Source organism: Myodes glareolus, chromosome 26 (genome assembly GCF_982192425.1).
Source record: "Myodes glareolus chromosome 26, mMyoGla1.1, whole genome shotgun sequence".
Classification (NCBI taxonomy): domain Eukaryota; kingdom Metazoa; phylum Chordata; class Mammalia; order Rodentia; family Cricetidae; genus Myodes; species Myodes glareolus.
Window position 1 is genome coordinate 21078438 of NC_142051.1, and position 1153433 is coordinate 22231870.

A 1153433-nucleotide genomic window follows, 5' to 3' on the forward strand; every position below is an offset into this window, starting at 1 on the left:
GTTTGTCAGTGACCGAAGGTGGTGTGGCTGGTGGCATCCTCCACGGACACAGAACTGCCACATTGTTGTCTAGAAGACAAGAGAAAAATATAGTGATATTTTTCTTATTGTTTCTACACTACTTCAAATGCAGAAAACGAAGACATGAACAACATTTATCAGTAAAAATATCACTGAACGTGGCACATCGAGGACCAAAATTGCTCTTTTCTTTGGTTGACATAGAAAACTTAGTTTGAAAACAATGTTGCCCTGCCCCAATGAATAGTTTACTGGTCACTTCTAGAATAACAAAAGCCAATCTGGTTTAATTCAGCATGCACAAGAAAGTAGTTTTTTTTTTAAAAAAACAAACTATAGACACATTTTTGTTTATCCATTTAAAATATCAAATATGATTTCAATCTTTTTACTTTAGTGGTCAGTTGCATGATTCTATTCATTTTCTCAAATTACTTTTATTGGAATGTCAAACGTGGTTGTTTATAAAAATAGGGTTGAGTTTTCTATATTGAACATGTGTCCTATATCTGTGCTAAATTTATTTATAAGTATCTTAGCTTAATGCTTGGTTTTGTTTTTTATCTTTTTGTACATTTTAGGCACCCACCCCATGATTTTTGTTAGTAGATGCAACTGTATCCATTCTTTTTCGGTGTGTATGCTTTTAAAAAAGTGTCTACATTCCATGCCTTACTGCAGTGGATGGAATATTACACCATATTCCTACTGTGCTGTAAAACATGAATGGTAAAAACAGATATGTGGGCCTTAGAGGGAAAGAAAGCTCCGAGCAGAGTTGCTGTCCTTCATCATTGTGAGATCGCTCTCCTCATTTTGGGTTTATTTGTTCTACCAGTTACTGAGAGGGTTGTTGGAGTCTTGAGCAGTTATTGTTAGTTATTTGTTTTTCTTGCGCTTTTATTAGTTTTTCTTGATATATGATGAGGCTTTTATTTATTTATTTTCTGGGTAAAGTACCATCTATGAGAGTTATGGCATCTTGCGGCTCAAGCCTTCTGTCATGATCCTTTAAGCATCATCCCTGGCAATATCTCCATTCAAAAATACACTGTAATAATGGCGAATCAATCCCACACCAGTTATGTTTTAAAGGGGTATTTATTTTTGGGGGTAAAACTTACATACACCATAAACCGTCAGGAAGGGAGCCTAGTTGCTGGAGCTGGAGCCAGGAGCTGGAGTCGGGAGCAGGAGCCGGAACCGGAACCAAGAGGCCAGAGCCGAGACTTGTGGCTCTTTTTAAAAGAGAAATATACCAGGCCCCAGTGGGCTGGTATTTCAGCGGCTATTGGCTGACAGAGCGGAAGGCGCTTCCGCAGCAACGGGGGCTTGTGCTTCAGCGACTATTGGCTGAAGCAGTGGAAGGTACTCCCGCAGCACTGTAACCAACACAATGGGCTCCTCTCCAGGTTTATTTTGAGTGCGTTCATGGTAGTTTTTGCACCGTCCTTTTGCTTTTAACCTGAGGGTACAGCCTTGTTCAATATGAGCCTTATAGTAAGGTCTCGTTTTAAACTATTAGGATAGTATCTTTTGATAGATGTGCTGAGGTAATTTAGTTAATTTTTATAATTATTGCATTGCTGCATGCAATTTTACGATGTTGGCGCTGGATTTCAATTTTTCTTTGTGTTTTTTATACTATTGCTATTGTTCTGTCCTTAACATATATTATTGCTCTGATCCCAGGTTGCCTATTTCCTCGTTTCTGTATGTCTTTTAAAACACTTCTGATCTCCTTGTGTTTCAATATGTAAATATACCTTATCTTCACATAACAGAATATTGTTTCATATGAAGTCTCAGAATCTTTTTATTTTTTTGAAATTATAATATAGTTATATAATTTCCCCTTCCCTTTTCTTCCTTCAAACTTTCCCATGTGCCTTCCCATTATTGCTCTCTCAAGCACATAGCCTATTTTCCTTTAATTGTATTTTTATATTTTATTGTATATTAAATATTATCTATATGTATATCTATTCCAAAATATGTAAAACACAACCTGCTCATTCTGTGACTTATATGGATATTGTTATGCCCAAATCCGCAAAGTCCCCACAAACGCTAACAAGGAAACCGAGTCCCACATGTAAAAGCAAAGAGCCTTTATTTTAATCAAGTTTGCAAACTTGATTAAATTCGTTCGCTCCACATGTTCAATGTATTGGAATAACAGGAGAGCCCTGAGCTCAATTAGAATTGGGTTTTTATAGTAGTAAAGGTGGGAGTGAGGGGTCTCTGAGGTTCAGGACCCCTGATTGACTGACATTTGTCTAGGGGTGTCCTGGTGAGGTGCACTGGCAGGTGATCCTAGTTACAGCGGTTGGAATGTCAGGCATTTCCTTTGAATGGTCTGCTCTAGGGCGGTGGTAGGGTAATCTCAGCTTGTGTTTTTTGTTTTTTTTTTTTTCCTACTACTAGGTATTGCTTTAGGGTAAACTACTGAGACTTGGGCCTCTTATTAAATTTATTGAGGGCCAAGTTCTACTCTGGCAGGTGATAATGGTTGGAAATAAAGAACTTCCTTTGGGTGACCTGCCTATACTTAGCTTATCATGGCTAGCCCCCACAGATATGTTTTTGCGTTGACCATTTAGTACTGGATAACCAATTTGGGTACTCTTCTCTGGGTTAGACTATTTCTCCTGCTCTCACCATTTCTTTGTTGCCTGTAGTTCTTTGTGCAGGGTTGGGTCTCTCTTAGTTGGGGTTACTAGCACGATGATGAAACACCATGGCCAAAGGAACTTGGGGAGGAAAGGGGTGATTTTAACTCACACTTCCACATCGTAGTCCATCATTGAAGGAAGTCAGAACAGGGACTTAAACAGGGTCAGAATCAGGAGGCAGGAGCTGATGCAGAGGCTGTGGAGGGATGCTGCTTACTGACTTGCTCATCATGGTTTGCTCAGCCTTTCTTATAGAACCCTGAACCACCAGCCCAGGGGAGACACCACCCTTAATGTGTTGGGTCCTTCCCTATGAATCATTAACTAAGAAAATGCCTGTCAGCTGGATCTTATGGAGGCATTTTCTCAATTGAGATTCTCTCCTTTCAGCTAACTCTAACTTGTCCCAAGTTGACATAAAACTAGCCAGGACAGAGTCCTTGTGAGTCTTCCTAATGATGTCGTTCTTGTTCAGCTCATGTTAGGCAGCCATACTGGTGAGACTTTATGGATGGACTGTCTGACATTTCCAGGAGACACAATCTCACAGCAAACTCCGGTTCCTCTGTCTCTCACGCTATTTCTGTCCGCTCTTCTGCCGTGTTCTTTGGAAGAGCCCATTTCACATAAAACAGTGAAGATGGTAGGATGGGAGGAGGGAGGAGAGAAAGGGTGACTAAGAGAGAAAATATTTATGGAGAAAGCATTGACAATATTAAAATTAGATATTAAATAGAGTCTTCTTCCACGTAGTCACTTCTCCGAGCACAGGCACAGATCCTGCTTCTGTGCTGTCTTTTCTCTCTCTGGCTGTCGGCATGATGTCTTCTGCCGCAAGCATATGCTTTGTCTGTTACGCCTTCTGCTCTTACCTTTATGTTGTTTGCCCCACAACTGGAGCATAGGGCTAGTGGACTAGGCAATAGGCATTGTAATATTCTTTTTCTCAAGACAGGGTCTCTTTACAGAGCCCTGACTGTCCTGAGGCTTGGTACGTCAACCAGGCTGGCCTTGAACTCATGAATGCTGCCTGCTTCTGCCTCCCAAGTGCTGGGATTAAAGGCATGTGCCACCATTCCTGGCCTTACAATGTTCTTGTAATTAGGTGCCATTCAGCGTCTAGGTATTGGAAAGGAAGGTCTGTAGACTCTGCACTGGCACACTTTATACCCTGGCGCATTTTAGCGCCCACTTGCCCCCTTCTGGGGAACCAGTGAGTGTGTTCAGCCTATGGCTCAGCCTAGATCTCTGACTCAGAGGACACTTGGCAGGTCTCGAGTTTCCCTCCCCAGCAGGAGGTAATCAACATTCCAGGGCTCAGTGAATAGTCCTGGGTTCCAAGAGAGGCTCCTGCAGGGAAGGACCTTGGCCTTTAGAACCACCTGTCTGGGGAGAAGAGAGGATTTCACCAGGTTCATGTAAAGTACAGAGCGTAGAAGTCCTGCCTGGTGGGTCGGCAGATCTGCTGAGAGGTGCCTCCTGCATTGTTTCTGAGCATCTGCCTGTCCTTTTCTCCCTTCAGTCTCTTCCCATTCCTCTGTCGGTGGGTGCATGTGGTCACTGTGAGCCATTTCTGATACTACCCCCCCCCCCCCCCCCGTCTAATTATCTGCTACTGAGAGTGGAGCGTGAGTTCTCGGAGACTCTTCCCTTGTTCTAAGCCATGGCTTTGACTTCCACAGTTCACTCGTTGTGCAATCATTCGCACTGGGGCTGAGCCTCTAGGAAGTGACGCTGGACGTACTCTCCTGCTCCATTTTCTAAGGTTTTCTCTTTGCCTTGCAACAGAGACCATCTCTTGTTCTGCAGCCACCCATCTGAAAGGAGAGTTGCTCTCCAATTCTTGTAATTATTGTTTTACAGATTCTACAAAATTATGCATGGATGTAGTCTATATTCCAATTTGCCTGTAGCATCCTGTGTGTGTGTGTGTGTGTGTGTGTGCGCGCGCGCGTGCGTGCACGCGCGTGCGAGAGAGAGAGAGAAGAGAGAGAGAGAGAGAGATTAAATTGGAGGTCTCCACTGGGTCCCTCTCCTACAACTGGAGAATCCCATGGGAGGGGGTGGGAAAAGACTGTAGGAGTATTAGGGGAATGGAGAACACTGGGAGAGCATCGTGCAACTTAGCAGGGACTCTTGGATCTACTAAGGGGCTCATATGGGCTCACAAAGGCTGAAGCAGCAAGCACCAGCATCCAGGGGTCTGCACCAGGTCCTCTCCATAGATGTTGTAGCTATTAGCTTGATAGTTCCATGGTGCTCCTAACAGTTGAAGTGAGTGTGTCTCTGTTTTGCCTGCTCTTGGAACTCTTTGTCTCCTCTTGAGCTGCATTGTCTAGGCTTGACTTGAGGGCTTCTGTCTTGTCTTCCTGTATCTTATTTTGTCATGTCCGCTTGTTGTCTCTTGGAGGCCTGCTCTTTTCTGAAAGGAAATGGAAGGGGAGTGGATCTGGGGAAGAGAGGAGAAGGGGGAAAGGGACTGGGAGGAGTGGAGAGTGGGAAAATTGTGGTCAGAAGAATCTTTTTTCAATAAAAATTATTTTAGGTAGATGTCGAAATATCAGTTATTTTTGCCTGTTTACCCTAGTATTAGCAAAATCATCTATTCGTCAAGAATCATGATTTTTGTCCTAGCTTATATTTTGGCGTAAAGATTTGTGGGCAAATGAGGCCCAACACGGAATGCGAGGGGCGGTAAGGAGAGAAATACAAGAAGCTGAGAGAATCGGAAAATGAGCCCGAGTAAGCAATCCCATTCTAGAAACCATTTCCACTCATTTCTGTGTGAATCTGGGCAGCCTCGGTTTTGATCCCCACCCCTGCCCCCGTTCGAGCTGAAGCGTTCCCAGCTATTCCCTCCTCCTCTGTTCCAAGCTGAAGCGTTGCCCGCTATTATTCCCTTTGCTAATTACTCTTGACCTTTCAGACAGTTCCAAGCTGTGCTCTATTTTTAGACACATTTAAAGACGTTCCTAGCTATGCGTTTATGACAGAGGTATGGTGGATGATATAGCACCACCACGGTCCTTTTCTGCAGAGTATTCAGGCTAGTAGGCTGTTGACCGCAGGCACAGGACTTGTAGACTGAAATTTGTCAAACAATGGAGCCACATTTAGAGGAAGCGAATCAGCTTCATGAAGTTGCTTCTCCTAGACTGAAATGCAAGCATCAAGGGTGCAAGGTGGGTGAGGGCTGTGAATGGCAGTCCATCTAGTCTCCTTTCCACCTCCTTGCCGGGATTGAAAGGGGGTGGGGTGTGCTCAACAGTATTTTCCGTGACTCGGGTCCGCATAAGAGTCTCTGAGAAGAAAGCCGACTACCTTTTAGGTGTGAGCTTCTCATGATGATCAGGGTATCCCGAGAAAGTGGAATAACACGCAAAGAAAGAACTTCAAGGCTCTTGAGAAAGATGGACTTTGGTTTAAAATATAGCTTTATCACTTACTGGTCATATTGCCTTAGCAAGCAACCAGTGTACAGAATCCCGCTTTCATCCTCTGTAAGTACAAAAGATGGTCTAACAAAAATGCCCTTTGGGAAATGCTCACTCCTGTGTTTGCTTACTATCAGGTCCTTAATAAATTCTCGCTGCTGTTGCTTCTTTTGCTGTCCTCTTGAGACAGAGTCTCATTGTGGAGGCCCTGTGTCATGTTTGAGGCCCCGTCTGTCCTCAGACTCGCCATGTCACTGAGGACAGTCTTGAATTTCTGATCCTCCTGTCTCTACCTCCTGAGAGATTATTGGCATGTGCCCGCGTTCTCAGCTTAGACTTTGCTTGGGCCTGAACCTGCAGATTCACATGTGAGAGGCAAGCACCCCACTAATTGGTACACCTCCAACTGAAGCTCCTGTTTTCTTAACTGTGTCTGTGCTTGGCTTACTGGGAAGCAGGCTGTCAAACCGGCCTTTTGTCAAATGAAGAGAGGGAGAAATTGTGGGAAATAATTTTAAAAAGCACCTAAAATTCTTGCCTTTGCTGTAAACAGAGGCTGTTGATTATATTGTCCTTTTGGGATCAAATGGTTGAGCATTATGGTATGGCTTCCATGGTATTATAGACTGTGGGCTAGCTTGACCTTGATTGGTATTGTCCTAGCTTTAGCTATTCCTTCAGTGTTTCAGTAATCAATACCTGTCCTGGATCTCAGCCCTGTGAGCAAATCCATGTTTTTTGATGAATAAATAAATAAAAGACCTTAGAGCACCATCAGGGTGCAAATCTGTCCCCCATAAGTATGTACAACACGAAACCCAGAGGGCGCACAACGGAGCGTCAGGAAACACTCCGTAGACTGCGAAAACCAGGATCAGAGGAAAAGCCAATTCATTAGCTGTGCATAGTTCCTTTTAATCAGGATTTCCTCAAATTAAATGTGTGTTGATGAGTAATGACATCCCATATGACACCCAAACAGATGTTAGCATCCTGAAGGACTCGGCTATCGCTCCTTCGTGGCCGGCCTTGGCTGCTTTGAGGTTCTCCTTTTGTTTTTTGACTCTAAGCTCATTACATGAATAGCTCAGAACTTTCTCAGGCGTGTTAGAAATAGACTGCAAGAACCGAACGTGGCATTTCCGTCCCCCCTCCCACACTTTTCCTTGCCTGTAATGCCAACGGCAGCCTCGGAAACAGCCCACAGGAAATCAGTATTTCTCAGTGGCTTGTGTGGGAAGTGTAGATCATTGTGTGTGCGTGTCACAGCCTACTGCTTGGCAGGAAGTCATTTTTTGGAAAAGTTAACTGAACAAACACCTTCCATTGTCTACAGAGGTTCAAAGTCCCATGAAACTTCCTTATTGCTATCTCTAAACTAACTTGGGAGCTGTAAACACATTTAACCCTTTTGTTCCTAGACTGCCAGCTTTATTGAAGGGGTTTTCCTCATAATTTTAAAAAGGCTTTATCACTGTATTTTATTTGCATGTGTTTTTTCCTGCATGCTTGCCTATGTACTATGTGTGTGCCTGGGCCCACGGAAGCAAGAGGGGGTGCTGGATCCCTTAAACTGGAGTTATAGATGGCGGTAAGCCACCTGGGAGTAGAATAGACCCCAGGTCCTCTGTGAGAGCAGCCAGTTCTCTTAACTGCTGAGCCATCTCTCCAAGTCCCCTCATTAATTTTTAACCTATTTTGATTCTCTTTGGAGAGTGTAGCGGGGCAATCAATCCATGTGTTTGCTCTTCTTTTTCAGGGGCTGTTTCTTCCCACCTCATATCTAACTGTTCTATTGAGGGCTGTATAATTAGTGACCAAGGGAAAACTCTATTGCCCATAGGAGAGTCTCCCTGTGCCCCGCGCTGGGTTTCTCATTCATTTGCGAGCTTATAGCATCAACAAACGGTTTCTAAAAAAGCACTGTTTGGAATATTTTTACAAACTGCTAATCAGGTTGATAGTCTTATTCATGAAAGTTATAAGATAAACACAATTTTCCCTTCCCTACTGCAATACAGCTGAGAAGAATTTCACACTATTAATGAGCATATTAAAGAATTAGACTGTGAGGGCAAAGATAGATGAGGCTACATTTAACCCAAGGTTGATTGTTATCACAGTCAATATTTGAAGATATTTGAAAGGCATTTATAGAAATGTAGCTGACCCAGAATTACGATTTTTTTCAGCCTTGCTTTAATAAGCCATTTGCAAAATTCTGTGGTTTTTTTTTATTTTTTTATTTTATTTTATTTTTTTTTTAAAACATGTTCTGGTTAAATTCAAGATCCCAAGATTTAGCTGTTCAACAATGAAACTGATTGAGAAGATACCTTCTTAGTTTCTCTACAGCTGTTATAATAAAACACGCCGACAGGAACGTTTTAAGAGGTAAAGCATTTATTTTAGCCTGTAGTTACAGGTCACCGTCAATCTTGGCAAGGAAATCAAAGCGTGAGGAACTTGAAGTAGCTGGTCACAATGCATCAGCAGTCAGGAAAAGAGAGCCATGGATATAAGAATGTTAGTGCCCCTCATTTGGACCTAGGCAGAAGGAGGGAGAACGTGAGCAAGAAAGGCAGGACTAGAGGGAACCTTCATCTGACGATAGATGGAGATAGAGACAGAGACCCACATTGGAACACTGGACTGAGCCCCCAAGGTCCAAATGAGGAGCAGAAGGAGAGAGATCATGAAAAAGGAAATCAGAACCGTGTGGGATGCGTTCACTCTCGGATACAAGGGGACTGATCGAATGAGAGCTCACCAAGGCCAGCTGGACTGGGACTGAACAAGCATGTGATCAAACCGGAGTCTCTAAATGTGACTGACATGGGGGCTGACTGAGAAGCCATTGTCAATGGCACTGGGTCTTGTTTTGTCTGCATGTACAAGCTTTCTGGGATCCTAGTCTGTTTGGATGCTCACCTTCCTAGACCTGGAGGGAGAGGGGAGGAACTTGAACTTCCCACAGGGCAGGAAACCTTGACTGCTTTTAGGACTGGAGAGGATGGAGGAGAGGAGAGGGAGTGGGGAGAATGGGAGGGTATGGGGAGGAGGGGAGGAAGTGGAAATTTTTATAAACAAATAAATTAATTAATAAAAAAGATAAAAACAACAACAACAACAAAAAAGAATGTTAGCGCCCAGCTTACTTCCTCTACTCTTACACAGTTGAGGAACTCCTGCCCAGGGAATGGTACCGCTCACAGTAGGCAGGTCTTCCTATCTCAATGAACAGAATCAGATAATTCCTCTCAGGTATACTCAGAAGCTCATCTCACAGGTGAGTGTAGATTTTGCCAAATTGACAGTTAATAAAGATACTGAATTTGCTTTTGATGGTATGTCTAAGGGAAGGAAGCATTTCACATAATCTGCCATGGGTATCATCGAGAGACCTTTTGTTCTTAGCAAGAAAACCCCTCTCTCAAGTTGCAACAGAAATTCCACGAGTTTACATGCACATAGGCAGAAAAATCTGCAATGTTTCCTTTCTCTTCTTTTTCTTTATGTCTTCCCCAAAATTGTAGTTCCACTCTCTAATAACATTTAGACTCTATAGGGTCTTCAATATCTATGATGCCATTACATGAGAAGTAAAACCTGGTTTCTGATGTCTTCAAAATAGCAAATTGTCCCCATGATCCTCTGGGACTTGATTGCTATGATTGCCCCAATCTTTTTAGTAGCTATAATTTAAGATCACATCCCCCCACAATAATAGTAGCTACTGTCATTTGTGTTGAGTGTGGATAGTGATTGTTTCTTTTTCTTTCGAGCCTAACAGCCATACTGGGTTAGTACACATTCTATATTACTGCATTCACCTGCAAGACCCATCTCCAAGTATGATCCCAATGGTGATTAGGTATGTAGCAGTATCATGTGTGTCTACATTGTCATGTAATCTCACCTGTAATCTGCCCTTGTGGCATGAACTGACGTTGAAGACATAAAATTTAAAATGTAATTAATGCAGTTACGTATAAGTGCGTGGTGGGGAGGGAGATGTTAACAAGCAGTTTGGGCTACTTACTAAGTGAAGTACACAAGCGAGTGCGGTGAAAAAATACACCTTCCCTCCTCCATGACACGGAAATTATGAGACAAAAGAGGTGTTGACCCTCTTAGGGAGGAGCTGCAGGCGGGGGTGGGGGGGTGCAGAAGCGGAGAGGAGCTGCAGGCGGCGCTACAGAGCAGAGAGGAGCTGCAGGTAGGGTCACAGGAGTAGCCAGAGCTGCAGGAGGAGGCACAGGGCCAGAGTGGACAGGGACGAGGTGACGGTCTGCTAGAGTTCCTGATGGCGAATCAATCCCACACCAATTATGTTTTAAGGGGGTATTTATTTTGGGGGGTAAAACTTACATACACCATAAACTGTCAGGAAGGGAGCCTAGTCGCTGGAGCAGGAGCCGGAACCCAGCGCCGGAACCAAGAGGCCTGAGCCGAAACCTGCGGTTCTTTTTAAAAGAGAAATATACCACGCCCCAGTGGGCTGGTATTTCAGCGGCTATTGGCTGATGGAGCCGAAGGCGCTTCCGCAGCACTGTGGGCTCCTGCTTCAGCGACTATTGACTGAAGCTGCAGAAAGTGCTCCCGCAGCATGTTCCATCACCGAGAGCTCTGTGGGGTGCTTGACTCCACAGATCAACGTTTTCAAGCTGGAGAAGAAAAGCTTACGCAGCAGCATAAGATATGCACCAGATAAGGATAAAGTGGGCACCAGAGTGGGGCAGGAGGGTCTCAGTCTTCAGCCTCGTCTGTCTCTGTGTGTTGCCATCCTTCAAGCTGCTCAGTCAGTTCACCTTAGTGTTCTTCCTTGACCCCTGGATCACAGCAACAGCATCTTCATTCTTTCCCTGTTATCTACCACCTACGCTTCCCAGCGACTCCCCCAAACTATGAATCCGATTTTGTCGCTCTCCTGTCTAAAGCTCTGTAGGGACTTGAGCTGCTCACGACGACAAAACTAGACTCACTAGGCTCCGCTTACAACTTGGCTTTCTACTTTCCCTATAGTTCCCCACATCCCGGGTCTGTGGAGCTTCAGGCTCCTCCAGCTGTGCTAAAAAGCCTGCAGTTTGTTTGCTCAGCCCTACATTACACGACACGACTGCCTGGCAGAGCCTACACACCTACTCGCTTTAAGCTTTAGTGCAGAGGTCACCTTCTCCAGGACTTTGTTATTTTTCTTTGCTCTCCGCATGGATCTGCGCATGCTTCTCTGTATGTCTAGATGCGCTCCCGAGTCCCAGGTAGGTTCTTAGGAGCCTGGATGCTCCTGTCTGAACTGGTGATACATGGCACCGCCATAGAGGACTTTAATAGGAACGGCCTGGAGACAGAGAGTTCACGGGATCGTCTTTGATGAAGTGGAGTTGGAGTAGCCTGTGAGATCTGGGTGGAGATGAAAAGTTACTGATACATGAGCATGGAACACAGGACGAAGACCTGGGGAGACACTCTTGGACGTGGTGTCATTGGGATGTGGGTGCATCCTTTATTTATCCTTACCATGATAAATAAAGTGAAACATAGATAAGAACAGGATATGGATAAAAAAGAAAGTTGGTAGAAATAAATTCCAAACGTTACCCTGGCTCCATTTCCCCTCTACTTTTTGGTCCGTTAGGCTACAAATCTCACGACACAATTTTTCAAAAGGCCCTGTAGGAGAGATACCATGTCTATATGCCATTCTGGGACTTAGAACACACCAAGGTCTAGTGATGCGGTACTCTTAATGAACTACCCTTGCTGCTCCCTGGAGGAACATTTCAGACTTCTTTTAATACAATTACAGAACAGTTATAATTCAAAATTTGAAAAATTAATACAAGCATCACAACAAAGGAATTTGAATTTGGGTGGGTTTTCTGTTACTAAAAAAAATAAGTGCTTAAGTAATTTGAAATCATCTAAAGCAAAAGTTCTCTGGATATTATCTTTAGGTAGGGCAGTATATTCCCACTAGAAATGATCTCCCTCTGCTAAATTATCATGCAAAGAAACACATTATGCAGCAGTTTGTGCATATCATGTCAAATAGCCTTTGTTTTTTAATTAAGAAAAATCATCTTAATCTACAAATCTATGAATCTTCTTAGTTTAAGAAGAAAAAAAGATATCTTCTTCGAGGAAGGGAAACAATAGTTGATGCATAATTCCAGTATGCAGACAAAGCGGTTTCATCTGCGGTAGATGAAGGTGAATGGAGATTTCCCCAGAAGTCAAGGGTGTGGTAAATTGAATAATTGAAGCTAGGGATGATGGCTGATACGTAATCCCGTGTGGCATTTGTTAGAGCCAAGATTTTTCATGATCCTTCAGACATATTCGAACATTGCAAAAACATCCCTTCCCAGCAAGAGGGGATTATTTATTTATTTATCTATTTTTTTTTAACTTTTCTACAGTACTGTATTTCACAAGCACGGACCAATTGCAAGAGGTCTGCCTTCCACATCTGGGTTGTGGAAACTTAGTCCCCCTCAAGGAGGGTACTGAACTCACTTTTTGCAAGGGGTCAGTGAGCAGGCAGGAAGGAGGGGGAGTGAGGGCAGTTGCCTCTCAGCCAGACCAGTTAAATCAATCTTGGCCAGCTGTATAAAAGTGCCTCCGCCTGGCCTTTCTTATCACTGTGTGGTCAATTACAGGGAGATCTCAAGAGGGAAGGGAAGAACAAGGAATGATGTAATCGCTCTCATAGCCTCCTTTGTGTGACTATTCATTATTACACATGGGACATCATAGATTTTATCAGATCTGGGCACCTTCATGAAGAAGGAACAATTCAGCATGCAATGCATATTTATCATAAACAGTATGAAATATTCAGAGCGCCTATAAATTTGGGACAAAAGCAAATGCCAAATTGTTTTAGAACGCTTAGATTCTACTCATAACTATCTAACTTCGGCAACAACTCTTTGTATGTCAAGTGAAACTATGACTCCAACCCACGTGCGCTGACCTTTCTGTGCCTTAGATTACACATTACAGTGCTCCACACAATTGTCTCATGTCTAAAACCAGAGCTCCACAGAGACAAGAGCGCCGTGTTCTCATCTTCCTTGTACGGATAATCATTTATCCTCACAAACCAAAGATTTCTCCTGTTGCGTTTTCAGGTTTCCTGAGCAAAAAAAAAGCATACCAAAGTATTTTAAAGTCTAACCAAAGTATTTTAAAGTCTAGCTGATGTATAACAAGTTCTATTTTGCATAGTTTAAAGATAACGGCTTTATGGATGCATCAATTACATGGAAATTAAGTGACATCTCCAAAGCAAAAGTAGTAAGAAAATTTGGAGCATGTGTTCAGGTTCGCTTGAACTCTGACTTCTGGCCCATTCCAGTCCTGTTTGCAAGCTCCCTTTGGATGTGTCATATTACAATATTAATGTGTTTCAAGTAAGATTTCTTATTTGCCCCCCCCAGACTTCACTATTCTTCTCCATTTGTCCGTCTTGCACAGTGCTATCCTCATCCAGTCAATTATTTAAGCCAATAATTTTATTTTATTTTATTTTATGTATGTGTGCATGCATGTCTGTATTTATGTAAGTACATATGTATGTGTGCATGCATGTCTGTATTTATGTAAGTACATATATATGTATGCATGCATGTCTGTATTTATGTAAGTACATATATATGCATGCATGCATGTCTGTATTTATGTAAGTACATATGTATGCATACATGCATGTCTGTATTTATGTAAGTACATATGTATGTATGCATGCATGTCTGTATTTATGTAAGTACATATGTATGTATGCATGCATGTCTGTATTTATGTAAGTACATATGTATGTATGCATGCATGTCTGTATTTACGTAAGTACATATGTATGTATGTATGCATGCATGTGTAGAGTATATTTGTATACGTGGACTATGCTCTTCTGTGAGTATGTGTGGAGGTCAAAGGTCAACTTTAGGAATCTTCTTCTACTGCACTTCCCTAAGTTTTGAAATACAGTCTCTCCCAGAGCCTGGAGTTGGCTCTTCTGCAATGACTGGCTGGACAGAGTCCCGGAGTCTCCCTATATCTTTCCTTCCCATGCTGGGGCTACAGCATGTGGTACCATGCTTGATTTTGATGTGGGTTTTGAGGATGTGAACTCAGGTCCTCATGGTTGTGCACCAAGCAGTTTACCCAGCATGACCATCTCAGCAGCTCTGGTTTCACGTCCATTTTCTTTCAGCTCTGCCTCTGTTCTTTAGCAAGCCCTGTTAGTTCTACAAGCATGCACTTCACTATTCCAGTCTAGTTTGAGGCACTAAGACCTCTTGCTAGAGTCATTATGATAACCCGCAAAGTGGACTCGTCTGTGTTATTCTGGACCTTCTTTAATCCTTTTATTTGTACTCAGTGGTCTAGTGATATTTATTAGAACAAACAAACATAGAAAGGATCATGAATCCTTCTAAGCATCTTTGAGCTTGGAATGAGACTCATCATTAGCCCAATCAAGACACCCTCTTTGCTTCTTTGCTTCCTTCTCTGGTCCTGCTTTTCCAACACTGTTTCCTCACTACTGTCTTTACTTATCTGTGCGTTAGTTTACCCACAATACAGTACCAATGACAAGAGTAGGTGTAATACATTTGAACAAATATTAATTCATGTATTTGTATGTGTACTTGTATTTCTACCAATCACACACATGAGAAACATATGAGAGAGAGAGAGAGAGAGAGAGAGAGAGAGAGAGAGAGAGAGAGAGAGAGGGAGGAGCAGGCAGACTTTTAGCTTAGATGCCCACCAAAATTTAACTCAGTGGTTTGGTGGAGATTCCTGTGAGATTCTGGGGTCAAAGGCAGTGTATGAAATTCTGAATGAATGGAGCATATTTGCCGTTGACACCCTGGTTTCCCTGTGTACTCGGCTACAGGCACCTGGGTTCAGCAACCATCCTGGGTGTCAGGAGTAACCTGAGAGCTTGAGTCATCCGGTGACTCAGCTTAATGTGTCCCTAATGCAAGTCCAATCTTGACATTGGGGCCTCACATACAGACTTCTGAGCTTGAGTTCTTGTCTTTTAAATAAAAAGACCTTTCTGTCTCCAGCCCAGGCTGTCCCGGCACTCATCATTTGCTACATGATGGCCTTGTACTTATGATAACCCCCTGCTGTATCCTGCCAAGTGCTGGGAAAACAGGGGTGAGCCACCATGCCTCACTCCAGCCAAGTTCACATTTCGGAGCTTATTTTGGTTCTCAAATTTCCATTTGTTTCCTTCTGATTCCACTCTTCATGGCTTCCCTCAGGCTAGGACCTTTCCCTTTATATACACTGTCAATTTAAGTTGGCTTTTTAAGTCCGTTGCCACCAACCCCTTCTAAAACCAACTTACCATCTTTGCTGAGAATTAATACTCAGTAATTTTGCTGAGAATTAATACATCTTAGCCATATTTTCAATGCTAAGCCTTAAGAAGATGCCCCAAAGAAATTTATGAATAAATCTTGTGCTGTATCTCACAAGCAATTAAAAAATAATCGCAACAAAGTCCCCAAGGCGTTCAGTATCTGCATAGTCCCAAGGTGTTTCTAGATTCTCTAAGAAAGGAAAACCAGAAGTAGGGATGAATATAGTACAGGATGAAGGTCCTGAAAGGCCAATTCTATCTATTGATCAAAAGGAGAATCCTGAAGATAATGCTTTAGAAGTTACTTTAGCAATAAAGAGACTGTACCTAGACTCTCCACAAATCAGAAGGGAGATATGAATGGACGAGAGAATGAACATCAGGCTAAATGCTAGCCCCGATGATTTCCTAAGTGGACCAGGGATAAAGATTGAGTCTGAAATAGGCTCTGCGGGGAACACGCTCTGGCTCTGCCTTGGAGCACAGCTCTGAGACATGAAAACAGGTGCCCAGACAGTTTTACCTTTAGAGCAGCAGACATCAAACAAAATGACAGAAATATTCCCAGTACGGCCCTTCGTCATTATAGACTGAGTTGATGGAAAACGTCCAGCATTTTTTTTTCCAAGTAAGGCCTTGTCCAGTTGCCCATGTAGTCTGGGTCTCGAGAGGTACTGGCTAGTATTTTCTAATGAAGGTAGAAACTTGCCTGTAGTGTCTCAGCAGAAACCTGGAGAGATGTAAAAGTCCGTTTGATACTTCAGGTGTTCATGTCACGACAAAGTCTTGAAGAATGGTTTTCTATCTATCTATCTATCTATCTATCTATCTATCTATCTATCTATCTATCTATCTATTTATTATGTATATAGTTTTCTGTCTGTGTGTATGTCTGCAGGCCAGAAGAGGGCACCAGACCTCATTACAGATGGTTATGAGCCACCATGTGGTTGCCGGGAATTGAACTCAGGACTTTTGGAAGAGCAGGCAATGCTCTTAACCACTGAGCCATCTCTCCAGCCCCCGAAGAATGGTTTCTTTTTCTTTTTTCTTTTCTTTTCTTTTTGTTTTGTTTGTTTTTTTCAAGACAGGGTTTCTCTGTAGCTTTGGAATCTGTCTTGGAACTAGCTCTTGTAGACCAGGCTGGTCTTGAACTCACAAAGATGTCTGCCTCTGCCTCTCGAGTACTGGGATTAAAGGCGTGCGCCACCATTGTTCAGCTATGGAGGAATGGTTTCTTTAAGTGTGTCTGATTTTATGCACAGTTGAATTTAAACTGGCGTTTAAATTTAGAATTTAATTGAAGTTACAGTTAAAAAATTGTTTTTGCTATTACAACAGGTATCAGACAGAAAGATCATTGTAACCTCCCAGATAGTGGAACTCACTTCCTATCTGATGACCTAGATCTCACCATAATAGGTAACACATCTCATTTCTTCTCCAATGATTCTTATGTATTTATATTTAGAGCCATACTGTTAGCATAGAGATAATTTACACCTTTTACGTTGCTGTTATCTTGTTGGGAATTATTTTTAAACGTCAGCGCTCAAACCACCCAAAGCAGTAATTACATTAGTGTTTGAAAATCAAAACAATACTTTGGAGCACACAATTAAATGCTATAGTGCCTCGGAAAACACAAAAACAATGACTGCCGTGCCAACACTGGGGACACATTTTCCTGCTAAGATTGAAGTGCGAGCAAACATGCGTGGAAATAGGGGCACCTTTTGGGGCAACCATTCACTGCATGTAATAAATGTTCCATTTCATAACTGATTCTGCACTGTTGACTGAGAACTACTGACTTAAAGTTGAAGTTGGTGTTAAGGATTGAATCGTGTTCCCCTAATGGATGCTGATGCCTTAACCCCTTGGTGTGAAGCTATGGCAGAATACTTGATGGAGAAAAGTAAGGGAAGAAACATCTATTCAGGCTTACTGTTTGAAAGACATCATGGCAGAGAACGCCTGCTATGGGTGGGGCTGTTAGCAGCTATGACAACGGGAGGGGGAGGCAGTGGGTCCCCTCACTTTGGTAGTCAAGTAGAGATCCAGAGTTAGAGGTAGTGCTGGCCCACAACCCACAATGCACACTGCCCCAGAAACACACTTTGTCTTGCTACACCCCAGTCCTTCTAGTAATCCACCAAACGTAACTTAAATTTTAGTATTCACACACACAAAAATGACCAAATTCTCAATACCAAAAAACAACCTAAAGTCCCCAAATTTTTTACGTGTCTATGATCTCCTGAATCGGCACCAGCAGTTGGGGAGCATGTGTTCACACACAGGAGCCTGTGGAAGCATTTCACATTCAAGCCATGACAACCTGTGTCTGTGACCTTATTCGGAAAGATGGTCTTTGCAGATGGTCAATGTGAGGTTACGGGGTGTGTGTGTGTGTGTGTGTGTGTGTGTGTGTGTGTGTGTGTGTATGACCCACCGTAACTGGTGTCCAAATAGAAAGGGGATATGTGGACACATGGGCAGGCATGCACATAGGGAACACACTGTCTGGAGGCACAGGCAGGGAGCAGTTTGAGCGCCGCAAGTCGAAAAACACCAAAGGTGGCCACAGACTTCCGGAAGCCAGGAGTGAGATGCAAGGTGATTTTCCTCTGTGGTCCTCAGAGAGAAATTACCCAGCCAGCGCTTTGATATTGGACTTTAAATCTCCTGCACTGTGTCAATACGTGTCCATTGTTGGCGCTACCTATGCTTTATTAAGGTTACATTAGTGATCCCGCACAGCTGGTGTCTGGTTCTGTGCCTCGGTGGAATTACTTTCCCGCTTACAATCTGTTTAGCAGAAATGTCACAATTTCTTGCCTGCATTTCTACTTGAAGCAGCTCTGGGTTTGACTGTTCCTGCTTCTCCCATGCCCCCTCTTCTTGTTTGGAATATAACGGATAATGCTCTCTGCGAGATCCATGCGGGACGGAAGGACCAGCAAGAGGTGGACGAGAGAGATTCGGACAGGGGTATGGGTAAGGACAAAATACAAAGGCGTGGGAGTCATGAAGGAAAGCCAACATCACTTTGTGCATGAACTTAAACCCATAATACAATTTAGAAATTAAATAAACAGTTGAAAGTGAAAATTAATAAAAGAGGATCAACAGGCTTTTCCCACTGACTCATACTCAAGGTTGTTGTGGGAGTAACTTCCGCTGCCTCAACCAATAGTCGCTGAAATACGAGCCCACAATGCAGCGGGGAGCGACTTCCGCTCCGTCAGCCAATAGCCGCTGAAATACCAACCCACTGGGGCATGGTATATTTCTCTTTTAAAAAGAGAAACAAATCCGGATCAGGCTTTCTTGATTTCGGCTCTTGTTTCCGATGCTTGGTTTCCGGCTCCTGCTCCCGGCTCCTGCTCCAGCAACTAGGCTCCCTTCCTGACGGTTTATAGTATATGTAAGTTTTACCCCCCAAAATAAATAACCCATTAAAACATAACTGATATGGGATTAATTCGCCAATACAAGGTCAACTCACAGGAAACACAAGCAAGCAAGGGGTTCAGAAGCAGAGTGGAGGCAGAGGCTGAGGCCTCTAGTCTTTGGTCCCTTTTCTGAAGACCATAGCTGCTGGTGGATTCCATAGGTGACACTGTATAATACCATGTCCCTTTGAGCAATCCCTTCCATTCAAGGTCACGGTGATAACCTAACACTTGTCCCTACAGAAAAAAGCCCCAAATGTATCTCACCTTCAGTGAGTGGCAATTCTATTGAATACGGAAGTCCAGTATGGATGACATGTGAAATTGGAGCCAAACATACATTCTTAATTCCCTGGGGCGGTTCAAGAACTCTGTCTTCTTTCCACCTAGAATCATAAATGTGAATGCCCAAAAGATCTAATCAGGATTATTGAGGATGCACCCAGTGGCGATGCTGGGACTTGAACAGCATGCCACAGATAAACAGATGACAACCAATCCACCGTGGGGGGTTCTTTGCCAGTTGGGAATGTATACTTAGTATACGTAGAACTGAGTTTTCAAGCAAGAGAAGCCAGGACTCACCAAGACCTTTATATGAATGGGTGTCCTTTGTAGTCCCATGTAGGCCATTATTGAGACAAATAATCAAACACCTAAGCATGCTAGTTAAACTAGTTTTGCTGACTAGATTTGCATAACAGGCCCCGCATCTGTGACATCTGCCTTAGGTCTCTCAGACTGCCAGGAATGACCTAGAGACTTCATTCCCTATAGCTACGTTAAGGTGAGCCCAAGTTTCCACTGTATTTGTTAATAGCGAAGAAGGCATCCATACTACTTACAAAATCTACTTTTAAAGATCTTTTCTAGATCCCTAGGTTATTGTTATTTCCAAAATATAAAATAGAATAAAATTGTGCAAAATAAAATCTTCTTTAAGGATTTAGCTCTCTGAGTACCCTCCACCTTGCTCTTAAAATCCACCGATACTTATTTTACTTTTTAAAGGGGCCGTGTAACACAGTGACTCCTAGCCAGGCACCAGCCCCAGGGTCTTGTTTAGAATGGGCTGATTCCTGCTGGGGCAGCAGACACACTGAAGCTCACCAGCCAAGCGCACACAAATTATTTCTTGCTTAGACAATGTCCTCTGTGGGTCAGGCCACTCTCTGGAGTTCCTGCTTGCTTGCCATCCAAGCTGCACGAATGTGGTGCAGCCACCAAATCAATCTCAGTGCCCCAGGGTCTTGGCGCCAGCGAGCGTGGCTTCCCTTTGGAAGTACGTGTGTGTGTTGTTTCTGCTCAAAATCTGTTGGTTAAAAAAATTTATTCCTTACCCCTGCCTGACCTGAAGGAGCATATAGAGGCAGTGTTCCTCAGAAAGAAGAGGAACCAGGAGCAGCGAGCCCCACTCAATCCTCCTTATGTGTCTAAAAGCACTGCCGTGAACTATTTCTTTTGCCTACAGGAAGCTCAGAGATTCTAATTCTAGGAAAAGCCTTTTCCCGAAATATCTTCCAGGTATTTTCCCTTTAGCAGGCCGTGATCTTTATTATTTTAATAGTCCTATTGTTTGCACTCTTTGTTTTCAGCAGGCTGCCTCTGAATCATATGGGAAGAGTAAGAGAGAGCATAACCCAGCAAACCAGTTCATGGAAATCAACAGAGACAAGGTAAGTGCACAGATGTTTGCTTCTCAGCTGCGGCTGCCGCTTCCTTCCTCAGGCTGCTCCTGCGAGGAGGAGCCAGGATGACAGTAGCTACAACCAAGTTCTACACTTGGTGGGAGGTGGGGCCTTCCCTGTCCTAACTCCGTTGTACTAGGTCTTTCCAGCCAAACTGATCAAACGTCTGTGTTACGTAAGAAGGTTATTTAAGTGATGGGTTCCCAGGATGATGGCAGCTTTCACGCTTAAAAAAATAAAATGAAATAAAATAAAATAAAAAAAAACCCTGCATCTGGGCTGAAGGCTGGCAATCAGGAAGGGCCTGGGCAAGGCCTATACCAGAACATATCTGCCATGCAAGTTCAGTTCTACCAGTGGAAATCCCTCTTGAAAGAGGAAAGTATGGTAAACTCCCAATTCACCCAGTCCACGGTGGGAGATGATAATTCTCTGAGAAATATCTAAGAGCATTTGCTGTTGCTCTCCTTAGAGTTTCAGCGATTAGATGGGGACCACCCACAGACGAGGAGAAATTTCCGCTGATTTAAATGCTAATTTCATCCACTACGAGCCTCGCAGAAATGTCTAGAATAATGCTTGGCTGTATATTTGGGCACCACAGCCCGGTCAGTTTGACATCAAATTAGTCATGCTCCTCCCTCTTGCAAATCCATCACCAGCGTCTTAACTTCTTATGGGTCCGCTGGATACCGACAGCATGTTTGCTCCCCTTCTCCGTCTGCCGTCATTGGCATCCGGCCAGTTCTTCTCAGGACTCCCCTTTCATTGCGGTCTGTTCCCCAGGTTCTGGAGGTAGTTAGCTCCACTCCGGCAGTTTCGTCTTAGCTGTCCCTCTGCTGGGACGACTTGGGCATCTTAGGAAGCTTCCAGTCTCCCAGTGATTATAAGCATCTCGGTGGGAGAGAAGGGAGACATTTCTGTAGTCTTACTCACGTGGCCAGGGGATTCCCTTCACTTTGTTCTATTCAGGGGTTACACATGAATGGAGGATTCCTTCGCCAGAACCGTGGCTCTCAGTGTAGCTCTGTTGGAGGCTGATGGTTGCTCTAAAGAGGAAAAACCCAGAGGAAGGAGATTGTCCTTAACGCTCTGCCCTGGGAAGGGATTAGACTACTGTAGGACCCTGCTATTTCTTAAAACAGTGACTTCTGATAAAGCGAGACTACCCCATTTTTTTTTCTGTATGGTCTTACTTTCCACTCTGATTCTCTGTCATGTTGTGACACCCCCAACGGTGACCTCTCCAGGGAATGAACAAGAAAGCTATGAATCTTGAATATCTAGTCTTTGTTGCGAATTGAAACTAAACCATCTCTCATGTTTTGAATGTTGGGATTTGCAGAACCTCTAGGAGTTGGGGCTTAGCTGGCAGCAGTAGGCCACTAGGGAAGGGTATTTGAAGGTCAGAGCCTAGTTCTGGTTGAGGTCCTACTCTCTCTGCTTTTGGGCCTGATGTCATATGAACAGAGGCTGCCATCCCCCTCCCCCGCCATTGTTCTGTGCTCAGCCATGCTGATGGGCATGTTGAGTGGAGGCTCTCTGGAACGAAGAGGACCAAATAAATCTTTTCTTTTATGAGATGGGTATATCAGGCACTTTGTCATGAGAAATATTACCAACGCAGCTTCTGAGCTGTGAGCAAAAATATTTTTATGTATAAGCTAACCATCCTTATGTATTTTGTTATAGCAATGAAAATGGACTAATATTTTTATGTATAAAGTACCCATCCTTAGGTATTCTGTTATAGCAATGAAAAATGGATTAATATTTTTATGTATAAAGTACCCATCCTCAGGTATTCTGATATAGCAATGAAAAATGGATTAATATTTTTATGTATAAAGTACCCATCCTCAGGTATTTTGTTATAGCAACGAAAACAGGCTGATATAATCACAGACTTGTTTGACCTTACGGTCTTTTGGTCTGAAGGTCTTGGTCCCATCACTAATCCTGCAGAATTTATTATGAACTTGGCATAGATTTGGAAAGCATAGGACGGGTGCACTGAATGTGGTAGAACAATAACAAAGGTTGTATTATGTTTGTTGTAACTGCAGCTCCTTGTGACTTACTGCACAATATATGACAAGGGCACTCCATGTGTTACTTAGAGGACAAGCCACTTGGCCAATAAAAAAGCCATGCTTCAAAGACATGAATCCAGACACTGGATAGCACACAAAACAGTAGGACGATAGTGAGCAGCCATCTATGAGGCTTCTCTACTTCCCATCACCCAGACTGAGGAGCTGGCGTGCAAGGTAACCCTTCAGAACTTCCAACTATATGATAATGTTTCCAGCAAACTGCTGTTCAAATTCTTGCAGATCTCAAACTGAAGAGAATTAAAGGGACATTACTTTTAATAAAGTCATATTTTTAATTTCTAAACAGTGTAGGAAGCAAGCAAATTTGTTACATCTTTAAACAAAAGGAACACCTGCCTTCAAGTTCACACTATAGTCTCGGGCACAGCTTCCCCTGGCAGAGCAAGGGATTATGGGTAAAGATAACATTCTCTTTCAGAAACTGCGGGAGATTTTTATCTTGCTAGCATTGGCATAGCACCCTCAGACTCAGTAGGAAAATGGTAAAGTTAAGGTTTCCCATCCCTGAGAGCATATCAGATTTTTCTGCTGCAGAGCAGCCAGGACATTATGGAAGCCAGGGAGCAATGAGAAGTCCCCTCTAGCCAAAGGCCTTCACTGCTACAGTCTTTGTCTCTTTTCTAGGTCTTGTTCTGTGTGTCTGTTGGTAACAAACAAATGGCTCAGTAATTTAGGAGTGAGTAGCTGTTGTCACATAAGGGAACAGGTCACCTTATATCTATTTATTCTATGAGCAAAAACTCTCTTTCTCTTAGTCATTGGCTTCATTGCTTAGCCCTCACTCATTTTTATTATCAAATATTAATTGGACATATTGATGAGCTACAGTGTGATGTTTCAGCACACTCTTATGCAATATACTGATCAAATCAGGGCCCTAAGCATCCTCTCTCCTTGTCATCCCTCTATATTTGGAGCTTTTGAGGCTCTCTTGGCCTTCATGAACACATAACAGGTTATCTGAACTACCGCCATCCCACTGTGCTGTTGGACACCAACATTCATTGCTTCTGTTCAACCCCATCATTTTGAATTTTTATGTCCTTTTTTTTCATGAGGAAAAGAAGAGGAGCAGCAAACCACACCATGGTCTTTCACATAAAATAGATCCAACAAGGCCTTTTGACAATAAAACCTGGGAACTTGTAGACATCAAGACAATTTAGAGAATTCTATTTTTTTTTTGCAGTGCTCAGCACCTGATGAAAAGTGCAAGAGCCAAATTTGGGAGATGATTTGGATTTCATATAGTTTCTTTAAAAAAAATGGGACTGGTGCCTCTGGAATATTACAGACCAGAGCCACTGTTTCTTTATTGTCTGCTACTTAAAAGTCAGGTACATATACATGCACATTTAGACTAGTCAATTAGTTCTGTTAGATTTGCTAAGACAAAAGACCCTTAACATAAAAAAAAGCCAGCCAGTTCTAATTCCATTCAATTTTCTCTATCAGTCTTGAGACAGGAAAGTGTCTGTGAAGGAACCTATAGGGGAGCTGATGTCTTATTATAGGTTAAGATGCAAAGAGAAAATGACCTACTTTAGACAAACTCACAAGCTCACGCTTCACTAACTTATATTTAAGGATGCTGAAGTAACATTTTAGGTTTATTTTAGAACTCTTTGAAATTCCCAGCAATGGCTGAAAATCTGGAGACCCTAAAATGGATCAATGTCCTATTTTTTTTTTTTTTTAAAGAGAGGGAATTTCTGGTTAAGTTGCAGAGAAGATCTCCAGGGTGTGGTTCCCAAGTGTTTAGAAGCACGTGTAGAGGTCATCAGCAGCCAATCTTATTCCTCATTTTCATTCTAGGGTGTTCAGAGTGTGCGTGCGTGCGTGTGTGTGTGTGTGTGTGTGTGTGTGTGAGAGAGAGAGAGAGAGAGAGAGAGAGAGAGAGAGAGAGAAGGTGGAATGGGTACACTGATACGTATATACATACTTAGGTACACATGTACATAGGAGCATACTCTTCTCTGCCCACATCGTAAGCTGCAATATCCTTTGTTTTTTACCCCAAAACTTTTCAGGAAACCCTCTTTACCTCTCTCAACATGTTTTGCCAACACTTTCTCCAGTGGCGGTGTACTCTGGGTACCAGTCAATTAGCAGAAGGAATTGGAGCATCTTTGTCAATCCTGCGGAGGCATGCACGCTGCGTGGGAGCACAGCGCAGGCTTCTCTTTGAGGCTGCTTGGGCGGTCGGTCCTATCTTTTCCTGTTCTCCCCCACCTCCTTACCACAGGGGGATGTCAGATATCAACACCATGGAGTGAATTAGAGCTGTTGATATCGCAGGCATCTTAGGGGGGGAAGGGAAGGTGGTCTCTGCAAAGGACCCGTTTTTGGCAACCCCTCAAATAATATCAAGTCAGCAACTCTGTGGTTCCAGTCCTGGAGGATAGCATCTCTTGAGTAAATATTTTTAAAGCCACAAAATGAGCTTTGCAAAGGATAAGAAAAGCAAAACAAAAGGCTGTTTCATATTCAAGATTTCCATCTCTGGCCTTGGACCCATGCCTAGTTTTATGAAAATACAGTTATCCACCCTGCAATCTACTCCCCCCCACAATCCTATATTGAATATCTATAGAAATACGATTTTTTTCAAGCTGAATTATTGAAAAAATTCTTTATTTTTCTTCATTAAAAACCTCTTTAAAAATCTAAGTGTGCTTTATTGTCACCTCAGAAAGCGTCTCATTTTGTTTCACTCCAAAGCCAATAGAAAGCTGGCTTTATCTTACGACAATGTGTTGGGAATTAGGCCCCATATAATGCATGAATTGATATAGGAAGCCGAGTCAAAAAGCTGGAATCAGACTGCAATTCCTTATTTCATGTTGTTGCGTAACTCCCATCAGCATTTTGTAAAGGAAAATACTCGTTAGAGAAAATTTCCATCTGTATTTTGTAATCTGTGCTTGTATCTGAAGATTCAGCATTGGCACACCAGTATTTTTTTCAGTTCCGTGTGGTGCTTTGCTCCGCCCATGTAAACCTTACACCGAGGCTTAGTTCCCTGCTCAGGGTGTTACTTGGTTCCACTGTCCAGGTTTAATAAATTGTGCTGTGTGGAGGGTAGGTTTTATATGGTTGTGCGCTTACCTAGCCTCTAGAGAATAAAACAAAATGTCTTTTATTTCTAGTGCTGTTAGCTTTGGTCTTGGAAGAACATTAAACACAAATGCTCCCATTGCACTATTTCCCCCCTTTAAATGATCACATCTTTAAACACACCAACATAATGGAAAACCTTGTTGTTGTGTAGTCTTCAGAATCTTTGCACAGGAACATAAAGAATAACAGGTCAAGATAAGCCAATGGGAAGGACATGTTCACAGGCCACCTGGCAGAAGTCCTACAGTAATTAGTCAATGGTATCTGGTGGAATTTCTGGAATCGGTTTGCTGTTTTACTTCATGATGGAGCCAAAAGGAAGAGAAAAAAATGCCTGGAATTAGTGGAGGTGAGGGGTTCATCACCCTAAGCTCCAGTCAGCTCTTAATTAACAGTTTGTTCTCTCCTGGAAAGAAAAAGTGTGTTGGTAGTGCTAACACCACATAGACTTTTAGTTAAAATTTAATAACAAGTGATAATTAAAATAATAAGGAGTTCCGACTCTCAGGAAGGGTTGAAGTGAGAAAGGTGTTTTCCAGGGCACAGCATATGCTATGTGCGAGAGGGGCACCCAATTAATAAACAGTTGTGGACTTGCCTGACGGTGTGGAGGGGAACGGGGCGCTTTCTGCTGTTACAATGGATACTTCTAGGAGTGGAAACACTAATCACAGCCAGATGTTGGTTATTATCCAAGGGCAAATTCTTGAGAGGGAACACACAGTCAGTGAGGATCACATATGCACAATTTGGAAAGAAGATAAGCAGAAGGTGCCGGAGACTCTTCCCAGTCCTTATTCCTTTTAGCACATCTTGAAGCCCTGATTCATCAGATTTGGGTTTAAATCCCCGGAGTAATGAAAATAAAAAAAAAAAAACCCTTACCATGCATTTAGACACTGCACAAATGACTATGCTCTAATCTTTCTTTTCTTCATGTGTATCATGGAGTCCCCACATCATCTTAGCAATTATATTTCAAAAAACAACAGGCAACACCATTTTCAATAGTTTTTTGATGATAGGGAGACATTTTAAATGGTATTTGCTGACCATATTATTCATGTTTATTTATTTATTTTACTATGGTTCGTGTATGATACCAGGCTCTCATTCTTAAGAGTTTATTTGGGAAAAAACAAATAAACAAACAAACACAAAACAAAAGAAAAATAAAAAAAGAGTTTATTTGGGATCTGAATCAGCAAATGAAAGAGAAGTAAGCCCCACAAGCAGTTTTTTTTTAAGAGGGTTTGTCATCGTCACATTATCCTCTTAATTACTCAATCACCTCTGCACCCCTATTTCTTCCCTCTTTCTCTCCCTTCGAACATGGTGGACAGCGAGGTCGGCAGGAGAGAAGAAGCCTGTTTCAGAGAGGAAATCAAGAGGCCAGTGCAGATGTGGAAATTGTTTGTTGCTTGTTTTTGTTTTTTTTGAGACAGGGTTTCTCTGTAGCTTTGGAACCTGTCCTGGAACTAGCTCTTGTAGGCCAGGCTGACTCCGAACTCACAGAGATCCACCTGCCTCTGCCTCCCAAGTGCTGGGATTAAAGGTGTGCGCCACCACTGCCCAGCACAGATGTGGAAATTTAATGCTTGAAAACTTTATAGATTTTCAGTGAAGATGCCAGAGTATATGAGGCAGGAGTTCAGGAGAGGGGACTAGGTTGTAGGTAGAAATTTAGAAGTCAAAAGTAAAGGAATATATTTATAGCTGTAAGATTTAATGAAATCCCTTAAGAGTGAGTGAAGACAAAGAAGACGAAAATGATGGACCAAATTCAGGGAACGGTAGCATTTAAAGGCTTAAAAATGAGAAAGAGGAAAACAACATTTAAATGTGTTATTCTAAGAAACCATCCTTTATTTTGGAGTTGGCATGGAGCATGGTTATCTCTTTCTCGAGCTTCCAAGAACATGCTCTCGAAGGTCTAGGTATCTGAGTTGTGTCCCTGGTGTTCTTATGGCAGTCAGTAAGTTACATTGCTGTTCCTAGAGACCGGGGGCTCTTAGGCTGGGTCTACCAAGGCCAGTGATGGAATACCAGACTGCAAAGATGGCAGCAAATGGGAGGGAGAAAATGGGAAACGCCGCTTGTGAATGAGACAGGGGCATCTAGAACTGAGCGTCCCACTAAATTGAAAACGTAAAACAGGCAGGAGGTCAGATAAACAAGGCCATCCTTATAGGCTCAGAAATGAAGTTGCCAGAGTGTATGTAGGCTGGTGGGTTGAAGCTGCTTCACGAACAGATCTCCTGAGCACTCTCCACAGTATTCCAGATCTGAAACATCTCACCTGTATTGGATAGAATCTGCTGGTGGCTTTTCCTACTCTAAAATGTGGCTGTTTCCTTCTGAGTATTCTCACTATCAACTCTGTCAGTTAAAAGCGCATCCACTGATTCCTGCTAAGGGTAAGACTCAGAACCAGATTTAATTAATATGACTGAGTGTCAATTCTCCGCCAGGCACCAGGCTGTTCAACTGAACACACGTCAGCCTTTTTCCAGGGATTAAACTGCCACCTCCAAAGGCAGAAGTCCACAGAATTGGCTGTTTTGCTGTGAACAAATCCCCCCCATCTATATGCAACATTTGCTTAGCAGTCTCATCTGGAAGAGCTGAGAATTTAGTGCCGTGTGGCTTAGAGGTGGTGTCAGGGGAAGTCTTCGCAGCTGGTTTTCTTCTCCCATGCAGAGAAGGACACTTCTGATACAGTGCAACAGGTCACACTCCAGGGAGGGAATAAATTGCAAACTATAAGCAAAGAATAAAAAAACCAAGTCATAAAACGCAAGAGCCAAGCACTGTCAGAAGGAAGAGACCCCGGGCGGCTGTTGTTAGGCGAGCTGGCTGTCTCCTCTGAGGCGAGGTGCTTCCTTTCTGGGCTGCGTTCTCAGGGTCCTCATATGAAGGACAGGGGTGAGGAATTTATTTTCAAAAGGTTAAATACCCAAAGAGCTCCCACTATCTGGGTCAAGGTGAAGCCTGTGAAGTACAATTTTGTTTTTGCCTTTAGTTTCCTTTCCAGCTAGAGCACATCATTATTGTGTGTGTGTGTGTGTGTGTGTGTGTGTGTGTGTGTGCGCACACATGTGTGGAGCCCAGAGAAACATACCAATTACCCTGCTCTATCACTCATTTCATTGTTCCTTTCCTTAGAGACAGGGTCTGTCACCAAACCTGGCTTGTTTGTAGTCAGCTTTTCTAACTTAGATTATCTCATTTCTCTTTAACTACGTTTTGCCTCTGGGCTGTTATCTTTCTTTATCCTATGTATCTGTATGCTTTTTGTCTTCTTACTTCGTGGCTAACTGTGTGGCTGGCTGTGTGGCTGGGTGGTTGACCCCTGGCATCCTCCTCTCCTTCTTTTCCTGCTACTTGCTTTTCTCTCTTCACCTAGGTTTCTCCTCCTGTTGATTCTCTCTGCCTGCCAGCCCCACCTTTCTCTGCCTTGCTATTGGTTGTTCAGCTCTTTGTTAGACCAATCAGGTGTCTTTAGGCAGGCAAAGTAGCACAGTTTAACAGAGTTAAACAAATGCAACATAGAAGAACGCAGCACATCTTTGCATCATTAATCAAATGTTCCACAGCATAAATGAATGTAACACATCTTCAACTAATATTCCACAAAAGCACAAGGCAAGCAAAACAACAGAAACTCTCTCTAAGGTGGAGGAACAGGAGGGGTTCAATGTCACTCACTTGGATAAGACTTTTCTGCTTGGTAAAACTGTGGTCTTGATGGCCTTCACCCTTGAGGTTAAAATACTTCAAACCATCCCATATAACTGGCAGTTTGTTTTTCCAGTATCACTTGCTCTTCGTAAGTTCTGACTGACTTACAGAATTTCTCTGGAATTTACCACTTAACACTTTGGTGTCCTTCCTATGACTTAAATATGATTTTTCCCTCTCTGAGTCATAGCTGCCTCTCAGTAGAACTTCATATTCCATAAAAAGGGGACTGATGAACCAGAGAGTTTGGGTGGTGAGAGGTTTTGTGATTTGGGAGACGTCTACACTTTGGTATGATGATTCTATTCACCAGATTCAATTAGAGATATCTTGGGATATTCACCAAATAGAATTAGAGATAGCTTGGGTTATTCACTGACTAGAAACAGAGGTAGCTTGGGCTCATTGCTCAGTTGGCAGAGGCTTTACCTCTAGACTTCTAGCTAGAATTCATATTAGTCTTAATCAGAGCCTTTGTCAGAACTGACCTTCAAACCTACCAATTGCGTTTCTTTTCCTGTGTGTGACTGGTTGCCTCTGTCCTCAGTGATCTACAGTTAAGTATGTTCATCGAGTCTCTACACATAGCTCCAATTTCTACTGAAACCATCTTCACCAATGTTTTTTCATGTATCACCTTACCCATGGCCCAGGTATATTCTCTTCTATGGGTTTCTCTTGTCTTCAGTTGTGATGAGGACCAGACCTCACTGCCACTCCCCACACAAACTTCATCCGTGATAAGCCGATACTGACAGAATACACTTGCTAATTCCCCACTATATTGAAAACATGGCTTCTCTGTGAATGATGCAAGATTTCCATTGGCTCCTCTTAAATGAAGGATGGCGCCCATATTCTCTACAGTGAGCTTCTGCAATTCTATTCTTCTTTGATCTCCTGTAGGAAAAGTTCCATCACTCACTAAAGATCCTGGCATGTGTGATGACATCTTTTCCCCTTGTTTCCATCACCTAATTTCCGATTGGTGAGCTCTCCACATTGAATAAAATTGTGGGCACTATTTCATCACCATCCTCTACAACACAATTAGACCAGTCTCCTGGTTGACTGGGTATGGCTTTTGTTTGAAAGTATAGAAAGGTGGCTATTTATATGTTGCAGTTGATGTCTATATACATATATATACTAATACATAATATAATATATTGTATTAGTATATTATATAATATATTAGCATATTATACATTATATTATATTATATATTATATTATGTATTAGTATATATGCATAATACAATATATATATATACTGTATTATATTATGTATTAGTATGTTTTTTAAAATAATTGGGTTCATCTTGATCTTTACCTTCTATTTACCTCATAATGGGAACAACAACAACAACACACACACGTGTGCGTGCGCACACACACACACACACAACCTCAACACTTGTTTGTCAGCAGGAAAGAGGCAGTATTTTAGAAGTTTACAATCCATCTTTGGGATTGTTCCAGAGTGTGCCCCAGGGTTAACACGCATTAGTGACACTACAGATGCATTTTCTATGGACCTTGTGGCCTGTGGTTTTCTCTGACGCAGCTGAATATACTCCTGGCTTCTTGGATCCTGCGGCAGTGCACCTCCATGTGCTCCCCGGTGGCCATGAAGAAGAAATTATCATTATGCTACTGGACACTGGGCTGAGCTATGTGGTTCTTCACGAGGGCTGTTCTCCGGATGCACAGCAAGTTGCCTTTCTTAACCCATTCAGTACCTGTCTAAACGGCCTTCACTCAAGCTTCCCAGTAGAAAATTCAACTCCCTTTTGGCTTTGACTTTCCATCAATCTCCTACATCAGTGGGGGCTTCTGCTTTCTACATTCCCATTCTTCTTTACTTCTTGAGACAACTTATTCTAGCAGGTTCTAGAAATTGTGACTGAGCACAGTTTCAAACTGCCCCAGCTTTTCAGCCTTTCTAAAATTTCCTTACCGGACCTCTCTGCTCTCCCCCCACACCCCCAGACACTTTGTCTTTATTTTCTAAACACTGTGCTTCTCTGCTTCGATGCAGGACCCTTTGCCTGCCTTTCTATCCTGTTTTCCCCATCAGTTCTGGTGTTTATGGGAAGCCTATCCTTGAATTGTTTTAAAGCTTATTATTGCCAAGCTCAGGAAAAACAAACATTTTCTCATTACGATTTCTCACTGCTTTCGTTCCCATGCCAAATACTTCACATTGTTGCTGAAAACTAATGTACATCTCTAGCTCAGAACTTTTCCTCAATCTTTGGACTCATTTTGAAAGCTATTTCCTGCTTATTTCTAGCTTTTGCTATTCAGCAAGCATAAACTGAACTGATTATCCTATATGTGAGTTACCTTCTGCACAGCCAATGAGCTACAGAGCCAATACAGCTGTCTTTGGGTCCTTTAATTCTCTTAGGTCTCATATTTACTGATTCGAAAATGCCCGTTTATTTCTCCTTGCTCTCTGTCAATGATTTTTCAACTATCTACTGATAATCTATCATGTTTATCATTCATGATTATTTATATATAATAAAAGTTCGTCCTCAAAAGTTTATATATAGTGAATTGGTTAAATAAAGTATAAGTAAGATTTAGGAATAGGGTAAAGTCTAATTTCCTAGAAAGAGAAGCGTGATTTGTCAGGGCCCCGATGCTTAATGACTTGAAGCTTGTTATAATTAAGCTTGAAATTTGGTGCCAAGCATTTGAGTAGCTAAAGTGAAAACGAGTCTCAATTTTTTTGCCTAACTTTCCCATGAGAGAAAATGGAGACATCCTTCAAGCTCTGGAGCCTTGAATTGCCACAGCTTTATTATTTTCCCCCTTTAAGTTACGGCTAACCTTACACTCACCTTAAGTTGGCAAATATCTTCTGAACATTTAATGCTAACTTATTTTAATAAAGAAAACATCCTTCCCAATGTTCCCCAACTGACTGAAGCTTAGAATCTGCAGTCTATGCAATGGTCACTAGTCCCCTATTTGCTGTACAGTTGTGTGTGTGTGTGTCTTTTTAATTAATTATATTCCTTTGCTGAGGTTATAATGTGCTTTGTATGTGGTCTAAGCCACAATCTGTGGCTATGTTCGTGTCTGAGGGTCGTGCTGCCTCTGAGGCCATGCCTGCATTGCTGCATGAGGTGATGGTGTCATCTGGGCCTGGGCTACTACTAAGGGTCTTGTCTAGGTCATTGGACCTAGAGCATCCTGGGTTTGAGTTGATGTCCATGGCTTCTGTTACCACCAAGGACCCTGCAGATGCCTGGGGTCTGGTCAGTCACCTGAGACCATGTTGGTATCCAAGGGCCATGCAGCGGTCAGAGCCATTTTTATCCGGGTGACCTGTGCTGCCACTAGGGCAATGGTGGCATCTTGGCCTGAGTTGCTCCCAAGGGCCATGTCTGCAATTTTAGTTCTGCTGCAGCTGGGGTCTATAGTAACCACATGGGGCTATAGTAACCATGCCTGTTGAAATCAGAGGGAAGGGCTGAGCCAACCCCACCCTTCACTGGCCCTGGGATAGCTGGCCCCGCCCCCATGGGAGAGCTGTCCCTGTACTTAGGAGATATGCCCCCACTCCTCACCAAGGGTTTGAGAAAGCAGGCTTTAATGGCATGGGCCTAGGACAGCTGGCCCCGCCCCTCACCTGAAAGGGCAGTTCCAGTGGCCCAGACTGACCTGCTCAGTTACCACTCAGAAGTACATCTTGGAGTTTAGATTGGTCCACCCTAACATCTACCCCATCTATAAGCCTCTGGAGTGTATGAAGGGACTGGTCCTGCAGAACTGTCACCCCAGAATCCTCATGACTCGTGTCAAAAACAGGATCTCCGAGGGGAGTTTAAGTGAGGGTGCAGTGATGCTGCTGTGTCAGAGGCCAGAGGCCTTGAGTCAAACCAATGATTCATGGCAGTGAACATGTGTGCGTGAGTCTGATTGGACAAAAGGTTACACAGTGTGACACACTGCAGTTCTCAGTGCTACTAGGACGAATGAGGAGGGGCTGGAAAGAGGGGAAAGATGGAGGAGCATGGTGGTTTTTCTGTTGTTGTGGTTTTGTTTTTAATTAAATATTTGTGGAGTTTTATTTTGGGAGGACATTGTAGCAGTGGGGGCAGATATAGAGGGACTGGGAGGTGAGTGAGATTAGGGTGCATGATGTGAAATTTCCAACGAATTGTGATATATATATGTGTGTGTGTGTGTGTGTGTGTGTGTGTGTGTGTGTGTGTGTGTGTGTGTGTAGGAGGTCCTTCTGTATTTGTATTGCTTTCATTGGTTGAATAAAGAAACTGCCTTGGTCTTTTGATAGGGCAGACTTAGGTAGGCAGAGTAGACAGAACAGAATGCTGGGAAGAAGGACAGTGTGGTGGATTCCATGATTCTCCTGCCTGAGATGGTTGCTGGTCAGACTCATACTGGTAAGCCACAGTCAAGTGGTGATACACATTAATGGAGATGGGTTAATCAGGATGTGAGAGTTAGTCAATAAGAGGCTAGAGCTTATGGGTCAAGCAGTAATTTAATTAATACAATTTCTGTGTGGTTGTTTTGGGGGTTAAGCTAGCCAGACAGTGGGATGTGACCCACTTCTCCTCTTACAACAATATTTAAAAATTTTAAAATGATTTTTTTTCAGTCTTGTTTCTATTTCTCAAAGAAATATTCTCAAAACATTGTAAAAAACAGCAGACTGGAGTTGGAACAGAATTACATATCAGAGACTTAATTGTCTCTAAAATGTATTCTATTTTTAACTCAGATCTGCCTAGATAAGTTCATGGCCTTTGGGGGACTGTCTCATCAACCCCAAATATCATAAGTCGATGTAGAAATCTTGAAGAATTTGACCTGTGTTGACTCTGTTGTTGGAATGTGAGAGTATTGTCTTCAGTAAGTGCTCCTGAATGAAGCTATGGCTCTACAATAACACCACTTAGCCTACATGTAGACACAGAATAGAGTAATAGTCCTCGCATTAAAGAAAATATGAAGCACAGTGTTCATAGATATGCTATTATCTCCATTACTGATACTGAGTCGGTAGGATGTGCATTTTCTGAACCTTCTAAATATGGTGCAGTGGTGAAGAGGTCAGGTTGTGGCAACAGACAGACTGGATCAAAATACTGGTTCTGCTTTCTGATAATTTGTCTTGGACAACTCTCTCACCCCTCTGAGATCAGATTTGAAGCATTCAAATGAAATGACATGTGAAGAACTTGACATAAAATGAATACACGTTTAATGAGGGTTAGCATGCCCATGATTATAATCGAACATCACGTAGAAGCCAGGGGCAGGAAGGGGGGATGAGTGCCACACAGGAGATAAAAGGATGAGTTTGGAAGGCTCATGTAAAAGAGGTGTTTCGGGACTATGTATGTGCATTAATGAGAGTGGTCTTGGGTCAGGGTTTGGATTACCGTACTGTCTGATGTACTAAAACCTGATATGAGCTAGCCGATGTCACCTCCTAGCTACAGGAGTTGTGACCCTGTTCAATGAAGTAGCAGCTAGTTTTCCTAGAAGCATTAGCACAAAAGAAGAACACTTCTTATAGCCTTGTCTCCCTCTGGATTCATTAGGACAAGATCTGTTCTCCAGTCTCTAATGGAGGTCAGGAATACTTCTGACCTTGGACTTCATAAGACTATTGCATTGTACTTGACCTGTCTGTGGTGTTTACAGAGTTGACTAGCCCCTCTTTCTTTTTTTTTTAAGCCTTCCTAGCCCCTCTTTCTTGAAGGATTCTCCTTATTTAAACCATCTGAATTCTCTCTTAACTTCTCAGATCTTTTTACTTTCGTTCTGAGAAACCAATGTCCCTGTGTTCCCTTGAGTTTGTGTCTTCGTTGACCCCATTAGCTATCCATATTTCCTAGAATTGACTAGTTGTCTGGCATTCTCACACTAATTATCTCTGGTACATCCAAAATTCTAGAGCTAGTCCACCATCAATAGGCAAATAACTTCAAGTCTGTTTACAGAACCTGGAGACATCTCTTGAGCTACTTTGATCTATTCACAAGTAACTGTGAAAAAAATCTACAATGAAGCCATGAAAACAGAATGGGGACTGAGCTATAGCCATCAAAACAAGTAGGGGTTCATTTCATGCAGGGGTTCACATGGTCTCAGGCATTATTTAGCACCATATCAATGTGGGGTTACCTTGATGAGAAAGAACCAATGCGGGATGTGGGTGTCGAGTCACATGATTCCTCTCAGTTGTTACCTGTGTGACTTTGAGACTGTGATACTCCCATCCTTACACTGAAATAATAGACACTCTTTTAAGACTATCTTGTCTGTTAGGACACGTGTGATTCCAGGATGCACACATGTTCTGTGTTAGATTTCACAGACTTCCCTTTTGGTATATTTTGCCTAAAAAGAGAGAGAATTCCGTGTCTCTGGTTTTGATGAGCTTGGGTTACAGCATCTTTCCATGTCAATATTTCATTTTGAAGTACCTCTTGCCTACTGGTTTAATCCTGCTTTCTAGAACATGTGTGGTACTGTTTCCTTGGAAACCTGGCCTTTATAGCATTGATTAGAGTACTCCAAGGCTTTCCATTATATTCCAGTACTTTCTTACCCTCAAGACTACAAGTGTCTAACATGTTAGTATTAGCTGTTAATTTTTAGCAATATGTTGCCCACATTTAAATACATGAATTACTTTATAGACATTTTTTTGTGGGGAGAGGAAGAGAAACAGTTATTTTTCCCCCCTCTGTAGTTTTGCTCTGAGCTATAATCTATGAGGACCCTATTTTCTGTAATCAAGAAGTAGGTTTTCTCCTGATGAATAATTAAATAGCGACAAACTCCAAAGACACATGTTTCTTTTAGGGTTTTTGCTTGCCAGTCCAGGTAACAGGAAGATTCTCTGTGGAGAAACTACAATTCCCAAACAATGAAGTGGTCTGAAAACAGAATTGCAGCCTGTCATCTCCAGCTGATGGAAGCCAGTTATTTTCTTTCTTTGCCACGCTGCTTCCTTTGAGAATGCCTTGATCTCTGTAAAAGCCTTCCAAACCCCAGTGTTAGTTTTCCTGATGTTATCAAGATTTTTGACTTCTTTAACCCCATCCTCCCAAAACAGGGAGATCTGGGGGACTTGATCTCTAGTTTATTACTCTTGAATTTTTCTAAATTAGTTTATTAAAAAATGGATATACAGAGACAAAACAATAACAAATTAAAAATAACATTTTTCTGTTATATGCCTTTTAATCATATGTATATTATTATTATTGTATATTTTATTTTTATTTATTTTTATTTTATGTGCACTGGCATTTTACCTGAATATATGTCTGTGTGAGGGTATCAGATCTTGGAGTTACAGATAGTTGTGAGCTGCCATGTGGGTGCTGGGAATTGAACCATGGTCCTCTGGAAGAGTAGTCACTTCTCTTAACCACTGAGCCATCGCTCCAGCCCCTTATCATTGTATTTTTTCAAGACTAGATGTCACTATGTAGCTCTGGCTGTCCTAGAACTCACTGTACAGACCAGACTGACCTCTAACTTACTGAGGTTTGCCTTTTTCTGCCTCCCAAGTGCCGGGATTACAGGTGCGCTCAAACCTGGCTCATGCGTAGGTTATTAAGATGTACATTCCTGATTTCTGCTTTTTCCCCTTGCAATCTTTTCTGTATCTAAACAAGCATACATTTAAAACAACTCATATACCAGTTTCCAAACATGTTTTGTTTTTATTGTGTAGTTTTCATAAATACATAAAAATCCAAGACCTACAGTTGCCATTGGATGTGTTAAAAACATAATGTTTAATTACTATTTATGTGTACACGTGAAGGTTTGTGTGTTCATATGCACAGGTATGGGGGGCATGCATATCTGTGTGCACATTGGAATCAGAGGTTAACTTTGGATGTCATTCCTTAGGAACAGTCCAATTAAATTAAATTTTTTTTTGAAAGACAGAGACTGTTTTTGTAACTTGGGCTCACTGATCCTCCTACCTCTGCCTCTGTAGCACTGTGAGAGGTCACTCCAACACCTAGGCTTTTACATACGTGCTGGGAGTCAGACTCAGCTTCTCCAGTTTGTATGACAAGCTCTTTATTAAGAGTCATTCCTTCAGCTCCCAAAGAAAATGTTCAAAACACACCAATCTCGGATTCTCCTTGAAACGTAAGGAGTAAATAACGGATATATACTGCTGTGCTTTATGTAGGATTTGTCTGCGCCTCAGTTCTGTAGAGTGAAAAATTTTAGACTTTATAAAGATAAACAGTAATGGGAGAAGGTCATGGATACTCATCACTAAGGATATGGCTGTTTCTAGGTCCCCTACATTTTAGATCCCCGTGTCCTGCCTATACTCTGGGGAAGAGAGTCTATGTGGTATAAGAACATTGTTCGGCAAATCAGCACATCCTCCTATTTTCCCTGGCCACGTGTAAAACTTGCATGCCATTTTAATCACCTTCATGGCCCTCACTTTCTTTATTTATAAAATGAACACAGGCTTATAGTAGTTCCTGTTCACATGAAAGGTCATTAATGAGCATCTGACAAGAAGATTGATAGGATAGTAGATTAGCTTCAAAATGAGTTGAAGAAGGACACACATGATGGGCATATGACAGGTGACAATGAAGAGGTTAGTGAGTCCAGAGGCACATCAGCGTGTGACTGTCGTCATGAAGGCCTTCTCATTGTTCAGAGAAGAGGTGGAGGAGCGTGGGGGCGGCGTCCATGTATGCCTTCACTTGTACCAGCTCGGTTCTCTTTCAGGCTCCGAGGAATGCTCTCATTGACTCATGGAACTGAATTCTTGGCTACATCCTCTTTCTTTATCCACTTTCTTTATCCATTTGAAAAGCTAGTGCCTTTCCTGGCAGATTTGCTTATTCTTGACATGAATTGCATAGAGTATTCCATGCTGTGTATTTATTCTTCTCTTCTCCCTATACCCAGATCTATCCTAGGAAGGAGAAATAAGTCCCAAAGAGCACAATACTGATTGAGTCCAATAAAGTAAGTTCTAGAAAGTAAAAACTTCACCATGATTAATTTGGTGGCATTCATCCATTAATTATCTGGTCTTCATATTTGTAGAACTGTAAAGTCTCCAGGTTTTAAAACACAATATGCAAATGAATATTAGATCATTGATTTTTTTTTTTTTAGGTGTCCCTTGGAAATATCTTTGTGTAACTCTTTTACATAGCAACCCTAGTGAAAGAAATGTTGTATTATTGACTTGGGGTCATAACGAAATTTAAAACCTCACTCAACTGCTTACTATATGTGGTAATTTGGATTAAAATTCCTCACTCCACTCGCTCCCCAGGCTCGTGTGTTTGAATGCTTGGTACCCACTTGGTAGAACTTTCGGGGAAGGATTAGGAGGAAGAGAGTCCCTGGGGGCGGACCATGTGATTCCCAGTAAGCTATCTCTCTGCCTCTAACTTGTGGATAAGATGCAGGCTCTCGGTTACTGCTCCGGTGCGTTCCTGCTTGACTGTTGCCATGGTCTTCACAACGATGGTCACAGACTCCAGTACTCTTGAACTTCAAGCCCCCAGTTTAATGTTTTCTTTTAGAAGTTGCCTTGGTCATGATGTGTGCTCATGACAATAAAGCAGTAACTAAGACATTATTATTTCCATGACTTTGAGAAAGATCTATCTTCGGTGTCTCATGTACTCTGCAAAGTGGAAATAATAATATACTGAATGGGATTGGAGATGAAAGACTGCAGGAAATATTCCAGGCACAGCACTCACTGTAGAGCCTGACACGTGCAGGGAGCTCTTCAAATGGGTGGCAGTAATGGTGTGGCTGGCCGGACTCTGTTAGTCCACTGCCAATGGTGGAGGACTATTCCTGTGTGAGACATCTCAGAATCATTTCGTTAAGTTCTAAGAGCTAGAAGATTCTTCCACAAGTCAAAAAAGTTTCCATGTCTTAGTCCCTATCATCATTTTGGCTAAGACAGTGGTTCTCAACCTTCTTAATGGTGCAACCCTTTAATATAGTTTTCCTTGTTGTGCTGCAGGAGTATCTTCCGCTGCTTCAGCCAATAGTCACTGAAGCACGAGCCCACTGTGCTGTGGGAGCGCCTTCCGCTCCATCAGCCAATAGCCGCTGAAATACCAGCCCACTGGGGTGTGGTATATTTCTCTTTTAAAAAGAGCCACAGAGCTCGACTCGGGCCTCTTGGTTCCGGCTGCTTGGTCCCGGCTCCTGCTCCTGGTTCCTGCTCCAGCGACTAGGCTCCCTTCCTGACGGTTTATGGTGTATGTAAGTTTTACCCCCCCAAATAAATAACCCCTTAAAACATAACTTGTGTGGGATTGATTCGCCGTTATTGTTGTGGTGACCACCCCCCACCATAAAGTTATTTTTGTTGTTATTTTGTTGTCATAACTGTAACTTTTCTACCGCTGTGAATCGTAATGTAAATATCTGTCTGTGGTTTATGATGGTCTTAGGCAACCCCTCCCCCCGAAATAATTATTCAATCCCCAAAGGGCTTGTAACCCACAGGTTGAGAACTGCTGTCTTATACAGACTGAATTTACTCAGAATTATTTTGAGCTTTTCCTTCCTTTCAAAATATTTCAGTAGATTTTTACACACTCATTTTAAATTAACTCTTGAAGTCTTATCATCAACTCAATACCAACCTTTTCAATAAGCTTTGGGATGCTGGAATGAGATGGTCCTCGTTTCTATGACATTCAGACTCTTCAGTATAATCTTTTATTGCAGCTAGAGGGATGGGAGGTCACTCTTAGCATGTGCCCAGCATTTTAAGTACCACTCAATTCTGCTATCTTGTTTCTGTATCTTGAAGAATACTCTTTTTTCAAATGCAGAGTAGATATGTTTTTCATAGTTTATTGAGACATAAAGTGATATTCTCTATTTTATATTAATTTTTTATTCAAGGGAATGTGTTAGAAATACAATATTCTTTATGTATTTTACAGTGTTAGCTTAAGAAGTCAAATTTCATTTTGCAGTTTCCTTTGGAGAATTAAACCTTTATAAATATCACAAATCCAGCCCACAGAGCCTGTAAAGTAAAGAGGTTGTAAGCGTATTTCCTCATGTTTGCAGAAATATGGAATGAGATTTTTTCCCAGGGGCAATGATAACATTCCTTTTATGTGCTCATAGTTTCCAGCCAACTGGTCAATGGTGTGTCCAGGTAAGTTGCACTGGACTGACAGATCTGAAAGCATTTATTATGACCTTCCCCACATGTGTGATTTTGAAGGCAGATTTAGTAGCACCTCCTTGGACACTTTGCTTCATGCTAGCTTTTTCCACTTAAATAGAACATGAACACTTTTTCCTTGATTGTGTGTCTTTACCCACTGTAGATGCTGCTCCAGATCTCAGTATGTTTGTTGAATTAAAAGAGGAACTAAGGGCAGAGTGGACAGAGGTATTTGTTTCTGAGGAGACTGAAGTTGTAAAAGTGCATAGGGTGGTATTCTAACTGTTTGAGGTCAGATTATCACTTCTTTATTTTTGTCCTTGATTATAGAATACATAAATCAACTTTATCATATTTTAGATAGAAACAATTATCGAAATTGTCTTAGAACTTACGTTGAAAGTAACTGAATTGGATGACATTTTTTACTTTTGTTTCCTTCTGTCATTAATGGATTATTAGTATTGTTTATGGTATCAGTTGAAAATGAAGGCTTGTATGTTGGAAGTTTGGTCCTGGGTTGGTGACATTATTTTGGGACATTGTGGAACCTAGCTGGGGACATGTCTATGAAGGTTTTATCTATATTCCAGTCAATAAAAATGGAGAATGAGGAAGAGATTCCTTTCCATGTAATTCTGTCACTATAATGGTCTTCTCAAGTATGCATGATCATATTCATATTTGGTGTATATTCATATACCAAACTCATGTGCGATCAACAAACCATAGACCAAAGTCTATGAGGTTGTTATCAAAAGAAGCCTTCTTTCCTGTAGATTGTTTACGTCAGGCATTTGGCAACTGTTGATAACACTAATTTTCTCAGGACTCAAAAAATTTTCTCAAGTTGAGCAATTTCCTACCAACCATTGGCTTCACTAGTTGTAGACATAGTGGCAGGAGAAGAAACTGTGGAAAGAGCACTTATTAATGGTCATAATCAGTTTCAAGAAGAAAACGAAGGACTGCCTTTCGTTTCATGGTGAAGGAAAGCCGTGACTTAGAAGATTGTCACTGGAAGCAACTACACAAAAGGTTACATTCTCAAAAATATTTGAATGTTAGTCCATGAACTAATGGAAGGGTACCACGGAAGAGATGAGGGATGTGCATCCACAGACAAGTTGAGGATGCATGTCTTTCACTAAGTGCAGGCCTACCAGGGCTCTGCACTGAGCAGCTTCCTTCCCCAAGTGCTGCTCTGTGTTCTGATGAAGAAAAAAATAAATAAAATCAATTTCGAAGAACATTAAAGAAAACCCACTGTGTTGGTCAAAGGAATGAATCTCCCCACCCATGTTTCTAATAAATGTGACTACTTCTCGTCAGAGTCCTGTGGTATGACATTAGTCCACAATAAATAACGAACTCTTTTTGGTCATTGGAAGCAGGAAACAGAAACAATGGGTGTACCAAACAGTTAAAGAGTGATGGAAGGTGTCAGAACTAGAGAGACAAGGGAGTGAGACGGGGAGGGGCACAAAGAGGTTGAGTGCTTTGTGGCTTTGCTCCCCATCTCCTGCAGTCTTCACTTCAACCTGCATCTGACCTCACGGTTTCTTTCCTTCAGAGACTCATTTGGCTTTGCTCCAGGAAGAAACCACAGCAGAACGGACTTGAAAATTAATAACTGTGTAAGTAATCCGGTTCAAGGTGACCTTTCACTAGAACTTGGGAGGTGCGAGGACTTTATTGACTCAGTATTCAACAAATATTTGCCCAGCCCCTTTCATGTTTACGATGATTATGCCACTTGGGAGCATCTGTGACATACAGCTGTTCAAGCTTTCACTCCCAGCCTTCAATTTATAACCTGTATCTTTCAATAACATCACACTTTTTGCTGATGAAATGCTCTCCCTTCAGTGTATGTGTTTTTGTAGGGCAGGAAACATCCAGGTTTCTACTTCGTATTGTGGGGCTTGACGGACAGAAGGTCCAGAAAAGACTTGCACGATCTTGACCAGGTAGAAAGTCTTTACTGGCTCAAGTAGATGAATCAGACAAACACAGTGTGATATTTGGTACTCACTCATTGTGACAGGACCCAAATGGTCCTGATGTGGAGTTCCTGCCAAGGTTACTCTCATTCTTTTGTTATTTTTTTCAGCTCTCCATTTTATTTCATTAAAAAGGTAATTTCTTTCTCTCTCTCTTTTTTACAGTGTTAGAACACATGCATACATAGTAGATTCATGCATGCAAGCATGCATGCACACACACACACACACACACTCATGAGGACTTGAAAATAACTAGAGAAATAAAAGGGACAGGAGAGCCTCTCAGAAATGCAAGTTGGTTTTTTTTTAAAGTTCAAACTCATTATATTTTTGCCTTTTCTGTTATTACATCATGAACAGGCATGATCTATTGAATGACTTTTGCTTTTCAAACAGCTAAAAAGTGATTTCCTATGAAACACTAGATACCGGTCTTATAGAATCATAGCACTATTTTCTACAAAAGCAGCTTCAGGCATCCCTTTGTGTTTACACAGATTCAAATTGGTTCTGTAAAAAGATCTAAGAGATGACTTTCAAGAGATTCTGTGCATTATGCTTTTAGTTAAAAAAAATCCAAGAGAAAATATCGGTTACTGCGACAATAACAATTAAGTCTTCATGGCTGCTAGAAATCAGAGGAGGCTAAAAATAAAGAATTGTGCTTAGGAGATGTTTTGAAAAATAAATGTCTCAGTAATTGACATGTAATGCACATGGGTACAAAGGGTTGTCCACACTCTTGTAGAGTTTGAACTTGAATAATCATCCCATAAACTCACATTTATTGGGTTTATTTGATATTGATAGGGGTTTCTGGCCCACCAGGTCCCACAGTCATTAAGTCCCAAAGAAATGCGGTCTTTGGGAGGTCTACATTAACCATAAACTATTAGCCCAGGCTTCCTATTAACTCTTTCTTATATCTTATATTAGCCCATTATTCTTGTCTGTGTTAGCCACGTGGCTTGGTACCTTTTTCAGCGAGGCAGTCACATCTTGCTTTGTGTCTGGGTGACGACTGCAGACTGACTCTTTCCTCTTCCCAGATTTCTCTTGTTCTCACCATCCCGCCTATACTTCCTGCCTGGTTGCCCCACCTATACTCCCTGCCTGGCTACTAACCAATCAGCGTTTTATTAAAATACAATTGACAGGGTGCAGACCATTATCCCACAGCAATTTGATACTCCCAATCTGGATAAATCTCTTGCAATTGGTCAAGGAGTTCTGCAGAAAAAACAAAGTAGTCTCTCACCTTCCTCACCAACAATGCCTAACAAGGAGTTTCTGAGAGCCAGCTAACTGAATACATGCCTGATTTCATTTCCTCTATAGTCATAGACCAAACGGATACATCAGTATACCTAGTCAGTTTATGTAAAAAATAAAAATCCAACTTTATGTTTCATGTCTGGATCACAATCCATCTTGCTATTTTCAAGGTGAATGAAATATGACCCCAGAATAGGTACAGCCATTAGAAAGTTCCTTATGTTAGTCTTTTCAACCCTCAACTGTAAAATTCTTATTTCAATAATATTATAGCAACTCTTTGTAGGGATTGAAGATAAGGTATAGTTTATATATTATCACTGATGTTCATACCTAAGAAATACATTTAGTTTTATTTTTAGGTTGGATCTATATCCTACTACAGAGACTCTCACACATCCATGTTTATTTCTGCCCTACCCTTTATAAGAAGGCGATGGGACTAGCCTAGATATCTAAAAACAAATGACCAGATAATGAAAATATGGTAAATATGCATAGATGGGTCTGGAAGGTATTACAAAGGAATTCTAACCCTTAATGTATGCATAACATGTGTATAGTATATTCATTATACCACAATGCAATATAATAACACATGTGTAATAAATATAAATTATAATATATTGCATTTATTTATATTTGCACATATACATACATATAGTTATAAAAAGTGAGCAAAGCCTAAAACACCAAAAAGGAAACCACGAGAGGGTGGAAATGGGTGATGAAGAAGGATGGGGGTTTGAGAAAGTATTCTATGAGAGAAGAAGAAAAGAAGAGTCTTGGGGGATTGTTATAAGGATGTTTCTGAGATAGCAGAGAGATACAGACATGAGGGAAGGAGGATCTATTAAAGCATGTTTTGCAACAAATGTAGACTGTGCATACATCTATCAAACACTCCTGAACCCAAGGCTCAGGAAACATTGCCAAGGAAGGGGCAGAAAAATGATATGAGCTAGAGAATCAGGGAATTTGGTGTGAGATTGGGTCTCCTAGTCATGTCTGAAGCTGCACCTAGGAAGTCTCACCAACATGACTGTTGGTGAGACATGAACTAAACAAGAAGGACATTAGCAGAAGTGTAAGACTGGATCAGGAAGAAATCATGAGGATTCAATGCTACACACAGAACTACGAGCAATTACTAAACCCAGAGAGTAGGACAAATAGTTCTCTTTTGGGAAGAGCTCACCAATGGGCTATCCAGTATGGAATGGTCATCCCTGAAAACAGTCATATGAGCAGCATTATGCAGACTGAACAGATGATATTTAGGAATATATATGTAAGTGCATTTATGCACAAAAGAACAATTAATGAAAGGAAATAGTACATTCATTTGAAACACAGCAAAAGGAGTATATGGAGGGGCGAAAGGGAGGAAAAGGAAGGAAGAAATGATGTAATTATAATCTTAAAAATAAAATATAAACATACTTGAAAATGCCACAGCAACAATCTAATACTCTGTGTGCTAATTGAAAATGTGTTTTTAAAGTTCTAATATATTACAATATAGTGGCAGAAATTCACAATATTCATATAAAACTGAGGCTTTGCTTTACTCAGACCAGACCCAGTGATGACTCCAACCTTCCAATAACTTGAAGGACCAAGTACTGTTTTGATTACTTCAAACAATTGAACACCATCTGATTTCACTAATTTTGAGCACACTCAACTACACTAGATTTGCAAGAACTCAGAGTGTTATATTAATATGTTTCATTGACATCATGTTGACATACTAAATCCAGAAAACCCAGAGAGTTCATGAGAGCATCCTGTGTCCTACAGGGAAGGAAGAAGGAAGAGGAGAGGATAAATCTTATAGGCTCATGTCAAAGACGATGGCTGCAAACCCTAGCTCCAGGATAAGAATGCGGAGTGAACACAGACATCCTGATGTTTTTGTAATTGTGTGAAGGATCAAGAATAGGTTTCCCATGTCTTGAGAAGATTGTGTAAGGATGTGAATAGATAACTATCAACAGAGTGTGACACATACAAGGCCTTGTCCTTGGGGATCCAAGTGCCTAATTGTGCCATCCTGGGAATGTTAACTTATAGCAGCCCTGGTTCCCTTTATCTGCCCACACAGACATTGGGCATCAGCCTTGTTTCCCTATAGGGAACAGTGTGTTCGCCTGCACGCATGCCCAATTGTCTAAGAAGAAGCTCCGAGTATTAGGTTTGTTAAGACTTGTCGTTCTGAGCAAAACTCCTTCAGGATTTTCTCACTCAATCTCCCCCAATTGTGCCCTTTCCCTCAATTGTTCCAACAATTTTATTCTCCCATACCACTAATCCCACCGTGTTGACTCTTCTCTGTTGTTTATTTGACTCCACATTTTCTCTCTTCCCTTTCTTAGCCACCCTCAATCTTTATTTTTTCCGACATCCCAGTTTTCTAATTATTGTAGTCACCATGAAAGCTATTCTGAAAACTGCAGTCTACTGCTAAGAGGCGTTGAGTTGACATGGCCGTTTCAAAGATCTGTAAACTCAGGAAAATTTTAGTGATGACCACCCCACCCCCAGTTCATCCGTGTGAAAATGTCTAAACCAGCGTGTTTCCAGAATGAAGTTCTTCCCACTCTGGGTATTGGTTAGCTCCCGGGTCCTGTGTCACAGGAAGTCCCGTTACTATTGTTTTCAGTCCTTCTCGGAAACACTGATGTTTAAAAGCTCTTTCTGTGTTCAAGGTTGCTGTTCTAGAGACTGTTGTTGATTTCAAGCTGTTTCTACTTCATGAGTTATGCAAGGGTGAAATGTTTTCCCCAAAGTCTAGAACCAGAAGTTCCTGTATAATTTTATACTCACGATAAAGGCAAAGGGTGAAAAAGCAAAGTTGGGCGTTGGCATAGACTTTGAGGAGTCAGGAAGTGTCAGTAAAATTCAGATTCCCAGTTAATCACACGATCCAACCCAGGACTGACAAAATGAGGCTTTGAGTTTCCATTATCATCATTTCATTTCTTTCCTTAGATATTTATGACATAAAAATTATGCAGAACACAGATGTAGTATTATATAATACCCAGGTAATGTCTATAATGCAAAATATTTATTAAGATTTTGGTTTGTCCAGTAAATACAACACACTGACTTGCAGTTGTTCACTGAGCTTGGGGAGTTTAAAATGGAAAAAAAATAAAAAGTTTATCTCCCATCTTTAAACATAACCTCTCACCTCTATCTCTTCTTTCATACCCTCTACACACACACACACACACACACACACACACGCATGTGTGAGCACACACGCAAGTTTACATACATATTTAAATGAAACCACAAAGCATATGTAAAGCTCTACACAAATAAACCAAAATTTGAGAGAATTCTAGGCACTAGTGAATTCCCTGTTAACTCTTTGAAGCAAAATGTTTATTTTTAATTAATTTATTGATATAGAGGCCAAATGAAACAAAATGTCACAGGCAAGATACAGAATAGATTTAAGAGTCTGTTGACTGTTTTGCTAGTTTTTTTAAAACTTCCTTTGTTAAAGACGAACATGTCCCCTCATACATGATTATGGGGATGTTCATTACCAGTGAGACAATTAGCATAGGTATGTATCTCTGCCCTCTGTCTCCCAGCAGAATATTGTCTCTTCACCTCTCCCCTCTTGTCTCTGTGTTAAACAGAGCAAAGCAGGATACGATTTTTTACAAATCATGGAAAAAAAGCTTCTCTTATATTAGAAGAATTGCATTTTATTATACCATTTATTGCTTATGGCAAAACGTCAGTTGAAATCTCTTTATCAGTCAGGTCTCATGTGGTAGTCTGAATATAATTGACTTTCATTAACTTATAGGGAACTGCTCTCTTAGGCACTCTTAGGACGGTGGTGTTGTTGGAGTGGGTATGGCTTTGTTGGAGGAAGTGTGTCATTGTGGGGGTGGGCTTTGAGGTTTCCTATGCTCAGGATGCTGCCCAGTGTATCAATCGACTTTCTGTTGACTTCTGATCAAGATGTAACCCTCTCAGCTCCAGCACCACATCTGTTTGCATGCTGACATGTTCCCTACCATGAGGATAATGGCTGAACCTCTGAAACTATAAGTGAGTCACTCTCAATTAAACTTTTTTTTATAACAATTGCTGTGATCGTGGTGTCTTTTCACAGCAATAAAAATCTCAAGCTAAGATATCCCATTTGTCAGCAAGTAATGCAATTCTCAACTAATAGAGCTTTTAAATATAAATCTTAAATATAATAAGATATTGTAGGACTTTTTAATGTGTGCTCAGCAGTGGTATGAATAGATCATATGGTAAATCTATTCTAGGGTTTTAAAGAACTTTGACACCAGCTTCCATAGTGGCTGTACCATTGCATCCCCCACGCCAACAGTGAATTGGCGATCACCTTTACCTACATCCTTCCCAACCTATGTTGTCATTTATTTTTTTAATCTTAGTCAGTCTGATGGCAGAAAGATGAAGCTGTAAAGTAGTTTTTAATTTCCGTTTCTGTGATGGCTAAAGATATTGAACACTTGTAAAAGTATTTCTTCTGAGAAGTCTCTGTTCAATTCCATATATTTTAAAAATTGGGCTCTTATTTTTTTGACTTAATTTTTTTGACTTTAATTTTTGAGACTTTTTTAATATTCTAGACAATAATCCTCTGCCAGACATATAGCTGGCAAAGAGTCCCTACCCCCACACATACACTTTTAACCCACATTTCCAGTGGAGTACAGAAGATTTTTAAATCTATGAGGTCCCATTTGTTGCTTCTTGGTCCTGTATCTTGTGTGACTGGGGTTCAGTTCAGAAAGTTTTTAATCTGGTCTCATATCCTTAAGTATACACTCTCCTCTTTCCTCTAGAAGTCTCAGAGTTTCATACCTTGGGTATATTTGGAATTGATTTGTGTGCAGCTTGGAGATAAAATATCAGTAAACCCATAGATGACTCATCTCTCAGTCTTCATCAGAGAAGCTGTTAGTGCAGGGTGCAATAGTTAACAGAACCACACAAGTGGCTCAAGCGCAGAGCCTAAATTTCCACAGAATGCTCAGCTGTAGATGAAGCATCCGTGTCATACCTCCAGCCTTCGAGGCTTACGGGGTATTCATTGTAGAAAAGGGGAGGGTGGGAGCTATAAGAGGTAGAGGTTGGGGGAACTGGAGCAAAACAGTGTCTTCTGCAGATCAAAAGAGTTCTGCACTCCTGAATTCATAGCGGCTGTGGGTGCCTGCACCAGGCCTGTACAAGATTAAGCCAACCAACATTCCAGGACAGAAGGAGAAGTGGCTCCCATCCCCCAGCCTTGCTGAGGAGCTACTGGTGGTTGATGGCTGCTAGGAGAGGAAGAGTCAATTTTCTGTAAGGGTTCGGTCTCTGGTGGATCGGTCTTGTTGCAGTAGATAGTTCTACATCCTTGAGTGTGTGTGCAGCAAAAACTGGTTTCAGTGGATCCTAACAAAGAAGGACGTGACATGGGGGGGGGAAATGAAAGATGTGGCTGGATCTAAGAGGAGGTAGGGAGAGGAGTCTGGTAAGGATATATGGATCTGAGAGGAGTTGTGGGGAGGAGTCTGGTAAGGATATATGGATCTGAGAGGAGTTAGGGGAGGAGTCTGGTAAGGATATATGGATCTGAGAGGAGTTAGGGGAGGAGTCTGGTAAGGATATATGGATCTGAGAGGAGTTGGGGGAGGAGTCTGGTAAGGATATATGGATCTGAGAGGAGTTAGGGGAGGAGTCTGGTAAGGATATATGGATCTGAGAGGAGTTAGGGGAGGAGTCTGGTAAGGATATATGGATCTGAGAGGAGTTAGGGGAGGAGTCTGGTAAGGATATATGGATCTGAGAGGAGTTAGGGGAGGAGTCTGGTAAGGATATATGGATCTGAGAGGAGTTAGGGGAGGAGTCTGATAAGGATATATGGATCTGAGAGGAGTTAGGGGAGGAGTCTGGTAAGGATATATGGATCTGAGAGGAGTTAGGGGAGGAGTCTGGTAAGGATATATGGATCTGAGAGGAGTTAGGGGAGGAGTCTGGTAAGGATATATGGATCTGAGAGGAGTTAGGGGAGGAGTCTGATAAGGATATATGGATCTGAGAGGAGTTAGGGGAGGAGTCTGGTAAGGATATATGGATCTGAGAGGAGTTGGGGGAGGAGTCTGGTAAGGATATATGGATCTGAGAGGAGTTAGGGGAGGAGTCTGGTAAGGATATATGGATCTGAGAGGAGTTAGGGGAGGAGTCTGGTAAGGATATATGGATCTGAGAGGAGTTGTGGGGAGGAGTCTGGTAAGGATATATTGTATACATGTGAAATTCTTAGAAAATTGATTAAAATATTATATATAATAGATATAATTTTGCCAGATATATAAAGATATAATAATATTTTAATCAATGGATCGATTTAAATTAATTGATTACTATTAATTAATACCTAAAGGATAGGCTCCTTTCCCAAGAGTCGTTGGGTAATTCAAATTAGATTTAAATGTGTTTCAAAAAACAAAAAAGAAGAAGAAAATTCAAAATTGAGTGCGCAAGGAGGTGAGGATGGAAGGGGTGGACCTAGGAGGAGTTGGGGGAGGGGAGTGAACATGATCAAAACGTGTAACTTTTTTAAAATAATTGACAAAGCATTAGGCTAAAGAAAAGGAAAAAAGCATTATTACTACCTTACAAACCTTTCTGTTGATGCTTTGTGAATTTCCCATCATGCATCCCAATCCCACATTCTCCCCATTCCTCCATATCGGCTCTCAGTCCTTGCAACGTTCCCCCCAAAGAAAAGAATTAAGAAAAAATCAAAAAAATTAAAAATAAAAATCTCACGGTGGAAGCTGTGGTGTACCATGGCATGTCACACAGTATACCCTTTTGCCCACACTACTTTCCTTCCCAATGTTCATAGCAATGAATCATTGGTCTGGTTCGACACCTCTGACATCTGCTACACTATTAATACTAGATTGTCCCAGGGACTCCTCTTGGATATCTTCTTGTTGTCCTGTGTCATAGAGATCCTTCAGCTGCTCTTCTACAGGACCGGCCCCTCCATGAGCCCCAGCAGCTCGTAGATGGAGTAGATTACTACTTTAAAAATATTACTAATTAGTTCCCAAAGTAGTCAGTGTGGGAGTAAGTGGTGCTAAGTTTGGAGAAGATCAAGGAGCCAGAAGTTTTTCATGTTCTGCTTTGCTGGCTTCATCTTATCAGTGGGTGGACCCGGAGCTACAGGACGGCTGCCAAGGAAGCGCTGTCTCCTGCCGCCATCACGCTCCAGAGGACAGACTGGAGAAAGGGACTTTTCCAGGTCAGGAAGTCAGATTTCTTGCAACAGATTCCGAGAGTTTTATTCGAAACTTGTTGGGCAAGAACTAGGCAGTATGGCCCCTGCCCTCTGCAACCCCTTATAAGGTATACCGGGAAACATAAAAGCATCATCGGCAAAGGATACGATTGCTTTGATGCAGAAGACAGTACAGAAGCCACCTGCTGAGGCTCAGGATGCTGACATGCGCCTCCCCTGCAGCACTGTCATTTCCTTAGCACAAATGTACATTAAGGTGCTGTTGTATAATTATATTTGCCAGGTTCCCAGACCGCGACTTCTGTGATGTCTCCCTCAGTCTTGTGTGATACGGCTGTGGGGATCATTAGAATGTGGGTCTCGTCTTACCCATTGATCCAATCAGTAATTCTCATGATTATAGCCAGAGAGGCAGATGTTTCTCTATTCTACTTCACTGTTGCATGACATGTCACGTATGATCAACAACCTTGTATTTCTGTGCTTCCTTTGTGACTTTTAAGTTTTAAGCCTAAGAGGACCTAGGCTCATAATAGGTCTTTGACCTCTCTTCGTCCCCTATGGCTGCTGCTTCTGTGTATAAGATTAAAGGGAAAGATAATCCCTTCTTATCTCCTCCAGTTCTGGATCCAAAAGCCGCTGCTGGGAATGGCTAGTGGTGTGGAGCATCTGCATTCTCTTCCACCGTTAGACATTTTTGTGGCTTCTCTACAATTTCCAGGAATGTTTAGTCATATATATATATATATATACATATATATATATACATATATATGTATATATATAATTTTCCAGAATGATTTTTCATTATGAAACTCTCATTTCAAAAATATTTGTCACATTATTAAAGAACCATTTTAATGTGTTTACTAAAAAGCAATATTTAAAATAAGGAAAGCACATATTTTTTTTTAATTTTTTATTGCTTCTTTGTGGATTCCCCATTACTTATCCTGATCCCACCCTCTGCCCTTGCAACATCCTCCACGAAACAAAATTTAAAAATAAAACCAAAATCTAAAATCAAAAACTAAAAATCCAAACAAACAAACAAAAAAAATCACATCGAGGAAGCTGTAGTGTGGCCCAGGGAGTCACACAGTTTATCCACACATCTTTACTTGCAAGTGTTCATTGCAATGAGACACTGGTCTGGTAGGAGGACTCTGGCTTCTGCTGCATCCTTGATACTCGGCCTTCACTGGCCTCCTCTTGGATATCCTATTATTGCCTTGTGTCATGGAGATATTGTAGTTTTGGATCTTCGGGTTCAGCCCCTTCACATGCTCCAGCAATTCATAGATGAGGTGGGTGTTGGGGTGGGCTAACTCATAGACCTGGTCCTGGCCCTAGGTAGTAGCTGTGTTGGTCAGCCTGCCAGCGTTCCCTCATCTTCTGCACCCTGGAGAGCTCTCCAGCGCTGCCCCAGCTAGCTCATCCAATGTAGCAGACAGCAAGGAACATGGCAGTTCTTGTGCTAGCGTGCCTTTAGGTCCAGCTTACCCATACTCACACCCACAGAACCAGCTCTGCTGTTTTGCTTAGGCCAGGTGCAGGGCTCATTCTCCCGACTGCTGCAGTTGGTGAGGGGCAGGGCCAGCTCTTCCGTTCTCATGCCCCTGAGGCCGGGTCGCCTGCATGGTACAGGTGGCGAGGGGCAGGAGGTGGAGCATATTATCTTTATTCTTGTCAATCCATGGTATATGAGGGAGAGGCAACTCTCTTGCTCTAACCCCCTCTCAACACCCCCAGCTTACCTGTAACCCCACCAACAGCGTCTGCTTATTGCGCTGCCTAGTTGAGGTGCAGTCACTTTTTTTCACCAGGCCCTCACCCCAACCCATCACTGTTTACAAACCCAAAGAGCCTAGCTCCAGACCCGTAGCCCTGGAAAACTGTTTGTGTATGAGCCACTTTTCCCAGTAAGTGTAGCTACCACCCTTCATCACAGAAACCTCTGTTTACAGTAATTGGAGACCATCACAGCAAACCACACCCGAACACAGATTAACAGAGAGTGGGCAGCTCAGCCCCAATAGATAGGATATCTAGGGCTCAGTGAACACAGTGGAATACGAGTTGAAGGAGTGTAAGAGCCGGAATACCAGGAACTCTGTAGGGAAACAATCTCTTCTAGCAATGGTTGCGCAAACAAGACCAGAACAATGGCAGTATCGGTGAACATATTAATGCAGAAGGGGCAAAATTTCATGAAGTCTCACTGCTAAACAAAGAACCATCTTATTGATTGTACCAGTCCAAAGTGGCCAGCCCTAAAACCACACACACACAAACACACACACACACACCCCTCAGGAGGTTGTATTTATACATAGTTTCACACAAACACAACTCAGGAGACTATATTTATACATATTTTCACAGACACATGGGTGCTCGCGTGTACATGCATACACACACGTACAACTCAGGAGGTTATATTTATACATATTTTCACAGACACATGGGTGCACACACACACAAACTCAGGGGGTTATATTTATACCTATTTTTACATAACACATACAGACATACAAATTCAGCAGTTTTTATCTCTCTATATATTTTCACATACACACACACATATAAAATCAGAGAAAAAGAGGCAACTTGAGAATGGGTGGGGGCATGGGAGGGGTGGGATAGAGGGGATGAGGGATGAAAGGGAAGAGAAAAGAGATAGAATGCATACTTGGGACCCACAGAGCCGGTAGAGGGCATCAGATGGCTAAGAACTCAAGTTTGGACTGTTGTGAGCTGCCATGTGAGTGATGGGAACTTGTAAAACAGTAGCAAGTGCCCTTAACCGCTGGACCATCTACCCAGCACTGCCCCAGCATAGTTGGAAACTGCATTTTGTGTAACAGTTTCTTCAGACACAAGAGAGAAAGGTTTTTAAAGGACTTCTTATCATACATTTATGAAGAAGTGTGAAAACATGTATTGAGCCTTTCCTTACATACTTAGTCATTGATACTTTGAAACACTGAAAACATGGACAAACCAGCAAGTTGCTCATGTTCAGAGCATCAAGTGATGTTTACAGATCGGTATTTCACCACCATTATCATTTATTTCCTCTAGCCCATAGCTTCACTTATTTGTGCAATCCATGAAGAAAACTTTTTATTATAGGTCTTTAATTTGGAATTTTAATTATTGTCTTTTATTACATCATTGGACTGACAAACTGCGTGTACTGAAGAGAAATATATGGCTCTCATATAGTGGTCTAAAATGCTCTCTTTGACAAGATTATATATATATATATATATATATATATATATATATATATATATATATGAAGACTTTTGATATGCGGAGTCTGCTTGTATCTACTACTCTACTTTGAATATAAACAGTATAAAAGACTTTTCTTTTTTTAAGTTTTAGAGACAGGATTTCTTTATGTGGCCTTGGCTGTTCTGAAACTCGCTCTGTAGACCAGGCTGGCCTCAAACTCACAGAGATACACCTACCTCTGCCTCCTGAGTGCTAGGATAAAAGGCATGAGCCCCCATCACTGCCAATAAAATACATTCTTAAAAAGAAGAATGTACTGTGAATCATGTCTGCTGGGTCTTTATGATTAAATGGAAATGAAGATTGAGATATTCCCTCTCATTCACACACTTGTGCACACAGAATTTTGCTAATTTTCTTGAAAGCCCGGCACCCCCAGATAACCATGGCGCTTTGTAAAGTTGTTGAGATCCTGACTGAGAAGGCAGACTCAGACTCTAGAAGTGGAAGCTGACAGAACATATGCCAAGCCACATGTACTATTGTAAGGCTCGCTCCTTCTGAAAGGAGCTTTCAGAGGCTGCAGAGAATTCCAAATTTGGAGCCCATGGAGACATCTGGTGCCTTAGAACTTCCCATTTTCCTTTGGCAGATATTTTTAGCTGATTTCCCCACCTTGGTCAGAATGTGTAATTCCTTATAAAGCTTATTCTAATTTTAACATAATATCCCAGTTCCGCTGTTACTGTGAAGTGGCTCTGCTTTCAGGACCAACCATGTAATGTTAACAATTAGGTCGTGTAGCAGTTTCTTAGGAAGGCAAAATAAAGGTGTAAAATATAATTGATATAATTGGCATACAGTCGGGGTTTAGAAAACTCGTGGCACTTAATGCATTTCTCCAACTTTGGTCTTCCAGCAGATGTATGTGGGGGGAAACATGACAGTTGAATCAGCGTGTAGAAAAAGCCTTGCAACCCACAGTCCTTGCTCATCAAGACCGGGCAGGAGCTAACTATGCAAGACGGTAGTTGTGAGAGGTCTTATCACCATACTGCCTGCTCCTTACGAACCAGTTGCTAGGGGTAGGCCTGTGCCTATGTGCAGAGCGTGAATGTGGATGATAGGGAGGACCAAGCCTTGAAGATTCCAATGAAGAATGTGCCGAGACAGGCACAGAAGGATTGCTGGGTAGCAAGAAGGATTCGCTTGATGCTGAAGAGTGTGAATGTTCAGCTGCGTGCATAGCACTTGGAATTGAGTCGTGTTCTCTCTAGAACTAAAGGGGAATAGCTTATCCACCTTCCTCAAGTGACAGATTAGGAGACGTTAAGCAGCTAATAAACTTCCCAAGTCTACACGATGGATGACACAGTAATTCTGGCTTCTATACCAGATCAAAGGTTAGTTTCTTAAAACCAAACCAAACATTTTAGTGCATGGCAATCTTTGAAGTGATCCAATTCTGTATTTTTTCCCTAATTTTCCATGACTTCTGTTTCCTTCTCCTTTGTTTTATTACATTCGGGAAGATCTAAGAGTTTGATCAAAATGTCTTTTAAAAAATTATAATACATTTCTTGGACTACGGAGTCAAATCTTCTTAGGATGAATAGAAAATGGAAAATGTGTTAATTGAATCCCATCCCTCCATCTGATCAAAGAATAGCTGCTCTCCGTTTACTTTTAATCTCTGCCTCTGTATTGATTGATTAATCTGTAGACAGGTTTACTCTGACATCTCTCTAACTTCAGCTCTCTGTAAGACTTTTCCCTGAGAATATCTCATGAAATGTCATGCCTACTTAGAAGTCCCAGCATGCCTTTGGCCCACCAGTCACTGCCAATGCCACATGCATCACTGCAGCCCCACTCAGTAAATTCCTTCCCCGGGCCTCACTGGTGTCTCCTACTGCTAAAGAGAGACTATCAGCTCTCTCGTGTAAACAACGGAATTGAAAGCTCTGAGAGACTGGTAGCTGAACTGTTTCTTTGAATATTAGCTACATACTGTTAGGCCCCATGTCATAACTTTTAAAGGTTAATGTTGGTAATTCCTCAAAAGCTAAAAAGCGTTCAAGATAAATTTGCCCAAGAAATATTTCATTGAATAAATTGTAACTCACACAAGAGGCTTTTGTGCAGTTAGCCGGCGATTGTTACCATCCGATGATGTCCCTGGAGACATATTCGATCTGATGAAGAACTGACAAATGATTTATTTGACCACATTGTTGTAGAAAATGAGTCAACATGCATACTGAATAATAAAGATATCAATTTACACTTCAAATCTAGGAGTTCTCTCTAATAGTCATTAATGGTTTTGACTCAAAGCATAACTAAATTATGCTGCATTTGTAGCATATCTTCTAGTCGTTCCCAAGCTGGTAAATGGGAGTTGTGTTGAAATGGTGAATGCTGTATTTGAAAGACATGGTGGCTATCCAACATGGATTTGGACCACTGGAACTTCTGTATCAGTGACTGTCACTACTTCTATTCTCGCCTTCCTTCTTAAAAATCGAACAACATTAACAGCTGTTGTTATTAAGATTATAGTTCATGGTACCCCTAGATGAGGCAAATTGTCTGGGTCCATCCTCCATGGGATTTGCATGTTTCAGGGTGGGTGCATGTGGATTAGAAATATTGGGCAGAAGAAACAGAGAAACAAAAGAAAAAGACAGAGACATAGAATAGAGTTGGGAGGACAATTCAGTGAATACTGAATTTTCTCATGTTTATTTTCCATATGCTTATATACAACAATCCCCCAAAATGGGGGAAGAATGCAAAAGACTTATGTAATATGATACAAAAAAACAAACAGAGAAGTTATCTCTTCAATACCTGAAACAGCAAACAACTATACCCTGAGTTAAGTATTCTGTTGTTCAGGCAGTGTGAGATGTCTTTCAGTATATGTGTTGCTTTTACTGGTTAATGAATAAAGTTATTTTGGCTAATGGCTTAGCAGAGATAGAAAGTAGGTGGAGTTGAAGAGATGCCATGTAGCCACAGAAGGAGAAAGATGCCAGAACATTACCAGCATCCATAGTCTCATGGTGATACATAGATTAATAGAAATGGGCTCATTTAAGATGTAAGAGCTAGCTAGGAATATGCCTAAGCCATTGACCAAACAGTGTTGTTATTAACATAGTTTCTGTGTGATTATTTGAGTCTGGGAAGCTGGGAAATGAAAGTGGAGTCTCTGTTTTCAAGGCAGAACATTTAGTGATCACACCTTAGGCCAAGCATCCTGTAGGCATCCACTCTCTGGGTCTAACTTCTTCTCATATCCTTGAATGAGCAGAAATAGGTCTGAACTCTCTGATCTTTGTCAAGGTGGAATGGACCCACCTTTGTGGGCCATCTTAATAACCAAAACACCAAGTAATCATACCTCAGGTCAAAATATCTTGTTAATAGCCACACCTTAAGTCTAGCCTCTTGCTAATAACCTTTAAGGAGCAAGAATAGGCCTGAAGTCTTTGACCTTTAGTCAGTGTTGAACAGACCCATTTCTGTGGGCTCCTATAGCAAATTTAATAATAAATTATTTTAAAGTAAAGTAGATCAAAGAATTATTGATTCTTTCATTCTCAAATTGTCTAGTGTAACTGATCTTTTGGCATGTGGCCTAGTATATTTTCTAAAATGTTTTATGCTCTGGTTGCATGGAGTAACACAGTGATAATAATCAATGCTACTTTAAGATATGAATCAGAGACTCCTTAAAGTAACAGTTATTAATAAGGAATGATTTACAAATGGGCAAGACTCTCGATGACTTTATCCCTTGAGCTGGCTCCATAGCAGCTGCCAGTACTGCGAAAACTCGTCACCATGGAGGAGGATTCCTGGGTATCACCAATGTGATTTCTTCACGTCCTGGGGCCAAAGTGTGTGTAGTCTTCAGCCATAGAGTGTTACCATTACGTTCTGGCGGGATAGCTAGAGCAACGGCAATAACCTGAATTGTTTTGGAGGTCTTCAGGACACTTGGGTCAGCAGCTGGAGGCAGAGGGTAGCTATAACTGGCATTGGGCTTTTTATTTGTTAACCTGTGGCTTCTGGAGGAGCCCCCTGTAAAGTAACTTCAACTGTACTCATCTATGTATATGTGTGTGTGTGTGTATATATATATATACATATGTGTGTTATGATATATATTTATATTTGAATTTTATAAAGTAGTGTGTTTTCAAACATCCTTAGTGCTAGTTAATGGTTTCTAGGAAGGGAGAGTGAGTAGTTTTTAAAGGGGTGGCCCCCGGTAGGTTGACCATGCCCTAGCTGATGGCCCCATACCTGCAAGTATATAGGCAGCAAAATCTGAAGCCAGTAGACTATGAATAAAAATAAAGAAGGCATGAATCTGGGAGGAGACAGGGGATGCATCTGGCAGACAAATAGGGGGAGGAGTGGGGTACATATGACCAAAATTCCTTTTACGAGATTCTCAAAGAATTAATAAACATATCAATTAAAATAATCTGAAAAGATGTGTATGTTATTCTTACAATGTAAAATCATTATATAACATGGGCAGGCTGAGAAATAGCACTTTAATCTTACACATGGAAAGTTATTAGTCATTTTTTTTTCTGGACACTGAGATCATGCGATATAACAATAAGATTAACATACTTTGGGAATCAGAGAATTGGATGGTTTTAAATGGAAGATTGTGATCTGAGTCAACTTCCTAATTTTCTAACTGGTATTATAGAGAGAACTGAGAAAAGAGAATCAGAAACAGAAAATGTACCAAGAATAAAGTGGGAATGATTTTTAAAGACTCAAGTGTTTAAATGCTACTGTCATCTGCAATGACAAAGTCCTTCTCTAACATGACAACTCACTTGGTATTTTATATTTAACAGGAAACAGAACTAACCGTAAACGTAGAGTATTAGAATCATCTGGGACAATAGTACCTTACATTTATGAAGTATTCAGGAAGCATTATTATTAACTCATACAAAATATTTTTTTAAAAGTGTTTTTGTAGGTAGAATCCCATTTAACACTTATAATGCTAAAAGGAAAGACAGATCAGTCCTTAAAAATATTTCCATTTATTTCAAAATAAAACTCATTCTTAGGGGGCGAATTATTTCCCTGGGCTGAAATAGTGGGCAGGACGCTTTATAACTTGATTAAACAGACAAGAAGACTTTCATGGTCACACTAAATTTGCACTTCCCAGCTTCCTGCCTCAGCCGTCCTAGTGTTGGGCTAAGCAGGCATAGGCCAACACACTCTGTGTAAACTCTTTTAACGACCAAAATGTTCTCTTCACTCTTGGGATATTCGTGCCTCTAAATTATACTTTAGGTATTATTGGAATTGTTTTGACTGATAGCAGGCAGAATAAAAGATTTACCAATAAGCATGGCGTGGTCACCAATTAATCAGAACAGTTGCCAGCAGTTCACTTAGCTGTCCCAGAAACAAGTGGCACAGCCACACATTTGTGTATCAGCTCCGTATCTACCCCACCACACAAAACACATTTTGTCATGTTTTCTGGCAGCAATTCTTAACCTGTGGGTCGTGACCCCTTTGGGATCAAAGAGCCCTTGCGCAAGGGTCACGTATCAGATATCCCGCATATCAGATATTTAAAATTCAAAACAGTAGCAAAATTACAGTTATGAAGTAGAACTGATATTAATTTTGTGGCTGGGGGTCACCTCAACATGAAGAACTGTATTAAAGGGTCACAGCATTCAGAAGGTGGAGAACCACTGCTTTAAGGAATTCAGGAGACTATGTTTTTGGTGTACATTTCTGATCCCTGCAGAGAGGTCCTGGTTTGGTCCACACAGGCTCCAGGGGCTCAGATGATATTACCTTCTCTTTCTCTATCTTAGTTAGTCCTTTCCATTGGCTCCATTTTCAGAAGGGCTGGCTCCTTGTGGTATAAGATGACTTCCAGTGGCCATAGACATCCGTTCTGTTCCCTTAGGAGAGTCAGTGTCTCTATTTGTTGCTTTAGGAAACCCTTTAGCAAAACTTTGTCTGTGATTGGCACTGATAACTGTCGCTGTGACTGACCTTCGTCTTCAAGGTCAGATGTGATGTCATCAGTGCTGGGGTAACAATGAGCTCCATCCAAACAATCTGACTAAAAGAAGAAGACCCTGACAGCCAGCCAAAGGCCTGTTGAGAGAGGGGGCCCTTTGTTTGTCCTGGCCACCCATCTAGTTTATACCCGAAATAATCACACAGAAATTGTATTAATTAAATCACTGCCTGACCAATTATTTCTAACCTCTTATTGGCTAACTCTCAAATATTAGTTTAACCCATCTCCATTAATGGTTATCGTCACTTGATTGTGACTTACCAGCATGAGTCTAACCAGCATCCGTCTCAGGCAGGAGAGCCATGGTGTCAGCCACACTGCCCTTCTTCTAGCATTCAGTTTGGCCTACTCCACCTAAGTTCTGCCCTATCAAAAGGCCAAGACACTTTCTTTATTCAACCAGTGAAAGCAACACATAGACAGAAGAACCTCCTACAAGGGCCTGAAACTGAAGGAAGCTGAGGAGAGGGTACCCAGGGGTAAACTGCCAGAGCCTGCTCTGCATTCTTTCTTTTTACTCCAAGCTCTCATGGAAGTTTATGCGTTAAATCTTGTCTAAATGTTAACAAATGTCTATTTTATTTAGAAAGTTTAAAAGATGAGACAGCAAACAAGAAGTAGAATTATAGGCTTTCCCCTGCCTCCTTATTCATTATTGGATTGAGGGATAATAGTTTGAGTGTTTACCTTAATGTCTTTTTTTAACTTCCTAACTGGGGTAGGCCCAAGATTCTACCTTCTGTTCTCTTGGTATCTCATGCAGAATAAGGAATTTGAGAGACCTCCAGGGGAACATTGGAACTGATCAGGGCAAAGACGGTTGTGGTCTCATTTTCTCTTAAGGGCCTTCCACCCTGTCCATCACTTCACTTCCTCCACATCTCTTCTTCACATTCCTGTGCATGTGTTTTCTTCTGCAACCACAGATTTTTATCAGGGCCATATGTGTGAGGGCTTGAAGCTAGCCTTTGAAGCCTAGCAGGACCAACATTGGGTGTGCAATTCAAGACGATGACCCCTTCCTCTTCCTGAATCTACCCATAGTTCAGTAGTGAGGGGCATGGTCCATGAGCCCCTCTCTCTTCTGTAACTGAGAGACGTAGTTGACAGGACCATTGCCAGAACCAGTTTTACCATACAGAACTATCAACTTTTAAATCTTCCCTATATGAGGTGGGGAGGATCTTCCTTATATGAAATTTTAAAGTATTTTGATAGAATTTCATTCATTCAACTAAAACGTTTTCTTGAATTGTGTCTTGACATTGTTTAGTCTGCACAAACAAAACTAAATCAAAACAACAAACAAACAAAACTAAATGATAAAACCCCTGCCTTCTTGGAACTTAATTCTAATGGCCACGTGGATAATAAATAAGAAGGAATAAAGATATTTTGTTGATTTATAAAATACAGTTTCTTCACAATTTAACATCTTGAAAGTCAAGATACCACTTACAATTGATGACACATCATGGTTTAATTGGCTGTGTCTTTTTCAGTAGAGTGTTTTGAAAATGGTGAGCTTATAATTGATGAGCTCTTACATTAAATGAAATACAGTATTTTGTCAAGTAGTGATAGATGGATGCTATGGTAAAAAATAAATAGAGAAGGAGGATGGGGACTCTAGAGACAGGCTACATTTTAAACGGGAGCACAAAGGGCTGCTTTCCTGCAGAGGTAGCCTTTGAGTAGAGAGAGAAACTATGGGGGAGGATGTGGTACTGCATAGGCTGTATGCTTCTTAGCTTGTCAGATTACTAGTCCCACTGATAAGTGCTTGTTTTCCAGACTATCTGGTAGCCTTGGGAGGGAACAGTATAGATGAATACCCAGAGAAGCACTCAAGAGTCCTCTGTGTATGAGGATATTGGTCTAGACTGTAGAGAGCCTGTTCAAGGCAGAGAGTGAGTTCAGGGAAGGAGATAACCAGGGTTGGAGAAGCAAACAATAGTCATCTTCTAGTGGATCCCATGGCCACTGTAGGGCCTCAACTTTTAGTCTACACATTGAAGCATGTAACATGAAGGGCCTGCTTGTTAGGCGTTTCTGTCCTGCCCGAATCCCACAGCTGCTTAGCCCCAAAGAAAATCACACAGAGGTCTTAATAAGTCATAAAACTGATTGGCCCATTAGCTCAGGCTTCTTATTAGCTCTTATGACTTATATTAACCCATTATTCTGATCTATTTTTTCCATATGGCTTAATACCTTTTTCAGTTGGCAGGTTACTTCCTGCTTCCTCGGTGGTCTGCGCAGGACTGGGAGGAATCAGCTTCCTCCTTCTCAGAATTTTCCTGTTCTCATTGCATCACCTCTACCTCCTATCTGGTTTTCCTGCCTATACTTCCTGCCTGGCCAATCGGTGTTTATTTAAAACATGATTGACAGAATACAGACAATTCTGCACCAGAAGCAGATTAAAGACTAGAAAACGCAATTGATGCCAGTGCTGAGTCCAGTGTTGCAAAGGGATGATAGAAGGGAGCAAGGGACCATGAGCTGGCAGGCTGCTTGTAGCAATCTGAATGGAAGAAGAAAGCACCTCTGTGTAGAGGTTGGGAAGTGGCTAGGGTCTGCACACAGTTCAAAGGTGGGCAGGACCAATGGGACTCACAGATGAACTGGATCTGAGAAATCAAGAGAGGAAGCATTGCACTGACTCTCCATTTGTTTATACAGTCTAGGGTTCCAAACCTAACTTATCCTCATACAATTACATTTTTCATCATGTTTTAGAGTACTCCTGGTGACGCTTAGACTTAGTTTTGCGACCAACTTATAATGCTGGCATGTTTCTAAGTTAAATAAGTTTTAGTCTTTGGCTTCATTTCTATTTTGTGGACTGGATTTTGAGCAATCTTTTGATTCCCAGTGCTGTGATCACATTTGACCTCTGTCCACAGCTTCCTACTCTGTATTTCAGTATTTGAAATTTCCATTTGCAATATTAGATAAAAATGTTTGTAGCAAGAACCATTGCACTTTAATTTCCTTTATTTTTTCACATGGTATAAAGATAGTCACTGGGTTTTCTGTTTGATTTAAATTTTGTGTTTATGAACCAGAGGAAAGATGGAAGGTGGAAAAATGTCACCTGACTACTTGCAGGATGTCAGGCAGCTATTTCTACACTACTGATGTGTCTTTCAGTTTGGTTCCATTGTTTATTGTGCTGAAAATTTGCCTCTGAGGGAAGAGTAACTATAAGGATCTGGTTTTGGCATTTTTGTTCCCCCCCCATCTAAACTTTCTTACGTTTTAGTAGGTATATACAAAGACTGTGCTTTCATCTCACCCAGACCCAAATAATCACACAGAAACTGTATTAATTCCAACACTGTTTGGCAAATGGCTCAGGCATATTCCTATCTAGCTCTTACATCTTAAATTAACCCATTTCTATTAATGTGTATATTGCCACAAGACTGTGGCTTATCGGTGCAGCATGTTACTGCTTCGGTGGCTACATGGCGTCTCCTTTGATTCTGCCTCCTCTCTCTCTCTCTCTCTCTCTCTCTCTCTCTCTCTCTCTCTCTCTCTTTAAATTGCCTGCCTGAATTTATTCTGCTAAGTCATTCACCAAAACAGATTTATTCATCAACCAATAAAAGCAACACATATATAGTAGGACATCCCACATCATATAGTACTGTGGTATAACATGTGTTAGAAGCATCTTTTAAAAGTATCATTTTATTTAACCTAATAATAAATAATACCATTAAAGTTCCTTTATGATAATGAGTTACTGCAATTGGATAGATACTACCCATTAGTAAATTAACTTGTAAAGGGAATTTATCTTCTTTGAAGTTCTGACTTTTAAAACATTTCAAAATGGTGCAATTGCTTTCACAGATAATTATTACATGGAACATTTGTAGGAAACTACAGCCCATATAATATCACACATAACCTCTTTCTTCTTTCTCCCAAACATCTAGTTTATGTTTTCCTTGAGAGATTTTGAAAGCAAAATCTGTTAAGGATGCCAGATCACATTTTGAATCCCAATGAAGAATTTTGCTTTCCTATAGATCTGGAAGGTTAAGAATTTTAGTCAGAAATTTAAGACGAGACCCTTGAACTGTGTGATTGTGGGATGTAGGAGCAATGCTATGGGGGCTTGGTGCATGACCACATTGAGGGACATTTGAGGAAATTGTGTCTAAGCTACTGTGCACTTCAGCTAAGCATCAAGTGGTACAGGCTCTGTAAGGTGCCTAAAATAGCAGCTCTAAGAATACAGTTTTATATATAGGAAGATTCTGCTCATATATGTCTGTGTGTATTTTTATACTTATGTATAGGGAAAGTAGGCATTCTGGTGTGAGTCTTTATAGTCAAAATAATATTGTCTCGTTTTAAATATTGGACAAGGCTAGTGCCAGACCACCAGGAAGGCCTGCAGCCTAGCCATCTGTCACAGATGGACAGAAGGGGCAGCAACTGAGACAGAAATGGCTTCACTGAAGGAAACTGTCCTGAGGATATTCTCAGCAGCATTTGTGAGATTTCCTTCAATGAACAATAAAAACGAAAGACATTTTGTACGTTCTGTTTACGTGTTTCTCCATAACTCTGCAACGAAAGTTTCTTATTTCCAAGCTAGTATTGGTTTCTAATGTTCTTCTGATGATATTTTAATATCATTTAAACTCAATAGGATTAGAACATTCATAATGGCACACCAAGAATTTCTTATCAACAAATTATGTTTTAAAACCTTTTTAAAAAATTATTTTAGCTTTTTAATTTATTTTACATACTAACCACAGTTTCTGCATCCTCCTCTCCTTCTGTTTCCTCCCCCACCTCCTTTTTACCCACCCCCATCCACTCCTCAGAAATCATGTAAGGCCTCCCATGTGGGGTCAACGAAGCCTGGATTATCAAGTTGAGGCAGGACCAAGCTTCTCCCCCCTGGGTCAAAGGTGAGCAAGGCATCCACCAAATGGGATAGGTTCCAAAAAGCCAGCTCATGGCCAGGGATAGATCTTGGTCTCACTGCTAGAGACCAAACAAACAGACCAAGCTACACAGCTGTCACCTACATGCAGAGAGCCTAGGTTGGTCTGGGGAAGGCTCCCTAGCTGTTGGTATAGATTCCGTGAGCTCCCGGTAGCTTGGGTCAGCTGTCTCTGTGGGTTTTCCTGTCATAATTTTGACTCCCTTGCTCGTATAATCCTTTCTCCCTCTCCTCAACTGAACTCCGGGAGCTTGGCCCAGTGCTTGGCTGTGAATCTTTGCATCTGCTTCCATCAGTTACTGGATGAAGGTTCTATCATGACAATTAGGATAGTCTCCAATCTGATTACAAGGGAAGGCTCATTCAGATATCTCTACTATTGCTAGAAATCTTAGCTGGGGTCATCCTTGTGAATTCCTGGAAGTTTCTCTGTCATTAGGTTTCTCCCTAACCCCATAGTTGCTCTCTCTATCAAGATATATCTTTATATCTTTACTGCCTTCCTTCCTTCCTTCCTTCCTTCCTTCCTTCCTTCCTTCCTCCCTCCCTCCCTTCCTTCCTTCCTTCCTTCCTTCCTTCCTTCCTTCCTTCCTTCCTTCCTTCCTTCCTTCTTTTCTTTATTTTTTAATATTTAAAATCTTTATTGACTCTTTGGGAGTTTCCCATCGTGAACCCCAATTCTCCTCACCTCCCAGACCCCCATAATCCTCTCCTCAACCCTGCCCCCAAAGGAAACAAATCAACGTAAACAAGCAAACAAATGCAAAAACAAAAACAAAAACCCAAACCAAACTAAAACAAAAACCACCACAGAAAAACCTCCTTTCTTCTCCTCCTTTCCTGCGTCTCCAATACCTCTCCATCCCGGTGGCATTGGAGACTTCAGTATGCCGTATAGTCTACCTCTCTGTCCTATCAGTTTTACTGGCAAATGGTTACTGCACTGAGTCACTGGTCTGGTTCAGGGCCTCTGGTTTCCGGTACACCATCATCACTCCATCCTTCCCGAAACTCTTTTGGAATATCCTGAGGCGGCCGCGCGTCTTGGATATCTTCCGGGTATCGTTCCACAGGACCAGTCCCTTCACCGGCTCCAGCAGGTCCTAGCTGGGGGGTAGATGCCAGAGTAGGTCAACCCAAGGCTCGGCTCTGGGCTTGGGTGATAGCCTAGCAGGCCAGTCCAGGCCACTGGGGCCACCTGCCTTGGGTGAGGGGGTGGATGAAAGATTACCAGGTGCGAGGAAGTACCACAAGACACACAATGGAACCCACTTTAAGAGTTTATTAACAGAGAAGGGAGGGGTATGAGAGGAGTGCTCATCCTGTCTGAGAAGTGGTGGAGGAAGACATTGTGGAGTGGGCATGTCCAGTTTCTAGAGGTCGTCCAGCATATTTGCACGGGGGCTTAAGTAGCCATGCCATGCACAGATCACGTGACCATGCCCCACGCGATCACATAGGGCTTGTGGACTCTGGGAAGCTATGTAAGTTGTCCGAATATTTGATGGCACATGAGTGGTCATGGACCTTGGAAGTGTCAGTGCCTGGGGTGGCTAAGCATTCTGCCAGAACGCTGGCAACATTGGATGGTGGAAATGATAACAGTTGGGTCAGGTTCCCTATGCGCATGCTCACAGGGTCAGTTCACCTTGGCCTGTGGTGAGGGCTGGGAGCATCTCTCAAGCATTCAGGGACCAGCTCTCTTGCTGTAGTGTCCTGCGAGAGGCAAGGTCAGCTTTCTCAGGGCCAGAGAAGGCTTGGGCTGGCTCAGCATGGTCCTCTGATTTCAACTCCTATGGTTCCTAAGGCCCTCTGAGGTGACATGGGCCACAGACATCCACATAGACCCCAGCTATAGCTGGACCATGAACCCAGACACGGCCCTCGGCAGCAGCTTGGGCCCGGATGATTTAGGTGGAAGGAATGGCCACTCAGGTGGGAATGGTTCTGACGGCCATAGGGACACCACCAAGGCCTCAGGTTGTGGCCCTAACCTTGGGCCTCAGTGTGACCTTTGGTGGCAATGCAGGGCCCAGACTTCAGCACAGACCACTACACGGTAGGACCATGAACCCCAACATGGTGCTCGGCAGCAGCTGGGTCTCGAGGACCTTAAGGACCACTGCCAGCTGTACCCCCACTGAGTGGTTAGGCATCAGGCAGGGGTGACTGTCTTACCGACAGCCCAAGGTATCTCTTTCATTGCTTTCCCTCTCTGTTCCTCCCCCAGCATGACTATCAGGATCCCTTATGTTCCCATACCCCATTCCCATCCCCACCCCCCACCCAAATTTACCCAGGAGATGAGTGTTTTACCTACGTCTATGTCTGTGAACCACGTTGGACCTGTGAGGACGACAGATCCCCAAACTGGAGATGGTTGTGAGCTGCCAAGTGGGTGTGGGAATCAAACAAGTCTATAGCAAGTGCTCTCAGCTCCCTCAGCAAATTATTTTAATACCAACTTTAACTCACAAAATATTTTAATATCTATAGAAGTAACAAATGTTTTATGAACTTTACAAATCGCTCCCATTCAGAAGATAACTGTAGAAGCAGAGCAGATAGTAAAGGATCTCTCTCTCTCTCTCTCTCTCTCTCTCTCTCTCTCTCTCATCTATGTATCTATGTATCTATGTATCTATCTGTGTTTCTATCTATCTATCTATCTATCTACCTATCTATCTACCTATGTATCTATGTTTCTATGCATGCATGCATGTATGTATGTATTTATGTATGTATGTATCTATGTTTCTATGTGTCTATGTATGTATGTTTGTATGTATTTATGTATGTATGTATCTATCATTTATCTATATCTATCTATCTATCTATTATGGTGGTCCTCTCTTAGGAAAAAATATGTGAATAGATTTGAGAGTGGTTTAAGGTATAAGACATTATATGGAATGATTTCTTGGTTGAGGAATATTACAAATGCAAGTATAATTTTATACTTTTTTGTGGTGACATTTTATTTGTGCTTTAACAAATAAAGCTTGCTTGAAGATCAGAGTGCAGAGGTAGCCACACTAGTTAGCTATAGAGGCCTGGCAGTGGTGGCACATACCTTTAATCCCAGCACTCCAGAGGAGGAGGCAGATGGATCTCTGTGAGTTCAAGGCTACCCTGGGCTACACGAGATTTATTCAGTCTAGAAGAGAAAGAGAGCCAAGCATTGGTGACTCACACCTTTAATCCCAGTACTTGGGAGTCATAGGTCTTTAATCCCAACACTAGGGAGGTGGAAACTATAGGGTAAAGGAACCAACTGAAGTGGGAAAAACCAACCAATCCCTGACCAGGAAACAAACTAATCCATGAACACCTTGACTCTGAACCCAGAGTCAGTGAAAGAAACACATCCCAGATCTGAGACCTGAGAACCATATTCAGCTCTGAACCCAGAACCAAAGACCCATGCCCTGAATCTGAAACCAGTGCCAAAGAAACACACTTTGTCCCTAGAATTAGAGCCAGTGAAAGAAATATTCCCTGGCCCTAAAATTAGAGCCAAAAGACTGGAAAGGATCAATGAAAGAAACAGTTTGATCCTGAAATCACATCCATCTCTGCCCCTGATCAACTAAACTAATCAATCCCTCTTCTGCCAGGTAAAACTCTACCCCTAAGAAGCGCTAGCCCCTCCGCCTATTCGGTTGGAGGCTGTCTTTCAACACCATGACAGAGCCAGTCACTCCCCTGGACTCCTCCTCTCCAAATAAAATCTTGGGTGAAGATTTTAATTTGCCGTGGGAGAATAGGAAAACCTGACTTGGATATCCTTTAGGGGACTGAGCTGAAAAACTTTGCTGAGACGCTCCCTTAGGGGAGCTGAGCAAGGCTGAACAGAACAGAACTGAAGAACCTTGTTGGGATACTCCCTTAGTTGGGCTGAGCAAGGTAGAGCAGAAAAAGTAACAACATTTTGCCAGAGCCAGAGGAGACTGCTGTATTTCTGTACTTGCTTCCCCTTTAACAGAGTGTTAGCAAAAGAAGTAATATCTTGGGCTGATAGCTCTGCTAGGACATTCCCTTAGGGTCACAGCAGAGTTCAGGTGTAGCTGCTCTCCAGGAGAGAAGAGGGATTGCTATATCCTGTGGGAAGACCATTCTTCAAGGCACCCCAACTTCAGGTAACCTGACTTCCTGACAAGTCAGTACACATTTTCCCCCAGGGCTGAGCTGTCCTATAGTGACTCTACCCCTCCAGAGCTGTCCTATTGTGGCTCTACCCCTCCAGAGCTGTCCTATTGTGGCTCTACCCCTCCAGAGCTGTCCTATTGTGGCTCTACCCCTCCAGAGCTGTCCTATTGTGGCTCTACCCCTCCAGAGCTGTCCTACTGTGGCTCTACCCTTCCAGAGCTGTCCTATTGCAGCTCTAAGGGTAGCCCGGCTTCCAGAGAGGTCAGGATATCTTCATAGCTTCAGAGCTGTAACACTCACCCTCACTGACAGAAACAAGAAGGGATATGGCTGGGCGGAGAGAGGAATACAAGGTGGGAGGAGACAGGAGCTCAGCCCATTCAGTTTGAGGATTTGTGGAAACAGGATCTTTTTCACCTTGGTCTGAGGATTCAGTAGCGGTAAAAGGTCTCTCTAGTGGCTGGCTCCTTTTCTTCTCTGATCTTCAGGTAAGCTTTATTTGCTAAAGCACAAACAAAATATCACCACACCCTTTTTAATGCTCTTTGTTTCATACATTGTAAGACACTAAAATAAAACTCATATTTTTTTATTGTCTGACCAGTTTCATACACTGAAGTGATGAATTTTAGGTACTTTCACCCCTAAAACCATGCTCTTATTTGTCTTTCGATGAAACTCCTCTTCCCAACTGGTTCCCCTCCTCCTTTCCAGTCCTTCTCTCTCTCTCTCTGTGTGTGTGTGTGTGTGTGTGTGTGTGTGTGTGAACCTTTGAGTTTAATTAGTTTCTTCCTTTAGTGTTGGTAGGAGATTGTTTACTGGAACATGGGCAGCATATCAGAGGCTATATCATTGAAAAATGAAAAAGGAACCCCCTTCTCCAACTGTCATTTGTAGTAAGAAGGGTCACTTTTTGTTTCCCAGCCGCCCGGCTAGCTTAGACCTGAAATAAGTACACAGAAACTATTTTATTCAAAACATTGCTTGGCCCGTTAGCTCTAACTTCTTATTGGTTAACTCTTACATCTTAATTTAACCCATCTCCATTAATCTGTGTATCGCCACTGGGCAGTGGCTTACCAGCAAAGTTTTGGCATATCTGACTCTGGTGGTGGCTCCATAGCGTCCCTCTGACTCCGCCCTTCTCCTCCCACGCTATAGGCCAAGCCAGTTTTTTTTTTATTCATTAACCAATAAAATCAACAGATAGACAGAAGGACCTCCCACACCAGTCATTAACTGCCAATAGCTCCTCAAAGAAGAGTGGTGTGTCATGGGGCATGTTGACAGGTCCAGTCAGATGTAGGTCTCATGCAGATGATGAAACAAGTTGGGTTTATTAGTGTCATTGGCACAATGTGTCCAGAAGATGTCTCTTTGCTACACACCCCTACATTGTCTGGTTCTGACATTTTCTCCACTTCTTCTCTGGCGATGTTCCCTGAGTGGTGGAGAGGGTGATGTAACTGTCTCCTTCAGCAAGCACCTCACCATCACTTACTCTCTGCCTTTTGACCCATTCTGGGTTTCTTCATTAGCCTCCATCTGCTGCCCAGGGATGCTTCTGTGATGAAGAACAGGGCAGAAACCTGAGTGTTAGAAGGCAGTTTGACTGCAGGATCATTTAGTCTCCCTTCTAGAGCCTCTAACCTCAGCAGGATTCACAGAAGCAGTCATGACTTCCTGACTGTACAGGGTGCACATCTATTCAGAAGGTCATCTGTAATATGAGGGGCTGGCTTGTTGGGGTTTTCTGTCCTGCCCGGTTCCCACAGCTGTTTAGCCCCAAAGAAAACCACACAGAGGCCTCCATAAGTTATAAGCTGATTGGCCTATTAGCTCAGGTTTCTTATTAGTTCTTATGACTTACATTAACCCATTATTCTGATCTATTTTAGCCACATGGCTCAGTACCTTTCTCAGCAGGGCAGCTCACATCTTGCTTTTTTGGTGATCTAGGCAGAACTGGGGGTAATGAGCTTCCTCCTTCCCAGAATTCTCCTGTTCTCATTGCATCATCTCTACTTCCTGTCTGGTTTTCCCGCCTATACTTCCTGCCTGGCCAATCAGCATTTATTTAAAACATGATTGACAGAATACAGACAATTCTCCCGCAGTCATCTGTTGTTCCCAGAGCCATCATGTCACCATTTTGCTAGGCAGTGGTCCTCAGCCTTCCTAGTGCTGCCACCCTTTAATACAGTTCCTCATGTTGTACTGACCCCGACCGTAAAATTATTGCATTGCTGCTTCATAACTGTAATTTTGCTACTGTTATGAATCGTAATGTAAACAGCTGATGTGCAGGATATCTGATATGTGACCCTGTGGGGGTTGTGACCCACAGGTTGAGTACCACTGTGCTAGCGTGTATGTTTTGGTGTTCAACTGCTGATGATTCTTTCCTTCTGGGACCCTGCAGGACACTTTCTGGGTAGAGTCTTCTAACTCAGCTTTAGCTTGAATTCTCCATGCCTATGTGTACAGTGCCTACAGCAGTAGGCTCTTACTGTCAAGTTTTGATGATCAACCAAGAGCAATGTCAACTGCTTGCATTAACTTGAAAAACTATAGGATCTCTCTGGTGAGCAACTCATTGGGAGGTATCTCATACCTGGCACTGGGATTTTCTTTTAACAACCAATGGCTTCTGTTAGGAACAATTTCCATTCATGGACGGTATGCCTCTGTTCAAACATTTCTATTCCTGATTGCATTTAAAATAGGATTATGAAATAAAATAATATGCTTCTATGCATCTTTCAATATATTCTTGGTTCTGTTGTCACCAAGTCCTTGCCAGGTGTTGCCATTTCTTTTAGTGATAACAGCTATTCTGAGCCTGTAAGACAAAATCTCAAAGTATTTTTAATTTGAGTTTCTCTGATAGTTAATGACATTTTACACTTAAATTTTGGGAATTCCATAAAGTAGACAATAAAATATCATCATATCCAACCCCATCTCTCCCATCTAAGCCACACATCGCCCAATATTCTTCTCTTTCAATTTCAGGTCTTAAAAACATACGATTCCTCCAGTCCAGCTAGTGTTACCCATATATTCACTGAAGCCTGGGAAACCTAAAAGTAGCCACATCCTCAGAACAGAATGATTCCTCCTACCCTAGCAACCACCCACTGCTTCTCAGCAAAGGATGTGCTCTGGAGAGCATCTGCCCCATCTATGCTGACCATTTGGCTCATTTAATCTTGAATAGGTTTTGTGAAGGTAACCACAGCAGCCATTAATTCATGATTTTGATAGCAAGTCCTGTCCAGAGGACAGCATTTGAAAGCATTCTTCCTCAACCTTGACCCAAAGTCCAACTCTAAAAAAATAGTTAGAATGGAATTACTGTGTAGGCACAGGTGGACTAGGTCACTCCCAGATGACAATGGTTATTAAATGAAAATTACAGTACGAGATATGGGACACTTCCTGTCAGTTATGGGTCACAGAGATTCCAGAAGTCTTCAAAAATGACACAGGCTATTGCCATTGCCCTTTGTTACACACCATGACTATACTGTAAGACCCCATTTTTGAAGATATCACACAGTTTGGCAGCAGGATGTAGAAAAACCAATCTCAGACCAAGTAGAAACCTTCCTCTTCTGGCTAAATATTATAGTACCAGGAAATGCTAGGCAGAACGTCAGGGAAGAAAAGACATCTATGGTCTTACCCAGTGTGGGGCCTTGCATGCTGCAATGTTGACCTTCCAAGCATACTGTGTTTCTGGTAAAATCAAGGCTATATTTGATCGATGGTGTCATTTAATTACAGTGTTTGTTTATTTTGTGGGGATGTAACATGGAACACTGGTTAATCTGTCCAGTAGAGAGAGAGTGGAGTAATGAAATCACAGACTATCTTTGTGTTGGCATTAATTTGTGTCTTTATATCTTAGTAGTATTTTTTTTGTTTTAAATTGGGTGAACTTGTGCATGGTATGTAGTATATATTTAGAATGACAATTTCCTCTTGATGGATTGCTTCTTTCATCATATGAGGTGGCTCTTTTTCTCTCCTAACTAGTTTCAGTTTGTACTCTATATTTATATTTTCCGATTATAGAATAGCAATGCTCCTTTGCCTTGGATCCCATTTGCTCCGAAGGTCCCTTTTTCATTACTTCACACTAAGATAGTGCCTATGTTTGATGACCAGGGATGTTTCTTGGGGGCAACAAAAGGCTTATCTTCTTTTCCAATTCAATCCATTTATCTGTGTCTTTTGGTCGAGGAATCGAGATGGTCCATATTCAGTTCAGAGTTATTATTGAAAGCTGTTTGTTGTTTATTGATCCCAATAATTTCATAGCTGTGCTTTCTTGTGCTTCTCTGTCTCACAGTTGCCTCGGTATCCCTGCCCCTCTTGGATTTGGAAGCAAATCTTTCCAATGTCCTCTAGAGCAGTCTTAAATTCTTTCAGTCTGCTTTTGTCATAGATTTTTTTTTTGTCCTTCAATTATGATTGATAATCTTCCCTGGTATATTATGCTGGGTTGGCAGCTGTGATCTTTCAGAATTTAAAATATATCTCTCTAAGCCCTTCTGACTTTGAAGGTTTTCATTGGAAATCGGGAGTTATTCTGATGGGCCTGCCTTTCTCTGTGACTTAGTGCTGTTCCATTGAAGTTTTCAATATGCAATGGGCCTTCTTTGTTTTATTTATTTGGTGTTTTAGCTGTGCCCTTTTCTGGTTCTGCTTGGTGTCCTGTGAGCCTCTTGGTTCTGGGTGGGCAATGCTCCCTCCCTCATATTTGATAAATTTGCTTCTGTTATTTTATTGAAGATATTTCCTATTCCTTTGGCATGAATCCGTCTTATGTTTTCATAATTCATTAATTTTGCCTTTGTACATGTTCCTAGAGATTTTGTATGTCCCATTCATATGGTTTTTTTTTGAAACTTATTATTGACCTTGCCTGAATGATCTGATTCCTCTACCTTGTCTCCAAGCTTTGAGACTCTATCCTCCACTCGATCCACAGATCCATCGTGTTGGTGAGGCTTTCTCCAGTGAAATGTTTATTTGACCTATTTTATTTCTCATTTCTGTCGTTACTTTGGCTTGCTTTTCACTTCTGTATTTCTATCTCTTTATTAAGTTCTATTTTCATAGCACAAATTGACCATCATAACTCATGTAGCTATTGATGTTCCCTTAGAATATATGTGTGCCCCTTTTGGTTTGTTTGCAAAAAAAAAAACCAGCTATCATTGTTCTTTCTGGAGTTTTATCTAGGTCATTTTCATTGGGGGCTGTTACTGTGGAGCTGATAACTTTTGGAGAAGACAAGTTGTCTTTTTTTTTTTTTCCACGTTCGTTGGTTTTGTCCTAGAATCTGCCTCTCTGGGAAGAGACCATCAATTAAGATTTTTGTTGTTGTCTTTTAATCCAATTCACTTTTCTACTTTTAGAAGAGGTGTTTTTAGTTTTCAGGAGGGACTACGTTGTGTCAGGGTTCAAGTTATATTTTCTTCTCTTACACTGTTTTTCCGGACACTAGGCCGTATCCCCAGCCCATTACCTTGACTTAAGTACTGTCTGAGACTGTGGACACTGTCCAGCAGTCAACCCATCATGAAAACAGTGTCAGTGGATTACTAGACAGTCATTTGTCACGTATGTTTCGGGGGACTGTACTAGTGGACTAGTACATTAATTACTGTGGGTAAGAGTGGAAAGCATAAAGAGAAAGAAACCCCACTGTGATTAGTGAGCAGGATTCATAGGAATCCTATGCTGAGGAGGAAGTCAAAGAAGGGGATGTCAAGGAGGAAGTCAAGGAAGAATGAATACAGAAGAAAGGAAAGAGGCGAGTGAGGTGTGGGAGTGTCCGCTAATGGTAGACTGCAAAGAAAGGAGCAAAGCTGCTCTCAGATAATGTTGAACAGTCTCTTTTCTCAGGAGGTTGATAGAGCCTGTAAGCTAGGCACTGTGTATTCTCTGGGAGAGATAGAAGGAAGATAATAGGATACAAAGTGGGGAAAGACGCACAGACAGCGAGGGACCAGGTGGCCTGCTATGTTGACCAAGGGTATTATACAAATGAGAATTGCTGGCGAGGGCAATAAGTGCGGGGTGGTGACTGGGTATGGGGCTGGATTCTGCACTGAATCCCCAGCCTTATGAGGTGACCTGAGATGGGGGCCAAAATCTTGATTAGGAGTGGAAGGAAACTAATAATCTATAACCTTTCTGAATAACATGATTAATTGTCTAGAAGAACTCAAACTTAATTGCTACTATAATATCTCTCAATTACCTTTATTTTTATTGTATTCTATAAGTTGTTATGTAAATTATTCCATCAATATCTTTTAACCTCTGTATCTTCTGGTATATTAGGCCTTTAAATTTCAGTATTACATTTTTAATGTTAAATGTCTAATAAATAATTGGACTAATGAAGAAGATTATATATATGCCATTGCCCATCGTGGCTTACTTTCTTTTGTCTATATTAATTGAAAGGGCCCTGGAAAGGAGCAAATTAGACCAGGGTTTTCAAATCAACAACAATAAAACTGCAAGAATACATTGCATCTATTTCTGGGAAGCATCGGAGCACATGCCCTGGAAACCAGGCCATTCATTTCTCTAATTCTTCAATGTTAGTCTTGACTGGCTTTTCCCAGCTGTCCTGGCCTAGCAACCTGCTGAGGCCTCAGGTGGGGAAGCCACAGTTGGCCAGCTGTTCTCAATAATCTGCAGAATTCATTATCTATCTGCGAACAATGCTAAGGTCTGGTGGAGCCTTCTTTTAGAAGAAACTTACAAAGCTTGAAGTGTATAAGCAATCTCGCAGATCATTAGTCACAGGATGAAAGATAGAGGGTTTCTTCTTCTTTCCTTTTTGTATTCTTTCTTCCCTTTGTATATGGAAGAAATTGCCCTGAGAGTTCTTTGAAAAATCAGTCTCCCATTTGAACTAAAACACACGCTGAAAAGAATTTTCAAGAGAACTCATTGAGAGAGCAAGTAAATTGAATTCTTGCAAGGTCTTAAAGGTTTACTATTTAAAAAGTGATCAGAATGTTAGATGGATACTCATATATATTTCTTCTGAAGGTGTTGCAGTCGCAATTCTAACTGCTTTGTTTTGTGTGTAATGCGTTCAAACTTACAGTATGACTTTAGGTGTGTGTGTTTACATGTGCTTGCACATACATACAACATATCTATAAGAGGTGGGATAATGATGCTATATCATTATTGTATGATGCTTATCTGTCATACAATAAGGGTGGGATATGAGCACAGCTCAGTGGTAGAACACTTTCCTAGAAAGTGCAAGGTTCTGGATTTAACGCCCAGCATAAAAGGGAAAAGTATACATACATACATACATACACACTCTTTAAATAACTATGTAATATATTTACATAAATATATATACCTTAAATAACTATATAAATTTTAATGTATTTATTTATATACCACACCATTTATATACACATACATATATATATCACACTGTTTAAACACACACACATCACACCATTTATACACACATATATTTCACACCATATATACACAGACACATATTTATATAAAACATAGCTATGTTTATATAATATACAATGTAAATATATTATAGAGCTATTTAAATATTTGAGTAAATTCATATTTATATAAAAATATATATATAAAACTATATTATGTGTATATGTGAATCAATAACTATATTATAGGTATATTATTAGGGAAAATAAATTTCAGACACAGATAACAGACATGGGTATTTTCACACCTGAAAGGTAGATACTGTTGTTGTAGGTGCAACTGTGCATGGAACTCTGGTAAAGGGTTTGAGTCCATAAAAGCCAAGATGGCATTCATCTTAAGAAGATAAAGCTATGCGCCTATTTTATGTTTCCTTGTGTTGCAGGGCAAATGTGTAGTTTAAGTGTAGAAAATCAAACATGCAATTGAAGGCAGTTAAATAGGATTTTCCTTACTTTCCTCCTCCTCCTCCTTCTCTTTCTTTCTCTCTCTTTTCTTTACAGTGAACTTACTTTCTTTCCTCCTCCTCCTCCTCTTCCTCTTCTTCCTCCTCCTCCCCCTCTTCAGTGAACTTACTTTCTTGACTTAAACCCTTTATGTACTCTAATCTGTCCTCGATTTATCAATCCTCTTACCTTATCTACCTTGCTAGTTAGATTATAGTCAGGTCCTATACCAGGCAAGAAGTTAGGGTTTTATTGTGATTTTATAGAAATTAAAAGATATTGTTCTCACTGGGTACTGTTTTGGAAAGTGTCTACCAATTTTATGTGAAATGTTCTTTGTTATGCAATATATTGAGTGTATGGACTTCCAGATTTATGCAGTGTAGGGAACATGAAGGTCTCTGTGCTCATGGACATGTACTAGGGTGCCTGGAATGTTAAAGACACAAGGTTGTCCCTTCCAAGGGGAGGATGTAAAACTTGTTCTCTATAGAACGCTGGAGCAGATGTGCTTTCTAGCCTGGTGACCTTTGCATAAACTATGTGGCCAGAGCCAGCACCGGCCCCTCCTCCAGACCCTTCTCATAAACTTGTTTATCTCAGTCAGACTATAGGACCTATCTTTATGGCAGGTGTTGCAGGTACTTTACAAGAAATTTTGATGTAGTCCTATCTGAACTATATCTACCTTACCTTGTTCTTAGGGTTATTATTGCTCTGAAGAGACACTATGACCATGGCAACTTGTATAAAGGAAAATATTTAATTGGGGTGGCTTGCTTACAGTTCAAATATTTAATTCATTATTGCCATGGTGGGAAGCAAGCCAGTGTGCAGGCAGACATATTGCTGGAGAAAGAGCCAAGAGTTCTTACACATCCACTCACAGGAAGTAGGAAGTGGTCTGAGAAACTGGGCATGGCTTGAGCATATATGAGTCCTCAAAGCCCACCTCCACAGCAATGTACTTTCTCCAACAAGGTCACACCTAATCCAACAAGGCTACACTTCCTAATGGAGCCATTCCCTTTGGAGGCCATTTTCTTTCAAACACCAGGTATGCTTTGTTGTGCATGCAAGATTGAGAAGATCATCCCAAGAATAGTTCCCATCAGATTGTGTTTGTATTTAAATATGTCTAAAATAAACATTCAGATTCCTGGGGGACTCAGTTTCTCAAAGTTTGAACCAACATTGACGACTGACTCCTGTTACACTGTGAAGGCTGCAGGGATCCCGCGGTGCGGTATAAAAGATTGGAAAATAATGTAATGAAGAACTGTCTATATCAGGATAAACTACTTTTGAGAGCTCATATTGGAAGGTAAGAGGAAGATGTTTACAAATATTGCTTATAAACACTAAATTTATTCTAAAATGGTATTCATGTTTTATAAACTGAAATCAGAAAGGAAGACGCTAAAATATGAGGTCGATCAAAATCAAGGTCCGAGGCACCTGTTGCCTCTTCATTTAGGAGGTTGTAGAGCTTATTCCTTTATCCCTTCATGAAAATGTTATTTTTTATGAGAACTGTATGCGCAACCCAGTCATGAAATTCTACTTAAATGTAACAGAGTAAACTTTCCTGTATAATTTGGCTGTAAACGTTAATTTCTGATAAGTATGTACTTCTACATATTACAGTATGTGAAATGAGACTTCAGGTTAAGATGAAAAGATCCTACAGAGACATACTAAGTGTTATGTGTTCACCCTGTTTAGATTCTGGTTTATATAATGACGTCTGAGGGGACACTTTCAAATAAGCAGGAACAGTTAAACATGGGTTATAATGTAGGAGCTATTAAAAATTGTACATTAAATGCCTGGCTGAGGAGACAACGCAGCAGGCAAATGCCTAACACTCCCGCGTTACTATCTGCATTCAGATCCTCGGTGGCCACATAAAATGTCAGGGGTGGTAGCATGTGCCTTCAGTCCTAGAATACACACATTTCCACAGACTGTTCTGTTAAACTGGTGGGTCACAAAACAAAGCAAAAAGACGTGAATGGGAGGAAGAAACTTACACAACGGGGTGTGAGAGAGATTAAAGAAGGCAGACAGTGAATGCAAATGGAGTGTGCTATAGACATGTATAAAATTGTTAAAGAAAAATTCAATAAAAGTAGGAACGTTTCATACTTGTTAGAGTCCTTTGATCCTTCAGAGTCCTTCAGTGATGTGAGATGTCCTTCTGTATATGTGTTGCTTTTATTGGTTAATGAATAAGGCTGCTTTGGCCTATAGCAGGGCAGAATATAGCCAGACTGAAAGAGATATATGGAAAGAGTGGGCGGAGTCAAAGAGAAGCCATGTAGCCAACAAAGGAGAAAGATGCAAGCCAGAACCTTACTGGTAAACCACGACCTCGTGGTAAAATATAAAGTTGTAGAAATGAGTTAATTTAAGATGTAAGAGTTAGTTTATAAGAATCCCAAGCTAATAGGCCAAGCAGTGTTTTAATTAATGCTGTTTTTGTGTGATGATTTTGGTTCAGGGCATCCGGGAAAAGAACAAGCAGCCTCTGCCTACACTTCAGCCAGAGTCCTATCACACACTGGAGAAAACATTTTCAACACCCAGTTCAGACACCTGGAGGTAATATCCAATTCTATAGCCAAGGTCTGGAAGTTTGGAGTAGGGCGGAGATGAGAGAACTGAGTAATCCCCTTGAACGTGGAAGCCCAAGGACAGGCAGAAGAGTGTTATTAGATAAAAGCCACACACACCAGTGGGAGGTCCATGGCTACCTTGCATGGGAGGGGTCAGCCAGCAAGCTGACAGAGAAAAATAGACCCGTAAGTGCAGAACCAAATGCCAGTCTGAGGCCTTGTTCCAATTTAGGCGTTTGTTTTAGTCATTGAACCTGGCTCTGAATGACTTCTTTGATCACCCTCTTTCCGTTTTAGATAGACCCTGAGTCAGTGCAGACTGGCCACTCTGGACCATATTCAAAAGAGTGCTTCACAGGTTCTCAGAGCCATCCCCAAATAGGTGCAAGACCAGTAGAAGGCTTTAAAGAAATAGTTTCTTTTCTTAAAGAGGAATGGACTTGTTCATAGAATGTGAAAACATTTGTTAAAAATTCAACCAACTGGTGGTTGCAGCTTTACAGTCACTAGAATTTTATTTGCCAATTTAAAGATGATAAGAATAAATAATGATTAAATTCTAATAAGTCAGAGAGAGAGAGTACAGGAAGGGGTGTGTGTGTGTGTGTGTGTGTGTGTGTCTGTGTGTAGAGATAGGTAGGTAGAGATAAGGAGAGAGAGAGAGAGAGAGACACTGACTTCTTACTTGTACCTCTGAGTGGCCAGGAAGTTGTCTCTGCTCCTATTACTCTGCTATAATCTGTCTTGATTCCAACAACTGACTGTCATTGAAGCCATCCTGTCTCCTGGGAAAGACTTCCTAGCCATTCATTCAATACCATCTTCCTCGCCACATCCTACAGCATATTGTCACCTTACCTGACCCTTGGGAACACTGGGGAGTAGCTGCAATCGCTTCTCCCTGCCCCCAGAGATTTCTCATCACCTAGCCTAGCCAAAGATGAAGCTGTGACTGATGAGCACAGAATCCTCGCCCCCGCACAAAGGAGGTGAACCCTCCCTTCACGCACACCAGTAGCGTCGTTTCCAGACAGACATCCTTACAAAGAAGACCTTGATACCATAGGGTCCTTTCTCTGCCACTGTAGAGAGGAACTGGCGATTCCTCTGCCACTGCCACTACCCCAGTGAAAGGAGGGAGGAACATATCTGTAAATGTTTCTCCTCTTCCCTGCCATTTTTAAGGTAACGATGCATATTCTACCACTGACATCATGACTGTTGCATGTCATTAGTCTCCATCAAGTGTGTAAAAATCACATCTTGGGGGTCAGTGCATGAGTGTTAATGGATTTGCTTTAGGCATTCCACAACCTATGGGTCCTAATTAGACTGAAAGGGTAACCATTCAAGTGACCTGAAAATTTAAATTACGCATTTTATAGTTCACATACATTCTCCCTAAACAAGTCAGGACACTGACTTTTTTTTTAAGGAAGAGATTTTTTTTCAAACTGCTATGTATATTGTTTTATTTATTATTGTTTGAGAATTTTGTACATGCTTATAACATGTTTTAAGTATCTAGTCTCCCATCCTTCTCTTTTAATTCCTTCCCTCTGCTCCCACCACTTTTCCCTCTCGATTTCATGTCAAAGAGAATCCATTGAGTCCCATGAGTGTTCTCTGTATGTTCAAGGGCATAGGACGATCTACTGGAACACGGATAACCTTGCAAGAGTCAAATCCCCAAACTGGCTTTTCCTCCATCAGCAGCCAATCAAGGAAGGGGTTTCTTAAAATAGTGTCACATTTTGCCTTTTCAAAACACAAAGCCAAAACTTCTCGGAGATTTTCTTTGTAATTGATGATACTACTTAGCAAACTGTAAGACGGTATATGAAAGCTCATACACACAGAGATCTTATAACAAGTGTCTCCTAAACAATATGGCTACAAATGGAACGTGAGCTGATATTTAGAAACACAGAGGTACATCGTAGGAAGGCAGAAATTCTCCAATCATGGTGCAGGGATGGAATCTGAAGCCAGCATGGGACCCGCTGTTGTAAAATCTGGAAAAAGAGGGGCAGAGGGGTCATTTTTCATAGGAGCCGTAATGAGCTCTCTCTTGCAGTAACAGTGGAGTTCTTGGAAGGATCCAGAACCCTCCGAAGCAACATTCAGAGAGACATGCAGACATTTGCAATAATCAATAGGAACAGTGGCAAAAGCATTAATTAAAGCTGCTGCAGTCTCTCGCAACCCAGTGAGGGTTGGATTTCAGATAATTGCACTACAGTAAATGGAGAAAAGAAACCAACGCTATTTGTCTCATATGCAAGCCAATTTCCCAGGCACAATCAAATTTTACTTCCTATATTCCCTAACAACTGCTTTAAACCCGCCGAGGATTCAGAAGTCATGATACAATGTTAGTAAGAAAATTAAAGTGGTGGCAGATCACAACTTGCCTTTTGAGCAACCCAGGAGGAGGTCAGCTCATATTAAATATCCGCAGCCTGTGTGCATGCACACACGCACGTTTCCTAGGAGGGTCTAAGGGAAATACAGACTTCAGGGATGCACACTTAGTAGCTTTTGCATAACAATAACCAAGATGCTGATATGTGCTAATGAAATTCTGATGCTGAAGTGGAGCCCCCCAAGGCTCACAACAAAGCTCTCTATGAAACCGGGGATACACTCCTTGTTTAAAAAACAAACAGTCAATCTTATTTATTCATCCAACATATATTTAGCGAAGCCCTCCTTTCTGTCAATGTTGCTTACACCCTGGAGAGGCCCTGGCGAGAAACTACAAACTCTATCTTTACCTCATGGAGTTTAAAGACTATAGGGAGATGGAGTTTAACGAGCCATCCCTATAGCTCAATGTGTATTTGCAAACTAGGAAAATCGCTTTGGAGCAAAGGAGTCTAGTGCTGGAAAAATATTTATCAGAGGAAATACTCAGACCAGGAAGGGAGTTAAAGGGATATGAGGCATTGTTAGGACTTAGAGAATGAGGCATGCAAGGGGAAAAATACGTGTCAAGAATCTTGGCACAAGGATTTAAGAGACTAAGACAGCCAGGAGAGTCAGAGGGAGTAAGCCATGAACTGAGACAGAGTTGACTAGGCAGCTGATAGACCAGTGCTTCTCAACCTGTTGGTCGTAACCCCCTGGGAGTCGAATGACCCTGTCACAGGCATTACATAGCAGATATCCTGCTTATCAGATATTTACATTATGATTCATAGCAGTAGCAAAATGACAGTTATGAAGCAGCAGCAAAACTGTGTGAAAGGGTCACAGCATTAGGAAAGTTGAGAACCACTGCACTAAACCAGGCAGACCACAAAGATTTTCCTTTCTTTCTTTTTCTGTAAATAATGAAAAACCAGTGACATTCAGGCAGAGGAGTATCACAAGTCTTATGAAATGATGCTTCTGGGCTAAGTATGAAGGACCGCTTGGGAGAAGACAAGATTTCTGTGGCCAGAGTCGCCGGGGTGGGGGTATGGTAATTTGGACAAGTGAAGTGGTTGGTTTTCTTCTCTCTGAATAGATTCTTCTCTTGCTCTCTCCCAGAACTAACTGGGCAGGCAGAGAGAGGTGATCAAACAAGGAGAACCTTGTTAACACAGGAATGACAGTCCAATGGGAAAGCAGGTTGCTATGCGTGGAGTGACAGTCCCGTGAAACAAAGAGAGAAGACCCAGCTCTTGGCAGAGTGGCATGCTAGCCAAGTTTCATGTTAAAGAAATATTGCAGCTCCTGAGGGGCTAGGGGGCTAGAACTGCTGGTCTCAGGAGTGGCAAATCTTGGGAATCAAGGAACAGGTTAGTCCTCCAGCAAGAATGAATTCTGATTTCCAGCTACAGCATAGTCCCAGCGGCTAGTGTGGGCGCGAGTCTTGTGTCTGCAGTTGTGGGTGCAGCCCTGGGAGCCGAAGCCATGGGCAACAGATGAACTTCTGCCTGTGACAGCAGTTTCAGGGGGTGGCAAGAGTCTGAAGAGACTGTTACCAGTTCCAAAGTCAGCCTTCTCTTTCTTTCTACTCCAACTACAGATCCCAGAAGTCCGACGAGCAAGAGTTTGCTCGTTATATAGAGCCACTTGGGGCCTGCTTGTGTGTGTGCAAATAAAACCTAAAACAAAGACCACTCCGGAAAGAGTTGTTACATCTGGTGAAGAGAGGGATCCTACTGAAAGCATTTGCAATACTGTCAGTGGTCTATTTGGCTTCCAGCATTGGTGGCAGCAGGGAGGGAGGTACCCAGTTGTTAAAGGTGCCACGGAATACTTTGTGTTTGCTTCTGATTGCTCCTTACAATCTTTGCTTGCCCGTGTTTGGCACCTACTGCACTTAAGTTTTTCAAGTCAGTTTCCATCCTGCAGGGGCCTTCACGCTTCCTTCCAGTCTCATCCCAGCCATCAACGCTGCCTCTTCGATGACAGCTCGGCTTCCTTTCATCTCCACCACAAGTATTGTATGAACTACACAGAGAGACAGGGATTTGTGGAGAGATGCTTAGAAGATACAGTAAGAAGAAATACTCAAGTTTTATACATATAAGAGGGTGACTCCACAATATAATAGACAAGACTTTGATTTATTTGGGAGGGAATCCTGGTAAAGAAATGGGCTTGACAGTTCACCTGAAGACAATACTTAGAGTTTTGGGTAATTCGTGTAAATGCACTCCAGTTGCGTCCGCATCTAAGATAAGAGGTGCATAATAGAAATGCAAGTTTGTGTACTTGATATCAAGTGGATAACTGAAAGTGGGCATGTCTAAGAAGTCCCCAGCTGGAAGAGAAAGTGAAAGGGGAAGGGAGCTAAACCTAAGCCTGAAGGAGCTGTAATGTTTAATGGTGTGGTTCTTCAGGTTTAGCCCTTGGGCCAACAGTGTAATAACCATCTGGAAATCTGACAGAGGGCCTAACACATCCCACTGCATCTTAAACTCTGAAATGGGGCCATCATGCCCAGTGATTGGCCTTCAGGTATTTTTGATGCACATTTGAGTTTGAGAATCACCACTGATAAGAGGGAACAGAAGGGTGCAGAAGGATGCAGGAGGATGCAGAGAGATGCAGGAGGATGCAGAAGGATGCATGAGGATGCAGAAAGATGCAGAGAGATGCAGAAGGATGCAGAAAGATGCAGGAGGATGCAGAAAGATGTAGGAGTATGCAGAGAGATGCAGAAAGATGCAGGAGGATGCAGAATGATGCAGGAGGATGCAGGAGGATGCAGAGAGATGCAGAAAATGTAGGAGGATGCAGAAAGATGCAGGAGGATGCAGAAAGATGCAGGAAGATGAAGAAGGGTGCATGAGGATGCAGAAAGATTCAGGAGAATACAGGAGGATACAGAAGGATGCAGGGGGTTGTATCTTTAAAGATGATTGAGACTGCACTGCCTGGCTAAGGACAAAAGGGAGGGCAGAGAATGTGTGTTCTTAGAGTCAGGGGAGACACAGTTGAAGAGGAATCATGCCAAATGTTGATGACAGGAAGCTCAGAGGAGATGGGGATCACTTTTGACTTCAGTGAAATCTGTGAGATGAAAGCAGACTGGAGTGTACCAAGGAGTAGGAGGAGAAGGGAGTCAGTGCAAACAACCCATCCAGTCTGAACAAGCCAAGGATCTGGAGGAGAATGTGGGTGTGCATTTGAACATATTGGTATTATGTGCATTTTTAAATGGTGACTGAAAAGATCAGAGTGAGATGAATACAGAAGGGGCAGATATGATAAATCAATAGACAGTGTTTTTGCTATTATTATTGTTGTTGTTGTTGTTGTTACTAGTTTTTTTTTTGTTCAAGAAAGGATTTCTTTGTGTAGCCCTGGCTGCCCTAAAACTATCTCTGTAGACCAGGCTGGCCTCAATCTCACAGAGATTCACCTACCTCTGCCTCTTGATGTTGGGCTTAAAGGCACGCACCAGCATTGCCTGGCCAAGAGCATAGTTTTTAAGAAGGTAAAACCATAAGCTACAAAGTTCACATGCAAACACCACCTTCAGAATGACTTCTCTGCTACAGTATCATGTATGAACATAGCATCTCAGTCTTTATATCAGTCTTCCCATTTGTTCCAGTACATGGACTGGATTGTTTTTAAATGATTTCCTTAATAACAAGACAAACTAGCCCTTCAGTATGGTGTCAGCAAGTTTTGCATCCCTGCGACAATGTATCTAAAGTGACAATTTAGGGGCGTAAACATTTATCTTGGCTCCTGGTTTCAGAGGGCTTCCATCCATCTTAGGGGGAAGGCATGGATAAATTGCTGTATTTAAGTTTCAGAAAGAAAGGACAATAATTAGCATCCAGATCCTAAACCATGGGTGTAACTGTGTATATAGTTGGCAGCATGCCATTCTGTGTCAACCTTAGAGTTCTAACTCAGAATTATGACAGTGTAGCAACATATCAGTTTCATTCTTCTAAGTAAGAATTGGTGATAATTTGTTTATCAACTGTACTGATACCTTGTTTCATTTATTGAAAAAGTTAGAGAGCTAGAAGAAATGGGTTTATATATTGATTCTGTCATTTTCCTCTGCATGTGTGGCAGTGGGCTAGCTTTTGAATTCCACTGATTCTCTCCTTTGTATCTGTAAATGGAAGGAAACATGTCTCACAGCAGTATTGGAAGGGTGAAATGAGAAATGTACATAATGGGGTAAAAAGCTGTAAACCATCAGGCTAAACTAGCCTTTTAATCTACAGAAATACACACTAAACAAAGCCATACTTTAACAATTTGTAAGAATCAACAAAATGGTTTAAAAATCTGAGCCATCTGAGGAGTATTGTGTGGAAAATACAGCAAATGATAAACACAATTACAAATTACAGCAGGCCAAAGATAATTCCTACCCCATCCGCAACTGAAATCAATAATTAATGCCTTAATATTATCTACAATCCTGATTTTTTCTGATGCTCTTTCCCAGAATTTAAATTATTTCTATTTAGTATAAATAAAATAGTGCAATAAAAATAGCAATTCTAGGACCTTGTCTGTTTTTGTGTGTATAGTATACCTGTAATCTCTGTAACTTTTTATCTCCTGATGAAAGCCAGTTTAGACTGTGGAATCATTCATTTCATGAGCCAATGAGTAGATTGAGCTCAGTCACAAAATACTTGCCTTACAAGTACTGAGAACTTAAATTCTTAGCATTTCTTAAAAAGATGGGCGTGGTGGTATGTGCTTATAATCTCATCAGCGACACAGAGCTGAGACATCCCTAAATTCCACTGGCCAGCCTAGCTTATTGGGTGAGTAGAAGTCCAATAGGGATTTTGTCTCAAAAACAAGGTATAGATAGTGTCTGAGAAACCACCACAGCTGAGATTATTCTCTGGCCTCCACTTATGTGCACCTACACACACACACACACACACACACACACACACACACACACACACGGAGAGAGAGAGAGAGAGAGAGAGAGAGAGAGAGAGAGAGAGAGAGAGAGAGAGAGAGAGAAATTTAAAAAGTAAACTGATTAATACAACTGGTCTACCAAATTCACATAAAGTATTTTGTAATATCTTTCTCCTCCCATTTTCTCTATTTTCCTTTTACTTTTTAGGTTTTAGAAAAACGTGGCTAAAACCTAATATTCTGCCATATAAGCAGAAGGAGACAAATGGAAGATATGGTTTGTCTATTTGGATCAAGAAACAAGGACAGATCACACATATTTGTAAACCTGATCAACTAGCATTTTTGGCGACTTCCAATTCCTGCATTCAGCCCGTCAAGTCCTGTGGTGGCCCAACAAGGTCCTAGTCACTAGTGCATGAAAAGGGGTTTCTGATTCTCTCTGTCTCCTGTGTGTTCTGCAGGCTTTGCTAGTGGATGTCACTCCTGGGCTGTAGGACCATTTGTTTTCATTACTTACATCCAGTTTACATCAAACTATTAAGAGAGGAAATTGTGCTCTTTTCCATATTAACTGTCTGAAGTCTGGACTCATCTATCCATCAAGAAAGAAGCTATTTCACTGGTGGCTGCCGAGAAGGTCCAGAGAAAATCCACCCAGTCTGTCTGCTGGGCCACTGAAATTTTCTAAATCAAACTTGCCAGACTATCAACGAACATGAACTAATTTTCAGTAACTATTCTGTTCCTTAAAAATTCTTGCTTTGAGAATTCTCAACGTATGTTTTTTCCTCTGCGTATGTTATGGAAAACATCTCTCAACAACAATACAAATCATGGTCCCATACCCTGGAGTGGGGGAAATAGCATATTAAAATGCTGTGGATAATAAAGGGAAGAAGTTAGGTACAGTGAGTCTGTCCCCCCCCCCCACCTGCCGGATATAAAATAGAAATACAATTAAGCAAACTAGCTTAGTTTCCTGTTAATGTTGCCTCCTGGTTCCAGACTCACAATGCTTTGACTTCTCTTTTATGTCTTTCCATCTTCAGGAAGACTGCAGCTGCCAAGTCCTTGACTGTGTATTGTACAGAGAAAGCACACCTTCCCATAAAAACGTCTGAACTAGTATTTACCTAGAAAGGAAGACAAGCCCCTCATCCTTACAGTACAATCAGTGAAGGGTGATCATAGACTAACTCTACCCTCTCTGTTTTCTTCCTCCCCTTCTTCTGGAACATACATAACATCACAGGGGCCGGGAAACTCATTTCCTGCCTCCCTCTGCATAGGCAGGCATGGGTGTGCCCTGTGTTGTTCTTTTCGTTAGTGACAGGCAGGTATTACTGGCCAGCAGGTACCAGGAATGGTGCTTCTGGACCGCGCCCCTAGGCAAATGGATGCTGTCAAAGTCAGAGCGACAGAAATCCCAGGTTGTCAGACTCCATCCTTGCCCAGCCTCACATGTTCCTTTATACTGATTTTCAGCCATATGGAGTTTCTTTTTTTCTACCTTTCCCCCTAAATGTTTAAAATTGGGATAGAATTATGTAAGTTTCCTCTTCCTTTTCCTCCCTTCAGTTTCTCCCAGCTGTCTTCTCTCAAACCCCTCCCATGTTCACCTCCACGGGCAAGGTGATATCTTCACTTTTTTGAGCTATATTTGTTTTATGTGTTTATGTGTGTGTGTGTGTGTGTAGATATACAACACACACATCTTGCTGAGTCCATTTTTATGTATATGGCTGATCACTTTGCTTTGGATAAGAAACTCATCCCAATAAGAAGCTCATCCCTAGTAGAGGCTAATTCTTGGTTGCCTGTAGTTCTTTGTCTAGGGGTCAGACTCCATAAAATCCCCCCCTCCACTTTGTGTTAACATGTTAGCATGCCCATTGCCACTGTTCTGTTCTTGTTTATGAAGTCATTTCTAAAAGAGACCGTCTCACAGCATACGTCTTGATATTCTTGCTCTTACAATATTTCCACTGCTTCCATCTCAATTATACATAAATATAAGCATATACATGTGCACTCACACACAAATGCACACACACACACACACACACAGACACACACACACACACACACACACATACACACACAGTGTTCCGCACAGGAACCATAGACTAACAAAGACCCAAGAACCAGACATGAGAAATCTTTCAAATGGTTGGTCAGGGTAGTCCAAATGATTTCCACAAAAACATAGTTTATTGCCTCTTGGGGGTTTAGGGCGGACCCCTTTTGCTGAAGACACCACACACTTAGGACACAGGACTCTGATAACTTAAACTGGATCTGACCTAAAATGGTCCTATCCTGCAGCTCCTATGACCCATGACATTGATCAGTATGGCAAGATATGCATAAAAGTACAGTAAGTGACACTCCCGCATGACAATGAATAGGTGTCTACTTGAAATCAAGACCGACTCAACAGGATGGAAATCATGCCTGGTACTGGAGACCTATAATGGGGCCATAGACCTTAGAAAAGTTTTACCTCCATTTTGCTAGACAGCATGATTCCTTCCTACATTCTAAATCCTACCTTGTATCCACAGATAAGTGTAGCTACTGCCCATCATCAAATCCTCTATCTACAGAAGATGGGGAACATCACAGAAAACCACAAATGAATCCAATGGTGGGTAGCCCAGTTCCAGTGGGTACATTCGCATGGAGTTTCATTTGCTACAATTTCATTTGGCTATCTGGAATCTACAAGAATTCAGGTGGTGTTGGTGTTGGTGGTGTGTGTGGAAGATGCAAAAGACCAGCTGCTGCCCCTGAATTCATGCTCCAAGGCAGTGTCTATTTGGAAGGGGGCGGAGAGGTGATAGAAGAGGAGACACACACTTCATGTAGGGGTCAGAGTCTGTTATTCCTTCAATTCTTTCTTCCTGCCACTCCTGTATGCTTTTTTCCTTCTTCCTCTTTTTCTTGGATGCCTTCTCCTCAGGCTCTGCTTCTCAGTTTAGTCATTCTAAGAAGACTTTTTTCCCCACATCCTCCCATCTGTGCTGGATGTTTGTTTTCTAGATCTCTATTGTCCTATCCATCATTATAGGCTGTAATAACCTGGTCCTTTTTACTAAAAGGAGCCGTATCTGTCTGGGATTCCTGGTGCCAGGCGGACCTCCTGAATCATAATAATGATGTAAAGACGCTGTTAATTGGATGAATGGATGATGAATGAATTCAGCGATGCTTATATCATGTTGGTGCATTCAGAGTAGAGTTCCATCCATTGAAGTCACGTCCCCAATAAACCATCAGAGCAAAATGCCAAGGCAGGATTTACGACTTTTATTTGAGGTTTGAATATTGCTTATGAGGCCTTAAAACATGACTGTAAAGATTACTTTTAGTAGACTGGTTAAAAATATCCTCACATATGCCCTGACTTAATTATTAGTTATAAAAGAAGAGAAGGTACACACACGATGGTGCCAGTTTATAACTATGCGATTTCATGTGCAGTAATTTTGGTCACAGGCAAGAGTTTGGAACTGAGAACAGTGGTGGTTTTGTTTTTGCTTTTTTTGAAATCTGAAGTAAATAGTTGGATGCAGGATTGAAGATGGCATAGTAGTCATCCTGCCTCTTATGTGCAATAAATATCAGGGAGAGGTTCTCTAGGGGTGTCCCAACAAGCCAGAGAAAAGGAAATTTCCTCTGAGGACAAAGTTCAGAGATTATTGTGATTAAGATGGCTGAAAATAATGTTTATGAAGCTGAGAGAAGCTGATTATTGTGACTTTGAGCTTTCTAAGGTGATATCTAGTAAAGGCTATATATACATCATCACCTTATATCTTGACAGTTTGTCAAGCTCATATAATTTAGAGGAAGGGGAACCTTCATTTGCCCTCAGTGCATCTATGGGTTTGAGACTCAGGTGTGCTAGTGGCATTAGCTGGGCATCATATCCTTAACACTTTGCTTTCTCCACTGCTCCGAATTTGGTTTTCTCCCTTCTGTCTTTTCCCCATCGCTCGCCGAGCTATTCTCCCCTTGGCTCTTGTTTTATTCTAGTCTCTTTATCCTCAGCAAATTTGCTTCATCTATTGAAGCAATCATGTGAAACTGAGGTTGGCTAACTCTTTCTATAAAGGGATAGATGCATTGTAAATATTTTAGACTTCCAGACCACCTGATACATGTTCCAAATAATCAGCTAGGATTTTACAGGACACAGGCAGCTACAGACATTGGATAAATGAGTGGATGTGACTGTCTTTCAGTAAAACATTTTTATGGACAAGGAACTTCATACAACGTTCACATGTTCTGAAATATCATTCTCTGTATTGTTTATTCCAAGGCAGGAGTGGGTCAACTTTGGTTTGCAGTTCAGCTTACTAATGTCTGTTCTAAGGCATGAATTTGACTGGAACTTATTTTTGTTACACTTGGGTTATTACTTCATCTGTTGTGACTATTTAGGCTTAAGCTACATAAAGCTGACTGGTTATTCAATATCAGATGATTAGCCCTGAAAACATACATACACACCATATACAAACATATTACAGATATATATGTATGTAACAACATTTTTAAAAATAAGCCATGAATTTGAAAGAAAATGTTGAAAGGCATAAGAGTTTGGCGGGAAGGGGGAAATGATATCATTACCTTATAATATCTGTTGACATAGGTTTTCTGTCCTGCCCGGTTCCCACAGAGGTTAAGTCACAAAGAAATCTCACAGAAGTCTACATTAGTTATAAACTGATTGGCATAGGAGCTCAGATTTCTTATTAACTCTTACAACTTACATTAGCCCATTATTTTTGTCTATGTTAACTACGTGGCTTGGTACCATTTTTGGTGAGGCAGTCTCATCTTGCTTCTTCTGTGGCTGAGTCACAACTTCAGACTAGGACTTTCTTCTTCCCAGAATTCTCCTTTTCTCATTGACCCGCCTCTACTTCCTGCCTTGTTGTTCTGCCTATACTTCCTGCCTGGCTACTGGCCAATCAGCGTTTATTTAAAATATATTTGACAGAACATAGACCATTAGATAGAAATATCTAATAGAAAAGACATAACTAGGGAGAAGAGAAGCTGGCACATGTATTCCTTGGGTTCTGCATTGCTATGTGCAGTGTAAAATTACAAATGCTCTAAGGAGGAAGGAGGAGACTGTGAGAAATTAACTTTTAAAAATATTTTATTTTAGCTGGCCTGTGGTGGAGCATGCCTTTAATCCCAGTACTTGGAAGGCGGAGTCAGGTGGATCTCTGGTTTCGAGGCCAGCCTCATCTAAGGAGCAAGTTTCAGGACAGCTAGGACTACACAGAGAAATCTTGTTTAGAAAAACCAAAAGAATTTAAAATTTTTTAAAAATGTCAATGGACTTTTATTACACATTTTTTTAAATAAGAGGCGTATATTTTGTGTGGCTCTCTTTACAAAGTAGATTAGCAACCTGGAAACAATAGTTGAATAGAAAAGGTAACTTGTAACTCCTAATGGTATCTGTCCTTTGCTATTTTAGCTTATGAAGAAAAAGTCTTGTTCTGTTGGTCTATTTTGTTTCCTTATTCCAGTTCACTTGCTCTTCACTTTCTAGTTTTCATCTGGATTCTAGTTTACCACATCTCTACTAGTCTGCAAGGCAAAGCTTCTCCTGTTTTAGATACAATCCTTTCGTAGTCTGGAGCACCCACTCTGCTTTAATTCCGTCTGATAAAATGTGCATTCTCTCTCCAATAGAATTCTAAGGTTGTCTCCTCTCCTAACTCTTTCCTTTAATTTCACTCTGCATTGTGTTATCTCTTGTAGAAACTGAGCTTCCTTCAGCAGTCAGAAAAAGCTCCATCTGTGTTTATTGGAATGTTGACTGATAGGAAGCTCAAAATTTACTTCTTGGGGAATTGATTCAACTCTGGAGAAATAGGGCAGGGATGGAGCATTAGATCAAGGGACACTTTAGGGTACTATGGTTGAAAAGCAACAAAATTCAAACCTCAAAAACACAAACAAGAGGGGTTGGAGTAAATATACATTAAAAAAACCCTCAAAAATCACAGGACACCAGGGAATGTGAATATGAAGGAGGACAGATGTTCAGAGTACCTACAAAATACATGCCCAGCTATGCTGTGTTCAGGCTTTGGCTTTCCATTGCATTTTAGAATGAGAGAGAGAGAGAGAGAGAGAGAACGAATGTGACTGGCCATCCAGAACCAGAAACCACCTTGTAGACGGGACATGGTAGATAATTGCCTATGACACTTCCAATAAGGTCTCATAGAGTGGGCAAGAGACCGTTTTTCAAAGAAAACGAATGTTAAACCCCTATGTTTAAAAGAATATAGATGCCTTTCACAAATGCTTGGGACAGTAGTCCTTGTTTCTTCTCCATACTTCTCTTGGAGAAGTTGCCCTGACTGGACTCTGGAGGTAGCAAACTAGGCTTGGACCTCCAGTCTGTGGTAATGAGTTCAGGTGGGGGTGATAGAATTTCTTTCCTACGGTCTGTCTTAGGAGTCTTGGTCCATGGTGTTAATGGGTTTTGCCCCTGGGAGTCCTTCTAAGAACAGAAGAAAGGGGTAAAGATGTGGGAGGAAAAAATCCCTGGCATTCCAAGTAGAGAAGAGAAATTCAGACTTTACAAAAGCTATTTCTGGATCTAACTCTGAATCACCAACGGGCTTTGTTACTGGTTCATTTCCCCACACAGGGAGTAAGAACCATAGTGGATGGTTTTTGATGAATTGTTATTGCTATTTTTTTAACCCAAAGCAGAATGATTTTCTGTAAAATTTGCCTTTACCCAAGAGGAAAGAGGAAAGAAAAATAACGTCATCAATGATAAAAAAATATTGATCTCTAAGTATTTTGAGCAAAAAAGTGGCATCAAGATTAGAATCAAGAAGAAATCTGAGGAGGAAGATAGCAAATGACATGAGACCTAAAATGATAAGATTCAGGGAAACAAATTCTTAAGCTAATATCCTTAGAGTATGTTGGACAATGAAAGTTACAACAGCCTTGGATGGGAGCCAATTACTGAGAGGAACAATGAGAGTGAATTATTACAATATTATACAAAGTAGCTTCATTTGTCAGGATGCACCTAAAAGGCCAGCACAGCTGTGGCAAAGGGACTCACCAGAGAACACACGGATACATTGAAGAAACCACACGGAAGAGTATACAGAACCCACCAGGGTTTTGTGTAAGAACAAAAACACCCCGAGCCTTCCAGTTAGGGATCTAGCACAAGAAGCGATTTCTTGGGAAATTCACGAGTCTCCGCAAGTGTCCGGGCACACTATTCACACTCACACTGGTGTGTGAGTTCCAGGACGTGCCCTAGAACTGTCGTCTCGAGATTAGCGTGAAGCAGACAGGAAGTACAAGCATAGACGCAAACAATACGTTCTCTTCACACATGAATCTGGGGAAGTCACCTACAGCTGTAATCCAAAGATCAGAAAGTCAGGAAGAAGGTGCACATATAAACTGTCTCAAAATCCTACAGTAGCAGATCAATGGACTAGGCATCATGATAGATCACTGGTTAAAAAACAGCATCCATTGCCATGGGACAATGTACATCAGAAATGGGGTCGGGGTGGGGAAGAGGAATGATGAGGGGCAGGACCAACTCTGATGTGGGAGTCACCTCTGTGTTCTGTGATTACCATTAATGAATAAAGAAACTGCATTGGCCTGTTGATAGGGCAGAACTTAGGTAGGCGGGGAGGACTGGACTGAACGCTGGGAGAAAGAGGGTGGAGTCAGAGAATGCCATGGATCCGCTGCTGGAGATAGATGTGCTGAAACTTTGCTGGTAGGCCACGACCTTGTGGTGATATACAGATTAATAGAAATGGGTTAAATTAATATGTGAGAGTTAGCCAATAAGAAGCTAGAGCTAATAGGCCAAGCAGTGATTTAATTAGTACAGTTTCTGTGTGATTATTTCAGTTCTGGGCAGCCAGCACGAACAAATAGCCCTCTCTCCTACACAACTCTGCTGCTGCAGTGTCCAGCAAGGGGCAGGACCATCCATCTTTCAGTTTATTTTTTGTTTCTCAAAGTTCATGTGGACACATAAATTAATTGACACAGGTTAAGTTGCATCAAGAATCTTAAGTGCATGGACATCTAAATATTTAGTCTAAAGTTTCCTAATTTCATCAGCAATAAGAAAGGTGGAATGGAGTTTGAGAGCATGAAACCCTAACATCCACTACAAGTTTGCTCTGTTTCATGTTTTGGTGTTATTCGTGTGTGAGTATATATACATATTAATAACCCACATATGCTTTTATGTGTTTTACTATTTTAAGCATAATTGTGCTATTGTATTTTTGCTTTGTTTATACATCTATATGTTACAAATATAGTTCTTAGGAAAATAATACTTACAATTAGCCTCCTGCTCTCTCCTTCCCTCTCTCTCTTCCTCCCTCCTTCCCCTCATGTGTTTATGGTTATCGCTAATTGTAGCTAAGGAAGATACAGGCAAATGTGTCTGTGTCTCTGAGTGCCTTTCATGGTGGATTAATAACTAATAACTAATAAGACATGTACTTTTTGTTTGTTTTTCAAGAAAGGACTTCTCTGTGTGGTCTTGGATATCCTGGAAGTCATTCTGTAGACCAAGCTGGCCTTGAACTCAGAGATCTGCCTGCCTCTGCCTCTTGAGTGCTGGTATTAAAGGTGTGTGTCACCATCACCTGACTGTACTTTTTTAAAAAAGAGAATACTTCTACTTTCCACAGTTCTTTGGCTCTTATTTATAGATTGCCTTTCCCATTTTCTTATTTTTCTCTTGTATCACAGGAACTCTCATTTAATATAAAATGCTTGATCTTTGCAAGGTACCAGTTTGCCCTCTAGTTACCCCCCTCTTTATGCAGCAATAAAAGGGAATACAACCGCAGTGAGCTAATTTTTACCCAATTTCCTTCTCCAAGGGAAAGACGAGGGACTATAGTTTGACCTCAATAAAACAAAATGGATTTGTAATAATGGCCTACTAGAGAAAAATCCATTAAAGTCATTTCAGATTATGAAAAAAAATTGTTGCGATTTTCAAAGCATATTAAAGTTTTTAATATAAATTTAATTTTCTTATTGCTGAAATAAAATTAAAGTGCAATTCTTTTCTCATTTTCTGTTTGAAAAAAAGTACAAAGGTTTGGGTTAACCACCCCACTGAGTACAATATACATGGACACAGTGAAGCGTCTCAAGATTAGCACAATTTACATAGATTCATTGGGAGCCATTTGTTATTAGCACTTGTGAGCCTTGGGAAGTAGTATGGAAAAGAAAAAATAGGTTCAGAAACAAAGGTTCCCAGATCTCTCAGATAAAAGCGAGCAAGAAAACAGACACACTAACAAATTCTGCTAACTTTCTAAAAATTGTTTATGTTTTTTATTAGTATTGGTGTTTTGCCTGTATGTTTGTACATTACATGTGAGAGTGTTGGAGCCACTGAAACATGGCAGTTGTGAGCTGCCATGTGGGGGGTAATGGGAGTTGAACCCTGGTCTTCTAGAAGACCAGCCAGTGCTCTTAACTGCTAAGCCATCTTTCCAAGCCAAATTCTGGTAGCCTTTTGTAGGAGGGGACAGCAAAATATCTTGAGCAATACTTTGTGACTGTGGTAGCTGAGGCAGCTATCTTCCCCCCCGCCCCCAAAGCATAAAAGTTTCTTTATTTTTGCCAGTAGTTTTTACAAAAATGCTTTCTAATTGAAATAGAATTGCATCACTTCCCCGCTTCCTCTTTCTCCTCAAGCCCCTCTCATGCTCCCCCACTCTCAAATTGATAGCCTCATTTTCTTTGCATGTCATCATTACATAGGTATATGTATATATACACACGTACATATGCACAAATATATCAATACAACCTGCTGAGTCCTTTGTGATGTCTGCATGTATATGATTTCAGGGCTGACCACTCTGCACTGGACAATCCATTAGGGCCTGATCCCAGGGAGAGGCTAATTTTTTTTTTCTCCAATAGTCACTCATTGTCTGTAGTTTCTTGTCTTTGTCTTATTTCTGGAGCCATGATGGAGTCTAAGAGAGACTGTTTCAACGGAGGCCTCCTGGCGTTCTGGGTCTCACAATCTTACTGCTCCCTCTTCCACGATGTTCTCCGAGCCACAGATGAAGCCCTGATCCAGACGGCCATGTTTCGGTGGGATCCCATGGAGCCACGAAGCTCTGTATTGCAGCTGTGGTTTTCCGGCGGCGTGTCTCCATCTGTGGTGTGGGAGAATTGTCTGTATTCTGTCAATCATGTTTTAAATAAACACTGATTGGCCAGGCAGGAGGTGTAGGTGGGAAAACCAGACAGGAAGTGGAAATGGTGTAAGGAGAGCAGGAGAATTCTGGGGAGGAGGAAGTTGATTCCTCCCACTCCTGCCCAGATCACTGAAGCAGCAGGATGTGAGCTGCTCCACTGAAAAAGGTACTGAGCCACATGGCTAACACAGATCAGAAAAATGGGTTAATCAAGATGTGAGAGTTAGCCAGTAAGAAGCCTGACCTAATGGGCCAATCAGCATTATAATTTACAGAGATCTGTGTGTGATTTTTCTCTGGGACTAAACAGCTGGGCAGGACAGAAACCCGAACAAGCAGGCCCAGCCTTTCCATGTTACACATCTGCTGTAAAGAGAGACTTCTTTGGTAAGGGGTGGTAGCTACGCATCTCTGGAAGTGTAAGAGTAGGACTTAGAATGTAGTAGTGAATCGTGCTGGGCTACCAAAGTGGTAGCAGGGAAGCTTTTTCTTGTAAAAGGAACGAGCAGTGGGCCGCATTCCCGCCACCCGGTTCCTGGCTAGCTTTACCCGAAATAATTACATGGAAACTGTATTCATTTAAACATTGCTTGGCCCATTATCTGTAGCCTCTTATTGGCTAACTCTTACATATTGATCTAACCCATTTTTAATAATCTGTGTAGCATCACGAGGTGGTGGCTTACCAGGAGGATTCTAACCTGCGGCTGTCTTGGAGAGGAGAGTCATGGCGTCTGCCTGCCTCTGCTTTCTTTTTCCCAGCATTCTGTACTGTTTACTCTGCCTACCTAATTTTCTCCTATCAAAGGGCCAAGGCAGTTTCTTTATTAACCAATGAAAGTAACGCATAGACAGATAACCCTTCTCCATCATTTTCTCATGTCTATGAATTCACTAATGCTGGGAAATTGACTACGTTTTCAGTACCAGGCATAATTTTCCTCCTGTTCAGTGGGCCTTAAGACCAGTTAGATGGTTTTTGGTTACTACCACCATGGTACCGCCTATTGTACCTTTACCGAAATCTTGCCATGCTGGTCACTATGGTTCACAGGTGTTGCAGCAACTCTTGAATTGATTCCCTACTGCCGCAGTTATTGATCTATTACTATTCAGAAGCAACTGGAGCAAATTATGAAGTAACACATATCATTAGGGGATTGCTTACCCTTTCAAAGGGTTAGTTCATGACCATCAAGGTGGAGATCATGGCTGCAGCAGACAGGCAGGCACAGCATTGGAGCAGTAGCTGGGAATTCACATCTGATCCAAAGTCTCAGGCAGAGAAAGAACAAGACTGGGCCTGGTGTGAGGTTTTTAAATAATCAAAGCCCAGCCAAGTGATACACTTCCTTGAACAAGGCTACATCCACTCTGACAAGGCTATGCCCCTTCAACCTTTTCAAATAGTTCTGCCAACTGGAGACCAATCATTCAAATATATAAGCCTATGTGGGTCTTTTTCTTCCTAATCACCACAGTCCCTGTATACGGGTTTCTGTGGTTACTTCATGTTGTATACTCACACTTGAGGCTTTTCAGTTAGGGACTGCAGATGAGAGAGACCATGTGGTGTTTACTACCTCATTCAATGTGCTCTTTTCTAGGTCCATCCTTTACCTATAAATTTTATGATTTAATTTTCCTTTATAGAATGATAGTGTGTTTAGTAGTTCATTCCATTTCCTTACCCCCTCATCTGTTGAAGGACATTTAGGTTGTTTCTACTTTAGAGGAAGTGTCGAGAGACTGTGCTTTCATTTCCTGACTTCCCAGAGCCAAATAATCACACAGAAGCTATATTAATTACAACACTATTTAGCCACTGGATCAGGCTTATTACTAACTAGCTTTTATAACCCAACCCATAATTCTTATCTATGTTTAACCACATGGTTTGATACCATATGTCAGTAAGGCATTCTCGTCTTGCTTCCTCTGCATCTGGCTTGTGATTGAATCTCTCTGCCTTTCTCTTCCCAGATTTCTCTTAGTCTGGTTGCCCCACCTATACTTCCTGCCTGGCTACTACCAATCAGTATTTTATTAAACAAATGCAAGTGACAAATTTATACAGTGTACAAAAGTATTATCCCACAGCAGTCCCCCCCATTTTTCAAAACAAGACCCTAAATATTTTTCTTTTAGTTATCTTTTTGTTCCTGACCATTATTCATAACAAATTGTAACCAACACACTAAACAAAGACAAACATCCATAATCCATTTTTTTGAGAATGTGGACATAGTTTTTTAGGCTACTTCCTGCTGATTGGGGGCACTGATAATCTTATGGGGACCCAAAGAAAATTTATGTTTATGGTCAAATTCTAACTGGAGTATTCTGTGAAGCTCGATTATCTCAACTAGCAATCATGAGGCCATTCTGGATGCAGAACTCAGAGGAAACTGCAACAGAGATGCTCTGAAATGTTGGATCATCTGGGCCATCTGTTTCCATTGGAGATTTTTCAGAGGATCTTCCTTTACCAAACCTTATTTTTCTTAACTCAGAACAAATCCATAGCCCCTCATTTTCTGTGGAAACAAAAGCAAAACCTCTTCTACAAAGTAACATACCTTTTGACTTAAATTTTGAAGTCAAGGCATTTTTAAAATATATAGGTTGGATTAATCTAGCAGCATTTATAATCAAATGTCTTTTAGCAGCTGTTACTTCTTCAACAGTCAAAGGCAACACAATACCATACAGTATCCAGATTCTCATTGTATTTTCCATCTTTATGTGGCTTTTTAAACTCTATTTCTTTTTTTTATTTTTCGGTGTTTTGAGACAAGGTTTCTCTGTGTATCTTTGGCTGTCCTGGAACTCACTTTGTAGACAAGACTGCCCTTGTACTCTGGAGATCCTCCTGCCTCTGACTTCTGGGATTAATGGTGTGTGCTGCCACTGTCAAGCATTCAACATATAATTTTAAACACACTGTAAACCATTCAGAGCCTTTTTTGGTCTAAATCTGCTTTTATTGTATGCCTCTATTTTTCTGACCACATGAGTCTTTAATTAGCTAAGCAATATGGCTAGGATTAAAGCAGTAACTTTGGTGTCTGTATCTGCCCCCCTCCTTGGCTTCCTGAGAGTATAGCTTCATGGCAGAGGTCCTGGCAGGAGCTATGGTTTTTATCGCAACTCTATGAAGTGTCTATGTCCATCCCACCACAAAGAAGCATGCTAGCAGCTGCTCAAAACACACCATTTAAGTGTTTTTGGTGGCAGGACCTTTTAAAAGAGCTGCGGTATTTGCTGCTAACATTGAGTCAGGAAGCCTCTCTTAAAGGAGCCACACCTCTGCTTGCCCCTATCAAACAGAGCCCACCCAAGATAATGCTGCTACAAAGAAGTCATGCTTGATTTTGTTCTTTTGTGTGTCTCGAATCCTTTTTATTTTTTTAAAGTAACCAAAGGTTTCTATCCTGCCCGGTCTCACAAATGTTCAGCCCCAAAGAAACACACACAGGCTTATATTAACTATAAACTGTTTGGCATATTAGCTCAGGCTTACTATTAACTAGCTCTTAGAGCTCAAATTAACCCATAATTCTTATCTATGTTTAGCCATGTGACACGGTATCTTTTGTCAGTAAGGCATTCTCATCTTGCTTCCTCTGTGTCTGGCTGGTGACTGCATTTCTCTGCCTTTTCTCTTCCCATAATTTTCTTGGTCTGGTTTTCCCACCTATACTTCCTGCCTGGCTACTGGCCAAGCAGCATTTTATTAAACCAATATGAGTGACAAATCTTTACAGTGTCCAAAAGCATTATCCTACAGCAAGGAAGACTCGTTTGCTGTTGGGGACGATGCAAACAGATGCAACCACTCTGGAAATCAGTGAGGAGAAGCCTCAAAAGAAACAAACAAAAAACAAACAAATAAATAAAATCTAAGAAACTCAAAAAAATCCAAACTGACGAGAAATCTTCCATATGATCCAGCTGTACCACTTCTTGTCATATAACCAAAGAACTCCTTTATCAAAGATACTTGCTCAGTTAATGGTTTTTTTCTACTCACTTGGAGGTAAGGGCTACACTTTATCATCCTTCTCTTGCCTAATAGGGTATTTCAGGTATTGTTTCATTGCATAGCCAGACCACTTAGAAGGCACAGTCACTGTAATGGCTGTGCTGGATAGTTTTATGTCAACTTGATGAAAACAAAAGTCATCTGAGAGGAGAGAACCTCAGTCAAGATAATGCCCCATAAGATCAGGCTGTAGGCAAGCCTGTGGGACATTTCTTTTTTAAATTAGTGGTTGATGAGGGAGGGACCAGCGTTTTATGGGTGCCGTTATCCCTGGGGTGGTCCTGGAGTTTATAAGAAAGCAAGCCATGAGGTACAATCTAGTAAGTGGCACTCCTCTATGGCCTCTGTATCAGCTCCTGCCTCCAAGTTACTGCCCTGCTTGAGTTCCTGTCCTGACTTCTGCAGTGATGGACTATGCTGTGGAAGTGTTAATCAAATAAATTCTTTCCTCCCCAAATTGCTTTGGCCATGGTGTTGCATCGCATCCATAGTAACCCTAACCAAGGATGCCAGAATTAGACAGAGCAAAACAACTTCAGGTAAATGACAACATTGTGGGTAGCATTTTGTGGAATATAGTGGTTGGGGGAAAGATTTCTATGGATTTAAAAATGAGTAAATACCTGTAATTAAAGCCAGTTTTTATCCAGGTCATTAATATAGACTGAGAACAGTTATCCTTGATCCAGAGAATCGACATCTCAGAACAGCAACACGTGGATCAGGACGTGTAGATGTTACAGAAGAAAAGCAGATTGAATGTTTCCAATGTTCTGCTTCAGACTTCATTTTAATAAATGTCTTGATCTTCTTGTATGTGAGTGAGTATATGGCTAATATGTTGTAGATAAAAGATGTACATTGCACTTTTAGCTGCATATCCTTTTTCTAAATGCCTGCAGGTCCCTCTCAAATTTCATACTTTGGCTAGTCCTAGTCTAATGAAGAACTTTGAAGTGCCATTAGACAGAGCCCTGTGAACTACCATTTAGAAGAAGTTGTTTTTTTTTTTTTTGAATGGCCAGCTGTCTACCTCAGTCAATCTGCATTGACAGTCATTTGAACCAGCAAGGCCATCTCATGTTTAGGGCACTGTAGTCTATGTGTTATTACTACAATAACCATCACACTTTAACCAATAAATAATAGAAAGAGGAACAGCAGAACTTGTGAAATGGAAAATATTTGCTAAGAGTTTCTAAGTAGAAAATTCAACTTGGAAATTCTTAGATTATTAGTCTGTTCCATATCACTATAATAAATTTACAAGAAAGTAACTTACCAAGAACAAAGGTTTACTTAGCTCATATTTGTGGATGCTCACATTTATATTGAGAGTTCTAATGCTTGGGCTGCTAGAAAGTGAGACAAACCATGTCTGCAGCATTTATCTGAAGAGCAACTCATAATTACAGCCAGGAAAGAGGAAGAGAGAGAAACTAGAGATCCCTGTCTTCCAGAACATACTTCAAATACTCCCACTAGGACTCATTTCTCCTTTCATTATAATTTTTCTTTATTATGAATTTCATGCATGCATATAATCATATATATAGAGTATATAATATATATGACATATAATATATCAATATAATATAATCATATCACATATAACTTCATTTCCCTCACCAGCACATATCTCTCCCAACATGTCTCTGTACCAACTTCACATTATATCCCCTTATAGATTTACAGCATTTCCCCAGATCAGTATTCTGGGCACCAAGCTTTTGTGTTCTGGGGGTTCTTATAGCACAGCTCTTCAAGTCATAGCAGATAGTGGTCACAATTTCCAACTGCCGAATTTGTTCACTTTTACTCTAAAAGTCTCAACTGAGTTTTACAATTTATGCTTATTTATTCTCAGTTGACATTTCAGTGTTTACAGTGTTCTAAGGTAAAGATTTCATCCTGGTTTATTAAACTATCAGATTTGTGTGTAGCTATTCCCCCAGATGGAAATATTCCTTCCCATAAGATTCAGAAAGTTACAAGATTCACAGGGACCCTTCAAGAGGTTATGGAGGCAGCAAACGCATTCTGGGGAAATAGAAAACCTTTAATGGAGCTATCTCCAAATCAGGCAAGGAGCTTCAGAGATGCACTTCTGAGAAATCACCCATGCTGAGGTGGGCTGAGGTGGGCTTTTGTTGCTTTAAGTGTGCAAGAATTACCCATTATACTCAGACAACCCCATATATCTAGACTTGAGTAGAATCATTTCTTTGGTCTGTCATTAGTGCTCTCTCTATGGTGACTAGACATTTGTTCATGTCTTCTGCATAAAAGTCCCACAACACAATCATATTCTGCAGGTGAAAGTACAATAAACACACATGGTTTGATACTCTAAAAATTTGTTCAGCCAACAAACAGAGCAAGCAATGTAAGTATTTGGGTGGCAGTATGGCGAGAAGAAATTCGTATTTTTCTCCATATTTCATATGCCCCACCTGAGCTCTATTGATTCTTCAAGCCAATGAAGTATCTCAGAGGGCTGCTTCTGAGATAGGCGCTGTGATGTTGTTCACCTTATCTAAGATGCTCATGACTTAGACTCTCAACAGCTTTACAGAAAACCAAGAAGGCAAATATAGACAAACAAGATTGCCATGGAAAGCAAAAGTGAGAAATGACAATTTTCAACACGAGCTTTGAGTCTTCCAGATGATAAAACCTGCTTAAGTGAAATGTCTTAGCCCAGTTACCTATGCCTGTCAGATTTGGTTTATACTAATAGGATGTTTATTTGTCCTATGTAAATAAGCAAGTCAGAGGAGAATCATGCCACTTGTTTGTAAATCTTTTCTTTCAAGTCCAGGTGTTGAATCAACCTCTGTGCTTTAGACATTGTTTTCAAGATGAGATGGGACTTTTATTGTTTGAAATGAAGAATGTCCTTTCAAAAAAGCATTCCCAACAATTGATATAGGATCATTAAATCCATTTGTCTTTCCCATGCCAACAGAATTGCATATTTTTTTTTTACATCAAGGCTGGTGGTACACATGTTTTCCTTTGGCATCTCCTAATGCTCTCCTTTAGTGTCTGCACTGGAAAGAAAGAAGTTTCTCTTGAGTTGCTGTGATTGCTCTTGCTTACTAAGGTCTCAAATAAGTACATTCACTGAATCTGATGCATTGGATAAGCTAAAATCTGTAAAAACTGAGGGTTTATGTTTTATGGACTGTGGAAGATGGCACTTTGAAAAGATATATTAATAAATTATATCTATATTGAACAATATAATGGGACAAAAACCCATAATAAATGAGACTTGGCTAGTGTACTGGCTGGTTTTGTGTGCCAACTTGACACTTGTTAGACTCATGAGAGAGGAAGGAGCCTCAGTTACAGTTGAAGAAATGCCTCCATGAAATCCAGCTGTAAGGCATTTTCTCAACTAGTAATCAATGGCAGAGGCTCAGCCCATTGTGTGTGGTGTTCGTCTCTGGGCTGGTGGTCCTGGGTTCTATAAACCAGAAGAAACAAGCCAGTAAGCAGCCTCTCTATGACCTCTATGTCAGCTCCTTCTTCCAGGTTTCTGTCCTATTTGAGTTCCTTCAGTGAGGAAAAAATGTGATATTGTCCTCTGTATGCTGTGAATACCATTGGTGAATAAAGAAACTGCTTTGGCCTGTTGATAGGGCAGAACTAGGTAGGCAGGGAAAACTAAACTGAATGCTGGGAGAAAGGAGGCAGAGTCAGGGAGAAGCCATGTAGCTCCGCCAGACGCAGATGCTGAAACATTAGCCAATAAGCCACAGGCGTGTGGCATTACACAGATTAATAGAAATGGGTTAAATAATATGTAAGAGTTAGACATTAAGAAGCTAGAGATAATGAGCCAAGCAGTGATTTAAATAATATAGTTTCTGTGTGATTATTTTGGGGTAAGTGGCTGGGAACTAACTAGTGGCCTTCCCCCAACAAGGAATAGCAATGTGGAAGTGTAAGCTGAATAAATCCCTGCCCCCAACTTGCTTTATGGCCATGGTGTTTCATTGCAGCAATAGAAACCCTAAGACAAGCAAGTGAGAGAGGGACTTTTCTGACCGACCTGAAGAACTTGATCTTGGACTGAAATTGCAAAGAAGAGTGTCTCGACTCTGTTAAGGGGTAGTGAGCATCAGACATAGGAAACAGATTTTCAGTGTGTTAGACTTATTGGACATAGAGGGAAACAAAGTCTGGTAAAGAAGAAAGAGAGTCTGGGCTTGGGTGGGGTGGATCCCAAAGAGCATGGAGGCTCTGCAGAGGATGCTGGCAGATCTTACTCTGCTGTGTTTAAATGTGGGGTGGAGACAGGGGCTTGTTTTGCTCTCCAGTAATAATGAAAAGCTATTGACACTTATAAGAACATAATTGGCGCTAAAGGATCCATTTTAAAAAGATACGATTTGCCTTGGTTTATTTTCTCAGTTCAAGTTAATACTTGTTAGAAAATTAATCATGACATTTCGGGTCTTACATGCAGAGAGACATACTAAAGTAGCCAAATAGGAACTCCCCAGACATAAAAATAGGGTTGCATTTTCTCTTGATAGCAGAAAAGGTATCCTCTTTTCAGAAGGAACTGGAGTATGAATCGAACATCTGAATACTAAGGAGAAATAAAACAGCTTTTTCTATAACCATTAATTGCCTCACTTTTCCTTATCATCTTGGCTTCATGGAAGACCGAGTGTTATGTCTAAGAAAATGCTTTTAGGATGGTGATTTTGTATTCTCAGTGGACCAAAAACTCGAGTTTCATCAAATTATATGAAAATGATGAATGTCTGGGATGATAGATACATCAGTTACCCAGATGTGAACATCATACATCTGTACATGTACTAAGATGTGGCACTGTACCCCCGGAAACATGGGGAATTACTATGTGGCAATTAAAACATTTTTTCTTAATAAATAACTAACAGATCAGCTTATTATTCAGGTTGACTTCTACACACAGATTAAATTTAGTTGATAGATGTGCAGGAGAGTAGAGGTATTGCATAATGAATGATCCCTTGATCTCTCACAGACAAACAAGTTGCCTGAACATCTGGACTGAAGTATAAACATGGACTGTGGTTTGGGGGTTGGCATGACTTCTAACTCCAAAGAGAAAGTAGGTTTCCTCGGTTTGAGAGTGTCTGTCCTCAGTGGTACCAGAGACAGCAACCTGGCAAAGTGAAGATGTTCCGCTCTGACACTTGATCTGATAAGAGGCAGGTGCCCAAGCACCATAGCATGGAGGCTGGTGACTGACCAAAGGGAGGCAGGCAGTGCTAGGGACAGTCTGGGGTTGGGCATGCAGGCAGGAAGTAACTGTTTCTATGTGTTGTGCCGTGATTTCTCTACTCTTCTCTTTCCCTGAAATAACTTATATTTCTATATTCCGATTTCTTCCGAGAGTGCTATTATCACATATGCAAATAGAATTCTTATAGTTTTCATGAAAATGACTTTCCAGAACGTCTGTCTCCGCTCCAGAAATGGAAATCTGGTTTTCAAACCTGTGCCATCTGAGAGAAGGAATGTGTCTAAAGTCACCTTTGGGTTAGCTGTGAGCGTCTTCACAGCCCTCATCCCACAGGGCCTCTTACTCGTTAGTTACAGAAGGCTTCCTGGCTGCGTTCAAGGTTTTGGATCACTCTCTTTGATAATACAAAGTGTTGTCAGAGAAAATTCCACTCTCTCCTTTTAAATCTTGTATTGAATGCAGACTCATGGAGACGTAGCCTTGCTGAACTGAACAATATGTTAGAAATCATCTTGTCCAATCTCAGGTTTTGAAAAGCAAGGAATAGGGGCATCTGAGATAGGGTCAATAGGGGCCCAGTCAGTGAAATATTTGTTGTACAAGCATGAGGGTGAATTTGATCCCCAAACCCAGGTTAAAAAAAATAAACAGACATAGTGTCAATCGCTTTTAATAGCAGTGTTGGTCAGATGGAGGCAGACAGAGCCCTAAGGCTCGCTGGCCAGACAGCCTACTCTGTGAATCTCTGGTCTGGGGAGAAACCATGTTTAAAATCTCAAGATGGACAGTGTCTGAAGGACACCAAAGGTTGAGCTCTGACTCCCACAATTACCTCCACACTGATGCATTTGTACCCACCCACATATCAAAATATGCCCCGCCCTCCCCACACACAGAAGAAAAGGAATATAGCGTTCTAGTATGCATTGCCTAATGGAGCGCCTTCTGGCTTCAGGTTCTGAAGTCTCTCCATTAGGCAATGTGAGACTTCAGAACCTGAAGCCAGAAGGCTCAATTGGACCCCATTTATCATCCAATCAGGATCCACATTGCCTTTCATCTGCAAGGCAGGGATGATACTAAAATAATGTCATAATAGCCTCTGACTTCAAGAAGCCAAAGGCACTAATCTATAAAATTTAAGCATATTATATAAATAGAAAGATTCATTGTCCTATCCTTTTAATTGTCAATAACTGGAATAAGAAGAAGAATCTCTTGGAGTCATCAGAGGTTTTAACAAAACCCTGATGATTCTAAGCCAGAGGGTAGGACTGAGATACAGGCCTGGGCAGAGTCTGTAAGGGAGAGATGGTGGTCTGTCACCTCCTGGCCTGCTGTCGTCCGAGAAGAGGTTACCACTGTTGAGTGACTCTGTCGGGCTTAGCTTCTGGCCTCTGGCAAATGACTAGAGTGTGGTTCTCTTCAGTGATTATGTGGAGTTTCGCTCAGGGAAAAGATTGTTTCACTGTGGAGTGAGTGAAGTTTGAGCTTAAACACTGATCGCAGCACCAGCTATTTTGCTTTGAGCATTTAAGTGTGTTTCCTGAACTCTTTGTATCAGTAGAACGGGGATAATAGACACCTGTAGGCATTGGGTTGTAACATGTGGGGCCGGCTTGTTGGGGTTTCTGTCTGGCCCAGTACCCCAATAAGCCAGCAAGTCCCAAGGAAAATCACGCACAAGACTTCATAAGATTATAAACTGATTGGCCCATTAGGTCAGGCTTCTTGTTAACTCTTATAACTTATATTAACCCATTATTCTTATCTATGTTAGCCATAATGGCTCCGTACCTTTCTCAGCTGGGCAAGTTACATGCTGCCTCTTTGGTGGTCTGCGCAGGAGTGGCTGAGGAAGTTTCCTCCTCCCTAGCCTTATCCTATTCTCATTGCCCCGCCTCTACTTCCTGTCTGGTTGACCCGCCTATACTTCCTGTCTGGCCAATCAGCGTTTTATTAAAATACATGATTGACCGAATACAGATAATTCTCCCGCACCATTGGGTAGAAGACACACATGCACTCTTTCTTTGATCCTGGCCAGGGTTAGCTGTCTGGCATAATTTTAGATAGGGTCCAAATGTCATATGATATTTTCTAAAACTCTGCCAGCTATGGAGAACAAAATGGTAAAAGCTTTAGAGAACCACTTTATTATAAAGTAATCATGCTACCTATATTAGGGCTGAGAATTCACCCTAGGAAGCGAAAAATAGGTTACCACAAAATAGCCCCAATCTGGCAACAGCCAAGGAGCTAGCGACCTGTGAATACATGAACAAACCATGATCTATTCATACAGCAAAATATGCACTGCTGTAAAGCGTAATGGAACGCTGACCACATTTGAAATAAAATAGGCGAGTCTCAAAACGCTCAAGTGGGAAAATCCATACACAAAAGTGTATGTGCTATCGGAGAGCATCTCGATGAGCTTTGAGAGCAGGTGAAGTTAATCTGTATCGGTAGGAGTCAGAACGGTGGCTGTAAGAAGGCTAGAATGCCTAGCAATTAAGAATACAATTAGGGGCACAGCTGGGATACCCAGCCAGGCTTGCTTATCCCTGGGAGATGAGGTATTTCTTGGGGAGGCAACTTTGGCTTGAAGATCTTTCCCCTCCTACCCAGCAATGAGTTGGTTTTGCTGAATGTGTTAGAACGCACACAGTGATGACACACCCATCCAAGGTTCCCCCTTTTCTCTGCTTCCGTTCCCATTTTCTCTTGGATAGACTTTGTCTGACTGCTCACTCTCTGGCCCTCTATGTATTTTCCCACTTTCTCTCCCTAGAGAGTACCCATGTCTTTCCTGGATCATTCTGTCTCCATGCTTCTTCTTGATGGATTTGATTAAAAACCCGTGTACTGTTCGCACATGTGGGTGGAGAGAAGGAGTCACAATCAGACACTCCCTTCTGTGCACACTCAATCTTCTTGCTTTCCCCACTTGCTCCCTGCAGATCTGCAGCATCTTTAGCATTCAGACACATTGTCAAGATTGTGGAGCATGTACTAGGCCCTCTCGTACACCTTCTTGACAGTAAACATGTAGCAGGCGACAAGAGCCATCTGTAGCTTGAGAACACATCTAAGCCATTTTTTATTGTTATGACGCTGTTAAATATCACACCATGATCAGAACGAATCATGGGCTGTTTAAATCTTGCTTGATCTCTTTCAGGCAAACGCTAACTTTTGAAGTTCTAATGTGCATCTTTATTATTCCCCAGTTTAAATCAGAAAGCGATTTACAGCTTCCTCTATATTTCCACTCTAATGGAAAAGCTCATTAACAATCCTTTCCCTTAAAGAAATCAAAGTAAAGATAAGGGCTGAGTGGTTCTCGGCAATGTGCAATAGAGAACCCTCGAGATACTTTACTTTTTAAGTAAAATATTTGTGACTTTTAATCTAATTTTAGGGAGACTTATTTCTCTGTGTGAATTAAATTAAAAAAGATACTTAGCGGATAAAGGTAGAGTGAGCAGATTATGGTAAGCAGGGCATTAAGGATAATGTGTGACAGAATTACTCATTAAAAATAATACTTACAAGCTCTCTGTCCCCACCTCCAGTGGATCACACAGATCTTCTCCTGCAAGTTCCTTCCCCTAACTCATCCAATTATCCCAGCCCCCAACTCCAGCAGGCATTCCCCGAGAAACCCTGGGCTACTCCAGCCAGGGAAGCAGTTAAGTTAACTGCAGAGCTAATCCTCCAGTTTCATACTCAGCTCTGCAAAGCTTCTGCTGCAGACTCCTCTTCCCTACCGCCTCCACCCCCAGTGGGTCACACAGGTCTCCTCCAAACTTCCTTCCCCCAGGTCATCACTTTATCCCACTTCCCCAGTCCCAGCAGGCATTTCCTGGGATGCAGGTAGCATCACTGAACCATCTCCTCTTCTTTGCCTCTGTATCCAGTCCCCCAGTTTCACCTCCACATATCTGCTGAGGCCCCCCTCCTCTCTGTCCCCATCTTCACTGGACCATGCAGATCTTCTCCAGCCTTCCTCCCCACTCATCTTTGATGCGGGAGAATTGTCTGTATTCTGTCAATCATGTTTTAAATAAACGCTGATTGTCCAGGCAGGAGGTGTAGGTGGGAAAACCAGACAGGAAGTGGAAATGATGCAAGGAGAGCAGGAGAATTCTGGGAAGGAGGAAGCTGATTCCTCCCACTCCTGCCCAGGCCACCAAAGCAGCAGGATGTGAGCTGCCCCACTGAAAAAAGGTACAGAGTCACATGGCTAAAATAGATCAAAAAAATGGGTTAATCAAGATGTAAGAGTTAGCTAATAAGTAGCCAGACCTAATGGGCCAATCAGCTTTATAACTTATAGAGATTTCACTGTGATTTTTCTTTGGGACTAAACAGCTGGGGGGCCGGGCGAGACAGAAAACCCTAACAAACAGGCCCCCTCATGTTACACATCTTGTTATTTCAGCCCTCAGCTCCAGACGGTGCCCCTGCTAGAGAAGTAAGCAGGTCAGTGAAGCAGGCAGGCGAGCTTCAGGTCTTCACTCTCCCTCCTCTTCTCCATTTCCAGCACCCCCAGTCTCATCCCCAACTCTGGGCAGATTACCTTGCGGCCTCTCCTCATTCTCTGCCCCCCCATTTGCTCTGGAATATTAGTTTAAGATGTGTTGTATTCGCTTATATTGTAGAACATTTGGTTAAGGATGCAAAGATGTGTCGCATCCTTTTATGTCGCCTTTGTTTATCTCTGTAAGGCTGTGCTATTTTGCCTGCCTAAAATACCTGATTGGTTTAATGAAGAGCTAAACCTGCTGGTGGTGCTTCATGCCTTTAGTCCCAGATCTAAGGAGGCAGAAGCAGGTGAGGAACGAGAAAAGGAGGAGAGGAGGTCACCGGGGGCTCTTCACTGAGCCACACAGCCAACCATGGAAAAAGAAGGAAAGAAAGATATATAGAGAATAAAGAAAGATAAAAAACCCCAGAAGCAAAATATAAAAGTTCAAAGATAACAGGATAATTTAAGTTAGAAAAGCTGGCTAGGATCAAGCCAAACTAAGACGTGGCATTCATAAGAATAAGTTTCCATACATTGATTTGGGAGCTGGGTGGTGGTCCCCAAAGAGTATGAAAACAACAACAAAAAAACCCCTTCTCACTTTCTGCCCCAGTTCCCAGAGGATTAAAGAAATCCTGGTGGAAAACCCTGCTTTTACTTCATCTGTAGACCTTTTTAGCCACCTCCCAACCAGCCTAGCACCTATTCTAAGTGTTGTCCCTCAATCCACGACACCTTTTGCCAGGAGCCCCCAGTGGCCACCCCTAGCAGGATCCTAGAAAAGTTTACTACCAGGTAAAGGACAGCCACCATACCTTCCTAAGAACCAGAGAGGGCAACAGAAATTAAGGAACAACACAGACACACAACAAAGATAAGACCAGATATCAGAATTGCAATTTCCTCAAGACCAGATGTCTAGATACTAGCATAAAACACATTAACAGCTATATATCTATGTCTCAGAGCCGGGCGGTGGTGGCACACACCTTTAATCCCAGCACTCGAGAGACAGAGACTCGAGAGACAGAGACTCTGTGAGTCTGAGGCCAGCCTGGTCTGCAAGAGCTAGTTGCAGGGCAGGTTCCAAAGCTACAGAGACACTCTGTCTCGAAAAACCAAAATAAAAGTCTCCAATAGAGCCTAGCAATGCTACCACTGTAGATCCTGAGTATTCCAACATAGCTGAAGCACAGGATAAAGACCTGCTTTAAAACAGCCTTTATGGAGGTAATAGAGGCCCTTAAGGAGGAAATAAACAAAAATCTTTTAAAGAAGTCTGTGGAGACACAAACAGTGGGTGAAAGAAAAGAATAGAACTGTTCAAGACCTGATAGTGGAAATGGAATCAATAAAGAAAACCCAAACTGAGGAAAATTTGGAACGTAAAAGTTTAGAAACCCAAACAGGAACCTCAGAAACAAGCATCACCAACAGAACACTGAAGATGAAAAGGAGAATCTCAAGCGTTGAATACACGATAGAAGAAATGAATAGCTTGGTAATGAGGAAAATATTCAGGAAATCTAAATGATAATGAAGAAAACACTCAGGCAAGAAGTATTCAGGAAATCTGGGACCCTATGAAAAGACAAAAGGCTAAGAATAATAAAAATAGATGAAGGAAAAGAAACCCAGGTTAAAGGCTAAAGATTGTCAACAAAGTCATAGAAGAAAGTTTCTCTAACCTAAAGAAAGAGATGTTGATCAAGATACAAGAAACATGCATAATCTTAAATAGACTGGAACAGAAAAGACGTTCCCCTCGGCACATAATAATCAATTTAATAAATGTACAGAACAAAGAAATAGTATCAAACACTGCAATGGAAAAGGTAAAGTAGCATATAAAGGAAGCTCTGTTGGAATAACACCTCACATCTCAGTGGAGACTCTAAAAGTCAGAAGGACCTGGGCAGATGTTCTACAGACTCTAAGAGACCACAGATGCCAGTCGAGACTATACTCAGCAAGATTTTTAATCACAATACATGAAGAAAATAAGAAATTCTATGGTAAAACCAAATTTAAGCAAAATCTATCTATACATCCATCTTAACTGAAGGCACTAGAAAGAAAATTCCAACGTAAAGATGTTAACCACACCCAAGAAAACACAGAGAATATATAATATGACAATCATAAATGTGTACACACACCCCCCCACCACCAAAACAACAGCAAAGTAACAGAAATCAAGGAACATTTTTCATTGATATCTCTCAACATCAGTGGTCTCAATTCCTCACCAGCCCCCCCAAAAGACACAGACTAGCAGAATGGATTCAAAAACAGGATCTACGCTTCAGCTGTGTCAAAGCAGAAACACGCCTTAACATCAAAGGTTGATATCACCTCAGGATAAAATGGTTGAAAAAGATTATAACAAATGGACCTAAGAAACAAGCTAGTATAGCCATTTTAGTACCCGACAAGATAGACTTCAAACCAAAACTACTCAGAAGACACATGGAAGGCCATTGTACACTTATCAAAGGAAAAGTTCACCAAGAAGACACTGCAATTTTTAATATCTATGCACCAAACATGAGAACACTCAAGTGTGTAAAAGGAACACTACTGCAGCTTTAATCACATATTGACCCTCACACACTGACAGTAGAGGTCTTAACACCCTGCTCTAGCCAATAAACAGGTCTTCCAGACAAATCTAAGCAGAAATGCTGGAGCTAATGGGCATTATAAACCAAATGGACCTAACAGATATTCACAGAACCTTTCACCCAAACACAAAGGACCACACCTCCATCTCAGCACATCATAGGACATTCTCCCAGACTGACCACATACTCCGACACAGAGCATGTCCCAACAGATACAAGAAAATTGACACAACACCCTACATCTTAAGGCTGGATATCAACAACAACAGAAACAACAGAAAACTTACAAACTCATGAGAAGAAGCAAGATGTGACTGCCTCACCGAATAAGATACTGAGCCACGTGGCTAACATAGATAAGAATAATGGGATAATATAAGTCATAAGAGTTAATAAGAAGTCTGAGCTAATGGGCCAATTAATTTATAACTAATGTAGAACTCTGTGTGATTTCTTTAGGACTTAACAACTGCGGGAAACAGACAGGACAGAAACCCCAACAACACTCATGGAAACTGAACAACTCATTAACGAATAAAAAAATGGGTCAAGTCCAAAATTAAGGACTTTTTAGAATTGAATAAACAATGAAATCTCAGCATATTAAACTTAGGGACACATGAATACTGTTCTTAGAGGCAAGAGGCACTGAGTATCAACATAAAAATTGAAGTGTTCTTATACTAGTAATTAACAGTATATTTGAAGTTGTTTGATCTATAGTGGTGTCCTGCCCTGCAAGATATGCCAGAAAAAGTGTAGCACAAAGCTTATGGAAGTAAATGGCCAATATCTGGTTCGACTTAAGGGTCACTTTATGAGATAGAACCCCCATTTGACAGTGCTTGGGTGACCAAGAACCTGAGACTAGGAAGCACAGGAACCTAGGGTAAAACCAAATACTGCTGTAAAAGGCAAAATAAAACAAAACAAAACACAGCAAACCAACAAACATAACAACATTATAAGAAACATAACAATAATATGCTTTTTTTGAGGTAGGGTCTCAGTATGTAGCTTTGGTTGGTCTAGAACTCACTATGTAGACCAGGCTGGCCTGGAACTCACAGAGATCCTCCTGTTTTTGTCTTCTAAGTGCTGGGATTAAAGGAGTGTGCCACCATGTCTGGCACTTTCTGCTATTCTCATAGATGAGTGCCTTGCTCAACCATCACCAGGGAAGCTTCCTCCTGCAGCAGATGGGAGCAAATACAGAGACCCAGAGCTAGAGACTATGCAGAGAGGAAGAGTCCTTGGAACACTCAGCCTTATGATGGATCTCTCCATTAGATCTCTCCTCTCAAAAATCAGAGAACCCTGTGGAAGAGAAGGAGGACTACACACACACACACACACACACACACACACACACTCCCTTTTATATACATTACACCTTCAAGTTTAGTGTTTTTATGAGATTGCTGAGTGTTTGTGAATGAATGGGTCTTTGTCTGTGTATGGTTTTTGTACCTTTTCTTGAGTTCTTTTTTTTATCTGTTTTATACTAGTCTGATGTATTAATTTCTACTTATCTTTATATTTTATCATTATCCCTTAGAAGCAAGTTTGCTTTCTAATGAGAGACAGAAAATGGGTGGATATGGATGGGAGGGGCTGTGTAGAGAACTGGGAGGAATAGAGAGAGGGGAAACCATATCATAATCAGTATATATTATCTGATAAAAATAAATAATTTTCCATAAAAGGAGAAAATACTTTAAAAAGATGCTAAGGTTTTCAAGTTGTGAGATGGTGCCGCTGAGACCAAAGGCTTGGTGAAATCTCAGAAGAATTGGGATAAAGTTTCTACTAGACTGTGCCTTAAGAAAAATGCAGCAATTCTACAATTAAATAAGAATGACTGGCACTTATGAATATGCATAAAATATTTCTGAAAAGGCACACTTAAAACTGTTGGCTGTCTCTGCTGGAACAGAGACATGGGCCAGGAATGAAAGTCACTTGGCATTCTGTCCCTCTTCTTTCTATTTTAAAAAAAGAAACCACATGAATTTATGGCTTTTTAATAAGTAGAAATGCCCAAATAAAATACAACACACACAATAGGGAATGTAACAAGCTGAAACTGCTGAATTATGACTTCCGGTAGTAAACAGGTAAGACAAACAAGTGACAGGCATGCTCCAGTCCCCTTCGGGTGACAGACAGAGGTTCCTATGAGAGAAATCAGAAGGAAGCTTCACTCATGATGCCATGCATTAAAGAGGGCTTTTTTTTTTTTTGGAACAAATGATGGTTGTAATTTCATAACTGAGTCATTTGCTGTCGACTGGTGATTCATCACTTACTGGATACTCTGGTTAAAATGTCGACAGTGCTTAGAATGAATTGCAGAGGTATCAAAAAATAATAAACGCAGCATTTTGGGGAAATCAGCAGACCATTCCTTTGTGACTAAGCCCTCTCGGGGTAGCGTGATCTCACGGTTTCTCTGAGGATCGGTTTTAGGGGACGGGAATGTGATGAGTTCACGCTTTATGAAACTAATGTCTGTTTCTGCTCATGGCTCCATAACCACAGATCGTTTAAAATTAAGACGCGTCACTCATGGAAATGGGCATTAGAGGAGACTTCCACGCTGGGAAGCTGCTTTATTAAATGGTCTGACCATGTTCCATGCTTGTTTGCTTTTGCTAGATTCCACAAAGTCCTGTTGATCTTAGAGAGCTGATTTTATTTTGATGTAAGATTTGAAAATCCAGCCATGTTATCTTTTTCTTTTCGGTTTCTCACAAGGACCTACATAAAATTTATGGTTCCTTACCTGTGAGGGAATTCAACTGGTCCTCTCACCCATCCTGTGATACCTTAGTGTGGAAAACCTGCACATAGACTACGAGATACTTCTAATGACCATAATCATTGTTCTCACCAAACTGTCTTTAATTGATTTGTACTATGCTGTCTTGTTATTTCTTCTTATTTTCTAGAGTATTTATGAAATTAAAGAGATGATAGATGATAGATTTCATAGGAATTGCTCTGAATTCTTAGAAAACAGTTATGGTCCATGTAATCTATATGGTAAATTGAATATTGCCCCACCCCTCAAAAGTTACTTCCCTCCAGAACCTATAAGTGAGATCTTGTTTGTGATCTGACACCATCCTGGATTCCTTGGTTTCCCTAAACTCAACAGCATGGGTATAGGAGAGCTCGGAAACGAGACATGGAGGCAAGGACTTCTCCACTAGTATAGTCAAAATCACCAGTTCTCAACCTGTGGGTCAGGACTCCACTGGGGTCAAACAATCCTTTCACAGTGGTCTCCTAACACCACGGGAAATCACACATATTTGCGTCACAATTCATAACAGTAGCAAAGTTACAGTTATGAAGTAGCAACCAAATAATTTTATGGTTGGGGTCATCACACCCAACACAAGGAACTGTATTAAAGGGTGACTGCATCAGTGAGGTTGAGGATCATTGCTCAAGAGGAAGTAATTCTGCTGACAATATTTCAGATTCTGACCTTTGTAACTGTGAGGAAGTAGTCTTTCGCTAAAAGCCCCCTGCTAGTGATAATTTCTTATGGCAACCCCAGATAATGAACACACTCAGACTCTAAATAGCCATTGCTATTGGACCAAAGTGGTGGGAAGAAGGGCATGAAGACTATTTGAAACATTAGACACATACGAGCAAAAAAGGTGGAGCCATCTGATAGATTCTCAGTTGGAGACAATTGCTGCCTTCCTCATGCCTACCCCTTTCTCAAGAGGTATTTGACAAGGCTTTGAGATGTTTTTGTTGTCATGAATTAGAGATGGGGTACCACCAACATCTAGTCAGTGGGCTTAAGCTTCCACTGAAGTTTCTTCAGGGCTCAGAGCAGTCTCCCCGCAAAGCAAAGTTGTGCCTGATCTACAGTCGAAGGCGCTGAAGTTGAATCCTAATACATTAGAGAACCTGGCATTGTGAGATGGAAACCTCAGCTGTGCCATGAATGTGTGAGCCAGACGGTTTATCCCAGGCAGTCAACCTTTTGAAGTTTCAATTTTGTCATCTGTAAAACACAGTGATATGACTCCCTGCCAGGATTTTATAAGTTCCAACTAGATAATGCTGATGAGAGAATTTCACACATTATAAGAAATTCTTTAATAGTAGCAGGATTTCCATCATTATCTTCCTCAGGTTTCCTTAGTGCAAACCAAAGCAACCCTTTGATTTTTAATTAATATTGTAGGAAGTCCACAATGAATGCGTTTACTGAGCCACAAGGGACTCGCTTTTATACATTTATGGTTACAATATCAAATAAAACAGTGCTCAGAAATTTCATGATGATCCCTGTTTAATGGTGTTCCTCAGTGGTGAAATTACTCAGGAAGCAATAATAAAGTTTTCCCCGGGGACCTCACAGTTTATGTCAGATAAACAACAGAACCAAACTCAAATTAAGAGTGGGAATTTTAAAGTAATGCAATAATGAAAGCAGAATTGGCAGAATGCAAAATTTGGAATAATTTTACTGCACATATATTGTTGTACTGGCTTTTGCAGCAACTGTGTGAAGCTACACAGGAGCAGGGGTGTCTCCTTTGACTTAGAATATTAATGTTCAGAGGCAAAAAGGAGCTCATCGGCAAATGGGCATCTTTGTGAACAATTTGGTATCTCTAGCTGTGTGGGTTTTCTTCTGGGTCCTCTGTTCTGTCTCATTGATCTATATGTTTGTTTGATGTGCCACTAATATGCTGATTTTATCATTACAGCTCTGTAGTAGGACTTAAAGTCTGTTGTTGGGACACCTACACTGTTCATCTTTCCCTGGGAATTACTTTAGTTCTCCAAAATAGTCAATGTTTTCCATTTAAGTTTCAGGTTTGTTTTTTTCTAGTTCTGTGAAGAATCGAATTGGAAGTTTGATGGAATTTCTTTGATTTGTAAATCACTTTTGGTAACATAGCCAGTCCCACTATATTAATTTTGTTCATTCTTGAGCATGGGAACTATTTTCATCTTTTAATGCCTCATTTCTTTAATGTGTTAGAATTTTCATTGTATTAGTCTTTTCCTACCTCAGTCAGTGTATTATTAGGTATGTTTGAAACCATTGTGAATGACATTGTTTCCTTGATCATTATTTCTCAGCTTGCTCCTTATTGATACATGGAAAAGCTACTGGTTTTGTGGATTAATTTTGCATCCTGCTACTCTGATAAACCTGTTTATCAATTATAAGATATTTCTGATGGAGTCTGTAAAGGTGTCCTGTGTACAGAATTATAGTGTCTGCAAGAGGGTGCCATTCTCTCCACTGTACTGAAACTCTGTTTCAGGAGTTAGTCTATTAGCCATGTGTTCAGAACAGTGAACTCAATCCCTACTGGATTCTTGAGAGTTACATTGTATCTACAAAGACAATGACAATTGATACATAAAATTATGTGGGCATTTAAATAGCTATAAACTTGTATCTTGGTTCTGCTTGTACTCTCTCCCATAGACTCTTGCATGCTGTGTTTTAATTTTCCTTTCTTTCTATGAGTTTTAAATTTCTCATTTCTTTAATGACAGATTCACAGTTTTATAGTGTGTTCTTCCATCTTCATGAGTTTCTGTATGTTCTATAATTTTCTCTGGTTATTTATTATTTATTTTTTTTAATGTGATCAGATAGAATACAATGTTATTTTAATTGTTTCTGATAAACTTTGTTTCTTAAAATGTGGTGGGTTTTAGAGTTTCATGGGTCTCTGAGAAGGATGTGCATTGTAAATTGTTTGGATAAGATATTATGTAGATGTCCATTAAATTCATTTTATCTACAATGCCAAATAACTTTAATATTTAATTGTTGATTTTTTTTTGTTTTCACAACCTATTGCTGTGATAGGTTTTGAATAAGGTATTGAAATAACCTACTTTTGTCTGTTGAGCTCAATTCATGTCTTAATAGAGTACTGCTTAATTTACAAAATTGGGTGCACTAATGTTCTGCGTATATATGTTTGAAATCTATTATGGTGTCGATGGATTGTTTCTTTAATCAATATACAGTGATCATTTTATCACTTCTGACAAATTTTGGGTTGGAATCTATTGTCAGGATTTAGAATTGCTACATTGCTTGACTTCTAGTTCCATTATCTTGGAATATTTTCTTCTAATTCTTTGCAGTAATGCTTCAATGTATTGACCAGTGTGTTTTTTTTTTTGTAGGCAACAAATAGATGGGTTCAATTTTTTTACTACAATCTGCTAGTCTGTATTCTTTGCAGCCATTATCATCCAGAGTAATTCTTGAAAGCTATGTACTCATTCCTCTCATTTCACTTCATTCTTTTAGGAAGCATCAAATTTCTTAAGCCTCGCTTGCTTGTTTACCTTTCTCGTGATTCTTTTTCTTTGGTTGCATCCGTGTGTTTCCCTTTCTCTTCTGTGTATAGTATTCCTCCACGTATTTTCTATTCTTCTGGATTAATAGTTATGAATCCTTTAGTTTACACCTGCTACAGAATGTTTTTGTTTTTCTTTCAATTACAAAAAATAGCTTTGTTGTATGTTGGAATCAGGCCTGATATTGTCTTTTAGAGTTTAAAATACATTGTTCTGTGACTTTCTGGATTTTTAAAGTTTTTCTTGATAAATTTGTTCTGATTCTGATGAGGTTATCTTTGCATGACTTTACATATGAATCTTTATATGATTCAGTTGTTTCTCTTGTAGCTTTCCTTCTTCTGTGTATTTAACAATGTTCTAAATAAAATTTGAGATTATATTTCAGTCTTGTCTTCTGGCATTCAGAATGCATCCTTATATTTAGGATATTTCTGCTGTGGTTTTATTGGTTGTATCTTCTTTGTCTTTAACCTGAAATTCTCTTTCTATGATTGTGATTTACAGATTTCTTCTTTTAAAAGTGCCTGTCAAATAAATAAATTAATAAAAAAAGTGCCGGTAGCTCTTATATGTTCTGCTTATACATTCTTATTATCTTTCTCATTTTCTGAATATTCTAATATACTTTTATTATATTCAAGTCCTAATAATCTGTTGTCCATTTGATCCATTCTACTGATGAAGCTTTTTATTACTTTTTATTTGATTTATTGAATTTTTTATTTTGAACAATTCTTTTTTTAAAAAAATTTTACATTGTTTTTATTGAACTATATATTTTTCTTCTCTCCCCTCTCCTCCCTTCCTCTCTCTTCCCCTTCTACCCTCTTCCATGCTCCCCATGCTCCCTCCCAATTTACCAGGAGATCTTGTCTTTTTCTACTTCCCAAGTAGATTAGATTAGACCTATGTCTACAGAATGGGAAAAGATGTTCATTAACCCCACATTGGACAGAGGGCTGATCTCCAAAATATATATAGAACTCAAGAAATTGTTCATCAAAAGAACAAATAATCCAATAAAAATATGGGGTACAGACTAAAACAGAGATTTCTCAACAGAGGAATCTAAAATGGTTGAAAGACACTTAAGGAAATGCTCAACATCTTTAGTCATCAGAGAAATGCAAATCAAATCAACTCTGAGATTCCATCTTACACCTGTAAGAATGGCTAAGACCAAAAACACTGATGACAACTTTTGCTGGAGAGGTTGTGGGGAAAAGGGAATACTCCTGTATTGCTGGTTGGAGTGCAAACTGGTATAGCCCCTTTGGATAGCAGTATGTTGATTTCTCATAAAACTAGGAAACAACTTGCCTCAAGAACCAGCAGTACCACTTTTGGGTATATACCCAAAGGATGTTCAATCATACCACAAAGACATGTATGTGCTCAACTATGTTCATAGCAGCATTGTTTGTCATAGCCAGAAACTGGAAACAATCTAAATGCCCCTGGACCAAAGAATGGATAAGGAAAATGTGGTACATTCATGCAATGGAATACTAAAGTGCAGAAAAAAATAATGACATCTTGAAATTTGTGGTCAAATGGATGGATCTAAATAACATCATATTAAATGAGGTAAGCCAGACCCAGAAAGACAAATATCACATGTACTCACTCATAAGTGGCTTTTAGACATAAAGCAAAGAAAAACCAGTTTACAATTCACAATTCCAGAGAACTTAGACAACAATGAGGACCCTACGAGAGACATTTTAATATTTAAATTTAGTTTTTTTCAATCATTCTCTTTACTCAATTCTTCCATATCCCCTGTGGACTCCACAACTTCATTTTGTGATTTGTTTGTGTTTTATTGGAACTTATTCAGGAGTTTATTCATGACCTCTTTGATTTCATCACATATTCTTATAACCAAGATTTTGAATTCTTTGTCTGGGCCCTCATTTAATTCACTCTCTTGGAAGCTGCTATTGTTGAATTAATAAGTTTTGGAGGAGACATATTGCCTAGGTTTTTTAAGTTTCTTGTTTTCAATGGTACTTTGCCTCTGGAATTAGGTCAGTGGTTAGACTATTTTATTAATGTTCTTATTCCCTTTCAGGGGAAGAACTTTCAGTGTCAAGTAGGACGAGACCACAGCAGCCGAAAATGGAGCTCTGTAGTTTGACTCTTTGCCCATGTGCTGGACCTCTGAGCTCAGGCGTCGGTCGCAGACTGAAAGCAGTCATTACACCAACAGAAACAATCACAGCTGGCGAATAAGCCCAGTGTGAAGAATACAGCAACAGTCAATTAAAAATAACCATGCTTTCAATCCGGTACTTTCAGGGAAGAAAATGAACATTGGAATGAACATGAAAGTACTGTACATACTAAGGCTCGGAATATGAAGTAAATACACAAAGTAAGACTAGAGAATAGTCTCGGGGTGATAGAGGAAGAAAAAGAAAAAAGTAAGTAAGGCAGTAAACAATAAAGACACAAGGAGGAGACAAGACAACTCTTGCTAAAGGAAAAAAGTAAAGAATACAGTCAGAAAACTTGAGGCATCTCAGTACTTGGCAGACTGAGGCAGGGAGAACCACATAACTCCAGGCTAGTCTGTGTTCCTTGGGACAGCCTAAGAAGAAATTAAGAAAAATAAAATAAAAATGAGAGAGACAGAGAGAGAGAGAGAGAACAGAAGAAATAAAGTTAACCCACTAAGCAGACATTAAATAAAGGAAGTATGAAAATGAAGGCAAGACAACGGGGTGAAAGTACAGCATCTCCACACTGTCTCTCACTTGGTACTGTCCCTTGTCTAGCCTCTGGGAGGTCTCTCACAACACCAAGACACACATACACACACACACACACACACACTCACACACAGTCAGAGCTTGTAGCTCCCTCTAGACTACAACTTTCTACCTCAGGGAAGACTGTATGATCCTGAACATCTGTCCCTATCTAGAAGTGTGCTACAGACCAGATGTAGGGTACTGGCTTTGGGTTCCCAGAGTGTGTGGCTCAGGGGGTGACTTCAGCATCTCAGGATAACAAGTTCTTAAAAATAACTGCTTTGCGAGAGGTTTCTTGGCTCCGGCCCTCTTTTTGTTGATGCACCAGTCATCTATGCAGGTCTATTGTTCTCTCTCTCTCTCTCTCTCTCTCTCTCTCTCTCTCTCTCTCTCTTTCTCTCTCTCTCCTTTAAAGTTTTTGCTACTGAAAGTACAGTGTGCAGTGCAGACTCTCTCTGGGGTTCTTCTCTGTCTTAAGCACTGACTCCAGCCCTCAGCAGCTGCATTCTCTGTGTGTGTGTGTGTGTGTGTGTGTGTGTGTAGAATGCATCCCAACTGGGACTAATCCTTCAAGAATGGACTCTGAACTCCCCTTCTGTTGTGCTAGATAAAGTTTCCCGTTCTTCCAGTTACCAATACTCACGATTTCCTCTGTCACTCCATTTTAGGATAGCTGGCCTCCAACTGCGGGTCCTTAATTCTCAAGAGATTCTTGCAAGGATGTTGTCCACCATCTCTCAAGACCTGTCAGCATCTGAAACTGGGTTTCTGATGCAAATATCTGCCTTCTTTAAATAAGAATGATTTTTATTCCCTTTAGCAAATACTATAATCAGGCAATACGACTTGTATCCTCAACTTATTATAGGCCAGGCTCTAAACGAATTGTGGCTTTGAAAGATTTATAATTTCTTCAAATAGGTTATTGAGTCTAAAAAAATTATGTCAGAGTCACAGTAGCCCTTTTGGTGGTTGACTTTATATGTCAACTTGACTGGGCCATCGGTACCCAGATGTGTGGTCACACACTAATTCGGGGAGGATTATAAGAGTGTTTTAGAATGAGATTAACATTTGAATTGTAGACCAAGTAAAGCTGATTTTCCTCGCTAATGTTTGCAGTTCTCTTGCAAGCATTTGAAAACCCAAATAGAACCAGGAAGCTGAGCCCCTCACAATCAAAAAAACTCCTCTTGCTTAGCTGCTTGAACTAGTAGGGCACTGCTCTTTCCGTGTTAGGTCTTAAAACTGGCTGTCTTCTTTCTTGGGTCTCCATTCTACCAGCTTTTGAACCGGCCTACAGCTTGCTCACTGCAAATCTTCCTCTTGCTTAGCCTACATAATTCTGCTATTTCTCTACCTTCTGACTAATATATATATAGTATATATATATTATGTATACGTATATACATATATATAGTATATATATAACATATATATATATATATATACATACACACACACTGAACTTATATCTGGTTCTGGTTCTGTGGCATCCTCTGTACCCAACCTTGAATATTCCTTTCAGATTCTTGCTATTCAAAATTGGGGGCTTTATTAGAAACACAGACTCTCAGGGTTTTCTGGCCCCACCTCAGACTGACTGAATTAGAATCAGCATTTTGACAAGATCCCCAGGTGAACTGTATGCATATTACATTTGAGAAGTAACTCTTCAGCGTGTTTTGAAGTCTTTGCCTATAATTTGTGTTCCTAGAGTATAAAAGAACCTTATAATTATTTGACATTAATACTTCAGGAGAGACACAATAGGGAGACTATAGCAAAGGAGTTTTTGGAGAATTTTGCATAACACTGGGGGAATAATTTTGTAAAGAGGAAAACTTTATATTCCTACTGAGTTTTCAGTTTTACTCTTGTCTAAATAACAATACGTCACAATTGCCATCTGCTTATCCCTTTGTCATAGATGCCTGTAATAAACATTATAAACAAACTTTATGGGGATTGGGAGATAGCTCAATTCATAAACCGCTTACCTTGCAAGCATGAGAACTTGGGCTTCATCCCGAGAAATGAAAAAAAAAACAAAACAAGCCTGGGTATGTTGATGCTTACAGCAATGGGGAGGTCAGAGAAACGTGGATCTTGCTGGCTTCCCAGTGGAGCTGAACGGGTAGCTCCAGGACAAGAGACCCTGTCTCAAAACACAAGACGGACCTTATCAGAAGAGTGGCATCCAGGGTTGATGCGTGGCCTCTGCACATAATCACGTGTGTGTTCGTGTACACTTGCGAACACTTGCACACCTACATAAACATATACACACAATCAAACGGGAGATATTTATGGAACACCTCCATATGGTTTCACATTTCTTTGGAACGGATTGCATAAGTAGCCTCTTTCTGTTTAATTCCGAATGATTCCTGTTGCCTAAACAGGGAGCTGGCTATTTTTGTAATTATTCACTGAGTTTTGCTCTGATTTATAGTCGCTATAGCGAAGACAGACACCAAAGACTGTTGCCCCGTCTCTTTTCGGTCCCTCACCTCGTGTCAGAGAATGGTAGGGAAATATCCATGGATGATTCATTTGACTCTCCCTGCTTCTTGTTTCTGAGGGAATTACCAAGCCATCATCTCCCTCAAAGTGACTAGCTGTTGGGCAGCGATGAGGCTGCGGCTATATATCTGCACGTCTAGGACAGGATTTAATTGTGAGAGAAATTGATATCCCATCACACTGAAATTTTATCTTGCCCAAGGGACATTTAGGCTCAGGACGTTCGCCAAGAAATGTCAGGACAGCAGCTGGTGTAGCTGAGGTTGGATCTCTGTCTTAGACAAGTGTGCTGCCGGGCTTCTAGGGATGGAGAGGGACTTTAGGTACAAGAAGAGGGACCGCGGACCCTTGTTTAGGAGATGTATTGCACTCAGAATAGAGGCAATAAAGTGCCAACTTAGACTATTAATTGTAATAGGTGGTATTTGAAATAGCTAAGACATTGCTTTGGGGTAATTATTCCACTTCCCAGATATATTTGTGTTCTAGGGAAAGTTTTATGAGGTAAGTTGATTTGGAGTTATAGAAGTATCACTTTCATGAGACAGAATAGAATTTTTACTGAAATGAATTATAGGGCCCACATGATTTTTTTTCTCCCAGATTTAAAATTTCCTAGTGGTTAAAAAATAAAAAAGGAAAAAAAAAACCCGGCCCAATTTATACATTTGGAATTGGATCAACAGTTAGGCTGATTATTCAAAATTTGTATGTCATGGTAAAATTAAAATTAATTACCTGTTCACAAGGACATGGTGGAATAAAAAAGATTTCTTTTAAAGAATAAAGAACCTTGAAAGCACATGGCAGAGTGACAAAGAGGGCTGATACTGAAAAATACTCTTATTCCATGCGTTATTAAACTAACTCAACTCTTTCAGAGCAAGCACAAAATTGCTAACTAAAGCCTTTAGCTTTTCAACCTTTACCATCTCAACCATTTAGCTTCATCCACGCCCCTTCAATCTCTTTCTCAATGGGCTTACTATTGTCTGCCTTCCAGCAAGCAGTTTCTTCTCTTTCGCTATAGAATAATAAAACAGAAACTAATTCTACCTCGACCCTGCTATTCCCACGAGATGCCACTTTGTGTGGCTGAATCCTCTCCTGCCAGAATTCTCTTTCTTCCCAAGGTCATTGCTAAACTCTACCTAATATGACTAAATGTAAGTAAGAGCGTCTAGTGGATATTTGAACTCAGATGTCTTTGCTTTTCTCTTGTGTGTTAATTACTTAGGTTGATTTTTGGGAGTTCTGGGCCCTCTGATTTTTTCCATGACGTTTGATAGTTGACTTCACCTCCCGCTTGTTTTCTTCTCCTGGGATTCCACGTTATCTCTCTTAGAGTTCTGTTTTGCACTGGCATTTGTTTCCATCCACACGTCACACACCCTGTCACACTTTCCATGTCACACACCCTGTCACACTTTCCATGTCCTTCCTGATGACTTACAGTTATTAATCCCACTCCTTCCCTTGCGTGAGCTCATCCACAAGACTCCCACCAGTCTCTAAGAAGTGCAAGATTTTCTTGTCTATAGTGAAACTAATCATGCTTCCTTAAAAAATAATCTATCTTGTAGTAACCATCAACATAGATGGTGGGGGCAGAGATCTTGAGAATGTCCATCACTAGATTAAGAGACACAGGCAATTAATGGCAATCAAGAAAAGAGATTCAGTCATTTCCAGCAATGAGTTCCCCAGTTGGTTATCCAATACCAAGTGGTCACCCCTAAACACATTGGTGTAGAAAGATCTTCTGTCTATGTGTTATTTTCATTGGTTAAATAAAGAGATTGCCTTGGTGGTGCGGGAGAATTATCTGTATTCTGTCAATCATGTATTTTAATAAAACGCTGATTGGGCAGGCAGGAAGTATAGGTGGGAAAACCAGACAGGAAGTAGAGGTGATGCAATGAGAACAGGAGAATTCTGGGAAGCAGGGAGGTTCCTCTGCCAGTTCTGCCCAGACCACCGGAGAGGAAAGATGTAAGCTGCCCCGCTGCAAAAGGTACTGAGCCATGTGCTAACGTAGATAAGGATAATAGGGTAACGTAAGTTATAAGAGCTAATAAGTAGCCTGACCTAATGGGCCAATCAGCTTTGTAACTTATAGAGATCTCCGTGTGGTTGATTTTCTCTGGGTCTTGCCGGTTGTGGGGTACCGGGCGGGAACAGATACCCCAACAAGGCAGCCGTCATGTAACACCTTGGCCTTTTGATATGGCAGCCCTTAGGTGGGCGGAGTAGACAGAACAGAATGCTGGGAAGAAGGCAGTGTGGCAGACGCCATGCTTCTCCTACCCAGGATGTACACTGGTTAGACTCATGCCTGCAAGCCACAGTCAAGTGGCGATACACATTAATGGAGATGTGTTAAATGAATATGTAAGAGTTAGCCAATAAGAGGTTAGAACTAACAGGCCAGGCAGTGTTTAAATGAATACAATTTGTGTGTTGTTATTTTGGGGTATAAGCTAGCCAGGCAGGATGGAACAAAATGGCCCCCGCTCTGATTACGACAACACATATATATGGCATACACATATGAACAAAACAAAATTGACTCAGCAGGTTATATTTATATAACACATATATGTATATGTAATAATTATAATAAAATAATAATGAAGATAAGGAGGAGTTGGCTGGGATGGGTAGGAAGTGTGGAAATGATTTAAATACAGTAAATATATATATAAAATTCTCAAAAAGGATTTACAATTCTAAATTTATGTTAGATATTTCCAATTCAATGTCCCACTCAGTGAAAAGACATAATTTCTGAAATAAACTTTATCCGAAGACATATATCTACATACTAATAAGGGCATTAAGGGATCAAGATTTTATTGGGAAAATTTTTCTAAACATTGGTTGTATTTACATTCTGAGTTTTTAGTGCATTTGATACCACTTCATATACATGCACACTATAATTTATGGAATGATACTTATTTGCTCCAGGTGATCTCAGCTTATGCATGTTTTCTGATGTAGTTCAGAAGAGTTTTGTAGATGATATGCCACGCGGTTACCCTTCCTAAAAGCCCTCACTTCTAATCTTCAGTCAAGGGAAGAACTTTTCTGATATACAATCAAATCTTGAGAATTTGGCCCTTATACAAAATGCACAACACACCGAAACAACAATGTGAAAACCATCACAAATTTTAGTGTACTTGATCGCCATCCAAGACTAACAGTTGCTATCTTGGGGAATTTGGCTGTGTCCCACTCCCCTTGCAGCACATCATTCCAGTTGGGCTTTTGGATGGTTTACACCCAAGTAGGGTGCAGCTGTTTTTCCGGTTGTTTCCTACCACCTGGTAACTCTGCATGTAGTCCAGGGGAGGGGCAAGAGTAGATAGAGGTCAAGAGAGACTGAAGAGGGGGTCCATCTATGTGGCTACAGGACTCACTTATCCTAGCTGGGTAAGGCTTTCATGTGCACCTAGTTAGGGGAGGAATGCCCATATCCCTGTAAGTGATCCCTCACCTAGGGTCTGTAAGGAAACCCGATAAATTCACAGGATCTGCCAGAATGAATTTGGTGGAATCATGCCTCAGGTTGTTGTTAGGATCTCAGGCGAAGGTGTCGGCGTTCTTTAGTCTTCCCCGGGAAAGGATTTTAGCTACGTTGACTGATCAAGAGTCTAGCAAGGACAGGAAGGTGCCTTTCCATCTTTATGTAGTAAAGAAGGGAGATAATAGAGAATTTTCTCCATCTTTTACCCCTCCTCAGTAGTTGGATACACACAGTTTGGTCCTACATGATACACTTAACCACTGCAAAGCCCAAAATAAATTCAATTGAACTTTTAAGGTCTTTACTCTCTTAGACTCTGTTTATGACTCTAATTTCTCCCTATTCTTCCAACACCAGCTCCTGCATTGCTTCAACCATAACAGTACTCAAGTAGGGCAGGTACATGGATGACCTTTTGACTTGGGAATAAGAAGCTTCATACTCACAGGTCTCTGGCTGGGGTCAGAGATTTTGCATTTCTAATCAGCTTCCAGGTGATGTATTGCCATTGGTCCTATAGACTGACTTGGAGTCCCACAGCTTATAAGATGTAGGTGAACACCTCCAACTTGGTTTATTTTAACTCCACTGACTCTGGAGTGACAGTCATCTTCATAATCATCATCATCATCATCATCATCATCAAGCTGGCTGATCTTTGGACATCTGATTTGTTCAAAGTACGTAGTCTTTGCAGGGGGAGTTTGGGACAGGGTTTTTCTGTGTAGCCCTGGCTGTCCTGGAACTTGCTCTCTAGACTGGTCTGGGATTCCCCTCTGTATGCTATAAATACGTTTTATTATTAGTGGTTAATAAAGAAGCTGCTTTTGTCTATGGCAGGGCAGGATATAACTAGGCAGGAAAACTAAACTGAATGCATGGAGAAAGAAGGCGGAGCGAGGCAGGTGCCATGTAGCCACCCAAGAAGCGAGATGCGAGGTAACACACAATGAGTCTTGTGACAAAATATAAAATAATAGGTATGTGTTAAATTAAGATGTAAGAACTAGCTAGGAATATGCGTGAGCTGTTGGCCAAACAGTGTTGTAATTAATATAGTTTTGTGCAATTACTTGAGTCTGGGTGGCCTGGAAACAAAAGCATAGTCTCCACTTATAGAAGACCAGGCTGGCCTCAAACTCATAGAGATCCGCCTGCCTCTGCCTCCCAAGTGCTGGGATTAAAGGCGTGCGCCACCACTGCCCAGCAGAGCACATATTCACAAGCAGTACCATTTGTTTCTTCTTTCATGCTATTGCCCTAGGTAAGCAAGGTATTTTCAGTGCAGGCAGATTGGGAGGTCACCATTTCCGACAGTCTGGCTATCAAGCTTACGTCAGGCATTCTCTGTGTCTGTCTCCAGGGTCTGGAATTATAAGTGAACCTTTATGCTTATTCGGCTTTTCAAAGAGATTCTGGGGTTCCAACTGTGGTCCTCCCACCCTCATAACAAGTGTTCTTCTTGCTGAGCCATCTTCCCAGTTATTGAGTGTGGTGTTTTGAGATTGAAAACATCACAGACTATTGTTCATCATAATTATGGTCATTTCCAGACTTCTTTATCTAAAACTGATGCACTGGATACAAACATGATTGCTTGATATGAGTAGACTCTATTTTTGCAAAGGGTTCCTATTGCAGAGTTTTGAAGGATTTCAAAAGATAGATGGTACACAGAAATAAGGTGCTTGGGTTTGCAACCGGGGTTGGAAACCTCCCTCAGAAATCAGACTATAACAGCCTGTTGGAAATTTTAGGGGAGGAAGGAATAAAATGTTCATAAATTTTGACTGCAGATTTTGGGTCTCAGCTTTCAAACAAATGCATCAGTTGAGTCATGTCCTTAAACGCTTGAAGGAGTCATATGTGCCCGAGTACATTTTACAGATACATATGTTTCAATATAGGTGCTTTCCCCAATGGTTCTCCACTCTGTAAAAGAAATGTGTGCATGCAATAATATTAACCCTTTCCTCATGAAACTCTCATCCCATCATAAGATCTTAGTATTAAGAGAAAAAATTGGAAGGAACACATTCTCTGATTTCTACCCTCTTTCGTGTGATATTTTTCATTGTCTTATTATAATTTTTAAATTAATGAAATATTTTCTGGGCATTCTCCACTGATATGCTACTTGGAGATTATAAATAAATGGCTCTTGGGTAGATTTTTATGGAGCTATCAGGGTAATTTTACTTTAAATGTTAAAACCGTTGGTCTTCACCATCCCTAGTAACTGACATTAACTGGATCCTGAATCCAAGAAATGGTGGAGAAGGGACTTCACTTAGCTTTGATTTTTCAGATTGATTAATGACCACTGATGTTGATGCAGAATATGCATCGTTGTTTAGAAGAAATAAGGATGCTCTTTCTATTAAGACCCCTAAGAAAAGTGGGACACATAACTGCCTTCCTAAGTGCTTATGACTTCAACAAATTTATAGATCAGTAGGGAAACTTCCTAGTCTGCAAAACGTCAAGCCGACAGGCATTAGTACCTCACATCCGCTCTCCCGTGACAGTCATTGCAGGAGCTGAGATATGACTGCCAGTCCATATGACATGGTTTGTTCCCTACCCACCCCTTCAGTACCTCAGGTTGCAGACTGAGGCTCGAGTCAATGTTGATGCACAAGGATTATACAGTAACGAAAATGTCAGTGGCTTCAAAATAAAGTATCGTAAACTGTTGTAAAGAGAGTTGGGGTCCTAATTAAGTGAAATAATGTACTCCCTCTAATAAACACAAAATGTCTGGGCAATTTTTTTGGTGTCAAAAATCAGCCACCACACATAGACACACTCACAAACGTATACTTTTGTTACAATTTGGGTGCCCATGAGAAAGAGCTTAATAAAACATATAGATCGGAAATGGGCTTGTTCTTTTCTCATCAAACATGTAAACTGGACCTTTGCAAGTACGTTTTAGTTAATGAGGTGTTCTGGGGCTTAAAGAGATTTCAGACATATCTGGCACACTCTAGAATAAAATTTATACCTCATAAAATGTAATGGGTTGCTTGAGGAGTTAGAGGCTGCAGGCAGTGACACATAACTTCGGGTTAGATGAGGCTATAGGATAAAAGATGCTTTCATGACAGTTATAACCAGTTATTTTTCATGTGGATGGTCCCTGCTATTTGCTATATCCATATACTATGTTGACTCTTCTATGTTTAAATTTTCAACAGCTATGGTTGAGGGGGGGATGTTTGGCTAGTAAGCAAGCCAATAAGCTGGTCTGCGCTTGTTTTTTAGTTCTTAAAGTTCACATGACAAAAACATTAGAAGAAACTAAACTAGAGACAGAAAAATAGAAATGCAAAAATGCAACCTTCCTTAACTGACATTAACCACTCCTTTGCATAAAAAAGTTCCATTTTCTGCACCCATGCTGTGTGAAATAAGAGGCGAGTGAAACTCTGCTGACGCCCACTTGTGCCCATGCAGGCGAGCACGTGGGGTGCTTTTCTCCTTGTTCTATAAAACTTGCAGCTTCGGGTTTGGAGCTTTGAATAAATGCGAATAAATACATGGGAACCATCTTTACGGGAGATAAACTGTACATACAAAGACCTCCTGATTTGAGAAGATAAACTCCCATGTTTCTGAACATATCAGAAGGAACGAGTTGTGGAGCTCCGTCACCGAGGAACACCTATGGTTTCTCACTCCCGACAGCTTTCTCACTGGTTGCCCGTTGAAAAAGTGTCCAGAGTTCTTGGAAGAGCAATTTGGTGTGCAAATCCTCCCCTTGTCTCGTGAGTTATCCATACAGATATTCTCCACCTGGTGTTTTCCTCCTGAACTGAGAGGGAACATTCCTCTCTTGGCTTCCCAGTGAGTTCCCCTTGAACTGCGACTTCGTGACTGGAGCTGTCAGGGTGAGGCAAGACGCAAGGAACTTTCTCAACTTGACCTTTTCTTTTCTCGTTATACGTGGGCATATGAAAAACAAATCACTCTCTGCTTATGGTAATTCTTTTGTCTTCATTTGTTTTCCCTGAAAAATAAGAATCCTTATGTGAATAAAGTTTGAAGCAGAAATATATATACATATATACATACATATAAATATAGTATAATATTTATATATATTATTGCTAGAAGAGCGTTCAGAAAAAGAGGCAGTGGTGGTGCATGCCTATATTCCCAGCACTCTGGAGGCAGAGGCAGGTGGATCTCTGTGAGTTTGAGGTTGCCTGGTCTACGAGGACTAGTTCCAGGACAGTCAGAGATGCTACACAGAGAAACCCTGTCTCGAACCCCTGCCTCTCCAAAGAGATAAACAAGGTTGAAGAGTATATTCAGATTATTTAAATTTAGGGGTTACTTGTGGAAATATTTGTGTCTGGGGGATTATAATCATAAGTATAAAGCCGGAACCACCTTCCTTTTATTTCATGATTTGGGTCTGACTTCTCAGGTGAGATTACCACAGGGCTAATTTGATATGAATAATTAATTCATAGCATGCATTAGTGTTATCAACATCCATACAGATTTAACATAAAAGACATTGTTATGCATAAAATTCATGAAAAAATGGGTAAAGCTGATCGAACGATGGTAAAGTCCACATGAATCTGGATGACCCTATAATTTCAAAGGCTTTACATCTTTGGTGTCCATACTCGAGAGATTTATAATCCGGCATATTTAAAAATAAAGAAAAGCGTTAATCAGTGGTATTCTCTGAGGTTGGCTCATGTGATGAGTTCATTTAACTACTTACAGTTCTTACATCTGTCCTTCTAGAAGACACACAAGGCTGCTGCCCTGTAGACCAACCATGATGATGTCATCAAAACTTGGGGAGGCGGGAGTGTAATTCTGAGCATGGATGAGCACAGACATTCAAGAACCACAGCTGGCTTGTCTTGCATGTGCGTCTTCATAGAAGATGCCAAGGTTATCAACAGGAGAGCAGGGCCTGCCTGGGAATCAAGTTGCGGGTACTTGCAAGGTCACTGTGGTCTAAGGCAGCAGGCTGAAGCACCTGGCACGCTACGATTCGTATGTAACATCTCTAATGGCATCAGTCATGGTCGCAGAGAAGAGCGGGTACCAATCTCCTAGGATCTTCTTTTCTATTTTTATTTTATGTTATTTTTGGTTTTTGGAGACAGGGTTTCTCAGTGTAGCCTTGACTGTCCTGGAACTCACTCTGTAGACCAGGCTGGCTTCGAGCTCACAGAGATCAGCCTGCCTCGGCCTCCCGGAGTGCACCACCACCCCCCGGCTAGGAACCTCATTTTAAAGGTTATTGTACTTGTGGATAACTTATTTTGCATTATTATGATTTGTGCTTTTGAAGGTCGGGTCTCACCCTGATAGCCTGGAACTCGCTGTGCAGTTCACGCTGTCCTCAGACTCCCAGCTATCCCCCTGTTTCAACCTCCTGAGTGCTGGGATTACAGAAGTGAGCTATCACGCAATTCTGATCTAATCTTCCATTAAATTTTTTTTTTAATTTTGAAACACACCCAGAGCTGCAGAGAAGTTACCTTCCTGTTGGAACGCATCTGCATTTACTTCTGGGTACCTCTCCCTAACACGTGCTCACACTGTAGAAATGCACGCATGCACACAAACACTCCCGTGTGTTAACACCTTCTTATCCTTATGTAGGGTAGTCTCCTAAGAGCAGTATATTCTCTAAGAACAATATGATGCATTTTGAAACTCCATCCCTACTTTGCAATTCAGGTAGAAACCTGTCCTTGAGAATCATGTGATCGGAAGACGAACCGGTTCTTTGTTTTTTTACAAGGATATCAGCTTCATAACAAAACAGTCCCAGATGTTCATTTATAATTGGCACCTTGCAAATGGAGACCCCATGCCACGAACTGGAGCCTCCTTCCTTATTATTCTTACCTGCCCTTTCTTTACATCGTTTTTATCTACTTTTTGTTCCCTTTTTGGTTTTCCCTGGCAATTGATATTTTTAAAGGCCACAGACAGCTCCCTGTTCAGCTAAGCAACTTAATTACACTTCTGGGAGCTGCAATGCTTTTTTAAATGGATCTGACTTAAAAAAAAAGAAAGAAAGAAAGAAAGAAAGAAAGAAAGAAAGAAAGAAAGAAAGAAAGAAAGAAAGAAAGAAATCTAGGTGATATTTTGCAGTTTGGCGATGACTGTTATTTCCTCTAGCCTCAGTAGAAGATTTCATTCGAACCTTCGGACAGCCCAGAGTAAGCAGTTCAGCAGCTGATACGGTAATTAAAGTGGGGGCCATTTGCAAAAGCCCAGGCAAACACACCCTGGCAGATCCCTCTTAGAAAGGCTTTTGTCTTGTCAGCAACTTTGCACCTGATGTTTTCTCTTGTCCTTGGTGCTCCCATCTCTTAAGACAGAAAGAGTCCATTGATTTCCAAAGAATTCCCAGGAAGGAAACGCAGTTCAGCAGTCTGAGGACTTCTCAAGGCAATGGCGGCCCGCGCAGCGAGGTGAGGCTGGGCCTCAAGCCGGAAGGAAGAGCTTAGGCCTGACAGATCCCCCTCCAAGGATTCACGTTAGAAGCCTGAAATCAATTCAAACAGCCGAAAGGATGAAAGGCGATTTCACAGTCTGGGGTGTCTTCTTTTGAGCGATCTGGCTCACTCGGGGTTCTCTTCGGCTGTCTGACTAGAGGCGATGATTAGCGACATGGCGATCTTCTACCACGCTCCTTCCCCTGGAATGAAGCCCGGCCTGTGGGAACCAAGAGCCCTCTTAACGTTTGTTAGTTCGGGACAGATGGGGTTTACATAGCTCCTCTCACTCTAAGTCATCGAGAAGAAAAGCAATTGCCTTTTGAGAAAAAGCAGATCTTTTTTTTTTCTTTCCCCTTAGAGCAGCTGCAGGCAGGGAAGCACAGCAAGGCAGGCGGGGGCTCATGTGGGCAGCCAGAAACCGCAAACTTGATTAGCTCTCTTCTCAAGTCTTCAAGTGGTTTGGTTTGAGGAAAAGAGGGTTTGTCTCTTTTCCCGAGGTTTTGCTTGCCGTCTAGTACAGCCAAGAAGCTCTTTAGAACTGACTTAGGTCTCAGGTACCCAGGACTTTAGTTGTGCAGGTCAACACTTAGCGCCCACTTCGTAAGTCAGAGCTATAGCAGGCACACCCATACAGAATCCTTCTATGTCCTCACATCGTGCGGAACTAGGGGCAAGAATTTTCTTCTTAAAAGTACTCTCGGCTGAAGAATGATTCAGCAGTTAAACCCACTTCCTGCTCTTACAAAAAAACCAAGTTCAGGTCTCAGCACCCACCTTCAGTCTCACAACCCTCTGTAATTCCAGTTCCAGAAGATCTAATGCCTTTTTCTGACTTCCATGAGGTGGTGGACATATAAACTTGCAGGCAAAACATGGATATGCATAAACTAAGATTAAAACGTTTAAAAGTCTGTTTACCAGTTGTTTATTTTAAAAACTTTCATGCAGTATATTTTGATCATATTCTTTCCTCCTAGATCTTTCGCCCAAATCTATCCAACTCCATTTTCTCCTATCTCTCAAAAAACAAACACACAACAAAAACATAACAACTCTTGGAGTTCGTTTTGTGTGGGCTCACTATCCCTGAACACAAGGCCCGCCTGAGAGTGTGTTTGATGTACCCAATGTCACTCCACTGAAGAACACAGATTTTTCCTCTCTCAGAAGCTGTCATTTAGAAAGGGCTTCGTGGTTAGGGGTGGGACTTTGTGTCCACATCCTCATCTCGGTACCGGGATGCTGCCTGGTTTGATGCTGTTTGGTTTGAACATCTTTAGGTCTTGTGTGTGATGTCACAGTCTCTATGAGTTCACATGTGCACCAAGCCTGCTGTGCCCTCGGATTCCTCCGCCATCTCCGGCTCACGCAATCGTTCCACTTCGTCTTCTCACTAGCTACAGAAACCTCTAGCCGAGGGATGTGATAATGACACCCATTTAGGGCTGAGTGCTTCAAGGTGTCTTACTCTCTACCCATTTACAGTTATTGATTTACTGTGTGTGTGAACCTGGGGTGCATGTCTGACAGGGCGTTTGTGGAGCTCACAGGACAACTCGCAGAAGTCATTCCGTGGGCCCCAACATTTAACCCAGGTTGTTGAAGATGAAGGCAAGTACCCTTATCTGCCGAGGGCATCTTGAAAACCCAAAAGTTGCTCTCTTGACAGAGCAGCAAAGTCAAAATCACACTTTGACTTTATGTTGGGATATTCCTTTACAGAGGAAACCTGTTGTTAAATTCCTTCGGATTTAATTGTAGAGCCCACCACGTCATGGAACAGTGTTTCTCAAAGTGGGCTTTTAGGACCTGCAGCATCAGCAACAGCAGAAACTGGTCAGAAATGATAGATGCTCTAGTGGAGGCCTGTAGGCATTTGCTGAAGATAATGTTGGTTCTCAAACTGGAAGAGGATAATATCACTCATTCTATATTGTAAATCGTTGGTTTCCAAATTTACTGTGCATCAGAGCGCTTAAGAGGGCTTGTGAAATTGCAGATTAATGGACCCCACCCTGAACACCTGTCGATCTGGGTGCATCTTTAACGCATCTCCCAGTCAATACTTATGCTACTGTTCTCGGACTCCGGTTTAGGAGCATTGGCTTGAGACGGTGACTTTTACCCTGACTCAACATCAGCCTCCTTAGACATTAAATACAGAGAGGACTGACAGTAACTCCGAACCTCTGTGGGTGGGTGGGGGCCTGAGAGTCTGTAATGTTTCCCAAGTGATGCTAATGAGCAGCCAGAGGCGGATGCCACTGGAGATTCACGCTGAAGAAGTGGCCCTTGATCCTGAGTTCCCATTAGAACCACCTTCATGCCTAAATTTCAAATCCCAGAGGTTCAAATATAATTGGGTTGAGATGGAACCTGCACATTTGGAGTCTGAGAGCTCCCCATGGGATTCTAATATGCCATAAGGTTAGGCACTGCTACCCTAAATACCCTGTACAGCTGTGAGCATAGTATGGTGTCCTTTTCTTCTCTGTAAAGGGTACTATACTCAAGGAAAGAAACTTTCTACATTGATTTATTCCCTAGTCATAATATAGGTTCCAAGTTTATATTGAATGGAGCCTAATGTCTCTGAGTTTGTAATTTTGGAGTAAATTATCTAAATTCTTAATTAAACACTACCATCAATAGCTACACACACACACACACACACACATGTTCAACCAAATTTACTTTTGTTTACATTGTATGTGTATTTCTTGTTGGGGAAATGTGTAAAGGGGGTACAAATAATTTGATTTCTTATCCTTTTAATTGATTAGCAGACTACCGCTCTAACTAACGACACTCTCTATTAAGTCAAATGTAACCCAGAGGACACAGATAAACAAGGTCCGCTGGCCCCATCTCTACAGCAGAGGCTTACCCGTCTAGTCTGATCGACTGGACCAGACATTTACACTGTATTCAGGCTCAGGAACACAGGTAGAGAAGGACAACACAGAACTTACAGTCAGCCGCCCACCAACCCTTTCCGGGAGCCTGGGAAGAACACACACCAGGGGACCGTTGAGTCAGGGGATTGTCATGACCTCATAGAGCCTTCTAGCCCAGGATGCAAGGCGGCAAAGCCTGTCTGGGCAGAGTGACAGAGGTGAAGCGGCCTGAACTAAAGTAATGAGACAGTCACGCCTACGAACGGAAGCCGCGTCTCACTTCAGAACTGCAGAAAACCATCAGCTTTCTTAGAAAGCAGATTGCCCCACCCCCACCCCGGCAGCAACCATGTGGCACAGAGCAAACGACTTAACTTTCAGAAAGCCTTCGTTTCCTCACATCCTGCAGGGGTGTTTGGATGAGTGCACAAGGAACTCATTTAGCATTTAACCCGTACCTGATATGTACTAGCAGTCCGGAAACACTGATGTAACCTTCGGCCCTACTAGCTTTGACTTTGGTTAGCAATGTGTTCACCAACCATCAGATGGTACCTCTACTTCCTGCTGTGCCCCACCAACTGAGTTAGGGGTTTGGTACCTGGATATGGAGATCAAATGAGTTCCTATCAGTACCCACAAAGCCTAGAGAGATAAATAAACGTATTATGATAATGTCTATTGTGTGACAGGTGGGTAAAGAGACGTCACAAGGGAGTGACCCCCAAACTTAGGTGTGGGACCGGCAGGTAACTGGTGAGGATTCTGAGGATGCATCCTTAGGAGATGAGTAAAAGTTAGCTGAACATAGTGCGGGAGGGGGGCATAGGAGCAAACTTGGTGGAGGGCAGAATTCCCGACTGAGGGCGGCAACTATTAAAGAGGAAGCAAATGTGTCCTAGATGAAAAACCAAATAGCACAGGTAGTAACTTTCCCCTGCGGGAGTTGTTGGGCAGGTGTGGGGCATGAAGAGGCAAAAGGACCAAGCGCTGAAACGCTCCCTGCCACTGTTTCTCGAAGTGTAGTTCTCAGACCGGCGAAACATCAGGCTGGATTTAGTTGGAAACACAAATGCTTATGTGTTACCTAGACCCGTGGAACATGGTAAGGTGGTCCTAGGAACTCCTGAATCTTTGCTTTAGTAAGTCCTGCAGGCAATGTGGCATGCTAAGGGTTGAGAACAGCTTGGTGTGCCCGTGAGGGTCGGTGACCCTCCACGTTTTGTGTTGAAACCTTCGCCAGTGCAACAGCATCAACAGGTGGAGCCATTCGGTGTTGTTAACCCCATGAAGAGTCTCCCCTGGTGAACAGAATTAAGTTCTGAGACAAGAGACGATCCAGCACGTAAACACTTTCCGTCATGAGGAAGACACGTGTATCATTAAAGAGACAGCAAGCAGTCCACCTGGCAGCTAGGTAGTGGACTCCCAAGCCCAGAACCATGAGTAATAAGATTACGTTGTTGAGATGTTATAGGGTCTCGGGTATGTTGTTACAGCATCTTCTGTGTTTTAGTATGATGCTGTCTTGTTAGCCACTGTCCCATATCATAAGAACGTGCTCACGTTCTTGAAGCGAGCAGGGACCTGGAAGGACACATTTCTTTGTTTGAAAGGTTTACTCTGGAGGAGAGGCAGACGAAGAAAGAGCATGAAGGTTGCATGGTAGGGCTTGAGGTCTGGGGTACAAGAGGGAAGCAGAAGGCCCTGGAATGGGAAAGCATCTCTTTGTCTCCCTTGCTGTGTTCCCAGTTCATAACATTTATAAAGTCTAAGACTGAAAGAGCGGTTAAGTGTAAATCCAGGTGTTGATAATCTAGTTATAAGTTCAGCCCTCCCAAGGACACCTGTCCACCCAGTTATAGAGAACTGTTGTTATGGATGAAACAGCTATCACCCTGGGTATCTCAAGAGAGATCCCTTTCTGCCTCTCCTCCAGGGGACAAGTTTGGGTTGAACTCGGTCTACAAAGATCCTGGCTCGTGTATAAAGCAGCGAAAACTGATGCTTAGCATTTAGGAAACAAAGCTAGTGGATTGTAATTTCTCTGGATCTACATGTGCGCAGTGGTAGCAAACCGTGTATGTTGCTCGTCACATTCTGTTTCCAACATCCAAGGAGCTGCTCACTGAGAACTGGCTTTGAGTTAGGGTAGAAAGAGAGGGATCAGACTAGTGTCTTCATTCTGCCACCCCCCCCCCCCAATTCCTGTGTTTCTATCTCCTGGGAAAAAGCACTTAGAGAAAGGTGAGCCTTTGGATAACGCTGGAGTAGCATCTAGAGTGTACCTTTAAGCACGTTCTCCAGGTCTGGGAGGGAAGAGAAAAGGAGATGCTATATTAGCTGGAAGAGGAAAGTGGTGGTGGTGGTGGGAAGCCCAAGATATTTGACAGCTATATCTTTCTGTCACTGTCTTCCCCCCAAACCATGCATCTCTGCTTAGAGTCTAACATGAAACGAAGAGCCCCCATGCCCCCAGTTTGCCTGTGTGCTTTCAGGGAAAAAGTCGTTGCACAAGGACGGAAGCTAGAGCGGCTGAAAATAGGTGCCTGACTTGTTGAGCATACAAATCATTTCCCCCTTAGTCTCCGAGGGAGGAAAAAAAAATCCCTTACTCTCCTCACAGCCTGTTCTGCAGTCAGGAGACGTGACCGAGGCGGGTCCTCACGCAATTCTCAGGGGTGGTCTCCGCAGGAAACTTTGCTGGTCTAGCGGGCTGGGGCTATCTTGGGCATCGGCAGGGACCTTGGGCGAGCTGCGTGACTCCCCTCCCGGCCAGGGCCCCTTAGAGCCCCGCGAAGCGTCTGTCTCTTTAAATCCCAGCCGCGCGGCTGGGAAACAGCGCCACTCGCCGCCCAGGCCGGCAGCTGCGAGCTCGCGCTTCGGCTGCCGGCTGCGCGCGGCGAGGGCTCGGCTCGCCCGCGGGCTGCTCGGCGGCGGCGGCGGCGGCGCGGGGCGGGGAGGCGCGGCCCGGCCGAGAGCGAAGAAAGAGCGAGCCGGGCCCGGGAGAGGCGCCGCGCCCGGTCCCGCGCCCGCTCGCTCGGCGGCCGACGACGATGTGCCCGGCTCGTGCTTTGCCCGCGTCCTCCCTAAGACGATTTCCATAGTAACCCGATCAAGTGGCTCAGGACCGTGCAAACCTGAGGATTTCGGCGGCCCCGCCGGCGTTGACCTCGGCCAGGTAACGCTGCGTTCTCCTCCTCTCCTCGCCTTGCAAAACCGCTGCGCTTCTTGCAAAGTTCCTTTTGTGGAAAATCGCCCAACCCCACGCAGCCTGGGGGATTTGCAACAGCGTGCTGTGCTACCCAGGTGCTTGCCACGGGCACCCTCCCCTGGCACTTCCCTAGCATCTATTATCACATTATTTAAAAATTATTTTGATCGCTTCCTCCACTCGCTCCCCTTTTTTGACCCCCCATGCTGCTCTCTTCCAGGCTTCCCCCCTACCCTGAGACTAGTGATGGGGGGTGCCAAGGAGAAGTCGGGGGTGGGGGGGTGAAGGGGGGTGATAAGTACAGTATGGTCCAGGGAGTGGCGGGTTCCGATGGGCTGGATGCTCTGGGCTACTTGGAGCATCACGCATTGGCATTGCTTGCACTGGGGTTATGAGGAGGGTTGTCAGCACCGGGGAGCCCTAAGTCTACATACTGAGCTCAGAGTCTGGAAGGGGGGCGATGTAGGCTTGCGGGTGATGGAGCACTTGGCTGGGTGGCTGGCTAGCATCCATACATCATAGCTTTGCTTCCTACTCCCCCCCCCCGCCCCTCTCTGGGTTTCTCTATCTTGTTCATCATCCTCTGTTTCTTTCTTCTTTTCCTCACTATCCACACCATTCTCTTCCCTTCCTTTCCTGCCCCTTTCTTCCCCTCCTTCCCGTTTTCCCCTTTACAAAAAGGGAGGAATCCTTTGTAGCCCTTTGGTTCTGCCAGCATGAGAATAACTATGAAACCAGCAACGTGGCTACCTTAACCTGCTTGTTTTCAGACCCGTCCTCATCCATCAACGTATTTGTTTCCTGAGTCTATTGATCTCCATGGATTGCGCGTAAATGCATTCTAAGCTGGGCGACTGTATGTCAGCATCGGACTTCTGCGGCTCTAAGTATCACATGAATTGTAAAGACAACCTGATTTTCAAATCCAAATAAGCCATGGGTATAAATAAATGCACCTTTGAAAAAAAATCTAGACTTATTTTAGTGAAACTTCCCTCTCTGGTTATTGCCATGCTCTTTCTTTCTCTTTGACATTTAATTGTAGGGGACTTGGGAAACAGCCCCTTCCCCTCCTCTAGTTTATAAGGAACATGCAACTTTTATTGTAATTATCTTCTCTGGAACCCGATTGAGTTTGCGCTAGGCAGGCAGTAGAATGAAAAGGTCATAGTTAAGGTTCTGGTACCTGCTCCCTAAAAGCCAAACTGGTCCAAGTAGGAAGTCCAAAGAACCAGCGGGCTGATCTGACCCTACCAAAGAATAGAAAAGCATTAGCAACTTCTGTGTGAAATTAGAATTGGACTTTGGTGCTGAGCATGTGAAAATACTATCAAGTCAGGCCTTTTGTTTTTGGCCATTGACACAGGGACAGCCATACCAAGAAGGTGTAAGTTAGTAACTGCTATTTAAAACCAAGCCTATAGAATCAAACCTATCTTGCCTTGCTTGAGTTAGATGCTTTCTCATTATGTTATGCCTTTAATTTTTGTTTGACATCTAAGATACATGTATCATGAGAAAACAAAGGGTGTTTGTATGTGTGGGGGTGGCTTCTCTTTAGCCAAGACGGGGTTTATGGGATTTTAATTTTTTTTTTCTTAAAAAAGAAATCTTGCTGCAGTCAAGTTTTCTGAGATCACAGTATTTCCCATGTGGCAAATGGTCCTTGTCAGTAATTTCCTGCACTTTTGGTGATGTCAGGAGTTGATGCAGGGAAGGGCTCAGTTTCAGAGCACGTCCAAACCACCTCCTTTTCTTTGTGCGCACATTTGTCTTTAAATTAAATTATTAATACAGGATGAAGGATCCTGGGGGCAGAGAATGGACTAGGATGAAGACAAACCACTGACAGAATGGGAAACAAACCCAAAGCAAAGGAAGCACAATTGCCCTGCCAGTCCAGAGCATGATCTTTGTGCTTAGCCAATTAGGAAGCTTTGCATCTTCAATGTGCTTCATTTTCTTATTTGTTCAAACGATATTGATTGAACCCGAGGTTGTATTTATCCAGTTCAGATGTTCAGATGAACATTTAGAGAATATTTAACAACTCATTTGTCAGTGGAGCTACCAAGGCATGCTCTGACCACATTTCTTTAGGCAGAGGTAGGGGAGGAATGATACTACATTTTTCATGCCTGACTCCCAATTCTGGCATTTCCTGAATGAATCGGTTTCTTTTCCCAACACACGAACAAGATGTTTCCAGCAGTCACAGTGCAACTTGAATGTAGAATGAATAAACATAGAGCTACAATAAAATGCTTGTTTTTTATTGTTCTTAATATCAGAGTTATCATGCCTTCTGGCCACTTTAATGGAAGTGTGTGGCTATGAAGGACGGAGCCTAAAGACTTCTAAGTGTCATGTGAGTTGAGGTTAGAAGATACGTTAGTGATGGCCGTCCATCATCCTGGTATATAGTACATCAATCATGAAACTACTCACCCCCATTTGTGATTGGATATCTATGTAGATCATTTAATGGGAAGCTGGTGGTGATGAGACAGCTGCTTTCTGATAGGAAAACAGAACCCTCTGAGTTTACCTGTCTCAGGTCCCTGTTTTCATGTAACGAGTTAAGTAAAGTTTGTGAGCTGGTCACTTAATATACTGAATTGTAGCAAGTTGATAGTTGCTACGAATGTATCTCATTCTGAAATTGCTATCAGGTCTTCCTCAAGTTGTCTGGAGGACCCTGAGCGACTGGTCCTTGTAACCCATGGCGACAGGAAATGGTTGTGTTCAGTACAAGCAGAAATATGAACCTGGGCCTACACTTTCTGACTATTTTAGAGACTGCATATAAAAAGAATTAGTGTACTGGCTCCTTCGAACAGTTGGATCTTAACGTGTTGGCTTTGAGAACCTGTCTCAGGTTTGCTTTGCAGTAGATTTTATTTGCTCGAGAGGCGATAGAAGAATCTTTGGGTGACACATACACTGAATTCCACCTTTATAGTAAAGAACTTAGAAGTGTACACGAGTAATTGCCTTTGTGTGTTGCTGAAGTCACTAGGGTGGGAGTGTCACCATATCAAACCCGAGAGGAGATGTGAACTGTAGAAATGATGGGTGTCAAGGAATTGGTGCTGGAATTGGAATAAGAGGCGGTAGGTCTATATATTTCTACCTGACACTATCTTAAAGAGTTACTTTTGCAGTGGCCCTTAGGTTCCCAGATGTTACCTAGTGTTGCATTTTCCCAGAAGAAAAATTAGAGGCAAGAGAAGGGATTCTTTGAACCATGGGTGGGTGGATCATAGTGATGTACTTTTCCTTCCAGGAGAGCGTGAATGTCTTAGTCTCTGTAGTCACTGTACAGAGGCAGTAGATACTGGCACCTAATCACTTCATATTAGATGCAGAACTGCTTAAGCCCAGCAGGTATCACCTTCTTCCTACAAGAATGCAAGTGGGAAACACATTTGCTACAGTTAAAAAGAAGAAAACATTTAAGCATGTTCCCATCTCTTACCCTTCTTTGTAGGGGAAAAATCCTTTTCCATAATATAAGACAGACTTGAGGGTAGCAAAGGTCCCCAGGGCTGTCTTTCTGTCCATAGATCATCTTTCTTCCCAAAGTCTAACTGCAACATTATCATCTGATGTGACGCTGTGGTGCTTATGTGTGTGGAGGTCACCATCCTTTAGTGTCCCAGATGAAATCTCAACAGGAAGCATAGGAGTTGTAGTCAAATAGATTCTGAGCTTACTGTGTCTTTCAAGTTAGTTATGGAACGCAGTTGTCTCGTATATAGAAACTGCAGGTCTTTAAAATGATACACATTTAGCCTTCTCTTATTTAAAGTGATTTTGCAGTGTTCAAAAGACATAAACTTGATCTTAGTGAGTGTATAAAGGCTGCTGATTCATGACTCTGGGTTGCACAATGTTAGTAGGGCAATGCTTATTGCTAATCTTTGCAACAGCATTTTCTCATAGGAACTGTGTTCAGTTTTTTTCCATTTGAGATAACAGGGATCTAGAGGTTCAAGGTTTGGAGACATCATGAGAATAAAGTCATTGTTTAGATTAGAAGGAATTTAAAGTGGGTCAGGTATAGCCAGGAATGCTTGAAGCAAAAAACAAACAAACAAACAAACAAAAGCAACAAAAAGCACTTCAGTATTTGTTTCCTTGATCTTGTAGTGTATATATTTTATGTGTAGAATTATGGGTTTTATATTAAACTTCCACTTTTTTCTACTTGAAAACTCACCTCAATCCTCATCCCTGCCCGCAGGCTCTTGGAGAGATAGTAAGAAAACTGTTAAGAATACTTTATATATTCAAAAGTGACCACAAAGTCCTCTCTGTTGGAGATGCTATTTCCAATCAAAAGAAGCACCCGAGTTTTGAACACCTTCATGTGCTACCTTCCTAAGACAGAATATGACCAGCGATGCCTGATTGCATTGCCCCATTTTCAGGCAATATTGTCCAGCAAATTGTAATCAGTTGTCCAAATGGGATTTGTGGGGCAGATATCCACGATCTTCAATTGCAACTCTGCCACTTCCAGTGTAGTGCAGTGGTTCTTAGCCTTCCTAATGCTGTGGCCCCTTAATGCAGTTTCTTATAATATGGTGACCCCCAATACCTTTGGGGCAGTGGTTCTCAACCTCCCTGACTCTTTGACTCTTTAATACAGATTCTCACACCATGGTGACCCCTCCCACCATAAAATCTTCATTGCTACTGCATAACTGTAACTTTGTTACTGTTACAAATCACAATGTAACTGTTTTTGGAGACAGAGGTTTTGTCAAAGGGATTGTGATACCCAGATTGAGAACCGCTGATGTAGAGGGTTTTACTCTTTAATCTAAGTCTCTATGTTCATGTCTGCATCTCTGAAAATCATTAAACATTTTTGATGATGATTAAATGAGGTAATATATATTAACCTAATATTTGAGAGCTCTTAGTATATAGCAAAATCTTATCACATATTAGTTGCTTGTTGATATTACTGCTGCTCCTGCTATTGGAATCTATGGAAAAACCACAATTATTTTCCTTTGGCCTTTGAACATGAACCATAATACTTACCTATACACTTCTTTCTTCACCTTGGTTTTATCCATAATCTCAAGCTGATAGATAAGTATAAAAAATAATTCTTATATCTGTATGATGGTAGGCGCTCCATTTTTGGGGTTTCCAGAAAGGTGGACTAACTTTTAAAATACACACTGTGAAGATTATACACAGAGAGTCGTTTTTCTCATTGTAGTTAGTCAGCTGGCCACAATCTAGTGTCATCTAGGAAGAGGAAATCTCAATTGAGAAAGTGCCTCCTTCAGATTGGCCCACAGGTAAGTTTGTAGGGTCATTTTCCTGATTAATGATCAATATGGGAGAGCCGAGCCCTCTGTGTGAGGGTCCTGAGGAGTATAACAAAGCAGGCTGAGCAAGCCACGGAGAAAAGAGTAAGAAAGAACACAATAAGCTGTCTACCTCCATGGCCAGTGCTTCAGTTCCTGCCTCCAGGTTCCTGCTTGAATTTCCCTGATTAGGCACTGTCACTTGGAAGCGTTGGCCAATTGGTCTGTGATTTACTATAGCAACAGAAAGAAAACCAGGGCAAAAATTGTTAACAGTAGTTGTATTATCACTGTGACAGACCTTGACCATGTTCTGGGTGGTGGGATATGGGTTGAGCTTTACATCTTTGGGATGGAAAAGCTATTGAGTCCTCAGAACTTAGTAAATGTTTTCTTGTTTTGGGGGAACTTGGAAGATGTAAATACTGACGGAGTCCTGCTGATGGAGACCTGGCTTATGAAATTTCAGAGGGAAGCAAATACTTTTTGTCAGGGTCATTTATGTGATATTTTGGGTTAATATATGGTTTCTGGGTCAGCTGGGATTGAAGAATCAACTGTAATAAACAAGAGACCAGAACCACCGCAGCGAAGCTTTTACTTTAATGGGACAAATGATGCTGGTCAGTTGGGGATGGAAATCAAATGTGATGGAGAAAGCTGCAGCATGGAGGTGAATTTTTATGGGAAATATTTCCTCAGGGTCAGGGAGCTGACTAGTGAGGGGGTCCAGTGGGGCCAAGGCTTCAGAGGAAGATGGAGTCAAGCTTGGTCATATATTTCTTGCTTTGGTATCATTAAAGCTGCAGGCTTTTAATGGGTTATGGAGATGGAGAACATGTGAGGCTTGGCATTGTGAGAGGCAGGAGAGGCCTTTGGTGCAGGTGTAGCCTCAGTTGCACGAGAGAACCTAGGATTGAATGGGTCATGTATAGAAGTTGAGTCTTAATGCCCTGTGGTCAGAATCCCTATGGAGAGGCCAGAACGCCATTGGTGATAGTGTAGTCACCGTTGCAACGGAGATCTTCACATAGTACAGATGCCAGGACCATGAGATGATCGTGAAGGACAGGGCAGGTATGCAGTGAGGTTGGCATTAGCTTATAAGACAAGCTATGTATGCTGCGTATGCACAGTCAGAGGTGAGGCTACCTAAGCCATTTGGAGCCAAGACATCATGAATGAATCCCACACATTGGATACTGATGCTGGACTTTGGTTTTGCATGATCTGATTGTAGCTGTGTACAGGTCACATTCCCTCTAGGAGTGAGAAAGTATATAAGAAATATCTTACTCCTTTTTGATTCTGTAGGAGCCCATAGTTATGAGACCTTGAACTTCTAAGCCGTTTGAAGCTTTTAAAACCTGTAGGGCATTTTCAAGTGTTTTATAGTGATATTAACATGACATATTTTGAACAAACAAGAAAGGAAAGGTTATAGTTTTCTAGCGATGTGTTCATGTGTCAAGCTGACAAGGGGTCAGTTGTACTGGTTAGTTTTGGTAAGCTTGACACAAGTTAGAGTCATTTGGAAAGAAGAAACCTCAATCGAGAAAATGCCTCCCTCAGATTGGCTTGTAGACAAATCTCTGGGGCCATGTTTTTTTACACTATTGATTGATGTGCAAGGGTCTAGCCCATTATGGGTGGTGGCACACCTATACTGGGTGGTTCTGGGTAGCATGGGAAAGCAGACTGAGCAAGCCATTGAAAGCAGGTCCGTAAACAACATTTCTTCAGGGCGCTGCTTCACTTCCTTTCCTCAGGTTTCTGATTGAGTTCCTGTCCTGACTGCTCTCGGTGATAGACTATGTTGTGGAAGTGCAAACCCAAACAGCTCTTTCCTCCCCAAGTTGTTTTTGCTCGTGGTATTTGTCTCAACAATAGAAAAATCCCTAGGACGTCTATCCAAGAATTGAAAATCTAAATGAGAGTTAGCTATAGTCGTGATATGTTAGGGTAAAAACACAGCAAGCATAAAAATCTGTAACTCTTAACTGTTCACGAGATTGCGATCCTAAAACGGCACACTACAAGTTCCTCCTACAGAAGGGTGCTGAGTACTTTTTTTGTACGTGTAGTCATTTAAAATTCCATTGAGAAAAAGGTGCTATTTGGGTGAAAATGTCATGCTTCATTTTTTAAAAAGTTCATTTCCAATATGCAGAACTTCACCACATAGGCAATTGTGTTTGCTCAACGGTGTCTTGTCTTATCTGAAAACAGACTATTGGATTGCCACATCACTCTAAAGAGTTTTGCTGATAGGAAGTTTTGAAAAAGAATAAAAGTAAAGATGATTTATTGTATTCCAATAGACCCACCATTGAGTTTCAGCAAGTGAGGTAATTTCTTAAGATTCTTCTCAGTGTCATGATTCTGTGGTTATCAATGGGTAGGAATCCTAATTCTCTCCGATTTTAAGACTCCGGCATAACTGAGTTTTAAATTTTGACCTCTCCATCAATAAAACTGATACTAAAATGATGTGATTATAATCATAAGCATTTAATGGAAAATCAATCAAATAACACACACACAATGATGCATGAAAAGCATGGTGATATTGAACAATTACTGCAAGTCTTGGTTAAAAAATGTGGTATTTATTTTCATTCAATAGAAACGTAAGGACTTCTCATGAACCGCTAATGTGTCCTCTAGTGCCCTGATTAATACTGTATTGTCATATATAACAACAATCTAAAGAAGTTAAACCATAATAAGCAATTCTAAAACTGTATAAAAATTTATTTTTCTTTTATTTGTAAGCTTGTTTCAAAGTTGTAAGAATCAAAGTCTAAACGGTCTGCAGTGAGACCGTGCCTGTTCCTGCTCATGCGCTTGGAATGTCCTGTAGAAGGTGGCAGGTTGCTGATGTATGGCTGTGAGTGCCATCTTTACGTTGCCATACCCACCTTTCTTTGTTGGGCCATTTGCTTTGGAAAAAGCCATTTGCCATGTTGTGAGCATACTCATTGGGCCCGTGGAGACTAATCTGGCAAGAAAGAAAATGTTGATAGTCAGCAACAGTACAAGACATGCCAAAAGGCCACCTTGGGCAGTATGTCTAAAGTCCTAGCAAGGTCTTGAGATGCCAGCATTAGGGCAGAATTTGAACATGTTCTCTTTAGTCTCTGAGCCAGAACCCTCTAGACGTGCAGTTCCTAAAATCGTGGCCCAGAGAAGTTCTTTGAGTTAGTAAATCCCTAGTTCCTGAAACTGATACATGTTGGAGTCATTTGATACGTAGCATCAATAGATAACGTAATTTGTCTCCTGGATCTTAATTGCACACATGAATTGGTGCTGTTTTATAGACAGTGAAAAATGACAGCCCATAGAGTTCTGGTTGGCAGAATGACATTTGATCTTTCCTTTTCCACAGTGACTAGCAAGCACCACCATGGCTTCCTTTATTTCAGGCTCGTAAGGATGAGCCTCTGGTGGGCATTATCTACAAGGAGAGCAGGAGAAGTTTCTCTTTTATTAGTAGCTATCTGGAAGTCAATCCAGGGACTTCTTTCAGGGTATGTCTGTTAAAAATTCAAGTATTTGCCAAGTGGTGGTGGCGCAACCCTTTTATTCCAGCACTCAGGAGGCAGAGGCAGGTGGATCTCTGAGTCTGAGGCCAGCCTGGTCTACGGAATGAGTTCCAGGACAGTCAGGGCTACAGAGGAAAGAAACCCTGTCTTGAAAAACCAAAACCAAAACCCAAAACAAAAAATTTAGCTGTTTTTAGAATTTTAGTAGAGAATAGAGGTGTATAGGGACCAAGAACTGTAAAATACTCTGGTGAATATCATGGTAGACTTGATAATGTATGGGAGTTTTCCAAGTTACTCTAAATGCATTCCTGTTGTCATTGTGCACACGAAGCCTTTATGATGTGGGGTTGCCATAGAAGCCCTTCTTTGTATGTTATCTTACTTTGTCCTATAGATTTCGAGCCCTTTAATATGACCTACATAAAGTTCATTGCATGTCATCATTACAACTTCTTTTCACAAGTTTATGGTTTGATTTTTGTGTGGAATGCTAAACTGTCCTTCTAAAGCATGGTTCTACACTGTATTTGTCAAGCTATTCTCACATGTACTTGGAAGCCAAAGATCTAAAATACATGCTTCTGTATGAAGAATAGATGCTTTATGAATGCAAGGTTTTGGTTGCATTCTCATACATAAAAGAGGTAACTGTTACATTTTGCTTTGTGATACTGTTTAATTTTATCTAAATTAATTGCTATCCTTTAAAAAGTTTGGAAGTGACTGAACTTTAATATATATGAGTGTTTGGAACATTGTAGACTAGAGGTCAAGTTGCTTCTTTAAATACTTAATGTGTGTATTAGGCATTTTTGTGTGGATGGACAAACAGTCAACATGTGGGTTGGTGGTTCATGTGCTTTCCATGTTGGCTATTGTTCGGTAGGGTCACTAACAGGATTTTTGCCCCTGAGAAAAGCTTCAGATCCAAGGTTACCTTGCTATCAAACGGTGCTGGCTTTACCTGACTAGCACCAATATCATGCTCTCTGGGAATACAAAGTAGCTTCCTCTCCTCTCCTCTCCTCTCCTCTCCTCTCCTCTCCTCTCCTCTCCTCTCCTCTCCTCTCCTCTCCTCTCCTCTCCCCTCCCTTCCCCTCCCCTCCCCTCCCCTCCCCTCCCTTCCCCTCCCCTCTCCTCCTCTCCCCTCCCCTCCCTTCCCCTCCTCTCCCCTCCCCTCCCCTTCCCTACCTTTCTCTTCCCTCCTTTCCATCGTCTCCCCTTTCCTCCTTTCTTCTCCCTTCCTTTCCTCTACGCTTCCCTCCTCTCCTCTTCTCTTCCTCTCCTCTCCTCCCTGCTCCTTATCCTCTCCCCTCCCCTCCCCTCTTCTTTCTTCCCCCTTCCCCCTTCCCCTCTCCCCTCATTTCTCTCCCATTTCCTGTCTTCTTCCTTTTTCTTTACAGACATTTGTTCTTTAAATGAGCACTACCTGGAAAGGACCAGGAGCACCAACAACCAGTCCTTTAGAAACCAGTTCTCAGGACATTGCAAATGAAGTTGCATCACAAGGCTATGGACAAAGTTTATGAAATCAGCAGTTCTTGATAGTTTTATATTTGGGCACACTGTGTAGTAAGATCTGCCTTTAGAATTGATGGCTCCAAATCCAATATTTATATTCTTCATGCAATACATAAAAATTGAACTACTTTTTGTTGCTAGTGAAATTGATTTGTGGCAGATGTGTCTGGAGTTTGGGTATGCTTTTCTTTCTTTAGAGTTTTCTTGATAAGCGTGCTTTTATTTATTTATTGTTGAATAATATGTCCCATCTTGTGTGCGTATTTTATGTGCTCGGCACATCAGACACTGAATTAATCTATCCCAGGAACTAAACATGATGTTTCAACAAAAACAAAGTTTGTAGATGTATATTAACTGCCGTCGACACTGTCATGAGCATGACAGGAACACAGAAATGAATAACACGAGGTCCTTGTCCTTGAAGTTGGACTGTATTTAATTTTTAATGCAAAAAGTTTTATATTTATTTTCCAGAGTGTTTAGTTGCTTATTTATAGTGAGACATTACAATTTATTATGGCCGGGCTGTGCTCAACACAAGACTGGGTGGGATTATGTTACCATAATTGAGGGTCGTTCCGAGTCCTGCACTGTTAATGCTTGCTAATGTTCCTGTGAAGGTCTCCTATACATGGCCTCACTAACCACAAAGGCTTTTCTGCCTACAGCAGATAAACGCTCAATGTCACAGGAAGATGCATTAGAAGCTTTGCCATTACTTACAGCTTTTTCTATTTTCTTTTCTGCCAAGTAATAACTATTCAGGCTGGTCCCCATAGAGCATGATTCTGTTGTAGCTAGGATTTTATTTTTCAGAGTGGAAAGGCATTTCATAAGTTTTACGTAGGTTCCCTGTTACTGGTGTTTGCTAAGTACACAGAAAGAACATATCATAAAATCACAGTCAATGGATGTGTTAGATAAAAGAATGCCCCTTTTCAGAGTGTACATCACTATTCTCCAGGACAGGGATTGCCATCCTTATAGCAAAATGGAATCCGTGGGTGTGTGATTAAAGTGTAAGGAACTGGGAATGGAGACTTGATCCCAAAATACTTGGCTGGGACCGATTTGGTCACACAGTTCATTCAAGCAGTCAGGCTGGGAATTATTCCCAAAGAGGGTTAGAGAGAAACATGAGAATGGAGACAGGCTCAGAGGGGCTGCATGGTTGTCTCTGCACATGGAAGAAGAGGCCATAGGTGAAGAAATCCAGGGGATTCTAGAAGCCACAGCAAAGCCAATGAGTGCAATCTTATCTGGATGCTTAAAAAGAATCCAGTTCTGCCAATGAGCTGGGTTTTAGTTTCGTGAGACTGCTGGACCCCTGACCTCCAGCACTGTAAGATAATGCATTTGAATTCTCCAGCCACTGAGATTATAATAATTTATTATAGACACAATAGAAAGTGGATATAGTAGAATATAGGTCATGGCTTTATTTTGCTTCAGGTCAGGTTAAAAAAAATACACCCTTTGGAATTTCATAGCTCCTGGGTATGAATTGCATTTGGAGACTGTAGGCCAGTATCGAGGGAGCAGGATTTTTTTCCCTCCCTAGGACAGAGTTTCCAAGCTTGTCTAGAATCTGCTATAGTCCATTTTGTCCTTGACCTGGCTCCTTGGTGTTGGGATTACAGGCACGTGCCACCATCCCCACCCCTTGGTATTTTCAACTGTGATCCTACTATGTTTTAATTTTTACTGTGCTTGGAAGAGTTGTCTGGAAGAAAATCCTTTTAGTTAACCATTTCGAGATGTTTTTAAATTTCCTTTTTGTTTGTTTCCTTAGTTATTATGGATCTGGGGTGTTTGCTGGGGGCATATAAACATGTGAAAGTCAGGGAACAACCTTGGGTAGTGTTACTTAGGTCCCCTTCACTTTATTTTGTGATAGTCTATTATTGGTCTAGCATTTGCTTATTAGACTAGGGTCAGTCAGCCTGAGAAATCTATTTGCCTGTCTCTTTCTCCCCAGTGCTGAGATTAGATGCACATAACTGCCTGACGTTTTTGCTCTGTTTTGTATTGTTTTGTATTGTATTGTATTGTATTGTTTTGCTTCTTTCATTGTGGGGTTTTAAGATCAAACTCAAGCCCTCCTGCTTGCCAGGTAAGCACTTCTCCTGACTGAGCAATTCTCCCTATGTGACATTATGGGTTTTATACTTGCTCCAAGTCAACTTGGCTTATGGTTCGATTTGGTACTGTAAAGCAAACTGAGGAAGTATAGACCTCAATTCTGTAGTCTAAACCTCCATAGTGTGTGCAGCTGCCAAGGCAAAGGCATCTGTCATGAATACCTGGCCAGTGAAGAGCCTTGGACTCACCTGTGTATCTCATAAATGGTTTCAGCCCTCACCATTTCATTAAATGGAGCATGTACTATCCATTCTTGGGTCCTCTGAGTGGCAGGATCCAGAATGAAGTTTCCATGGAGAAACTGACAGAGAAGAGACTTTACAAGTTACAAAGCATGTTTTAACATAAAGGACAGAAGTCATATTGGGAAGGCAGTGTTTTGCTTTGTTTTGTGATAAATGTTTAGCATATTTTATTATTGAGAGACAATTGTAGCTTTCTGAATTCATATTTTAGTGAATGTTTTCAGTGAACTAAGTCAGAATGGTGATGTTACTTCTGATTCAAATGAGAGCTCTAACCTCAAGGATACACCTTGCATTGTCCTTGATCTGTGGCGGGCCGAATCTTTAGGAACATCAATTGTCCTATTGATTCTTTTGATGTCCAAGTACGAGGAGAATGGGTATTAGTTTGCCTAGCAACTGCATGTATGTTCATGGCTGTGTTATTTTCATTCTTCCATAGGGGTGCATACGAAGCAGAGGTGGGTGTGAGAATTCTGTTGGTGGCTGGGTGTCAGGGAAGGGTGCCCAGAGAGATGCCAAGCTTTCAGCTGTAGTTGACAATCAAATGTGTGCATCTTTTCATCTCTCAGCAAAAGCAATTGTCCCCCTCATCCTTAACCTGTGCATTTCTTGTCCCCAGCAAAATTTTTACGCATCTGAAATCTTCCCTGAGCTCTGGATAAAAACATTGGAATTAAAATATAATCTTGCAATTTGCTTTAGACATGCAATCATCACGAGACCCCTATGTCTATGTAATCAGTAACAAGATGGCCACTGATGACAAGTTTTAAAGAATTTTATCTAGACCCGGAATCCAAGTTAAAAAAAAACATATCTAATAGGAATTCTTATCTGAAATGCATCCTGAAATTTCTGTCATATGCAATCAATAGATTATTTTCAGTATTTGTTAGCCCTGTTGAATTTTAGCTGATGTATAGATTTAAAGTGGCTGGAGAATCTACACTGCTTTATTTTCCATATTGCAGTTTATTATACATTGACCTAGGTGGGGGGGTTGAGTAGGGCCAAAATGATGTAACTTTGTCCTTATTGATTTGGTGCCTGGCAGAAGTAAGATAGCGCAGATGGTAAGTTCTGGAGTTTGTGTGGTCATCCTGGAGAGGGGATGTTAAAGGAAGCAAGTCTTCAAAGGGGGAAAATGCAGGGTGCCTACCAAAGAGAGTGGCTTTGAACCAGAAAGGTAGCATTTGGATATGCATTGGCAGAAGGAAGCATATTCTAATGGACAAGGAGGTATCTATGTTCTCCAGCAAGACTGAGCGTGTTCCTTGGTAGGTAGGCCTGTAGGATTCGACTGTCTCTTATATTTGGCCATCTTTTCCATGCATTCCAGCTTATTGGAGCTAGTTGGGTCCTACATGACCCAAGTCTCTTTTACTTTGAATCTGGGATGATAGACACAATTCCAAATAATTCTGTGCAATATGAATTCTTCATTGACGATTTTTGGTATATAGGAATTTGCTAATTGTATATTTGCAGTTTAATCCCAGCAACTACAAAGTCCTAGAATTATATTGCTTGTATATAGCAGATGCATTTTTCTTTGCTGGATTTCACTCGGGCCACTTACCCATCCTTTTGTTATCTAAGCATATCTGTTCTGATCAGTGCCAAGAGGACAAAGACAAGAGACAAACTTGCTCTTAAGGGTCTCATTGCTGATGGGGATTGACAATACATTTTTTTGCTTCTAAGTTGTTAAGATATGGAACTTTAGAAAGCTGTACCAATTGTGTGAGGGAGGTGCATGCATAGCAGAGGTGGGTGTGAGAATTCTGTTGGTGGCTGGGCGTCAGGGAAGGGTGCCCAGAGAGATGCCAGCACTGAGTCATGGAGGATGAGTGGGAACCCGCCAGATGGCCACAGTACTGGGGGGGGGGGGTGATTCAGGATATGCCTCTGCCAGTGCACACAGACACAAGGGAATGTGAAAAGTTTGGGGGACACTTAGTTCTCAGGAGGAAAGAGTTTGTGCAAAGGGGAGACAGGTGCAGCTAGAAGGTTGGGAAGCCCACAATGTGTGTACATTCTAGAACAAAGAGTCCATACTTGGTGCTGTAGATGACGGTCAGCATTAAAAAGTGTTAAACACAAATTACATGCATACATATATACATACATGTATATATACATACTTACATACACACTACTATATGTACTAGTATATATAATATATATACATTGATGTATATATATACATACATTATGCTTCTTGAGTACAAAATGAAGGCTATCCCATCATAATATAAAATTGTTCATTGAGAAACAGTCTAATGTGCTGACCATGTCCTGAATTCATAATATCATGTTATAGATGATATGGGATGTACATGGTACAATTAATCTCTTTATATTTCTGTTCTGCCATCTGCAAAGTGGGGGGAATAGCAGTGGTTGTCTTAGAATTGGTGTGAGGATTATATAGACTGTTATTGCTGAAAAAACTCATCAATTATAGGTAATACACCACAATTTCATGCATTATCATGCATGCTAATTTCATTACCAATAGCAACTATATGTGTAGGAGGAAGCTGGTTAATACGGGAACCGAAAGTGTCTTTCCAAAGGCAGTTGCAGTGTGTATAATTTTAAACTCATGAGAAAGGCCAAAAGATGATTTCTAAATATGCCTGGAATTCTTTGCATCCTTTTAAAAAATTCTACGTGTGTGTGTCTGTCTTTAGGCATGTGTGTGAGAGTGCAGATCATCATTATATAGGCCAGAAGAAGATACCAAATTCCTTGCAGCTGGAGGTATAGGCAATAGTTGTGAGCTGTCCAACACAGTTGCTGAAGACCAGACTCAGGTCCTCCGGAAGGGCAATCCATCTTCTACCCACTTAACAGCCAAACCCCATATGCCTCTAAATCTGCAAATATCATGTTACCTATCTGTGAAAGGATAATTAGAAAATAAGTAGTGATAGAAATAAAAAAAATTGACAATGCAGAAGACAAACACAATGTGGAACCCTGAGTGGGGGTAGTCAGATTCCAGGGACGATGCTCAAACTATGCCCTCTCCTTTGTATTATTTTTGTGCATCGATATGAGCCAAGGTAGAATTGTCAAAAGGTGATCTATAAAAACTAGGGTATGTTTGATTTTTTAGATGTCACTACCATGACCCATTTGGTGTCTGGAGCTATATGAACTGAAGCCTGAGACATTCAAATAGTGTACGGATGCACCCTGAGTTCAGCCAACCTTTTAGGAGTGGATCATAAATGACCAGTGAGATGCGGATAGCCATAACACTTTCTGCTTGACTGGTCGTCTGAAAATTCCTCGCATCCTGTGCAGAGGTAGCCACTTAGATTCGTATTCAACAACAACAACAACAAAAACATCCAGAACAGGATGAGACAAACTGACTGCTTTCATTGGTTAAACGTGTATGCTTTAAAGAGTTTAATGAGTGACTATGAAGTAATTTGTGTTAAAAAACCACTGTGTACATTCCAAAATTGGTGCAATTCTTGCATACCAAGTTGCATTATGCATATCACAGGGTGAAGAACCTTTTAGTAAAAGACCTTTATTTTAGTAAAAATAACATTAATGTATGCATGGTGTGTGCACGTGTGTGCATGCTTACATGTGCACACATGCACATGAAGGTCAGAGTGGGACTTGGGTGGTATTTCTCAAGCACCATCTACCTTTTAATTTTGGCGCAGGATCTCTCATTGGCCTGGAATTCATCTAGTAGACGAGGCTGCCCCAGAAATCATTGTCTATCTCTCCTTCCAGCAGTGAGATTGAGATGAAAAATGTGTACCGGCATGCTTGGCTTTTTCTTTTTCTAATGGGTTATGGGGATCAACATCAGGCCTCTGGGCTTGCGTGGAGCCTTCTCTATAGCACCACCTAGTGTTATTTTGTAAAGTGAATAGTTTGATACTTCACAGTCCTCTATAGTTTTGTTAATACATAATTGTTTGTTTTGAGGTTGTAAATCATTATCAATTTTATTTACTACATCTAAGTTTTATGTTAATAACTAGTGTGTGTGTGTGTGTGCATGTGTTTCTTTTTGGTGGGAAAGTGGTTTCTCTTACTGACTTCCCAATTAATATTGAAACATTCTACTTTGTCTGATAAATGCAAGCCACAGTGTTTCTAATGTTTGTGGCTTCTCATGCAACCTGTCAAATGTGAATATAAGGGAGAGGTCACACGCTAGCCCTTTTGATGAGTTACTTTGGAAACTAGGTGATGAGTAATTGTTACTCTTAGAGTCATGTGAATTGCAGGGACTGGATGAAGGCAAAGTAGAGATAAGTTTTCAATGATGAGTTGGTGCTGTTAATGAAAAGGTAGTGGGTGGTAAATTATACATTCAAGTCCTTGAAAATTAACCTCTTGCAAATGTTATTAGTTTCATTTTTTCCTTAAAGTTACAGCTTAATTTTTTGATACAGCAGTTCAGCAGTTTATTGCCCTCTAAAAGGTATTTAAATCAGAAAACAACCTCTTTTTTTTTTTAATTACATACTCAGCAGTTGCAATTTACCAGTGGCCACCTTGTGGTGGCTTTTCTCTTTTGCATTCTGAGCCTCCTCTTAGGGTTGTTGATAGGAACCTGTATGGATTTCTTTGAAGACTAGCGTGCATTGAATTGGACCTAAGGATTAAGTGAATTCCACGAATTAGAAGGATGACCTTGCAGACAGGAAGAGATTTCATTATGTGCCTTCCCTGCTTCCAGTGTAATAGAATTTGTGTCGTATGCCTGATGCTCCGACTTCCTTTATTTCTTGGCTTGCTTCGAGCAGAAGAGTAGATTGAAATTCAGTATTCATGCAGCAGACAATACCTTGGCTGACTTCTAATTGTTAAGTGGGCAGCGTTACATTTTATTTTCCCTACCGTCATGCTCAGCAAAGAAATGATCTTGTTTACATTTCAGCCCCCACACAGGCTGTGCCTTGGTCTCGGCGGGTTGGGGATGCTATGAAGGCAAATGCCTCCATGGCCATTTGCTGAACGAGATACAGCTTCTTTCTGTACGTATAGCCACACAGTGAAAAGGGTTATATATTTTTTTTCTGCAGATACTGAACTTTCGTTGAATTGAGAGAGGATCAAATGGGGAGAACAGGGTTAAATTTGTCTTTCTAGGGGAAACAGACCACTGATGTATGGTGAAAAGAGACCTTACAAGTCTCTAAATCAGCAGTTCTCAACTTCTTTTTGGGGGGGGGGGTCACATATTAAATATCCTGCATATAAGATATTTACATTATGATTCATAACAGTAGCAAAATTCCAGTTAGGAAATAGCAGATGAAATAATTTTATGGTTGGGGGTCACCACAACACGAGGAAGTGTCTCAAAGGGTCGCAGATTTAGGAAGGTCGAGACCACTGGCATGGATGATTGAGTCAGATGATGGACATCAGCAGTTTAACGACAACTGACTGACTTTATGTGTGTGGGGGGTAAACTTACATGTTAGCCCCCTGTCTTTTGAAAAGGTAATCTGATTTTTAAACCAAATTCACTATCTGTTCAAAGAGTTTTCTTGTCTTTCCTTCACAAGGGCCCAGTTGAGCCAAGTTGCCTTAATAGGCAACTGTGATGATGGGGGGTAAATTGAAACAGCCTGTAGGCGGGGTCAGACCGTCTGGAAGTGCTAATAGGGGAATCCCTTAGGCCCGAGGAATGAAAGTACTCAGATGCTATTGAATAAACTCTCACTAAAACAGGATCCCAAGGAGCTGTTAAAGCACACGAGGTGCGGTTAGATCATTTCCAGTTTCTCCAAACTGGTTTAAGAAAATCGCTAGTTGAACTATGAAAGAGGGATGTCCTCAGGGTCATTTCATGCTAATAAGGACCCCTTTCTTGTTATCCGCTGTATTTGTAGCTTTCCTTTGACATTCCCCAAAGTCCTGGAGCATCTGATGGCTTCGGACTTGGAAGCCACATGCTGCTGTGTGCGTCACCAGTTTACAGGTAGCGACAGTGGGGCTTAAAGGAAGGTTTAATAGTTGACTGCCGTTTACAAAGGTGCTGACTAGCATGGTGGAAGTAGAACCTATAAGCATCAGTTTCTAGACTTTGGAACTGCTACTCGTGATGGATGATAAATAAATGCATGGTTGACCAAGAAAGGCGAACATGAGTCCTGCGAACTGTTACTGCTGGACATTCAATGTCTGTACAGAACTGGGAGGAGCTGTGTGCATTTTCAAGTGAGTAACAGTGCTTGGGAGCGGAGGAGGGAGGCAATGATTGAGTGGTTCCGTTCAGTGAGGACTGGATGCAAAAATTGCACCCTTTTCTATTTGTGTTTCGGGTTGGGGTGTCTTATCTTCAGAGCAGCGTTCTGCCAGGTCAGTAGTGACTGAATTCTAGTTACCACAGACAATGTTTCTATAGATCATAAGTGGATGAAACAATGTGTGTGTGTGTGTGTGTGTTTGTTTGTTTGTTTTATTCTCACTAGAAGTGAGCATTGTGAATAATTTACACCATATTTTTTTCTTAGAAATAGATGACTTAAGGTTTCCTCATGTGCATTTTTTTTTCAGGTCTCAAAGTCAGCTAATCTAAATGTGTTATTACAATGTGTTAGCACTGTGCAAATGGTAGTTTGTGCCCTCCTTGAATAAAGATTTATTATTCCAAGTACAGACATCATCAATTGAAGAGTTTGAATGTGTCCTTCAATCAGTGCAAGCTCATTTGGTTAGAATTTAATCACAAACCACTTTTTAATCAGTTAATTATATAAAGCAGGACAGGTTTTTCTGCCAAATGAATGACTGGGGAGGAGTAATTCCATAAGCACACATCCTCAATGGTTCTCCTCTCCAGCACAACAGGTCCTTGGAGGAAGCTGAGCTAGCAAGGTTAATGCTATCCATGCCTGAGGTGGAGTCCATGCTTGGTTAGAACTTTGCACTTTGGTTAGAACTTATATGACTTATATGTAGGGCACGTGCAGCTTGGCATGATCTTCCCTTTAGGAATAGTCTCTCTTTGCTTTAGAGAGAGGATGGGAACATTTGAGTATTTGGAGGAAAGAAAATTCATTCGGTATTACATCCCTATGTCCTTTCCAATAAATCCACTAATCTCTACATTTCCCTTATTATATTAACCCATTCTCTCCATATTCCTCAGGTATCCTGAGGCTTAGAGAAGCCCAGGAACAATTTCTGCTTCAGCATTAATAATGACATCATCTCTTTCCCTGCTCTTAACCACTGAGCCACCTCTGAAGCCTTGATCATCAGTTTTCCACAGAGACAGTTGCATAGACTTCTTAGGTGAGAGTTGTTAGGTTTTCTGTAGTCCTTCTCTCAAGATATATACTAGATGTCTTTAGCTATTTCTAGATTGCCGTAGTCCCTATTCTATTGATATGAAGGATTCTATGACCAAGGCAACCGTATACAAGAAAGCATTTAACTGGGATCTTGCTTATGGTTTCAGAGGGTTAATCCTTACCACACGACAGGAAGCACAGCTGCAGAAGAGAAAATCACGGTGCTAGCGAAGTGGTTGAAAACGTCATCCTCATCCACGAGCGAGCATTCGCGGGCACGCGCGCGAGAGAGACAGAGACAGAGACAGAGACACACAGAGTTAGTCTGATTGGGGGAGGGGGGAGAGGGGGAGAAAGACTGAGTCTTGCTTGGGCTTTTGAAACCTCCACGCCCCGTCCCAGTGACAGCCCTCTTTCCAACAGGGCCACACCTTCCAATCCATCTCAAACAGGTCACCAACTGGAAACCAAGTATTTATTTAAATGCATGAGCCTATGGGAGCCAATCTCAAACTACCACAAAGATCTTTTGTAAGGTACACATGCACACACAAAAACGTGTTTATATGTGTGTGCATATATATATGTATATATCTGTGCATATATAAGTGTGTATGCATATAGTCTCTCTCTCTCTGTCTCTCTCTCCTCTCTCTTTCTCTCTCTCTCTCTCTGTGTTGAGGTTCAGGAGGATCAGTTAGCATAGGAGCTGTTACAATCAGGGCAGAGTCTTGGGACTGAGACATGAACGCAGATAATTTTTCTCACAGGCTTTGGCTTTACACTAGCAAATTCAATGGTAATAATGTTACCAAGGTGAAATAATCTCTCCATCTTCCTATTTACAGTGCAGTCTGAGTTGCAAAGGAAATCTTATCTCAGTTAGGCATCTATTACACTGAGCACATACAATGAATGTTCCTTAATGTTGCAAGAGTTGAGCATACTGTTCCAATCTGGATGCTGTGGAAGACAGGATACAGTTCTCTTCGGGACTTTTCCATCACATATTATCCAGTTCTACTTGAATTTGTCTTCTGACACCTGTGATGTTTTATGTGTGCATTAGCACGTAGCAGAAGTTGTCTTGCTTTTCTCAGGTTAACAGCTTTGGCATACAGCTGTAAGTTGGAGCGTATATGGTATTTGGAGTATACTGATAAAGGGCTTAGAATATTTGTTCTTTTCTTTATGCACTTGGCTCTCCTGCAGGGCTGTGGATGTAGGGCAGGATGCCGCCTGCATTAACTTTTTACTGGGGGGAGATGTTTATAAACACACATTTACCCCAGATAGGGTACCAATGACAACTCAAATGATTTCACCTAAATCTGTAGTGAACCAAATGAGTTTAATTGAAGTTACTCACAAGAGTATGGACATCTTACAGGCGAGATTAACTTTGACAAGAAGTCCATATCTAGCAGCAATGGTGTCCTGGCTGGTTTTGTGTCAACTTGATACAAGCAAGAGTTATCAGAGGAAGGAGCCTCAGCTGCGGAAATGCCTCCATAAGATCCGCATTTTCTTCCTTTAGTGATCAGTTGGGGAGGGCCCAGCCCATGGTGGGTGGTGCCATTCCTGGGCTGCGAGTTCTAAGAAGTTGAACTGAGCAAGTCATAGGAAGCAAGCCAGTAAGCAACACCCCTCCGTGGTCTATGCATCAGCTCCTGCCTCCAGGATTCTGTCCTTCCTGACTTCATTCAGTGATGAACAGCAATACTGTAATGTAAGCCAAATAAACCCTTTCCTCCCCAACTTGTCTTTTGGTCATGGTGTTTTGTTGCAACAACAGAAACCTTAACTAAGACAAATGGATATCTAATTATGTGTTCCAGGGAGAGGAGAGGTCTCATTCATCTGATGAACCTCCTCCCAAGTCACTCCAGTCTACTCGGGAGCCTATGTGCAGGGCTGCAGAGGCATCTCATGAGTCATGTCTATTACTACCCTTGCCTGGTATGATGCTCCTGAACCCCGCGTGTAGATAAATGTAGCTGTTCTGATTTCAGGAGGCCAGTGGTCATGCCATGCCCAGAGGACAGCATTCTATAAATCATGACTATACTGAGGTCATGGAGGTTATGTGGCTGGGTGGGCATTTGGGAGATTATGCCTCATCTCATCCTAAATGGAATCCAACTTTTCACTGTCTAACAACACCTTTGAGTAGCCAACAAGGAAACCTGTTGAGATGTTAATAGGCAAAATGGAACTTGGCCCTAGTCTCGGGGTCAGACATCTTTTATGGGGGCAGAGATGAGGTCACATGTAGGACTGTCCAGGCAGATCAGGAGTGTCCATCATAAAGAGTTCTCTTGGAACACCTATGGTACCCCTAAATATGAAAGAGGGATGCCAGTGCATACCCAAAGTTCATAAGATTAATTGGGGGGATCAGGAACAGTTTTTTCGTACCTTTTATGCTAATAATGATGGCAAGTTTTGTATTGAGTTTCATATTTTTTATGTGACTCTTTATATTGGTGAAGGATAAAACTGAAAATCTGGATATTCTTGTGCTTTGGATTACCTCTGGATAATCATTAGAGTTTTGCTCTTTAAGAGTTGTAATTCAGCAGAAGAAAAAAAATAATAATCTCACTTTTAAAAGGCTACCACAGGCAAGATGGTGCTTCATTAATATCTAAGGCAAAGAACCAATGTTGTATCAAAAAAGGGAAACTATCTAGGGATTCCCCCCTCAAACTGCTATTAAGTGTTAGTGGAGTTCTTTCCCTATAAGTAAAACCATAAAAACTAAGCCAAGGAAATAGATGCAACATCTATTTTGTGAGAGAAAAATATTGCATGATAGAAAGAGTCTTGGGAACCTTCTAGCACAGCCTGAACTGCGTATGAACTTGGGATCTCAGATGGTGGTAACCCATCTAGGTTGGGTGAGTATATACTGTATTTCCCTGGGAGATACACTTTTGTACATAGCAAGCAGTGTTCAGACAGAAGCCTAGACTGTCCTGAGTGACAGGATCATTTGATATTTAGGTGAAATGAAATGATTAGTTGAATGGTTTTCATGTATTCTTTCTTCAGTAAGCCCCATGTCTAAAACAAATAGAAATTCCATTTGAAACATGGGTTGGGCAGGGTTCCCTTTTCTGATTATCCATTGCATACATGACTCAGGGCTGCTGGGTTGGTAAAATCTGGGGCAAGTTTTGAAAATGTTGACATTCTGTGATTCATTTCACCCATTCGTGGCCCTCTGATCAGCTCTTACGGCAAATCTTCATGCCTAGAAAGTTGGAAATCCTAGCAGAAGCAAAGGGATGCAGCCTAACATGGCAGGGCATCCTTTGGGGCTTGACATGGTCTCTTTCCCTCTTTACTAAAATCTCACAATGTTGAGTATGAGCTCAAGAAGTATGCCATTCCTTCTATCCTTTCCAGCAACTCTTGTTTGAAATACTTGGAGCTGAAGAATTTTGTTTTAGGTGTGACTCCTTATAAGAAATTATCTGGCTCAAAATTCTTATGCACCACAGCAATGAAAGGCTGTTTCTTAACGCTATGTAATCACCATGGTGGATATTCCGGTGTTGAGACTGTTACAGGTGTTGCATGCACCAATAAGGTAATTCTCAGAATTTCTGTGAATGTGCACAGAAAATCAAGGTGACTTGCCTCTTGAGTTTCCCAGTTTGATAATTAGTGGGCCTATCGTTTGTTTCTCTTTTGCATTCTTTTCATTTATTTATTGTTTGGCATATCATTATGTGCTTGGACACATGACACACAGGTCCAGCATGTGTCTGACAGAGGACAACATTGGGTAGTCCTCTTCTTCACTTCATTGACGCATGCTCTCACCTGTCTCTGCTACAGTGTACTTCAGGGTCGCTAGCTGTGAGCTTCCAGGTGTCTATTTTTCTGTTTCTTCTTCCTCCCTTTCTGGGATTGCATGCAAGCCACCACTTCCGCCTTTTGTCCCTGCACCCCAGGGACGAGACTCGGGTCCTCATGCTCATGCCAAAGCACGTTTTTCTGCTGTGCTGTCTTGATGGGGCTTTCTTGTGTCCATCACCACTTCTGCACGTGACTTAGGGATACTGATTCTACCGCTACCATTCTTGTATCTGTGTAATTCTTTAAATTAAACTCATCTCTCCTCTACCCAGGTTACACATAGGCAGCAGGCATAGCATGATCTCAACACTTCTTTCCCTCATCAGTAATGTAAAGTGAGACATATATATATATATATATATATATATATATATATATATATAGTGTTCATACTGGACACAGAGTAAGGAGAAAGGCACCCTCTATGATCCCTTATGTATTTGTGTTTTTCTTGTGCCTTTCTTTGCTATTGTCTAGGCCATGCATTTGAACTTTTATGTTGTAGTCTCCTCCTGGGTTACATGAAATGTCCTTCTTATGGTACAACTAGATTGTCAGACTCTGTGATTAAAGACTTGACCCGAGGCAAATAGACTTGGTTTTATTATTTCTTTTCAAAGTTCCGTGGCTTTCTTTGGCTTTGTGGTCCAAGTCAGCCTTGGGCTAAGGACCGCCACCCAGGTTTTTCTTCTTCTCCTCAGGATTCAGCTGCTTCTGGGTTGATGGTGCGTCTCTTTCCGGGTTCATTTACTGGTCTGCTCCATTTCAGGCACGATCATCTGAGAATGCGAGGTTAGGGGCTGTGCTTTGTCTACAGCTGTTTGATATGCAGCAGAGGGGCACACGGATCCTACGGGTAACACACATTAGCTGCGGCAGGTGACTGTATGCGTATGGTCGTTCTGGGATGCCGGGCGTCTCCCCAAGTCTTCATTACTCCTCAGTTGTGATCCATTAGCCTCCAGTTGCCCCAAAGCCAACTGTGTGTCACAGTTTCCCTTAATATTAGCAGTAAGGTGTTACATTAGCATCCTGTTGCTATGGTAATGAATTACTACCCATGGTGGCTTAGAGCAACACAAAATCATTGTTGTACAGTTTAGAGGTCAAAGTCCCCAAACCATCTTGTCAGCAGGTCTGCATGCCTTCTGGAGACCCAGGGAATTACCCTTGTCAGAGATGTTCTCATTTTGAGAGGCTACCTACTTTTCTTGGCACATGACTCCTTTTTCTATTTTCAAATGATTCAGCGTCATCCACAATTCTCTCTCTCTCTCTCTCTCTCTCTCTCTCTCTCTCTCGTCTCTAATTGGTCTCTATTTCCTCTTCTGTGCAGTTTTTATCTCTTAAGGGGACACTGATGATTACCGTGGACAAGCTTCTTATATTAAGGTACATCACTTAACCACATCTGCAAGGTCCCCTTTGACATGTAAGGTCACAGGCTCCAGATATTGGGATATATACTCCTTTGGGATCCAATTATTTTGTCCACTAGTTGTAACTACCCGCACCAGAATGATTGCAATACAACCTTATACAGTAATACTATCTTACACAGCAATGATACATTCTTGACACAATGTATTGAATTCACACTATGTTGCATGTAGAGAGATACTTTTTGTCATTTTCACATTATGGTATTCCTACTTCACATCTGGAGGCTCTAAGGGGTTAAACAACCCGACTAAAATGATGTCATTTTTCAGCTGCAGACAAGATTGAAATGCAAGCTGTGTGCTGCCAGTTCATACTTGAGGCCACTCCAGAGTCCCCTAGGGATTACCTCTGTAGTGCAGGTCAGATTCCATGAAAGAGTTGCTCCATCCTCTTCACACAGTGTCAGAGAAGGACCAGCATCCCACCCGGATGCCTTAGACTCTGGGCTCCCAGCCCTAAATGCTGTTCTCTCTGTGCCCATAGTCCTTGCAGCTCTCCTGTAGGGTTTGCTTTCAAGGACCGTTTTCAGTGAGCTTTGTTTGGTTTTCAGTAGTGGGGTTGTACTTCGTGTTGGTGAAGTGGGCCAGAAAAGGATGCCTCATTTTTTGGTCATGATGTCACAGCCCTGGGGGCTTAAGAGGTGAAGGCGGTTAGCTTACAGCCTCTCTGTTCTCCTATTCTCTGGAAGCTAGCTGCTGTGCCTACTCGAGTGGAGTTTATTCTTGATGTGGCTGGCTTCTTGTACCTGATTTGGATGTGAGGCACCGAGTCGCACTGCATTTTAAACACGGTTCCCAGGATGCAAAGCTCCTGCTTTACGGAACCAGCTATAATTTAGTTACCATAACAACTTGGTAATACTCATCCCGTCTGCCCGACTGCTAGAGAGTATGATGTAGAGCCATCATTCTCACCAGCTGACATGGGCTCTCACCTTCTCCTTGTCAGGCATGTTGATAAGTAACCGTGTTTTATGACACACATTTCAAAGTCATCACATTTTTTTAATGCCTCTGACCCTCCTTTAGCTGGAGGCTGCATAAAGAGACTCCGCCAGAGTAACTGGTGCAGCTGTGATGTTTTTCTGTTCCTAGGTATTTCATCGTGAGATCACGTGACCGTGTTTAGGAGATTGGCAAGGCGTGCAGGAGGTAGATGATAGAATCCATATTAGAGGATAATATCGGAGTGTCTTAATATATATCAATGATTTGTCCCCTCCTTAAAAAAAACAATTGAAGTAACATTAATTTTTCCTTATGTGGTGTGTTTGACATCCTCTGGAAAGGTGGGAGGAACACGTGGAAGCGGGAATTCTTCTCACTCAACATTTTATATGACAGCCAGAAATGGCATAATGCTTCCCTGACGATAAGTAATCTTTAGTAGGATTTAAATTTTATTTTTGGGACACAAGGAGCTGAGCTGCAGAAAATTTGAACAAAATCCTAGAACCAGATTTTGCTTTATATTTTGGTAGCCAGAATAATGTTCCTTCTATTTCAGTAGGATTTGTAGGGATTTTTTTTTTTTTTTTGGAGGGAGCCTGGGTGAAAACCAAGACAGTTTGATGGAGATCTGGTATTTATCCTTCGTCGTTAGGCACAGAGCATTGTCTGTGTCCCGAGGCTCTGGAGTCTAGTCATGGAGAAGACAGTTGAACTGTCTCTCTCTACTTTGGGCCGTGGGGCCCTTTGTCCAGGTAAGCATCTGTGACAATCTCCTGGGCTGTCGCTTGTGGAATAATGCCTTCGAGCAGTAATTGTGAAGAAGAAACCAGCATCAGGCTTTCTGTTTCCATCTCACTCTCTCTGCGGTGATTCCTACTCGGTTCTTCAGCTAGGACTGCCATGTTGCCTCCGCCTCCTTCCTTCGCTGCATGTTAAAAAGGCCATTTCTCGTCGTGTGTTCCACCCAGGATTCCATACATGCATTGCTTTGAGCAGATTACAGAGCACTGTAAACACCCCCTACTCTAAGCATGTGAGAGTATTGCTGAGGTGGAATATCAGCTCTCTGGAGAGGTTTGAAGGAGAGGACGGACCACCGCTTCCAGGGGATGACTATGGTGTAGTCTTCCGGGAGAGACTGAATATACATACTGCAATCTGTAGTCACAGTTACTTCCTTTAAAACCATTAAAGCAATAATTAAAGGGCCTCTAGTTGCTTTAGACAGACTGGAGAGCCTATTAGCATAAGCTGGTCTCTCGTCTTAAAGATCTAAAATTATATCTGAAGCAAGAAGTGAGTTGGTAACGTTACCAAGGAAAGGGCCTGGCTATAGAATCTGGTTTCCCGATTCCCTAATGTTGTAGTTGTTTGTCTTACAATAGGTAACCTTTACAAATAAATCGAAGGAACACTTCTTAGACAAGGCTTATTAAACCCTGTTTGATTGCATCCTTTCTTTAACTAGCAGCAAGGGAGAAAACAGATCTTCCTTTTTGTTGGCTCTCTGTTGCATTGTCAATAATAATAATGTGATAACAATAATAATAATTATTATTATTTTGATAAAACGCTCTTCATAAGGATTAGAATTTTTAGGTTGATTTCTTGCAAGCATCTTTATCCAAGCTATTGTCTGCTGTTTTTTTTTTTCAATCCAGAAGAGCAGAGGGATAGCACATCTGGGTAGCCAAGTAGACAGAACCCATATTCTTCAGAACTATTTACTTTATAGACACTCTGAGGTTCATTCCTGGCTGCTCTGGCTTGCTTTGTATCTGACCATAATCCCATGAGTGCTAGTGGTTAGTGTATGTTGTGATTTAGCTGAGTCAGTGGGATTTTTTCTTAAACTCAGGACAGTGTTTGTGTTCTGTGTTGTCCACTCATTGCTATTATCTATATATGGATGTCACTTGATCATGTTGAGACTATTGTTAGTCTTTGTCTGGTAAAGTTTTTGCATGCACCAGGAATTTATGCCTCTATTTTCCCCTTTTTTCTTTCAGTGTTTCCTGCAATAACATGGACATTGAAAAACATATTTTAGCATGTACATCCTGGATATATATATATATATATATATATATATATATATATATATATATATATATATTTTTTTTTTTCCTAAGCAAAGAAGTTGGGTCCAAGCAATACCTTCTATATTGTTTGCCAGAGGAGTCGTATACTAGGGTAACTTGATAATGGAACCCTCAATTATAAACTTTAATTTAAAAATTTCAAGTAATTTTCTTCCTTGCCTGGATAAAATTAGACCTAGTGGTAATGAACAGATAATAACCCAAAATGGCATAACATGTTTTGAAATATTTGGGCATTATGTTCAGTACAGGGAGAAGAAACAGCGATGCGTACGTATGACAACCAAAGTGCTGACTTTGTTTATTTTCAATAAACATAATAACTAGTTTCATATGAGCACATAATTTCTAGGAAAAAACTAAAAAGAGCTAGAGAAAGTGGAATATACGTAAGACATATTTATCCACTGAAAACGTGTTTCATGGTATTCAGTACTCAGCCATTACTTTTAGGAGGTAAATCACATCAAGGCTACGTAAGTCCTTCCTTTGCGTCAGAAATGTTAGCGCTTTGTACATTTTATAGGTGCCATTAGCACCGTTACACTTTTCCTGCATGATGTGGTGCAAAAATCCATGTTTGGGTTGATTAAAATAAGAAGGGAAGGGAAATAGACAATTTGCCTTTTAGAAAATTACCACCCAAGGCACGGCAGACAAGGAAGTCATTCCGGTTGCTTCAGTCGATCTGTAAAAATCAGACATGCTGTGGGCACAAACAGGATCAGAACCTAATGAGAATCAGATAGAATAAACACAGGAAGAGACGTGTTGGCACTGCCATTGCATGTGTCCTCTGTGCTTCTGCCAGCTGCTGGGACGAAAGGCCTTTTGTTGGTATTGCTCGATCTTTGGTTCGTAATATGTGTTAGCCTTGTCTGTTCAACTATGTCATGAGGGGAGGGACTTTGAGGTATATAAAGCCCATATTCTGGGTTTGCAGGAGGCATGAAGGAATGAGGCAGCTTGGCCAACATAGGGCGCTATAAATATAGGGCAGATCCATGAGAAACATAGATCATGTGGCTAGATGGGGCCATCTTTAAATCTGGAAGGATAGAAAGGACCGATCATGTTATGGCTGTGAGCTCTGCTCAGGGCTCTAGAAGCTACATCTCCAGAGAACAAAATACAAGCTTTGCACAAAGATTGAGACTTTAGCCTTGTAGAGGATGTGTTAGAAATGGGCTTGTCTTGAGAGTAGACTCCCTTTCTACAAGGCCCACTGCTGAGTACACAGGACCTGGCGCTTTCATATGTATATATTTTAACTTGTTAGGGACATTGTGGTCACTTTTTCTACATGAGGATGAGACGGTAATATGGAGATACATTCCAGTTACACAACCTCACCCAGTAACTTGATCTGATATGTGTCTTCAATGCACTCCGATCTCACTCAGATCTGTTCATCTTTTTCCCCGAGTTAAGAGGGAAAGTCCCAACAGCCAGTTCACATTTGATTATTTGTCTGGGATATTTTTAAAGCAAGAGTTTTCCTTCTCTGTGCATCATCAGAGTTTTGTTTAGCCTCTGTTTTGGATCCCATTTCTGCATGCTAATTTGTAAAGTCAGGCAATGGTGCCTCTCAGATTTCTCCTGGATGGTATCAGCAAACAGTTATTGACGAGATATATTTAGTATTCGGTGGGTTGAGAGCACTGAACATATTTGTGCTTTTATGCCATTTCTTTACATGTCACAGTTCAGTCTCAGTGTTGTCTTGCCCTGGTGTAGCTGTTCCAGGTACACTGAAGAGCCGTTCACTAACTGATTCATCAAACTAGCACTGAAATAGGCTAGGATCCAGTTGCTGAGGTAGAGTCAGTCTTTGCCACTGACAAGTTCTCTTTGATAGGATTTCTAGTCCTACATGGTCGGCCTTAAACACATAGACATAAGATCAACACTAAATGGAGACTCTCTCTCTTTCTCCCTCTCTCTCCAATAATAATAATAATAATAATAATAATAATAATAATAATAATAATAATAATAATAATAATAATAATAATAATAGCAGAAGAATGTGCCAGGCTTCTTTCTTTTAGGCCACCAACCAGATTCCAAATCTTGACACAGAGACTTAATATTAATTATGAATGCTCGACCTTATCTTAGGTTTGTTTCTTGCTAGTTCTTATAACTTAACCTATTTCTTTTTGTCTACATTTTGCCTTGGGACCTTTTACCTCTTTTTTTTTTTCTGTACATACTTACTTTTCTGCTGTCTCTATGCCTGGCTTTCTTCTTGCTCTGGTCTAGAACCTAGAACGAGATTTCTCCTCCTCCTTATTTTCTTTGACATCCAGCCATGCCTATCCTTTTCTCTGCTTAGGTATTGGCCGTTCAGCTCTTCATTTAGACCAATCAGGTGCCTCAGGCAGGCACGGCGAAACAGCAACCCAGCTTTACGTAATTAAACACATCCTTACATCGTTAGGCAAATGCGGCAGAAACAAAAGTAACACACCTTTCCTAGTTACAATAATATTCCACCGCAGACGAAGGCATGGATTTGAGAGGGGGCACGGAAGGGGTTGGATGGGCTGAGTGTGGGGTGAAGATGATGTAAATGCGGCACTCACGTGTGAACATTTCAGAATGAAGTTGAAGTGGAAAAAGTTAGTAATCTGTGGGTTTCAAAGCACTCCTGTGGACTGGATTCTGAAGTTAGGGGAGAAGCACACATGTGCAGGTTTTCTGTGAGTAATTGTCTATTAGGGGTAAGTAGAGTGAAACTTGGTAGAAAATGCGGGTCTGGTAAGAAGGATGCTCTGCAGGGGCCTCTCCGAGGTCTGTGCCTCTCCATCATGGGGCACATCCTGCCTGTGATTGAGTTAATCTTCATTGCAGGCATGGATAATTTACCTCCGTGTTTGGATTTGGATTTATAAAAAGGTATTAACTGAACTATTTCTGAATATCATTTTTTCCCTCAATCCCGATAAACAAATTGTCCCACGCCAAAAAAAATCTATAAATAGAATGTGTTTAATTTTTAAGACAGTATCTTTATCAAAGCTTTTAGAATTTCATATATTCATACAGAATATTTCAGTCATATTCACGCTTGGCTCCACCCCAACTGTGGTTCTCAACATGAGAAGACCCCTTTGGGTTGTTAAATGATCCTTTCACAGGTATTAATATCAGACATTCTGCATATCAGATATTTATATTATGATTTGTAACAGTAGCAAAATTGCAATTACAAAGTAGCAATGAAATAATTTTATATTTGGGGGTCACCATAACATGAGGAACTGTAATAAAGGGTCACAGTATTAGGAAAGTTGAGAACCACTGGCCTAACTCCCGGATATATTTTGCTATCTCTGATACTTTTTGGTTACTTGACACCTTTAACTTTTCTTCTCTCCCTGTTATATTACACCAACACTGTGCTTTACTTAGCACTGTTTCTTACTTTCTTGCAATGTTAATTCATTTTATAATTACTGGCATTGAATACTCAATGAGATATAGAATGTTTGTTGCGTTGAAAATTTGTCTTAGCATAATTTAAAATTTCCATTCAGATTTCTGTATTTGTGTGTTGTCTAGTACATGACTTGAACCATGAACCTGCCTGAACTTGCACATATTAAGGTCAAATGAACGGTCCAGTTGACGCCCGTGAGGCGTTTGGTGCCCGCAGAAGAACCTGAAAAGCTCCCGCAGAATTAGACCCGGGGCCTAGAGAGAAGGCTCGGCTTTCTTTGTGAGTAGAGGATGGGAACCTAGATCTCAAGCACCTGTGTAGATGCCCAACTGTCATCCCAAGGCTGAGGACTCAGATACAAGGGATCCCCACAATAAGTTTTGTTGAGAGAGAAGCTGAATCACCAAGTTAGGGGTCAAGCGACACACCCTGCCTCAGAAGAGATGGTAGATTGTGATTGGAGAAGACAGATTACAGACAGGCCAAAATCCTTACCCCACACTTCTGTGGGGTCTGGGGCTCTTACTTCAGTCTTGCTGCTTGTGAAGTGGTCACCTAAACCACTGAGCCATCTCTTCAGCCCCAAATGGATATTTTTAATGATCTCAGTTTTCTTTTTCTTTTAAATATAGTTCAAGCGTTTTAAAACTGCTTTATAGTCCACTAGACGGTAAGCTCATGAGAACACTGGCTTTGTACAATTAATTGTTGCAGTCCTAGTACCTAGAACAATATCTACCACACAGTAGGTCTTCACTAAATTCTGGATAAATTAGTCATTTGAGTATACCCTACATTCCCAGAGAGGGGAATAATGTCAGCTTTTTTTTTTTTTTTAGTTCTTCTGGTCTGGCCTGCAGCCTACAGTTTGCACTTTAATCTCCAAGTTGCAGGAACTTACAAGTTTGGAAGGGGATTTAAAGTGATCTAGTTGAGCTTTTCTACCTAGAGCGTCTGTGAAAATGTCACGTATGTGGTAATAAGTAATATAGAGAAGAGACACAATCCATAAGTGTTTTCCTCTTAGCCTGTTGCTTAGACCCCTGTTTGTAGAGGAGCCGTGGAAATCTAGACCAGAATGACCTGTGATGCTGGCTGACGGGCACCAACGTGGCTTGTTGATCTGAGAGATCAGAACCAATTTTTCTGTTGTATTTACTCAGTCTGTTTCTGTTTCATCTCCTCTGCCAGGGAAAAATGGCCCGCGATTAGGCGAGGGGAAGGGAAATGAAGTATTTAAACTGCATTTGGTGCCACATTGAAGGTTTAGAGTATTTCCTTGGTTCATTTACTGAACTCTGTTTGATTAAACCCACATTTTTGGAAGAAAGGAAATACATGTTGGTTACTTAAGTTTTGTTGTAGATGCTTTGGCATTGCAGCAAGAAACTGAGTTGCTAATTAATCCTAGAGAATGGCCACTTAGGCCACTTAAATATCTTTGTTATCAAGGATACGTGTGTGTGTGTGTGTGTGTGTGTGTGTGTGTGTGTGTGTATAAATCAAGGGTATATATAAAATTAATGATATGTGTGTGTATATATATATATATCAAGGTTATATATAAAATTAAGGCTATGTGTGTGTGTGTTTATATATGTGCAGAATTGAGTTGATCACCCAGGTTTGATGACCACAGACCTTTGACTCCTTTTCAGATGCTACATTTTTACCATCCTGGTATCTTTAGATTCATTATTTCTTTTGTTACATACAATTTTGGATGTTATAAACACACAGAATCTGACTATACCTGACTATAATTATGTAGAAACCTTTTCTGAATATAAGTAATGTTGTGTGTCTTATGAAGCAAATGATCTTCTTTTATTTTTATTTTTTTTATTTTTTGTTTTTTGAGACAAGCTTTTCCTGCTTTGGAATCTATCCTGGAACTAGCTCTTGTAGATCAGGCTGGCCTTGAACTCACAGAGATTTGCCTGCCTAAGGCATGTGCCATGCCAGGCTAGCAAATGATCTTCTTAACCTAAACTTTTCTTCAATTTATAGTGTTTGAAAATGATCAGTAGTTAAACAATTACAAACAGTGTGGACATAAACTTTCAATAGTGGAGCTGAGATTTAATACTGGAAAGATTGTCTAGTTGTGTATGCAGCATCTATAAGTGAGATTAAAAATGAGAAGTTGTATCATGTGTATTTGTTCCAGCCCAATTCATGTTCATTAAAATGGCAGAGTGCATTATTTCTTGGAACATTGCCATCATAAAAAGAAAAGTCAATATGCCTCATACTAGAAGAATTTTTAGCACTTGTCTACAAAATGCCAAAGGATGACTATCCCAGGACTTCGGAGTGTGGGCTTTGCATTCACAGAAAAAAAAAAATGACAAAAGGTGCAAGATCGTGCTCTGTCTTAGAGCAATTTCCCAGGTGCAATGATTATTTAATTGCAGCAAATGATTTCTCGATTGGTAAATCCTTAGAAAAAAGTAGGGTCTGTCTCTGTGTAGAATTGCTTGGCTTTCTCTTTACTCCTTGCTCTCATTCAGCTCCTATTCTTTTTCATTTCCCCTCTGGCTTTTTTAGCTCTTTCTCTTCAATCATTTTCTCCCTGCCTCACACTGAGCAATGTGAGCATTAGTTAGTCCCATTGGCAGCAAAGGGATTTAATAAGATTGCTGACCTCAGGGCCACAGCGCCTCTTGCCTGCCTGACAGCTGTTAACTTCTGGTGGGCTGCCTAGGTGAGAAAAGCAGAGAGAGAGACCTCACAGGAGCCTCTGAAAGGGAAGGTGTTGGAGGTGAGGGGCTTCTTTGTCAATGCCCTTTCCCTGCCATGGGTAGCTCTGGGATCAGGTGGGTAGAAATTCAGCTGATTCAGAAGTAAAGCTCAAGAAAAGGTTTGTAGGTTTCTATTCTACTTTGCCGTTTAAAACGCTTTTCTTAAATTTAGTAATTTGAAGTTAATGAACTGAGTGCAAGGTACAGAGATTGCTAATGCACTCTCTGCTGCACACTTCCTTTGTCTCATCCATTACCAATGCTCCCCACCAGAGTAGTATAGTGTACATTCAGTGAGTTTGAATGAATGTACACTGGATCCACAGTAGTAGTATAATACAGAACAATTTCACTGCTTTCAAAATCCTCTACTTGGTTGTCCTTAGTTGTCCTTCCCTCTTGTCCATCCCATGGTCACTACTGATATTTTTACTCTCTCCATTTGAATGCTTGTAATGGGACTTCTATAGCATGCAACTTCTTAGTAATGGCTTCCTTGGGGAGGAACTAGGCATCAGTATCTTGCCTGTCTTTTCATGGTGTGGTAGCTCATTTCTTCACGGAACTAAACAGTAGTTTGGGTGTGTCACATTTTATTTCTCCACCCACTGAATGACATTTTAGTTGCTTCCAAGTTTTGACAGTCTTAAATGTCCACAAGATTTTTTTTTTACAGATATAAGTTTTCAGTTTTTGTGGATAGCAGAGTATAATTGCTGCATCACATGGTAAGACTGAATTTACCTTCCTGAAAATTTCCAAAACATCTTCCATAGTGGCAGCACCATTTTGCATTCCTTTCAGTGATGAGGTAGAATTTCTGTTGATCTGTATCCTACCCAGTGCTCAATACTGTCAGTAGTATGGCCTTTGATGACTCCATCAGGTGTGCTGTGGCATCTAGCTGATGTTTTAGGTTGCACCCCCTTGTCAAAATATGACGTGGAGCCTGTTTTCACATGCTTACTTACAGTCTGAACATTTTATTTGCTGAGGTATCTATTTCAGTCTTTAGCTTGTTTTTTCGTTGTTTGTTACTCTGGAGTTTTAACACATTTGTCTCGTATTTTGGATAATAATCCTGTGTGAAGTTCATCCTTTGCAGTATGTTCTCTAAGCCATCCTTTTCCTGCAGCAGAAATTTAAGAGTTGAATCCAGCTCTCTGTTCTTTTATTCTTCATGCTTTTCGTGATGTGTATAAAATCATTGCCCAACTCCAGTTTTTTCCTCTTACCTTACAGTTTTGTCCTTTACACCAAGGCCTCTGATCCAGTTTGTGCAGCTACTGAACAGTGTAAGGTCTTTAAAAAGAATTAAAAAAATAGATGGCCAGTTATTTTTAAGTATTTGTTGGAGAGAATGCCTCGTTGTTTTACACCGCGGCTTGTGTCATGGGTCGCTGTCCTGTTTCTACATTGGTCTGTTCATCTCGTTCCAGTGGTTTATTCCAGTGTCTGCTCTTTCACCAGCTCCTCACTCTGCTGATCACTCTAGCACTGCCATAATGTATCATTTCCCGCCATTTCTGAGGCAGGGCCATGTTCTGTAGCCTGGGATTTTAGTATACCATCCTGTCCAGACGTAGTATATTTTGGTGTTTAGTTTGCATCAGACTTCATTACTCAATATTGTATTGTCTGTTCTACCTGTGTTCATAGTTCTTTGGATCAAAATTAGCATTTGAACACCTTCCCACTGAGCTCTATCTCCAGCCACCTTTAGGACATTGATTATTTTAGTTTTGATTACTTGATCACTATGGTTTAGTGGGGTGAGGAGAGATGAAGGACATAGAAGTGATATAATGTTCCCTTTCCCCACATTCTGTCCTTAGAGAAAAAGCTCTGGATGAGTCATATAAAGATGATGAATCAGTGACAGGATAGATGGATGTGTAACATGGAGGGCCGGCTTGTTGAGGTTTCTGTCTTGTCCGGTACCCCACAGCCAGTAAGTCCCAGAGAAAATCACACAGAGATCTCCATAAGTTATAAAACTGATTGGTCCATTAGCTTAGGCTTCTTGTTAACTCGTGTAGCTTATATTAACCCATTGTTCTTATCTATGTTAGCCACATAACATAGATACCTTTCTCAGCCTGGCAGATTATACCTTGCTTCTTCCGTGGTCTGGGCAGGAGTGGCGGAGGGAGCTTCCTGCTTTCCAGAATACTCCTATTCTCATCGCCCTGCCTCTACTTCCTGTCTGGTTGACCCACCTATACTTCCTGTCTGGCCAGTTTATTAAAAACATGATTGACAGAATATAGACAATTCTTTTGCACCATGTATGTGAAGTGGTTTTGAAAGCCCAGATGCCTAGACTGTTGGGGTTGTGCTCTAGCATAAAGGATTGTATGAGTGTGGGCTTGGATGAGAATACTTGCTCATTGTGTACAATTAAACTTCAGTCCACTCTGCAAGTCACTTCTTTGCCTAATTTGTGTTTGTACAGATGAGGACTGCTATGAAATTTAAACAAATTCTTTTTGTAACCTTGATATTTTTGACACCAGACAGCATTGTTTTGGAAATAAAAATTCCATTCTAGATGCTGGTATCTCATGACTTAATATCTAATCTGATGATATTAATCCTCCTTATGTATTGATTTAAAGTAAAACATGTAATAATCCTAAATTGATCTCTTGTGAGGTGCCCGTGAATTCTAAATTGTTGGAATACACTGATCAGATTCTATTAAATGGATTATAGTATTTGCTGTATGTAACCATTTGTTATAAAGAGCTAGGGGGCATATTGTGTGTCATGGTGGTGGAGAGAGTGGATTGTATTGTTTTATTTTTCTCCCCAGTACAGAATCAAATAGCTAATTCAAAGCAATCAATTTCTGCCTTGTTTCCCTGCTCTCTTCACCCCTCAAATACTTGACTGGGATATATGATTTATAAAGGAAGTTCCTGAAACTAGGCCGCATGTGTTTGTCTGCATTCCAGCTGTTTGCTAATGAGAGATCTTTTGAGTTATTTGCTCTTCCCCTGTGGCCCATCTACCAGTAAAACACAATAACACTTGGTATTATGTACCTTTCTGGCCAAGTCAGCAATGATTTATGGAGAGCCCATTAACACACTGCATACACAGGGTTTGTGCAGATGTGATGAATCCACGAATCAGAGACTGCATTTCTCCCTTTGTTGTGGTTATGCTCTGATATTGGGTTGGCATAACAGAGACGAGGAGTCTTCATTTGGGCTGATCTATAATGGGGTAAAAATAGTATGCCATGTTTCCTCCTTTGCAAAGACTTCTGCAAACACCGTTCCAAGAGCTGCACGTAAATGATTGTGGGGATAGTTTTATTTATCCTAAAAGCAATATTCTGCCTGTCAAAGCTAGGGAATTAGATGGCGGAATCAATAACTTGGAAACCATTTGGGACTGGCTGATACACAAATTAGTGCGTGGTGCTTATGAGCTTGATGAGTTTGGAAGGCCATGTTCTCTTGGCATTGATTGCCATGCAGTCAAATGAAAGAATAATCGGAAACAATGCAACGGAGTAAAATAATAGAGTCATCGTCTTCCAGCATGATAGTGCACATGTAGCAATGAATGGCAGCTGACATCTTTGGGCTGGATGTAAAGCCCAATGCTGTGCATGGTGTGATTTCTGAAGCAAACATCAGAAAAAGAAACTGGATAGGTATTGTATTGTTTTTATTATTCTTTTAAAACACATTCATCTTCCTTTGGCATTTTATTAGAAAGCTTGGCAAATGGACACCAGCTGTGAGATTTATTCTCTAAAATGCTCTTTTTTGGGTTTCTGCGTGGAGGCATTCACTGTGTCAATTAGTTGAGAAGGAATGATATAATTTATTGACTGATGGTGACGACTCTCTGACTGTGTTGAACATTTGGTGCCACATAACAGAATGCCGCACTAATTGGTTTGGCCCACGCTTGCTTTTGCAGTCAATGTGCTGCCTGGGCTAGCCTCGATAGAATTCATTACCTCATTTTCTATTTCAGACTGTGTAAATATTCAGTGGGTAGCGTCTCTGTAATTGACAGTCCCCAAGGAGAAGAATCCCTGTGTCTGAGGGCAGAGGTCTCTCTGCTTTATGACTTTGGAATCATGCTTTTATATTCCAAGAGGAAGGCAGAGCCTGGGAATTTGCATCAGAAGCTCTGCTTTTTAAGGTTACATTCTACTGAGCATATATTTGAGTTAGTGGATATTTATCACAGTGTATCTTTCAGATTCGAAATAGCTGTTGAAGGTACAGCTAGGAAACCATCACAGTCCTGAGGAACAAGGTAATAAATCAGAAGCTGCCACATGATCACTATGGTAACGATCAGACCCTGTCACACTACAGGCATTATTGAAAGGAAGGTACAGTGTTCAGCTCATCAAGTGTTTGTGGCCATAAACCTGTTGACACTATAGGTTTAACATGGCCGTATTGTTGTCCTTGTGACTTAAGAGGGGCTGTTATCAGACTGAATTTTTTGAGAGAACAATATTGCATTTTAAGAAGCACTCTATGACTGTTGGCTTGAACTTGTCTACTTGAATATTACAAAAACATCTTGCCTTGCCTTTTGAAAGCCGAGCCTAGTGTTAGAAGGTTGTGGAGTAGAACATTTCATACCAAGCTGTATGTCACCATATGTAATCATCAGCCACCATACTGACAAAGTCCATATTATATTAAAACTATCTTAACAAGAGATATTTCTATCTGATGCAATGTATTTATCCAAAAGTTCAAGAAACAGAAGACACCTTAGGATAATGTCTTCTGATATTTTCTTTATGTGTGTATAACTGCTTTGAGACAGTTCCTCATGATGAATGGATTTCGGCCACATCTTTGAAAAAATCGTCAATGAATTTTGTTGTAAAGCAATTAGAATATAAAGTCAGGGTTATTAAAAACAATATTTTTCTAAGAATAAATTGTGCTTTCCCAGAATTGTAATCCCAGCCATAGATGAATAAAAGCTCATATTATCTGAGAATGACACTCAGGTTTCAGAATGTCTTTTATATGAATTTCATGAAGATTTTTAATACACTCATGGTAGAGGGTGACTTCCTAACCACTTCCAATGCCCAGACGCTTTGTGTGTTATTTAGAACTAGTTAGCATGATGGATACCTCCACATTATTATAATAAATCTCTTAGTATTTTCATGATTATTAGTGAATTTTAACATCTATCCTCTAGCAATCAGGAAGGCCATTGCTAAGTGGTAATGGCAGTTGCTACAGTAATCCTCTTGTAGAGGAGATAAGAAATCACTAAGATCATAAGGGAGAACTCATTTCTGCCCTCCCTTCTTTTTGTAAGGGTGATACAGCCTTGAATTAGTGTGCACATGTTTCCATCATTATATTCCTTAAAACACCATATCTGAGTGTCGATAGGAGCATTCCATTGTAAGAGCTATGCTGAAAGCATGGTGTGTGTGTGTGTGTGTGTGTGTGTGTGTGTGTGTGTGTGTGTGTTGGGGGAGACAGGAAGGAATGAAGGATGGAGGGGAGGATGGGCAGCCCTGCATGTTTATATGCATACTCTTGGCAGTTTGAATCGACATATTCAGTTACGAGGAGAGGAGGAGACAGAATGCTTACTTAGCAGGCTTTGGGAAAAGATTTCTTCTTGCCCTCCCTCTCACTTGAGTGACAGGCTACAGCAGGGTCCTGCTGCTGCAGTGTGGGGGCTGTCAGCAATGGGGCTGCACTGTGAAGTCTGAACTAGACCTGTTTCGTGCAGGGTGCTGAGGAGATGTCAGATAAGGACCTGCTTGGCGTCCTGTGTGGGCTAGAATAAAGCATCTGGCTGGAGGGGAAAAACACAAGGTAGTCGGCTCACTTCTGAGGCTTCATCCAAGCGGGGGTTTATAGAAACACATATATGTGTTGCTGTAGTCCTTAATTATTCTTATTCCGTTAGAGTCTTATTCCACTGTATAGCATGAAGGGAGAAACTAATATTTCTGGGTTGTTTGCTGTGCTCTGGTAGGTGTTGCTATACATTCTTGCAATAATTCTGAAAGCAATTAGCAAAATAGTTAAAATTTTCTTGTATCGGTAAGGAGGTTGAGCCCAAGAAAGACTAAGACATTTCGTAGGTAGCTGTTCTGGGTTTTGCACAAACTGTCCTTTAATGCCAGTGTCTGTGATCTTTACATGTTTTTTCCATGTCCATACAAATGTACACAGTACACAAAGGCCTAATTTCTTGCAGGATCATTGTTGTGGTTTTTTTTTTTAACTTTGTAGTTTGTTACTTCTTATGAAGGCATTTAGTAAACATTTCTTCTATTCTCTCTCTCTCTCTCTCTCTCTCTCTCTCTCTCTCTCTCTCTTTCTCTCTTGTGTGTGCTGTATCTGATATTAGGAAACTCTATCTTGCAAGCCTTTGGAATTACATTTGGCATTTACTATATATAAGCACCCTGACCTCGAAAGGAAGAGGGAATGAATACCATTTAAAAAGGTAACTTGTAATAGCTCTTTAGTTTTGCTTAAATGACTAGTGAGGCCAAACAGTGGATGAAAAGGACCTGGTATGGAATGGGTACCTGCTGACAGATTCTGGGAGAGGGATGGTCATTGTCTTCAAGTGCACCCATGGCCGAGTCTGCCAGGCTACAATGGATGACACCCTAAATTTGGATAAATCCAAAGATTTCCCGTTAGTATCTTTTGGTTTTTTTGAGCTGTAGTCAGAAAATATTTTTTGAGGAGTGTTATTTTGTGTGACTTTGGTTGTGTTATTTTGTATGACTTTGGTTGTGTTTTGTGGCCTAGCATGGTCACACAGGTGCCCTGGTTAAACTGAGAGGATCGAGAGAAACAGGAGTGGGTGGGAATTAGAGAATGGGAGCGGGAGTAACCAGAGTGTACCATATACATGTATGAAACTGTCAAATAACAAATTAAATTAATTAAAAATACATTGTTGTTGTTGATGTAATAACATAGTCCAACACTAGCTCAGAATGAAGTATAATGAAGGTTTCTTTATTTAGGGGTAGACTCACGGATCAGCAGTCCACTGCATGAGCAGGGAACAGGAACCAAATCCAGCAGCCAAGGGGCAGTACACATTTTTACATCTGTATATATAGCACATTTGTCCATGCCCAAAGTGTGCCAGTATCTTAAAGGCCATTGGCTGAAGGAGTCCCCACGGCATACTGCAGGTTTCTGTTTTGTAATATATTTATCTCCAGCTGTCCGTCGGCTGTGATTGCCTGTGTTCTCCGCGTGCACATGAATGTATACCTTTTATATCAAAGGCTTATGGCTGTGTGTGGGAAGCAGATAAAGCTCCCTCCGCTTTGTTACCTCAGGTAATGCTTGCAGCGGAATTTCCCCGGGAAGGCATGTTTTGGTAGACATTCTGATGACAGTGACTGCCCCTTTCTGATCCCTATTGAATTTGGAACACCAGACAGTGGCTTGGAATTCTTGTTTCTGTTAGATGAAAAGTCACTCCTGTCCTGAAATCTTTTATTAACTTGGCTTTCCCTGGACAGTGGTATACAAGAATTTACTGTTCATGGAATCAGGCTCAGACTGAAGGAGGGCTTTATGTTAAAACAGTTTTACCACAGCCACACTAGCATATATATATATATATATATATATATATATATATATATATATATATATATTGCTCCTTTGCTTTCAGAGAGGGTTAAATGGAAAAGCATATAATTGATGAGCACTGAAATCAGATGACTGAATACCTGGGTTGTGTTTTGGAGAACTTTAAGGTGGAAGCTTCTACCTTAATTGATTTGTGATCTTGCCTTTTCATCATGTGCACATTTAGTGCTGTTAACTTATTCTGTGTGCTTCGTTAGCTGGACTCCACGGATGTTTATTCATTGTAATTCTATTTTCTTTTCATTTAATTCAAAATATATTCAAATCTCCTTAGATAACGCGTGCTTGCTCTGTGGATTATTTTGCAAGGTGCTGTTTGAGGTCTACATATTTGGAGATAAGAAGATACCTGGGAATTTGCAGATAACTCTAGCGCTGACTTTGTTTCCCTGTGCTGTAGTTGTAAAATACACTTTGCAGAGTATGATCTTGCCTGACTTTGGGTTTTTGCGGCCCAGCCTCTGCTGTATTTTCATTCACGTTTTATCCTCATGTGAAAGGAATAGACGTTCTGCTGAAAGCAGATCAAGAGAAGGTCCATATTCAGTGGTGTGCCTCAGTTTACCTGTCTTTTCCCAATGTTCTATTTTTTGAGGTGGAGGAAGGTCAATGTCCTTGAGCATAATTATGGTCATATCAATTTTCTTCTTTTGTTTTATTGATTTTTGATTTATGTATTTGGTTACACCTACATGCGTTTATCGTTTCATTGATTGTTTGATACCCACAAGAGGGTTCCTTTAGCTTCACTTTTATTTATTTTTTTTCTGAAACATATATTAACTAGTATGTATATAGCTACCCAGCTTTCTAAGGTTATATAATGTATTTTTCTTTTTTTCCTCTGAAAACAATCATATTTAACATGAGCGTCTATGGATTGCATGTAGTTAAACATATACAATTAATGTTAGTGCTTTGTGAATGTCCGTGTAGTGTGTAATGGTAATGATGGTGGGGTGCGTCTGAGAGGGAGATGGAGCATCTGTATATATGGTGAATACAAATGACGTCTACAGATACATGTGCTCATCCCAGTACCTATGGAGGTGAACGAGAGTAGGACATTGATTGTCTTAATCACATTTTCCTTTATTGTATTAGGTCACTCTCTCACCGAACCAGAAATCTACCCCTGGGTTAAGCTCACTGGATCTCTCAGGATCAGTATGTCCTCTCCTTAACCAATGTTGGGGTTACAGCCATGTACACCTACCCTTGACTTTTTATGTGGGTGTTGGGAATTAAAACTGTGGTCCCCATTTTTGTAAAGTAAGCACTCCTGCGAACTGAAAAATGTTCTCAACCCCTACAGTTCGTAGTACACTTTGATTCTGTCCAAACTTATATAGTTTGAGTATTACTTGTCTGAAATGTTTGGGGCCTGAAGTATCTTCGAATGTGGGGCTGATGAATTTGGAAAATTTCTATGGGCTTCACTGGTTGATAAACTCCAAAAGATCATTTCTGATTGCAGAAATTTTTAAGTTATATTTGGTCTATGGTTCTATGTTTTCTCTACCCAAAGTGTTAGAAACTTTACAATTAAATGTCATGCATGTTTTTAAAAGTTTGAGAAAATAGCACACCTTATCATCTTTTAAGGAGATTTACTTATTTGTGTGTACGAGTTCTCTGTCTTCCTGTAGGTCTGCACAACAGAAGAGGACATCAGATCTTGTTATAGATGATTGTGAGCCACCATGTAGACGCTGAGAATGGAATCCAGGACCTCTGGAAGAGCAACCACTACTCTTAACTACTGAACCATCTCTCCAGCCCATGTTCTATAATTATTATGATCTTTCATTTTTAGATTTGAGACAGGATTCTACTATGGAGGCCACACTGCTCACAAATATATCATTATTCTACCTCAGCCTCTCAAGGTTTGGATTTCTGATGTGCACCCTCACGCACATCTTGTAACACAGGGCTTCTGGTGACACTTCCTATTCACTTTCTCTTATCTGACAATGCTTTTATTTATTTTTTACCTCATTTCCAAAATACATTGCTTTGTATTTCTGAATATTATCCTTCAGTGTTATGATTTATTCTATTCAGGCCTCTATGATTTCTCCTATCTTTACAAAGCTTTTCTCTGTTTTTCTAATGGCTGATTGTTACTGTTTCTTCAGCTCAATGACATGTTTTCCCTATTTCTTCTCAGTCTGCAATTAATTTTCTTACACTGTTTTAATTGTCGGGTTGAAAGGCAGACTTTAAAGGGAAGAACAAGATGGTTTGGTTTACTAAAGGCCTTTACCTTTAGTAAACATATGCATATCTGTGGATGATATACACAGATGTACTATTGTCCTAACTTTTGCTTTAAGACCCTTGTTATAAGTAGAACATCTTGACATTAACTTTTGTGTGTTGCTTTCTTTGTGAATTATTAGGAATCATTTCACTGACCCCTCCTTTTTGTTAGTAATGTTTGACTCTACCCTAGGTCTCTGAACCATCCAGCTGCTGGATGCTGGCCATCTGAGAAGTGTTGGGTACGGGCTCCCTTTCATGTTGTGAGCCTCATGCTAGACTAGTCATTAGTTGGATGCTCCCACAAGCTCTGAACCACCAATGTCCCAGCACATCTTGCAGGCAGGGAAGGTTGTATGCCATAGTATTTGTGCTACAACTGGGAGCCTAGCCTAGTTACAGAAGATGGCCAGTTGAGGCTTCATATCATCCATTACTAGGAGTCCTTGCTAGGTTCAACCTCATATGTGCCCTGCTAACTCAGTTGGTAGAGCATGACACCCTCATAATAACTTTATAATGAATGTATAAAGTTGAGTGGATAATCTAGTCCACTTTGTTCAGTTATTTCCCTGTTGTTGGATATTTCTTTTAAAGATTGCTGCTTTGGAATTGCCAAGATGAAGACCTTTGTGTGTAAATATGCTCATGAGTTTTAGATTATTCTTGGGGCTGTGGCTGTTTGTATACATGTGGAGTTCCTGTGCCACAAGACATGAATTTTTTTTAAGGGATCTGTTCTATAGTTGTAAATTGTGTAATACCATTGAATTACCAACACGCTCTAACACTGGCATTGGGGTAAAAGGCTTAATTACTGCCATACATCCAGAGTTCTGTCTGCTCCGGTGAACTCAATCAGGATTCTGCTCATTATGTAGAACACTCACGTGCTGAACTTGGTCTTTGTGTACCTTACAAAGTCTGTGCTGCCCCTCACCTTCCCTTGGCACGAAGTTACTTGTCCTGATGTGCCAATGACATGTTCAAAAGCTGTGCAGTATGAACCAGTCAGTTGGCAAACACAATTATGACCATTCCCTGAACAAAAACTGCAGCCCTTTCCAGCTGTCAGAGTCGAGTTTCATAATATGTCTCAGAGGCCCTTTGCCATCAGATTTATCCATTGGTGATCTCCTTGCCCCCCACCCCCGTCTCAAAGTTTCTGCTTTAATCACATTCAGCTGCTTTCTGTGCTCTCTCTCACGTTCACATCTTAGCTCTTATCATGTCTTCCCTTCTCCTTTCTCTCTTCACCCCTGCCACATAATTTCCAGCACTTGCAAAGCGACAGACATGCATTCACAGTCTCCACAGTGTTGGTCTTCTTTGGAGTATTCAGACCCTGAACACACCTTTCCTGGACCAGTCCCCTCACCATAGTACTGCGTATATTTGTTTTAGCTGCATTCATATAATCTCTTTTTATGGAGTTTTCATCTTTTATAGATTCTGAAGTCTGTAAATGATAATCATTTCATTTGAGTTTTTAAAGACTCAGTCAGTCGAGCATAAGACTCTTAATCTCAGGGTCATGGGTTTGAGCCCCATGTTGGGCATCAGTTGTTGTGGTGAGGGCCCGCTTGTTTGTCCCGGCCACCCAGCTAATTTACACCCAAAATAACTACACAGAAACTGTATTAATTATGTCATGGCTTGGCCCATTAGTTTTAGCTTCTAATTGGCTAACTCTTACATTAATTTAACCCTGCATATTGCCACGTGGCAGTGGCTTACTGGGAAAAATTTGGCATGTCTGTCTCTGGCGGTTCCATGGTGTCTCTCCCCTACTCTGCCTTTTCTTCTCTCAACATTTAGTTCTGTGTTCCTTGCCTACCTATCAACTAGGCCAAGGCAGTTTCTTTATTCATTAATCAATGCAAGCAACACACAAACAGAAGGACCTCCTACACCAACAAAGTGTCTGATGCATGTTAGGGATTTAAGAAGTTTGGGTTAGTTGAGTACCACTGAAGCGTTCTTGATTTCAGGTAGTTCCTAACATTCCTATGCTTTGGGGAATGTCCTGCTTACACAAAGGTGGCTCTGCAGTGTATTTATTACTGGAGACAGTGGTCAGATGCATAAGTAGTTGTCTGAGTATGGCTGTATCATAAACTGTAACTTGAATCCATAGAGTTCAGATGGATACTAATTTGGGTGGCTTGAACATATATTTCTGCCCCTGGAATCTGATGACTGAATATAACTCTTTGCATACTTTGTGTTAGCTGGTATTCTGTGCCACCAGTGTGGTCTCATCCCTTCCTTTTCTATACTACTTTCTCTTTTCTATTTGCTGTCTTTTTTAAGTGTTTGAAAGCTTCAATATGTCCAGTTGAAATAGTAACTGGTCAGCTCAAGAAATCTGAGAATCACTTGGCTTTGCTCTTATGGAGAAGGAACAGATTGATAAGTGTAACATATGTGACTATCTGAGGAAGGACATTTGAGGCAATAAGATTGTTGAGCTATAAAAATGTTGCTTATGCTTTTTTTCTCTTAAATACACTGGGGAGAAACATGGTACATCAAAATTCAATAAAATATGTATTTTAGTGATTTCTGAGAAAGTTTCTAGTTTAAGGCAAACAAACCATGAAATAAAATGCAGACTCACAGATAAGGCAGAAATCAAGCAAGGCAAAAATATCACCTATTATTACACTGTAAGTTTCTAAATGGGTCTTTTCCATTTATGTGGCATTTTTATTCATTGCCCCCTTTCTGCTCAATTCTCTTAACCATTCTAGAAGTGCCAATTCAAGATGAACATGTCTTTCCCCCTTCTTTCCTCAAAGAGTTCAGGTAATTCGCGATTAACTTTAGATCTCATAGGTTTCTAAAAGTTGGAAGCTATCCAGGTCATGTTATCTTTGAACTTCAAGTGACTATATGGATTGGTGTTACATCTCAGTGGTTCCAACCAAGTAGACAGAAGGTCCTGAGCCTGATCTCAAACATCTTCTCACTCCCCAAATGGTGGCTTTGTGTTTTGTATCTGCCAGCTACTTTGGCCTATATTATTTAATGCAATAAGTATAAAAGGTGTAGGCTTTTGCCCAGCCCTGTGACGCTGCAATCAGTAGGAAGAGAATTGCATCTCACACTGTGCAATGAGCTATACCATGGCAAGTGTGCCTGGGATGCATTTCCAGGGTACCTCCACTATAGTGGTTATCAACCTCCCTAATGCTGCAACCCTTTAATATAGTTCCTCATGATGTGGTGAACCCCCCAACCATAAAATTAGTTTGTTTCTATTTCCTAACTGTAATTTTGTTACTGTTATGAATCATAATCTAAATATCTGATATGCAGAATATCTGATATGCAAACCTGTGGCCCACAGCTTGAAAACCACTGTTAGAAGCAGCGGGGATTTCAGATGTTAATGACAGCGAGACACTTGTGTGGGAGTAGCCAAACAACACTTCTGTGCTTTCTGATACAAGTATTTAGTTTTAGTACTGGGTTTCCAAATATGTTACCTACTGTTTATTTTCCCAGCTAGACAATGACATCTGTCCTTTCTGATTTGGAACGGCATCTATAGCACCCTGAACCTCCAAGTAACTCTACTCAGTATTTGCAATCATATTCCAGAGGCATCGTCATACTGGGCACCTAGCTTTCTTCTTTTCCTTTGTAGCAGAGGAATGGAGTTGCCATCAGTACCTGGCAAGAGCAACCGCTACAAACACTATTCCAGGATTCACGCTATTGGGGTGAGGCGACATGCTGTCCTGCTAACTCTGGCTATGGGGAAGTTGTTACTGAAATTACTCAGGAGCAGAAATGGGAACAGTGGTCAGCAGTTTTCAAAAGAGGGGGAAAACGTTGCCTCTGGAGCAAAGATACAGCGTGCTGTTTGCCCTCTTGGAGCTGGGCCGAGTAGTTGTGTATGTTTCGTTCTCTCCTAGCTGGTGAATGGCACTCTGTAGCCCTTGAGCAAATTGGGGTGAGCCTCTTGGATGCAGTCCCTTGGTTGTTGCTGATTAACTGCAAATGTCGTTCTGGCTGCACACTCTCCTTTGGACCATATTCACCCAATGGGACTCACATGGCAAGCATGAATCTCGGTTGTGTGTATCACTTGCAAAATAGATTTTTCAAATATACTTTTGGAGAGGGATACTCTTCGATAAATATGATCTGTTAATTTTTTTTTTTTTTAGTAAATTTTATTAAATTATAAAAGTTTCCATTTCCACCCCCCCTCCCAACACCCTCCCACTCCCCCTACTCCCCCTCCTCCTCCCTCTTCGTCCCCCAGGGCGGTCAGGGTTTCCTGCCCTGTGGGAAGTTCCAGTTCCTTCCCCCTCCCTCCAGGTCCAGGAAGGTGAGTGTCCAAACAGACTGGATCCCCAAAATCCATTATATGTAGAGGAAACAGGTCCCAGTGTCATAGTCAATGGCTTTTCAGAAAGACTTCGGGTCAGCCACAGTCAGAGAATCCGGCCAAATTCGGAGAGTCTGGTTAGATCACGTCCTCTTTCAGTCCCAGTCCAACTGGCCTTGGTAAACTCTCATCAGATCCGTTCCCTTGTATCAGTGGGTGATGGCATCCCTCGCAGTACTGACTTCGTTTTTCATGTTCTTCCTCCTTCTGCTCCTCATTTGGACCTCGGGGGGCTCAGTCCCGTGCTGCAATGTGGGTTTCCGACTGTATCGCCATCCTTCGTCAGATGCAGGACCTATGGTGATAAGCAAAATATACATCAGTATGGACATGGGCCACGGCCGATTCAGGCACCCACTCCTCTGTCCAGAGAGCAATCTGGGGGATCTCTCCTTGGACCTGGGATCCCATATATACTCAAGTCTCCTGTAAACCCTAAAATTGATCTGTTAATTTCTGGGGATAGTTAGGGGTGCTTGAGATCCAGAATATCTGAATGCCAATCTTGGCTCTGTGTAATCTTGGTGAATTCTTCAACTTCTTTGTGGTTCACTTTTCTCCCCTGTTGGGCAGGGGCAGAATTAATTATTTGCTCAAAGAATCAAACCGCTTACAGATGATCTGTGGCTTGCAATGGGGTATATGCTGATAAATTCGGTCTAAGTTAAAAAATATCTTGAGAAAAAAATGCATATCACGTACATAACTAAGCAAGTATGGTAACAATGATACAGCACCGCCCTGACAGAGATGTCTCAGCACAGCTATGACTGTGGCCCAAAAAGAAAGCTTGGAGCTTTTTAAAACACTGGGACATGTTTCTACATTTCTCTCTATAATGCAATCACATGTCTCTCAAAGGCAAACTTGCAGATGACAGGGCCGTGCTATAGTGTCAAAGGGGCATGCTTGTGAGGAATCAGTTATTTCCTCTCATGGTCTCTGGGCTGATGGAGGGCTTTCTATGTGTTTCGGCATCCTGCAGGAGCATCTTACTGAGTATTGCTAACATAGGAAGGGTCAAAATTCAAAATTAGGAAGTAGTTTCCTTTGAGAGCACATGTCTTTCTCATCATTGTAAAGGCCTGTATCCCAGTATGTATTAAGCTGTCATGGACCTCAACACCCCCTCATTTGCACAGGTCAGTTGGTCCTCTAGATGGGAGAGAAGGAGAGTGGCCTATGCCCCCTCTCTTGTATAACATCTAATGGCATGGATGAGGGAAATATACCCTTCCTTCTGCAGCAGGCAGAGAGCTGGGCTCAGGCCTCAGAAGCAGGAGGATGGAAGAGCTGGCCCTGTCCCTCACCAACTGCAGCCTGCAGCAACTGGGAGAGAGGGCCCTGCGTGTTGCGGGGGCAAAACAGTAGAACTGACTTTGGTGCTGTGAGTATGGGTGAGTGAGACCTGAGCATGTAAAAGCAGGAGAAGTAGCCTTGCTCCTTGGGGTCTGCTATATTGGGTGAGCTAACCAGGGCAGTGCTGGAGAGCTTCACCCTGGTGGTGAAGAAGAGGGGAAGCCGACTACCACCCAGATCCAGAACCAGAGGTATGAGTCGGCCCACCCCAACATCTACCTCATCTCTGAACCGCTAGAGTATATATAAGGGCAGGGCCTGCAGGTCCAAAGCTACAGGATTTCCACGACACACGACAAGAACAGGATATCCAAAAGGTGTCCCAGTGCAGGCCCAGAATCTATAGGGTAGCAGAACTCGGAGGCCTTGTACCACATCCATGATTGATTGCAATGAACATTTACACGTAAAGAAGTATGGACTATAGGGTATACTGTGTGACTCACTGGGCCACACTACAGTTTCCACGAGAAAAATCTGTTTGTTTGCTTTTGTTTATTATTATCTTTTTATTTTACTTTTAAATTTTGGGCTGTTTTGTGGGGGAGGTCACAAGGGCAGAGGGTGGAAGCAAGGAGACGGGAAGATGGGTGGCATCAGGATGCATGATGTGAAATCCACAAACAATCAATAAAAAGTTAAAGAAAGAAAAGAAAAGGCACTCAAAATACTAAGCCACGGACAATTCTGAGTCATGTGTCATCAAAGGGAACGACAGACATAGATGTCACTACATCCGTTGAGGAGTGGTTGGCCGAGGGGTCGGTATAAATTAATCAAAGAGAACCTGGCTCATAACAATTTCTGTTCTGTTTTCACCTATGTGTGCGTGCGTGCATGCATGCATGCGTGTATGTGCTTTCAGTTCATATTCTGGTGAGAGTTTTCCACTCCTGAAATATTTCACTTGCTTGCAACAGTTAATAATCACAAGTTTATTAAAAGTCCACTTGTTATTTTATAGTCTGGCTGTTGCCTGTGGCAGCATTCTGACTCTCAGCCGTGCTTCATAAGTAAAAATGTTTCACCGAGTCTTTTTGCTTGTTTCTTTTTCTCCTTTTCTTTTCACTTTCATTCATAGAGTATATTTATTTACCTGATGTCACCTACCAGGTATGCCCTTTTCTCTTTGCACGTACTTTAGTTTTGTGAACTGAGGCTCTCCCTTATGTATGTATTTATTTTGCAATCATTTTTTTGTCTTTTTATTTTGTCCACTGTTTTATTTGTTACCAACTTGTTGGTGATTCCTTTTTACCAGTGAAACAAAAGAATTAATAGATCTAATTTCTATTTGGTCTTCACCTTGAGTTCACGCAACAGTTGTGAGTACATCTGAGCCTCAGGGATAATCATTACCTTGCATGCTGTATACAGCATTAAAAGCAACAATAAAGACATTTTTTTTATTTTGTGAATTATTTTTAATACTTGGCATGAAACCCTGGGCCTTCGGCATGCTAGGCTTGGGGCTTGAAGAGTAAGCTACCCTTCCCTGCCCCCATTTGACTGTAAATTCTATCCCAACAGAAGTTCTTCTAAGGCTGTCACTTAGACTCTTTGATGAGTGTTTTGATCCATGTGGTTTCTAAATGTATGGTAAACTTTGAATGCCAGTCTGACTCACGATGTAAGTTGTCTGTGCTACCAGGAACCTTACATTATGTCTCATTTTGGTCTGCATTTAGGGATGATTGGAAATCAACCCTCAAGTTGGGTTGAACAAGTCAAATAACAATAAACCTCGCATGTACTACCTTTCCCATGACAGATATAGAAAGTATGACTTAAGAAGAAAATGTTTAGCAAGGGGAAACACTATGTAGCTCTTACTTCTGAAAATGTTGGCAAGAGGCTATTTTGTAGATGCAATGTAGTCTTCTTCTTCATACATGAAGGGCAGTTATTAAAAATGTATTTTCATATACTTCATTCTTAAATATTAATATAATTTCCCTCTTTGTTGTGGACTTTGAGGCCCTGAATTTTGCATGCATTTTCTTCATCTGAACACACTCAGGTCCCACTTTCTGTGGTAGTTTTCCTCCATTTTGCCTCCCTTCATCCGTGTTGCTGAGTTGTGAAGCTATAAATAGGTTGCTAAGGATTTCTCTTCCTGTTTAACTGTTCTCAGTACTTTGCTGAAGGTATCCTCAAATGTACAATGGGCTATTGTTTTTTAGGTGGAGATAACGTTATCCTTAAGGCATAATTTCTGTGCAATGGGCTAAATGCAGTTGGAAAGTCCTATGTTGGTGGTTCTGTGGACACTCAGGGGTAGCTCCACATAAGACAGAAATAAGACAAAGCAGGATTTCACTGGAGGAAGAGGTTGGACACAGGCTTCACAGGCAAAGCATAACTAGCTAATGGGGACAATTTTGTTTGATTACATTAAACTGTGGGTTGCCATTTATGCTACTTCCTGGGTATATGTCAAAAGATCTCAAAGCCAGCATAAATAAAAAGATATCATCACACCCATATTTATGGTGAAATTATTCATTACAGTTAGGAAGTAGGATAAGTTATTGTTCATCCACCAACTAATGGGTAAAGAAGATGCGGTACATAAATATGGTGTAATTTTGTTTGAAAATTTTGTTTAAAGAAAAATGAGATCATGATATTTTCAGGATAATAGATAGAATTTGGGATCATTATGTTAAAATAAGCCAGACTGAGAAACAAATACTGCAACTTTTTTCTCATATGTAGGCCCAAACTATGGAGATAGCGGTGGAATACTTATCCTGAATGAAACGGGGACCAGCTAGCTGGAGGAGGGTTTGGGAGAGTGGTGGGACGGGTGGATGTGCAAAAATGAATGTAATGGCATGCATGTATGCAAATGCCATAATAAACCTTTTACTCTGTATGCTAATTAAAATAAATGTAATAAAAAATGAAAAGAGCGTACATGCAAACAGTATAAGATATAGTCAAATTTCTGGCTTCATTCCTAAAGACAAAAAAATCACAGTTGCAGCATTGCATAGGAGAAAATGAAACAAAAATAACATAAAACCATGATGTGGGAAAGAGAATTTCAATGGTAAAACAATAAAAAGTTTGCCAGTAATGACTAAGGTGGGGAGGGGGAGAGTAGGAACCCAATAACCATGGCAACACAGGTGCATGTTAAAGGATAAAGGAGTGTATCAATATAACGTTGAGTGTGCAGCTTTAACTTGCAAAAGATCTGAAGACTTGATTTCAGGGAGGTTCCAGCTTGGAGATTATTGTGAAGAGGTTAGGGGTTGAGTGAAGATTGGAACAGTATTGCCAATGGGTCTGGTTCATAATGCAGATGCTGACAAGGATTGTGGACGTCGAATTAGGTGCTTGTACCTTTATATTTTGGGCTCTGATGTGTCTTGGTCCAGCTGGGTGCATTTTGCATTGTTTGTCTAGGTGTTTGTCAGAGATGAATTTGTGTATAAACAAGCGGGATATCTGAGAATCACATGGAACTATTTATAACATGTTATATATACGTGTGTGTGTGTGTGTGTGTGTGTGTGTGTGCTATAGCAGCATTGGTAATATACTGAACTGTTTTAAGGTCATGCAGAAGGTGGGAGAATAAAGTTGGAGCGGCTCCAGGATAAGGATTCTATTCCTACCTCCAGGATTGAAAAACATTCCCTTTCATTTTAAAAGGTCATTACAATTTCTCTAAACCTCTCCCCAGTCCGTTTGGCCATACATGGTGTTCTGATAACATCTGCATTCTGAACCTTTGCACCGCCGTGGAAATTTTCACCGTGATCGTAATATCTGTTCTGACCTTTGCTGCTTCTGAGAACTGCCCCTCTGCCATCTTTGCCTCTGCCTGTCCATCATCCTTTCTGAGCTCTTTTCTGCAATAACGTGGGGGCTGCTGGGAATTCAGTTCCATGTACGACGCCACTCAAGCTTTGCCTTCCCTCCAGTGGCTACCTCGCTGCTTGACTTCTACACAGATGGCTCAGCCTTCACACGCAATTCCGAGTTTGTTCGCGTGTAAGAGGCCACCATGCTTCTGGAGCATCCTTCAGTGTTTACTCTCTTACTCCATGCTTCAGAATTAAAATGAAGTGAATAGAGCAGACTGGGGCCATCCAGTTAGAATAAAAAGGTGCCAGGAATACCTAAGCACATACAATGTCAGCTACAGTCTTACACACTCGGCTCATCTCATTCCACCCTCATACTGGCTGTAGGGGTAAGCGGTGGTGTTGTCTTCATTTCGACATAAAGTAGCAGAGAATTAAAAAAAGTAGTTTGTGTGAGATCATGTATATACCTTGTTCAAGTTCACATGGGCGGCATGATTTGGAGCCCACACTTGGAAGCTCTGCTGCATAATCATGACAGTTAGCTTCAGACATTATGATGGCCTATACTGAGCTTGTTTGGGGGGCGCAGCCACCCACCAGTATGAAGGCAGCAATCATTGCATAGTTTCTAAATAAGATGAAAAGAGTCAAGTCTTCGCACTTAGCTACAAAAATGTATCATTCATCCCATTATTTGATTAATATTTACTCTGAGGATTTCAGTAGCAATCAATATCAGGTACGTTTTTCCCTCAGAAATGTTTTTACCACTGTTCCAGTGGTGTCATAGGGAAGGCGTCATGACTGCTTCCCCATTACAGGCTACAGACAGAACTCCTAAATGTAACCAAGTGAAAAGTCCCCGCATACGTGCTGGGGTGTGGTAGGGCATGTCTGTAGTCTTCCGAAGTGAAGTGGACTTAAGTATGAAGCAGGACAGGGTCTGACTGCCATTTGTTTCTGTGTTTACAAGATGATAATATATGATAATATAAGACGATAATATGGAAACAGGACAAGAGGAAACCCTAGCTCCATCTTTACAGAGATCGTAGCCTTCGGGTCTTGACATGCCAGTGCCTGTGGTTTTGCAGGTGGCGCTGGGTAACGGGCATGGAAGAGGCATGGCGTGCTGTCTTTCTCCCGGCCATCCATGTTTTTTTTTTTACAGAATATTTGACCTCTAGCAAGTACAGGTGGATAAAATCAGATGCCAAGCACAATGACTCGTCTCGACAGCTTCTGTGCCTTCTCAAGGCATCTGCTATTGCAGTACTGTGAGGCAGGCAGGGGAAGCTCTCCCTCTCATTGAGTAGGTGAGGACTTGGTGCTTTCGGGAGGGTTAATTCACCTGCTCAGGGTCACGGCTGGTAAGTGATGAAGCTGTGACTAGAACACAGTTGGAATCCCGGGATTCAGAGGGATTTCCGGCTCCACAGTGGTCTCTGCACTACACAGGGATGCTCCGTGGACACGTGGCAGCTGTCTCAGCAGCCTGCTGCGCCCACAGCCTGCTGAGTATTTCGAGATACATCAGTTCCTCTCATGGTTCTTGAAGACTTAAAGTTTGGGATCTGAGGGCTTCAAATTCTTATCCATAAATCCCTTACTCTATTTTATCCATCCTTCAGATAGGATGGGGAGACGGAGAAGTGAGAGATGAGAGAGAGACAGAGACAGAGACAGAGACAGAGACAGAGAGATTGGAGAAGCAAAGGGAGGTGGGAGAGGGAATCTATCTTTTGACTTTTAACAGAGACAAGGATTCAACAAATGATTAAGCTGTAGTTTTGCTGTACCTAGGAGGTACAGTCTCTTTTTCTCTTGGCCTTGTGGACTGCAGAGGTTGATCAGAGTGTAATAGATTCCACTCTGGACATTCTCCATCTCACTGAATGGTTTCTTCTCTAAGATAAAAGCACTTGCCTGTCATGGCTGTGTCCTGAGCTAATGGAAGGCACTCAGGGACATGACTGAGGGATGACAAGTGGCTGAATGTAGGTGTTTTTCCTCCTTTATTTTTCTTAGATCAATATCTTGTATTATTATGCTAGAATGACGTGATGTTCAAAACAAGAATTTTTAAGGCAGATGCAGCTAGGTTGATCCTAAATTTGTTTTTCCTTGGTGACTGACCACTATCCCTTTCGGTTCCTAGTTGCTCCTGCAAGCATATCTTACCTTTTGTATAAGATTCATCTCATCTTCACAGTTGCCGACACGGGTTTTCTTTATTAGGGGAGGTTGTGCATAATAGAATGCCAAGTAAGATCCCTGGCCCCATTCCCTGGATGTCAGGTGCATTCCCCTCCCACTTTGGACAACCAAAGATGCCTGCAGACATGTTCAACGTTCTGTGGCACACACGCAATTATCCTAGATGAGAACCACTCATGTAAAGCTTCCTGTGTTGTGTCTCTGCCTTCAACTACTGACCGACTTTCTAATTTTTTTTTCTTTCTCACTGTCATTCATTCCCACAGCTCAAAATTTTGCCTCCGTGTACTGACAAGTTTCCTTTTCTCAGGTTGAAGAAATTACTAAAACGCCCCAGGTCGGTGTAAATGTTTAGGACCAAAGCTGTTTTTGAAGAACTTGGAAGTGGCTTGGAAGAATCAAAGACCATGGCAATCTCCAGGAAGTCAAAGACTTGCTTTTGCTCCTCTTGGTCATGGTGAAGGAAGGATCAAATTTTTGTTAAAGTTATGAGGCAAATGCCATTTGTCTTTATGATTAATTTTTACCCATTAATTCCCCATGCCTCTCATTGTTCCATTTCCAAAGCTTCAAATTCATTCTTCCTCTACTCTTTATATCAAAAACATTTCGCCTTCAGTTCTTACTTCTTAAGGAGTCCCATATGCATTAGATCTCAGCTAATTCTTAGTCGGGTCATGCAATCAATTTAATGCATTTGAAACTGGAAATACATTATAGGATTGGCTGGTATCTTCCTTTTCGCATTTGTATTTTGTTAAATTTTTGTAACTTGAAGGAATAAATTTCTTGGATTGTGCTGAAGTAAAATGAAGAATTTTCAGCAGATGGGAGAGATAGTTTTAGATGCAAGTCTTCCTTATACATCTTAAGTCATGTCTCCCAGACAACCACTTTATATAGTGACAAACAAAATACACTTCAAGAGTTTTGAAATAGAGGTTGATCTGTGTTCTTGCCTTCCATACGGTTCCACAGTTGGATATAATAATCTCTTCTAAATACATAAATTTTGTTATTGGTTATTGATGTGATTTTATTTTTCAATATTAGTGGTGTGCCACTAGATATAGAAGTTGAACAGAGAGAGAAATACATTGCTGTAAGCTGATAGGGGATGGAAATTCCGTTTCAGAACTGTGTGTGTAAATTACATACAAATTACATCTTAGACTTTGTAGCAGGCTATGGGTAGTTCTGGTAATGGAAAACAGCTGATTTATTTTGAAGGTAGAAATGATTTTGTATGAGATAAAATAATTGAAAAAATATATGTCAAAGGATTGGCTATTATCAATTAAATTATTCAGGGGAGGGTTTGTTAGCCTATAGGAACATATTTGTAATTCTGGATACAAGAAGAATTTGTGATGTATAAATGTGAGCATTCACTGACTTACTCCCTTCCAGGTCCAATATTCTGTTATGAGAAGACATTCTTTTGATACTTGTTTTATAATATTCTAAAGTCTCACAGTCAAAAGTTTTTAATTAATCACACGAAAAATACTTTAAATGACAAATTCACATTTGAGTCTAGCTGAAACGCTGTAAGTCATAAGTCTGTGGAAAAAGACCACACATGAGCACAAGGCAAGAGGAAGGACTCTGCCAAAACCTTGTCTAAAGTGATGCTCATGATCTATGTAACTGTTCCTTTCCTTCTGATTTTCACTGTAATGAGCTCCAAGGAGGGGAGTCACCCTTCCCATTTCCATTCTAGTATTAGATTCCAAGTATTGATGCTTTCTTATCTTAACAATTTAGGGGCTCTGTTTTCTCTTTCAGTGCTTCCAACTTTTGTTTGGGATAATCTTTAGGAACACATTAACAGAGTCAATGCAGATGCAATTAAAGAAGGCTTTTAATCAGACAAAGAATGTAACGTTTAAGCTATTCTTTAATGAGTGCTTTATAAAGTGTCTATAATACACAGGCATTTTGCAGTATGTTCATGTCATTAAGACAAAACCAAAGCAGGACACACAATCAAACAAACACAACAGTAGCCATTTCCAAATTATAGCTTGCCTTGCTCAGTTTGCAACAGCTTGATGATCAGAATGGAGCCAGCACACAATACCCAGACCCACTGGTGTGGAATACAAACGGCACGCGAGGGCTCTTTGTTCTTCACACATTTCCAAGAGGGGTTAGCTGCAGAGGAGGTTATTGAGAAATGGGTGATTGGGTGAAGTAGGCATCCTCTAACTTCAATGTTTGGAGGAATATCTCAGAATTCTCCTGAATTAATCTTCTGTTCCTATGAACGGATTCTTGGAACATGGTAGGCCATTTTAGCCTCCCTAAGAGATTGGCTCTAGTTTCAGGATGCATTTAAGAAGCTGAGAAAATTCCTTTGGAGGTATTATAGTTCTTGCATCTTCAGTGAAGGATTGCATTGAAATTCTGTGGCTCTGTGCAGCTCCCATTTTAATGGAGGGCCTTCCACCTCCATGCAATTCGCCTATACACTTTTCCTTTTGTGGGGCCACCACACCCAACCTTCAGTTCTTATTCTAGTAGTAAAATGCATAAGTCAAAAAGAGATGTATTTTGCATCTCCGTGACTTTGGGCACTTGTGTTTCCTATCTTAGATTGTGTTTTCACATCTCTAACTTAAGAAGTACCAATAGCTAAAGTTTTCAACTTGGTCACAACATATAGTGTCCTTAGTTACATATCTGCTTGCAGCCACTCTTGTTTCTTTATGAAATTAGAATTGTTTCTGTATCTTGTAAAATAAATTTATTTTCACATTGAAGTGGATAGATTTTTAAGTTGAGATATTCCAATTACTCTACGGCAAAGACCATGGTAGGTTTTCCAGTTTGCCTATAGCATTGTGGGAAAATGGAATTAATGACATGGAAGAGAAATTGATGTATTATCACTGCTTGAGCTGATCCACGTATGAGGCTTGATTCCTAGCTGCCATTTATTACAACCTTGTTATTCTCTTCAGAATGTGAAAAAAAAAAATAACCAAGAGAAGAGATACAGTCCCAAGTCAGAGATACAGTGAGCGACTTAAAGTAGATAGTATTCCCGTGTAGAACTGAAGATAAAAATGAGAGATGTCTGTCTGAAGAAAATGCAAGATTGGGTCAAGAGTAAAACATAAAGATTAGAAAGGGTATGTGTAAATGACACAATCCGACTGAGTTAGACATCAACCAAGGTACTTTAATCATATCCGTGTCCCTTACAGGAAAAAAAGAGATAGGCATGAATCACTTTTAGCATCAAAGAGGCAATTCAAATCTAAGAGAAAATGCAGGAAATTTTCTTTGATATTATCTTAGGGTCTGTCAGGGAGGTAAACTATGTTTGCTGAACTTCTATGTTTATGGAAATGCTATGGGTAAGAAATGCCCAGCAGTGCCATGAGATCCTAGGTAGGGTATGCCTGCTGGCGCTCAAGGCCTAGATTTATAAAGTAAGAACTAACTTAGGAAGAGAGTATGAACATTGCCCCCACCCAACCCGTCACTGGCAAGATACATTTGATGTTATAATCTTTTTCCAACTAAGTTTGTGACCTTTTATGATTTAGAAAAAAATAGGGCAAATGTGATCAATTTCAGGAAAGAAAGATCAGTTTATTGCAACTAGGGTAATGAATACCCAATTTCATTAGGTTTGAGTGTTGCGAGAATGGTGATTTAAAATGTTTAAAATTCTGGATTAGAAACATGAGGATTTTCTTGTGGGCTAAACAGCCAGCTGCTGAGAAGTCATGGTTATATAATTTCCCATATTCAACCTCCTTCACAGCACTATGTGCATCATGGATTTGTATTATTTTTTCTTTTTAAAATTTGTACTCAGAATCCCAAAAGCTGCAGTCCTGTTTTTATTTATTTATTTTTTTCAAATATCACAATATTTGTTGCTAGATACAAATATATAAAATCCGGGCATGAACATGACTTGATAAATTAAGTCGACTTAATTGCAATACTATAATAAGAGGGACCAATTCAAATTCCCACCATTTATTTTATACCCACAAAAACCACTTCAAGGCAAGGCCATTCAGGATCTCTCAGAGTGGATCAGTTTTGTGCAAATGAACCACCTTTCTTATTAAAGATTTGTGCACTTGCCCAGTCTCAAGGATATTAAAATCTAGCAAATAAAGTCCATTACTAGAGGTAAAAATGCAGGCAATATACTGTTATGGTAGCAACCATCAATTATAGTTAAGAATATTCAGTCCTTAAAAGGAAAGGTTTCACTGCACGCAATCTTATTGGTACCATTTCTGAGAAACACATCTTTTATCTTTTCGTTGACTTTAGCTTTGCTTCTAACCTATTCATACTACTCGAGAAAAATTAACCTCAGTGAAATTTCTACCTCCCCCAAACTACTAGATTATAAAAATGTTCAGAATATGTTGTATGAGTTTTCAAACAGTAATTTAGACTTTAAAAATAAAAAAGGAATGTTTAAAAACAAATGTAACATGGCAAGTCTTCCTCAGTATTCTGTACTAGAAACATCTGGAACATGACTAATGGTTTGGGAAGTTTAATCTATGAGCAAAAGTTAGCAGGAGTTGAAAATTATTTTATATGAAGATGAATAAGTCATGGTTTTAAATAGAGTTTATGTTTCTGAACAAGAGTAAAGGACACCAAACGATATCTATTTTTTTAAAAAATACTAAGGGATAAATCATGTATTACAATGATTTTGTGTTGAGAATGAAGAAAAATGAATAGAATGGATGTCCCAGAAAGATTGCAAATTTGCCAAGTATCTAAACCATGTATTGTCAGGACTTTGAGGCTTTGGTAAAATCGGGAATGTTTTTCACTTGTCAATGAAGTGGTCAATATGTCCATGGTGTCATATGTATTCCTTGTGGTATCATATGTATTTCTTATTATGGAAAGGTATGGCATGCAAGTTTATTAGAAGCAAATCCGAGGCACTTAGATTTGATTGTCTTATTTCTCATTACCTTTATTTATATATGTCTGTGTCTGCAGATTTATGACTATTCACCAAAATGTGCAAAGAGAAGTCAGAGGACAATTTTGGGAGTTGGGTCCCTAGGGTAGAAAGTGGTGCGGGAGAATTGTTTGTATTCTGTCAATCATGTTCTAAATAAAACGCTGATTGGCCAGGCAGGAGGTGTAGGCAGGAAAACCAGACAGGAAGTGGAGATGATGTAAGGAGAGCAGGAGAATTCTGGGAAGGAGGAAGCTGATTCCTCCTACTCCTGCCCAGATCACCAAAGCAGCAGGATGTGAGCTGCCCCACTGAAAATGGTACTGAGCCACATGGCTAACATAGATCAGAAAAATGAGTTAATCAAGATGTGAGAGTTAGTCAGTAAGAGGCTAGACCTAATGGGCCAATCAGCTTTATAACTTATAGAGATCTCAGTGTGATTTTTCTCTGGGACTAAACAGCTGGGGGGCCAGGCAGGACAGAAAAACCCCCAACAAACAGGCCCGGCCTTTTCATGTTACAAGAAAGAACTTCAGGTCATTGGGCATGGTAGCAGGAATCTTTGCCTGCTGAGCCATCTTGCTGGCTTGATTTGGCTGCGTTAGAATATACTGCTGCAGTGAGACTGTGCACCATTGTCTCTTGACTCTGTGAAGGGTTTCTAGAAGACAGCAAGCTACTGTGAAAAAAAGGTGCTTTTAAGTAGAAAGGGGCACCAGCGTCCTAAGACATAGAAACTGAAAAGGGAGTTAAATTCGATGACATAGGAGAGTCAGAAAGAGAAGTTATTGTCAAAGACATTACTGGACAAGATATGTTTTGAAAAAATAATTAACTACACTTTCAGCATTGAGAATATGGATCAAATTAAGGGCTTAAGTTAAAGTGTAGAGAACATGGGGGAATTTTTGTATTTCTGAGAAAGTGTTGGGAAATACATGGAAGGCATCTCTTGCTTCATCACGTTCCTTTCATATGTTTATTTTCTTAGAATGATATTTTACAGTGTATTCTTTGAAGTGTCTATTCCTTCTCTATGCCTTTGTCTAGGGTTGAAATAAAATAAAAAATTTAGGGCTATATAATTCTGTCAGGTCCATAATGAAATCTAGCTTTATTTATGTGAGCCCAGAGGCTCAGAGCCGTCTGAGTTTCTAACTGTGGTGTTAAACATTGCTTGACACTCCTTCCCTTAAATCCTTTGAAAAGAGCTGTTTTTTTTATATTCATGCAAAAGAGCCCTCAGAGAACAGTGAAAGAGGAAAGCAGTTTGCTCATACATGGATTATTTTATTATAAAACCCATACAGTTGTTGGAGGAAGATACAGCTACTGGTAAGTAATGTAGATCTGATTCCTGTGCAGTAAAGTCAGGTGCTATGCAGCTATTCAATGTTTAAAAATTGCAGCAAACCTTGGGCAGGTCTGTGAACTTCAATGTCAGTGTGGGAGCTGAGACTGACATGAATTGCATCACAGTAGCAGAAACTGACCTGGACTCTCTCTCTTAGTTGTTATATCTAATATGTTATTTTAATTAAAATGGATTTGGGATTTAATATTCTATCTATCTATCTATCTATCTATCTATCTATCTATCTATCTATCTATCTATCTATCTATCCATCCATCCACCCACCCACCCACCCACCCACCCATCCATCCATCCACCTATCTATCTATCTATCTATCTATCTATCTATCTATCTATCTATCTATCATCTATCTATCCATCATGTATCTATCTATGATAGTTTGGAAGATAGTTTTATGGGCTCTATGACTGGTAATAATTGAGGTTACTGTCCTTACAGTCTGGGTGTTTTATCATCATGGGCTTATGTTTGTAATGGGATGTGTTGCCAACCCCGTGGGAATTGCCTTGGATACTTGACACTTAAAATAAGAATGTCCATACTATCTGGGTGCTGGTGGCACACACCTTTAATCTCAACACTCTGGAGACAGAGGCAGGCAGATCTCTATGAGTTCACTGCCAGCCTGGTCTACAGTTGGAGTTCCAGGACAGCCAGCCAGACTATACAGAAAAACCCTATCTTAAAAAAAATGTCTGTACTAGACATACTAGATTTGAAGTGTAACAAATGGGGTGACAAAGTTTAGGGAATCAGAGAGACCCAGAAATGTGATATTTAAATTAGAAAAGTGCTACCGAACAGACACCATTTGGGAGCTGCTTGGCAACATAACGTCTGTGGTGCTGCCTTGACCTTGTTTGAAAGTCTACGTTTAAACAGCTTGTGAGGTGCAGTATGTTCAGTAAAGTTTGAGGGTCACTGATCTACAGTTTCTAAGATGGAATGGGGGTAGTAATGGTGGAAAGAGACAGAGAAATTAGGGCATCCAATAGGATGAACTCTCAGCCTGGACAGAGGTCGTGGGATCAATGGAAGATAGATGAGTTTTAGTTTTAAAGTACTGGGAATGTGTTGCATGAGAGGAGTAATAGCTGTTGTTTTCAGTGATCTGCTCCAGTAAGAACCTCCACTGTTGGTTGGCATCTTTTGGAGTGATCGTGGATGATCTTGTTTATGGTTATGAGTGGAGCAGATGCTGGCTGATAGTAGAATCTGGTCGCTATTAGATGCTGGAACTCATCGGAGGCTTGGCATTTTGGTGAGGGTGGAACACGTGAGGCTACTCGAGCGGGGAAAATGAATGCTGCTGCCTGAAGGTCAAAGCCAATCAACTCTTATTCTCTAGAGAAAAGGCCGTTTATTGAGGGGGTGCTTGACACACCTCACCTACCTGTGCCCGTCTCCCTAGTCTGCTGAGTGATTGTTGTGGATGGGTTCTCTATACAGATGCCAGTGGCCAGGAACTGTTCTCCAACCCTAAGATGGAAACCACATTTAAAGGAGATTTGAGGAACAGTTAAACACACATTCTGCTGGAACACTCTGTCTTATATTTGGGAAAATGCCAGTGATTATTTCTTAAACTAACATGTAATAGTTTTAGTGTCAGTAATATATTTTAATTTAATTTAATGTCAGTTTCCATTCACAAGTAGAAATATGCTTATTATATTAGAAGTCAATAGGCTGTGCAGTAAATACATAAACCAGTCTATTCCCTGGTATGAAGTCTTTAGCATGGTCTATTTCTTCACATGTGTTTCTTCCTACTTTTGCTGCCTTTTCTTTCCAGCTGGTAACCATACTATGACTTTGTGTGTAGCTTTCCATATCTTAAGAATAAAAGATTAGTCATTTGATACCTCCAGAAGAGAAGAGAGCATGCTTTAGTTACAAACATACTGAATAAAAATGTACAGGGTTGTTTAAGACTTTACTAAAGGCCAAAAGGAAAAAAAAGATCTTTCTTTGAACTTTTTTAACACTGTAGGCAGGAAATGATGAGATGGGTCGCAGTGTATTTTGGTCTCTGCCAATTACGCCAGTGAGATCAGAGGTATATGCGAAGTATATTTTTAGTGGTTGCACAGCATTTAGCTGCGGCAGTCTTCAGCCTACACTCTGTGGCTTAACTTGGCAGATAGGAGAAGGAACATAAACCACAAAGAGCTATGGGTCTGGAGATATAATGAAGTCATGCATTACAGTAAAGGGTGGTGATGGGGAAGTCAACCTTTTCCAATAGCTAAGGTCCTTGCACTTCAGGGCATCGTAGTCTCTTTATTATTTGTGCATTTTTAACCTACTAAAATTGCATTCAGTTTGCCATCTATGAGCTTAAGTGATTGGTCTTCATTCCTGTTCATGGCGCTGTTGGGTGCCAAGTGGAATATCCTCTGCACCTTGCTCTCCAGCTCTCTTATACACATTGGAGGTTATGTAGTGAATTCTCAAGTTCATTGCTGACTTTCTGAGTTCCCATTGTAGATCTAGATACTTCGGCACCATGACCAAGGTCATTGAGAGACTGCGAACCTGGGTTTGAAAGTAAATCTAGGGAGTCAGGAAGCATTCTGAAGCTATCCCAGGTCCAGCTGGAAGGTTAGCTTTTGTGGTAGCTATTGTAAGTAGGCGCTTGGTGACTCGGTAACTACTGGCGATGGTGACATGTCACCTGAAGATCCTAACCAACAGCGTGCAAGGGTGACCAGACCAGTTTTGGTCAAAGTCAGTGGTTCTTAACCCATGGATTGTGACCCCACAGGGGTTGCATATTACATATCCTATATATCAGATATTTAGATTACAATTTATAACAGTTGCAAAATTATAGTTATGAAGTACCAGTGTGGTGTGGGAGGTCCTATTGTCTCCCACACCACCAGTGAAATAATTTTATGGTTTGGGGGTAAATACACCAAGAAGAACTGTCTCAAAGCACTAGGAAAGTTGAGAATCACTGGTCTAAGGTATTTCAAGTTGGAAATCAATCACGAGTCTAACCATCTGCTGTAAGAAATTTTGCAGAAATAAGTTAATTTGTTTCCATTTGAATTACCTAAAAGTGTTAGAATGAGGATATATCTAAAAATATGGACACAAATGGAAATGCTTATATATATTTTTTTGTTTTCAACGTGCTTTCTGAAATGGAATCATCATTATGCATAGTTCCTGGCATCTATCCTTCTACAAAATGGCTCTTTAACCCCCCCCTCTTTTAAAGATGTGAATGCGTGTTGCCTTCTTTATGGTTTGCTCGGTATGGAAAACGCCATTTACTTGAGACATTTCTTTTCTGTATGTTTCTTCTTATTTTAGCTTCACTTGCTCCGACAATCCATGTACTGTGCACTTATGGATCAGTCTCTCTCTGCCTTGGGGACTGAACTCCTGGCTTAAATCAGTCTCAGTCATACACTCTTATTATGGTTTCAGGAAGGGGGGATGGAAACTCTCTTCTGAGTAACCCGAATATTCTATTGTTTCTTTCTTTTTCAAAACCACAAGAGCATTTCCTGAATTATCTCCACCTAGATTGATTTTGCCTCTGCCATTCATATATTATTGAAAAGTAATCCAATTATTATTTAAAGATAGGTCGTTGGAGTTACCTACAGATTTTTTTTTTCCGTGAGAAAAAAGTCAGCATTATAATTTGCTGTTCGAGTAACCACTGAAACATTATACTGCTTATCAAGTAATGCTAACTGTGTTGCATTAAATATTTACAGCTAAATGGTTTAAATGCACATACCATCTTGGTAGCTGATTATTTTTATTTGTATGAACTCACTGCTTTAGAACCAGTGGGTGAATGTGTGTTTGTCCCAGTAGAAATGGAGGGAGCTCCTTTCACAAGAAAGAGACAGCCTTTGTCTTTCGTCTGTGAATCCGCAGAAGGTGTTTTCGGAATGGATCTTCTGCGGCAAGGCTTTATCCCACACTGTTGAAACTTTTAAGAGTCATGTCTTCCTAAGTCTGCACTTCGTGTATCTTCCTCTTCCACTTGTACATCAGAACATGAAGATAATTTAAATAGCCTAAAAATCTACATCTACCTATATCCGTGGAACTAAAACACTTCTTTCAAAACTCTCTCAAACTTTGTAATAGAAATTACATAGTAAAGGGTGGCAATTATTCATAAGATAATGCAGGGTAGTGAAATGGCAAGAATAACAGTCAGTGTTCAGTAAAAGAGGAGCAATGTTCATGGGGATCTATTTATTTTAGGGAGAATAGCAGTTAAAGCCCCCTTTAAAAATGCTGCCTTGTCACTGGTCCTTAATTCAATTATATTACTGACTAAAAGCCCTAGGTGTAAACAATCAATTAGCAAGCCAGGCCAAAGAGACTTAACATAGTGTAAATACATAGAGCCTGTGTGTGTGTGCGGGGGTGTGTGCATTGTGTTGTATATGTATATTTGTGTATATGTGTATATTTGTGTGTGTTTGTGTATCTCAGAGGTGTAAGGGCCTTTGCCCCTCAGGATGCTCTGTAAATGTCTTTTGTTTTCATGTTTCTCTCCCCTTTGTCTGCAGACATTGGATTCTCCTCTGCATCAGCGCCCTAAGTGACAGCCCCTGGCAGTAATGAGGCTGCACACTCTGCTATAATTGAACCCTGTCAGCGCTACCCATTAAGGCCATAGTGTATATGCCAGCTCATTAATCCAAAGCCCATTTCTTCTCTGCCATTTCCTTTTTTATACGATGGCACTGTTTCAAGTCCCGATCCCCTCATTGTGTACTTGGGGGATCAGAAATAGAAAGTAATTGGTGTTGTTGCACTCATCTTGAGGAATAACCCTTTTAATAAAGACATGTTCACATCTGCGAGCTAACATCATTGTGCCATGATTGCACATTGTTTGTGCTTCTAGGATAGTTATTTGTAGTCAGATTTTGTGTGTGTGTGTGTGTGTGTGTGTGTGTGTGCATGAATATACATGTGAACACATGTCTTCAGACCCAGCATCCCAGATCCTATCAGTTTCATGATACAAAGATATGTGTTTATGATTAAGGAAATATATACATATGGACATCTATAATTTATGGTATAGTTAATGATATGTTGCACATTCACAAGTAATATATTACTATAAGAGATAATATCTCTCATGTGCCATTTAAAAGTGTATTTTGTGTTACTATACACTTGGTTGGTGAACATTTCTGGGAAATCACCTCTACTTTTTCAGATATTTAAATATTTGATATTAACATTAAAATGATACTAACCGAGTACCAGTGTGCTTTTCCCTGAATTGCTCTTTTCCTATATGATGCATTCCAGTGTTATTCTTTTTTGTTCTTTTTGTCTTGTATGCACGATCCTCTTCCATGTTCAAATTCCATGATAGTACGAGCAGAGATGACTTAATTATGATCCACCTGGTGCACCTTTATAAAAATTATTGTGTGTAGCTTTTCTTAGAGCCTTTTCATTTCATCATGCTAAATATACATTTTCTTTTTCAAAGTCCAGAAATCTAATTAAATGAAATCTCTTTTGAATAACTTCGCATCTTAATCTTATTGCGGCTTATCTTTCAATGTGCCTTCTAAGTAGGAATCAGAGAAAATATACTTGACCTTAGCTGGGAAGACAGCTCGGCTCAAAGGTATCATTTAATGAAAATGCAAAAATGTGAGCGAAGGTTCAATCCGTAGACAGAACATGAGATGCAGGGATGCAGGTAAGGGATGTAGGGGGAGGCATTGACACAGTTGAAAGATTCAGCCGATCTCTCAGAACTTCCCAGCTCCGAGCAGAGTCACATTTATCAACATTACCACAGGTCCCAGGGAAGTTTTCTTTATTGCTACAAGGTGGGAATACTGTGAAAATGAGTGGAAAGTTCTTGACGTTCTCCGCACTGGTTACTATTTGTGTGTATCTTGTTGGTTAGGCTAACCGGAGTCTGAAGCTTCCTGGACTTCGCTTTGAATAAAGCCAAAACAGCGATGAAGTTGGCAGGAAAGAATGTGTTAATGATAGCTTTTTTTGAGGGTGGGTTTTATAGTTTGTAGGTTTTGGCATGTGTTTGGTGTTTAGTTCAAGATGGAACTATGTGACTTGTCAGTCAACATATAGCTCAGGGAATGAAAATCACGCATGCTCCAGAGATGGCTTGTCTGCTTTTGTCTATAGGCCCCTCCTCTCCAGACTGGTGTGCGGTTCAAAAGTGCTCTGTATTCACTTCCTGATTTAATTACTTAATAATTCATATTATAATGGAAGAGGAGACAGTATTTACAGTGGAGATTTTAATGTAGTTTTTTTTTTCTGTGCTGTGTGGTTGTATAGTAGAAGGCAAAAGAAGGCTTTCCAGAAAAACCAACTGAAAATCAGCTTTTACCATCCCAAAAGTAAAGAAAAACAGGTAATTTAGTAGGAAGCTCCCCCTGCAAAGTGACCTTGAAAGTTCCCTCAGCCAGCAGACTCTAAGTTCGCTTTATCAGATGCCAGAATTTTTTGAGGGGTGGGTGATGGTGGATGTCACAAAATATTCAGATTTATCAATAATAAAGGGTCATTTATTTAAGGGAAACATATATATCAGAACAGACAGGTACAAAGTCTAGCAGCCAGAAGTGAAAGCAGGAAAGAGCACAAGCTTTTCAGCTGTGTTTACAGTATAAGAGATCACGCCCAAGTGGGCTGGCATCTTAAATCCTATTGGCTGAAGGAGCAGAATATGTTCCCACAGCAGGTGGGGGTTAAACCCTACCTTTCTCTCATAAACTTTTGTTTCGCTCAATGTTGCCAGTAAGGATTGTAAAAATCTCCTAAGTGTATAAAATCAAGATGCCTGTCTCTTGACAGCACAGCATACATCTTGATATCTTTCTCTAAAAAAATCATTTTAGAAAACAAAATTAAGACAAGATACCATAAAGTGTGTAGTTGTCTTCAGCTGTATGAAACTGACATCCCGTTAGGTCAAACTGAACATCCCTTCATGGGATCTAGAGCAACAGATGCCTTTCTTTTCTAAGTCTTCAGGGGCTAAAATGTAGGTGAGGGGCTGAGGGAAAACTCTTGACTGTAGAACTGAGGTTATCTGCCATGACAATAGCTCTCACAGTGGGGGCAAGAATGCTAGAATCATCTATGTTTTATGCTTTAAACACTGAAAAGGAGTTAAGGTGGGTGTGGGCATCATGTGTACCCTGTAATATTTGGGGTTCTCATTGATTTTGGTGTCCTTAGTAATATGACTCCTGATTATTACCAGATGGTTAAGGATTCTAATCAAGATGGAGAAGCAATGCTTTATTTTATTCTTTATTTTTATGTATTTATTCACTAATAAAAGTCTGATTTGGTAAAAGAAAAAAATACAAAGCAAAACAGTGATGTACTTCAAAAAGTGCTTCGTAAATCCGTCATTATGGATGTTTTCTACATCATGTAAGTGAAGATTTGGCTCTTGAACCTGAGGTAATGTTTGGATACAGCACATCGGTTTCTCTCTTTTCTTCCTTGTCCAGAGTGTATCCCCATGTTGTGAGATGGAGCAGTTCTCCTTCCCTGAAGACGTCACCCTACAGGGGCCCTCCAATATACTGGGGCTCCGTGGCAGGGAATAGTGCCTTCTTAGGGTTCAGGCACTTCTCCTGGGCAGAGATCATTGCTCTGGGAGGAAAATAATTCAGCCTAAAAACCATGCCAACTGAGGAGAAAACTGTTCAACTTCCTCCTTTCGTCTGGGCTCAGGCAATTTCCCAGTGAATCCCAGCTTCTACGTCCATCCCATTCATCTTAGATTCCTTCTACAGACCTTAGGGACTTCCATATTAGTTCATGGTTATTTTTCTAACCAGCATGGCCTCGTTTGGACTTTTTAGAATGTCATATAAATCGGAAGATAGCTGCCTGCATAACATAGTTGGAGGAGGGGTTGGGGAAGAAGCTAGTGTAAATTTGTTGGAGGATGGCAGGGATAGGTATACGGAAGGCCAACGTAGACTCATGAATAGGTGGAAGAACGCAGCACGCTAAGGAACTGCTGTTTCTGCTGACCTGCTTCAATTCTATTTCTGAGACTTAGAGAGGTATGGTGATCTTTGTGTTTCTTGTGCCGGGATTTGTGTTGCTTGTCAATGTATGTTGTATCTGCTTTTAAATTTAGCACTTTCTTATTTCTAATAGAGTTTTACTGAGCATGTCCTGTAATCTTTCCCGAGGACATTACCCAGGTGTCGTCATGTGGGCTTCATCTTTGGAAAACATAGCTTCCCACCTTTAAAATGAGTTATAGGCTTAGTGCTCTCATTGGCAGAGAAGTAAAGCTCTCTGATTTAAGCCTATTAAAGCTCCTGCTTTTTTTCTAAGATTTTTCACACTGTTGTTATTTTCTCTGTTTTAAGCTCTGAGACTTTGGCCCTCTGGTGTGCTTAAAGACAAGTCTTTCTTTATAGTAGTTTTAAAAGGCTGATTTCCTGGAGGAAAGGTTGGCTTTTTAAAGCCCCATATGGTATAGTGGCTTTCACAGCTCCGTTGTTATTTAACGGTGCCATTTGTGGATGTGGAGGTAGAAAGCCATGAGAAGAGAATGTCTGAGTCACAGCTCCTGACTTGTAGCTAAAACTCTGAAGATCATTCTTTGGTTCTGTGTGGTGTGGGGTACAAGAGGTTCCGGTTTTCTGAATGATGGTTTGGGAATACATAGCCAAGACTTGTTTTATAATTGTTTTGAGATAGGATCTTGGTATGTAGCACAGACTGGCCTTGAACTTGGGATTTTCCTACCTCAGCCTTCTGAGTCCTGGGATTACAGAATTGCACCCTTGTGTCTAACTGTAAAGGCTTTCAAAATGTATATGTGGTTTTAAATATGTTACCAAGAAGAAAGAGTGGTATGTGGAAAGATTTAACAAAAGAATATTTCTTCCAGACAAGATAGAAGTTGAGCTGTAGGAGTGGAGGAGATAAAATAACCTAAGATTTAAGTAGCAATCATCTCAAAATTTCTGTACTCAGACTATGACTGCCTGAGTAGCTATTGATAATGAAACTTTATATTTTTAACCAATAGCTGTAGACTTAGGGAAATGTGTTCTGCAGTATGATATCATGCTTACTGCAAAAATTAGTTTCTGATAATATATGCACCCAAGTTCAAATGGACACGAAATTTAACCTGTGAGGATTATAAGTATTCTTCCATTTCTTCTTATGTATTCTTTGAGATCTTCATACAGTATATTTTGCCATATATTTTCTCATTCTCCAACTTCTCCGAGATCCTGTACCCACCAGCGTCATGTTCTTTCTCTCTCTTAAACACAACCAAAAACAAATACAAAAGAAAAAAGTCACTGAAAACACATGGACTCCGAGTTATGTTGGGTAACTCTTTCTGAGCGTAGGGCCTCCCTTGGCGTGTGGTTGATGTATTCAGTCTCACTCCATCGAAGAAAACTGATCTTCCCTGTCCCCCTAGCTGTATTTGTGATTAACTTCTTGGCTAGGACAGGGGATTTGTGCCCCGTTCCCCTCTTTTGTACTGAGATTTTGTCTCGTTGGACCTTGTGCAAGCTTTCACATGATGCCACAGTCTCTTGAGTTCATCTGTACATCTGCTCTGTTATGCCTAGAAAATTCTGTTTCCTTGAAATTGTCCACCACCTCTTTCAGTCTTTACACCCCCTCTTCTGCATAGAGCTCTTCACCTTGAGGGGAGGAGAACTGTGATAAAGAAGTTCCATTCTGGGCTGAACATTCCAACATTTCTTGCTTTCATGTTGTCTAGTTGTGAGTCTCTGTGTGAATTGTCATCTACCACAAGAATAAACTTCTTGGCTGAGGGTTGAGGGATGGGGACAGCAATATGTCATTAGGAGTTGTTTAATTGCTATGTCCATTTAGCATAATAATAGTAATACTATGATTCTTCCTAGGATCATGCTATATAGCCTTAGGATCTTGGCATCATTAAAAATATGAAGTATTAGCTTCATTCTCATAGAGTGGATCTTAAGTCCAATAAAAAAGTAACCAAGCAAATGTTCATGGCACTATTGTACCAGTGGATATATAATTGCAGGCAGTTGACTGTTTTAGATTATAGGGTTCATAACTGGGTGAGATTGATGCTTCTTATATTTCTACTCCAGTTGTGTGTAGAACATCTTCTAGTACTTTGACAGTATCCTGTAGAAGGATGCTTCTAGTTGAGTAGCAGCTAGATCTCCCCATGTTTGATGACATGCAATAGGGTCTCACTGTCAAGTTGTAGAAGGTCACCTATAGCATTGACAATAACGTGTGGTGTTTGGAGTCTATGGATAATGTGAAATTTCAAGGAAGTTAATTTGCATTGCTGGTCAAAGATATTGAACATTTTTTCAAGTGTTTCTCAGTCATTAGTGTTTTATCTCTTGAGAAATTTCTGTTTAATTCTATATCCTATTTTTAATTGGGTTGTTTCTTTGATGCTCAGTTATATGAGATCTTTGTTCATTTTAGATACTAACCCTCCATCAGATGTATAATTAGTAAATGCTTTTTCCATTCTGCACGTTTCCTCTTGGCTCCGATGTTGGTGTTCTTTACTATAGAGAGGACTTTTACTTTCCTGTGGTTCCATTTATTGATTGTTGGTATTAATGTCTGTGTGATCATAGTCCTGCTTAGGAGCTCTGTATTTTTATCTTGCCTTTAGATTCTATATATTTTCTAATCTTTTTTATCACAACTCCATGCTAATTACTAATACAATGTTGTTTTATCGATAAGAAACCTGAGTATTTGTTCAAAAAACAAAGACTTTGGTTGCAGAAGCATAATTCCAGGTGCTAATGACATGAAATACAAAGTTCCCATTTTGTAAACATTATAATGATAGTAAATTTGTAGCAATTAATCCCTTCTTCATGAACAGACAGATAAAGAAATCAAAAGATTACTAATTTTGTTAAATTATGAAAATTTATTGAGATATTTTAATGGTGGATTCAACATGTTGATATTGGAGAGGTAGCCTGCGTTTGAGACTTTCCAACTGGAATCAGTGATTGAAATTGGTTTAGTGGTTAATCTAAGATACCTTCATCATCCTATTTGGTTTTTAGAACCCTTCACACACAGAGGGTAGATTTGCTTAAGAAATTGCACAGATTTATTGATACTTATATGTAAGTCTAATTTTTACAAATTGTGGAAGAATAGCCTTGTAGAGTAAAAGAAATCTCAGCCTAATTAGCTGTGTTCAGTAGGGCTGTAATATTTCATTTTGGATTGCATCTGAAAAAGAAATTTTAGTATTGCAAATATGTTATGTAAATTACACTCCAAATTAGCCTTATAATAAAATTGTAAATAGTAATGTATTAAGACACTACAATTCTGTTGGTACCACATCACTGTATTCGTTTGAAATCGTATTTCATGGAGATGAATTTAAATGCCAAAGGACTCATTCTGCTGTTAACAGATCATGTATGAAATTATGGTATAAATAACTTCCACAAATTATAATTTCTTGACCTATTCAGGGTCATGGTAATGAATGTAAGACAGGTTAATTTCAATTAGTACTTAATCATCAATTTGATTCTCATGCGATTGAAAAAGTCAGGTGCTTCAAATCACTAAGGAGCAATTCCATGCCTTGGAACCAACCTCACAAAGCATTGTTTTCTGAAATAAAATAGTGTGTGTTAAAATGCTGACACAAAGTTGGAACAATAGATAAGTAATCCTTCACGACAAAAGTTTGGGGATGTGACAGTTTCACAAACTGGTATTGTCAGAAGCAGGAAGCCTAAGCCTTGCAGATGACACTTGGACAGTCCTGTCTCATCAACATGGCCATTCATGCCTCTGCAGCCAAAGGTAAAATTCCTAGGGTATAAGAGTAAGGTGCTCAGGCCAGGCTCTTTCTTTTGGGCCACCAACCAGCTCCCAAACCACGACACTTATTATTAGTTTTATTATTTTATAATAAAACTATTATCTTATAATAATAATAATATTTATTATTATTAGTTTTGAATGCTTGGCCTTAGCTTATTTTTTTTCTTACTAGCTCTTATAATGTAACCCGTTTCTCTTCACCTGTGTTTTCCTTTGGGGCTTTTTTATTTTTTCTTATTTTTTGCTGTCTCTAGGTCTGGCTGGCTGGTGGTTGCCTGACTTCTGACCCTGGGTGTGTCCCCCATTCTCTCCTTCTTTTCAAATTATTCTTCCTCTTCTCTTTTTTTTTTGAGCCTAAATTTTTCCTCCTATTTATTTTCTCTGCCTGCTAGCTCTGCCTATCATTTCTCTGCCTAGCTATTGGCTTCTCACATTGTTAACAGAGTAATTGTGTGCCTTAGGCAGGCAAGCTGAAACACATCTTTCATAATTAAACAAATTAAACAAATGCAGCATAAACAAATGTAACATATATTTGCCTAGTTAAAATAATATTCCACAACATTTTCCCTTTCTTTCTAAATAAAAATGGGTTTTAATTATAATATAGTAAAGCTATATGCCCCCCAAACATTTATCAAGTAAAGATCACATTCACAATGTCCAGTCCTTTTGTTTTTGGCAAATTCAAAAAAAATACTCCATTATTTATCCTATCTTGATTAGTCCAAAGTTCTGTACCTCATTTGCCTTCTATGATAACTAAGGAAAACAACTGTTATCACTAATTTTTAACTCCATCAAAGACCCCAGAAGGATATACTATTACTTGAGTAAATAGGAGGAACAGTAAACAGGAAGCCACTTCGAAATCTATAGAAATGACAGACATCTGGCATCATGGCCAGTCATCCTCTGCATTTGGTGCATCCAGTCTTCAGCCTACATGCCTAGAACATCTGGCAGGTTTTCCTTTGCAGCAGAAATTTTTGAAGGACTGTCCTGTCTTACCAAAAGTTCACTAGTCTCTTTCTCTTGTGTCCTACAAAATTTATGGCAGATTTTTCTATGATGCAGTAATTTTGAAAAACTGTTTCTCTTTGTCCTGGCAAAGTTTGGCAGTCACTTTTTGTGTGTGTCCTGCTCATCCAGTACAGCATACTGTCAGCAGTTAATGCAAGAGAAACTTCTATGCCCAGTGGCTAATCTTGCCACAAAGAAAACAAACTCCATATGGAGGTTCTTGGATGCCTATCATCTCTAAAGTAAATTGGTACTCCCAGGACCAGACCTGTCTCACTGTCATGAAAAGACCTATGTTAACAAATCATTTAAAATGTCATACTCTGTAGATCTTTGAAGAGTCTGACGATCATCTATCTATCTATCTATCTATCTATCTATCTATCTATCTATCTATCTATCTATCTACCTATCATTCTATCTGTTTAACCATGAAAATAATGAAAATATACCTAATATGACTACAAGTTTGATTATTATAGGTGACTACCTGCTAACCTATATTTCTTAATCATATATTTCTGGTTAGCTCTTTTAATTTAAATTAATCTGTTTTTCTTTACCTACCTTTTGCCTCAGGAAATTTTATTTTTCTTTCCTTTGTATATCTTACCTTCACTGCTTCTCATGTGTGCTGACTGGCAGCTGCCTGGCTTCTGGCCCCTGATGTCTGCCTTGTTCTCTCCTCCTTCTCTCATTCTTCTTCCTCTTCTCTCTCTTCTTTTGGGGCCTAGGTTTTCCCTCCTATTTATTCTCTCTGCCTGCTAGCCCCACCTATCCTTTCTCTACCTAGCTATTGACCATTCAGGTCTTTGTTAGACCGATCAGGTGCCTTAGGAAGGCAAAATGAAACACAAACGCAGCACATCCTTTCATAGTTAAAAAAATGCAACTAAAGTCCAGGAGGATAACTATATGATTTTCTTCAGGTTCACCTTCTTATTTAGCTTCTCTAGGATCACGAATAATAGGCTCAAAGACCTTTAATTATGGCTAGAATCCACTTATGAGTGAATACATACCATATTCCTCTTTTTGGGTCTGGCTTACCTCACTCAGTAAAGCGTTTTCTATTTCCATCCATTTGCATGCAAAATTCAAGATGTCATTGTTTTTTACCGCTGAGTAAAACTCTAATCACCCACTGATACAAGGGGACTGATCTAATGAGAGTTCACCAAGGCCAGTTGGACTGGAACTGAACAAGCACGTGATCCAACCAGATTCTCTGAATGTGGCCGGATTCTCTGAATGTGGCTGGCCCGGAGCCTTTCTGAAAAGCCATTGACTATGACACTGGGACTTGTTTCCTCTGCATATACTGGATTTTTGGGATCCAGTCTGTTTGGATGCTCACCTTCCTGGACCTGGAGGGAGGGGGGAGGAACTTGAACTTCCCACAGGGCAGGAAACCCTGACTGCTCTTAGGGATGGAGAGGGAGGAGGTGAGGGAGTGGGCTGAGTGGGAGGGTGGTGGGAGGAGGGGCAGAAATGGAAACTTTTATAATTTAATAAACTTTGAAAAAAATAATAAAAAATGCAACTAAACAAAAGTAATACACCTTTACCCAGTTAAAGTAATATACTGTAGCATAAAAAAATACAACACATCTTTGCCTAGTTAAAATAATATTCTACAACAGCAGATAACTGAAATACTCATCAATTACTATTTATGGCAAAATGATCACAAATCCATATGGGAAAATATATAGGAATTATGAAGGCTGACAAATATATCTATGGGGAAAATGTTTTAACACCTATTAAGTAGAAAACAAATCTGAAAGATGCTTCTCATCTTACTAAAATGTATAAAACAATAAGCAATGAGTTACCTGAAAGTAGAAATGTGTTCTTGAGTAACTTTGATATATTTGTATTTTTTATTATGAGCAAGTATTGTTTCCCCAAGACCTATGTGTTAATATTTATGTAACAGGATGTATTATTGCCTTACATTTGATTTTTTAACTTTTGAAAGGAGGAAACAATTTAAAAGATGGGTCTCAAAGATTATGGTACTATACTTTTGGAATTTTGCTAGGTGCATACTGCAAAATCAATTCAAAGGCCTGCATACTTTGTTGAATTTGATTTAGTGTGTAAAATTGGTTTTGGAAGTGGGTTTTTTTTTCTGACACTTAGACATTGAAGGATCTAATATTCTATATTAGATATAAGCATTTTCCTAGCAACATAATTTAATATCATGCACCCATTCTTGTGAAGAAAATGCATATGAAAGCTACAACCTTAAAAGGTGGTATTGATTTAGCCATCTCATCAATTTCATATAAACTTATAAGGTCTGACTTAATCTTTAGGGGGAGGTCAGTTTCTAACTCACTTTATTTGGATCTTAGAAAGAAACACGAGAGACAAAGTAGACTCAAATTGATTTACGGTGGGCGGGTGAGGCTTGTTCCACACGGGCTTAGTTAAGCATATTCTAAAACAAAAGTGTGTGTGTGTGTGTGTGTGTGTGTGTTTTAAAAAAACAAGATAATATAAGGATTTTTCCTAATCCTGATTAGATTCTAAATTGCCCCTTCACTAGTCTGCATAATTATAAGGCACTGGCATAGAAAGAGAAACAATAGGAAATAACTCATTAATTCCCATGTCTCCTTGGCATTGCTCCAGGGCTCACAGCTTGAAGTTTGCAGAGGATACTGTCTGTATCCTTCCCCCATCTGATGCGGAACATCAAAGACTGAAGATTCCTCACCGTTCACACAGCCCTCATTTTGTCTGAAGTGGTAATATCCTGAGGAGCCAACAGCAGCGTGAAACTTAGAGGATGTTCCCAGCGCAGATCGTGTTATTGTCAATTGTTGTGCGATTAGAGAAGCGTATTTGGATTTCCCGGCTTTGGAACAGAGCAACGTATTACCAAATCCTAGATTTTAAGCCCAACTTGTAAGGTCATTTTAATGCGGGTGAACTAACTTGTTAGCTTGCCAGGGCTCGGTTGGAGGCTAGCGTAGTGTTTGATTATCATTACTGTATTTTCATTATGGTACCCAGACTGAAGATACACACCCTCACTAATGAATAATCAGATGTCTCTAGAATAGTGAAAAAAAATTTAAAGTGTGTGTGTGTGTGTGTGTGTGTGTGTGTGTGTGTGGTGTATGGCTGAGTGTGTATCTCTGTGTGGATATGTGGGGGTAGAGTGAGCATCATTGCCTCCCTCTGTTGTTCTTGATCTCAGTTGGGGGGGTTTAATTTTTTACTAAAACTTTTGGGTAAACTATGACTATATGCCCTCTTTGCTACAACAACTCCCACTCCTCCCATGTCCCTCCTTCATCGTTCTATCTCAAAGTGAAAACCTTTAAAAATTTATGTGTCTCTCTACATATTATGCAAATTCATTGATATATAAATACAACCTGCTGAGTTTCTTTGGTGTGGCTTGAGTGTTTATGATGTCAGGAACGAGCACTTTGTATTGGACAACTAGGTAGGGGGCTTGTTGAGGAAGGTTATATCCAGGTGTGTTACTTTTGTTTATGCTGCATTTGATTAACAGTGATTCCTTGTCTATAACATCTGATGGTCTTAAAAAAGAGTTGAATGGCCAATAGTGAGACAGGAACACGGATAGGCGGGGCTAGCAGGCAGAGAGTATAAACAGAAGGAGAAATGAGGAAGAAGAGGAACGATGAGACATCAAAGGGAGGAGGAGGAGGATGTCAGGTGTCAGTCACTCAGCCACTCAGCCACCCGACCATGCTTAGAGTAAGTGTAAGAGTCAGACATACAGAAGTAAGAAAAGATAAAGGCCTAGAGGCAAAAGGTAGTCGGGATAATTTAAGAAAAGTTGGCGAGAAGCAAGCCAAGCAAAGGCTGGGCTTTCATAATTAAGGCTAAGTCTCCATGTGTGATTTATTTGGGAGCTGGGTGGCGGACCCCTCAGAAAGCCAAAAGAGCACAAATCATCACAGCAGAGGCTCATCCTTGTAGAGGCCTATTCCCCCTCCATCAGCAGCCACTAGCTGCTTGTAATGTTTTGTCTCGGGTGGGACCCCTCGAGAGCTCTGCACTTTGTGTTAGTAGGTCTATTGATGTTGTCACTGTGAAGGTCTTGTTTAGGAAGCTATATTGTTGAGGTTTCCTGAGTGTACCTTCTGTTATTTCTAGGAGAAACAATCTCACAGCTGACTTCCTGGTCTTTTGACTCTTGGAATCTATCCACCCTCTTTGCCACAGAGTTCCCTGATCCATAGGCGTGTGGGATACAGGGTTTATGAAGGAGGAAATGAGAAAATCAGAAAGGGGGTTCTAATTGGAGAGGCTGGGAGTGGGGAATCAATATGGAAGGAGAGGGTAGGAGAAGGAAGGTCAGTACAGAAGGAGAGGAAGGAGAAACAAATGACACCACGGATGTTTAATAAGACCTCTAGGAAGTATATTTTATATACTTATAAATGTGTGTACGTGCACACATACACACACACTCAGATTAAGTTATGCTGACTGGTGCTAACTACCCAAACTATGTACCAAAACCCTAGTACCAGTTATCAGAAACCTCTGAGTTGTTGGTCAGGGTAGTTTCAAGTGAATCCCCTAACAATATAGACTATCATTGTTGCTCCATAGGTGTCTCTAAGTGGTTGAAGGACAATCCCTACTGCTGAAGGCATAGTGCACTTGTGACACAGGACTCAAACGATTTGAGGCTTACTAACCTGAAAGCCTCCTTCCTATGGTTCAGCTTTCAACAATAATACCAGAAAGTACTATATAAGTGGCCAACGGAGGGAAGAACTCAATAGCCTTAATCAACTCTAACTCCTATGAACCATAACTAACAAAGCAAGATATCCAAAGGTGCTATAGGGACACTCATATTTTGGCAGCAACCAACAAGTATCAAATTGAACTGAAGACCAACTAAATTGAAGGGAAATCATGCCTCATACAGAAACCTAGCCAACTACCCAAAGCTACTGAGGGCATGGGTTTTAGATGAAAACCTACTATTGCCTCTTTATTAGACCAGCGTAATACCTATTTACGTTCTCAAATTTATTCTTCTACCTAAAGATAAGTGTAGCTCTCACCTCTCATCAAAGAACCTTCTCTTTGTGGCAAATAAAGACCAATTACAGAAAACCACAACTGGTCGTAATGCAAAGATTAACAGATTATGGGGGAGCTCGGCCCCAATGGAAACATCTACTTTATTTTGAGTACAAGCCCTCCCTCTCATCTAGCTGAAGCTGGCTGTTTTGGGTAGCCTGGCCAGTGAGTCCACGAGTTCCTCCTGGCTTTGCATCTCAGGCACTTGGGTTTTAGGGACATGCCACTGTGCCTGCTTTGTGAGTTCTGGGCATCTGAATTCATGTCCTCATGATTGCGCATCACCTATTTTACCTATTGAGCTAATATAAGGCTTTCATTCTTTGCTGCGTAGTATTGGTGGTTGTGTTCACCTGTGGTGTGCCAGGACATTGCCTCTCGAGTTCTGCCAAAGACTTGCAAATACTGGCTGTGTAAGGGCTTCCTGTCTTCCCAGGATTAAATCATCCACAATTCCTATGGGTTTAACTGATCACCCACATTTGAAAAGAAGAGGTTTCTTTGCTACATGGGAAATCCAGGATTCTAGGAAATCCAGGAGAAACAGGAATCCAGAGAGGAAATGTAAAATACATGTTCTCAGGACAGATCCTGTGGAGCAAACTAAGATTAATATTCCTGCGGAGACGAAAGAGGACACGGGACACGACAAATGAATCCACGTGGGTGAGTTTATTAAGGGTGAGGGGACGTGACAGACGGTGAGGGGAGAACAGGAAAGAAGGGGCCCAGGAATGGCGCTCTCGCTCTAAGATTTTTAAAGGAATCCCAGCGCATGTGTGTGAAAGAAAGGCGTATCTACCAGAGGCTGGTGACATAGATACCAAGCAGCCAGTGCATGTGCTGCTGGGAAATGTAGTTTCCTGGGAGAATAACAAAGATACTTTCTGGCCATTCACTATAAATACATGGAGTAGATATTAAGGCCATTCATATATTTTTTTTACTGATTATTTTCTTTTTAATAAATGTTTAAATTGTGTGATTAAATCATAGTTAGAAATAGTTCATAGATCTCTGTGGAATCTTGCCTAGTTATATTTACACACACACACACATACACACATACACACACTTACTATTACCAAAAGAAAACAAAGTCTTCACCTTCGACAAGGATAATTTGCTTTTAGATTTTGATGATATACTTTACATATTAAAGCATTTAAATTTGTTTGGATAATAATGTCAGAAAGCAATATTGAAATATTGAGTTCCTAGACCAAAGCATTCATCTCTTCAAGTTTGGGAAGTGAACAACAGACTCAGGTAATTGTACAATACAACCTTGTGATTCCGAGTCAAATGCCTTTTATGTGCTTCAACCTTAAATTATGGGCGGTGAAATGAGCACAAGTGGTATGAATTCTGCTTCTGCCACCAGTCTCTCTCCAGCTGCATAAAGGGTATTGAAATGTCATGGACTGCAGCAACTGGTGTGGGAGAATTGTATGTATTCTGTTAATCATGTTTTAAATAAACGCTGATTGGCCAGGCAGGAGGTGTAGGTGGGAAAACCAGACAGGAAGTGGAAATGATTCAAGGAGAGCAGGAGAATTCTGGGGAGGAGGAAGTTGATTCCTCCCATTCCTGCCCAGACCACCAAAGTAGCAGGATGTGAGCTGCCCCACTGAAAAATGTACTGAGCCACATGGCTAACATAGATCAGAAAAATGGGTTAATCAAGATGTGAGTGTTAACTAATCAGTAGCCAGACCTAATGGGCCAATCAGCTTTATAACTTATAGAGATCTCTTGTGTGATTTTTCTCTGGGACTAAATAGCTGGGGAGCTGGGCGGGACAGAAACCCCCAACAAACAAACAGGCCCCCTCATATTATAGGCAACGTTACAGTATTGTATTGTAGACACCCCGGTGTCACAGACTGTAGTCATATGAGGAAAGTGACAAATGAGGAGAGGTTTTCTGTGGCTTGAAAATACTCAGCAAGTTGGGGTGCGGAGTTGGTTCAGTGGAAAAAAGTGCTTGCTGTACAAATGTGAGAACCTGAGTCTGAATCTTTGGCACTTTTGTGAAAAGCTGGGTGTGGCCTCCCATAATCCCAGCCTTGGGTGTTGGAGACAGTCGGAGAGAGATCTTTCAGAGAGCGTCCTGGCCAACCTCCTAGACAAACTAGGGAGTCTCTAATTTAACGAGACTTGGCCTCGGGAGGTAAAGTACTGGGGGGCATCAAGAAAGTACATGTTCTGCTTTGTCCTTTGCTTACCTGTGAACGTGGGTAGTCACATGAACCATGCATATCCACCACACACACACACACACATACACATATGTGCACACACATGCACACCACATGCATATATGCATAGACAGCATACACATACACATGTACATGCATGTGCATGTATGCATATAAATACATACACACAGCAACATAACACCATACACATAATAGACATACACCCCCAACACACACCCCACACATATCATCACATACATATCAGACATATACCACACATAGACACTTCAGCATGGTAGACTCAGGAGTTAAGCTGAGATTTTTCACTGCAAGCTTTGAATATGTTCTTGGACTAAAAAATATAGATCAAGGGTCTGTAGCTATCCCTAAACCTACATGAACATCTCTCTCTCTCTCTCTCTCTCTCTCTCTCTCTGTGTGTGTGTGTGTGTGTGTGTGTGTGTGTGTGTGTGTAGGGTCTTATTTTAAAAGTCACTGCACGGGGCGCTAAAGCATTTGCTGTTGTGATAACTCACGGACCTCGGGAACTTAGCAAACATCTCCTATTGATACAGCTGCCCTTCTCAAGCTTCTCTCGTAATGGTTGTAAAAACATACTGATTCTCATCAGTTCTTTGTTTATTCAGTGGGCCTTGTGACTTTGAAATCTAGTTAAAAGTAAGTGACTTTCCCTTGCAACAAATTGAGGTGGCACATTAGCTTCAGTTTTCCTAATGCATTATTTATCAGTGTATTTAAGACACAGGTCATCCTAACCAGCCAGCACTAAGCTCTGCCTGCAATCCCTTTAAGAGTTCTTTTTTACCCCATCCTGCTGTGGTTAGACTGTGCAATGCAATAGATGTTATTCCGGGTCTTCAGCATGTATATCCTGTGTACCTTTTAATACACTACCACATTAGTGATTATATATCAGCTTGAGGAAGTAGGAGCTCTGTGCTGAATTACACTGGGAAAAACCTACAATGAATTAAGTGCTTGCTGGCAAGCAGCTTAGGACTGGAGAATTACCTGAGCCCATTTTTGTTCTGCAAATTCTGGAAAAGAAAATGAAGATGAAACAGTTGAAGTGTGGTCTTTCCCATTACTATTATATTTCTAAATTAGCATACAAGGCAACAGGTTTCCTTTTGGCATTTCCATTTATATTTCATGCTGGCTTCCTCGTTGTGGCTCTTACCCTTGTTCCTCCACCAGTCCCTGTGTCTTTCCACCATTAGGCTTCCTCTTTGTACTTTTCTATGGTGTGTTCTGATACCCTTCCTGCCTTTCTCAAAATCTCCTCTCTTTTTCAGGAAGGACCATCTTAATAGTGCTAGGAGCCGCATGTAAACAAGGAAGTATTCAAATGTGCAGCCTGACCCAACCTGGTGTCGATGGGATGTGGGCCTGAGAAGGTTCTAGAACTTGATGAAAGAATAACTTTATTATGATTATTTGCCACTTTTTGGAGTTACACAGTTGTGAATACGAAGCAGTGTGGAGACTCTGAAACATACTTGCTGCCCCAAGATAAGGGGACAGAAGTCAGTGTTTCCCATAGCTTTCCAGAGACCGAGTCCCTCAAGTATCACATACGGCCTTTTACATAAAATGTAAAAATACTTCATCTCATTTCTCCGTCACTTTCCTAATTCAAGGAAGAACCCACCACCTCAGTGTTTCTCAAGAGAAGGCGGCATGGATTGTCTGTCCATGGTTGAAACAACACTGCAGGGCTGCTATTAATGTTTTTGATTTGGACATCACAGTGATAGTCTCCCAAAGTTCCAGACTCAAAAAAAAAAAAAATCCCATGAAATGTATCTGTTTTGAGTTTTGTGAGTATTGTTACTATTAAACCCAGATCAACTCTTGGTGACGTTTGTTTTGCCTTTCCTTCACTAATGCCTAGCACATTCTATGTTCCTGGCCAGGGGCTGATTGAGGGAAAATGTTCCTGATGTCTAAGATCCACACAGACCACAGTGGGGCTCTGTGCAGACCAGAGACAGCAGAAAGTTCCAACGTTCTTCAGACATGGCGAAGTGCAGCTCTTGACCAAGGGCTTTTCCTATACAAGATTTCCTTGGTGTCATCCAGCCCTTTGAGAGGGGAGAGTGGTACTTTTGTTTCTTTGTTTACATAATAAATATCGAGGTTTGAGACATCTCTGCATTCTGCCTCAGGAATGACTCAGTTTTAGGAATGGGAGGCTAAGATGTTTTAGTGGCTTTCAGATTAACTGCAGCACAGAACAATAGTGCATTGTTGCTGTTTATGGTCTTCAGGCTACTGCCTGCGAAGAGAGAGGCCAAGAACTCTGTATTCCTCTACGTTTATTAGGAATAGCTAGGGTTCTGGGCAGCAGGGCCCTGGAGGCGTGGCTGTAAATGTCCCTCTCCACCGCCAGCCAGCAGTCCCCTCCTCTGAACTCAACTGACACACAGACATTCTGAATATCTATCTCACTGATACACGGAGATGCATCTCATCTTTTCAAAACTTCACACTGTTAGCCAGTGTTCAAGCAGGTGTGTTTAAACAGAATGCTTTCACAGATTATACGAAGTACAAAAGCAGGCAGACAGTAACATTATAGTGTGCATCGAGCTTCGACGGGGAAGGACTGGATCTCTGTTTTAGCCTCAAGCAAGAGTGCACAGACAATTTTGTCCTCACTGAGGTCAGATGAAGAGGCTTTGGTTGACGCAAGTTATTTGCCTTTAATTGGAGCCATTGTGGAAATGCATTTGGTCCCCTCCCTCGACTGCCTTCTCATGGATCCAGTGATTCCAATTTTAATAGACGCAATTAAGCTGTAAATTGTTTTGAAGTTGCGGATCTTCAGTTTATAGATGTAGTTCATTTTCACCCAAGGCAGTTGTCACCCGGCCAGCAATTAAAGTATGGCTTGCGGGGACCCTTTGATTTGTCTTCTGCTGGGTACAGAATGTCCTAAAGCTTACCGAAATCGTCGTGATGGGACAGTAACTATGGAAATCCACCAAGTTGTAACGTGGCCCTCAGTTTTAATAGGACTGAAATCATTGGCTATATAGAAATAGCCAGAGTCTTCTTGTGTGGCCTATAAATGCATTAAGCAGTTAGGAGAGTAAGGGGCGAGTGTATTTCACAGAGAAGGATGTGCTTTCCCTGCCAGGCCATAATATCCTTGTTGACAGTGACACTTACCTGCTGTTGTCTAACACTAGTCTGGCTCATGGTGTTCAGTTTCAGTAGCATCCTTCCCCACGAAAGGGTCTTTCCCATATCCAGTGAAGTTATATGTACGATTAATTACAATGCTAAACTGAAGTTACAGGTTTACAGGATGGGTGTGATTTGGCTGTGACGCCTGCCTTGACCTTGCAAAGGAGCAGGGACACGTCTCTCTCTGTTTTTCACAGGAACAAAACGGGTGTATCCTGTTTTCAAAAGTGGCGCTGTTTGCTTCCAGGAGGGGAGGAGCTGAGATTCTGTCTGAGGATGCACATGTTGTCAGAAACAATTGTAACATGAGGGCCAGCTTGTTGGGGTTTCTGTCCCGCCCAGTACCCCAACAAGCCAGCAAGTCCCAAGGAAAATCACACGGAGTCTACATCAGGTTATAAACTGATTGGCCCATTAGGTCAGGCTACTTATTAGTTCTTATAACTTATCTTAACCCATTATTCTGATCTATGTTAGCCACATGCATGGGCTCGGTACCTTTCTCGGTGTGACAGCTTACATGTTGCCTCTTCGGTGGTCTGAACAGGAATGGCTGAGAGAGAGCTTTTGCTTCCAGAATACTCCCAGTCTCTTTGCTCCACCCCTACTTCCTGTCTGGCTTTCCTGCCTATACTGCCTGCCTGGCCAATCAGCATTTTATTAAAATATGATTGACAGAATACAGATAATTCTCCCGCACCAAACAATGATCTTTTAATTCTTCTGGAGTTAACCTGTGAACTTTGGGGAAAAATAAATTCAACTTGACTTGTTAATTTTAAATGTGATGCATCTTGAAGAACTGGGAGCAAAGGCAATTTAAAACTTCATAAATTGGTGTTCTGATTGAATTATAATTACATATGAATTTAGTTCTATTAATTTCTTCATGATCCTTCTTATGAAATATTTGGATAACAGGCTGACTGTCTTTCCATAATTCAAGTAGATGAGGATAGGTGAAAGGGAAAAAGTTGGGAAAATATCTAGCATAGCAACCCTTTTTATTTCTGCGTGGCTCTCTTGATAGCATTTGCACATTTTGGTCTTACATATTTTTTTTATTCAGTTTGAAGATGGGTATGAACACGAAAGATATGATTAAAATTTCAAAGTCTATTTCAACATATCTGTGATGGCTAATCCTGGCTGTCATTTGACACATCTGGGAAGAGGGAGCCTCAGTAAAAGAATTGTCCCCATTCGATTGGCCTGTGAGGATGTCTGCGGGGCAGTTCTTGATTGCTAACTGAAGGTCCAGCCCCCTGTGGGGTGTGCTACCCCTGGGCAGGTGGGCTTGGGTTGTAGAGGAAAGGTAGCCGAACAGCCCACAGAAAGCAAACCAGGAAAGCAGAACTTCCATGGTCTTGAACGCAGTTCCTGTCTCCACGTTCCTGCCTTGAGTTCCTGCTTTGGGTTTCCTTGGGCTGAAACTGCTAATTCCGATAAGTCCTTCCCTAAATTACTGTTGGTCAGTCTTTTTAAAAATCACAACAGAAAAGAGTAGCCTGAAATTATATCCACTGAGTTTGGTTCCAGCCTGAACAATTCAGTTTTATAAAATCCCCATCCATTCCCAGTCTTTGTAAGTGTTTTTGTAGACACTCTCAGTCTCGGCAATTACTGCTGTTCTTTCTGTATTTATAAATTTGCGCTCTATAGATACTTCGTGTTTATTTTTAGGCAGAGAAGCAGAAGACACGCCGTCTTTTGTTCAGTGGCAGCTGGGCTGGAGGCAGAGCTCTACACTGCTGTCCTTGGCAGCCTCAGACATTCATGTGATGCTTAAGGATGTCAACTTGAGACAAACCAAGTCTTTGACTTCAAAGCAGAAAAGAATTTTAAGATGGGCCATGAAGCAAAGTTGGGTGTCTGTCTGTCTGTCTGTCTGTCTTTCTCTCTTTCTCTTTTTCTTAAAAGAGAGAAGCATTCTAGGAAAGACTGGGTTCCTCAGGGTGAGTGGAAATTAAGAATCTTTATCAGTAGTCATATACCGTACTTGGGTGGTCTTGCCATGACTCCATGGATTGCTAAGAACTGCTGTCTTTTACTTTTCTCTCTTTCTTTGACATATGAAATCATAAGGTGTGTCCTGAAGTGCCTTGGATGGTATTATAATCTGATACAGTGAAACTAGAAAAAAAATTGAACAATTAAAAGTTAAAACCATTAGACTTGAAAGGCATTTTAGGACAGGACATTTTCTGTACATGGCGATTCTGGTGAGATGCCTAGGAAATATAGGCTTGTGGCTGGGAAAGAAGAAAGGTGTTAAGGAAATTGTGTCGATGAGTTGGGGTTCTTGATGCATAACTCTAAGAGTCTCACTTGTTTTCTTGGTGGTGGGATCCTTTCCTTCCCATGGCTTCATAATTTTCCCCATTTTTCTATCCCACCTCACTGTGTACCTAGATTCTTATTTCTTTTATGTGTGAGAGACGAGTGTCTTTATGTGTACCCCATGCATACAGAGCCTGCCGAAGTCAGAAAAGGGGGTCAGACCCTCTGGAACTGGAGTTATAGGCATCTGTGAGCCTCTGTATAAGAGGTAGGATCCCATATCCAGTTCTCTGCAAGAGCAGTAACAGTTTTTAACCAATAAGCAATCTCTCCATTCCATTGTGCCTGACTTCTTTCATTTAGCACATTTTTGAGACTTGTTGTTTCATAGAACCTGTTTATAGATTTTGTGTATGTGTATGTGTGGGGTGTGTGTGTGTGTGTGTGTGTGTGTGTGTGTATGTGTATGTATGTAGTGCTTGCTAGTATGGATGTATGCATATGGGCTTACAAATATGAAGTCACTCTGGTGTCACCTTTATTTGTAGATATGGTTCTCATTGAATCTGAAACTCATCCATTCAGGTAGACTGACTGGCTAAGAAGCTTCAGGGATCCCCAGACTCTGACTCCTCAGTGCTGGGATTACAAATATGTGCCAGCATACCCAACAGCCCCCTCTTAAAAATGGGTTCTGGGGATGTCTTTGCTAGGGTGGCCATTGACATGGTGTTCCACCATGACCAAAAAAAAAAAAAAAATAGGAAGGAAAAGGTTTGTTTGGCTTACATTTCCTGAATCATAACCCATTGTGAGAAGCCAAGAAAGGAACTCAGACTGGATAGAAATCCAGAGGCGGGAGCTGATGAAGAGGCCAGGGAGGAGTGCTGCTTCCTGGCTTCATCACAGCCTGTCTTAGGACGGCATTTTCTTAATGGAGGTTCCCTCCTCTCAGATGACTTTAACTTGTGTCAAACTTACATGAAACTAGTCAGCACAGGATCCCTCTCTGGTGTTTATGTTGTATAGCTTGTACTTTACTCACTAAGCCTATTTCCCCAGGTTTACACTCCTTTTTCATTCATCAGAAGTGTTCGATTGTATGCTATGTTTGCCTATTTGTGGGCATGAGCTTTTCTAATGTATAAGTATGTATACTTATACATTGCATACTTATACAGTTGCCTATCTGTGGGCATGAGTTCGATTCGTACTGTTTGCCTATTTGTGGGCATGAGCTTTTTTCCACTTTTAGACTATTATGAACAATGCTTCCCGAACCATTGATGTACAAGCATTTGTATGAACATAAGCTTTTATTCCTATTAAGATGAAATGTAATTCCTAAGAGTGAAATTTTCGGATCACATAGTATGACTGTGTTTATTTTATATGAAATTACCAAGTCGGGCTCGTTGGCACACGTGTGACTGTAGTACTTGGGAACTGGAAATAGGAGGATTGTGAGTTTGAAGCTAATGAGAACCCAGTTTAAAATATATACAAAAGTAAAACAAACCCTGTTGACTGAGGTTTTTCTGTCCTGCCCGGTCCTGCAGCCATTAAGTCCCAAAGAATCACACAGAGGTCTACATTAGTTATAAACTGATTGGCCCATTAGAATTATGGGCTAATGTAAGTTGTAAGACCATAATTCTTGTCTGAATTAGTCACGTGACTTGGTACCTTTTTTGGTGAGGTCGTCACATCTTGCTTGCTCTGTGTCTGGACCACGACTGCAGACTGCAGAATCCTCTTCCCAGAATTCTCCTGTTCTCATTGCCCCACCTCTACTTCCTGCCTGACTACCAGCCAATCAACATTTTATTAAACAAGCACAAGAAACAAATGTTTACAGGATAAAAACCATTGTCCCACAGCCAAACCCTGCAAATCTGTTGTCCAAAGTGGCTGTGATGGCTAAATCTTGTCAATGTGATACAACTGTGATGAAGGATTCTTAGTTGAGAAAATGCCATTATTAGATTGGCCCATGGGAATATTGTTGGGGCTTTTCTTGATCACAGTTAGATGTAGGAATACACAGCCCACTGTAGGCTCTGCTGCTCCCAGACAGGTGGCCTAGGTATTAGATGTAGGAATACACATCCCACTGTAGGCTCTATTGCTCCTGGACAGGTGGCCTAGGCATTAGATGTAAGAACACAGAGCCCAATGTAGGCTCTGCTGCTCCTGGATAGGTGGCCTAGGCATTAGATGTAGCAAAGTCGCAGAGGGAGCATGCAAAGGTCAAGCCGATCACTAAGCAGTGTTCCGCCATGGTTGTGTCTTTGCTTAGGTTCCTGCCTCCGGGTTCCTGTTTATATTTCTCAGTGATGGGCTGTAATCTATCATTCAGATAAACCTTCTGTTCTTGGTCAGTTTTTATCACTGCAACAGAGGAACAAACTAGAACAGTGGCAGAAACATTTTTTAACCAGAAATTTATAGGTAATCCAGAAAATGTTTATTTTTTAAATTTTATCCATTATGGTAGGTGTGTGATAATACCTAGTTTAAATTTTATAATAATTATGATTTTTGCATAATTATCAGATACTGTTCTTATTTCTTGGTAAAGTATCTATTTATTTTGTCCGTTCATAAACTCAGGAATTTTTGTATATTTTAGAAACATCCTTTATCAAGCATGACTAATAAAACAATTTGTCATTTAAAGATTAACTTTTTATTCTGTATTTGTGTATTTGAAATGAGAATTTTTTTAGCATTAAGCTCAGCACATCATCATTTTAATATGATGGTTTATGATGTTGGTATCCAGGAATTATTAAGTGATATCATTACTGTAATTCTTGCATCGACAAACCCTACTAACTTATTTATGTCTGGATAGCTGATTAGAATGCTGAAAATATGGAGCCAGGGACTGTCTCAGAAGAAACCTTTAAAAATTATATTAAGGGAAGGCAACACAGAATCATGGCATGAACCCTGGTGGCCTAAGTGAGCACTGTGAGCACTGGTGAAACCCAAGGACCACTTGGCTTCTTGGAGTGATGTAATCCTTGTGTTTGTTAGTGTTGGACAAACACCTAGAAGAAAAGTCCTACTTGTAGCCAGCTGCAGAGTTAATCCTCGTAGGTCCCACACACCAGCTTACTTTATAAAGCACAAAATACTGAGTTTAACACCTTTTTAGAACCTTTTTAGAGCACCTTTTTAGAATCATTTTAGAAAGACAAAATCGCCAAGAACTCTGCTTCTTAAGCCATCCAGACTGAATGGGGTGATACATGCCTGTAACCCGAGTGACTGCCAAAACTAAAACTATAACATCCCAAGTTCAAAGCCTGTCTAGGTTATACCATGAGCTCCAGGCAGACCAGCTTGAGCAATTTAATAACCTTGTTTCAAAATAGAAAGAGGAGAGAGGCTGGGGATACATTTGAGAGAGAGAGTACTTACCTAGTATTCACGTAGTTTAATCTCTTATAGCACAAGGAAAAAAATGTTTTGTTGTAATCGGAGACTATTCATTTGTTTCCTGTCCACCCAGATAAGAATAATCACACAGAAACTATATTAATTACAACACTATTTGGCCTATTAGTTCAGGTTTCTTATTAACTAATTCTTACATCTAAATTAACCCATTTCTATTAATCTGTATATTGGCACAAAGCTGTGGCTTACTGGTAAGGGTCCGGTGGGAGTCTTTCTCCTTCAGCGGCTACATGGCGTCTCTCTGACTCTGCCTACTCTCTCTCTATATATCCCCTCCAGCCTGGCTTTATTCTGCCCTGCCATAGGCCAAGGCAGCTTTATTCATTAACTGATAAAAGCAGCACTTATACAGAAAGACATCCCACATTATTTTATTCTCTGTATGGTTTGACTAAATTTTGTAAGACAGATGGAGAGTGCTGAGAATTACCGTTGAGGCTTTGTTTTGAAAAGCAGGTGTCATATCATTTGGTTAATTCGGTCTCCTGTGTGTCTCACACAAGGTCACAGCTTTGTGTGGATTTTGTTATTTTGGCTGTTGACAAGCACCCTGGAAGTGATGACAGTGTTGGCTGCTGACGGTGGCTGCCATGCCAGGGTTGTTAAGGGAAATGCTGCTGACAGAGACATTAGCATCAGGAGGAGGGCAGCTCAGGGGAGAGGAGATACACCCCTTCCAGGCCATCTTTTGCCTCATTCTTCCCATTCTGCCCAAAGGACAGCTTGTCTGTGGGCAAGAGCGTTAAGATAACTTTGATTGGATTTTCAGTTCTTCTGATGACTAGCTGAATGACCATTCTGTCTTTTTAACCCTAGTATTTCATTGTCTGTAAATGGGATGATGCCAGTCTGCATTGTATTGTTGTATGAAGGAGAGGAAATACATGAAAATCATCCAGCGTTGTGCTGAGTCTATGGTTTAAACTGTAAAGGAGATGGGCCCTTTCGTGGTTGTAATTGGTATTTCTGTCTTGTTTATTATTTGGAGATTTACACAGATGTAAATGAGAATCAATAATCATAGTGAGGCTAGAACTAACATATCTAACAGTGTGAAAACTCTAATAGTGAAAAATACGGATTTACTTTTCATTAGTCTTTGAAATAACTCATGGCTTTTCTTAGTATATATTTTTCTTGTTTTACTATCCTTAACAATAGAGCCTTTACTCAAGGCTGTTACCCAATTGGCCTTTACTCAGTTTCTTTTGATAGCAGGTTGAGGCCACCATAGATTCTTTGATCCTGATATTAATTGCTACTATAAACTCAGGCCACACATTACATGCAAGATAGCAGTTATAGCTCCATAATACAGTGTTAATATTTTCATGTATTTGCATAGTTTTAGTGTAGTTTGATAAGCTGATATGGTGGTACCACTTATTTTTAGTCATAAATTGTTGGATTTATACTCCATAGATGCTTGAGCAGAAGCAGAGAATTGATAAAGATGTAGTGACTTAGGCCAGATACCCTTGATTCCAAGTTTTTGGAGGAAGATGCAGGTGGAATCTGAGTTCAAGGTCTCTCTGGGTCTATATGAGTTACTGGAAAACTAAGGCACCCCATTTCTGAGGAAGAGAGGGGGAGAGAAAGAAAATTGAGGTAACCTACTGCTGTCTTTTGATGAGATACTAATGAATCTGGTTGGAGATTCACTGGAGGTGTTCACAGGGCTTTGATGGAAGATCTTTGGTTTGATCTGGACCTCAGCGTCGAGTTGAGCTACAGAGGTGAGATGCAGTACCAGGTCTTGATTGACCAATGGCATCTGAGTAGGACACATCAACAGCAGAGACTGATCTGATCTGAAGCCATAGGAAGGTTTGGTGTTCTCTTCCTGTTGATCAGTTGACACATACCAGCAAGTCCAGAGGAGGAATGGTGGGGGTAAGTTATTCCTCTTAGTGGGTCCAAGTGAAGGTTTAATACCCTTTCTTGGTTCTGTGGGTCTGATAAGTTCTTGGGCCTGTCTTTTCCAGATAGTTTTAATATACCCATGTACTCCTGGGGTTTCAGTTTAGTTTGAGAAACTCATGTGGCAGTTCCTTTTGTTTTTAGGAATAAGTTGTTTGCCAGACTGGGCATCATAGGAGATGCTGGAAAGATAATGGTATGCACAAAATGAGATACAATCATCCTGCTTGTGAATTTGTGCTCAAACTGGAATCAAATGATGCTTATAAAAATGGAGGTCCAAGGAGGAGGACCACCCTCAAGGTTAGAGTTTCACACAGTATAGAGCAACTTAAGACAGGCTATGGTCTCACCTCAACAAAAGCTACCCATCTTTGCTGTGAGAACCTTTTCTATTACTGAGGCTGTCCTTAAACTTGTGGATCATCTGCCTCTACCTCCTAAGGTTGGGATCACAAATACCAGCCATGATGCCCAACCTTATTTAATCAACACTTCACCAACTTTTCACTATGATGGTTCTCCTCTGTGTTCTTATGTTTAAAATTATTAATTACCCTCCAACATATATTTTCTCCTCCTAATTACATCTAGGGCTCTGAGCTTTAGTACAAATTCATCCCTGTTAATAGTAAGAAGAATCTTCCCTTTTCATGAATTACTGCCACTTATTAAATATTATAAGGCAGTTAATTAGTTCTCAGATCTACCATTAAATGAAACATGAAGATACCTTGGCAACTAAGCCACTTTATGGGCTTCAAATTATTCCCAATTTTCATGGGTTTAATGCATATACACATCTTTAGTATTACAATTCGTCAAGGTAGTATGTGTCCCGCTCTAGCAGGACCAGACCTGGTAAAGGCATCTTATAAAAAGGGCAAGCCAGCGCTCTTAGCCTTCCCACCCACCGAAGACACAGAACTGGAATGATAATTTCTGCTAGGCTCCCTCTGGCTCAGGTGGCTGGCCTTAAGAATACCTACAGATATTACTTTACTACTAAAAATCATCAGGCCAATATACCACCCGCCTATGCTATTTAATAGTAATAATAGTAATAGTAATAGTATGTGTTATTTTTCTCTTGTTTATAAAAATGACTGGCACAGTGAAACCTTCCTTTGGGATACAGTGATGAGGAAATGAGCTGGCTATCCCAGCGTCATTCAGTTCATCTCTTCTTTATGTTTTTCCTATTAAACTGCTTTCATGTCTCTTGCTGAGATATCATTTAACTTAGGATGAGGATCTAAGATATTTATAATAACCAAGGTCGTTACCAGATATTTGCTTATTTGAATGAAATAAAACTGAGACTTGTGTGACCCTAGCCATGTGGAAGGCTGCTTAGCCTAGTGGCTACACATTGGAGAAGATGAAATAAAGCCTTTCATAGAAATTTCCATTTTCCAAATCTTCTCTTGGCTAGTGGTGTCTCTCTGTTGGAAATAAAACATTGACCACACACAAGTTTTTTGATCTTTCTTTGAAACTGAGCAAACTTTAGCTGTATTCTTACTGTCTGTGGCTTCTTTGGGAGTTGCTACCACTGACCAAAAGAGAAAACTTTGTTTGTCACATCTGTCCAAAGACAGTTTAACTTTCATTGAAGGACACCTGGTATTTAACTTTTAAAGCAGGTATCTGACAAGATGAAAACCCGTGTCCTCTACTTCATTGAGATGATAGGGAAAGGCAGAACCAAAGTTTATTATTGTGAATAGACTAGTGTTGTATCAGTAATTATAATCTTACTATTTTACTAGCATGGACAAATCACAATAAGTCTCTGTTTAAAGGGCACTGGTGGGTGTTTGTAGACCACCTGGGACGCAATGGCCATTTTGTTAATCTCTGATTCAGAAGTTCTAATACCTTAGCAATGCCAATAACTTTATTTTGGTTTAAAATAACCTAGTGAATTATGTAAGAAACTGCCTTCTATCCTTGTAAGTAGAATTATTCTCCAGGATGTTCACAGAAGTAGCAATTAGTTATTTATTTGCTGCCAAATTTTGACTTTGTAGTATAAATTTAAATTCGGACTCTGAGCCTAGGACGTTTTCAGGTTCTTCAAGACGATCCTAGGTTCTTAGTGCCTCCTGCTTGAGCATAGTGTATCGGTTAAGTTTTCTTAAGTCAACTCCTGAGATGAAATTGTAATGACTTAAGCAGTTTAATGTGGACGGAAAATGAAGAGACTACGCGGGAAACGCGTAACCGAGTGACGCAGAGAAAGGCTGTGTGTGCTTTTTCTGCATTAGTCCCTGCACAGTGGAGACCACATCGCATCAAGCTCAAGATGGAAACCCTGTTACTTAAGTCATTAAACTGCTATTTGCTGATGCTGCTCCGCTAGGCTCCCATTCCGAGGGAGACAGTTTAGCCATTTTTGATACTCTCAAGCAATTTTCAGGCCCACGGGAAAAAGATAACTTGGCGGTATTTGCAAAGGTAAGGTGTTCCACTAAAAATGGCCTCTGTGGAGCCAACCTTACGTCTATAAATTTGAGTTGACAAAGAGATGATATAAGAGAATTATTTTCAACTGAAAACTGTTCCTAGCAAAGCAATACTTGGACCCGTGCTCTGACTGGGATATGATTTGCCCTCCTAAGCTATATGTCAGGGGTGGGGTGTGATTAGAACAGGGAGATGCCACTCTTGCAAATAGATTAATGCTGATTCATGGGCACAGATCAGGTCTCGAGACTGGATAACTCTTTGGAGAGCAGAGTATTACAGTGCAATGCTACCTACCGTATTTGGCACTTACAGTTCTCGGCTGTGTTGCAGCCTCGTCAGGGAGACTCCCAGAAAAGGTATTGACATCATATGGTTTGCACTTTTTAACTTCTAGGATTGCAAGACCAATGTTTCAAAAAGTATACAACCTTGGGTATTTTGTGACAGCAATAGATCAAGAGCCAAGACAGGTCAGGGGAAAGAAAGTATGAGGGAAGGATTACATATCAAATAAGATTCATAGGTTATTGAGCAATTAACTTTGTTACATTGCTCTCAGAAGCACAATCACAGACTAGTGTATATTGACTTCATTTAAATGTATCTCTGGTTTCTTTACATTGTTCTGAAAGGAAAGGAATGATTTTCTGTAAAGGAAATATCACCTGCATAGAGATGGTGGTTATTAAACATCGTGTTCACAGAGTTAAAGCCGCACCAAGTAAGCACTGTTCTCCACAATGCATATAGAAAGAGACTGTACGTCAAAACCACTTGGGCCTCAAAAGGGTATTTCTGAAACCAGTTTACCCTCCTCAAACATGCCTTGCTCTCAGTTCTAGCCCTGAATTACGAACATGCAGCTCCAGGAGATAAAAGCACACTGGACTTCTCAGAAGGATGGTTTTCAGTGGTGTGCACCTGTACTGGAGAGTACTGTAAAATGCGAGCAAAGAAAACTAACAGTGGCCAGGATTGGTGGCAGGAGCCTGTGCTCTGAGCACTTGGAATTTGGAGATGGGGACAGACATCAACCCAAGTTGCAGGCCAGCCTCCTCTACATAGTGAAGTCCTGTCTGAAAAAAAAAAGTGTCAGTTAAAATTCAGTATTGCCATCTTGACATTTTTTCCATTTATAGATGGGATAAAATGGTTTCTTAATCCTTTGTGATATTCTAATATGACTTAATATATATTAAAGTCCTAAAGCTCAAAATCTCCAAAATAAACATGGCTGATATGACTGTTAAAACTTTGATCGCTGGCTATGATTTCATTGCCTGAGAATTTAGACTATTTATTAGGAATGATTAGAATTGTTCCTCTGAAGTTTTTGTATAATTGATCACTTCCAGGTATTTTTTTTTATACATTCTCATTGCTAGAATTTCATAGCAACCAAATGAAGATAATTTAAGCCACTCTGCAATTTAGGAGACCAAGGTTTGAAAACAATTCACTAGAGCTCACATATTTAAACCTTTTTCTTTTTTTTAAAGTGTAGGTTGAAGAGGAAGAGAAAAATAGCTCCCAGTCTCTCATAAGTAAAAGATACATATTCAATATAGCCTCATAGATATCGAAAGCTTGGAAATGAAGTACAGTTAGGCCATATGGCGTCAGGCCTTGCACATTAGGGGCTGGTTGGTTGAAGTTCTTTGGCATGAAGATTAACCATTTGTTTGTCAGAAACATGGCTGCAGTTCAGCAGGGGGTCCTCTCCAAATCCAGGCATGTGGGTAGGACTGGCATCTCAGGATGGAGTTCTTACTGAGAGCATAACCAGAATCCAGATCCGGGGCTTCCAATTCCATACCCAGGCCTCCTTCTCTGGTGCATATGGTAAAATCTAAGTGCTAAGTTCCTCATTGTAGGTGCTTAGAATCACTTCCTATGCCACAGAATTTTAAGTGTTGATCATCCCTTAAATGAAGTATGGGGCTTAAGATTCCAAAGGTTTGAAGATTTTCAAGGTTTTAGGTGTGCATGTTCATTTCTTTTTTGACTTTTTGTCTTCCCACAAAAGGCATTTATGAAGGTTAAATTAAAAAGATTTCCAAGGAATGGCATATTAAATATTCATACATTTTTGCTTCTGTTTCTGTGAGTAGTGGTTCTTAACCTGTGGGTCATGACATTTTTAAGACCATCAGAAGTATCAGATAATTTCATTATGATTCATAACAGCAAAATTACAGTCACAAAATAGCAACGGAAATAATTTTATTTTTGGAGATTATCCCAACATGAAGAACATTACATCACATTACATCACAGCATTAGGAAGGTTGAGAACCACCGAACATGTGTGTAAAATAGGATGCAGACTATGTAAGTTCAACATCTAAGCTTTCAGTTCTGATGGAAGGACCTTCTGCCACTCATATTGTCCAGGGCCTGCTGATAATGAGATGTAGAGTAACACATTGAAGACATATGTTGTCCTATTGAAATGTTGAAGAAACAGTGAAAACTGCAAATGGGTTCAAAGCTGAGTGTCAGTGTGAGGCGGTTGTTAATGTGTTAACTTGCTGAAGTATTTGTTTCACAATAGATTATTAGAAAGGAATATTTAGCTGATGACTGGCTTGGCAACAGTTTTGGCATTTTGAAAGATGTTATCGGCGTGATGGCTTTCCTTGTCATCTTCCTGGAGACCTCAAGAAATCTCTTGTGTTGTGAACAGCAGTTCTTGTTTGTGGGAGACTTGGCAGGTGCCGTGTTTATCGCGGATTTTCTCATTCAGTGTGACGACTCCGTGGTAGGTGCCGAGAGCACACACATTTTGCATAGGAGAAGCTGTCGGAGAAGTCAGAAGCTTGTTTTAGATTCTGTGTCTGACAGGTAACTGTAAATGGAATAAGCTGTATGAGAAGATGGTGCTTGGCTCTGCAGCCTGAATTCGACGACTCTAATGGAATGTGTGAAGGATTTTCAATCCCATAAAGCCTCCAGGAAGCAAAAGAATTATTGGTGTCCATACATGTTCAACTTACACTATCCTTTGCCTTTGGTTGTGACTATAGCGAAGGTTTTAAAATTGCAGGTTCTGAAAGAGATAAAAACAAGTGAAGGGTTAATGAGAGAGAGAGCTATGGGGTGAAACTAATGTTAAAAGCAGGAATTAGGACTGAGTGACTGAATTCAGTCTGTGTAGGTATTATATTTATCTTTCCTCCCTCCCTCCCTCCAAGTTTTTTAAGCCTATCTCAGGTCTTATTCGACTTGATTTCCTCCTCATTCTCTAGGAAGTCCAGGGGTAAAAGAGAAATCCAAAATTAGTTTCCTCAAGCCTTTGTTGCTGTTAGTATATCATTCAAAACCCAACATCATTCCTTCTTTCTTTTCTTCATTTGTTAGACTCATGTGAGAAAATGTATTATTAGTGGATGTAGCTTCTGTCTTCTGTGGTTGGAACATTGTATTAACTATTCTCTTCTGTGTAGAGTGTGATAGCTATTTCTTTTTTTTTGTTTTGTTTTTTGTTTTTTGAGGCAAGATCTGTCTGTTTAGCCCTGGCTGACCTGGACCTCACTCTGTAGATCAGGCTGGCCTCAAAATCAAAGATCTTCCTGCTCTGCCTCTCAGTGCTAGGATTAAGAGCAGGCACCAATATCCTTGGCTAGTGTGCTAACTATTGTTATGATCAGTTAATTTGTTCCACGGTGTCTGATGTTGGGGTCTATAAAAAGAAACCCCATCAGAATGTTCTGGAATTCACATCATTGGACTGGGATGACCCATTCTTCTATGCTCTCAAAGAAATGTTCCTGACAAACCATAGTTGTTAAGTGGAATGTAATTACAACATCAAAATTCACAAATGAGTTGTTTACCATGGCCTGTTCTTGGCATGTGCTTTGGTTTGTATGTAACCTTCCACAGCATGTATCGGTTCAAGAACCTGGTGTTTTAGACATTTTACCCACTGACTTTATCACCAGTTTGGTAGGCGTAAAAGCACTTATATGAACACAAAATATTTTTTATTGACACATAGCCTTATGTGAAGTAAGTTCTTTGGTCATGTTATAAAAAACACTATCTTGCACCTCCTTATTTAATCTTTTACTTTATTATAGAACTGCTTCAAAATAGCCTTGTATTGTAATTGGATATAGGTGTTCAGGAAAGATGAACAGGGGCAAATTGCCAATAGTTGTCGTTGTAAAGGAAATTTGAATCCATCCTATAATAGGCTCTCCTGTGTCTCCAAGTCATTTCTTGTAGCATTGAAATTGAATTTAGAGAGTAGTTGAGAGGCAGTGTGGGATGTAAATTTGGCTGAGATAAGATTCTGGTTCCACAGCTGCCTTTGCATGTGTCTTTGTACCTCAGCATTTTCTCATTAAAATGAGAACTGTAGCATGTAGCTCTAGTAAAGTTAATGTGACTTAATGTTTAGGATATGCTTGGAACAATGCCAGACTGTCACAGATTAAGCATACATGAGTGATAACTTTTATCAGTAATGCTGTTGCCATTAACAAGGTCCTTGATTATTCAGTACCAGAGAAAACAATTCAAATAATACGAGAAGCCATGTAATTGGGGGGGGGGAAGGGGGAAGAATCCCTTTTAAGATTTCTCATGCAGAAAACTCTTTTGGGAAATGACCCTACTGTAGTACAAGAGAAATAGCTTTCATTATTGAGCCCCAGATATTCATGATGACAGCCTGTCCCCATTGAGGGCAAGAGTGTCAACTGAGAAAATGATCTTGTCTATCACAGTCCAGCAGAACTCAACAACAGAGATACTTTGAGTGCTTAGAAATGGGTTCTGGCTTCTTTGCTGCTTCTATCACAATTAGCTACTATTGCTTGTGATAAATGAGGCACAAATGAATGTCAAGGTGTCTTTTTTTAACACATACTGGGCAGTAATGTAATTATTCCACATTGGTTGGTGTCATCATTAGAAGTGGAGAATAGGTCTCAAAGGTATTAGCCACTTAAAAACTTTACAATGATTGCCTACATTTTACAAGTTGGATACTACAATCTGTAGCTCTTGAGCTGGTAATTGAATTTTCATACAAAGTTTTAAATTTTGGTTGCTAGGGAAAATGAAAAGTGTACAGAACTAGATATCCTTCAATGATTAACAGTGATAGTTGCAGAAACATGGAACTTCCCTGGCCACTTGCATTTCTATATTTGACCTTGGGCACAAGAGAACCTAGCAGATTCCCATAACAGCGATTTGATCCATGGGTTTATATTTCTCTGGATCCAGGAGGCAAGGGGTGGGTGGGTGTTAAAGAAGACAGAAGCAGATGATAAGTAGGTGTCTCTGGCTTGAGTCCTCAATGAGGAGGCAAATATTTTAGGAACCAGCTAAGATTTTCCCGGTTCATAGCAAAAATCTAAGAGGCCTGTGAGGAAAAAGGGAGGTCTATTTCACTACCTCCTTCAGCTCCTGGTAGACTCCTTATAGAAAAAAAAAAGAACTCCTAAAAATTAAGTATTACTTTTGCACATCCCATATGGTTCTTTTGGTTCGAGGAGGCAAGCCAAAGAATTCAGAAAAAATAACCACTATTAGCTCAGATCTTAAACTAGCGCACACTCAAAATAAATGTAGAACGTTCATAATTCCTACAAATTGCTTTGCTTCCTCTCTCTCTCCATCCTTCCCTCTCTTCCTCCTTCTCTTGCAATGGGGATTAAACCCAGGGTTTCCATCAATCTAGACAAGTACTTCCCCACTAAGCCATACTTGTAACCTCTCAAGTAAAATTGTAAACATAATGTTGAGTTTATGTGGAAAACTTTCACTGTGAATAAGCCAGTATAAACTTCGACAGATTTGTTCTTTCTCAAGGCACGAGCTTGGATTTGCAGAGTAGTTACCACTGAATTGTAATCCTTTGCACTCCATTACCTGTGAACTTATTCCTTACTCGTTCCTCCTTGCACACAACAAGATCCTGGGAAGAAACCTTGCTGATATCCCATTGAACAAAGAGAACGATTCATCTTCGTTTTTATCAGCCACCAAGGATAGTAGTGCTAAGCTCTCCGCATTTTCTTGCTGTATAGCTCATTTCATCTTCCTACTTTTCCATAGAGAAATAGATATTACTATTACCTTGTATTTAATTCCCAAGTCACCGATGACTTACTAGGTAGGGTACTTTGTGGTAAATAGACTGTTCGGTAGTATGTCTTCCGGACGGAAACCTTTTCTGTGATTACTAGCTCTGTAGTTTAGGAAGTCTCAGATCTTGGTTGCACAAGGCAGTACCTGTCTAAGCAGAAGCAGCTACAGTTCATGGCTAAGAGTGTGTGTTTCGCCAGGTACCAGCTATGGCCATGGAGACTGAGACAGTATTCACCTTCCTTTGTGAGTTACTTGGGGATAAGTAACTTAGAAAGAAGCCTGACATATATGGACCACATTGGTGTTAGCCTTTATTAGTGATTAGAACGTTTGAATGTGTCTTCGTGGTTGTCATTTACTTTCAGAACGGGACAACTGCTTAAGAGTTTGTCGAGTTGTCTAGAAATGCAACTGCCGATTTTGTTCGTCCAGTTTGGAGCCTTCGCATTGGGTGTATCTCCCTCGACCTTGTCTTTCCAGCATCATCATAACCTTTTCCCTTGGAGATTTAACTAGCAGGGCAAACCGGATTCTTTGTGTCTAGAGGAGACAGATGAAAATACAGACAAATGCCCTTTATGATCCTCTGGTTTCCTCAGTATTCCTTGGTAGCTTGTCTTTCATGGACCAATGTGACCTTCAGTAATTGCATGTGACCAATCTGGAGTATAAAATGGTATGTTTTCAATAAAACATGAAGTCTAGGTTTTTTCTTCTTTATTTAAAATATTTTATATGAAAACATCCTAGCACATTATTTTGCTTGTTAAGTACTTTTGGCTATTGTATATCTAAGTTTTGATATTCGATGCTTTAGAAGTATTCTTTTGATTTCATCATTAAACATTGATGCATACACTACAGAAAATTATTGTGTTTTAATATTTACTAGCAGGCTATTTGAAACACAGATCTGATAAGTAGAAAAATTAAATTTTATTTTGGCTTAAGTGACTTGGTTCTAGTATTTTCTCAAATGTATTTATTCAGATCCATTATGGGAACTGGAGTGTGTAAGGCCTTTCTCTTCAACTCCTGGGAAATCGGCCGAACTTCCCAACTCATCTACAATTCCAAGTTATCAATTAACTGTCAAGTCGGCTGCTTTAGAAATCAGATAGCCTCTTGAAGAATCCAGCTCTAGGTCTCTGTAGATTTCCTCCCAACTGCAGGTGAATCACAGCCCACTGTGGTAAAGTGCTGAATTAAACCAACCACATACTATTTCTGACTCGACTCCTCATTGTCAAAATGAGACTTGCAGTGGATCAATTAGGGAGCATATTGATTTTTTTAAAAAGGTTCTCATCCTGGATAGAACTTATAAACCCCAAGAGTAGCTCTACATATTTATATGCAGACTTGAACTGTAACTCTTACGGTCCTTCAGCCTTTGCTAGTATAGTGTGAGAGCATGTTCGCAGTGATCTGTGTCTGATGCTTTTTACATGTGCCACTCATGGGTATTTATGGCTTAATGCAAGCAGGAAGTAGAAGCTCCCATATTTAAAGTCTGTTTTGTTTTTGAAAACTTCATCTCAATGTTAGAGACTGCAACGGTTTTTTAGACAAATTTGCCTGACTTACTTATGTTAATCTGTTTTGAATAAATCAACTCATTGGGGTTTACAGATTACATGTAATCCAATTTTTAAAAAGGAGCCTTTGTTCTAAGATAGTGCTTATTAAAGATTCATTCAAAAGCATTAATTCACTCATATTTGCAGATCCTTAAATGAAAGTAGAATTCATTCAATAACAACCTCATTATATGAAACACAGAAGACCAAAAAGACTGGGATTCAGTGCCATTTTATTTCTACCTTGGAAGTACTGATTAGACCTAATTATTTTCCCTGATAGGATTCTCCAGCTTTAAATGACTTTTTAAAAATTTGAGCCATCAAATTTATAGTACATGAAATGAATATCGCTCTTCTGTTGCTCCTGCGTGGGAGATTGTAACCATTGTCAAGAACTGTCCCTGGTACCTGAAAAAATTTTTTTTTCTCTTCAAGTGCCTATATTGGGTTCCATAGGCTAACTTTAATAGAATTAAAGCCTTGCTAAGATTTTATTTTTACCTGAATTGACTGATAGCAGAATGCACTAACCTTTGATGGAAAGCATTGGCTGCAATCCAAAATTAAATCCACCTTGTAACAACGAAGATGGATATAAATTCTGCGCAGTGCTTTGGGGACATGCTTAGTGCTGACAATAGGCTTTTAGAAACAGCAAACATTTCTGAAGTTGCCAAAGGAAGCTGTTTGTTAGCACAGGTAGAAGACATGTGTGCTCGCCATAGTCCTTACTAGTTTCAACTCTCTTCCTTCAAATATGTTTCTTCTTCTTTGAATACCTGGGATCCAAAGCCAGGGCCTTGGACACTTTACCTTTGAATGTTTCTGCAGTGCTTCGACAACCTTAGTCTTTCTTCAGGTGTTAGACTTGGTCTCAAATCGGCTGATCAAAATATGATAAATTACTTTTATGTATGAGGAATCAGTGACTTCAGGAATATAGGGCAATGTAAAGTGAAAATTTATTTTCTCGCAATCATTAAACATTTAAATTTCTGTCCAGTAGTTTAATTTGTTTGTTAAGAAGTTGTCCAGGTTTTGGTTGAAAATGCTGTAGCAGAGATTCTGGGGGAATTTTTACCTGCTCGCAATAAGCCGTAAGGTTTGGGGGAAATCAGGGGAGGTGGCTCAGCAGACAGAGGCCCATGCTTTGCTGAAAAATGGAGTTCAATGCCTGGAACTCAAGGTGGAAAGAAATAACTGACTTCTGAAAGCCCTGGGATGTCCACATGCATTCTTCTATAGTCCTGCCCAACAGTCATACAGACACCACAAACACACACACACACACACACACACACACACACACACACACTTCACCACACTACCACCGACAACAATAATAAAAAATAAATGATGTAAAGATATAATTTCTGTAGCAAGATTGTTTATAAGTGATTAAATATGAATTTTTGTGTCTTTCTTTACTATTGAAAAATACATTCTTTATACAATATATTCTGATTATAATTTTTCCCTCTCATCTCTTTCCATATCTTTTCCACCTCCTCACTGATCCAACTAAATAACTACACCTGTGACATATCTATTCTACTTTGTAGTTTATTAATAATAATTCACATTTGCTTATTTTCTGTACATTCATGTGTGTCATCTTATTGGCCTTTCACTGTTACCAGGGACACAGACTGGATTTTATCATTGTCACTAAACGATAAGAAGCAGCCTACAGACTCAGAGACTGCATGTGACCAAAACTACTATACTCAGTGCTGTGGAGAAAATCAAGACCTTTCAATGGATAAACTGTTGGATCTCAAGTAGTGGAATGAAATGGAAACAAATTCAAGTAGGAGTCAGGACTCCAAATGAGCCATAAAGTTTTACATAAGAGATTGTGGCTATTAAAGTTTGTGGAAAGGTCTGGGGCCAAATCAGTGCCTTTTAATTGGGGATCAAGTCATACATTTGTCACATGCATTGCTACATTTAGCAGTGTCTAGAGATGGTTTTGTTTGTTGCCATTAGAGGATGTGAGGTGATGGTACTGGCACGTAGGTGATACAGACTGTGACATTTCTGGATATTGTACACCACACAGTGTAGAGCTGAACAATTACCTGCTCTCAAGTATCAGTAGTTACCGAGACTGTGAAACCCTAGAAGAGATTAAAGAAGATCACAGATGTCTGTCTGAATCAGTGATTCTCAGCACATGGGTCGCAGGCCCCCTTGGTGGTCAAACGACCTTTCATGGGGGTCACATATCACATATCTTGTGTATCAGATATTTATATTATGATTCATAGCAGTAGCAAAATCACAGTTATGAAGTAGCAACAAAGTAATGTCATGGTCTAAAGGATTAGAAACCCTCCACCAAAAATCTAAGGCAGATACTGCATTGGTTGTTTAAGGAGAAGGGGCTGTGCCCAACTGGTTATCTGTAAGATTCATTTTCAGGTTCTTCAGACCTACTGCCTTGGTTACATAGGATGCTATAAGATCATCTAGTATGTTTTCTGAATCACTTTGCAGTGGGGAGGTGGGACGAGGAATGGACTTATTGCAGACACATCTTCACTTGGCAAGTGAGATAATAAGAATTTGCTTGCCAGGATGATGGAATCATATACCAAATGAAAGTTTCTTTGATAATCTTTTGGGAGGCCTCCTGTTGTACCCAGCAGAATTGACAGGCCACAGCTGGGCTGTTTATGCCTGTAAATCAAGCCGGTTTACACCAGCCTGTGTTGAAGTGAGTGATGCTCCCAGAAGCATGGAGGGACCTTTGGTTACTGTGATGAGAATGAGCGTTACCAGGGGTCGTGAGAATCTTGGATATGTCTACCCACTCCGAGTTTTGAATAGCTTCATTCCCTTGGCCTTATTTTTAACTTCTGCTGTGTAAGCGATCAGGCATCAGGCCTTTGAGCTGCACACATATGAAGGAAATTAGAAGTGGGCATCTAATGCCTTGGAAATCACCCTTTCCATGTGCCTTTACCAGCTTCTATTTGTTCCCACGATGCTTATTTTCACTCTTTGGATGCCATGTAACTGGAAGTGAGCCCTTCTCTTCTGTGCGGTTACATATACGACCAGGTAAGGCACGTGGTAATGTTACACAGGAGTAGTGGGGGTGTCTTGCTTTAGTAGAGTACTGAATTCAAGAAGCAAAAGACAGATGCCAGGGAGGCCATTGCGCCTGACAAGGTGCCCGCTTCCAGTACATGTCATTTTGCCTTAGCAGTGACCATTTCAGTGCCAAATCTGGAAAGACTATGAGTGATACAAGGAGGACTTCTCCAAATCCCAAACCCATAGTGCTCAAAAATCTGGGACAGGTTTTTTTTTTTTAACTCTAAGAAAAGTACTCATTTGTTAGAGCTGTGGATTACCTTGAGGGCCAAGAAAATATCAAGCCTTATAGATTATTTCTAAACCATTCTAATTCTAGCCTGGAGAAAGGTCAGTTTGTGAAAGTTTTGTTTTTTAAAATTGTATGGCAGAGAGCAGCTGTGTCCTGAGGCATATTCATTAGCCCCATAGCTAAGGAAATCATCTTTTATTAATATTCTTACTTTTCTGGGACTCTCCTTTGGACCTATCCGGGTTCATCCTCTGTGCCAATTCTCAGTTTTCTGAAGAATGCAAACCTATTTTTTTTAGTGTGTTGCAACACACCTCCAGAATTATAAGAGAGAAGAATATGATCAATTATTTAGGAAAATGTTTAAACTTTAGGTTGGAGCTTTATTCATCAAAGCAAAAAATGCAGTTGCCAAATGAGTTAGGAAGTCACATGGTGGAATTTTGTGGTTTTTCTGCACCCACTCAGAGAAACAGTGACCACTGAACAAACAATAGGTGTGAGGTAAGGGAGAGTTAAATGTAAATCCAGGTGTTAGGATGAGGTAGCTCCCTGAATTGTGTCATCATTGTCTTCTTGTTAAATTCACATTTGTAGTTACTCAGACAATATATGCTGGCGATTGGGAGCTTCCGCTGATAGGATAGCCTTCATTAAGAAATACAGCACACTTATTAATACGCATATCCAGCATTTTATGGCTAAGTTTAAATCTTGTGTCGTCAGCTGTCTATTTTTATTTTCCAATTTTCTAGTTCAATAAATTTAAGTTAATGGCTTAGATATAAAGCAAATGTAGCCAGTTAGTAATTTATAGGTCCATAATTATTTGCCAGACTAGGGAGAGCGATGTGAGCACTATCTAACCCGCACTGAGAAGAGGGTTGGTGTTTTCAGTGTGGTTACAAAGGTGCAGCTTGATAGGAAACACTAGATTTAATGTAGGAAGAATTATCACAAGACATAGCAAAATGTACCGGGAAAAACCTTAAAATAATAATTTATTTTTGAAATTAAAATATAATAACATCATTTCTTCTCTTATTTTTCTCTCTCCAACCCCTCCCATGTATGGCCTTGCTCTCTCTCTCAATTTCATAGTCCTTTTTATTTGTGTTGTCATCTATCTATCTATCTATCTCTCTGTCAATCATCTATTTATCTATCTATCATCTATCTATCTATCTATCTATCTATCTATCTATCTATCTATCTATCTATCATCTACCTATCTATCATCTATCTATTTATATATATCTATCATCTATCTATATCTATGTATCCATGTATGTATATATCTATTTATCTATCTCTATATATCTATGAATTTATCTATCTATATATATGCATCTATCTATCCATCTATCTTTCATCTGTATTTCTGTACAGACACATATGTATTCATAAATATATAAATACAGCATGCTCAGTCTATATAATGTTGCCTGTAATCCTTTTAATGACATTGTCAATGTCCTACTGAGCAGTCTTGTTTGAATTCTAGGGTGTGAGGCATGGTAGGAAAATAGTAAAAGAGGCCCCTATATCACTCTGGTCAGTATTAATAAATAATGATGTGCTTGGATAATGACTTCCTTAACTTTACCAAATTTTGAAAATTTCCTGGTGCACAGTGCTGAAAATTAGGGAAGCATAAGATTTAGAGCAAATGTTTAGACTTTTGTATCTGGACCTTGAGCTTGAATGTGGTCTCCATTTATAAAACAACACCCATCTTGTTTATTGATGGTTAAGAATGTGTACTATATATGCCCATTTTGACTTTGACTTTGGGTCTAATCTCTGGAATGCTAGGAGATATCAGTGTCTTCAAACTGTTAGTGTTGCTTTGTACGCTATGAAGAGATGATTCATAGGCACCAGACTGCATTATCATCTATGAATATGAAGTCCTTTTATAGAGAGAGACCTTCCTATAAGATTGATTAAATGGAAAGTCCAATTTCTGGAAATTCTTGTCTGTTGAGATGTGTAGGTTTGCTCTAAGGCTCTACATTTTCAACTTCTAAGACTTAAGTGACATTCTATATCCAATAAATAAGATTATTCTCTGTAACCATTTGGTAAGTGATGTTAGAGTACAGGAGTCATTGTGGGGAAAAAAGAGGGCAGAAGTATTGTTTAGAGTCAGAGAAACAGGGAGTCTGCTGTGAGACTGTGTCTCCAAGTATGAAAGTCTCACCAACATGGCTTCCCGTCTTTGTTAGGGTTACTATTGCTGTGATGAAACCATGGCCAAAAGCAACTGTGGTAGAAAGGGTTTATTTTCCTTAAACTTTGCATCATAGTCCATCAGTGAAGGAAGTCAGGACAAGAACACAAACAGGACAGGAATCCGGAGGCAGGAACTAATTGCAGAGGCCCTAGAGAGGTGCTGTTTAACAGATGGCACCATCTACAATAGCAGGGCCTTCCACCATTCATTTCTAATTAATAAAATGCCTTTGTAGGCTTTCCTACAACCTGATATTATGATGCATTCTCTTTAAAAGAGGATTCTTCCTCTCCGATGTGTCAAGTTGATATAAAACTTATCAAGTGCACTGCTTAAACATGAGCAGAACAAGAGCAACAACAACATACATGCTAATGTGGATGAAGAAAGCCCAAGACACTTTAACCCTACAGATATGGCAGGTTTCGTATCACACACACACACACACACACACACACACACACACACACACACACACACACACACACGGGATACCAATCATTGAATAAAGAGGCCATGGATGTGAAAGATAGAAAAGAGGAGCAAATGTGGGGGTTTGAAAGAAGGAGAGAGAAGGGAAAAATGAAGTAACTATGTTAAAAGCTCAAAAAATAAAAATAATTAAAACCAATGTAAGCCTGATTAGATGAAGGTCTTTGCCCTTAAGCCTGCTTCATTTATCTGTAATGCATAATGTTTTCTAAGTGGGAAGACACAGTGTCTGTCTTCTGTGTGCAGTTTTATAATCAATTTGTGTAAATGAATCTTGGTTTCTATTTCTGTTTATAGCAGCACTACAAGAAGGGGGAAAGTATATGTATGAGCAGGACTAACAATCAGTGCACTTCTGCCAGCACACATTAGATGCTCCATTAATGTGTTCCAGTCTTTTTTAATTGCCAGCAAAAGGGATCACACCTTTCACCCATTTCTCTTCATTATGGTCCATATTTGCAATGTCTCTCTGGCTATGGCCAACCATTCACCAGAGGTGAGGCTATTAACATGGATTTAATGACTCCAAACAACACCTGCTTATTGCCTCTGACTTCTGTGGGCAGAAGATCAGGTCTACAAAGGGTTGGCCGTCATTGTTGTGAAGGCTGAAATCTGGGTGTTTTGTGATTATGTTCTTCCTAGAGAATGTGAGGCTGGATCCACTTCCAAAAGCTCATCCTTACTGGCGTTGAATTCATTACCTTGCAGTTTCAGTAGGTGGTCCTTCCCTCCCTGTCTGTCAGTCCAGACAGTCTTTCTTCTCGCCTTTCTTTCCTTCCTGTGTCTCCCATATGTGTCTTCACCAGCAACAGGGTGAATCACAAACTCATGTATCTTGGTAGTTTCCCTTTTGATAGTGTGCCTGACATGAACCAGAGAAATTGCTTCATTTTTGAAGGGCTTCAATGGTAATACATCCTGTGCAATTGAGAAAAAGCATCCCATTATAATGTGTTTAATTTTGAAACCATCTTTGAGGTCTCGTTGCTATGCAGCATATTCACAGACCCAAGGGACCAGGGTGTAGATATAACTTGTCTGCCTTCTAAAATGGTGATACACATCGACACAAGAACTAATCCTCTGTGTTTCCTCCTGAGTTGGTTGTGGGACTTTTATCTTTTTGTTTGTTTATTGGATATGTTGTGTTGAGGCATCAAATGTTTCTTTGTCTACACTACATAGGCTCAAAACTCTCTTTACTTTCCTTTAACCTGTAATTTTTTTCTCTACATTATTTCACTTTTGTGCAAGTATCTGTCTTTCCTTCTTTCTTCCCTCCCTCCCTTTATTCATGTGTGAGTATGTATATGTGTATGTGTGTCTGTGTGCATGCATGCCTATGTGCATATGTGTGTGTACGTGTATACATATGTGCATGTGTGTGTATAAGTATGTGTGTGATTTATCATGTATTATTATGTAGACCAGGCTGGCTTCAACGGATAGAGGTCCTCCTGTGTGTGACTCCTGAGTGGTGGCGTGGTGGGTTTAGTTGCATATGCCACCATGTGCAACCACGTCTTCATTTCTGAAGTCTCACTTTCTTCTACTCTGCTTGCTTCAGCAGCACAACTCCTGAGACTTTTCCTGGGTAACAGAAATCTGTTTACATCTCATTTAACCTAGCCACCTGACTGACGCAGCATGAAGCTAGTTGCACTCCCCTTTTCCAGCACACTTATGTTTTGCTTTAGGAATGCACATGGGTTTGATTATAGCATGAAGCACTAATTCCCTTGACAGAGTTATGTAATATATAGTGCATGCACCAAATCTCTTTCCCAAAAGCTGGAATATGCTTAGTTCTGAAAAAGTCTGGTGATTGCCATTCTAGTAAACATAGCTCCTTGGGCATTATAGTTGCCTTTTTATTCTATATCATATCGTTTTGTGAACTTTATGATGATTTCAATCAAATAGTTGTTCAAAATGAAAATTAAATTGATTTGATTTTTCTTCAACGTGACTTTTGAAAGTGGTGTACATATTATGCTAAGTACACATCATTGTTTTGAGAACTGATATTACAGCTGGGCCAGAGAAATGAAGATTCCAAGAATGTTAGAGGCTTGAGAAAGAGTGTGTGTGTGTTCTCAGCAGGAGAAAACCTTTTCCTTTAAGGTGGATTCTTGGATTTTAGTTTACAAGAGGTTCTGGGCTTTGTTCCAGAATTTAAATTTAGTGTTGATAACCACACATGAATCTGGGAGGTAGAAGATTATGCCGGCTGTGGTGGTTTCCCATAAGATATATTGGCCTTCTCCCTGTGAGATAAAAATTGAGTTGGGAAAATTTACTTCATGTATTTAGGAGCAGTAGTAATTTAGCAATCTGTTTAACCAGAAATAACAAAGAAATAGCAAAAGTAATGCTTCCCGTTTCCTTATTGTTTCATCTTGTTTTTATCTGCTGCCAGTTTTTAATCTAGTTAGGTTTTTTTTTTAATCTCTCAGTATAGAAGCTTGCACCAAGGGCCCTGAATTTAGACTTGTGCTCTACCATTGAACTTCATTCCTCACCTTATCTAAGTTAGTTTTTCTATTTGAGTGTTCAAGGCTAAATAACTCTTAAAGATAAACCAATGGCTGACTTATAGATGGTTAACTTTGGGAAAAGCAACTTAATTTTTTTTTTCTGGTTGTGTTACATGATTAATCCTAAAATCAACAATCTCGTACATGGTAAAAAGCCATGATTCCAGTCACACAGAGTCAAACACACCCCATTGGTAAATGGAAATTCTGTGCCCTCCTAACTCTGTTGGAGTTTGGTGAGATAAACCCCAGGTGATGCTTCAATGTACTTCAAAGTAGTCCATGCCTATCAGAAGGGAGCTAGACCTGGCAGAGAGGATGCTGCTGAGTGCTTTAAAGTTTGTCAGGGTCCAAAAATGGTTGTCAAAGACACGGAGATTCTTTATTTGTGCTTCTCATGGCTGTCCACTCTCGTTCATGGCTCTCTTGTGGCTCTCACTCCTCTCCAAGGTATGGAGGACATGATCATCTTGGTGCTGTTATCTGTCACCACATATTCTTACTGACGTCCCTAGCTGAAAATAGCCCTTCTTTAGATGCCAAGCACACATTTTCATTAGGATGCTCCTGCCGTGGTAGACGGTTCTTGCCTATGTTATGCCCAGTTCGTTTTCATCACATTTCTCTGTAGCAGATTTCCACCTGTGGTTCCCCACTTTTATTTTCTCAGCCACTTTTCTGTTCCATAGGGAAAAGCTTAAAGTTAGGATATAGAAATACGCATTTCCTTCTCCCCATGTATGCCGTCTTTATTACTGTGGAATAGAAAATGTCCTTAGACCATGGGAAAATGTACTATTTTTCCATGAACTTTAGCCATCAGCACCTTGTTGCCTGTGAGTATTTTGAACTCTTTACAATGGGGATGATATAAATCTTTTTGACATGTTTGCATTTCATCTTCTGGTTTCCGAAGAATATTACTTTCGTAACCTTAGTAATTATTTTTTCACATTCAAGCTTCAAGATGAGTGTGTGGGGTAAGTGAGAATGACAATGGCGGTCTTCTGTAATTTAGTGTTCAGATGTCGGGATGCTTTTCACTGCAGCAAGTTTTATGTTTGGCAATGGTTTTCTTTGGTTATTAAGATGAAAGAACTTTCCTGTGTTAGCAGTGGGCAGGTTTGTGTGGGAACTCCCGTGGTTTCCAAACTTTTCTGGGTTTTAGGAAGTTTACAGGTCTTTGTGCGGTCAGGTTATCTTTATAAACATCAGTATGAACAATGTATCTAAAAACTGGGTGGATTTAATAAACCAAACAGTCAAAAGTCTTCCAAAAATGTCCCTCCATGTCCATTTTTGAAAATTTTAAATATAGCTTCCTGAAGTGACTTCCCTTCAAATGTGATAGTTTCGGACTTCTTGTCTCTTTCCAGATTTTATTTTTCCTCTTTGCTGGTGATGCCCAGCACTCTTCTGTTTGCACTCTCCGTAGTTTCTTAAACATTATCATAAAAATATTGTGATCTTGCTTTGCCTAAGAACCTTTGCTCCCTCTTCTCCCCATTCATGTGGCCGTCTGAGGGAGAGCTCCTTGCAGTTGATTTCTGAGAGGAGCATCTTGCTCTAGAACTTCCTAACACTGTCTGCACACTGAAAGACAATGATCAAAATGTCAAGGACAGCTGGTCTCTGTTCACTGAAGAGGAGCTAGAGTTACCAGCAAATGACTTGTGATCGGATACACATTTATCAAATCATTATGGTTATGTACAATAATAGCAAGAATGGCTGTCTTCCTTGGGTTTTCTGTCTGTCTAACTTCATGTAAGTGCAGTTTTTAAGAGTATGTTTCTTACATGGTCCTAAGGGAATGACATGTCACACCCCCTGCCCTATCCATTCACAGTTCAGGAGCCAGGCTCATCTCTCCCAAGCATGCCCGAGAGCTATCCTCCCACAGATATCTCTAGTAGATGTCAAAAACCTTTTCTTGTTTCACTGCAGGATCCAACTTGAAGTGTAGTTACAGGTCCTTATCCTCTGTTTGTCTTCCAGACACATACCCGATAAAATCACAGCCGCAGCATGTTCATATTGCACACATATAGTCAATATATTCCAAATTAAAGCAACTGATTTGTAGAATAAAAGATGAAACTGCTTAGTCTATAGACCAAGGCATGGCACTCTCTCTGACCAGAATCCTAAATGCCCGCATCTCCAGATTCATACTAAAGCTATACTTTCCCTGAACATTTCCCTGTTTGAAATTCTTCAAACACGTTGTGCTCTTATCAGTTCAAATTAACTTTCAGATTTTGCCTGCAGGAAGCATTTTCACAGATAGGATACTATTCGATGTCCTTGCCAAGTGCAGTAGATAACTTTCAGTGATTTTTATCTCCTCTGTTTTTGGGTTTACTACTTAGTTATCAGCTTTCAATGGTTATCTGGACAGCCCAGATCCAAAAAAGACTACCAGTTCTGTAACATGTAAAAACTTTGGGATAGTTATTTAGTCTTCCTTGACATTCATATGTCCTGATCCTCTGCACTTTTTAAATGTCACGCAGCTTTTGAAATGTCTTAGAGTAGAAAAAGTGAGAGCCAATGTCACCATTCTTAAGATGGATTTTAATCTAGGGTAAATCACAACCAATTAGCAAACTCAAAGTTTTAAGTTTGATAAATATATTGAAAGTTGGTTTTATAAAAGAATTTAGATTTTTTTTGTTGTCAGAGAGTATCATGGGTAGATAATTAAAAAATCCTTACAATTACGTTTGTTCCTTGTGTGTTTGCTGTGATTGGTGGCAGAGACACAACATATGTCTGAGATAAGAGGACAAGTAGAAGGAGCTGGTTTTCTCCTTCTGCTGTGTTGGTTCCAGAGATCCAACTCTAATGTCAACCTCGGCCCCCAGAGTCTTTACTAGCTAGACCATTGTGTCAGCCATGACTAGACAGTTTATACAGAAAAGCTTATTTAGTTTACGTGTCGACAGGTTTGCAAACTTCAGGATATGATACTGACATCTACACAGCGTTTGGAAAGAGCCTTCTTGATGCTTCATAACACAGCAATTTGGCAAGAGTCTGGGAGCAAGAGTCTAAGCAAGACAACTCACCCTTAGAACAATGGACTCTTCTGAAAAAACAAGCTTCTCTCAAGAGCATTACATAAATTTATTTCTGGCTGAACAACTACACTTCTCAATAGATCCCTTGTCCCCACACAACCTGATTGAAAGTTCCTGGGCATTGACTCTTGTAAGGCATAGTCAAATGGAGTAATGTCCGATTACTTATAAAGCAAAAGCCAGTAAAAGATTCTCACTGGGCATAGTTTTATATTGTCCCTGGCTTTGCTTTTCTGTCACAACCTTGGTCATAGTCGTCTTTGTGGTTTATTTTCTCTTTAGAATACTTTCTTTATAGGAAAAATTAATGCTCAGCTCTAAGTCACATATTCTACACCACAGAATTATGAAAAACTTTAAGTAATGTCATTTCTCAACCACTGGACAGGAGTCATGGGGCATAGTTTCTTTGGAAGAACTTTTGTACCATGTGACAGTCTCTACATCTAGAAGAATTTCATGCTAAGTGGTTTATTACAGGGTCACCGTTCCTCAACAAAGAAATTATCTTTTAAAAAATGAGGGATATTTAAAGATAAGTATCTGAATAAAAACATTTGAGATCAGGAACAAGGAATCACCAAATGTTACATCTGGACTAACAACATAAAAACTTTAGTGATGTAAATGTCAAATTAGTAGTTTAATGAATCCGTTCTATGTATCAGGAACATGGAATCACCCAGTGTTAGTTCTGGACTGACAATATAAAAACTTGATTGGTGAAAATGTTCATTGGTAATTCAGTGCATCGATTGTATATGGGAGAACCTTAATTTACTCATTCGAATTGTGGGCATCACAACAGCCACCAGCAATGGCTAAGTTCCACTGAGAATGTGGAGTAGGAAACACTCAGAGCTTTGGGTATGCATGTGAGGGTGACACCAGGGGAGATGTAAGAAAGTTAACCCTGGGGAGTGGAACAGAAATGGGAGGAGGGAAGGAGGTGGAAATTTTAAATAAATAAATAAATACATAAATGAAAGAAAGTTGACCCTGAATGCAGGTGGTGGCTGCCCGTGAGCTGGAGGCCTGGACAAGATCAAAAGGAACATGGAAGGTAGCTGGACCCTGATCAGGTCACAGTAAAGCCGCTCTGACTCTATTCCTTCCCCTCCGTGGTAGACAACACATCTCTAAACTGTGAGGGCAAACAAACCCTTCCCCCATTAAGCTAATTTTTGTAAGGGTTTTGTCATAGCAATGAAAAAGGCAACTAATACACTAGCCCAGAGCGTTATGGGTGTCAAGAGATGTGAGGCGTCTGAGAGTTTGCCCTGCTCGGAGATGAGAAGCTAGCTTTCGCAGCTCATGTTTGCTCTCTATGGATCAGTTATAGAGGGTTTTTAATGGAACACTGGCATGAGGAGGAAAACGAACGTTTGTGATTCTCCGAGTCACTATTCTTCCAGGGTAAGGCTGAAAGTGTACAGAATGGGAGTCTCAGCGCTCATCAGGGAAACCAAATCTCTTCTAATTACACTGCTGGGAAGCTCACCTTACCTTTGCCTTGGCCAGAAATATGGTCTTTGTCATACTTGGCAGTGAACAAACCTGCTCTTTCTGAGAGAGAGAGAGAGAGAGAGGGAGGGAGGGAGGGAGGGAGGGAGGGAGGGAGGGGAAGAGGAAGAGGAAGAGGAAGAAGAAGAAGAAGAAGAAGAAGAAGAAGAAGAAGAAGAAGAAGAAGAAGAAGAAGAAGAAGAGAAGAAGGAGGAGGAGGGGGGAGGGAAAGGGGAGGGAGGGAGGGAGAGAGAGGGAGAGAAGAGAGAAGGAGGAAAAAAGAAGGAAAGGAGAGGAGGGAAGAGGGAGGAGAGAGAGCTTGAGAGATTATATGTGTTCAGGTTAATTTTGTCACAAATCCAAAAACTATAATTTAAACCAAATGTGTGCCTCCATTTACAGGATATGTGTGAGTGTCAGGGACCTATAGAAAACTGTCTGCTGGTCATGCGGCTACTTCAGTTTTATAGCATCTTGGCTACTGGGAATTTTCCCATGAGTGTGTTATTCCGTTGGGCGCCCTAATTAATCTGGTTGGCAGAAACTGGACCAAATCTGTTTAATTTGTTTCATACATTACTTAATTAAGGCTTTTATCTGTAGGACTCCATGTGGCATGATGAGACTAGCCTCATCCCCCAGAGCACAGCCAGCTCGGATCTAGGATCCAAGCCCAGTGATCTGGACTAAACCTACCATTGTCAGGTTTTATCGTACCAACCTGATCTCTTCCTCCTCCTTTCCGCTATTAGCTCTTTTATTTGTCTTAAGACATCAACCCAGCCACAGCAGGATGGATTTGTGATCTGCATAGATTGTGCCTTGTCCCCAAATGGGGAAGTCTAGAACAGTGTACGGAGCTTGCCCTGAATGCCTTCCAGGGCCGAGGTGGCTTCATAGAACATTTCAGCTAAAAGCAATTCCATGCCACTTTTGCCATTAGATGGGCTCCGTTATGGGAGAAACTGCTCATAGGGTGTGCATAAATAACACCTTAAAGCATGCCGTGGTTTTCTGTCTTTAGCTGAGTTATGAATCTCTGTCCTGATGTTTGTCTGACTTTCAGGCGTATCTTGCCTTAAAACACCTTTGACCCATTCTCTGTTTCTCTCTCTAGGTCTCTCTCTCTCTCTCTCTCTCTCTCTCTCTCTCTCTCTCTCTCTCTCTCTCTCACACACACACACACACACATATCTCCTATTCTCCCTCTATCTTCATACACTTAGTCCCTGTACTAACTGGACCCTTCACATAAAGTCCCTTTCCTACCAGCTTGAGCCCACCTGGCTAACTTGTGCGCATCCTTTGTTATCTCTTCCTTCCCTCTCTTCTCTTCCGCCCCCTCTGCCTGCCCCTTCGACTCCCTTCCTCTCCTCCTCTCTTTCCTGATATATCTTGTTATCTTCTACATCATGCAGCGCCATTTTTTTGTTTCTATCCTTCCACCAGTGCCTGTCCCAAACCAAACTGCATACTTTGTAATGGATGGTGGGAGTGCATTTGTTTTTCACTGCTGGATACTTGTGGCCATCTAGCCCACAGGCTGGAAAGTTGTCAGTAAATACTAATTAAATTGGTTTTTTACAACCTCTCTAAAATCAACGTTGGAGGAGATTTTGGTGGCAAGCCATCGGGGAGTCATCACTTGAAAATCAGAGGAGGTTCACAGTCATGGGCTGTAACTCGACCAGCCAGGAGTGAAGATCCAGTGAGAAGACCCAAGAAAAATGCAGACTGGTTTTCTTAGCAAAGGAAGACACATAAGGCGGGGAGAAAAAAAACCAAAAGTGAAAATATTAAAAAAATAAGCCATGCCTATAGGCTAAAGAGAATAGCTTTTGCTTACTTGAAATCAGTACCAAATGGACAGTCCGCAATTAATCAGGAGGATACATCATTTGTAACTAACCCCTTTGGCTGCATAGATGGCTTAATAATCCTTCAAAGAATCAGAGTATAGGCAAGTAATATTAGGCAATTTGTTCCCTTAGTTCCTCAAGGGATCCGTGGTAGGGCATGATATGAGCCATTTCAGACCAGAGGAGAATGGTAGCAGACTCCCACGATGCTGCCATACCACACGTGCCAGCTTCTTCATTAGCACAGTTCATGTCCTCTGAGTGACAAGCGTTTCCCTGTTCACGGGAAGTAGCTCAAAGCCAGACCCTCTCCAGATTCTCTGCCCCTCAGTGACTTAGCCTAGTGTGTGGAATATACTGAACAGAAATTTCATTCCTTCTTCCTGAGTGAGCTCTACGACGGTGGCTCTCAACCTGTGTGTCCCGGACCCTTTGGAGGGCGAATGACATTTCACAGGAATCACATGCCAAATACCCTGCCGAGCAGATATTTACATTATATTCATAGCAATACAAAATTACAGTGATGAAATAACATCAAAAGTGGTTTTTTTGGTTGGGGATCACCACAACATGAGAAACTGTATTAAATGGTGCCAGCGTTAGGAAAGTTGGGAACCACTTCCCTCAGGAGTCTGTGTAGCCTAACAAACTGCCTCATCTTTGGGGGGTGGTCATTGATGGGTTTTCCCACCTTTCGATTCTTCGTGGAGACTCTGAGGCTGGAAGTCACATGTGAGGACAGAAGATGGTTGCGTTCTAGGAAGCATCAGGGAAGTGCCAGGTGTGCATCTGGTGCTTAATGAGGTTCATATTTCATTGCTAGAGCTGTCAGAGCGTCTCTGTATTCTGACAAGTTTGGAGTCTTAGGATGAAGTACAACATTGATAGCTAAGTAAACTTGGAAATCAGATCCTTACCTGGATTTCCCTTGCTTCACTTGGTGATTCAGGATTCCAGAATCTTCCATCTCATGATTCTGTACCCCAGCCACCACTTTTGGGATTTTAAACCACACCCTGCATCAAGTTGATCAGAGAGAGAAGAGAAAGTATATAAACTGAGCCATTGATTCTAAATGTCACATGCAATAGTGTCATAATTCGTTGCTACCCATGGCCTGCAGACTAGGATTGAGCTGCAGAAAGCAGGATAAATACAAGAGGACTCTAAAAACATCTGGGGATCCTGGAAGTGGTATAAGGAAGCTATGTATTATTTCTATAGAGATTAATTAAGGATTGCCAAGTAGTCATGGTCGTCATTAAGAAGTATTGTGTTCGTTGCATTGAATCTGTGCCGGTTTTCCATGATGTTTGTTTTTACAAATCGCCTAGTATGGACACATGCTGCTCCTAAGCAAATTCAATCTGACAGCTATGGGAAAGAGGGCCAAACTAGAGAGAGACCTCTCTCCAAAGCACAGCACGACATCCCTGAAGCGGTTCATGCTTTGGACACCGCAATAACTACAGAGACGTCTTTGCATCTATTGACTTCTCATTAAATACCGATTTCATTTCATTTTGGCTTTAGATAGATTCCAATTTAGGAATTAATAAGCTCAACCAACCTCATATTTGACTTTGAGATGACAGTTGACAGCTTTTTCTGGAAGGTGTGATTTGTTCGATAGCTTCTAGCAATGGCTTCTCCGGGCTCTAGGTCCACAATCAGACTGCATCCCCACCTTGCCAAGTTCAAGAACTTGCTTCTCACATGAAAGGAATTCATCACCATGTTGACCTGATCGACTCATGCCCGCTTGTTCTTTATATGACTTATTCACTTTTTGTTTCTCTTTTTAGTCAGCTCATAAAGTAGGCTTTGGATTCCTCAGGCTGTGGGGCATTTAAAAGTTAGGCAGAAGGGAAGAGGAAAGGGGGGGGGGGCGCGTTAGAGAGATGGATTGATGGAGAACAAGTATGACAGAATGACAAGGATCTTCATTGCTTTTGCACCGTAGAAATAATCAGATGCACTGCAACTCTCTTCAGCTCAAGGCAATTAAATAACTAGCCCCTCCAGTCATCAGAACCTAGGAGACGAGTAGGACAGTGACAACCTAAGTAGGACATTCCTTTCCAGCTACTGAGATATGGAGCACTGGACTGAGTCACGGTTGAACTAAACTTTGGGAGCACGCTCACCTTTTTCAGTTTAGCCATCTATGAGCCTAAGAAACGCTTTGGAGTGGCTGCTTCCTTTGCTTTGGAGTCTCAGCAAATGCTTTCCTTACACTGTGTGATGAATTCTCCGTGGGAGGCTCCGATCTGACCTATAGATTTAAAATTGTCATGTTTCCATCGTCCCCTATTGGGAGAATACATCAGAGATGGAGGACTGCTGCTTAGCGGGAAAGAGAAAGCGTTCTAAAATTTAACCTTAGTTTTATCCTTCCCGATTTTAGAAAAATTTAAATCATCACATTAAGATTGATATGCGATTGGTAGGTGTTTCTGTGTGACGGTTCATGATATTAGGATTAAAGACCCGTGTTAGCAAATGTAATTTCTAAATCATATTCTTTCTTATTTTCTGCCCCCAAATTCTTTCTTTTCTTTGACTTAAATCACCCCATTTCCCGCTCATCTGTTCCCCCACTTCTCTGGTAACAATTCTAGGCCTGTGTACTTGACTGACTTTTCAACTCACCATGCAAGTAAGAATACATAGTATTTTTCTTGGTATATCTGACTTATGATGCATATCACAAACTCCTCCAGGTTGGTCCTGTTGTGGAAAACGAAACCCATTCCATTGTAAATGTATACCACAAATTGTTGTGCCTTCTACCCATTGATGGGTACTTCAGTTGTTTCCAAACCTGGGAGTTTTTGCAGTTTGGTAGTGCTTTGGAGATAACACGGAGCCTTTTGCATGCCAGGCTAGCAATCTCCTACTGAGCCCACTGTTTCTGTGTCTTCAGTGCTGTGAGTAATGAAACAGTACAGTTGGAGTTCAGATATCTTTTCAAGGTAGCTCCTTGATGGTCTCTGAGTTTGTTCCCAGGATTTCTGAGCAATGTGGTAGTTCTAGTTTTGATGTTTCTTATAAATCCATACTGATTTGATTGTTGTTATACCACCCTTCATTCCCACCAAAAGTGTTCAAAGTTCCCCTTTCTCTTCACTCACTGGCACTTACCTTTTCTCTATTTTAAAAATAGTCATTTTATAGAGGGAATCTCATTATTTTGACTTACATTTCATTGATTGGTGATGTTGAATGTGATTTTTATATAACAAAGTTTCTTTGTATGCTTTCCTGGGGTAAATATTCATTCAGATTTTCATTGATTTAAATTGCTTCTCAATGAATTTTGTTACTGAGATGTGTAAATTATTATCTCAGATATTATATCTGCATCAGATTTTCAAGTTATTGTATATATATATACAATATATAAATCATATATATATATATGATTTTCAAGTGTTTCTTCTAATTTGTAAATTATATTTTCTGATTTTTTGTTCGATTTTGATTTGTACTGTGGAATGCTTCTTATTTGATTTAGACTCATTTATTTATTTGTAATTTGTTGCCTGAGCTTGCGGTGTGATATTTAGGAAGTGCAAAGTTCAAAGTCAGAGAGTTTTCCTTTATATTTCTATCTAGTTATGGTTCCTCGGATTTGTTTTAAGTCATTTATCCACTTGGATGTGAATGTTGCCCATGGTTTAAGATTCTGACAAAGGACTAAAGTTGAAGTTCAAGTGCTAGAAGTTTGGTAAACTTAGAACCCACGTTCCACTTTGTTCGTCTTTGTTTAGGGACCCATGCTGTGTGGCTAAGATTAAAGGGAGCCCCATATATGCGTGCGATTACTACTATGCAGTAGGAAGGTAGGGAAAACTTTTCATAATTACCAATGTTCTGGATCTTGGCTGAAACCCATGGGTTCAGAAAGAATAGTATTGTCATTTCTCCTCTTAGCTTTTCCTGGACATGTATAATGTTCAAGTGTTCTTTCTGTGCTTGGCACCCTGGTGCATCGTTTTATTGAGTTCTAAACTAAGCATATAGAACAAACTGTGGGCTTAAAGTGCTAAGTGAACGAGCCGCAGGGAGCACATTATCCATAGGATCTATACTAGCTCAGTCCCTGCTGCTAATTTGCTTGCGAGTGCAATTCCGGAAGCTGGTTGTGGTCTACCAAGTTCTAAATAATTTGGACCTTGTTCCCCTCGCAAGTTAGTTCCTGCCTTTAATGCTGCCATCACGATTCATCATGGCCCATCATCCTTCTGAGATCTGAGAATGTTCTGCAAACATTCCATCTGATGATCACTTTCATTGGTCAGGTCTCTCTTGGTTATAGGAAGAGCCGGTGTGAGTAGTAGGGTGGGCAGCGTTGACAGTTTTGGAGAAGGTGCAATGTGTATAGAAGTTGTGTAGCATTGGGGGGGGGTTTACTGCAGCAGCACTAGTTATAAGAACCACTGCAGATGTCACGGTGGGGCAGGCCCCATGGTAACTGTTAGCAAAAGATTCTTTGCGTGGCTGCCCTCCTAACTTCATGCTGCAGGTTCTTATCATCGTCTCCATTTTATAAGTGATAAAACCCAAGAAAATAACTGAAATCTTGACTTTCCAGTTCTTCTACTGAAGTCTGCGTGTGGCAACAGTGCTGATCCAATAGGAATGTCTGAGGGACTGGATTGGGTTCTGGATGCAACTGCGGGTTTACTAAATATGTGTTCTGTAACTCTTAACTATTAATGTTATTGTTTTATATGTGTTAGAGTATTTTCTATCAAACATATGGAAACCATATGAATCTTATGAGTATAACCATGTCTGACTGATTTTAAATTTATATTTTAGAGCTTTATGATGTCTTGAGATAATATCATAAAAGGCCATGCATTGATTTGTGAGTGCATATCTATTTTATCTTTAATCTAAAACCATTCACTTCATCCATGACTGTTGTTTGTTTGAGAGAATAACGATCGTTTTCTACTCTGAATTTCTGGAAATTTTGGCATTCACGAGAGATTTTTGAGCAGTGAGTCCATTTTTTTTTCTAGAAATGACTGAGATTAAGTGAGATTGTCTGTAAATGTCTCTTGTGTGTCTGTCCTAAGGTCTCTAAGTCCGTAGACCATTCTTCTAAAAGGTATAATTTTATAGCTTGACAATTGAACCCTCAGATATTCTTTAGGTCTAGCTTAAAAGGTAGTAAAGACAATGACAGTACAAATTTGGGAAACTTGCTGTAACGTATGATGCTCTCACTTTTGTGATAATGTCCAGTTGTTGGAGGTGGGCTCTGGAGTAGGTGATTTGACTGAATTTTGCGAAAACATGGAGACAATGAAGTCAATGTTTTGTTCAGTTCCCCATAAGACACGGAATGAGCCTCTTTGCATGTAGGCAGCTGGAATAATTTGAGACAAAGCGCCGTTTAATGATGAGATACCTGGATGTGCAGCTGTTCATTTCTTACAGTTTTCCTTTCAATTTCTTTGCAGAAATGAAGGCATGGAAACATTAGCTTTAACTTCGTATGTTGCTTTGTAGCTCATCTGTGTGCTAAAGCTGCTGTTTTACTAATTCCCTCATGTGATAACTGTCGCTTGTTTCCCTAAAGCTCCTTTGGTCCTTAGGTCCACGTTGCTTCTGGGCTGGCTTCAGTAAGAGCAATTGGAAGGACAAAAGGGATTAGATATACAGTTTTATGGCACATAACTTGACAGACACATCTCTGTTAATAGAAACAATAGTAGGCTGTTTATTGTAAATACAGAATGTATAAATAGAGGCAGAAAAGTGAGACTAAATTCTATCTCAGCAGACCCACCGTCTTACAATCTTTTGAGTCCCTGTGTTGTACAGAGAACATCGGGCTAATATTCTTTAAATATTCCTTGTATGAATCATTATTAGAAAATTAGTTTGAAGCACACTAGAGCAATTTTCGCTATACCATATATGACACCTATTGCCTTTCTCTTAGAAACAATATGGGTCTTTTTTTGCAAGCATGGGACTTTCTCTGTGTTGCGTGTTTCTTACTGGATTCTACAGGATAGCTGTTCACAGAAGAATACTACATTATTTTTTTTTGGGACCCCAGTGAGATGCAGATTTTAATATGTGATGTTTGGTGTCTTCTGAGTTGATGGACCTAGTAGTGGAACTCCTTGGTAGTTGTTTTGCGAAGAGTGTCTTCAGAGTGTCTCAGGAGTTCATCATGAATCCTTGTTATTGGACTTTTTGGTGTTCAGTTCTAAAGCCTATAAGGACTTATAGGATGTGGTTGACATCTCAGATAGGGTTGTGTGAGAGGACTCCCTCCCTCCTTCCCTCCCTTCCCCATCTCTCCCTTACTCTCCCGTCTCCCTTCTTCCCTTCCTCCCTCCCTTCCTCCTTCCCTTTCTTTCTCTTTTAAAGTGATTTATCTATTATTTCAGAATTTCATGCATATAAACAATAAATTTTGATCATATCCACCCCCAGCTTTTCCCCGACCCCCTTTCAGCATCCTCTTCCTGATTTTCTATCCCCCACCCATATAACCCTGACTGCTAGAGCTGTGAGTGTGTGTATGAGTGTAAACCCCTCAGAAGCATACAGGAGGCCACACCCCCAGAGTCCCTGTCAGCATGCAGGAGGCCACACCCCTTAGTACACTTAGGCACATAAGAGGCCACACCCCCAAATCCACTTTTTATGTCCTAATTTCCACTGAAAAAGACCAGGTAGAGACTTGCCCTAAAAAATTATTTAACAAGTTTGACTTGAGCTGTTGACCTAAAAACGAAAGAAAAAAAAATAACCCTCCTTGATTATCATCTCTTTCAGTGAACCTTGGGGAAACCTTCATTTACCTACCAATTTCCTCAGATAAATCCCAGTCCTCCAATTTCCCAAACAGAAGTGTGGTAGTCCCAACCCTGAGAAAAGACAGCGTTTAACTTGGGTGGGAAAGGCCGCTGCAGATTCAGGATGAAATGAACCTATCAGCTTATTTTGTACTCTTTGCTGGAGAGAGAGAGAAAGAGAGAGAGAGAGAGAGAGAGAGAGAGAGAGAGAGAGAGAGAGAGAGAGAGAGCGCTAATTGGTGGTGGGAAATCTCAACTGGGGCTGGGGTTCTGTGTGTCTAACTGTAAGCAGATGCCGCTTCCTGGAGACGCAAGCTGCACATTAAGAAAGCAGTTTCTGTCGGTACATGCTCTGCTGTTATGATCACTGAGGGACAGGAGATGCTTCCCAGGCCCCCCAGGCTCCATGTGACTCAGGGCCTCAGAACTTAATATTCCATTCTCCAGAAGTTCTTGACCCAGATCTGCCCCCTGGCGAGCACCTTGTCATTATTTGGAGATCAGCTTAAATAGCTCCTCTTCCCTTCCTGACCCCAAACTAAGGACACACTCCTGTCACACTCTGTCCCTCAGCTCTTTCAGCATGTCATCCTTTACCGTGTTTACCTGTGTACTTTTTTTGTAGCTAACATTTCTCGGGAAGGGGCAGATAAAATAGTCTGTGTGTAGACAGATGATTAACACACTGTTTTTTGAATACATGTGCTGGCACCCAGACAATAACCACCTCCCAGTTTTCATTTACACTGTGTTGTGTCTGACAATATTAGTAATAACCGTAATGGGTTCTGACACTTTGAGGGCTGTGTATTAGGCACTGGCCTCTGCCTGGGGCTTTGCGTACATTTTTGGATGCCAGTCCCCAGATAATTTTCAAATTTAGGTAACTCTCCCTTACACCCATGTTAAAGATGCAGAAACTGAGAGTCAGAAATATGCCCAACGCTTGGCAACGCTTCCAGAGGTGGCACCAAGGAGAATGAAAATGCCAATGGGCTGATCCTTTGGACCCGGCAGCTCACTGTGTATTTCAGGTCCCGAGGCATTTCCTCAGGAGCCTGACACAGTTTCTGAACTGTGCTTTCTCATGAATAATTAAGGATACTTGATGCTTGGCAGTGTGAGCCGCTATGATCTCTTTGTACTTCCGTTTTGAGCAATTCATAATGACAGAGCCTCTTAAGGCAGGCTCCCTCCCCTGAGCAGACGCTTGGTTCCATATTTTTAGTCTTTTCCAGACTCTGTATGGTAATTGTTATTGTTTGACGCATATTGTGAGACAAGCAGTTCCTGCATTGGGCTGTCTGTTGACAAAGCCATTTTTTTTCGCTGCCGTCTATTGCTTGCGTCTATAATAAGACTTGGGTTTTTTTTTTTTTGTTTTTTTTTTTTGTTTTTGTTTTTTTTTTTTTGGCATGGAGATCTGTACTCACATTGGCCAGAAACTTTGATTTAGTTGTTAGAGCCGTCAAGTGCTGTTCAGTCAATAGCCTTATGGAGAGTTTACCTGTGATCTCCACACAGATTCAAATCAAATTCGCACTGTTGGCTGTGAACGCTTCAGATCTCTCCCTTGGAACGCTTGCTGTGTATGCCAGATGTGAGCGGAAGTGGCCTAGAGTGGTGGGTCAATTCACCGACCAATGTGAAGTCAAAGTTTACCTCCCATTGACCACAGAAACCATCTAGTGCTCTATTTTTCGGTGAAGCTAGGCTGGCACGAGGCCTTACTGTGGCAAGTATTTAGTTTTAACAGACTCTCTGAAAAGTCTCAGCCCAGACAGCTACTGTGAGTCACAGTCCATGTGCTTATGCTTGCTGGACTCATTTTGTTGCTTCAACAAATGACACTGCGTTATGTAATTCCAGGAAGCCTCATTCTCAGTAGGTCATCGCAGTGTGATGGTCACTAGCGAAGAGACCATCATTTCCAAACCGAATGTTTCCTCTGGGTTCTGACCACTAGTTAAGCATTTTAATTCAAATTCAGGTATCTTAAGGTGAGAACCCAAGAGAAACTTCCAAAGGAAAAGAATCAGCCATAACAGCAGAATAACAGTAATAAATTTCTGGCTCGCCCATTCATTCATTCATTCACCAATCACCTTCCTTCTGAGCCTCCTGAAGCAGGTCTTCTAGGATTCACATCCCTTTACCATGGCAACGATATCAGTCCTCGACCCTAAACTTCTTCAACAGAATGATCTCTGGGCTTACTTATGCCAGGACTTCTCAGACTTACTTTTAGTGGGTCAATCTAGATACCCTAAAATAAGAAATTAGAAGGGAAGCATTTTAATATTATTTTATCCCAGTGAAACAAACAGGTTTTTAGAAATCCTAGGAATTAGTCAAAGCTGCTCCATTAATTTGATGAAACTAGATGGTTTCTTGGAGGATAAGGCCTAGGACTTGGGCCACACCATCTGAGATGATATTACTTTCCATAATAGAGATTCCCGGAGTATATCTTAAAAAAAAAAAAGTCATCAGAACTCTGCTCCTACTGCGGGAAAACAGAATTTTAGATGTCACTAAAAAACAAGAAGTCTTCTGCGGTTCCTTTGCTCTTTGGTTGGTTTTTGTTTCAGTGAATGAGCAGATAACTCAGGAAATCCTCACAATGTGACACCCTTGTATTCCCAGCACCTGTGAACAACCCTTAAGAGTCAGTAAGGGACCCCCACCATGGTACCAGGACCTGACATGTTCCTGACACAGGAGCTGGCTCTTTGGAGCCTATTCCCTATGGTGGGATGCCTTGTTTACCCTTGATGGTGGGGGGGGGCTTGGTCCTGCCTCAACTTGTTGTGCTATGCTTTGTTGATTCCCACGGGAGGTCTTAACCCATCTAAGTGGAGATGGAGGAGGTGTGGGGAGGAAGCAGGAGGAGAGGAGGGAGAAGGTTAGTATGTAAAATAAATAAAAAAAGGATGAAAAAGATTAGTCTAAAAGAGTAAAACTTTTATTAAAGAAAAAAAGAAGAGTGCAGATGGAGGAGCTGCCCATAGCTTCTCAGATATAGCAGTGCTTACAGGCCCAACATCCTCTCTTAGGAGGAGTAAACGCACAAGGCTTACAGATATTTGATCATTAGACTAAAACAATTATCAGCAGGTCATAAACATGTGTGAAGCAGACCTAGATGAAAAAGGCTTTCTATTGGTATTCATCATCGCCCAGAAGAGAAGTATTTCCACCCTTTTCTTTTGTTACTGTTCTTGTGAACGTTCTCAGATGTGCTTGGCATTTGGATAAGAATATTGTTTACTTGTGACAGTTCTCTTGCTTTGCTTCAAGTCTTGTTTAAACCTTATTTCTAATTTACTTCAAAAAGTGCATGATAATGGGATTAATTTCGCTTTGGTCTGGGGCCTTCTCTGATGACTGAGTACTATAATTTGCCCAAATTATGGCAACTGTGATATGTTTCTCTTCATTAAACTTATGTAGGTATTGCATGGCACAACTGGAGGGGCTATAATTTTACTGTTCACTGAATGTCAAATTAAAAATACATATAAGATAGTTGAGATTCCTAGCCCAGCTAATTATTCCCTTGAGATCTCTGAAAGTGTGTTAATGAGCGGAAGCATTCTGAAGACCAAATGCCTGAGTATTTTAAGAGGGAGAATGAGAACTCTAGAAAGGAAAAGGAAAAAAACAAAAGCCACGAAGGCGAATACAGACAAATAAACAAGTGTAATCTAGTCATAATGCCCTTGCTTGTCCCCTGAAAAGTTGCGCATCTTCAGAGATGAAAAACATTCTTACTGCTAAACAGTATCACTCGTGTGTGGCGTGTGTGTGTTCAGCCCAGAATCTATGTGTGTAGAGACTTCCTGCACAAATATACCCAGCAGAGTCATTGGAATTTGGTGTTTGGCACCAGAAAGACAAATGAAAGAGCCAGATGATTCTTTTCCTATTCTTTTGTTGCAACTCCCTCCCTCGCTTCTATCATCCATCCTGCCTTCCTTCCTTCTGCCCTTTATTTATTTTTGAGGTACTGAGGATTGAACCTAGGGCTTCACATATGCCAGGGAAGGCCTGTAACACTGAGCTATATCCCAACCTCCTGATTGACTCTTTCCTGGAACTCCATGAGTCTAAGGAAGGTCTTCTGCTATGATAACACAAATCTTGTCTTCAAATCTTTGCCCCTATCTTCATACTTAGCATATCCTCATTTGAAAGTTTGTGGAAATGATTCTCACCTCCTACCATTCTTTTATATATTATTATTATTATTATTATATTTTGTGTTATATATGATATGTATTACTAATATTAATAGGTTGATTCATAGTAATATTCTACACACATTCTAAAGTATTCTACATCTCTGTGGTTTTTTTTACCTCCCCATGTAGATTGCTGTAGCATTGTAGAATTTTCCAGTAGTCAACAGCTATTTTGATTCTACCAACAAAGTTTGTGGACTGTTTTCTTCTAAGTGTTGGATACTTCGGTAATTCATAAAAGGGCAATCTTTATTCTGCTTATGAATAGCTTATTGTGAGGTATATAATTTAGTTTGGGGGAGAAAAAGAATGAAATGTAGGAAAGAGTATGTCATAAGAATCCTGAAGATGTTAGGGAAAGGGAGCTTGGTTGTCATGGTGATAGGATTTTGTTCCAAGGAGCCAGGTGGTCCCATATGGCACAGGACCACTGTAGATGAATGCCTTATTTTTAAAATCGGCAAAGAATCCTCATCTTCCATCTTTCATTCATTTTATCATGCAAACTCCCAAAAGCATTACTCAAAAAAAATTTGTAGATGTCTGTTTGGCTGCAGTTCTCAATTATGCAGAATTATAACATGCAGCTTCATCTGAGAATAAGCATGGCCAAGGAGGTACATGATGTAAGCCTCTATTTACTATTTTTGGAGCCCTGGATTTTTAACTTCATCTTTAAGAGCTCTGAAAACTAAAAGAAAAGAGAATGATAAAGAATAATGTTTTATGGGTTCAAACTGGTTTGGAGGAACATGGTGGAAAAAGGCTGATAAACATTTTTAGATATGTGTGGTTTGATGTCTCACTTAAGGAAATTATTTGCCGATTTTCTTGTCCATTGTCAATTACTTAGGAAGAATAGCTTAATATTTTTAGAATCAGCCTGGGATAGTCCAATCAGTAGATATTTTAGCATAAATCACACAGCAATCTTATATTATACCACTGTCTCATGCTTATCTATATAGCTAACCCTTCTATTTTATTTTTAAATTTAGTTTTTTAATTATATATTTTGTGTGTGTGTGTGTGTGTGTGTGTGTGTGTGTGTGTGTGTTGAACGCATGCATGTCTGTGTACCATGTCTTTGTCTGGTGTCGATGGAAGCCAGAAGAAGGCCTGGGATCCCGAGTACTGGAGTTTCAGATGTTTGGGAACCTCCCTGTGGTTGCTGGGGCTTGAGCCCAGATCATCTGGAAGACTAGCCGCTGCTTTTACCTGCTGAAACATCTCTCTAGTTCCGCTTAAATTTATTTTTTTTTATTTTGAGATTGCAATATAATTGCATCCTTTCCCACTGACATCCAACATTTTAATACATGCTAACTGTTTGATTATTGCTCAATCTGAACCTTCATCGTAACCTACTAAAATTTTCTTTTAATCTTCTTGGGGAGTTACTGCATATATAGAATTCATTTTGACCGTATTCACCTATTTCTACTCTCCCTGAATCCCTGTAGCTGTGTCTCCCTCCCAACTTCCTATGAAGTTTTTTTCCTTGTCTTTTAAACATTTCTTTAAAAAACTTTTTTTTTGAAAAGTTTTCACACAATATTCTGAATAAGATTTTTCCTCCCTTACCTCCTCCCAGATCCTACCTGCCTCCCCACCCACCCAATTCCCCTCTTTCACTCTCTCTCCTTAGACAACAAACAGGAAAACAAAAATAAATAAGCTAGAATAGCCACAAATGTTGTATGTTCTTAGTCAGTTGTGTCGTCTACTTTTCTTTTTTTAATTCATTAATTAATTAAAAATTTCCACCTCCTCCCTGCCTCCCTTTCCCCTCTTCTTCCCCACCTTCCCTCCCTCTCCAGTTCTAAGAGCAGTCAGGGTTCCCTGCCCCATGGGAAGTCCAAGGTCCCCCTCCCTCCATCCAGGTCTATGAAGATGAGCATCCAAACAAACCAGGCTCCCTCAAAGTCAGTCCATGCAGTAAAATCAAAACCCAGTGCCATTGTCCTTGGCTTCTCAGTCAGCCCTCATTGACAGCCACATTCAGAGAGTCCAGTTTGATCACATGCTCCATCACTCCCAGTCCAGCTGGCCTTGGTGAGCTCCCATTAGATCAGTCCCACTGTCTCAGTGGGTGGACACACCCCTCGTGGACCTGACTTCCTGTACTTTTCTCACAGTAGGAGGAACCCTCTGTGCTTTAGCGCCCCAGACTCTCGTCGCTTCACATCCCGTTTGATTCCCAGTTGTCCATGTGCATATCTAAGTGATTTCCGATGCCACTCAACTTGACATCCTAATTACACTAAGGAACAGATGTATGTGGCCTGGATATATACTTAGTGATAGGGCACTTGCCTGGAGTATATGAGGCCATAGATTTAATTTTTGATGCCACATACACAACGACATAGGAAAATTGGTGTCCTTTCTATCCGATTTCTGTGGTTTTGGTCATCTGCTGCCAACTCATCTGAAAAATATGATATGGAAGATTCAGTAAATAAGTTATTAGTGGTAGATTTTCCTCTGTCTTGTGTGTGATGTTGCTTGTTGTTGTTCTATTCTCCGTGAAATGTATATAGTTCCTTTTCCAGCATATCCACACTGTATTTACGACCTGCCAATCACTTTGTGGGTATTGCTTGCCACATCGGCGTTTGTAGTATTGCAGTCCTTGTGTTCACGTAGCCCATATTTTGCTTAGTATTGGCTATAAGGTGCAAGATTGCTGATAATTAAACTTCAATGTACTTTCTCAAGGGGAAAGATGAAAGTACATATAAATATTTTAAGAAACAGAGATCATACTTTCACATAACTTTCAATATAGCATGTTGTTATGATGGCTCACTTAGTATTTATGTATTAGTTTATAAATCAAACTATCATAGATACATATGTACATAAAGAATATATGCACATACATGCATAATATACACACATAACACACAAAATATTATATAATTATATATCATAACACATACAATGTTATATGATATATGATATATAGTATAATGTATATAATATATGTAATATAATGCATGCATATTTATTATACATGTATACATATACTCTTTCTAGGTCTTGGCATGTCATGTATCCATTGTAGATAAGAGAGAATCACTATGCATTCTTTTCATCCTCATTGCATATATCCTGGCTTGGATTCCATGATCTTTTGTCAGAACTACAGTCAATATCTTTCATGTGTTTTTCCCCTTCCATGTCCCTTGAATGTATTCTTTGTGGCTGATGGTTCATATGGGACTGGAAAGAGATGATATCACACAAACCAAAGGCTTATTTGGAGATCACTCCAGAAGTTGGGGACTGTACAATCCTAGTATAAATAAAATGTCTTAGTAACCCCTGGAAGAGGATTGTTTTATCAACAATCCTCTTATCCCAGCCTTTTCCCAGTCCTGCACTGAACCACCATCAGCTAGGAATACTTCTTAAATGCCATGGCCAGTAAAGTATCTCTAAGTTCTGAGGGTTTAGGTAAAGTCAAATGGTCTCACTCTTTTTGTCTTTCCATACTCTTTGGCATGTTTCTTCTAGTCATAAGCAGTTGCTAAGGTATGCGAACACTATTGCCCTAAAATTTTCTTTTTCATATTCTTTGATGACTGGTTCAGAAACAAGTTAATATTACTGGCATCTTGCATAGAAAAAAGTGAATTTGCTTAAACAACCTGGAGTACATTGGGAATGATTATGTTTATATGTATATTTCATTATGATGATCATGCCCTCATATTAATATTTACCAAGGCAGGCACTAAGAAAAGTGAACATTAATTGTGAAATAGTAGAAGGTTCTTGGTGAGACAAATTAAATAAGTGTACCCACCCATGTGCAATGGAAGCAAACACACATTCAAACACCATACACATGTACATAAAAATGTGAAAGCCAGTATAACAATATTTTTATAAAAAATGAAGTCATCTTCAGGTGTAAAAGTAAGTAATTTGGGCTATGTGTCAGTCAGAAGTGTAATGATACTTAAAAAAGGTATATTCTGTCATCCAGAGGCATAAGCGATGTCTGTTCTCCATTGCTGTCCCTCTGCTTGGATATAATCCATTTCAATTTAAAATTTATATCAAAGACACATTCAATTATTTAGATTTCAATACAATTCAATAAGTGGTCTTATTAAAGTTCTCAGTTCTGAATCCTTCGGCTTCGCTTCTGATGCTGAACCAGGCTTGTCGGGATGATTGCATTAATAATACATTGCTATCCAAAATTAAAGTTTGCAGTACAGAGCATGCTAATAGGTTTCATTGATTTCAACTTGGAGATGGGCGCAGGCAATCAGAAATCAGGTGCAACCTGACTAGCAATGATCAACTGTGCGGATATTGAAGCAGACCAGTGGTTAGATTCACGGCTGTGATCTGAGTTGGGGTAATGTCAGCCATAATGAGGTCAGGGCAATTAAAGTCTTTTGGAAGAGCTCTGAATGCTTCATTAAGCTTTTCTGAGGGTGGCTTTGGGTGATAGAAGCTCTAAATTCTGTCTTAGGACTTTTATTGGTTTTTTTTTTCTCCTGTTTTTCATGAAGTTAGCTGTATGTGGGATTGGCTATCAATCCTGAACACTTAGTTCATGATCACTTCAAAGATGAGGCTAACAACACAGTTCCAACTATTCAGACAGCGTCCCACCCCTTTAAAGTTAAGTTTGATTCCATTTAAATATTTGTAAGGCTATTATACCATGGAGGAGAATTCTGCAGTTCAGTGTATAGTGTTTAGTTTCATCTTCTGATTCTGAATTAATACATTAAAAAATGGACTGCAGTCATTTTAAAGCCATGTGGGGTGGCTCATGCCCATAATCCCAGTGCTGGGGAGATGGACTTAGATGATTATCCATGTGGGGACAGCCTGAGCTACACAGTATCACTGTGGGCCACAATAGGGAGAGCAAGTGTTCCTAGAGTCTCCTGAAATAGAAATCAAACCCCGTTCCCTTTTAGTGCCGTTTTCTTGTGTTTATCCTTTTGACAGGTGCCCTTTCTGTTGAATTTGCATACTTACATATACTGTTTCTTATGGACTTGAACAAAAAGTACTTCAAAGGGTTATTGTCTGTGAGCAGGTGACATACAGACTTGAGTCACTGAATCTAAAGATTTGTGTCTTCCATGTCCAATGACTGGGAGGAAGCAGAGACCATTAAGGCTGGAACCTCTGTGTGCTACACCAGGAAACTTATATGACTGAGGGCTGTCCATACACAGATATGTTGTCCTCGAATTTGCAACCTATGTTTTCCATCCAGGAGGGCTTGGTTTTAATCCTTGTGTGACCTACTTCAAGGCTTTGTTTCTCACTTATGAAGGGGTTAATATTAATGCCTACCCCTAGAAGTGTAAAACCCAAATTAAATCACTTTATCTTTCTTGTTTGTTTGTTTGTTTTTAGTTGCTTGCTTTTTTTGTTTTTGTTTTTCGAGACGGGGTTTCTCTGTAGCTTTGGAGTCTATCCTGGAACTCTCTCTTGTAGACCAGGTTGGCCTCGAACTCATAAGAGATCTGACTTCTGAGTGCTGGGATTAAAGTCGTGTGCCACCACCGCCTGGCTTACTTTATCATTTAAAACTATTTCTGGCACATGGTTAGTACTTTGCTTTGCATTAGTTGTTCCTTAACAAAGATAATGGCAACTTTCCATGGATTCTTACTCTTGACTGATATCCTTTTGAAGCCTGAAGCTATCATGGGTAACTATCATTTATGCTAATTTCCTGCTCATTGCATGTGTTGACAGCTAAAGACAGTGAAGCCCATTTTGTGTGTGCACGTGCACGTGCGTGTGCATGTGCACACACACACACACAAATTTAACTGATGTAGGTACAAAATCACAAGTTCAGGCATTAGTTTATTACCACCAAGTTTTTCCATTCTAAATTTAGTTTTCTCTACTTGAATGCGGCTACTGCATTTTTGCATGCACACATGTATTTACACATATGTGCGCACATGTGCATGCACACACACAAAGTCCTATATTATTATAATTTGATTAACCAGACATAATGCTAATTAAATGTTCTGAGATCTTAATTTGCTTTTACTCATTTTAATAGAATCCAAGAAATGCTAGGAAAACTGATTTTGTTATGGATATCTGATGCAGTAAAGTGAGCTTGCAAACACGTGTCATGTGCTTCATTGCTAGATTTTAGAAAGCAATGAACTTGGTGAGTTATTACTGCATAAACTAGAGAAGCACTGTGGTCTTATTGCTTTAGATACTTAAAGATGCTTTCTTAATTTTTCATTACCACAGTGAACTAAATGAAATCAAGAATAATACTTCAATAAGTCATGCCCACTGCTAGAAAAGATATTTATTATGTTTTATCACTGTTTGCACATTTATTTCTAATTTTAACTCTTACAGAGATTTATTTATTGATTGATGGATTGATTTCTATTGCTTTGGATGGGATGATTCCTCTTTACCATGCTTCAACTGAGGTGGCTTTATATATCTTGGTTTTCTATTCAAGTAAACAGTTTGAATTTTGTGATTTCATTGGTGCCCACAGCATTATCTAAAAATATCATATATCAAGTTTGTTTACTTTCCAAATAACTAAATTAAAATATAAAGTAAATTACCAGAAGCTGACTTTCTATTGAACTAATCATCTCTACAAGGAGACAGATCCTATGAAATTAACTGTGTGAATCTGCAATTCTTTGCCTTCCACCCTTATTCATACTGTTGATCTTTGGATAAGTGTATGTCTTAGCATACTGCTGCAGCTACTGCCAAGGGCGATGTCTGGGTCCATGGTCCAACCTCAGCCAGGGTCTGTGTTGATGCACATGGCTTGTGATGCTTCCAAAGGACACATGGATGCAGGGGTCTGGGCCACCACCTGGTGCCATGTTGGAGCAGAGGGTCATGTTGCCACTGGGTCCATGCCAATCTTAGTGAAATATACTGCCACCTGGGACCCAAATTGTTGCTGTGTGATGTCTGGGTTCACGTTTCTGCTACAGTTGAGGTCTGAGGTTGGTGCTGATGTCCATTTCCAGGTTACTATAGGAGCCAATGCGAACCATACGCGTTGAAGTCCTGAGGCTGTGCTAAGCCAGCCCTGCCCTTCGCTGGCCCTGGGAGGGTTGATCTGTCACTCATAGGAGAGTTGCCCACTCCTGCTTGAGAAAAATGGCCACATCCCTCATCATGGGCTTGGGAGAGTTGACTCCACACTTCACCTGAAGGAGATGATCCCAGTAGCCAGACCGACCAGCTCAGCTACTGCCCAGGCACACCTCCAGGCTTTGAGTTAGAGCACCCCAGCATCTACCCCATCTATGACCTATCGGAGCATGTGAAGGGCTTGTTCATGTGGACCGTAGTAGGATCTCCAGGACTTGGGGCAGCAGCAAGATATCAAAGAGGAGTTTTGGTGAGGATCCAGAATTGATGGTGCTAGAGGCCAGAGTCCTTGAACCTGACCAAGTACATATTGCACAATAAGCATTTTCCTGTATTCTGTGTGACACACTATAGCGCCCGATGTCAGTAAGCCCAATGAAGAGGTGGGAAAGACAGAGGAGTAAGTGTTCCTTTTTTTTGTTTTCCTTTTAAAAAATATTATTTTTATTTGTATTTTTATTTACTTTTATTTTTAATTTCTTTATAAACTTTCTTTGAGGGGGTACTACAAAAGGTGGTGGGCAGATACTGAGGGACTTGGAAAATTGTGTGATTGGGGTGCATGATGTGAAATTCTCAAAGAAACAATTAAAAATTATGTGAGAAAAGAGCATATCTTGAGAAATGTCTGCATCTTCTTGTCTAAGGGAACAGAAATGCATGAGAGCCTACATTTTGTATCAGTTTACTTCTGGTTTTCAATAAACACTGTCTGGAGAAAAATCCAGAATAATACATTTGGACACTTAACATTTACTTATTCATCTAACAAACTATTGAGCATCCCTATATCCTGGTATTGTATAAGGAAAATTATATCTATGGAGAATGGATGCTAGAAAACTTGGCTGGAAGTGATTTGAGGGACCTGTGAGATGACTCTGTGTGTAAAAATTCTTCCCACCAAGCCTGATATCTGGAGGACAGTCCCTGAGACCACAGGATGGAAGGAGAGATAATTCCATAAGAAAACAAATTCTGCGTGTATAAGTGCACATGCTCGCTTAACGCATATATACAATCATGAAGGAAAAAGAACCGGCTGTGATATTACTGTCTTAGACTTAATTTGCACGTAGCGTAGCAAGTGTCTTAAGTATATTTTTGCATATAGAAACAGGAAAAGAGAATTCTGAATGTGCGCATAAAGAAACGAGTGTTCTGATACTTTTTTGCTGTTGTCGCAAAGCTTGCAAACATGTATGGATTAGAAACGGATGTGAATGATGCAAAATTCTCTGATTTATCAATTTTCTAAACTGTAAATAATTTATTCAGCACTTTTATTTTCTGTCATGTCAATGCCTTCAGTGTTTTGGTGTCTTCTTCAGAATGAAGTTTTATCTCAAGATCACTGCTGAGCCCACACACTGAGCCCTGTGTAGAGTCCAGAAAACAGCACTTCCACATGAAGTTATGGGAAGCCCTGTAGCTGTACTGACTGCTGTACCATCCAGTCATAAACAAAACCAGTTACCGCGGTTCCATAGGTCTTATCATAATGCCAAACAAAGGCAAGGTTAGTCTAAAGGGTGAATCGCATTTAGAGTGTCACAGGACCTAGATATTTCTAGTATGTAAATTTAAGTCTTAAAGAGATGATGGGCTTGACTTTGTTGTCTGGCACTCATTTCTTAGGCCAAGGTAAAAAGCCTAACAGATATTCTTGGCGCTATGTGCCAGTTTGGAAAGGCTATCTAGATGGTAGGAATGTCATTATGAAAAGAATCACACACTGTGAGTGATGCAGATTATTCATAAATACATAAACTGAGCCTGCTCTAGTCCCCAATTTTAGCATATCTCAAACAAAACACTCTGAAAATATTTAACTCCTTGGATCAGTAATAAAACTGGTTTGTATGATTCTGAGTTTTAGGTAATTACAAAAACTTTTCTGCTTTGAAATTTCCGTAGAACGTTTTTCTTTTCAGTCTCAGGTAACCAAATTTCTCATGTATGAACAGATCTTTTTGCTTACAGAAAATGTAAAATGAATTTCGCTTGTGTCTGAGCTTGAGATTGAGTACATGGTAGTCATTGCTTATAGTTATCAAAAGTGCTGAACCAATAGTTGTCTTGAGTGTGTTTGTTTCTCAGGACATTATCCCACATTTTCACACGTCTCTTTGGAAGTATGTAGACGAGGTCTTATCCCTGTGCCCTTTGACTGGTGATGTTTAAGGTAGAAAACTTGGAGGGAATTTTATCTTAAGTTTTTCAGGTGTGCTTATAAGCTGTGGTTGAACCCTATTTCTTAAAATTAAGTAGTTGGGTATATTTCTTCTTTTATTCCTATCTTATTGCTGTTTGAGTGGTTTGTGTAAGTAAGTGCTATGAACTTCTTCAGGGCAGAAGAAGTGACCGATTTTCACTTTTACTAAGGCCAGTGTGCTACACCACAATTATTTTTCTTTTTAAAAGCAAGAAAATGAAACAATACTAAGACCAACAAGCTATAGCATGAAGTGTCTTGAAGGCAGGGGTGTTTCACCTCTTAATGTCAGACAGCTGTGGTAGAGAATAGTGTGAAATAAGGCTGAAAGCAGAACACTGCGGAGAATATGTAATGACTTTGATTTGTGCAAGATGTCCCCATATGCTGGGAAATAGGTCCTCGATTTGTGGCACTGTTTTGGAAGCTTCTGGTAACTTTATGGTCCAATTAACTGAGATTTAATTGGAAAAGTATAGGTCACATGGGATGATCTTTTCTCTCAGATTCCAATATTCAACCAGGTATGTAGCTCCTTCCACATATTTTTTGCAGCCAGGATGTTCTTCCTGACTCTGGGCCCAGAAATGATGGACCCAACCAGAATGGAGCAAGGATAAATCCTTTCCTCCATGTATATCTGTCAGTCAGATATTTTGGCCAGTGACAAGAAAAGTCTTAATAATAAAGTGGTAGAGAGACAAAAGGGCATTGTTCATGGTGGCATAAAGGTGGGGGGGCAGCGCAGAGAATGGTTTCCATCCTTGTGTTCCCACATCAGAATCCATTCTGGGTACAGTGTGCAATTGTTTTCTCTAGAGGAATGATTGTCATAGTCTACTTAGATGTATGGTGAATAATTTAAATATTTAAAAATATATTTAACTGACACATAATAATTATACATATTTATGGAGAAGAGTATGCATTTTAATGTTGCATGCACAATATGTAATAATTAATCAGGTTAATTTGCATATCTGCTTGTCAGACTGTTACTTTGAAATATTCAATTTCTTGCCCACTGTAATTATGTTATTGTCTTATAGAAAACTATAAGATTTCTTATTTGAGAGATTGTGACTACATTTCCCCTTCCATTTCTTTCCTCCAAACATCCCTTTAAATCCATGGCCTCTTTTTCATCACATATACACAATTCCTAAATACAAACTGGTCAGTCCATACATGCTACTTGCATGCATTTTTCCAGGGCTAACCATCTGGCCATGGGCAGCTAATTAGTGTGCTTTAACTTGGGACAACCACTCCTCCCATGCCCACTCGCAACTTTGCTTTGTTGTCTGTGGTTCTTTGTGTAGGACTGATGCCTCATGGACTTTTCCCAGTCCTTCTTTGGCATTTCCGTTGGTGCCATACTTGTTCAGCACATGTTTGGGCATTCATATTTCTAAGTTATTTTTCATATCCTGCTATACTGTTGTACCCACTAAACTCTGTCTTTCCAGGTATACTTGATCTTCTTCTTGATATATATTTTCTTGGCTAGCACCTCCCAACTGAAATAGATCACAGCCCACAAAGACAAGTTGAAATTCTTTCCTTTTAATTTTAAAAATTTATTCTTCTCTCATATATTATATCCCAACCACAGTTTCCTCTTCCTCCACTCTTCCCAGTCCTGACCCCGTCTTCTTTCCCCCAGATCCACTCCTTCTCTATTCCCCTTCAGAAAAGGGCAGGCCTCCTCCTATGGATATCAATCAAACATGACATGTCAAGTTAAAATAAAACTAGACACAAACCGTTATAGTAAGTCTTCATGAGGCACATAAGTATGAGGAAAAGTGTCCCAAACGCAGCAAAAGAGTCAGAGACAGCTGCTACTCCCACGGTTTGGACTCCCACATGAAGACCAAGCTACACAACCATATCTGCAGAAGACTAGGTCAGACCCATGCAACCAAGTGTAAATTCTATAGAAGCTACATCCAAGAAATAAAAGAAGTTACCTTTAATCATAAAATTTTACATTTTATACAATATTTCTATATATTATTAATGGGAACTTAATTTAAATAATGTTTAGTACTAAGGCTAGCAATATAATGAAAAAATGGCCTATACATCAATTTAGAATAGTAATATTTGAAGATTCTTCGATATTCCATATTGATGCTAGAGATTGTAATGGAAAGTCAGGTATGGAGTTTTTAAAGAGACATTTGTACTTACATTTAAAAAGTGGAATCAAATAGAGTTTCCAAGCATTTTATCATTTATTTATTATGTAGTACCATACATAATATTAGAAAAATTCCTACATTTTAATCGAAAAGGTGTTTTGATTTTCTGTTGCTGTAATGGAACGAAGATAAACAACTTCATAAGAGAAGATTTCGTTCTGACTGACAATTGTAGAGTCTTCAGTCCTTGGGTGGTGGCTGCATTGCTTTTGGGATAATGGTTGATCAGAACGTCTCGGCATTAGCTGCTGCAGAGAAAACTGTTCATTATGACATCAGGGAAACTCATGGAAGGAGAGGACAGAACTGAGTGTCATTTTCTTCACCTAGAGTGGTGGTTCTTAAGCTGTGCATTGTGACCCCTTTGGGGGTCTAGTAACCCTTTCACAGGTCCCATATCAGATATCTTGCATGTCAGGTCTTTATATTGTAATTCACAACAGTAGCAAAATTGGTTATGAAATAGGAATGAAAATAATTTTATGGTAGGGGGTTATCATGGCATGAGGGACTTTTTAGAGAGTCACAGCATTAGGAAGGCTGAGGACCATTGATCTAGAGTCTATCCCTAAGTGACCTAATATCCTAATGTTCTTCCATCTACCAATAGTATTAGATTGCAGACCCCATCTTTAACTCACAGGGCTTCTTACACCTTGAGATCATAACTCTCAAAATAGACCAGGCACTGTTAAGAGCTTTCAGTCCAGTCATGAGCATCTTTTGGATTTCCATTCGTTTATGTGTCTGTGTGTCTGTGTATGCACATGTGCATAGCCCACTCATGACAGTCAAAAGACAAGTGAAGCACGTTCTAGCTCTCCAGCATATAGGCTCACGGATTCAACTCAGGTTATAGGACACTAAGCTGTAAACACTCTTATTCCCTGAGTCGTCATCCTTGCCAGAAGTTGCGGATATTTAAACCTCTGTGGAGGTTTCAGAAATCACAGGCAAAGTTCTGTTTGTGTAGACCATATGACGTCCCCATACAGAGTTCCCCGCCTGCCTCCTGTCACCAGAATTAAGTCTGTTGTCAAGTTTTTATGGCTGTCTTGAGCATTTCTCTTAAAAATTGTGGATGAAAACCTTTTTATTAATTAGCATGTGTGTATGTATGTGTGTGTGTTGTGCATATGTGCATGGCAGCACACATGACTTGGTGCACATGTGGACATGAGAGAAAACTTGAAGGAGCTGGTTCTTTCTGTCATAGACTTCAGGGGTCGGGCTCAGGTTGTCAGGCTTCTACTGCTAAGCCATTTCATTGGCCTGGTGGTTGCAAACGTTTGACCCTTTATTTCTTAATTTAAATTAAAGTATAATAAAGTTAGCAAAGTGAAAAACTAAAACTGTAATCAGATCTGGTCAGAAATCCTCCTACAATGCCTAATATCCGGGCTAAAGCAAGTCATAATAGAAAATCTGAGTAACACATTTCACCATGAAACTGCAATAGCGTGTTGTTATAAAATACGATGGTTGCTTAACTCTTAAAGTATTTATCCAATAAATATAACGATTCTTACCAAAGAATCATTAACCTAAATCTGCAGGATGCTCTTTTCCATTCATGCTGAAGTTCTAACCTTAAGTATAGCAGAATGTGACTGCCTTTGGACAAAAGACTTTTGTAATTACAGGCAGGGCTCCTCTTGGAACTCTGTAGACCAGGCTGGTCTTGAACTCATAGATATCCACCTGCCTCTGCCTCTCAAGAACTGGGATTAAAGATGTGCACTACCACCACCCAACTCAAGTACTGTCTTTTTAAGACAAAGACATTTGAACAAGGCTGTTTCAGGAAATTGATCCTGAGCCTGGGTGTGACACACACCTGTTATCTCAGCTTTAGTGTGACACACATCTGTTATCTCAGCTTTAGTGGAGGCTTAGGCAGGAGATCAGGAGTTGGAAGTCAGCCTGGGCTACATGATAAAATGTCTTTAAAAAAAAGAGTAAAAGGTTGATCTGTAGCTCAGGATAGAGTTGTCTGTCCTGCATAAGGGAAGTCCCAGGTTCAATCCCCAATACTACATAGATCAAGCATCAATAGCACATGCCTGTTAGCCCAGTAGTTGGAGGGATGAGAAGCTGAAGGTTATTCTTAGCTACATAGGGAGTTGGAGGAGAAACCTAGGGTACACCAGACCCTGCCTGTGAATTAATAAATTAAAGAAAAGAATAATATGTACTGTAAGTCTTTTGTCTGCCTTTTCTGGAGGAGAATAAAAGGAATTCTCCAATCCTATAAACTATACTATCTGAAATCTACGCTACTTCTTTCTCACTAAGGGATATTGTCTCTGCTTTGAAAGGTCATGATCACAGAGCAACGCACCCTGGTGCGTTTGAAGTGATGAAACTTTGTTCATTATCTGCGTGTGAGGAGTGTGATGTGCTGAAATTTGCCCCACTTTGCCCTTCTGTGAATTACTCCCCATTTGTAAACACCTTTAAGTTGCAGAGACTAGGAAACATTTTTATAACTATTTGTGATTATCAATTGATTGTGTTATGCAAAATCCCCAGTGGCTTGCTTGGAGACAGATGAAACAAGCCCAGGCATTAGCATAAGTTAATCAAGAAAGCAAACATGAGATCTGTGAAAGTTTGAAGGAAGATCAGGGGTGACATTGCCTTTATAAAGAGCACGGATTAAGGCAGACAAAAGATTACGGAAGTGCACAATGGCCTGTCACATACTAGAAAGAAAGAATAAAGGGCGTGTTATACTGTTGTCCAGAGGGAGTGGGTGGGGAGAGAGAAGGCCAAGTTATAAACTGACTCTGGAGGCAAGAGAGGAGTGGAGAAGGGTCAGGTTAAACGGACTTTGGTGTCCGGAGAGGAGAGCAAGAAAGTAGCCCCTGGATTGGAAAGTAAGAAGTCAATTCTAATCCAAATCTACTCTGAAATAGTTAGAATTGTCATGCTTTATGGGAGATTATACTCAACATGAGGACAAAACATTCCAGAAATGTCAGCGAAAAAACAGTCTGCCTTGAAGCAGAGCTCTGTGAGGCTTCAGTGGGCCTCTCTGCAGTGGGCATGCATCTTCACACGGCCCCTGAGTGATGGAAGGTGAAGACACACGGGGCCTGACAGAGCCGAATTTGGAGAATTGCCTTCGATTGTTATGCTGTGTGACGGTACTTTAGAGGCTAACACTGGGAGTCATGTAGAAAACGGCAGGCGCTCGTATGCTCAGGGACACAGTCGCTGAGATGTTTGGCAGTGAAATGAATTTGAAAGGCACAACCCTTCAGCCATGTTGTCATGCCTGACAGCAGCCGACAATAGTCCACATCCCTTCCTGTAACACAAGCAGATACTGTGTGGAACGTGGGCGGTGGACTAGAAATTTGGCTGTGTGACGGTCAGAATTAGGTACTAGGTGTGCACCTGAGGGGTTGGTTTGTAGCATCATTTTCCCTGCTAACCCTGCTCTCCCCTGCTAGCCCATTCTGCGCAGTGTGACAATAATAACTTATGAATGACTAGGAGCAGCTGAGTGTGAAATAAGCCAAGACCCTGACATGTGGAAAGTCTGCCGGCGTATTGATTTATTAGAAGAGATTTCTCAGCTCAGGCACTAATATTTTCTTATAACAAATAATGATCTCTTGTAGAATTGTTTCCAGAGACATCTAAATCCTGGTAGTTCTGCACAGTGAGGAGTTGGTGCTGTGGCTGCGGGTCAGGTAGAGGAAGGGCTGCTGTCAGTCACTCCACTGGGATTGCGCAAGTCTTTGGTTGCCCTCAAATGCTAGTTCATGTCAGGTCAATAGAGGATTCATTTAGGGATCTACACATGGTTTCTGCTTCATCTATACCCTGAAGGATCTCAAGAAAGTCTTGATTGCCTTCTCTTTGGTGAATGTGAGAATTTTAAGAAACTTCTAGCACCTCAGGCCCCAGTGGTCAGTCTGTGAGAGACAAGGTGTGTGAGCTACCTGTTACAATTCCCTGCTAGGTGACTGAACCAGATGTTTTTTCTATCTCAGTACCACTAGAGAGGTTAGGAGCTGCTAAACTTGGTGGCCCTGGAACAGTAACTTTGGGGTTATTCATTTGGTCATTTGTTAAAGTGTTCTGAATATAGGTCTTTTAGGGATATACATTCTTCATGCTAAGAATTCTGAAAGACAGACCCTTGATGGAGTACCTAATATTACATAGCTTAGGTCATTTATCTTGCCCATCATTTTACGTTTGACTAGACGAAGCCAAAGGTACTCAGGGAGCATCAGGGATTAGCTGCTACCAAGGACTTCAGGAAAGGAGGTGCGTTGAGATGAAATTGTGACTGGGGTGATGGCAGTTGCTAGGGGATTGCCGAATCCATTCCACGGCAAGAACAAGAATTGAATGCCGGAAAGACAGAAACCAAGCTGCAGAGAAAGGGAAAGCTTTATACATTTGGGATTGCAGAAGCCTAAGGCTAGGAGTTGGCTAAGTGCCAGCTCCTGTACCTTCCTACTGTTTTTCCACAGTCTTCTGGGAAGAAGAAACTCTCATCAGAGCGGGGCTGAGTTGGCTTTCCCTGCCTATCTATGTTTCTCTAGTAAAACTTCAGAATCTGTTTTAAGAGCATTACAACCAAGTGTCTATTAATAATGACTAATGCTAACAAGTTTATATTTTTGGATACACAGAAATATCTGTCGTAGCAGTGGAATAGCTCCTTTACCTGGTTAGATCGCAAGTCATACATGCGATCTGACCAGGTAAGGTGCGTATGCACACACACAAATATACGCAAATGCACATACACATTACATATATCATATATAAACATTATATATAATAATATACAAACATTATACATGATATATTGCATATGACATATAAATGTTTATATATAATAACAACACACTATTTGTATATATATATAAATAAATAATATATATGATATATAAATGATTAAATGATACCCTAAGTCATGAAATGCAAGAGCTGTCCTTGTGACCCTCAATAGCTAGGATACTGAGTTAGTCACTGTAAAAAAGGACTTGTTTCCTGTTTTTATATTAATTTTAGAAAGTTTTATCCTGTTTTTTATTTCCTTTCTAAAAACTTTGTCAAAAGAACCTGAGTAGAATAACAATTGTGCTTAATAAGTAAGATTAGCAAAATCTGATACTCAATGTATCTTATTCTGGAAAATCACGTTTTCTAGATGAATATTTTCTCGACTTCTTTCTGCTGCTTGCACTGGCCTTTTGGGACCCTAGTCTATTTAGATGCAAAGCATCCTAGTCCTGGATGTAGGGGGAAGGGCATTGGACTTCCCACAGGGCAGGGTTCCCTGCCCTCTCTTAAGGAGGGAGGGGGAGGGAGGAGTGGGAGTGGGGGAGTGGGAGGGGAATGGGAGGAGGGGAGGAAGTGTACATATTTGAATGGAAAAAATAAAAAAAGAAATTATTTTTTCTAGTTATAGTGTTTAAGTGATATTTATTAATCTTCCTCATGCACATGACTGTGTGCAATGGGAATGATTTTCTGTTCAATATTGCAATAGATTACGTAACTTCTGCTCAACATGTGGAGTGCTTTAAGACACCACTGGGTTGCTTTTTTTTTCTTTTTAAATATTAGGTCTATAAACAGAATAATCTTTCAACTTGAGCCAAAGCATTTGCATCTGAGAAACAACTACTTTGTTATTTATTGACTTTATTTCTTTCTGTCTGTTCCTGGTACTGGACAAGCTTAGAGAGAATAATAATGATTTCAGGGTTGCGGATGAAGCTTGCCGAAGCTTGTGGGCTCATGTCCAGTTTGCGTGCTTTAGACAGTTTTTTGAATTTCTAATTGTAGGGAGATACCAGAAATATTTAAATTTGGTGGTCATTATTTTGGTTTAAAGAGAAAAGTGAAGGTGATCACTTGTTTAATCACTCACAAAGAAAAAGCATGTTGGGTATAGTTCAAGTCCAAATGACTGTGAATTCAGAGGGAAACATAAAATCATGTGTCCTGCTGTGCTTCTTGGTTTCCTTGGGGGTTTCCTACAGAACATTATCCTCAAGATATTGCTTTATTTTGTCAACTTGACACTAATGCCACCTGGAAAGAGAGTCTTGATTTGAGACTGTTTAACTAGGGTGAACTGAGGACATGCCAGTTCCTGATTACGTTAATTGGGGTGTGAAGATCCACCCACTGTGGGCAGCACCATTCCCTAGGTTTAGGCCCTGTGCAGAATAAAACCAGGAGGAAGTGAGCTGAGCAGAAGGGTGCATGCATTCTTTCTCTCCATGCTCTTCCCTGTGGATGTGATGAGATGTTCATCTTCCTTCCAGTGGTGAACTAGAATCTGGCCTTGTAAGTTAACATGAACTCTTTCTCCCCTAAGTCTCTTCTCTCAGGATGTCTTATGACAGCAATGGGAAATGAGGCTGGGACACTCACTGTTCTAATTTTGAGACACTTTACCTAAAAAATTGTTCTTAGGAGTTAAGAAAAATGCATTGACTATTTAAAAACAGGTTTTTTCATATGTTCCTATACAATCACGCACACATACAACTCTGTTACATACACAGAAAAGTTGAAAAAAGTACGACAAAGTGACATTTAGACTGCGTGCAAACAGTGCATGCACATCGTAGAAGTTGGCGTAGAAGATATTTCTGATTGGCATGTGGAATGTGGTATAGAAGAGAAAGCAGATTTGGACTGCAGTTTTTCAGGATGGGGCTCCAAAGGAGAGGAATGTCTCTTTCGCATCTGTTTGTGTACAGGATGGCATTTTCGCACACTGTACATGGCACTCAACAGCTTCTTCTCAGCAGATGCTTTCTGATTCACCTAGCCAAGATTCTTGATGGGATGTGTGTTAAACACCTAACAAGACATGTAGCATGGCAGCTTTAGTGGGACAGCAGAGAATTCAGGAAAAACATACTCATCTTAAAGGAACAGGATGAATGAGTATTTTGTGAGCAGGTGACATTTTGTGTCAAAGCATCAAATTCACCAGGAGTCAGTGAAGTAAACTCGTAAATGATGTAAAATATTCCAGTAGCAGTTCTAACAAAAGACAAGGGGCCATCTCCAGGTCTGTCTGAGATAAGTTCCTGTGGGGAGTAGATTCTGGGTCTTTTCTACTCTGTTCTGTACCATCATTCCAATAGAACATAACTTGGAATACAGAATAAAAGCCTGTTTTTGCCCCCTGGTTTTCCCTTTTGTTTTTTTTAGGCAATCTAGATTACTTGTTCAAATTGTATGGAATATTTTCATAGGCACCTGATTCATTTAGGAGAGGTTATTGTTAAAAATCAGCAAAACGGTACTTATTTTAAGGGGAACATGGAAGAGAAACAAAAGACTTTATATCCCACTGTCCTGGTAGGTATAGCTATGACTTCCGGATAGCTTGATAAATTCTCAACAATAATGCTATCTTTCAAAAAGGTAGTTTCATATGAGATAAAGTCTAAAGAATGTCTTTAAAAAATCTTTCTGAAAAATAATGAAGGCTCAATCTTCATACTCATGTATAACTGGACACATATAGAATTCTCTTTGAGATCATGTTTGATTTAAAGTGGGATTTGTATGCTTAAGACCAGGAATTCCAGTTTATCATAGGGAGATATTTAAAAAGCCTATCAATCTGATATTTAACCATTAAAGACTTCAGCTTCAGTGTTTCTACTTCTGACTTGCTGGCACCTGTGGATCCCCTATGGGAAACCTGCACACTTACCTAGAAAGTGTATTTCTGTAACTGCAGCACATTGTCACCTTTGTGTGCTCTCCCTGCTTTGGTCCAGGGCTGGGGATTTCCTGAAGGCATGGACGGCAGTATGGTGGTTGATATTTGTGACCAGGATCTGCTAAAAGTCAGAGTGGATGTGTAGTATTGGACAGTTCCTCACATGGTTAATTACAAACTACCAGTGTTGTGTCGTCGAGCAAGAGAAGATATGGTACTCATGTGATCCAGTATGAGCTGGTTCTCGAACAGGAAAGGCAGCCTTTATTCAATATCATTCTTGTATTTATTATTTATTTGAAAATTTATTTTGAGGCAGTGTCTTATTATATCATTCTGGCTGGCCTGGAATTCTCTGCTAGATAGGCTGGCTTTGAATTTATAGAAATCCACCTGTCTGTCTGAATATCATGATTAAAAGCATGTGCCCCATACCCAGCTGTGTTTTTATTTTAATTTTTATGATCCAGAAATATTTAATATTTTTTTCTACTAAAATTGGAAAGTTGAAGGGCATCCCAAAATTCCATGATTTAAGATAGCTGGGAAGAATTTTTGTGGTTGTCAATTATGCAAATAGTTGGCCCAGCTTACTAACTTTTGATGTCTGATTTGACCTGAAGTTATTAGTGTGTTAGCTCTGGTTTGAAGGGCTCTTTTGAACCAAAGAGGAGTCTGCCTCAATCTCAAGTGTGATTGTCCTCAGGATTCTGAGTTCTCTGAAGCGTTTCTACTTTTTCTTCAGTGCTTCATCCAGCTCACTGTGGTGCTTCTTAACCCCAGGCCGTTACAACTGAAGACTGTGTGGAAGATGTGCCTGGAACTATCTCAATTAGTCTGTCTCTTATAAGGTCCTGGGGTCCCCGCAGGCTATCCGAAGACAACCCATGTGCCTGTGTTACTCTTTCATTCATAGAGACGTCTCATGGTGCTGCATCTTGTAGGGCATCCATTTTCAATCCTGGTGTTTGCTCTTTTCTCTTGGTCCCTTCTCCAAGTCTGGGAAACTGTACCTCTTGCTGAAACCTGAGCATGTCACATATGTTTCACTTGGATTTTTAAGGAAACAAGACAAAGATAAGAGTCTCTCATCATAATAAGAACTGTAATAGATGAGCAGGTGGTTTCCATGTGAGTAAATACCATGTTCATATTATTTTTACATAGAATATATATATATATATATATATATATATATATATATATATGTACACAAGCACATGTTTTGTATAACATATAGCAGTATAAACCAGTAAGTACCAAGGCTCTCAAGATTTACAGAATAAATAGAATTCCTATTGCATACATTTTAATAGATAGTACAGCATAGCAAACAGTGAAAGACTACTAGAGTCGGAATGACCAAAGGGCATGTTCTTTCTAATACATTCTAGGTGTGTGAGCATGAACACACGTACAGATCTCTCCAGGCCTATGTCCTGGAAATAGAGATCCGTGGTAATGGGTGATGTGACTCTGGCCTTGGTTGTTGGTTTCTGATGGTTTGTTTGGTGAACGAATGTGGGGTGGAGACGGATGGTAACTGTGGGATCCAGCTTGCTCCCGTTCCTTCTGTATGAGTCAAATGAGTTCAAGTCGGGAGTCTGTCTGTCAGCAGGGTCTGTACTGAGGACCGGAGGCGAAACACAACTTGCCATCCGAACGAAGAACTGCTGTTGTTCCTCTTGTTGTCACATTCCTGTCAGCCGCTAAACAAATGAGAAGTTGGTTGATAGCACTCAGGAACATAAGACCGGATGGACTGTGACAGCTTAGCCAGGAGACCTTCTTGAGGCTGTGTAGAAAATCAAGATAGAAGAATGCATTTTGATTTCTCTCCTTCTTTTAGCAGAGCTCGAGGAAAAGCCTGTTTGTTGCAAACATTCACCTTCGAAGCCATTTCTCACGAATAGCTATGGTTTTCATTTTGAAATCCTGAAGATTTTATTTGAAAACACCCCAGATTATGTGAAGTGATGGAGGAAAACTACATGAATTCACCTTGCACATTGATGCCAGCCACACAGAAGGTTTTGTTTGTGAAAAAAAAAATGCCGGAAACATTATTTTGTGTGCCTAATAGGCATTTTGAAATTCATTTTTTTGACCAGATGTAAATCCATATGAGGTTGAAAGTATCTCTAAGGAAATCAATACATATCAGTATGTACTCATGTGTCGGCACATCCTGCTTTGTGTTGAGAGCTGGTCTTCATTTTGCACAATTTTTATTTCACAAAGAGAAAAATTGAAGCTTTAATATGTATTGATTGATGATACTTAAAATTGAATGGTACCAGGCAGGGCTGTTTGGTATGAACTTCAGGAAGAAATTTCCTGATGAATATTGTGTGTCATATAGAACACTGAGCAACTGGAGGCAGAACTCATACCTGAAATTTCGTCAGTGGCCGCATTTGTCTGCTTCACTGGCCTGTTGAAACAGTTGCTGAACCAAATGATAATGAATGCCAGAAACTTGACCTTGTAGCGAAGCCTCTTGAACACTAGATACTTGTACTTATTAACCATGGGGCCTCAGGTGACAGGATGTCTGCTGCCTCCCATGCCAGCAAAATGGAAGCTGTCTAGGGACCCTGTCAACACACGTTTTCATTTGTGAATTAGATGATCATGTTGGTGATCTGGTTGCAAGTTGAGTTTAACCTCATGGTAGGTGATATGACATGACTTATGTGGAAATACCCTCAAGTAGAGGAAAACATTCAAGGAGTATGGAAATCATGGATGCACTGAATGTATCCATGGATGCATTGTGTTTGCCCATGTCAAAAGCTTGGGCAAGAGCATGGTGCTATGTCTCCTTAGTACTGATTGTGTTTTGTATCAGTGCTTCTCAAAGTGTGCTTGGTACAGCAGCAGCTCTGGCATCCTTGAAAACACATGAAGATACAGATTCTCAGAGACCCTATCAGGTCCATTGATGTAGAGACCCTGACATTGGTTCCTGGTGATCTGTTTTGACCATAATCTCCACAGTACCCTGATGCATTGAAAGGAAAATTTGAGGTTCACTGTATTGTGCAGTACTACTCCCCTGGTTTACCATGGCTGAGACATGCAGGAAATTTATATTTGGTGGAAGCTAATGAAATGTGTGACATGAAATTCTGAGAGAGTTATTGGAATAGTATTTAATTAAAAACAAAAAGACACTGACATAGGATTAATCCATAACAGTCATCAACACAGTTTCACATGGCTCTTTACATGTATACTATATCTACATATTGCACTCGATAAAATTTTGGTAAGTTATAGTCATTTGGAGTACATAATGTACGAGACATACTTAGCATAGGTCTTAAAAAGATGATGCAATACAAGCCTTTTTAATTCTGTCTGTGATTTTCCCCTTTTCACTTCAATTTAAGCATCACCAGTATATGTTGTAACCTGTGTAAATCTTGGAGAAATTCTCTAGGCTGGCTATTGTCACATCCTACTATAAAAGGCACTTGTTTGTGTTATGATGAGGCACCCTTTCTTCGAGCCCTTGGTTTGCTGCATATCTTTGGCTGTATCCACAGAACAGGGAATTTTAGAGCAGACTGTCCAACTGTTCATTTAGTTATTCATGAAATACTTAACCACACAACCAGTATTTAGAAAACATTGAGGCAGTGGTGATCGTTGGACCAGAAATGAATAAAAAAATGTTTCAATGCTGAATTTTCCTCATCTGTATCAATCATACCGGCATTGCTTATCAATTTGCAACCAGTAAAGGGTAGGTGGTTAGTGTTTTACAGGGAAATATATGTCCAAGAGCTTACCCAGATTCTTTTAAAAGAAATGGAGAAGGAAGTTCTCATTTGATGGATAATGGCATCAATAGATATTGAGGGTCTATTGTGGGATGAGTTCTTAACTGATCACATTTTAGATATTTTTAAAACTAATCTATGGTTGAAAGATGGTGTTTGAATCATGGTCTTTGTGTTGGTGGAATTCATACTGTGGTGGGGATACACAAAGAAAAGGTCAATATAACCAATGAAATCCTTATAAGTATTACATTCCCACTTTCTTGTGACTGCTCTGACAAAACAAACACTTGGCTGTCTTATTATAGGAAAAATAAATTTATTTCTCATGTATCTGGAGGCTGGAAAGTTGTAGTTGGATGAGGGTTGCATTCATTGTTGATAGATATGCCTTCCTGCTGTGGTCTCATAGGTTTGGTAGATCCAACCTCCAAAAAAAAAAAAAAAAAAAAGAAAACCAAAACCAAAAAAACACTTCAGGGCAAAAAACCTGGCACCTTTTCTGTAAGTATACTGATTCCCTTCATGGAAGACTACATGATTTAATCCCCAAAGACATTGACACCTAGTACCACCCTACTGGTGACTGAATTGTTACAGCATGAATTTTGCCAGGCCACAAAATTCAGACAGACATACATTCAGACATGAAGTATGATAGGTCCAGTTGGTTCCCCCAGCCCACTGTTTTATCAAATGAACATGAGAAGCCAAATTGTGGAGCAAGAAACTTGATGAACAAGGACAGGTGCATTTAGTTGATGTAAAAAAGAGCTGAAAATGCAGAGTACATCTCAGGAAGATATCTTATAGATTAGAAACAGTGACAGCTTTGGGTCATATTCCCAATGGAGAGGGAGTGAACGTCATAATGGTGATTTCCTAGCTACCGACTGTTTCCGGACACCAATCTCTACTCTCCATATCTAGTAAAGGTTACATAGTCAGATAAGGTCATGGCCTCCTTGATCACCCTGAAGAATTCACTCCTCATTATCTATTACACGCCCATTGAGGCACCGAAGTAATCTTGGGACCATTTCATAAGTAGAGAAAACTCAGTTGGAGAGACAATCACTGTTTAGGTTCTTGCAGTTCTGAAGTATCATTACCAGTTGAAGTAAATGGTGTACGGATTTTGCTCCAAAGCTACGCCATACTTTCTCAAATGCTTGCCAGGAAAACACTTTTAACTTTAGTGGTGCCAAACGTAGGCTAGCGTTTTGTGTGTAAATATTCACGATATTCACGTGTGCAAGATGCGGTTATTCTCTTTGGCGGTGCAGCTGTGAGGGCCACACGAGTGCGGCTTTTAAAGCTAATTGATTCTGGCAGGCTCTTAAAGAGGTAGCATTGTGTGTGTACCAGAGGACTGGTATTGAGGACATTAGCATTTTTCAGGACCGATTTAAGGTTGTGCTGCTCTGGGATTAAGAGCCGTGCAATGTCAGTTCAGCGCTCCCCCGGTCCCCTGATTCACACTTCGATTCTTTAAAAGGCCATTAGACGTAGTCCTAAGGAGATGGGACTCAAACTTCAAAAGATGCTTTCCAAAAACTAGAAGGGATATGGGAACCATGAAAGACTGGAGGCCGGGAAGGAGTTATGTGGATGGAGATTGTGTGTGGGGCCAACAAAGTGATTTTTTTATATGATATATTAATAGGTAGATATTGTTTTCATGAAAACTGTCACTATGTATAATGAGCACATGCCAATAGTATCTTAAAATTTTGTTTTTTAAATGTTTTTAAACATAAAGCAAAGAAAACCAGCCCACAAATCACAATCCCAGAGAACCTAGACAACAATGAGGACCCTAAGAGAGACATACAAGGATCTAATCTACATAGGAAGTAGAAAAAGACAAGATCTAAGTAAATTGGGAGCATAGGAACCTTGGATAGGGTTGAAGGGGAGGAGAGAGGCGGGAAGGGGAGCAGAGAAAAATGTAGAGCTCAATAAAATCAATAAAAAATAATAAAATTTTATTTATTTATTCTTCTCTCTTACAGTACATCCCAACTGCAGCCTCCCATCCAATTCCTTCTCCCAGTCCCTACCCAAGATCCATTGCTCCTCTCTTTCCCTTCAGAAAAGAGAGGCCTCACAGTGATAGCAACCAAGCAAAACAAGATACAATAAGACTAGGCACAGACCTTCATAGCAAGGCTGGACAAAACACCCCAGTAAGAGGAAAAAGGTTCCATGAGCAGGCAAAAGAGTCAGAGACACTCCCATTTCCATTGTTGGGAGTCCAACAAAAATCCCCAAGCTAAAGAACCACAACATGTATGCAGAGGGTCTAGCATAGACGCATGCAAGCTCGTGATTCCTGCTTCAGTCTCTGTGAGCCCTCAGGAGCCCTGCTTATTTGATTCTGTGGGCCACGTTTTCCTGGTATCCTCATTTTTAAAAAGAATGTACCCTATTTTCTTTTAAGTACCTCCTTATATAAATATCCACATAATAATTCTTCATAGAGTTTAATGCCACCAAACCTACCTCTTAGATGAGCTTGGTTTCAGAGGAAGGGGGTGATTAAAAAAATCCCACGAATTTAGCTCAGTGCTAAATTTGGTTTCAACTGGGAAATAGTTCTAAAGTATTTTCCAAAGGCTCTCATTTCCTTCCTTAAAATGGTTTTTGGTCCATTTTTGAAGATATTTGTGTTTTAACAGCTCTTGAAATGATTAAAATGATCTTATAAAACTTTTCAATTCTATTATTTTTTGGCATTATATTGATTATGCATTACACATGGTAAAAATATCATACTAGACATGAGTGATAAGAACTGTGTGTATAAAGAGGCATTTGGATGAGTTCATGGAGTTCCATCATGAGGGAGGGAATCCTACTCAAATCAAAACTGAATTTTTTTCTTTTTGACACTGTCAGTATCTGCCTCATCTGAATTTTTCTCAAATTATTACCACAAGAATGACGTACAAAAATGAAGATGACAGTGACTTAGGTTCTTGACATACCTGTCAATTCCAGATTTTATGACATTGACAGTGAGGTTGTCATTCTCTTTGTCAGACTTGTAGTCATTGTGAAATACATAGTCATATTTCTTTCTTCTCTAGGACATAAGCTATGTCTCGAAATTGCAGTTTCGAACTTGAAAAACAATTGTGGGTTAACTTGGAGACGCATAGGCAAAACTGGCTGTGGCTGTGAAATGTGTGTAAGAGAGCTTCGGCAACCTGTGGTCTACATCCCTGCTTCCGGCAGAAGTAGCTTTCCAAACGTTTCCTTGCATTTAACCAATAACTTACCGTCAAGTAGATCACAATTTCATGAATTCACATTCTGCCTTCTTAAGTGAAGTCAATGCATCCTGTAAATTAATGTTTTCAGGGTGTACTACCGTGAGATATTCATTAAAGATGCGGCGGAATCATGTTCACACATTCTAAAGAATGGGGGCACTAACTTTGTCATAATCTTCTTCATGTCAAGAGTAAATTGTGGATAACATTGTCTCCGTTATATTGTTTTACATTAAAGAAACACAGCACAGGAAAGTCATTGGCTTCATAGGACAAAACTAGAAATTTAGTGTAGTATTGTGAACGTATTTCTGTCTGATTCCTTCTGATTGCAAAAATTGTGTATTTGTTGCTTTGCCATCCGCTAGGGTCATACTCCTGTAACTGATTTTGATACCATAAGTCTTCAGGAAGCTTCCAGGGAGGACTTGTTAAAGTTGATTTTGGCTGTTGTTCATCTTTTTGTTCTACCTTTGCAGAAATTTCTTCCCCAGTTCTTTAGGACGTTTTAGGGTTCACTGGAAAGTCCAGTGCTTGTTTTTGGCAAGCACAAATTGAGAAAGCTTCAGATTAGAAAGGAATCAATTCAGTAACTGAGCTGTGATGTCCACTCATTCATGTGGCCAAAGAGAAAAATCTTACCTGTGCCACCCTAGACATACTGTACTATAAGTGAGGAGAGCTTCCTTTTTCATGGAGCTAATTGTTTATTAACAGAAATATATGATAAATTCATAATTACCAAATGATCCATGAATCAGAATTAGCTAAAATGCCACAAGGGTGTTAGTGTGCAAAAGGAGGGCTTATCAGCCTGAGAATGAGTAGTGATCAGCTAAATTAAGGGAGTAACAAAAGCCACGAACTACAGAGAGATTGCAAAATGATTACGTGGGAGCTGTATCTTAATGACCTGGGACTGTTAGATATTTTCAGTCTGGGACTGTGATAACCAAATCCTATCCTGTAAGTGGAGCCTGCTCATTTGTTTCCTTGCTGCCCAGACCTGAATAATCACACAGAAACTATATTAACTAAAACATTGCTTGGCCAACAATTCAGGTATATTTCTAGACAACTCTTACATCTTGAATTAACTTGTTTCTATTTATCTCTGTATCACCATTAGGCTGTGTATCCTTACCCAGAATAAATTCTCTAAACCATAAGCAGTATAAAGTCTGTAAACAAAAGTAACAGTGTGTATTGCTCCTGAAATTTGAAGTGACTAATTGCTATGTAAGTACCCCACCCTTAGCGATAGGTGAGTATACCATTTATCTCCCTTGATTATGAGGTTTAGTTTCCACTACATAGTTATACCCAAATAAAGGATGTAAATCATTTTACAATCTAGTCTTATATTAAAATTCCACCTCTACTATGCTCTTTTTGTATGGTAGAAAAAAGAAACAAAAGAAAAGCAGGCAACAAACAAACACAACACAACAGTAAGGCCAACCCAGATTAGAGACAGAGGGAATTAGACTTCACCTCTCATTTTGACAGGTGACAGGTATATTTTAAAGAGCACACAGGCAAAATAAATATGGCTATCAACATGTTGGTAAATCAAAGGCTGCCATCCTAACCAAAACAGTTTGATACTCTTAGGACCCGAGGACTGCAATTTGCTCATAAAGTTTTGTTTGTCAGCTTAGTATTGTTGTGAGAGGCTGCTTAGCCATTGCTCGTTTACTGGCTACCCAGACTCCTGAAATAACCACACAGAAACTGTATCTATTAAATCACTGCTTGGCCCATTAGCTCCACCTGCTTATTGGCTAACTCTTACATCTTAATTTAACCCATTTCTAGCAATCTGTTTATCGCCACGTGGCTGTGGCTTACATGGTAAAGTTCTGGCATTTGTCTCCAGCAGGGCTATGTGGCTTCTCATAATTCTGCCTTTTTCCTCCCAGCATTCAGGTTAGTCTTCCCTGCCTACCTCTGTTCTTCCCTGCCATAGGTTCAAAGACAGTTTCTTCAGTAATCAGTGGCAATTACAGCATACAGAGGGGACTCCACATTTTAGTATGGTCTCACACTTCTGCTTTTTTTCATATGTTAGGAGTTGACAAACGTAGATATGTGTTTTTCTTTGTTATCTTTGCATTTGTGTGTGTATATGCAGGTGTGTGCACGTGCACATGTACACGAACACATACATGTACATATGCATATGTACACGTACATATGCACATGGAAGCCAGAGGACAACCTGTTGTAGTATATTGCTTAGTGTCTGCCCATTTGTTTTTGAAGCAAGTTCTTTCCTGGCACTTACCAAGTAGGCTAAGCTGTCCAGCCAGTGATCCCCAGTTGTCCTTGCCTTCGTAGTGGGGTTAGGTATGTGTACCATCACATCCAGCATTTTTAAAACAGGTTTGGGGGTCAAGCTCATGTTTTTAATTTTACAAGGCAACCACATTACCCATCAATCTCCCCACTCCTGCCACTTTTCTCAAATCATACATAACAATGATTTACTTAGTCTCTAAGCTGCCATTGGTCAATTTTATATGATTTCTCCAAGCACCAATGTAAAAGTCTATTAAAATAGAGTTCTTAAAAGCTACCTGTTCTGCCGAGCATTAGGCTATGGTACTGTTCTCAATTCTTCTGTGTTCAACAAACTGCAGCAATGAGAACAGAGCTTAGGGTACTTCATATATATCTGAACCCATTCCATTACTCTAAGGACTACATGTTTCATAGCAGCAAGAAAACCAACCAGCATTTTCATACACACTGCATTATGTATTGAGGATATAATTAGTCATATAATAGTTGTACAGTGAGACTTTTATGAGATGTTTTAGTGTGGAAGAATGGTTGAGCATCAATCAAATAAATAATCACACAAATGAGAATTTTAAAGTAAGTAAGGAAGAAGGCAATAAGGAGAACAAAGGGAGTTTAGCAAAGTCATACAAGTGCCTTGTGCCAGGCAGAGACACTTTTATCACTAGACATATGATGACTCCCACCCCTGGTGAGTTGTACAGCTCTGACTTAGGTCAGTCGCCATAGTGGTTTGAGCACACCCTAAACACTTGTAAGCCTCTAGCTACATTAAATTTGGAATACAATAAATGAATTCTATATGACAGTGAATAGAAGAATTCATCTTTAATAATTTTTGTTAGCTTTAATTTTAATATATAGATAGGCTGAAGAATCATAACGATGTCTTGAAAACAATATATTTTTTAAGCAATTTCTGTTGCTTGTATATAAATACGTGCACTTTTTTTCTATCTGCGGAATAAAATCAATGTGCCCTTCTGATCTTATAAGTTAGAAAGTGAGGGATGTATTCCATGGAAATAATGAGGAAAGATTTTCTCTTTTCTCTTTGGTAAAAATACTTGGGGATATTCCACAAAGATGGTGTGTACCTTTTAGGAGTACTGTCTATAGAACCCACGTGGTAGAAAGAACCAGCTCCTCCAAACTTCCTTCTGATTTCCACATGTGTTCTAGATCATATACAGTACATTTAATATATCTTTAGAGTATAGGTTTTGTATTTGATTTATAAAAGAGGCAGTTTATAATTTTCTTTTTATCTGCCACTAACCTAGCATCATTACACAGTTGTCTTTAATTTCTGAGTCTCAGTTTTTGTACCTTGAGGGTAAACAGTAATGGAATATAAACTGCAAGATTTTGAAGCTTGGCATTAACACATTGTATTTACCCTTTAATTGAATTCCGGTCAATATGATATTTTTGTTAGCTTAAGCCAGAGCCTCCCTTTCTCAAATACAGTCATTTTCCATTAATAACTGATTGAAAAGTGATACTGGTGTTTGAGGTCAGGGTCAGGGTTTACTGGTATTTAATATGTGAATCAAACTGTTGTGGTCTTCTCAGTGTTCATTTATAATCTCATGGTTAATCAGTGTATTCTGTTCCATAATAATAATTTAAAAATAAAACGCATAGAGGCCCCATGACTGTTTATGATGTTGAACATGGAGCAAGGCTTGCTATAATATGAAACTGTTGAAGTGCAAAGAGTAGGCTGCATTCAGAATCTCCTTTGCCCAAGACACCATCTTTTCTTCCCTGTGTTACCAACCTACACTGAACATGAAAATGCAAATTATCCTACCAATATTTTAAGCAAAGTCAAAAGAGGCAAGTATAAATTTGGATATCTTTTGTTTTTTGATAAAATTACACAAAAGCATGCTATAACGTAATTCATTTCTGCCTCTCTGAAAACAGACCGACTCACTTTCCATACTGCCAGGTCATGCTTTGCCATGGGATACTGCCACTCCTCTTTTTCTCAATCCCTGGCTCTGTGGCTCCATTCCCATCTAAGTGTGGTGTCTTCTCTGGGTCATCACTGCTCTGTTGAGATGGACGCCTGTTGCCTTCTAACCTAGAACCTGCATCTAATGTAGCAAAAAAATTTGATGAAAAGATGATAGAAATCAAAATCGAAATAAAAAATGCTAATTGTTATTTTCTTGGATGAATAAAAGGAATTTTATTTTGAATTTATGTTAATTTATTTGTGCTACCTGCTAAATCTAAGGCCAGTTTCCTAAGAGTCTTTATTAGCGTAATATGAGCTATGAGGGTTAATGTTGATTGCTTCTTTAATAATAATTTTCTACCATAGAGGCTTGAAGTTAAAAACAGTAATAGAAACTGAGGAAGAACCATATCAACTATGATTTGCAGAAAGCTTTCCTAATTATTTTGACTGATTTTATGTCTTTCCCTGGTGTAAACATTGATGCTTAAAATATACTTTGACTTCTATTTGCTGCCCATAGTCCTAGAGAAGATTGTCCACCTTAGAGTCATCTGGATCTAGTGGGAGAAATTTTCCCTTCTCTGCCTGAGCATACCTCTGTGACAAGAGACCCCATCTTGACTACTTCAATTTATTATTATCATTATCATTGTTATTTATTTCTATTTGACCTATGGAAGCGGGCAGTGGGGTTAGAATGATGGTATACTTCTAGATACCAGAGGGAAGTTTATTTAATTAAATAACTTATTTAATTAAATAATTAAAATGTGCAGGTAATTTTCTTCTGGGGGTGGAACTCAGGGCACGGGTTCACATGGCAAGCCCTTCCATCTGCTGAGCCGTGTCACTTACCCATGCATATTTCACACACGTGCTAGCAACTCTACTTTGAGAGACGATTGAGAGATACTTCCATGAACCTGCACATACATGCACTCAAAAGTGGACATGGATGACAGTTAGCATCCCCCCCACCTCCTGGCACCCATTCATTTAAAAATGTTTGCCAGCAATAGTTTGTTCTTCAATCTCAACGTTTCTCCTATTGCTCCTGCTTAGGAGATGCCAGTACCATTATGTCAAGCACAACTGGCCCCAGGATGGAGTTTTTTGCAGGTTCCAACTTGGCTGCCAGTGTCAACTAGAATTGCTTTCTCTAGAGCCAAGCTATTTCCCTGTGAAGAACTTTAAAGGTAATATTGTAGACTGGCCAAGGTGAACCAGCTGTCTGGTTTATCTCTAACCCCAGTCCCTGGTGAAGCCTTTGGCTAGTTTATATTGCCCTTGAAAAGGACCACAATGCAGTCACACTGGGAATTTCACTGAGTTGACATCAAGGAGCTGCCCAGACAGGCTGTGAAGTGGAAAGCCCCAGCTGCTAAGGGTGATAATGCTGCCAGTGACAGCTTTGGGGCTGAAAGCCGGAAACCTTGTCTGTCTTGTTCACTGCAGGATTCCTGGCTCCAGCACCGCATCAACTACAGTGGGTCCATGATGTAAACTTGTGACTGAAAGCATGGGGCATGGAAACCGTGAGCACTGAATGACTTTGAGAAAGGCTTTTAAATACCGGACACTCTCTCCGCCACACTGCTGACTGATTCTAATAATTCATCATAGTGATCTGTTCCAGCGATGATGACACACACATAAATAGGCATTCACGTTTTCATATACAGATATTTTTGTTCCTATTTAGAACCCATAGCAACCCTACACAATAGTCTCATCCTCATGACTTAATTAGGACGCCAAGGATTCCAGAATCTCATCAATGTTCCCAACTCAACCGACCAATTAATAATAGGACCGGCATAAAAATCAGGCTTTCCTATTCTTCTCCTGCAAGAAATGGCTTCTCTATGATACTAAAAATAACCACTTTTGAATCTCCAGCAGCAGATTCCTTAAACTTCCTTGTGGTAGCTAGTCCCGATCTCAGGTGTTGTGAGTTTCCTTGTTGTCTGTCCTACCTCCTTTAGAATATAATTTTCATGAGAAGACAATAGCTTTTGTTTACCCATTAGCATCTCAAGAGTAGCTGAGTGTACAGTAGGCAGCAGATAGAAGAATGAGTAACTGAGGCCACTCTCAGCTTTTAACTCTATCTATCTGTTGAACTAATGAGGTTCAGTCCTCCTTGGGCTGGGCTCATCTTCATTTTATCCAGATAGCTAGATGCGATCGTGGATTCATTCTCACTCAGCACCCATGATCTATTAGGGTGACCTCTCAAATGGCACTCTACCACCCTCCTTGCCACCACGTCACTCAGTTAGTTTTCATTCCTGTCTTTGCTCATCTAATCCTCTTTGGCCTTGGGTTTTATTGTCCTATGCCGCAGAAAACATTTAGGGGAAGGGTTCCTAAACTGAGAGAAATTTTTCCCCGGGGTGAATTTTTGCAATATCCGTGGACATTGTGGGTTGTCAAAATTGAGACTTCTGGCTGAAAAAAATCAAGGGCTAACATTCTAGGATTTACAGAATTGTTCCCAACACTATACAGTGGCTTGGCCAAAGGGTCAATATGCTGTTGTTATGAAACACAGTATTTTTGAGAAAGCTGTCTACAATTCCATTTTGGTTTGTGTGCAGCCAAGCACTGGGACACTGTCCTCTATTAGCAGGGCAAAGGCGATGTTCACAGCTTAGCATGGAAAGCTCCTTTCATTTGGCCTCTTTCATCGTTTAGTTCTATCTCCAGCTTTTCTTCCAAAAGCACATACAATTCCAGCCTTAAAGCAGGTCACATATTCTTAGAATTTAAGAATTTTCTTTTTAGGTTGTAGAGAAAGAAATGGTCCCCTAACCCTTCCCATTAGTCTACAATTAAGTCTATTTTGTGTCTTAATATAATCTTACATTTATTTTCTACCGAGTTTTTCTATATCCTGATGGACCTTTTATGTCTGTTTATTTATTTCTTTTAAATGTAGGAGATTCTATCACATGGTAAAGCCTCACACACACACACACACACACACACACACACACACACACACACAAAAGAAAAGCCCAAGTTTTTATGTAGGAGGCTCTCTCACATGGTAAAGTCCCTCATATATACACGTCAAATATTTGTAGTTTATTTTAAAATAAAAAGTCTTTGTTTATGGAGTGCAATCTGAAACAAATTAGTTGGGAAGATCGGGTGATAACTCACTTGTAAAAGTGCTTGTCATACAAATATAAATGTCCCCAGAACCCACCTAAAAGGCTGGGTACAGCCTTTCCATGTTTTAATCTAAGGGCTGAGGAAGTGGATCCTGGAGCTCACTGGCCACTTAGCCTAACTGAATCAGAGGAGCATCTGGTTCAAAGAGAGATCTTGTCTCAAAACAGCCGTGAAGAGTTATTGAGGATGATCCCTCAGGTTGATATCTGGCCTCTCTATGTATACACATGCATGAATATGCATGAATACATGTGTGCACATGTGTCCTCACACACACAGACATAGACATGCACGTGCATAGACATATGTACCCAGTCACACAAGCATGCCCATATTTAAACTACATACACAAGAGAAAATGAAAGTGTTGCTTAAGACAGGAGGTCTTACTGTGTCTACTTTCTTTGCTCCAACAGATTTTTTTAAAATATACTAGACCTAATACATTTTATAATATAATAAAAATATAATTTTATAATATTATACCTAATATAATACCCTACCATGTATTAGACAACAGATTAGATTCTAATTATGGTATAGGTTTCTTTTCATATGTAACAGCTATGAAATGTTTAGAAGTATATGCTATGGGGATGTATAGCAGATGAGGTAACTTCAGTTTTCTCCAACCTGCACCCCTTCTCCATTTCAGGAGGTCTAGGAGGCTCATGGCTGGTTACAGAACCTTTCTAACATTTAACAATTCTGTGGAAATAAACATTGTAGGTCCTTTGAGACATTTCTTGGGCAAATCAGTTAGAAAGGACTGAGGTAGCTAGAACAGGACCATGAGTGTAAGGATGTTATTACTTTCTTTTGTTTTTGCAAACAATTCCTTAGATTTACTTGAACAAGCTTTTCGGTAAGTGTGCTGATTGATTTCAACCAGTATCCTGATCGCTTCACATTTGATGAGTGATGTTTATGCTAGTCTGTTAGTGTGGGGTGTTTTCTTGTTCAATAAATGCTGTATGAAGTATGTGAGTTAGAGTGACTCCCAGTGTTTTATACCTGTCTATACCTTGAGACAACCTACTTTGATTTGAAGTCATTAATGTCTATGAAGGAGTACAAAACAGTTTAATACCTTTTTCTTTTAACTTTTGAAGACTGAAGCATAAAGAACAATGAACAATATAACTTTTTAATGTGTCACTCTCTTGTTCCTAAAATGAACATAATGCTTATGGGAAGAGGAGTAAGGATGGGATTGTCTTAAGTTGTGCTGTGCCGGCCCTTGTTTGATTGCTTCCACAGCAGAGTTCTTCTTTGGACGTATCCATCCCCTTGTGATTATCATTGGCTAGATTACTGAGTCATCAACCCCAAATATTTTTATGGCTTGTGAAGTTACTTTAATGAGAAGAGTTTCCATTTACTGATTAGAAGCTATGGGCTAGCCCCAGGACACTGTGATAAGTTGCTTAGTATATCTTATATTATTTTTAAACAATCTTGGTTAGGTTCCAAAGATATTTGCATGTCAAACAGGTTGAAGAAATGCCCTTTTTATGCTTGTGTCATTGAAAATAAAATTGAGATAATCTGAAGTCTGTGTGGTTCTACAGCTTAGGTTATAAGCTACTGTCATCTCTAAAGAGAAAATAGTTTACATGCGCTGGTAAGTTATTGACCCATCTTTTATGATAGATGTTTCTTTATAAAAATGAATACCTATTCAGAAGTATGCAAATATCTGAAAAACTTAACATATAAAGTCTTATTACTTACTTGCTGAGCAACATAATTTGCAAGAGGGAAAATTTATAAACCCAAATCCAGAAAAGTAGTAGAAATTGGCTTTAGACGTAGCATTATGAAAATGTTAGAAACCATTAAACAGGATGTGAAAAACTCCTTTAAAGAAATGCATGAGAAGACTAACAAAAAGTTAGAAGAAATGAATAAATCCCTCAAAGATACCCAAGAAAACCAAGAAAAAGCAATCAAACAGGTAAGGAAAGCAGTCCAAGACCCTCCCTTAAGAAGCACGAAAGTACCTGAGCAACCACACCTGTGGAGACCATCTGACTTTCACATACAAGGGCACACAGTGATTCTAGCATTTGGCAGTGTTTACACAGCTTTATACGTTCCTGATGACCTCAGAGATAGGTGAATCTGTTTCTCTCTCTCTCTCTCTCTCTCTCTCTCTCTCTCTCTCTCTCTCTCTCTCTCTCTCTTTCACACACACACACACACACACACACACACACACACACACACTTTCTCTCTCTGTCTGTCTGTCTCACCTCCCACGCCTGTCTTACTGAGCTGAAGATATTGGATTCCCAGCTGGCTATTGAGGAGCATTGAAAGTGTAAGTTCACACAAGGATTTGGATATTGTTTTATAACAGGCCTAGTGTGAAAGCAACCCAAATGCCTAACCAACAATGGGTGGAGGGCAATCCACCCATTCAATGAGTATCATTTACTAGGAAAATAATGTAGTGATACATGGTAAAGTAGGGATGGAGTTAGAAAACCCAACATTGAATGAATTCAACCACTCACAAATAGCCACATAGTGCAATCAACACGAGGTGCCTAGCATAGGCAAGTTTATAGGGAAGGGAAGTAGGAATAGATTTATGGTAACTTACAAATTGAGGTGGGTATTGGCACATGGCAGTGGCTTACAGGAGATTCTAACCAGCATCCATCTTCGGCGGGGGATCCATGGCTTCTCTCACTCTGCCCTTCTTCGTCCCAGCATTCAGTTCTGTTTTCCCCACCTACCTAAGTTCTGCCAAATCAACTAGGCCTAGGCAGTTTCTTTATTCATTAACCAATGAAAGCAACACACAAACGGAAGGAACTCCTACACCAAATACCTTCTAAAGAAATAAATATTTCTGTTTTCTTGGTTACACTTGAATTTCTTTTCTTTTCTTTTTTTCCCTTATATGCTTTCTTTAATTCTTTAAAGTTATTTACTGTTTATTATACAGCAGTTAAGAAAGGAGAAAAGCAGGGTTATATAAGAATTTTAAACCAAAAAGATGCATTTTTTTTGATAGAAAAAGAGAATTCTGAATGGAAATGGGTTAAACCAATATGTTAGAGTTAGCCAATAAGAAGTTAGAGCTAATGGCCAAGCAGTATTTTAATTAATACAGTTTCTGTGTGGTTATTTCGGGTGTAAACTAGCCCGGTGGCTGGGATAAACAAGCGGCCCTCACCCTCCTTGTAACAAGTATTGGACTATATTATAGATGATATCAGCTTATGAGGTTGAATGGGTATATATGAACAATGTACTAGCTAGTTCCATGTAATCATATATCTGAACAAAATGTAGTATTTTATACAAACACTGAAAATAAATCTTATTTTTAAAATTTCCAACAACAACAACAAAAACCAAATTGAGGTGGGATGAGAGATAAGGAAAAGCAACTAGTATATGTTGGGGATGATGAAAATGTTTTAAGATTGATCACGGCATTGAATATTCTAATTAGCTTTGTTCTCTCATTATGTCATATATAATGTACCAAAACATCACAATATAATACATAAATATGTGTAAATCTATAACATGCAAATTGTTTCAAGCCATTGCATCCAAAGTACGCTTCTCTTTTATTTTTCATTTGGTTATTTTTAAATGATACTTTGATTGTCATAGGCTGTCTTTTGAAACACGATGAAGAGGTGGCTTGCTGAATCTGTATTTTCAGATAGAAAATGTGCACAGCTGGCATTTCTGAATAAATTCCCCTCACCTTTGGAAAGTAAACCCACCATTTGGTACAGTAACTGATAGCACTTAGACTTTGGAAGGAGTCTTCATGTTTACGTTTTTATGAGTTTCTGTGCCCAAGGTGGCTTTATCACAAGGTGAAGCTAATAGGATATGTGCCCAGAAGAGTGTATTCTATAGTTTCAATAACATTCAGTAAGTTCATAAATGTCTAAAACTAAGTCTGACACAATGGCAGAAAACTAGCTCAAAATCAGAACGAAGAAAAAAAGCTAAAGTCAAAGTAATTTTGTACAATGTAGTGTTAGGTTTCTCTTCTAAATTTGCCTGAGGTGTTTACATACCTCTATTAGAATTGCCCTTGTGTCTTCTTCTCATTACTTAACTAGAGATTGAGGGCATCCCTGGCAGAGTTTAATTGAAATGTACAGAGATTCGGAAAGAGAGAAGCAGAGTTTAGTTTCATTTCTTTATTTCTTTTGTAAATAAGCTTATTCATAAATATACATTGCAATCCTAAGTTGCTTTCTCGCTGTAGGAAGGCTGTCAACATGGTAGGTATTGTTCATATCCTGTTTTCATTGCTATTGAGGAAAGGCATAGCATGTTGGTCCAAAACAAGAGGACACTCATAGCATGCTAATCTACTAGACTCTGAACTTCTGTGACATTTGTTTAGTCATGTATATTTTTAACAGGTTGTTGGATTTTTTATTTTTAATTTCCTATGACCTGGGTAGTTCTCAGTGGTACTGGTAAGTTGATTTTCAGAATACCCCCTTCAATTTAGTTTAGTGAGATCTTCTAAATCCTTATTTTATCGTTGCTTTAGGGTCTTGGGAAGAAAAACAACAGAAAGATGTCTTCCGTTAACCGTATATTGAGAGGTATCTGAATCTGTAGGTTTTTTTTATTTTATTTTTATTCTATTTCTTGATGATGTTCACCTTTATCACTTGGATAAGGACTGTTTGTAAGCTTCTTCAGTAAAACGTCACATCCCATCCCTCACTTCACACTGGACAAAGATGCCAATTTCACATAATTAGAAACCTTTTGATTTTTCTCTCCTTTTTAACCTCAAATGTCTTTTGAATCTGCACAGAAGTTCCTTTTATCTTTAAATAAAACATTGACGTTCTCAAGGTCAAATCATTATGCTTTTTAATCAGGCAGGCTTTTGCTTCTGTAATAGTCCAAAAACTCTGTTTTAAACTAAGTGGCTTTTTGTTAGTGACAGTGAAGATGTGAATGTAAAGTAGGCAAACCATATAGAAGGCGCATATTTCTTAGGGCAACCCAATGAAAAAGTTCTTTTGTGTGTTTTCTTTCCTTCCTTTTCTTTTTTTTTCCTTTTTTTGTGAGGCAGAGTTTCTTTGTGCTGGCTGTCCTGGAGCTGGCTCTGTAGACCAGGCTGGCCTCGAACTCACAGAGATCTGTCCATCTCTGCCTCCTGAGTCCTGAGGATTAAAAGCGTGCACCACCACTTTCCTGCCTCCTGTATGTTTAAAAATAAGCAGGGAAGATTCTGTGGCATAAGATATTCTATGTAGGAGCCATATGGTCGCATTTCTCACATTATCTGTCTTTCTGTCATTTGCTGTGTTTGTGTTCAGACAAAAGAAAATTTCAGTTATATCAATCCTATGCACTTTCAAAGACAGGATAGACTCCACCATTTTTTTGTTTGTGTGTGTGTGTGTGCACATGTGAGTGCTTTTATTTGGTTAGAATTTGGTGTTTTTTTAAATGTTGCTTTAGTTTGTTTTCTTGGTTTGGGTGGATTTTATTAAGTTTTTTTTTGATAAATAAAGTTGGGTGGGTAAGGGAGAGGACTTAGACAGACTTGGGGGAGGGGATGAATATGATCAAAATGTATTTCAATTTAAAATAATTTTAAATGATAAAAAATATTAAAAACAAAAAGTTAGAAATTCTAATTCTATATTCTAAATCAAAGCTTTATATTTTTCTTCTCTAAGACTTTGATTTTCTTCCCCCAAGACTTTTATCCAAGACTAACCCACTCTGTCTTAATTCCCTCCTTTCTTCTTCAGTAATTCATTTCTTTGATCAGTTCAAGTTCCTCTTTTTTTATTTAAATTCAAACAATTAGTCATTATGGGTTTCTTTACCATGGCTAGAAATAAGTGTGTTATGCTTGACCTTCAACCAACTGTATGGGTACCTATTAGTGTGCAAAACCCCATGCATACGATTGCACTCTCAGGTGAACAGACACAGATTTGATTTGAGTCAATTAGTCATTTAGAGACATTCTCCCCATGCCCATTCCCCAACCCTGGTCTTGAAGTCTTATTCTTCTTTGCTATGTCTTAAAGGAGGAGACTTTATTGCTTCAGTCCTCACTTGCAATTCTAACTTTAAACAAATTTCATTCTGGCTGTGCCATCATCTGTAATTTGGCTATATCACTTCTAAGTTTATGTGGACAGGCCTTTGTCTAGCTGGAGTTTAATAGTAACTGACTCATATATTTATTACTTAATAAGATATCAGTCATTGGACTTTTTAAAGAGCACTGGAAACCTAATGAAATAATAAGATACATACAAATACTTTCCATGGTATATTTTTCAGTTTGTTTCACTTTTTGTCACAGGCAATTTTTTCCCATTCATTTCCATGTAACCTCATCACACATAGGAGTAGACTCCTCTTGTAGGCAGAGTTTTGTGTCCCATCAACCAGCTCCTAAATAAGTGATAGAGAGACTTACTAATTATAAAAACTTGGCTGATAGCTTAACCTTCTTGCTAATTAGCTCTTACAACTTAAATCAACCCATTTCTATTAAGCTATGCACTCCTCCAAGGCTCTTTCCAGGTTACCTATTCCTAAAGATGAAGAAAGACAAGTAACAGAAATAGAGAAAGTAATCAGCCATAATTACTAAAGATTTTCGGCAACATAGGAATGAATGTTTAACTTAGACACCTTTTCCAAGCAGCTGGTTAAGTCACGTAGGGGAGATGAAATGTTTATAATTGTGAAGCAAAGGTGCTTTCTCAGCGGAGTCAGGTTCATGATGGTAGAACACCAAGGGTATTTCTCAGTAGTTTCTTTCTACCCAATTGTATCCTTATTTACAAGGCATTCGAGAGACACTGTAGAGAGCATTAGCCGAGCTCAGTCTTCTCTAGAGAGGGCTATATAATTCAATATTGTCAGCCTTGGGCTAGGCAAAAAATATCACCCGTAGATGAGAACAGCAAGAACATTATCAGCACGCCTTCACTGAGCTTTTTTCCGTGTGTTGACTGAAGTCACGAAGGCTTTTGCAAACATTTTTGAGTATAGATCCATCTCTCTTGATCCTCAGTAATGAATGTTTATTATATGAATGGACTGTTCAAGTTCCCAACGATCCTGAACAAATCTGTTACTATTTGGAATCTTGAGCGCCCAAAAAATTCAGTGTGCAAGAAGAGCAATCTCTTTAAATTTAATGTAAGAGAGGTGATAAAATTAGAGAAAGGTCAAAGACTGGGGAGAAGGAAGACATTTCAAACATCTTATGTTACTATACTTGAATACTTTAGATTTTATTTTCTGTTTTTCTTCCTCCTAGAAATTAAAAAGGGGAATGTATCGACTACAGGAGCAGAGAAACAAATCTCCAAGTCATAAACATGCTTCCTAATTCATATTTGAGTCTGTGAAAAATGTAATATGTTATTTAGATGAGATATACTAGGAAATACAATCAAAGCAGCCTGCAATTAGCCTGGGAGAGCATTTGAATGGGCTGTTTTGTGTTTTAGAATGTCATAGAAATTTCTAGCCAAAGCATTTTTGTGCTAACATGGTAGTTTTAATATTATTACACATTCTTTTTTCCCCCCTCTTTTCTTAGAGTTGTAGATATCTAGCTGGAAATACACTGTTTTAGTTGCTAGGCAACATATGTCCATTGTAAGCAATAATGCTTCTATATAAACATATCCGAGATTGTGGGAAGAAATAAAACTCAACAGATTCTCATTTACATGCATAATTCCTGCCTTTGTGCTTAGTCTAAAGAACTAGAAGCACTGCACAATGTTGCTAATTTATGCCTTAGTGCAGTACTGCTGGTTTGTGAAGCATTTGAGGGGGACCTAGTACTTATTATTCTCTCCATAATATATTGTTTACGTTGTATAATTGTTTGCTTACTTTTAATTATTATTTATTTTGTGTGTGTGTGTGCATGTGTATGTGTGTGCATGTGTGTGTGTGTGTGTGTGTGTGTGTGTGTGTGCCCAAAGTGTGGAGGTCAGAGGACAATTTGCACAAGCCAGTTTTCTCCTTATATAATATGATTCCTGGATGAATATGGAGTCCCTGTGTTTGGTGGCAAGTGACTTTACCATTGTACCAGCATTATGACTGTTGTTGATTATTTACATGTCTTCAAAGCTTATTGGACATGAACTATTGAACTTATGAACTATATGAACTTATTGAACTAAATAATTGGTACTCTGTGTATTTATTCTTGTATAATAAGTACTTCATGTGAAATATCTTCAAAACTTTGTTTTATATATATATATTTTATTACTGTTCACCTTAATAATTTTATAACAATGAAATAATGAACAGTTTTATCGTAGTGACACAATTAAAGGCTTCATTAATGATGCTTTGGTGGTGATGCAAAGATGGTTTTGAGAATGGACTTCTAATATTCTCATTTTGTTTTTGATACTTACTAGCCATATTCTTTTTATGGTTCCTGTCTTTTAACTTTGTTGTGTGGAGTAAATGAAATATGTCCATATGATGACCTGGGTTGATATTGAGACATCGTGAATATTATTTAATTAACAGTTTTATCTTTGACATATGATCATGTATGTAGATTTGGTTGGCAATTATATTTCTACTTGTCTTTTTTTCCTCTTTCTTTTTGAGATTATAATATGATTACAACATTTATCTCTTACCTTTTCTTCTTTCAAGGCCTCCCCCCCCATACTACCCTCCTTTAAACTTACGGCTTGTTTTTTAAATTGCTATTGCATGCGTATCTATCTCTCTGTCTGCCTGTCTATCTATCTATCATCCATATATCATGTATATATCTTCTATGTATAATCTATCTGTGTATCTATTCATCATCTCTCATCTATCTATCTATCTATCTATCTATCTATCTATCTATCATCCATATATCATCTATGTATCTTCTATGTATCATCTGTCTATCCCTCATATCTCATCTATCTATCTATCTATCTATCTATCTATCTATCTATCTATCTATCTATATCTATCATTTATCTGTTTGTCTATTTATCAATCTTTGTAGTAATCGAGTATGTAGGTTTGAACTTACTATATTTACTTTCGGATATAATTTTAGCAAGTGGAAATTGATATCATTTGATGTCTCCTTTTCTCCCCAGCTGCACTTGAGTAGAAAGTGTGAAGTTCATGGGCTGAGTGGAATATTATGTATGTTAATCAATTATAGTCACAAACTTGTATAACTAGCACTTAGCACTGTTGCATTAATTTGAAATGCTAGTGATCCACATTATTTACAGTTCAGAGAATTGCCACATTGGAGAACTTTATTTCTTTAGGAAACTTTAAAGCTGTATACCTCATTATTCTCTCATGTTCCTGATTAGTCCAAGTATTTCCCAAGTCCTGAGTAACTTACAGTTATGTAACAGCTAATGTAGAGTAATAACTCTTGACTTTTGGCAATTTATGTTTTCATACTGGTGCCCATAACTTCTGGAAAAAATAGAAAAGTGAGAATTTCATTTCAAATGTTAAAGAGGTTGTTTGTTATTTTAAGAAGACTCATTGTGAAACTCTGGAAAGTGGCAATACCTTAACTTTTTGACATGGCAGGAATCGATGCGTTCTACTTCAGAATCCTGTTTCAGATGCTTGTTTTTTTTTTTTCTGCGACTTGGTACTTCAAACATAAACATATTTATTCTAGGAATCATCATTAGAAACTTCTACTACTGTGCTCAAGATATATTAAAATATGTAAAATATATAGCCCTACTTGGCCATGTGCTAAATGAATCCATACAGCGCTCTCTCTCTCTCTCTCTCTCTCTCTCTCTCTCTCTCTCTCTCTCTCTCTCTCTCAATTTTTATGTCTACTGTTACTGCTCATCACTGGCGATTTGCCTGGGACTGGAAAGTCTTTATTGACTGACTCAGGCCTTAGGCTGTGCTTGCACGATTTGCCTTTCTGATAGTACTAGGATGAGTTCCTCTGACGACTAGATGGTTTCTGCTCTATCAGTTCGGAAGATGAGCTTCTATCAATGCATGTCTATGGCAAGTGTGGCCACTTGTCAGGACTGATGTTGACTCTTGAAAGAAAATGTTGAGTGTTCTAGGTGATAATTAGCCCAAGGATAAGAATGAGATTCAGAGGCATTGATGCTCAAGTCAAGATCTGAAGTATGAGTAGTCAGAGTAGACACACACACATGCACACACACACATGCACACACACACACACACACACACACACACACACATACTCCTCTTTTAGAGTAATTAGCATGTGAAATTCAGAGACGCTGGAAAGGGTTGATCCTCACTGAGGGAACTAGGACGCAAGCGAATTTATTAATAAAGGGAATCAAGGGAAAGCATTAATTATAAAGGAGTGTGCTGTGAGATAAAGATGGACGAGAAACAGAGAGGGGGGGAGGGTGAAAGAGAGTTGGATCCTCAAGGACTTGGGAAGCCACTGTAAAGATTTTGAATAGTGTTTATTTTTCTCTAAAAGTTTTAAGTGGAGATGAAAAATCACAATGGAGTTTTTTTTGGCTGTTATTCATTGACTACAGAAATTAGAGAAGGAATGAGAATCAATCTATGGAGGCAGGCTGAAAGGTTCTTCATGCAAATGACCAAGGGTCATGAGAGTGCAAAGAATAGATGGACAGAAGTGGGCAAAGCTGAGTTGTGTAGGGTACACTTGCAATTTCATTATCTGTAGATTCAGGTTCATTGCTTTCCACAAGTCTGAAATGTGTAAATACTAGCTGTGATTATGCACATTTTTTCAGGGATTTATACCACTGCATTGGTTAATTCAAACATGATTATAGATAGGAAACACTAAATAATATATACTTAAATGTTTTATTTAAGCTCAAAACATATAAATAAGCATGCACTGTCAATCTTGGATGTAGTTGCTGAGAGCATTTCTTGAATGGGACCAGTTCTGTGAATTGGAGGTCTGGAGTAATTCCTTTGTTTGCATAAATGAATCATATTCATAGTTATTTCATATTTAGGTTCGTTTAAGATGAGACAAAAAGTTAAAGGCATCTCTGAAATTATCTTGAAAGATTAATGAGAGTGAGGGCATGGAACTTCAATGTTTATCTTTTAATTTTGCCTATATATTATGTTAAAACAATTCATTTAGAAATATCCCTTAGATATTATCTAACAATTCGAACCAGCTTAACTAAAACCCAAACTTCACTAAAATTGAAATTTCACTAGTTTTGGCAATGGTTCATTCAAATATATCAATGACAGGCACAATGATGCAGGGGAATTTAGAGCAATGTACAATTGAATGTTGTACAATGTACAGTTGGATTGAGGGAGTGAAGTTAATTGTACATTAATATTAGAAATTTGCTTCATATTATCTTCAAGTATTCAGTGTGATATGTTTCTGTTTTTTTTCTCATTTCTTTTTCTTTTGTTGTTAGAAAAATGGAGAGAAGCTGGAGAATATTCATGAGTGCTTTTACGGGCTTTGGAACTGTAACTGGCATAATGAGGCTTGATGTGGGGTAGGAGCCCAAGAATTGAGATGTTTCCAGTGTTTCTGGATAAGCAGCCACCGGAAGAGGAATTCTATACCAAGATGAGATGGGAATAGGTCCCCAAGGCAATTTAAAAATCTTAGATGCCTAGGGGGAATGCAAGTAAAGACAGGAGATAATGACTCTGAGCAAGGGATGGTTGATTAGTACTCTAACAATAAGACTGAAAGGCTATGTGTGGTAGCTCAAGCCCACAATCCTAGCATTTATGAGATTGACACAGGAGGATCTGTAGAAGTGTGGGGACAATCTAGATCCCATCGTGAGTTGTAGGTCAGTTTTAAATACGAAGTGGTTCTGTGTCGAGGACAAAGCAAAAACAAGGCTGTGAAAAATGTCATGGTATTAGAATACCTGTGTGTGTGTGTGTTAGTGTGTGTATGTATGTGTTATTAACTGGCCAATGTGTTAATAGGATAGTTACTGATACAATCACTGAATTATGAATGTTATGTGTGTATGTGTGTGTTATTAACTGACCAATGTGTTAATAGGACAGTTACTGATACAATCACTGAATTTCGAACTATACACTAGAATTTTCACAATGCCTCCATCACACAAGCATACTGTCTACTCATTTGAAAACATATTAGCCTGCGTTAGGGGTGCTAGATGTAAAAAAGCATTTCCTAGATCACCCCAAGGGCCAGTAAAGTTCTCATCTTAGCTCCAATCATGCTATTCTTCAACAAAATAATTTCTGGCTCTGACAATGTATCATTTCCATTTGCAAACCGTGCAGACATTTAGTATTACAGGTGCTTCTAGATTTATATTGACGTGTGAATTAACCACTTCTGTTGGGATTCTTATTGAAAACTCACTGTACTCAGAACAAAAGCAGAAAATACAATTTCATCTGAAAACTTTGTGTCAATCAAAGTGGATATCATTGTGTTCTCCAGCTAAACTAAGAGGGAAAACATGGGAGGGAAGGAAGTGTTTGTTTTGTTGATGAGTATAGGTATTCTGGCCTTTCAGTGTTGGGTACTGCGCTGTGATATGACGGATAATTTGGATGATTGACCATGCAATTGGCTTGTTAAGTAAATTCAGGCACGAAAGACTGAAGATTCTCATTGATTTCCCGTTTCCCGAAAGACTACAGTATTTGCTTCTGAGAAGGTAGCGCTTTAAAGGTTAGCTGCTTCCTTCTTGTGGAAATATTTATGCAGCGAATGTTAAACCTGAAAACGGTGGCCATTGATTTTGTTTTTTTTTTTGGCTTGACCTCCTTTCCACATAGCGAATCTATTAAATGGTTCAATCGTTAATGTTCCAACACATTTGATTTCTACTTTTTTCCTCTCTCACCATCTATTTTTGAAGAATTACCAGAGTAAATAGACTCATGTATAAGGCATAACATTTCTTATTGGATAACTAAGGAATCCAAACATTTCATAGGCTTTACCTATTATCCTACCAGATGTTACTGTTGTGGGCACCTTATGTCAGGGCTGGAGCCTCAATGCACTTCCCAAACAGCAAAACTTCATTGACTCTCCAGATCCCCATGTTTCTCCTTACTAATTAGCTCATCTAAAGGCTTCTCTCTATTTTCCATCTCTGTAAGTCTTACTTTGCCAATTTATTAATTACCTTTCTAACCCAGGATGCCATTTCTGCCTTAGAGGGACTTTGCATTCTCTCCACTATGACGTGTTCTTCCTACTTTGGCCAGTTATGCTTCTGGGTGTCAAATGCAGTCATGGATTTTCTTGTTGAAAGATCAGGGATCTCATCTGTTGCACCAGAAATGAATCACTGGTCATGTTAAGTGAAGTGTTTCAAAGCCTTGTTTCTTTTTTCTCCCCCCAGACTCGCCTTTTCCTCTTATGTGCTAAGTAAGCTCTCAAGAATAGAGAAATTTAGTTTAGATCCTCAATATATCACATAATTCTGTGTCCTGCATACCCTGCACATATTGTCTTCCTTCAGCTTTAGCATACCCCTTTCTTTCTTCCTGCTCTCAATGACGATGTCACTGTACAGCAGGACTTCTCTCTGAGTATCCCAGATGGAGTCAGGTACAGGTGCTACGTACACCAGCACAGATATTTTGCCAATGCTGTGGCACTTCTGTTTGTGTGCCTCATCTACATATCTGCATCTCCAAACACATCCCATAAAGGATAAAATTGTTCCTGCTACACATTTTCATTCTCCCATGGTAGGACTCTTTCTTTCTCTTTCTTCCTTTCTTCCTTTCTCTCTCTCTCTCTCTTTCTTTCTTTCTTTCTTTCTTTCTTTCTTTCTTTCTTCCTTCCTTCCTTCCTTCCTTCCTTCCTTCCTTCCTTCCTCCCTCCCTCCCTCCCTCCCTCCCTCCCTCCCTCCCTCCCTCCCCCCCTCCCTCCCTCCCTCCCTCCCTCCCCCCCTCTCTTTCTCTCTCTCTTTCTTTTTGAAACCAAAGTCTGTTCTGGTTAATGTATTAAGAAACAAACAAACAAAAATTTGTCAGTAGTCTAAAACAACCATCCTATTGTGTGTGCATAGAGCTGGCATGCCTGCCTCTCTGCTTTGTGTTCTCTAAGGTATTGTGTGCAATGTGTAGAAGGGCGGGGCTGCTTTAATGGGTAAGAGATAGAATTGTAGAATCATACAATTTTGTGGCTTTGCAACCTGTTGCCTCAGCCAGGATGACTCTGCAGGCTTGATAAGACAGAACTGTCAACTAGAGTGTCTACATGTAGACTGTTGAGGGGTGTGATCCAAGACAGAAATGTAATTGCATGATCTAGTAAGAGAAGTCATACATCCTAACTTGAATTATACTGGATCACTGTTCAGAAATTATCACTGACTTAATGACTTAAACAACACAAAATTGTCATTATGAAAAAATAGGAATTTAGTTAAGTCTTGGGAAGATTTGAAAAAAGAATGCCAATGGGGTTGTGTTCTTGTGTGTCTAAGAGAAAGCCTGCCATTGCATTTCCTAATTTTAGAGGTGTCCTGTAATCCCTGTGCCATATTTCTTCCAATTTCAGATCTATTCACATAGCTTCAACTCTTCTCTGGTTTGCCTCCCCCCATCCACCCTCCCCACCTCCTCCCTTTACACTATAAAATCCCTGCTGATTACACTAGCTCATCTCAGTGATCCAGAACAGTCTACATATCTCAAGGATAGCTGATCAACAGCTTTGACCAACCATAGCCTCAATTGCCTTTCAATATGGATGGAACATATGTTTCTACATGTGTTAGAACTTAAAACTTGGGGAACATTGCAGGCAATCCCATCCATGTTGGAGGTAACTGTTGAGAGCAAAGTTCTGAGATTTGGAATTGGTCACTAAGTCTTTGTTCACATAGAGACCAAAATACTACTTCAGAGAGACCAGAGTCACAGAATGTGTCCTCAACCACACTGGACATGGGACATTTATTCCAATTCTTGATGGGAAAAGGACCAAATAATTTTTGGTCATAATTTGAAACTCAGTGTATGTATTTTGCATATATCACCATATATGTGCGGTCCAGTGTTTGACACAACAGATTCTAAATGAATCCAGTGTACTTTATGCACACTTGTAGCATATGATATCAAATATTATCAAGTGAGCCAAAGGAATAGAGAAATTATAAACAAAGACATACTGAAATGGAGCATATAGAAAAATGTGGATTTGCTTTTAGTTGACAGCTTACATTAACTTTCATCTTTAGTATGTTCATGGGATAGAATACCCTGGAAAATAAGGGAGAACTTCCTCACTTTTCTCACAGTTTGAGAAGTTTCAATTCATACTCACCTGGTTTTATTTCTTCCAGGACCTGTGTGTGGATTATGATAGCAGGAAGTCCAGATGTAGTACAGTAAAGTGGCTCACTGATTAGTAGTCAGAAAACAGACAGAGTGAGGAGAAAGATTGGGGAGGGCTAACTATTTCAAAAGTATGCTCTTTGTGAGGGTTCATACAGTAAAGCATGGCCCGCAATAGCCCGTTCTGCTTCAGATCCATCAGGGGTCTGATCATCTCTCCAAGGCCTATCATTTGGCAACCAAGCATTTAATGCAGGGGCCTTTGGGAGACATTTTTAGATCCAAACCATAACCCACACTGATTACAAATGAGAAGCAATGATATGCAGTGTTAGTATTATAAATACCCCAGGGAGGTGTGCTATTTACTTATGGTAATATCTCCAGGCTATTAAAATCTAAAGAGGATATTGCATGTGAGAGGTTATAAGATAATATCTGGTGGAAACAAATGCATCTTTATAGAAAAGAAAAAAAAAGGAAACAGAGTGAGCATACATTATTTCCAAGAGTTCTGAATAGTAAGCATTGTGGATTGAATCATATGTATGTATCCCCCGTTTAAGTTCCATATACTGAAGCTATAACCACACCCTCCCATTGTGACTACAATATTTAAAGATGGGGCCTTAAAAAAGATAGTTTAGGTTCAACAAAGCCATTAAAGATTCTCATTGTGTAGGTATGCTTACAAGAAGAGAAATACATGTTAGGCACAAAATCTTTCTGTAAGTATACACTGATAAATGATTGTATGGGGTACAGCAAGAAGGTAGCCATGTTTAATCCAGGAAGAAAACCCTATCACAAACTGTACTGGACATGACAAGGAGATATTTTCTTTAATTCTTGATGAGAAAAGGAGTCAAATAATTTCTAGATATAAATTCACCCAAGTATGGAGTTCGAGCATCTAGAGCTGTGAAAAGTCATTATTTGAGCCACCCAACCTGTAATATTCAAAAGTGGATCAATCTGACTAATACAGTATGCTTTAAAAACATTAGTGTCTTATAGTAAATTTTCCAAAGGATTCAGTCAGCAATCAGTACTTAATTAAGCAATAGTCATAATAACAGCTTCAGATATGCCAATGCTTACATCTTCTCCCTCTGGGAAATGGAGAATGTAGCCCTAGCAAGGAAGTACTTCATATGATGGATAACACTGGGGTCTTGGTTATCCAGGATCAAGCATCTCGTCAGGTTAGTGTGGTTGCTTATGCATACAGTCTCTTCAGAATTGGGTGCAGGAAAATTGTATAACTCGTTGCTTATTTAAGTTTAAAATGTCAAAATTCAGTTATTTTTCTGTTTTTTGTCTTTAATTTTTTTTACTCATTTTACACAGCAACCAGAGTTCTCCATCCTTCCCCTCCTCCCACTCTTCCTCACCTCTCTCCCCCCAGTCACTCCTCAGAAAGGGTAAGTCCTCCCATTGGGAGTCAACAAAGCCTATTGTATCAAGTTGAGACAGGACCAAGCTCCATCCCACTGCATCAAGGCTAAGCAAGGCGTTCCACCATATGGAATAGGTTCCTAAAAGCCATCTTATCGACCAGGGACAGATCCTGGTACCACTGCCAGGGGCCCTGCAAACAGATCAAGCCGTGTAACTCACCCACATTCAGAGGGTCTAGTTAGGTCCCATGCAGGCTCCCCAGCTGTCAGTCCAGGGTCCCTGAGCTCCCACTACCTAGGGTCAGTTGTCTCTTGATCCACCTTGCTCATGTAATCTTTTCTTCCTCTCTGCAACTGGACTGCTGGGATTCTGCCCAGTGCTTGGCTGTGGATCTCTGCATCTACTTCCATCTGTTACTGGATAAAGGTTTTATGATGACATTTAAGGTAGTCACCAATCTAATTACAGGGAATGCCAGTTTAGGCACCCTCTCCAATATTGCTAGGAGTCTTAACTGGGACCATTTTTGTAGATTCTCAGGAATTTCTCTTGCACCAGGTTTCTCCCTAACCCCACAATGACGCACTCCATCAAGGTATCTCTTGCATTGCTCTCCGTCTCTGTCCCTCCCTAAACTCAACCACCCTGTTCCCTCACCTTCTCACTCGCCATCCTCTCCCCTCTACCTCCTCAGTTTTTCCAGGAGATATTATCTATTTCCCCTTCTTAGGGCAATCCATGCATTCCTCTTAAGGTCCTCCTTATTACCTAGTTTTTTGGGGGCTTTGAATTGTAGCCTGGGTATCCTTTACTTTACATCTAATAACCACTTATGAGTGAGTACAGACCATTTTTATACCAGTAATACAGGCCCTGAGAGCAACAATTAATAAATGGGACTTTCTAAAATTGAAAAGCCTCTATAAAACAAAGGACATGGTAAATAAGACAAAACAGCAGCCTACAGAATGGGAAAAGATCTTCACCTACCCCACATTTGACAGATTTTCATGTCTTCTAATCAATAGTTTTTGAAAAATGCAAACAAAGGACCTTCTTTAATTTAATAAAGGATTGTTTACATATTCAGAGCTCTGTACATGTTTGAGGATTGTGTCCCCTGACAAATAGGAACCGTAGGTAAATATTTATGGTATAACCTACCTGATAAGACAAGCATGATTAAGGAATTTCATAGGTTTCATCCATGCGGCTACTAAACAAAGGGAACTTCTCAGACTTTATTCATGGAGAAATATTAAAGAATTAGATCTATCCCTTTGAACTGATCACATTAACAGGGTTTATCTTAAACCATGAATTAATACGGATACTTAAGCAAGTGCATGCGCTTTTGGAACATTTATTATTATTATTATTATTATTATTATTATTATTATTATTAATTTTGTCTTTTTGAGACAGGATGTTATTGTAGCTTTGGAGCCTGTCCTAGAACTAGCTCTTGTAGATCAGGTTGACCTTGAACTCACAGAGTGCTGGGATTAAAGGCAAGCATCACCACCACTGCCTGCCAGAAAGTTTATGTTTTAAATGTGAGTTGAAAAGAATCTTACAGACCCGATTTCAAGCAGAGAGGAACAAGACACAGTCATGTTGCTTTTAGGAGTAGAAAAATGTTACAGATCTTTCTTGGATCCATTTTTTGTTTATTTGTTTATTTTTTGCTTCTACATCCTGATCACAATTTTCCTTCCCTTCTCTCCTCCCAGTCTCTCTTCCCAATTTTCCTTTCCCCTATATATTCTTCCTCCTCCATTTCTCTTCAGAAAAGGGCACACCTCCCCCGGATATCAGCTAGCCATGGCATTAAGTTGTAGTGAGACTAGGCATCTCGTCTCCTATTAAGGCTGAATGAGGCAATCCTATAGTAGGAAAGGGTCCCAAAATCTCCACTGTTAGGAGTCCTACAAGATAACCTGATGTAGGGTTTCCCTCTGTATGCTGTGAATATCATTGGTTAATAAAGAATCTGCCTTGTCCTCTGATAAGAGTAGAGATACACAGATTAATGGAGATGGGTTAATTTAAGATATGACTTAGCCTGAAATACACTAAAACTATTGGCCAAACAGTATTGCAAATGATGCAGTTTCTGTGTAGTTATTTCAGGGCTGAGCAGCCAGAAACAAACAGGAAGCCTCTTATAACAAAGACCAAGTTACATGCATAACTGTAACATATATGCAAAGGGTCTAGGTCAGTCCCATCAAGGATTTCAGGACAACACGCGCGCGCACACACACACACACACATACACACACACACACACACACACACACACACACACACACACCAATAAAAAACAAAAACCACAGAATCTAATAACCTGTGCTGATAGAGGCTCACAGAGAGATTAGTAAACACAACTAGTTAAACCAGTCTTTCCAACACCCTGCATGAATTTCTAAGTCCCCTCCACACATACCTTTCATGTACATGAATGGTAGGAGGGAAGAATTGATACTGGAACCATCAGGAACTGATGAGCACTCTATAGTCGGTGGGCAACTCTTGATTGAGAGGTTCACTATGATAAAGGCGAATTTGTGCCCTGGACTGAACTCTACACTGTGAGCAAAGCAAATGCCTCTGGTGTAGCTCTGAGGCAAGAATTATCAGCTCTGTTTTTTTCTTTTTAATCTTCATAAATTGAAGGGCTTAATCACAGTCAGGCTTTAATAATTAATCCTGTTTCTAACTGTAGACCATTTTCCAGCAGTTGTACAACCACATGTAGAGTTATAATAAATGAACATGCAGCTTTGGCATTGCTACCATAGTTTCGGGAAGAGTCAGAATGGGATAGTTAGCATGGTTCTTCACTAACACACGTTGCATCATTAAGAAGCTTCATGTTTGAAAGGAAACTCTGTGGAGTCGCTACTAGTTGAAATATTATATGAAGTTAGAATAATAAATTCTATTAAATTATTTGTAACTTTGAATGCAGAGAATTCAACATGCGCGCTTGTTTCCAGGTAGGTGCTTGGATGCTTAGCAGTGACGCTCAGATAACAACCTTTAACAAAAGGTACTGGGAAATGGAATGCCTCACAGAGAACAATGAATTTGGAATCTGTTTCAATTATAAGTTACAAAAGACACCTTAACTCAAAAGGGAGCTGAGATCTAGCTGCATATAAAAACTACCAAACTGTTTGTGAAAAGCACAGAAGCAAGCTTCAGTAATCTTACATTAGTCGATGTATTCTTAGATGTGACATCCAAAGCACAAGCATAGATTGGAATTTATCAAAATTAAAACCTTTGTGTTTGAAGGAGAACCATAAAGTGAGCCAGTCATCAGCATAACGGAATAAAATGTTGATATTTCATAAGACAGTTGTATCTAGACCCCAAAAATATCACATTCAATGTGTATGAAAATCACCCACTGAACAAATAAGCAAAATGTCTGGATTTGTGCTCTCCAAAGAAGATGCTCAGTGACTCACAATTAACTGGAAACCTGGTTATTCATCAGCTTATGCATTAATGTGATGTCTTTATACAACTGAAGATTATTTGACAAGAAATGATAAATATTGACACACGATATAAATGAAAGAAGCAAGTTTCAAATGTCATGCCTGGTACTGTTCCTTAAGCGGCAGGTTCACAGAAATAGACACCACAGCACTGGTAGTTAGACCTTTGGGGGATGAGGGAAGGAGAAGTAACCCTTAGCAAGCACAAGGATTCTGAAAGAATGATGGAGGTGCTTTGAAATTAAATAGTAGTGATGCTTGTGCAATATTGAATATCTCCCAAACCATTTGCTTGTACACTTTAGAAGGATGAATTATTCAGATATGTGAATTGTGAATTTTGCGCCAATAAGTTGTTGCTGAGGAAAAAAAAAACCATGAAAGCGAGTGACCTCAGAATGTGATGCTGTTGGAGTTCCTTGATTAGAGCGAAATTCAGTCTTGATTTTTCAATGGTGAATTTGGTTTTCTGGCATTTGAGTGATTTCGTCTGTGCTAGCTGACAGTTTTGGGTACAGCCTATGGAAGGTACAGATTTTTCTTCTTGTTCAGGAATAATGACCCAAAATGGAAAATGAAAGATACTATTTAATGAATGGCTGCTTGGTTTAAACATTCATTAAGTGCTTATGCATTAGAAAAGACAGACAAAACACTATGATAAATTTTCATTACATATCTCTGTGTAAAGCCTCAGTTCTCAACTCTGCTAATGCAATTGCTAGAGACAGAACCTCTGTGTGTTTAGCTTAGGTTATACAAGGCTTTCAACAGAGAATCTATGGTGGACATGTCAAAAAGGAATAGAAAGCAGTATTTTATGTTAAGAAAGCTCTGATATCTAGCAGTTCATTTGCTATTCACATAAATGCAGCAGTAATAAATACATGGACACATTTGACTGGATAAAATGGAAATAATTTATTCATAAATAGTAAAACGTTCTTTTACAAACAATTTGTTTTCAGTCTTCCTGTCCTAGAAAACCTCAAAGGTAATCTGATTTTGGAATGAAGCTGTAACACGGTAGTATTTTACTTGACAAATTAATCTCATTGTATATTCTATATAGCTATAAACATAAATCTGTTTGTTTGAGAAGGTTGTTTCCTGTTCTCATATCCTTTCTCCTTTTAGGGAAACGATGTGTATTTTTCTTGGCATACAAAATATAAAAAGAAGAGACAGGCTGTGAAAGTATATAAAAATGTTACTGTAATTGGTGTATATACCCTACTTTATCCTAGTCTGATAGAGTGGCTGATTTAATATTTCCATTTTTCTGGTTGGAAATGTTCTGAGACTTTAGAAGATATGCGATGCCTAAAACAAACAAACAAAATCTTCTTATGGAAATTTAGGTCTATACATTTTGACATGAATACACTTTTAGATGCTGTGTAGTTTATTAGCATACTAATTGCACATATTAGTGGGATAATTGTAATGTTTTTACCCATGCTCTCTCAATTAGAGTTTCTCTTGCTGGGATAAACATCACAACCAAAAGCAATTTGGGGAGGAAAGAGTTTATTGCAGCTCACAACTCAGGTCATCATGAATGATGTCAGGAACCAAAGCAGACGCAGGAGGGGGAACACTTTGAGTAAAGCACCTAAGACTACTAGTCTAGGGGTGGCACCACCCACAGTGGGCCAGGGGCCTTCCCACATCAGTTACCAATCAAGAGAATGCCCCATAAACTTGTCTATAGGCTAGTTTGATGGAGGCGTTTCCTCAACTGAGCTTTCCTCTTCCCAACTATGTCTGTGTTGGTGAGGAATTGACAGAAGACTTCCAGCAATCTGCATATGGCTGATTATATGTAACCACACTCTGCTCCCACCTTCTCTCCCTCTTACCTACACTCTTCTCACTAATCACTGTGCTGCTGGGTGTGGCCTTCTTAATGGCCTGAGTGACAGAGAACATTCAGCACTGGTCTTCCTGTGCTGCCCCATTTCTGCCTGGTTTTCTTTAGACAACAGAATTTCATTGTTCTTTATAGATGACTCATACTTTCTCTCACCTTCCCACCTCCCCTCCCTCTTCCCCTTCCTCTTCCCTTCTCTCTCCCTCCTTCCCTCCTTACCTGTCTGTGCTGTTGATTCATTCACCTGTTGCTAGACATCCAGGCAGATTGCATATCTTTTATGTCTTAATTTTGAAGGATGTCAAAACAAACTAGGGCATGACAATGCCTAACTTGCAAGTTGATTTAATTCCCTTTGAATATATATCCATGAGTAGGATAGCTGGACCATAAAATAATTATTTATTTTCCTTTGATAAATTTATTTATTTTATGAGATGCTTCATTTTGGCACAACATATTTTCTTCATCTTTTCATCCCTTCATTTTTGTTTTTATTCTTTAAAAATTATTTTCAATGCAAGCATTTTTGATGATCTTGTTTGACAATCTCAAACATGCATTTATTTTCTTCTAGTTACGTTTTCTTTCCTCTCTCTTATATCCTACCTTTCCTTTTCATTCCTGCCCTCTGCATCAGTACAATCCCCTTTCCAGGTTTATGGCATATAGTTTTGTTTTGTGTCCCCTTTCATCAAGGGTGTCTGTATGACCATTAGATCAGAGTTATCCTTTGGTGCCTAGTTGGGTGGTAGGGTACTAAAGGCAGTAACGTCATTGTTCTCTGCAAATAGCTATATTGAAAAGTTCTGCAGTGAAGGGTATGGCCCCTTAAGGTCCTCCTCTATCCATGTCCCATTCTTCTGCAGACTTTAGCTTTTTGAGGGACTTTTGTAATGTCCTGCATAGTGGATTTGCTATTTAACATTTTCCCCAATAATGTAGAGTTTTATTTTATTTAACTTTTATTGATTCTTTGTAGACCTCACATCATACATTCTGATCCCACTTATCTCCCTGGACCCACGCACCCTGTAACATGAGGGTCTGGCTTGTTGGGGTTTCTGTCCTGCCTGGTACCCCACAACTGGCAACTCTCAAGGAAAATCAATCACACAGAGATCTCTATAAGTTATAAAGCTGATTGGTCCATTTGGTCAGGCTTCTTATTAGTCCTTGTAACTTATATTAATCCATTATCATTATCTATGTTAGCCACACGGCTCAGTACCTTTCTCAGCTGGGGGGTCACATGTTGCTTTTCTGTGGTCTGGGCAGGAATGGCAGAGGGAGCTTCCTGCTTCCCAGAATATTCCCAGTCTCTTTGCTCCGCCTCTACTTCCTGTCTGGCTTTCCCGCCTATACTGCCTGGCTGGCTGTAACATGAGGGGGCCTGTTTGTTGGGGGGTTTTTCTGTCCTGCCCAGTTCCCCCAGATGTTTAGCCCCAAAGAAAAATCAATCACACAGGAGATCTCTATAAGTTATAATGCTGATTGGCCTGTTAGATCAGGCTTCTTACTGGCTAACTCTCACATCTTGATTAACCCATTTTTCTAATCTATGTTAGCCATGTGGCTCAGTACCTTTATCAGTGGGGCAGCTCACATCCTGCTGCTTCGGTGATCTGGGCAGGAATGGGAGAAATCAACTTCTTCCTCCCCAGAATTCTCCTGCTCTCCTTGCATCATTTCCACTTCCTGTCTGGTTTTCCCACCTACACCTCCTGCTTGGCCAATCAGCGTTTGTTTAAAACATGATTGACAGAATACAGACAATTCTCCCGCACCATTTCCCCCTCTTTTTTTAAAAAGAAAAACAAAGGAAAATATCCATAGTCCATTTTGGGGAATGTGGGCGTAGTATTCCAGACTACTTCCAGCTGGTTGGGGGGTGCTGATAATCTTATGGGAACCTAAAGAAAATTTAGAGTTATGATCAAGTACTGACTGGTATCCTGTGAGTCTTGATCATCTCAGGCAGCAGTCTTGAACCTCTTCTGGATGAAGAACTCAGACATCTGGGCCATCTATTCCTGTCGGAGATTTTTCAGGTGGCCTCCCTTGGTCAAAGATGATTTTTCTTAACTCAGAATGAATCCACAGCCTCTCATTTTCTGTGGAAACAAAAGTAAAATCTCTTCTCCAAAGTAACATACCTTTTGACTTCAATTTTGAAGCCAAGGTATTTTCAAAATACCTATCTTGGATTAATTCTGCAGCATTTATAAGCAAATATCTTTTAGCAGCTGTTGCTCCTTCCTCAGCATTTAAACAATTTAAAAAGAGCACAATAGCAAACAGTATCAAGATTCTCTGTATATTTTCCATCTTTATGTGGCTTTATTTTAACCTCTATTTCTTTTATTTTTACTTTTAACTTTTGGCTTTTTGAGACCGGTTCTCTGCATATCTTTGTCCTAGAACTCCCTCTGTAGACCAGGCTATATTTGAACTCCCTGAGATCTGTCTATCTCTGCCTCCCAGGCTACTCGTTTTTTTTTTTTTTTTATTCTGAGAACTTTAACCTTTAGCCTGTATAGATTTTTAACACAATGTAAACCATTTAGAGGTTTTCTTACTCTTGGAATCTCTCTTTACTGTATATCTCTCTTTTTCTGACCACATGGGTCTTTAATTTGCTAAGGAATATGGAGAAAACAACACTCAAAAGCTCTTAAGGCGTTTCAAGGTCCTTGTCAGGAAGCAAGCTGCAACAGTGTCTCCATAGTCCGGACTGCCTGCTTGAAAGAGTCAGAGTTTTCCCTGGCAGGATGGCCGACATTTTAAAACAGCACAGCTTTTTTCCTGCTACGGCTGAAAACCAAAATGCTTTACTCTAGTCTTTCCCAAGCTTTCTCAGGCTTTCTGTGGATGCAGTTATCCACGTGGGCACAATTCTGTAACATGAGGGGAGCCTGCTTGTTTGGGGGTTTTTCTGTCCTGCCCAGTTCCCCCAGCTGTTTAGCCCCAAAGAAAAATCAATCACACAGGAGATCTCTATAAGTTATAATGCTGATTGGCCCGTTAGATCAGGCTTCTTACTGGCTAACTCTCACATCTTGGTTAACCCATTTTTCTAATCTATGTTAGCCATGTGGCTCAGTACCTTTATCAGTGGGGCAGCTCACATCCTGCTGCTTAGGTGATCTGGGCAGGAGTGGGAGGAATCAACTTCCTCCTCCCCAGAATTCTCCTGCTCTCCTTGCATCATTTCCACTTCCTGTCTGGTTTTCCCACCTACAGCTCCTGCTTGGCCAATCAGCATTTATTTAAAACATGATTGACAGAATACAGACAATTCTCCCGCACCTGGCCAATCAGCGTTTTATTAAAATATGATTGACAGAATACAGACAATTCTCCCACATCAGCACCCAGCCTCGGCCCATACAATCTCCCCCTAAAACAAAATTTGAAAGAAAAACCAAAGCCAAAAAAAAAAAAGAAACAAACCAGTCAACCAACCAAACAAACCAAAACAAAAAAGAAAGAAAATAAAAAAGGAGAAGAGTCTCATAGTGGAAGTTGTAGTGTGGCCCATTGAGTCACACAGTTCACTCTTTAGTTCATTCATCTTTACTTGTAAATGTTCTTTGCCATGAGTCATTGGTCTGGTTCCGTTAGTCTGATTCCAGGCCCCTGGCTCTGCTACCCTGTTAATAATGGGTTCTCACTGGGGCTCCTCTGGGATTTCTTGTTATTGTCTTGTGTGTCGAGATCATGCCATTCTGAATCTGTAGGTTTGTCCCCTACACCTGGTCCAACAGTTCATAGATTCTGTGGATACTGGGGTGGATTAACTCATTGCCCAGGTTCTGGGCCTGGGTAGCAGCTAGGCCAGCCATCCCACCACCTTTCACAATCTTTTTTGCTTTTTAAATATTGACTGTTGTAGATGAAATGAGAAATTGGCTAGTGCTGTTAGGTAATGTTCCTGTCTTTATTAGTAATTTAAATTTCTTCTATGGAAAAAGTTCTGTTCAGATAATTTGCCTTACTTTTAATCTGACCACTTATTTGATATTTAGGTGTTTATAAATTTACCATGTTATGGATGCTGGCTCCTACCCGGCAGATACATAGTCAAGCTTTCCTCCCATTTCCCAAGATCTCCTTCATTTTGTTTTTTGTGTAAAGCTGTTAAGTTTGATGGGATCCTTTTTATTTGTTGCTTTGCTTTTGGAATGTCTAGAGACAATTTTCCTTACCAAATTTTTGCAGGTGTTCTCTCTGTATGTTCTGTAGCTTGGAGTTTCAGATCTTATATTTACATCTCTCATCTATAGTTTGATCTTATACAGAGTGAGAGGAGTCAAATTTGAGCCTTCTATCTACATGGTGATTCAGTTTCCCTGTCCCATTTACTGAAGAGGCTGCCATTGTATATTTCTGGCAGTCTTTTCAAAGAATCTGTTGGCTATAGATGCATGGGGGTTATTTTTGCAATTTTTCTATTCCATTGATCAACGTGTCTGGTTTTATGCCAATACTATATTGTTCTGGCTGTTAATGGCTGTGTAATATGTCCTGAAATCATGTATTGTGATTTCTCCATGTTTGTTCTCTTTCTCCAGATTGCTCTGCTTATTTGCAGTCTTTTGTGCTTCCGTGTGAATTTTAGGATTGTTTTTCTACTTTTGTGAGGAAAGTAATTGGTGTTTTGATGAGAGTTGGATTGAATTTGGGAGTAGCTTGGGTGGTATGGACAAATTATCAGCAGTATGTTAGTGACGCTCTTGCTCTGTTGCTACACATCACAGGCACCTCCATCACCAAGCATCTTCAGTTTCTCCCATCAGTGTTTAATAAATTCCAGTGCATACGTCTTTTGCTTTCCTAGTTAAATTAATTCACAGGTGGTTTTGTAGGTATTATTAGTAGGATGATTTCCATGATTGCTACTGCAGTACGTCCTTCACAAATGTAGGAGAATGGAGTGCATTCATTACCTTCCTAATTTACTGGGTTGATTTTTTAAAAATTTATTTGTGACATATTTAGTTTTTTTCTTTTTCTAGAATCATATAATCTTTGAGCAGGTACACCTTGTTTTCTCTTTTCCTTTTCATATGTCTTTCATATCTTTCTCTTGCCTACTTTCTTGGCTAAGAGTCTGTCCTATTGAATAAAAAGAGATAAAACAAAACCCTTGCTTTGTTCCTTTCCTGAGAGGAAATGCTTTAAAATTTGTTTACATTCAGGATGATGTTGGCTTTGAGTTTCATATATAGCCTTTATTATTTTAATGTATGTTTCTGTTTCACCTAATTTGTTTATGGATCTTATCATTAAAAAATACTACATTTTATTCAATGACATTTTTCCATTTACTGAAATGATTATATGGTTTTTATTATTCTGTTTATATTATTTACTTTGTAATGTGTATAGGTGAATGACTATTGTATCTCTGGAATAAATCCAACTGCGCACAGTGTGATATTTTATAGTGCCATTTAATTCATTTTTGCTAGCACTATGTTGAGGATTTTGTACTCACATTCATAAATGGTATTGTTCACCTATAAACATTTGTAGAGTATGATCAGCAAGTTAAAGATGCCATATAGCTCATTACACAAGAAGTTTTTGTATGATCACAATTTGATTATTGACCTTTATTAAAAAATGTCTTGTGTGGGCTGGTAAAAAAGGTTCCACACAAATTTTGCCCTGAGATCACACCATTTAGTGTGAGATAATGGTCTCTAAATGAATCCTGGTGGTTATAGCTAGTTCAAGTTAACTTGGTTGGTGATAGCTGTTATGGTTCAGATGATGGAATGAGGTACCCTCTTTGCCCATGGCCAACAAAAGTATGTTTTAAAAGCTAGAGCCTAGGGCTCCTGCTATATCTAACTGTTCTCCATTCTGGAGAAAAAAATCTAGTTAGAGAGGATGAAGTGACAGTCCTTAGTCCTTTTCTTTTATTACTTTTAGAGTATAAGCAGGCAGACTGAGTAAAAAAAAAAGTCTTTTAAAATAGAGAAATTTACTATTTCTGACTTTGTATTTATGTCTATTATTCAATCATCCTTAAGTTCTGATAAAGATGCTACTTACTATTCAGACATCTTTTACTTGCTCAGAAAGTGCTGCAGAATCAAAAAAAGAGTCAGAAAATGTAGTTTCCCATCAGTGAAATGATTAGTGAACTGAAGGGGAATTCGGTTTCTAGTTTTTATAAGGTAATTGGTGCAACCCATCCTGATTTAAAGTGTTTGCATATAAACTGTGTAGGACACTGGTTGGTGTCCAAATGTGCTCTAAACTCCACCTTCAGTGGTGTTCTTCAAGAGAATCCTCTAAATCATTCAACGAGTGGTTCTTTCATGTATGGTTTTAGTTTGGGCATCATCCATTGTTTGAAAAGAGTGGTGTTTCTTCTATACTCGGAGAGTTTCTAAGGAATTCTGAGAGGTGGAGACAGAGGGTCCAGAAGCCTACACAACTTCCACAATCTTAAGAATGCAAGGGCACACTTTTAGAATCAATCCCAAATAAATTCAATAAACTTGGGCTGATATGAAATTTTTAAAGTAATATTTTTAATTTTAGCTAATAATGTCAGTCGGATGTTTTTCTCTAAAACATATAGTTGGATTTACCTTTGTTTATCTCCAAAATGACTGCAATAAAAAACAAATGTGCAGATGAATTCTTTATGTATGGTTCAGTGGTAGAGTTTAGGGAAGGCACCAAAACAGATCCGCTAGCAGCATTCTATCAAGAGTTCATTGAACATAGGCTAGTCTGACATTTTTGAGAATTCAATATGTGGTTATATTTTTTATATAATACAATGACCTTTTATTTCTATTTTTTAATCTGATTTTTGCTTGGAAAAGGGTATATAGATTTTAGTTGAGGAATGGATTCAGGAGCAAACGGCAGATAAAGGAAATAAGCATGTGTTTTAAAGATCTTTAAATGTTGATATTCAATACAACATGTTTTGCTGTTGTTTTTCAACATCACAATAGAAAGCTTTTGGGGTTTCATTTGCTTCTTTCTCTCATTGCCAGAGAAAATGGCCTCAATTCTACAATTACATGCCAGGAAAATAATGATATTAATTTTAAAATAAAGAAATAAAGCTTGATTAAAATCATTCTGTATTCTTGTCCTTTTATTACATTTTTATTAAAGTGGTGATATAATAGAAATAAAAGTGATTCAAAATAAAAACGCTTATTGTTCTTTCATCATAATACAAGTTAATTTTTCTGTCTTTCTATCTTCTAGTCCTTATGTGTGTATCCATTCAGTCTTAGCAAAGACCCAGTGTTTATTAAGTTTTAGTACATCTTTCCTGTATGCATCATATTGTATGACAGTACATGAATTTGTTCAAGGGGAAATGGAATGTAGGAGATCAAATGCTGGAACTCAAGTTCAGATGTGTGGAGTGAGTAACCTCCCAGAGAAATGCCAGCACAATGTCAGGACAGCTAGTGACAGAAGTTACAGGCTCAGATGATCCCTTGCTGTAACCGTTAGGCAACAAGGGAGCACCATTTTCATATGTCTGTCTTGTCACTCTCTACAGAGCAATTTCAAAGGCCCCTTCATAGCTTGGTTGGTGCTCCATAAGCATTATTTAATTTATGTGTTCCACATAGCAATTCTTCTTGCATATATAGTCATAGAGTTATTATAATTTTAGAAGAAATCATTTTAGTCCATAAGTCCTTGAGCTGTTTGAAACACTACATCACAGTGTGTGCCAAGGCAAGTCTCCAATCTGTCTGTGAGCTTGAGGGATTTCATTACGTGGAGGTTCTTACCTTTCCCTCTAGAGCATGCTTTATAGAGTTGGAGAGGTAGTTCATTTGGCAAAGTATTTACTGTGCAAATATGAGGGCGGGTGTGTACTCTTCCTGCGGAGTCAAGACAGTTGCAACAATTTTGGCATCATGTCCTCTCATTCGCATCAGCAGCTACTTCCTGTGACTCTCTGAAACGTCCCCTGAAATTCCTGTACCATTAGTTCAGACTGGGTTACAGGTTCATCTCTAAAAATCATTACTGGAAGTGGGAACAGAATGGCCATGATTCACATAGACTAATTTTGCTGTATCTTTGCAGTTGAGGCCAAATGCAAGATATGTCACTACTTTTTAGTGAGCACAGGTATAATAAATGTGGACTTTGAAAAATGTGATATAGAGTTCAAAAAAGAATTATCTTGAATTTAGTTTCTAAGTATGATCATGCCAATGGAGTTTTCCTTTTTGGAATCCTTTTATCATCTTTCATTTCACAAATATTATGCATATTATTTTTATTTTAAAATAAAACTATAAAGTCCCAGTTTAAAGGTATTTTTTAATATGAAAAGTAGCACATATTCTATCTCATTTAATGAGGGACTCTGTAAAAACATACAATCAACTAGGTCAAATTCAGGTCATGTTCTGCTTGCTCTATTCGACATGTTTCCTTTTCTATGGCAGAGACCATATCAGCGCTAAGAAAATGGTGTTGACCCAGAATTCCCAAGGATCTTGCTTTCTAGCTATAGATTTTGACATGAATCTATAATGATGAGGATGAATGATGAAGATATTGCTTGTTTGGACTGCTATAAAAAAGTGCATTAACTGAGTGAATACAATGTATCTTTCTGTTCTAAAGTCTAGAGCTACACTATCTAAGGGGTCAAATTTTTCCTATTACCTATTTTCCTGGTGCTGTGTTCTGATGGTTCTCCTTTGATGTGTGTGGGTAGAGGGTGTGGATTCTTCTGTCCTTACCTCCTTTTGGAATTATATTAATCCTATTGTGAGGATAGCGTATAGATGCTGCAGTCTGATAACTTCCTAAGAGCTGTACCTCTGGCTACCACATTGGGATCGGGACATGCATATATGAATTTTAGGAAGATGACACCAATCAGAATACAGCCAGTGCAGCGTATGTAATGCTGTAATACAGATGAGAGTAAGGTGTCTCATGTCCTAAGTTAGGAGGAATGCCAAGAAGGGTAAAACTGTCAAGAATTCAAAGGCTCTATTTATGCAGAGCCTAAGTATAGAGCAGAAATTACATAATAAGGATGGGAAAGACAATTTCTATTAAGTCAGGGGCAGAAAAGAATATGGCTTCATTGAAAGACCTCAACTTTCAGTACTTAAGCAGAGATGGCAAAGTGTTATCGAGAATAGTCAGCCAGGTGGGAACATAGTAACCCAGCGCTGTGTTCTCAAGAGCTTTTATAAGTTACAGTGCACAGTTGGGCAAACAGGGAGCCGATGTGCGGAGTAAAGCGATCTGAAAAGTGAAGTAGCATCATGGAGTCTACCTTAACAAGGTATCCCTCCCTTCTCTGATTGGTGGCTTCCAGAAAAATGAACAGTGCCACCAGCTGATAAGTGAAGGTGGCCAGGGTCATTAAGTCAAGTTGAAGAGGAACGTAGGAAGTAGGATCAGACGGGTTTTGTTATCTAACGAACAGAGAAGTAGAGGCTTGAAGTGACTCAAGATGTAGATACAGGCTTCTGATGTAGGGAGCCTCACCAGATGGTTTGGGCTGCTGTAAAAAAAAAAAAGCAGTAGTCAGTGGCCCTAACAGTGGACGCTGCTATTCTGGGGTCCAGAACTTCTAGACTTAAACATGCCTGAGTCCGAGGGAGGGATCAATATTCTAGGATCCATTCTCTTGTTCTACAGCTTTGATATCAGTCTGCATGGCTATTAAGTGGCTACATACAAGAGTGTTCACATGTCCCTTTTCAATTACACTCTGAAGTCTTTGCAACTTTTGACAGAGATTGACTTTTTTTGTTAATATTTGTATGATTATCACTGAGTTCTATTTGTTTGAATAATGAATGATTTTGCTTAGTTTTCATGTGGCTTTGTTTTTTATTTGTTCTCATTTTCCTCCATTGCTAAATACTTGGGAGCCTTTTGGAGTTCTCGTTCCTAAATATTTGATTAAGATTTATGAGTATCCTCCATAGATCCGCCTAGGAATGTGAAGGGTAGGAGGGAAGATGGGAGGGTGGGAGGGGAGAGGGTAGAAAGGAAGGTGAGTGGGGAATGCATAACCCATGCCTATCCAAACAATTAAAATGAGAAGGATATAAAAAATATAAATAATAAAAATATGTGAGTATTTTGATTAAACAAAGAGTTACTGACTAAAGTGTATGTAATGAAATGTAGATATGTGTTGATCATGGAAAAACATTTAATTTATAACAACAAAGACACAACTCTAGGCCTAGGAGGTTAAATGTACTAGAAATTATTCTTATTCTCATCATTAATGTGCAAATGAGCAATCATGGAATTACTGCGTTTGTAATTTTGGTATATATCAAGTCTATGCAGAGCACCAATAAAAAGAAAATATTTGTTGGTAGACGCTTTTGCACAGTAATTATTTTCTCATTACTGCAACAGATAGAGTTTTCCAAAATAGAAACATGATCAGATCTCTATAAGGAAGTCATAACCAATCAAATTCCGATCATGCAAGTATTTGAAACATAATCAAATCTCTATAAGGAAGTCATAACCAATCAAATTCCGATCATGCAAGTATTTGGTGTTGCTAGAGGTGTTCGTGCAGTTCCTAGCCAGCTGTAGAAATGGTTAACTGGAAAATGAAGACAGCCACATGAAGTCAAGAGACATCGGCAGAGCTGGCCATCTGTCAGAAGCCCTCAGTTGCAAAACCATCAATCTCAGGAGATACACAAGAATACTTTTGTCTTTATTAAAGGTTTACACTGCATTGTCCTCGGAGGATCTACTTCTGTTACTGTGCTTATGTGGCATCTGGGATCCCGTTGTACTTTATGGTCTCTGACGCTTTGGATAGAAATGACTGATATTTAAAAATGAAAGAAAATAAACTCTCACTAGCCTAGACCTTCGATAAATACTTTTCAGATGAATTTGCTGTATGTATAGAGAATTTTGTCCAGTGTTTGCAATTTAGAGTCCTGTGTTTATATTTTAGGTCCTTTTTAATTATTTGGTAATTCAAAGCAGTGTCTCTAACCTGTCCAGTTTATTCTCTGTGTCAGCCTCTTACTGGTATCTTTACTGGAATGTACTTTTCCAACCCCATCCAGTTGTCATTTGTCACATACATTCAGATGGACGATCTTTTAGATGAACTTGTATTTGTGACAGTATTTCAGGATGATCACTGACTCACATGTTGAGTATTTTGTGGACTGAGACCTCATGGCACTCTGGGTTGAGGGCAAGGGCTTAGAACAATATTGTACATGACTTGAAACTTTATAAACTATACAATTATGCTACACTAAATTAATAAAAATAACTTTTTTCAGTAAAATTATTAGCCTAAGTTTACAATAACATATTTAAGTTTATAAATTATTATTATTATTATTTGCTATTTGACTTTTTTTGTAATAACACTCCCTTAAGACAGGTAGATAATTACTACAATGTGGTTTGATAAGAACCATAGCACTGAGTGTGTCTGGTGTTATCCAACCTTTTCTTATTGACTACTTGTTCCCAGCTTCCAGCAGTCGCCATGCTGTGTTCAAGTGTGCCAATGTTATTTCCCGTGTAGGATGTTCATTCTTCGGTGTCTACTGCTTAGCATAATGCCCTTTTAACATAGTGTCCTCCCGTTCCATCTGTGCTGCCACAAGTGGCAGTATTTCACTCTTCTTTACGGCTAACTACATCTCTACAGTGTATTTATACTTCATTTTAATTCAGACATCCATCAATGAAAATTTAGAATGACCTCAATTATAGTGATTAAAGAAAAGCTTCAATGAACACAAATCTTGGGTATGGTTTTATATACTGCTTGCCTTTCCTTTGTGCACATACACATTAATAAGATAGCTAGTAGATTTTTAAATTTTTTTTAGTGTTGAGGAACCTCAATAATCTCTGCTACAGCCCTATTAATTTGCATTTCCACGCCCAACACTGTATAAGAGTCTATTTCACCCACATCTTTATTTTAACAATAGACAATCTAACCAGAATGAGAACGTATCTCTGTGAAGTTTTGATTTTCAATTTCCTGATGGATAATGCAACTGAATCATTGTTGTGATTTTATTGGCCATTTGGTTGTTTTGCTTTGAGAGATGCCTATGAAGCTATATATCAAATTTTAATTTGTACTGATTATGTAAGGTGTTTGGATTCTTTATATACTCTAGATAGTAATCCTGTATCAGCTCAACAGCTGGCAAATAATTTCCCATCTTCACTGTATTGATCATTTTCTCTTTTGTGCAGAAGATTTCTCACTGTAATTCTTCCCATTTGTCTATTTTGCTTCTTATTCCTATGCTTTTGGGGAAATATAAGAAATGATTGTCTGTGCCGATATCCTGAAGTAATTCCCTGATGTTTTCTTCTAGATATCTAATAATTTTAGGTCTTGGAATTAGGTCATTAGTATATTTGTGTTGAGTCCACTTTTTGTGTGTGTATATTATTAAATTCTTATTGACTTATATCATACATTCTGAATATTTTCATCTAATCATGTAGATGGCTATTGAACTATGGTTTTAATATGTTGAATTATTATGTTTATTCTGCTTGTCTTAGCCTGTTCAAGAAAATGCCCATCATCCATATGTTGTAAATCAATTATCTTTGATTTCTGTCATCAAGCCTTTTATTTGAGTCAACCCTTGCAGTTTTCTTTTCTATTCTCTTTCTGAAAGCCTGTTAGATTTGACTTGTGATTTTCAATTTGGATTTTATGTTTATTGTTTATCATTTCTAATGCTGTTTTGATTTCAGCATGACTTTGAAAATGAGCTGTCATTCTTTTCTGAAGCCCTCTTCTATTATATCGCCATGAACACACTTGTGTTCATCGGGATGGAACAGCGATGCTGCAGGGATACACAAGTGTATGGGCAAAATAAACTGTTTTCTCCACTATGTGTATACATTGGTTCTGACACCAAGTCTGTGAGGAGTTTATCCATATCAAGGTTTTATCTACTTGACGTTAGGTATGAAGTGAGGATGTCCTCTGACTTTATTCGCTTCTGACATCCTTTGCTTGGAATTTGCTCAGATGCAGTAAGCTAAAGTCTCAGACTTTTAATATTATCTACAACTTCTAGCGAATTTACAAAAGGGAGGTTTCCCTAGCCTACTTTTTAGGTTAAATCACATTTTCTGCATTGGCTTTCATTACTTGGGAAGATGCTTTTACTGGTTTATTATAAAGGATATTTCAAAGGACACAGATGGGCAACCAGATGGAGATGTCTATAGGGTAAGGCAAGGAAAGGTCCCGAGCATAGTACTTCTTTTTCCAGGGACTAGGATGAATCACTCACCCAGCATGTGGTTGTAGTTACCAACCTAGTGGCTCTCTTGAAATACTTATGGATATCATGAGGCTTAGATATGCAGGTAGGAATGATTAATAATTCAATCTCTAATCCCATGTTCCTCATGGGAGAAAACGGATATGAGTGGAGGTCATGGCTTGGTCTTCCTGATGATCAGCCCTTAATAAGGCATTCTCAGATTCCCCTGGGAGCTCATCTCACTAGCACAAAGTTCATTCCTAAGTATGAGAAAATCACTAGGATTTTAAAAATTCTGTGTCTGGACCAATAATTACATCACAGCAATCAATGCTAAAATCTTACTCACTGAGACACTGTTTTGTAATGTTCTCTGATGTCATATTCAGACATAACCATTAGATATAGCCCTACTCTGTTTTAAACACTCCCATTTGCAAGGTTACATTTGTGGTCACATCTTTAAGACCCAATTCTTCAGCTTATTGGCCTCCAGTTATCACTTGGCTTTTGGAAATGTATGTTTTTATAATGAAATGAGTGCCAGACATGGGTAGACACTAGAAACCTCTTTTAGGATATTTGAAAATACAATGTTTATTTTTAAAAATGACTTTTAAGGTATAAAGCAAACACTAAACTTTACCTTGTATCTTTGGTGGTAAAGCTTATTCCTTTGTATAATTTTTTTTAATTAGGTTTAAAGAATCTTGAATTGACAGCATTCAATGGCCATGTCTACACTGGAGTTTGTGTATTGTGGTTCTGTAGCATTTAACTTGGATTTAGACCATATAAATCATTTACTGACATCCGAATTGCCTTACTGTTGACTAGTACCCCTGTGTCACACATTGAAATTTCCTTCTCATTGCTTATGTTAATCATTTAATTACCTTCATATTTTTCTAGTTTTTATTTCAATTTTTTCATAAAAATATATTTTAATAGTATTCTTTCAATTCTTCTAACTCCTCCAAAATCATTCTTTCTACTCACTAACACCCAACTTTATGTTCTCTTTCTCCCTAAAGAAATAAAGACAAAAGGTGGAAAGAGAGAGAGAGAGAGAGAGAGAGAGAGAGAGAGAGAGAGAACAAGCCAAAAACATTAAGGTCGTTTCAGGCTGGGCAATTACTTCTTGATGTGGCCTACCTAGGAGTGCATTTAATATGTGCAGTGATACGCCATTGGAGAAAAGTGATTTTCCTTTCCCAACAGGTATTAGTTGCAAATGGATTTTTGGATAGAGATGGAAGTTTTGTGTCCACTTGTCCTTCTTGATGCTGAGATTCTGTCTCATTTGAACCTGTGTAGACCTAGTATGGGCTGTCAGTCTTTGTGAGTTCATGTGTGTGAATCCTGTTGTTTCTGGAAGACATTGTTTCCTTGATGTCCACAACCTCTGGCTCACACAGTTTTCTTTCCACTTCTTTAGCAGAGAGCCCTATATTTAAAAAGCTTACACCAACTTTAAAGGGAAGACATGCAGCATATGTCTTTTGGGGTCTGAGTTACATTCCTTTAACTAATTGTTTCTAGCACTACACATTTACCTGACAATTACACAATTTAATTCTTTTAACAGCTGAATAATATTCCATTGTATAAATGTACCACATTTTCATTATCCACTCATCTGGTGCTAGACATGTAGGCTATTTCTAGTTGCTGTCTTTTATGAATAGAGCAGCAATGAACCTGGATGAGCAAGTGTCTCTGTAGTAAAATCATCTTCCTATGTTGATTTTTCTCATGTTTTTAGACAGTAGGGTAAAATGCTACCGTTTTTCTGAATTTTTTTCCCTATCACACATTTATTGTCCAAGTAAACTTTAGAATCATTCTATCAGTATGATTACAAATATGTAAAAATGTGTTTAAAATAACAATATCACTAGTTTGCATGTTCTGTAGTTAGAAGGAGTTCTTGTATAATCATATTCATGAGTTTGGATCTCAACTTCTCACTTATTAGTGTGCTCAGTTGCTGAGATCTTGGCAAAATGACTAAACTCTAAGTATCATTTGACTGACTGACTTATAATATGATACCTAGTGTATTTTTCCTTACCTATGACAAGATAAAATTATTCTGATAAAAGCAGCATAAGGGAAAAGTCTTTATCTCATATAGTTCAAGGGGTAGTTCATCACCATGGAAAGTCAAAGTAACAGAAGCCTGAAGCTTCACGTCTTCTTGCACCCACAACCTTGACGGGACTGAGCGAATCAATACTTACTGCTTAGTTTACTTTCTCAGCTTTATATAGTCCGTGATCCTCCGCCTAGAGAATGATCTATGCATAGTATGTGTGTGGGGAGCAATCTTTCCATTTCAATTTACATAAACTAGATACACCATGTAGAATATGCTCAGAGGTCCCTCTCCCAGATCATAGTGAATATGGTCAAGTTCAGCCCATTATCCTTATGGTGAGTGTCAAACATTTGCCTTATGAGGTTGTCACGAGGAAAGGTAGGTGTGCTAGCACTTGAGGTTTTTATCACAGTGTCCAATATGCAGCAAGTCTTGCACTGGTGTTTTTAAAATGTAAGTAAAGTCATCATAATGCTGTATACAATGGAAGATGTGCAACTGTGATTTGCCATTACGCAAGTTCTCGTGAAGAAGGAAAGGACATTCTGTGTGAATGTGTGCAACATGTTTTTTTTTCTCAAAGTTTATTAAAATACAAAAGTCTCCATTTCCGCCCCTCCTCCCAACCCCCTTCCACTCCCCCTACTCCCTCCCTCCTCCCTCTCCATCCCTAAGAGCAGTCAGGGTCTCCCACCCTGTGGGGAGTTCAAGCTCCTCCCCCCTCCCTCCAGGTCCAGGAAGGTGAGCATCCAAACAGACTGGATCCCAGAAATCCAGTATATGCAGAGGAAACAAGTCCCAGTGTCATTGTCAATGGCTTTTCAGAAAGACTCCGGGCCAGCCACATTCAGAGAATCCGGCCTCATTCAGAGAATCTGGCTGGATCACGTGCTCGCTCAGTCCCAGTCACTGGCCTTGGTGAACTCTCATTAGATCAGTCCCCTTGTATCAGTGGGTGAGCGCACCCCTCGCGGTCCTGATTTCCTTTTTCATGTTCTTCCTCCTTCTGCTCCTCATTTGGACCTTGGGGGACTCCGTCCGGTGCTCCAATGTGGGTCTCCGACTGTATCGCCATCCATCGTTGGATGAAGGTTCCCTCTGCTCTTGCCTTCCTTGCTCACGTTCTCTTTCCTTCTGCTTCTCGTTTGGACCTAGGGAGTTAAGTCCAGTGTTCCAAGGTGGGTCTCCGTCTCCATCTCCATCCATCGCCAGATGAAGGATCTATGGTGATAAGCACAATATTCATCAGTATGGTTATGGGCCAAGGCCACTTCAGGCACCCTCTCCTCTGTCCAGAGAACAATCTGGGGATCTCTCCTTGGACCTGGGATCCCATTTATAATCAAGTCTCTAGTAAACCCTAAACTGACTCCCTTAGTTGAGATATATTCTTCCCTGATCCCATATCTATCCTTCCTCCCTCCCCCCTCCCAGTCCCCCCGAGTATTCCCCATTCCTCCCCTGCTCCCTTCTCTCTAACCCTCTCCACTTCCAACAACCCTTCTACCCCCCCCCCCCCCATGCACCCAAGGTTACCTGGGACTCTTGTCTATTTCCAATCTCCAGGAAAACTCCCTCAGGACTCAGCAATTTCACTCTTGGGAATATACCCAAGAGATGCCCTATCATACTACAAAAGTATTTGTTCAACTATGTTCATAGCTGCACTATTTGTAATAGCCAGAACATGGAAACAACCTAGGTGCCCCTCAATAGAAGAATGGTTAAAGAAGGTATGGAACATATATACATTAGAGTTTTACTCAGCGGTAAAAAACAATGACATCTTGAATTTTGCATGCAAATGGATGGAAATAGAAAACGCTTTACTGAGTGAGGTAACCCAGACCCAAAAAGAGGAATATGGTATGTACTCACTCATAAGTGGATTCTAGCCATAGTTAAAGGTCTTTGAGTCTATAATTTGTGATCCTAGAGAAGCTAAATAAGAAGGTGAACCTGAAGAAAATCATATAGTTATCCTCCTGGATAGTGGAACTAGGCAAGATTGCCAGGTAAACTCGGGTGCATGGGGGGGTGGGGGGGTGGAAGTAACGGAAGATGGTCAGGGAGAGGGGAGAGGGGGAGGATTGGGGAAGGCTTGGGGGAATGGGAGGGGGGAGGGAGGAAGGATGGTTGGGGGAGCAGGGAGGTTTATATCTCAGCTAAGGGAGCCATTTTAGGGTTTGCAAGAGACTTGATTCTGGAGGGGTTCCCAGTAAAAATTAAATAAAAAAATAAAAAAAATAATTAAAAAATAATAAAAGAAAAGAAAAGAAAACGCTTTACTGAGTCAGGTAAGCCAGACCCAAAAAGAGGAATTTGGTATATATTCACTCATAAATGGATTCTAGCAATAATTAAAGGTCTTTGAGCCTATTATTCGTGATCCTAGAGAAGCTGAATAGGAGGGTGAACCTGAAGAAAATTCAGATAGTTTTCCTCCTGGAGATTGGAAATAGACAAGAGTCCCAGGTAACCTCGGGTGCAACATGTTTTATACTGGACTTAATTTCAGTACTCTCTATGTGATGTGTGAGGTCATCTGAGATGAAAATGTGCGGTACTATGAAAGAAACACTGATTCCCTTGCCATGGAACAAATACCTACCAGGGAGCAGATATTCAACCCTGTTCTCAATAGAGGCAGAACCTAATAGATCTTAGCAAAAACAAAAACAAACAAAAAATAAACACCCTTGGGTTATGAATTCTTAAATCTAAAATAGCAGTTTATTAAAATTTAAATATTATGCCAGGGTGGTGGTGGCACACACCTTTAATCTCAGCATTCAGGAGGCAGAGGCAGGCACATCTCTGTGAGTTTGAGGTCTACAAAAGCTCATTCCAGGACAGGCTCCAAAACTACAGAGGAAACCTGTCTTGAAAAATTTTAAGTATTCTACATAGTCTGATGTTTATTATTTTGCAGGTTTTATTATGTGTCAGAATGTTTTACTATGTCAGAATGTGCTAGAAATTATAGATGATTATCATAGACTTTTGAATACAGTGCTTTTGTCAAAACATATTCAACATTTGAAGAATAGTGATTATACAAAGGACCATTAATGACTGTTGTAAATATATATTAAAATATATATTAATGAACATTATAAATCTGTAGTAGCATATGCAGTGTTTGAAGCGAAATGAAAGCATGCTATTTGCATTGCTAAATGCAGCATCATGTGCGGGGTCTTTATTAAGTGTTACACCTCCTTTGCCTTCCGCTGAAATAGCAGCAAGTACAGAAAGTGAACTATTAATTGTAGTCTAACAGGGATACACTTTTGTTCTTACAGGGTTATAGAATAATCCTTGGAGATATTTATTTGAAGTAGAATGAAGTGAGTTTTTATTGATCTACTATTTAATTTGAGACAACACTTTGCCTTCTTACTCTCTTGTGTATGAATGTTCAGTAAGTAATACATTCTCTCCTCTTACATTCTGCCACCTAAGACATCTTTTGGCAATAAAGCTGGGCCAGTTGTTTCCACAACACTGAATTTGGTCTCTGTTACTGTGCATAACAGCTCACAGGACTGGCCTTCTTAATTGCTTTATGTGATAGGAATTCTGGCTATTATGTCAACTGTAGTCAAGGGTTACCAGTTGAGTGTCCGTTCTCTGTTGCCATGTTGTGAACATGGGCATTTTGTATGGTTGCTGGGAGAGAATGAAGTCTGTCCCCTGCCTTTGTGTCTGCAGGTAACTGATCAGTCAATCTTATTCACCCCTGGGTGATGTCAACAGCTAGGTCTGTGAGGCTGACAATAGCCAGATGCAAAAGGAATATCACAGTCAATACATTCACTTCCTGGTCTGATTTGGCAGGAAGCAAGCGGTTGTGACTCAAGCCATGTTTTCACAATTTGTAAAACAAATGGAGGCACAGTGGTCTCTCTCACGAGGAGCTAGACATAGCACCCATCACTGCCTCCTTTTGACTAGAATTGGAATTAGGAGAAGGATTATTTTTAGATTATATAAAATTAATGTAAGAAGGCACAGGGTAGGATTTCCGTAGGTGTTTAACTGAGCTCTGGATGAAACGAGAAACTCTTTTTGGCAGTTTGCTGAATCTAATCCCTTGAAAGAGCTCTGCTGTGCAGTGTGACTTCCTTGGTATAAATAGACTGTGAATTACTTCTTCCTCTCTTTGGTGCTTGCAATTCCTCCTCATCTTTAAGTTTTTCCCACCCCCTTTTCTGGTTTATTTGATTACAGAAAAGAGAGTATCTTTGGTGTCTTAGTAACGAGAGTATCTTTGGTGTCTTAGTAACTGCTTCAAAAAAAAAAAAAAAAGAAAAAGAAAAACACCTTAACCAAGATTAATAAGTAACAAGGAAAGAAAAATATTTAATTGGGCTTATGGTTCCCAAGGGTTGGAGTCCGTGAAAGTGGAGCAATGGCAGAAACAGCTGAGATTTCAGATCTTAATCCATAAATAGTAGGTGGCAGAGAGGACACACTAGAAATAACACTAGTCTTGGAATCCTCAAAGCTTGCCCCAGTTACACACTTTGGCAAACAAGGCCCCATCTATTCCTTCCCCAACAGTTCCACTAACTGGGAACCAAAGTTGTCAAGCATGTGTATCTATGGTGGCCATTTTCATTCAAGTCGCCATAATTGACCTTGAGCTTTTATATTGAAATAGCTACTAAATTTTCCCCATCCGCTGAAAACTTTCAGAAAGAAGAGGTTCATGGTTATTCTCTGAAGGCTATGTGGTCCCTCTCTAAAGACCCATAGTTGGGTCTCTGTATTTGACCCATAAGACACCAAAAACCTGTCTCAAAGAATAAGGAAGAATGAAGCTAGATTATTCATAATCAGGGACCTCTCTGAGAGCCTGCTTCTTACAGATCACCTTCATTTCCCAACAGGTAGCCTATGCTGGATGCAGGTAATAGCTTTAGATAAAAGCTTATTTTACTTTCTAGTTCAGGTTTCAAATTTAATATAGTTCTCAAAAGAGCCATGACATTATACCCTTTGGAAAATAGTTTATTTCCATTCTCAAATAAGATTTTTAAATAGAGCACATATTTTGAAGATACAGTGCGAACTGTAGGTAATTCTCAGTCGATTTGCAGTATGCAAATACCTTAGTCATGACTGCTTCAACATTTAAATTTCTTTTGGATCACACAAAGGAAGTGAAAATAGATGCTAAAGCATGCAAAACTGGTAACATGAAGCAGAAAGGCAGAAGGAAAATCTGCATTCGTGTGTGGAGGAGAGAGCAGTATCCTTGCTGTGACTATTTATCTGTGTTTTGTAGATATTTCTAAGCTATGGTTCAAAGATCCACACGGTTTTCCAAAACAGCAAAAGCAGAGGATCTAAAAGGCTAATGATGAGAGTACAGGAGGGCTCTGGGGAGGCAGACTCTGAAAGTGGGTGTGTGATGAGACTAACGTATGTTGTAACAGGTATGAGAATATCCTGAGACCTATTACTCTGTGGGATTAACGCGTGCCTAAAAATAAGTAAATGACAATTGAAATTAGAAATTCTTAAGTCCCCAGCTTTTATAGCAAGTGGTAAAATTAAAATCCCTATTATTAATATAGTTTGATAGTTTATTTCAACCATGGATGGTTTCATGGTTGTGGTGTGCTCCGTTTTTTCTTTTGCTGGTCATTAGTTGTTCTTATAGCATAAAAGAATGAAGCAAGTTAAAAAGAAAAGGGAATGAAGTGTCGGTGCAAAGTGTTTTGACTTAGGAATCAACGGTAGATTGTTGGCATACAAAACCACAGGTTCATCATATCTCTTCAATTTACCTTAGAAAATCTTTACAAAAGTTAAAAGAAACACAACAAACCTCTTGTCACACTTCACAAAGATAACTGCAGTTATATGCTTCCTGATATTTTGGTTGCGTTCAGGCTACGTAAATAACTGATGCTGATGAAGCCAATGTAAAGAAATTCTCATCTATGAGTTCCATAAATTATATGTAATAGTCAATCATGCTTACTAATGATAATAAATAACTATTTTACTTTATATTACTATACTATTTTTTTGTTATTTTAGAGTGAACTCTCTATTTAATAGAAACAGTACATTGTAAGTCAGGTGTGGTAGCTTGCTCCTGTAAACCCCAGCACTTGAGAGGCAGAGGCAGATGGATCTCTCCCCAAATATAGTTTAAGACAGAAAGCCACATTCTGCTAGGAGAAACTATTTAACAGCCTTGAGTTGCTCCTGTCTTTTGATTAAATCAAGTAACCTTGTTGAATGGTGAAGTCATATCAGTAGTTATAGTTTCCCTGTCTTTGTGTCAATCACAAAATACTCTTATGTATATATGATTTTAATTTACAATTCTTTAGCTTCCCAAACCACTTAGCTGTTTGATGGGGACTCAGGTTGTCTGTACAACTCTCTGAGCATGCTCACTACAGAACTTCTGTTTACAGTGGGTAGCCTCTCCCTGGGATGGGTAGTTCAGTGCATGAAGCCACTCATATGTCACCTGTGGATTTTCAAAATGCAATGTGATATTCTGAATTGTGAGTAAATGAGCAAGTAAATGGAGGATTCACTTGTGTTCAGTGCTGTGTTAAGGCAACAGTTTTGTATCTTCTATAGGATGGGCTTGTGGGGCAGGGTAGGAAAGCAAGAGAGCTCCCTTATTATTAGCACATTCTCTTACTGGGGACTGTTTTCTCTCTTTTTCCAAAGAAGAGAAATGGACCAAAACACCAGAATAGTTATACTCAATGAATGAGTGCTTAAGAAAGCAGACCTCCTCCTTTCCCCAAGTATAATAGTATCCAAGGGCAAACATGGCCATTTCACCTGCATAGAGTCTGTCTCCAAGCTGATTTCTTCAGTGGCAGGACTGAAGAAGTTCTCCAGGTGTGCTACTCAGCTTTCTAGAATTATAATCCCCAAGTAGGAACAATTACACAATTCTGGTTTGCTTTTATTCCTCCAGAAATATGTGTGGTCAATCAGTGCTCCGACACTAAACAAGTGCTTGAGATATCTGACTCAGAAAATGGTTGTTTCGCTTCAGTTTTAGAACTTGGACTGCAGGATTGGACACACTCCTTGCTCTTAGTTCCCTAGTCTGGAAACAGCTCATCATGGTGAAACTATATGGCAGTACCAAGCCATTCTAGACATTATTGCTAGGAAGCAAAGGCAGGAAGGGAAAGAAATTCTTTTCTCAGCATCCACTGAAGGGCATGTCCACACCCAAAGACCTCCCATTGGACCCCAACCCTTAGAAGATCACCCTGCTTGCCAGCAACAGCAGTGTAGAGACTAAGTTTCGAACACACTGGCCACTGGAAGCAAAGTATAAAGTGTACTTGGCCCGCTTGCTTTCAGAACACTGAAGTACATGTCTATGCATGGAAACCAGTTGTATTGAACACACAAAATCCTTTCAAAGTGTGTCCATTAGGATAGTCTTCCTTTGCATAATTTGCTTGGAACAATTTTCCTCAGCACATTAGACATACATAAAATTCTTAATACCCAAAGTGCACCTTTCGACATAATGTGTAGTTTGTTTATGCCAATTTATTTTAAATATTTCTTTAACTTTTGCTGTTCCTCCATTCTTCCTAAACTGTAGAAATAAAACCTGGTATCTCACCTATATAGCGTTATGTCACAGGATCTGAGACAAAATATACTACACTGAGGTAGCTTACCTTGAAAGAGCATCAGTGAGTGATCCTGTTGACGTTTAGATCAGATGAAAATAGTAATGGGTGTACTTAGAGTTTGTGGCCTATGTCTGTTCCCTGATCTAGGACCAGGTCTTAGACTACTTAAAGTAATGATAGGCACTTGGAAGTTTATTGATTTTTTTTAAAAAAGACTTATATTTAAAATTTTTGGTTTATTATAAATTACTAATGTTAGAATATGAAATCATACTATTCAGCAAATATAATTTATGATTATTCTTTTCGTTAATACATGCTTAAAAACCTGTACTTGTTAATAATCAGGTGAGGTTTTAGTATTTTTATTATTATTTTAAACCTTTTTAAACCTTTATTTGTTTGTTTGTTGCTGACAGTGATTCTCTGTGTAGCCCTGGATGTCCTGGAACTCACTCTGTTAGCCAGGCTGACTTTAAACTCACAGGGATTTCCTGGCCTCTGCCTACCAAGTGCTGGGATTCAAAGTACCCACCACCACCGCCTGACCTATTGTATTTTATTGTTTTATGTTATTTTATTTCAGGTTCATAGGTGTTTAATTGCGTGTATGTATGCACATTTACTATGTGTGCATGGTGCTCACAGAGGTCAGAAAAGCGTGTCAGATTCTTTGACCCAGGAGTGACAGATGATTGTGAGCCACCATGTGGGTAGTAAGAGCCAAATCTTTATCCCCTGCAAGAGCAGTAAGTGCTGAATGGCCCAGACACCTGTCCATCTTCAAGTGTATTGTAGTTCTACAGCACAAGCTGTGTAAGAAAACAGGAAACGTCCACTTTCTTGGTTTTCAGCTGTGGTACCGTAATGAATGTGTGTTGTGGTTTTCAGCAGTTCCTTCACTCATTAATGAAAAACCATTTTGAAGACAATATTTCAAACCAAAGCAAGATAGTATTTTGACACGTTTCCTATCAGCTCTATAGAAGCAGACTATTTCCAACATTGTTATAGCTTTCTAGAAAATAATTATTTTATTGAAATCCTCCATGGAAATCAGGGGTTCTCATTATTTCCAAGAGATCGATTTTTAAATCACAGTCAAGTCCTAAAATACCTTTCAAGGATTTTCTATCTCAGTGCTTTGGATTTCTCAAACAGACCCATTTCCTTTAAAAATATTCCTTTCTAAATTAGGTTTTCTTGTTATAAAGAGAAAGACAATTCTCTCTATAACTGAAGGTTAGACTGGAAACATTATTTTCCCACCCTAGAGTCAATAAAGTTGTTTTTATTTCGTTTTGTTTGCTTTTCGTAGAAAATTGAGGCTTCTTACTTGCTAAGGATATAATCTTTTTGAAATAACTTAGGCCATAGCCCCACTAGAGTCATTTCCATGATGCAGTAGCTACATAATCTGCGTTTTCAAATAGCCAGGAACTTCCTTGAAGGTGGAAGTCGGCAGAGTATATGAATTCCTTTCCTCTTCCGGCCACAGAAGCAGTACAAGTCCATTCACTGATTTACCTGCCTCTTCTCACGTCCTCTACTTTAGTTAGATTGACTTCTCAGCTCCCAAACTCTAAAGAGTTTTGATGGAGAGCCCTTGGCTTTCTCATTCTCTATCCTTTCCCCATAGCATTGTTATAGGGATATTCCCATGTTCCCATAGACCAGCTCTCATAAGATCCCAACATAGCATCCTGCTCTCTCTTCTTTCCTGCCTCTTTTCCTTCTCTTTGTTGCTCTCTTACTTTACTTCCTCTTCTTCTCCCCCCTCCTGCACTTGGTTCTCTGTCTTTTAAAACTTTTATTTATTTATTTATTTATTTATTTATTTTGCTTCCAACTGCAGTTTTCTCTGCTTCCTCTCCTCCTAATCCCTCCCTTTAACCTCCCCTCTGTTTGACCTTCCCCCCCATCAACTCCCCTTAAGTTTCTATTCTGAAAAAGGCAGGTTTCCCAAGGGTATCAACAACCCGTGGCTTATCAAGCTGCTAAGACTGAACTCCCCGCCTTGTATGAAAGCTGGGAAAGGCAACCCAGTTTGAGAAAGATGGTCACAAAAGCCAGCAAAAGAGTTAGAGACAACCCCTGCTCCCACTGTTAGGGGTCCCACAAGAAGACCACGCTGCGCAACTGTCACATATATGCAGAGGGTCTAAGTCAGTTCCTTGCAGGCTCCCTTGTTGTTGGTTCAGTCTCTGTGAGCCTCTATGAGCCCAGGTCAGTTGATTCTGCGACTTTTCTTGTGGTGTCTGTCCTTGACCCCTCTGGCTTCTACAATCTTTCCTCCCTCTCGTCAGCAGTAATCTCTGAGCTCAGTGTAATGTCTGGCTGTTGTTCTCTGCATCTGTTTCTATTAGTTGCTGGATGCAATCTATCTGATGACATTCGGGCTAGGCACCAATCTCTGTGTATAGCAGAATATTGTTAGACATCATTACACTGACTTTTTTTTTTCCTCCAGTGGTGTTTGGTTCTATCCTAGGTCTCAGTGTCCTCCAGCCTCTGAGTCCTGGTGATCCAGGCACTGTCAGGGGTGGACTCACTTTCTTGGCATGGGACTCACGATGGGCCAGTCATTAATTGGCTACTCCCACAGTCTCAGCACTACCCTTACCCCAGCACATCCCATAGGCAGGACAGACTGTAGGTGGAAGATTATGTAGCTAGGTTGGTATTCTAATCCCTCTAATGAAAGTCTTGCCTGCTCACAGTTCATTGCCAATTCGGGCGTATCCCCAATTGCTAGGAGTCTTAGCTTGGGTCATCCTTGTAGATCCCTGGGAGTTTCCCTTGTATCAGATTTCTACCTCAACCCAAAATGCCTCCTACCTCCAGTTGGCTTTTTCAGTACTCTTGAGAGTATATCTCGATTCTCTTTCCATCTTTCTCTCTCCCTTCAGCTTGGAGTGGGCAGTTCCATAGCAACAATGACTGAGTTAGTGCACAATTTGCAGATATGAAGAAATTCTGAGTACTTAAATCTGCCACCAAGTGCTGAAATCAAACATTGAGTTTATAAGTGTTAAACAAAGAGTTCCAGGGCTCTACCTTCTTTTCATATGCCGTTTCTTCTCTCAGATTGCAATACTCTGATTTGTATATATGCATTCTAGGGGGAGAACATCAATAGAAGTGAAGCTAGGGGAAATGTGTGGGACCACAACCCAGAAACATGCTAAAACATGCTCTCTGCAGGTACCCTCGCCAGGTCACTGCTGAGTGGTTCACATGTGGCCGTGGTATCCAGGATTGGAGAAGATAATGAAATGAAAGAAAATACCAAGTTTACTCAAAAGTGACTCATATCAACAAATTTATCTAAGCAGAGCTGAGAAAGGAATTCAGTTAAACCTTAAGAAAGTGGAGGTTAGTGAGGTACCATTGCCTTTAACGCTAAACATGAGAAAATAGCCCCAGAGATCCCATTCTATGAGGATCTTCATAGTTCCTCTCTGTGATGTGTGTTAAGCAGGTAGCTCTCACATCATGGTCCAAGGTAGCTGCTTTCACCATAGTATTTGTATTCTAGCTAGTTACTGGAGAAGGGATAGGCAAACAAATTTCTCTTTTCTCTAAGTGTAGTGGTATCTGCAAACTTGCCTGGATACCCTTAATCAGAAGTGTGTCATATAGTCATACCTAGCCAAGAAAGAAGGTCTCCAGAAAAGACTTATTTGTTAATAGATTTACGACCTTTAACTTGAAATATCCACAATTATAAAAAAAAAAACACTAATGACAGCTGGGCGGTGGTGGTGCACAGCTTCAATCCCAGCACTTAGCACTCAAGAGGCAGAAGCAAACAGGTCTCTAAGAGTTCAAGACCAGCTTGGTCTTCAGAGTGAGTTCCAGGACAGCCAGTGCTACACAGTGAAATTCTATCTCCAAAAACAAACAAAAAAGAAATAATGCATATGAAAGCATAACATCTTCTACAAGCCATGTCACATACATTCACATACTAACCAGTGAATGGCTTGATGGACCCCAGTCTGGTTCTCATACCTGTTGGAACCCCTATAGTGTTATTTCCATAGATGTTCACCAAGGTCTTCACTCAAGAAATGGCAGAAATTATCAAGATATTCATAAATGCTAGGATTTTCAATGTAAGAATCTTTAGAAACTATATATTTCATCCTATATTATAGACTTTTATTTTTATGATCAGGAAACTGAATTGAAATCATGAGCCCTTACACATAAACATTTTCAGAACTCACAATCCTGAATTCATGAAGTCCAAATTCATTCAATATGTGGCCATAGCTTCTTCTTTTTTGGGATTTCTTAATATCGCTTCAATAATATTACCTAATCTTCCACTGTTATCATCTTCTCTGGCTGCCAAGTTGAATTGCTTATACCCATAAGCAGCTTTCATTTCCACGGATCAACTGAGTTTAGCTCATCTTACTGCTATCCCATGGTTTAGATTTAGGGCTATCTTCACTATATATTTCCTTCTCCTTTTATATTTAAACAATTAAATACATGTAGTGTATACAGAGGAGGACTTTGGGAGGCCAATGTTTTCTTCTACCAATGTGGGTCTTTGAGACCGAAGTCAAGGCATGACCCTTAGCACCCAGCATCTTTGCCGACTGAGACATCTCTCTAACCATGCTTCTTTCTTAATAAGCCATGGCTGCTCTCTTTTTATAGGATTACTAGAGACGGCAGGCAAGCAATTTAAAGTGATTTGCCTCTATCTTCTCTGTTCTATTATTAGGCCAATCAAGCCTCACACCATTGGAACAGGGAGAGGAGAGAATAGTTTTCTGGAAATGGTACAGTTTCTCACAATCTGTAACACGTCAATATTTTCATAGTGTTTAGAGTAAAGGGAAAGATACTAAAGCACAGCAAATTTTATTTTTTTTAGCATCATAACGAGTTAAAGGTGGCTCTACATCTCAGAATAGGGGAAAGGCTCTGTTTCAGAATCCCAGGACCCTTTATCCTACTATCATGTGATTCTTTATGGTTTTCCCCTACTTTGATGTTCAAAATTGCCTTACCAGCTTGATGCTTCTTTCCGGCCAGTGAGAAGGAGGAAAGAAAGAAGACTGGGGCAATTTCTTCTTGAAATGTTAATATCTGAAAATGACGTGTGTCCTGTGTGTTTGCATGCTAGTATTTAGAGCCTCACTAAGGAGTAAGGGAAGCTGTGAAGCAAGTCTCTCATTGTGATGAACACAGCTAGAATGTTCTTAATTATTATAGAGTGGATTTCAGTGTCAGTTGGCAGTCTATTCTTAGGATAATTTGAATAAATATTAATAGAATCTTTAGTGTGGGCATAAGGATCGATGTAAAATGAAATAGATGCCAGGAAAAAGAAATTCAAGCAACAAGACAGAATATGTATTTTAACTTAAAATTTAAATCTTCTTAGATTGCCAGTTCTTAGTATATTTGCTTTTATAATTATGTAGATAAAATGATTGTTGGTTTGCCATTGCAATAAGAAACAGTCATGCATTTCAAATCTCCTTATGGCATCCAGTGCTTCCTAAGTAACCTAGTCTATGTACAGATTAAATATAAGAACTTGATCAAATAAAAGGTTTGATTAAAATGACATAATACGGCACTGCAGGGTGGTCAAGAAACATCATAATTTTATCCACGTAATGTTTGCTATAGCATCTGGGTTGTGACCCAAGGTACTGGGAAATAGCGTGTGTGCTTTCCCCTCTCTTGAGAGCTCAGAAACTCCATTTTAGAACTATTACTGAAGATCGAATTGATGTCAGCCAGGAAACTGTAATTTCCTGTCAGTTGGCCTTGAATTACAACATTGAGTTTTCAGGCAATAAACAAACTTAGTTGAAAGATACAAGCTTTTCCCTACTTATCATTAGTACCTAAGAATATGAATGTTTTATACTGTTCCATCTCCATTACACACGCAATTATTGGCTCAGAATGATGCTCAGCCTTCCTTGCTTCCTTTTATCTTGAACTAATCAAGTCCAAACTTCCTGCTGAAGACAAGTGTATGCTGTTTTAAATGTGGGCTGCAGAGCCAATTTATCTTATAAAGGCAAAGAACCCTCCATTTCCAAGCTACAGAAATGAAGCCGAGCAGCCACGTTGCAAGGAACATAATGTTTCTCCTGCTGTTTTTATTTCTCCCATGCATCACAAGAGGAAAAGACAGGATTTTATGTGAACCCCGAGCTGTGAGGCATAATGCAAGGCAGCATTTTTTGATATATTTTTGAATATTGGGTCCACAAAAGGACGGCTTGTTTTTGTCTTACGTAACTGGGTTGCTGCTCTCTAAAAGCTAACCCACAAAATTGTGCTGGGTTACTGTTGACTCCCCGGTTGCTAAGTTACCTTTGATGCCATAGAAGCAAGGCATTTCTGTAAAGGGGATGTTTATGAGGATCATACCAAGGCAGGTTTATTTATGAGCAGTAGAATGAGTGTTCAGATTTCCCAGAGCTCATTTGATGAATCCAAACTTGTTGGCTAATAGGCTCAACAAGAAGTCCACCTTAGAAACAGCAAATAGGGGGAGAACATGGTACTTTCATCCTTGTATCATCCGAAGCATAACAGGCTATGGAGAAATTGTGTTAAAGAAAGATTCCAAAGATCATGACTAGGGATCGTGATTGTGGTCTAGCAGGCTGATTGCCTATCTTTACCTGTCAACAGAGATCCATGGGAATTGTTTTTTCTTTAGCTGTGTCAGGCCAAGGTATGAAAAGATGTTTGTCACCACTGACACCAGTAAGTAGCAGTCATATTCACCAATGAATGGGACGGTCGTATAGAGTCCCTCCATTTACTTGTGATATGTATGTGAAGGTGACATGCTCGTACAAATCACATGCCAAGCATTTTATTGTTGTTTGGCTTGTCTTTCAACATTACTTTCACATTCTTTATCTTTTCTGTGTGTCTGTTTGTGTGTGTGTGTGTGTGTGTGTGTATGCCTGCACGCGTGCATGAATGTGTATGCGCATGTGTATATGTATGCATATGGATGTAGGTGCATATTCCAGTGGCTACTTGCATATGGAGGGTGTCACACGCATGTTTGTCACATGTGGATGCCAGAGAACAACTTTACATAGACCTTGTCAGGGGCTCTTCACCTTTTTAAAGAGTATCTCATTGGTGTCGAGCTCTTACCAAGGACAGTGGTATGGGTGGGGACCTCTAGGATCTGTCTGTCTATCTTCTTATCATGGAGACTGCAAGCACCTGTTGTCATTGAACTTACAGCCCATCCCTAAAATATTTTTATTGTGATCTCTCTCAGATGTTAGTAAACCAAATAAAATAATACATAAATCAGTATATGCAATAGTTAGCTTTGTCATGAGGCATAATTTTCCTTTACCCCCTGCTGAAAAAGGTTTCTGTCCCACCAGGTCCCGTAGCTGTTCTGTCTAAGGGAACACAAAGAGGTCTACATTAATCATACACTGGTTGGCCTTTTAGCTTAGACTTTCTTATTAACTAACTCTTACATTGTCCATTAACCCATTATTCTTGTCTGTGTTAGCCACATGGCTTGGTACCTTTTATCAGTGAGGCATTCTCATCTTGCTTCCTCTGTGTCTGGGTGATGACTGCAGACTTTCCTCTTTCCAGAATTCTCCTATTCTGGTCTCCCTCCCTCTACTTCCTGTGTGGTCATCCTGCCTATACTTCCTTCTTGTCTACTGGCCAATCAGTGTTTTATTAAAACAATACAAGATGGTTGACCCACAGCAACCCCCTAACCCTCCTATCCTGATTTAAGTTCTATAAAATTTTAGAAATTTGTGGGTTTTTAACGTATCTATAGATATTGCTAAGTTGTAGTTAGTGTTCCACATGTAGTAGTGAAGTATAAAGATGTTTTCATTCATTTTAATGCTGTACAACATGCAGACACATGCCACAATTTACTAATTTTAAATTTTTGATGATGCAAATTATGAATATTTCTAATATTTTGCTAGTGCCAAGGGAGGAACAATGCCTAGTCTTAGGCATCCCTCTAGTATGCATACTTCTTCACGGGAATTCATAGAACATGTTAGAACATCGGCAAATGTTCCTCTTTATTGAATTTTGTCAGTCTATCAATTTACTTCATTCAGTTCTATAGTAATTCATAGCTTAGAAGGATACTATTTCTTTATGTCTTTTCCAACATTTTCTGTTTGCAAAATTTCAACTTTTTGTAACTTTCTGCTAAGTAAAATATTAATGTTCCAGAAACACACTAAACACACCAGTTCTCTCATTACCACTTAACAGGTTTGTTTGTTTGTTTGTTTTTGAAACAGGGTTTCTCTATTTCTCTGTGTAGCTTTGGATCCTGTCCTGGAACTAGCTCTTGTAGACCAGGCTGGCCTTGAATTCACAGAGATCTGCCTGCCTCTGCCTGTTGAGTGCCAGGATAAAGGAGTGTGCTACCACCACCCAGTCGCTTTTTTTTTCCACTTAAGTTTTTTTAATGTGTATGTTTGTCGTCCATGTTTCTCCTTGAATAAATTAAATTTCATTATTATTCATTTTGTTTATGTTTTTCTGTGTCATCTTTGTTTTTGTAAGAATTCTGACTTTGACCTATAAACAATGAAAACACACACATAAACCTGCACATATTTATTTTGCATGTATATAGTTTCAATTTTTGACTTTTTTGTATTCTGATTTTTCTGCATGCAAGACTGCATGCAGCAGTCTTGATACATTTTATCAATCATTTAATTAGAGTTGAAATTTTAATGTCTTTTTTTCATGGGATCTTTTAACCTTAAGACTTATTTTTTTAAGAATTTTCACACACATATAATTAAATACAATAATAACTATGCTGGATTCCCTCCTCTAATTCTTGGGAGACCTCCCTAAATTTCCCATTCCCAAATTCATAACCTTCTATAATTAAAGATGTCTGTATTTACATGGGTGTGAGGCCATCCGTGGGAGCATGTGAAATGTATTAGTGGCCACACCTTCAAAAAAGAATAACTTTCCCTCCCTCAGCATTCACAAACATCAATTGCTCCTCATTTGGGAGCAGACCTTTCTGAGTTCATACCTTGTACATGTTGAAACTTTGGCTGGCTTGATTGAATAGGCCACATTTGCTCTGAGTTCATGAGTACAACAGTTACATCATATCCAAATGAAAGCATTCTACAGCACCCCTCCTTAACCTTCAGGTCCCACAATATTTTTATCTCCTCTTCCATAATGCTGTCAGAACCTTGAGAAGAAGGTGGTAAGGGTTTGAGTACTCAGTCTCTTATTCTCAGAAGTTTGAGCAGTTATGCACATCTTTATTTGAGTGGTATCCACTGCAAAGAGAAGTTTCATGGACCATGGTTGGGAGCATCCCTTGTAACATGAGGGGCCGGCTTGTTGGGGTTTTCTATCCTGCCCAGTACCCCACAGCCAGTAAGTCCCAAAGAAAATCACACAAAGTCTACATTAGGTTATAAATTGATTGGCCCATTAGCTCAGGCTTGTTGTTAACTCTTGTAGTTTATATTAACCCATTATTCTAATCTATGTTAGCCATATGGCTTGGTACCTTTTCCAGCTGTCAGCTCACATATTGCTTTTTCGGTGTTCTGGGCAGGAATGGTGGAGGGAGCTTCCTGCTTCCCAGAATTTTCCTGTTCTCATTGCATCACCTCTACTTCCTGTCTGGTTTTCCCACCTATACTTCCTGCCTGGCCAATCAGCATTTATTTAAAATATAATTGACAGATTACAGACAATTCTCCCACACCAATCCCTAGTCTATGGCAATAAACAGAAATACTTAGAAGATGATTTGGCAACATACCTGCTCATCTAAATAATAATGGTAGATTCAATCCCAGAGACAATGGGCTCTTGAGTAGGTTTATAATATCACATATGAATTCCCTTCTGTGGAGCAAGTTTCAAACCCAACCAGGAACAGTTTGTTTATGCTATAACCATCATGGCACCATTATACCAGTCAATGTCTCTTACCTGTACGTTCTATGATATAGCATGTAGTTTCCAGCACTGGGAATAGCATTGTTCACACATGTGAGTACTTCTGTTTGAACTCTGTCTTAGTTATGGTTTCTACTGCTGTGATAAACCACTATGACTATAAGAAACTTGTGGGGGGAAGGGTTTATTTCATCTAATACTTCTGTATCACAGTCTGTCATAGAAAGACAGGGACCCAAGACATGAATGTGGAGGCAGAAATTGAAGCAGAAGCCATGGAGGAGTGATGCTTACTGACTAGCTTATCATTTCTTGTTCAACATGCTTTCTTATTGCATTAAAAATTATTTTTTCTGGCTCTTCACAGGTAGCCACTATCCTGACTTCTTTCGCAAGCCTTTTAGCATTATAGAAATGAATCATTCAGTATGCATTTATTTGGTCTGGAAAATCAGTGCCTGTGAGAGTTATACATTATGAAATACATCTATAGTTTGTTTGTTTTCTTATTATTTTTACAGTTATCAGTTCTATATGTAGTCAATCTAACATTTATCTGTTCTTATTTTGATGGACTGTTTGGTTGTCTGCTTTTTAAAAATATTATTTAAAAGACAAAGCTTTTGTACGTGTCTTATACATGTACACCTATCTTAAGTGTTACTATTTAGGATTATTAATTGATGTGTCATGAACTATATGGATCCTTAACTTAGTAAGCATCTTAAATTTTTGTGACATTATTCTATCAATACATGGTTCTTTTTATCTCACATCTTTGTGAATGGTTTGTCATTCCTTTAATTTAATTTGGCTAGTGAGAAGTTCGACACTTCAAATGATTTTCCTTAGCATGTTTTTTGATATGTTCACTGTTTTAGTTTGTATTGATATATACTCATTTGCCTTCTTTTAATTTTTCCACTTTTATTAAACATAGATTCTTTTCTCATACAATATATCCTGATTGTAGTCTTCCCTCTGTCTACTCCTCGCAATTTCTCTCTACATCCTCTTCAATCCAGATCCACTCCCTTTCTGTCTCTCACTTGAAAATAATAGGCTTCTAAGAGATGACAACCAGGTATCACAAAGTAAAATATAAGATAAAGCAAAAACAATCTCTTCAAAGTTGTATAAGGCAAAGGCAAAGGGCCCAAGAAAAGGTACAATGATCAGAGACCCCCTCATTCTCACAGTCAGGATTTCCATAGAAATACTAAACTGAAAGCTATAATATATATCCAAGAGGACCTGGTGCAGACTCCTCTTGGTCCTGTTCTTGCTTTGTGAGTTCATATGAGTTTTGCTCAATTGATTTTGAGGGACTTGTTCTTCCGATGTCCTCCATCCTCTTTGACTCTTAAACTCTTTCTGTCTCCTTTTCTGTGGGGTTCACTGAGCTGTGAAGAGAGGGAGACATGAAGTTTAGAGCTAACTGTGTCAAGGTCTCACTCTCTGAGTAATGTCCAGTTATGAATCTCATTTGTTCTCATTTGCTTTTCTGATGATGGCTGAGTAATGTCAGAAGTCATTTTATTGTTACTTTTAATTTTTTTAAGATTAGCTATATTTGGCTTTTCCCTTGCTTTCTGGACTACCTAGTCTCTTGGTTCTTTACTGATACCAAGCAGTATCAGTTATGGCTTCTATCCTGTGGAGTGGGCCTTAAGTCAAAGCAGACATTGATTGGTTACTCCCACAAGCTTTGTGCTATCATTGCCCTAGCATATTTTGTAGGCAGGACAGATTGTAGTTGAAAGACTTTTGTTGTGGGTTGGTTGTCTTTTGTTAGCCTGAAGAGTACCTTACCACATTAAAGACACTAGAATGTAGGGGAATGTTCTATATAGGTACCGGTTAGACTTCTCCATATTCTGTAAGTTACTGGGTGTTGTTCTGGGCAATGGGGCCCTGCTGTCAGTTTGCAGAGTGCAGCCTGTGGTCTTGGTGACAGCCTGGGTTGTTTGGGGGTTTTCATGGGACCACTTTGGCCAACAACTCAATTGTATGTAACTCAATCCTGGTACCGGAAACTTTGTTTAGTGACAACTTTCCCACTATAAGGAGACTATATTAGGATTTCCTTCATGTATTTTCAGAAATCTCTACCTTTCTAGGTTCCCACATTATGACTGCAATGCCCATCAATTCCAGCTGTCTCTCCCTCCATTGCCTTCCTCGACTCTGTTGCCCCTTGCCACCTGATCGTTCTTAGCATTCCTTAGGTGCTTGTGGTTTTTTTCCTCTAGTGTTGAGGCCTTGTGGGTTTCCCCCATTTTCTTTAGCATGTCTACTGTGGTTGTCATTGTTCAATTGCTTTATCAAAGAGGTCTTACTATTTTGTGAGACGTTTTCCAGAGCATTTGGTATTTTTCATGTTACTGTAAATGTTGTCCTTTTAAAGTTTCATTTTCTTAATGTGCGCTGATATTGGAAGGAAACAGAAGGGATTTGTATAAGGTGGCTTTTTATCCAGGAAACATTCTGAGCACATTCATTAATCTTAGTAGTTATTCTTTGGGTTTGTTAACTTAACATATTTATATGTAGATATTAAAACATTTGCAAATAAAATTTATTTATTCCCTTCAGCTGTTTGCCTTCCTTCCTTCCTACATTGCTTACTCTTCTTTTTCTTACTCATATTTTCTTGTCTTGCTGCCTAACTAGGACTTTAAGTTTAATGTTGAAGAGAATATTTGTTAGGAGGTAGATGTGTATTATTCTTAATTAGATGAGCAGTTTTAAAAATACTTAACCAGTGTGTGTGATGTCTGCACTTGTGAAAATGCTATTCTAGATAAAGATTACAAAAAGACCTCCCTCTGTTCTATGTTTGCCCAGAAATCTTCTTTGCTCATGAGTCAGTGTTTAATTTATCAATTTATAATTCCACTCCATTAGAGATGAGCATATCATTTTTCTTTATTTCATTAATGTGGTAAATTACACTGATTCATTTAAAACCTTCAGCCAATTTTTCATTTCAGGGATAATACAAACTTAGACATCATATATTATTCATATTTTTACATTGATGGATTCCATTTGCTCATGTGTATTTTACGATTTTTTTAAAATCATAACATTTGTTTGAAATTTTCTGGCAATAGGTATAGTTTGTCGCTAGTTTTTTAAACTTGTTTCACCCAAGTGCTTCTTGAGTTTGTTCACTCAGGTAATTATGCTGTTTATATCTTCAGAAGCCATCAAACAATGAGCCCAAGATTAGTTAATGACCAATTCCATCCGCAGCAGCCTTCAAATTATACATCACTCACTTTTCACTCCCTCCAGGCAAATCTTAAGCCAGGCCAAGATATCCATTATCTATTCCTTAAATTGTTTTAATGATATTCATAATGGATCTTGGTGATAGGTTTGGATCTTGCTACCCTATTCTTCCATATTCCTGAGACACTCCCCCACTTTTTGAAGTTCAGTGACAGTTTTATTAAGGTTTAAAAGAAAAACCCCAAAGCAAGCAAACCAAATCTCAGCAGCTGCCCAGAGGAGCGAGATGGAGAAAATAAGAAAGTCATGCCCTATGAGTTAGGTGATCATGGAGGTCAGCCACATGACTGACAAGCGGCCACAGGGTAGAGAGAAGAATTTTAGAGAAAGAGTGAGGCTCAGAGTGTTAAAGGAAGCATGCCTAGAGAAAACACAGAAGACCAGAAGAGTGATTTTTCTGAGTAATTAAGAACAATGGGCAGGCTTGCAAAGCTCTGTTAGCTACTGCAGTAGGAAGTGGGAATTCTGGTAAGAAAGAGGACAGAATCTTTCTTAGGGAGGATGTCTCTGAGTCCTTATATCACGTGTGAAGGTGCTCACAGAGGGAGACATTAGATACCCAAGAGCTAGAGCTACAGGTGATTGTGAGCTACCCAACAAGGATGCTGGAAGAGCAACAAGTGCTCTTACCTGTTAACCCATCTTTCTAGTTTCTCTTCTTACTTATTTAGCATGACTAAAGGTGGATCTGCTTTCCTGAGTCTTGATTCTTAGTCAAGCAATTGAGCAGCCCAAATTATCAGTGGTTCCTCCTTAGATTTCTTTCAGATCTTCAAATTGGCAATTTTCTTTTTTTTGTTTTGCCTGTATTTTTTTTCTATACTAGAACCATATACTGTATAATGTAAAATACATCCATGGCAGAGTAGAAGAAATAAAGAATGGGCGAAGATCACTAGAAACATTTAGAGAGGGAAAAATACATGGGAAGTTGCGCAGAATAATTAGCTGATTTCAGAATCTTCCTACTGACTTTTCTGTCGTGCTTGCTAGTTCCCAAATCATGACACTGAGACTTGTTATGAAAACTTGACCAATGACATAAGCTTGTTTCTAGCTAGCTCTTATAATTTAAATTAACCATACTTTTATTAATCTACGCTCTACCATGTGGCTTTTACCTCTATCCCATTTTGTGTGCCTGACTCGTTCCATATCTGGCTGGCTTCTCCTTCTTCCCAGTATTCTCTCTGCCCTGAATATCCTGCCTATCTATTGGCCATTCAACTTTTTATTAAGCCAGTGTGAGTGACACATCTTTACGGTGTATAGAAAGATAATTCCATAGTATATTATTTCTTTGAGAAAGATTGCCAGCAATGGCAAATGAACAGAAGGATGAGAAGGTAGACTTAGTCTCAAAGTTTGGAACGTTGATCCAAAGACTGCTCTACCAAAGGACCTAGTTTTGATTCCCAGCACTCATATGACTGCACACTACCATCCAGTGCCCTCTTCTGCCCTCTGTGGCCCCAGGCACACAAGTGGTGCAGATACAAACCTGTAGACAAAATATCTATGCACATACAAATTAAAATTAGAGAAAGACTATTAACTGCCTACATTTATAAAGAACTGTCTTCTTAGACAGTAGGTTTCCTATTGTTTAATGTATTCAGACAGTAACTAGTCAGTTGTCTAAAGTGAGTTTAGGCTGCAGTAGTGATTCTAAAATTACTTGCTGTGGGTTGAAATGTAAGAACAAAGGTTGAGAGAGCTCATAAGTGAGATCACTATTTTACAAGTTTGGAAAACTCTAGGAAGGTAGCTTCCAAATTAGTAGGACTGTGGATATTTAAGATTATTATTCTCAATGGACCATGGTGCATTTTTACATCAAAATTGTTCTTAACAAAAGCAATGAAACTACTGATACATATAACAGCATGGGTTAATCTCCAAAGCATGATGTTCAAAGAAAGATGCCTACAGATAAGACTCAATGTTTAGCTATACCAAACAAGCAAGTGCCAGGGAATGTAAGCATAAAGTGACTAAAGTAGATCAACTGTGATCCAGGGTGGAGAAGGAACATGTAGTCTGAGTGAAAAACAACAGTTGGGGGTGGGGCAGACAATATTCTGTGTTTGTTTTGATTATGGTTAGGTTTCAAAGGACACATTTATCAAATTCATTAAAATGAATAATAATAATATGGATGTAAATATACTTCAATTAAGCTGAGTTACTTTTTAATACTGTTATTCAGTGATTTTATTATTTTGGCTGGGTTTGGGGACCATTGAATTGTATAAATACATTAAAAAGAGTATGGGTTCTCTGGATGTGGTGGAAAATATCAGCATACATGGCACGCATATAATGCACCAAAGAATCAACCATGTTTCTATGGTATCCTTGTGTACAAAGCATGAAATATGAATTGGCAAGGGTAAATCTATAACTGAATAAGTTTTAAAGTCAATGCAATCAGAATTCAAATTCTAGTTCTTTTAGTAATTATAAGACTTGTAGAAAATGTACATTCCTTTCTTCATTTTAAAGCAGAAGGATAATAAACATCTTACTCTTTCATTTTGAAGTTTAAATAAAATTGCTTTTGAAAAGTATATGGCACAGAGCTTGGTAGTTTTGCAATCTTTTTAAAAACTGCAATTTGGTAGATCACATTCATATCTCTTCTCAATTTCTATTTCAGTGTGATGTTGATCCCTGGTATTAATACTTTGTATAGGTTTAATCCATCAATTGATGTTATGGTTATCATACAACAAAGAATAAGGCTTTGAACTACAGTTATTCATGCTTTTTTTAGTCATTACACATTATTTAGTAATATATAATAGTACATGTTTTTCTCTATCTCTAACTAAAATAAATTCGGACAAGAATTTATCTCCTTAGCTGTATGATACAAGGCACAGGGAATTTACTTGTTTTTCTTTTCTTATAGGGATATAGGAGTACTGTACTTTTGTATTAAAATGGAGAAGATGGAAGAGAGGAAGAGGTAGCAGTTGGAGATGATGTTCCTGGATGAATAGCTCACCTAGGAGAAGTCAGCATTACAGAACGCTATGCTGGTTTGGACAGAACTGGAACTAAATTGCAAACTCTCCTTTTGTCATTCGATCCATGGATTTTTTAATTGGTTCTTTGAAGAGATGAAGTTCGAAGCCGGCGTGTGATGGGACATGTGGCATGCCAGTGTTTTCCTACTCACTGCTTCCTGGATTAGTTTGCTGCCATTTTGACGAGATTGAATTTTGTAGGGCGAGGACCTAATGTGATGGATTTATCTTCAGAAATGAATAGACATGGGAAGAATCCGGTGAGTCACAAGCTGGAAGACCAGAAGAAGGTAAGAGATGTGAAAATTCCTTTGTTTCATCTGCTTTTATGCATGAAGTAAATTTTTATCATTGTAAAATGACATAGAAATTAACCTGTTTTTAAAGTATATGGTTCTGTGAATCTGGACTTTGTTGCCAGCTGGAGATTTTATTTCTAGCATTGGTTCTCTAGAATATTATTCTACACACACATACACATACAAACACACACATTTCAGTAGCTTGTTAAGTATTGCTGTGTACTGTCCTCAATGCTAGTTACTAATGACATGTAATAATCACATCATGTGACCAGCTCTTATGTACAAAGAGTAAATCTACTTTAGTTCGCGTAGGGCGAACTAAAGTTCTGCTACGAGGAACACTTGCCTTCTTGCTGTGAAAAGACATAGGTGCATTTAAAATTCCATTTCCTATCCTTGGGGCATGTCAACCTAGACCTTCTCACTTTTACAGTGCTGGCAGTTGAGACAAATGTGAGTTTATATTTAATTGCTTATGTGTTATGTCAATACAACTAATGGAAATATATGCAAAAGAGGGTGTTCTTGACAGTTTTAGAAGAGTCAATTTGGGAACTGTGGAGTAAAAAGCTTAGAAACCTGAGGGATCACATTTAAATCCAAATTTCAACTTTTTAAGGAACTCTTTCTTGCTCAACTTGCACTGTGAGATCCACTTAACGGTCACTTATAAGAAGGGTCAATGATAATGCCTGGGCGAGGAGGCTCTGCTAATAATGAATACATTACCTTATGGGATGTTTCCATTGATCCTGTTAGCACAGGGCATATATGTGGGGATCCAGTGGCTAAGACACATGAACAAGAATGTGAGATAAATGGAGTTTTTAAGCATGTGCAGATCAAAGAGACATGATGAAGATTTGCTTTAACCAACTGATGGGAGTAGATGTGGGGACCCACAACAAAACATTTTATCTTGGGGAATCCTGAGGAAGAAAAGAGGATAAGGATTGTACAAGTCTGAGGGCAGGGCTCATAGGGTCTTACAGACTGAATTGACAATCACAGAGCTTGCATGAGTCTAAACTTGGCCCTCGGTATATGTGTTATGGTTGTGTAGCTTGGTCTTCTTGTGGGATTTCTGACATGGGAGTATGGGTGTCTTTGACTCTTTCAGCTGCTCTTGGGACACCTTTCTTCCTATTGGGTTACTCATTTAGCCTTGATATGAGGGTTTGTGCCTTGTCTTATTGTAACTGTTATGCCATGTTTGATTGATATCCCTGCTAGGCCTGCTCTTTTCTAAAGGGAAACAGAGGAGGAGTGGATTTGGGGGAGAGGGTAAGGGACAGGACTGGGAAGAGTGGGGGGAGGAACTGCAGTAGGGATGTCATGTATGTCATGTACGAGAGAACTAATAAAAATGAATTGATTTTACATGCATCTTAGAAATCTTGTTTGTTTACCAGTCACTTTGCATTTTCCTAAAAACTCCAGTCCTTTGTGTTACAAAGTTTGGAAGAGGCTATGTTCAGTCAAGTACTGGTTAATTTCTTTTGCTCTTTTGTTTACTGTGCCTAGGATAGTCACAGCCATCCCCTAGCGAAGAAAAGAAACAGCAGTGGGTAACTCTTTTCTTGGGAGTGATGGCTATTATGAGTCATTCATTGGGTGTACTTTTAGGAAAGTAAATTTCAGAAAACACTAAGAATAGTAAAGTCCAGGGTACCTAGAACCTCTTTTCCCTTCCTTGTGCATGTAAACTTTACATTTCTACACCTGTGTAGGCATGGGCTGCTTGTTCATTTCTCAGCCACCCAGACCCAAATTAATCACACAGAAACTATGTTAATTACAATAATTCTTGGTCTATTAGCTTGGGCTCCTTATTAGCTAACTCTTACATCTTAAATTAAACCATTATTATTATTTTATATTTTACCACGAGACTCGTGGTTTACCTGTAAGGTTCTAGGCATCAATCTCCTTTGGCAGCTACATGGCATCTCTCTGACTCTGCCTTCTTTTTTCCTCAATCTCTGCTTGAAATTGCTGCCTGTCTATTCTGAACTGTAATAGCTCAAGCAGCTTCTTTTTTAACCAATGGTAATAAAACATATTCACAGCATACAGAAAGGAATCTGAGTGTATTTCTAAGAATATTGTTAATTGTAATCAGTTTATATTAAAGCATAGAATTTTTTTCCATTGTCCGTAAGCGGCTAATTCAAAGGAGATGGGTAGTTGTAGGCAGAGACAGCTTGTGCATCCCCCACCTCCCAGACCTGAAATAATCACACAGAAACTGTGCTAATTAAAACACTGCTTGTCCCAACGGCTTACACTTCTTATGAACTAGCTCTTACATCTTAAATTAACCCATTCCTATTATTGGGTATTTTACCACAAGACTCATGGTTTACTGGTAAGGTTCTGGGGGTACCTATCTCCTTCAGCAGTTACAGGGAGCCTCCCTGACTCTGCCTTCTTTCTCCCAGCACTCAGCTTCATTTTCCTGCATAGCTCTATTCTGCCCTGCCACAGGCCAAAGCAACTTCTTTATTAATCAATGATAATAAAATATATTCATGGCATGCAGAATGGAATCCTACACTAAGTGGTTTAAGCCTAAAGGCATGCACTATAGTTTTTTTTTCTTTTTGTTTACCTGCCTTCATTTTTTCATTTGGTAGTACCCAGAAGGATTGAACCCAGGACTGTTGAAGGGAGCAAGGGCCTGAGTGTGGGGCCCCTTTGTTCCATCCCACCCAGCTAGCTTATATCCGAAAAAATCACACAGAAACTGTATTCATTCAAATACTGCCTGACCCATTATCTCCAGCCCATTATTGGCTAACTCTCACATCTTGATTAATCCGTTTCTGTTAAATCTGTGTATCACCATGTGACCGTGGCTTACGGACAAGATTCTAATCTACATCTGTCTCAGGCCAGAGATTCATGGCATCAGTCACATTGCCCTTCTTCCCAGAATTCTGTCCTGTCTTCCCCACCTACCTGAGTTTTGCCCTATCAACTAGGCCACAGCAGTTTCTTTAATAACCAATGAAAGCGACACAAATACAGAAGCACCTCCTACACCACAGGGCCGCTTGTAAGTTAGTCAAGTGTTTTATTCCTGAGCTACAAGTATCTTCAACTCCCTGCAGGAAGGGAGTCAATTAATCATTTTTCTTGTTTATGCTTTTTAAAATGTTTTTAATGCTGATGACAATTTACCTACTGTTGTTAGACAAAGATCAGTGTGGGAGGGGGAATAAACCCTTAATACTAGAAAGGCCTAACATTGTTTAGATACCCTGATTCATTGACAGGAAAGAAAAGTACCTATGAGAAAGTCATTTATTCATTTTCTGTATAAAGCATTTTCTGCTAACATAAAAGGGAATGCAAAACAATGAATGAAATGAATTCTCACAGAGTTTTTCACATAGCTTTTGTAGAAACTTTAAACATTGGTCTGTAATCATGTGTAGATTCCCAGGCCAGTTCACAAAAGACTCTTCAGCTCATAAAATATGTACTCATACTAATAGAATTTAGAAAAAGCACAGAGAGTCATAATTCTGTGGGAAAACTGGAATACCAGCTTTGTGTTTGGGGACTACAGGGTCCCAAACATTTATGCTATTTTATTCTAGCTTTTTGAGGGGACAGTGAAAGAGAGGGAACATTTTCAATGAGTGAGAAGAAGAATGGAAAATGGATTCTAATAACCCTTTGACCACACCATTGATTGGATATTTCAGAGAGAGAGAGAGCATTAGTATACAAGACAGACAAATAAGTTAGAAGGTCACATAGATGGATGGATACTTAAATATATAAATAAACAAATGAAACATAGATACATACATTGATAATTAGACACACAATAGAAGCATATGAGATAGATAGATAGATAGATAGATAGATAGATAGATAGATAGATAGGTGGATAGATACCTGGGACATTTGAAATTCAGATTTGTTCAGTGTCAGCTAGAATGTCTAGTGTCAATGACACTTTTGTAAGTTTACATTATAGTGGAAAATGAAATGAGTTATCATAAATCTTTGTAGACAAAGAACTGACCTCAGGTTTGCCATCACTTAATTTCTAGCAGAGATCAAAAAATTATGCCTGTAATTACTTGAAGTATTTGTAATCCTTCAAGAAGAATGAATTTCATAGGTTCAGTGTTCCACACTATTGAAATAAAATGTGCACATCTTAGCTGTCACCTCCTGTAGAGGTGACCGTATCACCAATATTTTTACCTATGTTCCTTATTTTCAGTAATTAGAATACACTAGATATTTAAAATAATATATAACAAACTAGAGTGATCAAAGGCACCCATTCCATCTACTACACAGCTAATCTCTCATTCAATCTACAAACACCTTGCTTGGTTTTAATTTTATTTCCCTAATATATGGATTTATGCTTTTGGTGCTTCGTTTCTGAGTGTGTGTGCATTGGCAAGCCATCTGCGGAGGTGATTAGGTGAATGAGAAAAAAGAGGGTTTACAGCCCTTTCTGTGATCTCAGGAATATGCTGGTTCATTGCAGTTTATTAATATACTATCTTCTCCCAAAGATAACAATCTGCACTTACTGTCTTTGGTGTTTTGGTTCTCTAACAATAAACATCACTTCTGTGTAGTAATCCCTATTTTTAATTGGCACTGATATCCTTGTTCCTTGGTGGACACTTTTCCTGGAATCTCACTTCCTAAATGTTATAATTCTATTAAACCATATAAAACAAATGCAAAAATAGTTATCAGTTACTCAAGATCATATAACCTCAAAAGTGTGGTTTTAGAAATCTGTGTGAGTTTGGGTGTTACTTTTAAGTAGTGCTGTCTGTGTCTGAACAGAAGAAAACATACGTGAAATTTAAAAAAGGTCTTGTGAACACAAGTTTTATCTAAAGTAACCTTTATTATTAATAAACGGAGTAGTGGATGTTTTAGAAATTAAAGAGAATAAGTCTAAGAGATAGGAGTGGAGGGAGGAAAAACTGTGGTTGGGATGTATTGTATGACAGAAGACTACATAAATAATTAAATATGTAAAAAAATAAATTAAAAGAATAGGAAAATTAAAGAATATATATCTAAGGATTATGCATCAACTTGGGTCAGTGTTGGGATGCTTAGATTTCAGTGGGCTTCCTAATTATTTCAGTTATTTATAAGTAGAACTTATAGTTCATACCAGACTGTAGTTTGAATTTGACCTTCAGTTTCTAGAATGTCCCAGATTGAAAAGTTAGCAAGACATTTCAAATCTCCCAAGTGTACATAGTGAGGTTCTGGATCTTTAAAATTTTACCTTTTCAACCTTATTTGCATGTTGATGCTGAGAACATTGGCAGATTGCTTTCCATTAATTTTTATTGCTCTATGGGATTGTTTCTGCAAAACCCATAGGACAATGAAAACCCGATAGATACAAATGTCACTGGCATATAATTAGTTGTGACCTTGAACTGAAAAGCTGAGCTCAATAGATTTTACTGTCAGTGTAACTGCAGCAGCTTGCATTTCAGACAACCCTAGGACACAAGTTCATGGCTCCATGAATATTTTATGTGTTCAATGAAAGCATTTATCACTGTCAATGATTTAGTAGATGGTATTAAAATGGTGGTATTATACACATTTCAAAATTATGGCAATGGATTGCAATACATGCTTGGTGACCTGTTGCAGACATTTTTTTCCTTCATTGCTTTAATCAGAATGAGATTAAGACTATGTGTATATATACATATACACATACTCATACATATATATATATACATGCTCATATATATACATTATATACACACAGAGAGGATATTTACATTTATGAAATGTTTGGGACTAATCTTCTCTTAGGTTTTACTTCACCAAATAAATTATTTTATATATACTATTGGCAAATAATATTTCACACTTGCTGTGAGAAAGCTAATGATGAGCCTCTATTACACAATGCCTTTATAAAAGTCAGTCAAAAATAGTGCATCCTAAAGACAGAGTGTTCAAAATGTGGAGAGTATTGTAAAGTAAGATATTATTATATTAATTGCTGTACAGAAATGCTAATTTGTAGGAAAAGTCTGCCACTTTAAGGTTGGCCCCTGTAGCACTTTGGACTTGAAATGAAGCTTAGGCAGGTGGTTAAATAATGTAGCATTTGCAAGTAACACTCACTGCTTATCTCATTAGTGTCTGTTCACACAGAAATAATTTGTACTTCTTCTTTCAATAAACCTGAAAGAAAAGTCTGGTCTAGGAACAGATACCAGACAAGGGCTATGTTTAGTCATTTAGCCATTTCTACCAATGCTTTATGTAAAAACAATATTTTACCAATCTGATCTTAGAGTCTAATTCTAAATTTCCTATTTATATTTTGATGGGCTACTTTGTAAGTCTTAATTCATTGTTTTTTCGCCTCATAATAATGTTAAAATAATACTTACATGATCATAAGGGTAAAGAGATGTATTAGTTGGAATCAGTCTCTGAAGTGCTGTGAAGTACTTGAAATTACTTGTGTTTGAAAATGATTCGAATTTTGTCTTCTTGAAAAACTAGATGAAGATAAGTCACTAGAGAAGGCGTAGTGACTAATTCGCCATTTCAGGTTCTGACCTTCCTCAGAGTTGTATTCATTAAGCCTACCTGACTTTTATTAGTGTATGGGTTGTGTTAGAGGAACCTGGATGGAGGATGAATTGAACGAAACCTAACTGCATCATTTAGAGACCATCCAAAGTGTAAGTGTGGATACTAATATGACTGGATTGTGATGGATTTGTAACAACATTAACCATACCACTTTCAGTTAGAGTTTTCATTTCTGAAAGACATTCTACATTACAAGAATTTAGCTGTTGCACAGCTACTTTTACTTGGAGTTCTGTAAGAATAAGTTATTGGGTACTCTTTCTCTAATCAAAGCTGATTTTTGAAACTCTCAGAATGTGGCTGAACCTTTTTAAATTAAATTAAGTTTTTTTTTTCACTCCAATGTTGAATCTTCCAGTAGACTTCTGTAGATTATGGTGACTGTTTATTTCCCTTTTTGTTACTGGTTGTATTCCCATTTTAGATGTAAAAAGGCTTCAAAGCACAAAGTTTTGCAAATGGAGAAGAAAATGTGCCTTATAAGTACACACTATAGTTCTATCTCTTGGTTCTCTAATGTGTTTTATCCTGGTACTGGCTTTAAAATGCTACAAAATATAATGATTCTTTATTTTCTTTTAGACAGCCAGCATAACGAAGCTTGAGATACCAAACTCTTAATATACATATCTTTTAAATTAATTAATTAATTTAAAAAACTCTCTTTTCTCATTTTATATATCAATCCCAGTTCCCACTGCCTCTCTTCCTTCCACTCCCTCCATCTCCCCCCACCCCACCTCCCATCCACTCCTCAAAGAGGGTAAGGCTTCCCATGGGAAGTCACCAAAGTATAGCACATTGCTCTGAGGCAGGACAAAGGTCCTCTCCCCTATATCTAGGTTGAGTAAAGTATGTCTCCAAAGAGAATGAGTTCCAAAAAGCCAGAACAAGCAGTAGGGATAAATCCTGGTTTCACTGCCAGAGGCTTCATAGACTGCCTCAGCCATACAAATCTTTTGAGCACTGAAGGTCCAATTATACCCAAACAGGTAAGAACCCTGGTTTTCATTATAATCTTGATAATAAAATGATAACTAATATACAAGATTCAGTACATTTTAGATTGATTTTGCTTTTATTTATGTATATCTGTGTATCTATGAGTGGGTATGTTCACCTGAGTGCTGATTTTACTTCCAATTATTACTGTGTCATGTGTGTCTGTGCGTAGATTATTCATTTGTGTGTGGGTTGATTATTATGTTTGTGTGTCTCTGTGTGGCTATGTTCACCTGAGTGTGGGTGTCAGCAGAGGTCAGGAGATGGGTGTCTCCCTTGGAGTTTGGGTTACAGGTGATTGTGAGCCATGGATGTGAATGCTAGGTACTTAAATTGGGTCCCTTGCAAGAATACTCTAAACCACTGAACCTTCTCTCCAAACCCAATGAAGCCCATTTCAATTCTTATTTTATTTTTCTGAAATTTTTAGTGTTTATTTTGGTATTTATAAGTCTTTTGCCTGTGTGTGTATCCCTGGAACCTGAGAAGATTAGCAGAAAGTATTGAATTCCCTAGATCTCAGTGGAGTCATAGGGTGGTTATGTGTCACCCTGTGAGTACTGAGTACAGAACCTAGGGTATCTACTAGAGCATCAGATGCTTAAACCAGTGAGCTATGACTCTAGCATTCATATTTCTCTTTAAGTTCCTTTCTCTTGTTTTGACACAAACATGGAAATTATCCATGGCCATTACCATTATGTAAACTAATAACTAAGAATGAGTTTAAATTTTCTTTTATAAAAATTTGAAATATGCCATCAATGCCAAAACACAGAATAAAAAGAATAGCATACCGATTTTATCTAAGCATTCTGTACATAAGCCAAGTGATTTTATAGATTTATACATATTTTTCCTTTAGACTGTGTTTTAGAGGGGTTGAGATCTCTCAATTTGACACACCCAAAAATGCATAGTCATTTGAACATTGCATAGTCTTGTAAACACAGTAGTTCTGTAATATCTATCTAGCTCTCTGGAGACCCTGTAGTTTAGCCAGATGGTGCTATTCCAGATTGCTTGACAGGAGACAGCCAAGTGCTTAAGAACCCAGGAGTGCTTGTAATTATCTCATGGAAGATTTGAGTGTCAGGACCAGTAAAATAGATCTTTGCTCATCTGCAAGGGCCAAAGGTTTGAGACTAATCAGAAAGGTCAAAGCATGATTTGGCATTTAAAAGAGCGAGGAAGAGGAACAAGAGTGTGAGCAGAATAGAGGGGGGAGACATCAGAAGTAGGGTGACCTACTTGATTTGCTTCTATTGATGGTGTACTGCCTTCTAAAGAACAAGACTGTCTACAGAAGAGCTATAGGGTAGGGTGGACAGAAAGTTTAGAATGTATTACTCAAAAGACGGCCAAAAATCCCCTCCAAGACTGATGATATTCTGTGACTATGCAGTGACTTGAATGAGAATTATATAAAACGAAACAGATTTGAAGATATGTCACCTGGGCTGGAGAGATGCCTCAGCTTTTAAGACCGCTTGCTTCTCTTTTAGAGGACTATAATTCAGTTCCCAGCACCAGTGGCAGGCATCTTAACAATCACCTGTGACTCCAGGTCCGCATCTGGCTCCTCGTTTGTCTCCATGCACAGACAAACACGCATACACAGAAATCCATGATAAAATGATTCTTCAAGATCACATCTGTCCTCACTCAGGTGTGGGTAATAAATTCTGTTTGATTTGCACAGACTAAATGAGAAGAGCAGTAGGAAATCTTCACAATCTTTGATCTGTACATTGTAAGAACTAGGAGTACCGCTGGCGTGTGACAACTGAAAGGTATCGTCTCGGGCTCCACTCTATACCTGTTCAATCAAATGGAGTTAAAAAAAATCAGCATGTGTATATTGATCATCTGTGTTTGAGAAGGACAACTTTGGGAGCACTGCTGAGAGATCCTTGGTAGAAAACTTATATATTATATATTTTATTTAATATATATCTTTATCTATCTATCTAGATATATATATATATCTAGATAGATAGAGATAGATATATATAGATAGATAGAGAGATAGATAGAGAGATAGATAGATAATTAGCATTGTGATGCATTTGATTGCTTACTGCTTACTCTCTATTCTCTGCTTTCTGGTTTGAATCATTTCCTGACTCCAACTACCTTTAGTATTTCCTGGTATTCCCAGTAACTGAACTACTTGTACTTGTATTATTGTGCTGGGTTTGTTCTGAGGAAGCACTAATCAAGGTACTCTATGCCTGCAATTCTGGTATCGACACAATGGATTTGTTTCATGTCAATTTCTTTATAGCATAGTCATTTTGAATCCAAACTTTCCAAGACGTCCTGTGTCCTTTTTATTCATTCCCATGTTCTTCGCAGCGATCCTAGATGCTTATCCAGGCTGATGATACTAATATTAACACTTGCTCTGTGTGACTGGCTCTGAAACATTCAGTTGACAGGTGGCAACACACAGGACATCAACAGCAACTAACAACCCTATGGCTGATGGCTGTGCCGTTTAATGCTGATCAGACAGTTGTGAGAGTTGATGTTGGCTTTCCACTACACCATCTAGAGACTCACTGAAGATATAAGTTTATGAGCTTGGCTGTAAAGTAAATCTAGTCTGGGTTAAATGATGAGGGAAGGCCTACTTTAAATGTCGGAGACCCAGGCTGAATAAAGTCTAAAGTGAACTGAGCACATAAGTTTATTAACGCTTCCTAATTGGGCTGCTACACATTTCTTACTTTGATGGACTGAGCCAAAATAAAACCCTGTCTTACTTAAACTACTTTTAGCTCATCTGTTATTAGGAAGTTATTTTTCCCACTATTGGAAAAATGTGTTGCTAGGAATATGTTATGTTGGAGTTTGTTAAATTACTCAAAGAAAACCGTCAGTCCATGTAGGAAAGGTCCAACCTCAATCTTAGTTTCTCACTTTTCACTAGATCATCAGACACCACAAAGCTTTCCGCTCTCTACGTGGTGTCGGTGACAAATGAGAACAGCCATGGATGTGAGCCACCTTTCTCTCCCAGAGAGAGGCAGGGTGTGCTGTTGGACAACGTTCACATTGAACATTTGTTCGTGATGGTGGAAATAGATGAGGATTCAGCCTGTCACAGGGATAAGATTGCTAGTCTTTTCAGGAACATTATTTTTTTGAGATTTTTTTTAAGTAGAACTATGTTCACCTCTGGGTCTAATTTTCAAGTGTGCTTGATATGTGTAGGTACAATGAAATTAATACCTACACACTTTTTATGTCCCCTCAGATTTTCTATTTCCATAAATATCTTTAACTGGAGCTGCAGTTACAAGCATCACATTTCACCAACATTGGTGTTTTCCTTGATGCTCAGAACTGTTGCAAACTTATCATATACGGGCATTCAATTCTCATGCTAGTCTGTTTCTAAAGACTGAACCAAACAGACACGTCCTACTTATTTTTTTTTTAACATTTTGCTGCTGGTAGTTAATTTTCTTTTATATTCTTCATTAAAGTTAGATGTTCTCCTTTAGACTCTGAGCTGCTGCTTGATTAAATAGCATTGTTAGGTAAGATGGAGCAGTTTTACCTTGCGCTATCTTAGCAAGGCTCTCTGTCTTTTAACAGTTGCTAGTATTGGCAAATTGCAATGTTTGCAAATAGCTGATAAACAACACCTTGTATGTACATGCTATTTTCTAATTAACATTGGGAACGAATTTAGGGTAATGCTTTTAAAGCAATGTGAACTTCATAATTAATGCCTTTGTGTGCTTTTCTTCATAAAATATTTTTATGTAATTAAGAACTGATGAAGTGATTCCTGCATTGCTTTGGAGGAAAATTATAAGAAAGACCAATACATAAAAAATGTATTTTAGCACTTTTTATTTTACAGATTTCTTGCATATCCATCACCAGGAACCGAATCAGGGATGTGACTACCTGTAACACTAAACATGCACCTGGGTCACCTCCTCATCCACTCCCCTTCCTAAAATCTAAAACTGTTTGATAAAACCTTCAGAGCTTCTGAGTTATGATGCCCACTCCTTAAAAAGACTGGACAACACTGCACAATCTCAACTTATTCCCTCCAAGGGTGCTTCCTCTCTCTCTCTCTCTCTCTCTCTCTCTCTCTCTCTCTCTCTCTCTTTCCTCTCCTCTAGCGCTTTTGATCAGTCATGTCTAAGTTCTTTCTATAAAACAGGCTCTTTCCCACCTGCAGGATCTCTGCTGTGAGCCCTCATTGCACGTTGTTTTTGTTTTGCCTTTTTTTTAAAAAAAAATTTGCATGTCCTGGTTTTCACACTGTTCACGTATTCGGTCTTAATGCCATTTCCTTTCTCATTCCTGTATTCCTCTTACTCATGTGTAATTGTGTTTTGTTATATAGGAAGAACGCTGCTGTCTTCTTCACAACCATTTCCATTGCTGCTATCACTCATGTGTGACTTGTGTCTATAAAGTTAAGGACGATTCTTGGTTTGGTTACTTTTCTATTTGTTCAGACACCTTGCACACGATACAAACTCAATAGTTGTTGCAATGGAGCCAGGAAAAAAATGCCTGTGTGAGCCTATAAGCTATAGTTTAGTCAGAGAAAATAATAATAATTGGGATTTTTCTAGTTAAGGTGCATTTTAAAATACAAATCTAAGTGACAACAGCGAATATTTTAAAAATGTAAAGCTGTATTTTCACTCGAAAGCCACTCTTAGAGAAATAAGACTTAGATTAAGAAAGTAGGAAAACACTACTATGAGGTCTTCCTGACTGGGGCAAATACATTCCGTGGTTCTTTATTACTTCCTATGAAGGATGAACAGAACTTTCAAAGCATGGTGGTTGTTGCAGTCTCCTGCATTTTTTCAGAGTCTCCAAGGTCTTCATGCATTTGCAAACAAGAAGAAGGGTGTTGACAGAGGTTTCTGTCCCACCCAGTTCTCCAGCCATCCAGTCCCAATGAAACACACAGTTTAATTATAAACTGCTTGGTCTATTAACTCAGGCTTTCTTATTACCTAATTCTTGTATCTTACAGTAACCCACAGTTTTTTGGTCTGTGTTAGCCACGTGGCTCGGTACCTTTATCAGTAAGGCGTTCTCATCTTGTTTCCTCTGCATCTGGGTGACGACTGCAGACTGATCTTTCCTCTTTCCAGAATTCTCCTATTCCGTGGTCTCCCTGTGTATACTTCCTGCCTGATTACTGGCCAATCAGCATTTTATTAAACCAGTACAGCTGACAAACCTTTATAGGGTAGAAGACCATTGCCCCACAGCAGAAGGGCATGTTTAAAACATACTTTTTTCTTACAAATTAGCCATTTACTAATGAATTTCTTCAAGATAATTTATAGGCAGAGGTGAAACTTTACCTTGGACTTTGAAACATTGAATACTAACAGATTCAGGTATTTGTGCAAGAATTGAATTTTCAGTGTTTATACTGACTACATAAAGTTATCAAAGCCATAATTTGATCAATGTGTACAGACTTACTTATTCATCAGTACATGTAGGATAGAGAGATGCCAAATTTTGTTGAGGTTTTGGACTATCTAGGAGTACCTGGTTTTTGAGCAGAGAGTCTAGTATTGACTTTTTGAGTGATAGTGTTGATAGAGATTAAGTAATGGAGAGGTAATCTCATTTATACAACATTCAAGTTAGGATGAATCCAGGCATATTAGTCCACACCATTGTTTCCCATAACCAGATGGTGTTGGCAGGTGTTCTGGAATGCTTCACTGGTGATGCCCCTCTCCTGCAGGGTACTCTCTGAAACACGAGCCTATTTCCTAGAGCTAAGCTAGACTCTCATTTGGCAACTTGCACCTGCCATATCCAGCATTTCATGCCCCATACATACCCGCCTTCAAGATACCAACTGGATCAGAGACATTGTCCTGGTCCACTTCCAGGTTCTGCTTGTTCGGCTTCATTCCTCATGGTCATCTACCCCTTCCCTTTTTCCCTCTCACAGTGTTCTTGTTCACACTCCCTTCACTGGGGTAATGGCATTTTAAGGAAAATTTCCTAGAAAGTCAGTTTCAAAGAGTTCAAGCTAAGTTTCTGGAAACTTCTCACTAGGAAAGAGAAATCTGAAAATTGATAAAACTCTACTCTCTACAGAGACATTCCAGTATTATAAAACATATGGTATTGAAGCTTTCTGGTTTCTTTACCACTCAACTATGACAAACAATTCATTTTTAAAAATCTGCTGTACTTATATAGCTCAGGACTAGTGGGGTGCTTACTGAGCAGACAGTAGGCTCTAGGTTTCATCTTCTGCTCTATCACCAAAACCCAAATCAGAACCACATATTACTGCTATAATTTTATACTCAATACCAAAAGATATCTATTGTGTAAGGTCTTATGATTGACTGACTGAGAGTATAAAGAATCTTCCCTGGAAGGTCTTGATTTTGGTACTTAATATAGGAAATATTTTCTTGGATGAGCATATTAAAATCATATTCACCTATTTTATAGATTACTTATTATATCCAGAAGTAGTAGGGGGTCCATTAGCACTCAATGTTGTTTTTACTTTTGTCAAAGATAATGGACTTTTCATCCACTTGTTTACCAACGTCATTCAAAATAGGTCTTTGTCAAGAGGAGCTTAATTCTAATAGAATGTTGATTAACTAAAGTGGTGCTTGTTTTTTTCTCAAAGTAGTAGAGAGTACCCAGTAGGAATTTAGACCCTGGACATCAGAGCTTTGAAATTATCTGATTGCTGCCTTTTGCTGGTTTTCTTTTCCTTTCTTTTCTTTTTGAGTTATGCCACTTTTACTACCTTCATTTATCTATTTAAATTTGAATTAAATGAAATTAAATAAAAAATTTGTTTTTCGATTTCACTAGCCTCATGGCATGTACTGAACCATAACCCAAGGCTGATGAAGATATAGTGGCAAGTACATAGAACACTCCCAGCATTATACAAGTTCTATTGGACAGAGCTACTAGTTAGAATGGCATGCAAAAAAAAAAGTCAGAGGCCCATGATAAGAATTTGTGCATGAAGGTACTTATGCCCAAGCCCGGTAATTTGAGTTCAGTTTCTGAAACTCAAACTCATATGATGGAAGGAGAGAATCAACTCCTGCAAGTTGTCCTTTGACTTCTACACACACACACACACACACACACACACACGCACACACACACACACACACACACACACACACACACAGAGAGAGAGAGAGAGAGAGAGAGAGAGAGAGAGAGAGAGAGAGAAATAAATAACTTTAAAAGATAATAAAAATATGTCATAAAAAGCACAGTCCACGTTAGACCAGTGGACAAAAACAGCCATAGAAGGGCTTTTGTATATTTTCTTACAATCAAGAGTATAAGTTTAGAAATGAAACACAACATCTTTCTGGAGATCAAGGGCAATCATATTTTCTCCTGGTATAAATTTAGCAAAACTGCCTGTTTTGCTTTAGAGATCAGATATATTAGTCACTAAAGTAGTATTTGAACTATTTACATTAGCTCTGTTATCAAGGAGTAACCAGAGGCTTATGCACAAATCAGCTCAGCCTTAAGCATATGAGTATGGGAATATTTCATGGTTATGGAAGTTATCCATAATAAATTATCTGTTAACTTTTCATTGTGAAATGCATACCTAGACTTTTTACAAACACTTTCCATGATCTCATGGTGGGCTAAATGCTGTTTCAAAGACTACAATGGGGTCAGCCAGCAAATTAGCATCCGGGAAGAAGCACTGAGGTCAAAAAAGAATGATAGAATATTTAGAACAATTCATGCATAATGTTTTCCATCATTTTGTAAATGATTTAAACTCATGAAGGTATCCCTTAATATTGTAGTGTAATTCATCCATCACATGCACTTATTTTCTCCTAGATGATAAGATCAACAGAACCATATGTTCTCTAAGCTCCTCCTGGATGGAGAATTTGTTAAAGCTAAAAGTAGTATGTTAGTCAGTCATTTAATGCATCCCTTCTTAAATTTATGTTCCAGAAAGAATTGGTCTGAAACATGTATTCTTTCAATTACTTCATTTCTAGTTAGTTAATAGCAGAGCATTTCTGGCTCAATGATAAAAATCAAGAAGGACCCAGAAAAGTGTGGTAAAACTGTGATACCCTCTGGGGATTTTGAGTTTAGGTGGTACCTCAAATAAGATTTACTAATACTTATTAGGGACATATTGATTAGGAAACCATTGTATGATTTTTTTTGTAATTTTGTAATTTAGTAATTACAGAATGTTACAGATGCAGATAACCTTAGGAATTGCATGATTTATTATGAAAATAAAGACACATGGTGCCAAGGTGTGGTTTGAATGAGAATGGCCCTCATAGGCTCATATATTTGAATGTTTTGTCCCCAGTTGATGGAACTACTTGGGAAGGATTAGGACGTGTGACTTTGTTGGAAGAGATATATTTCTGATGGGGTTGAAGTCTGAGATTCCAAAAGCCCATGCCATTTCTAGTTTTCCCTCTGTGTCACACTGTTGGATAAAGATTTAAGCTCATGTGTACTGTAACTGTGCCTGACATGATGATTTGACTGCTGCCCCACTTTCTGCCATGTCATCATGGTTATGGATTCTAAGTGTCTGCAACCATAAGCCTAATTTAAGAGCTTTAACTAATAAATTGCCTGGGTTATGGTGTTTCGCTACTGTAGGAAAACAGTAATTAAGACATGGGTTAACAGCATAGCTCACCCAAGGTTGGCTCCTCAGTAATGTCAACACTGTGGCTAAATACTTGTGATGATTTCTAGCCAACCATGGGATTCTTTAAAAAAAATCAAGCTGTCAATTATAATAGTAAATACCTTATAACTTTCTTTTCTCTAAGGGTTAATTTCATCTTATCTTTTCCTGTGAGTACATCATTAATATCAACAATTGCGATGATCTTTTTAATACCATATTTTTCTTCATTTTTGATTTTTTTGCATGTGTACCACGTTAACAATTTTTCTAAAAATTTTAACCAGAATTTCACATGCATCTATATTCTCAAACATGTGTACTCAGAGAGCATCTCTTTTTTTCACTGTATCCTCCAATAATAAATGTTTACTGTTAAGTGGAGCATATATATGAACACATACATATGTGTGTATGTGTGCACATTTGTTTCTGTATATGAGTATTTTATATTATATAAAATATGTATTATTTTATATGTACATATAAAATAATAATATATGTATGTATTTATACATATACGTAATATATGTATAAATTTATAATATATGTATGTATGTTATATGTGCTTATATATGTATATGCATGCATATTCTATATATACTACTGTGAATATCTGAAAAAGTTCGCTGGGTTTCAAATCAAAGTCTTAAAATCTTACCACATGGCTCCTTGGGCTGTTTTAAGTTTCTGGAAGTCAAATTTTAGCATATTCATCTTCAGGTCTGCTAAGCCGCTGTGGATTTGAAATAAAGCTATTCAGGGTGATAGAATCCTAGACTGATACCGGAAAGGTGGACGATAACTAAGGTCCAGATCTTCTAAAGAAAGGGATGTGAACTTGGCCATCTGATGCTTCTGAGCATCAGGTCTTCTGGGAGCTTCATTCTTCACCTTCCCCAGCACAGGCAATAGAAGGGCAGATGTCCCTGCTAACCCTGAGCTGTGGCAAAGGGCATCACGGAGCAGATGGGTCCAAAGCTCAATTTCCCAGAGGTTAACATTAATCAGTGCTTTTGTTCCCAAGTTCCAGAGATTGATGAAGTAGTTACAGCCCACAGGGAAAACTGTCTGTGAGTTGCTTGCCAAGATAACAGCACTGAATTTGTGCAGTGCACCCTACCCTGCATGTGGTGGTCAGTTTGTGGTACAGAGATCTTTTACATCGTGGCCTTTGGAGGGCCCTTTGTGATCTGAGCCAAGACTTCTGCCTGGGCTTCAGCCAAAACTTCTTTCTGGCTCATTTCCCCTCCATCAATCCCCTCATCCCACAAGAAAACAAAAACTTTAGCAAATAAAAACTTCAGCTTTGGAGAGCCACTGCACAGTGATTATCTTTGAGGCATGGGTACCCCAACATTTCTCCATTTTATCGGAAAGCAGCTAACACAATGGAAGAAAAAAAGGCATGGGAACCTTTCTCCCAATAAGTTTTTAATCTTTTAGCTTTTTGCATAACATCCTTTGGGTCAGCTCTTCTTTTCTTTCCCTCTGTCCAAAGTCAGGGCAGTGAGAGTTTGTGGAGTGTTGGTCCTAATCTTTGCTTCTAGAACTCAGCTACTCTGGAAAGTTGGAGCTTGAAAGGTGGGTCATGAACCCAGGCCTAATCTGTGCTAGCTTTCAGAGGTCTCGGCTTTGTGTAGAAGAAGAAAGTTCTGCTTTAGCTCTTCTCTCTCACTCCCCTCACTTACCCCATGGTGTCTTTGTGGATATACCCTCAGGCATTCTCAGCCTGGTGCTGGAGTGTGGATGCCAGTGCAGATCAGTATGTGGGAAGATGCCCATAATACCCTAATGCCAAATGTGTATTATAGTTTCCCTTTCTTTCTTTCTTTCTTTCTTTCTTTCTTTCTTTCTTTCTTTCTTTCTTTCTTTCTTTCTTTCTTTCTCTCTCTCTGTCTGTCTGTCTGTCTGTCTGTCTGTCTGTCTTTCTTTCTTTCTTTCTTTCTTTCTTTCTTTCTTTCTTTCTTTCTTTCTTTCTTTCTTTCTTTCTTTCTTTCTGAGACAGGGTTTCTCTGTGTATCCCATGCAGTCCTGGAACATGCTTTCTAGACCAAGTGGGCCCCAAACCCAGAAATCTGCCTGCCTCTCCCTCTTAAGTGCTTGGATTCAAAGCATGTGATATCATGTCTATCATCAATAACAATAAAATTGACTCATTGATTTAACTATGTAGATTTTTCTTATGTGTCTGAGCCACACTGAGAAAACTGAAAAATCATTTCTCAGTGATCTTATAGAGAGAAAGTACTTGTTACTGTTTCTGTATTCTCCTGGGCTCAATTGAGTGACATGTATGGCAGGAAAAAATGGTTTTTAGTTGTATAAGAGGCTTATTAACCAGAAGCAAATGAGAAGGGTCATAAAATGCATCATCCCCTTCTGACTTTCCACAAAGGTATTGTTAAGACTGTGGAAATAGAGTTTTAATTCATAATTGACTAACTGGAAACTCCCAGCTGTGTTGAGTCTCTTCCTGTAAAACGAACTTAAAGCTGCTGATTTTTAAATAGAAACCAACAAAGAGCCTCTGTGTGGTATGCATGACCCCAAACACAATCACGTTGGAAGATATTGCTGGTTGCATTTTGCAAAGTATAAAGGTATAGAGTTTCAGCTCTGGAGTTCTTCTGCATTTAAACACTGTTTCTGTTCTTTCCAAGTTGATCAATGTGAAAAGCACCTTGATCGACTTGCTTAATTTATTTATAAACTAGGAGAGGCTGTCGTACTTTCCCACGTGGGAACATTAAAGAAGATAACAGCTGCAAACGTGAACTGCAGTAATCCTCCAGAAAGATTTGATTGCATTGTTTGCTAGGAGTCCGCCATGATGAGATTAAAACAGCTTGCACGCTTTAAGAAGCAAAAACATTGTTTATGTGCAGAATCACCACTATATAGTCTTACTAAGGAAGAATTTGCACAGAAGGGTTTTGCATCTAAATTTGCCTTCAGCAATTTATGTCAGGCTGATGAATGAACTTAGCTATACTGCATAGAGCTATACATGTTCCATCATAGATTAGCTCTCTGCACTTTGCTGGCATTAAAATATAGTTCAGATGAGAAGAATTCAAAGCATGTTCTCCTGAAGAAGAAATAAACTGACTCCACATTCTAGTTTTTGTTATTCACATAATTGTGCTTACTCATACAGATTTACAATAAAGATATTGCATAAAATCTGGGGTGGAATTTGTGCACAATCTTACATATGATATTACAGTGAATGAAAGAGCAGACTGCAGAGCCCTGTAGACCCAGATATGAAATAGCAAGATTGTATCTCATTTTTGTGTTCACATAATCCCTTCAACTTCAAAGTACTCATGTGGTTGATAGGAACACTAAACATACTCAAAGGCAATGAGGCAGGTGTATGAGTTCTATAGTAGATACCAGTGAATAAGAATGATCAACATGATCAACAACCAAAGAGGAGGAAAATAATAACCTCAGAAAACAAATGTATTTCCTCACAAGACTGGTTTCTTGGAATGCTTCTAGTGACCATTCAGCTGGAAAATCCTGGGAGATGGCACAATATCTGTGAGATAAATACTATTCTCTTCATAGAGTAATTTTTTTTTGTTTGTGGATTTATGTGTGTGTTCATTCATTCATGTGTGCTGGTGCAGAGGACAGAACTTGGCATTAACTGTCTTTGTCTATTGCTCTCTATCCCTTTTTATGAGACAACCTTTATTGAAATTGGAACTTATTATGGCCTAGGCTAGTTGACTATGTAACCCCAGAATCTACCTGTATTATCCCCCTAGTGCTGGTGTTACAGACATAGACTGCTTCACTTTGCTGCTACATTGGTCTTGGGATGCTCATGCTAGGGCAACAAACATGATGCCAACTTAGCATCTCCCTATAGGGAATTAAAAACTACTTAGTGTTTGTTCTTGAGAATTTTCTATAAAGAGGGAACAAATTTTGAACAAATTTTCCCAATGTTCATATCTAATTTCTCCTGTATTCCCACCCAAACCTCTTCCGCTTCCATTTCCTTCTGTTTATAACCCACTGAATCCAATCAATTCTGCTCCTGTATGCCTGGCTGTGAAGCAGTTCACTGGTCAACCTTCCTTGGGGCACATTTCTGAAGAAAAATGAGTTTCTCTCCCCGAGCAATCCTCAGTTTCCAATACCACCTCTGCTAGGGGTAAGGATTCTTGTACCTATAGCTGGAAGTATTATCTGTCCCATCTGGTCCATTGGACCAGTTGCTCTCCCTCCTGGTGGTCCCCACAGCTGCTAATGAAATAATCACTCAGAGGTTAATATTAATATAATTGCTTGGCTGATGGCTGTGGCTATTACTGGCTAGCTATCTCTTATATATTAACCCACTTCTGCTGCTCTGTGAATCACCACATTGCCATGGTGTTACCTTAGGTGTTCCGGCATCCTGTTCTATCAAAGCTTGCTGGCATCTTTCTTGACCCTGCCCTTCTTTTCCTCTGTCTTCAGTTTGACTTTCCCACTAGATTCTATTCTGTCTTGCCATAGGCCAGAGCAGGCTTTTTTTTTTAATTAGTCAATGGGAGGAATGCATATTTATAGCATACAGAAGGACAGCCCCTATACCTGATAGTCACAGTTACTATCCTCTAGTAGCTTAATTAAGACATTTTAGGTACAGGAGTTAGACTCCTCAGAATAGGGCAGCTATGGGAATAATCTCTATTATTTACCTATTACCCAAGTCTGAAATTTAGTATGTGTTTGTATTCCTTGCTTGATATTGTTCCTATTGGTTTCAGTTCTATTTTTTGTATACATTATTACCTTTTCTTTTTCTTGGACAATGCTTGGTATTTGTTCTTATTATATATAGGTTTGTATTAGATTTAGAACCTTTTTATTTAGACAAATGGGGGAAATGTTAGGGGAATTTATTTTGCCAATAGTTTTGGGGTACCAACCTTAGGGCATGGCTTCTGTGTTTGTACATGATCTCTTATAAGGAAGAGGAGGGGTCTCTCTCTCTTGGGAAGCAGAAGCAGGCCTTGCGGTTGTTCACATCTCCCCTGGGCAGAACAGTGGGACATGGCAATTGGACTCATGGTGGCTTTCACTTTGTTCTGTATTTGTGAGTCTGTATTTCTTGTTGAATATCCATAATGAAGCCTTTTGGCTATTCTGATGTCATGCACCCTTCCTTCATCCATGCTGACTTAATCGTGTGTGGGCACCCCCAGTTGATGTGAGTTTGTGAGAGACTCATCAGAGCTGTCATGTCAATAAGACACTGTTTGGAGCAGTTTTTCCTGATCTTTCTGCTCCCTCTTCCTTCATATTCCCTGGGCTGTGGGGGAGGATTATGATGCAGGGGTTCTGTTAATAGCTAATCAGTACAATATAGACAATATCTCTTCACTTTTCACCCAGTTGTGTATCTCTATTAGTTGTCGTTCACTATACAAAGGAGCTTCTCTGATGAGGACAGAGAACTGTGCTGATCCATTAGTATAGAGATAAGATAGTTTAAAACTATGTCCGTTTAACATAATAATAGTAGTGGGTTCACCTGTAGGGCCAAAGAGCCCCCTAGCCCTGAGTTTTTGGCCAGATGTTTGGTATAAGGAATGAGTTTTCTGCAGTGCGCTAGCTCTTGAATCCAATCAGAAAACAGTTTGTTACGTCTCTAACACTCATGCCACTATTGTTTCCAGGGGCATATCTTGCCCGACTGGTCATTACTGTAGCTATAGGGTTCACAAGCTGGGTAAGGCTGCAACTTACATTTCTCTCCTAGCAGACTGTATAGCATTTTCTAGAATTATGACTAATGTTCAGTAGGAGGGGGCTTCCAAATCAGCATTAGCTTGATTTCTTCATGTCCTATGGTCAAAATGTGAGATATCTTCAAGAATAAGGTTGCTTCACATAAATTTGCTCTGTATAAGAGAAAAAATCAGGGAGTCATTCAATAGTCTGTTCCTTTCATTCACCTCTATGTGCTGATATATTTGCTCTGATGGATAATAGGATGTATCTTAACCATAGTTCCTTTGGAGATTTTTAGTATTTTTCTCAGTAGAAAATGTTATAGGATGATAAAATCTTATGATGTTTCTCATTTAATTTTTTTCTACGAAAGCTCTGAAATTAATGATTTTTCGGGAACATGCATAAAGAGTCAATAGTATTATTTCTGTGCAGACAGAAGAAACTGATGGTTGGAGATTAATGAATTTCTTGTAGGTTTAGACCCAGACCATAAATTTCTTTATCAGAAATCAAATGAATAACAGGTTGATCAGTCATATCCAAGAGTGTCAGTTGAGTTCAAAATTATTCTAGATTTGTTAGTGTGAAAATAATTGTACCCATAAGACCATATGTAAAAGCATAAAGATATATAGACACACTTTAATATAGCTATGAATTTATATGTTTCTGTAAGTATATGTTTCTGCATGTATATGTATATGTGTATACACACACACACACACACACACACACACACATATATATATATATATATATATGTCTTTATATTTACATGGCATAATTACTATGGTTTACTATGAAGCCTATCAGAGATTTTGTTGAATTAAATGTTAGGAGTTACCGAGATGATTGATTGATTGTAAAATGTGTTTCCCTTCTGTTGAAGTAAGTCATCTGAAGTAGAGTTCAATGATAGGTTGTTTCATTGTTGTTAGAAACTAGACATTTTAGGCCACTTGATAGACAGAGTCTGTGGGTGTTTGGCATAATCTCTGGTGTCAGATTCTGCTTTGGATCGTGCCTAACTCATTCGGCTTCCCTCCCAGGCTTCTTGATCACAAAATTGAAGACCAGCTGCTGCGTGTCATTAGGAAGCCTAGTGAGTGTCAACATGGGGCCGGGGCTGTCAGCTCTGGCTCAGAGGTCACCCTGGGAGACCTGAGCTCATGCTGTTCAGGGCTTGGCACAGGGTGTTTCCATTCGTCAACAGGCCAGAAGAAGTGTATGAGCTTCAAAGTGTTCAATGTTTTCGGTGTCTGTCATTCTATTTTTTAAAGTTTCAAATAAGAGAATGGGCGCTCTTAGGTTTCTTGCCAGGCATTGTTGATGTGAATTGAATGACCCTCTTTGTATTTCCCCCTGAAGCTTTAATGAAGTAACCTTTTGCATTCACTCAGTGATCCCTGTATGTTCAGTCAATCCCTTTGTCATAGAGGAAAGCCTCAAGAAATGCTTTATGTGCTGCGTCCCCCTTAATGAAGACAATCCTATTAGTCATATTGTGCCCCATAGCCTAGCAGTTGTGACTAGTCATTTGGTGCGATGTCTTGGTCGCTGCTCCTACATATGCTGCTCTTGTTCACATATGCTAAATTGCTAGGCTCTCCTAAATTCTGCTGGATGTTTTGGCTGAGTAATTTCTTCTGGCAGTTAGATTGCTCAGGTTGTCTATATACTGGATGTTGCGAATTTGGTCTACGTTTATGAAACCATTCCATACAGCATAATGTTTTTGTCCAGCAAAGTCTTTCAAACGAAAAGAAAATGCTGACATTTGAATGGAAAGGCCACCAGTATTAGTAAATGCCAGAGGAATTCGACAAACATCCCTTCTCAGTGGCCTAGACAATTGGGATCTAATTCTTCTTGGGCAACAGATGGAGGTAGTAAAAGCTGCGCTTCAAAATGGCATGAGTCTCCAGTTAGAGGACTTGGTGCTATGCCATGCAGGCAGCCCTGCTTTTTTCCAGCCTGTGTGGAGAAGGGAAGCCAGCTCTCGGAGAAGGCTGACTGCATCTCAGAACAGAGTGAGGTGAATCACCCTTGGGTGTCTAGAAGCCATCAGCGTTTAATAAGGGATCTGATGAAAAATGGATGCTATTATTATACTGCCACCTTCACACGTGTTAACCCTATGATGTATCTGTGTTTCTTTATGCTTGTCTGTGCCACTGTGTTTAATCCTGTATCAAATTTATATAAAACTGAAGACATTTTTTTCTTGGCACATGTACCTTCCTCTTTCTCCCCAGATACTCTATTTCTTCTCCCCAATGTGAAAACATGTGCTTTCTTTGGGATTAGTTGTTTTGCGGGGGAGGGAGCTTAAAACTTAATAATCTGACAAATGTTTTTCTCCGTATTTTCTGTCACCACTGATGTCACATGATTCTTATAACTTGGATATATTTTGGCTCAGCTTGTATATGATATTTAGGTACCAAGTTTTAAGCAAATTTTACATAATTTTTATCTGTTGTCATTTTCAACAATTCTGTGCAATGCCAATAATAAAAAATAATGTAAGACTGGTATGTTTTACTCAAATACTCATGCATGATCAAACAATAACAGAAGCTACTGTTCAATTTCATGTATTACATTAGGGAATTTGGAGGAAGGGTTATCCCATGCATTTCAATTGTAGACACCTTTTTTATTTGTTCTTATCATTCATGGCCAAGGCAGAATTGGGAAGAAAGGAAGAGGGTAGTAATTTTACTGTATTGAACATATTGTCACAGATTTTAAAAAAAAGCAAAACACTTATACTTAAGACAGTACTGGCATCTACCTTCATGCAGAAAGAATAAATATGATAATCTTGATCCTCTTTTCAGCTTTTAAGTAAATGTTCCTAAATATTATAACTGGTTATCACTGACTTATCAAAAATCCTTGTGTATCCTAACGGTCTGCCAGCAATACCGGACAGTAATTGATTTTGTTAGCTGAACATCTGGTAGAACAGCCTGCATATTTTCGTAGAAGAAATGTTCCCCAATGGAAATAAGTTTGCTGCTGCGTTTGAGAGCGCTGAAGTGCTACCCCAGGGCTCTGAGCTTAAAGCATGTAGAGGCAGCGACAGTTGAGTCAATTAAAGTCAATGAGGATGGGATGAGACCCTTGTCATACATGAACTTTGGTGACAACTCCCCCATCCCGAGATTTCCGAGCTAGTCTTTTAAATAGAAAGCAGATGATACCTGGTCTATAATTGTTTTACTTGATACTGCTTATGGTTAGCTATTCTTTTTCTTAAGTGGCGATTATCTTTAATAAATGCCAGGAAATAAAACACCATTATGAGAAGAAAAGAATTCATTACGAGAATACAGTACTTACAAAGTGTTTCTATGGTACAAGTTCGTCGTGACTAGAATGTGGTGCTGATTGTGGAAAATGTTCTAATTTGGCTGTGTTTTATCTAACATGTCTGGCATGTATTGGGGCATTGTTTGGTGGCTTGATTATTTTTCTCATAAATATGTGATTTTAACAATAATGAAAAGTTCAAAATGTGTTTTTTTTTGGTCTCATCCAAAACTGATTTCTATAATGGCTTGTTATAGCTTTTGATCAGGATTGTAAAATGTTTCTGTGGTTATTTTGTTATTTATTTATTTACTTCTAAGGATCTCATGGCACTGTATATTTTCTTGTAGAACATTAACCAAAAAGTTCTCTAAGGTTGTAATGAGTTGAAATAAATCTGGGTGACTGAATACATTGACACAGTCATTGACATGCCCTGTTTGCCTAAAAGTGCAGCAAAGGAATGCCTCCTGAATAGACTGAAATTTCCTTGTGATAAAAGCATGCATTGTTAGTTTAAACAGTACTCTATTATAGACCTGCTCAAAGATTCATGGCTGCAGTGGTTACCAGGGCTGAACCTGCTACTCTTGGATTCCCAAAGAGACACACTGTCAAACTGTCTCCTAAAAATTAATGTACATGGTTGTAGACTAACTCTGTCCTCAGCCTTCATCAGAGAGATTTCTTTTTGGAGCTAATGTAGAGAAAGATGGCAGGTCAAAGTGCTAAGAGCAAGAAGCTGGTGAGTACCAAGCTTTAAAAGGGACATTCCTATTAACCCCTTCAGTGCTGCAGAGGGACAGGTAGCCATTGTCTTCCTATGTGGCCATTGATGAATTATTCATGATTTAGTGGCTAGCTTCAAGCCCATACCCAGAAAAGTAATGTCAGTTAATCCTAATGAATCACAAAGCAAAATCTGTAATGACAACACAGAATATATGGAAGTGGACTAGGGGATTGGCAGGGGAAAGGGTTGATAGGGATAAGTGGAGGATAAGACCGAGTGAAGGAAGGGGCGTGACCAGAAAATGTTATATACATGTCTGACACTGTCAGAAACAAAGCAGAGGAAAAAATGTAGAGCTCAATAAAAATCAACTTAAAAAAAGACAAAAAAGAAAAAAAAACCAAAGTAATAAAGAAGCATAAAAATGGTACCCCAAATCAGGGAAGTAATAATAGAATGAAGAACAGGGGCTAGAGAGGCAGTTCAGCAGGGAAGAGCTGGCCTAGATGGTATAAGACCCTGGGATCCACCTCAAATATTGAGAAAACCTAACCCAAACAAAGCAAAACAATAAAAAGGCAGCCAATGGATTGGGAGAAAGCCATTTCTCTGACAAACGATTAAAAATCAAAATTTTCAAGGAATCTGTAAAACTCAGTAACTAAACAAAGAAAAACCCCACCTAGCCTAATTAAAAATGGACACCGGCTCTAAGTAGACAGTTTTCCCAAGAAGATACGCACACAATCAAAAGATAACAGAAAGAAATGCAACATCTGCAATCATTAGGGAAATGCAAGTCATAACCCAGAGGCTCTACTTCACACCTGTGCAGTTCTCCCATCCAGAAGATACAACATGATGGCTACTGGCCAGAGTGTGAAGAAAAGGAAATCTTGATATGCTATTGAGAATATAAATTTACATATATATGATGGGAATGATTGCAAAAGCTTGCTCCTCAAAAAATTACAAATAAGCCCAACATACAATTCAGAAATCCGTATAAATAGCAGAACCTTGAAGAAATAACTGCTCCACCCTGTTCATTGCATCAATATTGAGGGGCATTATGCAAAAATGGTGTAAGTGTCTGCGAATGGATGAGTAGATATAATTGTGATACATATAAAGTATACATGCATATAGGATCTATTATAGATAATATACATTACTATATGTTGCATATTGTGTTTTATATATAATGAATTATGATCTTAAAAGGACATCTTATAATTTATTATAGGTGGATGAGTCTAGGTACCCGAGGACAAATCTGTGTGGTCTCACTTACATAAGCCATGTGACATGGCCAGAGACATTGAATGGCTACTAGAAAGGTATTTCCCAGGGCAGAAGGCAGGAAAATGCCGCACAGTTGTTCACCAAGCATAAGATTGCAAGTGTCTGAGATGCAAAAGTTCAGAGATCTTATTATGCCAGGTGATTATCATTAATAATTTTGTGTACTTGGAATATGCTGAGAGAGTTAGACTTCAAGTTTCTCACATAAATGCATACAGTAACGCTGTAAGGAGGTGCTTTGTGGGTTTGTTAGTTTGACTGCAGTAAGCATTTTTCTATATGTAGTAACATGCACTGCTATATTCCCAAAAGATACACAGTTTTTATTTTAAGAAGAATGCTTTGGCATTTCGTTCAAGCTCAGTGCTGAGTATGTAGTACAATGTAAGTGACTACTTATAGGATCCAGTAGAATTTACTTTTATTTTTGCCACAATCCTTAATATTAAGCAAAATTTTGTATAAGACATGAAACGTTTTATACAATCTGACATGTATTTGGTTTGCCTTGTATATGTTTAAACTTAAATATTTGTTATATTCATTCAGATTTAATCCTAACAGTTGAGTTTCCAGTAATGATATAGGAAAGAGAAATTTTTAAAATTTATGTCTCATATAAAAGTAGGCTTACCATAACAATAGTTCCAGTCTGGTAACTAGTAGTGCCTGGGAGGTTAGCCAGGCAACTTCAGGTCCAAATCCCAGTTTTATGACTCTTCTGACTCTTCAATATGTCTGATGATTTTTTTTTTCTGGGATGTGTTAACAATAGCATTCTTGGGACTGTTGCTAGAGCGACAACATAGTGTGAAATCTTAAGTACATGATGCACGGTAACAACTCCTGGTAGTGTCAACAGATCAGATTAGCTTCATTTACTGTAAGTGGTTACCGTTTAATCTAATCAAAATTAAAATAAGAATTTAGGTGTAATGTGTTTGGGGAATAAGATTCACCATTAAAATTTCTTGTATCTTAAATGATATTGCATAAAATTTTACTCTGGGATCTATTTCTGACAGCTACATGTTAAACCAATTCCAGAGATTATATAGGATGCTCAGCATTCTGTACTAATCCGGTATTTTCAAATTAGCAGTATCTGAACCATATGTTCAAGGAGAAGTTTTTCATTTCTAGCCGCTAAAGAATACAGTGCTAAGATGACACTTTCTTTGCTTTTAAGGTGATCAAAGACTAAGAAAAACATTTCAATGGTAAACAGAGGAAAGCACAGTTGTGTATGGTACCAAGATGACATAAGGAACACAGCGGGACTGACCACTAGAGGGGGCTCCTGGCCTCTGCTGGCTTCCCCTATGTATATGGGGAGCAAGGGTGTAGCCATTTGAAGGGATGAGAAACTTTAGCCAGTTTGGTGGTTTTGCACATCCAGATGCCTTTGTGAGAAGGTAAAGCTGATAGAGGGTCTAGAAAGAGATATAATTATGTCATTGATAAAGGGCAGATAGTAATAGGAGCTAGAGCCAAATCTGAATACTCTATGGCACACTAGTGGCATCCATGGCACAACCCCTCACTTTTATTAAGCTTCCAGGATAGTATGCTGCGAGGGAGATTCTTGTCCATGTTTATTTCACCCTCGAAGGTTTCAACCAGGTTGTATATGCTTATCTAACCTGTGACCTGGCAAGCGGAGAGAACTCTTCTTGGATGACAGTAAGACTTAGATGGTGTTTGGGACAGCATGTAACACTTTTCTCTACCTCTGTTGGGATGGGTTTTGCACCGCCAACAAGACATGCTGTTGTATATTCTTTGTATGCATGTGTCACAATGGGCTGACCTCTGTTCTGTACTATTTGTCATTTGAATTAAGATGTTTGGCTCAGCATCCTCAAGGCACATAGCAAGTCAGGTACCCAGTATATAGACTCTTCACCTTACTTCTAGTTTCTATTCTACCTCTGCTATATATGAGCAATAGAAATATAATAAGAAAGTGGGGGTATATAAACTGTGGGCAAACAAAGCGGCCTCCGAGCCAGCTTGAGATTAGAAAATGGACAATGGAGCTAACATTTGGCTTGGGCAGGAGACAATAGTCTTCCTGTGAGTGAAGATGGGGTCGGCAGATGGACTTGCTGCAATTCAGCTTCCTGATGGCCATAGTAGTTGCCCTGCCTTGAACATATTGGGTGGGGGAAGTTGTTTGATTTCTTTCTTTCTTTCTTTCTTTCTTTCTTTCTTTCTTTCTTTCTTTCTTTCTTTCTTTCTTTCTCTCTCTCTCTCTCTCTCTCTCTCTCTCTCTCTCTTTCTTTCTTTCTTTTTGTGGAGGATTTGTTTTGGTTCATAGATTCAATGGGTTCAGTTTATGGCTCTGTGATACTGGAACTCTTTCAGTGCAGAATATTGTTGTGGGGGAGCTTGTGGGAGGGAGGATCATTAGCTTGGCATGGACAGGAAGCAAAGTCAAGGAGGGAGATAAAGAATTCCAGGAAAAGATACACATGCATCCTATAGAGAACATCCCTAGAGACCTACCTTCTCCAGGCAGACTGTGATCTCCTAATGTTTCCACAATCTGCCAAAATAACACTGCAACCTGAGCACCAAGGATGGCATTTCATATTCAATCCATAATATAGTGGCATTTGTGCAGGGGAGATGGAGAATGTTAGGATTCTGACCATGTGGAGAATGGGCAAGATGGGACCAAGACTTGTGAAGATGTTCTAAGGAAGGGTTTGTGCAAGGAGATAGGCATGACCATTCAATGCTTCTTTCCCTTCCTTTTTTTAAACAAAAAAAAATTGATTGGACAATATGTGGTTAGCAAGGGCCGTCTTTGTACATGATACCTCTCTCTACTCATCATCCCTTAAGAAGCAAGTGTTATCCGCTATGGTACTAAATCGCCTTTTGTATTATTAATTAGAATTAATTGGAAAATTTCTTGCATATAATGTACTCTTTTTGAAACAGTGATTTTTCCAATTCTTTGAAAATTCCATAAAATTTCATTTTGATCATATTCATCCTCTTCACAGCTCCTCCCAGATCCACTCCCGGTCTGTATCCATCCAACCCGGTGTGCTTTCTTGTTCCTTCTGTCTCCTGGTGTGGAGCCTACCCTGGAGTATGGAGGACGTTCCATGTGCCTTGCTTTACACTTTTCACCCTTATTATTACCCTATGCACTTGTCATTTCTCCCTGTTCCCTGTGAGCCCCTTTCACACACCCATGCCTCTTGCTATTTTATTTAGGTTTAGGACCAACTGATTTTAACCGAAGCTCAGTGTGGTCTTGGGTTTAGAAGTATGCCTTGAAGCCTGGTGGGCTTACTTTTGTTACTCAACCAGGTGTGTCATGACCAAAAAACGAATGTTTTTGTATCTTTGCTTTTCTTTTCTGGCTCTTACATCCTTTCTGTTATTTCTTTCACAACACTCCTTGGGCTTTAGAGGGGGTGGTACCCATGCCCACTTAGAGCTGATCTGTCAACTGACGTTTATCCCAAGCATCTTCAGCCAGCCGCATGTCTCTGCATTCACTGCTCTTCACTACAAAGAGAAACTTCTCCAATGAAGGGTGAGAATAGCATTTACCTATAGGTATTTATTTCAATATTTAGCTAAATGCCATCATCATTTAGCTAAATAATAGCAGTGATCCCCACCAAGGTTTTTGACCTCCCGAGGCATTTTATTAAAACTGAGTTTACAGTAACAGACACAGATTCCATTCTATGGAGTGGGCCTCACACCCAACCTGACAGCAGTGGATTACACTGATTAACAGTCAGGCCACTATTATTCCAATGGAGACACCTTGCCAGGTATATAGATGTTTTCGATTATAGGATTCATATCTGCGTAAGAGTATGATGCCTTATCTTCCCCGTCACTTGCACAATTCCTTAGTGCACTGAAAGCTAACCAGCAAAGAGGAAGCTCTCAGCTCAGTTCCTGCTGGCTTTCTCTATAATTTGCAAATGAAGTGGGTAGTGTCCTCAGCAATAGCAATGAAGTTCCATTATTCAGTTCTTGCAGGCAGTCAAGAGAAAAGGCCATGCTCTGTATTGTTGTTGGGTCTTTCGGAGTTTCCCTGTGCACCAGCCCATGAGGTACCCCATACTGTACCTGGCATAGAATTGTTTTGTTTGGTAAAAATGACATCTAGAGGTAGCATTATCCAGCTATGCATATGCAGGATATCTCCTTGTAGCTATTTTTTTTTTTGGTCTGTCCTGCTATCTTAAAATTGTTGCATATTTCCATGCCTTTTTCATAGCACCTTCACTTTGGTTAACATTTACTGCTTGGTCCCTCTTCTCATAAAGCCATTCCTGCTTAAACCATCCCACCACCAGTACTCCTCCATGCTACTTTCCTAAAGCATATGTTCTACCAGCCCCTCCCCATTACATCATCTTTCTCCTTTAGTTTCCCCCTTCTAGTTCCCTGGCTTCTGCAGGTTTCCCAAATTGAGCAGGTGAAAACGAAAACAAGGATTTACATATGAGTCAGAACATGGGGTATTTGTTTCTCTAGTCCTGGGTTGCTTGACTCAGTGTGTTTCTTCTTTCCAGATCAATCCATTTGCCTGCAAACTTCATAATTTCATTTGTCTTTGCAGGTCAATAGAGTTCCTTGTGTGTACCACATTTTTATAGTCTGTATTCAGCTTTTGATGGACAACAAGGTTGATTCTTCCTAGCTCTCTTAACAACATAGCAGTGGATATAACGAACACTTGCAGGTGTCTCTGTAGTAGGATGCAGAGTCCTTTGGCATATGAACAGGAGTGTTATTGCTGGGACATCTGTCACTTCAATTTCTAGCTGTTTGACAAAACCACATTGATTTCCATAGTGGATGAAGCAATGGTGGATATAGGGATGAGTGTTCCTTACAACTTCAGAAGCATCTGCCATCATTTGATATTTTGCTAATAGCTATTCTGATCAGGGTGAGAGGATAACTCAAATTATTTTTAATTTGCATTTTCTTGATGACTGAGGATATTGAACACTCTCAAATATGTTTATTAGCCGTTAACATTTCTTAAGAACTCTCTATTCACTTCCAGCATGCAACATAAAAATTGAGTTGTTCATTTATTGCTTTTTTTTTAAAGTTCTTCATATATTCCAGATACTAATCCTCCCAGTCTGGCCTCACTGTGACTTGCAATTCTATAGATAGCTGATTTTTCTATGACGAGTTTAACCATTGAAATACAGTAAATAACCAGTTTCACGGTTAATTTTAGAAGTGTGTTCTTACCAAAAAAAATTGAGAATAGATGCAAGCAATCCGTAATGCCCACCTTTTAAGAACCCCATACACAGCAGTGGGTTTAATTGTGCAATTTTAATACAGAAGTCAGTTTTGTTCTCTGTTTTTGAATTTTTAATGATCAAACCCTGATTTACTATTTGACAATATAAGTGTCTGGTTTGAGTGCGTGAGTATGTTAAATACTTCTGTCTTTACAAATACTCCATGGTGTAGGGAAATTATGATTTACATTTTGCATGAACTAAATGAAACCCACAAGGTGGGTGACAGTGTCCAAGTCATGCGGTTGTTGGACGTTAGTGTAAAATTTGAAAAGGGGATCATGTGTCTTATGGCTGCCAGGCAGGCTAATACTACATCAACTGTTTTTCCTTTGAAGAACATAGAAAGGATTATGATGGTAGATTGCAGGCTGATTTTTGGGGCAGGTGGAGGGGCTTTAGGCATTTTGGATTTTTTGTCAAAGGTGTCTTTATTTTCATAATTACAAGTTGTATAGCTTCTTGAACTTTTGAAGAAGCTATTAGTCAGCCAAGTATCACTGTCTATAGCCAGGGTATTGTTGATACTAAGATGAATTAGAGGCGATTTTTGTCTTTCAGAAACAGACTGTCTCAGACATGCAAACAAGTAAATTAAAATATGGTTTATTATGCTCTGTAAAAGCATGTAAATGTAAGCAAGCATAGAAAATAAAGATCTCTCTTCTGGAAGATGTCTAAGGATTGTTGAAGTTTATATTGGGAATAGAGGGTTAAAAAGGATTTTTTCCTGGCCAACAGCATTTGAAGTCATAAGCATGTTTGAATGAATGTACCGTGTTACAGGACGACTAAGGTCATTTCACAATTACAAGAATTTTGTGTGCTAAGAGCATCATATTTGGAAGAAATAGGAAGTGAGAAAGAGTTCAAATATACATCTATGCCAAACAGAGACAGTTCAATTTTCTTTAGTCCATAATTATGAATTTCAGACGTTCTGATGAAAAAGATGTGTTTTATATGAGATTTCTGAAGAATAAACTGTGGTCTGTCTGAGGGGTGTTAGTCATCAGACACTTCTAAGCCAGAGGTTTAGACAGTTGTTCAAGCAATGTCTGTGAAAGCAAAGCCTGCAGAATTGGTTGTGTGTTATTTAAATACTGCTTTAACTTTTAACTGCTATACGAGATTCAGATCGTCCAACTGAACTTTTTACGAGGGAAATTTTTCTTCTCAGTCAATCTTCAGATTTAGCAACCCAATCCTAATATAGAGTCTTCAATGTTACAAAGCTCCTTTTTGTAATTAAACAATTTTGTAAATAAACAATGTTACAATGTTCCTTTTCTCAATGATAAATACATCTAACATGTAATTAATAGATATGTGCAATACATAATCTGAGATGAAGATTTTGGTCCTGTTGGGAAGCCAGATTGACAAAGATTCAGCAATTTGAAGCTGTGTCACAGTCTGAGAAGATGATTAATGGAGAATTTTGTGAACCAGGACATGACTCTAAAGGCCAGCAGCATTGAGGCCTGGACAGGAAATAAAAGAATATAGTCAGATTCTTTTTTAAGGCCTCAGAGGGAAAGATGTGAAGAAAAATCGAAGAGAATAAAATTCGAATTCACTTGTGAATTCTAAGTCATTGGTCCCATTCTATTGCTCTTATAACAGCAGTCTTCAACTTCATGCCTGTAAAATTGAAGCTACTCTGCAGCCTTTTGCCTATGAGAAAACATCCCTAGGTTCTCCCAGGGTCCATTCTTAATTCCAACGTGGCCTGAACCTAGTATTCATTTTAGTCACAAGTAACTATTACTAAACACCAGGGGATTTCCCAAAATTGTAATGCTCTTCGCTGTCAATTCTGGGAAATGAGCCATTCCCTTTCCCTCAGTTTCTCGAAATTATTTACCATTTAACTTCTCCATATGGAGTCAGACACAGTAGGGGGTATCTTATGTTTTCCTGACATTGCTTTCTGGTCTTTTCTCTACTTACAAAGGAGATGGAAGGAAGTATCCTCAGGACACCATGGGCCTTCTGATGGTGGCTTTCATGGATGATAAACTTTAGGATTATTTCAAAGGATCTTTGTCTTCCGCTCATGTGCAATCACAGCAATTCATGCACACCCGTCTGTGCGAACTGAAGGAGTGAGTGCTGGGAGTTAACAAGTGCTGAGAAGGTGAGAACTCTAACAAGGGTGTGAGGCGCACAGTGAACTCTGATCTCAGCTTTAGGCTCAACAGATGGAGGACTGTCACAGTGGGTGGGATAATATACAGTGCTCTGTGGCTAATGAAAATTGAGAAAGTGAAGGCAGAAAATGTGGACTGGTTTTAAAGACCCCCCCAAGGACAAGCATTGTGTCTTTTGGGATATGGAGAGGTGGGGCAGCACCAGGAAGGGAGAGGAAATCTTATTTCCACTATCCTTCCTCCTTCTCTTTCTGTTGTCTGCCTGTGGAAGTTTGATGTTTATTTTCAGGATGATGGGAAGAACGAGATATGGAGGCATCACAAGAGAGACATATTTCAATGTGGGGGAAGACTGTCCTATGCAATATAGAAGCGAAGGGCAGAGGTAGGGTAGTCTAGTTTACAGATGGAGTTTGAGGGCACAGATTTGAGAGTTCTTTAATTGTAGTCTCCCCCCGTAAATTAGACAACTGGTTTACTAACTATTGTGGATGGACAGAGTATTCCAGGAGAGTTAGGGGTCATATGAGAAGGGACTTACCAGGGAGAAATACAGAGAGTGGAAGAATATGAAGGTCCAGTTCAGAGGTTCTTAACCTTCCGAATGCTGTGACTCTTTAATACAGTTCCTTGTGTCGTAATGACGTGCACCATAAAATTACTTCCTTGCTATTTTTAAACTATAATTTCGCTACTGTTATGAACCACAGTGTAAGTATCTGATAAGCAACCCTTGTGGTGGTTGTGACCCAAAAGTTGAGAACCCCTGATCTAGAGGGAATCAGATTCTAAACCAGTATGAACAGGTGACTTTCTTCTGCAACATTTTAAGTTCCAAGGATTTGGGGAGGACCCAACAGTTATCTTTAGTCCAAGGTAAAGTGATGGGCAAATAGGTTAGAAGAGTGAAGTGAGGATGTTTATAGTTTGAGACTGTGTAGGGAAATGAGTGCAATATAACAGTAATAGATTAAAAAAGGATTTCCCAAAAGATTCAGTGGGCTTAAAATTATATACACAGCTACTTCAGTACTATGACAGAGGCGCTTGATGGTGAGTTCCCAACAGCACGTGGAACAAATCATCCACAAGACTATGTTCTTTGTTTTTTCTTCCCTATCTTCTATTTATTTATTTATTTATTAAAAATTTCCACCTCCTCCCCGCCTCCCTTTTAACTCCCCCTCCCCATCTTCCCCTCCCTCTCTAGTCCTAAGAGCAGTCAGGGTTCCCTACCCCGTGGAAAGTCCAAAGTCCTCCCCTCTCCATCCAGGTCTATAAAGGTGAGCATCCAAACAAACCAGGCTCCCACAAAGTCAATCCATGCAGTAGAATCAAAGCCCAGTGCCATTGTCCTTGGCCACATTCAGAGAGTCCGGTTTGATCACATGCTCCATCACTCCCAGTCCAGCTGGCCTTGGTGAGCTCCCATTAGATCAGTCCCACCGTCTCAGTGGGTGGTCGCATCCCTCGTGGTCCTGACTTACTTGCTCATGTTCTCCCTCCTTCTGCTCCTCATTTGGACCTACTGGAGAACAAGTCTATATTCTTAAAATAGTTGCCTGTTTGTGTATTTAGAGAACATAACTTTATTCTTTTATGCTGCTTTTCTTTCTGGATAGAGGCCACTTTGGGGACAAAGCCTCCCTAGAATGCTGTCTTCTCCAGAGACAGGTTGGGCAAAGGACTGTGTTGCTTTGCGGTAACACCTTTTCTTCTTTTTACCATCTTTGAAGATGTCTGTCCTGTTCTAGTATGAAATTTTCTCAGTTTATGAAGCAATTAAATCCTGAAAAAAAAACCAATAACTGAAAAACCCATCAGTTAAAATAAGCTCAGTAACTTTACCTACTGACTCCATTAAACTTGCTCAGAACCCTTTAACAAAAATCATCTAACAAACATAATGTGGCAGAAAGTATCTCATCTACTTTGTTGAATACTATATGGGAAATGATCAAACATAATAATTCTGTGAACACTGATTCAAAATTTAAGAGTCATCCTTGAGAATCAATGACAGCTCTCAGTTCAGTTATATTCCTTGTGCCCTTATTATTTGTAGCCAGGATTACACGTGGTAAATAAACAGTTTCTATTGATAAAGTTCAAAATAGCTTAGGGATATGTTTATATAGGAAATTTATTCAGTATCTGAGGGTTATTAGAATCATGTTCTTTGTAGGAACATATTTGTTACTTTAAATTTATTAAACAGTATTTCAGGTGTACTTGAAAAGAATACCATAAACCTTTTTTTTAAAAACTGAGCTGATAATACCAGTTGTGTGTGTGTGGTGTTCGAATTATACTTGTACATATTTATTGTGATTTTATGGACTCATATTAATAACATAAATTCTACAGCCCCCTTTTCAAAAATTTTATTTGTACATTTATGTTTTTGTGTATGTAGCATGCAAATGTATATTTTATATGTGCTAACTGGTTCCATAACCTTGTTTTTATCTTTTTTCTCTAACTAAAATAGTTATACTTAAATATTAACTGATTTGCAAAAGATTATTCTTTAGAAGAACTTTGTAAATTAGTTAAGTTACTAAATGACTCTGGTAAAATTTAAAATGAAATTGTTTTTAATTCACAGTAATTAGTTAAATGAGAATTTACATTGATAATACTTTCAAGGAACATAGTGTATTTTCCCATTGATTCAATCACTCTTGAGTTTCTAATATCCACTTAATCCTCTTTGGGAGGGTGGGATGAAGAGCCTTAGAGGGTTTGGATTGAGAAAAAGCACAATCAGATTCTCCTTCAGGCTTTGAGTTTATGCTACATTGAGATAAGCTCAGAGATGTGCTGGAAATCCTTAGAGCAATAAGACCAGAGAAAAGAATTATAGTCAGAAATTATCTTTAGGCTGGGAAACACATTGGTTAAATTTGATTGCTCGCATTTTTAGGTGGACTCTCCATGAACTGCCATGATTTAATGGAGCTCAATTGATAATAGAGAATGCTTTTAGGATTCAGTGTTGAGGCGACAGTAATGAAGGATCTGCACCCTTCACAAGCTTTGGAGATGTCAGTTAGCTACAGAAGCAAAAGAGGAACCCTTGACAAGCTTTGGAGATGCCGGTTAGCGACAGAAATTAAAATGGTAGGATTGTGAAATCAGTCAAAATCATGCCTCACTGTGTACCTTAATAAAGTCCTTCAATTTTGTCCTTAAAGCTCCCTTACACTGGATGCCCTCCCTTGTGAAATGAAAATGATCATCGCAACAAGAGAGTTATGAAGGTTGAATCGATAGCACTTTTCCTGTGGCCGCTAACTCTCAGTGCTTAGGGTGGCTCTCTAGCAATTTCTGTTTTCATAGAAGCCTCGATTACTTGCCTTTGTATTCTGCGCTCACTGGCAGAATTTCAGTATCATTTGGTTGTGTTTTACAAACCCAAGCAAAAGGATGTGGACCACACAGCTTTCTTTCTGCATCTTTATCTGGACGGGGACTTCTCTAACCAACTGCTCTCTTTGCCCTGTGAGATGAAAGATAATCTCCACTGGGAATTCTTTACCTTGCTCATAATGTCCTCTAAATTAAAGATGCAATCTTTTGATAGAGGAACGCGCACCTCTGCACCTCTGATCATAGTAAAAGAGGACACAGACATAAAATGGCAGTAACTGGCGTTTGCCTTGATTTCATTTTAATCTATGGCTTGCTTTCATATCCTGCATTGTGCGTGAGACCCCAGGGACATTTGTGCATACAGAAATATGCATTTAATATCCAACTACTCTCTTACCTTTTCAGGTTTTGCTAAATAGTGATTGATTTTTTTTACTTCTCTGAATTAGAGTTCATGATCCTGAGAGATGCCTTCTGCAACACCACACCGGTAAAATGAGTTACCCGGTAGGAACTTGCGTAAATAGTTTGTGTTTTCTCTATTGAAATGTCTTTCTCATGCCTACAATAAATGGTGATTTATTTTAGAAGGGAACTGGCGACTCCAAGGGCTTCATTGTATCACGAGAGAATTTACTGTTTAAGCCGGAGGCACTTCACACTAAATCTCAAAGAACTAATTGTGTTGTTTATTGACAGGTGCTTGATCTGACGACTTTTTTTTTTCTTTTTACTTTTTAATTAATTGTGTGTGGGCACACGTGCCGGGATGCCTATCTAGAGGTCAGAGGGGAAGCCTTGTGGAGTTGGTTCTCTATTTCTTTTACAAGGCTTCTGAATTCCAACTCATGTTGGCAGCTTTGGGGGTAAGTCTTTTACCTGCTGATGTTTTCTTAAGCTCATTTCAAAAAAACCAAGTCATGGGTTATGTGCCCCCCCTTTCTCATGTTACGTTATCCTCTACTAACACTTCTTAATCATTCTAGTATATTAGACCTGTCTATTTCTTTAGTAATTTGTTAGAGTAGTGATAACTCAGGGTAGGGAGAACTTATTTTAATTTTCTTTCTGCTGTAGTCTAAGAACCTAACATGTTGTATGTGATCACCAAATGTTTATTGAGTTCATGGATTGCATATGTGTGTGGTGGTTTTCTGTGGTGCTTGGTAAGGAAAATTATAGGAAAAATGGCTTTGCTGTGTGTGGTGGTGCACACCTTCTTTGACCTGTCACTCAGCAAGCAGGAGCAGAAGGATCTTGGTGAGTTCAAAGTCAGCCTGTTCTGCATAAAGAGTTTTGGCCAGTCTGAGATACACAGTGAGACCTTGTCTGAAAAACAATTTTTTAGCACTGAATTGAAGACTTCAACTCTGCACTTCAATGACCTCTTTCCATCTTGCATCAAAGTTTAATATCAGGTAAATATATTCAAGGAAGCAAGTGCTCTTCACATCTAAGAGTAAAAGAATCTCTGTCCCAAATCACCAGGACTAATCCTGAAACACTCTGCAGATGCTATTTACATAAGCCATCATTAAATCAATGATATGAGCAGGCACAGAATATATGAATTTGTTTTTCCAGGGGTATGAAAATTATTTCAAGGATGCACTAAAAAATAGTATAATTGAAAGATTCAATTCCAAGTTTCTAGTGTTTATCAAGAACATGTATGGAAATGGAAATTAGACTGTTTTTCAATTTAATTTGAAAGAAATCTGAAAAATACTGTTCTTCACTATTTCAAACACAAAACATATTGGGGAAAGATATTTAAATGGGTTAAAAATAAATCTGGGGCTTCATCTGGCGATGGATGGAGATAGAGACAGAGACCCACATTGGAGCACTGGACTGAGCCCCAAGGTCCAAATGAGGAGCAGAAGAAGGGAGAACATGAAAAAGGAAGTCAGGACCGAGAGGGGCGCATTCACCCACTGATACAAGGGGACTGATCTAATGAGAGCTCACCAAGGCCAGTTGGACTGGGACTGAACAATCATGTGATCAAACTGGATTCTCTGAATGTGGCTGACATGGGGGCTGATTGAGAAGCCATTGACAATGGCACTGGGTCTTGTTTCGTCTGCATGTACTGGCTTTTTGGGATCCTAGTCTGTTTGGATGCTCACCTTCCTAGACCTGGAGGGAGGAGGGAGGAACTTGAACTTCCTACAGGGCAGGAAACCCTGACTGCTCTTAGGACTGGAGAGGGAGGAGGAGAGGGAGTGGGGGGAATGGGAGGGTATTGGGAGGAGGGGAGGAAGTGGAAATTTTTTATGAATAAATTAGATAATAATAATAATAATAATAATAATAATAATAATAAAAATAAAATCTGGGGGTGCATTCATGAGCAAATATCTACTACTTTGGAGGTTATAGTGGACAATTTCTTCACACTGTTTTAGGAAGTCTAAAATCTATGAGTAAGTTTAGTTTTCAACAAGAGATGAATTGTGTTTTAATAATAGTAAGTTGACCATATAACTAGATGGAGAGAAACAAACATTCCAAAGGAAAAATGGAAGGCCTCAAAATGACAGACTCACAATCATGCCAGGGGTCATCACTGATGCTCTGACTTCTCAAGAAGTGATTTAGTCTATGTGTGTACCTTCAGTTTGAAAGGAGAAGGTCAGAGCTCCTTTGGAGGAGCATCCATCCTGGGGTTGATGCTGCTTGTGTATAAAACCTCAACCTGAACATCAGGCATTCAAGTCTATTACAGTCTGTCTTCTCAAACTCGCAAAAGTGCTGCCATCTGCAAATTCTCTGACCTGATGTTGTATCATAGACTCGCATATCTGCTTCCATTTGTACACCTTCTTGCTGAAGAGAGAAAACAAGCAGACAGAGACACTTTTATCTCATTCCCACTCGAAACCCACTTTGGAATTCTGTGGCTTTTGACAGGGAATAACTGCGGAATAGATATTGTGGGGTTTCACGTACGTAGTGTTTCATGGCAACTTGAGCAAAGGTGGTTGTACTAAGGTGGTGAGAGATTCTTAGTTTAAAATTTTCTTGTGGGGGAGTAAAAGAGAGGGAGATGCGGTACAAATGACACAAAGTAGAAGGGAGACAAGTTAAGTGGAGAGAAACTGGAGGAAACTTGCAGGAGCAGGGGTGCAGGGGTACAGGAGACTATTGGGGGAAGAGAATGAATCGTTATGAAGTATGATGACCTAGACATATGGGTGCGTGTCTCTGTGTAAATGAAATTCATTAGTTTGTTTGTGTGCTCACTTGAAAGATTATTAACTGCTTTTTCTTAACAATAAAAGAAATGCAAATACTTGAAAAAAAGAAAAGAAAACCCACAAGAAAGGAAAGAATTGACTTTCAGAGAGTGTGGACACATTGGAAATAACTTGACTTGCCTCTCTGATGCCAGATTTCCAATGACTTTCAAACAAAATGGATAATAAATGAAGATATTTTATGGCTATGTCATTACATTCATATTCCTTCCATAAAAATTTCAAGATATGGATATCGTCTTTAATGTCATTTAAACAGCCTTCTTAACCAGATCCAGAGGAAGGAGAAATGATGGTGCAATGTTATTATTGTTTCCATATTTGCTGCTGTAAACAATGAAGCGCTTGCCTTTGGTGTCTGCCAGAAACCCTTTAGAGCAAGCTCTTATTATAATTAATCACCAGTGTAATTAAACAGTGTTATCCTTCCCATGAAATTTAAACAGACTGCTTTATCATATTGTAGAATATTTCCTGTGTTTTAGATATGGAATGAGGCCATATGAAGATGCTAATACCATTTGGTCTTCCAAGCACCTACTTCCAAGTCTACTCCCTCTAATGTTCAATAACAACATCTTTTAAGTCTGTTCCAATTGTCCATACTGGTAGCCATATTTAGTTACCTAGAACCATGGGTTCCATAGTGACCTGGAAGTTTGTGATTCATTCTCTCCATTTACTTCTTGGTTAAGTCCCACGGATTATGTCTTGGAAATTGGTGATACATCTCTTATTTTTCTGGCATGCAGTGTGATACAAGAGAAGTATCATGAGATGGAAGTCGGAATGTCTAGCTTTAGTTTGGTTCTCATTGCTATTCTGTGACCTCAGTCAGGACATCTACATTTTCTGGTTTTTCTTCTCACATTCTCCTGTCTGGTAACATCAAATCCAGTGAGTCCCATGGCAACATTCTGGATGCAGTGCGGTATATTGTGCTGGTGGTGGTAATAGCCATTTGCTTTACTCCATCTCAGTCTCTGCCTCTCTGTACAAGAATGTCAATGGTTGGTAAAAATCCTTACTACTTTATGTACTCGAGTCTGATATAGCTTTTGCTCTGCTATGCATAACTTGTTCAGTTTCCATACTTTTATACATTTCAATTTAAAAAGTTTTTTTTTAAACACCAAACACTGAGTTGGTTCTTTCTGTGACATTCCTGTGAAATTTGACTCATTGCTATGAGTTGGTTGGCTTCCTTCAAACCAGTGGTTCTTCACCTTCCTAATGCTGTGACCCTTTAATACAGTTCCTCATATTGTGGTGATCCCCAACCATAAAATGTCTTTAATTGGTACTTCATAACTGTAATTTTGCTATCGTTATGAGTTGTAACATAAATATCTAACATACAGGATATCTGATATGTGATCCCCCATGAACGGGTTCTTTGATCATCTCAAAGGGGGTCACGGCCCACAGGTTGAGAGTCATTGCTCCAAGGGTTCACTTGTTAATAGCTGTTCTCAGACTATGGCAACATTAGGAGGTTGTGGAAACTTTGAGATTAGGGCCTGCGAGGACGCTTTCAAGTGCAGGACACATGCTTTGAGGGGATCATAGGACCCTGTTCTCTTCCTTTCTTTCCTTTTCACTTCCTCATCATGGAGTGAAATGTTGAATTCAACCATTTCTCGCTACATGCTGTGCTTTGGACTACCCTCCCACACCCACCCCACCTGAGTTATTCCACGGGGCTTTAGTATTTTTGCTTGCTTCTGATGATACAAATTCACTGGTACTGAAATTGAAAATTACCAGTGTTTGAAGAACATTGCTTTTATGACAATTCCTTAACTTATTATAAGTGATACTCATTTTTCAATCTGCTCATCAGTCCTCCAGAACTATGACATATTCCTTTGTGTAATGGTATACATATACAGTCCCTACTGTGGTATTCTGTTGCTGAAGTGTAGAACCTGGGAATTTGCTTATCTGAGACTTTCCAGGTGGTTTCCAATGCTGCTGATCTAGGGAACCCCCTTCAGGATCTACAGCTTCCTGTTAGTCCTTGGCACTGGGATGCTAGGTTTTCCGTCTTTTCCAGCTGCCCTCATTCAGGTACTGTCTTTGTGGAGCAACCCTGAGACTCCAGATGGCAGGACTCCTCAGCATGCTTCTTGGCATGTATTTCTGCCTCTTATCACATTGTCACCTACTCAATCAAAATGAGAGTTTTCATCCTCCTCTAGTATTCATTTCATTTCCTGCCCAATCTTAGATTCTCATATCTGTGGCTTAGAGATTGATCCAAGAGAAGTTTAAACTACATTCTTGAATGGAAATCAACTTCTTGGAAACTTCAGCCATGGCTTTTCTTCTGTCTTTGACCGATAGCCTTCAAGGTTGTATACAGTGCTTCCCCCTCTTAGTCACCCAAGTTAATCCTGAGTAACAGTTCTCCTTAAGAAGCTGAAAGATGCTATTTCCTTCAGAGTCATTTATGACTCTGAACTCTCAAAGACTGTGACAGGAGACCCAAGACCTGCACAGGTTCAAACCAGACAAATTCCCATCACTAAGAAGGCAGAAGTGAACACAAAGTTCTGCTCCTGAGAAGCCATTTGCAGTCAATACTTTCTAGAAGATGGAAAATTAGTTTTCTTCAGTGGAGTGTCAGTGTCTATGAACCGAACTACAAAGCAGGCCATGTGCCCTAGCAGGCCAACACAAAACAGATACCATTTTTTAGGGTGTGTGTTTATGTGTGTTTGTGTGTGTGTGATTTGTTTTTGGTTTTGTTATTTTTTTAATTTTTAGTTTTTTCTATTTTTTTCTTTTTTGAGAGAGAGAAAAAACATGAATTAGTGTTGGGTAGGGAAGTGAAGCTGTGAGGAGCTTGTATAGGGGAAATATGATCAAAATGCATTGCATGAAAATGTTTAAATACATTTTTAAATGTAAAAGAGGCAACGAACTAATGTTTTGAACAAGATAGACAGGACCACTGAACCATGGTTTTCCACAGTGTGCCAGGACCTGCCTACATTCATCCAAATGTACTCACTTTAGTCATTTCTGATTTACCTTGGGTGCAGTCACTTAGACCACATCTTGTCTGACATCTTCTTGCCATGCTCCAGATATTGTCATTTGTGGGTTTCTTTCTGGGTCCCCCTTTCACATAGTCTCCAACTTCTTATCATACATTCAGCAATAAACAGCCTTGGTATGTTGAGACATTTTATTCAACTTGTTTGAAGAACGAATACATGGGACGTAGCTATTTTGGTTCATTCAAAATCAGGATTTTAATGATGGAAAGGACCTATCAGTTTATGGAATTCGTACGTGTCACTCTCGTACGTGAACAGACCAAAGCCCGTAAAGAGTCATGCTGAGCCAGCAGCCATGTCCCTAGGCTTTTTACATATGTGTAGCGCTCACCTCCCATTGAAGAAGCTTCTTTTGGGTAGCAGCAACAGACCGGAGGCTACCACAGAAATAAAAAATGTTCAATGTATAAATAGCAAGTATCTGTGGAGGGCCCATCCCTGTATAGCACTTCTGTAACACAGCTCCTACACATCAAACTCAGGGAGTTCCAAAGAAGGAGGAGTGGGAAGATTGGTATAGACAAAGGGATAGGAAGAATGCTATGCTATTGTGTCTTCTAGATACAATGCATGCTGTGCCCATGGACTCCTAACAATATCATTGCTTGCACAGGACATGAATAAGACCAAACCAGCCAACATTGTAGCTTGTATGGCTAAGAGCTTACAAGACTCCACCTCTAGCTGACTAGTTCCCAACGGAAGGAGAGTTAGGTTCTTTTCATTCCCCCAACCCTGTATAGGTTGCCCATGCAAGCAGTTAGCCCTACATCCCAATACATAAAACCAACATTAACTGGACTCAATAAGTTATGTGTGCATGTATCCCAATAGTAATTACAGAAGGAGAGGACACAAATTTGAGAGAGGAATGTGGAGGACACAGGAAGAGTTGGAGGGACAGGGGTAAAATAATGAAAATATCATGTAGTTGTGTGTGAAATTATTTCAGAGCAAAGATCATATTGTGTCTGAATACCGTGAATGAAGCTATGCGAGATTTGTGAGATTGTGTGAGGAAACCGAGGTCTTATAATCTCTGCCCCTCCATAACATGGGTTGTTCTTGGAATGTGCTTCCACGCCCCTCCCAGGTGTAGTGGATAGGGTTGAGTGAGTTCAATTCAGATTATTCATTGTAACTGGCTGTTGTTATTTGTTTATGTGCCTCTATGGGAAAACGTGCATTTACCATGTGTTGCTTGTCCTTATGATTGACTCGTCTTAACTCTCAGAGTATAAATTGTCTGATGCTCTGAATAAAGTTGGCTATTGCATAAGACTTCAGTCCGCCTTATTTTTAAGCCTTGCTCTCCCAGACTCATGCTGTCCTGTGCTGCCAACTAGAGCAGTAAACAATTGTGGCTAAATAAATAGATAAATAAAAGTAAAAGACAGAAAGAAATGACCATGGTTGTCACCCTTGACTTGCCGCATGTGAAATGAGGGCGGTAGCAGCCTTTCCTCATGCCAGAGTGCATATTAGCATCAGCTGGACTGGAGAAAGAAGAATTTTGAAGACTGTCCCTCATGTGCCCACAACAATAGGCTCCGCGCTTCCTGACTGTACAATGAAAAGTAGGTTCTGCTGAAAGATGCAAAACTGGAGCCTTGTCTCTGCCTTTGCATTTGAAATATGGGGCATATTAATAGTCTAGGAATGTTTGATCAACATTTGTATGATTGGTAATATATTAGAAATAAAATAGAGAAAACAGGAAAGAGGTATAAAGTAAGCCTTTGAGATTGCAGCATGTCCAGTAATTAGATGCTGGAGATCTGATTACAAACTAGATTTTCTTAATAATAGCATGTGTTTGTTAATTCTGAATTTTTCATATGCATATTTTCATTTAAAATGAAATATGAAAGTAGACTTTTAACCCTATAGGAGAACTCAATACCAGAAAGTAAAAATCAGAGTGTTTAAACCCAGATAACCATCAAGGCAGTCATTTCTAGAAAATTCTTGGCTCTGACAAACAATTTTCCCCTAATTTTCCGTTTATTTTAATGGTCTACTTTGTTTATCTCTTCCCCTTGTCAAAAGCTTTTGCTATGAGTTGGAGAAAATTTGATTCTGGGTCTAAAATTTTATACCTGTGCTTCCTGGGAAAAACACATTATAATTTCAATTGCGTTTGAGAGGATGAACAAAAGAATAAAATGATATATAAACACTAGCTGTTTTTCCTCCAATGAAACATTGTTTTCTACTGGAAAATACTAAACTGATTTTCTTTTAAATTTTAAAAATGTAAGCGCACAAATAAAATTCAAATGATTAATGAAGTCATTCAGAAATAGGCTTTGATACAAAATTTTATTCCCTAGAGACAATATCCATTAACTAGCTTTTGTGTATGCTTTTCTACCCACACACAGAGACACACACACACACACACACACACACACACACACACACGCACACACACACACACACACACACACACACACACACACACACACCCCTACCTCCATTAGTTAGCTTGAGTTGTCAACTTTACATGATATGATCAAAAGGACTTTCAGTTGGGAGATTTCCTCAATTGAGTTGGTTTGTGGACACATCTGACTGTTGATTAATGACTGACATGAGTAGACTCCTCTTTTTGAGGGTGGCACACTCTTCAGACAGGTGTGCCTAGTGCTTATAAGAAAGGTAGCAGAACATAGGGGATGAGCCAGCGAGCAGCCTTCCTCCTCTGTTTCTGCTTCAGGTTCCTTCTTTGAATTTCTGCCTCAACTTCCCCCAGTGATGTTCTGTGATCTAGAAGTATCAGCCAGATAACCCTTTCCACCCCAAAGTTCCTTTTGATCATGATATTTGCACAGCAACCAGGAGGAAACGTAAAACAATACATATATACATACTTGTGTGTATCCATGTGTGCCCAGGTGTTCCAATTTTCTAGCTGTTATACAGGTGAACGAAATGACTGAAGATAGTTTATAAAGTAAGCATTTTACCTCACGGTTATATTTTCCCTGTTAAGAAAAGAGAACACTTCCATTCATCGTTTACCTAATTTTTTCTAATTATAATTTGACATTTTTTTTTCTGTGCTGAGTCTCAGACTTGGGTGCCCCACAATGCTAGTCTCTGCTAAAGAACTACCCAAACAACCTTCTCTTTATATTGAGTTTTCTCAAAAATTGGTTTTATTTTAAAACAAAATCTACTTTTAATGTTTTTGAAGACAAATTTGTACATGGTAATGGGGTCATAAAATATTACCATGTGTATGCATATATGTGTGTGATATAATGTCTAAATCAGATTCAACATTTTTATGTCCTCAAACATCATTTTTGTGGTTAAAAACATATTAAATCTTTTGAATATTTTTGGAGTTAAAATATGTGTATTTTCATGTGTGGTATGTGTGTGTTTATGTATACATTCACATATGTATGAAGATGTGTGTGCATCTACATGCACATGCATGAGGCAGTCAGAGGTCAATGTCTAGTGTCTTCTGCAGCATTTCTACGTTAGGTTTTGACAGGTATGTGAAGGCTGGTAGTCTGTGTCTACTGATAGAGGGCTCGCCCTCACGTTTTTGTTTTCTGTGAGCACTAGCTATCAGAATTGGCGTTCCCTCACCCACATTTTCAAAGTGGGAAGCAGTGGAGGAGGCCAGCTCTTTGTTGCTTCTCCACTCTAATTTGACTTAATCAGGGCAAGCATTTACAAAACTTATGCCTGCTCTTTGTAAATTCACAGGCCATATCAACAGATTTGTGACAGTAAGAATATATTCTCCTCTAAGATTTTGTTTTTATTGTGTTTTGAGATTTTATCTTAGCAGAATTATTTTATGTGACCTGTTGTCTTTCTTCGTAGTTTAAAATGCTACCCCCATCCAGTTTGGAAAACGTCTTCATTAGCAGTACGTTTTAATCCTTCATTGAACTTTTCTATTCCTTTTGCCATGGCAGAAGAGTAACATTCATTTATTTGTGTGGTTGCCAGTTGTTTGTATTCTTTGCAGAGGACTGAATTCTAAACAGTGTTGCCAGTGGATTTTATGTATGTATGATTCTTTTTGTGTTGTAAGTTGTTGTCTCTGTCTTTTATATATTAAAAAAATTCTAATGGCTTTCTTTTTGCAGTGTTTCTGCCTTTGAAGCAAGCTGGCCATAGAGGTGCATACATGGGGACCTTTTGGGATATTGCAGTAAAGAGGTCTTTGAAATGATTTAGCGGCATTGCCTAGTGACAGAAAGGGATAAATAGCCTTCTAAATGAAATTCATGTTTCAAAGACACAGCCTGCCCCGTCCCTGAGGCAGGTATTTTCTCTCATTATTCTTCCTTGCCATCCTGTGAACTTTGCTATATTGAGGAAAGTGAAGCGCCCTTCTTATTATTCCAGGCACCCTGGTTCTTTCCAGCGGGCACTCCTGTGAGATGCATAAAGTCATTGTTTCTAGTGTCTGTGGGCAAGGCTGGACCAGCTGCACGTGAAGAGATGTTATAGGGGATAAACCGCACACACTCCCGTTTTCTTTGTTGCACATCACGGTTTACTGAGAGTTATGGCTTCCCCGTGAGCTGTCTCTCTTGTCCATTCGGGACTTCCCTCCAGAAATCATTTGTTTATTTACCGTTTACCTGACATCTGATTTTCAGTTTGCAGTTTGATATACATTGAGATGTCTCCACTTGGTATTCTCTCCCTGCAATTGTCTGCATGTGCAACGTGGGAAGCTTGACTTGGGATGTTTATGCGACTGTGAGTCTTGTCTCTGATAGCAACAAGGCCTCTGTTCCTTGCTGAGACAGCATTTCTTCTTGGTGGAGACATTCAGGGATATTGGGTTATTTCCTGACCTATAACCAGAGGCCAGAAGAGGGTAAATATGTTCAATAATTCTTTTCCACACTAACTTTTTTATGAGGTTCTATGCTATCAGATGTGAAGATTCATCCTTCCAAAGATAGTGCTTTTTTCTATCTCTTTTTTATTAGACTGTTTTATGCATTAAAATTATTATTTAGATATGAAATGTTTGGTCTGTGAGATGGAGCAGTCTGATAGAGGAGCTGGCCACCAAGCCTAGTGACCTGAGTTGATTTGATCTGCAGGATCCACCACATACAAAGAAAAGGCAATTTCTGAAAGTTGTATTTGCACATGTAAAGTGTAACCCTTGGGCCTCCATGTGCATCTATCACAAAACAGTAAATAAAATATAATTTTAAAAAAATCTATGAAAGGTATAGAATTTTTGGGAATAGTGGAGATCCTCTAAGTTTTAATAAGTGTATTAAAATTCAATATGAAATATATATTTAATATGTAATATACAAAAATATGTTCATAAGAAATATACATATTTAAGACTTTTTAATTTTATTGCATTGTTGATTCTTTCAGGCTAGGCAAAAGTCATTAAGCCACACATGATGCCCTCTTATTTCCTCATTTATGCTCGTAAGAGAATACATTTTATTTGTATTTTAAGCTTCTGTCATTATAATGCAATATTTCAATTCGTTTATCACATGATTTTTAAGTGTGGACTTTAGACTCAATGTTAGCCAGGGGATTTCCTATACAATGAACATTTAAAATTAATGAGGTGAGGCTGTACTCGTTTAGTGATGGAGACTATGAGTACTGCAGTGAAATACCCACATTGGAGGAGTAGTTCCTTAGCAGTCTTTCTGTATGTGTGTGATCTAGAGGACCACTGTGAGAACCTCTGTTTCATTCTAGAGAATAAAACAGTGGAGATGATGCTGTCTGCTTGCGCACACTTGTAGGGTGAAGGATCCACACGGAGGCACAGCATGCACCGCACTGCTATGGAATGGGAACTGTGGTCCACACCAGCATCTTCATCCGCAGTGTATCATCAGGGATGTGTCACCAGCCTCCAATACTGAGTGGAGAGGTGGTAGCAACATAGGGAGCCTTTCTAAGGGGAAAAATGGGCCCTAAGCCCTCAGTGGAGAGCTAGCTAGGTGATAATTGGCAGAAGGGCATCCAGTGTAAATATTGCCTTTCCTCTGGCAATATAATCTAAGATGTAAAAACAATTAGATAATGTTTCCTTGAACTACTTAAATATGCAGTCAATTGGGGCCAATATGTATTTCTTCATATTCATAATTTATGAACGCTCCTTGTATTAGAAAAATCTATGAAGTCTTCACTATATCATCTTAATGAGTTTTTAATGGACACTTTAGTCATCCTTGAGAACTCAATGGTGGTTCTAATTTTGGAATTCTTCTCGTCACACAAGTAGAAAATCCAAGTTATATTTTTATTTCTTTCATCTCACTGCAAAATATGCTAAAGCACAATTTGTCCTTAATGGATGTCTGTCTGCCTTCCGCTTTCACATTAACTATTTTATTATATGGGAAGAGAAACATAATCAATGTTGAGCTGAACCTGATGAAATCTAGCCGCCCTGTTGATTCCAAGCCCAGTATTCAAAATCAAATTTCACTCCTTTCTAAAATATACGTGGTCTGATATTGATCATACACACACACACACACACACACACACACACACACACACTCACACTCACACACACACACGGTCTTCTGTGTCCCATGGAAAAATGAGTGGATCAGCTTGTGCAAGTTTACAGGTGATTAAATTGGGTTCAGCAGTATTGAGTTACTTTCCTATATTAACTCATTAGACCAAGTCTGTTTTACACCAGATCTTGCTGTTTGTATACAGAGTGAAATACTAAAGCACGAACCGTATGGCTGTGTGGCTACACCGCTTGTCAAAGGCTAGTAGCATGGCTACCAGGGTAGAATGATGCCGTGAAATGAAGTTCAGCATTTTTATCCACAGTTTAAGGTCTTAAACTACTGCTCAAGTGTCTGGGATTATCATTTACTTAGCTGTTTGCGTTGAACACAGAGTAAATCATTAAAACGTTGTAAGATGTTAAATAATCCTTTACCCGGTGTGGTAGCTTCTTGAAGCAATCTCCTGTGACTTTATCTTGACCTGCTTCATCTCCTCTGTGAGTTCTGAACCTCTTAGAAGTGCTTTGGAGGATGGACACTCATTTCCAAGGGTAGACTGTACAAGTCTTTAATTTGGGGAATTATAGAATTCTGAAAAAAAAATAGATTTTAGTGATTGTAGTAGAGAGTCTACTGATAAAGCCCCAGATCCCTGGCATTCATGGTTGAGCAGGCCTTCCTACACAGAGTAGGATGTCTTGGGTATCAAATAAGGTGTTGCTAGGAAGGAGTCACAAAGGAGCTTATAAAATCCACCAGGGTCTCTGTCTTGGTCCTTTGTTTAAATCACCTGGATTAAAGATGACTGCCCTTTTATGAGATCACCTAAGCAACTCTTTGGAAAGACCCACATTTTAAAGAACTAAGGCCCCTGTCTCACTTTCAGCAAGATATGTAGGAGGTAAATCCTCTGTCCTCAGTGGTCCTAGTTGTCACCAGACTACATCTTCATGAAAAGCTTGAGCTTGGGTTGCTACAAATTCATCCCCCTCAGACACTATGAAATGACATTTCCGTTCTAAGACTGGACCTGGAAGAACATATTCCTTGAGCCACAGTTAGATAAGAGTCATTGGAGTGACTTTAAACTTCTTTTTGACAAGCACTAGACATGTACAAGATACATATTAAATTCTTTGCATATGGTCATCTATTCAAACTGAAAGACGTGTTTTTTTCCATTTTTTTCACTGTTATAACCAAATGTTAGGTGTTAAATGAATGGATACTCATGTAATTTTAAAATACATTAACTGTGAAAAGCATTCATAATATTATTGTAAACACTATTATGAACAATTGCATGTGGTTCACTTCTAAAAATGGGACAGTGCATTTTAACACACACATATGAAAATGTCTCATAATATTGTCACGTGAAGAGATTTCAACCCTCATAAAGTGGTAAAATTTTTGAGTATTACTATTGCTGCCATTTTCCAACATGTTTTAGATACAGGAATAAAGTGAAGGACACAGAGAACTAACTACATATACCTTAACCCTCTTGAACAAATCAAATAAGGAAAGCATGTGGTAACAAATAATAAATAAACAAATAAGCAATCAGTTATCCAGATGAAGCTCCTCTGGTACATTTCTTATTCATCCATTGTCTGGATATATTCTGTATGAAGCAATCAAGACATAGAGCTGTGGATTGTGAGAGGTGTAACAATTGGCTCAGCATATTTGCTTACAATATTAAAATATTATTGTCATCATCACCAGAAAGAATATGATCTTATAAAACCCCGTCAGTACACTGGACGATTAACACAGCTGACCCTCGTAACTTCATTTTCTCTTGCTTTATTATTCTGTGAAGATGGTTTATCACATTGGCATAAGGCATGACCTTTGTGCTTCCTCTGATTACACAGTTCTGTCCTCATTGCTACCTTCTTATTTTTAACACCATCTTAAGTCACAAAAGTCATGAAATATCTCAAAAGAACTCATACCCATTGATAACATATTTTAGATTCCCACAGGCTTCTGCTAATCAAGACTATTGTCTGCCTCAGACAGATCTACAATCAGACTTCTTGTTCTACCGACCCCTTTTCCTGACCAGCCCCACTGTATTTTGTATTTCCCTAATTTTGTCAATTGCTCATTTGGTTAAGTAACTAGAATATATGCACTGAAAATATTTCTGTGAATTTTAGCCTAGATTCTTCCCTTTGAGTTTTTGGCTGCAGGACTATTTGGCCTTCTGAACAGGCACACCATGGAGGTTATTCATGGTGTGCGTATGTCAGTTGGGGATACACATGATGTATGACATTAATTGCTTGTGGACTGCTGAAGAAACCGTATTTGCTATCATGGGGGATTTGGGGAAGAAAGTGAATAAGTATAGTTGATGTGGTGTGAATTGCTTCCTTTAAATCACGTTTGTTTTTTATGTCTTTCTTTCTCCCTTTTTAAAGGAACACAGGGAGGCATTCCATTCTTTAAATGAATTACAATGGACAGATTTTACTTAATTTTTTTTAGAGTTGAGAAAATGGCAATCTAAGGTGACAACTTCTCTGTTTCTCTCTATATATCTCTCTGTCTCAAACACGCACACGCACACACACACACGAACGCATGCGCGCGCACGCGCGCGCACACACACACACACACACATACACATACACAAATGGTGGTTTGGACATTTAAAATATTTAAGGGCTCTCTGAGCAAAGGGTATTTTATTCTGAATGTTATTGCTCAAGTTGTGTGTGAATGAATTTGCTTTATTGTAAGATTAAAGTTAGTCATTCTCATTTCAGGCCCAGAACAAAAAGGTGTAATTTTAAGAGGCACTTGCTCTGGTCTTAGGATTCATGGTTTAGCTTGTTCCTCAAATTTCCATACATCGCTACTCATTAGCTAGCTATGAAACTTTAGAAGATCTGGTTGGATCTCCTGTAGGCTCATCTTCATCTTGAGATACGACTGTCTTAACATCAGTAGTTATGGATATTGTTTCTCACACAATATTTTACACATTGTCATTGTTCAATAAATAAATAGTTTTTTAAAGTTATTTATATATTTTACATGTATGGATATTTGTATGTACATATGTACACCACATATATGCAGTGCCTATGGAGGCCAGGAGAGAGAGTGTTGAATTCCCTGAAACTAGAGTTGAATATTTTTGTGAGCTGTCATGTGGGTTTTGGGATCTGAACCCTGGTACTCTGCCAGATGAACTAGTTACTGAACTATCTCTCCAGCACCCCCACAGTGGGATGTATTAGTTGTGATGGTGATGTCAGGTGTTTCTATAAAATAAAATATATTCCAGTAAAATCTCCATATAGAATAATATGGTTATACCTGTGATCTGTCTTTTAAGTTTCCATTTCTTGTTTTGATCACCCATTTTTAAAGGATTTATTTTGTTTTGAATTATGTGTCTCTGTATGTGGCTATGTGCACATAAGTGCAGGTGTCCTTAGAGGCTAGAAGAGTGTGTCAGATACCAGAAGTTAGAATTACAGATAGTTGTGAGCTACCCAACCCAGGTGCTAGGAACTTAACTGCTAAGTCATCTTTCCAGCCTTTCCATCACCCATTTTTTTGAGCTTCTTTGAAAGAAAGGAACAAAGATAGCTAGTTTTGAAAGAGTAGAAAAGAAACCATTTTCCCATGCATATAAGAATCGAATGAGGTGTAGGACAATTCACAGATTATGACTGACTCACAGAGTATTGGGGGAGTAAACGTTAGAAAACACAAGTAACATCCTGATGATGATTTGAATCAAGTGTATGATGCAACATCAGCAAACTTGAAACTCAGAGAAGTGCACTATGTGTAAAATGAGTGGGACAGGTTGTTAATGCATAAAATAAGGTATTATTAAATAAGGATGGGGTTTGATGGTTTGAAAGTGCATTATGAAACTGTCTTTCTATGATATATATCTGAAATTAGTAGGCAATTTCTGGTTCCTACAAGTTTATTCTTTATAAGATTATTTTAAAAAATATTTTCTGGATCAGTTGAGACAAAAGCTGAGAGGTTGGTTAATATTATATTTCCTTCTCCCAGTTTTTACTGTTGTTGCTATGGTTACAGACATTGACTCACATGTTAGCAATACTCTTCTACCCAGAACCCCCCGCCAACAACTCATCAGGATGTGAGAAATGAACCACTGTAGCCACTTGGTAGAAGCTGGCACATGTTCTGTTTAAACCCTCAGAGAGGAGCCAGATGCTAACACTATATTCAGGCAACTCGGGCTGTTAACCGGAAAGATTTATTGCATTCCCTGTATGGTATGAAGCGGCTCCAGCAAACGAAGTCGACCTTCCCTGGGACACGCACACACATAATTCATTTCACTGCCTGGCATTTTATCATTTTATATCCTAGGACTCAAGGAACATAAAGATTTGAGTGACTACAGGATAGAAATGTCTGTGAAAGAAAGGAGTGGTGGACCCATTCAAATTCAAGGTTTATGATCTTCTCACCAGACATTCTAGCGCTTGCCTTTTTGGCACAGTGCTTGTACCAGGCATTATTATTATTTCGTTATTTCACTTGAGTGGAGAAGGCAGGAGACCAGAGTGGTTGAAAGCCTCATTGCTTCTCACCCCATCACATTGATAAAGGTCCATTGCATTCCGGATGATGTTCATCCGTATTAATTTTTAATTGGAAGCTGATGAGAAATAGTTGTGCAAGTACTAAGAAAAAGTGATCTAAAGGTAACTGTAATTGTTCCAAACTATTAAAAAAGCAATATTAGTTCTTATGTTTTAGTTCCTGGCTTTTTTATGTTGTATGGATCATAGTAATTGTGTCATATTTGCTAATTAATTATGATGTAGCTAACAGATAAAATGTGAATTTGGATGAAATATGATGAACTATCTATGCATATATATATATATATACAGACACACACATAGATATGTAAAAATTGCATTATTATGTAAATACTGCTGAAGGCAGGCAGATTTGTGTTAATTCTATTGCCATCTATATTAGTAGATAAAGCATATGTTTGGACATACCGAGGGAATATGGAAGACACACAGAAAATTTCAATCAGTAACATTGATAATACAGTTTCATGTCAGGCATCATCTTATTAGAAATTGATGGATACCAAACCATATGGAGAGACTAGCCACTGAGCATACATTAGGACAAGCAAGTGATTCATTAAAGTGTCTCCTTTGGATGTCTGGGTGCAGGATGGCTTTTGAGGCTGTAACACATTAGTGTGTTCATGAATATGTTTTTTTTGAATAAAAGTATGATATTTTCCTGCTACTGAAACCAGATTTGTTCTTCTATTAAATTTCTCTTATGGCAAAAATAATAAAAATAAGTTAAAAAAATAAGGTCTTTGTCCCACTCTCCCTTAGGCAGGGGAGAGCCATGAGAACATTTTGATTGGTGATGTCCATCTGTGAGATTAATCTGACAATAATACATGCAGTGGACTAGAAAGAAAACATGATTAAGTCAGAGTGGAGAATGTTACAGAACAAGAGCAAACCTCAAGGGCCTTGTGCTGTCAGGAAGTCATAACTTGGGGTGTTGCAAAGTTTGCAGTCGTTTGCAGACTTTACAATGCCTGAAGGATGTCTGTGATATTGCATGGGTGGGCGTCAGGAGAGTTACGTTTCCTGCATTGTAAGAGATCAACAGACCCGAAGGGTTCTGGTGCAGACTCTGTGTACATGACACACTAAGGCCCGTGGGAGTCTGGGGGAATGTCTCCCAAGAGGCAGTGCTGTTAGGGTTAAGGACCTCAGGGGAAACTGTTTTGTTCCTTCTTGCAGCTACAGAGGTCTAGCATGCTGTCTGAAAGAGGAATCTTTATGTACATGTCATTCTTGTCTCAAAAAACATTCCAACACAAGAAAATTCCTTGCTTTTCTCATTAAAAAGAAACAGAAAGATAATTCTCTCTAGTATCCTAAAGACAAGCATCCTGACCTTTAAAGAGTTGACAATACCTCCCAGGGAAGAATTATAGATATAAGTATCTCTTCTAAAAAATATGACTTTCAGAATAAATCCCCTCGAGGAAAGTAGGATCGTGCAGAGGTGGATTTGTCTACTCATTCTGTACCTAGTAAAATGAGTACAGGAAGAGACTTGTGCTCTGATTCACCAATTTTTTTCAACACATTTTTTTTTTGCACATCTTCGATGCATTGAACATTGCTCTAAGAATCAAGCATCCAGTAGTTTCTTAAAGGAAATCACATAGTAATAAGAAGACAAAAAAGAAGCCAGGTAGTGTGGCGATACCGGAAAATCAGGGTGTGGGGTTAGGAATTGAAAGTGTGATTTTAGATGGGGCGTTTCAAGTAGTAAATAAAGGGAGGAATCAATGTGTAGAAACGGAATGACCAGCAAATCACTCCATGTGTATTTACCATACGAGGAACAAGAGGAAACCATAGGACATGAGGAGGCATACACACAGGGAATGAAGTTGGATAGGAAGCAGCCCAAACCAAACAAGGGAGAAACTCTGGGAGTCCTGGAACCATTTTGCTGGCAGTTACTAGAGAAGCTACTAGAGGAGTCCCAGGATATAGCAGTGATCTTGTGAATGTCTCGAGCAAAACACTATGCGATTTCAGTGTAGAGATCATGAGAGGGGAAGTTGGAGGCTGGTATTGCCATCTATGAATGAGGACTTTGGAGTTGGCCAAGCTGCAGAAGTGTGGGAGGTGTGCGATGGATGATGAATGTAGACTCTAAATGTATGGGGATGGAGGAAGATGGGACGGGAGTAGAAGTCAAGGACCGCTCCATGCTTATTTGATGCTAAAAGTTCATGTGATATTTGTGAGAGAAATTAGCATTTTATTCCCCAATTACAATACTTCATTTAACCACAGTGTTAACGACCTCAAGACCGTCCAGCTATTTCAATATAATACAAGGCACTCTTGCCCAATTCACAGCATTTGGTGATGCACTTTATGTTGCAGATTATTCTAACAGCCAGTTTTTCCCTTCTGCAGTTTTGTACTGAAAAGCGTGAATTCACATGATGAGATTTTGAGCAATGACTGGCGGAAGAGTGAGATATCAATAGTAGGTTGGTTAAGATTGTGTTTCCTAGAAGCAGCCTGCCAGGGTTTAATTATGGAAGCACTATTAAAGATCGTCCATTTTAAGAAAGTTATCCACTGTATTCCCATCTATATGTAAGAAATCATAATATTGCCTGCTTCAAGGGTCATTGAAGGGATTTAATAACTTCATATATAAAAATGCTCTGTGCAATGCTTGGTACATAATGAATTTTTATGATGTTAATTTTATTGCCTATTAGTACCATTGATAATAAGAATAGATATATAGTGATTTGAATAAAAATAGAAAGTTACAGAAGCAGGAAACTTGAATAATCCACAAACTGAACAAGCCAAAATGAGTAATTGAATTTGAGGTGTGCACAAAACTAATTATTCATGCTAATATATGCATTCTATTATTCTTGCATTGTAATTTGCCTTGTATTAATTATCTGTGAGAAGAAGCATTGTCATCAATACATTATATAAGTTTTCCAATTATTATTTGTATCATCCATCTATCTTTTATTATTTGATGTTTTTTCCATATGCAAATTTTTCTCAAAATCCATAATCTTAATGAATTTTGGCATCTTCCAAAATTTTAAGTTTCTTAGAGGCACTTTAAATTTCACTGAAGATACTAAACTGAATGTGTGTAATATATGAACCTAATTGCTCGTTAGTTCGAAAATAAATTTTATCAAATTTAAAAAATATATAAAATAGTTACCAGATGTCGTTTTTATAATTTAATTTTTTCTCATAAAATAATAAAGTTATAAAAAAGGAGCCCATAAATACTGTTTTTGTTTGAAGTGTAGAAACAGGATTCCAAATGGGTTGACATGAGTATTCAATAAACATTTGTAGCTTGATTAATGTCTATTTATAAATTTTGTGTGCTAAATGAAGTGAGATAGGAATTCATAAAATGCTGTACAAATCAAACCAAGCATAAAATAATATGGCTTTTGAAGTCTATTTAAGATAAGTGGCCTTTAGTTTGACATTTTGAAGCTGACTTGACAACCTTAGCATATTCACAGATGTTAGTCCAGTGCCCATTATTTAATGTTCATTGTGATTTCAATCTAAAATTGTGCTTAGAACCTTATGTGTGATAGAGCTCCTATTTCCTTGGTTCTCCTCTTTGTTTTTTGAACTGTTGCAGTGAGACATACCCTTTGTTAACTTTAGTGTTGTCCTGGAATAAGTTCTCTAACATCAAGTATGCAATGTGTTACCAAGATTAGTGTTTAAAGTAACAAAGTACAGCATTACCGCCATAATGCACTCTATATTCTTAAGCTATCATACCAACTTTGATACTTCAGTTGAACTCTCTCCTTTATTCGTAATGACACTCTGTTCATTCCATTTCCTTTCAGACTATAGAGAACATGCCAAAGTACCTAAAATATTAGAAATAGAAATATAGTAGACTTGAGAAGAATTGGGAGTGTGAACCCATGCCAAGATCACTGAAGGTATTACAATTAGTGCTATGACTCTGGTCTTTGGCCTCAAAATTCCCACCATGGCATAACCAAGGCCTTTGCAAAGGAGTTGGTGCAGGGGTCAATTAACAGCAACTGGAGTTGCAGAAATAGTCTTTGAAGAAGGTACCATGGATTTATTCTGTCATAAGCTGCACGTTGAGTTGACATCTGTCGTAGTCCAGCTTCGATGAAATCTGCACATTCCAGGGTAGGGGTGTGAGGATTAGAATTATTAAGCAAAAGGAACAGAGATATGACATAGAACAGCACCGGTAGAGAAATTCAGTGGATACTGAACCCTTCTGCATTTAGTTTTCATATGTTTACATACTTCACTCCAAAAGGGGAGGAAGTAGGCAACAGACTTCATTAAGATGATATATGGAACAGACCAAGTATCCTGCAGGCAGCTACTCCCTGAAGCCTCCTGCTAATCTCCTTTGAAGGAGCAGGAATAACAAGGTGGAATAGATCCACCTCTATACTCAAAACACTAATTGACCACACCCTAGGTCAAGATCTCTTGAGTGTAGCCATACCTGTTGTCAACAACCTTGAAAGAGCTAAAATAAGCTCAAACTGTCTGGCCTTTAGTCTAGGTGGAACAGGCTCACCTCTGTGGGTCCCCATACTTATCAGGTGGTGATGTATAAACAAAGTGTGACCACAGTAATCAGAATGTATAGACAAATAGATTCTAGGAAGCAACGGACAAGCATGAAAGTCAGAATGGCTGCTAGATTCTCTGTTTGAAACTGTGGGCAGGAGTGTGAACAGCATGTCCCTCATAGGCAGGAGTGTGAACAGCACGCCCCGCATTTGCAGATTCATCTTCCTTATGGTGAGGAAGCTCCAGATTCATCCATCAAAGTTGCTGAGTTCAGGAGTACACTCTGCCTCCAGATTAGCCAATGATTGTCTCTGGCAGTTCTGAGTACCTCAGTCAGCCAGAAGTTGTAACTCCCTTCAAAGATATCAGCTCAGAACGGCTCGCTTCAGTTTCCTGAGGTAAAATTAATCTGGTACCTTCTGTGTTCCCAATAGCAAGCTTTTTTGTAATTCCTTATGGAACCCAATAGAGTTGGCTCTGGAAGCAAATCAATCAGGTGCCGTCAGACCAGACCTCCGGTTTTCCACAGTATCTTGCCTGCAGAAATATCTTATTAGCTAGGTGTTATTTATTTTTTCCTTTGGTATTTGACTGACTATGTGAAATAGCTTAAAGAACTAAGGGAGGTAGGAGATAATTTCTTCTTTATGGTGCTTTTCTATAATCCTCCTTCGCTTATACTTTAAGTTTTAGAAACGAATAAATTTCCTCTTCTTGTTTGGATGGAAGATGGATACAACTGTTATTGCGTTATGTCAATAAAATGGTCAGATAAGATCTGCGATTTTTATTGTCTATTTTTAGGGCCCTTTCAGTCTCTGAATGTTGGGTTAACAACTTGCTGCTTATTAAACAGATTGTACTTTAAAAAATGTAGGCTACAGAGGCAGGAATATCATACATTTGGTGATAATTAGAAGTGTTCATTTCCTCTCTAAGTACTAGGCACACCACATGGTTTCTATAGCAACCTCTATTCTGTTACATTAAGTGCCTAATGTGAATATATGAATACATTTTGGTACTTAAGGAAAAAAAATTACCCTAAACATTGGGGTGGTTTAAGAGTTTATAGCTGCAGATATAAACATATCAATTTTATGTTAATTCCTGTGTTACCTTTAGAAAGATGTTTTGGATATTTTCAGGTTCTAAAAATTGTTAATACATACAGAGTGAATAAATTTTAATGAATTTCTAAATGGCCTACTGAACCAGATTTGCCCAATCCCACAGCTACTTTCTCGTGGTAAATTATGCAAATGTACAAGCTGCCTTAACTCTTTCTGGACACCAGGGTACTATTTGGCAAACTACTCCAGGGAACAAATTCATCCCGGGGCAAGGGGTAGAAAGGAACAAAGACCGTTTTACAGAGATTAAGGCAGAGTTGCTTTAATGTACAAAAAATGTCCCTGGAAAGCAGAAAGGGGCATTATGTTAATTTTCCTGAAAGTATAAACGTAGAACACGTCAGCAGATTATAGGAAGATGTGGCTGACAGCATGCTCTATTGGAGACAGGAATGGTTTAGGAGTCTGAGATCCAAGCAGAAATTCTCTATAAAGCCAGAAACCTGAAGCCCTAGCTTTCCTAATGCTGCAAATGAAGGGACAGTGAGCATTCTTATTCTTGGCCACACCTTCGTAGGAACAGTGTCAGAGCCAATAGGTACAAGAATTTAGCTAGATTTATCTTTTCTTTATATTCCAGGATATTTTAACTTGTCAACCTTTGAGGACAGTGAACTTCAAAGATAATTTCATTCAAGCCTGTTGGCATAGGTCTGTAATCCCAGCTACAATGGAGTCTGGTGACATGCTCGTGAGCTGTGTTGATGACAGACTAAGTTCAAGGACAGAACTTTAAATTAACGAGGTTCAATATTGAAATGGAAGGTAAAAGAGGCCTGTGGATAGAGTGTTAATCCTGAGATTTGCGTGAGAAAAAGCAAGCGTGCCATTTTGAGTAAAATTTGAAGCAAACTTTATTTAAATATTGAATACTGACTAAGAGGACTTGGGTCACAATGTCTGCCTGGAATTTCCTAGCTGAGAAGTCCAGAGGCACGCGTTGCAGATGCCTATAAAGACAAAACCAACATGCCACTAAACTTTCCCATGAGACTTTGTTATTTCCTTCTTCCTTCCTTCCTTCCTCCTTTTGTTCCTCCCTCCCTCCCCCTCCCTCTCCCTCTCCCTCTTCCCCCTCTTTTCAGTTTTTCGAGACAGTCTTTCTCTGTAGCTTTGAAGCCTGTCCTAGAACTCACTCTATAGGCAAGGCTGACCTGGAACTTACAGAAATCCTCCTGCGTCTGTCTCCCAGGGGCTGGGATTAAAGGCACTTGCCAACACTGCCCTACTGAGGTCTTGTTGTTTATCAAGGATTACAGCTCCCATCATCCCAGGAGGTTACCCGGTTCTTGGTGCAGGTGTGGTTTACATGTTAATTGGGAGAATTATAAGAGCTTGGGTGAGAATGCTTGTCTAGAGTGCACAGACCTCAGGATTCAGTCCAAGATACTAAAACAGTGTTTTTCCATATAGTTCATCTTAACATTTGAAATCATTGTGGTACAGAGAGGATATTCAGGATGGTGTAAAAGAACCTAGTCCTTTCTTCCAAGCCCCCAAAATGCATTGCTTGATTCATGGCATCAATCGCTCGAGTCCTAGCAGCCTCCAATGTTGCTTCCGGTACCAGAAGTCATCAGAACGTTATCCAGTCCCATCAGCTGACCAAGTCACAGGTGGGAGGGAAAGAGGAACAAGTTTCAGCGCGAAGGCCTTCCTGCTCACATCACTGTGATTCAGATGCTCATGGAGAAGTGATGTAGAGTAATGAATATTTTTCTGTATCCTCGTGTCTTCTAGAGGCACCACCTGAAAACTTAAACATGGGGCACTTCTATTCATCATGGTAGATGTTTATGTGCTTTCCAATAAGGGATGGGAAGAAATGAGGCTAGATTGTGAAATCTTTCCCATGGCAGCGTTAATAGCTGTCTGTTTTCAATATACTCATGTTTAAGACTGACAAATATTCATATGTTTAATGCTATGTCAAAGAGTAAATTCTGAAATCTGTTTCTCACAGAACTTAATCGCTTCAAGCACTGAAGACCTTTTAAAAGAAATAAACTAACGTTTATTTTTTCTAGATGTATCTATTTTATTTGGTGTGTATAAGTGTTTGACTTATTGTGTATGTGAACCATGTGTATGCTCCATGCCTAGAGGTCAGAAGAGGGTGTTGGGACCGTTGGAATTGGAGTTACCCAGGGTTGTAAACTCCTATGTAAGTACTGAGAACCTGGGTCCTCTGCAAGAGCAACGAGCACTCTGAACTCCTGAGCCAAAGGTTTTGATATTGTTGCTTGTATTTTATTTAGTCCATGGTATTTCCTTATTTTTGACACTTCTGTGAGAAAGATAATTCAGAAGAGTTCAAATCTTTTCACAAATATTAAGTGTTTTGCTTAAATATTTAAAGAGAAACTAAACCAATTTTGTCTAAGGTTGTATTTTTAGTATGTTAATATTAAAGTTAGTAATAATACATAACTGATAGCAGTATATTATTTTTCGAAAATGCTGTATAGCTTGTATGAATATGAATTTTAAGTCAAATACTTTCTATACTAATAAAGTGATACCAGAAGTTTTCATTCCTCATATCCATGATTCCACTTTGAATAATTTTATCCACAACCAACCATGTAGATTAGCTGTTTTCCCAGCATCATGATGAGGACTTGGGAGTAGACAGCTCAGTCAATCAAAATGCTAGCTTGTGCAGTTAAAAGGCTGGGTCTGCAATCCCAATTTTCCTTCAGGGAGATGGGAAGTGGAGCCAGGGGAATTGCCTAGAAGGCAGTGTGGCGTACACAGTTGCAACAGTAAAAATAGAGACCCAACTTTTGAAAACCTTCCTCTGACATTTGACCTCTATCAAAGATGCTGTGGCAAGCATTTACCCACACCCATAGTCTCACATATGCGCTCTTTCTCTCCGTGTGTGTGTGTGTGTGTGTGTGTGTGTGTGTGTGTGTGTGTGTGTGTAAGAGAGAGGAATTTTAATAGTGGGAGGCAGAAGTGCCAATTTATTTAACTATATTCTTTATTTCTATTTCTATTCTAACATTAGCTTATCTCCAACTACACATGATACAATCTATTTTTTAAATAAAAGTATAAAACTTAAACTAGCATTTTATTAATGGAGTGGTTAAAAAGCCCAATGTTTCTCTTAGTCTTTAACTTCATTTACATGAGAATAACAAAACATACGTATCATGACGTACTTGAGAAGTGTATTAGTGTATTACTAGAATAGAAATTGTATCCCACTTAAGTACAGGCTGAGTACCAGAAATTATGTGCTTCTTGCTTTTATAGACAAGATGATTATTGGTAACTTTATCAATCAGTGTATACAGTAACTTCTCTGTTGTAAATGTTGTCATGTCTTAAAACATGACATTTATCTCTGTATTTATTTATTTATTTACTTATTTATATGTATTTATTATATTTATTTATTTATCATGTATACAATATTCTGGCTGCATGTATGCCTTCAGGGCAGAAGAGGGTGCCAGACCCCATTATGGATGGTTGTGAGCCACCATTTGGTTGCTGGGAATTGAATTCAGGACCTCTGAAAGAGCAGTCAGTGCTCTTAACCTCTGAGTCATGTCTCCAGCCCCGACATTTATCTTTATAACAAAATAAGGTCACAGTTTGTGTTCCAGGCAGATCTAGAACTCACTTTTCAGTAAAGAATCACCTCAAAATTTTAGTGACCCTCCTACTCTGCCAAGTGTTGGTAGTATAGAAATTTCTGACTTTTAAAATCAATATATATTGGGAACCACAACAAGTAAAAGCTAAGTGGATATGAAAACATTTTAAAAGAGGTGCCATTTTACTTGTAACATCTCTGTCTTTAACAGATGGTAGTTAGTGTATTCTCAAGCACATGAAAATGTAGGTTTTAACCTAGAAAACAAGAAAATCTCAGTGTGACATTTTAGAATAGGACTCATCTTTATTGCATTTTGGCATTATCTTGAAAGCATTTTCCCTGTGTTAAATGATAGGAATTCTGTGTTCCTATTTGAAGAATTTAACAGTAATTTTATTTATTTGTAGTTTTTATTCCTAATCGTCACTTAGAAGATACATTGCGTCTATGACAACTGAATTTTCTAAGACAATAAAAGTTAAAAGAAAACAGTAAGACAATAATAAAAATTGTGAAAACATCTGAATTTTTTTTCATAGTATAATTCAAGAAAAATTTTTGGATTATTTACCTTGTAAATAAATGAAGGATTCAGTTATATAAAATGGTAAATGTAATTGCAAGTGGGAAACCTACACAGAATTACCTCCTAAAATATTATGTCAGATTTTTTTAGCATGTACTCATTGCACAAAGCAATTGGTTTTTACTGTACATCACTTTTTAAAGATAAATTCCATAAATGTAGGCCAATACAATGTTTCATTAGAGTTTAAATTATAGACTGTTTTCAGAAAATTTGCCTTCACTAAAATGTTAATCATGTTACTTTGGAATTCTTGATCAGTGGAGAATTGTTAATTTTTTTGCGGGGGGTGGTTTTTGAAAAGGCAGTTTTAACATGAATTAAATATTAATTCATGCACCTTATTCATTGAGGGCCCCCAGTAATCCAAAATTTATGATAAATATTATCCTGTAATCATTTCATCTTCTCAACAAAAACATTGTGAGGTGGGAATTCTATTTAGAAGAATTCTATTTAGAAGAATTCTATTTAGAATGCCAGAAAAATAAACTTGACAAAGTTACAGAATTATTTTATAGATTAGTTGAATTCCAAAAAATCCATCTCTTAGCCTTTACATAAGAATTTATTGAAGCAGAAAAAAATTATGGACATAAATATTTCCTAAACATACTGGGAAAACTGAATTACTTCAACTATATAAATGACTATTTTAGAGATTATTTGGAGATTATTAGGGTAATAACAGACTTTTCAATATACAACCGTCTCCGAGATGTAACATTGACTTCTGAATCTCCAATTATAGTTGAAACTGTCATTTTAGGGTTGCAAAGAAATACTACTGTGATATGGAAATTGTAGAATTTGTCATCTTATTTGTGCTCTAGAGCACAATACACTAGTTTTCTTCTATATAGAATTCCTTTGCAATTGCTCATTAAGTGAAAAACAATAGTGTTGTAGGGGAGAAAGTACTATTGCATCCTAATTAAATATATTAAAAATATAAAAAGAAAAATACAATAACAACAATACCTTGTTATTTACTTTGGGTATTTAAAGTAGATTGCGAGTAATTTCCAGTATGGATCAAAATATAATATCTTTTCAAGTTTTATACAAGTTATAGAAGAAAGGGGGCATTGGAAACTTCCTTGAATTTTATAGGCAATGAAAATAGTTATTTGATTTTAATCTGTTGGAATTCGAGAGTCCATGCTAAGTTTTGCCTCATACAAATAATCTTCCTATTACCTAATACAAGTCTAGCATTCTTATTTTAAATGTGATGCATGTATTTGACAATTCTGTCTTCTATTAAGAGATGGTCTTCTGTAAGTCCAAACTATATACGTGTTTTTCAATTGTGTTGGGAGGAGTCATTGTTTTCAGTACTATTTCCTATCTGACTCTTGCCATAGAAAACTTCTGAACTACTTGATATTTTTGATAAATAAGATATTCTTAACTGATACTATTTGACACAAAACTGTTTGATGTGTTGTGATGCCATTTGTCATCTTATCTGTGCACCAGAGCACAGCACACGTGTTTTCTTCTATATAGAGTTCTTTTGCAAATTGCTCATCAAGTGTAAAACAATTGTGTTGTAGGGGAGAATGTACTATCTCATCCTAATTAAATATATTACTTAGTAATAGACTATTTTGATGGTTTTTAATTACCAAATTCATAAAACCATCCTATTCCAGGAATAATAGGTGGTTATGTCTCCTTATTTTTGGTTTGAAGGCAAAAGAATAAAGCATTGAAATTTATCTCTGGAGTTTTCTAACCCAAATAAATATAATTTTTCCTCTACCTCCTCACTGTCATTAGAGATGGGCAATTCATGCAAATGTGTTTACACTTCTTGATATGTTACCTTTTTTACTACCCTCTCAAGTGTTGACACATACATTCCATTTAAATCATAACCTTGTACTTAGTATGACTGAGATTATCTTTTTCTTCAATGGCAAATCTCTCAGGTGCTAAATTCTGTTCATACTCTAAAATAATGGGTCATAGAGTAAAACAGTTTAAGAGGCCCTCTCTGATATATTTGAGGCCAGAGGTATTTCAGATTTCTGAGTATTTAGATTTTGGGAATGGAATTTCATGCATTGATGTTTCCCTCCATCTGAAAATTAGCAGTCTCTTAAAAAAACTTATTAGTGCTAATTCTACTCAAAATTTTTAGTTCCCTGAGGAAAATAGAAAGCTAGGTACTTTAGTTTTCTATTAGCTATTTTATATGTATCTGAAATTAGCATAGTGTACTCTGTAAATATTCATAATAAATATATGCTGACAAAACATGTGTACTGTTGTTGTAAAAGGAGCAGGCTACATTTCATCGCCTGCCTGGCCACCCAGCTAGCTTTACCCAAAATAATTACATGGAAACTGTTTTCATGTAAACACTGCCTGGCCCATTAGTTCTAGCCTCTTATTGGCTACTCTCACATCTTGACTAACTCATTTCTAATAATCTGTATGTCACCAAGAGGTTGTGGCTTACCGGCATGTGTCTACCCAGCATTTGTCTAGGGAAGGGGAATCATGGCGTCTGCCTGACTCTGCTTTCTTTCTCCCAGCATTCTGTTCTGTCTACACCACCTATTTAAATTCTGCTCTATCAAAAAGCCAAGACAGTTTCTTTATTTGACCAATGAAAGCAACACATAGAAAGAATATCCTCCTACACCATGCTGTGGGACACTGGTATTGTACCCTGTCACTTGTATTGTTTTAATAAAACACTGATTGACCAGTAGCCAGGCAGGAAGTAGAGGTGGGGTGATAAGAACAGGAAAATTCTGGGAAGAGGAAAGACTTAGTCTGCAGTCATCACCCAGACACAGAGGAAGCAAGATGAGAATGCCTCAATGATAAAAGGTACCAGGCCATTTGGTTGACACAGGCAAGAATTATCAGTTAATGTAAGTTATGAGTGTTAATTAGAAGCCTGACCAAATAAACCAACAAGTATATAATTAATGTCGACCTCTGTGTGTTTCTTTGGGAGTTAATGGCTGCAGGACTGGGCCGGACAGAAACCTCTGTCAACACATGCATTAATCAAAAATTTCAGATTGTAATGTTTTAGAGTTTGGATTTTCAGATGTGAAAATCTAAGCTTGGATTATCTTGTCTTTTTGACATTTCTGTATGATAATTATTTTGGTATCATACTTGAAAAGCTCAAATCTTCACAAACAGCATAAAATCAGTTATTAAACATAATACAACCATTCTATCCAAAGAATATTATTCTTAATGATCACATGTGAAATTTATTACTCTTCATTCAGTGTCACTACCTAAGTAGACTATTATTTTGAGCACTCTATCAGACATGTTTAGAAGATAGTATTTAAACATCTGAGTGTTAGCCAACCCCACTTTCATGTAGCCTGTGCCACACAGACACAAGAAAAAGTGGCAGACAAGAAGTTGGTCCAAGACTACAGAACATCCTGGAGCTCCGTAAAAGTCCTTGCAAATAAAGATCCACCCCACATATTCCAAATGGGAGCATGGTGTGGAAAGGAATCAAGTAGATGGCTAAAGGATTATCCCTGAAGGAGAGCATCCTGATAAAATGAGATTACAGTGTAAATTCCTGAGTCCTGATATGAGAGATGAAGTCATCAGAACCATTCTTACATAAGACTCCTTCCCTGAGTAGATATGGTTTCCATTCTTTTAGAACTCTAGGGTATTATACTGTTCCAGAGGAACAGAAGTTGGCAATTGTCACGTGTACAGTGCAGAGAAAAGGGTACCTCTAGCAAGCCAATTACAGACACACAGTGGAGAAAGCTGGGTGTGGCACATGTGAAGTAACCATTCATTAGTCAAGGCATAGACATATGCTTTTCAGAAAACAGAGGAGTTAAAATAGAAGTTTGTTAACATTTGATTTTTAATTTTAGAATATTTTATGTGTATGGGTGTTTGCCTGCATATTCATCTAAGAAACGTGCATTTCTGATGCTGTTATACACATGCACACAAACACATGCGCACACACGCGCACACGTGCACACACACACAGACACACACAAAATCAAAACAATTTTAGAGGTCAGTTTTCTCAAATCCAACAAACCTGAAGTAACCAAACAATTCTACCCTAAAATATATTGAGTCATCTGAAATTACCATTACTTAGCTACTTTTAAACCTACAAAATTTCAGTGTATATGGCTTGACACCCACCTACGTGTGACAACTTTGTGGAGGCCATAAAAGGGGACTGGAATTACTGAATGTTGTGAGCTCCCCACAGCGTCTGGAAGAGTAGCCAGTGATCTTTACTTATCAACCGTCTCTTTAGCCCCTGGTAGCAATACTCTGCATTAAAAACCTGAAATTTTTCCTCTTTATCCTGCATCTCATTTTTACTTCCTGCAGCTTGTTTGGAGCACTTGTCTACCCTCTATTTGTTTTAACATTCTTCCCCTTTCACGATTCTTATAGAAAAAAATAGTGTAGTGTTTCTGCTGGGCTTTTCGTATTTACTTAGCACGACCTATATATCTTTGTTTTCTTTAGTGGAAGTCAGAATGCATCTTCAGTAGCTTAGATTAGAGAGTAAGGATTCAGGTTAATCATACCATGGTGCACATTGAAGCATCAAGAATAAATAAGAGGTTCTTACAATATACAAAAATGATCATTTTGAAAAGCAGTGGGTATATTAATTTATATTGATAAGTTAAATACTTATATTTATATCTATACCTTGTCATGCACCTTTTGTGTATATAATAAAAATAAACAAAAGCAGATACACTGAATATGGCCCAGCAGATGTGAGGTAGATGCTGAAGGACTAAGTTTTACTCTTTTCTGAATCACAGAGTAAGAACCTGTTACACACACACAGGCACACACACACACACACACACACACACACACACACACACACACTTGGGAAAGCATAACCATTTTACAGGTCAGTTTTCTAAATTGTACCCTCAAATATTTTGAGTCAACTGAAATCATCAATATTTAGCTATTTTTTAACCTAAAAAATGTCAGTTGTATATGGCTTGATACACACCTAAGTGTAACATATCCACTTTGGAAAATTAATTTGCTTACAGTTAAATATATGGCAATTTCTTCTTGACAGAGGGACAGTGATACCCTGGGCATTTAAAACAAAGACTTAGGTGCCTTAACTGACACACTGTAAGTTTTATTTTATTTGTGCCTCAGCTAAAATGACCGATTCTGAAGTTATTTGTCTTCTGAAACTGCATAACTTTGGCATGGTTTCAGTTATTTAAACTATGTAGACATTTCCTTCTTTTAACCTCAGACATTTAAAAACATTTAGGAGCATTGATTTCATGGCCATTTTTCTTTACTCATGCTCTCATAGAAACATGTGTAAGGACATGTAGCTCTTATGGAAATGTATGTAAGGACATGTAGCTCTTATGGAAATGTATGTAAGGACATGTAGCTCTTATGGAAATGTATGTAAGGACTGGTAGCTCCTATAAAACATATATAAGGACATATAGCTCTTGTGGGAACATACGTAAGGACATGTAGCTCTTATGGATACATATATAAGGACATGTAGCTCTTATGGATACATATATAAGGACATGTAGCTCTTATGGAAATGTATGTAAGGACATGTAGCTATTATGGAAACATATATAAGGACATGTAGCTCTTATGGAAATGTATGTAAGGACATGTAGCTCTTATGGAAACATAGGTAAGGACATGTAGCTATTATGGAAACATAGGTAAGGACATGTAGCTATTATGGAAACATACATAAGGACATATAATCAGAATTTAGTCCACCCTTGTTTCAGGAACGTTTCACATCCTATTCTGTTTGATTTTTTTAATAAATGAAGTGATTTATAAACATATTACAGTCAGCTCTATTGTTCTATTGTGCCCACTCTTGTGGGGATAGAACAATGTAATATAGATGTACACTCTTCCTATTGATACTACTGCTCTCTTGTGCCTTACTACCTGAGAAAAATAAAGGCTGCCCACTCAGGAAATTGCTTGATTTAAAAGCATAGCCATACAATTCCCACAACACATTTGCGAAAGCTGTGGCTTTCTCTATTTTAATTTACAATGTACATCTCAACGTCCCTGAAAACAGATGAGGAAATTCAATAATACTACATTTTGGACCCTCAAGATCAAGGAAGAGCCTGACAGCAGTTCAAAATAATGACATAGCAAAGAGAAAAAATATAGAACTTGATTTTTTTTCCTGGATGTTGAAGTATTTATCATTGGCCAAACCGAGATTTTGTGCCTATTTGGACAATCATGTCTATTTGAAAAGGCATATGAGTATTTCTGCTTAGCCTGCTACAAAGCACTGGCTTCAAAGGAATTTCTTTGGGGGAGTATCAAAGCCAAGAAGCTGCTGGAATTTACCGTCAAACATGGCCTGACGCTGAATTGTTCTATAATTCAGCTGTAGTTGGAGACATGGTCTTGATTATCTTTTCATAAATGCAAGCTCAGACACATGCTCAGACACCACTAATTTTACTTAATTAATTGGGCTCCTGGTTGGAGACTCTAAGTCATTTGTGGTGTTGTAAGTCAAAGACATAAAAGACAGTGAACATTGCAGACAAGAAGCTGGGTAACAGTATTTATATCTCACAAATTACAGAGTCTAAAATTCTTTTACTGACTGGTTATTAAATGGTAATACTTGAATCAGAGCCAATTTGATTATTCAAGTATTTCTGCTTCCTGATTATGAGCTGTAGACCCAGGGAAAGAGATCTGAATTCATTATTACCTGGACCCAGCGGAACCTTAGCTATCTGTCTTTTTAATATCACAGTACTATGAACTTTATTTTCTTTTAGCTGCTATCTAAGGTTTTTCTTGTGCACGAAAGATCTGATGGAGTCTTTGGAAGTTTCTTTTGAATATAATTTCTGTGGTGCTACCATACATTTTTTCTGTTTTCCTAGCAAATTGTATTAGTGACTGACTATTCATGAGGAAATACAGTTCTCCTTTGTATGATTGAAAAGCCTCTGATTTTACCGCTCAGTGTCTTATTAATCATCATTAATACTTCCTGCAAGTCACAGATGAACTCTGCTCTGGTAGACTAGGGCTCCAGTGGTCTACTGTCACCATAAATCATCCCTAAGCCCATCATAAATAATCTTTAAGATCTATGTTTCTTTCAACGTTGTGTTTATCTTGAGTTCTTTAAAAATTATATAAGAGTGTTGGATGAAACCTTGATTAAGGCAGTAGCTACAGAAAGAGCATAGTTGGTTGATGAAATGTCCATTTATTTGATCCACAAATGTTTATTATATATTCAGATGATGTGTCCAGTAGGCATTAAGGACAACACAAAGAACAAAATATAAAATGAACTTAGGTAATTCACAGTCTAATGCTATTTCTCTATTTCCATTTCTGTATATGATAGTAATGCAATAATAATTTAACCAAATGGCAAAAGGTACTTCTAATGAGATGTACATGATATTATTTTTTGTTCTGTTGGTACACATTTCAAGCTTTAATTTAACTATAAATAAAAAGAAATAAGTTAACACATCATATTATTTATGTCTCATTACACTGTTAAATTCTTGCATTAACAGTACAACTCAACATAACGACAGGAAAGGCTAGCTTTCTCTTGGAACTGTATAACAACAGATTGAAATTCATGTGTATTATAGCCATTTACAATCGCATGTTTACATTGTGATCTTACTTAGAAATGATTTTTATAGGGTTTCTATACTGTGACAAAAATTATTTTGTTTATATTATTTTTTATGTGCTGTATTTTAAATGCCAAAAATTTTGACCTAAACCTTCAAAAGTGAATGATATAATAGCACTTTTTTTCTTTGATAATAATGATCTTCCTTTTTTGGCAGTAGCTTTATTTTACTCACTATAAAGTTCTTAATGTTCTGCTTAATTTTCACTGCTATCTTTCATGAATCATTTAGCCAGTATATGCTGAAATAAAGATCATGTTCAAGTGCGATAAGAGATACAGTTTTGTGTCTAGGATATGGTCATACTCTTCTTTCCCCTGCTGTTAGAGAAGGCCGCTTGTTCATTCCTGGCTGCCTAGACATGAAATAACCACACAGATTAATTAAATCACTGCTTGATCTTTTAGCTCTACTTCTTATTGGATAGCTCTTACATCTTAATTTAACCCATTCATATTAATCTGTGTATCCCCACATAGCTATGGCTTACCTGGGCAAGGTTTTCAGCTCGCCTGTGCCCAGTGGAAGTTACAGCGCATCTCTTGACTCCGCTTTCTTTCTCCCAACATTCACTATGGTTTTCCCTACCTAGCTCTACTCTGCCCTATAACAGGCCAATGCAGATTCTTTACTTATTAACCAATAAAAGCAGCACATATACAGAAGGACTTCCTATATCACCCTGCTGCCTGTGTAATTTATCTTGCCTCATATAGCATTGGCTAATGTCCAAGTTACCTGCTATAGTTACATCCTGAATGCCTCCTCTAGGTGACTTCTAGCGGTATAATGGTGAAGTGTCTAATTAGGGTTCTCAATGAATTTAAACTTTCCTTAAGTAATTATGAGGAGAAATTGATAGTTTGCTTGTGTATACATGTGTGTGGGTCTTGGTATGTGTTGGTACACGTGCACATGTACATTCTTGTTTGTGAAATGCAGAGGACAACCTCAGTGGTCAATCTTCAGGAGTCATTTATCTTGTTCACTGAGACAGGTTCTCTCTGTCACATGGAGCTTCCTAACATGAATAGGGTGTCTGGTCTCTGAGACCCAAATATGCTTTCTTCTATGTTCCCTGCACTGAGATTACAGTGTGTCATGTCTCTCTCTTATTCATGGATTCTGTGGTTCAACTGTGGGTCCTCATGTTTACAAGACAAGCACTTTACTGACTGAGCTATCACCAAAACATTTTGTATTAAGTTTAATATATTGGAACTTTGGTGTATTTTTTTGTTTAGTTTGCTTTTCTTTTTTATTGATTTTATTGAGCTATATATTTTTCTCTGGTCCCCTCCCTGCCTCTCCCTTCCCCCTCAACCTTCTCCCATGGTCCCCATTCTCCAGATTTACTCAGGAGATCTTGTCCTTTACTACTTCCCATGTAGATTAGATCCATGTATGTCTCCCTTAGGATTCTCATTGTTGTCTAGGTTCTCTGTAATTGTGATTTGTAGGCTGGTTTTCTTTGCTTTATGTTTAAAACCCACTTATGTCTGAGTTCATATGATATTTGTCTTTCTGGGTCTAGGTTGCCTCAGTCAGTATGATGTTTTCTAGCTCCGCCCATTGCCTGCAAATTTCAAGCTGTCGTTATTTTCTCTGATGTGTAGTACTCCATTGTGTAAATATACCACATTTTCCTTATTCATTCTTCGGCCAAGGGGAATTTAGGTTGTTTTCAGTTTCTGACTATGACAAATGAAGTTGCTATGAACATAGTTGAGTGCATGTCCTTGTGGTATGATTAAGCATCCTTTGGATAGATACCAAAAAGTAGTCTTCAGAGAAATGCAAATCTAAACAACTCCGAGATTCCATCTTACACCTGTAAGAATGGTCAAGATCAAAAACACTGATGTCAACTTATGCTGGAGAGATTGTGGAGTAAAGGGAACACTCCTGCATTGCTGATGGGAGTGCAACCTGGTACAGCCCCTTTGGATGTCTGTATGGCTATTTCTCAGAAAATTAGGAAACAACCTTCCTCAAGACCTAGCAATACCACTTATGGCATATTTTCTAAAATTGTGATAAGGAACAAAATTTGTTCACCATTATGGGGATTGCTCCATACTGTCATCCATGAAGATTAGTATGAATATGAATGGTGAATATTTGTAGTTTGAAAAAACAACAAAAAGGATGAGGAGCATCCCTAGATGGCACTCCTCAATACTCAAGTAATTGATTTTTGGCACAATGCATTTCAGCAAGGTCTAGCAGTAAATGTTTGGTATTGTATATGTTGAATTAACCTACTTCATGATTGGAAGAAGGAAGATTAAAATGCTGAGGATCAACAGAGAGAAGTAAGCCAGTATGGTACTATCTAACCTTTGACTTGTTTCTATGGTTTACTATGTCTATGACAAAACTTTACGAAGCGTTTTTGCAAAATAAGTTTTTGTTTTTTGAACAAAGGTTATAAGCCTGGAAATGTTTGTGGACAAAAATTAAGCATATTGCCTTAATATTTCCATTTGTATTCTTGCTTACTAACACACTGATAGATTCATAGAGATAGTCTTGTTGATATCTATGATGAGGCCACTGTTATGATCAACAGTGAATATACTGATAATGATTGGGATAGCACCAATGATCTCTGACTTCAAGGGACTGGATATAGTTGAATAATGAGGATTAAAAATCATATTTCTCATAGTTTTTACCAGATATTCTATATGTGGGAGAATTTATGCAGGTAATGGCTGGGAAAAGTCATTAAAGTGGGCTGTTAAACATTTAAGGCACATCAGCAGACAAATATGCTGCATATTTGGATACATTTACAAGGAAAAAGGTTTAAGACTATACACAATCCCTTTGAATGAAATTATCTGTAAGACTATTGTGAATTCATTCTATCTTATTTTATAAATTTCATTTGGCAAACATAATTTCATCAGTTATTTAAAACATTTGTTCATTAACACATTCCCATCATGTTTATGCTGGCTTTAAAAAATATTGAAGTGAATTTTCTACTGCCTTTTCTATGTGAGCCTTTAATCCTTTCAGACTTAAGTTTTTTTCCCATTTTGTTATTGATTCAGGGTGTTACTTCTCAAATATTTTCCCAGGCCTTTTTGTCAGTAGTTCTTGCTGCTGGGATGAATGGTGATTAGATAAGATTATTTAGTAGCTGTTTGTATTTTTAAAGTACCTAAAATCAACACAGAACCTCTTAAAACTTGTCCTTAATTAACACAGGTCTTCTGTTGCCTTCACCTCCCTGAACCAAATTGCATGCACGGCAATTAGCTATGTGAACATTTGATCAAATGCTTAATGGGCCAGACCCATTATAAATTTCTAGGGTCTAGGAAATGCTTTTTTTTTAAAAAAACTCAGTTAACATTTATTATTATTATTTTTTTCTCTACTTCAGTTGCATGTGGCAGAGTAAAATAAGCCAGTGATACATAGACTGACTGTGGAAATTATGTTTGCTTAATGTGTGTAGTAAAGGTGAGGTTGAAGACCTATGTTTTAAAAAGTTAGAGACCGTAGACTACATGGAGTGGCAGTAGACATCATGAATTTGGACATATAACTTCAGGAAGAATCTGGTCACCTTTTCTTTGCCCTAGTTTCTAACTTTGCCTCTGCAAAGTCTTGACACTAGTGGAGAAGTAGTAGCTATCAAAGCAGTAGGAGGAACACAGTCGTTAAAAATGCTTTGAAGTAGGCAAAACAGCACATCTTTTACTTTGCATTCTGGGATTCACCTCGGGTGTCTTTGGCCACTGTAGAGGTGACATTCATGCCATCTCAGACTAAATCTACATAGTCACATTGTCTGCTCTCAAATTAAACTTTTTCCTTATGTTATTGCATCTTTCTTCCTAATATCTGAAATCAATCCCTAGAAAGTCCAAATTCTACTCCTTCATGTATTACAAGCTCAGTTCTTAATATTTGCCCTAAAACATCTCATATGTTATTTGATAAAATAATCATATTGTCTCTTTTAGAGACCAGTAGTAGGAACTATACTTCGTAGATGGTGAACATATAGTTTAGAGTGGTTAAATACACTCAGCCCATGGATTCTGGCACAGTAACTTCTTAGTTCAAAATTTCTATTCTACATCTGAAATTCAGTTTTCTGCCTACATTTTTTTTAACTCTTGACAGCAGGCAAACTCTACCAGGTTCCTATCATTTTGGCAATATACATTTTGATAATTAAAAGCATATTCATACAAGAATATACAATCAGTGTGTACACATTGCATAAAAAGGTGGCGTTTGCCCTCAGTTTGAATGTTTCAGAAGCTCTTGTATATCCTTCCAGAGGTCCCCTGAGATGCATATCAAAATTGTCTTAATTGAATAACTAAAGGCACCAGTTTGTATGTTTTTCCAGGATTGTAGTCTATAAATGATAAAGCTAAGCCTGTAAGCTCTCTAGTAAGGGTAAGTCCAAATTATTTATTATTATATGTATTTAAGAACCTTCAATAAGCATTAATGAATGATTGTTTTGAGGCTGCAAATTTCAAAGTCAGAGTTCTGCCCTATTTTCCTTATTTGTTTTCAGACACAATAAAGGTGTGAAAATTGACAGATAAGTCATAAGACAAGCTAGTGTACCAAAACTATGTAGTCTGAAACACAGAAGAGGCAAAACATTTATAATAAATACACCAAGTTTCATACACCTTGACAGTTGATGTAAAAGATTTAACTAAATATGTAAGAAAAATAAAAAATTACCCAAACACTAGTAAAAATAAATGGATTGTCCATCTTTGATACGAGTGATATGTGTGAAATTATGGATTACATCCATAGAAATGTAACTACCAGACTGTCTGAAAAAATAGTCAACTCCATTATCAAATAGTATTTGTCAATGTACAAATAAAGTAATAAGTATGAGTTGAAAAATAAGAACAACACTAGATGTGTCTGTGTTTCTTTTGTAAAAGTGTTACAAATATTACACAGGAAATTTATAAAACAGAGTTATAGCTCAGGATCTATGAAAGATTGGTTGCAGAATCACCCATGGATACCCAAGTGCATGGATGCTTATGCCCCTTCTATAGGATGACAATATCAGTTTACAATCTATCTGTCATCCATCTATCCATCCATCCATCCATCCATCCATCCATCCATCCATCCATCATCTATTCTATAATAGCCATTATAGTAAAAATGTGATATGCTTAGTAAGTATGTTGTATTAATGATATTAAGAAAAATGTCTAATATTTGTACCTGTTTGGCACATACACAAGTTTTTCCAAATATTTAATCTATTGATTAAATTGGTTGAGGTGCTGGATGTGGACCCCATTGGTTTGAAGTGCAAGGATTGTTTATAACTTTTCAAATGTCTTCAATATAGATGTTAGTGTTAGAAGAAATTCAGTCAAAGAAATTTTTAAAAGACTGTAATAATAAAGGTGATGAGGGTTTTTACTCAGCAATCATAACACTGGGAGTTTTTGTTAAGAGTTAAAAAACATTCAGCACTGCTTAGACCCTAATATGATAGCATCTTTAGAGTTTTTATGTCGTAGGTGCGGGAATATGCGAATGCTTTCCAGGAATTACGTAAGTGCTTCCTTTACACTCAGTTGAAGGCAGTCGTTTCCCTTGCTCCTTCAATCACTGCTGTGTAAGAAAGCATTTGAATTAGATCAGTATTTCTTGGTTATTTGTAAGCTTACTGCAAAGTTACATATTATATACAATCTGAAAGAAAATTGTCTATTTTCTAACCCCTTTTAATATCTTCATGTTATTATCAAACATAGTTGGCAAGACAAACATCGTTTGAACTGGCTTTACATTACTTTTATTCTTTATTTTTGATTTCAGAGAGGGAAGTCTTTATTCTGCTTTGATTTAATGATGAATGGAAAATGAATTAATTTCTAGATGTCACCATATGTTGAAAAAACTTAAGGTGTATTGTCTTTGGGGGCATATAACTTTTAATATCTACAAAATATAGCATTGTTTTCTGGCTTCTCCTTGACATGGGTGGGATCTTGTTTGGAGTATCTTCTTCAAAGTCCAAAGGCCATTTAGTATTTTTGTATTCATGTAAAATAAATGTTTTGCTATATAAATATTGGCATACATTAATATATTTATATATAAATACATATGTATATATAGAATAAACACGTATACATGCATACACACATATACACATATACATAATATATCTTTTAGCTCTTTTAGTTAGGATTTCTATTGCTGTGTAGAAATATCACAACTATGGTAACACTCATAATGGAAAACATTTACATGGGGCTGGCTTAACAGGTTCGGAGATAGCTAAAGTTCTACTTCTGGATTGGCAGTAAACATGAAGAGAGAGTGATATTGGGCTTGACTTGAGCATCTGCAGCCTTGGTGCCCACCTCCAGAGACACACTTCCCTCCAGAAGGTCACATCTACTCCAACAAGGCCACACCTCCAATAGAGTTACTTCCTATGAGCCTATGGGGCCAATTTCATTCCATCCACCATAGTAGCCCTAGGCATACACATATAGACAGTTTCTCTCTGTATGTATAGATGAAATATACTAGTAAAATTCTAACCAAGAAAAGGCATATAGATATCTCCTGAAAAAGATAAGCAAGCAAATTAATCTCATGGTAATTAGCATGAACTAATTTAGTGTATCAGAAATTCCAAATATTAGATGGGTCCAACATCAAACTGATATTCTTTAATTCAACTGTAATCACATGTTTAAAGTAATTTTTAAAAAATACTTAAAATAATATTTCTCATTTTCAGTGAAAATTATATGTCGAAATTTAAATGAAACTTAGTGATGTCATAAAACTAAATTATTAAACTGCAAATTTTTAAAAATATCAAAGTTTCACTTATTTTATGTATTCAACTTCATTAGAATTTTTTAATTTTATAAATATCCCTTAAAACTGTATTGTTTAAATTTTAGTAACTTTATTAAAATATAATTTACACAAGATAGAATTTACCATTGTAAGCTTGACACTTGGTTTGTGTGAAGAATTGTATACAATTATATGTCCAATTAAATATGTCCATGTATGCAAGCATATACATAAACATTCACTCATATACATGTGTATGAATGGCATTATTGTATTCAATTTATGAACATGTCCATCTCCCTTCAGATCTCTCTGTATCTCTGTCCGTGTGCAATCAGTCCTCAGTGACATTTCAGTCGTGACCAGCTTACTTTCTCTCAATGTAGTTTAGAACATGAATCATATCATAGGGAGCCTTTTGACTCTTCTCACATTCATCATACTGCTATTAACTATTTATGTTGTAATGCCAAGTAGCATTTTATTGTTCTGAGAGTGTATAGTTGTTTATCCAGTTTCCAGTACTTAAAAGTTAGAATGTTGTCTGTTTGTACTTATCAGAAACCTGTGCCTACTAATAATCACATTTAGGTCTTCGTGTGTGTGTGTGTGTGTGTGTGTGTGTGTGTGTGTGTGTGTGTGAAAGTTAAGTCATGTGTTGTTTAGCTTTGTGAGCAAACTCATCTCTAACATGGATGCACTCTTAAATTTCTTCATGTCCTGTGTTTCAGTTCTAGTTTCGCTAATTTAGCCAGTCTTTGTGTAGCTATAAAGGTGTGTGTGTGTGTGTAATATATTGCCATATGTAGCTTTAGTTTGTATTTTATAATGAGCAATATATTAAGGATGCTTTTATGTATTAGTTATTTATATACTATAAAGAAATGTCTGTGAAGATGCCTAATCACTTACACATTGATTGATTTTCATGCAGAGACCATACATATTGTGGATATGTGGCTTATATGTAGGTGGCTTATTTTATTACTCATCTTCTCTTTTCACCTTGTAAACTGATTTTGAAGAACCTCACCCCTTTTTCTCTTCAGACCATTGTTTGGTGTCACACCATACCATACAATATACTAGAGATGTTTGTTTTATTGCTACTCACAATTTTCTAGAATTTCACAGTTTTGGTTAATATATTCAGATAAATGATTCATTTTAGTTTATTTTTGTAATTCAAAGATCCCCAATCCTTTCCAGATTACTTATTAAGAGGGAGTTGAGTACCCTGTTGCATGGCTTAATCAATGATTAATGGGAGGCCATATTTCTAGATGACATCATGCTCTATTGGACAGTGAGTATTTATATGCCAGATTCATTAAAATAGGACATGTCTTGGCTATTATAGCTGTATATTCACTTGTAAAATGTTTTAAATTTGATTTTCCCTCTTTTAAAATTATTTACATTGTTCTAGAATTTTTGCCATTACATATAAAATCTAGGATTATCTTGTAAAGTTTTATAATAGTGTTAGCTGGGGTTTAATGGAGATTCTGTTGTGGGGAATGCTGGCGAGGATTGCCATCGTAACAATATCAAATCTTCCATCTCAACATATGGATTAAATTACTTTATTTATGCTTTGATTTCCTTCAGCAATATTTTAGAGTTTTTGATTTATAGATCTTGAACTTCTATCAAATCTATTTCTAATTAATTTTATTCATTTCATGCTGCCACATTATTTTTAATGACTCTTTTCACCCACAATACAAATAACTATAATTGTTTTTATAGTAATCCTGCATTTTTGTATCTTAATACTTTTATTAGGTCAAGTAATCTCATTATAGAGCCTCCCCATCTCTGGATGTTTCTCAGAGACAGACTCTCTTTTGTCATTAATATGTAGCAGATATTTGGTGAGCACCCAGATGACACAATAGATCATAGCATATATTTCTGTATGGTATTATGCTAATCTAACTATGATGAATAATTTATAAAAAATAAACTACACATGCATTTTTGATGATTATGTTTGTGCATTTCCTTGTAGCTAAAATTACTAATTTTTATGCTTTAGCACCATTTCTGGAAGACATTGGAGATGTGGAGAAAAAAAAGAGAACCTACATTCTAGTAATAGAATAGATTTGTGTTACCTAAGAGACTTTGCAGGTAAAATGCCCCTGTTGCCCCAAAGATGAGTATTTAAAGTGAATAGTTTATCAGTACTGTGTTAGCAAGTATACCTCTTAGTGTTGATTTCATTACAGAGAACTGTTTACATCTTATAATACTTGCTGCATAATTTGCAATTTACAGCCACAATGCTCTATTTCATTTTCATTTAAGTACTATAAATTATATTCTTTAAAAATACATTAAACATAAACCTTTTTATTCATTTTAAGTGTCTTGTAAACTAGCTGTCTAAGCTAATTTCATTCATTTCATGCTTTAGTAGGAGATTTATTGGGATATTTTTAACTATATAAAATACAAACTGCTGTTTTTCCATAGAATTGGCTTGTAATGATAAATGTATTGTGTTCTGATGACTTAAGAAATATGTTAATACACACCTCAGTCTAGTTCAATGGTAGGTTTGTGAAGTTTTCAGTTTGTCCTTTATGAAACAGAATGAATTTGTAAAGTAAAGCACAAATAAAAATTGTTGTACAACACAAACATGCAAAATAGAGGCAATATACCAAGACTTTTTAAATTTGGGGATTATACTAGCTTTCTTTAACTATATGAGACAATCCCATTGTATGTATCTCTGTATTTATGTGCACATATACATCCACCCTCATATACACATATATGTGTATGTGCATGTGAATGTGTATGTGAATGCACATGCATATATATGTGTGAGTGTGTGTGTGATTAGTTTGATTCAAAAATGACTACCATACAATAAGCAATTAATGTATTTTACTTTTCATTTTGAAATATTGTTGGAACTTTTAGTGTAATATTTCTCAGGGTTTAGGACACATAAACCATCTTTTAGATTTAACTTTTGGGTTTCGTGTAGAATTTGATAAGGATAAACACAATAAATACAAATTTATCAAAAATGAAAAAAACACCATGTAATTAAGATTTTAACACATGTCACTGGTAAAATACATACTTAGGTGATTTTTAATGATAATATTTTGAACTAATCAATTCTGGCAGTGTATGAACTCCAACTCCCTTTAAACACTCATGAAAATTATCTTCCTTAACACAATTGGAAATAACATTCTACAGTGCTCTTGTTCATATTTCTCCTTGTGATGTCCAATGAAAGTCTTCATAACATACTTAACATTTATTCCTTTACTTGCAAACACTCAAAACATTGACACATTTGACATTGTATGACTCAGGGTTCCCTAGCGGAACAGAACTCATCAAACTTATCTATAAAAGGGGACTTTATTAGAATGACTTGCAGACTGTGACCCAGTTAATCTAGCAATGATGGACTATGTAAGAAAGTCCAAGAATCCAGTAGTTTCTCAGTCCTTGAGGCTGGACGTCTGAACTGAAATACCGAAGAAGCATGTTCTAATGGCAGTGAAAAAGTGGACTTGCCGGGGAGAATGAGAGCAAGGAGGCCAAGAGGAGCAAGCTTCCTTCCTTCATATGCTGTACATAGGCTGCCAGCAGAAGCCATGGCCGAGATTAGAGGTGGATGTTCCCACCTCAGAGATCTAGATTAGAAGTGAATCTTCCCACTTCAAATGATCTAATTTTAAAAAGTCCCTCATAGGTACACCCATTTATTTGAGATTTACTCAATTCTATGTTGTAAGGAGAGCCACTTGTTTGTTACTGACTGCTCAGCCCCAAAATAATCACACAGAAATTATATTATTTAAAACACTGCTTGGCCCATTAGATCTAGCTTCTTATTGGCTAACTCTTACATATTAATTGAACCCATTTCTATTCATCGATGTATTGCCATGATGCTATGATTTACCAGGTAAAGATCCGGTGTCTGATGCACAATTGGTGTGCAATTCACTTAAAGGTGCATTTCTATCTCTGAGTTTTCTATGGTCAACTTAATTTCATATTTCATAATTTTATTCACTTACAAAGGAAATAAAAGATGAGATGGCTGAATATTCTTCCCTAATGGGATGCTCTAAGGGACATATTTCTTTTTTACTCTGTTAAGTCTGTAAAATTAGGTTATATTGTAATAACTGCTTTTCTTTTAACATTTCATGATTCATGTACAATATAATATTGCTTTTCAAAGTTATAATTGATGTTCACATTCAACTGTGTTCTTTAGAAGAACAAGAATTTGACTTGTATTAAGAGTGTCTCTGTATATTTTTATTAAAACAGTTACATTTCTATTATTGAAATTTAATTTCTAAATTAATATCTTAAGTTATGAGATGAGTCATTATTGTAAAGATTATTGTTTTGAGCATTTCTTTACTACTCTGTAAGGTCTTTGTCCTAATATTCTAATGGTTTTTATTATGAATAATGGTTATGAATTATGAATATTATGAACAGAAGAATTTAAATACAACAGATATATCTTTCTTTCATATTCTTGCCATTTTGAATGATTGAGACCATTATGAAACTGTAGAAAATGTTTCCTTTAGACTCAAAACTGTTCATAGCCAACATATTGAAGGTGTTTTGGTGTGACTATAAAGAAATGTTTAAGCTTTTGGATTGGGTGATAATCGAAGAGGGACTGATAGATGAAGCACCTACATGTCGAATTCCTCCTTCTGTTAAAACCTGATTTTAGAAGCCTTAGAGTGACCATCCAGAGCTATAAAATTGTTTAAAGAATATTTCACATTGAATTCAGACTTACCAACCATTGATTCTGTAATGTTATCTATGTTTTATATGTACAATATGTAAAATTTCACACATCCTTGCCCAAAGATGTCCTAAGTGTCCAAATCATTTTAGGAACTCATGACAACACTAAGTGCTACATATTCCTGTGCATCCTTCTACTCAATTATAGTCCCAGCTATAATAAGGATGCTGAGGATAGATGTCTAGAATGTCTTGTACAGACTGCTCATGATGAATGAAGCTTTAGTCTTTCTGACATCATAATTCAAATCATTAACGCACATTACTTTTCTGTCTTGCTATTTCAGGTATTTTATGTCTTTTTAAAAATTTTCTTATAAAGGTTGTGTTGAATTTATCAAATCACAGTTCTTCCACATGAAGTTGTAGGGGTAAGGAGGTAGGAAGGATCTTGAGAAAGTTAGGGGAGGGGAAGAATAGATGGAAATGTATTATATAAAAATACATTTAAAATGAATTTTTAAAAATATTCATGTAGGAATAATCCTATGCAGCTTTGTAAGAAAAATTTAGAAAAGCAAAGCAAAACTAAGGCGATGGACATGTTCATGATGTAATGCTGCCTCTCGATGGGGTCTCTCTTCCATGATGATAATATCTTCAGCGGCTGCCATTAGTCTCCATGTATCTTCTACTGCAATCTCTAATTTCTTTCAACTGTGGGCATACCCATACTTCAGTCTCATTGTAAATCTCGTTTTTTCTACTTCCATTTATAATATATATCTCATTATATATTATAGTCTGATTTCTCTTTTTTCTACAATTGCATGCTTGAATATATGAGCAGTTCATGTGTAGTGTTCTCTTTTAGTTTTTCACCTGGAAATAAATTAGCACCAAAAGAAAGCGTAGTATATTGATTATTTTGTTGTTGTAGATACCATGCTTGGCTTTTATTTTTTTCTTCAATATTTGAAACATTTGGAAGAGAGAGGTGGAGATAGAGGAAGCAACGGAAGACAGAGAGGGAGAGGCTTAAGCACGAGAACAATCATCTGGAAGAAAGCTATGCTTGAGCTGATCTTCATCTTGGAGGCCTTATGTATATGTTTTACTCTTCCATCTTTAAACTCATTCCCAACTGCATTCTGAGAAAATATTAATTAAATTCTTAATGATGAGAACAATCTAGAGTTTTAGAATGGATCCAGGAAATGCTTAGAGATAAGAAAGGTCTTAATTAAGCAAGCTTATATTTACCAGGGGTTTAATGCACTTTTGAGTTGCTCAAGAACAGAGTGCATTTATTACACAAATCAGAAACAAACACGTGGAAGCATTCCAGCTCATTAAAGGGAACATCTAGATTGCACACTTTATCAAAGGTTAATATGAACTTAGGTTCTGTAAGTGTCTACTGAAGGTTTTGTGCCAAGATTTTGTAGATTGTAAGTTTCTTGAGGATAAAGGCATCTTCTGATGTATTTTTCACCTTACTGATTGATTATAAACAATGTTTAAATACATGTTTCATATGGATTTTAAATTTTTTGTTCGAGTGTTCCTTTGAAATATTCATGTAAACAATCTTTTAGACTGAGATTATATTTTTCATCATGTATTCATACGGATAAACATTTCACAACACTATCAATGTTAATTATATAAATATGTGTTTTCTCCATATTTTTTATATCCAGTGGAGCATCACAGATAATTGAAGCCAGCTGACATCCATTTAATTTCTATATGTTTCAACTCAACTTTAATGAATGGAAGAATTTTAAGCTATTAAACATTATTTTAGAATTTTCACCTCCAGTTTGCTTCTCCCATACAAACATCATCAGCAATAGACATTAATATAAAAGCATAATCCAATAATAAGTATAACCTATGTGTGGGGTTGCATGCCTCTGCTTCAGGGACTGGAGAGACTGGGGTAAGTGGATAGTAATATCCAAACCATCATGATCTAAAAGGAAACACTGTCTCAAAACAGGAAAACAGGAATAAAGTTCATGAGTTTAAATTTGCTATTGTTACCACAAGGTTCATTCCTAACATACCTCTTGATGGGATTAAGAAGTAGTCAGAACAGCATGTGATTGCAGATGTAGAGGTTTGAGAAAAGCTGTCCTTGCACCCATGGAGTAGATTAAACTCAGTTCCTGTTTGCGTTTTTTATGCCTGTACTATTTTTTTCTAAATTTCTTAATGACTCTTTTATTGTTGGGTTTTTGTTCTCTCTAGGTTTAGCCATCATGAGGATAAGGCCCTCGTTGTTTTTATTGAGTATTTCATCTTCAAGGGCTAGGAGGATCATAGTAGATGCAAAAGAAGTATTTGTCCAGTCTGTTATGATTAAGCCATCAGTGTGTGAAGGAAACAACATTAGAGCTAAGGAGAATATGACAAGACGAGTTGTGCATGACAAAATCTAGTGATCAAATCAAGCACAGTTGGGGTGAGAGGTAAGTTATTCCAATTGCATTTGATAGTGGAAATATCTTTAGTAATTTCAGAGAAATTGCATTACAACAGACTGCAAAGAAGCTGAACTATGGGGTATTAGAGACTGATGAGCAATGAAGAAGAAAAGGCAGTGGAAAGAAACAGAATTCTAGTGAATGGGGAATGCTTTGAGGTGCAGCTTTAGAAGATTAGGCTGAAGTACTTTTGGGCAGCTCACTACCTGAGCAATGAAAGGAGCTCCCAGGAGTACTAAGTCAACTAACACATAAAAACCTGAATTATGAAACCTCAGATTTATGTATTTTGTAAAGAAGCTTAGTTGAAGCCAAGATAACAGAAAGTGGAAAACAGGGACAGTAGATGATTTAGAACTAATGGGAGTAAAGAGAAAAAGAGAACTATTAGAGACTTCATCAGTAGCCAGAATATAGGAGATCTCGATGAACTGAAATGATAGGGATGAACATTAATAAGCCTAGGAAGATAAACTTTTCCTGTTGCAACTATTACATGTTTTGCAAAGCAAAATATGCTAGTGTCATGAACATCTGATGCCACGAGGCAATAAGTAAAACCTTCAGAAAACCTGATTGTGTTCCTTGTTCACATAGAAGTAGTGATGACATCACTAAATGAATCAGGATCAACTCATGCAAATTTCCATTTTAGAACCTTCTGGGGTCTCTTGAAAACACCCTTGTCTTTTGCTGCCATAAGTTATACGATCTGAGATGTAAAACGAACACAAGGGAGCTCAAGTTTATCTCAGCAGTGGTTTTATGTTGAGTATTTGAGAAAGGTGTGTTAAGATGCCTGTGAACTCAGAACTTTTGATGGAGGAACAGAAGATGGTTACCATAGCAACTGATGCAGCATACAATACTTAGACGTTTTCTCTGAGAGCTGATTGTAGAAATAATATCCTAGTTTTCAGAAGTAGTAAAGTTGAGGGGGGAGGGGGGGAAAGGTAAAGAAAGAAAAATAATAAGGAATCTCACCCATGTAAAGGTTTCCTATAGAGGCAGTAGGACTTATCAAAGAGGAAGTTCATTTTTAGTTATTTTTATTTAAGTCTATAATTAGACATTTAAATAAATAATTAAATAAGAATTCACTGCTCTAAGAAATGTTCATATTTGGTGCTGTTATAATTTAATGATGTTGAATGGTGTGTGTGTGTGTGTGTGTGTGAGAGAGAGAGAGAGAGAGAGAGAGGAGAGGGAGAGAGAGAGAGAGAGAGAGAGAGAGAGAGAGAGAACATGTGCACATGCATGGCACAGCACGACTGTGGATGTCAGAGAACAACTTCGAATTTCGATCTGTGCCTTCGGCCTTGTTGACACCATTTTTGTTACTCTCTGCTGCATGTGTTAGACTAGCAGGCTCCCAAGCTTCTGCACATTGTCCTGTCTGCATTTTCCATCTTCCTAAGCTAGGAGCATTAGGGATGCTGGATTTACAGACTCATCCCACCATAGTGCCAAGCTTTGCCTCAGTTCTTGGGATTTTAACTCAGAATCTCATGCTTAGAAAACATGGACTTTACCCCTGGAGCCATACCTTCAGCCTAAAGCTAGATATTTTAATATTCTAGTAGTCACACTATTGTATAACTAGCGATTACAAATTGGAATGTTCAGTACTGACCGTAGCTGCCAGTCTCCCAAGGGGATTATCATCGAAGAAATAAATATGACTGCATGGTGCTTTATTTATCTTTTATTCTGATCCAAAACTGAATAATCACTAACATTGAACTTTATGTTTCTTCTCATAGGTAAGTGTTTTGTGTTTTGTATTAGTATGTAAACATCAGCTTTACCAGGCTACTCTATGGGTTGTTTATATCACAGTGATAGGGGTGTTTGATAAAATGTCACCCATCTGGTCCTTTCCTCAAATGCTCTATTTCAGTGGGCTGAATCCTTCTCAGTTCCACAGGCTATGCCAATGCAGATGATGCCTAGACAACACTGGAAAATAACAAGTCTCAGCATGATGCCTCTGGGCTGTGTGGGTCACTTTGACAAGTGGCCCCAAAGGAGGCAGATAAATTTATAGGCACGTAGTACATAGAAGGATTACTAAATCTTTTGATTAAAATATGATTAGGATATCATTTCAAGCCCCTTCTTACTCTCTCAAATTGGTAGCCTCTTTTTCTTTCATTTTTGTTATTACATATTTTTACATATATAACAACGCACATGTATGCACATGTTTACATATATAACAATACAGATGTATGCAGCAATAATATATATGAATATATTTTATGCATAAAATATAAGTCATCTAGCTAACTCTGCTTTGTGTTGCTTGTGTGTCTATGATGTCACGACTGACCAATTTGTTTTGGATAATCACTTACAGAACTTATTCTATGTTAAAGGAACTGCGGGCCGCTTCCTGCCACCCGCCTCCCTGCTAGCTTTACCTGAAATAATTACACGGAAACTGTATTCTTTTAAACACTGCCTGGCCCATTAGTTTCAGCCTCTTCTTGGCTAATTCTCACATCTTGCTTTAACCCATATTTAGTAATCTGTGTAGCACCATGAGGTGGTGGCTTACCGGGAAAGATCCTAACCTGCATCTGTCTCGAAGAGGAGAGTCATGGCAACTGCCTCACTGCCTTCTTCCTCCCAGCATTCTGTTTTGTCTATTCCACCTACCTATGTTCTGACCTATCAGGCCAAGCAGTTTCTTTATTAATTAACCAATGAAAGCAACAGAAATACAGAAGACCCTCCTCCATCAATTCTAATCCTCATCCCCAGAAGTTATTATTTACCTGTAGTACTTTGTCTAGGGGTGGGAGCTTATGAGATTTCCACCTTCAGCGTTGGCATGCCTTCTGATACTATCATTTCTCAGGTCTTGTTTAGGCAACCACATATTCGAGGTATCATGAAAATAGCTTCCCTGACATTTCTAGGAAACAGAGTCTCACAGCAGATTTTCTGGTCTTCTGGTATTTAACATTCTTCTACTCCCATTACTGAGATGCTCCTGGAGCCGTAGATACAAGAGTTGTGTTGTAGATGTACCCACTGACACTGGGCTCACCAGGATGAGCTTATTTCTCAATTATGACCACTTTGGTTTTTCTGTAAGAGCCTCCATTTTCTGCAAAGAGAAGCTTTTTTTTTTAATGTGGAAAGAGTTCCACATATCTGTGGTTATAAAGAGAAGGTTTAGAGTACAGTTAGGAATTACGCAAGTCTAGTAAAGTGGTAGTAGTAGGCTGTCCTCTAAGATCAATGACCTCACTACATGGGCAATTCGCTAAGTTTCTGGTACTAGTCATGATTTCCCTCCTTCTGAGAAGACCCTAACTCCAACTAGATAGCTGTTTGTTATCACCATGTGAAAAAAAGCGGGAAATGTGAAAACAGGGAGAGGGGCCTTCATTGGGTAGTGTGGAGGGAGGAAAACACACCACTAAGGATATTTGGCAAAGCCTTGAAAAATTACTATTTTATATTTTTCTAAATTATATATAATACACATAAGTGTCTGCCTATGTATCTATCTCTCTCTTAAATGAAATTATGTACTTTGGCTGGTAATACTCCCCTTAAGAGTCATATGCTATGCATGGGGAATCTCCATTTATGTAGTTCAAGTGATTCCCCACAAAATAGGCCATTGCTGTTGCGTTTGGTTGCCTCTCAGACATTGAAAGGAAGTTCCTATTAAAGAATCCATGACACACTTGGACATAAGACTTGGAATATTAGAGCTGGATTTAATCTGAAAGCCTCCTTCCTGTAGCCGACTTTTGTGGTATCAAAAGATGCTGTGCAAGCTACCAAGGGAGGGAAGCAATCAATAGTCCCATCCAGTTGTGATGTCTATGAACAACGACAATGACCAGCAAGAAAGATATGCCTAAAGGCAGTGACACTCATATCTTGGCAATAAGTACAATTTCATAGAAAAATCAATTATTTAGAAAGGGGAATGTTTGTTATTATAAACTCAGGCGCTAAAATTTAGTAAGTCCTTTAAAATGTTTTAGTCCTTAAAAACCCCATTTCAAAATATGTTTTGCTTAAAGCTTACATCATTTTTGCTGTCAAAGACATTCTTGTTTCATGTTTTCTCTGCAAAGTGCAATATGTCAACATGGGGACACATGGGTGGTTTAGGGTCACAGGTGTTCCAGTTGCAACATTGGTTTTGTGTTCCATTAAAGAGGGCATTCTCTTTATTTTAAATATGAATGGTTGTGTATAATTAAATGAAAATGTGATGTGTATACTAATATAAACTCAAAATTGCTTCATTTCTCTCTCTCTCTCCCTCATATAAAATGGTTTTAAAATGGTTGATTATCAGTGTTAGCTATTTAATTAATTCATGTATCAGTACTTCAAATTGCTAAAATTAAAATTGAAATTTTAAGTAACATCTCAAGGTTCACAATAAATTTGTTTTGAATATGTTCCATATAATTTAATTGTATCTGTTGTATTTTATAGAAAGTTTTCAGTTAAAAAGCAATCTAACTAAATTATGTTTATACTCAGGAATATTAAAAGGAAGAAATACTCTGGATGAAGCAATTTCAGAAAGATATTATAGCATATCTAACCTAATGATAGCTAAGGAAAATTTAGTTATCATTTAAAATTTCTAGCATCTAAGTCAAATAAATCTAATAATCTTTTTTTCTCAGCAGTTAAATATCAAATAGTACATGCTTTGAGTGACAGTCAACCAAGCCTTAGTCATAGAAAATATGAATTACTAAAGTCAGCCTCATTAAAAGAACATAGAGAGGTCATCCCTGTCATATAAGAACTAAATTAAAGCACTTGTGATCCTGATGTACCTCTGAAAAAGCATTCTTCTACCACATCTTTAAGAAAATTTAGGCATTCACTTATTAATGAAAATTACAATTTTAAGTAAGAAAATATCAGGGGAAATTAAATATCTAGAAACCCAGGGATTGCGTATAAGTTAGCAAGGTAGATTAGAATGGATTTCGTCCCCTGTTTTCGAGTCCACTGATTAATTGTCTTGAGTTATGACTTCAGAAATCAGTTGGTGAGTGACACTTGTTTCTGATAGCATCTGCTTGGGTTTGGATATAAAATGTTCCCCACGGGCTCCTTTGTTTGCTCACTTGGTCCACAGCAGGTGTCACTGTTTCCACAGACTATAGAATCTTTAGGAATTTGAACCAATATGAAGAAAGTTGTACACTCGTGAAACGGCCTGAAAAGTTGTAGGTAGTTCTACTTTCTCAAGAAACTCTCTGTTTTCTAATCCCTGGACCTGTGACAAGGTCCTGCCACAATAGGAGGAGTTCAGCCATCATGGCTTCCCTACAATGATGGATTACAGTCCCTTGAACCATGGAAACAAATGCAGGTTTCTTCCCTTAAGTTGCTCTAATTAATTACTTTGTCATAGGAATTATGGGAGAATCCAGAATTCCTGGTTTCTGATTGTTCTGTCTGGACCTGCATCTGTATTAGTTAGATGTTCCACTGGTGATGGTGACTGAGGGTCTGGCATGTTATGTGGGGAAGGCTAAAAATGACTACATAAAAATGTATAAATGACAGTTTAAGACACCATTGATAGACTGAAAGAGATCATTCTTCAAAACAATATTCTGTCTTATAATTTTAATTAAAATTTGTGTGAAGTCCTGTCTTTAATTTGTTTGCATATATAATTCTAGGATATTTTTCACATACCAGGTTCTTTACAAAAAATATTTATAGTGGCATGCATTTTCTTATTCTCTTTAAAGGGGAGTTGCAGCTGCTCATTTTATGGACTGCCAGTTCCCGAATAATAGCACAGAGACGTTTTATCAGTTATGAAAGCTTGGCCTCAGCTTAGGTTTGTTTACAACTAGCTCTTAAAACTTAAATTATCCTGTTTATATTCATCTATGTTCTACCACATGGCTCATTACTTCTCCTTGGTACCATATGTCTGATACTCCATGACTTGCTGGTGAATCTACCATGCCTCTCATTCTTTCCCAGAGTTCCCATCTCTCCTTGGAAGTTCTGCCTATCTTCTCTTGCCTAGTTATTGGCCATTAAGATCTTTATTAAACCAATCAGAAGGTGTCTTAGGTAGGTGACTTTAACAGACACTTCTTTATACAATGCACACAAAGATTATACCAACAAAGATGAATTTTTACTTGTTCAGTAATTTATTACCATTCTCTCAATTTTCTTATCTTTGAGCCCTGGCCAACAATTACCATTTTGAAAGAGAACCATTTTGAAAGAGAAACAGACCAAGGCTCAAACAATTCAGGTCAAATGAACTGCTGTACTGTTTAGGAGCCCTTTATTGTTGAGTAACTTTGTTTCTTTCTAAGTGTTAGTGTGTCCATAAATTATATGCAAATATCTCCAACCCTTATAGCATTGCTTATAATAGCAAGGATATGACTAAGTTGTCTGAGTTCTCTATTGAGCATGTGTACCATATACCTTGAATGTACATCAATCTACTACCTACAGGGGCTACTATTTGCTATACCACACATCTGAATTAATAGTTGATCTAAATAACTAATAATGAATAGACTAAAGCAATGGGTTTAAATTTTAAAATAAGTTTAAAAAGACTACTTTATAGGTACACTTGGGCATTTTTGTCTAAGTTACTTTTTTTCTATTGTACCTGAAAGGATGTGAAAATGGAATGGTTTAAAAACAAGAACACGGGTTTTCTTTTACTAAAATATTAGGAAAGATAAGAATCACAGAAACTATAGGTGTGATAGGAATACAAAGTCCAAGCGCATGAATTTAGAATGGAATAGCAGATAGATATGACCTAATTAGGGACCTATCATAGTCTCCTATGAGGGAGTTCTGCTTCAATTAAAATATGAATAAAAGGAAATAATCAGATAATACGGTTTAGAAAAAGTAAGCATCCCTGATAGATGGATAGATAGATAGATAGATAGATAGATAGATAGATAGAAAGAAAGAAAGAAAGAAAAGTATGTTTGGAGGCCTTCTATGTGTCATAAAGGAAACCGAAGTACCCAGAATACAGAGAAGAGAGGAGTATGGAGAATAAACCCTGCAGAATCCTGAGATGTGATGTAATGTGTGATGTGGGAAGTCCTTCTGTATATATGTTGCTTTTATTGGTTGATTTAAAAAAAAAACTGTTTCAGGCAATGACTTAGCAGAGTAAAGCTAGGTGGGAAATCTGAACAGAGATGCAGAGAGAAAGAGTAGGCAGAGTCTGGTAAGCCACAGCCTCATGGCGATACATAAACTAATAGAAATGGGATAATTTAAGATGTCAGAGCTAACTAGGAATACGCCTAAGCCATTGGACAAAAAGTGTTGTAATTCATATAGTTTCTGTGTGATTATTCAGGACTGGGTGGCTGGGAAACAAATGTGCAGTCTCCATTCACAAATGTGGCATCTAGGTCTCTATAGCCCAAAGCACGTATCCCCACACCAGTGCCTCTGCCTCACAGCTCAGCAATGGGCCATTACAAGATTCTATTGTTCCCTTTATCTATTAACTATTGAAATCCAGAGATCATTCTCACCAGAAACATAATCCAGCATCAGCTGAGGGCTCATTTTGTGAGGCTCCATTCATGTCCGTAACAGAATCTTTTCTAGGTTGAAAGAAGTTCCCTTTTGGCTACTTGCTACTATATTAGCTTCTACTTATTGGTTAGGGACACTTGACGCTTCCCCAGTTACCTTCATATATTACTTTAAAATTGTCTTGGAGATAAGCAATTTGTTCCCCTGTTATTCTGACATGAGGCAACACCTGTTATCATTTGCCAAACCTAACAGGACTTGGGAAAGGTGCCAAGTTAATTAGACTTCTTATCCTGGTGGTTTTTATTTAAAAAAATGGTTTGATCATTCATTCACTCTGAACTTTCTGTACATTCTCAAAAACTCACTCTCTATTCGTTTCTAGACTGAAAAACTCAGTACATTTTTTTTGTGTGTACCCTTTAATGTCTGCAAATGGACATGCATAGAAGAGAACATTCCTGTGTTTATAATATTTATCTAATCTTACATCAATGCTCAAGAAGTGTGGGGAGAATGTTTTCTTCCTTATCCCCAAACTCTGTACCTTGCAGGCTCCAGGGGTTTTGCTATTGCTTTGTCATGCCCTGGTTTATCTCTTACATCAAGCATCAAACTACCCGGGATCTCCATTTGTATGTAGTTCCAAGTTTCTTCCATAATTCTGAAATTTGCAATAGAACTTAGGCATTGAATGTTATGTTAATTGCATTTCTAGTTGCTGTGACCCAATACATAGCTGACAAAAAGCAACTTAGAAGACAAAAAGATATCTTTTAGCTCATGAAGAAGAGACACATTGGCTAGGATTCCTGCCTAGGCATAGAAACTTGAGGCTCCTCACACAGTTAGTGAAGAATGGGAGCAGATAGGAGAACTTGAGCTGGAACCAGGGTCAGTTAATAATTCATAAACTCATCGTTACTGACCTACTTTCACCAGCCAAGTCTACCTCTTTAAGTCTCCATGACCTCCCAAAACACCACCACCTTTGGCTATCAAGTGTTCAAATGCATAAGCCGGTGGGCCCCTTTCATGTTCAATCTATAACAGATGTTATCAGGGCCATGCGGTCTGTTCCCATGGAAGCTTATGCAAGAACTGCTCTTTTCCTTTGAAACAGCAAGTTGTCTTAGGCGCTGTCCGGGATGAACAAGATTAATCTGAACCATGTGAAGACATTTGAAAGCTTACCGCAAAGCTATCCTTTCTTATTTAATTGCATTATCTTTTCAGAATTTCATACTGAAGTATTGCAATTTACAGGATTTTCACCCCTCCTCTACCTACCAGCTCCTAACATGTTTTCCTTGGCCCTTTATCAAATCTACCACACACACACACACACACACACACACACACACACACCTGCAAGCAGAAAATAGCACACTGGCGAAGGCAGGAGACTTTTGAAACCTCAGCCTCACCCACAGGTACACACTTTCTAATCCTTCTAAAATGGTTCTACTAACTGAGAACCAAGTAGTCAAATGCTTAGAGACTTATGGGGGACATCATAGAATTTAAATTACTGCTAACACACACACATACACACACACTGAGATAGAAATATAGCACACATATATACTATATACCTATGTACATTGCTACAAACATGAATAAAAACCTGCTGAATCTATTTAGCATTGCTCATATGTACATGTGTTTAGGGGATGATCACTTGAGTTTGGATAATCTATCATGGATTACTTGTAAATCTGACTATCCGTCTCTCTGCAACCATTGATCACCCATACCTCTTTATCCAGGGATAGGATCCTATAAAACTTTCCCCATCAGAATTTTGTAGTTGGAAGTATTTATGTCCCAGATTTTTACCTCAATAATGATTATAAAGGGTCCTTATATTGAAGCTACATTTGCCACGTCCTCGGCTATTGGCATCCCTGTCTTTAGGGGTGATGCTCAGTCATTCTAAGAAGTAGGTAATGAAAGTATCAGACAAAGGCCACCTCTTAAATCTCAACTAGTCCAACCACTGTGAGATGCAGGCATTCTCATAATGTTCCCAATGGCTTTGTTCCCAGTGGACCTTGGAAGAGTCCCTCCTTTTTTATATGGTCTGGCCTTGTGATAAGCTTTGGAGCAATAGACTATAGCAAAACTCAGGATATGACCCGTCTGTGATTATATTAAATAACATTGTAACTCCTATCTTGCTAGCAGAGATGCTCCCTTGCTGGTTCTGAGGAAACAGCTGCTGGTTGGCGGGGCTTTCGTGGTGAGGAACTGCAGGCTGCCTCTGGCTAACAGCCAGGGAAAACATACTTACAGTTTTAAAAAAGTTTGTATGAAATTAAATTTTGCCAACAGCTTTACAGTTTTTGGAAATGGATTTCTCCCAAAGTGAGCCTTTAAATGAGATGTCAGTCCTGTCCATTAGTCTCATTGTAGCCTCCACGGAACAGGAAATCAGAAGCAAAAGGTTCAGGTCACCTGCTATTAACCTCCTTTCCTTACAATGTATATGTGTACTATTTGCTGTTTAACATTCTCATCAAACATATAGAACTGGACTATCAAATGAGGGAAATTTAGTATGGTTTCAAGTTGAGCAGATGTATCTATCCTAACGATAACATTTCCCTGTGTGTTAGTTGCTAGTCTCTAAGGCATGCGACCTCCCCATTTCTGTATGCATGTTTGCCCTGCACATATATATACACTGAGTGACCCTTCCTGGGATGACCTCTTGAGACAGCCCTCACAGTCCTATACTGGAGTTGAAATGAGGCCTGCAGTGAGAATGGATGTTTGTCAGGCACCTGCTGCCCCCTACACAGAACAGGGATGCTGGAGAGCGGTTCTCCATGTCTTCATGTCCACTCGTGGGTGGAGGGCAGAAAATTTTCCATGAAAGAGATCAGCGTGTGGAGAAGAAATGAAAACCTGATGGCCATCCTTATAGCGATGTTTTTAGATACTGATTGTCACAAAATACTCCTAAGCAGGTAACTTTTATTATTTAAAAGTCTTTCTTACTTCCACACAGAGGTAGTGGCTCCATTAGAGAAGAGAGATTTAGCAAGTCCTAGACTCTGTACTTTACATTATTTTTAAAACATTTAACATTTTTTTTGTTGTTGTTGGCACTGTCAAATTTGTCTCTGGAGCTGCCAAAACTGGTTTTCTAGAAATCTACCACATATGATGCTCTTATTTATTTCCCCTTGTGGCATGTGACAAAGCTCTGAGTTCTCAGAGGAGCCGTTTCTTATCCCTCTGATGACTATCCCTATGCCCAAGGCAGGGTGCTTCAAATGCTTTCGCTGCCTGAGCGACTGATATTATGTGATGTTTGTATAGACGTGATGCACAGGCTTTCCCCACCCCACTGCTCGCTTGTTTTTAATACGGTGCTAGTTGGATATTCATATACTCAAACTGCTCATGCTTCCTACCTGCATTTCCTTGGTTACAGATTGTACCTGCTTTGGTAATTGCCTATTTATTCTCATCAATTGTTCTCTCAAAACCTCAGCTGACATAGCAGCTGATATTTCGCTCATTAGCTTCATGTGTGTTGACAGCGTCGAGAACTTCCTTTGACTGGTACCCTGCCTCTGGCAGCTGGGCACTTCCCCTTATCACAGAACTCTGCTTCTCTGCTTCTGACCAAGTTGCCTCTTCCCAAAGGTGCCAGGTCTTGACGTCTTGTGTACCTCTCCAGGCACGGAAGAGGCTGCCATGTCTAAGTAACTCCCCCAGTGCTGTTTCTTCCTAGTGACCTCGCCCTTCAGGCTTCCTCCAGCCCCGTACTTTCCCAGCCTTTCCTGTGCCTACAGCAAACAACGTCTTGCTGTCGTGACCCTCACCCTCCCCTTCTTCTCCCTACAAGTGTCCTTAGACACACGTCTACAGTGATGGACACGTCAAAACAGCTGCAAGTCCTTTTGTATGCACAGGCGCTGAAAGCTTCGGAGAATGTAGATATAATCCTGATTGCTTGTAAATTATGGCCATGAGCAAGTTTCTGAATCTCTTTCAACCGTGTGCAAAACAAATATGATTGATTTTGTGCTTCTGGACATTTTATTTTAGCCCCCAAATCTCATTTCTCATATTCAACCGGCAGTAACATTCTTCTCAATGCCGCATTTTCATTGTTTCACAACTGACTCTGGCTTTCAGTGACTGTCCTTTGTCAGAATGACAGACAATGTGTACCCTTCCCCTCCTATTTCATCGAGTATCAGTTATTTCTTATGAATAGAGGTTTGTCTTGTCATACACATTCATACCTCTCTGCAGATGCTCAGCTGTTTTTTCTCTTTTATATCCTTACTGTCAACTGAACGGAATGATTTTTTAAATATACTCTCAAATCCATGCAGTAGATTCTATTGAGTCAGTGAAAACTGACTTTTAAATATTTTAGCATGGTTCCCTTATATCTTGTTAAGTAATTTTGTTTAATCATAAAAGGTTTATTGTCTTGAATTAAATATCCCTAGTTATTTTGATTTATGCTTTGTTTTCGCATATGGGGTTTGGTATTAGGGTGACAGATCTCTTTAAAAAATTGGGAGAGTCCCATCTTTATCTTTTTCTGAAACTTTGTATAAGGTTAAGATTCTTTCTAGAATTTAAAAGGAATCCATCTATAAAATAGTCTGGAATGACATTCCTTTGTGGAAAAGTTGAGCAAACATTGAATTTATCTTTTATATAAAGCTAATTCAATTTTCTGATTTGATTCTTTGGGGTACTTTAATTTTCAAAAAAAATTTAACCTTGTAATTAAAATTGCCAAAGTTATTGCCAACACCCTAATACTGTACCTTGGAGCAACTATAGTTATCTTTGGTCATAGGTGTCTTAGATTTTCTATTGCTGTGGCAAAACGCACAGTTCCAAGAAACTTGAAGAGGAAAGGGTTTGTTTTGCCTTACAGTTTTTAGTCCATCATGGAAAAAATCTGGGAAGGAAATAAAGACAGGAACCTCGAGGCAGAAATTGAAGCAGAGGCCATAAGGAGTGCTGTTTGCTGGCTTGCTCCTCCTGGCTTACTGGGACTGTTTACCTTGTCTAACTCAGGACATCGTGGTCTGGAATGGCACCACCCACAGTGAGCCACCCATATCAGTCACCAGTTAAGAAAATGTCCCACAGACTTGCCTCCAGGCCAAGGACATGCAAGCATTTTCTCAGTTGTGATTGCCTCCTCCCATATAATCCTAGCGTGTGTCAAGTTAACACACAAGCCTAGTGGCACTTCTTTGATTTATTGTGAATGAAATTTGTAATCCCTCTTTTCCTCCCATTCTCTCTTCCTCCCTCCTTTCTTCCCGCTCTGATCCCTGAGTTCCAAAGTAGCTATTTATCATTGGTATTAATTAACATAATAAATATAACAAAGATACAACTTTATAAAGTCTTTATTTTTTATTTTTGACTACTTCTTTTAGTTTGCTAGCTCTTTATGATAATAACAAGTTAAAACTTGTTTAACTTTTCTAGTAAAGGTATTTGAATGTATAAATATCCCTTAAGTAATATTTGAGTTACACCCACAAAAGTTTGTATGGTATCTTCATTATTATTAAGTTGAGAACACTATCCAGCACATTTTGTGATTTCTTCTTTGATCTAAAGACTTTTGGACAGTATATTAAACCCAAAAAGTGGGTATTTTCTTGTTATTATTTCTGAAATTCGTAAAATTATTGGTATCAACATAGAACTTGTGGAATAAGTTACAGAGATAATGCCAATCATAACAGCTGTATAAATGAAAACATGTACAAAAAATGTGAACTAAGGAAGTACAAGACTTGCGAAAGAAAATTTCAAATCTCCCAGGGGAAAATATTAAAGATAATGAATAAACAGAAATGCTTCCCATGCTAATGACTGGAAGATTTATATTCATAAATGGCCTTAGTATCCAGTTAGTTTGTGGATTCAGTGTTGTCTACATCAAACTACCGTGACATTCTTCACAGAAATAGAAAACAATTTCCCAAAGGTTCATAAGAAAGAAGATCCCAGATGCCTCAGAGCTACTTGGAGCCAAAGCTCTGTTGCTGCAATACTAATACCAATTTTCCAGACATATTACAGAAATATAGTAAGCAAGACAATGTGATTCACGAATAATAATTGATTTATCATCTGGTGAAGCAAAATAGATAGCAGGAATCAACCCATGATTCTATAATCATTTGTTTCTCAATGAAGAGATTAAAAAAGTCATTGATGAAACCGCCTTTTCTGTACGTAGTATGAAGAAACTGGATAGTCATATGAACTTGACGTACAACTTATACAACTTGACCTTCTGTCTCCCATCCTTTAAAACGTCAACTCAAAATGATCGAAGACCCAAACCCAAGCCTATGAAACTGTAAGGGAACCGACTGGGAGGGCCAGACCTGTGGACTAGAATCCCAGCTGCTTAGAAGGTTCCCGAAAAACTGCAAGTTCAAGGCAATCACAAGTCACTTAGTGACATCCTGTCTCCAAAAAAGATTAATTAAATTCAATAAATAAAGAGAGGCCTGGAGATGCAGCTCAGTGGTAGAATATTTGTGTAGCATGCATGAAGCTTCAGGTTCATTTACCTTGTATTGTAAAACAGACAAAATAGGAGAATTACTAAGGCTTTGGCAAATACACACACACACACACACACACACACACACACACACACACACACACACAATCAACCAACCAAACAATAGCAACAAAATCTTGTATAAGACCTCTGAGACAAAGCATGCAAAAATAGAAAAATGGAATTATATGGAGCCAAATTTTTAGGCACAGGGGAGGAAATACTGGAGTGAAGACAGCAGATGTCACTGCAGGGAAGTATTTTTAAATTGATCTTATAACAGAAAAAAATATGAAAGTCTTGGTGACACAGTAATGGCCTTTTAAATAATTGTACTACCATATCCAAATAGTCTGAATGGCATTTTTTTAAAGAATAGAAGTAGCAAGTGGGTTACACAGAAGTTATAGTTAACATCTCTAGCATTCAACACAATGCAAATCTAAGCTAGAATGAGATTCTATGTTATGCTACTCAGAATGGGCATTACATTTTTTAAAGACAAAAAGTGTTTTTGTTAGAAATGCAAGGAACAGCTCAGTTTATCAGCTGCTAAAAATATAAATTAATGCAATCTTTGTGGAGAATAGTACAGGAATTTCTTAAAGTAAATAATAGGTTTATTTGAATGAGTTATCTCAAGTCTGTACATTTAGCAAGGAAATAAAGTCAGTCTAACCAAGAGATAACTATATTCTCCTATGTATTGTAGAACTCTTCATGGTAGTTAAGACATGCAGACACAGAATCAACCTAAGTGGCAATTGACCGATGACGGATAAATAAAAGTAATAAGCATGAGCGCATGTGTAAGCACATGCAGACACAGTGTGTGTGTGTGTGTGTGTCTGTCTGTCTGTCTGTCTGTCTCTCTCTCTCTCTCTCTCTCTGTGTGTGCGTGCGTGTGTGTGTGTGTGTGTAAAAGCAGGAGACAGAAACAGAGAGGATGAGTTGTTCATTCATAAAGAGAATGCGATTCTGTCTTTTACAATGAAAGGGAAGGCGCTGAAAATCAAGGCTTCTGTGTCATACATCAGAGACACAAAGGCAAATGCTGCCTCCTGACTCATATGCAGAAGCTAAAATGGTTGATTTCAAAGAACTGGATAGAGGAGTATTTTCTAAATGATAGGGAGTTGGGGGATGAGACTGAACAGAGGGAAGATCAATACTGTGGATTAAGCATGGCTGGATAATGAGAATATTTTGTTATAGATCAGCACTGCATGATGACCAGTGCACAAAGACCTAGTCCACATTCTATGATGCCTTAAGTGTTCGCAGGTTCTGAACACAATGGAATGAAATGGAGGTTTTGTCTAAGGGGAACACTGAACATTGTGTATTTTTATCAAATTATTATACTGGACCCTATCGCTGTCTGTGATTAAAATGTACAATTTAAAAAGAAATTGGATTTTAATGTTTTAATTTTGCAAATATTTCCATCATGTGAATATATAGAACCTAAAAATAATTGGCGAGTGTTTCCCCTAGATTGCATTGGTAGTAGTGCCAATTCAGACTTTTGGGAAACATAATTAATTGAGCTTATGTTTGAAACACACAGAAAAGTTGCTATATTCTACATGCTAGTCCTTGCAGGAGTTATAATTTCTACTGGCTTTCGCTATAAAGTAGGATGTGTACACTGGCTCAAGAAAATCCCTCGGTAGTTCAGCAATCATTCCACTAAACCCTTTAGCAACTTAATGGCATTTCGTGTAAAATATCAAGCAAAGCATGCCGTGTTTTCTTCCTGAGAAAAGCCCTCAATTATTCAGCCTTCATGCTTTCCACAGTTATTAGTTGATAGGGGAAATAATGTAAAAGAGTGAAGAAACTGAGCTAAAGGGATTAATATAAAAAAAATTCACTCAGAGAGCCTTAAAGATGTATAGGACAAGGTTTCCATCAATCATGCGTCTGATGTGGCCTATCAAATAAAACTGTTAAGGAACTAGGCAATTTCTGACTCTAGTGGAAGTCCTTATAGTAGCATTCTTCTTCCTGGTTTAAATTTTAAATATCATTGGTATTTACGAAGTGATTCCATGTTACTACTTTAGAAAATTGGTAAGAAATGTTCATATTTTTAGGATCCTAGAGGCAGGAAGAGCCAGAGAGTCACAGTCATATTTCTTAGATGAATGTGTGCCGTTATATTGGATTAATCTGTTATTGTTATCCTTTGATGATGAGAAGTCTAGAAGAAACTAGCTCAATATAACTTTGATGTGAAAAGGGAGTTTGTTCGTCAATAGTAACAGGTAACTTGTAATTCTGAAGTGGTCTTGCCCCACCCCTATGGCTCTATCATTAAAATCCTTTCCCTCTGTTCTTTAGTGGCCTTTCCCTCTGTGTGCCTAGATTATACACCACAGTCCTTTGAAAAAGACAAGATGTGCATTAAGTTCAAAAGAGCCAGCAAGGTAGGGCATGTTAGATGGCTTCTTCTGGATCAGTGTCTACCCATTCTATGGGGGTAGTTAAGCATCTTCAGGACCATAGGTACTGGGGTAGAAGTTATTAACAAACAGCTTCAGTGTAGCCCACCATAGAGCTGGATCCCTAGCAGCAGACTGAGGACGTAGTGAGTTTAATTGTTAGTTCTAGGGGGGCAAGAGCAGTTCTAGGGATTACAGTGTGGCTCTGCCACTGGGATATATAACTATATAACTAGCTTTGTCATCATCACAACTGCCAGTGCCACCACCGCCACCACCACCATCACCACCACCACCACCATCACCACCACCACCACCATCACCACCACCACCATCATCATCACAACCACCATCACCACCATTATCACCACCATCACCACCATCATCATCATCATCACTGCCACCATCATTATCACCACCATCACCATCATCATCATCACCATCACCACCATCATCATCATCATCACCATCACCGTCATCACCCCCACCATCACCATCACCATCATCACCACCACCATCATCACCATCATCATCACCATCATCATCACCATCATCACCATCATCATCACCATCACCATCATCACCATCATCATCACCATCACCATCATCACCACCACCATCATCACCATTATCATCACATTCATCATCACTATCACCATCACCATCATCACCACCACCATCATCACCATCATCATCACCATCATCACCACCATCACCATCATCACCATCACCATCATCATCACCATCACCATCATCACCACCATCACCATCATCACCATCACCACCATCATCACTATCACCATCACCACCACTATCATCGTATTTTTGAGGCAGGATCCCAGTAAAGTGCCTAGATTGGTCTTGAACTCACTCAGTAGCTCAGGTAGGTCTTGAATTTTTACTCTTTCTGTCTCAGTTTCCTGAGTAGTTCAGATTATGAGCCTGTACCACCAGACTTTGCAGTTTCTGTTGTTTTTAATGGATTTTTTGATTATGCATGATATTTTTATGCATGCTATGTGAATTTTCATATACTGGGAAATAGTCATTTCCTGGTTGCAAATTCTAATTTTTCCACATGTGTTTCTGAAAATGGAGTGAGCCTATGTGTTTATACTGTGGTTGTAATTCCCTTCCAAAGCTTTTGTAATAAATGGGGATATTATAGTCTAAGCTATTTATAACTGAGCAAGTAAAGATCTTTTACAAAAAGAATGAAACTTATTACTTAAACAATCTCTGGCAATTTTATTCATGTTTCAAATCAAAGGCCACCCTGTTGAGTAGTTCACAGATATGAATTAATAGAAGTTTAATAAATTTTATGTAGACTTATCACTGTGCAAAATACCCCCAGAGAGCCCGTTAATCACGCTGGGAAATGAAGTAACATTAGTAGTTTCACTTCTGAATGCTGAAAAAATTACACTACAATTTTATTGAATGAATTATACTTCTTGGATTTTATTTTGCAATATTTCCTTAGTCTAAGATGCTTTTCTATTGTCCATGTAAAAAGACTTTTTACATTGAGTTGGGGTCTTATTAAGTTGCGCAGACTAACCTTGAACACACTGTGTAGTCGAGGTAGACCTTCAAGAGCTAAAGAATGTGCTTACCTCAGTCTCACCAATAGATGAGATTATGGGACTTGAGATACCTATGTATCGTGAAAATGTAGTCACTTATATATGTAAACAAACTTCTTTGATAAGTATTATAAAGTATCATTTATAGTTTTTAAACTACAGAACATTCATTAAATATAAAAGCTACTCTGCTTTCTTTAAAAAAAATAGTTAGGTATGTCCTATATGATAGCCGAAAAAAACGAAGAAAACTGGGGTATCAGATGCCTGGGTAAGTGTCTGTTATTATTGTCTGCTAAAGGGGTTTTTAATGCAAGGAATTTACTAGCAAATTGAGAGAGAGAGAGAGAGAGAGAGAGAGAGAGAGAGAGAGAGAGAGAGAGAGAGAAGGAGAAGAGAAGAGAAGAGAAGAGAAGAGAAGAGAAGAGAAGAGAAGAGAAGAGAAGAGAAGAGAAGAGAAGAGAAGAGAAGAGAGGGGCGTGGGAGCATATGAATACGCAAAAGTGCATGTGCTGTCTGTGTGTCTGCATGTGGCGAGCAGAAGTCAATATCAGGTGTCTCCTTTGCTTGCTCTCCATGTTTATTTTTGAGACGAAGTCTCTCACCAAACCTGGAGCTAGACTGGCTGGCCCACAATCCCTGGAGATCTCACCATGACCACCTCCCCAGTGCTAAGAAGAAAGGATTAAAGGCTTACGATGATGCACAGGATTTTTGATGTGAGTTTCATGGGATTGATTTCTGTTCGTCATGATCACTCGGCAAGCATGTTTCTGTCCGAGCCATCTCCCTGACACAAATGTAATGACTTCTGAATTTGTCTCACCTCTTTGCTGAATGACCACTTTCCCAACATCGATTTTGCATTTCCAACCAGGAGTACTGCACCGACATCATGTAGATACCAATTCAACAGATATCTAATCGGCAAATGTCTCCTTCCACATAGATTTCTAAACTGTCCTTTAAACTTGTTCTGTTTGCTGCCCTTACTGAGGGCCAAACCAAACAAAGCATACTTAATTACATGACACAAATCCTGGCGAATTAATAACAGAACCAGAAACTCTTTTAATATGACCGGACTCTGAACTTCTGCAGGGATAAATGCCAGCCTGAATCATTTTCAAAAGTTAGAGTGTTAGTCTGTGTCCTAGTTTCATTTCAATAGTCTGTAGTTATTCATTAGACACAAACAGAACTTAAAATGCAGCAATGGATTATTATAAATTGGACTATGCATTGTTTCAAATATCCTCATATAGTCCAAGCATAGTACACTTAAATGATCAGATGACTTCACTCAATACGACTCAACAACCTATCATCAACAATATCCTTTGATGGGGCTGCTATGAACTGAGATTAGAAATCCTAAAACTTAGACTTATCTCATAGTTCTAAAATTATTCAGATTTATCCGACTCGGTTCTCTTTACCTGCTTGACGCTGATGGCAAATAATTAACATCTCATGTGCCCTGAAATTCATTGGCACAGCAGATTAAAGGCAGCAGCAGACAAATGAGTCAAATTTGAGTCTGCCAGTGTTCTCTGTGATGTTAGAACTCGCCTGTCTCCTTTTGTACCAATTCCCTCATGTGGAAAATGGAGGTTAGTGTGATTTATAATCCTTCCCCCATAGATGCCAGCAGAAATTACGTTAGAGAACTTGATAGATTGTACAACTATTGCTCAGTGGTTAATTTAATAAATGTGTTATTATATAACTTCTAGAGAACGGAGTCCTCGAAGAGTGTGTTTGACATGTGCAGAATCGGGAATTTGTTCTTTGCTTCTGCATTCTTGAAGTTTTATGGCTAATGGCATTTGAAAAAAAAACTGGCATTTCACATCACTTCTAGTTCTAGACATACACAGGTTTTTTGTTCTCTCTGTTCTAGCTCCTGGCAACAGATTAAACATGCTTATCTAATTTGCTTGTTAAACCTGTCTTTGAGTTATTTTGTCTGCTTCCTTTAAACAATGTTTGTAAAACACTATTTCTAAGAATTTTGTGTTAGTGTTTGTTGGTCAGATCTTCTGTATGATGATATTTATTGATTCCATTTCAAACCAGAGACCTTGTAAAACAAGCAGTCTTCAAGACTTGTGTCATTTCCTTATTTCTCATAAGTAACTTTGGTGGTGTTCAATCTTGGCAGCAGATCTCTGAGTCTCTTCTGCTTAAGGCTTTGGTCCTGGCTTTCCCGCCTGTGCATTGCTAGCCCTGTGGGAAATTCTCAGGACCTCTGTGTTACTCTTGTGATTTTTCTGTCCTTGACCTTAGTGGGAGCTGTCAAAATGAAAAGACGACTGGTCTAATTTTCTGTCCCAATCCTTCAACTTTTGAACTCCGAGAGAAGAAGCGAGACTTGACTTGACCACAAAATTATCTTTTAAGGAACAAAGGAAGTTCCGAGTAGGATCTGACTTTCTTCTTGCTGTGAAGTGTGGTGTCTGGGGCAGTCGAAGGGCAGACTCTGCTGGTGGCCTGCCAGACCTGCTTCTTCAGATACCAGACAGGAAGTCAGTGAGACAGAGGGCTTCCCAGGGAGAGAACATCTACAGACCAGAAACGTCTGCATGAAATCCTCATTGCTCTGCGTCTCCTGGTAATTTATGTAACTATCCCAATGGGAGAGAAGCTGTCTTTTGAAGTTCTTTGCTACTCTTTTTTTCCTTTTTTGTCAAGGGTGTGATACAGTCATATGGGTGTGTCTGTCATAATTACCACATGTATTAGTCAGGGTTTTCTAGAGAAACAACTTATAGGGGATTTTATCAGAATCATTTACAAGTTGTAGTTCAGCGAATCCAGCAATGATTTCTTAGAAATAAAAGTCCAAGGATACAGTAGTCACTCAATCTACAGGGATGAATGGCTCATCTGGCCTTTGATATTCTCTGGAATCCCAAAGAAGTTGTCTCTACTACCAGTAAAGGAATGAATTGCTAACAAGAGCAAGAGCAAGCAAGCAAAGAGAGTAAGCTTCCTTCTTCCATACCCTTTATTGGGCTGTCAGCAAATTTGTGGCCCTGATTAAAGGTAGATTTTTCCCAACTAAAAAGAATGGGATTAAAGGTGTATCTTCCCATTTTAAATGATATGAGTAAGAAAAACTCCCTCACAGATGTGCCCGGGCATTTGGGTTTTACTTAATTCTATTTAGTATTTAGTTAATTCTCTTTCAGTTAATTCAAGTTGAGATTCAGGAAGAGCTTTTGCAAGTCCATCTCTTGTCAAGAGCTACACCATATATATTTAGCTACTTGACAGGTCATACCTGATGGATATAGTTCTATCACCACTTGAAATAAGGACTACAAAATATTAATTTACCAAAGATGCTAATTTTAGAAGTAAAGTCCCTTTCCCAATATCTTTTGTTATATCACAAAGTGTAGTAGTCACATACAGGCTTGGAAAAGTAAGTTTTGCTGACTCTCCATATTTTTCACATCCTATCATACCCTTTCTTTTGTAGTGTGCCATTTTACCTAGAGTGAGAGCATTATCATAGCCATCATCATTTTGTGAAATATTTGCTTATATTATGAGGACATTGGGTATTTATAAAATTATAACTTCGATACATTACATTTCAGTATAGCTTCATCCTAGGAGTGGGGTGTCCAGAGCTATATGAATGTGAGCCCACTCTGAATATTTTGAAGGAAAAGGAGAATAATGTTACTTAACTTCTAACATGTAGAGGTTACATTTCAGTGTGTAGAGTCTGTAATGGTAACATTGCACCCCTTAAGTTTTTTCACATTCTTAGGATGAGATTCAAATTATTTTATTCATTAAGGGTATTTCCCCATCATGTAAACACAGAGATAATTGAGACTTTTTTACACAAAGAGTTTAAATTAAATATTATGATATTTATGTGGTTTTTAAGTTTGATCTTCTAGAAATAGTATTGGATTTTCTGAAGGGTAGTGAGATTTTTCTTAACACCTATTTGATTGAGTGTACTTATCTAACCTAGACTACAAACTGACTTACAAGAATAACGACCTTAATGAAAACTTTAATTTTACTTATATGAACTTTAATTTTCCTGAACTTACAGCGGTGACATCAAATCACAGGTGCTTAACGATGTAGCTAAAATGATTTTCTGCTGTCAGTTTTCAGAAACAAAGCAAGAAGAGATTCATGTGTACTAAGATAATGCAAGGATATGGATATGACATGACATGAAACTATAGTTGGTTCAGTCAAATTTAGATACTAATCTCATATGTGATTATTACACTTTGTGGTAACTGACATTGGGAAAGGAACTTTACTTCTAAAGTTAGCATCCTTGCTAAACTAATATTTCCATAGCTCTTACTTCTCCTCCTATGCTACATTATAGGAACATTTCCATATAGGTAGTACATTGTATGCATAGTATAAAATGTTGATTAAAATAAACAGAATTTTTGTAAGAGTGTATTTTTGCTAACAAAAAGAGTGGATGAGAAATGATTTTTTTTCTTCCAGAAATTCAAACTGTCACAAGGAGGAAATTATTGACAATAAGTGATATAAGTGTACTGTGTGCAACTTGTATACACACAATCACCAATTCTCTGTGCTTCTATGGTTCTTCTAAAGTTTAAGCTGGTCTCAATAAGACTTATTATTTCTTTATAGTCTTACTTTATACATCTCTTTAGTTGTAAATTTGCCATGTTTACCAACTGCAAATGTAGAAGAGACATTTTTTCTGACTTCCTTGTCATAATAACAACTCAGATTGTTGACAATCTGAATTCACAGTTCTCCTCTTGGTTGAGAATCCTGAGTAATAACTTCGATCATAGACTATTCTGTCTAACTGCAATCTGACCTATGCCACTTACTCTTGTTTGATACTTCTAATCTTCAACTTTCTTATCTAGCAAAAAAAGGGACGCAAATCCTACCATAGCAGGTTTTCATGAATATTAAACTAGCTGTGCATGAAGCGTACTCCATCTGGAAAGCACATAAGAAGTCTCGTGTTAGCAACACAAATCCTCTAAGGCCAGGCTGTTAGGAACTACCTGTTATCTTTATTGTAGGAGGAGAACATGGTAAGAGAGAAAACACTATTTTCCCAGCTTGTTACAAAGGAAACATCTGTCTCTCCGTCAGTGCTGTGCATGCCTGTGTGCAGAAGGAAGTGCTGAGGTCTTCATTCATTGTGCTTGGTTTTAGAAGTGTTATGAAAATACTTAACAAAGTCTATCATTTTGACAAAATTTGAAGAGTACAGAACAGTTTCACTGGCTGTATGCACATCACTAGATCACAGATCATTAGATCTTTTTCTTCCTTGCCTGACCGAGACTTTGTGCATTCAAGAGTTTCCTATTACCCATCCTTTTATACTTTCTAAGCAATATCAGTGTGCAGGCCCTCCATATTGATAGTGTGATCAGGAAGATAAACCAACTACAGTTTATGGTGCCCTAAGTTATGATATATACTGCTATGCTGTGCTTTTTATCACTGTTCCAGATACATGGAAAAAGAATTTAAGTAGAGAAAAGTTTCCTTTTGTTTATATTTTGAGAGATTTTATTCAAAGATTGTCTGACTCTATTACTTTGTGCCCTAGGTAGAATATCACTGGTATGGAATGGGATAAAGCAGAGTAGCCACGTGATATCTGGGAATGAGAGTAGAGTAATGGGAATGAGCTATACCAAGATATACTCTTCCAAGACACACCACCACTCATGCACTTTTTCCAACTGAGTCCAGCCTCTCATAGGTCCAGCATTCCCCAATATTTTATTAAAAATTTGAATTCATCAGTCAATGAATTGATTTAATTAGAAAACTTTCCAACCCCAATCCATGATCCAGTTGCCTCTGAACAGACACAGAAGAAGTGTGCTTTAAGTGAATTCCTAGGTGTCTCTGTTTGGTTCCTGTTTCCAAATTCACACTAACCATCACATGTAGGCTAAGTGTGTTAAATATGTATTTGACTACTGTAAGTATTTCAGGAAATACAGCTGTCATAAATTAAGGAGCATCTATATGTATATTATGTCATTTATGATGCATTCTGTTTTATTTTGATTTTTGAGTCTTTGTTTCCTGATGTATGGGCTTCTCAATATTTTTCATCTGTTCAAAAACCTCCAAAATACATTCAAAATTTGTTGTTGGGATGTTTTCTTATTTCTTCATACCCCTTGCTTGATTGCATTTCAATTCACATAAATGAAAAACAATGGTTATTTCTCCCAATGGTAGGGGGTGAGAGAAGTGTGCCGGAGAAAGGTCTTGCTCTGCAGCACAGGGTGCATTCAATTCTGTTATTCTCCTGCTTCAACACCTGAGAGCTGGGATTACAGACACGTGTTATCACTCCCAGCTTGAAGTTTAAAGTTTGTTACTTTTTTGTTATTGTTGTTTGTTTTGTTTTGTTTTGCTCAGTACTCCACAGATGGATGGGTAGTCAGGACGTCTTTGGTCCACTTCATTTCAGTAAGGATCTCACTGGACCTCCCTTCTGTTTGTCTCTAGAACTGAGAATGCCAGTGAGCGCCATGAGGCTTGGCTCTCTCTTGATCTGTGCAGACTGCATCTGTGTAGAATACACCTTCTCTTATTAGTCTGGGGAAGACATCCGTGAGTCTCTCAAATTTTTTTCCATAGACATATCTTCCCTAGCTAAATAAATGCAAATTCTCAATGATAAGGATTAGCTGGTTTCCATTTTCAGGAAACTAATCTCTAGGTACTTGCCTGAAGTCCTGCATTTTTTTTCTCAAGCTTCCTGATGCTGCCTTCTCTATACTAGCTGTTCCTTCTCTATTAATGCAGGCTCCAGAGAGATGTCCCATCACTGAGATATAGGAGGTAAACTTCCTATACAATAGCTAGCTGCCTTCTCTGTTACTAGCTGTCTTTTCTCTATTACTGCAGGCGCCAGAGAGATGTCCCATCACTGAGCTATATGAGGTAAGATAATACTAATCCATGTTGAATGCAAATTCCATGCTTTTCCCTTCCCAGGAAGAAGCTTGGAGTTTTTTTTCTAGTTATTCTGTCCTGAAGCAGAAGAGAGATGACAGCCAACACATTTCCTCCCTGGTTCACTTAAGTTGGTTTCAGCTTCACTTTGGTGGAAGCCTCATAACTGTTTTCTGGATTTCTAACAAGGAGAACTGGTCCATGTTGTTTCCATGTTGTTGAATTGTGTTCTTGAAGGGTAGCATAGAGGTTCAGTGTTTCTACTCTAGCATCTGACTGATAGCACATTCCTTTTTATCTTCTTTAGCAGTTAATGAACAGAGATATTTTACATACCAATCCTTACTTTGTGGCTCGAGACCTGAGCACAACATTTGATGTGAATCTATGGTTTGATTTTTGTTTTTGTTTTGGGTGTTTGAAGACAGGTCTCCCTGTATAATAGCCCTGGCTGTCATGGAACTTGCTCGGTAGACCAGGCTAGCCTTGAACTCACAGAGATCTGCCTACCTCTGCCTTCTAAATACTGGGAATAAAGGTATGTGCCACCACTACCTGGCGTGAATCTGTTATGACCCTTTAAAAGATAGGTTTATATATATATATATATATATATATATATATATATATATATATATATGTGTGTGTGTGTGTGTGTGTGTGTGTGTGTGTGTGTGTGTGTGTGTGTTTGAGAGAGAGAGAAGGGGAGTCTGCATATTTATGTCAGTGTGGCAAGTGTGGGTGCTGTGTGCAGACATGACTATGGGAGTCTATTATGTGCTTCTGCTGATGTGTGCAGACATGACTATGGGAGTCTATTATGTGCTTCTGCATGTGTATAGAACTTAGAGGAGGACCTCCGGTGTCTAGCCTTCACCCCCTGTTCCTTGGAGATGGAGTCTCTCACCATATTCACAGTTAGTCAGTAAGCTTCATCAGTCCACCTGCCTGTGGCAACCACAGTGTTGGACTTAAGGTCACGCACTCACATCTGGCATTTGACAGGGATGCTGGGATCTGAATTCGGATCCTTGCTGATGCTATTGTAGTCAGTGGCTTCACCCTCTAAGCCACCCTCTGCTTAAGCTCCCCAGGTTGGCTTTTTCTTGGTTGGTTTTGGTTCAGGTAACGTGAGAAGCATGTGGTATTGCAGGAGAGGAACGGAATCCCCATGCAGACTTAACAGAGAGCCCTACTGTAAGCCATTGCGCCCTGGCATGTAACCTGATACTCTTTTGTTTGTAGACATGGATAACAGTGAACTGTTCTTAGGATGCTTGTGGGTATACTGTAAGGCTGGACATTATAAACTCATAGCATAGATTATATGTAATCCTTACAGACTATGTCTTGAACATGTGCATTTTTGCTAACTAATTAATGCATGTTGCTTAATTTGGGTATCTTTTCTTTCCTCTACATTCAAAAAACTAATAAAATATAATTTATTATAAATTATACAGTTTTACTGTATCCTCTATATTTTATTTAACTTTCTTGTATATATGATTGTACCCTTTTCTTTCCCGATATAATGAAATTGTAAAATTCAATAACTTGGGTAGCTACCTTGCATTTATGTTTATATCCCATATTACTGAGAGATAAAATACCATAAAACACGAGGAACAGAATCACGGATGAAAAGAATTATCCCTATTTATATGTTTCTTTCCTAAACTCTTGTTTAGGAAAACTTTTGTTTTCCTGTTTATCTTGCCCGTTAAAACAATTAAGATATTGATCCTAATTCTGAGGGGTTTAAAGCACAGTAAACTCCTCACCCATTCTCAGAGATGTAGCAATTTCCAATGCAGATTTTTCTGGAAAAACTCAAAGTCACTCATGACCATTGTCTAATTGTGGGGGATAACATATATTTGCGTCTTCTTAAAGTTCTTTGTCTGTGAACTAAGGGAAGGTGTCGCCACAGGCTCTTCTTATGTGGTACAGAGAGGTACCACTACCCAAACCTAGAAACCATTGCACTGCTTCGACTTTCCTTTGATGAGAAGCACAAGGCCAGCATCTCGGGGAACGTGACAACATAGTCCATCGTCAGCACACGTGTGCTTTGTGAGTTGACAATGCTGAAATCCTGACTCAATTTTCTGCCGGACAAAGGTTTTCATTGAAGCAGAGCAACAATGAAGCCGGCCGACAACTCGTCAACACGATGCTCATTCTCCTTTAGTCTTTTGTTTGAGTGTAGGAGTGGGCTTCTCCAGACAAGGAAAAACACGAGAAGGATTTCAGCTGCGTTTGGTCTGGGCTGTGAACTGACTATGACTAACATATGTTGTTTGATAGGACTTGTAAATACCCTTTGTTCAGGGAGAAAATATAAAAGATCACGTCTCCTTGGAATAAATACACTTGTAATTTTCCAGAACAGCTTAGACTAATGTGATTGTTAAAGCACCAGGTAATGCAAGAAGGCTGCTGATCACTGCTGTACAAACATCACGCCACTAATCATGTTAGCGGTAGCTTTAATATCACTCTAACTATGAAACAGTTTTATAAAGGCAGTATTCAGAATACATATACGTCGTGGGGTTGTGGGGAAAAAAAAAGAAAATTGTTCTGCTCAAGTCTGAAGGAAATTATGTTAAATAATGTTATTATACGGGTCGTTGACTGTGTTAGGCCCCTTTGAAGAAAGTCCAGGCTGTTTTCTTGGTTTGTTTATATAGGGAAATGGTTTCAATAAAGGAGTGATCTGGAGTGTTCTTGAATTAGGCCAAATATTTATAGCATGGCATCGCTGATAGAAATTTCCTCTTGTTCCTTGGAAATGGTTTTGGGGGAATAATAATTTTCTGAGAAAAAAAAACAAAAAAAAACCACACCATCTTACTCGTTAAAGTTAGTTCTCTGAATCTGAAAGTGATGGTGCTGCTGTCTTTTTGCATCCTTGGCAAAAGCTTCAGCGGGATCGGGTGCAGGTGAGTACGTGTGGTCTTTCCCTTCAGCCCTAACTATTTCCTCCTCTGTGCTGAGTCCCTTCAAATACACTCACAGTCTCTCCACGTAGGGAGGGGCCACCAATATGTCATACTCTTCAATAGATATTTAATTGTCTACCTACTACATGCCACACACAGAACAGAGTGGCCACATCCAGATGTGACAACAGTGTCACCGCTGGCCTCCGGGAGAAGGTGCGGTGTGTTGAATATCTTTCTTATTTTTCCTTTTCGTGCTCCATCTTGTTTTCCATTACTTAGCTCTGCCTCTTGCCGAAGGAACTATCAATAAACAAAACCATATGCCCAGATGACCTTTCCGTTCTGTGTAGCCATGCCAACTACGTGTTACACTGAATGCCATTGAAAAACTCAAGAGAAATTGACCAGTTAAGGGCTTGAGCTGAGATGTTGCTTTCGGAAGGCTGGCAGGCTATCGAGGCCAACAGAGCTGAACAGATGTTTACAAGGCTGTCCTATGTGCCCAACACTCTGGTACCTATTAAGAAGTCAGTGATAAACAAAATAGACATGACTTCTGCCCGCTCATACAAATAAATTTCAAATTAAGACAGATGCTGTGGAAAGCTCGTGTGTTCTGGCTGGCATGTCGTCTCCCTGCAGGAAATTCAGGTGCAAAGCCAAATCGTAATTTTTTGGTTGGTTAATGATCATGGAAGTATAGAAGAGGCATATTAGTTAGGCTTTAGCGCTGCTGTGACCCAATGCTAGACCTGGCAGTTACAAGCGGCGAAGATTCATCTGGGTTCTCCGTTTCAGCGGATTAGCTTTTTATGGACACAAAGCACACCATAGCGGTTTACATCATGGTGGAGAGGAAGCAGAAGGAATAGCTACCGGCCAGGTGGTAGTGGTGCATGCCTTAAATCCTAGTATTCAGGAGACAGAGGCAGGCTGATCTCTGTGAGTTCGAAGTCAGTCTGATCCACAGAGTGAATTCTAGAACAGCCAGGGTCACACAGAGAAACCCTGTAATGAAAAAACAAAACAACAAATAAATAAAAAAAGGAGAAAGCATACAGGGAGAGGCCAGGGCAGAATTTATCTTTTGTGACAAACTCCTCTGTGACCTACTTCCTCCTGTGAGGACACAGTTCCTACATTTTGTCAACTCTCAATAACAGCAGTATGCAATGAATCTATCATGCATTAGACCCGAGCCTGCAGGATTAGGTCGTCTCTGGAAATATCACTGTAGACCCATCCAGAGGTGTGCTTCTTAATCCAAACAAGTTGCCAGTCAAGATTGACAATCACATGCAATGCTTGCATCGGAAGAGTTTTTGCCCCTTTTGCATCTCCGTACACTTTTACTACTGGTCCCTGGCAGTCCTGACCACTGGCACACAAATTTCTAGGAAAATAAACCATGGTTTACTCTCAGCTTCGTTTCTGCCTTGGGCAACTTATGTAGTAAATATTCTAACTGTAGTTAAAGGCCATTTCCATGCTGAAGTCCCAAATGTTTGGCCTTTCTACATATGCTGTGTTAACTGATGAATACATGTTTGCAATTGTTTATTCTTTGAACACGAAAGTGCACTTGAATCTTTGTCTTTTGAGTTTCTCTATTTGCCTCGCAAAGTATCACTTATCTTTTTCCACTAAATAGACATAGCCCTTCTCTCCCTTTTTTCCATAAGGACCAAATATGTTAATTTAAAAACTTCTTGATGTACACGTAAAATGTCAGGAAGCATTAGATACCACAGATGTTAAATGCAGTGCTCTCAATATAATGAGGGAAGGTGGTGTGTGTTTCTCTGGTATTTAATTTTTCAGATAATCTGGGCAATATCACATATTGTAATGCTTGCAAAACATCGAGAAAACTGTGTCTGCAGTTAAATTAACTTAGAGATGTTCAATTCTGGAAGGTAATATAATTTGAATTATGGTATATGCTTGCATTATAAGTCCATGACTGGGAAGGTAGATTTAAAATACGTTTAAGATGTTTACAGGTTAAAAAAAAAAAACAAACTTCAAATTTTGCATGGGATTTGTTATAAATATCATGTTACAGATTTCAAGCAATACATGTGCTGGCCACAAGACGGCACTAGAAGGAAACAAAAGCAATGAACGTGTTTGCAGGAGTCTGCGTGATTTACCCTTTTTGTTTTGTTTTGTTTTCTGTTTGCTCTTGATGACCCCTCCTTTGTGTGGATATATATCACTGAGATCTGATCATGTGCAGAAACAAAAACAAAAATTTATTTTCCATTCACCAGGAAATGACTAGAGATGACTTGAACTATTTATATGTGTGCATGTGCAGTTGGGGTATGGCTTGTGCAGTGAGATTCACATTTGTGCTACTTTTATAAGCAAAGACTGCATATACTGCTATTTCATACATTAACCTTTATGAATAGATTTACACTCTTTTAGTAGGAGAAGGCAGAAGGCTGCGTGGCCGTGTGAATATCTTTTACAACCTTTAAAGTGAATATCTAAGGTTAAACAGTGTTCTCTTACAAATTTTAAGAATTAAATATCTACAAGTGGTACTAGTGGTGGCTCCATGGGTTATAGGCTTGCTCAGAAGGCATATGGGTCTGAGTTTTGATCCAAGCACCCACTTAGAAGGCAGGTATGGGTTATTGTACCTTTACCTTCAGGAAAAGTGGAACAGAAGGGTATCTGGGGTTTTCTGGCTGCTAACCTTGCTCAAGGTTCAGTGAGAGACTCCATCTTACAAGTTAAGTTAGAAAGTGATAGAAGCACACGCAATGCCCTTCTGTGGCCTCTGTGCAAGTACAGGCATGCCCTCCTGCACACATATGTCCATCTGCCACATACAATCTTTAATATGTATAAATAAACTGTTAATACACGCTTTCCCTTTGATAGCCTTATCCCCTTTCTTCCTCATTTAGAAAATACAACATGATCCCTAGGTCCCCAAATCAAATGCTTATTTTTATTTTTAATTATTACTAAAGTAGGGTTTAAAGGTAAACACTTTTCTTTCTATATTTCATTATAAAAAGCCACCAGACTATAGGTCTTTTATAGGACTTTTTTTAGTACTATTGCTGCAGCTGACAAAATGTATTAAGTGCTTTAGCTAAAAAAAAATGCAAAATTTGACATATTTTGTAGATAATACACGTTCATCAAAGGTCATTGTGAGCCAAATGGTCGCTCTTGATTTTATTTATTTATTTCAACTACTAGAGAGAAATATAGCAGTCTAAAGAAAATACTATAGTTTCTGCCGAGAAGCAAAGCTGTAAACATAAAATATGGTCTTTATAGAACTCTTGCCTGTGCATCCATACAGACTTTGAAAAGGAGACTACATGAATACTCTCCCACGCTGATGCAGCCTCTTGTGCTGTTGGCCTGTTGTTTTAACATGCTGCTACAACATGCAATCTTTAAAAAACAAAGTACTTTATTACCATTCTGAAGATATGAAGTCTAAAGCAGGTCTTGATAGAATACAGTTTCCCTATTTATATATCCTGGAAACTGTATGTTCCCGTCTAGGACCATAGTATGGACATTTTTTGATGAGGGCCGCTTTACTGCCTCATACATGTTTTCTAAACATTTTCAAAGTTGGGACATTGTTTCTGTGCTTAGTACTTGTCACCCATGGTTGTGCTTTGTCTTTTCTCATGTCAATAACTACGTGCTAATCTAGCCTCCATCTTACTTTCTGAGATGAGTTACGTCACTAAGCCTTAGGGTCCCTGATCACATGGATAGGCTAGCTAACTCCCGAGATCACCTTCCTTAATCATCTAATCCTTTTCCCCAGGGATAAGGTGACAGGTATGCACCATCATGCCTGACGTTTTACCTATATGCTTGGTATCCTAGCTCAGCTCCTCATGTGTGTGGTAAGTAATCTTGATACTTATGTTTACAAGGACTCTTAGAGGAAGAGGAGCATCTATGGTCATTGGAAGCTGAAGTTCAGGTTTGGTTTTGTGCTGTGTTAGAATATTGTTGAGTTGTCAACATGGAGAATCTACTGCTTAGCTTTACAGGATATTAAAGTTCTGGGCATCTGGAACAACAGGTGTTATGTCTGCAATAAACTTTACATAAAGCATCCAGAAGAGTGAAGTCAAGAGAGAAATTAAAAGATTTATTATTGTTTTGACTCTTAACAGTTAATAAAATTGTTTTGTATAAATATTTGGTTACTTTGGGTATAAATATATAATTAAGGTTAAACACGCTTTATTGTTGGAATAAAACTTAGCTGACATAGGCTGATAGAATTAGGAAAGAACATTTCATAGAAACAACTCAGGAAAGGACCAAGAGGAATAAAAATGTACATGGTCATCCTCTTCGGAGTCACACTGAACTGATCATAGAGGAAGGTTTATATTGAACTTTATCATTACCAGAAGAACTAATATTGTTTATTCATGACATATATTTATCTAGCACTTTCTATGGAGTATTATAACGTTTTTATAGTTACAAAATCAATAAGTCTGTGAGATAGTTATTCCCATTGTCTGCTTTTCATATATGAGGCAATGGAGGCTTTGAAAAGATCTGTTTATCTCAGTTACACTTAGGATGCAAGTCCAAGCAATCAGGATCACATGGCAGGCATCTGTTATCACAAGAATTCTAGCCTAAAAGAGCCATGTACTCTTTTAGGGGATATCACTTCTCTTCTAGTCATTCTAGTAAATTCTATCAGTCTTCTCCCTACCAGACTATGAAGGTAGGAAAAAAACTGAATTCGTTTATATTTAAACAATTTAGAAGAAGGATATAAAAGTTCATTCTGCCAATGAAGTTTATGAGAGAAGCACTTTAAATGGCTGGTCTCTGTTCTATGGACACACTCAGGGTTAGTGCAGGAACCTAGTATACATAACAAAGCGAAAAAGACCTTTTCCTGAGTTCAGATCCTGGAGTTACTCCAGTCCCATATAGACAAGCCACCTTCTCAACGTTTAGGTAATGTTGACCACAGAGTACCTGAGCTTTTCGGAGAAGGTTCTTATGAATTGTGATCAGAAGTAGTTTGACTAGTGGGGAGCTTTCTTTTTCCTTTTGAGCAAGAAATCAGTTTTCATATAAGAAATTCCATACACGGAACAGTCTAGAAATCATAAACTAGAGGTATAGGTGCAGAGCACAGGAGTGCAGGTGAAATCAGTGAAGAAGTACAATAGGCTCTATGACTATATATGTATATGTATACGTATACATATATAGTCATATAGAGAGGCAGGAGGCAGGTGCCAAACACCCCTTCTACCATGCCTCCTAGATTCTGACTTTTGATGAAAAGAATAAGGGAGAGGCAAAAATGCCCACGTTTCTATCCTAATTTTTATGCTAAAGGGTGAAAGAAGTAATAGTTGGAAGGTGACAGAAGAAATAAATTCAATTTCTGAAACAGTGGTCAGAAAATACTTGTATACATTGACATAAAAGACCAAGGCTTATTATATATGTATGCACATAGTTTTTAATCAGTCATTGAATGGATCTGAGAACAAACAATGTCATTATTTATTTTGTCCATATCAATTTCAATGTTGAGAATGGGAGAAATCAAGCGGATCTTTCTCTTGATAGGATGCTAGTTTTTAGCTTTTTGTTCCATAGATAAGGGGATGATTGCTTCCATTCTCAGGAAATCTTGGTTTGGTGTTACAGGAAGGGGACCATTTGTTCTTCCTGGCCACCTGACTAGTTTACACCTGAAATAATCACACAGAAACTATATTTATTAAATCACTGCTTGGCCCATTAGCTTCTTACTGGCTAACTCATATATCTTAATTTAATCCATTTCTATTAATCTGTGTATTGCCACATGGCAGTGGCTTACTGGGTAAAAATCCCAGCATCTCTCTGCAGCAGAACCATGGTGTTTTTCTCTGCCTCTTCTACCCAGCATTCCGTTTAGTTTTCTTTGCCTAGCTCTGTTCCCCTATAGTTCTGCTATACTCCCAAAGTAGTTTCTTTATTAACCAATGAAAGCAACACATAGACAGAAGGACCTCTTATACCTGTTTGGGGTATGAGAAATGTCTATATTTTTACCTTTGAAACTAGTTAAAATAAAATAAAGAACAGCATTTATCTATGCATTGTGTGACATAAAAATGTAAAATTCATGAAATCTTTAATTACTCATTTAACAAGACTTTGAAATCTGTTTATAGTGTCTTATTGTAGAATATAGATTATTCATAATATTACCTACTCCCAAACACCTAAGAAATACCTTCAACTTTAAGCCGGGTGCTTGTGGTGCATGCCTTTAATCCCAGCACTTGGGGGCAGAGGCAGGTGGATCTCTGTGAGTTCAGGGCAAGCCTAGTCTACAAGAACTAGTTCTAGGACAGGCTCCAAAGCTACAGAGAAACTCTGTCTCAAAAAACAAATAAACAAACAAACAAACAAAAAGAAACAACAAAGAAAAAAAGAAATACTTTCAATTTTAACCATAAGCCTTGTGAAGCATAAGCAGGTAGGTGTCTGTGAGTTTAAGATCAAACTGGTCTACATAGCAAGTTCCAGAAGAATCAGAGCTATATAGTAAGACACTGTTCAAAAAAGAGATGATTTTATGAAATCAAATATCAGATAGAAACTAAGTCATATGAAAAGCAAATATTCTTAGTTATTAAAAACTAAAATGTAATAATTGATAAACTCAGAGGGAAAAAATAACACAGGTGAAACTAATGACTATTGAATAAAAAGGTCTGAAACATGAAAATACCATTCCAGAAATTATGGAGTAATAATAAGTTCGCAAGTTAGAAGTTAGGAAAGGATTTAGAAGTAAGTGAAAAGGGCAGAGAGAATCATTATCAAAAATAAAACCTAAGCAAAATCCACCAAGAAATTTAGAATCCTAATTATTATGATTGGTAAGTTTATACTAGATATATTGTATGCTTTTTATTTGTCTAGCTGTTGAGACTCCCACAGGAAAGTAAGCTAGGATTCTGTGATCCAGAACTCTACTAAGGAAAGTTGGGAACAAAAAGTGAAAGAACTAGGAAAAATTGACAATACCTCTTTCTTCCTGTTAAGAAAATGAAAATGGTCAAAATGCTTGGGTGACCAGGAACCTGATACCAGATAACCAAAGGACCTAGGGTAAAATCAAGTACTACCATTCTAAAAAAGAAGAATGTAATAATAACATGCCTCCTAATAACATTCTGCTATACTCAACTGTCGACCAAGGTTTCTCTATCCTTCCCAGTCCCACAGCCTTTTAGTTCCAAAGAAACACACAGAGATCTACATTAATTATAAGCTGGTTGGCCTATTAGCTTAGGCTTCTTATTAACTCTTACATCTTAAATTAGTTCATAATTCTTGTCTGTGTTATCCACGTGTCATAGTATCTTTTATTAGTGAGGCATTCTCATCTGGCTTCCTCTGTGTCTGGGTGATGACTGCAGACTGAAGCTTCCTTTATTCCAGAATTCTCCTGTTCTGGTTACCCTGCCTTACTTCCTGCTTGGTTGCTTTTCAATCAGCATTTTATTAAACCAATCCAAGTGACAAATCTTTTTAGGGCACAAGACCATTCTCCCACAGCACTCATGGATCAGTGCCTACCTGTGTCGTCCTCATACATCTTTCTTATGCTGCAGATTAGAACAAATACAGAGACCGGCAGCCAGATATTATGTACTGAGTGAGAGACCATGGAACACTCAGCCTTAAGAGGGGTATTTCCTTCAAATTCTTCCCCTCAGGGATTAGGGAATCCCATGAAAGAGGAGGTAGAAAGAGTATAAGAGCAAGAAAAGATAGATAGCGAGGTCCTCTAATTAGGCATGACCAAAGCTCATGTGAACCCACAGAGACTGAGGCAGCATGCACAAGGCATGCATGGTTTCCAGCTTGTATATGATGCCTTGAAGTACAATGTGTTTATGGGTTTTCTGAGAATGCACATAAGTGGATTTTGATTCTTATGCCTTATCTTGGGCTCATTTCCTTCTGTCTGTTCATTTTGTCCAATATTGACATGTTAGTTTTTATTTATCTTATATTTTATTTAAAAGAAAAGAAGATGAACTATCTATGAAAACCAGTCACTGAAACAGTAAGATAAATTATCTGCAGAGCAATCTCTGACCCAGCACCAACCTGATTTGTTACACTACTGTAATGCTAATTTCTGTTCAAATTGTGGTCAGAGAAGTCTTCTGAGGGAGGAAAAGCAAAGCTAGAAGAGAAGAATCCCCTTTTACAATATAAGAAATGAAAAGACTGTGGAATGAGAAAGTGATAGGGACAAACGTGGATAACACTGACCCATTGGAGAAAATTTTAAAAAGAAATAGCTAAATGAGCAAAGGTACTTGCCTTTCATGAACTGAAAATGCTGATGAGACTGGTATTAGACATTAAAATGTTTCATGAAGTGTTTTTAATATAAAATTATGTTTTAAATTAAAAAAAAATTGTGGAACAAGCAGAAACTACAAATGTAGCCCAGTGGCAGTCAGAATGAAGCCATCAAGGCCAGAAGGAAGTGCAGAGAGGTCCACCCCTGCAGTTGGCCTGAGGGGAAGAGCATTTTCCTGTGGGAGAAGTCAGAATTGGCTTCTGGGCTGTTAGCATGAGTCAGCAGACAGGGAAGAATTTGAAAACAAAGTGAACAGGAAAAATAGCTCACAAATCTAACTCCTAAAATTGTAAAATGTGAATTGGAGCCCCAGCAAAAAACTAGAGTCTCTGCTGAGATATGTTTTTTTTTTTTCTCTATCAGGGATTCCTAGCTTTTTTCTGTTCTCTCAGCTCCCCAGCTGTCCTTGAGGTCATGGTCAGAAGTGCTACAGTGGGCTCTGGGCTTGAAGAGGTGTTCCAGAAAAGGGTCGGTGTTGGGTTGTTGAAATGTAATGAGGAACAGAAGGGTGTGGATTGGAGAAGGGAGGTGCACATTAGCCAGACTGGAGAAGAGTTTGACCCAGAGAGAACATTCCTACAGAGGAAGTCTGTAGACAAGAGAAATGAAATGAGATAATGAACAGAATTGGGTAAAAGACATTAAGACTTTAGCTTGACCATTAGCAGGAGCCACTGAAATGGGAAACCCATGCAATTGGTTTGGGACTTGTATTTTAAAGGGTTTTCCAGGAATATTATAAAAATAAGTGGAACTACAAAAAATGGGTAGAATAATGAGGCCGCTTATTAGATTGCCATTGGCTAATACATAAAGAATCCCTAAGAGGGAAATAGGCAGGGCAGATAGGAGATGCTTCAAGGAGGAATACAGATAGGAGAGGAAAGTGTGCAAGAGAGGAAAGGGCATTCGTTCCTGTACGTGTAGCTGGGTAAGTAGAGAGGAAGGACCAGTGGCATGATGGGGGAAGCATGAGAAATAGTATTTGGGAGGCAAAATACGTGAGTTTTGCTTGAGAGATACATAGTCTGTGTGGTGTGAGAAGTTCCATGTGGAAACATGCAGTATGTGGCTTAAAGTCTCAGGACACTGGGAGAAAGAGGGCGTGTGTAGACGGGTCTGAGCTTCCCTGTGTGGATCACCTGTTCAGGTTCCCCATATAAACTGGACACATTGACAAACATGCCAAGGAGTTAGAGCCAAGTTCCAGAACGTTATCTGTGCTCACTTGATAAGTAATTGTAGCTAAGCGGGGAAGAGCAAGCATTGGAATTGCATTTGTAGGGAAAGGTTACATGAAAATAGTGGCCAGAACAAAAGACCACAGAGGATTTTATAGAGGGGACAGTGTTCTGTGGGAAAACAGCAAAGAATGGTCTCATGAAAGGAAGGGGACCACGAGTGACTTCCAGGATGGGAGTGAGCTGGTTTCACTAATGTGCCACCGAACTCTTTGGAGAGTGCTACCTGTTACTGGTTTGGTTTCATTTCTTTATGCTTTTACCCCCTGTCTTTTTTGTTTTAAAGAATGATTGAAGAACTTACTTGCAGAGTATAGAGAAATAAGGGAATAAGCATGATTTAAGAGAGAGATGTTAGACATTTAAAAGGAAGGAAAGAAAGATGGTAAATTCAGCTAAGGAGATGCCACTGTGTCGGAGAGTTTTCATGTGTGTGTGTATTTTGGTTATGGACAATTGTGTTACTATGTGTGAGGGAACATGTGCATGTGGAGCCTCAAGGTTGATGCCAGGTGTGTTAATCACTGTGCAGTTTTATTTATTGAGGTAAGGTGCCTTGTTAAAACTCTATTTTGTCTTTTTCATAGTCTAAGTAGCCGGTTTGCCTAGGGGACCTCATTTCTTCCAACTCAGGGATGGGATTGCAGGTGAGCTGACACCCTTGTGGATTTACCTGGCTTCTGGAGATCTGACCTTCAGTCCTCACTTGCCAATTACTTTATCCACTGATCCATGTTTATAGACTTCTATATTTTTATTACCTAAGAGACATTAAGGAAAAATCACCAAAGAGATAAGATGAGATCATGGAAAAAAGGAGGGGGGGCGGCAATTGAAAAGCATTTTGGTGGTGACCAGCCTCCAGAACCCTGAAAGGACACTGAACTTGGATACAGTAAGGGTGGACATGTTTTTACTTCATAGTACTGTGAGAACAGAAGTAGCATTAGACACAGGAGTTCCTATAGTCTTCCAAGTTCCTCTACTTTACCTTTCTGCCTGTAACCATTTCTTCTGTCTCTGAACTCTTGTGTTTGTAAGCTTCATCTATGTTCCTTTGAAGCTTCAGGATTACTGCGCACTTGACATCCTAGTCTATGCCTCTGTGTCCTCCTCATTTCCAGAGTTGGGATATAGGTTGCCCGAATGCTAAGTTTTAAGTAAAACTTTTGCTGTCTACACATAATGAATACTTTACCTAGAATCCAAACTGAATGTTGAAGCAGTAATCAATGAGACCCATGGAAGTCAGGCAGTAATAACAACTGAGGTTTTAGGTCTGTGAATGGGATATAATTTTACAGCCCACACAGATGATTTACAACCTGGCCTCAAAGATAGGCATGCAGAAAATTGCAAGATGTGCCTCATTATTTATTTATTTACTTATTCGTTAAGGCTCCAAATGTGGAAGGAATGAGTCAGCCTGTTGGGGACTTGTAAGTGCCAGTTTCAGGGACCCTGCACTGCCCAAAGCCAGTTCCAGCAGAAAATTTCTATTAAAAATATTTGTGCTTCATAGAACTGCCTAATGTGACAACCTTGACTGTCCTCACTGAGTAAAAGTCAATGCAAAGAACCAAAAACAACACACTTTCTACTCAAGGGCAGAATCAAGGTTAATTCCTTTATTCAATCTGAACTCTGTTTTGGTTTCTTTTTCCCCTCTGATAACCTTGATGCTTTCCAAAAAGTCGAACCCACTAAGAACAAGGTGAAGTTCAATTTTCTGAAAAATACAGATATGGAAATAAATGTATAAATATCATTAAATATATGTACCTCTGAATAATACCGTAAGTCTTTCTGCATATGTTAGGAATATTATATTCGTCACAGAGTTGAAATTTTTTGTAAAATATGTTAAATATAAATTGTAAAAATGATAAGGTGTGAAAAAGCTGAAGATTCTTCTAAAGTCTCAGAAACTACCTTTTGGGAATAAGTATAATGGTCATTTGTTCAACATATTTAAGCAACTATTGTGTTAAAATATTTAATGCTAAATAAAAAAGCTTGTTTTACTTATTAACTTAGATCTAAAGTATAATACAAATGAATGTGTAAAGAACATTGTTTTAGTGTTGTCCATGGCAACTTATAAAAGAAAGCATTTAATTGAGGCTGGCTTACAGTTTCAGAGGTTTGGTAGATTATCATCATGGTGAGGAAACATGATAGCATGCAGGCAGACATGGTGCTGGAGAGGTAGCTGAGAGTTCTACATCCATATCCTTAAAGAGCAGAAAGAGAGAGACACTGGGACCTGGCTTGTGTTTTTGAGTCCTCAAAGACCATCCCCAGGGACACATATCCTTCAACAGGGCTATACCTAGGTTTGGGGCATATTTTCTCTTCTTTAAAATTATGAATATTCTTTCAGTTGTCTTTCTTTTGGTATTATAGCATCTAAAATATAATTTGAATTTAGTAATACATGCCTTAAAATTTATTTTCATACATAGAATTTTATTTCAAAATGTTATTTCCCTTGCCAAGTATGGTGGTATATAGCTCTGTTCCCAGCACCAATGAGGCTGAGGCAGGAGGATTGTGAAGTTGAAGATAGCCTGGGTTGCATAACAAGAACCTGCTTAAAATAGAACAGAGAACTATAACAAAATACCCCCCTTTATTTTTTCTTGTAGTACAAAATACTGATTACTTTCATATCTTTTCAAACGGTACCCATTTACCTCAAATGAATGAAGTGCCTGTTATGTTAACCAAAAAGACATCTTAAAAAGGACTTATAAATTCAGTAGTCCATATTTTTATCACCTCATTGAACAGGACACTTAGGTTTTCTTGGACATTTCTTCATTTCTCATTAAAACAGATTATAAATACCATGTATTGAACTTGCTCACTGTTCAGTTAATCCTACTCTGTAATGCATCCTTAGTACAGGTTTAGAGAGTTGGAGAAAGTTTGTGTTACCTACTATGATATTCTTCGTGTAGAATATCCAAGCAAACATCATCCATGTCATATGGATTATAGGTCATTTGTTTAAATAGTCATTAATTTGGAAGGTTATCAGTCAAGTTCTTTTTTATCATAATGAAGGCCCTTACCTATGCACACCTATGTATTAAATAGGAAGGACATCCACTCAGAAAGCCATATGCAATCTGTGTTGGTTTTATTTTTGTTGATTTATAGTAAGTACCCCAAGGAAATAGTTACTGCTTTCAAACATATTAAATTTATCAAATCAGGTTCTGATATTTTCACTACAGTGTCTTTATCTAGTCTTGCTAGTGTTCACTTAAACTGTCTGTGACTAACAGATTGAGGAGAGGCTAAGATAAAGTGAGTCATGACCCCCCCATGTCTATCTCTTTGCCTCTGTGTAAACTAGTGACCGTTATTTTTTTTCTTATGCTTATTTTCCAGAGGGGCATGAATGGGTTTCACAATGCAATATAAGATTTTCTACGGTGCCAGAACAAGTATGGAACCTGTTATAGTGAAAGTAAAATAAGCTCCATGGGTCAGACTACATAAGGGCGTTTGAACCTTTGAGTATTGAAGAATTTGGTCTTTGGCAGCCAACAGTGCCTTACTGTTCTAAAGAATTTACATTCTAGCTGCTGTGTGTGCTCATTATTCTTAAAGGGCACTGCATTCTGCCAGATTCATCTTGGTTTTTATTTTTCCCTATACATGTGGATGGTCCCATTGCATGGATTTACAAAAATTAATGAAATTGTCATGACAGTCTTTTGGGCAGCACCGTCAGGATGGATTGCAGGGGGAAACAGGATGGTAAAGCGGTCCAGTTCAAGAGCTGTGTAATAATTGAGGGGAAAAATGAATTGAATTTAAACATAGGCTACTCTTTGTCTAAATTTTCTTTTGGCCTCCTTGTAACTCTGAACGAGGGTAAAGAAGTGAAAGTATGGGGGAAAGAGAATTTTAGCATTCTTATTTGGCTTGAGGTTTCTTTAGATATACAAGTAGAATACTTATCAGCCAGATGGCTATATACATCTGGAACAAGAAGTAGACACAGAGTACAAATGAAAAGGGTGGGATCATTAGCTTTGAGATTTGTGGAGAGGTTTACACCTCTATAGACATGAAGAAATAGGTGTCTTATTTCTAAAAAGTAGTATGTAGAATCTACTGGGATAAATGAAACCCCTCCATGCCAGTAATTTCCTACTCTTTCACAATTCTAGAGTGAAGAAAAAGAAAGTCCTACTTTGAATTCCTAGCAAGGATGTTTTGTATATGCTTTCTCCCCAGAAATTAGTAGACATAGGCCTTACTTCAAAATTATCCGGGAGATTCTTTGCTATACCCACAACCAAGAATGAGAATTAAGGTGAGCATTTAATACAGGGGAAAATGTCAGTATGATGGGGCAATCTGCTAGTGCATCTATAAATGTCCTCTTAGTATAGAAAAATAGTAGCTCTGTGAGACATTTATGGGTAAACTTACTTAATGAACTTTGGGGGAGAATTTACAGTCACCCATGTCCCTTTGTATAATGGGTACATCCTCCATCACTTATGACACCAGCAGTCACCGTGTCTCTAGTTACAAGTCCTTCCAGTATTACACATTGGTCTGATGAATAGGAATGTAGTCTGGAAGTTTTGACAGTGACAGTCCATATTTCCCTGTTTTTCATTGTTGGTGACAGTTTCATTAGCTCTCATCAATCTTGAGATAACTCTGTTGTGTAGCTCTGCCTTCTCTCTCTACCATAGTACTGCAGTCTTCAAAATCTGGGTGTATTTCGAGAAAAATCTCCTCCTCTTCAGTTCATTATTTCCCCCCCACGGGTTCCTGGATCTGCACTTTTGATTTATAATCTTCTGGTCTGGAGCGCAGTAATAACTCAATGTATACATCCCACCTAGTTGAGTTTGACTCTGGATTGCAAATAAAACTTAAACTGATAATTGAAATTCTTTCCCGAACTTTAAAACCTGGTCCAAATTTAATTTTTCTTGTCATCTCTTCTTCGTCTAAAGTATTTGAATTGTCAGTTTCTGGAATGAAAGTGCCCAGACTTGGCTGTGTCCTCTTTAATTTCCTTGTGTTTCAGTTCCATTGTGAAATGGAAACAATGTTGCATTATTCTTTAACGTTATAGGAAGTACTAACTAGAACTCTTGTAGTTACTTAGTGAATGCTTCGTAAGTATCAACTATTATCATTTTCTTGAAATAATTGACTTGTTCCTTTTCCTAGGGCCAGCGAGATGACTAGGTGGGTAAAGAAATTGCCTCTATTGACAATCAGAGTTTGATCTCTAAAGCCTACATGGTAGAGGTAGAGAACCAATTCCTGCAAGCTGTCCTCTGACCTACACACACAGAAAAAATAAACCAAGCATAATTAATGAAACATTGTAACATGAGGGGCCAGCTTGTTGGGGTATCTATTCCCACCCAGTACCCCACAGCTGGCAAGTCCCAAAGAAAAATCATACACAGGACTCCATAAGGTTATAAACTGATTGGCCCATTAGGTCAGGCTTCTTGTTAACTCTTATAACTTATGTTACCCCATTATCCTTATCTACATTAGCCACATGGCTCCATACCTTTCTCAGCTGGGCAAGTTACATGCTGCCTCTTTGGTGGTCTGCGCAGGAGTGGCAAAGGAACCTCCCTGCTTCCCAGAATTCTCCTGTTCTCATTGCATCACCTCTACTTCCTGTCTGGTTTTCCCGCCTATACTGCCTGCCTGGCCAATCAGCGTTTTATTAAAATATGATTGACAGAATACAAACAATTCTCCCACATCAAAACATAGATGCAATAAAAGCAAATATACATGTGCATATAAGTTGTGATTACACAGGCACATAAAACAATAGTGGTTAAAATTGTGACTTCTAAAATTAGGTTTAGAGTCCCATCCTGGCTTTATCATTGTGTTCTGAGGATTATAATTAGTCTTTTCTTCAGGATAAATTGTGTGAAAGTACCTGCTTTACAGATTTGTTGTTTCAAGGACTATAGCACAAGATTTAAAACATAGATTAACAATCAAGTAACGTGGGTGAGAGTTATTGTTCTTGTCCACAGGTTTGCTGCTGAACTGATAGAAATTTGACATATGAAAAATAGCGTTGAAATATGTAGGATAGACAGATAGATGGATAGATGGGGTGGGTGGATGTGACTTGATATGTTTGACTGGCTGAACACTATGTATTAAAATCACCCCATGTCCCCCAAAACACAGGTTTTTTTGTTGTGTGTGGGGAAATTGATTAAATAGATAACTCTTTTCTCATAGTTAATATTGTATCTTACAAACTTAAGCCAAGTTCATGCAGAGCATAGCTTTTTCTCTAGTAGCAAATTATAAAAGTGATGTAAAGAGAGGTTGATGAGAGGCAAACAGATTTTATCTGAACCTCAGCCATTCTACCCAGCTTAGCAGATTCCAGAAAGTTACAGTAATACATGTGATGTCAGATGGGGGGAAGTTTGGAACCACACACCGAATTGTCTTACAGAGAGTGACTCTCATTCAGGAGCTTTCAGTATTAAAACATAAAAGATAGATATTATGATACTTTTTCTACAATTCCCAAAGGTTTGCATTATAATTACCTAAAATAGAATTATAATAGGAATTGTGAAGTGTGGTTGGATGATCATTTATATGGATTGGAAGAATGTCAGCAATGTTTCAAAAATATAGACAACTTTGATTTCTGTCAGCAGAATCCAGCCATATTATCATGAACAATTTTTGTATTCCTTTAGTAGTAATAAGAAATAGAAAAGGTTTCAATTTATTTAACTCTGTTATTAAAAAGTTATAATTACAACTGAAGACATGCCAGTTTTCAGTTCCAATACTTGCTAGATTTTGTATCTTTTCTTATTAAATTTTTATATTATAACTTTCACCCCAATGTATACATGAACATATAAGCATTGTAGTGATAAATTTAACACTGGCATATGCTTTATATAAATATGTTTTATATAAATAAAATATCAACATTTTATTTTCCAAGTAGCATTTCTAAGTAAAGAGTCAAATGCTTAGCAACTGTATAACAATAACAATCTAGAAATTGAAAAGTTGATGTAAAACTGAGATAAGAGTTTTAGGCAAGAAAAAAATGGACCTCAATGATGAAAAAACATTATTTTTGAAAAAATGAATACATAGACATTTTTCAATGATTTTTTTAGTATTTGCTGCTCTTGCAGGGAACCCTGGTTCCATTTCCAGCACCCACCTGGCAGCTTACAACCATATTTATTTTTTTATAAGTGTATTTGTTTATTTTACATCCTGGTCACAGTTTGCCCTCTCCTCTCAATCCCTCACCCATCACTTGGTAACTAACATATATGCAGACTGCCTTGGTGAATTCCATATAGGCTCCCTGGTTGTTGGTTCATTCTCTATGAGTCCCTATGAGGCCAGATCAGTTGATTCTGTGATTTTCTTGTGACGTTGACCCCTCTGGCTCCCTCTTCAGCAGAATTCTCCGAGCTTAGGCTAATTAATGACTGGCTTAGAGTCTGCATCTATTTCCATCAGTTGCTGGATGAAGCTTCTCTGATGACAAATGTATGCACAGAAAACACTATATAATAAAATAGAGATTTTTCTCTCTTGTTTAAAGAAAGAATGTAATGGGTAGAATATCTGTGTTATTTGAGTGATATATACTTTTGAAATACTATGTTAATCATAATTGTAATTATATCACTATTGTGGAATTAGAGAACATCATACTTTAATACAGATCAATACAGTTCAAGTTAAAGATATTGATTTCCTACTACATCGTTCATATCAGTAAATTCCATTCTCTCACTGGTACCACTGCTGTGGTACTGAATTAATTCTTGTGAGCCTTTTGTAAAAGGATAGATATAAGAGTACCCAAAGATCAAACCCTACCGGTGTAATTCTGGAAAAGAGCAGGCTTGCCTGTAGGAAGAATCAAAAGTAGAACAAGTGGGTGATTGTGCTAAGAAGTGACTCACATCTGATAGACAATTTTCAGAGATCTGAATGCATTAAGTTTTTGTGTGTGGCTCTCAGAGTTGCTGTTCTTGTTAAAGTTTTATTAATTTTCATAAATCATATTTTTATTATTCAGTTTCTTTTCTCACTGCCAGTATTCTCTTTCCAACATTTCCTAAATTCAGAATCTGACTTTTGATTTCAAAGTTACTTAGAGTACACGTGCAAACAGTTTGCTTGGTAAATAGTATTTGGACCACTGATAATATCTTTTTATAACTTCATCTATGAATAAGAATTGGATGGCTATAAATTTAATGGTTAATGATAATATTCTCTTTAATGCTTTGTCTGGGATTTTTTCCTATCGTTTTCTTATCCTTACAGATTATTTGCTTATATATTATGGTTTCCAGTTTTGTGTTTTTAGGGATTTTCTATGTCTGTTGATGTGTGTGTCTCCATATCTATGTGTATTTCTTGTGTTTTTTCTTTGGCTCTCTGTTTTTTATTTAGTTGTTGATTGTTGTTCATTTTTTTGATTTTTCAAATTCAGGTTTGTTTATCTTTATTATTTTTCTTTTTCTTATCTAGATGTCTGTTTTCTAATGAAAGAGAACAAAGATTAGTATGCCTTTGTGTTGATAGAAAGGTGGAGAGGATCTGAGAGGAGCTGGGGAAACACCACACTCAGAATGTATTGTATGAAAACGACTCTTCTCAAAAAAAAGTCAGATGATTTTTTTTCTCTTCAAAATTATACTTGCTACTCAATATTTACCCAGAATTTTAATTTCCCAGATAATCATGAGAAGAAATTAACCTTTGTTTTTAGTTATGAGTTTTTCTGACTTCATGCTTTTTCATTTTAGTTGATCCTTATATGAAACACACTGTGAGAAGTAGCCAGCTATATTGCCATATATTTGGTTAAGTCTATTTGCCATATATTTATATAAATATAAATATAATGCCATATGTTTGGATAAATATATCCTTCATTAAGATTATAGTAATTTAGAACCCCATACATTATAGCTTTGCTGTAATTGCTGTTGTTCATTCCTCTATTAATTTATGATAAAAATTATTTTGAAGTACTATGTTAAATATTACAGCTTGTAATTATTATTATAACTCATTATAAATTAATAAAGGTGTATTTTCAGTACTGGAAAATCCCAATATCTCAGTAGGACCACCTCTGTAATACTAAATTCCTTGTAGTGCTTATTTTTTTGAGGACAAATGGGAAAATAAGAAGTCTGATACTATTATGGTTTATTCATTCTGTGTGCTGCTAAGGCATTCTTTAACCTTATTATCTTGATTGATTGATTTGAATCATGTGACTATGTGGCAGTTAGTTCAATTGTAATACCAAGATTCAGTTGAATGGGGGTGAAAGACAGCAATGAAAGAGGAAACCCAAGTGTCAGATTTGCTTGGAGATGACTGGGCCCAACAGCTCATATCGAGCATATTTTTAAAGGAGGTGGAGCTGAGAGAAATACTACATGCAGATCAGGTCAGGTGCATCTTTAGATAGAGAAGGAGTGTAAGATGTCATCCCTAGGGATGATAATTTTCTATGTATCTAGTATATATAGTATGCTTATCATTAAACAACCTTGGAGTGAGCTGAAGGTACACAGGAGAGAAGGGTCACCAGTGTATTTGTCGATAGTAGGGGAATTCAGGGTCATTTGTCCTAAGAATCAATGATGTCAGTAAGGAGGCAAGGTTTTGCTCAACAGCAGTGAGCGCTGGTGAAATCACTTACTCGAGTCCCTCGGAGTGGCGTGTAAGCTTTCTAGAAGTCCGATCCAGAAGAGAATGAAGAAAAATTAAACTCTCAAATACAGAGGACAGCTTTTAGAAAGCTAAAATGAATGGCAGCTCAGACTCTTACCTGGAGTCAAGAAAATCCAGCAGTGAAATCTCAGACTAAAATCCCAGGCAGACTCAGAAGATGATTAATGACTTAAGTGCTCAACACAGGGCTGTAGTTTTGGCTCTGTTAGTGGGTGTTAGTAAGTGGGTCATTGGATAGTCTGTAACGCTCTTGTAAAACAGGCAAATGATAAGTTTCATGACTATGATATTGGCTGAAAGTCACACCGTGCTATGTATTCTACCTGCAAGGGGAGTTGGCAAACCTTGCCTTACCATAGTAGATAGTAAGTATATCTGACTGGGGGGAGGGGCAGAGGATCATGTAGTCTCTAAGCCTGACCCTCAACTGTACTCTTACAGGGTGAAAATAGCTTTAGATGATTTCCAAGTGTATTTATATGAAGAAAGGTAGTTGTCTCCACTAGAAATCAGAGCAAAGCCACCTTTTAGCTGCAAACAGTAATGAGGTCCTTACAGAAATGGATTTGCTTGCTCAGTGATTTATTGATGAGCTTTGCTTTACTTATCCGTCTATATCAACACATCTATATAGGCATGCATGTGCATATATGTTGGACTACATTACCAGTACTGCGTTGAGACCTTTGAAGTACGTGTGCAAACTGAAGAATTAACCTCTGCTCAAAAAATGCTAGTGTGATTATAGGAAGAGGTGAGGAAAAGACCACAGGGAATGTTGCAATAATTATAAAATATGAAACAAAGTGACTATCCATGACTATGATTATAGAATGCTTGTATGCACTGAAAGAAAATTTCTCTATCTTTGGCCCTGAGGTCATAATTCTAGGCAGACTCCAACTGGGAAGTTACTTGGTTCTTACACACCACACTGTAGCTACTTTCAGATTTGGAAGGGTGAACTAATGACTCATTTTTCCAGGATTATTATTTCTGCTTCTTCATTCTGCTAAATGTCAGATTCTAAATTGTTATTAAGAGTGAAATATATCTAAAAGTTAAATAGATGGTTTTCAGATTCAATTACAGTTTAGCTGCTAAGATAATGTTTTCCTAAAATATTTGGTGCTTTAAAACTACGGCCTTACTATACTTTAATACGTTAACTTTCTTGGTAATTAAGAAAACTTTATTTTTTGAGATTATAGTGTAATTACATCATTTCTCCTTTCCCATTCCTCCCTCTAACCCTCCCCCCCCCCGTATGCCATGCATCCTCCCTCTCTTTTTCAAATTCATGGCTTCTATTTAATTACTATGGTGTGTTTATGTGTGTGAATACACACATATTCCTGGATACCTAAATATACCTTTCTCAGTTCATATAATGCTACTTGTATGTATGTATGTATATGTATGTATGTATGTATATATGTATGTATGTCAGGGCTGACCCTTTGGTATTGGAGAACCGATTGATGTGCTCTTTACTGGGGAGACTATTTCTCCCCGTCTCAGTGTTCCTTAGTTGCCTGTAGTTCTTTGTTTAGGGTTCAGGCCTTGTGAGCTTTACTCCTCCCATATTAGCAGGTCTACTGGTGTCATTATTGTTCCAGTCATGTTTCAATAGCCATGTTAGTGAGGCTTTATGGGGTAGTTTCTGATATTTCTATATTATACATTCGCATGACAATAGATTCCTGTCATTTGGTTACATTTTGTAATGTTGTCCATAAGGAAAATTAAAGCTATGGTAGATGAATTCCCTTAATGCATATCACTTGCCATGTTAGGAAACCTCTTAAAAATGAGTGCAGCCAATTTCTGAAGTAGCCAGAAAACAGTATGTAAAAATTAACAAAAATAGTTATCAACTTACTTTCTTTTGATGTCACAGAATACCTTGTCATGGCCATATCTTGGCCACACTCTGAGAACTGTTCAGTTGCCACATTCAGTTTCCAATTTCCATGTGATTTTTTTTTGAAAGTAATTTTATTAAATTATAAAGAGTTTCCATTTACGCCCCTCCTCCCAACGCCCTCCCACTCCCCCCTCCCTCTTCTCCTCCCTCTTTGTCCCCAAGGGCAGTCAGGGTCTCCTGCCCTGTGGGAAGTCCAAGTTCCTCCCCCCTCCCTCCAGGTCCAGGAAGGTGAGCATCCAAACAGACTGGATCCCAAAAATCCAGTATATGCAGAGGAAACCAGTCCCAGTGTCATTGTCAATGGCTTCTCAGTAAGTCTGCAGGCCAGCCACATTCAGAAAATCCGGCCACATTCAGAGAATCTGGTTGGATCACATGCTCGTTCAGTCACGGTCCATCTGGCCTTGGTAAACTCTCATTAGATCCGACCCCTTGTATCAGTGGGTGATAGTATCCCTCGCAGTCCTTCGTCATTTTCTTCCTTCCATTTGGATCTTGGGGGGCTCAGTTCCGTGCTCCAACGCGGGCCTCCATCTGTATCGTCATCCAACGCCAGATGAGGGATCTATGGTGATAAGCAAAATATTCATCAGTATGGTCACGGGCCAAGGCCGGTTCAGGCACCCCCTCCTCTGTCCAGAGAACAATCTGGGGATCTCTCCTTGGACCTGGGATCCCATATATAATCAAGTTTCCTGTAACCTCTAATATGACTCCCTTAGTAGAAATATATTCTTCCCTGATCCCACATTCATCCTTCCTCCCTTCCCCCCATCCCGGTCAACAGAGCTTTCTCCATTCCTCCCCTACTCCCTTCTCTCTAACCCTCCCCCCTTCCAACAACCCTCCCACCCCCCCCCCCATGCACCCAAGGTTACCTGGGACTCTTGGTATTGGCATAAGAACAGAGAAGTCGACCTATGGAATCGAATAGAAGACCCAGATACTAACCCTCAAACCTATGAACACCTAATTTTTGACAAGGGAGCTAAAGGTATGCAATGGAAGAAGGAAAGCGTCTTTAACAAATGGTGCTGGCATAACTGGATGTCAACCTGTAGAAGAATGAAAATAGATCCATATCTATCACCATGCACAAAACTGAAGTCCAAATGGATTAAAGACATCAGCATCAATCTGTCCACTTTGAACCTGATAGAAGAGAAAGTGGGAAGTAGTCTACAAGATATAGGCACAGGAGTCCACTTCCTAAGTAGGACCCCAGTAGCACAGACAATAAGAGAAACAATGAATAAATGGGACCTGCTGAAACTGAGAAGCTTCTGTAAAGCAAAGGACACTGTCAGTAGGACAAAAAGGCTGCCTTCTGACTGGGAGAAGATCTTCACCAACCCCTCATCAGACAAAGGTCTGATCTCCAGAATATACAAAGAACTCAAGAAACTAGACACTAAAACTCTAATTAACCCAATTAAAAAATGGGGTACTGATCTGAACAGAGAATTCACAACAGATGAACTTCGAATGGCCAGAAGACACTTAAGGTCATGCTCAACCTCCTTAGCGATCAGGGAAATGCAAATCAAAACCACTTTGAGATACCATCTTACACCTGTCAGAATAGCTAAAGTTAAAAACACCAATGATAGCCTATGCTGGAGAGGATGTGGAATGAGGGGAACACTCATCCATTGTTGGTGGGAATGCAAACTTGTGCAGCCACTTTGGAAATCAGTGTGGCGGTTTCTCAGGAAACTGGGAGTCAACCTCCCTCAGGACCCAGCAATTCCTCTCTTGGGAATATACCCTAGAGATGCCCAAACATACTACAAAAGCATTTGTTCAACTATGTTCATAGCAGCACTATTTGTAATAGCCAGAACCTGGAAACAGCCTAGGTGCCCCTCAATAGAAGAATGGTTAAAGAAGGTGTGGAACATATACACATTAGAGTTTTACTCAGCGGTAAAACATAATGACATCTTGAATTTTGCATGCAAATGGATGGACATAGAAAACGCTTTACTGAGTGAGGTAAGCCAGACCCAAAAAGAGGAATATGGTATGTATTCACTCATAAGTGGATTCTAACCATAGTTAAAGGTCTTTGAGCCTATTATTCGTGATCCTAGAGAAGCTAAATAAGAAGACGAACCTGATGAAGATTTTTTAGCTATCCTCCATGTGATTTTTTTAAAAACCCACTGGCAACCCCAAAATTATGATCTTAGTAGCAAAACCTTTACATGTCAAGCTTTCCTAGATAGAAGATTCGATTAAAACCTGCCTCTTAAATTTTGATAAATGTGTTCAACCCTAGGAAACAACCTGTGTCCTTTCATGAATGAAACAAAAAGTCACTGCATGTGATCACATACAGTAGGACACACAAAGGATGGGGCAGTATTGCCACTGGTAACAAAGTGGATCAATCTTAGAGACATTTGCTTAAGTGGAATGATTTAGAGACAGGCGGAGAAGTGTTCCATGATCTCATTCTCCCGGGGAGACTCAAAAGAAGAAGAGGAGGAGGAGAAGGAGGAGGAGGAGGAGGAGGAGGAGGAGGAGAAGAAGAAGGAGAAGGAGAAGGAGAAGGAGAAGGAGAAGGAGAAGGAGAAGGAGAAGGAGAAGGAGAAGGAGAAGGAGAAGGAGAAGGAGAAGGAGAAGGAGAAGGAGAAGGAGAAGGAGAAGGAGAAGGAGAAGGAGAAGGAGAAGGAGAAGGAGAAGGAGAAGGAGAAGGAGAAGGAGAAGGAGAAGGAGAAGGAGAAGGAGAAGGAGAAGGAGAAGGAGAAGGAGAAGGAGAAGGAGAAGGAGAAGGAGAAGGAGAAGGAGAAGGAGAAGGAGAAGGAGAAGGAGAAGGAGAAGGAGAAGGAGAAGGAGAAGGAGAAGGAGAAGGAGAAGGAGAAGGAGAAGGAGAAGGAGAAGGAGAAGGAGAAGGAGAAGGAGAAGGAGAAGGAGAAGGAGAAGGAGAAGGAGAAGGAGAAGGAGAAGGAGAAGGAGAAGGAGAAGGAGAAGGAGAAGGAGAAGGAGAAGGAGAAGGAGAAGGAGAAGGAGAAGGAGAAGGAGAAGGAGAAGGAGAAGGAGAAGGAGAAGGAGAAGGAGAAGGAGAAGGAGAAGGAGAAGGAGAAGGAGAAGGAGAAGGAGAAGGAGAAGGAGAAGGAGAAGGAGAAGGAGAAGGAGAAGGAGAAGGAGAAGGAGAAGGAGAAGGAGAAGGAGAAGGAGAAGGAGAAGAAGAAGAAGAAGAAGAAGAAGAAGAAGAAGAAGAAGAAGAAGAAGAAGAAGAAGAAGAAGAAGAAGAAGAATCAGAGTAGAGTGGAATAGTGATGGCCAGACACCAGGACTGATTGAGATGAGCAGGTGTTGGCCAAAGGGTATGGACTTCTTCTTAGATGGTTCCACTGGCCAGTATGGTGACTATCATTTCTCATATTGTGCTAGATATTTACCATTTGCTGAGACACATTCCAATGTTCTTGTCATAAAACAAAACAACAGAAATAATAACTAGGTAAGAATCCCCATGTGTGAAATAGCTTGTGGTTTTAATTTGAGCACATGTCCTTTTGTCTGTCACACCGTGCACATCAAATTTATACACCTACCAGTCTACGTTTGGGGAAATCAATAGTTTGCCCAAATTTATATTAGAAACCATTCATCTTGAAAAATTACTCTCCATGGATCAGACAAGAGTTTGTGTCTTCATCACATTTTCTTAATTGAGACCAATGCCTGGGAAAAATTCACTTAATTGGAGAAAAGGTTTATTTAGGTTCAGAGTTTCAAAGGTTGTTTGGCCTTGTCTCTAGGCCAGGCCAGGACTTTCATGATAAGGGTTCACGGTGAAAGAGGCCTGTTGACGTCATGACAGCTTAGCAGATAAGACATAGAAAATGGGGTTCAATCCCAGTATTCTAGTCAAGGATATGCCAACCAATATCAATACTTTGTTCATGGGTATGCCCCACATGACTTTTCTTCTTTCATCTACTTCCTGTAGCAACACCAACTGGTGACCAAATCTATAACATGAGCCTTTGCTGGGGAAGGGGACATTTAAGATTCAAGTTCCATCATAATGAGAAGGAAAATTATATGGAGTACATTTCTGCGATAAATGAACAGAAAGTAAACAGCGAAAGGAATACAGCCGGAATGGGAGGAATAAAGCCTATCTATTGAATTGACACGAAGAACTCTGTTGAGGGACATTCAAGGATCAGGCCTGGAAGGCCTGGCTCTGTTAATGTCAAGCAGAAAAAGGCTTTAAAAAGTTGTAAAACTGAAATGAATTCATAAAATATAAATGGCAGGTGATAAAACAGTGCAAGTTTTAATGTGACAGATAAAAGAACCAGGCATGGAATTATAAAGGGATGACAGAGCATATCAGAATAATAGTGTGACATTTACGTGTAAATACTTATTTTTAAAAATCAATGTGAGGAATTTTTAAATTGCGGAGACACAGCTTGATAGCAAATGATGTTGTTTTGAAGGTTGGGCTAGGGCTTTTTATATGACTATAAATTTAACATGAGCCAGCAATATGATGCGGTTGCTAAAAATAAACATCAAAACTGTAGGCATGACAGCAATGTAGTAAGGATCAAAGAAAGTCATGGGTACACTGTGCTCCCGGATGGGTGGCCATATCCGAGGGGCCCGTATCTCTTTCAAGTCAGTTGCTGATAGAAGAGATGGATCCAAAGGAGGCTGGCGAGAGGTCTACTTTATTTAAATGACCAGAAGTACTGATCCTGAGTTAATTATTACAATCTTTTTTCAATATTAGCTTGTTACTGTTTGTGTGTGTATGTGTGTTTGGGATACTCACACACAAACATGCCTGTTATGACACACTGTTGAGGGAGCTTCCTTCCACCCTCAGATTTAGGAATCTGATTCCAGTTGTGCCAGCATGCCTGACAAGCTGTTTCGTTCACTGGACCATCTCTCTCACCTCTAAGGTCTTTCTCTGAAGAAAAATCTTCAAGAAGTAACCCTGGTACTCCCACAACAATACACAGTCACTGCCAGAGAGCCGTGGAATGTGAATTCTTCCATTTAGTGAGGATTAAATAATGTATCTTAGCTTTTCTTACAAAGGACAGTAATACAGTGAAATTATCTGCAGGCGTGAAGAAAGATCCCCCTGCCTCAGCAGTGAGACAGGCTTTCCTAGCACTCTCATGTTTGAATATCTTTCTGTGCTTTAGGAAGCAGGTCCCGTGAACCGCGGGGCGACATTTAAAGACAGAAATGGACACATAATTTTAATGTGTAAAGACAACTTGGATCAGAGCACATCAGGGCATGCCATTAACATTTCAAAGGAAAGGCCAGCATAAGTTGCACACGGGTTTTATTAAAATTTGGGAAAGAGAAATTAGAAAGAACCACAGAACAAGACAGTCGCCGGAAGCGATTGTGGATAAACTTTGAATGCTTTCAGGAACTAATAGGGTTGCAGCGTTTTGAAGTCTAGTTCACTCAAGCCTGAACTGAAAGTGTCTGGCTCAGTGAGCTTTCTTCTCATGTGCTGTGAATTTCTGCGTTTCTATAATGGATTCTGAAAATAACCCTTTTTCTCTTGCTATTTTTGGAGATGGGGTAAGAGTTCTTCGGTATGATTTTAGAGAGACAGAATAGGTCTTTCAACAAAAAGAATATTCTTTCTTCTGCCAATAAACACATGGAAATTTGTTGACAATGATGGTATATAGAAGGCTACACTGTTAGAAAATAGACAGCATAGATAGTTTGGGACCACGCAGCGTCAGGGAGATGTCACTTTTGCAATGACGTTTTCCTTCTCTAGTCCAATAATTGTGCCTTCCTAGACATGCACATAAATCTGAGCAAACTGATCTTTTGTTTTCTAGAAATAGTATTTGAATCTAAGAATAGATTCTGTATTCTTAATCACATAGTCCATATCACATGTTATTCAATGAAAGGCGTTTTTCTCCTTCCACAACTGAGTATGTAATCAGTTCTTCTGCGACATTAACACATCGAAGTTATTCTTGGTTTGTTATGTAAGAAAATATTGGAAATATTAGATATCTTCAGGGAAATATTTTTAAAACATATTACCAGATGGGTGAGCATTTATCCTTTCCAAGAATCTGAAATTATGACTCATTTTTATCTTTGGTTTTCCACCATAAAGAATGGGTGTCAGATTCCTATGTAATTTGGAGTTGTTTATCCAGCAGTTTTGTTTGTCCATGCAGTTTTCTGTGTGCCAATTGTGGTCAATATTTGGTTTCCATAAAAGGTATGAGTTTTCTTTGAGGCTATCTTCTCTCGCCTTTGCCAAACCCACAACTGATGTGCCATTACTTTGACTTTTGTTCTTAATTTAAACTTGGCTCAGATCTGGTCTTTGGTGTAAAACATGAAACATACTCCATTTTGACATGGAAGCTTGGAAGGAAACTGTTTGCTGAACATTTTCTAAGGGACCATGTAGACAGGATGTTTGTGTTTGTCCTGCAGGAACAGGACTACTGCCCCTTAGTGCCAGGACCCACAAGCTCAGGCTTGGGTTTACTTTAGAAGGCATCCAGGCAGGATTTCATTTTTCTTAGTTGGTAGGTAAAAGCAGATACGGGCACCCAGAATGTTTCAGCCTGATGGAAATCCGAACAAGTTAAGACAGACATTTGTCTTGGACGTGATGGACGTTTCATTGCTGAAATCGTATAGAATTGACTGGGTAGTGTACAAGGTATATAATCAGACTACTTCACTTTAACTCTTGCCTTTATTTATGTGTTTATTTAGCTTCACTGAAGCTTTTTTTAAATATGTAAAGTAACATATTGTCTTGAAGGTTTAAAACTGTTGTATGTATTAAAAAGGCAAATAGTCAGTACAGTGAATGACAAAGGGTACCCGAGGGTCCTCCTCTTTATCACCACCTATCAAACCTGGAGGGAGACTTGAAATGCATCCCTGGTAGCCCTGACGATTAGGGCTTTTTAAGAGCTAGTGTTTTTCAAGGATGTACTTTGAGCATCCATACTTTGAAAAAACTCCAAACGGTCTTCTGCAAGAGCTGTGCAAAGAGATATCTACAATAACCATAAAGTGAAAAAAAATAAAGAAAGAAATTCCTGCTGACTTCTGCCTGTCAGATCAACTCATTCCTTTATATTTATTAAGTGTCTTCAACCCATGCAGGAGAGAGAACAGCTTATCCATTCTTATGGGCACACTGTCTTACACATCCCATGGCACCTCATAAAATTTATTTGCGACTGAGGTTTATGACAAAGCCCGCACAGCAAATTTCCCTTTGAAAATATTCTCTGAATCACGTCCTTCTACAGTAGAGAGCCATTCAGGTGGTGGTGGAGCAGTAGCAATGGCTGGGCATAATAGTAGCTGAAAGATGACTTCCTTTCAGCACTTAAAGGCAGCTTCCCATATGTGTTTCTTCTCTTCCTCAATCCCCAGGGCTGGATCTACAAGTTTTTACTGCTTAGATCATATGGAGAATGATCTTAGCCCTCAAAATGAAGTGTCATGAAGTTTCTAAAAAAATGACTTGACACAGCTTAGTAGGAGTGGGGGTGATGTGATCTCTTTTGTTCTGCAATGCTTCTGGTCAGTCGTCCTCATCATCTTAGACCATCAAACCCAATACGGGGAAGTCCAGCAGAACCACCATACATGGGCTGCCCATGCATGCTTCAGCATTCCCTGGGCATAAATTTCATTTCATTCCATAGCAGTGATACACATTATATGAAAAGTTCTTGCTCAACGTGAAATGGTTAAAGGATGAAAGTAATTATTGCTCATTGAAATCATAATTTAATGCACCAAAAGAAATTTGGCCTGAAGATAATTTTTGGCTTCACCTTTATTCACTGACAAGGATTCAAGTTTCTTCATATTAGTCAATTACCACGTTTAGTGCCACTAAAATGCTTTTGATTGAATTGGATACTTGGAATCTTCACCTGGGGACAAGTGCAATTTCATATGCCTTCGTTTTGATTCAGGGGCAACTGATCATTTAAATCGATCATGGCTCATTAGGTTTATCACTGAAATTATTTGTAAATATTTTAATGGGATTTTTCAGGGAAATTATAACCATCTTCCCATTTCACACAGACAGACCGTTCTTTCAACTTCATCTGCATCTGTGTCCTATTGTAACCATTTGCCTTCAGGACCCCTCCTCAAGCTGATACACAGAATGGGGTTGCATTGATTCAGCCACTTAGTATAAATTTGAAGGCTATCAGTTGAATTTCTTACGGGCTGAATTAGCTTTACCTGGCCACTTGGAGAAAGAATAGCTATACAGTCAAGTTCTTGGAGAGCATGGCTGTGCTATCAGCTATACCCTGACCATTTCACGTACAGATTACTCGGGTGACAAGGACACAGTATTTCTCTTCCAGACTCTCAACTCCACATAGAACAGTCATTCCCAGACTTTGAATTTAATTGAGTTTCTCATCTTTACCACTAAAACTTGGACAACTGTAGAAAGCAAGTTTCTTCATCAGAATTTCATGTTTCTTGTGACTAAAAAGTAGGATGTCAACCATGTTGATTACTATTAGTGAGACTTTAAGAAAATTTTAGGAAGATCTTAATGTTCCTTTTGGCTGTGTTTCCAATGGCTTAGCTGTTTATGTGAAATGTTATCTGAATTTCTCATGAGACCAGTGATTTTGGAGGTTCCTTTCCTCTGCCTTAAGACAATACTGATGCCAGAGTTGTGCTTTTTATAATACTATTATTTTGCCCCTATTTTTACGTTAAACCCCAAAACACAGTCTCAGATAGCTATTGCTGAAAAACATAGTCACTTCAAATTACTGGCAAAATAGGGAATCAGCTAGCAGACTTTGAATATGATACTTTGAATTGGTTTTTCAGTGTTGGAGAAAGATTATTTCTTATATTAAAAGAATATATAATCACTCATATTCCTTCATTAATATGCATAGGAAATTACTCAACATCTGAGCATTCACAACACCTTCAGTTTTTCTATTTTTTTGAGTTTGTAGGTCTTTTTTTCTTTCTTTTTACTTTTCCATTCAAAAATTTGCACTTCCTCCTCTTCTCCTATTCCCCTTCCACTCCTCCACTCTCCCTTCTTCCTCACCCTCCCTCCTTAAGACAGTTATTCTTTTTATATGCATTGATATATTTTGTGTGTGCATTCATGCATATGTTACAATGCGCATGTGGAAATCAGCAGAAAATGTGAAGGAATCACTTCTCCCATACCACCATGTGGGACCTGGGTTTCAAACTCAGGCCATCCAGCTTTACAGCAAGCAGCTGTACTGGCTAAGCCATCTCACCAACTGGGGCAAATTTGTTTTTCTCTTCCATTTTTCTTGAAACCTATAATACTTAATCTTCTCCCACAATGGAACATTTTCTTCATGATATATTATGATAAATAAAATCTAGTTTATGTCTGCCTATTGAGATTTTCTCAGATACAGATGAAATACATGAAATCGCCTATATTTATACATACCTGTAATCTCTACACTAAACAGACTGAGATAGTTCAAGGCCATCTTGAACTACAGAACAAAACCTTATTTTGAGAGAACCATTACAAGCAAACAAGGAGGAGAATATGGTCATAATAATATACTCTTTAAAATACTCAAGAATAGTTAAAACATTGCATTAAGAAGTTGAAAATCATATGAACAAAAGAACTTTCAAAATCCTGGCTCAGGTGGATCTTGTACATTATACAATTTAGGATGGTAAAAAGGTCAAGTAATTTTTAAGAGTTTTGCGTCTTTTTTTTTTCTTCCAGGAACATATATTTTTGGTTTTATACCCAGAATGCTTCCCTATTCATTATTCTTTAATTTGTGAGTTAAGGAAACATTTGGAAATGTCTAGATTGTCTTAGTTACTATCTGTAATTAATGATTAATTCGTTCATGTCAGTTAGATAAAACGCTTTAAGAATGGCATAGATTTTTAGTCTGGGATGCCATGTAAAAAGAATTACCTACAACTATGCATTTCTGGCCTCAGACTCTATACAGATTCTGAGATGTATTTCTTCTTAGATTAAGAATTCCAATAATGGGTTTAAAATGAAATTCTGAGTTAATCTTATTGCCTTGTTTGCAAGTACACCTTACAATATGTATGTATTCTGTAAGTCTGTGAGTCATATAATAGCTATAGAGTTTTGTCATCTAGATTCAGTTGACACATTTAAATTGGGTTATTTATTTAACCACTGTGTATTGTTAAAAAGTCTATGGAATAGGTTTATTTTATTCCTTAAAAGATTCTTCTTAGTCATTCAATATGTTAAAATACAAAACAAAACAAAACCTCCTAAATATACCCTCAACATTAAGGTTTAGTTACTTACCCCATAAAATAATTTTTAAATTATTCAAATTTCAAATGATTCAAAATTGACTTTTAGGCAAAGCAAGGTGCTTGGTAAAGTCTGTAGATGGCATGATAAAAAGTGTTCTGGCCCTGGTAAGAATGGTTGTGTTGCAGTTTTTTCACGGTTGCTATCTTAAGAAAAGTGGTGTTCTTTCCTGGGATGCAATGTATGTATAATGCCCTAACTATATACAGGACATCTAGCACTATAGATATATAAACTTCAACAGAAATGGTCATATCCTGAAAGCTAATGATACTTTAAACTTCCATGCTTTTTGTTGTTCTATATATACAGACAAAAATTCAGTTTCCCTTGAATTAATCTTCTCTCGATCTTTAGGATGCTAAATTTCAAATGACTAGAACATAGAAAGTGAGGGCAACAGAAGTGGAAATTCCACCCCTGTGATTTGTTGACTATTTGATTCTTGGTTATTTTAATCACTGTCATCTTTAGTTTTCTTGGCAGGAGATAGTTTAGAACCTCTGCTGTTAAATTACTCAGGATGGGTTGTGTGGCACAGCTTGCTGATTGTAAATCCTTATGCAAGCAATGTTCTTTCTCAAGTTCAACAGATCCCATTAATACACCTCTTTGCACCAAGAAATCAGAGAAGCCTTTTGTGTCCTTCATGTTCCATGTTGTTGGCATAGCTTCTTTCCTTACTTGAGATAAGGGCATTCTAGATTGTCAATGGACTCACATTCATAGACCATGGGTCCATTGACAATCTAGAACATGCAGTGTGTCCACAGACCCCACCCTCAACATCCAAGCCTCTTCTCTACCCACTAGGATATGCTTCCTTCAAAATCTGCAAAGTTTTTCCCACCATTCACTGTTCTTCAGTACTGTCTCATCAGACAGGCTAGTGACCATGCTCGTGAGCAATTGGGCCTGTATCACGCTCTGTCTTCACATGTTTTCTTTGTTTATTTGGATTTATCACCTGACATAGATTTCATTTCATCCTCGGTATAAGCCTATTAATATTGGTGACATGATTCATATTACTCTATTGGCCTGTGATGTGTTTACAGTTATGATGCATATCAATCTGTGCTGAAAACATTCTAGAAATTACAGGTTGCTATGGCTACTGGTTGCCATTTTACTATGAAGGATTCTAATCCCGCTTCCCTCACTAGTTTATAACGATACTTTCTGTTACTAGCTTAAAATGCTGTTGTCCCGCCTGATGATGTTTAACAAAGACAAAAATATACACATTTTATGAGTTTCGTAAAAAAAAAAATTCTGCTTAGTAGGAAGTTTATCATGTGAAGTATTTATTGAGAGTCACTTGTCTTATGATCATAGAGATTGCTTTACAATTTCACTTAAGTTTTAATAATGAAAAGAAAAAGATGAGAAGGAGCAAGGAATCAGGAAAGGTTAGCAATTTTGCTAAAATCCACGTAATTTAAATGACAGGACTGGGATTCAGTCTCAGATCTTTGTTTTCATTTTTTTTTTTTTGTGATTTGTGTGGAACCCAAGATTTTAGGGAGCAATTAGTAGGACTTTATTTAATAGAATATGAAGCTGTGTTTAGTGAAAAAATGTAAAGTTCTAATTAGAATCTTCTGTATTCTTCCTTCTTTCCTCCTCCTCCTTCTCCTCTTCCTCATCCTCCTCCTCCTCCTTCTTCTTTTTCTTTTTGAGACAGTTTTTTTTTTAATGGAGCCATGGAGCCTGTCCTGGAGCTTGCTCTGTAGACCAGGCTGGCCTTGAACTTACAGATATGCGCCTACCTCTGCCTCCTAAGATCTGGGATTAAAGGACTGTGCCATTGTCACCACCACCACTGCCAGAGTTGCTTTTCTTTAAGATTTATTAATTAGGTATACAGTGTTTTACCTCCATGTATGACTGCAGGCCAGAAGAGGGCACCAGATCTCATCGTTGATGGTTGTGAGCCACCATGTGGTTTCTGGGAACTGGACTCAAGACTTCTGGAAGACCAACCAGTGCCCTTTACCTCTGAGCCATCTCTCCAGCTTTATTTTCTATCATAACAAATAAACCCATTCCTAGTACCCAATGTAGCTAAGGTGAATCTGAGAAATGTTCATAATGAATCATATTTCATAATTTGCTTGTTTTTCTGTTCAAATTATTAAATGTTAAATTGCCATGTTGATGTTATAAATGTGCAAAAGTAAAAGTTATTTACAGATGAATAGTCTTTTTTAAGAAAATATTTTGGCATTAGACTTATTACAAACCAATCAGCGTCATGTGATTTTTTTAGTCCAGTTGTTTGCCTAAAGCGCTAAACCCTTGAGTGTATGATGCATAACCAGGTTGAAGTAACAGTTCTGCAGTATGCAGTGAGATTTTTATTAGAGCAGATGTCCCAAAAGTGGTTGGAAAATTCATCTTTGTATATGTGAATGCATGTATGCTTTGATCCTAGAGCAAAATATAGATCCAAGGGAGCTGAAAACTTTTTAATGATGGCTTGAATTTTCCTAGGCATTTGAACATTCATGAATGTCAGACTATATCTGGTGTAAAATAAGTTTAAGGTCTCATACCACAGTTTCAATCACTCTTAGCCCCAGATATGCCAAGAAATAGCTGTGTGTTAAATAAAAGGAGAATATAGTCTTTTAAGTCACTGGTAACTATGCCAAAGCACTTTGATTCTTATTCCAAAGCAGTGTTCTTTTTCTTAGGATTTTTGTTACACATATGGGTGGAGAACATGTTTATGCTGAAGAAATGGCTTGGCTTGGTAACCAGGGCTCTCACTGGGAATGGGGAGACCCTGTTCTGGGGAACCACAGAACAGCAGGAGAGTTTGCTTTGGATGTAAGGTTTTTCGCCATGTGCACAAATTTCAAAGTCAAATGTTAACCTACATTAACATCCCCAGGCCTGTGCTGCTGACTTTGGCTGTTGGCTAATGTCACTTGTTCAAGCAGCAGTTGGAGAGTTTGAGAAGACAACGTCTCTATAGTCTTGCTTTTAAATATTGCCATGAATGTCAGCAGCAGGACTTCAAAGTCATCATTATGAAGAAGTTGCATTATAAAGAATTCTACTTTAGAAGAGCTTCTTGTTACAAATCAAAAGAAACACTGTCTACCTCATAAACTTTATTGTGTGACTTATTTTATTGCTGGCATACAGGATAGGATTCAGTGTGTTCAGAAGAAAACAGACCCTTCAAAGCGGGATGCAAGAAAAATCATAACCCTAGTGTGGTTGACCAATGGCAAAGTCCTAGAACAAACACTTCACATAAGTGTGGTAGTTCCTGGGTCCCCACTATCTGATAGTCTTCCAAATAGGGATGCTTGCTTAGAGGACTCACAATGATTAGTGCTGCTCTTTTTGCCCAACATTATTGACAGGTTGGTCAGTATTGCTTGGATTCTTACAGAAAAAAGATGACTATTCTCCTTTCTAGCATTTTGCTGCTTCTTGAGGTCATTCAGCCATCACTAAAATATGATTTCTAAATACAGATGAATGCTTTGTTTTCTGCACACTCCTATCAGTAGAGAGAGGGAGGATAGGTATCCTTGGGTAGAGAAAGAAAAGTTGTACCATTCAAGGGAAAGAAATAGTCTTCGAGAAGCGTGGCATCACTGTGTGGCTTCAGGAGGCAACATAGGACTTTCGAGAAGAGTCTATGAGTAAGTGTTCAAGGAAAATCATTCTGGGTGGTTGTCCAGGAGGACAAAGACATTTTCATGGCCACAGAACTTGTTCCCTGTTGCCTGTGAACAAGAAGGACTAGCCAAGGAGGCCTGCTTCCAGTGGGAAAGGGAGCCACAGGATATGCAACGTTTACTGCTATCCTGGTTATATCCCTGTGCTATTGACTAATGGTATTAGTGCTTTTGGAACAAGACAAGCTGAAAAAAGATGCATAAATTCATGAGGCTAAAACTCTAATACCAGGGGTAGACTATCAGTTAAAGAAAAATTTGAACATGCCATGCCTAATGAATATTACTCAAAATTTATTTCATTTTTGCCATCAATTCTGATAAGTTCCCCTGTTACTTCATGCGAAGTATTCCTAACCAAGATACGTTCATGAAATGGGACAAGGTCAACAGGTTTTGAGATAGGTGTGAATTATTAAGCTCATCAGAACTTCTGGCCAACACTATACTTAGGATAAAGTATTAAGGAGAGCCTCAGCTAGGCAAGGTTGTGAATAGATCCTGAGGTTCTAGTCTGATTTTGGAGAACATTTCCTGAAGATCATGGTGGTGGTTCCAAGTGTCAAATAAGGACTATTTCAAGAAAGGCTTTTCATTCAAAGAATGTTTTAGAGCATGGGTACCAGGACAGTGGTGTCACTCTCTTAGTAATAAAGACAGCCTTAACCATTAGAGATATTCAGTTATAAGAAACAGCTTCATTTATTACACGAAGCCATCTTTTCTTCCCCCAATACACCATCTCCTCCAATGCCTTCAGCCATACCCTAAAGAGAATGAATGCTTTTGGAAGTATAATGATAATTCTGTCGCATTCCTTTCTGCGTGTGGCTGTCTGCACAGATAGTCTTGTGCCATGTAATGCAATGCGTCATCTCTGCATTTATGACTGTTTTTTTTTATATCAGCATACCCAGGAGTAAGATCTATTCAGACTCCAGTCACACTGTCACTTCTCAATTGCCCGTGTTACCACATACATAATCACAGTCATTTTTTTATGGTTCCCATTTTAAGGCTCTTGGGGGCCCTGGCCACGTTTTAATTGGTACCAGTCTTTCATGAAAGGGCGATGAAAATAAACTAAATGGAACAATTTTGTTTTAGAGGCTTTAGACAAATTGAATTTTGGAACATTTCATGATCACTTTAATCAAGTTCCAAGCTAGAACTCAACATGACTGAAGTTGATACTCCACTGGACAGAACAGGATATTTATTAATTTTCTTTATTACTTTACTCTCAATCATGTTAATAAGAGAGACTGGTTTATTAAAGTGGTGTTAACAATATTTTGAAATATTGCACAGTGTTCGATTGGGGCTACTATCATGGAGTTTTATTTTCCAATAATTACTTTATTCACTCCTGGGATTTCTATGTCCCTGAATTAAGTTACAATGAGTATTTCATGCACAAATGGAGTAGCTTACAGGGCTCATTTCTCTGTGTTAGTCTTGTCCTACAGGAACAGCAACTTCAGACCACCGTTTTGGAAACTAACCTATATCATAGATGATACATCCTATCCAGGAAGTCTCTGGGCATGCAGCAGCAAGAATGTCCTACTTATGGCTTCATCTAAAAATTTCTCAATAAAAAATGGCGGGCTGCGTTCCCGCTGCCCAGATCCCGGCTAGCTTACACCCGAAATAATTACACGGAAACTGTATTCTTTTAAACACTGTCTAGCCCATTATCTGTAGCCTCTTATTGGCTAATTCTTACATAATGCTTTAACCCATATTTAGTAATCTGTGTAGCACCACTACCGGGAGGATTCTTGGGCAGGAGAAGCATGGCGACTGCCTCACTTCCCTTCTTCCCAACATTCTGTTCTGTCCACTCCACCCACCTATGTTCTGACCTATCAGGCCCAGCAGTTTCTTTATTAATTAGTCAATGAAAGCAACAGAAATACATAAGACTCTCCTCCATCACTCAACTGCACACTGTCACATGTGTCACGATAAAAACCCGCCTAAAAGTTTCCATCAGCATAAAACGTTATGAAGGCTGTCAGGTGTCGAAACAACATTTTGAAAGTGAAGTCTCCTAGAACGGTAATCATATCAACTTCTTTCTATAATAAAATCTTGCTGGATAAAAAGTATCTCATACCCTATGCAGTTGGGCATTTCCTGACTATTAATATTAATTCATCCCCATATTTCTATAGCCTCTTTGAGACTCTCAGGCAGAAACTCCTTTCCAGCCCTCTTAAGTTTGTGGTGGGATGCCTTTTTAGATACCACCACTCTAAATTTCTTCACTGATCATACACTTAATTGTGAAAGAATCTCCTGAATTCTAAATACCATATCCACTCTCTAAGCAAGGAAGACAAAGTGTCTATTTCAAAGGTTATTGGGGAGGGAAAGATTCTACAAGGGAGAAGTGTAAATGCAAAAGAATTGGATTGCATGACCTTACTGAACTCAGAAACCTCAGCAGAAGGATGTATTTTATACATTCAAGGCAGAATATTTTCAGATGAGGGAAGGTGAAGAAATAAGTTGAATGGAAGTAAGAAACTCTGAAACAACGTAGGTATCAGAGCACCTTCATGGTCAGAGTCTAGAGGGGGAGCACAAGAAATCAATCCTGAAAGGTACGATAGGAACAGTTAGGGGAAATGATTAAAGAGGTACCCACGTTAGGCTGCAGGCTGCTAACAGAAGATAATGCCAACTAATAAAGATAAGGATACTGAGAAAAAGTGAGGAAGGGAAGAAGAAAATGATCACAACAGGGGAACCCGGAGAGAATTATAGCATGGATATATGAGGAAAACTTATGTGACAAAGGAGAAAAGAGCTAGTGATAGAAACTTCTATCAAGGGCATGATGCCAACTGAGAAAGCTGACATGGTTGATGAATTTCACAATGAGATCGCTCTCTGATAAGCAGTGAGGAGATTTAAGTTGTCATAGGTTAAAATGTAAAGGGTGTAGGAAAGATTATATTGAGTGGTGACTACAGAAAGACCATTCTGAGAGGTAGAAACACATAGATTCTGTGTTCTTGTTTGGGGATTAAAACAGGGTGCCAACTAAGGCTTACCCAGGCAGCCTATTTTTGTCTCTCATTCCAAGTTAGGGTAACTTAGAATGTGTTGCTCACAGAAGGGAAAGGAAGGGGATAGGAGGAAGGAAGGCAGTGAAGATAAAGGAAATACAAGGGATTATGATTGCTCTAACATAAGGTTTGGAGCATCTGTCGGGTCGTATCATATATCATTCTATCTTCTTTCTCTCCTGGTATTTCCTGTGTAAGTGAAATGGAGCACAACTCTAGCACACCAGCAGTGATGGTTCTTGTATCTGTCTTAGAACTTGAATCATGATTTCCCCTGTAAGCTGTCCCATTTTGTCCCTTCATTATTATGACCTTATATTGATAGTCCTCAGATTGCTGTTTCTTCGGGACAATGATGAAGGGGATGCTTTTTAATGCTTGCAGAGTAAGATATAAATAAGATATAAGAAATATACCATGGGCAAAGACAGAAAAAAATGTGTAGTAGCAGGGTCCCAGACAAGTTTCTTGAATTCTGGGCTGTGTAGATTTTACCTCTAGAGTATCCCAGCCTTAAGATTTTCAAATTCTAAAATTATGGTAAAAAGAATATGGGGTACCCATGACAATAGGATTTTGTTTTTTATAATTTTTTTGGCATGGAAATATATATAGAATAGGATTAAAATTCCAATCTTAGTTTCTAGCCTGGCAGATGAGTGTCCTGACATAGGTCTGTTGAACCTGTTAGTGCTCCATTGTGACTTCAGGATAAGGGTAGGTTCATGGTCATCCACATAATTGTTGTGACCCCATCAAGACGATATGTATGAAGCAGCCAGCTCAAGCATGGGGAATGGTATGGCCTGATGATCTGCTATGAGCCTCTTCTTTAACTTTAGTTGTACACATTACTGTTTTCCAAAAGCAATAGCAAACAACAATTAAGCCTTTTATGAAACAGGATTAAGTCCTTAGAATGAAATATAATATTTAATCCTTATAAAATCTGCTTATTTTTATTGCTCTTTTATAATTGGGGAAACAGAAGCATGGAGATGTTTTGTAATTTTTCTCATTGTAACTGGCATAATGAATAATTTAGCCCAGACTGCAATCCAGCCAGATCCTTATCCCAAAGCCTGTACTTTTACCTTGTATTTTAGAGTCACTGAATATTTATGAAATAAATCTTAGTCAGTTCTATGTTTGGTGTAAATTATATCTGTTTTTTAAAAGTCTGCTTATATGTCTTTAAAGTTTTCAAATATCATTTCTGGTCTAACTCTAGACATATGTAAATTGCCGAGTTTGTCAGTAATAGCTAACAGAGGTTTAACTCTCTGAGAGGCCCTCTTCTGTCAAAAGCATTTTCATATACAAGTAATTTTGGAAAAGGGACTGTTGGTTGGCTTTATATACTGTCTCAGATAAATGTTCATAATTTTATATATATATATATTTATCTTCACACACGTGCACGTGCACGCACACATATGTATATATATATATATATATCCATATAAGAGAAGATATAAATCTACCAAAGAAAAGTCTCAAGAGCAACTAAGTAATTCATCTTTATAAACTATAGAACTCAAAAGGTTGAGGCAGGAGGATTGTCACATGGTAAAGACAACTTGGGTCCTACATCAGGATGGATCAAAGGTCAAGATCCTGTCTCAGAAATATCAAAAGAAGAAAAAAAAAGTATTAGATTATTAGAAAATAATTCTGATCATGGGTTAATATACACAGTTATTGTGTTTTTATTACTTATAATAAAAAATTGAATCTTTGAAATATTTTATTAACTATCTCAGCTAAAGTTGTTTGTATTGATAACTGAATTAATGTCTTTTGATCCCATGTTTAAAACATATTTTCTTTTAAGAAGGTGGCCTTCTCATCAGGGAAGTGAACAGTTGCTATTATTCTTATCATTCCTGCATTGATAATTTCACCTAACTATGCAACACATATCAATTCAAAATAAACGGTCATGTTCTATTATATGTCTTTTAATTACCAGTAAGTGTGTCTAGTAAAAAGAATGGTTGAAAGATGTTAATAATGGATTTTTCACATATGTTTGAAATATTAAATTTATTGGTCAAATATACTTTTTATTCATAGAGCTATAATGTTAAGTAAGAATGAATAAGGATGTTTTTAGTATAAATGAATAGCTTTGAATTTGTATGTCTTGTGTTTCCTCCTTCCCACTTCCTTCCCCTTCCTCTTTCCCCTCATCTGCTTCTTCCTCCTCTTCCCTTTTCTTCTCCTCTACCCTCCCCCCCCTCTCTTGGAATTGGTGATATTAGACACTTAGGGGTGCTAATTGTCTGTGGTGATGAAGTGTATAATGACAGGAAGGAAGCTTCCGGAAGTACTGAAGATGACATGCCCATGACATGGAAATAGGATGTATGCTTGTGATCTCCGTGGTGAGTCAGTTTTGACAAGCTCAGGCATGTTCAGGGGAATTGATCTAGCTCAGTGGTTCCCAAGCTTCTTAAAGCTATGGCCCTTTCATACAGTTCCTCCTGTTGTGGTGATGCCTACCCATAAAATTATTTCGTTGCTACTTCCTAACTCTAAATTTGCTTCTGTTATGAATCATAATGTAAATAACTGATACAAAGGATATTTGATATGCGACCTCTGTGGAAGGGTCTTTAGACCCCCCAAAGGGATTGTGACCCATGGGTTGAGAACTGCTGCTCTAGATGGTGGGACATTTCTGAATGAACAGAACAGAGTCAAGACACTACCCAGAGGCTCCTTAGAGATGTAGCATTGTAGCTGAGTATAGCTGAAGTATATCACAGGGCCATACCAATTTGTGTTTTGGCATTAACAATGGCTATCAGAGTGACATTGGTAAAGCCTTTTGCCCAAACTATTTCAGAACTTTGGAGAAATAGACCTTGAAAATTGAAAGCCAGTATTTGAACTTATATCTATGTAGTCTCTTTTTAAAAATAGCTATTCTTTCAAGGTCTACCAAGAATTCAGTAAGCCTATATGGTATAGCAGCACATGAGAACACTGTAAGATGTTTGCAAATCATAACAGTAAAGTTTCAGGTATAAAATCATGTTGCTAATTAGAAAATAAACAGTGCCTTGTAATAAATTAAATGTGTGTATTCACAAAGGTTTGCCTTCAACTTATTACACATTTATGAATCTATTTCTTTCCACACAAAAACCTGAGGTCAAATTCTTGCTGTGTTTGATGATAAACAATGTGAACACCAACACTGGATTTCTTGAGACAAACCATGATGAAAAATTAGCAGGTAGGTCTTCCCTGATGCGTAAAACCTGAGCTGAGTTTAGTGTCTGGAGAACCTTTTTGTCTTCAATTTCTTTCCTTCACTTGAGAGGTGCCGTTTCAGTGACTACACTTGCAGCCACATGAGAAGTGGTTTGCAAAGGATTCATCATGATGGCTGTTGGAACTGCTGATGAATTCTTGCTGAGCCGTATGGTGACTGTTGATAGTCCAAATGTGCCTTTGGGGCACAGATGTTACATGCTAGCAAGAAGACCTGACTTAACTCACTAAACAGATTGCAGCCTTCCCTCCCAACTGTTCCCATCTTCCTTCATGGTCCAGATTGTGACTCTTCATGAACACCAGATATAAAATCAGGACATTTCAATACACACACACACACACACACACACACACACACCTTCCTGTATAGTGGAAAATAAAATGCTTAGTTTCTGAGATTCTGTCATCTCCATTTTTATCCATCCTGAGAGGTTAAAAATATACTGATGCTGTCTGTATGTTTGGGGATTATTAAAATATCTAATGACATTATTTTTATTGATCTGACTGCGTTGTCTATCATGAATAAACAGTCAATGAATCATCCACCCCACACATTCCATCAACTGATAGTCATTACTGCATCAACTTCTCAGAATGCCCTTTGCTAATACTACTAGGTTTTTATGGGTTTTTTTTAAGGCTAATTCTTACAGATAATGAATTGAAATTGTTGTTGGCAAAAGTCTAAAGGATATATAATTGTTATCTCCAATATCTGAATTGAAAAGTAAATGTAGCCAATGGCATCTTTCATAGTGAACAAAACAAAACAAAACTCTGCCTAATGCCGCTCTTACTTGACTGGTCTGTGAAAGGTCTTCTGTGTAGTTGAAGGCAAATTGACTGCAAATTACTCTGTTCATTCACAGAGTACTCATCAAGTGCTTAGGAGATGGAAGCATCTCTCCTGGTGCTTTGCAATCACCAGCTTTGTGAAGTGGAAAAATAATTCTTGTTTTAATGGAATTCAAGATCTTGTGAGGCTGCAGACAGTAAAGAAGTAAAACACATAATATATGTCAGGTAATGGTCACTAATGCTAATCAGCTATTGAGCATACTTTAATAGCAAGAGGACACATTTACATTTGGTAAAAATTGAGAATAGAAACCATTGTTTACCTTTTGCGTGTGATAAAAGTAGCAGGTTGTACATCTATGGTGGGGAGTAGTGTTTGTAGACACAGGATTATGATATGTGTACATGCATGATTGCCACAGTCTATATAATTCCATTTTCATGACTGAAGCATAGATAGTGCATTCTCCAGAAGGACTCAGAGTAAGGTCAAGACTCATGTCTTTGATTCACAGGTGTGGTTAGGACTCTAGCTGCATAGCCCTCAGGCAACGTGTGACTGATTTTCGGAGGCATCATTACCCACTGACACATTCCCATTATCCACTCTTAAGTTAGAAATATATTTTATGTGCCTCATGAGACTGACCAAGTAAAACAGAATAGAGGTATAAGATGATGAGTTTTAGGTAACATTTTTATAAACATATATACAAAAGTAATCAGTTCTCATCTCACAGGAAAGGAAGACCTGACAGTAGGATCGACAAAAGTTTAATTTTTTAAAAATTCTGTTTGGATTAATGTTATGCTCTTCTGGTATTTGATACCTAAGAACTTTTTATGAGGCCACATGTTTCCTGACAGCTCGATGTGAGTCCCCTATACAAAAACACACAGGGGAATTAGTATACAATTTGTTATGGGATCTCTACAAATAATCAGCTTTTAGTTGACAAACTCCAGCAATTGATTTTGGAGAGCTCATTTATTTATTCACCCACAAGCCACCAGAAATCAGACAAAACTACTACACTGACTCTCCATGGACCTCAAGAAATGCCGATGTCATGCTTTGTCATTGTTTTTCTGATAGACATGGCTTATGCAAAGTCCTAAACATAAGCTCTTCCAATGAAAGGGACACATTCTACAACTGAGTCCTCTCTAGCGTGTGCATACTCTAAACACTGCTTAAGAAATCTGTGCCCTCTTGTAAGTTGACCATTGGTTAAAAAAATGGCAGGTACAGCTATGCCCCATGATGTACACCTGTGAACATGTAATTCACTGTAAACACATTATAGGGGTATTCCCGTGTAACTGAGAATCCATTTTGGAATAGGCACTGTTATTTTCTTGTGGCACTCCTTCCAGCCTCAGTCAACCTCAGTGTCCCTAAAGGGAGTCATGGCACATTTGCTGAGAGCTGTTAGCATCACTTCAAGGAGCAACTGTGCACAAGCACCTCCATATGCATAAGGGCACTCTTGTTTTTCCTCTCTTCATTGGCAAAGTTTTGCTGCCAAATCCTAATAGTGTTAGAAAAAATAATGAACGTATGATGACGCAGTGTCTCAGTCTGTGTCTGCAGCCTCTCTGGAGGTGATGCGGAGGTGGGAGGAAAGGGGCGCAGGAAGAAATATCTTAGCAATTGTTTCTCTCATTATTTTACTGGGCATCCCATCAAAGTCATCCTTGAAACATATTTTTAAATAATCATTTGTAGCATCAGTTCTCCAAATGACTGTTTGTTTTTCAATTTGTGATGGTGAGGATACCATTTTAAAAGCTGTTGCATTAATCCCAGGTTTGGCTATGGAGTTCAGTTGCTACTTTATTATTTCCTTGTTGTAACTGCCAACCCCCCGCTTTGTACTTGTAAAGTATTAGCATATGGCCTGTCCAGACCCAGGGTGAGGAAGAACCTCCACAGATGAAGAACGTGAATCCTACAACTTATAAAGGACGAGGAGCAAGTGCAGATCTGGTGGCTTTAAAGGTTCAGTGTCTGGCAGCCACACTTCTTTCCCACAAGATGGGCTGGGAATATATCCAGGCAGTGTGCTTAAGTGAAGCCAACAGTTGAAACCTATCGTGGAAGGACGCAATGCACAGAAGAGGGAATGGAGAAGACAAAACCACAATATGAGCTGCTGAACAGCCCAGTGTGTGGATGGGCTGGAAGGAGAGCCTGCCCTGGAGAGGGTCAAGTGATAAGGGAATTAAAACAAGAGGTCATTTGTTTCCAAAGGAAGAACAGTAAGCTTGATGTTGAAGTGAATATTTGACCCGGATCATAAGAGAATCAAATTGGAGTGCTGAGAGGAGACTTTGATAAAGGGTATTATGACAAAAGACGAATCATCTATGAACATGGCTTACTTGTAGCTTTACACAATTTGAAGATGTGAAAATGAAATTTGTCATAACCCTTTTCCTTATTAAAAACTTAAAGGCGCTCATGGCAATCTCATAGCCCAGGGGCTTATGACAGTATTTCAATTCTGTAAACAACACTGTCACCAGTAGCTATGAGGAAAGAAAAAAGAATAAAAGTCAAAATCAAAGCAGCAGCCCTACACTTGTCAGCACAACGATGGTGTTGAGTGGTAGCTATAATGTCTCCTCCCATACCTAAGTAGAAAGAGACCTCATAGGATATCACTGGGGGGTCCAGAATGCTAGATGGGAAGGGGAACCCAATGGTTCCTGTGGAGCGGATCAAAGTGAGCTGCCATATGAACCTGAAGATGCGTTTTGTAATAGACAGCATCACATGGCATCTTTTGGAGACCCAGAACCTGGAGCCACTCCTGTGACCTTCTTCTCTGTCCCTTAGCAACAGAACCCTGTATACTACAATGGAAAGATGCTTGTCATCTGACACGTTGTCCAAGTTAGGGCCCACGAGGAGTGGCGTAATCTTACCTAATGGATGGAGATTGGTAAAATTTGTGGTTTGGGATTTAGGATCAAAGAGTGCCACCAAGACTGTGGGCTTCTTGACATTGTTCCAGTAAAAATCTTTGTACTTCAGATTTTGGCCAGATAGTCCCTTCTCTTTTTCTTTTTTCTTTTTTTTTTTAAAAAAATCCCCATTTAAATCATTTCTCAAAGCGAATTAAAGGTATCTGTTTGTCTATGCTCTGCCCTGCTATGTGTTGCTACATTTTGAGAATGATAACATAGCCCTGGGCCTTTTGAAATAAGAGAACACTGGTAACTATTTGCCCCTTTCTGAGTTAAAAATCTGTTTTTGGATTGTTCATCATACAACGTCTGCCTGCCATCATTTTCAAAGGCTGACTCCAATATATATATTTTAATATTCCTCCTGTGCCCTTTTAATGTTGTTCATATGATAAAACTGCAGGACTGCTTTGTCTTTGTGACACTATGATATTTAAAGAAAATATTTTCAAACATTACTCTATTCCATGGTAAAGAAAGTCCTGTGGTTCCCCCCCCCCCCAAACTGGGCAACATGTGAACAGCCCTGTAGCTCAAGCAAAAAGCATAGTTCTTTGAATATTTTGAGTTAATTCAAATGCAAATAGCACGCAACATTAAATAAAATGTTAAAATTCACGAGGTGGGGTTGTATAAGGAAAGTCATACGGGAAAAAAAATCCCTGAATCATTAACAACAAACCGATACACTTATTCTCCTGACGTTGGTGGATTTGCTGTCATTCCTATCCCTATATCCAGTCAGTTAACGTTTTCTGTCAGCCATACTTGTTTAGAGTCTCCTTCCCATTCCTAACACCATGGTGGAGTCAGGGCCTAGGAGCATATATGGTTCTTCTGAAGCATGCCTTTTCCTCAGATACTTGGTGTACTTCAAAATCCGTCCTACTGCACAATACTTCTGCTTAGATATCATACACAGGAATTAGAACCATATTTGAGAAACATTTAATTCAATTGTTGAGGGCAAGTGCCTCTAATCTTTTGCCTGATTGGGCTATGACATCGGGTAGTTGAAATGTTGATGAGTTCACTGACAGAGCGAAGGGTTTGCCAACTTATACAGCCTCCCTGTTACACATGTTCTTTAATATCAGAAGCCATGGCCGAGGTAGTGATAGAAGAATTTAGTTACAAGTACTAGTGTTAGGTATGTAATTTATTGGAATTGCTTATTTTTACACTGTGGTCAATGTAATAATTCTGGATTGATAAGCTACTGCCTTATAGACAGTACTAGAACTAAGTTAAACAATTTTTAAAAGCACTCTGTCTTGTCTTTAGCAAGTTTTAAAAATGAGCACTTTATGTAAAAAATGACTTTGAAGCACATTTAGAAGTTAATTAATACAGATGATAATATATATGATGATAGTAGTGTAAATGTACTTGTTTCAAAATTATGCTATATTTCAGAGTGATGAGTGGAAGAATGTCCTCATGATACTTTGAATAACAATAAGAATATAGATCCAGCAACTGGATTTCCAGGTCTCAAGTTACAATCCCCAAAGTTATTACCTCTGTGAACATGAGTAAGGCATTTAACATGCCCCATGCCTATAAAATATGGGCTATCTCCATGGGACTGTAGCAAATGTCAACAGACACAAATATCTCTTTCCTGCAGGATTAGTGGAAGCATATTACAAGTAAATTAAAAGTTTACTTTCCTAAAGGTTATTTAGAACTGTGTTCAGATGTGTCAGTGATGATATTCGGGATACAATGCCACAGGCTCATGTGTAATGCTGGATGCTTGGTCTGTGCATCATTCTCCCTCCCATCTTTCCTAAGTGTGGTCAGTAGGATCAGCATTGGTATCTTGGGAACCAGCCTAGAGATGGCCTCTCTGTGTGATCTTGTCAAGTGTCTTAACCTTTCTAAACTACTGTTGCCTCATCTATAAAAATGCTGCTTGGATTACGTGATCTCTAAGTTGTCTTGAGACTCCAAAACTCTATGAATCCATCAGTGTGCTTTGACTTAATGAGTTTTGCACATGGTGCACTCTTGAGAGCTTCCAACTTTGTTTTTTTAAAGACAAAATTTTTTCAGGTGTTTCCTCCCCCTCTTTCCCATCCTCTCCCCTTCCCTCCTCCTTCCTCCTGTTCTGTTGAATCTGTAGAGGTTTTAGAAGCTATGCATTTGGGTAGAAAATAGGAGACTTTCCATTTCTAATATAGCTGATAAAGTTCCAAGGGATTAAAACCTTAGCACAATGCTAAAACTTACTTTTGCCTCTTGTCCTTGTCTTCCATTCTCTAACTTCTCAAATTCCCTTCTTAAGTTGCTTCCACTCATTTCACGAATGACATCCTTCCATCTGCCCTGTCCTTAGCCAGAGATGTGGAAGCCACCCTCAAAGGGTCCCTTGCCCCTCTATCTCCAAACAAAACAGCCGAGCAGCAAAGTTATTAGTGTATCCTACTTACCTGATTATTCAGCCCCCTATTCCTTTCTCATTGTTGCTGCTTTAGATAAGGCTGCAATAAGTGTTTGCCTAGATTAGTACAACCAGACTCAAATATCTCCATTCCTTCTCCATTTGTCTGCCCAAGGTTGGAATGCCTGGCATTTATATCTATATTGCATTCAAAGTTTTACCATTTTTTCATCAACTACCTCCTGCCTACCTAACTTGATTTGTAGATCATTAGTTTCTCTTCTTTTCGATGTGTTGTGCTCTAACCCTTGATCTACTTTTTTTTCCTGGTTTTTCTTTTAAGTACCTGTCTCTCCTAGCTTTATGCTTTGTTCTAGATTCTTACTGTATACAGTGGTTTCTTTCCCTCATCTACTTGGTGTCTTTTAGGTGACGATTCACTAAACTTCAGTTGCCCAGCAAGACTATTCTAAAGCTTAATGAGTCTGTCTTTGGCACCCATGCTCTCATTACTAAATAATAGTCTATTTATTTTTGCTTTACCTGAGATGCACAGTGCGCGTGGATTGTCTTGAACCTGAGTTGGCCTATATAAAGACCCTATTTTCTGACTTACCAAGAACTCAGTGAATATATTAAACTGGCTTTTCAGGTGATACTCAGCATCTCTAAAAGAAAAGACATCACTTTTGTTTGTGTAGATCTTAGATCGTTTCAGGCATAGCTTTGTAGGGGTGAGTGATTTCTTTAGTTTCTAACTAAAGAAATAAAAGTAGTCATCTTTGTCCATCTGCTTCCTGACCGTTGCAGGAGGGACCTCACTTCAGTGGAATCTATCATTTGGGTTTGTGAGTTGTTCATCTCTCTGTCTGAACACATCTGTCTGAACCCACTCTCTCCCGCTTCGTTATTTTGGAAGCTTCTAGCTGTGGCAGTTTTCTGGCTCTGTGGCCCTGGGTCTTTGTGGTAGTCTATAGATTGACAACAAACAGGGTCTTCCGGGCCATGCTCTCAAGTCAGTGTTAGACACTGATCTGTGTTGGTTAAGATCATTTTGTCATCATTCCTCCTTCCACTCACCTTTTAAACAAGCACCACTCCCTTCCTACATATGTGCTCTAGAATCTTCTCTGAAAGGAGGGAGAAAGGGGTGTTAAAGGAAGCTTGGTTCTAACTTGTTGCTTTCTTTCTTTCCATAGAACAGTAAATACTTTTCCTTACTAATCGGTCATCTCCTTCCTTCTTGATTCATTCATGAATAGACTCTGAACACAGAAATAGGTATTTTCCATAGTATAATGAATAAATTTTGTGAAAAATCTTCAATTGTCTCAATTCTCTGAAATCTTGAATGTGTGGCTTAAACATACTATCTTATTTAATCCATATAACGTCCCTGTAGCATAGAATATATTGTCATCCTTAATTCATAAAAAAAGTATAGAGGTTGATTCACAAAGCTAAGAACTGCGTGATTCACTTTAGTCATGTGAAGAGTCTAATACACTTGAGACCCACATGCACTATTAAATTTAATAGCAAGACATCCTATATCCTTTTTATCAGCTCTATATATGTTTACTTTCATCAATATTTTAGGGGTGCACTTTTTTTTCTAGTTCCTCTACATTTTCACCCTACATATTCTCAGACCATCTATTTTCTACTTTTGGAGTGCTTTATCCTCCTACAAGTACCAAGTACAAAATTTAGTCCCTGTGTATAGGTGAAGAGCAAATAAAGCCATCTTTGCTTGCAATTCAACTTCATTTCTATTGTAAGCAATGTGCTTTCAAGCTGACAGATTACCTGGCTTCAAGCTAAATCATTTCAAGCCTTCCATATGTGATACTAACCTTTCCTAGATGTCAAATTTTATCTAAGGGAAATAAGGCATTGAGTTTAACAAACAGAAAACCAAAGCATAGAAAACTCAATTTTGTCTGACAAGTGAGCGACAGAGTTCGCAAGAGTATTACTCTGCAGAACAGGCTTTCATTTGGTTTTATTATTTTTTTCTGCCTGTGGCCTTTAATAAAAGAATGCCACTTAGCTGTCTACATGCATTGTAGGTGCAAAATTTATTAAAATAACTACTGTATGTTTTGTAAACTTTGGTATAGTGATTTGATTAGCATATTCATTTATTGATTTAGGTTTTCATCTAAGGTTTCTACACAGAAATTTTAAATGTGTTTTGAATTCATATATATTGTAGGATAGCAGAAAGAAATTAGGTTTGGAGTAGTAATACTAGATATGAGACTAAATTCACCTTAATAAAGAGAAGTTGAAATTAAGCATGCCATATATGTATATATATATATATATATGGAAAAGGGTCTGCTATATCTTTGCTAATCTCGAATTCAGTATGTAGCTGAGGAACTCCTTGAACTTCTGTTCCTCCTTTCTCCATCTACCAAGTGCTGAAATTACAGAAATATGCCACTGTCCTTGGTTGGTATATTACTGTTGTCAAACCCCACTGTACCACCTGAGCTACAACCCTTGCCCAGTATTTCCCACTTGATTTACCTGTGATACAGAAATAAATTTAGCCCTAAGTAGAACAATATTACTTGAAAACTGTAGTATAGAAGGTTACACCAGCCATATAAACGTACCAAAAAAATCTATAGTTCTGGGAAAATATTCCATTTAATGGATGTACAACATTGGCCTAGTTATTTAACCTCTCTAGCTTAAGATTTCTTATCTCAGGAATAAGAGTAAGATTTTAGTCTTAGGTAAATTTATTTTACAGACTGTTTCTATAATTAGCCAAGATATTATATGACCTTTTACTAGGTATATATACTGTATTTTATGCCTTTATTTTTTTCAGTTAAGGTTATTCTTTGGGTATATCCTTTACCCAACCCCACGATACTGTGAGGAAGTTCTTGGGGCAGGCTTCATATAGGATCATCTCACTATGTTGGCCATCAGTGTCAATGTGTTTACCACTGAATGAATTACTGAAATCATGAAATGAGACCAGTTTTAACTCAAAACAATAATTTAGAAATTACTTCTTTGGAGGAGAGCTCTTGTTTCAGCTAATGCTGGCTACATTACAATACAACACAAGAAAACAAAAACATCCCAAACCACTATTTATTGGGAAAATTTTCTGTGGTTCAACTGGTATGGCTTTATCTTTGCCATGTGCTTCATTCATGTGGTTGACTGCCAGGTGGCTCCTAATGAGCCAGCTTGTGTATCTTCAGTGATTGGTACTAGCATTCTCTCAGGGGACATACGTTTTAAAAGATTGGTTCAAGTCTGATTGAAAAGAGAAGGAGTCACCTTCGGATGCTCAGATGCCTCCTGCTTCTCTCCTTTCCCTTGTCTCTGCAAACTGGTAGGAGAGTTTGGTTGTTGGATCCTTCCCAAATGCTTGTGGAATGCTAAAAGACTTGGTCATCTGCATGGTAATTGTTGGGGACCGAGTGAGTGATCTTTAGGTCATTGGGGATCATACCCAAAAGATATGAAGCCATGGACTATCATATCTTATGGTATGCAGTTTAGCTTCAAATGTGACATCTCGTTCTGGTATGAAATTAGCATGAATGTGACCCCCATCTCTGTATGATATGTTACCAACATTTATGGCTTAGAAATAGAATGGCCTTGAAATTGAACCTTTGGAGCTATCAGCAGAAATTAATTTCTTTTACATCATAGACAGTCTTTGTTTGGTGATCTCTTGTTGAACAAACACACAGTAGGATCATGAATGTGAGAGGAGCTGCTGCAAGATGGTGGATAAGAGACAAGATTCATGGGGGGATTGTTCCAGTCTACCACATACAGTTTATGTATATATTTTTTAATTTTCATAATTGTATAGAATCTTTTATGTGAGATTATTTAACTGCTCCTAGCATATAAAGTAAACTTAGAAGAGAATTGTATTGGTCCCTTATTTAGCATTGTTTAGTTCTAAATTTTAGTTCAGAAGTGACTGCACCTAACTTTAGTAGCTGTGATTGTTAAGAAATGCTAATGCTTATTATTTTGTATAGCAAGGATGATCATGATGATGATTTTGTCTACGTTCAAGCCTTTAATTGTGTGATTGATGCCCTATATTATTTTATTCTTTCTTTCACCTTTCCCTTCCTTAAATCAAGCTTGAAAGTTAAGTACCACGAAGAAAATCAGGCAACAAGGTCAAAAACCAGGACGTGGTGGTAATTTACACACCTAGTTCTTTAAATCCCTTGAAGATAGTGTAGATGGGGGGCATCAATGATAGGAATACTGTGTTCCATGAACTTCCGGAAGAATATGCCAGCATTTGGCTTTCTTCCTAAATATTCTTTTTTTAGATTTTAGCCAATGAATCCAAAGATTATGTTACCCTCTTTAAAAAAAAAAACTCTTTATTTTTACTTTATGTTATTGAGACAAGGTCTCACTACATAGTCCATGCTGGATTTGAACTCCTGATCCTTCTTCCTAGTCTTTTGAAGCACAGGTTTATAGGTGTGAGATACCAGGATTCTTGTTTACTAAGTCATAAAACAAATGAAGCCTGTTGTTACCTATTTGTTTATTGTAGTTGAACTCTGTCACTTAAACTGGGTGAAATAACTTATTTCCACTTCACAGCAAAGTCAGTGTGGTGTAGCTTTTCCATGGTTGATTACAATTCAGTTTGGCTCTAATCTTTGGCAAACTACTTCCTTCATGTATCAGGTCTGTCTTTGGTTGGGTTCCCTGTTGCTCTGATGCAGCAAAAGTTGAGTTGCTAAATATTTTTATTGGAATGCCACTTTTGCTGTTGTGAAAATACCAAATCATGGGCAGATTAAAACCAGATTGTCATGCCTGTGACTATTCTATTTTGCTCGAGTTTGAGTGAGATTTTGCCTTCCTTTCCAATTTAATTTCAAATTCTGCTGGCTGATTTTATGAACTTTGTAAGACATTTTTACAAATTATTTTTTAATAAAACTGATTATATTTTTACAAATTAATCTTCACATACAATTCAGTGAAAAATTGCGGTGTTTGGATTGGCATGCCACGATCCTGTTAGTAGACTAATAACTTTGTTTGAGGCAGAAATTGGTTTACCACTTAGAATATGTTTTTATTTTTTATTTATTTAGGGTTTTCAAGATAGGATTTCTCTGTATATTCCTGGTTGCCCTGGAACTCACTCTGTGGGTCAGGCTGACCATGACTTATAGATCCTTCTGCCTCTGCCTCCCAAATTCTGGGATTAAAGTCTTGCCTGACCTTTCACTTAGTATATTCTTACAGACAAGCAAAGATTGAGTGGACTGCCCTTTTCTGCAGCAAGTGTGTCCTGGGTCCTAATTAAAGTAGGACTAAGACATTGCAGTTAAAGTTCCAGCCAGTGTGTTTCTGATTAAATATCTTCATTCAGTATTTTGTTACTTGTTTTTCTTTTCTACATTTCAACAAATATTTTTCTGTAGCCACTGTAAATATAAATTGACAAAATTAAACGTAAACCCATTTTCTAAGTTTTTTTTTCTTTTTTTTTTTATTAAATTATAAAAGTTTCCATTTCCGCCCCTCCTCCCAACACCCTCCCACTCCCCCCACTCCCTCTCCTCCTCCCTCTCTATCCCCTAGAGCAGTCAGGGTTTCCTGCCCTGTGGGAAGTTCAAGTTCCTCCCCCCTCCCTCTCACCTTTCCTAAGTTTTTTTTCTAAGTCTTCTCTTTGTGTCAAATCTGTTTTTTTTTTACTTAGTCTCCTTGTTAACAATGTATTAGCTGTTTCAAAATCATGTAAAGTGTGAGGAAAAAAAAAAAACTTTTGAATTCACATTTCCAGAAGCTAGAGAAATGTCCCTGTAGTAAACAGTTAAATTATAGCTCCACCAAGAGATCCTAGTTTGGTTCCTAGCACTGACATCATCCACCTGCAGTGCAAATGACAATGATCCCATGCCCTCTGGTGGTCTCAAGAGCACCAGCAGTCACATGCATATACTACTCACAAGGTGCACACACTTACACACAACACACTCACACACACAACACACACACAACACACACACATACAAACACACACAACACACACACACATACACAACACACTCACATTTATATTCACACACACCATACTCACACACACACTCACACACATACACACACACACTCACACACATACTCACACACACACTCACACACTCACACACATACACACACTCACACTCACACACATACTCACACTCACACACACACTCACACTCATACTCACACTCACACACACATAAACACACACAAGCTTATATATGTATACATAATCAAAATTTTAAAAAATATGTAAAATAAAAACCAATTTTTCCTCATCTAACAAGCAATAATAGAAAACAATTAGGTTCATGAAGTGAAAAATGTTTTTATTCAAAATTGCATACAAAAACTTACCAAGTTAAATATGCATAATGGAGGAATTTAAAGCTTCAACATTATATTGATTATTCTCAGTCTCTTAATGTATAGTGCTAATGTCTCTTCATTTAATTCTTCTTTATCTCTTCTTCTTATTGAGTAGGACTTATGAACTTCAAAAAATCATGTATTTTATTATTTCAGTAGTAGCTGTAACATAGACATCTATGTGGTATTTTCCTTTGTATGTTATCACAAAATTTATGGGTTCTGTTCTTTGAATGCTTCTGAGTTTATTGGAAAAATAACTTGTGTTAATAACTAATTAATTTATGATGAATATACTTTACAGGAAACGTTCATTTATCACTACCTGTTCTAATCCTTTGTTTATTTATATGATCAGTCTGTTAAAAATGGTTGCAAGTTTTATACCTAACCTTATTTTATCATATAACTTTATATTCTTCTGCAATTTTTTAAAAAGATTTATTTATTCATTATATATGCAGTGTTCTGCCATGTAGGGCATCAAATCTCATTATGTTTGTGAGTCACCATGTGGTTTCTGGGAATTGAACTCAGAACCTCTGGAAGAGCAGCCAGTGCTATTAACTTCTGAGCCATTTCTCCAGTCCCAAAAAGAGGCTCATTCATACTTTTTAAATTCCTAGCAAATAGTTGGCTCTTAAATATTGGCTGACTGAATGCTTATATCAACAGGGAATGCATTGCAAATACTCAGAGAAGGGAGCATTAACATGGAGCTGGAACTCTCTTAATCTCACATTACTTTTCCAGGAATATGATCTGCAAGTAGAATATCAAATCAGGAATTGATCTTGGACCATACTGTGGAAATGCCCCATTAGTTATTCGCTCTCAGATCACTGGACATCACAGGTTTATCTTTTCCTACTATTTTTATGTATTTCTGTATATTCTCCTTCATTACTTTTGAAGGAAATATCTCAGATATTAAATTCATTTCACTGAAAACAGCCCTGTGGAGAGAACACAGATCCCATTAACATGAAGGACTCAAGGCAAACAGAGTAATTATGTTTCTAAGCCTTGGACTCTAAGGAAAGTTTTGAAAGGAAATATCATGGACTCACAGGCCTCAAAACGTTTCAGTAAATAGCAGTCAGTACAACCTCATTGTTCTCACTAGGTCAATGATATCTTTTCTTGAGTATAATATAAACACAACTGAATTATTATCAGAAATAAGTCTGTGGCCTTGTTCTGATCAATATTATCACAAAGCTTCCTGACTCAGCGGCCACAGCAGTATTAGCAACTAATTTGGAACCAGCCTATCTCCAGGTACCCCGCTAGAGATGGCAGATTCCAGTCTCTGAGTATTTGCATGATCCCTAGGGTTTGAACAGGCCTGAGGTGCAAGAACATTGAAGAACCATTGTTCTAATAGGCCTGCAAATGTCAAACACAAGACTAATCGACATTTCCGGAGATGTGCCTCAGCAAAAGAAGCTGCATGTGTGTGAGATAGAGCCGATGCTTGAAGAGCCTCTGAATGTTTCCTAACATTTCCTGCCCTGTGACAGATTTCGCAAGAGTCCACTGTAAAGTTGTGTCTCCAGATCAGGCATTCTGCTTTTTCTGCAGTGGTCTGACGTTAAAGTCCACTCTAACCAAGCTCTCCACCATGCAAATTAAAGAAAAATAAAGAAACGCCAGGGTGGTGAAGATGTCTATTTGAAAAACAACACCAAGAACACACGAGGTAGAATTCAAAGGGAATAACTGGCTTAGAGCCAAGAAAAGCAAGCGATGTGTGGTAAGCATAGGCAATTAGAGAAAGATGGAAGGAAGGGACTGCAGAGGTGCAGAGCGCCATGTCTACTTAGAACTGCTTCCCCAGGAGCAGAGGCCTACTTTCCTCGTGGATGAGTCTGAAATTGCTCCATTAGTGAGACTCACCTGTGACTAAAAACCAGCAGCCCAAAAGGAATACTCCGGATGGGCGATTTTAAAGCAGGTCCAGGTGACTTTAGGGGTCCCTCTCGTTGAAGCTTATAGGCTGTGACAGATCACTGAAGGTGGGAACATTCAAGATTTGCTGCAGTGGGACTCCCACGTTTCAGGGAAGGGAAGGAATTTTCTTCATTTGCACAAGATGTTCCAAATTTACTACCACTTCAACAGGCTGTGCTAGGGGAGAGGTCCTTGAGTTCTGTCAGAGGGAAATAAGCTTGGCCCTGCACGCATGGCACTGTACTGCAGTGGGTGTTGGCCCTGAAGCTATAAGGGATCCATGTTCCAGGGCTGGTTATATTTCCAAGTCAAAATTTTAGGCTGAATAAAAAGGGGGAAAGGCAAATAATGTGTTTTAGTCATAACTGCTATTTAGCTCTGCATGGTCTTTTACTGATGAGATTAAAGTAACATTGTTTATATCAAAGCAAAAGAGCACTTCCCTGGGTCAGGAAAATACGTAAATGGATCAAGATGTGATTTCATTAAAGTCGTAAGAGGTGTCCTGTGAAGGCACTGCTATGTTATTATGCGATTATTTTTCTTAACCAGAATAACAGCACATGTATTTTCAGGAATATATTTAAATACTGAATATTTTTTAATCTTTTGGGAAGTCCAAGGTCTTTACAATGGTTAAATATTTTGAATATAATGCATTGAAATTCCTGCTTCAGCTAATGAGTGGCTCTCCAAAATATGGTCTCCAGTAAGTTGCAACTTTTCAAAATTATATCATAGTCCCATGTAATTATCACTTTATATTAAAATATCTTAGTTCTAATTTAAAGTGCGGTCATGGCTTACAGAGATGTCATAATTCATCACATCTTTTTACCCTTACAACTCATCTCCCCAGCATTTCTAAAAAATTACAGTGTAATTTTTAAGTTTGCCAAGTATGATCTATCAAAATGAGGCCTTGGTTGTAGTCCTCAGCAACTTCTACAGAGTTCAGTGAAATAATAACCTAATGGCTAAATAAAACAGGGTGAATGTCTACCAATATTTTATAGTGTTGAGACGCTTCATACAAATTACAACAGGATGAGACACTGAAACACAATATGTTTTATGTAAAATTGGTGTCATATATCAAATGATTTTTTAAAGACATGGGGTTAAGAACAGAGCACTCGGAAATATGAGCTGGAATTTCAAAGTTCAGCAAAGGTCTAATAAGAATAATTATGAATAAATTAATGGAAATTCAAGGTAATCCCAAACACGGTGCTGGGGAGATGAAGTTAGCATTTATTGAGATGAAGAGTGTAGATTTTAAATTGCTACAAGCAGAATGTGGAAATCTAGATTGTAATATTATTTATATATTGTACTCGTGACATGTTTTCTCCTATATTCTACATTCTCAGAACTGGTTGCCCCTGTGTCCATGATCCAAATGTAAGCTTTCAGCACAGTGTAGTGAGAGAAGAGGGTCCACTTTTAGGGAATTAAAGGCTTGTCAAAATGATTCGATGTAGATGCACTGCAGTGTCTTTGTTTTCACTTATATTTTATGATTGATTACTGAGCCACTGCTTATGGTAGCCTCTTTAATGGTGCTATTTGGCACATACTCTCTGTCTGTCTCTCTCTGTCTCTCTGTCTCTCTGTCTCTCTGTCTCTCTGTCTCTCTCTCTCTCTGTGTGTGTGTGTGTGTGTGTGTGTGTCTGTGTCTCTCTGTCTCTCTCCTCCCCTCTCTGTTGAGTTATTTGTATAGCTTTCATCCCGAAATTCTGAATCCCATGAAAGCACAAGTGAGAAATAAAGTCACAATGGAGCCTATTGATGCATTGCGATTGACATCATTCTTGCTCAGTGTCTGTTAGTGAATCCCATACACTCTAGTCAGCTCTATATATCTCTCCATACCTGGTAGGATAGAGCACTACTTGTGAATACATTGTTTTTTTTTCTGTTTAGCCGCACACTTACACCCTTCTTCCTTTCCTTCCCTAGCCAGAAAAGGAAAAGAACATGAGTTGTGTATCATAGGAAACAGGATGCCTAGTTTATCTGCAGCCAGCCTGTCACGTAGATTTAAGAAAGGTTTTTTTCAGCCGAGCTCTGTCCATGTTCAAATCTTGAAACAATAGAGATAAATTTATGGGGCACCATTTAGAGACAGTTAGCTGCTTTCTATGTGGTAACTGGTAGAAGAGTTGCTTACTGACCAACTGAACTGTGTGCAGAGATGGTTTTTCTATTTCATTTTATTTCAATCCTGTTAGCAAGTTTATATTATAGTCCCATATTCAAGGTGAATTCTTAGAAGCCCTTAATCCCAATTTCCTGTGTATGCCTTAATGATTCACTCATGAAAGACTTCTAGGAGCTAAGAGGCTGAGGGAGAAAGCATAGCAGTATAATTTGGATGGGAGAGCAAATCCACTTAAACCTTGCCTATATGAAACAGCTCGTTCTAAGTTTGCCTGTAACTTCCACATCCTCCTTAAGAGCCACTAGTAATTTTATAAGTTCCTGGAATATTCCATGACACAGTAGGAAGCCCTGTTCTCTGCCGGAGATGCTTTGTTTACATCAACTGCTTGGGAGTAAAATCCAAGAGGACAAACTGCTGAGTTTATTAGTCTAAAGCTTCCTTTTTTATTCATTAAATATCCTTGGGATCTCTTCTCACAAATTGCGATGCTTGGCAGAGCTTTTCTAGCAATTCTGTCAGGACCATGTTCTACTTTTTTTTTTCAGGGAAGTATCTCTCCCATAGTCCTGTTCTTTGCAAAAGCCAGATATGCAATGAAGTTAACCCTGCACCTCAATGATTGTTTTCATGACATGTTATTCTTAATATTTTCTTCTGTGTGTATACATTTGCCACATTGGCTACAATAACTCTTAAAGCAATTGATAGATGTAAGCTGTTAAAGAAAGAAAAAAAAAAGCAATGCTCGTCTACATTTATCTCGTTTTAGTATGAAGTGAGTTCACCTAGCTGAATGTATTTCTAAGTCCAGGAGTATATATGTGTAGTTTCTCAACGTCAGGAAGGGAGATGCTGGTAACTATAGGATTTGATGTTACCTTGCAAGACTGAGATAAGGTTCTTGAGATTAGCCAAAATCCAAGGAATTAGAAACTCATTTGTGAGCAGATAAACAAAGGAAAGATGACAAAGATTTGACATTTGTTTGCTGTTGTGGTTTATTTTGGGGGGTGGGGTGGGGCAAGTCTTACCTTATAGCCCAGGTTAGCCTTGGATTTCTATTTATCTCCCTGCTTTATAATCCCAAATACCACACCCAAACAACAAATGGCAGCAAAGATTTCTTCTTGATGTATGTAAATAGTAACTATTTAAAAGAAATGAAAGTTTTATAGCATAAACAAAATAGTGTGAATAAACTGTCAGATTAAACATATTCCCCCTAGTTTATTGGTTTTCCTTTTCCTTTTTTTTTTTTTTTTGTTTGTTTGTTTTCAAGACAGGGTTTCTCTGTGTAGCCATGCTGTCCTGGAACGTGCTTTGTAGACCAGGTTGACCTCAAGGGCAGAGATTTGCCTGTCTCTGCTTACAGAGTGCTGGGATAAAAGGTGTGCCCCACTACGTCTAGCTGAGTTTTTTGTTCGTCTGTTTGTTATCTTATATGATATTTATTCATTGCACATTTCAGATGTCAATAAATAAAAGCTCTCAGTAAAGTTAAAATATTTGATATTTGGGCATTTTAGTAGTAGACATATTACATAAAAGGTTTACATTTATATTTAAATTATACACATAGTTCTTTCTACATTAAAATGAATCATAGTATTTGTTTCTTACCTGTGTAAATTATCCCATGAAACCTTGTAGATTGTTGAATTTTGTCCAAGTGTCTTAAAATAAATTACTGCCTGGCCAGAAAACGTTTATACTTGACCTTTAACCCCCGTTCATAAAAGAAACATTGCTACAGTTTAAATCACATATTAAACTTCCCCACTGCTATTGTAATAAAAATATCTACTACCTCCTTTCATGGAAATCCAGGATATGTACATTAGAAATAGATTTGTTCTAGAAAGAACTGTGGAAACAAACTTCAACAGTGTGAGTGACTTCAAGCCTCTTTGACTGTCTTGTGGAAAATAATATATTCTCTAACGAGCAGTTTTAATATGTAATAGAAAACAGGGAAACTGGCTTTATGAGAGAAGAGACCTTCCCATCCCATTAGCATTGCGAAATTTTCCATTTGTGTTTGTTCAAAGATTTTGTTGTTGTTTTGCTTTTTGTTGCTGTGTTTGTTTAGTGTCACAAAGTGTGGAAAGTTGGCAGTGTCTTCCCGTCCTTTACTTTGAGTGTCCTCATGTTCAAGTTGTCCCCACTTCTCAGAGCATTGGGCAAATCAGGACATGAATCCAGGGGAGGATCTGCTTGTCTCTATCAGCAAAATATGAAGAGGGAACGAGACAACAACTTCACACTCCATCCTGTTTATTTAAGAGAAGAAACTTACGCAGTCAAGTTCAGAAACTGCTTCAGTGTTCATTTTGCTTTGGATAAAGGAAATATGTGTTTACGTTAAACCAAGCTTAATTCATGAAAAATTAAGGATGTTAAAGAATTGCCCAATCACTTTGTTATGCAATTTTTGATTACATATAATTTGTTAGAGTTTCAGAAGTGGTGTTTGTCCTAAACTTTGTTCAGTTTTGAGCTGAGTCCATCTCAGCGAATCGAATGCCCTTGATCCCACCTTTTTGGGGGGATGTGAACTTGTTATCCACTTTCCTAAAATAAATCAATGATATTTCTAGAGTCTCAGGCAAGTGTCAGTGAGATTTGAATTGATTGATTTCAAGATTCTGTCTGCTGTTGAAAAAGCTGGCAGTGCAAACTCATGACTGGAATAGACATTTCTGGGAATTGTTGTAATTACTACTAGGACGTACATAAGATTTTTGACATTTATTTTAATCATAAACATTTTTGTTTATATCTGAAATTATCATTAAAGTAAATATAAATATATTAGTTAAACTGAAAATGGCAAGTATTCCTTAAAATTTAAGCTGATAGCCACAAGAGAGAAAGGTTTATCTTTTGCTTGAGGTTTTCCACTTAATAGAATATTATCTTCTTCTGTTTAATTTCTTGTTTCTTTTAAATTTTGTGAAATTTCCTCAGTTCATTAAAAATATGATTAATGTATAAGGAAAATAAAATGAGATCTCAGCTTCTAAAGTTTACAATCTACAGTTGCAAGTACTCTACTTATATGTGTCCGTCCTCTAAATTTTTTTAATAATTTGGTGGAAACATGTGGAAAGAATAAGAAACAGAACATTTACCCTAAGCTCAACATTGCTAAAAATTATAACTTTATATCATCAATATTTATCGTTTCCTGGATACAGCATCATAGCTACAGAAGGAGAGAAAACTTATTGTGCTTTTAATTTATGATCATATTTATCATTACATAAGTATTTAAGACAAGAAAAAGATGTTTTAGGATAACAAATATGTGGGTTCATGAAACTTATAAGCAAAGGAATCATCAAAAACAATTGGGCAATGGTTGAGGTTGGGGTCAAGTCATTCTTCATTGTGAAATTTCGAGAAGAAAGTCTATGGATCGCATAGAAGCAGAGAAGGCATGATAGAATCACACCTCCAGTAAGAAAGCAAGTTGACCAAGAAACATGGATAGCAAAGTCAGTACACAAGTAAAATATTGATAAGCTGGCGACTGGGGTAAATGGTAGGAAACTTTTGTGTCTTCCTCCATGCCCTGGATTGGGTTCTGCAGCACCCAGAAGAGAGGACACACACACACACACACACACACACACCAATATTACAAAGAGAAACACAAAAGGAAAGGAAAACGGAAGTATCCACTTAGACTTACTTATGTGTACATATGTAAATGTATTTGCATATATATTTGGAGCTTGCATGTTTTGAAATATTAATCTTATTTTTCAATGTTTGTTAAACTTTATCTATTTGCTGTATGCAAGTGTGCACCCACCCATACACATGTACACATGTGCACGCGCGCACACACACACACACACACATACACGTGACAGTGTATTCTCAGGTCAGAGGATACCTAGATGGAGTTAGTTCTTTCCACCTGTCCTGTGGGCCCAGGAAATCTAACTCAAAGGGCTGTGCCTAAACCACTGTTTTTCTTTTAGTTTACCGTCAAAGTATAATGCAAAGCCTCCAGATAAAATATATCTTTAATTTATTTACTCAGTCACCACAAAATCCACACATAGTGATGGCAATGTTCAAAGTAGGCTACACATATTCTGGATGTGAGTGGGTTTCTGTAGGTCATTGCTTGAATACCATGTTACCTTTTCCTTCGTTTTGCTGCTCTTTTTATATCTCTTTAACTTTTATTGATTCTTTGTAGATTTCACATCATGTTTTCCCAATCCCACTTATCTTCCTTTTTCCTTGCATTCTCCCTCTGCCATCTCAACAACCCGCCTCAAAAAAATTTTAAAAGAGAAACCAAAGACCAAACATAACCAGCAAACAAACAAAACAAAGAGAAAACAAAAACAAATACAAAAAAAAAGGAGAAGAATCCCAGGAAGCTTTAGTGTGGCTGTTGAGTCACGCTTTAATCCCTTCATCTTTACTTGCAAGTGTTCAATCCCAGGAGTCATTGGCGTCATTGTCTGGCTGGAGGCTCCTGATAAGGAACCTCAGCAGGGTTGCTCTTGGTTATTCTGGTGTTGTCCTCTGTCTTGGAGACCCTGTTCTGGATCTGTAGGTTCATGAAGCGACTTTTCTTCATATCATCATTAAAGAAAGGGCATTAGAAAGATTTTTCAATTTATTACAATATCAAAATACCGAATCTTATCCTGTGCAAACTTTTTTTGTGGTAGTTTTCCTATAAATTTTTAAATCTGATAGATGAGAAATCTGTTTTGTTCTTCAATTATATCACAATTACTTCCACTCAAAATGACATTTTATTGATATATTTTAAGTTTTATGCATTAGTAAGTTGCCTGTTTTATCTTAATATATTTTGATGAGTATAATAACTAAAAATAACCACATTGTCAAGGGGACAGTTGCAAAATGGATTCCTTCATAAGCAGTCAGGATTTATTTTATATCCAAAGATATTTGAACTCATTTCTCAAGCCCAAACTGTTCTATTCAAAGTATTTTTCTCAATCTCATAACCATGTGTTAGTGTATGTGTATATATACACACATATATTATATATATATCAACAGAAGTGCTTCATTTAATATTTCTGCACAGATACTAATTTTCTTTATTAATATATTTCATATCTATGTCTTCTGTGTTATAGTTTTGTAGTACTGGAACTTATCCGTCAAATTATCCAAGTGATTTTGTTTTAATGAAATAGTCAACCCAGCTCCATATGGGTATGTTTTAGACTTGGCAGGAGGGAGGCACATCTCTCTGTGTCCATATGCAATATGATCCCAAACCTTAATGCATTTGCTTTTCATTTCTTTTTGATAGCTACAAGGCCTTCTGAATTTTACTTGGTCAATTGATGACTTCAGTAGCTTAGTACATGTGTGCCATAGAGAATGTGTAGGCCATTTCCAGTTCTCCCAGGCGTTTTCTTCACTTAAAAAGATCAGTTAACTATTATTGTGTCTTTTGTCCCTGTTGATCATCCCAATGTTTTAGCCAGTCAGTAAACTCTTCTTTTCCTAAACTACAGTGTAGGCACATCTTGGATGACTTTCTCTTCAAGTCCATCATGAACACAATACTTGTCTGTGTTCCATTTCCCCTCAGATGTTTCTGAACAACAATGGCACTAGTAGGTAATCTGGCTGAAGATATTACAAGATAGACCGTAGGATTTTATGTTTTGAAAATCAGGTGTAGAGACTCTTCTCAACTCTGCATCTACTTTATTTTTTTCTAACTTAAGGTCCTCAGTAGCTCTAAAGATATGCCTGCCATCTTAGCCAAACAATTTGCAACCCACAGGAATAATTTCTTCTCTAAAGTTTATGGAGGATAACTGAATTAAGAATAATCTGGAATAAAAATTTCTTGAGAATTAGTGATAAACTAACAACATTCACCATTTTTTCTTGTTTTAATGGCAGGAAAGAATACAAGTCCTAATTCTTGAAATTGAAACTATTATAGATATTTAGGGTTATACTGAAACCTCCCTCTTAACTTGAATATGTGTGCAGGTTATAAAACATTAGTCACCCATTAAACAATTGTCAAAGGCCTAGGGTCCCTGAAAGAAGTATGCCCTCTCGCTTGTGAAGGCAATATCTATATATCTGTGGGACAGACATCTCAAACAGAGTTGAGACATTTTGTTAATTTTGCAGTGTAAAAAGTTATTAGGCCTCAAAAAGTCTAGGGATGTTAGCTTCTTAAACAGCACAAGAAAAAAGAAATTGGAGAGAGAAGATGAGGTGAAGTAAGGAGGGGCACTTTTCATACCCCTACCTTTGTGTTCAGGCTTTTTTAGAGAAATGTCCTTGGCTATATTATGCTCCTTGTCCTCAATTCTCTATTCCACAAGATTTTAATTCTTCTTGTGATATAATACTGACATCCAGAGAACACTTACTTAATGTAGTCTTCTTAATATATATATATATACATATATATTTATAAACATATATATTTATATAATATATATATTATCTATATATGTGTGTGTATGTATTCTCTCTAATTCTTATTATGTCTGCAATTTTTAGGATTTCATAAAATGAAGACCTACCTATTTCTTATTCTTGTAGCCGCTAAGTAACTAAGTTGGTATCTGATCACAGAAGGATCAATTTAAGAACATAATTCTTCAGCTATCAAGTGATAAGTACTATAAATTATAGTTCTTAAATTCTAATGTATAAAGAAAATCAATATATTTAATATGATTTTTAGACTTGTGCCATCATTATGATTCTTGCTGTGTAGGTTTGGGTTAAGTGAGATAGATATTAGCAAGCATTCCATCTCGGTGGTGGGTTGCTGAACTGAGCAGGAGAAACCTCATTTTTGAATTTACAGTGTGTCATCTGAGTAACTGTGACCTTAGTTTACTAACTCCTTGAGAATGCTTTTCATTTGGAATATTTGAAGACAAGGTTCATTTGTGTTTAGCTGAGACTGACATTAAAATAATCCTTCTGTTTCCACCTCTAAAGGGCTGAGCTTACATGCATGTACCAACACAACTGAATCTGATTGACTTTTTTCTTACTTCTCAAACAATGATATTCATTAGAATGAAATAACGGGATTGGTACAGACAGGCACATGCGAGATTTTCTAAAAGTTGATTTTTTTTTTCTTGATTGGTTCTTGGAGGTAGACATTGTTTGATAGTGTTGGCTATGGTTCTTTTTGGTGGACCTTGTTGGATAGAGTTGGTTATAGTTCTTGGTGGTAGATAGTGTTGGATAGAGTTGGTTATGGTTCATGGTGGTAAGCATTTTTGGATAGATCTGGTTTTGGTTCTTGCTAGTAGATCTTGTTAGATAGAGTTGGTTGACAGTGACTATACTTTTCTACTCCATATTTTAATCTCAATATCATGTGATTGCATAGTATATCAAAGACCTTTTGAAATGAAAAGTAAATAGATACTTCTTTAAAAAAACGTAAACCCTTATTTTCCATTTTGATCATTCCCAGAGTGCCAGTGTGTTGTACTTCAAAATATTTTCTCAAATGTCACTTAATTGTTTATTGACAAAGGTGTTAATTATTCTGGCTTAATGTCCACATTGCAGAGCTCTGTGGAGCCATGTGAAGCCACGTCTGTCTTTCACATGATTTATTCTGGGTTCAGAGAAACAGAATAATCACAGAAGAATCCTTAGTTGGGAAAATAAAAGTTCTAATGATTTGTCCTCAACAGGATTTGGGATTATATTTAAGAATATTAAAAATAGAAATAAGAACCGTAAATCTAAGCCCTGTGTTTTAGTCCCATTCAACATCAGGTATACTTTTTTATCCTTTCAGCTTTTATACATTTGAGAGTCTCTTTCTGTATTTCAAAGGCAAGCTCATTGGTTCAAAGTCTGCCTTCTCGCTAGATTTCCCCCACCATTTCTTTTTAAAGTTTTGCCAGATTTTCTACTCAATTATTTTTAAATAATACTACACTGAGCTGAATGTTTGATTGCACATATTTTGCATGATATTCCTAGAATCCTTTTTTTCACACAAGCTTTATTATAGTTGGACCATCTTGTTTTCAATGTGAGGATAGTAAAAGGTACATTTCTTTTTTATATCACTTTAATACCGTGTGCTAACATGAACAATCTTTAGCTCAGTAACATAATAGTTTTTGGAATTTACACTGTTTTAAATGTTTTTTTAAGTATAAAGTAATGTACTTTCTCAGAGAGACCACTTCACTTCTCAGTCACAGCTTGTGATGGCTTCATTTTTATTATCCTATTCTATAAAGCACACTCATTTGCTTAAAAAAAATTCTTCAAGAATTCTGGCTTGTGCTCAATTTTCTTTAATGTTGCACCAGAAAGAACATACATGTTTTACTTTACCTATTATTGACTCTTTCACCTTATTATTTCTTCCTTAAAATAATATTTATGGTAATAGAAAAAACAGGCAAAAATATCATTTTCAGGAAAATCAGTGAATTGTCTAATTGCATAGCAAGATTATGTACTATAGTAAACCACCTATTAAGAATATCATTTCTTTTTCTGTGAGTTCAAGTCCAGCCTGGTCTACAAGAGCTAGTTCCAGGGCAGGATCCAAAGCTACAGAGAAACCGTGTCTTGAAAAACTGAAAAAAAATTAATTTGCTTCCTATAGAGCAATATATTTTCTGTAGCAATAATCATGATTATATTACTTGACAATACTCAAGCATGTATTTGTATTATTTTTCTAAAGACTTTGTATAATTCAATTTGTTTATTTTTGATGTTTTGAATATCAGATTCCTAAATAAGTAAAAATGCAGGAATAAAATCTACCTTTAAACATTTTTGAAGAATTATGTCCTCTTCCACCCATTCATTCACCTGTTTTCTTTCCCTCACCCTGCTTAACCCTTGATACCCAAATATTTGCTATGTTTTCCTACCACCTACCTATATTCTTCTGTCCCTTCTCCACTAAGTCATACACCAATGACTTTTTTTTTCCAGGTAGCTGGTTTCTGTAGGTTTCAAATAAAACTCACAAAATGAATTACTTGTAGCTAGGTAGGATCCACAACTGAGTGAGAACTTGTATTTGTCTCCCTGGCCCTGTTTTACCTCATGGTTATTCTTTTCCCACTTCTAGTTATTTATCTACAAATTTCATTCCTTTGCAACTGAATACAATTCCATTGTGCATGTGTGCCAGTTTCACTACCAATCCATCAGGTGACAGATGTGTAGGCTGATTTCGTTTTCTAGGCATTGTGAATAGAGTAGGCAAATTACATATGCTATTAAAAAGCCATGTGGAAACATAGTACTTTAAATTCTAATCAAAGGTATAATTTAAAAAGTAGACTTTAAAGGGAGCGAGCCCTTATGGCTAGATATCACTACTCTTAGAAGCAATTGATCCCAAGACAAAAATCCCCAAAGTGCCGCTTGTAGGGCACTTCCATATACACTGTTGGTTAGAGAGACCCCCAGAGATTCCAAAATATTATAGGTGCTTGCTATTAGTCTTGGTTGCCTACCAGAAGTAGATCCTATTGCTTATAAGAGGTAACAAATCTAAGTTGCGAGATAGAGAAGACTGAGGCTGAATCTAAGCTGGAAACGTCCTCCATCCTGGATAGCCTTCTTACTTCCTGAATGTACTGTGCAGTGTCCTGGGAGAAAAGGTGAAAGACCTCAGATGTCAACTCTACAAACACAATGCCAACTTCTCGGGCAATGTATATCTATCTGTACAATAGTGGTATAGCTGTTGTGGGGATAACCAACTGCTCTCTGAATCACAGGAGGAGATTCATCCTCCTGTGAAATTACAGGACCTAACAGTAAACTCTCTGTAGTGTTTTTCAGCTAAATTGAAATAGTATAAAACTGCCTTCTAAATGTGTTTGTTTATACCCATAGATAAATGCTACACCCTGACTGAATAAAAAAAAAGTCTCTCTTTGCAGTAAATAGTGGTGACTCCAGAAACCTATGACTGCCAAAATACTAAGAAGAAGAAACAGGTTATACTTCATCTTTAAGCAAGACATAGTTATCACTGTATACAGGACTCTGTGGGAAAGAGGGCATAAAGAATATAAGAGAAAGAAGGGTACCCAATGCCATCCTGAACTCATGGCTACTGCAGTTGCCTATACTGAGTCTGAGCAATACAGATGCCTCAGAGTTTAGATATGGATTGAGAAGAGGCTGAGGATGTCATATCTCTCACTGTGCAGCAATCGGCAACTGGTAGATTCTGGGAAAGGGGGAGTCATTGCTTCAGTACCAATTAATGAGCACCACCAATTGCCTTGATCAAACTCAGTAGAAACAAACAAACAAAAAATCAGCCAAACAAACAAACAACCCAGAAAAATGTGACTGAGGTAAGTTGTCAGGAAATGGATAGGGTGTGAGTTTGTGAGAGGAGAAAGGAACTGGAGAACGTGACCAAACAGAATGTATTATAGACGTGTATGAAACTGCCAACAAATTTAATTCATAAAAAGAGATACACAAAGGAATTCTTCAATAGAAACATGAGAGATACAAAATAAAGTTTGTCTTATTGGTAGGAACTACTACCGACTTATCACTATCTTCACACAAACACACACACACAAACACACACACACAAGCTTTTTTTAATTAACCAGTGGGAAGTTTTCTGTGTGTACATGTATTTCTAAACAATGATGCCTGCATATTGCATGTTTTCTTAGCACAAATCCTTGTGTGCAATTAACAAACAGAAAATCTGATATGATTATAATAGAGCAATTTACAAATTGGATCAGTTTTATTCAATGAGTAGAGATTTGGAAACTGTTTGGGAGCATAAAACTTCAAGTGGGGTAACGCTTGGAAGGCTGTTGTCAAACTGACTTTTCAGAGAGCTTTTAAACTTTAAAGGTGAAAACTCCTCTGTTTTCTGATTCCTGACTTCGGTTTCATCACTGAAATGAGAATCAAAATTTCCTTTTTGTTATCAGTGTAATTTGGGTTCCTGCTTTTGACTCTTTTTTTAATTGACTTTTATTGAGCTCTACATTTTTCTCTGTTCGCCTCCCTGCCTCTCCCTTCCCCCCCTCTTAACCCTCCCCCAAGGTCCCCATGCTCCCAATTTACTCTGAAGATCTTGTCTTTTTCTACTTCCCATGAAGATTAGCTCTATGTAAGTCTCTCTTAGTGTCCTCACTGTTGTGTAAGTTCTCTGGGATTGTGGTTTGTAGGCTGATTTTCTTTGCTTTGTGTTGATTCTTAGTCTAACCAATAAAAGCAGAGTCAGAGGAAGCTTAAAGACAGTCTTATTAGAGTCTGAAGGTGAATCAGTTGGGCAGGCAAGCTGAAAATCCCAACAGCCGCGAGAGAGAGGAGATAGAGAAAAAGTCATGACTTTTAAGTTACAGGTTAGAAATCGAGTAAGGAATTCCAAGAGTTTGGGGGAGGTCATGCTGGAAATTAAGGAACTGAGGAGGACCTGGGTTCAGAAGGCACCTGATTTCAGGCTCCTCTGTCCTGGGGCAAGGACCTGTAGCAGAGACATGTTATTAGATAGAGAAATATGATGGCTTATTAAGAAAGAATGCTAAGATGAGAGTGGTCTAGTGAGCTGAGGAAGGAACCCAGTTAGAGGACATTTATAGAATGCCAACCTTGCTAGTTTTGATTTGCTTTTGCCAGGTTGTAAAGGATATCCACTTTTCTGCAAACTGGCTTCTTTAATGTTCATCTTGATCTTTGCGTTTCTAGTCTTTATTCTGCCCCATTTGTACAAAGTGCAGACAATACATTTGTGGATTGCATGTGATTCCAGAGGTTACTTCCGCTAATTCCCGATGTGCTTAGCCCTGTAACTGTCATGGGGGCATGGATGTCCTGGGAATGGGAACATCATCCTCGCATTTAGAAATCACAGTGCACCCAGTGCCTGGCTTCCTGTGTTTGTAACTTAAGCAGGCAGGGTCTGCTGAAGGCTTCAGCTGCCTTGGTTGGCTGTCCTGTTACTCCAGTTTAGCCTGATTTCATGGAGTGAAGCAGAATGAACACCGTGGCTCCTGGCTGTCAAGAGTGAAAAATAGCTGGAAATTAGACAAACAGCTTCATTGCTGAAATTGTTTCCGGGCTAAAAGTTCTTCCAACAGCTGTTTGTTTTGGCCATTGACCTGCTCTTTTTTTTTTTTTTTTTTTTTTTTTTGTGGTTATTTCTGAAGTCAGGAAGAACTCCTAGCTATTGTGGTCTTTTGGCTTTGGCTTTGTTGACAATTAGACTGAAACTAGACCGAAGGGATTTTCCTTTGTCGTCCCGTCCTCCACCTCCCCCACCCCCTCCTCTGAAAAAGATCAGACTCTGCTCATGTAGTGAGAAGACAGCAAAGCTAGAAACTAGAAACGCTATAATCCTACAGAAAGGGCTTTGGAGCATTTATTTTGCAGATGGTAGTTACTGAACAGGAGAGAGAGAGAGAGAGAGAGAGAGAGAGAGAGAGAGATTATGAATGTGAGAATCTGAACTCAGATAATGAAAAAATTTGTCTCTTACTGAAAGTTAGTTTGAAAGTTAATATCTGTTTTTCGTTTCCTCTCTCTCTCTCTCTCTCTCTCTCTCTCTCTTAAATCCAGATGACTGCTAGTTTTGTTTAAAGTATTTTTTTTTTCTGGAAATACTAAAACTGGAGTCTACCAGACTGAGGTTAGGAGCATTTTCTTTGGCAACAAGAAGATACTTGTATAGAAGCCATGCCTGTCCTTGGGGTTGCCTCCAAACCGAGACAGTCAGCTGTTGGGACAAAGCCTGTTCACACTGCTCTACCGATACCGAATCTTGGCATCGGTGTGTCCCAGCAGCGTTCTTTGAGACCTTTGGAATTTGCTACACCGGAGTGCTCGATGTTTTCCTGTCAGCACACCTTAAAATCAACCTGTGAGCTTGGAGAGAAGAGAGCCCCACAGAGAGCGTCCAAGGAGAGGGAAGACAGCAAGGTGAGTCACTGAAGGTCGCTGCAGACTTAAAGAACTCAAAGATAAATTTTGCTTCAGGTGCGCCCTGAACTTTGGGTACTAGGGTGCAGAATTATGAGACTGAGCTTTTACGTGAAAACTGGATGTTAGCCATAGCTGCAAAAGTCATTAACACAATTCTGAATATGCATAGGTAATAACCAGTATACTTAATGGTGGCATGCTTGATTACTTATGAATATACTTACTCCTCGATATTGCTCTGTCATTGACCTACAACCAGTCCCAAATGTAAGGAATGGGCAGGGGGAGGGGCCCGCTTTCATCTACTATACCTATCAAAGGAGATCACTTTGTAAAGTCCCCTGCAGATGCCATTGCTTTGCTCATGTGCACAGTCTGAGCGTTTGCACACTAGGTGCTTAATTTATTGTAATGTGAAGAAAGTAAAGCCTTGCCCTTCCTACTGCACATGTGTCTGGACCCCTGGTTTTCGTATCACCGACATCACCTTTTCAGCTACTTACTGTCCTGTATTTTGTGAGCTCTTAGTTGCTGAACCTTCTTCCGTGTTTGCTCCAGGGGCAGAGTGCTAGCACAGCCCGACAGCTGGGATCCTTCACTGGGGATGCATCTAAAGCAGTGGTTCTCAACCTGTGCGTCGAGACCCCTTTGGGATGGTCAAATGACCCTTTCACAGGGGTCACCAAAGACCATGGGAAAGCATAGATATTTACATTGCAATTCACAACAGTAGCAAAATTACAGTTATGAGGTAGGAATGAAACAATGTTACAGTAGAAGGTCAGTCACCACAACAACAGGAACTATGTTAAAGAGTCCTGGTATCAGGAAGGTTGAGGACCACTGGTCTAAACCTTCGTAAGTATCACTTGTAGTGTAGCATGAAGCATGACATCAATCTTTCTAAAGGTTTCCAAGGTCACTGTCTCCTCTCTGACTTACAGAAAATAATGGTACTTTACTTGCTTATATACAATTGCAAGCTAAAAAGGAATTGAGGGTGCCTGCTATATACAAACTCCTTCTGCCAGTGCAAAGAAAAGCCAGTGCTTTTCTCTAGGATCCCTAGTTGATCTGTCTTCTCCTACTCAGGTTTTTAAACATGGCCCAGATGTGCCTTTCTTTGCAAAGCCTTCAGGTACCATCTAATTCATTTACTTTATTGTGATATTTTCTTTTGTCTTTAGAAATGACTACGATGTCTATATTTGTCAGTCCAGGTTTAATTACACACACAGTATATAGTATTACTGTTCTAACAGGTGTAAATATGTGGAAAGTAGGGATTATATTCAGTCTGTACTGAGGCTCCTTCTTACTCCGCCTCAGGTTTCACATATAATAAAACACTTGAAACAGTAATTTGGTGAATATATGTAAGAGTAAATGAGTCAGTGAATGAATAAGACTATTATTACAAGAAAGATCATTTAAAATCATTGATTTTGCCAAGTTGTGGTGGTACACGCATTTAATCTTAGCACTCAAGAGGCAGAGATAGGTGGATTTCTCTGAGTTCTAGAACAACCTGATCTCCAGAGTGAGTTCCAGGATAGCCAGGGCTACACAGAGAAACCCTGTCTTAGAAAACAAAACAAACAGAAAGATGAGTGATCTCTTGGTGTCATTTCTTCTATATGAAAAGGAGGTTTCAAATAGAAGATTTTTTTTTGAAGTTTTCTAGCTGTAACAAGAAATAATTCAAGTAAAAATTTCAGTTAAATAATTATTTGATTATTCACAGACTTCTCAGTGCAATGTGCAAATTCTGAGTAACATTAGGAAAGTATAAGACATTGGTAAAATGGAGAATTTTTAACTTTATGAAAATATTTAAAAGTGAATACCACACAACTCTGTTAAAGTTTATGTTAACTCAATGATTGTCTAATTAAATAAAAACAATATAGATGATAGTTTATTGATAATAGATAGATAGATAGATAGATAGATAGATAGATAGATAGTTGGTACATAAATAGACAGATAAATGGATAGATAGAGCTGTTGTCTCTGTGGAATATGTGACTGTTACTTTTTTTGTTTGCTCAAAATACTACTGTGCTAAATGGCCATAATTTACAACTTTACTACAGTAACTACCATTTTCAATAGAATTTGGGTAGATCACTTTGTTCAGCAAATGTAAAATAAACATCTGATATTTCAATTAAATTCCATGGTATAAAAAAATCACGGGAATAATTATATATGTAGGAATAATTTCACCATGTCTCTTGTCAGTTTTTAAACCTGGATTTTCAACCAATGTAAAGAATGCTTCCGCAACATTTAAAAATCTTTCTAGGTGTCAAAAAGAAATATACTTACAATAATTTAAATCAAAGAACTAAGGAAAATAGCAGAAATGATCAAGGTAGGTATATTAAGCATAGTTAGACTTGGTTGAATGTAGCAGGATATTCAATATCACACTAGTTGGACAACAGGATAGATTGCTTCTCTGTCAGGTGATACAATCTGTAGATATATGGTAAGGTCAGGACATTGTCAGAGAGCGGGGTCCTCTCCATTTTGCCTATCACTCTCCATTAGTGGTTTCCAACTTTCCATCTTAAGTGGATTATAGAATTCCATTCTGGTTAAAGACATACCCCACTTTGTTAAGGTTTTATGACATCCTTTTGGCCTACTTAGAGTTCTTCAACCTTACCTTGCTGTGGGAGAAACTAGAAAATGCAGCTTAGAAATCCTAAGCAGCTCTGTGTCCATCCAAAAATTATGGGTTCCATTTCTAAGAGAAGCAAACCCTGGAGAGTAACCACAATAAATGACCATCATTAAAAAGCATTTTTGTGGAGTATGTAGCTACTCACTGGACCAAACAGTTTTGTAATGTGGTTTGAGAGAAAGAAAAAAAAGACTCTGATCATGTTAGAAATGACTTCAGTTCAGCATTCTCTGTTCTTGTTTCACATTAAAATTGATGCTGTCAGCCAGAAAACTTGTAGTTCCATCACTTGGGAGGCAGAGGCAGGCAGATCTCTGTAAATTCAAGTCCAGCCTTATCTGTAACCTGGCCCCCCACCACCACTTTTTTTTTCTCTGTACCATATGCAGTTGGAAGATGCCAAGGGCTCATTCATGTTGTCTTCTATATCTTTTCTGATGTCTTACTTAATCTGAATTGTCGAACTCCTCTCCTGATGCACATTTGATTTTTGACTCTTACTGGGTTCCTCCATAAACAAGAAGCTTGATGTAACTGCAGCCCTGAAGCCCTTGCTTGAGTCTTTTGAAGTTAAATTTCAGAAATAAACCTTTGTTTCTCTCTTATGTCCTGCTCTCTCTACAAAATAATTTCTGCATATTTTCTGGGCTTGCTATATTCTGCAAATATCACCCACTTACAGCTCATTCCAAATGTCAAAGAAATGCTTAAGATACCACATATTATTGTAGTAAACATAAAGGGAACTTGTGTCCTTCTGAGAAGACCTAAAGTAATTCTTAAGAGGGTTAGTGCTTTGACTCATGTTAATAGGAATCTACTGTTTGATGCTCTTACTCAGTGTTTTCTAAGGATGGTCAAAAGAGAAATTATTTCTTTCTCATGTGTTTACAAAAAACTCAGACTAATACTTTGAAATGAAAGAAATCAAAACCATTATTTATGATGAGACACTTCAGTTAGTTATTTTAAACGTTAGTTCACACACCTACATATATCTATGTGCACATATGTATATAATATGTTGAGCATTCTCTCTCTGTGAAATTCCCCTATCTCCATTTACTTCAGTGTGTTAGGAGGCCAGGCCTCACCCCATAGCCCAGGCTAACCCTTAAGCCCCTGTGTAATCCAGGATGGCAGCTACTCAGCTACCCTCTTGCCTCAGTGTACTGAGTCCTGAAGCTACATGTGTGAGCCATCATCCCCTATTCTCGTATTCAAAATCAGCCCAAATATCAAGGCAGATAAGCAAATACACTGTATGAATAGTCTTACTAATGAGGGAAATTGTTTTGTCGCTTTATAAGGCTATGAGAAGTCTTTTATGAATTGGCCATGTAGAAAAGAAACAGTTGGTGTTTAGTGGGCAGGTGGGACTCGGTCATGTACGGAGGGTAAAAGTGGGTTTTGGTGAAAATGTTGTGCAGAATGTCCCGTGAGTAAAATATTATAATTGAAAGACATTGTTTGTGGAAAGTAGCAGGACTGAATCAGCAGAGGTTGAGCTAGTGAAGTAGATAAGGAAAAGGTTTTTCTTTGTTGTTATTCTTTTATTTTTGTCGTTGTTGTTTTTCAAGGCAGGCTTCCTCTGTGTAGCGGTAGCTGTCCAGGAACTCACTTTGTAGACCAGGCTACCCTCGAACTCCCACGTCTTTCTGTCTCTGCCTCCCAAATACTGGTATTAAAGGAAGGTGTCACCACTGTCTGGCTGAGGAATAGGATCTTAAAATAGAATTAGGCACGATTATCATGACAGTGATACTTAAATAAGTCATGGTTGAGAACATCTGATGCTAATTAACATTATGTACTGTAATATTCTAGGTACTGAACTAGGTGCTTTTTAGGATATAATATTTAGTTCTCACACTAGCTGGATGACATATACATTATTACTCTAATTTTGCACACAAAGAAACCGAGATTTAGAAAGGTAAAAATACTGACTACTTTTTTCATGCTAAATTGTGATGGAATAAAAGTCCAAAGGAAGAGTATGTGGTTGTAAAAAAAAGTGTTACTTCTTAACTAATTAAATAAAAATACCAAAATGAAGACTCTGGACGATAGCAGATGGGCTTACAAGGTTATTGGTAGCCTTGATTTCTACGTAGAAAGTTAGATACATTTTAGGTTTCAAATCGCCATTTCTAGAAATTGTAAGTAAGACATTGGCTACGTTCAGGTATGTACAATTATCAGGAGAAGACAATTTAGCTGACACATGGCCTCTACGGCATTGTATGAGAAACAGAAATGAATAGAAGTAGCCCCAAGATAGAAATAGAGCCGCAGATGTCAATTGAGTAGAGTCAGGCTCTGGTTTCCATCTGTTTGCTGTTGGAGACGTTGCCTGCTTGCTAGGGGCTGTCAGCGCTCCTGTTGGATTATTCACAGGGCAGCTTTGCTAGAGCTGGCCCGCCCTGCAGCTGCTGGTCAGCTCACAGTCCCCTAGGTAAGAGGGCCTGGCTTGCCTGTCCCTGCTGTACTTGTACAGTCTGTTATTGACGTTTAAAGAAACATGATCATTCATTCCTTTTCATAGTGATAAATTCCACCAGTTAAGCTGTTTGGGATGCTTTAATTGTTTTTTTGCTTTTTGTTTCTGTTTTTTGTCTTTGTGGTAGTACTTGAATAAAACTAATGAAATGATGCTTACCTTTCAACATACTTTTTTTCTCTTGGCTGGAGTAATTTTTCACTATAATAGATTTATTGTCCTTGTGTAATTGTTGGCAATCAGAAACGGCTGTCTCTCTTTTGTATTGTGTTATGCAAAGTCATTAAATATTTTATCTCAGTATTTAGACTGATGTTAAAACGTCATAACCCTTACAGGTGATGTATCTTACTGAATTCTCCATAGACTTGATCTGTTTTCTTGACTCATTTTTGTATATTCGTGACAATGTGCTAATATGTTAGTTGTACATTTTCAGTATTATAACTATCTTTTATAGAAAAACTACTAAATATATTATTTATACAAACATGACACCAATAGATGTGTTACTGATTTTTGAGCAGAGTTTTCATTGGTTGGCATGTTACAAAGCAAGTAACTACCCATAGTCAATTTGTATTAGGCCCTCTAGAACATAGACTAACTATATGCTCAGTCCAAAAAAAAAAAAAGTAAGTAATTCAGTCTTTACTCTTCAAAAACTTCAGTGAAATAAGTAGGATGGTTCCTGATAGAAATATATGGTTCCCCCCACACTGCCACATGTGGAGTGTCTGGGATTCTAGGCCTGTGTTGTTGCCATAACTACCCCATTTATGAGATGGTGGAAATTGACCAGGACCACTGATATGCTAGGCTTGTTCTCTATATACTGACCGTTTTTCAAGGGTAACATTTTTACAGTTTTCTCCCTTTCTCATTCCTGATTTTGTTCCCTTTTTTATCGTGTTTTCCCTAGGACATTTTCAATTTCTTTCACTCCTGTTAGTTCATTAGACCAGGAATTGTAAAAACTTTAATAACAGTAGCATTGGAACCTGATAGTTTTTGTGCCAAGGGTAGGTCATTTTTGTAGACAGAGGCTGTGTTTTCATTTCCCGGCCTCCCAGACCAGAAATAATCACTCAGAAACTACATTAGTTAATACACTGCTTGGCCAATAACTCAGGCATATTTCTGGCTACCTTTTACATCTTCAATTAACTCATTTCTATTCATCTACGTATCACCACAAGGCTGTGGCCTACTGGTAAGGTTTTCTGGTACCTTTCTCCTTCAGCATCTTCCCGATTCCACCTATTCTCTCTCTCTCTTTCAACCTAGCATATTCTGCCCTGCTATAGGCTGAAGCAGATGCTTTATTAATCAATGGTAATAAAACATATTCATAGCATATGGAGGGGGATCCCACATCAGATTATTATAAAAACTGTGGGATATGTAGTAGCATTTCTTCTTACTTCACTTACAAATCAGATCTTTCTCCAACTACAGATACAAAATTATCTGTAGATGCTGTGAAAAGTAAGAATGGAAGACAAAGACAGCCAGCATCTGAAATCTGCTAGCAATAGTCTTTCTAAACTAATCCAGACTTTATTAGCAAATGATGTTGGCAAATGAATTAATACTTAAGTCTAGCTGTCTTTAAAATGAGAATAATGATATAAATTAACTCATAAGTTTTTTGTGGTTAAATAATTGAGTTTATATAATTATAGATCAAATGAAAGTACATACTTATACAACATTTATTAATATGCAAATAATGTAAAGGTAATTGTTTCATAGAAAACTATAACAAAGTACTAGGACAAGGGTTATTAGTTAATTTATTTATGTTTAATAAATTGTTTAATAACAATGAATTTATTGTTTATGGTAAAAGTTACATTTGAACCATGTCTTTTGGAATGGATTTTTTTTCTGACCAAGAAAACATGGGATAAAAGAACTTTTCAGAGTTTCAGAGATAATATTGTTTACCAAAGTATGAAGTAGAATGCTACTGTATCAAACAAGAGAATATTACCAATGTCTAACAAATAGAAGGTGGGCAAGAAAGACTGAGGTGACTTGTCGCACTGGAGAGATGGGAAATGGAGTCTCAGTGATGATGTTGGACATACCCTCTACAGAAGGAGAAGAGGTGGCTAGGTATCAAGGTGACATGTGTAAGTTTCTAGAAGCATGATGACGTGTTGCATGAAAAGGTCCAGATTAGGACGAGGTTGAAGCTCCAGAATATAGAAGCAAAGAAAATCGATTTTTCTTTATTTCAGAACCAAACCCAAACACAATCAAGAATATCACTTTAGGAAAAGAAGACATAGGTGTTTGAATTCATTCACCCATTATCAACTATCCACATTCTAAGTCTTGCAAAAGTAACTAAATAAATACGTTTTTTTATGTGAAGTATACAGATATGTTTGAAACATTGCAAACTTTTTAATTTGGAACATATAACACTGATGATATTTTACAATGTTTTGAGCATCTACTGTATGTTAAATGATATATATATATTTCTAATTTATTATTATTATCAACAATTATAGACAGATCAGAGATGCTGTAGAGGGTTGGATTACAGTCGAGTTCTGTGTGACTCTTATATTCTTAATATTCTCTCTCCTTCCCTAACTTTTGGAGAGTTTTCCAGAGAAAAGTAGAGAAAGTTATGCATTCATGCCAGGAGTGCTGAATTAATCTTTGACGAGTTTCACTCTGTACTCTTCTTCTCAGTTCCCACTGCTTCTCCAGACTTTGGGAAAGAAAGAATTGTCTTTCATTGGATTACTAGTTACTGGGGCCTGATTGAGGAATTTGATATCCTGGGAGAGTTTGATAATTGCTTACATGGCAGGACTTTCCCTTTCCAAATTATGGAATCATTTGTTAAAAAGCATTGTAACGCTCAATAAAATTCAATTTAAGAAAAGCATTGTAGTCTTAATTAGAAAAAAAAGTCACTAGATGAGAAGGATCATGGCGGAAATGTGTAATTTCTTACTGAAATAATGTAATGCCATTTCTATAAAAGGAAAATAAGGGACAAAGAATATAACAAAGAAAGCATTTTTTTTCATATTAATTTTGAAAACTAGAAAACTGAGTTTGGATAAATCCATAGTTGTTTATAATGAAATAAGTTGCAATAAATTTAGATGTATTCAAAATGGCACCCTGATAATTAAGGTGATACTAAGTTCTATAATGTATAATCCCTTGATATCCCATACTTAACACAATAGAAATATGTATTTCATCCCTTTAATGGCCCTGCACAGCCAAGGAATGACAAACTTACATTGATAAACCTGGATTGGCACATACATTTTAGAGTAAAGTTTTATTTGAACACACATGCTTTGTACGTATTGTCTGTGGTTCCTATTCAGGCTGAGTATCAAAGATGGATCTTTATAATAAAGGACTATGGCCTGCATGACCTTAAATATTTCTTCAATGACCTTTGAAGAAAAAGTTAAACAGTATTGTAGGGGAGAGGCAGGGAGGGGAGCAGAGGAAAAATGGAGAGCTCAATAAAAATCAATAAAAGTATTGTAGTTTTAATTAGAAAAAAATAGTCACTAGATGAGAGGGATCATGGCACAAATGTATCCTTTCCCTACCAAAATAATATAATGCAATTATCATAAAAGAAAACTAACGAATGAAGAATAAAACAAGCAAAGCATAGCTTGGTGAAATATTAACAGGCATATTGTTATTTTAGAAATTGGTCTAAATCTCTAACTACATCAGATTTTCAAGATTAGATAAAAAAAATTTTTACATTAAAAACCTTCTAAAGTGCTCAATGGTGTCTTAAAGGTTGTCACTCAGTTGTACTGATTTACAAGAATATCTGCCTAAAAGCAGAACATCAAATTAGAGGAAAACCATAATTCCCAAAATACAGAAGAAAAGGATATTGAAATTTTTCCAACTTTTTAAATATAACAAGTACATAAAATTGACATAGATTTAAAAAATTCTCATATACAAGGCTCACTGTGGTTCCCTGGCTTCTGTGGATGTTTTCACCATGTGATTTAACTGACAGTTTTATATTTCTTGTGTTTTAACATGTCGATCCATACTGGTGTCCTGAAGTTACTCTTGAACCTGACACTCATTCCTACTTCCTCTAGTACATGGGCTTTAGAATTTGTCTCTTGCTGTTCCTGGAAATTCTCCATCAGAAATATGACCCAGAAGGCCAAGGAAGTTTAATATTTGGATTTTAGAGGTGAAATTTAAAGAGTCCGGGTAGAGAGAGTTGACCCAGCAGGAAGGCAGCATTTATTGACTTCTTGATATTGGTCAGTGGGTGGCTACACAGGTGTGTAATGGAATGTCTACCCTTGACTTGGAAGCATTCTGTAACATCTGTCAACACATTACATACCATTTCCAAAGAGCCATTGAGTGGGAATTGGGGAACAGATAATTGAAAAAATTCACCCCTTCTATTGAAAGAAGAAAATCATACTATAATCGTTAGATTCAATGGAAAGGATTTACAAAGCACAATATTTGGAATACCTTGTTTGAGTTGTGAGATGAATTCTGAGTGGTTTAACTTGTCATTACAGTGCATTGTGCGATGACAATGTATCTTGGAGTCTACCTTCATTTAATATATTATTGGAACATATGTCATGAAATCAACAATGAGAATTGGAGAGGGAAGCAGTAGATCAGAAAAGTGCAGTGGGGGACAAGAGGACTTCCCTGTGGGTAGGGATAAGTAAGGACAAAATATAGACTGGGAACGAAATTCAGCAGAACGCTTATATTGCATGCAAAAAGCTCTGGGTTCCATCCCTAACACAGCATGGTGAGGCATGCTTGTAAGCCCAGCGATTGGGAGGTAGAGGCAGGAGGATCAGAAGTTTAAAGTAAACCCTAACTACGTAGCAGGTGCCCACCAGTGTGAGTCTGTTTCAAAAATAAATGATACAATGAATAAATGACTAATCATATATGGATAAAAATGTCACAATGAAGCCTATTTGTTTGTATATTAACCAAAATATTTTGGGGGGGTTTCAAAGATGTTTAAGTGCAATGATGAATGTTATTTCATTCAAAAAAACTTGATCAGTTTTCAGTCTCCTAAATCATGGAGATTGTATATTCTTTCTTTTTTGTTTCTGAATTCTTACATTTTAATATCTTTCTCTACCTTTATTGATTTTCTATAGGATTAATTCTTGCCAAAAACTTATGCTATTATTTTGGCCCATTTTTAGAAGCTGGGTCACAGTTCTTTTCTCTTTAATCTATCTGCTTTTTATAGCCATTTCTTGCTTCCTTTGGCTGACTTCTTGATATCCTCACTGTGGTTTGTATCGTCCTTTGAACTCTGACTGATCACCCTCTCCAACACTATGTTCACAGAGCTATATTTTTCAGATTTATGCTAGACATTTTACATCCTATAAAAGCTGCCTTTGCAGTAAATATAAATGTTCTTATTTGCCACACTCCGATGTCTGCATCATGGATTCTTAGATGTCTTTTTTGCCTTTGCTAACTGTTTATCCAACTTATTGGTGTAACCACAAATGTTTGTTCCATGTGTATACACACACATGACATGTTCACATATATGCTGCTTTAATGTAAATGTGTGCATGTATAATAAAATAATATCAAATGCACTGTAGTAAGTATACTTATAACAATTTGGGGTCTCTTGAGAATGTATATTCAGCACATTCTTTTTGGGGAAACAAACACCTATATAATATAACTGAACAATATCAGAAATAATGTCATTTTTCAAAAACCTTTATTTGAAGTTTGAGATATGTTTCCTGTAGGTTTCTATTCTCCATATGTAACACTTAAAAAGATATCCAGATAGTGGTGATTGCCTAGAGTTCCTAATCACTAATTTAGAACATGACTTACTTAAAAAAATATGTTAGTTGACTTTAGCACATATATACATATATATGCATGTATACATGTATATGTCAGGTAAGATTTCATACACTGTCATGGTGTGACCAGCCCCACCATAAATTATTTCTCTGGACCAGAATGGAGGCACAGGTATAAAGGCATAACTCTCACGGCTTTATCAGGAGGGAAATTCTCCGTGATCCTCTTGAAATCCTGAGTTCACCTCCTAAAAATTTCTCTCGTTTATTCTCCAAACAACCTTTATACCAAAACGCAAACTGAGGGGAAATACTTTAGCATTCTGTTTCCTAGGAAACCAGGTGAATGTCTCTGGTCATGTCTGTATCTTTGACCACACTTTCCTATGCCCATTTTGTCACGTCTCCCTGGTCTGTATGCTAGCTCTGTCACGGAGGCCTGAATTAGCATCTCTATTCAGGTATCCTTAGAATTACGAAGGAAGGAGCAGAGCAACATCCTGACCCCTTCTTAGGGTAGTCTATCTGGAAGGTTACATGACCACCTCAGGTGTGGCCTATGGCTTGAGAGCCTGGTTGCCATGCCATATAGAAATATGGGCCTATAATACACATACAAATAAATAAATAAATAAATAAATAAATAAATAAAATAAAAATGCAAGAAGTACCAAGCAACATGGAAAGATAATTCTAGAGAAAAAGTTGATCTATAAAAATATACACTGAGAATTCTCATATGCACACTCATACGCATATTTGTCATATGTAAGCATACTTGCATATGAGTATCCGTGGCCTGAAGGTGGAGTCCAGTGATGCTATTTATCTTAGCTCATTTTCACTGCTCTAACTTTACACCACACACAGGGTATTCATAAGTAAGTGTGTATACTTCTCAGAGTCAGGGAGCCTGGAAGGTCAACGATTAAGACCTCAGAAACTTTGTGTGACAGCTTTCTCTGCCTTCACAACAGCATTCTGTTGCTGCATTCTGCTGGGGACGTAGGAGTCATACATTCTCATGGAGTGGAAGGACAGTCCAAAGTGGATTTGCTTGTTTAGTCCTTACATCATGGTCCTAGGTTTCTACGTATAATATGTATTTTCGTGACATCATTACCTTTTAGTGCACTTATAAATTAATGATACCTTAATAGTAATTATATGTCAATGTAGGACTTTTGTAGATACTTTCAGACGATTTCAGGACTCAAAGCATGACTGCCAACTAATGCCTGCTGAGGAGACTCACCTTCTGGCTATGAAACAAATCTGTCCTATGTGTATTCGTATTTAATTCTGTGACAATTTTTCTGTAATTTTTATTTTAGATTTAGTGACTGTTTTCTTGTCTTGTATTTTTATATGTGACTAACTTAAGATCATTTAGTTAGTCTATTGAACATTTTCTCATTAGAGAGGAGGAATACATTCATGTTTATATTCATATATGATACATATACATGCTTATTCATATAATCCAAATATGAAGATTGTCTGTTGAATATAGTGTAAAGACATTAGTAGTATCATCAGATATTACCAAACTTCTGGTCAAAAGTCTGAATCAGAGTCCTAGTTCCTTTCATAATTCCTGAAATTCTTTAGACAGTTTTCAAAATAAATTGCAGACACCGAGTTCAATACAATGGTGTTTGGATGCCACTGAGTTTGTTTCCTTTTTGTCTTCAGCAGCTGCACATAGAGATGAGGATTTTTATTCTCCTTCAACAGTGTGATGCCTCTCTATAGGACAGACAGGATGTGGTCTGGGAGAAAGTCCACGCTTTAACAATAGACTATTGACGGAAAGTTGGGGGAGTGCTAGGAGGAAGGGAGGATATGTCTACACCTAAAATTATCAGAGGCATTTGCTACATGATAATAATAGATTTTACAGATCTGTTTTTTAATGTCACCCATGTCCTTAACCTGTTTTGATTGAATGTGAAAAACTGTCTTCAAAATAAGAACCTTTTTTTTTTAATTCAAGAGAGAATTGCACCACACTTTATCTAGAGAAACTAAGCAGAGGATAAAATCCTCACAGAAGTACAGTGTATTTCACTATTCTGTTTGTATGCTATCCCACCCTATGAGGGAATATTCAGAGGACTCCCAAGGAGATAATTGGAAGAGTGGAAAGACAATGCCCGACTGAAAGGTAACCGTTTGGATCACTAAGAAGCAAAGAGTTGATCATAAATAAATCATGAAGAGCATCAGGTTTTCTTTAGGGTTCCTCCTCCATGATATTTTCTTGTTTGATGTACCCAAGAAAGAAGTCTCACAGGGGATGGATATCACATACAGTGGTGTTTCCCTTTCTCGTCTACACCCTTAATCAAATAACAATGATATTTTGATTAAATTGAATATTTTAAAGAGCTGGGGGGAAAACTCAGATTTCTTATCCCCACGTATGCTCCACTGGAAATGCAGTTTCCTTTACTTTCCAGGGACAGATCCCATAAATACCCACTGTGGACCTGTCTGACACACCTAAGTTGGTGCAGTTAACATATAGCTTAAGGAAGAGCCGGGCTGAAACTCAGTGGTTCCTTTCCCTTTTCTTCCTTCTCTTCAAATGCTGCTGTTAAAAACTTTCGTTAAATGTCTTGACACCTGGATCTCCTTGGGATCATGTTGCTACTCATCAAAGAACTTGGGCAGTGGATGCTTCCCATTGTGGGCCAAGCTTTCGCTTAGAGGGCATTTTAGAGGCATGTGAGAAATGACCACATGAGCAAAGTGGCAAGGATAGCCTTCTCATGATCACAGTGAAGCTTCAGAGTTCAGTCAGAAGGAAGAGCCTCTGAGAGTAGAGGTGAGGGAGGCTAAGCAAGGCATAAGTCTAGGTGTGGGGTTTTTTTTCAGTCTGTTCTAGCAAACAATAGTTGGGTTTCCTGGCAATGCATTAATGGAATGACTAGTTTCTTTTTTGTAAACCGTGTCTCAGGCAGGGAGGAAGAAGGAGCCAAGTGGATAGTGTAACCTTATAAATAGAAACAGCCATGTTAAAATAACAAGAGCACTCCAAGTTAAGACAAATTCTGCTACTAGCTGTGAGGTATGGCAGCCGACTGAATAAGAGAGTCATCCTGTGGAGTTTCTGGGTTGGCCTGAAACTGCTGGGCAAGAAGCATCCATGAGAAGTCTTTATTGTGCACCACTGGAGTCCAAGTGTTTCAGTCCAAATAAATCCAAACCTCCTCTCTGTTGGGTGTAGTCTAGTTGGAGACATGGGAAGCTTGTCTTTCACTACAAATATTGAAGAATGAGTTCATATTTTCTTTCGGTATGCTTCATGACCTGCAAAGTATATGGAGCATTTATACTGGCAGAGGCATAAAGGACAGTGGGTTAGCCGCCTTCAATTCTATAGAAGAGCCCTGAGCTGCCTCTGGCATGGTCTGTGGAGCAGTGGCTGATTACGTTCCATTGTTCTTTATTTTAGCTCAGTGGTTTGCAACCTGTGGGTTGGGGGTCCAATGACCCTTTCATAGAGGTGAGTTAAGGCCATCCTAAAACACAGATATTTACATTATGATTCACGACAATAGCAGCATTGAAGTTATGAAGTAGCAAGGAAAATAATTTTATGCTTGGGATTACTACAACACAAGGAGTTGCATTTAATGGTTGTATTATTAGGAAGTTGACAACCTCCTCCCTAAATGGAAGAGTCTGGTAAAAAGAGAGAAATCCCTATGAAGGCCTGGAGGGCAGTTTTTTCAAATAATTGCATTCAGTTTGATACATACATAAAAAGAAAGTTTATGCTAATTGCCCCTTGGTCAGGTTTTAGACGCTGGACATTTTAAGTGTCAGGAATATCTTTGGGTCGTGCTCTTCAGAGACATTATTGGACAAATAGTCCCTTCCAACAGCCTTGATCTTGCCAATTATTTAAGCTTCACTCAACCTGGTTAAAGTGAAATTTCTTATATAAACTCTTTCTTAATGAGAGGCTCGCATAATTCATGTTTATATCTCACAAGTGTCCCTAACACAATTTCTTAAATATGATTAAAAGTTGAAACATATTTGTTGAATAGAGAAAATGAAAATTATTTTTATACCATTATTCCATTGACATGTGGGTTGTTTGTACCTGTTCTATAAAGTTCAGTACTAGATCCTACTCATATTTTCATGAATATGAACATGACCTCTGCCATTTTTGTGTAAAAGTGATGCAAAGTATCATGGTGTAGGTTTTAGTGTTTGTACCAAATCCATCTAGAGCAAAACTACCTCCAATCACTGGTGATCTTAGGTGTCTGAAGATTGTAAAAAGCAGAATATTGAAAATGAAAGGAATAATGGAGAGGATTCTATAAGACAAATCTCTTTTTTTTTAAAAGATTTATTTATTTATTATGTACACAGTATTCAGCCTCCACGCCTGCAGGCCAGAAGAGGGCACCAGATCTCATTATAGGTGGTTGTGAGCCACCATGTGGTTGCTGGGAATTGAACTCAGGACCTCCGGAAGAACAGTCAGTGCTCTTAACCTCTGAGCCATGTCTCCAGCACCGACAAATCTCTTTTTTATGCCAAGCTAAAACTAAAGCTTAGCAAATTTAAATAAGTCATCTGAAATTGTCATTTGAAAACTATTTTAAATTGTTATTTATTGTCCATGGAGGCATATGTTGTATATTCAGGCATTTATGCTATGGCATGTATGCCGTGGAGTGCATTGTGCTGTGGAGTGCATGTGTGCTGTGGAGTTCATGCATGTGGTGGAGTGCATGTGTACTGTGGAGTTCATGCATGTGGTGGAGTGCATGTGTGCCATGGAGTACATGCATGTTGGAGTGCATGTGTGCCTGGACTGCATGTGTGCCATGGAGTGCATGTGTGCTGTGGAGTGCATGCATGTGATAGAGTACATGTGTGCCATGGAGTGCATGTGTGCCATGGAGTGCATGCATGTGGTAGGGTGCATGTGGAGGTCAAAGAGCAACATGCTATGTTCACTTCTATTTTTGTTTCTATATATGCATTCTGGGGATTGATCTGAGGTAGTTAAACTTGCAAGGCAAGCTCCTTCCTAGTACTTATTGGTTCTCAAACCGTATCATTTTAAAACGGAGATATATACGTTTCCATGTCTGGATTTTAATCATGGATATAAAACTCTATGTTATATCATGTCTTATTCAGAACTGTTGCTTAGACTTGACTATCTAACCTGATGAGAAAATTAATGACTTCCACATTGCGCTCAAGCCTCAGAGTCTTCTAGAAGCTAGTTAGAATCTTGTACTTAAGAATCAGTAAGGTTAAAGCTGAGCAGTGGTGACACACATCTTTAATTCCAGAACTTGGGAGGCAGAGACAGGCGGATCTCTGGGAGCTTGAGGCCAACCTGGTCTACAAAAACTAGTTCCAGGACAGCTAGGACTGTACCATAGAGAAACCCTGTCTCAAAAAACCAAACCAAACCAACCAAATAAATAAGCAAAAAATAGCAACAACAACAACAAAACGAATCAGTAGGGTTATGGGACGTATTCAAGATATGTAACATGTAAAAGTGTCTTGACATTTCTCATGTCCTTGTCAGAGTGATCTGGAAAGACAATTGCATTTAGTCATAGCATCCAGACTCCTGGTTACAGTAGTTTCATGAATATTAATAGAGTCCTCATTATCTATAACTATGCCTTATCTAAATTTTCCTTTAAGAACTCAGAAGCCCCTGCAGTATGGTAAATCAACCAATTATGCTGCAATTTATAGCTGTTACTGAAATGGCTGTAAAATACTCTCTTCCTCGGCTAAGAAAATGTATCTCAGTATTCTGTAATGTGTTTCTCCTTGATCGCAAACCTCCATTCCTGAAAAAAAGAAGGTTGCTGAGCAGAAATAATTGATGGCTTTTTGCTTCTTTCTATACCTTTGGCCTCTCTGCAGAGATAACACATCCAGCCCGATCAATTGGTATGGGCACTTTTCTCTCTTAAAATGTGAGCATCATGTGTCATTTACATTGCTAGGGGCCTTGTCCTAACACCGGTTAGGGAATCTAAAGGCCTTTCAACCTTACTACATAAACATGCTAAGATCCTAAGAATTCCTGGAGTCAGGCACACTGGAATTGTGTGCATGCATTGCTCCTAATTGAGCCCATTACTTCTGAAATGCTAGGTAACTATTCTATTAGTGACCTGGAACCCAAACCCAGAACCTCAGCTATCTAATAAGGACTTGCCATTTTCCCTTTGCTGTGGCAGCTGCATAGATGGAAGGGGTACTAAAACCCAGCAGCTACTGAGTGTCTGAGTGGAACGGATATCTTCTCTACTCTTTTCTGAAACTTTTCTTAGTAGTTCTATTACCTAACTCTTAATCCAGGACCTGGTTGCAAGGGAATAAACATTGCAGGCATCACGAGTTTACTATACTTTCATCTAGTTCAATAAACCCTTTCTTAATATCTCTGTTTCTTTCCTGCTATTGGAAATTTACTCATCTCAGTTCATGGCTTCTCTGAAAAATCTGTAAAATTCAGTAAAAATTTCTGCATTCGATTTTTGAGTGCAACTCTTTGCTCCAACACCAAAGATTTTGCATTTGGTGGGCAAAGGGGAAGCTTTTGAATTCAGAAAACATCTTCACACTCAGTAAAACCAGATTTTCACGACTTCTTTATCTCCACGGGCTTAATACATTTAAAACTGATCAATGAATTACATTATCTAGGTTGGATTCTATTGTCCATTATCTGAATAGAGGAATCATAGGTCAGCTGAGAAAACGAGCAAAAGAGGAACCAAAATAGTGTTGGATAATTTCAGACACAAGCTGCCACAAATAGAAAATGACTATATAATCATGGTATGGTAGCCTTCTCAAATAATTGAATTTACTGGGATGTTCCTTGGTGTTTTAATATTAATATGCATGTATTCCTGCAGAAGCAGCCAGCAATAACATTGACCTCTGATGTGCTGGCCAGCACTGCTGGAGAGATATGAAGTGCTGCCTCGTTTGGTCTTCATGTATAGTTGACAAATGGGACAAGTAACATGTAAAAGTGCCAAGCAACAGTAAGAGAAATCAGAGACTGCGGGTGCTATAATTTCCATTGGTCTAACTTGAGTTATTGTTTCAATAGTAAGATAGTCACAGGAATTAAGCCACGGCTGCGTTTTGGAAGACAAAGCCAGTGCCGTCTAACTTATGAGACGGCGTAGCTCTGTAAAGTAAAGGTAGAAATAATACGGCTGTCAGAGTCCCCATGGGGCGATGGAATATCACATCTCAAAATAGCGTCACTTCAAAGAATCATAAAGCAAGCGTTTTTCTGTAAGCTCACAACAGTGCTTTGTCAAATAGCTAGCCTGCTATAAGCATTTAATGTGGGGATTAATGTAGAATACATGTCAGCAATGTGGGCTGATGAATTTTCAGTTAAGGAATACACCTGTGAAATTAGTACAAAACAGGAAGCAGACATGTGCAGCGTCTGACATGGACAATTGCAGCTTAGATTGTTTTTACACACCACGTGCACACAAAACACATTCACATACACACGTTTGTCCACTGTATAAATTGTCCATAGTGTATATTCATTAAATGGTGAATGTATAAATTTGGATCGTATGTAATTTACAACCTGATGAACAGCACTGTTGTGAACAACACTGCTCTTCTATGTTGTGAGTATTGCCGGGTGGTAGCTGGGCACACTGTTAATCCCAATGCTTGGGAGGCAGAGGCAAGTGGATCGCTGCAAGTTTGAGGCCACCCTGGGCTACAGAGTGAGTTCAAGGACAGCCAGATCTTTTCATTGATGAAAGATAAAAGAATAAGAATCTATGCAGAAATATCAATAGTGAAATTACTAGATCACAGGAGGTGAATATGCTCAAATTATTAGATATTTTTCAAATTTGTTGCAACAAACGGCTTTCTTACCACTTGGAGTGATCTCTAGATGCTTCCATCTAAGCTCCTAGGTCATTTATTATTATGACGTCATAGACTTAGGTTCTGTGCAATGGGATTTTAGTGTAGTTGAGATCTACAATTATGTGATGACTACCTCGTTTGATCATTTTTCCATAATTTAATCTATCATTGGATATTCTTTGATAAGATGCCTATACTGTTTGTTTTTGCTTACTACCTGTTTCTGATGTCTGTGAATCCACATTCTCCAATAATTTATAAAAAGTAGAGTTTCTTTTTTACTATTTTGGATATAAGCTTCACAAGATAGCTGGTTCATAAAATATTTTTATTAAACTTCAATAAATGTAGTATCTGTTCATGATTAGTTAGGCAAGATATTTCTAGTGATCAGGGTCTAGCATCTCAGAAGATAAACATATTTTTATACCGATTTAGAAAATTGTTTCTAATTTCCATTTGTTACTTTTAACTCATTAATTTATTCTTTCATTCATGCATTCAACAATCAGAAGTTGTGTTACACACAACTATGCTTTATAGTTATGCAAATAGAAATAAAAGTTGACTTTAGAAACCAGAATTGTTTTTTTAAAAAAAAAAACGATGTATTGTCTCAGGGGTCAGTTCTTGTCTAGCGTGCTCAAGGCCCTATGTTGGATTTATATCACTACAAATGCACACTACACACACACACACACACACACACACACACACACACACATACACACGAGAGAGAGAGAGAGAGAGAGAGAGAGAGAGAGAGAGAGAGAGAGAGGGAACCTTGACCTTCTGAGTGCTCATTGTCATACACAGTACTAAGGATATGAAATACCTCATGTTATTCTGCTTTGCTCTGAAAGGGGCTTCTCTGAATTCCACACATTGTATGGATTTTAGAGCCTTCATCTGGGTTAGTCATTTTAGACACAGACAAATTAACTATGAACATTTCAAAGTTAAAGTTAAGAATTAATAGAAAGCAAACTAGCCAAGTGGTGTTTTGCCAACAGACACAATGAATGGTTCCATTATTCTCTTCACCTGGAAGACAGCCTGTTTCTGCAGTTGGCCTACATCAACTATAACATCCTTTTGGTTGTGCTTCTTAATACGTGCATACTGAACCCAAACCAACATGAGTAAATTCCTGAAGTGTTACTTTTATGATTATTATCCAACAGGTATCTTCCTTTGCTTTTAGTTAATTTTTGAAATCAGAAGACTTGCTAGTCCTTAGAAACTTTGTGTTCTAACAAGATTTCATGGTTGAAAACTGTGTTTTAATAAAGGTAAATTTTAAAAAAAAAAGCAGAATGAAAAACAGCAAGTACACCATATAAATGTGTTATGTACTGGACATGCAAACAGGCTTTGGGGCAATTGGAAATAATTGCTCCAACATATTCCTGTAATCTTTCCTGTGTAATCCCATAGTGTTTTAAAATCCAGTCTCTTAGTTTCAATGTTGTCTTCTTCTCAGGCACTCTGTCTAATCTTAGTTTATTTTCTTAGTTCTTACTTAACTATTTTATCAAATGGAAGGTTATCAAATATTACACCTATTCATTTTTTACTTAGAAATACTATATAGCATAACTTTTGTATGTCTTCTGAAAAGCATTGTAGCAAACAGTGATTTAGCATTCTTTAATTGTAATTAAATATTTGTGAAAATAGGCTACTCCTCTATCATACCACTGGGATTATGTATTATTTTGGCAAAATGTAGTTGATGTATCACTTCTATTTTTATTATGATGCCTTTATCTGGGGACATTGTGAAACATATCAAATTGTACATTAGTTTCAAGGTGGGGAAAGGATATCTGTCTAGAGTCACCTTGAATTTGAACCAGCCTCCACAATTTCATTTTAGCAATGCATGGCTCTTATACCAATATTGAAGAATTTGGCGACTAAATTTCAGAGAGCATTACTGTTCCAATCTATTGTTAATGTGAACCCCACAGAAATAAATGTAGGCAAGCCTACTGGATAATCACTGTCACAATATCCAAGGCTCCATTAAACAGCCAGTAAATGTACACCTTATGTTTATATGTGAGTCGGTGATGGACTGCACATTTAGTATAACTGGGTGGGCCCAAACAAAATGGTGGAAAGACCTTTTAGCAGGCTTGAACCAAAATTATCTAATCTTACCTAAAAAATAATTCTTGTTTCAGTTTCTTAATTTTAGGCTGCATAATATCTGATAAGTTCTAATGATCCAGACATGGGCTACAGGCTCATAAAAACATTATCAAGTATATTCCCATGCACCTTACAGTTAATTTTCTTCCATATTTTAAAATCTTTTTCTGTATATTTTCAATACTTTATTCACTTCTATATAAACTTTCAATATTTTATGCTTCTATATATGATGTGGAGTTAAACAGACCACCACCTGATTCCTTCTAACAGTGTGTATATGATAAAACCTTGGCTTTGCAGGCCTTGGCTGTCCATGTGTGCCTGCATTCTTATCCTTTTTTCTAATGTGGTTATTAAAGCCTGAAAAAAAGCCAACACTCTCTTACATGGTGACAGGGTGGAAACCTAAGGAAGCGGCGAATAATGACTCATGCTATCAAGCCTTGAGAACAGTTTTCTCATCCATAATACCCCCCCAACAAAATATATCACCTTTGTTATTATATGTAATATCACACATCAGAAATATATTTCTCTTCCAATTAAGATTTTCTCTCCAAATATAACTTCAAATTACCCTTTAAAGAAACTATCTATCTATCATCTATCTATCTATCTATCTATCTATCTATCTATCTATCTATCTATCTATCTATCTATTTTTCTTTCTATCTTTCTTTCTTTCTATCTATCTTTCTTTCTATCTATCTATCTATCTATCTATCTATCTATCTATCTATCTATCTATCTATTTTTCTTTCTATCTTTCTTTCTATCTATCTTTCTATTTATCTATCTATCTATCTATCTATCTATTTTTCTTTCTTTCTATCTATCTTTCTTTCTTTCTTTCTATCTATCTTTCTTTCTATCTATCTATCTATCTATCTATCTTTCTATTTTTCTATCTTTCTTTCTTTCTATCTATCTTCCTTTCTATCTATCTATTTATCTATCTATCTATCTATCTATCTATCTATCTATCTATCTATCTATCTATTTTTCTTTCTATCTTTCTTTCTTTCTATCTATCTTTCTTTCTATCTATTTATCTATCTATCTATTTTTCTTTCTATCTTTCTTTCTTTCTATCTATCTTTCTTTCTATCTATTTATCTATCTATCTGTTTTTCTTTCTATCTTTCTTTCTTTCTATCTTTCTTTCTATCTATTTATCTATCTATCTATCTATCTATCTATCTATCTATCTATCTATCTATCTATTTTTCTTTCTATCTTTCTTTCTTTCTATCTTTCTTTCTATTTATCTATCTATCTATCTATCTATCTATTTTTCTTTCTATCTATCTTTCTTTCTATCTATCTTTCTTTCTATCTATTTATCTATCTATCTATCTATCTATCTATCTATCTATCTATCTATCTATCCATTCATCTATCTTCTGTGTATGGTGGGTGTTTAACTTGCTGTATGTGCACCATGTGTGTGCTAGTGTTAAGAGTAGTCAGAGTAGGCCATTAGATCCCCTAGAATTGGAGTTACAGAAGATGTTGAACCATCATGTGGGTGCTGTGAATTAAAACCAGTTCTGCTGCAAAAGCAGTCACTGCTCTTAAGCATTGAGCTGTCTTACCAGCCCTGAAAATTATTATCTTTTGAGCCATTTTCTAATAAGAAGAATGTCATGGTTTTGAAATGCCATGAGAAGAGTCATAAAATAATGAAAATAAATACCATTAAATTATTTTATAGTTCTGTGAAAATCATAACTGTATAATCTTAACTTGAATGGAATTATCTTTATCTCTTTCCTAAGTAGTGTATGAATGTGAAATAGCAATTGAATTGTATTCCCAGCCATTGTAGAATTAAATTCTTTATGATTTCTGGAAGAAGAAAATACTCCAATTCTTGATGGGCTCTAAACTGGCATGCTTACTTTGGACAATGAAAGAATGAGTCTCTGCTAATTGTTGAAGCTTCATTTAACCGTATCAAATTTTAGCAACTGTTTTTGATGGATTAATTAAATCTTTGATTTTTTTAAAGATTACATGCATGCCTTTGAGTAATCAAAAAATAAAGAACAAATTGAGGGAAGATTAAGCTTCCATGCTTCTCATGAGGTATCACTTCAGCTTTATGAGGGGTTTTTAATGTCTAACGTGTACGATTTGACCTTTGTATAGATTGTGTAAGAAGTAGGTATCTTACTCCAGTGTTCCAAAGAATGCAATTCAACTTTTTAATAAATGATAATCGCTTTTAAATAACTCTAAAGTTTTGACCTTAATTCTTTGAAAAGTCATAAGACATTAGTAGGGGATAAGAGCATTGTTTTGTGGTAACAAAAGCATGGGATGAGGAAGCTTCAAGCATCTTAATTGGTCAACTTTTATTTAGTTTCCATGAAAAAGATATGACCATTTCTATTTATTTTTCAATTATTTAGCAATAGTTGTAATAAAATATTGATTTATCATATTTCTTTTTGAAATTCCTCTTGATGAATTAAAGCATCTTTACAGATATGTGGCATATCTTAAATTCCTTTATAGACAAGATAACATCTTTTTGAAAAGTCTCCTTAGGATTAACTTTTATCAAAGAAATTAATCATATTTTAATATTTAAGAAAATAGATATCATGTCATTGATTTAAAACTGGAGCTAATGAAAGTGGTTAGTATCGCATAAGCAAAATATATGGACGAAAACTGCCCACTTGTGTTTCCAATGCTGTAGGATTAAGGCACAAAGTTTATATTGCTATGTTTGCTTTCATGTTGTCAGTATGTCCGTAAGGCAGAGAGAACATGGGTCAAACAAAAATCTACATCCCAATCCAAAGCTATCCATGCAATTTGCCAAGAATAAAAGTGCTTTCTGCATTTGAGACAAAGGCTAATCCATATTTATTTCCTGGCTTGACGAATTTCATGGGGTCATTTCTACAGGCGAGCTCCAAGGGAGTTAGGAATCTGGCCCATGATTTTCCTCTGGCAGTGGCTTCTGAAATAAAGCACAATCACTTATAATATTTCAAAAAGTTATCTGTCATCCATATTGCAAAGCACGCTGCAGCCATTTAAGCTCTGGGGTACGACTTAAAGATTTTTCTATTCATGGGAGGTGGAAACATGAAAGGAAGATGAAAACGGGAGGCCGGGGTTTTAGAGGGTATTGGATTCCATGTGGGTTGAAGAACTTGACTCAAAACACACATGTTCTAGGGAATGTTTGCCGTAGGGCTGTGTTGTTAATTATGACTTTCAAAGTTTGAAGCATATCTCGGAGTCTTAGGAACCCCTACAATACATGTAACCATGTTCAGTTCAGTATCTGAAAATCCCAGCTGTTTACACGCACAACTTTAATAGAGATTTACGGAAAGAATGGCTGAGAGAACAGATATTCTGAGGACAGATGGGAACTCGCAGACTTATTTTGTTACACTATCTCACTGTGGTTTTTTGACACTGTGGGAATTCTTCTTCCAGGATCGGGATGGAGAGGGTCTCTTCTTTCACTTTAGTCTGACCACTTCTCTTGAGGGAAAGCAAAGGCTCACAAATCAAACGTTTGCTCATGTTAAACCCCAGGAACAGACATAAAAAGAACCTCTTGCTTCATAAGCATGCCTATCCATACAACAATAGCTGTTCTCCTGAAACCCCAATCCAAATGAAACGGAACTAAATCTCTTGAAATATGCAGCTGGTCACAACTGGATATGCTGAGCTTCCCAGAGAACTTTCTCTGGGCCATTCTGCTGTGGTTTCCTGCTGAGGGAAAGACAAGATTCTTTACGCCAACCTGAGCCCATAGAATGTTCCTGTTCATTGACTGGCATCACGATCTCACAGGTACTTCTTTTCATCATATTCTCTGGGGTTCCAGAAAGCCTTGACCCGTTGGCTGTTTGTAAATGAATGAGTGTGTCATTTAAAACAATGTACACTTTCGATCATTCTTCCAAAGAGTGAGAAGTAGAAATTGATTTCCCAACAACATGAAATCTCTAATTCCACTTCAGCTGAGATGTTCTTTAGTTCCTGTATTTCTTAAAATATTTACCGAAATCTGATATGAATTGCCTCAGGATTCAGCCATGTCACTAAATTGTCCCCTTAATAATTATACCATAAGACTTTGGAAACTTTTCCTACAAACATGTTTCTGAAATGTTTTAATATACAAGTCCTATCTTATAATTCTTGTTTTGTTTTTTCCTAAGATAAATGTAGAGAAAGCACCAGAAATAAGGCTTAGGCGTCTAAGAAAAAGGTCTTCACATACAGTAATTTTCAGGTTCTAGGAAACTTCGATGTGGCTCTCTCAGAGAAATTTTCAGGCAATGCAAACCCCTAGGTTTTGAATTTTGTGATGTTGTCATGCTTTTCAAAAACTAGGGAAATGTCTTTGTTCTAGTTTGAACCCCAAGAACCCTCATAATCCTAGTCTCTTTTTTCTTTTCCCACTCAAACTTTCACCATGTTCATTATTCTTTTGTACTTAATTTTATTTCATCATAAATCGAATCAACTTCCTCCAGTTAATTTAAAAGCACATTTAAAGTATTTCTCTGTATAAAAAAAATTATAGAGGAGATACATGAGTTCATCTTTAGTTAACCTTGAGTTATGTTACATTAGGGGAAAAGGTAGTATGCAACCATGTCTGTAATAAAACACATTATATGTCTGAGAATATATGACTATATTTGCATGCATTTATACATGTATAAGTTGTCTCTATATCCATGTATAAGAAAATGATGACATTGGTTCTTAGAGTGGAGAGTAACTGAGAACCATAAGATTCAATTGTAGAATTAAGATTCCATTAATTTACATATATGCATATATGTACATTTTAGTAAATCTTATGTAAATGTATCAATTCTTATTTAGATTAGATTTTATGCTCTAGGTACACTATACAGAAAAATAAACTATGCGTGCACATATATATATAGATACTTGCTTATGCATGTTCATGTGTGTTTTATATTATCTAATAATTTTATCATTTATATCACTCAAAATTTGAGCTTCTCCACCAATATCTTGTTGGAATTTAATCAAAATTTATATGTCTTTCTTACATATAATTCAGAAAGAGTCACTACCAGAATAGTGTCCTACCAAAGCAAACAATAATGAATATTCCAACAGGGAAATGTTACCAAGTATTTCTGTAATAGCTCCACAATATTTTATATAAGTTAAGTCTTGTCTTGGCAGGTCATTAATTATAATTATTAAATAAAATTTTATTACTTTGAGTTATAATGAATTGACATTATTTTATTTGAGCAAGAAACAATATTAAGTCTGAATTTGACATTCAAGTAGAATGAAATGGTTTTACTGTCAAAATATTAGATGCAGATGTGGATGCCTAAAGTCACATTTAAATTTTTAAATATAGCTCCATATAGTTTTAAAACCAAGTGGGGAGGGCTGCTGGTAGTATCTTATATGATTTGAATGGCAATGAGCTTAGCATTTCAATACTTTTTATTGAACTGTTTTAATTGGCCTCTAAAAGGGGAAAAGGTGTGATGTTCAGAACTATCCTTCATAAGGTTCAATTTGTGTTGTGGTCCCATGTTGGGGCAACATCCATCAAGGTCCAACATAGATATGTTTGTTCCAGAGTAAGGGCACGTGGATTAGGAATGTCAGGCAGAAAAATAAAAAACAGAAATAGAAAAGAAAGGACAGAGACACAGAATAGATTCTGGAGGACAACCTGCCCTCATTAATGCACCCATGTTTATTTTCCATATGTTTTATATGTCCCAATCCTATAAGGGAGGTAGAAGGCAAGACTTCTTTACCATAATACAAACAAGGAATAAAGAAAGTGATTACCTCTGCAATTCCCGAAACATCAAACAAAAAATCCTGAGTTAAGTATTCTGTTGTTTAGGCAGGACATGCAGCAACCATACCTTAGACTAAGCAACCTGTAGACAATCGCACCCTGAGTCAAGCCTCCTGTCATAACCTTGAAAGAGGAAGAAAAGGCCTTAACTCTTGAACATTTGGTCAGAGTGGAATGTGTCCATCTCCATGGGGCCCAACAATTTTGGTCTGAATTATTTGGCTAGGTAGTATTAATTTTGTATATGTTTGTATGAGAAGACATTCAGAAAAGTCATTTCAAAATGTTACTTTCGGAAATCCCATTATTTCTTTATCATGGAGCTGTTTGTCACAAATGCCAGGAGCTCCTCAAATCTGTAACCAAGTATACATCTTATGTCATGAAATATTTAGCTAATGACTTTGTAGCTATATAACCCCATGGTGTTTACGGGATCATCATTGATTAAAACCTTTTAGAGTTTAGAAAAATAAATTCTGCACGCCTCTAATTAGTTAAGAAGATTATACTATATCTATTTTAACTCTACTCATTCTTACCCAGACCCATCCAGAGCTTTACTTTTGCTTCAGGCTTTCTGTTTATCATGCATGCAGCATCTTCCAGGATGGATGGGGGCAATACTAAATTAATCAAATTACTGCCTATTGCATGCTGGTCAACTACTAAGTGATCTGAAGTGCTGAACTAATAAAACCTGTCTTTATGTCTCTATATAACATTAAGAAATATTTCAGCATCGCAAGTGAACTTTGTGTTGTATTGTGAAAGAAAATGAAGCAGACACATTTGCATCATAAGTCAAACATGACCTGCTAAATCTTCTCGACGTTTACAGCCTGCTGTATAAGCCACAGGACGCTTTGCTGTGACTTGTTTTATGTTCTGTTGCTGGAGTTGAGAAGGAGGTAGGTTATGGAGAAAACAGAAATCTTTATGGCAGCTGTGAAATTCCTGAAATCTTAAGTGCTTTCCTGTAAGCTACTTACTTGTCTATATTTTACCACATATTCTCTTTAGACTCCATCATTTTGAAATATAGACTAAATGGAATTTTTTCTAGTCATTCAATATGCAGCCTTATCCCTCCATGTGAATATTTGTTGGAGTGTAGTCCTTTTGTTCCATTGATGGAAATCTTGTTTCTTTAAAGTTGTTTTGAAACATCAACCATCAGATGTTAAGGAATTTCATAAATTAGAAAGAAGTTCCTTTTGCGCTGTCTCATTTCTGACTTCTTTTCTGGTGTTGGCGCTCTGTACTCAGTACCTTGGGCTCACTTAACAAAATAAGCACGTATCAGGATGAGCTGTTTCTTGTCATGAGCATTTTGAAGAATACTGAGTACGATTGGCATGTTCTGGTCTTATATTTTTCTAACACTGACACGTATTTTTAAAATACTTTTGGGTTAGATGCATCAGAAAGCTTTTCATTGATTGTTCTTGAAGTGTCTACTAGAGGAGAATTATGGTATTTTAATTACCTGAAGGTTAATGAATAAGACAGTGAAGGAGCTTGCTTTACCTGACGCAGGTCTGCTTCTCAGAAAAGAAACTGGTTTAGTTTTGTGATGCTGGAGAGTGCAGGAGAGAATGGATGGAGACTTGAAGTGTCCTCTGAGACTGGTACTGATCCTACTGTGGCCAATCAGTAGGCTCTGTTGAATGGTTTCCTTCGCCTTTTGATGTTCTGAGTTGAAATGGAATAGAAGATTATGTAATTCATCAATAATCCTTTCTGCAGCCCCTCTTTCCAAAACCAGTGAGTATCTTAGCTAATTATGGCTGTGAGCTGTGCAGGGGCAACATCAGTAGTTTTTAGTTTAAGTTTCTCAATCATGAAATCCCAAAGAGGAAGTGTCACTTCCGTGCTGGTGGAACATGGCCATGCTTAAAACATCATCATTTTTGTGCAACAATAGCCATCTAATCTTTCCATTTTCAAGCAGGCAGAAGTTTTTGGAAGAAACAACTGTTTATTTTAGGGCTTGAATGGAGACAGGATGAAGGAGTATATTGTCACGCTAGTTTTAGAAGGTCACCTTCCTTTCATTTCTAAAAAAAATCAGGATAAAGAATTTTCCTTCTTCATTTCTGTAAAATATCATATCGTGTAACCACCCTTGATTACATTTTTCTAGATGAACAAAAACCTTTTGCTTAAGACTTAATGAATATGCTTAAGGATTTTGTTTCATAAAAATTCTTATTAAAGTTATTTGGGGTTACTCATATCAAATACAACAAGCTTTTATTTGAAAAGGTTGGGATGGGAATATGAAATTAACTGGCTCTAGAAAAAAAGAAAAACAAATGTAAACTAGCAGGGATTTTAATAAAGATAAATGTGTGCAAATATTTATTTGTAGAACACACCTTCACATAGTGATTGAAGAATTGTTATAGTGAGACATCTACACTGAACTCTAAAGATAAAGGAACTTGGTTCTCTTCAAAAGGTCAGGAGATGGGCTGGGAGGACAATGTCTGGTACCAGGTGAAATCTGGCATGACAAGAAAATTTTTTGTAAATTTGTAGGCTCCATTTGATAATATTTGGAGTTTTCCTAATTATTTCAACTACATTTGTCCTAAAATAAATAAGAGGAAAATCATCTTCCTTGACATTTTTTTGTGAGCATCTCTAATTTTATGGTATGGCTCTTGACAGGCCTCAGTTTTGAACTTTCTATTTTACAATTCCTGAAGTGTTTCACACAGATGTGTATGGCAAAATTTTTATAGTGTATAAGGTATCATTTTGGATTTCAAAAAAAGTTTCAATTTCTTACTTTGGGAACAATAATCCTCAAATCAACGAGACATAGTTTCCAGCCTTACTATGAATAAGGAAAACATTTGAAAACAGGAAAATGTGGACTTAAGACCCAAGCAGTTACTTGTCTAATTTATTTACCCTGTGTCTGTCTGCTTGGTTGGCCTTTTTAGAGCTGGACATGAATTTGGGGTCTGGAGCATGTGTGTCCTTCCCCAAGGTCCAGCAATAGTCCCATTTAGTTTTTTGATAGGATTATCAAGTCAGAAGACCAAAGAGGAAGAAAAACCCTTCCAGAGTCTGGAATCATAATTACAAACTTGTAAATACTATTTTAGTTTTTAATATCATCATGCCTCATGTGACATGATCACATGAGGGTGGCAGGACTTAGGTACATTGTTGAGCTCTCCTAAATCTGATATTACTGTAACTTAGTGTTTCAGGCATCTCAGTTTGGTTTATACTTTACTTTTTCTACAAGTTTTTTCTGTACTCTTTGCTTACAACATCATCATCTTCCTGTCTTCATGGCTCTGCTGAATTAAATCAACATATTTTTTTCTAGCTTAATCAATTTGTCAGTATCAGCAGTAAGGGTGAGTGATTTATAAGTTCAATTATCTGTGATAGTGTAATTTGTTAAATGCCTTGGTGAGATATAGCTTTGGGTATGAGTCTTAATTTCTTTTAAAAGTATCACATCAACAATGGAATATGGCCGCTAGAAGTATTTTTCTGATGCAATATCTTATAGTCTCTCACTATATAAATGCCAATACATACAATAAGCAGTTCTAGAGTTCTGATAAAGGATGACATGATTTATAAATATTTGAGTGTACTAGTATATTTTGAAATACTGTACTAAAGTGCTAGGGGCTGGCTATTTTATAAAGCAGTGATGCTGATTCAGGTCACAGTGTGGAAGAATGAATGTCACACAGCAGCAGTTGGGTCCATTGATTGGGCCATTTGTGAGACTGCTGTTTGGTGGCATTGTGAAGAAGCATGTGTCACAACAAGGGATATCTCTAGGTAGGAATTTGAGAGCAATGTGTGATGTAGGTGGGCCTTCTGTCTATGTGTTATTTTCATTGGTTAATAAAGAGACTGCCTTGGCCCTTTGATAGGCCAGAACATAGGTAGGCGGGGAAAACAGAACAGGATGCTGAGAAGAAGAAGGCAGTGAGGCAGACACTATAGCTCTTCTCTCCAAGATGGACGCAGGTTAAGATCCTTCCTGGTAAGCCACCACCTCGTGGTGCTACACACATTAATAAAAATGGGTTAATCAAGATGTGAGAGTTAACCAATAAGAGGCTACAGATAATGGGCCAGGCAGTGTTTAAAAGAATATAGTTTCCGTGTAATTATTTCGGGTAAAGCTAGCTGGGCAGGTGGCAGGACGCAGCCCACCGTTCCTTCTACAAATGTGGATTCAGTTATACCTCCTGAGGACTTCCACTAGACTCAAGTCCTTTTAAGGTCCATACTCCTTGCTAATGCCAACATGCTAGTGATCAAACTTCCAACACATGAGTTATTGGAAACAAACTACATCCTAAACACAACACTGAGGAGATAAAAATTATGGAAACATTTGGGCTCCCTGGTACAGAAGAAAACTGTCCTCGGGTCTATACTCTAGTAAAGCAGGCCCACCCATTCCTCTCGAAAGTCCTCCATTCACACATTACCCATCTAACCATACATTACCTTTATTCTTCCCACAGCGTTTATATCAACGTGTAATTCTCTGACTCATTTGTTTAGCTTAAAAAAGGGTCTGCATGCACTAAAAATGAAAAAAAATACCTGAATGTCTATTTTGACCCTAGAAAAAGATGTATTTAATGTCTTGCACAGAGTGATGTTCAATAAATGCCTAGTGTAACAAATGAATAAGCTAGTCTTAGGAAAAGGACCACAAGCAGTTAGAACATTTGCTGTTCTACACGATGGGCATCCTGTAGTTGGTTGCTTTTATAATTTGTTTTTATGGATATTAAATTAATAAACCTACGAAATAATTTATGGCTAATGAATGAAAAGTTTAGACAAGATGTTAACAGTAGTTGGACTTCAGATGTGTTTATTTTCATGAATGTCTCCTTTGTAAATAATTAAACTAGAGGTTTTGCCACGCAGTTCAAGGCTCTTTTGTTGTTCATAATGAACCCACTTGTTTTTACCCTATGTTATAGTGATTTGGGGGGAGAAAAACTGATATGAACATTTTTATTGTACAAGAAAATAGTAGATATTTGCTTTTGCAACACAATGCCTGTCACAGTACCTTTTAAAATCTCTCTTTACGAAAAAAAAGAGGACTATTGTTGTCCAATTGCCTAAATTACAAATGTAACTTGAAAGGAGCACTTGAGGGCTTTGAGGTATATAACTATCCTTGGAATATAGATGGTGCCTCTGTCAATTTGTGTTTAAACCTTATGACGGATCCTCTTATTGTTGTTGGTAGTGATAAACAGTCTTAATTTTAGTATGGTACAAATGAATGAATTGTCATTAAGACTGATATATAGGGATGTCTATGTGTTAAAGATACCTTATTCACACATGAACAAATGATAGAACAGACTTTTCTGTCTTGCTATAATATAATGTAGCTGGTCATTTCCTCTTTCCTTTTTGTGTATGAAGTCATTTGAAAGTTTGTTTAGTAGCTGCTTAGAAAGAAATTTCACCACCCCCTCTCTTTTAAGATTTTTAATTCTGTCCTTTATGTATGACAGGTAATTGATATCCTAATGTAAGAGCAACTCAAAAGTCAGCTATAGGAGTGCTGTGCCCTTATCTCACATGACCTGGGATCTTGCCTGCCTGATGCCATACAAGATGCATTAATACATTTGTAATATTCATTTTCCAAATCCATTCTAACAATGGAAGAATGCAAAAGACACTTTACCTTTCTCTAAAAATATTTCACATCTGCAGTAGAAAAGTAATTTTGAACAGTTATACTAATGTTGAGTGACAGTCAACTTAACAAGGATAGAATATGAATGAATTACAGCCGGCAGAGGAATTATATGTTCAAAAGAACACTTTCTTTCTACATTCTATTGGGAAGATGAACTTGACTACCCAAGGATGAAGTTTTCATTAGAATAGTTTCAAAGTTCAATGATATTAGATAACAGAGAACAATGCTGGAAACCCTTGCCATCATACTGACCCAGGTCAGCTCCACAGACTTCCTGGTGTCTGCATCCATGATACCACTTTGCTTTGGGTCAGGAAAGTTAGGAAGCTACAATATACCCACCCAAACACACACACCCTTTTATATACCACGTCAAGTCCAATAGATACATATTATAACTTAATTACAATCACATAAAAATCTTGAAAAAAAATGATTTGGTAATTTGAGCAGCACATCAGTTACAAGAATTGTATCATGAATGTTTTAAAAGCTTGCTTCTTTAAAACTTGAAATGCTTACCATTCAAGGTTCTTGAGTAACTCAGTGTGTTTCTTCAATACCTTAATACCAAATGGAAAGAAATCATCCCCCAATCAAAGAATTGCTTAAAAGACTCTCTTATTGAACAGCAAAACTCCTCAAGAGAACTTTTGACAAGCTCTCACCTTTTGTATCCTTCTCAATTTAATTAAACAAATTTGAAAAATTATTTCTTTCCTTGATAAAGCACAAATAGCGCTATGAGAATCCAGGTGAGAGCGTGGCTAATGACGGTTTAAAAAGTAGCTAGATGGTATTTGATGTATAGCTCATTTGAAGAACGTCTGTGGAGCATGTATAGGTGAATGATTTCTATCCACAAGACCCAAAGCAAAAAGATGCCTGGGATGTATACTTGATAGATGCATTGCCTCCAGGTGGGATGGAAAAGTCTATCATTGTTGGTCCTTTCTTGACCCTTGTTCATGGTATGTCTTCATTGATTTCCATTAATAATTTGTTCAGAGAAAGGATCTGGCCACACATCATGTATAAGACTGAAACATTTTTATAAAAAATATAGAAATATTAGGTTATTGTAGAGGGCCAGAAAGATGAGTTAACTCACACCAAGTAGTCTCTATATTTCTAGCCCAGACTGTGCTTCTGGAATTGCTGGTTTTATAACAGAGAAGAGGGGAAGCGATCATAGACAAACTGGAGTCGTGTGTTCTCCTGTCCTTAGACCTTACCTAGGAATCAGAGTTGGAGACATCAGAAATTACTAAGAACTTGAGAACCCAAAGACAGCATGCTGGGCAAGGGGGTCTGCAGATAATATGATGAGGAGGGGGGGAAACAGATCTTTTTCTTCTAAGAACTAAAATTAGTATTATTATAAAAACATAGCTCTCTTGCATGAAACCTACTTTACTTATAAGGACAAGTGTCTTTAATAAAACCATGGAAAGATGCCCCAGCATGTCAGTGTGGGCTGTTTAAAATAATCTGGTGGATGTAAACATGTTATGTTTTACTAAGTCCTTCTTGATATGAAGGAAATTAGGCCAAATAATAAGAACTCATCTTTAGAGAGGGTTACTTAAAGTCTGTGACGACTCTATATAAATATTCTTACCATCCAAGCTAGAACTTCTTAACTGTTTGGAGGATTGACTGAAATAGCAACATACTGCTCTTCTTTTGTTCTTTTGTTTTTCAAGACAGGGTTTCTCTGTGTAGCTTTGGCGTCTGTAATGGCACTTGCTCTGTAGACCAGGCTGGCCTAGAACTCATAGAGATCCACTTGCCACTACCTCCTGAGCATTGGGATTAAAGGCATGCACCACTACCACCTGACCAACATATTGTTCTTAACAGATAAGAAAGCTGTTTTAGGCCAAAATTTTGGCATGTTTAGTGATATCAAATACAATTATTTGAAATGATAAATGTATTCAAAATAGTTTTTTTCTAAAACTTGTCACTGATATAATGATATATCCATTCACTGCTTAAAAAAAAATCTTAATACATTTGAATATCTGTATGCTTTACATTTTGAGCATTTGGGTGCCCCGTCCCAACTAAGACCATTTAATAATGGCTCCTTCCTTTTTTTCCTACCTCTCTGTTTTCCTCTCTTTCTTTTGTATTCCTTCCTAATCCTTCCTTCTTTCCTTTCTCACTTTCATATATATAATTTTCTTTATGTTTTCATATATATGTGTGTGTGTGTGTGTTCAATTTTCAGTACTGATTGGAAGTATAAGTTTTCTTAGGGATTTCTTTTTCTGCTCTTAATTAACTTTTGTTTATTTTCAGCATTTTGATTCAAATTTGACTTCCTTAGGGCCACCTTCCATGACCACCAGCCTTTGTCTCCAAAATTTAAAATTTTCATTTGCTTTATGACCTCTCACAATAATGTGTGCTTCTCATTCAGAGATCTCATCATTATCTTTAATACTTTATAAGTATATTAATTTGTTGATTATGTTTCTTTCTCAGCCCATACATTTCAGGGTATAGAAAATCTTTCTAAATTTCTGTCTAAAAATGCATTTCTGATAGATATCATGTGTTATGAATGTAGTGTCTATGTAATGAATGATTGAATATATCATATATGTGTTCAGTCTTCTATTATGTATCATTTAAGTATTGGCATAATGAATGGATTTTGTTACTGCCTCATTCAAATTTTATGTCTTCAGTGACTTATCAAGTGAATAGCTAAATGTCACAATAATAAACAAAAGCTAAACTAATTTTCATTGTTTTACAGCTAATAATCAATATCTTATGGATGTTAACTAATTTTTATACTTTAAAATTGCTGAGAATGAATTAAAATGCTGTAATAATTATTGGATATTCTTCTGAAGCAAATTATACAAGAGTGAGGTTTAGATTATTGACTTTTAAAATGGGGATAATTATACCTATATTATAGGTATATTTTATAATGAATGAATGAGTAACATATGCAAAGGCATGGGACACAGAAAAAGGTTGTTTAATTTTCCTTCTCTTATGTATTTTGTTACTTTGCTTTAAGTTAAAAATTTGATGAGAATGGTATAAGGTAATCAACTGAGGAAGCAAAATCTGTCTTTCATTATAAGAAAATGTGTTTGTTTTAACTTAGAAATACAAGCCATTGCCAATGGTAAATTCATGTGCCGTAACCTCAGCCCCCACGGGTATTCTGTTTCTCATGTCTATAGGGGAAATCAGGCATCTTTGTGTTAGGTACTTCCTCTCATCTATAAAAGAATTTACAGACAGAGAAGCAAACAGGCAAAAGCTTTATTTAGAAGAGGAAGTGCTTGAGAGAGCAAAATAGACCCACTGGGGAGCAGCAGGACAGCAGACCTCATCAGAGGAACTTGGATGTTTTTGTTGTGGCCCAGAGATGTTAAGAGGGAAGTGCTTAGTGGGAGTCATCAGACTATTTTTCCCTTTTTTGATAATTAACTTATTTAACTAGTTATACAACCATGCTTTGTGGGTATGTATATTTTACTTTGAAGTTGAATAATGGATGCAGAAGAATCAGTTTTCCTTTGAATTTGCACTTGCCTGTGGAGCACTACCAGGGGAAGGGGCAATACGCTGCATGCACAGCAGTTCCTTGATGGCTGACTTTCTTTTTTTTTGTTCTGATTAGATGAGAGGAATATTGTCTGTGTGAGATTAGGGAAGGACAATATGAGGAGTGAGTTAGGCATTGCTCCTGATCCCTGACTTCCTGCCTATCAACCATTCTCAAATTGTCAACTGCTGGACAGTAAACCAAATCTTTTAATTAAGTAGTTAATTAATTAATTGTTAGGGATTGATTTACAACTAGGTCATGTTGGTTTGTTATATTTATTATAGATGTATTTAAGTTTATTTTTCTTCCAGATATCTTAGAAAAACCTCTTTACCTTCCAACCTTCAAGAGTTTTTAGATAGGTAAGTTCTGGTATTGAACAGTCTATACATGGTGTCATCAGGAGAGTCCCCATCTCTGTCTCTCCACCTCGAGGGACTTGTCCTACTCATCAGATTCTTTCACTGATACTTCCTGATCTTTTCTGGTTCTTTCTTTTTTTACAAAAACATGTCATCCCTCCTTATCACACTTTTTCTTCTTAGCTTTTATTGATGTATTACAATTATTCTTTAATTTTCAAATTAGAACGCTGAGGTCATTAAAAACCAGAGCTGCTTATAGTTCCTTTTCTTATTCTGCTAAGTTTTCAGTTCTTATAATATTACAGGGCACAGGAGAGCATCCTCTGTGTGCAAATGTAGCATTATAATGAGCAAACTTTGCTCTAGACCATCTAGAAAAGTCCATCACAGTGATGCAGGGATTGTATCTGGTGTGTGTGTGTGTGTGTGTACTTTTCTTGTGAAAGTAGTAAACAACTTGAAGAAGTATTGATAATCATGTAATGGCAAATGTAGAAATCGTTTAGAATTCAGGATGATTTTATACATTCAGGTTTAACTTAGTGTGCTCGTGGGTTGCTAAATATATAGTGTTGGTAGCTACATATTTATGAATAAGTGTCACAAAATACACAGATTTCCTTCCCCATTTAATGAGCAACGTTCAAAATTAGGATGCCGCAGGAGTAAGGAATGTACTGAGCATTCCTAGTACCTCAGTTTAATTCATAATATTGTTTAGTTGATGACTGCAGGGCACCTTGACAAAGTGGGAAATCCTAAAGGGAGACTTGCAGAGCAATCATGGAGCATGTGACAAGGAAGGCCAATTAAAAACTGAGGAAATCTAGATGAAATGTAAAGTTGGGTTAGCAATGGACCACCAGTGACTCTAACTATGAGTCCAGTATGACAACATAAGAAAACTATAGGGAAAAAATGGATACTGATCACATGGGACTTCTTTATTTATACGATTTTGTTAAATTTTCTATAAACTTAGGACTTCTCAAAAATAACTTTGATTTGAAATTGGGGATAGAGAGCAGGGTGTGCTAACTACCCATGCATGGTTTTCTTTCTATGGAACTTCTAACCAATCTTCTAAGGTGTTTACAGGAAAGACTGAACCTGCAGGGTTAAATTCCAGTTTATTATATTTTTGCCTACTGCCTACATACCATTTGTTTCAGACAACTGTTTCTTTATTTTTATTCTCACTCAAGATGGAAGCAGGTCTAAATAGAGGGAAGAGTGCCTCCGTGTTAGTAGTTCATGCCGCCAAATACAGCTGATGCTGTAAAAACTATTTTAGTTGGTACCAAGAATTGCAGTTTGGTCTAGCTTAAGTTAGTAACCTGGGAAATGCCCAGAATAACCCTGTATATCCTTAGGAAGCAAAAAAGTTATAGGGTCATAGACTTATAGATAAGATAGAAATCTAAATATGTCTCTATCTGATGCACAGTTAACTAAATTCATATTAAAATGAGAATGAAATGATATCTGGCCATAGGACTGCCATGAATGAAGCTATACATGTAGAAATGACAACTGGAAAGTGGTTTTTGTAGATGCACCTTGTTACTTCATAATCTTAGTAGAGTTTGCTAGTTTGGAACCCAACTTGCCTCACTGTTAGTCGTAAATTGTTAAACATGTTCCGTCAAGTTATGCAAAAGTCTCTTTTCTATAGTTTGTATCACAAAGTACTTGATAATTAAATCCTACAGAAAAGAGTTCAAGTGCTAAACTATTTACTACCCAGTGCTTAGAAAAATGACCTAAACTGACTACTTTCCATTTTCCATATTCATATATTGCGACTTTGCCTTATGGGAGCATTGTGTGGTCATGTTTCTTTACATGTGTAGTATTAAAGGTTTAAACTGTAAGTAGTTATGATTAATGATTTCTTTTAAGATTCAACAAGATTCAAGATAAACAGGGCCCTACGCCCTGGTAAATTCCCAGTGAAGCCTCCTAAATATCTCCCTAAAACCTCTACCTTAAAGTAGTGAAGGTATATTGAGTAGTATAATTTTGTTTATGGTGTATTGTTCCTCTAATTTGGGGAAGGGACCAACAGAAAGCCCAGTGAGTGATAGATATTTTCCTTTGGTTAGATAGCTTACCCTGTAGTGTTTAACCATCAGGTAAGATATCATTTCACACTAAGGACCTGGAAAGTGGATGCTTATGATAATGTTAAGTTACTGTATTGACTAGAGGAGTGATAAACACTGCAGGCAAAATAGTTTTTGTCTCCACTCAGAGTTGTGTGGCAGCATCAATAAGACCAGACTATTTCATAGATATTGAAATATGGATGGAGACCTGTGGAATTATGTAGTTCATTTCTGCGCTTCCAACTCAGTCTGCCAAATAATAATGTGAATTATATTCAAGATTGAATGGCCACATTCTCTTTCATCTTTTCTTCAGGCAGCCATCCCAGTAACTCTAAAATATAAGGGTATATAAATTTATTATGACTATAACCTTTACAAAAGAATTTTCATTATATATTATTTTATTTTGACTTCAGGAGCTGGCATGAAGGTTTTTAATATATAGTCTATGGTTTTAAGTGGAGGTGGTGGCCATGTATTGTCCTATTTCACACATTCTAATGCTAACTTTATTACTGAAGATGAAATCTTCAATATAGACGTATTTGAAAAAGTTAGTTACTTAGTTGGACCCTACATTAAAATATATAAACACATCATTTAAAATATCACTTGAAATTATAGTAAGCGAAATACATATTTTCTTCAAACACAGAGAGGTGAGGTATGGTCAGAATAAAGTATACAAGCACAGGAATAGTTACATTTTCATTGCAGAATTCATTTTTCTTTCTGTAAATCCCAAAGATCGGAGAAAAACCACCAACCCAAATCATCATGGCCAGATTAATTTAATCAAGCAATTAATTGGATCAAGCTTTTCTTTTATTCATGTGCAGGGGCTGCCTCTCTTAATGTGGGCTTCAAGAGGTCAGCACTGAATGTGGGCAAAGATAAGGCTTTTATAATTCAGGGGTAGCGAATTTCCAAATGAGGGATTTGAGGTCAAAAGGTGGGGTTATAGGAGCAGGACAAACAGAAATTAATCCTAATGACTTCTTGAAACAAGGACATGGTTGCGAGGTGGACATAACAAAGTAGTTATAGTGATTACAAGATAATCATAGGTGGTCATATAACCTTTTTGAAACAAAAATAGGGTTGCAAGATAGTTTAAACAACTTTTTGAAACAAAGACATGATTGCCACTCCTGGAACAGGCGGTACAGAACTATTTGTAGTTAAGGTTGTAGGCAGGAGTAGCCCAATCTTTGAGAAGCAGAGATTTAATCCTAAACAGGAAATAACCTCATTTGTCTTTACTGTAAAATGACCTTTAAGCCTAAGATGGAGGCAGCCTGGTTCTTCACTTTCCCCTGAATTAAAAGAAAACAGACATTTTTTTTTTTAGTCCGTAAGATCTGTTCTCCATGGCACTATTATTTGTGTGTTTGTCACGACTTACAACTATAGTGTTGTTTTCTAGTTCTCTTTCATCAGTTTTACAATGTTAAATCAGCAATCAAATTCTGTGTGGAAATCTTTCCTAGAAAAGCAAATGTGATTGATCTTTGCTTCCATTCTCTTATTGAAAGGCAGAAAATTGTACCCGAACACCTAAAATCTATCTATGCTGTCTTTTGTCTTAACATAAACCCAACAGTAATATCTCAGGAAGTCATGGTGTCCAACTGTAACTTCATATTTGTCATAAGTGGACTCAAATAAAAGATACCAACCTTGCTCCTTAGGTCATTTTGTTCACATAACAATAGGGTATTGTTTTTATCTGAATCGTAGGAACAGTATCAATTATTGACAGAATGTAGCCCTGATTATTTCTTTATTTCAACAATCCTCAGATTTATAGCAATTTAATAACTCTTTAGAGAAAAGAAAGATTTAGCTCCAGGAATTATGTTATAGATAGTGTCAGTCAAGTAATGAAGAGGTGACAGTGATGGGTGGAGCTATTGGAAAATCTTCTCTGTTAGTAAAGCATCATGTTAAAACGTTGGTCACTTATTTTAAGGTAAAGACTTTCAAGCCCTCCTCTTTTTCGTTGTAGAGGTAAGATTATGAATATATAAGCTAGGGAAAACAACTCAACTTTTTTGACATGTTAGCAGATTTCTCCTTTACTTCACGACATCTCAGAGAACATTAAAACTCAGTTATCTAATGGTGCCCATGGCCAGTCTGAACTCTAAGAAGACCAGGCCTTTTCCAAAGGTTACTCCGCTGTTTGCCTTTTCATTTTTATTTTTGCTAACTGCATGCCTTGTCTCTCGTTTGTAGGAAGAGACAAAATATAGCAGCATACAAAAGTACCTGGTGCAGACTCAATACTCAATCAATGCCTCTATGTCTGCGCTACAGTGAAACATAAAATCGAAAGTAATATTGGAGGCTTATACACATCTGTTACTTTGCGAAGGTGTGACGGCACCAGAGGAACTGAATTTTGTAAAATAACATATTTTCAAATGTTCAGATCTTATACTGCAAAGACTTCTAGAATCCATTCTCACTTCCTATACCTATTTGCTGAGCTGAGTTTCTCTGTTGAGTGGTGGTCCGTGACCATAATTTGGAGTTGTGAGAATTTTAAAGGAACTCTTCTAAGGCAAAATAGCCATTTTGCATCCCCTCTCTGTTCCTCCAGGCACAATTTTTCATCCAACATGAGTCTTACTTACAGTTACATTTGCTTTCTCACGTTTCTTGATAATGGAACAATCTACACTCTTCTGCTAAATAACATTTTACTTAAACAAATAGTTGACTTTTGACGTTCTTTTTGAAAGGCGGAAAGGATTTCATTTCTGTGCTGGGCCCTTTTGGGACCTTGAACTACACCCCAGGAAAAGCTGAAGGCTGCAGGACTCCTCTTTAGGGGAAGTATTAGCTAATGGCGAAACCTAAGTTACACAACGTTGCTGACTGCAGCCCATTCCCCCACCGGTAGTCACACAGAGAAAGTTGACCACCCAACTTCCCCTATCAGCTGGGTAATATTTTAACCAGCCCCTGCGGTTAGCAAAGGGTCAGCAGATGTCTGGAAGACGTAACGAGGGTGGCTATTGCTATCCAACTTAGATAATAATAGCCCATTAGGAACAAACAGCTGAGCTTTACCTAATCTTTAGCCAATTATAGTATAGCATACGTAATTTTGTATTTTGATATTGTAACCTTGTGACTGTTTTGTGGGTTTTGTCTTTATAAACCTTTTACAATTGTAGACACGGTCCTTCTCCCTCCATCTGTTGTATCAGACTGTGAGGCAGAGGACCCGAGCTAGCCTGTACTTAATAAACAAAACCTTGCTTTTACATTTGGAAGTGTGGCTCCATGGCAGTCTTCTTGGGGGGTCCCAGGACTCAGGCACAACACTTTTCAGTAAAAATCTTACTGTTTATGCATGCAGGCAGTTATCATTCCTAATTTCTAAAGTCAATGCCGCCGTCATCATGTCCTACCTATTGTACTTCTTAAATATTTTTCTGTCACCTCATCTGTTATCACTTCCCTAGTTTCAATCATTATCTTCAAGTTCTAAAGGTATCTTGTTGTTCGGTGACTGTCCCCACACCATCTTACCGCCTTTGAAGTGGTCTTTCGCTACTCCTTGAGCAAAGTGACTATGGCCACACTACATTAGTACCAAATCTCCAAGGCATCAGACTGAGTGAATGTCCAGGGGCACAGCAAGGCAAACAAGATGCTCTGAAGCACCACACTCACTTTAAGACCCATTTCTCTCCCGTAATTGCCTTAGATGCCTTTTCTCATACTTTCTGCTGCTTCATAGTTAACATTTCCTTCTGACTCTTTTAAAATTCCATAACCTCCCTACAAAGAGTGCAGCTTTTGCCCCTATATCTCACAGTTAATATGTTATGGAGAGTGAACATTATCCAGCTCTTTTTTTTTTATTCCACTAACCTTTCAAGTATAAGGCACAGATTTCATATTTTAATGCATATAATTTAATGTAAAATTATCTCTTGTTGGCCTTGGGTATCATGGACATTTGTTGATTCTAACTCAGTAGACCTGCCTGGTGAGCTCTGCTTGAATAGATACCTCACATTTTCCCCCTCTTACTCTTGCTTTGAAATATGGTGCACCCAAATCTAATATGTGTTTAATATCATTCTCTTTATGTTTCTGTATTTGAAGATACTTTGAAAAAGTATTTCTTCTTAAGTAAATATCTAGAACAGTGCCTAGAAGGAAACTATTACTGGCCTGAGAAAATATGTGTAATTGTGGTTCCAATTTGGTGCTGCCTTTGGCCATGATTTATAACTCTATCATTTGATTTAGTCATCATAGTCAAAAATGTCTTTGTATAAGATTTTTCCATTGTTTGCACATAATATAAAATAAATGCCAAGCTCTTAGAGGAAGGAGCATCTTTCCAGAGACTACTGGAATATCACAGCAGTTTGCCATTCTCATTAGTCAAACATATATTGGTTTCCAGTATTATAGTGTAAGGTGCCAATAACGCAAACCCTGTTCTTGCCTTCGAATTGTTCTTACTCTGGAGTATGGGGAAATCACTCACAATGATGTGCCATCATAAGTAAATTCATAGAAGTTCAATGGTAGAGACTGGCATGGGAATGATATGAGGACCAAGAGGATAATTCAATGCTCTGGGAAAGTCTGTCCATCCCTTAAATCAGTTATACCCTTTGGTGATTATAAGTCAGTAGATAAGAACCCCTTAGTTGGTTTCAATTTTCACACAACATTATAGGCTGAGTTTAGTAAATTATGTACCCTGTACTTTACATGTAAAGTGAGGGTCATTAAAAGAAAAATGTATTATGAGTAATCTTTGCCTTATTCAGTAGCTTCAGAATCAATATCCAAGGTAAGAATTTGACTTGCAGTATCTACGGCCACATTTTTTCACAGTCAAAAGTTGTGTATGTTCATGTGAATGTATGATCCATCTTAAATCAACGCATTATAAGTTCTATAATGACTTTATTCACTCAGACAAGATCAACATTTAGAAAAGCCCTAATATACTAGAAATTAAGTAATTATTGATGAAAGATGGATAGAGTGATTGTGTTAATTATCTTCTCTTCAGTTATTTAGATAGATTCACTAAGGAATTGTATGTTCATGTGCATGTGTGTATGTGTGTGTGTGTGTGTGTGTGTGTGTGTGTGTGTGTACCTGTGTGGTGATGAGAATTGAACTCAGGTTCTGCCACATTCCGTTTTTGATCCACTCTCCTTTTAATATAATATTATATTTTCTCCTTAATTAATTTTCCTGCAGCAGTAATTCATCCTTTTAGAATTTTAAATTAGTTTACTGCATATGAATTAATTCATCTAAAAATAAATAATATAATTTAATAGAAAAATATTTCATTTTACCAAACTAATTAAGCCAGAGAAACAACTTTTAAGCAATAGAAGCAATGTTCAATAAAAGAATAAGCTGATGTCATTATAAGTTTTAAAAAATAATTAATTATGTGACTATACTTCAATTATCTCAGCTTCCAGCTTTATAAAAGAGATGAAAGAGGTAATTGAAACCTTTTGAAGTTTATAATTACAATTATGTAATAAAATAAACAGCAAAGCACATTAAAGACACAAATATCATTGCATTATTTTCTTTGCTAATTAGATCCGGCAGTGCTTCCTGACTGTAAGTTCGCCAAGGTGCTGTATAGGGTGATATTAGATACAAGTGCATCCCCAACTCTGCCAGTGAGTTAGAAACAATATTTCAGTGTGTATTTTCTGTCCAGTCTCTGGAAGAACTGATAATTTCAAACAATTATTTGTTTTATATATCATTAAAGAAGGTATGACTCCAAAGTATGCTTTTCCTATTACATGTCATTCCTGGAGGAATTCATCTGAATCATCTGGATCTAGAGTTTATATTGATGGAGAATGAAGCAGGGGAATTAAGCATGCTATCTGGAATACATATCTAATGAAACTTTAAATATTCTAGAGCCTAGCAGATTTTTGTTTTTGTTCTCTTGAAGGTATGGGGTATGTGAGCACATTGGAATAGGGCCAATGTTCTGTTCAATAATTTACACCAGTGCTCTGATGAAACCCTGTGTCCTATCAATAGATACAAAAATATTTTTTCCACATAAAATTTATGGCATGCATGGTGACAAGCAAAATATTCATCAGTATGGTTATGGGCCAAGACCAGTTCAGGCACCCTCTCCTCTGTCCAGAGAACAATCTGGGGATCTCTCCTTGGACCTGGGATCCCATTTACAGTCAAGTCTCTAGTAAACCCTAAACTGACTTCCATAGTTGAGATATATTCTTCCCTGAACCCATATCTATCCTTCCTCCCTCTTCCCCCTCCCAGTCCCCCGAGCATTTCCCATTCCTCCCCTGCTCCCTTCTCTCTAACCTCCTCCCCTTCCAACTACCCTCCCAACCCCCCATGCGCCCTTGGTTACCTGGAACTCTTGTCTATCTCCAATCTCCAGGAGGAAAACTACCTGAATTTTCTTCAGGTTCACCTTCTTATTTAGCTTCTCTAGGATCACGAACAACAGGCTCAAAGACCTTTAATTATGGCTAGAATCCACTTATGAGTGAATACATACCTTATTCCTCTTTTTGGGTCTGGCTTACCTGACTCAGTAAAGCGCTTTCTTTTTCTTTTTTTTTATTTTTCATTTTTTTATTTATTTATTTATTTTTATTTAATTTTTACTGGGAACCCCTGATCTACCCACAGGGCAGGAAACCCTGACTGCTCTTGGGGATGGAGAGGGAGGAGGGGGGGGGAGAGGGGGGAGTGGGAGAGTGTTGGGAGGAGGGGCGAAAATGGAAACCTTTATATTTTAATAAACTTAAAAAAAATTATGGCATGCATTTAAGTGTTTATCCTTGGAATAATCTTCAACCCTCTACACCTCCCTATGTTTTACCCTATGGGGAAGAACTAATATCCAAATTTTGGTTGGTTAAATGATTTTTTTCTATGCACCTTTTCCTGTGTGTCAGATGACCCTACGTTTATCCCAAAAGTGTGAATAAAGGTAGTCCTAGATGTAATTACCATTGAAATTAGTAGAGTGACTAAATAGATCACTCTGCCTCATATGGGTAGCACTTAGACAGTTAAGTGAAGATTCCGTTCCCAAAGAAAACCCCAGTAAGGAGGGAGTTTGCCTGCCTGCCTGCTTGATCCACAGCTGTCTTTCGACCCTGTAGTCAACTGATGCAAAGAGCTCTTCTAGTTCTAAGGTCCTTCTGTATGGAAGGACTTAGAATATAGCTCCAGCTCTGGGGATATCTCAGCTTCCAGATATATTATCTGTCTGTCTGTCTGTCTGTCTGTCTGTCTGTCTATCTATCTATCTATCTATCTATCTATCTATCTATCTATCTATCTATCTGTGTTTTTCTTTGTCTTTCTGTTTATCTCCTGAAGGTATTCGTTGTATTATTTTTCTTTGCTAATTAATTTCAGGAGTGGGTCCTGATCATAAGTTCTCCTGGTGTTGTATAGGGTGATGTAATTAGATATGAGTTCAACCTTAGCTCTGCCAAAGACTTAGAAACTTTATTTCAATGTGTGTGTGTGTGTGTGTGTGTGTGTGTGTTTTTGCCCAGTCTCTGGAAGAGCTGATAATTTAACAGAAGAATGTGCTAGTCTTCAGACTGACATAAGAAAATATGTCCTGCTCATCATTCAGTTCTTAGGCATCTATGACATTTTACAAGATGTACATGATTAGCTATCAAAAATCTTCTCCTTATAAATACATTCAGATGTCGCTCTGTACCTATCCCCTCCCTCTCTCTTTCTCTCTCTCTCTTTCTCTGTCTCTCTCCCTTTCTATCTACCTCTCATTTGTTTCACCTTTAAAGAAAAGGTTGACTAATATACATGGACTTTCTGAAATATTAGACATTTAATGGAAAACACATTACAATATATTACTAACCTAGAGATGTAGGAGGTGATGTATGCTATAAATATGTTTTATTGCTGTTGGTTAATAAAGAAGCTGCTTTTGGCCAATGATTTAACAGAGTAAAACGAGACCGAAAGAGCTATATATAGAAAGTAGGCAGAGTAAATGAGAAGCCATGTAACTGCCACAGGAGACAGATGCCTCTGCTGGAGCCTATTGAATCTTTGCTGGTAGGCCATGACCTCATGGTGATGAGCAGATTAATGGAGGTGGGTTAGTTTAGGATATAAGAGCTAGGTAGAAATATGTTTAAGCTCTTGGCCAAGCAATATTGCAAATAATATAGTGTCTGTGTGATTAGTTTAGGCCTGACTGGCTGGGAATGAATGAACAGCCTCCGCCAACACATGTACATGAATAGCTATCAAAAATCTTCTCTTTATAAATACATTCAGTTGCTACTATTCTTTTCCCATGGCTTTCAGTAAACCAAAGTTAAAGCCAGTAAGTGACCAAAGTTAGGAAAATAAGTCCTAGAAATTGAGATATGTTTTATATTAATATTATAAGCTTTTGTTCCATAAGTTCATTTTGTCAATTTATAGTTAAATGAAATTATAGTTATCGGTATGATTTATTTGTTAAATGAACTGCCTGAGAGTTTAGCTACTCACAATCTATTCTTATTTCAAGAATGAAATATGAAATAAGACTATCTGATAAACAGAAAGTCTGTGCACTAGTACACATCTATTTCATGTCCATTTAGTCTTAGCTTGGGCCATAAATGGCATATTTTTGTCTTACCCTTCATTTTCTTTAAATCAGCAAGAACATCCATTTACTTTTGCTGTGTATGCATTGTCTCCTGTAGTCTTCTGAATTTTATGAGGAAACTTGCATAAGTGTCAATATAAAATTAAAATTATATTATGTAGAAACTTCTTTCAAACTAAGTAGTGTGTTGTAAGTACCGATTGGATATATTTAAAATGCACTGTACAGGCTCATGTATACTTTCCAAACCTCCTATGGTCTCCTGAGAAAAGCTTCAAGCCAATGATTTGTCACAAAGATGTTCAAAAGGAAGAGATCTTGCCCATTATTGTCGTATGAGAAAGGGTTTAGACACAAGATAGTTCTCTGAAGTTGTCTATGAGTAATCGAATATTTTCCACCCTTTCTTCTATTAGGCAGGAATATCCCATTTCTTAAGTAGAACTTCCTATTCGTGGAGGGTTCGCTGGGAAACATTAGAATGCCTCTCTGGTTTTGGTGTCTGAAGTGCCGATAAGTGAAACATGTTGAAGTATATAAATCAAATGTGTATTTCCCCAATGTTTTAGGAACGGTCATTTGTATATGGGCTGTGATTCAATATAATGCTACTGTGGTTGGCATTGTTTTCACAGAGGATGGAATTCAACATAGTCTATAAAATATCTTGTTTTGTATCTCCTTATTTTTATTTTTGGTAGATAAATGAATGCCTTCTATTTGGGCTTGTGACCGTTATGCTTTTCTGATTCTCGAGCCTAGGTTATTTTTTTCTAGATACTTTAGCAGATTTCGAGTCCTCTTATTTGTGGCTTGTAACATATTTTTTTGAATCAGTAACTACCTAAGTTAAAGTGACTTAATATAATATATTGTATCATATAAATCACAAGCAGAACTAACAATTTACCGAACATTTGCCAGTGAAACTGAACCCCGAAGTCATGTGTATGATCTCAGCAGCATTCTCCTTAGATGTGGCTGCATAACCCTAATCTGCAGCCATAACATTCCTCTCACATTGTCCTGCCTTCCAGAGAAGAAATGTTCATCTTGAGTGCTTGGTTCCCTTGCTCATGTCTTATGTTCCATCTTCTTACACTGGTCCCTGCACATTCTCTCCATTCTCTCACCTTCATTCCTCTGTGATCAGCTTCCTTGAAATGGTAATTACTGAGCGGTTCATTCAGGAGAATCCTCTGAGAAGATGAAGCATCCCCCCACTCTTGCATTTAAAGTCATTGGCTTGTGCAAGAATTTTCTTGACGTTACTTGTCCTAGAGAATTGCCTGTAGTTATATTTTTTTTGTCGAACTATTGTTATAGAATGATATGACACAGGATGAAATGCACAGGTTATCATGAGAATAATTAAAAATTAAAACCTGACCATACTTAAAATGGAAATAAAACCATTCTCATAAATTAAATAATAACTAAAATATTTCAAACTTGTGCTATTTGTAATGTACAATGAAGTTGAAATTATGAAACAGGGTCTATGAAAAAGCTTGCAATCCCTAGGTAGATTATCAAAGGAGATTTATAAGTATATGTTGTTGCATGTCTGTATTCTTGATGATGAAATTACTTCTTGGAGTTGTGACCAAAAATTTCCACAAGCTTGTTCAGTCCCAGTCCAGCAGGCTTTGGTGAGCTCCTATTAGATCAGGCACACTGTCTCAGTGGGTGGACAAACCCCTCGTGGTCCTGACTTCCTTGCTCATCTTCTGCCTCGTTCTGCTCTTCAACTGGACCTTGGGAGCTCAGTCCAGTGCTCCAATGCGGATTTCTGTCTCTATCTCCATCCGTCACCGGATGATGGTTCTATAGTGATATTCCAGATAGTCATCAATGTGACTGTGGGACAAGGCCAGTTCAGGCACCCTCTCCTCTACTGCCCAAGGACCTAGCTGGGGAAATCCCTTTGGACACCTGGGAACCCCTCTAGAGCCTAGTCTCTTGCCAACCCTAAAATGGCTCCCTTAATTAAAGTATCTTCTTCTCTGCTCCCATATCTGTCCTTCCTTCATCTCAACCATCTCACTCCCCCAAGTTCTCCCCAATCCTCCCCTTCACCCTTCTCTCTCCCCCCACCTCCCCTCCCCACCACCCTACACCCACCCTCACGCTTCCAACTTTTGCGTGGCGATCTTGTCTGCTTCCAATTTCTAGGAGGATCTATATATGTTTTTTTTGGGGGGGGTTCACCTTATTATTTAGGTTCTCTTGGATCACAAACTATAGGCTCAATATCCTTTGTTTATGGCTAGAAGCCACTAATGAGTGAGTACATATCATATTCATTTTTGGGGAGTCTGGGTTATCTCACTCAGGATAATGTTTTCTATTTCCATCCATTTGCATGCAAAATTCAAGATGTAATTGTTTTTTAGCACTGAGTAGTACTTTAATGTATATATGTGCCACACTTTCTTTATCCATTCTTCCATTGAGGGGCATCTAGGTTGTTTCCAGGTTCTAGCTATTACAAATAATGCTGCTATGAACATAGTTGAACAAATGCTTTGGTAATATGATTAGACATCTCTTGGGCATATTCGCAAAAGTGGTATTGCTGGATCTTGAGGAGGGCTGACTTCCAATTTTCTGAGAAACTACCACACTGATTTCCAAAGTGGTTGCACAAGTTTGCATTCCCACCAGCAATGGATATGTGTTCCGCTTACTCTACATCCTCTCCAGCAAAGGCTATCATTGGTGTTTTTGATTTTAACCATTCTGACAGGTGTAAGATGGTATCTCGCAGTTATTTTGATTTGCATTTCCCTGATCGTTAAGGAAGTTGAACATGACCTTAAGTATATTTTGGCCATTTGAACTTCTGTTGAAAATTCTCTGCTCAGTTTAGTACCCCATTTTTTAATTGGATTATTTAGAATTTTGATGTCTAGCTTCTTGAGTTTTTTATATATTTTGGAGATCAGACCTTTGTCTGATGTGGGGTTGGTGAAGATCTTCTCCCATTCAGTCAGTTGCCTTGTTGTCTTAATGACTGTGTCCTTTGCTTACAGAAGCTCCTAAGTTTCAAGAGGTCCCATTTATTCATTGTTGCTCTTATTGTCTTTGCTATTGGGGTTATATGTAGGAAGTAGTCTCCTGTGCCCATGTATTGCAGGCTACTTCCCACTTTCTCTTCTATAAGGTTCAGTGTGGTCGGATTTATATTGAGGTCTTTAATCCATTTGGACTTGAGTTTTGTGCATGGTGATAGATAGGAATCTATCTTCATTCTTCTACAGGTTGACATCCAGTTATGCCAGCAATATTTGTTGAACGAGCATGTGATCAGACTGGAGTCTCTGAATGTGTCTGACAATAGGGGCTGACCGTGAAGCTAATAATAGTGGCATTGGGATTTGTCTCTACTGCATATCCTGATGTTTTGGGATCCTAGTCTGTTTGGATGCACACCTTACTAGGCCTGGATGAAGGGGGAGGGCTTTGGACTTCCCACAGGGCAGAGTACTCTGCCCTCTATTAGGACTGGAGGGGGAGGGGTGAGCAGGAGGGAAATTGGAGGAGGGGAGGGTGTGGAAATTTTGAATGGTACAATTTATAAAGCAATAAAAATTTTAAAAAAGATTTCCACAAGTTCATAGAGGAGAAAACCATCTACATTTCATCTTAGCATTATATCCCATGAGCTGCAGGTTTTGAGAAAAAAATTAAAATTATTAAGCTTCATTTCTCCCCATTTAAAAATAAGGATAATGATGTTAAAAATACCTATTTGTTTGCTGCTGGTAAAAAAGTAAGTAATGTATATTAAGTTCTAAAAACAAAGAGGAGAATGGTTTGGAAGATGGCTCAGTGGGTAAGCATGAGGATCAGGGTTCGAGTTCCCAGCACTCGTGTGAAACAACCAGGTGTGATCATGCTCACCAGTGGCCCCAGCTTTGGGAGACAGAGACAGGCAAGTCCCAACAGTTTGCAACCAAAGGATTATTAGCCTAGCAAATGAAGGTGACATTCTAGTTCAGTGTAAGTTGCTTTCTTCAAGACATAGGCAGGAAGCATTAAAGGAAGCCACCTGAGTTCTGCACTGACCCCTCCATGCCTGTGTTTATGCAATTGCACACTCATTTGCATGCACACACAACACACGTATGCATAACAAATAAATAGGAAAGAAAATGATAGCATAATAATCCCTACTAAGTTAAAAAGCTTACTAAATTAATAAGAAAATATTGATGTCTGGAACTGATGGTTTTCATAATAATTTTTCAATATTCATGTTAATAATAAATCAAGATATTGTCATCTTCCTGGACTTACCATTGTGAAGAGCCATGGTTTACATTCTTATATAGTTGTAGGAATTTTCTCTGTATTATGTGGTTTTTCATAGTGTGGTGATGGGTTTGGATTCAAAATGAAATGCACAGGTTCATAATGATACCAGAGAAAGGAGACTAGAATCTTCCATAAATCTAGCTTATACTGCACAGTCAGTGCATTTTCTATTCTCAGTTTATAGAGCAGCATTTCAGTCAAAGTGGGTGTTTCCTTGTGCATCTACAGACGCTTTAGATTTATTTTATGCTGCTAAATATGAGGTGTTTTTCTCCAAGCAAAAAAATTGAAAGGAGTAATTGAGATTTTTTTTTTCAGAAAAGAGGACCCATTCAAAGTTCATAGTGTTGGGACTGGATAGGTTGCTCAGTGGTTAAGAGCAGGATCTGCCCTTCCAGATGACCTGGGTTCAATTCCCACACAGTAGTATCTCAGAACTGTTTGTAATTCCAGTTCCAGGGCTCCAGGGAATTTGACACCCTCTTGTGATCTCAGTGGGCCCCAGGCATGCGCATAGACATACATAAAGGTAAACACTCATGTATAAATAGTTAAGGAAGCAAAGTCCTTAATATTATTGTGCTTACATTAGTAATGAATAGTGTAGATCCCAAAGATTGACGTTGTGTCTATTAGATAGAATTCTATTTGTTTATAAGAAATTTGATATCTTAAAAGTAAGATAACCAATTTAAATAAATATATATTGTCCAGTATTGTTCAAGTTATCAGACCTAAAACATAAACATTTTAAAACACCAAATGGATTCACCGGGTTGTAGGTTGCAATTATATATTCATTCATAAGATATAGTGCTTTAAAAAAAAAAAAAAAAACAAGACCATGAGTTTGAGAGAGAATTTGGGGTGTTCTGGAGAGGGTTAAAGGAGCATGAAAAGGAAGATGGAAATGATATAGCTTATTTTAAAATGAAATGGTTTTTAAGCTATCGGTGGATTGGATACGTAGGGCAGCTGACTGTGAGTTTCACATAATGAGTCCTGGTCAGAAGTAGAATCAAGCATCCAGAATCATTAACACAATCTCAATAGCTCCTGCATGAAGTAAAGCCTAAGACCTCCGAATCAGACCTGCCCCAGGGCTGTTTTCAGGAAAGCAAGAGTGTTGAAGGTGGAGAACCATTGCCCAGGCCATTTAAAAACGTCCTTTTCAGTATCAGAATGAGAAGTGCATCTTATTTCTTCGCTGCAGTTATGCTAAAGAGAACTGGGTACCAAAAGCTGCCCAACTTTAGCAGGAAACACAAAGAATGGCTCAGACCTCTGAGCCATTTACCCATGATCCTCTTACCCATCCATGACTCTGCTTCCTCCACTTCAATGCTCTAGCCTGGTTTCCCTCCTGAAAAGCAAGATTTGACTGTGGTCTGGAACGCCAGCCTCCTCCTTACCTTTTGGCTTCCAGAAACTGCTGCAGTTAGCTTTTGGTTGTTGGTGTTGGAGGTTTTTCCAATACTTCCCCAGATTCCTTTCCACATGATTAACCAGATGATGTTGTCACTGTTCTCTAAGCATGGCAGTTACGAGCAGAACCTAGAAAGGTTTCTATCCCCAAAATAAGATTCAGAGTAAAATCTATATGTCACCATAAAGGTCAGGAAAAAACCCTACATCTGTTACATTGCTTTAATTTTTACTCCAAATGACACTTCATTTTAATATAAAGACCTCAGTCATGTAGCAATGGAAAACAATCTGTTGCCAGATAACCATGCCAGGATTAATTATTAGAAAATTAAACAAAACAAAACAAAACAAAAAATTCTTTGTGACTTCATCATTTTGACCAATGCTGCCATCTATGGGCAGCAATACTGGCCAGATGTTGCCAGATCTGCTTCAGAGCACTCAGGAAGCAGAGGCAGGCAAATCTCAGAGTTTGAGGGTAATGTGGTCTCAAGAGCAAGTTCCAGGATAGGAAGGACTACACAGAGAAACCCTATCTCAAATACACAAAAAGGTGCAAATTCAAATGTCTCCAAATTCAGGGAGGAGTCTTACCTTGAAGATCAGTAATAGAGAATAGAGCTGTTTGGCTGGGGTCTAGAATCTGTAGTAAATAAATAGCAGTAGTCACTACTAACATGAAAAATTTGGACTTCCTATAGATTTTTCTTGTTCTCAAGAAGTATATAAAAATCTGGAACTTGATATGGAATATTTTTAGCTCTAAAATACTTAGTTATTTTAAAACCTTGTGATTACTGAATGAAGCATTTTTTGATAGTTGATCCAACTTTCTATTTGCACTTGAATGGCTATTTCTCCTTTGTCCTGTTTTTGTGTCATCAAATGTCCTGGTTGCAGAGGGATAATTGACAGATATATTAGCAGCCTATAGTACGTTGGAGGAGAGAGATAAAGGATAGTATGTTCTGGCTGAAGGAGGAGAGAGAAAATAAGTGGTGAAATTCTTAGTAAAAACATACTTTTACAGTTCATCCACTGCAGAACTGAACAATGCTAAAACGAGCTACCGAGGGTGGAAAGTCAGTAGAATTGTCAATTGCTGATCAGCTTACCGTGTTAAAACCACTTCAGAAGGAAGTGGTACTGACTGGGACTATTCCAAAAGAGAGAAGAGAATATGGAATTGTGGATGATTAAAGTTTTCAAATTTGCCGATGAGCCATTATATGGTACTCAAGAATGCTTTTTGAGTCCTTGGCATACAGTTGGAAAGTATTTTGCTTTGAACATCCTCTAACAAGGGCTTTTGTTTGATGGTGCTAATGTCCTCAGAAAGTCTCCTCTCAATACGTTGTCCCCGAGTTATATATATAAACCCCAGAAAGTACTTTGCATTTCTTAACTATTGCAAATTGATCTCTTTGAGTGGGCATCATGATTTTGTTTTGGATATACTTTCCTTCCATGGTACTTCACCCTCTATTACTACCAACACCAGCAGCACTGCTACTAATACTACAACACACACACACACACAGAGAGAGAGAGAGAGAGAGAGAGAGAGAGAGAGAGAGAGAGAGAGAGAGAGAGAGTTTCTCTTTTTCATCTATGTCTTAAGTCTTGTCTGGAAACATTTACTCAATGTTTCCTTCTAAAGCAAACCCAGAGATCTGATAAAAGAGGACTAATGCTCCATACTCCTTCCCACAAGAAGACTCATCTAAAAATATAAATTATGATTTATAACCACTGAAAGTGGAATTTAATATATTCGGATCTTTTGTGGTTACTTAGTTTGTCTCTTGATCTCAGTTTCATGATAAAAAAGGACATACTCTTTTCTTTTTGCTATTTTTAGATTAGTAGGAGTTCTTTAAAGAAATGTAAAATTACCATTGTAAACAAGTCAATGGATTGAGCAATATAGCAAGGCTACATTTTTATTTTAAACTATCTTAGTTTCTTATATACTAAGCTAGATCTTGCTCAAAAAAAAAGTGCATCACTACTGTCCCATTTTCAGGTTCATCAGCTTCAAAGTTAACTAAACACAGTAACTGTGAACCTAGGAGTTCATGCTAAGTGTGGAAAGCTCAGATAATACATTTGAACTACTTTCACAATACAATAAAATAGGGTAGCAATAAAGAATCCCAAAGGAAGACTTTGTACTATGTTTATAATAAGAGGAATAAATAAGATAAGTAAACATGAATAAATATACCAGAATTATAAGAAGAAGTTCAAAAGTTTGGATTTTTTGTTTGTTTGCCTCAGAGAAACTGCCTGAAGTAAAGCAAATTTAAGTAAATAATTTCCGTAAGCAATTTTAAGGATGAAGTACTGCGCTCATTCATCCATTCATCCAATATCTCTTTCTCTCTCTCTCTGTCTCTCCCTGTGTCTCTCCTGCTGTCCCTCTCTTCCCTTCTCCCTCTTCCTCCCTAATGTGTGTGTGTGTGCGTGTGTGTGTGTGTGTGTGTGTGTGTGTGTGTGTGTGTGTGTCTATGTGTGTTTAGGGCCTTTTAGTACATGTCCTTTCTATTAGATCTAGAACAATTCATTTAATTTCCTGTCAAAATTACTTTGGATTTTTTTAACCCAAGTAAAAATCTTTACAATTATCCAAGACTTGGAGAACATAGATAGGTTTGTTATAGATGATAAACTGTCCACTTTACAAGCTTTTTATGACCATGCTCCATCTACATCCTACCACTTCCTCTGCTACCATCTACATCCAAACCACCAAGACTGCTCCCTTAAATTATATTAATAGCTTCCTGTTTCCTTGCTTCCACCGAGTCTAATGTCTGCTTAGCCAAAGTGATACTTATAAAAGCATAAAGTTTTTAATTTGCTGATAGAGCATACATAGAATACAAAAAAAGGAAGCCAATGGTATCACCAAGATATCAACTCAAGTCAACAGAACAGCTGACACCATCTCCGTTTATATGGGTATTTTAATGCAATTTTAATTCAGAAGATATTGAATGAAAGGAAAATTATCTCTTCTACTGAGTTATGGTCTTTAGGTTCAGAATTGAAAATATGAAAAGTTGGTCAAGATATCAAAAGGGTAGCCAACAAATATCTATTATTATACAGTGGAAGAAACTTCAGGATAAAGATGAGGAAAATGATGGTTATGAATAGAAATTAAGTTGATTATATGATGGATTATATGCTTTTACATATATATAAAATTTTGTATATATAGAAAATTATAGAAAGGAAAGAGCTGGCCTGTAAAAGATAAAAAAGAATGTAGGAGGAACTGATTCACCAGATATAGGTATGAGCATGTCAAAATTGGAAATAAATAATATTTGAGAAATTTTATGGAGATCAAGCCAGTTTCCTAAGTGAACAACTGAATCAAGAAATTAGGAAAAGGTCAACACTATATTTACTAATACCAGAGTGGGTAGTGTGTGAAAAAAAAGATATTTAAAGATATTTAAGTTGATAAAGTCTCAAAGGAAAGGTACAAATTGAAAATTGGCATTTATATAGTGCTCCAGTAGAACAAAAGCAATTAAGGCCCCAGAAATGAATATGAAGGATTGATTGAGACTGGAGACAGAAGCAGGAAAGCAGGAAGAAAACATAGAGATTATTATCTCTGAATCCACATGAAGGAAGGACAATTTTCTAAGTCAAACATGTCAAACAAGCCATGTGGGAAATAAAAGCTGGCCAGTGATAAGACAATATTGCCTGACCAAAAATGCGTGGCAAGGATGGAAGATAGGCTCATGAAATTCAGTGGGTAGGTCCATCTATGTAGATATGGATGAAGTGGTCAGAACTTCTTGGGAAAACTGTCACGATTTTTTATTCAGGGTGGGTGTTACTGTTAATTTTGAAGATGAAAGGATTGCAAATCCTCATACAGAAAGATATTTTTGTGTTAAGAAATGCAAGTTTGAAGAGTATTTCAGAATGTATGACTTGTTCACTGGCTGCCAAGGACCCATCATGTAAAATCAACTTAATTTCTATCCATAATAATTGTTTTCTTTCTCTTTGTCCTAAAGCTTCTTCCGCTGTATAAAAGTAAATCTTTTCTTTGGCTACCCTTCGATATCTTGACCGCCTTTTGGTACTTTCACCTTTGAACCTAGAAGATAGACCTCAGAAGAAGAGACAGTTTCCCTTTCATCCAGTTTCTTCTAAATTAAAATCCCATTAAATTCCATACAAATGGGGCTAGTGTCAGATGCTCTGTTTATTTCTGAAAGGGGATTTTGGCGTCTTTGTCTTTGTCATTCGATCTACACTGAGGGCTTAATCAGTATGAGGACGGAAGGAAGGACAATTTCAGGACGCTGAGGAGATTTAGCACAAAGAATATCAGCAGGAAGAAAGTTCAATTAAGGCTGATGTAGAAAATGAATCTCAATGGGAGTGTTCTCCTTCTAACTCTTCATATGGGGGCTACCTTTATGATTCTTAACTTTCCTCCAATTCTCTGGACTATTATTATTTTTTTACATTAAACTTGTCTGGCATAACAAATTGAGGTTGAGCTCAATTTATGAATTTAGAAGTCAAATTCTTTATCAGTTTAATTTGTGATGCATAACACCTCAGAAAAGAGGTTCATCTCTTTTAGTTAATGGTTAGCATCACTACTTTTGCTTCAATGGAAAGCTCGGAGATCTCCCAATAGTACTCAGTGAGTAGCAGTTGTCGGTGCTCTTCAATTTTTCCTGAAGAGATGTGATGTGAATAGATTGAATCTTTTCACATTACATATTATTTTCTCTATCACTGAAACACTTTGCATTATATCCTCTTTTATTTAAAGGCTAACAAGGATAGTTTATTCTGGAGTCATTTTAAGTGACCATGAACCAGGAACATGATTGCCATGTTTCAGTGTGAAAGCAATTTCATACTTTTGCAGAACAGACAAAGTCATAAATCAAGGCCAGTGTATAATACATTGGTACATACATCAGAGAGGAAGCTAAAGCAAGATGATGTTGCTTTATATTGCTCTATATTATTTTTAAAACTTTTTTTTCTCTAAGGCACTCAGAAAGTAGCTCAGAGAATAAAGTGATTGCCACACAAGCATGAAGGCCTGAGTTTAGTTGCCAGCACCCATGTGAAAATGCCAGCCATGATCATATGTACTTACAATGCAAGTAATGGGTACATAGAAATGAGTGATCCCTGGGTATCATTGGCAAGCCAACAAAGCCTATTTGGTGAGCTTCAGGCCAAGGAGAGCCCCTGTCTCTCAAATGATGTGGGTACTGTTCCTGTGCATGGTGTAAGGTTGTATCCCAATCTCTACATAGGTATGTACATGCCGTGTGTGTGTGTGTGTATGTGTGTGTGTGTGTGTGTGTGTGCGTGCATTAAAATTAACAAGCAACTAAATGGTTGGTTATCAGAAAAACTTAATTATTTATTGTGGTTGATCACCTCTAACGAGGATGCCACTTTACCTGAATTTGAATTCTAAGCATGCTATTCTCATTTGAAGAACTTCTCTGTCCCATTGTCCCATTAAATACAGAGATTTGATTCCTGACTAGAAATTTTATTAAACTATAGATCACAAAGAATCCTGACCTTTTCTGCTTGGATTATAAATATGTGATAAAGATTATGTCAGAAAGTTAGTGGTCATGAAAATCAGGAGCAGAGAAAAGAAAGGCTCAGAATTTTGAGTTCAAGGCAGGATTGGTGCCAGGCTCCAATAAGTCTCTCCCATCTTGACTTAGGCTTAATACTTATTTGCTACATTCATCTCTTCTCTGATTTTCACTATATAGTTTATCTGCATGAGAGTTCATACCTGTTTTATTCAATGCTGGTTATTCCATATTGTTACTTTAGTTCAAGGAAGACCCTTCAGAGTACTAAGAAAGAAATCTGAAAGGAATATAACAGAAAATAAATTAAGGGTGAAAACTTATTCTCATACTTACTTTCCACTATCAGCAAAGTCAATATATTTACCTGTGGTACCAAAAACCTTTGAATTCTCCTTAAAATATGTCTCACACACACACACACACACACACACACACACACACACACACATACACACACACACACACACACAGAGAGAGAGAGAGAGAGAGAGAGAGAGAGAGAGAGAGAGAGAGAGAGAAATCTACTTTTTTGTATAATAAAAATCAATGCAGATCAACAGGGACTGTAGGTGAATACTAACTTGAATCTGAACGTTTAGGGTTGAGATGAAGTTATACGATAATCTATCAAGGTTGCATTGGGAAGTTAACACAAAATACACCTATTATTTATTACTATTGTGAACATGTTAAAATGTTTTTCATTCCTATGACCTTGTATCATCACCAACTCACTTTGCTCCCTACATATTTCATACTATCACTTTAACTACTTGTATGTATGAGAAGAGGATCTGTAAAATGTAAAGGTATAAAACGCTATGAAATATATTAGTATAGCATAACCCCAACTTTCAGAATGCTAAAACAAACTAATAATTATATAAACTCATCCAAATATATGGTGTTTAGTCTTTCCTTTCATACTTAAACATTCTTAGTTCATATTCTTATGTGCTCCATCATGCAATTACACAAGATTATATGTTCAAATTGATACATTTCTTTCAGTCAGAATTTTTTTGGAACTCTACTTCTAGAAATGATATATTTTGGGGATGGCAATTAACTTGAATTTTCATAGAAGCTATATTAAATATGAATGTCCGTCCCACAAACATATAGGTAAAAATAAGCACTATGATATGATTTTGTAAAATCATCACAGGGGAAACTTTCTGAGTTAAACTAAAATGCAAGATTGTTGATAACTTTTGCTTTAAATCCTATGGCCTTGCTTCACTGTGTGAGTGTTGTTCCCACAAAATGCACTGTTTATTACGTCAGGAAGCCCATTTCTATAATAACTTCTGACTAGACAAAACATGGATTTCTGGCCTAAATTATAGCACTCGCCTTCCATCTTCAGGAATATATTGGAACATGGAGTGTAGATAGAAATATATTAAATAACTTAGTAGTAGTAATCCTTGATCCAGGTGGATCTGCAGTGGAGAAATCCTGTCCACCAATAAGAAGATAAGACTCAAGCAGAATAATAAAAGCATGTGTGAAAGATATTTGATATAACATAGCCCAGTAAGGAGTGAGCAGTCAGAGGGAGGCAGTGGGAGGGGCTTAGGGAAGAGAATGCACACAAGGTTTCTTTCCTGTGGGTTTTCTAGTGAACTCCAACCTGTTCTTAGAATAGGAACAAACCTTTGAATCACTATAACCAAGTCTCCTGTGAGGTAAATCCTTGCTCCAGAGTTTACAATCAGGGTGATCAATGTAAGAAACTAAGCTTCTTGCTGCTGTTGTTATCTGAATGACACATTAAAGCAATATCCAGAAAATACCTACAGAATGTTCAAACTCTGACTGTAAGCCATGTAGTACGAGTCCAAATCCCAAGTCCACCATATGTCAGAGAGTTACACCAATTTCACAATCTCTCCATTGGAAGAGGAAACAGAAGCATAAGTATGGTGTTGCTACAAGGACTTACTGGCTTTGATCACAAAAGGATTCAAATGAATGCTTGCCAGAGTTGGTTATTGTAGTGTTAAGAATACAACTACTACTACCTCTACTCGCTAGAATTAAAACCAAAGTCTTCATAATCTTGAGGAAAAGAAATAATTCCTAAAGTGTAGATGTTTATCTATTAAGTGATCTCTTTCTTATATGTTTTCTCAGTTGCATATTTTCACATCTTCACCAATGTATGGTCTATCTCTGTCTTCCTTGACCTTCTAGCAGGCTTCTAGACTCAGTGTAGCATCTACCAACTCATTTAAGATCTGAATTGATATCTTTAAGTGTTACATCTTTCTAGATTGTAGCCTGGTAACCAGTTCTCTCTTTACCTGATTGACACATGTATCCACAGCGCTCTATAGAATATCTGTGGTTGCTGAGACCTTGTTTGCTTCTAAGAAGTCAAAGACACTGGTATCTACCTCTTAGGACCATGAACTCTTAGGAGAGGAATAATTTATCAATATATTTGGCACATGCATTATACTGGGCAAGTAAATAGGATCAAAAGAAGGTAACTGAACCACACTTACATCTTACCCTACCTCTGTATCACATGCTCAGAAATAGCCATTTGTGACCTTCACTTTCTCACGGCAAGTAGCTGAATGAAGATTGTGGCGTGTGTATAAAACACACAGGGATAGTTGTATGTGACTTCCATTTTATTTTCAAAAGCCAGAAATAAACTAGTCCCATACAGAAGCTATAGACTGTGGTTGGCTGTGGGTTTTAGAATATTTTCTTATGTTTTGTTACTTTAAAACATAATAGACTATTGTACATAAGTAGCAATTACAAACTGTATGTTTGTCAGCAGGATGTTCCAAAACAACTTATACTCAAAATTGCTTATTTCCACATAGACTTCTAATTACATATTGGATAATAAACATAAATATTAAAATCACTATTTTGTAAATAGAGTATAAAGCCAACAGCATATGTCTCAAGAAAGTATTGGAACTGACATATGGTTTATGACTTCATGTGGGCTAAATACATTGTGATTCACTGAAGAGTTTGGAAACCTATTACATAGAATAGTTTCCAAATGGGCAGGCAGCATTTACTAAAATGCATGCAAATACATTCCTCAGAGGCAAGAGAAATAAAGGTACTAGGATTTAGGGGTGTATAGTACAATTTCAAAAGAGTATATACTGCATCCTTTTGACTTCTAGAGTCTGAAAAATTTACTGATTTTTGTATTAAATGCCTTTCAGAGTAATATTTGCATTTTCTACTGAATGTATGTGAATACTGTTTGTCAAAAAAGCATATGCTTCCTTCGATGATGTCCTTAGTGATCACAAAAATATTGTGATTAATGAATGAGTATTTTCTACTATTTTCTATTCATTGTATCTCAAAGACATATCTAGTATATTCTCCTAAAATATATTTTTGCATATTTTGGTCTTATCTATGCAGCTAACTATATAGAATAACTTATATTCAAAGAAATGAATATGAAGTCAAATCCCAGAATCCATAGTCAAATACAGAGAAAATGAGTAGAAATAGAATTTAAATCAAGATTTTTGTCTTTTGATCTTGCTCAAGATACTTAATTTCATTTTGCCTCAGTTTCCTTATCTGTAAAATAGGAACAGTACAGTCTTATAGTCACAGAGGAAAGTCAAACTAACTTGTTATTTTTATTTTAAATAAAAATGTCAGTTTATTGAAACATTAACAGATGCAATATGCTTTTTCCTTCTAAAGTCAGCTCCTGGAAGATGCTTAGCTATCCCATAAGTGATGTGTGTCCCATCATCTATGTTCTAACACAATCCTGTGAAAGTGTAGAAGATAGTTTATTTCATATTTTTGTACATAATTTTTCATGAGTACTGTAAAAACACACAATAATTTCTTTTCAACTGTTAGGAAAATCAAATATATTATCAAAATTCTTGGTGTAGCTTGAATCCCCAGCTGGATTGGAAAAATTTAAGTATAGAATCATACTTTATATTCCAAAATATAAATATCTAAATATGGGTTGGATGTGTATTTTTTTTCTTGTGAGATTAAGCTGGACAACTAAGGTAGCCCACCATGGTTAAAGTATTATGCAAATATATTTAGTCTTGTCATTTGTGAGTCCTCTCTGTGATACTTGTACTATTTTTATGTCATTTTTTCATTCAAATTATACTATGGTACCATGAAGCCTTTCTTAAACTATGTCCTGGAGAGCTCAACCACAAAGGGAATTGGAGTAAGGACTACAGCTCTGTGGCAGAACAAGCGCTTTGTGTGAATAGTGTTTGAGTTCAGACCCAGAAAGAGAGGTGTGCTGAGGAGGTTGGAATAGGGCAATTAAGGCATAAAGCAAAAAACAAACAAACAAACAAAAACGTGAAATTAGGACATTTTCAGAGCCATTATTGCTCCAAAATTGTTTTTATCCCAAACCACCCCTTACTTTTGTGTAAACTCTTGTCTGACCATCACTTTCATCAAGTGGCTCCAGTCTATGTACCAGGTGTATTATACCAGAAACTATAGTATATAACCACTTTACCTGCCACACAAAGCTCTCTGTCCCCAAACACATGACTTTCATGGAAGAACAAGGCCTATATTCAATGCTCTGAATAGTTTCATGAACCAGGGCAATAAGGTTGTGTCGTCTGCCCCCACCAAGTCATTGTATGTGAGGTTGGAGATGTAGAAGAAAAGATGGAAGGCAATAAAATAAGACGTGAAAAGAGAGATATGGGGCCAGTATAGATATTAATGCATGGGGACCAGTACCCCAAGTCCAAAGGGAAGACTGCAAAAGCTATGCATTTGGAAAAGAAGTGAGCGAAATTTGTTTACTACCTCTCCAACCTGCATATTATGTCACCTATCAAATAGTGTGCACACATAAAGGAACTATGTGAAGGAACAAGTGAATTGTGGCCCTTAGAGTGATGTGTCACTCTGTACAGCCTTAGGTTTAAGATAATAGAGCAGCAATATATTTAGGGAAGCAGTAAAATACCATCTCTCTGTGAAATGTCAAAAACCTTAGGGCTTCTTGGCAGTTTTTTAAAAGCTAGATACAGGTGATCTATCTAGTCTTTGAAAATTCTAGCATTTCATGTTAACCAATTAATATATAATATGTTTACTTATAGGTAGTTGAGATTAAATATTATATTTTCACTTATTTTTGAGACAGTATATTATATCACCTAGGCTTACTTCAAACTAATGATTCTTTGGCCTCCTCAGCCTCTTTCATCTTAATGCAGACATGCACAACCATGCCCCCTATTTTGATATTTATTTGTAAGTGATTACAAGTGTTACCATTCCCAGTCTATATGTGTGTAATTTGGTGCATTTTCTAAAGTATATCTGTTTATAGTAATAAATAAGCAGGATAGACTAGCATACATATTTTAAACAATTATGATTCATTTTTCTTGATTCTTAGATATATCAAAACTATTTGGTAGATCTGTAAGTATTTTCTAATTGTCAGAAATCAGAAATCTTCAAAATAAAAAATTTACTAAAGGAAATCAATCCATATAGTTTGAACCCATGATATTAAAGACTGTAATTCACACTCGGAGTGCTTTTTAAGTCAACTATCAACCAGTATGCATTTTCCTCAGTTTGAAATGACCAATCCCTTTTATAAAAGCTAAATAAATCCCTAACATTTAGACATTATTTTTGAAATATGTTTCCTTTCTATTTGTGAGTATGTGCTTGTGAGCCCAGAATTTTTCCTGGAGGCTGGAAGGGGTGTTGGATTCCCTGGTGTTGGCATTGCAGACAGTTGTGGGGACACTGATACAGCTGTGGTTCTCTCAGAGAGAAGCAAGTCATCTTAATCACTGAGCCATCTCTCTAGGCCCCCAAACATGAATTTTTATTGATTTTTATTGAACTCTACATTTTTTTCTCTGCTCCCCTTCCTACCTCCCCCTCCCCTTCAATCCTCTCCCAAGGTCACCATGCTCCCAATTTTTTCAGGAGATCTTGTCATTTTTTTTTACTTCCCATCTACATGTAAAGATACACTTAGATCTATGTAAGTGTCTCTTAGAGTCCTCATTGTTGTCTACGTTCTCTGGGATTGTGACATGAATTTTTTTGAGATTATACTATGACAGCATCTGACTCTTTCCTTCCCGAATTTTAACCCCTCCCTGATCTCCCTAAAATTCATCGCCTCTTTTTTCAATTAATTATTATTGTATCTATATACATATATACATGAAATTTTTTGAAATAAAATTTATGCCCTGGCAATGTTGAAGCATGCATTGACAGCCCATATGGTGGTTCTGTTGAAGCTGTCTACACTGATGAGATTCACTGACCGGGTCTCTTCCTCAAGAGGGCACCAGATCTCATTACACATGGTTGTGAGCCACCATGTGGTTACTGGGAATTGAACTCAGGATTTTTGGAAGAATAGGCAGTGCTCTTAACTGCCAAGCCTAAATATAACCTGCTCAGTGTGTATGATGATACCGACATGGACTTTTATTTTATATCATATTTTTTTAAAAAAATAAACAACTTTGTGGTATAAGTAAAGTGGACTTGAAATTTTTTACACAACGTATTTTGATAACTTCTGTCACCTATTCCACTGTCTCTAATTATTTCATGAAATCCTAATAGTATTTTCTATTTTCAGAATATCATGCTGCTATTTACATTATAATGACAGTTGTTTGGTTGTTGTATTTGGGTTTCTTTTGTTGTTTGGGGTTTTGGGTTGGTTTGTTTGTTGAGACAGACACTCTCCATGCAACACAGACTGGTCTTGAACTAAAAGCAAGCTTTCCACTTTCATCTCTAAGGGCTGGGATTGTAGCTTTGTACAATCACACCAAGCCATGGCAGGTTTGGTGAAGATTTCAAAATTCACTTATGATATACATAATACATATATTAAAAGATACCTTAAGATAGACAAATTGACCTTCAAATCTTATTTGTGTTACATATATATGTATTTGTATGTAAAGATAAATTGTATACACATACACATATGAAACATCATTTAACTCCCTGACTCATTTTATATACGCAAGGACTTTCAATGCTCAAGGATCATAGCTATCCCAAAACAATGAAAAGCTGTGTCACACAACTGAGATCCGACTTTACACGATTCTTAGTTTATCCTGGGCTTCAGACATTTTTATAGAGGACCTGAGACCCTAAAAGCATCTTTTAGTTGTGAGTCTCTTCCTTCTGTTCGGCACACCCCTTTCCAGTCTGAGCTGAAACAGATTTCCCATCCGGCTTCTTTTTCTTCCTGTCCTAGTGCTTGGATGTGTACCATCCACTCAGTGAATGCTGGCTTTATGAGATGTTGTTAATTCTTAATTCTTTGTGGATTTTAATCACATCCAGAGCAAAAGCCCACCCCACCTCAGAGCCATGACATTTTGAGGAAGCCAAATTGAGGTTTTATGAGGCTCTCTGTTTTTAATTGAATGAGAACTTCAGCAGCTGTTTAGCTGGTTAATACTTCCCGTAAATTTTACACGTTGTGTCTTTGCCAACTTTTGAAACGACTTTCAGAGAGCGTCAGCAAACATTCTTCAGAAGACTAATCCTGCCCTACTGGCATGTAAAGAGGTTGCTGCCAGGAGCTCAGTGCATGCAATTGCTCAACAGTCAATCAGTCAATCATCCGAGAACAAGGGAAATGGTCTTAGAGATACTCATAGGATTGATGCTGCCGAGCCTTCATCTGGCACCAGAAGAACCCATGACTTTGACATTTTAGTCTGTGGTACTCTCTCATGATTTACTGTAGATGTCCTCATGTCGCAAAAATCACAAGATAAATACTTGGCTTTTGTTTAAAAATCACGTTTGAAGGACAGCTTCTTGGTTTGGGGAGGTTCCATTAAAATAAGTTATTATCGTAGGCATTGATTCAGTGCTCTCAAAGGTTAACGGAGACCCTGTGGGATAATCTGTTCTTGCTGTTCCTTCCCTTGTGTGAATAGGGAATGACAACCCACGGGCCATTTGTCAAGTATGTTGTAGAAGAGAGTTAATGCTGTACAGTGTGCAGAGCAGTTTTCAGATATCTGCTTTTATTTCAAATCTGACAATTGAAGTTTATATCCACGAACTGAAATCTTTGCCAGGTTACGAAATTCAGAATGGCTTGTGCTTCATTTAGTGGTGTGCTGCGTTCTACGTTACACCTAAAATCTGTTGAGGAATGCATAGAAGTTGAAAAATGCATCATTTAAATTACTTTTTATTTTTATTTTTTTTATTTTTGGTTTCTTGAGACAGGGTCTCTTGGTAGCTTTGGAGGCTGTCCTAGAACTAGCTCTTGTAGACCAGGTTGGCCTCGAACATTTTCAAACCCAAGGAAATGCATCACAATAATTTCTTATGATATTTCTGGTTATCCTTATGTGTTCAAGTGATGAGAACATGCCATGTTGGGATTCTTGTTGTTAGACCCCTCAAAAGTCCTCAAGCCCTTGAATTCTTTGGATCTTTTATTCATCCATTTCCCCCTTCCCTAGGGAAAATTGCTCCACCCCGGGTGCACTTCTTGAGCAGCAACAAATTTTCTTTGGCATCTCCTCCTCCTAGAGCTGGGAAGGCCTGATTTCGACGTGTAATTAACTTTATTTCGCAACACCATAGAAAGCCCTCCTCGAATCTAACATGATATGTTTTATACAGGGAATTGAGTCAGAACCCTTTGTGCTAACGATTCGTTTAAACATAACACTGATATTACAGCTAAACATGCTTTCTGGCATTCAGTGGAGCTTGCGAGTTTGCTTAGTGATTCTCTGAAATTTCCCCTCCATGGCCCTCGAGAGACCTGTCAAATAAATAGCAGATGTAGAGATTACCAGCTACAGTTGCATACTTTATAAAACCAGACACTCAGCCAGGGATTTCCCACTGGGTCTCTTTATATTAGAAAGAAGCAAAGATCTACCAGCCACAAACCAGAAATGCATCCAGAGAGTGTATTCCTTATAGCTTTTGAATGTAACTCTGCCAATTTTTATCAGGAAAATTTGGTCAAGATGGGAGGAAATGTATCTTCAGGAGAAGGTAGTCAGTTTGTCTGAAGCAACAGACTTCACTGCATTATTATCTTCCCTGGTAGAGCTGTGAAGTGGGGGGGGATATAAATTGGCAGCAAACTTTGCTGTGTATTCTCACGGCCTTGAGCATTCCACATTCATTCATGGACTTCTCAAGGAAAACAGACTAAAGACCACAACTGATTGTACCTTGATAGATCCTCGGAAAAACAACACAAAGGCAAAGGGGAAAGAATGATTCATCCTACTGAGAGGGAAAAAATGATACAGTGATTGTAGATTGTACTAAAGGCTGTTAGGTGTTCATTGGAAGGATTAAATGAAGGGTATCTACACACACTTCAGCAAAGCTTGGAGTTTCAAATATACAAGATTTATTTCTCCATTGTATGAAAAGGATTTAAATTTGTGAGTAACCTTTCACCTATAATGCCCCAAAACAAAGCATATACAAAGGTTATCTTACTATAATTTTTTGAGTTAAAGTATAAATAGATGTTGAATTTGATAAACATTATCAAACAATAAATTATGGAAAATAACAATATAGGAATTGACATAACCCCCAAGGACCAAATAACTGTTTTATTAATTATTATGGTAGACTCTAGAAAATACAACATTCAAAAAGTGATGATATATTTAATGTTTAATATTAAAAAGTCAACACCAAAGACAGAGGAAACAGTTTTAATGCGAAAGACAAAGTGAATAGTATCTTCCCTGTCCATGTTTTATATTGACTGTAAATGTTGCGATGTAATGTGAAGTAATAATGAGCAATACAAGATATTTAAAATATCTTAGATAATTCCAGTAACATGTATTTTAGTATGTAAGAGCTCACGACTCAGCCTGTCTTCTACTGTTCTACTCCATGCCATATGCTTTGCAAAGTGATTAGCCTGCCTTAGCATTTCAATCTTATATATATCTAAATGACATATCGTGTATTGTAACATGAGGGCCTGCTCATTGGGTTTTCTGTCCTGCCCAGTTCTCACAGCCTGTAAACCCCAAAGAAAATCACACAGAGGGTCTACATAAACTGACTGGCCCATTAGCTCAGGCTTTGTATTAGCTCTTATATCTTATATTAACCCATTATTCTTACCTATGTTAGCCACATGGCTTGGTACCTTTTTCAGCGGGCCAGGTCACATCCTGCTTCTTCAGCGTCTGGCCTGTACTGCAGAGAGAGCTTCCTTCTTCCCAGAATTCTCCTGTTCTCATTGCCCCACCTCTACTTCCTGTCTGGTTGTTCCACCTATACTTCCTGCCTGGCTACTGGGCAATCAGTATTTATTTAAAACATAATTGACAGAATACAGAATTGTCCCGCACCCGTGTATCATTGCCCATGTCTCTGAACATGAACCGCTACTTAACTACTTTCCTAACAATAGCAAAGTTATTCCTTCCCCAAAATGGAGATTTCAAGTCAGGGTACTCGGTCTCTGTTGTTGTATGAGGGAGCTGCTTGTACACCACCCTGTAGTTCATTATTTTTGGATGTTAACTTTTTGGTTAAAATACTGATAATGTTTTTAAGTTATGGAGTTATTTAAGAAGAATTTGAATGAGTAGGAAATAGATATATTTTATGTCATCTTTCTTAGTCATTTGCTGAAGTGTATTACTCAGATTGCCTTCTGGAGCTGACATGATTCCATGTAACCAGTGCTTTGCACGCGAAGCAGCTCTTTTCTCTGATTGTCTTCATTGTGGTGTCTGAGAGTTGCCTGTTTAACCCCTACTTCTCATAAAACTATGCTTTAACTTATTTGCCAAAGTCTGCAGCTGTGAAAAGTACCAACTGTGACCCTGAAGGGCAGGAAGCATAGGAAGGGCAGGATACATTTTGGATGCTGTCCCCTACTCCCAAAAGTGAGTAGGCAAGCCCTTTGTGCAGTGTTTCTGTTCCTGTCTGGTCCTACGTTCTCCCATTTCTTCATCCATTTGCAATTTTGTGATAACCTTCCATCTCTTTCCCTGTTATAAATGTGACAGTAACTTCCTGTTCTGGATTATGTAAGCACACACTGTTTATTTTCATGGTCACTCCATAATTTCTAATCAAAGCTCCAAAGTAGATTTCTTGTATTCAAAATAACTAGAAAACTTTTTATTCCTCAATTAGATCCTGGACTCAGAATCACACGTTTGCATATAAAGGCTGTAGCTAAATGAATATGCATAGTAGGTCAATTCTGTTCTTGGACTGGAAAATAATGAATAAAACTTAGGAAAATTAACTCACACATTCGTCCAAGAACATTATTTTCCAGTAGGAGTGTCAATTGTGTGGAATCCATATTGAATTAATCATATCCAAGAAGTATTCTTTGAGCTTATGGCTATCATCTGCCTTCCATGTAGAATGCATATAACATTATTCCCTTTCATGTAGACCCCAGGGGTTTCACTGACTGACTGTAGTTCAGTTTATTAGAGCTCACTCCCAGTGAAATACATTTAACATCACTATGACTTTACTTTGGTCAGGATTCCGTAGTCAAGGCTGTTTTGTTTCAGAGAAGGGTGTTTGTATATTCTTCCTGCATTGTGTTCACCAGTAATTCATAAGTTAAAATAAATGTTTGATGATACCATGAGTGCTGATATCATTTGAACCTCCATGCCGATCATATGACATATATTTACAGTCATTCTAGTTATTAGAAAAGGTGTACTGAATAAATTCTTCCTTTAACCAAATAAAGAAAAAGAAATAGCAATAATAAGAAAATAAACCAATACTCCATGTCCTCAGATAGTAAACATTTATTTAGGTAGCAATTTGCTGTTTGGTCACCTGGTCTGGACTTACATCAGTCAAGCTCATATCTACTCTATCTCATCCAGACATGGAAGTGGAGATCTGGGGAGATCATGTGGCTCTTCGCAGCATAGATGATGAAGGCTTGATCAGTCCATTTGATGTTCACTAACCTTTCAGATACCCTAGTTGTGCATTGCAAATGAATAGCTCCATGAGTAGTGAACAAAGGTCACCATTCTATTATGTGTGTGAAGATCACACTGGACAGAACCAGTCAGGTGTCCAGCCCTAATTCAGTGCTGGAGAAACAAACTCCGTGGAGTGGATGTTGTGACTATCATTACAATCCACCACATAGAAGATGTACAACTGGATCAGCATTTCATTTACACCAGGGCATATAATAAACTAAAACTGCTTTGAGGGGGGCATGCAGGAAGATATTTTTCTATGGGATAATGGAAGAGTTATAAACTTAGCCTTAGTTTCCAAATGAGCATGAACACCACAGAAAGAAAGAAGGACAAACAAAACGGATATTTGGTATCTGTCAACAGAGAAATGACTTAATGGAGAGCCAGTTTCTAGTTAGAGATTGGTCTGAGATAAAGGTCAGGCTGTGGTCAGGGCTTGCTCTTTCAGTTCTTCATGGGGAGCTGATGTGGTTTGAAACATTGATTTTACCGCATGAAGTAAACAAATGATAATTATTGTCTTTATAATGTTTCAGAAGATCCATGTGCTTCAGACTCTAGCCTCTGGAAGATCTGGGGTAGCTATCCTGACCCAGGAGATGCTGTAGGAATTCAGGATCCATATAAACAAGTCTAGTAAAAAGAAAAACAAGTGCTATTCAAATGAATCAAGTGTCTTATGTACTTATCTACTTCCATGTCTCCTGTTTGTCATGATATATGTTAGGCAGTGTTCCAAGATCTGTAATTTAGCTTATTTCTTAAACTTTAATACGTTTCCTAGCAACTACTGAAAGACATCTCTTTTTTTTCGTATTTTTCAAAAAAGGCAAAATAAATCACATTAACTTAGCCCACATCTGCTTCCTTCTGAGAACATTCACATTCTCATGGAGAGAGTCTGCTGTGCACTGTGCTCAGAGGCAGCCGCACTCGGCATGCTTCCTGCTGGGTCTCATCATTAGAATGCTGGCACACCAAAGGCCACTGCTTGTTTACCATTGCTGAAAGACTAAAAGACTAAAGACTATGATTATCTGATGGCCTCTGCTCATTTGGGGCCAATTTGGTTTGGAATTTGAGGTAAACAACACATGATCTCTAAGAGAACTAAATGATCACTTTATTATGAACATGTTAGAGGTGTTGTGGCAGATTTTGCATTTAGCACCATTTGAAGTTATATTTGTCAAATGCACTTAATGTGTTCAGAGCTGCAGGTGTTTTCTACCTATTCTGGCCCCTTGATGCATCACAGCTTGATCATAGCCCTCCATAGTTATCTAAGGAGACTTAAGATTATCATCTTCCTGCAATCACGAAGATTACCCACAGAAACCTCAACAGCCAGAGGAGATGCATATTAATAGTTGGAATTCCCGATGCTTGTCAATAAATACTGGGAGCCTGGGATGATCAACAGATTGTAACTATTATTAATAAAAGTACACTCGACTCTGAAAATTATGTTCTTATTAGGAAGCGCAATTTGGAATTGACTTAGGAAAAATGTTTTACATGGTATAGCTAAAGTCCTTGACCTAGGACTTAACATGGTGCTTCTGTTATAATCAGGCATGAGATTTTTAGAAATTATGGAGTTAAAATCAAACACTTTTGAGAAAAATATTTTGCATACTAAGAAACAGAAGGCCACGTAGCTTGACAAATTAACATTGCTCTTTAATTGTACGTGCAAATGAAGGCGGTATAGTGTCAGTAAAAATTAATAGGTGTTAGAGAAGGGAGGGACGGTGTCATAGCTGACTTGCGTCTGACTAACATTAAAGGTCCTCAAAAGGATGCAGTCATCTTTGAGTCCATAAAAACATAGACTCAGAGGAGAAAGATGTGGAGCAGAACCTACAGAGTGACTGAAGCATGGCCTCCCTCCAAAGGTGAGCTTTTATTCCTTATGACATAAGAGCAGATGCAGCAGTTGGATCAAAGTTCTTTCTGAGTCCCTTTGCCCTTGAGCTTGAAGTAACAGTCTCTGGCTGTTGGAACCTGAAGGTGTTTCTTAGTTCAGTTGGGGTTCTAACCCCCCATTTTCTAGAAGATGCCAGACCATCCATCGTTGGATAATTTTATAGTTCTGTGTTTTCCTGTCTTTGAACAAAGAGCAGAATGTTCCAAAGCTCTGCCCTTGTTGAGGCAAGTTCTTCAGATTACTTTCATTGCTGTCACCAGGGCACTCAAGAGCATTCTGATTCTTTTTTGATCTCTTATCAATCCCCAATATAAGCTCCTCTATTTGGGGAATATTCTGCATTGTTAGTGGTGATTATCTCTGATTTTGTCAGTTCCAGTGTGTCCAGGCTTTCTTACTCTCCTGTGGAGGATCTTGCTATGCCTCCAATGGAAGCCTCATTAGTTTTGAGCACCATGCCAGCATTGTTCCAACCGCTGTCCAGTATGAGTCTAGGTATCTTGGCCAGTGCCCTTCATCGAAAACTCATGGTACCCATGCTTCTCTATGTGGGGATAGTACATAAGAAGTCTCATGTTTATGCTTTGAATGCACATTACAATACTGCTTCTAGGAATTCAAACAATGGCTTAACCACTTCTTTATTTGTTTGTTTTGTTTTACTAATTTCCTTTCATCTCAGTGAGGCAATGTTTTGAAGTCACTTTTGAGTGCATAAAACATACACAACACTCAAGTGTGTGTGGTGACTCCTGCATGTATGTGCCTGAGTCTGTGTGCGTGTGCACATGTATGTGTGCAGGTGGAAGCCACAGGTTGATGTCAAGAGTCATCTTCTGTTACTCTCTCTCTTAGAGTTTTGTTCAACGATCTTTCGCTAAATCTGGAGGGGTCCAGGATGGCTACTCTGGCTGATCCGTGAGCCCCCCATGTCTATTTGTCTCTGATCGCCCAGTGCTGGTGTTGCAGACATGTACAGTCATGCCTAACTTAACCATGTATGCTGGCAATACAAATTTAGGTCCTTATGCTTTCACAGCGAGCTTCGTACACACTGAGCTATCTCCCCTGTTCCAACATAGTTAACCATAAAGAAATATGCAGAGGACTGTGTCTGCATTTCTATCTGAATATATTTTTCCCAGGGATATATTAAGTATGGGCAGAGAATAACTTCAAAATAAAGGTAGTGTGTGAAAATAAATTATTTTGTGTTCACTTCGAAGATAATTAAAATCAAGCAAGTAGTTTCAGTATTGACATGTGCAATGGCTGAAAATAATTGTGGAACGTTTAGAAATAAGAACATCAAAGTGTTCTATTACTGTAGAATAGGTTTTAAAATGTAAATCAGAGATACCACATTCCATTAATCATAATAGCGATGTTTCATATTGCGTGATAAACTTTGCTTTTGCAGATGTTTCCCATTAGAGTTAATCCTTGCTGCGAGATAGGCAAGGCAGATAAGAATCCGATCCCAGCATTTTCGAGAAGGAAAATCCAGCCCCAGTAGTCAGTGGTGGGACTGGGAGAGCTGCCCAGTGCTTCTGACTCTATGCTCCAAACTCTGTCCTTCTAAACGGTTCAGTAATTTAACTTTATGGCGGAGAGGGGGCAGTAGGCTGGGGAGGAGAGGTTAAGGGATTGGGGAAATTACACATCAGTTTAGGTCAGCTTCCCTTCTGTCTGGGAAGAAAATTTGCTGCTTGTATTTTCTGTGTGTTCTAAAAATGTTTGAGCCTATGTTGCACGTATTTTATGTTGCACATATTTCTCAAGAAACTGCTTCAATCACAGGACAAAGTTTATAAAAAAAAAAGGAATCATTTAAAAATCGTTTGGAGACTTGAATTGCATGTGCATAAACACAGTATGACATATGGAGATATGTCTCTCATTGGGGGGGGGTCGTTTTATTTTATTTTTATTGTCACTTTTATTTTCCACTTTACTTCATGAACTCTGATAATTTGTTATGGATTCAGAGGATCTCCTTAGCCATCTAGCAATTGTGGTCCATTTGAAATGAAAGGATTCTGAGATGAAATTTGGAGGCTTTTAAGGTGGCTGTTAATACGATGACATTTGAAGTCTCGGTGCTCTGTTGTGGTCCTGTGGTTCTCTGAATCAGTGAGCTGCTTGGCTTTTCAGTGGGACAAAGCCCTCAGACACATCTACTCTTGGCTGATTGTTTTACAGACATGTTCATTGTGCGCCACCCAGTGGTTCTAGTAGCTATAGCATGTTGCAGAAGAAAAAAATACACTCCAAAAATTTTGTGATTGTTAAGGTGACCTTAACAAGAGACAGAAGCCAGATGTCACCATGTGAAATGTTTATATATACATACACATACAAATATATACATATATAATATGTATATATGCATGTATATACATAATGTGTGTGTTTATATATAAAATTCTTGTGTATATGTGTATAATGTTTATGTATACACATACACATATACAAATATATACATATATGTATACATATATGTAAACCCTTTCCAATCATTTTTGGGTTTTTTTGTTGCTTGCTTGCTTAATTGCTTGCTTGTCTGTTTTTCTAGAACTCAGAAAGCAAGAAAGAAATAAAAATGACAAGAAATTCTGTGTTTTAAAGTCTCTTTTGCCCTGAAAGTTTCATTGCTATTCCTGTCAATACAGGATGGATGGAAGTATGCCTGGGCTGTTGAGATTTTAGTTCTATAGCTTTCTCTGTGGCTTTCAACACAGCAGACAGAATGTTACCTCTCAGTTTCTAACTTCAGTGATTTTAAGACTAAGCAAATGTAAAAAATGATTTTTCCCACATGACAGTCAATAATAAAGAAATTGCAAAATAGAAGAAGAAAGAAAGGAGAATGTAGAAAAAGGAAAGACTGTTATTTCTCTCTCTCAAGAAAATTTACCAACTTTATCGTTAATGACATCAAAGTCTTACATCATAGAAATGAGTGGTTTGCAAAGAACATTTCCATTTGTCCTGCTGTGGTTTTGTGTTTTCTTGGTGGGACATGAGAGAAGCAGAGATGCTGTTATATAGTCTATAGATTCAGAACTAAATGTGTCTTGTGCTTTGAAAGGAGCTTAACTGTTAAATCAAATTGCTTTTAATTTGTAAGTAGTATTTATCCATGCCAGGATTTGTAAACAGATGTTCACCTGCACCTTTAGACCCAAGCAGAGGCCTCCTTAAGATAGTTGGTTGGCTTCACCACCATCCCCAGCTTATAAAATAATAGATTTGGGTGGGTCCAGATGATATGCACCTATAAAAGTTCATAGATCGCTCTTATGGTGATATCAGGTCTCAGTGTCAACCTTGAGAAGCATTGACCCGTGCTAATGGGGTTCTATCAATCAGTTTGTCATTAATTGTTAGAATGAGATGTCATATACTCAGACTTGAAGGCTGGAGATATGACTTAGGCATATTTAGCCTTCTATAACTTTGGGTTTCATTGGCAGTGATTTCTTACACATATTTTCTAGCCTGTCATCTGATCTTTGGAATGTAGTTTACCAGTTTTACCTTTAGTTCTATTATTTATATCAATTTTTGAGATTAGCACAAAATGATGGTTTTATTTCTTTTTTATTTATGTTTTTATTACTCTTGTGTACATTTCATCTCCACCACAGTTTCTCCTCCCTCCATTCCTCCAGTTCCCTCCCCCTACTACCCCTCTCTCCAGATTCACTCCTCCTCCATTTTCTTTTGAAAAAAGAATAAGAAATAAAGCAGGCCTCTCAAGGATATCAACCAATCACAGCACAACAAATAACAATAAGGCAAAGCACACACCCTCATATTAAGGCTGAATGAGGCAACCCAGTAGGAAGAAAAGGGTCAAAAGCAAAAACAAGAGTCGGAGATACCCCCTACTCACACTGTTAGGAGTCCCCCAAGACCACAAATGCAGAGGACCTGCTCAAACACACAGAGTTCATGTTGTCACTTCTGTCTCTGTGAGCCCCTATGTGCCCTGTGGACCGTGTTCTCCTGGTATCCTCAAACCTCTCGTTCCGACAATCCTTTCTTTCTCTCTTCTGCAGGATTCCCCTGGCTCTGCATAGTGTTTGGTTAAGGATCTCTGCATCTGCTCCCATTAGTTGCTGGATGAGGCCCCTCTTGTGACAATTGGGCTAGACACCAACCAGTGACCATAGCAGAATATCTTCAAGCATTGAAAATAAGATTTTAAAAACTCAAGTTGTTCTATTTTATTCTCCTAAAACCAAAATGGGATCTAAAGGTTTTTGTGCCATTCTTTTTAAAAAAGATTTTCCACTGTTCCTTTGCCTTATTAAACATTTGCTCGGCATTAGTGTGGATTCTTCCCAGTGTTCGTTTTAAGTACCAGATATGGTAATACTCAAGGAGCTTTTTCCCCATATTGTGAGATGGCTGTCTCAGGTAGTGGGAATAGCTGGAGGATGTTAGCGTTCACGCCGTGTCATGAATGACATAGTCCTTTTGCATACACCAGGAGCACAAAACTTGAGCCAGAGGCCTTTTTTGCTCTTTGTTTTTTGTTTTTCTGTACAGTGTTTAACCACTATCAGCTTGGGAAAACATCTCACCCTTGATTCAGGATTATTTTCTTTGTAAGGGAATTGCGTCATTCTCAGGGAACTTCCTCCTAAGATCAAGTAAGTTAAACTCTGAAATACTGAGTGAAGGTATCTCACTCACAATACAGTGTTATGAAGAACACTATACAGCCTTGTCAGGTTGCTGGTAGCTACGGAAACGTGATGGGAATGAAGTAAATGATTGTGCTGTATGGTTATAACACTCAATCCCTTCCCTAACACTAATTAAAAGCATGTACTGTAGGAAGAAAGATCATCTATCAGAAGTCATGGGTCAGAGGCAGTGTAGACGGTTCTTCATTACATATTTGATTTCTGCCAGGCTGGTTTGATTGATTGTCCACACTGACCATGAAATTGCCCAGGATGATTGGGACACTTAGGTTACGGGAGAAAATGCTGACTGAGTTACTAAAGGGCTTAGCCCATTTGAAATAGTAAGAAAGGCTAAGGAGTGTAAAACATGGCTTCCGATGAGTGAAAGAAAATGTGGGAGAGATGGACTGGATAGAGGGACAGTGCTGAGGTCCCCTGGGCAAGCAGAAGTGTGGGGATCCTAGACAGCCATCATTTCAGATTGGTAAGTGCTCGCAGAATCTGCTCCCTTTCCATTTCCCCCTCTCTGGCCCTCTTCAAGGACAAACTCTGGACATTAGCATTTATGCTGTGGCCACAATGGCAAACACAGCACTTCCCCATAAATGCTGGCTGACTTCATCTGGTTATGGATGGGGCAGTTTATGTCTGGTCTGTCATTTTCTCTATAAGGAAACTACACATGAAAAAAAAATCAGACTGTACTATAGTTAGTATGTAAACCCTTCCCGTTCCTTTCAGATCAGTTTACATTTATGTCTATTTCTGTTCATCTAAAAATTTCCGATGTCTGAGATGGAACTAGAGGGACACCAGAAGATTCCAAAGAGACAAATCATGTTGCGAATTTACGATGATAAATGCAGTTGTAAATAAAAATATCCGCCTAATATCTGTTCCACAACATCTAACACTTGTGCTAGGTGAGTATTTGATGTCTGTCCGACACAGAAGGTCTGGGAATGGTAGACCAGCTTGCGGATGATATGATCGATTTAATCTGGCTTTATGATAGGAATCCTCAGAGTAGGCTGCAAGGTGTAACGTTTTAGGGAGGAAGCCATTCCCCAAAAGTATTAAGATCAGAATGGTGATAAAAGAAAGTAGTGTTACAAATAGGAATGTCATATTTTATTTTGTTTAATTGATAATCACACACATAAAGAAGTTAACAGTACTCATGGCATATGCCAGAATTTTATTGATAAGCAGTCAAATGATATATTTTAAAACATTAAAAATTAAGTGAGTGTGTATTTTGTGTTCTTTTTTGATACCATGTGGTTCAGGCTGGCTTTGAACTCTTTAAATAGCCGAAGCTGGCTCTGAATTCCTGGCCTCCTTTCTTTCCTCTCTTGTTACTAGAATTATAGATGTTCACTTCCAGACTTGGCTCTACTGGAATCTCTGTGGGGTTTCTTTATCTGTTTGGGGCAGGGCCGTACTAGGAACTGACCAAGAAATCTATAGGCAAACATTCTACTATTGAAATATATCCCCACTCTCTAGACTTTGTTAAGCTGAGGTCCTTTGTATTAGCCTGTTATGACCAGCTCTAGAAGAATACCTGTGGATTGCCTGTTGACGACTCTATGAGCTTTAAGCCAATCTCTATCCAGTGTCTGTTAAGTGGTTAACAATAACTAGTTAACAATAACTAGTTAACAATAACTAGTTAACAATAACTAGTTAACAATAACTAACTAGTGCTAGTGCCAGCCTAAATTACAAATTTGAACTTTTCCACTGACTGACTCTGCCCTCCACACCCTGCTGACTGCTTACTGAACAGTGCTCTTTCTATATCTCCACACCTTTGGCTAATGGCCACAATCTCTCTTACTTTGGCTCTTTCCATATCTTTATTTTCAAAAAAGTCATTTAAATCATTATCAGAAAATGAATGTGAAATAGCTTCAAGGGTCATGGAGTTGAGACATGACTGAGCAGTTAGGACGCTCGCTGATCTTCCAGAGGACCTGGGCTCCATTCCCAGCATCCACAATGAGTCTAGCAAACATTTTAACTCCATGCCCAAGGCATCTGATGTCTCCTGGCTTCTACAGGCTTTCATGTACATGGTGCATAGGTAACATGGAGATAAAGGACCGCGAGGGGTGCGTTCACCCACTGATACAAGGGGACTGATCGTATGAGAGCTCACCAAGGCCAGCTGGACTGGGACTGAATGAGCATGTGATCAAGCCAGATTTTCTGAATGTGGCTGACATGGGGGCTGACTGAGAAGCCATTGACAGTGTCACTGGGTCTTGTTTCGTCTGCATTTACTGGCTGTTTGGGATCCTAGTCTGTTTGGATGCTCGCCTTCCTAGGCCTGGCGGGGGGGGGGGGGGACCTTGAACTTCCCACAGGGCAGGAAACCCTGACTGTTCTTTGGACTGGAGAGGGAGGAGGAGAGGGAGTGGGAGGAATGGGAGGGTATGGGGAGGAGGGGAGGAAGTGGGAATTTTTATAAACAAACAAATAAATAATAATAATAATAATAATAATAATAATAATAATTATCTCAACACTAAAAAAAAGAAAAGAAAACTAATAAAATCTCAAAAAAAATCACAGCCATTCTCTGGTATCTCCCCTTCCTGTTCACAACAGAGAGAACTGATTTTGCACTATTTAACAGTTTTTTAAGACACTTATTTCAACATCTCCAAGTGATATGCCATAATATTAATATATGGGTTACAGAGATTTTTATGTTGATTTTTTTATAAAAACATGAGATTTAGTTCCTCTCTTTTTTCCGTTCCATTTATCCTATCCCCAATATACTTACATTATAATTTTCATCTAAATCCATATATTTAAATTATTTCCATGTAAATACTCTTTACTGCCAAACCACATACAATATACCCTGATTACAGCCCTTTCTATACCAAAATTTGTTGTCCTTCTTTTGCCGACCACTAATAATCATAGCACCCTTTTTAATTTAGATTTTTAAAAACCAATATCCAATTTTTTTCTATGGCTTCCCATTGCTTTGTAAAGGGCATCTCTGTAAAATTTTCTTTATCTAAGCTGTCAGAATGTATGTTACTTGTAGTATCTGTCTGTTGTCAATAATTCTAAAGTCAGCGCTCTGTGTTCCATCAAAATGACGGCTCTCTATTCTGTCTCACAGGAAGATGATATGTTGCCAAGACATGCACATGAAAATGCTTTTTGCCTTTCTCCTGTATTCGGCCACCTGCTTGAATTTTCTTATTATTATCCATATATTCCTAAGGGGCTATAGATAAGAAGTTTTATTTTCATAACACTTTGAACAAGTTTTTTGTCTATTTATTTTTCTATCTGTCTTCTCTGGAAGCCTGCATAGTATTTGAGATTGGAAACCACCGTCCTTCAGAATATCGGAACTTCTCTAAAACGGCTAGACTTAGGAGGGTTATTGAGACTGGCAATGTCATTTCTTTGCTTTCTTTTGACAGGAACATGAAATTTTTTTCTTCTCTGTAGCCCTTTAGCTATTAGGATATTTTTATTGTCCCTGATTATTAGTATCAATTTTAACTTTTTATCCATGCTGAAAACTTTTATGATTTTATTTTTAAAAAATCTCTTCTATTGGAAATATACATTTCACTGACATTTAATCTAATGACTTTATTCTTTAATATGATGCTACATGTTATTTTGTATTGCTTAAATTTTCATTTTTATCTGTTTTCCAATTTAATCTTCTAGTCTTTTAACCTATTTAGCTCTAATAGTTTTGACTTCAAAACACCTTATCCCATATTTCTTCAAATGTGTTTGTTTACATGTATGTATCTTCCTCCTAGTAATTACACTGCTTCCTTCCTAGTAGAGTCTATAATATTAATTATAATTTCCTTGACTTTCTTCTGCTCCTCACTTGAACTGTTTTACTTGGAATTGTTTTATCTGTGTATATTATCAATACTTTAATTTATCTCAACAAATTTTTGGTGGTCCTTAATTCTTTTTTTTTTGAAGATATCTCTTCTTTTTTTGTCATTTATTGAAAGTAGATTTTTTTTAATTCAGTATATTCTGATTAAAATTTCCCTTTCCCCCTTCCCCTCTCATCCAGATCCACACCCTTTCTGTTTCTTGTTAGAAAACGAACAGGCATATAGGGAATAATAATAAGATAAGGTAAATCTGAGGTCAGCTACCTTATCTTTTGCATGTTCCTTCTTTGCCTAGTGCTTTCCTGTTTTCTAACCTCTTACTTCTGACTTCCCATGTGTGCCCTCTCCATGGTCTATTCAAATCAAAACCTTCATGAGTCTATGAATTCACTGTATTGTCCAATTTTTCTGCTCCTTTGTAGATTTTAGTTATCCTTGTATTCCATGAAAGAATCTTCTCTTCTCCTCCTGCCAAAGCTGTCCCCTTTGTGTGGTGGGCCTCACTTCTCCATCATTTTTCTGTTATCTTCACCCATGGTTTTTGTTGTTGTTGTTGTCATTGCCAACTTTTTTTCTTTAAAATAATTCATTCTTAAAAATGTAAGAAAATTGTCTTACAAAGAAACATTTTTAAGGTACTTGAGATCTATTGTATGATTTTTAGTTGGAAGATAATCTACTCTTATTTTTATTTTAAAGTTATAGTTGGCTAAAATACTATAAGGGATACTTTATTGCTTCTCACACCTGAATTCAGAGACTATTTCTGCAATATTAGAGGAACTGGGCTGAGAAATTGAAGTGGGGCCGTTAAAGCTCTGATAATGTCTCAGGGTCAATAGATATGAAGCAAACAGATTTTTCAAGACTGGTTCATTTATTGATTCAATAAATGCAAAAAAAGAATTCAAAAGGAAGTCATTAGACTACATGTTGGCTTACAAATATACTTAACTTCATAGGCCATCCATTTATTTTCAGAGGTTATTCATTAATATATATTCATTGTTTAAAAAAATCTTCACAATTGGGAAATGTGTAGCTATGCTGTACTCTTTAATGGTAAGCTAATTACATGTGTATTGTGAAGGTATCTGTTATACCAAAGGCTTTCAAATGGATGTAATAAATAATTTTTTCAAATGATGCTCGTTATTGAGATTCTTAGAGATTTTGTGATTTAGTCATTTTTTTTCCTATCATGAGCTTGAGATATCTGAGCCTGCATTGTACATTTAAAGGGTTTTATTTAGCTCACTGTTTAGAGACTCAACAATATGGAACAAGTTACGGTGAAGCTTCCTATGGATGTATCTCCCCATTGTAGATAGCAACATCCTTGTGGGCTTTGAGAGGAGGAAAATAAAGTGCTAATCCAGAAACCAAGTGACTAGGCAAGGGTCAGGTTTGTCTTTAATGACTACCCTCTCATTAGTACTAACTCAGGAGTCTCAGGAGAATGATCCCTTTTAGTGGCATTTCTCCAGTGGCCTAAATACCTTCCTCTAGGTTCCATCTCTTAAATAACCCTGTGCCTGCATAGCCACAAATAGGACTGAGGCTCAACATGAGCACCTCAAGGAAAAACCGCATCAAAACTTTTTAGCAGTCTGCACCCAGAATAGCAATTCACTGATCCCTTGGTCCCCTGAGTTCTGTAGCCAAATTAAGGGGCTGCCTGTGACCAACTCTCTCAAGCTAAGCAAAAGTGCCTTGTCTTGTGTCTTAAGTGAGTTTCCAACTTTCTTTGTTGATCGTGTCCAATCACTCTTGATTTCTTCTTCAAAAATTAAAGTCTACAAGACTGTAAAGATGTTAACAGAATGTGTAGTTAGAGCATCATGACAAAGGTGTACAAAGACGTTAACCAAGGGCAATAGATATCTACGGAAAAATGTGTTCGTCAGATATGATAGGGCTCATTATACATTCTGTACAGCTGTTACTTTATTCCCAAGGCTTACACAAGATTAAACCAGCCAGCATGCTAGCAGGGATAGGGGAGGGGATCATGGAGTGCTACACCTCTGTTGACAAAAGTGGTTGCTGAAGTAGGGAGAGCCAGTTTTCTTCAGGTATGCTGACACCGAGAAACTACTCAGGAAAGATGGTCTTACAGCCATTTCTGCACAGCACTATGTGAACTCAATGGGTTTAAAAGAGCACATGAAGTTAGTATGGAAAAGTGATGGAGAACAAGGGAAAAATTGGTGGGAAGGGATCAGTAGATAAATTTGATCACAACATACTATATGAATGATTTATTAAATAAAAATATAGCATATAATTTCTCTCAAGACTAAGGTTTTTGTACCATATGCAAGAATATGCTGTTCTGTATTAGAAGTGGCTTAGTTATTTATGGTTTAAAATTCAGTCTTTGAGAAAAAGGCTCGCTCATATCCAGGTTCTCCCTTTTTCCTCTCTCTCTTCTCTCTCTGAGGCTATTGTCTGGTCAGTGAGCAAGACTGCTGCTTATCATGACAGCAAGGGTAAAGCCATCAGCACTATCGCTGTTCATAAGTGCTCAGATGCAATGATGCCTGTCAGACTTGAGTGATCATACCCTGTCTGCGCCCTTCCGGCCTTCCTACTTCCCAGTGTCAGGTCGATTTGCCTGCCTTGTTTTGATTTCCCTCATCTCTGGGCTCACTGCTTTCTTTCTTGAGAAGATACCTATGGAAGGGGCCGGGCATGAATGCTTTTCTAGGCTCTGGCATTGAACATTTGCTTTTTTTTTTGCTCTGAGCCAAGGTCTCCTGTGAAACTCAGCCCAAAGGGATGCCTGTCAGGTTCTTTCTCTGGTCCTTCATTTCCTTCTAATGTTTGGTTCCAAGGAATGCTCACATCATTGGTCACTCTCTTTCAGCAGCTCTTTATGATCTCAGTGTACCTATTCGTTTGTTGTCCTCTGAGGTATATATATATATATATATATATATATATATATATATATATATATATATATGTATTATGCTTACAGTTAATATCAGTGCAAAATAATTTTGAAAATAGAAAAACACATTTTAAATATCATCAGAGAAATATGATGAACATTCAAGCTGATAGACATGTAAACTAGCATTGTAATCATGAACCTTAATGTCTCTTGAAACCCAAGAGATATTTATTAATTTAGAATTTGTTATCTTACAATAGATTAATTTTAATTTTAGAATCAGAAGAGTCTCTGTGTCTGGGGAATAATGGTTCTTTGAGGAATGGAGTGTTACTGCCTTAGTGCAGAAAAGAAAGGAGTATTGGATGAATAAATGCAGGGTGACCTTGACTCATCTAATGCTTGGAAATCTAGTCACACATGCTGCATTTATAAAACACGCCGATGATCATCACGTCTTTCATCCAGATAAATCTAATTCCGACTGAAGAATCTTGACCGCCTCCATTCCTTAGACGACTTGCCATTCATTAAACATAAATCATTGCATGCACATAAGTAGCTTAGTATTACCTATGGAGTAAATAAAACAGGCCTAAAGGTTTATATGTAGCTGAGTGACAGGTTATACACAGCACGCTCGTCAAGAACTAAAAGGAACTTGCAAGTGGTGGTGGCACACGCCTTTGATCCCAGAACTCAGGTGGCAGAGCCAGGAAGAATTCATGAGTTTCAAGGCAACCCTGGTCTACAGAGTAAATTGCAGGTCAGCCAGGGCTGTTACACAGAGAAACCCTATCACAAATTTTAAAAAAAAGAAGAAAGAGAAAAATGAAAAAAAATGAGCAATGGTTTACACAATTAAGAGCAGTTTACCTCTAAATTAAATGGATTAAATGACAGTGTGTCACAGACAGATTGCCTGAGTTTGTAGACTTTGAACTGACAGCTAGGGAACCTGTATGGGACCAACCTAGGACCTCTGCATGTAGGTGACAGTTGTTTATCTTGATCTGTTTGTGGGGGCCCCCAGTGGTGGGATCAGAACCTGTCCCAATGCATGAACTGGCCTTTTAGAACCTGTTCCTCATACTTGGATGCCTTGCCCAGCCTTGATGCAGTGGGAGAAGCTTGTTTCTACCTCAATTTGATATGCCATGCTTTGATGACTCCCATGGGAAGCCTGCATCTTTTGAAGGGAGAAGGATTGGATGAGAGGGTAGATGGGAGGTGGGGGAAGGAATGGGAAGAGCAGAGAGAAGGTAAACTGTGGTTGGTATGAAAAATAAATGAAATAATTTTATAAAAACAAAAATAACAATAAAAAGCAGTATGCTTTTGCCAATAACACAAATCAAGTTCAGGGTTCTGTGGGGCATCAAAATACATCTTCCTCTGACGTCATTTTCTGTGATGGGTTCATGACACAAGATATATATGTACTATGTATGCATTTGTGTTGGATTTATATCATTCTTTAATTTTATAATAAAACTGGTTTTTTATTATATGTATTATATGACATATGCATGAACTCATAGAGACTATGGAAGCGGACACAGGGTCTGCATAGGACAAGGCAGATGGGGTCACAGGGTTGAGCGGAGAAGTGGACACACAACCCATCCCTCACTCAGAAGCTATCTCCAATTGATAACCACTCAAGGGAAAAGTTAGTTTTCTACAACTGAGTCTCATTGGGTATACAAACCTCACTCAAGGACAAGTCTCTGTGGTCAGCAGTAGATGGCCAACACATAGTGAACTTAATGGTATTTTTGTAGATTTTTTTTGTTTTATAATAATTTGTCTAAGATCTTTTTGTAAATCTTATAGTCATTTTTCTTTTTAACCTTAAAGTCTATCTCTAATATTTTGTGTTTTCTAACTTTGTTTTTAATTGGTTTTCTGTGAGTGGGAATGCATGTGTGTCTGCCTTTGTATGTGTTTTCTGTGTCTTTTCTTTGGCCCCTTTTCTTCTGTTTGTTTTATCATATTCTGTTTCATTTGCTTTTTACTTTTATCTTATGTTAATTTATTGTTACTATTACTTTAAATGCCTGTTTGTTTTCAAATGAAAGACTGTGAATTTGGGTGGGTAGGGGTGGGACAAGTGGGGAGATCTAGGAGGAGTTGGGGAGGACAAGCCATAATCAAGATGTATTGCATGAAAAAAGTCAATTTTCAATAAAAATGAAATTAAATAATAATAAGGGCATATTCCTAAGAGGTCATTACAACTTGTAACTGATTTCCTTAATTATTTCATGTTATTATAATTAGATGAATATCTTGGGTTTAAGGAGTTAACAGTAACCATGGTTCTTTGAAAATTATTACAATTCTAATTATAATGAAAATATATATTTAAACAGAAAACTAGTTGTAATATATTTAACACTTAATAAATTAATTAAGTGGAAGGCTATGTCAGATTTCATTTATACTTCAGAGAAATTTTGTTCAGAGATAATGGTAATATTGCCTGTTTTATGAATGAGGAGTCCCTGGTACTGAGTAAATAAATACTCAGTTAGTGGACCTTACATGGATGGCAAGTGATAGAACTTACACTTAATGCTGTAGAATATGTCATCTAAAAGCACATATTATATAATAGGCCAAAAATTCACGTTGATGCATGATACATTTGACTTATTCTAATTACTGTAAGTGAGCTTATGCTTGCATAAATAAACACACTTCTATATGTATAAAAACTTATAATATGATTTCTGATTAGATTTTGGACAATATAATCTTCATAATTTTTCTTTAGTTTCCAACGTATAATTCATAGAGATGTAAATGCAATTTGTTAGCTAAAAATACTTGAAGAACACTGACTTTGGAAATTAGGAGTTAGTCATTTTTGAAGCATTGTCCTAAAGCTTGACAATGAAAATACTCAATGAGTTTGAACAGAAATTGCCAAATATATTGAGTTTATATTCATTTTATATTACTCCCATTTATGTGAATTTCTTCACTCAAGAACTTCTAGTAATTCACAGTTTAATCCTGGGAAATATAACATTTCCTAACTCAATCAACTGGCGCTGAAAAGTTTCATAGGATGACTGTGTTGTATGTTAATGAACCAAAGGAAGCTGCAGTCCAAGCCCAGCACCAGAACATAATTTATCATCCCCTCTACATCAGTTCGAACAACAGAAGTTAATGACAGTTGACAGGGCTGTTTGCATTCTCTCTCATCAGAGCATAACAGAAAGTTGACTAGTGAGTTTTTTGATTTCTTACCATGTCTTCTATTCATGTCCACTCCCTCATTGGAGAGACACCTCCTTTTCCCCACTGTGTTGTAAGGAGGCTGCTTGTTTGTTCTTGGCTGCTTAGCCCTGAAATAACCATGCAGAAATTGTATTAATTAAATCACTGCTTGGCCCACTACCTCTAGCTTCTTATTGGCTAACTCTTACATATTAATTTAACCCATTTTTATTAATTTGTGTAATGCCAAGTGGCTGTGGCTTACTGCCTAAATTTCTGGCATCTGTCTCTGGCAGGGCTACATGGCTTCTCTCTGACTCCACCTCCTTCTCTCAGCATTCAGTTTAGTTTTCCCAGTTCTACTTAAGTTCTGTCCTGCTATAGGTTCAAAGCAGTTAGTTTCTTTATTCATTCATGGTAATCACAGCAAACAGAGGGAAATCCCACATCACCAGTGTTTTCCTCAACTCACCTAGTTTCAATTTAAGAATTTGAAGAAACAATCTGGGTATGGTGGTGCATACCTGTAATCCCAGTGCTTGAGAAACTGAGGCAGGGGGATTGCTGCACTTTCATAATCATCTGGGGCATAGACATGAATTTAAAATTAACCTGAGATATATAACAAGATCTTCTATAAATAAATGAATAAATAAGTAATCTAGATAAAATATGTTTTAATCATTTATAATATATAATTATATTTTGTTCTGTGATTGTTTTATGTTTCTCCAGTTTTGACATTCTTTTGGTATGTTCAGTTTTCCCCTCTCCTGATTTCCTTGTAGGTTATCATTTCTTTTACTTACAGGAAGTATATATGTTCATGCAAAAGGATAATTAGCTAAAAGTTTTTGTGTGTTATTTTTAGCCAGAAATGAGTTCTCAGTTCATTCATTTAGTTACTGATTTTTCAATCAGGGCTGTATTCTAAGCATACTTTCAGGCAAAGACCTCAGGTGTGAAATCCCCTGGAGAAAATCCGGAAGTAAACAGACAAGGTCTGCTGGACCAGCCTGAGGCTTTCTTATCAGTAGTTAAAGCCAGCTGACTGGCTTCCATCTGTTTCCCTAAATTTCCTGAAAGAGTTGTACCCATGGCTCTTTCAGTGTGCATTGGTGGGTAAAGCTATTGTTTTGCTATTTATATACTTCATTCAGTTTGTTATTTAAAATAAATATTTCTTTTCATGTTAGCTCGAGTCTTCCTAAAATAAAATCCAGGCAGCATGGAAGGTGGTGCAGTAGCCTTTAGTAGAGGTACTGAGGTGACCACTGTACTTCAATCCAGTCTCGTAGCTCAGGAGGCAGAGAACCCAGAAGCCGCAGCTAATCAGAAGATACGCATCTGACAGAAGTATAGAGCCAGAAGTCAACACTGCAAGTTCTTCAGCCTTTGCTCCGGTTTTTCCAGTTGCTTCATCTCCGTGAGGCAATAACCTGAACAAGTCTTTACTCTCAAGTTAGCCTAGCAAAGAACAGCAAGATGTCACAATGCTGGCCATGGTGTCAGGGAATTCTTTGGGAGTAACTCTGTGTCACAGGCTTTAAAGAGGTGATACTTGATTCATCTTGGCACAGTTTTCTGATGCAAGGTTCACTATCCACCCTATTTTACAGTTTAGAAAGAGTGGGTAACTTTCCAAAGTTCACAGTGGTGGTGAATTCTCCAGGGCCTCATATTAGATTTGTCTGACCCCTGACACCAGTCTCCTCTTTGTGGGTCCTTTAAAGTCAGCCCATGGCTCGGTGACCCCTGCCTATGGAGAGACTGCTACAATCCGAGTGGAACTCAGGCCATTCTTCATCTGGAACGGTGTGACCTTAGAATTCTACTACTTGGATGAAGTGCAGATAAAAGGAGTATACTAAATGTTTTAAATTTATAAATCTTTACAAACAGCAAAAGAAATATTTTCAGTCATGCAAATAGAAAGCAACCTTAAGCTTCACCAAATAAGTGGATATGAAAGGGCTGCCAAATAAACGATTTGCATTTTGATTTAGAGAGAGCCATGAGTCATTTTGTTTTTCTTTCTTTTTCTCTCACACAATACGTCCCGACTTCGGTCTCCCCTTTTTCCCCTCCCTCCCCTCCTCTTAGCATCCCCCCCTCATTTCCCCCAGATCCACTACTCCTTCATTTCTCTTCAGAAAAGATCAGGCCTCCCAGAAATATCAGTTGAACATAGCATAACAGCATGCAAAAAGACTAGCGACAAATCCTCATATCAAGGCTGGGCGAGGCAACCCAATAGGCAGAAAAGGGTCCCATGAGCAGGCAAGAGATTCAAAGCTTTGCTACTTTACAAACAACATGAATCATCGATATGAAAAATCAACTGACACATACCAACCTAGTCTTTCTTACGTATCTATACACCTTTAATTATTCACACAGTGAGGTAAATAAGAATTACCAGATATACCTAAGATATTCCTTGATATGTTCTAAAAGTATATCATCTGTGTGTTTTCATACTTTTGGAATGTTTCTACTCAGTAATACCCTGAAAATGTTTATCAGGCCCACTTATATGTTTAACCATATAAAGTATCAGTGTATTAATATTCATATAAATATTCAGTTATAAATTAAGTAAAATCATAGTCAGAAAGATTAATTATCCTCTGACAGGAGTACTAAACTTTTTCTGCAATAGGCTATCAAGAATATTGATGCAAATATACGTGAAGTGACTTTTAGAATTTCTGTTAAATTGTTACTTAAAAAACAAAAATTATAGAGTGCAGTTTTAATTTTGTACCTAGTAGGGTATGTGTCTGTGTGTCTGTGTATCATCTGTGTGTGTATGCCTGTGTATGAGTCTGTTTCTTTGGGTGTGTGTGTCTGTGTTTTTGTCTCTGTGCAACCCTGTGTCTGTCTGTCTGTCTGTCTCTCTCTCTCTCTGTGTGTGTGTGTGTGTGTATAAAAATGTGCTAAAATGGTAAACTGTTGTTTAGATATACTCCATACTCATTATAGAACATTTTGTAGCAAGCTAATCAAAATTATGAAGGGTCGCAACTTCTGGGAAACCTTCCCAGTTTTGTTTTGTCTCATATACTTCTGATTCACTAATTACAACGTATGAATTTGTTTTCTCAGAAGTAGTCAGGTCTTGTTTTCCAGCTCTGTATCCTTAGCTATTCCTTAGGTTCAACCAGGAGGATCACAGTGTCTATGCTTGTGTAAGCCACAGTAGAAACTCAAGGCTGACCCAGTCACGTTAGGGAGAGCTTATCTCTAGCACAGTGGTAAAGTCTTGCCTATGAAAGGTACCAGATATGAGCTCTAGCACTATAAGAAAACAATACATTTAGTTTATTTAAATTTCTATTTCATGTGTGTGCATATATGTTTACCATATACTTAACTGATTCCTAAAGAGGACAGAAGAAGGAAACAGATCCCTCAGAACTGGAGTTAAAGACAGTAGTGAACTGCCATGTGGATGTTAAGGCCCTAACCTTGGTCCTCTGCAAGAGTAGTAAGTGCTTTTAATTCTGAGGAGTCTCTCCAGCACCAAATCTTTAAATAGTAGTTTTTCTCTTTGTTTTCCTTTGTTGGCTGGTCACCCTGAGATAAAACTTACTCTTTTGACCTAGACTGTACTCATTTCAGGCATCCTCTGACAGTCACGGTTTCTCCTTAGACTCAGCCTTTCTGGAGCTTCTTCCTTGCCTGGGTCACACCCTCTGCAGGGAAGATTCTTTCATGGATTTCTCATATCTGAGTTTTATCATCCCAGCTCTGAGCCCACTATTCCTAATAACACTTTTGTGTGACTTTTAAAACTGATTTGTCTTTTCATCGCATGTACCTACGTATGTCTATGTATGGGAATATGCATTGGTGTGTTTTGCTTTCGGGGTCCAGAGGAGTGCATATGAGCCCTGGGATCTTAGATGACAAGGCAGGTGACAGTGAGCAACCCCAAGTCGGTGCTCTGTTAGAATAGCACATACTCTCAACCTCGAAGCCATGATTCCAGCCACCTTTGTCTGTTTCTTGTTTCCTCTTCTCTCTTCTCATTTCAATTTTTTAAATATTATGTTCTATAATAATCTACCTTGTAACACAGTTACTAATGAATCACCCATGCAATTGAAACATCTTCAAGTCTAATAGACTAATAACGTTTTAAGAAGTAACTTTTTTGTGCGTATGTGTGTGGCATTCTTGAAACTTCAAGTTTTCTTTATATCATGACCAGCCAGTTGCTGGAATCACCTATTTGTAAGCCAAATTGCCAACCCTGTGGTTTACAATACACGTCTCTGTTCTGTATTGTAATTGTAACTCCATTTGCTGCCTCCCTGTTCTAATACAAACACATTTCAGGAGGTTTAAATAAGAGATGACAGTCCAAACAAAATATCTTAGACAGGAAGGCATTTGCAATTATTTCATAAAAGGATGCCAAAATATTGTCACATACAGTATCTCAGATGGCAAATTCAATAATGTCTCTTCGGAGAAACACATTTCTACAAAGTTCCTCCATAAATCAGACCAGGTGGCTTCCCTTTACACAGACAGGATTATTTTCAAAATAAAGGGGGGGGGAGGAAAAGAGCAGAGAGAAAATGCAAACTGGTTCCATTAGCGATCTCCTCCCGAGTCAGCTGGGAAGGGAGTTTTGCTTGGTCACAACTGACTAGTCCATGGTTTTGAAAGGAATGATTCATCGTCCTTTGAAACAAGAGATAAGTGGGGGGAAAGAGCCGTTTAAAAATGACTTTACAACTGTTTCCTTTGGAGCTGTGACTTCTTTAGCTGGAATGCGATCCCGAACAGTTTCCCTCCGAGTCTTGCATTTGCCTTGAGCAGTTTCTTGTCTCTCTTCTCCCACGCCCCATCTCACTTCTTCCCTCCCTATCTTCCACAGATTTACACGGACTGGGCCAACCACTACCTGGCAAAATCTGGCCACAAGCGGCTGATTAAGGATTTGCAGCAGGACATTGCGGACGGGGTCCTTCTGGCTGAGATCATCCAGATCATCGGTGAGACCTGCCCTCTGACAACTCCGAGGGGTTCTCTGCTCGCTACTCTTTCGCGACGTTGTAGTTTAGGTCTGGTGCGTACAGAATCGTCTCATGTGTCCAAGACAGGAGTGTTCCTGTCTCCCATTTAATTAAATATGTTTACGTGAGACTGAAAAAGGCATTCTGGCCACACTCTGCAATAGCTCAAACTGTGTCTTTACATATATATAGCATTGTCAGAAAGGAAAGCCTCGTTAAACCATATGCCTCCCATGTGTGTGTTTCCTTAACCGGAGGAGCTCATACACTGAGACTCCTTGAAACTGGATCCTGATCCAGCAGGGACATTTGTGAAAGGTTTCGTCTCAGCAGTCATTTGGCCCAGCTGGAAAGCCAGCAGCAACTTCCTCCTCACTCACTTTTTTTTCCCCTTTTTTCCTTTGCTTGATTGGTGCACATGGAATTGTTGGCTGATAACAAGTTGGCTCCCTTGTCCCTGGCTTGGGAGGCTGAGTAGGGGAAGCAGTGACATTTCTGCTTGGTGTTTTTAATTTTTTACTTTATTTTAAAGGTCGTCTTTCCCCCCCCCCCCCCTGTGCGTGTTTCACTTCATTGCTTAAGCATGTTGTTCTGTTTTTCTCTCTTTTGTTTTATTTCTTGGTTTTAGCCAATGAGAAAGTGGAAGATATCAATGGATGTCCTAGGAGTCATTCTCAGATGGTAAGAATCTGATTTCTTCTCAATCTCCGCACTTAGCCCCCTTTCCAAAGTTAACTGCTTTTGCACCATTGCTTAGACTTCTCTGCATGCCTTCCTGCCTGTGTAAGAGACCATGGGATCCCATTCTGCCCTCTGCATTTCCGTGTGCTCAGGGTCAATGAGGAAGCACCATGCAGTGGGGAATTTGGACCACTGTGTAACATGTTCCTCGGTGTTTATTCTGACTCGGGACCTCTTGTTTTCTTTTACTTTTCTTCTTTTGTTTGTTCTGATGTTTTATAGTTTGCAATTCTTTACACTGGGCTTTCTGTCAGTAAACTTGATTGCCAGTTGAAAGTCACACATTTTGCTTGAGCAGCTGTTTTAAATAATAGAGCTAGCCATGTGCCTTTTGAAAGTATAACTGTGTTACTTGTTCATCACAAAGTTCAGTGTGAGCACATGGTTCTTGCCACCCTTGGGAACAGCTCTGAGGGTGTGCTATAGCATATACTCAAAACAATGTGCCATTCTGAGATAAGGTCCATTGTAGCTTCCAGAAAGCCCTCTGTCCGAAGGCCCCTTACTTCACCCATGTCTCCCCTTTCCCACCTAGCAAAGCTTAACATTTATAAATAAAAACAGAGATTGATAGGCTGCTGAGATAAAAACAAACAAACAAGCAAACCCTAATCACAAAACCACAACTTCATTTTCTGGGATGAACTTAAGACAGAAGAATGCCTCCAGTGAAGACATTCCAGGCAGTTTCCAACCCGAATAACAGCCCAAGTCTCTCCAAATGAGATTGCTTCAGAGAATACTCCTGTTAGCACAATGTAGGCATTTTGAGTGTTTAATGAATCCCTGTCATGGGTTTGTTCAAAGGAAAAACTCATGGAATTCCTAAACCCGCTGACCTGCTTCACTTAAAGTCAAAAGACTGAAATCCAATGTAATAAAAATTTTATTTTTCAAGAGTGATTCATTAGGCTGCTTAAAACTTGAAAACTCAAAAAAAAACCTATTAAAATGTCATGATCTGTAGTTGTTGTGATAAATAAAATTCACCATCAAAGATAAGGTCTCTATAAAAGATTTCAGCTTTATAGGTCTTTCCTGATCTAATTACTTTCAACGTAAATGATTCTCCGTGGAAATTAATTACATTTGCTTTGTAAAGTTTTACTGTTGGCATGCGACAATAGGATAGCTGCAGATTCTGCTGCAATAATAGTTGTGTGATGCTGGAAAACCCACAAACTCCCTGGACTTTCTCAGTTGCGAAAGACATGTTAATGGAATGTTTTTATTTATTATATAAAAATTAGTGCCTCTATATACACTAATTAACATAATATGCAAATACAGAGTAATTTTATTGGAAATTTGATGAGGAGCATGTGAATGGATTAACACCTGCTCAAATATTGCAATGGCTTTCACTTGACAAATTGGTCCCTGGAACTCATGTATGTGTCTTTTTAACCCTAACACTTGATAGTGTTTTCATTATTTTAATAATGGGCAAGTGGTAGACACTATAAATCTAGATCAGTGGTTCTCGACCTTCCTAATGCTACAACCTTTTAATACAGTTTCTCACATTGTGGTGACCCCCCCACACCATAAAATTATTTTTGTTGCTGCATCATAACAATAATTTTGCTACTGTTATGGAATCATAATGTAAATATCTGTGTTTTCTGATGATCTCAGGTGACCCCTGGGTCATCTGACTCCCAAGGGTCGTGACCCATGGGTTGAGAACCAGTGCCCTAGTGCTTTCCATCTACTCTGCTATCCCGATTTTACGCTGCTTTTTGAGGCTCTGAACTCCAGACAAGCTCATACTTGATTACAGGGAAAAAAAAGTCTCCAAAGCTCAACATGAGACAGGCAATCCTCTGATGTTTATCTAAAGTATCTGCACCTAGCATTTTTCCAACTGGAAAAGTATCTCAGCATAGACTCGGTTATTTTTTTATGGCTTCCTGATTATTCTTAGCCCCGCCATGCAACGGTTGATATGCATGGTACCCCTGCTTCTGAAGACAGAAAGAAACCCAAAGATTCGAAAGTGATGATGTTGTGAGAACTGTGACTTCCTCCCTCTAAAGTGCTAGTTGGAGTTCCATTTCATCTCGAATGAAGATATCTTGGTTTATTTCTTTCTGACTAGTTGAACTTCAAAGCTGAAGTGAACATGAACTCTCAATGTTAATGCAGAAGAGAAGCTGTGTAACAGATGTAATTTCCAACTGGACTATTTTTGTCACTGTATTTAGAGTTTTTATTGGCACTTGTAATTAATAAGTACAAAATCGATACTGGAGCCGAGACCAGAAAGGAAAAGTCAGACAGGTATGGCAGTATGACTAGGTGAATGGATCAAGCATCTGCTCTAGTCAGATGCGGCTGAGTGTTATCACACAATGCAAGGTTCCACCTCAGTCATAGAGCGCCATCCTTGCACACAAGAAGGACTTTCAGTACATCTTACATATCCTGTCTTTTGTCACCCTGGCTGAAGTCTGTGTTTAAAATAACAATAACAATAGCAACAACAGCACCCAAAGAGGACAGAATCTTCTAGTACTAGATTATCTGGATTTACATCTCATACTCTATGGCCACTCTAGAATTATTTGAAGTACTTAATACTAGAGTTTTTGCTGACCTGGATCTGCAATGTATTGATTCGTTTTCATATCAACCAGGTAATTCACAGTTAGTCACTCTCTGCCACCAGCCTTAAAGGAGCAGGGAGAGGGACATTTGACTGACATTCAACTCTGATGAAGATCAGAGTTGCAATATAAGTGCAGGACAACAGCAGAGATGCATGGGGAAGAATAAAGGGACCCAGAAGGGAGGGATCTTGATGTATTCTAGAACAAACTCTGTGGTTTGAGTCTAGCTAGGAATGTCTGAAGGGAAAGACAGAACCTAATCACGGAAGGGCCATGCTAAGAGCTTATGTTGGGGTTTTAAATCAGTAGAGGATAAATTGAATCATTTTTAATGCTAGTCTATGTCGATATCTGATACAAGTGTTTAAAGTCATTTATAAGGCAACCTGAAGATAACAGAGTGTATATTAGACATAAGCTAGATGTGGAAGATGGCAAAGAAGGGGAATTTTCAAACATTTCATTTACATTTTTATTTTTTATTTTTATTTTTATTTATTTATGTTTTGCCAAATGAGCAAGGTGAGGCTCACAGGTGAAAGGAAAAATGACACGTCTATATTTTGACAGGCCAAGTTTAATGCCCATTGGAACACAAAGCTGGGGATAACTACGTTGTTACGTTGAGCTTCTATCCGAGGAAGTTACCGTTTCAAACACAGGTGATGGATAGCAAGGAGGAAATCTTGCAGGAGGCCTGTGTAAATTCAGCAGGGGAAAGGTTTGTGATGGGGGAACATTAACATGGATGAGGTAGGAATCCGGAGAGGGAGAATGGTGAGACAGCCCTCACAGAGACAGTGGGTCACAGGGGTAGCTTGCTAATGCTCAGGATCGATGCTCTAGTTTGAGCTATGGTATATACTTCAGCACAAATACTGAGTAAAGTGAGTTGAATAGGATGTAGCTAATGCTGTCACATGCTACCTAGTCTGGCGATTATGCTGGAATGAAGAAGTCAGCTTTGGTAATCAGATGAGTGTTCATAACCTATCCAAGAGGATCCTTCTACAGAGGGATAGTCTGTTATGTTGTAATGGCCACTGTGGTACCCATTGAACCACACATCACTTTTAGGGGATCCTATCAAAGAGAAAAAAAGAAAAGATGCTTGAGAGACATCTTGGCTGAAGGGAGATATTTTTCAGTGGTGGGAAAAAAAGAGAAGATGGCAGTAGGGACTAGAAAGATGGCTCAGGTCATGAGTACCTGCTGTTCCTTGCCAGCATTCAGGTTCCATACCCAAGACCCCCTAGTGGTAGCTTGAAACTGTCTGTAACTCTAGTTCCTAGGATTTGACACCCTATTCAGCCTCCATGGGCTTCAGGTACACAGGGTACGTAGACATATGTGCAGCCCAAGCACTTATACACGTAAAATAAAGATAAATAATCTTTTGATAAAAAGAATGCAGCAGTAGAAAGAGAAGAGGATTCATGGCAGCAAGGATGTAAGTGATGGAATGAGTGGGAGGTATGAGGGAAGGGGCACAGGACGTAATTGTGAAGTCTTTATAAAAAATTGGCAGTGATGGAAGGATGATAAAGACAAAGCAGAGCCATTTTTCTCTATGTCATGTTATAGAAGTCATAGAGATGTGAATGTATGAAAGGTCAGTATTTGAAGTAGAATAAACTAAAGTTTAAGAAATTTCATTCATTTTAGTAAGGACCAGAAGTTTAGATAATGCTAATATACTCTTTTTTTGTTATTCTCTATTGCTTTTCTTATAAGAAATAAAAAATTGATAAAGATATTGTACATTATACACTGTGAACTATAAAGTACCTTATATGATGAAAGCAAATTTATGTATGCACATGCTTATAAAAGAATATAACAATCGTACTATAGATAGCATGGTCCAGACATCACATATTTAAGATAAATTTAAACTTATCCCCTTTGAAATATCTAGCTATCCCACTCTGGATTTCAAAAAAAATTGCTATGTATTATCAGTGAATTTCAGATCATCATCATCTTGAAACATAGAAATAGTTTTGTGGGGTCTGAACAAACACTATATTTAACATCATTTGAAGATGAAGTTATTAATATGGGTGACACCTGTTGAGTCATTTCTAGGTAGGTATTACTCAAAACCAAAATATATGCTGCATGACATAACTTTGCTGAGCTTACATGAGGAAATAAATTTGTAAACTCCAAATACCAGGAATATCCTGAATGCTTAATAGATTAAAAATAGCAAAAGAAAAATGCTCAACATTTATTTGAAAGGCAGAGGCACAAGTGTGAGATTCTCAAACAAGAATCTTAGACATGTAGGAAAATTGTTTTGAAACAAGTTTTTCTTCATCTTAAGATAGACTGTTATATTTAGGGATCTTCAGAAGTGCCCAGATGATTTAGGAATTTGATGGTTCGAAATCTTTGCCAGGCAAGAATTATTTTCTCTGACATAGTTGAGAATTAGAAATGTGTGGCTTAAGGCTCTCTGTATTTTTTAAACTGAAGTCCTCTATGTGACCCTATTTCTAACTCAGCTGTGGTTTAATCACAACCTTTAGCTGTACTCTCTTTTATTTTCTTCTGTATGTTATTGTGTAAAATTTGCTGATAAATGACATTTTGGAATGTTTTCTTTCTTAATTTCTTTTAAGATTGTTCTTAGAAGATAGAAAAGTAGAACTTAGCATGCCCTTCTATATGATTCCATGATCCATAAGATACTAGCTTCTAAAAGAAATTCTATCCAAATTTCACAGACATTTTACCCACTTCTGTAGTTAGTTTTGTTGGGAAGTGACCCACTCATGGTGAAAATGTGTCCCATATTTTCACCAGTTTTGTGCCCTTCCACGTTTTAATTCTTTGAGTCCCCAACTGGGATTGTTGTTCTCTTGAGGGTTTTTTTTTTTTTTGTGTAAGACAAGAAGAGAAGCTTTTAACAGAATAGAGAAGAGATAAAATACTAGAGTGCTCTAAAATTTTAGTAAAATTGTATGATAAGCACACTCTAGGATTCCAGCCCTTCCACTCACAGGAATTTCCAGTTCCTGACTTTAGGTATCCGCATGGTCCCCCTGCCATGTTGAAAGTTGCTGATTTTGAAATAGCGAGAAAAAGAGACTTATGAAAGCACATATTTTAATGTAAATATTTCCCTGGTGTATTTAGAAACACTACAGGAAAATTATGCTTCATAGTTTCCTTACTGATTTCATTGTTCCCATATCTCTAAATTTGGAAGGAATATAATAAACTGCTCTTTTACAGAATGTATGTTTAAATTTTGAGACTTTCATTCTGACGGTTTTCAAAAGTAAAAGTCTCTATAGAGTTACTTGACTTTTTAGTGAACTATCAAGATGTGTTATACGGGATGAATTGGTCAAATTAATTCTCCTTTTGGCTGTGCCCCAGAAAAGAGAATTGGAACTTGGCTCTGTCCTGCTGTGAAAAAAAAATGGACAACCAATATCACAGTCCAATGGAATTCTGGTTTGATAGGAGTTATGTATTTTTTTATTTTGAAAAAAAATTGATTTTTCTTACCAACATTTTGTCTTATAATACATGCCATTTTTTATCTTTATAGATGTTTTGATTTGCTTTCATCACAGAGTAAGAAAGATGTTTCCTAAATTGCATTAGATGCAGTAAAGAGAAGCAGCGATGAAGCAAGAGACATCATCTCTATGCGGTCTCAGTATACCATTTAAACGCTGGCCTTCCAGCAGATGTATGTTCAAAACTTAGTAGATGAGTCCAAGATACTTGCTTCTCAAAATTATAATTAAATGATTCTAACAAGAATTTAATTAATTATGTGGTTAGTCATGAACAAAACTTATTACATTTTGATAAAAACATATTGTTCATATCTCATGTGTCAAAGAAACATTAGAAATTAATTCTTGGAATCCAAATTTTAGAGGTGGTTCTGAGAATTTGACAATTCATCATGATAATTTGTTGATTGGTTTTTTAACATACAAATCCATGCATACATACACACCTGGAACTAGATGGCTTGTTTATACTATTTTGTCATCAGAACAGCACACATAAGAACCAGGCCTCGTCTAGAATACACGTGGTCCATAGTGAGTAAGTGTAGAAACTGTGGCTTGAACTCATGCCTCAGTCCAAACCTGACAACTTTCAGATTTGTTTATAAAAATGGCATGACCGAATGCAGTCTGGAATTTAGGCCCCTTGATTTTTGGCTGTTTCTCTTCCCCCTCCTTTGATTTAAAACACATAAATTTTAATAGATGTTTTAGGCATATAGCAAATTTCAAAGTTACCAAGGTTTTCCCTAGACTTTCTGTTGGTATATTCACATGTTCCCCAATTATCAACATTCCTCATTGTGGTTAGTCATTTGTATTGGATTGCTTACTTTGTTACACCCTTACTGTTCACAGTCGATAGCTTACATTAGCAATGGTTTAGGGAAAGGTATATTGGCTACTATTCACCAGTGAAATAGTTTTAGCTCTCTGAAATTCCTTTATGATAATCTTCACATCCTTCATATGCCCTATAGACAGTGGCCTTTCAGATTGGCTTCTTTCATTTAGCTGTGTGCATTGAATATCCCTTCACATCATTACCTGATCTGATAACTCATTTCATTTTAGTACTGAATATCATCCTACTGTGTTTGTGTCTGTACTGTTCAGTGTTCATCCATTAGCTCATTGAAGGCTATTCAGTTGAGTTCCAAGTCTTGGGAAGTCTCTATGTAGTTGCTAACATTGTCTTTGGGCAGATGTTTATATGGACATGTCTTCCTATATCTCTATATATCTAATATATTAGATATTCCTATATCTAATATAATATCCTATTAACTATAGCTTAGTAAATATCTGAGATCACTATTGTAGATTGTACAATTTAAGTAAGTTTGTACAGTTTTATAGGACAGTGACACTATCTACAAGAGGCCTCTGCAGTGCTTGTATTCCTATTCGGAATGGAAGTTCAGTTCTATACACCCCGTGAGCTTGATTTGTTCTACATGTTGGATACAGTAGTTAGGTATGGAGTATTAGCTCACTTAGTTTTAATATGAGTCTGTGATGATGTAGGGTCATAACCAACTTTTCATATGCTAGCTGCTGTCAGAGTGTTTTCCCTAGTGTTGCATTCTTTTCAGAACTTTGGTCCCATCTTCTTATCAGATTCCTTTCATTATTTTTGATGTTTAAGGGATCTTTGTGCATTTTAATTTAATAAACTTCATTCTAAAAACCTTGCAAATACACAAAAATTTACAAACAAAAATTTAATAGACCTAAACGCTATACAACTTAATGAACTTCGCTGCAGTAAGAATTGGCATTTGACATGGAAGCTGGAAGCTTTACATTAAATTTTTTGCTTTTACTATTGGATAAATTTTATATACTTACCCACTATCAAAACAAAAATTAACAAATCCATTACAGAATTGGAACTATGAAAACAATTAACTTTATGTCCTCTCTCATAACTCTTGTCTATTTTATATGTAACATATATCTGAAATGTATATAAATAATGTATATGTCCAGTATATGTATTTTATTCAAATTTATGTATCCCATCTATATTTTAGATAACAGACATCTCTGGGAAATATTTCCATATATTTATTGTTCCTCTATTATTTTACCATTTTCTTTTTCAGACAGAAGTTTGAATTTTAGTTTCTCAAGTCTTTCACAGACCCCACATTTCATGATGCATTAAAAAAAGTCATTGCCACATCCAAGATGGCCTAGATATTTTTCCTGTGCCCTCACAGTTTTACTTTTGGTGGTTTACATCTAAATTTATTGTTCACTGTTAAATTAATTTTCTAGAAAGTATGTAAAACTACCATTTAGGTTGGATGTTTTGCATGTGGTACCCAGTTATTTCAGCATCTACTTTTTGACATTATTTCCCTTGATTCTTTGTCAAATAGTTGTTTCTACTTTTATGCCTTTTTTGTAGGCTCTCTGTTATGTTCATTGTGATTTCTCTATTCTTTTTTTTATCTCCACACTTCCTTGATACTGTAGCTGTGTCGTAAGCATTGACATCAGGGATTATGAATACCCAATTTTATTCTTTTCATTTTGTGGTGTTGTATCAGCTACTCTGTGTCTTTTACCTCTACATTCACTGGAATCATTTCTTCATTGTTTACAAAATTACTTTCTGAGGTTTGATTGAGATTGTTCTCTCTCTCTCTCTCTCTCTCTCTCTCTCTCTCTCTCTCTCTCTCTCCCCCTCTATCTCTCCCTCTCCCTCCCTCCCTCCCTCTCATTTTCATATCTCTTTTTTCCTCTCCTGCTGCCAAACTTGTGACATAAATAAGCATTCTTTTCTGAGATCACATGTGTTTCTACCATTTGTGGCAGGAATATAAATGCTCATGTATTTGAGGAAGGGTGTGGTCATAAGACAGAAATACTATTTGTAGATTTTTATGGTTAAATTACTCATTAGGTTTGTGACTTCATGAGGAAACACACAAGCTTCTTTTTGGTTTTGTTTCTTAGGTCCAACTGGAAAGGAAGAACTTATTTAAAATCCTGAACTCTTGAGGTCAATGAACACTGTTGCAGCTTTAGAATGCTGTCATGCTTTATTCTGCCCGTTAGAGTCTGTGGTCATGATGACTCAATGTCATTTGTATCTGAAAACAACTGTTAACATTTGACACTTACTATTATCTACCAAGTTGTTTCAAGAAAAGTTGAAGTGATTTTGAGCAAAAGGAAACTTTTCTGATAAAATCTTTGTGAACTTTCAATATCTATGCCTATATTTACCAACATATAGACATATACATGTAAGATGTACACACTTGTATCACAGCAAATATGTATTTAGGAGAAGTTTATTTATACATATGAACAGTGTATATATACATATTCAATTATATATATAAACAGAAATTAATTCTTCTCTATTTCTAATATAGGTATATGTTTATATTCATATATAAAGATACATAGGTATGCACACACACCTAGTTCCTACTATACAGCTAATCTCATTTTAAATCCTCACAATATTTTGAAAAAAGTAAATCAAAATGTCTTTATTCCCATTTCATACATTAGGAATCTGAGACTTAGATAGTAAACATAACTCAGTTTTTAATAACGTGTGCATTGCAATGCCCAAATGAAAACTAGATTTATTTGACTGTAAAACATTTACACACTTTACCATGGTGCCTATTAAGTACACCATCTCATTTATCTAACTGTGAAACAGCTAAAAATCTAAATCCTGAAAGAACAAAGAAAAAGTATATAAAAGAGACAAATGGAATTCTCTTGAAATTTTCTCTGTCTTGCCCTACAAGTTTGGGAGCAGGAAGCATGAGAGGTTTACATCTCAGTGACATTGGCACCTAATCAAACTTTTTGTTCTCTCTCTCTGAAGAATTGTTTTTTTTTCCTAATAAAAAATAATCACAACTTCAGAAGAAGAGACTTGGAGAGGAGATGCCCACTTTGGCCCAGATTGCCCTGGTTTGCACAAGCTGCGATTTCTATTGATTTCCTCTGCAGATAACTGAATTACCTCCAGGAACTGTTGTACCTAATCATCACCAATCCAGTGAATTAAAAGCATTGAAATTTTGTCTCAGACCTTGAAGCCAGAACCGAAGTAGTTATCACCAGGTCAGAATCAAAATGTCATTTGATCTATGTATCTTTACAATGGCAGAGCAGAATTCCATTGTATGTCATTTCTGGCTTTTGGTGCCAGCTTAATTTCCATGGATTGTGGTCACATCAGTGATCCCATGCTTTGGTCTCTATACATGCACAAAGTTATTAGGTATTTAAGAAATAATTTGAAGATATTTAAACCTTATAAACTTACAAAATATGTGGGGCAAATAGAGTTCACACATTATTCTATCTTTACATACTACACTCACCAGACATCTATTAGACAACTCGTTTATGCTTAACTGTGTGTCTTAACCATGTGCCAATGGTGTAGACACTGAGCCAGGGGAAGAAATAGTTCAATGTCTACATTACATTTGTCAGTACAATGTGAGAGAAATATCACCTTTACTCTATGTTTCTGGGTTTGTGTTTCAATTTGGCTGTATAATTTATTAATAATTAACCCACACAATACAAGGCAGTCTCACTAAGTTACTTTGTAGATGGGTAAAACAAAGTTAATCTTATTAAACTTTATGAGGAAGATTTTTTCAAAGGTTTCTATTTTTATTTTATAAATAACTAGGTGCTTAAAATTCTTTTCAACTTTCTCCCTCCTCTAGCTCTGACAAGTCTGGAGTAGTGAAAACTGAGAAGCAGCATCTAGCCTGCTCGTCTTGCTTCCATACTTAGCATGTAATATAAGATGTGTAGACTGTCTCCTTTTCCATGCAGCATGCTGTGAACCTAAAATATTAGGGCTATGCTGTAAAAATGAAACGCTTTACAATCATTGTTTAAAGTATTCATCATAGGTAAAATTGATTTGTGAAGATTTTCTTACCATTTATCAGTAAAACTAGGTAAAATAAAAACCTCACTCTTTTAACTAAAACATACCATCAACCAAGCTTTAAAATCAGCCTTCACCCTCATCAGAGTTTGGAGGGCATTCTTCTTTAACCCACGTTTGTTTTTGTGTTCTCTTCTCCTGCCTCCAAATTGCTCTGGACTTCATGATTCCTGACCTCTGATCCCATTTGCCCAGTCTTTTTTATTTTGTGGATTCTCCGAGTATATTCTAAGTCTCTTAACCTTCTTAGGTGCTGTGGTCCACATCATTATACAGTGAAAGTAAAGCTGGCAAAACTCTAGGCCAACTCACCGGAGTATTCCAGTGGAGGAAACCGATTTGCAAAGCTTCAGGAATATCTGCTTTCTGAATAGTTGCTGTCATTTCTGTAAAATCCTTGTGAAGCCATAGTGTTCGCCTTTTCCATAGTGGGATTTGTCCCAAAAAAAAAAAAAAAAACCTCAGCAGTGCATTTTTATTTATCAATTTTTATTTATCAATTATTGGGTATATGTAGACAGACTTTTCTGTCCCATCCAGTCCCACGGTCATTCAGTCCCAAATAAACGCACAGAGGCTTATATTAGTTATAAACTGCTTGACCTCTTGCTCAGGCTTATTGCCAACTGCCTCTTATAACCTAAATTCACCCATAATTCTTGTCTACATTTGGCCGTGTGAGTTGGTACCTTTTCTCAATAAGGTATTCTCATCTTGTTGCCTCTGCATCTGGCTGGTGACTCACTCTCTGCCTTTTCTAGTCCCATTGGTGAGAACGTTGGAAGAATAAATGGAACAGGATGAGACAGACATATATGATGGAACAGGATGAGACAGACATATATGATGGAAAAGGATAAGACAGACATATATGATGGAACATGATGAGACAGACATACATGAACTGATTCATTCCTTTCACCCTCAGACCCTTCTATTCAGTCTTCACTTACTGTAGCCTTCCTTCTGGATTCTGAAAGGTTTAGGGACTGACACCCCAATAAACCTTGATGCTTAGAATTTTCACACTGGCAAACAGGTAGAAGCTGTAGAGAAAGATACCAGAGAGGCTGAGTATTCTGGATCTCTGGCTAGTCTGGATTTGAGTCCTGCAACCTCAGATGTTTCCTGTCTGTGACTCCCTCAGCCTTCACTTCGTTCATGGGTTCACCTCATACCATAGGCTCCTCACTTAGTTAATCTGCTCTGGCCTGCTTGGAGACCAAGCAGGCTTCTTTTCAAGCAGCAAACTGCAGAGGTGAAAACTGTAGACTGTTTCTATAAGTACATCAGTTCAGTTCATGGTCCAGTACTTTTTTTTCCTTATAATGGGCTATAAAATTGGCCCCTTCAGAAGAGGATCCTTTGTAGCAATTCTATATAGGTTTCAGACTTTATTGTTTCTTGGTCCTTTGGGCATCTGACTGAAAATCGACTTCTGGTTTGATTTTAGGAGTCTGTCTCTCAAAGCATAACGTTAAGTCATTGTTTTACATTTGAATTATTTCTCATTTATAAAAATGTGGTTTTTTTTTCAAACCGCGTAAATCAAGAAGGGGGCTGAAGAGAGGAAGGAGCACCAGAGTGGTGAATGGGAAGTGAGGGTGATAGTCAAAACACTCACTGTATGGGTACCAAATTATCCAACAACCAACAATGGAAGTTTAAAAATGCTTTTTCAGAACTTGAGATTGACTCTATGAATAGGAGGTCCACTTGAGGGCTGTGATCCAAAATCTGGCTCCTAAATAATATCAGGGTTGGCTCAGTGGAGCTCTGCTAGTTGTAATAAAGGCACGCGAAGGTGAAGTTCTGGCCAAGAGAATAGATTCTCTGACCTGATTGGTGTTTATGGTAAGCTATGCTAACGAGGTAGGTAGAATAATCAGTTCTTTGGTGGGATACAGTACTCTTCCTCCCAGAATTCCTGCCTTCATACAGAATGGTGTACGGGGCCACAGCCAGGGGTCTTCAAAGTCTGCCTGCTTCTCTGAAGTACACAGAAAAGCCCCACTTTTCATTTTATTAGTTCTGTGTCTGCCAAAGAAAATATTTTCCTACTGTTTGGGGCTTCCTTCGTTTTTCTCTAAGGACCCTTCTGAACATGTGTCTGCTTTTCTTCAATGATAGACCCTTCTTTCCTCCATTTACCCTCTGGCATCTTCTAACATTTACAGTTTGCCTGACCCAGGGTAATTTTCCTTTTAAACTCCAACAATGCCTCGTTGAGCTCCAAAAAAAAATTTAGACAATAACTAAAGTAATGAACAAAAATAGTCATCATATAATCTTTATCTAATGCAAAATAGTCACTATATTTTACTTTATACCAATTATATTCAGTTGAATCTTTTGGCTGAAATCTAATTGTTTAAATATATTACAATGCAATTTGGATGGCAGTGAGCCATCTCATTTGGATTTTGGTAGAAATTATATTTATTATTTAATTTACATAATTATTTGACTAATTTGTATAGTCATGAATTCATCATGAGAAACAGAAGTATAGCAGTTGCCAGGTATAGCAGCACTTGCCTATAATACTAGCACTTGGAATACTGAGGCAGGGGGATCAGGATTTCAGTCCAGTCTGGGGTAGATAGCTTGGTCTTATCTCAAAGCAAAGATATATTAATAATAAAAACAAAAAATAATGATGACGATGACAACAGCAACAATAATAATAAAATCCTAGCACATCACGAAAAACTCCCTCTCCATAGAGGGCTAAAGTAAGGCTGGCCTGATTTCTTTACAATAGGCATCTACTTGAGTCATGCAGGAAATGACTTCACTCTGTCATCCCTGCAGCTTAGACTGTGCGTCTTTGTTTCTTCCTGTTGCGTGGTATTTGAGTCAAAGGGCAGGATGGACCCTTTCCGGGTCAGGTGAAGATCACTTCTGAGTGTGTCACTGCAGAGAGAGAGGTACTGTTAAGCTCTCTTTAACAACCCATGCACAGTTTTCCGTGTGGTAGCTCTGGTTGACAGGCCTTGTTCTGCCCTCTGCTGCTTGTCTGCTTTATCAAAACTAGAATTATCTCTCAACTCTAAATGACACTCTGTGAAGGCGTCTGCAGATCTGTACTGGAAATTGATGGCTCCATTCTCTCTAGCAGTGTCCAATGTTGTTTCTATATCTCTTTTGGAATTTATTATACAGTGTCTTGTATTGTAGTGATGAATCTTACTGTCTCGGCAGCTATTTTCTAAGCTCACAAAACCAAAGGCCTTGTAATTCATTTTTATATCCCTTCACCATCCCACAGAGCCCTTTGCTCAGAATAAATAGTGAAGACTTGCTGGATCAACCAATCACAGGGTGTTAATTCCTGCACCATGGCTAATATTTAAACGTGGATGCCAAGACTACTATTAATCTTGTTCAATCATTTAATGTCACCAAGTAGTTTTCATTTAATATTCTTAACTATGAAAAAAACCTGTGAGGACACAAAGTCTGTTGATATTGTGAAAGATTCCTCCATGTACATTTCTTAAAGGAGGTTAGACTGGTTTTGCTATAATACAGAAGGTGTTATAATAATCATGTAGCCAAATGCGTGATATCACTGTAAAAATGATTTTTTTGGAGTCACTTTTTCAATGCTCAGATCAATAAATAGAGCTGTTTGTAATATAGATGTGTTTATATCTAGAATACATTAACCTCTAATTAAAATCATCAAAGCTATAAATATATTTTTGACTATTTTGAGTTTCTTATAAATGAGAAAAGATATTTTTTTCTCCCTTTCTTCATTTGAAATTCAGTTTGTAATTTAGCAGTTAGGCATGTCCTTGTTTAGTAAGTTCTTCAGGATCAACTTAAATGTATAACTGCAAGTCAATCAGTTATTGATGTTTTGCAAATTGAATCTGCTTTTATGGGACTATATGAAATTATTGGAAATTGGTCAGTGTTCTTTAAAACATTTTAGGACAGTGTCTCTCTTTCTTAGGTACAGAGATAAGTACTGAATGAATGAATGAATGAATGATCCAGTTTTTATAATATGAACCTAAATGGCAGTGCTCCAATATGATATAAAATTATACAGATAGAAGCTATATGCAATTCATAATATGAACCTTCAAACTAGAGAAATGAATTAGTGGTTAATAGAACTTGCTGGGGTTTTTTTTAAAGATTATATATATATATACATATATATATATATATATGAAGGCTCCATTGGCTTTATGCCTCTATATCAGATACTATTATAGATGGTTGTAACCCATCATTTGGTTGCTAGGAATTGAACTCAGGACCTCTGGAAGAGGGCTGGAGAGATGGCCCTGCGGTTAAGAGCACTGCCCACTCTTCCAAGGTCCTGAGTTCAATTTCCAGCAATCACATGGTGGCTCACAGTCATCAGTAATGAAATCTGGTGCCCTCTTGAGGAAGAGATCTGGTCATTCATCCTCATCAACTTGGACAATGAAACTGATATATGGACAAGTTCAACAGAATCACAATATACGGGCTGCCCATTTATGCTTCAACGTAGCTAGGGCATAAATTTCATTTTCTTTTTTAATTCTTCTGGAAGAGCAGCCAGTGCTCTTAACCTCTGAGCCATCTCTCCAGGTCTGAGCTTATTGTTCTTATGCCAGAGCTAAGATCAATTTCTAATACCTGTGTTAGGTGCTTCACAACCATCTGTAAATATAATTCAACAGGACTTATGCCTTTTCCTGGCATCTGCAGATATCAGCATCTGTACACACACACACACACACACACACACACACGTAAGTGAGAATGTATATTTTAATTACTTTCTACTGCAAGGTTTAGTTTAGGTGCTTGTGCTACCATAAAATGTTTGGAGAGGACCCAAAGCTTCAGTGTTCAGTGTATCTGTATGTTTTGATATTTCTGAATATATTTATTGAATATAGACACTAGGAACTTTGTGTTTTATTTTCATTGTGCTGTTGGTATGAAATTTAACAGATGATAGAGGGAAGTTACGCATTCCATACCAGTAAAAGGTCAGTCACTTAACGAACAAAGAACTTACAACTGCACACACAATAATAGGAAGGTAAAAGTCTTTGGAGTGATTATCTATCAGTAGAAATTGGGAATGATAGGGTTAGATGAGAAATATGGCAGTAATGAAACTCAGAACAGTTTTATTTGTCATACTCCTACTACAAGAGACCAGTAACTTATCCTTGTTTTCAAATTGAGATAAAACACTGTAAAAGGGTTAAAGTACTCTAAGAGAAATTCAGATTAGATATGCTTCAATGATACATAAAATACTGTGGCATTGGACACATAGCTGATTGATTTATACAAACACACACATGTATATGCATCTGTTATTTATGTCAAAAGCTTCTACTTCCAGTATCTCGGTATGTTTAGGCTATCTCAATCTAATGTTCGCAGCCATTATAGTTTCTGTGTCTATTGTTTTTCTTCACTTTTCTTTACTTCATATCCTTTGAGTTTTATATAGTGTGTTCTTGCTATTTTGTTTCATTTGTGTATCTCTATGATAGCTATGGATATCTGCTGCTTTGCGTGGAAAAAGCAGGCTATATTTAGATTAAGAGTTACAATGTAAATACCTATTGATAGATTGTCCCAGTCAATAAACTTTATGATTCCTTTTTTTTTCCCCTAGAGCCAGGTACAGGGAATTGGTGTGAGTTTTGTAATATGTAGACTTAAATTAAAAAACCACTGGTTCACTGTTGCTATTTTTTAGTTTTATCTAGTTCATTCATAAATACGAAGATAGATGTGATATATTGCCTTATTTTTTTCCTGTTTTTTAAGCATTGTTGTGTACCCATTGCATTCATAATATTACACTAGGGACTATAGAGATGGCTCAGGATTAGATCCCCACATTCCTCTTACAAAGAACTAGAATTCAATTCCCAGCACCCGTGTTGGATGGCTACCAACTGCATGCATCTCTCGCTTCAGGGGAGTCTGATGCCTCTGGCTTCTGTGGGCACCTGCACTCACACAGACCAATACCCACATACCTACAGTGAAAAATAAAGCATTATAAAAGCAACACACACACACAACCTTGCTAACAACGCCCAAATAAATAAGCGCGCATGCCTATGAAACTTCAGAAAGTATGTCTTGATGGCTTCAATTACACTAAAGCGAGTAGTAGATCTAGGGCCCTGTCCTCTTAACTCCTTATTGCCCTGAGATAGTCTGTCTGGCGATGAACGTAGGCCAACAGATGGCAAGTCATGGTGATCCCCCTGTTTCCAGTTTTGCCCGAACTGAGCATTGGGACTATAGCTGTTATGTCCAAATTCAGCTTCTTCCTGGATCCCTGAAGATTTGAACCTAGTTTTGATGTGTGCACGGAAAGTGTTTTTATCCACTGATCCATCTCCCTAGTCCTTTGTTTCTTATTTCATCCTTTTCCAATAGCAAAGCAGCATGGGAAAAGATCCGATGTAAGTTTCAACATCATACCCTCCCTGAAGACTCAGATATTGATGGTGAATGAAATATATTAGGTTACACTTTGGTCAGTTTCTTCAGCTCTATTAATTTAACAACAAAAGATTTTAAAATAATACTTTCTTATCAGTATAATTTTTTTTCACACAACAAATGTGTATGCCTTGGCTTTATTTGTGAGCCAAAAAAATAGCTCATTGAATGTTATGGCTTAGATTTCATTTTGCAGAAGATTATATTTCAGAAAGAACATAACCTTTTCATTTGGATAGATGGATTATTGAATATATTGTTATTTTTCAGAGGCATTACAGTCTTCCTGTAATGCTGAGCTAAGAGGACATTGGCAAAAGTTTTTGGATCTTTCTGTGTGGCTTTCGATGAGAAGTAAATAAGACAGAAATTAATACCTTACCCAGTTGTTAACTTTAAATACTTCTTAAATTTATCATGCACCACTTTTAGAGTATTAAAAAAAAACGCAATCAACTGGAAGCCTCTAGCTTTAAACAGTCCTAAAGGTAACTTAACTGTGTAATTCCATGATCAACATTGAGAGCAGTCTTTTGCCTGGTAGATTCAGTACCAGGCAAAACCATTTTGAATGGTTACAAGTTGATTGTCACACTAAAATGATTACTTATGAGCCATGTTCATTGCCCTTCTAAAATTTGAAAGATCATATTTACATTTAATCATGGGCTTCCTCAACTGTCAAAATGCAAAGACAACTTTGAAAATGAAGTTTTTCTCTGGTGTAGAGTTAAAAATAGGCCTCGTTTGTTTCATCTCATAACTCTCCTTTTGATCCAGCTTCTGGAAACTTAAGAAATATTAGTGACTGAATTCAATACCCCACACCCTAATATTTTCGTAGTTGCAGGGCTACAATCTCATCTCATATGGATGTTTTCATTAGGGCTTATTTGTAAAACACAGATCTAGTTTTATGCTACGTAGGTGGGTTGCTATGATGCAGGAATGCCATTCTTGGTTGTGCCTTTATCAATTGTATGCATGCACCAAAGTGCACAATGGGAGCTTTATGGTCACTCTGTATTCAGCCAAGATCACGCTCGTAAACCTCTGGTAACTCTCCCTAGAATGAAATGAATGTAAAGTATTAATTCTTTCTTGTCCCCCCCCCCCATGTTTCATTCTTGCTCATGCACTGACCGAAGAGTAATCCTCTAAGTGGCCTTTTCACTGCTTTTCATGTTGCAGATTGAAAATGTTGAGGTCTGCCTTAGCTTTCTAGCAGCTCGCGGAGTAAATGTCCAAGGCCTGTCGGCTGAAGGTAAGAAACTGTACTGTTGTCCCAAACGACCTCGGTGGATGTTTGAGTAGTTTCATTTCTCCATAGCCAAGTCTATGTGGGCTATTGTGCACTGGGGAAAGAAGTTGTGTGCAAAATAAAATCGTTACCCCAAGGCAGCCAGTACATCCTATTCCAAGAGTAAGAAAACCCACAACCCATAGAGCATCTTTGTTTAGTTGGGTTTGTTCCTTCTGTCCCCACTCCTCCGAGCCCCATGATATCACAAGTCACTTTGTAATGTTGGCAGAATTGAGACATTCATAATCAATTGAAATTGCGAGTTAGAGAGCAACTTGTGTTTTTATCCTCATAGATCTGGTTTAAGCGGATTACATCTAGACTTTCAGTCATATAGGAAAAATCAATTCGATTTATTTGACCATGGTTTACATTTTTTCCATTTGATACAGAAATAAGAAATGGAAACTTAAAAGCCATTCTAGGACTGTTTTTCAGTTTGTCTCGCTACAAGCAGCAACAGCACCATCAACAACAGTATTACCAGTCCCTGGTGGAGCTTCAGCAGCGAGTGACTCATACCGCTCCTCAGTTGGAAGCCACTCAGGTCAAAACCCAGCAAGATATGCAGTCTAGGTAAGGACAGGGGTGGAGGGGAGCAGGGGATGCATTTCAAACGAGTTTGTTTAGACTCAGTTTGACTCTTTAAATTATTGTGAGTTTAAAATTATCTTTGTGCGCTTTCATTTTCGTGTGACCCAGATATGTGATTTGTGAAAAAAAAAAAAAAAAAAGCTCAAACCCCTTCTCTCTGGATCTGACAAGAAAGGTCTATCATATTTTTAGGATGCACACTTTAATTTATTTTCTAATGGTGAGTTTTGTATATCTTGCCATGCAAGATGTCCCTAGTGGAGGAAAAGTGGTATGGTTTCTTCCTTCAGTCAAATACTTTAGTACTTACCATGTGTCTTTTGAATCCTGGTAATGAGGTGTGGTTACCTTTTATTGATAGTTTGTGTTGATTACATCTTTCAAAACTCAAGAATTATTATTCATAGTACTTTTGAGTATTTGAGAACACACTCTTTTTAAGATTATGTGTTTTGTGTGTGTGAGTGTATATATATGTATATGTATATATGTGTATATATATATATATGTATGTATATATACGTGTATGTGTGTGTATGTGTGTGTTTGGGTAGCTTGACTTTTGGTCCTTGCAGGTGTAGCCTATGCGATTAGTGGTGCTGAAGAGGCAAGTGATATTTGTAAGGCAACCCGACAGTAGGGCAGGAAATGCCCTCTTTCTAGAAAGCCTGAGTCAAAGTTTAGAATTATTCAAATTTCTGAATTTACATCAGGAATATTTAGCATGGGGCTAAAGGGAGAGTCCAGTGGTTTGGGCTTGTTTGTAACTGGACCGCGTTCAGTTCCCAGCACCCACACCAGGCAGATCACACCTGTAACTCCAGTTCCAGGGATCCAATGACCTTTGGCCTCTGCAGGCACCTGCATGCATCTGGTGCACATAAAGTCACCAGAGCACAAACAAACACTTAAAAATAAATAAAGCTTAAAATTCAGGGAAAGAAGAGCGTCTAGGGTAATATTCTTCACTTAAAGTCAATTGATCATGGACTTGAATCGCTGTCCCCTAATGAGATTCATGCAGCATGCAGGTCACTGTTTCATGGGCTAACTAGAACTATAGGCCACCTTGTTTGAAACATCAGAAAATGACAAATACAGTTTCAGCTAGAAATTTTCATCTTAGTCCCTAGCACTGTTCCTGAAGAAAGACGAGCTATATGGAGCAATTTGTTCTGGTGCATAAATAGGAATAATATTTTGTTAAAGAAAGAAAACATAAAAATAAACGTTATCTTTCTTAAAAATATATAAATATATGAAACACATACAAGTATTTGTTTTTTTCTATCTTTGAAATCTAAAGTACTCAACTTAATCTTACCTAGATTTTCATGTTTACCACTCAGTATTTGACAGAAAATAATTTAAAATATCAAACAATTTTAAAAAACTATTCCCTACCTGTGTCACTTGTTTGACTCCAGAATTTCCAGCCAGCTTTGCTATGGACCCAGTGTCCTATGCATGCAAATTCTCATCTCTTTGTAATGAGCTTTGATTCGCAGCTGATTTGTGCATGATGAGAAAGCATAATTTTACCAAGATGCCTTGCGTTTCCTCATTCATAGAATGATGAGGATGGTTTCCATTATCGTGAATTCAGTTATATGAATAGTCTTCTGGTTATTAAGCATACCTTGTCTTTCTGTGATATCTAGTGAAGTTTTTGAATTTCAGTAGAGGGAACAGGAAGACAAACTAGGCAAAATCAAATGAAACATCATAAGGTAATTTACTGGATGTTCTTCAGAAGAAATAATAGAGAAGAGAAAATCTATTTATTAGTAGTTTGTTGTCACACAGTTGGCAAAGAGACATCGGCTCTTACTACCAACAACAGAGATACTTCCTAGAGACTGATTTAAGCAGTTTGGGTGAACAAGAGGCAAAAATAGTAGTGGAAGAGTAATCTAAATGAAGTGATTTTGTACAAAGAGAACCCAATTTGGGGAAGTGACAAAGTATCATTTGTTAGGGTTTCCCTCCCTCTGTTCTTATGTCTGTGATGTGGAATTCCTTGCCCAGAATTTCTTGATACTATTTCCTTTTTGGAATAAATGTCTCTTTTCTTCTGTTTCTCAGTGGATATGCATGGATGCTTTGCAATTACAAGTATTCTTAAATATAAAATGGCTCCACTCATACCATTTGGGGGAAGATGTAGATTATTTTTTGTGGCAAAGGTTTAATGAAAGTATTTTTCTTTCTGTACTTTTAAGACTGGATAGATGTTTAATTTTTATTGTACAAAATTGGATTTAATTTGTTTTTTATTAAAACTTTATTGTAAATACTTGAATCAAAAAAGTCATACACCAAAATTAACCAGACCTAAGTCTATACATCTCATTGAACTGTGCAGTTATAATGGGCATTCTGAAGCTATAAAGCCTCATCAGTTTTTAATTGATATTTAATTTAATAAATATTTAGTGCATCTGCTTTGGTAAGTGTAGCATTGATGGCCCTGATACAATGGCATTTCCTACACATTTTGAAAAATGTAATATAATGCTTCTGTCATTAATACTTACTTCTATTCATACAAGTCCAATGTCTATAATTATAATTCATGTGAACTTATTATATCAGTGTTCCTTAAGCATTTTTCAAAAACCCATAGTAGTAACATACAAAAAATCAGTATAATATCTTTCTGTTAAATTCAAGACAATCAATACAGAAAAAAATGTATTGTCACCTATTGCTGAAGGCATGAGCCTTAAGTATGATTTATGATTCCTTTGTATTGATTTCAAAGTTCTTCCTGACTGCATGGTTTAAATGAAAATTTAATCTATTCTGAATAGTTAGTAAGAATTCTTTTTCTTTGTAAACTAATCAAAATTTCATAGGCCACAATTTTGCAGCTCAGTGAGAGAGTGGTTTTTTGCTCTTTTTAAAATAATCATAATTGTATAGGTCTCCACATTATACATTAAGAATTTTGTCTTCTTTGCCATTTTGAAAATAATTCATGTATTTTCATAATTTAAACAGCTCTTACTTAGGAATACACCTAAAGATTTAATCATTAAAAGCTCACCTCTAGAATTATGGATGAGATTGTATTCCAAGTCCACCTCTTTCAAAACTATGAAATCTAAATAGCTTCTCTATTAGTCATTTTTTCTTGTTATAATAGCAAACCTTAGAGAAACAACTTAAAGAGGGGGAGGGCTTAGTTTGGATCCCAAATTGAGGGAAATTCCAGCATAGCAGGGAAGTCACGCAGCTTGAGGCAACTATTCACATAGTATGCAAAACTAGGAATGAGAGAGTGATGTTTCCCAGTGCTCAGTACATTACCTCCATTTGATACAGCCCAGTATCCTGCCCAGAGATTTGTCCCACCCACAGTTAAGATGAAACTTTCTACATAAATTAACCCAAACAAGATGATCCCTTACAGACATGTACTGAGGCTAAATAAGTCTCCAGAGGTGTACTTGGAGACCTGCCTGTCACCCCTGTGACTCCAGTTGCTTTTGCCAGGTGGCACTCAGCATCCCTACAAAGCATCCTTGTGGTTCAGTCTCCTTACTTGCTAACGAAAATAAAGTGGGATGTCAAAAGATTATATAGGAAGTCATATGTGTATGTACATAACACAGAACCTGCCTGGCTTGTGCTTCTTCCCTGGTATGAATCTTACAAATGGTCCTCAATATTGGAATCTTGCTCTACATGATGAGCAAATAATCCTTGCTCAGGCTGATGTTTCTCTGTAGTGTGGATTTCCTAGAACTCTTGATGATTCTTTGGTCATCCTTTAAATACTGCAGTCTTCCCATTCCTGCCCAACATTGGCCCTCAAATTACTTTTCTTCTGTCCAAGTTCTAATCACCTTCTAACTTAAAATTTATTTGTCTATATTCTCGTTCATTATCTCTAATGTCACCCTTTGGAAAGTAAACATAACAACATTTTCCCCCTATTTTTGTCACTACTAGAATGAAAGCATTATCAGAGAACATTATACTCAGTAGATTCTTCATAATAAATTTTTAAAGAAGCATAACAACAATTCTATATTACTTCTCTTTCCAATTTAGTTAGAGAAATGTTATATTTACACCTCTAAAAGGACCAAAAGACAATTATCATGGGTTCATGATAATAAATGAGACTTTGAGAGTTGATATCAAAGAACTTGAAAAAAGAATAGCTGTTGACTACACTGGGAATTCAGAGGGAAGTGCAGAGTGAGGAATTAAAGGTACAGATGGGCAGAAGTAATAATTTTTAATGCTTTATAACTCACAGGGCAACTGATTTGCAAATGATTGAATAATTCAAAGTAGGTAGTAAAGAAGATTTTGCATGCTCATAACACAAAAATGATTTATGTCTAATGCGGTAAAAATGCCATTCACCCTAATCAAATCATCTTGAAATGTATGCAAGTATAGAAACCTCACACTGTCCTCCACAAATATACTGTTATGATGTGTCAATTTAAATGCAAATGGAAGGGGAAGTATTGAAAAAGAATTTTAGTTATAATTTTGGCTTTAAAATTAATTTTTATAAATTTATCAGTTTAGTATAATATGATAATTAAAATACATTTTTGAATTACGCTTAACATTCAGCTATGGTTGGTCTCAGTATGACAATTAGAATAACCAAAGAGTAGCTAGATGCATGGAAAGTTTTGCTTCTACTGTAGTAGGTCTTTTATCATACCCTTTATCCAGTCTATACAGATTCTAGGTTTACCTTCCTTTTTTGTGTTGTTTATGACAATCACTACTGTTCATATTGCTGCCTGTGTCCATAGTTCATTTTATGATTCTGCATGTGATTTCTGCATTCAGAATATGATATAGATATTTCCAAGATTGTTACCATCTGGAGAATTGTAAAAAAAAAAATAGGCTGCATGAATGAAGTTCTTTTGCTTTGTGATGTCACTGACAGCTGAAAGCAATTCATGACTATCACTCCTTTCTTCTGTGTTATGTTTTGCTTAGAAGAGCCGAACGAGATAACAGATCTAGTATTTAGAAAGGACACAGCTAATTTACAATTAATAGCATAGTGAAGTTATTCAGTTTTAATTAGAGACTAATAAAGATATTGCTAGCATGACTAAGCTAACAGAAATGCCACCCTTGGGCTGGAGAGATGGCTCTGCAGTTAAGAGCCCTGTCAGCTCTTCTAGAGGACTTCCATTCATTACTCAATCCATGAATCCAATGTATAATACCAAGTTAATGAATGGGTGAGTTTCCTGGGAATTATCTGGTAAGATATAGTAATCACGGAGATAATAAAATACACTAATCTAGTTCATATAATTGTTAAATGGCAGGATATAGGAAAGATAATCATTTGTTTACCAAAAAGTAATAAATAAATAAATAAATTAAAATACAATTTTTTTTTTCTTAAAAATTTCTGTTAAAGGGTCCTCATTGCTGTGTAAGTTCTCTGGGATTGTGACCCTCAGAGAGACTTACATAGATCTAATCTACATGAGAAGTAGAAAAAGACAAGATCTCCTGAGTAAATTGGGAGCATGAGGACCTTGGGGGAGGGTTGAAGGGGAGGGAAGAGGCAGATGGGGAGCAGACAAAAATGTAGAGCTCAATAAAAAAAAAATGAAACTGAATAAATGCCAAGTAGTTGAAAAAAAATTTCGGTTAAATATGAGTAAATGATTTCCAACCCTCCTGTCAGATAATTGTTGACTTTCACCACCTCACACAGTAAATCACATAATGACATGAAACATATTTTATAGAACTGAACTGTAAAATCCCTGGAAGTGAGGTAGAGTTGAAGAAATATGCAATTGGATGACACGGGAGGTAAAGGTGTGATTATAACAAGTCTTTTTAAGAAGAACACAGAGGATTATCCCTAGGTGGTCAGTTGCTATGCCCCATTTTTATTTTGGAGAGCGGATCACAGAGGCATAACTTTCCCTGTGGACTGAGTCGCTCTGACTGAACTCAACGTTGATTGACAGAACCCCTGGGCCTGTGCTCTGAGTTCCCGGGGAGGCCCCCTCAGAACGCCATGACCCTTGCCACACACTTTGTTCTGAGTGTCCTCTTCCATTGAGGATATTTGCTTCTCAGGACGTCTCTTCCAGGAATCACCATTTCCTTCAGGGAAATGTGCTCCAAATCTGGGAGGCTTTTCAGCTTTTGGTCGCGGGGTTATAAATCATGAAATGTGTATGAGGAGCTTTAATTTAGGATGACAGAGAGTCTTCGGTAATTTGAGCCCTCGGGATCCTGGCTTCAATTAGTTACTCTGCTCAGTTCTGTGTTGTGGTCTATCATGTGTTCTTTCTTAAGTCAAGGGCTCAAAGTTTTAAGAAAATGAAAACAAGTGGGGAAATTTATGAATCTTAAGAAAACAAAAAGTATGATCTTTCCATCTCTAGGCACATATAAATGAAGGGAATTTTTTAAAGATATTGGGAAACCAAGAAGATTGATGGTGATAATGTTAAAAGCTAATCCAAACACACATGTGTGTGAGTGGATGTGTGGGAGGTGCAGGTGTGTATGTGTGTGTGTGTGTGTGTGTGTGTGTGTGTGTATGTGTGTGCCCACACATGCACACCATGTATATGAGCACATGCACAGACATGCAAGTGTCTAATATTATGCATATGTTTTTCTTGTGTTTATATATCTACCATTTCATTTAAAGACTAGACAGCCACTGGCACTTCTGTTGATATGAAGACATGGCTCTATGGTTTTGGTTTTAAAGAGTATACCCATGTGAATTTCAGCATTTTGCCAGTGGAGGAACATGGATGAGAGAAGAAACCCCTGATGGATTGTTGATCTGACCTCTAAAGTTAGAGAAGATTGTAGAAGAGGCTATGTGAACAGATTTATATGTAACCCGCCTAGATATGACACATAACCTAGCTAGCACATAACCACCAAGTTCACTATTTTCACTTCCTTCTCCCACTTAAACCTCTATCTCATGTATTCTCAAATCCATTGGCTTCCTGGGAACATTATGAGTCTCAACTCTGCCTCCTACTTGTACCACATCCTTTAATCAACCAAGTCTGTTTCACTTCTAAATTTTATTAAACTTGTACAAATATTTCCAAGTAATGATATCTCTATAATTAAGAGTTAAAAAATATTCAATCGTTTCCATACTCAGTATAACTACACACATATTTAAATAATTTAGAAATGGCTCCTCTATTGTTAATAAAATACTATTCTACCATTAATTTTAGTTCATCTGTTTTTTATTGTCTGTTGATTCACAGTGAACTATCTTACAGTTGGTTTACCTAATAGAAATATATCAGCTTCAATATATCCCAAACAATTGTGGAGACATTGACAGTAGGGTATAGCATCAAATAGATGAAAGGGGGTTTGCTGGCATGAGGAACACCTTCTGGTAATAAACTGGAACAATTTTGAAATACTACAAGTAATCATTAGATAGGTGAAGAAAGATCAATTGGGAAGAGGAAAATTAACATACAAGAGTTGTATTTTTATAACTATGGAAACAATACTCAGGAAAAGTCTTGCCAAATGATGACCTTGCCCTAGTACAGAACTTGCTGGTTGTCTATCTAAGAGTACGGTCTGTTTCGTTTTGAGAAGAGAAAATAGCCCTTCGCGCTGGATCTCAGTAAAGAAGGCAAGTGTGGGATAGATACAATTCAGAGAAAGACTCTACCACCAGAGTTAGGATTTGTTCCCTAGTACAATGAGGAGCTGTCATTTTCCATGACAAGACATAGGAACGAAAGTAGAAATAAAAGTGTCATCCATTACTCTGAGGTAAAGAGAGGCTGGGAATAGCTGATGCCTGGAGCAAGTCTGTACTGCCCTGGGAGACGGGGCCAAAAAGTTGAATTCCAAATGTGGTTTGAGGAAAGAGTCGGTAGAATCAGCTGACAGATTTGCATTGGAATGAATGACTATAAAGATTCTAGAACTGTCGGCATTAGATGTGAGAAGATGCATCTTTGTACCGGAAAGAAAATATGTGTAGGAGAAGTGAGTTTGGTATAGGAAAGAAGAAGTCAACTCACTGACTCACACACCAGCTTCGAAATGTCTGTAAGAAAAACATTGGGATTGGGAGAATGGTTATAAGAGGCAGATATAGTTTATAGGTACACATTACGGAAACATAGTATATAGCTCTAAAACTCTATGAGACTAGATGCAGTAAATCGCCAAAAGCTATGTATGGGTGATCAAACTAAGTCCCTGGGTCAGCAGCTCACTGATGTTTATAGAGATCAGATATATAGTAGGACTTTGTAGAGGAAATCATAGAGTAAGATTACAAAATCGAACCCAAACCGGGATAGCTTGGTATCCTAGAAAGAAAGTGAAAAAATGTTCTAAGAAGAATGCAAATAATGATGGATATCATAGAGGCATCCTCCCCCATGATTCAGTCACCTTTAATAGTCTATGCCTGTATTCTATCACTAAGTCTTTGTAGCAACCATGTGACACAGGCTATAACTTCCAACTAAGGAAACTGAAATAGATAAATTAGTGTAACTTGGCAAAGTTTCACAGAGACTAATCTTATAAGTTGAATCTAGGAAAGGTGACCTGGAACTTTGTTGCCTAAATATGTAGGCAGAAACTCTACTGCTTGGAATCTTGCAGACCAATAAATAGGGCAAGAACTGAAGAGTGACCCCAAAAGACATCAGTCAATGGTATCAGTGAGGTTTATGTTGTAGTAGTTCTGTTGGCATCTGTTCAGTAGGAATTAAGATGAGAAAAGGGAAAAGATTTTTTTTAATAAATTAGGTCATAGGAAAGGAATTATACTAATGCAATTGCATTTTATTCCTCTAACTTTCCATTGGCTATCTTTGCAAACCTATATAATGAAGAGATATCTTTATTTCTTTTTCAGAATAGTCTAAGTATCCTTTGCCTTCCCCTCACAGAAAACGTGATAGAATACTGTTGCTCAGTTTTCCCTCGTCCGGTCCACAATGTTTCCTTTTATTGTTTGTTTGGTTTTTGTACATGCTTTTGCTTTGTTTTCAGTGTCCACAAGATCAATAACTGTTCTGTGAATTATTTTCCCATTTAACTAATATAGACTGATTTGAAAGTTTGAAACCAAAGTAGTATCTGATTTTAAATGTACATATGTCAAAAAAGTATTCCGAATTAAGAATATGACTCTTTTTGTCATCTGTTTTTGAAAGTCTCTATTGCTATTTGTTTAAATTTGAGCATAAAATATCAGCTAACTTTGATATTGACCAGAGCTCATTCTAAAATCCTTTGGTTAGACCATTTCAAACCCATGAAGGCATCCTTCCATGCCAGCATTCCTCTGCTCACTTTGGTTCTCCAAAAGCTATTTCAAAATCTCTTGTTCATTGTTGGCACATGACTTTTACCTGTTTTCTTTGAAGTAAAGAACGTAGCTCTCTATTATTTCTCTATCAAATGGTGTTGTATTAGAGAAACAAGAATGGCAAATATCTGAACTTTAGAGGGTATGGGGACAGTCATCCTAGGTTCTAAGATTTTTGTTTCATAAAATCACAGTTGTTCAAGTACATTTCCTAGGTATCAAAAAGTATAATCTTCCTTCATACATTGGCCTTTCAAAGGAACTATCAGTGTGTGTGTGTGTGTGTGTGTGTGTGTGTGTGTGTGTGTCTTTGAAACATGGTCTCATATAATCTAAGCAGTCTTACACTCAGGTAACTATGACCACTATCTTCCCAATACTGGGATTGTAGGTATGCACAATTATTTCTGAGTCTATATCATTCTGTAAAGGGTGAAATGTTTATTATTTTAGAGCTATAACTCAGGAAATGTGCATGCGATTTATCCCTTTTTAAAAGTTTGCCACAGGAAGTTTTAATGTCCTGTTTATATAGTTTATAATCGTTTCCTTATATATTAGAAATTTGGTGTCAATTATACTTTATTTTTAGTTCTCAAATAAAGCCTAAACACAAAGAGTTGGTTATTTTACTGGCCTTGTTATATTTTGTAAACGTATCAGGTGGTAATCAGTTTTCTAATGAACAATACTCCCCCAAATCTCAACTTACTGATTTTAAAATGGAAATTGCAGCTATTTGCAAAACTACAATAATCCTACCTGTGTGACAACTGCACCATGCTCCTATCATTAACTCAATATGGAAAAAAAAACAAGCTATAATTAGAGGCTTGGTGGTGAATATAGAATCCAGTCTAGGGAGCAAACCTTTAACAACTGAAGGAATCTCTCCCATGAGAATTTAATCACCTATCTCTATTACAAAGCCTTATCTCAGAGGTTTCCTTTTTATGGTCTTATCTCCATATTTTCACATCTTATCTTGTCCATTGCTTGTTTCTAAGTGCTTTTGGATTAACATTTTCATATTATAAGTTGTGTTTTACATTAGCCCTTTCTTCCTCTAAGGCCGAGAGGTATACCATGAAAAATGTTGTGAAATCCAGCCATCATTTAATTATGTGAACTCACAAGTGCTGATAGTCACATGTAACTTCACAATAAATTGGAAATCACACAAAGATTAAAAACTAAAAAAAAATATTTTATGAAACTGTTTATATAATTTAGATAAATGAATTTAAATTATTATTTTAGAAACTTAATAATGAATGGTCAATTTTGTGAACAAACAGATTAATAAATAGTTTGTAAACATACTCTGTACTGACTACTGTGTGTTTTAAGTCTCTGGGAATATTATTTATTCTTGTTTTTCCACTAACCTACATAGTCTTTGTCAAATTAATTTAATTTCATGAGCTAGAAAAATATTTTAGTCCATTTCTAAAGTTTAATTTCTTTTAAAGGTGGTTGTACTCTTAACAGATTTTTGAAATGAAGCTCTTGGTGTACCGAGACACAGCTTTGCTGTGCAGTGAAGACTGTAGATTTAAATAAAAAGATTTACAGAGCAACAGAAGATTTTCTAAAAGCAGAGTATGAGGGGAAACATTGTGGAAATGTGATTTATGATGATACAGTGAGAGAAATTTGAACCTAGTTTCCTGATCTTCCTGAATCTTGGAGTTGGATGCTGCAAAATAGCAGGAGACTTGTGCTGTAATATCTTATTCCGTGATCACTCTCTTTAGTTACTGTCTTGAGAACGCACAGAAGCAGACTGTGCAGGTGGCCTAACTGTCTGCAGAAATGTCAGTAAGATATAGCGCGTGTTCATGCCATAGTCTGCTGATGGCATAAGTTATCACCGTAAGCTGTCTCAAAGGCCACGAGGATGTTATTTCAGCCACCCAGCTACTAAAAAGAAACATGTATGAGAAGCTAAGTTTCTAATTCATTCATGGTTAGTGAATTCTTAGCAAAATTTAAGCATGTGTCCATTGTATGATGGCACAAATTCTGAGGTGTAACTATCAGCAAAAGGTCTTATGTGGATTTTGATGGAAACTAGATTGATTGGCGATGCAAAAGATGTGATTATTGGAGCCATTCTTTCTTTCTACAAGCTGTTAGCTTGTCAGTTATCATTTTATAGGAGTTCACAAAGGAGGGATCTTCTAAACTACAGGTGTTTAAATGATCTTTAAATCTTGATTCTGAGTATAAGGTTCAATTATATTGAGAGTTTCTTACATGGGTATGGCATTTTGACTAAATCCATTCTCTACTCTCTTCAAATTTTTTTATAGCCCTGTTGGACACTTTTCCCTCCCATCCTTATGTGCTCTTTTGTATTTTAGAACCCACTGGATTCACATAGGGCTATTTTTCCTTTAAATCTATGGCTATAAGACTATCTACTGAACCATAGAGCCTTTCGGAAGCCTTGAAAAGAACTAATCTTCCCTCCCTAGCAGCATCTGTTACTAGTAGTTTTTCAACAATGGCTAGGGATTTTCTCAATGGAAGGCACATCAAGGAATTCTTCTACTTTGAAGTTTGTCCTAGGGTATGATGAAAGTTAAGACGGTTAAGGGCAGTTTTCAATTTATGGTTGTTGGGAATCCTACATCTAATAAGCTAAGGCTTATTTCCTGAACATTGAAGAAAACTGCTTTGGGACATTTTTTAGTAGTGGAGAAATGAGGCTGTTTATAATATAGAAGAACAGCCTTTGTGACAGGAGTAGACTATATTCCTATTGCTACTGAGTACTTGGCCGATGATACATTTTAATAGGAAAAAAGATAGTATGATAATGGAACCAAGAAAAGGGAAAGAGAAATGCAGTTTTAGTCTTTGGAGGCTAAATACCATGTCTGAAGTTATGCATAGATTTAAGAGTTACTTTGGGCATGGTGGTTCTTAGGTACTTCTTGAAGCAGCATCTGCTACTTCAATGTAGAACAAGGTCAACTTCAGGATTTAAGAAGAGTAAATAATATCCTGTAATATTGTAAGACAGGGCCACTGTAGAGACTAAAAGCCATAGTTGAAATCTCAGACATTATCCTGAATGGACCAAACCTGTGAACGCCTGAGTATGAATACTAACATGTCAAGTGACCTGTATCCAACAAAGAAAATGGTGAAGCAAAGAGAGGCAGGATTGTCTTTGAAAAATAAAGAATGTCATGTTATATACTGTATTCATCAGAATTTTAGACCATTTAGTAATTCTTTAACGTGAATCTGAATCCCATTACATGTTAGTTTCCATTTTTATAAAGATCTGTTTGTCCCAGATACTTGTTTGCCATCATGTTAAATTAAATTTTCAAAAAAAGTTGGTATACATAGAGTTATCAACCTCATTTAACAGATGGTGAAGCAAGCAGAGAGACTAAGTGGTTGTCTTAGTTAGGGTTTCTATTACTATGAAAAGATACCATGAATACAGAAACTCTTATAAAAATAAACAGTTAATTGGGTTGGCTTGCTCACAGTTTTAGACGTTCAGTCCTTTGTCGTCAGAGCAAAGCTCATGGCAACTTGTAGACAGACGTGGTGCTGGAGGAATAGCTGGGACTTCTACATCTTACAGGCAACAGGAAGTCAGCTGACACGATGGAAAGTATCCTGAGCCTAGAAAAACTCAAAGCCCACAACTACAGTGACACACTTCCTCCCACAAGGCCACACCCACTCCAAAAGAGCCAAATGGACTAATAGTACCACTCTCCATGAGATTTTGGGGCCAATTACATTCAAACTACCATAGTGGGTGAGGAGCAAGCCATTAGTAGTCTACTTCCAGAGTCTGTGTTCTGAACAATGTACTAGCTCTTTAATTCTAGATTCTTAGTTTATTCTTTCATCGTAAATATGTCATTCATCACTCTTTGCCCACTTGATGGGCATTTCTGTGTTTCTATATCTAAGCTGGAAATAAGTGTAGTTCCTGTTACATATCCAACTATACTTTTATGGAGAACTCATAAATTAATATACATGATTTTATGGGCTATGTTTCTGTAGGCAAAGCACCACTTATTGCCACTTAAACTTATTTTAATAAATAAATCTTTTAAGTATTTCGTCAGTACGTGCCAGTAGGCACTCAGCACCTTTTTTCATGATTCATTTTCTGTCTTATTTCATGAATTCAAATAATCTTACTAGAATGAAAGGACCATAGCACCAAAGCACTTATCCCAGTAGCTATGTGTGTTCTGCACTTTATAAACTTTAGAATGGAAAGCTTCTGTCTTACTTATTCACTACTTTGAAGTAAATTATCCTCAAAGCATCCATGTACTTTATAGCAAGAGTTATTAAATGATTTATATGTCCTACTGTGGAAGTCAGATTTATTATACATAGAGGGTAAGAGATAAGAGAAAATAAGAGAAAGAAAAGTTCAAGATAAGAAAAACAATGAGGGCCTTGTTAAAATGCAAATGTACGGGATTGGATTTGAGGTTGTATATTTCTTACAAGTCCCATGTGATGCCAGGGTGATTGGTCACCTGTGTTTTATTAAAAAAAATCGAGAGAATGAGTCATGAGAGTTGAAAGGGAACTTAGAAGCATGTGGTTGGTATAGGTCTAATAATAGGACTAGACACAGACATCTACAATGACTTAGAGGGAAAGGGAAAATCAATTCTGAGCACACATGGGTAAATCATGATCCTATGAATAAGAAAAAATAAATAGAAGAAGGATATTGGAACTTTGGAGATGAATGAAGACAAATGGTAAGTTCATTGTCATGGGTAAGCGTGAAGATTATGTAATTGGGAAAGCCTTTTAAATCCTTGATATGTGGGTTGCAGTTTGAAGAAGTTAGTTCTAAAAGTTTAGCTGGAATCTTAGTCAGAAGTAAAGAGGCATCATTGAGGAAAAGGGACATAGTCTCTGCAGAGAAAATGATGCCTTTAGGAGTTGACTGATAGAGGTGTAATGAAAATATGAGAAACAGACAAGAGCAGCAGGTACACAGGTCTGGTTGCTGTGGCAGTGCACTGTGTAACAAACAGAGAACATGGATAATACCAAGAATTTAGAAAGCAGTAAAAATGAACAAAACCCTAGAGTTATTCAAGGTAATGACATCACACTTCTTAGCAATAGGTCTTACTTATAATCTCAACCCTTAGGACACTGGCCATCAAGAACGATGGCTTAGAGTCCAGCTTGAGCTACATAGCATGTTCTAAGCCAGTTGAGCTACGTAGTGTCATCATGCCTTAGTAAACCAAGCAGAAAAAAGCGTAATAGCTTCACAAAGGCAAGAGATAAATTAAAGATACCAAATACCAAGGAACTAAAGAAAGTAAGAGGTGTTGGTACAAAAATAATCAGAATGTAACATATTCTTTCACACCCAATCAGAAACACAGCCATAAAGTCAAACTGACTTTAGCTGAATCATTTAATAGCACAGGAATTTCCCAACTGAATACCCAGATTTATATTATTTCTTTAAAGCTTATACATAGAAATGATGGGCTAGTCTTAGTTACCAGAAAACCCTTTGTCTCGTATCATCTTCACTAACCTTGTCTATGTTCGGTGTGGGAAGTACAGTAACGAAAAAGTGGTCATTTTACTGGAGGATTTACAAGTTAACTCTGAAAATCAAAAGAGATTTCCTCACCTTGCTTGTATTTTAAAATGTATTTGTATTTATTTAATTTCTATCTGATTGTATTGAAGCAGCTTATTCTTTTTCATTTATTCTATGAAATTTTTGACAGCACAGTAGGTAGCTTGGCCACTTGTCTCTGTTCATAGTTTATTTAAAATACAGATCGTTTTGTACACAAATACCAATGTACCAGATAATGAATGTGAGAACATGCACTCTATTGACATAAAAACACCTTCCATATGATAATGTGTTCCCTTTACCCTGGTCTACAGAAAGTCCACTCACATTCCCAGCACAGGCTGGTTTAGAAGAGTGAGAAATTTCCTAGAGAACAAAATAAGACCAGGAAAAAAGTTTCTCTTGCCTAAATCCTCTCTGCTCAGCAACAGAGCAAACTGATCAATTGCCATAAGGTTCCAGTGACCCTTCTTGCTGATGCCAGCTCCCCAGTGCTAGTCTAAGGTCCTCCTGACTACTAATGACTGTTCAAACACTCCACATGTGATCGTGTAGATGTCTAATTCCCCTGGGAAGTGATTCTCCACGAAGTCTACTCTTGTCTACCCTGGGTGTGCCAATAGACACTCAAATCTATTGAGAGTTTTTTTTCTAAACATTATCTCTTCAATTTTTTTTTTGTTTTTTGCTTTGTTTTGTTTTTGTTTTTGTTTTGTTAGAGACGGGGTTTCTCTGTAGTGTTGGAGACTGTTTTGGAACTAGCACTTGTAGATCAGGCTGGCCTCAAACTCACAGATATCTGCCTGTCTCTGCCTCCCAAGTGCTGGGATTAAAGGCGTGTGCCACCACCGCCCAGTATCTCTTCAACTTTTAACAACACAGATATCAATTTAGTGTCCAAATTTGCATTTTTTGTGGAAAAAAGTGTTCATCTTCAAAGCCTGAGTTAAGTAATGCTTTCTTTTATTTCTTTGAACAAAGTATTCAATTTAAAAAAATGGTTGTGGTTCTAGTGGGATGGATCCGTGGATAATGTTTGTATGTTAGAAGACCTAAGTTCAGCTTCCTGATCCTACAAGGTGGCAAGAGAGAACCAATCCCAGAATTACTTTCTGATATCTGATGTTACATGCATGCTATGGCATGAATCAGCCTACACACACACACACACACACACACACACACACACACACACACACACCACTATACACACTAAAATAATTTGTTGACTATAATTCAAGAATATTCAGGAATTATCAGAGGTTTTTTTGCTAGAAGTTAACTCTAAGTAATTTTCAACTCAGGAACACAGCTTTCTTTAAACAAAGTTGCTATATTGTAAACTCTTTTTTAAATTGCACAGTATTAGGTATCAATAATAATGTATGTGTCATAAACTCATTTTTAATAAATTGCTTTTCAAAATATTTGGTTTAAAAGAGTGAATTAGAGTTGACAAAACTCTCTTCTCATACTTTTCTTCTTATATTCTGGAGAAAAGAATCTTATGAATAAACCTTTAGTCTATTTAATGTTTTCACAGTCAGATGAAGGTTAAGGTTCTATTAGATAAAATAATATTATTAAATATCTATAATATATAACATCTACATTATAACTTCGAAGTCACCAATGAGGCCCTTTTTTTGCTACAAAAAGTGTGCCACATTATTTCATAGGGCATTCACAATCAAAGCTCATGGCATATGTGTTGCATTACCATGATATTCTTATGTATATATATTTGTTTCTGTGTGTTTCAATTGCATTTCATTGACTCATAACTTTCTTATAAGTTTGCACTTTCTTTCCATGGTCAAAGAATCCCTTTAATCCCATTTCTCTGTTTCTCCTCATACAGTCTGACAGCCAGATATGCAGCTCAGTGTAATCACAGTGGAATTGCAACCAGTCAGAAAAAACCTACTAGGTCAGTTCATGTCTCTAATCTATTGTTTGTTAGTGCTATTTAAGTAAATGCCAGTGATATGCTGTCCTATCACGTTACCTTGTCCAAAGCAGTGCACACTTCTAAGAGTTCTAGGTTTTAAGTACTCAGTTCTCCCCAGTGGGTATGGAGACTTTGGGATGAGTATGTTAGGTGATTCAATGGGTTTAAAAGTCTGGCTTTGATTGAGAGTTAGTGATGCACAGTTATGTGATGGGCCAAGGCTGTGTCCTAGACTGAGAGTAAACAGGGAAAAATGACTTTGAAAGCCCTTTGACCCTTTCAAGGTCTCATAATCTGAAAGTTACACAGCAAGATTTTTAACTACTTTGAAATAGGCATGTGGTATTTACGAAACACTCTAAAAGCAGAATTGGTTTGGATGATTTATGTGGGGAAATTAACTTAGGATGGTATTCTATATAGAACAACAAATTTATGCATTGATGACATGTGGATTTAAAGATCGATATATATTTGTGTTTTTTACAAAACAATAATTTGTAGAGTGTTCGGAGAGCTTAATTTTTGTTCATGTTATTGATAAAGGAGTAACGTTAGTTCAAGTCAGCTGGATGAAGTCAAAGCAAAAGTTTGCACTCTGATATGTACTGCCATACACATTCTCCTTTTGTAGGAGCTCTCAAGCGGTCATTGCTTGAGCCATGAATCAAGCTGTCTAGGGCTTCACCATGAGGGCTACTTCTGATGGCTCAATGACATGAGTGCCTTGTTTTAATTTTTTTTTTACATGAATTTCCGCAGTAGTAGAAACTTATTCTGGAGAGAAGCATGCTTAAATTGTTTAGTTAACAGGACAACAGATGACGTTAATTCCCAGTGACACCCACAAGCAGTGGGTACCTTCACGACTCCTGTAAAGATGTGGACATGCGCGACATACGCTAAGCACTTTGTCCTAATGGAAGTTTCCTGTGTCACACACCGTCTTTCTCTCTCTTTTTTCTCCATCTCATTTCCTGTTTTACTGCTCTGATGAATGATCTGGAGGCTCTGGCTGCCAGTCAAATTAGGGTAATGAGAAGAGCAAATGTATCTTTTAATTTGTGTTAAGTTGTTCTTCTGAGGACTGAAGATCACTTAACTTCATGGGTCACAGTAAAGATAAAAAATGCATCTTAGTTGCTTTCTAGAAGTGGGTCAAGTTTCATTGCAAACAGGGCAAGTTTGAGGACACACTGTTTACCCAAGAGTGTGGAATGAATTTCAAAGTCTATGGCTATGTTTTCCGAAATTGCTCTCATATTTATTGGGATTGGGACATTTGGCCCAATTAATTATTTGACTTCTTCCTGTGGAGAGTAATCACTGGGGCTTGTAAATTCCTAGTGTATGTGGTTATGATGTTGTAGCTACAACTTGTATAGCTGTTTGAGAAAAAAGAAAAAGCTGGAGTCATTTGGGAAAGATTCTAATCTTGCATTTAACACAACCTCAAACTATTAGAAGAGTTGCAGAGACACTTTTATTTATTAGCCAGATGTGTTTAAACATGTTAAGCACTAAAGCGCAGCCAAAAAATTGGAAACTCTTAAGAGCCTCTAACATCAGTGCAGTTTTTGTAGTTGTATTTTCCTGGTGTTCATTGCATTTTCAGTTCTACTACTATAAAAAGGTTTTAGTTGGGGAGGGGTTGCTTTCTCCAAGTTGGTAGAACAGTAGAGATGTGCTGAAATCTGCTGCACTAAATGGATAAGCAGTTTGAACATATAGCAGTTATAAAAAATATTTTAATCTTTTTATTTTAAAAGAGAGCTTAGCTCTGTTTCTCAGGAAAGATTGATTCGTGTTCTTTTCAAGCAGGAATTTTCAGAGCAGTACACAAGATCATCCACACGGTGGCAGCACAGGCCCACAATGCTGGCAATATCCATGCCATATCTCAAAACTGTCAATGCTAGCTGGCCATTAAGGTCTGTGGGCTGAGCTTATAATACATGTGTAAAATGCAATAGTAATGTAAACTAAAAAATAGGTATAGTTCATGAAATGATGGAACAGTATAATTTCAAAGAAAAATATAGTCAAATATAAACTGATCCAGACTGAAGCTTCATGATGGTCTTAATGCAATAGTGTCAGGTGACAGGCTGCTCTGGTGATGAGAGAGAGGGCATGGGTTTCCACCTGACTCATTCTTCATATGCAAAAAGCACTGAGACTGCCTTCGCTCTAGGGATATTTGAACTATCATTGTACTCACGGTGGTTTTCTTCCTTCGAGGTTGGTAGGCATCCTGTTTTGCCCTATGCAATGCAGTGGGCTCATGGGAATAATCATCAAAATATATCACAGTCCCCTTCTTCACAAGATAGTGACACATTTTTGTGAATCAGCCAAGCTGTGTATAACGTAATCGCGACCTTGGTCCTCGCACCATGTTTTAATTAATTTATAAGCTTAAGCCTAGTTAGTCAAAATATCATTGCTGTTTGCCTTTTGTTCAATGATTTATTCTTGCCATTAAATTCCAAGGCTTAGGTAAAGCTGCATTAGCTAAAACTATGTTCTACACACTGAAAGGGAAAGTTTAGCAACTGCAAATAGCTGAGCAATGCACTAGGAATTCTATGAGGTTAAAGCCAGTGTTGTTCTTCTGATATAATTTTATGGTATATTTAACATAAACTTTTATTCATCTGAGTAAGGATTTTTTTATGGTTAAAGGCCACTTTGTTTTAATTTCCTTATCTTTAGAGGCATGCTTATTGAGAAGTAAACACAGCTTTTCCTCCCAGTCTCTTACTTGGTGTCCTGCTGTTTGTCCCTAACCCATCATTTTCTGCGAAGTTAGTCGTAGACGATCCCGTCCTGTGGGTCTCCCACCAACTCTTCCTTGCTCATACTTCCCTTCTCCTTATTCTTTGAAGTGTACAATAATGATGTGATTTTTCTCGTACTATTTCAGGCTTCCAGGGCCCTCTAGGGTACCAGCTGCCGGCAGCAGCAATAAGACTCCAGGAGCCTCCAACCTGAACAGGAGAAGTCAGAGCTTCAACAGCATTGACAAAAACAAGCCTCCAAATTATGCAAATGGAAACGAGAAAGGTAAGTGTGCAGCTGTCACATCCACCCGGTCCAAGCCTAATGTATGCCTTGTGGATTGACACAGGAACGTTGAGAGCTGAACAGTGGGGCAGCTTGGGGATGGGAGTCTTACACGAGAAGTTTCCTATTCCCCACCATCAAGAATTGCGGCTTCCTCCCGGTCCTTTCTATTCTGCAGAACATTTCAAGGAAATGAGTTCATGTATTTTAAAGTAGATTGTTAATTATAGAGCCAAGCATAAAATCTGTCTCACAAAAGAGTTAGTTACCCCAGATGTATATACATAGAGTTTTCTTACGCCTTTCATGCTTTATGAAAATTTACCCTGAAATCAAAAAGCTATTTTAAGCTTATTTAAATCCTAGTGTCAGTTAATCCTTATGTCACTGACAAAATGCGGACAGTAATTAAGGTAGATGCATTAAAAGCTGAGATTCAGTGAACAGGTTGTGGGAGTATATACCTGTAATTCCTGTACTCAGGAGACTAAGGTAGGAAGGTTACTGCAAATTTGAGGCCAAAGTGAGCTATGTAATAAGTCCCCAAATAGGTAAGATAACAGCATATGTGAGCATCTCAAAAAAAGTAGGAATAGTCAATATATGTTTGTGATAAGCATTTGTCTTTGAATGATTTATTTATTTTTATTTTATATGCTTTGGTGTTTTGCCTGTATATCTGTGTGAGGGTGTCAAATCCTCTGGAACTGGAGTTACAGACAGTTGAGAGCTGCCGTATGGATGCTAGGAATTGAACCTGGGTCCTCTGGAAGAGCAGCCAGTGTTCTTAACCACTCATGGATCATCTCTCCATCCACTAGTGTCTATCTTTGAAATCAGAAGGAACTAGAAACATTATGACATCATCTTTTCCAAAGAATCAAATTCCCAAATCTATATTCCTAAAATATTCCTTACTAGAAACATAAAATCACAAAATGAATAGGTAAAAAAGGCACAAATATTTATGTGAATAGTAGATTATAAATGCACACAGTTCTCTATGATATGCAAGATGTGTATTTTTAAAGGTGCTGACTTGGAACCTGTCCTGTTTGAAACAGGGCTCAATAGAATGTATGTACACCTATGTCTGAATCCTAAGGAAATCAAAAAGCCATGCTTTGCAGACACTGTGACTGTTAGAACACGATTTCCACATAAGTGAAATGTCCTATTTCTCTTTGTCATATCCTACCCAATGCAGGGTAGTCTATGAAATTAAGAAGCGATTCATATGTTTTATCAGGAACATTATGGAAAGCTTTATATGGATGGCTAAACTGAGCATGGATTATTTTGTACAGGTTAGATAGTTACCACTTGTGTCAATAGGGAATTAGGCAGCATTCTCTTGCTCAGACATAAATTGACAGGTTCAGCCTTGAACGAGAACTGTTTTGTGAGGATCTTTCCTTTGGATTGAAGCAAATTTTGGAGTATTGTAATCCCTGGATGGCAAAGCAGTGTGACTTAATACCTGAAACGGCCCCCATTTTGAGCCCAGTGCTGGGAAAGGGAGAGGAAATACTGTATACATTTTGAAGTCTGAAGCTTTAAAATTAAGAATAAAGTCTCCTTTTGTCGGCAAGTGATTGAGCATTCACCGATTCATAATTACCAGATACGTTTAAAGTTTTAATAAAAAAGTTATTGCTGGTCTAATTGTGAGTGCCACTAGCTTTCATAATATTCTGAAATCAACTTGCTTTTCATCTTCCTGGTTGGAAGCTTTATCCGTACATGATTCCCATGAACTTTTTAAAACATTCTCTTCAGTCATCAAAAAATAATTTCAATTATTTCTTTTAATGTTTAATACCACACATATGCCTACTTTTCAAGCCCAAGTTTGATTTCTCTTCTTTTATAGGCTCAGTGATTTTGAGCATTCTATTTTTCCTTTCAATTAATAAAAATATAGCCTTAAACCTTTTACTTTTCTTGGGAAGACAGCAAATGGGAAATGGGCATTTCTGGTTGGAAATAAACACTTCCCTCATTCTGTGACTTTAGAAAGTGTTGTATAATTTCAAACAAGTTCTACAAGTCTTTGCTATACAATTTCTAGAGGAGACTAACAAACTTGCAAACAGAGGTGTGTTGAAGGAACTACCACCACTTATTTAAAATTCTCATGCCGCCATATGCACATATACGTTTGTATATATGTGTATATACATATATATTGCTTCATATACACATACATATCTGATACTAGAAGAGATACTTAGAAGTGATCTAAATATTTTGATAAGGTGATGTCATGAAGTATCAGTATTTGTTATTTCAAAGTCTTTATTTCTAGTATCTCAAAGTACAACTCCAAAGATGAACAAGCACCTATGTTCTTCCAAAGATGCCCAGCTTCTCATGTATGTCTACAAATTTAACATTGTAGATAGCAATATTTCTAATTACCACAAGATGGAGACAGATACAATGCAATATGTGGTCTTGATCACTTACTAGAGAAAGCAAAAGGTATAAAGACAGTGAATTAACATTTAGCACTTTAAATAAAGATACCTGAAAATTTCAAAACATTTTGAAGGCTATGTCACTTATCCCCTTTGGGTTAAGGAGTTGTAGGAGAGGGGTGTGTAATTGATATTCTGGATAAGGAGGCAGTATGAAAGCTGTACTTTGCCGATCCTTTTTACAGATTTGTAGACATTTATCATACATATGTGGGCATTAAGTGTCAATAAACTGCCAATATGTTTAGATAAACTCACATGATAGAAAACAGTTTTACATGTACACTGCACTTGCTGTTAGAATTATCTGAGTCCTTGGATGCAGTGCCGTTTCAATTGTAATTTAACACTGAAACAAATTATAACCCACTCTGTGTCCACGCAAGTAATTTGAGGTGTTTGGTTTAAATACTTTAGTGTAAGGATTTTGATGTATTTACAAGTCTCAGGTTTTTTTTATTGTTGTGGATACCATGATCAAGCCAGCTTATTGAGAAAGAGTTTACTGGGAGCTTAAAGTTTCAGAAGGCAAGAGTCTAAGGCCATCATGAAAGGGAGCATGGCAGCAGCAGACAGGCAGGCATGATGCAGAAGCCATAGCTGAGCTCTGCAAACCAAGACAATAACAACAAGGAGGCTGACGAAGAGACAGAAAGAGCTAATTGGAAATGGCATGGACTTTTGAAACCTCAAAACCCACTCCCAGTGACACACCTCTTTCAACAAGGCCACACCTTCTAATCCTTCTCAAATAGTTCCACCAGCTTGGTACCAAGCATTCAAATATATGAGCCAATGGAGGCCATTCTCCTTCGAACCACCATATTAGAAGACATATAAATATTTAAAATTATTTGCATTATTTATTTTTGCTAAAAATAGATTCTTTTCTCATACAATACATCCCCATCACAGTTTCCTTTCTTCCACTCCTTCCAGCTCCCACCCAGATACACATCCCCTCTTTACAGATCAGTTCCCCCTGTCTTAATTAGGGTTTCTATTAAATGTTACCATGATTCATGACAATTCAGTGGCAAACATTTAATTGTATGGTTTACAATTCAGAAGTTCAGTGCATTATCATCATGGTGGGACATAGTAGCATGCAGGCATACATGGTGCTGGTGAGAGATAGCTAGGCTTTCTACATCTTGTACAGGGAACAAGATGTGTTCTGAGTCACTGGGCATGGCTTGAGCATATGAGACCTCAAAGCCTGCCTCCACAGTGACACACTTCCTCCAATAAGACCTCACCTCTTAATAGTGCTATCCATATGAGTTTATGGGGGCCAATTATATTCAAACTACAACATTCAACTCTCTACATCATAAACTTGTAATCATATCCTAATGCAAAATGTATTTAGTCCAGCTTCAAAGTCCCTATAGTTTATTACAGTCTCAAATGCTTTAAAGTTCAAAGTCTCTTCTGAGATTCATGCAGTCTCTTAACTGTAACCTCCAAATAAAAAGCAAAAACAGATTGCATACTTCAAGTATATAATATTACAGGATATACATTACCATTCTAAAATGTAGGGAAGGGAACATAGTGAGGAAATACTAGACCAAAGCAAGACAAAAAACCAACTGGGTAAACTCCAAACTGCATTTTCATGTCTGATTCTGATACCAAAATGCTCTTCAGTTCTCCAACTTCTTCTTTCTTTCTTTCTTTCTTTCTTTCTTTCTTTCTTTCTTTCTTTCTTTCTTTCTTTCCTTATTGGTTTTTTGAGACAGGGTTTCACTGTAGCTTTGGAGCCTGTCCTGGAACTTGCTCTTTTAGACCAGGCTGGTCTCAAACTCACAGTGATCCGCCTGCCTCTGCCTCCAGAGTGCTGAGATCAAAGGCGTGCACCACTGCCAACTAGCCTGTTCTCCAACTTCTTTCAGTGCTGTTAACTGCAATACAATTCTTTCTCTTGGGCTGACTCCACTCTCTGTTAGCAGCTCTCCCTTGCAGGTATCCCACAGCTCTGGCATCTCTTACATCTTGGGACGTCCAAGGAAATCTAGGCCTCTACTTCACAACTTCACACAATGACTTCTCTGGGCCCCTATGTAGACACCCCTGGCACGTGCCTAGTCTCAGCACCTTTCCTTAGTTTCAGAGGACTGTTACATAACCCCTTTCTTCTGTCCTGAACTCTAAAGCCAGAACCATGTGGCTGAAACTGACAAGTTCTACTGCTTTCTGGGGTTGGAATATCTCTACCTCATTCAATTACATCTTTACCAGCTTTCTGTTTTCAAAAGTTACCTAAGCTTGGCTGTCCTGAAGCTGGATCTGTAGACTAGGCTGGTCTTGCACTCAGTGATCTTTCAGTTATATCTTCCCAAGTTTCCTGTTGTTGTTGGTTACCTTCACCGCTTAAGTTTGGTTGTTTCAGAACTTGCTCTGTAGACCAGGCTGGCTTCAAACTTAGAGATCCCCCAGCCTCTGCCTCTGGAGTGTTGAGATTAAAGGTGTGCACCACCATACACAACTTTTCTTTAATTCCTTTTCACAAATTGGAACCTTAGCTGGGTGGATTGTGCCCTGAGGTCACCACCTCCTTTATTCCAGTTTTAATCTGTTTATCTCCTTGAACACAGATCTTAGCTCCATTCTACTTCCTGGCTTCTAGATGCCCAGCTTCTCATGTATGTCTACAAATTTAACATTGTAGATAGCAATATTTCTATCACAGTGATCCCCCAGTCCCTGGTACCATTTCTGTCTTAATTATGGTTTCTATTGCTATGAAGAGATACGATGACCACAGCAACTCTTATAAAGGATTTTGGAAGTGTTTTGAGTCACTGGGCATAGCTTGAGCACATATGGGATCTCAAATTCTACCTCCAAAGTGACACAATTCCTCCAACTTGGCCACACCCACTACAGCAAGGCCATACTTCCCTATAGTGCCACTCCCTATGAACTTATGGGGACCAATTACATTCAAATTGCCACACACTGAATTTCTGCTTCAGAAAAGAGCAAGCCTTCATGAGAAAACAGACAAATGGGGCTTTCCAAAATAAAATTAAAAATATTCATCAGGTAGTAAATTGGTCTTTGTCACAAAATAGTTTCTGAACTGGGGTATGACCAAGAAAGATGACACTTATATTATCAAAGAATTTTCATAGGTTGTAATTTTATAGTGAGAGAATTCTGGATATATTATTTGATTGTTATAAATATGATAGTTGTTTCTTTTTAGCTATTAGAATTTGGAATGTTTAATTTGAAAACTTTAAAATATTTTGTTTAGTACTCAAATTGAGTTTACTAATTTAAAGGAATTATTAGTTAAGCAGGATGAACAAAATGTTGAGAGTTGTTGCTCAGAGGTAGCTTGAGAGGCTGGATTCATTATATTATTCTATGAATACTTGAGAAGATCTATTTTTAGGGCCAATTTCATATAGGTCAGTAACAGAGCCTGGCATGGCTGGAACCTATGGTTGCCTCCCAATTCTTCAAGCTTACAGTATCTCAAAATAAGAGAGAGAGAGAGAGTGAGAGAGACGTTTTGTCTGAAGAATTAACCAAATTAAAAATTCAGAAATCTCTAAAATTTGTAAATTGCAATAAAGATTTATATATGAGAACAATTTTACTTCCATATTGAGGAAAACCCAGCTATTCGAAGCAGAACAGTGTTAGTTAGTATGATTGGGCGTAGAAGAATACAGAGTGATTTCCAAATGGTGTGACTTTGAATGAAATCAGCAGAGACGCTTCATCCTCACTTCAATACCTAATACCATCTCAGTACTAAGCATTTCCCCCAAACACGTGTGCTCATTTCAGCAGATGAATTAAAATATAAGTGCACATTGTCATAAATCATTTCTTGTAGAGACAGCTGTGATAGAAATGTTAGAGGTGAATGGAATGCCATCTCACTGTTCCGTGGAAGTGGAAGGTAGGAAGAAATTTCTCAGAATACATGGAGCAGTGAAGAGAGCATCTTTTGTTGAGCTTTTCAGACTCACCGTCACTTCCTCCTCCTGATCACCAGCCATTCAAAAGCTGACAATGAAGAAAGCAGGCGATACTAGCATTTATCAGAGCCTGTGTCCTCCGAATGAGTGCTCTAGGCAGATGTGTCCTCTGGGGAAACAAACAAACAAACAAAAAACCATGCATACCTGATGACTAGGAATTGGAGTTTGAGAAAACCATGCTGTGACTCATTTGGGCACCCATTTTATGTGTTTCAAGAAACATTAATAGATTAGTTTTGTTTTACAAAGTATTTGCAATGTTCTTGAAAGGGAATACTAAACATCTCAGTTATTGTAAATGTAAATTCCCCTGTTTGGTTTGTGACCCAGTTGTGAGCTACATTTTACAGTACTGAGTTACTAAACTTGGGTTGCCTGACATCGTTCCTTAGAGATGTATTTTTCCATGTTGCTAGGGAACATGCCTCAGTACCCTGGGGAACACTACTACCATCTCACTGTCTCTCTCAAATGGTTTTTACACTGAGCATGTACCATTACGGAAGACAACAGCATCAAGCACACTCTAATATGAACCTTTTTTAAAATTTATTTATGCCCAGCATGGAACTAGCAGGATTGATGCCAAAGATCTAGCAACATTTTGATTCAATATTGTTAAGCCATTACAGTTCTGTGAGTTTTGTAATAGCTACTGAATTTCAGATGCTTACTGTCAGCTAAGCATAAGATATTTCATTCTTAAACACATTTTTTTCTGGCTCTTTTGTTCCATAATTCTTTTTAAATATCTGTAAGAAACTAAAGTGCTTTTCTTTTTTTCTCTTTGATAATATGTATGTTTAAAGATGTATTTATTTGTATTGTATATGTGTGTGTTTGCCTACACACACATGTATATGTATATGTGTATGTATATGTATATGTATATGTATGTATACACGTCACATGCATGACTTGTTCCTATGGAAGCCAGAGGGTGCTGGAAATCCCAGAAATGGAATTACAGATAACTTTGAGCAGTCATATAGATTCAGAGAACCTAACATGGGTCCTTTATAAGGCCAGCCTCACTGCATGTTTATTTTTTAAATTACTGATAGTTTTATTGTGTTTATCATGACTCTTTGTTTATCCTAATACAAGATAGTAATACCATAATTTCTGAAATCTAAGAAGTTTTCAACTCTTATCCAATCTATCAGTACAAACAAGGTACTATCACTAAGTAATATTTGTGAAATATGTTGCTGGTTTGTATGTGTACAGTGAGGGATTTCATTTATTACTGAAAATAATAAAAGCTGGTTCATGAATAGAATCATCCCCAAATATCACACCCTTTCACAAAGCAGCTCTCTGACTTTGCAAACAGTAAAGGAAAGCATATGCGGAGAGGACATTGTCTCTGCAATAGCATCCTAGGTTTCTGTTGAGTCATGATAAAATTGATGACTGAAACATTTCACAAGCAATTGCCTTCTCAAGGTTATGCACTGTGACACAATAGAGACAAGAGCAGACATTTATATCTGGGCCATCCTTTATGACTTTTCACATTCTTCAAAGGTGTTTCGGTATGTTATTGAGAAACGGATTGGTATTTTATATGCTGATTATTTCCAATCTTATTACAACCTGTAACTCTTTTGCTTCTTTCCTTCCATGAGGATTATTGTGCTTAGGATGTCCTATATCCAAGACTATCGGTATTATCCAATTTTCTGCCTGCTCTGCAGAGAGCACTTTTTAAAGAATTCTGATATTGTCATCGCCACTATCACTTTATATATTTCTTAGTTAAAGGTTTATTTTCTGTGAGTCTCTGCATCTGTTTCCATCAGCTGCTGGATTAAGGATCTCTGGCGACAATTGGGGTTACAGAGGATGGTCAATTTAGCATACCTATCCAATACTGCTAGGAAGCTTAATCTGGCTTCATTGTTTGTAGATGTATGGGAATTTCCATTATACCAGGTTCCTTTCTGACTCCAAAATGCCCCCATATGAAGACATCACTTTCAATTCTCTCCCCCTCGGTCCACCCTCAAAACTGATTCCTCATGTTCCCATTTCTGCTCCGCCTTGCCCCCAACCTACCCAAAGAATCTTTTGTATTTGTGTTGTCTATGGAAATCCATGCATTTCCCTTTGGGCCCTATTTGTTACTCAGCCTGTCTGGGACTTTGAACTGTAGCCTGGCCATCCTTTTTTTTTACAGCTAATATCGATTTACTAGTGGGTACAGACCGTGTTTGTCTTTCTGAGTCTGAGCTACCTTACTCAGAATGATTTTTTTTTCTAGTTCCATATATTTTTCTTAAAATTTTCTGATGTTAGTGTTTTTAACAGTTGAATAATATTCAATTGTGTAAATGTACCACATTTTTTTTTATCTATTCTTTGGTTTAGGGGCATCTAGGTTGTTTCCAGATTCTGGCTATTATGAATAATGCTGTTCTTAACACAGTTGAACAAATGTTCTTGTGGTATGATTAAGCATCTTTTGAGTATATGCACAAAAACAGTATAGTTGAGACTTGAGGTAGATTGATTCCCAATTTTCTGAGAAACTGTGTATTGATTTTCAAAGTGACTGTACAATTTTGCCCTCTTACCAGCAATGGAGGACTGTTTTCTTTACTCCACATCCCATCCAAAATGAATTGTCACTTGAGCTATTCTTATAGGTTTAAGACAGAATCCTATAGTTTTGGTTTGCATTTCTCTGATGGGTAAAGATTTTGAACATTTCTTTAAGTGCATCTCAGCCATTTCAGATTCTTCTGTCAAGAATTCTCTGTTTAGCTCTATACTCCATTTTAGTTGGATTATTTAGTATTTTGATGTCTAATTTCTTGAGTTTTTATATATTTTGGAGATCAACCCTCTATTAGATATGGAGATTGTAAAAATCTTTTCCCATTCTGTAGGCTGCCATTTTGTCTTATTAATTGTGTCTAGCTTTTCAGTTTAATGAGGTAACATTTATTAATGTTGATCTCAGTTTCTCTTCTACTGGTGTTCTATTTAGGAAGTTGTCTCCTAAGCCAACTCAAGGCTATTTCCTACTTTGTCTTTTGTAACATTCAGTGTAACTGGATTTATGTTGAGGTCTTTGATCCACTTGTACTTGAGTTTGTGTAGGATGATAGATATGGATCTATTTGTATTCTTTTACATGTCAACATCTAGTTATGCCAGGACCATTTGTTGGAGATGCTTTTTTTTTCTATTGTATAATTTTGGCTTTTTGTTTTGTCCAAAATCTGGTGTTCATAGGTGTGTGGATTTATGCTGGGGTCTTCGATTTTGTTCCATTCATCCAACAAGCATAAGAAACCCTGTTGAAGAGAGGGAGGAAGAATAATACCTGCCAAAGGGTGGGGTCAAGGTCATCACAAGGGAAACCACAGAAACAACTAACCTTGGCTCATAGAAACTCAGAATCTGAGCCCATAGCTAGGGAGCCTGCAAGGGATCAACCTAGGCCCTTTGTATGTTACAATTGTGTAGCTTGGTAGGTTGTTCTACTGGTCTTCTTGTGGAACTCCTAGCAGAGTGAGCAGGGCCCGTCCCTAACACTTTGGCTGACTTTTGGCAATCTATTCCTTTTACTGGGTTGCCTTGCCCATCCTTAAAACAAGGGGAGGAACTTAGTACTGTATTAACTTGATATGGCAGGCTGTGTTGACACCCATGGTAGGTCTGCCCCTTTCTGAGCAGAAACAGAGCAGAAGTGAATTGGAGGGAGGTTGTGTGGCAGTAAAGGAGAGGAGGGAATTGGAGTAGAAGAAGGAGGGGAAACTGGTCAGAATGTGAAATAAATGAATAAACTTTTAAAAAGTTAGTTTTCTTCTATCTAAGATACTGTGCATTGAAAAATAGATGTACAAATTTAGAATATTTCCTGTATTGCTTCTGAAGCTCCTAACACCGTCAGCTATTGTATCTAAGTTCTAAAGCCCTGAAGTTTATCAATGACCCTCTTCCTCATTTTCCTGTGTCTGTTGCAGTCACCATATTTACCTCAATATATTCACTTTGGGAGTAGATTGGAATTGCACCTGAATTGTTGACAGTGTCGCTTGCCAGGTGAGGAAGCCAAACATTGACTGAGGAAGTTTAGACATATTTGTAAGCCTGAATGAAGAGATATATTTTCACATTAACTCTGAGGACTGTGTGTGAGCAGCCTGTCAAAGGAAATAGAGTCGTGTACTGGGCAGAGACTTTTATGTTATTCATATTTAAATTCTGCTCAGCGAGGAAGAAGACAAACGGAATTCAGATACCCATTTAACTTCTCCATGGCAAGAAATACTGTCAGAATTTAAATCCTCCAAGTATTGGAGTCAGATAAATCTGGTTCAGTGCTTCAGAGTTTTCCGAGTCTTGCTATGTGTGTTATTAGGAACCAGTTGCTTTCTCTTATGAAGCTCTCATTTTCTTATTTCTGGCAAAGAAACGCTTGTGTGTATGGGCGATTATTAAGAGATTTAATATGATACTGTGGACAAAAATCTCACAACATACTTTGAACAATTCATTGAGAACTCCTGTTGATTAGTTATGATAGAGTTGGTTGGTATCTAGATGGAAGAAGAGAAAGACTAATAGAAAATTGTTATTTGGAGACCAGTGATAACAGGTTATCACCATAAACAAAGAAAGGCCCTAAAGATGCAAGGCACAGTGACATTGTTTGAATACCTTTACATTTGCATGTGAGGCATCTGGTTTTTTTCTTTCTATAAAAGGGTTTATTTAGAGTGAGAAACTGACTTAATCAACCTTCAGTACCATGTTATTGGGTACAGGATGCTTAATATTGAAGATGTGACTGGCAGAGCCTAAGGTTCCCACCTTACCCATTCTGTAGAAGGTACTGATGCTTGTTATGCCCCATCACAAAGTTCCCCCAAACCAACTAGGAGACCGAGTCCTGTATACAAAACAAAGAACCTTTATTCTTACACAAGTATACAAACTTGGTCTCTCTGAGTGTCCAATGGATTGGAGTGATCCTCGAGCTCAGTTAGAGTTGTGTTTTTATAGTAGCAAAGGGGAGCTCAGTTAGAGTTGTGTAGCAAAGGTAGGGGTGAGGGATTTCTAAGGTTTAGGACTCCTGATTGGCTGACATTTGTCTAGGGCTGTCCTGGTGAAAAGCAATAGGTGTCTGCTGGCAGGTGATCCTATCTACAATGGTTGGAATGTTCGGAATTTCTTTTGCATAATCTGTTCCTGGATGGTGCCTGGGTATTCTCAGTTTATGGTCTTTCTTGCAACCAGGTATTGCCTTAGGGGAAACTATTGAAGCCCAGGCCTCTATTGAGCTTGTCTTGGCTGGGTCCCACAATGCTGCCATGTCAGCGGCTGTTGCTAGACACGCTATCATGAGGAGTCCAGGGAGTTCTCTTCATCCGGACATCTTTCTGACACTGAGTGACTTGACACTGTGGTTTGTCCTGTCAAAGAAATCTGAGGTTCCTTATGGCTGCTATAAAAAAAACAGACTGGGAATAGATTTAGACGCAGGCAAGGAAAGCTGTCTTAGATGAGTGTACTCAGCTGAAGCTGATGTTACAGCTGTTGCTATGTCTATTACTGTGTTGTATGGGAGTGCCATACGTTGAGTCCCACATGTCTCATTCTGGGCATAGCCATGTTGAAATTCCTCTTCTGTACTTGAACTTCTATGGTCTATTGAGTTAATGCCCTCAGCTTGTTTTCCAAGTAAGGAGCACCATTACTTTTCTTGTCTACCACTGCCAATCATTTCAACAGCATCCTGCCTCATTCCTTCCCACCATTCTTCTTCTCCCCACAGTACCTGGTTCTTGCAGTCAGGATGTTTTTGATTTGTTAATGAAGTTGCAAATAGACAGTAGACTGGTGTGATTTTGTATCTAAAATGAGTAGAAAAGAGACTTTAGACATCTTCATATGCTTGATTTCTCCTTAGTGATTCATCACCACAAACTGCTCAATAACCAGATGAGCTCAGACCTGAACAAGGTTCTCAAACATCAAAGAACTAAAAAAAAAAATATGAGTACAGCATAGTTATGGAACATTGATTAATGTAGCCAACATGGACAATATCATACTAGGAAACAAAGTCAAAGAATGAATTCAGCCCTGTCTACTCCAGAAACGGCCTGTGATCTGTAACAGTTACAGTATCGCATAGCTTGTTAGAATTGCAGACTTTAGAACTGGAAGAAATGCCAAATGCAGTAAGATCATAGCATAACACACACAATAAGATCCCTAGATAGTACATGATCGCATTAAACTATAAGGTCCCCTGTGCTCCGAACACCAAGCATTCAACAAAAGCCAATTACAGAGTCACACAGTGCAGGAACTCTTGTTTGTTGCAAACTGTTGAATGAGTTTCTTAGATTCACTGAGTTTACTGAGCTAGGAACCCTCAAAGGGCTGTTGTGAAATAATGAAGTTAAGGAATCTTCAGTAGACTTATATATGAAATGGTTATGTTAGCATTGTTAACATTATTATTCTTGTAGAATGGACAATGACACTAATAGATTTTGATGCCAAGGTGAAAGAGTTTGGTGAAGTAATGGCCCTCTGAATTGTATTCCCAGTAAAACATGCTTAAATTTTGCATGACTGCATTTTTTACAAACGTATGTCCTCACATATGTATATAAATCTTTATAGATGGAAAACATGTAAACGTCCTTAAAGAAATTTCATGAATACTCCTCTTGCCTTTAGCAATTATATCTCCTCCCCCCGTGTCATCTGTCCTGACTTTATTAGGCAGCCCTGCATGATCTCAGGCAACTCTCATCATTTCTACCATATCTTCAGACTATTTTTCTGATGTCTAAAATATGTCAGCATCCAGTAACATGCATCTTAGAGCTCTTTTCTTTATTCTAACAGGATTATACGATATAGGGGTGCCTCCAATCCAGAAGCCACTCAGTAAATATGATTATTTAAATAATCGTATTATACTAACAGATAATATGATCAGACTAGGTTCTTTAGATAGAGGGAATTAAATCAAATTGGTTAATAGTTTCAGAAAAGGAAGAATAGTATGACAGTAATTTCTTAAAATTGGTAAACATGTAAATTTATGCTGACAACCAGGTACTGGGTGGTCCCTGGGGGATCTGTAAAGTGATGATGATAATCGATACCCACATCTCAGGATTATCCTAAATAAAAGGAGAAATAGATTTTGACGTGTGGAAGATGTCTCAGTATCTATAAGTACACAGCACGCAGTTCCGTAGACACGAATTTAGATTTCAGAATCCATGTAGAGAGTGCATTGGAAAAGCTACCATTTGTAGAATTTCTACAGCTGGAAAAAAAGAAGAAAGGGAGGCAGAGACAGGAAAGCCACATGGAAGTCAGAGCCTGGATAGTCTAGAGCACACCATGGAGAAGTAGAAACACGTAAAAAGGCCCTGTCTCAGAACAAATTAAAAGATAAGAGAGCAACTCCAAAAAATACCTGTGTGTGTGTGCACACACACGCACACACACATGCACACACGCACACAATGCACACACGCACACACCGCACACACGCGCACACACACACACACACACGTGCACACAAAGATTAAATAATAGAGATATATCCTTAAATTGTTTGCCCTAATCAATGCAGACTTCACATATACAAGATTGTGTGTTCAATCTTATTATCACAGAAAGACAGGTAGATAGACATACACACATGCACACACAAAGATTAAAATAATAGAGATGTATCCTCAAATTGTTTGCTCTAATCAATGCAGGCTTAACATACACAAGATCCTGTTTTCAGTCTTAGTACCACAGACATGGAGACAGACATACATACACACACACATACACACCACAAAATATAACTTTAGTGGTAATTTTTGTTAATAAATACAGTTAATTAAAAGGCTACATCATCATTTATATGTAGTCCTAAAGCAAGTAGCTAATATCCTTATAACTTTAAACATTCTCCATTTCATAAGCAATGCAGAATATTCATTTATTAGATTGAGCTGTAGTGGTTAGATAACAAAGAGTTTCATAAAGGAGGGATGTTGTTTTATTTATCTTCAAATATACAAATACTCAGGACTAATAACTTCCATTTGGTCAGGGTAGCTGGAATATGTGTTTAATTTTCTTCCTGAAACCGATAATTTCCAAACACAGAAAATTATATCACAGAAGTAAATTAAAGAAGCATAATATGTTGCTTTTCAGTTTAGAATAAATATATATCTAAAGTTAGGAAATAAGTGGTCTTGGAGAGATGGCTAAGTGGCCCAGAGTGTATAACGCTTGTGAGAAAACAGGAACTAGGACCTTGACTAGTTCACAACAACCTGCAACTTTAGCTCCAGGGAATCTGATACCATCATCTGGCCTCTTCCTATACTTGCATTCACATGAAAGCACACATGTACATGCCCCCCAACACAGTTACCTATATATTTTTAAACAAGAAAAAAGTAAATGTGTAATTGTGTTTAATAAGCAACCAAGACAAATAATTTTTCCCTTTTTTTTCTTAATTATGTACAGATTCCTCCAAAGGACCTCAACCATCTTCAGGTATCAATGGAAACACACAGCCTCCCAGCACTGCTGGGCAACCCCCAGCCTCTGCCATCCCTTCCCCAAGTGCCAGCAAGCCATGGCGCAGCAAATCCATGAATGTCAAGCATAGTGCCACCTCCACCATGCTGACGGTGAAGCAGGCGAGCCCAGCCACCTCGCCCACACCATCTTCAGACAGACTGAAGCCTCCTGCCACAGAAGGGGTCAAAAGCGCTCCCTCGGGACAGAAATCTATGCTTGAAAAATTCAAGCTGGTTAATGCCCGGACTGCATTGCGCCCCCCTCAGTCTCCCAGTTCGGGACCCAGTGATGGTGGGAAAGACGATGATGCCTTTTCTGAATCGGGAGAAATGGAAGGTTTTCATAGTGGTCTGAATAGCGGTGGTTCAACAAGCAACAGTCCCAAAGTGTCACCTAAGTTAGCCCCTCCAAAAGCAGGAAGCAAAAATTTCAGCAATAAAAAGTCTTTGCTGCAGCCAAAAGAAAAGGAGGAAAAGAGCAAGGACAAAAATAAAGCCTGCGCTGAGAAGCCCGGAAAGGAAGAGAAGGACCAGGTTACTGAGACAGCCCCGAAAAAGACCTCTAAAATCGCAAGCTTGATCCCAAAAGGTAGCAAGACCGCAGCAGCCAAGAAAGAAAGCTTAATTCCATCATCCAGTGGAATCCCAAAGCCAGGCTCAAAGGTCCCCACGGCAAAGCAAAGCATTTCACCCGGCAGTGCAGCAAGCAAAGAGTCTGAAAAATTCAGGACTACCAAGGGAAGCCCTTCTCAGGCCTTCCCCAAGCCCATCACCACGGAGAAAGCAAGCACACACGGCCTCTCCGCTCCCCAGGAGGGGAGGGAAGCTGGCCATGCATCCCCCTCCAGCTCCTGTGGCATACAGGTGGCACACAGCAGTGGACAGAGCACTAGCAATGGAGCCGTCCAGCTCCCCCAGCAACAGCAGCATAGTCACCCCAACACTGCCACGGTGGCTCCATTCATTTACAGGTGAGATGGCTCCCGTAGCCCTTTGTTCACAGATCTTCATAGTGAGATGTGTAATATTAATTAGCCATTTGAGAATGTTTCTCTTCGAAGCTACAGGACTAGACTTCTGTAGAAAGGCTTAGTCTTCTGGGGAAATCTTCTCTCGTGTCAGGCCCTATTCTCTCAGACACCGAGACCTTCAAAAATGAACGTACATCTTTTCAAAAGCACGATGGAATTGGGGTGCCTTGACTTTTTCATGTTCGGGTCTTCATCACACCTGTAACCTCTGGTACCTAGCAACTGTCATTAGCTCAAGATGTCCCTTAAAATAATCGTTGGACTGAAGGTGCTGGCAGCCAATTTTTTGCTGTCATGTTTGGGAAAAAGTAGATCATGATGGTTAAAGAGGGGGGCCTCGAGAGCATACACATGTGTACTGAATTCCCAGCTGTACTATTTACCAGCTTCATGACATTAGACAAGTTGTTTCAGATTTCCTAGTCTCATTCCTTCAACATTAATCTTAGTAGAGATTAAAATAATAACAAAAGTAATTGATTTATTCTGTATTCTAGTACAGTGCAAAACATGAAGTGTTTTTATAGGTATACCATTTACAAAGTAAATCAGAGTAAATTCCTTTAAGTTTGCAGGTAAAAATAGCTATTTATAAAATCAGTGTATTAATATTTGTTGCCTTGTATTTTATGTATTTGTTCCACACTGTATGCATTAAGCATGCAATTATGTATTTTATCTAAAAATATGCAGACTACTGCACAGTTAACAAAGTAGCCCCTTTTTCCTGTGTGGGAACCTGACTTATCAATTACAACATTGACAATTAAATTTAATTCACTGCATGCTTAGTAGAAACCCAGCCAAGGGAAGAATAATGTCTTCTTGGTTCCATCCTTTGGCAGACTGTCAGATTTAAAGCAGGTAAGAAGTTTTAAGAATAGATTAACAGGGGGGCTGGAGAGATGGCTCAGTGGTTAAGAGCATTGTCTGCTCTTCCAAAGGTCTTGAGTTCAATTCCCAGCAACCATATGGTGGCTCACAACCATCTGTAATGAGATCTGGTGTACTCTCGGGCCTGCAGGCAGATATTGAATGCATAATAAATGAATAAATATTTAAAAAAAAGAATAGATTAACAGGACTTGCTATAATGACCGTGGAGTAAAGACTGCAGTGAAATATTTTATTAATGTATTGAATTATGGCTTTTCCAAAATAAAGCCAAGAATTGTAATTGTTATTATTTTTCCTTTTTGAGAGAAACTAAATGCTTTTCTCTGAGGCTTTACACACTGATTCAAGCAAACTTCTAATAGTTACATTTGATTTTTGAGGCTTGTTTGCCACATCCCTGTTAAGTATCCCTGGTCAAATTGCCCTGACTTCAGTGACATGACATCTAAACCTTTGTAGCTGAATCAGGACAGTCCATTGCTTCTGGCTCCAAAGTCCCCCACTGGCTAATCAAAACTTAAGCTGTCCAAATCAAAATCCACATTTCAACAGTATAAGAAAAACATGAAATGTTTAAATATATCACACTTGGCAATCTGTTCATTTCAAGCATATTTTGCGAAGACATCAATCACTTTTAAATCAAATATGAATGCCAATGGAAATGAACCCCTTTGTTTACCTATTTATCCATTTTATTTCTGCAAGTGACAGCAGACTTATTTTTGCTTGTTTGTTTGTGATGAAACATTCAGCAGCTGAAAATTTAGTGGATTCCTTTGTATTAGAAAATATGTTTTTGATTCAGCACTCTTCATCTTCTTTAACATTCCAGATAACTCTGTATTGCTATTAAATTTACCTACATACCACAAAGAACTCTGTGGTCATAGTTCCTTAATTTTTTTGTTTGTTTTTTTGAGACAGGGATTCTCTATAGCTTTGGTGCCTGTCCTGGAACTAGCTCATGTAGCCCAGGCTGGCCTCAAACTCACAAAGCTCCACCTGCCTCTGCCTCCTGAGTGCTGGGATTAAAGGCGTGCACCACCAGCTCCCAGTTAATTTTTAAAATCAATACATTTCTATGTATATGATATTTTTGAATATGAGATGATTAGGTGTTGGTGATTAACATATGCATCTTTGCACATAGTTACCGTTTGTGTCATGAGAATACTTCATATTTCCTCAACAGTATTTTGTATGCAATCTATTATTATCACATATAATCACCATATCAGACTGAACCATAGGTCTTCTAAGCTTATTTCTCTCCTCAAAAAGAAATTCTGTGCATCTGAGCAATGATTCCCCAAACTAACCCTCTACACACATCTTGGTCACTAATATATCACTGCTCTCTAGTTCTGTGAGATCAGGTAGTTTTTCCTTTTTACATCCCAAGTGTAGGAAAGACAATGTTCTTTTTCTGTGCCCAACTTACTCTACTTACCTTCTTGTCCTCCAGATGCACGTCTCAAATGATAGGCGTTCTCCATCTTTATGCTTGAATAATATTCCACGACCTCTGTGACCACCATTAGCAACAAAGCTATTTATGGGTGCAATTTGCCTGCTACCAGCTTAGCAGGAACCACTTGTGGGTATGCGATGTCACCTAAACAGACTTTCTCTACACCTCAAAATTTACTCTCTTTAAAGCAAATATTATAGATGTTGGGAAATGTATCCCACTGGCTAGGAGAATAGAGAGTAGAAAGAATCTTGCATCGCTGCTGTTGAGAAACATGGTCTAGAGTTCTTGATATCTTGCCTCTTAGAGTCACAGCCATTGCTTGCCACCAGTGATTGGTCATGTGACTTCTAGTAACCTACTTAAGGGTAGGTTAATTTTGGACTTTAGATTTCCAGTCTATAAAATGGAGATGAAGTATGTGAGCCTACCTCACATGATTCTTTACAAGATTGTGGCTGGTATTTGCACTATGTTAATAACATCTGTTAGATCTTACACAGCCTCCTCTGAATCATTCATACAGTGATTGATACGGAGTAGTTGTTTTAAGGGATTTAGGAAGAAATTCCATGTAAAACAGTCATCGTTAATGACAATAATAACTCTTGGGGTATTGTATTGTCAATAATATAAAATAAATAAAACTGACAGGACACATTCTGCACTACTCTATCTATAGCATAGCTGTGACATATCACAGAATTTTATGAATGATAAAATTGTGTCCCCTAAAAGCAGAGTTTTCAATACTCACGCTTTCCCACCATGTGTGGGAGAGGCTTGGATTCTTGATTCATAGCATTTTGTGTGTGGAACCACATGTCTTTCCTTTTTCTAACTATCCCTGCTCATGTAAGAATCCTTCCTGAAAGCGCCCTGACATGTTTTATGAGTCATTAATTAGTTGAGATGATAATACTCTTGATTTATTACTTCATAATGGCAGTACCATCTTTTAAAATATCATCCGTTAGTGGTTACTTACTGAAATCCTCCACAGTGTAAGACTGATATTCATTTCCTGACCTAAATTTCAGCACAGATCCACAAGGATGTCATACTATTTCTATTTATCAGAAGCGGAGAACCAGCGATTGAGATTCAGAGTAGTAATGATCTCTGAAAATTACAGGGTTGGCAAGAATTTGTCTGTGAAACTATTTCTGACTGACGGCACACATTTTCTCTTCAGTGAGCCTGAATGTGGGGACATAGTCGCCTTTGCTTGTCAATTCTTTCTACAATGTTGGAAGAATGGGCATTATTACCAGGAAATTAAGACTAGGAAAACGTCAGTAATACCTTTGCAAGCTTCTCTATCAGAACTGCCCTATAGATGGGGCATGGTGGTGTACGCCTGTGAATCCCACAACTTAAGGGGGAAAGATAGGAGACAGCATGGTCATGGCCAGCCTTGGCTAGAAGAAAGAGTATACCTCAAAAAGTCATTTTTAATAAGAAATTGAGAATTATTATTAACTAGCATAAATGAACATAATACATATTTTGTATATGAACATATACATATGTAATATTTAAATATGCTTAAGTAACCTTCACAGACTGGAAGATTATTGAGCCCTGGGTGATTTCTTTTCTTTTTTTTTTGTAAGCCTTATGTAGGAATTTCTTAGTATCTTAGTTAGGTTAATTTTGCTATGATAAAACACCATGGCCAAAAGCAGGTTGGAGAGGAAAGGGTTCATTTCGTTTTGGACTTCCAGCTCTGTCGCTGAGAAATTCAGAACAGGGCATCAAGGAGGGTAGGAACCCGGAGAAAAGAACTGAAGCATAAACCAAAAGAACACTTAACTGGTTAGCTCCTCATGTCTTTCTAAACCCGCTTTCTTACACAATTCAGGATCACCTGCCAGTAAATGGCACTGCCCTCACGTGAAGGGCTCCCCTGAGTCCATCATTTATATAGGAAAATACTCACAAGCTTGCCTATAGTCCGTTTTAAAGTGTAATCCTTTGGTTTTTGGTTTTTTGTTTTTTGTTTTCCCACTGAGATTTCTTCTTCCCAAATGACTCTGACTTGTGTCAAGTTTACAAAATCTCACCAGCATACTTACTTAATTATCATCCCTAGTGGAACATTAATATTTGCATCCTAATATTCATTCTTACCAACTGTATATCCAGAGTCCCATAAATAAAAAGTCAGATTTGATAGCTAAAGGGTTTCATGCAATCTAACTGCTAATAAAGTATAACATAACATATTTTATATCACTTTTGTAACTCCATTATCTTCACAAAGTAATGAAGATTGCAAATATATTATCACTTTTACTTGCTAAATGAGCAGAAGTAACTAATATTAAAAGATGCAGAATTTAATAGAAGACATAAGCCCAACAGTAGAGGTTCATAACAATCATAGCTATGTGCAATGGGAAGAGCCAGCCCTTGTAAGTATTCATGTGTCCACAGAAACATCTATGAGATGGTCACAAGATCATTTGATACACACCAAACAAAAGGGAGTCACCACATACGATTCTTTCCATACACCCATCCTTCACCGTTTAGGTGACTTGCAGGAGTGATACAAAGGAAGGGGACGTGATAAGACTGTACTGGAATGTGTACACATTGCTGGTCTAAAGTGCATTGCTTTAGAATTTATACCGAAGAAAGAGTTCTTTTTAAATATTTGGAAGCATTTTGGGCCAATTGGTGTCTACTAGGGAGGTTAAAGTATGAAGTGAGACTTAAAGGAAAACATGGATTTTGTTAGGTGTCTAGATCTGGTATTTGGCAATTTTACAATCTAGGTTAAAAGGAGCAAAGGAATAAATTGCGATGTGCCATATGCGTCCTAAAAACAAAAATAGCTGCCAAGGCACACGTCATGGATTCATGCCCATGTGGTTAAAGAAAATAAATGGTGCAGAAAATTCCATGTTTTGTGTTTTTAATCACTCCCCCAGAAAGTATCCGACTTTTCACTAGTCCTGCCAGTTCTTCCACAACACAGCCTGAGTCGTGCGTTTCTTCCTATTTCTGTTTACCACTTCCCACCTAAATCTCAGTGAGTTTCTCCACTCTTACTACAGGGCCCTTTGCAGTCACACCATTCACGCTGCCAACACTTTTGGAAATGTAACTTTTATACAGAGATTTATGATAGTTTTCCTCTTTTTTTTTGACATAGTATCAATGAAAAAGTGATATGCCACTCAGCAGAAAATGTCGTTTACTGTTCACTTCTGAACCTTCTCTGGTCCGGGAACATTCAGAAGGATGCTTTTGGTGCTGGGTGTTAGCCAGAAGCTGCACCTCCCAGTTAGCTATGAAGACTGTTTGGTGAACAGGCAATAGTGTGCAGTGTGCCCACAGCTGTGATAATTGATGCCCAGTAAAACAGCTGTATTGGATGCTTTTGACCCCCCACTTTTCAGGTGATGATGAACTCTGTAAGCTAAGGAGAATCTGTATCCCATTTCTTCACCCATAACCACCTATTAGATTCTCTCAATCTGTGCAAATAAAAATCAAAACTTGGCTCTGCTCTGTAAAGTACTGCAATAGTGTTCCTTCTAGCTATCATTTCAGGCATATTTGTATCCCTCTGCCCCCTAGGGCATTGTAAGGCAGCAGTCACTCTGTAATATAAACTAATTAATTCTGTTCAAGACCCTTCACAAACATTCTCTCCACATCTAGAGATCAATGTAAGCTGTAACTCATCTCTACCGATAGGCAATTTCTTTAAGGAGACCATCTTGGCCATGTACTCTTGAGAACACCCACCAAGTCCCAGCCAGGATTTGTGTCTCCTACTCCCCTTAGCTTTTATTTGCTATTTCCTTGTTTAGGCAATTAACTCACATTGCTTCAGTAGCCTGTAAATGTATTGTGAGCTCATACCTAGCAATTTTTTGTCTTTTAAAGCTCTTGATTTTGTTTATCTTTATACTTGAATAAAAGTCTATTGTGTATACATATCGCAACATTATTATTTATTCATCAGTTCATGGGCAGCTATACTGGCTCCACTTCTTATCATGAATATAGAATGAATAAATATAAGTGAACAAGTATATGTGTAGTAAGGTATGGAATCTTTTAATTATATGCCAAGGAGAAATATACAGGGTCATATGACAATTTTTGAGCCATCTCCACACTGATTTGCACAGTGGCCATATCATTTACATTCCTATCAGCGTGGATCTTTTCCTACAACCTCGTCAGCATTTGATGTTTGTTTTCTTGACAGCAGCTATTCTGAACAGGCTAAGACAGAATCTCAAACTATTTGGAATTTGCATTTCCACGATGCTTAATTATGTTGAGCATTTAAAAGTTATTTCTTAGTTATCTGTTTTACTCATTTGAGAACTGACTTTTGAGTTCCATAACTGACTCTCCCTTTAGAATTTGTTGGGCTATTTGTTTCTTCATGTTTTTTTTATTATTATTTCTTTGGATAGTCTCTGTACCATATAAAACTGACAGAAAAAATCTTCTATTATTAAAGGAGATAGGGAAGTAAAATGGGGTGAAAATGACCAAAATTTTATATATACATTTATTAATATGTATAATATAAACATAAGAATATATAATTTATATATTGTATATAAATATGGGATGATCTCACTCCTTTTTACTGTTACTCTTTGCTTTTCAGTTCTGCCTTTAATTGTTATTATTAAAAATTGGTTTCCTTGGCTGAGGTTTTAAAATTACCCTGTTGTTTCTTTAAAATATTAAAAAAAGCCATTCCTGTTTCTTTGAATATATTACTTTATGCCTATATTCCCCATATTTGCAATATTATATAAAGAAGAAGTAGTGAAACTATTAGTTAATTCAGAAAAAAATGACTCTAGTGTATATTAAGAATTACAAGAACAATTTTAAAACAATTGTTAGCCTTTTCAAAATCTGTTGTTTTGAACTCTACATTCTTTTCTTTCCTTTCTTTTCATATAATGTAAATGACAATAAAATGATGTGTTCAATATAGTGTAGGCCTCTACAAACAAAAGAGTTGAGGCAGGCCTGCCTGGGCAGTTCTCAGAAGAGAAAAATATCCTTAGCTGACAAAGCATGACTAATGAAGAGAAGAAAATCACTAAGTGTTGTAAATTTATTAAGTATTAGTTGCATGCCTCTCTAACTCTCCAAATTTATGAAATTAGGCGAATGAACTATGATTTTAAGCATGTTTTTCCACTTTGGTGTAAAAGTATATCACTTCTGAGACAGCATCTTAGACTGCTAGCAGAGATTTGGGTTGTAAGATGTTTTGCCTAGGGAGTGCCTTGGAAAACTATCATTTGTATATGCTGTATTCTGAAAGGCAAAGACTATAAAACATTCCTTTCGGGCTTGCTCCCTCACAAGGTTTGAGGCTTAGGTTATTTGTTGAACAATAAATCGAGGAGGAGGAGCTGTGAGTTTACAAAGATTGAAATATGGAGCATATAACCGTCTTTCAGATGAAGCATTGTTTGCCCTCAAGCAACCTCTGCAGATTACAGTGCAGTTGTAGATTTATGGGAACTGGGCATAATTGGTCATGAGCACACACTAAAGATTATTGAATTCTTGCCTTGCAAGCTTGTCTTTTACTAGGCTGGATATATTTATGTGCACTGGGGAGTAGTTTAAACGCCCTCACACTGCAGTGTTTTAAAGATGAAATACAGAGATGCTGCTGGAAGATGGACTATTATATTGAATCCTGCTGTAAGCTGGCGCTCTCTAAGCATAGAGGGGTATGCACAACCTTTCCTGTCTTTGGCTTTTGAATTTTGCTTTCTGATATTCAAAAAATATTAAGTTTATAAAAAATATAAAGCAATATTGCTAATACCATATATATACAGTATTTATGATATCTAAAACATTACTTAATTTTATTAATTTTCTTCCAAATAGCACTCTTAGTAATTTAAAATTAATGTTGCATGTAGTAGTCATGTCTCACTAGCAGCCCTCAGTCTATTCTTCGGTATTTCCTTGATTTTTATAACATCCCTATTTTGAAGACCAATTTTCAATAATTTCCTTTTATCTGGGTTGGTCTGATCTTTACCTATCATTAGACAAATGGACTTATTTTCTTCCAATGTCACATAAATAATGCTATGTTCACTACATTTAGGCTATTTACACTACTACTATTAGGTAGTGTATTATATGACTATTTATATTTCTGTTATGATGGCATAAGTTTAGTCTGCTTTTTTAAGATAATATTTTCTATAGATTTTTTTATTTAAAATTAATTCCACCATGTCTAATAAGCATTTGTAAAGCTATTTTGAAACTATATGAAGAATTTTATTCTTTTTTTCCATTCATTCATAACTTTTAACATCCGTTGAGGCTACTTGCCTGAATTAAAATTATATTCTAAAGATGATTATTTCATAATTCCTTTTTTCCTGTTTACTTCCTGCCATTTTAGTGTAAGAAAGCAGTTTCTCTCCATTATCTGTCTATCCAAACTTTAATGATTAATAGAATTCAATTTTATTTCATGTGCTATAATCCGTTGCTACCATAATTTATTTTCATGTTTCACTTTCCCTAACTATACTACTGAGAGATCCTTCAAGCCACTTTGTATAACCTTTGAACAAGCCTGATCGCTCTTTGAGTCTCCCTTTCGTTGTGGCCTAACATGCTTTTGACTCATCTGTACTTTCCCTACATTAGCTTCATTTGTCATTTAATTAGCCCTAATTTCTATTCATGGAGAATTATATTTTAAACCATATTATTCCTCCTAGGTTTTCTAAGTGGTCAAAACGAAGTTATCTGGGTAAGGATATACACATGCATTTACATCAGAAATTATGCAGTTAAATGCAGGTTAATATAAAAATTGCTTTTATAGTCCAGTGCTCCAATGTGGGTCTCCGTCTCTATCTCCATCTATTGTCAAATGAAGGTTCCATCTGGTCCTGCCTTTCTTGCTCACATTCTCCCTCTTTCTGCTTCTCATTTGGACCTAGGGAGTTAAGTCCAGTGTTCCAATATGTGTCTCTGTCTCTATCTCCATCCATCGCCAGATGAAGGTTCTATGGTGATATGCAAAATATTCATCAGTATGGTTATGGGCCAAGGCCAGTTCAGGCACCCTCTTCTCTGCTGCCCAGGGAACAATCTGGGGACCTCTGCTTGGGCCTGGGAACCCCTCTAGAATCAAGTCTCTTGCAAACCCTAAATGGCTCCCTTAGTTGAGATATATACTTCCCTGCTCCCATATCCATCCTTCCTCCCTCCCTCCTATCCCATTCCAACAAGCCATTCCCAATCCTCCCCCTCTCCCTTCTCTCTAACCATCTCCCCTTACTTCCACACCCCCCCCCCCGCCCCGTGCACCCAAGTTTGCCTGGCAATCTTGTCTACTTCCAATATCCAGGAGGATAACCATATGATTTTCTTCAGGTTCACCTTCTTATTTAGCTTTTCTAGGATCACGAATTATAGGCTCAAAGACCTTTAACTATGGCTAGAATCCACTTATGAGTGAGTACATGCCATATTCCTCTTTTTGGGTCTGGGTTACCTCACTCAGTAAAGCGTTTTCTATTTCCATCCATTTGCATGCAAAATCCAAGATGTCATTGTTTTTTAACCGCTGAGTAAAACTCTAATGTGTATATGTTCCACTGGACTGAGCCCCCCAAGGTCCAAATGAGGAGCAGAAGGAGGGAGACCATGAAAAAGGAAATCAGGACTGCGAGGGGTGCGTTCACCCGCTGATACAAGGGGACTGATCATGTGAGAGCTCACCAAGGCCAGCTGGACTGGGACTGAATGAGCATGTGATCAAACCGGAGTCTCTGAATGTGGCTGACATGGGGGCTGACTGAGAAGCCATTGACAATGGCACTGGGTCTTGTCTTGTCTGCATGTACTGGCTTTTTGGGATCCTAGTCTGGTTGGATGCTCACCTTCCTAGACCTGGAGGGAGAGGGGAGGAACTTGAACTTCCCACAGGGCAGGAAACCCTGACTGCTCTTAGGACTGGAGAGGGAGGAGGAGAGGGAGTGGGGGGGGGGAGAGGGAGTAGGGGGAATGGGAGGGTATAGGGAGGAGGGGAGGAAGTGGAAATTTTTATAAACAAATAAATAAATTTGAAAAAAAATAAATGAAAAATTGCTTTTATAATATTTCAATTTTGATAACACATATTAGGTGTTATCAAATTTCTTAAATGGCCAGTAAAGTGTGACATTTAGAATAGATCGGTTGTTAATGTTACAGTCAATGTTGTCTCTTATAGACTAAACTGACTATTAGTAAAAGGAATTTGAAATATAATACCGAGTGTCCAGGGGCATTTAAATGCAGCTGAACTGCCAACATAGTGATTGATAAGTTCATAATTTACAGGCAGCCTAGTTCAAGTATGGGCTAAGCATCTACCTGGTCAGACAGCTGGAAACTGTCATTTGTTTATCTGCAGCACATACCTTGCAGAATTGGAGTGAAGTTTAGTGTTGTTGCAAAAATATTGTATTAGACCAATACTTGTTACACAGAAAGAACATAAAAATGGAGTTTCATTTCCACACTAATCATTGTGGAGATTTAGATTTATTAGTTCTGCAAGTTTTGGTGACATTTTGTAGACCTGGAAAAGTAGAACTCTACATTAGCTAAATAGTGTTTGCCCAGCTCCATGTCATAACTTCAATAGGCACATGTAATGAATGCCACCGTCATGCCAAGGAACAGCCAAGGATGGCCTGCAATATTCACTCTGTCAAACTGTACCTGTGGAGTTTGAAATCTTCATCTACTGTGTCATAACAAGACCCTAATATTCTTGTTCGAAATATGTAATAGTCACAGACTAGAGGGCATTTGGGAATTGTCCAGAAACTTGCCTTATTTCATTATTTATAATAAAAGGCAAAATTATACTAATGAGCATTGATTACAGCCCAGTAGGCCAGAGTTAAAAGCTAGTGCTACTTCTTTTGTGAATGTATTTATTTAGGTAAGTGGCAGTTTTATAAAATACATGGAAACGAGATGAATGATCTGAACTTGTGGATATAATGTAAAGGATGGGACGTTTAGTGTCTCACTTTCCTTGTAATGGTTAATCTGTATCCATATTTTTGTTTCTATAAATTATTCATTTTGAAAATGCCATTTCATATCTACCAAAGAGCTTGAAAATAAATAATATTCTCTCGTGCCGTAAACTAAAAAGACAGCAAAAGATAATCAGTCAGCAATATGTACTCCCACAATAAACACAATAGAATGGGAGCATCTGAATTAAGAGCTCGCAATTAGAAATGTGAACACACTTTGTGTCTCAGATAAGGGACAAGGGAGGCATAGCCAGCAGAACTGAACAATCAGTCTCATGTGGTGAGGAAGGTAGTCACAGTCAACTCAGAAGTGCTTTCTATGATCTGTTTTGCATAGAGCAAAATCCCTACCTCAAAACATTCTAAATATTCTCATGTTCCATCCAGACTTTACTAGAGGGATATCCTGTGGATTTTTATAACTACAGTGATCGCATAGTTTGCCTCCCATGACAGTTGCTGGTATTGATCTAATAAGAAGCAACTAACATTGAGTTTTAGACAGTCATTTCAATAAGCATGTAAGGTAACCCCGCTTCTGGGAGATAACTCCGTGAATGCTAAACCTGCAGGGTTTCAAACCAATCTTGGCTCCAAGCCAGCTTGCCAAGGCAGGGTGTCTTTTCCACACTGCGTGAACAGCAGTCTGGTAGTTTTCTTAAGAGACTCAAGCGTACATTCATACTCAAACGTGCTCAACACATCCTAAGAAGTCGTAGAACACTTGAGAGGATATTTACCTCATTAGTCAGACAAAATAGGCTGAGAGGTCAGAAAGATACAATGTTTCACAAGAAATTAGTCTTGGCTAATTAGTTGAATACTGGTATGATCCAGTCTCATTGATCACCCATCTTTCTAAAACAGACCAGGTTCACCTGCTTAGGGATGGTGCTAGACACAGAAAACTTGGCTCCCCTACCTCAATTAATAACCAACAAGATGCCTCATAAGCTAGGATAGTCTGATGTAGGCATTTCTTCAGTTGAGGGCCCTTCCTCCCAGATATGTCAAGTTGACAACCAAGAATGGCTATCACATGTGCACAGGTACTACTTAATTCAATGAATATGACTGAGACCATCTGGGAAGATTGTCAAATGGAAAATAGAAGACTCTTAGGGTGTGCCTTTGAAGAGCCTTCCCGTGTTTTGTTTCCTGGGTCTCCTATTAACTACAGCTACAACATTTTAGTGATTTGGTTTTTACTCAAAGGACAAATAAAAAGATGAAAATTATAGAAGTCAAAGATACTAGGAAGCAACATGGAGAATATTGATTATAGAAATGAAGGCCAGAGTTTCTTGAAGAAATGAAAGGTCTGATGTTCAAAATGTCCCCAATTGATCAAATGAAGTGAAGGATAAAGATGGCAGCTGAATGGGCATCCCTGAGGTCTTTGCTGATGCAATGGTGTAAAATCTGCTAATTGAACGCTGACGCTTTTCAATTTTCTATACTGTTTAAGGTACAATAAGGTAGGGCCCCTCTGCCAAAATTAGTGGAGGTAAACATGGCTCAACATAAAAATTCCTGCTTTGTGTATGAGTCTCACTTCACATATATGGCATATCCATCCAAGGATGATATATATAGTGTTAAAGGATTTCTTGAAAAATAATGAGCTTTTTCAATTCTTATATCTGCCAATTCAATAACAATTGTGTGTGTGTGTATGTGTGTGTTATATGTCTGAAACATAAATACATGTTTGTCTATTGTGTACATGAGTGCATGCAGATGCCTACATATGGAAGCTGGATATTAATGTTGGGTGTTCGATTACTGCCAACTTTATATTTTGAGACAGGGTATCCAACTGAAATATTGAGGCCACCAATTCAGTTGTATAGACTGGCCAGTGAGTTGCAGTATCTGCCTACCTCTGACTTCTTTGCTCAGGGGTTTTAGACATACCACTGCATTTAAATATTAATGTGGGTGTTGGGGTCCAAACACAGATCATGCTTATGTAGCAAGCACTTTACAGACTCAGTCATCTCTCCATCCCCTCTTTCCTCCCCCTGCCTTCTGCTAAGCCCACCCCACCTCAGTCCCACCATATATCTGAGGCTATCCCAGGTTAACTTTAGCCTCCTAATGCTCCTGTCTCCACTTCTGAAGCGCTGATGTTGCTTCCGTGCTCCAAAGTGATGGGTGGATGTCAACCAGTTCTGATATCAATGCTTATATTGTATCTTTTTTTCCTCAAAACCAAGATTTAGGCTAAAAGTCATAGATCAGTCAAAAGTGAATCAAAAGTATACTGAAATTTACTTCCCAGATGAATATTTCTGTAGATGTTCCTAAAGTAAGAAATAATAATGGATGACTTGGCATGCTTCAGACTCAGTACTGTGAACAGAATTTCAAATAAGACAAGGGGAAACTCTTACTAAAAAAACAAGTCCAGCAGCACAATGTGCTGCGTCTGTTTGACTCCGGTGTCTCGGTGGTTCCTGCTGTGACTTTGTCAAACATGAGCTTTTGAATGAACTATATGTGCATTTGTGTCTGAATCAAGAGATTTCTAAAATGTTCACCTGTGTATAGAGGAATGAAACTGCCTTAAAGCGAAGGCTGGAATATCAAAAGCACTTGATTCCTTTGGTGAACGCTTTCCATTTTGTTAGACAAACCCTTTCTTGCTGATCTCTTCCACCCTGCGCACTATTTACAAGCACACAAATATAAGCAGATGAAAGATGAGTTCTGGCTGTCTTTATTGTTCCAGACTCCTTTGTAACTAAATCATTATGGTTACAGTTATAGTTTACTGTCTATTTGTTACCTATTCTTATGCATTATATTTTAGGATAAGCTTCATAAGGTAGGCATTAAAACAAGTTCCAGGTGTGGTTTCAGTGATTTGCTATCCTTACGTATGCTTATGTGGTCAGATTTCTGTAGAATGGACCCTCTGTTTCTTGTTTCACTCAATGCAATCAACTATCGATAAATATAGGTTTACAAGTGCAGAAAAAATTAGGGGATATGATTCAATACTTCACTCATACTTGGGTGTTACGTATAAAATAAGTTCTAAAATTCTCATCCAGAGGGATATCTGTGGAACACCCCAGCCACAGGAAAGAGTTATCGACCCCGATGGAAAACCTGTAATGAGCTGATTTTTCCTCACGCTAAAGATGAGTCCTTGGTGACCATGGTTGTTTGTCTCTGTCTTTTTTGGTTAACTTCAGAGCACATTCAGAAAACGAGGGCTCCTCTTTACCATCGGCTGACTCCTGTACCAGCCCCACAAAGATGGACTCTTCATATAATAAGACGGCTAAGCAGTGCCTAGAGGAGATCTCTGGTAAGTGAGCAGCCGATTAATGGAAAAGTCAAACCTCAGAGTTCCTGTAAGTTCCTTGAAAGTCTATTTTATTAAGTCACATTTGCTCTGTGATTTGCAAAACTGGATTCTGTATATTTCATGCTTCAGAGTTTCTCAGGTGTTTGAATGTTGTGGTCAGGATGATCTCTCTTTTACTCTGAAAAGTGTGAAAAACATGTTGGTTCTTTCAAAACCTGAAACCTTAGTTTACTTTAAGTCACTTTGCCTCTAGGGAATCTTCTATGGTTAGTAGGGTAGTTGTTGTAGGGGGTCACTTGTTTGTTCCCGGCTGCTCAGTGCCGAAATAATTATCACATAGAAATCATATTATTGCAATACTGTTTGGCCAATAGCTTAAGTGTATTTCTGGCTAATTCATATCTTAAATTAACCAATCTCCATTCATCTGTGTATTGCTGCGAGGCTGTGGCTTACCGGCTTCCTGCGTCTGTCCCCAGCTGGGCTACATGGCTTCTTCTCCCAGCATTCAGTTTAGTTTTCCCCACCTAGCTCTATTCTTTTGCCTTATCACAGGCCAAGACAGCTTCTTTATTAGGCAATGGTATTCACAGCATACACAGGGGAATCTCACATCAGGTAGTCCTTGGTTCTGTATGGAGATTGAAGTTATACTAATGTTAAGCATAACTTTGAAGCTTACAATTGATTCAATCCTGTCCTATATATAATTCTGTGATGTTTACAACAGTTCTACATTTTCCATCTTGGCAAAAATCTAGCTATGACAATGTTTCATTGTACAAATGTAGGTGATATAAAATGTCAAATCTCTCAGATACAATGTTCAGACTTTTAATTGTATGAAAAGGGATTTTTTTTCTGCTTGAGTTGAGTATTTTCCCAGTGATTCATATAAGCCTAGGATTATATGGAAACCCTTTCATATAATTACATATATATATATATATATATATAATAATATATTCATATTCACTCATTCATGAGGACCCAGATAACTTCTTCGAAAACTATATTGTCATTAGTTGGAGAGAGAATTTAAGGAATTTGGCTAGGGTTGCAAGTGGAGGAGTGTCTCTTTTACCAGAGGGTAATCCCTCATGTGTTCACTGCAAAGTCCAAAGGCAAAAGGTAAGGAACAAGTTGAGTTTTAAATATTTCTGTATTACTTCAAGGCCTGTAAATCCCATCTGGAAGCTCAGAAAAGCAACAAAAGTTATAACTGGAGAGGTTGAGAAATGTCTATACATCGATAACCGTGACGTTCCATTCAGCAAGCATGAGCCCTTCCTGAAACCCCTATGACTGGGTAGTGACAGAAACGAGAAAACAACACTCCAGGTGCAACGTTTGGAATGAGTGATGCCATCTGCATCTGTGCCTTCAGATGGCAGATACAACTCAGGGCCAGTGCAGGAGAAGAAGGATAAATTAGGATATGAAGATATGGCTCTGGCGATGTATTTATAGACATCAGACATTACAGGGAAGTGTCAAGATGGTGCTCTCTGTTCCTGTATTGTGACAAGCTATTTTATAAATTGTGGTGTGAAGATGCTTCCATTACCATATTGAATGTGTATGAACATCTGCTTTATGAGTATGAAGTGCAGTGCTCCAATCTACAGTTGGAAGTGAATATCAATGGAATTTGAATTGTAATCATTGTTTCACCAAGGAAAGCTGTTTTCTGAAGTTAACATATCACTGAGTAGCTTTCACGGAACAAATAATCCATATTTAATTTTACAGCATCTTATTCTGTCTACATTGGATCATTTTTTCATATATTTAATTAATATTTCTATTTAATGTTCTGGTGTTTTAATAGAATATTTGAAAATGTAATATGAACCAGATAGTAATGTAATACTGTAATAGATTTAGTAGAAGAACTGGTGATTCGTAGAAATATGGGTCACAAATTTGAGGAAGAAAAGGAAACAAAAAGTAGATGCTGGAGTGAGTACTGTGTTAATATGTTACTTTTGCCTTTATCTGTTTGAAATTAGTTTTTCCTTCTAGATCGCTGTCCCTTGCTCCAGTGCAATCCCTGACTTAATTTCTGATACTTTAAGGGCTTGCATAAATGACTTTCCCAAGAACCTAGCCTCTTCCAGGGACCTTGTCTCACAATCCCACCTGTGCTACATGGTCTCATAAGTTGGTGCCCAGGTCTGGGTATCATCAGGAAATATAACTTGTCTACAACATCTTTGCCATGAATCCTTTTTTTTTAAAAAAAAAATTGCTTTATATTGGTGGTTCTTTTGTTCATCATGTCTGTCTGCAGATGATATGGGTCCCTGGTGCCCACAGATGATAGAAATCAGTGACAGACAGCCTGGAACTGAAGTAACGACTTGTTGGGAGCTGCCATTAGAAACCGTAGTTGAACCCTGGTCCTCTAGAAGAGTAACCACTACTCTGAACCAGCCCCATAAATCCTATTCTCACTGCTTGAAGTTCCCTGTGTGTATCATGAGGGCTGGCTTGTTGGGGTTTCTGTCCTGCCTGGTACCCCACAGCTGGAAAGCCCCAAAGAAAATCACACAAAGGACTCCATAAGATTATAAACTGATTGGTCCATTAGCTCAGATTTCTTATTAGCTCATGTAGTTTATATTAATCCATTATTCTTATCTATATTAGCAACATGGCTTGGTACCTTTCACAGCGGGGCAGCTTACATGCTGCTTCTTTGGTGGTCTGGGCTGGACTGGCGAGGGAGCTTCCTGCTTCCCAGAATACTCCTGTTCTCATTGCCCTGCCTCCACTTCCTGTCTGGTTGACCCACCTAGACTTCCTGCCTGGCCAATCAGCATTTATTTCAAACACGATTGACAGAACACAGACAATTCTCCCACACCACCTGTATTTACAGTGCTCTCCCCACTCTTCCCTGACTCCACAACAATTCTGCTAGGATTTGCAGAGTATGAATCTCGTGTTTTCTCATTGTTCTTTATCAAACTGCCTATGTCTTCTTCCTTCTTGATCAACATAGTAATTGTGATAATGGAAGAGTTATTCTCCCCACCCACACACATCCCTGATTCCTTTGGGCTTTCTCACTTCACCAAATCAAGTATAGTCTTATTTAATTCTTTAATTAAATGAATTTAATTCTTCAACTATTTTATGTCAATAATGAATGATTAAGAGGAAATCTACATGCTGGTTGAGGCGACTCACTCTGTAGTGATCAGTGTAGCTTTACACATTTCTAGCAGCCTCAGTAAACATGGTTTCCTAATTCTGCTCAGTCTCTCAAATTCTTATATTACCATTTTTGTCATCAAACTCCAACACTGCCTGTCCCAATATTTTTAACTGTTAACCTCGATGTAACTGTGCAGAATGGTAAGCAAAAAAAGGAAGTTTGTGAGTTCTGCTTCCATGTCTACCCACTCAGAGTTTACATCTACTTAGTACCTGTTTACATCTACTTGATACCTGTTTGCTTTGCTTTTTTGTACCATCATCTCTTTCACCTTCTCACGTCCCCCCTCTCTACTAAACCATCTCTTTAGACCACAAAGTGATGATGTATCTATAACTTAAATATAATACAACTTTCTTTTGCCTTTCAACATAGCTATAATTCAGTTCTTTTGTCCTACTCTGAGTAGCCTTCAAACTGACAACGAAACCATTCTCATTGTTGCCCTTGGTTACTCGAACTAACTTTTTTTACTTCATGTCTGCACTGAAATTGCTCTTAATTGAAGCTGATATTATTGGAGACCTGGAAAAATCCAAGGATTAAGCCTTGTGCCTCGTATTCTTCACCTCTGACCAGGAATCTGCCCCCTTAGAAAAGAAATCCCCTTAGAAAAGAACATTTCTGGCTTGATCTCAAAATTCCATTGATTTTCCTTATAGCTCTCTGTTTGTTCTTTCCTGGTAGTCTTTTCTAGCTGTGCCTTTTCACCCTAAATTCTTATCATTGAAACAATTTAGCTTCCCCTCCCAAGACTTATTTATCCATTTTCTCTTGGTGAGTAACAGTAATTTGTGGCTTTTAATGTGATCCATATACTGATGACCACCAACATTTCCCTACTCTAGTCCTCTCCCTTGTAACCTGACTCAAGTGTCCAGTTCCTTATATAAATGTCTCAGTACATAAATATCTTAAATGAATATTCTACATTAATATCTTAAATAATAAATATCCTTAATTATCTCACAGATACTTCCAATATGCTATGTTTAAAACAAATCTTATCTTAACTTTAATTCATTTTTTTCTCCCTTAGTTGAGATATATACTTCGCTGCTCCCATATCCATCCTTCCTCCCTCCCCCCAAGCCATCCCCAATCCTCCCCTACTCCCTTCTCTCTAACCATCTCCCCTTCCTTCCACCCCACCCACCATGCACCCAAGGTTGCCTGGCAATCTTGTCTACTTCCAATATCCAGGAGGATAGCTATATGATTTTCTTCAGGTTCACCTTCTTATTTAGCTTCTCTAGGATCACACATTATAGGCTTAAAGACCTTTAATTATGGCTAGAATCCACTTATGAGTGAGTACATACCATATTCCTCTTTTTTGGGTCTGGGTTACCTCACTCAGTAAAGCGTTTTCTATTTCCATCCATTTGCATGCAAAATTCAAGATGTCATTGTTTTTAACCGCTGAGTAAAACTCTAATATGTATATCTTCCACACCTTCTTTAACTATTCTTTTATTGAGGGGCACCTAGGTTGTTTCCAGATTCTGGCTATTACAAATAGTGTTGCTATGAACATAGTTGAACAAATGCTTTTGTAGTCTGATAGAACATCTCTGGGTATATTCCTAAGAGTAGAATTGCTGGGTCCTGAGGGAGGTTGACTCCCAGTTTTCTGAGAAACCGCCACACTGATTTCCATAGTGGCTGCACAAGTTTGCTTTCCCACCAACAATGGATGAGTGTTCCCCTCACTCATATGAGTGTTCCTCTCCAGCATAGGCTATCATTGGTGTTTTTGAGTTTAGCTGTTCTGACAGGTGTAAGATGGTATCACAAAGTTGTTTTGACTTTCATTTTCCTGATCGCTAAGGAGGTTGAACATGACCTTAAGTGTCTTTTGGCCATTCGAAGTTCTTCTGTTGTGAATTCTCTGTTCACTTCAGTACCCCATTTTTAAATAGGGTTAATTAGAGTTTTAGTGTCTAGTTTCTTGATTTCTTTGTATATTTTGGAGATCAGACCTTTGTCTGATGTGGGGTTAGTGAAGATCTTCTCCCAGTCGGTAGGTAGCCTTTTTGTCTTACTGACAGTGTCCTTTGCTTTACAGAAGCTTCTCAGTTTCAGGAGGTCCCATTTATTCATTCATTCTCTTATTGTCTGTGCTACTGGGGTTCTGCCTAGGAAGTGGTCTCCTGTGCATATGTCTTGTAGAGTACTTCCCACTTTCTCTTCTATCCGGTTCAAAGTGGACAGATTAATGTTGAGGTCTTTAATCCATTTGGACTTGAGTTTTGTGCATGGTGATAGTTATGGCTCTACTTTCATTCTTAAATCTGCCTTCAAAGCCCCTTTGTCTACCTCTTCTCTATTTTGGTTAATGGTAATGCAGGCCTCATTTGTGACTCCATCTATCCTTTGACACCTGAAGACTAGTGATTACACTATGTTACTGACCTTATGTGTATGGTTTATTCTCTTTGCATGCAGGAAACTGGGAATAAGCTTTTGATACACTTCTCAGTATTTGATGGTTTACTGTTTTGTCTCATCTCAGAAGCTCAATAAATACTGATGACACTGTATATATCATTCCATAAGAACTAAAGCGCTGATCTGATAATATAGCTCAGTTGGAGAATACTAGCCTATCAAGTGATAATTCATAAATTGGATTTTTAACACTGCAAACAAAAAAACACCAAAACTAGTATTCTAGGCAGTTTAAAAATAGTAGAGTAATTATATTTTCAAGATCTATCTAGAATAGAGCCCATCTTTCCATGTCTATTTTTGTCCTTATTAACTGGTGTGTCCTAGTATGTAGTTAGTTCATAATTCCCACCCAATCACTGTTTATGAAATGAATAAAATGCAAATATTATATAAATGGGACCCTTGATGAGAAAGAGCCTGTCTTAGTTAGGGTTTCAATTGCTGTGAAGAGACCATGACCACCACAACTGTTAGAAAGAAAGCCTTTAACTAAGGTGACAGCTTACAGTTCAGAGATTCTGCCCATTACTATCATGGCAGGGAGCATGGTGGTGTGCAGGAAGACATGGTGCTGCTGACTGCATAATGATCAGAAGGCAACTGTCACAGTGAATAAAACTTGAGAAAGAGACCTCAAAACCTGCCTCCATGGTGACATACTTCCTCAAACAAAACCATCCTTACTCCAACAAGCCCACACCTCCTAATAGTGCCACTCCCTTTGGGGGACATTTTCTTTCAAGCCACCACAGAACCCTAACAATATTTAGGTGTGTAGGACATGCAGAGAGAGAGAGAGAGAGTGAGAGAGAGAGAGAGAGAGAGAGAGAGAGAGAGAGAGAGAGAGAGCTGCTATGGACTTTGGAAAACATTACTGTCAAGGGCTCATAGTAATGCAGAATGATTAGCATTAATCTCAATGATAGCATTGAGATTAGCATTCTCAATGAAAACACTGACTATTTTGTGGTTTTTCAAGATGACACTTCCCCATGAGACTCTGGTGTTTGAACACTTGTTCCCTGCAAGTGGTGCTACTCAGTGAGTTTCTTAGACTTTGAGGAAGTGGAGCCCTGCTGGAGAATATGGGTCACTAGGGGCAGGCCTTTCAGTTTCGCACTATTCTTGACTCTCAATGTCTGTATGACAAGTGTCTTCCAGCTCTTGCCATGCTGTACCTGATGGAAATACCTTCCTCAAACATTGTCTCATCAATGAGGAATGTAACCAATACAGGCTTGGATGGAAAAGCAAAATAATCTTGATTATATTATCTGTAGATTTTTTTAAAAAAAAATATATGGTATGAAACTACCTCCCCCTTCCTCTATAAAGGTTGACAATGTTCCACAGGGGAGAGGAATCCTTTTTCTGTTAATTAAAAAGTTGTCAAACCCATCTTTGTTCCATTAACCATGTGATGTATAGCCTGTGAAAATTCTAATACTTCTAAAGTGTAAGCTCTGTTCATACTGCAATGTAAGTTGTTCAGAGGAATTCGCTTAGGGGGAGGCTTACCTGTTTGAATTTTCCTTGCTGGAATAGCTCACTAGGGGCGGTTAAAATGTCTTTGCCAAGAAAACGTTGTGAATTTTCTTTTAATGTAGTTGAATTTAATGTAGTTGAAGACAAGCATGAGAGATGAGAGGCCTCACTTGGCCTTTGAAGAATCTTTGCGACTTTTTAATATTCTCCAACTTTGTGAGACCAGCACGCAGATTTCCTTTGCTTGTCATATTCTTTTGGATAAAGCTCCATGGCCTTTCCCTGATGTGACAGTGGTGGGTTCTAAGCATTAGTATGCACTGTGCAGCCCACAGCAATGAGTAAATCTGCTTAGTGCCCAAAGCACCTTCCTCTAGGATTCATGTCACCATCTTGGTATTGCATTTCTGGGTGAATTTATCATGTACATTCATTGCATTAGCTTTGTTTGTATTTTTACCCTCCTTGACAGGGAGAATTTCTTCTCTGAGGCCATTTCTTTTAAGTGCCAAGAGATCAGCTGAAATTGAGATTAAATGTTCATTCCATTGTAGAATGCTTTCAGATTGTGCTTTCTACTTAAGATCTCATTGGCCTTTATTTTTTTTTCCTTGTTGCCTAAGACTCTCTGATCCCACGTGTATCTACTCTGTGTACATTTGTTCAATGCAGTTTTTAACCTTTAACTGGAATATATACTTAAATATAGAAAATACTATCCTGTTTTCTAAGAAGTAATATTTAAATAAGTAGATGATTCTGAGGAATTATTTTAGAAACAAGCATATAGGTTTAACCAAAGGCAGTGATTGTGCATACTCTACATTAAAGAATAGGGAATATCTGACCTTTAAGGCCTTTGCAAATGATCACCAGAATTTTCCATTTCTTGAATGTTTGTGGAGTCTGAGGAGATCAAGCTCGGGTGATTCAAATCAGCTTACATATTCTACTCAAATAGCCAAATAGGAAAACAGTGCTCACAAAAGACCTGAGAGCTTTCTTTTGCAGGACGTTACAGTGGAGATATTTCATTTTACATATTGATAAAATTTAGAATGCATCACCTTTCTGCAGTTGGCTGTTTTTATTCTCTTTGTGTGGAAGCTTTTCCTTCACCATGTATAACATACATTCTCTGTATAAATCCACATAAATAAAAATAGCCTTGTGTTATGCACACTCAACAAAGCAGGGATGGATGCCTGTCGTGATGTAAGTGGGCTCCCTAGAGTTGTCAGGATAAAGTTACATCTAGTAGTTCCAGGGGCAAAGCTACTGAAATTACAAGCTTGTTGTAAAACCTTTAAATAAAAACAAAACATGGCAACCCCCATTTGGTGTTTCCTTTGTTGGAATATGTTTCCAAAAATATTGATGATGTTTGTCTGCGATTTCTTCCTTGCTTGATTTCACTGACTTTAGCCGACTTTTGCTGTCTTCACCCAGTGAGGAGAGTGCTGTATTTCCGGCCCAGGAAAATTATGATGGAACATGCAATTTGATTTGATAAATGAAATGCAAGTAGAAAAATGACAGGGGTTCCCTCTTGAACAGAAACTGTGAGAGCCACTGTTTAGAGTGCACATCCCTGTTCTCTGTCGTAAGATCAATATATGCCAGGCGGTGGTCTTGCCGTGGGTCTGAGAGAAAAATATACCTAAGCAGGAGCTATTAACCAGTACAGGGCACATATTAGTGTCAGGAAAGAGCAGTGTTAGTTTGAAAGGCACTTTGAGCCATGCTTCTTAACCTTGACACCACTGACATTAGAGGGAGCATAATTCCTTTCTGTGGGCTCTGGACCTGTCAGTGTAAGATGTTTAACAGCATCATTGGCCCTCAGATATTACCCTCTCCCATTGGAACCACAAATGACTCCTAGGAAACAAAAGTCATCTTCTGTTAGAAACCACTAACCTCAGCCTCACAGTTCACAAAAGCAGGGTCCCAGAGCCAGCAGTACTTGGGGAAAATATTAGAAAAGCAATGTCATGACCTTCTCAGACCTACTAAATGAACAGTTGTGGGCCCGGTGCCTTGCAAATGGGACTTTAATGAGTCCCCCTAATGGTTCTTAGCAAAAACTGGAAAACCACTGTTTAAGGTGATTGGCATATAAACACCCCTTTGAAAGGGAAGGGTCTAATTACTGCTTTCATGTATACACGCAGAAGTTCAATTCTTTGACCTATAAAGTGTTAGGGTTCCCCATGTTGTGAATCAGTGAGGCCTAAGGGTACATTGCCATATGTCAAACAATGTATGTGTAACATGGATCATAGAAACAGAATGTTTGCGTCCTAAGAACCGCATTGTGTTCTCGTCGCCTGGAGACACACTTGTTTGGCTTTTGAAAAAGAAATTGTTTTTGAAGCCTAAGTGATCCACTTCAGAAACCATGTATGTGCACTAATTCTATTTAAACATGTATTACATGAGCACAGTTTCTAAAGTGTGAGAATTGAGAATCAGCACCCACAACTGACTGCTTGTTGATGGCATCATTTTGGTAGCAGTTGGTTCTTTACCTCTAATCATGCATACTAGGAACATGGATCGAAGTACAATCTGCCCTGAGTGGGACCATGAGCTGGCATTCCCTTTCCTGGGAACATTGTCATATATGGAACAGAATAAGCGTGGCATATTACTGTGCCGTGTTATCTAGCTAGGCAATAAGACATTTCTCCCCACTGAGGTTTATAAGTGAAAATGGGAACTCACAGCTCATGTTACTTACCATCTCCAAAGATCATCAAGACGTACATGCAATTTGACTGACACAGTGACTCTCTTTATGGATTATTTCCCCAGTCCCCCTTTTAGTCTGTGATATTTGGGTACATAAAAATCTTCAGAAATTTTGTTCTAAATACCCTTCTTCACCATCCATGTGATGCGTGATTTCTGATAGACTGCATATTCGCAAAAATAAATTTTCCTAAAAAATCAGGATTGCATCCTAATAGTATGGTATACACAGACACAATATGAGATAAGAAATAAGATACTTATATTTTAAGTTTTCTGTATTCATCAATATATGTAATATTAGGAATTAATTGTACTGTGCTAGACTTATGGGTTGACTTAAGAAACTGCTTGGTATATAACAATAATGTACTTTGTGTATTTTACTTCACACCCTTTTATGTCTGCATTGGACTATAAACTTTTCTGGTCTGTGTTGTGAGTAACAATGCTTTGACTCACAAAAAAAAACAATTTTTTTTTGTTGTTGCTGTTTCTGCTATGTTTTTGAAGGAAATAAGGAAGTAATCTTGATTTTTATTATCACGTTAGAATTTTATTCATTATCTTAAGAATTTAAACTTGTTCTTAAGCATTATCTCGAGATTTTAAAGGGCAGGATGAGAGCTTTCCCTTTAAAACATTACCTGCCAGAGGGGAGAGGTTTTCAGGCTCCAGTTTTTGGGTCCTTTACAAAGCTCTTGTATTTGATTTGTGCTTTTATAGCACGGATCCGGACATTCAGAAGGCAGATCCGCCTGCTTCAGCTGCCTGCAGCTATAGAGAATTAGCCTGTCTTTCTCGAAATCAGGAAGAGCGCGCTGTACAAGAGTGTGTGAGAGAGCATGTGTGTTCCTGTGTGGGCGGCTGGGTGGCTGAGAGGCTGAGAGTCATTTAGAATTGCAGAGGATCCTCCTATAGCATCTCATTCAGGCTTGGCTCGGAAACCTGTGGCATTCTCGCTTGGCCAGCTGCTGCCGTGCCTCTGTTTTAATTTAGCAGGATGTTTGCTGCCATGGCAGCCAGCAGCATCCACTGCAGCAGCAAGGGAGAACCATAGATCTGAGGATGCAGGTGGAATACTAAAATACGACAGAGGCTCAAGCAGGGCTGGGCTTTGGAGCTTCGTTTCTGCTGTCCCTGGGCTCTGCTGCGGAAGATGTACTTACTGCACTGTGTCAGCTCATTATAGGCTTGCAGACCTGGATTAGGGAAGGGTTAGTGAGAAGCAGGGGTGTGGGGCGGGACCGAGAGACATCCAGCGCTGCTTCACCACCTTGCATTTCGGAACACAGAAGCATTAGAGGGAAATGTGGACGCACCATCCTGCTGAGACACACGATTGGATGAAGACGGGAAAACGTAGTTGGCTTCTGCGCTACTTTTCAGCTGGAGCAGAGTCTTTCCGTGAACTCTTTTTCTGCTTAAGACATATTTACGCAAAATGTTTGTAAGTACTGCCGATCAGTGAAGCGATGTGGCATGCTCAGCTGTGGGAAAATGATTCTGTCTACCCCGTCTCGGCAATCTCCTGTGAATGTCTGAGCCTGAGCTTTTGTTGAAGTGCACGTGCTAATTAAAACCAAAAAAAGGGGGTGGGGGACAGTTACAATTGTAGTGGCAAAAGACAATATGAAGTCCGATTGAAGGGAGAAAAAAGCAGGAAGATCATGCAGCAGTCAGCTGAGCTCTCTGTGTTCCGGGGTAAAGAAGTCAAGAGAAAGGGAGCTTGCCTTCAGAAACAAAAGTCGCTGACCAACCTTTCCCTGACCAGTGAGGGAGAGAGGAGACCCACTGTGCGCATCTCCAACTGGTTTGGAAACGCTGCCAAGGCTAGCCAGAGAGAAGCCAGCTATGCAGAGAGAGGCTCACTCTCCAGATTTCTCTCAAAGTCCGTGCAGTCGCTGTACCATGGCAGTGGCTCAGGAGCCTGGAGCCTCTTGCCTGCAGGAGGCAGTCAGTCCTGTGCTGATTACTTAGAGGACTGGGCCGCACGGAGAGGGTTTGAAGGGGACAGTGATGAAGACAGCAGGTCCGAAGATGAAAACGGGTCCTCCAAGCCAAGCAGCACAAGCCGAAGTTGGGCGGCTGAGGAGGGAGAAAGCTGCCTGCGGGAAGGGACCGCTCACCTGGATGAGGATGTGATCCTCACTATGTTGGGTGACCTGGAGCAGGCACTTTACACTGACTTACTAGGTGAGTCCAGGTTGCTGAGGAGGGATTTGTGGGAGTCTTCCATTTTTCTAGACTAATTCCTTATGAAATTATGAAAGTCCTTATGTGCTCAGAATTTTGATTTCTTCTTTCTTGAAATGATTCGCCTTGTAAAATTGAACTGTGAGTACCTGTTTTGAAATTTAACCGGGAAAAGTAAATAGTCTCAGTTGAAGTTATGGCTGACGGGGAGTCTAGGATGTCCTAAAGGTCAGAATGCTATTCACTTAGTCTTTCACAGAGTCTTGTTTAACTTCTCTCAAGGTGACCTTATCTTACATGCATAATGAAGATGGAAGGGTCTCCTGGGTAAATGTTCTGTATGCTTTCGTTTGCTGCTTTCGAGTTACTTAAATAGATGGATGCCCCTCTTTGATGCTTCAAGCACTCTGCATGCAGAGGCCTGAGCTCTCTAGCCATGTCTTGCTTTCCTCCTTCCCTCTCTCCCTCTCTTCCTTCTTTCTTCTCTTCTTCACTCCCCCTCCCTCCCTTCTTCCCTCCCTTCCTTTCTTCCTTCCCTTCTCTCCTCTTGTGTCTGGGAATAACTGCTTCTGTATATGGATGTTACAACTAAAGCAGGGGATTGACTATTAACTGTTTCATACTTTACAAACTGGGCCCCTTTAATGCCTCAACATCCAGTGACATTATCTTAAACTAGATGTGAAGGGTTTTGTGGTGAAACTTGAAATGCCACCCTTGTCACTTACCTTACAAGGGTACCTAAAGAAATGTCTATATCTAATATCTCTACATCCGGTTTCCCGTGGACATATATTTACATCACGTAGTCTCCTCAGAACTCCCTAAACATGAAGCCACAGAGCACAAAGTAGTTTCTGTCAGTGTAGATTTGCAGAAGGGACTTCCTATGGTGTCCTGTAAGTTGAAAAGAACTACCCCTGCCTGGTGATCTCTTTGTTTCCCACACACAGATGGTGCTAAGTGCAGGTTTGTTTTTATTCTCTTTCTGAATGTCCCATGACAAGGTGTTTAATGAGGTTGTCTGTGATGTTTTAGGGAACAGATTTGGAATGGGAAAGTTTAGAGAGATGGCTGAGGCAAATATGGCTCAATTTTTCATGTCAGTTTGGCTTCAAAAGAGTAATGATTCTGCCGTTTTGAGAATAGTAATTTCTGACTCTAAATCCTCCTAGGACTCAGATGCCAGAGGTGTATTTCTACATTATTGTATGGTTTGGGTGATGAGCTGTTTCTCATAAAGAAAGCTCTGCATAGTACAAAGACAAGAGGAAGTCTCGGTCCTCGTGTCTTTTGCTCTATTTTCCGATCTCTTTTTGATCCTCTGGAACTGTAGAATCAAAAAATATTCTTCTTTGGCTTGTAAAATTGTAGCATTCATCTTGTTCTAAGTACCTTTCATGTTAGTATTTTCAGTGATGTGAGCAGAGTGCAATCCCCAGGCAGTATTTGGGGGTTGCTGTGTTAAATTATTGCAAGATGTGGTTGGATATAAATATGAAATCTTGCTTGTTGTGCATAAATAACCTGGATCATTGCTGTCATGGAACAGGCTCCCAATAGAAGTGTCTAAGCTATGCTGCGTTTTTGAACTGAAATCTTGCTAATCACATTCACGTGCTTATTCTCCATAAGGGTTGCCCCTCCCACCCACTGGTGCCAGCACACAAAAATGCAAGCAAGGAGGGAGGTTCACATTCATACAGTTCTGATGTGAATAATCATATTTCCATATCAATTGCGACAAGGAAATTCCCTAGATTGTGTTGCTTGAAATTTATAAAATTTGTGCTGTGTTCTTGACACGGTTCTGCCTCTGACTCAAAATGGCCTCTCATAAGTTAGCTATGGCCAAGGTTTCATGGGTACAACTTTTTACTATTGAGTATCCTAATAAACTAGAATTGGCAAGGATCTGTGATTGAAGTGTGTATGACAATATTTTAAATGCTACTCTGTGACCACCAACCATATTTTTTAACCTACTAAATGTCATCATTATAAAGATTAAGTTTGAAGTTTTTAATCTAGAAACAATGGGTGGGGTCATTCACAAAAGTGGGGTTACTTTTCAAAAATTAGATAGCCTTTCAATAGCAATGTATACAGAACAAATTCTATGAGGGATCTAGTTATATAGAATCAGATTTCACACATATACAAGTTGATTTCCATTAAAAGATGGTAGTGTGACAATGTTAATTATAATATGTATCATGCACAGCAAGGGCACACCACCCAAATTAAATGCTCGGTTTTGCATTACATTGAGCCTGCTGTCCAGGAAGCTGCTGGAGAGCATTTTTGTGCCAGGTTGAGGATTCAAGCAGATTAGAGAATACATCATCGTAAAATATGCGTGGAAGTCCCTGCCACAGTGACTGGCAAAGATGCGAAGACTCCCTTGGGAATTATAGTTGGGTTTGAGATTAGGTCAGTGGAAAGAAATGAAGCACCTTGGTGTTTAAGTAAATTTTGCATCTCTTGTTCTTATAACTTTTCTTTATTTGCTAAACAGTTTGATGCGTGCACCCTTTCGTTGGGGTCTTTCCACTTCCCTATGTTTGAATACCACTTTGAAGGGCATTCCAGACTGTGCAACTGCTCCTTGGAGAATTATAAACACACTTAGTTTTTTATCTTGCCTTTCATGGGCCACTGAAATTATTTAAGCAATGCATTTTGCTTTGCTTGGTATCCTTCATGCAATGAACAAGGCAGCAGAGATGGTTTGGTGTGTAAATGTCGGAGGGCAGAGATCCATCTGTCTGATTGCCAAGAGTGGCATGGTATCATGTGTGAGTCTCATTAGGATAAAATCAAAAGAGGGAGGAAGGGAAATATTGCAGTTCTGATACTTGAGAGAAACACAAAAACAAGCCCCAAAGTCACCTGGAAGGATCCATGAATCAAGCACTCCTTTTGGACGACCAATAGTATATAGATAGGGAAAACATTCAGAGAAGCAACCTGTGACAGTAATAGGTCTTAAAATTATTACCAAAACATATGGGCAATAACTTAAATATCCATTCCAATATTGGACTATCTGACAAGAGGTTAGGATACAGCCTGACTGCAATTGGGTCAGGGACGGGTAACATGTACTAACATAGCCCACAAGCATGTTTCAGGCCAGTGCTTTGCACCCGCTCTCCCCAGTGGTCACCACACATCCCTCCTCCTGAAGTCTACAGTGTATCTTCATCTTTAAGCTTCCTCACTGTTTTAGTCTCAGTCTGTTGCTTCCGCCTTTCCTTTGGCTATAATTATATTCTTTCATTGCTCTTTAAATTTTTCTCTGCAAGCCCTCCCCTTTTTATTCCCCAAAGTTATACTACATTACTTAGAAGAGGAAAGGGAATATCTCAGTGGCCATTTCTCAACCACACTATATCATATTAACGGGGATCATGCATGTCATTTCTAGAGAGGATATGGTTGGCATCTTAGGTCTTAGAAACAGTCCTAGTTTCTGAGAATGTTAATTTATAGGATTAGAGATTGCATAGTACAAATTTATGTGGGAATGTTTTTGCTACATTTATGAGTCCTGTCTTCCTTTTTTTCTGTTTCTTGAAGTATGTTTCTTTTAGTGAAGCAATATAATATAAGCTCAATTTGTAATAATAATGTTGCGGCTAGTTGTAATTTAACTGTACAAATCATTTGTAAGTGAGCGGCAACAAGTTTGCTGACTGGCAACAGAATAGGGGCTGTGTGGGCTGATATCCAGGCCGAGGGGTAGTGAACAAAGTGGTAATGTGTGCCTGAGACAGAAGGTAAAGGAAACAGCATTAGTCTTTCATGATTTGAGGGTTGCCTCAGAATAGTGCAAGTTTGTTCAATTGCTCTCAGAGCCTTTGGGTCCACCGAGTAGAACTTTCAAGAGATAGTTGTGATTTGTTCCTCAAAAATATATTCATCATCAGACCCTGGTACTGTTGGGAGGAGAGAGGTAGAGAGTTTTCCAGTGTTGCAGATGCAGGTGAAATGGATGTATCTGTCCCATGGGAGTCACAGGTCAGTTCCATGGATGAGTCTGGCACCTTTCATCAACTCTACAACTGTAATTAAAGAGACAGAATTTCTATGTGTGCTTTCTTTTTGAAATTTTCTCTGAATACTAAGGAAGTATATTAGTAAAATGAATTGGTACCTAGAATGTTAAAACAGAAGTGTTTGTGTGTGTGTGTGTGTGTGATGCATTTTGACTTGTCTGCATGATGATATTCATAATGTAATTCTCTTCTTTCCACATTCTTTTGTCTTTCTATACTCTCCCATTTGTTGTTCCCCCCAGTTCTCTCCTTCACTTTCCCTCATTAATCCATTCATCCTACTTCTTTTCTTCCTTTCTCTCTCCTTTCCTTATCTCTCTATTTTATTAACTTGAAAACGTATACAATATAATCTGATCACTGTTTTCCCTCTCCTATCTCTTACCAGATCTCCCCTAACCTCCCCACCCATCCAACGCTGCTCCTTAGTCATGAGAAAAATGAAAATCAAGACTACTTTCATATCTCATTCTTATACGTGTAAGAATGGCTCCTATCAATAAAACAAATGACAGCTCATGCTAGCAAGGATGTGCAGAAAGGGGAGCACTCACCTACTGCTGGTGGGAGTGCAAGCTTGTTCTGCCAATATAGTATACCCACTATCCTTCTTCTGCTGATTTGTAACCATAAACGTTGTTTAATGACTCTTATGCACCCAAAAGATGGGTGTTCATGTGGAGCGCCTGTGGTTCCCACACGATCAGAACTTCTTGTTCCCTGTGTATTAGAAAGACGTGTTTAGGTTTGGATACCTACGGCTGTGCTTGAACTGTGATGTCCCCATGTGGACATTTTCGTTTCCGATGCAAAATATAGAGGTAATTAAAATTAAAGCTATCCAGTGTTGTGAATCTTGGCCCATTAGTCTAATAAGACAAACAGAAAAGTTTCTGTGAGAAAAGGTGTCTCAGTCTTCCTTACCATCCATGTATAATGCTAGGTAAGAAAGCACATCTCAGATGCTCCAAATGTGCTTGAAAATGGATAATTTCTGGGCAGTGCTGGTGTGCACCTTTAATCCCAGCACTCAGGAGGCAGGAACAGGGGTATCTCCATGAGTTCAAGGTCAGCCTGGTCTATAAGAGCTAGTTCCAGGACAGGCTCCAAAGCTACAAACAACCCTATTGGAAAAAAAAAGAGGGAAAGAAAATGGGTAATTATTAAAATCAGAAGATCCAAATAATTTTAAACTTTAAAATTCACTCCAGCGGCTGGAAGTACTGTACACTCTATTTTCAATTGTCTAAAATGTTTTAATGACTATGATTACAGACTTATGAGTATTATTGTAGTTTTATAACTTCAGAATTTTTATTTGTGATACATAATGTGATGCGGGAGAATTGTCTGTATTCTGTCAGTCATATTTTAATAAAACGCTGATTGGCCAGACAGGCAGTATAGGCGGGAAAACCAGACAGGAAGTAGAGGTGATGCAGTGAGAACAGGAGAATTCTGGGAAGCAGGGAGTCCCTCCACCACTCCTGCGCAGACCAGCGAAGAGGCAACATGTAAGCTGTCACACTGAGAAAGGTACTGAGCCCATGTGGCTAACGTAGATAAGGATAATGGGGTAATATAAGTTATAAGAGCTAATAAGTAGCCTGACCTAATGGGCCAATCAGTTTATAGTCTTATGGAGTCCTGTGTGTGATTTCTCTTTGGGATTTGCCGGTTGTGGGGTACCACGCGGGACAAAAACCCCAACAAGCCGGCCCCTCATGTTACAATAATGTGTTGTGGTCATAAAGGAATTACAATTTTTGGATGTTAAGAGTTATCTGGAATTTTCTACCTGTCTATTGTGTTTTAAAGTAGAGGGCCTTATATTGTTCATCTGTGTAAACATCTGTGCTTGCACATACCATGCCATCAACAGTGAATCTTATGCTCGTTTCCAGGTGAAGACCCTGAAACAAGAAGAATGCGCACAGTCAAGAACATAGCAGATCTGAGGCAGAACTTGGAAGAGACCATGTCCAGTCTTCGTGGGACCCAGATAAGTCACAGGTACTAGAAGTTCTACTTATCTTTGGAGGGTTAAGGAAAAACTATTAATGCAGCAATTGACTCCTCTTAGAATGCAGAGAAGATATTGGTGTTGTTTACTGTTTTCTTCCTCAGTTAGTACATGGCTATCAGTTTCATTAATTCTTCAGCCGAGAGATGTCAAGTACTTTACTCTTCTCTCTATCTTGTCTCCTATAGAACTTCATTGTCAACAACTAGCTAATTCAGTCTAACAACTAGCTGCCAGGGATCCACACAAGCATGCCCGCAGCAAAATTCTTGCATGGTCCTGAGAATCTTAAGATGGGTGAAATTCTGCATTTTAATTTTCAAGAGTAAAACAATACTTGATTACTCTAAAATGTACTGGCAGCCTCTCTTTTGAAAGCAATCACTTTGAATCAGTGTGACTTCCTACATTTTGACGTCTGCAGAGACGATTGGGATCATAAAATGAACCCGTGCACCGTTCACATCCATAAAAATGACGAGCTTCTAGCCAGAGTCACTCAACTCTAGCCTTTCCTGTCATCTTGCATCTTGGTCTTAGTGAACCAATGTCTTGTTATCTCTTCATTTTTTTTTTTTTGACAGCACCCTGGAGACAACCTTTGATACTACCGTGACAACTGAAGTAAATGGAAGGACCATCCCCAACCTGACAAGCCGACCTACTCCCATGACCTGGAGACTGGGTCAGGCATGTCCTCGTCTTCAGGCTGGAGATGCCCCCTCCATGGGCGCTGGATACCCTCGAAGTGGTACCAGCCGGTTCATCCACACAGACCCCTCCAGGTTCATGTACACAACACCTCTCCGCCGAGCCGCTGTCTCTCGTCTGGGAAACATGTCACAAATAGATATGAGTGAGAAAGCAAGCAGTGACCTGGACGTGTCTTCTGAAGTGGATGTTGGTGGGTACATGAGTGACGGGGACATCCTTGGAAAGAGTCTGAGAGCTGATGACATCAACAGTGGGTAAGTGGCCCTCCGTACGGCAATATTATTGGTCCAGGAGGGATGCATGAGGATATGTTAGCCATGAAGAGGACATAGATGATATCTAGGTCATTAATACGCTGATATAATTTGTAATGTGTCAGGACCTCTTCTGCCCCTTTGTAAAAAGCAAAATGCTAAAGGTTTCTAAATATTCCTTTGATAAGCCATTGTTTCTCTGCTGTTCGTCTAGAGCAGTGGTTCTCAACCTGTAAGACATGACCCCTATGGGGTTCCATCAACTCTTTCACAAGGGTTGTCTGAGAACATTGGGAAACATATTTACATTATGTTTCATAATAATAGCAAACTTACAGTCATGAAGTAGTGATGAAAATAATTTTATAATTGAAAGTGGCTACAGCATGAGGCACTGTATTAATGGGTCACAGCATTAGAAAGGTTAGGAAACCCTGGTCTAGAGAAATAGAGATGGCCTTAGTAGCTTTCATAATAGCCTTACATGTTCCTAACAGTAACAGATTTCACAGTTACTTAGGGTATGAGAAGGAGACAGGAGTTGTGACGAACTGCTTATATTTCTGGTTTGGGTCTGGATGGCTCACACTGCCCTGAGGAATAAGTACTTTGTGGCATTGTTCAATCAAGAGCATCCAGTTTAATTGCAGGGGGAATCATTTCAGAGTGGAAGGGTGTTTGAAGTTTTGATTACATTTTGTTTGTTTCTGTTTTGTGTGCATGTGTGTGGGCTTATGTATGCAATGGCGAACATGTGGAGTTCAGAGTAGAACTTGCAGCCGTCGGTTATGTCCTCCCATCATGTGGGGAGCTAGGATTTAAAATCAGGTTTGACAGTAGATGCCTTTATCCTTTGAACTGTCTCTACAGTACCAGAGTTGATAGTTTAGATAGGTTGATTTATTCTTTGTTGATGTTTTCAGACTTTAAAATAGTGTGATCTTTTATTCTTTTTCCTATTATACTCCAAAAATAATAGTTTGCAATTCTAAAATTCTTAAGTTATTTGGGCAACCTGAACAACTTGGTTTAGTCAGAGGATAATGAGCTTTGGAATCAATAGGACATTTTTATTAAAACTAATACTGGGTGGGTGAGAAAGCTTAGCAGGGAAAAGCACCTTCCACCAAACTGTGGTGGATTTCAATGCCTGATGTCTTAGTGAAGAAGAGACTGTACTACAGCTTGTATTCTGATTTCCACACATATGCTACAAAATGTGCATACACACATACAGAGGCAGAGAGAATCAATAAATATAATATGAGAAACCTCACGCTTGTACTTGCAATTACAATTTTAGAGCACTCAGTTTTTTTATGAGCTAACAGTATGCACGTATATTTATACATAAATCTACATATGTACATATATGCACATGCACCCTTGAGTACTGCATATGTTAGCTATTATAAACATCCCAACCCACAGAGCAATCTCTTATTTTCCAGACTTCTAATTATGTTAGTTAACACTTATTTGTATTTAGACAAGTGTCAAAAATCTTAACCTGCAGCAAAGAAGCTCATTTCTGTTTCGTGCCAAATGGTCCTGGTGTTGTCTCTCATTACATTTCACTTACTAATTTTGTGTGTGTGTGTGTGTGTGTGTGTGTGTGTAAGCACATACATGTATACATGTAGAGGTCAGAGGACAACTCATGAGAGTCAGGTTCATACCACCAAAGTGAGTTCAGGTAACCCAAGTCAGGTTCTCAGCATCAGCAGCAAATGCCATCACTGAGTTATCTTGTTGGCTCTATCCCTGATGTTTCTGATCCTAACATAAAGAATGTCAGCCCAAATTATTTAGAGAATAAGAATTTTGATAATTCTGCTCTTATCTAATCGGGTTTCCAATATCACCCTGATCATTACCATTAAATTGACAAACAGCAATGGTAATGAAGAAAGCACAGCAGGAGAATAATTTGTCTTAGTCATGCCTGGAAGTTTTGCAGTTCCTTTCCTCTTACACTCATACCCAGAGTACCTTTAGGACCACAGCTACCTGCAGGAGGCAAGGAAATGTGGCTCAGCTGTGTGCCTTAGAGAACAAGGAAACTGCTTTGACAACAGCTGGCTGTCACCCCTACTGAGTTGTCTACTGAGGGAAAGCAATGTTTTCAGATCTTTTGTCTTACTTGACTTGTTTCCTTTTTCATTTGGAGCCCAATTCAGACTTCCGGTCTCTTTCATTTCGTCTCAACCAGCCTTTTATAGGAAGTCTATTATATGTGCATCAATGATCTCCATGTTTTATGAATGAAAGTTGTATCAAATTTCACTGGAAGATATCGTTTTTCTCTTGCCTATGATTAGAAGAATCATTATTCTTATGATATAATATAATACATAATTACAATTATGATTAAAATTTGAAACTTCTCTTCTTTTGGGACAAAGAGTACATAGAGACTGACTTTTAAAACACAGCAGAGTTCTATTCTCTGCAGGAAATGAGGCTGCTCTCAGCTAGAGGTTGATTGGAGAACAATGTGTGGAAAATCACTTTTCAGAGTATGTAGTAAGCCACTGTTGATATCTCAGTGTTGAATTGAAATGTGGAGGACGTGAGATCAGAGGTGGTCCAAGAATGTTTTAATCTGATGGGAAAGCTATGGCTATACCTCATTTAAAAATAAAATGAATTGCAAACTTGCTTACTCTTCATAATTTTAAAAGTATGGTTTGCTGATTAAAGGAGCAAAAAGCTTAACGGGCAGTTATTGTTTAAATGTTTAAAGAAATGTTTTCTTTAGTTTTTCTGTGATAGTACAAGGAATGCCATGAGGTCTGATGTAGGAGGTCCTTCTGTATTTGTGTTGTTTTTATTGGTTAATGAATAAAGTTGCTTTGACCTATGACTGGAAGAGATAGAGATAGATAGATAGATAGATAGATAGATAGATAGATAGATAGATAGATAGATAGAGAAAGGGAAGTCAAGGAGACACTATGTAGCTGCCCCAAAAGCAAGAAGTAACAAATCACAAGCCTCGTGGTAAAATATAAAATAATAGAAATGGGTTAATTTAAGATGTAGGAGCTAGCAAGAAATACATCTGAGAAATTGGCCTAACAGTGTTGTAATTAATATAGTTTCTGTGTGATTATTTGCATCTGGGCGGCTGGGAAATGAACAAACAGACTCTGTTTACAAGGTCATTGCAAATGAGAACGGAGTTGCATTTTCCATGTACTCTGGATAGGAATGATAAAATTACTTAGTTGGTATTTTCAGAATTCAAAATTTCTTCAAGCATGCAGAGGCTGCCTTATCTCCCACTTCTCCTTTTGAAATTACTTCACACACTTGGGAATGTGAAGCTGTCAGTAATTAGGAATTAGTCAGAGGAAGAACTCTTACTTATAATGCATTGGAAAAGTGCATTTATGAAGCAACAAAAGAAAATTTGAGAGAAAAGTTACGTGTTTTAATTTAGTGGAAATTGACATTATCTTTAGATATCACAGTGAGAAATAGTTCTGAACAGGTAACTGAATGTTAAAATTCCATGTAAGACATTTGACCCAAACATGAAAAAAAATGAAGAATTCTGAGGGACAAAACTGAAAATCTGAACTGAAATATACTTTAATCCCTTTGCTCCTCCCTCAATTCTCCTAATAACATGGGCTGATTCACATGGGCACAAGAAGTAAAAGGCTCTAGAACCTGAGTCTGTCTTTCATGTGAACTCAACAAGTTCCCAACATTGACTCTGGTTTCATATTCAAGTTACCAAGCACTTTATGTTAACATGGAAACTTTCATAGAACAAACACCAGCCAAACAGTCACGATACACACAGTGCTATTCAGTGATAGACAATGCCCTTTGCCACCTACAGACCACACACACAAATGTATATATACTTGTATACATATATACATGTATAAATACATATACATCATATACATATGCATATACATCATATACGTATGCATACAACATACATATACACATACGTATATTTAACCTAGATAATAATGCCATAAGCAATTTCTTTCTGGAATATTTATATACCCCACATGATTTTTATCATTGCTATCTCAATGTAACCAGAAATAAGCTTATAATTGCTGTCATTTCCATTTTGCAGTTTAAGCAGTTGTCATATATAATTGGAATTCTTTCAGAGTCCACACAGCTGGTACCTTGCAGAACTATAGATAGAGGATCAAGTTCAACAGTATACCAATAAAAGTAAAAGTGATAGGAACAAACCTCAAGGTTTTAAAAGTAACAAAAAGCTAGGGGTCATGTCTATAAATTTAACACTCATGAAACTGAGGCAGAAGGATTGCCATGAGATAGAGTTTACTCTGGTTTACAGGGTTTTAGGTTAGATGGGAATGCAGGATGAGATCATGTCTAGAAACAAACAAACATATAAGCTACATATATTTAACCCACACAATAATACCACAAGCAATTTCTCTTTGAAGATTAATTATTTTAATTAGCAGGCAAAGTAACTAGTTTTCTCATGACATTTTGCACATATTTAGTTTTGGTTGGCTCCCTTCTACACCCATTTGCACCCTATCTCTCTCCCCCTGCTTACCCCATTGTAGTTGTACAATTCCTTTGAAGTCATTTCATTTTATTTTCATGTCTCATGTATTCTAATATTCTCTCCACACCGTGTGTGTGTGTGTGTGTGTGTGAGAGAGTTCTTGTGGTTACTTCCTGGGCTACTGGAATCCGCTTAAGAAATTTTTTACCTATCCCTGTAATTTGAAGGCTTTCTCTATTTTCTACTCTTGCAGTTACAACATTTAAGGTTTTACATTTATTTACTTACTGTGTGCTTGTGTGATGTGTATGTGTGTGTGTGTGTCTGTCTGTATGTGTGTATATCTGTGTGTGTTTGTGTGGTGTGTATATGCCTCTGTGTGTGTTCGCATGTGTCTGTGTGTGTCTGTGTTTGTGTGTATGTGCATGTCTGGGTGTGTGTATTTGTGTGTGTGTCTGTGTGTGTATGAGTGTGTGTGAGTGTGTGTGTGTACCTGTGGGTTCATGTCTACTACCTTGGTATATGTAGTAGCGTGGATCTCAGAGGACAGACAGTTTTCTCTCCTGCCATGTTGGATACCAGCTTTTCAGGCTCAGCAGGAAGCAATTTTCCCAAGTGAGCCATCATTGGGACCATATTTATGCTCTAAATTAAAGTCTTCGATCCATTTTGAGTTGATTATTTTGCAGGGTGAGTAATATAAATGTAATTCCATTCTTCTTTTAGCAGCTACCCAAGTTTTTAATTGTTTTGCATTTTCACTAGTTGCTTCAGAATCTCATGCAACATGATTTGATCATACCCACACTCCCTTCCCCACTCTGCCTAATACTTCCTCCTACATCACCTACCCAAGTTTTTGTCCATTTGTTGGGAAATGTTCCGAGACCATTTCTTTTCATGTTCATTGCTGCTGTATTTGCTATAACTAGGAAATACAATCAGTCTATAAATGAAATGTTTTACATATCATGATGGGACATTTAGCTATTAAAATTATGAATTTTAAGAAATAAATATATTACACATATGTATTACGTGTGTGTGTGTGTGTGTATGTGTGTGTGTGTGTGTGTGTGTGTGTATACGGATGTAACCCAGCTTGTATGTATATACCAGCTTGAAACCTTTAGTTTGTGTATTTAATTTGGGGTACCAGCAGGGTCCAGGAAACTAGAAAAAGGGACATGGTCGGAAAGGATGCCTACAGAGAGGGTACTATTAAATGTTATAACGTCTGTATCCTTCATTTAAAATTGTGATAGTTTTGTTGATATACTTAAATGACTTAACGTAGGTCCTAATGGGACAGTGGTGACACAGGCTTTTAATCCTGGCACTTGGGAGGCAGAAGCAGACGGATCTCTGAGTTTGAGGCCAGCCTGGTCTGCAGAATGAGTTCCAGGGCAGCCAGGGCTACACAGAGAAACCCTGTCCAAAAAAATAGCAAAACAAAAAAAATAGATCCTAGCCACATATAGAACATTTCATACAATTTGGTTACAATTTAATGGAAATTACCAGTTATGGTATAACTTACTTGTCCAACAAATTAATTTTAATTTTAGTAAAGTTTCATTAATTCTGTGACCTTCAAGTAGTAAAAATGTCATTTAACCAATGAAATTACCTTTCTCTTATTTGGAACAAGATATATGATTCCAAAACTTGTTAAAAAATATTGATAAGAAAAGAAACTAATGGGTTTTGAAAAGGTTACTGACTTTTTATAGTAAAGAATATTGATTTTTAAGTAAGTTCTACTTCTTTCTGATGAGAGTATTTGTATATTTTGTAGAGTTTGTTTTGAGTAGTTATTGAAAATTCACAATTCATAAGGTCATTGAATTTTCTCTTGATAATGTCATGTTGGCAATTTCTTTTAGGTACATGACAGATGGTGGGCTCAACCTCTATACCAGAAGTCTGAACCGAGTACCAGACACAGCAGCTTCCAGGGATGTCATCCAGAGAGGAGTTCATGACGTGACAGTGGATGCTGACAGGTAATGCTATCAGCATAGAAGATGCTGGCATGCATGCAGTCATTTCATAAATTAGGTCACAAGGGATTTGCTCTATAAACTATAACTTCTACTTTGCAATATTTTCAAAACAAAAGCAGTTTCATTTGCTAAAACGCGATCAGTAATACTGAAAAGACATATTGCTGATAGAAAGCATTTAAAATTTCAATTGCTATAAGAGAAAACTTAAAAGAAGTATGTAATAATTTAATTTGAAAAAAAACCGACATTGTTAATGTTTATCCATCAATTCAGATGCACTTAGATTTACCTGGAGGCTAATTATACAAGTATAAAAATACATTTCAAACCATCAATTACAATAAGTACAATAAGCTCGATACTTCTCTTGAGAGTACTTTGAAGACAAGCTGCTCTTGCTTTAGGCTAACATCTTGTTCTCTTTAAGCTCCAATTCCTTAAGGAGGGTGTGTTGTGTGTGTGTGTGTGTGTGTGTGTGTGTGTGTGTGTGTGTGTGTGTGTCTGTGTGTTTCAGACATAGTCATTTTTTACCAGAACTGTTCTGTTTACTTTTCTCGGAATCATCATTATTTGAGATCCATGTCTTTGTCAACTAACATAAAATCTATTTCTGATACTGATTTATTTAGTGTTTCACTCCAAACTTTCATTTTACTGAGCAAGGAGGCATTGCACATTTCTTTGTTTGTTTGTTTGTTTTGTTTTGTTTTTAAGACAGGGTTTCTCTGTAGCTTAGGATCCAGTCCTGGAACTAGCTCTGTAGACCAGGCTAGCCTTTAACTCACAGAGGTCCACCTGCTTCTGCCTCTCGAGTGCTGGGATCAAAAGCGTGTCCCACCACCACCTCCCTGGCATTTCACATTTCTATAAGTAACATAGAATTTTAATTGGTCATTGATGATAAAGACAACATCTTAAAACTTAAGATAGTCTCATTGTGAAATAAGAGTGTGCGCATCTAGAGTACTTTTTACAGCTCTACCCAAAAGGGAGGTAGTGAAATCTTCTGACTCATTCTATATTAATACTTTATAAATCATTTCTGGCTCATTCTACATTAATGCCTTATAAATCATGTCAATCAGAAGAGCAATCTCAGCTCTCATCCTTCTCCACCCATTATCCCAGTCTGTACTCTCTCTATGTGTATGTATGCACACATATCTTTGTGTGTGCATGTGAAGCATGTAACTATGTGTGAAAACATTTCTCCCCTCTGCACTCTGAATTCACAGACTTATCTGGTCACTGACTATTACATCAGCTTCATCCCTAACCCCTGGTATTTTTTCCATCCTTCAAATATTGTAAACTAATTTTTAACTGAGAGCATTGACTTGCTGCTCCTTGCCTGTGTATTCTTTGCTAAACCATTGGCCTTTTTGCCTACAGTTTCAGCTCAAGGTCACATTATCAGGGAAGTATGCTTCTTCCTAAACACATTCTGTCTTTAGTCATCAGTACAAATGATGTCACGAACACCATGCATTGAGGTTTTAACAAAGGTTTGTTTTAGTGAATGAACATAAGTAGTCTATTTGTTGAGTGTATATAGTCTGTCAGTCTGACAGAAGGGTCCTCATTGTAAGGTAAGCAAATAAATTGAGGCAAAAGCCCAGCCACTTTCAGGATATTATGAAGTGGGAATGGAGTGTGTGGAAGGAGACAGTATCAGGGGAAAAGATATTTAATATATGAGGCTACATATTAAACCGAACTGTCTATGTATTACCGCTTGGCAGTAGGAAATGTTAAAGGTCATGACATTGTGATGAAAGAGCCCCCACTTTTCTTCACTTTTAAAGCTTACACTGGATTCCAATTGATGAATTTCAGACAAAACGATAAAATCCAAAAGGTATCTAATGAAATTGGGTCTTCAAAAATATTGATTCCCCAACCCTCAATGAATCAGAGCCACTTGAGAACAGGTTAGAGATGCATATTTCTAGGTCCACCCAAGACATAGAGAATCAGAGACTCTGGTGCTGGGGCCAGCAATTTGAGGTTCAGCTAACTTTCTAGAGCCTCAATGTACAGGACACTAAGATCCATTGTATGAAACTGATTACTAGATGGAGTGCCTATCAAAACATCAACATTTAAACATGCAAAATGGGCTCCAAGGCAATGAGATCTTCAAATATTAGTATAGACCAATGACAACATCTTTAAGTTAAAACAAATAATGACTTGTCATATCTGGACGGAATTGTGTATGGAACTGAACTTTTGGTGATTATATGAAAAATATGTAGTTTAAGAAGACAAAATAACACATTATTTACTTGTATAAGTTACATAGAAAAGTTACAGTGTTTAACATTTTTTTCTGAAAGAGATAGTTCTATTTTATTATAGATAATTCTGAAGCTATTTTAAAACTCTGCATCAACAAAATGAATCAAGGTTTATATCATTTAAAAATGAATGTTTTAGTTATTAAAACTAATGCTGCTATGAACATAGTTGAGCACATGTCTTTGTGGTATGATTAAACATTTTTTGGCTATATACCCAAAAGTGGTATTTCTGGGTCTTGAGGAAGGTTGTTTCCTAATTTTCTGAAAAATCGTCATACTGATGTCCAAAGGGGCTGTACCAGTTTGCACTCTGATCAACAATGAAGGAGTGTTCCCCTTACCCTACATCCTCTCTAGCAAAAGTGTCATCAGTGTTTTTGATCTTGGCCCTTCTTACGGGTGTAAGATGTAATCTGAGTTGTTTTGATTTGCATTTCTCTGATTGCTAAGGATGTTGAGCATTTCCTTAAGTGTCTTTCAGCCATTTTAGAGTTCTCTGTTGAGAGTTCTCTGTTTAGGTCTGTACTCTATTTTTTTTTAAATTGGGTTGTTTGTTCCTTTGATTACCAATTTCTTGAGTTCTTTGTGTATTTTGGAGATCAGCCCTCTGTCCAATGTGGGGTTAGTGAAAATCTTTTCCTGTTCTGTAGGATGTCATTTGTCTTGTTCACCATGTCCTTTGTTTTAAAGAAGCTTCTCAGTTTCAAGAGGTCCTATTTATTAATTGTTTCTCCCAGTTGACATCTTGAAATTTGCAGTCAAATGTGTGGATCTAGAAAGCATCATATTGAGTGAGGTAACTCTGACCCAGAAAAACAAATATAATGTGTACTCTCTCATAGTGGCTTTTAGACATAAAGCAAAGAAAAACCAGCCTACAATTCACAATTCCAGAGAACCTAGACAACAAAGAGAACACTAAGACAGACGTACATGGATCTAATCTACATGGGAATTAGAAAAAGACACAATCTCCTGAGTAAATTGGGAGTGTGGGGATCACAGGAGAAGATAGAGGGCAAGGGGAAGGAAGGGAGGGGAGCAGAGAAAAATATATAGCTCAATAAAAACAATTAAAAAATAAGGTGATTCAATCAAATATGAATGTTCTAAAATAGATAGTTATGTATAGCTTTCTGTTAAACTTCTCGTTGTTTTAGACAGTTTCTTTTATTGTAATACCTGTAAAAAGTATGATAAGCAAATACAGACATAAGATATGTTTTTTTCCATCTATAACCAACCAAGAAGAAATTACTATAGTTGAAATCATATAAAAACTCATTTTCGTTGAGTTACCTTTTCTATTCCAGCACTTTCAATCTTATATAGTAAGAGGATGGAGGATAACAATGGGGAAAATTTATTAAACACAAACACACACACACACACAGAAACACACACACACAGAAACACACACACACAGAAACACACACACACAGAAACACACACACACACACACACACACCAGATCATATAGCCTTTATGAAGCCAGTGATTCCATCTTAGCACCACCCTCTCCAGCTTACTGTTATGGCATACCTCCCTCCAAACATGCTCCTCATCTTTCTGTTTGCCATCACATTTACAATTATGCTTTTGTATGTTTCTTTTGCTCAGAAAATGTAAGATTCTTGAGTGTAGGCTGGCTTCTATTTTTGTATCACCAATCCCTGACAACCTAATGAAATTCAATAAATATCTCGCAGATAAATTTCACAAATGATCTTATGAGCTTCTAAGATACAGAAATGTGGATTTAAATAGAAACAATAATATTGCAAAACTATGATACTATTTAAAGAGATTTTAATACTATGGAGAATATTAAGCACCACTTAATATCCCTCTTTTTAAGTTATACTGCTTTTTCTCCAACTCAGTGGTCCTCTTTTTATTTCTTCAGTTTTAAGGAAAGCTTTATATAAGTAAAATACACTGACAACACCTGATCTGTCTGAGTGGAATCACAAAATGTTCTATTTATTTTGTATTTAATATTACGTATTTATTATGCATGTTGTTTTTTGGTGCATGTATGTCTATTCATCACAGGGCACACAGAGACAAGAAAAGCTCATCAAATCCCCTAGAACTTGAATTACAGATGATTGTGAGCCCCATATGCAGAATTGAACTTAGGTCCTCTGGAAAAGAAATCAGTACTCTTAACTATCTCTTGAACCATCTTTTCAGTCCCCAAATTATTTATGGTTAACCCTGTAGTTTCTATTTTGAAGAACTTGAAAGACTCCCGTGGGCGTCTTCCTTCGGGAGAGACCCCGTGCCCAAAGATCAGTCGAATACACGCAGCCGGATGCAAACAGCAAGAGGTTTATTGGATACGCAGGTACCTGGGGCGACAAAGTCTCTCGGAGGACTTGCGCGCCACAGGTTGGGGGTGAGGGGTTTTTATAGGAGAGCAAAAAGCGAGGTTTACAGAAGCAAGATGCAGGGTGGTAAATTCTTAACCTAAATAACAATGAGGGGACTATTCAGCGTTTTACTGTTTCCCTTATCCTGTCCCCCCTTCCCTGGCTGGCGACCAGATGTCTGATTGCACAGGCCCTGACTCATGACGAGCCCCGCTCTATACGTGACTCAGGCCTCGCAATCCTCTCTTGAAGTCTTTGTTCCTACTCAGGCCAGTCCATAAATCTCCTGTCCTGCAGCCAGATAAGGCTGTCCTTGCTCTAACCTCAGGTATCTTTGCTCAGCACTCCAGAGGCCCTGAGCTTGTTATTTGTTCAGCATTCCGGAGGCCCTGAGCTTGTTATTTGTTCAGCATTCCGGAGGCCCTGAGCTTGTTATCTGTGAACCTTTGCAAAACGGTATAATTGTGGTTAAAACGAGTTGGGGTCCTTCAAACTTATCGTTGAAATACGATTAGGCAGTAAAGAATAGCTGAATAGTTCTTGTTACTAAATTGAAAATAAATATTCCTCTAGAAAAGCAGGGCTTTCAGCAGCCAGCAATGGTATGTGCAAAGTAGAGTATTGCTTCAATGACGGTTCCTTTATTTTCTGTACGAACCCGTCCTAACTCTGTGTTCTTTGTCACCTGGATTTAGAAAATACGAGTAATCACTGAAGCAGGCTGGAGGCTTTCAAGAACTCTGCTAATCAACTAGACAGCTAATGTGTAAAGAAAGACTTGTAGAAACAGTGTAATTTAAGCAAGTTCTTTAAAAAAGCCTGAGATGTCCTGACATATAGCATAGGGGAAGGTCAGACGGACAGAAGGAAGGAATTGTGAGAATAACAACAAAGCAAAGTTTGGAAAGTGGGAATAGAAGACACCAGGAAAACAAGGCCCTCTAAATCAGCTGAGCAAGGCCTATATCAGTTTACAGAGACTGAAGCAGCAAGCATAGGGCTTGCAGGGTTCTGCACTAGGTTTTCTGTGTATATATTATAGCACTGGTTTTCAGCCTGTAGGGTCAAGATCACTTTGGAGATTGAATGATCCTTTTACAGGAGCCACATAAAACCACCAAATTTTTACATTATGAGTCATAATAGTCTCAAAACTATAGTCAAGGCATAGGTAGGAATGACAAGAAATAAAGGAGGTAGAGTGTCAGGCCTAGCCATTACAGTGGTAAATGAGAAGATTTTTCTCTCATTTTAATTCATTTTTAAATGTCTAAACAAAAGCACATGCTATCATTGTGTTTCAAAATGAATTCTTTTTGAGCCAATGTAAGAGATACAGCTAGTGATGATGTCACTGCAGAATGTGATGTCATCAGTTGGGAGAAGCATCTCACTAGATAGAACTGTGAAAACCTATTCTCTCAGTCTCCTAGTTAATTTTAATACAAACAGCACAAACCTAAGGTCATTGCTCCAACCTGAGTGAGCACTCCTGAGAAGAGCTGGTCTCAAGCTTGCCTAGGGCTTGTAATTTGGTAGTAATTAAAATGTGTGAAATTGCTATATTCACAAACACTATGCACACTGAAATCACACTTGAATTCTATGCAGAATGAGAAACCAAGCCCTTAAAATGCATCCTTGACATCTCAAGAATAAATAGAGAGGATAAAGCCATTGAAGAGGTGAATTCAGCTCTAATGTAGAGTGAGGGGCAATCAGAGTTACTGAAACATTGGAAATGAAATAAGACATTACGGAAAGCAATGCCAGATACTGTAGAGAAATGGCTCCAGCATTGGCTTCTTATCGGTCACTATATCTAACCTAGTTTCCATGAAGTGGTAAAGGGAAATACCAGGTGTTGGAAACAGAGGAATTAAGTGGGAAGCAATGAGGCCAAAACAATGAGGGGAAGGTTGAAGCCCATGCAGACAGCAATGAGGGCAATTAATTTTTCTACCTCTTCTTTACTGGAAATCATCTTACTAGAGGAAAGATTTATTTTGATTCATGATTTCAGAGTGTGCCTTCTATCTTGGCAAGAAAAGCATAACATAGCAGTTCATTGTGGCCAGAAAGGAATAGCAGTGACAGAGGAAGGGACCTGGGAAAGGAATGGCATTGAAAGACATGCCTCCCATCCCTCAGTTGTTTTCTTTAGAAGGCTCCATATTCTTCTCACAACTGCCTTGGTGTAGGAGGTTCTTCTGTCCATGTGCTGCTTTCATTGGTTAATTAATAAAGGAAGTGCTTTGGGCCTGATAAGGCAGAACTTAGGTAGGTGAAGAAGACAGAACTGAATGCTGGGAAGAAGGGCAGAGTGGTAGATGCCATGAATCTTCTGCCTGAGACAGACGCTGGTTAGAATCTTGCTGGTAAGCCACAGTCACGTGGCGGTGCACAGATTAATAGAAATGTGTTAAATTAAGATGTAAGAATCAGCCAATAAGAAGTTAGAGCTAATGACCAAACAGTGCTTTAATTAATATAGTTTCTGTATGGTTATTTCGGGTGTCAAGTAGCCAGGCAGCCATGACAAACAAGGGGCCCACCTTGTAACACTGCCTTGCAATGGCATCATATAAATCCAAAAATTAATTAGATCATGTATGAAACTAGAACTCTGCAGGTCTAAGTTCCTGTGAAAAAGCTCTCAAAGGCATATCCACAAGTGTGTTTCATAATTCATTGGTCCTTAACCCAATCAGACTGACAGTGATAATTAACCATCATAGATGTTCAAGGATCTGAGCTTGCATAATAAATTTCTAGACAAACGAGGGAAGCATTTTTCAACCTATGATTGCGACCTTTGGGGGTTGCATATCAGATATTATGTGTATCAGATATTTACATTATGATTCATAACAGTAACAAAATTTTAATTATGAAGTAGCAGTATAACAATTTTATGCCTGGAGATCACTACAACATGAGGAACTATATTAAAGGGCCACAACATTTAAAGGGGTAGATTTCATATATAGGGTACTAAAAGAATTTGGAAAGAGATTATAGATATTCAATTGATTTGATGTCTATACTCCTTCTCTTGATATTTAGATATGTAGTCTTGGAAATTCATTAGATTATGAGAGTAGAATCATTATAAATGTATTTATTTCCCTAGAAAACATGTCTCCAGAGAGCTAATGATTTCTTTCAATGTCAAGTTATAATCAAATAAATAGATAAGTGAATAAATAAATCTCTGTCTGTGACAGGAAGCAGAACCTTATCAGACATATCTGCTGTCTCAAAGCATTCTGGTCTTCTAGCCTCTACAATTGAGAACTAAACTGATGCCATTTCAAAGCCACCAAGTCTATAGAATTTTGTTTTGGTCATCTGGACAGACAAGCAGGGTGTAGCTGTTGAGAGGAGAAGTAGTTCAAAAGAACTTCATCTAAAACAGAAAAAGTGCTGTCAACATTAATACAGAAGGGTCGAAAAATACCAGCAGATTCTAAATCTGTTCCTCTGTAGAAACTCAATTGCTACTGAAATTGAGGTTGGAGTCCTGAGAAATCAGTCCAAATTTACAATTATGACTGAATGTTAATGAAAGTACTACAGATAAAACCTTTCCAAAGAGCTAGTGAAAGCTTAGTTAAAATGCTATCAACTTCATTGAGATCAAAATCAGGAGACAAAACTTATCCACTTTCAATGGATACATGGGCAACTTTTAGTATATGCACACAAACAAACACTGATCATAACCAACCATAAAATATTTCCTTACTCCAGAAAGATCCCCAAAGTCTATTGCCAACTGATACTCAGATACTCAATCATCATCAGTGACACTTGTGCTTTTGCCTATAGAACTGCCTTTTTTGTATCCTTTACATGAATGGGTTCCTATGGTCCACAGCCTGTTGTTTCTTTCTCTAAGTATGTTACTGAGGTTCAAGAACATAGCATGTCTCACTAGTTTATTTTTTATTGTCAAGTGTTATATCATTAAGTGGATACTGATAGTATTGTGCGTTATTTATTCATCTGTTTGTGGACAATTTAATTATTCCCATATTCCAACTATTTAAGATAATGCTGCTATAAATGTTCATGGGTAAGCCTGTTGGGGTATGTGTTCTATTTCTCCCTGGTTGACATCTAGACATTTAATGTCTAGATCTTATGACAAATTTGTTTAACTTTTTAAAATTATTGCCTGTCTTCCAAATTGCCACATAGCACATTCCTGTCAGCAAAGTATGATAATTCCAGTTTTGTCTTATAAGTAATATATATATATATACTTATAATATATATATAATATATAATATATATGTGTGTGTCTGTGTGTATGACTTCTTTGTTGAAACATTCATTTCAATCTTTTGGGCATTGGAATTGAGATATCCTCTATTTAGTGACTTTTAACACTTTTTAAGATTATAATTTTGTATGCAATTCCTTAACAAGGGTGATAATGTGAGTTAATAATATTTTATGCCTTGTTTTAAGGATATGAAGCACAAAATATTAAATTTAGATATTTGCACTTTATTCTTTTTAGTACTAAGATTACTTGACATAACTTATGATTAGGCAGTTAACACTTGAAGCAATTAGTTGTTTTTTTTTTGAAAGTAATTTTATTAAATTATAAAAAGTTTCCATTTACGCCCCTCCTCCCAACGCCCTCCCACTCCCCCCTCCCTCTCCTCCTCCCTCTTTGTCCCCAAGGGCAGTCAGGGTCTCCTGCCCTGTGGGAAGTCCAAGTTCCTCCCCCCTCCCTCCAGGTCCAGGAAGGTGAGCATCCAAACAGACTGGATCCCAAAAATCCAGTATATGCAGAAGAAACCAGGCCGGATTTTCTGAAGCAATTAGTTTATAGTAAGTTCAAGAGTGGACATGCTTTCTGGTGTCTTACTTGGTGGCTTGTGTAGAAGAGCAGAGAAAGTACATTTTCCCAGAACTGACAACTGACTGGTTGACTCTAATAAGATTTGCTCTTGTTTTTGGTTTGTTGCTTGTCTAGTTGGTTGGTTGGTTGAGTTTTGAGATGGGGTCTTGGATCATAGTCTAGGTTAGCCTTGGATTTCCTTAGCCTGTCTCAGCCACTCTGAGTTATTGAGATTGTAGGCATATGTAACCATTTGTGACTATATGTGTGTGTGTGTGTGTGTGTGTGTGTGTGATGATGATTGAAATTATTATTCTTGCATATGATAAAGATTGGCTACAAGCTGAATTGAGATGGAGGTGAAGCAAGGATGTTGCTAAACCATGAGACGAATGTTTCCAAAATACAGTGGGAGTTTAGAAGTCCTTGGGTATGTTTTATGAAAGGTTGGAAATGAGGTGGCTGCTCTTCATACAGAGAAGAAAGAAGCATATAGTCACACCAGTTGTCTAAACCTACCATTGAGCATTGACATTGCAAAGAGACTCACAGAACATTGTAATAACTGTGTGGGGAAGCATGAATGAGAAGGGGAAGCCTTTGCTGTTCCAATACCTGCTCCAAACAGAAAAAAATAATAAAGTCAACATATATCTCCTAAGATGGCAAGCAAATATTTTATGGCTCTGATTCGTCATGTTTGCCTTTTGTCTGCATACACTATAATGACTCGTTCTATTCTGTGTTGGTTTGCTCTAGCTTAATCACAGAATCAGTATAGTCTCATACCCTCAGTATTTCCTTTATTAGCTTATTAGCTTTTAATGGTAATTAAAAGCAAATAAAAAAGGCTGAGGTGAAAATAGATAAAGCAAATATCATTACTCCGTGTTATAATCAAGTGGCCTGCCATTTTGCTCATAGATCTTACATCTAAATAAAGAGAGCTAAATGGAAAATATTAGGGACCTGTAACAACTATTTTTGATGTCCTTTTATCCTCCCTTTTCTACTCTGCTCACATATCAGGTGTATGTGTTGATGCTGAACTTCTCCTCACCCAAAAATCAGAGCTGGCTGATCCCATAGTGAATAAACATATAAACTTCATGGGAGACATAACTCCTAAAATTAGATCATACCGCACATGCACTGAGATACTGTGCATAAAGTCTTGACTTTTGAAGGTCCCTGGAATGAGGATGGTGAACAGCACAAATGCTGTTGATTCAAAATATACACGGACAGTGCAACCATCCCAGCTCATAAACATGCTTTAATTGGAATTTCCTTCAGTATCTTTAAGAATAAAAAAAACAAATATACATACATGTTACATGATCTCTTTGAAAAGTTTGTTGGGCAGGCAATATATATATATATATGTGTGTGTGTGTACATATATAATATATATATGTATGGATGGTTTGTTAAGGATGGTACTGCAAGTGTAATTGCACTTCAAGCATTTTGAAAGTTTGGAGGGTGAGGGAAGGTGATTAGGAATTAGAGACCAGACTCTGTTACTTGTCCATTTTAAGTCTCCTGAATTAAACAGTAAAATTTATCTCAGAACTGTCTTAATATTAAGATTTGGCAAAATATAACTTTGTCTTTTTGTAATTGCTTTCCCAATAAATTCTTAGTCTTGGTACTCTAGTTTATATAGGATTTTCACTGTATGTTTGCAATATGATTTATTGTTGAACCTTTGGAAAATGGTAATGATGAGAATATAAGAAAGATAGGAGTCAAGATTATTATAATAAAAACAGCACAGAAGAACCAGTTTGTACATGGATTATATTTTTTAAATACATTATTTCATCTTGCAACAGCCCCATGATGCCTTTTATTATTACCTTTTAGTAACACTAAATATTCACCATAGTAAGAGTAAATTCTTCTTAAGAGGAGTTCCTATATCAAGTAATTTGCCTGAAGAATTTGTTAATAAACCATGAGAACTTATTTGAACCCAGTTCCTGTATTTTTACTGTTATTTAAAATAATAAATTTGATCAAGAGTCTCATGTCTTAATGGCAATTTCTGCTTTTTCTGAGAACTTTCTCTGTTATTCTAAATACATCTGTTTAGAATATGAACAGACTTTTTAGTTCCGCTCCAAAAATGAAAAAAAAAATATGGGTCAGCTCAGTATATGAATATATTCTACTTCCACTGCAAACTGTCAATAGATGTAAAAGCACATGAGACCCAATTGTGCTTGTTCTGGAGCGTCGAAGTCAGTGGTCCTCAACCTGTGGATCATGACCCCTTTGGTGACAAATGACCCTTTCACAGGAGTTACTTGAGATTACCAGAAAACACAAATATTTATATTATGATTAACTACAGTAAAAGAAATAGAGTTATATAGTACCAATCAAAATAATTTTATAGTTGGGGGTCACCACAACATGAGGAACTCTAACTATTAAAGGGTCACAGAATTGGAAGGTTGGGAAGCACTGGTCTAAGGGATGTCTACTCTCCTGATGCCAGTGAAGCAAGTTACAGATTTTTGTTCTTTGTCATAATACTGGCAATTGTTTTGAGACAAGGCTTGTCTATATATCCTGAGCTAGCCTCAAACTTCCCATTTTTGCCACCATAGCACTGAGAATGTAGGTTTGTGCTTCTGTGCCTATTCATTTAGAGCTGTTATTGACATTGAATACCTGTGGAAATAGCTCTAGGGTTTAAAGAAGAAGGAGTAAAGTGAGGAGAAGTGACTTCTTGTGTACAAAGATAAATCCTTACAGAGAGCTTACAATAATAGAAAAGCAACTTGGACCTTTAATACTATAGGAATTTTTAAATGAAAAGCAATAAAACTGGAGAGATTATGTTGCCTAATTTAATTGTATAGCTTTATTTAATAAATTCCAAGAATATATGAAACTCTTTTCTTTTAAGAACTGGGGAGGGGTGAATTCCTTTTTTTATGGGCTAATGGGTGGAGGCCCCCATCTGAGGTCATTAAATGGAGGGCTTCTGGCTAGTACCTGATAAAGCCTGTGGCATTTTCGCAGTGACTCTACAGGGCGTGTGGCCACAATTTATTTATTGGTGTCATCTGTCCTCCATTTGTATTATTGCTCGACTTAATTTGTGTTTGAAATGGTTATTTGCAGTAAGCTGCTGTGTTTATTGCCAGCATGCACAGAACGTCCATATGGTTTCTCAGATAAATTGTAAAGGGAAGCGTTTTCATTAAAGATGAGTGTTTACTCTTCTGAGAGATGTTGGTGGTTTTGTTCCTCTAAAAATTTCCTTGTAAGTATTGAAGAAAATTAGCATTTATAAAAGTTCAAAAGGAAATATAAAAATAGCCCGTTTTCTCCCCATCCTAGGGACAACCAGAGTTGTTTTGATATACTTCCCTTGGGTTTGCCCACTGTCTCTAGTTACATAGTTTAGATATGCATACATGCATGCATATATACACACATGCATGCATACACACAAACAATATATGGATTGATTGTCTTTTTATTATGGTAATAAATTGCCTATGTAGCTTATTTTTTAAGAAATAGAAGAAATTAAGTTATCTCACAGTTTTGGAGACTCCGGACATTGTGCTGCTATGGTTTCAGTTCTGCCGAGGATGGTTTTGACGGTGGCACATCACACAAGTGGCAACAGTGGAGGCATTTTCTTAGCAGCAATTACACCTTCACAAAAGGTCCAGAGATCTTGGTGAACCTATGCTGGGGATGTTTATAACAACCTCTGAGAATACTACAAAAAGGAGTGCAAAAAAAAATAGCTTTCATGTCTCGCAGGGGAAGCACGGTTGAGAGTTGACCATGGGATACTTAAAGTTTACATAAGCCATTAGATTCTCTACTATTTGGAACCTATAATCCAGGCAATAGGTGTGTGTTTCTGTTTTTCTGTCTGTCTGTCTGTCTGTAGTCAAGACTGTCATTTACCCAATAGACACCCCAAAGATGTGCTAAACCATAAGGGCATTTTTTATTTGTGTTTTTGCTTCGGTTTGGGTGTTTTGGAAAAAGCTTTATAGGTGTAGCTCAGGCTCTCTTCGAACGTATAGACACCTTCCTGTCCCGTTTTCTTGAGTCCTAGTATTATAGACTGTGTTTTCGAACCTATCTTCAAGTTCTTTAATGCCCATCATTGGCACACATTTAAGTTTTGGGAATAGGATTTGTCATAAATTAGTTTATTTAAAAGGGGTTTAGAGTAGAGATTTCTGGATTCTGGTTGTATCTTGGATACTTGCTGTTTAGAAGACCTAGGCAAGTTATTTACCTCTGATATTTATATGGCCAAGAGAATGAACTATTAGTGACTAGTAACAGTTATAGACTTCTTTAGATGGACACCTAAAATCATATTACATTTTGCTTAAGACAAAAGCCCATGTCCTGCTCCAAATTAATAAGCCAGATTTTGTTGACTCCCCATGGGAGCCCTTACCCATTGGAAGGAATGGGTGGGGGAATGGGCTGGAGGAGAGGAAGGGTGCAGGAGGAGAGATGGGAGGGAGAACTTTGGTTGGAATGCAAAATAAAGAAAAAAAATAAGAAATCACATGGATTACTTGAAAACTGGGAAGTCTATAATTAGCTTTTAATTTAGGTGTGGTGGCACCTATCAACACCCTGCCTCTCTGTACCTCTTAGCTTGGCTGTAGTATATACAGAGTGTGTTAAATATTCTTCCATGACCACAATACACTCTCAGCCTCCCATGTTTCTAGGCTTAAATCCAGTGAGGCAGAAACACACTTCTACAAGGTCCTTAATAGAAACCTGGATTGAGAAGCCAAGACCTTCTGTACATCCCATGCGCATCACCAAATCCATGGGTGCAGAATTACCCATTCTGTCTCTACTCACTGTCCTTTCCCCTGGTTCTGGCTTGCAGTTTATGGATTTTCTTTATCTCTTGTCTCATCTGGACTCAGTTTACTCTTTTCAAATACCAGTTACTTGTTGCTGTCCCCCTTGCCACACCAGAACACATTCCTTGTTAGTCTGTGTTTTCTCTTATGTCTGGGTTCTCATATTTAACCTAGGATGTCATCTCTCACGATCTATTCTTCTTCAAAGACTCACCACTGGTGTCGTGTCCCCTGTAAGTTGCCTCAGGATCACCCAGGAACCGTGGTGTCTCTTTTCTGTGCTATGTCAATGACATGATTTGCTATCTTATTAGAGGATCCGAATGTACCTGTCCCTTCCAGAGTCCTATGACCTAACGAATAACTATCTTCAATTCTTCTCTGATCCCCCAAATCAGAAATAGTTTCTGTCATAAAGAATACACTTGCTTTTCTGAAGTTCCATTCAACTATGTGCTACCTTCATAGTCACTAATACTTAGAGCAACTAATAGTATATCTTATACGGAAAGTATTTATCCCATATTATGTGGCTTTAGATTCTTAGCTCAAACTACAAGGTCTATGATACATTGTTAGCCTCCAATAAGAGATAATTAAAGGAAGGATGTGATTCCACCCCCTTGTTTTTCTTTTAGAAACATGATCTTTTTGTGTAGCCCAGGCTGGCTTCAAACTCACCATGTTCATGTTGCAGCCTCCCAAGTACAGAGATTATTGTCTTGAGCTATAACAGTGGTAAACTTGGTGTGAGCAGTGTTCCTTTTCCCTAGGGAGGAAGGATCTATTTGTTCCCTACTTTTGGCTACCTCTGTATATCCACGTCCAAGTTTCTTCTCTTATTTATATACCAATCCTATTGGATTAAGCCATGTGCTCATTTTAGTTTGAATGTGTCTATAAAGATCTTATTTCTAAATGAGGTCATGTTCTGAGGGACCAGTGGTAAAGACTTCAGTATCTGAGTTCTACACACCCATAATATACCTATGGCATTCTTTCTCATAGAACCCTGTATCAGACTTGACTTTTGTTTAGAAGATCAAGTTAAAAGTGTGAGAGTTAGATCTTATTCTGTCCTCTCTTCTATTATAAAGTAAAAGCTTGTCTCACATAGAAGAACAGAAAAGCAGAACTACAATGAGGTAGTGCCAGGTGATCTCTGAGACCCACCGCTCCCTGCTTTCAAATAACTCTAAAGATCTTATAGAATAGCTGCCATCTTATGACTGCTCAGTTATTCTAGCAGCAGAGAAGCAATACTTAGAAAAGTCAAATTAAGTTAAAACATTTTTGGTTGTGAGCCTAGCCTTTAATGACTGAGCTGTTCTTCCAGGTACATTTACACAGTGGAGTACTACACAGCAGAGAAAAATAATGACATCTTGAATTTTGCAGGAAAATGGATGGAACTAGAAAACACCATTTTGAGTGAGGTAACCCAGACCCAGAAAGACAATTATCACATGTACTCACTCATAAGTGGTTTTTAAACATAAAGCAAAGAAAACCAGCCCACAAATCACAATCCTAGAGAACTTAGACAATGAGGGCACTAAGAGAGACATACATAGATCGAATCTACATAGGAAGTAGAAGAATTCAAGCTCTCCTGAGTAAACTGGGAGCATGAGGACCTTGGGGGAGGATTAACGGGGAGGGTAGAGGCAGGGAGGGGAGCAGAGAAAAATGTAGAGCTCAATAAAAATCAATAAAATAAAAAAAATTCTAAAAAAAGTTAAAACATTTTTTATCCTATGTCTAACAAGTATTTTTGCCAGCCTTTATCCACCATAATGCTGATTCTGTAAATAAATCAAAAAATTACTCTGCCACAGATAACACACTCCTGTGTCCAGTCAGAGTTCTGGAATTAATGTAGGATAAAACTGTCACTCAAAGTCCCCAGGTGTGAATATGATTTGCTGTTGGGTCTGTGTCTTTTACAGCTTGTTCTGTCTCAGCATGGAACGTTGGTTCAAACATTCAGTCTTCTATACAGCACAAGGGTGAGCTAGTTCAAAATCCCCACATGTCTGTTTTTTAAATGAAAATGCTGAGTAGCATTCTTAGACACTTGGACTTAGATTTATACTTTAGTTGTCAGAAACTGCCTTTGTGCTCGATTACATGTGCTTTAAAACAAAGCCTGATACAGCTAATCTCAGAAAGGTGTTTTCTTATTTTTTAACAATTAGTTACAATTGCATTATTCTCCCCCTCCTCTTTCCTTCCTTTACCCCTCCCATGCTCCAATCTCTCTAAAACTGATGATGACTTGTGTATGTGTGTGTGTGTGTGTGTGTGTGTGTGTGTGTGTATGTGTGTGTGTGTGATATGTTTGGTCCATTTAGTGTTTCCTGTCTGAATATGATTTCAGGGCTAACCACTTTGTATTGGCTACCCAATTAGAGTATTCATCCCAGGGAGAGAGTAATTCTTTGTCTCTTAGCAGTCATTAGTTGCTTGTAGTTCATTGTCTAGGGATGGGGGAATGTGAGATTCCACCTTACCCCACTCCCCACTTAGTAGCATTTCTATTGATGTTATTGTTCAGGTCTTGTGGAGGGAAGGCCGTCTCTGAACTTTTATTGGTCTGCCATTGATCTGTCTGTTGTGGTTGAAAATGTTTCATCAGAAAAACTAGGCAGTGCATTTTGTTATTTGCTATTGATGGCGTCTTCATGAATGATCTCAAATCCTCTTTCATAGGCGCTCACAGTGAATATTTATGTTTGGAGCTGGGAATGTAAATGAGCAATAGATCTTTAGCTTAGTGTTCTCAGGGGCCTGGAATCAATCATCTACACATTAAAAAAATACATAAGATTGTATACTAAATGTGTATTACAAGAAGGCATAATTCTGCTTTTCTGGTTAGAAGAAAGCATTAGTCAGAGTCAATATATTTAAAACTCTTTATGAATAAGAATAGAAAAAGAACTTGGGGCTCCTTCAGTCGGAGAATGAGTCAGAATCCCAGGAGCGCTGATCCTACCATGTGGAAGAGATTGATCCAGAGTAAGAACCCTGGAGGAGAGATCAGGTCATCCTGTGTACCAAAGGGAGCTTCATCAGCCCCACGTCAGTGGAATGGCGACTCTCTTCTCTGCATAGTTCAACAAAGGGAAAGAATGTTGACTTTGATTTAACTGTATGGCAGGCACTCTGTCAAGTGCTTTTTGATCATAATCCAAGAGACTTTATTCTGCAGTTTTCAGTGGATCAACTGAAGCACAGAAGGTAAAATTGTCTATCATATTTCAATGCCTCATGAGCCTCCACATTCTCCCCACCCATTCTTCTGGCAATAGAGTCTTATATCATATCCATGGGGACAGATACCTGTCTCATAGGTATTCACATAATGGAAGTTGAGCTATAAAATACAAAAACGTACCCAGGCAAGTAAAAACTAGAAAACTTTAGTGTAAGTCTTCTTAGAAGCTACAGGAGCAGCAGGCATCTTTGGTTTCCGAGGATCAATAGAACCCTTTTGTAAGATTAAGTTGTCTGTGTGAGACAGAGAGTGAATCTTAAATTAACTTTTCAGTGTTTTCCATTTGGAGGCATGCTCTTAAAATAAATTTCACCTGCATAAATGTTCTCTAGATTAAAGGCTTAATCACCGCAGTCTGGAGAGTTTCTCTTCTCCACATTTTTCTTCCATTGTTACAATAATGACAGCAGCTCATTAACTCAGTGGGTGTCAGTATTGATTACAATGCTCACATCTTATTTTTCTCCTGATAGTTTAGTTTCTTTCTGAAATAGATCATAGTTCTTGATTGGTTGCTGCTTTGGAGTTTTGTCAAGGTATCAGACCAATTTATTCATGGTTAGATAATAGCGTTCAGATATTCTACCGGTCGTAGGGGGCCCCTGCACTCTTCTTCCACTCAGATGCTGTGTCTCATAGTGCACGGTGGTGAGCGCAGCCTACTGAGGAGAATTAATCAGAAAGGTAAAGTAAATACTCCAGGTATCGTCAGTCGCATCTAAATGCCTCAAACTTGTTTATTTCTTCATTTAGTTGAGCATATGTGCATGATCGGAACAAATAGATTCATTCAAAATCCTATCGGCAGGCATTTAGGAATCACAAACTGGAGGATGGTGGCTATTGGAGATTGTATTCACACGCCAAGCTCACAGATATGAGAAACAATCCTAAAAAAGACAATAAATAGAGAGTTGGCATTTTATGCTTTAAGTGACAAACATACTAGGCTGTATGAGTTTTTCATGTTTTATGTGAAATATTTAATTAATTACCTTGCAGAAATGTCTTTGAGATCTCATGAACTATTGCATCATTGTAATAGGAAAAAGGAGCATTTTTTTTCCAGGCACATGGAATAGTCTTCTCTAAGGAGAAGACAGTCAAGCCTTTTGTTATTCTTGCACAGCCACAGATAGTGAGCTCAACAGATCAGTATCTCAGAACTCACAGCATACCTAGGGCAGATCTCTGTGCTCAGCATAGCTTGAGAGAGCCACCATGGTGACTGCCTGGCTGTGGTGGTGGGAGACAGAGGAAGTGCTCTTTGTTATTGATGGGCCTCTCAGCCATGTCAGCTGTCGATCTTGTTGTAATCTTGTACGCCATCATGATTTACCTTTGTATCTTGCATACTTCTCTCCTAAAACCTCAAAGTAAGCCTGTTTGCCTAGTTGAAAATCTCGTTGGACACATGGATTAGAAGTAGGAGAAATGTTTGTGGAAGTGCTTTGTGTGCCATTGCTTCTATAGGAAATAAAATGTTTTTTCTCCTTCTGGGAGTAGAACCTAATTGTCCCAGGGACATCTGGAGGCCTCAATTCTGAGATTTCAACAATGACCTTGTTCTTTGTAATCATCGCATATACTTCTGCCTTTGCCCACACCACAAAGATAATCTTCTATTAACTGTTCCTTGTTAATTATTTAATATAATTATGGCCCTTTTACAAATACCTATACACATCTGTTCAAAGGAACATGCTCTTTAAACTTTTTCTGATAACTCTAACTTTAAGGTAGTGATTTGAGCTTTGGATATTCTAATTTTTTTTACTAGATACATATGTAATTTCTGTTACATGACTATACATGTATGTACACATATATACATATATATTTCTGTTATATGTTCTCTTGTGGAACAAAAGTGATATTTTTCTACACTAAAGTCTTATTGAAGGATATTTGCTAAGCAAATATCTATCAAATATATATGTCAAATTTATAACTGATATTCATATTTTCACACATCTGTAATTCTCTAAATTCCCCCTTTTAGTTTCATTTTTGGGCTGAAGATATGGCTTAGTAAGAAAAGCAGTTACCGTGAAGCGATGAAAAGGGGACTTCAAATCCCAAGAACCCATGTAAATGCCAGTGTGTGTGTGGTACATTTATTGTCATCCCAGGACTCTGGACATATAGACAGGTGATCCCTGAGCAAGCTGGTGAGCTAGACTATCATGTGAATCAGAGATCTCTAGATTTAAGGGCGGGAACCTGTGTCTATCTAGACAGTAGAGTGATGGAGAAAGACACCTGAGATCAACCCTTCCCTCCATATTCATGAGCACACAAATGCACATGGACTCACCCCCACGTGTGTTTCATTAATGTGAATGTGTGTGTCTATGTACATTATGCACAATGTGAATGCAATATAATACATTGACATCATATATAATGTTATATATACGTCACATAAAATAAACTCCATTTTCCATGTCTTCCTATTATCAAACACCCTTCTTTTATGTATCCTAAATGTCAGTACCCACAGTTTTTTATCCTTAATGTGATCCTCCAAGAACTTCAAGTCCCACTTCCTGCATTATCCAAAGAGCTCCAAATCTTACTCACTTTCTATATCTGCTTAGTAATAATTTGTTAGATGTTGATATTCTCGTAGCCTTGCTACAGAGGATCGTGATCCCTTATCCTCATAGTCACACCTTATAATTTGTCATTAATACTAACTTTGCTCTCTTTATTCAAAAATGTTTGACTTTTAGTCTCGCTAATAACTAGTCCTCTCTTTCCAAGTTAATCTCTTTATATCCTAAATCTATAGCATTTTACAATAGGCACAATCCATTAACCTGCCAAAAACTGATAACCTTGTTGTTTGTCCATTTCCTTCTTTGTGAAGGTTAGACTCCACAATTCATTAAAAAAAAAATTTAACTACTTTTTGAGTAGTCCTCCTTTTCAACTAAACATCTTTTTGTTTGTCTAGCAAAACGGATACTCCATGTAAATGTATTATTTCATCCACTCTGCTTCTTCATGCTTGAAAGTAACTAGAGGAAATACTTTCTCAAAATCATTCAAATGGAAGGGTGTGGATATAACTCACTCATACAGTGTAGCCTGCTGTGATGGCTCCTTTGATTGTCAACATGGCACAGTCTGCAGTCACCTGAGAGGAGGCTCTTAATGAGGGGTCGTCTAGATTTAGTTTGTCTGTGTGCATGCCTGTGGGAGATTGTCTCAATTGTGTTAATTGTTGCAGAAAGACTCAGCTCAGAAGTGGGTGACTCTAGTTGACGGCAATTTATTTTTGTTAGAACATTTTGAAATTTAAGAGTTTTGTTTCATTATTTCATCACTTGAGAAATCATATGGGTTGTTTGACTAGGAGAAAATAATCTAATGAGTCTTCAGAAAGAATTACCTTGATCAACAGGAAATGGGAGGGAAGAAATGCGCTAGAAATGTGTTTGTCTGGGCCTGGTACTAAGAGCCCACATTCTCCTATAAACTACTTTGGAGGCTGACACAGGAGAATGGCAAGTGCTAGGCCTTCCTCGACTACAAAGAAAACTTAAGCCACTTCATAAGAATGTTAGAAGACTATGTCTCAAAATAAAAAGTAAAAAAGAGGAAATAGGATATAGTTCTGTGGTGGAATGCTTGCCTGGCATTTACACGGCCCTAGATTTGAACTCCAATATTGTGTGTAAATGGTTGTGTAACATTCAAAATGATAAAGATATCCTTAGTGAATAAACATGGCACAGAAGATACAAGCGTGGAGGTCACTCTAACAGATTTTACATTAAGGTGAGTGTAATAATCTACAATTTCAACACGACAAGTAGCTCTTTCCAAGTGCCAAGCCTTCCACTATCAAACATCTGTCCTGGGTTTGTGATGCACAGCACAGCTGTGAGCGGGCTGCTGCAGTTCAACTTTATCTGTTCTGTCGTGCTAATACCCAGAGAGAAGGAGCTCTTAGGCTATCTTCTCTTGAGACAGAGGGTGAATAAAATATTGCGCCGAAACTTGCACTGATTCTGAAGAATGTGGCAAGTGTCATTTCTGTTCCTACTCCAATGAGCAGACATTCAGGGGCTGGGGTCACAGTCAAAGGGATAGATAGTTGTAATCAGTAAAAGAGAAAGATGAGTACCGTGTGTATACTGGGTTTGCACGGCCGAATGAACTGTGAAGATGATGGACAGAAACAGAAAACCTAGTAGAAGGGATGGGCTGTGAAGAGAAAGTAGTTAGTAAAAAGCATATTGTGTGTGGGCTGAACATACAGGCACAGATGACAGGCAGGCAGCTTGAAACAGAAATTGTGCCTGGGGAAAAGGTCAGGGCTGAAGCGTCTAAAGAGATCCAAGAACCAATTATTTGGAGTTGTGTGCTTAATAGTGAAGGCCACTAAAACTACGGAAGTAGAGAAAAGAGAGTGCCCAGTATAAAAGATAAGAGGCTAGGTAGAATCAAACCCAACAGGCATGTAGACTGTCGATCTGCTTTTAAATATTTCAGAGCCATTCAACAATGGGCTCCACATTCTGTGAATTCATCATATAGTTCAGATGGCATGGAAATTACATACTAAGCCTAGGGAAAGGGTACTGGAGATCTGGCAATCAGGACCTGGATAAGGTTCCTAGCATCCAGATGACAAGCTGCAACCATCTGGGACTCCAGTCTCAGGGTATCGGATGCCATCTTCTACCATCCATGATCACTAGGCATGCGAGTGTGATGCGCACACATAGTTGCGGGAAAACCCCTCCCACAAATAGCTTCTCTTAAACCTTAAAACAACAATAGCGAAACCACAAATCTGCACATCCAGGAACTGATTTTATCTTCCTGCTCACTCACTTTGTCATTTTTTGGCGAGATTGGGCACATTCCTTTACTTTTGGCTCTAGCCTTCTTCTTTCTTTGAAAAGTAGTGTAATAGCGTTTGCCCTTGCAGAACTGTTGAAGGATTACACGAGACGATGCCTGGAAAATATTCAAGCAGTCCTTGGCTCATTTTCCATACAACTTGTAAAAGAGTTTGCTAACAGAATTACCTCAAAGCAAACATTCACTCTATCTCCGTTTACCTTCGTCTTAACCATGGGACTTGGATAAAGCATGTGTTCTTAATCTACTGGTCTTAGGCATTCTATTGACAGCTTAAGAATGTCTGGGATTTATGTCATTAGCCAATATTATGAAAAATGAAAATAAGATTGAACTCAATTATCAGATATGTGCAAAACTTTGACTGACATCATACTCTCCCATATGCTCATTGTAAGAATGATGCTGGTGGCCCATAGCCTTCTATCAGTGTTGTTACCACAGTGACGTAAGGAAAAGCTATCAGGGCCGTGCTGCTCCTGCTTCCCTTTAACTTTTAATATTTTGTATCCAATGAGGTGTTAGAGGATAATGAACATAGTAGTTTTAAAAGATTACTCTCTGCTGAAGATCAGCCATTTATTTGAAGTAATATACAAGAGCAAACTGGAAGTTGGCTATAATTTAAAATCTTGGGAGCAGTCACCCATTCAGCAGCATTTTTAGCTGACTTGTGGTCCCATTCCACTTTACATTTTGTCCTTTGCTATGTTCTCCTTTCTTGGCATTTCTGTGTCATCGTCTATGTGTTGGAGCCTTGGGAGTATCACTGGCCGTCAATCATAACACTAAACAATGTAGTAAAGGTTTCCTATATGGTACCGGTACATTGCTCCTGTTTTAGACTGTGAAGCGTTATAAAACGTCAAGTATTCTAAAGCCTCTAGCCTGTATTCTCTTTTATGCTATCTGGTGGTTTTCCTTTCCAATGGTGTTTGGTGTTTATTTTCTTTAAGCCATTCACTTGTTAGGCCTCAGGGTTTATTCAAACCCAGATTTCTATAGGAGACTTACAGATATTGTAGAACGAGGGGAAATTAGCTTCAGGTCTGGCAGTAATTTTCTAAAAATGGTTCTGTTGATCTCACTGAAATTGAGGATTTCTTTGTTAAGCTGCCAAGATACATAAATTTTCTAGGAGAGCTGATTTTGTAACAGACTTTGACATGTATGAGCTAATTCTAGAAAGTGAAGTCCTTGCTGAAAACTGACAGCCTCAGGAAGCATTAAAGATTATTTTGGTGTCCATATGTGTATTCTGATTGGTGCTGGACAGAGGATTCTGTAAGGCAGTTTGACATATTATGAAGAAACCCCAGAGTCTGTATAATAATACACTGCCTCCTGGTGATTATAAGGCAGAAAAGGGGGGACTGTTGGGGTGGGGGTGGGTGGTATACTCAATGAGATGTAGCCTTCAGTTTTTTTCAGTATTTTACTTTATAATATTTTGTGATAATAAGGTCAGCATATAGTACAAAGTAGTACCTTACTATAAAGCATTTTCCCACAAAGAATAATATAAAAATTTGTAAATTTATAAAATTATTGTCAACTTTTGAAAATTTTTTATATGTATGCAATGGATATTTAAATGAACACACCCTGGACAAGCGAGATGGGATTTGGTAAGGCATTGGTCATACATGTGTGAGAATCTGTGTTTGGCTCCCTGGCACCCAAGTAAAGGCCTAGTGAGACTGCACAGACCTATAATTCCACCACTGGGGAAGGGAAGTGTACAGAAATCCATCTTGGGGCTTGCTCACTAGTCAGCCTAGCCAAGTTATTGAGTTCCAAGTTCAAGACAAGTCCCTGTCTCAAAAAAAATATGATGGAGAGCAATTGAGGAAGACATATTGTTCATGTCTAGCCTCTACATGCACATGTACAAGCACTTACATGTATCTGTACACTGATACATGCATCTACACAAACAGATATATAGAGAAAAATGTGTGTATGTATGTGTGTATATCTGAAGCAAAAATTAAAATAAACGTCATAAATTAATTATTTGTATAGCTTTGTAGATATTTTGTATTTAATTAAGGCTCTATTAACCTATTTAATGATGAAATCAGACAGAACAGCATATTAGTTTTAATTTATGCATCAACATAATTAATAAAAACTATTATTTTTATTGTCAAAGCAATAAAACATTGCCAAAGGCTTTTGCTAAGTCAAATAATCTTTATATGAGTCAAAAAAATTGATGTAACACTTTTCTTTTCTTTGCTAATCTTCTACCATACTCGATATTGTGTTTACCAGTATGATATCACATAAATTCATTAAATTTTATTGACTTCTTATCACTACCCTTGAAAGAATTTTAGAGAGTTCAGTAAGCATTAACCTTTATTGCTTTAACTATACAATTGATGTTGGATATAAATTATACATTATGAGCTGATTTTGAACATGTAAAATAGTCCATAATGGACATATGAAATACAAATGGTAAAAGAATAGGCTTATTTCATCATTGTCTTTCCTTTCCAAATGTCTTTCTGTGAAGGAAAGCAATGCTGTTATCATAGACTATGGCACAGCACAGAATTAATACTGCAAATATTTCAGCTTGAGAGACCAAAGGGAAACGTTCAGCAATCCCATTACTCTTCCATTTTGCTTTCACTTTCATCCTTTGATGTGTAATCCTTGGCTGAAGCATAAAACCATTCAAGCACACAGAGAACTTTATCCTTGTTAGAAAGGGTAAACGTTGGGCTCACCATCCTGTAGTTTATGCACTGTATGTGTGCTAAATTAAATTCAAATTGAAAATACTCTTCAAATGTTAATTCTTTGATGCTAGTGCTAAAAATTAATCTCTGAGCCATAGTTTAGGTGATGTAAAATTCAAAACTCATAAGAAATGCATACTGTATCCCAGGTTATCTGAGGTAAGCCTGTGTTATTATCATTGACCACACTACTTAAAGATGGTTCTTAGAGTTCTCAATAGACATTTGACTATAAATCATTCCAAATTGTCAAATTACCATAAATTCTGCTGAGCTTTGGGGAACATTGTCCCATGTTCACAGTACCTATTCTGGTTTGCGTATGAAATGCTTTAGATGTGTAGTCGCTGACTGGTATGTTTGGGGGAAGCTATTGGATCTTGCTGAATCTGACCCAAGCAAGGTCTTAACCATCTGATGGATTCCTAACAAGACACATGAGATGAAGAAAAGTATGAAAGATGAATCCTCATTGGAGGATGTAGATCACTCACAGTGTATCCTTGGGGACTTTGTTTTGCTTTGGTCCCTTCGTACCTATTTCCCTTTCCTCTTAGATGGTCACCATATTATGAAAGACTATTCTCTGCCGTGTCCCCCATGCCATTGGTGAACAGATTACGTTTGAGGCCATGAGCCAAACTAAATCCTTTCTCAAATTATTTATGCCACATATTTCTTCGTTGATGCAAGTATGTAACATAATAGAGTCAAACTTTGTTGACATATTCTTAGCTCGATAACAGAATAACTTCGGGACATTTTTATAGGTTAGGTTTAAAATGGCCAGCGCACATATTTTCAAAATTCTTACACTATAAAAATGACTGTCCTGGAACATCATACAACTGTCCTTATGACCTTTTGCTAAAGCAATTTTTAAAGCCTACTATAATAGTTGCTTTTATATTTCCAAAATTCACTGACAACAGAGATAAAAGTAAAAAAAAAATGTGAACATTCCCTAGCAGTCCTTTGATGGGATCTGTCCTCTGTCCTCTCTCTTCCACCCTCGAGAAATGAAGTAAAAGATATGTGGTATTTTTTCGAGCATTAGATCTACTTTTGTACTATGTGTGAATATGTCCAAACCGATACAAATTTTAGGGTTTTATTCAATAAATATTTTGGAAAAGAATTTCATTTCCTGGAGGTCTGTGTAGTTTGTTTCAAAACTCCTGTGTGAGATGCCACTGTTTATATAATTGACATCCAGAGAGTCTACTTAATATATGTGGTTGAGGTAGTGAAGATCATAAACGTATTATCCCTTGACTTTGCTTATAAAGTTTAAAAACTCAGTTAAATGTGACAATAACAGAAGTTTGTTTCTGTATTCCTAAGTTTGACTTCATAGTATAAACACAATAGATTCTTTGAAGAGGTATTATTGGTTCCTGCATGCTAAAATACAGTCATGATGAGTGTTGTTAATTTTATGTTTTCAATGGCACAAACTTTGAATTCACTGATGAATTTATTCTATTGTGAAGCAACAATCAATTGTGACTTCACAAGTTGTATCGACAACCCTCACTCTCTCTTTCTCTCTGTCTCTGTCTTTCTCTCTCACTCGTGTGTGTGTGTATGTGCATATGTGTGAGTGTGAGTGCATATATGTGCAATTGCCCATGCATTCATTGTTACAAAGCATATAGTAAGATATATTCTTGGCTCAAGAGCTGTTACCTAGTTGGTTGGCTAATTTCTCTGGCAAAACTGTCAACTTTCTTTGACAATTTTCATTTAGTCAGATTCTGAAGAAGTCCTGTGGTGGTTTGAAGGAAAGTAACCTCCAAAGGGAGTGGCACTATTAGGAGATATGGCTTTGCTGGAGGAAGTGCTTCACTGTGAGGGTGGGCTTTGAGGTCTCTTTTGCTCAAGCTTCTCTCAGTGTGACAGTCAGTTGACTCCCTGGTGCCTGCAAGATGTAGCACTTTCAGCCCCAGCACCACATTTGTCTATACACCACCATGCTTTTTGCCATGATGATAATGGGCTGAACATTGAAACAGTAAGGGAGCCATCCTAATTAAATGTCTTACTTTATACTGGTTGCCACGGTCATGCTGTCTCTTCACAGCAATAGAAACTCTAACTAAGACAAGGACATTTTTTTTTCTTCAGTTGATCTTTATGTGCCCATTACAGACCTAGAAAAATTCCTGGAGTCTAAATGAACAAATGAAATAAGAATGATATATTGATTGCGAATTGCTGAAATAACATTTCTCGTGCCTATGATGCCACTTCTGACTGATTATTATAGGAACAAGTAACTTTGAATATAGCCTTTACATTATATATTTCTACTTCTCTATTATTTGGGTTTAAATTAATTAAAATGATGAGTTTCAGCTACAGTTATTTAACCATCTGTCTTTTTATGCTTATTGAGGGCAAAAGATAATTTTTATCTACCCTTATGTAATCATGACCTAATAAAGGACCTTGGAAACAGAACAAATCCAACTAATCAACTGCAGGGTAAAAGAATCAAAAGTGCCCTGGAATCTCATGTGATAGTGCCTTATGATCAAAATTATCCTATGAGTCAAAAGTTGGAACTTTTGGAATTAGACACATTGATGATAGCATAAGATTTGCTGGTGTGATGGAATAAAGGCAGGATCAGAGGCGAGGCAATCTGCTTCGGTTTTACAAATGGACACTGGCCATCAAAGTAAAGCAAATCCTAACACAGAATTAATTAGAAATCAAACCCTCAGAGAATGTAATTTAACATGAAATTCATTTATTCTTTATTGTTAAGTATTGGATCCCCAATTGCTGAATTCTTCTGCTGCCAATACAATAAGCCAAATCAGACCAAATTAATAATAAACCTGTATTTAATAAACAGGGCAATACAAAGCAGAACATTCCTGGGTACCTCTTAGGAAGGCACGGAGCACAGCATGAGGGCACACATGGCAGATCTACAGGCCTGTCTCGAGTAGCCAGTAGGTGTGGTCCCAGGCATCTCTGAGGGAGGAATTACGTATGGTGGGGTTTCTCAGGAGCAGTCTGGAATAATACCCCAGGGGAGGGGCTGCTGCTTGGCACCCTGAGGGTGGAGTTTGGAATGGCCTCCCCGAGCTAAAGATTCCAAATTTCGCAATCGTTTTGGGTATATATGGATGCCAGTAGGGCTTCCATCTAAACCCTAATAAACATTTTGTTGCCTGTTTGATTGATTGATATCTTATGGTATAAAAAAATTGTATTGCAAGCCTCATGCATGGTAATCAATGGTTCTACCACTGAGATATGATCTCAACCATGTAAAAATCTTTTAAAAATTGTTTTATTGTTCTATTTCTGTATTTTGACTGCATGTATGTGTCTGCGTCGTGTGAGTGCTGGATACTCACAGAGTATAGAAGAAGGCAGCAGATCCCCTGGAATAGGAGTAACTGATAGCTGCAAGCCTCTTAATAATATCTTTTAAACTCTAAGTTCTCTATTCTTCCGTGCAAGAGATATTTTAATACAAAAGAGCTGTGGTTTGCAGAGACAAGTCAAAATACTAATTTTGTTTTTACCCCTGCTTTCTTTTAAAAGATAATTTTTAAAGAGTCAGTTTGGAATATAATCGAGGATGATATGTCAATGCTGCATCTTCATTTAGGACACCATATAAAATCGCTGATGACAAAATACTTTGAAAAGTCTTATTTTTAAATTGAAAATAGACTCTTCTCCCATACAGTACCTCCTGAACACAGGTTCCCCTCTATCCACCACCCCTTCCTCCCAGATCTAAGGGGTCAGTCTTTGTTCAGATGGTGTCACTAAAAGATGGGGAATGCAAGAAGTGGCAACACTCCTGCAGCTGTTTGAGCACACTTGAGTCTCTGCAACACTAGATGACTCATAAAGGAGTCTCAGCTAACTGGAGACCTTCTACTTTGGCACCAAAGACCAGGGTGTTGCCTGCTTCCAGACCTTTGTATGCAGTCACATTGCCTGGATATACTGTGCACCGCCCCCCAACCATGCACACACTCATCTAATGCAGGTTGTGTATCATTTGGACTCATTGGACAGTAACTTGATATGATCCTAGCTGATTAGGTAATGTATGCCTGTATGACAATGAACTTACACGTTAAACCATATCTGTTCCTGGATGCTGGTCTCTGGAGTCTGCATGCCTGGGAAACTCATCCTGACTCTTGTCTTCCTTCCCGCTCGCCCATGCAGCCACCAGTGAGAGGGAATAAAGCCCCACACAGATCCTCTCTTTCTTTGTTTCCCTTCAGAAAAGAACAGACTTCCAGGAGACAACAAACATAGTAGAACAGGATAAAATAAGACATACAGAGGATGGACAAGATAGGCAATCCAACAGAAGGAAAGAGGTCCTAAGAGCAGGCAACAGAGTTAGAGACACACCCGTTTTCATTGTGAGGCGTCCCACAAAAACACCAAGCAAAGAGTCATAACATCTACACAGAGGCCATGGTGTAGACCCATGCATGACCTAGCCTTGCCAATCCATTCTCTGTGAGCCCCTATGGACCCTGCTTAGTTGATTCAATGGACTATGCTTTCCTGGTGCCCTTCATCCCCCTGACTCCTACAGTCTTTCTTCCCCCTCTTCTGCCAGGTTCTCCAGTCTCCGAGGAGAAAGACCCAATGGACACCTCCAATTTAGACTCCTTTTATAGCTGTGGGTCTCTGCATCCACTCCCATCTGCTGCCAGAGGAAGCCTCTCTGATGAAGATTGTACAAGGCACAGATCTATGAGTGTAGCAGAATATCATTAGTAATCATTTCATAGATTTTGAGTGTGTGTGTGTGCGCAGCCACGATTGGTTCTACCCTAGGTCTCTCAGCTATCCAGTCTCCAATTCTTGGCTATCCAGGCAACGTAGGGCATAAATTTGCTCTGTGGAGTGGGCTTCAAGTTAAACCAGACATTGGCGGGCCACTCCCACAAATTTTGCACCACCACTGTCTTGGCATATCATGCAGGTATGACAGATGGTAGGTTTTGTAGCTGTCCAGGTTTTTGTTTTTGTTTTTTGTTTTTTGTTTTTTTGGTAGCCTGAAGAGTACCTTTCCACACCAAAGAGACTAGAACCAAGGCATGGAGACTTCTTACAGGCACCAGCTTGACCACTTGACCTCTCTACATTTAATAGGCTGTTTAAATATTGCCCTTGACAATGGAGCCCTTGCTGTCAGTTTATAGCTACAAAATCCTTATGTTCTTCACACCAAAAGCAATCTAGGAAACATGTATTTTAAATGCCTGAGGTATGCCTTTATAACCAAGTTATAACAAAATGGACTGTTGATTGATAACTGAAATGATCCACTGGATATAATGGTGTAATATGTTAAGGAGATAAAAATAATTTCCTAAAGAAAAAATTATACCTTGTGATGAACAATACTAATAGCACATATATTAGTATGTTTTGACCATTCTGGATCATTTAAACTTGTGAGTTCATAATGACACTATTCTAAATGTATATAATTTTAAATATATACTATTTAATTATTCAGAAAGAAAATCTGAAGAACATGATTACATTGAATAAAAGTAAAGGTAACTTTAATTATCAGATTATAAATAAGAAGTAAATGATGTCTAGTATAATTGCTTATACATAATACTATTAAAAATACATGCTTCCTTGTATTTGATGTCTCAGGCGATACATTTTCTGTGTCAATATACTACTATGGCCCAATATATGAGATCTTGGTACAGAATGCATTATAAATTATACAGATACTATATGAAGATATTTTAATTAATGAAAATGACTCTTTATACCTCCTTCAATCTCAAGCTCAAATATCTTCTCTAAAAATGACAGCAAGAGTGACAAAGGAGCAAGGGAATACCCAATTAAGTCTGACCAAAGCAGAGGAGAGTTGATACTGGCATTTCCTTCTGCCTTTGTAATTGAACATCTATACCCCAAAGTGAATGAGTGAGTGAGTGTGTGTGTGTGAGTGTGTGTATGTGACTCTCTCTCTGTGTGTGTGTGTGTGGGGGGGTGTTGGTGTGGGGGTGTGTATAAAGAGGCTATTTGTGAGGATTTTAGCTTTCAATTGTCCCTGACCTTTTGCGGTATGTGATAAACATTACTGTTTAAGATGTATTCCTTTCTCAGATTTTAGCTTCTCAGTATTAGCAAGCAACTTCATACAGGGCTGTATTGAGAAACTAAAATTTGTCAAAAGGGCTTGAACATTATGCAATAAAGACTGAGAAGGATGGATGAGTATAGAAAAGACTGACTTATAAACAAAAATATTTGTCCTCTGTCTTCCTTGAGTTTTCTTTCAACTTATAACCCTTTTCTGTATTGGTATGTAGCATAGAAAACATTAACAAATTATGACAACCTATTTCAAATTCTCTAATAAAAACACTGCAGTTAATTCTGAAAGTTGGAATGTTATTATTATTTAAGAGTTAAAACTTCTAATTTTATATAAATATATTTTTAATTTACTTGAATTTTAATATATTTACAAAATTATATATACAATGATAAATCTATCCATAACTGTGAGCAGACTATGAATAATTGAAAGTTGGATGAATTAAGCCATCAGAGTAATGAGAAATGTATCACACTAATGATGATTCTAAACACTTGAACTGTATACTAACAAACTACCAAGAAATGTCATTTAAGAGAATTGTGTGCTTGAAGGATTTTAGAGCAAAGTTATTTAACTGGGGACCTGTAAGATTCAGTAGATGTATATGTGCAGAAAGTTAGGAAAATATAGATCCATGAAATTAAAAGGACAACTGAGAGATTTGAATGGAGCCAGTGTGGCACTGTGTTGGGAATTGTAGAGAAGTAGGCCAAGTCACCCATGAGCAGACTTTGAAGTCTTCGTCCCAGGCTATGATTTTCAGAATTCATTCTGGGTCTTTGAAAGACGCATTAGAAACCCAGGTCAGAGGCTCAGGGACTAATTAGAATACCACAGTTACAGTTTACTGAGAAATGTCAAGATTCCTGGGAATACAGATGCAAAGAACATAGATCAGTTATGCTTGGTGCCAGCTGAATGAAGGTTGAGATTATGTTTGTCGAAGAAAGAGGGGTTTTTGTCTTAGGGATGTGGGTCCACAGCAGGACACAGGGTATACTGGATGTGCAGCCTTACACGCCAGTCACGAGTGCCCTGCTGAGAGGCCTCAGTGCTGAAATCTAAATGACACTGCTGTAATCATTATTCTTTATATGCAAGGGGTGGTTCCATTGCCCAGTGCTTGGAATAAAAGTGGTGTATTTTCACATATTCTCTGGGCATCTTTTCATATACTTGAAGTCTTATTTATATTCTAGCAGCTAAAATCATGTAAACTCTGTGTGAATAATTGTCATGTTCTATTGTTCAGGTAATAATGGCAAGGAAAAATTCTGGGCATATTTGCTAGAGATGCATTTTCCCAAGGTATCTTCAGTCTGTGACTTACTGCATGCATATGCACAGAAACCCCTGACTTAGAAGGTTAGCTATATGCTAAGGCACTTGCCTCATTAGTTAATACTATCCATGTAAGTAAGTAAATTTCGAAGAGATGACGTAGGTTGGGATAACACGTATTGATACAATTAATTTCTTGATTCAGTTATTTTGACTTTTACCCACCTGAGTCTTCAGTGTCTCTTATGGCTTCAATAAACATGGAGGTACTAATTCGGAAAGAAGGGGTTCACTCAGATTAATGCACAGAGTCCCCTCATCAGAAGTACCTTCACCAATGATGCAAGTTCCTGCAGGCTTACTGGTGGAAACATTTTACTTTTCCTTTACAATTATTTCTTCCTCATAGGTCTTTCTGCTTTCTATTGTAAAACCCTGTGAAACTTTCTTCTCTCGCGATGTGAGCCCCTCTGCTTGAGCCGCTACATTTGTCAGAGGCTTTTGCTGCCACTCAGTATCTCATTTCACGTGTTAATGTTCTGAGGACTGGCCCCGCCTTAAATCCACAGCCTCTGGCAGTGCGCAGACTCAGTGACCCCTCACTTGCTTGCGTCTGTTTGACCCCCGTCTCTGCGTGAGTGCTCTGAGTCTGATGTACCTGATAAAAGGATGAGGTGGTCCAGATGAACAAGGACAATCCTTGCACAGATGGCCTCTGGGAGAGAAGGAGAGAAAAAAAAAAGCGGGTTATTAGATACAGCTCAGAAATAGTGACCATGGTGCCAAAAGACAGGCAGTGACCCAAAGTAGGTTGCTGGCTGTGTATGAGACCTTAACTTAGTTCATGTGACGTATCAGCAATAAGGACCCTGTCTGTTAATTGTCTGAAAGCTGAGCCGCGCCCAGCTAGGGCCATGTTACCACCTCAGCCCTGTTTTGCAGTTTAATCCTTTCGATCTGTTAAGATATTTTAAGGGTCATTCTCCTATTTTATCCTGTATCCTGAAGTCATTGCACAGTATGAGGAAAGGACAGTTAGTTATGTGCGCTAAAGATACATAGATGTTTTGTGAGTGTGCCAGGAAGACTCTGCTGCAAGTGTTCCTTGTCACTGCTGTCATCTGTTGGCCTACATGGGTGGGGGAAGTTGATTTCTTGGCAAATAGTTCCCTAATGCTCAACTGCCTTTCACCTCTGAAGACCTCTGTAGATGTTCACTTGAGTGACATTTTTTCCTTCCTTCCTTCCTTCCTCCTTTCCTTCCTTCTTTCCTTCCTTCCTTCCTCCTTCCCTCCCTCCCTCCCTCCCTTCCTTCCTTCCTTCCCTCTCTCCCTCCCTCTTTCCGTCCTTCCCTCCCTCCCTTCCTTCCTTCCTTCCACCTCTCCAAAGGAATATTCTTTACTGAAGCATTGTTCTTAATTTTAATAAGGAAAAAATAGATTTTTATGATAGCACATTTTATGTGATATATTATATATTTTTCTATGTTATAGCAAAATATTAGCAAAATATTTCTTCATTGTTAATAATATTTGTCTACATGAGCTAAAAGTGTTTCATTGTGCTTTTGCCTGAATGCATACATGCAAGAAATAAATGGAGTTGTGTTTCAAATCCTGCTCACGGCCTTGTAGCCAACTTGCTGAGCATTACCTAAGCTCCTCTTTTCTATATAATGTTTTCTTTTTTTCACTCAGCCTTGAAATTATAGTCATTTGGGCACTTCTATTATTCTGAAACAGATAGCTAATGCCAAGAATATTTCAAATGAGAAAGGGGGATTTTGAGAAGGGAGACAATTTAGCTAAGGCCTAATAGCTATGATTGTGATTAAATAGAGTGCTGGTAGCGAATGTTCAGCTGTCCAAAAACCAATCTGTGAATTCCCAAAAGTGAGAATTATATGTTATCAAAGTTAAGGTCAATGTCGGGTCTCTATAACCTCTTATTTCTATATTTTCTGTGCATGTCACTTGATAAATGTTTGATGGTCTAATGAATAAATGTGGTAATCATTGTTTAAAATAATAGAACATCTAAAATTCTGAATCTTCTAATGCATACTTATTTAAACTTAAACACATATTCATTTTAAAGTTGTAATCTGCAGTTTATAGATACGACGACCAACTATGTCAAATTTATAACAGCATATTGCCACAATAAAATTGAAAAGATGCCAAGAGAGGATTACATGTGGTAATATATAGAATGTCCAAATATCACATGCTGAAACTGTGTAAGTACACCATAATAATAAACAGGAAAAAGTGAGTGTCACTAAATGCTTTCCTCTAAGTGATAGAACGGGAAATTAGATGGATGGCTTCATGGCCAAGGGCACTTGGAGTTTCTACAGATGATGAGTTTCTAACACACACACACACACACACGCACACACACACGCACGCACGCGCGCGCGCGCGTGCGCGTGCGCCTGACTAAAGTCTCTAACTGCAGGCTCAAGGGATTTGATGCCCTCTCTGGGTCTGCAGGTACTGTATGCATGTGCAGGCAGGCAAAATACTCACACAAAAAAAAAATTAAAAATGTCTCTTTTAACAAGAGAAAATTAAAGAAAAATCATAGAAATCATACTATTTGTGCAGAACTTCCTTTAAGAAAATATAATTTTTATTTCTGTTTTTATTTTTAAAATTTATTAGATTAAAAAAAACAATCCAAGTTCTTACTCCTTCCCTTCCTCCCATTCCCTCCACACACCCTCCCACCCCACCCCCATCGAATCCTCAGAAAGGGTAAGGCACGTTGCTTTGGGGAAGGTCCAAGGCCCTCCCTATATCTAGGCTGAGCAAGGTATACATCCAAAGAGAATAGGCTCCCGAAAAGCCAGTACACGCAGTAGGGATAAATCCCAGGGCCACTGCCACTGGCCCCTCGGTCTGCCCAAACATGCAATTGTCAACTACATTCCGAAGGACTAGTTCGGCCCTATGCTTGTTTCTTCCCAGTCTGGCTGGAGTTGGTGAGCTCCTATTAGCTCAGGTAAACTGTTTCAGTGGGTGAACCCATCATGGTCTTGACCTATTTGCTTATATTCTCATGCCTCCCACTCTTCAACTGGACCTTGGGAGCTCAGTTCAGTGCTCCATTGTGGATCTCTGCCTGTTTCCATCAGTTGCTGGATGAAGATTCTATGGTGATATTTAAGATAATCACCAGTCTGATGACAGGGCAAGATCAGGCCCCCTCTCCTCTGTTGCTTAGGGTCTTAGCTAGGGTCAGCCTTGTGGATTCCTGGGAATTTCTCTAGAGCCAGGTTTCTGCTAACCCTATAATGGCTCCTTCAATCAAGACATCTCTTTCCTGCTCTCATCTCTGTCCTTCCTCGATCTCAACTATCCTATTCCCTCAAGTTCAACCCTCTACTTCTCCCCTCGTCTTTCCCTTCTGCCCTCCCTTTTCCCCCTACCCCCATGCTTCCAATTTTGTCAGGAGATCTTGCCTGTTTCCTATTTCCAGGTTGGTCTATATATGTTTTTCTTTGGGTTCATCCTATTACTTAGCTTCTCTAGGATCATGAGCTATTATAAGGTAAAAAAAAATTATAAAATTGACTAAAATGACATTAATAAAAGTAATATGTTGGGAAATAGTTCAAATATTTGAACATGTAAAGCTTTACTACAATCAATTAAACTTAGTTGGTTATCAAAAAAGAAGAAATAAAGTTGGGAGAGGAGCATGTTAAAGGAAAAATGGGAAAAGTCACAGGAAGAAAGTGGAGGATATGATCATATTTCATTGCATGCATCTAAAAAATCCTCAAGAACACAGGAAGGTTATAATAATATAATACAAATGGAATATCTAATATTTTTTGCAAAAAAACATAAAATAAAGTTGAAGGAGAATAGCTGATAAAATTAATGAAAATTCAGTTTAACGTTGAGTTTTGATATATGTAGCTGTAATTCTAATTCTCAACTCTTTTCAATCTCAAACATTTTAGAACATTTAAGGACACCCTTCTAGATTATATAGCCATGATTAAGATTAATACTGCATAAATCTGTAATACTCATTAGGGTTTAATTTATGATTGATAGAAAAAAGATAAACCTTTTTATAGGTTACTATAGATTGTTACTAAATATATAATATTTCATAGAAGATGATTTTATAGTCACTGAACATATGTGTAATGATTTATACAGTCTTGCAAATTAAAATCTCGATAATATTGCATAAAGTGAATGCATAATGCATACACATAAAGCAATATTATAAGAAGGAAAATATCTACCTATATGTGTAACATCCAGAAAGATTCAGAAATGGTTAAAATATTAAAAATGACTGCTTCTAGGCAGATTGCCAATGTTTAACTCTGTCATATTATATATTTCTGGCCAGTTGTTAAGAGTAAATATTGTATTCATTATTATTCTGTTTGTTCTGATAAAATACTAAATGAAAGCAGCTTGAGAAAGGAAGATGTTATTTTGTCTGTTCACTATGCTGGAGAAGGAGATGGCTGGCCGCATTGCTGCCATGGTCAACGAGCAGAGATGAAGGCAGTGCTAAACCCGTTGTCCTTTTTCTTTGAACCCAAGACCCCAGCCCAGGGAATAAATGAGTCTTCTCTCTTCAGTTTAACCTCTCTGGAAACTTCCTCAGAGTTACACTGTGAAATGTGCCTTGGAGTGATTCTAAAGGCAACCAAATAGACAATGCAAATTAGACATTATAGGTCCTTATTGGCTTTTAAATCATATATGATATGAAATATACACTAGTTGTCTGTTTGAATTCTTAAATCCATATAAACAGGCTGCAATCTTCATTTTTATAATTTTAATATATATGCATTTGTCATAATTTTCCCACTTATCAGAAATATGATATATTTTTTCATTCATATGGCTCTATTGTAAAAATGAGCAATGAAATAAACTCTCAAAACTATTATGGGCATTATTCTAGTAATGTGTTTGAATGAATTTTTAATGACATTATTTTATTGCTCTTGTGATTTCAGCCCACATGATAAAAAATAGTTATTTTTCTTTTCTGCCTCAAATATTATTAAAATATAAAAATCTGCCTGACTGCATAAATTCATTTTAAACCAACGTTATTTATTAAATCTGACAGAGATTACCTGGGGCTTTCTTTGATAAAAACGAGAGCTTTTCATTTTGTTGTTTATCTATCCTTATCTGATGCTCCAAGAGAACAAATGTAAGTCTTCATTATTTGTTTTCTCGAGAACAGAAAAGGAAATGAGGAGGCCAGTGTGTACCTGATGGATTGCTGTCTGCTTCCAAATCCACGTCCTATTAATACTAGGCCCCTAATATTTCGTAGATTAAACTCAATTTTATATCACACTAAAATTATAAACATGAAGATTTTTAACATTTTTATATGGATTATCAGTTTATTAAGGATTGTTGTCTTAGCTACAAAGAAATAAACAGACCAGCATCTTTTGACATGGGAGGAGATGATGCACGTTCAAACACAATATACTTCAGGGTTGTGTTTTGATTCATCTTGATGAGTTCTTTTCTTATTGTTCCAGAGGTCTTCCTCTCTGGCTAGTACTAGTCTTCTCTCTTCCCAGCATTCCAAGAATCAGCAAACCCTCTCATGTTTTCTTCAGAATGATTTTTGCAACTCTTTTCTTCTTTTTCTTTGCACACATTTTTTTTTCTTTAGAAACTTTGAAAAGTCACCTCAACTGCTTCCCTAAGTGACTTGTTTCTAATATATCTATCACATTCACCTTCTGGCAGGAAAGTGTTATTAAAGTGTTTGTCTTACAGGCATAAAGGACCTGAGTGTGATCTCCCTTAACCGGTAAAAGGGCAGATGGAGGAGCATGTACCTGTAATCCCAGTGCTGGGGGATAGAGACAGGAGAACCCTGGGGGGTTGCTGGCTAGTCTCCCTGAATCAGTAAGCTTCATGTACAGCGAGAGCCTCTCCTCAAAGGATAAACTGAAGAGATATTGAGAAAGACACCTAGTGTTGACTTCTGGTCTTCACATGTGTACACATATGCATGCAAGCATAGCCACACATAACACTTAACACACACACACAAACACACACATTTCGTTGCTTAAAATCCTTTGACTTCCATTGTCCTGGTTACAAGCTCTGTCTCCCCACTAAGCACACAGACTCCAACAGAGAATTCGGATTGCTCTCTCCCTGAACAATTGTACTCTTCCCGCACTTGCCACCCTAGTTCCATATGTCTCTTGAGTTTGGGTATTTCTGGAATTCCATTTGTGCACGTTTATCTTTTCTCGCTCTTGGCTCCCAGAAGGCTTTACTTCTCAGCTGCCTACTCGCTTATTCTTTCAATGAGATTCCCTTAAGTAAACAGGTTTTCTTAAAAAAAAAAATCTAAATTTACTCATTCCCCACCTCGTTTAGTTCTGTTCTCGTTTCACCTCTTTCTTATTATGATAATTCATAAAAAGAAATTCATTTGATGATCAGAGCCTATTAATCACATATGATGGATGTGACTTGTGACATCATGAGATTGTAAGATTTTCTAATTTAGTCTATAAACAATAAGGAACTAGACTGGGTCAAAGATGGGTTGCGCTCTGTGGCTGAGAAAGGGATCTGCTTTTGCTCTTGGCTGTAACGCTGTGACTGGAACAGCTTTTTGCAGAATGTCGCAGGAGATTAGAAGCTGAATAGAAGCAAATAGAGACGTAGACGAATTAATGAATTTGGGGAAGGTTTGGAAGGATTCATGAAGAAATGTTGTTTCAGCTCTATTGTAAACCAAATTGTTCAGATAATATACAGTGGCAATATGAGACATTGGTGGAGATAAGGAACTTTGTTTAAACTGTAATAAAGCCATATAAAGGTTATTAATTGAGAGAGTATCTATTTAATCTAGTATAAAATTTAGATATTAATATCTTAATTTGGATTTTTCTCACTTTGAAATCTCCGCTGATGGCTTATTTCTTTATTTACAGTAAATAAATAAATAAAATGCTCAACTAATCTGTCTTGAAATAACTCTATGTTGTTTTCTATCAATGACCCTGAAGTAATAATGAATTTACACTTCAGTGGCTAAAATACTCAAAGCTGGCATGGATTGTATTGTGTTTACATACAAATCTGTATAATAAAAGAATAAGTAGTTGCATGTTCACGTAGCTGTGAGGACAAGTGTCAGGGACTTAATAGTTTGGCTCTGAAATTCACAGCCTAGACAGTTCTCAACATTTTAACATTGCAAAGGTCATTGCTTCTAGAAAATACTATGAAAGTGAAATGCATCTCATTATTTAATAAACATACAGAAAAATATATCCTAAAATATGATAGAATTTTTAGTGACTCCATTCTGCTGTGTAAATATTATCCAATTTCCCCTGTATTTCAGGATGAAATATCCAGAAACTCTTACAAAATAATCTCATGATGATTACATTTTTCCTTTTTATTAAGTAATTTTATTTTCATATTTAAGAAATATTCAGTAAAATCTTTAAAACAGTCACAACATTATATTCTATGCCATTTGCCTCCTTTAGGTTGGAGAAGACAATAGTGTTTTTCTTGATATACTATCTCATGAGAATCCTGACATTCTCTGACACTTGAGGAGCCTGCATCTTCTAGTACTTAGACTGAAATTTTATTTCTATGTCAGCTAACTCACCAATGCTTGAAAAACTCCAATATTGTAATAAATACTTGAAGAGACTAATTTTTTTGTCACCTTGACACTTTGTGGAATCACCCAGAAAGAGAATGTCAATGAAGGACGGTCTACATTCAGTTCACCTGTGTGTTTGACTGTGGGTTCTTGGCTCAGTTGTGTTGAGTGAGGTGGGAAGACCCAATCCACTCTCGGCAGCAGCATTCCTTAGTTTAAGTCTTAGACTGTGTTAATGGAGAATGTCATCCGAGTACTAATTGTACAGGCATTCATTTCTCGCTCTGCACTTGAGTGTAGATGTGATGTAACTAAATGTGCGCAGCTCTTGCCCTCTTACATCTCTGCTGTGATGCAGTGGAACTTGAAACGGTGAGCAAAATAAACCCTTTCTCTGACAGTTTGCATTTTGTCGGGATCTTTTATCACAGCAACAGAAATGTTGCCAGGACAACACTTGTGAAACAAATGTACATCTCCATTATCATCGGAGTACCAGGCTGTTTCTAAGTACATATAGAATATTGTCCTAGAGATTTGGCAATCGTTCACATATCTCAAGAATTTGAATGAGTATTTTAAATGTAGGGCTCAGTTGCTTAGCAAATGACAAATTGATTGCAGGATTTGTGTTTAGTTATAATTCACAATGTTATCAGCAAGTTTTACAAACTTTCTGAATTGCTTAAAAATGAAGCCAACTATGTCTGAGCTTTTGTTTAGAATTCAGAATAGAAATATAGTCTGGGCATGCTTCAAGACCTGTGTTGTAAATCAAACTTGTGTCTTAAAGACTAAGGCACAAATAAGTGTGGTCTTCAGACATCCAATGCAATATATACTATTCTTCTTAGGTGATTACTGTCAGCAATGAGAATTAAGTGGGAAGATAACCATTAATGATTGATTTATAAAAGCTGGCTTGGATTGAGTGCCTCTTATAATCAAGATATTTTTCTCTGATATAGTGAAAAACAACCATGGACAAAATAAACAAATCTCTCTAGGCTTCACAGATTGTCATAATGTTTTTCAGTTAGAAAAAATGATAAATGAATTTAATAAGTAGTATGTTGATTGACAGTTGTGACAAAAATAAGAGGCCAAGGCAGGAATGTAATAAGACATATGTGTGTGGAGAAGGATTTGCTAACTTTTAAATAAGCAAAGTCAAACATAGTTCTGAAAGCTGCAGTTCAGCAAAGATCCTGAATAATACAAAAGAAATATATGCTTCTCCAGGCCAGATTAAGCACACCATGTTACTGATGAACCTCATCATTCATTTCAAATGTTTTTCAGTACCATGCCCCAAGAACACTGTAATGCTGAGAAACATTGTAACATCCATGACAAGGTTTTCTAAATAATTATACAATATATCATCATGGCATTTAATTGAGAACCAAAATATTTTACAATGTATTTTTACTTTACCTTTTAATAAAATCAATCTATGACCAAAAATTTAAAAGTCAGTACTCAGCGAACATTTTGGTAGAAATTTAAAATAACCTCACCTCAAGTAGCTGCTGTTTTTATTATAACCAAATTTGGGTCAAAGAGGAGTGTATACAGAGAAATAAATAATCAACTTGTTCTTTAATTCATTAATGGGAATTAAATAAAGTGAAATTTTGAAATCAAAGTTACTTTTTGGTGCCCAGACTTAAAAAGAACCATTCTTTATTAAGACTATAACTCCTCACTGTACATGCACAAGTTGAGCGGTTGGCACAGCAATCTGAACAGTCTAGGAGAAGGCTGAACACTTGTTGCCCCAATTGAGCAGTGCCCAATGTAAGAACTTATCAAAAAGGGACCCACCAACCAATAGCACATCTCTAAGCTAACTTTTCCTTCTGGAACATGTTTCAAATTTTCAAAATGATGTTTAAGGATTATTTAGTAAATATTTCAGAAGTCTTCATAAACATTAAAACTGAAAAGAACAAATAACTTTATTTTTTAACAAAAATAAATGTACCCAGGGGTGATTGTAGGTAACAGCTTTTCATGATGCTAAACATTAAAAAGCTAAAAAGTAAAAAGGATCTCCAAACATTTCGTTTTCTCATCCATTTGGTATTTTAATAGATAGTCAAGGAGTAATGTGCCTGAATTTTAAATGGTTACACTTTTTATTTTCTAAGTTGCATAATTTTTGTGTTATTATTATATATTTTCTAGTTTTTTTCTTTTTTCTTTTTTTAAAGTTTATTAATTTATGAAAGTTTCCATTTCTGCCCCTCCTCCCAACACCCTCCCACTCCCCCTACTCCCTCTCCTCCTCCCTCTCCATCCCTAAGAGCAGTTAGGGTTTCCTGCCCTGTGGGAAGTTCAAGTTCCTCCCCCCTCCCTCCAGGTCCAGGAAGGTGAGTATCCAAACAGACTGGATCCCCAAAATCCAGTATATGCAGAGGAAACAAATCCCAGTGTCATTGTCAATGGCTTTTCAGAAAGACCCCATGCCAGTCACATTCAGAGAATCTGGTTGGATCACGTCCTAGTTCCATCCCAGACCAACTGGCATTGGTGAGCTCTCATTCGATCAGTCTCCTTGTATCAGTGGGTGATCGCACCCCTCGCGGTCCTGATTTCCTTTTTCATGTTCTTCCTCCTTCTGCTCCTCATTTGGACCTTGGGGGGCTCAGTCCGGTGCTCCAATGTGGGTCTCCGTCTGTATCGCCATCCATCGTCGGATGAAGGTTCCCTCTGGTCTTGCCTTCTTTGCTCACGTTCTCTTTCCTTCTGCTTCTCGTTTGGACCTAGGGAGTTAAGTCCAGTGTTCCAATGTGAGTCTCTGTCTCAATCTCCATCCATCGCCAGATGAAGGTTCTATGGTGATAAGCAAAATATTCATCAGTATGGTTATGGGCCAAGGCCGGTTCAGGCACCCTCTCCTTTGACACCTGTATGAAGCTATGTGCTCACTCCCAGAGAACACCTTTCACTGTTAACCACTGACCATCACTAAATTAGCAAAGGACCAGGATCACTCAGCACATAGCCTTTAAATTGCCTTTCCACACACAATATAGTTTCAATTCATCTGTCACTGTATGTATCAATGGTTCAGTCCTTTTACTGTTAAAGAATAGGGTGCTGAGATGAATGTTTTCCTGAATAAATCTTTGTGCCCAAGTCCAATTCTTTATTTCAGGTGGATTACTATAAACAATATTATTAACCTAAATGATCAAGTAGATTCAAGACATTTGATGACAACATTTGAAGTCAAATCAGAATATTAAATAAATTTCACTATTATCATTTTTCATGGTTGGGTTAACTACTTGAAATCTACATCTGGGCACATCTGGCTCAAAACTCGCTGTTTATTATATGAGAAATTGGGTGAATCATTTAATGTAATTATTCCTTAATTTCCTTGTCTATACAATGCAGCAATAATTGTATAACTATTACTTCTGGGTTTCTGTGAGAAATGAATTACTAGAGTGCACAGAATAAAGATTATCTATTCACTAGTGAGGATCTTATACACACCGATTGATTTTTAGCTAGAACCTTTATACAGTTATGAAGTTAAAATTCTTCATATGCTTTTGGTATGTCTGAATTTTTCTAGGCATATTATTTATCAAGATTCTTTGCTTTTCTGTGAATATTAATTATTATTTATTCGGTCTTTATGTAGTAAGAAATGTGTTTTCTATTACATTCTAGCAAAAATGTATTTTAAATATTTAAATTGTATTTAGTTATTTTGAATGTGAAAACATTTTACATTCAGGTCACACTTTTAATTTGTAAGAAAAATTGGTTTATAAAGTCTATTGTTTTTTGTTTTTTTTTTATTTTTTTTTATTTATTTATTTTTTGTTTTTTATTTTTCTGAACCTCCTTGTTATTTGTGATTTGAAAGTCTCTCCTCTAAAGAATGTAACTTTATATTTTTTGTGTAGTCTTTTACTTTTCATTCTGAGCTGCTATTTTGACTTGGAATTTAGTTTCCAATTTGGTATCAAATCCCAATTTTGTATTTTTCATACCACAGATTGTCTTGACACTTGTTAAAAACATTAATGGGCCTTTTAATCATTTATTCTTCCATTTCCATTGTGATTTAGTGCATGCCCATTCTTTAACCTTCTTCCTGAACTTATATATTAGGGTAATAATATTATCATGGTTGCATGTTTGTGTCATCATTATTGTATGTGAAATCGTGTCATCTTGATTGTACATTGTCATGTTAAGTATACTGGAGTGGAGTATGGAAAGGAAATATTCAACTTCCTGTGTTTAGTGTTGAAATGACTCAACATACATGAAGAAGTAGCAAAGGAATTCTTTTTAAAAGTCGGGCCTTTATCCTGCAGCACAAAAAAGAACAGTCAATGAACCTGATAAGACTGTGTCATACAAAGCCAAGGTTTAGAATTTGGTTGTATTTGATATACAAGCAATAAGAAGCAGAAAAAATAAAACTTGAACATATGAACATATGCTTTGTGACAACTTCCATAATACAACCCATTTGTTTTTTAAAGCTGTGTAATTCCAGGAATTACCCATTATTGTATAAAGAAATTAAATAAGGCAAAAATATGTTGAAAAATACTTCTTTTTTGTGACCCAAGGGACTTGACAGGATACCAGTATTTCCCAATGGGTCCTCCCATTTCATAAACTGTGGATCAAGTCACTGGCATCTTTTCAATAGATGTTTAGAAGCTGTTTCTGAAATCATGCAAAGGCTAAGAACAAAATTAGCTGTAGTGATTTTGTGAAGGAAACATGAATCTGGTGGGCTAGCATAATTTGCTTTTTAAGGCTTACTGTAAAGCTACTGCATGGTAGTAATAGACACTGAAGTGCCTATAGAAATTAAAACAATAGAAACTCTCGAAATAAACCGACATGTGTATAGTCATATAGTCAATTATTTGTTATTGCAAATTTGCCAAGGAAGCTAAATTCATAAAATACAGGAAAGATCATAAACCTATATATTACAAGAATAACTTGATCTGTACTTTATGTTGTTTAGAGTTAAGAATTTTGCCGTTCTGCCTAATGTAAAGCTGTAGGAAACATAAAATACTTTTTAAAAGATGGACGAAACCTGCAGTCTAGAGCAAGACTAATTTTTTCATAAATAGAAATAACATTATGAACTATTTACAATTAATTAAAAACCTTGATCTTGTGACAGTAAGGCTATGGAATGACTGAAATAATCATTTCTTAAGTGAGAATGTCAACTTGTGTTTTAGAAGTTGGCTCAGATTTCAGAGTGTTTGCATTGAAAGCTCAGATCTCCAAGACTCTTACTATTACTCTTACTCTTACTCTTAGTCAGGCTTGTTGTTGAGCCTCCATATCCCAACATTGGAGGGAGAAAATAGCTCTCTGGGGCTGACAATTCAGCCAGGCTAGATGTCTTATGAGACCCAGTGGTGTAGGAGACCCTTCTGTATTTGTGTTGCTTTCATAATTACACTATGTTAAAGCCTTCTTTTTTGTTTAAACAGAAAAGGGGGTAATGGTTTAGAAGGTCCTTCTGTATTTGTGTTTCTTTCATTGGTTATTAAAGAAACTGCCTTGGCCTAGTTGATAGGGTGGAACTCAGGTCGGCAGGGAAGACAGACACAATTCTGGGAGGAAGAAAGCACAGACAGGCAGACACCATGGTTCTCCTGTCCGAGATGGATGCTGGTTAGACTCATGCCAGTAAGTCACAGTCAAGTGGCAATACACATTAATGGAAATGGGTTAAATCATGATGCGAGAGTTAGCCAATAAGAGGCTAGAGATAATGGGCCAGGCAGTGTTTAAATGAGTACAGTTTCTGTGTAATTATTTTGGGTTAAGCTAGTGGGACACAGTCCACGCTCCTGCTACAACCCAGGTTCAGGGAGAAATCCTGTCTAGAAATATGATGAGTGAGCATGTTGGTACCTGCCCTTAATTCCACCAGTGTAATCTTGGTGAGTTCCTGCTCAGTCTGGCCTACATGACGATAACCATTTCAGCCAGGGCTACTTGGGAAAATCCCATCTCAAAAGGAAATAATTTTTTTAAAAAGTGTAGAAACAATCAATAAGGTATTCTAACTTTAAGTTCTGAACTCTACATGCAATTACAAAGGTAATTGCATCCCACATATCAGTACACACACACACACACACACACACACACACACACACACACAAACACACACACACAGAAAGAGAGAGAGAAAGAGAGAGAGAGGAACAGAGACAGAGAGATGACAGAGATAGAAATAGCGAGACAGAGACTCAAACACATACATACAGAGAGAGAAAGAGACAGAGACAGAGAAAGAGAAAAGGGAGAGAGACAAAGAGAATATAAAATTCCGTGTATCATTACAAAAGAGTTTGTAGTCTCTCTTCCATTCTCACAGAGTACAACTCTGCCCTCCTACCCAGTAAAAGAAAGATCATGTCCATTAGAAGACCTGTGGGAATGTTTTAACGATTTTATTTGTATTGTTTCAAGATAGTAACCACACAATGTGTAAATAAAAACTGTGTGTAACAAATCCCATAATTTATGAATTTTTTATAGATTGTGAGGGAAAAATTTATCAGAATTATGAGTGTATAATTTGGCAGAAATAAAAAGGTGCCCTTTATGCAGAATATAATTAAAAACCCTCAGATTTTAATGCAATTAAAAATGAAAGATGGAAAAAATATTTGATGAGTTTTGAGACCTATTACTCAGAGCTAATTATGCTAATAATTCTTTCATTAAAAACTATTTTCTATTAAGGTTTTTCAACTTAATTAAATGTGTGACAATCAACAGAATTAATTGCATCATGACTATGGAGAATTTGGTTATCTACAAAATCAAAGAAGAAAGTCAAATGTCATGGAAGTTTAAGATTAGAAAAATAACTCCATTAACTCTCAAAAAATATTACTTTAAGTTTTCTTAACAAAGAACTATGTTGAACAAAATGTAGCTCAAAACTTCCATTTAATGGAGCTGATGTAGTGGCTCAGAGGTTAGACTACTTGATGTTCTTTCAGAGAACAAGAGTTCAGTTCCCAGCACCCACACAGCAGCTCACAGCTACCTGTAACTCCAGATACAGATGATCTGGTACTCTCTTCTGACCTCTGGAGCACCACACACACACATGTGGTGCCCACCCACGCATATAGGTAAATACATTTATACACATAAAATAAAAGTAAATCTTTAAAAAGTTTTCATTTATAGTTAGTCTTAATCCAGTTTTAAAAAAAAACTCTGAATAGGAGCAGTGTTTTCAAAAACAAAATGTCATTAAGCAACATTATTTAGTGACACGGTCAACAACACACACCAAATTATCTAGTACAGCCATAAAGATAAAGTACAGTTCATTATTCACTGGAAAAGAAAAGTGGACAGAAAACACACACACTCACACACACATACACACAAGACTAGTTATCATGGGTGAAATGCAGCAATAGACTGGTTAGCACAGCATCTGATCTGCTCACTATTGTCATGATCCTATCATGAAGATACCAGCTCTTCAAAGAAGTAATCCTGACTCTGCCCCACCATCCATTTCTACTACTGTTTCTATCACAGGATTGCCTAGTTTCTGTTGGATGTATTTACCGCAGTTGCTGTTCTCAGTTAACATGGAGTTGTTTGAAGAATTTCAGTTTATTTCTCACACTGAGTATGCTAGACTTATTCCTGAAAAGAGTATTGAGTCTGAAAAAGGGAAGATATATAGTAAAGGACTGATCAGCCATGGGGCTTCTAAAAGAATGTTTTTTAAGTGATTAAAGACAACTTTAGAGAGAACTTGGCCTCATTTTTAAAAAAAAGAAATGTAAGGGTAATATCTTAGATTATTTTTTTGACAAATGCAAATAATGTAGGGAAGAACTTTTAGAGAAAGAGTAATGCGATCTGCATAGAGTTAATTTGAGATTTTGACAGGACTCCCTTGGGGGAAAAATCCAAATAAGGTTAAAAACACAGATCTTGAAGTCAGAAAAGAATTGTAGTTTAACTTAGTGCCTGAGCTTTTAAAATCATAACCTTGATTTCATAGTTGTGGAAAACTTGACCATTGTCAAGGAAGATAGTCTCAAGTTATTTTAATGAAAGGCAAGATACGGAGCAATTCAAAGACATTCTCAAGAATAGAGAAACATTATAGGACTCAGAAGAGTCAGGCGAAATTGCCAGAGTATGCAACGTTTATCATGAGCACATTTAAGAAAGGAGGGTAGGAAAGACAGAAACAAGGGCAGTATTCAAGGGTAATATGATGTTAATTAGACCAGAGCAGTATATTCAGTAACCCACTAACTGTGAGAGTGGTCAAATCCAAGCAGGACTCCTATTCACATTTTAGTTCCGTTATATCAAGCTGTATTTGAAATTCATTCCTTGTGTCCATTTTATTTGTTAGATGACTTTGTTTCAGTTGTCAATGAGAGACCAAAAACTTCATGATGTTGCTGGATCTATCATTTACATAAGTCTAACCAAAGGCTCTTATGTTTATTTGTGACATTCCATGATTTTGAGGAGTGTCTGGGATCGTTGTGAGCACAGGAGCTGATGGGGTTTTTGGCATACTATTTGAAGCTAGAATTTTCATTTGGAAGAACCTATTGTTGTAGGCTGAAGAGGAAATGACTTAGCAGGTAAAGGTCCTTCCCACCAGGCTTTAAGATGCGCCCGCCATCCCATCTAAGAAACCCAGATAGTGGAAGTCCAGAACCCACTCCCGTTACTTGTTCTCGGACTGTTACTAGAAATTTTGGGGTTGTGATTTGATACCAGAGAATTCAGATTCCTCTTGGGGTTTTTAGTCTCATTAATAAGAAAATTTAAGAACAGTTTCAAACGAAAGGTTGAGGAAAAGATTAATAGAGTTTAAAAGAAATCCGCAGGGCAGGCCAGCTGTAAATCTTCGAAGCTCCTTGAAGAATGGAGAAGAGAAGGAAGAGAAGCCGTTCCATTGAATTTAATAAGCATGGAGGTCAGTCGCACGGCAGGAAGGGGGACTTTAGAAAACAATATGAAAGCCTACGGTGCCCCCAAAACCAGACTTAATTAAGCTTTGGTATCGTATGGAAGAACAAAATATAAAAAAGAAAGAGTTTGGCCTTTTGAGTTAGAATTCATAAAACCAGATGGACCTAGCAGAGCGTGTAAGTAGATCACAGGGCTACACTAGGGAGAGGGAGTTCTGGGAAGGAAAAGTACAGTATGTCAATAAAGGGTAAGTTCTTAATCTATCTCTTTAGCATAACTTATTGTGCGCTCACATTCATAATGACGCTCTCACCTTCTTTAAGGTGGCCCCTTGGTCAGGTGATTGACCACACTGTTGAATTAACTCTTTTGCATTTTAGGAAGTATAGAGTGTTAGGTCTTCACCCAGGCCAGAGAAATAGCTTTTCCTAATACTCAAATCCCTGATGCAGGCTATGGTACCATAAATTCTATACCTGCACCATGACATATGCACATACACAGCCATGCACACAGAGACATACACATATGCACATACACAGCCATGCACACAGAGACATACACATATGCATATACACAGCCATGCACACAGAGACATACACATATGCACATACACAGCCATGCACACACAGAGACATACACATATGCACACAAACAGCCATGCATACGCAGAGACATACACATATGCACATACACAGCCATGCACACACAGAGACATACACATATGCACACAAACAGCCATGCATACGCAGAGACATACACATATGCACATACACAGCCATGCACACACAGAGACATACACATATGCACACAAACAGCCATGCACACACAGAGACATACACATATGCACATACACAGCCATGCATACACAGAGACATACACATATGCACATACACAGCCATGCACACACAGAGACATACACATATGCACACAAACAGCCATGCATACGCAGAGACATACACATATGCACATACACAGCCATGCACACACAGAGACATACACATATGTTTTTCAAATAAATAATTAAATAAATGAGTAAATAAATACATGTATGTGGTGTGTTTTGCACGGCAGCCCTGTATTCAATACAATATTTGTAAATTCTTCCAGGCAGTCTTTAACATATTTTCTCATTTTCTTGATATTTGTTTGTTAAGAAACTGGAAGCTGAGGTTTCCGTTGCTATAGTGGTGTTCAAAGTATATATTTATGATTTTGTCATAAATTGTGTTTACATATGCAACATGTAAACAAATATTAAAATAAATAAAAACTAGGGAATAAACTATGATTTAGGAATGATTATCACATTGACTAAGGTTTTAGTTGAAAATTACATGATCCAGTTTTCCAGTTTATAAAGCATGTTGGACAGCTCTCTGACTGAGGAGATGGTGGGAAAAATCACCCCTTTACTAGCTTCTTTAAAGCCATACATCCAAATCATGCTACCCCTAGTAGGTAACTCAGGTAACTGGGACTTAAAAACCACCAGCGGTTAGAAAAAAAAAATAAGTTACTCTCATAGATGAATGAGGTCTCAATACTTTTGACTTGTGATTTAAGTATCACTTTTCTCCCTTTGGGCATAGACAGTAGATGGTAGCCATACTGCATGTCAGATGTTGGCAAGGAAGTTTAGATATGGTAGGTGTTTGTTGATGATGTGGTTAATAATAGGGAAGGTTTCAAAATGGATATAGTAAGATTTGGGCATGCATAAAGACAGATACTTCTTCAGTAGTATTAAAGTAGATTTTTCTCACATTAAGTTATAATTGTTATTACCAACAAGCTAACTTATAATATCATTAGTAATAATACGTTATGCTTTCAGTAAGTTCGGTTTTCTTCCTGATGATTACTTTTGTTTTATATGGATCTAAGTATATCATTATTATTTGGAACTTAAGATGGGGCTCCTATAGTATATTCATTTTGTCTTCTTTAGGTTTTATTTGTGCTTTCATGATGAATATCAATAGTAACTTCAGTGGTTGGATCATTTGTGGAAAGTGTTTAAGGTCAAATGTTCACTTCATGAGACTTCATTGCTATCCTTACAGAGTATATGTACCTAGGTTGCATTGATCCATATTTCAAAGCACATGTGAGTAGTAATGAATTTCAGTCAGCAAATGAGAAGACAGTGGTCTCCTTGCAGAAAGGAATGCTCATTCTCCTTGAAGATATCCATTTATCCTGAAGTATTTATGTGCCCTCACATCAAACACATTGACTAAATAATGGGCCCCAAGTTAGCATGCACATGGTTATTAATATAGCCTATTTTATTGTTGTTTATATAAAAAGTGTGTTAAAGATTTCAGATATTCATCTTATCCCTCTAATGAATTTCCTTATGCATCTCTTGAGGCACATTTTGTTTTAGAATCTACGCTGTATGAAAAAAGAAGCCTTTTGGAGATTGTAACAGGATAGTGCAGTGGCCAGATGTGAATTTTTTTTTGAAAAATGTATTTATGTTTTATGTTCATGAATATTTTTGCCTACATGGGTTTATGTGTTCCACATGTGTACTTGGTACCCACAGAGGCCAGAAGAGGCTATCAGATCCCCTGGGACCGTAGTTATAGGTGACTATAACCTGTCTTGGTGGCCCTGGGAACTATATCTTGGCCCTGTGCAAAAGTAGCAAGTGCGCTTAGCAGCTGAGACATCTCTCTAGGCCCGAAATATAACTATTTGATCATTCACTCAGATGCTGCTGCTGAAGTTGTGTGACAAAGGCCAACAGCAGGAGGAGCACCAGATTGGAGACTATCTTATGTTATTTGGAATTGGAATGGATTTCAATATTTAAGCCTGGTTGAAGGTTGTAATTTTCAGGTAGAAACAAGAGGAGTGGCTTTCAGATACCCGACTAAAGCAAACATTTTTTGAACAGAGAATTAATTCTTAGATACTACTTGATTCCAGGTTGCTTTTGCGGGTATGGGGTGTTACTCTTCTCTCAAAATTTCCACTCATGCTTCAGTTGTTCACCTGTCACCTGTGTCTTCTGATTCTTCCTAAAGATTCATATCTTCCAGATATGGCTATTATTTAGTAGATGTTCAGTTCTTATAAATATGGTGTTACCAAAATGGATAGTGAGCAAATTCTCATAATAAGCCTTTTTAATGCCTTTGTGATATATGAAAGCATTGTGTGGAAATACGGGTGGTTCACGTTGTGTGTTCTGTGAGCAGCTCATTACTGTTTCGTATCTTCTCTTTAGCTGGGATGACAGCAGTTCGGTGAGCAGCGGCCTCAGCGACACACTTGATAACATCAGCACAGATGACCTGAACACAGCATCCTCCGTCAGCTCCTATTCCAACATCACCATCCCCTCCAGGAAGAACACCCAGGTGAGACCCATCTTCTCTCTCCCCCAGCGATTCTATCAATTTCTTCCTCAAAAAAAAAATACTTTATTAAACTGTGGTTTTACTCTTTAATCTGAAGTATTTGCACAAGCTGAAGAAGCGGAGATACTAATGATTCACCAACACCGGAATCTGAAGTATTTTTATTTTAGGCCCCTAGAGTTGCACCCCTCATAACTATAGCAATGCCCACCCCCAACCTCTACTAAAGATCGTAAACAGCTGAGACATATTTGCTGACCTCTAACCCAGAAAGATCTACTTTGATATCTTTTCCCCTTCTAATACTGATTTACTTAAAAATTAAGTTTAAAACATTGGATCTAACATTGGATCGTTCTGGATTAATTTTATAAAGATGTCAAAAACAAAGTGCTAAGCTCCCTTGTGAACGGTGAATCAAGAAAGAGTGTTGAATGCATTCTATCTTGTCTTGGATTTTCTTGTCATGTCTGTCGTAGAAAAATTCCTTCCTTTGTGGAGTTTAATTAGGCTTTTCTGAACATTATTTATTCTGACATTCTCTAATATCTGCATAAGGAAATTATATGGCTGAAACTGATGAAACATGAGGGAAACTATAGTTATAAATAGAATCGTTTCTGGCATTGTTCTGGAGTGGAAGTCGCTGCTTCGTTCTTTTTCCTCCCATGTATCTGAAAATGCATCCCAGTTACCAAGTCACATCTTATAGGTTTTTTCCCCCATGGGAAATTTTTCTTTGTAGCTAAAAACAGATGCAGAGAAACGTTCAACAGCTGATGAAACCTGGGATAGTCCAGAAGACCTGAAGAAGAGCGAAGAAGATTTTGACAGCCACGGTGATGGAGGTACCAAGTGGAAGGGTGCTACCTCTGGACTGGCTGAAGACGCAGAGAAGTCAGGGCAGAAAGCAGGCCTGTCTGTGTCTCAGACAGGCTCCTGGAGGAGAGGCATGTCTGCCCAGGGAGGAACCCCAGCTAGGCAGAAAACCGGCACGAGTGCACTCAAGACCCCTGGTAAGTTTGTCACTTAGGGTCTGCGCTGCAGAAGAATTTTAACCCGTGGTGCTGCTTTGCATCTGTGTTCACATGTATTCACTCTCCCTTTAATAATCAGGTTATTTTGCACACAGTTACATAATTGTATTCTCTAATCCACATACTTGGTCAGATCAGTCCACATGAGTATGACAGTCTGAGAACCTGTATGGGACACATTTGTCACAGTGGGTGTTATGCTCTGTATTACAATCTGGTCACATTATGTACAGGTAAAGTTTTAGCTCTGCATAAACAGTAACTCACTTTTCCTGACTTTTTAAATGCATATTTCTAATATTGACTTTACAAATGCCATGTTTTCAGTATTGATTTCACAGACATCACTTCTTTTTACTACAAATTTGAGTGCTGAAAGAATCTCCTCTTACTTTATAAATAGCGTCTGTTACACTCTGATTCATAGCAGTAGCAAAATTACAGTCATGAAGTAGCAATAAAAAATGAAAATCATGTTTTGGTTGGGGCGTTCACCACAACACAAGGGACTGTATTAAACAGTCACAGCATTAGGAAGGTTGAGAACCACTGGTCTAGTATTCAACTTGATTGGAATAAGTGACAGAAACAAGAGTGTTGTAAGAAACAAGTGTTGCAAGACACAAAAATCTACCAAACAAGAAAACAACATTTTCGCTTTATCTCCTCGAGCTCAGTACGTTTCCTCCAACAGACATGTTTTTTGAGCTATATGCTCTCAATCGTCTCAGAGAATGTGCCTATTTAGATCTGAAACAAGAAATATGTCAGAACTGAACTGATATAAAGAGTTAAAGTGTGTTCACGGTTTCCATTTGGTTTTGGAGGTGTTCGGATGTCAGAGCATTGAAATGAACCCATCTGTGTGTTTCTCATTAATTAGGGAAGACTGATGACGCCAAAGCTTCAGAGAAAGGGAAAACTCCCCTGAAAGGGTCATCCTTGCAACGGTCTCCTTCGGATGCAGGAAAGAGCAGCGGAGATGAAGGGAAAAAGCCACCGTCGGGCATTGGAAGATCCTCAGCCAGCAATTCTTTCGGATATAAGAAGCCAAGTGCCGTAGGGTCCTCAACGATGATTACCAACAGTGGAGCCACCATAACCAGTGGCTCAGCAACACTGGGGAAGATCCCCAAATCGGCTGCCATTGGTGGGAAGTCAAATGCGGGAAGGAAAACCAGCCTAGATGGGTCCCAGAATCAAGATGACGTGGTCCTGCACGTGAGCTCCAAGACCACCCTCCAGTACCGCAGCTTGCCCCGCCCTTCCAAGTCTAGCACCAGCGGTATCCCTGGGCGAGGCGGCCACAGATCCAGTACCAGCAGCATCGATTCTAACGTCAGCAGCAAGTCAGCTGGGGCCACCACCTCCAAACTTAGAGAACCCACTAAGATTGGCTCAGGGCGCTCCAGTCCGGTCACTGTCAACCAAACAGACAAAGAGAAGGAAAAAGTCGCAGTCTCCGATTCAGAGAGTGTTTCACTGTCAGGTTCCCCCAAATCCAGCCCCACCTCTGCCAGTGCCTGTGGTACGCAAGGGCTCAGACAGCCAGGGTCCAAATATCCAGATATTGCCTCACCTACATTTCGAAGGTAAGGGTATGTATAGGGATGCTGGGAAAACGTAAAAGGTAGTATATAACACATATTTATTCTTCATAAAGGTATTTTAATTTATTCTAAATATTTGAAGATTCTGTATTCTAGACTTGTTTAAAATATATTGAGTTCTATAGAACTGATTGTGTGAACTGGTACTGTAAAAAGTGATGCCCGTTGAGAGAAGCGGTTAAGTCTTTCAGCTATACTGTCAATATGATGTATGCAAGAAATACAAAAAGCATGTCAACAGACTTAAAATCTATTCATAGAGGTAGTGAAACCTAAAGTGATAGCTTGTAAAATAATTCAGTAGGTTCCATCTCTCCTTTCCATAGTTAAAAAAAAAATCAACCTGCATAGTTTTGATATACACTGCACTTACTTCTAATATACATTATCTTGACCGACTCTTAATACATTCATTGGTAGCTATGAATATAGAGGATGTATTGCATGTGACTGTTTATATTGGACCAATTTATACAAGGCTAATATTAACATAGTAAAAAAAGTCAAAGTATGATGTAATTCTCAGACTTTAAAACATTTAGAGGTCTAGTACAGGGCAAGAACTCACGAGTGAGGTGACTTTGATAACTCTTTGTCGGTGTTCTTTGTCAGGGTTCAGTATGATGTAATACATGGTTATATTTGTATTAAGCATGTGAAGTTCTCCTTAGGAATAGCCCTGATTTTAGATACCATAAGTAGCCTGGAGGAGATTAGCGGATGACTTAGGACAAATTGTTAACTATACCTGCCTCTGTTTCCCCATTTTCAAATTAATAGAGTATCATTTATTTTTGTTACTTGTTAAATATTTAAGGTTTATTCTTATTCAACAGGTTTACCTAGAATTTTAATCTCGTAGAGAGAGTCTTTAAAAATTTGCTCTCACATTTAAGCAACCTTAAAAGCATAACTGTTTGAAAAATAGTCAAATTTCTCAATAGAAGTACTAATTGTGAAGAATGTTTTGAATTGTCAGTTTTTCTTAGAAAGAATAAATTACAGCTCTAGCAAAGGGTAAATATTTTCATTGTTTATGTGAAAGCCAATAGTGCCCTCCTGTGGCCCATTACCTATGAAACAATTTCTCATGTTCGTCATAAAAATCTTCCACTGCAGGAAATATGGATGCATTGCAGCTGAATTAGTAACCATTCTGCCATTACTTCATATCATGTTATTTCCATATTCGCATAAATTTGATTATATCATCTGTTTCATTTACAAAACTAAAATGTTTTCTGAACTAAACTCCAATATCTAACTTAGCACCAATGATATTTCAAATCACTGGTATATATATATCTATATATATCTGAATAGCTCTGCCAACTGACAGAAATCCCCGTGGTTTTTCCATGGGAAGATTTCCCCAAATCTGTAAGTTGCCAACTATATCCAATATTTCCAGCTGAATCCCTCAAGCCTCCAGACCTTACCTTGCTTACTTAACCTTGTCTTAACCATCCCTGTTAGATTTTTGAGGAACCTATTTTAAAAAGAGGAAACTCCATTTAAGAGTCATATACCGAATGCGTAGAAGTTGTTTCATTATAATGGTCGATAGACAACGCCAGAATGGTCGCAGTAATTTAAGAGTCCTCTGATCGCTACAAACGTAAAAGTCAAGCATGATCATGTTTGACTTTTGCCCACTCTGCCCACCCTGGGTTGCAGTCCAGTGCTGATTTCCCCTTAAGATACTGTAAGAACTTTGTAGTAGCTGATTAATACCAAGGCAAGTCATTTCACCTTCAGGACCATAGAGGCTGGACGTGCTTGGTAGCTCACTACGCCAAAGCACCCTTGGCTCTGTGGACTGAAACCCTCTGGAATGTGGATATGAGTCTCTTGGAACAACTGAAGCTGTTATCTGTTTTTCTTTTAGGTTGTTTGGTGCCAAGGCAGGTGGCAAATCTGCCTCTGCACCTAATACTGAGGGGGTGAAATCCTCCTCAGCAGTGCCCAGCCCTAGTACCTCATTAGCGCGACAAGGCAGTCTGGAGTCACCATCGTCTGGTACGGGCAGCATGGGCAGTGCTGGTGGGCTGAGCGGCAGCAGCAGCCCTCTCTTCAATAAGCCCTCAGACTTACCTACAGATGTTATAAGCTTAAGTCACTCCTTGGCTTCCAGCCCAGCGTCGGTTCACTCTTTCACATCGGGTGGTCTTGTGTGGGCTGCCAATCTGAGCAGTTCCTCTGCCGGCAGCAAGGACACTCCGAGTTACCAGTCCATGACTAGTCTCCATACGAGCTCTGAGTCAATTGACCTGCCCCTCAGCCATCATGGCTCCCTGTCTGGACTGACCACAGGCACTCACGAGGTGCAGAGCCTGCTCATGAGAACGGGTAGTGTGAGATCTACTCTCTCAGAAAGGTGAGCTTCCCCGGAGGCACCCATGAGTCCTTAACCCCTTCTTCCTGCTCTGTGCCCACGACCCCACCCTCCTAAATTTCCTTTATTCCACAGTGAGCACAACTGTGCTGAGACATAAGAAAAATGAACTTAAATTTAGAGTTCATGTTGGTAAGACCAGTCTTATTCTTCACTCTTGTTGCCAAATTTAACAAGGAATGAAATCATTAAAGTAGGGCAATTGGCTCATTTTCTTAACATGAATGCCTGCCTTTCTAGTCAGTAGGCAATTTTTGAATAATGTATAAACTAGGCAATCTTGCAGTTGGTGATATCTTCTCAAGACTTTTCTAATGATTGGCTTGAGATTCAAGACACCACAGATCCTTAGGATCAAATTCACATGGATTCTACAATTGTGCTCTAAAAAATATGTGGAATTTTAAAATATAAGGTAAATCCCTTATTAAGACATATTCTGCAATGCTCAAATTGTCCATTAATCTATTATTTCCAACTATCACCTTCTGGATTCTCTTGCCTGTGTGAAATTCAAAATCAAGTGTTCCATCACCTTAGTACACACCGACAGCCCTGCAATCGGCGCTTCTGCTGCATTAAAGCACTTGAGACCTAAATGAACCATTGGTGCTCAGTGCTTACTGTAATGGGCTGGTAATTACAGAATGTATGTTTTCCCATTCATAAAAAGCTTGAGTCCTGACAACTGGATTCTACCAAAATTATATTTCCACTTCCCTTTAGGTTTTGTTAATACATACAACATAAAAGGAACTGGTACTAAATGGTCCATCAAAAGAAATTAGACTTTCAATTATATCACAGATCCTGGTTTCAGTACTTACAAGGTAAATGGGCATGATCACATATCATGTATAAAACTTATGCCAAATAAATAGAATTATATTTAAAATGTATTAACTGTTTATTTAAGTAATATATCCTAAATTTATAAGAGCTTGTGTGAGGAATTAAAACAATGAGTTGATACCTAAATCAAATAAGCAGGTTACAACTTATTAGTTGCAATCATTCTCCGAAATGCAGATAATCTTTAAATTATAAAGATGAAAACATGAAGTTGATCATATAGATTTCAACCTATTTTTACCTTCAACATTAAACATTAAGAAACATGGTCAAATACATCACTGTAACCAAGAAACCATCAAATCAAAACTTCACGTTAAAATCAACAAGTTATATAGCTATAGTGAAATCCAGTTTTAATACTTTATTTCACATTTAAGCTCTATAAAAATGTCTACTATATAAATCCAACAATAAATCGTTATTTACAATTTTAAAACAATCCTCTTAATAGTTTTGCAATATGAGAAATAGTCTAATTTTAAACTGATATTAGAATAAATCAAAGATGCCAGGCAGTGGTGGCACACACATTTAATCCTAGCACTCAGGAGGAAGAGGCAGGTGGGACTCTGTGAGTTCAAGGCCAGCCTGGTCTACAAGAGCTAGTTCCAGGACAGCTAGGGTTGTTACATAGAAAAACCCTGATGCCTGCAGGCCAGAAAGAGGGCACCAGACCTCATTACAGATGGTTGTGAGCCACCATGTGGTTGCTGGGTATTGAACTCAGAACCTTTGGAAGAACAGGCAATGCTCTTAACCACTGAGCCATCTCTCCAGCCCCAATAAGTAACTTTCTAAAATATGTCTTAAATGTATTAGTGACTATTCAGTCATATAAAGTCATTGTGGCTATTTTATTAAGAATGACATATAAAACTGATAGTAATAATTTTCTTCCAGCAAATAGTTCGATAGAAATTTGTAGATTTAAAACATTGTGTGTACTTTTTCTTTGGAAGGAAGTTGCAAAGTCTAACAATGCACTTTAACTCTTAACAGAGCATATGAGGAAGTGTGTGGTCTGTTTAAGAAAATCTCATGTGCATATTCTGGCAGAACTGGCCAGTTAATTTCTAAATTAAAAGTATAAAAGTGTATCAAGGTGTGATTTTTTTAATTAATTTGAAATGTGTATGATAGATGCTGTGTTGTATGAGCTCTTGATTCCTCTTGTTGCACTTTGATTTTCACATATTAGGGCTAATAAATCAGTGGTTTTTTATACTAATTCCAATTTTATATAAATTATTCTTCATTAAAATTAAAAAGTAAAGAAATGAATAAACATAAATGATTTTTTTTTCCATTTTGCCGTGAACATCAGATCTAGTCATTGGTAGTTCAATGACTATAACTATAAACCAAACCCCTATTTGCTTTGTTTTATTCTATTTTATTGTGACCGAAGCATATTTTTAAAGTAATTTAAAGTCATAGACAACCTTGACAATGTCCGGTTTGTCATTAAATGTGAAATTTGACAACCGTGTTGCCCACAACTGTTGTCCTTAGAAAAACTGTGCATGAATTGAAATCTCTACTTCCCTCGCTTCTCTACCTCCCAAACTGTGGCTGACACTGGAGTGGTCGGCTCTTGAAGCTTTGCAGAAATGCCAACATAATACTGTTATTAATGTCTAGAGCAGTGGTTCTCCACCATCCTAATGCTGTGACCCTGCTATATAGTTCTTCATGTTGTGGTGACCCCCAACCATTAAATTTATTTTGTTGCATCTTCATAACTGTAATTGTTCTACTGTTATGAATCCTAGGGTAAATTTTTTTTTTGGAGATAGATGTTTGCCAAAGGGGTCTCAACAAAGGTGAGAACCACTGTTCTAGCATCTAAGATATGTTCTATATTATTCAAACTAAGTGTGTTTTCTGAGTTATTTCACTGGAACATATGAACTGTAATTTTTATACAGCCTGATAACTTTGGGGAAAATAATAATTGGGTAATTTTCTACAACATTTTAAAGAAATAATAGCTTATGATCGCAAAGATGCATAGCCCAATCCAGTTTATATTTAGACATTTCTTATTTGTTTAATATGATTCTTTTGGTTTGATTATTCACACTACTTAGGAAATTTTATGATCATAAAATATGACAAAAACAAATTCCTCATTGGCATGGTATAAGAGATGGAGTACCCTGTGGAAGAAAACATTTTAGCTTTGATTCTGAGTGGTTCAATTTGAAGTCAGTCCATTTTTCATCTGTGTTCCATCAACCCCATTGTGCACATGCTGTGTGTTTTATTTTGATCATCTGATATTATCAGAAACAAAAGCAGTAGTTCTGCAAGTCCATATTCATTTTCCACTTTGGCAGTCTGCATGCTAGAGATTAGAATGGAGCCTCTCGATGCACACCAGTCTTCTCCACCCCAGAGAGTCATTCCCCACTAATTTAGGCACATCTTTCTAGCCCTATGTCCGAAGAACTGAGATATAGTTAAAATAATGGTGATATAATACATAACCTTTCAAATACCCAATCAATGATTTCTCAAAGATGAAATAGCTTCACTTCAGTGATATATTTAAGTAAATTATACTAGAAACATTGTTTGAAGAGAATACATAGTATATATCAAATTCTTTCTTACATGTTAGTGGGAAACAAATCAACCCTTATTTTTATTGGAATTAACTAGACAAGATACAACTAGAATGTGATTTTTTTTTCATCCTGTTTTGTTATTGGGCCTTGTCACTTTATCAGCAGGTGTCATTGTCATCCCCATGATTCTCCTGCAGATGTAGTCACAACAAAAGTCTAGTCCACTCCACAGGATAAAGGGAGCACCACAGCTTCCACGGGGATGCCAGGCTAACATGATTCAGTGCAGTTTCTAATTAAGTTTGAGTGTCACTAGGATAGAAAGAAATGCCACGTTTATTGCAGCGACAAAGGTCCCGCCACTTCGTTAGCGTTTCCAGCCAGCTCAGTATTCATGTGTGTATTAGCAGAGTGTTGTTTTGTGTAGTTTAGAGAATGAATTTTGTTGAGTATGTGATTTGGAAATTTCGTTTGCATTATGTCCTTAGGGGTTTTCTTTGTTTTAACAGCATGCAGCTTGACAGAAATACACTACCCAAAAAGGGACTAAGGTATATATTTCTCTCAGCACACCTGCTGCCTCTTTCTGTTGTTGTGTAAACTCTCTGTGCTGTGTCTTTTCCGTATCTGTTTGCTGTGTAGCATCTGACTTGGAATTTGAAGTCACTTTTAATCTTGATGCTTCCTCTGTCTGCAAGAGTGGTGATGCTTCTTACGAAGGGATGCCAGTGAGTGCGGAGGTGTTGACTCAAGTGGATCCCATTAGGAATATCATGACAATGAAATGAAAAGCTTTGCTCAGGAGGGGAGCAGCTAGCGGTCAGAGGCAGAGTCAGATCTCTTATTAAGATAAAATTGTTTCTCCTGGCTTTTCTCCTTGGATATGTATGTTTGCCAAACCTCAGAACTGCAACTGGGAAGGTGACTCAGTTGTTAAAAATGCTTGCTAAGCAAGCATGAGGACTTGAGTTCAAATCCCCAACACCCACATAAAGAGATGAGCAGAGTCACATGGAGAGTAATTCCATCACTGACAGGAGTGGAAGGAGAAGCGCTGGTTCGCAGCTTAGCTCAGGTTTGCTGAGACTATAGTGATTCTGTTTCAACGGAGTAAGGCAGAAGATAGTAGAGCATGATGCCTGATTTCTTCCTCTGACCTCCATATGCATGCAGGCACACAACCCACACACATATACTATAGGCATTAATACACGTACAGATGCTCATAGAACCTACATAGTCCCCCAAACCTACAGTCTACACCTGTGACGAGTAAGGATGAAATGCTCAAGTAGGCTATAAATGGAGTAAATACAAAAATTATCATCACAGGGCAGGTATGGCAATTAAGGTATTATTTTGCAGATTGTGTTTTATAAAAACTCAATCCTGATTTCTGCTTTCCTGCTTTAATTATTTGCCAGATCAGTTTAATCCGAGTAAATCTAATGCCACTTAGCAATTTCTAAATAGCTGTTCAATTCAGGAATAAGAATAAAGTGAGAATTGAATTCATGGCCTTGAACTTGTCTTATGCTCTATTTTTATTTTCTGAGAAAAAGATACAGAGCCAAGAGCTAACAGGTACAATGCTATGAGCCCAATAAGCTGACAATAAATGGTATTTTAACCAAAGAAGTGAAGGAAAACCCTAGCTCTCAGTGTGTGTCCCACTTCCTGTGCTGTCCTGTGACTCTCACTGTGCCTCCCTTGACTTCTGGCCTACCACAGTCTACCATGATGAACCACTGTTCCGGCCTTTCCATGCCCTCCCACCCTAACCCAGTGGTTTGGGGACCTTCCCTATTAACTTGGCTGTCTCCTCGTTGCTTATGACTTTCCAGTCCACATCTCGCAGAAGCATCATTTTCTCCGCACGTGCCTCTCTTTATTTTCCCTGTGGGATCAAACAGATGGTGCCAAATCATCTGGAGGAACTGAGCGATTGTCGTTAGATCCGATCTGTCTGTGATTGCCGTGCAGTCTGAATAGTGAGCTCCCCTCGATTGTTTCCGTGTCCTGATGTTGCCTTGCCCTTGTCGATGTGCTCAAGCGTCTCAGCTGTGCTGTTTTGCAGATACACCCCATCATCTCGGCAGGCCAACCAGGAAGAAGGCAAAGAGTGGCTACGTTCCCATTCCACTGGAGGGCTGCAGGATACGGGCAACCAGTCACCGCTGGTCTCCCCTTCTGCCATGTCGTCTTCAGCCACGGGAAAATACCACTTTTCCAACTTGGGTAAAATATTCTAAATCGTCAATTCTCTTCTACTCCTTTCACAACCTCGTCATCTGGAAATATTGGTGTGTTTCCATAAAGAGAGCGAGAGGGAGAGAGAACCTCAGCATATTGCTTACAGTACATAGGATAATTTCCAAATATTGTATCACTTATTTTTTATGAGAAATGATTAATGTTGAGAATATATTATAGCTAGAATTGTCATCATTTTGTGAGCTAAATCTGAACTACACAAAGCAGACCACTGTAAGTATCAGAGGTGGGGACAAATCATGATACACCTGACCTCAAGCCCAGCACCCTCTCCCTTCTATCCCAAAGTCCTTATTCACATTCAGTAAGGCATCTTAGTTTATGTTGTTGCTGAACAAAATTAACAGTCTTTATGGAGACAGAAAGAATATAGAAATAATTAGGCTGAAAATAATATGAAATTATATGACTGCAAGATAATTTCTTGAAACATTATTGACATCAAAATGTTCCCTATCATGCATGATATGTCACTGAAGACAGCAAGCATCCTATGAACAGTTTTAGAGAGATATATTGAAAAATAAATGACTGTCTTACCCATTAGTGTCATTTGTGGGATGTGTAGTCATTTACATAAATGTCACAGAAATAGAGAAGATTGAGGAAACAATAAAACGTGTCTAAGCATGTCAGTCGTCATTTAAAAGTCTCAGTGATGATGTAAAAAAATAATTTCTTGGATTGGAAAGGTGGCTTGACAGTTAAGAGCTGATACTGCTTTTCCAAAGGAACTAAATTTGGTTCCTAGCACCCACATAGGGCAAATTGCAACCTCCTTTAACTCTAGTTCTGGGGGGATGTAGTACTACCAGACTCTTCGGCATCTGTGCTCACAGTACACACAACTGTACATAGACACGTGTGCACTGGTCGAAGTTTCTGTCCCACCAGGTCCCACAGCTGGTCTGTCCCTAAGAAACACACAGAGGCCTACATTAATCATAAAGCAGTTGGCCTATCAGCTCAGTATTCTTATTAACTCTTTATATCCTATATTAACCCATAATTCTTGTCTATGTCAGCCACATGGCCTTGTACCTTTTATCAGTGAGACATTCTCATCTTGCTTCCTCTGCTTCTGGGTTACAACTGCAGACTCAGCCTTTCCTCTTCCCAGAATTCTCCTGTTCTGGTTGCCCTGACTATACTTTCTGCCTGGCTACTGGTCAATCAGCATTTTATTAAACAAGTACAAAAGACAAATCTTTACAGGGTACAAGACCATTGTCCCACAGCACGTGTGTACATTATTGTTATTAGTAATAAATATTTTAAAAGTGATTCATCTGTCAAGTCATATATGAAGTAGTCTCCTTATTTCATGTTTTGTCAGCCTAGGAAAAATATGATTTTTAGATGTCACCACAGACCATTCACAAATGAACAATTTGAACATTTCAACTTTGAACCCCAAAGGACTCAAGGCTAAATCTGTCTTATTTCCGTTCTTCCCACTATAATTGCTAGAACTTTTAAGACATAGACAATAATCTTTCCACAGTTGCATGTGAGCTACTTAATGGTATGAACATCAATATTTATTGCTGCAGCTGCACATAATAATGCTTCTTTGCCCTGTAATGGCAAAAGATGTATATCTTCTTTTTAACTTGGTGCATAATTATGAAACAGTAAAAAGTCTAACACTGAAACATTTTTTAAAATTGAAAATATTTTTGTAAGATCTTAAGGATGTAAAGTATAGCCACATGTACTAGAACATCTGAAATATGAACCCAAATCACCCCAAACACTGTAGACTTCCTAAATACCTGCTGCGTCCTATCAAGTTTTTATTAATTGATACTAATTATCTAGCTGAATATTTATGATAATTTTCCTATACTTGATATTCTAAACATATCCGTCTACTCCATTATTCTTGGATAAAACATAACATCTCCCTAATTTTTATTGTCTGGCCTTGGGGCAGTCATTTAAACTTAGCTGAACAGATATATAATAACTAGGTCATCCTGCAAAGAAAGATTGATATCATGAATGGGAAAGCCATATAATACTTGAAAACTTAAGACACTGAAATGAAGCATTTTTTAAAAAAGCATATATCATACTATGAAAGAACAACTGTCATTACCTGCATTTAATCCAATATAATTTCAAACTAGTGGTTATATTATTTGATGTGAATGTAAATCAAAGTGTTATAATATAAATATAGAATACAACTATGGGACTAGAGAGAGGGCTCCACCATTAAAATCGAAGCTCACAACTAAAAATATAAGAATACAACTATGACATTTAAATTAAGGTTTCTCTACAAAGAATGTCAAACATTTGTATAGAGATATATTTTGAAGTTTGCAAAATTTAAATTAATGTGTTACCTGAAGACAATACGCCTATGGTTACAGATGTTTAAAAATTGATGGTTTAAAATTATATTTTATTACAGTTTTTAAGAGTTTAAACACATCACGAAAGAATTGTGCATCTACTGATAACAGACCATTTCTGTAGAAATTTAAGGACCCATTGTTTCTATTTACAGTTACCATGCAAGGACTACATACAAACCATGCTTTAGCAGTGATTGGTGCAGTGTACTGAGAATGAAATAAAATTTAGGGAATCTTATTTTATTTTATTAAAATTTTATTTTAATATTTGTTGTATTTGAATTTTAAAGTAGTATTTTTAAACATTTTAAGTATTTACACATTTTTAATAGATGAAAGGAAAAGGCAGTTGGACAAAATGTGGAAGCTTTGTAGGTTCAGTAACCTCAACACTCTACAGGGTGGAGTAAGAAGGAACGAGGGTCAATGTGAGAAAACTGAGTAGACTTAGGTGTATGTTCTACCTTGTCTCAGGTGTCATCACATCGAGTCATGGACACCTTCTTAGTAGTGCACATCAGGCCTTGCAGAAGTACTACTTGGTAGACACGTCAGAATACCATTCCCTCACTTACCCTTCAGCATATTTAGAGTGAACCATGCAATATGTACTGAGGAATAGACTCACATGATAAAAACACGTATGATTCAGCCACTCACATAGTAAATAAAGTTTCATAGCATTCTAAACACAACATGACAGAAACTATTTCAACTATCTAAATTTGGACACACATTTTAGAAGTTTATTCTTCTGTTGTTGTTGCTTTTTATTTTGGAATTTTCAATTATGAACCTTAATTAGATTCCACACACCACTTTTTATTTAAGTTATATAAGATTTTCCTATTTTAAACAATGTCATAAATCCATTGATTAATATTTCACTATAGAAGCAAAGGTGTGGACTGTCTTAAAGTTATTTAAAAGCCTGGCCCAGAAGCTAAACAGATAGCTCAGTCAGTAGTATACACATAAATCCCAGTCAATTTTCCTTTGATTCCTGTTCCCCTAGTCATCAAACATATAATATTAATAAAATCACTCTATGTGTTTGACTCAGGGAAAGGTCAGTCACTTTCTTTAATTAACAGATTGTCCTCTGTATTTCTCTTCTATTCAGAGTTGGCTCAATGACTCCTGCCTTTGTGCGAATCTTAAAGGTCATTCTCTCATTATTTTCATCAGACTCTGAAAGTAATATTTGGTTATTTTACCAAGTTAGGTGATTGAGTTAAACCTTTTTTAAAGCATCAGTATAACCACAATAGTAAATTTTTGTATTCTATGACAAAACAAAACAAAGCAAAACAACAACAATGAAAAACTTTGTGTTGCTTTTCTACACTTTGGTTCTTTCCCCTGGTGGACAGTTTTGAAATCAGATACCGGGTTATGTTTCTCTTCCAGTTCAACTATAAAAACAGCAAACCTTGGGAGGGGGTTGCAGGGGAGGGGAGATGCAGAGAGGGGAGCAGAGAAAAATGTAGAGCTCAATATAAATCAATAAAAACAAAAAAATTTTAAAAAGCAAACTTTTCATCAATACTATAGTTGAACATTCTTAAGTGCTGTTGGTATGTTTCTAATGGAAAATAATCAATATCCCTTGGGAATTTATCTACTTCTTGTAAAGTTTTTTTCTTAACTTTCATTATCGTTAGCTTTCTTATCAAATTATCTTGGACCACCGTCCTGTAAATGACGACACAGAGACTTATTTTTAATTGCGAAAGCTTGGCCTTAGCTTAGGCATTTTCCAGACTAGCCCTTGTAGCTAACTAACCTGTTTTTATTAATTTACCTTTCACCACATGGCCTATGTATCTCTCCTCTGTACTGTGTGTCCAACTTGTTTCACATCTCACTGGCCACTCCCCACCTCTCTTCTTCCCAGAGTTCTCTCTGTCCAGGGAATCCTGCCTATTCTCTTCTGCCTACATATTGGCCATTAAGCTTTTAATTAAACCAGTCACAGAGATACATCTTCACAAAATGTAAACAAATATTTTGCAACATTTCCTCATTATCTTCTCAGGAGTGGGTAAAATGGTATATTTGGAAGCATACAAAGAGCACTTTCTTGGACATGTCTGTGTTCATTTTAGTAACCAAAAACCAGTCAACAAATGTCCTTTTTAGTGCTGGTGTAAATATGAAAGTGATACACATATAAATAGGCTGAACGCCATCTTTACAAGAGTCATTTCATGATGTAGACACTGAACGGGTTAATGTACCCCTCCTCAGTATTTCAAACGTAAGCATTCAAGTTCTGAATGACCTATTGCAAGCTTAATGCCTCTTATCAGAAACCACAATGATCTAGAACTAATGATCACTGCTCTGGACTGAAAGAGTAACACCCCCCCCAATCTCATTCTCCTCCTCCCTCCATCCTACTATCTTTCTCTCAGTCTCTTGGTCTCTCCTTCCTCTCTTTCTCCCTCTGTCTCTGTTTCTCTTTTTTTTTATCATTTACTTCCTTCGTCCTTGAATTATCTTCTTTCTTCCAGTTATATACTTTACAAATATGTAGTTTATTTCCTTTTGATTATATTTCTACACTTGATTCTTTGTCTACATTTCATTTAACTCCAATACATAACTATCAGAGGGTTGTTTCTGTGTCATATTTCAGTTAATGTTGTAAAATATCAGAGATAGCTCCTTGTAAACAGTAGATACACAGTTTTGCTTATTTAAGGGTCTAGCTTGCAATTTAACTCACTCATGAGAACAAGTCATTGTATTAATATGTGTCATGTGTCAAAAATTGGAACAGGTTTTAAAAACTGAAACCAATTCAATTCAGCATAGCTGATATGGTTCTCCTGTGTTCTAAGAGTGATCAGCAGTTTCTTTATAGCTTATAGCAGTTTCCTTTATAGGCTCTGCGTTGTTTCTTATATAGCAATAACAAATTTACTTTTCTTAAATGGGAGGAAGTCAATACGACAAACTCATATTGTTGTTTCTCTATTTTCTCCCTCAATCCTATACCAAGTTTCAAAATGTGGTGTTTTCTGATTGAATTGTTTACTCAATCAGCCATATCTGTTTTTTTTTCTTTTTAAGGTTGATGATCATCACTTGATCTAAATTACAGACTACTATCAGAGCCATAAGGCAGAGCTATAACTGAAGAATTTTATTTGAAACTGTGCACTTAGGATACTTCTCTGAAATATGTTTGTCTTGACAACCTCCTCCTTCTGATATTTTCATCTCAGACTCAGCAGAAAATGGCTTTTTTATGATTCTCTTTTTAAAAGACTAGACACCATATGTGCTTTATTTAAAGAAAATGCTTTTTATTCTTCTTTATGACCTTGTTCTAATAAACTCACATCAAATATAGTTTATTTTGCCTGAAAATACCTACGGAGCTCTTCCTGTGGAGATTAGAGTTTTCTTTTCATATTTTACTTTCTTTTCCATTATGCTTTTCCTATTAAAGTGATGATTATTCTCTAGAGAAGAAGCCTGTTGCCTTGGGAGGGTCAGTGTTTTCTTTATCACTTACCAGAAAATAGTCATTATTTTCTGTCGTTATATCTCTAACACAAACAGCCAAGGTGACTTGTTGGCGGTGATTTCTGTTGCCTTAGAAATTGGCAAAATTCTTACCGTGAGAGTGCTTGAGGGGAAAAACTCAAACTTCCTGTTACTGATGGTTCTCTACCTCCCTAAAGCTGAGAGTTCCTAACATGTATACTTATACAACAATTGGCATTGTTTTTACTCTATCTTAGCCCGTTATCTACCCTGCCCAAATCGCTGAGTCTCTGCTCCTTGTTTTCCAGTGAGTCCCACCAACCTGTCTCAATTTAACCTTCCTGGACCCAGTATGATGCGCTCCAACAGCATTCCCGCCCAAGACTCCTCCTTCGACCTCTATGATGATGCCCAGCTTTGTGGCAGCGCCACATCTCTGGAGGAAAGGCCACGTGCTATCAGCCATTCAGGTTCATTCAGAGACAGCTTGGAGGAAGGTAATGAGGAGGGATATGGGGGAAGATAGGAATAATGTTATTTCATGTAAGTCCGAAAGGAAACTTCTTTCATTATCCATAGCATAAGGATCCTCGAGGAGGAGATGAATCAATGGGCTAATTCTCAATTTAGGATTGCTAAAGCTTGAAGATACTTTACTATTTCTTTATATATTACGTCGTGTGTCAGTTTCTTTTAAAAATTAGTGCTTGACTATAGAATGGTTTGGGTAAATCTAATGCTCTCCTATAGATAGACATTAGGGAACCTTGACTTTTGTGTCACATATTAAAACAAACATTTTATTTGAAACCTTTATTAAAGAGCTATAAAGATATGTAAGTCATAAGGGATTATCTTATGTTGTTAACTTTTATTCTCAGGTCTATGTGCTATTAACTACTTACCATTTTAGAATTATATTCTACCTGCGTTTTCCAATACAGGTCATATTTTTTCCAACTATAATAAAATGTATACCTTGCCTCATAAATGTCATTTTGTTATACAATTTCACATGAATGCTCTACATAAGTCCATGCAACAACCTCAGGAAGCTACATACATGCTCAAGTGTACATATTTTCCCTTGTGTACATATTATGTAAAACTTAACTCTAAGAAATTTTCCTTTAATTTAATGAAATATTTTTAATTACCCATGAAGAAGGCATATGACCATGTACATCATGAAGGATGTCAGTTAAGGATGAAACCAAACTAAGCATAGAAATCCAACATGAGTAGAGAAAAATCAAACATAAAAGCCACCATTTAATAACTGTACATAACACAGAACCCCTAAACTTGAAAGACACCAGAAGGTAAGTCTTTAGTCATCAGTTGTTTATAGGCTGAACTCAGGGATGTTTCGTAGCTCTGTGAAGTCTAGTTTCTGTACCATTCACTTTGTACATTTCTCATGTAGATGACATGGACTCAAGTGTAGCTCTTCCTTCTTCTTTCTCCATTGTATCTTCTTGCATAATATATCTACCTTATGACTTCAGGTCACTACTGTAAATATATTGTGCTAGCACTAACTCAGTTGCCCACCTTTGCCATTGCCTCTGGGAATAATAAACAAACCGTTGAGCTCCCTGTTACAAATGGTGACCAGCTAATGGTGCACCATAGTTCAAAATCTCTAATCTGAAATGTTAGGCCCTTGTCTTTATGAAGTGATAGTGTCATGCACTTATGCAGAAACCACTTAAGCCTTCTGTACTCTGCTAAACATGCGGATGACTCTCTAGAGTGCCTCATGTACAAGTAGAATGATGTTCATTGCTGGGAAATTTGGCATCCAGTGTATGGAATTTAAATAATATGAATTGCTTAAATGAACTCTTTTATACCCATGCATTGAATGCTAATCCTTTAGGGCCTGCTTAAATTGTGATCTAGAATGAAGGCAGTCGTGAACTGGATTGAATTCTTGCTCATTACCCACACTGACAGATGAGAAAATGAAACCACAAGCTATAAGTAATAGACCAACAACTACAACAAAAAAAAGTCTGAAGAAGAGAATGAGAGTGGGCTCTTCTGAGCAATTGTCTGTCTTCCTTCTGGTACCCCAGGCTAACTCTAGTTGTTTTTCTCAGCATCACTAAAAAGTTATATAAGCATTGAAAGAATAGGTCTTTTCAGATGATAAATGACTCAAAGAGTAATGATTTGCACACTTGATGAAGTAATAGCATTTCTCAAGTCCTAGAGGTATTTTTTTCCCTTTTCACAAACATCTATTTCCTAATAAACACTTGTAAAGTGACTCTTCTGGTGCTTAGGAGTTGGACCATGGGTAAGAATATTAGCTTTGCAAGCACTGTGGCCTAAGTTGAAACCCCAATACTCCCGTAAAAAGCCAACTGTTGTGTACACATGTAAGCTTAGCACTGGGAGACAGAGACAGGAAGATTCCCAGAACTCCCTGAATGAGCCAACTAGTCAAAAGCAGCAAGTTTTGCTTCAGCAGGGGACCCTTCTCACAGCATGAGGAGGAGAGTGACAGAGGAAGCCAGCTGACACCCTGCACTGCTCACTGGCACACATGCTTGAACAAGCACTGATCTTATGAATTCGTGCTATCCAAGACCACACACAACATGCATACACTCACACACACACACACACACACACGTGCACATCAAAAGTAAAAGTGAAAAGATGCTTCTTGCTCTCTCTCTCTCTCAAACTTCATCCTCTTATTTCACCCGGGATGGCACTATCCCAGGTGGCTTCCACAGCCCTCGGCAAAGCAGCTTAGAGGCATAGCCCTCTGCCCTTAAACTACCCAGTGATCTCAAAAGACTGCGGATTCCTCTCTTGTAGCTGTTGTGTTCATTACGCCATTTGGCTTCATTTCGGACCCTCAGGGTTGTATCCCATGTTTGTGTGATCCCAGAATCTTGCAATGGTGTCAGACATTATATGTCTTCAGCTAATATTTATTTATTTAAGGGATGAATTAAAGGCAACGAACAGCACTGTTCCATATGGAAAAAAGGAAGAACTTACATACAAATATAATAAGCATAATTTTACCCACCTTTTCAGTTTAATGCATTGTAAGTCCCGAAGTAGTGACTTCTCTTCAATTGTGATGACGGTGTATTTGATTTATATCAATGAACCTGAATGAAATTTTCACCGTCATCTTTATCTTGAAGTGGGAATGTTTTATATCACAAAAATTCATAAAGAATTGATTCCCCCATTTCAAATAGCACCATCAATTCATCACAAAAAGGAAATAACCAACTGAATCATGTACTTACTTCCTTGAAAATATGTAGAGAAAAAATTGGAACCTAAATCTGTATGTTAGGAGAACGAGATTCAGTAAACGAGATCTGAAAGTCTTTAAGGAGATTTTAGCTTTCTGTTCATCTTATATAGGAATTTTCTGCAGCTTCCAATGTATACATGTGGTGGGTCTCATGCCCCCTGCTTCTCTCTGTAACCTAGTGACTACCGCTAACGTGTAAATGACCTTAGAACATTAAATAACTGAATCTCTCAAAGTCTCCCAGTCAACTATTTTTATAACCAACTACTTTTCTGTGGTTATTTTAAGCCAACTGATCCTTATGTGTTCAGTAGATGTCTGATTTTACATGTGGACTTCACTGCTTTAACCATGTTCTTGTTTTCTCCAGTCCATGGCTCTTCCCTGTCATTGGTCTCTAGCACGTCTTCTCTTTACTCTACGGTAAGTCTGGTCCTTTTTTTTTTCTACCTTTGCCATGCACAGAGGACCTTATAAACTGATGTTTATATAGCAGTTGTCTAGTAAAATAGGGCCCTTCTGTGGTCTGCTTACATGTCTTCCACTTGACTTGGATGCATTCATTATCAGTAATAAATAGTGTAAAGCCGCATTATTAAAATACGGAGTCCTTACACCATGCGTATGCTCTACCCTCTGTTCAGGCTGCTTCCCGGCTTCCTCTCACCAACAGCTAATAACCATTTATAGCATTTCTGCTAGTTATTATTTTTAACCTGATTCTTGAAGAAGATTGTGCCAGAAGGACCTCGAAGAACTATATATCTTACGAAAAACGTTGCTATTAAAATTTTTTTCCTCAGGAGATGAGAGCCAGTGCTTCAGCTCCTCACAGTGTGAGATACTATGCTTAATTTTTGCCGAGAGAGAGAGAGAGAGAGAGAGAGAGAGAGAGAGAGAGAGAGAGAGACAGAGACAGAGACAGAGACAGAGACACAGAGAGACAGACAGACAGAGAATGTTTGAAGGTAGTTCCTTCTGGTTAAAATTCCCATCAGGAAAGAACATGATTGGGAAGCTTCCTTCAGTGAGGGGTTAAAAGCAGATAGTGAGTCTCATCCAGCTTTGTGTTCTGTGAGTAATCCTTTCTTTTGTACTGAAAGGGCATGAGAAGGTTACAGCCTTTGACTTGCACCCAGCAATTGAGATTTAAGGAATAGACTGCTCATTTTCACACACACACACACACACACACACACACACACACACACACATTTATTTGTATGTATTAATTGTATGCATCATGGGTTTTGTTATGAGACTTTCTAGATATCTATAATATACTTCGAACATCTAGATCCCCTCTTCCCAAATCCTGAACCTGTGGTGCTATTTTGGTTTTGCTATAACAAATAAAGTTTGTCTGAGGATCAGAGTATTGAGTGAGTCACTAGTTAGAGTGACCATAGAGACCAGGCAGGAGTGGCACACACCTTTAATTCCAACACTCAGAAGGAAGAGGCAGACTGGTCTCTGTGAGTTTAAATCCACCCTGGGCTACACTAGATTGATCCAGTCTTAAAGAGAAACAAGGCCAGAAGGTGGCAGCTCACACCTTTAACTCCAGTACTTGGGAGTCACACACCTTTAATCCCAACATTAGGGAGGCGGAAACAGGAAGTGCTATGACTGGACAGAGAGAGGAACATAAGGTGGGAGGAGAGAGGAGCTCAAGGCATCCAGTCTGAGAATTCATAAAGACGGGATCTTGTTCCCTTTGGTCTGAGGATTTTTTTGGTAGAGGTAAAAAGTCTCTCTAGTGACTGGCTCCTTTACTTCTCTGATCTTTCAGCAGTTATGCTGATATCTAACTCTGGGTTCTAAGTTACTATTGATTATTTGCAGTGCATCTGGAGACTGCTTGTCTCATCTCAGTCTCCATTTGAATAAGTAAGTGTGCTTAGAAGGTGCTCATTTACATAATACAAGTTTTATGCTTAGCCAGGTGGTGGTGGCTCAAGCCTTTAATCCCAGTACTCGGGAGGCAGAGGAAGGCAGATCTCTTTGAGTTTGAGGCCAGCCCGATCTACAAGAGCTGGTTCCAGGACTGGCTCCAAAGCAACACAGAGAAACCCTGTCTCAAACAAACAAACAAACAACAACAACAAAACTAAAAAGACTGTGAATTAGCACAAAAAGGCAGATTGTATTGTTTTAACACATAGTTCATAAGACTGAACCTCCTTAATATGCAGAGTTGAGACATGCTAATTAAAATAACAGCAAGAGGATAGATTTTATAAACTATTTAATTTGACTTGTCAAATTTATTTCTATATTGTCCTATCTCTCTATTCTTTCCTATCTCCCTACCCTTCTGCTCAGAAGTCCTCTTTCTCACTAATCCTTTCCCATTCATGTCTATTCACCTTGTTTTCTGACCCACTGAGTTTAACCACAGCAATGTGTGTGACCATGGGTTTGGAGCTATCAGTTGAAGCCTGGTGGACTTAGCAGTACGTACACATTAAATAGAATCTTCCTCCAGAATCTATCAGTAGCCAATAGTTCATCAATAAAGGGTTTTAAATGATAGAGTGTTAGGGATGGGAAGGCAAACTATAACAATAAGAAGGCATAGGTGAGAAATAGTTTGTTCAAAGCATTATAGGGGGCCTGGAGAAATGATATGATGGTTCAGAACACTTGATGCTCTTGGAGAAGACCTGGGTTAAATTCCCAGTATCCACATGGTGGTTGGAAATTCCAGGGGATCTGACACCCTCTTTTACCTACATGGCAGAATCCACTTGTGGACATGCTATTCACACTATGAACTGAAACAGCCATTTATAAATTAACATTATACCATCCTAGGGATGTTAGGGGACAACTGAATAGATTTTCATTCTAACATGACTCGGTTAGCAATGACTATGTATGTCATGAGCTGTTCCTCCAAGAGCTGACTTCCACCCCTATGAGGTCTTTACAATCTGGAAGTCACAAGTCTGTTGTCATCAGCCAAAGAGTCGCCTCTAGAAGCTTGAAATCTGTGTGTTCATTTTAAGATCCACCCCTACTGTACAATCTATGGATTTTGTCAAAACAATGTAAATTTCTAAATTCCGTTTTATGTTTTCTTTTTTTTTTAAGGCCAGATACAGTGGTGCATGCCTTTAGTTTCAGCACTCCGGAGGCAGAGCCAGGCAGATCTCTCTGAATTCAAGGCTAGCCTGGCCTACATAACAAGTTTCAGAACAACTAAGGCTAAATAGAGAGATCCTATCTCAATAATAGTGATAATAATAGAAATATTCAGCAACTCTTTCTTAGATGAATCTTTCCTCATTTGCATTCCTATTTAGGTAATGACACAGGCTTTTAGATAAACCACCACCTCTGCCACCTCCTCTTTTCTCCCTTACATTGAAGTTGTTTATGTTGCTGATCATCATTGTATTTCTTAATACTTATATCTGCTAAAATACAAAACAAAGTGTAGCATAGAGGGCTGTTAGATTATCAACTTTTAATATGTTGATTCTTTTAATTTTTATATGTATGATACTGTTAAACTTTTCCATTATTGATTCCTGCAGTATAATTTTTCAGTGGTAAAATATGAAATTTTTATTGATTCCATTCTGTGTTTATATTCTAATTTCCACTGAGTTCATGGGAAGAGGGTCCATGCTTCATCTTTATGCGTGTCCTTCACAAACTGTTTAACAAGCAGTGATTGTTAAAATAAACTTAACTGGCTTGAGAAATACGGAAATCAATTGGTATTTTTGCTTAGGCGGAATACTTTGTTATTTACTGTCCTTCAGTATGCTAGCCTTGTTCTAACAGACTCACTAAAAATATCATGCAATCAAACCTCACCATAATATCATTAATCCCAGCTCTAAGCCACTGGGGGAAGATAGAATATTATGCTTGTCTCATTGCTCCATTTTTATGGTGATGGGTATTACTGGTAAAAACAACCATGGAATATGAAAAGAAGGCAAGGATTAAAGAAAACAAAAGGCTTGAAAAGTAGGCTATGAGAAGATTCATGCCATACAGCACATTAATATGTAACTAACCCCTGTAACTTGGAGTTATTTTAATGAAAATATGATGTGATGATCATATTTTGTTTCACCTAAATAAAGTAGATCTTTTTTAAAGAAATCACATCAATTATTTATTGAATCTTTATAGTTTTAATGCAATCTGAATAAGTCTAAAGGCAAACTGCAACCATAATAAACCAAATGAATGTATAAAGTATTATGTAGTCAAAGAAAATCATGAATAAGGCTTAATCGAGTTAATGACTGGACATCCTTTGCTTGTACAGCACATCTGAATACCAAACAATATTTAATAACTTTATATTACTAGAATTTAAAAAATGAATATGTTGAAGGCTAAAATTGAGTTTTAAAAATGACCAAGTCAAATGTTAACATTGTCTTTAAACACAAAGTTTTCTTATGAAGACAATAAAAGTCTTGATAGTTAGCACACAGTAAATATCTTAACATACATCCTGACACTTTTCAGAGGTAGATTTTTTTTTAAAAAGCATGAAATTCAGTTTAAAAGAAATGCTTGTGGATAAAATATACCTAGGCAGTTGTGCTATTTGCATTTTGTATGTATGTTTGTATATGTGTGTATGTATATGTGCATGTCTGTGTGTGCCTGTGTGTGTGTGTGCGTGTGTTTTCTTGCTTCTAGAAAACAGACCAAAACCATGTAGTAAGTCATCACAAAATGTCCCCAAAGCAGCCACAGGTGACAAGACTGTTTTGCAGCCTTTACCAGCAAATGACAGCTGGCAGAGAGTCATTTTGTTCAGCAACATTACACATCCTCCAGTTCTTCCCAGATTGCAGCAGGTTCCAAATGGAATGGTGCATATAGCTCATTTGCGGGAGTTTCATAGCCCCAGCACGAAGATGGAAAAAAGACCTAGGAATTTCTGCAGAGAAGCACAAAACATTCGGCCGTTTTGTACAGCAATTCTCGTTCCCGTAAGCTGCACAGCTGACGTTATTTGGCCGTCTTATTTATTGCCACTTTAAAACAAAGTATCTTGTTGTTTAGCTGGTGTGTCTGCCAATAAACTTAATAGTCACTAAGGAAAAGAAAGCAAGAAGGAATTAGTATCCTCTACTTTCTATTATTAACAATAATGGCCAGCATTTCCCCTTCAACTCCATTTGTCATTATCATAATACATAAATCAGAAGATAAACTTTTGTCTAAATCTTAGCTAAAGATTTACATAATTTCATGGAGTCTGTTATATAAAACAACATTTCATGTTCTCACACATCCATATATCTAGAGTATAAGGTTATAATGAGGTTTTGTGGTCTCTGTAGATCATAAACTGTTTCATTGTCTTGAGGCGTGTTATCAATCTATTACCTCTAGTTTAAAGTACTTTGCATCATATAGAACTGTCCATTTTGTTTTTATAGTATGCTGTTTTATTGTATTAGTTAAACAGTCTAGTGTTTTACTCGTGTTAGATCATAAAAGTTGTAAATACATGTTCAAATAACTTATTCATTTATACGTATAGAATAAGTTGACCTTAATTTTTACATTAAAATCTCGATTTATTTTTACAGGCTGAAGAAAAGGCTCATTCAGAGGTAAAATTCTGTACCCTTTTACTATTTGAAAACCAGCCTTACTTTAGGATGAAATCAGTTTTAATGCCACTAGAGGGCGCTTGCTGCAGCAGCATATGATCTGTGGTCTCAGATGTTGACTCTTAGGGAAAATGAAAGTAAATTCTAGCAGCAAACTTTCCTCTCGTAATCTGTCCGCCCTGTCATTACAGATAACGACTAATACATTATCTATAGCAGCTGGCACTCATTCATTCATTAGTGAATTGAGCTTTAAAAATGGAACATTTCACTGTCCTTTTTTTCTCACTGTCTGACACACTCTGTTCAGGATTAATGAAACTGTACAAGACACAGAACCCTCTCCACACAAGGACCACATCCCTGCCTATCCTGTGTGGCATGACTATGCCACCTCTAGAATTACCTTTTACTGTGCGGGGATACATTTAACAAATACGTACTTGCTTGCAATCTTGCTTGCAATCGTGTACAAAATCAACCTGCTCTTTGGAGAGAAGGTTAAAAAAAATTTAAAAAGGTTTCTCGGCTATGAGAGCAGTGAGAGTTAATGAAGACTTTATTCATGGAGTCCGATGAGATGACTCAGCCCTGAAGAGTGTGCTGCCCTTGCAGAAGGTCTCAGTACCCAGCTCTAGAGACTCACAAACATCTGTAGCTCCAGCTCTCAGGGATGTGACTCCTTCTTCTGACTTCTGAAGGATCTCCAAATCACGTGCACACGCACATCCATGGTCATACATATAAGCACACAACTTAAAAGTAAATCTTAAACTTTCTTCAGGGGGTAGTACCAGTTCTCATAGGTTTACACTGGTGCTGATAAGAGATAAACACCTCGAAACTGACCTTGTGGAGGACGTCATTCTGACTGAGCTCATTTCATAAATGTTTAGATTTAAAGTTTGCTCTAAAATATGTTCAAAACTACTGAGAGTACATATTAATCTCACACACACACACACACACACATACACACACACAATTTTTTAACTGAAACTATCTTTTTACATCACGTAGACATGGCAAGACTTGTAGTGTTGGTCATGAAAAAGTTACTGAGGTTTGGAAATTCAGCCGTGTCTGTTGGCCTTTGTAGTAGCTGTCCAATTCTCCTTTTGTTATGATGCTCATAGGAGGTCATGGGCTTTCAAAAAGGTACCATGCATTGCTTTATAGTTTTCTGGGCTACATGCTACAGGAACTAGAATTATATAATAAAGGTGTAAGGTGAGAAAGCCTCTTTCGGTTTGTATCTGTCTGAAAGATAAAAGAGGCTTTGCTTACTGGGGTTAAATGTATCATTATATGAAAGTAACACAAACGTTCATCGGGACTGAGGTTGACCTCCATTTTTAAGATAAGAAATAACAGAAAACCATACATGGCAAAACTGTATAAGGGTACAGTTACAGTTTAGAGGTCACAAGTTTTGGAGTAGGATAGTATTAATGATTACCTCCCTCTCCTGACAATAGAAATAGAAATTGTATAATTGTTTTCTACTTCTATATTGAGATAAATATCCCTCATTTTGCTCGCTCCTCTCAGTACTGATTATTATTTCTTTCCCAAAATAAAAATGTATTGTCTAGAAGGGGGAAAGACATTTAATGGCCCATTCTAACATGTCCTTTCACACTTAGAAGGCATTCAAATTGTCCGGCTCCAAGAATGAGGATTTATTTTTTAGGAGTAAAGAGAAGAATCCATGTAGAATACTTGGCATCTAAAGGAATGAATTCTCTTGAAACAAGAAATACACTTGCAGAAGTGATTTCCATATGCTTGCAAATACCTTACCATTTTAATCACTGTTTATATTTCCTGCCAACATGGGATATGTCTGACTGAAATGCATAATATGATATGATATTGATGTGTCTGTGTTACTAAAGTGAAATTAGTAAAAACAAAAGCATTTAAGAATACTTATACTGTTGGTTTATTTAATGAATTGTATGATATTTATAATCCCCCCCATATTTTATACTTTGGATGCCTACAAAGCATTTCTGCTCAGAGCTAGTAATAGGTCACTAGATGAAGGCATTCTAAGAAACATTAGCTATAAATTATCTATTCACCATTAAAGTTCCATTCTGTAAAATTACTTTGTATTCTGGATAGTGATATATGCTCATAATTCATGCACTCCAGAACCTGAGGCAGGAGAATCACAAGTTTGAGGACAACCTGGGCTACTTGACAACCTGTCTCAAAAAGAAAAAAGTATTTATTTTTCAAATATAGACTCATTAAGTATTTAAATCCAGGTCTTCTGTGTTAGTAAAATAGTCTATACTTTTTGAAAATCTTATAAAATATAGAAAACTAAAATGTATCTTGAAAACGTGAGATTTTCAAAGAAATCATGTGGCAAATCATTTCCATAAATATCAAGAAAATTATGTAGATAGTTTATATGAATTTTTAAAGAGTATTTATGCCTGAGTTTTAATCACAATATTGTTTTAGAAGGAGGAGGCTCCATAGAGACAGCAAACTATTTCGTCAGTCCTTCAGGACTTATAAGTAGAGTCAGTAGACTAGTTTGATGAGCAGATCTGGGTACCAATATTAAAGTTAGAAATACATTCCATTCTTGATAAGTAGCATTTGGAAGCTGAACACAGCTAGTGTTTGCCCTCTAGAAGGACTTGTTACTGCTTTGCCTCTGGTTACTGTACTTGCTGTCTTGTACCGAAATCTTCATTGTAACGGATCATTTAGTTCATTGGACTTTTTAATTGCACAGCAAATCCATAAGCTACGGAGAGAACTGGTTGCATCCCAGGAGAAAGTCGCTACCCTCACATCTCAGTTGTCGGCAAACGTAAGTTGCCTTTTATTGTTTGAAGATACCAGAACAGATTTGTATCTAATTAGAGGTAATAGCTTGATTCACAAGGTTAAAGTGTCCATGGTCACACCATGGAAAGCTCTAGAAGGAAGGACTCACATTAAATTGAAGGGTTTTGCCCACTCACTAATAAAATATAAACCTAAGCTGATGAGAAACAACATGGTAAAACAAAACAAAGGGGGGGGAATGTAGCTTAGAAAATTACAAACAGTGGTCTTGATAACCAGTGTTGCCTCTTTTCTTGTTTCATACTTTTGTCATTTCACATGTAGAAGTTTTGCTCAAGTTGAAACCTAGTAAGGTCTGGTCGTATTTGACTGTGAAAGGCAAAATACCTATGGGTCCTGTCCCTTTCAATGGTTAATGAAACATCCAATAAAGTTTAAAATAAACTAACTTAGATCTAAATAGGAAGCTTAGTTCCACTGTAAGTGAAATACAGTTCTCTCAAATATAGCATTGCCCCCCCCCACGCCCCGCTTCTTAGAGCAATTTGGAAGGCTACGTTTGCTGGTACTAAAGCAACTTACATTCATGAAAATAGGCATCCCGAAAACCGTCAACACATTAACCTTTTCTGTTGAATGTCTTTCCACGCTCTAGGAGGACTCAAAGTAGATTAAATGAACTGTAACACGGGAGAGCATGTGGCCTTGTGCCCAGTGCTAGGGAGCAGCAGTGTGAGAAGCAAGAGCAAGGGGGTGCAGAAGCCCTGCTATGCTGCCGTATGCCCTCTGTAGTCTTTGCTCAGTCCTTTCTGCTGTGTGGCTTTGGGCTTCTCCCTCTTGCTCCCCTGCTGCCTCCCTGCTCCTCCATGGAGGTGTTCTTGCTTCTCCACAAAGCATCACATACCAAAAATGAACAGGTGCGGGGCTGTAGTGTGTGACTCCGTAATAGGAATCCACGGGAAATAAGCCATTTCTCTCGCTGTGAATTAATTTTAGCTTTGTGTCTGCTGACATTATGCTTTAACGCTAGGGAATAATAGTCATATGAGATAGACTATGATTGTTTACAAAGATTTCTATGAAATGCCTAGCAATAAAAGCAGATTTTTTTTCTTTAAGCATTGCTAGAAAATAATAGTCTATCTACTGTTGATCTCTAAGTTTAACTATTAAGGAGATAATTTTGAGACTAATGTAAATTTTACTCCACATCCATAGTATACGGTTAAACTGGTGAGTTTTTGAACTTATACCCAGCTGACAAGGATCTGTACAAAAACCACAAATATGCTGGATTGCATTTATCTGTGTTTAAGAAGCCTCAGTGACCAGCTCATCCATGATGATCACATGTTTTGTTGCATGTTTGTCTGCTTTTGTAGTACTTGGGTTTGGACACATGTACACATATATGCCAGGCTAGCATTTTTTTATTACCAGAGCCACATCGAGACCTGGAGTTATTTTTTTCTAATTTACAATTTCTATTTGTGGGTAAAGACAGGTCTTTTTGTTCAAATTTATATAGTTTATTAGCTGAACTGGCTGTATTGGTCTTAGCCTATTAACTTATTCAGACTGTAGGTAAATATTGTATTTGGTTAAATGTGTGCTCTCCACAGAATGGACTGGTATATGAACGTGCGGTAGGTATATGTCATAAAGACAGATTTTGATGAATATTTTTCAATTTAATAATCATTTAAGGAACATTCACCTCCTCTTAATCTATGTATTAGATCCTAGTGAGTTCACTTGATTAGGTTCATTTTTGTGACTTGTGTGTTGCACGCTGGGACTTGACATTAATAAATCTGTTTAAACTTGCTGTATCACTGTTCAGTAGAGCAGACTGAGAGAAAGATGATATTGAGTGAGCCGTCTTCTCACTGGACTAGCAGAGTACAGGACCAGTCACTGCAGCACACAGTAGTCCTTCCCTCCTTATAGATGTGCTCCAAAAACGGCTGCATCAAAGCCACAAGAGACTCTACAGAAAGCTTATTATTTCATTCTGTGTCAATATATGCATTGTAAGCATTATATATGAAATCACATTTCATCTTGCTGTTAAAAAATCGCAGTAATTTTCTTTGTATCACTTTATATAGTGTAATTCCATGGCCATTATGAAAAATAACTACTCTTAACAAGCAGTTAGGCATCTCTTTTTATGTCATATTAATAATTAATTAATTACTCTATTTTGAATAATATTTTGGGGAAAACTGCTAAAAAATAAGTCACAATCTAGTAAGCACTGCAACCACCCTGAAAAATCATATTTACTTTTAAAAGTCACAAAGCTTCCCAGACAAAGTTATACAAGAAATTATTGATGAAAATTGTCCCACATTTACCCCTTTATTCTTCTGTCAGTTTTTGTATTTAGTGAGAACCTTAACATTTATTACTTCTGAAGTAACATAGTTACTCTGATAAACAAAGCCAAGAAGATATAAATATAAAATGATCATTTTTAAAGCATACTTTTCACTGAAAATAATTTGACTCAAGATGATATTTAGCAACCAATTATTAAGGGTTTCATGAAATATTAGTTAAAAGCATATTTAGAAACATTAGAAATTTATGCTTCTCTTAGTTAGGGTTTCTATTGCTGCGATGAAACATCATGATCAAAAAAAATAAATTAAAAATAAGTCAGAGAGGACTTTTTGGCTTACACTTTCATATCACTTTGTATCATCGAGGAAGTCAGGACAGGAACTCAAGCAGGACAGAAACCTGAAGGTAAGAGCTGATGCAGAGGCCATGCAGGGGTGCTGTTTACTGGCCTGTTCCTTGTGGCTTGCTCTTAGGCTTTCTTATAGAATTCAGGGCCACCAACCTAGGGATGGCACCACACACAATGGGCTGCCCCCCATCACTAAAAGAGAAAATGCCTTATAGCTGGATCTTATGGAGGCATATTCTGAACATAGGTTCCCTCCTTTCAGATGACTCTAACATGTGTCAAATTGACTTAAGAATAGATAACACACTATTCTAATTTTAAATACTTTATCATTACTTAGACCTACAAAATATAGTCAACATAGTTTATGCATACAACCTATTTTTTATAATCCCAATATTCTCATACTTTTAATTCCGACTAATGTGATTTCATAAATATACAAATTATAAAGTAATTTTTACAAATGTATTGATCAAAGGCCCAATAATTAAATATGTGTTTTCTTGACTTAGTGAGAAGTAAAATATCACAGTGTTCAAGATTATTTCCTTTATCACATAAAAATTTTTTCTTCTCACATGTTCCTTATGTGGGTGGCAACCTTAGTTTTAGAATTTAGCACCTTGTTTCATGGGCATAAAGGAATTATTTTGAAAAGACAGAATGGTAATCAATGCAGAAATCCATTACGACAAATATATTGTAAATTCGGAGGAAAGAATGGTTTATTTCCAATGTAATATTAAAAAGAAGAAATACTCATGAAAACTATATGATAGTGCTTGGGTACTTTGTAAAATTGGTCAAATTAAAAGGTAGTATTTGGGAATGCAAAGTTAGTTATAAAAAACATCATGAAAGCAGCCATATAGACGTGACCTAATGGTTATCTCAGGAAAGGAAAGACCCCAGTAACTAAATAAGAGATCAAAGAGTGTTCACAAATGTTTGAAATTTGGCTATGATCTCTACAAAGTGGTTTTCTCCCTATTGCAGTATCCATGAAGCACAGCCCATGATGAGCAAAGGCACTGGAGCTAATTATGGGCCATCAGAGGCGGACTCTCGCGGGGAGTTTTGCTAGCCCTTTCATTGACGGTGCCACTTTTTAGCTCTGCAACAGCAACAAAAGTGATGTGTTAGAGTGCCATCACACTCTTCAGAAAAATAAATAATCAATCATCTGCCAAAGTCAACCAGATTTTATCCAGATTGGGCTTGTTATAGATCAATATTAGAGAACACTTCATCTTTAGATATTCGTAGGAACACAATAAATGGCATCCAATTGTGATAAATGCACCTGCAGTTGTGTCTGAAGCCACAGGACTGACTGAAGCAATCCCATAATACTTAGTATTTGCACTTTATGCTGTTGAATCAGAAAGAAACAGCCTCATTTACAGTTTTGTCTTAAAGCATTTCTAATCATAAGTGTGATGAATATATACTATAATACGTGTAATTCTCTAAAATTGAAAATAAAACCCCCAGTGCACCAAAGCTTAGTGTTAAATTTGGACCTGTGATTACTTCTGCCTGGGCCAGCTCTACTTCTTTCGCTGAAGGGAATCGAAAAGTAGGGAGAAAAGGCCTTTTATTACAGAGATTTGAAAGTGAAGACAACTCTTCCCACCCAGCTCTTTGTAAGTAGAAAAAGAGGAAAGATAATGTTCTAGCTGTCAGCAGATGTCTGACACTTGAAGGAGAATGTCCTCACAATAGACGTGCTAACAATATCCGCAAAGGTCATGACGGAAGTCGAGAAATGAGGAACATTTGTCCATTGACTATTTCAGTGACCTCCTTTCGGGCTTTCTTTCTAAAAATGTGGCAGCTGGGAAATTCATTCGGCATTTCGGGTGTCAGATCACTGCATGAAGTGCAAGTCAGAGGTGTTGTTATTTGAAAAAAAATACCACCCTCTTTTGGAAGTCGAGCTCATATTAAATGTCAAAAGACTGAAATGCTGATTTTTAGGAAACAAAAATTTAGAAATGGAGAATGAAGATGTGTGTTAATGGAGCGTCAGCCCTGAGACCTAACCATGACAGTCACAGCACTTAAAGCGTTGGAACAACTGAAATTAAGCATTTTGTAAAATGAAGAGTTTTATCTTAGCCCACAGGAGACTCTGACATTCTATCTTTCTTCTATTTTCTTTGCAGGCACACCTTGTAGCAGCTTTTGAAAAGAGTTTAGGGAATATGACTGGCCGACTGCAGAGTCTGACCATGACAGCAGAACAAAAGGTATGACCAGTAATTGCCAATGAGGCTTGAAAGGGGAGAGTACACTTCACAGAACACTGAATTATCAGGAAGGTGTTAGTGCCTTGAAACAATACTGCAGGACATCCATTCTGCAATAAACTGAAACCAGGAGAGGACGGTGCCATTTCCTCTCCAGCTGTAATCTAATGACACAATCAGATTGTCCACATATGAACAAAGAGACAACAATGCACACCAAGTTCTGAGGTACAGGTCTCTCTCTTTATCTCCAACTGCATCTGTAAACGAAAACCAAATGTCAAGAGGAAGCTTTGTGTAGGAGAATTCAAAGATGCTCATATTGTTATGTAGTTAATACGAAATGTACTTAAATGAGAACTTCCAAAAATGTGTGGTCCAGAAGCCTATAAGTAAATCATGGCTGTAAGCAGACACATGAAGAAGGATGCCTAGAAACATGAGAATTACAAAGTAGGAGGCATGAGAATGTGCCAGTTACGATAGGAACAATTCTAAGTGTTTTTACATCAAAAAATTAGTGGACATCTGCGATGCTATGTTTATTTGAAGTAACATTACTTCAGTTACATCAAAAACTTAAAAGACATGCGAAGGATTTTATAGTGTTGGATAAAGAATACTAACAAGAAGGGAGCATAATTGAGTTCTCACAGGCACATACATTTAAATATTCTGATCTATCAGGAAAGATGTTGGTCACTCTCCTATGAAGATCAGTTTTCTTCCCTGCTGTTTGTTCTGTGTCCTTGACCTTCTTGTATTGTTGGCAGAAGCTGGTGTAGTCTCTGAAGCTCATGGAAATGTTTTATAAAGGCTACATATATACAAAGCATTGGCAGATGTCCCTGTATTCATCTGATTCCCATACAAATCTACATTCTAAGAAGTTCTGGGTATTTGCAACTTGCGCCTTTATTTGCCTATAGGGATAGCTTCATTTTGGGTTTAGCTATTGTGAGATGTTGCACTCTCAAGTTTTATTAAGTGCATGAAACTTGTTTTTAGAAAATATATGAATAGTCAAATTAAAAGGTGTATAATGTAATATCCTTGTATAACTACCTAATACAACCAGGTCCTCTAGTTTATTTTAGATCCTAGATTTCTGCCCACAACAATATTATGTCCAATTTCATCAAACCTTTCTAGAAGATTTCTAGCAAACCCCTCTGAATTCTTCCCTCTTCCCTCTTCCCTCTCCTTCCTCATTATCCCTCCCTCCCTCCCTCCCTCCCTCCTTCCCTCCCTCCTTCCTTCCTTTCTTCCTTCCTTCCTTCCTTCCCTGTCTCATCTTCTCTCCTATGATTGTCCCCTTTTCTTTCTTTCCTCCTTTGTATTTTTCTTCTTTGTTATGAATTGCTACTTCAGTATGTAGCATAAGAACCCAGAAAACATAATTATAAGGTCCTTTATAAGTCAAGCAGGAAAAAATATTTAATAACACTGGAACCAGAAACCTTGAACATGAATTCTGACTGTGTCTCTTAAGAATTATCTAGTCTTAGCAGAGCGGTGATAGTACACACCTGTAATCTCAGCATTTGGAAGGCAGAGGCAGGTGAATCTCTGTGAATTCAACTATAGAGCAAGTTCCAGAACAGCCAAGACTGTTATACAGAGAAACTCGTCTTAAAAAAACAAAACAAAATAAAATAAAACAAAAAATAATTATATAATCTTGAGATAGCTTAACCTAAAATTCACTGGTTTAACATTTGGATGTTCTTTTTAATCACTGGTATCTTCCAAAGTCACAATGATAACAAATAAGTACCTTGTAGGATTAACATGAAAATTAAGCAAAATATTATCCTTGCCTCACATGTATTAGGTCAATCTAGAAATATCATCTTCCTGCACATTTCTCTTTTTTCTTATAAAACTCCAAAAGGGACTGGGGAGAATTTTGGGTAAATCTTTTGCCATGGAAGTATAAGATCTAGAGTAAGGATTCCTCCAGAACCCAGTATGAAAGCCAAAAGTATATGAGGGCCTACTTATAAGTAGGATTATAATCTTACTGTGGGAGGTGGGTGGCAGAAACAGACAATTCCAAGAACCAGATGAATATACATACTAGATTTAAGTTCATCAAGAGAAGTAAAATAAATAAGGTGGAGAACAATCTAGGAAGATAATCAACATCAACCTCAAACTCTACCCATGCATGTACACATGCATACATACATGTATACACATATGTGCACAAATATGTTCACCATGCACAAATATATGTGCAAAAGTGAAAATAGAACCTAAACTAATTCATATCTGGCTTATGTTGGGTATATTATGAAAATGCTGATTAGCATTCATTAAAATGTCTTGAAGAAAGCAGATTCAACAGTGATTCTTGCCAATCCCTTCATATTTCAGTTAACTCTTTTATATGTGCACAAGTAAAATTACCAATAGAATTCTGTAAGATACACAAGTATGTTAACCTATAATATCTGAAGACTTTTGAAGTCAAGACACCTCTAAGATTTATATGTTGGTTTATCTTAGCAGTCCCCAGAATCAAATGTCTCTCTGCAGTCAAAATATTCAAAGAAAACACAATAGTATACATAATCCAAACTCTCTGTGTATATTCCATATTTACATGAGTTATTTTTCTTACTCTATTACTTTTCCTACAACTTTATTCTGTCTCTTTAAAGACTTTGGTTTATTTAAAAAAAACAAAAAACAAAAACATTTACTTCTTTTTATACCTCTCTAAACTCTTTTTCTTCTATCTCCCAAGCCTATGTACACTTTTAAACACACTGTGTCTCATTTAGAGGTCTTTTATGTCTGAATTTGTCTTTATTGTGTATCTGTAATTATTTTCTGACCATCAGTTCACATTTTTTTAATACTTAGTGGGCATGATGAGGGCCAACATGGCCCTACCTGCTTGCCCTGCCTAGTCCAGCACGTTGAAGATCCCTTCACTGCCTCTGAGAGCCATTTACATTGGCCCATTTTTAGGCACAAAGCGGGTCTATGATGCCATTAAGCAAATTGTAAAAGTCTATTCCTAGACCCCATTTAAATGTTGTGTAGCCTGACCTGTCAAAAGAGTCAGAACCATTTCTGCTGGCAAACCAGAAAGCTGTTTGAAACCATGCATTTTGGTTTGTTTTGTTTTTTTCTACCGCTGAATCAGGAAGAGCTCTCTTAAGGAAGCTGTGGCACACCACCAGCCCAAAAAATGTGGCTAAACTTTGTTTTTGTGTGTGTGTTTATAATTCCTTTCCAAGCTTTCTCAAGTTTAATGTGGATGTAGTCTACCACAAAATATAATTCCTTAATATAAGAGCTTTTGTCATTATATACATAGTATACTTCAAATAACATCACCAAAATTGTTGGAAATGTCCAGAAATATCATGTTTGACATTGCCTTTACTACTTTTAGCTAAGCATAAAGCAATTCCTCTTCAGTTCAGAACTATACAGAGACATGATTCTTGATAGCTTTCTATGCATCTCAAATTTGTGAATTCATATTTATTTTTCTTTGAAGAAATCTATAAAATAACATGGACTACGGTGTAATTCAGTAACAGAAACTGCATCAAATCAGGAGATGAATGTATGCAAAGTATCTAAACCACATGGACCGGTCACAAAGCCCTAAACTGACCAGCTTTCAGAGAAGCTAAGGAACAAAGGGAGATTTCTTGGTGTGTTTTGTTCTCATTGTCTGACCAGAAGAGTATGATTTAGATTGAGCAGAATAACATCTTGGCCCTGAATTTAAGGATAAATGTATCTCAAGGGTTCTTAAATTGGGGTCATGAAATAACAGAAGACAAAACACATTGTTCACTTCGACATTTTTCTAAAAGCTGAGGTCATAACATTTAATATTTCAGGAAAAGCATTCACCAGGGAACCAAGATAAAAAGGGTATATCACTCTCTGATCCAACAATCTTAAGAAAAAGCATCAAGAATATAGAACTGTATTTTTAATCTCAGTCTCTAGAGTTCCAAGGTTCATTTGCCCATTTAATGTTTTACCAAATTTTTATTTAACTTCCATGGGGTAAGAAGAAAATGATATGAATTTAAATAAATAGGTAGATTTCAAGGCAAATACATAGAAGACTGGGGAGAGAAGAATGTTCTCAAGAAAAGCACAGCTAACCTGTGAGATTAACTGCTTACCATTTTAGGAAGTAAAGACAGACTTAGTGTAAAACTGAGCAGCCTTGCCTAGAAGGTTCAGTTGTTTCACAAGATTTGTTGTCAAGCTTATAGGTTTTTTAGGGAAACTTAATGAGAAGTTTTGAAAGAGGTCAAGGACAACTAGGAAATTAGGTTGGAAAGAATATCAAAGGCTAGTATCAAGGAAATACTTGATTACTTTGTTCTTAAAACATTTCAAATATGATCTTCATAACTTGTATAGCCTAAAATAGGCATGGCAACTATCCAAATTAGAAACCACATCAAAGTATACTTTTACATAAACTACAGAAGTCATAGAATCGTTATCTTGAGTTTATTACAGTAATTGGAGAGAGACAACAAAATACTATCTGACATCTTAATTCCTAGGTATTCTTGTGGAATTAGTCAGACCTGTTTTCTCTGTGTTTCAGAGAAGAAGTCTGAATGACTTATTGCACAACAGACTAAACAGTTATCTGAATGACATGGCTATTTCTCAGAGTATTTCCATAAAGTCTGACCAGTGACTCTCTAGACTTCAGTATTTTCTGTTGCCCACAACAATATAGAGACAATCTGAAGATATTTCAGATTGTCTTATGATTTTGTAGTCATCGGTTTCTGGAATTCATTACTGACCATAGTACTTATCCAAACATCTCACCAGCAAGGAAGCAAAAGAGAAGTAGGGGTGAGAGATACATGTATGTGTTTGGAGGCAACATTGTAATTTCAATGCATTACAGTAATCCTGGAAAAATATGCAGGAAAATCAATATAAATAACCAACTCTAATGACAGAAAACAATGAGGGCCAGAATAATATTGGAAATTTTCTAAATCCTAGTCAAATGTTTAAAATACTTTTTGTTAATTTCTAATCTTCTACCGAGGAAGAAAGAAAGGGAACTGTGATTTCCTTACTATCCAGTAAAGATAGTTCTACTTACTTACTTAACCATGCAGAGACTTTCTGTTTATAATAGACTGTGAAAGTTTTGATGTGTTCATATAGCACCTGTACTCCCTAGTTGAAAACACATCCATCCTATTATATGTGAGTAGTAAAGCTGAGATTTTTTCTTCAGAAAACAAAATACAGCTATTGCGTGTAAACCAGAACTTTTCATAAAATCACTCCAGCATTTACTGAATTATAAATCAATCAAAAAGAATGATCTCTCAACTACAAAATAAGATATTTCATTAAATGGTATAAAAGGGACCTCTTTTATTTTATTTTTCTGACAGGGGTATTTCATTTTAGCCTGTAAGGGAAAAATATTTGGCAAAAGGTAAACATCATATGAAATTCTCAGAAAGGTCATGATTGTAGCTTGAATGACAAAATGAGAGTAGATTTCATTAATGGAAATTTTTGCAGATGTAGGGAATAAGAAATATAGGTTTGAACAGATCGTATCAATTCTTATGGAATTTAACTATCAGTTTAACTAAAATCTTACAGAATTTGTCATAAACAGTTATTTATGCTTTGAAAGCTGCCCTGTAGAAATACCAACATGAATTCAAATCAGCTAGTTTTTAAAAGATAGAAGTTTTCAAAGTCATATAGTAAATGTATTTCTTACCTAGCTATCCTTTACTTAGTTTAACTAAACCATCACAGATAACAATTGGTCTATAGATAGCTGCCGTTTTCAAAGTAAACCTTAATTTTACAAAGTGATCATTCTTCTAAGGTGTATTAAACACAATGTTATGAAAAGGAAATATTCTATGATTATTCCACTTTTAATCACTTTTAAAGGGTTAGACAAAAAAATCAATGTAGCAGTGCACACCTTTTATCTTGACACTCTGGAAGCAGAGGCTGGGGGATCCCTCCCTGTGAGTTCAAGGCTAGTCTGGTCTATAGAGCTAGTTCCAGGACAGTCAGGGCTACATAGAGAGACTCTGTCTTGAAAAAACAAAGTTTACAGAAGAGACTTCTCTAGAAGAGATTAAAGCTTTGGCACTTAAATAACTCAGCTAGCTCAAAATTAAGCTCAATTATTACATTTGCATAAGATCTTATTTCCATTTCTTTCTGTAAAGCCAGAGTCAAATATTTTAGCAGATTTTTAAGTCTGCAGCATAAGCATCATTGGTTCCAAATCCAGGGATGAAAATCTGACTTTAATTAAAATTTAACACTCACCTAAGCACTGGTTATAAAATTGATTTTTAAATTATGTGAATCTATTTTTCAGTAAATACTTTCTCTCTCCAGGGTTTCAAGTAGAAACATCAAATTTTAGTAAAATTACTTGTAGTAATTGAACAAGAGACACAAAGCAGAAGTTGGGGGAGACAAAGTTGTTATGACGAACTAGGTTGCAAATTGTGTCTACAATGTGATATGTTTCCTTTACGAGAGATGAATGGTTACAGCAAATTATTTGAAATCTATGTGTAATTTCAGTAATTTCCTTCTTATTTTCATTATGAGGTTTGTATTTACAAACTGTTTAATGTTCACAAGAGTTTATTTTTCAATCTAACCAGTGTCCATCGCAAATACGTGAGATACTCAAGCAAATAGATGTATAAAATGCAGCATGATGTTCAAGCCTGTAACCCCAGCACATGGAAGGCTGAGACATTGTGTTGTTGCCTGAGCAACAAAGTAAAATCTTTTCTCAGAAAAAAGAGAAAAAGAGAGATGGGAAACAATCACGAGACACTGATTGTATATCTAATTTCCCGTGTCATTTCAAGCAATTGCAGTGTCTACCTAAGATTAGAATTGTTACTGAACATTTCAACATATGAGGCCACTTTCTGCAACAAAATTGTTTAGCTTTTCCTTGTATTCTATGAGACACTGAGAAAGGACATTGATATTATTTATAATTTAATATATAAAGTCTTTGTATTTCTTATGTTTCTATTCACTGCTGCATGAAAATATTATCAGGATTCTAAGGTGACTTTAATATGCCCTCCGAACATAGTAAGGTGACAGTTCAAAGAAATGAGTTTGAAATGAGTGCCAAGATTTATGCTTGAAGGCAGAGAATCAATTCCCAATGTAAAAAGCATTTCCGGACGAAATCTAAAATCAGGGAATCCATTGGACACCAAAGGCAACATAGTGTTATGTTGAAATATTGAGATTTAATATCTAATGTTCCCATAGGTAATGCTAAACTGAGTGACAGTTTATCTTGCCTTGCTTTGAAGGGATCAGCCATGTACCTCCCTTTGAATGGATTATGGACTCTTGAGATTACTTTTATAGGATAGGATTCTTAAAATTCCTTCTTTAGCTAACAAAAATTTAGATACAATTTGACAAGGTCAGCCAAGACTCCCAACTCCTTCAAACGTATAGGGCTAAATACTATCAAACCCATTTGACAGGAAAATATTAACAATGACATTTTATTTCTTTCCAGACATTAAACTACCAAACTCTGCTCATTTCACAGGAATCAGAACTCATAGAACTACGGGAAACCATTGAAATGCTGAAAGCCCAGAACTCTGCTGCCCAGGCGGCTATTCAGGGTGCACTGAATGGCCCAGACCACCCTCCCAAAGGTATACTTCAAGCTGTGCCCTGTGTCATTCCATACTGTAAACACTGGCATGGGATTAGTTACAGTAGAGTTTTACTTACTCAGTGGTGCCACCTTTTATAGCAAGTAATACAATTGCTTCAGAATTCCAAACCTTGTGAATGTTAGCTTTCATTACCCAGTGAATTTTAGATTATGAAATTGTAACCAGTTATGCACACATTTTTCTCTGCTTGAACTAGTACACTGAGGCTGATAGGTTGAAATTTTTCTGACTTCAAGCAAATCAAGCCTAAGAATGGATATGCTAATCAAGATCCAATGTACACTGGGAGCACGGTCTTATGGGTAGGGTCAATGAGAAAGTATATTTCTGGCAGCCAGGAGTTTTAAAGTGACCAGGAGCCAGATAAAAGTGTATCAGTACCATGCCTGTGTGATTCTTTGCTACCATCCCCATGCCTTGGAATGCCATGGACAAAAGGCTCATTTTTTTAAATCCTAATTCTTCTTTACCTACGTTCTATTTATTTATATCCTGACATCAGCGTGTTAAAGTACATTGTTCTTCCTTCTATTTAAAATCCTTTTCTAAATCCTGAATACCTCATCACCTCTTTTCTCAGTTCCAGACAAGTTCTGATAAATAGTTTTGCATTCTTTCTGTATGTCCAATTACTAATCACTCTTCAACCCACTGTGATGACACCCCCTATTCCCACCCTTGCACCAAAAGTATTTTGTCCAGGACCAGTAGTGACATATGTAATACTTAATTCATTAAATATTTCAATTTTTTATATTAGGCAGGAAAACAGATTCTACTATTGATGTCCAAACTCTCATACTTGAAATGTTTATTTTTGCAAATATTCATGCTGTCATACATTGTTCTCCGTGCAGCATTTTTTAATTGCCAGGATATTTCATACATATATGTCATTATATTTTCTTCTTGCTCCCCTCACAGACTGTCTTCTTTTCTCAACCTTCTTTCCTTCTTTCTGGTCTCCTAGCTTCCTGAAAATTATTCTGTCTTTACCTAGTGCCTGTTGGTGAACATATGGCTAGCTCTTTATCTTGGTTATCAGGATAGTGCCACATAAACATGGCTATGCAAGTATCTCTATAGTATGATGACCGAGAATCCTTCAGGTATATACCTTCAGTAGTATAGTTGGGTCTATTGATAGTTCTGTTACTAGTTTCTGTGGGTAATTTGCATGCTTATTTCCAGAGGAAATAAGAGGTTACATTGTACCTGTTATTGTGGACTAGCTACCATCCTTTTCTCTCCCTTGCCAGCATTTCTGTTGTATAAGGAGCAGTGGGTCACTTCCCATCCAGATCCCAGCTAGCTTTACCCAAAATAATTACAGGGAAACTGTATTCATTTAAACACTGCCTGGCCCATTAGTTCTAACCTCTTATTGGCTAACCCTTACATACTCTTTTAACCCATTTCTAATAATTTGTATTGCCACTTGACTGTGACTTACTGGCATGAGTCTAACCAGCGTCCATCTCAGAGAGGAGAGCCATGGCATCTGCCTGACTCTGTCTTCTTCCCAGCATTCTGTTCAGTCTACTCCGCCCACCTAAGGGCTGGCCTATTAAAAAACCAAGGCAGCTTCTTTATTTAACCAATGAAAGTAACACATAGACAGAAGACCCTCCTACACCAGCCGTTGACATTCTTGATAATAGTTACTCTGGCTAGAGTGAAATCTCAACATCTTTTAATTTACATCTCCTGATGCCTAATGATGCTGAGCACTTTATCAAGTATGTATTGGATATTTTAACTTCTTCCTTTGAGAACTATCCAATTCAGTAGTCCACTTATGGGGTGAGACTTATATTTTGGTATATAATATTTTAAGTTTTTATATTATTCTTTATTTATAAGTGTTTTGCCTCAATGTATGTCTGAGCAATGCATGTGTGCCCCGGGTCCACAGAAACCTGAATAGGTCATTGAATCCCATGGGACTGAACTTACAAATGTGGGTGCTGGAAATCAAATATGGGTCATTTGAAACTGCAATTAGTGATCTTAACAACTCAGCTATCTCTCAAGGATGATATTTAATTTTTGAAGTCCTGTAGAGATTCTACATATTAGTTTCCTGTTGTGTGTTTAGTGGGACAAACATCCTACTATTCTGTAGACAATCTCCTTACTTTGCCTGATGGCTTTCTTTGTTGTACAGAAACTGTTAAGTAGCACACAATCCCTTGGACCAACTGCTGGGATCATTTCCTGAGCTTCTGTGATATTTCTAGTCCTTTTTAATTCCTTGTAAATTTTTCTGTGTTAAATATCCATTCACTCTTCTGTATCCATTTTTAATTTTTGGTTTCCTATATTCTTCTTCATTATGATTCTTACCAAATGATGTTATATAGTCTATCTAAAAGTCTATGAGTTTGTCAATTGCTCAAGCTACAATTATTGCTTTTACTAGGAACTGGTCTAATATGCCTTGAAGCCAAGCTCACCTCTTAATGCCAAAGGAGAGATGTACTAGGATGCCTTTGCATTTAACTTTGGCACCTGAAGATCAACATTCTCTACTTGCCATCTTTCCACTCACACTTCCTCTATTCACCATCCTTTGTCTCTGATATAGTATTACCATCTTTTCTTTTTTACAGCCAGAAATGGTACATATCAGTCATAAGTACTGTTCTCCTGATTCAATGTATCTATGGGTTTATTGTCTCCATGCTTTCAATAGCTCTTGAATGTTCACTTTTCTTTGACTCCATAACCATCCTCCATCTCTTCCCTGAAGTCTGACTATGGACTCCAACATAGGCTCGATGTTTCTTAACTTCTTCCGACGTTTGGACTGGGGCTGTAACTCAGCCATAGAGTGCCTGTCTATCATACACAGGGCCCTAATTCTAATCCACAATACCACACAAATGAAAAATCTTCTACAGACTACACCAGTGGTTCTCAACTTTTCCTAATGCGACAACCCTCTCTCTAATACAATTCCTCATGTTGTGGTGACCCCAACCATAAAATTATTTTTGTTGTTATTTCATAATTGTAATTTTTCTCCTGTTATAATTGATAATGTAAATATCTGTATTTTCTAGTTTTATTTTGAAGCATTACAACCCATAGATTGAGAACCACTGGTCTACAACATCCCTCACATCAAAGCCAGAGTTGTGTAAAAACATGTACTAAGCATGATCCCATTGTCTACTGTGAGAAATTCAGACTATTAAATATGACACTACATCTTTTCACCAGCTTGACTCACTCTATGAATATTCAGTGGTTAGTAGTTATGTTCTACACTCTGTTCTTGAATTTGCCTCTTGCTTTTGTGTTGTTGTGTGTACTCCATATTGAAATTGTTCTCCAGCCTGAATTTCTTATTATACCCTGCTCACTTCTAATATTCTCCTCTATTTGATAAAAATCAAGATTTTTAGAAAACTGCAGGATTTAGCCAAAGCAGGTCATCTAGCCTCCTAAACTGGTTCAAGTCCCCTGTGATATATTTCTGAGAAAGTATTCATATTTATATTTCTCCCCTATACCTATTAAATCTATCTTCTTAAATTTATGCTAGAAAATCTTTTGATTTGTATTATGACTGTTGCAATACCTTAAATGTGTATCTTAGTTAGGATTTCCATTACTTTGAAAAGTTTCTATGACCATGGCAACTCTTATTAAAAGAAGCATTTAATTGGGACTGGCTTACAGTTTGGAGGTTTAGTCCATTGTTATCATCATGGGAAGCATGGTGGCAGACAGGTAGACATGCTGCTGGAGAAGGAGCTAAAATTTCTACTCCAGGATCCAAAGGCATCAAGACCAGACCTGAACGCCTAAGCTTGGCATGGGCTTGAGAGACTTGAAGCCCACCCCCCAGTGACTAACTTCCTCCATCAAGGTTACACCTACTGCAGTGAGACCACACTTTTTAATAGTGCCAGTCCCTATAAACCAATCATTCAAACTCACGAATCTATACAGGTCATTCCTATTCAAACCACCACATGGAGACTTATCCAAAGTTTATAGAAAGGAATAACAAAATCAAAAATTGTATGGTTGAATTTAAGTTTTATAAAAAAAAATACATAAAAGGGTATACTTACTGTGAAAAACAGACTTATTTTCATGAGCTACTTCTGTTAAAAAATTCAGCAGCTTTCCATGTGAGGAAGTTGATTTATATGCTGCATGGAAAATTACTGCATATTTAAGGCTTATCTCAGAGCTATAATAAGGCAGCTTATGTTCTAAATCTTCATGTCGTAAATAGGTCCAGAAGGGCTTTAAAAAGGCTTAATCCTTCCCTTAATACAACACAAGTCACTGAAGTAAAGCTTTCTGGAATGACTGCTTTTATCTTAGACAACAGGTAGTTTATACTGTATCTTCTAGAATTCAAATATAGGAATTTTGTTGCTTGCAAGTGTGGGCTGGATAATCGGTTAGGTCTAAATTCATCCAAAAGAATTAAAAATGTTTAAATGTTACACCTTTAGAACCATCAGAAGACAGAATAGTTGAATCTATAGCATGATTTATATTTCTGAAGTATTGAAATGACATTCAGTTCTGTTAGCACAAACATGTTGCTTGTATTTTATTGACAGCCAGTGTTGCATGGTGAAAATAGTGGCCTGTCCAAGCCATGTAGCTTTCACTGGTTATTCAGCTGATGAGGTTGAAATACTGTCTTTGAAGCTTTGAAACTGTAATTTTCCCTGCATTTTGACATCTGGCCCTAGGATAAATATATGCAGCGAGGTGACACTTTTCTACGCAGGCCAATCTGGCAAAAATCCCATCTGTTAACCCACTGTTTGTCTCTAAATGTTTATGCTATATTTATTACCAGTCTGGTAAGTAAACTGATCACAGAATATGAATTCATTTATAGATATATCTAAACTTTTGTACATAATATTCTATTTTGTCTTAAATATAGAAATAGAAATAAATAACTAATCTACTAGATTACATGACATTTAAAATAAAGGAATACAAATGCATCCTTTTATATGATTATATTTGAAAAGTATAATAAAATGTTAAAAGGCTAAAAATTAAAAGTATGGAAATTTTCCTTTTCTTTGCACATATTTAATATCATTCTATAGGAGTTTTTCCTTAGTTATCAACTATTGATCAGTTATTTATAAGATATACAATATATTATATATAATAATTATATAAAATATGATATTTTATATTATAGGTGTTATATGTTATTAATACAGATATGTGTGTGAGTGTGTATGAAATTAGATAACAGTAAATACTTTTTAGAATAATTTGTTATCCACTGACATCTGCTAGTCTTACTTTTTATTAATTTGATAAATGAATCAAATTCTATTTCACACTATTATTTCTATGGAAATGTTTTTATTGACAAAACTAGTTTTATTGTATTTTAATTTATTTTATATCTTTTGAATTCTTTTCTTTCTTGGTTTTGTTTTCAATACATTCCAGTTGCAGGTTCCCCTCCCTCCCCGACTCCTAGTCACCCCTTCCCCAGATCCACTTCCACTCTGCTTCCCTTCAGAAAAGAAGAGGCTTCCCATGGAAACATTTTAAAAGTTATATAGCAATTTTTGATATCCTGCAAGTCCCATCAAAATGTGTATTTGTTAGGCTAACCTATACTGATGCAAATTAAATATACTACAAGTTATTTTCTGAAAGCAAATTGTTCTTTACAATTTTCTTAGTGTCCCACTGAAAATATCAGGTTGTTGCAAATAGATAAAATTTCAATGTAAGTTTAATTCTAATATATCTACCTGCTATAAGCTAATTACTTGGGATGAGTAGATGCCTTTATAAAATACTGAATACCAAAAGCTCTTCTCTTCCAAATATCTTCTCTAAGCTGAAGTATAAATTAATGTAGCACCAATGGTCACACTATCAGTTTTCGTGTGTGTAACTGTGTGCCGATTATATTTAGTAGTTAAAGACATTTTATTTCTTTAACAATAAAATTAAGTACAACAGGATACATCCAGCATTTCTATTGCTTTTTTTTTCCTGAGACTGGACTTCTCTGTAGCTTTGGATCCTGTCCTGGAACTAGCTCTTGTAGACCAGGATAACCCTGAACTCACAGAGATTCGCCTGCCTCAGCCTCCCAAGTGCTGGGATTAAAGGCATGTGCCACCACTGCCCAGCTGCTTTGCTTTTAATTTTACTGTTCATTGTTGGGTCAGGGACCAGGGATGTGTCTATAAGAAGTGTACTATAATAAAGTTATTGTCTGTTTAATTTACAAACAGCCCCTTCCACTCTCTCTTTCTCAGGAATTAAGAACACATAGATGAAGAGTTAGAGGGGGGGAGTTAGTTTTATCTGATCATGAGTTGCTTGGAGGTTTTTCTTTGCCCTTTCTTTAACCTTGGTCATATACAGACCTTCTCTGCAGTTCATGCCCCTCACCTATGAAATGAAGTGCTTGCGTGCATGACTTGCAAGGAATGTTTCAGCAGTGGTCTGGTATGATTCCATTAAGTGGAAAATTAATGAATTTGGCCTTGGTAACTTTATTCATAGCACAAATATTAGAGAAACAGAATTCATTCTTCACGTCTTGTGAATTTCCATTTGCTTCATGGAACTAATCATTGGAAACAAATCATTTTTGGAAGGGCTGTCTAATTAGGTATTGGTAAAAATCACAGAGCTGAGCCATTTGGCTTTGGACTAGACTCAAAACTCTTCAAACCACTGGTGCCATGGGCCCACTTGAGATTCTCATTAACTCTTCACGGGTACGGCCCAGTTAATTAAAACAAATACAGTTATACTTTATTAAATACATCAGACCAAAACTGCACTGCAGTGGGCTGTAGAAAGTCGTGCTTAGCTTGAAAGCCACACACCCTTGGCCTTCAGACTGAGATGGTGAGTGAACCTGACACCCTCTGTCTGTTGCTAGATCTCCGCATCCGAAGACAGCATTCCTCCGAAAGCGTTTCTAGTATCAACAGTGCCACAAGCCACTCCAGCATCGGCAGTGGTAATGATGCCGACTCCAAGAAAAAGAAAAAGAAAAACTGGGTAAGACATCCCCTCTGGTGACAGTCAGAAACTTAGGATGACACAAAAGCTAAGCTTTTTACTTGGGACTGGAGGTGGAGGGGTTAGAAATCTCCAGCAGTCGACAGAGCCCCATTCAGGTTCTTTACTTCTAAAGTTAGGCAGACATGGCGCTGTAGGGCATACATGCTGGGGCTAGGACTGCAAGCAAGAGTGGGACTTCCTTATCACAGTGAAGATGAGGAAGAAGATTGCAAATAGGATGAGGATGGTGGAAAGAGAGGTGGGAGAGGGAAAGGCCAAGCCTTGACACCAAAGTCCTCCCCAACCCCCGGACTCTACCGAATGTGCAATGAAGAAAGCACCAGCCCATAAGAAATCAACTGCGCTAGTCTCTACTGGCATATATGTATTTATCTAACAGAGCATAACAGGAATACTAAGTAGACCATAGTGGGAATATAGAAATGAACTTTAGAAAAAGTATGCATAAATTTACTAGAGATATTTTTATTATTTATGACAATATTAATCAGCAAAAAGGTAGTACAGTAAAGAACAGAATTTCTAACAAAAAAGTTAACCTTCACACAGAAGTTTTTTGAGAACACTCAAAGCTAGCTGAGACTTTTACTGGTGCTTTTCTGGAAATAATGAAAACAAATATCTTTTTGTTTCAAACAAATGTTTATGCAGGTAATATTTTAAAATACTGATCAGCCTTCATTCCCTTGATTTGTAATTCTACACTCTTTCATATTTCTGCAAGGTGAACTCTAGAGGAAGTGAGGTGAATATATAACTGTGGACATTTGGCATGCATCTACAAAACACCCTACCTCGGCATGAATTGCTATTCATTTTGGCAGCCAGCTTTTATACCTTTTAAAAACAGATTACCTTGTATGTCTTTTCTTTGTGCCTTTTCATTTTAATCTCAAATTTTCAAGAGAAGTAAAACCACTTTCTGAATAGAGCTGTAGGGGATACCAATTCTGGTTTTGAATAGTCTTGGAATTGGAAATCTGAATAGCCACAAAAAGAAAAAAAATCACAATTAATGAAGTGTTAGGTGAATTTGATTTCATTTTGCTTTTTAAGTTTGGACTGTCAGCAGGACATGACTTGATTGTGGCGCTAAAGTGGCCATTTAAAACAAATTGCCTTGAAGAGAGAAGCCTTGGGAACAGAGATCCCTTCAAGGTACTTAGTTTTAAATGAGTGCTCTGACAGCCATGCCCTTGACCTCGCACTGTTCAAAAGCCCTCCATGTTTGCGCTCTGCTGGATTAATACAAGAACAAAAGGGAACTACAGAGCACAGTATTGATGTCTTAGGGATACTGTGCCGCCATTGTTAATACTCCGCTTATGTATACTCACCCCAGGCAGTGGCTAGGATGGCGCCTGCTAACTAACGCCCCACAGCCAATAATCCCTCCACATTCAGATGGGCAAAAGAGTAACTTCTGTCTTCCTTGCAGCTGAGAAGCTCTTTCAAACAAGCCTTTGGGAAGAAAAAGTCCACAAAGCCGCCTTCCTCACATTCAGACATTGAAGAGCTGACAGATTCTTCTCTGCCAGCATCCCCCAAGCTACCCCACAATGCTGGCGACTGTGGTTCCACGTCCATGAAGCCCTCCCAGTCGGCCTCAGCGTAAGTTACCCCCTTTGGATCATTTTGACCAACATTTCGAAATTGACTTCACCAAGGCCAGTGGTTACGTCCTAAATGCAATCCGAGTCGCTCTCACAAACACATCTGTTTTTACCCATCATTATAATTCTTGCTAGGAATGGACAATATTTGTTTCTGTTCTGTTTTCTATTAGTATCTGGTGTTTCACAATCTCATCCTACACTTTTCTAAATCATTCTTTTTTTTTCTTACTTGCATTTATCCATGTGTCTGTCTAACTGTGCATATGTGCAGGTCACCCCTTGTCTGGCCACCCAAGAAACGAAAAAATGGCCCTGTGATCTACAAGCATAGATCCCGGTAAAAGAGAGTGTTGCATGAAACTGTAAAGACACAGGTTCTAACCTCGTGGTGGATTTTTTTGTCCTTTTCTAAAATCCTTTGCATGTGTTTACATCTTCACATAGCCCTTTGTTTTTCAACTAAACAACAATTTACCCAAACCAACCCCAAATCCATTTGTCTTTGGTTGTGCTAGATATCATGACGTTTCTATAGTAGCCAAATTTTATAGTATAAAAAAAACACAGCATGTAAAATGTAATTGGTGAAATAATTTCATATGTTTTTATAAAGCACTTTGTGCAAATGTTCTTGTATGCTCAGCAAAAATGACTATCCCAGACATGCAAAGAAAACAGTACCACGATGCTTTGACTACATAATTTCATCACTTATATGAGGAAAACTTTTGCGATCAACTGTCTAAGCCTTCAGATTTTAACAGGGGAAGTTATTAGTTAATATAAAGAAACCTCATGGCAGATTGTCTCTAACAAAGTTACACATAAAACCTCAACAAAGCAGTAAGGATATAGGGAATATGACCTTCAGGCAGCTTCCAGCTAGCTTGCTGGTATGGGTTGAAATTGGTGGCTTAGCTTCATTAGCTATGATCTCCTAAATCTTCAGAGTCCAACAGGAAGTTTATGTAACACTCATCCATTATTTAAATGTCCAAAACTAATCTCTGTAATTTATTTTCTACAATATTTATATTGGATTTTTCATGGAAGCTGAATGACAGCATGGGAGCAAATAAGGTTATTGTTTGCACAGTTTTAGAAAGGGAGAAATCAACATTTTGAGAATATAATGACTTGGCTTTTAAAAAGGAGAATTTCGTGTTACAAATGGAGGGTTAAGCCCCTTGACAAACACACAGTGAAATGTCACAATGGTTTATTCTATCCATATCAGACACCAGGGAATTCTGAGGATCGCTTTTCCTTCCTTAATACCAGACTGTCTTTAAACTTCAGAAAACAGGACAAAAAGATGAAAAGAAAAGAAGCTGATTTCAGTTTTGAACCTATGGATGAGCGCTGGTAAAACTCTCCTTCGCTGTAGGTTTTGCAAACAGCAAAAAAATGTCTGTACCTAGTGGATATTACTGCAGTTCAGTCTTTAAAAGAATGATTTCTTTCCCTAATCCTTCGACTTCCCCTGACAACCTAGTTTGTGTCTGACTTTCCTTTAGGATTTGTGAATGCACGGAGGCTGAGGCCGAGATCATTCTGCAGCTGAAGAGCGAGCTCAGAGAAAAGGAATTAAAATTAACGGACATCAGGCTGGAGGCCCTCAGCTCAGCTCACCATCTTGATCAGATCCGAGAAGCCATGAACCGGATGCAGGTCTGTGCATCCTCCTTCACGGGGCCAAACGAAAAGATAAAAGCCAGCCTTTTCTCTCCTCACAGCCGTTAGATAACAAAGTCTACTTTTAAAACCACCATGGAAACACAGTCTATTTTTTTTTTCAGTCTTTGCAACTCAGTTGTTAATACCAAATAGGGCATTTGCTCAAATCCAGGTAGCCAGAGGGAAGGCAAATGGGCAAACGGGGCAATTCAAGATACGCGGACAAGTGAATGGATACAGGCAGGGAGTTGAGTTTTAAGAAAACTGCTGTGATTCTGGTTTCTTTACTTTCCCGCGAGTTACCTTCGTGTTGGTTCTTAAAAGATGTTATTTTGAAGTCTGACTTTTACCCATTTTCTACTGAAAAGCAAAAATAATGAGGAAAACTAGAAGCATTTATTGCAGGCTTCAGGATACGGGAGTAGAAGTGATTTTGAACGCCGTCTTTGACAGCAAAGCCTCTGCACTTTGGGGAGCATCAGTAGTCGAAGTTCAGAAAGGGTCTATGCTTTGACTCCTTCCATCTTATCTTTGTGAAGCAGGGATGACTTGGTCCCCCAGCCTCTTCAGATAAGAAAAGCAAGTGCTAAGCAGTTTACCTACTGCTGTCGAGATGAACAGAATGGATTCCGTGGTTTGTATGAGTGCCATGCCCGGTTCTGCCAAACAAAATCTTTTCCCTTTGTTAGGTAGGATGCGCAAGGAACTCACATCATCTTGTAATTACTTTTGCTTTGCCTGGTTTTTCCAGTCAGCCTGAATTCACAGAAGTGTAACCGGCATCATGGCCCTGTGGAAGTCTAATATGGTTTTTAACCGTAATAACATTAGGTCTGGTGAGAAGGCTCAGCATTCAGATGACTCTGTTCTTCCACTGGACCTGAGTTCTGCTACCAGCACCCAAGTGGTGTGGCTCACAAACTGCTGAAACACTACTTCCAGGGAATCTGCCGCTCTCTTTTGGATTCTGGAGACAGCACACTCACAAGCACAAACCCACCCATGTACAAACACATAGGCACATAATTGAATTGTTTTTAAAGATTAAAATGTTAGGAAAGTGTTAGGAACCATTTTAAGAGTAGTGTATTTGTGCTTGTCTTTGTGAATGTATAAGCACATGTGTGTGCACTTATGTAAGTGCAGATATGCAGGAAGGTCAAGTCCTCTCTTTGTGTCCTCTATCACTCTTTTCGTATCCCACTGAGGTAGGATTGCTCCCTGAACGTATGAGTAGCCTAGAAGCCAGAAAGACACAGTGATCCCCTGCCTCTATCCCCAGTTTGCCCCACTAAGAACCGGGGTTAAAAGAATACACAGGAATACTCAGTTTGTTATATCTATGCTAGAATCTAAGAAGGGCGCTTAAAAGAAATCCCATACTAGCTCAGAACTGAGTATAATGGAGGGTTATTTATTTAGAGGTAGACTCAAAGATTACAATCCTTTGCTGGAACAGGGACTAGCAACCAAATCCCAGAAGAGGTTGTACGCATGCTTTACATTGGCATATATAGTATAACAGAGGCCACGCCCAAGTGGGTGGGTAACTTAAAGGCTCTTGGCAGTAGGAATTCCTATAGCACCTTCCCCTTTTGTTTAAATAAGAAAGTCCTAAGCCTAATACAAAGTTATATACAATAAGAACAAATACCAGGTATAAAAATTAGTTAACCACCAGTATAAACAATCTTCAGTCTATTTTTTGGAAGGATCAAGAACTGAATTTAGGACCTTGTAAATGTAAGCCAATCACTCAAATGTTGAGTTGTATGCTTAACTTTAAAATTTATGAAAAGTATATTTTAGCAATAGGATGGAACATAATGCTTAGTAAGGAACTTATGCCTCATGCGTGTGAGGCCCTGGTTTAGTACCCAGTACCACAAATAATGTCATTAATGATTATGCCTGAATTGGAAAATGTAGCAACTCATACATATGTAGTGGAGAAGGGTTCTCTTTTCCCTTTTGGAATAAAATCCTGTTTTCATAACTTATGTTTGCTTGACATTTGTATTTAAGACGCATACAGATTAAGTCTGATACAAAATGTGTGTCATTTTATCAAACTTTTTTTTCACCTTTTACATCTTCTCTACAGAATGAAATTGAAATATTGAAAGCCGAAAATGACCGGTTGAAGGCAGAAACCGGTAACACAGCTAAACCTGCTCGGCCTCCATCCGAGTCCTCCAGCACCGCATCATCCTCTTCTTCTCGCCAATCCTTAGGGCTTTCACTCAACAATCTGAACATCACAGAGTCCATTACCTCAGGTGAGTCAGTGCACGTGTGTGCTCAAAGTCCGGCAAGCTTCCTCTTTACTCTCCTTGAGTCAGGAAAGCCTTTCCTATCTTCAAAATTCCCAGAAACAACTAAAATTTATCATATAGACTTATACACTTTATTTATTCTGTTGATTTGTTCTGAAGAGACTAGGTCTGACCTGAAACTAGCCATGTAGATCATCTATGAAGACCTTTGTAGCATGATCAATAAAAACTCAGAGACAGAAATTGGGGTTCAATCTGAAGACTAGAAAATCAAAGCAACCAACCACTGGCTCTTACCTAGACCTCATTCTGAAAATAGTGATCCCGCTTCCCGGGATCTAAGAATGAGACTGAGACTGTGAGCTGTCCCCTCCCATTTTATAATCCTCTCTAGGGCTGAGAATAAAGGTCCACACCACTGGGATTAAAATCATGCACCACCCGGTATCTATGGCAAACTAGTGTGGCTACTGGGATTAAAGGTGTGTAAGACTAATAAGTGGGATTGTTTTCCTCTCTGATCTTCGGGCCAGTTTTGTTTATTGAAATACAAATGAAATGCCAACACAGACCTTGAACATACCGAGCTCCAGCTGCCTCTCCTTCTCAAGTCTTCGGACCTCACTTTGTAATTTTAGAAGAGCATTCTCTAATACCGAGTCTTAGAGATAGATACAGTCTAAAAATCACAGCGAAGTGCTTCTTCTATGGTCATGAATAAGAGGACTAGGAATAAATATTCTCCATGGTGATTGGTCCTCATGAATATAACAAAAATAACTCCATGCCAGTTAATAGAGTTTTCGGTGCACAGAGCCAACTTCTAAATGACTGTGCCATCCTTCAGGATGCTGGCTAGAGAGCATGATGCGCCTCTATCACCCATTCTGTAGCTCTATTAAATTTTCAACAAAGGAAAAGAACATGCTGGATTCTCTTATTGTATTCCGCATACTAATGATAGAACAAGGGTACAGACCTGATTCGATTTCAAATAGAGTCATATGACATAATTTCATCTTCATATCTGATGCATAATTCAATTATAAGATATAACTCTTCCTGTGACTATCAATCACAGACATAGAATTTCCTTTAGGAATTGTTTACATGGGGATCTGTGGTAATTGCATGGCACAACCAGCAGATGACACTGGAAACCAATGATATACATGGTCCTGCGTAACTAGACAACACTATAGACTCAGAATGCTAAATCAAATTCACCTAGATGCACAGGATCAGAGGATGAGATGGAGGAAGATAAGGAAATGATATTAAATGCTGAAATTGATGGTATTTTTATTAACATCTTCAAATAAACGTCAGAATTTTTAAAATTCTATTTTAGTGGCCTTTCATAATATAAAAAAATGCTATAAAAATACTTTCTTTCCTTATATAACCAGGAAAACAGCTAACACTTGAAATAATTTAGACATTTATATGTTTGTAATCATCCGAGACAATAGTGTAGCATGAGTTCTAATAGGTCTTTATAATAAAAGCCCAGGGTCAGATACAGGGGGAAATGCTGAGAGATCAGAGAGATGAAGGAGTCAAGCCACAGCCACCTTACCTACTTGACTTCCCAGCTGAAAAGAGGGTGAGCTCCTGTTTCCTCCCGCCTTATCACTTACTCTCTCTGCCCGGACATATCACTTCCTGTCTGTCTGTACAAACCTTCAGACCTCTATGTTTAGCTAGTAACTAGCTCTGCCCTCTGATTTTCAGGCAAGCTTTATTTGTACAAACAAGATGTCAACAATTTTCCCATTTATTTTTTGTCTAAAAAGTAAATAAGAAGGCTATAATTAATATAAAAAACTATATGTAATAAGCATAATAACTATATATAGGCAATAAATATACTGACAATGTCTAGTCCATTAACAATTCAGAGAAAATACTCCTTATCTATCCTATCTTACTGAGTTCAAAAGTTGTACCTAATTCACTTTCTATTCTAACTTGTATTACCAAAACTATTTTTTTTATGTCTCCCAACCTTATACACTTTAAATTTCTTTAGAGAATTTCTCTTCTGAAAATTTCTCTTATGGTAAAAATGAAAACTGTTACTATAACTATAAAGTCTTAAACTCCATCAGAGATGCAAGAAGAAATTAACATTACTGAGTAAGTAGGAATTGTAAGCAAGCCGCTTCCAAAAGAATGTAAGAAATGACAGAAACAGCTGGCTGGCTGGACAGTCACCCAAGGTTCTTCTGCAATGTTGGGGCATCCGTCTTTGGCCTGTAGGCCTAGCATATCTGACAGACTTTTCTGTGAAGCAGGATATTCGGAAGAGCTGTCCTATCTTGTGTTGATCAAGTTCAGCAGTCCTTTTTTTTGTATCCCACTTGTCCAGTTTGTACTACATATTGTCAGCAGTCAAGGCAAGAACACTCTCTTACCCAGCAACTAATCTTTGCCACAGAGAGAGTAAACTCCATATGGAGATTCTTTAGTGCTGTTCATCTTCTCTGAAGGAAACTGGTGCTGCTCATTGTCATAACAAAAGGGAAAGAACCTAGTTATTAAAACATCTTAAATACCATATCCTGTAGATCTCTGAAGTGCTTGAAGATGACTTGTCTATCTAATATATATCTCTGTTTGACCTTGAAAATATACCTAATATAAGTTCAATTGTAATAAGTGAGAAGTTGCTAACCTGTATTTCCTTTTTATCCTAAATAGTTGGTAATAATAGCTTTCAAGAGCTAGAATTTTGAATTACATTGTCAAATGACTTACATAGGTATCATACCTTGAACAAGATTAGAGATGTATGCACAGTATATTCTAACAAAAATAATCTCAACATTGTATCAATATACAAAATAATCCAAGCCAATGTCAAACATCTAAAACTAATAGTTGCTTTTTTGGTTTAAAAGTAGATTGAAAAATTTACATTTTAACCCCCTTTCTATACCCCACTTATTTCTTTTCAGAGTAGATTATATAATATACCCTTATATCCTACTATATCTATATGCCCCATTTTCTTTTTCAAAACAAGAACTCTTAATCTAATTTTCTTTGTTTAAGTTTCTTCCTGACCATAACCAATAACAATTTGTAATCCCCCCCCGTGCTAAACAATGATGAATATCCATAATCCATTGAGTAACAAGAAACCACCCACCTGACCTCTTGGGAATGTGGACATCATATTCTTGAATTTGCTTCCTGCTGTCTGGGGCTGATGGCATCTTTAGAGAATCCAGAAAAGAAAAATTAGGGTTAATTGTCAAGTACTAGGAGAGATAGTTCTATCATTTGTGTCCAGCCCAGTCTCTGAATAATGGGAAAGTACAGGACTTGTCTCAAGTCCTGTCTAGAGTAGTGTATAAGACTGGATCATCTCAGCTAGCTGCCTCAAAATTGTCCCGAGCATTTTGTAGTCCAAAGTTGGTCTTTAGGTTGGGTTTTCAAGCTTAGTGGTATTATCATAGTCATGGTGGAATCATCCTTGTGGGGCCCTACCCTTCTTTTGAAGACTTCAGATATCACTGTTAGGCATGGTATTGATTCACTGCCAAAAAGTTAAACAATTTGAATGCCATGTGCAGAACATCTCAAAGAGATTAAAGGGTCAATATTTGTTATATACATCCAGAGTTCAAAAACTTAATTTCTTGTCACCTGATAGAGACTCAAACCTGAAAGGAAGCTATATGAAGCCATTTTCTAGAATTAGTTAGTACTCTATATGGCCATTAATATCATGATAAAAACTTTAATATATATATATATTATAAATTTTTAGATAATTTTTTGCCTCACAAAAAGCTTCAAAGACTCAATAAAACCAAAGGATTATGAAATTAGTGGCAATAAAATAGTCCTTTAATTTTTGTTTTCTTCTGTCCCATATCACTGTAGCTTATTATTCCACTAAACAATTATAGAGAATTTATGACTAGAGCTTGTATTCTCCTGGGAGTTGTTCCCTCAGGTGATCTGGGAGTCTCATCAGAGTGAGACATGTTATAACCATCCTACTGCTAAGAGGAGAATTTGAATACTGAGCTCACAGAGAAAGGAGTAATATAACAAACAATAACACTTAGGAGCCATGTAAGATAATTCTTTTTAAAAAATATTATCTTTCATCCCCTCAATAGTCCTTCAAAGTTGGTAGTCCCCACCCCATTTTACATAGATGTAAACCAAGCCTTAGAAAAATGACTGTGGTCCTACTTCTCAAGATCATATACCCAGCAAGTAGTATTTAAACCTTGTTCTGGATGAATAACCCTCTGGAGTTTTGACTTAATTTTTTCTTAATTAACTATCTATGTAAAGGCCAAGGACATCACTCATTCATTTAAAGGTTGTGTTTACTCTAAGTTGTTAGGAGATTTTCATATTTTAAGCTTTGTTATGAGTTAATATAACATGAAGTGAATCATAAACATGTCGGGTGAGCAAACAAAGTCTATCCCATTTATAGGACAACTACCCACTCAACATCACTTCAGAGGACACCGCGCCCTCCCCTTCTCGTCTGTCTTCTCTCTGACATGAACATGTTCCTAGAATTCCCAGACTTCTTTGTTTTTTATGGGTGTGGTTTTAGGCTAAGGCTTTTATGAAGGTATACCAGTAGCCCTAAGCATGAAACCTGAACTCATTATGTAGTTAAGACTGGAGTGCTCTTCTGATTTCATTATCTCTTTCTCACAAGTGCTGAATTACATTTCCTGCTATGTCAAGCTCATTCTCAGTTCTTAAAATAAGGCTGTTTCACTTTGGGTTTTTTTTCTTTCCTTTTCTTTACTTTTTTTGATTGAATCAATTTTCCTGACTTTTTGCTCGCTGAAAACTGACTTCTAAGCCTTCTGGTCTACTCCCAACCCCCACCTCTGATAAAAATGCCTATCTATCCAGGACATTCTCCTGTCAATTCCGGTTCATTTTGCCACCCTGTTTATTTTCAGCATATTCTAAAATCACTTTGTTGAGAACATGTATCCAGAGAAGCAAGAAGTTTATTTTTTCTACTTTGATGTGCACACACCTCAGTATCCAGATGACGTTTTTTTATGCTTACAAAGTATTTACTGAATGCTTATGTATATTTATGAGTAACTATGGGTTATGAATATTTATGATCAACTGAGTAGGAAGTTTGGCCATGAATTATAAGAAGTTTAAATATGAACAGCCAATGGTGTGCTGCTCTAAACTCCAAAAATTTGGAACAAAATAGTTGAAATAATTTTTAGAAACAAATTTATTAGGTTAACATTTATTTATCTCATTTTTAAGTATTATAATTCAATATATACATACATTCTGTAGTTATAAGCTCAAGGTGATGAACATTTCCATCTCTTCCAATGAAAATCACTTTTATTCTTGGATAAATTCATTTTTGTCGTTTGGAAATACATCATAGACTGTTTGGACTGTTAGTTATCCTTTCTTGCTAAAGAATAGCTAAAAATAATTCTGTAAATGTTTGTTTTTGAAGACAATAGCTAAAAAGGAAAAAGACTATGACAATGTCATCTAAGAAAATAGTTACATTCTAGTAAAGATCATCTTTGATGACTTAAAACATGACAGTAAAAGAGAGGACTGGGATTAAAATCTATGGGTGGGTACTTGCTAAAGACACAAAAAGTTTAGAGTAGTTGTGGTGCACACCTTTAATCCCAACACTCCAGTGACAGAGGTAGGTGGATCTCTGTGAGTTCAAGGCCAGACTGGTCTACAGACGGAGTTCCAGAACAATCAGGGCTACAAAGAGAAAGCCTGTCTCAATAGCACAAAATAAATTAAAAAAAAAAGGATTCTCAAAGCCCTGCATTGACCCTACATAAAATAATTTAATAGTTATAATAATAATAATAATAGAACTTTGTATGAAATTTCATACATCATAACTCTAAAAGTTCTTTATTAATTATATTATCTTTAAGTAATTTTTGCCTCTTACTTTGCAAAATTAGACATTATTATTGATATAATAGAAACCATTCGAGGAAAGTATGGTAGCTCACATCTGTAATCCCAGACAAGGATTGTATAAATTCTAGGCTAGCCTGTGAGGAAACAAGACCTTGTCTCAAATAAAAATAGAAACTTTCCATTTTCAGGAATCATCTTAATAAATTATTCTGATGATGCTAATAGTCACAATATTTGTTTGTATAAAATTATTAGTGCAGTTGGGTCAAATGCATGCATTCTTCAACATATAACTAAATTATCTTTATCTACAGAATACTGTCTTCATATTAGGCATGACTCAATAATAGCTTCATTGCTGAAGGAAAACATGCATGTAGGATGTTTTCCATACCAATTCTTCAAATTGGACATTTATTTGCTTTATTTTAAATTTTAATATTTAATCTCATCTTTAAAATATAAATAAATAAATAAATAAAATCTGGTATTATAAATGTCAGTAAGAGTTCGCATGCTTCAGTAACTACTAGAATATTGCTTAAAACAGAATTTTAGTTTTGAAGCTGTTAATGTAGGGTACAGGAGAACAATGAGTAACATACTTCAGTAGGTATTCAAAATGTCATGCGTAATAAAAATACCTAGTAATGATAGATTTATAGAAAGTCTTATCACAACTATATCGTATACTAGATGCTTTGAAGATGTTGGAGATGTTTCATTTGACAACCACTAGCATCTTAGCACCTTTGCATTCATAAAATGAAAACTTGCATTGCTTTTCAGTTTGTAACAGTTAAAATGGTACCTGGATATTCCTCAAGTATTATCTAGACTTATCTGCAATAGAATAAAACTTACTTCCTCATTCAAAGGCAATTGTCCAACACTTAAGTAAAAATCTTTGCAAGCAGAAATGAATTCTTAAAATGAAATTTTAGTTCCACCACATAATCCATCCTCTTGAGAGCTGAGGATTTTCTAATCAGTTAGGCTAATATGGTGAATAGATTCCATTGGACAATATTTACAATATAGACATGAAAAAAGATGAACTAGAAGCAACCCTGAGTTAATCTTACACTGTAGTAATTATGTTTCTTTTTGATTCTGTAGATATTTTGCTAGAAGACACTGGTGATGCAACTGGACATAAGGATGGCCGCAGTGTGAAAATTATAGTCTCCATAAGCAAGGGCTATGGTCGAGCAAAGGTATTTCTCTAATCTTATATTCTCTGTAAGTCAGGAATTAGAACACTTACTAATTTAGATGTGGTGTATGTCCGATGGTTTGTTCTTGTCATTATCCTGCTTCTTTGGCGCCAGCTAAACATGTTTTATAAGATGAAAAGATAGAGACAGTAAAGAAAGGACATCACCATGCACAGGTTGTTGGCGTGGTCATTGTACAAACAGGAGCCTGTAAGATAATGAATACTGTAGACATCAGAGAGAGAGAGAGAGAGTCTACTGAAATCAGTAGCTCACACTCCATTAATTCCATTTGTCCGTGTCCATTTTAAGCATAATCCTATTTAATCAGGCAACAATGTAACTTCACTTCTGTATTCAAATACTCTCTTCAAATTAATACCATTTGACTCTGTGTCCTAACTCAAAGGGATTTTTTAATTAAATTGTTACTCAGTAGCCCAGAATGCACATTTATATTTTTAAATCAGAAATCATAAAATATTTCAAAGTTTAAAAATAGTTAGAGCACTTAAATTTTAATAATGAAATACTGCTTCTGAAAATGTTGGGAGTAATCCAACATTATAATCTTTCTCCTGAGCTGTAGACTTGTGCCTCCTTTTCTCACGTGACCATTTATGTCTTGTGGTTTGAGGGAAACTGAAATACTTCTAATTTAGAAGCATCTGTTCTATTGTATTGGATAAGCACAGTAAACATACTAGAAACTGCACTATAAACATAGAAGAAGAAAAAGTTTTCCTACCCAGAATAACTCTAAGGAACAATGAATGTGTTCTAACATCTTTTTCCAGTACAATTCATGAGAGTTGTCTAGGTTTATAAAGACTGCCACAAGAAAGTGACATGGTAGAGATGGCTTTAAAAATTATTTCCCACCAGTTCCAGAGGCAGACAAGTCCGAGATAGAGCTTCTAGCCAGTTTGGATGCTGGTGTGGGCACTCTGGGTTGCAGACTGTCAACGTCTTGATTGGTTCTCATAGGGCCTTTCTTGGCATCTCTGAAAGGAAGAGAGAGGCTGTGACAAAGGCATTACTCTTATCCTGATGTCCTCACTCTCATGTCTGCAATGATGCTAAACACATCCCAGAGGTCTCATTGCTCAGTCATAATTATACTGAGAGCAGGTCTCCAACAAATTAATTTGAGGAACAAAATTTTCACTCCTAATAATACTAAAGGAAGTATCAAAAACACTTTTGTGAACTTTTTCTAGAAAAAAGAAAGATTAGACTTCTAACTCAGATTATCTTATTAGAAATGGTAATGATTATTTGCACTGACATTGTTGAATATTACAGATAAAGAAACTGAGGGTTAGAGTCAGCTGAGGGATTGACTTCTTTCATCATAGTTCTTAATAGACAGATGTTTTCTTCATAAGTAGATACATTCTTACTGTAGCTACTATGTGCTGTGGAATTCTTGCATTCTAAAGGTTTGGCTCGATGATTATTTTACTATACTTTAATGACCACTAGACTATGGATTGCAATTATTAACCAATTCTACTTACTGGCATCACAATTATTTTTTTCACCTAACCAAAAAAAAATATTCTAACTTAACTACAGCTGACAGAAGCTTTGTATCTCTCATATTCCTAGAAAAAATCAATAGTCAATCCTATAAATAGTATAGATATGAGACTACCACTTCTACTATTAAAGTGAGCTCCCTAGTAAGCCCTGTAAGTTTCTCTTTCTGGTTCTTAGAAATTTTCTGATAACTTCAAAATCACACCTGCTTTCAAATAGGTCAATGTCACGGCAGTGTGGATAAACTTTGCTGTTAGTGATGCATTGTGTCGTAAATTTTAAATTAAAGATAGAAATTCTACAGGGTTGCTTTATCAAAGATAAAAATCATCAAATAGTAATATGGAGTCCTACGTTTGTTTGACAAGATCCAGTCTGTCTTCTATGTCTTCCTTCCACACTGCTGCTAGTTGGAGGAACGCGTCGAGTATATCAGTATGGGAAAGCACCTCTTCCGCGATACCTTCACCTTGCCTTCCTTCTGAACAGCTTATGCACCGGCTTCCCTTTCCTACTGTATCATCCCTGCTCTTTCTTTTGCTATTGTTCTAGCTATTACTTTGTTGGCGCAGTTGACTAATTCAGCGAGGTATATTTTGTTTTCTATAACCCGCCATACGCCGTCTTAAGCAGCACCTCCATGAGTCCATCTTAATGGGAAGTGCAGTGATAAATTAATGAATGATTGGGCCTTCTCTTCTTTTCGTTCTCATTAAGGACCAGAAGTCTCAGGCTTATTTGATAGGATCCATTGGTGTGAGTGGAAAAACTAAATGGGATGTCTTAGATGGTGTCATAAGGCGTCTCTTTAAGGTAAGCTTTTAAAGGTAGCCTGACATGAATTTTCATGTTTTCACCTTTTTGATGATTTATTTAACTTTCATAGCTTAAATGTATCTGCTCCTCTCCCCTATCTCAATAGGGAAAGATTTCTGTCTTTGTACTGTTTAGTATTACACTGTTTACATAATCGGTCCAAATTTTCTTTTAATTTTTAAAGATGTATTGGTTTTATGTGTCTGAGTGGCCTGCATATAAGTCGGTGCACCAGATGTATACCTGATGTCTGTGGTCAAAGGAATGACATCAGATTTGGGGGGCCTGCAGTTACAGGTGATGTGAGCTGCCACCTGGGTGCTGGGAATTAAAGCCAGGTCACCCGTAAAAGCAGCAACCATTCTTAACTAGTGAATCATCTCTAAACCCAAAAAGCCTATAGCACTGGGTATCCCAGTGGTTCCCGTCGAAGCACTAATAAGGCCCAACCGCAATTAGCTTCTGAGATCAGAGGAACTTATGTGCATTCAGGGTGGCCTGACTATAGACAAAACTGTGAATCAAAATTTTTAACAACCAGCCTTGTATCTTCATGAATTTATCTTTGTTACCGATGAGTTGAAGCTCTGTTTTGACTTTTGTTTCTTTGTGGACCACCTTAGGAATATGTGTTCCGAATCGATACTTCCTCTAGTCTTGGTCTGAGCTCTGACTGTATCACTAGCTACTGTATAGGAGATTTAATTAGATCCCATAACCTAGAAGTGCCTGAACTGCTGCCTTGTGGATACCTGGTTGGAGACAATAATATCATCACTGTGAACTTGAAAGGTAAAAGAAACAGACCAAACAGACACCTCATTTTTTTTCTTTTGTACTTGTAGTTTGTTAAAGTTTGCATACTTTTATAAAATGTATTAACCTCTGGGATAATTGAGGTATGAAATGGACATTGGTTTGTCTAGAAATATAATTCTGAGGCATCCCCAAGACTTGTAGAAGAAAGGTAACTAGGGCGGATTTCAGCTTCTCGGTTTTCTTCCCAACTTCTCTTTATGAGACTAGCTTTCAATTAACATTATTGGGTTTACTGGGCTAATATATTCATCACCATATTTTGAAGTTAAATGTATGTGTATTCAATAAACATCCACAGGGGATGCAAATTGAAAGTCAAGAGCCAGGGAGGAGTCATGCTGCTTTCTACGCTTTGGGTGTTGTGTCTGGTTATAGCTAACACAACAGACACTGGCTTGCCTCTCTAGTTCTCTGTTTGAGTGTGTTTGAAAATGTGGAGGTATCTAAATAAACTGTGGATTAATAGCGGGATTTGTCAATATTTGGTTTTGTGATTAAAGTCATTGTGTTAGTAAAAGGAAACAATGAAATAATGTTGCTCTCTTCTTAATCCTTTGCCAAACACTGTAATTTGTATTTTTTTTCCAAAAGCTTACATGGCTAGACAGCTGGTGTACTTCACGAGTAAGAGAAGGCAATAAGGATGTGGTGGAAAATAAGACCAAGCATTGTCCTTTTAGTTATGACTTTTTGAGACAGGGTCTCACTATCTAGTCTCGGCTGGCCTTGAACTCATCTTGTCTTTTACTACTTCTTGCTGACTCCTCATGAAGTCATTTTTCCGTCTTAGTTCTATAGATCTTACACATCTCCCTTTCTTCTCTAGCACCGTGCATATATCTCTAAGAGAAATTAGCATGTTTGCTTATCTCAGTAAGTTTAAATTTGTATTTTTCTTTCTTTAAGCAATAATGGAAAGCATGCAGCCAGCAGTGGCAGGCAGCTTAAGCAGAAGGAAACAGCTTTGATGTTCACTATGCCTTCTTATCAATGTTCAAATGACAACGAATGCTTGCGAGTTAAAAATAGCCAAAAAATTATTTTTCAAGAACTGCATTCTCATGAATAACAAAGATTTATTTTGAGTTCATAATATATTTCTAATTCTGCCAAAAAAAATCCAATAATGCTTATTATTGCCTTTGATTTTTTTTTTTCCTTCAGGGGTAGAAGAAAATAGTCTGGACAGTTTTGTTTTTGATACACTGATTCCCAAACCAATTACCCAAAGGTACTTTAACTTGCTGATGGAGCACCACAGAATTATACTCTCAGGACCAAGTGGTACTGGAAAGACCTATTTAGCAAACAAACTTGCTGAATATGTAATAGCCAAATCTGGGAGGAAAAAAACAGAGGATGCAATTGCTACTTTTAATGTGGACCACAAATCAAGTAAGGTATGTCACAGAAAACCGAGAAAATAACTAACTCTCTTTTATCCAGGAGTGTCCTGAGCAATCGAAGTTTAAAATCAAGTGCAATTTCCACGACAGCACACTGAAAAAACAATTCTGTTATGTCAGTCACCAAAATTATTTTGGTAGCTGAACAAATTTTGCTTTAATTAATGTCCATAAATCTTCTGTTTTTAGTAACAGTGACTTACCATGTAACTGGAAAGTCACTGGGATTATATCAAATACAATGGCAGAGCCTCTGTTGTAGATGTCCCTAAGCTATGTGTTTACAAAGTGTTATACAAGAAAGGCAGCCATTTATGGTGCTATGGAAACGAGGTGGTTAAATGACACTACAGGCCGAGCCAGGCAGTGTAAAAAGGTGTTGTTTAGTTTAAGCATCAATTAATGAACAGGAATTAATGGGCATGTTGCAGGAATAGAGATTGATCTGGAGAAAGCTGTAATAATTGCAGAAATACTGATAAAGTAGCAATTTGCTGACATCTTGTCTCTAGAGAAATTCTGTCCGAGAAGTTTGGGAAAGTGAGGAATGTTGAAGTTGGCAACCATTCTAATCTACTATAGTAATTTGATCTGTCTCTGTTATTACATTGGCATGTGATGTTGTCAGAGGCTGCTCATTTGTTCCCAGATTGCCCCGACTCAAAATAACCACACAGAAACTGTATTAGTTAAATCATTACTTGGCCTATTAGCTCTAGCTTCTTATTGATTAGCTCTTACATCTTAAATTAACCTATTTCTATTGTTTTATATTTTACCACGAGGCTTGTGACCTACTGGTAAGGTTCCAGCTGGTGACTCGCTTCTTTCTCCTCAGGTGGCTATAAGGTGTCTTGCTCACTCCACCTAATCTCTCTATATATCTTTTATCTTTTCCAGCCTGGCTATATTCTATTAAGTCATTGACTGAAAAAGCTTTATTCATTAACCAATAAAAACAAAACACAAACAGACAGACTCCGCACACTAATATGAGATTGTAAAACCTCACTGGCAAGTCACTGGGGGTAGTGGTGCACGCCATTAATCCCAGCACTCAAGAGACAGAAGCACGACCTCTCTGAGTTTGAAGCCAACCTTGTCTACAGAGTGAGTTCCAGGACAGCCAGGACTGTTATATAGAGAAACCTTGTCTTGGAAAAACAAACAAAACAACCCAAAAAACCCAACCTCATTGGTACCGCTCTACTTCATAAAATGAAGAGCGCTAAAGTAGGGAATACACCCATTTTACTGTTCTGTTTGTTGAAATCTCAGAGGTTGCTACCTGAGGGGCTCTTGGGAAAGTGCAACTGTCACCAGGGATCCCTTATGGAGTCCCAGTGAGAGAGTTATGCCATGATTTCAAAACAGCCTAGTTGGATGGTGTACACTGGCCAAGGCCTCTTAGCATGTTCATCAGCTTCTTGTCACTTTGATAAAAATGCCCGAGATAAACTGAGAGGGAGGGGGTTGATTCCTTCTTACTCGGTTTCTGAGAGTACAGTTCATGGTCAGCTGGCCTCTTTGTTTAACCTGCCAAAGCAGAACATCATGGTCGTAAGAGAACTTGATGAGGCGGGGAGGATCATCTCAGGGTTGCCACAAATTAGAGAGAAAGGGAGGGCCTGCATACCCTGTAAAGACATGCCCTAGGGAACCACACCCTTTTATCAGACCCTTCCTTTGAGCAGCCCATTCAGTATCAACTCATCAGTAGATTAATCAATTGATGATATTAGCAGCCACGCCTTGGTACAGGCAGTTCCTCAAGCCTGTCAACTAGCAAGTGACTACTTAACACCCAAGCATTTGATGAGATGTAGAAAATACATAATACCTGAGATTTGAAGATTTGTAAAAGGTAATGTTAGTCCCAACCCTATTGAATTCTTCAAATGAGCAGTCCCGTCTCAGTGGGATGGTACATTAACTAGGAGGAGCATTGGGGAATTTTACTGGATTCCTTGGCACTTTCATTTTTTTTTCTCAACTATAGAATGAGGGGAAATGGAAGGTTGTGGTAAGAACTCAAAGAAAATGGATGTGGGTTTGCTTTGTTTTGTCCCTGCAGCTTGTGGCTATACAGAAAAATACAGAGATAAACTGTGAAAGGTAGCAAGCACACCAATGGAGATTTCCTGCCTAAGAACACATACCCCACAACACATACATACCTTGGTTCAAAGTTCTTTTCCAACAGAAATATACATAAGGTGCAATGGGGAATTTTAGGCTTAAATACATGTAGCCAATAAATTATGAGTATTTCTTTGGAGTTGAGCACTTTTCAAATTGTGGTGGTGCCATTCTTTGTCATCGGAACTGAAGAATTGCACAAATCTCGACGTGGAAAACTTGACTTCTCTTTAAGCTGAATTAGAAGGAGACAGTTGCTTATTTGTTCCTACCTGCATATTTAATGTATGCTGCGTTCCTGTTTCTTTGTATCTCCACATGAAAGCCCTTTATCCCACTGTACTTTTCTTTCCAATCAAAAGATAAAAGAACTCTGAGGTCTCTTGGGCATACCCTATGTTCTCTTTGACTTTTTCTCAGTGTTGACCTGCCAGAACTCTATATGAGTTCTTTGCCTTGAAAAAAATAAGCAAAAGAAAATAGTGGTTAGAAAATAAGTAAAATGGACTTTGAAGAGGAGACCAATGCATTTTGATAAAGTGGAGGATCATTTTGTAGATGGCTGGAATTAAATATATCAACTCTAAAATTCAATGAGAAGCAGTTTGACAATTAAAGAATAGTGGGTCAATTCCTCTAGCAAAATATTCTCTTGTGAAAATCCATTTATGTATACATTGTTGTGAGGAGCCTGCTTGTCTGTTCCCAGCTGCTCAGCCCTGAAATAATCAATCAAAAACCATATTATTTGCAATACTGTTTGGCCAATAGCTTAAGCATATTTCTGTCTAACTCTTATATCTTAATTTAACCCATCTCTACTATCTGTGTATCGCCACGAGACTGTGGCATACCAGGTAAAGTTCTGGCATCTGTCTCCGGTGGGGCTACGTGCCTTCTCCTTGACCCTGCCTTCTTTCTCCCATCATTCAGTTTAGTTTTCCCTACCTAGCTCTGTTGCCCTTCTTTGCTATAGGCTTAAAGTAGTTTCTTTATTAACCAGTGATATTCACTGCATACAGAGGGGAATTCCACATCAATACATATTCTTTCTGGTTTCATTTTTTTTAAATTTAGTACTAGGAGAAATTCTTAATAATGGTTATTGTTTCTAATTATATATTTTAATAGTTTGAAGTTGTCTTTTGGTTTTTTTTTGTTTTTTTGTTTGTTTGTTTGTTTTTGCTTTTCAGATGGGCAAGGGAAATGCTCAGCTCAGATTTCTCACTGCTAAGTAGTCAGGGTGGAATTCTTAGGAGTATTTAAGTAAAACGTGGTGATAGGAAGAAATCTTGGACAAATCATATAGTATTAATAGAGAAAACCCAAAATAAAAATGAAAGATGTTAATTTTTCTCCTTTGGTTTTTTTATGTATGAATAATCTGTCAGTCAGGCTGGATACAGAATTAGAGTCAGAGACTATGTCTTATTATTTTCAAGTTGACAGAGAATCCACAGTTTTTTGGATTTTGGAGTGGAGAGAGTACGAGTGGGAAGACAATATAAATGAAGAAGAATGACAAGTTAAGACTGTGTTAGGGGTTGCCATGAGGAATATATATTTTTCTAAAATAAAATACTAATGAGGCATAAATAATAAGACTTTTGCTGCAGAAAAAATAAGAGTCATGTAATTGCTTCTTTGTTTTGCGCTATGCCACTAGAAAACATTGAGGAGACTTGGCCAGAAAGCACTTACTCAAAAAAAAATCAAACAATAAGTCATCAGAGAGAAAAAGAAAAGTGTCTCCTCGTGTTTTTGTCCTCTGCATTTTACATTCTGTTCCTCTTCTTCCCATACTTCAAGCCCTCCCCTCAAGCTGCCAGCTGGAATATTGTGGTTGAGAGCAGAGCACACAAACAATTACACTTTGTGACATTTGATATAACAGCTCCAGAAGGATGGAAATGGGTTTAATAAGGAGTCTGTGGCCAGCTGAAGCCACTTGGAATGTTAGGTAGGGAAAGATCAAAAAACTGGCATGGACGGATTCATCTGTAATGTCTAGAGTCAAAACCCAAGAAAACAAGGATGCGACGAACTAGAACAGTAGCTCTGTCCATGGTCTCAAAGTCTAGACGTGAACTTGTCTCATTGCCATGCCCATCTGGCACCTGGCACGGTCTATTTTGCCTAAGTTGGTAAAAATGGCAAAGGCTTAATGCAAGTACATCACCCCCTCCATCTAAATTTTATATTACATTAGCTGGCCTGAGAATCACAAAGTGATCTCCACGAGGGTTATAAAAGTGGGTGGAGCATGCTTTTATCTTATTCTCCAGAACCAATTTCATACCCATCCAGTGTTCTGCTGGTCTGAAGTCTCTGGATTCCTTGTGTATAGTATGTTGATATTAAAAGAATGTCCTTCCGAAAAATTCTTGCTTCCATAATTCTAACTTCTCCCTTCCTTCCTTCTTCTGTGGTAAGATCTTTCTTGGCCATTTTTACTGCTTGCTTTTACTTTCACAAATGAAGATGTTCCTGATGTCCTATCCTCCTCTCTCCTGCTCCCCTTTGAATGATTCTAGTGACTTTCCTGTGTGTTGACCTGGATGGTAGGCATGAATTGAACATCATTAGCCATGCCCATTCTCCCATTTCAAAGTTTTCTTTCAACCTACAGGTGTGTTCTAGTTTATCTGATCAAATTATATTTAGAAATGGCAGATGTGGGCCCCACATCAGAGGCCCATTCATTTCTATTAACCTCTACTCCAACCACCTTTCTATTCCCTTGGATTCCACTAATTTTCCCCTAAAATTCCCCTTCACTCTTTTGTCAGCTCTATCCATTCATGCCATGGAAAATAGAATCTCTTTTCATAATTAAAATCTAGCTCAATTATCATCCTCCAGTGTTTTCAGTTGCTTTCTACACTCAATCCAAAATATCACACTTTTCCTGTTCAGAACAATAATGTCCCTTGGCTTCTACAGTCTCAGTGTTCTCTGGCTATTCTCTTTTCTCCTTGAGCAATGTGCTTTCTGCACTGTGGAATCGTAATTCGACCTTATTGCATCCCATGATTATTACATGTGCCTGTGTGGTCACCAGGAGATGCTCCATGATCTTACCTACCATTTCAGATTGTAAATTTCCTTCCTATTTACCTGCGTTTTCCTTTCACAGAGTTCATTCTTTGCACTTGTCCTTCGAACATCATATTTTTGCATTTCTGACTTTGCCTATTCCTGCCTTTCTACTTGGGCAGCTCTTCTCTCATTTTTATCCACCACAAGATTCCCTAGCCATAAAAAAAAATAGTGGGAAGTATTTCTGCTACTTCAGAGTCTTTTTCAGAGGCTGTGAATAATCTTTACATCCTGTAATACAAAATATATGAAAACAATGCAATTTTATCTTAATTATAGTTATATGTGTATTGCCTAACTTCTTTGTAGATAGTAAGCTTCTGGGACACTTTAAATTTCATTAGTCATTGTTTTTTTTTTTGATAAATAAATTTCTCCCACCTACTATCATGCAAATGAAGGCATCAATGATCCATAGGTCTACCCTTTTCTATGTGATGCATTCTAATTCCCTATTTATGAATGTAGTCTCTTTTTTCTTTCCAATCCTTTTCACACCCCATGATCGTGCACTGTGTCCCACTGCTACAGCAGAACCCTTATTATTTCCATAAATATATCTTATAGTTGTACTTTCTAATGTTGGGAGGGTTGTTCTGAATATTTTAAACACTTTTCCTCATTATATTTTTGTTGCTTGAACCTAGGACAGGCTTCCTTTAACTCTCAGTGTAGTGTTTTATGCATTTCACTGTCTGTATGGTATTTTGATATTCTTACTGCTCAGGTTGTCTGCTAATCTCCTGGATGTTCTTGGAGCAAAGAAACTGGGTCCTTGAGTTCTCGGTGCCAGGCACAGAGTAAATTTATGGCAAAGGTGTGTTGAAACGATGAATAACTTTAAACTTAACCAGTTGGAATTTTACTTATTATCCAAGTTTCATCTCAAAGGCCACCTTGAATGACTATTACTCAGTGCCTCTGCCATGTCTTTTGCTGCTTTATCTGCTCTTGTGTTGATTCTCTAGCTTCACTTTGTAGATACAGTGAGGAAGAATCCAGTGTATGTGTGGTGGGGCGGGGGAGGGGGAGGGAATATGTGTTTACCTGACTGCCAGAAATTGGGATAGTGGAATTGTTTTAACCCTGAACAAGATTTACAAATTGAAAATGACATTATAAATATGCAAATATTATGGAAATGTTCTTACTGATTAGGATAATTCTAAGGAACCTAATTTTGCTCCTGACCTACCCATCTGTGAGAACCGTCAATCAGAGAACTTGTTATCATATTTAGGTTCAAAGTTATTAGACAAGAATAATGCATGAAAAATAGCTAGGAAGCTCAAGAAACGTCAAACACTGATATGAAATTATCCTGTAAAATGTAAGAAGTGCTTTCTCTGTTTAAAATGGCAGCAGTCACCTGCAAATTATAAATAAATAATTATATACTATTGGGGGAGTGGTCTGAGGACTAGGAATATACTTTTAGATTCAACTCATCTAAATAGTTTAAATCAAAATGTTGAAAGTATATAAGGACCTAAAAGGTGCCATTCTGGTTTTAGTATGTAACTAAAATAACTTTGATAAAAATCTACGGTATTGAAATTTCAAAAAGAAAAAGACACTGGAAATTTGTAGCTTACCATCCGTGTAAATTCCTGTCTTGAACTTATCTGGCTTTCCTTCTGAGGAACCACTGAAATGCAACTGAGTTCTCAGTTTTAGATATCCTGTGGAAATACTCTTCCTGAACTCTGTCCTCCCTTTTCTTTAAAAAGGTGAGCCTCTCAATTTTAAATGGGCTTCGTTAATGACAATAATGAAAAACAAAACCAAAAACAAATGAAGGGCACAGTGTGGTATTCCTAAAATTGTCAATTGCTTGCGTGTGGTGGAGGCTCATCTCTGATTTATTATTCGCTTGGCCTCTTTAAGGAATTGCAGCAGTATCTTGCCAACCTGGCTGAGCAGTGCAGTGCTGACAATAATGGCGTGGAGCTCCCTGTTGTCATTATTCTGGATAATCTTCATCACGTGGGTTCTTTGAGCGATATCTTCAATGGTTTCCTCAACTGTAAATACAACAAATGGTAAGCTCATTAAAATAATCGGGCAAGTCACGTTAAGAAATGATGATGCGATTGATATCTGTGTAACGTTTTATGTTTTAAGATTTCTAGTGGATACCATTAGTGCAAGAACTTCTAATAGTGTTCTAAATTTCCATAGAATCTGTACGTGTGCTTTAGAATATTTATTTATCTCCAGTTATGTCCCTAGAAGGGGTTTGTCTTGCTTTGTTTCTTGTTTAGTTGCTTGTTTTGTTTTGAGACCGGGTGTCATTATCTTAACCACACTGGCCTCAGCATCACAGTAATCCCTCTGCCTCTGTCTCCCCACACCACTGTACCTGATCTTTGGGTACTTTTCTGGAAGCATTATGCCTTTTTTGATGATATTAGTTTCCATACACATGCCAGAGGTCTATGATGCCTGTGTGGATGATGGAAAGGTTTGATTCTTTGAATAGGGAATGTGATAGCTAGATGTTTCCTCCTTGGGATCAGGGGTGTCTAGTAAATCTCCAATTTTCCTTTTTTTGGTGTAATTAGGAGGGCACAATGGCATTCCTGGTTCCATGGTGGTAGGACTTTTTCCAAAGAATTATTTTTTTATAGAGGTTACCATTGTGTACAATTTTATCTTTTACCAAAGCCTACACCAAACTTCCCAGAGGGAGACAGGCAGTGGTGGAGCATGCTTTTTAATCCCAGCACTCGGGATACAGGAGCACGCGAATCTCTGTGAGATTGAGCCCTGCCTGGTCTACAGTGCTAGTTCCAGTACAGCTAGGGCGATTACACAGAGAAACCCTGTCTCAAAAAACAAAACAAAACAAAAACAAACAAGCAAAAACTTCCCAGAAGGAAAGACATTAATATTGAGATTCATTAAAAATGAACTACGGTCCACAATGTTAAAATGTTGGAACTTGGTCAAGCAGCAGCAGTCGCCATGTGGTCCATGCCAGAGACACTTCCATCACTTTTCCCTCTAGCATGTCTAAATGCTCCATTCTCTTATTTTTCCTAGTCCTTATATTATTGGGACAATGAATCAGGGAGTGTCTTCGTCACCAAATTTAGAGCTGCATCACAATTTCAGGTAAGGACTTGAAAGACTGTGTATGTGTGTGTGTGTGTGTGTGTGTGTGTGTGTGTGTGTGTGTGTGTGTGTCTGCACGTGTGCACACCTTCCTTGCTGTGCACTTTGTGTGCACCTGTTATTGTTTCTTTCTAATCAGAAAAATGGCTGTTTTTTCCCTTTGCTTGTCGACACTCCTGCCCACAGTGACCTATGTCGTGGGGATAATTCTCACTCTCCTGGCACCCTTTTTCAAGCCGACATTCTGTGATCTTTAATCTGTCATCAAAAGTGTTTCTCTTCCTGCACGCTACTTCCCTGGCTAAAATAGAGCATCCTGCTTCTGAGTGAAGACTGTGAAGAGAGCTCCTATTTCAGGATCTACACTCTTTCACAGCGGTCCTCTCAGCATGCATGCACCCACTCACTCTCAGGAACATAAGCTCCCTGGAAGCTATGAAGTAAAACTCCCCGTATTATAACTCTAATGATAACAGATTTTCTAAATGCTTGCAGTATCACACTGAGGCTATTAATTAATATGGAAACATTAGTGCTTTATATTGCAATGAAAATTACTATGGAAATACATATCAAGTTGTCCGAAAGGACATCTGATTTTCCTTCTTTTTTTTTTTTTTTTGCAGGTGGGTGTTATGTGCAAACCACACAGAACCAGTAAAAGGCTTCTTAGGCAGGTATCTTCGAAGGAAATTGATAGAGATGGAAATCGAAAGGAATATACGAAATAATGACCTAGTCAAAATCATTGATTGGATTCCTAAGACATGGCATCACCTCAATAGTTTTTTGGAAACACATAGTTCTTCTGATGTGACCATCGGTAAGTTCCAGAATTAAAATATTCCATTTCCTGAGAGCATTGTGTTAAGGTGGCCAGACTGGATGACGAAACAAAAAAAAAAAAAAAAAAAAAAGCTAGGCTTTTCAAAGCTTCCAAAGATTAAGGAATTACTTCAGTCCTAAAACCATCTTTCTCTGGGAGTTATAGCTACAATTATTTTATTGTATCTGACAATTATGGAAAGCAAAATTAAGTTTGAAATAGAAAAATATTCAAAAATCAGACCACCAGTCCAGAGAAAAAGATGTATTGCTAAAACGAATACATCACAGATATTTTTCTCTTAATTAGCTTATTCAGATGTGTCTGTGAGAAAAGACTTTAGTGAAAAATAAGAGCGTTCTGATAAATAAGTTTTGTGTTTCACATTTTTTTCGAAAGATAACACTGAGTACCCCTCTTTGGGGAGCAGAACGGGGGCTGTTTGTCCACTCCTTAAGTTTCGTAGGCCGAAGTGCATTTCCTACTTCCATCAGCCATTAAATATCCTCAGCTGCAGGCATGAATCCTATCTTCAGCTCAGCGTATTTAAACTGATTCCAAATCCTACCATGAATGACATCTTGTAATCGACAATTCCTGTCTGTGCTACTGAACTTTATATTGTCTGTCGAATAGGACTGGATCAGGAACATCACCATTTCTTCTCATTCTGTGTTATTAAACAACTAATGTTTAATTGTTAGGAAAACAAGAGGCCTGGAGTCTTGACCTTCCATTAACATGTTTTCATGACGATTGGGCTGGACCAACATTAGAATTTTCTAGGAATATGTGTGCTAAATTTCTCCAAAATGTCTCTAAACATGTGTCTAAACATTGGGAAATACAATGCTTCTGAACCATTTTATCATTTGTGTCTCCGCAGGTCCTCGGCTGTTTCTTCCTTGCCCCATGGATGTAGAAGGTTCTAGGGTGTGGTTCATGGACCTTTGGAATTATTCCTTGGTACCTTACGTTCTGGAGGCAGTGAGGGAAGGCCTTCAGGTAGAGTATTTGACTCATATTACTGTGTAGAAAAGCAAAGCAAAAAGAGAAGCCGAACCCACATTCTTTCACAAACAAATCCATTCCTTTATTTGGATATTTATGCAGAAAACTAAAGAAAGTGAAGAGCAACAAATGTACAGTAATGTGTCTGTTATCACAAGGCTCATATGTGTGTGCATGTATGTATATGGGTGTGTATATGCATATAATGTATGTATGTATGTGTGTGTGTGTGTGTGTGTGTGTGTGTGTGTACATGCTGTACAGAAGTAGCTCTCCCAACAATGCATTGAAGGCCAAGACTAATACAGTGGGTATTGAAAATGTTCTTATTAAACAGATATTTAATTATAGTTATCCATCGTAGGACACAGACTACTAAGTAGATTCAAGAAAAAAGACATGGCTTTAGTTCAAACATCTTGCATTTCATGAATTTTCAAAAACTACTGTACTACCTAAAATGTAAGCTGGTCTTTCAAATTTCATTTTTTTAAAAATTAGTATCATCATTTACGAGAACTCACTTATGTCAGAGATGATATATTTTAAAATTGACGTTTAGGTGATGCATTTTTCCTCCAGATACTGTTTCCATATTAATAAACTATTATCTTAATCTTTGTATGTAGATTAATATTTCATATTTGCTTGCTAAGAAATAAAAAGCAACAGAAGCCTTACGAGCCCCAAAGCAGTAATACATAAACTGCTTAACTTCCTTAGATTCTATCTTTGGAGATACATGCATCTTTTTTATGTTACAGTAAATAATATTTGTAAAATTCTTCCTTGAACATTATGATTGTTTAAAGCTTCCATTTGGGTGAGAGTTTTGCTCATTTTGTAATCATAGTCTCTCAGACAAAGTCTATCAATCTCAAGTTTCTTGCTGTGGTTTCTGATAATTTGGTACTAGGTTAGTGTGAACAGCTAAATAGGTTACCTTATAGATACAAAAGTCAAGCTGAGAGCCGGCACTTTTAATCACGGACTGTTCTTGTTGTAGTGGAAACCCTTAGTATGCAAAAGAATTTAGATAATGGGAATCTTGGAGGGCCCCATCCATGACCTCTAGGGCAGAAAAGATCATAAGTCATGTCATTAGATCACATAGTGACCTTAGCTAGAGGAAGAAGTGAAGACATGATTCTGGGTCTCTCACTTTGGAAGTATGCAAAAGGAAAATCACTTTTGGATGAAGGCTGGTGCTTCACTGAGGACCATCTGGGGGATGCTCTGTGGCACATGTTCTGGTTGGAGAGGTTGCTGCTGACACACACAATCGGAGTTCTTCTTCTGGTGATTCCATCTTTCTAAAATGTCAGCGATTAAATCAGCTCTTTCTGGGTGTTTGGATTTCTGTTGTTATTTCCCTGTTATTCCCATTTATTTGTTTGTTTGTTTATTATATTTGGTCTCCTATACTCTTGCTGTCCTAGCTGGTTCTTTAAAATGGCTGTTATCAACTCTTTATGCACTCTCAAGTCTTTTTAGGTTAATTCTAGACTTGCAATTTTTTTTTTCTTGTTTGAGATTTACTTGTTACTTTTAGGTGATGAGTGTTTTGCTTGGGTGGAAGTATGTGCACCGCATACATGTCTTCGGCCTTTGGAGGCCAGAACAAGGTGTCGGTTACCCCGGACCTAGAGTTAAGGAAGGTTGTAAGTTGTCATGACAGCACTAAGTTTCAAACTTGGATCTTCTGGAAGAGTTGTCAGTGCTCTTAATCACGGAACCATTCCTCAGACCCATAATCACAAACTTTTTAAGAATTGTACATTGCCAGGCAGTGGTGGCATATGACTTTAATCCCAGCACTTGGGAGGCAGAGGCAGATGGATCTCTGGTCTACCAAGTGAGTTCCAGGACAGCTAGGACTACACAGGCAAACCTGTCTTGATTCCCCCTCAAAAAGAATTGTGCATTTTCCCTTTTAGTCAGTTGTGCGCATATCTGTATTTTTCACCGTATGTTCAGCAGTTTTTAGCTGAGACAAAACTTCCTGCTCCCAAAGGAAGCAGATCTTTTTAAAAAAGTAATGGGAAACAAATAATCTTCAGATGTCTGCCTCTGTTCCTACCTCCAAAAGAAATATTAGGACCTAGATAATTTTTGCATTATCATGGATTCAAATTTTAATATAATCTGGAGAAACTTAAAAGCGTTCCATGGACCTGTACTCACAGTGCCTGTAGTTTTCTTTTGCCTCACTGAAACACTAAAAGCACCAGCCATCAACAGAGAGATCACAGATTGTCCTCTGAGTTTATGTCACTAGAGCGCCTGGAAGCCAAAATGATCTTAGGTGACACAGGTCACAAAGGAAAAGAAAGGACACCATTGCCTCCCCCTAAGTGTACCATTTCCTCCATGGTCTCTCAGTCTCACTCCTTGTTTGCAAAATTCCAGTCTCCATCTTTTCATTGTGCCCTCTTCAGCTTATAATTTTGTTTATAACATAGAATCTCCTGGATCATCATCTCCCTGTGTTGTACTGTGCCTGCTTTCTCCAGTCTCTTGTATCTTTTTCTTATTGTGCTCATGATTTTCCCATAGATTCTTACAGAACTCATATTTGGGTTTCCATTCCCTCCCTCTTTTCTTAGCATTCTCATTTATAAGTGTGTCAAAAGTCTTCCAAAAGGAAGTGATGGAATTATGGGGCAAGGAGGGGAATGGCTGTCTGAGTATAACAAATGGACAAAACGCCTCTTTATTCTTCATCTTTCCAAAGTACATTTTGCTAGAGAACAACCTTTATTGTAAAAATAGGTATTTTTTAGATCTTGTTTATCAACCTGGAGAATTTTTGTTTGCTTGTTTGTTTGTTCATTTCTCCTAGGTTTATAAAGTTATTTATAAAAACAAATATGTACAAGATTGCCTTTATATCCATATAATAAACCTCCTTGGTGTTTTCCCTTGCATCAGGTACTCCCTTCCATCTTGTAGAATTGGGGGGTTTTAAGTGACCTCTGTAGATGTATCTACACTTAAAATCTGGAAAATTCTCCTGAGGACTGAATATAAAAATAGCCGCCTGATTCTTTTCCCGCCTGATATAAATGACCTTTCTGATGTGGTGAACTTTTAGATGTACGGGAAACGTGCCCCATGGGAAGATCCCTCCAAGTGGGTCCTTGAGACCTACCCGTGGAATCCTGTGTCCCTGCCTCAGGAGGGCCCGGCACTACTGCAGTTGCGGCCAGAAGATGTTGGGTATGAAGGTTGCACATTGACGAAGGAAGCCACAGCATCAAAGCACATTCCCCAGACTGATACAGAAGGGGACCCCTTGGTAAGCATGGCCTCTTATCCTTGCTTTATCTTTGTGTCAGTGTGTAGTCATTAGCAGTTAGCCATCATTATCAAAGTCCAGTTACTGTAGTTAATACATGAAATCAGCCTGATAAGGGTGATCATATAAAATGTTTTCACTGGAGCAATTTCCATGGTTGAAATTCTTTAAAAATAAACAACAACAGCAAAACAAAAAAAAAAAGAAATAAAACCTTAAAACCTAAGTTATTTGTAAAATAAATAATGTAAGAAACCCTTAAACTGGTTCAAACTGTATAACTATAATTTTCTCTGGTTATACATTATATGGTGTTGATATTTAGATCATCTGTATTTTAATTATCATGATAATCCACTAGGTTTTTAAGAGAAAACTGGAAGTTTGCCCATATCTAAAATATAATCAAATAAACATAGAATAAATTCTATTTTCTATATATAAACTAGCCAATATTAAATGCACAGTTAGTGTTCTGTTGCTTTCAGGAAGAAAGGATACGCTCTGTTGTTTATGAAATTGATTTATTTTTATGTGCATTGGTGTTTTACCTGCATTTATGTCTGTGAGAGGGTTCTAGACCTCCTAGAACTAGAGTTACAGATAGTTTGTGAGTGGTCATGTGGGTGCTGGGAATTGAACCTGGGTTCTCTGGAAGAACAGCAGTCAGTCCCCTTAACTGCTAAGCCGCCTCCATGGCAATCAAAAGGGAGGTAGTCTTAACCACATTCCTCATCATATTAGACCATATAATTTAGTTTAAGTGTACAGAACTCCAATGTATGACCATTATAAGAGTAAAGTACATATTGTGTTTAGCAATAATGACCCCGCTTTTAGTGCATCTACTTTGTACCTGTGGTATTCCACTAGTGAGAACCTCTAGGAACTATGACCTTGCATGCTCAGTGACAGAAAGGATCATCTAAAATTAAACCTTGGGTCAGATATATTCCGTTGTGAACATACATATGCTGCCTCTGTCTTTGTTTCTGTATGGCTGTATGAACACTGATGGAAAGCAAAAATATATTACAGTCTAATCTAAATTAAAAATCCTAGTAGGGAAATTACTCTTGTCAGGAGTCTGGTTTTGAATCTGAACAAGAATGTATGTTCTAGTACACTGAACATTATTTTAAAATGAAATGTACAGGCATCGTCAAAATGTTTAACGTTGGTGTAGAAGGAATGGGGGCTGAGTCCTGCCACTCACCCAGCTAGCTTTACCCAAAATAATTATACGGAAACTGTATTCATTTAAACACTGCCTGGCCCATTGTCTTCAGCCCCTTATTAGCTAACTCTCACATATTAATTAACCCATTTCTAATAATCTGTATATCACCACGAGGTTGTGGCTTACCGGGAAGATTCTAACCCACCTCCATCTTGGAGAGAAGAGCCATGACGTCTGCCTGCCTCTGCTTTCTTTCTCCCACAGTTCTGTTCTGTCTACTCCACCTACCTAAGGGCTGGTCTATCAAAAAGGCCAAGGCAGTCTCTTTATTAGCCAATGAAAGTAACACATAGACAGGTGATCCATTTCCATCATTTCCCCTTTTTTTGTTTAAACAAAAAAGAAAGGCTTTCACTTTAACACAGTAAAATTGCATATAACAAAACAGTTATCAAGCAAGAATTACAGTTACAATGTTTATATCTACTTTATATTTTATCATAACTAAGGAAAACTATAACTATAACTAACCATTCTGCTGAATGCTAGGATTTGGTGATCATAGTAGGTGTCATTGTTTATGATCTTAAAAGGACATAGTCCAATAGTGATGCGAGATGTGTGCTTGCATTGACTGCATCAGGTCCAAGAGATCTGGTGGGAAAAGTTGTGAGTCTGTCACGGGACCTTACAAATGGGATGGTTGAGCTGGGTATTGAAACAGGCGTTGGCATTGTTTGTGCAGTTGAATGCAGAACCTCTCAAATCAAGGAATTACCGCATAAAACACTGCCAAACAGCACAGTGAAAATTAAGAGTTAGAGGCCAAATAACAGTTGGTCAGAAGAATTAAAACTGTAGACTTATCCAGCTGTTAGATCTCGTTGAGTCATTTTATTTTTATGGGTAGTTAAAATTTGATCACACGGACAGAAGAGCATCAGTGTTTATCTATTGAGGCTTGTAGTTGCTTAAGATGATTTTAGTAACAGAGCAGAGGAGAGCGCATGGGACTGGGGTAGCTGGTAGAGTTACCTGAGAAACACTGAAGTTCATGTTAAAGTCATAGGCATTATCTTGGCTGTGAGTATAGATAGGGAGGATGCAGAGGAGACCAGGGGGAAATGATGTGCAGAGAATCCAGGCCGATCACAATGGTAACTGAATTGTATGTGAACTCACTTTCTTTTTATAATATCTTTTGATGGAAATTAACTACGACAACATGGCCAGAAGTAGAGTGAATCACATTGTACGTGTTTATGACAGATCGGAGACTGGGAACTGATCCTGATTGAACCTATTATAGAGCACCATTTTCTTTTATTTATTTGATTTTATGTATATGAGTGTTTTGCCTGCTTGTGTGTGTGTGCACCAAATGCATGCCTGTTGCCCACGGAGGTTCAAGGGGATATTTTTTCTTGCTAAGTCAGGAGGGTGCTCAGACACAATACTTCTATAAACCAGCTTCAATCAAATGCTTAAGTTTCAGACATTATCACAAACCATCTTCATCTCATATCCTGGTGTAGGTGGTTTAATATATTATGGTTGTTAAGGCTGAAATGCTATTGAAAAAGGCCCTGAAAATTATCAAAATGATTTCAAAATACTCTATAACCACAGCCTCTTTGTCAAAATGGCATTCTTGCTGGAATTGATGATTACCACTTCATCATTTATTTCACAAGCTTTATTGAACATACATTTTATACTGACATACAAATATACATGGCCTGACTTGAAGACTAAGAAATCTTGTTTTCGATGTCTCCTCTCTATTTCTCTGAGTTGAAAGATAAAGGACAACTCTGATTGTTGCAGAAAGTACTGTAGTTAGTATTTGGCACTAAGCAATATAAAGTTTATTGTCCTGGAAGAAGCCCTCAATAAGAAAACAAGTCCCCAACCCTCACGAAGACAGGCGCCAATTACCCTGTGCCTTCTGAAATTGTTGAGCCATCGATTTTCCAAGTCTGCTTTTAAACATTCTTTTTTTCTTCGCTCCGATCTCTAATAGTGGAACTGCAGATCTATTGAAATCCAAGCCTTTTATTTTATAATACGTCGGAGAGCTGTCTTTCTCCCCAGGTGCTCTCAGGCACAATCCTCTCTCCTGGAACAAATGCTCCCTTTCTCCTGTGAAGTTGAGCCGCTTGAGAAGGCTGCCATTGTTCCAGAAGGTGGCTTTTGTTCTCCGTGATGTATCAATCATATTTCAGCCAGAGCCTCAGTGACAGCAAACACTTGACAGTGATTCTTCCCTTCTCCCTCTTCAAATGCTCATGGTCTGCTTCCTCTGTTACCCCTCTCGGGGGTCAGCTCCTGAACAACAGATGGTGCGCTGCCTGCAGCAGCTGGCTTCATTCCACTCCATCCCCCGCTCCTCTCAAGGGGCAGTGCTTGGGAGCCTGTGTGTGTGTGTGTGTGTGTGTGTGTGTGTGTGTGTGTGTGTTTGTGTGTTTGTGTGAACATTCATGACTTTCACTTGCCATTCAGTGCTCTCTGCTTCTTCCAGCCAAAAAGCTGGGAAGCTTGGCTTGTTCTCCAGCAACCAACCCAGATGTCGAGCTGTGATAGTTTCCTTTCCAGTCTCCCTGCTGGAGCAGAATTCATTCCCAGCACCAAATGAAAGAGTTATCTGTGGCCCTATTTTGTCCTCTCGGTGTAGAACTGTAGTCATATTTGAGAGAAACAATTCAGGCGCCAGGTCAGTGAGCGAAAAGCCGTTACTGCCCTGTGCATTTCATTTGGACGGGATGAGAAGAGAAGGTTCTCCAAGATGGCTCAGGGCCCTGCTCATTCTGGGGCTGGCTGACTCAGTGCATAGTTGCTCACAGGGATGTCTCTTTCTCTTTCTTCAGATGAATATGCTAATGAAACTCCAGGAAGCAGCCAACTACTCAGGCACACAAAGCTGCGACAGCGATAGCATCCGCCACCATGAAGACGGTTTGGATTCCTCCCTTGAGTCCACTCTCTAACGGGTGGGAAGAGCTAGGCGAAGGACGATGCCTTTCAGAGGTGTTTTAAAGACAGGTATTGTCACTAAACCACTGCCAGTAAGAACGTCCCCTGTCCAGAGCCCTGACCCAGAGCAGTCGTGGCCTCCAAGGAGGCAGCAAGTTTAAGCTGGAAGCACCGAGATGCTAAATTGAAACGGGAGCGTAGTTTATTTTATTCCTAGGCATTTTATAATCATGGAGTCAGCAAGGGCGCTCCATTATGCGCCCCGAAAGGACCCTAACGACGGGGCAACTGAGTAGATTGCACAAGGGAGAGCAGACCGAACTTTATTTTCTTCCTCTTTCAAAGTTTACAATGCAGGACTTTTTTTTTTCCTTTTCTTTTCTTCCTTCTTTTTTTTGTGCCTTTCTTTTGTTTCCTCCGAGGGACTGCCCTCCTCAGGCAGGGTCCGCTCTTCTGATCCATGCAACAGCCTTTGTGGCCACATGGTGCTGGTGACAGGGATGCAGTAGTGTCTGTATTGGGCGCTCACTCCATTGCAGAATGACTCCAGGAGGCCAGTCCTCTCCGTAAGCACAAAGGGAATTGTGCAACCGCCAGGAATACACTCCTGTGGCACCAGAGGGAAGGGCCAGCTTCCTTAGAAAGGCTGTGCTCTCCCCAAGCGTGCTACCCTCTTAGTGTATGAGTCATGGGTTTTATAAGGTTGTTTTTACCACAGTGGTCTTTTTCAAACCACCTGCCCACTCCCTGAACCAGAGTTTTATACCAGTTATTAGTCAACACTGACAAAAGGCTTTTTTTAGGGCTGTATTTGTTTTTGCCTTTTCAGTGAAAGAAGGAACATTTTTCTATGGTGCTGTCTCACTGCCTTAAACCAGATTTCTCCAACAGTTTAACAGTTGGATTCGATCCTAAACCATTGGTAATTTCCGCTGTCTCTCATTTACAACCAAGCAACACACCAGTTAACACAGCAGCCTCACTCCTTGAGATTGTTTTCCTTATTTTCTTTTTCTTGAAGAAATGGATAGGAGAAAGATCAGTATTTTTTAATCTTATGAATAAAGAGATTTCTTTGCCTATCCTGCCAATAATTTCAGAACCCTAGAACCCCTCTGTGCCCATCACTTCGAAGCAGAGACATGTGGCTTTATTCCATCCAGGGCTAAATGAAAGCATTTCAGAAGGTGGGAGATTTCTAACCTGGATCCAGGTGAAACACACGCACTGGGTTCAGCGTGAGCACAACTCTTTGGCTTTCCTCCCCTCGTCTTTATCTTTCCAAGAAAAGAAAATGTTAGTTTTAACGCATGTTGTTTTGATTGTTATTGTTGTACATGAGACATTCGGCATTAAAGAACACTGAGGCAGTCAGCCACTGTGGAAGAGGAAGCATTTATACTGTACACAACGGTTAGATTTGCACACTCTACTGGGTAGGTATTGTAAATAATGATTTTCCTTTCCTTCAAACTTGCACAAAATCAAAACTAACACAAAATTGTATCTTATCCTGTTGGTGTTACGAGGTGTTCCACTTGCTGAGATTTCCTGTATGTTGCAAACCAATACAGAATGCAACCCCTCGAAGCTGTTATTATCTGGTGTGTTTGTCCTGTACTTAAAAGTTGTTGTGACAATGCAGGAGCTATCCGTGCTAGAGTGAGCATGCTTCCAGACTGTACGCGAGGCCAGTACACTTTTGGATGACTAACTGTCTGAAAGTACATCTCTTGTGGCAGGCTATGAAGACAGCATGTGAAAACTGATCAGTCACTAGCAAAGTGACACCACCCACAGAGGATGGGTTCAAAGTTTAGGAAACTTAAGGTCTATGCCATGGTATAGATGTAGCTCTGTGCGCCTTTTGGGACGTGTTATTGGTGCTACCCTCTGCGACCATCTATGGGTTGGTTTCTCTAGAGCAAAATTAACAACACGAGGTATCTGTGCAGATTTCAGAGTGTCATTAAGTGTATGGGTCCTCACATGGTGCTATTGCCCCGAGGGAAATCCGACTGAATTTGTGCACACAGAATTGTCACCCCGACTTCGGAGCCTCAACTTTGGATCAAATCTGCCGTGCAACATCGATGCACATAGCTGGATGAGTGACTAGTTGCCCTTGTATGATATGTCATCTAAGGAAATTGTTAATCTTTCCCTGCCATTCCGAGAAACATGGTCCACACATGAGCATCAACAGAACTTCCTGCAATACATCCCAGTAGGTACGCCTAGTTTACAACGTAAACTAGTTTGTGAAACATTTGTCTGTATACATTTTATATTTTGTACATTTTTGGATGTAACATATCATGTAAATAGGCAGAAGCAGTGAAAGAAATCACCTGAGAAATTTTGTAGTCTTTGTAAAGCCCCAACGATCAGTACTTGGTGTCAATGGACCTAACTGGATGATGTATTTTCTATTGGTTTATTGTTCCTCTAGCTTGTAAACCAGCTTGCATATATTTTTTTGCAAATGTGCACCCTGTATCTGTCTAAATTATTACTTTGCCATTAAAGTGGAATTATTTATTGACAACAAGGTGTGGTGTCTATGTATGGGGAAATTTTGAATGATGATGTGTAGGGACGTGTCAAGCTTTAAAATGCTGCCTCACTATTAACATGTCCTCAGTAGGGATCTTTGTGAACCTATATTTTATAAGCATCATCGGAAGGGCTCCAAAGGTTCAAGTACATACATACAACTACATGCAGTATATATGTAGCTCTGAAAGTGAAACTTATTTATCCAGTGAATATTTTTTGAAAATTCTGAGTGTGATTTTGATATGCCTGGATGACAAAGTACAAATTAATATCAAAATAAAATGTCCATATTCACTGAGGTAAATGAACTCATTATGTGTTTCTTTGTTTTTATTCCATCAAATTCACTTTGGACCTTTTAGTAATAATGATGATTTTAAAATAAAAGTAATTGTGTGTGTGTGTATGTGTGTGTGTGTGTCTATGTGTGTGTGTGTGTATGTGTGTAAAAAGAATGGAAGGAAGAGAGAGAGAGAGAGAAAGAGACAAAGACAAAAAGGCAGAAAGAGTTCATGAAATAGGAACAAACTTCCTTTAAAATTGTAATTCCTTTCAAAATAGTTTGGATATTTCTTGAATCCTAGTAGTAGGTTGTGTATCTGATTGCTTTCTGTTTTTTAATTCTAACAGATAAAGAACTGGCATTGTTGATCGATACTGAACTATAATCACTGTCTTTATTTCTATAGTCAGTTGAGAGATACAGGATACTTCTACAGTTCTTCTTGTTCCGAGTATGAAGTAATTCAGTGCTTGAGCCTGGCAGTGTGTCTCAATGGTCACTTACCTAGCATGTGGAAGGCACTGGATTTAATGGTTTTTGTTTTATTTTGTTTTGTTTTTCCTGAGAGGAAGAAAACAAAACCTGGATATGACTCTTATAAATGAAACATCAGACTACATAAGTCAGAATCCCAATACCACCATTCTTCTCATGTGTCTATTGAAATTCGGCAAGCCTCAATTTTCTCACTATAAGATGATGAGGAAAGTACCCCTCTAAGAGGTTACTGTGAAAATCAAATGTTATTTATTACATGAAACTGCTAGGGGCAGAGCATAGCCCTCCTATTTTCACCAAAAGCCATAGGAAATAGTCATTACCCTATTTTCAATATTCTTAAAAATAGTATGTGTAAAAGTTATTTTTAAAATAGGTTTTGGGTTTTGGGTGCCGGAAACAGAACATAGGAAATCATGTACGGTGAGCACATGATCTATGACTGAACTGCACACCTATTCCAAAATGTTGGTAAGACTACATCTTAAACTTAGCTTTACCATGTATAAAATGAAGCCAATGATTGTACTCATTCATACAAAGAACTCAAGATATTGGACACCAAAAGATCACAGAATCCAATAAAAATGGAGTACAGACCTAAACAGAGAACTCTCAACAGAGGAATCTAAGATGGCTGAAAGATACGTAAGGAAATGTTCAACATCCTTAGTCATCAGACAAATGCAAATCAAAACAACTCTGAGATTCCATCTTACATCTGTCAGAATGGCCAAGGTAAAAGACACTGATGACAACTTATGCTGAAGAGGTTGTGGGGATAAGGGAACACTTCTGCCTTGCTGGTGGGAATGCAAGCTGGTACAACCCCTTTGGATGTCAGTGTGGTGATTTCTCAGAAAATTAGGAAGCAACCTTCTTCAAGACCCAATAATACCACTTTTGGGTATATATCCAAAGGATGCTCAATCATGCCACAAGAACATGTGCTTAACTATGTTCATAGCAGCTTTGTTTGTCATAGCCAGAATCTGGAAACAACCTAAATGCCCCTTGATCAAAGAATGGATTAAAAAAAAAGTGGTACATTTACACAGTGGAGTATTACACAGCAGAAAAAAATAATGATAGCTTGAATTTTGCAGGAAAATGGATGGAACTAGAAAACATTAATTTGAGTGAGGTAACCCAGACACAGAAAGACAATTATCACATGTACTCACTCATAGGTGGTTTTTAAACATAAAGCAAAGAAAGTCAGCCTACAAACCACAATCCCAGAGAACTTAGACAACAATACAGACACTAAGAGAGACTTACATAGATCTACTACATGGGCAGTAGAAAGTATAAAAAGACAAGATCTCCTGAGTAAATTGGGAGCATGGGGACCTTGCGGGAGGATTGAAGGGGGGAGAGGGGAGAGCCATGGAGGGGAGAATAGAAAAATGTAGAACTCAATAAATATCATGGAAAAAAAAAACTTCTTAGGAGTACTGAGGAATGGACCTTAAAGTGCTCTAAACAATGCCTCCCAGTCAATTATTGTTTATTGTTATATCTGCATTACCATCAATTAAAAAGATTTATTTTGTGTTTATGTACATGTGTGCATGCTTGTGTGAGATTTTTGCAATGTGTGGAAGTGCCTTCTTAAAAAGAGTATCTTGCTCAATTGCTCATGCATCTATTAGTATTATTACATATTTACTCATAAGATTGTTTTGAAAACTGGGTATTTTTAAATGCAGAAAGCTCCAAAAAAAAAGGAGTCAGAATATCTTAAATTATTCCCAGTGTTAGCTATTATTATTTGATGGAGGTTTATTATATGCCTCACATATGCCAGGCTTCTTCTGCAATGAGATGCAGTCCATTTTCTCCTCACATCAAAACAATGTGGATAAATCCTCACTAAGATCTTCCTTCCACGTGAAGTACCATCATCTGGGTAACTTTAGTGATGACCGAATGCTGAAATTGTCCTATTGCCAGTTTATTAACTGTCATGCTAGAATTCACCTGAGTCTGTTAACTTGACTGAGAGTGTCTTTAAAACAAAATATCATGCTCATGTTGTGTGGCTTACTTGACAGGCATACTTCTCCTTGATGGTACTCTGAAGACAAGTACAAAATGTGGTCTTCTCCTTCATCTCTTGAATAGACCAAATAGCTACTCTTCCTCTCTTTGCTGATTGTCCCAGCCTCAGCTTCCTTTTTCACCATGCTTATGGTTTTGGTTCTGTTCGCTATAACAATACCCAATGAAGAATCTAAAGACAATTATTGAACCAAGGACGATAACATTCTAGACAGTATAGCTATGGAGCATGTGTCAGTGTTCTTCTGTGATCTCCCATATGCTGAAAACTTTAGAAAGAGAAGCTGAGAGGTTCTTTCCTGCTACATATTTTTGGAAAATATTGGTAAACCAAAACCAAATAATTATTTGTTGAAAGTTTTTTCAGGTCATTCATTGGCAGTCAAGTAGATGAGTGAGTGTCTGATTCTATAGGATAAATATTAATCTCAAATTTTGTTAAATCATTAATGAAAATTCCTTGATGTATTCCAATTTATTCAAAAAGGAATTCACAAATCATATCATGCTTGATATTTTGTCTGTGTCAGATTGGGAATGATACTGAAATGGTTTATCTTTTGCCTCAACCAAATCCATGGGATGATACAGGTGTGCCGCCATGTCCAGGTTAGAGCACTATTTTTATTTTAGGAAATATTCTTTCTTTTGTTCTTTGTATATTCTCATATGCCATTTCAAACTTGCAGTGTTTTCGATAAGCCTTCCTTGTCTCTCAAACTAGGTCAAGAATGTGAATCATCTACTTTTCAAAGACTGGTCTGTGAATGTGTGGAGTGGAGGATGAGAAGAAGAGAGACCCAGTTATGATATGGCATTCTCAGACCCTTGAATGCGTTTCATTCTAATAATAGTGGACTGAAGAAAAGCATTGTTGAGTATGGAGACATCAACTAATCCTACCACCCATTAAACATGGTATTAAGTAGAGGAGTGACCACCTTTGAGAGTGGTGCTTCCTCAGAAGCCAGATTGCTAATTAAAAAGCCTGACTGCTTATTAGAATACCTGACTACTACTTAGAATGCTAACTGGTAGCTAGAAGAGGAAGCAGAAAACCTAAGGGCTAACTGAAGACAGTCTACTGCCATGAATTCAGGATGCTTTCTTTCCCCATTTAGATGTAATTATCTGGATACCTCCTTCTTAAGTTTCCTGTTTCTTCTGCTCTTCAACTCTTTGGTTTCCTTAGTCATGCATAGGACAATTTAAATATGTGAGGTTTTTTTTTTTTAACAAAGAAAATACAACAAGCAGTTGGAAATGAAATGTTAGAACCTGGAAGTCCAGGACCTACTGCAAATATGAAAATAAAACTCCTTAGCCCAGAAAGGAGGAATGAAGATTGAATTGCCAAAGTAGAGAAAACTATGAATAGAACTGGAAAAGGGCAGCATTGATTTTCATAGTTCATTTGGTTTTTTCCACCTAATTTTTCAATTTTACTAATATATCTGCATGCATTTAATGGATCATTTGTCAGGAATGGGTATCTGAGGAATTATTAAAAATGAATCAGACTATTTCTGTTCTGGTCATTCCATATGACTGTTCTTGGGATGAGATTTCTTACCCGAAAATGATGGTAGACAATAAAGTGCAATCACTGTTATGGGAGCATTCTTTATAAATCTAATGTGTAACTAGACAATATCCCCTAATAGACAGTAGAATGTCTACAGATCTTCTCATAGCCTATCCAATAAAACCTGTGTGTGCTTCTTAGAAAATGTAGCGACTTTATTAGTCAGCCTATGTTAATCCTGAGGACGTGATGCCTAAAGTGAGGTAAAGATACTGGACCAAACTCCATTTAGACAATGTAGTGAAGTGGACATTTTCCAAGAAATTTCAACTCTTTGAATGTGGGCTATCCCGTTCCCAGACAAGTGGCTTTTCTGGTAAGTGGTTTGCATTCCCTTTTTTATTTCCTTTAGTTGATTTATTTCCTGGTATTCCTCAGACTGGGTAGTCTCTTTAGCCTCTTCCAGATAGGATTAGAGACTTAGTGTTGGAGCACTGGTAAGCAGAAACCTGGCCGTGATTGAATTTAGGAGACTTAAAATAAGAACTATGCAGAACCAGAGTCAGCTTGCTATAGTGATGTCACTTCACAATTTGGCTGCTGTGTAGAGACCAGAGAAAAATCGAGTATCAGTGGGTTCTCAGGGAAGGGAACTTCCTCTTCTCTTTTCACTTATGAGGCTTTATGTAACTCAGACTCAAACACTGCTCTCAGGAGAAATACAAGAGTCATGTTGGCAATTTTAGATTTTTTCTCATGACCACATTAATAGAAACAATTACTAATATATCAAAAGTATTATTTCAAAAAATAATAAAACTAAATATTTTAAGTACTATCCTTTGCCTGATTTCATCTTTTATTATTTGTGCAATTTTTTAAGTCCCACAAGTAATGTGGTAAATGCTTACAATTTAGATATCAAGCTTCCATCAGAATATTTTTGCTTGCATTTAAATATCAAAGAAAAAAACAAAAAAGAGAAAGAAAAAGATTGAAATAAATTGTTCAAACATACTGAAAGTCAGTATCAGTTTTGAATTTAAATTTTAGTAATTATCACAAAAATAACACTAAATGTTGAATTCCTAAATTGGACTGCTCTCAAGTTGTTTAACAAGCTCTTTAAAGAGGACAACAGAATTCTAGTCACACTTAATCAAGTATCCAGAGTGGTTGATTGAGAGATCTTTACTGCGCACCCCAGGCTCCTTATAGGGCATTGTTTCTATTTGAAGAAACAATCAGACCCATGCTAGTGAGACTTTCACTGTACATTTTTCTACTATCCAGAAGTTATCCATTTTTTATTTGTTTGTTTGTTTTTGTTTGTTTGTTTTTTGAATCGGGGGTTTCTCTGTGTAGCTTTGGAGCCTGTCCTGGAACTAGCTCTTGTTAACCAGGCTGGACTGGAACTCAACAGAGATCCACCTACCTCTGCCTCCCGAGTACTGGGATTACAGGCATGTGCCACCACCTCCCATCAGAAACTACACTTCTTTATCCTCAGATTTTGACAATGTCTTAGTTTCTGTTTCCTGTTGCTATGTCACCAGTGTACTTAAGGAAGAAATGGTTTATTCTTGCTCAAGGGTACTGAAACTACCAGGCAGGAGGACGGACCACAAGACAAAATTTTACCCACTTATTAACAGAGCCGGGTGGTGGTAGCACACGCCTTAAATTCTAGCACGAGGGAGGCAGAGGCAGGTGGATCTGTGAGTTCAAGGTCAACCTGGTCTACAAAAGCTACTTCCAGGACTGGCCACATCACACATAGATCATGTGATCACGTAGGGCATGAGGACCCTGGGTGCCTATGTAAGTTGCCTGAATGCTTGGTGGCAAATGCACGGAGGAACCTAGAAGTACCAGCCGATGGTTTGGCTAAGCATTCTGCCAGAATGCTGGCAACTGGGTGGCAGAAACGGCAACAGGTCAGTGCATTATGACATTGACGTCGAAGTAGCAAGAACTCGAAGCAGCTGGTCAGGTCACATGCCCAGTCAGGAACAGAGAGGCAATGATGCTTACTGCCACACAGTTCCCTTTCTCTATTTTCACAGTTCAGATTACCAGCCAGAGAATGATGCCGCCAACAATGGCCAGGTCTTCCCAAATCAATGAACAGATTCAAGATAATCCCCCACAGGCACTGCCAGAGACCCATTTCCTAGGTAATTCCTGCTCTATTAAATTGAGAACTCACACTAACTATTGTAGGTAACAGCCATCTAAATCTGTCTTTCCTAGTATTTTTTCCACCATGTAATATGAAGCCACGAATTTAATTATGACATTAATGAATGTAACTACACTTTAACTAGCTTAAAATTCTGTATCAACCTATTCGTCCAAATATCACATCTCTAACCAATTGTTTATCCATCTGTCATCTGCCATCCCTATTTTGCTATCTCTTTGTTGTCAATTTTTTTAAATAAGAGTCACAGAACAATGATTTCTTGCTCTCTAACTTCATTGGTACAACTATAAAAAACTACCATGAACTAATTTTTTATAAAATAATAAACTAATGTCTGTTTTATACATAATAACAATGCATTTCTCATGCTCCTTGAAGGTAATGAGTCTAAGATTAAAATTCCAGCAGATTCTGTGTCTGGTGGGCTCCTTCTCCTTCCGAAACAATGTCCTCTCTTCATTCTTAGGTGACTGGGAGGTGAACGAGCTATCTAATATCTCTTTCCTAAACACACAGATACTATTGATGATGGCTTTACGCTCATGAGCCATTACCTACTAAGATTTCTTCTCTTGACCTGTTCAAGGTGGGAGGCTAGGATTTCGGCTCCTGTGTTTTATGGATACACAAAAGGCGGTCCATAACATCTCACTCCTATATTTGGGTAGTGACAGTACCTTCATCATCATCATCATCATCATCATCATCATCATCATCATCATCATCATTTGAATTTTCAGGTCAGATTCTGTAGATTTTTCATTTTAAGAACAACCTAAAGGCATTTAAAGACTTGGATAGCTCCCAAAGCAGGTTCAGAATCAGATAAACATCACCTTAACATTTACAAATACAAATGAGGGAGGTTTTGAGAGACTGGGAATACCAGAATTAGCAAGAAAAATCTACAAATGCACTTAAACTATGCATATGGACTAAATGTGGTGGGGAAGCCTACTAAAGCAGCACTGTCCCTGGCCTGTGATGGGGGAAGCCTATTAAAGCAACACTGTCCCTAACCTGTCGGGGGGGGGGGGGGCTACTAAAGCATCACTGTCCCTGGCCTGCATAAAGCTTCCCTCTGACTTCTCGACCTTCTATGCCAATGTTCACTGCTTCTCCGTCAGCTTTGTACTGGAGAATCTATTCCCTCCTAGTGAGAGTTGCAGAAACTCTTTTAAAGTGAAAGGTATTTCCCCTTTATTTGAACAATTTTGTCTTTATACATTGATATTTAATGATTATTTTCAATAGCAAACAAACATCTTGATTGGGTATGCTTTCTTATTAGTATAAATTAGTTGTAGAAATATAATTAGACTTAAAGTTTTGTTTTGACTCTTCAGTGCTTTATTTATATTTTTTTAACATCTGAAACTAGCAATGTAGTTTGTCTGTAGAAGCTACAGGACTGACTATATGTAGTACCTCTTTGAGTACAAACAGCCATTTGCCCCTTTTTTTTCCTGATGTGCCCTTTAGCTATTTGTTTTCATTGGCATCAACTGGGAATTTTATTAACTAGCTAGAGTAAAAGATGCCATTCATGCTGAATAATTGCTCAGATATATAAAATTATTACTATCACCAATATCTAAGAGCATTACGGCAAGTAAAATTAGTTAATTCTAATATCAAAATTGGAATTGCCATTAATTTTGTTTTAATTGTGAACTTGAAAATACTGTGCCTATATGCCACTAGCGTGGAAAATAATGGCAGGAAGGTCTGTGTGGCCAGCTGGTGTCCTCACTATGACAGTGGCCTCCCGCCTCACTCCTGAAGGACACTGTGGGTTTGCAGTCTGCTCTGGAAATTTCCTTCTCCTAGAATGAATTGCAAAGGCTATGTAAGACCTCCAGAGAACTAGAAAATAGATCATGTGCAAACAGATGAAAACATTTCTCCAGCCAAGCAAATATTGATATGGCTAGAATCAGACCTGCAGTCAGTATGTGACCATTAATTTCAAAGAAAGGTCAAGTTGCAGATCTCAGTAACATCTGTAAGGCACAGATAAAAAGGGGAACTTGAAAATTAAGACTGAAATCAGTTTTACAGAACCAGTGTTAATATGGGGAGGGGAATAATAGATCATAAGAAAAAATACAACTTTTTGTATAAAATATAACTTCACATGTGTTATGATGCTTTACTCATACAAAGTAAGTATTGGAACTAATGTTTAGACATTTTTCTATTAAATAATTCATTTAGAATATGATATCAAAACCTAAGGAAAAGTTGATAGAATCCATAAACAAGCATCGCTGTGCAAAGGGCAAGTGGTTAGTTAAAAAACATGCTCATTTTATCTGTATAAAGCACAAATTCGGAAAATCTCAAAGCAAAAGCATTGCTAGCTATGTTTTCAAATAAGTCTCAGCCTTTTAAAATAGATTTTAGCACTTGCCTGTGACTCTCAAAATGAGGCATTTGTTTAGTTTGTTCATATATATTTTATAATCGTATCAAGTTAATGCGTAGTTTATAGACCAATTACTTGCTAACAAAGGGTAGATTCTTTGGGGTTTCAAGAAAAAGCTATTTCACCACAGAAAATGCCAAGGAAAACCTTTCAGTGTAGCCCTCAAAATAATGGATGATGGACTCGGAAATCTGAAGGTGCATGGTAAAAGCAGAGGGCCTCATGGCCCAAGCATTTTGCATCTGTAAAAGTCCTCTTAGAAAGACTTTTCCTCAAGGCCTAGGGGTTGGCATGTCTCCAAAGTCCATGTTTTTAAAGTTTACTCCTCAAATTCACAGACTGATGGCATTTGGAGGCCAGGCATTTTGGAGATCTTAGATTCAAGATGGCTTTGCCCTACTCATTGCTTAATCTGTTCTTAGATGAATTGGTTATTGAGGATGGTTTTGTTATCCAAATAAAATAAAGGAAGGTTCTCTCTACCATGTTCTCCAAGTGAAACTTTCTACCATGTTATTATGCAGTCAGCAGGTCCACACCAGATGCCAGCCCATGCTGTAGAACTCAGAAACAATGAACCTACATACATGATCTTTAAGAAAGCACAAATTTGGGATACCTTGTGTGAAGAGTATGGCACATAGCATGCCACAAGGGAAGGAAACTTCCCCCTCAATGTGTATGTGTTTAGATCCAGTTCTGGAGCTCCTAGTGGCCTTCACAGGCATCAGAAGCAGACAGAAAGCTGGACGGCCTCTGCTTCTCCTCTAGCAGGCAAGTTCAAGTATCATTTGTGCTCAATTTCTGTGTAGGGTGATGGTGGTGTGTGATTAGGAAATCTTTGTTGACATTTTAAAAAGAACTTATACGTGTTCACTTCTTCATTGTAACAAAAAGATTAGAACACAGGGATAATAAGAACATTGGAAATAACTAGGCATTTTGTCTATTTTGGTCAAGTTTTATTCTTCCATTTATAAGACAGTGACTTGGACATAATAGATGTTAAATTAATGACATTGGCTATATAAGAAGAGATTTGTGAGGGCTTCTAGAATTGATGGTTGCTGATTAATCATCTTTAATTTTTAAAGTTACATTAGCCAAAGGGTGATATTTTTAGGGCTGGGTTGGGAAGAAATTTATCCCCAAGTTAATAGAAATAATCTTGCAAATTTATATACTTTATATATTTATATATATATTTGAATTTGTCTTACCTTTACTGCAACCTAGTCATATACATATCCAGGAATGCCTTCTCTCTTAAAAACCACTCTCTAGCTCAGTCAGTAGAGCATGAGACTTTTAATCTCAGGGTCGTGGGGAAATGATGTGGGAGAATTGTCTGTATTCTGTCAATAATAAAATGCTGATTGACAGAATACAGACAATTCTCCCACATCATGACCTCAGCCTAGATTGTACTGTTTTAACAACTAATTATGTCTTAAAGGTGACCACTTTCTTCTTTGAGGAGGTTTTCTAATCCAACTTCCCGTCACTCTTAGCATATTCCTAACCAACTTCCCTAACCAACTTCCCTATGCAAGAATTTTAGTTTTCTCCTACAGCAACAGACAATGCTGAAATACATCGTTTCTGATAAAGCACATATTCTCACCTCTCCAAACCCAAATTTCCCCGAAAATGAATCGTCTCCACAAGAGCCGTGCTTCAACGATAATGAGACAATCTCGAGCTAAGCATTGGCACTCCTCCTGCCTCTCAAGGCTGAATCTTATAATAACATTTCAGTACACTTAGTCATTCTGAACATGTACTGTTTTTGGTCTGATGAGTGAATGATATTGCAGAAATTAAATGCTACCACTGAGTTAGCCCATGCAAATGACACAAATGTACTCTCAGTGGACAAATGTATTCCCGTGCAATCATGCCAGCAGCAGAAAATGGAATCTGTCATAAAAAAAATAAATTATCGGAGAGTCAAAGCATGCTCACTGAGCCTGGAACTAAATTTCCTTTGCCTTGTTCTTCGGCAGGAGACTAAATAAGCCCTTATAATACAGGCTGAAGGAATTGCATTGTTCATCTATGCTGGATTCTGCAGGGAATTCAGATGTATGAGACCAAGGCAGTTTGGGGAGGCTCTTTGTATACAATTTGTTATGGGAGTTTCCAACTCATCCAGAAAGTATTTCCAGCTTCAGGATGGAGAAAAATAGAGACAGGTAGAAATGAACTACAGGTAGAAAGATAGGATTAATAAAGTGGAAGCCATAGAGAGAGCAGAGATAGCCACAGAGAGGGAGGGGCCAGTATAGAGGGAGATTGGCCTTGTTCTACAGAGAAGGCACGTGGTGGAGACTGAGGTTATAAATGGTTAAAGGCATGGAATCCACAGAAGCAAATTGAGTTAGATGATCAGACACTTTCATATCAGGATAAAATGTTGGGAAATTATCTTACAGTGAACAGGAAATGGTTTAGTTTAAGCCAGCAATGGACTAATATATTAAAAGCATAGCCTTTAGAACCAGTCTGTATGGATTCAAATCCTATCAATTATAATTTCGATATTTGTATAACCATCAAAATTTGCATTATAACTTAATTACCAATCAATATTTTAAAGTAGTAAGGTGATTAGGAATGATAAGTCATGAGCCTTCTTGAATGGTTTTAGCAAATCTATAAATTGGTTAGGGAAAGTGCCCCTGTCCTTCTATTCTTCTGCCCTTTGGGGATGGAAGGACATGGAAGACAATATCCCCTGCGGAAGTGGCAGCAAGAGGTGTCATCCTGGAAGCAAGGAGCAATCCTGGAGACATGATCTTGAACTCTTTACCCTCTAGAACTCTGAAATGTCACCTGAACCCACAGGAATAAGGATCCCAAATGGTGAGGTAGAGAGGTTCAGGGATGAGAAACAAAAAAAGATGCGTAGCTGGGACCAACCAGGTAGGTAGACTTGTAGAAGCTGATGTATGCCAACCAAATTTATTAAGTACTTCATCATATATATGGTCCCTCAGCCATTCAGTTCCAAAGAAGCACACAGAGGACTACATTACTTATAAACTGCCTAGCCAGTTAGTTCAGGCTTCTTATTAATTAATTCTTACATCTTACATTAACCCATAATAATTCTCTGTGTTAGCCACATGTCTTGGTACCTTTATCAGTGAGGCATTCTCATTTTGCTTACTCTGCATCCGGGTGACAACTGTAGACTGAGCCTTTCCGATTCCCAGAATTCTCCTATTCTGATCGCCCTGCCTATACTTCCTGCTTGACTACTGGCCAATTAGCATTTTATTAAACCAATGCAAGTGACAAATCTTTACAGTATACAAGACCCTTATCCCACAGCAATGGACCAACGTCAGCAGAGAGCTAAATTAGACAATGATGACAAGAAAACCCAGGATACCTCAGACACAGTCATCTTAGGACTGATAACAATAGCCCTGCAGGGGAGGAAACCATGTTTCAAGGAACCAAAAGTTTAACCAGTCTAGGGTCTAGCCCCAGCCTGTATCTTGCCGAGTCTGCCCCTGTAAGGACACAGAGTTGATATTCACTTGGACATTTTATGGGGACCTCTGAGAAAATCTTCAGTTGATATGGCTCCCAACAAAAATGTATGTCTCAATTGTTTATAAACTCCCAGTCTCTAGTGCTTTGTTATAGTAGCAGAAAGGCCTAAGTCACCCCCTCTCTTGTCACCAGCACATATGACTTTAGGCGAGTTATTTCTAACGTCTGTTTTCTTATCATCCTACAAAATGACAGTAATGACAGGATTGATTTAATATGTTCATATTCAATTAGAATAGTGCTTAATGTCGCTGGGCAATAACTATCACCCACTTTACTGCAACAATTCAGTTTAGAGTTGACACTCAGATTTCTAAAAAGTAAAAACTACAACCTGAATAAAAGTTGCTGGTAGATAATAAAGATCATTTTTATCTTTTTAAACAAATTTAAAAGTAACTTCCTGTGCCTCAGTTACTCAGAATATATACCAGTGGTTCTCAGCCTTCCTAAAGCTGCAAACCTTTAATATAGTTGTGATGACCCCCAAATAATAAAATAATTTTCAGTGCTATTTCATAACTGTAATTTTGCTATTGTTGTGACTCATAATGTTGAAAGACCCCCAGGACCTCCTGAAAGGCCTCCCCATACTTGAAAGACCCCCATGTCCACATACTATGTTAAACTCTGCTGAAACTTAACTGAGCCTTAGAAAGAAAGCCTCCAGGCTCAGCTAATGACTCTGTGAAATTTAGTTGGGCCATAGAAGGAAAGTCCCCCGGCCCAACCGATGCTAAAACAGGATATCTATGGGTTGCAGACTCGCTGACTAGACAGACTCTCGCTGAGGGGAGGGAGTGTTATTCTTTGCTATCACTTTAAGAACTAACCACGCCCACCTCAGCCACTTTGGCCCTCCCTCGCCGCCATCTTCTCTCTCTCTCTCTCTCTCTCTCTCTCTCTCTCTCTCTCTCTCTCGTGTGTGTGTGTGGGGGGGGTGCGTGCGCGCGCGTGTGTGTGTATGTGTCTTTGTTTTATGTTTGTCTATATCTCCCTTTTTAAGTAATAAATGTCTGGCTTTATGTATAGCCTTATGTCCATTTACTCTGCCGTTCACCGTATCCAGCCGCCTGACTCTGCCGCTCGCCCAGGGACCCTGTACTGCTCCGGTGGCAGCTTCTGCCTGGCTTGCAGGCCGCCCGGGCCATTATAGCATATTCTTTTTAAAAGAACAAAAGGGAGTATCCCATCCACAAGGCATTCTATTGAAACTGTCAACTTGCTGCAAGGTTCTGTATCTAGCTTTGTGGTTTTTTGGGGAAATTCGAGAATAGACATGGGGCCATTCCCGGGGTGAGCTAAGCCCACCAATTTGAGAACCAATGAAATACTTGTTGCTATGCAGCCTCTTATGTAACTCTTAAATCCCTATAAATACATAATGTGCCTTCAGCCTGGCATGCTCAGTCAGCTACGCTGCTGCAGCATCCGCAGGCGCCTGTGTATTCAATAAACTGCCTCTTGCTCTTGCATCCAGTGGACTGGTTCTTGGATAGAGAGCTCCAAGTGAGACCCCCTGACATTTGGGGTCTTTCAATATAAATATCTGTGTTTTCTGATGCAACCCCTGCAAAAGGGTTATTAGACTCCCAGTAGGAGTCATGACCCATAGGTTGAGAAATTATGTCTTTATATCATACTGCTTCCTTCTCTCTGCCTTGGGGTTCATCTTTATCCATGGCATCATGCCTTGCTTGTGGCTCAACAGTTCTGGTTATAATTTCTTGCATTATCTTTGTTAAGGTCCTGAGAAGGGTGTTTACCTTCTTAAGTGTAGATCAAGCAGTCTGGGTTGCTTTTTTTGTGTGGCCACATCTTGGATTCTTGTCCAGTCTGTAGGTAACTGACAGCCTGTAGGTAACTAGATGTTCTGGCCGAGATGACTATGTTCTGGCTGGCAACAAAGATGCTCAAATCAGTAGATACTCTTTTCCTTCTCAGTCTCTGAAGGAAGATATGGTGGACTGGCATGTTCGTTCACAATCTCTGCTCCTCTTCAGGCCTGATACTTGGGGCTGTGGTGAATGTCTTGCACAACAACAGGCCCCTGAGGAAGGGATTTTACAATGGACATTTTCTTGCGCTGCCTAGCATATCCAGCCTACATTTCTGAAGGTGAACGAGGATGTAAGTACTTCTTGGATGATGGCTTTCATTAACTCTGAGATTTACTTCAGTATCTTCTTTTTCCTGAGTCACACAGTGTCCTTAAAAATGTCACTCCTTGCTCGATAAGAACAAAAGACAAACAAAATGCTCTTAGTAATATCAGTGCGGAGCAAATGCTTTTACCCCGGGCTTTCCTACATCCCATTCACAAACGTCTGTCATCTTCTCTCCTCTCTTGTCAATCACCAGTATTCCTTCCTTCTTTACCTTGCCTGCTTTCTGTTGTGTAACTATACTTAGTTGTAACTATTTTGTCCTTAGCCTTTTGAGATGTCTCTCCAGGCTTTTCTTGAATATGTTGTAACTTAATTGCTATCTTCAAGATATATTTGTTCAGAAACAAAACAGGTTCCGCCTTCCCGTATGGGTGTTGAGAAAGTGGCTGTCTTCACGCCGTTATTTTGTGAAGCTCACAGAATAAATGAGATCTCTTTGAAGCATGATATATATGTGACAGAAACTCTTTGATGACAGGAAAGCAGCTTATCAAATCTTGGGCATGTAGTTCTGTATAAAAACATTTGCATCACCTGCACTGTCAAATGCTTATCTTTGCCAGAGTCAGACATTGAGGGGACACAAAAAAAAATAAATAAATAAAACCTTCCCACATTTTATATAGACTGTCTTATTTCAGTTGTTTTAAAAAATGTTATTTAATACATGCATGCCAACACTTATATCGTCGGCAGAAATGCACTGGATTAGGTTAAGGCTTGTGACACGTTGTTTCAACTTCTATAAAAGTCTATTATTAATATAATAACATTAGGTGTCAGTGGTCTGAACGGGCATGGTTGTATCATGCTTGGTTTGTATGACTTTGTATGACTCTTCTCATATCTCCTATACCTCTATAGAGTATTGAATTTTTTGGCTCAGGAATGATTTCCCAAAGTTACATAGGTTAGCTGAGAAAACATCTCAGCTCAAAGTAAATTTGGGGCTGGTGATAGTTCAGTCAATAAAGTGTTTGCCTTGCAAGCATGTGTTACAGTAGAAAAAAGACTCCTGGTCAAGAAAACTAGAATCACTGAGCTTCCTTCTATAGCAGACAGAAACAAATACGTAGCTCTATAGCTAGATATTAAGTAGATAGTGGGAGATCTTGGAACACTCAGCCCTAAACCAGATGTCTTCACCAATCCCTTCCCTCAGAACTCAAGGAACCCTGCAAAAGAGAAAGCAGAAAGGGTATAAGAGGCAGGGGGATGGGGCACACCAAGAAAATAAGGCCCTCTGCATCAACATGATCTAAGCTCATATAAACTCACAGAAACTGAGGTTGGTATTCTTTTTTGAAGATATAGTGGTGGGAGACTGGTCCCACGAAGGGCAGCTAGTTCCACGAGGAGTAGGGGCAGATGATCTGAGCCCATGGCGGGTGCCCCAGGCCTTGGTGAGTCCCCTGAGGCCTTGGCAAGTCACCTTGGCAGGTGGGAGACTACAACTGGTGAGAGACAGATAGGAACATCATGCAGAATGAGTATAGAGTTTATTTAGTGGGTTGTGGAAGGGAAGGGGAAGGGGAAGAGAAAGAGGCAGGGGTGGGCGGGAGAGAGAAAGCAGAAGTTACTTCTTTTAGAGAGAGAGGCAGAAAGAAAGAGTGCGGGCTGAAGGAGGCAGGATATCCAGAAGGGGAGGGGTTAGGAGAGGGCAAGGCTTGTCTCTTAAAGGGACACGTTATCCAGGTGACAGAAGGCCAGCAGATCATAACATTCCCATCTCTTTCTTATAATAAAAAGGTGGGAAGTTAGGCACAACAGGTTAAAGGAATTGGGTTAGCAGATTCTCAAGACTACTTCCTGCTTATTTGTGGGCATCATCTTGGGGGGGCGCTGAGAAAGCTGGGTGCTGATCATATCCTGGGGTAGCTGGTTACTTTATACCTGTCCCAAGTTTGTGGTATGGAACTATCTGGTGTCTCTTGGACCTGGCAAGGTGTTGGCAGGACGAGGACAAATTTAAGTTTAGAAAGAGAGAAAATATTTTCATGACCAGGGAATTGAGAAGGGCATATCTGACCTATTTAAGGTGGATCTTTCAATTTGACTCCCTGGAACTCACGAGAATTCTTTAGGTTTGTGAAAACATAAGTTTTAAAGAGTAGCATATTTGTATCAGAATGAAAGTATTTTTAAGACTATGAAAGGCAGCATGAGAGAAAAATTTGGTAACTTGTATTTGTCCTCACACCTTTGTAACTTGCAGGTACACACCTTAATGACTTATATTTATAGTTTACTGAAATTTGTTTGGTGAGGTTTTCTTTTTAAACTGACAAAACCACTCAGCTGTCAAACTACATCAGAGATCTTTGAGAAGGATAAAATTTTACTTGAATTATTGATTAAAAACAACAGAGAACTTACTTGGTTGACACCTAGAGCTACTCTTCAAGGTCCTCCATGGTTGTTGAGGGTTGTATATGTCTTTTGCTGTTTAGTGTAGGGCCTGCCAGGCTCCAGAAGATACTGTGTGCTAAGAAATCTGTAGGAAGACAAGCCTACCTTGACCTGAGCAGCTAGGATGTCGATTCCAATGATTCTGTCCACTGTCTGGAGATCTTCAGTTTAGATGAAAGGTAGTTTTTCCCAGTGATCAGTGCTTGGCAGTTGAAACAAATTGTGGATGGATTTTTTTGTGTCCATTTTTCTTATGTCTTCTTTGGAGGAAATAGAGTGCTGCTGCTAGGAGCCAACCTGTCTCTTTTTGTTATAAAAAGTCTTTTAATAATGAAATATTTAAATGCCATATTCCCCTGATTTCTGAGCAGTTGAGGGCTGTTTACTGGGTAGAGATGAGTTACAATTACTCATCATATAATTGCCTGGAGAGCTGGATCCAAACTTGATTGTACTGGCTCTCAACTTAGCAGATAAGATTTACACTCGTAAAAAGACAGACAGAAGAAAAAACTGTTTGCAATAGAAGGTTAACAGCAGAACCAACAATAGTAGAGAACAACTTAATATATTTTAAAGCAGGATTGAACTAAATATAAAGTATTTTTGTAAGAGACTTAAAAGTACATACCAGTTTAAAACAAGAGACTTATTGTTTTGTAGTCTGGAATGAGATACAATAAAAAGACAATTATAACATTTAACAGTAAATACAGGTGCATTTAAGTTACATGTATGCACACATACATACAGAGTAAACAGGAATTGGACAAAGTGGATGCTTTGGTGGGTCCTACACTGCACAAAACTCACATGCAACAGAGTCAGCACTGGCGAATCAGGCAGGGAATACTGCAGTAAAGATGGTGGGACTTGGTCATCTGACCTGGCCTCCATTAAAAAGGCAGTGAAGTCACCTGACCTCAGTCAAAATGGTGGAGTCCTGTGTTGTATCAAAAAGCCATGTTTTTTGAGTCACAGGAGTTTTAAATAGAACAAGAAAGACCTAGAGGTGTGATCTGCCCTGTTGCTGAGTCAATGTGCCTCAAGCCACAGTGGGGAGCAAAGGCTGGAACTGAAAACAGCTGCCTCGTGGATCAGCAGCTATAGCAGTAGCCAGGATGCTCTGAGGAAAAACAGAGCCAGCAGGACACCAGTGGAGCATAATTTGTGGGTTTATACCATAGCTGAAAATGTGAAAACAACACAGAAGAATGTCCTCTCTCAGTAGGTGGGGTGTGAAATGGCGGCAACACACTGCAAAGCCTATAGGAATACAAATTCTGCTGCAGTGGGAGGCGCACAGGGGGCGGGGTTGTCAACAGGACAGAATGCCTGTTAAGAGATGGGAATGTAACAATCTGCCCTGTTCCTTTAAGAGACAAGCCCTGCCCACTCCTGTTGAAGAAGGCCCACTTGTTGGTTCCTGTTTCCCAGTTCCCGGCCGCCCAGGCCCAGCTAGTTTAGCTCAGATAATCACACAGAAACTGTATTCATTAAATCACTGCTTGGCCCAGTAGCTCTTGTTTCTTATTGGCTAACTCTTACATATTAATCCTTCTCCATTAATCTGTGCATCACCACGAGGTCATGGCCTACCAGCAAAGTTTCAACACATCAATCTCTGGCAGGGGCTCCATGGTGTCTCTCTGTCTTCACCCTTCTTTCTCCCAACATTCAGTTTAGTTTTCCCTGTCTAGTTCTGTTCTTCCCTGCCATAGGCTCAAAGCAATTCTTTATTCATTAACCAATAAAAGCAACACATAGACAGAGGACCTCCCATACCACACACACTCCCTGCCCCCACCTAGGCAAGCAGATCTTCCTCCTTCTTCTAGTCTGTGAGCTCTCTCTCTTTCCTGTCTCTCTTCAGAAGAGGTGGCTGCAGCCTCCTCTCCTCTCCCTTCTTCTCTTCCTCCTCTCTCCCTGCTCTCTCTGCCTGCTTCTCTCTGTCTCTCCCTCTCTCTCTCCCTCCCTCCTTCCCCTTTTCCTTTTACTGAATAAACTATATTCAAACTCACTCTGCATGGTATGCCTTTTTGTCTCTGTCTCTCATCTGCCACAGCTCCTTGTAGAACAGGCTGCCCTGCCAACCCACTGAGGTCTGTCACCTGCTGCCTCCCATCTGCCTGGGACCCACAGAGGCCTCCTGTGGGACCCAGGTACTACTGTTCGTGGCCTGCTGCCACCCCTCGGGGGAACTGCAGCGTTTTATCTAAACCATTCCAGAGGCAGCATGTGCAGGACTGCACGGGTCTGCACTAGTCCTCAGCATATACACTGTGGCTTCCAGTTTAGTGTTTTGTAAGGGATTCCTATATGTGCAAATGAGTGGATCTTTTCGGCTCCTTTCCTTTGCCTTTAAAACTCCAATAAATCTTTCTTAAGCTTGTTTTAATCCGTTCATAAATTCTTTTATTAATGAGACTTAGAATCCCAAGAAGGGACCCTAATTTCCCCTATATCACATGGGAACCTGAATTTGATACCTTATAACTCACATTTAAAGAGAAAGAAAAACAAACGGGGTCGGAGGGGATGGGCACATCGTTGAGGCTTCCAGGTCAAATGATATATCTTGTGTCAACTGTTTGGATGGATAGTGCATAAAGAAAAGCAGCTTCACACAGAGAGACCTGGACACACACACACACACACATGCACACAAGCACAAAGGGGGTACAGAGAAACACACAGTAAATAGTATTTTTCTTTCTTTTTTTCTGTTTTTTGGATTTTTTTTTTTCGAGACATGGTCTCTCTGTAGCTTTGGAGGCTGTCCTGAAATCTAGCTTTTGTAGAGCAGGGTGGCCGCAAACTCACAGAGATCCACCTGCCTCTGCCTCCTGAGTGCCGGGATTAAAGGCGTGTGCCACCACCGCCAGCTGCAAATTGTCTTTTTCTGACATTTGAAATAGAAATAGAAAACTTCATCTTGAAATAGTAGATCCTTTGTTGATTTCCTTTCAGAAATAACCTAAGGAACTTTGTGCAGACAATTTCCCCATTGCCTATGCTTATAAGTCTTTCACTCACCATTCAGCAAAATTTTTATGTGTGGTCAGGGTACTCAGAATTATGTCTGAAAAGCCAGGTATGCCAGTAATGCATTTTAACAGGTTATGTGAGATTTTTAAGATGCCTTTTGCTAATTGTGGAGTTATATTGACAACCAGTTTATGATACTAAGTTTTAAACTAAGAAATACAATTTTTTGTTTCAATTTTTACACAAAAACTAGTTTTTTAATCTAAATAAATATCTTTGAAAAGACTACCCTTATTCTCACATATAGTTTGACTATGTTAATAGCAATGGCTTAAAAATTGGTTAAACAGAAAATTCATTAAACGACTTAATTAAACTCATTTAAATATTTTAATGTTTTGTTTGTTTGGTTTTTTGTTTTGTTTTGTGTTTTTCAAGACAGGGTTTCTCCGAGTCACTATGGAGCCTGCACTGGAACTTGAAGACCAGGCTGGCCTTGATCTCACAGAGATCCACCTGCCTCTGCCTCCCGAGTGCTGGGATTAAAGACGTGTGCCACCGCCGCCTGGCCCTTAAGTATTTTAAACTGAATCTGCACATTTAACTTTTAAGTGCAGCATTTTATGTAAAGGCATAAACCTCATAGACTGTTAGCATTTCGGGAATTCAGAAACTCTCTCCTTGCTTCCTGCATGGATTCCGCATATCTGTATTTCTCCACTGATTAATATGAGAAAAAGTGTATTGTGTTTATCACCTCCCTGTATCTGGCTGAGCTGCCCACACAGCCAAGCAGATGTCTTCAGGGAGTTACCAGATACCTTATCCAGTCCACATAGAGGATTGGAACATGGCAATGATCTTCTGGCGACTCTCAAAAGGAATGAGGAAAGTCAGTGTTATGCCCAAATCCGAGGGGTCCCCACAAAAGCCAACAAAGGAGACCGAGTCCCGTATGCAAAAGCAAAGAGCCTTTATTTTAATCAAGTTTGCAAACTCGGTCTCTCCGCACGTCCAATGTATTGGAATATCGGGAGAGCCTCGAGCTCAATCAGAATAGGACTTTTATAGTAGTAGAGGTGAGGGTGAAGGGTCTCTGAGGTTCAGGCCCCCTGATTGGCAGACATTTGTCTAGGGGTGTCTTGGTGAGGTGCAGGTGTGCTGGTGACCCTATCTACAGCCGTTGGAATGTCAGGCATTTCCTTTGAATGGTCTGCCCTTGTGTGGGGTCAGGTTATCTCAGCTTGTGGTTCTTTCCAGCAGCCAGGTTTTGCTTCTGGGTAAACTACTGAGAGTCAGGCCTCTTATTTAAATTTATTGATGGCCCGAGTGAGTCCCAGGTGGTAATGGTTGGAAGTTAAGAATTTCCTTTGGGTGACCTACCCAGACTTAGATTTTCATGATTGGCCCCCACAAAAGGAAGGCTGTACCTGATGCTCCTGATCTATACACAAGCTCCTGTGTATCCTTTCCCCTGGTTTTGCCATTTTTGACCCGTTGAGCTAAGCCATTAAAATTATGGTCTACACAGGGTTGTGACTATATGGTGGAGAACATGAGTCTAGAAGGTGTTAGAGAAAACCAGCCTTGGATGAAATCAGACAAAGAGGAGCTATTCCAGTCTTCAACTGTAATAACAACAGTCAATAATAAGGTAATACAGAAAAGAAAATTCATTAACTCCCAGAAAGCAGGACTGTTTTATTTTTGAAATTGAAATATAATACAGAATTTTTCCTCTTCCTTTTTCTCCCTCCTAACCTTCTCAGACATGTACATCTCCTGGCTCTATTTCAAGTTCATGGTCTCTACTTCGTTAATTATTGCTATAAATATAAATTCCTAAGTTTATAAATACAATCCTCTCAGTCAATAAAATGTCACTGGTATGTATATGATTTCTGGGCTGACCTCTTGCCGTGGCTGCCTAAACAAAACCTGAAGAAGGATGACATCATTCATCACGTTAACATGGAAGAAATCACATGGGGACCCCGCAACCCTACCCTAGACAAAGAACTATAGGCAACAAAGAAATACTGGGAGCAGATAAAACATGGATGAGCCCCCAAATGGGCTGTCCAATAGCAGGACCACTTTTAAAGACACTCCAGTAAGCTAGTGAAAAGATACGGAAAGACAGACTGGGGCTGGTGTAAAGTCCACTTGCACTGGAAAATTTGTCCTAACAGTAGGTGTTAGGAATATTTCCTAATATTAGCTCTCTGACGACGCAAAAATTCCCAATCAAGCCAAATCAAAACAAGCCAAATTAAGAAATATTCAGGTTTAATGGGAGATCTGCATTCTCGGGTGGCCCAAGCGGGAAACCGGGAAGCTGCAGAAACGCTAACCCCCCCCCCCCCCAGGAAGAAAGGGAGACCACGTGTTCTTCTTTTGGGGGGGGATCACTTAAGTACCCTGGGGAGTGGTCTTGACTCCACCCCCAGGGAGGGGTCAGGACCTGGCCTCCTGGGATTTGAAGTCCAGACCAGGCCTGGGGGCTGGGACCTATGCTCCCAACCTAATATTCCAGACTCTTTGGTTATAGGGTTGACAGAAAATTGGAATGTTAATTATGAGAAACATTTAGGCTCTCTTTGGAAAAAGGGCGTAGACTCAAATTCATAACAGTAGGGTCTTACTTTTTCAGACAATGGAAGAGAAAATGAAAGACACTCCATCTTCTTTGGGGGAAGGGGCACTCAACACGGTAAGCACATACATGTGCATAGTTGTTATTCTGATTTACTTAACAAGTATAATAAAGGGTGGGGATTGCTCTTTATTTTAATGTAATATTACATGTCAACTTGCAAACCACACGTTCTCACTGAGGATGAACAATTCACATTCACAGAAATACATGTCAGGCATTTATCTTTAAAAAGGTAGTTTGCATTCTCCTGTGTATATTTTCTGTCTTATTTTTCAGGTCTTTCTAAGGCTCAGCACCTCAACCTGCTAAGGGCATGTGATTGTTTGATTTAATAAAAGCAGTAGGTATCATGCACAAGGTGAGAAGAAGTGGATTATATTCATAAGGGAGGAAATTAAATTTTCAAACTTTAATTGATTCTCAAATCTATACTTATGGCGATAAGTTGATAAGATATTTCACATGTTGCAAAACTGAATTTAATAAAAGTATAAATTTAATAAAAGTATGAAAGTCTACCAATTGCAAAAAAAGAGTTAGAAAGACATAGAAAATCAATTCATTTTGTTTGTGCCCTGATAAAAGACAAAGGTGCTTCAAGGGGATTTATGTAAATGTAATGAGTTAAAGCATTTATCTTGCAAACCTGATGAACAGCAGGAGGTACATTAGAGGGTGAAAATAATTAGTTCCTCCTCTCTCCCCTCCTGTGTGAGCCCAAACCATTGTTATAATTGTATTTGTTTATTACTTCAAAATGACTTTTTCCCAGTACAACCCAGCCACTTCTTTTCTAATAATTTTTGTTTGCATTTAATGTCGAGGATAAAGTCTCATCTTTAATAACGTTACCACTTTCCTCTCTCTCCCTAAGACAGGGGATCCTGGTGCTTTAAAACAGTATTATGGTAGTCACTTTTCCTGCTGATCTGTCCCTAATATCTGTGTTAAAGTCCATGATCTGTTTCTCTGACAATCTTTTCCTATTTTATAACCTATTTTATAACCAACTCCTGCTTACTAAACTAAATTTATTGTATACAAATTGCCCTCACTTTGACTATCCCCTGTCACACTGACTATCCCCTGTCCTCTCCATGTCTTGTCTAAAGTAAATGTTTACACAACTGTTGTTCCCTCTACTTTGGATAATATTTAATGTACTTAGAATGCTTATAACCCGAGTCACACAACTTTAATAGAGTGAATATCTGGATGTCCCTTCCACCACTAAACTAGTATTGTTGAGTATTTCCTTTATGCCATGCAAGTTATGAAGATCTAGAACACACTGATAACATTTGCAAAACACACACTTGTTTACACACATGTACATGCCAGACACACATAACATAATTCTTATATGTTATAGCAGGAAGGGTAATTCATAACTGAAAAAAACACAATTAACATGATGCACAAAATTCAGAAAACAGAAAAGAGAGACATATGTCATCATAGGAGATAGAGGAAGTTACAGAAAGTCTGCTTGGAATGCTAATTGCGGTAGTTCAGATCTGAAATGTCTCCCAAGCCCATTTGCTAAAGGCTTCAGTCACTAACCTCTAGTTTGGTACCATTGGCCCAGTAAAAAGTTAGACCACTTGGAAAGTTCCCTTAGCAGAAACATTGGAACACAGTCCCTGCTTCTCTCTTGACTCCCATTCTCAAAATTTGAACAATTTCTTCTCTCATGTTCTCTGGTCATATAGTCCCTGATTGTGAGAGAAGAAATTGTAATAAAACCAATCAGCCATAGCCCAAAATTTCTGAAATTGTGAGGCAAAACAAATCCTTCATCCTTATAAATTGTTTATCTTGAACATTTGCTATAGCGACAGAAAGCTGACCAACACAGCAACACCAAAATGAGTCCCAGCAGGAAAGTATTTGAACTGTCATCTGAATGCTTGAAATAAAATATTGTCGTGCACAAAGAAGAGCAGGACAAAGGAATGAAAGTTGGGAACCTGTGTTGAATATACAATGGTAAAGTTTGTGAAACTTGGAGAATGTGAAAGAAACAATCCAGGCAAGAGACTGAAGTCTGGATGGACCAGGCTTATAAATGGAGTGCATGAGGTCAGGTGATCGTTGGATTCCAAGTCAATAGTTAAGGATGACTGACTCTTGTTATTGTTAATTTTATATTAACTTACTGAACTGTGAAGATTGTTTGATCAAATACTACCATGAATGTTATAAATGTGTATGTGCGAGCACACGTGCACGTGTGTGTGTGTGTGTGTGTGTGTTTAAGACAAGATCAACATTTACAATCATATAAAAACTACCTTTCATATTATATGCAGTGGTTTTCATCCACTCATTAGCTCTTAAGAATAAGGACTAAAGTTTCAGGAAAAAGAAGGACCTTTTGGCTTCTGAGTGGACTACAATGCCAAAAATAATGGAAGTTAGAGACTAGGTTCAGTCTGGAGGTAATGTTTGCTATGTTGAGTTTGAAATATGCAAGCAGACAGGTTACATCAGCGACCTGCTGTATTAGGGAAAGGTCTCATCTGGACCTCATGAATTCAGGCTCTCCCTAGTCAAGGGATCCATAAAGCCAACTCACAAAAGGAAGATAATGTCAAGTAATAAAAGATCCTCTATTGCATTATCTTTTTCCCTCTGCCTCCAGCCCCATCTAATCGCTTCCTTTTATAAATGAAAAAGTGAAATAAAAGAAACAAAGAGTCATCCTTGTTCCTCTGTCCTTTACTACAAAATAATGTGTCATCTTGGGAAAAAGGAAATCGGAAATAGCATCCCCGTGGATTTGTCTAACCAAATTCCCCAACAGCCCAACCAAAGTGATTCCCCCAAGGAAGACCTCCGTTGTTTATTATTTGAAAGTTTTGTTTGGTGATCAACATGTCAAGTGCTAGATGAATGACGTTACAGACACATACTCAAGACACGAAATTTACTAAAGGGCATATGCATAAAGAAAACTTCTCAGACAGAATAAATTGCAGTGATTAACACAAGAAAGGTTAAAAACAAACATGAGGCCCTGAGAATTAATTCTAAGTGGGCTCTTACAGTCTTCAAGTTAATTGTGACTGAGTCTACCTTACATTCACTCTTTGTTGCTGATTTGTTTTTGATTGTGTTCGATTAAAGGTTCTTCTTTAGGTTATTGTTTGCTGGGATCAAAGAAGGCTCATGCAGCCAGGCCTGTAGCTCATGCCTGTAATGCCAACAAGAACACCACAAATTCCTAGCTAGCCTGGGCAGCGGTTGAAGAATGTTATTCTCCAAGCATAACAGCTATTACCATTTTTATCAGAGCAGCTATGACTACTGACAAGCGAGTCTCAAGATTAATCATTAGACCCTCAGCTAAGATCTCAGTCCAATAGTCCTTTTTTTCCAGCTTTATGTAATTTTCCCAAGGTGCATGTGATCTCACAAGGTAATATATATATATACCTTGTGATATAATAATATATATATATAGGGGGGGAGGCAGGGAGTTAGCTCCACCTATGCAGCTATGGGGAAAGCCAGCAACCATGCTCCCACAAGATTTCCTAGTGATGTGGCTGCTTTGAGTGTCTGTGCTCCTGTAAGCATCTCCTCACCTGGGCTGTGTAGGTAAGAACAGTAGATTCAGTGGTCTGCCTCAGTAGACATTGGTTGAATTGTTTCTTTGTTCGGTCATTGGTGTGCTATCTCAACAAACGTTCAGATATCCCCAGGAAAAGTTCATATAACAGCTATATACTGAGTTTTGTATTTACACACACACACACACACACACACACACTAAATACATTCACACTATAACATGAACCCACATTAGAATCAGGGAATGTTAATTATAAATTACTCAAAAGAATAAGGTATATTTCGACTTTTAAAGTTAATCTCTTGAATCTCTGTGGCTATAGAGAAGTGTGTGTGTGTGTGTGTTGTGTGCCTAAGTGTGTATTTGTGTTTTCAGACCAGTTTGAACTTCAGTGTGAGACCTTGTCTCAAAGCAAAGCTTCATTGACTATTGTAGTCTTTATACAATATTTTCCGTGATTTTGTTCGTGTTTCTGTCTTCCTACACAGTTATGGACTCCTAATGGTGTATTTATCATGTTTCTCTAACCATATGGTTAACTTGGAAAAAATGTTAAGAGATTGAATGAATGAATAAATGAATGATTGATATGAGTTTTAAAATAAAGCAGATAGTAAGACGCTTCAACAAATTTCATACCTTTATAATTTTGCACCATTCTTAAATTACTCTAAAATCCCATCAAAGACATTCACACTATAACATAAACCTGTGTTAGAATCAGGGAATGTTAACTAGAAATTACTCAAAAAAATGAGCAATATTAATTTCAATTTTTAAATTAATGCTCCTGAATCTCTGTGTATATACAGAGAAAGATTTATAGGACCATATTAGTTTACTAATTGCTGTTGGGAATGCAAACTTGTTTTCTTGTTGTTATTGTTGGTTTTTTGTTACAGGGTTTCTCTGTGTAAGAGCCCAAGTTCCTGTCCTGGAACTTGCTTTGTAGACCATGCTGGCCTCAAACTTGCAGAGATCTGCCTGCCTCTGCCTCCTGAGTGCAGGGATTAAAGGTGTGTGCCACCATGCCCAGGTGGGTATGCAAACTTGTACAACTACTTTGGAAATCGGTATGACAGTTTCTCAGAAAACTGGGAATCAACCTACCTCAAGACTCACCAATATCTCTTTGGGATGTTAGATCATACTATAAGGACATTTGCTCAACTACGTTCACAGCAGCATTATTTGTAATAGCCATAACCTGGAAACAACCTAGGTGCCCCTCAACTGAAGAATGAATAAAGAAAGCATGTATATTTACACAATGGAGTACTACTGAGTGGCAAAATACATGACATCTTGAAATTTGCATGCAAATGGATGGAACCAGTAAAAATCATCCTGAGTGTGGTAACTGAGACCCAGAAAGATGAGCATGGTATGTACTCACTCATAAGTGGATATAATAACTGTAAGCAAAAAATAAGGAGCCTACAGTCCATGACCCAGAGAAGCTAGGTAACAAGAAGAGGCCTAAGAGAAACATACATGGATCCCCCTGGGAAGCGGAAACAAACAAGATCTCCTGAGAAAATTGGGAGCCTGGAGGTGGGAGGAGAAGAGAGGGCACAAGGTGAGGAGGAGGGGAGAAGGGGAGGGGTGAGAAGAACTCGAGGGAATGGGATGGTCGAGATTGGGGAAAGACAGAGATGGAAAGAGAGAAAGGAAACATCTTGATTGAGGAAGCCATTTTGGAGCTAGCAAGAGACCTGGCACTAGGGAAATTCCTAGGAATCCACAAGGATGATCCCAGCTAAGTCCCTAAGCAATAGTGGAGAGGGTGCCTGAACTGGCCTTGCCCTGTCATCAGATTGAAGACTATCTTAAATGTCATCATAAAACCTTCATCCAGCAACTGATGGAAACAGATGCAGAGAACCACAGCAGAGCACTGGGTTGAGCTCCCGAAGTCCAGTCAAAATGAGTGGGAGGAGTGAGAATACAAGCCAAGAGGTCAAGACCATGATGGGGACACGCACTGAAACAGCCTACCTGAGCTAATGGGAACTCACCAACTCTGGCCTGACAGTGAAGGAAGCAGCATAGGACCAAACTAGGCCCTCTGAATGTGGGTGACAGTTGTATGGCTGGGGCAGACTGTGGGGCCACTGGCAGTGGGACCAGAATTTATCCATACTGCTTGTACTGGCATTGTAGAACCCGTTCTCTTTTGAGGGATACCTTGCCCAGCACAGATATATATATAGTTGGGAGGTTCTTGATTCTGCCTCAAAGCAATGTCCTAGATTTTGTTGACTCCCCATGGGAGTTGACTCCCCATGGGAGTTGACTCAGGGAGTCAACTCTCTGAGGAGTGGATGGGAGGTGGGATGTTAGGGGGAGAGTAGGAACTGGGATTGGTAGGCAAAAGGAGAAAAGTTTTTTGAAATAAATAAATGAATGAACGAATTGTAAAGCACTATGCCTATTCTGCGCTCTATGCTCTACGGTATGGTTTGTGAGGCTCAGGCAAGGGCATGGAGATTTACACACACACACACACACACAGAGACAGAGAGAGAGAGAGAGAGAGAGAGAGAGAGAGAGACAGAGAGAGAGACAGAGAGAGACAGAGACAGAGAGAGACAGAGAGAGAGACAGAGAGAGAGAGAGAGACAGAGAGAGACAGAGAGAGAGAGAGAGAGACAGAGACAAAGACGGGGACACAGGTCATCCTTGTATAGGAATTCTAGAGTGCCAACTTTATTGTCTTCAGGGGCAGCTTCTAAAGTGCTCTGGTCACACCCCAGCTCTCAGGATCTTTCAGCTGTGGCAATCAGAAACCACTCCCCTGTCTCGTGCTCAGAGAAACCGCAAATACAGGAAAACAAGTTGTTTTGCTTAGAGCAGCTGCAAGCAAGTTGTTTACCAGAAATTCAGGGTCTGGGGGTCCACAGCCCCCAACAATGAATGAATAAATAAAAGAAATATAGGAAAGGATTAGAAGAAAGAAATAAATTAGCAAGGTCATATTGAAGATACACCATGAGAAGCTAGATGTTAGCTAGTGTGTCCACCCTTCCCACTCTATAGGCGATTACTCAGATTTAGATAACATAGCATACACAGGAAGTTGATTTATATTAAATATTGAGATTGAAAGCAGAAAAACTTATCATGGGTTAATGCTCTTGTACCTATGACCACTTCTATCTATATCTTTATATTTATACTTAAGAATTGTTTAAATTTCACTTTTATTTTCAACTTTAAAATAAAGAACACAGATTATGCAAAATGCTGTTTGTGTGTTTTTTTTTTGCAGTAATTTTCCACTTGAATTATACACCCCAGGAAACACAAAACCTTGAACACAGTTGAGAACTCTAACTTGTGAGCTAGCCAATAGCAGCTGTGTTTCTTTGATTGTTTATACACAATGTCTAACTTAGATCCTTTGAGCCTGAAAAGTAGTTATTGAGTAGCAATAGGAGAGAGATTAAGGCACACAAAGGAAAATCTGAACTAGGGGAGATGGGAGGGAAATTCCAAGGAGAAATGGTTTGATTATGCCAGCACATAATTATCCTGCATAATTATGAAGACTCCATCGTTTATTTTCTTTTGAAATTTGAAGTACCTGTAGATGTCCAGAAAATCTTCATAGCAAGCCAAGAGAATTTATTTGTAACCTTTATTTATATCCCATGCCCATATTGTAATTATCAAAACCTAGAAATGAAAATTCCAGTGTGTTATTTCCCTTGGATATGGATATTCAAGGCATGTGGTATAACCCAAAATTTTTTTCATACAAATTATTCCCACATTGGTCCTGACTCAGATTTTGCCAGTAATAGGTCCCAAAAATGCCACCTGGTATTCCACTTTCATTTTAATTACCATTTATTCATCGTATTTGTCCATATATATGTGACACTTCCTCTGTCTTGTGAATCTCATGGAATGGTTCCCATAACATAGGATTTTGATAATTTTTAATATTATCAATCTGCTGCTTTGTCGAGTGTTCTTTAACTTGTGGTTAACTGGAGTTTACTTAGGACTGAGTTATATCAGGAGTTTCTGATTAGGATGTTCACAGAAATGAGGCAGTGTATCCCATCATGAGTTTCCTTCAATGTGTTCCATTAAGGATTCGGGATGCTCCTATACTTTGTACCAGTGAGTTGGCCGGGAACAATTGCTCTAAGCAGTTTATGCTGACCTCCCTGCTGTTAATTTGATTCCAGTCCCTCAGTAATTAATACATAGTGTTGGCAGCAATTTGTGAGATTGCGTCAGTCCATTTTCTCTGGAAGCGTTCATCTACCGAATACAGCCTCTCTTTGCTGATTTTATCCGCCACGAGGTTTTCCGAGGAATCAGATAATGGTGATTTGGTGTTTTCCTCTACCTTATTAACTAGAGTCTTGTATTACAGAGCTGTTTCTTCTCCCTTATTCACTTGTTCAGCTCCTTATCCAGAAAAGCATGAGTTCGTGGTTATTTATTATTTATGGATTACAAACTAATGCTATTTTTTCACTCTCAAATAATCCTAGCTCTTGTCATTATGAAGTCCTCTATGTCAGTGCCTGCGATTTTTGACAAAGCCGCTTCCATTTTATTTATTTATTTGTGTGTGTGCGCCTAATACCATATAATGGCCAAGTTTAGATTGCGTTTTCACTGCTCCGGCCCTGCAATCAATTATTTCTCCAAGGATCCTTCCTCCTCTTTATTGGAGAATAGTGTTTAAAATCCAATATTTGGCTGCTGTTTGTGCTCAGTGCTACGGGAATGTCATTACACTGATCCCATTTTTATGAGTATATTGACCTTGTTAGGTTCAGGGTGCACGGCAGTCAGGCCACGCCCACCTGCAGCAGCATCTTCCTTACAGCCATGGGATAGGAAATGACAAGGCCCCTCTAAGGTATGTCTAAATCTCTAACCCACTCCAGAGAGGCCTGTACTCCTCAGACTTCCCAATGGAGTTTATAGGCTCAGGTCACCAGACTTAAGACATAGGAAAGATTCAGGTAGAAAAGATGTGGACTCCTACTTTAACTGTGAAAAGATGTGTTAACATTTGTTTATGTTGCAGAACATTACTTTAACCCTGTAAAGGTGTGTTGCACTTGCTAATGCTGCATTTGTTTAACTACGTAAAGATGAGATGCATTTGTTTCACCTTACCTGCCTAGCACACCTGGTTGGTCTAATTAAAAACTGAAGGGCCAATAGGTAGGCAATTGAAGGACAGACAGGGCTGGTGGGTAGAGAGAATAAGGAGGAGAAGGAATCCAGGCGTGGGAGGAAAGAGTGTTGGAGAAAGAAAGGAAGACACCTCGGGTGAGCCACCAGGAAGACATGAAGTAGGGCATAGAGAATGATAAAAAGATATAAAGCCAGGTGGCAAAGTGTGAATGAAGAGAAGCAGTTTAGTTTAAGTTTTAACAATGAGTGGAGCAAGCATAAGATCAGGCCAAGCTCTTAAGGGAGTGGGGGGGAGGAGGAGAGGGAGTGGGGGGAATGGGAGGGTATGGGGAGGAGGGGAGGAAGTGGAAATTTTTATAAACAAGTAAATAAATAAATTTGAAAGAAAAAATTAATAAGAAGTCTCCGTGTCAAGATGGGAGCTCGCTGGTGGTCCACAAAACGCCGGCTACAAACGGGTCTGCGGATGTGAGCCTCTTTTCTCACTTCCCCCATATGCTGGAGTCTCATGCACCTGCTTGAGGACGCAGGAGCCTCTCCCTGTGCCACCCAGGAATGTGGAGAAACAGCCTGGTTGCAATCCAGTGCCGTGGACTGCTCATTAACAAAGCGGACTAGAGCTCTCCCTTCTTCCAAAAGTGCCATTCTGTCTATTGAGCCTCATCAGAGCCTCTGTCCTGCTGCTGTCTGCCTATCTGTCTGGTAAATTAATACCCAATAACTCTATTTCCTAAAACGAAAGTTATTCTCAGTGTCTCCCTTGAATCTCAAAATGTTAACCTTTCCATTTTTAATTTCTTATCCGTATACTCTCCATCTTAAATGATAATTCTTGCTGAAAATTTTAACTAGGAATTTTCTTTTTCTTTCCAATATTCTGGACTACTTTACATCTAAGTGGGATTATTCTGTCTTTTGGCAGTTAGTGGAATATTTTCATGAAACATCTACCTCTGGCACCCGTTTGTCTTTCTAATATTTTTAGATCAAGTCTCACTTAGGAAGTCTTGGCTGGCCTGGAATTCACAAATCAGATCAGACTCGGTTTGAACTCATAGAACCGCCTCCTGCCTCTTCCCACTAAGTGCTGGAATTGAGGGCATGCTCAAACACGCCTAACCCTTGGCACTATAAAAAAATAATTTTTAGCTGGGATTGACTGGGAATTCCTTGATCCTAATATTCAGAAGGCAGAGGTAGGAGTATTACTACAAGTTCCAAATCAGTTATAGCTGCAAGACAAGACCCTGCCCTACACATGTAAGTTTAAAAATAACCTTTTCTGTTCTGTTTTAAAGAAATTTGTCTTGAGTAGGGCTGGGAATTGTTTTGTAAACTACATCAAAAGTAGTATAGATAAATGCTATGGCCATTGTGCTATGCCATTGTGTTTTCTCAAATAAACAAACACAATTAAAATCCTACCACACTCCCACATCCCTACCCTCAGCCCCATTCAGTACTTAGACCCTGACTGTATCTAGAAAAATGTCCCCTTTACAGGGTCATTAAATGAGCAGAAGGCCATTGTTGGGACAATTTGGAGTCCTGGCCTCCAGCTGCTCTTCCCTGTTAGAGATCTTTACTTTCCTTCTGATTTGAGTTACTAAAGGCTGTGTCAAAGTTGTTTACCAGCTCTGCTTCTTGAGCACGTGTTGCCTTGACCTTGAGGATCAGAGGATAAGGTTTTCACCTGTTGGCCTACTTGACTGTTGGGTATATAAGCCTCCAGGGTGCTATTGAATAAAGGGCTTCTTACCAGTGACTAGAGGCCTGTGTCTCTGTCTCTCCATCTCTGTGTGTGTTTGTGTGTTTCAACCTCCCGCCCCTTGCCCAAAGCTCGGGAACTGTATGGTAGTGCATAGAGCACAGACAGGTATTGTGGGCTGCAGGCCAGTAGTGTGGGTGTCACCCAATCTGACTGTATCCTTATAAGAGAAGATCTGGACACAGTGAGCCACAGGTGTGTGTGTGTGTGTGTGTGTGTGTGTGTGTGTGTGTGTGTGTGTGTGTGTGTAAAAGAAAACCAGTGTGTCTGGAGAGAGAAAAGTAATCTATGAGTCACACAAAGAAGCCTCAGGAAACACTGCTGGTGCCTTAATCTTAGCTATCTAGCCTGTCGACTGTTAATTCCTAATCGGTGGCACAGCAATGTGGCCACTGTAGCTAAAGCAGTGGACCTTGGAGGCTACCTGTGTCCATGCTATTTTGGGGAGGTAGGGGTGGGTGGATGTTTTCCTTTATGTCACTTTCTTCCTCACAGCCATTCTCCTGCCTTTTTGAGGGACACTTGTGATCCTTTCATTTGGTTTTGTTTTTTCCTTCTTGGACATGTTTCCACCTTCAACACCGTCACACTTATTCCTAATAGGCTATCAACCTATTGATATCAAGAATATCAAGAATAGGCTATTCTTCATAGGCTATCATTTTACCTTAGGTATTAGAATCCAGGCATTGAGGAGGCTTTCTTAAGGGAGATTCAGAAAGTAGAATGTGTGATTCCTCACTCCCGGGGAACAGAAAAATTACATACCAACATGCCATCCTTCATGTTTGTGTAAAAAGACACGCATAATACAATCGGTGCCTGTGGGTACGAAAGCACTAGAATGTACCAGTCAACCTGGCAGAAGTGTGCATTGTAGTAGGTGCAGAAAAATATCGATTTGGTAATAAGTGGCTCATACACAGGCTGCAACTGAAAAACATCTTACCTTCAGGAAACCAATGAACAGAGTGAGATGCCAGGCCAGTTGCTACTGAGGTTGCTGGGGACTGCTACCATAGAATTTGCCGCTCTGCCCATTCCTCTTTCTTATTTCTGCTTAGTGGCAATGCTTTGTCCCCAAAGACAATTCCACCCCTTGCAAATGGCAACCGAAGCTCTATAGATAAAAATCTAAGGTAAAGACCAAGATTACTAAGCATGTAAGTGACTTGGGTTTAACCCACCTAGATTGTGCTGAATATCCTTTAGAGATAGAATAAAATCTCATCAGTTGCTAAGGACCACAGTGTAGGATATCCTATAGATTTATTTATACCCCAAGGAAGGTAGAACAAATATCTCAAGAGAAAGGCGAGGAAGTAACCAAATCACTGAGTTTTTTAAAGTCTATAGATTTTCTACTTTGTTTCCATAAAAGTATAACCATTTTCCACTTTTAAATTTTCTCCTTCCAAATTGTTTGCTTACTTTCTCCACTGCCTCCTGAGAAATAATATATTTCTGGATATGTAACTGCTCTGTGCACCAAGATAATACATTGAAATATTGAACCCGAACTCCTTTGCATATGATCTTCCCCCACCTAGAGAGCCAGGGGATGCACGTTACCTGGAGAATTAGACTGTTGTGGCAGAAACGCAAAGAGAAACAGACAAGGTTCATTTTTCGCCTTCCAAATTGGCTCTGCAAGCCTACAGCAGAAACAATGGCCAGTGCCAGGAGACTGTTGAATGTTGTCAGACCCTCTGCCAGAGAGAAGCACGGGAGACAAGCCAAGCCTGCAGCCCGTCCATGCCATTTGTGCAAGCTCATTGTGTTTCTCATGCTAGGGAGCCTCATTAGCAGCTCTTGTTAATGCCAGGTAATTTCCCTATTAAAACTTGCCTGAACTTGCCCAGGTAAGCCCCACCTGTGCTTGGAGCCCATGCTGACACCCATTTCATTGCCCTTCTACTGAGCTAGCTTTTCTCCCTGGTAAGTCTCCCCTCCCTTCTCACTCCCGTTTTGAATCACTGTCAATCTTTAAAGGAAAACATTCCAAACAGAAAGCAGAGCACAAGAAAATTGAAAAGAGTTAATCTTGCAAAAAGATTTAAGGGAATCCAGAATTGTATTTTTAATTTGTTTAGTGTGTGTGTGTTTGTAGTACATATATATGCTTTTACCAGAGTATGCGCAAGTGTGTAAGTGCATGTGTACATGAATGTACAAGTGTGTAGAAGTTGGAGACCACCATCAGGTCTTATTTGATCATTTGCCACCTCATTATTATTATTAATATTATCATTATTATTTATAATTACTGAGACTGGATCTCTCTCTGAACCTGGGACTCACTGATTGTCGAGGGTGGCACTATATTGAACTTCAAAGATCTCCTTGTCTTCCCGTTATGAGGGACACAGATGCATACCACCCAGCCTGAGATTTGCGTGAGTGTCACAGATCAGAACTCAGATCACCATGTGTTTATGGTGCGCACTTTTCTGACCAAGCCGTATCTCCAGCCTTGTAATCATTTTTAATAGGTTCACCAAAGTGGCTCTTCACATCCTTTTGTTTCTCAGAATAGAAACCAAAACCTTTACAATGAACTTCAGAGCGATCACCCAAAATTCTGCCCAACAGTATATAGCTTAGGAAAGGGATAAAATCTTCAACTTTTGTATTGGAGGCACTTTTAATATTTTTTGGGGAAAGGGCCTTACAAACAATGAACAGCAACATTTTTGAGTATAGATACATGATAAGAAGGTGTAAGTATATAGATTGTCATAAACTTCTGTCAACGGATGGAAGAGGAGCAGTTACATGAATTCTATACATTAGCAGGCTCTTGACTCAGATTAGGAGCTATAGTCTTTTTTAATATAATTTTTTATTAATTTATTTATTAAAAATTCCACCTCCTCTCCCTTCCCCTCCCCCTTCCCTCACTCCCCCTCCTTTTCCCTCTCCAGTCCTAAGAGCAATCAGGGTTCCCTGCCCTGTGGGAAGTCCTTCCATCCAGGTCTAGGAAAGTGAGCATCCAAACAGACCAGGCTCCCACAAAGCTAGTCCATGCAGTAGAATCAAAACCCAGTGCCATTGTCCTTGGCTTCTCAGTCAGCCCTCACTGTCAGTCACATTCACAGAGTCCGGTTTGATCACATGCTCCATCAGTCCCAGTCCAGCTGGCCTTGGTGAGCTCCCATTAGATCAGTCACATCATCTCAGTGGGTGGACGCACCCCTCGCCGTCCTGACTTCCTTGTTCATGTTCTCCTTCCTTCTGCTCCTCATTTGAACCTTGGGGGCTCAGTCCAGTGCTCCAATGTGGGTCTCTGTTTCTATCTCCATCAATCGCCGGGTGAAGGTTCTATGGTGATATGCAAGACATTCATCAGTGTGGCTATTGGATGAGGCCAGTTCAGGCACCCTCTCCTCTGCTGTCCAAGGAACAAGCTGGGGACATCTCCTTGGACACCTGGGAACCCCTCTAGAGTCTAGTCTCTTGCCAACCCTAAAATGGCTCCCTTAATTAAGGTATCTACTTCCCTGCTCCCGTATCTACTCTTCCTCCATCCCAACCATCCCATTCCCCCAAGCTCTCCCGAATCCTCCCCTTCTCCCTTTTCTCTCCCCATCTCCCCTTACCTCCATCCCACCCCTACCACCATGCTCCCAACTTTTGCCTGGCAACCTTGTCTACTTTAGGAGCTATAAACTTTATACTAGGTTTTGGAGGCATAAGCTATGTGGCTACACGACTCTACAGGTGGGCCTTCACCTTTATATGTCTGGTCTCTTATGCTCCTCTCTGCTCCCTCTCTTCACTCCAACCACGCCGATGTTCTCAGAACCCACCACTTGCCTCGGAACTTCTGAAACTGTCATGTCACGAATGAGGAAAATGACTTGACACACACACACATACATGTGCATAATTTGTTCTTTAGCTGTTCGTTTGAGGCCCACCATCGCTTCAAACACATCCAGGTTCTAGTCTTTGGAACCCATAGTAATCAAAATGACAAAGGATGTTTGTAAGATGTAACTAAATTTAAGATCTGCCCTGGGCATTGGTGGCACACGTCTTTAACCCCAGCTCTTGGGAGGCAGAGGCAGGTGAATCTCTGTGAGTTTGAGGCGAGTCTGGTCTACAAAGCGAGTTCCAGGACAACCATGGTGGCTATACAGAGAAACCCTGTCTCGGGATTAAAAAAGATTTGGAGACAAGGACATGTCTCAGATTTTCCAGGTGGGCTCAGAGTGTAGCCATTACTGTCCCTTTGCCTGGAAGGTAGGACGATTTGATACAGAAAGGTAGTAAGGTGACCAAAGAGGCACACGGTCTACTGCTGTCTTTGAAAATGGAGGAAGGAGTCAAAGATGGTAGTCCCCATGAAAACATCATTCTCCCTCAGTTCTTCAGAGCAAGGGCAGCCCAGCCTCCCTCTGCACAGACTCCCAGTGAAACTCCCCTGACTTCTGGGCTACTAGGCTCTAAAGGAGTAAACATTTGTTGTTTGAAGCCAACAGACTTTTGATAGCTTGTTGTTAATGCAGACACAGGAAATACACATAACCATATTTGTTTTCAATATGACTTGGTGATCTCGTCTCTCCCTACCACATGTCAAATCCAAACTCTCTCCACTCTCTGGCCCGTTTCTTCTCTGTATCAAACTTTCTTCTTCGCCACTCTTCAGTCACACAAAGTGCTGACTTTTGCTCATTTCTGTCTCCACAAAAAAAGAGTTTGTTGAGTAAGGCTGTGTCTGTTTCCCTAGTGGATTGTAGGACATATAATTCAGTAACAAATTAGAGAAATGGATACCTTAACATGGGAAGTATGAAAATGAAATTGTTTCTGATATGAACTCAAGAATATGGGAGTTTTGAATATTCTGGAATGAATGAGTATGCCCGGAAGAGGAAGAAACGAACCTGCTGGCTGTGCTGAGTTGTGGTACGGTGTAGGAAGATGCCAACAGCTCTGAACTGAAATTTTTGGCTGCCCCCTTTAATCTATTTTGTTGACACTTCTGGAAGGAATAGGAGTTCAAGGACAAGGGAGATGAGAATGAATCCTTTGGGGCCAGAAGCCCTGAAGAAAAAATAACAAATCTTGATGTCCTCACTGTTTTCTTTCCATGAGAGTGTAACAACAGAAACACATAATTTCCCGCATGGAGGGCCAAGCATACAAGCTTTATTGTGAAGTAGCAGAAGGAGGAAAAAATATATTACTATAAGAGCTGGCACAGAATTCCTCCTAGGGAGAGAAGAGTCATGTTTGGTCATAAATATGAGAATGAGGCCCTTTGGGCATGAACAGATGGTTGATGATCAAACAAAGGACTAGCTAGCACCGTGCAGCAGAAATGATCTAAAACCTTGGGTGGGAGTTACTGGCACATGAGCTCAGTCTATTGAGACAGGCAGGGAGCATCATGCTACAAAGCTGGGAATTCCTGTGGATTTAAGAAGAAAATCCAGAGAAGTTTTAAAAGTCAAGGATTTAAAACTTTAAGTCAAAATGACAATATGAGATCTCTTTCTTGCTGTGCAGGTAAGTGACTATATCTGTCCACCTCTGGTCTCCAAATGATTAAATAAAATCTGAAACACGTATCAGTTGCAGAGACTTAAGACCTCTGAGTATGAGACTTGGGGCAACTTGGCAGTACAGAAGAGTTCGGGAGTGGGACATGGTGTGGGGTGAAGAAGCTAAAGACGTGTAAATATGCCTGCCAAATCTTAGCTCAAATCGTCATAAAATATTCAACAAATTCAAGTCAAGTCTATGAAAGTATTATAGATGGAACCACCAAGGCCAGCTCGAGAGACTAGGAATGTCAAAGAAGCAGATGTTTGGATTACAAGCTTAACTAGAAACATTCTGATCATATTTTTCAGGCTTCACAGAAGAAAAAGAGCCCATAGAGGAGGGCACAAGCAGGGTGATAAAATGCTTATCTGATTTTTCCTTGACTACTCAGATCCCCATTTCCTTTGGATCTTTTGCTGAAAACCTCAGTTCTGATGCTTTTGTTCCAAAATATTCCCTTTGTCCTTCCTTTCTGCAGCTACGTGTGCGTACCATGTGGTGTGCTCCCCAACACGTATGTCCATCACAAACATTTTTTCAAAACAGTACAGAGGTGGAAGAAGCTCCGTTGGTCCGCACCACATCTCCCATTTGACTTGAGCTTGGGAATCAAACAAGTGCAGACCATAGTGTTAATCAGAGTAGGCTCAAAGGAGATTTGCCTGGGAGCAGTGAAGAGAGCAGTAATGAAATTAAATAAATGCCTGTAGCTACTTACTCGGGAGGAAAAGAGGTTTCATTTCTTGTAAGATGACAGATAAATGGAAAAGCACATTAGGCTTGAGAGCCTGTCTCAGAAAATCACCAGTAGAGTGGCCATTTTCATGCCTCTGCTGTTTGCCAATGTATCCTGTGCATCAACGGCTCTTCTCCAGGTCTGAAAGAGTCTGTCAAGCAGAAACCACAGGATAAGCCAAGGCTGGGCATCTCTTCTTTGTTTTAAATTGCATATTAATTTTTTAAAAAGAATTGTTTCACGAGAGGTAGTGCATCACTCTTGGGATTTGGAATGGATGGTCTTAAGTCTTTGAGTGTTCAACTGGTTCATTCATTTGTCCAAAAAATTCCTGGTAGGTACATGCTACAGCACAGTACATATATGACATAAGTACATATCCCCACATAAAGAAACCTTCAATATAGCAGGATTAAAAACGTATGTCTACATGCTGATTCAAACTAAGAGAATCAATGTTGTAAGACTATTAGAGTCAGTGTTGTTTTTTGTTTGTTTTTTTAACTGCTTCATATCCATTATTGTTCTTCGGGGGCTATGACAGATGAGACTATAAATAAGAGGAAAGGTCTTCTGTTTTCTCCACTTACTCTTTAACCCCTTGTAATCTGTTGGAAGCAAGACATCCATGGCATCTCCCCTCATTTGTTTCACTGTGTTCTGTTGAATCATTAGGAAATAGATTCCATCAAGAAATTTGTTTCAAGCTGGTTGTGATGGTGCAACTCTCTAATTCTAGCATTCAGGAGGGTGAGGCAGGAGGACCATGAGTTTAAGTCTATGGTGGAATATGTCAAAATACCCTTCCTCAAAAGTAAATAGAATAAGAAAATCAAAGAAATCTCCAGTTTTACCCACAGTGTGAGTTTATCCCAGCTCTTCCCCACCTTGCTGGTGTCACTGTCTTCGTATGTTTCTCTGCCTGTGTACAATCCACCAGAGGAGCTTCATGCTCTTCACAAGTGCTGCCTCATCCTATTCGATTATACATTTTTCTTGGAAAAAACTTCATATATAAGCCATTTATTCTCTCAGATATTTACTATTGGTTCCCAGATTTCTTTTGTTGATTTCAATATTTTATGTGTTCCATATATAAATTTCAGTAAGAAAGAAGATCTCTTGAATATTTTCTACCTATACTATATTTGAATTTCTGTTCTTGTATTTATTGATTATTCACTACATGCATTCCCCATCTCTTTTAATCAGTACACCCCATTTTCTTTATGAATGTGTCTTCATAGTGATATGTAGTGGCTCAAGGTAAAAGTTGAAAAAATAGCAGTTACCTTCCTCTCCTTCTGTGGCTCAATGTCACTGTTCTCTCCTACAAAGGTAATAATGTGCTTCATGGCATTTGGCTTATAATGTTGATGTGACCTTCATTGTGTTTTTTAAAATCTAAGAATAGAAGTACCAAGATATTATCTAACTTTATCACTCCTGAATATATACCCTAAAGAAGCAACATACCCTAAAAATCATATATTGATCATGGCATTAATAGTGAAGTTTTGTAATCAGCATTAATGGGTGAATAAAGACACATACACACACAAACACACACACACACACACACACACACACACACACACACACCCCACAGGAGGAGTATCATTTGAATAGTGCTATTGCAAGAGGCAGGTTGCCTCAGACAGAAAACATTTGTGGGTTTTCCATATTGCAGGGCCTTATTCTTACTTCGAAGACCCAGAGTTAGGTTTTAGAACTTCCTTATAAGATTAGATGCCACTGGGGTTACAACTAAGTGAGTCTCTTCATGAAGTACTGTTGAACAAAACAAAAATAAAGCAGTATAAAACTAATCAATTAAGACAGAATTCCAAGCTAATACATCAAACACACATGAAAAAGGTCAAATAAATTTTATTATTTCTTTTTCATTTTAATTTTTTGTTGTATGTTTATGGTGTGGGGATGGGTGTACTTTGGAACTTATGGAGAGGCCAGAGGACAACTCTGTGAAGTCAGTTCTCTCCTCCCATCTTTCCATGGTCCTGGGTGTCCTACTCAAGTCATCAGACCAACATGACAAAGGTTTAATCCACTGAGTCATATCACTGATACATTTATTTAAGGGTGGGTATGTAGTAAAACCGGATTTTAAAGGGCATCTATGGGCCTTGAGAAATGGATCAGAGGGTAAAACTATTACTGCAGCGTGATGTCCTGAGTTTCATCCTTAGTAGCTACACGGTAGAAGGAGAGAACTGACTCCTGCCTGTTGTCCTCTGATGGTCACACATATGCTACCACATGCCTAGATATACTTGGGCACACACACACACACACACACACACACACACACACTGTAAATATATAAATATCATAAAAATAAGTACTATATGTACACTTGATGAAACCAGAGTAAGAGATTCACTTGGCTAACTTCAATTATAAGCGATGTTATACTGTTAACTATACGAACCATCTCTAAAGCTTCAGAATGCCGCTACGTGCCGATTTTCACAGCTGAGTGTCTCTCCTCTGATATATGTGGATGATTCTCTACAGTTGACCCACCTGGGTTTTAAGGAAGCCTTCAGACCAGGTTCCCATCAGAAGCAAGACATCCATAAGAAAGAATGTTCTTTCTTGACAAGGAATACAATATCAGAAATGACATTTGTTTGCCGATATGTGTATTCACATGCACCTACCCACACAGACACATAACCAAGAATAATAAAATAAGCTGGGCAGTGGTGTGTGCTGGGCAGACACCTTTAATCCCTGTACTTGGGAGGCAGAGGCAGGTGGATCTCTGAGTTTGAGATTGGTCTGGTATACAAAGTGATTTCCAGGGCTACACAGAGATACTCTGTTTTGAAAAAACACTATTAATTATTATGACAACAATAAACATTTAGCATGAAGTTAGATTTTAAAGCTGTAAAGAACTTAAAATTATTATATATAATCAAAATATCCCACTAAATTTACAAATGGGCTCATAAATTATTTTACATAAATTCTGTAAAAAACAAACATATGACATAAAAATGTAAATATCATATTCAGTTCCTTGACTTATGCTTTCTTGCTCTTGCCATGAGAGCCACATGGGAAGTAAGAGCTGCTGAGAGCCACTCACCCTCATCTCTTGTCACACATCCTGGTTACACCCAATTGCTAAGGGAATGATGAGTGGGGCCCCTTGAAATGTTCAAACCATTCTCTCTCTCTTCTTTGACTCTGAAGGGATATCTAAAATTCTTCAGGACCTGGGAGTATATCTCTTTTTAGAGTACTTAACTAGCATGTAAAAGGGCCTGGGTTTATTTCCCAGAACTACACACACACACACACACACACACACACACACACACACACACACATGCTTCCAAACATTTAATATACATAATCAGGCAAGATCATAACATTTCTGTTGAAATGAGTATTCAGCAAAGGTTGAAGGAAAAGTCACATAAATAGATGGATGAGCATGAATCTGTTCACTTACAGAAATACACAGTAGAAATACCTCAGAGTTTTGACTCTTTTTTTATAGACCTGGAGTGTAGTCTCAGGTTTCCCATCACTTAAGATCAGTAGAACTCTCGAATCTCTTAAATATAAGTATTTCTAAAGGGGAAAGAACACACTCTCACTCTGAGAGACGTTGACTGGCACATGCGAAGTCCCGCCTGTGGGAACCATAGCTATTTATACCCATATTGCTCAGGAATTCTGCCGGGAGCATTGTTTATGCTTTGCTAATCCTTTTATGTTTCTACAAGAGAAAAAGGAAGTTGTTTGTGGGTAGAGATTGTTCTGGACTGGGCTTTCTTGGTGTGGGAAAGAAGCTGCTTACTGAGCTCATGAATCATCAATGGGGATTTGCTTTCTCTCCTCATTTTAGTTTCATAGGATAAAAATTCAGCATGGAATTTATTTGTAAATGAGTTGTAGGATTGGGGAACTAAGGGCTGTAAATGGTCTCCTAAATAAAGGATGGCATCCCAACTGATGAAAAAAGAAGTGAAGAGAGAATATATATATGAATTGAAACCACTGCCAACTTGGGTTGTGGATTTTAAAATAAGCTAAATTTTGTTCATATTTCCATGTAATTTTTGGCTAAATTTCACATGTTTTGATAGTATACATTAGTTAATTCAGACTTTAATTCTACTAATACACATCGTAAAGCTTTTCAATGTACTCTCAGAAAGTAACTGATGGGTGTCATATCTGTGATCTATTGAACATGTGTAAAAATATTGAACAAATGAATATGTGTGCATTTTTCCAAGTTGAGCTCTTCTGCATTAGTCTCATTATATCAGTCAGTGCAAAATCATTTAAGAAACCTTTCTTGAGGGGGGGGCATGAAAACGTCTGTCAAGATATGTCAGTGCCTTGGGGAAAGGACTATGAGGCATAAAAACACCATATGTGCATCCAGAGGCCCCCAAATGAGTGGGAACATTCATTTCAGATGGTCAGGCATGTAGGAAACACAGCCACACTAGTTAGACTAAAGGTGCATTAGCTAAAATAACATTGCATGAATTACCTGATAAGGTTTGGATTATTCTACCTGGAGAATGATGAATAATGGAGATATAACATCAAGTTACAAATAACAAACAAAAAAAAATCTAGGGAGATGGTAAATTGGTTCTGAGTTAGCACAAATGAGGGAGGGCTGTGGGTAAATATCACAGTTTATCGCACAAAGTATATTGACCGTGCCAGTTTTTGAAGACGAGCCACAAGAAAAGCCTTTAGACAATTTTATTACCAGGAAAGAGAATTTCCACAAAAGATGAAAACCAAGCATAACATGGTGGTTTTAGGGTCTTTTGTTTACTTTCTTCCATGTGGGAAATTCTTACTGGTTTGTAGTATCGTGAAATACTTGGCATTTAACATAAAACAATGATATTTACTTAACAATATTCTGTAGGTGGCAGAAACTTTGACTGTGAAATTTTTGTATCTGGTCCACCATTGCCATTGTGGCTATCAGATCTCTATTTATGAGCTCCATGTTCCTCACCAGGTTGTGAAATTTACGTACATCAAAATGCAAATTTATATGCAATGGCAATATCTTAGCAGATTCAAATCTCAAGCAAATTTGTTGTATAATATGTGCCATTAGAATGCTAGTGTTAGGGAAAGAAATATTGAACCTGTAAACAATTAAAATACTTGCCTATTGCCTAATATGGCTCTGTGTGCTGGTGAACCCTGACTAGCATCTTTCTAGGAGGGAATTTCCATTTCAGCTGTGAAGGAGCACTAAGAGAAAGAGACCGAAAAGAATCCTCTATATTGTGTCTTGCCTGAAAGTAGTAATTTCAGATGGTGTTCGTGCTTACTGGTTTTGTGTTGTCAGCTTGACACCAACTCAAGTCATCCAAGAAAAAGGAGCCTCAGTTGAATAAATGCCTCCATGAGGTCCAGTTGTAAGGCATTTACTTAGTGATCAATGGGGGAGGGTTCAGCCCATGGTGGGTGGTGTCATCTAGAAGTTGGATAGAAGTTTCTGTCCTGCCATTTAGTCTCAAAGAGACACAGAGGCTTATATTAATTATAAACTGTTTGGTCTATTAGTGCAGGCTTATTATTAACTAGCTCTTACAACTTAAATGAACCCATAGTTCTTGTCTATGTTTAGCCATGTATCTTTTCTCAGTAAGGTATTCTTATCTTCCTCTGTATCTGGCTAGTGACTGACTGACTTTCCTCTTCCCAGAATTCTCTTAGTCTGGTCACCCTACCTATACTTCTTGTCTGGCTACTGGGCAATCAGCATTTTATTAAACTAATAAGAGTGGCAAATCTTTACAGTGAACAAGAGCATTAACCCACAGCAGTCATCCCTGGGTTGGTGATCCTTGGTTCTATAAGAAAGCAGGCTGAGCAAGCCGGGAGAAACAAATGGGAGAGCCACCCTCTTTGACTCTCTGCATCAGCTCCTGCTTCCAGATTTCTGCCCTGTTTGAATTCTTGTCCTGACTTTCTTCAGTGATGAACAGCAATGTGGAAGTGTAAGCCAAATAAACCCTTTCATCCCCAACTTCCTTTTTGATCATAGTACTTTGTTGCATCAATAGAAGCCCTAAGATAGTGTACACTATAAAAAATATTAAAAAATAACAATATTAAGATAGCATTGTGATTTAACCTAATCTGAAAAACGAACAGTGTAGCTTATCAGACCATCCTCAGAGAAAAAGATATAGGGAAAGGCACGGGAAATTGAGTGGTAGAGACTAAAAGGAAAAATGAAGAAAAAGACAGGGAAAAATAGAAAGGCGAAGTGCTCCACAGAACAGGAAGCCTCTTCTCCATCACCCTCCACCTACACACACACTTGTACAGAACGAAGTGAAAATCTGTGGGGTGCCGAGAGTGCGCCCACGTTCGCTAATCATCTCTTCTGAGCTGCTTATTCAGAATTGTTCCAAGATTCAAGAAAATTGTCTTCCTCCTGCATACTTGTAGTTGTCGGCACTTTCTTGCCTGTGGATTTCCATTTCCTACAAACTAAATCTTCATTTATTCATAAATTCTCCCAAATATAATTTGGAACTACAGTCTTGAGATTTGCTCTTATACATTTTATCAATCTCCTGTCTGATTGATTATCTTTACGGTGTATTCAAAGATGATCATGATGGTGCACACCTCCAATTGCACACTTTCTGGGCGGAGACAGGAGAATCAGGAGTTCCAGGTCATCCCCAGATACACAGAGAGTTTGTGCACAGCCTCAGCTATATGAATTTTTTTTATCTCAAAACCAAAATAAAACAAAAATTACCATTTTCAAATAAAAAAGAATTTACATAGCTCAGAATGATAAATTGTGATAATGTGATCATGTTTTCTTTTCTTTCCCCTTTTAACAGATGCAGAACTTTTACTATGTAGAACTGGAGGTTGCTATATAGACTGGCCTAATCTTGAACTCAGAACCACCTGCCTCTGCCTTCCAAGTGCTGGGATTAAAGGAGTCTATTATCACACTGAGCTAATCTTAAGTATGTATGTATGTATGTATGTATACAGTTAGCCAGAAGAGGGCACCAGACCTCATTACAGATGGTTGTGGGCCACCATGTGGTTGCTGGGAATTGAATTCAGGACCTTTGGAAGAACAGGCAATGCTCTTAACCACTGAGCCATTTCCCTAGCCCCTAATCTTGTATTTTTAATTTAATTAAAAATTTAATTCTTAATGTTAGTAAGGAAAACCTTAAATTTTTTTTTTAAATGCAAAGCACGACACCTAGCTATTAGTAGATGTGGCAGCCTCTCAGTTCTGATGCTTCCTGAGTCACTGTGCTAAGAATTTTAGGATATAATAAATCTCCCTCCTTTCTAAGCTAAGCAGACCAGTGGTACCAGCTAAGGTGAACCACGTCTTCCACAGTCAGGCAGAGTTGATCGAAGTGTGTTTTTAACAGCTGAGACCACAGCAGAATCAGACAATGGGGATTCAGTTTTCCGATGTGAAACATATGTATTTCAACTTCGAGGGTAGAGTTTGAAGTGTGCAGAACAAACAAAAAGGCTTCAGACAGCATGCAGTTGTATTAAGTGTGCTTTCATACTAACACGGTCCGCTCACCTTCTGTCTAGTGCTTCAAGTCCAGAAAAACCTTTGAGAAACATCTACCATTTTTCTTCTAAATTTGTCGGCAGCTGCTGGTTTGGTGAAGTTTTGAGTGAAATTTCATATACAAGTCTACGAGCAAAGTCAGAATCTATTTCTCTTTTATGCTGCTCAGAAAGTGCCTTGCACAGCCATGTTGCCCCGTGTAAATGCATACCAAGTAGATTCTATGACCTGACAAAAAGACTGAGTTGTCTTAGCCCTCGAGGCAACTTCCTGTCTTAGCCACGGCTAGACGCAGTGATATGGTTTTCCATTTAAGCACCCAATAAATTAGTACAATTATTATTGTAATCATAGCCTCACCTTTTCATTTTTAGTTTGACTGAATGTATTTCAGGTCCTTGGAAACAAAGAGAACACAATTAAAATATGCATGAATTAGGTGGGATGGGCAGGCGGAGAAAAGAGAGGTCAAAGGTTTAGGAAAAGGGAAATTGCATTTTGTGAAATAATAATAGATGTTCAATTCATTCATTGCTACATCTTCTTAAAACTTAATATAATTGTGATTCCGATGATAACACTGAAGCAAACTTATTATTTTGACCGGGATTGTTATTAGACTATCCATAGACACAATCTTCTTTTTAATAAATAGAAAAGTTCAAGTCAAAGAATGACAGGTTTTTTTTTTTGTATTGCTGTTTTTTTTCCAAACAAGAAATTTAAGGCTTTGTGAGGAATAGGTAAAGAAAGCCTTTAGGAAATTATATCATCCTGAAAAGTCCATTTGGATGACTGGCACACCCATTAGTACCTCCTGATTGAGGAAAATAATGGTTTGAAACCCTCTGTTTGGCCCATCAGCTCCAATGCAAATCTCCACTATACTTGGTGAATTCATTTAGATGTAAATTACAAACAATAAAAATCATAAACAACTCACAGTGACAGACAGGGAATAAACAGGCTCCTGTCTAGCACTTTGGAAGCCGTGGTTGCCTAGGACAATTTTAAGCGGAGAGATTGCCACATCATTGAGCTCAGGCTTCACAGGTGACAGATGGCACAAAATCAATAGCTGATCAGAGAATAGCACTTGGCACTTAGTCCTGTGGGTGGGAGGAGATAAATATTTAAATTTTAGGGGGAAAAAAACCATTGCACAAGCAGTATCTGCATACAGACTGAGGCGGATGCCTAGCAAATGTTTAGCTCGTATTGGTAAATCTATAGAGAATGCTCGATCTCCTAGCAAAGTTATATAGGCTCCCCTGCCAGCAGGGCTCCCAGGAACAGCCTTAATTGTAAAACTTTACCCTATGTCTTGTTAAGATGGGAAACAGAAATCCCCTAAAGTTATCTAGAATTGTACAATATTTGGGATAGGGTCCCAAAGGTGGAATTTAAAGTGAAATTCTCATGTATTCACATGTGGCCAAAAGTATCCTGGGTTTCTATTCCCATCAACTTTGCCCCTCATTGTCCTTCCCCAGATTGCAGCAGCTTCACCACAAAGGATATTACTTCTTTACATTAAGAAACTGGCTAGATTGAAGCACCAAAAATCTGCCAATCATCCTTGATATAGCTCGTTATTCCTTATCACATCATTTTATCTATCTTCCCTCTGCCAATTAACCTATCTACTCATCTCCACCACAGGCGCTTTGGTGTCCAGAGATACTCTTCTACTTGGAACAGAGCAAACAATGATGCTTGGTAGACTGCTTCCAGTTCTGCCCTCTAATGATGTCTCCGCAAAGCCCCGAGGAGGGTTTATTAGAGGCAAATCCTCAATGATACCACTCCTTTCAAACCCCTAGTTGTTGGGAGCTGTGAATTCCCAGATCCTGTATTTCTTGTAAACAACTTGTTTTCCTCTGCTTTGAGACAGCCTGCAGCTGCTCTGAGCATGAGACCCTCAGGAGTTCCTGATGGCAGGGGAGTGGTTTCTAGTGCGTTTGGTTGGGGCGAAGCTATCCCTAAATAAGCTGCCTCTGAGCACAATGAAGGGGGAATTCTTGGGGCATTGCTGTTTCAAGGATGACTCGTGTCTCTTGAGTCTTTGTGTGTTTCAATCTCCAGCCCCTTGCCTGGTTCACGAACTGTATGGTGGCACATAGAGCGAAGATGGGCACAGTGTGCTGCACCTAGTCACTCTTAAGAAATCCTTAGGTTTGTGTGCAAAGCTCTGCATGACCAGCATTCCAACTGCAGGCTGTCTTTGCTTTATCTTTCCCTTTTCCACCTTGCTTAATGGGACTCAGTTCTACTGCATCTCTCCATGGGGCTTTCAGGTTCACAGAATCACTTGCTGTCAGTGAGCTGTAGTCTTTCTTTCCCTTCCCATAGGCCCTATCCATCAGCGGGTCCAGACTGACATAGCATCATAAGCAAAGTCAGGTTCTCAGACAGTCCTTCCTTTCCTGGAAGGTCAAGTACCTTCATTCCATTACACTGTGTGCTTCATAGGACTCATTCCTCTGGCACATTAAACAAACACATGCATTGACTTTTGAAATTTACTGGTTGTATGACTATGTTTTTTTTTTCTCCTTGGCATGAATTAAGTAATTTCTTTATAGGCAAGGAACCTTGAAACCTTTTGCACTTTATATATAAAGCATGCCTTAAAATCCCTGTAGAGGTTGAACTATATATTGGTGGGCTCTTCAAGCAAGACAGATAGATATTCAGTGGCATCACCAGTATAAAGCTAGACCATTGTATTTACTGTGAAATAAATCATCTTGAAGAGCAGTTTGGTAAAAATTAAGACATAATAGTAAGCACAAATAATGTATAAATAGGCATCTTTTCCTCTTCTGATAGCTCTTTTCTACTTAGTAACAGGGGACAAATTAAAACAGATTTAGCTTAGTAGAATCCAACATCTCCTGGGCTTGCCACTGGATTGTGAAAGCAACCACTTGGGAACATTCAGAACTGTATGAGGAATCAAGCAGAAAATAGCCTCGTTGAGAGTTTTTAGGTACACAACTATATTAAACTCCTTTACCAATAGCAGAAAAGTTTTTTTTTTTAAATACGTGCTTCTTGTAAGGACTATAGTAATATTGATCAAAGTTCATTAAAGCAGGTTATGAACATTTTCTGTGCCTGCATTTTGACACCCAAAGAATAGCCCTTCCTCGAGATGAAGAGTTAGCTAACGCAAAATTTAAAGTATCTCTCATCCACCAATCACCCATCTAGCTGTCTGTCTATGTGCATGGGCATTTTATGTGAGTGTTTGTCTGTATCCCATGTGTGTGTTGGTGCCTGCGGACACCAGAAGAGGGCATTGATCCCTTGTAACTGGAGTTACAGACAGTTCTGAGCAGCCATGTGGATGCTGGGAATTGAACCTGTGTCCTCTGGAAGAGCAGCTGATGCTCTTATAGCTACTGAACCATCTTTGCCACCCTTAACTAAATTTTTTCAAACAGAAAAGACATTAGAAATTTATTCTATAGTAGTCCTAGGGATAGAAGTTTGAAATAATCCTTAAAACAATGACAGTACTATGCCAAATGACATGGATCAATGTGCTCATTTTCCTATATCCCTCTCATTTTTGGTTTTTATTTGACTATCAGAGACATCAAAAAATACTGTTTTTTATTGCATCTCCACTGAGTTTTCCAATGCAGGTTTTAAAAGAATTCCTTCCATTATTATTATTACTATTAATTTTTATGACTGTATTGTGGGCACAGGTGTCATGGTGCCCTTGGGAGGTCAGAGGACACCTTTGCAGAGTCTATTCTCTCCTTTTCCCTCTACATGAGGAGCTGCCTAGTTTTATGTAAACTTGACCCAAGGTAGAGGATGGAGGAGAGATCCCTAAATGGGAGAAATACATCTGTAAGATCAGGTTTCAGGCAAGCCTGTGAAGCATTTCTTCATGAGTGATGGATGGGGGAGGGACCAACCGATTGTGAGCGGTGCCGCCCCTAGGTTGATGGTCCTCGTTTCTATACGAAAGCAAGCTGAACAAGCTAGTTATCAATATCCCTCACAGCCTCTCTGCCATGTCCTGCCTCCAGCTTCCTCCCCTGACTTCCTTCAGTGATGAGAACACTGATGTGGAAATGTAAGTCAAATAAATTCTTTCCTCTCCAGCTTCCTTTTGTTCACGGTGCTTCATCACAGCAATCATAACCATAACTAAGTGATTTCGAGTCCAGAAATCCAACTTGGGTCATCAAGTTTGCAGAACAAGCATCTTTAATTGCTGAGTCATCATACTGGCCCCAGTTTTATTTTTCCCAATACAAACATAGCAGAAAGAGAACTTTAACTTCTGAGAAATTGTATGTGCTGAGACATGGCTATATAAATATGATAATGCTTGCCAGAAAAGCATGTCTTTAATGTGTGAACCTTGCATTCTCATGTTCGGCCGGAAGGCGATGAGTTAGCCATTTAGGAGCGCAAGCAACTCACAATTGGCAAAGAGTTTTCCATTCACTCCTATGCTGACAATTCCCTTGATGGTTACTTTCTGCAAAATTTGCTTCTATGATGCCTGACTGCATTATTTTTCACCGTAAGCTGAATATGCAGTTGACTAGTTTTCTAAGCACACAACCAGAAGAAGGTTCTTGTGCAAGAAAGTGTCTAAAGACAGCAAAATCGTTAATTGGTATTTATATTCAAGCAGCTGTCTCTCTGAAGCTAGGCTGGGCCCCAGAGAACCTGCCTAATGTTGCACTCAGGATTCCTTGGAAGCAGCTCCCTGCCCACCCTCCCTCTAGGGGTAAGAGTTGTATGCTTCCTTCAATTAACCTCCTCCTTTAAACAAAACCGTGTGAAAAGCTCCTCATGTGGAATGCCATTTTGCTTGCAGAGCTGAAGGAGGGCCTGGCTTAAATTCTCGCTCTTGCTTCTTAACCTGCAAGCTAATGGCAGACAGAGTTCAGCCCTTAAACCCAGCAGATTGTCGAGTGCACCCTGTTATTACCCCAGCTCCCATTTTCCCTGAAGAATGCTTTCAAAAAAAAAAAAAAAGCATTCACAGAATGCACTCCTTTTCTCTGCCTTTTGACAGGTAAAGAACACTTTGAGTAGTCTGTAAATCATGTCTCTGGGTGCTAAACCACACCGATTTTGAAAAGGGTTTCGGGGAGTCAACGGATTTGAAGGGTCCCTTCCATTCTGCGGTTCTAAAGTGCAATATTATCACTGCACAGGCTTGATAAAACCTGTCTTGTTTTAAAGATAATTAGCAGAAGATTTGTTTCCAAACTGTCCTCCTCCTCTCCCAAACAGCCTCTAGCAATGTACAATCTGGGGAGTAGCTCGATGGATGGGCATCACCTGAGAGATCTTTAGAACCAGATTCTCTGACCCTGGGCTGGAACACAGGTTGCTTAAACCCCCCGGGGGAATCTTATGTTGGTCGAAGCTTGCAAAGGGCTGATTTCTTCTAGAGAAACAACTGGGCAGAGTGGGCGGTAAAGACTGTAGACTGTGGAGTCAATGTTATTCTTCTGCTGTCACTTTAAGAACTAACCACGCCCACCCCAGCCACTTCTGACCTCGTCGTCATCGTCATCTTGGCTTCTCTCTTTCCTGTCCGTCTCTTAACCGTGTGCACATGTGTTTTTCCTCTCTCTCTCTATGTTTGTCTATGTCTCCCCTTCTTTAAGTAATAAATGTTTAGCTTTATGTATAGCCTTATGTTTATTTACTCTTCCGTCCACCGCATCCAGCTGCCTGACTCTGCCGCTTGTCCGGGGACCCTGACTCCCCCGGCCGCATGGCGCAGCCACCCTGGAGATCTTGTGGGGACCCACAGCCACTAGCAGCTGCTCTGCGAGCTGCCCGGGACATCCCATCATGGTATTCTTTTTAAAAGAACAATAGTCAGAATGCGTGAGTTCAGTCAGAGGTGTTGGGGAGACTGTCTTTGGGTCAGTTGCCCTTCTGGCTGAAGTTTTCCAAGAGTGCTAGTAGACTTCATCATGGTACCAAATAAGGCAGTACACATGAAATGCCGACAGTTACACTTTGTACCTAAGTTCTAATTCATGTTACCTTCTAGTATTTGAAGCTCCCTTTGACAATATCTAACAATATATCTGTGGCCATGAGTATTTGTAAGTTCTTTCAAGTACTAGCTTTCTAAGTACACAATCAGAAGAAGGTTCTTGTGTAAGAAAGTGTCTAAAAGCGCAAAATCTTCAATTGGTGCTTAAATTCAAGCAACTGTCTTTCTGTAGCTAGGCTGGGCACCAGAGAACCTGCCTAATGTAGAGAAATCAGAGGAAAGACCTTTTCAAATAAAATGTAGTCTTTGAAAAATTCATTCATATGTAGAATTCTTTGATTCCTCTCACCCCACCCTCCCACTGCCTTCGCGACTCTGTCAACCCACTCCCCTTCCCTACAAGTTCCCACCCCACATTATAGTCCTTGTTCTGTGTCCTACTGAGTTTAATAAGGTCTGTCTGTATAATCATGGGGGTATGGTGTGGGAGAATTGTCTGTATTCTGTCAATCGTATTTTAATAAAACGCTGATTGGCCAGGCAGGAAATAATAGGCAGGTCAACCAGACAGGAAGTAGAGGGTGGGCGATGAAAACAGGCGTATTCCAGGAAGGAGGAAGCCATTCCTCCAGTTCTGCCCAGGCCACCGGAGAGGAAAGATGTAAGCTGCCCCACTGGAAAAGGTAATGAGCCGTGTGCTAATGTAGATAAGAATAATGGGGTAACATAAGTTATAAGAGCTAATAAGTAGCCTGACCTAATGGGCCAATCAGTTTATAACCTTAAGGAGGCCTGTGTGTGATTTTCTTTGGGCTTGCCGGCTGTGGGGTACTGAACAGGACAGAAACCCCAACAAGCCGGCCCGGATGGAGCTAGCCATTGGATCATGGTAGGCTCACACATAGCTAGCTACACAAATGAAGGCAAAGATTCCCTTCCCCTGGTATCCATCAGTAGCCAAGACCTCCCTAGGGAAGGCATTATGAGCTCTATCCTTGACTGACTGTTGGCAGGTCCAGTGTTGTGCAGGCCTTTGCAGCCACCCAAAGCTGCTGTCAGATGCTGATTGCAATGTTTGTCCCTTGTCCAGAAGATACCATTTCCCAGCCCTCCTTCCTGTCATCTAGCTCTTATGTTCTCTCAGCCACCTCTCCTCTGATGTCCCCTGAGCCTAGAGGAAGGGATAAGAGGCTCTTACATTCTCTCAGCCACCTCTTCTCAGAGCCTAGAGGGGAGGGATAAGAGATGCCAGAGAACTCTTTGAAATACAAGTAATGTTCTGTCATTGTTGATTCTAACCAATAATTGCTTTGTGTTAGCATTTCTTAAAATGCATATGGATTTGAAAACAAGATCAAAAACTGAATATGAGAGAAAATAAGTTAAGGTTTCAGGCATTGCTCTAGGGGCCTGAGTAAATTTGAATATGAGTTACTGTGTCGATCTTTTCCCTTCATTCAGAGTCCTCGTTGTGCTCTCAGAGATATTATACATGCGTACTTATTGTCTACATGGCAGAGATTTTCTTCTGTGTTCAAATAACATCAGTCACAGTCTCATTGAGCTCTACAATCCACTTTGAGCCTTGTATTTGGCAGGAGATAATGCAGACTATGGTTCATCTTTTTTCTCACGAGCATATAGTACTTTACCACACTCTCCCAATTTATCACAAAGTATCTTTTTCCCATTGAATATTTTACCTTAAGCCAACTATAGATGCTTTTTGGTCTCTGAATTTGTCTTCTGATCTTGTACACATCGACTTTTATAGGAAAGCTTTCCAGTCTTGATTATCTTGGTACACAGAGAACTCTAGAAGCATGATTTCTCTAAGATTGTTCCTATTTTAATACAATTTTTGATGACCTATATACTTGATACTTTCATATAAATTATACAAACAACTTGTTATTTTTTTCAAAAATACTTAGCGAAAGTTCATCAGTTTTTTGTTGATATTTTATTGTTTGTTTGTGAACTCTGAGTTTGAAGCCAGCCAGGTCTACAGATCTAGCTCCAGGACAACTAGGACTGCTATACAGAGATAATAAACAAGATATTAATTTTCTCCACATTGATCCTAGGTTGAATAAACCTGATTGAGCCAGTCAGTGGTGGCACTTGCCTTTAATCCAAGCATCTGGGAACAAATTAATATCTTATAAATATTACTTTTCTAATCTATAAGCAGGGTGAAGAATACCAGACATATAGGCATTTTCTTAAATAATTTTAGTAATGTTGGTATTTATTAATGTATCTCACATATTTTAAAAGTCTCCAAATATATAATATTTGAGCACTATATAAATATAACTTGGCATTTTTATTTTTTAGTTGTTTTTTCTGATTTTACAAAAACAAAACAAAAAACCCAAACAAAACGAAAAACAAACCAACCAGAAGAAAGTTAAATTCTTTTTAATTTTTTACTTTTAAAAGTTTCCAATAAATATTTTTTCATTGTTCATTGGATTTTCCAGGACTTATAGTACAATGATCAGTAACAAAAAGCTATTCTGACTTTTCAGCATCCTTAGATTTAAGAAAAAAAAAAGTGCACTAGTAAACAGAATGTTAGATATAAATGTTGATTTATTTACTTTTAAAATATGTGATAGCATTTATTTATACTGAATTTATTCTTCTGCTATAGGGCTTTGTTTCTTTATCTTGTTCTGGGGTATTTTTTTTTTCTGGGAAGCTTGTTCTGTTAGTTTATGAACAAGGTGGCCCTTCCCAGGAAGGATTACCTCATTGCTGCTGGGGAGTTCATGCACGGGTTAATCTGACCATGAGCTCTGTAAATTTCACAGCAGCCCCTTAGCTCCTCAAGGGGCTCTGTTCACCTGGACATGTTGAATGACTAGAGACTCAGCACTTAAACCCTTAAGTTCATTGTGGCTTTCTACATTTTGAGCGTGTGCCATAAAAATTCAGCTTTTTGGGGGACGCTGAGCTTGTATCCTGCCCCAATGTAGCTTGCTTATCAAAGACTTAACAGTTAGCATACACATATAACTGAGTATTTAGCACAGAATGTCTTTCTGAGTCGGGGGTACCTCACTCGGGATGATTTTTTTTTTTTCCTGTTCCACCCATTTACCGGGAACTTTCATCATTTCATTTTTTTAATAGCTGAGTAATAATCCATTACATAAATGTACCACATTTTATTAATTCATCTGTCAGGGGGCGTCTTGGTTGTTTCCAGTTTCTGGCTACTGTGAGAAGAGGGAGGAACATGGTTGAGCAACTGTTTCTGGGAGGATGGAGCGTTCTTTTAGTTTATGCCCAGGAGTGGTACACTTGGGTCTTGAAGCCGATTCCTCAATTTGGATCTTCCTGAGGAACTGCCACGTTGAATTCCCTAGCGGCAATACAAGTTTGTACCCAACCGCTAATGGATGAATGCTTCCCTTACTCCGTATGTTTGTCAGCATGGTCTGTCATTTGTTTTATCGACCTTAGCCATTCTGGTGGGTATAAAATGGATTCTCAAAGTCGTTTTGATTTGCATTTCTCTGATAGGTAAGGATACTGAACATTTTATGAAGTGTTTGTCAGCCCTTTGAGTTCCCTCTTTTAATAATTCTCGTTTTAGATCTGTACTTCATTTTAAAATTAGGTAATTTGTTTTTTGATATCTAGTTATTTTTAATGGGTTTTGGATAATACATCTATCAGAGGTATAACTGATACGAATCTTTTCCCATTCTGTAGATTGCTGCTTTGTCAGAATGATAGTGTCCTTTGCTATGCAGAAGTTTTTCGGTTTCATTGTAGAGGACCGCAGCCACATACTCCATCACAAGATGGCGCTGACATCCGGTTTCACCACCAGGTGAGCGCACATGTGCTCGGTAACCTCCCACTGCTGTCCCTGCCTACTCCCGAGGCATCACCTAGGATTATGAGCAGCGGGCCAATCGAAGGGTGACAGGTCCGAAGCAGGAACTGTTGCCTTTATAAGGGCTGGGTTCCCTTCGTCCAGGGTCCCCGGCCATGTTGGCTGATGCTCTCTCTCCCAAGGGGCATTAAAGCTATTTCTGCAGAAGGATCCTAGTGTCCCGCGTGGTTCTTGGAGGCGAGACGGTAGCGTGGGACATTTCATAAGGTCCTGTTTACTAATTTTTCATTTGTTTCTTTTTCCTGGTGTTCTGTTCAGAAAGACTTTTCCTGTGCCAATGAATTCAAGGCTATTCCTCACATCCTCTTTTGTCAGATTCAGTGTTTCTGACGGTATGTTCAGGTCTTTGAATAATTTGTAGTTTTGTATAGGGTGAAAATAATCTGTAGTTTTGAACAGGATCTATTTGGGTTGTTCTACATGCAGCACAGCATTCCTGTTTGACCGGTACCATTTTTTTTTTTTTTGAAGAAGCTGTCTTTTTCTCCTGTGTGTGTTTCTGGCTTCTTTATTAGAAACCAGGTGTCATAGATTTGTGAACTATATTAATACTGCTGATTCACGAGGATGGGGAATCTTTCCATTTTCTCATATCTTCTTCAATTTCTCACTTCAGTATAAAGGCCACCAATTTTCCTATTTTAATTTTGTACCTTCTTTGCTGAATGGGCTTGTTGGCTTTATGAGTTTCCTGGTAGAATTTCAGGATCAGTTACATATACAATCATATCATATTTATGTTGGATGGTTTGATGTCAATTTGACACAGGCTACAGTTATTTGAGAGGAGGGAGCTTTGATTGAGAAAATGCCTTATGAACTATCAGGCGGCAGGAAGGCCTGTGGATCACTCTTTTTAATGAGTGATTGATGGTAGAGGGTCCACCCCATTGTGTATGATACCTCCCCTGGGCTGGTGGTTCTGGGTGCTATAAGGAGATTGAACAAACTATGAAGAATATGGCAGTGAACAACACCGCTCTATGACCTCTTCATCAAGACCTGTCTCCTTGTTTCAGAGATGGACTATCATGACTAAGTGTAAGTCAAATAAACCCTTCCCTCTCCAACTTGCTTTCGGTCAAGATATTTCATGGTAGTAATAATAAACCTAACTTAGACAATCTAGTTTGATTGATACTTGAACTTCTTCCTTCCTAGTTTATAACTATTTGATCTCCAATTATCGGATTATTCTAGCTAAGATTTAAGAATTCTGTTGAATAGGAGTGGACAACCTTGTCTTGTTTCTGATTTTGGAGGAGTTGCTTTGGGTTTCTCTGTGTTTAGGTAGATGGTGGATGTGGGTTAGCTGTAAATCACCTCTACTATTTTAAGGTATGTCCCTTGTATTCCCTAGATGCTCCAGAAGTTTTATCATGAGTGATACTGGATTGTGTCAAAAGCCTTTTTTGCTTCTAATATGATGATCATATGGATTTTGTTTTTCAGTGCCATCATATGATGGATTGTATTTATCGATTGCCATGTTGAGCTATTCCTGCAAAGCTGGAATGAGAGCTACTTGATCAAGGTGGATGATTTTTTGATGTGCCCTTAGGTTCAGTTTGCAAGTATATTATTGAATATTTTAGCAATCATGTTCTTAAGCGAAATTGGTCTTTAATTCTATTTCTTTTTTAAGTCTTTGTGTAGCTTAGGTGTCAGAATAATTGTGACCTTATGAAAAGAATTGGGGTATGATCCATCCTTTTTATTTTGGAAATAAATTGAGAAATATTGGTATTAACTCTTCTTTGAATATCTGCTAGAGTCCTACACAAAAGCAATCTGGCCATGACTGTTTTTGGTTGGGAGACAATTCCTGTTTCTATTTATTGGGGGGTCATTGAGAAAATTATATTTTTACACTTTCCAGTTTGGTTGAGTACTGGTTTTAAAGTATGTCCTTATTACTTTCTGGATTTCCTTGGTGCCTCTAGTCTAAGTCTCCCTTTGCATCTCTAATTTTTTTTTTTGTATTTCTTTCTCCAGCTTTTAGTTAATTTGGCTAAGGGTTTTGCCAATCTTACTGATTTTCTTAAAGAACCAACTCTTTGTTTCAATTAATCTTTGTAATTTTTTGTTATTTGTTTTTATTTTATTGATTTCAGCCTTGAGTTTGAATGTTTCTTGCCATCTATTCCTTTTGAGTGTTATTCCTTTTTTTATTTTGGATTTTTCTTTTTTTGGTGTTTTCAGGACTGCTGTTAAGTTATTAGTATGATGTCTCTCAGACTGCTTCATTTTTGTGTTTGTTGTGGGTTCATTTTTATTCAATTATAGAAAGTCTTTAATTTCTGTCTTGACCCGTTTTTAAATCAGTAGTGAATTGTTCAGTTTCCATGAATTTGTAAGCTTTCTATTTCTGCTATTATTGATATTCAGCACTAATCCATGGTGGTCAGATAGGCTGTATGGAGTTATTTCAATTTTCTGATATCTATTGATACTTGTTTTGTGCTCAAGTATGTGATCAATTTTGGATAAAGTTCCATGAGGCTCTGAGTGTTAGTCTTCTGCTGCCACTTTAAGAACTAACCACGCCCACCCCAGCCACTTTTGGACCTCCCCACAGCCATCTTCTCTCTCTCTCTGGTGCGTGTGTGTGGGTGCGTGTGTGTGTATGTGTGTGTCTTTGTTCTCTCTATGTTTGTCTATGTTTCCCTTTCTTTAAGTAATAAATGTCTAGCTTTATGTATAGCCTTATGTCCATTTACTCTGCCGTTCACCGCATCCAGCTGCCTGACTCTGCCGCTCGCCAGGAGACCCTGCACTGCTTTGGCGGCGGCAGCCTCTGTCTGGCTCGCATGCCGCCTGGGACATCCCATCATCATATTTATTTTTAAAAAGAACAATACTGAGAAGGTGTGTTCTTTTGTGTTTGGGTGAAATAATCTGTAAGGTCCATTTGGTTTATGACATAATTTAGTGTCAGGAACCAGCTTCAACAAAAATACTGCTTATCAGGGTAGGGGGATGGGGCTTAAAAAATAATAAGTAAAGAGAATGAAGACATGGGTGAAAATAGCAAACAGAGGAATAGGATAGTACTGGGAGGGAGTTCCCATGAATACCGAAATTTCCTGTGTTTAATTTCCATTTGCTTAAAATACTCCAACCCCAAAAGGTAGGGAGAAGTAAGATTTTTTATTTTTTAAAAAAATTGCATCAATATGATACAAGGAAATGAACAGGCCAGTTGAAGATTATGGGCTACATTCTTAGTTAAACATTCTGTTGCTAGAACAAGTCAAGTAACACTCACACCCTCGATGAAAACATTCTGTAGGCAAACCACTCCCTGGGTACAATCTATTGTTACCTCCCTAAGGTAGTAGGAACTTAGCTGGATCTTTAGACTTTTGTTTCTCAATACCTGAAATACAAAGGCTGGATATTAGCCACATCTGTTGAAAATAACCTTGAGAGATCAGAACTCTCTGAATTGAATCTAGATGGGACCTTTGTTTGAGGTAGGAAGAGACAATAACCTTGGAGAAACATTAGTAAGTTCCAACTCTCTGACCTTTAGAAAAGGTGGAAATAGGCCTACATTTTGGGGACTTCACAACTTAGCTCCAGCTTTTCTCTGTTTAGTTTTTGTCTGTTTGAGTTGTCTATTAGCAAGAGTGGGCTATTGAAGTTTTCTACTATTATTAAATGAGGATTTTTGTGTGTTTTACATTGTAGTAATGTTTATTTTATAAGCTTGAATGTCATTGTCTTGTTCATAGATGTTTAGAATGAATCTGAGTCACAGCACCAATGAAATGGATTTGCTGCAAGTTGCCGGGGTCCCGAAAGCAGCCAGTCCCAAGTGCACGACCACTTGGCAGGAAGGTGACTATTAACTAATCTAGTCACTACAGTTAGTAATCACATCTTCAACAAGGATTGTATTGTCATACCAGGAGAATACTTAAAAATTCATAGCAAGTTGTATGATTTGCCACACCCAGTTTATTTGTCCATTTGATAGTTTTAATTCTAAATTTAGTCTTTAGCATCATCCTAAAGGTGAATATTGATCATGAGACCTGAGTTCCAGCTCTATAAAATCTTGTATTGACTTTTTATTTTGTTTTGTTTTTTTCAAGACGGGGTTTCTCTATAGCCTTGGAGCCTGTCCTGGAACTAGCTCTTGTAGACATGGTTGGCCTCGAACTCACAGAGATCTGCCTGTCTCTGCCTCCCGAGTGCTGGGATTAAAGGCGTGAGCTACCACCGCCAGGCTGGATTGACTTTTTATTCTCCCTCCCTTCCTTCTTCCCTTTTGCAATAGGGTTTCCTGTTTTATAAGTTTACCTAAAACTAGTCTAGAGGAAAGATAAGCTTGAATCTTGAACTTCTAATCTTCCTGTCTCTACTTTCCTACTGCTGTGTTGACAGGTTTGTGTCACCACATCTGGGCCTTAATGCACACTAGGCACTCGCTCTATAAAATGGGAATATAGCTCATTTATTGAAGCCTTTTTTGCTTATTTATTTACCTATTTTAGGATTCTCTAGATATTCTTCAGTTATCTCCAATGTTGAGCATCTTTGTTCCCTAGGTAGTTGTAGAAAGACCTCGGAACTGTAAGCACGTCTGCTGCATAGACTTCAAAGGCTGAGATGCTTTAGAAAAGCTCTCAGAATCCATATACTGCCTTACTATTTTCCCCTTAAATATAAGTTTCACGTTACTTGATCTGCACAAGGACACACATTGGCATTCGGGTTGAAGCATTATCTCTGCGGATGCAAGTGTTTTCTTCTATGAATAACTGGCGCCACCCACAATGTTTATCTTCCCTGAACACCACATCTTCTGTTTTCCATAGTAAATTGATTTACATATTTATCGGGATGCTTTCCCCTTCCTCTTCACATTTAGTTTCAATTCCTCTTGATTAGTTTAGCTAGCCTCCAGGCAAATGCACCCTCCAAGGGAAAAATCGAGCTTGAGTTTGTCAGAGCTTAGAAAATAAGATGAAAATAGGAAAGGCCGTCTCACAAAATGAAAGCTGCCGAGAAAGAAACATAACTGTGGGAATAGGGAATATTACACAGACAATTATGGGATTAAAAAAAAAAACATTGAAAGTTGGGTAGAATTGGCAGATTTGAGCCACAAAGACAGCCTTGAATTTTAAGCTGAGAAACTGGGTGATTATAGATGCATAGATACACAAATTCACACACACAGCAATTTCATAGTAATACAACGTGGGAACCCATAATATATACACAACAGACCTGTATGGTCAAGTGAAGATAAAAAACAAAACAAGCAAAAACCCTGACTAAACATTATGCATTATGAGACAAAGAACTTCCAAAGATGCTATTGCGTTTGTTTTGTGTTGGCTGTTTACTGCTGGGCATAGCCCTACCTTCAAGGTGGTTTATTTCCCCAGTGAGATCCCACTGAAGAAAATTATTTTTTGTTTGTTTCTTTGCTAGTGGTTATCAATTGGAGATAGCTTTTGTGTTAGGGATTAGGGCTTCTGTCCAATTCTCCTTTCGACTCTAGGACCCCATCTGATTCAGACTCATGCAGGCCAGTGTCTGCCACCTCAGTCTTTAAAATTCACATGTGCATAGGCCCTGCTGAGTTTAGAAAGCCTTATTTCCATGGTAACCCACATCTCCTCTGGCACTTAGGTTCTTTCCACTTTCTCTTCTGCGGAGTTCTCTGAGGCCTGTAGGGAGGGATTTGATGGAGATACCCAATTTTCAGCTGAGTGTTCCAAGGTCTCTCAACTCTGCTTAGTTTCTGGCTGTGGATCTCTGCATTTGTCCCTGTCTGTTCCTGGAAGAAGACACTCTGATGATGACTCAGCAAGGCACTGATCTATGAGAAGGGCAGAAAGTCAATAGGAGTCTCTTTAATGCTACTTTAAGAACAAAGCCATACAAAACCCTCATCTGAAGTTGCTCACCAATGTGTTTACAGGTAGGACACTGTAAAAGTGGGATATTGGAGATGGTGAGTAACAGGAAGTAGATGAACAGCTTTGTGTAAAATTCTGACTGAAATTGTAGGTGACAAGTGAACATCTTGAGGGATGATGAGGAAAAGGGACAAAAAGGAAGTCCTATGATGAGGTCCATTACCTTTCAGATCGGACGAAATGTTACCCCTCACAAACAGTCATTGAAGGATAAAGAATGAGTCTGTGTTCCATGGGGTACAGTGAAGGTATTCTCCTGATAACTTGGCCTAACAACTCGGTTAAAGAGAAGACTCTCACTAGGATCAAGACATGCAGAACCACTATTTCACAGACTGAAGGACAGCCTGTTGTAAATAGACTCTCACTAGGATCAAGGCATCCAGAACCACTGTTTCACAGCCTGAAGGATGGCCTGTTGTGACTTTTTAGTTAACAAGTGACAGAAACCAAGCTTGAACTAGTCTAAAAAAGAAAGGAAGTTATTTTTTGTCTTTTTTTGTTTGTTTGCTTGCTTTGTTTTTCTTTCATAACCCTGGTATAACTCAGACTTGTCCATTTCTGGATCTTAAGGAAAAAAAAACAACCTTAACTTCTGGTTGAAACCAGAACTTCCCTGCCATTCTCTATCTACCTCTTTGGTCACCTCTGTTCACTTGTATGGAAGACTTTAACCTCATGCTAAAAGTGACAATTTCTGCATGCTTTGGAGTCCCAGGACTTGAGAATTTTCTGAAGAGGAACAGAGAACCCTGGTGATGTGGAGTCCAGGGAAGAGCTCTCATTGGTCTGGTTTGGGTTACAAAGATATATCTGAATCATTCTCTGTGGCCATTGGAACATGTCACGGTTGGGGCAGATAGGTTTCAGTGCTGAAGGAGGTAGTCATATTAGAATATGTGGATGTATTGAAGATTTGGACTCTGCCCTCAAATTCCCCTTTAGGAAAGTTGATTTAGACAAGAGATCATATTTTAAGCCAGCTTTTCTCTGAAAGTGCCAAGCTATCCCTTCCTCAAAGGCGAAAACTCTGACTTTGAATGGCAATGGGGGACAATTTGCATACAAGCCGAGGTAATGGTTCAGTAAAATCTGGTGTTCGTGCAGTCGTACATGCCTAGCAACTATACTGCCTCTCCTCCTTGACATTTTTAGACTCAGAAAATCTTAGTGCTTCTTCCATGTAACAGGCCCTTTCCTTTTTATAACTTGTGAAAAATGTGATTAAATGGTGAGATTCCAGCTGAAGGAGATTCAGCAGTGATGATAAAATCCAGGATGTGGAGTTTTTCCTTTCAGACATTGTTGGGTGTCATTAAGAAGTGAACCTGTCTCCTGGGATTGCACTGGCCCTGACAGCTAAGTTTTAGTTCCCCTCCAGTGAACACAAATATAAATGTCAAATTCATGGAAAGGAAAAATGGAAATGTTCTAAGTTGTCGCATACATGAATTAAAATCTAAATTAAAATTCCGCAGAAATAAGTGCTGCATGTAGAGAAAATTTTTCTTGGTAATGATTAAACTATAAGTAATTGCTACATTCCAGCAGAATAATGTAGGTATAATCTGCTTCCCAGAAATTGTCTGGTATTTATTACAGAGAAAAACCACTAGAATGCATTTAAACTTTCAAAAGAACCAGTGGGAAAGGATTAAAAGTCATTTTATAAAAGACAATATGATTCTCACTTGCATTTTGTTTTGCTGATGAATTCAGGCTTCTAGTTCTTTGATGTGATTCATGATCTTTATTTTAGAAACATGCTCTTTTTAGACGGAGAAAATGCAAAGAATTTTCCTGAAGCTCTTGCTAAGAGCTTCCTTGAAACTGAAAATGATTGTGTGTCTGTAGAGAACCTGCATCTTCAGTGTGTCTAGACTTGCAGGTGTGTGAAAACCAAGGTCTAGGACTGTTGCAGCTGAGGATAGCTATGCATGCAGCCCAACACAAAATCATAAAATGTTATGAAGGCTTTGCATTTTTTTTTTTTTGTAACTTGATGGCACAGTTCTTGAGTTGGCGCTCTGCAGATGACTTTATGTCTCAGTGACAAAAGGGAAGGATGCTTAGCATTTGGACTTTGGCCTTGAAAACTTGAGAGATTCTTTGTTTTAGAAAGATTGAAATAGAAACTTGCCTCATTTATGTGGTTTTTTAATTACCAGGTGAGGCAATAGAATTAAAGAATACTGATTACTTTTCATTTTTTGTTTTATCTGAATTCGTTTAATTTTCTATGGGGAGAGACTCTTAAGGCCTAAAATAGAAGCCTGAAATAGTCAAGTGAATTATAAGCCCTTTGTTGGTGTTCATTCATCCATCAAATACTTAATGATGGATTTCTATTATTTTTCTTTTTCCTTTTTAAATTCATATGATCATTATTTCTTTGAGAATTTCCTATTTGTTAAATGTATTTTAACCATATCCACCCTGAAGTTTACCACCATACCCCAGCTTTTTCCATGAATTCTTTTAAGTATCTTCCCAAGTTTCTTCCTCTTTTTTTTTTAAATGGCCCACAGAGTCCAATTAATGCTGAACAACCTACCAGGGATTACACTCTTGATGGGACATGGACTCTCCCTCCCTCAGCAACCATCAACTGTCAATAACTCCTCCTTGGGACCTTGGGAGCCCTTCTGCATCCATGGTGGACTGTTGATTGACTTGATCTTGTGCAAGTCTTATGTAGGCAACATAGCTACTATGAGTTCATTAGTGTACTGATGCTGTCATGAACAGAAGACACGTTTCTGAAGGAATCTTATACAATATGTTGTAGTGATAGGAACAGCGGGCTGCGGCCCAGCTCCCAGCTAGATTTACCCGAAATAATTACACAGAAACTTTATTCATTTAAACACTGCCTGACCCATTATCTCCAGCCTCTTATTGGCTAACTCTCACCTCTTGACTAACCCATTTCTAATAATCTGTATGTCACCACGAGGTCGTGGCTTACTGGCATGAGTCTAGCCAGCATCCATCTCGGGAAAGGGAATCATGGCGTCTTCCCCACTCTGCTTTCTTTCTCCCAGCATTCTGTTCTGTCTACTCCACCAACCTATGTTCTGACCTATCAGGCCAAGCAGTTTATTAATTAATTAACCAATGAAAGCAACACATAGAAAGAAGACCCTCCTACATCAATATGTGGCTCTTAGACTTTTCCCAGCTCTTTTCCATTATATTCCCTTACTCTTGGGGATCAGGAGCTGAGCACCTTACCATCATTTATTCTCTGTATTTGACCAGCTTTCAATTTCCATGTTACCTAGTATCCAGTGCATAAAGATGCTTCAATGGAAGGACCAGAAAATTCACTAATCCATTGCCTAGAGACTGTATTTAGCATAATAGTAGTAGTAGATTATCCATTAGGGCCACATGATGTTGGTTACCATACTGTAATCCATTACAGCATAAATTCTTTCCTGTGGAATGGGCCTTAAATCCAATCAGAAAGTGGTTGTTTGCTCCCTTAAGAGCCATGTCTCTCTTGGACCTGTAGACATACCTTTCTAGGCTGGTTATTATGAATTTTTAAAGATAGAATTGCAGAGTTAAAGGCCATAGTACCATGACTTTGTTATTAATAAGCTGATTTAGATATATATTTCAGATATGTAGCCATGGTCAAGTTTCTCAATATTATTTCTTTTAGAATAAAATTTACATACTCATGTGCACATTTACCAAATATAATTATCTATCTATCTACTATCTATCTATCTATCTATCTATCTATCTATCTATCTATCTATCTATCATCTACCAGAGAAAGGATCCTGCTTAGAGCCCTTGGCTGTCCTTAAGTGTATTATATATATCGAGGTGGGCTCAAACTCATTAACATTCTATCTATGCCTCCAAATACTTAAATCACAAACACGTTATACTTCATCCTGAACAAAACCTGTTTTCAGAACAAGAGTTCTTTTTTTTTTAAGATTTATTTATTTACTATGTATACAGTGTTCTGTCTGTCTGTATGCTTGCTGGCCAGAAGAGGACACCAGATCTCATTACAGATGGCTGTGAGCCACCATGTGGTTGCTGGGAATTGAACTCAGGACCTCTGTAAGAGCAGTCAGTGCTCTTAACCTCTGAGCCATCTCTCCAGCCCCCAGAATGAGAGTTCTTACCTTTGCAAAATGAATATACACAGAGCCTGTCTTTTCAGTCAGAGGCTGTACTGTGAGACATCGTAGTGGTTTGAACAAAATAAAGAATGGCATTTTCAGGCGAACATCACTCCCCCTTTCCATCAACACACAACTTCTACTCCTTTGGGAAGCAGAGAGGGGTCTTCATGCTCTTCTCTGCTTTCTTTCTTAGGATTTACATTGCCTGTCCTCAGTATGAAAAGTATAGCACAATGAACTTCTTCCCCCTGCTCCTATTCTTGCTGTCTCTCCTCTGAGATGTACACAGGTAGAAAACTCTGTCCTGCCTGGGAAAGATCTACTCTGGAAGCAATGCTAAGTAGAATGGACTTCATACAAGGCCAAGTGCCAGAAGAGAGGAAAGAAATAATTCCTTCCAGTCCTTAACTGAGGACAAACACAGGAGAGAAACAATGTAAAATAAGTTTTCAAAGCCAAATAGAATTTTTGTTAGGGTGATATATGGGAAGGCATTAAGCAAGGCAAGAACATGAGCCATGGAAAAATCAGAAAATAATGGTAGTTGGAATAAAGGGGAAAATATGGACTAGAGACTTCAAGAGAAAAATTGGTATGGTGTGTTATACAATAAAAAATGGAGAATAATAAAAATAGTTTTACAAAGAAGACAGAATTCAAATACTAAAGAATTCCTCCCCAAATTTTAAGACAAGTTTTAGAGAAGACTTAATCTTTCAGTTTATTTTTGGGGTTACATACATGCTTATCCATGTAAAACTACTTAGGACTCATGCTGAGTGTGCCCACTGTGTGAGCCTGGATTCAAGCCACACAACGAAAGATGAAATGCAAGATTGACTTCAAAACAACAGTTGATGTGGAAGCAAGGATTCTCAACAACTTTGCATGGATTATATTTAAAACATTAAAAAGTAATTGTTCGACATGCTGGCAAATATCTAATCCTAACACTTTAAAGGTAAAATAAAGTAGATCAAGGGTCAAGGTTAGTCTAGCTGTATAGTGAGTTGCACACTACTCTGAGCCACACAGCAAGCAACTGTCTCTAGTCAACATAACAAATCCAAAGTGCACAAAACAACAATAAAAGGCAACTGTTCTTAAATAGAGAAGTCAGAACATTAGTTTCTTAAAAGTGAAAGACTCCTGGGGGGGGTGTCTTCCTCCAGGAGGGCCCCCGTGTCCCACGGACCAGTCAAAACCACGCGAACGGATGCAAACAGCAAGAGGTTTATTCGGATACACAAGTACCTGGGGCGGCAAAGCTTCTCGGAAGACTCGCGCGCCCTCCAGGTTGGGGTGAGGGGTTCTTATAGGAGAGCAAAAGCGCGGGTACAGAAGCGAAAAGCGTGGTTATGGGGATTCATTCCATTGGTCAATTCGAATAAGGCTAAGAGTGCACGCTGAGTGGCAAATTCTTGACCTTTCACCTAAATACCAAGGAGGGGGTTGTCCAGGGGCTTCCTGTTTTTCTTATCTCTTCCTGCTTTCCTAGCTGGAGACCCGATGGCTGGCTGTAAATACCCTGACTCACATCCTGTCACAGGACAAAAGGCCTCCTCCCCCTTATTTTACAGTAAGGCTTGACTCTAATGCCTTACATTCCAACATCCAGGGTGGTATTTTTTCTTTTTTTCCTTTTCAAAAGCTCCAAAAAAAAAAAAAAATCAACTACAAAAAATTAAGTTGCGACTGATGCAAATGAAGGAGAGGAGAAATGAAACCATTTTAATTTCCTTCAGTATCTTAACATTTTGGTTCTGTTTCCATTGCCCAACTCCACTGAGTCGTGCTTGCTAATCTTAACGTTTACCCTAAGAGCTCCGGCCTACTCCATATGTCATGAATCAAATGACAGTTTCTTTCAAAATCTCTTTGACATAATTAAAAAAAATAATTTCTCTTTTTTCTTATATATGCAATACTGTGCCTTCTCTCTCTTTATTTGCCAGATGTGTAGTGTTTTGTTTCTTCCACTAGATGGGTGCTCTTTAGTGATAGGCATCATAGCTATCTGTATGTTACTTCGCTTTTAGCATGCAAAAAGATGCCTATGCATAAACACATTATAAATAGATATTTATTGCTTCAATTATTGATTGGATAGACAAATGGACCATGCTGTCTATTTGAAGACTTTTTGGCTTCCTGGTTCATTCCCTTTTTATGATCAGAGAATTGCTACCCTCTCTATTTTCAGAGTGGACTTTCGTCTCTAGCAAGATAGTGCTGAAAACGTGAATAAAAATAAAAGAAAATAACAATGCTACAGAAACGAACAAACAAACCCTCATATCTCAAGCTTTCAAAAACTTTATCCAAGTGTTCCGTTTCTCAAAATAGCTGCAGGAATAATATAATGCCTTCGTGATGCATTTAAGCTCATGTTATATGCTTTGAAGCCCTCTACTTTCAAGGCATTAATGCCATGACCATGAGAAGAACACACAGATTTAAAAACACTGACTCACCTGGTATTTTTGGCGCCTTTTTAGCCTCTCTGAATCATACAACAGGCATTTGTTTTGAAAAGCCCAAATACCCAGACTCTGTCTAAGTGGGTCAAGTAGACTCACTGTCAGTTTCATGATGCTGCTAACACAGAAATGAGAAATTGAAGTCAATGATGATGGGGCTGCAGCTGTAGGAGAAAAGCTCAAATGTTATCTGGAAACATTTACTCACAGTCCCAGTACAAACATGTAAGAATTCTGCATTATGAGTCCTGTTTTCAGGAAATATATAAAATAATTACTTTGATATTGAACTTTTTTTTTCAAAGGTCTGGGAATAAGCCTTATTTTTAAGACTTTTGCCAGAAGATTGTTGAACAGTTAATTTTTGTACCATAATGTCTACCCAGGTGGTGAGCTGTTCTCATGTTCCATGATATGAATTTATATGTCTCATAAAACATTATCATATGTCTATATGGGATGGGTGCCTAGGGAGGAGATAGAATAGAAAGAAGAAAATAAAACATTTTGATGTTAGGATATGAATTAAATTTTGATCATGAAAACATTTGTTCTTGAAATATGAATGAATTAGAAGAAGACATGTGAAGTGTTTCAGAAGTCATCAAAGGCAATACAAGAAACAATGTAAAATACGTTGCTGATTACATGACATCATGATGTACTTATAGAAGCCTAAGAGTTTATAATTGGACAGTAAGTGCAACTTCATTATTTAATAATTTTCTAGATTAAAAGGGAGAATGGAGAAAGTGTATGTTCAAAAGGAAAGGAATTTATTTTACTCACAGAAAGAACTAAGTTACAAAGTATTTCTCAGTCTCAACTTACAGAAAACGACTGTCAGTTTTCCATTGATCATACTTAATATCCACAATAATCTTCAGAATCAATTGGAATTGTCAATTTGTGAGCGATGAGGGCTTGCTGGAAATGTGGTTGGGATGAACGATCTAGAAATCAATGTGCTGGCATTAAATTGGGTCTCATCTCTCTCCCTCAGATTTTCTATTTTTCTGGACTTAGTATCTTGCTTGCCTCCTCTGTTTGTATAAGGGAGCAATTGTGTTATTAGGAAATGCATATCTTTGCATATCGAGTGTTTCCTGCTCTCTTTCACAGGCTTTAGGATGTCAGCCTAGTCTTGGTTCTCAGATTGTATGTATTCACAGAATTGTTTCTACTCCAGAAGGAGCTGGGTACTAAAGTACAACTCTAACTTGCAAGATCTGATTGAACTTATCATGAACCACAATACTTGCAATAATCTGAAAGAAACCAATGAAAAAATATCTCGGAACTTAGGGATAATATAGAAAAAGAAACAGACTTTTGATCATCAGTTTTACCAGTGGATTTCATTCATTGATGAAAAAAGAGACAGAGCTGGAAATGGTTAAGGGGAAATTAGAAAATGTTGCCCACAAAATTTTGACAATGTAAGTCAGTATCGTTCAGTTTAGTAGGGCAATGATCTAATTTGCCCTACGTTTGCTGTCTGTTTACAGCTCATTTATCATTGAGTATTAGAGGGCTATATAATAGCAGAGGACAGCTAAGATCCACCAGTCAGCAGACAACCCATAATAATGATGGTGTGACTGAGTTCAACTGAAGGTGGTAAGCCCAGGTCCAGAGACCAACACCGTTTGTCACCACAACTAGGTTGTCTGGACAGACACTCCCCTTTTAAGGGCGTCAGTTTTAAAACCTTCAAGTTCTCTGACAGAATGCAATGCAGATCATTTATTTTCAGGAGTTTTCCAAATAATAAAAGAAAAGCAAGTTTGAGGAGAGTATGATTGAATTAAAACATGTAGCAATGTTTCTTTTTTAGTACCAGCCAACACTGCAAGAATATAGGGAAGGTGGCAGAGTAATCATTACTTACTCAGCATGAGGGGTACACCCACAATTACTATGTGATCCTTACAATGTGAAAAGTTGCTCTCCACTACTTCCTCCTGTCTCTATTGCTCCTATTGCTCCTCTCTGAACTCAATCTGCTAGAGAGCAATATAACTTGCTTTGTAGACTGTTCCTTACACCAATCCTTACGGAAAACAGAGAACAGAATTGCATGGTAATGTGATCCATATAATAGTTGAGAATTGCTTTAAAGGAAAACAATTTTAAAATCTGTTCCCTTTGTAAAAGCCTTATAAGAAACACATGTTTTCTTTCAGATGGAAATTATTCATAAATACCAGGAAATTGTGAAGAATTGAATGCCTTTCCCATAATAACATATTTTCTGATATTTGACTGTGTTTTTTGAAGGGTTGGCTGATAGTTTCTTTGCACATTTCTTACCAGATATCTCTCTTATTATTTTTGTTCTTTTGTGTGGGGTCTTAAGTGTTACCTGTCTTCACTATGTATCCAAAGATGACCTTAATTCTGATTCTCCTGCCTCCATTTCCCCAGTGCTGAGATCCCAGGAGTGTCACTATCCCAGGGATGTCACTCTATGGGCAATGGTACTCAGGGTACCCCTGGTTAAATCCCAGCCTCATTATTTCTGCTGTCCTTATATAAAATCAGAAGAACATACTGATGGAGAATGTAGGATTACACATATTTGGAATTTCCTTGATTTAGAATTTCTTTTTATAGCGCCTGCTTTGATACTTCCTTATGAATTCCGTGAATAGATATTGTGCTACACAAAATGAATTATGTAACCAGTACTGTCAAAAAATATTCTAAAAGAATTAAATATGATAAAAATTGTTTTCAGCACTTAAAATTTTTTTACTTATAAAATTTTGAACCATTCACTTACTTATAAATAATTAACTTACTAATTATAAGACCTTTCTCTATTCTTATAAATACTTCTCATTGCTATAAAAGAGAAATTAACTATTTTGTCCTTCAATATGTTTGAAAGATTGTTTTTGATATATGCTAAAAGTTTAATATTTCCTTTCTTTAGATTAATCTTCATCACTGACTATTTCATCAGAAAATGCATTTAAAACCATATTTCATACTTATTTTGAATTTTTGTCAGGGTGATGAGGTTCAGATGAAAGCCTGAAACAAAAGCTGTCAGAGTAAGCTTATGTTGATTTTCCTTATGGGACCTTCTTCTCTCTGTAGCAGTGATGAATATATTGTCTGTTTAATGCTCTCACATGCTCCTCAGCATTATTTAACTCTATCTCCTATCTCTACCTCTCTATATATGTAGATATATACCATGTTAGGTAACATTCTACAGCTCCAGGAAGTTGAGGCTAGGTAGTTCTGCTCCATAAATGAGAATTTGCAGTTTCTGGAATGCTCGTGTATAATTCCACAACGAGTAAGGGGAGAGCAGAAAAAAAACGACTGACTTTAAAATCCAAAGCTTCCCAGGTACAATGAGAATATTCACCGAGAAGAAGAAGCTTGGGTGGGTTTCATGGTGGGAAGTATCACTTAATCCATGGGTCACCTTGGGATCACCAAGGATAAAGCTGGGCTGCACCAGCAAATTGCTTCCAGATAAAAATCGCTTTTACAAGACTACTTGACGGCAAGAGTTTCTGCTATTTTTTTTTTTCCAGAGGCACCCTTTGTCTCTCTTCCAGTTTCCATGACAACTATTCAAATTGTTAGCTGAAATCCTGGGTGAAACTTATATAACTCACTAGTGAGAGTGCTAGTATCTTTCAGATTCTGCCTGGAGCAACACAAAACTCAGCAGATAAATTATTGGCGAATAAAGGACGACTCGCTGTAGTTGTAAAAGACTTCACCATAGCTTTCTTTAAATATTTTACTTCTCTAATGCAACTGAAATAATTCAATTAACTTACAAAAGACTTTCAGAAAAACATTCCTGTTTAATTTTAATTAATTCTTGTCATGTAGTTATTAGCAAAGTGGTAATGTTGTGAAATCCTGTTAAAATTGAATGAGAGCTATCCAAGTTCTTTCAATGTTTATTGTCTTTGAGGGTGAGAAATTCCAAGGAAGTCCTCCAAAATGAGCATTCTACAAAGTAAAAGACTATGACAATTAAAGAAATATACCGAAATAGTTAATATCTATATAGTATTTCACAATTAAATATTATTTCCATATTCAGTAATTTGGCTTGCTGCTACAGAATTAGGTATCAAGGCCAATAATCAGCGTGACTAGAAGGCAAATGATATTGAACACCACAAGAGATATCTAGGGATTAGAAAAGTGAAACTAATGAACAACCATTTACTTGTGCATGCCACTAAAAACAAACCAGTGACAATACAAACAACCTAAATGAACAAGTATAAGAAAAAAATTACTTCTTAAGCCAAGTACTGGACTGGGAAGATGACAACTCCATTGTTAGAGTGCTGGCCACAAAAGCACGCCAAAGCACACCTGTAATCCTGAAGTTGGGGGTATAATGGTGGGGTGCTTGTGAGTGGCAATAGACAGATGCCTTGATCTCTCTTACCAGGCAGTCTTGCCAAAACAATGAGCTACAGATTCAGTGAGGCACTCTCCCTTAATAAGTCAACAAGGATTAGAGAAGAAGCTTGCTGTCAGGTTTTTAGACTGCACTTGCATACTTGCATATGAACCCTCCATATACATATGTTATATATCACACACACATAGGCTTCTGCTCCCCAACATACACACAAGTACAAGTGGGGTTTTATGTTTATTTAAAAGTTATAAATTAGAGCTAGGTGTGTAATTCAGTTGGTAGAGTGGTCACCTAGCATGAGGCTCTGATTGGAGACTCTGCACATCATAAAACATGGCATTATAACTCATGCCTGTAATCCCAGCAGCCAGGAAGGAGGAAAAAGATGGACAGAAACACAAAGTCGTCCTCAGCTCTACAACAAGAAAAAAATTAATGTTGATTTCTTGGCAAATACTTGGATTAAATTACTGAATGTGTGTGTGTATGTCTGTGTGTGTGTGTGTGTGTGTGTGTGTGTGTGTGTGTGTGTGTGTGTTTTCCCCAACAAGTTGAGAAAGCAGCTATAAAAGAATGCCTGACTATTAGGGTTGGAGAGATGGTTCAGCAGTTAGCAACAGTTATTTTCCAGTACCCATATAAGTTGCAGAGGATTCTTTAAATGTCCCTTCTATGTGTTCAGGTTTGTGTTTTATTAGACTCTAGTGTCTCTGTTGTGGAAGAGTGAGGGGATTGGGATGCTTGATATTCAACAGGCCACATGAACTCTCTGCCAAGGTTCGTAAGTGTGAGCAGGGATTAAGAAAAGCTGTCCCAACTACTTCCAGCATTGTTATCTTAGGGAATTGTTTCCTCATTGAAAGGAAGCTTGACCCAGACAAACTCTCACAGTACGATTCTGAACATGGTTTATGCAACACCTGAAAGCAGCTTGCAGGCAGAAATTGCATGCCATTTTAATAAATTGAGAAGACAATTTAGAGACAATGAAACTCAAATTGGACTTTAATCATGTAGAATCTTCATAATTGAATGAATGGTGATAAATATTTAAGCAGGCGCATACTTAGGATTCAGAGTTCATTGTCATGCAGTGTGTGGATTCCAGGTTTAGCTAGCCGTCCTTTCCCAAGCTTCCAACTTGACGAGGAGAAGCACCAAGCTCAAGTTCCCCTTGCTGGTTGGTACTAGAAAAAAAAAAAAAAACAGTCATTATTGTCTTCTTGTTAGTTTAGAATAACTAACATAAAAATTAGCTTATAATTTTCTCTTCTCTTGGTTCAAGGAAGCCATAAAACCTATCCAAAGTCTTACCAAAGTCATCTAAGTCATGTCAAACTGCCAAATACCTAACAGTTTTTGGACAAGAAAGAAACACTTCAGTAATTTTGGAAAAAGCATCCCAACTTTTTTTTTTTTGGAAAATCTAAGAGGTGTGAATACTATCTTAAGACAAAAAATATATATCATGTGCTGCCATAACAAATAATAAATGGCATGCAAGGACAGAATAGAAATGGTTAAATGGATATGTTGAAAACCCTAAAAATAATTTCCTCTGAACTTAGTTCTTCATGCCTCACACTTGGTTCAGTCATGGTGGCTCCCAACTCTATAATGCTGCTTTATTTGTAAGCAGAGGAAGTTACTGGTCACAATATTATCACAAAGATTGTGATAAAGATCCATATAGCCATGTCAGAGAAAGGGAGATGAAATTATTTTGATATTTTGTGTGTATCCTGTGCAGTTTAGATTTTATTCCTAGGATGGTTCACGTGTGTTCTGTTAAATAGATTTTAGTATTTTTTGATCGCAAGTTGAAAATACTGTTAGGTTGTCATGCTACTTCTGCGCAAATCTTCAGCTCAAGGAGTCGAAGATTTGTCAGAAACGGTTACTCAGGACATAACCTTAGTGGAACATTTAATTTCATTGATTCACAGAGTCAAACATGGTTCTCTTGGCAGAAACACATTTTTTATTGATTTTTATTCTTTTTTGAAAAGTTGAAAAATACGGCATGATATAACAAATAATTTAACAAATATTAGTATACCCACTATATCAAATTATTCAATATCAATATGCTGAAGAAACGTGATTCTGATTTAATTTATTCTTTTTAACATGTGTATATCCTGGTAATAGCTGATTAATTTTGAAAATCTGACAGAATGCTGTGTTTATTGAAACTAAGTAATAATAACAATATGTAAATACTTGCTTCACTTTTTACATTATAGGAAATGATCACGTTTTACTTTTAGAAATTATGGTCTATAGTGTTGACAGCATTACATTAGGCTGATATATTTGATTTCTATGGACTATTTCCTAAGTTGCAGTTCTGTTGCCCAATTGACTACTGTGATGTATCTTTGTCATATAATCTATTAGTTTAATAGAGCAATGTTTTATATTGAGTGGCTCACTCAAAGTACATTATTTCATCTGACATTTTGAATTTTTGAGTTTATTAAAAAATCTATTTGCTTGAATAGACTCCTTTAGGCTTTGATTTCTATTTGTCATCTTTTTAAAGGTTAGAGTTCACAATAATTTCATGTAAAGTATCATCTAATTTCTCATATGTGATATGTCAGATTCATAAAGCCTAACATCAGACTAAATAGTTAGGGTAAAGATGATGGTTTTAGATAAATTTTCTACTCTTTGAAATATTTTGAAATTGTTAATACCATTGTATTTTTATTGGTATTATGTACAAAATTTTTTTATCATTTTTTTTTAATTTGGAGGAATCAGGGCCTGAGTTGTCACACATGAAATTCTTCCAGACACAATTATTTCAGGAATGAAGACATGCCACAGTGTGTAATAATGGTGAACGGGTAGAGGTTTCCAAAAGGCTCTGGAATGAAGTCTCTTAATTTCCATTAAGAGAAACAAAAAGAATTTGCCTCTTTTCTCTCCTCACTTTTGAGTCCAGATTCATCATCTCCAAATACCTTCTCTGTATCTTCCAAGTGAGAGGAAAATATCCCCAAAGAGAAAGAGTCAACCTCAGTGCAATGGAATTAAATCAAAGCTTAGATTAAATAAGTCAAATTTATCACTCAACTTTTAGAGGCATGGACCAACAGCACCTTGTCTGGAAACATTTTGAGACAGGTTTTTTCCACATTTAATTTTTGTTTGTTATATTTTCACTATCTCCTTTCTTCTAAGTCTTTTAGGTTTATGCTTTTCTTCTTTCTGTGTCTTCTGTGGTAAAGTTTACATGTGGCTCTTTATACAACACACATAAAGCCAGAAGCTGATCAGTAAAGAGTTTCCCTGGGAATAAACAAAACTATCTCTATTTTCTACCTCCCTAACTCTCTGTACGGTATCTATATTTCTGCTTCAACATCTCTTGAAGTCACAGGCTGGCTAGATACTACCATTAGAAAAAGTGAGGTCATCATATTCTCCAGTTAGGCTGTTAGTTAACCTCACAGATCTCAGTCCCCCATCCTAGAATAGCTGCACTCCTATTTGTTAGAGCATCCATAGCTATATCAGTTGTAAAATGTACATATCTATGTAGGTCTCTTCTGCTAAAATATTTAAAGGCTGATTTGTCGGGGGATTTGGCTGTGAGGAAGAGAAACCTATGCAGGCTGACTTAAGCAGAATCACAGTTTATTGGGAAAGTGTATACAGTCCACACTAGGAAAATAAGGGGGGGTGGGAAGGAAAACATGTGTTACTAAATCTGTCTAATGGAATTTTTAACCCCCGTAGAGACTAGCTTCAGGACAGGGTGCATCTTGCTGCTTTTCATGAAAGACATTGTCAAAATGGAAAATTAATATCTGCAGGAGTTCTCCATTTCCCTTACATAAATTGTGCAGAATGGCTGACTTTTAGAGAAGGCATTGAAATGTTCATGCTATTTTCTCTCTTACAATGTCGTTCTGTCTAGATCTCCCTCACTTCCATGGTTTACGCTCAGAGCTCGCTCCTCTTGGAGACTCCCTTTCTACCTCCTATCCAGATTAAATATTCTTCTGTTTTCATACGACACACTGCACTTCAATTGTTAATGTTTCACTTATAACTCAATTTATTTCACCAGACAAATTCTGCTGTATCTCTACTTTGTTTTATTCTCTCTCTCTCTCTCTCTCTCTCTCTCTCTCTCTCTCTATATATATATATATATATATATATATATATATATATATATGGCATGCCCCAAGAAGACATCCAATGAACATGTACTGCAGAAAAGAATGTGTGAATATTCACTGATAATTCTTAAATAAAAGTAGCTCATTGCCATCTCTTTTTCCTCTTTTTATCTCCTTTAATAAAGTAGAGTTTTATTTTTAGTCGGTGATAAGAACTGATTTTTGAAGCATGGAAGGTGAACTAAGAGTAGGCACTGTGTATTCTTTGGTAAAGACCATTCTTCTTCTACAATAATAATTGTCTCTCTGTAATGATGCTCAGGCTTTCATTTCCCTTGCAGCATCACTGACATGGGCCTTGGTTAGCTGGTATTCTACTTTCATTTCTGATGCAGTATAAAAAGACCTGGACAACAAGCACCTTAGGGCAGATGGGCTATCCCAGGAGGTAGTCCATCCTAATGGTCACAGTAGCACCTTGCAACATCTAGTCACATTCTACCCACAATTAAGTTCCGAGAGAAAGAAATGCATGCAGGCCTGCTTGCGTTCTCTTATAAAATTCAGGACCCCTTGCCTAGGAAATGGTGCCACTCATTTTGGCCATGGCCTTTTGACATCACTTAACCAACCAACCAACCAACCAACCAACCAACCAAACAACCAAACCAACAAACAAAATACCCCATAGACATGCATATAGATCAACCCAATGCAGACAATTCCTTCATTAAGACTCCCTTCTCAGCTGATTTTATCAAGCTTGACAGTTAGAAACTATCTCATCACTTCTGGGATACTTGATATTCTATTCAATGCTGCATTCTTGGGGTTCATCATTCCTACCTTATCTGCTGCTTAAGAGGTATCATGCCAACTGTGTACCATCTCCCTTTCAATGACCATTTTGACATTAAAATGTCTCATCTAATAAGTTTATGAGCAATGCAGTTTTTTAAAATTGTGTCAAAGTTTATTGTTGTAAATTCTCTTTAGGAAATAGATTGAGAGTTTTTAAAGACTCAAAGTCTACTATCTTTACATGTAACTTTAGAACATTGAATGGGAGGCTCTGAGTCAGTGGTTCCCAACCTTCCTATTGCTGCAACTCTTTAATATATTTCCTCATGTTGTGGTGACCCCCCCAGCATAAAATAAGTAAAATAATAAAATAGTTAAATAAATAAAATAGATTAAATTATTCTGTTTCTACCCCATAACTTTAATTTTACTACTGTTAAGAATCTTTTTATTTATTTATTTTTTCCAAGTTCCTTCCCCCTCCCTCCAGGTCCAGGAAGGTGAGCTTCCAAACAGACCAGGATCCCAGAAAGCCAGCACATGCAGATGAAACAAGACCCAGCACCATTGTCAATGGCCTTCCAGTCAGCCCCCATGTCAGCCACATTCAGAGAATCCAGCCCGATCACACGCTCCTTCAGACCCAGTTCAGCAGACCCTGGTGAGCTCCGACCAGACCAGTCCCCTTGTATCAGTGGGTGAACGCACCCCTCGCGGTCCTGACTTCCTTTTCCATGTTCTCCCTCCTTCCGCTCCTCATTTGGACCTTGGGGGCTCAGTCCAGTGCTCCTATGTGGGTCTCCATCTCCATCTCCATACATCATCGGATGAAGGTTCCCTCCGATTATGCCTTCCTTGCTCACGTTCTCCCTCCATCTGCTTTTCATTTGGACCTAGGGAGTTAAGTCCAGTGTTCCAATGTGGGTCTCTGTCTCTATCTCCATCCATTGCCAGATGAAGGTTCTATGGTGATATACAAAATATTCATCAGTATGATTATGGGCTAAGGCCAGTTCAGGCACCCTCTCCTCCGCTGCCCGGGGAACAATCTGAGAACCTCTCCTTGGGCCTGGGAACCCATATCTGATGTGAAGGATATCTGCATGCTATGTCTGAAGGGGTCATGACCCATGGATCAGGAACCACTGCTCTAGGCGAAAATTCATACCTGTTAGCCAGTTTTGACTTAGAATGATGATATTGGATAGGTATTAGGTTTTAGGATCTAGAGTGATAATAGGAATGAAATCCCATCCCCACTTTGAAGTAAGTAGGCACATATGCCAGTCATTCTAAACAAAACTACACATAAAGTAGTCAAGGTGGGGAATTGCTCAAGAACAAGGAGAAAACATAGCCTGTGTCCTTCACACTCAAAGATGTGTGCTAAGAAGGAACAATTGAAATACAAAAACCACCCCATGTCTTCCTGTAGTGGTAGAGGGATCACATAAAGCACTGGTGAAAAATAAAGATTATTTTTCTTTACCAGAAGAAATCAGGTCATCACTGTAAAGGCATTTACTCGGGGGTATCTATAACACACCTTATATGTTTATCCTAAAATAATTGAGTAATTACAGATACTGTTTTAGAACCATTAGTCATTCCATTGAAACTTATGACTTTCCAAAGAACCTCAGTGAGCTTCCTCATAGGCACCAGGTGTTTTATGGCAGCTTGGTAAAAAGATAACCTCATTTCAGATAGCAGGATGTGGGTCTCTGCTCTTGGTTGGCTAGAGAGTCTCCCCCTTTCCTTACCACATGATTCTTTCCCTAGTGAATTTGAGGATGTAACATTGACTTCCCTCCGGACAAATGAGAGAAAGAGCAAGACAGAATGAGCTTCCAAAGTAGAGACTGAAGGCGTCTTTAGAGGTGGGAATCAGAATCATTCTCCCTCTGTTTTTCTGTGTTCTACTTGTTAGAAGTAACTCCCTAAACCTTCCCCCCACGGAGGGAAGCAACACAAGAAAGCATGTACCAGAAAGCAGGAAGTTGGCAGCTATCTGGCAGGATGTCTCCTGCAGGTTAGAAACAACTTTAAAGAGAATGTCAAAGATGCTAGTATTGTGAATAGGGACAAGAGTCTTATGTGACTTATAAAAGGCCCCTAGCCTGCACTGTTGGGGAATATTATTTTAAGGTGTGTGATTTTTGTTTCTGCTGCACTTGTTAACTCTGTGAAGCTGTGGGTTCTTTGCCTGTCTAAAACACCTGGTGGTCCTAACAAAGAGCTGAATGGCCAATAGCAAGGCAGGAACAAGGACAGGTTGGGCTGGGAGGCAGAGAGGATAAATAGGAGGAGAAATCTGGATGAGAAGGAGGAGAAGCAATGAAAGAACAAGGGGAGAAGGATGTCAGGAGCCAGCCACCCAGCCAGTCATGGGGTAAGAGTAAAAGTAAAGTATACAGATTTAACAAAAGGAAAAAGCCAGAGGCCAAAGGTAGTTGAGAAAAATTAAGTTAAGAAAAGCTGGTGAGAGACAAGCCAAATAAGGCTGGGCATTTATAAGCAACAATGAGCCTCTGCATGTGATTTATTTGGGAGCTCACAAAGCTAAGAGAGTAAAACACCACACTACACTGGATTTGTGATTGTATTTCTGAAGTGTCTTTAAAAGGATGTGATTATCTTTAAGTACTTAGATCAGTGATTTTCAACAGAAGGTTAAAACCAATCCTGTGATACTAAATACTGTTGGCGTTCCTAGCTTTTGGAAACATGAGGACAGATGTCCTACTGCAACCAAGAAGTTGGGTCATGTGATACTGAAAAACAGAAAAACTTCATGATGAAAGAAACTTCATCGTTTGAAGGCTTTCAGATAGTTAAATTAAAATGTTTAATCATTGAAATAATGAATAAAATCTTTATCGTTTGCATTTTAGATGTGTGTATTATTTAGAAAGGAAAGTAATTCTGGCAAATACATGATCTTATCCTCTTTACTAGACCTTCCATTGACTGAGTTGTCTTATGATCGATTACCTCTGTATTTCAAAAATATTTTTTCTTCAATAAATAATTTCCCATTTGTATTCTGATTAATCATTTTCAAGTTTATGGTGGCATTCTAGAAGCATTTGAATGACATGAAAATTTTCTATGAATTGCAAATGGATAAGCTTTGTGTCTAGATATCCATGCCTCAATGCATAGAAATAGTTATATATTTCAAATGATTGATGACAATGTGAAGTTAGATTTTTTTTTCCTTGCTAGTAAAAATCAAGTTTCAAACTAGAGTAACCTATGACTATAATGAGTTTGTGGGAGGAAAAAAGTCTTCTCAGGCTTCACACTGAGAATTCCATTAGCTGCGTTTTGAGGTTGTTGCATGCACAGATTCACAGATCCTGTGCAATGCTCTTATCTCTTATTGCCCCAAACCACTCAGTGACATAAACTTTGAATGGGTGGCCTAAAACCATAGCCTTTTATTGGAGAGCCTTAAAAGTCTGGGGACAAAGGTTACAGTGTCAGTTAATGGTGATGTCTTCAAATCTGTGAGCTTATTTCTCCAGAGTAAATGTTTTGCTCCGGGAACTTCTAGAAATAATGGGCTGCTCAGAGCCAGTGAACTCTCCACATAACATGTTCCTGTGCTGCCTGTGCTGAGACTGAACAGGCCAGTGCTGTGCTTTTGGAGATAATTAACAATGTTGTGTCAAAACACATGCAGCCTATTTCACAAAGCAAAAAAGGTAATAGCATAACATTTTTATTTATTAAGTTAAATCAGCAATAATAATTGGACTCAGTTTACAGTGTTCTTTAATATGAAATGGTTTATTTCATAGTATCTGAATTTCAATCAATAAGGGACATTTTAACCAGGCGTTGGTGGTGCATGACTTTAATCCCAGCACTTGGGAAGCAGAAGTAGGCAGATCTCTGTGAGTTCGAGGTCAGCCTAGTCTATAAGAGCTAGTTCCAGGACAGGCACCAAAGCTACAGAGAAATCTTGTCTCAACCCCCTCCCCTGCCCAAAAATAAGGGACATTGTAGTGGTAGCCAACAATCTCTATAATTCCCCTGAGTGAAAGCTCAGAGTAAAAATTTCAAATCTCCAATCATTTAAATTATTCTCATTTCCTATTTACTGAATTTTCACTATATTTGTTTGATAATTGTACATATCAATTTGAACAAAAATTAATTTTGTCAGCTAATCCCCTTGTTAATTTAGTAGTAATCCCATTTTTTTTTTAAAAAAAAAGTGTTCTTAAAATCACCTGAACTCTGCATCTCATGTGTTTAGACTGAGAGTGTTCAAAGAGTCCTTCTAGAGCTGACTAAAGGGGAGTCGGTTAGTGCCTCCCGGGGAAAAAAATAAATCCAGTGCAAAGCATGCGAGATGAAGGGAAACTTGTGGAGAAATGATGTTAAAATACCCAGAGGTGAGAGCAGAGAGGGAATTGCATGTGACCTTGCATTATCCATCCAACTGGAGCTGCACCGCAAAAAGATCACCAAGAGTTCCCACTGGATACAGCCCTATCATATTACCTATTAGGGAGCTGGTGGACTTTCTACTTACATTGCCCTTGCGAGAACACCTCTGGAATATTAAATCCAGTCTTGCGCAACTCCACGGCAAAAGAGGAGGAAGACTGAAGGCGGTTTTTACGAAAAACAGCACTCTGTAGGAAATAATAGAGGATCACCGGGCAGAAAGGGAACTGGAAAGGTCGCTTAATCTCCCGGCCTGCCTCTAGACATGATTGCTTTAAACCACAATGTGAGAAAAGGAATTGTAAGGCATTTCTGCCGTGCTACTGGGGTGGTGTTTGTGTGTGTGTGTGTGTGTGTGTGTGTGTGTGTGTGTGTGTGTGTGTTATGTGTGACTTGTGTGTGTGGTGTGTATTGTAGTTTTGGGATACAGGGTCTCTTTTCTCCAGGATTCCCTTGAACTAACCACACAGCTGAGGATGTCCTCTTCCATTAGAATGCTATAATATCTAACTTGTACCATCATGCCTAGTTTTATACAGTGCTAGGGAATAAACCAAGGGCTTAAGTGGGTGCTAAACAATAATGAACCAGCTAAGCTACATTCCTAGCCCTCACATACATATTTGGGTATTTATCCTAAAGATAAATAAATGCTCACAATATCATGGTACTTTTTATAAATATAAATAAATCCTTGTATAATAATTATAACTTGAATGAAAATATGTATCACCCCAGCTTTCCAGAACCTTCCCTCTGTTCTCTGGAAGTAATGATCCTCTTCTCCCGTGTCCCATGGCACACATTAAAGATAACTATTGTTCTTTTTTCTACACCTGTTTGCTTTCTCTAGTTTGAAAAATTTATTAATGAAATCATTTGTTGGCCTTTTAGGGAGAGTTTTTCTTCAACATTTTATAATTTGTCATAGAATGAAAGAGTTTAATTGAGCTCACTGTTCGTTGTGATTCTATCATCGATATTGTGATCCAATTTCCTCATTTGACTACATAGAGACATTTTCCCCACTTCGCTTTTTAACAATAGCGTCGTTTTGAGTCTTCTTCCAAGCACTTAAAAACGTGAAGATTGTTCTTATTTGGGGAAATATCTCCAGCGGTGTTGCTAGAGCATAGTGTACATGGTTGTCTCTAGAGAACCAGCTCCCTTTATTAGTTCCTCTATTCCCAGGTGTCAGTGTCGGAGGGGAAGAAATTTTGTTGATTCATAGCCTGACCAATTTCCAACAGGCCTAGAATGTTCTTTGCATTGAAGTTCTAACTTGCATTTTCTTGATGACTAAGAAAGTTGAGTGCCCTTTCACATATACTGATTGGATGTTTAGACATCCCTTTCTTTTTTCTTTTTTCTTTTTTTGCTGAAATGCTGTTTCCCGACTAAACTATCTCTAAATGCCCATTAAGAAAGTCATAGCCGTTTCTGTGTGAGTATTTCAGATGAGTCCATCTTTGATAGGAAGCATCAGAGATGATTTGAGGTCACTTCCTTATGCACTGTTCCCTGGCTAAAGAAATTAAACGGAGACTTCTTCGAGGATAAACTCACGGGGAAGGTCTGAAATTGATGTATATGACTGCTGACCACAGTCTACTGGTTAAAAGTTAATTAGCTACAGGAGTGTCATTAGCTATTGGAAACGGCCTCGCTGCTGATAAATGAGGAAGTAGAAAAGAGAGGTCTTGTTTAATATCCAGTCACGCCAAAAATTCTTCTACAGAAATGAGTTTTAAACACAAATCATCTCAGTGTCCTAATGAAATCTGCCCGCCATGCTGATACATACTTAGACCCTGTCTCTAGTGGAATCTACAATGGTAACATTCCTTTTTACGTTTGATTACATGTGAATATTTTTAATCAGTACCTTCCACCTAACTTTTTGTTAAATTAAATTCATTTAATGTAAGTTCTTGTCGTATTGATTTCTCAGTGTCTCACACAATTTCGGAGTTCAGAAAGACCACAGAGGTCATCTGCTCCAATACTTATCCAAAGCATAAATTCCCTCCAGCTGGTTAAACTCATTTTTAATTCCAAAGCTATTCTCCAAGCTTCTAGTCATTTCATCAGCAAACTTAATTAACAGAGACTCTAGTCAATCTATTGACTCATGAGGCCAACTTAACAAAATTAATAAATACATAATTTGGCTGACTGCACATGAGGTGAAAGACGTGGGGGTAATGCACATTACCTCCATGTCTGTAATTCCTACTGTAATATTAACAAGCTATATTAGATAAGCCTAAATTCGCTTTTCTGTCAGAAAGGATATTACAATCACATGCTCCTGAGAGGTGAAAAATAAAGTCCTGTGCTTGTACATTAAAATGTGCTAGGTGGATGGATTAACACCTCACACGAAAGACGGGAACAAAGAGACAGTTAGTGCAATAATATTGAGTGTTTCCTTACTTGTGTATGAGTTGTCGAAAAAACTATGGCAACTGTATCCAGCCCATCTTTGTGATATAGTTCCTATAAACTGCACCTCATAAAAGGCCTTCTCTAAGCTTGAGCGGTTCTCAGACATTTGGTTCTTACACATTTGACTCATAGTCATGTCTCAGTTAAGAGACAGGGAAAAACTATGTGGTATGCAAAGTTTGAAATTTAAATATAGCAACAAAGATACCATTAAAAATATTTGGTCTGCATTCGTCAGTAAAATGAATAAATTTCTCCTGGTGAATATATTTTTTTTATCATTACCACAATGGCAATTTAATAGATTGTGCCATATCTACCGAAGATTTGCTGGAGATCAGTAGTACATGAAGACTTAGTTCTTAAGAGAGAAAACAATAATAACCCATCATAATTAATTACTTTTTTTGCAAATTATCACTCTGTATTGTGAATTATAATTATGATAGAAACTCACCAGCTCCTAAATTTTGTGTTGCTTAAGTGAGTTTTCAGTGGCTTCCAAAATGGCATTTGCAGAAGCAGGAGAGCATTTAACTTTAATTAGCCGAGTAAAAAAGTTGGCAAGATCAACTTTCATTTATAAAAGTTGTAGTTGATTTAAAATATTAGTTGGATTTTTAATATTTTAAGTTCAGCTTATAAATATTATCTGATTGTATATTAAACAAAACCATTCATTTGGATGCAAATTTTGATTAGCATTTGTTCCCTGTCACAGACTCGATAAATTAAATGCCTTTAAATATATTGAACTGAAGTCAAGTTCCTTCTCTGTATATTTAACTTATCTAGGAGACAAACCAAATACGTTTTATTGAGTTCAGAAGCCTCTGCATAAGAATGGCTGTTAAGACTACATTCTTAGGTGAATACGTTTGTCAAGTTCGTACTATAATAACAAATTATTTGAGATAATTTACAATGAAGAACGGTTCATTTTGATGTTTTGTGTATGTGTGTGTGTGTGTGTGTGTTTTCTGATAGATTTGAGATAGTCTCTGCTCTAGCCCAGGCTGGCCTATAATTCTCTATAAAGCCAAATATGACCTTGAACGCCTGATTTTCCTTTTGGGACTAGAGGCACGTACTGTCATGTCTGGTCTATGCCATGCTGGTAGTCAAACCAAGGGCTTCCCCAGGGTTTCTTGCTTCAGGCCTTTGATTGCAGTACTCTAGAAGCAGAAGCAGGTGAATCTCTCTCAGTAGAAGGCTATTCTGGTCAGTAGAAGGCTATTCTGGTCCCATGGCCAAGTTCTAAGCCAACCAAGGCTATATAGATAAAATGTTTCTCAAAACTCAAGATGAACAAATAAATAAATCCAGACTGTATGTCCTATAAATAGAATTTTTGGGGAGATAGAGGATGGCCCCACAATTAGGAGCACTAACTTACTTTCTTGAGGACCCAGCTTTGATTCCCATCTCTCAAATGACTGCCTTTCCCGTTCTAGAGCTCCTCTTCCTCATCATGTTGTATCTTCCTGGTTTCTGTGGTTACTCTATAGTAGATGCTCGTGTCTATGGAACCAGAGCTAAGAGTCACTAAAGAGAGAACATGTAATGTTTCTGTTTCTGGGTCTGCATCACCTCACTCAGTGTATAGTATGTTCTAGTTCTTTCCATTTGCTTCCAACTTTCATGATTTTAATTTTCCTTACAACTGAATAAAACAGTATTGTATATAGATACCCCATTTTCATTATCCACTCATCAGTTAAATGGCATTTAGGTTGTTTCTATTTTCTAGCTATTGTGAAAAGGGCAGCAATGAACATGTTGAGCAAGTATCTGTGCAGTAGAATGTCGAACAAGTCCTTTGGGCATGTGCTAAGCTGCGATACAACTGGGTCATAAGGTATATTTTTAGCTTTGGATAATTCCCCACCCTGATTTCTACTGTGGCTTCATCAGTTTGCAATCCCACCCACGGTGAATGAGAAACCCTTTTTCCCTGCAACCTCACTGGCTTTGCTGTCAATTGTTTTTTTCTTGACCTTAGCCATTCTGACTGGTATGAGATGAAATCCCCAAGCTTTCTCCATTTACATTCTCCTAATTGCGAAGGATGTTGAACATCCTCTGAGATATTCCTTTTGTCATTTTTATGTCTTCTTTTGAGAACAGTCTGCTAAGATACATTTGCTCGTTTTCAAAAATGGTGGTTTTTGTTTGATGCTTTGTTTTTGTGTTTTGAGCTCTGTATATAGTCTGCATACTATTTCTCTACCACATGTAAAGCTGTCGAAGATGCTCTGCCACCCTTTTGGATTCCTCATAAGGGCTGAAAAATGCATTGATCTATGTATATAACATAAGTCATTAGTTACTATGTTCATTGAACATAGTTCTTATCTAGGGCCTATGACCAACCTAGCTAGAACTTGTTGGCCTTTTAGCAGTGCCAAGAATAGGTTCCATCTCAGGCCTTAGATCCAATCAGAAATTATTGATTACTCCAATAACATTTGTGCCATTAGTACAAAAGTGGACTTATCTTGTTAGACTATTCATGGCTCACTATTTCAGAGTTCACATTTGGATGAGATTGATGATAGCTTTTCTCCTCTGGTATCATGCATAGCATCTCCCAACACTATGAAAACTAGTCAGTCAGTATGGAGGATCCAGTTAAGTACCAGCTTGGTTTCTACATGTTCTGCAGCACAAGTATATGAACAGTGGCTTCAGTGATAAGGATTTCCTGATGAGTTCTGAAGGATAGCCAAGAGCATTGTCAGAACCTTGATATATCTGGGGACTATGGAGTAACACTGGCCCAACAGCTGAAGTTCTGGTACTGGGTTTTTTTGTTTGCTAGCATGTGGTTCCTAGTAGGTATATTGTCATCCCATTATAGGGTAACTCAGTTTTAACTTTTTTTATTTATGTATATGCACATATTTTAGGAAGTTTCCATATGGTTTTTTTTTTCCAAAAAGACTCTTGAATGTTAGTTAACCCACATCATAATTCCTTTTTTCTGATTTCCTGTTTTCCAATAAATGTAATCCTCCCAGCTTGGTCTTTTCTACCAATGTGTCAAGTAAATTTTGATTAAGTGTTAAATACTGTTTATATGATATACAATTTGAGTCTATTGAAGATGCCATCATTTTTTTCAGGGGGTGATTTTTGCCTCTTAGAAGAATTAGAACCATTTACTTTTACATACAATAGGTTGACTTTTTGTTTTTGTATTTTATATAGGAATGCTTTGTCTGATTGCAGGCCTGCACATTAGAAGAGGGCCTCAAATCCCATTATTGATGGTTGTAACCCACCACGTGGTTGCTGGGAATTGGACTCAAGACCTCTTGAAGAGTAGAGTAGCCAGCGCTCTAAACTGCTGAGCTATTTTTATAGTCTTCATACAGTCTTCAGAGGTTGACCCTTTGGGATAGGTAGGTCCCTGTCACAATGAACACTATTTCTATTTCTTTTCTTGAAGACTTATTCTTCTCTCATATATTACATCCAACAACAGTTTCTCCTCCCCCCATTCCTACCAGCCCATCCCCTACCTCCTCTCCCAGATCAATGCCTCTGTTTGTTTCCCTTCAAAAAAACAAAAACAAAACAAAAAACAAACAAAGGCAGGCCTCCCAGGGATAGCCACTGAATGTGGACTAGCAAGCTACAATAAGACAGAGCGCAAACAAATCAAGGTTGAATGAGGAAACCCAGTAGAAGGAAAAAGGTCCCAACTGTAGGCAAAAAAAAAAACAAACACCCTGAATTTTGACTGTTGAGAATCCCACAAGAACACCAAACAACACAACCATAAGTTAAATGCAGAAGGCCTGAGACCCATACGGAGTCCGTGTTTGTTGTTTCAGTCATTGTGAGCCCCTATGAGTTCTGCTTAGTTAATTCTGTGGACCGTGTTTTTCTGCTGTCTTCAACCCTTCTGGCTTCTACAGTCCTTCACTTCCCTCTTTGGGGCTTCCATGCCGCGCCTGGTATTTGATTGTGGATTTCTGAAACTGCTCTCATTGGTTGCTGGATGTTGTCTGTCTGATGACAATTGGGCTAGGCACCAAGATCGATGGATGTAGCAGGATATCATTAGGAATCATTTTTTTTCCCAGTCCAGTTTGGTTCTATTCTGAGCTGCCCTGCTTCTGCAATTTCTAGTTCTCCTATGAATTTTCTGGTGTAGTCATTGAAGCATCTCAATTGAAAATTTGGAGCTCTTGCCTCCTCTTGCATATTTTTCTTTCTCTGTTGCTCCTTCAAACTGATAAAGTCCATATAGTGGTTCATCTCTCACTAATAATCTAGCAAATACTGCAAGGACAAAAAGATGGACAAAAAGATGTACCAATTGTTACAATAAGCTGCTGTATCTTACTTTGAAATCTTGGCTATATGTTTGCCTGTTCACTAACTATATACATACATGCATCATATAATATCTTTTAACATTTCTATTTGATGAAAAAGTTGTTTTCATAAAAACTATCTCATTATAACCAGACTTAAAAGTAATACTCTTTACTCTTCAGTTGTAGAAACTTTTAAGGAGTATTTCTATAAGACAGTCAACATGAGTAACTAAAAGATCTTAGGCATTCTTAGTAGTTTCATTTCTCAAGAAAAGATCAAAATTTCTTAATGTATTTACATGTGTTACATTAAGTTTTCTGACAATTCTGGGCATGTCTCTTCTGTTACCATCTGAACCTGCTCATCAACTGGTACAAAGCTCTTGTTTTCTCAACATAACAAAATCATGTCAAAGGTGATAATGACTTTAAGACACAAGATGTTATATAAATCAAAGTAAAGGAAAATGTTATCTGTTATAATTTCAGATAGGTAAATTCTTATTTTTTAAAAATGACAATGATTATGAATAAGAATGTAGCTCACTCTTAGAGTGTTTAGTATGAGTAAGGTTCTTAACAGCATACACACAAAATACCAATATTTAATAATATAAAAGTACATGAAATATGAAACTATGTGGAATAAAATTCCATGTTTTTTTGAAATTATATTGGATGTCTCAAATCTTTTGTGTATACGTCTTCTGGAATAGACAAAGCTATTGCTCTTTTAAGGCAAAATAGTTGTGATCACTCATATGAGACCTTCAGGAGACATAGGGTCATTAATAGTCCTCTGTAGAGTAAGGAAGAAGGATCTGAAGACATCATGAGGCTTTCAGATGAGTATCATGAGAACCTTCCCTCTGAAAATGTCCAGTTGTCACTAGAAAATATAGGAATGTTTGTTGGGAATAAGGGCTTTTGGCAGTACAAGGGGATGGACTTTTTCATGGTGTGACTGCCTAAGATTTATCAGAGAATTCCCAAGTGTTGTGATAACCCGTGAGTTGACAATGCTCTTGCAACTAACCCACAATAAATCCATATGTTTACCAACTGGACTTGGGCATAATTCTTTATTTGGTTTCCTGGTACCCTCCCTATCAACAGTGCGGAGACATTTCTTTCTGTATTCCCAGGTAAAGTCCTGTAACATCAAATGTCAGGAAAGAGAACATTTCTGTACCATAATTAACCAATAAATGTATGCCCTTAATTTAGTCATATTTATGGAGCTATTAGACATACTGAAAAATATGCCAATTCAGAAATTAATTTTTTAGGTAGTATAAAATCATTGTGCTTTGTAGCACATTCATGCATGCATATTGTTTAGCTATGCACAAGATATGCCCAAAGTTTATCTGTAACGTATGAATAATTATGAGGAATGGGTAAATCTGGCATATTATATAAATTCTTCAAAATAGTAGTCTTTCAGAGTCTACTGAATGCTGACTCGTTAAAGTTGTTTTTATGACACAAGGAAATTTGTGTGAATTAGGAGAGGACATAGATTTTAAAGTTTCATTCATCTAACAAATATTTACCATGCCCATGTCAATCAGCAAAGTAAATACTCTCGTTAGAGATCATACTACACTACCTAACATTGATGGTATGTAAATCGTAATTCTTGCTTTCCGGGCATTTCCACATCCTAAGGAAGGAACCACAGAGCAAATGTGCTATTGCAAAGTAATAAAGTGAATGGTAAAAAAACAAGAAGATTACTATGTTGAAGGTATATTGGTTCGCTCTTGGAGATAAATGCCCCTTGATGATGGAGTTTAGCTTATCTAGGAGCAGTAGTTTTACCAAATCAGATATAAGTTTGCTCATAATTTTCCAGTCATCTTCAGTTTCATCAAAATGCTGCTGATTTCCAATGTGTTTTATGTGTATTAGCTAACTCTGTGTTCTCTATCACAATGCAATAAAACACCTCCCTCCTTCAAGTGCTGCTCAACAGAGGAGGAAATAGGAGTTGAAAGCTTGAAGAATTTGCTGACAGTCACATAATCGGAGAAGGAGACAGATGGGACTGAGTAGGTAAAGCAAGAGAGAGGATCGGACACCTAGGTTTTGAGTGAGCTCTTGCTACTCAAGGAGAAGCTACTAAATCAAGACATCAACATCACCTGGAAATGTGGGAAATCTCAGGATCTGTCTATCCAGACTTGATTGTTAGCATAGTCTTGTAATTGATAGGTACAGGTAAGTATAGTCATTCCTGCACATTGTTGATGCATCCAAAGTGTTTGGGGGAGACTGATTCTGGATCAAAAGTCTAGACAAAATAGTTTCTGTTCTCTGATCTTGCTTGTAGGGTTTCACTCATGGGTATCAGAGACCAGCATGTATATAGTATCACTTAATCCAGATGAAAAGGAGACAATTCACTTTGTATTTTGTCTGCATGGCAGAGGGCTTGTTATGTGTTATCCTTTCAAATAGATGCATGAAAACCGGATGCTGATCCGTCGACAAACGATGCACCATGGGGACATAATACAGCTATGGTTCCTAGTGATGTGTCACTGGGTCGTGGCAAGGTCTTTCAGATAGTACATGCACACTGTCACAAAGCAATGCCTGAGAATAGAACTTTATTTTTAGTTCTTTCCCGGTCTTCTGACCAACCAGAGGCAAGCATACTCTATGGTTATATTCTTGATTTCTTTAACTCTTTCCATCACTCCATTTAAAAAAAAAAAAACAGCTTTGTGGTCGTCAATAGTAACCAAATTTTACTATTGTTTTGATTGCGTTGTATTTTAAATTGTTTCCATTTATACAGTGTGATAAATTATTGCTGGGTGGTGGTGACACATGCATTTAATTCCAGTACTCAGAGGTAAAAGCAGGCAGATCTATGAGTTTGAGTTCAGCCTGGGCTGCATAGCAAATTCCTTTCCAGGACAGCCAGGGCTATACAGAGAAATTCTGTCTTGAAAAATCAAAACCAAACCAAACTAAAACAAAAAACAAACAAACACATAAGCAAAAAAAAGAACAAAAAAGATTTGTTTTTTAAATTTTAATTAATTTATTTATTTATTAAAAATTTCCACCTCTTCCCCACCACCCTTTTCCCTCCCTCCTTCCCCTCCCTCTATCTTAAGAACAGTCAGGATTCTCAGCCCTGTGGGAAGTCCAAGGTCCTCCCCACTCCATACAGGTCTATAAAGGTGAGCATCCAAACAAAGAACCTTCATCTGGCGATGGATGGAGATAGAGACAGAGACCCACATTGGAGCACTGGACTTAGCTCCCTAGGTCCAAATGAGGAGCAGAAAGAGGGAGAACGTGAGCAAGGAAGTCAGGATCACGAGGGGTGCGTCCACGCACTGAGACGGTGGGACTGATCTAATGGGAGCTCACCAAGGCCAGCTGGACTGGGACTGATGGAGCATGTGATCAAAATGGACACTCTGAACGTGGCTGGCAATGAAGGCTGACTGAGAAGCCAAGGACAATGGCACTGGGTTTTTATTCTACTGCATGGACTGACTTTGTGGGAGCCTGGTTTGTTCGGATGAATAAAGATTTATTAATCTTGTTCTTTGACAATTCCATACAAGCATATAATGCATTCTGATAATTTTTACCCCAAACCTCCTTTTATTTTCCTTCTTTTCTACAAGCATGTTTTTTTTTTTTCCCTGTTCTATGACTCAGTGAATTTAGCAGGACCATCTGTTTGACCATGGGTGTGGAACTATCCATTGCAGCCTGGTGAGCTCACCAGTGGGTAGGTACATCATTAAACACAATGGTGAACAATCCTTTGCAATATAATGCATCAGTAGTTAAAAGTTTAGCGTGGATTAGTAGTGCCCCACAAGCTCCTACCCTGTCCATGCTTCACAGTTCAGACTCAATTTTGTGCTGCCCAGTGTAGGCTGCTGTAGCTGCTGTGAGATCTGAATTGCATGGTGGTGTCACGCCCAGCAGGTAGACATTTGCAATCCTTCCTCCTATTTAGGCTCTAACATTCTTTCTGTTTCCTCTTCTGTGACTGTCTCTTAGCCTTACTGGCATGGTATAATACATCTGGATTTGGGCTGGGCACCTCCTGTCACATTCTTATCCTTTATATTAGAAGTAAAAAAAAAAGGGTATTTAAGTAAAGGAACCAATAAAATAATAGTATAATTAATTGATACATAGACATAGAAAAAAATCTGTGAGAGATACATGCTAATGCTGAGGAGTAGCACCATGGATTTACCAAATGATCAATTTTAAAGAACATAGAAAGCTAAGTACATAAATGCACTACAGAATTGTGCCAAGATTTAATCACATTTAAGAAACTTTATCAATGTACAGTGTCTTTGACTCTACCATGCTTACAGGAAGCTATTAGTTAGCTGAGCTGAATGCCCTTCCAAGAGGGTACAAGGACTGGGTCATTTTATGACTCACCCTTCTTTCCTCTAGCCACGGAGACACCTGGCAAGAAGGGGAACACGATGCAGTAGTTAGAGATGAAGACATATATTTCCTTCTGACAGGAGCATGGGGTTTTTTCCTCTCTGGATGTCGAAAGACAGCCACTTCTGCCTGCTCAGGATCTCCTCCAACACTTCTGTGACCTTGTCCCTTTTTCAAAAAGCACTAGCAAATTTCAAAATGAAAACAGAAGTACAGGGCGCATTAGCTGAAGATATTTATTATAGAAGAGTTGCTCTACAATTATACTTGACATATACAGGTATCAACATTTTAAGCCAAACATACTATCTCTGTGTGAGCATCAAGAAGAGTAATGGGGGACGATTGTTTATAATCCTTTGACTTTGTTTTAATGCAAAGCACATCTAAAGAACCAGGAACTCCTTCTTAGTGCCGAGAAGATCTGTAAATCACTTTAGTTTTTAAATGCTGAAGAAAAGAAAAGATTATCTCTAAGTGCTTCAAATCCCAGCAGTGCTTTTAATGAACCAAGTTTGTTTTTAATCAATACTTAAGCTACTGAGGTTTTGATTTTTTTTTCCTTCTGGTGTTACTTTTAGATTTCTGAGCTTTCAAAGAGATAATAGAGTATGTCATGCTTGGCAAAAAAGGAACTGACTTTGATGCCACAAATCAATAGGAAGTATTGTTCAGCTAAGTATGACAGATAAAAGTGAAAACACACGCCACTTTCCCATCTTATAAAAATCATCACTCTGAGGTGTCCTCTGCAGGTGGACACAAGACACCTAGCCTGTAAGCCTGGAGCTTGGAGATGTTTCCAGAAATCTTTTCAGGATAATGTGAGTTGAATATAATACATTTCAGATCATTAAACCTGTCTTTAACTGTTAATCTCTTTTATTTGTTGATTTTATTGGGTACAAAGAGCTTTTGCCTCCCTTTATATTATTTAAATCACATAACAATCCTGACAAACAAAGTGTTTTTTTTTAAAAAAATACTCATTCTACAGATAATAAATAAAATTGGAAACTCAAAAATGTTGGCCAATGAGCACAAGGTCAGGCAGAACAGTGGCCCATAACACTGGAGTTATAAGTGGTTGTGAACCCCCCCCCCCGCCCCGGGTTGTGGTTCTGGGACCCTAACTTTTGTCCTCTGCAACAGCCGTCTATGCTCTTCAATGCTCTGCTACCTCTTCAGCCCCAAAGTTGATTTTAATATGCATTTAACTCGGCGCAAATTAGGTCCTTTAACATTTTTGTCATCAATAGTAATTTCTTCAACTAATACTTATTGTGTGATGACTGCATAGCAGTTATAGGTGCACCTTTGAGACCATGGAACAGATGAAGCCCACAGCGATCTCTGAGTTTGAGAAATTTGCAGCCTAATAGATTAACCCATAATATTCATAGCTGGGCTTCCAATTCAATGATTTGGCATTGTATGTTCATTGTTAAAGTAAACAAACTTGATACAACAATTCTGCCTTTAACAATTTATCATAAAAGCCATCAACCATATACAGAAGGCCATACACTCAATGTCTTGAAACTTTTAGAGCAACAAAAATAGTAAATACCATATGTACATTAGTATCAAATTAAGTATGTTGTATATAACTATATAAAATAATACGATTCAACTACTATAAATATGTAGAATATTAATTATGGGCATGTAAAGATACATGTACATTTTTCTTTTAAATATTAGATAATTTATCCATTTTGTATGTGCATGTATGTATTTGGACATGTTCTTGTGTGTGCAGGCAGGTGTGCAGGTGAAGGCCAGAGATCAAGTTTGGGTGTCTTTCTCAGTTGCTCTCCTCCTTGCTTTTTGGGACTTGGTCTCACTAAATGGAGTTCTGATGGTGTAAAATGACTGGTCAGCAAATCCAAATATCCTCACATCCCTGCTGGTACAACATTGACATTAGGGGAGGTCAATTTTTTTTTTGTGATTTTTTTTGTGAATAACGGGAATCTCACCTCAGACCCGCACACTTTTTAGGGAGCAACTGAGATGTTTCCCAAGTTCCAAGAACTTTTATTAATATTTAATTTGGTGTGCCTGTGTGTATGGTGTGTGTACGCATGTGTATGCCGATGTGTGCATCTATGTGCAGTCAGGGAGAGGGCAGAGGAAGGCATCTGGAGTCTTCCTGTATCATTTCTACTTTATTTTTTTGAGACAAGGTTTTTCACCAAACCTGAAATCTTTCCTTTGGCTGACCAGAGCATCCATGTTACTTTTGGGTCTCACCCCTAATACTGTTATTATAGGCACATACAACCATGCCTGGATTTATGAGTGTACTTAGGGTTTGAACCCAAGTCCTTTTGCTTCCTCAGTAAATGTTTATCACCACTAAGGCATCTCTCCAGGCAAAGAACTTATCTTGTATTGATTAGACTCACCTAACATATTAGTCTATAAGTTTTGATGGTAACTGTCTGAAAAATATTAATAAACTACTGGCTGTTTGGTGGAGATTAGATTTTACCTTTTGCTTTTTATATTTGTTGTATTGACTTTGTGATAATTGATTTGTATTTTATGCCTATGGAGACCATTTTACATCAAAATTGATCATTAGAGATTGTTTAAGCAAATCCACAGTTGTGGTGAAGCATGTTGTTGGAGAAATTTGGGGATATATCATCATGAGCAGGACCTCTGATTTCCTAGATGAGAAAGAAGCTGCTCTATTTGGAGTCTGGTTGCAGAATTATTTTTTTTTAGACATTTATGTTGTTATCATTGTTTCTCTTCATCTTGGTTTTCCCACAGACCAAATTCTATTCTCCTCTGATAGTTAGTTTATGATAAATAAGATTTAAAAAAAAATAGCAGCTTCACCTTCTCCCACCACAGATTCACACTAAGGCTGCTAGGAAATCTTTGGACTTTGAGCTTATGGTAGTTTATGCTTCTTTGCAGTTGGACTCTTTCAGCATCCAGGCAATTATTCTCAAATTTGAGAAAGATACAGTTTCTTTCTGACTTTGGAGGCCCGATTTTAACTTAGACAACAAAAACAAGTAACTTATTTTGCCTGTCCAAGGCAAAAATAGAAGGGAAGACATTTGTTTATGTAATGTCTTGGCCCATGTTTTTCATGTTGCCTGAAAATTTTATCCTCTTCTCGAGAATCTAGTGCAGGAAAGAAAGATGAAATTCTGTTCTGTGGAAACATCAGCAGATTCTCATGTGTGGTCGTTCCCCTGTCAAAGGTGAAGACTGCACCATTCCCTTTGTAAGTAAGAAAATGCCTCTCACTGACCTGATAAAATAAATCACTAAAGATTGTCTATTATATCCAGACCCAGGACTGAGAATGGGGGACATAAAAAAATTGGGGATAATCATAAATTTGATCTTTTCATTTCGGAACTCTGCGATTAAGGAGAAGCATGATATTGGTAATGAGAAAAAAAAATGTCTGAATTAGGAGGTCACTTTCATGGCATGTTGACTTCATCTGGAGTATTTCTGTGTGATTTGTTGATTTGATTAGGTGTTTGATTGGTCAACTGATTCTTTTTTTTAAAGATAGTTCTCATATAGCCCAGTCAGGCTTCTAACTTGTGAATTAACTGAAGATGATCTTAAATTCTTAATCCTCCTGCTTCTACCTCCCCAGTGGATTTGCAGGATTTTACCATCGTGCCCTGATTATGAGTTCTTCAGATTGAACCAAGGGCTTTAGACATGTTGGTACATATTCCAAGAGCTCCATACCTGGCCCTGGAAGATCTCTGTTTGGAGACTGACTCTGGCACTCATTGTGTATGCTTTAAATGGGATTTGGCACTATTCCCTTGCCCTTATCAGCGCTGTTTAATCTGACATACACATATGTTCATTTGGTTTGCAATGATATTGCCAAGTAGTTCTACAAAGAGACGGTGACATTGGCTTGTTGACAGTAACTGTTGTAGCCATCATTAGGAGGAACCTTACAAGGGTCATGGAGACTCATCAGCAAAATACTAAACCCCATCAGTGACATCTGCCATGTGCATCACCATGGAGTTAAGACACCCCAACTTGTCCTTTCTGTAAACACTGCTAACTTACCTTCAGGAAAGAAAAATAAGCCAGTTTTCTTCAGTTTTTTTGTAAGTTACAATCTTCATGGGTAAATGGTAGATGAAAATTTTATTCTCAGGGCAAAGGAACAGTAGACTGTATGTAATGAAAGGATAAGACCTTAACCCCGGATCTTTCTTATCAGGGTGACCTGAGTACAGAGTTACAGTTCTCTGGGATTTTGTTTCTTGGTTGGTAAAATGGGATGCTCCACATCTTTGCTTAGAAGATGGCTCTAATGCTGTCTGCAACCTTTGACCCTGAGAAAAGTACTTGGCTACACATTAGATTTCATTATCAGTAGGAGGTATCAGCATAGTAAGGGAGGCAGATGGTTTTTATCTCAAGGCCACATTTACAAATCCTTGTTATCTTGAATCCAAGTTATATGGATATTGCCACATTAACAACAAAGAACACAAATAGGATGAATACCTTGGTCACTGGAGCTCTTTGAATAAAAGAAAAGTTCTAGAACTGGGTCAGAAACTATCGAGTGTAAGCCTGAAATATGTTGTCATTTCAGAAAGTCCACAACAGACACATGCACAATGCATTAGAGGCATGTCAAAGTAACTCATGCATCAGCTGTAAGAGCTTCCAAGTGCTGTTGATGGACCCATTTCATTAAGTACGATGAGGTTTCCCTTTACACAAAATATAAAATTCATATCTGCATTTCTATATTGATATAAATAGTTAAACAAATGAGCAAATGGAATGGAGTAGACAAATTCTTCATGTAGAAAAATCTTAAATAATGTATGTGTGTGCTGTGCCCTCAAAGACATGAAACAAGCATGTCAGGCCTCTGAGTGTCAATTGAGGTTTCCTTCTAAACTGAACTGGAGAGAAGCAGAGGAGAGAGTGATTTCATAGTCAGAGCAAATGACAGCTCAGTTGGATCAAGACCAGCTGAGGATATGTAGTTTTGAGATAAGAGGGTAGCAATGATCTACCAAGGACTCGGCCTTACCTTTTCTTGCACTACTATAACAGACATTGGACCAGACACATTGAAAAAAATTACTTGTCAGAACTCTTCAAAACCACCAAGAACCTTAAAAAAGAGGTCTGGAAATCTGTCCCAACAAAGAGGGACTTGAAGAGACATGGCAGTTACATGGAATATATGTTACATGATCCTTCAGAAAAAACTAAAGAAGCATGAGCCAACTGTGCTCTTCAGATGATAATAAATATACCACTACTGGTATACTAATTATACAACTGTATCATAATAGTGGAAGATATCAATAGCGAAGCAAGGAGTTTATGAGCCCTCTTTCTGAAATTTTTCTGTGACTTGGAACTGATCAGATAGGCAAATTTATTTGAAGTGGTAGTAATAGGAAGAAACCCCTTGCCATCAGTATTTAAGAGGGCTCTTTACCACTCATTATTTCTCAGGTGGTAAGCTATGTGCTCCTTAGGACTTCTTAGAACAGTGGTTCTCAACTTGTGGGTTACAACCTGCTGGGTTTCAAATGACCCTTTCCTTGGGGCCACCTGAGACCTTTGGAAGTATCAGTTATTTACATTATGATTCATAACAATAGCAAAGATATAGTTATAAAGTAGCAATAAAAATAATTTTATGGTTGAGGGTCACCACATCATGAAGAACTGTATTAAAGGGGTACAGTATTAGGAAGGTTAAGAACCACTGCCTTGGAAAAGCAGTCATAGCCAAGTGTCAAAGTCCTCTATTATCTGGCAATCCGGAGAGGAATTTACTTCCTTTGCTTAGAGATTAGGGAAAAACTAGAAAGAAAACAACTACTTTCAGCTTTTGGACAGACAGAAATTAGTAATGACATTAACCAAATAGTTAAGGATGAAATCATTTCAAACAATGATGTCTGAGACTGACTTCTTCCTTTGGTCCTAAAGAATGGCCTATGTACACAGGAGGGAAGCAGTAATGAGAACTTTGGCAAGTAACTGTTCAAGCAGAATAAGAAAACACATGTAAACAATGCCACAGGATACCCATCTAAATAGTAAAGCCTACCCAGCATATGTTCTACTTTCCTTTACTAAATTCCCAAAATGGAGGAAACCTGCCAGTGGTGCTTGAGTGGGAATGGACCCCATAGGCTAAACTGTTTGAATGTTTGGTCCATAGTTGCTGGAATTGTTTGGGAAGAATCAGGAGGTATAGCTTTGTTGGAGGAGCAGTCTCACTGGAGGTGAGCTTCGAGGTTTCAGAAGCCTACCCATTCCCAGTAGTTCTTTGCTCCTCCCCTACCTTCTGTTTGGGGATCACATGTAATATTTCGACTACTGTTCTAGTGCCATACCTGCCTTCCTGCTGCCATGTTTCCTATCATGATGATCATGGACTCACCCTATGGAAATGTAAGTCAACAAACTTCTCTATAGTTGTATTAGTCATGGTGTATTGACCATAGCAATAGAAAAATAACTATGTCACTACCTAAGCTATTTTTTCCTTTAAGATTTATTTATTTTATGTATATGGTATTCTATCTATCTATATACCTGCATACCAGAAGAGAGCATCAGATCCAATTATAAAAGACTGTGAGACACCATGTGGTTGCTGGGAATTAAACTCAAAACATCTGATAGAGTTGCCAAGGCTTTTAACTGGGGAACCGTCTGTCCAGGCCCCCACCTAAGTTCTTAAGTGAAGAGCTGCAACAACCTCATCATGGTCCAGAAAGTGTAAAAATGGTAGTGACTTTCAAAATAGCAGCTCTGCTGACTTGACCCCATTCATGTGATTGACATCAGTCCTATGGTTGGCATTGATGGGCAGTGAGAGACTAGTACTAAAACAAGGCAACTGAAGACGTTGAAAGTTCGAATCTCAGTCCTCTATTTATAATCAGTAACATCCTAAGGGTCAGAGAAGAGAAAGTCTCTCAAACCATTTCTAGCTTCTCTCAGAGCGAAGATAACAAACACCTTGCTGCCCCTGTGAATATATCAGCAGGACCTTGTCCCTCTAAACTGCAGCCGGTTTTCACCACGGTGACAGTAAAAGTGACTGTTTAGGAGCCAGCACTGACCCAAAGCTCGCTCTGCAGGCACAAGAACAAGAAACCTTTGGAGTTGTGAGCAGCCAACCACCAGGACAGCAGGGGGTTCAATCAGTGACCTAGCCTAGCGGTGCTTTAGCAGATCTTGGCATGGAGGGGGAAGCAAGGCAGACACAGAGATATGGTGTTCAACTTTTTAATAAGTGGTTGAAGCTCCTCTCTCTCTCTCACTGAGAGACCTAGGTGGTTTTTTTGTGTTTTCTCCCTTTAGGTTACAGAGAAAAAGAATGCATTCATAATGGGAGCTTATTATAATGATAGACAGTCAAAAGGGGCATCTGGAGAAGGGAAAAACAGGAAATACCTTGTAGCTGGGTAGCCGGGCTTTCTGTGCACTGAAACATCATCTGGAAGGTGGAGTGTTGCTCTTGGATATTCACTGCTACCTCGGGACTTGGGATTTTAGCTCTGGCATTCTATGCTTTAGATGACTTTTTTTCCCCTCTATGGCTCTTGCAAGCAACAAATTCTTGTCTACTGCTCAGAACTCACGTCTAATGTTTTTCGGAACTTCTGCTTTCTTTCTTGCTGTTGTTGTTTTATCTCTATGATCAGAAACTCTTTGCCTAACTCAGTTAAATTGTGATTAGCTTCTACAACTGTGGGGCCAGTACACAGTAACGCTCCTCTTCTGAAGCTATGCCAGTGGACACAGCCTACAGCGGTAGGAAACCGCACAGTGATGGCTCGTTACGCAAGATGCCACACCAGTGGAAGTTCTTGTCGGTTTCAGTCCCCACGAGAAACATTTAGAGGTAGTTGTGGATGAGGAATTGAAGAAGTCTATTAGGTATAGCCATCTTCAGTTAAGGGGGAGGACAGAAGTCTGAATTCTTAGATACCACCTGCCTAGGTCACTGTCCTTGTAGAATGCAGCATTGGCCTGGTCATTTTCATCTAAACGGCTTATGTTGTGGCAGAAATGTGAGCTATTTATTGTTGTCCTATCCTTAATTATCCTTTTATAAAGTAGAACTAACTCAGTAATGGAGTAATGAAATGCATGCAGTATATATCGCAATGTATAAGTAGGTTTCATGACAATGTACAAGTAAGCTGGGCAGTCACAAGTCCTAGGAAAATGGTGGTAACCAAAGAACTGGAGGGCCATAGGCTGGCAACATGTGCAGCCAGGAAAAATAAAGGTTGATTTTCCTGCATTTTCCTCAACAGTACTTGTCCACACTCATCAACTGCATCTCTCTCTCTCTCTCTCTCTCTCTCTCTCTCTCTCTCTCTCTCTCTCTCCCTCTCTCTCCCTCTCTCTCTCTCTCTCTCTCTCCCTCTCTCTCTCTCTCTCCCCTTCTCCCCTTCTCTCTCTCTCCCCCTTCTCTCCTTCTCTCTCTCTCTCTCTCCTTCTCTCCTTCTCTCTCTCTCTCTCTCTCTCTCTCTCTCTCACACACACACACACACACACACATCCCCATTCCCCATTCTTGTTTATCATTGTAATTCATTACTCATCTTCTTTGACTTCTATCCCAAGTCTTACACAAACTTTCAGCATTTCTAAGAGTAGTATTGCACTTCATTTTTATCATTTACATTTGGTAATTATTATGCCACCATTTTTGTATTAGCAACTTTTTTCTTAAATTTGGTAATCATTATACCACCATTTTTGTAATGACAACTTTTTTCTTTCATGCCTTTCTTTCTGTACAAGTTTGATTGCCTCTGGCTAAATGTGTGACTAACGCTATTTGGTTTGCACTATTGGGTTTCTTGATGTTTTAATTAAAAATACAGGAATATGAAAAGTGATTTCCACTCCATTGCATAGTTATAGACATTGAGGTTATGTTAAACTCTATTATACAAATTTATTTTCCAAAGAAGTTCCCTCAGATACAGCCTAGTTTCCCTTATAGATTATAGTAAAGAAAATAAATATAAAACCTTAAATTTGAAAGGAACTCATAAAAGGCTAGACAGACTTTGTAATTCTTCACTGGTTCTATCACATACTCTGGAAAATAAGGCATCAAATGCAATGACTATGGGTGGTTATTAAATTCTATAGATTTTTTTTAAGGTTTGAGGAGGGGTAGTTAATTTTCTAGAAGAGACTTCAGGTTTGTATGTGTTTGTGTTGGAATGTGGCTTAAGTGTAGTTTCCAGTGAAGGCTAAAAGAAGGTGTCAGATCTCCTGTCGCTTGGGTTACAGAGGGATTGCACCCTATTCAGCATGGGTGCTGGTAACCAAACTCAGGTCCTCTTTATGAGCAGTATGTGCTCTTAACCACTGAGCTGTTTCTACAGCCCTGATTGTTGTTTGTAAAAATTCTAATGCTACAACCTACTTGTATACATTCTTATTTACATGGTACAGTGCAAATTTTTATGCCATTTAATGGTAAATTTTTATTTTTCACCACAATCTGTTTATAGAGACCTAAATCTCTTTAATTTTTCTCTGAGTAAGACTCTATTTCAGTAAAGCTTAAAGATAAGAACCCCAGGCATTTCAGAACTTACAAACATATTTCTGTAAGTGAAGAATGAACAACATTACGACATTTTAAATTGTGTGTGTGTGTGTGTGTGTGTGTGTGTGTGTGTGTGTGTGTGTAATTTCAGTTGTATCTAAGATCTTTTTTTAAAGGACAGGCTCTGGTACATGCAATTGTGTGGTTGACAGTCATTGTAATAGATCATTGACTTCAGTAGTATAACTTTAAGAATGGTATTTACAGCAGTACCTGTAATATAGTTTAGAACATACAAAGGGTATTTGAAAAGTCTTATCAGATGTGATTTGTGCTCTGACTGGACGGAATATTTAAGTGTGGTGGGTTTAAATGGATGAACTACTTGAATGCTCTGCTTCTAGGCTTCCCCGGAACTGTTTAAACTCGTTTCTTAGTATCATTGACAGTTAATCTTTACTCCACACCCCTAAGCACTTGGCGAGGGATAGAAATATATTCCAAGATCAAGTCCATAAGACCTCTGAATCCAAAATAGGACAGTTGCCCAGTTGTTCCCATTGGCACTTGGTGATCTCATCGTCTTTGTTTCCAGGGCCACCAAGCAGGTTTAGAATGGCACACTTCCCTCAGGGGCTTTAATGACTTTCGGCCGCTCTGCACAAGATATCTTACATGAAGCTTCATTTTCCCTTTTTTAAAATTGATTTTTATTGAGCTCGACATTTTTCTCTGCTCCCCTCCCTGCTTCTCCCCTCCTCCCTCTAGCCCTTCCCCAAAGTCCCCATGCTACCAATTTACTCAGGAGACTTTGTCTTTTTCTACTTCCCATGTAGATTAGATCTATGTATGTCTCTCTTAGTGTCCTCATTGTTGTTTTAAGTTCTCTGGGATTGTGTTTTGCAGGTTGGTTTTCTTTGCTTTGTGTTTGCATGAAGTTTTTAAACTAATAGCTTTCAGAACATACTGATCATGTAATCATTTTACGTATGTACGTGAATCATCTACAGTGTGTGCCTGTGGGGTGTGTGTCTGTTTGTGTGTGTGTATGTTTGAGTATGCATACAGGTGTGCTCATCAGTGGTGATGTCTATAGGAACTAAAGAAGGATATTGGGAGTCCTTTATCATGACTCTGCCTGATCCACCTGACTCAGTCTTTCACTGGACATGAAACTCATTTTTTTTCTGCTAGCCTGGCCGTCGATAACCCAGTGATCTTACTATCTCCATGCCCTCTATGAATGTACACAGCCATGCTTGAGATTTTATATGTGTTCTGAGGGTCTGAATGTAAGTCCTCATTCTTTTATTCATACGTGGAACCATCCCTGTCAGCTACAAAATATTTGGAAGCATAAATATTCACTAATTTCTAGAATATCATTTCCTGCTGCTGATATAAAAATAAATAAAACAGGCCTTGACCCATTTTGTAGTTTCCTAGAGGAAGAAGTGTGTCATACCCACACGGAGAGAGTTTACTAGAAATTAAATGGATAATTTAATGGCCGAACAGATGTCATTTCTTTATGTGACACACATATTAGATGATCATAGAGACAGATAGAGACAGACCTTGGATGTGTTTCTGTAAACCTAGGTTGCTAATTGGTATGGAAAATACAATTTTATTTGATATAAAAATGTAATTTTCAGTCTGTGCTTTCATTATAGTCTCATAACTCGAATGAGCTAATAATTTGGACTCTCTCTCTTTTATTCATGTCGTGGCTATATTCTGGCAGCTCACACACATCCCTATGGAGGGAGGGCAGATGGCTCATGTTTTGCCTAAGGTGTACAGGCCTTTCCTAAGTGACTGTCATCCTGTCTGGTCAACATAGGTCTCTGGCCAAAAAGCATGCTTCATTTTTATCTACCAGGCAGCTTTCTGAATTCTTGATTATTACTCCTATTTCTAGGGCATACTTTCTCGGTTGACCCTATGTTTCTCAAACATTTTGATTATTCTTAAATTTTTCTTCTTTTTCTTTTTCAAGGATGCCTAAGGGGGGGTTATAAATTCAAGGTGACTGACCTCCACGTGCCTCCTTTCCCATTATAGAGTGGACATAGGAGACAGTGTGTGAAGGAAGAATTGAGTTGAGAAGGCAAAAGGAAATTTGAAAGCGGAACATTGTTCATTATTTCCACAGCATATTTTGTCCCTATATGTATGTGATGGTTACTAGGCATATACTTATACATAGCATATGTAATATAAAATATAATATATGTATATATTTTGGTTATCTCCCCATAAGCTGTTCCATCTACATTATAGAAGCAATGTTCCTGCTTTAGTTCTTTCTTTGGAACGGATGGGCACCAATAGCATATGTGACAATGTAGAGAAGCCCTTAGGCAGACACACTAATATCAAATATTAAAGCATTATATTTGTTTGTCTAATCACCTTAAACTGTTCATTTTGTACAGGGGTAGTTATACCTGCTTCCTAAGTGGCTTTTGAGAAATCCATACTCACATATACAGAACTACTTAAGCCAGTGTTGATCCTGGTACATTCTAAACTATCTGTCAGTTCAATCTTAACATTCAATATTGATACCCAATCAGCCATGTAAAATAGTGATGGTAAATATTCGTTTAATTTAGTCACTGAAAATTTACTTTAATGAGAACTTTTCAATTTTTATAGTGCTGGGCATCTACTCACAGCCTCACATATGCATGGTAAGTTTTCTGGTATGGAGACACGCTCCTATGTTATTGAACTTTCACAGTGATATTAGGTTATACTCCGTTTTGTTATATGCACATTGGAGGTAGGGAATGACATTATAGAGAGCAAAACAAGTTATCCAGATGTACTCAGCAAGCCGCATCTTACTTTTGGACATTGGCTGTATTCTCAAGATGGTTAATGGTCAGAAGGAAGGCAAATGGGAATGAGTGATACAGAGAAAGGTAGTGAACAGAACACTGTGCATGCCTTCATCCCTTTTGGCTTCATGATTAAGGATGGGATACACCTGTATTGGCCCCTACAACCTCGACTCTTCTGTCACTACACGCTGTTCCCTTGAATCCTGAGCCGAAATGAATCCTTTATCTTTTCGGTTTCATTGGTCAGAATATTTTATCAAACTTTCAGGAGAAGGAAGATGACATTTACCCTACAAATGTCCACAGAACCTAATTATCAGCAAGCTCAATACCTTTTTGGGTTCCTTGTATTGATTTTGCCATATGCATATCTGTAGACTCCAAAAGATGCAGCTATAGTCAGGAAATTATATCAATCCATAAGAATATCCTAGGGAGAAAGCCTTTGTGACTTCTTTCTTTCCTTTGTTTGCCTATTTGTAGGCGTGCTTTACTGGCCAACTTGAAAATCTGTAGAGAAGCATAAGCAATCCATAATTATTACCCAAGAATTTTGTTTTTATTTTTGGTGATAGCAAAACAACTTTAAAATCTGACTTATGAAGAAGAACTCTGAATACCAGATAATTAATATTTCACAAAACAAAGAATAAACTGAGAAGCAAAGGAATTCATTATCTTTACTAAGATAAAGAATGTGTGAGTATGGGAAAGGTCATTGTATTTGATACTTGTATTATGCATAGAGAAATGAGGCTTTTTTGAAGTGTTTATTAAAGTGATTTGCCATGAGACTGAGCTATGAAATCACTGCATATAATTAAAATTCAAAATCTCTGAGCCCCATAGAAACACACTGAGCTAAAACAAGATGAACCACACCTTGTTTTTGTGTGAACATGTTCAGAAAAGAAGAAAAGGAAATTGACTGTCTATACATAAAAGGAATTTCACCATGTAGTTGTGGTAAGACAATGGACATCTCATTATGGTGTGTGTGTGTGTGTGTGTGTGTGTGTGTGTGTGTGATATGTATATATATGCATATTGTATATATGATAAATATTAAATGTTTTAAGATAGCATCTTTATGTACAGTCCAGTTTGGACTTGAACTCATGATCTTTTTGCCTCCCAAGTGTTGAGATGACTAAATTGTGTCACTGCACTGGGTTGTTTGGATTTCATCTATCTAACCCAAGCATATTTCATAGACCTTTATCATGAGCATGTTAATGGAAAAGCAAAGCTTATGGAATGAAGCATCAAAGTGGTCCGTGAGCTTATAAACAGAATTTAGAGACAGAACACACGAATTCATCTAGGTTTTCTGCCTTTTCCTGCAAAAATTAGGTGAACAGTAATCTTTCAGAACTGTTTTTTCTTCATCTTTAAACAGTAGAAGCAGCTACATGTTCATTACAAAGAAGGATTTTAGAATAAAATGAAATTTTAAAAATCATGAAGAACATTAAATGCAATAACGTTTTTGTTTTAATACAAGGGACGTTGGTGGAGTTTCACTTTGGTTTTTCATTGATACCTTGTAGACAGAGCCTGTTCATTTCTTCCCTGCTGCTTAGACCTGAAATAACCATGTGGAAGCTGTATTAATTACAATACTGCTTGGCCAAGACTCTAGAGTATTCCTAGCAAGCTTTTACATCTTAAATTAACCCACTCCTATTATTTTATATTTTACCTCAAGGTTAGTGGCCTACTGGCAAGATTCCAGCTGGTGGCTGGTGTCTTTTACCTCTGGTGGCTACATGGCATCTCCCTGACTCTACCTACTCTCTTTTATATGTATTTCTTCCAGACTGGCATTATTCTGTTAAGTCATTGGTTGAAAGAAGCTTCTTTGTTAAACAGTAAAAGCAACACATATTCAGAAGGACTTCTTGTACCTTTTCCCCTTTTCTGTTTAAAGAAAAAGGAAGGTTTTAACTTTACCATAGTAAAATTATATATAACAAAACAGGTATCAAACAAGAATTACAGTTATAATGGTTAGATCTACTTTATTTTTTTATAACTATTCCTCAACTCCATTAAAGACTCCAGAAGGAAGCAAAGTTAACTAAGTAAACAGGAAGTATATTGCAAGCAACTTCCAAAACTCTAGAATTGACAGACATCTCTCTGCCTGGACAGTAACCCAAACTTCTTCTGTAACATTGTGAGCACCCATCTTCAGTCTACTAACCTATAGTATCTGACAGACTCTTTCATGAAGCAGGAAATTTCAACAACAGTCTGCCTATATTGGCAGTTTGTCAATCACTTTCTTCTGTATCTTGCAGAATGTCTTGTAAACTCTTTCATGAAGGAACCCCAAAGGACTGTCTCACCTTTAAGCAAGTTCAGCAGTCATTTTTCTGTGGGTCCTGCATGTCCAGTTCATACAGAATAACATCAAGCAGTCCAGGCAAAAACAGTTTTTTTCCCAGATGGCTAACCAACTCTATAAGGAGCCTCTTAGATCCCCATCATCCTCTTGAAGTAATTGGTGCTGCCAGGAGCAGATGTGTCTCATTGTCATAAAAAGTCTTAAGTTTTTAAAACATTTAAATGCCATATACTGTTAGTCTTTGAAACATTTGAAGAATATCTAGCTAATTGAAATAAATCTCTACATATCTAGAAAACTTAAGTAACATAATAATAAGCTTGACTATTATAGATGACTATCAATTAACCTGTATTTTTAATTATACATTACATTTTTTAAAAATGAGCTGCGCAAACACAATACCTTAACCAAGAGCAGAAATACATATACACAGTATAACAAAATTGACCTTAAATTTGTATCAATAGACCAAGATTCACACCAATGCAAAATATTCATACCCCCTTTTAAATGTAAGCAAACATTTACAAATAATATTTCAGAATTTTGACATAGTTCTCTTCAAAAACCTTCTTTCATTTTGTTGGGCAAAATAATTTTTAGGGGTGTTTACGGATATCTTCTGGTGAGTCTTGGTCCATCAAACCAAATTAGTCTGGAAGGAATCCATAGGTTCTCTTCTTTTGTGGAGACAAAAGAACCTCTTTTCCAAGGCAACAAATCCTTAGACCCAAAATTTGAAGTCAAGGTACCTTTAAAATATATATGTTGCTTTAGCTCAGTAGCCCATACATTGAAATATCTCTCTGTACTAAGAGCCTTCACAGTCTACTAATTTAAAGAAAACATAATAATATACATAATCCAGATTCTCTACGTATATTTCATGTATGTGGCTTATTTTTCTTACTCAATTACTTTCTCTGTAAGTTTAGTTTGTCTCTTTAAGAACTTTGTTTTATTTCTTAAAAACCATTTACTTCTTTTTATAACTATAGTCTTTTTCTTATCTCTCCCAAGCCTATGTATATTTTTTTAAACACACTGTGACCCATTTAGAGGTCTTTTTTTAAATCTGAATTTGTCTTTATTGTTTATATGTAACCCTTTTCTGACCAGAACCACTTCTTAAAATGCTAAACAGTGTGGTTAGGATTAAGACTGCTTTGCTTTTTGGCTCAGTTCAACCTGGTGGAGGTCTGTTCACTGCCTCTGAGACTGCTGGGTGGGAGCCACACTAACCACCTCAACTGGTCCATGCTGCCACCAAATAACTTGCCACACACTACCCACAAACACCATTTAAGTGCTCAGCCCCCTGAAAAAGCTGAGTTCATGCTGGCAGCATGGACCAGGAAGCCACTGTCTCAAACCTACGTGGTTTTTTTTTCTGCTATTGGTGAATTAGGAAGACCTCTCTTAAAGGAGTCACAATACTCTTACTTGCCACAAGCAAACAGAGCCCATCTGGAAAAAAATGCTTTCTCAGGTTTTAAGGATGTAGTCACTCATGTTGGCACCAATTTGTAGGGCTACCAATTTGTTGGGAGAGACAGCTTGTTCGTTCCCAGCTGCCCAGACCTGAAATAATCTCTCAGAAACCATATTATTTTTAATGCTCTTTGGCCAATAGCTTAAGCGTGTTTCTGGCTAACTCTTATATCTTAAATTAACCCATTTCTATTAATCTGTGTATCAGCACATGAATGTGGCTTACTGGCAAGGTTCTGTTGGCCTCTGGCAGAGGCATCTGTCTCCTGTGGGTAGCTACATGGCTTCTCTCTGACTCTGCCTACTCTGTCTCTATACCTCTTCCAGTCTGGCTTTAGTCTGTTAAACCACTGGCCAAAAGCATCTTCTTTATTAACCAATGGCAATAAAACATATTCACAACATACATCACCTCCCACGTCAATACCCTATCCAAATGGAGAAACACATGTCTGTATCTTCCCCAGTTTCAGCCCTTAATCTGACATTTTCAGTGTCCTTCTCTACTACCTTTTTAACTTCACACATATTTTTAAGCATTGTGCTATTGCCCTTCTACATCTATGTAAAGATTTGTGTGTTTTTTCTTAATGTTTTAAAAGAACTCTTTAGAATTGTTTTGCCTTTGCTATTGATTGTTTTATTTGGTTGAGCTGAAAGATTGCAACATTATTCAGTAAACTTAAGATTTAGTGTCCTGCTTGTATATTTGCAACATGCAATGAATAATAATTATCATACCGAAGATAACAGTAGGCAGGTAAAATAAAATGACCTTGACTTTTTGATATTAGTTAGAATATTTTCTATATGAAGTAATAATGAGATTTTACTCTATTCTTTTTTCTTTATATTTCTCTATATAGCTACCATATTTTAGTTCTACAAATTCATGATCAAAAGGATCTTATAGACATTTCTTAGTCATATCTTTCTGTGTGAATTACTTAGATATTTAAACTCAAAATAAGGTTGAATAATCTTCATCACTAAAATAGTTTTCCTATGTTTTAATACATCTAAAACTGTTATTCAGGCATAATTTGATTACATGGTTAAATGTCTGAAGAAAATGTCTAATGGGGTTACCATCTGATAACCCCAGGGATTTAGTTTGGGTGCCTGATGCACTTTCCATAATAGCCAAAATAGTATGTGTGGTAAGAATAAAATGATGCTTATTGATTGTGTATGTAAAAATCATAAGCTGTTCAATATTATATGTAAACTCTCCACAGGAATGTGGGCATTCATTATGTTAGAACCATCATTTTATACATTCCAACATGGCTGACCTTATTATTCTTGAGATGCATTAGTTAAAAGAATTTCTTCTATTTCTCTTCTGTATGCCTTGTCAATGCATCTCTCAACATCCTTTGTTCTTTTATTTTTCCCTTTCTAGTCCTCTGAAGCTTAGTAGTTGGTGCTTTCTAATAAAATATACTATCATCTCTCCATGTCTGTCTCATGGATTTCCTGATTGTGGAAAATTCGATAGCATTCAATCAAAAGCATCATTTGTTCAGTTTGTACACCCAACTTGTAGAACACTTGTGAGATCCCCTCCCCCTTTTCCTAAGTCTTCCTGCTGATAGGTGCACATTATTTTTCTTTGTTTGCACTGTTTTATTAGTTTTGTAACTCCTTCACTCTCAGTTCCTCCAATGCACCCTTCGTTTTCACGGTTAAAGCAATTGGTTTTGAAACACTACTTCTCCACTTCTGTTTTCCCATGGCTTGGGAGTTGTGATGGCTTCCTGTACTTTATAGAAAAAAGTACCAACTCCAAATCATAGCAAACTGTTTTCAGGCTGCTTTCCCAGATGTACCTCATATACAGACTTGGTGGGATTTCCCAAAATAGAACCTGAAAGCCAAAACTTGGTCCCTTTGTGCACATTCATTCCTTGATGTATTTGCTTCCCCTTCCCCCTTCCCTCCTCATTACCTAGAAAATGCTCTCCACAACTGTGACTTCTCTGAAGTTGTACTGTGCCTGTCTGAGTCCCACACTGGAGCGTGATTACAGAGAATCCTTTACATTCCAGGATTGCCTACTTTAAGGTTCTATGGTAGTAACTTTTCTCATCTTTGCTTTTACTACTAGATGAGCTTATGTTTCTATTTTTACCTTCTAAACAAACATTGTGCAATATTACTGATAGATTAAATTAGTGACGGTTCCAGTTAGCTTTCCCTTCTTAGCTAGATCATAAGAGGAGGAAGAGGCAGATGGAAAGGAAGGTCAGACTACTGACAATAACTTGCCACTTTCCTGTCCTGACAGAAATTTCTCACCCTCTTTGGTTTTGTGCTTCAAAGAGCTTTCTTTTGACCATTTGATCTGTGACAGGTCAAGACTTGTCCTCTTGTCTGCTTTTTCCCTATTTCTTCTTTTTCTTTTTCTTTTTAAATTTGATTTTAGAGCATAATTGTGGTCATTACTGTCTGATAAATTAAAAGTATATTCTGGTGAAAATTTCAAATTAGTAAATTGTTTCCTTGTCTGTAGAATTATTAAAACCTAGCAGTCTGACAAGTTGTAATTCTTAGTTTTAAGCAATTACTTTTGATTAAATCTCTCATCTCTCTACCTTAAAGATTGTGCTGTCGAGTTCATTGTTATTGTCAACATTTTCTAAAAAACTATTTTTCAGAGACATGCTTTTGAAACTTTATTGTATTGTTTGCCTAAGACTTACCTAAATTAAAGACTAAAAGAAAATGTCTAAGTAGTAAGGTTTAAAAGCACCTTGCCATTATCACAGAACCTGATATACAATGGTGTGATCCTATCCCCGAAGCCCGTGATTCATCCTGTCAGAAAACTGGTGGATCGTATTGTCATGGCAACGGGATGGCTTCTTGGGTTTAAATTTGTTTGTGCTGCAGATCCATAACTTTAAAAGCTTATCTAGTGCTTTTAGAGAACAACTTGTGTTGCTTCGGAGGCGCAGGCTGTATGCTAAAAATTCATGGCTATTTTGCAAATGGTAATTTCAGTGTTCTTTGCTTTTGTTCTTTTTTGTCTACAAAGTGAGCAGTTATAAGACTAAAATTGTTGTGCCTGAGTGTTTTGTTTGTCACTTTGTTTGGCTTCAATATAGAACTGCAGAGGTAAAAATTGCTTTCCTATATTCACTGTATGGAAACTGTGGATTTATGTTTTGGGGCTATAAATATATGCATTCTTTCACCAAGACAGTAAGAATGAAATGCACTGAGTCACTTTTGCAAGCTAAATATTCAGAACTTAATAAGCCTAAATAATGTTGTTCTGCAAAGGAAAAGACCTTCCAGCACATTCAGTACTTTATGCATGAAAAAGACCCTTTCTTTTGCCTAGACATTCTCTGTAAACAGCGCAGAAAAACAATGATCAGAGCTCCTTGTTCATTGCCTAGCACAACGTCCTTGACACCTCTTATTGCAGCACAGTCCTGACAGCTGGGTTCTCATTTGGAAGCAGAGAAGAGAGAGCCAGGGGAATGGGAACCAGGGAGGGTGGGGAGAGAGGAGAATAAGAAGGGAGGATGGAGAGGAAAAAGGAGACAGCGAGAGACAAAGCCCCTTTGTTGTTGACTTGCAGCGTTTAACCCCTCAATGTTAAAGATGACCAGAAATTCTCCTCCAGATTAACATGAACCATCTTAACCCATCCAGTGGAACCAAAGATTTGAGTGAATTAGTTATGTTTTTAAAGAGACCAATAGATGAAGGTTAAAGAGGAATTATGAAATAAAGCAGGCATTTTGATGATGTTAGCCCTGAATTAAGAAGACCCCCCCTCAAGGAAATTGAAAGAATAATAAAGTAGCTAAGGCAGAACTCAATTCTACTACCCACCCTCCTCTTCTCTGGCCAATTATTGGTCTCATGGTAAACAAGCTTGGGTGACTAAAAACAATGACAAGAGGAAGCCGTTTGTCAGACTTTGGAGCTGCTCCCGTCCCTTTATTGTGTGACCATTTGTGCTGTTTGCTTCTGTTTTTCTGCCTCTCTGGCCTGTGAAGAGAACTCCTGGAGAGGAGCTGTGTCTGCAGAGACAGACTGAGTGATTAGAGCAGCCTACTGTGTAGAGATTGGATGGCTGCAGGTCCAGAGGCTAATTACCTCCTCTTGGGCTAACTCTAGCCCTGGGAAGAGCCATCCCTTGCCCGCTTCTGTGCCAGAACTCACATCCTGTGACAAATAGATCAAAACCTTTTGGGATCTATGAACTTAGTTAGACTCCTTGCTTCCACCAACCCCAAAGCTAAGAATATCATCAGATAGCATCTTAGGCCTACAGGAATGCCTCCTCCAACTTGTTATATGCCTTTCCTATCTGATGTACATAGCAGGATATTGTAAATTTGTCTTGATTTACGGCTTTCTCCCTTCATTTTAATTATTAAATCATGAAACTGTTTCCATGATGGAACATGGAATTGAGGGGTCAGCAACATCTGCTTTCAGGTCATGAACTCAAAAAACAGCCCCAGAATAAATGATGTCTCTATACACTTTGTGATGAGAGAAGTATTTTTGTGTTTTGTCTACACAGGGTATGATGTACTCTATGAGAGTTAATTTTCGAGTTTGCTTGCTCAACTGTCTGCTTTTAGCCTTCTCAAAAGCATTGACTTTTGTGGTTGGCATCATTATTTTATAATTTGATTTTGGAGAACTCGACTTTGTGGGTCTAACTAGAATTAATTAGTTTTTGAAACTGCTTCTCGAGTTCTTAATTGTCTGTACTTAAGAAAACAAATGAGTTGTTTGTAGGACTCAGACATGACAAGCTCAATAGAGGCCTGAGTCTCAGTAGTTTACCCTGCTTCCAAGAAAAACCACAAATTGAGACTACCCAGGCACTACCCAGGAGCAGATCATCCAAAGGAAGTTCCTAACCTTCCAACCATTTTAGATAGGATCATCTACAAGTACACACTCATTACTTTTCACCAGGACAGTCCTAGACAAATGTCAGTCAATCAGGGGTTGTGAACCTCAGAAATCCCTCACCCCCACCTTTGCTACTACAAAAACACAACCCTAACTGAGCTCAGGGAACTCTGATCACGTCAATACCTTGGACACATGGAGAGACTGAGTTTGCAATCTTGTGTAAAATTAAAGGCTCTTTGCCTTTACATACAGGATTTGGTCTACTAGTTTGTTTTGGGGGGACTCCGTGATCTGCATGTAACATTGTTTTGTTAAGAGAGCAATGGAAATGCAACTGTATGTTGGGACAGCCAAAAATTAGTCCTTCTTGTCTATGAAAAGGAAATGAAGCTAGCCATTTATTCTCTAGGGATGACACAGTGTGTGCCTGCATGTTAGGAGACAGTAAAGAAACCACCTGAAGGGTTATTCTGTGATTAGTTGGAAGATTTTGATTGTGTCTAAAAAGAGAGAGCATCCAGAGGCATGTAGAAGAGTCCAGGACACAGAGAAAAGAAAGCAAGCTGGACACAGGCAGTGACAGGGAAGCACGGCATGGAAAAATCATGTGTGTTATAAAAACATGGGTGACTGAGAGGAGGGGAGCCCTTGAACTGGAGCAGATAGGTAGTTTGGGGTAGAGGAGGGGTTGAGAATGGCTCAGATGCTAGCTTTGTGGACTTTGAGCTGTATAAGAAGTACGCGTAGCTATGGACAGGAGGAGTCTGGAGGCTAGCATTGACCTTGGTATGCACCAGAGGTGTACAGCAATAGGGAGCCAGAGAGGGAGATAAGGAAGGTACTCTTTCTAGGAGACAGAAATCCCTATCACTGGTTCCTGGAGAATACTGAAATTGTTCACCAGCAATCCTAGAGCACATGCTGAGCCTAGACTGCCGTTTAGGAGCAAATTAGTGGGTCTGCCCATTTGGAAGAGAATGTGGTTGGCACCTTTTTGACCTGACAGTGCCTACTGCAGAAAGGCAAAGGTGTTTTAGTGTCACTTCTAGTCAGATGCTCCAGCAAACCAGTTTCTCAGGTTCCGGGAGCAGACTAAACGCGTTTTCTTTCGGTTCATTCAAGCATACAAGCATTTGTGAGTATTGGAATCTTTCTCTCTATCCCCAGTGGTCTGAGAAAGGGAATATTTTCTCTAAATAACCAATTTATCCTTAGAAAATTCTTTCATGGTAATAGAAATTTTATGTCTATGTTTCCATTGGTTTTAAAGATCATGCTACTGAGAATACACATTATAATACCATTCAGTGAGCCAGGATTATATTGAGGATGAGCTAGTGTTGTGGGGAGCCCCCTAGAGATGACCACTTAGCAACAGTTTATAGCCAATTGAAAGTCTTTATTCTGGTGGGACTACATTAAGGTATTTGGGGACACAAGTGGAGTCTTGAGTGTTTAGAACAAGGGGCTTTTAAGAGTACAAAAAACATCTTGCTATCTCGCTCAGCAGCTACAGAGGAAAGTTTACATAAGCAAGAAGTTTAACAGAGGCTAAGATAAGCAACTAACTGGAGGGGAGAGGTTTGCACAAGCAGGAAATTTGATAGAAGCTAAGTAAGCTTGGGCATTTTGACCTTGGGTTTCTAAAGTAGAGTTGGGTAGGTTTCCATGAGATTCTCCAGCAAAGAGATCAAATTCTAGTTACAATCTGAAATGACCTCAGGAAGAATGTAAGATGGAGGAACCTCTGCATCGTCTTGCCCTATCACGCTAGAGAAATGATAACACCCTGGTAGAGTATGACTGAGCTCCTCTTTTACCATTTCTCTTGGGTCCCTGTGTTTATTCAGCAGTAAGACAAGCTCAGTCTCATGTGAACGAGGGAAGATCACAACCTGAAATGAGATGTTTCACTGAATCAAAGATAGTCTTGGGAGAAACAAGTCATGACTAAGAACTGCAGACCTTGAAGTGGCATTTATGTCTGTTTGTCTAATGAAGGCAAGCATAAAGAGTGGCTTAGCAATCTGAGATTCTACTTGTTTGGCACTATATGCATAAACTTATAGTAATGCACCTAGCAACCCCTTGGTGTCCTAGGGTACCACTGATTCCTCACATTTGCATCAAAGCATTAGACTACTTGTGAACCCGAATTGACGGAGGAGGATCATCTGTCTATGTGTTCCTTTCATTGGTTAATAAAGAAACTGCCTTGGCCCTTTGATAGGACAGAAAATTAGGTAGGCAGAGTAAACAGAACAGAATGCTGGGAGGGAGAAGGCATTGAGGCAGTCGCCATGACTCTCCTCTCTGAGACAGATGCAGGTTAAGATCTTTCCCAGTAAGCCACCACTTAAACCAAGATGTGATAATTAACCAATAAGAGGCTAAAACTAATGGGCCATGCAGTGTTTAAATGAATACAGTGTGTGTGTTGTTATTTCTGGGTGTAAAGCTAGCCATGTGGGAGCCAGGCGGGAACGCAGCCCGCCGCTCCTTCTACACTGAATATAAATCAGTGATTCTACTTAGTATGCTCTGGATGACAGCACATTTTTATTAAATATGTGTAGGCCCATATTTCTACATGGTATGGCATCCAGGCTCTCGAGACATAGTTAGCACCTGAGGTGGTCACTTAGCCTTCCAGTGTTGCTACCCTAACAGGGTCAGGATGTTGTTTTGCTCCTTCTTTGTAATTTGGAAGATGCATGGGATAGAGATGCTAGTTCAGCCTACCTTATAGAGAAGGCATAGGTAGATGTGGACATGACCAAAACTATTCACCTGGTCACCTAGGAAGCAGAATGCTAATGAATTTTCCCCTCAGTTTACCTTTTGGTATAAAGGCTGTTTGGAGGATAAACAAGAGGAATTTTCAGGATGTGAACTCAGGATTTCATAAGGGATCACTGAGAATTTCCCTCCCGATAAAGCCAAGTGAGTTGTGTCTTTGTTCTGGCACCTCCATGCTGGTCCAGAGAGAGAGTTTATGTTGGGGCTACCACCAGACCCCGACAAATATGTCCCAGAGAAATCCCTGAAATGGAGGAAGATGAAGTGATCTGAGCTAAAATAGTTTTGGATGCCTATGCAACAGGACAGACTGAGACTTCTCAGTGAGGGTTTAGAAGGGGAGGGGAAGTTCTTTTCACCACCATATATGAGTGCATAATTGGGCATTCATATGACCCAAATCAAACTCATACACAAAGGCTTAAATAATCCAAGCCGGTCAATCAAAGTCAAGAACCACTCCCATCACACCTCTTAACATCTGAACTCCTCTTTCTCCTGAATCTCTTAAAAGGATGCCCCAAATGATAACTGGGCCCCTTGAGTATGCACCACTCATGCGACCAGCTCTCAAGAGTGACAGCATTTTTCAGAAATATACTGTTGCTTTGTTTTTGAATGAAGTTTCTTTGCTAATTTACAATTTTCATGTTTCTTTATATTGTTCTTCAATGAAACCACCAGAAAGTGGAAATATCTGGCCTAGATATTAACTACCAGTAAGATCTCTGGAACCTATTAGTTTTATCATATTTGACTAAAAAATATAAAGGAAATTTTTGCAAATGTTATTGAATTGCGGATCCAAAGGTGTCATCATCCTGAATTGTCCAGGTGAACTCAGATCCTAGTAACAGCTTATGAGAAACAGGGAGACCTGAGACCAACAATGTAATGTGGAAAGCTAGAAGAAAAATGGAAGGTAGCATTACCTAGAGTCTTTGAGGGGTACATACCAGCCTATCCTCTGAATTTCACATGTGTCCTTCATCACCCTCAGATGACAAATTTACCTTATCGGCAGAAATCCGTCACAACAGCCACAGGAACTAATACACAAGAGAGCAGAATCAAACCCACAACTATGTCTGTGGTTCTTCTTCCTCACAGCCTGTCCAGAGTCACAGGAGATAGGAAATATCTGGGCATTTTATGAAGTCATCATGGTGGCATCCAACCATTTTTGCTTTCTATTTAGATAATCTTCCTTGGGTTTTCTCTACCATCTTGCTCAAACTTCAGCTTCTTTTATGTCTTCCCTTCTTCATTTGCATCGTTTCTTTGTTTTTGCAGCACTTGGGATCAAACTCAGGGTCTTCACCCAGGCTGGCCAGAATTTTCTCTATATCCTATATCCCTGTCTTCCCATCTTTGATCTCATAATTAATCCTCTATTTTTATAAGAATAAAATTTATTTTATTTCCCACAAAGCATCGTTTGTATATTGCAGCACTTCTGGGACTTTTTTGAGTTTAATAGTTTGCAATGTCTGGCTTCTTTTCAAATTCTGAGTTTTATAAGGAACAAATCATTGAGGAATCCCAATCAAATAGGATTTCTAGTTTAAGGGCTAGCTATGTAACATGCTCTCTTTAAGTGCTTATATTTCTAGTGCTCTGTGTATCCCAAAATAATTGCCGATATTATGACTGGAATTGTTATTCTCCAAAGCGTTATAGCAGCTCGACTGAATGGCAACTAAAGGATTTGTTTCTGTTTTTTAAAAAATAACAAGTCAAAATTTGTTAAGAAAGATTTGCATCATAGAAAATAGAAGCTTGTGGCTTGTCTTAATACCAACAAACATAATTAACAAGACATCATACGAGTTAATTGACTTAGAACAAATGAATTGCTTGCTCATGTTTGCTTCTGGCCAGGCGCACAGAGGCAGCACTGTGATCACAGTTTTAAGGTGAGGCAGAGCTGTAAATAATCACAGCTTCGCGCTTTGCTATGATTCGGCACTGAAAAGTACAGCGACAGAGGTTAGTGCTTAGTAGGGACCACCTGACTTCATGTTCATGTATTGTGCATACAGAACATGGAACTTTTTCAAGAGAATGGAAAAGAAAGTTGAGAAAATAAAGACAGTTACATAGCAGATAATAATGAAAACATTTCATTGCTATGGCTTCTTTGGTAACACCGGGCACAAACATTACTTAGCACTGATGCTAGTCTCTTAAAACTGCTCTCATAAGTTGTGATTGGAAATTGGGTTAGCAGTCCAAATCCAGGCTAGCTTAAAAATAAATCTGCATAGTAATTGTATTCATGAATCTCGAGATCAAATAAATAGGGTTAAAAATCATATTTGTAGATACATGTCTGTGTGTATCTATATATGACAGATACATGACTCATTTTCTTTGCTATTATCAGTATGCTAATATATTCTACCTAAAACATTACAAAAAAATGTAAGGAAATGGTGTAAAACAAACAACCATGACTGTCAAGTAGTAATTCCTCAATGAGTAAGCATTATTATTATATTAGTTTCTGGCTCTAGGAATACTCAGTTGTACACTTCGGAGTAGACTCCTAGAGGATGAATTAGACCAGCTAGCTTGCTGTGAGGCAAGCGTAATGCTGCTTGCATCGCTAAGATTGTGATAATTTTGACAAGCCACACATTCAGAACTGGGGATTAGGACATAGAGGAAATATGTTTTCATGGGGTGACACCCTTTGGAAACTTTAATAAACAAAAGACATGTTAAATGTCAACTGATTGAAAGAGTTCAGAATGAACAGATGCCTTGAGTTTAGAAGAATTATACGAAAAAGTAGATTAAGCAAAAAAAAAAAAATAGACATCTTAGTTCAGGAATTAACTTTCCCATGCAAGCAATGAAAACAAACCAGAAAAAGGTCACTTTCAAAGAAGCATTTAGAAGTTGACTTAGAAACAAAATTAAAGCTTCACTGGTAGGTATTGTCTTCCCAGAAACTTACTGCAGGAAACTCAGATGAAACATATAAGGATGGCAATGAAAAGAGGTGCCTATATGTCCATTGAAATGCAATCAGTAACAAATCCTAGGGACTTCAGAGCCTGGTGCTCGTCCTGCATCTCAGCCTCAAAGTCCCTGTTCCTGACATGTAATATACCTGGATCTGCCAACACCCACCCCCAGCCCTGCCATGAGCTTGGATGGTGTCTGCTGCCTGATGTTAATATTGTTTGGCCCTGATTGGGCTCAGCCATGCCTCTGTCACTTCGCCTAGTGTGGATATGCACCTGAGCCTCATTTTCCATTGCTCTGAGAAAATGTTGTTTGAAGCATTCTTATTTTGAGCAATCAGCTCCCACCAGGGAATGGGGCTCTGGGAAATCAATGCTGACTCACTGCGGCATCGGAGAGGAATGATGCAGGGCTGGTGATGGGATGTACAATGTCACAGAAGAAGTAATGAAATAGGGTTGAGTAGAACTAGCCCAGGGGCTGGAGGTCTAGGCTAGGCCCCCCCACTTTCCAGATGAGAAAATGTACCCATAAAGAAAGTCAGTGAGTGAGTTTTGGTCATACATTCTCAATAGGAATATGAATCTTTATTTCTGACTTCTTGGACTCAGAAAATACTGTCAACCATGTGTGGCATCTTCATGTCCCACCTGTAAAGACCACAGATGCTTTCCCAGCATGTATCTGCCTAAAGTCACACAAGAAGTAAGCAGCTATGACCAAGCAGCGTATGGAACCAGAAATGTATAATTATTCATTTTGCCCACCTTAGTCTTTGGAATGGTTTGTCAACAAATAACCAGAAGTATGATCTTATGGATGAAAAAGATAAAGAGGAAATAAATACAGCAACTTTCAGAAGTCATAGTAATATATAGTGCTGAGATTTCAGGATTTGGAGTCAAATTATATTATACTGTCCTTACTGTATTTTTCTTTCTTCCCACTGTAAACATATCAGGTACTTGCTATATGCCATTGATCATCTTTATCAGGGAGATGATAAGCATACTTAGCATGTATGTTTGCTTATGTGTGTGTGCTTATGCAAAGGTAAAAAATTTGCCCTATATTGTATAACCAGCAAATGCACAGGCAAAAATTGAACATACAACATTTTTTTCATAAATCTATAAGATTCTCTCTGTGCCTTCCCCTCTGATGTATTGTAGATTTTCCTTGATTTATGACTTTCTTTGTTCTGTAAAACTATGACACTCATGGAACTAATCTAAGTCCCCAACTTTCCAGTTTCCACGCTGTAATATAGAACTGAGGGAGAACAGATTGTATGTCCTAAGTCACCGTAATCACTCAAAATGGCCCCAGAACAGACTCTCTTATTACTTATTCCTTAAAAATACAAACAAAACAAACCACCAACTACACTCTATTCTTTTAAGAAATTTTATAAACTTTATTATTTAATAGTGTGATCATATACATAAATAAGAAATTCCTAGAGTACTGTTGGGAAATGATTAAACCATCCAGTCTACAAAGAGAAGGTCAGCATAGGCAATCCGCCTCTCCTCCACTCCTTTTCTCTAACAGCTTTACTGTGATACTAGAAAATTCAGCCTGGGAAATGGTACAATTCAATATATGTTTTAGAGGAAAGTGTTTGGAAAAGGTATATCCATCAAGGCTAATCTCATAAACCTTCGTTGTCCCAAAGGAACGGTGTATATATTAGTTATCACATTCTATTTCCTCTTTCACCTTTAGCTTCCATTTTACACTGGAAGAAAAAGCAAAGGAAGTGTTATCTTCTCACTTTTTCCTAAAATAGAAAAATTATTTAAGATCTGTTCGTGTATTAGGTCACTTCAATCCACATACTGAATATCATTAAGTTATAATTGTGCCTGCTATAGGTAGCCTCAGAATAATAAAGCAAACATTTATAATTTTCTAGGATAAGAATATCTCATGAATGCCGATTTTAAAAGAGAACTTCTCTCCTAAGATACATACTGGGACCATTCAAACCACCACTGTATTCCTCAATCCACAGGCATCAATAGTTACCCCCTCATAGATAGTTTTCTTCTTCCTTACCAGTAAGGTTATGTTGAGATATTGGGGTTGTGAACTACAAAGCAGATGAATTCTAGAACATTGCAAGCCCAGGCTTTGGTATGGATGTAATGAAAACCATTTGTCCCACCCTCAGAATAAAAAAAGAGTTATGTGTTGAAAGAGTAGACTCCAGTGTAACGTTTTGAAGCTATGACCAAGAAAGAGCGAATGACACTTGATGTTCTGATGATTAGGTTCTGATCCAATATGATTAGTTCTCTTAGGAGGTAAAGATGAGACTCCATCTCATGCGGGATGTGGGTCCACAGAGTACCAGAGCATCATGGGTGGACAGCCTCAGATGAAAGCCATCTGTAAGCCAAGGGAAGAAGCTTTAGAGACATGAAACCTGCTAATACTTGGAAACTAAGCTCCCTCCAGCTCCAGAAGTGTGAAGAACATGAAATCCTTGGTCAAGAACCTTCTGTGGTGCTCTGTGATGATAGAGGAAATGATAAGCATCAACCCTGGAGTTTATCAGGGAGCTGTAACACTATCTCTAAAAATGCTGGGAGGTGCCTTATCTGCCAGTATCTGTGGCAATATTCAGGTTGCAGCCTCATACTTTAGCCTGCAAGCAGAATTGAAATAGTCCATGTTAACTGTGGACTATTAATTTAATTGTGAATTAACAGGACACAATTACAATTGTTGTAGGAGGCTGCTTGGCTGCTTATTTGTTTCCAGCTGCTCAGCCCTGAAATAATCACACAGAAACTATATTATTGGCAATATCGTTTGGCCAATAGCTTAAGCATGTTTCTAGCTTGCTCTTACATCCTACACTAACCCATCTCCATTAATCTGTGTATCTCCACGAGGCTGTGGCTTATTGGGTAAAGTTCTGGCATCTGTCTTCAGTGGAGCTACATGGCTTCTGTTTTACTCAGCCTTCTTTATCCCAGCATTCAGTTTAGTTTTTAATGCTTAGCTAAGTTCTGCCTTGCTACAGGCCAAAACACTTTCTTTATTCATTAACCAATAAAAGCAACATAGTTAGAAGGACCTCTTGCACCATGTTATTTAATTATTAATAAATACACCATATGAATGTTAATTGTTTAAAATGTGCTTCACTACACATAGTTAGATAACATACATTTCAGAGCACATTATTGATTAAGAGTATTTAATACACAACCTGGAGAAATTGCATGCAGCCCCACACTCTGAGCCACTATTACAATTTTATTTTTAATGACAGAGCTGATTTTTTTGTTAAGTGATAATAATGAATTTAAAACTTCCCCCCAAAATCACCACAGATTGTTAATGAAATATATCTTCCTTCTAATAGAAATGTTAGAACACTTTGAAGCAAGTTCTCTCAATATCCCTTATAATCATCCACAATGCCCAGGGGTATATAACAAAAGTGAAGACTATAAGAACATGCTGTACAAGGGAGCAAAAGGAGAGACAGAAACTCACAGTTTACAGCAGAGATTAGAGTAGGATTGTGATGAGTGGGTACCAAGTTTTGATCTTTGTAGCTGTCACTGTTTCAACATTTAATGCATTATTTTTAGGACAACACATACAACAAAATTTAAAAAAAAACTAAAAAGGCCACAGTTTGCCTACAGATCTATAATTCTAGAGCTAGCAGGATGGAAAATAACAGCTTTGCCTAGGTTTTCTAATGCTTGTCAGCTTGCAGAGGTGTGACGCATGCTAACAATGTCTTTGTTTAAGTTCCCTGTGGTAAAGTTTTCCAAAAGTTGGAAATTAATGCTATGAATTCCTTTTTCTGGTAAACAATTCTAGCAAGAAGAGTGGGGTTGGAGATAACAGGGTGATAGATTTTATTGTGAACCTTGTCTTTCAAGGAGATATCCTAAACCCAATTTTCAGATAAGACAGGGAATCAGTGTTACTGGCCTTGATAATATTCACCCAATAATAAGAAATAAAGACCACAATCCTGGTTATCTCTGTCTTATCCTAGAGCAAGAGTAGCTTACTCTAAGACCTGTTGTACTGTTTCTAATTTCCCTATGAAGATTGTAATCACAGGAACCAAAATCTAGTTATCATATTTATAAACAATGTAACAATGATACAACCACATAAGCCTGGTAGCATACCCAGGATATTTGTATGTTTACTAGGTGTAATTAAGTCATCGCAGAATTTCTGAGTAGAACAAACACAGCAGGAAATGAACTTGCTTCTTAATCCGCTAGATGTTAGAATTAAACAGAAACACCAGAGCATACAAGAAAAGCAAAATGGGCTTCCATGGGTGGTGACAGTGTACTCACTGTAAACCAACTAGGAGAAAACAACACATTTGCTTGGCATGCTGAAAGTGCACTAAGACCAAAATGGAAACGGTGACACGTTTAATTAGAGACTTATGAATCTATATCTCTCCTTTTCTTGGGAGAATAGTGGAATTATAATTTGGACTCTTCAAGAACAGTATGCTCTCCTAACCACTGATCCATCTCCACAGCCTCCTTGTCTTCCTTTGTCAGGTGTGAAGCCATTTGGTGCACTTTGAGCCAATGCTTATTAGGTAGGGTTGATGAGAAATAGATTTCCTGATGATAAAGGATAAACTGATATGTACCATTTGACCTTTTCTAGGATATGACATCTACTGGAAACCATTAGGGTGATGATACACACTAGGGATGAGAAGACAAACAATCTGACCTTGTGCTGTGTATCTGCCAACTTTGATTTGTACCTTAGTTTCTCTTCTAAGATTCTATGGTTGAAAGTTTTATTGATTATAGTAGTCTGAGCTGATGTCCATGGTCTCCTAGTGTCTGCCAAATATCTGTCTAGGATCTTCAAGCTTTTAGAGTTTCTATTGAGAAGTCGGGTATAATTCTGATAGCTCTGCCTTATATGTTACTTACACTTTTTCTTTTGCAGTTCTTAATGTTTTTTCTTTATTCTGTACATTTAGTGTTTTGATTATTATGTAACATGGAGACTTTTTTTGTTCAGTGTATTTGGTGCTCTGTAAGCTTCTTGTACTTCTAGAGATATGTCCTTCTTTAGGATGGAAAAATTTTCTTCTATGATTTTATTGCATATATTTTCTGTGCCTTTGAGCTGGAGTTCTTTTCCTTCTTCTATTTCTATTATTCGTAGGTTTGGTCTTTTCATAGTGTCCCAGATTTCCTGCATGTTTTATGTTAGGACTTTTTGGGAGATTTGACATTTTCTTTAACCCATGAATCTATTTCCTCTTTCATTCAACACCGAGATTCTTTTCCAAGAATCCACAAAGATGACCCCAACTAAGGCTCCTAGCAGTAGTGGAAATAGTGCCTGAACTGGTCATTTCCTGTAATCAGATTGGTGACTCACCTAATCGTCATCAGAGAGCCTTTGTCTAGTAACTGATGAAAGGCAGACGTAGAAATCCACAGCAATGCACTGAACCAAGCTCAAGAAATCCTGCTGAAGAGAGGAGGAAAGACTGTTTGAGCCACTGGTGGATGGTCAAGGTCATTACAAAAGAACCCACAGAAGCAACTAAGGTGGGCTCATAGGAGCTCACGTGTGACGCGCTTCCTGACCAGCAGGAATGGACGATCACAAAATCAAGAATCCTTCTCAATCACAATTTATTAGAGCTCCTTGATTAAAAGGGGGAATGGGGAACAGGGATGATGAGAGAGCGAGCGAAAAATCCAAAGACAGCCGCTTTTCTAGGGTGAGAGGCTCGAATGCTGATTGGTTGATGCCATTCTGCTAGGACCCAAGGCCACAGGACAGGTCAGGAGACCAAGTCTCTTGAAATGCAAAACAAGGCTCCGAGCACAGGCAACATCAAAGGATATGTATACCTCCAGGCTGTAGGACTATCTCACCAAGGTGACATCCTGGCAGCTCCCTACACTCACGGATTCTGGACCTAGAGCTAGAGAGCCTCCCTGCAACTTTCTTAGGCCCTCTGAATGTAGGTGACAGTCTCTATAGCTTGGTCTATTTGTGGAGCTTCTAGGAATGGGATCCGGACCGGATACTAATGGTTGGATTGATTTCTTGGAACCTATTCCCCATGCTTAGTTGCCTGACCCAGCCTTAATACAAGGGGAGAATCTTAGTCCTACCTCAACTTGATATATCATGCTTTATTGACAACCATGGAAGGCCTGCTCCTTTCTGAACAGAAACAGTGGAGGAGTGGATGGAGTTAGAAAGAGGGGAGATTGTGGGAAGGAAATGGGAGGAGAGGAGGGAGGGTAAACTGTTTGGCATGGAAAATAAACGAAAAATTGTAGTAGAAATGAAGAAAAAATAATGCATTGCTTTGTGAAACAGATGTGTTTATAAAAATTATTTGTTAATAATTTACATTATTTTGTAGGGGAAATCTCTATATAAAACAATTCCTATGAAATTTTTTATAACATCAAAAAAATTCATTAGAGAAAAGAAAATGATTCTGTGGTTGAATATGGTGTGTCTGAACTGGAACTCATACTGATACTTGGTTTCCCAATTCATCAGTAGGAGTATTGGCCTAGACAGATGTCTGTGGGCCACAGAGGCTAACCCCTAATGAAAAGACTGATGTTTTATCGTATAGGAAGTAAGTGAGCACTTGATCTTGGAGGAATGAATTCATCGCTGCTCTAATTAGGCAATTTATTCCCCATGTTTTATGCCTTCTGAAGGCTTCTGATCATCTCACTCACAGATATTCCTGTCACGTGACAGCATCTGTCGTTTTATAACTCAGCAGGAGACCCTTGCCAGATGTGTCCCTCCACTCCTTAACTCTGCTTCCAAAGCATGTGAGCAGAAGACTTACTTCTTTGTTTACAGCCCATCCAGTTTCAAGTGGTTCATTAGCCAAAGAAATTAGTCCAGAGGAACTAGACTAAGACAAAATCTAATTATTAGGTGAAAAAAATAGAACTCATTTGATTAAAGTAGATTTTACTGCAACTCTACACTGTATATATGCTCAAGATCAGATGTTAATGATATGACTGAATCAACCTGGACATATTAGATGATTGTTCAATGAATATTTTCCTATTCATGTAGAATTTTTTTTTGCTAAACTGGCCTTCAATATGATGAATTAAGATCCAAGTATAATATATGTTAATAGTTATAAAAATAATATAGTTACATGAACATAGTAAAATTCACAATTGGAAGAAATAGCAGTGAACAACAAACAAATAGTGAAGTTGGTTGTTTACAGTAGCCCAGAATAATTAGACGACGAACGAAGTTTTCATAGACTGTGAGGGAAATGCTATGTTGGCTCTAAGGTTACAAGTAGCTAACTTTACCAAGCTTTCAGATTCAAGATGCTTGAGCGCTTTGTGTAGAGATTGAACGCTTTCTGTGCAGTTAATGTTCACGTGTGATCATTATAGTCTAAAGAAATGCTGAGAAACTGCACACCACCCAGACAAGAATGGCAGTGACACAATGATTAAAGGGCGGAAAAGTCTGTCTGCCCAGAAAAGGTTGAAAGAATTGGCATTTAGTTTCTGGCTGAGCAATGCAACTGTTTTCCTCAAATACACGAAGTTCTTTTGATGGTTTGAGACTATGTGAGACTGAAAAAAAAAAAAACCTGGCAAGTTTTTTGTAGATCAGTCATCTACACAATATAAATTTGCCATCTAACACTATCTGGAGTCATGCCCTAGACTAGACTAATTATCATTTGTTTGAGAGTTTTAGACTTGGCATGGGATAAAGATGCTTAGATGACTTCATGTTAAATATGTTATATTTGCTGCTTTAGTGTTATACAAATATAATAGAACTGATTTTGATGGAAATTTCACTTAATAATCAAGCCCATCACAGTGGATGAGGTAGACCTGCTCACAGCAATGTTAGGTAGGCACTTCCTTGCTACAGGATCTCCTGTCTTCAAGTATAGCATGCTTGTTATTGTAGAGTCAGCTCTCACCCATAAAAACTGGTGAGGATCATACCACTTGGAAAGTCAGTTTCATTTTACAGCGGGCAGGAATCTGTCATTAGCCTGCTATTCTGTTGTGAATTCAACAATGTAGCCACAGCTTGGTTTGGGGGGAAGGCTTGAGAAAATCACCATCTCTCAGGGGAGGACGGTTCTGAGTTCTAATCATTTATCTTATTAAAGAAAAGATGTTAGGATAAGACTAACAACTTCTCTTCACAGTGGACTACATTAGCATGGATACTAGCATATCAGCATTTCCATTCTTAAAAATTATCAGCAGAGTAGCTAACGACCCTATTGGAGATAGAGCTTTGCCTCCACTATAGTTCAGCGTACAGTTATTCATTTCTAATTCCTTTTCTTAGAATTATTTTGACTTTTAACTATTTCTTCCTCTAGAAATACAGAGTTTCCAGAAGATAAGTTCTTTAGGGAACTTAAGACTGAAATTGATCTTGGGTATCTGTACTCTTCATCTCTTTACACTAAGGCTTCTTCTTCTTCTTCTTCTTCTTCTTCTTCTTCTTCTTCTTCTTCTTCTTCTTCTTCTTCTTCTTCTTCTTCTTCTTCTTCCTCTTCTTCTTCTTCTTCTTCTTCTTCTTCTTCTTCTTCTTCTTCTTCTTCTTCTTCTTCTTCTTCTTCTTCTTCTTCTTCTTTTTCTTCTATTTGTTCTGAGCGTGAAAGTCCTTTTAATTTCTTTACTGCAGGCACAATGGCATTCAACTCATCCATTTCTAGGATTTTAAGAAGATCATTAGTAAAAGCTTGAAATGCTGGAAAAAATTCCTCATGTTCTTCCAATTTGTTGATAATGCTTTGTAGGTCTTCAGTTCCTAAGACCTGTTTAACCTGTTCATTCACATTCTCATTAATCATCTTACACAGTTTTCCAACTATGCTGACCACCACACACAACAAGGATGGACTGTCTAGTTATAAGAGCTCCAGGAGGTCTCTGACCACCTGGTATACCATTTATTCATCTGGGGACAGACTCCATTTAAAGATTGAACATCAAGTAGCTTTTGGAAGTGAGAAACAATAGCTTCTAAACTTTGAAAGTTTGGCATGTTGTGGCTCTCCTTCTTGTTCTCAACCTCTTCCAACATGGTATCTACCATAAACAATAGATGTTCTACTTTGATACCTTCATTTTCATCCAGTTTCTTTACATGATGTCAAGGTACCAAAACTGCAGACAGTATTTTTAAGGACTTATACAAATTCTTTACTAGCACAATTTGATGGTTTTCATCTTTCCACAGTGGTGCAAAATACTACCACTGTCTAATTTCAGAACCTATCCACCTTCCAAGAAGAACTCCCACACTCAGGGATGGAGAGATTGCTTAGCAGTAAGAACCCTTTTTGGTCTTCAGAAGACCCAGGTTAAGTTCCCAGTACCCACATGATTATTCAAAACTATAACTCCAGTTCCAAAGGATGTGACAACCTCTTCTGACCTTTAAGGAAGTCAGTTCATCTGCCCACATTTTTACCATAGGAACGAGATGTTCAAATCTACAATCTTGAGCAATACCTTTATTGTTCAATAAATATATCCCTTGCCCTGTTTATAAATAATCCCCGGAGCTCGAGGATTGTGAATAATTGAATTGATGCTGCACAGCAACTGAAAGTATCTCTGGTCAATTAGGGCCAGTTGATGGCTGTCTTTGCTGGCCTTGTCTTTTTTCTCCAAACCATAAATCTTTTTTTGACCAATAAGCTCTTGTAATCTACAGCAGCACCAACAGCAGGACTGGAACACTAAGGTTTCTTATCCTAGGAAAACATCTTCCTCTGCCACAGACAGCTCCATCCTGTGCTTCTGTTAATCTTCTCACAGGCAAAGCAACTGAATTTTATGCTGTTATGACACCGAATGAAACTTAAGCAAAGAAGTTGACTGAATTTGGTTAAAATCTCCTGACGATCCATATTCTTTATGGAAGGTTTTTATATTTAGTTTAAATGAATATTTCCTGTAACATTCTATCTGATTCTGACATCCTAAGCAATCCATTGGCAAGGTCTCATCTAATTAAATAATGTTGTCAGGCTTGGAATGAATTTAGTTCAATCTTACAGTTCAAATTCCATAAGCATTGTAACAAACAACTTTATAATACATGACAAGACTATTAAAATAATCAATCTAAAAACCAGACTCTCAAAAGCCCTTCTAATGAAATTGTTTGTAATTTATTCATGAGTAAATATAATTTCAAACAGAACAAATCACATGCTGTATCATTCTGAGAGGTTTAATTTTTTTTCTAGCTGATATATGTGTCCTTCAAGTAACTCTTTCTTATGGTAATGACTTGAGATAGGAATTCTTTGAAAAAAACCACAAATACTCATTGTTGCATTAAATAAATAAATAATACTAGATCATTTAGATTTAATTAGCAAATCTAATTTTGTCCATCTCGATGATATGGAGATTTAGAAAGTAATTATATTCACATAATAAACTCTTTTGCATGAAATGATCAATTAATGTAGCCAAACAATGTTTTTAAAGTGCAAGCTTCCAGTATGTTCAACCAAAATCACTTTGGGTGAGTTTTGTGATGATTAACTTGCTGATTATTGGTTTAAGCCAAGGTGTTCATACTGACCATATGTGTAATTAAGCTTGTGTTTCTTATTGTCCTAGGACCACAACATCATTCTAATGTCATAATTTTTGTAGTTTCACTGTCTTGAGAGTTAAATTATATAGTACAAAATAATTTAGTTAATAAGATTTATATAGCTAAACTATGGCCTCCCTCAACTTTATATGCTCATTAACTATAGACTTAGCACTTGAAAAATTTTTTGACATATTCACAAAGAAGATAATTTAATGTTCCTAATATTGCTGAAACTCTGCTTATAGAAAAATCTAACCTGTATTTTTATGCATAATTGAAGTGATTCTTTACCAATCTATGTAGCTATTTTTAATGCATCTATAACAAATTTCTAAACAACTGCCTTGGATCTGTTGTTACAATAGCCAGATTATCTGATTGCAGTTAAGTTTTCCCTTATCGTTCTGACCTCCTCATAATTGCTTAGATTAATGCTAGTAAGACTGGAGGAAGTGTCAGTCAGCATGTCAATGCTGGTTTTCACTATGAACTTTGTAATGGCTGCTTTACTGTATTTTTCATACTCTGCTTAATGTGATTTTGAAGCAGTTACTACATCTGAACTAGAGTAGGCCATGTAGGAAGTTGTTTATCATAAAACTTGATGTTCAGCTCAGCATCATCCCAAGTAAGAGCTCACATGATTCAAAATTAATTACAACCATTATTAATTAGAAATGTTTAGTTTTGTGCTTATACACCACTATCCTGGTACGGGAAAATTGTCTGTATTCTGTCAATCATGTTTTAAATAAATGCTGATTGGCCAGGCAGGAGGTATAGGTGGGTCAACCAGACAGAAAGTAGAGGTGGGGCCATTAGAACAGGAGAATTCTGGGAAGAAGAAAGCTCTTCCTGCATTCCTACCCAGACCACTGAGAAGCAACATGTGACCTGCCCTGCTGAACCATGTGGCTAACATAGATAAGAATAATGGGTTAATATAAACTACAAGAGCTAATATGTAGCCTGAGCTAATGGACCAATCAGTTTTATAACTTATGGAGATCTCTGTGTGATTTTCCTTGGGGCTTGCTGGCTGTGGGGAACTGGGCAGGACATAAACCCCAACAAGCAGGCCCCTTCAGTGTTACACTATAATATATTAACTATTATATTCACCTGAGGGCATTTAAATAACCTTATTCATACAACCCAAAGTGATATGAAATATTAATTTAAAAATCCACTGTATTTTAACAGTAAGATGTCAAAATGGCTTAGAAGATATGGGGTTAAAACAATTAACTCAAGTCTTACATTTTTTCTTCCAGTATCACTTTTCTCCTGTCCCACAAAAAGAATAAGGAGATAACTGAGATAAGGTGCAGAACCAGTAATTAACACAAAAGAAACAAAAAGCAAAATGGAAATGGAAATTTTCCAAGTTAATGAAAATACAGCATATCAGCTCATGGTGAACAGAATCGTTTTCTACTTTCATCGGTCCATTTGTGACTGGATATTTAATTTTTATATGATTAAGCATATAATAACTCAAACATTGGGTATGTTTGTGTTCAAAACTGAGAATTTGGCAGAAAGGCAAATTCCTCCTTGCAGGAATTAGACTAGGTGTACTATACATGGCTCCCAGAGCATAAACAGGAAACTAAAACAAGATAGAGTAGGCTTAATTTAATAGAGAATTTTGTGACCTAATATTCCTGTCTCAGTAGAGTATGAGCAACTAAAATCATCATCCTGATATTCAAGAATAAGCTTGGTCATCATAAGTCAAGTGTAGTAATTCAGGGGTTTAACAACTAAGAATACATCAAGTAAAGTGATACATGATGTCCTTTCTCTGGATATTAACTAAGATAATACATATAGAAATACTTTGAAGAAAGTATATTTTGCGTGGTGATTATCTTAGGTATGATCACTGAATTAGGACTATGTATTGAAGCCTAATGGGGTCACCAATGGGTCCAGCACCAAAGACAGTGACAGCCTCTTTCCTGAATCAACCAGAAGATATTAGTTTACCGCTGATGGAGAGAGCCCCTGAGAACTTCTTCCTCTCATGTACAGATGTTTATGGACCCGTTCTCCTACAGACTCAATTTTGTCATCCTCAGATATGAAAAGTTCATGATAGGCATGGCTATGCATTGCTCACAAAATATCTCTCCTTTTTGCAAATCTTCTAGTTCTTACATTCTTTCTTCCTCTTATGCAATGTTCCCTAAGTGTGGCTACCAAAGTTTCTTCCCTTCTCTCCTGGCGATTCGCAGGGCCGTGTGATCTCCCACTTCCTGGAGACTGCACTAACTCTGGCTTGAGGGGATAACTTAGCAAGAACCTGGTTCTCTTTGTTATGGTGATTCCACTTGTATTCAAGGTCTTAGCAGTGGGCCCTTAGCCTGCCTCCCCTGGAAGGCTTTAATCTTCTCCTCCTGCTTCTGGTTGGGAGGAGGCTTTGCATTTTCGGTCTTTCTAGCCCACTGGTATAAATATCTGTCTTGAGTTTAATAAAGTGGCCATTTACTCTTGTAGATGAGCCAGGTCTCTTTGTGTGTGTGTCTTCTTTTCCAACCCTCAGGACAATCGTCCCTTCTCGTGGGCCTGAGTTCAGGAAGCGCGCAGCCTGGGTCGGGCGTGGGTATCCGTTGGGAAACGCAGACTCCAAAACCTAAGTGCTGGAGAGGCTGGTATAAGTTTGTGTGTGTGTGTGTGTGTGTGTGTGTGTGTGTGTGTGTTTTATTTTGGTCAGGAAACAGTAGGTTTCTATATGGGGTTTTGTATATGCCATTCTTTTTAGATATCTTCTCCACATTCTTTTCCACCACCTCCATTGTTAATCTGTGCATCTCGACTCTTCTTCTTCTACTTTAATATTACCTATATTCCACTATATCCCTCCCTTTAGGCAGCTTCCTGATGAGATCTTTCTATATTTGTGGCCTCTACAGGCATTCTGTGTTGATCATTCAAACTTAGAGATTAAAAACAAGAGTCCACATAAAGCAGGGAACAAACAGATAATGTTTGTTTTACTATGCCTGGGTTATTTCATCAAAATTATTTCCATCAACTTTATCTATTTACCTAAAAGCTTTATAATTTCTTTTTTTTTCCTAAAAAATTCTCTTGTGTATTTGTATTACATCTTCATTACCCATTCATTAGATGATATGTATCTAGGTAGGCTATGGTACAGCTATTACAGTCCTGGGGATGTACCCAAAGGACTCTGCATCCCCTTACTAAGATGCGTTCTCATCCATGTGTATTGGTGCTCTATGTACATTCCTAAATTTAATAACTTAACTAGATTACCTAGAATTGATGCAATATAAAAATATTTTAGGAAAAGTAGATGAAATATGTGTTTGTCTCAACATTGTGAGACAACTTTTTTAGTTTTCTACTATAAAACAATCTTGAAAATGTTGCTTATGTATTCTATACTTCATGAATTTGCTACATTCTTTTAATGAAGTGCAGTTAAATAAAAATAATGCAGAAAATAAGCACTTATACTGCATACAAGCATTGCATCTATTTTATAGAGAGTGTTTATAAAATGCTATAAGACATATTTTTCAATTCTTAAACATAAGAAATTTAAAAATGCAAATACAAAAATAATTGTGTGTATATAATTACTGTCTAGAAATTAAATAACTTCCCTTTAAACTAATTTTAGACTATTTCTGTGCCTACTCAATTAAAAAAATATTATGATAATGGTCATACTCAGGTACATGTGAATTTACTGGGAAAATTACTTTCAGACTACTTGAAGGAATTGTAAACTACCTTCAAAACATTGGTGTGACTTTTTAACAATACCGTTATTATTGTTTTGCTTTGATGAGCATTTTTTCTTAAACTTCTTTCTTCTACAAACATCTTTCATAAGCAAAGCTCCAATGACTTTTAATCTAGATAAATCTTTCCAACAATATTTTTATAGAAAATGGTTTTTAGACATAGAGAGTCTGAGTACTATATAATTTAATGTGTCTTTTCAAGTCAAGAGGGGTACATGATTATTGCCAGTTAGAAAGCATGGACTCCTAATATCAGGGCTCCTATCTCGAATTGCAGGCCACCGTCTATACAGAAATCCTCTTCACTATTGCCTGTGTTGTTTGAATAAAAGTGACAATGCTGTTCCATGGCTATTGTGACTTCCTGAGCAGCATCCTCCTCTTTGCATGTCACGAAGATCTTCCCTCTGTCACTGTCTATAAAATACCCAGCAGACATAGCTGGATTCTGCAGAAAGGTATCACTGACAGTGGGCATTTGTATCCTGAAGGGCCAGAAATTTTAGAATCAGATCATTTGATCAAACTTGACCTCCTCCTCTTTGTGATCATAGCTACATGAGTGTTTAAGGTACTTCGAGTTCATGTTCTCATCTTCATGATGGAAAAAAATAATGTGTAACTTGTACTCTTCATGAGACCAATTAGGGAAAATGTCAGTAATGAGCTGACACTTTGCAGGCTGCATGCAATACAAGAGATGCTTACCTTTGGCATTCTCTCCCCCATTTTTTTCTCTGAGAAATCCATCTCATGGGAATTCAGTCTTAGACTCAATAAGCGGAAGACAATTATTTTGTCTTATGGCATTTTTCATTTATGGCACATTTCAGTCTTTCTCATTTGATGTAAAGGTCAGCCTGGGTCTGTACTGAACTGTTAGCCACTGGGAATTTTGCCTCTCCATCTCTTCATCTAATTTGCATACCAACTAAGAGCCAAGTTCTGACATGTTCCTGTACAGCTCCTGTATGGTTGGATGGCAGGTGCCTAGAGGAATACCTAAAACTTGTCAGCTCTACAAGCTGCCTTAATATTAAATGTACCTCATGAAGGTTAAACACTTATGGAAGACTTATTGGCTTTCTTGCTTTCTCTTCAGCTTCTGCCAGACCTCCTCAGATTTCTGACATTGCTTCCTAAATCATCAGAGGCCAATTTCTCTGCAGAAATCTGTGAAACACACATCTCTGTTGCTTGCTCTGTCACTATTTCTGGAAGACCTGGATATGAGTCAACTGATTCTTCCATCTGTTTCTTCTCCTAATCCATGACCTCAATCCTCTTCCTTTTGAGTTCTATGCCCTTGAACAGCAATCATTGCTTGGGACCTGACTCAAAGCCCCTTCCCTCATTTTGACTTAATGCTCTGCTGGATCATTTTCAAGGCAAGGGAATTCATGTGAATTCTCTTCTGACAGTCTTAGATAACCTCTTGCGCCTCCTTCTGGGTCCTGCTCTCAAATTTCCATGTGGTTACAGGCTAGCTATATTCCTTTTTATAACAAAACTGAGATGTATAAATGTGAGAACAAAGTTAAAATATGAAAGATTTATTCACAAAGATGTATTTAACTCAAATATGAAATATTTGAAATATACCCCTATTGAAAATTGTAGATTTATTTTGTGTGTATATTTTTAGTCCTCTACTATTATAATTATAATAAAATGTGGTGATGAATGGTTTTCTGTATATGTTATCTTCTCTACAAGCTTGCATTTTTTCAGACTAAATGACTTTTTTATGGAGAGTCAATGCATTTCCAGTTGAAGGCCCATTATTATATACATTAGTAATGTATATAAAAACATTTCTTACAAATGCATCAACAAAATTTTGTTGTATATTTTAGATCTTTAATATATGTATAACATATGTACAAGAGGTTAAATATTCATGTCATTGGCAGTGATTAACACTTTACGTAATATCCTTTTATTCTGATTTTGCTTTCATATATTGAAGAGATATTTTCCTTTTAACCCACAAACAATAGCATCCTTTGGTGTGTAAAAGCTAGGTATTAAATTTCTTTCAATTTAGTTACTTTTCTTTTTTTTTTTTTAGTGAAAATTGGTTTTTGCCTTTTGTAATATATCCCGATTGCACACACCCCCTTTTCTCTTCTCAGTTCCTTCCCACCTCCTTTCCCATCCAAACACACCCCCATCTGTCATTAGAAAACAAACAGGCTTCCAAGGGAGAAAATAATCTTTTTTTAAAAAAAATATAGTGTAATAAGGTGAAATAAAAACATGTTGGGATAGGATAAAAAAAACAGAAGGATAAGAGCCTAAGAGAAGGCTCAAGACACATATATGTGCAGAGATCAACTCATTGACACACTCAGGAATCAAATAAAACAGTGAACTAGAAGATATATAATACATACAAATGACCTATAAGGTTAAAAGAGAGAAAATTAAATAAAAATTTTTAGAAATTTGAGATAAAGATTTTTAGAAAAACTGCTGACAAAGCACACAAGGCAAAGATCATCCAAAGATGCCATTGAGTTCATTTCCTGTTGGCCATTTACTGCTAGGTATGAGGCCTACCTTTAAGAGAGTTTGTATCCCCCAGTAAGACTCCCTTGGCAAAACTAAATTTTCATTTGCAAGTGGTTTAAACCAGAGATAACGTCTGGGTTAAGGATGGAAGCATGTGTCTACCTCGCCTTTCAGTTCCGGAGCCCCATTTGTTAGCGACTCATGCAGGCCCTGTATACGCTGCCACAGTCTCTATGAGTTTATAAGTGTGTCAGTCTTGTTGACTTTGACAGCCTTGTTTCTTCGGTGTCTTCTCTCCTAGCTTTTACACCCTTTCTAGCAGCTCTTCCCTAGGGTTCTCTGTACCCTGAAGAGAAGGAATTGGTAGAGATACCAATTTAGTGCTAAGTGGTCCAAGGTCTCTCATTTTGCTTCTTATCTGGCTGTGAATTGCTGTATTTGCTCCCATATGCAGCAGGATGGAGCTTCCCTGATGATGAATGAGCAAGGCCCTGATGTATGAACAGAGCAGAATGTCATTAGGAGTCATTTTATTGCTACTCTTTTCAGTAGAACCGTAGCATTTGGTTTGACCCTTGATTCCTGGGCTATCTAGTCTTATGTTCTTGGTTACTAAAGTCATGTCAAGTCTGGATTCCATCTCATAGAGTGGGCCTTAAGTCAACTCAGATATTGGTTGGTTACTTCCACAAGCTGCGTGTCACCGAAGAAACCATTGTAGACCAAAGAGCCTGCATTTCCCCTTTGCTAGAGTACAAAGGACAGGCACTAGCTCTACTTATCCAGGTTCAATGAGTTATACAGGTGCTGTCTTCAGCAATGAACACTTGCTGTCAGTTTGAGGACAGCAGTCTATAGCCTTGGCAACAGCCTGGGTTGTTTAGGGTTCCAATGAGATGAATTTGTCCAACAGCTCAGTTAGATGTAACCTATTCCCAGTACGGGAAGTTTCATTTGGTGACAAGAAATATATAGGGAAGTCTCAGTCTCCCCTATTCTTTGGCAAATATGTTTATAGACCACATTCAAATATGCATGTATTTTAGGAAGTTTCTACTCTATTGGGTTTAAAGAAAACCCCTAAATAACCTTTAATTTAAGCACTTTCTCCCTTTAATTTCTCCCTTGTGTCCCTCTTTCCTCCTTCTCTTCTTTACTTAATCCTTTGGTTCCAGTCCCTGAATCCATACATAACTATGAATTTTATTCCACTTCCCCTTGGATCTCTATCTGTTCCCTTGTAGTTCCTTAAACTATATACAACCTCTTTCAATTTATTGATTGTATCTTACTTATCATTAATTCAACAGCTACTCTCCACATGCAAGTGAATACATACTGTACTTTTTTCTGTGTATCTTGGAATACCTCAGGATAATTTTTTTCCCTAGTTTTATTTCATTTACCAGTGAAGTTCATGATTTCATTAATTTTAACAGGTGAGTAGTATTCTACTGTGTAAATACACCACATTGTCTTTAACTATTAGTCTGTTGAAGGACATCTATGTTGTTTCCAATTTCTGTCTATTACAAAAATACCAGGAATCAACATGATTGATGTGTTGGGATGAAATGTCCTTTTGGTATTATACCAAAGAGCAGTATAATTGGATCCTGAGGTACATGAAGTCACATCTTCCTAAGGTTCTACCACACTGTTTTCCATAGTGGCTGTACAAGTCTCTACTACTATAAGCAAGGGATGAATGTTCCCCTTACTCCATATCCTTGCCAGCATGAGCTGTCATTTGTGTTGGTGATCTTAGCCATTCTGACTGGTATTAGATGAATTCTCCAAGTAGCTTTGATTTGTATTTCACTGATAGCTTAGGATGTTGACCATTTCTTTAAGTGATGCTTAGCCATTTGCATCTCCTTTGATTAGAATGTTCTGTATAGATTTGTGCCCTATTTTTATTTTTTTCAAAGTTTATTAAATTATAAAAGTTTCCATTTCCGCCCCTCCTCCTAACACCCTCCCACTCCCCCCACTCCCTCTCCTCCTCCCTCTCCATCCCTAAGAGCAGTCAGGGTTTCCTGCCCTGTGGGAAGTTCAAGTTCCTCCCCGCTCCCTCCAGGTCCAGGAGGTGAGTATCCAAACAGACTGGATCCCAAAAATCCAGTATATGCAGACGAAACAAGTCCCAATGTCATTTCACTGATAGCTTAGGATGTTGACCTTTTCTTTAAGTGATGCTTAGCCATTTGCATCTCCTTTGATTAGAATGTTCTGTATAGATTTGTGCCCTATTTTTAAATTGGATTATTTGGTTTTGTGATCCCTAGTTTCTTTATATATTTTGTATATCAACCCTCTGTCGGATATGGAGTTTATGAAAATCTTTTTCCATTTGTAGCTGCCATTTTGTCCTATTGATGATATCCTTTGTCTTACAGAGGCTTTTCAGTTTCATGTGGTCTCATTCATTAATTATTAATCTCAGTGCCTGTGCTGTTGGTGTTCTGTTCAGAAAGTTGTCTTCTGTGCCAATACATTCAAGGCTATTCCTGACGACTTCCTGTTCTGCCAGGTTCACGGTATCTTGTTTTATGTTGAGACCTTTAATCCACTTGGACTTGGATTTTATGCAGGATGATAGGTATGGGTCTATTTGCATTCTTCTACATTCATCCATCCAGTTTGAGGAACACCATTTTGTTAAAGACGTTGTCTTTTTTATCCAGTGTGTATTATTGGCATATATATATATATATAGTCCATAGGTGTGTAGATTGATGACTGGGTCTTCAGTTTGATTCCATTGATCAACATGTCTGTTTTTATGCCACTACCATGCACTTTTATTACTAAAACCTGAAATTGGGAATGATGAGAACTCCAGTACCTTTTTTACTGTTTGGGATTTTTTTCAGCTATTCTGTTTTTGTTTGTTTGTTTTCTCATATGAAATTGAGTATTGTTCTTTCAAAGTCTGTAAAGAATTGTATTGGAATTATGATGGGGATCTCATTGAACCTATAGATTGCTTTTGGCAAGATGGTCACTTTTATAATCTTAATCCTACCAATCCATAAGCATGGTAGCTTTTTCCATCTTCTGATATTTTCTTCAACATCTTTCTTCAAAAACTTGAAGTTATTTTCATACGAGTCTTTCACTTGCTTTGTTAGAGTTTTCCCAAAATATTTTATATTATTTGAGGTTATTGTGAAAGGTGTTGCTTCCCTTTCTCAGTCTGTCATTCATGTATAGGAGAGCTACTGATTTTGTGAGTTAATGTAGCTACTTTGCAAAGTGTTTATCAGCTGTAGGAGTTCCCTGGTGAAATTTTTAGGGTATGTATATTATAATATCATCTGCAAATAACAACACTTTTGACTTCTTCCTTTCTATTTTTTATCCTTTTTGATATTCTTCATTTGTTTAATTGCTCTAGCCAAGACTTCAAGTACTATATTGAATAGGTATGTAGATAGTGGAAAATCTTGTCTTGTTTCTGATTTTCTAAGAAATGCTTTGAGTGTTTTTCCTTTTAAGTTGATCTTGACGATTGGCTTGCTATAAAGTGCCTTAATTATGTTTAAGTATATTCCTTACATCCTCATTCTCTCTAGATTTTTTTTTATTATGGGGTTGCAGGGGATTTTGTAAAAGGCCTTTTCTGTATATAATAAAATGATCACTTTTTTCTTTCAGTTTATTTATGTGATGGATTACATTTATCAATTTACATATGTTGAATCATTCCTGAATCTCTGGGATGAAGCAGACTTTGATCATGGTGGGTGATCTTTTTGTTGTGTTTTGTTTATGATTTGAAAGTATTATACTGACGTTTTTGCATGTGTAGTTTTAAGGGAAAATTGTAATTCTTTTGCTCTTGTTAGGTTTTTATGTTGGGGATCAGGGTAACTGTGGCCTGTTAAAATGAATTGGGCAAGGTTCCTTCTGTTTTAGTTTTGTGGAATAATTTGAGCAATTATCTCTTCTTTAAAAGTCTGGTAGAATTTTACGATCAAACCATATGGCCCTGAGCTTTTTTTGTTTGTTTGTTTGGCAGACTTAATGACTGCTTCTATTTCTCTATGGATTTTAGACATGTTTAAATCGTTTATCTGATCTTCCATTAACTTTGCTAAGTGGGATGTATCAAGAAAAGTGTCAATTTGTTTTTTTTTTTTTTTTCAAATTTGCTGGCATACAGGTTTCTAAAGAGTACCTTTATAATCCTCTATATTTCTTTAGCATTCGTCATTTCTCCCTTTTAATCTCTAATTTCGTTAATTTGAATAAATTATCCTCACTCTTTGGTTAATTTGAATAAAGGTTTGTCTATCTTATTGAGTCTTCAAAGAATCAGCCCTTTACTTCATTGATTCTCTTTACTGTTTTTGTTGTTGCCTGATTCTATTTTATTGATTTCAGTCCCGAAGTTTGATTACTTTTTGCCATCTACTACTTTTGTGTATTATTCCATCTTTTTGTTCTAGAATTTTCCGGTTGCTGTTAAATCAGTTGTATGAGATGTCTCCAGTATTTTCATGGAGGAATATAATGCTATGAACTTGCCTCATAGAACTATTTTCATTGTATTCCGTAAGTTTGGGAGTGCTATATATGTTCATTCAATTCTCGAACCTCACACTTCAGTATCTGGGGTCAATATGTGATTTAAGCTGTAAATTTATGATTTGTGCTTTCTTTTGTCAACATGGGTGACCACGTGTTTGGTGCTTAGATTTAAGAATTGCAATGATCTCTTGGAGGAATTTGTCTTTGAGTATGTAGTGTCCTTCCATTTCTCTTTGGGTAAGTTTTGAATGTTTTAATTATTATACGGCAAGGGGAATTTCTTCATTTCTTTTCTAGTCAAATCCAATTAGTATTGCATCATGTTTTGGCTGTATGTTGCATGATAGGAACTCTTCTGTGATCTTGCCAGGTGTGACCACTGAGATGCCTGGTAAAATGTGCTTCTAGGCATTAAGTCCTGACATTAAAGAATGAAGATAGGATAGGAATGGCTAAGAGAAACCACAGGATACCAAGGTGTTCCAACAGGACCTGCTTAGTACCCTGGGAAGGAGGCAGAGAGTGAGGAGAGGCCATGCAGGTCATCTGCTACAGAGCTTGGGGAATTGAAGTTGGAGGAAAGATGGGAGAATGACAAACTAAAGTCTGTCTACCTTGATGTCTCAAAGATCTAAAGACCTGCTTTGCTGGTCTACTTGTTTTGCTGGCAGACTTTGCTGCTGGGTTCCCAGGGAATGCCTGAGGATTTGGGGGCTGAAATAAAGTGATGAATTGGGGGAAGGAAGGTTGATGGGGAAGATGTGTATGATCCACTGGAGATAGGTCACAGCACACAGGGAGAGGAAAATACAGTAGGTGGTGTTATTGGAGCTGGGAGTAAGTCTAGGGCATTGGATCTAGAGATAAGGAGGGAGAGGTGAAGATCTACATCTAGCCTACCTGCCTCCCGTGCCTTAATGCAGGGGTTGAATTTTCAATTTTCATTCCTAGGAACTTTTAGTACATGCTTTCCATTATATATACACTGGAATATAATTTTAAATTATAATTTTATAATTAATATATATTAATATTAATATAAATTAAATTATAATTTTATAATTAATATATATTAATATTAATATAAATTAAATTATAATTTTAAATTCACCTCAGTTTATTATCTTATTAGTATTATTTAACATTATCAAATAAAATTGATAATTTCATGATTTCAAAACCTTTTAAATTTTGTGTGTTTTTATGGAGATCAGAAGTCCATGTCGGGTGTCTTCCTCTACCGTTCTCTACCTTGTTTTATTGAGAAAAGGTAGAACTGTAATTGAAGCTCACCAACTGGTTAGGCTGCCTGGCCAGTGAACTCCAAGGATCCCCTTCCTTTATTTTCTACTTCTAATGCCAGAGTTATAGGCTCTTACCATCCTATTTGGTATTTACTTGGGTGCTGGGGACTCAAACTCAAGTCTTCATGCTTATACTTCGCTAGCCCCATGAATTTAAATTAACTAATAATAGTGGGGGAAAGACGGCTCCATCATGCTATAAATGATATAAATTGTTTTTAAAAATAATTTCTGGATAATTTAGATTAAAATACAGGATATTTTAGAAATAGATTGTCCCTCCGACGTCTTCACAACCGCCATTTTCTACGAAAGTTACGGAAGTGTATTTTCAGATGAGGAGGAGCAGAATGTGTTTAACTGGGTCTAGGCTTGTGCCTCTCTCCACACTCAGAATGGTTGAGTCATGGCATTCCTGCAAGACACCCTTACCATTTTCTGGGTTCTTTTGGGAGAAATGTTTACCTCTCAGCTTTAGTTTGTTTCTTTGTGGTACAATATGAAAAAAATGTCTCCTCCCAGCTAGGACTCCAAGGAAAAGTAGAAAGGGTGCTTGAACTGGCCTTCCCCTGTAATCAGATGGGTGACTACCCCAACTATCATCAGAGAGCCCTTGTTCATCAACTGACATTGCAGAAATCCACAGCCAAGTACCAGGCTGAGTTCCTGGGATCCAGATGAAGAGAGGGAGAATGGATTACAGGGGTGGGGCGCAAGATCATGATGGGGAAACCCATAGAGACAGCTGACCAGAGCTAGTGGGAGCTCAGTGGCTCTAGACCGACACCTAGAGAGCATGTATGGAACAAAACTAGGCCCTCTGCATGCAGTCAACAGTTGTGTAGCTTGATCTGTTTGAGGGAACCCTAGCAGTGGAACCAGGCTCTATCGCTGGTGCGTGAGCTAGCTCTTTGGAGCCCATTTCCTAGTGGGATGCCTTGCTCAACCTTGATACAGGGAGGAGGGGCTTGGTCCTTCCTCAGCTTCATTTGTCAGGCTTTGTTGAGTCCCCGTGGAAGGCCTCACCCTTTCTGAAAAGGAGATGGGGTAAAGGTTTGGGGAGCAGGAGAAGGAAAGGGAGGGGGAACTCTGGTTGGTATGTAAAATGAATAAATAAATTAAAATAAAAACAGTAGTAATTGCTGAGTTTAAATCACAGTGTCTATCATAGAGTTGAATTCAATTAATCACTTTAGTTACTGAAGTTTGACTTCAATTATGTGGCCTTTTAGGTTGGAAGAGATTGAAACATGTAAGAATATATACATTTATATTATACAATATAAAGATAGTGTGGAAATTGGGTAATATGAATCATCTAATGTAAGGTGATAAGTGATAGAACAAAAAGGCAACTGAGCGGGGGAAAGGAAGCTTTGGGGGATGCTCTTTCCTCAAACATTGGGAGAATAACCTTGGGAAATTTATTGACTGATGACAGTGAAGTGGTTACTAGTGGAGTATAAAGCAAACTATGGAAAACTCAACTCACACACTGTGAGAAGGGGCCTGGTATGGCTGCAACATGCATTCCAAAGTCCATGACATTTCTCTGGAGAGAAGCTGAAGTTGACATTTGACGTGTGGTGCCAGACTTGTGTCTTCCATTAGCATTATGTTGTCTCTTCGCTCTTGTACTTCAGCAGCTTGGAAAGGTTTGGCTCTTCCCAAGTGCTCAAAGATCTCTTCTCAGTAAACTTAGGCATGAAATGCCGTTGTCACTCTGGGAATGCTTTTGGGAGAAAGACACAAGTCAGCAAGTTCCTTTGGAAGTGGGTTTTGGTTAAATTATCCAAAATGACTTGTCAGAAAATCAAATGGCAAGGGTGAAATCATTATCCAGCTTCCCTTATTGTCACCTTAGTAAAACTGCAGGAAATGATAGAAACCGATCAATCGTTTCTGTCTATGAATAGTAATGTACTTTTGTGTGGCTTTCAGAATCCGACGTTGTGCAAGTTATTGTTGGTGAGGGAGTTATAGAATACAAGTGGTACAATAAGGAAGTCACAATGCATTCTTTAACACCTTGTATAGTAGTCGTTTTATTCTTGATTGAGCCATTGTTTCAATGGACTAGTTAAAATGTTGAATGTCGATAAAATTGCATTCTAAATATTGCAATATAAAGACGGTGTAAGAGTTGTTACTACTAGTCATGACAGGAATATAGCATTCATCTTTAAAATTTATGAGCTGGTTAAAATACAGGAAAGCAATTGTCATGTCCTCAGTTACCTAAAATGTGCCAGCTGCAGATGTCAGTACACACCTGAAGAGATAAATATGAGGGTAAATAAGAAAGTGTGCATAAAGCCATTAACACAATGTTTAGCCCATGGAAAGCACATGGTTCTAGTTAGTAAAGATGGAAAATCTAACATTAGTTTCTATCGTATACTTCTACATGTTTGCTTCCACACGAATTTAGAAGTGAAACTTATTGACATATATCTATGTGTAGAAAGATTAGGGATGATTTAACCAATACCATCTATGACATATAAATTCATATTTATGATGTATTTTTGTTCTAAAAGTCTTTTTTATAAACCTTGCATAATTTCCAGATCTACAAGTTAGGATTTAAGTTTAAGATTTAGCAAACACAAGAATAGGTGTAGATGTATTTTTGGCACTTTTAAGAAGTTTTATACTTTCTGTCTTGAACATACGATGTTGTAGCTGGCATGATTATTTAAAATAAGCAAATTCCCTTTTTCGATTTTGTAAATTTGTGGATCAGGTGATGCTCTAACTTTTTTCTGGCCTTAATTTGCGGCTACATTATCCAAGAAGATTAGCATTTATGGCTTTTAAAATGTAAATAAACACAAGTTATTCTAAAAATTATTATAGTTATTTAATGTGGCATCACATATTAAAGACTCTTACTAGAAAATGGCTTGTTCCACTGCACTAGCTGCCCATCAACAGTCTACCCGAGTCACACAAGGAGAGAGGTTGTACTATTGGACAGTACCTAGAGTTATCTATCCTTTTGGAGGGGCAGCCTCGCGGACAAAAGTCTCTGTGGGTGTGGGCATTGACCAGTAGTGCCTGATACATTCTTGGTGCTGGTGGAATGGAGCCACTCTAGCTGTGAGTTCCCATCCCATTGCCATGCCTTTCCCAGTAAGCTGTACCCCATACAGCCCACTAAATTAAGGCCTCTGGTAAATTGCCTAGCAATGAAAAAAGTAACTAAAATACCTCTGAAGCTTGAAATAGTTTTGCAATTAGATGTGCTTTACAATCAAGTTTAAGGTTTGAATGACTCAGCTGTTAACTTCCTTTAGCTTCAGTTAAAATATAATTACATTATTTTCCCCTTTCTCTTTCTACCCTCCATCTCTCCTGTATCTTCCGACTCCAATTCTTCCTACTCCCCCCTTTCTTTCTTTATTATTGTAATACACACGTGTCCACACACACACACACACACACACACACACACACACATACACTTATCTATAATGCATAAATATATAAATACAACCTTCTGATTCTACTTAATGGTGCTTATATGTACATGATTTTAGGGATAAACACTTGGTATTGGATAACCTAGCTCATCTCTAGGGAAAAGCAAATTCTACTTATCTTGGCAGCTGTTAGTTGCTTGAAGGTCTTTGTCTAGGGATGGAGGTTCCTTAAAATTCCCCTTTCACATCTGTGTGTCTATTAGTGTTGCCATTGTTGGTGTCCATTTAGGTAACCGCAAAGTTGTGGTATTGTGTGTATGGGTCCCTGTGATTTCTAGGAGACACGATATTATACTTCACAATCCATTTTTCCACCCCGTCTTCTACTTTGTTCCCTAACCCTCAGGTGCAGGAGCGGTACTATAGTTTGACCAGAGTGGTTTCCTATGGTCTCCATCTTCTGCAAAGAGAAGGTTTTCTTGATGAGAGGCGAGCTCTATACGTATTACTGAGTGTAAGGATATTTAGAATACAGTTAGCAATTATGAGTGGTGAAATCTTTTTGTTTAATACCCATGACCTTACTAGCCTCAGGTAGTTGACTAGGTTTACAATACCAGGAATTCCTGTGGTTCTAGGCATCAAAGATGGAACTATAAAGTCCCTCCTCCCCTATTAACTTTCTGGTTCAGACCTTACAGGCCCTGTGCATGCTGCCTCAGTCTCTGAAGTTCATATGTATTTTATCATGCCGATTTAAAGAGCCTTATTTTATTGATATACCTCATCTCCTCTGGCTCCTATACTCTTTCTGTCTCCTCTTCTGGGGCCCTCTGAGCCCTGAAGGCAGGAATTTGATGGAAACATTCCATTTAGGGCTGAGTGTTCCACATTCTCTCATTCTTTATATAGTGTCTGGCTCTATCTCTTTTCATCTGCTTCAGGAGGAGACTCCACTGATGATGGCTGAGCAAGGCACTAGTCTATGAGAAGATAAGAATATCATTAGAAGTCATTTTATTGCATTTTTTGTGAATTTTGTTTTGTTTTAGAATAGCATTATTTGATTTCCCCCTTCATCGTCTGGACTATCTAGTCTCAGAATCTTGGCCACCCAAGCAATGTCAGGTATTGTTGGCAAAGGTTTCTGTCCCAACAGGTCCCACAGCCATTCAGTCCCAAAGAAAACACATAGAGATCTACATTAGTTATAAACTGATTGGCCTATTAGCTCAGGCTTCTTATTACTCTTATAACTTATATTAGCCCATAATTCTTGTCTGTGTTAGCCACATCACTTGGTACCTTTTTCAGTGAGGCATTCACATCTTGCTTGCTCTGTGTCTGGCTTCTGACTATGTCTGGGTGACAACTGCAGAGTGACTCTTTCTTCCTCCCAGAATTCTCATCACCCCACCTCTACTTCTTGCTTGATCACCTCTCCTATATTTCCTGCCTGGCTATGGTCAATCAGCATTTATTTAAAATATGAGTGACAGAGTATAGACCATTGTCGCACAACAAGGTATGGTCTCCATCTCATGTAGTAGGCTGCAAGTCAGATCAGATAACGATTGGTTACTCCCATAAGTTTTATGTTACTATTGAACTGGCATAAATTCTAAGGATTTGTGGCCTGGTTAGTGTTTGTTTCATTTTTGTTATCATGAAGAGTAAATTCCTGTACCAAAAATGTTAAAATATAGGGGTGAAGGTTCTCTGTACTCACTAGCTCTACTTCTTTATATTGAATGAGTTGTGTAGGTGTTGTCTTTAGCAATAGGGTTTTGCCATCAGCTTATAGAGAATGTAAGAGTCAAATTTTTGGTGTTTTCCCAGTGGTTGTGTTATTCAAAAATAAAAAAAAAACAACTGGGTTTTTATGAACGCTGCAAGATCCCCCACAGAGTAGCCGCAAGCTGGCTGCTTGCAGCAGTTCCCGGGAGAGCGGCTTACTGTGGGGCGGGCTGGTCCCATCATGTGGCGAGCGGGTGCAAGCAGGCAGGTAGAAGGCACATGGGCAGACACATTGTACAGAATAGAACTGGATATTTATTACTTAGAGGAGAGAGAGTATGTGGGGGAAGAAGGAGAAGAGAAGAAGAGGAGAGAGACAGAGGAGGGAGAGAGAGAGAGAGAGAGAGAGAGAGAGAGAGAGAGAGAGAGAGAATATCAAAGATGGCAGGAGGAGGGCAGGGGTTGCCAGGAATGGGCATGGCTTGTCTCTTAAAGAGACGAAAACTTTAACATTGTGGAAGAATTTACCTGGCAAAACAAATCTCAATTTCCAGTTTCCCAAATTGAGGTTTCTTTTGTCACTGTTTGTCCAATATCATGTAGGTACAAGGACTTGCCCTGTTTCATATGGTTTATTCTTTAGGCTGATGCCCCCTACTTCTATTTTTTCCATTTTCCCTATTTTTAAAATTGAAAATGGATTTTTTCATATAATATATTATGGTTTGCCCATGTCCAACTTCTCCCAGATCTTCCCTACCTTCCCTCCCACCCAAATCTATATCCTTTTCTTATCTCTTTCATGAGAAAACAAACAGGCATCTAAAAAAATTAATGAGATAGTTCTGTGTGCCTCCGTAACATTGCCCCCTGAACAGTTGCCTAATTTCATTGTCTTCATTTCAAATTGCATTGCCTGTTCTCATCCTCACTGCTTTCAAGTTTCTAATTCTTGTTGCCTTGCAATGACCATGTTACAGTCACACACATTTGTAAAAATACCACAAAACTAATGATAGAGGAAAAAACAAATGCCTAACTCCCAATCTCAGAAGAACCATGAAATGACTTTTGCTCTCCTCCCAAAGCTTGTGAAGGTTGTGAAACTCAGGGGTGGTCAGGAGCACAGCTTGCTGAAAATTATCTTCCCCTAAGTGTTTATAAATGTTGGAGATTTTGTGCTGATTGCTTTCAACCAGACATGATTTTCTAAGAAAAAAAATTAAAACTGCTCGGTTATTTTTGGAAAGTTTGTAGTGTAAAAAAAAGTTATATTAGGAACTTTAGGCAAATGCTAGCATTTTCTTAAAATAACAGGTGAGGAAAATCTGTAGGTTTTGACAATCAAGAACAGCAATTTGTTAAACAATATTTTAAGCTCCTATGTCTACTGAAATTATAGTTTTCTCCAAGACAATCTAATATTACTTGGAATGCTATATAATGCCTATTGCTACTCCCCATGATATTTTTGAAAATAATGTCATGTCATGTTTATTTGAACATATTAAAGTATTTTAAAAAGGCAGGAATTGTGGCACATACTCTATTCCAGTATTTGAGAGGCAGATGCAAGTAATCTTTGTGAGTTCAAGGTCAGCCAGGGTTGCACACTGAGACCTTGCATTGAAACAAAACTAAAATGCAAAACAGGCATTTACAGGACCAGGTATCACATGGGAAGAGGGTGATTACTAAATTATTATGGAATTGAGTAAAATATTAACTTGTGCATTTCTCTGCTCTGTAGTAGAGAACGATGGTACCAGTCATTCAATCAATCTGGTGTTATTCTCTTGCACAGGAAAGTCTATGGATTAGGTCCAAACTAGTATAATAATTCCATTATGATCGAATATATAAGGTATTTCTAATTTATTTCTTTTTAACATTCAAAGCTTGCAAATGTGCCTGGTGACATAAAAGTGGCTTGGGAAGTCAAATGCAACAATAGAAATAGAAAATAAAAGGTATGTTTCTGTCCTCTAATGCCGTGAATTAGAAACAAGACATGATAGTCCTAACCATTTCCCACTGGCCTGAACAATGTCATAACTATTTTTAAAAGAAGTTAGGAAACGTGAAGAATTAAACAATTCTTTTTCCAAGAAATAAAATAAAATCCTCTTACTATGGAAACATGAAAGAACACAGCCCGGGAGACTAAAATATCTGCCTCTGCAATAAGACACTGGTTTTGATGGCCAGCCTCAAAACTCTGTATAGCAACCTATACAGAGTTGATAAGAAGGAAGAAAGCATTGGATCTTGCTCTTTAGACATCCCAAAATATTTTTTCGCTTGAGACATTATTTCTTATTTCACTTTAGAAGGAATTGTAGTGATACAGTACCCGAACCGATTTGTCAGGTCCCGTTCACAAAGCCCAGAGAAGCCAACTCATTAAAGTTCAGCAAGTAAAATGGGTAAGATGTAAATTGCAGGATGAGTCAAGGATGTTGATTCGTGAGCATGTGAAACAAGGAAGAAATGATGAGACTTAAGAGCAGGCAGAAAGTAGAAGAAAACAGCGCTGGATTTAGAAAGGGGCAAGGTGAAGGGATGTTTAAGAACAGACTACGCTGTGACAGTGGCATCAAGACACAGAGCCTGTGTGTGTAGAGCTGCAGTGAGGAAAATGACTTGGTTCACCGAGTCTATCTTCCATCTTCCCAGCTGTTGATCTGTTTGGCCATTAAATGCCCATAGCACTTTCGTGATTCACTTTAAGACTAATTGACGTTTATGGAAGTTCACTGCATGAAAATAGAGATCAGTCTTCTTCATAATGTGTTCTTTCAGGTGAGAGTCATTAGTGGCCTAATTATGAGGGGCTTTTTGTATAAATTTATATTATAAATGTAATTAGGTCACATGGTCCCTTAAAAGACATTAGGGCTCTTCATTGGTCTCTTCGCTAAGTAGGATGAAACTTCAGAACATGACCTAGAAAGTGTTTGGTGCCCTAACTCTCTCATCTCTCTGCAAGCTGACCTCCAGCCTACCCCCATCTTATTTTCTTCACTGTCTATGCCCCAGCTACTTGGTATTTTCTCAACCACCAACTTCAAGGTCTTGGTGAATGCCCCTTCATTGATTTATGCGTTATCACTCACTGTTTCATATTAGCCTCTCTTGAATGCTTTGGAGGTCTGCTCAAAGTTCATGTCTTTCTTCCACTGTGTTTACTGAAATCGTAACTATGTGGTTGTGACTTACAATCTGCAGCAGTTAGGGACAGAGCTATATCGCTTCCTAAAACTCAGCAAGCCTAGACATGTCTAACAGAAAGGGCAAGCCCAAGAAAAATATTTCCAAGTAGCAGAGAATAGCTTTGGTGAATAAATAAATTCTAAATGGGAGATTCTTGTTGGAGGCATACACCATGTCATTCGTGGTGAAGGACATCTGAGTGATCTGAATAATGTTGAGGGGGGCTGCTGTTGGTACCACCCTCCAAGACAACTATGGAGAACATATGTCCTGAAGCCCTACAGAAATCCACAAACTTGCCCGTACTCACTTGCTCACATGACCTGCCTTGCCTAAAGTGTGAGAACTCTGACAAGACACTGACCACTATCTTTTTCATTCTCTTCCACCTTTGGAAGCCTTGAGCTTGAATGTGTGGCTCTGCTTGACGAAGCATCCTCTCCTCTCTTGGCCACGGGAAACAATACATTCTCTTCTTAGAACTGCTTTTCTTGGCTTCACTTTCTATTATTATAGATTGAGATAACAGCACAAATCACACTAGTTTCTTCATCCACTCCCTCTAGCCTCAGCCAGGAGTTTCCTCATGTGTTCTGAACACACATGTCCTCTGAACAGGGTTTCTGGTTTGTCATTTTCTGTGCCTGGAACTCATTTCTCAAAGTTGGGTGCCAATATCAATCCAGACTTGCTCAAAAATCTATCTTACCTCTAGACAAGATCTTTCTCTCCCCTCAGTACTTTAATAGAACTTGCCTTCCATCATGTTCTCTCGGTCTTCATGGGTGTACTCTGTTATCCTCATTCCACATTCCTTAAGAAATGCACAGCTAAACTAGAAAACATTTCTTTCTTTTTTTTTAAAAATTTTTCCCGTTCTTTTTTAAAGCCAGGATCATGTGGTCCAGGTTGGTCTCCACCTCATTATGTATCTAAGGATGACACTGTCCTTTTGATCTTCCTCCTGCTGTTTTCTGTCCCTTCTGTGCCACTATGCCCAGTTTGTGTGGTACTCGGGACTGCTTAAATTCAGGGCTTCATATATGCTAGAAAACTGCATGTTCATCCCCATCACTTTTTTTTTTATAAACAACTATAATGTAAGTTCCAAGAGGGAAATTATTCAGTGTATCAGGTTAGGCTATTACTTGTAACAAATAGCTATTCAGTACATATTTATTGGGTGGATGAATGGAGGGATAGATGGTTGGAGGGAGGAAAGGATGGATGAAGGGAAGAAGGAATGGATGGATGGATGTTGATGCATGGGCAAATTAGTGAATGTGATTACTCTAGTATTGGTACAGAGGCTTTGCATGAGGTAGTTAATCAGTGTTAATTTTTGTCTCCTTATATTCTTGTATAAGAATCCTACCTAGACTATGTCAATCATCACAAGTTGACAGACAGACATTTCAGCCTGCTTTTTAAAGGTGTTGAGTGCATTTAAATATGAAAGAGAAAACAAAATCTATAACACATAAAATATATAGGGCACGTTAAAGAGGATGAAAATTGCAGAAAGGGAGAGAGAAAATCACCCTTGTGCTTCTCTGAGCAGTACCGTAGTGTGGGGCATGGGATCAAGTACTGGTAATCCACCAGCCTTCTGTTGATCTAGTGTCCCCCACTAGGCTGATGAATAGTATTGTTTTCTGAATCAGCATATACAGTGGAAGCAAGAGCTTCACTAATCTCTCAATACTGCATAATACACTGAGGACTTTCCTCTCAGCAACTATGCCTGCTTCGCAGTCATATTAAGAAATACAACGTACTTCATTCTTTCAAATACCTATGTGCTGATTTGTATTATGGCTCTCTGTTCTTTCCAGAAGGTAGCAAATCAATACATAATTCTTCCTTTATTTCTCCCTTATAGATATTCTGATTTCTATGCTATTCCTCTTTCACTCATGATAGACATTTTGTCATCTTTGGTCTCAAAAGACATACATTTTAGGGTCCTAGGAAGATGGTTCTGTAGGTAAAACACACTTTCAGTTCAAACGTGAGGATCAGAATTCAGATCCCTAGGATCTATATAAAAAAGTCTGGAGGGCATAGTGACAGCCTGTAATCCCATGCTTGAGGAGGTCAAGACAGAAAATCCATGGACAATCTTGCCAGCCAGATTAGCTAATTGGCAAGTTCTGGGTTCAATAGAGAGACATTGCCACAATAACTAAAGGGAAGAATGATACTTGATGTCAGCTTTGAACATCCACATGCATGTGTGCTTCTTTGTACATCCTGGTCTCACAATTCTGCCCTGGACATCATTGACCCACGGTACCCATTTAGACACATATCAACACACAGACATACATTCATATATATAAAACCACTCACATTCATGTGAAAAATGAAATTAAGGAGAGATACAGTTACTTACCATGTATATACATATGATCATTGAATTGTTATAGAAATGAATACACAGGTGTTGATGGTTACTGTGTATGTTGATTCTTAGGTTCCTAAAAGTTTAAGAAGACAAATGTATAGTAAGATCCCCTTCATTTATTGGATCACAGCAGCTATTATTGGGAGGTGGCATGTATGTGCTGCATTATGGATGTGGAGGGCATAAGACAGCCTGCAAAGTGGGGAGGGGAATCAGCTGCCTCCTTTCTCCTTGTTTTAGGTGGCAAGCCTACATCCTGAGGCTTGAAAGCAAGAAACTTTACCCTCTAAATCCGTGGTTCTCAACCTCCCTAGTGCTGCAACCCTTTAGTGGTGACCCCCAGCCATAAAATTGCTTTTGTTACTACTTTATTACTGTAATTTTGCTACTGTTATATCTCATAATGTAAATATCTGTGTTTCCCAATGAACTTTAGGCAGTCCCTGTGAAAGGGCCATTCAACCTGCAAAGGGGTCATGACCCACAGGTTGATAAACAATGTTGTTCTAAGGTATCTCACTATGCCCCACTATTTGGTCTTAGGTTTTTACTAAACCTACAATATTTTAGATATATAAAGAACCTTAAAACATTCATGACACGCAATGTTCTAGGTACTGTTAGACACACTGTATGCCAGGGAGGAAGAAACTGTTATCTATGTGCTTATCCAAGTGATGTGATTTGGGGCATTTATTATTATGAATAAGTGTGTGAGCATAAAAATGTGGTTACCTGAAAAAATTTAACAGGGTTATGCTGAAACAGGTGGCATTGGGCCTTCTGATCTGTACTTAGCTGTCTTTTCAAGTCTCTTGTTCTTCTAGGCTTTCATTTCCTATTTTAATGATTTGTTGGTTCTCTCTGTGCATGCCATCACCTTCCTCTTCTGTTTTTATCAAAACTGCCAGAAGAACCTTTCTCTGTGACTGTATATAAACACACACAGACAGCCCTAGATAGTGGTTTGACTTCTGATTTTTTCAAATTTATGATGGCACAAAAGCAGTACACGCTCTATAGGAGCTACACTTTAATTTTTGCTGTTTAAAAAATATTTATTTTCATCTTCTGGGTATGATTATTTTTCTTTCATGTATGCGTGTTGACCATGTACATGCCGGTGACTTGTGTAGGGCAAAGAAAAGGGGGCCTTAGATTCTCCAGAAGTGGAGTTACAGACAGTGAGCTTCCATGTGGTGCACGTGCTGGGAACTGAACACAGATTCTCTGACAGAAAGGCTAGTGCCCTTCCCTGCTGGAGTATCTCTTCGGCATCCACACCCACTCCTTTGTCCAGACAGGGTCTTCCTTATGCAGCTTAGACCGGCTTCCCGCGTGCAACAATCCTCAGGTCTCAGCCTTCCAAGCGCCACAAGTGTGTGTCACACTTGACTACAAATTTTGAATTTGGGTCTTTTCAAAGGTAGTAGGACAATCATTTGTGATTCAGAGCAAGGACAGTGAGCTAGCAGTCTTTAGACTAGCAGCTCTAGGAGTAAATAACCAAATGTGTGCAGCATCCTGTTGCTACAGCAGGGTGTATTGTAATAAATAATTTTCAACAGACTGTATTTTCCATTTACAATGGGCTTGTTGGGACATAACCCCATTAAGAATCAAAGATCATTTGCATACCAAATAAATAACCTTAATGAGTATCCCACAAAACATCATTCCACAACACAGTATTGAAAGTGCCTGGACATCACCGGGACTCATATATCTTTTTTTTATGAGAAAGTAATTTTATTAAATTATAAAAGTTTCCATTTCTGCCCCTCCTCCCAACACCCTCCCACTCCCCCCAATCCCTCTCCTCCTCCCTCTCCATCCCTAAGAGCAGTCAGGGTTTCCTACCCTGTGGGAAGTTCAAGTTTCTCCCCCCTCCCTCCAGGTCCAGGGAGGTGAGTGTCCAGACAGACTGGATCCCCAAAATCCAGTATATGCAGAGGAAAGAAGTCCCAGTGTCATTGTCAATGGCTTTTCAGAAAGACTCCGGGCCAGCCACATTCAGAGAATCCGGCCACATTCAGAGAATCTGGTTGGATCGCGTTCTCGTTCAGTCCCAGTCCAACTGGCCTTGGTAAACTCTCATTAGATCCGTCCAGAGTTTTACTCAGCGGTAAAAAACAATGACATCTTGAATTTTGCATGCAGATGGATGGAAATAGAAAACGCTTTACTGAATGAGGTAAGCCAGACCCAAAAAGAGGAATGTGGTATGTATTCACTCATAAGTGGATTCTAACCATAATTAAAGGTCTTTGAGCCTATTATTCGTGATCCTAGAGAAGCTAAATAAGAAGGTGAACCTGATGAAAATCATGTAGCTATCCTCCTGGAGATTGGAAATAGACAAGAGTCCCAGAACCTTCATCTGGCGATGGATGGAGATAGAGACAGAGACCCACATTGGAACACTGGACTTAACTCCCTAGGTCCAGACGAGAAGCAGAAGGAAAGAGAACGTGAGCAAAGAAGGCAGGATCAGAGGGAACCTTCATCCGACGATGGATGGCGATACAGACGGAGACCCACATTGGAGCACTGGACTGAGCCCCCCAAAGTCCAAATGAGGAGCAGAAGGAGGAAGAAAATGAAAAAGGAAATCAGGACTGCGAGGGATGCGATCACCCACTGGGACTCATATATCTTGTTGTTCTTCTTTCTCTATGGTACTCCACCTTCAAATCACTAAAACCATATTTTTTTTTATTAAATGCCTCTTTATTCTCAGGAGAAAACCTGCAATATTAAACGATCTTATTCACTTTAGAATATAAATGACCCACACAAACCATATTTCTTCATCCAAGAGTAATAAGAACTTTTATAATATTTAATATGAAATATACAGGGTGGTTGAAATTATTTTGAAATATTTAACAGCTAACAGTATGGTGAGGAATTTTACTGCACAGCTCTTATTAATTCAATTTCTGTTTCAAAATGTCTCCCTGATCATAGTTTCAGCTTACATCTCCCGTCCACCTTTATCTGCATTATGATTCCCCGCAGATCACTTATTGATCAGGTCTACTCTTTTCAGTATTAGCCAAGCAAAATCTGTTTTATAAAACATCCATGGGTATAGCATTGACATGACCTTAACATCTTTTATTTAGAGACATGATTTCATCATGTTGGTCAGACTAGCCTGTAGTTCAATGGGTAGCTATTGGACTGTATTTGAACTCAGAATCCTTCTGCTTCATTTGCCTGAATGCTAGGATTAGAGGCAGGTCCCGACACACCTAGCTAAGCTTTTTTTAGACCTCTGGTTTTGTTTGTTTTCATTTTTATTAGCCTATAAGCTATCAGACATCACTATAGAATTGTTGAACAAAGTATATTTTAGTATAATCTCTTCATCTGCCCCATCCCAGTTTCTTTTGTTCTGATTCACTCTTGTAACTTTCTTCCACTATCTCTTCTTTCTGTGTGTGTCTCCTTTGTTCTTGTGGCCATCTACCAACTTTCTTCAGCACCTAATTTTTACCTCTCTTGGCATCCTTTGTAGTATTTTAGGCTTTATTCCAATCTGCACACATGTATACATTTTCCATGGTATGCATTTCATTATAAACTAGAATCCATCCGTAAGATAGAACATGAGCCTTTCCCTTTTTTGCTTTTTACATCACCTCTCTGAACACTCTTCCTTCATATCCATTCTCTGGCAAATTTAATTTTTCCGCACAGATAAGAAAGATCCTGTAGTGTATATCTACCACATCATAATTATCCATTCATCTGCTGAAGGACATCTAATATGGCTCTATTTTTTGAGATAGTGATTACTACATTAACAGTAATAAACACGGACGTCAAGCGTCTCTGTGGTAAGATATGGAGTCTTTTGTGTATGTACCCAGGAGTGACGTAGCTGGATCATATGTGTTCTATTTTTAATATGTGAGAACCCTCCGTGCTGATTTCCATAATAGCTGTTCAAGTTTTCACTCCTCCCAGCAATGGCAAAGGATTCCTTTTTGCCCACATCTTTGCCAGTATTTACTGTTAGACTTATTGATGCTAGCTATTCTGACGTGGTAGCTATTCTACATGTCTAAGTAATTTTAATTTTCATTCCCTCATCAATAGGCATGTTGCTCTCTTTTTGAAAAATACTGGCCATATGTGTTTCTTCTCTTGAGAACTGCCTGTCTATTTTCTTAATCCCTTTGTTAACGGGCAGTTCAGTTTTGGCATTTAATCATCGCAGTTCTTTGTATATCCTGGGTATTGACCTCCTGTCAGAAGTATAGGTGGTAAAGATTTTATGCCAACCTGTGAGATGTCTGTTTACTCTGCTTATAGCTTCATTCTCTCCGTGGTAACTTCTTAATTTCAGATAGTTTTCTTCGTTGCATCTGTAGGATATCTCCTGTGCTTTGGGTATTCTCTACAGAAAGTTGTGGCTAGGGCTGGTGAGAGGGGCTGGGAGAACAAGATGCTGACCACTGAGACAAATGATCTGAGTTCCGTGTCCAGAGCCCACATGGTGGAAGGAGAGGACCAACCACACACACACACACACACACACAGCATGCATGCACACACGCATGAGCCCATACTCAGAGTCGATTGTGTTGCCCCATTTCTGCCGACACTTACTTATTCCTTAAAGCTCATTCCTTGATTTTCTCCAGCAGTTTCATTGTCTCTGTTTGGATCCTCCTTGGGCTGATTTTTGTGCAACATGAAAGGTGAATCTGATTTCATTTTTCTGTAGGTGTTTATCCAGTTTCATCAGATGCCTCTGTTGAACAGACTGCCTCTTTGCCACCACATGTGCTTAACATCTTGTCACAAACTAGGTGGCCACAGTTCTGTGAGATATTCTGGAGTCCTCCTTTGTGTCACATTGATCCATTTTCCATTTTTCATGCCAATACAAGGCTGTCTTTGTCACTATAGCGTCACAGTGTAACCTGAGGTCAGGTATTGCGATATTCGCAGTTTTAATCTTTCTCCTTGGGGTGACTCTGGCTATTTGTGGTCTTTGTGTTTCCAAATGAATTCTTCGTTTGATTTTTCTAGATCTGTAAAAAATTATGTCATTTTGGTGGGGATTGCTTTGAATCTCCTTACTGCTTCTCGGAAAATATTCGCCTTTATAATATTAATTCTGCCAATGCAGGAGCATGTAATTTCTTCCTATTGACTAACATCGTCTTTTATTTCCCTTTTCAATATCTTTAAGTTTTCATTGAAGAGATCTTTCACTTTCTTGGCTAGGTTTATTTCTGGATACTCTATGTATTTCAGTGCTATTATCCATAAGGTAGTTTTCCTAATGTTTTTCTTTCTCTGTAAGTTAATTGTTCATAGGCATGAAGGGTAATGATTTTTGTATATTGATTTTGTAGTCTGCAATTTTATTATAAATTTCTATTAAGTGCTTGTTCTCATAGATTCTGTAGGGTCTCTTAGTATAGAATCATGTTGTCTCCAAATAGGGACAGTCTGATTTCTTTTACCCCCTTTATGTCTATCTCTTGTCTTATTGCTCCAAGAACTATATTGAATAAGAGATGTGAGAGCAAGCATTCTTATCTCATTCTTTATTTTAGAAGAAATGCTTTTATATTCCCCTTTAGTATGATGTTGCCTATATCTTTGTCGAATATATACTTCATTATTTTGAGGTATGTTCACTTTATTCTTAATGCCTTTAGAACTTTTATCATGAAGACATATTGTAATTTTTCAAATAATTTTCATCATCAATTGAGATGATCATGTGGTTTCTGTCTTTAAATTTTTTATATGTGTATTATATTTAATTGAGTTATATATGTTACTCCTCTTGAATGAAGTCTACTAAGTCATGATATATGATCTTCTTGCTGTGTTCCTGAATTCAACTTGTTAATATTTTGTTGAAAAGTTTTGCTTCAGTGTTCATCAGAGAAATTTGTCTTTATTTTTCTTCCTCTGCCCACTTTTGCTGTGTCCTTCTAGGTTTTGATAATAGAATGATACTGGCTTCAAAGAATGAATTTAATAGTATTCTTCCCCTTTTAGTTTTGTGGAACAATTTGATAAGTGTTAGGATTAAATGTTCCTTGAAAGTGTGATAAGGATGTCGAGAGAGATGACTCAGCAGTTAAGAGCAATTAGTGCTTTTGGAAAAGACCCAGAATTCTGTTCCTAGCACTGACATCAGGTGGTTCACGATTGCCTCTTAGCGTAGCTCTAGTGGATCCTATGCCTCTTTTATCTTCCTTGGCAACCCACACCCGTGTGCTCAATTACATAATTAAAAATAAAATTAGTCTTTAAAAATAAATCTAAAAAAAATCTGTGAATTCATCTAGCACTGAGCTTTATGCTATGTAGACTTTTGATTATAGACTTTTTCTGTTTGCTGATCATGGACCTATTTAAACTGTATATATTCTCTGCCTTTAATTTTAGTAGATCCTGTGCATTTTACAAACTCATTTGTTTCTACTATTATTTCTAGATTCTGGAGTGAAAGTTTTTAAAGTCGTCTTAATTGATGTTCAAAATATGTTGAAATCTGCTGTAACAATAAAATTTCTCTAATAAACTACTGTTAATTTGAGTCTTCTTCCTTAGTGTGCCAGTGTAGCTAAGGATATACAAAACTTACTAACTTTTTCAAAGAACCAACTTTTTGTTTGTTTGTGTATTGTTTTATTACTCTCTATTTCTCTGATTTCTTCCCTAATCTGTATTATTTTCTTAGCATCTACTAGTTTTCGGATTGACTTCTTGTTATTTTACTAGACCCTGAAGGAGCACCAATAGGTTCATTTGATACCTCTAACTTTCATGTGCATGTTTAGAGAAACAAGCTTCTTAGAGCTTCAAACATCTTCAGATTGTCTTGGCTGTGGGCCTTTGGTTCTGGTAGGTTGTGTTCTGATTTTCATATGGGAATTTTTTTTATTTCTTGTTTGATTGCTCCAATGACTCATTATTCTTTCCAAAGTGTATTTGTTCAGCATTCAATTGCTTTATAGTTCTTGTAGATTTTGTTGTTGTTGGTCTCTAGTTTTTCTTTCACTGTGATTAGTCAAGATATGAGTAATCATTTCATTTCTTTTTCTTTATATATTTTTGTCTGTTAAAGTTTCTTTGTGACTTATGATAAGATCAATATTGGAGAAGGTTCCATGTGCCATGAAGAAAAATGTGTATTCCTTGCCTGTAGGGTAGAATATTCTACATATATCTATTAAATCCACTTGATCTGTGATATATCTCAGTTTGATTGTTTTCCTTATTTTTAGATTTGATGGACTGTAAATATAGGAGGGAGTATTGAAGTTTCCCGCTAATATTATGCCAGTACCCATTTGCTTTTATTACTTTCAGTGTTTCTTTTATAAAATTGGGGACTCCAGTAACTGGTAATGTTAGTATTCCATTCATTTATATGTTAATAGCCTTCTTTATTTTTTCTTTGAAGTCTATTTTATTAGATAAATGACAACTATATGCTTGTTTATAGCCTCTCTTTGCCCAGTGTTCAATATGTACCCTTTAACATTCAGCTTTTGAATATGTTTGCTAAATTAACTGGAGAGTTGAAGCCATGGTTACTACTGAAAGTGGTTTTCTAAGAATTTGTTAGGTGGTACTCTGGTTTGCTTCTTCCCATATTAGTTTTAAGGGTTTCTTTGTTGCATCAGACATGGTTGGTTCTTTCTTAGCTCTTCTTTGTTGATCTGTTCCTTCCCTAGAATACGTACTTCCATGTGTTCTTACAGAAGAAGCTATCTTATTCTCCACTCCCATATTTCATTGCTTTAATTATTTTTTGAAGTGATAGCTCAATTATTGTAAATTACCTTGTCTTTTGTTTGTCTTAAACATATTTGTTTAGCCATCAACTTTGAAAGATAATTTTGCTGGGTATTCCTTTCTTGATTCATAATTATTTACTTTCAGAGCTTGAAATATATCATTCTGTGTTTTTCTGGTTTGGGAAATTGCTAATCAAAGGGCTGAGGTTTTTCAAACATTTTTTATGAGTTGGCTTTCTTTCTCATTCTACTTTTGGTATCATTTTATTACTTCATGTTTTGGACATATTTACTATGATGTGTTTTTAGAGAGATTTCTCTTTCACCATGTCTGTTTGGGGGTACCTCTAGTGTTTCAATGTCTATCGCTTTCTCTTTGATAACATTTGAGAAAATTTCTGCCATAATTTCACTAGTCTGTCATCTTTTTGCTGTTATACCTCATACTATCCCATAACTTCTCAATTAGCTTCTTGAATGTACCCAAGGCTTTCATGACAATGGTCATGTTTACTAATTTGTTTGCCATAGGTATATATAAACATATGTATAGATATACGGGGTATATGTATGTGTGTGTGTGTGTGTGTGTGTGTGTTATTTTCTCAGTTTTGTCCTGTATGCTTGAAATGCATTCTACTGCATGCTGAACTATTGGTGAGCTTTCCGAGAGGGTCTGTTATTTGTCTTAACATTTCTTTTATTTTTAATATTTCTATTTGTTTATTTTACTGTTTTTCAATTTCCTTACTGAATTTCCCTCCATATTTTGGATTTTGCCTGTATTTTACTGTTTCATCCACTTTAGAGACTGTCTTGATGAAGTCTTGTATCAATTTAATTAGTTCATGCATTTGATTGAATTTTCCATAAATGGGGTCTTTTGGAGTACCACCTCTTCAGACCCCTTCATGGTCCAGCTAAGGTGCTATAACTGGTGATGGAAATATCTAAGTATAAAAGAAATGAATCTATTCAGACATGACTTATCCTTAGCATGTCTCTTTATTGTTCTACAAAAAAGTTTATTTATTCTGCCTGCTATTCTTTTTCTTCTATCCTAATTGCCTATAAATTCTTAGCTCTAATTGTTTGTCTCAATTCTAATTCCAACCTCAATTCTTGCCTTATTTTCCTCCTCCTCCTCTTCTTCATTTTCCTTTATTCTTTATCATTTTACATTCTGCTAATTTCTGCCAGCTTCTGCTAGCTCTTTTTGTTCTACCCAGCCTGTAAGGACCCACAAACTCATGCAGCTGTTAATATGAAGGACACGTAACATTTCCTAAGCAAATGATAAGAAACAGAGGCATTCCAACAACTCCCAGTGCAGTTAACCCCGATAGAAAGAAAAGAACTCTTTCAGTTAACCCCCTAACTAGTGGGCTGCAAATGCCAACTGTAAAAGGAGAAATCTCTTTTGTTATCTTGTCTATGGAAGTAGCATTATAGAACTAAACTAAAGAGAGAAATAAGGAAATTGTGTGTTCTGTCCTATACTTTTGAGTGTATAAAGCATCTTTTTTGATGTTTTAATATATTTTAAAGATAATCTTATTCTAACATACCAATCCCAATTCCTTTCGCCCCCTGTCCTCCAACTCTCCCCACCTTCTTCCCACTCAACCCTCATCCACGCCTCAGAGAGGATTAGGCCACCCATGAAGAGTTAACAAAGTCTGTCACCTCACTTGAGGCAGAATCAAGGTCCTACCGCTAAGCAAGGTATCCCTCCATAGTGAATGGGTTCCAAAAAGCCAGTTCATGCACTAGGGCTAAATATTGGTTCCACTGCTAGTAGCCTCACAAACTGCCCAAGCCATACAACTGTCGCCCACATTCAGAGGACCTAGCTCAGTCTTAGGTAGATACCCCAGCTCGAGCATTTGAGATTAGTGATCTTAAAGGCCAGGCTTTCTCAGACTGGAGACTTGTTTGCTTACAAATGAAAACAGACAGAGTGCAGGAGCAACTGGACCTGCAGGACCAAGGAGCAGAGGAGCCTATTCAACCCTTGCCCAGGCACAGTGACATTAAAAGCATCTTAAATCTTAAAGATGTACATCTCTGTCTAGCATGTAACCCTGACATAGATATATGATATAACAAAGTTAATTAAATATTTCCTCTGTTTTCAGCATCCGTAAGTGTCTTTCACTTTTTACTCATTTCCTATCTTCAGCCTGACTAGAAATCAGTGCTGCTATCCATTGTCACCATTTTCTCCCAGAGATCTAATTTTGAATTTTGAATGCCTCGGTTCAATGTGGTATTAAGCCATGTTAAATTTTAATTCACAGATATTAAGACCTTTGTAACGAGGAGCCAGAAATGAGAGGAAACATGAAGTTTGTCTACGTTGGACCTACTTCACTTCAGATAATAATCTCCAGCCATACAATTCCATTCTTAGTTACAACTGAATAAAACTCATTGCATTATTAAAATTGAGCGGCAGCTTCTGGTAGAAATACTTCATTGTTTATGGAAACATTTAGATTCTAGAGTACTGTCTGTAGTATGAGGCCACTGGTTCTTTTCCCAGCTGCCCAGACTCCTGAAATAATCACACAGAAGCTGTATTAATTAAATCACTACTTGGCCAATCACTTAAGCATATTGCTAGGTAGCTCTTACATCTAGTGTTAACCCATTTCCATTATTTTATTTCCATCTGGCAGCTCATGTCTTTCCACTCTGGTAGCTCCATGACATCTCCCTGACTCTGCCTCCTTTCTCCCAACATTCAGTGTAGTTTTCCCCGCCTAGCTCTGTTCTGCCCTGCTATAGGCCAGTTTAACATTTTCCTTATTCCTTAACCAATAAAAGCACCACTTATACAGAAGGACTTCCCACATCCACTGTCACTCCTCTTCAGCTGGAAGACAACAGATGACCTCCCAGGTAGGAGCCTGGAACTGTATCCCTGCAGGTCACATGAGCTTACTTTCTAGCATCACCTGTCACCTGTCTTGAGGACCAAGAAAAACTATGGATGCTAAATGGCTCCATAAAGTCTCAGATACTACTTGCCTTCAAGGGGTCATTGATAATACAAGGAGCTGGCGAGCACCTTCTGCTACTATAAGGTCATGATGTTTTTGTTTTAAATGAAATTAATATCTAAATTAACATCTAAATGAATTTTTGCCCGTTCAAATAAAATTTGAGAAGTCATCCACTTTTAAAGCAATACTGCTGTTATCTAAACCTGAATTGGAGACTTTTCAAATGTCAAGGATCATTAACAAATCCCTAAAACATGTTGAGACATTTTTTTAAAGCAAACTAATTGACATGCTTGCATACATTAAAGCTATGCAACACCAAATATATGTTTAGACAAATAGAAATCTAATAAAGAATTAGATAGAGATATACAACTTCACAAAAAGATGGACTGACTTTTAAAAGTTTTATTACTACTTACGTGATATACAATTCATATGGTGTAACTTATGAGAAAGTTTGAACCTGAGACTGAAGAGCATCAAAATTTAAATCTTAAATGTTATTCAGAGGACGGATGGATAATCCATTGTGATGTAGTCACTCAAATAAATATTTAGAAAATTTAAAAGTTTTTAGAAAATATAAATAGGCAACCTATTTATTTTACACTGCTTAAGACATTAGAAGAAAGGTTGTATTTTGGGTGTGGGGGACTTTTATAGATTAGAACAGATTTAAGAGGCTCATTGACAAAATGCCTAATTTTTCTGAAATCTAACTTAAATAATAAACATTGAAAGACATTCATGAAAAATACCACACAATTGAATACTGTGATATAAAATAAATTTTATAAATTATTGTTTTTCTTTAGACTTACATGACAGTGGTTTTATGGCTACATTTCAGAATTCTCTTTGAATACTTAACAGAATATGCCAAAATGTTTAATGGTGAATGTTGTAATGTATAGGATTTGCTTTCATAATTTCTAATTATTTCAGGCAGAGTAAAATATGGTAGGACAAAATGTAAAGCAGACATCATTAGTCCCAACGCTTGGCAGAGTCTGGTGGCTCTCTATGAGTTCGAAGACAGTGTGGCCCACAAAGGAAACTCCAGGACATCTAGGGCTGCTCCACAGAGAAGCCCCGTCTCAAAAAAAAATGAAGCAGAAATGACAGAATATTGCTGCTAACGAAGTTAAATTATTAGTAAATTGGTGTTAATTATACTTCTAATTTTGTGCATGACTGATTTTTTGCAATAAATATTTTAAATCAGAGAATAGAGTGGATGTTTAAACAGAAATAAGATAATTGAGAATATTCTGAGCCTCCCAGTACCCCCAGGGTATTGATAGCCCAGTGATATCTTTCTCTTGGGTTCTGCAAAATAACCTCAGACTCCTTTTCCTGTAAATTAAATTTGCACTGAGATTCTATTTGTAACCAAGGTCTCTAATACAAAGAGTCAGCCAAGAGAATGCTAATGAGTTTCCCCAGTGCATACATTTGAGAACTAAAAGTGTCTAAACCTATGTTATAAATATCCTGCAAGAACTATGTCTTATATAGATATCATGGCTTCCATTCAAGTGACAATCATTGTCTGAGACGAGATTTTATGGACTCCATGTAGGTTCTACTCCTAGTTTAAAATAAAATTACATTAGACTGAAACAATAAAGGACTCTCATCTGGGGAAGCTGGAAGGAAGAGAAATTTAAGAAAACTGTTATTTAAATCAATGTTTTGACTCAATTTAATTAAGATTGAACTTAAATCAATGATCATTTGATCCTCCATGTCCCCTGGTAGTATCTATAGATATTTTGATAGGGTTAGAATAGTTTAGAAAATGTTGGTCCATAGCTAGCTATCTGCTATCATCTTAAATACATGAGCCAGCATCCTATCCTTCTTCTTTAATTCTATATTTTAGCATATCTATGAGGTTGGGCTAGGAGATAGCTCATTACAATATTGTGCAATTGTGAAGATAGTTTTAGATTCCCTGAATCCGTGTAACGCCAAATGTCTTCGTTAATTTTCCATGGCTGTGATAAAACACCATAACCAAAGCAACTTGTTGAAGAAAAAGTTTTCCTTTCTTTTTATACATTTACCTGCACTCAACCACATACATAAGCACACCCCGATAATGCCAAGATAGAGAAATTCTCGACTTAATCACATAAAACTAATGCTCATGCTGTGTGTTCTGATCGAGTTCAAGGTTGTCTCTGATTTTCCTGGTAGCCTGCAATAAGTCTACTGCTATAGCATGTCTCAATTACTCAGATGATGTACTTTGCATATGAAATATAGAAAATATACATCTGTGGATTAAATTTTGGAAAATTGGTATAGCATATCCCTAAAGAGGTTAACCAATAGTGAATACTTCTCTAGCAAACAAAAACTGCTATATTTTGGTATTAAAATTATATCTTTTCGCTCATTTTGAATCACTCATTCTTTGTTAGTGGTGGGAGTCAAATAATCATTTTTTCTCTATCTCTCAACATTAACAGCAATTACTGTACTAGTTTTCAGCTTGGGCTGTAACAAGATTTATCCAAAAAGTGTGAAAATGTGTATATTGGATAGTCCCAACTGAAGTTTTATATATAATTTCCCATCCCCAGAAAAGTGTATGAGAATGATTTCATAAAGTAGATAAGACCTACATAAAGGGGTTTTCTGCTATGATTGCAGTGATATATTCATTCATACATAGGCTAGAAAATCTACTATTAAGAAAGTATAGGTTTTTAGATTTTATTTTATGGGCCCTCAGTATTTCAATTTAGAACAGTAAACTTACTTAAAGCCCAAGATAGTTTACATTTATCTTTTGTGACTGCCTACAAGAATTTGTAATCCTCACTATCTTTTTAACTGCTGTACTTGGTTCATTTAAAAAGTGATACATAGTGATAAAATAAAGCTGAAGGATAGAAAACAAGACTCAGGCAACTGTGATGCTATATAAAAATAACATGTCATGTGACTACCTAGCAAGTGGTTTTTTAAAAAAGTCTATGACAGCATGGCTCTCTGAAATGACCACTAAATGATTCGTTGCAATGGCATCGACTTATTTGCAGACTTGAAAATTTACCTGTTTTGCTGCGATAAACACGTCCCCAATCTTTGTGACCTCCTAAACCTTTTCCAAAAGCATTGTTGCTTCTGGGCCATTTCTGCTTCTTGTAAGGACCCACTCGTTTTGGATGACATTGCTTTCCAATGTGCTCACTTTTATCTTGATTAATTCTGTAAAAACCCTTTCTCTAAATAAAGCACAAGAGATTATGGCTTGAATGCTGGAGGGGCATATTTCATCTCTCATCACTCTGCAAATTAGATATGATCTTGACAAATATTACTGTTTATTGTCAACATCTGTTTAATTCACTCATGTTAACTATTTTCGTTACAGAAAGGAAACTTACACTCTAAAATATTTCTATCTGTCAGAGATGTAGTCTGGTCGGTTGAATGCTTGCCTAGCATTCTAGAAGCCCTAGGACTGGTCTCTAGCACTGTATGAAACAGGCATGATAGCAGAGGCCTGGAATCCCAGCAAGAGGGAGGTGGAGGCAAAAGAATCAGACGTTCAAGGCCACCTCTAATTCCATAGTGAGTTCAAGAGCAGCCGGGGATACTTGAGACTCATTGTTTTTCCTTTCCGGATTTGATGACTTTTCAAAATTTTTGTAAGTGCTTTTTTGATAAACTATCTGTCCTTATATGAACATCTGATTTCTGAACTCTACTCAGGAGTTCGGGTTTGAATGGTGTTTTCTTTGTTTAGCATTGGATTTGCTGAGGAACCTAAAACTGAAAAGTCATCTCTGATTACTCCTGTGTTCTTTACATTTCAAGCATTTTCCTTCAAAACAAGTTGATTCCACGTCTTTCCCCATTCTCCTCTTTGAATTAAAAGACATTTCTAATTGCCTACCTTGTATCTTTTAGTCTCCTTTATGCATTTCATCTATTTTGTATTTTTCTTCTGACTGAAGTTCTTCCCCATGTTATTGTGGACTCTGTCCTTCATCTTTAAAGTATACGTTGAATCTTACTTCATATTCCAATCGTATTTGGTTCTTTTTCCTATACAATGATATTTTCCTGAAGCTCTCTTCCCTGGTCATTTCATGACTCTGAATTGTCTGCACATAAAGATCTGCACATATTATATATACATAGTTAAACATTGTCACTTGGGAGATATATCTGATATCTGTCTTCTTAGCTTCCACCTAGACTTTCATAATGATGTGGAAAGTCGAGTTCAAATTTAAAAGTCTTGGGCTTTTCATGTATGCATGTTCGAATAAAGGGAAACACAAAAAGATTCCCCTAGTCAAGTTCCAGGGTCCATTTTGACTGATTTTTCCCTACCCACAATGTTTCTATCCCATAATATAAAGGAATCTTTCACTTAATGTGTAGATATTACCTTCATTCACATGAGTGCCATCTTTGCCTGTAAAATGCAGTCCCTAGTTACCGCTTTAGCCTGAATTTGTAAAAAAATAGTAATTTCTCAGATTTCCCTTAGATAATCAACTAGGGAAAAGCTACAAACCAGCCTTGGAATGGACCAAGATTATGCATGCAGGGAATTGGGACTCATATATATGAGGAACATGCTTAGAAAAGAGGTGCAGATCCAACTCCCAGTTCTTCATGGAACTCATTGCCCTAGGAAGATGAGGGTAGCACTCCAAGTTCTCCAACATGCAGGTTTGGGTCTGGGCCTCGGATGCTGGTCATGTTCTATTATTGCTGTTGATCATTTCTTGGTAACAAAGATTCTCATCTGTTCCTTCTATGTGAAGTGACTTTTCCTGAGCTCATTAATACAAGGAGATGTGTGTGTGTGTGTGTGTGTGTGTGTGTGTGTGTGTGTGTGCGCGCGCACAGTAGTAATCCAGTAGTATCTTTTGGTTTTATCCATTTCTGTCCATTCTTACCATTTCTGATTCAATCAGCTTGTTTATTCTGGAACATTGCTGCTGCAGAGCCTCCCTGGCCAAACTTCCTCTCCATCCTTAGAAACCATTCCCATGTTCCTCAGTGTTACCAGCATGAGATGCAAATATCTCAGGTATGGTATCCATGGCCATCTTCCTTACCTTACCTTTCTGTCAGCCCCTCTTGCATGCATCCATTTCCACTCTGTTCCCCCCGTCTCTTCCTGTTCGTGTAGTAGCTGCATTTCTCTGTGTGTCTTGTTCTATGAAGACTCTCTGCCAAGGTGGTGAACTTCTTTGTGCCCTTCATTTCATTGGACAATGAGGCACTATTTGAGCATAAACCAACCCATTCTATATCCCTAATTACATGTTTGTCGCCCCCTGCTGGCCCATAAAGCATCTGTTGCTATTGTAACCTTTAAGGCTAGCATTCATCTGAGCTGTGCACAAGCTGTCATAAGCTAGCACAAGCTCTCATTAACTTGTTTTGGAATAAGTAAGCAAAGAAAACCAGCCTACAAATCACAATCCCAGAGAACTTAGAGAACAATGAGGACACTAAGAGAGACATACATAGATCTAATCTACATGGGAAATAGAAAAAGACAAGATCTCCTGAGTAAATTGGAAGCATGGGGACCTTGGGGGAGGGATGAAAGTGAGGGGAAAGGCAGGGAGGAGAGCAGAGAAAAATATAGAGCTCAATAGAAATCAATAAAAAATAAAAAAGAGGCCAAATTCTGTCTTGTCTGATCAGTCCTATAGCAGTGCATCATTGTCTATTAAATTCTTTATTATAGGACAGTGTAGGATAATGCAAATTATAAGACCAACTCATTCCAAGTAGGGTTTAATTTTTTAGGACTTCTGCAATAAAGAATAAGGAATGACTTTGTAATGAAGCCAGTCCCTATGAACTCCTTTTGAGAAATAATTTTAAGGAATGTGCTCTTTTTGGGTGATATTTTTCCCCAAATATTCCTCTTTGATGCTAAAACATAATAGCAAAACAACAACAGCAACAAATTATTCTGACATATTAGAATAACAACAATAAAAACAACAAATTGTTCTGACATATTAGAATACTCACAGTGACACCCCTTCATGGCCTGACTCACAGAATGTCCCAGGCAAAGCAACCCAAGAAGGAAATTGGTTTTCTTGAATTCACATCCGTTACAAAAATGGGGAACCAAAGGGTCACTTTTACAATGTACATCCTTTGTAATTTTGTAGAATAAATAATATATAACTATTTGAACATTTTTTGATAACCCATAAAATTTTGCTACAAATCTCTTTCTTGTGAATTAAAGTTTTTCTGGAAGAAAATCAAATATAAATAAAATCTTTCTTGGTCTGCTGTTCCATTGCTGTTGGAGAGATACCTTGACCATGGCAACCCTTATGAAAGAAAGCATTTAATTGGTGCTTGCTTACAGTTTCAGAGGTTTAGTGCATTTCATTATTGGTGGGGAACATTGTGGAATGCCTGAAAGATATGGTGGTAGAGAAGTAACTGAGAGGTTTACTTCTGGATCCACAGGCATCAGAAAGAGAGAGCCACCGGGCCTGGCTTATGCTTTTAAAACCTCCATTTCCTCTATCAAGGTCAGGCTTCCTATTCCTTCTTAAGTATTGACACTCCTTGGTGACTAAGCATTCAAAAACATGAGCCTATTGGGGGTCATTCTTACTCAAGCTACCACGATACCCTTTGAAAATATTCAATAACATAAATCTTCCTAAAAGCTTAAAATAATAGTTAATTCATCTGTTACTTTCCCTTTATATGTTATATATCCCAATAAATTCAATACCCAATTTAAATTACTTATTCATTTGTGTGTTTATTTATTTGTGTGTATGTGTTTATATGTAGATGTGTGATGTGTTTGCAAATCTGTGCCTGCAGTTGCTTATTCAAGCACATGGAGTGAGGCTGAAATAGGAAATTGGGTATTGTAGCATGGGGGCCTGATTGTTGGGGTTTCTTTCCTGCCCAGTTCCCACATCCAGTAAATCCCTAAGAAAATATATAGAAGTCTACATTAGTCATAAACTGATTGGCCCATTAGCGCAGGCTTCATAGCTCTTATAACTTGTATTAACCCATTATTCTAGGTACAAGAGCTAATATGAAGCCTGTGCTAATGGGCCAATCAGCAGAACAGGTCACAACCTGCTTTTTCAGTGCTTCCTCCTTCCCAGAATTCTCCTGTTCTCCTTGATTTGCCTCTGCTTCCTGTCTGTCTGGTGGTCCCGCCTATACTTCCTGCCTTGCTAGTGGCCAATCAGTGTTTATTTAAAACATACAGAATTTAAAACATACAGAATACAGAATTGTCCTGCGCCAGGGTACTTTGTTCTAATTCTCTGTTTCTTATTTGTTGCTTGTTTGTTTATTATTTAATTTATTTACTTATATTTCCTAAGTGGTTGAAATATTCATTTATTAGATAACCACATGGTAATAGGATATTCACAAGTTAATTCTTAATTGTTTGAGACTAATTTGACACCAACACAAAAAGATTAACAAGGCTACCTTTGAATTAAAATAACTTTTTTTAGATTATGTACTTATCATGGTTTCCCTTCCCTAACCTCCTCCAAGATTTTCCCCCACTTCCCTTCTATCCAACTCCATGCCTTTATTCAATCTTTCCAGGCCAATAAACAAACAAAGAAATAGACAATTAAGGGAAAAGAAGTGCATGAGAGACGCATACACATACACAGAGACACAGGCGTACATGATAAACCCGTAAAAACACAAAATCAGAAACCTTAAGCGATAAGGCGAACACTAGTTAAGATATTTTTTAAAATGCCCAAACAAAACATTATAGGAAAACCCCCAAATACTACTGAGTTCATTTTGTATTGGCAATTTGCTGCTGAACATGGGGCTTTCTGAAGTGTGGCTTGTATACCTAGTGAGACTCCATTGGAGAAAACTAAAGTTTCCTTTGTAAGTAGCTGTCAGTTGGAAATAGCTTCTGGGTTAGGGATGGGAGTTCATATCCACATTCCCTTTCAGTCCTAGGGCCCCATCTGGCTCATGCAGGCCTTGTACATGCTGCCGTGTTTTCTGGGAGCTGATATGTGTGTCTGTCCTGCTGTATCTAGAAGCTTTGTTTTCTTTGTGTCTTCCATGCCCACTGATTCTTGCAAACTTTCTGCGCAAGAATTCTCTGAGACCTTGGTTGGGGGCAGTTGATGAAGGCATCCTAATTAGGCCTATTCTGAAACCTCTCATTTGCTGCACATTTTCCAGTTGTGGGTCTCTGTGTAAGTTCCAATCTACTGCAAGAGGATGCCTTCTTGATAATGGCTGAGTGAGACATTGATCTATGCATGTAGCAGAATGTCAACAGTACTTATTTTATTGCTGTGTCTTTTTAGCAGAATAATAGTATTTCTTCCCTGGCCTATCTAGTTTCAGGCTGCTGGACACCTGAGAAGTATCCTGCATGGGTTTTATCTCAAGGAGTAGGCCTTAAATACAATCAGATAATCATTGGTTGCTCCCACAACTTCGCTGTCACTATTGCACCAGGGCATCATGCAGACAGGTCTCCATTGTACATCTCAAGGTTTGTAACTGGGTTAGAAGGGATGATGGGTCTAGTTAGGCATCATCTGACTATCTCCTTGTTCAGTGATTCATATAGATGTTTCTTCATCAATAATGCCTTACCATGAGTTTGGGCAGAACTACTAATATACTTGGCAATAGCCTGAGTTGTTTGGGGGTTTCCATTGAGTTTTTTGGACAACAGCTCAATTAAATGCAACTCATTTTTGGCACTAGAAGTTTCACTTGGTGGCAGAAGAGGTCTCATTGGTGCTTTGTCTCCACTGTTATTTGATGATTCCTTTTAGATTTCCTTCATATATGTACATATTTTAAGGAGATTCTCCTTAGTTCATTTCCATATTGTGTCTCATTCTCTTGAGACAAAGTAACTAAACTCTGTCTCCTAGCAAGCCACAGAAATCCTCCCATCTTTTTCTTGCAAATGGAAAGGGTCATAGGCACATGATCATATCCAGCTTTGTGAGTACTGGGGATTTGAACTCAAGTCCTAATTCTTGCACAATATGCATTTTTACATGCTGAGCCATCTCCCCAACCTTATGCTGTCATATTTTTGTCAGAACAGAAGGGAATATTCTGATGATTTCCTCTGTACCACTTTTGGAGGCTCAATTTTGGTTTTTCCTGGAAGATTATTTTTTCATGGTTTGGAAGGCAGACAATCAGGCATATGAACCTTTAAGGTCAACTATTACAGATGCTTCAATACTTAGACCATAGAAGAGAGACTATATAACTTGATTTAGGATAAAATCTGACGCTAGAGATGTCTGTTAGTTGGCTCAGGCAAGATCACAGACTGTTAATTGGGAGAATGAAAATGTTTACCCAGATCATTGCTTCTATATCTTATAAATATGGTTGCAGTTGCATCCAAATCTACTTAAAGTTTGGAAACCATCATGAGTCAGAATTGCAAGATGTGAATGTTTAATGGGTGCTGTCCTAAGGCACAGTTAGTTGTTTATCTTCCCATTCATAGCCACTGACCTCTCTCTGTTACCTCTGGTCTTTCTCTCCAGCTCTGCATCCAGGCTGTCCTCAGTCCTTTCCTCTGTATATTTTTGTGCATTCATCTAAGAAGACTTTATTATGGAGTTATTTTGAATGGCATTGTTTTAGACGTTGGAGTAAACAAAATGAGCAAGGCATGTTCTTGAGAGTTGCATGGTCTAGAAGAGCGCACACTGACAAACAAGGAATAATTGTATATGGGCTAGGCATAAACATGAGGGTTTTAAAGGAACTTAAAGGAGGGAGGTGGCAGGTGCTCCTAACACAAAGAGACTAGTTCCAGATAAAGCAGATGCTGTGAACAGAAGCTTGAATTGGAGCCACATAATATTTAGGTTGACTGAGCATTGCTCAGGGTTGCTAGTTCAAAATAAAGAGGGATGGGATTTGCAGCTAACAGCCCCACGTATTGGTGGTACTATCTGGGTCACTCCACAGATTGTGTGAACCAAACAATCCCTCCTAGGTCAGGTTGACTCCTCTTGGTGGCTATAGGAAACCTTGATAAAGTAAAGAGGAGGGGATCGTAAAGGGAAACATAACTCTGAAATATGATCTTCTGGATGGCATCTGCTTACAAGTACTCTTTGTCTTTTAGTAGTAAAACAGGTATCTTATGTTAAAAGAAATCTTCTAACGATCAGTAGAAGATTTGTTTTGGGGTATTACATACCCTTATGTGAAAATCCTGGAGATGTTGGACTAGGGAGTTGTGAGTTATAACGTGGCTGAACTCCAGTGGAATGAAAAGTGACAAGCATGCTAGATGAAGCCAGTGTTACAGGAGAGGTTGCTGGGGATGGATGGAGGTTCTTTGTTAGCTTGTCACAAAACACAAAATACTAGGTTATTACTCTGGAATAGAAGTGCTATTTTACAACTACTATGGAAACACCTATGATATGCTCAGTTATTTCTACAATTAAAATATCTTAAAGCAGAAGCTATTTTATAGGAAATAGATATATGTGTATATATATATATACACATATATAAATTTATGTATATGTGTGTAAATTTACACATATATGTATTTATATGTGTGTATGTATTTATTTACATGTATATGTATTTATACATACACACATATGTGAATTTACATCACATGTAAAGCATCAAAGTTTAGTCTCCACACCTCCAAAGACGTAGCACATTGTTTCTAGTCATTCTTCAAAATGAGTCTTGTTTTTGAGCAAACACTTATAAAACCTTATTGTCTGTTGGAAATTTTTATCCACTGAGAATCTCAAGTTATTTTTCTTCAGGTTCCAAGTAATTCTAATACCGAAATTTTGAAAAGAAAAGAAAAAGCCAAGCAAACAAGAAAGGGGAATCATTTGCTCTTCGAAATCATCAGTGGTATTGTGCTCTCTGGGTCTTCCTCTCTTTCTCCCTCCCCTCCCATCTCTCTCTCTGCCTTTTTTTTATAATCTCTGCTTCCCACTCCTTCTCTTTCTCTTTCCTTTTCTGAAAGCATGTGCTGCACACCCTCAGACCTCTGACAAGACAAGACACCGATTTCCAGACCCTCGTCACGCGCAGGGTACAAGTCAAGGCCAGACAGGCTGTGGGTGTGAGCCCACGAGGATATACAGATATGATGCCCACTAACAGAGGTATGTTATTTATTCTGAATAGCAAGAGTGGCAAACTGTGCCAGCCCTGCAGGGTGAGACAACTCCTAAAATCCACTGACAGCCCCATGGAACCACCTTCAGCACTGGAACCTCTCAGCCTTCTTATCTCTAATTATCAAAGATTTCTTCTCCAGTAAAAGACCCATAGGAGAGGTTTGTTTCTTTTTTCCTTCCTTCTCTTTTTGTTATGGTTTTGTCTTATGTCTCAGAGTAGCTTTGCTTTTCATTACTAAAGACAAAACGAGGCTGAAGGGTGTGCTGCTCATACCTGACTTTGTCCTATTCTGGACACACATTCTAGCCTCATGAAGGATTTTAACCCCACAGCGTTAGTGTATTCATGAGGGAAGCGATTGTTTGTGTGACTTTGTTTATCAACTTTGTTAGCCTAGACTTCAATAGAAAATGACAGAAAGTAAAATAAATAAAATATGTTTTACAGTCTTACATTTTTCTTTAAGTCCCCCAAAAATCAAATTTTAAAAATGCTGGAGTTTTTCCCATTGCAAGTCTGTTCTCTTTTTTAAAATGAAGTAGTGCATGTTTACTACATATCCCGCCATTCCCTAGCCTTGTGGCCATGTGGCTTCATTCTGGATAGGAATGTGGACAAGAGGGAGGTGTGTTTCACTGGGGCTACAAGAAATTTATCTTCCCCGCTCTCCTAACTACGGCTCTAGCTGAAATTCAGACATACTGTAGGAAGCTGAGAGAGCCATTTGTACCAGGGTAGATGCCAGAGTTTGCAAATGGCAGGGCAAGGTAATTGAATGAACCTGGTATTCTAGAGACTGTAGCAGCTCCATGTCATCCATGGACCTCCAGCTGACTTCCAATTAATAGACAGACAGCTTTCTTGGTTAAAATTCTGTTCATTTGGATTCTCTGTGATGATGTCGAATGGAGAGATAGCAGCAACATCTGCCTACTCTGTTGCCTTAGTTACAAGGAGGCAGGGGATGGAGACAGCTTATTGGTACTAGAAAGCCCTTGATCTTAAGTATATTGTGGTATAATACTAGCCTATGTTGTCTTGAAGAGAATATACATGAACCTATTTTCCAACAAAAATAATATTCTCATATCATTGTTGTCTATTGACTGATTTATTTATTATTATTTTTATTTCTTTACACATAGTTTTTACCAAAGAAATACAGTCAACTCAGAACCAGCCTCCAGAGAGCAGACTAGGAAGAGAATATGGTTCTAGCAAGGCAGGCTTTCTGTTTCTTCTGCTTCTGAATCAAATTGACTGAGAGTCTTATAATTCAAGGCCATAGTAAATCAGTCCTGACAGAAACCAAAGACTCTGTGCCCAGACTGAGGCAGTGATAAAATGAGTCTCTACATCAAGAAGCCGTCTTAGGAAGAGATAAGACTGGGCAAAGCCATTAAGACTACCAGACAAGGAGAGTCAGCCGACTGGGAGACATTAGATTAAGGATGTTGCCTTCCTACTGAAGCCAATTGTTTTATTTCTCCTGAAGGGAGTTGCTATTAAATTGAGCAAGAGGGTGATCGAAAGAGCACATAAGAAAGTAAACAAAAGATCAGAGTTTCCAGGCTAAAAGAGGACAGAGAGTTGAGAACTTTGCTTTTATTTGTTTGTGCCCAGAACTGATGCAACTGGAGCCCACGGGCCTACTAAAATGTTTGCTAAGACATCGTATTGCTACACATACTGTGGGCCAAGCTTCTGAAAGTCAGCCATAGTTGCCTCTTTGTGAACTAGGACAAGACACGGAGAAGAAGCGTGCCAATATTCTGAAGCTTCCAACTTAGTAATGTTCTCCAAAGTCGATTTCTTATGTGCCCATGGAGATAATGATCACGGGAAAACATTCCTGAAGGATTGTCGCCAAGGAGGTGTACCTCTTAGATTATATTCAAGAGCCTCCAAGTCACTTGACATAATGACCTACTCTTGGGCAGTGACAATGACTTAAGTTACTACCATGTTTTTCTACTCTTTTTGCATTATTGTGTTGTCTACCATTTCTACCCTATTCTTCATACTCTTTATTAGGTTGGGAAGTCAGAGGCAAAGACTTGACCTTGATTTATACATTTCTGATCCCAGATGATCCATTTCTTATTGATCAAAATTTGTAGCATAAACAGATGAGAGACTCTTTACAGAACCTGAATGAAATTGGAAAGTGCCTGTCATAGAGTGAAGGTGAGCAGGGTTATATCTTGACTATGGATGAGCAGAGAAGTGTGACTTAAATAGACAATGATACCAAAGATAGAAGAAGACTTCCACATCTGTTCTAATTCTCAGCTGTGAATAACACGAACTTTCCACAAAACTTATCATAGCATTCACAGCACAGAGTGGTTCTGAAGAGGAGTTGCTGCTTCAGGGATTAAAGCTTCTCTTTCCTTCCTCCCACTAGGTGGGATCAGATAAGTCCTTTTCACAAATGTGCATGAGGCCGACACATTAAAACTCTATCTTTAACCAGTGTTTTAAGAAACAGAGATACTGCCTCAACCTCTTTTCCTCATATTCACATGTTTTGAAGAAAGGATGGCCTCTGTCCCTTCATAACAATGGGAAGTATGTGGTATATATAAAGAGAAGCCAACATTTATCCAAGTATCCAAATGAATACCAAACATCTCAGATATAATGCTTTATTGTATTTAACTTCTTTTGCATTTTGCAGACCTTTCTAGAATAATCAGAGCTATTGTCTCTCTCAGTGTCACAGCATTTTATTTAGAAGAGGAAATCAATGCATCACGTGGCTATTCAGCTATACTTCCCAGTGTCTGTTGCATCTGAATGGGACTTCATGTTAGGTTTTGCTAATGGGCTATGAACTGAAATGATGTGAATAATAATTTCTGCTGACTGTACTTCAAGAGAAGTTTGCATTTCTCTTCCTTTTTTTCCCATTCATTGAGTGCAGATGAAGTGCTGCTAGGTTGTGTAACCATCTTGCACAAAAATAGGTGGCTTGAAGAAGAAATCTATCCAGGATTCCAGGCCTTTTACTGTGAATGTAGGAGGAGAGACATGACCTTCTTTCTTTTAAAATTATTATAATTTCATGTCTCACTGTTTATAAAAACAGATAGCTTAATCTGTGCATATATGTATATATATAATTATCAAATTTATTATTTGCTATGAGAAGTAATTCTTAAAACTTTAAATAGACTCTTACTCTAATTCTAGCAATTTGATTTAAATCAAATGTCTCTTGTTCTCTTAAGTATTTTATTTGTCATGAGGCCATGATTAGTTTTCACGATGCCTAAGTGGGTGCAAAGGTCCAGAACTCAATGTCTCTATATAATAATTGTGCTGTCATTCATGCTTCATTGGAAATGTTGTCTGTAGGTAGTTACTCCAAATGGAATCTCTTCCTTCAGACCTTCTGTCTTGCAGATTCCCAGAGCTGTACAGTATCTTGGGCCCAAAGGATTAAATAAATACCAAGAACCTATTTGCTAGATACTTGGGAATTTCATTAATTAGAGGTTATTTGGGGCTTCTAAACTTTAGTGTAGGGAATGACTTCATTCTAGTTCATATCACTAAATTGTCTAGTATTTTTAAAATGGAAATGCTATATAACAGTAACTCATAGGTTCATGAATGAAGGGTGCTGGATATGGTAGCATTCCTTTATAAGGTGAAACTAGGAGGTTCATAGTAATCTTGAGTTCAGTTGTAGCCTGTGCTACATAGCAAGTTCAAGGCCAATTTACCCTACATATGACCCTACTGTCTTTAGTAACTGAGGGCTGGGAATTTAGCTCAGTGGTATATCATATACACACACACACACAAATTTCTGTATTTGATTCTTAGCACCACACAAAAATGTGATGTTCTTGTTTGCAGACAGCAAATCTATTAAAATATCAGAAAAGCAACCCTTAACGTGTTTACCTATGTGATACTGCTTGTCTTGGTAAATTATGACTTAATTCTAACTCTCAAATGACATAGTGATTTGTTAAATTAATGTGAGGTCAAATTAATGTGAATTAGATTTCACGTCTTACAGTGATATTTACTTACTGATTATTTTTTCCAACTTCTTTCTTCTTTTTGGACTTTGTGAGAGACTAAAAGACTAAAAGAATGCACTGAACTCTAAAGTAAGAACAGAAATCAATTGGTTCCACTTACTTTCCCACCTTAATATCTTATTTATTTACCATCCACCAAAGGAACGTGTGTAATAGGATCTGAAAACCTGTGCTGCTGTTGATTCACTTGTGTGCATGTTTTTCTCTGACCCGACTGGGTGAATTGGTATTAGAAGGTTGGAATGTGCTTTTGTTGTTACTTAGATGGGAGCTAGGTTTTGCAGAAGAGAATATATACTGTTGAAAATGAGAGGCTGTGACTCTTGCTGAACCTCTAACAGCCTTTGCGATAGAGAAGATTGTAGAAATATCTGGTCATCCATTTTGCCTTTTCCCCATGAGTCCCCATAGTAAAAGAGCCCTGAAGTTTCTTCAGGCTCAGATCATAACTTAAAGAAAATAAACAATCAACAGTAAAAGAAAGTGATCTGTTCTCACAAAAGACTCCTATTTGAAAAGAAAAGCCTGTGTGTGTGTGTGTGTGTGTGTGTGTGTGTGTGTGCTGGCTCGTTGAAATGACCCAAGGTCTTGTGCAGGATTTTTGCACTGTATCTTACAAACAGCCCCGTTGCTTGTGGCTTCTGATTCCTGGAATCCTGCCCTCCATTTCAGCTGACAGCAAATGTATTGTTAAAATTTCATCCCCCAGATGGCAGTGCAGCATTCCAAGTTTAGAATGTTCTGGTCCAGTGTTCTTGAGAAAGGCCATATAGGCTTGTCTCTGGCACATTTGAGTGTCATGGCTCTTTCTTTTGGAGAAAATGTGCTTCAATTCTAATGTAACAAGACTTGAGTAATCAGCAACAAATAGTCCATACTAAAATGAACACAGCAGCGGCCCACTGCTGCTTGCTCATGCAGTAAGGCATCTAATTAATAGCAATTAATGCAGCCATTTGAAGTGAGCTAACAACATTTTAGGAGTTCTTTTAAAAGGACAGGGTAAGACATTGACCCTGTTTTTAACTCTTTAATTTATATGTGATTTCACTGGACTTTAAAAATATTTACGACATGGAAGAAAATAAAGCAACTGGTAACAAATCATTTTTATAAAATGCAAATGACATAGACTGCATTCAGCAAAAACTTCATTTAAAGGACTGCAGAGTACTGATGTGAATAGGGGTGCTAAGGCTTTCTTATCAGACGTGTAAAAAACAAGTAAACAACATACTCTCCTGCTGTGAGCATGGAGACAAATGAGAGATGAGGTCACATCTCTGTCTATCATACAAATCCAGTGGAACCACTTAGTCTAAAATAATATCTATTTGGCTGGATGATGGTCAAAGAAATTGGAGGAAAACTTTAATTTTGCAGTGCATGCTACACAAATTACATAGTTAATATACTAAGGGACAAACATATTTATTACACTGAGATAGTAATTATTTTTAGTGAAATCAGTATAGTAAAAATAAAAATAGGAAAACAAAAATTTTACAAGTTATGAGAAACCATGTTGAAAGTATAAAATATTTCATTTTGACAAGTTTTACAATGTACGTTATTTTATGCTCTGAAGAATCCTTTCTATTCAGATCTAATAAAATATTTTCTTTCAACACCCAACTCCCCTACAATTTCACATCAAGAAATTCATTCCATAGAAATAATAGTAAAAGAAGTTTTCAAATTCAAAATGAAGGATTTGCATTATTTTTTGTGATCAGATGTTTACAAATAGGTGACCACCTTTATAAAGATAGTCAGATGTGTACTTCATTGCAGCATAAAATCTGTATTCTTCTGTAGCTACTGTTGTGTAGCTATGTCACTATTCTTTAACCAGTTCTGCTAAAGGGTATCTGTGTGCTGGGATCTATAACCACGGCTTGGGAGGCAAAGACGACTAAGATGGATTTGCTTTCCATAAATATGTACTATAGTAGACAAAATCAACTGCATTGACCATGGATGACAGAAGTCATTAAAGGCATGCATCATGGGAAGGGCGGTAGGCTTTGAAGTCAAGGGGACATGATGAAAGCCATGGCAATAGGTCCTAATATTTCTGTGGCTTTTGAGTAGATCACTTTCTGAATTTCTTTATAAAAACAAAGAAGCTAACAACGACTCAGCTCATAGAGGTTTGGATTTTTGTTCTGTTCTGTTCTCTTTTGTTTTTAGAACAGAATCAACCAGTTGAGTAAAGTACTAGGCTTATTGTAAATTCATTAACATATAACAAAACAAAAAGTCAAAGTACCAGGGTTCGGAAATGAAAAGTCCAAAAAAAAAAAAAAAAGAAAGAAACACTGGAGACAGCCTTTAAAGATCCTTTTTAAAGATTATCAATGATTTATAAAGGAAGGTAGATAGAAAGGGCACTTTGAACTCACAAAAACAACACATCACATTTTAAGGAAGGAGGCAGGAATTCACTGTGGTGGCAAACAGAAGAAAAAGAAAAGAAAATGTAGGTTCAAATATTTATGTAAATGGAGCTTTCATTGGACCGATAAGGAAGCATTACCTAATAAGAAAATATGGAAAGTCACTGGATATATTTTACTCTCGGGATAGACAGTCAGATTTATGTCGTAAACATATTATTCTGGTAGCTCTGTGAAAGAAGAATCAAGTGGAGGAGAAACAGAGACAGGGAGATTAAAGATGAGATGGGAAACACAATCCAAAACAAATGGGGATAATTGATCATTGCTCAAAAATGATCAGTTGGCTTGCCAACCCATTTTAAAAATGCATTATATCCATTAAAGGCTTTTCAGCAAGCCTACAATTTTTTACTTACTTTTCCTATCTGCATACAGACTCCCACTCCATCTCCATATATACATGCACGCAATTTCAGACAGTTGAAAACTTATGCACAAAATTAGCCACATTGCTCCACAAATTCTTTCCCTATTTCCCTCAATATCTCAGGCACAAACTCCCTCCTTCTTACAACTACAGCATGTATTGAGTACCATAAGTTCCTGGATGTCACCAGTGCAAGATGTATTCCATTTTGTTCTGTATGACTTGCCTCATGTCAGTGCTGATTGGCCAGCCTCACCCTTTTTTTCATGTCTTTTTCTCCCATTTCCTGCTCCTGATCTGCTCCTTGTCAACTAGTACTTGCTTCTGTCTCCTTCTTTCATTATTTCTTACTGTTTTGAATCATAATGCTTCAACTTTTTTGTTCTCCCTTCCCTTTAATCAAAGTCAGAGAGGTCTCTGGTCAGCTAAAAGCTGTGGGTTCTGTAGAATGCATATCCTAACAGCAAACAGCATGCTGAGAAGCTGGGATAGCAGCTCTTCCCCTCAATTGCAGTTTGAGAGATCACCATTAGTTACTGGACAGACACAGTAAGCTTGGACCTCATCAATCTTAGTTAGAATAAGCGTAATTGTAATTTCATGCAACAAAAACAATAGATGACTTTGGTTTAAGATCCATTCTCAGAACTTTCCCAAAACCTAGAAACCCCAGCAAAATGATATTTTTTTTTAAAAAAAAATTTCATTGCTTGAAACTTTCACAAGATAAATAAAATACATCTTGGTCATACCTGCCTCCTTTAACCCTCCCAATTCCTTTCATGAACTCCCTCCAATGCAGATTTTCATCTTCATGTCCTACTTGAATTTATTTTTGTTTTCCTTTACTTTTCAGGTGAACGAGTTCAACCAGCACTGCTTGTATCCACATGGGTGTGGGATTCCTCCCACACCTGGGGATGGATGACTTACTAGAGCTACACCTACAAAAGTGAGTGACTTTCTTTTTTTCCAGAACCATCATCAGTTTCTCTGCTGAGCATAGAGCCTGGTGTCCTCCCATGATGGAGTTTTTAAAGGTCTTAATTTTGCATGGGTGAGTCTTGTGTAATTAGGTAACCACAGCTGCTATGAGTCATGTATTTGATAACCGTAAAATGTCCAGAAGACAGCATTTCAAAACAGTACTCTCTATCCTCTGGCCCTTGTATTTTCCTATGATATTCCTTGAAGCTTAGCAAGTGAGGGAAAGACAGGTTGTTATAGATGTCCCATGTATGGCTTAGTACTCCCAATTGCCTGGAAGTTTTACTCTGTGTAGCTTATAAAATTCAATGGAGCTGCTGGAAAAAAGAAAAGAGAAACGGAGCGGGGGAGGGGGAGGCAGGTGAGGTTAAATGGTAAAAACAAACCAACAAAACATAATAAAACAAAACAGAAAACTGAAAAGAAACTAGAAAAAAAAGCATTTGTGATTTCTTTCTGGGAGGGCTAACTGGGTGTTTACTTCTATGGCATTTTATCTCCTTCTGCTTGCATATAACCAGATATGTTCCAAACCCAAAACTGGCATCCATAGTTACAGAGGTTGGGGTCAACGGGGGCTTTTGTTCAGGCCATTAGCACATGGCCCAGCAAAGGTGAACAATTAACTTCATATAATTAAGTTGGAACCTATCATCACATGGCTCTAGGGACCATTGATCATAGAGTACACACATGAAAGGCTATTTTTTTTAAAGGTGTGACTTTGATTTTTGGTTTATTTTGTGGTGTCAGAATGAGTCTTCTTCAGTGGTCATAGAGTAGAGAGAGACAACAAGGTAGAGAAGCCCTTGGAGGGGTCTTGAGGACTTGGTTTAGAAGTGGCTTTGAGTACTTCAATGCGTGTTCAATTTCTCATTATCTGACTGGGCATAGTGAACTTTATAAGGGAGGCTGGGAGATTTGTTCCATCCAGAACCCAAGAGTAAAATAAACGGAGTGATCTTTGTCACCGGACCCCATTCTGGTCGGTCAGCAGGGACATTGTTAAAAGAAGTGTCTCATGCCAGGCAGATAGCATAATGAGGTCTCGTATGGGAGACAAGCTCACCTTGCATTGCTTTGCTTGTTCCTTCCAGAGGCTCGGTTTGAATTGCTTGTTTCATCTAAATGAGATTATTTTCTGACAGCATTCAGGAGATCGACAAAAACTGGCTTTCTTGCACTGTTACTCACCTCACTCCTCAGACTGTTTACCAGTAATCTGTACATCTTTTGAATACCATTTCTTCGGAGAGAATCCTGTTTCAGTCAAGATGTATCATTCTGCAATTACATCACAAAGCATCACATTATAAAGAAGACACTGACTTTGAATCTCTTTCAACTTCAATTTAAGCATATGGAAAACTATAGAATATATATCATAAGCAACCATCATTTAAAAGCCTAGCAACCAGGAACATTTCAGCTCTCCAAGTCGGCTAACAAGCTTGGACCAGTTTGTCACTCCTCTGCCTGAATAGTTGAGCAAATAAACACTTTGTTCCTGAAACGTGGAATAGTTAATGATGTTTCAGACAGGGGAGAACAGAGCTGTCTCTCAACAAGAGGATTCATTGTTTCAACACATCATGTTTTTTCTTTCTCTGTCTTCTCAAATATTCTGGCAAGGCTGGCTGTAATTGCTCTGTGGGTCAAACTTTCAAAAATCCATAATAATAAAACTCAAACCTTTAAATTACATCTTCTGTTTAACAGAAATATTCCAGGGAATGTGCTGTGGGTGTGGGGGGAAAGGAATCCTTGCTGTTAAAAGGCATGTCAGCTCATCACGGAAATGTGATTGCCACTATTACTACTACCACAGTGGTAAAAATTTAGGAAATGAGCCTTTTCATCTCTAGTTACCCATTCCTGCCATTGAAGCTGAAAGAAGCCCATTGGTATGCAAGCCAGTGAAGAAGTCCTCGGTGTGCTGTGGAAGTATAGATCTGCATGCCTGCAAAGCTTGAGATACTGAATGTGCATGCAGCTCTGTATACAGAAGACTAATCCCTGGGTTGTTGGTTATTGAAGAATCCAAACACCCTATCAAGGCAATATGTCTGAGCTCATACATTTTCTAAGCCACTTAACACATCCTAGAATAAATACATGGGATTTCATGGACCAGAGACAACTGACTATGGAATAAATTGTTCTGCTTATGAGAAGCTGAACATAATTGGGACTTTAGCTTTGCTTTGGTTGGTAACATCATGTGTTTAAAGACACCACGCCCTCTAATTCTTTTGTGTGAAGTACCCGGTGTTCACCTCCCTCATGCAATCATTTATGAAGACCTGCCGAGTCCACTTTCTAAACTGCATGTAAACTCACTCTTCTCTTCGTCTGCCCTGCTCCAATTCCCCTCTACCACATCTTCTATCTCTTTCATCTTTCACCTCACAGACTCCCTGTGTGCATTTAAGAATCTCCGTTTATCTACACTGACATCACTTGAGAGCATGCCAGAAATCTTGACAGGAAATCTCATACTCTACCAAACATACTCATTTGCATCTTGAGAAGATCTGTAGATGCTCTGTCAGCGCATTACTTCCTAAGCAGCACTGACACAGTTACTTGCCTCTAGTGTTATTTCCTTCTGCTTTACTTGGAACACCGAAGCAAAGTGATCATTATACAAGTCAAAACTGATCTTGTCACAGTGATGCTCAAAACTTAACCATGTGTCCTTGGGTTTTGGCTCCACAAGGTAAAACAGCATCGAATTAAGTTATAGGGCTTCAGAACATGGATCCTCATGACCCCTCCAGTTCAGTTTATAAAAGGTTCCTTTCTAATGTGTTCCCTTCCAAATACAAGTAACATTTTGTGTATTTGGTGTGATCTCTATTCCTGTAACTCCGTGATCTCTGTTCTTTTTCCCACCATAGCCAACTTCAGCCTTTTCCATTTATATAAAGACTAATGCATTCAGAACCTTACCTTCTGGCTATCTGCATTCCTAGTGTCATTTCTTGCCTTAGCATAACGCATGATGTCATATCAACTTCTTCGATGCATGAACTTCTTAGTAAGTGCATGAGTAGATAAACCATATCTGTTTTGTGCCAAAATAACTGCAATGCTTGGGTTAGAGATTCACACATGGCAGTTATGACAGAGTTACCAAATGAAATAACCCCTCAGAAAGACAAATGAACCATTTCTCACATCTTTAAGGATAACTGTCTTCTAAAGCTATGGAGCAGTGTCACAGGGAAGATGAATCAGACTTCAGATGAGCTCCCAATGACAGGTGACACAGGCAGACTCACTGTGATATCCCAGTATATAGTTGGCACTAAAATATCTGTTGAGCAGATCAAGTGTAGAACTAGTAAATGAAAGTCTGAGGAAGAGAGAAATCATGGAAATAACTCAGTCTCATTTCCTGGGTGCTCACAATGCCTGCGTTGTTTTATGAGGAAGTTCAAATTGTATGATCATTTAACTTGAGATGAAGAAGGAAAAAATTCTCTCTTAAAAACTGTAGTTGAACTGTACAAGCTATATTTTAGATCCTTTGTATCTCTGAGAGTGCAAGGTTTTACTAGTTCTACTGTCAGAGGAAATAGTGTTGTTCATCATCAATGCCAGCGTCAATGAATAGAAAATTATTAATGACTATTCCATTAATTTTGTTTGTAGTCTAGAACAGGATGCTTTATTCCTCAATGTGTCTATAAGGATACAAACATCAAGTTTGTGTCTATTTGGTTGTCACTATCCTTTATACTCCACCACCCAGGAAGTCATTTCTTTGAAAAGTACTTTAATGGAGACATCAATACTAGAAATGCAAATGTCACCAAAGAGATAATATATTTAATTAGTATCAATAGTCTTTGCCTTAGAGGGTTTGGGGAAGGACTCATTCTTGTTGAGCGTGAATTACAGAGTAACAGGACTAGAGTACTAGTGTTCCAAAGACTAGAGCTTTCCTGAAGTTTCCTGAAGACTGAGCTTCAGGGCTCAGTGGAAATACTTTTCCAGCAGAATACTTGGGAATTCTTCAAGCTAAGATAGGCAGTTCCATGTGATTTTCTCTAATATCAACTTTCATTCATTCAAGTTATGTTCAACTATCTATGAATATTATTTTAAGTACCTAAAATATCAGGGAACCAAAGACAAAAATCTGCCACTAGGTGTAGAATTTCGCTCTGTGAATACCATTAATGAACAAAGGAACTGCCTTGACCTGTTGATAAGGCTAAACTAAGGTAGGCGGGGAAAACTAAATGGCATGCTGGGAGAAAGAAGGGTGGAGTCAGAGAGAAGCCATGTAGTCCTGTGGTGTGTGAGGTCCTTCGGTCTATGTGTTGCTTTGATTGGCTAATGAATAAAGAAACTGCCTTTGCCTGTTGATAGAACAGAACTTAGGTAGGCAGGGAATACAGAACTGAATGCTAGGAGGAAGAAGGGCAAAGTCAGAGAGATACCGTGGAGCCGCCAGAATCAGCCATGCCAAATCTTTCCTGGTAAGCCACTGCCACATGGAGATACATAAATTAATAGAAATGGGCTAAATCAAGATGTAAGAACGAGCCAATAAATTTTTAGAGCTAGTAGGCCAAGCAGTGATTTAATGGACATAGTTTCTGTGTGGTTATTTTGGGGATAAGCAAGCGGGGCAACTGGGATGAATAAGAGGACGTCCTCCAACAGCTCTACTGGTGACAGATGCCACAGCCACATAGTGATACACATATTAATAGAAATGGGATACATTAATATGTAAGAGTTAGCCAATAAGAAGCTAGAACTAAAGGGCCAAGCAGTGTTTTAATCAATACAGTTTCTGTGTGATTATTTGGGGGCTAAACAGCTGGAAACTAACTAGTGACATTTTTACAACAAATTGACACTAATGTGGTTGACTAAAATTCACTTACAACCTAAGAGAGCTTAAAAAGGAATCTGAGACACAAGAGAACAGAGTTAAGCATGGTTTGTTAGCAGCAATTCCTTGGATGGGCTATGCAAGCAAAGGCATGGCCCCTTTAGGAGAGGTTTTCCTGCTTTCAGTTGTAGTAGAAAAAAAATGGCAGTTTTGAAATGCCACCTTCTGACTTGTGTTGCTGATGCAAACTGTCTTTCTGGAGGTCCAGTTATGGAGCATTTGAATGGGGTTTGTGGGCTTGGGTACTTGTATGGCCACTTGGAAAAATAGCTGAGACCATACCTGGGTAGGCAACAGGATCAGGACTGCTAGTGTGCACCAGAATGTGGTGAATTCCTCCTGCCGTACACAGAGATATTTCCAGACCACACAATGCTCTGCATGGCATATTTAGCCATTACTCAGATAAAAAATATTTATGTGCTGCCTGCTCATTCTCAGAGCTAAAGTGCTGAGCATGGCTCTGACCTAGCAGTCCCAGACATCATTTTGAAAGTGGAGAGAAGGGGAGCCAGCATCCAGAACCACTGCAACCAAGCTGCTTAACATTTTAAAAGTCTTTAAGACAGAAAAGAATTTCAGATACACAGTAGGACAGATTAGACATAAAAGACCTCGAAATGAGGCACAGTCTTGGATAAATGTATGTATGCTTGAGAAAGAGAAGAAAAAGAATATAGACAGTTATAAAAAGAAGTAAATGGTTTTTAAAAAAGTAAAAAGAAGTAAATGGTCTTTAAAGAGACAGAGTATAGACACTCATAGATTACAAGGATAAGCCACATAAAGATGGAAAATTCACAGAGAGTCTGGATTATGTATATTATTGTGTTTTCTTTGAATTTTTGACTGTGAAGGAGCTAAGTACAGAGAGAGTTTCATTATTTGAGCTGCTAAGTGAAACTAGGATATATATTGCAAAGACATTTTGACTTCAAAATTTGGGTCTAAGGATATGTTGCTTTGGAAAAGAGGTTCTTATTTTCTTTCCACAGAGGATGAGAACCTATGGATTGCTTTCAGACTAATATGGTTTGATGCACCAAGACCCTCTGAAAGGTCACTTTAATACTTCCCCAAAATACTTCACCCAATAAACAGCAGCAAACAGTTTGGAGGAGAACAACACCTATTTTCCCAAATATTGTTTATAAATGTTTGTTTACACTTAAAGGAGATATGCTATAGAGATTTGCGTTGGTATGGATCTTGGTTTATTGATACAAATTTAAGGTCAACTTTGTTATACTGTGTATATGTATATTTCTGCTCTTGATTAAGGTATTGTTTGTGCAGCTCATTTAAAAATATAATGTATTATTAAGAAATATATGTTAATAGATAATCATCTAAAATAGTCAAGCTTGTAGTCATGTTAGTTAGGTTTTCTAGATGTACAGAGATGTATTTCAGATGAATAGGCATTCTTCAAGCTTTTCAAAGACTACAGAATATGGAATTTAAAATATTTTAAGAACTTAGGACTTTTCATGACAATGAAACAGATCTGTTCCTGGCAACACCAATCTACTTCAAGAGGATGAGGGGCATTGAAGAGGCTCCTTATGGAGTTGGTTAGCCATTTGCGCAAGAAACTGTTCTTGCCTGGACTGTTTGATGAACTGGACATGCAGGACCAACAGAGAGATGACTGCTGAACTTGCATAAAGGTGAGATGGTCCTTCAAGGTTCCTGCTTCATGAAAGAGTCTGCCAGATGTTCTTTAGGACACAGAAGAAAGTGACTGACAAACTGCCAATATAGGCAGAACTTTCTTTGAAATTTCCTGCTTTGTGGAAAATCTGCTGGATACTATGGGCCTGTAGGCTGAAGATGGATGCCCATATAGTACAGAAGAACTTTAGATGACTGTCCAAGCAGTGAGATGTCTCTGTCAATTCTCGAGTTTGGAAGTTGCTTACAGTGCACTTCCTATTCACTTAGGTAATATTATATCCTTCTGGAGTCTTTGATGATGGAGTTGAAGAATTGATACTTATAGTTTTCCTTAGTTATGATAAAAGATAAAGTATATATAAATATCATAACTATAATTCTTACTTGATACCTGTTTGTTATATGTAATTTTACTATGTTAAAGTTGAAACCTTCCTTTTATATTTAAACAGAAAAGGGGAGGTGATATAGGATTTTCCTCTGTATGCTGTAATTACCATTAATGAATAAAGAAACTGCCTTGGCCTGTTGATAGGGCCTAACTTAGGTAGGTGGAGAAAACTAAATGACATGCTTGGAGAAAAAAGGGTGGAGTCAGAGATAAGCCATATAGCCCTGCTAGAGACAGGCTCTAGAACTTTACTTGGTAAGCCACAATCATGTGGTGATACAGATTAATAGAAATGGGTTAAGTTATTATGTAAGAGTTAGCCAATAAGAAAGTACAGCTGATGAGTCAAGCAGTGTTTTAATTAATACAGATTCTGTGTGATTATTTTGGGGCTAAGTGGCCGGGAACTAATTAGCAGCCTTACTTCAACAACCAGGAACTTTGAAATTTAGTGATTTGGTCCCAGAGTATCACTTGGGAGCTGGAGGGAAATAGAGAGTGTAGGATAGTAATCCAGTCCTGTTTTTATGTTGTATTTTGACTCAAGATTTGTTACTATTGATGGTTTCAAATTATTCTTAGGCTGCTATATTTCAACATTTTTTAAATAAAAGAGATGATAACATCACAGCATAAAGAAGATGATTTACAGATGTTCATCTTTTTACTTGTGTTTCAGTTTTTCTTTTCTTGTACAGTAGGTTCATTGGCTAGTAGGGTTCAAAAGAACCAGAAGACAAGTGTTTTGTGAATGTATACAATAGGTCCAGGCTCCACTACTATGCATTTTGAATGGTAGTTGCACAGAAAAGTTTTCTTGATGAGGGGTAAGACAACGCTTATCTGTGGATATAAGGATAAATGTTCACATATTGTTATTGTGGATCATGCTAGTTTAATAAATTAGTGATTATAGATTCCCCTCTGATAACTATGATTTCACTAACAGTGAGTAGTTAAATTTATTTCTTATTAAGTGGGTCTTTGTAATTCCCTTTGTATGGTAGGAGTTATTGAGCAATTTCATGAGTTAAATATTATCGACCATCCCTTACCCCCTTTGTATTTAACTTATTATCTTAGTACATTTTCTATTACTGTAACAAAATACCACAGACAGGCAAACATACAAAATCTCCATTAACCTCTGAATCTGGAAATTTGAAAACAACTGGTTGATACCTGTTGGCTTTTTTTTTTGCTTTCTTTTTTGTTTTTTGAGACAGGGTTTATCTGTGTAAGAATCCTGGGTGTCCTGGAACTCACTTTATAAACTAGGCTGGCCTCGAACTCACAGAGATCCCCGTGCCACTGCCTCTCAAGTGCTGAGATTAAAGGTGTGCACCATTGTTTGGCTCAGATTAGTATCTAGATAGTGTCTTGCTGCTGACCATCTCATGCTAGGAAAGCAGCATGTGAATGGGAAGAACATTATCCTTCCACTAATTCTACTAACCTCTAAATAGATTAACTGACTCATGAAGGCAGATTTTATGACATCATTACCTCTTCTAGGCTCCATATCAATATATCACAATAAAGATTATACTAACACATGAATTTTTCAGTTATTGAAAAATAAGAACATTTCATAATACATAAAAATTAAATGAAATTCAAATTTCTCAGCCATAAATAGTTTTATTGGCATAAAATGTTAGTTCATTTATGAATCTATTTTTCTCTGTGCATTTCTATGCTATAATAGCAGAATGAGTAATTGAACTAAAGACTAGATGTGTAAAAATTTTAAAATAATACTCTCTGGTTCTTCTGGATCTTTACAAGGAATATTTTATTACTGATGCTCTTTCATAATGCCCCATAGAATCATAATGAGTCACAAATATAGATTTAAGTCTCTGATAACCACATAAATAAAAAATTAAGCAGAGCAGGTAAGGTTAATGTTGAGAGTATATCTTACCAAGTCCAATGTATTCTCATTATAATTTCAGTATTGTATTCAACCTTGAAAAGTATCCATATACTTTACATTGATTTTTATACTAACCTAGTGTTCATGGTTTAATGTTCAATGTGTTCAATTACTTGCATACATTTTTTTTTTCAAGGCAGAGTTTCCCAGTAGCTATGGAACCTGTCCTGGAAGTCTCTCTGTAGATCAGGCTAGCCTTGAACTCACAGAGATCTGCCTGCCTTTGTCTCCTGCGTGCTGGGATTAAAGGCGAGTGCAATCACTGCTCAGTCAGCATATATTTTATATGTTAGCTTCACTCAATTGATATTAACCATACTTCACAAGACAACCAAGCAAACCTGCAAAACTTTAACATATATACATAAAATAAATAGTTTAACTGAACTGTAGCCATGATATAAAAAGCTATTTAGTATTAAATTTAGTGCTATCAATGACAGATAAGAATATGTCAGAAAGAAATTATATACCATAACTCTCTGGCCTTCACAAGCAATGTTTTCTTCCTTTTTGGTTTACCATGGAGACAAAATAGCATTAGCACATGAAACATAATATCATAAAAGTAAATTATCTAGACTTCAAGACATTTTTCATTACAGCAAAAGAAATCATGCTTTAGGTTTCAGGGAGAAAAGCTAAACCTTAATAGTTTAGGACATATTTATTAGAGATGGGGATAGACTTGGTTTGTGTCTTAAATTATTTGTGAATTTTCTCGACAACTGAATGAAAAAAATCCAGTGAAATTTCATCTAAAAGGTACAACTGTAGCATATTATGTAGGGTAACCCATTTAACACAGATCACTGCTAAGACCACCTTTTTCTTTTTTAAAAAGCCCATTAGGGTTTGCCTCCCTAAAATAGAGTGCTGAGGGATATTTTAATTTCAGAAGCTCTTTCCAAAAAGAATTACCTTTTTATAACTTCATGTAAAGCAGTGTGACTTGCTTTCCGTGTCTGGAATCTCTATCCTATTTAGCATGCGGAATAGCACCGTGAAGCTTTCCAAGTTACTGAAGGAAGGCCTCCATCTTTAGTCCTTGCCTTCACTTACCATCTGTTCATTTTCAAAACCACAGGGTCTCAGCTGTGCTGGGAAAGCAGACAGAGCTAATGACTTCTAGCACTGTATGCTATTTTGTAGCCCTCGGTAACTCCAATTATCTCCCACTATCTCAATCTCTTCACCTGTTAAATGGGGATAATGGCTATCAAATAATGGGCACCATGTAAGCATCAGTTGAGAATATTCTCTTTCATCTGTTTATTTAGATGGAAAGAGCAAGGTGTTGTTTTAGTTGCACAGAAAAACAGAGAGAGTGTTCTTTGCTATTTGAAACTCCCATCCTTGTCCTGAAAGATCCAACTCTCCCTAATTAATTTTGGCAACAAATGGCCATCTCCTTCAGGTAAAACCTGCTTCATAACAAAAATAAAAGGAGTTGACAAGGTGCTGGGACAGTTCCCAGTTCAGTCCAGGGCATTAGGAACTAATTCAATGACAGAGATAGAAGGCCTGAAAGCCAATGATGACTTTCAATTTTATGCAGCAACAAAGGATGTCTGTCCACAGCAGACAGAAGTGTGAGTCAAGCAGGCTCTCATAAGGAAAGTATGCTCACACTTCAAGAAAGTTTTAAGTTTCTGTTTGTTTCCTTGACATAGTCCTATCTCATCTGGGCAGAAAACTTTGTATAGTTTTCTTTATGATTCTTATGTCTCATGGCTCTGAGCCCTGCAATGATGTATTATTTGTACAGAGGGCACAGTGTGCTCTCTGATGAATGAGCAATCCCACGGTGAAGGAGATCTATCATCTGTTATAGTTGAGATAACTGAAGTGACTCAGCCTGTGGCCAGTTGTCTGGAAGGAAACATTAAAAAAAAAAAAATCTCGCTATGGCTCAATGTGCACTGTATTTCTGGAGCATTCAGTAAATGCTTTGCCCAATGGCCAGCACAAAGGATGAAGACTAAAAGAGGGGACAGAATACCTGCATCCACTTAGACGTTTGATTGATTCTTGAATAAAAGGATCCACAATAAAATACAAGGGACATGTGGTCCGTCAGAGAGGCAGCTTCTCTCATCCAGGCTGTAAAACTTCTGGGTGTGTGGGGAGACTACCACTTGGAAATCCCTGAGTGTTACAGCATAATCAATAAGTTCCTCTTCATAGATCTGCATTATAAATGTGAGCTAGGGAAAGCCTTCAATGTGCTCCATTTGGCAAGTAAAATTGAAACTTTCACCATTGATCATTTAAGGTGAGCAAGGTTTACTTAGGAGAAATATTACAAACTTAGTGGGGCATTGTTGGGATTGTACACTGTGGTGATTTGAATAAGAGTAGCCTTCAAATATTTGCATGCTTTCTCCCCAGCTAATGAACTGTTTAAAAAGGCTAGGAACTGTGGTGGTTTGAAATAAAATGGCCTTCAAAGGGAGTGGCAATTTTAGGAGGTGGGGTTTTATTGGTGGAGGTTTGACGGTGGAGGCAGGCTTTGAGTTCTCAAATATGCTCAAGTCATGCTCAGTGAGATAGTCTATTTTCTTTTTCCTGCATATCAACATGCAGCAGCGACTTCTCCAGCACCATGTCTGCCTACATGCCACCATGCTCCCCGCCATGATGATTGTAGTGGTATTTCATTTGTATTTTAATAAGTAGTGCTTCACTCTCAGAGAATAAATCAGGCTTGTAGACCAGGCAGTGGTGACATACATTTTTATGTCATGTGTCTCAGTAGCCACACCAGTTTGCCATAGAAACCGAGCAGTATTGCAGCAGACCTGTAATCCCAGTACTAGAGAGGAATATAAGACGGTAGGAGACAGCTCTCACACACAGTCTCATTCTGAAATTACTGGAGGCAGGATCATCATTTTCAGACTGAAGTAGAAGAGAAGGTGACTGGCTGCTTTGCTTTTATGACCTTCAGATTAAACCTGATTTCTGTTTATGGGGATTTTATTAATCATACTACAGAAAATAATGGGCTAAACCTCTGAAACTGTGAGCCACCAACTCACTTAAATGCTTCCCTTCATAACAGTTGCTGTGGTCATGGTGTCTCTTTAAAGCAATAGAAACCCTTAGGTTTAGACAAGAGTTGTGTCTTGTTGGAAGAGCTGTGTCACTGAAGTGAGCTTTGAGATTTCAAAAGCCCATGCCAGACGCAGCCTCCCTGTCCTTCTCCATTACTACCCGTGGATCAGGATGTAAAACTCTCACCTACTGCTCTACCACCTTGCCTTCCTCCCTGCCACCATGATGAAAATGACCTAAGCCTCTGAAACTATAAGTAAACTCTCAATTAAATCCTTCCTTTGATTAGACTTGCCTCTATCACAGTGTCTCCTTACAGCAGTAGAACAGTAACTAAGATACATTCCTTTCTAGCTTGGGTAGCCTGAAGTTTCTTTCTCCATCTAAGACTCCTTTCTCCATCTAAGACTTCTTTCCCTAAATTCTTGTAAGGTAATCCCAGAGCTTCACCATCTGGCCTGGGAACACTAGGCATAAATGATTTCTAGAGTTTTGAACTGCTGCTCTTTCCAGCGAGGGACAAACACTTTGATTTTTTTTATAAGATAGATTGTTAGTTTATTGACAACTGAATATGTTTTGCATTTAAAACTCTTATTTCATGACTGTTAAAAGACTTCATGCCTTTCAGCATTTTTTTTAGGTTTTTTGAAGCAAATAAAAAGAAAGTTTACAAATACCATGATCTTTATTCATTGTAATTCTCTCTAAACACTTTGATTTTAATTCATTCAAAGTCAAGTTGCAAACCAAAGCAGTGTATCTTCAGTTTGATTTGGTTATTTTGTAAGTTCAATCATTAAATTATCTTTCTTCCTTTCACTGTTATGCAGTCTAAATCTTTTAGAAAGTTTATGCAACTTTCATTATCTATATTTGAGCAGCGATAGGTCAAAGAAATAGTTTCTGTTTATTAATCTCCTATGTGTATGAATATTTATAAAAATGGCTGCAAAAGTTCAGTGGATACATGAGTAATACCCTGTCATCCCTTCTATTGTTTGTATTTTCCTTCTATAAACATTGATGCTGTAGTCACATGATGGACTACACTTGAATGAATAAAGACTAATTGTTGCATTTGTTAGGAACCCAAGATTTTCCTTTTCTTCAGTTCTTACTCTGTACCTCCAGAGAGGGCTTTGTCTCTTCTATTTCACCCTTTCCTTCAAGAATGTGCTTCAGACACCTATTTTGGAGATTAAAGGCTGCCTTTAAGAAAGTTGCTAGGTCTAATCACTCTCTGTTAGTTAAAGGACAAAAGAGAAAAGTGTTTGCTCAGGGTGTTTAATTTGAGGAAGGTAAACTCTCTAGATTTTAAAAGAAATGAAATATTTGTCTATCTCCATTGGCAGGGAGGACCTTGGTACTGCTAGCTCTCCAAGAGCAGTGTCTTGACCTTTCCTTCACAGCCCCTGACATTTAAAGGCCAGGGCAATCAAGCCCATCCCAGAGGTGAAAATGCAGGTTCAAAGTTTCATTGGGCAGCCTTGCCAGATGCCCCATTCATGGTTGGGGGCTGAGAAAAAGCATGCTGTAAAGATAACACAAAAGATGTGCTCAGAAACACAGTTTATAGGGATGTTATATTCCCTGAATAGCCTAGGTTAACATTGATGTTTGCTGTGATGAGGTGTGTTTATCAAGTAGTCATTATGATTTTTAATTCCGATACAATTGTAAATAATAATGCAAATAAAGTAAATGCAATAATAAAATGAATTAAAACACATCCTTGCCTGACTATTCCTTTGCCTTGAAACTTATGCTAAACTTATAATTGATCATCCAAATCGGGAGCTAATTTCAAAACAGGATGCTCTGTTTTTGAGAATGAGACAAATGCCTTAGTCTTCTCTAACAAAAACTGGGTCTGTTTGGGTTTCCATGGCAGCTCCCAAATGGCGTCTCATCAGCCTCAGTCAAGTTCTGTGTTTTGTGTCTCTTTAGTCTTTAAGTTAGAAAAGCCCCCACCCCATCTTTCATGCATATGTTTCCCCATGCTCATTTTTGTAATTCCTGCCAAGCCTCTTGAGGAACAAGAAAATTTCCTTCCCTCCACTTGCCTTCAAAGAACTTCTACAGGCTAACAACTCAAAAGTAAAACTGCACTGAATTGATGTACCTGGTTGCTCTGGGATATTTCACTCCTGTGTGTTTTATTGTTCCTGGAAATACTCAGTCCAGGGAATTCTCCCCTTTTCTTATATTGATACGTATTAAAAACGTCTTTACTAGAATAAAATGTTTCTTATATTCCTGGCACCCATTCCCTTCCATCTGTTGCTGTTTCTGATGTGTCTAAGGAAGGTGCACAAAGACTGGAACTCATTTCTCATGCGGAAATCAAATGACAGGCCTTGCTGGTTAGGGCATTGTGTAGTGCCAGATACAGTAATACACCACATCCTAGGTCAGACATGAGGGGTATAGGCTATCATGACATCTCTTGCTGTTTTCAGAAGCCGATGATTAGACACCCAAAGCTAAAATTATGAATCATATTTGTGGATCACACTCGATTTGCAAACATGACTAACAGTTGAGGTCACATAGTCAATCAACTGTATTGAATATATTGAGTTTTTAAAATTTTATCAGTCTGGTCCAATTAACTGATTATTGCTTAACATTTTATAAAACCTATCTGATGCAATAGAGTTCTCTGATTGTGCAGCACCCCAGAATGTGTTTTCTTTCTTTCTTTCTCTTTCTTTCTTTCTTTCTTTCTTTCTTTCTTTCTTTCTTTCTTTCTTTCTTTCTCTCTCTCTCTCTCTCTCTCTCTTTCTCTCTCTCTCTCTTTCTTTTTTTTTTTACCCTATGATGTTCTTTATAGGAAAGGTGATAAGTTAAAACATGCCATTTCCTTTCTGAGTTTGCTGGGCTGCATATTTCTATGGCTATAATCTCTCTCTCTCTCTCTCTCTCTCTCTCTCTCACACACACACACACACACACACACACACACATATATATATATATGTATGTATGTATACATATAGTCATGCCTTTTCTCAGTGACTTTGCATCAATGTGCAAGTGAATGGCTTTGGTTAAGGATTTAAGGCTATTGGCACCACAAAACCCAGTCACTTCTTTTTCCTTTCAGCTCAAACATGATCTATCAATCATGTATGTGAAACAATTTTCATAAGCCATGACAAAAGCCATTAAAAACTACTAGAAATATATGGGGATACAGAGATATTTACAGTGTAAAATCAATACATAGTACCAGCACACAAATAAAGAGAGGTGAAGTGGGAAAATTGGACTTTTAACCCAACCACCTTGTCTTTACATTTTTTATTATTCATTGAGCAGTGCACATTTTTTAACAGAAAGAGGAATAATTAAATATGATCTTGCCAGAGATGTCCTTCACTCAGTTCATAATATAAAAATCCCTAAAATTCAAAATTTTACATTATTACAAAACTAAGGATTAAATTTGAGTGATTTTTTTTATTTGAAAGATTTGCTTAAAATTGGATTAAGAAGGAGAATTTGTTTGCATCTCTATGTCCTGTCAGGTGAGTACAATCACAGTGGTTTTTTGAGTTGTTTACAGTTAATGATCTACCATAAGCCATCCTAGAGAACCCATTCTTAATGTCTTCAATTTTGAAACAATGCCACATCTTCCTGCTCTAAATAAAGCCTTGACAAATTTCAGTGTATTGAGAGGATGCAGTGGATTGGATGTGCTATCAAATTCTCTGATAACGGTTACAAGTTTTTTGTGTAGGAGGTTCTTCTGTCTTTGTGTTGCTTTCATTGGTTAATAAAGAAACTGCTTTGGGCCTGTTGATAGGGCAGAACTGAGGTAGGCAGGGAAGACAGAACTGAATGCTGGGAGAAAGAAGGTCAGAGTCAGAGATATACCATGGATCTGCCAGCGACAGACACTGGGAAATTTACCTGGTAAGCCACTGCCATGTGGCGATACACAGATTAATAAAAATGGGTTAGATTAAGATGTAAGAATTAGCCAATAAGAAACTAGAGCTAATGGGCCAAGCAGTGATTTAATTAATAGAGTTTTTGTGTGATTATTTTGGGGCTAAGCTAGCCGGATGGCCGGGATGAACAAGCAGCCTCTCCTTGCAACAAGTTTTAGTGACTTATCAAAAGGCATAAACAAATAAGCGAATGACAGGTTATTTTTCCTTTTTTTCCTTTTTAGCTACATGCCCACTATGAGGCATGTGTTGTTCTTCTCCACATTCTCTTTGTTCTGGCATCAATGACTGTGTTCATCGTTTTTTTTCTTGTTACTCTGACAAATTCCCGAGAGAAACAGCTTAGTTGGAGAATGTTGTTTGGGCTCATGGGTTTTAGAGGTTTTATGGTCTATGGCTGGCTCACTCTATTGTGTCTAGGACATGGTGAGGCTGAGGATCAAGGTGTAAGGTTAGAGGAACAAAGCTACCCACATCATGGCAGTTAGAAAGCGCACATATAGAAAAAGGAAAAGTCAGATAGGGGCTGTGTCTAGGGATAAGATGGGGCTTTCTGAGGCACCACCACCAGGAAACTACTTCCTTCAGATAGCTGTCATTTCTTACATTACATCACCTCTCCAAACAGCACCTACTAATTGAGGACCAAGCCTTCAACAGAGGAGACTGTGGAAGATGCCCCAGCCTCAAGCATAATTAACTTAGTAGTCACACTCTGGTCAGCCCAATGAGCTCATAAGGTAACCGAGACCATGAAAACTATGGACCCACAAACTCAGAAATTATACACACTATCCTGTTTACCTTTCCTTAGCCCAAGGCAGTGATGTGACCAGATTAATTTTTGATGTGTTCACAAACTTGTAATAATACATTTTGATATTGTTCATTCCCATTATTCTCTCCTTTTCTTTCCTACACTCTCTGAACCCCTTCTTCTTCCTAATAACCCCCCATCCTACTTTTACCTCTTCTCACTTCTAATGGCACACTGAGTTTAACTGGAGTTGCTTGGGCATGGGTGGGGATTGTTTACTAGATCATAGGTAGTTTTACCAGTGTCTACACCACTGCAGAGAAATGATTTTCACTCCCTACAGCAACCACTAACAGGTAATAGCTCCTCAGTTAGGGATGGGATGTTTGCAAGTCAATTTTGTGTAGATCTTGTGAAAGTAACTATAACTATTAAGTTCACTATAGCATTAGCTGTGCATGCCCAGAAGTCAAAATTTGACAGCCTTCCTCCCCATCCTCTAGGTCTTATCTTCTTTCTGTTCCATCTTCCAAGGTATACTATTGGCTTAGAAGAAGGGGCTATAGATGAAATTTGGTAATTTTTTCTTACAGATATTCCTAGTTTACTCATATACTTGAAGGAAAACACATTTAATTTAATTTCCCAAGTTTGGGAAACTAAAATAAGTCTCATTGGATAAATACACAAGGAATAATGGAGTATGGAGAACTACCTAGTTTTAGGTTCAAATTTTCTCTAGTACATGAGAAACTTAGGCATATAGAGTACAGGAACATTGTAAGGAGCTATATGCTAGTTGTAAGACCTTGTAGAAACTTCCTCATTTCCATGTTTAGTTTTTGTATTTGTTAAAGTAGAATAATAATACCCACCTCTCACATATGGATACAATGACATCTGAATAAATATTGCCTAGTAATTGCTGAGCAATTATTTGCCCACCAACTTCCTTCACAAAAGCTAAGGAAATTAGGTGTTTGTCCCAGAAAATGGTGCCCTTACGTATCTGGTAATTCTCAGCCTGGGTGCTTGTCTATTATAACTCTGTTTGTGACCGTATGTATCAGAAGAGTTAAAATATTGGTTAATCCCACCATGATCTGTGGAAATTCACAGTAATTTTTGCTTAATTCAGGAATATATTACTGGCAAAGATAATAGTTTCTTCAAACTCAAATGCTTTTCATACTACAGAAATAAAAAAATATAAAAATGTGTATTACATTTTATATTTCATTTTGAAAGCATAGAAATATTCCATAAATATAATTTTTAAGATGTAATCACTTTCTTTTTCTTCCTTCATATATTACATACCAATCCCAGTTTCAGTTCCTCCATACTTCCCAGTTCCCCCCACCTCACCACTCCTTCAGGTCCCTCCCCTCCCATTTCCCTTCAGAAAAGAGCAGGTCACAAAAAACAACAACCAGACATGAGAAAACAGGATACATGAAGACAAGAAAGCCCAATAAAAAGAAAAGAGTCCCAAGAGCAGGCAGAAGAGTCAGAGACACACCCACTCCCACTATTAGAAATCCCACAAAAACATCAAGCTAACACCAGTAACATAAATGCAGAACACCTGGTGCAGAGCCATATAGACCTCCTGCATGCCACGTCAGTCTCTGTGAACCCATATGAGCCCTGCTTAGTTGATCAGTGGGCCATGGTCTCTTGATGTCCTCCATTACCTATGACTTGGGAAACCTTTCCTTCCTCTTCTGTGGCGTGCACTGAGCTCTGAAGGAGACGACCCAGTGGAGACTACCTACATAGATGCTCTTTCCAAAGGATATCTGACTGTAGGTTTCTGTACCACTTCTCTGCTACCAATGGAAGCCTCTCTAATGAAAGCACTGATCTTTGAGTATAGGAGAATATCATTAAGTATCATTTCATTGATTTGTTTGTTCTGGCCAATCATGATTGGGTCTACCCTAGGTCTCTGAGTTATCCTGTCTCTAGTTCCTGGCCATTCAGGCAAGTAAGGCATCTCATGGTATGGGCCTCAACTTAAAACCAGTCATTGGTTGGTCAATATCATAAATTCTAGGCCACCATATTCCTACCATATCTTGCAGGCTTACAGGTGGTGATAGTGGTGTGCATGCTTCCTTTCTTTCAATTTTTCTGGTGTGAGATTATTCATTCCCTTCTGTAGGCCTGGGTTTGTAGATAAATATTGTCAGTGTTCGCTTTCACCCAGTTCCTTGGAAGGAAGGGGGTCACTCTGGGATGATTTAGGTTTAACCAAAGCAGCAATGAATCATCTTCTGGTGAAATGATTGGTGATGTATCAACTTGCTTTTGTAGTGTTACATAATTTATACCTCTTAGCAAGTCAATGTCTGCATACCAGAGTGCCTTATCTGGAGTTGTTTGAAGGAACCATTTGCCTAAGCAGTCCTTAGTCATGAGACCTCCTGGTGTTCGGATTCTCTTCTAAGTCTTACAAAAAACTAGGGTTATTCAGGAAGGACTCAGATAAGAATTAAACACTACAAGCAAAAGATGATAATCGCTGACTGAAAGAGGAGCAATCACAAAAGGTAACAATTACAAAACGGCAGTTCAAAGCCCAAATGCTAACATTGAGGAATTCAAACCAGATGCAATGCTCTGTGGATCTCTTGCTACACTATGTTGTTTAAATTTGACCTTATCTTGGAATATCTTATTTTCTTCATCTATAGTGACTGTAAGATTTCCCAGGTTCAGTAGTCTGGGCTGGCATCTGTGATCTCTTAGAGTTTGCAGAGCATCTGTCTAGGTCCTTCTGACTTTTAGAGTCTTCATTGAGACGTCAGTTGTAATTCTCATAGGTCCATCTCTATATGTTACTTGGTCTTTTTCCCTTGTAGCTTTTAAAATATTCCTTCTTTGTTCTCTGTTTAGGGTTTTGATTACTATGCAGGAAGGGGGCTTTCTTCTCTAGTCCAATCTATTTGGTCTTCTGTATGCTTCTCATTCCTTTATAATCTTTAAGTTTCTTCTTGTTAAAATTTTAATCTTGTGAAAAATATTTTCTGGGCCTCTGAGTTGGGATTCTTCTCCTTCTTATATTTCTAGTATTCTTATGTTTGGTTTTTATTTCATATTATTATAGTCTCCCAGATTTCCTGGATGTTTTATATCACAAATTTTTTAGATTAAACATTTTCTTTGATCACTGTATTCATTTCTTCTTTGTATCTTCAGTGCCTGAGATTTTCTCTTCTGTCTTTTTTATTCTGTTGATGAAGTTTTCCTATGTAGTTGCTGTTTGCTTACCTAGATTTTCCATTTCCAGGATTCCCTGTTTGCATTTTCTTTATTACGACTATTTCCATTTTTAGTTTTTGAACGATTTTGTTTGTTTTCTTCAATTGTGTTTTCTTGTCTTTCTTTAAGGAATTTGTTTCCTTCAATTCTTTGTTCACATTTTTTTTTTTTAGATTTCATTAAAAGATCTATTCATTTCCTCTTTAGGAACCTTTATCGTCTTCATATGGTTAGTTGTAAGGGCATTTTCTTGTGCTTCAGGTGTGTTGGAATATTCAGGGCCTGCTCCTAGGGTTGCTGGGCTCTGGTGAAGACATGTTGTCCTGACTGTTATTGATTGTGTGCTTACACTGGTGTCTAGGCGTCTGGGTTTGAAATGAACATAGGTCTAGTGCTGATTCTGGGTTTGTCTTTGTTGGATGGGAGTTGGGTTCTTAGGTTTCTGTTTTCTCTCTGGATATGATGTCTGTGTGTTACCTGTTTAATGACCTGCTTACTGGTGTGTTAACAGGGAATTCTTGCTGGCATTGGAAGTGGGGGTGAGGTAGGGGAGTATAGGAAGCTGCTGGTCTGTGGGATCCACAGGAGACTTGGGCAGAGGAGAAGGGGGGACTGCAGTTGATGTCCTGTTGCTGCAGTAGGGATGACCCTGATGATTGGGTTTTGGGAAACAGTGGAGGAGATCCACAAGCAGCCTGCCTGGTCTTCTGGCAGACATGGACTATAGGTGAGAAGTTGCTATCTGCCTGAGTTGAAGACTAGACACGGCGATGAGGGAGAAAGGGAGACCATGGGTGAGGGCAGATGGAGTTAGACTGTGAGAGCCATAGGAGGCTTGGACAGGAAGGAGGGGAGGTTGAAGCTGGTGTTGGGTTGCAGTGCTAAGGAAGACTCTGGGCATTAGGTCTCAGGAAACAGAGAGTAGAGAAGGTCTGTGACAGCCTTACCTAGTCTTTTTGATCTTCTTCCTTCCTCCCTCCCTCCCTTTCTTCCTTCCTTCTTTAAAATTGAAAAGAGATTCTTCTTTCAAACAATACACCCAACCACAACTTTCTTCCCTCTGTGCCTCCTAGCTCCTCCTCAACCAACTTTCTTTCCCAGATTCACTCCAACACACATGAAAAAAAAATGTTTTCTTGTGGATAATAAAAAGAAAAATAAAAAAAATCTATAAAATTGATTTTAAACAACAGAAAAAATCTAATTAATATGAATAAATGAATGGTCAAGAATCAATGAATAGTCTTTTAGATTATGCATAATGGGAAATCAAAATCTCTTTGAAAATTAAATTTCCAAATTTGCATTGTTGTATAAATATTGTTTACATAATGTGGTTTACTTGTGATATCTGAATTACAAAAGGTTAAAATAAATTTCCCCATATAACTAAAAAGACACTGTACTTTTACCTTCATGCAAATGCTTTAATAAGTACCTAAAGGCAGCATTTATACTACATGATAACAATCCTTCCCTACCAAAAATTATATTCTGAAGCCTAAGCACTCTTGCATGGCTGATATATAAGAAGGAGAAGCTGTTGTTTACATAAAATTCACTTCTAAAATAAGTTAAGTCAACCTAGAAAACCCCTTCTGACAGGTTCCACTTGGTTACTATTTCTTTGCTGTACCTCTCCAAGAAACATTCAATAGTTCTTCCTCTGTGTTCTCCTGCTATCTTATGTGCCTTTTTTATTCCACCTAACTGCCATTTACTTACGTGTCTCTTTTACTATTATGTGATCTTATTATTTCTATTTTGCTTTCTAGAATTATTTAGTTCCCAAATCTAATGCCTGTATGACAACTAGATAGTTCAGAATGGTTACCATATAAAATAACACTATGGATTACAGTGATTCTGACATTTGTACACTTTCTACATGGAACAGGACTCCAAGGGGAGATGTAATTGTTCTACTCCTATTTTACTGAGAAATAGTATGGCAGAGATTCTTAAGGTTTTAAACACAGCATGGCATGTTGACACTCATAAGTACAAATGCAAGACTCAGATGTAGTCATTTTTTTTCATCAACCAGTGGTTCTCAACCTTCCTAATGCTGAGACCCTTTGACAGAGTTTCTTGTGTTGTAGTAACTCCCAGTCAGTAAACTATTTACACTGCTGCTTCATAACTGTAATTTTTTACTATTATCAATCATAATGTAAAGTTTTGGAGATAGAGGCTTGGCAAAGGGGTCATGACCCACAGGTTGAGAACTTCTGCACTGGCCATCATCTCATTTAAGCAAATGAAATATAGTACTTCTTTTTTCTTGTTTTCATTGATTTTTATTGAGCTCTACATTTTTCTCTGCTCCCCTCCCTGCCTTGCACCTCTGCTTAAACCCTCTCCCGTGGTCCCCATGCTCCCAATTTACTCTGGAGACCTTGTCTTTTTTCTACTTCCCATGTAGATTAGATCCATGTGTGTCTCTCTTAGGGTCCTCATTTTTGTCTAGATTCTCTGGGTTTGTGATTTGTAGGTTGGTTTTCTTTGCTTTATGTTTAAAATCCACTTATGAATAAGTAAATGTGATAACTGTCTTTCTGGGTTTGGGTTACTTCACTCAATATGATGTTTTCTAGCTCCATTCATTTGCCTGCAAATTTCAAGATGTTGTTATTTTTTTTTCTACTGTATAGTCCATTGTGTAAATATATCACATTTTCTTATTCATTCTTTGGTGGAAGGGCATTTCGGTTGCTTCCAGTTTCTGGCTATGACAAACAATGCTACTATGAACATAGTTGAGCACATATCCTTGTGCACGATTGAGCATCCTTTGGATATATATCCAAAAGTGGTATTGCTGGGTCTTGGAAAACATTGTTTCCTAATTTTTTGAGAAATCACCACACTGATATCCAAAGGGGCTGTACCAGCTTGCACTCCCAACAGCAACGCAGGAGTGTTCCCTTTACCTCACAGCCTCTCCAGCACAAGTTGTCATCAGTGTTGTTGATCTTGGCCATTCTTACAGAGTTGTTTTGATTTGCGTTTCTCTGATAACTAAGGATGTAGAATCTTTCCTTAAGTGTTTATCAGCCATTTTAGATTTCTCTGTTGAGAGTTCTCTGTTTAGGTCTGTACTCCCTTTTTTTGTTGAATTATTTATTGTTTTGATGACCTATTTCTTAAGTTCTTTGCATATTTTGAAGATGAGACTTCTGTCTGATGTGGGATTGGTAAAGATCTTTTCTCATTCTGTAGGCTGTCATTTTGTCTTCTTGACCATGTCCTTTGCTTTACAGAAGCTTTTCAGTTTCAAGAAGTTTCATTTAATAATTGTTTCTCTCAATGTGTATGCTACTGGGGTTATATTTAGGAAGTGATCTGTTTTGTCAATGCATTCAAGTGTACTTCCCTTTTTCTCTTCTATGAGGTTCAGGTTGACTAGTTTTATGTTGAGGTCTTTGATCCATTTTACTTGAGTTTTGTGCATGGTGATAGATATGGATCTATTCTCATTCTTCTATATGTTGATATCCAGTTATGCCAGAACCATTTGTTAAATATGCTTTCTTTTTTCCATTTGATATTTTTTGCTTTTTTTCAAAAATCACATGTTTGAAGGTGTGTGGATTAATATCCAGGTCTTTGATTCATTTCCATTGGTCCGCCTGTCTGTATATTCAGTACCAGAATGTTTTCAATACTGTAGTTCTGTAGTAGAGTTTGAAGTCATGGTTTGTGATGCCTCCAGAAGCTCTTTTATTGTACAGGATTGTTTTGGCTATCTTAGGTTTTTTGCTTTTTCATGTGAAGTTGAGCACCGTGTTTTAAAGAATTTTGCTGAGATTTTGATGGGCATTGCATTGAATCTGTAGATTGCTTTCAGCAAGATTGCCATTTTTACTATGTTAATTCTACCTACCCAAGAGCAAGGGAGAGCTTTTCACTTTCTGTTATCTTCTTCAATCTCTTTCTTCAAAGATTTAATGTTCTTGTCATATAAGTCTTCCACTTGTTTGGTTAGAGTTACTCTGAGATATTTTTTGCTATTTGTGGCTATTGTGAAGGATGTTGTTTCTCTGATTTCTTCCCCAGCCCTTTTATCATTTGTGTATAGGAGGACTACTGATTATTTTTGAGTTAACCTTATATCCTGCTACATTATTGAAAGTGTTTATGAGTTGGAGAAGATCCGTGGTAGAATTTTTGGGGCCGCTTATGTAAACTATCATATCATCAGCAAATAGTGAGAGTTTGACTTCTTATTTTCTGATTTATGTCCCCTTGATCTCCTTTTCTTGTCTTATTGAGTATATTGAATATTTAGAAATATATTGAATTGATATGGAGAGAGTGGACAACCTTGTCTTGTTCCTGATTTCAGTGGGATCATTGGGAGTTCTCTCCATTTGGTTTAATGTTGGCTTGCTGTATATTGTCTTTTTTATGTTTAGTTGTGTGCCTTGTATCCCTGCTCTCTCCAAGATCTTTGTCATGAAGTGATGTTGTATTTGGTCAAAAGCTTTTTCAGCATCTAATGAGATGATCATGTGGTTTTTATTTTTCAGTTGGTTTATATCGTGGATTACATTGACAGATTTTCATATGTTGACCCATCCCTTCATCTCTGAGATGAAGCCGACTTGATCATGGTGGATGATGGTTCTGATGTGATCTTGGATTTGATTTGCAAGTATTTTATTTAGTATTTTTGCATCACTGTTCATGAGTGAGATTGGTCTGTAATTCTCTTTCGTAGTAATGTCTTTCTGTGGTTTGGGTATCAGGGGAATTGTAGCTTCATAAAAAGAGTTGGCATTGTTCCTTCTTTTTCTATTGTGTGGAACAATTTGAGGAGTATTGATAATAGTTTCTCTTTGAGAATCTTATAGAATTCTGTGCTGAATCCATCTGGTCCTGGATCTTTTTGTTTGGGAGACTTTTGATGAATGTTTATATTTATTTAGCAGTTATAGGTCTGTTTAATTTGCTCATCTGGTCTTGATTTAATTTTAGTAAGTGATATTTATCCAGAATGTTGTTCATTTCCTTTAAGTTTTCCAATTTTGTGGAATACAGTTTTTCAAAATATGATCTGATGATTTCTGGATTTTCTCCGTATCTGTTGTTATGTCCCCCCTTTTTATTTCTGATTTTGCTTATTTGGATGTTCTCTCTCTGCCTGTTGGTTAGTTTAGATATAGGTTTATCGATTTTGATGATTTTCTCAAAGAACCAACTCTTTGTCTCAATGATTCTTTGTATTGTTTGCTTTGTTTTTGTTGTTGTTCTTGATTTCAGCTCTCAATTTGATTATTTCCTGCCATCTAGTTTTCTTAGTTGAGTTTGCTTTTTTTGTTCTGAAGTTTATAAATGTTCTGTTAATTCACTAGTGTGGAATTTTTCCAGTTTCTTTACATAGGCGTTTAGTGCTATGAACTTGCCTCTTAACATTGCTTTCATTGTGTCCCATAAATTTAGGTATGTTGTAAAATACAGTACTTTTTAATTGAGGAAAATGTTCATATTTGAATCAGAAGATGTGAAAAAAGTGGTGTTTTGAGGAGAAGAGAAGATTTGATCTTAAGTAAATAAAGAACAGAAGGGAAAGAGAAACATTGACTCATTGGCGGGAAAGAGTTGATTTTTAATGTGGTTTAAAGTTGATTTTTAATTTGCTTCAGAGTTGAATCAATCTGATTTTTGTTGATTTTCTGTGTTGTTTTATTTCTATCTAACTTTATTTCTTTCTTTTTGTAAAGCATGAACATTCTAAAAACGGGGTACAGAAATTATATTGGTTTAGTTAATTATGTTATTTACATTTTCTCCTATGGATAGATTGTGAAGAATTATGATTGTGGTAAATAATTTACTTTTTAACATTTCAAAATATATTTCCAGTTTGAAATGGTACCAAATTATGGAACTACAAAGACACATTTTTGCACACTTTGAGGAATCTATGAGTGGAACAGAACTTTTCATGGTGTGTAGGAAGTATTTTGTGTATCTGTGTCTGTAAGCAGTTGAGGGGGAAAAGTAATCTGATAGATTCATTGGATATTTCAAGTTAGTCATGACTACAACACGATCACGTAAAGGAATCACATTTAGGAGCTCCTGAATGAAAATAGTTTTCTTTATGAGGCTCTTGTGAAAATTCAGCTATATATAAAAATATGTGAATTATAGTCATTTTTATTCTTCTTCATTGCCTAAGGATTTTGTCCCACTTTAAAGCTTGTCACTCAAGACTATGAGAGGTTCTTTTTAGGATTACTTTTCTATCTTCTATTCACACTCTACTGTCCAGGTAGAGAGAATGATTTATTCTCAGGTACTGTGTTCCTGAGACTTCTGTTAAAGTTTTCCTCTTGATTTAGTGCCTTTATACCTTCTAATTCTTGCTTGAATGTTGAGATCCAAGTCATGGGCTCCTATTTTAATAAAAGCTTTCATAGCTTTTTTATACAGAATTATCATGCTTTTACTTTTCTCAAATTTATAAAACTTTGTAAAATAATAACCTTGAATATATTTTATTTAGCAATAAGGATATGAATATACCCTGTAATTTCTCTCTACTTATAAACTCTGTTGATCAAAAACACCTTATTTCTCTCAACTGTGTGGATTCCTAAAACTTATAAAGAGCCAGAATCATTGGATGGTTTTTATTAATGCCTTACCTTCAGAGCAAAAATAAATATCTAACATTCTAAGCATACACATGTACACTTTTATCATTTTGTATTTCATATTTATAAAAGGTCTCAAGCAGAAAACCTAATGAAATTAAAATGTAAACAATATTATAGTTCCCTTTCCTTCAGTAATATATACAGTGATACCCACATAACATGAAAGTCAATCCATGTCAAATCCTAAAATGCCTTAAATAACTCAAATAATTATAATAATAAAAAGATATCACAGCTGTGTCCTATAAAGTTCGGTTCACCTTACCTTCAAAGTAATAAGATTCCAATGGGCATTAACTGTAGAACTTGGAATTATTTTCTTTAATTTACCTTTGGTTCATTAAAATGCTTCATTTTGAACTAACTTCTTTCTTAGAGAAGGCTACCATGACTTCCTAATGAAATTTCCACCCACTCTCTTCCTGGAAAACTTCAGTTTCCCTGCTTCTCTCAATTGCTAGGCTCTACAGCAGCTGAACAGATCAAGAGAAAATTTCCCAGGAAATGTTCTGTTATAGCATATTAAGAAGAAGCATCTTGTCAGTGGGAAGTCTTTGCTATTTTAACCTCTGAAAATACCATGTTTTCAGAAGGCACAAAAGTTTGAAAGTTTTCTTTCATGGCAGTAAATGTCTGCTCAACAGAACCAGTTAATCATTGCTTTTAATACTGTGCATTGATTATTTAAGTGTTCTTTCATTCGTATAAAAAAATCTTAGATCTTCAGTACCCAGAAATACAACTTTAACTACATGCTTCCCCCCCGATACTTTTTGTCAAAGAAATATCCACTCTTATTTTTAATCACATTTTTTCCTTGTGTGTGTGTATGTTTGTGTGCATGCATATGTGTATGTATGTGTGTGTCCTTGTGTATGTGTGGGTGCATGTGTATGTGTGTATGTGTGTGTATATCAAAAGACAAGCTCACGTTGCTTAATCTAGATATAGTGGGGAGGGCTTTGGTCCTGCCTCAAAGCCATGTGCTAGACTTTGTTGTCTCCCCATGGGAAGCCTTACTCTCTGAGGAGTGGATGCCGGGTGGAGTTGGAGAAAGGCGGAGGGAAAAACAAAAGAAAACAGCTTAGACAAACTCAAGTGGTAAATGAACACTGAAAATGTAGCACACGTATCCAATAGAATTCTATTCAGATGTGAAAAAAATGAAATGGTGATAGTTGCTGGCAAATGATTGGAACTGGAAAATATTATACTGAGTATATGAGTGTAATAACCCAGACCCAGAAAGATAGATGCCACCTGTTCCCTCTTATTTGCAAACCCAGGTTCCTAACCTTTAGCATTCTTTATATAACCTGGAGTAACCACAGAAGAAAGGGAAGTATAAAGGGACATATAAGTATAAAGGGAAGTATAAAGGGGGACACAAAGAACAAACTATAGAGAAGGGATAGTAGGGCACAGTTGCAGTTGATGGGGAGACAAAGGTCTGTATTCTACCTGGGTGGGGGAGTAATTCAGAGAGAAATAGGGGAAGGAGAATCAAATAACACAAGGATGTTTGAATAAGCCATAAGGAAAAGCATATTAAGGCTATTTAAAAAACATATTACACATGATAGTTTATGTGGAATTATGTTACATGTGGTGATAACATTCCCCACAAGGGCTATAGATTATCTAACGAAAATCCCAGCACCACATAAAACAAACCTCCCTTAAAGATGTGGTTTGGCGATTTCCAACACACTCCCCAAATGGTATAAACTGTTGCAATTATATTCGACTGCCTCCTAGAGCTTCAAGGTAGTTTCTATTATAGAAGACACCACACCCTTTAGACATAAGACTTGGCAGAATAAAACTCGAACTACCCTGGAAGCCCTCCTCTCTAAAGATTAGCTTTCATAGTGTTTGTAGCACGATTAATAAAAACCCAGAGACAGATGTTGGGGTTCAAGCTAAAGATCAGAAAAGCAAAGCATCCAAGCCACTAGAGAGCTCTTACCTCTAAGAAATCCTCAGACCAAAAGAGAGCTATCCGGCTACCATGAATCCTCAGGGTAATGCTGTGTCAGCAACAAAACCAGAAAAGTAATCAACCATCCTAGCCAAACATAAATCCTGAGAATCACAACAATGTCCTCCCAACCAACTATCCCCAGTGATGCAATAATGACACTTTTATTTGGGTGGTAACCAACACCTGTCTAATTGAATTTGGTGGACCCTTGGTAGGGGGAAATTTCTGCCTTATAAACCTAGCCTTTTGATTTTTAAAAAATGAGTCAAAGTGAGTCCTCGTTTCTTATAAGGAAAGCACTTTCCTGGCTGAGCTATCACTCCCAGCCACTAGTTACAATTTTTATTACTTTGGTTTTCTTTTCTTCTAAAATGTAAGTAGGGGGTGGGGGGAAGCAGGGAGCAAAAATATATTGGCGGTAGATACAATAAACTAGAGATGAATACATCCCTTGCCTTCAATGAAGCCAATCAATTCCAAGAACACTGAGAAAGTTTATTGATTGATTATGAATTGATCAGAAAGCACATTGCAAGGGAAACTACATTAGGAGAAATTAATTGCTGTCACACATGCTTCTAGAAATTGATGCCCCTGTCCCTGTGGCTTGCTCCAGGTTTTGTTATGTTGTCTTTTCCTGTTTTCTCAGAAGGCTCTATTTCTAACAATGGAATGAGAATGCAGGAAACAGCAACGAGGAGACGTGAAATACCACAAAGCAGAACAGCAGCCTTTATGGTAATAAAAACATTTTGTGGGATATCCTGCAACTAGTCACGGTAAAACAATGGCTCTGGAAAATAGGCTATGCTCTTGATAAACCATGACTTCACCAGCGTGAATCAAGCCTCCTGCCTGGAAATGTGAGGCTGCACTGGGGTATTTTTAGAAACGTTTTCTCATACATTTCGTGCCTTTGCAGCATGTAGGTGCTAATTTTCCTAATAAGGTCACCTTTCAGTAAATGGCAAGTGTTTTCAAATTCATGTAGGGTACTTGCCTAAAAATAAAGACAGTTTGTGCACACTCAGTATCCTGATTTTATCCCGCAGGTCTTGTTCGTTTCACTATACTCAGGAAGAAGAAATGATTCTGGCAGCACCTACTTGTATTGATCTGTGTCCCTTTCTATGCAGTCCAATGAAAGAATTAGGAGCTGCTGAATTAACATCTTCTGTGAGTTTCTTCAATGCAGGGATCTTGGGAGGCAAGAGTTATTTCAGCCTGCTTTCTGTGCTGATACACAGCTTAGTTGCAAGATTTACATAGAAAATGGGTTCAATAAACCCTATTGACTAAAGGCTGGAGTCACACAGTGGAATTGGGAAAAATTAAGTGCCGTAGGTCCTGTAAGTGCTCTAGGGCAACAGAGTTAGAAGGCGGGCCTTGTCACCCTGCTAATGCACATAGTTCCAAAGGGAAGTCCTCTGCTATGGATATCTGGCACAAAGGCTTCCGCATTTAAAGATCTGGTGATCACTTTCTCAAAGTGTTTTGTTTAAGCTGCGTCTCCACTTGTAATTTTCCCACTCAGTGAGTACTTGATTCTCTTTGGATGCATACCTGCCTAAGTCTGGATGGAGCAGGAGGTCCTTGGACTTCCCACGAGGCAGGGTACCTTGCCCTCTCTTAGAACTAGAGGGGGTGGGAGGGAAGGTGTGTGGAAGAGCGGGAGGGAAGTGGGAGGAGGGGAGGAAGTGGGAATTTTGATTAGTATTATTTATAAAGTAATAAAAAATAAATAAAATAAAATAAAAGTCCTGTACCTTCTGTGTTAGAACAGTGAAAAACAAGCAAACAGCAACGACAACTGAAAAAAAAACCATATTTTCAGATTAAGGGTAGCAAGGCTTCAAAGAAAATTTCTATGGAAGATAATGAGTGTTCTAGAGTGTTAACTGAAATAGCAAGAAGGCTCAGTCCCAAGGAATCCAAAGTCCTAAGATGATGGCACAAATAAACAAAGTAATGAACTTAAAGTTCCTTAAGTAAGAAACCAAAGGCAGAATTTAAGGAAGGTAATGCTTGTCTGCCACAAGAATTTGATAAAATACCATTCATAAATTAATATAGCATTTATTTATCACAGTCGAAAGAGCTGCCATCTGCTTTTAGTGTTTCATTTGTTTAAAATCTGACAAAAGCATAAATTCCCTTATTTTGGTACAGAAGATTTCTTTGATATGAAATATTAATTTACTTAGTTATTCTCATTTGGCTCCTATTTTTAATAAGCATGATAAATGAATAGAAGCCCTATTTATTGTTAACTCATTCATTCATTCATGAAATCAATGTTTGCTGAGCATCTATTATACATTTGATAGGGGTTGAGGTTTCAAACATGAATGAGACAAAAAAACTTGATTGTACAAAATTAATAGAAGATAAAAGATACACATCTCCTCCACATCCAGGGTTAGTGGTGGGTTCTAACAATTCCAGTAAATGTTTGGAACTGTAAGTAGTTGTGAAACATGTATGTGTTGTTCATATATATACTACAGGTTTCTTACTTAGTACCAAACTTAACATGTTTTTCTGTGTTTTGTGTCATGGAACTGGTTTTGCATCACTACTCTTGTGCTCTGTCACAATTATCCCATCACTAAACAATGAGAGGATTATTTGAACATAATATTTGCTATGCTGCCACAGTTGATTGCTGTGGGATAATACTCTTGTACAGTGTCACTCATATCAGTTTAATAAAATTCTGATTGACCAGTAGCCAGAGAGGAAGTATAGGCAGGGCAACCAGACTAGGAGACTTCTGGGAAGGGAAAAGGCAGAGATGCAGTCACCAGCCAGACACAAAGGAAGCAAGATGATAATGGCTTACTGAGAAAAAGACACCAAACCACATGGCTAAATATAGAAAGAATTATGGGTTAAATTAAATTGTAAGAGCTAGTTAATAATAAGCCTGAGCCAAAAGACAAAATAGTTTATAATTAATATAAGCCTCTGTATGTTTCATTGGAACTGAATGGCTCTGGGCCTGGGCAGGACAGAAACTTCCATCTACAGTTGATGTGAAGTAAATGGCCAATTGGGGCAGGTAGCATATAGATTATGAATGTTTTGGACAATGCAGTGATTCTTATGGCAGATGAGATGGAACAGGATAACGTGATTTTGCCACAATGCTCAAAAAGACAGCAATTTAAAATTTAATGAATGTACTTATTTCTGGACTTTTCCATTAATATCATGAGACAGTAATCAACCATGTCCACCAAAATTACAGAAAGCAAATTTTCAAATAAGGGGAAGGCTCCTTTACATGCAAAGTTCTAGTGAAAGTAGAAAGTAATAAATGCAATGTACTAATGCAAAGTACTATGTAGTCCCATGGTTGTAGGCCTCAACTTTAATGAAAACCTGTGTCTCCATTCTCTTGACATGTATGTAAAGTGTACTATATATATAATTGCTAGATACTGCTGAAAAACACACCGTTTCCCCATTCTAAAGATGAATTACACACAGTAAATAAAAACATACAAATTAAAATTAATCAGTTGTGACCTAATGACAGGAAATGTTCAGTAGTAATGCAATGACCAACTATATTTTACTTAAGTTATTGAAGTATTTCTGTATTGTAGTCATGGGCCTACTGAAATAGCAAATAACACATTTGAGCAGGTAACAACCCTACACAACTGAATAATTTTAGAGTCTTGAACTGAAATCTCATTATGAGAATTATTAGTAACTTCCACTTATTTTTTTTAAAATACTGTTATATCATTAAAATTGCTACAAGTGACATTATTACCTTAAACTACGCTTTGAAGAAAAGAATACCCTCTTTCCTAAGACAAATTAGCATGAAAGAAATTAAACCCAAATGGACACAGAAGTGACACTAAAAAAGGTCAGAATTAGAAGTTAGAGGACCTGGGTTCGGATTGCAATTGTGGAACGAGACAAGCCAAACTCAAAAGATTGAAAGCTTCAAACTTCCCTTCCAGGGTTGATAGCATGAAATAAAAATGCTAGCTCCAGTCAGAAGCTCCAATATTTAGAAGAGAGAATTGCTTACAAGCTCAACGCCAACCAGGGATTTGCAGGTTTCATAGCAAGACTCTATCAAAATAGAACAAACAAAAATACATTGTAAACACTAATAATTGGGGATTCATTTTCATTTATTGCTATGATATTGTGTGTGTGTGTGTGTGTGTGTGTGTGTGTGTTGTACATGTGGAGAACAGAGATTGAATTTAGAATATCTTCTTCAATCTGTTCTCTACTTCATGAGGCAAGGTTTCTCACTAAACACAAGATCCCTGAGTGAGCTGGATTCATTACAAGTTAACTCCAGAAGTAGGTCTGTCTCCCTGACCCCAGAGCTTAGCAATGGATTCCTGCAAGACTAGCTTTTATGTTATTTCTGGGAATCTGAACTCAGACTCTCATTCTTCAGCAACAGCACTTCATTCACTGAATAATCTCTTCAGTTCCCTGTGTTATGGTGGTGCTCTTTGGGAACTGGGCCTTAGCATATGAATTTGATGGGTAGGGTGATAGTAACATAATGAAGCCTGTGACAGTTCATGTTACAGAGCCATCTAGTCAGCAAATGGTCTTGGATCAGAGCTAAAAACTGTTCATGTTTTCAGTGAATAGGTATCTATCCAAGAGCAAACAAACCATCAGGCAATGGCTGCCAGGCTGGACCTGATAGAGATGCTTCATGTTAGATGCCAGGTATTAACAACATCTTTCCTTCTTGCTATTGCACAGGTGAGGTAGTATGGAATCCTCATACTGCTTGGGAGATGTTTGCCCTGTCTCCCCCATTTGCAGAGACAGGATCCCAGCACAGACCGCTCTATTGCTATATCAGGTTGGAAAAAAAGCTTACAGAGTTGACAACTCATTCAAATGTCAGAATCACTTTCCAGGCTGAAACCAGCCCTTCTTTCTGAGCTTTCTGAACTTCAAAACTTGACAGTGAGACATACAAGCTCTTTTCAGAGCTGTGTGGTTCATCTCGTATAAATGTGATTTCTTTTAACATATTAACACAGCTTTTGTGAAACCATTACATCAATACCTAATGATATAGTTTTTTCCTTATTTTGGTTTTGCTTTGTTTATTTTAAATCATGGAGGTTTGTGGGCTATAAATACTGAATTAATTTCTTAGAATGGTGAAACAAGGGAGAATGTTAGGTGCTTATGAAGCCCTTTTAGAATTAAGCCCTTAATATTGTCTAGACTAAAAGAAAGTCTAATCCCTTTCTCATCACAGAATTTAAGTATTTAATATTATTGTTGAATTTGGTGTCCTTAGTTCATTAATAAAATAATTTAGAAAGAGACTTAGAGGGAGGCTTGAGATCTTTTTCTTTGGGGGGGGGGAGAAAAATTTGAGAGAAAAATAACAGTGCAGACAAGGTGCAATCTTGGCAGCTGCCGGGAGAAGGAAGATGATTAAGAAGAAAGAGAGCCACACCTTTTGAATTAAAGTACAAGACAGGTACCATATGTAACAATGGAAGTCAGAAAACAGTTGCATGAGAGGAAGACGGGGTTGGGGCTCCAAAGGGCAAGATATCTGAGATGTCTGGGAGTCTGTGCTCAGGCAGGGAAATATATTTAGCCAGGGAAAGTCTTCTTATGCTTTGGGGAAAAGACATAAAAAGAAAGAAGGAGGCAAATATGCTTTTAAAGTTCGGCAGGCTTAGCAATGAAGATCTGCATAGTGGATGCTCCGTAAAAGGCTTAGGAAACTGCTGGGTAATTTAAGTGCACTATCACATTAAGGGAATAATTATTACGCCCATCTCCTTAGCATGTCTTCAGGAGAATCATCGCTCCTGGGATTTGGACTCCTGGCCTGGTGATTGGCAGGTCCAGCAGGATTAACTCTTGAGGGAGGAGAGATAATTGTATGTAATTTTCTAATTTTGGAGTTAAATAGAACGCTGTATCTCTACCCACGGTCAGAGGTAATTCATTCTTTTGACCAAGAAGCCTAAGGAGGGGTAGCTATGCTGTTTTACTTTCTAGTATTGCCAGGAAAATGTGAGATGGGGTCCAGAACTGATCAAGAAAAGGAGTTCATCCTATATGTATACTCTAACAAGTATACATCTTGTATACTTGTTATACAAGGAGTAATATATCTCCTATATACATAGGAGTAATATATCTCCTATGTCAATCTAAGAGAATTCATTTTCTATGTTCAGTCTGGCATTCTACTCTTAAGGGTTTAGACCCTAGAATAATTTATAAGCTAGGCTAAAATTGGGAAATATGGTTTTTTTTTGTCTTAGTTATTTCCCTATTGCTATGAAGAGAGACCATGACCAAGTCAACTGATAGTTGTAAAAAAGAGTTTAATGGGTCTTACAGTGTTAGACGATGAGTTGGTGGCCATCATGATGGGGAGTTTGGCGCAGGCAGGATGTCGTAGACTTGGAACAGTAAGCTTACAACTTATATCTGGTTCACAAGCAGGGAGGCAAAGAGAGCTATCTGGGAAAAGCACAGAATTCTGAAACCTCAGGCCTGCCCCCAGTGACACACCTCCTCCAAGACCTCATCTCTTAATCTCAAACAATTCTCCCAACTTGGGACCAAGCAACCAAATATATGAGCATGTTCGGGACCATTCTCATTTAAGCTGCCACAAATATAAACTTCAGAGAAAGAACTCTAAAGCTGTTCACAAAAGGGTGAGTGTTTGTACTAAGATTTTGCTTATCCTTTCATGTATTGCTTCCAGGCAGAGGTGCTCACTTAGGAGAGAGAGAAAACAAACAAGAGATCAGAATCCCTTCTGGAAACCCTGTCTTCCAGACATGGTAGGACAGAACCAAAGACATTTCTGGCTTTTGGCCAATAACAAGAATCCGAACTGTTCACTTGGGGGATCCATGTCCCTGAAATCACCTAATCAGTTGTTATCTTTTGTTCTTATTGTTAAGAATGAATTATTAAGAATGAATTGTGGGAATAGCTCAGAAGTGTTTTCTCTTCTTCCAGATGACCTAAGTTTCAAATTACCAACGTTGAGTGGTTCACAATCACCTGTATTTCCAACTCCAGAGGATATGACACCTGTTCTGGCCACCATGGATACCCACATGGATGATGCATAAACACACCTTGACATAGACAGAGACACAGTTATAAACATACATGCATTCACATAAATAAAAGCAATCTCTTAAAAAAGTGCATTGTGGAAAATGGCTAATACATATATTAAATGTCAAAGCCAAATTTAAGTCTGGCTCCCGTGGGTTTACTCTATAAAGCTTCCAAAAATATTCTGAAGAATATGTTCAGGTTATTCTTTATTCATTTATATTCATTTATTCAATCATTCATTTATTCATTTGTTCATTCTGTTATTCCATTTCTCAGTAATACAAAAGGTATCTGAGACAGTATACATTTTCAAGAAAGGCTGTTTATTCTGGCTTTCAGGCCCACACTCTAGATGTCAGATCTGGTGGTGGTCTTTCTCTAAACAGTTTCAACATAGCATAAAGCATCATATAGCAAGGAGGGTCATATACATGCCAGTCTTTGTGTATCTGTCTTCCTCTACTTCATACAGTTTTTTTTTAAAGTTTTATTGAAAATAATGAACAGATGTAAAGAGCACATAGCATAAACAAGGAGTTCAATGAATTCTCAGGACAAGCAATACAACAGGTCTCCAGTAACTATCATTCTCTTTTCCAGGTACTGCTTTCCAAGGAGAATCACTCTCCTGGCTTCTAGCCATTTACATCAATGTTACTGACCTTTGTACCTGGTATATTGAAACCACGTAGCATGTGTGACTATATTATATAGTTTAGTATTATGTTTATGGCATTCATGCTGTTTAACATAGCTGTAGACTGCTCATTTATATGGTTATATACTCACATAGATGACTAGATCACAGTCGCTTTCTTCACTTAACTGTAGAAAGCTGTTTGGGCTGTCTCCAATTTGTGCCTTTTATGAATTATTTGATATTATCATTCTAGTTCACATCTTTTGAGGGAAAAATGAAATAATCTCTGACAGGAAGACCTGCCCAGGAATAGAATTATGAAGACGTAGTAGTAGTAGTAGTAGTAGTAGTAGTGTATCTGTGTGTGTTTGTGTGTGTGTAAATGTATGTATTCTGCTTTAGATAAATGCTGAACAGTAGGTTTCAACACGTTTAGATATGAAGGTGAAGTACCTCTCCAAAGATTCATGGGTCAAAGACTCCATGATCATGAGATGATACTGTTAAAAGGTGGTTGGGTGGTGATGGGAGTGCTGACTTAATCAACGGGTTAGACCATTAACGAATGTGTGACTGAATGGGCTATTGGGAGGTAAGACTGGGTGCAAATGGGAAGGGGTATGTGTCTTCCCTTGAAATGGCTGTGTTTTCCTCCACTCATGAAGCCGCCAGGATTCAGTCTTGGGAACCAAGTTCTAACCGCCACAACCATCCAACTCTTTGGCTTCCAATTTCATTGTCACTCTGATGTCACTTGGGGAATAAACTTCTGGCCAAGTTTAAGAGTCAGACTTTATTTATCTCATACCATGCATTAAATTTGTTCTGCCCGGCGTTAATCTGCATTCTTTGGATAGATCAGTGAATTAGGATCTTAAGATCTGACATTTCAGTACAATATGCCCTACAATAAACAACAAACACACAGATATCAGATTTCATAATTCTTGTAGCATATGCAAATAAGAAGATGCAAAACAAGTTAAGTTGGAAAGCTGTACTGGGAGTGAGATGGGGAACTTTTAAACAAAAGATCGGGTAGGCCCCAAAGCCTGTAAGGACTGTGTTTTTGTTTTGTTTTGTTTTTTTAGTGAAAGAAATATGGTCTGGAATGAGTCATTTTCTTACTTTTTTCATAAAATAAAATCATCTTTAAAGATCAGGTCGAAAGAGTTTATGAAAATGCACGCAGCCTGTAGTGTGTCTCTGTCAATCTTTTTTAATGGGCAGTTTTCCCTGCACCCAAGTAAACAATTTGGAGTTAGCTGGCTATTTAGCTGTCCGTTTCTTTCTCCTAATTTGAAGTTGGTACCTTGCGTTTCATTTCTGAGTTTTCAGACAAGGGACTGTCACTGATATGCGGTCACAGGCACTCATTTTCTTCAGGGCGACTCTCTACACTCTGTTTGTTTTTGTCTAGGTATTACGGGTCATGAAAAAAAAGGGAAGACATAAACCTGAAAACAGAAATTATCGATGATAATGTGCTATTGAATAGCCCCAAGGCTTATGTTTTTTTTTCAGGTTAATTTGCTGTTAGCAGTGTCTGTGCCACCAATTCAAGCTTTTGTGGCCAGGTCTTATAAGTACGTCCCTAAAGCCCATGAAATGTTAGCAAAAGGGCAGAATTGTACTCTTAAGAAGAAAGGCAAAGCGAGATAAGACCTCGCAAGAAAAAGAGGGCATCTTGAAAATGCACAATGCTCTATGAAGCTGGCAAACATTAGAAGCTATCTAATTTCAGCCATCAAAGGGGCCGCCATTGATTTCTGGGCTCATTGTGCACACTCTCAAGGTCGCCTCAATGGAATCCTGTTTATGCGGCTCTTCTATAAGCTATAGTTCTCAGAGGGAAGATAATAGTATTTTCCAGTAGGAAAATAGGAGCTTGGTGTAGATTGAAATAGTGGAGAACAACTTTGCTCTTCTTTAGAGTCAAGGAAATGAAAAGGCTTAAACTTTACAAAAAAAAAAAAAACAAAAACAAAGGAAGCAAAAGGCTAGGACCCTCAAATCACTGCTTTGAACACTCCCCATCTGCACGCCACTGCTACATGCTTTTGTGGGTTGCTCTCTGATCTATTTTCAGCCTCCTCATCCCTGAATCTGATTCCACAAAACTGTGTCTGAGAAGGAAAAGATTATCATGACGGAGGTAAAAATAACCCTTTTAGAAGTGGCTCCGAAACACTGCCCCCAAATTAAACCCAGCCTCACATCAGAAGATTGTGTTTAGAAAATATAATCTATCTTTAAACATGACTCAGTTCTGTTGTAGATGATATTTTCCTAAAAGACATTTGTTAAACCTCCTTAAAACAAGCCATGTTTATTATAATTTCATAGCTAGTGAATAGGAAGTATAATAACTTTCTGTTGCCACTGTGTTTTTCTTTTTCATTTTCTATTGTCTTTACTAAAGCTGGAAGGATTTTGCCAGTCAGATTTCCATTATGAATTACTTCAAATTTTGATTTTTTTTTAAAAAAAGATTTATGATTTTATGTATTTATTTGAGGGTCTGTGTATCTGTGTGTCTGTCCTCTGTGTGCAGATGCCCATTGAGGCCAGGAGAAGATGTTGGCTAGTCTGTATCTGGAGTTGCAGGGGTTGTGAATGCTCTGACTAGGGTACTGAGATCTAGATAGAGGTCCTCGGTGGGAGCAGAAAATTCTCTTCCTTCTAGAGCCTTTGCTCTAGCCCCTCAGCTTCTATTCTAATGTAATTATATAGTTCCATAACCAATACTCTAGATGTCAGTTCTACACCCACTAAACATAAAATAGGTCTGAAGACAAGACAGACGATCTCATAGTATGGTTTATTAGCCACACTGAGAAAAATTTTGTAGTTATCAACAAATTATGGACAGTTTGTTCAGAGCCAAAAGATATTTGGGTTATATGCAGTTTGGGGTTATTGCACATAAAGAGACGATAAATATATAGGATACATTCTAGTGGCTGGGTGGTTTTATTTCTCTAGGATACATGTCTCCAATGTAAATTTAGGTGACTGTTAGAGAACCTGGGTTTCTGGTTGATTCAAATAAACAGAAGCATGGGTAATATCACTCTGCTTACTAAATCAAAATTTCAAATCTAAGAGTTCTGAGATTCTGTGTGTGTGTCCATGGATGTAGGCACGTGTGTGTGTGTGTGTGTTCACATATTTCTCTGTGTTTTCCTATAAGTGGCTGATTGGATTGGATGGGTGGATATGTTGTGCTGTACTGACACAATTCTGGAATTTGCATTCCATCTTTGAAATCTCTGAGGTCTTTTTCACACATTCTGTAACTCACCTGGGTTGAAGATGAACAAATGTCAACAGGGTGAGAGAAAGTAGGCAATGCAGAGACACATTTCAAAACCAACTCTTTGCATATCCCAGGAATTTGCAAGGCTGATAATTTGGGGCAGGCATTCCAGATACACATATATGCTAGAAGTCCTTTTAGAATATCAAGGAAAGTACTTTGGGAATGACATCTTGGCTCTGGAAATTCAGTAACTCCTGAGTAACTCCCCAAGAGTATCTTGTTGAGAGACAGAAATATTTGTATTCAATTATGAATGAGTAAAGTCCAATTATGAATGACTAAAAGACAAGCCAACTTATTTCTGAATGAAGAAATATATGCAACTCTTGCTGAAAAGCACAGTGTATCAATGGCAAAGAAAGAGAAAGAAAGAAGGAAGAAAGGAAGAAAGGAAGAAAGGAAGAAAGGAAGAAAGGAAGAAAGGAAGAAAGGAAGAAAGGAAGAAAGAAAGAAAGAAAGAAAGAAAGAAAGAAAGAAAGAAAGAAAGAAAGACAAACAAAACAAGAATCGTATCAACAGCATCTAGATTCTGGGTCAGTTAAAGTTGTCTTCCTTCTTCCTCAGAGTTAAAGCTCCATACAAAATATTTTCATAGCAAGGATGATTAAACACGTTTTGCAAAGAAAACTTCGGAAGAAAGAATGAGACCAAATGTACCCTCTTTAAAGTACATTTTCCAGTTTCTACCTTCACTAACACTGAGTTAAGAACCATTTTTTTTCTAGCTAATGAAAGAGGAAATATGCTGTCAAGTTCTGGGTTGTCTGGGCAGGCCTAACCAGTGGTGCAGCTGAACCATGAACACAGGCATAAAATATACACTGTGCTTCAGTATTGAGGTACTTTGTGCTGAACTAGATTTGGGTACCACTATGTCTTATAGCAATGACAAAAGACATTATTATCTTATTGTTGGTCATCTTTTACAGCTAATAAATTTAGAAAAGGATAGAATGGTAGCTTCCAAGACCACCTGAACAAGATATTTTAAGAATTACTAACTCAAGGGATTCATGCCTAGCTAGTTTTATGTAATTAATCTGGACTGAAGACTGGGAATTGTTAACTTTACAAAGTCTTTTTGAGTGGTCCTAATGTGCTATAAGCATTCAGAAATAATGATTAGTAGACAATTGTAATAGTTAGAAAGGCAGGGATTTTAATTAGAAATGAATCATGGATCTAACTGTAAAACATAAAACTATGAGAAAATCTTTAGGGTTGGATACATTGTTCTTAGGCTGAATAACAAGACAGCTCATTCCATAAAATTCCGAAGTGGTAATTTAGTTTATATCAAAATTAAAAATTATCATTCTGGAAGAGAGATTGATAAGAGAACTGAAATACAAAATAAAGTCAGGAAGAAAAGATTGGTATACCACCTATCTAACAAAAGAAATAACATACATAATATATAAAAATTATCAATGCCAAAATTAAAATTAAATAGATTAGTATTAGAATAAAAGATAGACTGTGTGGCAATGGAGCAACATTTTATTGATGTGATATATAAAGTAAGCTCACAACAGGATGTTCGATAACATTATACATTAGAGAAATAAAGCCCCAATAAGGTCACTCTATATGCATTTGAAATCATGTGTGTCGCAGCAGAGAGTCAGGGAGAGAGGAAGGGAGGGGGTTACCAGTTGTTGGAATGGATGTAGAGAAATCGAATCCCCTTTTCACTAAATGTTTTTGAGAATTTTACATGGTTAATCCACTCTGAGAATGGGAAACATTTTGACAATTTATTTTAAAAACTAGATAGACAACTAACACTCACCTAATGACTACATTGCAGATGTATTTCCTAGAGAACTAAAGTCATCCAGTTATTGGAATATATTCTATGTATTTGTGGTCTCCTTCTATGCAATATATCCAAAATGGAAACTACTCAGATGTACTTCAGATCAGATACTCTCTGTGGTTCCATGAAATAAATTACATTATAAGAAGATCACAGCAATAAAAACATACATGACTATTGAGAAAATCACGATGGTTGAAAAACCTATTATAAAAGCTACCTTATACATGGTGTGACATTTCAATTGTATTTTAATAAATAAAGACTGCCTGAAGATCTGAGAATAAAACAGTCCCACTGGTCAACCTTATGGACCAGATTATGGTAACACACACCTTTAATCCTAGTAGCCATAATGATACACATCTTTAATTCCAGTAACCATACAAGTTGCCATACAAACTGGGCATTGTGTGCCTTTAATGACTGTGGTTTATGCCTTTAATCCCAACCCTAGAGAGGAATATAAGACAGGGGAAAACAGCTCTCAGACGCAGTCTACTGAGATTCCAAGAGGCAGGATCGCCATTTTCAGACTGAGGTCAAGGTAAGAGCTAGTGGCTGGCTGTTTTGCTTTTCAGATCTTCACGTTGAACCCCAATTTACAAACAAAAGTTTTAGTTAATCATGCTTCAGTACATGATTTCATTTTTATAGCATTCTTGAAATTGCAAAATGGCAAAAAATGGTTAGGATAATAACGATTCTCAAGGGTGAAGTTGAGAATGGAACAGAGGAAGTAAGCATTGACACCATGAAGAGAAAACATGTGGATACCTAGGGTGATGGGATGGTTTTGTCTTTTGATTATGTTGAAATATATTCCTTGTAAAATGTTTCCATTTGTAGAAACTGGAAGGACTATGAGGTAAGATCTGCAGTAACAATGGCTCTTGCATAGGAACCAAAATAATTTTGAAATTAAAGGTTAACTAAGGACTGTGGAGATAGCTTATTAGGTAAAATCCCTGCCAGCGAAGTATGAGGATTCCCATCATTTATATATTTGGCAGGCCTTTCTCATTCATGACTGTAACCCCAATGCTGGGAGCCAAGGGATGGGAGCAAGTGGATCTCTAGATTCACTGGTTAGTCTAGCCAGTCACTTCCAGGTCCAGCAATAGACCCTGTCTCAAACAACAAAACAAAACAAACAATGAAACCACATTGAATAGCAATTGGGAAAGACACCCAGTGAAGACCAGCAGCTTCTATAGGATCATACGAACATATGTAGCCACATGTACTCATATACATACCAACACAAACATGTGCAAAAACCACACAGGCAGGCAGGCAATCAGGGATATAGGCACTTACCCACAGAAATCAAAGTTAGAAAGCATTGGGTTTTTGTGGGTTTGCAGGGGCATCATCTAATGTTCATTGCAAATTTTTCTTTTTTGTCAGTTTAATGTATACAATGTATCATAACTGTATTCACCCTTGTTATCTTTTGATGTCCCCCTCTTTTTCATCAGAGCCCTTTCTCCTTTCCACCTCACCTCCTTGTGGCTGCACCATTACAGAAAATGGTACCACCCCTAAGTGATCATTAATAGTTATTAGTTCCTTAGGAAAGGATGTAGCATCTCATTGGTCCCTCTTCGGTCCATGGTTGAAAGATGGAGGGCTGAATGTGGTGGCAGATATCTACAACTGCTGGACACCCATGGTTGCAACAGCTATGGCATAGCTGGGTGAGATTTATAAGCTACATAGCTGCAGCAATTCTATTAGGTAAAAATCTATGCATTATCTAGCACCTGTACACAAAGGAGCTTTATTATACTGGGCTAAGTGTTGTCCTAGTCTATGACATTGTATATAAATATTTAGAAGCCAGTTTAACAGCATATTTACAATGGTATTTATTCTATACCTTGTGCCAATGGCCTTTGTAGTCATGGGCTTTTGTGCATGTTTGTATAGGTATCAAGTGTATTCGCTCCCATTGAGCATGCTACAAATACAGCTACCAGGTGATTGATTATCTGCCAAATAACTGTGCTACTAGTAGGCATATCTTGCTTGGTATGTTGGCTTTGTAGATACATGGTCTATAACTGGGTGAGACCATTGAGTTTTCTACCCCAGAAGCCTATATAGAACCTCTCTCCACTGTAAGTGCCAACTCCAGAAGGGTAGCTTCCAGCTCAGTTCTGTCTTGATTTCTCAATGACCTGTATTTCTCTGCTCATAGTTTTGTTTCTTTTTCATGAGTAGAAACTCAGCCATGGCTTAGGTAGATCTTGTAAGAAGCTGCCATCAGATTGTCAGTCAGGGACCAGTGGTGGTACGACATGTATTCATTTCAGCAATTGAAAAGCAATGCCAGCCTGAGCTGTATAGCAAGATCCTGTCGCAGAGCCGGTGGGAAGCAGGCATACATGGGTATCATCTTGGCAAAAATCTGCCGTAGACTCATGCAGTCACATCAACATGGGTTGTCATGGACTGATAGACTCAGCTCTTCAATTTCTCTCTGTCAACCCCAGTACCTCCCTGAAAGAGGTTTCCCAACACGATCACTTGCTTAAGTAACACTAGCATGCTCAAGGGGTTTCCCAGCTGGACATAAGTCATAAATTTTTTCAAGTATAATTCTGGGGGTGACTCAATTGTCAGACTCTAGTAATTAGCAGAAATCACATCTTTTCATACTTGGAGAAGGTTGCATGGATGCTTGAATATCCCAAGACAGGGATGAGTGGGGGCTTCTGGAATGTTCCCATGTGTGTTTGTATACATTCCTTTCAGGGTTGCTTTATTGAATTGACACGTAATTGGGCTTTGAAATACTTAGGTTTTATTTAGTTGTGAACGAGTTTACTACTATTTAGATACTTGGCAGTGGTACAATATGATTTAAAGGATTATAAACTAAATTCTGCATCTATAATAGATCTTAGAACTAAAGGTTATTTGAACATCTGTACCACAAGAAATAAGATGTATTCAAGAAGAGTGAAGGCTACTCTATCAAGATTACAGCATTTATTTTTGGTATCTATGCAAAATGTTTTAGTTCCATAAAGAACTGGTTGTATTGCTATGGTTATAAATTTGCTACATAAAAAGTTTCATGTAATAGTCTAAAGCATGACATAATTATTTGGAAGAATGCTTTACTTTGGGAGATTCTTTTAAAATAGCAGCTTATATATAGTAAAAGTTATCTTTTCAGAATACTTCTCAATTACTCTGAAAATGTTAGAAATGTTCTCAAATTAGAAAAAGCGTTTCACATGTGTTTTTTTGTAAGTTAATCTGTTCTAGTTCTAAGTGACCTCAAGTATATTCAAATTAAGCAGTACAGAAACAAATTCCAAATTTTGTGAATATTTGTATAATTCATTCATTTTTATAACTTTTAAGGTAAATATTCAGCTGTTGAAAAATTAAGCCCAAATATTTTCACTTTTCTTATTTGTTTTTGTGCTCTGAGACAGGTTAACCATTCTTCCTTATGGTGTTGCTTCTAATATACTGTGACATAACATAAGGCTATTAATTCCATTCATCTTGCTGTGCCACAGAATATCACAGTTTACTTGTTATATCAAAACATAATATGGACAGTGATACAAATCTGCATGATACCCATGGACAGGTACTGTGTATTGCTCTGTTTTGTGTGTGTGTGTGTGTGTGTGTGTGAGTGTTTTGTGCTAAAGTTAGTATTTATCAACTTTCTTTACTTATTCTTTTCAGTAAGAAAGAGTTTTATCCTTTTATCCTTTAATACACATAGTAATTTCTTTGGTAGCATTTTTTATATTGTTCTGTATAATGTTCCATATGCTGATTAGATTATTGCTTTGCAAATGTTGAGTGGAGTGCTCTTTGGGTCTCTGCTTGATCAAGGGTCCAGTTTAACTTTGTCTATGGTAAGAGGTGGCACATATTAAGGATTGAACCTAGGGTTTCACATGTTCTACCACTGAGGTACTCATGTTTCTTATTTGCTATTGTTTGTTCCTTTACATTTTTGAAATAGGGTCTTGCTAAGCTTACCAATCTGGCCTTGAACTTGCTCTGTAGAGGAGGTAGATTGTCTCCTGTCTTCAAGCCAAGTAGCCTGGGTTAGGGCCTATTGTCAGTAGGTCTGGTTTTGCCATCTGTTGTGCTTGATTTTCGTACCTCAATAGTCTACCTGTTACTAAAAATGGGTGGTAAGGTCTCCCACTATTCCTGAATTGCAAGATATCTCTTCCCTTAAGTATACTAATATTTAATATTTTATTAATTTCCATAGTGGATGCACACCTATTTTTAAGTGTTACTTCCTCATACTGAATTGACACATTTACCATTTTATGTGCTGATCTCTTTTGAATGATTTTGACTTAGTCTGTTTTGTCTGCTGTGTGTGTGTGTGTGTGTAGGTGAAAACTCTTGCTTTTCTTTTTATTTTATTTGTAAGAAATATGTTTTTCTACTCTTTTGCCTTTAGTTCACACATGTTATTGGCAAAATGGATTTATTGTGAGCAGCTTAAAATAAGCTTTTCTTTTTTTAACCTACTGTGTGTTATTTTTTCTTTTAATTAGAGAATTTAATCTATTTACATTTATTGTAATTATTGACAGCTAATGTCTTATTATTACTGTTTTCTTACTTTTGTTCTCTAGAGGTATTTGTAGTCTCCGTTCTTTCATGGTATTCTCTGGTGTCTTGCTTATTATTTTTGATAAGTCTATTACAGTTTATTTTTGATTATATAAAGCAATTTTGAAACGACAGCAGTTTAACTCTGGCTGAAAAGATAACAAAGAAGGAACTGACAAAAAAAGAATGAATACTGCTACTAAAACAAGAACCAAAAATAAAAATGAAAATCACAACAACAAACCCCTAAGGTTGCCTTCTCTTCTTTCCACATGTTTGGATCTTGATGCCCCTTTTTATGTCTCTTTATAGTCTCTCTCTCTCTCAACACAATACTTTGGTTATTGTCTTATTCTTTTAGCCCTCATGTTAAATAGGTCAAATGATTGCTGTATTATGTCGAGCCTATTAGGTGTTCTGATATTATCTGCATGTTCATTCTTTCTGGTGAGTTTTCTACCTTCTCTTGCTTTTACCTTTCATTAGCATGTAGGGTTTTTGTTGTTGTTGTTGTTTAAGAACTTTCTTTAGTATTTCTCTGAGGATGGATCTATGCTTTGGGGTTTTGGAATGGCTTCATCTTTCATATCTGAAGAATAGCTTGACTGGGTATGAAATTCTTAATTATATTTTCTTTTCCTCAATATTGTAAAAACTTCATTCTCTGAGTAGTCTGCTGTAAAGCACATTGGCACACTCTTGAGCATCATTTGTTTCTTTTCTCTCTGTGTTCTTGAAGAGCCTCCTTATAAGATGTCTAAGACTGACACAGTTGGATTGGATCTGATTGACAGCCTTCTTGAAGTGGATATTTCTCAAGGGCAAATTTTTCTGCTATTATCATTTGCATTATGGTTTTAGCCCTTTGGCTTTCTCAAGCAATTTTACACTGATAATATAAACATTAACTCCTTTGATGTTGTCCTTAAAAATATCAGTTTTTCCTACTCTTAAGAGGTTATTATTTTTTAAGTCTTTATGCATGCATGAGAGCCTGCATATGTGCACTGTGTGAATGCTGGTGCCTGCAGAGGCCAGAAGAGGGTATAACATGCTCTAGAACTAGACTACAGGCAGTTGTGGGCCACCATGTTGGGGGTTGGACCTGAACTATGGTCCTCTACAGAAGCAGTATGTGCTGCAAACCAAGTCATCTCCCCCGTCCATTTTTCTCCTCCTCCTTTTTCTTTTTCTCTTTTTTAGATTTTTTTGAGACAGGGTTTGTCTATGTAGCTCTGGCTGTGCTGAAGCTTGATTTGTAGGCTGGGCTCAAAATCACAGAGATCCATCTGCCTCTGTCTCTTGAGTGCTGGGATTAAATGCATGCATTACCATCATCCAGCTAAAGATTATCTACCTATCTGTCTGTCTGTCTGTCTGTCTGTCTATCCGTCTGTCCGTCCGTTCGTCCGTCCATCCATCCATTCATCCATCCATCTATCTTTCTATCAATCATCTATCTATGTATGTATCTATGTATGTATCTATGTATGTATCTATGTATGTATCTATGTATGTATCTATGAATCTATCTATCTATCTATCTATCTATCTATCTATCTATCTACTGTTGTTATTGTTGGGTTTTTGAGACAGGATTACTTTGTGTACTTCTTGCTGTTCTGGAACTCAGATTCCCCTGCTTTTGTCTCCAGAGTGCTGGGACTGTGTGCTACCACATTTGATCCCACCCTTAAAGGTGGTAAGATTAAAACTGCCACCTCTGGGCCCTCCTTCACTCTGATTTCTCCTCTCCTGACAGTGTATTTTCAGACTCTCGTCTTCAAGCTTGCTGATTCTTTTGTCTGGTCTGGTCTGCGTTTGGTGTTTTCTATTGTGCTTCTAATGTCACTTAATATATTTTAAGCACAAAAGATTGATAGACTCTGAAGAGAAATCAGAGTCACTGGATATATGAAGCATCAAGATTTCTGTTTAATATATTTTGATTACATCAGTATCTCTGTAAAGTTCTCATGATAATCAATCTTCTGAGTATTTTGTTTGATTTACTTCTTCCTGAAGGTCAATCTTATTACCTAAACATATCAACTTTCAATCCTTTGTCCATGAGATCACACTTGCCAATTGTGTGTGTGTGTGTGTGTGTGTGTGTGTGTGTGTGTGTGTGTGATTCTACCACTCACTCTTCTCTACTGGGGGAATATTTTAAAGTCTAACATATGCAGTTGAAGAGGTAGATATTTCTTTCCTCTTCTCTAATTTATTTTGGTTTTGATTTATTCTCTGTGCTAGTGGTAACTGTTACTATCTTACCACCAGAGGTCACATGAAGTTCAGCATTGCCTCAAGCCTGTATTGCTGTTTTGCCATCTTTTAGTCACTTTAGGGTGCCCTAGGTTAAAATTTCTTCAAAATAAATAGTTGTTTTGTTGTACTAGGAGACCCTCTGACAAAGACAGTCCATCCCCACAAGCCTTTCTCCACCTGCAGGAAAAGAAGCTTCAGATGCCCGGTCCATGGTCAATGATCTGTGGACAAACAGGAAGATTCTGTCAAACATTGGACCTCAGCATACCGATAGAGTTTCTGTCTCTTCCCCTAGCCCCATGTCATGTCACAGCTGTTCAGTCCCCCAAAAAACCCCACACAGATGTTTATATTAATTATAAACTGCCTGACTTCTTAGTTCAGGCTTATTATTAACTAGCTCTTATAACTTAAATTAACCCATAATCCTTGTCTGTTAGCCATTTGACTTGATACCATTTATCAGTGAGGCATGCTCATCTTGCTTCCTCTACATCTGACTCGTAAGTAACTTTGCCTTTCCTCTTCCCAGAATTCTCTTAGTCTGGTTGCCCTGCCTGTTTCCTGCTTGACTACTGGCCAATCAGCATTTTATCAAACCAATATGAATAACAAATCTTTACAGTGTACAAGAGCAGACTGGCTTTCATTTCCATATATTATTTTGAGTTCTCCTCCTCTTGGCAAGCAATGATACCCACAATGTTATGCTGCCTGTTGGAAGGAAGATGGGTAGGTTTATCTATGATCAGAATTGCTGGGGCAACTGAAACATGAAGCTTGGTGCTGGGATAGAAGTCTAAGGTAAGCCTATTGTGATTTTCTCCAAGCAGTCCAACATCGCTGTACACAGTTGCAGATATTGCTGTCAGAATAGAAGTCTATCTCATTGCTGTCTGATACTGTAAAGGTTTCAGAAACTCTTGTCTGTTGGCCTTAAACAGGGAATGGGGTCTCAGAGTTTGGTCTAACCAATCTGGAACAGTTGTAGGTTTGCTTCCTAGTCAATGTGTTAGGAGATGGGTTATTTTTCAGTACTATGTACTCAAGGGTGTGATAGAGATTGAAGGAAATTTCTTGGTTTTTATGTCAAGGTCCAGAATCTCTATTTATTTGCATAGACCAGTAGTAAGGGCTGTGGGACATTTCCTAGTACTGAATTTCACTGGTAATAGATTATAATTCTGTGACTTAAACTTATTCTTCACTTTCCAGGAAATCATCTTTCTACATAGCCTTTCTTGAAACCTGGGTGAGGAGATGCTACCCAAATTCTTCCTCCTGTCTTCCTCTATGAATCTTTCATTATTATGCTAGAAAACAGGTGTTGTGACCTTTCAGTTGGCTACCTTAGCTCTCATGAAGGCAGTTGTGTGCATGATTAACTATTCAATGTGTAGTTTCTGGGTCGAGGTGACCACTACTGGGGTTCACTCTCCATCATCTAGTTTTGCCTCCCTAGGATCTTCTCTTAGTGCTCTAATAATGTAGATCATCTCTTTACGTGATAATAGCAGCAGTCATCAACACATGGCACAATCGACTATTTGGATAGCTCTCATTTCTGTAACATCATTTTTATGAGGTCAGGAATCAACAGCTTCTCTTTCCTTCACCCTCCTCCAAAGAACTAAGTTCTCATTCCTGTAGGCTATTTGGAGACCTTTTCTCGTGCTTCTGCTGACTCACTCCCCATATGCGCCTGCATCTGTTTGCTGCCAGATAGCTAACCATGCAGCTGCCCAGGCTGCTTTGCTCTGCATCGTTCTTTTCAACATACCCCATGATGCATGAGAACAAGACTTCCTATGTGATCTACCTTCCACTAAAATCAGAGCTTTTAAAATATTCAGGGTGAAAAATGTTTAGGATTCAAGTTTAGTGAAAGAGATGTTTTTAGCACAGTGCTAAAGGAGGTACAACATTTCTTAACTGTCTTTGTGTCACGAAGTTAATGAACCATTGATTAGAAGTATTCTGTTGGGCTTTTTGTAGTAATCTCCGTGCTTTCTCCTTTTCTGTGGTCTGCTCCAACCCCACAAAGCCAGCCGACCACAACACCTGTCTCCAAGAATAGTCTGGGGATGCTCACATGAGGTTTTCTTTCTTATCTATAGCTCTCAGATATTCTTGGACTAAGAGGAGTTTGTGAATACAGTGCATTACAAGAAGAAGCTAGATTAAGAAAATGGATTGAATTATACTTCCTGGTTAGTTATTATTATTATTTTAAAAGAAGGAAAGAAGAGAGTCCAGGATAGAGCAATTCTATATGAGAAGGACTTTGCTGATTACTAGAAACTGAGCACTAGTCAGGGAATAGAAAATTGCCAGGAAGAGGTAAAGAACAATGTAAGAAAATGTAATCTCAGAAAGGAAGACAGGTATGCTGATGTATTAGGCTGAAACCAGAGGAGATGCTGTACATTTGACTTTTGACCTCCCGAGCTGTAAGCTAATGAATTTGCATTGTTTTCAACATTGAATCTGTGGTCATTTGTTACAGCAGGAATAGAAACCAGTATACCTCCTTTAATTTCTATTTTCTTGCTTCACTGTTTCCTATGTAAAGAATATTACTCTCAGCTGCAAAGTATAGAACACTGTTGGCATGTGTAACTAGTACTATCCCTTATATTCCTTGCTTTTCTTACATTTCTGTAGCAAATTTTACAATTTTGTTTCATCTCAGCTCTGGAATATTTTGCTGCTTATTATTATTTATTTTAGCTTTGTGGAGGAAGCCGCTTGTTGGTTCCCGGCCACTCAGCCCCGAAATAATCATATAGAAACTGTATTAATTATGTAACTGCTTGTCATATTAGCTCTAGCTCCTTATTAGGAAACTCTTACATATTGATTTAACCCATTTAGATTAATCTGTGTATCACCACATGGCAGTGGCTTACCAGGCTTCTTCCTGACTCTACCTTCCTTTCTCCCAGCATTCAGCTTAGTTTTTCCTCACCTACCTATATTCTGCCCTGCACAGGCCCAAAGCAGTTCTTTATTAACCAATGATATTCACAGCATGCAGAGGGGAATCCCACATCATAGCTCTTGTCTTGGTCATTTCTGTTTCTAAAGCTTAGCTATGCACGTGATTCCCCAAAATGCCCCGGTGAAATCTCTCTATTTTCTTTTGTCTTCAGGAAAGTATAGACAGAAACAACAAAGAAAATAGGAGTTAAAAAATAAAATGATCATTGAACTCTGGAGAAGATGAAGCAAAAATGGTGTGGGTGTTCTATAGTTTGAAGTTATTCAGATAAACAGAGGGGGTGTTTAAACAGATCAGGATACAGGTGAAGGACCAACACATAAGGTGCTCAAAGTAGAAGATTCCTGGAACAGACCATGCCACTAGCAGTGAAGGAAGATGGGATTGGAGCTGCCCCATAATTGCATGTAGAGGGGTATGATTGTCCTGGTAGAGAATTTGAATCATTATCTTTATGATTTGGAATGACTAAATCTCTGAAGGATATTTAGCTGAAGTGGAGCAATCATGAGACTGGGAAGTAAATGGTAGATAGCATGGTGAGTAGAAATAAATTGGAAGACTATTCAGTTTGCTAGAGGAGGGATAAAGGAAGCTACCTATAATGGTGGTCCTTGGGGGAGAAAGAATGAGACAAATTCGAAAGATATGAACAGATAGAATAATAATATCATTAAAGGTTGACTATAAGAAAAAGACTTCTGCAGTCTGGGACAACAAGATTCCCGGCAAAAGTGCTCAGTAATCTGAGGTGTACAGTGCATTTGAGACAGAGCTGGTTATCTCAGTTCTGGTTTCAGCTTCAATGGTTGCATTATTCAGTCAGAAAGACAAGGCACCGATATTTCCTCCTGTGTTCTTGTCGGACATCTGCCACTGGTTTTCAGGACCTACTTCTTGAAGCTGATAAATGAGCTCAGCCTTCTGTTGGCTTCTGTTGTCCCAGACTCTGCCAAGCAATCTGTGGTCATACATAGACCTCCTCCATTAATTTAAGTCCACTTAAAGGGTTTGCTAGGAAATGAACAGAATAAACATGAAAGCCTCAAAGACTGTGGGAAACTACGGGGAGATGTTACTTTATTGAGAAGCAGAATATGTGAAAGTTTAGGAAAGGGCAAAAAAAGCTAATGTAATAGAGAATGACACCAAGTAGCCCAAGAGAGGTCAGCGTGACATTTAGGACACTTGGCAAAATGGTTTCATTGCCTGCTTCAATATTACAGCTTTACCACAACAGAGACGTTAGAAAGAGTCATGACACTGGATCAATGGAGATAGGACCTTTTGATCCCAATCTGCTGTTCATACCCTGAACTGAGTGGTGCTATTGTTTCCACATAAAAGCTTTAGAACTGTAATTGGGTTTCTCTATTGTTCAAGGTTTATCATTAGTCTTTATTGAGAGTTTCTAGTACTGTGCTAAGCATGGTGACAAAATTAAACAAATCCAAGTTGGGGTTTCTAGCCTCACAATGGCTCTATCTGTTAGGAAAAGCATTATTCAACCACACAAGAAACCATTAAAGGTACAAAGACTAAATAAGAACCATTGTCTGTGTGAACAACAGTCATCATGTTCACAGGAACCCCATAAAGGCTATTTATAAATGCGTCTGTGCTGTTTGGTTTTAATATGACAGTTCTAGAAAACAAAAAAATTCTTTTCTTTATAAATCTGCTACAAATAGTCCATAAAAGACAATAGCCTGCATGTAAAAATATCTCTAAGTGTTTCCTACAAGTGAAGACAATCTGCTGTTTGGCTAACCAGTCAAGTATAAAAAGGCCCAGCTACTAATTAATGATCATTACATTGAGAGCAAGCAGTTTTTGTATCCTTTAAAGAATATTGAGCAATAAACGGGAGCACGCACTTAAGCCAATGTGATCTTAAATGAGATTTGGGGACCATTGAAACCCTACCTGTGTAAACAGTCCCTGGAATAATGGCTTCCTGCGAGGGGAAATGAAAGATATTTTTAAAGACTGGGAAAGCCTGTCTGGCATGTTCGTCTCTGCTCCGCAGAGCAAATCCCTCGAATGCCTGAGAAAAGATTGATTTCTGATGTAAAGGCACATTTAATCATAGCTTTGGAAGTTTGAAAAGTGTCTGCGAAGGTTTGCCTCTCGGTGGATTGGAAATCTATTAGTGAGTAGCCAAGAGGTCACCGGATAGCAGGCATAAGACTTTTCAAGGACTCTGATGCAAAATGTGATGAGACATGCCAGACCACTGCCTTTCTAAAAGCATAGTGCTGAGGCTTTTCCAATGAAAATGAGACCAGCAGATACAACCCGGCAAGCTCATTGCTGCCACCCCGGTTCTCCTCATTGTTGGATAATGGTAGGCAATGTCATTAGTCTCCCAAAGCACTTCAGAAAAATAAAAAGATGTAAACGTTATACCATTGATGGTGATCTTCAGTAATTCTGTATTCCTCTAAAAGAGCTGTTCTCAATCTGTGGGTTGTGAGCCTTTGGGGGTTCAATGAATCTTTTTCCAGGGGTCGCCTGTAACCACCAGAAAATACAGATACGTGCAGGATCACAGTTACAGCTATGAAAGAGTGACAACAATAGTGATATGCCTGGGGGTCACCACAATGTGAGGAACTGCAGGAAAGGGTTGCAGCATTAACAAGGTTGAGAACCACTACCCTAAAATCCATTTTGAAGTTCTTTACCTATGTGTTAGGTTTTCTTTTCACACTGATCTTCACCTGTTTCTCTATTTTCTCTCTTGCTATAACCTGTAGTCTGGCTTTGTATCTGAGACTGTCTACCATCCATCCATTCCCTCCATTGTTTGTAGTCTTCTTTAGGAGAACAGAATATATTTCCACTATCCTTGCAAATATGGCCTTTTTATTCTTCTCGCATGCATCATGAGACTAAATTCCAGGCTGTTCCATGTCTAGCTTTGGTGGCTCACCTTAAGGTTCCCCCTTGCATTTCTTGTAGACTAGTCCATGATGTGCTAATGGAAGGGGAGTTTGGACTATTTGCATGATGGAAGGATGTCAGGGGGTGATAGAGTTCAGAGATGAAAAGACTGGGGTTTTGGGCTTCTTTGTGGAACATAGGTGTTACTAATACCTGTCAGCTGTGGACTGAAGATTAGAGAGTGCTGTGTGTTTGAATGTGTATACTTGCAAATGTAGATTTGCCAACCTAATTAACACTTTTAAAGTCTCTGAGTACATATTCCTGTACCCATAGATTATCCTTCCCTTATCTTCTTCTCTCCCCTCTTTCTTACCGCCCTCTCTTCTTTTCTCTTTTCTTCTGTTCTCTTTTCCCTATATCATTCCATTTTTTTCTTTCTCTATCCTATATGTATTTGTGATCTCTGTACTCTAAGAAATCACACTCTGAAATCCCCTCTCTATTATGATTTCTGCATATAAGCCATTGTGCATATCCAATTCTCTTCTAAGAACTATACTTAGGCTTATAGACTGAGTTGCCTCTCCAAATCTCCTTCTGCCAAGAAGCATTTACCAATACCACATACCAAGGGAAAGTCAAATAAGATGAAATGAATCCCTCAGAGGAAGATTGCAGATAGAAAAAAAACCACAGTGCTGTGAATATAGTAAACAATTAGACTGCTTTAAAGAAAATAAGTGGAATAAATGTGACATTAAATCTATAGGACGGGAGACATAGGAAAGGAAGAGAGAAACAACAAACTCTACCTATTCTGTACTATAGTTCAATCATAGAATTCCCTTTGATCTCTTCTGCTTCTTCAGAATATTTTATTTGTTTATTATTCTCATATATATGTATGATGCATGTATTGATGCCTGCATTCACATGTATCATTGAAGGTGTGTATTTTACGGTGAGTGTATGCAGATTAGAGAATAATCTCTGGCGTTGGATCTCTTACCTTTTACAATATTGAATCACAGGCCAGGTTAGCAGTCCTGAGAGCTTCTAGTAGTCTCTTCTCCCTGCCTCCCATCATCCTGTACCACTGCCTTTTATCACCCCGGGTGGAGCTTTGATTATAGACACTCATTTTACTTATCTGGCCCTGCCATAGGCTCCAGTGGTGTTAAAACAGGTCTTCTTGTGTAGCAAGCTCTTTTACCCACTGAGCCATCCGTACAGCTCTCCTCATGATAACTCCATGACTGCATTACTCTTTCCTGAGTCTTTCTACAGCCTTTATTTCCTACCTATGACCTTGGCTGTTTTCTTCCGGTAAAAACTGAAAAAGGATAATCAGATTAGCCATTTTCTATGTTACCTTCTTTTCCTGCACTTTTTTTTTTAAAAAAAATCTATGTGTGTTCTTCATTTCCTTTCTACTAGAGAGGCGTCTCCAGTATCAGTGCTGGCTTCCACATATGCCATCATAGTTTGTCCTGGTCCACACCATTGAGCAGCTACCCCTCTTTCATCTGTAGGTAACTTGTCAATCATATTAAATCCATGTCTTCTTGTTCTAAATACAGTGGCTGTTTCTCCCTTGATGGCTTTCTCATTACTTTTTGCAGTCACGTTCTTTTAATTAGTGAACTTTTCATAAGAGCCTCCGTTTGCAACTGCTTTCCTGCCCACTCTTCCTAAGGCAAAATGGCTTGTTTATTTAGTAATTTTCTTTTCTGTGTACCTTTTCATATGAACATGAAGCCAAGGTACTTGAGTGAGGTGAGCAAACACATCATACTTCACAGAACAGTAATCCCAGCCCTTAATTTTCACTTTTAAAATTTTATTTTTAATTAAATATAATTTCACTCTAATTGTACACATAATTGTGTACACTCTTTCAAATTCATGATATCTTTTTCTCTAATTACTATTGTTATACACACACACACAACTACACACACACACACACATGTGCATGCATGTACATAAGTACATTAGTGCAGGCTACTGGCTTTATTTAGCATGTAAGTTTTAAGGACAGACCAGTTGGTATTAGAAAACCGGTAAGGGGACTCATCCCTGGGGAAGACTAATAGCCACTCGCAATAGTCATTACTTTCCTGTATTTCTTCATCTAGACATGGGGCCCTATGAGATTTCCCTCATCCATCTTGCCATGTCAACTGATGATGGAATTTTCCAGGTCTTCTTTGGGTAGCTATATTGGTAACATTTTTCTGGTGTGGCTTCCCTGGCATAGCTGGAAGATACTCTCACAGCAAACTTTATGCTCTCCTGACTCTTAAATTGCCACTTGCCCCTTTTTTTGCTCTTCCCTGAATGAGCCTTAGGTATAGGGGTTGTGTTGTAGATGTATCAACTGGGGCCAGGCACCCCATGTTCAGTGTTTTCCTGCATTTAGACTGCTTGTAGTTGTCTGTAATGGTCTCTGCCTACTGCAAAGAGAAGTTCCTTTGATGGGAGGTGAGAACTTCCCTTATGTGTGGGAAACACGAACTTAGAGAACAATTAAGAATTTTCCTGGTTTAGTAATGGGGCGGTAGTAGATTCTCACTCTTGATTGATGGGCCACCTGTCTGGACATTCTCTCTGAAAACCATAAATGGTATTTTAGTGACCGTTCACTTCCTGTGCGGAGACCCCATCACCAAGGCAGCTTGTGAAACAAAAGACATTTAATTCAGGCCTTGCTTACAGTTTCAGGTGGTCATGACCAGCCTGGCAGAAGCATGACGGCGGGTCGGCAGCAATGGTGCTGAGGCAGTAGCTGAGAGCTTGTATTTTATCCACTAGCAAAGGGCAGAGAGACAGTGAGACTGAGTCTTGCATGGGCTTTGGAAACCTGAAAGCCAACATCAGTGCTATTAGTGATAAACCTCCTCAGGTCAGCCATACCCCCTAACCCTTCCTAAATAATCTACCACCTGGGAACTATGCGTTAAAATATATAAGCCTGTGGGGTCATCTTATCCAAGCCACCATAATGCCCTATTTACCAAGAGTTATGATCCCTAGCACCTTCATTTGACTTAGTCATTCTATAATTTTCTTCTGTGTGAACTTCTTGGTCCATTTTTCAAATTTTAATTATAATTTCTCTGTGATATTTATTGCTGATAAATTGATTAATAATTTTAATTTGAAAAGTTAGGTAACAGTGAATATTAAGTTAAGCTTATCAATGCCATTATATAGTTATCAATTGCCCTTGAATTGGTACCAATATTGTATTACCCATTCTGATTTTATATTTATGTAGTATAATATTATTTTGATACTTTTGAATCATTATGTTTTTTCCATTATGTATTGCTTTGAATATTTGATAGTTTTTATGTAAAATTACACACTGTTATTACTGTTATTTTTGATATTTTAAAAATAATATTTTTCTATAGATACCTGCTATATTTTATTTATAGCTTTTCTAGTTAATTTTAAAATTCTTTCATTTGCTTCTTTATACATATCCTGAAACAATACTTAGTCTCATGTCTTGAACTAAGAGTAGGTTGGTGTTTAAAACACAGTATATACCTGCACAAAATTGTGGCCTAGTGGGTAAGATAAAAAGAAGAAAGATGGTGTGACCACTCTTCTTCATTGTCAACTTGACAATATCTGGAATGAACTACAATCCAGAAATGGGGGGCTCGCCTGTGATCTGGGTCTTGAGGCTGGAAGATACAGGCTTTTGAGCCACATCTTGAGGCAGGAAGACACACCTTTAATCTGGGTTATCCCTTCAGCTGGAAGCTTATATAACGACAATGGAAGAAGGGAGGTTTCCTTCTTCACCTGCTTGGCTTGCCTTGCCAGCGCACCCATTCCTTTACTATCATTGGGGCTTCATCCTATACAGAAGACCAACTCAGAGATGTAGACTCGTGGAACTGAGCAACTAGTAGATTCTTGGATTTTCCATTCATGCTAGCCATTAATTGTTGGATTAGTTGTACTGCAGCCTATAAGTCATTAAGTCATTGCAATAAACCACACACACACACACACACACACACACACACACACACACACAAACACAATCATTCTGTAAGTTTGGTGACTCTAGAGAATACTGACTAATACAGATGAGCATTCCAAATTTGTAAGTAAATCAATGGGAAATGCTGTGTGCTGGGAAAGCGAGCTATGCATCTCTGGACTACAATATCAAGAGGGAACAATAACAGGGACCCTGGTAAGAACTTACTGGAACAGACAATGAAGAAAAAAAGCAAACGCTAGACATTTATTATCACACTTTCAATGGTGTTAAGCGAGGTAGGCTCCTTCCCAGGGGCAGGAAGAAAGCATAACACTATTAACAGAATAATTAGAGTGATGAAAATAGCATTCTAGAAAATATTCTGATCCTAATATGGACAATTAGATGAGAAGAGACAGAAACTAGAAAAATACTAAAGAAGACAGTTTGGGTACCCCACTCAGTGGGAGGGAGAAGATTGATGCTTTGGGAGTGAGCCAGGGGGAAGAATTCCAGCCAAATGGAGATTCTGACAGTAGTGAAAATAGGGGTCTGGAGCTCAGGAAAGAGTCTGGCTAGAGATTAAAGCTGTCATCTTATCCATGTATAAGAAATAGTAACTGGACCCTGGGGATGAATGCATAAGATGAATCAAGGAGAATGGTCAGAATGTGAGTTTTTGGAAAGAATTTCAGGAAGTAGCAATATTCAGAGGTTTAAGACGGTGATTCTCAAAGAATAAGCAGCAATGGAGATGGTGGGATAGGGGGACATTCTCATAGATGAGAGATTGTCCAGAGAGTAAGGGAATATAGAATGTTTTAACACAAATTGTCTCCAAGAATTTTTACGAAGACTAAATATAAAAACAAAACAAACAAAAAATCTACATTATTCCTTTACTTTGATTTCTTTTTAGTCATATTTCCTTTAGTTTTAAATTTCAAATAACCTTAAAATTAAGAGCGAATGACAATGATGTGCTAATGAGAGGAAGCAGGTAAGTGTTCAAGCAGTAAACAACAGAGGAGACTTGGCCAAAGATATTTGCTATGCCTGAAAAGCCATCTTATCCAAACTACAACAAAGCCCTATTCACCATATTATAGTATCTATAAACTTATCTGGCTTAGTCAGTCTATATTTTTCTTCTGTGAGGATTGTTTTTGGTCAATTATTCAAGGTTTAATTATAATTTCTCTGGGAGGAGAAACTGTGATCTGAATATATGATATGAAAAATATTTTCAACAAATAACATTCTCCATGTTATTAATGTTTTTATATGTTTTATTTTTTATTTTTAGTTCCTTTATGCATTTTACTTAATTTATGGAATATTCTTAAATTTATATCATATCCAATTAAAATAAAAATATAACCCTGAGTCTATTAAGCTTTCTGTCTACCTTACCTCTTAGCTCCATGTTGAGTGAATGAAGATGGTAGTGAATTAGAATACTTAGAATTCACTGTGTCTAGATCTGGAGAAATGGATAAGTGGTTAAGAACACAGGTTGCTCCTCCAGAGGTCCTGAGTTCAATTCCCAACAACCACATCGTGGCTCACCACTATCTATAATGAGATTTGTTGCCCTGTTCTGGTGTGCAGGCATACATGAGGGCAGAACACCATATACATAATAAATAAATATTGAAAAGCAGAAAGAATTCAGTGTCTATACTGTTCTACATCAGCTGTGCCTAGTTTCATAGGATACAACCATTTTAAAATGTTTTTAAAAACCCTCTTTGAACAAAAACTATGTGATTTTGCATATAGATATGCCCTATATGCTGGCTCTTACTATGTCAATCTGACACAAATTAGTATTATCTAAAAGGACAGAACTCCTTTTAATATACCTCCATAAAATCCAGCAATAAGGCATTTTCTTAAGTAGCAGTTTTTGAGGGAGAGTTCAGCCTATGGTGGGGACCTGGACTGGTAATCCTGGGTTCTATAAGAAAGCAGGCTGAACAAGCCATGAGGAGCAAACCAGTAAGCAGCACCCCTCCATGGCCTCTGCATCAGCTCCTGCCTCCAGGATCATGCTGTGTTTGCATTGCTGCCTTGACCACCCTCAGTGATGGACTGTTACCTGGAAGAGGAAGCTGAAACAAACCCTTTTCTCCCCAAGTTGGTTTGGTCATAGTGTTTTATCACAGTAATAGTAACGCTAAGACAGCACATTTTGAATAGTCTTACGTGTATTTTTTTCCTCTTGACCTACTAGTGATTTTTCAGTCCCACACTGTGTGATTTATTGTCCCTCACCAAGTTTTGTTAACCTGTCACACAGATTCATTGTTGAAAGGCATTTTCATTTTATGAGACTGGGTCCAGGAATTTTCTTCTCATTTGACCCGCAACTTGGTTGTGATCTTTCTTTTCTACTTCCAGGGATGTGGTTCCCCTGTATTCTGGCATTTGGTGTTCAAAAGCCTTGTCAAGCCCTCTTGCAGTTTTGTATTTCTGTTTGACACGTTTGTTTTGCTTAATACTCAGTATTATCAGCAAGTAACATGCTGGGGTATGTTTTTAGTTCATTTGTCTGGAAAATAATTATTCTATTTTAAAATGTCAATTTTATTTAAACTGGATAATTTCTCCCAGAATTTTCATGTGGGTCTTATTTAAATTCCATGTGCCCTGCTTCCTAGGGTGGAGTCTCCCCCACAGGAACTGCATCTTAGGTTTCACCGCTTTGCTTATTTTCACCGTCAGTGACTGTTTGACCTTTTCTTGTGGTGCTTTTGGTGTCTTCTCCGATTTGTCCTGTAAATTGCTAATTAAATTTTCTTCAATGTCAAGTCTGCTAATTGTCGATTCGGACTAAAGTATTTGTTTTGAAATTCGGTAACTGCTGCTGATCAAAAGTTTTTCCTTCTCTTTGTTTTCAGCTCTTGGTTCATAGGGGCAGCGTCTTTTTGATATTTTTTCCCCTCTTGTTTCTTAAGGAGAATTGCATACGGGTGTTTTTTTCTTATCTTGGGATGAATATAATGCAATTATGCTTCTAGTCACTCTTTGAGTTAGTAACCCATTAAAAAGCTCAGCATACACTTCATAGTCTTATTACCATAAAAGGGTCTGGGCTTTGTCACAAACTATTGCAATTCTCGACTCACATCCTTTCTTGTGGACCCTATCAGCTTGCCAGTGCTTCAGTCTGTCTCCTGCAGATCTTAATAGAGCATCTTTCATGTCCGTAAAATTATCATGTCCAACCCAGAATCAGAATCATCTTCATCCCCTTCTGAACTCCCACAGCAATTGTGCTATCATTCTGCCAATCACCTTCCATCATCCAGAGCATCTTTTGCTTCTCCTCTTTCTGAGGCTTTGATGAAGGAGTTCCCCACTCTGCAGTGATTCGTGTGACATTTGTGCAGTTCCTTCCCGTTGTGCTTTTATTGCTCTAATGACAGCTCTCTGGGAATTGTTTTCTTTTCAATCGTGTTGTGTTAATACTGTCAGAATATTTTTCTTAATGCTCTACCTACCCCGTTAATGTCTTTCTTTACAGTTATGGTTAGATTTCTTTTGATTGTTCAGTACACATGCATCTCCATGTCTTTCCTACTGTCTCTTAGATGCATCTTAGATGCATTCAAACCACGGTGTAGGGCATGGACTGGAAGACAGCAATGGGAGTCTCACAGAATGAATGAGATACTTGGAAATATTATACATGCATGATTGGAAGGAAGGTGGAAAGATAAATAATATCATAACACCATTTTGGAGGCAAGGGTTAGGAATTTGGAATTGACTTTATGGGCAATTGAGAGGCAGAAAATAATTGTAAATGGAATTAGATGGCAACAATTAAAGTTAGGGCCCAAATTCTAAGTAAATGGATCCCACCCTGAGTAGAAAGGTGGTCGTGAATAGAGTGTTTTCTTGCTTTCTAAAAACAGTGCTTCATGACATAGTTCTTAAGCTCATCCAATACTGCTGTGAGAATGTGGAATTTCCTAAGGGTAGACTGAGCCCAGGTTGAGACCGGCTGTGGTATAAACAGCAGCCCTAATTCTGGTGGAGAAAAGTTGGACATTCTTTTCCTGCATTACAATTTCAGAAGAAAGTTTTGAAAAGAGCATTCTATACTGTAATAGAGATGCTAAAAATGGAGGCCATGCTATACTATAAAAGAGACTTTGAAAACAGAGGTGGGCAAATAGCCTGGGCAAATAGCTCACACTCTGAATATTTTCAAAAAAGAAAACTGGTTACACATCTATGATAGTAGATACAACAAGGACAAAATGTTTTGTTGAGCGAGAGTTTGAGTATTTTCCGTGGGCTGATAAAAAGGAGGAACTGGAGTAACTTTCAGAGATTTATTGTTCTTGGGTCTCATGTCAGCCGCTGCTTGCAGACCCCTTCCTTGGATCTGGATTATGTGAGCTGAGAAGAAACAACTGACCACTCGTCATAGAGATTCTATTGGTCCTTAAGGAATGGTATACAAGAGATCAGAGGTGATTGAGAAACCATGGAAACACCGATAAGAGAAGGGCTATATGCCAAAAAGCCATCAGAACCTATAAGTATCTACTTGAGACACTCTTGATTAAAGTCTTCTCTGTTTTCTGTTTACCCTTGTCCATCCTGACTCCAGCTTTGTACGGGGTCTTTGGTTAAAGTTCTCATAAGACAAAGAGAAGTTCAATGACTCTCTTTCCTTCACCATTGGCTCCTCTTCCCTCATTCTCACCCCACCTTTCCCTGAGTCTGATAGACAGAAGGAAGGGATTAAGTCCTGGTGTTGAAAAAAATGAACTGGAAGTTCCACTTGAAAAGCTGAAATAGTAGCTTTGAATCAAAGGAAATAAGTTCCAAGAAAGATCACAAGAGTCACGATGTTCTCTGAGATTTTACCCAGGAGAAAGGAAGCAAGCATATACTTGTAATGGACAATGGGACACTAAATTATATGTGCTCTGCCATCATACCCTGTGACTCATACTTATTCAATAAAAAGTTACATAAGAAAATTCATGAACTTATCTCTGTTTGAAAGTATGTTAAACACTCTGAAACTGCAGTAATATGAGGTGAGGCAGCTTTGGATAGAAGCACTTTCCCTGTCTATATATTCATGGTATTCACTCTTGTATGATTCTTTTACGATGTCTGTACTTCTGTCAAAGCTTAGCACTCATTCATTTTTCATCGGAACTTACAGGGTATTCCTTTAACCATTCTTGGTTGGCAACTTGTTTACATCTGGAATTAACTGACACCCAAGTAGCTGGGCACAGCTCTGAGAGATTTTTTTTTTTTTTTGTTAAACCATTTGAAGTTGGAAGACACACTAGTAATTTTTAAGGTGGGAAGATTCACCTCCAATCCAGGCCTTTTGAGATAGGAGATCCGCTTTTAAGAAGAACCTCACCTACTGGCAGCCTTTATAAAGGACTCGGGAGAAGGAAACATAATCATTCTTTGCCTACTAGCAAGTCCATTCCTTTGCTAATATTAAAGTTTATGTATTGGGATTCTGAAGAACAGCTGAGACATCCACCCTTAGGGGACTGAACAACTATTAGATTTTTGGACCTTCCACTAGTAGACAGCTATTGTTAGACTATCTGGAGAACAGACTGTAAGCTTGTAAGTCACTCTAATAAAATATATATATATATATGTATATATATATATATGTGTGTGTGTATGTATTTATGTGTGTGCATGTATATATATGCATCACCATTTATATATATATATGTATTCATTATATAAAATAAATCACACACACACATGCATATATATACTCATTCTGTAAGCTCTGTTCCTCTAGAGAACCCTGACTAATATAGAAACCTATTGTGTTTCAGAAATTGTTATGATTCTTAGGATACATATAGGATTAAGTTATGAAACCTCCCAGAGACATGGGGTTTGTGTTTTAGTTAGCAGAAATTAATAATAGCACATATAGCACCTAAGTGACTTTCTTTGTATAATAGAGGAAAAGTGCAATGGAGTAAAGAAGTCAATACAGGAGAGTAAAGAGATCATATTAACATCTGCCCCCCCCACCCCATACACAATGAGAAAGCAACATTTGAGCAAAGTCCTGAGAGAAGTGATTAGCCACGTGGATATTTAAAGAGAGACAGCTTTAAAGCCTTCATCTTGGGTAGTATTTTGAAAAATTTTCTAAAAAAAACAGCAAGCAATTCAGTGTGACTGAACACAGTGAGCTATAGAGACAAGGCATGAGAAAGAAGGTCAAAAACATAATAGCAGCCAAATCATGCAGGGCCTTGAAGGTCATTGCCAGGCCTTTTACATTTATATTGAGTGAAACAGGAAGCCATTTGGGGTTGAAGCTGAGGCTTGTCATAACTTATTTTATGTTATAAAAGAATAATTCCTGTGATAAACTGTAGATTTTTTTAGAAGTTCATATGTTTCTATTAGTCTAATTTTTGCAATATAGTTACTTTTTATATAAATATAAATAAATATATAAAAATAAAAATAAAAATATATATGGATATAATATAAAATATATTATATATTATATATTACATTTATATAAAACATTATAAAATAATATGGAATATATAAATATATTATGTAAATATATATTTATATAAACTGACAAAAGTCTAAGTCTTTATCTAACTAAGTACTATGTCCTCTATGGTGGATAAATAATATGATATATACAAGTGACACTAGTATTTATCATAATACTGTTTTATATTTTTTTTAGCAAACTGAGAGTTAAAGAACTGTGCTATCAACTAATATATTTGACTATCTCAGACAAATTATTCCTTATTACCAGACAGTATAGAATTGTATTTCGCTGTGTTTTAGTGCAATTTCAAATGAGGTCATTCTTTTAAGCTTATTATTCCCTACAAGACAGCTGTGTGTGGCCTCTTTAATCATAACGTGACCTAATATTATAAAAATGTAGCTATGTAGCATTTTTTATTGTCTGAATCCCCATATAACCTGTATTTCTAGGTATTATTTTTATTTCAATCCCTATTCTCTGAGATGGTGTTTGGTGTGTAGTAACTCTTGATATTTGCTGGATGAGTGCATAAAAGAATGAATAGAATCTCCTACGAGGATCATCATGATTTGATAGCTGTGAAAGACCATCCACAAACTCTGAGGCATGCCAGTTTATTTCTGGGTCTCAATAGCTACAGTCAGATATCTAAAGTTAATTCTGAATTTTTTCAATAAATAACAAAGAAAGGAAGAAGGATGAATAAGGGGAAAGTTAATGGGGAAATGAAAGTTAAAAAATAAAAACAAAAAAGAAAGAATTGAGTAAGAGAAGAAAGAAACAGAAAGGGAGGGAGGAAGATAGACGATAGATAATAAATAGATAATACATAATAAATAGAAAATAGATAGATTTAGAGATAGATAGGTAGCTAGGGAGATAGAAAGGTAGGTAGGTAGGTAGGTAGGTAGGTAGATAGATAGGTAGATAGATAGATAGATAGATAGATAGATAGATAGATAGATAGATAGAAAGGCAGGCAGGCAGACAGAGGGAACCCACTGCTGACTCTACTTTCCTTTGTAGAGATTCTTAAGATCCCACCTTATTTTCTGTGCAGTGTTTTTCATTTTTCCTTTGTATTTCATCATCTTGAATGTTTAAGCATTTAGAAAGGTGCATTATGAACTAATATTTTCTGACTTGCTTGACATTGAGTGATTTTTTAAAAATCTCTTTCCTGGAGGAATTTTATTCTGTAATAAAAAATAAAACTTTGGCTGCATGTCAAGGAACTGGTAGGATTTACCTAGCCTCGTTTACATATTAGTCAGTAAGCATGCAGAACAGAAGAGCCCAGAATGTAATGATTTATGCAGCTGTCCGTGGAAATCAAGTCAGTTGAACTGGCTTTATTGTTGAATGTTTCCTGACCAGACCTTAATAGGCACTTGGTTTTGTCACACAGCCAGGCTATTGAATGCAATGAGATGCAGGTTCAGATAGATTGGTTCTATCATCTGGATTGTTCTAATCCAAACGGCACAATTCATAGCCAGGTGACTTTATAGATAGGCCCAACTGGAAAGACACTATTTCCAAAGAAACAAAGGATATACTTCTTAAACTAAAGTATTATGGTCCTTGACCATTAAAGAGTCCTACATAAAGGTAAGGTGTTGTAGTTATTAGTATGATTGTAATGGAAAGATTTTAAAAAACATAAAAGAATCAAATCTGATTTTATCAATGACATCTCACATGCTCTTACAAGGTGTCAAAAACCTATTAGCTTCCACTATTTCCAAAATCTCACAGGGTAAATAAAGCATCTGCTTTATCCAGATGGTAAGGAAGCAATACATTCAGGAGGCAAAAGACAAAAGCAAAGGGAGGAAAGTTAATGGAAATAACTCTTCCTAGCAAATGTGTAATCCAGCTTTCATGGAATACATAAGACAGGTACAAATCATGTTACATCTGCATTAAAAGTAAAATGTGAAAATAACAGAATTTTTTAAAAAAAGCCTGATGCTGCTTTTTGAACCCTTTTGTTGGTGTGAATCAGGAATTTATCCTTTAATGATAATAGGAAGTTGTTAGGATGGACTGGATGATTTCTGTCAGTTGTTGCTCCCAATTGCAATTCCCAAACTACCTCAGCTGTAAACAGAGGTTTCCATCCCATCTGGTCCTGCAGCCATTCAGTCTCAAAAAAGCACAGAGGCTTATATTAATTATAAACTGCTTAGTCTATTAGCTCAGGCTTATTATTAACTATCTCTTATCACTTATATTAACTCATAATTCTTATCTATGGTTAGTCACATGGCTTGGTACTTTTAAATGTAGCAGTTTCATCTTGTTTCCTCTCTGTCTGGGTGACTGCAGACTGAGCCTTTCCTCATCCCAAAATTCTCCTAGTCTGGTCACCCTACCTATTCTTCCCACCTGGCTACTACCTAATTAGCATTTTATTAAACCAACACAGGTGATAAATCTTTATAGGGTACAAGAGCATTATCCCACAGCACTTCCCCATTTTTCTTTTCAAAACAAGGCCCTGAATCTAATTTCCTTTGTTTAGCTTTTTTTTCCTGACCATTATCCATAACAGCTTGTAAGCAATATGCTAAATAAAGCAGAACATCCATAATCTATATTTTGGGAATGTGGACAAAGTTTTCTAGGTTACTTCCTGCTGATTGGGGATGCTGATAATCTTATGGGAACCCAAAGAAAATTTAGGATTATTGTCAAATAATATCCTGACTGGGGTATTTTGTGAGGTTGGGTCATCTCAGTCAGCAGTCTCGAGGCTGTTCTAGATGTAGAACTTGGAGGAAACTGCAGCAGAAGTGCTTTGAAATGTTGGATCATCTGGGCCATATGTTCCTATTGGAGATTTTCAGGGGACCTTTTTTGATCAAACCTGATTTTTCTTAACCCAGAATGAATCCACAGCCTCTCATTTCTTGTGGGGACAAAAGTAAAACCTCTTCTCCAAAGTAACATATCTTCTAATTTATTTTTGAAGTCAAGGCATTTTCAAAGTATATAGGTTGGATTAATCCAGCAGCATTAATAATTGAATGGCTTCTTCCTTATTAGTCAAACAGTTCAAAGACAACACAATAACTTACACTATAAAGACTCTCTGTATATTTTCCATTTTTATGTGGCTTTTATAAAAAAAACTCTATTTCTTTTATTTTTATTTTCGACTTTTGATTTTCTGAGACAGGTTTAGTCTGTTATCTTTGGATATAATGGATCTCATTCTGTACACCATACTGGCCTGAAACTTACAGAGATCTGCCTGCCTCTGTCTCTGAAATACTGAAATTAAAGGTATGTGCCACCACTCCTGACTATATTTCTTTTTTTGATGACTTTCTCTATCCCTTTTCTTTTCTTTCCCAAGCTGATGTTTGTTTTTAAAAACACTGTAAACTGTTTAGAGGTTCTTTTCATCTAAATATATCTTTACTGTATATCTCTCTTTTTCTGAACACATGAGTCTTTAGTCTGCTAAGTGACATTACGAGGATTTAAGTTGTGACTTGGGTGACTGAATCCACCCCAATCCTTTGTCTCCCGAGAGAATAGCTTCATGGTGGAGGTATTGACAGAAGCCACATTTTTTTACCACAATTCTGTGGAGTTTTTAGGTCCATGCTACCACCTAGAAGTCTGATGTCAGCTGCTCAGAGACACCATTTAAGTATTTGGTGGCAGAGCCTCTTAAAAAAGCTTCAAGGTTTTGGCTGCTAATGCTGAATCAGGGAGCCTCTCTTAAAGGAGGTGTGTCTTTGCTAGCCTCTAGAAAACAGAGTCACCTTTAAAAATGTTTCTACAAAGAAGTTGTGCTTAACTCTGTTCTTTTATGTCTAGAATCCCTACTCAAGCTCTCTCAGGTTTTATGTGGATGTTGAGTGCCATTTGTAAATAGAAGTTTCTGTCCTGCCCAGTCCTGCAGCTGTCCCATCCCAAAGAAATGTAAAGGTTTATATTAATTATAAACTTTTGACCTATTAGCTCAGGCTTATTATTAACTAGCTCTTACAACTTATATTAACCCATAATTCTTGTCTATGTTTAGCCATGTGGCTTGGTAACTTTTCTCAGTGCAGTATTTTCATCTTTCTTGCCCTGCATCTGGGTGGTGACTGCAGAGTGAGCCTTTCCTCTTCCCAGAATTCTCCTTGTCTGGCCAATCAGCATTTTATTAAAACCAATACAAGTAATAAATCTTTACAGGGTACAAGAGCATCATCCCACCATGTTTTTGTGTTGAGAAAGGAGTAGAATGTTCTGGTCATGTAGAACAGTGAATTTAGGATCGTCAGCCTTGATTTGATGACTGAGTCCAATTCCTGATTTAAAATAATTTGCTACCTTTCTGTACAGATGTGTGTATCTGTGTGCATGTGTGTGCATGTATGTGACATTTTCCTTTAGAGTTATTGAGATATCTAACATGAAATTTTACATCTCATCTCAACTCCCAGAATATATACCATTTTATGTCATGATGTCTTGTGTACTACCTTGGAATATTGCCTTCACGACATCATTCCTATAGTTTCATTAGTTCTAAAAGTTCTAATAAGAAGTGATTGTTGGTAAGATGATAGGAGGCAATTAAAAAATAGAGATTGACCCTTTAACATGCTTGTGTTTTTAGAGCACTTGATAAGAACACTAGGTGATTTTGCTTGTCTGCTAAAAACATGAGGGAACAGGATGGTTAAGTTGGGGTAGGGACAGAGAGGGAGAACAAGTAAAGAGATATCTTGATAGAAGGAGCCATTATGGGATTAGGGAAAAAGCTAGTGTTAGGAAAATTTCCAGAAATCCACAAATATGACCCTAACTAAAACTCCAAGCAGTAGTAGGGAGGGTGCCTGAAGTGGTCTTCCTCTGTAATCAGATTGATGACCACCCTAATTGTCATCATAGAACCTTCATTCGGTAACTGATGAAAGCAGATGTAGAGAGCCACACCTAAGCACTGGGTCGAGCTTGCAGACTCCAGTAAAAGAGAAGAAGGAGGGATATTATAAGGAAAGGGGTCAAGATCATGATGAAGAAACCCAGACAGACAGCTGACCTGAGCTAATTAGAGCTCACTGACTCTGAGCAGAGAGCTGGGGAATCTGTGCAGGACCAAACTAGGTCCTTTGAATGTGGGTAACAGTTCTGTGGCTTGGGCACTCTGTGGGGGTGACTGGAATTAAGACCAGGATTTATCACTAGTGCATGAACTGGCCTTTTGGAGCCCATTCTCTATTGAGGGATTCCTTGTTCAGCCTAGATACAGGTGGGAACAGCTTGGTCCTGTCTCAACTTAATATATCAGTCTTTGCTGACTCCCCAGGGGAGGCCTTACCCTTTTTGAGGAGTGTATGAAGCATTGGGAAGGGAGGGAGGGGTAGCAGGAGAAAAAGAGGAAGTGATTGGTATGTAAAATGAAAGAGAAACCTTAAAAAAAGAACCAGAGATTTTCCTACAAAGAACAATTTCACTCTTATGATAAAAGCCATTAGAAGTGATTCACCAAAAATGATGGTTAGACAACCATAAACAATTTAAAGAATTTTTCATTCTTTTGTGATATTTACATGAATATAAATATATAATATAATTATATATAATTATATTATATATAATAAATATATAATATAATTATATATAATTATATTGTATATAATAAATATATAATATATATAATATGTAATATAATTATATATATTATATATAATAAATATATAATATAAATATAAATTTTGATTGATACATGAATTTCAGTCTAAATTCTTGGGCTGTCAGGGAGAATAGATACTTAAATGGAGATCAAAGGCTTTTTAGGGGATCTGTTGGAGGAGGGCCCACTTGTTCATCCCGGCTGCCTGGCTAGCTTAGCCCCAAACTAAAGACACAGAAATTGTATTAATTAAATCACTGCTTGGCCCATTAGTTCTAGTCTCTTATTGGATAACTCTCACATCTTAATTTAATCCATTTCTATTAATCTGTATATCACCATGTGGCAGTGGCTTACTGGGAATAATTCATCATGTCTGTCTCTGGTAGCTCCATGGCGTTCCTCTGACTCTGCATTCATCCTCCCAGCATTCAGTTCTGTCTTCTCCACCTACCTAAGTTCTGCCCTATCAACTAGGCCAAGGCAGTTTCTTTATTCATTAACCAATAAAAGCAACACACAAACAGAAGAAACTCCTACATCAGGGATCTTTCCGAGTTAAATTAAATTTGTAAACATAGACACATAACTGTTTTTACACAATATACGGCAGGTTTACCAGTAAAACAGCAAAAGTAGAGAGCTTCCTTTAGTATCTTTGTCATGTTTTAAGGGATCTCCTCACTTGGTTTCTTGATTCCTTTTTTCAAGATAATTAGAATTTCTCAGATTTAATTACAGAACATTTTCAAAAATTACAGGAGGCCAATGGATATTATTTTTTTCATCAAATCTTTCTGTTTTATATCTCTATCCTACTAGGCTTCCCTTAGCAGAAAATATTTGCTATGCCTATTTCTTTTATTCTAGTCTCGAGGCTGAAATGCTGCTACTTCTGACTAATTTATTTTATTTACATTTTTGACCCTATGCTTCATAGAGATACTGTTTTAATGGCTTCAATTTGTCTTTAGTTGTTGATATTCTTGGTAATACAACAGTCAGGATTTGACTTTCCTCTTACACATGAATTGATTGTAGATGTATATTATACTACCATTTTTGTTTACTGAACATTGTTATTTTGCTATATAGTTATAATCTTAGGAAACATTTTACTCTCATTTTTTTGACATTTAACAAACATGATTCTATTAAGCTTTCAGGTAATGGGAATGTGTTTTTTTTTTGCCTATGCTATGACAGGTTCATACTAGATGGTGTTTTGTATATGCTTATGAAGTACAGTGTGGTCTTTGGATTTATTTGTATACTGAGTTACAATGAAATAAGGATAATTAGCATATTGATGATCTCAAAATCAGTTCTTTATAGTGTGTATATTCATGTCTCAGTTAGGGTTTCAATTGCTGTGAAGAGACACATGAGCCCACCAATTCTTGTGAAGGAAAACATCTAATTGGAGCTTAAAGTTTCAGAGATTTTGTCCTTTATCATTATTTTGGGACATGCTGGCATGCAGGCAGACATGGTACTAGAGAAGGAGCTAAGATTAGAGAATCAACATCTTGATGTGCATTTGACAGGAAGTGGTTGGGAATACTGGGCATGGCTTGAGCATATGAGACCTCAAAGCCTGCCTCCACAGTGACACACTTCCTCCACCTACTCCAACAAAGTCATGCCTCCTAATAGTGAGACTCCTCATAAGCTTATGGGAGCCAATTACATTCAAATTGCCACAATTCCAGACCCTAACTACAAGACATCTCGTTATGTATAGTCATCCTCCTGTGCCATGAAATGGGCATGTTATATTGTGGAAGTAAGTTCTGGTACCCAAGCATTCTTATGACACATTCTCTTACTAAGCATTTAGAGCAACTGGTATTGTCATTTAACATTAGTGACATAAATGACTTGAGACTAAGCCTCTCCTCCTACATTTTTCGCAGCAGATCTGATCTCATCAGTTACAAATACCTGACATGCATCAAAGGGGCCTCTTGTCAGCACCTCCCATACTCATAATTGTACAAATTTTACATATACTTATATCCTCTCATTCTCACTATGAGAACAGCCTTCTGCAATTTTGACTTTGCAGCTTCAGCAGTTATACTCTCTGTCTTGGATAAATAAGAGTATAGTTATTGTTTCAGCTAGAATATATGAAGGTCATCATCAGCACTTCAGCTAGGAGACAAGTTATACTGATCCAAAACTTTAGTCTTTCCTCCACTATTCTCACAGTTCTCAGTCCATCATAAGAGTTGTGTCTGGAAAGTAAAGCGATTGTTCATGACCTCTTAGAGGAACAGAAGAACACTAATCATATCACAAACCTGAAAATAGTAAATTCTCTTGTGTCCTAAACAAGGTTAACTGCACTAGTTTTATACTACCCCATTTAATATGAGGCAAGGAATGTTTCATAAAAGATAATGCATTTTAGTTTCTGAAATGCTCATGCTATCTCTGAGTAAATATCACACAGCTTGAATAAAATAATATCTTCATGCTGTTCCACAAATCTGCTGGTGAGTCCCTAAACATGTTTCAAATTATGATTCTAAATCTTTTTATGATCCGTCTCTTCACCTTTAAATTAACTGCATTTAGCTTCACTCTTTTATAATCTTGCTTCTCAAGTCTTTGTGCTTTGATAAACATGCTGGGCTTTGCCAAACTCAAGACCCATTGTACATATTTTTCATTTGCTTGAATATTTCTCCTAAATACTCATTCTTCAGAGACATAAATATTATTTTCTTCATGAAATTTACAATGCCCGCCAATTAATAAAACAATGTAAAATTCTCTCTATCTTCAATTCCTTTTCTTTACTTTGTTTTTTTTCACAGCAGTAATCTTTACTGTATGATTAATAAGTCACTCACCTATGTGATGTGCTTACTATCTGCAATTTCTTTCACTCAGCTAGATAGTGAGCACTTTAAACTGGCAGGAATTTTTTTCAATTTGTTGGTGCATATTAGTACATCATAAATATCAATTGAATTAACAGACATACTCTTCTGTTTCCTCTGAACACCCATAGATTCAAGTCCTCCCTTAGGCTTTGGGCCATTTTCTGTCTCTGCTAAGGTAGCAGTTTAATAGCCCTGGGGCTTCCACAAAGGGAATAGACAACAAACTTGCTTTTACAGCTAGAGGAAAATCCAATTTAAAACCCTACCATATTCTGTAATAGAATATAGCTTGATAAAAGATTTTGAAAGGAATTTAAAAGCTTCCTGGTCAGCATTACTTTTATCAGCTGTTATATCTTTATGTTGTAGCTCTTTCTCCAGCTTTGAAATTGTAAAATCCTTTTCTCCGGCTACATGGCTGAGGCAAAGAGTATCTAAATGCTATTTCTTTCAAAGGGGAAGTGAACAAGTTAGAAGCAACACTTGCAGTGTTTTTTAGTTTACCACTAAGTAGAAAAGAATCCATGGGGCTGGACTAATTTTCAAATATCCAGCATTCTCCAATTAGACATATTGCCATGAATTTTGAGCTGGGTGTGCGTCCATGTATGGTAAATTTTTTAGTTAGACTTTGGGGACCTGGGAGAGAGTGATTTGACTCTTTATCCTGAAATGATGAAAACTATTCAGAGAGGTTTTTTTTCATTTCATCTTTCACTGAAGATACAGGGCATAATAATTAGGGCCTCCTACCCATCACTGAACATCATTTGCAATTATTCTGGAAAGGGATTACTTTGGAAAATATTTTAAGGCCTCTTTGTTGTTGTTTGTTTGTTTGTTTGTTCATTTGTTTGCTTGTAAGTGGTAAGTAGACCAAAAAAGACAGCTGCTTAAATGTGCTCCCAACCAACTCAAACAAAAAGATCTCTCTCCCTCTTTCATCATTTTATATCTTGTTTCCTTAAGATATTGTCTAGAGACAAAGGAGACTTCATTTGGTGTGGATTTGCCCAGAGGAGATGTTAATTGGGGGCAGTAGTGCTGGGTAACTATTCATAGACGCTGTCAGCTGTTCAAACTTGTTGATTACTTGGAAAATAAGAAGTGGGAAGGTGCATTTGTGGACAAGCACACTTTTCTAGTCTTATGTTGGATGTTGTAAATGGAGGTGAGGAAGTCAATATATAAAAAGAACACACAAAGCACAGACATATCCGTGGAAGACTCTTTGGTACAAAAAAAAAAGTCATGCTAATTTTCTCTCAGCATTTCATTTTAATTACCCCTAGAATTTATCATCAAATAAATTAAAATGTCAACTTATTTATTCCATTAGTTTACAAAGTCTAAGAATAAACCTACTCTTTGTTCTCCCTCCCTTCCTCCTTCCTTTTCTTTAATTTTGTTCTGGAAGCTTAAGAGAATATTGACTTTCTTTTGAGATGTATCATTGAGTGGAGCAACAGCATACTACTTGAGAAAAAATATTAGTGCTCTTCACTCTGTTCCCCCACATAACCCATTTTCATGAGAAGTTGGTTAAGTAAGTAAGAAGGACTGCCTGAAAAGAATGTCCTCAGTTTTTAGGTCAATTTGTAGTTACAAGAAATATTTTTGCAAGTGTCAACAAATTAGAAACAATGTTGTTTTTGCCCCAGAAACTATGCCATTGCTTTAGAAAACGAGACTAGTGGAGTCGCATGCCAAGTGCACTTTCCCACAAGTGCCTGCGCACTGTAGAGTAGGGGATAGAAGATGGAGAAGTTTTGAATAGAGATAATTCCCTCCTCCCCCCCCAAAAAATTCATGGAAATAGATGCTTCTTTGCTTTCCAGTGAGATATCCCTGACTAATACAGCAACCCTTTCCTTGATTTTTTTCTGTAAGACCAGGTAGGAAATATTAAAAATTCAGTTGTTTTTTATAGTCTAAAACATCATTGTTCAACTCTATTACAACCATTCTAAGTTAATGGTTTTTTGAAAAAAAATCTTTTATATCATATATAATTGGCTCCAGTTCTTTTAACAAGAGGCACATTAACAAAAGAAAGCATATGGTGTATTTTGTACAAGTTCTGCTTGGCCAAGAAGCCTTCATTAGGAAACTGTGAACCAAAGGAACAGTTAAACCTAATAAAACCCTTCACCAGGTTTGATGAAGCATTAGGATGCTACCGAAAAGTAGGATTGAACAAAGGGTGTGACCAAAAGTTGAGCAGGATATCTTCGAAAGGAATTTGATCTTCTCAGTGTTCTGTGTCTTTAGAGTTACACATTCTTTCCTCTGGGTAGAGAATTATGGTCTTATGTTACAATGAAAGCGGAACCCTTTGTTTATCCCTGCTGCCTTAGCCCCCAAAATAATCACACTGCTTGGTCATTAGCTCTAGTTTCTTATTGGCTAATTCTTACATCTTAATTTAACCCATTTCTATTAATCTGTGTATCGCCACATGACTGTGACTTGCTGGCAAGATTCTAACTAGCGTCCGTCTCAGGCAGGAGATCCATGGCATCTGCCTCTCTGCCCTTCTTCCCAACATTAAGTTCTGTCTACTCTTCCTACCTAAATTCTGCCCTATCAACTAGACCAAGGCAGTTTCTTTGTTCATTATCCAATGAAAGCAACACACAAACAGAAGGACCTCCTACAGTTTTGTAATGGTCTTAGTAAATGTTGAAAGAGGTGATCAGGAAACCTTTCCTATCTTTTATTTTATTAACTTTAGGATAGACAAGAAGCTGATAAACCCTTCTTGGTTTGCTTTCTTAGGTGTATAGGTGTCCCTTTTTGGAGTAGTGTGTATTGAACCTTATGAGTTTCAGGAGAACTCTACTGTGGATGTTGAGCCTTATTTTTTGTAAATTAGCAAATATTATTTTTGTACAGAGATATGTAGGAGATTTTGGAGGGAGGGAATTAAAAGGAAAGATATTACAATCAGGTTATAATCACAAAAATAATAACTCATAACTGTACAAATAATTCTTAGTGTGTGAAAATAGGACTAAGATGATAGATCATAGTGTGCTAGTTGTAGTTTTAAAACTATGATTGATAGGTTCCAAGATTAGTGATGGATGCTCATATATATATTTAAACTGAGTCTGATGAGGATGTTACATTTAGTTTAAAAGCATAAATTCATTACAATATTTGATTACTCTTATACAGTAAGTATGAGGACAAGGTTTATAAATCACTGTGATATGAGTTCAAAAAGATGATTCTGTTTCATGTAAGAGCCAGATATAAAAAGAGTTAAATAGATTTTTCACTCTAGTGGTAGATGTAAGTAGCTGTAGGTGTTTGGATTCGTGAGTGATTAATTATAACTGAGTAGAATCGAGGTTGTAGGGATGGTTCATAGAGTTGACAAGATTGAAGAGAACCTGATAGGATGGGGAAGTGAGTGAATGATTTCTGTGCTCTAGATGGATGTGTTTGGAGTTATTGTTGCTAACACTGTTGAGGCAGCACTTTTGGTATCATGTGCTTTTTAATTTATCTACAAAAAGTGGGTTCATATTATTGTTGTACAGTTTAGAAAATAAGCTATTTTTTTTTGCTGCCTGAAAAAGACGAACCCCAAAAGTTTTACAAATCAAATAGTAACACACTCTGGCATCAACCAATTAGAAACCAGGTGATTAATTTCTTATATTCTGAAAAACATCCTGAAGTATATAATGGAAAAACGCAGATACCCAAAAATGAAACCTCAAAGGTGAATTCTTTAGTCAACCAGTTCTCTAATTAGTCATATACTCACTTGGTTTTGGATGACATATTGATAATTATATTTTTTATAGTTACATTCTAAGATTTAAAAACTAGTAAAACACACAAGCCTACCACATGAACACAAGAAATAGCAACAATAGCACAAACAAAATAAGAAAGAGAACTTAAACACATATATGTTAGCTATGGGAGTGGCAAAATGGTTAAAAGGAAAAGAAAGGCACTTTCTCCTAAACCAGACAATCTAAGTTTGATTCCTGGAAACTATATGGTCATGGGAGAGAAATGATTCCTGTGGGTTGTCAGCTGACTTCCTCATGCACGTAACAAAACACACAAGAACACACAACCACATACCTACCCCACTTAAGAGACAAACAAACAAGGTAATCCTAAAAGAAGTTGGGCTGCAGAGATGACTCAAGGATTAAAACGATGTACTGATTTCTATGAAGATCTGAGTTTACTTTCCAAAATTTATATCAGGCAGCTCCCAGCTACCTGTAACTCCAACTTTAGGAGACTTGATGCCCTCTTCTGTCCTCTGCAGGCACCTGCACTTATGTGCCTATACCCACACACAGATATACATTTACTCATAATTAAAGATTACAAAAAACTTTAACAAAAGAATAGATCAACTTTTGGCAAGTCTGAAACACAAATAGCTATGTAGTGTCTTTTTCTTCTTCTTTGAGGTGTGGTTTCTCTGTATAACAGCTCTGGCTGTCCTGGAACTAGCTCTTATAGACCAGGCTGGCCCCAAACACAGAGATCCTCCTGCCTCTGCATCTTGAGTGCTGGGATTAAAGGCATGCACCACCACCACCCAACCTTCTTCTTTATTTTTTTTTTAGAAGAAGAAGGAGAAGAAGGCATACTTCGTGGAATTTATTTTTTGAACTATTTCAAAACTGAAGTGGAGGTGAAAGACAATGTCAGTGCCTACCATTTTCTCAAGTGGTTCTGTTTTGTTCTAATTGCATTGGGCTGTTGTTTAAAGGTTTCAAACAGTACAGTGATACATGATATGTAACTTGGAAATTCTGCTGCAGAATGGAAAAAATTGAAATGTGGCTGAACACAAATGGAAGTCTATTATAAGTGACTACTGAAGGTGACTATTGATTACTGTTGTGAGTGGATACACACCAAACGGATTTTCTGAATTTGAACATTAACATTTCATTTTTTTTTCAGCATAAAAATTATCCTAAATGTTTTCGTGAACTTTCCTGATGGGAAGAACTTTCAAACATACAAATAAATGTTCTATTAAAAAACGAGCAAATTTGTACAGGTGAGCATTTATGAAGAGATGGGCCTACATTTATCATAACTGAAACCTCATGTAATTGGTTATGAAAATTACCCTTTAAAATTATTGTTAATAACTGATCTTAAAGCATTTGTTATGAGAGTTTCAAATAAAGATCTATTTTATTTTTATTTTTAATTGTGTATACTGTGCATGTGTCTGTCTGTAAGCATTTGGGCCTAAATACAGGTACCTACAGAGACCAGAGGTATCAGACTCTCCTGGAACTGGAGTTACATATATTTGTGAGGGGAATGATGTGGGTATCGAACTTCAAACTCAGGTGCTCTTGAAGAACAGGAAATAATCTTAACAACTGAATCATTTCTCCAACCCTGGACAAATCACGTTATGTGACAAGGAGGAATATGAAACTGTATGTTGTATAATCACTGTATATTCTATATCATAGGGAGCCCATCAGAAAGAATTACATTTTCATGGGCTTTCTGTAACACATCTGAGAGTGCTGAGAGTGCTGTTTTTGACACTGAAACTGGCCCATACCCAATTTTTGTTTTGAATCTTTTTAAGTTAGAATATGTACTTTTCCTTTTCCATGTACCCCACCCCTGTACATTCCCAAACTCGTGACCTTTTTTCATGTATCCATATCTGTATACACACACACACACACGCACACACACCCCTAAATATATAGACACAACTTTCTCCCTCTATCTATTCTATCTATTCTTAATTGTCTGTTTATGAGTTCAGAACTTCCAGCTTCTTTGTTACTGAAAGAACCCTTAAACTAGTCAGCTGTAAGACAGTGCTCCTTTCCAATGAACTTTCCTGTAGGACTGCACTTTCTCCTTTAGGTCAACAGGCTCCCTCAGCCACAGTTCAGGGTTTTTGTTTGTTTGTTTGTTTGTTTTGTTTGTTTGTTTGTTTTAACTAAGTCTTCACCTTGCACCTGCTGCTGTCTAAGTGCCTGATTCCTAATGCATGCTTAGTTATTACTCGAGTGAAGAGTGCAGAGGTTGTGTGATCTTGATGGGCATGTAGTGTGTGCCTGTGATGAGTTCAACAACCCAATAGAGGAATTATTTCAAATTTACCTTTTATTGTAGATAAGGACACCGAGATGATGAAATTATGAATTCTCTACTTGTTCAACTCTGGCGTTATTGCCAAACAGTTTACACCATTAGTTCCCCTACCTGTGTCCTAGTCCTGAATGTGAATGCTTCTTGTCTTTTGGGTTATAAGGACAAAAGGAAACCTGTCCTGTTCTACGTATCTAGTCACAGTTTGGCATACTTTGTGCCTTCCTTGGAGCTTGGAGCTCTGTATATTCTTCTTTCACGTAAGTTTCATAGATGTCTCTGGTTCTTGTTCTGTGTGTTAGAGTCAGGGTTTATTTTAAGAACATGTGTGCTGCTTTTATTTCACATCATGATACATATTTAAGATTGTTGCTCATGTTTGCTAATTGAAGAGCCACAAAAGACTGAAAGAAAAAGGAACTGTGGGGTTACTGTGTATTTCCTATTCTTGTAGTTCTCCACTTTTCCCCAATGTATTTGAATGACGTGTACAAACAAGTTGCATAAGGAAAGTTGAACATATATATTGTACGCATCTCTGCTGCACCTTGTTCCATTGTCCTTTTAAACTTGCTCAAAAATAAAATTATCTGTAATTTGGGATCCACTATAAAGGATCTTTATGGTATTGAAGCATGGGATTCCCCTGTGTGTTGTTTGCAGAGTTTCTAGTGTTCTGGCAAGATTGAAATATATATGACATAATAATTGCTCTAGAATATTAAAGTTGTATAATTCATTTATTTTAATTTCACTTGTCTTAAATATTATTACATTTTTCATCTAAAATTGATAATGCTAAATAGAAATGAATGGTACAATTTAGCCTCATGTCTTAAGTTCAAAAATGTTTAAAGAATGTTACTAATTGGTGAATAACAAGCATAATGTCAGAAGGGAAAGACTTGGGAATGAAGGAAAAACTTTATATTTTCATGTGGTAGGACTTTCTACACTAGGCCCAGTCTTGTATTTTCATCTCATTCTTGATCCTCTCAATTAAGTAGCTGGATCTGCTAGTGCATATTCTACTGTAGGCAATGAGCTTATATTCCTTGGGCCCCTTTGGCAAATAGCTAATCAAACTTTCACTCTACTTTAAATTAAATTTCCTTTATTTGTTATATGTTTATACTGAAAAATATGCTCGATTTTTCTATAAAGTCATAATAATTAGTACATGGGTTGACATTGTGCTTACTATTGATCAGTTATACCCCTTTAAAATCATTTAATTCAAGTGGGAGTTAACAAATTGCATGGTTTTATTTTATAGAGCAATTTGTATTATGTATGATGTCCTAATATTGTCTAGAATTGATAACAACTTTCCAGGTCATCAATTTATCACTTAAAGGTACAATTTGGTACCTGTTATATGCCAGCCAATGTGCTTTACTCACCCTCTATCCCCATTATAATAATTGTGTGACTAGCAAGAGGTGATAAATAAATATTTTTCATCAAATGGATGAAATAAACAGAATCATAAACATATTGGAGTAAAACCTAAATATTAGGGCTATGGGTGAAAGAATCTAAAGGAAAGAAATGCATTTAGCCATGATGATTTTTCTCAGTTGACATTTTGCTACACTTTCTGTCTCTCTGTCAAAGACTTCCCTTAGGCTTCTAGATGGGCTGTGAGTCAGCAGATGGAAGAGCAACAGTCAATTACTGAACGCCATTGTCTGGTGGCAATGGTCAACCCCACTGTTCTTCATCTCCACTTGACTGGAGATGGGCAAAGTGTTGATGACAGCAAGGCACCTATGAAGTTAAATGCATGAGGAGGGAAAATGGTTTTCATTTTCAAATGGCTGTAGGGAAGCCTGAAGCTTAACTTCAGATGCCAGACCAGAGTTGTAAAATATGTTGTGAAGCACAGAGTTGGACAGGGAGAATCAGAGCACAGTATGTAATCAAAATGAGGGCAAATTTCTTATATTTGTTTCCTGTTTTGTTTCTGTTCTTTTTTCTCAAAAGATATAACTGTGAGGATAGAGAGTCAGAACTGAGGAAAGAGTTGCTTTGAATCCAGGTATTATTCTTACAATGCCAAAGAATGTTTTTCTGTTTTCAGGGGTAAAACTAAGGCAGAAAGAAGTTGTAGTGAAATAGCAGGGTGGACATGAGCCCATAGTTACTCCCCTGAAAGAATATGGAACCTGCTACATGTAAGATTGGCATGATCACCTGTATTCTAAAATTAGAGAAGTCTACAGATGGTTTGAAATGAGAGAATGGTGTTCTTCTATTAATCAAAGAATAGAATTTTAGGGGATGCACTTTTAGAGTTGAGTGCCTGACCTTGGTGGACATTTAGGGAAGAACATTTCAAACAGACAGAATCATGTGCATAATAAGAGCAAGTGACTAAAAATGTAAAGAATGAAGTGAAATAATAGCATATCACAATTATGGATGTAGTTCACAAAGTAAAGCACAAAGGGGCACATACCTTCTGGGGGTGTACTTTGACTTTCATTACAAATGCAATACGAAGTCATCAAAGTCACACTTTTGAGTGGATGAATGATACCTGTTATCTATTTAAGACGTGTCACTCTGTCTGCTATATAGACTCAAGAGGCAGAGAGCTAATAGGGCTCACAGTAGGGTTTGAAAGTCAACATAGATTCTTAGATTGCTAAATATAAAGTTTCATGGATAAAGAAAAGACAAGTATGACTTCAAACTTGGTCAGTTTTGTGAATTCTGCTACTGCCCTGAAAAATACTGTGGCAATATGATAAAAAAAAAAAGACAGTAGATAATGTATCGGGTTTTGAAATGTTCATTTTGAAGTTTCTTAGATGACATGACCCAGAACTCATCTGTGAAGTTGTCTATGATTTGTCTTGGAAATTGAACCATTAACAAAACAAGTCAAATTAGGGGTGTTCATGAGAAAACATCTCTCTCTCTCTCTCTCTCTCTCTCTCTCTCTCTCTTTCTCACACACACACACACACACACACACACACACACACACACACACCAACACAGAGGACACCAGAAGGATAATCTATCTTGCATTGCATTTATTAGTTACAAGATTAGATTCAATAATCAAATTATATAATCCATTTGTCATGATAATTCCACAGGAGACAGTAGTATTCCATATTGTAAATGGGAAAAATCTGATGTAGGTCTAGATTAAAGACTCTCTAGTGGAAGATCTGTTACTTCATAAATTGTGCCTCCGTTATGACACAGAACTAGGTCTTCAAGAATAAAAGAAGGAAGCAGTCATGCTTTATCACCTGAAAACAAAGTGAAGATCAGAACACATAAACTTCTACGTTTTAAGGGATTACTTCTATGTTCATGGGAACATATTCAGAGTACCAGTCTATGCATGGTAACAAAGATGTCTCACTCAGGGATTTTTTTATTCTCTGTAAAATTGCCCAACTTCTTAACAGCTTTGATTTGCATGTTAAGAGTAGAGCAATTATGAATGGCTTGTGTTGCTTAGCATCAGGTTCATGATTTCGTTACAGAACTCTTACAGGTTTATAGTTGGATAATTGTGATATTTCTTGATATATTCCCTCTTCCATGAGAACTGAGGTTCTTTGAGATTTGAGAACAACAGCATGCACGATGGTGTCTGATGTGTTTGTGGAACATAGGTGACATTCACTGCTTGATTTACTGAGTGAACAAATAAACTAAAGTAAAATTCCTAAGGCAGTATGCTAGCGCCTTTCTTTGGTCCCCTTCTTTCTTAAGCAAGACATTGACAATATGGTTCCTTTCCCATAGTCTGCTGTCATATACTATTGAATGGTTAGAAGAAAACAGAGAAAAAAATCCATTTTGAGAATTGTGGCTATTCTCCATTGCATTCCTCAAATAAATGTCTAATTAGCACCATGAATCCAACTTTCTCATTTCTGTGTATACCCTTTAAAAAAGAACAGGCCTGTTCCACAGCCTCATGGGATATTCTTTGTAAATATTTATTAAATGAACAAAAGATTCTGATAGGATTATGTATTGATTTAAACTCCGAAACACACAAAAGCCATAGGACAATAATAGGTTTTAAAAGCACAGCTGTTCTCCTGAGGCAAATGCCAGAATTTATACTGTTCTTGGCTTTATAATAAGTCTTAGCATTCAGATACTTCTGTATTTCTTTGACCCCTGTGAACCTTACTTTATAAGTGAAATTCTAGGGATATGACAAAGCAAAAGTTTGAATATAAGTTATTCAGGAAAGTCTCACTGTGATAGAACAGTGTGGAACTCATAGAATTTTTTTGAGCAAAGTGGAAATAAAAGCTTTCAAAGCCCATTGCTTGCTACTATGCATTTGACCCCCTGTTTGAGCCTGCAATTTCAGATGTTGTGCCGTCTCCAGTAGAAAAGAATGCTGCTGAATGAATGGTGTTCACTCATTGAACCTTTCCTTTTGCTGAAAGAAAAAGGAAAGGTAATAGCAAATGAAATTTTAGGCTGAGACTTCAACTTCAAAAGACAAAACATGTGGGCTGCTTTTTAGCAGGAGCAGAATGCACATTTCAATGGGAAAATGTGGAGTCAGAGGTCACAATTGCCGTAGCACAGATCTCAAGGAGGAATCAATACCAGGTGATCATTATATGTGCCCTGCAGAGCACAGAGGGTCAGAAAAATAATGTTTTTGGGACTCTGAGAAAAGCAAGAATGGAAAAAATTCCTATCAAACAGGTAGATATGGCTCTTCACTTTAACCTTCAAATATAAAGTTCACTATTGTAATATTGCAATAGATTATAAAAGAAAGTACTAAATGGGATATAGAGATTAAAATAACCATTTTCTATAAAGTAAGATGGATTTAAGTGTTGCTTGAAGAATATTTTGTTTTGGAGAATCAAGTTTCATGATTGATAGGACTGAGTTGAAGTTGAGTATTAGACAGGAAGTAGGAAGGATTAAATATATCAGATGATGGGTTTGGGGATTTAGCTCAACAGTAGAACACTGGTGATGCAAGCACAAGGTCCTGGGTTTTATTCTCAGCTCCTGGGGTGTGGAGGGGTACAAAATAACAAAAGAGTATACCAGATGAAATTAGTGTTGACAACTGATTTGTGCTATTTACTGCATTAAGAAAATGAACTGCTTGCAATGAAATGTAAGGAATTTGTGGCATGCTCTTGTAGAGGTAATTGTCTTGATCACTACTGAACAACCAATGAACAACCAATGCGTAACAGAGAACTTCAATAGATGTTGCTAAATAAGCATGATTCGTTGAGTACAGGAAAGACTATGTAGTACTTGAATATTGACAGAGGTTTTTGTCCGACCAGGTCCCACAGCCTTTCAGTCCCAAAGAAACACACAGAGCTCTACATTAATTAAAAACTGGTTGGCCTATTAGCTCAGGCCTTCTTATTAACTAACTCTTACATCTTAAGTTAACCCATAATTCTTGTCTGTGTTAGCCACATGGCTTGGTACCTTTTATTAGTGAGGCATTCTCATCTTGCTTCTGTGTCTAGGTGACAACTGTAGACTAAGCCTTTCCTTTCCCCAGAATTCTCCTATTCTTGTCACCCTGCCTATACTTCCTTCCTGGCTACTGACCAATCAGTGTTTTATTAAACCAATACAAGTGACAAATCTTTACAGTGTCCCACAGTACTTGAAGAGTTCTGATGGGAGATATTTGGCTGAAGGGAGATTGGGATTACCTGAACATCACAGTCAATTTCAATGAGCATCCATAGAGAGAAGTTAGAGTTATGGCAGATGGTTGAAGTACCCTGGTTACTAGCAGTCAACAATTTTTTTTTCCTGCTGTGCTTCAAGTTTGTCAAATGTATTTTCTGTGTTCATACAATGATTGGTACATCCTTTTGGAAATGTTGCTGTTTAGAACAAGATGTCTTGGAGGTGGTATTATATGCATTGAGGAAGGGCAATAAACAGAAAGAACAAGATAAAAATATTGAGCCCTTGTTGATCCCTGATATAAGCCTTGAAGTCCCTGGTTCTAAAGAATTTGATTTAAACCTATATCTTTTTTGTTTTTCCTTTACAACTGGATAGTATTCCATAATATATATTTCTCATTTTAATTTTCCATTTGTTGGTTGTAAAATGACCAACAAGCTATTATAAATAGATGAGCAATGAACATGGCTGAGTAAGTATCTACAGAATA

At 38.4% G+C, this 1153433-nt stretch overlaps 1 protein-coding gene, 1 long non-coding RNA gene and 1 pseudogene across 9 annotated transcripts; 2 read left to right on the top strand and 1 right to left on the bottom strand.

Moving 5' to 3' along the window:
• Window positions 1-20567: 20567 nt before the first annotated feature.
• Window positions 20568-48210, top strand: LOC146889788 (uncharacterized). The gene is made up of 3 exons (XR_015736748.1): window positions 20568-20649; window positions 42424-42487; window positions 45935-48210. It is a non-coding gene; the product is annotated as an uncharacterized LOC146889788 (long non-coding RNA).
• A 93972-nt stretch (window positions 48211-142182) lies between these two features.
• On the top strand, window positions 142183-882681 carry Nav3 (neuron navigator 3). Of its 8 annotated transcripts, XM_085683469.2 has the most exons (40): window positions 142183-142334; window positions 367575-367982; window positions 647415-647532; window positions 648182-648234; window positions 667083-667155; window positions 667587-667770; window positions 684625-684693; window positions 687641-687780; window positions 702791-703817; window positions 718535-718650; window positions 736728-736836; window positions 737431-737814; window positions 744223-744342; window positions 796993-797125; window positions 797871-798141; window positions 799046-799754; window positions 801661-802149; window positions 806102-806143; window positions 807670-807830; window positions 814039-814227; window positions 817393-817445; window positions 822599-822622; window positions 825381-825458; window positions 830306-830389; window positions 837993-838104; window positions 845045-845166; window positions 845915-845935; window positions 846629-846801; window positions 848324-848477; window positions 850588-850762; window positions 857807-857904; window positions 860164-860259; window positions 860886-861054; window positions 862246-862481; window positions 869613-869767; window positions 870771-870842; window positions 871469-871665; window positions 872555-872673; window positions 875774-875977; window positions 880025-882681. In XM_085683469.2, the coding sequence occupies exons 2-40, from the start codon at window positions 367911-367913 to the stop codon at window positions 880142-880144; spliced, it is 6921 nt and encodes a 2306-aa protein (XP_085539595.2). In that variant the 5' UTR covers window positions 142183-142334; window positions 367575-367910; the 3' UTR covers window positions 880145-882681. The 8 variants fall into 8 exon arrangements, with proteins under 8 accessions (XP_085539595.2, XP_085539591.2, XP_085539593.2 ...); XM_085683465.2 differs by lacking the exons at window positions 142183-142334; window positions 367575-367982 and adding an exon at window positions 554620-555009; XM_085683467.2 differs by lacking the exons at window positions 142183-142334; window positions 367575-367982; window positions 806102-806143 and adding an exon at window positions 554620-555009.
• Window positions 882682-965237: 82556 nt separating this feature from the next.
• Window positions 965238-1046206, bottom strand: LOC125389699 (centrosomal protein of 70 kDa-like; annotated as a pseudogene).
• Between the last annotated feature and the right edge of the window lie 107227 nt (window positions 1046207-1153433).

Excerpts from the sequence above, each read along its gene's own strand:
- Nav3 (XM_085683465.2), top strand. The coding sequence starts at position 554,767 with ATGCCTGTCCTTGGGGTTGCCTCCAAACCGAGACAGTCAGCTGTTGGG. Across the intron at positions 667,771-684,624 it reads CAGCAAGATATGCAGTCTAG|TCTGACAGCCAGATATGCAG; the intron begins GTAAGGACAGGG and ends CTCCTCATACAG. Across the intron at positions 802,150-806,101 it reads AGATCTACTCTCTCAGAAAG|CATGCAGCTTGACAGAAATA; the intron begins GTGAGCTTCCCC and ends TTGTTTTAACAG.